Source organism: Ambystoma mexicanum, chromosome 2p (assembly GCF_040938575.1).
Source record: "Ambystoma mexicanum isolate Mex_15411 chromosome 2p, UKY_AmexF1_1, whole genome shotgun sequence".
Taxonomy (NCBI): Eukaryota; Metazoa; Chordata; class Amphibia; order Caudata; family Ambystomatidae; genus Ambystoma; species Ambystoma mexicanum.
In genome coordinates this window covers 892,430,130-893,583,562 of record NC_090923.1, presented here as the reverse complement: position 1 = coordinate 893,583,562, position 1,153,433 = coordinate 892,430,130, and the positions used below count along the sequence as shown (strand labels likewise).

At 47.4% G+C, this 1,153,433-nt stretch overlaps 1 protein-coding gene across 1 annotated transcript; it reads left to right on the top strand.

The window, feature by feature from the left end:
• Nucleotides 1-197,513: 197,513 nt before the first annotated feature.
• On the top strand, nucleotides 197,514-1,148,554 carry PPP5C (protein phosphatase 5 catalytic subunit). The gene is made up of 13 exons (XM_069644590.1): nucleotides 197,514-197,650; nucleotides 285,317-285,558; nucleotides 394,753-394,900; nucleotides 535,269-535,390; nucleotides 634,281-634,346; nucleotides 686,022-686,120; nucleotides 698,520-698,625; nucleotides 767,237-767,379; nucleotides 836,698-836,785; nucleotides 925,633-925,673; nucleotides 1,059,136-1,059,314; nucleotides 1,143,884-1,143,965; nucleotides 1,145,445-1,148,554. The coding sequence occupies exons 1-13, from the start codon at nucleotides 197,566-197,568 to the stop codon at nucleotides 1,145,505-1,145,507; spliced, it is 1,464 nt and encodes a 487-aa protein (XP_069500691.1). The 5' UTR covers nucleotides 197,514-197,565; the 3' UTR covers nucleotides 1,145,508-1,148,554.
• Nucleotides 1,148,555-1,153,433: the final 4,879 nt, after the last annotated feature.

The window sequence follows — 1,153,433 nt, the reverse complement described above, 5'->3', positions numbered from 1 at the left end:
TGCACCTGCACCCTTCGGTGGAGTGGCTGTGGTATCAGGAAATGTTTTTTGCAATGGGGGAACAACAAGGCATCCAGCATAGGACAGCCCACAGAGAGCACTTGCGTGTCCAGTACTATCAACGACCCTCGATGCAGCAGAGGAACCATTGGTGGGGGCGAAGATAGGGAACAAACAATCCATTTTTATGGTAGATTCTGGAGCTGAAAAATCATGCCTACGAGAAGCAAGGTTTCCACTATCTAATCGTAAATTGGAAACGCAGGGGTTCTCTGGGACGGTGGTCAAAGTTCCTTACACAGAAGATTTGGATGTAACAGTGGGGGGAAAACAGTATGAGCACCCTTACTGTACTATGAAGAATCTCTGATTAACTTGCTGGGAAGGGACCTCCTCAGCAAGCTCAATATGACCATTTTGTTCACAGAAAGAGGGATAGTTTGCTCGACCCCGGGGATCTGCCCATTGCGAGTGATTTTGGTAGTACACACATGAGCCACAGCACCGGAGGTACGCGGCATACCGGTGGACCCAGACATGTTCATTCAGGGGTTAAAAACACTAGCATGAGTGGTCCCAGTGTTAAAACGCCAAGAATGGAGGGTACCCGCAGAATTTGTTTTTCGTCCTGTAGCACGCTCAGAAATAGTGCCGGGAACAGTGATGTCCTTAGACTTGCATGCAGTACAGGTATCACCGCAAAGAATAGCAGTTATTGGAATGGACATACATGGGTGTCAGTGGTGCACAGTGTTGTGCATTAATCTTAACATCGCACTGCAAGATTTGTCAGACGAGGACCTCTTCACAGATTCAGACAGCGATGGGGAAATAATAATGGAAATAGCGACCCCCTGCAATATCATGATACAAACAAGGCAGGTGCCAGTGCAGCTAATGGCTGTGGTAGGAGCGCCACCTTCCTTTTTCGACAACGACATGCAACTAGTGCCAAATGACCTATGGACCACAGGCCCATATGATGTAGGACTGTTGCATGAGGTGACACCAGTGAAGATAAAACTCAAACCTGGAGCATTACTGCCCAGAGTAAAACAGTACCCCCAGTCCCGAGAAGCAGAAGAAGGGATAAAAGAGACCATTTACGCACTATTAGTGCAGGGAATAATAGTGCCCTCAAACTCGCCATGCAATACTTGTATTTACCCCATCAAGAAAGCAAAGGGCAGAGCGTGTAGGATGATCCAGGACCTACGCCCCCTTAATGACGTCATACAGAAGGAATTCCCATTAGTTCCTAATGCTGCATCAATTCTGTGTAGTATACCGAAAGATGCATCTTGTTTCACAGTGGTGGACTTGAAGAACGCATTCTTCTCAGTGCCACTAGATCCAGAATCTCGATACTTGACAGCATTCACATTGGGAGGGAAGAGATATGAGCATTGCAGAATACCCCAGGGATACTGTGAAAGCCCAAGTATATTCAACAGAATTTTACATGAAGATCTATGAAATATTGTCCCAGAAAGCACGATCATTCAATATGTGGATGATCTCCTGATTTGTGGAAAAGATGAAGATGAGTGCAGGAAGGATTCTATTACACTTTTGACATTGTTGGCCCACAAAGGTTACAAAGTAGACAAGGAGAAGTTACAATATTGTCAGAAAGAAGTATTGTATTTGGGACAATTGATATCAAAATATGGTAAAAGAATAATACCAGACAGGGCAGCTGCAATCAAGGCAGTAATTGAACCAAAAACAGTGAAAGAAATGCAGAAATTTCTTGGCATGTGCAACTTCCGCCGTGCCTGAATATCAGAATATGCAGGGTATACAAAGCCATTACTGCAGGGACTCAAAGAAGCGTAAAGAGAGAGCACAGAAATACAATGGACAGCAGAAATGCATGAGGCCTTTGAGACACTTAAAGCTTTGATTTCAACAGCACCAGTACTCGCGAACCCAGATTACGAACGCAAGTTTTACTTATTTTCACATTACAATGGGACACTCATGACAGCAGTATTAACACAAAAAACATCTTTGGGAAACCAGCCCTTGGTCTACTACAGTGGAACACTAGATGCAGTGATGCAAGGACACTTCGCTTGCGAGCAGTCTCTTGCAGCCGCAGCATTCGCAATAGAGAAGAGTGCAACAATTGTGATGGGGTGTTCTGTGACACTGTTTGTGGAACATTCACTATTCGCAATATTAGAAAGATCAAAGAGCACATTGGCAACACAAAGAGCCACAGCGTATAAAGTTATTCTATCCAGCGCTAACATACACATAGTGAGGTGTAAAACAATTAACCCTGCAACATTCATCACAGAAGCATGCACAGTGGAGGACATGCAAACACACTATTGTGCCACATACAGAGGAGAGGATGGAGACATAACTATTGTGAGTGAAAATGCTTTGACGGAAGGGGAAGTATATTTTATAGACGGATCAGCATCAATAAATTCAGAAACATGAGAAAAACATGTGGGGGTGGCTGTTGTGAGACTGGACGAAGGTGAATATGAAGTACTCATCCAACAGAGACTACCAGCCCATTACTCCGCGCAAGCAGCAGAGTTAGTAGCAGTCATTGAAGCATTACATGCAGCTAAGGGTTGCGCAGTAACAATCTATACAGACTCAGCATACATGAACACAACAGTACATGGGGGATTGGCCAGGTGGGGGAGAAGAGGATTCCACAGAGCGGACGAATCCCCAGTGCAGCACGCTGAGCTACTAAAAGAGTTGATAGAGGCACTAAAAGAACCTACAGTTGTGGCCATAGTGAAATGCCAGGCCCATACAAATAATAATGACGTCATCTCTTTTGGAAACGCGGCAGCGGACGATGCCGCGGAAGAAGCATCATATTTAACAAAAGGGAAAACAGGTGAGTACTTAGTGCAGAAACATGTGGAAGAAGATGCCCTGATGGGTATAATTCAATGTCCATATCGGAAATATTAGAGTTGCAAGAAGGGGTGTCAGGTGAGGAAAAGGAGTTATGGGAAAAAAGAGGGTGCAGCCAGTCGTCCACTGATCTCCTTTGGCATCAGAACAACACAGGTAAAGTAGTTATGCCTAGCAAATTACTAGATATAGCATTCCAACAGCTTCACTTCCCAGCTCATAATGCCAAACAACACATTGCCACAGAGATACAAGAGAATTGGTTCATCCCAGGGCTGCAGGAACAACTTTCAAAATTGACAATGGAGTGTACAACATGTCAGATATACAATTCAGGAATGACATTAAGAACATTGCGAGGGACACTGCCCAAACCAACAGGCCCCTTCAGAGAGCTACACATTGACTATGCTGATATGGGAGAAAGATGCAATGGGTCACGATACATGATAGTGGTGGTCTGTCCCTTTTCCAGATGGGTGAAGGCAGGACCGTGCGCCCACCCGGATGCGAAGTGCGCTGCAAAGTTCTTGGTGCGGGAAGTGTTTCCGTGCTGGGGGATTTGCAATGTAATTCGCTCTGACAATGGCACACATTTTGTTAATGATCTATTTAAAGAAGTAACAGCACTGTTAGGGATAACACATAAACTGTGCACTATCTATCACCCGCAATCAAGCGGCATGGTTGAGAAGATAAATGGCTTCCCGAAAGGAAGGTTGTCGAAATTGTGCTTTACACTATAAAAAAACTGGGTGTACTGTTTACCCCTGGCCTTGTTTGAGCTGAGAAATCAAACCAGCAAGGACCACTATGTGTCCCCACATGAAATTGTAACAGGAAGGCGCATGCAAACTGCACATTCTCCACTCCGTAGCCATTCAGATGCTCACAGAAGTGCTACAGTGTTAGGGGAAGAATTCAATGAATACTTGACAAAGCTCACAAGAGCGGCTCGTATGATAGCAAGGCAGCTAGCACCCCCATTTACACGCGAAGAATCAAGTGACACTATAACACCTGCAGTAGATAGTCCAACAGGTCAGCTAATGCCAGGGGAGATGGTGTACGTGAGGGGTTTTGTTCGTCGGTGGAACGCTCCAAGATTTCATGGCCCGTACGAAGTGGTGTATTGCACACCAACTGCTGTCAAAGTGAAGAGCCTGAGATATTGGATATATTTAACAGACCTATGAAAAGCTTACGAAAGTGTAACACAGGAAACAGAAGGGAGAATGACTGAACAAGTAACACAGTCTTGATAATGAAAAGGTGAACATTTAATGGTACCCATGTGACAACTGAAAGGAAAGTTCGAATAAATATCCTGATGTACATAATAATGGTAATAAAATGAAGAGATGTTATTTCTTTTATTCTCTCTCTCTCTCTCTCTTCCTCTCCTTCCCTCTCTTGGTTTAAAAAAGGAACAAGCTAATAATGAAATAATTATGAGTGGTATAAAAAAAGAAAAGAAGTATATACAAATGAATGTTATGGGTTGCTTAATGCACTTTTATGTCTCACTATGTAGGAGAAACCATGGCAACTGAGGGGGCCCCCACTGCGAACAACGTTAGAATAGATATAAATGGAAACACTAATTTTGACTTGCGTAGATATTCTTATGAGTGTGGGTTGTTTGTGTGTGCTGTGATATTTTTTATAATGATGTTTGGCCTAGTGATATACTGGTCGGTAGCATTTATATCTATTGATATAAATGAGGGGGGAGGAAAAGGAACAAGTATGATAAAACAAGGGACCCACCTCATATGGGACGGCTTTAAGCTCGTATGGGGACAAGGTACCCATCATGATGGCACACAGCACCCAAATGATACAAGCGATGAACAGGTAGCCCCTCGTCCTATTGCCCCGTACAATGCCTCTGAATACAATGTTTATGAACTGAACAATCCAAATCTTTCTGTGTTACCTTGGTTATATGTTATTTTGACAAGTGGAGGAGATTTGTATTTTGGTGCCAGTCGAAACAAATTAACCCCATAGAATGTACTCCTTCCCACATTCTTACTTATATGCTCCACTTGTTAGACGCAGGGTTAGTATTCAACTCCTTAAAGGTCCACCTGGTGGCTTTGTTAGCATATACCACTTCCCACAATAAAGTCTCATGGTGGATGGTACCTGTCATCAGAGCATTCATGGAGGGAGTAAAGAGACTCCACCCTCCAATTTCGAACCCACCGCCAAGATGGGACCCCCTTTCGAGCCGATGCATAAGTCTAGTCTCATACACCTGACTTAGAAAACTGCCTTCTTAGTGGCTATCACTTCCATAAGTATTAGTGAAATACAAGCATGGTCAGTGCAGGACCCGTTCTTTGTTGTGCACAAGGACAAGCTGGTTTTACATGCTCAGCCTAGGTTCTCCCCTAAGTTCATCTCCAAATTTCATGTAAACCAGTCTATTGAGCTACCGGCTTCCTTCCAGGAACCCACAAGCTCAGCTGAGGTAAAACTCCACCCTCTAGATGTCAGAAGAGCGGTCCTCTAATATGTAGACAAGACCAAACCGCTTAGAAAAACAGATCAACGGTTTGTCTCCGTAGCTGTAATGCTCACCTGATATACACGTGGACGCCACTCAGCCGGTCCGGACTTCTGACCACTTCGAACCCTTCCCTGGACTTGCTCAAGCAAGCACTGGGCCTGAAACACAGTATTATCAGAGGTCAATTCCCTATTAGTCTTGCTTGTCTGGCCCCCCTTTTCTTCCCTGGGTCCTAACCTTCCCCCGGACCTCTCCTCACCTTGTTTTTTGATGTGGGGCGCTCTCTGTCCAGCCTTCGATGCAGGGGTGCATTGGGTGATGCGGGCTGGAGGGTGCCTAGTTGCTTCACTGGCACGGGCCCGGCGGACGGGGCTTAAGCCCGACCGGTAATTGGAATGAGTCTTACCAAAAGTTCTGATGGCTCTAGTCCCTTTAATACTGTGTCTTTCGTTCCTTAGGTGATGAAGGTCTTGAGGATGGTGATGCGCTGCTGAAGTAAGTAGGAATGCGGAGCGAGATGCTTATTGGCTTCCTTAGCACTAACCAATGTTCGTCTTTTCCATGTCCTTTTAGGTGCCGCAGTAACCCAGCATGGAAGCGAGCTGAGGAGATGAGCTGCGGTGAGAAAGTGCGATGTGCGGCGCCGCTTAAATGTTTTGCGCTAACCTGATGTGTCTTTTCCCCTTTTTCAGATCGGCGGGATGCTCCGGAGCAGAAGTTGTCCGATCGGCGGGAGTTCAGGTAAGGATTAAACTCTATTTGCAAATTCGAGAGAGCTAAGAATTGCAGAATGCTTACTAACGTCTTTTCTACTATTCTTCTCCCCTTTGGTAGGGCGGCATGCCGAGATGGAGATGACTCTGTCGTAGGAATCCGCAAGACTGGGAAGAACTGGACAGAAGTTGGATGAAGAAAGAAGTGGGCCTCTTCAGGAGATCCGAGCACGGTGAGTGTCACGCTGCAGGTGCAGAGAAACACAAAGCATGTTTCTCAGGCCGGGTGTGGTTTAAATAGTCTGTAGGTATCCCAGGTATCCCTGGGCTGAGCCACACCCGAAAGACTAGACGGCTTATCCAGTTCAAGGAACTGAATTACATGGGGGGATCCATTACCCCATAATACATTGCAAGTCCAATACTAAGTGGATCTCAGGACTGTGTGTGAGCTTGGTGACAAAGGTGCCAAGTCTGAGTCCAAGTAGGTGTCTGGGGAGATGGAGAGGCCCTTGTGGGCCGACTAGGTGGCTGTGACCTGGCTCCAGCCTGATATGCTGGGGGCCTGGGGGCAGGAATCGTGACAGCAGCACCAGGCAGAGAAGGTGACCGCATTTCAAAGAATGCCATCTCTATGTGGATAGTCGGATGTATACAACTGTGCTATTCCCTATCAAATAAGACACTGCCTTTTACACCCAGGTCTCGCTCCACAAGAGTCACCAGAGCCAACCTGGCTTTCATCGCAAATGTCCCTCTAGATAGCATTTGCAAAGCAGCTACATGGAGCTCAATACATACTTTCGCTCAGCACTACTACACTGACACTCAGACGGATACACAAGTCGGACAAGCGGTTCTAAGACATCTGTTTGCTCATGAACCTTCTCCCATCCCACTTCCTTCTAACACTGCTTGCTAATCTATGCACAGCATGTGATCTAAGCAGATTCCACAAGCCTCAGAAGGGATACATTACTCACCGTAATAGTATTTCTGATGCTTATATCTGCTTAGCTTCACATGTGCCCACCCTAACTCCTCTCGGAGAGAAGGCGCATGGATGCTTATGAGCTTGTCTGATACGTATCTGCTTGGATACAACTGTACTCGCGCTACACCTCATGCTTCCTCATGCTATCTCATTTGCATTCTGAAAATCTAAATAGAAACTGTGATATAGTTGTACGTAGAAGCAGTGATTGATCCCACCCTGTGGTATAGTTGTAGCTAGAAACTGTGAATAATATAACCCTGTGATATAGTTGAATTTAGAAAATGTTAATAATCTCACCCTGTGGCATAGTTGGATTAACCCTGTGATATAGCTGAAGTCAGAAACTGTGAATAGTCTCACCCTGTAGTATAGTTGAATGAGAAACTGTGAATAATCCGACCCTGTAGTATAGTCGAATTTAGAAACTGCGAATAATCTCACCTTATAGTATAGTTGAACCTAGAACTGTGACTAATCTCACCATATGGTATAGCTGAACTTAGAAATGTGAATAATATCACCCTGTGGTTTAGTCAAACTTAGAAACTGTGAATAATCTCACCAGTGGTATAGTTGAACTTAGAAAGTGCGAAGTAACGCTGTGGTAAAGCTGTAGTACAGCTAATCATAGAAAGTGTGTACAACTAACATCCAGTGGTATAGTTGTAGTGGGAAGGTGTGAACGAAACCATCCAACGCCAACTATAACAAACTAACCAAACGCATGAGTCCTCCCAATGCACCAAAGTCTGCCGAAAATGACCCCCTCGCGCCCGCCTCCCTGCCCGTCCGCACTACCTCCCATATCCCCCTTCACCAACCCACCCTGCCCTCCACCACATCCCCTTCCCATCCCCTAACCAAACACCAAGCCAGAGGAGCATGATGGCGAGCCAACCATCCTAAAACCACTCCTCCTCCCATACGCCTACTATCATCATACCCGCTCTCCTCACCCCCCCAACCAATGGCCAGCCTAACCTCCCAAGCACTCCCACGCCTGCTACCATCCACCCCCCTGTCCCCTCATCAACTCCCACCATCATCCGCCCATGAGCCCACTCCTTCCCCTCCCTAAAAATTGCATGCCTCGCCCTGTCAAGAACAGTAGCCACTTCCCTTTCCCCCTCCGACCCCCCTACCCTCTCTCACACTCCAACCACAACGAAAACAATGAAGAGAAAATGTACTTGGTCTCCCTCAAACTCTCAGTACTCATCGCCACTCCTGTCTAGACCCACCTCCTCATCCTCCCAATCTCAATCATCACCACCCTCCCCCCTGCCTCACCCTACCTGAAACCCCTCTCCCTCAAATTCTCACAAACCTCAACTGAAACTCCTAACCCCTCACACCCTACCCTCATATCCTCCGACCCAAAATCAGTCAACCCGTCACACCAGTCCAACCCCTCCCCCAAACCCATCAACTCAACCGCCCGACTACTCTTCCCATCGACCACTATCCACCCCCCCTTTAGCTCCCCTTTTTCCTAACCCATCACACCCCCCTCAAATCCTCTGACCCAAATCCAGTCAACCCCTCACACCAGTCCAGCCCCCCCAAACCCACCAACTCAACCGCCTGCCTACTCTTCCCATCAACCACCATGCACCCCCTCTTTAGCTCCCCTTTTTCCTAACCCATCACACCCCCCTCAAATCCTCCGACCCAAATCCAGTCAACCCGTCACACCAGTCCAGCCCCCCCAAACCCACCACCTCAACTGCCCGCCTACTCTTCCCATCAACCACCATGCACCCCCCTCTTTAGCGCCCCATTTTCCACCCCCTTGTCCCCACATCCCTCCTCTGCAACTCCCTCATCACCCTCCTGTACCGAAGTAAACTGCATCCTTTTTAATGCCCGATCTGTAGCAAAAAACAGACACAGCATCTTTGACCTCCTCACCTCTGACAAACCGGACCTGGTCTTTATCATGGAAACCTGGTTCTCTGATGACTTTGCCCCGATTGCCAACAAAGCCTTCCCCCAGACTACTCCCTCATCCCACTAAACCTTGCCTCTAGAGGAGGAGGAATAGGAATCGCCTTCAAGTCTCACTTCTACACCTCAATCGACAACCAACCATCCATCCATCCCTTCCTGCGAATCACTCCTCGTAAAACACTCCCTCCCCCCTTCGTTCTCCCACAGCTTCCTAATAGTCTATAGACCCCTGGCTACGATAGACAATTCTCAAACAACCTCTGTGACTCTATTGCCACCCTCCAACTAAACCATCCCAACCTCACCTTCAAGGAGATTTCAACAAATGGCTCGACATTCCCACCAACCCTATGACACACTCTCTGGTTGACGGCCTAGACGCAATTAACCTCCAACCCCACATAAACGGCCCAACTCACTATAAAGGACACCCACTTGATGCCATCTTCAGCTCCCACAACCTGATACATCTAAACCCCCCCCCACCATCTGGTCCGACCACTTCATTGTTTCTTTCGCCATTCGCTCACCCAACCCGCTCTCCTTACCCCAACCTGAACCTCCGAATCTACGCAAATGCTGGAAGAAACTAATAATCCATCCTGACCTAGCTGACGCGCTCCTTTAATCTCCTCCCCCTACCTGCCCACTCAATGAACAACTAACCCCCTACGCCTTTGACTCATGGCTCAACACCTCACTAATGCGGCTCACACTGTTTTGCAAACCGTCAGCCCGCCGTGGCCTTTTCCCTAGATGGTTCACACCTGAACTGAAGACCTCTAAACAACTATATAAATCCCTAGAACGTAAATGGCGGAAAGACAAAACCCCCCTGAGCAGATCGACTATGGCCCGTCACCTCTGTCAGTACAAGGCTAATATCCGGAATGCAAAAAAAAGCCCATTACAACTCCTGAATCTTAAACTGTAAAAACCCCAGCAAAGAACTTGACAAAATCATCACCAAATTCACCAAACCATCATGCATCCCCACCCTCCCGACCCCCTCACAATCGCTGTGCGACTCACTCTCTCTCCACTTTTACACCACAGCTCTCGAAAGAACAAATGCTCTAACCAACAAACTAGCTCTCTTACACCCACCTGGCAATCCACCGTCCATACCAGCCAACCCACTGCCTGCGACCACTACCCAACCATCATTCGACTCCTTCAGTCCAATATCAACTGGCCAATTTCTCAAACTTCTCTCTGCCTGCAAACCATCCGGTTCTCCGCTGGACCCTTGCCCAGCCACAACCCTCAAAGAAATGTTTGCATCTACCTGCGTTGGAGAAAATGCAAGAACCATCATAAATGACTCCCTTTCCTCTGGAATTTTTCCCGACGCATTCAAAACCGTTCATGTCAAACCTCTCATAAAAAAAGCCTTCCTCGACCCTCTTGAGCCCAAAAACTACCGCCCCATCTCAAACACCAGATTTCTTGCCAAACTCATCAACCGAACCGGCTACTCCCAACTAAATACCTTTGTCAAAGCCAACAATCTCCTAGACCCCGCTCAATCAAGTTTCAGAGCCCGACACAGCCCCGAAACCACCCTAACCTCAATCTGGGATGACCTTAAAAACACTGCAGATTCTGCGGGATGCGCCGCACTAATCCTTCTTGACCTATCCGCCGCCTTTGACACAATCAACCATTCAATCCTCCTTGACCGCCTCCACTCCCTAGGAATTCGTGGAACCGCTCTCAAATGGATCGCATCCTTCGTCCATAATAGGAACCAAATAACCCTACTCTCCACCTATTCCTCCCAAGCCCAACCAGTCGACACCGGAGTTCCACAAGGAGCATGCCTATCAGCCCTCCTGTTTGACCTCTACATGGCCACCCTCCCACGAATAATTTGTTCGCACATCATCCTGTGCTACAACTACGCTGATGACACTCAACTAATTCTAAATCTCCTGAACTCAAAACCCAACTGCCGACCTAACCTCGCTTCCTGCCTCCTCGACATAGATCTCTGGATGACCGCAAACCACCTCCTACTAAACCCCTCCAAAACCGAAATCATGGTATGTGGCAACACCGAACTTCTTCCACACCCATTACCCTGGCCATTGACCATGGGCAACTCACCGACACCCTCTAACTCAGTAAAAAACCTTGGATGCACCCTAGACTCAGACCTAACCCTCTCGCGCCAAGTCAACAACGTCTCAAAGTCCTGCCACTACCGCCTTAAAACTCTTAGATGCATTTTTCCATACCTCTCCTTTCCCAACAGACTCTCCGCGGTCCAATCAATTGTTATATCAAGACTGGACTATGTTAACCCCCTCTACCTCGGAGTGCACGCATACCAACTGACCAAACTACAAAGAGCACAAAACGCCGCAGCCAAACTGCTACTAGCACTTGGCCCGAGAGAGCACATCTCCCCAGCCCTCAAAACTCTGCACTGGCTGCCGGTTGCCCGAAGGGTGACCTTCAAAACCTTAAGCATTTGTCACCGAGCACTGCATAAAACCGGACCTCAATATCTTCAAGACAAACTAAAACCCTATCACCCTGCACGTACTCTAAGATCAAGCTCAGCCGGCCTCCTAGTCATACCAAAAACAAACTCAGTCAGGTTAGGTGGATCATCGTTCTCAGCCTTGGCCCCTTCTCTGTGGAACGCACTCCCACCCCACATCCGACTCACCAAGAACCTCATGTCTTTCCGCAAATTACTGAAAACATGGCTCTTCCCCTAAAACCTGACCCCTAATTCAAACTGGAAAACACCAACTCAATGACATTAGCCCAAAATGCTAGATCATAAATAACAATCCAGCATCATGATCCGAGCAAGAAATCGAAAACTAATAACCTCTACGAAAACTAATAACCTCTAAGTTAAACTAAAAAGTAAAAACAAAATAGAATGAGTAAAAAGGATCAAATCAGTGAAGTGGAAAAAGGAAAAGTTGTATGAGAGCAGTAAAATGGTTGAAATTAATGAAATGGATGAAATAAATGTAATGGACAAGAGGATCGAAGTGGACGAGAGGAATAAAGTGAATAATAGCAATTCGACTAGCCCAAACTACTAGATCATAAATAACAATCCAACATCAAGATCCAAGCGAGAAATCGAAAACTAATAACCTCTAATGTAAACTAAAAAGGACAAAAATAATAGAATGAGTAAAGTGGATCAAAGCAGTAATGTTGATAAAAAGAATACATTTTACGAAAGCAGTAATGTGGTTGAAATTAATGAAATGGATGAAATGCTTGTAATGGATGAGAGGAACAAAATTGACGAGAGGAATAAAGTGGGGAGGATGGAAAGACGAATACATGATACGGATGAGAGCACAGAGTACACAGAACTGGTAGAGTGCATGAAACAGATCGATGGCATGGGATGTAAGAGTGCATGGTATAAATGGAACGAATAGAATAGACGATGTGGAAGCAATGGGTGATGTATCTGGAAAGAACGGGTGATGTATGTGGACGGAACGGGTCAAGTATGTTGAATGGAATGGGTGAAGTATGTGGATGGAACGGGTGAAGTGGATGGATCAAGGGAAGTATGTGGCTGAAACGGGTGCAGTATGACAGTGGAACGGATGATCTGGGTGGAACGATGAACTGGGTGGAACGGATGAACTGGGGGAATGGGTGATCTATGTGAATGAAAAGGACGAAGTTTGTGGATGGATCGGGGGAAATAGGTGGATTGAATCGGAGGAAATGGATGAATGGAACAGGTGATCTATGTGGAAGGAACGGGTGAAGTAGGTAGATGGAACAGAGAAATTGGGTGCATTGAACGGGTGAAGTATATGGATGTAACAGGTGAAGTATGTGGATGGAACAGATGAAGTATGTAGATGGATGGAACGGATGATGTATATGGAAAGAACAGGTGAAATAGGTGGAAGGAACTGAGAAAATTGAAGGATGGAACGGGTGAAGTATGTAGATGAAAAGGACGAAGCATGTGGATGGATCGAGCAAAATGGGTGGATGAAGTCGGGGAAGTGGGTGAAGGAACAGGTGAAGTATGTGGAAGGAGCGGATGAAGTAGGTAGATGGAACGGAGAAAGTGGGTATATGGAACGGGTGACATATATGGATAGAAGGGATGAAGTATATGGAACAAACAGGTGAATTATGTGGAAGGAATGGAGAAAATGGGAGGATGGAACGGGTGAAGTATGTGGATGGAACGGCTGAAGTATGTGGATGGAACGGCTCAAGTATGTGGATGGAACGGCTCAAGTATGTGGATGGAACGGCTCAAGTATGTGGATGGAACGGCTCAAGTATGTGGATGGAATGGGTCAAGAATGTGGATGGAATGCGTCAAGTATGTGGATGGAACAGGTCAAATATGTGGATGAAACGGGTGAAGTATGTGGATGGAACGGGTGAAGTATGGATGAACAGGTGAAGTATGTGGATGGAACAGGTCAAATATGTGGATGAAATGGGTGAAGTATGTGGATGGAACGGGTGAAGTATGGATGGTACGGGTGAGATATGTGGATGGAACGGGTGAAATATGTGAATGGAATGGGTGAAGTATGTATATGGAACGGGTAAAGTATGTGGATGGAATGGGTAAAGTATGTGGACGGAACGGGTAAAGTATGTGGATAGAACGGACAAAGTATGGGCTTGGAACCGAGAAGTATGTGAGTGAAACGGATGAACTGGGTGGAACGGGTGGAGTGGGTGGAATGGGTGGAACGGGTAAAGTGTGTGGAAAAACGGGTGAAGTGTGAAGAACGGATGAATGAGGTGGATGAACGTATGAAGTAGGTGGATGAATGGATGAAGTATGTGGATGGAACGGGTGAAGTATGTGGATGGAACGCACAAAGTATGGGCTTGGAACGGGGAAGTATGTGGGTGAAATGGATGAACTGGATGGAACAGGTGGAGTGGGTGGAGTAGGTGGAACGGGTGAAGTGTATGGAAAAACGGGTGAAGTGTGAAGAACGGGTGAAGTAGGTGGATGAACGGATGAAGTATGTGGATGGAATGGGTGAAGTGGGTGGAACCGGTGAAGTGGGCGGAACGGGTGAAGTGGATGGAATGGGTGAAGTGGATGGAACGGGTGAAGTGGGTGGAACGGAAGAAGCATGTGGATGAAATGAGTGAAGTAGGTGGAACGGATGATTTAGGTGGATTAACGGATGACGTAAGTGGATGAACAGATGATGTAAGTGGATGGAACGGGTCAAGTAGGTGGATGGATGATGCATGGAGAACGGATAACGGGGAAATGAGCAGACCGGACGATGAAGGGATAACATGTATAGATGTTTAGAGCGGACGAAGTGCACTGATCAGATGGAACACATAGAACTGATCGAACTGATAGTGTTCATAGAACTGAGCGAGTAAAGGCAAGGGATGGAATGCATCAAACAGATAGAGGGCACGGAATGGACACTTACAAAATGATTCGAGTGCATAAAATGATCAAAGTGCTTAGAATGCTTGGAGTGCTTAGAATGCTTGGAGTGCATAGAACGGTTGGAGTGCTTAGAACGGTTGGAGTGCATAGAATGGCTTGAGTGCATAGAATGGCTGGAGTGCAAAGAATGGTTTGAGTGCACAAAATGGTTGGAGTGCATAGACCGGCTGGAGTGCATAGAAGGTTGGAGTGCATAGAACGGTTGGAGTGCATTGGAACGGTTGGAGTGCATTGGAACGGATGGAGTACATAGAACGGTTGCAGTGCATAGAACAGTTGGAGTGCATTGGAACGGTTGGATTGCGTGGAACGGCTGGAGTGCGTGTAACAGCTGGAGTGTGTGGAACGGTTGGAGTGCGTGGAACGGTTGCAGTGCATGGACCAGTCGGAGTGTGCTCTATCTCAAGCACCTAAGGTAAACCACCATATCACATCTCCACGCTTACTCTCTTCTTTATACCACCACTCAACTAGAACACAGCGATACTATGACACCATTCGGTATAGCTGTTCTCATACCATCACTTTCCGCATACAGCCCATCATCCGAGCTAAACACAGCTGGTTACGCACCCTCCAGCCTAGGCGTTCTCCTCAGGCCTAACGCAGCCAGAATCGGTCTGGATAACAACCTGCCAGAACTAACACATACTCTTGATCTCCCAACCACCACACCTACCGCTAAGAAGCAGCGATCACACAAATGCTGCACCTGCTGCACACATATCCGGTGCTCACATGCACCTTATGACTCTCTCTCTCTCTCTCTAGTGACTCGAACTTCGGTTCCCGAGGGCGTTCAACCTACCAGCGCCTTGAGATCATACCAATGGTACATAAGGTGCTATATAAATGCAAAATAACATAACATAACATATGATGACACCACCACCGCTGTAACACCAACATTTGAAACATCTATAGGTTATGAATCCCCTACAAGTGCAAAGGAAGAAAATGCGGAAACAGCTGAGAGGTTTATTGCCTTGTATAACGAATGGGAAAAGGGGTGAGCGGGGGGAACGCCTTTAATGCCGCATGATGTAGAAAAATAGAAAGTAAACCCCAGAAGCAATAGGAGAAGGAGGGAGGTTGGGAGGAGGAAGTACGACGAAGACTCTGGGTTAGGGTTAAACACAACAGAAGATCCCAGACACCCACACCAGTCCAACAAGTGGTATGCAGACATGAGTTCCACTGCCAAACAAACCACCAACGAGAGCTGTTACGTGTGCTCTCTAATATCCCACGCCTCAGGTACCCCCCAGGTGCTCCTGCCACAAGAACTACCTCTTACAGATGCCCAGTGTCTCCTTCATCTCACCTTATGTAAAATAAAGAACACCTTCCAGGCACACACAGTTTCTTTTGAAATGCTACAGAATGAAAAAACGTGCTACTCGAGACCCAAAGGAGTGGTGTGCCTGAAGGGCCCGTTTCTAGTGATTAAAGGGACATTGTGTTCGGACAAAAAATGGAAACAGGAACAAGTTACATGCAAAGCAGAAGCACTACCAGGGTTGGCAGCAGAAAAATTGCAATGGGTCAAGAAAATGTGCCCTCCAGTATGGGCCGAACACATCACAAAGCTTACTTGGGTCGCAGCCCTGGAAAAGCCCTTCAAACTGCAAAATGAAATTACATATGAACTGTGCTTACTCGGTGAAGGGAAAACTAACATCGGCACAAATAGGAGCTGTAACAAAACGCTCATTATCCCAGATATGAATAAAGGGTCAGCTGCCCTAATAGACACTTACTGGGTTTGCAGTAAACAGGCATACCCGCACCTTCCACAGTCCTGGAGGGGCACGTGTTTACTGACAAAGCAGCACTCTGCCCTGATGGTGGTTCCGGAGAGTCATATCTAAGGGGTTAAGGGGCTGCAAGCCGTCCGAGGTCCAGAGGACACACAACCAAAGGATGAGACGCCAGTGTATGCCCTATCTGCAGACAACATGCAAAGCCTGGTATCCAGAAAACTGAGGTCATCCAATTACATATCCAAAGCATCCACAGAACATTTGGCGCAAATCCCAGATCGGTTCCGGCTGTTCAATTCTGCTGAAACATTTTTCGCCTCCCTTATTCCAAGTATTAAAGCGCGAGCCAATGCAAAATGGCTCCAAATAACACGCTGAGAGCTGATCCAATTGGCCAACGACACAGAAGAAGGATTCAGCGTGGTCAAGGTGGAGCTGAGGGCCCTGCGGCTAATGACAATGCAGAACAGGTATGTCCTAGACCTGTTGACGGCCATGGATGGAGATGTTTGCCGAAAAATCTGGAGCGCATGCTGCACTTTCGTACCTTCTGCAGACGCGGACAATGCAACACTGTCCCACGTTATCACAGCCGTGCACAACCTGGGCGAGCGGATGAAGAAAGAAGGAGGAGTGGAGCCGAGCTCATGGTTTGACAAAGGTTTTTCATGGGTACCTTCCTGGCTTGGAATGACTTTTAAACTGCTGGTACCCATCATCGTGTTTTTACTCCTGATTTTTTGTGTGTGCCAGCTGGGTCTTCGGTGCTGCGCAAATGCAGTTCCTAATGGTGCAATGATGATCGTGACAATGGGCAACACTAGAGGAGTGGCACAGATTACACAAGAAGCACAAGTACACACATGTGAGGACCCTGGGCCCAAATATAGAATGGTAGCATTATACTATGATGGGGACATAGTGGACAGATTATATCACACTACAATAAAGGAGCCTTGCACACTGGAATGGTATAAAGAGGTATGGATGGATCTGGAAGAAGATGGGGGGTGTATATATATATGACCTGTACCCCTGACGAATATGCTAGAGCAGGACAGAGTCTCCGGGGAGTATGTAGGGCCTGGATGCCAATAAAGGGAACGTCGGCCTGGGATGAAGCAGTAGCTGATGAAAAGGAATGAAGGAGGCTGGGTGAGTTACAATATTTGTTACTTAAGTAACGAAAGGGGGGAATGTATGGAAGGAAAGGACTCTAGGACCCCCCTACCCGTACATTTCTCACCAACGTGGGGCTTATGACTCGCCGGCAGCCATCTATGCGCCTGGGCCCGGGATGAAGGATGGCTGCAGGGCGGAGCAGGGGACCGCACGGCTCACCCTGTAGCATGATACAGACTCCATTTTGTGATACACCTAGACTCCATTTTGAGCACAACAATCTAAGCCTCAGTGGCACAAGCGGCCTGCAGGGCTGCAGCTCTCCCCACCCGACCACGCACCGCGAGCCAGCACTCCCCTCACCCTCCTCCCCATGGCGGCTCAGCTGAAGGCCTGTTCTCACGGGAGACTAAGCGCGAACAAGCTAGATTACAAACACTGCATCTTTCACCTTCCGCAGTACATCATTGACCTGATGATGACCGGACCAAAAGCTGGGGTCTGAGAAAAACAAAGCTGCCTCTATAAAACATGTCCTGTCTCCTCGCAGACCCCTGCATCTATAATATATGTTGTGAATAACCCCCAACCCTGTTCCCCCTTTGAAGTGCCAGACATGAACGTTAAGCCTGTGTGCCACCCAGCTTTTCCCATGCTGCTAAGCCATTTGTAGGGACGATGAAATAGCCTCAAGTCGATAAGGCTGATTGTTCATATTAAAATGGGACGACCTTTGCCCATCTTAGAAGATCCACATATAAAGTTATCAAATATATGTATATTCGAACTTGCCATTACTAATCAAGAGTTATTGTTGCTGCACAATATTTAAAAAGCAATGTGTGATATCCCTATGTACAATATGATTTCCCATAAACACACAAGTTCACAAGTAGACAGTTAAGTGTTGCAATATGTACGGGTCTTTTAAAGTAATAAGTAACGACCTCATTAATAAAATGTCGTTTGAAGTATTTCTTTAACATTTCACCATTTACACAAGTCTGATTATAAGTAGAATTTTGCAGATTCCTGCCTATGCTAATATGTACACCAACCTGGCTCTACCTCATGTTTTAAAGCTATTTTTGTATGTGTCCCGCACTCAGATGTAAAACCTTAGCCCATTGAATGATGTGATGCTAACAAAACCTTTATTGATTTCGTAAACATGGTGCCTATGAAATACAAAAAGATGTAATACATTTAGTGTTCATAAGATTGCGTGAACATCGATATATATATATATATGTACAATTATACTTTCTAATTATAATTCTGTTTTATGTTTCTAATAATGTGCATGCAACCCTGTAACGCAGATGCACGAGAAGCCACAGGGCCGTCTCTCCCTTCCCCTGTAGAGCCGCATACTCAGCCCCCACCTTCCTCCCTCCAAGGCTGGGCTAACCACTGAAGGCCCTTAGTTTATTGATGTTAGAATAAAACAGATACACCCCCTCTCTTTCCTGCTGAACCCCCAGAAGTTATTTGCCCTCATCCATGCCCCCTGACACACAAAGCTACCATAAAACCACTGTGTACCTCCATGCTCTCGTCAAAAGAATTATGGGCAGCAAAGCCCCACATCCCACCGCCTTTTGATGTACCAGCTATGTGCCCCCCTGACCCAATGGTATTCTAGGTCACCCCAATCTCGACTGACCATGGTGGCAGTTTATTCACTCTTGTACTAACATACTATAAAGATGTGTCTTACTACATCTAACAAAGTAGAATGATAAAGGTACCCTGACCCATGCCCCCTGATAAGACACCTGGACTCATGAAGCTGCTGCTTTTTTAAACAATGAGTTTTTTTGATGATGTATTGAGAGTACCCAGAGTTATATGCTATTTCTCTTGTGATGTTAGATTAACAACTTGTAGGATTTATATGACAGTTTGAAGCAGAAGTTAACAATGAATGTGTATGTGTGGCCACAAGGGCAAAATGTTAGTGCAGCCGAGATGTAGCAACTCGAACAGCTCTTGACCTGATACTCCACCACGATGAGCCCAGCTGACCCACAAGCATCATCATGACATCATGCGAAGTCTCACCAATCAGGAGCACCGACCCTACACATTCTATAATGTATATTCCCTTCTGCCCAATCTTATCGATTCATGTAATCCCTAGCGTCCTCATCATAGGTGACGTGGATTTGTAACAAAATGTAGATTTTTGAAGAAGTTTGGCAGAGTGCTCTTAGAGTTTGCAGAGTTCTCTGCTTGCCCTATATTGGTTTGGATAAAACTTTTAGCTTCACCGCATTTGGTCTTGGTCTCATTCCCTGCTGGGGTGTGTCCATTATTGACTCTCATTGTGGAGTTTTAAATGCCTTTTTGGGGATGCTCACTTTCGGGAGTTACCCACAAACTGTTGAATATTGTTCAGGGCTCGCTCCCGAGTCATAATATAATCAAGGAATAGGATGCTATTGCTCTTGGTAGCAAGTTCTGAGGTTTGTAGATCATAATGCAACAATGATGGTTCTCATAGCACCTTTGTGACACTGATATTGTACATTTGAGAGACTGCCTGTAACCACTGCATACCATCGATCAGAAGCAGAGATGATGCTAGCCAAGGTACTATCTTGCATAAAAAAAACTTTGGTTTTGGCTGCTTCAAAAATTAGATGGTTTAAGGTGCCATTGGGAGCATTGGCCAATTTACAATAGGTGTTAAGACAGGAATGCTGGAATCTTGTCACAAGTGAGTCCATGCCAAATTCAAGGAAAATAATTCCCACTGGTGTGCGTACGAGAAGTCGGAACAATTTCTTCAACTGCACAGACTCCAACTTGGATAATTCTGTGATATTACCAAATGCCCAGCTTTCAGCAGCATACATGAGAAACAACCATAGCTTTGCCAAATATAATTGTGCCAATATCCCTACAGAATAGCCCCCCACCTTTGCGGGCCAATTTATACAGGCTTCCCATGACATGAGAACATTTCATCTTAAGGTGTTCTAAGTGTCGAGAGTCAAATAGCTTACAATTGAGTAGAATGCCAAGATATTTATATTCATTGACCACCTCTAAGGCATTCCCCTCCAAATATCAATAAAAACATTTAATTTTATGGAGAGGGGGTTAAATCCATAACCTTAGTCTTGTTTATGATAATGAACAAGGAATTTGAGTCAGAATTTCTTTTAAGCTGATTTAAGTCCCTGGAGGATGGCTCAGGGGCAATGTGCTTGCCTTGGCAGCAAGAAGACACGGAGCACCACAGGTTCGATACCCGGGTCCGCGCTTAGAAACCTCTGGGTATTAAGTGCGTTATAAATAACCTATCATATCATATCATTTAGGGATGCCTGTAGACCATCCGGGGGGAGGTTCAGCAGCACGATATCATCGGCATACCCCATCCATTGGAGCAGAACATTTCCCAGTTTCAGGGAAATTGATGTTGGATTAGTCAATGACGCTCCCATGTCTGCCAGATACAGATTGAAGAAAAGGAGGGGGCAAGGATGCACCCCTGATTAAGTCCCTGTTTGGTGGGAATCCACATTGAAGTCTGACCTGATTGGTCGAGCCGGATCTTAAATCTAGTGTTATCATGAAGAGTGATAATCATTGAGAGCAAGCCAGCCGGAATGTTCCAATCAGAAAGTTTCTGGTAGAGCCTACCCCAATTGACAGAGCTGAAGGCCGCACTGTAGTTAATAAATGCCAAATAGACTGGCCTCTGGGACTGGCCTCTGGCAAACCCTCCAAGCTTGCTTGATAACCATTGTTAGGGCAAGGCAATTAGTGGTCGTGCTAAGTCCCTTCTGGAAACCTGATTAATTTAGCGGTATAGGTTTAGAGCCTTCTGCCCAGTTCCATAGTTAGTTTAACATTAAACAAGAAAGGATCTTTGATGGGGCATCGCTAGCAGGTGATAATTACCAGGGTCAGCATAGTTACCCACTCTCCAGATGGGCAGTGCAGTACTGTCACGCCACGATGGAGGGACAAGGTGGGATTCTCCAATCCAATGGAAGGGCCAATCGAGAGTGATAGCCCAATGTGTAGCATCTGATTTGATCAAAGAGCTACGAATGCCATCAGGGCCCGGGGCTTGCGATGAATTGCTTCCCCTAATCAACTTCAAGATGTCAGTAAGACCCTTAGAATGGATCCATTTGGCCCGGGAGATATTCGGCATAGGCATTACTACATCCCTGTTCCCCAAAGGTTTTGGTTTTATATTCAACCCATACAGGTTCCGGAATCCCGATGATATCACGAGTCGCCGGAGAATAGTCCTCAATGGCTCTCCAGAATTGTCGGGAGTCATTGGATAGAGTAAAGCCTACTAGGGATCACCAGCAAAGGCACTCTTAAGTGATATCTGAGGCTCCTCTGCCATTTACAGTAATTGTTTTTACTAAATTAACCTGCAAGGTAAGTTCAGTCAAGTCCAGAACCAATCCAGATAACTCACAAAGGGTGATACGCATTTCCCTCCTCCTGGTAACAATTAACCCATCAAACAAATGTTTGCGGGCAATTGCAGTGGTCGGTCTAGCACTAGTATTTCTTTTAACAAAAGTCATGAAAATAATTGTAGTGATCGAATCTCCAAAGTCCTTGATGGCATCAGCCGATGAGGTAGGGGTGATTTCAATCACCCTTTACGCACTACGTTCAATGTAAGAAACCAGTGCGACCTACATGCTACCCATAATCTCTGCTAACCATTGATTGTTCCAAGAAATACGGTTCAAAGCAGGGCTAACTCTCATTTTCCCAGTAGAAATTAAGAGCAAGGGTGGCACTAGAACATTCAAACTCAAAACAAGAGGCAGGTGGTCACTTTCCCATCTGTGCATTATACCCATGTCAATAACCAGAGAAGAAGCATTAGCCATAAAGGCTTAATCCAGGATATTACAGGATTTAGATCCAATGCGGGTAAATTGAGGGGGTTTGGGTCCGATGGAAATGCTCCATTAATCATAGAGTACCCAGGAGAATAGAAGATACTTGCCCACTGAAGTCTCCTCTTACAGGAACGTGAGAGTAAGTCCCCATCCACCATAGTTGAGGAGAAAGCAATATCCTGTTCCATGGGATTTAGTTCCCTTGGAATCTTGGAGATAGTCTCTGCACAGGATGCACAGGAGACGTCCTATTAGATGATCAATCAGAGCCTCCATTTCCAGTAATACCATACCATGAGGGAGCCTATAGGGATGATCATATTCATTGGCAATGATTAACTCGTTACTTCCTCCTTTACGGTACTCGGCGTAACCACTAGTATGTTAGGAGCGTTCGAATTAAGTTCCACCAGGCAAAGAGGTTTCTTAACACCAAAGAACAATCCCCCTTTAGGCCGCCCACGTGGATCCAGGATAGCTAGTTTATGGAGGAAGTGCCAACCATCAACAACTCTCGGTTATGTAAGCCAAGTCTCCTGTAGTGCCACAAAAGAATATTGATCAATATGCTCCATCAAACCATCACCCTCGAATAGATGGAGGTGCCCATGAGTTTTCCAGCTAATAGGTTGGACAAGAGGCGCCTTAGTAGGTGCTAGGAACCCGATTTCCTGCGCTGTGCGACCAAGTTGGCCAACCAAGCCCAGTGAGTTGCTTCCCCCCGGATGTAATACTCTCTCTCAGCTCCAAGTGGTAAGCTTGAGACAGCAGAGGAGTTGTCACTGAATGGGTGGTCAACATCAGTCTTCCCGGCCAGGTTTACTGGACAATATCTCTTACCATACTCTGTTTTGATAAATGTGCACTCCTAACCCAATTGGTTAAAAAGGTCAGCATGTTCCAATATATATATATATATATATAACAGTGTACAAGCCACAAAGAAGAATACCACTGATGTTAGGCTATTGTGCATTCTGACAAATGTCAACAGTTTTTATGTCACTACTTTCGATATATGGTAATGGAATAATGTTATGAAATAAATCCATTAGGCAAGCACGATTTAAAACCAGCCCACTTCCATCACAAAAGAGGCTTTGTATTTGAAGAGCCTTAGAGTTAACTTTGCACTTTGAGGTAGCCGCTACTAAAGCAGAGCTCCACTCAGGGTGGTCTTGATTCTGCGGGTCGGCTCTTGCAACAATCAGAGGTGACACAAGCTGTGAAGTGGTGGCAACTGAGCCGATAAAACGAGGATCAATTGCCCAATCAGTCTGAGCAGAAGTGTTAGGAGTAGTCATTGCAGATTCCAATTGGTTACCAAACAGCGGTTCCAGATTGATATCATATTCTAGATCCCCTGTAGGCAATTCAAAAGATGGCTTCCTCAAATGGGTTTGGAAAAATAACACTTTTTAGCATTGAAATTAGGCAGTGTTCTTTTAGGCTTGTGGGGCGAAGTCTTCTTTCTTGTGCTAGTAGGTGAACTTCTTGATGATGTACCCGTAGCGGAAGAAAGGCAATGGACATCGAGATTAGAGCCCAAATTCGAGATACACTCAATCCCCCTTGCATGAACCGCACAGTTAGAGGTAGTTAAGGTTCCTCGCATTACATTTTGTGGAAAGTCGCTGGTGTGACATGATAGAAAAATAGTATATAATGCCACTGGCACCTCGCCCACCATATCCTTGACTACCTTGGGCGCCTTCTTCATTCTTTTCCTTTTAGTTGCCAAAGGCTCGTACATCGAATCCTGTCTTGTGGGCTTTGTTTTTCGCCTTTGCCTATCAGCCACAGGTGACTGGCCCAATGGTGCCTCGGCCCGAGCCTCCAGTTTGCTTTCCTGCGGCTGACAAGGCAGGGACATATTCAAAGGTATCCGTTTGGGAGATTAAATAAATGAGGAGTAAATGAGGGAATGAATTTCCGCCAGCGATGACGCGTGCATTCTAAGTTGGTTAAGGAGAATATCAACCGAGGCCATCGTTTGTTACCTTGAGAACCCAACTTACCCTCAATTGCCTCACATTTTGATGATGGCTCCATTAACAATGGCTCTAAAATGTTAAACATGATTGCTGAGGAAATACTTTCATTAGCCAGTTCATGTACTGCTGATGAGTGATCGAGGGGGGCGATGATAATAAATCATCAGAGTGAAACAATGTAACAGGATGTTTTTCAACCCGAGTCGGTGACCCCCCTAAACAGTAAGGGTATTTCATTTGTGTTAGTCAACTCATCAGCCTCCAAGACGTAGTTTAACTGAGGTAGCGATGGTTGGCGGGTGGTATTTCGGGTACAAAAAAAAAGGCCAGAAGCTGGGTCTACACCAGCAGGAGTCGAGCTTGCTAAACTCCTCGCGTTAAACTTATTTTCAATGACCTCCGTAAAATGAGATCTGTCTTAATAGTTGGTAAGAAAGAGGCAACAGCATTCGCCACAGTAGCAACGTCTGTTGCAAGAGAAGTAGTATTTGTGGGGGCTTTAACTACTGATGCAATCGTTTTAGACCCCAAGCATGAGCGAGATATTGAAAACTCCTGTGTAAGGTCTTTATTAAAATGTATTTAATTAGATTCAACGGGATTCCCATCTTTCAAATCTTTAGCACTAGGATACAAAATCAGTGATTTTCGGATTAACCGCAGTACCCTTAATCAACACCGCCCTGATGTTCCTCACAAGTGGGCTCAGCCACCTCTTCAGAGATGGAAAAGGGCATGGCCTGGTTATCCATTGTGCCCACTTGTTTTAAAGCGGCACGCTTCTCTAGGCGTGCTGCAATGGGACTGCCGGCCCGACGCTTCAGCGTCATGGTGAGTCATTTTCAAGGGATCCAATGCCAAAGAGATGCAGTCAATAATCCACACGTTTAAGTGCAAGGATCTGTGGCGTTCAAGTCTATAGACTGTGTTGTGGGTGACTGGCGCCCCCGCGCGCTTCGCCGCAAGCCCCGGCCCCAAGAACATGGACCGACACGTCTGTCTTGGTTCGGGCTTCCCGGTCGCTCTGCTGCGGCCGGGAAACGCCCCGTTTATTTAAACTGCACGCGACGGCGTGCAACGTCACGCCGCCGCGTGCGCGCCCGTCATCGGGCAGCGCCACACTCCTCCTTTTTCGGGGAGAACCAACAATCCTCATTAACTCTTCACTGCACACTGTAAAACATTGCAAACGGAAACAAGTCATGATAATAACGGGACAACACAAACAACTCACACAAACTCTGTCCCAGGAGCACCCCTTTATTAGCATCCACCCGGGTCCCCTTAACTAGGCTTTCTCACCCTCTGGATCCTCGGCCAATTGTCCCAGCACATAGTCGGTGAGGCGAGCCGGTTTCCCTCGCCCAGCCCTCTGGGGGTACCTCCTGCTCGCCTCCGGCACGGGTGATCGGTCTGCCTGCGGACTTCGCATCGGAGACTCCGGCATGCAGGGTGGATCTCCCTCGGGCTCCAGGGCTCTTTCCAGGTCCGGATCAGGAGGTGGGTCAGTCCTGGGGTCTCTGATCTTTTTAAAGAAACTCACGTTCCTCGTCACTTCCGATCGTCCATCCGACGCCGTCACCATGGAGCCCCGGACGGCCACGACATCCAGCGGCTCAGGCTCATATGGCAAGGAGAGTTTCCCATGCGGGTGCCGATTGCGAATGAGTACCTCATCGCCCGGCTCCAGCTGTTGGGGGCGAAGCCCCCTCCGCACGTTTTCCTGGTCCGTCCTTGCTTGCCGGTCCATCTCGACCCGTTGATCATCAATGACCGCCGGTTCCCGTTCTCCGACCTCCGGCAATAGCCCTTGCGGGCATCTCCTGAACATTGCTTCTGCCGGGGCCACTCCCGTGGACGCATGTGGCGTGGTGCAGTACACTCTCAAGAACTGGTATAGGGCCCTGTGTAGGGACTGCCCCTGGCCTTGGGCAATTCTAAACGTCTTATTGAGGGTTCTCATCAGGCGTTCTGCCTCCCCTTTCGCTCGAGGCCACAGGGGCATGATCTTCCGGTGCACCACCCCGCAGCTCACCATCAGCTCAGCAAATCGTTCACCCTGAAAAGGCGCCCCATTGTCCGAACACAGCGTGTGCGGGAATCCGTGAGCTGCAAACACTTTCTCCACCGCCACCACCACGTGTTCAAATGCCACGGACTAGACGAACTCCACCTCGGGGTAGCGGGAGTACTCGTCCACTAGGACCAGGAAGTGGGTGCTCATGGTGGTGGACCCAAAATCGGCATGAACCACCTCCCACGGATGGGTCCCTCTCGGCATTGCCTCGATGACCGGTTCCCGCTGTAGGGGCGACGCTGCTTGACACCAGACACAGGCTGCCACGAACTCGTCCACCTTGCGTTCCAGCTCGGGGACCCACACCTTCATCCGGAGGCGGGCCTTAGTCTTGGCAGCCCCTTGGTGGCCCCGGTGTGCCAGCGCGATCACCTCACCCACCTTGGATTGGGGAACTACAATCCGGTCGCCCCGAAGCAGCAGGTCCGACGTCGAGAAGGACAGTTCCTCATGCACCTTCCACAGTTGTTCAAGAGCCGACCGGGCCTCCTGAGTGCGTCCCGCCAGGGCCTCAAGCGCAGACTTCCAGGAGCCCTGCTGCATGGACTGCCTCAATACTCTGAAGCACTCATCCTGTGCCGCCGCAGCCTCCAGCTCCTGGAGAGGCATGGCATTCGGCGTGGCAGCTTCCACCATGACCTGAACATGCTCCTCCGCTTCCTGCTCACAGACGTCACGGACTCCTTCTCCAGGCGGCCCGGGGTGTTTGGACAGATAGTCAGCCGCGTTGTTTACCCCTGGCCGGTAGACCAGGGTCACCCCATACTTTAGAAGACCCAGCATCCACCTCTCAATGCGTGCCGGCGGTTTGGATGACGACCCCGCTAAGATCGGCAGCAGCGGCTTGTGGTCGGTGACCACCGTCACCGGGCGTCCAAGTACATAGAGCCGGAAATGGCGGCATCCCCATAGCACAGCCAGAGCCTCGCGCTCGATCTGCGAGTAGCGTTGTCCGGCGTCTGACAGCGCCTTGCTGGCATATGCTACTGGCCGGACGCCGCCATCACGGTCAATCTGAGTCAGCACTGCCCCCAGGCTGAATGGGCTAGCATCGACGATGATTTCCGATGGTAGGGCAGGATCGAAGAATGACATCGTGTCCTCGGCCGTGAGGGTGCCCTTAATGTCATCGAAGGCCGCCTGTTCCAGCGGACCCCAATTCCAGACAGTGTCCTTCCTTGTCAGGGCTCGGAGGGGCTCAGATCTGGACGCCAGGTTCTTGATGAACCGGCCACAGTAAGTGACCATGCCCAAAAAGCTTCTCACCTCCGACACAGATTCCGGTGGTTGGGCCTTCTGTATGTCCAGTACCTTCCTGGGGTCAGGCGACACCCCCCCTTCCTTGAACACAAACCCGAAGAACTCCAGGGAGGGGCGCAGAAATTCGCACTTCTCCTTATGTAGTGTGAGTCCCAGCGACTGCAGCCTCTCGAAGGTTTTCGCCAGATGCCTCAGGTGGGCCACCTCGGTCCTCGCGAAGACCAGAATGTCGTCGCTTATGTTTAGGACGCCCTCCAGGTCGGCCAGGGCACCCCGAATGATATTCTGGAATACTTCCGCGGTCGAGGACACCCCAAAACTCAATCTCTTGTAGCGATACAGTCCCCGGAGCGTGGTGAAGGTGGTAATGTACCTTGAGTCGGGGTGGAGGACAACCTGATGATATCCGGCCCTGAGGTCTAGCTTCGAGAAGAATCTAGCACCCTGCACCTCCGCAATGATGTCATCCAGTGTCGGTGTGAGGTGCCTCTCTCTCCTGATGGCCCTGTTGGGGATTCTCATGTCTACGCAGATTCTGACTGCGCCCGGTTGTTTGAGTTTCCTTGCCACCACTATGGGGGACACCCAGGGAGTCGGTCCCTCCACCTTCTCGATGATATCTAGATCGACGAGGCTGTCCAGTTCTTTATCTACCTGCTCACGGAGGTGGAAAGGTACTCTCCGATGTTTGAGGGCCACCGGCTGTACCGATTCATCTATGTGCAGCCGTACCGGCTCTCCGACCATCTGTCCAATCCCCTTGAATAGGGCCTGATGCTTCTCTAGCAAGTCATTAATGTCCTCCAGGTAGACGGAGTACGCGAAGCTTACGATGCCGAGAGCCTCCGCCGCTGCACAACTTAGCAAGGTGTTCTTACTCACTGGCGTCACGTAGAAGCGGGCTGTGATGTGGGAGCCATCGTGTTCCACTTTTGCCACAAAGGCCCCGTCCAGAGGGATGGGCTCCACGCCACCAAACGCAAAGATGCGGGCCTGGGCGTGACCAGCCTGGGCGGCCGATCCATGGCGTTGTAATGTTCTCGGGCCATGACGTTCACCGATGCCCCTGTGTCCACGAGTACAGGGACCGGAGACTGGTTCACCTCAACCACGCATCTGGGTTGTCGTCGATGTCTGCCTTTTAGGAGGTCCACACTTGATACGAATAAAATGTTCTCTTCATCTTCCTCCTCTGCTTCTTCCGCCTGAGCTTCTTCCTCGCCATGGTCTACCTGGGCAACATTGGATGGCCGACCCTGGCGAGTGGCGATTGCTCGGCCCTGACCCCTTGGCACCAGCACCGGCAAAGCCGCCCTACACACCCTTGAGAAGTGGTCTGGCAGGCCGCATCGTCCACATGTCTTTCCAGCTGCAGGGCACTCCGCTGGGTGAGGCAGGTCGTATCCGCATTTTTGGCAAATCTCTCCTGCCCTCCCAGCTCTGTCCCGTGTGCCACCGCCATACCTCCTAGCACCTCTTCCCCCTCGCCACATCGCGCAGATCTCTTCAGTCTTTATGGGGCGTGACCCGGCCTCCATTCTTGCCGCTCTCGCCTCTGACACCTCGTGGCTCCTTCCCAGATCAAGGATGCGCTGGAGCGTTATTCCCGGCTCCCTCAGCACTTGGCGCCTGAGCTTGCCTGATGAGCACGCCTGGATGAGCATGGTCCTGATCATGTCCTCCACATCGCCCCAGGCGCAGGCGAGTGACAGACGCCTCAGGCGCCCGTAGAACGTGTCTAGAGTCTCATCATCCTTTTGCTTGGCAGAGAGCATCACGAATCGCTCATAGTCCGCGTTGGCCAGGGGTAAAAAGTATGCCTGGAGGACGGCCTTTGCATGATCATAGGTTCCATTCCCTTGTGGCAATGATTCGAAAATCTCCTGGACAGAGGGCCCTGCCGAGTACAACATCGTGGCCAGCTTGGTGTCATCATCCACTACTTGCGCAGCCCTGAAATACATGTCCAGGCGGTCCACCCACCTTCTCCATCGGGGCCCCAGGCTGGATGGTGGGCCCGAAACATCAAATTCAGGGATGGGCTGCAGGGCAGCATGTGCACGCACCTGCGCCATTGGCAGGCGCTGCCAGCTGAGCACCCGGAGCAACAGCAGGTTGAACTGGGGGCTGAAGGGCGGGAACCGCCGCCTGACCGTCTCCTGGAGCTACTGGTTGCTGCATCGTGGTAGAAGACTCTGTGGGGCCACTGGTGCACAAGGATGAAACTGCGCCGCCACACCGTGTGCTCTGTCCTGGTCTTCGGTGTCACTCATGAGCTTGAGCGCACAGGCACCCCCATGAGGCTGATCGGGGCCGCAACTCAAGTCTTCAGCCCACAGTGACTCTCAGCATGGACCACCCCAGGATGCAGTGAGTCCTGCCACCTCTGCGATGATGAAGAGGATAAAGACAGATGGGTTCACCAGGATGATGATGAAGGGGACGAAAAAGCAGGATGCCTTTCGGTTTTCCAAAAATTAGTAGCAGGATAGTGACTGGATGCAGCAGGCCCAGTCAAGATAGGCCTTCTCCTAGCTTCCACTCGACGTAGTAAACCCAAAATTAAGTTAATGCACCAAACATGCACACCTCCGTGTAGATGTAGCTGTTAGCTACTAAAGCGTCCAAAAATTAGGCCTGGGGTCGTTTCAGGGCCCAAACCGGAGCTCCTTGAAGTCCCACAGCCGTTACACAAAATGGCCGCCAGCCGCGTGGGCAAATGCACTACCCGCGGCATGAAACGAAGTCTGTCCTTCGACCTCGTTCCGGTGAGAAAAATTGTTCACAATGTCACCGCCGGGCCCGGGCATCATTACCCCCACTCGTCGCCACTGTTGTGGGTGACTGGCGCCCCCGCGCGCTTCGCCGCAAGCCCCGGCCCCAAGAACATGGACCGACACGTCTGTCTTGGTTCGGGCTTCCCGGTCGCTCTGCTGCGGCCGGGAAACGCCCCGTTTATTTAAACTGCACGCAACGGCGTGCAACGTCACGCCGCCGCGTGCTCGCCCGTCATCAGGCAGCGCCACAGACAGCAGAGCCAATAGTTCAGTGGGAATAAATAGTATTTACAGATTCGAAGTTCAAAAGGTAGGCGGCTCAACAGACGTCACCAAGGAGAAGGGAAGTCCATTGGAACAATCCGCAAGCCAGCAGAACTGCAACACTGCACACACTACTACACTGTTTGCAGGCTTTGAAGGTGACACTCCCCCAAGAATAATAAACACAGTAGAAAGACTCTGAAAAGGACTCCACCGTCTCGCAGGCTCTCAAAACTGCACACAGCCGCCCACTGTGGCTTTTCTGTAGGCATGGGATGGGCATTTTATGTAATGGTGCTACCTGGCTATAAAATGGCAACAGATGGAAAATGGTTGGATTACACAGTCATATGATCGCATGTACGTGCACATGCCTAAAACCTGTACATAAGCTTTGTCAATGCTTATTTTTAAGAGAGCTCAGTGCAAGGAAAAGATATAAATTAAGTGGCTGAAGAACACCTGGTTAAGACATGTGTATAAGAGTAACGTGTTTAGACCTGTCACTAACTTTCAGCAGACTGCTTAGGAAGAACGCTGCCAGCCCAAAATGTGAAGTTCCTGCTTCACTGTTAGCTCTTTGAGGTCCGAGGAGGATGTGGTTTGCGCAGAGAGGGGCAGGTAGGGGGTGGAAATGGCCATAGGGATTAGCATGGCCATGGACTGTCAATTGGTGAGTAAATAACGAAGCATCCACATAATGCGTCCGCCTTTGCGGTGATCGGGAGGCTATAATCGGAGATGGCAGCGGGGTCAACTGATATGGAAATAAAACACAATAGAAGTTGCAAATCTCCAAGTTCGACAAGTGTTGAGTAATAGAGTGGCCGCCCTTTCATTTTTGACCACGTGCTACCAGAGGTTTCCGTGGGTTAAACTTGTGGTCTGCAATAGTCTCCAAAGAGACCAAGAAGAAAGTCATTGCCATGCCGATAAAAGATTGAAGAGCAAGGCAAGTAGAGGCAGGAAGGGGAAGCAAGATGGGTTGGTTAAGAATGATGGGACCCAAAATGGCATCTGAGCACAAAGCAGGCTATGGGAAGATTGAGACATTTCAGGCAAAAAAAAACGGCCCGGGACTCGAGAGCCTCCTGCACAGGCCACTGCTCCCAGTAAAAGTACCACCCACACTGTCCTTAAAAACTCAATCCAACTTCCAGAGAGGTAAAGCACACGGTAGTCTAAGATATACAAATGCAGATATCAGTGCACCATGTTCTGAAAACTCTAGTAACAACCATTGACAAAGACAATAGTTTGGGCTTTTGTATAGGCACTATATAAGTATTTGTCAGGTTTTACCATCATGCTCAGCTACTCTCTCCTTTTGGCAGCTATTGGCCACATATGTCCAAGCACTTGCATCATCTCCAGGGATTGGCTACAAATGTCCAGGTACACAAACCATTTGCATTAATTTCCCTCAAATGGCCAGTTACACACTACACTGTTGTGGGTCTGTCAGTGTGTGTGTGTGTATGCACTGTGTTGGTGTCTACAGTGGGGGGTGAGGGGCGGGGCCTGAAGAGTGTATTTATGTACAGTGTGTCTACAGTGTTAGTGTATGTGGGAGGTTGCTGCATTTGGGTGGTGTTTGGGATCTGGTCAGAATGGGGATTGGGAGCCAGGCATTACCGCCTCCCGCGAATGGGCAATTACCGGCCCACTCATCTCGTAATGGGCCGGTTATTGCCCAATCGCGAGAGGCGGTGCCAGAAGCGAGCATGGCGGTAGCTGTGCCTGCCATACAGGTACGGCTACCACCATGCTCGTAATAAGGCCCAGTGTGTGTGGTCATTGAGTTTGTGCGGAGTGAGTGTGTGGGTGAATGGGTGTGAGAGGAGTGTATGGGGACAGTGTGCCTCATTACAATGTTGTAGGTAGCCTTGCCGGTAAAACCAGCAAGGCTAACTCCAAACCGGCAAGAAAATCCGGCACCCTCGAATGGGCAATTACCGGGTATTCCAGCCCCGCCGGACCCGGTAATTGCCCTTTCGAGGGTGCCAGAGCCGGTAGATCCCCATTCCCATTGAGCCCCATAGGGCTCAATGGGAATGGGGATGCCTGTAGCACCGGCACAGTTCATTACCGTGCTGGTGCTACAGGCTTGCTGTGCTCGCGGGTGCCTTTCATTCCGCCAGGTCAGACCTGGCGGAATGAAAGGCACCCGCAAGCACAACTCAGAGTTTGCCGGTCCAGATACAACGGTACCGGTAAACTTACCGGTACCGTTGTATCCGGACCAGCAAACTCATAATGAGGCCCAGTGTTTGTGGAGCAGTGTCCATCTGTGGAAGTGTCCGTGTGTAAAAGTATGCGTGTGGAGATGAATTCAGGGAATTCGTCCCTTGCCCCAAGGGGAAGCCCCTTTCTGAGGCTAGGGAGGTTAGCCCACAACACCCTCCCTATGGGTAGAGGCAAGCAGCATCTCACTGGGAGAGACTCCCCTCTGAGGGGACAAGGACGCCCATTCCTCAGAGGAACTCCCAAAAGCATATTCTAAAATGGCCTACTTGGGAACGTCAGACAACTTAAAGGACATACAATACAGAGAATGGGATTAAGAAAACACTGCCATCTATTATTGTCAACCAGAAAAGAAATGCGAAATTCCCATATAACTGGGACGAAGAAGCTGAAGTGGAGAAAGATACCGCAGCAAGTGGAGGCAGAGAGACACATATGTCAGCTAGGGAAGCTCCAAGATGACGCACCACCTGAGGCGAGGAAACTCTGCAAAAGGGAAAGCCCGCAAGTTTGTAAACTGCGGGGAAGCCGATAGCAGTGCACGGGATGCAGAGTGACCTTCGAACACGAAGAAGAGAGAAGGTGATGGAGTGATCACAGAGATCCTGTGGTGCACCGGTGGCCCCCAAAACTATGCGAAAGCCACTAGGCGGCTCTGACCGCCTACCAGCCATTTACCCGCAGAGGTGTCACTCCGTATAGAGAGAGAATACAGAGCTTGGGACGCCGGAGTGAACCAAGAAGGCGTGAAAGCGAGGAAAACCAGGAACCCTGAACGAACGAAGACATTATCACAGACATACACAGGTAACTGGGAGACCCGGGAAGCCTAAGGGAAATCGTTATGGGACTGCTCATACTCGCCCCAGTCTTATACACGAGGGAGTGCGAAGATGGAATAGTGATGACACAAGAAACCTGAATGCAACAGGAATTATGAGAAACAGGAGTGCGAAAGCAGCGCCTGAAGAGAAGGGCAAAGTGGAATATCTGTCAAAGCAGAGAGCCTAAAAAGAACACTGAGTTTAAGAAACAAAAATTTGGCAAGAAAACCAGGGAGTTTAATGAGGGAAATCTGAATGCAATAGTAATTGTGAGAAACATGAACAGTGAGAAAGCAACGCCTGAGGAGAAGGGGAAAGTGGATGTCAAAAAACAGAAAACCTAGAGAGAAAGAATACTGTGAACTGAGGAGAAGAGAAGAGAATTTATAGAGAGAAAATTGTAGAGACTATGTATCACTACTGTGAGAAAAGAGGAAAACAACCCTTTATGATAAAAGTAGTTGTTCAAGGTTCAGGATACCAACCTCTGAGGAGAATGGCCAAAGGATCATAATGTCTTGAAGGAGTTGTGCCAAATGATTGAAGAATTCACAAGAGACTATAATATTAAGAGGCAAGAAGAAGAAACGTGCGAACAGCAAGCTCTAGGAGAAGGGAGCCATTCTCCTATCTTTAGTTAGAATAGTTGTAGGGTCAGTTTGGGTTAGTTTGGACTGTGGACACTTTTCTTTCAGACATTCACAGACGACTGACAAGCACCTTTGTTGGTTTAAGAGGTGGAAACACCCCACAGAGATAGGGAAAGCTAGTCATTTCTTTGTGTTCTTAAATAAAGCCATACTCGACATGTCCTCAAAGTTTCAGCGTCCTTCTGATCTGCCACACGAAAAAGGATTCCACCCCACCTCCCTCTACTTCAAATTCTGCCATGTTTGTTGTTTAGATGGGGATTGCCCAGGAGAATCATATACAGGGCCCCTTTACAGTGAATGGCTTGGTTGCTGATCTGTATTAATTACTGCCTACATGTGAAGATCAGGACCAATGGCATCCTCCCTTTCGTTCCCGGAAGGAACTACCTGGGCACCAGCAAAAGAGAAGAGAAGCAGCTGGAGAGCAAGCCGCCGGCCTGCGTGTCTGTGCAGACCAGGGAGTCCCTCCCTCAGAGCAAGAAGGAAAAGGAAGAGCCACGTCGTTAACATGGTGGGCAAAGAGTCTCATGAGTTCACGGAATATAGTCGCGTAGTGGAAGTCAAAGGATCCGGAGAGTGCAGTCCACCCGAAGCTGCAGGAAGTGAGGCCAAGCCAGGAGCAGTGAGTCAGTGTCCTGCAAATTGACATCCAGAGCCGTCTTTCCCAAAGGGGAGGAACCCCCAGAAGAAGCCCGGTCTGAGATGCGGAATGGTGCTGGCCAGAGATACTGAAGCTCTGGAGGCGAGCGAGGTAAGCAACCTCTCATCGAAAGCGGGAGGAGGGCGGTGAGGCAACAGAAAAGGCCACACTGGGATAAGTGGAGGAAAGAAGGCAACAACCAGGACTAAACAAGTCCATAGCCTACCCAAGACTGAGAACGTGAATTATTAATAAAGTGTGAACTGTGGTATAATTCTGAATACCGATGTATCCGGTCCAGAGGAGAATCCCAGGAGAAGGGATAAAGCCAAGACTATTTTTGAATACTTGGCAAAGAACTTGTTGTAACTCTAAAAGGAAAGCTGAGAGACATTTTTGTTTTGAAACTTGAGCATTCACCATTCAACCCTGTATTAGAAGGTAACTGAAGAACTCTTGGGTAGGGGTCAGAGAACCAGCCTCCACTAAGTTACAGACGAGGGGAAGTTACCCTATCCCAAGCTCAAGTATAGAGTCTTTTCTTTCTTTTCTAGTGTTAGTGCAGATAGATATGAATAGATTTTGACAGATGACAGTATTTGTGAGATGCCCTCATGAGCACCCATTTGTTATTTTTTAGAATAGGGACACCTGCATAGAAATAGGTTTAGAGGAGGTTTTTTTGATTTCTTAATAAACTTCATTGTTGAACCATGTCCTCTGGTCCATCTCCTATGTCTGACTTACCACAGGGAGCAGTGTGCGTGTGGGGGGCAATGTTAGTGTGTGTGTGTGTGAGATGCTGGCCAATGTATGTGAGGCAAGTCTACATGGGGAAATGTGTTTGTTGAGGCAGTGGGTGCTGTGTGTAGGGACGGGTTATGTGTGGTGGCACTCGGTGGGCATGGGGAATGTTGTGGGGCACCATGTGTGTTTGGAAAGTTTGTGGTTATGTGTGAGAGGAGAGTGCAGGTGTGGGGACAATGTATGGGGCTGTGTATGGGGGTAGTGTAAATGGGGCAAGGTGTGTGCAACGGAAATGTGGGAAGCAGTGTCTGGGGTTCGTAAAATGGGGCAGGTGTGTGTGTGTGTGTGTGCGCGTGTGCGTGTGCGTGTGTGTGTGTGTGTGTGTGTGTGTGTGTGTGTGTGTGTGCGAGAGAGAGGGGGGGTCGGGGTGATGTGTGTTGTATGTGCATGCCTGCGGATAGAGTAGGTGTTTTTTGTAATGTTTGCAGGTAATATGTGTGTGGAGGTCATTGTCTGTGTGAGGGTCCAGTGTGTATGTGGTGGGGGCAGTGCATGTGTGGAGTAGTTCTGTATGGAGGAGTGGAAATGTCTACGGGGGAAGTGGCAGTATGTATGTGGGGTGAAGTGTATGGTGGCAGTGTGGGCATGTATTGTGCTTGTGGTAGTTACTGTGTATGTTGGGGCCAGTGTGGGACAGTGTGTGGGCAGCAGCATGAGGGGGTCAGTCTGTATGGTGAACCTGGGTGGGGGCAGTGCCTCTGGAGGGGGCAGTGTGAGGGAAGCAGTGTGTGCTGGGCAATAGTGTTTGTGTGTGTGTGTTTGGGGGGCAGTGTGCATGTGGGGGAAAGTGTCTGTTTGTGTGGACCGTGGGGTTGTGTGGCCATGGTGTGTGGAAAGCATGTGGTGGAAAGTGTGTGAGGGAGTGGATGTGTGTTAATTTGGTGAGGCAGTGCATATGTGGGGAATGTATGTGATGGCTTTGTGTGCAAATGTGTGGTGGGCAATGTGTATGAGTTAGTGTTGGGGAAGTCAATGTGGGTAGGGTCAGTTTGTGAGAAGGCAGTGTATTTGTGGGGGTGGGGAGAAGTGTTTGTATGTGATAGAAATCAAATAAGCTCATTGTGCCCTATATCTTCTACACACTCCCCAGATGGGCTTTAAAAAAGTTCTACCCGGTTAAAAAAAAACAAAAAAACTAAACTAGCACTACAAAATGAAGAATATAGGCTGGATAAAAAAAACGTTGGATGGGCACTGATGTGCAGAGACTTCATGGAGGAGGTCAATGATTCACCCCCCTGTAAGGTCATGATTTAGTTTCCGGTTTCCCCTAATGTCAATCAGCTGCACATCATAGGCTTGCTTATGAGACAGAGACATGTAGCTGGTTGAGAAAATGGTCAGAGTATGCAGTGACGGTGAGGTTTATTTTATTTATTGAACATTGCGCCTATACAGCAGAAAGTGTAGCCAGGCACCACAAGACTAACAGGGGAGGGGTAATAGAAGAGGAGGATAAAACAACAGTAAACAGTCCTACTAGGCCTTGTGACATTCGGATCGTGCAAGTGCAGCAAACAGGAAGTGCGAGGTGAGGGAGGAGCAGTTCAGAGGGAAGGGAGGGTTGGGTGCAGGCGAGAGGGGGCCCTGAGGGGCTGGGTAAGTTCTAAGGCGGGCCTGGAGGGAAAGTGCACTGGGGGACGGAATAAGGCACATAGTGCAAGGATGGGGGTGGTCCAGACTCGGTAGTCAGGGAAGGGAGCTGGTGGCGGCGGTGCTGAGGCAGACTGGAGGAGAGAGGGTTTGACACCTGTATGACTCAGACGGGACCAGGCAGCCAGTCGCAGGAGCAGGCGGGCCTTAGCAGGGAAGGGGCGAGGGAAGAAGGAGGGCAAAAGGAATGTCTTCAGAAGTTTCTGGAACTTAAGAAGATCCGGCTCAAGTCTGAGTGGGGAAGGGAGGCTATTCCAGAGGGAGGCTCCGGCTGAAGAAAGAGATCTACCCCCCACTCTGCTTGGAGAAACATCCGACCTGCGGAGAGGACCAAAGGATTCTAGCAGGGTGGTATTTAGGTAGAGAAAGTTGGATGTAGTGCGATCCCAGGCCCACAAAAGCCTTGTGGATGATGCAGAGGGTCTTGAATTTGGTCCTTGCAACCACCGGGAGCCAGTGGAGAGATTGTAGGGCTGGAGAGATGCAGTCCCTGGTCTCGAGGCCAAGAATAAGTCTTGCAGTCCTATTCTGGATTAGTTGAAGAGGGCATAGGGAGGAAAGGGGCAGATTGAGGAACAGGCTGTTGCAGTAGTCCAACCTTGAGAGAACCAGAGCTCTGGAGACATTGTTTCTAGAGGAAGGTGAGGAAAGGGAGAATGTCTCTGAAGAGGTAAAGCTGAAAGTGGGCCTTCTTGACAAGGTCAGCGATATGAGGTGAGAAGGAGAGAGCATAGTCGAAGATGACACCCAGGGTTAAGGAGGGCGGCCAGAGAGTAGGGGGCAAGAAAGGGGTGGGGGAGTTCTAATAAGCATGATCTCAGTCTTACTGGCATTAACACGGAGATCATTAGTAGCACTGCACACCATGCTTCAATAGCAGTCAGCCAATCGGGAATGAGAGAGGAAGGAGAGGAGGTAGAGGTGGGAAGCTTAAAGGAGAGCTGCGACATCTGCATAACAATGGACGTGAGCGAAGGTAGAAATCAGGTGGGCAAGAGTGGCAAGGTAAATGTTAAAAAGCCATGGCGAGAGGATAGGCGCCACAGAGAGAGACTGAGGTTGAGGAGAGAAAATGGCCCATTTGACTCTGGGAGGGCCGAGTTGAAAAGAAAGTGGTCAGCCAAGCTAGTGCCTGATCCATGATGCCCAGAGTATGACCGAGACGATTTAAGAGGGTTTCATGGTGGACACCAAGGAGGATGAGAACAGGCGGGGTGTTGGAGTCGAGGTTTGAGAGCAATTCTTCACAGGTGTTCAGGAGAGCAGTTTCCGTGCCTCTGGTTACTCTGAAGCAAGACTGGTGGTTGGGGAGACAGCCAACAGTTTCAGTTTGGTGGATTAGTTGGGAGATGACCAAATTCGACAAAGGTTTGGGCAGAGTGGGCCAGGGATGCAAAGTGGAAGTCCCACAGGCATTAGCATGGTAAAGGGCGTTGACTGGCAAGAGAAATAACCAAACATCTGCATACTGTTTATCTCTCCTCACGCTTCATCTCCCCTCCATCTTCAATTCACATGTCAATAGGGCCACCTAATCTCCAAAACCTGAAAACGGGCAAAATGGCCTTAAAAAAAGACCCACAATTAAAGGCATGAAGGATGGCGAGTAGAAAATAAGTCCATGGTGTCAAACTGAATGCGAAAGTATTTGAAACGGAAAGACAGCAAGCGGCGGGAAACGACTTGGTCCAAAGAGGGTGCATGGCGCCAAAAACGAAAGCGCACCGAGACGGTCGGCACCAAAATAATTATGCACCCATGGCATTGTCAGAAAATGGCATGGAAACGTAGAGGACAGCAGGGTCGGACTGGGAAACAGAGCAGTCCCAGACACCAGCACAAAAGTGGCCTACATTAGGCCAGTAGAATTGGTTTAAACTACCAGGTGCAGAAATCGTGTCTGCCAGGCTGGCCCTTTGGGCATGGCCATATTCCCCTATGGGCCAGTCCGATCTATTGAGACAGGACATAGATGAAAACACACACACACAAGTCACGGCACACAGAGGGCACGGATCACTGAGAAATGTATAGAACGGGAGGCACACAATTCAGTTTCAAAACCAAGGCGCAAGACGAGTGTGAGGGTGGAAAGTTTAACTCTCCGACCGAATGAGGCCGTCCAAGATTACAAGAAAATGCTAATGCCTTTGGAAAAGAAAAATACTTTCCAGAGGAAGGACAGCCTCTTCAAGATGAAGTGTGTGTCGGGGAGGACTGACAGGGACTCCACCAGATAAGCCACCAATGGTGTCCTTTCAAAACTAACATCAGACAAAACATATTGCAGCCCAGAACAGGGCAGATACCAGGTTCATATCGCGCTTGGAAACACTTGTGTACAGGCGCATTATAATTGACTTATCATATATCATATCCTGTGGAGCATGAAGAAGATGAGGCCTTCATGCACAATCCGCACCACTCCTGGCACGAATAAACAGCAACTTTAGCACACTGTAAACCCCAGCCTATACAAGCCATCTTAATTTCAGAGAGAAAAATAAATCTAAACCAGCACAGCAAGACCCACTGTTCATAAGTGGACAGGGAAGGGCAGATTCTGCTATGGGAAAATGCATGTATGCGGTATGGAATGCATGCAGTGGTATGGTACTCCAACCTCCACTAACAAAGTGATTATTCTCCTTCTTGCCATGGGCTGAACGAGGGTTACCACTGCAGCGTATGGTATATGACTAGCAATCGCAACTGTGCTTTTAGCATCTTGCGACAGAACTAAGTGGCAGCAGTTGTAACATTTCATCAAGATGTTGTCAGAGTACCATAGAGCCCAAGCCATACTACAATAGGGTCAAATATCCTAAAATACATTGATCAAGAGCAGTACGGATAGCGAACAGTTGTGGTAGTCAAAAGACAGTCATCGCTCTGGGCTTCAGGCTTCCCACCTGAAACACAGATGAATATGCCCTTTGACTGATTTTAATGTATGTATGCATCTGTGGTTGGAAAAAAGTCTTAACAAAAAGAAAGGAAAAGAAAGGTCCATGTGTGGCATTTCAGGAAACGCAATGCAGAAAAGGTAGCGCCACAGGTCGAAGGGATCGTATTTATTGTTGATTTGCATGGCGCCAGCTGCAATACACAGATTGCTTTGTGGTGTCCCAAAAGAGGTGTTAGGAAACAACAAGCTGAATGTACTAAGAGTGGTCATTCTTGGTAGATCCACGTCAGTATAAGTGCTTAAAGGGGGGGAGGGGCAACATGAGTGGAAACAGCACAGGCAGTGCCTTAAGTGGCACTACAAATCGAGCCGGGGCTCATCGAGGGGGCGTGGCCTAACAGCGGGGGCCTTGATGGCCTGTTAGGCCACGCCCCCTTGACGAGCCCCGGCTCAATGGGCTACTGGCACCCCTGCCAGGCAGCCTTTTGTGGAGATTAGCACCCTCTCCCCTATGATGGAGAGGGTGCTGATCTCTGCACTTATATTCCAAAGGCTTGCCTGGCAGGGGACAGCGCCTCGCCTATTCAGCCTTAATGGTGGCGCTGCCCCTCGCCAGCTGGGGAGGGGCAGCGTCACCATCAAGGCTGAAAGGGTGAGGCCACTGGAAGCAGAGGGCTTTTTCCTAAGGACTGAAACTCCCGCGAATCCGCGGGAGCTTCAGTATTTAGAAAGCAAGGCCTCTGCTTCCAGCGGCCTCACTTTTTCTCCATAATGGTGGCGCCGGCCCACGTGCATCACTTGATTAAAGGGATGCCTCGTAGGTGCGGCGCCACCATTATGGCTGAAAGGCATTTTTTTCTGAAGCCTGAAGCTCTCGCACACGAGCGAGAGCTTCAGGCTGTAGAAAAAAATGCCTTTTCGTGTAGTGGCTGGGGCTGCCAGGGGAGATTAGTGGGCCCCGGCAGGGCCCCGCCTCAAAACGAAATTTCGGAGCCTGCCGGGGCCCAGCCCCGGCAGGCCCCGGCCCACTTAAAGCCCTGAGCACAGGTCAGAAAGGTAGAGGCAGGGTTGGACTTGGACAAGAAATAGGCAGGGACACCCAAAACAAAGTGGCCCACCCCTCACCTAAAAAAAGTGTCCCTCAAACCGTCATCCGTGAATCGCGTCAATTCACGACTTTACAGAAAATGCTACTTATGGAGGGTTAATGTGTTTGTTGCATGTGATGTTTTGCGTAAAGGCTCGAGAAAGTCATAACATTCCTTCTGTTCTTTAACAACATCATCACATAGCTAAATACTTATTTTGCAGAACCAGATTCAATGCATGTTTACTTGTTGCCCCCAGTAATGAAAATAGAGTTAGATTTAATGAGCAGTACAGCCAAATGATGACACCGGAATAGGATAGGAGTTCTGCCTGGTTCCTGCTGCTTATAGGCTGGACTGGAGCCTAGAGTGGCCCCTTGGGGGGGACAAAAGGTATGCATAATAAAGGCCGCCAAAGTGGCTGTAGTGTGCTAAACACGACCACCTTACATTACACTGCATTGAATATATACAATTACTAGTGGTTCCTTACCCACCACAGTGATGGGTTTGCCTGGCTGGCTATTGGTAGCTCTGCTAAAGCCTGGCTGGAGTGGATATTTGAACAGTGACCTGTCTGCAAAAACAAACAACGTAAATATGACGAAAACCCAATAAACACAGTATATATCATATAAATACAGTGCAGGCTATTAACAAAGATATGATGAGCACCACCTGGATGTTAATCATCACCCAATAACTAGGTGACCAGCAACTTGCCTTGTGTAAAGCCTGCCGCTTTGAGGAGTGCTTCCGGCGAGTTCTGATCTGCAGGGGATACTTTGCCTCCTGCGCTACCATGCTGGCTGTTGCACATTTCGTGCTAAATTCCTGGATTTTGCTATTGGGGCGGAGGAGTGTGACACACCCCGCCCACTTTCTCAGAAGCCGTTAAACCTTTGTGATGGTGCTTCCGGCAAGTGCTGTTCAACATTGAAGACAAATTAGACTTGCTTTCTAATTTAACCAAGTCTTGGCAGATAGACGAAAAATGGAATGAGTTAATGGCATCAGCAAAAAATTCTATCCAATTTGTTTCCAACTCGAATTCGTTTATTGCAGTGGCAGAGCCTGATATTCCTTGCTCAACCCAGCAAGATGACCTTGGAGTGGGTTCACCTAAAAATGTATTGGAACACAATGTAAATATTAATAGGGTGAATGTCGAGAGCCATGACCTGGATTCAATACTGGTGGTCGATACTCCCTGCACATCTAGCAAGAGCTGGAATCAGTCGACCATGCACAAGACCAGGTCTTTGAGGTATTTCAAATCATAAGTAAAAAAAAAAGGATAAAGCGAGACAAAATAATGCATCAAAACTAATAAAAAGAACGAAGTCGAAGGAAAAAAATCAAAAAAACAAGAGATACCTGACAAAATACCTAAAACTCATACTAAAACATTCATAAATGCATTAACCACCCCACTTACACAAAAAATGTTTTACAAAAAATTAACTACCATGAAAGAAACCTATATATAAGAACAAAATTCTCCCCAACGCATTGAGACAGATTTAATTATCGAACCTATTGACCATGAAAATTGTCTGGAGTTTTCGATATATTCCATCTGCACATTACCTGATTGCAGCGATGTACTGCCGACCAGGGAGGTATGTATAGATGATGCCCCTCGCAAGAAAACTGTGGGGCGTGAATTTAAAAACAAGGATGAGTTCTACACATTAGAACAAAAAAGAACAATTCTCCTTAGCCATGGCAATTAGGACTCAAGTGATCCAAGTACAATTGTGGTCAAACTCGACAATGTTATAGCTTTATGCCCCCAGTATCGACCAGATGAAGCATCCAAATGTCCAGAAAACCCTGCTAGGGTCACCAGGGATGCACATGAGATGAACGTAATAAAAAAGACACATTTAACACAAACACCTCACCAAGCAAGAACTCTATGGGGAAACAAGCTTATTTCACACTGCAGATGAAGGATAGAAAGAGAAACCACCCATACCCGAGCAGGCCCACAATCCTTACGATTTTCAAACAAACCCATAGGCTAAAGAAAGTTGATTCCAGAGATATTGGATTTATTCAATACTCTGATTCCAAAAAATGTGATACTGTACTTTTGAAAATTCCCTCACAGATCGTAAGAGAGTGTATCTGGAACGAGAGAATTGAGCTCAACAAAAAGGGCTTCATACTATCTGCACCACACCCACATCTACTCTCAAAACAATTGCCGCAGGCAAACCCTATTAACCAAGAAGAAGGCACAACACATAGAACGGTGATTTTTAAAGACACTAGAGCAAATTAACTTCACAATAAAAAGAGCAAGGTAGCCACAGTTCATACTGAAGCCCATTCACACAATACAGAACCCAGGTCAGTTAAAAACACCTCACTGACATTGTGGGACTGGCTCAGAAAAGCTTTAAGAGAGACAAATGCTGCAAACTCACAGTAGAGCCAGGTTACCCTTGGCACTACACTTACAAACGCATTGTGGAATACTAGAGGCCACACTCATCTTGCAGACATTAACGATTCGCATCATTTAACCAAATATGACATTATAATACTCCAGGAACCCTGGATTACAATTTATCTGATATGGCCTAATTATGAGATCTCTTGGGTTCTGGCAATTAAGCAGGCCAGAGGACGCCCCATGGCAGGGCTTTTGATAGCAGCGAAAAAGGAAATAAAGTGGAAATTAACTTCTTGGGCGTCTACCAAACTTGTTTGCCCAATTGATCATACCTGACCCACGCATGGATTAATTTCCCTGAATAGCTATTTTAAATATACATTGGAACCCTGCTGTATTAAATGATTATGAACTCTTTAACCATGTCATAGATCTACTTGATCTGATTGCAAATGAACACGAGAGCTATACAACACGGATTGTTGGTGATTTAAACATGTTGTGTTTTGAGCATAAGAATAATAGACCTATTCTAAAAACCAAAAGATGGCTTAACCTTATGGACTCACGCAATCTAATAATGATGAATGGTAACCTTAAATCTGATATTCCCCTGAAAACAACGTGGCATATGTACCTCTCGTTTGCTATATTAGATTATGCCTTCATTTCAGAACCACGTAAAACAGTTTCAAATGATGCATACCAATTTGAGTGACAATAATATTCTTGAAATTGTCATGGGAAAAACTCCAATAACAACTGCCATGTATTATAGCCATCATTTCTCCCTTGTACAAGGTCAGAATAGGATCAGATGGACTCCACCTATGCTTGCATGCCTCACAAAGAAACTGATTATGGAAGATAATTGCTACCCACACAAGGATGTTCTTAATTATACCAATGTACTTCACACATTTACAGCGACTGTAAATAAAGGCATGCATATTCATTATAAAAACAAGCATGTTCATGATCAAACTATATACTTGTCCAAAAAAGAACTGAAAAAAATGTGAGACAAATGAAAAAAAGAGCAAACAGATAGCAAGAACGCAATCAAAAACCTGCGCACTAAATTCAGACATTTTGTGGCTAAATATGAAATGCTGAAATCTCAGGCTGAAAATGAATGTATGCTAACAGCGTCAGCAACAAAATCTTGTAAAACCATTTGGAAAATGCTGAATACCATACACGCAAAAAGTAATGCGACACAAATGCTAAACTCTATATCCGAAGAGGTTTGGTCATCATATTATAAGAAAACCTATGCTCACCATGACCACATTGCCAACACTACCTCATTAAGAGATGATAAGAATATCTTAGGGTTCGATCAGCTGGACATAAGGTTACTTATCAAGAAGCTATGCACGTTGTGAGCCCTGGGCCCGACAGACTATCAAACGCAACTTTATAAGCAAACCCAGACAAATGGAGTAATATCCTTTATATTCTGTTCATCAGAATTAGAAGATCCGGGGGGATTCCAGAAACATGGAAAAGGTCCATATTAGTCCCTATCTTTAAAAAAGGAGACAGAAGTTTGCCCACGAATTACCGACCTCTTGCATTACTCGATATACCAGGCAAATTATATGCCAGACTAATTTTGCGAGATCTGAATAAGTGGTTACTTCTATCAAAGCCGACGGATCCACATCAATCTGGATGTACGGATCCACATCAATCTGGAACCTGGACTCAGAACTTCTATCAATCTCACTGTTTTGTCAGCACTCAAAAATGAAGCAAAAACTCTTATTTAGCATTTATAGATTTTAAAGTTGCTTTTGATTCGGTTTCTAGGAAAATCTTGTGGGAAAAATTGAGTAACGCTGGTTGTCCGACTTATCTATTATATACCATCCAACAGTTTTACTCTGATGCCGCAATCCAAATTAAAATAACTCAGCAAGGTGTTCTCATGCAACCAATACCCACCAATCGAGGCCTGAAACAAGGCTGCTTATTTGCAGCATCATTGTTTAATTTCTATATAAAAGATATGAATCCATTGTTCCATAATTCATGTACATTTCCACCAAAACTAGGAGAGGACCCAATACCACATCCATTCTATGTGGATGACCTTGTCATCATTGACCGCACCCCTATTGGCCTCCAGAGAAAATTGCTAAATTTAACTAAATATGCAGAAACAAATAAATTGGCTATTAACGTGATTAAATCTAACATTATGAAATGATAATGTAATGGAAACAACCTGAGGCAAACATATAAGTGGACTGCAAGTAGGAGCCATGTAGATATAAGACATGAGTATAGATATCTGGGCACTGTGGTTTGTGAAACAAAAAATGAAACACCTTCTATAAACGATGTATGATACAAAATGCAAATATTGATCTCACAGGCGAGAATCATCCAATCGATATATGGGAAATTCTCCTATATCTCAGTTATGAAGTATTATAAGGGAAAAGTTGTTCCAGTCGTGACATATGGGGAACATACAAGGTTAGTGGAGAACCAACCAGACTGAAATTTGCTTGAGGCACTATTTTGGAAGGCTTTATTGCCTATCCCCAAATCCCTACCAATCCAGATTGTGAGATGCAAACTGGGCTTACTTTCTTCGAAGGCGATAGACAATAGGAATACCATGGTGCTATATGCAAAACGCAAATCAAAAGAGCGCTATCCGGATTCTTTACTCACTGCTATTGACTCCTGTATGAAGCCAACTAAATCTTTAGCGACTTCGGGTGCTGCTTGTTGTGAGCCCATGAATAAAGCAGACATAGGTTTAGAAATTATATTATCTAACCCAAATAAAGCAACACAGAAGTGGTGGTATGCCGATTGGAACAATTCATGGACGGAATGCCAACAATATCAAATCTTCAAGATTGGTGCATTTATACCAAAAAAACGGTACTTTGTGCCTTTATATTTAATGAAATGTCCAGACCCAATGTATGGAGCAGACATGATGAGACTGAGGTTTAGTTTGTGGCCGACCAGGTCTCTGCTAGCCACAAGATCAAAAACATCCTGTGATCAATCATGCAGATTTTGTAAAATCCCGGAAAGTTGTGAGACCCTGGAACATCTGCTAGTTGAATGCTCAAGCTTAAAAAAATTGAGATGCAAACTTTTTTGAGTATTGTGCACTATCACAACAGATAATGTGGGAATTAGTCTTTAATGTGCAAAGAATATCACAAAACTTAGCCACTATAAGGTATCTGAAATAACTAGATCCCTAGATACCTTGGTAAATGCCCTCTTGATGTGTGAATAATGATGCTATTGTAGTACTTCCTGTTTCAATATTTAAATCATAAGTTGAATTGCTCCACATAACCATGTTGTATGTCTAATGAACTGAAAAGCTTTCATGCTATTTTTTTTATCATAAACCAATATGAATTGCTTAATGCAGATATGTTTTTATGTTTTATGTTCGATGTTTGACTTTTAAATGTAACTAAAGATGTTAATAACTGAAGTGCATATTTCATGTTGAAAACGTTGTATTACAACTGAAACAACTTTGAAATTGTTACGCTCACCTGGCTCCCACAGGGGCGTCGGTCGGATCCGGGCTGCTGCGGCCTCCACCCACGTGATGCGTAGTGCAGCGATGACTGACTGGATCTGCCCTCCTAATCTTGTCTGCTTGACCCGTAGAAATATTCTCCTACAAGTGGAGAGATGGATTTAGCCACTTGTGGATTTAAGTGATAGCACCCCCACTGTCCTCCCCACTAATCACCTCTGAAGTGCCCTCTCAGCAATCTCACCTTATATTCTTGAAGGATGAGCCCTCCATCCTGCGAAGTACGAAGGGGCGCGTTGATGACCAGGTACTTCACTGGCCTGAAGATATTGGAAGAGTTGTAGACGAATTCTGACTCCAAAGGGTCCTGGCGAAGAGCCGTAAGTATATAGTTCGTAAGAGTTCAAAATGTCTGGAATTCACTCCTGTCCAATTCCTCTTTTTATCTTGCAGCTTTGACCCAATAAGAAGATTGACATCTGAAAGTGCTCCGGTAAAAGTCTGTGTTACCCAACACTGTCCGGTAAATAATGCGAAGGGTTAAACTTGCTGCTTTCTCCTTTTCTTACAGGCGCGGCATAAGAAGATGTGGCGTGCTGATGAATAATACCTCCAGCGGTAAAATCAGGTAAGCATATGGGGGCTAAAGAGATTCTCTCTGTTCTCTCTGCTCACCTTGTTTTTTCTTGTCCCCCTTAGGTGCCGGGATTTGGCGATGTAAAGATGGAGACAGCACCGGATCAAAGAGATGCTGCGTGGAACAGTGAGTATGGTGCGGCGCTGCTGCTGGCGATGCGACACGTTTTAAACAAAGTCTTTCCTCTGGTTTGAAGATGCAATGAATCCGGGATCAGGTAAGGAATCAGGTAATACTCTTGTTCTAACCTTTGCTTCTTTCCTTCTTTCTAGGTGCTCCAGGTTTGAGGCAGGCGTGGCAGAAGGCTGGATGCTGCTGCAGGCACAGTGAACGTTACGCTGCTGGATGCAGAATAACGCGAAGCGTGTGCTGCTCTTCGGGCATGGTTTAAATAGCCTCCAAAGTAGTCCCAGGTAGGTATTCCTCCCCGACCACACCCGAGTAACAAAATAGTCCCTAAGGTAAAGTAGTCCCTTCCAGGCCTCACATGGGCTTGGATCTTCTTGCAGCATGTATTTGCAATTGTATTCGCTCTCCACTCTTGCTTCTCCACTCTTTTGACTGCTTACTCTCTTTTCTCTCCTCCTTTCCCTGCTCCCTTTTCCTATCTCCTCCCCTTACTTTCTTCTATGCACTTACTCTATCAGAATTGTCCCTGGACATAATATGATAGCAACCTCGTCTGTTTCCTCCACCCTCCCATTACTGTTTTTTTCCTCCCCATCACCCCTCCAGCACTATCTGAAATGTCGTCAGGTCTAGTATGATAGTCGCTTGTTTTGTTCCTCCCCTCCCTTTCTGCACCCCTCTTCCTCACCTTTTGTTTTTCTCCGGCTGTACCAGAAATGTCGTCAGGCCTAGTACGGTAGACGCCTGTCTGTTTCCATTTCCTTCCCACTCTTCCCCTCCCTTCCTTATCTATGTCTTAGCTCTTGCACTATCTGAAATGTCGTCAGGCTGAGTACGATAGTTATTTTCACATCCTTACTGTTCATGGCCTGTAAGAATGTGGTTGTATTTTCCCTTGTTCCCTCCCTTGCCTTGAAGCGCTTTGAAACACATTGTGTATAGGCGCTATATAAATAAACGATCATATCATATCATGGTCTGCATCAGGTAAGTGTGCACTTATGAGCCTGGTGCCTGTGGCACCAGGACTGATGTCCCATATGAGCCTGGCGCCATAGGCACCAGGACTGAACCCAGACAGCCCCTAGCAGGGGTTGCTGGGTTTTCTCAAGGCAACATGATGCCTGCTCCCGGGGCTGATGGACGTGGTCTGGATGCCCGGGGGTATGCATCATGACAGCACTCCCCCTCAAGGCCCCTCCTAAAGTCGTTCTTCCCCTTGGTCCTGGTTTGTCTGGGAAGTCCCGATGGAATCTCTTCACTAATCGAGGTGCACGAACGTGGTTACTAGGCTCCCATGACCTTTCCTGTGGCCCGTAACCTTTCCAATCGATTAAGTAAAAATGTTTTGATTTAACCACCTTGGAGTCCAGGATGTTTTTCACCTCAACTTCAGGTTCTCCATCTATCAAGATAGGATCTAGTGGTTTGGTTAATCTTGTTCCTGGTTGAACTGGTTTTAAAAGTGAAACATGAAAGACAGGATGAATTCGCATATTGGAGGGTAATTCCAGTTTGACGGCCACCGGGTTGATAATGGCCTTAATGGTGTAAGGTCCCAAATATCTAGGATTAAAAGTCCTGAGTTCCTTTTAGAGGTATGTGTTTTGTAGCTAGCCAAACCTGATCTCCAATTTGGTACTGTGGAGTTTCACTTCTATGTAGATCAGCATTTTTCTTGTATTTCTCTTTTGCTTGCTTCAAATGTTCTGTTGCTTCCTTGAAGGCTTGTGTAATAGTAGAATGCAAATTACTAACTGCAGGCATTTCTAAGTGCTGAGGAGAATCGAGTTCTGAGGTTCGAGGGTGGTGTCCATATATGGTATAAAAGGGGCTTTGTCCGGTTCCTGAATGTACTGAGTTATTGTATGCATATTCGGAAATCCATAAAATATCCTTCCAATTACTTTCGGTTTGGTGAAGCATGCAACGTAGGTACTGTTCAAGGGTCTGGTTGGTTCTCTTCGTCTGACCATCGGTCTGGGGATGGTGACTGGTTGATAAACTTATGTCGATTTGCGCCAATTGGCAACATTTCTTGCAAAAATGTGAAATGAATTGACTACCTCGGTCAGAGACCAATACGGAAGGAAACCCGTGTATTCGAACGATGTTTTCGAGGAACACCTTGGCCAGAATTGAAGCAGAAGGTAATCCCTTCAAAGGAATAAAGTGGGCCATCTTGGAAAAAAGATCCACGATAACTAGAATGGTGTTAAATCCATTACATGGAGGTAGATCAGTAATAAAGTCTAAAGACAAGGTGTGCCATGGTGTAAGTGGAATATCCAAAGGTTGTAAAAGGCCAGCTGTTTTTTTCTTCTGACTTTTGTTTTGGGCGCAAATGCCGCAAGACATCACAAATGATTTTATATCTTTTCGCCAGGTGGGCCACCAGAATTGTCTCTTAATTTTAGCTTCGGTTTTTGCGATATCTGGGTGACCTTACATCAGCGTATCATGATAATTGGAGATGACAAGTTCCTGTAATTCCTTGTGTGGTAGAAATAGTCGTCCTTGATAGTAGGGTAGATCATTGATGACTGAGTAATCAGGGCCTTTCTTTACCCAGTCCTGCAGGGCTGCTGGATCGAAGAGTTGTTGGATTTTTAAATGAATTTCTTCTAGTGTCTGTAAAGTAGTTATGCCAAGAATTCTTTGTTCAGAAATTATAGGCACCGGCTCCGGGTTCGCATATGCTTTTTCCATTCCTATTCTGGATAATGCATCTGCCTTGCCATTTTTACAGCCTGGTCGATAAGTGATCACAAAATCGAATTCGGCAAAGAACAATGCCCATCGAAGTTGGTGCGATGATTGGGCTTTGGCTGTTTTTAGATACTGCTAGTTCCGGTGATCGGTGATTACAGTAATGGTATGCCTGGCACCGAGAAGATAGTGTCGCCAAGCCTTAAAGGCGGATTTGATGGCTAATAAATCTTTATCGGTAACTGCATAGTTTAACTCGGGTGCCGAGAACTTTCTGGACCAAAATGCCAGTGGATGAAGTTGACCAGTTTCAGGATCCTTCTGGGACAGGACAGCTCCCATGGCTAAACTGGATGCATCAGTTTCCACTATGTATTGAAGCTCTGGGCGTGGATGCTTTAAGACAGGCGCAGACGTGAATTTCGCTTTCAGCTCTTGGAAGGCCTTTTCAGCCTCTTCGGTCCACAAGAAGCGTTTGTTCTTTCGCAAAAGTGCTGTGATGGGATGTACAACATGTGAGAAGTCCGGAATGAATCTGCGGTAGAAATTGGCAAATCCGAGCATGCTTTGTACCCCTTTAACTGAACTAGGAGATAGCCACTTGTGAATTGCGTCCACCTTTCGTGAGTCCATTCGGACTCCTTTTGGAGTCAGGATAAATCCAAGGAACTCAACTTCCGTAACATGAAAAACAAATTTTTCCAATTTTGCATATAACTTGTGCTGGTGTAGTTTCTCAAGGACTGCACGTACGTGCTTAACATGGTCTGATTCTGAGGAGGAGTACACAAGGATATCGTCTATGTATACGACAACACAGACGTCAATGAGTTCACGAAGGACATCGTTTATAAAATACTGGAAGGTTGCTGGTGCATTGCACAACCCGAAGGGCATCACCTGATACTCGAATAATCCATACTTGGTGCGAAAGGCCGTCTTCCATTCGTCGCCTTTCTTTACACGTACCAGATGATATGCCCCTCGGAGATCTAACTTGGTGTAGATACAAGCATCCTTTACTTGGTCTAGTAATTCGGGGATCAGAGGCAATGGGTACCGTTTTTTTACCGTAATCTGATTTAATGCACGGTTGTCTACGCACGTTCTAAGGTCACCTTCCTTTTTTGGCACGAAGTACAAAGCTGAGGATGCAGGAGACTTGGAAGGGCGAATAAAGCCATTAGCCAGGTATTGGTCCAAGTATTGCAGTAGGTGAAGATTTTCAGGTTCCGGGAGGGCGTAGATTCTACTGCATGGGGGTTGTGCACCGGGTAGAAGGTCAATTTGACAATCGTACGATCTGTGAGGTGGTAATGTATTGGCCTGTTCTTTTTGAAAAACATCCTGAAATTCTTGATACTCCTGAGGTAACTGCACGATTGGGTTGATGACTGTGGCCAGGCCTTTGTTCAGGGTTTTCTCCGGGTAACAGGTATGTGCACAATCCAGGAAGGTTAGTCTCTTCTCTCGCCATTCAATACAAGGATTATGTGTTTCCAACCACGGCATTCCCAGTATTATTTGAAACTGCGGGGCTTTGATTAAATCAAACACAATAGTCTCTCGATGCCCATCTTGACCCAACAGTGCCATCTCTGTAGTGGAATGAGTTACAGGCCCAGAGGCAATTTCAGTTCCATCGACTGTGGTGATGACATCCGAAGTGGTCTTTTTGCAAAGAGGTAGATTCATCCTTCAAGCCAATTCGTGGTCCATATGGTTCCCTACAGCCCCGCTATCAATGTATGCCCTTACTGCGTGCATACGTGAGGGTTGTCTAGGATCAATTAGGACCATTGGTATGATCAGATGCGAGGTCTGAGTGTCCTTCTTTAAGCTCGGCAAGCGGACCTCTACGCTTGTCGGGCGTGGTCATTTTCCGAATCAGGCTCTTTTGGGCTTTTATCAGCAACTCCTACCACCTTCTTGGGTGGTTTTATAGGACAATCCCGTAGAAAATGACCCGAGGTTCCACAGTACAGACACAATTGCATCTGTCTTCTTCTTTCCCTTTCATTTTGAGTTAAGGGTCCTTTGACCCCCCCGATTTGCATAGGTTCTGATGCATCTGTTCCTTTGAGGGCAACGTTGGATTTAACCAATACCCGATTTTCGAACTTAGCTCGATCAGCCTTTCTATTCTGGAGTCGATGATCCAGCTGGACCACTAAGTCTATAAACTCTGCGCAATCCTGAGGTGGGTTCACAACTTGAGCCTAGACGTCTTTAAGTTCTCCCCGAAGTCCACGATGAAACAATGTAATTCGTTTTTCCTCAGGCCATTTGGTTTCCACCACCAATCTATTGAAGGTTGCGATATAGGTTAGCAGATCCTGGTTACCCTGTCGTAAGGATAAGAGTTCATTATCCAGGGCTTGTCCCTGTGAATGTCTGGCGAATAGTCTTTCCATGCTCATTTGAAAACCCTGAAAATTCTGGAGAAGAGGGTCATCCTGGTTGACTAGCGGAATGGACCAATCCGCTGCGCTGCCACTAAAATATGATAATACAAAGGCTACTTTAGCTTGGTCATTTGGAAAGGCTCCCAGTCTGCATAAGAAGTGCAAGCGGCATTGGTTCATGAACACGGCGAACCTCCTGGGGTCCCCAGCAAAGTGTTCGGGTGGAGCTAACGGAATATTTCCTGGTAAAATCACTTGCACAGGATTGCTTGATGAAACTGGGGCTGGATTTCCCCCAAGCCCAGGTAGGGGTGTTTGTCCAGCTTGGTTTTGCAGCTGTTGTCTAGCGAGATCATCTGTGCGCTCCTTCGATACAATTAGTTCTCTTCTGAGGGCATTAGTCTCTTGGCGAGCGGAGTGCACTTCCGCCCTAAATTCCCCCAATAGTTGGGCCAGTTGGTCGGTTTCTGAGGTTTCCATAATGCCCGGGTGGGGATTTGTAGATAGGCTTCACGTTCTATATCGCTCACCTGGCTCCCACAGGGGCGTCGGTCGGACCCGGACTGCTGCGGCCTCCACCCACGTGATGCGTAGTGCAGCGATGACTGACTGGATCTGCCCTCCTAATCTTGTCTGCTTGACCCGTAGAAATATTCTCCTACAAGTGGAGAGATGGATTTAGCCACTTGTGGATTCAAGTGATAGCACCCCCACTGTCCTACCCACTAATTACCTCTGAAGTGCCCTCTCAGCAATCTCACCTTATATTCTTGAAGGATGAGCACTCCATCCTGCGAAGTACGAAGGGGCGCATTGATGACCAGTTACTTCACTGGCCTGAAGATATTGGAAGAGTTGTAGACGAATTCTGACTCCAAAGGGTCCTGGCGAAGAGCTGTAAGTATATAGTTCGTAAGAGTTCAAAATGTCTGATATTCACTCCTGTCCAATTCCTCTTTTTATCTTGCAGCTTTGACCCAATAAGAAGATTGACAGCTGAAAGCGCTCCGGTAAAAGTCTGTGTTACCTAACACTGTCCGATAAATAATGCCAAGGGTTAATCTTGCTGCTTTCTTCTTTTCTTACAGGCGCGGCATAAGAAGATGTGGTGTGCTGATGAATAATACCTCTGGCGGTAAAATCAGGTAAGCATATGGCGGCTAAAGAGATTGTCTCTGTCTGTTCTCTCTGCTCACCTTGTTGTTTCTTGTCCCCCTTCGGTGCTGGGATTCGGCGATGTAAAGATGGAGACAGCGCCGGATCGAAGAGATGCTGCGTGGAACGGTGAGTATGGCGCGGCACTGCTGCTGGCGATGCGACGTGTTTAAAACAAAGTCTTTCCTCTGGTTTGAAGATGCCATGAATCCAGGATCAGGTAAGGAATCAGGTAATACTCTTGTTCTAACCTTTGCTTCTTTCCTTCTTTCTAGGCGCTCCAGGTTCGAGGCGGGCGTGGCAGAAGGCTGGATGCTGCTGCAGGCACGGTGAACGTTACGCTGCTGGATGCAGAATAACGTGAAGCGTGTGCTGCTCTTCAGGCGTGGTTTAAATAGCCTCCAAAGTAGTCCCAGGTAGGTATTCCTCCCCGACCACACCCGAGTAACAAAATAGTCCCTAAGGTAAAGTAGTCCCTTCCAGGCCTCACATGGGCTTGGATCTTCTTGCAGCATGGTCTGCATCAGGTAAGTGTGCACCTATGAGCCTGGCACATACGGCGCCAGGACTGATGTCCCATATGAGCCTGGCGCCATAGGCGCCAGGACTGAACCCAGACAGCCCCCAGCAGGGGTTTCTGGGTTTTCTCAAGGCAACATGATGCCTGCTCCCGGGGCTGATGGACGTGGTCTGGATGCCCGGGGGTATGCATCATGACAGAAATAAAATTAAATAAGTAAATAACTATTGGCTAAACTATAGTTAATATGTCACAAAAATAGGAGTAGATCAACCAGGACCAGAAAAGCGGTGCACCAGCACTAGTAGCCGGACAAATAAATGATATCTTCCCCGGTGATAACTAGCAAATGGTGGGAAATCTACCAGAGGCACGGCAATCAGAATGCAGTGCTGAATAATCACAACCAGAGATGGAAGTGTAATATAAATCGTCCATTAGCCACACTACACTCCTTAGCCCTCAACCTTTTCATACCAGCAGATATTTTAGGACTTTTCCGCTCTGGGTTGCATGCATCACCATGTAGCGAGTGGGCTAGAACCTCAGAATCTAATCAACACAACACTGCTACCTTTACTAGGCTCAATGTCAAAAATACCATGTGTACTTTTGTTTCAGATGTTCAATGTTCTAATACATTGCCCTCTTGCGCAGCAGTCAATGTCCCTCATTCCGAGGTTGGTGCTAGTCATGGCACTGTTAGCGCCATGACTAGCACCAAATCCGGTACCGCCACCGACTTGGTGGTATGGGGACTTACCGGTCTATCCCGACCTTTGCGGGGCCGGTAAGTCCCCATTTGAAAAGCCTGTCCCCATTCCCATTTGAGCCCCCATAGGGCTCAATGGGAAGGGGGAAGGCGTCAATAACGGTACCGCAAATTGCGTTACCGTTATTGACCCCAGTATCCTTTTGCGGGTCCTGTCCATAACGCCTAGGGACCCGCAAAGGGACCTCGGAATAGGGCGCAAAGGGATTACCGGCACCAGTGTCATTACCGGTGCCCGGTATCCCTTTGCGCCCAGGTCGTAATAACAAGTGTCTTGTTATATGTCATTAAAACCATGTTAACAGTGTTTAGGTCTTATTGTGTTTGCAGTGTAGCCTAAAAAATGGTTACACAGGAAACCCCTCACCTCTCCTGCTGGGCTGTCCTGCCACCTGGGAGTCTATGGTCAAGCATCTTTTTCATAACTGCCTTAAAAGTAGTTAAGTCATAGAGAACAGTATCATTCTGTGAAACTAAGGGCATTGACCATTTGGAAGCATTGCCAGTTGGGTAAGAAACAAATGCTACATTAGAAGCTGCCATAGGAAAGTCTTCAGGATGACGTATGTGGGTTTTTTTTGGGATTACCTCCAATTGCCGGGCAGGGCAAGAGGCATGGATTCCAATCCCCATACATCTCAGCGTTCCAATACAGGAATGATTTAGTAGACCCCCCTACTTCCTCATCTTCCCTTCAAGGAATTTGAGGCCAGGCACTCAGTGGCAGCACACATGTACACACACCCAGCGGGCGGGCACACGCAGCATGATTCAGCCACATACACACAGAGCGAAAGAAGCCACTGAGAGAGCAGATGCCATGTTTAAAGGGGCATACACCACCCAAACAACCATCCAGTACAGCAATGATGTCATGCATATTCACCAACAATCTGCTTCATTTCATGAAGATGTCATGGAAACAATTGAGAATTACAGAAAAGATATGTTACCAGGTCAATGCTCGAAAAAGCAAGATCATGTTATCTGGAATATTGACCTTCCAATAACTCATGTCAGCACTGCAGGAAGCAAGTTCGATATTTAGGAAGCTTGATAATAAGCAGGGTCCATATACACATCCAGCAAACGTAGTTCCAGCAGGTAGGCAATATTTGTTTAGATCAGTCCTCTGTGGGTTTTTGAAACTGCCATATATATCCCAGATATAGTGCTGAGCAAATGCAGCACAACTGAACAGATATGACCAGTGTCAAGTATAAGTGATGATGTCAAAACACACTATGTACACACTACACAGTCTGTTTAAAGATAAAATTGTGCGGACTCATTGTGCAAAGCACCTTGCACACTGGCCCTGTACAACAGTACGGATGCAGTGCTGAATCCACAGTACACAAAACAGTTACTTACAAACACGTGAGAGACTGGCAATGTGAAACAAATGCCATTTATCGGTGGTCCGCACATTTACAAGCACTCTTAATGCACAACAGAATGGGACAGACTCACTTCTCTCCCTTTTCCATCGTCACTGTGCACCCAGGCCCAGTAACACTGCGCTGGGCCACAGGACAGTGATTAGTGAGTGTAGGAACTTTGATCCCTGCTCCCAGCCCACAGGTGTCCAGCAGGAGTTTAACTGTATACACAAGCGGCACAGTTATACACAGCAATGTAGGCCAGTCCACCTCTAACTAAGGCACATGGTAAATCACAGGCTCTTTGGTGCTGAAAATTAAAATTGTTCCCCGCCCTTTGTTGACTATAAGGTTGAGTGGATTTTCGAGGTTCAGACAAGTCCCGGTCAGGAGTTCTTAGAAGAGGGTTCTGTTCTGTACCTTAGACTGCGGGGCTCCTCCAGACCCCACGTCAAAGCAGCAACTCCTCGAATAGCCTTGACGGCTCATTTGTCCTCTCCAGGCGACCTGCTGCTGCTCACACACTCACTGGCTGCTCTGCTGAGCTCCCTCGCCGTCAATACCTGATTCCAGCATGTGCTGGGGTTATGGTGGCCGCACCCAGCACAGGCTGCACAGCACACACAAGGCACATGACGGCCCGGCCCTGGCGCTGGGTCGGCGGTAGCGGAACGTGCCATGATTGGCTGCCGGACTGGCACTGCTACATTAGCAACAATGTTCTGGCCCCTCGAGGAGACAGGCAGGCAGCAGTCCGGGGCCAGCACCACCCTCCACCCTAGGCTGGCAGGGGGCTGCAATTTAGCAAGAGCTTGCAACTTGCAATTGCAATTCAGATGCAAAGTACAAGAGACACAGACAGACACTGTTGGAGCCTTGGAGGGCCCCAAACATTCATGCATTCAATAATGCCACACGGAGCCACAGAAGTATTCAACCTTCTTTATTCTTACAACACGGCAACTGCCGTAATGTTAAACCCACCCCTCCCACGCCCTGGCGTAGCGTCCTGTATGCGCGGACCACAACGGCGGTCCGCCCACATAACGATGTGGAGCTAGCTGACATCTCCCCCCTTTTTAGCGTGTGATTCCACTCTCACTTCTTACCCCATTTCTTCTATGAGGCGTAGCGGTTTCATGCAGCACCGTTGTGGTCGTCTTACCCGGCTTGGGGTTACCTCATCTACAGCCTGCATCATGGTGTTCCGCTCACCCTCTGACTCTTCCCCGTCACCTAGATAGGGTTCATCCCGTGTTCTGTCTTCTTCGCTGTCCCGGCTCCTGTCCCACTCTTCTCGCTGGTCAGATGTCACTCGTTTAAAATGCGATAAGTTTCGGGTCACGGTCGAGCTGTCCTGTCTCTGAGCCGTCACCATTGTGCCTTTCTTGTGCATCTCCACTAGCGGTGTGGGTGCATATGTAGCTTCTTCCTTGCGTGTCTTTGGTTGACGGAACCATACCTCATCTCCAGGCTGCATGGGGTTTTCACAGGCTCGTCTCTTACGGTCAGAGACTTCTTTCATTTTTGCTTTCCTTTCGTCATCGTTGGCCCTTGCCTCCTGCTCAAGTGCTGTCGGTTCTCGTGGCCGGGGGTCTTCCGGTAGTCTCGTTGTAATGGGTCTCCTGAACATGAGATCCGCAGGACATATTCCTGTCGTGCTGTGTGGTGTGTGCCTATATTCTCTGAGCAGCTGATTGAGGGCCAGCTCGAATGGCTTGTTTTGTACGTGGGCGATTTGGAGGGTCTTCTTGATGCTGGCCATGAACCTTTCGATCATGCCATTTGCCTGTGGCCATCGTGGGGTTGTCCTGCGGTGTTGCAAGCCCATATATTTGGCAAAGTTCTGGAAGTCGTGGCTTGCGAATGAAGGACCGTTGTCCAACTTTATGATCTTGGGGATCCCGTAGGCTGACAGCATTCGGTCAAGCGCCGGAATGATGCTCGATGTCGAGCTGCTTTCTACTATCTGTGCGTCTGGGAACCGTGAGTGCTCATCCATGAGTACTATTACGTGTGTGCCATCGTTCAGTGGTCCGAATAGGTCTACAGCGAGGTCTTCCCACACATGGTTTGGTAGCGGGGATGTGTGCAATGGGTTTGGGTGTGGCGGTGGTGATACCTGTGCCTAAATGTGACAGCCGCCTACTATGCTTTCCACCAGTCTGTCAAGGTGAGGGAACCATACCTTCTGCCTGAGAAGGCGCTTCGTCGCGACGACCCCGCGGTGACCTTAATGTGCTAGGTGCACTGTTTTGTCCCTGAGTGTTCTCAGAATAATCACCTTCCATCCTTTCAGTAGTATTTGGTCCTCCACTATCGTCAGTTCATCTCGCACTTTATCCAGCCATTTGACATCGTCTTGAGTGGTCTCGGCTTCTGCCCTTGTCTCATGAGTGTCTTCTTGTTGTTCTGCAGGGATTGTAGTACAATTCGGAGTGCTGGGTCACATTCAGATTGAGTGGCGAGCTCTGCCCACCCCACTGGCAGCGGTTGAAGGTGGTGAACTATGTAGTGAATGTACTCATCTGCGATGGAAGGCCGTGTTTCGGTGGATGCTGTGGGGTGACGAGACAAGTAGTCTGCCGGATTTTCGTCCTTTCCCGGGCGATGTCTCACTGTGAATTTATAGTCTTGCAGGTGTAGGCCCCACCTGGCGATTCTTGGCGGCATTCTGGCTTTTGGGTCGCTATATATGGTGAGCAATGCCTGATGGTCTGAGATAATCGTGAACCTTTTGCCAAACAGGAATAGATGAAAATACTTGCAGGCCCATACTACTGCCAAACTTTCTTTTTCCGCCTGTGAGTATGCTCGTTCTGTGGCCGTGAAACTCCTGCTTGCGTATGCGACTATGTATATGATGTGTGGATCTGCCGGATCTCTTTGGGTGAGTATGGCACCCAGTCCTACCGGGCTGGCATCGACAATTACTTCAGTGTCTCGACGGGCGTCGAAGTATGCCATGTCACCCGCTTGTGAAATGGCATTTCGAATGGTTTCAAATGCCTTCTGGCACTCCGGCGACCACGTGGATGGTGTGTCTTTGCACATGAGCAGGCGTAGGCGGTTGCTCACAGTCGCATAGTCCTTCAGATATCTTGCACAGTAGCTGGCCAGCCCTAGGAACGAGCGCAAGTCTGTGACGTTGTCAGGAGGCGTGGCCGAGTTGAGTGCTTTAACTTTGTCTGGGTCTGGTCTCATCCCGTTTTCCGAAAAGATGTGCCCGAAGAATCTTAGAGAGCCTTTTGAGAATTCACATTTCGACTTGTTAAGGGTGAGTCCTGCGTCTTGTAGGGCTTGGCACACTCTATGCAGTGCTAGGTCATGCTCCTCTTGCGTTTTTCCATATACCAGCACATCGTCCGAGTAGTTCAGTTCGGAACATGGCGGATTACCTTGTGTATTTCCTCCTGGAATATTTCAGTGGCAGATGAAATGCTGAAGCTGAGTCGTTTGTACTGAAAAAGGCCAAGATGGGTAACAAATGTAGTGATATATCGAGATTCCAGTGATATTTCTATCTGATTATAGCCTTTCGTTAAATCCAGTTTTGAGAAGATTTTCGCCCCATGAAGGAGATGAATCATGTCTGTGATTCTGGGCACCTGATGCCTTTCTCTTTCAATGGCAACGTTGGCCCTGCGCATATCGACGCACAGGCGTTTGGATCCGTCCGGGGATTTTTTTGGGACAGGGACGATGGGCGACACCCAAGGCGTGGGGCCTGAAACTGGTTCGATGACATTCATTTTAATCAGTTTGTCCAGCTCGTCCTCCACCTGCTTTTGTATATTGATAGGGATGCCTCAATAGTGTTGTGCCACTGCTTTAATGAGTGGGTTGATGTGGAGACGAGCCTTTTTTCCTTTTAGTTTTCCGAGTCCGCGGAATAGATTTGGGAATGATTGTTCAATGGCATCTGGTTTTGAAAAATATTTGTGGGCCATCACCTGGTATAGGATGTGTACCAGGCCCATGTCCACTGCCGTTCGGAAACTCAGTATGCATCCACTATTAGCCTCAGTCTTCAGGATGTGTAGAGGAATCTTGGCTGCATGTTCTTTGTGGGTGCACCACGCTGTGATCGTGCCTATGCAGGGTAGGGGTGTCGTGGCACCGTGTGGGTATATGTCCACCGTGGCAGGTTTTATCTTGGGTGTTGGTATGAGTGACTTGAGTTTCTGTTCGCTGAAAATGTTAACCGTCGCTCCCTTGTCTATCAGGAACTTCATCGGGGTGTTGTTGACGTGTAAGATGAGGGTGGGGCTGTGTTGAGTGGCCGCAGTGTTGTTGTTGAGGGCCCACACGTAACCCGTTTTCCTCTGGTCTTCTTCAGACGAGGGAGATTCGCTGCTGGATGGGTACCACATTTCGATATATCTGACGAAACGTCGTCTTTGAGAGCGTCTCGCTTCTTCTTGGGGTCGTCGATCTTCACGCGAGTAGGTGTTTCTCTGGTGCTTTTCCTCCCTCTTTTAGGTTGTGCGGTCAGAGTCCCCTCTGGATCTTGTTGGACTTTGCCGGGAGTACCTTCGCCTTTCCTGGGGTCGATGTCTATTTGGGGCTGGTCCCGGTGCATTTTTACACATGGCCCTGTAATGGTCCATTCCCCCACAGGCGGCGCATTGTTGTCCCAGCGCCGGGGAGTCCCCCGCATGCGGGTATTCATATCCGCACTTGTAGCACGTGGCGTCAGTGTGCTTGTTGTCTTGGGCGGGATTAGCATGTAGTTTGTTAACAGTGTCAGGGTTCTCTGTGTGATGTTGTATGGAGACTTTCCCCAGATTGTCCAGTTGTGAGTACACTGCAGCCTCCATGCGGGCCAGCGCCAGTATTTCTTCGAGGGATCTCTGCTTTTGCAGCAATTGTTTCCGAAATGGTTGAGAGACACAGCCTGCAATGACTTGCGATCTGAGCGCCTCTTCATTCGAGTATTTGTGGAATTCGCAATGTTTGAGTTGTATGCGAAGGTGCATGGCGAAATTGTCGATGGATTCTCCCTTTTCTTGCCTAGTTGTATGAAAGATGTGACGTTCATAATCAACGTTTGTGTGTGGAGCGAAGTATTCCGACAGTTTGGCGTGGAGCACTTGATACGTTACAGTGTCCACGTCCAGCAGTTCACCAGCAATGTCCCTTACTGCTGGCCCCACTGCCATGAAGACTGTGTTTTTGAGTCTCTCATCATCAGTTAAACCAATGGCTCCAGCATAGAACTTGAAGTCCCTGAGCCATGTGGACCAGCGCGGTCCTAGGTTGGATGTGTCCCGTATTTTGAACGGGTTTGGCATTTGCATTACTTGCGATGAGCCACCAGAGGCCTGTGGTTGTATCTGGTCGTTTCCTTGAGGGTTATCTGCCCCTCCCGAGGATGACGCCGTCGCAAGTGCCAGGTCTGACATGATTGCGTATCAGAATGTGTAAAATATTCACTGCGTGAGGGAAAACAGGGGCCCCTTTTGGGAGATTTGACCGTCGGAACCAGTCACTGCGTATAAGTTTTATCTTACTTGCATGCCCGTGTGCTTCACATGCGTGATATCCCTCTGTGGGCGGTGTGTTGTAGGTATCTCCGACGTGTCAGGAACAGCCGAATATGAAAACCGGAGGCTTTAAGTTTGCCGGGTGCTTCCGTCGAATGCCGTCTGCCGTCTGCACGCCGATTTAGCGTGTCCGGGTGAAGATTCTCCTGCAGGCCCCTCACGCCTTCGTGCTACGGGAATCTCGAGTTCTGTAGTCTGCCGTGGAGATGCGCGCGCATAATGCCAGTGACTTTGTGCTTCATTCCCGGATGCCTCGTGGTGAGCGTCGGGGGGAATCTTGCGGGCCTCCGTGAAGGCAGGCCTGAGTAACAGCTTCGGCTGCAACATGTGGCGGAATACGTTCCTGGAAGGGGGGGACGCCGACACGCTTCACTGCCCGGCAGCAGGCCCCGCAGTCAGATACGTGGGGGTGTACCCCTCGTCGCCATTGTTGGAGCCTTGGAGGGCCCCAAACATTCATGCATTCAATAATGCCACACGGAGCCACAGAAGTATTCAACCTTCTTTATTCTTACAACACGTCAACTGCCGTAACGTTAAACCCGCCCCTCCCATGCCCTGGCGTAGCGTCCTGTATGCGCGGACTGCAACGGCGTCCGCCCACATAACGATGTGGAGCTAGCTGACAGACACGACACAAGAGTAAGCTCAGCCGGCTCAGCTCACACATCCTGACCAGCCCAGCCCCACCATTTGATCTGTTGATTTTCATTGTGTTGTTTTGACTTGACTTCACTTGACACACACAGTCGGAGAGAGAGTGAGTGTGCACGGATCGTGGCCCGAGTGGGTCTGCCTCCTGGCTTGCGGCGCCACGCCAGCAGGTGGCTGGGCCTGGGCCTGGGGTCACTCAAAGCTTTTGTGCATCTTTCATCAGCAGGGTAAAATAAAAAATAGTCTGTGGATTATTGTTGATAATATTAATATGCACAGCTAAAACCGGTCTCCAGGGTGGCTCATAAAACCGGCCCAGGCAATACCCAAGGTCAATTGCAATCGGCCGGGGGCAGAACGACAGATAAACCAGCCCGCTCCCCTGGGTAGGGGCCTGTTAATGCAAGGAAAGGACAACTGGACAAATGGATACATACAATAATATGATACATAGATTGGTAAGAGCAAGGAAGTGAGGGAGAACCAGCAGTTTCAGTGCAAGTTAGTTAGCTGCAGTCCTGGGGGCAGAGCTAACAGCCTCGCCAGAGTGGCTCCGCAAGTGGCATGTTGGGCAACACCAAGTTAGGGGTGGGCAGGAAGGGTAGGTACCAGAGGGTCAACTCTCAAGTTTGTAAACAGTCTGCTTGAAAACCAATGTTCCAGCAGAAGGAAAATGGCAATGGAGTCTGGTCCCAGAACTGCTACCGGAAACCTTGCAGAGGGAATGCTCGTTGGGATGGCGTGGGCAGGGTGAGGGGCCCTTCCCATACAAAGCCTCATCAATGACGAATATGGTCTCAGAGTAACTACAGACGGTGTCCCGTGTTGTTATTCAGCAGCACCATGCTGGTGCTGCATAGCTGACATAGCTGCTGGGCAACGCTGTCACTCACGGCTGTCCGCCATGCATGTAGAGCCCCTATTGGGCAACTCTACCATTGGAGGCCGGTGCCCCTGCTGGGCAACACCAACGTCATCTGACCTTGTAGGCCTGGGTGCCCCCAGGCCAGGGAGGAGCCCGTGTGTTCACGGGCTGACAGGGTGTCCCCAGTCTGGAATCGTTGGCTGGGTGCCCCCAGCCTGAATGTCATGTTGGATGATCCTGACACAAGCATGGTGATCCCTGCCTACTGGTCTGCTGCGTGACCTCAGCTCATGTGTCGCTGGGTGCCCCAGCATGTCGGCTTTGTGCCCCCCAGCCTTGGTCCGCCTGGTCTGGGTGCCCCCAGACCAGGACATAACAACATGGACGCCTAAATACTACCTTTGTTCTACACATGAAACTTCAAAGTGGGCTGTTAAAAAAACATTTATTTGTGCTGTACACTAATAGATACAACATGCATAATACAGGAATGTACATCATTTCAAAATCGGACATCGACACAATAAATAATAAAATGTACATCGATAAATATTACCTCATACATTACCAGATCACTTCTTTTCTGCCTCTAAAAGATGTTCAAAACAGGTTTCAGGTCAAACGGACCTCGATGGATTCTACAGCAGGGAGGGGAGCCAATACCAGGGAGGGGGCGGTCCGAGAGGCGGGAATAGGGACGTCAAAACAGGAAGAGAGGTTGAGTGCATGGTTGTGCACATGGGTGGCCTGGAGGCCTCAGAAAGCACAGTAAAAACGTGCTTTAAGGGGGCCAGGGACCACTTGCGAGCTGGAACTAAAAGACGCTCAAAGCAGGTAGCAATGGTGCTACATGACGTATACAGTGTCATGAAATAATTGTCACACACCTTACAAGGTTCGGAATTGAGACTCCATGAGCAGGAGCTAAAACAAGCTCCTGGCATCACCCTATATGCAGGCTTCTCAAACTTGGGTTCTCAAAAAACTTGACAAAAATCCTTTTTTGCTTTAATTATAGAGTGGGATGCTCTATGTTAATCTCACTTCTCACTATCCATCTAGGCCTCTCTTCGGGTCTCTCAGGGGTGTTCCTCACCCAAAACGTCCTCAATTTATTTCTCTCTGTGTGGTCGCACTGGGACAAAGAAGATGGGTCTAATTTTCCTCCCAATCACACCCTCTGTAGTCCCCCAGTGCCTTCCTGGTCCCCCTTTCGCATACCATTCAACCTGTTCCGCAAAGGTTCCAGTCCTCGGCAACACCGGTAAGCTTCTCCGACTAACCCTGGGCTCCCGTGGTCTGCTCTTGGCAGCTCTGCATTGCTGGTCTCTCCCCAATCTTTGGGTCCCACCTGGACTACTCGGATGGCTGCCTTCTTGCCACTGGACACCAGGCTCCCCAGCCTTTGGGTAAGTCTTGGCTCTTCTCTGCCTTCTCGGTCCCCACCTTCCCGTTCCAGACGTTCGCATCTGCAGTGTGTCCTCTCTGCATGGCTTTGCTCCCCAGTGCGATACTTCTCTATGGTAAGACTGCCATTAAGGACATTAAGGAGAGTCCTTCATCGGTTTTTATGTTGCATCGGCTCTCTAGCCTTGGATAGCTATCATGTTCATATTGGTTCTACGTAGGGCTCTTCACCACAGGGGACTACCCTGCATCCCTGGTCATGTCCCGCAGGCAGCCCACCCAACATGGCCATGCCCCCCAGCAAAGGCACATGTCTCCTTGCACTGCTGAACACCAACTCATGTCCCCTTGCACCCCCACCCCCCAGCATTGCGAGGCAGTTGCCAGCAGGCCCCCACTCATGTCCCACTCATGTCCCCCTGCACTCCCACCCCCCAGCATTGCGAGGCACCTGCCAGCAGGCCCCCACTCATGTCCCACTCATGTCCCCCTGCACTCCCACCCCCCAGCATTGCAAGGCACCTGCCAGCAGGCCCCCACTCATGTCCCACTCATGTCCCCCTGCACCCCCACCCCCAGCATTGCGAGGCACCTGCCAGCAGGCCCCCACTCATGTCCCACTCATGTCCCCCTGCACCCCCACCCCCAGCATTGCGAGGCACCTGCCAGCAGGCCCCCACTCATGTCCCCCTGCATCACCATCCCCCAGCATTGTGATGCACCTGCCAGCAGGCCCCCACTCATGTCCCACTCATGTCCCCCTGCACTCCCACCCCCCAGCATTGCGAGGCACCTGCCAGCAGGCCCCCACTCATGTCCCACTCATGTCCCCCTGCACCCTCACCCCCCAGCATTGCGAGGCACCTGCCAGCAGGCCCCCACTCATGTCCCACTCATGTCCCCCTGCACTCCCACCCCCAGCATTGCGAGGCACCTGCCAGCAGGCCCCCACTCATGTCCCACTCATGTCCCCCTGCACCCCCACCCCCCAGCATTGCGAGGCACCTGCCAGCAGGCCCCCACTCATGTCCCACTCATGTCCCCCTGCACTCCCACCCCCCAGCATCGATTGCGAGGCACCTGCCAGCAGGCCCCCACTCATGTCCCACTCATGTCCCCCTGCACTCCCACCCCCCAGCATCGATTGCGAGGCACCTGCCAGCAGGCCCTGACACATGTCCCCCAGACAAAACGTCATCACAATCTAGATCCCTGGCCCTTATGGGCAGCCTCCACATGCCAAACACCCACCAAAGTATTGCACCCACCCATTCAGAATTGCCAATTACATGATACAACCCCAATGGCAAGTATGTAAATGAACACATGTCCCTCACATACACACAATGGGTGTAAGTGAATGTCAAAACCCATATCATGACATGCATGAAACCAATGATATGCTACTACACATTGAAGTTTGATGAAAAATATGTTTTAAAAGCGACATAAATGGGATTAAAAATAAACAAACGACAATGGGAATTAAAAACAAAAAAGCAGCATGTCCGTAAAATAATGAAAAACCACGAATCATAATCCAAAGGAAAGCTGTCCAAAGTCACAGTTCAAAAAAGTACATCCAAGGGAAAAACAAAACCAAAAACCATTGCTCCACGGGTAAATAAAAAAAAAAAAACATAATCCAACGGTCAACTACATACAGATAAACAATCCAGGGTCCATGATCCCAACTGAAGAAATGAAACCTATCTAAAAATACTACCTAACAAAAAAACTATATACAAAAATGTTGGGCATTGTCCAAAAGGTCCAAAATCAAGAAAAAAGCAAAGGAAACCTAACACTAACTACATAACTATTTACAAGGGCAGCGGGCTAGTCCAACGGCTCACTGGATGTTGTCATGGGCCAGGGCATTATCGAACTCCTGTTCAATGGCTTGGAGGCGGGCATGTTCCCTGGCCCCGAGGTCTCGCAGGGATAAAGCAGTGTCCAGCTCCAACTCCCTGCGAAGACCCTCGAGGCACTCAGCCTGCCTCAGCGCCCTCCGCATGGAGTTCTCCGGCCTTGACCATTGTGAGCCGTTCCTCCTCTGCCCGCTGCCGCTCCGCACCTATCTGCTGGCCCAACTGCTCCCACACAGAAGCCACTCCCATTCCAGGGTTCTCCTGCCCTCCGGCCGATGCCTGCACCCCTGATGTTGATGGCCCGAGCCATGATGCCTCCCACGTCGAGCCTGCCGCTGCCTCCGACGCAACTGCCTGTGCCAGCACGACAGCATCCAGGCTGATGGAATCCACTGACGCCGTCGTGCACGTGCCCTGCCCGATGATGCTGTCACATCCTCCATCTGCTGGGGTCCAGTTACTGGTGTGTCCACCCCTGCTGGACCTCCGACTCCCGACTGTGGCAGGGATGGGATCCCCACCGAGTTGGCTGCATTGGTCGAGGCAGGTCCACAGGGGGCCCTGGTGGCATCTGGGCCGGAAGACGGCATGGAGAATGACTGGAGCATAGCCTCCACAGAGGAGGAGAGGGCCGCCAAAGTGCCCGACACATGTACGAGACCCCCGACCACGACCGCTCCCAACTGGGCCACGTTGGCACGGTGCTCTTCGTGATGACGTGCGTGCTCCCCCCGGGAAGCACGCACCCCATCACGAATGACACCCGTGCGCAATGCGGCACCAATCAGGACCTTCTCCATACGGTCAGGGGTCCCCTCGTCCGCAGGTGGAGGGGAGTCAGATGACATGGACATCCCCACTACCTGCGGACGGGCCTGAGATGGGGCATCCCTGCTGGTGCATGATGGTGCAGTCACAGTGTCAGGGGCAGTGACATGCACAGGCACCTCCACGGCGACCTGTGCTGCCTCCTGCCCCTTCCCCTGGACTGCACCACTTGCAGCAGCAGGGATGCCCCCACCAGGCCCCATGTGCGGCTCAGTAGCGGCCTCCTCCTCCTCTGTGGAAACCACCAACCTGGATGGCTCCACACCGTCTTCCGCTGTTGCAAGCCCCTGTGGGGGCTCACCCACCCCTTCCGCTGCAGCCGTGGGTGCATCCCCGCCGCTTTGCTCCACAGCGCTGTCTCCGCCCTCTTCTTCACTTTGTGCTGTGTAGAGGGAGACATAGAACACAAGTATCAGGGTACTGTACAATGGTCCCCTAGACAGGAAGCAATAGCAGATGAGTGGCACTGTCAAAGATCACTTCCATCATGTCCCTCCACAACACATGGGTCAGTGCAGGCAAAACGCATGCAGTAACAGGCATGGCGCATGCTATGGACAAAAGCAAACATGTCCAAGGGAATCTTGAAACATACAATGTTGTTTTTGAACTCATATGCATCATGGGTCATGCCTATCACATTCACACACTTCACCGTACTTTCATCCATCTGGACTCGTACACCCCAGACACAGTGGATGCAAGGATAGCTAGGCTGCATCAGTGGATCTGAACATTGACACAGACATGTGTCATGCATCCATGGCATTCACAAGTCACAGACACGAAGGTCAGACACAGAGACATGGACACCATACATGTACATGGCATCATCACCCATCCCTCACCCCCACCCATGTCCAGGAACAGAGACTGGCATGCTCTCATGTGTCCATTCCGCATAGGGCTCCCCATGTAGCATTTAAACACATACACCAACCGTGTGCTTCACACATTACTGGTCTCACATGCATGACCATGATGTCCCTGCACACACACACGCGTACATGGCCTATGTCACACATACAGGCAAGTGTCAGACAACCAGCACACTGCAACATGCCCTGTCTCACACAGCAATGCCTGGCCACTTACTGCTCAACTCCAGACGGGTCTGCCTCTCAAGGACCTGGACGTGGAGCGCTGGGGATATGCGTTCCAGGACCCTCATCTGATCTTCCGACAAGTGGCCCCGGCGCCCCTTAGCATCCGCTGCCTTCAAGAGGCGCCGGGCCTTGTTGAGGGTCCTGGACCTGAAGTCCTCCCAGCGCTTCTTGACATGATGTAATAGTCGGACTGCCACCCCCTCCGCGTTGACGGCAGTCATGATGTCCGTCCAGATCCTGTCCCGTCCATCCTTGTCGGCGCGTGATGATCCGAAGAAGGCATCATAATGCCCCAGGACATGCTCCACCAGGACACCAACTTCCTTCTGACTGAAGCTGGTGGCCCTCTGCCCCTCTGGCTGGGGGTCGCCAGTGGTCACGGATGGTGTTTGCCCCGACATGGCGACCCCCGAGGCAGGTGTGGGTGGGCAACTGAGTCCTGGGGCTGGGCTGTGGAGCGATGGTATCCCAGTCGGGAGTCTTCTGTTCCAGCAGGGGTGGACACAGCAACTGGACCCCTGCAGATGGCTGATGTGCAGGCACCAAATGGCAGTGCACGTGGCAGCAGGCAGGCAGGCAGGCAGGCAGGCAGCAGCAGATGGCTCGTGGGAGGCTGCTCGGGGCTCTGGGGGACAGTAATTCAGCCTTTTGGGCAGGAGCGTGGTCTTCCGTGTGCTTACGCGTGGCTAGCTTGATACGGAGTGATTTGGCACGTGAAAATTCTGCACGTCAGCGTGTAATTTGAGGAAAGGCCCTTAGCGCGTAAGCGCATCTGCACGCATACGCAATTTCATTGGACAGAAGGCCCTTCAAGCGCAAGCGCCTCTGTGACGTGACGCGCGCAGGCGTGCATGGGCGTTTCAGCGCACGTGAAAAACTGCACGTCCGCGTGGGAATGCGTGTAATCCGAGGAAAGGGCCCATGCGCGTAAGTGATGTGACGCGCGCGGGCGTTTCCCTCAGCACGGGTTAAAGGTGAGCGGCGGCAGCAGTTCGCTGTACGTGCCTTTCGTGGAGACCGACATGTGTTGCTGCTTCCTGTTGTTTCGCGCGCCATCACAACTTCACAGCTATCAAGGACGTATCTCTTCTCTTGGCGGGGGTATTGGCTACGCGTGTTTTTCTGCATCGCGCTAGTCAGACGGTGAGTCGCACACGCTATTTTTCCCACTGCGGGTGCCCCTGTGTATCGCACCCATTTTCGAGGTCATAGTAGCCTGCGTGTCCCACGCGTACGCGTTATTCGTGTTACTGGGTGCCACCGCGTACTGCGGGAGGTTGATTCCACGCACGTAGGCTGCAGGGCTGCGTGCACGGTTTTACTGCAGTTTTGGGGTTCCTGAGCGTTGCGTGACCCGTCACTACATCACCGGGGTCACATACAGCCTAGCAGGTGCAGGGGGGCTGTTAACATCTTGCTTCCCACCCCCTTCACCGCAATTGCCCAGGTCAATTGTGGTGTACACCTCCCATTGGCACTACTCCATCTGTGCCGGCACTACTACATCTGTGCCATGGTTGGGAGGACACCAAAGGTGAGGGGCGCCTCAGCTGGGCGTACTCCTCGGGGCAGGCGTGGTCAGGGACGTGGCCGTGGTGACCAGGGAGTAGGGGGACTCCAGGGTGTCCAGGGCGACCACAGAGGGGGAAGAGGCAGGGGTGCGCCACTTGAGCACAATGTTGTGCCATGTGTCGGTGCAGTCATGCCACCCCCCCCTGTGGTTCTGGTGGATGCAGCTTCTGCATCTGGCACTGGCTCCCGTGTGACCCGGCAGTCCATTCCATCGACTGTCACGGGCCCCAGGGTAGTGGTAGCTGCAGGTGCAGCTGTGGACACCGCCACCCAGTCTCAGGGTCTGCCAGCGCAGGCTGCGTTGTCACTTGAGGAGCCCTTGGTAGATTTCCAACAGGCCAGCAGGGAAACCATAGGGGCAGGCAGGGCTGCTCAGACCAAGACACGTGTCCCTGGGGCAGTTATGTCAACTGCTGCCCCGAACAGCCAGGTGTTGGCAAGTGCAGGGGCAGATGCACCCAACAACACCCCGGTTGTGAGTCTGCCAAGCAGGACCGTTGCGGTCAATGACCCTGCCACAGCGGATGTTGCTGCACAGGGTCCATTAGAGGGCACCCAGATGCCCCTGACACAAGTCAGGCCTTTGGTCGTCCCTTCACCTGCCACTCCCTTGGCTCAATTCACCGAACCCACTGGCCATACTGGTCAGGGCGGCATTAGCCAGCCAGGGTCTGCGCCACAGTCCAAGAGGAGGAAGGTTGCACCTGCAGCACAGGCTGGGACCCCACACACAGCCACGACCTCCTGTACGTCGAGGAAGAAGCCTTTCTGCAAGCAGGAACTGGACTTCCTCGTGGACTACGTGCGGGGCCACAGCCGTGACATGCTAGTGGGTGCCAATAGGCAGACTACGGCTGCCCACCGTGACACCCACTGGAAGCATGTTGCGGAACATGTCAGTTCATTCGGCCATGAGGTGCGCACGGCGCAAGAGTGCAAAATGCGTTGGAATGACCTCAAACGCAGCACTAAGGCTAAGCGTGCCTCTAATTACAACTTGACTCTGGTGACTGGCGGTGGGCCTGCAGCAGAGGAGGAAGAGCTCACTCCGCATGAGGCACTTGTTGCGGAGTTCATACCACCTGAATTGGTCGAAGGAGTGGGAGAGATGCTGGACTTTGATGCCCAGTCCAGTGAGTGTTGATGCGTGTTTGTTGTGGTCGTGTGTGTTTCACTTGTGGGATGTGTTGTACATGATTGCCACTACATGTGACGTGTACATGGTTCTGATGTGTAAGTAATGCAATGCTTCCGTGATGCATGTCTGCTCTGCTGGATGGTGGACATGTGGAGCAGATGGGGACTGTCCGCATCTCCACTATTGCACCCTACTGACATGCTGGTTACAAGTATGCCCCTCCGGTCCATGTTCCAGCTCACTATCCCTTCTGCATGTGGCATGGGGTGACCTTCCTCTCAGCCCAGGCACAATGTCATTGCATGACTGACGTGCATGTCTCCGCTGCCTGCATGCGGGTACTCCATGTAGGCATGCTCCCTTGCCCCTCCTCCGCCACTCTGCACCCCAGTTCCACCTTTGCACTGGTCTGCTTCAATCTTGCCAATGTGTACTTTCCTGTTCATGCGTCCTGTGTAGATGCTAACTTCCAGCGTACAATCTGCCAGACATATGCCATGTGGTACAGCCTTAGTACTTGATGCAGGGTATCTCACTTGTACTGTGCATAGGTCAGATGTCCCGCAGGGACATGAGTGCCCATTCATGCTCCATGTGCATTGCACGCATGCCCCTATGTGTCCTTGACTGGATGATCACTGTAATACAAGTCCTGGGTGACATACATTGCATGGCATCTCATCAGCCTTCCCATGTCAACTGTGAGTCAGTACTGCATTGCACACATGTTTAGGGTCTGACAATCTGTGTGGCTCACAGGCCTCAGCTTGATTAATGGCCAATGACTCTGTCCAACTGTTGTAGTGTCTTCTTCACACGTGGGTGGCCTCCAGAGTTTTCATCATGTGTCCTGCTTACTGTCCCATCATCATTTTCAGTGTTGTCACTTAAATCACATTAAGCTGTTGATGCCAGTCAACACTGCCTGTCAATACACAGGTGTATAGTCAGCCTTTTGATACCATGCTAGGCATCCCTGCTTTTGTACTTGGGTGGAGGGGTGCTTGGCTTGTAGATATGCCACACATTGAATGCACAGTGCACGTGATGCCTGAATTTGACCTTGCACTGCCTTCACATTTCCTGACACACACCATGGAGTCCTTGTACATGTAGGTAGTGAGTGGCGTACACATTTTCTGCACTGCATAGACCCAGCATGCATGCAAGGTTATATGTTGTGTGTCACATGTCTGCCTGATATGTTTGTTGTTGGTGTGTGTGTGTGTTGTGTGCTTCTGGCATGTGTAGTGACCTCTTTTCTCTCTGATTTTCAGGTGATGACGCGATGGAGGTGGAGGATGGTGTTGTCATGCCAGACACAGGGTTGTTACCACTACATCAACCCGGCACAAGTGGGGGTCGTGGGGTGGCAGGCTACGAAAACCCCTAAGTGCTACAGTCCATCTTGTCTCTGGCTGCCTATGAGTCCAGCCTTGATGACGACTCTGACGTCCATGTCGAGTTGGATGAGCATCAAGTCCATGTGTCAGGGGTGAGTGATTCTGATGTGGACACTCCTCTGTCCGCGACACCTGCACTGAGGGATCAGACAGTCTTGGTTCCTCTGCCCGTGGTGGATCGGGACGCAGGGTCACCCTCCACACCAGTCACTGATGTGCCTGGGACATCACGTCGACGGGGGCATGTAGTTGTGCAGCCGCGGGCGGTGCCAACACAGCGAGGACACCCGGTCCTTGGGTCCCACACGGGTCAAGCCCAGCAACGCGGTCGCCGCGCGCAACCGCAGTATACTGAGTGGGAGCAAGACATGACTGCCAATTCAGAACGGCAGGGGGCAGCAATGGAGAACATCGCTGTGAGAATGGAGCGTGTGGCCCGATCTGTGCTCCCCCCTGCTAGGCAGGTCCTTCTCCAGCAACAGGTGGCACGGTCCACGGCCCGCTCGCTCAGGCTGGGCATGACGGCCTCAGACAGGGCACGCCAGGCTGAAATTTCGTCTCTGCTTCAAGCAATTGCTGCTCACGCAGAGGCGCACATGGCTGCCCTGAGGGAGGAGTATGCTTCCCTCAAATCCACTCTGGGTGTCCTTATGATGTCCCAGAGGCAGCGGGCAGAGGAGAGGTTTGCACAGCTTGAGCGTACCATCTCGGCTGAGCTACAGGCTTGCCGGGAGGTGCAGCGGTTGCCCAGCCAGGCCTTGCAGGAGGAACTCCGTGTTACACGTGCTACCTTGCAAGAGGAAGCACATGTATCACGTGAGGTTCTGCATGCAGACCTACGTCACATCACCACACAGAACCAGGCTCACCCATCCGGCAGACTTGCTGCCGACGAGGGGCAAGCTGCGGCTAGGCATGGCCAGGCTACTGTGCCACGTCCTCCTTTCCAGGATGAGCCAGACTCGGACGACCATCTATCTCCCACATAGGTCGGGCTGTGCAGGCGTTGAGCCCATGGAGGTTTTTATTTTGGCTTAGCATCATCGCATATGGGTGTTGAGCAGCACCCTGTACCTCCCCCCTCCTGGGTGCCTCCCCCCGGGTCGTATGTGGCCATTTTTGATTTTTCTTTTAGTTTAGTTAGTTAAGTTTCTGTTTGATAGTTAGTTTAATTAGGTAATGTAGGTTTTTAATAGTTAGTGTAATTAGTTAATATAGTTTAAAAATGCTTGTCTATTGTGCTTTCATGTGATGGTGCGGTGCTTTGTGGCTTTTGAAGGCATCCACTGTCTGTTCCAGCTGGGCCCTTCAGGCTTGTCTTGTGTATGTGTTTGCTACTTGGGGTCCTTGACTCACATATGCCACTCCTGCCTCCCTTATCCATGGGCTCGCAAGGATGGTTCGCTGTGACAGCCTATTACACAAGGGCTTTGGACTGTCATATCTGTGGCATGTCTGGTGCTGTGTAACTTGTGTTGACATCCCTAGTGGGGATGATTGCAGTGTTATTGACCACTGTTCAGCTTTTGCTAGATGGGGTGTTTCATGATTAATGTGTACATTCATTGCTATGCATTGTGTAGTATGTTTCTTATCTTTACTGTACACGTGCTTGTTGCAATTCATGCCGTAGATAGTGTGTTCCATACTTTGGATGTGAAAGACGGACTGATGGTGTGATTTCTGATGTAAGTCTCTGACATGGTCCAGTAATGAGATGCCTGAAGAGACACACACAGATTACTTTAAAGCATTAATCATGTGTTTCATGCCCTTTCTGCAGGGGGATGAGCCTCCAGACCACCTTTGCCAGCAGACATGGCCCATTGGACGTCTGAATTCTGGACACGTTTGTTGGTGCCCACATGCACATGTGTGCACAAGCAGAGGCACAGGGATTGCAGACCTACATCCTAGAACTGCTGACGTGTTCCAAGGAACTCCAGGCAAGGTGAGCAGCACAGGGGGGCCACAACACAGCAAAGCTTGCACCAGGACAGTTGCACATGCAGGCTTAGTAACAGCACTGAGGGTGAGCTTGGACGAATACTGGTGTTGAAGCACACAATACAGCTCAGATGTGTTGGTGGACTGATGGCTGTTGATTGTAGGGTTGTCTGGGGCACCTGCAGGGGCAGTGGCACATACCCTCCGGTACACCTAGGTCCATTGAGGCACTTGTATCAACCATGTAGCCTTCCAAGACATGGAAAGGGGGAGCTCACAGGGACATACAGCAAGGGACATACTCGAGTGCAGTGCATTTCATTTCCATGTACATTTTTAAACATGCACTGCCTACTTTGTTTTGGTCATGGGGGAACACGACTTGTTCTGAAGTCATGCCTTGCTATATGGGTCTGTCTGCTTACCCAGGGAACATTGCATGTTGTGTGAATTGTGACACATTGGTGTTCCATTTGCCACGCACCCACCGGCGGCTGACTTACTGCATTGACTGTGTATGACCCATCACAGGGGTAATGTTACATATGGGTACGAAGCATCTACACCAGATTGTCCGTTTGTAGAGTAGTTTGTTGCTATTGGGCATATTTGGTGGTGTGTTTTTGTGTTATGGGCACGGACAGATTATTAACTGTGGCTCTCTTTGCAGCATTGAAGTGCTCCTGTAACCGGACCTGAGAGTGCGCAGGCAGGAGGCCAGCACTCAAAACCAGAGCTAAGTGTCTTGTTGTTTTTCTTTCAAACTACTCTGCATAGGCTTGCTGGGGGGGTGCACTAATGCATGGATGAATGTGTAATTCAATTTGGTATGTTTTTTTTCCCCTAATCACCCGGAGTCCTATCCAATTTTAAACCCTGTACCCTCTACCCGGTGTTCCTGCTTCCCGTACCTATCCAAGCAACGTTCCCTAACCCTCTTTCCCCGCTGGGGTTGCGGATTCCTGTGTAAGCCCCAAACTTGCAGGCGCCAAAACCCTGGAGTGGGTGGTTGGTTCGTGCCACTCCTAAGCCTGGACTACAGAAGGCCATGACAATGATGTCCAAGTTTGTTCGGATTGTGTATGTGTTCATGCAGGTAGTACATTTTCGTGCATTCCCTACTTTCATGTGTCATTCCTCCTCCCCTCTCCTGCCATTCATTCCAGTTATCCAGTGTGCCAACACCGGTCCCGACTGCATATCCCTGACCCTCCTTCCCCACCAGGGTCTCAGAGGCCTGTGTGAGTTTGACCTTGCAGGCACCCGGGCCACGGTGGGGGTGATTGTTTCGTGCCACTCCTGCGCCTGTACACGGGACCTGTGACAGTACACATCCGTTCATGGTGTATCATTCTATGTTATGTACCACACATGGTTCACATCCTGTTGTGACATTGTTTTACTGTGCTACCTTGGTTGTTACATCATTGTGGTAGTACTTGGCCTTTGTGAGGTACTGCTACGTCAAGTCATCTACTGGAGGGTGTTCTGGTTCGTTTTTCTGGCTTGGATTTTGTGATTTTGCAAATGAGGGTGGACTCTGAGGGTGCAGGCACCTTTTTACACACAAGGTGGGAGATGGTGACGAAGGGGAAGGGTGATCCTGTGGCCAGGTGAAATTGAGGGTTGAAGGCTTCATGACCCAGGTGCAGTTGTTCAGTGGGTCATGGTCATTTGTGAGGGAGGTTTTTTTTTTTTTTTGTTGATAGTTGCCTTGCCCTGCAGTGTGATGGGAACCCTGACATTGTAATTGTGGTATCCTATGTACATGTTGTGTTCTGCTGATCAATGCCTGTTCATGTGTTGTGTTTACCTTTCAGGTGTGAGGGGATAGTTGTGGTTTGACATGCTGGGGTGTACACATGGTGAATGTTCACATGTGATATGTAGAGGACACTGATGGTCACTTGATTGCACATGCATATGTTGAGTGCATGTCCTTACTGACCCACACACTTGCACTAGGATGCACTACATGTACAACCAACCTTGGATATCCACGTGTACACTCTGTTTGCCTTCTGATGCCCACTGTGTCCCTGCAGCACATGTTCTGTGACCAATTATGGATCCTGTACATGCCTAATTTGCTTTTTGATGTGGTTTGTCGCTTAGATGTGATGCTCAGGGTGTGCATCACACACAATAGCTGTTCACTGTGCTGTGCGCTGAGCAGTGTGTTGCAGGAGTTGGACACAGCACACAGACGCTGCAGTGTTGATTTTGCAATGCACAATATGCATGTAGACAGGCATTCATTGTTATGTTACGTCTACAACTTTTGTAATGCATTTGGGAATGACTTATTTTGGGTGGGAGGTTGTTGGTCAGTCATTTCATCTGATTCCATGTCAGGCATCATTGTCTGATGCAACTGTACATTTTTGACATGGCAATGTGTACCTTATTGGTACTGTGTTGGTGTATGGCTATTGCTTGCCATGTCATGTTGTGGTTCGGGAGGGTTTGAGTGACATAACAGTGATGGTCATGGCCTGTTTTGCAGGTGTGATTCACACCTTGCATGTCAGGGTCATCCGCTTCTCAAAGCAACTAGCTGGGGGTAGATCTCTCTCCGCGGCAGGGCCTCCCTCTGGAACAGCCTTCCTGCCTCCCTGGAACTTGAGGAGAACCATCTCCGGTTCCGGAAGCACCTCAAGACCTTCCTCTTTGCTTCTGCTTTCTCTCTCCCTCGCCCTTGCTAAATTCTTCACTGAAACTGCACTGGATCTGCAACTGGGCCACTCTCACCGACCTCGGTCCCTGGCCCAGCCACTCTCCACTTGCACTGCCTCCCTGGCAACCCCTGCACTGCAGGACTGTCTCTCTATCCCTACAGCCCCCCCTTCCCATCACTTGTCTGCACTTACCTTTGCAGTTGCCACCAGCTGGCCTATTTATTTGTTTTTTTATTCTACTTACCCTGTACTGCATTCCCCCCCTCCCCTTCCCCTTGCACTTTTCCCTTCCCCCTACCCCTGCACTTGCGCAATCTAAATGACACCTGGCCTAGTAGTATCGTTGTCTGTCTTCCCTTGTTCCCCCCTCCCTGCCTCGTCGCACCTTGAAACACTTGTGTATAGGCACGTTACAAATGCCATGTCATATGTCATATGTGTGCCTTTTGGTCACACAGGATAGCTTGTGTTTAAGTAGCTAGGGATGCAGACAATGTGGCACTTCCATGGCAACTATTTCAGGGTGGGAAGGTTGTGACAGTTGACTGTCTCTTTGTTATCATCGATTGTCACCTGGTATGTGCAAGGCCTGTGTGCACTCCGCAGCGGTGGGAGTTTAGGCGAAAAATGTGGCCACAAGCTGGGTCTGGGCTTCCTCGCCACGTGCCCTGTCCCCTCCTATGGGCAGCGCCTGTGCCTGTGGTTGGGGATGTGGGGGCACCACCATGTCCACCGGTACGCCCTGCCGTGTTGCAACATTGTGCAGGACACATGCTGCCACAATGATCCTGCACACTACTGGGGGTGCATAGAGTAGCTGCCCGCCAGAGCGGTCAAGGGAGTGGAAACGTGACTTGAGCACTCCGAATGTGCGCTCCACTATGGCCCTGGTTGCAATATGGGCGGCGTTGTATCTTACCTGGGGTGGTGTGGTGGGGTTCCGGATTGGCGTCATCATGTGGTTGCTCAGAGGGTAGGCACTGTCCCCTGGGGAGGTGTAAATGGTTGTGATTATTGGGGTTTGTGTATTTGTGTGTGTGTGTGTGACATGCATGCATGTGCAAGGGCATTTGTACTCACCTAGGAGCCATGTGTCGCCATGCTGCCCAGCTTCCAGGGCCCGGCTCAGGGCGGACATTCTGTATATGAAACTGTCATGGGTGGAGCCAGGGTAGTTTGCATAGACAGAGGTGATGATTCCTTTTGCATCGCATACCACCTGTACATTGATGGAATGCCAGTGCTTGCGGTTTCAGTAGATGTGCTCAGTGGCCCTAGGTGGACGTAGGGCCACATGGGTGCAATCTATGGCACCAAGCACTTTGGGGAAGTGTGCCACCCTGTAAAAATCCAGGACAACGGCCTGCCTTTCTGCGGGTGTTCTGGGCATGTATATGTGCCTGCAGACTGAGGGGCGCGCTGTCATGATTGCCAGTACCTGGTGTAGGCAGCGTGACTGCGTGGCCTGTGAGACCCCCCCCCCACTATAGCAGTAGTCCGCTGAAATGACCCAGAAATGCAGGACATTGAGCACCTTCTCCAAGGGGCTCAATGCTTGGGAGCAAAGGGTGGGGGATGCAAGGTCATCTTCCCACTCCCTGACCAGGTCTAGGTTGATATGGGGTGGAAACCTATACCTGTCGTAGACCTGGTCGTCAGGCATCCCAAAAAGGCTTGTCCGTGGTGCGAAAATGCATGCCCTGGCTATTCTCCTCCTCCTGCGGTGTCCCACGATCAGTGCTGCGACAAATGGGGCATTCATCGTAGCTGTATATACGTGTTTGTTGTTTGCGTGCACTTTTATACTGTGCGCGCGGACGCTTCAGCCTGCCTTCGTATGGCGGACGCGTTGACGCCTGTGTGCGTATTTTGCCGTGCGCGGGTTTCCCGTATTCAAATCCATGAATACGGGTTGTTCGCGTGCGTGTGGGCGTTCCGTGTAGTTCCCTGCAGTACTTCCCCAGTTACGCCTTCTTTTTCACACGTTATTCCCCATTCCGCGTGTTACGCCCACTGTTCCGCCCACTTTGGTTGTGTGCGGCGCGCTATGTGCGCTTTTGCTGTGCGCGTAGCGCACGCCGTGTGGGCCTGCGTGCGCCATGGCAGGATTTGGCGCATGGACAGCGGGAAACACGCGCAGCGTCTTCCTTGAATCGCACGCGTGCGCTGGGTTTCTCACGCTTGCGCCACCTTGCGCCTGCTTGAGCTGGGATTTTCGGCGCACGTTTGCTCCATGAATCGACCCCTAAATGTCCTAATGACTTGCTTGTGGACTTTGCCACCCTATCTCAGACGCTGCTCTGTACTGCCAATCAATTGGCACCCGTTAAAACCATGCAACTGCATGGCCACCCATCTCAGGGATGGTTCACAGCAGAACTAAGAGTGGCTAAACTGAGGCTTCGCCAAGCAGAGCGCAAGTGGCAGGCTTCTTATAGTCCTTGTGATAAAATGGCCTCCGCCTCGCTCTCCAGAAACTATCATCTGGCAATTAAGTCAGCCAAACAGACATTTTTTACTCTCAAGATTGAAACGGCACAGTCAGTCAAAGGAGTTATTTGCGGTCGGTAAATCCTTTTCTTCTCCAGCTAACTTTTTTCCCTACAGCACCTGCTTCTCAGTCACACTGAATTTTTCCATTCCAAAATTGTTAATATTCAAAACAATATTCATCTCACGCAGGTTAGCCCTGGTGTGACTATTGTGAGGCCCAGCCAGCTAGCTCTGGCTGGGCTACCTTTCCTGTATTCTCTGATGAGGCCGTATTGAAGGCCATCGCTCACCTGAAATCTTCAGACCCATCCAACCCTATTCTTCTATTTATCCTTAAAGATCTCTTGCCTGAGATTATTCCTCTGGTGACCCAGGCGGTAAACTATTCTAGTTGCTCTGGTGTGATCCCTAAAGAACTTAAACAGGCTTTGTGGTCACTCTTTTAAAGAAGTCGTCACTGGATGCCTCTGTGCTGTCCAATTTCCACCCTATCTCTCGACTTCCCTTCTTTATGAAGCTTTTTTAGGCCCTGATTTCTCCACTTCTTTCAAGGTTTCTTGAGTCCTCCTCTGTGCTTGACCCCTTTCAGTCGGGTTTCTGCCCGAGAGGTACCAAAAGTGTCCTAGTTTCAGTAATAAATGATATGGCCAGGCTGGTCGATGGAGGTGGTGTGGGGGCCCTAATTCTGCTCGATCTATCAGCGGCCTTCGATGTTGTCACCCTCCCCATACTCCTATACCGCCTGGCCTCTATCGGCATCTCAGGTCCTATCCTGGCTTACCTTTTTTCTGACCGATCGGGGCCAGTCAGTAACTTTAGCTCATTTTCTCTCTTCTCTTTATTCTCTTTCCTGTGGCGTCACCCAGGGCTCTGCCTTGTCCCCGATGTTATTTAACATCTATGTGCAGCCTTTGGTTGACCTCAGCAGCTCTCACGGCTTCAGGTGCTACTCATACGCGGATGACACGAAGATTCTGGTCTGTTTACATTGGGACTGGGAGGAGGTGTTCTTGCGTCTGTGTGAGTGCCTGGAAGCCATGGGGGAGTTGATGGGCGCGAATTGGCTCAAACACAACAGGGACAAGTCTGAGGTCCTGGTGGTGGGCGCCTCCTCTGAATCTTGTTCTTGGTCCTTGCCCTTCTGACCATCCTCACTGGGTGACATTCCTATTCCAGTAATGGTAGCTAATAATCTTGGGGCCCATCTCTTTACTTCTCTGTCTATGACGTCACAATTGAGTGCAGTGTGCCAGACTGGCCCCTTCTTACTGAGGGTCCTTCGGAAGATCCTGCCTTTTTTTCCTCCTTCTCTTCACCCTTCAGTTGTGGCTTCTCTTATTTCCAGTAGGCTGGACTATTGTAATGCTCTCTACTTGGCCCTCTCTGTCTTGTTCACCGGGCATATTACCCGGCTGGTGCCAATTTCTTGTGGGATAAATTCACTCGTTATATTCCTTGCCACCCTGTTCGGTCAAGCAGTGATTGTCTGGTCATTGTCCCTCGATTTCGTCTTCAAAGAGTGGGCGGTCAAGATATGGAATTGTCTCCCTTTAGCTTTGAGGCTGACCATGAACCACCTGCACTTCCGTCACTCCGGTAGGCTTGACCTGCTGGTAGTTGAGGCCCTTACCGGCAAATAAATCACTGAAGCACCAGCACTGTTAACAACAGTGCTGGTGCTTCAGTGTTCCCATTTCCATGGAATCCTACAGGACTCAGTGGGAATGGGAACTTACCGTTCCGCCGCCGCCCGTAATATCCCGGCATTACTGGGATATCAGCTGGTGGAAATGGTAAGCCGAGGTTGCCGGTAGGCCGCCAGTGTTTCCGGCGGCCTGCCAGCAACCTCGTAATGAGGGCCTTTGCACCTGTTTATTGATACACTTGGAAGAATGGGCATTTACAACCGGTCGTTTGAGTACATTTCAAACCGGCTTTCGCATGGGCCACAGTACAATCCTAAATGGTCTGGTAGTTGGAGTTATCCAGGAGCAGGCTTGGTCTAATAAGCAATTCTCTATGTATGCAGCTTCAATTGACCTCTCTGCGGCATTGATAGGCTTGATCGCAATAGCCATTGGGCTAAAATGGCGAAGTGGGGGCTTCCTGGTGGACTGTTGTGGAATTACATGGGTCCTCTGGGATTAGAGTGAGACTGAATAAAGATGGATACCTATCCCGCAGAATAGAGACAAAAACGGGTCTAAGGCAGGGTTGTGTTTTGGCTCCCTGCCTTTTCAATTACTACGTGTCAGACACTGGGGAGTTTTTAAATACTGCAGCATTTTTATCTCCTAAACTTGGTTTTCTTAAGGTCCCCTGGCTCGCATATGCAGATGATTTTTTAATTTTTTATAATACATGCATTGGGCTACAGCGTCTTTTAGTGGCTTTTGCAAATTTCTCAATGGAAAACGGGTTTATTACTAACCCAGGTAAAACCAGAATTATGGAATTTGGGTAGGGGAAAAAGCGCAAAAAGGCACTTTGAAAGTACTACTTTGACCTGCCCATCTAGTGTCATTTATTTGGGTTTTCCAATCACAGACAACCCTCGAAACAGACTGTGCTTACTACCTTGGCCAAAAGGCATTGTTTTTAACCAATTAAATGTTGGAAATTCATAGACAATGTGGGTGTTTTTTGATGAAACCTGTATTAACTGCTATGAAGGTAAAGTGGTTCCCAAATTCATTTATGGTATGGAATTGTGGTTAATGGGAGCTTACGACTGGGTGGATAAAATAGAGGCTGTGATTTGGAGAAGAGCTTTATGTGTACCAAATGCCATTCTGCTAGTAGCAATGCGTTATGAGTTAGGCCTTTTGACATTGTATGTGCGAGTAAGGTGGGGGCTTTTGTGTCTTTATCATAAAATTAAGGTTCTTTTGCAGGACTTGTTTTATTGAGATATAAGTGAATGTATGGCAGGGAAGCAGATTAGGGGGGAGTTTTCCTCTTTTTGTGTTACTTAAGTGAGCACTGTGAAACACTGTTAAGTTGAATAAACCATAATTTGAAGGATGTAGTGGAGAAGCCTGAGAATGTCAAAACCGCTTTGTATAATCTTGATTTGTGCAACTCAATGGATCAACTGCATAAGTACCCGTCTTTGTGTCATCTGTCTCATGAACATAAAAAAAGAGGAATAGTTGCCCCCTTTTAGAAAATATTCTCAAGCTGACATTTTAGGGCAATTGCATAGCGTTTCAGATGGAATCTGCTTCCCACAAGAGAGGTCCTTCTAAGACGGAAAGCAATCCCTAGTGAGGACGCCTTCTGTTAATTCTGTAAGGACGTAAAGATAATAGAAACTGCAAGACACCTAATGATTGATTGTATTGCACTCTTTACGGAGAGAATGGCGTATGTTAGGAAATAGATGTAAAATGGGTCCACAGTGATAATCTATGGAAGAGCTGCCTAGGGGCCGAACCAACGTCGGTGGGGATTGCAGAGTATGGGTTTTTAAATAATTTGAAGTTAGATGTATCAAATTGAACAATCGTATTTTAAATATTTGAAGGCATGTGTAGCTTTTTAATTTTAATAAGTACTGTTTTGTAATGTATTAAGTACCTTTTAAATAATGAAATGCCTGGTCATGGTTTATTATATTTATTTCTTTATGAAATGTAAAGGTTTTGATAAATCGTATACAATTTGAAAAAAAACAACAACATTGAACTGGCAACATATATGCCTATATCCTACTATAGGCTCAAAAAACTGTATTTCATGTTTTTTGTGGTTTGGTCAAATGTGGTTTGGCAACATACTAAAAATTGTAAGATGAGGATGTTGTAAATTATGGTTAAGCATACATGATAAGATTTTAATTTTCACACATGAATAAATAAATGGTTTATAACTCATGAATGCCTTAAAATAATGTGCTATTGAATTTTTGGTTTTGATCTCATGAATTAGACAAAAATGTATGAGTATCATAACTAAACTCTAGGAGTATGTGAAGGTGAACATCTTGTAATTCTTTGATATTTCACTAATGCCACGTAGGAATGAAACCTCGGCAGGCATGCTAAGACACTGATATCAGGACCAAATGAAATCATATAACAAAAAGGTACAGCCTGGAATAACAACCGATGGCGAGTTTACTTAGTGTTTCAGATTGTATTTGATATGTATATATTGAGGAGCTGCATACAATTGTGTTTGTTGGCTCTAAGGCTGCACAGGGCTGCAAAAGTATGATAAACACGAAATACAAACACTGTAGTACCTGCGCTCCAAAAGTAATTTTATTCTTGTTGGTATTTAAACAAGTGAATTTCATATGATAAAAGAAGATACCAACAAGAATAACATTTCTTTTGGAGTGCAAGTACTACAGTGTTTGTATTTTGTGCTCACCAAATGAAATCATAGACCTTAAGAAAGAACATGGTCCCCCGAATCAAAGCAACTCATCCCTTCTATGGCATCACACCCCAAATTGTTTTTTAAAAAACAAATAATCAATGGAAGCCTTATTCTGTATTCTGTAACATGGCTTTTCTAAAATGTCTATTATCTAACAAGAAGCCTGTGAGGTTTCATTAAGCTCTTTCACTACCAAGCAAGCACGTTTAATCATGGTTTTATATCCCCCAGCTGCCAGACCCCAAATCCCTATGAGCGAAATAGCTAACGCCAATACTCCAGTTTCAGGCACATCAGAATTACAATCAGGTGACAGGGGGGTATAATCTATAGATCGCGTAGACCGCCGAATAGCAGGTGGTAAAGGAAACATCATTAAGCCAAGCCGCGTTAAAGCACAGCTGAAATATTAGCAGGAATATATGAATAGGTATAGCTCCCATAGGAGAATAACCAGCCTGGGGTAAGTTAGTTTCACATGGTTCAGGTGACTGGCAGTTAAAACAGTAAAATTATATAACATGTTATTACATACATCAATACAAATACTTGTTGGTCGCGCACATAGCACTGCTCAAAACCTGGTATTCCCTCATCCTTGTTCAAATCTAGTTGTTGACATTTACCAATATAGGTTGAATCACAAGTCATTTGATAACAAATATCAGCAGTAGCGATATTGTAAGTGATGATGCGAGTCATGTTTTTCCACTGGCGGTCTGTGTCCACACAGAATTTACAATACTCGTAAACTGAAAGACAATTCCTGACATCAGAATCCTCAACCAGGGAATCTTCATGCAACACCCCAAATAAACTCCTCAAAATTGGGGTAGGCGTTGGTATAGCCACCAGACAGGTGGAAATCAGATTCACAGAATTGGCAGATCTGCCAAACAGAAATGCAAAATGTTCAATACTTGTCAAGCCAGGTAAACCCATATATTCATAGGTTGCCTGATGATGGCTGAATAGCTGTGTTGAACAAAGGACATAGAAACTGCAGAGGGGGGCAGGAGCAAGGCATTGCTCTTCTGCCCTTGCTGTTTTCGCAAGGCACTGCGATATGCTGTAATGGATGCATCATCCAGTGCAAAGGTGGTAGCAGGCGTGTCAGTCTTCATCCATATCCCCGATTCCATCTGTAGAATGGAGACATTTGACACCTCTCCCAGTCTTTCCCCGGACCCTCCCGAATACGCTCCATCGTGCCGCGCAGAGATAACCAGCATACTCAGGATCTAGAAAATCAGAATTCAACAACATGATATCAGTGGAGTACATCATTCGCGCAAATAACATTTGTCAGCGGGAATATGCGTCCATTTTCAGTTTCCGGGTTCCATCATAAGAACAACTTGATCGTCTTCTGATGCTACCACATCTGGTACAGGCGGACCATTCGTTTTTCCCACCCACACCTTAGCACCCGGAATCATTGTATCTGTTGATCCAAAACCTCTGTCTCCATGGGTTGTTACAACTGTTGGTGGCTCCCCTTACTTTATCAGGGACAATTTCATGGGTACCAGTTTCAATTGTGCCACCCGATCTGCCTTCTGGGTAGGTAACATATTCTCTCCACTATTCATGAGCATTACTTTTGCACCCCAATCCCTGTCTCAATCACAATTATACCTCTGGGCTCCAGTCGAATTTCTTTCCTCGCATGCAAATCCACCCCAGCAGACTCAGAAGTGTCACGATAAGGGGCCAGTGCCCCAGCAGAAATGTCCCAATACAAAAGGGTTTCCATTGCTTTGTTAGGTCTGAATTGCAAGACTGATGTTAACATGCGCATCAATGGAGTCTCACTGTTCGCAATGGGATGGTTATTAAGGATCTGAACCGCCTCTAGCACACATTCCCGCCACCCTCTCAAGGTACCTTCACCAGTTTCATGCAACTGTTCTTTCAACAATCCATTCATTCTCTCATCAACCCCAAAGCCTCAGAGTGGTAAGGGACATGAAAGATCCATTTGATTCCTTTTTCTTGACAATAGTCTAAAACCAATTTCTTTTTGAAGTGGGACCCATTGTCACTCTGAATTTGTAAGGGAACACCATAATACACAGCCACCTGATCTAACAATTTAATTGTGTTCAATTGGGTAGCTCTCTTGCATGGTAGCACCATTAAGTAACCTGAATATGTGTCCACAATGGTACACGCATATTGACATTGCTGGCTAGTAGGCAAGGGACCAGTGTAATCAATCTGCCAAATTTGTCTGGGTAATTTACCTCTTTTCAAAGTGCCATGAATTATATGGGGGATAGATCTCTGCCTCTGATGTTGACATATGGGACATTGTAAAATCACTGTCTTCACAATCCCTAATGGGATGCTAATTCCCCTATTCTGGTAGTAGCTTTCTCTCCGAGATGTCCACACTTCAGGTGGGCCCATTTAGCAATCCCTTCCAAATCATCTTTCTCAGCCCTTGTGACCATGACTGAAATTTTGGTATGTTCGTCTGCAAAAGAATTTAACCATTGTTCTAATGAATCTGTCGCAAAATGTGCGTCTACATGATTCACAGTTACTGTAGTATGCATTAGCATCTCAGCAATGTCTTGCCATAGTTCCTTGGCCCACACTTCTTTAGCATGAATCTTCCATCTATTCTTTTGCTGTGTAGGTAACCATACCACCAATCAATTTGCCACGGACCACGAGTCTGTATAAATGTGTCAACACCCAGGCGTCTCTTGTTTCAAAGCCTGATACATGGCACGCAGTTCTGCAAATTGGCTACTCTTCCCTTTTCCAGAGGTGGTTAACACCTTTTTTGATTTGGGATTGTACGCCACTGCTTTCCAGTGTCACTCAATTCCCACATATTTGGCTGAACCATCAGTAAATAGGCATGCTCCACTTGCACATTCGATAATTCTCCAAAGGGGATTCCCCATTTGACCGGAGATTCGCCCATAGTCATTCCTTCCTCTGGCTCCAAATCTACTAGCAGAACCACCGCCACATGCTCGTGTAATTTTGCTGCTCCACTCTTTCCTGTTTCGGCACGATCTTGAATGCACCATTTCAATTTGTTTAGACTGGCCTCTTGTACATGCCCTATTCTACGTGTCTTAGGAGAGCTCAGTACCCACTGCATAATCAGTATTTCTGGTCGGATCAATACACCATGACCCACTGTCATTTGTTCCATAGCCACAAGTGCCCAATAACATGCTAACAACTGTTTCCCAAATGGAGTATATCTGTTACCAGCCTCAGACAACTTTCGACTCCAGAAACCTAGGGGCACGCGCTTCCTGTCCTGTTTTTGCCACAAACTTGAGTTGGCATAAACATCCTATACGGATACAATTCAAGTACTTTCTGAATGCTGTCTTTGGCTAGTTGGAATGCTCTATCTTGCTCCTCACTCCACTCAAAATTGAATTTCTTGCGGGTTACTTTGAAAAAGGGCGCAAGAATCTGCCCAAAATGTGGCATATGTTGTCTCCAGAATGCAAACAGCCCAATAAACTGCTGAACTTGTTTCTTAATCCTCGGTGTAGAAAATCCGAGAATCTTTTGCTTGGCTTTTGGCACCATTTCTTGATGTCCATTGTGCAACTGTATCCCCAGAAAAAATCACTGTCACTGCCGGACCCTGGGTTTTAGTGTCATTAATCTCCTACCCCTCCTTCCTTAGTCCTTTCCTAATAAGATCTAGGTGCACTTGCAGGCTATGCTCATCTTTGCCTTGGATTAATATGTCATCAACGTAATGCACAATTTGCACATCCGGTTTGCACTGAATTTTATCTAAATGTTCTGCCACCAGCTGGTGACAGATTGTCAGGCTATGCATATATCCCATTGGTAGGCATTGGAACTTATACTGCCTCCCATTCCATGAAAATGCAAACTGCTCCTGACATTCATTCGCAATTGGTATGGTGAAGAAGGCATTAGCCAAATCTAACACCACATACCAGGTTCCCTCAAATTTGTGTACATGTTCAATCAAAGTCACTGCGTCAGGCACTGCTGGTGTTAACAGAGAAGTAATTTATTCAACTCGCGATAATAAGCAGTCATGCAGCAGCTTCTGTCTGTTTTTTAACAGGCCAGATCAGATTGTTCCAAGCCGTAGTTACGGGGTACAACCCACCGGCTTCTACATTCCCTTTAATAGTTTCCGAAATCTCTTTCTGGCCCCCGGGAATTCGATATAGTTTCATGGACACTCTTTTTGTGGCTATTGGCACCTGCACTAGGGGCATCTCTAATCGTCCTACGATTACAGGGGTACTGTCACGATTCGCGGTTCTGGAGCGCCCAAACCCAATCACCCCAGCACAGCAGTGGGGGCTTTGAGACATGTTTGGGGCCCTAGCCGGACCAAATTCTAGGATGGGCAAGGTAGGGCTACTTGGACTCTGTCCTGGTACCTCTGGTACCAGGCTCATAAAGCTGGACTAAAAAAAACTACAAAAATAAGCAGCCTGACATTAACTCGGTGGGGGGGGGGGTGTAGCCTTGATCTTTCCAGAATGGATTCCTGCCACTATCATTCCCACTCAGATCTACTCCTCTTTCGAATGCCTCGTCTGCAGGCTCTTAACCTCTCCTAGCCACTCTCTTACTGTTCCCACTCTCTACCAGCCCCCTGGTCAGATCACCTCTCTGAGTGGGCTGACCCCTCTTCCTCTCTTCTGGCTTCAACCACTCAACTCCTCCTCCTTGGTGACCTCAACATTCACCTTGATTCTCCCTCTCCCTCTCTATCCTCCCCTCTGGCCCAACGCACTCTGCAGGGTACACACTTGATGTCTTGATCTCCTCTAGCCTCCCCTTCTATATCCCTCTCTCCACTCCCCTCTCTTGTAATGACCACTACCTCCTCTCCTCTTATCTCTCTCTCTTATCTCTCTCTCTCTTCCCCCCAAGCCAAGCCTATCCCAACACTGCCACCTACCTTCCTGGATATCTGGCCCATGAAGCGTGTGTCAGTCGAGGCTTTTGCTGCCACCTACTCTCCCCCCCACACCCTCTGGCTGACTCACACCCTGACACAGCCCTGTCTTTTCTCTATTCTTCTATTTCTGATACTCTTGATGTTCTTGCCCCTGTCATGAGGATCTGCCTGAAGTCCAAAGCCAAGTGCAATTCCTGGTATGACTCCGACCTAGCTACACTTAAACGTAAGTGTAGGGCGGCTGAGAGAAAATGGTGGGATTCCTGTTCATCCTCTGACAAACTGGCCTGTCGCCTACTCCGAAAGGCAATACCGTCTCTCTGTCCGTACCAAGAAGAGAGTCCATATTCAAGCCCGTGTATCTGCGGCATCTAACAGCTCGGCCAAACTCTTTAAAATCTGCAAGGAGCTGGCCAACCCTGCTGCAGTCTATACTCCTCCCCTTGCCAAAGAGTGGCTCTGATCCCGCTCTAAATAATCAGATGGGTTCCAATGCAGGGGACAGAGGAGGTCCCTCTAACCAACGGGGTTTTCACAGGGGCAACTAAAGAGGACGCCCAAGATAAGGCCCAGGAATGCGTACCAGGCAGTGGTACATGAACCAGTGAGTCAAGATCTAATCCCTGTATTCAATCTATCCACTGAGACTCTGAATACAGTGGAATTGAGTCTTCTATCAAGAGGTCTGTCTTTTGTGCCGGCAACAAGAGCAGACCGCTTTGACACTGAGGTGGAACTACACAGATTTTTTCGGAATATAAGACTGAAACATTATTTCAAAATCTTTTTACCTAGTCAGAAGAAAGATAACCAATCAGCTAATGTAGCAGAAGTGGTTCCGAATGTGACAGGACTCAAAACTAAATCAGTGTTTAATCCACCTCCACATGCATGTCTGCCTGAGATTATAACATTTGAGTATCGGGTAACCAAAGAGGTCCTGAAGGCAATCCAGAGAAAGAATTATACCCCAGATAATCTGAATAAGAACGAGAGAGATGCCCTGAAACTTTTGTGTGATCAGAAAGATATCACGATCAAACCCACTGATAAGGGGGGAGGGATAGTTATCCTCTCTACTGAGAATTACGATAATGAATGTATGCGTCTGTTGGGCGATGAAAATGCCTATCTTAAATTATCTCAAGATCCTACATCGAGACTAGAAGAGGAGATCAAGAGCTTGACTAACCATGCAGAAAGAGAACTGTGGATCAGCAGTGAGGAAGGTTGTTTCCTTAGAAAAAGTCACCCTAAAAAAGCAGCTTTTTACATCTTGCCCAAGATTCACAAGAGGATGATTAATCCTCCAGATAGACCCATAGTGGCGGCAATTGATTCACTTTTAGAACCTCTTTCGGTTTATGTTGAATTTTTCTAAAACCTTTTGTAGGTCAGATGCCATCATATGTGAAGGACTCAGGAGATATGATAAGGATAACTCAGAACCTAGCTGTAGATGACAATGATATTCTAGTCTCTATGGACGTAGAGTCCCTTTACACTTCCATTCCACAGACAGAATGTCTGGAAGTGTTAGGTACATTCTTGAATAAGAGATCAGAACCACATGCTCCACCTACCAAGTTTATACAAGAATGTGCACGAATAGCTATGACTGAGAATTTCTTTTTATTTAAACAAACCCTCTTCAAACAACGAAAAGGAGTGGGGGCAACGTTTGCCCCAGATGTGGCAAATTTGTTCATGGCTGAATATGAAGAGAGATACATCTCTGGTGAATCTAGCCAGCTCAAACAGCAAGGGGATCTGTACAAAAGTCTACGGGCCTGGTACAGATACATCGACGATGTGTTTTTGATAGGGAGGGGTACAAGTGAAACACTGAACCAATTCCATAAATGGCTTAATACTTTTGATAATAATATCAAGTTCACGATGGAATGGCACATAGATCAGGTATGTTTTTTAGATCTATTCATCAAGAAGTCCTTTAACAAGTTCGTGACCACTCTCTATCGAAACCCAACCGATAAGAACACCCTACTTCATTATTCGAGTTTTCACCCCATGGGTCTGCGCCAAAATTTACCCTATGGGCAGTTTTTAAGGATACGGAGGAACCGTACTGAGAAGGATGAATATAGAAAACATGCAGAAGATTTGAAAGCAAGGTTACTATAAATGTGGCAACTGCGTGTCCTGTTCACTGACAGAGACTAGACATGAATTTAATTATGGGGTTGTAAAATGGAAATTGAAGGCACACACCAATTGTCGTACTTAGAATGCCATTTACATTATTAGTTGCCCTTGCAATTTGATGTACGTGGGAAAGACGACGAGAGGGGTGCGCCAGCATATAGGCGAACACCGGAGCTGTATATGGAATAAAGTAGCCGATAAGCCACTAGTGGACCATTTTAGCCTGAAACAACACAAAGATATTGATCTGAGATGGTTTGTGTTACAGACTATAAAATTACCTAAAAGAGGAGGTGATATATCAACTATGCTCCACAAACTGGAACAACAATGGATATACCGCCTGGACACAGTAAAGAATGGCCTCAATATTTCGGTGGAATGGGGTGCCCTCATTACACACTAAAGGGAGGGGACCTAGTATTTCCCACTTGCAATATAGTGATATTGGCTATGGGTCAATAGTGGTTTTTCCAACTGTACAAGAATTTGGTATCACTGTATTGGAGCGGTTTATAAATAAATAAATAAATATGCGCAATTGGTGTACTAATAACTGTGACCACTAAAATTACATCACGTATAAAAATAAAAATACGAATAATTAACAATGTGGGTTTTCCCCTCACGAGGTGCAGTGAACTTTAGACAGAATGGAGCTGGTTCCTTGAATGGCAGAGTGCGTGGTCTTTTCAGGAATACGCACGAACATGAAAAAGGTAAGCAGTCCCTCTTTGATGTCCAGGAACGGACTAAGTAGTCCCTTCTTTGTGTTCAGGAAGTATTAGTTACATCAGTCCCCTTTCTACCGCGATCGAGATGCAAGCCTTAATAGACACGCGTCGCGGACTAACAATCAGCACCGGAAGAGGGAGAACGAGACGGAGCACCGCGGGCTTCCAGAATCGAACTGTTAGGTAAGCGCACGAGCGAGGAAAGCCTTTCTCAGACAATAGAATGAACTAAATGTTGGATTAGAGTGACGAGTGGCTGGGAAATAAATGGGCGAAGTGAAGGAACAGGGAATTAGACCAAGGGGGCTTTGCAGAGAAGGTAAACATATGAAAAAGACACAGACTGGAAAGGGGGTTCTATTAAATATAACCTCTCAGGTACTATGACTATGACAGCATGTACGGGTGTCTTAGTGAAGTGACCCCTATGTAGAGCCCGATGTGGAATGATTTGAACCAAGAGGATCATTTCTATTTTCGCATCTTTATCTATTTACAGAATTTTTCCAAGTATCAACAACATGGTCGCTAATGATGGCGGCTTTCTGTGAAGAAAGAAATTTCCGGATTCAGAATTAAACTGGAGCTAGCTGTAAGTCCAAGCCTCCTTGCCCGTTAAGAGATACATTCGAATACTTACTCCCTTATAATACTGTTCCATTTTCCCATACGAACTTATCTAGGATCTGAGTTGCGAAGAACCCCTCTTGAGAAAAAGGGCCAAAAGATCGTATGAATAGAGAGAATCAATTGGATTCTATTCTAAGTAAGTATTATGTTCTATAATAATAATAGAACTGTTTGTTTGTTTGCATCTAGGTTGGTGGGCAGATGGAGGTGGCCACTGATTTAAAATGTAAATAGGATTGATCCAGGTTACAATACTAGTGGGTGTAATTTGTTTTAATACTTTTTTAGTGTTTTAGTGTGTTCTGATATTTTATATTGTATTTTAGGTGGTGATACTCACCCTACTTGATGTTTGTGGGAATGAACAAACTCCCAGTAATCTTGTGGGTCGATGAATATTGACATCCCGTAAATAGACAACTGAAACACGTGTAGACGAATGTCTGTGTGATAAGAACACACAGACGGAACCATCAGAACAGTGGATGGAGGACTTTTGTGGAATTGTCTAAATAGAGTTAGAGGCCTTTTATATATGAGGCCAAAAAATATACACATGTTATTAGTGTGTTACAAAAAGCAAAAAAACAGCATGAATGGTAGGAGGGAATCAGTCTGAGTTGAATTTATAATTAACTGTTTATAAAAAGTTTTAGTACTGTATATGAATTTACCATGAGAATAAAAGTTTTTAGAAACTAAAATTGGAACATTTATGGGTATTTATGAAAAAATAAATGTATTAAGAGGCTATTCCCTGTCCTGTAGGTCCAACCTCTTTCTTCTCATCTCTCAGCTAATCCTTCATTCTGACTCTGTTGGCTGTCTGCATGACCATCAGTCTGGCTTTAGATCCGGCAGAAGTACGGAAACTGCTCTCCTGAACATCCGTGAAGATCTGCTTTCCAACCTTGATTCTAACATTCCCTCTGTCCTCATCCCACCCGATCTCTCCTCTGCCTTCGACACGGTCAACCATACCATCCTGCTCAACTGTCTCCGTGATAACCTGGGCATCACCGATCAGGCTCTGGCCTGGCTGACCTCTTTCCTCTCTGATCGACCCTCCCAGGTCCAACTTGGGTCCTTCCTATCATCTATCCTCCTCTCCACCTGCGGTGTTCCCCAGGGGTCTAACCTCTCGTTGTGACTTTTCAACCAATACCTAGCAACTCTCGCCCGCTGTATTGCCATTTTCTGCTCAAACTTCCAGTGCTACGCGGATGACACTCAACTCATTTTCAGGCTGCACTCGGCCACCTCCTCCACCTCTCTCATCACTGATTGCCTAACTGCCATTGGATTGGTGTACCGCCAACGATCTCTGTCTGAATGCCAGCAAGACTGAGATCCTCCTCATCGGCACACCATCACCTTCCTTTCCCCTCACTCTCTGGCCGGCCTCCCTTAGCCCTCCTCCTATCCCCACCTGCGTGGCCAAGAACCTTGGTGTCACCTTTGATTCCACACTCTCCTTCTCTGCCCACATCGCTGATGTATCAAAAAAGTCAAACTTCCTACTGCACTTCCTCAGAGGTACTCTTCCTTTCCTCTCATTCCCCCAGAAGGTCACTGGGGGTCATTACGACCCTGGCGTTAAGGGTTTAACGGCACCGTAAAAGGTGTCGGCGCCGTTAAACCCTTAACGCCTGATTACGAGGTCCCTTTGCGGGACCCGACCTTAACGGCTGGTTTTACCAGTCGTTAAAGTAGGGTGCCGCAAAGGGACCTTGGTGCTAATTACGGCACTGCAATTTGCGGTACCGTACTTAGCGCCTTCCCCAGTCCCATTGAGCCCTATGGGGCGAAAATGGGAATGGGGAAGGGCCATGGTGGAATAGGGAAATACCGCCCCGCCAACCTTGGAATGGGGCGGTATTTCCCCATTCCACCATGGCGGACTCGTTACAACACTGGCATCAACCATGGTGCTAATAGCGCCATGGTTTAGCGCCGGGGTTGTAATGAGGGCCACTGTCTCCCAAGCTCTGGTTCTCTCTAAGTTGGACTATTGCAACAGCCTCTTTCTTAATCTACCTACCTCTACTCTCCACCCTTTGCAACTTATCCAGAACCGGACTGCGAGACTTGTCCTTGGCCTCAAGCCCTGGGATCGTATCTCTCCAGCTCTGAAATCTCTCCATTGGCTCCCAGTGGATGCAAGGATTAAATTCCAAACCCTCTGCATTGTCCACAAGGCTTTCTGGGGCCAGGGTCCAACATACCTTCTGCTATCCCTCCGCAAATACCTCCCTTCTCAAGCACTCTGCTCCTCTACCTCTAACTTCCTCATGGTCAGTCGTTTCTCAAAGAAACGAGCTGGGGGTGGATCTCTGTCTTCGGCTGGGACCTCCCTCTGGAACAGCCTCCCTGCCACTCTAAAACTTGACGAGAACCATCTCTGGTTCCGGAAGCACCTCAAGACCTTCCTCTTTGCTTCTGCCTTTGCCCCCCTCCCCCCTGCTAATTCTACTCTCCCTCGGCACCATGCACCTGGCCACCCTCTGTCCTCCGGGCCCAGGTACCTGCTCCTCTTGTCACCCGCTGTCATGATCACTGCTTCCAAGGAGTCAGGACCAGCCCAACGTCCTTGGAAGCAGGCCCCTAACCTTAATCCTAGGCACCAGCCGGTCCCCACTGGGACCTTTTGGACCTTGTCCTGGCGCCGGTGGCGCCAGGCTCATCAATGCCATCGGTCCCGGCACTGGAAGCGCCGGGCTCATAATCTATATGAAGATGCTTGGGGGGACTTACCTGCAGCAGACCATGCTGCTTACTTACCAGCTGCATAGGAATCCTCAGTAAGCCGGAACTACTTTCTTACCTGGGTGGGGCAAGCTCCACTCCCTGGATACAACACTGGAACTCTTCTGGAACAGGAACTCTTTTCTTACCTAGGCGGGGCCGTGGAGGAAGACGCCTCAGCACTCCAAGGCTATTTAAACCACACCCGATTGATGAAACGTGCTTCGCGTTATTCTGCATCTGCAGCAGAATGCTCACTGAGTCTGTTCCAGCTTTTCTTCTATCCGGGCCCGAACCTGCAAGAACAATACTTACCATTCCTGCATCCAGTCTTCAGCAGAACCTGCAAGAACAATACTTACCATCCCCGCATCCAGTCTTCAGCAGCACCTGCAAAATAAGAAACTACAGGTTAGCACGTCAACCTTCATACGAAGCGCATTACTCACCTGATCCATCGGCAGCGATCATTTCATCACGCTGCATCTCCGCCTGTGAAAACAAAGGCATAGTTATTTCTTACCGGCACTCTGGGTCTCCAACGCTGCAATCCGGACCTGAAAGACAAAAGGAGAGACATTAGACAGGTATTTACTTACGCCCATCGTGCTCGCCATAATAGGACGCCTGCAAATACTCCGGCGTTTTCCAGCATCTCTTCAGCACGAACCCGCAGCTGCAAGAGAAAAGAAACAGTTAGAGCGCTTGCATTTACTCACGCATTTCCAAGCGCTTCATTCTCATTCCAAGGCTCTGGCTCTAGCTTCGGCTCCCTTCACACCATCTTCTGTCTCCAGAGCCCTGCAAAACAAATAGGAGAAAGCATTATACCAAACCCTGATCTACATAAAAGTGCCCTCGCACCTAAAGACTTTAAGGACAAAAGGTGTCCGGAAACTCACCGCTCGTGCAGTTAATGGCGGTAGCGATCCTCTGATGTTAAGAGGCCTACGTTTTACCCAGTGAAGGAACTGGCAACGGCACCCTGCACCAGACGCAGATGGAGAGCCCAGCATTCACCTATCTAAGGTGAGCACGTTGACCTGGGGGATTCTACGGGGAAGCTGGGAATAGAGAGAGAGAGAGAGAGAGAGACACTCAACTGCCCAGATCATTAAACCCATATTCTCTCACCTGCAGAAATCTCACCCTTCGAGTTCGACACACAGTGCGAAGAGGCTCAGCCCCAGATGCCAACCGAGTCCTGCACATCACCTTTCGAGTCGCAGACACCTTCCTGCCTAGACCAGCGCCTCCGTGGGAATCAGTTGAGCGTTACAGAACACGAAGCCCACCGCAAAACTCCCACCCAGGCGCAATGGAAACCTCGGACACTGATCATTTGGCCCAATTGCTTGGGGAATTAAGAGCAGAAGTACATGCAGCTCGTCAGGAAACAAACTCACTAAGAAGAGAGCTGATAATATCCAAGGAGCGAACAGAGGATCTCGCTAGGCAATTGCTACAAATGCAGGCAGGACAGACACCTTTGCCCGCTCCAGGAGGAAGTTATCCTTCAGCATCCTCAAATCCTGTGCAAATCAATCTACCTGGTAATGTGCCCTTGGCTCCGCCCGAACGCTTTTCCGGTGACCCAAAGAAGTTTGCAGTGTTTATTAACCAGTGACGCCTACACTTTTTATGTCGGCCAGCTGCCTTCCCAACAGATCAGACCAAGGTGGCTTTCGTACTTTCTTATCTCAGTGGCAGTGCCGCAGATTGGTCGATCCCTTTAGTCACTCAGGATGATCCGGTTCTTCATGATTTCCAGGCCTTCCAGTCCAGCATGGAGAAACTGTTCGCAAGACATGCACAAGGGCAGGCCTTGGACAATGAACTCCTTTCATTACGGCAGGGTAATCAAGAACTCTTGACTTATTTTGCTTCATTCAACAGACGTATAGTGGAAACCCAATGGCCTGAGGATAAAAGAATAACGCTTTTCTACAGAGGCCTGCGTGGAGAGCTCAAGGATGTGTTAGCTCAAGTTGTGAATCCTCCACAAGAATGCTCAGACTATATTGACTTAGTTGTTCAATTAGACCACAGATTGCAGAACAGGAAGGCTGATCGTTCCAAATTTGACACCCGAGTGTTTTCTAAACCACAGACCTCTACTAGGGGAGCTGACACCGTGGAACCCATACAAATAGGGGGCATGAAAGGACCTTTAACCCAAAAGGAGCGGGAAAGAAGAAGACAGCTGCAATTATGCCTCTATTGTGGAAACTCGGGGCACTTTCTTCGAGACTGTCCAGTGACACCAGCTAAGAAGGCTGTAGGAGCCGCAGATACCAGTGCCACAAATTCTGAACAGGGAAATGACCTAGCCCGACAAGTGTAGAGGTCCTCTTGCCGAGCGTTAAAATCTGTCCCGTGACCTCGCATTTCGTGGTGCCTATGGTCCTCATTAGCCCTGAACGTCCGGATCGTTTGCATGCAATTGAAGCTTACATCGACAGCGGAGCAATCGGTAATTATGTGGATCGTGAAATGGCATCAAGGATGAATCTACCTCTTGTCCCTAAGGCAGTAAAAGACGTCATTACTACAGTGGATGGCACGGAGATAGCCTCCGGACCAGTAACGCACGCCACCCAAGAAGTGACGTTAGTGAGCCAAGATGGACACCGGGAGAAAATTGTGTTCGATGTGATCAAGGCCCCTCAGTTCCAGATCATTCTGGGAATTCCTTGGTTAGAGAAGCACAATCCTCGGATCGATTGGCGAGCAAAGACGGTTCAGTTTCCAGAATGTTTGACCACTTGTTATTCTCGGCCTGATGTCTCATTGGCGGCAATCTCTTCTGAGGTTCCCAAATTACCTCCCGAATACCAGGAATTCCAAGACGTCTTTCGGAAGGACCAAGCTAACACCCTGCCTCCTCATAGGTCTTACGACTGTCAAATAGATCTGATACCCGGAACAACTCCTCCTTGCAGTAGGATTTATGCCCTCACCGAGCCAGAGAATCTTCACCTCAGACAATATCTAGACCAATATCTAGCTAACGGGTTTATTCGTCCTTCAAAATGTCCAGCTTCCTCGGCTTTGTTCTTCGTTCCGAAAAAGGAAGGAGACCTTAGGACTTGTATAGATTACCGCGCCCTGAATCAGATCACCGTTAAAAACAGATACCCGTTACCTTTGATTCCTGAACTCCTGGACCAAGTCAAAGACGCATGTAAATATACAAAGTTGGATCTCAGAGGAGCCTACCATTTGGTACGAATAAAGGAGGGCGATGAGTGGAAGACGGCCTTCCGCACCAAGTATGGGCTATTTGAGTATCAAGTTATGCCCTTTGGACTTTGTAACGCTCCGGCCGCCTTCCAGTATTTTATGAACGATGTCCTTAGAGAACTCATCGATGTGTGTGTTGTTGTCTACATTGATGACATCCTCGTCTATTCATCATTTGAAGAGGAACATCAGAAACATGTTAAAGAAGTCCTCGAGAGATTACGTCAACATAACCTTTTTGCTAAGCTTGAAAAATGCGTTTTCAACGTAACTGAAGTTGAGTTCCTGGGATTCATATTGTCACCTAACGGAGTCCATATGGATTCGAAAAAAGTCGCTGCGATCATCAAGTGGCCTTCACCAACCTCTGTAAAAGGAGTTCAAAGCATGTTAGGTTTCGCTAACTTTTACCGTAGGTTCATTCCTGAATTCTCTCGAATTGTCCAACCCATCACCGCTCTGTTAAAGAAGAACAAACGTTTTGAGTGGTCTACCGAGGCAGAACAAGCCTTTCAGGACTTAAAAGTTTAATTCATTTCTGCACCTGTTCTAAAACATCCTCGTCCAGAACTCCCCTACATCGTGGAAACGGATGCTTCTAGTCTAGCTATGGGGGCAGTTTTATCACAAAGAGATCCGGTCACACACCAATTACATCCTGTAGCCTTTTGGTCTTGCAAATTCTCGGCTCCCGAGATCAACTATTCAATTACAGACAAGGAACTTTTAGCTATCAGATCGGCCTTTAAAGCCTGGCGGCATTATCTTTTGGGAGCCAGACACACAGTCACCGTAATGACAGATCACCGCAACTTACAATATCTAAAGACGGCCAAGGCTCAGTCTTCCAGGCAACTTCGCTGGGCTCTGTTTTTGGCTGAGTTTGACTTTATAATTACTTATCGACCAGGCAGTAAAAACGGAAAAGCAGATGCCCTCTCCCGGATGGGAATAGATGAACACTTGACCAATCCAGAAGCAATACCCATAATCCCAGAACAAAGGATTTTGGGCTTGGTCAGCGCTCAATCCTTTGAAGACATCAAGACTACAGCCAAATCAATCCTAACTCCGGCCGAATTACAGGACTGGCAATTAAAGGGAAAAGAATTCTCTGTGGATCAAGACCTTCCATATTTCCGAGGACGATTGTACTTGCCCAGTGAGAAAATACAAGAACAAGTGATCTCCTGTTATCACGACTCACTAATGGAGGGTCACCCTGGCATTACCAAAACCATGGAAAAGGTCAAAAGCCATTTCTGGTGGCCATCATGGAAGAAGGATATTAGAGACTTCGTAATCTCCTGCGGCGTATGTGCCCAAAATAAAAGTCAGAAGGAGAAACCAGCCGGCCTCTTACATCCACTAGACATCCCTCCCTGTCCATGGCATACCCTGTCCATGGATTTCATCACGGACTTACCTCCATGCTCAGGGTATAATACCATTTTAGTAGTCGTGGATCTATTCTCCAAGATGGCTCACTTCATTCCCCTGAAAGGCCTACCTACAGCTTCAGTATTGGCCCGAGAATTCTTAGAAAACATCGTTCGGCTACACGGTTTTCCCTCGGTTTTGGTCTCCGATAGGGGAAGTCAATTCATCTCCCACTTTTGGCGAAGTTGCTGTCGTTTAGCCCAAATTGATGTGAGACTTTCAACCAGTCACCATCCCCAAACTGACAGACAAACCGAGAGGACAAATCAAACTCTAGAGCAATATCTACGTTGCATGCTCCAACAAACTGAAAACCCTTGGAAGGACATTCTTTGGATCGCGGAGTACGCTTATAACAATTCGACTCATTCGGGAACCGGGAAGACTCCCTTCTTCCTATTATATGGACACCATCCTAGGACCTCGAACCTGGATCCTCCCCAAGAATTCGAAGCACCTGCTGTGGATCACTTGCACTCTGAGATCACTCGTGCTTTTAAGGAAGCCACTGCCCATCTGCAAAGAGCTAAAGCTCAATTCAAGAAAGGAGCAGATCAACACCGTAAAGAGGCCCCTCACTACGCAGTAGGAGATCAGGTCTGGTTATCCACTAAGCACCTGCCTCTAAAAGGACCCCGCACCTTCATTCCGAGATACCTTGGACCCTATCTCATCTCTGCTATAATTAATCCGGTAGCTGTCAAATTGGAATTACCTTCGCATATGAAAATACATCCAGTATTCCATGTCTCCTTACTAAAACCAGTACAACCAGAAACCCGATTGACCGAACTCCCAGAACCTGTTTTAGTAGATGGAGAACTCGAATTCGAAGTAAAGAACATCCTAGATTCCAAAATCTCCAAATCTAAATTATATTATCTGGTTGATTGGAAGGGATATGGCCCCCAGGAAAGGTCTTGGGAACCCTCAGAATATGTCCATGCACCTCGTCTGGTCAAGAAATTCCATCTGAATCACCCCGACAAACCAAAACCCCGGGAGAAGACACGCTTGGGAGGGGCCTTGAGGGGGGGTACTGTCATGATCACTGCTTCCAAGGAGTCAGGACCAGCCCAACGTCCTTGGAAGCAGGCCCCTAACCTTAATCCAAGGCACCAGCCGGTACCCACTGGGACCTTTTGGACCTTGTCCTGGCACCGGTGGCGCCAGGCTCATCAATGCCATCGGTCCCGGCACTGGAAGCGCCGGGCTCATAATCTATATGAAGATGCTTGGGTGGACTTACCTGCAGCAGACCATGCTGCTTACTTACCAGCTGCATAGGAATCCTCAGTAAGCCGGAACTACTTTCTTACCTGGGTGGGGCAAGCTCCACTCCCTGGATACAACACTGTAACTCTTCTGGAACAGGAACTCTTTTCTTACCTAGGCGGGGCCGTGGAGGAAGACGCCTCAGCACTCCAAGGCTATTTAAACCACACCCGATTGATGAAACGTGCTTCGCGTTATTCTGCATATGCAGCAGAACGCTCACCGAGTCTGTTCCAGCTTTTCTTCTATCCGGGCCCGAACCTGCAAGAACAATACTTACCATTCCTGCATCCAGTCTTCAGCAGAACCTGCAAGAACAATACTTACCATCCCCGCATCCAGTCTTCAGCAGCACCTGCAAAATAAGAAACTACAGGTTAGCACGTCAACCTTCATACGAAGCGCATTACTCACCTGATCCATCGGCAGCGATCATTTCATCACGCTGCATCTCCGCCTGTGAAAACAAAGGCATAGTTATTTCTTACCGGCACTCTGGGTCTCCAACGCTGCAATCCGGACCTGAAAGACAAAAGGAGAGACATTAGACAGGTATTTACTTACGCCCATCGCGCTCGCCATAATAGGACGCCTGCAAATACTCCGGCGTTTTCCAGCATCTCTTCAGCACGAACCCGCAGCTGCAAGAGAAAAGAAACAGTTAGAGCGCTTGCATTTACTCACGCATTTCCAAGTGCTTCATTCTCATTCCAAGGCTCTGGCTCCAGCTTCGGCTCCCTTCACACCATCTTCTGTCTCCAGAGCCCTGCAAAACAAATAGGAGAAAGCATTATACCAAACCCTGATCTACATAAAAGTGCCCTCGCACCTAAAGACTTTAAGGACAAAAGGTGTCCGGAAACTCACCGCTCGTGCAGTTAACGACGGTAGCGATCCTCTGATGTTAAGAGGCCTACGTTTTACCCAGTGAAGGAACTGGCAACGGCACCCTGCACCAGACGCAGATGGAGAGCCCAGCATTCACCTATCTAAGGTGAGCACGTTGACCTGGGGGATTCTACGGGGAAGCTGGGAATAGAGAGAGAGAGAGAGAGAGAGAGAGACACTCAACTGCCCAGATCATTAACCCCCATATTCTCTCACCTGCAGAAATCTCACTCTTCGAGTTCGACACACAGTGCGAAGAGGCTCAGCCCCAGAAGCCAACCGAGTCCTGCACATCACCTTTCGAGTCGCAGACACCTTCCTGCCTAGACCAGTGCCTCCGTGGGAATCAGGTGAGCGTTACACCCGCACGCACTGCCTCCGAGCCACCCCTTGCACTGGGGTCTGTCTGTATCTGTACCCATACAGCCACCACCCTCTTTTTTTGTTCTTCCTGCACTTATCAGACCTACCCAGCCTGCTGCCTTAAACCCAGCACTGCCACTTGTGGCTGCACTCCCTCTGTTTGTTGCCTTTTTATTTATTTATTATTATTTATGTTTTTTCCTCCTTGCTCCGCACTCTCCTTTTTGTTCCCCCTTCCATGCACTTCTCCCCCTCTTCCATGCACTTGTGCGTTCTCAATGTCACTGGGCCTAGTAAGATCGTTGTTTTTGTTTCTCCTCTGTTCCCCTTCCCTTGCCTTGTCGCGCTCTGAAACACTTGTGTATGAGCGCGATAGAAATAAAATATCAATATCAATATCAATATCAACTTCTGTATTAACCTGTAAACCAGACAATGGGCGTGGCAGGGCGTTTATGCAGATCAGACTATGGCCCTCATTACAACCTTGGCGGTGGACCATGGTGCTATTAGCACCATGGTCCATGCCGCTAAGGTTACGATTCCGCCATGGTGGATGGCGGAATTACCGCCCCATTCCAAGGTGAGTGGGGCGGTAATTCCCCATTCACCATTTGCCCTTCCCCATTCCCGTTTTTGCCCCCATAGGGCATAATGGGAATGGGGAAGTAGCTAATTACGGCACCGTAAATTACAGTGCCGTAATTAGCTCCAAAGTCCCTTTGCGGGTTGGATTTTTAACACCTGCTAAAAGCAGGCGTTAAACACCAACCCGCAAAGGGACACTTGTAATCAGGCGTTAAGGGTTAACGGCGCTGACGGCGCCGTTAAACCCTTAACGCCTGAGTTGTAATCAGGGCCTATGGGTGTGGCAGAGCATGGTTGGCTATATAAGCCCCACCCTTGCCTTGAGGCGTGCTTCGCGTTATTCTGCAAGTTAGCAGCGTAGTGCTCTCCACAGAACTCCTGCCCGCGACCTGCTCGCAACCTGCAAGAAAAAGCCAGAGAACATTTGGACCCAAATACTTACCCGTGACTCTCCAGCTGTCACTAGCGTGACGTGAACGTATCACAGGCATCTGCAACAGAAGAAAGAAACAAGGTAGAACTGCTGAGGCTCATCCTCCAAGCTCCGACACCTGTTACGCTCACCTGGCTCCCACAGGGGCGTCGATGTGAACTGGACAGCTGCAGTCTCCACCAATGTGATGCGTAGTGCTGAGATGACAGACTGGACTGGCCCACCTAGCTTTGTTTGCTTGGCCCGTAGGAGTATTCTTCTGCAAATGGAGAAAGGGAATTAACCACCTGTAGAGTTGAGCGTTAACGCCCACCCCCGCTGTTCTCCCCACTGATCACCTTTAATGTCCCCTCTTATAGGCTCACCTGATGGTTTGGAAAGATGAGCTCTCCATCCTGCATTGAGCGCAGGGGTGCGTAGATAACCAGTTGCTTCACTGGTTCAAAGGAATAGGTGAGTTCCAGAACAATATTGACTCTGAGATTTCCGGCAAGACGCCATAGGTATATAGTTCGTAAGAGTTCAAATGTCTGACTTTCACTCTTGTCTGATTCCTTGCAGGTTGCAGCTTGACCCTAGCGAAGAGTTCCTCGTGGCAACCGGTAACATTCAGGTAAGGATTTGCATTATCCAACACAGTTCGATAAAATAATGTCAGTATGTAACCTGTTGCTTTCTCCCTTATTCAGGTGCTGAGAGAAATTATGAAGTCTCGGGGAATAATGCCTCCGGCGGTAAAAATTAGCTAAGTCTATTGTGGTGAGGAGGATTCCCCTTGTTTGTCCCTTTGTTTCACCTTGCTGTCCTTTTGTTTCCCCTTAGGGGCCGGGGTACGGCAAAGATGCGGTGGAGGCTGCGCTGACCCGTGAAGAGAAATAGTACCCCCGGCGGTAAAATCAGGTAAGTCTATGGGGGGTAACCAATATTGCCTCTGTTTATTCCCTTGGCTCACCTTTGCTGTTCTTGTGTTCCCCTTAGTTGCCGGAGTGCGGCGGGAACATGCAGAAGGATGCGGTGAATAGTGAAGATGCTGCGAAGGACAGTGAGTTCAGCGCGGCGCTGCAGCAGGCAAGGCGACGCACATAAGATAACTTCTTTCTTCCAGCTCGAAGGCGCGGTGGATCGGGAATTCAGGTAAGGATCAAAGGTATTGCTCTAACCTTTTCTCCTTCTTTCTCCCTTTTTCTAGCAGCTCCAGACTCGAGGTGGGCGTGGCAGAAGACTGGATGCAGACTTGCAGGCACAGTGAGCGTTACGCTGCTGGATGCAGAATAACACGAAGCGTGTGCTGCTCTTCGGGCGTGGTTTAAATAGCCTCCAAAGTAGTCCCAGGTAAGTATTAATCCCGACCCCACCCGAGTAAAAAAATAGTCCCTAGGTAAAGTAGTCCCTTCCAAGCCTCTTTTGGCTTGGAGCTCTGCAGCATGGTCTGCATCAGGTAAGTTTGCAGCATGGTCTGCATCAGATAAGTTTTAATCTATGAGCCTGGCGCCTATGTATTGTACTGGCACCTGTAAAAGAAGAACCAACAGGTTTGATCAGCCATACTAACCCGGGGCTCGCGCTGAACACCGCATACATTGCTTCCTGACCTGTGGCTCTGACCACACGCACCGCTCCTGACACACGCATACTAGGAAGGGCGCATGTGGAGGTGCAGGGGATCACGGGAGGAAGGCACTAGCAATCTCATTCACCACCCTTTCCCTACCATAGTACAGCGCAGCCCCCCGGAGCCAGGTCAGCAGATTGCTCCACGCCCCGTGGCAACAAGGTGAGCATAACAGAATGCGAAGACTCCCGAACCTCTGCCTGGGCATTATGGAAACCTCAGACACCAATGACCAGTTAGCCCAGTTACTGGGGGAGTTGTGTGCCGAGGGGCATGCTGCCCGACAGGAAACCAATGCCCTGAGAAGGGAGCTCATTGTGAACCGAGATCGCACGGAAGACCTAGCAAGGCAGCTACTAGAGACACAAGCAGGGCAAGCCCCACTGCCAGGTTCAACTTTGTCCACTGTGGCCCAGCAGGCTACGCCCGTGCAGGCTATCCTCCCTGGTGCTGTTCCTCTAGCCCCGCCCAAACGCTTGTCAGGTGATCCCAACAAATATGTGATATTCATGAACCAGTGCCGTCTGCACTTCCTGTGCAGACCAGGGGCCTTCCCCAACGATCAGTCGCGTTCATGCTCTCATATCTGGGAGGCAGTGCTGCGGATTGGTCGATTCCTTTGATCAACCGTGATGACCCACTGCTGTGCGATTTCAGGGGGTTCCAATGCAAACTAGAGAAGCTATTCACCTGGCACACCAAGATAACGAGCTGCTGTCCTGCCGGAAGGGCAATCAAGACCTATTATCATACATTGCTACCTTTAACAGGCTAGTGGCAGAAACCAATTGCCCAGTAGAAAAGAGGACCACGTTCAACAACCGATGCTTGCGGGGAGAGCTAAAGGACGTTCTGGCCCAGGTGGTGAACCCTCCCGAAAGGGTGTGCAGAATACATCGATTTGGTGGTACAACTGGACCACAGGCTACAGGATCGAAAGAACGACCAAGCCTGGTCAGAAGGGTGAACCATTTACATGCGACCCAAAGAAACCTAGGCTCGGCAACCCGAGAACCATCCCGAGCCTACGGAGATTGGAGGCCAAAGCCGAGAGACAGAAGAGAAGGCAACAACAGCTATGGCTGTACTGTGGCAAACCAGGTAATTTCCTTCGTGAGTGCCCAGTGAAGCCACCCAGGAAGACGGAAGGGGCCACAGACAAGGACGACGCAGAGCCCGACTTGGGAAACTCCAAAGCCCGGCAAGCGTAGGGGTCCGCTTGTCGAGAAGGGAGAAGGAACCACCACAGACCTCGCACCTAGTCGTACCGGTCCTCTTGAACAGCTACAACCTGCCGTCCAAGATGCACGCCTTGGAGGTGTACATGGACAGCGGCGAAGTTGGCAATTACTTGGACCAGGATTTTGCAGAAAAGATTGGTCTACCCCTCTGTCAAAAGCTGACCAAGGAAAACGTCACAGCAGTCAACGGTACCCAGTTATGCTGGGTCCGGTAACACGCTGCACAGAGGAAGTGACTCTTCTTTGTCAGGATGGTCACCGGGAGAACATCTTCTTTGATCTCATCAGTGCTCTTCAGTTCCAGATGATCCTGGGAATACCCTGGCTGGAGGCCCACACTCCTCGAATTGACTGGCGTACAAGGATGCTAACCTTCTCCAACGACTGCGCAGGTACCTGTTATGGAGTAGGGGCCCTGCTAGGAGGACGGGTAAAAACCATCTCGAAAGAAGGAGCAACGCTCGGCCTGATAGGGACACTGCCACCAGAGTACATGGACTATCAGGACGTTTTCCAAAAGGAACAGGCGAACACCCTCCCCCCACACCGGCCCTACGACTGCCAAATCGACCTAGTACTGGGAGCCCAGGTTCCTTGTATGTTATGCGCTAACGGAACAGGAGAACCTCCATCTAAAGACCTATCTGGACCACTACCTGGCAACCGGTTTCTTCCACCCATCCAAGTCGCCGCAGCCTCACCCCTCTTCTTTGTGCCTAAGAAAGAAGGGGACCTGAGCACCTGAATAGACTACAGGTCACTGAATCAAATCACGGTGAAGAACCAATACCCTTTTCCGCTCATCCCAGAACTCTTGGACCAAGTCAAGGACGCCCAGATCTACACCAAGCTCGACCTTAGAGGGGCTTACAACTTGGTATGGGTCAAAAAAGGAGACGAATGGAAAACCACCTTCCGTACCAAGTATGGCCTGTACGAGTACCAGGTCATGTCATTTGGACTCTGCGATGCCCCGGCCGCGTTCCAGTTCTTCATGAACTATGTGCTCCGGGAGCTGCTTGACGTCTGTGCACTGGTATACATCGACGACATCCTGATTTACTCAGCTACGAGGCAAGACCATATCGCTCACGTCCGAACTGTTTTCCAAAAACTCTGGGAACACAGTCTGTATGCCAAGCTAGAGAAATGCTACTTCCATGTCACCGAAGTCGAGTTTTTGGGTTTCATCCTCACCCCATGTGACATTCGGATGGATACCCGCAAAGTTGGTGCCATTCTCAACTGGCCATCACCGACGTCAATGAAAGGGGTTCAGAGCGTCCTCGGTTTTGCGAATTTCTACCACTGGTTCATTCCAGGGTTTTCCCAGATCGTCCACCCGATTACCTCCGTGCCAGGGAAGAATAAACACTTCAATTGGTCCGCAGAGGCAGAAGAGGCCTTCCAAGAGCTGAAGCGGAAATTCACCTCGGCTCCAGTCCTGCAACACCCTCGGCCAGATCTTCCATATGTGGTGGAAACCGACGCTTCCAATGTCGCCATGGGAGCTATTCTCTCCCAAAGAAGCCCGGATACCGGTCAATTGCACCCGGTAGCATTCTGGTCACGCAAGTTGTCGGCACCGGAACTAAACTATGCCATCACCGACAAGGAGCTCTTGGCCATCAAGGCAGCATTCAAGGCATGGAGACACTACCACCTAGGAACCAGGCATACGGTCACAGTAATCAGGGGCCATGGCAATCTGCAATACTTGAAGTCAGCCAAAGCACAGGCATCCCGCCAGCTCCGTTGGGCCCTCTTCTTAGCAGAATACGACCATGTACCAACAGCATCCCCAGACACGTGTTTCGGTCTGGTTGGACCTCATCAGTAGGGAGGAGCTGTGCCTCTCTAAGAATAGTGAGCAAGGGGTCCACGTCTGGACCCCCCTTGTTAATTTGCATATTCAAGTAACTTTGGGTCTCACCCTAAGTTACTAGGGGAATCCAGACGTGGACCCCTTGCTCACTATTCTTAGAGAGGCACAGCTCCTCCCTACTGATGAGGTCCAACCAGACCGAAACACGTGTCTGGGGATGCTTTTGGTACTCTTGTTCAGAGGAGAATTGCCTAGCATTTCGGTGCTGGACTGCCCCAGGGCAGGACAAAGACTGATATGTTTAGGATATTTCTTCTCTGTGAAAGATAGTGAGCTAAAGACTCTGGGTAAGTCTCTCGCAACCAGGACTAATGTCTGGCAGAGGGACTCCCAGGACCCCCCTGGTCAATTTGCATATTTGAGTAACTTTGGGTCTCACCCTAAGTTACTAGGGGAATCCAGACGTGGACCCCTTGCTCACTATTCTTAGAGAGGCACAGCTCCTCCCTACTGATGAGGTCCAACCAGACCGAAACACGTGTCTGGGCATGCTGTTGGTACTCTTGTTCAGAGGAGAATTGCCTAGCATTTCGGTGCTGGACTGCCCCAGGGCAGGACAAAGACTGATATGTTTGGGATATTTCTACTCTGTGAAAGATAGTGAGCTAAAGACTCTGGGTAAGTCTCTCGTAACCAGGACTTATGTCTGGCAGAGAGACTCCCAGGACCCCCCTTGTCAATTTGCATATTTGAGTAACTTTGGGTCTCACCCTAAGTTACTAGGGGAATCCAGAAATGGATCCCTTGCTCACTATTCTTAGAGAGGCACAGCTACTCTCTACTGATGAGGTCCAACCAGACCGAAACACGTGTCTGGGGATGCTGTTGGTACTCTTGTTCAGAGGAGAATTGCCTAGCATTTCGGTGCTGGACTGCCCCAGGGCAGGACAAAGACTGATATGTTTGGGATATTTCTACTCTGTGAAAGATAGTGAGCTAAAGACTCTGGCTAAGTCTCTCGTAACCATGACTTATGTCTGGCAGAGACACTCCCAGGACCCCCCTTGTCAATTTGCCTTAAGGTCGGCCACCAGAAGTATTTTTCTAACATAGCTTGCATTTTTCTCAACCCAGCGTGTCCTGCTAATGGAGACTTGTGGCACCAATCTAATGCTTTATTCTGTAAGTCCTTAGTAGGTAAATACAGCCTACCCTTATGATAGGGTAACCCATCACGAACGGTTCGTGCCACATGACTCTCTTTCCACTCTTGCATCTTCCTGAAAGGTAACGCCTTCTTGACTTCCTCAATGACCTGTTTTGTGATTGCACTTATTATTCTTTCAGGTGAAATGATGGTATTCGTTTCCCTACAATATTATCCAAATTCTGTTGTCTAGATAAAGCAACTGCCTTTCCATTCTTACTGCCTGGTCTGAAGGTAACTACAAAATCAAACTCATTGAAGTACTGAGACCATCGTAACTGTCTAGAACTAAGGGAATGGGCTGTTTTAAAATACTGTAGATTCTTGTGATCTGTAACTACCACCACTTGATGCTTAGCCCCCAGTAAATAATGTCTCCACTCCAAAAATGCTAACCGGATAGCTAACAACTCTTTATCAGTGATGGAGTAATTTTGTTCGCATTCTGACAACTTCTTAGAAAAAAATGCCACAGGATGCAATATCCCCTTCTCATCCTTTTGAGATAGAATCGCTCCTACAGCCACATTACTAGCATCCGTTTCCACCTGAAATGCTCTATCTGTATTGGGATGTCTTAACACGGGAGCCGTGGTAAAAGCTGTTTTTAAGTGCTGAAAAGCTCCCTCTGCCTCCTCAGTCCATTTAAACTCCACTGCTTTTGTCAATAGTTGTGTAATAGGAGTGACAATATTAGAGAAATTGCTAATAAAGCGCCTATAAAAATTGGCAAACCCTAAAAAGGATTGTATGTCTTTTATGCACTGTGGTGAGGGCCAATCAGCAAACGCCGGAACTTTTTTAGGATCCATTACTATTCCGGTGTTGGTCAGTATGAACCCCAAAAACACCACTTGTTGCGCATGAAAAGCACATTTCTCAATTTTCACACACAATTGATATTCCTGTAACATCTTCAAAACTGCCCTTACATGATTTACATGTTGCTCTGGAGATTCTGAATAAATCAAGATGTCATCAATGTATACAATGACGAAAATATCAATAAACTCATGCAATACCTCTTGCATGAAAAACTGAAAAGCTGCGGGAGCATTACATAACCCAAACGGCATCACAAGGTATTCAAATAGTCCAAACTTAGTTCTGAATGCCGTCTTCCATTCATCACCCTCTTTTACTCGTATTAGGTGATAAGCTCCCCTCAAATCCAATTTGGTATACAATTTTGCATTTTTTACCTGATCTAGCAACACAGAAATTAGAGGCAAAAGAAATCTGTTCTTAATGCTTACTTTGTTTAACTCCCGATAATCAATACAAGTGCGTAAAGTACCTTCCTTTTTGGGAACAAAAAATAACATGGAAGACACAGGAGAAGTAGAATGTCTAATGAATCCCTTAGCCAACATCTCGTCTAGATACTCTTGTAGATGCTCATTTTCCTTTTCTGTGAGGGCATAAATCCTACTGCAGGGTAATTTTGTTCCTTCCTCCAAATCGATAACACAGTCATATGTCCTATGAGGGGGTAACTGTTTCGCTATTCTTTTGTCGAACACCTTCTCAAACTCCCGGTATGGTGCAGGAACACCTCCCCCCACAGTTCCCACTACCTGAGTTCCTATGTCCTTCTCAATTAACAATGCTGCGGGACCCCGCTTCCGATAGTATGTGTTCCTAACATCTTGATTCATCAAACTCCACTGTCTGTTGTTCCCAATCAATTGGGGGATTGTGTAATCTCAACCATGGTATTCCCAAAATCAATCCAAACTGGGGTGCAGCTATTAAGTCAAAAGTAATTTCCTCCTGATGACCCCCCACACAGATCATTTCCAATGTCTCTGTCTGTTTCCGTATGAGCCCCGATATTAGCGGAGAGCCATCTACTGACTGGACTCCTTCAGCTTGTTTCTTGTCCACCAAATGTAAACCTAACTGCTTAGCCAATTAAATGTCTACAAAATTACCTGTAGCCCCCAAATCCACCATAGCCATGACTTCCTGTTTAGTTAGGGCAAAACAAAGCATCACCAAAATATATAAGTGGGAAGTTATACCCCCCACCGTATTGGCTATCCATTTGGGGAATGTCGCATCAAAAGGGCCTGACACCTGTTTTCCCCCTACGGCCGGCCCGCCTCTTTTCCCGCCTCCTTGGGATTCTTCTCACCACTCTTCTGAGGAGTATTGGGCATTATGTATAAAATGCCCGGCCTGTCCACAATACAAACATAACTTGTTGGCCTTGCGCCATTCTCTCTCTCCCGCTGACAAAGGACCTCTTACACTCCCAATTTGCATTGGTTCCACCTCACTTGTCCTTCCTCCTCTACTCCTGTCCAATTGCACAAAAGGTGCTGCTTCTGGTCTCTTCTTATCACCTTTTCGCTCATTCATACGATGGTCTAATCTTAATGCTAAATCTATCATGGCCGTACATGTTCTGGGTTGCGGTTCCACTTGAACAATTGCGTCTTTAAGTTCCTCCCGCAGTCCCTGATAGAATAACACTGTCTGTTTAGCCACCGGCCATTCCGTCTCTATTATTAATCTGTTAAATTGGGTTACATATTTTACCAAATCCCTTGTTCCTTGTTTTAGACCCAGCAATTCCTTATCCTGTGCTAAAGACACTTCTCGCCGATCAAATAGCCTCCCAAACTCTGCTAAAAACCTATCCCAGTTATATAACAGAGGATCATCTTTCTGCACCAATGGCATTGCCCATGCCGCTGCGTCTCCTGTCAGGTATGAAATTACAAAAGCTGTCCTAGCTTGAATTGTCTCAAACTCAGCAGGTTTGCATAAAAAATGTAACCTGCATTGAGTAATGAACATCATGTATTTTCGAGGATCCCCTGAAAACCTTTCTGGCGCAGCCAGTGGTACATTGCTAGGGGGTTGTACTATGACTGTAGGGTTATGACTAGAAGAGGCACCCATAGTGCTAGGGCTAGCCCCTTCTAACGGCGTCCTCTGCGCTACCAAACTTTGTACTTGTTGTTTTAGATTATCAGAATCTTGTCTGGCCTGAACTAATTCCATCTGAATATCCTGCAATGCCTTTAGCACATCGGCCAAAGGCGGAGGAGTCGCTTCCATTTGGCTTGGGTGGTTGTATGTATCCCAATTTGGGGGTGGCTTATTATGTCAAGATACACAACCAAATAGGGAGGAGCGGTCGACACTCTCCCCCGAACCACAGAAACCGAATGAAGTCGACCCTCCCACTGTGGTTGGCACAGGTGCCTGGTATAGTGAACAGGACACCACGTGGAGTTTTTTTTTAATCCAGCTTGGAAAGGATCCACACATGGTGCTGTCTTTGCACAGTCCCAGAATTTGTTTAACAATAGCATTCCATAAATCTTCCCGATTGTATCCAAAAGGGCGATTGGTCTGTAGTTGCATGGATCTGACCTGTCGCCTTTTTTATAAATTGGAACAACCGTTGGCGTTGTCCATGATCTTGGTATTGATCTTGTGTTAAAGCAGTTGCTGAACACCCTGCTTATGAACGGAGTCCAGTTCTCCGGGAAAGTTTTCCGATCTGTATTTGTGATCCCGTCAGGTGCTGGGGCTCGGTAGGTTTTCAGTTTTCGTAAAATTTCTGTTATGTCCTCTTCGTCAGAGACGTCTATCCATGGCGGCTCTTTGGCGGCTATTGAAAGTTTTTCCACTTTTGATGGTGCTTGGAACAGGTATTGAAAGTGTTCCTGCCATTTCTCTTCACTTACGCTGTTTGTTTGAGTATTGTGGATTGTGGCTCCCGTCAGGTGCATCAGCTTCCAAAATTCTCTTGCATTTTTCCCGGCGCTGTTTTTCAGCATTATTTCGGCGGCGTTCTGGTACAAAGTTGCACGGTGGTTTTTTATCCACGATTTATATTTTCTTGTTTCTTCTGCAAGTTCCTCTTTAATGTCTTCAGAGTCACAGTTTTTCATCCACCTTTTAAGTCGTCTGATTACTGCTTGTTTTGCCACCACGAGTTTATGATATTGGTGGGTTTTGTCGAGTCCCGTCATCCCGTTCCTTTTGATCGATACTTTGTAAGGGCTTAGGAGAGGTTGGTAATCGACACTTGATTTGACACAATGGTATTTTGACGTTAGCTGGTCAATTCTTTTAGCCGTTAGTCTTAGGCGGTTGCCTTGCCTGTTGCTTTCTACGGAAAGAGCCATAGATGTTTTCTTATTGCCCATGGTTTTCCATGTGGCTAGCAGTAGATTGTGGTCACTTGCAGTGGTGTGGATCACTTTGAATGATGTCATCTCCTTCAGCATTTCTTCAGATGTGAAGATGTAATCAATTGTACTTTTCTGCTTCATTCTTTCCCATGTTGGAATTCTTTTTGGGTTGGGGAAATGTTGGGCCATGTTGGAGAAGCCTCTTGTAACCATTAAGTCGTTCCATTGGGCACCACCTCTCTCTTCTGTCGGTGTCTTTCGGAAAGTCTTGTGTGTCCATGCGGTTTTCTCCTGACATTTGGCATTAAGGTCTCCGCATATAATTATGTGTGTTATTTTTTTCTCCACGTAGATGTTGTCAATTTCCTTTTCAATTGTTTTGAGGAACTTTGCGTCTGAAATCACTTGTGGGTTCCAGTAGACCACTATTACAGCGATTTTAGTCGTCTAGTTTCTCTTTTTTGTCGCACATAGTTTTGCCCAGTTCAGTATAGTCACCAGGTGATGTTTAGAGGATGCAATTGTTTCAGAGATACTGACTCTGCTTCCTGATCGGACTGCCAGTATGATGCCCGAAGAGGGGCGGCCTAGTCAGCTTTTCACCGCTGGTGAGATCACAATGTCGAAGCCGTCCAGGGCCGGCTTCTCTGTAAGCCAGGTTTCCTGTAGGGCTAACACGTCAAACTGTCCTAGATTGATTCCTCCTGTTTTAATGAGGTGTTGAAACCCACAAGTATTCCATGAACCTAGTTTTAAGTTGGTTTCTGCAGCTTCTGCGGGGTCCTTGGCTCCCGTTTCGGTTGGCCCTGCTGCATGGGGCTCGGATTGCTATTTTTTGTAGTTTTAGAGAGTGCTTTAGGTAACCAGGCCCATAGTTGGTTCATTTGGCTTGGTTTATCCAGATTCTCCAATGTCGTTTTATTGCACGCCAAGCTGATTTCCGGGCCTCTAGTTCTTGCTGGACTTTTTTCTTCATGGGGTGGGCAGAGTTTTTTCGACGTCTAGCAGGCTCTGTTTGCTTTAGGTGTTCTGCCTTTGTCACTTTCAGGGATCCCTCTGCTGACCCTGTTTGTTTTGGCGCTCGCTCCCTCGAGGTGTTGTGGTTGAACACTTCTTGGTTCGGGTTTAGCCATCGCTTGTTTATGTGTTGCCTCTCCCTTTTTGCTGTTTGGTGTCATCTTAGAGGGGACTTTCTGTTCTTTTCTTTCCTTCGTGATTCCAAGTCGCTGTTATCTGACCAGTTTGTCAACAGGATTCCCTGGTGGTTCAATGCCGCCTCGGCTTCTTTGAGACCAAAGTTTGGGGCCATTGATTTTATGTGTACAAAGGCTTTGGCTTTTGCGTTTTTGTGGTATGGCTCGACCAGAGAGAGATCCTCTGATCTGATGTCTTTTAGAGCGTGTGTTCTCCCAAAAATTTGCAGTGTCGTTCTTCAATGTTTCCTTTCTTAAGTCATACAACATATGACCCAACTACATTAAGACATACAAAGAAATGAATAGTACCACAACTGGCACATTTTGATACCTTGCCTTATAAACGGTCTTCTTTTGCTGCCCAACTTCCTAGCACCCTTCTGCTTATGGATGCTTCTGGGATCTGTCTGTCAGCTCAGCAGTGCGAGAGTCCCACCTCACCCCTACACTCCAAGCAACATTACCCTCGAATCCGCAGGCAAACCAAACATCCATAAAACTCAGTGTTTCAATCAGCTAAGGGCAGGCCCCGAGCAGCACACAGCCTGAGGCTGGCACGTGCACAGTGGAGGGACATAGGTATTGAGTGCCAGGAAGGGGGGGTGTATCCTCAGGAGGCACCAGACACTACCATTCTACTATTTTGCCAAATGGTTCTTGTATAAAACAATTTGTTTCTAGTATGGTGGAGCTTGTTTTCTGATGCGTTATGTCTGTCTCTCACAACCTGATATTTAGGGCCTAATTCACAGAAGTGTTTTATAATGGCAAAACCCCATTGGAAAACGCCTTGTTAATAAGGACATACGTGTGCAAATTTAAAAAATGCATTGTGTACTACATATGTACCTTTTCGTTTCGTTTCCCATTGCACCACCCTCAGAGCGCTTGCGCAGTTCGCTCTTCTGAGCATGTTCTCTGTGTCTGCATCTTCCTGCACTTCTTTCTAACCTGAACCATTTTCACCTGCCTCGCTCTTCCATGAAATCCTTTCACACCTCTGCACGCTTTTTTAATTATGTCCCCTGCTCATCTTTTAACTATGCACTTCTTTGACCGCCGTACCTTTACCCCTGCACATATCATGATTTAAGGTTTCCATCAACACCCTTCTTTATCCATTTCACTATGAAGCTGCCCCACACCACTGTCTTCCCATGTACCACTCCTAGAACCCCACACTTCTACATTTCTCCCTTGTATTGCTCTCTCTCCAGGCAGCGCTCTTTTGCTTTACTACACTCATCTCTCCCTAGCACCTCACGCGCTCCTCTGTCTCTGGTCTCGCTTCCTGTCTCTGTCTCTCGCTCTTCTGTCTCTGGTCTCGCTTCCTGTCTCTGTGTCTGGTCTCGCTTCCTGTCTCTCGCTCCTCTGTCTCTGGTCTCACTTCCTGTAGGCCAGTTGCGCGCTCCTCTGTCAATGTGAGCCTGTGGACTCTTTGGCCTTCTGCAAGCTGTGCCTATTGTTCTCCATGTATCACTGTCTCTGTTTGCATCTCCCAGTGCACATGTCCCCATTCCCCTCTCTACGAAAATGTCTTTCTCCTGTATCTAGCTCTCCTTTGTGCTCCATTGTATCCCACACTTGTCAATTATATTTTTGCGATCCCTTTTCCCTTGTACCATTCTTCTCTTCAATCGTTTCTCCCCTGCATCTATTTCTCTATGTGTTCTCTTCTCCCCTGCACTGATCGTGGGGACTCCCTCCTTGCACCTGTTTCTCTTCTGCACTTTCACACTTGTCTGTACTCCTCTCTGTTCTGCACCCCAGTGGCCTAAAGTCTGTGCTTTGTCTCTTATAGCAGTTGCTCATGCTGCAGTTACCCTAAACTTCTCTTGCCATCTCTCATGCCTTTTCCTTGCACTCTTCCCTTCTGTGCACAAGTCTGCCTTCACCTCTATCTCATGTGCAACTTCGTTCCTATACACTCCTTTTTTCTGTCAGCTTCTCATCTGTGCTCCCCAAGACTCCCACCTCTGTGCACACGTTCTCCACGTCTCTCCTCTCCGCTTTCTTGCCTTCCTTTTGGCCAACCCTAAATCCCCATCTCTGAACGTTCTGCCATGCGACCTCCAACTTCTGCTCTTCCTTTGCTTAGACCCTTCCCTCCTCTACACAATGTATTCTGCCCTGGTGCAGTGCACCCTTCCTTTCCTCCCTTCTGCTTACTGTGCCCTACCTCTCACGATCCTCCAACGACTCTGGCCCTCAGCAGAAGAACGGTGCGGTGGACCGAGCCTGGGAGCCAAGACTTGCATAGGCCCTCATTACAACACCAGCGCTAAACCATGGCGCTATTAGCACCATGGTTGGTGCCGGTGTTGTAACGAGTCCGCCATGGTGAAATGGGGAAATACCGCCCCATTCCAAGGTTGGCGGGGCGGTATTTCCCCATTTCACCATGGCCCTTCCCCATTCCCATTTTTGCCCCATAGGGCTCAATGGGAATGGGGAAGGCGGCAATTACGGTACCGCAAATTGCGGTACCGTAATTGCCTGCGAGGTCCCTTTGCGGGTCCCTACTTTAACGGTTGGTCCAGACCAGCCGTTCAGGTCCGGTCCGGCAAAGGGACCTCGTATTAAAGCGCTAAGTGGTTAACGGTGCCGCAGCCTTTTACGGCGCCGTTAACCACTTAGCGCCTGGGTCGTAATGAGGCCCATAGTCTCTTAAGTGAGCCATTCTAGGGTGGAACCCTTAATAGTCTTTGCAACCATTCCATAGTGAAAAACTACAAAGCACGACACATGCACATTTCTCAAACTGCAAAGCAGGATCATGCATAATTATTGTAAGCTACCACCACCATGTATTAGCTGTTTGTTTTGCAATTTGCAAATGTGTCTGCAAAGTCTTAGCCAGCCTTGCACAGTGCAAGTCGTAGCATGAGGGAGTGCACAGGAATTTAGACCAGTGCCCGCCCAGGGATGGTGGCAGCGGTAGCCAAAGCACCCCTAGCACCTTTGCCAAGCACCATTTCCAACAAATCATGCATATATGAAAGCAGAAATAGTTTCAACATGCTGCACTTCACACACTACTTCACCATTTCTATTCTTGTCACACCGCTTATTAATATCTGCAATGCCAGGTTCTCCTGCTGGAACTCTCATGTCCTCCTCGCTCCACATTTCTGTGCTCCCCTCTCTCCAACGCCCACTCCAATAAATAGAAAAAAACAAACTCTTTTGTATTGTCTGCCTCCGGGTCCTTAAAGGCATTTTAAGTCTCTCTTTTATACAATACTCTCTTTAAGATGACAAAACAAATGTTCCTTCCATGAGACCGACTAGTCTTTGTGAAGGCATCATGAAGTAGACACAGACACTGAATTCAAGTTTTCTCTTTATACTTTTATTAAATCAAAAAGAGGGTTGGAAAAAAGGCCTAACTTGCCCTATACTAAGGTGGGATTTCCCTACCTAAACGAAACTAAGGATAGTCTATGTCAGAATGTAAATGTCTGTCAAAACCTATACTTGTCTTCACCTCTATTTGTATACACTGTGTAGGGATGTCAGATTCAAATCATAATTGTTCAAATAACAGTTCCAAGCTTCACCCAGCTCTGGGTTGGAAAGGATCTCCCTTCCCCACGATTCAAGATAGTTCACAAAAGGCTGCATTACAAATATGCCGGTCCGGAAAGATCTGTGCCGGCAGCAACGTACCGGCACCGTTTTCCAGACCGGCACATTCAGAGTCGCAAGTGCAGAAACACGGTTACCGCAAAGTGGCACCCACAGTGCCACGGCATCCGGCAGCACCGTGGCCATAAACTGAGGAATAATTCACCGGACGTGCTTGAATTACTGGCACAGCCGTAGTACAGACACATTCAGAGTACCGCCTACACCGAAACACTCCCATAAAAATGCTGCTGGCAATGTGAATACCGCGCCTGTAATACCGGCACCGCCGACCAGGTATTAAAAAGTGCCAGGTGAGCAGCAACAGGCCCCAGGTGTCCAAAATTAGCCCAGCTGCACACCATTGACCACTATGAATGCACAAAAGGACCACAGCCACACCAAACCCCCCCTCCCAACACAACCATGCTGGCAAACAGGCCCCAGGTGTCCAAAAGCAGCCCAGATGCACACCATTGAACACTGGGAATGTACAAAAGGACCAAACTCACACCCAACCCACCTCCCAACACAACCATGCTGGCAGTCGGTCGATGTATCAGCAATTGGGCTGGGGAACCTGCAATGAGGGATTGAGGATGAAGCAGCAGAGAGGCAGAGGAGGTGGCATAGGCGCAGGAGGCGAATGAGGAACCAGTTGGCCAGGCATAACATCAATGGCCAGCAGGTAGTACCCCACAGGCAGCCACCAATACCCCGCATCAGGGCCTCGCCCTGGAACCTGACCCCAAGCCAAATCCACACGATGTACCGGCTTGACAGGGAGACCATAACATTAATTGTTACCCTCATTCATGATGACATCAGCAGCCTGATAAATATGCGGACTGCAACCCACCCCTTGCTGAAGGCAGTGTCGGTACTTCCTTGTATCCGGCACATACCAACACACCGTGGGTAAGCTGCACGGGCTGTCACAACCCTGTTTTTCAAGGGTCTTGTTCCAGGAACTGGATGCACCACATTGCCCTACCCCGTACCCCCGCCCAGGTTAATGCCACCAAAGTTGCCTTCCATACCCTGGCAGGCATGCCCAATTGCATCAGTGTGTTAGATTGCACTCATGTGTAGTTGGTGGCCAGACATGCCATTGAGGCAGTGTATAGAAACTGTAAACAATTCCATTCCCTCAATGTGCAGATGGTCTGTGATGCTGAACACGGTGTCCAGTCAACTGGTCGACTGCAATTTGGTCGACTGCAATTTGGTCGACACCATTTGGTCGAATGCCAAATGGTCGAATTTTTTTTTTTTTATATATATATATATGTGTTTTGTGGGTTTTCGTGTGGGGAAAAAAAATAAAAAAGAAAAAAAAGGGGGTTGGGGGGGGGACCCCCCCAAAAAAAACCAAAAAATGGGTACAAAAAAAAAAAAAAATAATTCGACCATTTGGCATTCGACCAAATGGTGTCGACCAAATTGTCTGTCGACCAAATGTTTTCGACCATTTGACTGGTAACCGCTGAACACTCATCACCCATTGTTGCACATGGTTTCCGGGATCCACCCATGACTCAATGGTCTTGCAGAACTCCATGTTGCCAGGGTACATGGCAGGGCACCGCGGAGAGCGCCCCTGGCTGTTAGGTGAGTAGAATTACCAATACATGACCTCTGCGTTGTGGGGGGGTACATAGGCACTCACCAGAGTACACCTGGCTGCTGGGTGAGTAGAATGACCAATGCTTGACCTCTGTGTAGTTGAGGGGGCAGGGGGCGGGGGGTAAATAGGCACTCACCAGAGTGCACCTGGCTGTTGGGTGAGTAGAATGACCAATGCATGACCTCTTCGTAGTTGAGTGAGGGGGTGGGGGTCGGGACAAAATAGGCACTCACAAGAGTGTACCTAGCTGTTGGCTGAATAGAATGACCAATGCATGACCTCTGTGTAGTTGAGCGGGTGGGGGGGGGGTAAATAGGCACTCACCAGAGTGCACCTGGCTGTTGGGTGAAAAGAATGACCAATGCATGACTTCTGTGTAGTGGGTGGGGGGGTAAATAGGCACTCATCAGAGTGCACCTGGCTGTTGGGTGAGTAGAATGACCAATGCATGACCTCTGTGTTGTGGGAGTGGGGGGGGGGGTACATAGGCACTCAACAGAGTGCACCTGGCTGTTGAGTGAGTAGAATGACCAATGCATGACCTCTGTGTAATTGGGGGGTGGGGGTAAATAGACACTCACCAGAGTGCTCCTGGCTGGTGGGTGAATAGAATGACCAATGCATGACCTCTGTGTAGTGGGGGGAGGGGGTAAATAGGCACTCGCCAGAGTGCACCTGGCTGTTGGGTGAGTAGAATAACTAATGCATGACCTCTGTGTTGTGGGGGGGTTGGTACATAGGTACTCAACAAAGTGCACCTGGCTGTTGGGTGAGTAGAATGACCAAAGCATGACCTCTGTGTAGTGGGGGGTAGATGCACAGCCAGCAGAGCATGTGGCAAATGCAACCTAACATGCATATATTGCATCACTGCTTTCAAAGGCATGGAACGCATGTACCAAATGGTCATACAGATCACACCCAATCCCTATCAATTAGAAGTCATTGAGACAACACAAAAGTACTACATGTACCAGAATGCATCAGACAACCTACAAAAGTTCCTGCTAAAAGACTGTGCACATCCCCCACCACCTGCATCACAGACAAGTCAAATGAATGCAATTCTACACACCATCACCAGTGAACCCGACAGCATGTAGTTAGTACACATGCCTGTCACAGGAGAACATACTCATATGCATGTGACATGTATTTGGACCTGAATGTGGCACACATGAATGAATGTCAGTGATGAGCAAATTACAACATATCAACAGACACACCTGGCTTACCGGTGCCATGGGCTGATGCAATGGGCATAGAAGGACGCCATGGAGGCATAGGCCAACATATCGAGGTGTGTGAGAATCAGTGAGGGAAAATGCACATAGAAGCATTTAAGGCCATTTCAATGTATGACTGCAGGCAGTGAGCACACGGAACAGTCTTAGATCAAATGAGTGACCAACCATTTGAATGTGCTTATGGCATTTCATGTGTTATTGCAGCAATCACTAGGATCATCTATGGCATGTGCTACGTCTTGTGCTAAGTAAATGTGGCAAATGGGTACATGCACACTTCACTGACATGAAATTGCCACCACAATGATTCCATCCCCCCTTCTGTCACTCCCATGCAGGTGATGCCGGATACCCACTCACGCCATGGCTGATGACACCTTGCTACGCTCACCTTATCTCTGCGGGGGTATCTGGTTCCTCAGCGTGGCACCCTTCTCTGGTTACTTCTCTGGGAAGAATATTCTGTGGGAACAAAGTGGAGCAGCTATGAGCTTAGGGGCCTAAATCTCTAACAACTCCCTGTGTGCTGCTTCAAAACCCCCACCCCTCCCCCTAATGTGTGTGTGCTCACCTTGTATGTATAGAAGAGGGGATCTCCATCCTGCTTTTTCTGAGTCTCAGCAGGGGCGCAATTGTCCGTTAGGGCCAGTTACTTCACTGGTCCTCTTGAAGCCCTGAAATGCTGTGGCTAGGATGTTTTATGTCTTCGGAGATGATCCTGTAACTGTTATAAGGAACCTCAGTCTGATTCCTCAGAGAGTTCTCAACTGCAGTGGAGTAAGTCTTATTCTGGGTACCTTCCCATATATTGTTGGATAATTGTGTTCCTTTCCTTTGAGGCAGAGGAGCTGAATAGGAGCGTTCCTTGGATGCAGCTGATACTGGAGTCAGGAAAACAGCTGGAAGGTGTTTCCAGGCGGCGGCGCGGGCCCGATGCAGAGGAGGGGCCGCTGCGGAGCCACCATCAGCTGTGCTGTGGAAGGCAGAGACGTGGGCCTGATGCAAGAAGGGGCCGCTGTGGAGCTGTGCAGTGGCGGAACACAAGCTCTAGGGGCCCCCCTGCAAGCCATGCTGAGGGCCCCCCCCAACTCGTCAACAAATCACGAGTCGCGCCACACTGTGGCCCGCCCTAGATTACCACACTTGCGCAATACACACAAACGTGTTGCTGAAGGGGTATGCCACACACTGCACTAGGAGAAATATATAAATATGTGTTTTAATGCAATATACAGCACACTTTCTGAGAAAAATTGACTAAAAAGCCACAGTGTTTGCTATTGTTGCGTAGGGTAACAGCAATCCAAAACATGCAAGTCACCAACAGTGCACATGAACATTAATGCTTTGCTATTAAAAATGCCAAGCCACAATACAAATATGGCAACTGGCTGCACAATGTAGACCAGTGCAGACACATAATAACATTACAGTAATATTTAGACATACCTAGACTGGTTGCACAAAAATGCCAGTCGAAGCAATAAGACTCATCAAGAACACAGCACACATTCAAGCCTGCGTCTCTACGGGCTCTAACAACACAGCCAAACTCTTTAAAATCTGCAAAGAACTGGCCAATCCTGTTGCGGTTTCTACCTCTCCTGTTCCCTCAACAGGCCCTCTGTACGGCTTTGGCCTCTAGCTTCTCCGCTAAAGCTCAGGACATCCTGTCCACTATCTCCTCTTCCTCTACCTCTTCCTCTCGCGGCCCCCTTGGGCCATCTCTCCCTCTCCTCCTCCTTTCTCCCCTTTCTCTCTAACACCTGACAAGGTTTCTAGACAAGTCCCATCCATGGAAGTGTCATCGAAACAGGTGCTCGCCTGCTCCTCCAGAACCATCAAGGACCACATTGACACGATCCAGCCTTGTCCGATTTCTGTAATCATTCTTTTGGCACTGGAACTTCTCCTCTCCCAAATTCTTGGAAAAGCTGGCCAACTGCCAGTTTACACTCCACACTGAATCTGTTGGTGTTCTACATGACCATCAGTCTGTCTTAAGAGCTGCCAGAGGCACGAAAACTGCTCTCCTGAACACCTGTGAAGATCTGATCTCTAACCTTTATTCCAGCATTCCTTCTGTCCTCATCATCCTGGAACTTTCCTCTGCTTTCGACGCGGTCAACCACGCCATCCTGATCAATTGACTTTGTGAGAACCTGGGCATCATGGATCAGGCCCTGGAGTGGCTGACCTCCTTCCTCTTGGACCGCCCCTCCCAGGTTCAACTGTGTCCCGTTCACTCCGCCACCTCTCTCTACATGTGGCGTTCTCCAGGGCTCTATCCTCTCACCCTGGTTTTTCAACCTCTACTTGGCTCCTTTGACCCACCTGATCTCTACCTTCTCCTCTAACTTACAGTGTTGTGCGGATGACACTCCGCTTTCCTTCAGGCTCCCCTCAGCCTACTCTCCTCTCTCGCTCATTGCTGGTGTCATCTTCAACTCCACTCTCTCTTTCTCTCCTCACATCTCGGACATCACCAAGAAATCCCACTACCAGCTGCACCTCCTCAAAGGGACTCTTCCATTTCTCACTTTCCCCCAGAAGCTCACTGTCTCCAGAGCTCTGGTTCTCTCTAGGCTGGACTACTGCAACAGCCACTTTCTCAATCTGCCTTCCTCTACTCTGCACCCTCTGCAACTAATCCAGAACAGGACTGCGAGACTTGAAATCTCTCCACTGGCTCTCTGTAGCTGCAAGGATCAAGTTCAAGACTCTTTTCATTGTCCACAATGCTTTCTGGGGCTGGTATCTGCACTACATCCAACGCTATCTTCCAAAATACCTTCCTTCTCGAGCCCTAAGGGTTAGATACTTCTCCAGGCAGAGAGTGGGGGGGGTAGATCCTTCTCCCCTGCAGGCGCCTCCCTCTGAAATGGCCTCCCTGACCCTCCCAAACTTGAGCCGGACCACCTGAAGTTCCGGAAGCAGCTCAAAACGTTCCTCTTCTCCTCTGCTTTCTCTCTCTCCCTCCCCTGCTGACCTACTTGTCCGCTGTAGCAACTGGTTGCTTGGCTACCCTCTGTCTCACTGAGTCCAGGCTCTTTCTTGATCAGTCACCCTTGCACTGCCTCCAGGCCTACCACGCAGTTAGGGGCTGTAACTGTAACCCTACAGTCCCTTGTTCCCCTTGCACTACCCAGAGCCGCGCTGCCCTGGCAGCACTTACTCAGTGCATTGCTGCCCTGTTTTCCCCTCCCCTCTCCCTTGCACTTCCCCCCCTCCCTTTCCCCTTGCACTTCTCGTTCTCGATCTGAATGACACAAGGCTTAGTAAGATCATTTGTCTTGTCCTCCCTCAGTTTTCCTTCTCTTGTCTTGTCGTGACTAAAAACACTTGTGTACAGGTGCGTTATATATGACTTATCATATCATAACATATCATTTTATCACAGATGCCCAGAACAATATACAGTGCCACAATAAGAAACGGCTAGACTGGCAGAACCCAAATGCCAGTCTAGGCAGGTAATTACACTTAGCAGGACTGCTTTATCAGAAATGCCCAGTTAAAAAAAGCATACGAAACTGAGGAATGACTAGACTGGCTGCACCAAAATGCCTCTCTAGCCACTAATACCACATATCATGCCTGCTTAGCATGGACATGGACGACCATTATGATTTATTGCACAACCGTACACACCCCCCCCACACATCTCTTCTCCCTGCCATCCCCTACCCCAACCTCCAAAATCAGCTCATTGGCCCAGAATTACCTCCACGTCCCTCTTCCTTGTCCCAGTGCGTACTTATGAGGCTCCTTACCTCACTGGTAAGTACTAGAGGAAGAGTGGGACTAGGAGTAATGAAGATTACAGGTAGCTAAGTCAGGCATTACCTTCATGTACCTCTACCTTATCCCAGTACTTGTGTATGAGGCATAGTGCCTCATACACAAGTACTGCCTCATACACAAGTACTGGGATGAGGAAGAATAGGGCTAGGTGTAAAGAAGATTACCAATAATTAACCCAAGGCATTAAACACAAGTAGTGGTGGAACACCATTGAGCTGACTGGGCTTCAGCACCCCCCCCCCGGACCGCCACCCACTGAAATTGTGGGCTATGTTGACTTGACCTGGCTGACCTTCAGAGCAGTTGCCGGACAGAAAAGGACACAGATGTTAAACAGCACCTGGGTTTTGCCATTAACAAGAGCCCAGCCCAGCAATTACTAATGTACATCACTTCACTGTTAATACCTGCATTCAAATGCCACATTTTTTAAGCAATTGAAATTGTGATGTGGGTTTAGTACTTGCATGCCAGGGGAGTGATTGGAAGCCTAGAGCGGAAACAGGAGACCAGTCATTCTCAAAGCAGCCCACAAGTGGGTGCTTTCAGACCTATAGGAGAGAGTTAACTGCTTGTAACATTGAAGCTGCTCTAGAATAGTCTCATTAAAATGCGTAAAGAAGTTAGATGCCCCCACACAAATAAGTTTGCTCCTCCCCACCACACGTGAAGTTAGCACCTCTCCCAACATTTGAAAAGTTAGCCCCCCTGAAATGTAGGTTTTGTTGCGCCCCTGAACACAAGCACACACACCATTAACCATATATACACACGCCCACCCAGCCATCCATATATTTAAGTGTGCAACCTTTCACCACACAGGCACACACACCCAGGCACCTACCCATACATTTAAGTGTGCACCCTTTCACCATACAGGCACACCCAGGCAGCCACCCAGAAATTTAAGTGTGCATCCTTTCACCGTACACGCACACCCAGCCACCCATACATTTGTGTGCACCCTTTCACCATACACTCACACAGACTGTCACCTATACATTTAAATGTGTACATTTTCACCATACAGGCACACCCAGGCAGCCACCCACACATTTAAGTGTGCATCTTTTCACCATACACTCACACACGCACACGTCATGGGTTAAGGGGAGCCATAATACTTCAAAAATACATTGGGCCTCATTAGGACCCTGGCGGTGACGGTATGAACGGTGCCGGTAAGGCACTGGCACCGTTCATACCGTCCCGCCGCATTACGAGTTCTGCTTGCGGGTTCCTGACAGCTCGCCAGGTCTTACCTGGCGGGCTTTGCGGCACCCGCGAGCATAACTTGTAATTGCGCCGGCACCGTTATCAACAGTGCCGGCGCAACCATGCTCCCCACCCCTATTCTGCCCTATTGGGCAGAATGGGGATCGGGAGCCCGACAATACCGCCACCCGCGAATGGGCAATTACCAGCCCATTCATCTTGTAATGGGCCGGTTATTGCCCAACCACGGGAGCTTTTGCCGATAGTGAGTATAGCGGTAGCCGTGCCTACCATACAGGCACGGCTACCGCCATGCTCGTAATGAGGCCCATTGTTTTTTTTTAAGTCACTCTTGTTTCATAAAGAAAATATTTCCGTTAAGGACTGAACCATAACGGAAATAATTTCTTTATGAAGGCAGAGTGACTTCAAAAATAAACTATTTATTTTTAAGGTCATAGGGCTTCCCCCACCCCATGACATGAAGGACTCCAGCCTAGGGTCTTCTTGTCATGGGGTGGGGGTAGCTACTGGACTTTTTGTATTCAGTCTGCCTTCATAAAGAAATTATTTCTGTTACAGAAATCATTTCTATAGAAATGCAGAGTGAATTCAAAAAGAAAATGTAAAATAAAAATTGTCATTTTTTTTTACTCCAAGTGGGGCCCCCTTCCAGAACATGTGGTCACGGGGCCCCCCGCACTGCAGGGGGTGAGGGCACTGTAGAACGGACATTTGGACTACTCAAGGCAAGGTTCCGCTGCCTCAGCCGATCCGACAGTGCCCTCATGTATAGCCCCATACAGGTGGGCAAGATTGTCGTGGCCTGTGCAATGTTGCACAATATGTGCATTCGACGCACCATTGCACTGCCCCCAGACATTGACCCTTCTGAGGAGGAGGATGGGGATGACGACGATGACGGGATGCCCATGGATGGACAACATGCACGTGATGCACTGATACACAACTTCTTTTGAACACTTCTCACAACCACATGGTGCACAACTGGTGGCACGTATTTTTGAGCACATTCTATTGAACACTTAATACTCAAGCAGAAACGGAATGTCTAGTCATGATTTATATGCAGAACCAAGTGTATTGTAAATTAAGCATTTTAACAGCAGGTGGACCATTAATACCCTCCAAAACTTGCCCTCCCGAAATACCCTCCCCCTCCCCAACTATCACTCCCAACTATCAACCCCCCTCCCCAACTTACCTTCCCCCTCCCCAACTATCACTCCCACCCCTCTTCCCCAACTATCACTCCCAACTATCAACCCTCTCTCCCCACTTACCCTCCCCCTTCCCCAATTATCACTCCCAACTATAAACCCCCCTCCCCTCCCCAACTTACCCTCACCCCCTCCCCCTCACTAACTAGTCACACGTTGTGCAAGTGTTGTATGCCCATGTGTGATCCTTGCCATGTCCATGGTTATGCCCTACTTGCGCCCACGCTTGGCGGCATGTGTGGACTTGTATGCCATGCCAAACAGGGGCATGGATCGCCTTCTAGATCTACCTGGCTGGGAGCTCACAGGCATGGAGCTGGTGGAGGCCAACGGTGTGTGGTCGCTGGCAATTCGGGCCATGCATGCTTGGAGAGCCAGTGCCATTGTCTCAGCAATAGTTTACTGGACGCTATTACCCTCATGGACCCTCCTGGCCAAATGTACAGTGGCTGCAGTTGACCTCCCAAGTGCACGGGCAACTCGCTGGCCAATGGTCTGGTTGCTTTCCCTCATGAGGTGGGACTCCTCCAGGTGCTGCTGCACCAGGGCAGTGAGGGTGTCCTGAAGCTCGTCCATGCGCCTGAGATGCGCATTTATTTCCCTGACAGAGGAGTAGGGTGAGCCCGGTGGGCTTTATAGGCTCATGGGGCTGAATGTCTCACCCACATCTGGGGTGTGATCAGTGACGTCCCCCATGCCAAGTCCAGCGTCTCCAGATGCATCCCCATCACTGGTGTCAGGGCATGGTAGTCGGGCTGCTGGGGTGGGGGTGGTACCCATCCCCATGCCGTTCTCCTTGTGTGTGCTTGTGGTACTACGGATACTCAGGTGGTCCATTGCAGCTGGGGTGTCCTCCACAGGGGCTGCCTGGTGCACTTGAGCAGCTGCAGTTCTTCCAAAGGGGCTGCCTAGTACACAGGAGCAGCTGCGGTAACTGCAACAGGGGCTGCCTGGTGCACAGGGGCAGCTGGGGTATCCGGCACAGGGGCTGCCTGGTGCACTGGGGCAGCTGGAGTAACTGCCACAGGGGCTGTCAGGTGCACAGGGGCAGCTGGGGTAAATGCCACAGGGCTGCCTGGTGCACGGTGGTAGTTGTCACGTGCACACAGCTGGATGTACTGCCACGGGACGTTGACGGGCGTTGTGACGTATGACTTGCACGTACGGTGCCCCTCAATGTGTCTGGTTGGCCACCGTTGTGTCAGATGATGTTCCTGTGGGTCAATGAAAGCCATGATGTCAGTGACCTGCCTGGCTAACAATTGTACAGTTACATGCAACATGGTGATCGTGCAGCATTACATTGTGGGGGCATGCAGTGCTGCATGGTATGGCAAACTCATGCATGTGTTGTGTGGCCACAGCTGCAGGCACTGTGTAGGCGGCACATGCAGCACAGCTGTGCTGGGACTGCCGCCATGTACACCCCCATTTGGCTGTGTGTAGGGCCATGCCGGTCTGCCCGTGCGCAGGTATGTGTTGAAGGGGGTGTTCAGGGGGTGCGTGCCTGGAGTCGAAGTGTGACCTGGTTGCATGCCCAGGATGTGTGTGGGGTTTTCGTGGTAGGGCTGGCAGGGTCATGTAAGGCACATGCACTCACCATTGGGAGGGTGGGTGCCCAAGTGTGCGTGCAGGTGAGGCCTACCAGTGTTGAGCTGTGGTGGCAGTGGCAGCAGAGCAGGCACACATGCAGTACTTGTGGCCAGGATACACAGTGTCTGTGTCCTGTTTTTTCAATTGGCAGTAGAGGCTGCCTATGAGTTGTTCATCAGTGTTCTCAGATGCTGGTTATTGTGGGTGGGGGCTTGGTGCATGGTCAAGGTCGTATCCATGATGTCCATGCAGGTGTGTATGGATGTCCCTGCAGGGGGTGGGTGTGATGCAGTGTGCAGGTGACACTGGGCCTTATTACGGATGCCACCAGACCCATAAATAATTACCAGCACCTGACTTCCTGGTGCCACCAGCCTATTGCAAGTCCAGGGGCTGGGAAATCAGGCGCCGGAAATTTTGTTGATCCACAGTCCCATAGAGTCCCATAGGAATCTATAGGAGTGGGGACACGGAAGCAGCAGCAACATTGTTGACGGTGCCCGTGCTTCCATGGCAACTAAACTTGCCAGGGCTGCAGCACCCACCAGGGACAGGCCTGTTGGGCGCTGTAGCCCTGGCAACCACTGTAATGGGGCATCATCATGTGTGTACTGGTCCAGTGACTTGTGTGCCAGTGAATTTACAGGCACCCTTGTTTCGGGATCCCCACAGTCAGGATGTGTGACACGGTGCAGTGCCTTGTCATGTGGTTTGATAAGGGGCATGCATGGGAGGCAGGGAATGTGACTTGCTTTGCGCCACATTGACAAGGTGGGAGGGCCATGGTAGTGCTGGGTCAGGTCTGGTTGAAGTGGTCAGTGCTATGGCAATTTCAGTACAGTAGTGGTACGGGGTGCAGGGTGGGCAGGTGTGCGCTTCACATTTGGGCACTTTCTGTACTCGCCAGCCTCAACAGGTGTCCCGGCTCCCGCCTCAGCTGCACCGACTCCCTCAATCCCCTCCATATGCAGCACACTGCTGCACTTCTCCTCCCGCAGCAGCCACCTGTACCTAGCAGGTCCGCCACCTGTACCCGGGCAGTGCCTGCAGTGTGCAGCAAGGAGGTGGCGCACCCCCAGGCGCAGGTTGCCCCAGCACTTGTGACAGTCCTTGACACTGCGTGGTATCACCCCCAGAACAGTCACCTTCCGGCCAACTTCCTCCCAGATTCCCTTACTCCAGAGCTGCGTGCTGCAGCGTTCGTACGCTGAAAAAAACTCCCTGGCATGCTCCACAATGAGATCAACAAGCATGTTGAGGGCAGCCTCACCAAAGCGTGGATTGCATTGGCGGGTTTCCGGGATCCTGGCTGACATGTCCCTTGATTAGCTCAGGCACTCAGAACGGGTGGATGGCTCCAGTACAAGCAGATTGCAATGGATTGTGATTTTTGTAATGGCCGCCGGGCTCTTTCCGGTTCCATCGATCATGTTATTTCCGGTTCTGGTGTTTCCGGCTCCGTTTACGCAATGCCGTTACATCCAGCATACACGCACCGGAGGCGGATGCACCGCCAACCTTGGTGGTGGTACATCCGTCTCCACCAGTGTTACCGTGATGGTGGTGGCACCGGTTCCGCAGATACGGGATGCAGGCCGACAAAGCGTAATACTACCTTGTTTCCGCCGCCCCGCAGTCGTGGAACCGGTGGGACCACCATCACGGTAACACCAGATTTATTACTGCCGGACTCGGAATGAACCCTGATGTCTCACAAAAAGAGGTTTCCAAGATTTCTAAATAGTTCACATGACACAAAGGGGTTTCCCTTCCCCAACGATTCAGGATAGTTCACAAGGCCCAAAGGTGTCTCCCTTCCCCACGGCTTCAAATCTTTGAACAATTTAACAAAGTTCAAATCTGCAGTTCCAGTTCACACTGGGTTTCCTTCTGATTCACCCACAAGTTCTGTTGCAGGTATTTTAAATGGCTTTCGATTGATGAATGTTCTTGGTCTAGGCGCAGTTGTTGGACCACACAGGTCACGCAGCCGATACACGTAACTGGTTTCTCCTTCACCTGCAAGTTGCCACTGTTTCAGCTTTACAGTGGAATTTAGTTCATGCTCATTTCACATCCTCTTGAGGCTTTAACTTTTCTTGTTGGCCTATATAGGCATGGATAGTATAGCTCAGTGGCAACATGCTCGTCTTGGACGATGCAGAGCAACACAGATTCGAATCCTGGGTCAGCGCTTAGAAACCTCTCTGGTATTAAGCATGTTACTAATTACCAATTATCAAATTATATTAATTATAAATATACCAAAGGTACACTTTCCCATATACTTGTGGCTCTTGCCAATACTGTTTCTCTTGAAAAACACACTTCTGTAATATAATTCATATGGCTCTGGCCAATGCTTGTTCTCTCAAAGTTCAGAGTTCCCAGCTGATGGGGAATTGATGGGGAATTGGGGGGCATGGTTATCACAGAGGTAGCTACAAGTTAATAAAAATATATATGTTTTTATTTTTTTCTTTAAATTTTCAACCAGGTTGATCTTTCTCATTTCTTCCGGCAGCGAGTTCCAAGCCTTCTGGGCTGCTGCGTAAAAGCTCTCTGTTTAACCTGTTAAAGTATGCATCTCTGCACTTTAAGCTGTAATGTGCCATTTCATCTGAGCGTTCTTGTGTTCAACTTCACATGCAGGTCCCTCGAGAGATATACAGGTCCAGTGCGTGTGATGCACTTGTGTACCATAACTAGTACCCAAAATGTTACCATATCTTCAATGGGTAACCAATGTAGGTCTGTTCTTGCTTTGGTTACATGGTCAGAACTCCTCAGACCCTAATGGCTCTGACTGCACTGTTCTGTATGACCTGTAGTCTTACATACTCTGTCTTATTGATGCCCAAAAGAGGATTGCCACAGTAGTCTATTTTAGACCCAATAATCGCGCTGGCTATGATTTCAGTTAGCTTTTGAGACAAAGGGGCGAACCGGTGTACGTAATTTTAGGTGGTATGCAGATGAGGCTACCAAGTAGCTCACTTGCGCCCTCATATTGAGATGCTGATCCAGTACAATGCCTAATGTTTTCACTTTTGTTTTAGTTTCTATATGATGTCTTGCCAGGGTGATGTTTTTGTAATCCTCCCCTAACTTTTCTATTCTCTTTGGTGTTCCAACAACCATAAGTTCTGTCTTTTCCTTGTTCAATGCAAGCCCGTTTTCTACCATCCATACTTGGATGATGTCATAAACTTCATTCAATCTTGTAGCGTCCTGCTCGTGATTTCCTGACAGCGTGATGACACATTGCGTGTCATCCACATAGTTGGTAAATTCTACATGATTTTTATCTAACATCTCAACAAGAGGAGCCGTAAAGATGTTGTAGAGAGAGGATGATAAAAAAGCACCATCGGGGACACCAAAAAGCAAGACACTCGGGTGGAGGGGTTGGGGGGGCTTCCGCAATGTCACTGCACATCCTGAGTGTTCCGTTACTCAAAAAAGATTGAATCCAAGCCGAGGCAGAGTCCGAGAATTTGGCTACCTCCCTCAACCTAGTGACTAATAGATGATGGTCAACCAGGTCGAAGGCAGCCGATAGGTCTAATAACATCAGAAGCGATGCTCCACCATTGTCCATGGTACGCAGCAGATTGGATTTAAGGTCCAATAAAGCTGTCTCCGTACCATGGCCCTGTCTAAAACCAAATTGCCTGTCATGTAGCAGATTATGATTATTCAGAAACTCTGAAATCTGGATATAAGCAACCCGATCTAAGATCTTCAACAAGAATGGGGTGTTCGTTATGCGCCTGTAATTAAGTGCATCAAAAGGATACAACCCAGGCTTTTTTTAGCAGAGATATCCATGCTGTTTTCAGGTGATCAGGGACATGACTTTCTAAGAACGAGGTGGTAATGAACTTAGTCAAGACTTTGATCATGGATGCAGAGCAAGCTTTAAAGGTCTGTCGGACAAGAATCCCCCTTACAATTTGTAGGTCTAAGTTTGTCAGTGATTGCACTAAGTTCTGCCTGTGCACAGGGTGAAAATTAAAAGCAGGCATCACAGTTTTATCAAAAGCTTGCTCACTGTCTAATTTGACTGGGACTGCTTCTCTTCTCTTCAGCTCTATATATTTTGTTTGATCCCATCCAGTTTATTTCACACCATTCTGCATCTTTAATTGGCAGATTCTCCGGTGGTGGGCAAGGTGTTTGCAATTCTTTTAGGATTTTAAACAGTTCTTTAGACTCATGTTGTGCCTCATGTATTCTAAGTTCCAGCATGTTTATTTTTGCTTCTATCATGCCCTTTTTGAAAGCTCTAGAGACCTCATTAAAGGTTTGTCTGTCACTTTCCGACTTAGAAGGTTTCCATTTATAAAAATGTTTATTGTTCTTTGATTTGAGGCTCTTTATTTCTGGTGTGAACCAACTATTCGTTTTCCTGACAGGTAACAGTTTGGTTCTTTTGGGTGCCAGAACGTCCACAGCTTTTTGTAGAGTACTCTGAATTTCCTCACTCATTCTGTTACCATTATCTAGCAAATCAAAACGTGTTGCTAGCGGCTGTAGCCATTTACTCATAGCTGTATGGGTACGTTTCTTAGTACTGCGTGTTGTTTTCCACTGATTTGGGGTTTTTGCATATCTTATCTTGTCTTCACATATGATATGCAGGTGAATAAAAAAAATGATCTGACCACAGACATTGATTTACAACTGGAGCAGTCGTACAAATGTTATGTGTGGCAATCCAGTCAAAAACATTACCCTTTATATGGGTTGGCTCTCTGACAAGCTGCACAAATCCCAGGTTACTAAATGATCTTTCCAGGTTCTTTGCCACTAAATCTTTTTTTACAACCCAACCACAAATTCATGTCTCCCATAATAATACCTTTGGTATTAGGTTTCAGGAATGAGAGCAGTCGATTGCACAGTTGTGATGAAAATTCCTTTACAGGGTTAGGAGGTCTACATAGCACTATCATGTTAATGGCATTTTCTGGATTTGTCCTGATTTTGATATGGAGCATTTCACTCTCAGAAATACCTTCTATATCTATTTTCCATGCATCTAATGTAGACTTGAAAATTATGCCCCCCACCCCAGCTTTACTTTCTTCTCTATCCTGCCTCAGAATGTTGTATCCGTTTGGGATTGCCAGTGATAGAGAAGGCCCAGCTGCTTTAAAAAGCCAGGTCTCAGTAATAACACAGACATCTAAGTCATGCTCATTTATGTAGGGTGAAATATCTGTGGCATGCTGCAGCAATGACTTTGTGTTAAGTAACAAGGATTTAAGCCCTACGTTGGTTGCTTTGCCATTAATTTGCACATGGCTTAGTGAGTCGAGTGCTTTACACAAAATGGTATCTTCCTGAGCAGCTAGAACATGAAGTCATTTGTGTGGCATATTAGTCCTTTCCCTATGAGATGAATTAGGTAGTATGCTGTTAGTCTTTACAACGTTAATGTTCTACGTCTCATATGGAGGAGCAGTTGGCATAGAATTCTATGTATGATTCAAATAAGGTTTAGGGATAGTATCCGGCTGATTGAACTCCTGCAGATAGCGAGCAACTATCTCTGCTCGTTTCTTACTGGACTTAAGGGCAAGTTCCTGCAGTATAGCTGAGTTTGAAGTTGGTGCAACAATAGCACTGTACGTGCCGCTATTAAGGTATACCGATAGTACCGTACCATGCAAAACTGCCTGTTCGTTTCACCAAGCAACCAGCTTGTACCCAGAATGGACTGGAACATACCGGCCTATGTCACGAGCCTGATTGCGATAGTAATAAGAGAACGAACTACAGGGTAGATGGGAAATGTAGTTCTGTTGGCAAACGATCAGCACAACTTTTTTTAAAGAGTTAAAACACACAAATACCCTAAATAACAAACCTAGGTGCAATAAAAACAAAAACTAAAAGCCTATCACTTGTGATAAAGTTCCTATGGCTCTGGCCAATGCTTGTTCTCTCAAAATTCACAGTTCCTGGAAACACACCTTTGTAATGTAGTTCATATGGCTCTGGTCAATGCTTGTTCTCTCAAAGTTATAGTTCATATGGCTCTGACCAATGCTTTTTCACAGTTTCTCTTGATATTCATAAGTTTCAACACAAAACTGCTTTCATTCAGACCAGTATTCAAACTGCTTACTTTCATTCGGATCGGTATTCAAAAAGTACTTGGTTATACGTGAAATGTCATTTGCATTTTTACTTTGCTTCAGCTTTCCACTTTCTGCTACTTCTGTACACATACCGCCTCCAGTGTGCCCCAGCTTTCCTGTCCCAATTCACAGGACTCATCGACATCTCCTAGAGCCTTTGGTTTCTCTCGCAGTGAACCGTAGAACCCGCTATGGTGAAATCTGCTTTGCTTCCACTTCCTTCAGCTCCTTCTAACTTCTACGGTTGCCAGTTCTCCCAGCGTCTCGGATCAGAGCTCGGTACATCTCGTTTGGCTTACCCATACCCATACCATACCAGAGCTTCTCCTCTGTTCTTGGCGTCCCCGCAGCCTGCTGCTTTCTTGATATGGCTCTCGTCGGTGTGCCTCCTCGCTACACCACACCAGCACTTGCTCTTCCCTCTGCACGGCTTCCCAGGAAGACTTGGTTTGCTCGCGTTCACAGCCTTAGCCGACACTGTCTTCTCTTTTCTTCCCATTTTGCGGGCATTTAAACATCCTGCCAAGATGATTGGTTCTCGGACTACTAGACTGCACATTGTTGGTTTAAAGTCTTTTGTCTCTTGTTGTTGCTTCTTCCTCCTCCTAGTGCTAAAGTGCTATGTTTTTGAATGAATGTCAATGGGAAAATGGGGATCTGACCTATAATACCCCACACAGGTCTGGGGGATTGATGGGGCATTTTGAGAGGGAAAAGGGGCATACAATGTCTGATCTAAGGGTACCTTGTATCCTCCCTCTAAGTCTCCAGCACCCAGGTGATCCTCCCTCGCATATTCACCCCCAGGGTCAGGATCAGATAGCGACGGCCTTTCCGTGGGGCCTTGGGGGGAGGACATATTAGGGGAAGAAGTGAGGATACCTTCAGATTCCAGACATCATTCAGAATGGCTGACCAAATTAACTTTTCCACAATATTGGTTTGGTAGAGGAAAGTCTTTAATACTTTTCAGGATGGCAAACACATTTTGTATTCAGAACAGAGATACAAATATGGCAAAAGGCAAGTCTTTTCAAAGTTTCTGGTTGAAAATATGTTCAAAGGAAACAAGAACTTAATATGACCAAGTCTCTTTTCAACATACCAATTCAAAGTGAGTTTTCCAGTACACTCACTTTGCGAGGAAACTCATCAACTGAAAACTCTTGATATCTTGGTTACTCTCCTGCCAGGTATCCTTGTCTAATAAGGGTTCACTACCTAATATCCTTATAGGGTGTTGTATTGCTTAAGATGCATATTGGTTATTATGATGTTGTCATGGTATCCAAGCTCCCTGCCTGCGCGAGTGTTGTTGGAATGTTTGGGTATGAGTGAACGAAGAGATTCGGTATGTGAGGCAGTTGAGGGAGGTGGACGGCGTAGCATGGATGAGGGCTGCAGGCAGGGCGCCGGGTTACGTATTTATAACTAAATAAACACGAGTTTCACTTCTATGGCCTCCGTGAACTGAATACATCATAAGGCTTCTGTGCACATTCACTTTCTCCTTAAGGTTTGTTCAAACTTTGTCTTTCAACTGTCGGGGGGTTTCTCCTGGGGTCGGCTGGGCCTTCCGCGGACCTCCGGGCTGGGAGGCCCCAACTCCTCCCGAGACACACACAAGAAGCAAGGTGGTTCTGCTGTTTATCGAATAACGGCAGGGATGGGTCTAGGATCGTACGCGTCCGTCCAGATTCTCGAAATTCGTGGGGCTCCCAGGCCCCTTTTTGCCTCAATATGACGCGCTACTTGCGTCACCTGGGAAAGTTAGCAAAAAACCTATCGCCACTCTGGATTGGTTCCTCGAGTGGTAGGGCTAGTATAGCATACGTATAGAGAACGCTGTTAGTGGTTAAGGGTCAGTCAGGTGGTATACTTGGGTTGTCCCTTCTATTAGATACTTGAAAATTGTTACACGAAGACCCCTAATGATTGGCTAAGGTTAATGGCGTCAGTGATGAGTGCCCCATGTTCTGATTGGTCCACTCGCAAGCCCCCCTGCCTGGGACCATCGTTGTTCCCAGCTCGCGGTGTACCTGTCATTTGCAACAATATGTAACTATGTGTTTGTGCAGACAATGCGTGGATTTGCTCATATGCCTGAGAGCAGACCATTCCCATCGCTGTAGGTGTCCATTGGGTCATTTCATTGTTGCAGCCTGTGTCTCAAACGTGGGACCCAGGCGACTTCTCCCTCCTGGGTCTGGCACCCTGTCAGGTTTGGCTTGGTCACGTGAGGAGAGACCGTGGTTGAGACAGAATTCTGCACATTTAAAGCTGTATTTTCCACTGTGTGTCTGGCTTAGCTTGCAGGTGTGACCTTGGCTTCGGCTTGTGGCATGCGAGTTGCAACATTGCCCCCTTGGCTGTCAGTTCTCGCTGGGCTCATTCTGCAGGGTCAGCAATTGTACTCTTGCTCGTTCAATGTTCGTGGAGGATCTTGCTTGCGGCCTACTTGGGCCTGGTGCATAGGTGGGGATGTTTAATGCACGGCACTTTAAGTTGCAGTATCACATTGCTTCATAGGCAGTATCATGTCTTCGTTGTATTTTCATCACAATGCAAGGGTTAGGAGAAGCGTAGGCAAGCATTTTAGATGAGTGCTTTGTGCGTCTTGCGTTTCTGCATTTTGAAAAACCTATGTGAAAAATAATAAAGATGCACGTCAGTGGGTGTGTCCGTCACCTACGTCATAGCACTGAATATGTTCTTCGTGTGGATTGGTGTGGGGGTGTCCAGTGTGCATGGTTGCACGGGTGTTCTGACAGTTGGCTAGGTCGTCATGGCATCTCTAAGGATGTGTTTATTTACTGTTGAAAGGTTTAGTCGAGTTCATCCATGCCGCAGGTGTCGGCTTGAGCAGGGCAGGCTGGTGGGCAGGCTGATGGGCACATCTGTATGTTCCTGTACCAGGGTATTTGGTCGTCTGTTAGATAGGCAAATTCATCTCGTGGTGGGTGTCTGGGTCGCGATCCTCTAGGCCAGGGGCGCGAGGAGATTGGGGGGAGTCTTTTGTCCCATTTTACCACTTCACAACAATATCTCTTGACTCTTGGCAATGCTTTCCTTTCAACAATATCTCTTGACTCTTGACAATGCTTTCCTTTCAACAATATCTCTTGACTCTTGGCAATGCTTGTTCCAAGTTTCTCCTAACTGACATCTCATTTCAGAAGAATTGGACCACGTCCGCCTTGCCTTTTCCATTTAGTTCTATTAGGTCGGCATTCAAAAGTACTTTTAATATGCTTTTTAGCATCTCTGCACTTCCGGGACCCCTCATACTATAAAGCTGACTCACTGACTCTTCATGCAGTGGTTGAGAGAGGCTTGCGATGGGCCCGCTGGGTATCTGCGTCGGCTCTTCCAGCCTTTGCTGCCAAGACCAGCTCAGCTTTGCAGGACCACGTCTCCATACACAGCTCTTCTGCACACCCTCTGCGCCCGGAGATCCTCTCGACTGGCTTCGAACGCCGCCAGTTGACTTCTGGTGAGCTTCTCTTCCTACAGTCCTTCGTAGGATCTCCTCTGCCACCGGTCACGCTTCCCACTCCGTGCACTCTGCAACCTGCCTTCTCTCTCCATCCACATTCCTCCAGCTGCAAGTGATTTGGGCATTTAAAAGTCGAGTGCAGCTGACTAGACTTGTGACAACTAGACTGCACAGTATTCTCAAAGTCACATTTCCTCCACATGAACTCCTTACTCCTCTTCCTTGTCACAGTACTTGAGGATTTCTGGGACTTTGAATCCAAAGAAGTTTCAATGGATTTTACATTACATGGTTGAACAGTTACACTAACATTACAATTACCATACATATCAGATGTTTTGCATGTTTTAGTTCCACCATATCCACATGAGACTGAATGGGTTTTTGTTTAAACAGTGTATTTCTCATGGTTTTAGAAACAGATGATTTTTTTAGTAATGGCAGCAAGTCATCAGAAACCTGGGAATTAATGGATCTTCTTTACAATAAAGAGAAGCCTATTGTTTCTCTCCTTGTGGAGTCACCACACTCCCCTTACAGTCAACTCCTCCCATGTGATCTACCCTCAAAATATCACCCCCAGGGTCAGGTAGAGGCTGCCTTCCCTGGCCACATGGGAGGAGACTCTAGGCTGGGGATTTGTGATGACTCTGCAGAAGTCATCACAGCACCCTGTTACTTCATAAGTGAAGTTCACCTTAAATGTGCGGTATTGACACAGGCATGGACTTTGAAATCACTTATGTATAAACCCTTCACTTTTTTCCTTAAACCCTGTTTTTTTACACTTGCTTAATAAAGAGTTTTCTTTGAAAAGACCCGAAGTCTAAGACCCTTGAGTTCACCATGTCTTCACATCTGAGTAGATTATTTTCCTTTGTAGTGGTAGGGCTATGATCAGGCTAGTTCAGGTTTGTAGACCACAGACACACTTTATTTTGTACAACATCCTGACATGCACCCTTTAAAATCTTTACTTTATCTTAAGTACAACGACTAGAATCTTAGGGCTAGTACAGGGTTTTGGTGCTGAAAAAAAGGATTGAGTGTAAACTATGAGTTGTCAGTTTCCTGAAACTGACTTACCATACTACTTGCAAGACCTTTGATTTCTCATATACAGTAAATCCCCTCCATCCCCTATAGAAGACCTTGTAGCTTTACTCGTTTTGATGCTTAATTAGCTTTTTCTTTGGGTGTGCTTCCTCTCTGTGCTGAGACAGAAATTCTAAGAGTTAAGGACCATTTGTTTGGAAAAAGCTTTATCATCTTGGTACTCATCTCTGGCTCCATGCTTTTAGGGATTGTGCAGTAATAAAACAGTGGATGGTATAACAGGGTTAAGTAGGTTAACAAGTCAGTACAGCATTGCACAAAGAATTTAGGTGGTCCTCCAAAAGATAATTTAAAGACCCATTAGGGTGTGAGGATAGGGATAATATGGCACTCTGAAGTCTGGAGTTTAACAGATTCTCTGAGCACAAGGGTGAGTACAGCAATCAAGGCATGGTGCCTCAATAACAGGGCCAAATGGCTTTTCCTTCCATGCAATGCCAAAACTGCTGCTCTAAAAGGTGCAAATCCACACCTTGCAAGAGGCCATAGGCCACACAACCACAATTCATCACTGCAAGAGGTCATATCAGCAGGAGCACCCCAGTCAGTATTACAATAACATGCTAACAAAATTACATTGGCTGATCAAGTCCAACATGTAGTCAAGGCTTAGCAGAGTGGTTTGAACCCAGCTCCCATGGCTGCTCCCTTTCAACACTTCCTTGTAATCATCTTAAGCCATTGTTTGCTATTCTGAAATCTGTTTAAAAAACAAAGTAGTAGGGTGGAGCTGTGCCTCTCTAAGAATGGTGAGCAAGGAGTCCACGTCTGGATTCCCCTAGTAACTTAGGGTGAGACCCAAAGCTACTTAAATTATGCAAAAAACAAGGGGGGGTCCTGGCAGTCTCTCTTCTGTGAAAGATAGAGAGCTAAATAATCTGGGTAAGGCTCTCATAACCAGGACTAATGTCTGGCAGAGTGACTTCCCATGACCCGCCTTGTTTTTTGCTTCTTCAGTCTTTCACTTCTTCTAAAATTCACTTCTTCGTTATAGGGGGAGACCCCTGTACACCACTTCTTTTCTAACCCATATTCTCCCCCCTAATCCCTCCCTGGCCCCAATCCAAACCTTACAGCAAAACGTACCATATCCATTGCCACTTTGACCATGTGAAAATGGAGACGAAGAAAAGGTAAGAAGTAAAGGCATGAAGAAGTAAATGTTATATGAAGAGAATGCTGAAAAAGTAAGTGTTGAAGACTTTTTTGGCAAAGTAAAGGGAGGATACCGAGTAAGGCATTGGCCTTTTATACGCGTAGAGGTAGGAGATAGTCACAGAAACAGTGTGAGAAAGAAAATCAAATGGAACAGTACTAAACTAGCAAGAAAAGGGGCAGTCTGAGAAACAGTAGAAAAGGAGTGAGAAAAATAAAGAAAAGCATGGGCAGGATAAAATAGCAAATTGGCGAAAGTAATAGAGAGAGAGAGAGAGAGAATGGAAGGGTTATGAGAGAAGACTTTGAGTGAGTGTGTGTGTTAGGAGAAAGGGGCGTCATTGCTCACAAATTGCACGCTCCCCAATTGCATGCTGTGGTGAGACCTCTTGTAAAGTGACAACGTTGAGGTGACATTTTCGTACAGTATGGCTGGGCCCTATGGAAAATTTAGAAGTTGCCAACACTGCTTACATTTGAATCTATGCTTAAAATGAATTCACAAAACCTTCAGTTACAGCAGGGGTGCAGCCAGCTTCAATGTTTTGGGGGGTTGGATGACAGTTTTCAAAGCTGGCCACAAGTGGGGCCCTTAACCCATTGGCTTGTTGGTGCCACTACCCTTTCCTCGATGATGCCTTCCTTTGACCCATTATCTTCGTCCCAATTCAAAGGCTATTAGGTTTTTCTCAAAGTGATGCTAATCATTGGAGGCGTGGCCATCTAAAAGCTGAGCTAAGCAGTTAAGCTGCTGACTTCACCATAGGGGGGGTATATTGATATGCTTGGGCAGGCTTTTGTCCCCTGCTTCTGTACATTTGCTGCTGCCACATTAATGGTTGTTTAAATGTAAATCTGCTCGCCCAGGAGAAGAATTCGACAGGCTCTTGCAGTCGGAGGCCCTGTCTGGCCATAACATCAGAGTGCTGCTTTCTACCTCAAAGTGAGAGGGTGGCTCAAGCCATGTGCTGCTGCTGCTGCCGCCGTTGAACACTGGGGTCTGTTCCATTTGTTGTATTTCAGTCTACAAGACGTTTTCCCCAGCTTTCTGCCCAGTCCCTGCCTAACCTGTGCTCATTTCAGTACCTGGGAGGCCATCTTCCACTTACCACATTTGTCCCTCTGGAATTCCTTTAAAATGTTTGCTTTTATGATATACTTGTATTTCCCATCAGACTAATGGTGCTTATTTGCATGTGGCAGCGCCATGGGAGGATCTCTCAGAGAAGAGTGCTGCATTATCAGTGCCATGCCTGGATGATGCCATAGGGGCGGGGAGAGCTCTCCCATTAGGGGGCAGACAAGGGTTGTTTTGGGCTAAATGGGAAGAGTAGTTGGGTGGATGCCTGTGCAAATCAGAGAGGCAGTAATGTCATAACTGATAGGGGGCATCCTTCACCCTGGGTCTGCCTGAATGGGGTGGAAATGTGAACTAGGCGTGTGAGACATATACGTGTGAGAACATATCAAGAGCCACAGGTGGTGATTCTAAGAAATTAGTGGAGTCTTTCTCCAATGTTGGGCCACAACAATTGTGGGCAATGTGTGTTTTGTGTGGCGGGTCAGGAGATGGACAAGGAGTCTGATAAGTCATTTCACTAGGAGGTTTATTAAAGAAAAGGAAAAAGGCCTATTTATCTTTATGCTATAAGGCGAACCTACCAAACAAAAGTAGCTAAGTTGCTCGTCTGTCGTCAGTGAATGTCTTAACAGAATTGGTCCTCCATCCAAACCAAGCCAAGCTGACCCTACCACTATAGCAACTAACGACAGGAGAATGACTCCCTTCTCCTGGGCTGTTTGCTTCTTGCAAGGTTCTGTTTTAGTAAATGATTTTCAGATTGTTTCTGGTGGCTAAGTTTATCAGTTCATATAGTTCATTCAACACTTTATTGTGCTTTGGTTTCCTCTCTCTTTGATGGTTACATTTTATGATTGTATTATTCTCCCCTTGATTCTCTCTACAGGGAGTTGGTCTGCCCTCTTCGCATCATAAAGTTATCCAATATTTCACAGTCTCTTTACCTCAACTGGACGAGTAAGATTGGCCCCACAATGATGTTCATTCACACCTCTGTTTTTAAATATCACAAAAACCATAACTTTAAAACATTGGCCACTGAGCTCTTTAGAGAAATAGATTGGGTCCCTCTATGTGATACAAATGATAATTATTATCTAGTTAAGAGGTGCCTTGAAAGAAAACTCAATTATTGGGACTGGCACAGAAACTATACTCATCTGGGGGAGTTAAAAGGCTATAAACATGTAACGAATGTAGTACATAAATACATGAGGCCTCAGAATTATATAATTCAATGTCCCAATCCTGCAGTGAGTAGGTTGATCCTGTTAAGTACAAATCATCTGCCGTTATTGAAGCTAGATTCTGTCGAATATGTAGAGTGAAACATACGATGGTGACAGCAAAACACATGCTCACCGGATGTATGAAATTGGGACCGCTATATATGAATAATTTGGAAAGTATGTGAATGATCTCAATTCAATTAAGTCTACCATCTTTTAGATATACTGGGTCAATAGAGAGACCATGTCGTTACAATTAGCACTTTTTTGAATCTCGCAGAATGGTTGTAAATCGATAGAACAATGAAATGTGTTTTAAATGCCTTCTGCTCTGATCTTAACTGAGATGATCATTTAAATGATGGTTTTATAAGTGTATCTGTAATTTATATGGATTTCAGATATTTGTTGTATTTGTTTATTTTGTTTAATTCCATTTGAAATTGTGATACAAAAAGCTCTTATGAACTAAACACAAATAAATAAGTAAAAAAATATCACAGTCTCTTTACTTTGACTGGGACAAGTATGATTGGTCCCATAATGATTTTCATTCACTCTTCTGATTTTTAATATCACAGTCTCTTTGACTGGGATGAGTATGATTGATCCCATAAAGATTCTCATTCACTCCTCTGGGTTTAACTATCACAGTCTCTTGGTTCCATAACGATTCCCATTCCTCCCCTGTGTGCTTAAATGCCACTGTCTCTTTACTATGACTGGGACAAGGAAGAATGGACCCAGAATAGTTCTCATTCACTCCTCTGCGTTTAAGTATCACAATCCGTTTACTTTGACTAGTACAAGTATGATTGGTCCTACAAAGGTTCTCTGTTCCCTTCGGCTCGGCCCTTTTCCCTGTTACCTTGTGCTCTTTTGATGATCGTCACTGGGGCTTCTACTTGCTCAGGGTTTGTTCTCTTTTTCGCCAGTGCTGGCTCTCATATTGCTGAAATGTCTCGTCTCTCATGCCGTCCTCTAGGATGGTCACACAGTATTTCTAATGCCGCTAGGTTCCACGTCTCTGCTTCCCAAGTGGTTTCGGCATTGTTTATTGGACTCCTGGTCCACCATGAGTCAATTTGTGGTCACAACCACCTTTTTCATCTCTCTCTCTCCCTCGCTCAGGACTACATTCCGCCATCACTTCTCTCGCTTTTCTCCAGCTAAGACCTTGAGCATCTAAATCTGCTTTGCGTTCCTTTCCAGTCACAGGACACCACATGTCCATCTCTCCCTGCATGAGGCAGTTTTATCGTTTTGTAACTCGCTGGCTTTTCTCTTTGCCAGTCTCCTCCCTCCTTTTGCGTGACATAGCGTTAGGACTTCCTCGGCATATGTCGGAGTCTTCCTCTTTCTCTTTCATATGCTGCCTCTCCTCCTCTGTATATAATCCTCAATATTCCAGTTCAGGGGGATTTTTCCTTTAAATAAATATTTGCAGTATCTGGGTAACAATAGCACATATTGGTTTCTTCTTCATACATGTTCCCATAGACAATGTTTGAAGAGGTATTATTGGGATGTTTCATAGGGGGTTCCTCGTAGAAATGAGACCCCTTGTCCCCAAAGGGGGAGTCTCTCCCAATGGTATCACATAACACCAGTAATTACTTCAAAGTAATTCAGTTTGATGTAATTACTTCACAACTAGTTGGATAATATATAAGGGGTTGTGGCTAAAGGGGTAAAAAGGGGTTGGGGGCTTGGAGTAGGGTTAGTAGTGTTGAGGAATGAGGGGCAAGGAGAGGAACCGCCCCCAATTTAAAAAAAAACAAAGTAACATTTTGAAGTAATTACTGGCGTTGAAATGACATGGAACTCTCGAGGTGAGGTCCCACTTGCCACGTACCCTAAGGAGGATGTTGCGGAGCAGGCTCACCTCACTAGCCTCACAGAGTGGGGGGCTTCCCCTTGGGGAGCAGCAACAAATTCCTTTGATTCATTACATTTGCCACTTTACCGTTGAATCAAAGGTAATTGAGTTTAGAAACCTCAGGCAACCTTTACTGTTTCATTTGACTTGTAATGGTTGGTTATTGGTAGAGTTGGTGGATCTCACAGGAAAGGATATTCAAAAACATCTATATATTATAACAAACAATACTTTAAATTACAATTAACAATACTGAATGTAATATTAGATATCCAGCTCTATTGAAGATGTATTACAGTGCCTGTTTCAGTTTTTCTAATGCTGATTCGTATTACATATTGGCAGTATGATGCGTACGGTAATACAGTACCTCCAGCCAGCATAGTCAGATTATGCTATTGGGCCGTGTAATTGTCCTGGTTGGGGATTGCACGTCAATATGTGGAGAAGCATTGCTATTTATGAGAGCCTAAGAATGATGATTAATTGCATCATCAACATCCTTTCAAGCAATGTATTTTGAGCATGATAAATATCTGTGATGCAGAGTATTGTCTGTGTGTAATTTTCACAGGCATAGCTGTTAGTGAGAAAGAGTATCTTGATACAAAGGCATATAATTCACCATCAATATGCAAATATGTAAGCACATATTGGAGTATTATTATTATTATTTTCTTTTTTTTTAATGAAGAAAATAGAATACTTTAATGTACAATTCTTTAGACCGAACACTTAAATAAAGCACAGAATTGTGAAAAGGCGCAGGATTGCGAAAAGGCACAGAGAACTTTACCCACAATGGAGCAAAGTCTGGAACAAGAGATTTTGAAATACAACTGGGATCCCCAACCTGCAGCTCCTTAGATGAGATAAATGTTCCATAATGGTGTATGTCTTGGCATGAGGTAGTTAGGTAGCTGGTGTTCAAGTATTGTTCTCATTTAGAATATACATTTGAGTAATGCTAGTAGCGCTTGTGATGTTCCTGTGCTTAGGACATAAATGTACGTCCATACGTGTGTGTGCATGTCAAACATACAGCACAACAGCAGGGTTAAACTGCATATTTCATGACATGTTTTCCCCTGTTTAATGGTCGCCTACCAGTACAAAGTTTGTGATTCATGAGCTTATTAGTTCATTCAAACGTACAATTGATGCTACCCTTCTTTGGTTAACAGAATGGTTTGTGCGAAACCTGAGGGTATTCTCCCAGGTAAGCCCTGAGATTCCTCTATTCAGGTGACCTGGGGAGGGCCATTGCATTTGGATCCCAACCCTGGGGGTCGACAAGCGAGGGAGGATCACCTGGGTAGGGGAGTCCAGAGTAATAAATCTGGGAGACTCTAAGGTTTTATTATCTATCCGAAGCCTTCATAGGATATTCGGGTCCATCTCTCTTGAACCAAGAAGAGAAGTCCAATCATAGTAGGATGACAAGGGTGGGGAAGTACGGGAACCAGAGAGAACACAATCTGTTTGGCTATAACATCAACCGATCCTTCACCAACTCAAGTCAAAGGACTTCTTTAGATATCTGTCCAACCATTCCAAATCGCCAGTAAAGAAGGATAATATGGGGAAAAGGGAATTGTCCCAATTGAATAAAAATCAAGCCAGGTGTTCCCCTTTTCCCCAGTTTCAGCCACCTTATTACCCTTCGCCCTGCAAAGACCCTCATTGGCCTTGTCTTGTTTCCTCCTCCCCATTTTAAATAAGTACCTGTATGAGGAAGAGGCAATCGGGAGTGTTAGCTTTATTACAAGTTCTCTTAAGGTATTACAATAAGATCACATGAGGAACACCACTTGGCCCCATCACCCAGGCTGGCCCAGCTGCAACTGACATTAGCTAGAACCTTCAGACACACTCACAGGACAACATTCCACAACAGGACACCAACATTCGCACATCTCATGCATTCACTTACAAGTACTTTAAAACATATCTCCCTCTCTTACTACAGGCACACACACAGAATCAAATCTACTTTACAACACATCTCCTTTTCTCACGAATAAGCCACACACATTCACACCGCAACATTGCACCTTTTAAAGAGGGTGTGTTAATCTAGAATACATAGTGGGATAGACCCCACTACCAACTTAGGAACTAGGATGGCTCAGGCGCGACCCAGCCATCATCCAATGGAGGAGTGACCTCTCACCTCACCTCTGTATAAATCTCTATCCCATCTGGGATACATGGCGGTAGGCACTACCTCCCCATGACAACCTTATGGAACCCCCGTCTTCTAATAAATGGTCCTTGGCACGACCTAACCATTACCACCTGGTACAGACATGACCTCTTACTGAACATCTTGGGAAACTTACTACTCCCAGAAATACATATATCAGTGCAAGCATGACCTCACCCCCTTAACCCTTGTTGAGGCATGACCTTGTATAACAACTTATCTTGGGTATGACCCCTACTTCTAATACTAACTCTAATCTGAAACACAGATTCTAAATGCGGCAGGCACAACCTCCCCTTATTATCTATTAGGCACAACCTGAACATAATAATTCAAAGTTATACGACCTTTGCACATTTTCTGACATAATCACTCTGATCTCTCGGTCATGCTTGGTACACTTCTTACCACCTAGCGCTATACTTCCATCCTTACCAAAGATAACAAACATGTTCAAAATTATTACAATTTGGGTTGGTTTTGCTAGGACCAAACATAACATGCCTGGCAAAAAGTCATATTGTAGTGCTAAAAGTCTTTGTTGTGTTTCACAACATAAACCCTACAATGCCTCAAAATCATTAGTCTTAAAGGATAGTTCCGGGACTTTTTTTTTATTGTCCCTACGGGTCGGCCATGTGTTTGTAAGCATAAATCGGTAGATCGTAGGAAACTTTCCTATGGACCTTACCCGACTTTTCGCCCATTATCTCACTCGAAATCAGCCTCCATTTTGTGATAATCCTATCATTTCGCCCCATCGACCTGGCTCACCTGCCTTTGCGGCACTAAATCAAATCCCCCGCCCCTGAAACAGACTTTATCAAAACATTCATATTCCCCGCCTCTATCCGTGACGTGACTGAGCTGCGTAGGCAAACGCGCCCAGGCGTCTTCTACGCGACTCCACACAGACCCCGGAAATCAACACAGATCAGCTCACAATACAGCGCGCCACAATTCGGAATATGAAACTGTACTTTGAAATCAAACCGCAAGATTGTAAATGTGGTAAAGTACATTTATTTGACATCAAATGTTTAGAGAATATTCAGCGATTTGCATTTTTATTTGCTCACGTTCCAAAAAGTTCGTATTGAGGAACGCGATGGTCCTTTGCTGTACACAGGGTCTTAGAGCATCTCACAATACAGCGCCACAATTCGGAATGTGAAACCGTGGTTTAAAAGCAAACGGCAAGATTGTACATTTGGCAAAGTACGTTTATTGGACATCAAATGTTTAGAGAATATTCAGCGATTTGCATTTTTCTTTGCTCTCGATCCAAATTAGTTCGTCTTGAGGGAAGCGATGTTCGTGTGCAGTACACAGGGTGTTGGTTTACGATAAAAATAAGCTCTTCGGTCGCACTGATAATCGCATGGCTGTTCCAACAACGAGGCACTAGGCCACCACAACGGTAGGTATGTTGCATCTAACCGTTAGTACCGCGTAAGGGCATACTTGTACTTGGCGATCGTCCCATAAAATGGTCAGGGTGGTAACGTTGTTCACGCGGAGAAGCAACTGGCGGCTGTAGAAGCCGTCCGCCGGTGTCTGGTACTCGTGACACAGACAGTAGTGAATGATGTACCTAAAAACATAAAAAATGAAATTAGTCTCACCATCAGATCCTTATTAAAATTATTCATTTCATAGCGAGGACAGCGCTACTGGGTGTACACAAGTGTTTAAAGGCGTGGCGAGGCATGGAGGGGGGGGGAGTGGAGTACAAGGTAAGTAGCATAAAATAATAAATAAATAGGGCCAGCTGGTGGCAAGTGCAAGGTAAGTGCAGAACAAGTGCTGGGAAGGGGGGGCTGTAGGATACTGAGACAGTCCCCCAGTGCAGGGGTTGACAGGGAGGCAGTGCAGGTGGAGAGTGGAAGGGCCCAGGACTGAGGTCGCAGACAGTGGACCAGTTGTAGCAGGGGAGAGGGAGAGAGAAAGCAGAAGCAAAGAGGAAGGTTTTGAGGTGCTTCAGTAAAAGCAGATGTTTCTCCTCAAGATAGTGTGCGGTAGAAAACAATATGCCACATAGAACGAACAAGTACAACTGAACCCGTCTTTAAAGCCACTGTATAGTAATGAAATTGCGGTATAAACTCATCAAAAGTTACTTACATTATATTTGCATTTTCCATTGTGTCTCTGTGTAGGGCAGACCCGAAACACCACTCCTTCTTTGCCGACGTTACTTCTTCTAATGAACGTGGCTCATCGTTTCGTTTCTGAAATTTTATTCATTATCTTTTCTTAGTCTTTCAGGATGGTCCCGGCCTGTCAAGGTCAAATCACAATAGAACCTTATATTGGGTCGTGGGCCGTTCCGCCACCCGAGCAAAACATCAAAGCAGCTGACCTTCACTTTGAGCGAGCACACATTTCTAGTTAGCTGCAGTTAGTTTTAGGGACATCTTGTCTGCGTGCCTTTTTTTTTATTGTCCCTATGGGTCGGCCATGTGTTTGTAATACGGAAACATTCTATAATTTTTGTAAAAATGATTTATATTACTGTTTGGTTTAATTGCAATGGGCCTGCAACATGAGGAGACTCGAGAGAACAGACAATCAAATTACAATCATTTAAACCGTGATGTGTATTTCTCAATGAGCTCTGCTTTAGGTGGACATGGAACAGAGGCAATGTTGGGTGGCAATGCAGTTGTCCCCTGCATAGGTTCGTTCACCACTCCATGTATGTGCCTATCGAGGACATCTACGATAAGTCTCTCAATAAACTCATATTGCATATCCTCAAACACTGGTTTGATCACCCATTGTTTACTTCTTTTAGTGAAGGCCTTATTGTAGCGAAGCGTCCCTAAAGTTCCGGTCGTCCTACTTTGTTGACGGCCAACATTATGGTTATGTGCCAGGACCGCTAGAAGAGTCCGATTTATCATGCCTTCCATGCCAAAATGCAATCTTTTGGGCCTGTACTTTAGGCACATATTGTGGAACACCTCCAAATCTCCTGTGTGGCAGAATTCCGTGAGTCCCCTCAAATCTCTTGTTATAGTTTTATCAAATACAATCTTTTCAATGGCCTTGTGAGTGGGTGATGAAGGAATCAACCACTTCTTCTTCCGTGCCTCCTCTGTGGACAAATGGCCATGTTCACATTTGTGGAAATGCTCATTTGTCGACCATCGATGTACGTTGCTACAGTGCAACATTACTGACCGCCATTTTTCCAGTAGAATTTCCAACGACCCTTCACATGTTTTTGAGCTCCACCAAAGATGGTTGCTGATTGACTTGGACCACTGTGAAATACCTTGCATATCTTTTTTTTTTCCTGCAGCCGACAATTTTTTATTGATTGTTTTTGCAAGATGCCATACGTCAAATTGGTGATTTATATTTTTGTACTCTTCTCTCATTGTCTTGGCAATTGAAACGTGTCTGTCCGTGGCTATCAGGTCGATCACCATTCCCCGCGATTGTAGTTCTTGCAATGATGCTACAAAGCCAACTTTCTCCATGGCCACTGAGGATGTACTTTGTGACACCTGCACGACCACCGAACTCACAATTTTCTTACTTTCCATGTCCTGAAAGTGGTAGGTGCAGTACTTGGCTGAAAATCCTGGGCTGTCGCACTGTCCATCACCGGCTAGCCTGAAGCGTTTGCCCGCGAATGTACTTTCCATTGACATTTTTTCCATTCTCCAAGCTTCGCTGATGGCTGGAAATAGATAATCGGTTTGGTATTTGTAGAACTGACTTTTCGCAATGAAATGGATTCCCACAAACTGAAAGAAATACTGTAACTTTTTAAAACTTGAACCACTAAAAAGTGCGGCCGCTGCACAAAGTAGATTGCCTGCTGGCAGTTGCCCCAGCATGGGTTGTGCAGACCATGCGAACGGATGATATTGTGTACAGGTGGCATGTATTTTAAGGTTAGTGCCTCGAATTGCACGAGTCACATTAATCAATGGCTCCCCACATACTTCCCCACCAACCCAATGCCCACATTTCATCATCATAATAATATCCATCAAACAGCTATCGAATACAATGAATTTGGCCTCTTTCCTTATACTGTCACTCTGCATCCCAGCTGGTTCGGCCTGTAACGTTGAGGACATGTCACTCGCATGAAAGGTACAATCTCTGATATCGTCTTCCGCTATGCTGAGTGATATTGATGGTGTTTCATTGTCGTCCACTTCATTCTCTTCCATTGCAACATCTGTTCCTTGTCCGGAGATGGGAGAAAAAAACAATGTCTTCAACTTTCGCGCGCTCTTATTTTTTGCGGGTGTGGATTCTGTGAATTGATCTCCGACTGCATCCAAACTACCAGGAGGACATTCACTATCAATGGCTGGTGGTGGTATAGCTCCGTTGTCAATCACTTCATATTCTTCCCATTGGCACGATGCATCTCCAGTCTCAAGTCCCTGCCAAAAGGTTTGACAAGCAACATCTCTCGTTCGCTTCACTGTCTGTGTAGATCTAGTTCTTACACCCACTCGCAACTAGAGGACAGATTAGAAAAGGGATGTTCAGTTTAAACACAACTTACAGTATTGAACTATTGACAGTGAAAGACAACATAATATAGTGAACAGGACACTAACCTTCTTTTGCTTTCTTTTCTTTGAAACTTTCTTGCCTAGAAATTCAACATCTGGACGCTGTTGCTCCGACTCGTGTGTGCATGTCTCCACTTCCTCTTGCGCTGCAACGACTATATTTTCATGATAAGCACATCCATCACTCACTGAGGCTCCATCGACTCCCTGAAACATAGAACTTTCATTAGTATGTATAATAATATTGAAAACACAAAATGTACTTGGGGACCAATACCCATACGTACATCTCAATAGCAAAACACGAATGAACGCATTGTGTAGAACATTCAAACGACAATAGTTCACGCATTTTTGATCTAGTTAGATTGAACTGTCAAGATCCATACCTCGGGCTCCGCATAGACTTCCATTGATGATATTATTGAAGATGACGCTTCAGCAACTCCCTGAAACACAGTAATTGCATTAGTATGGTTTTCTATTTTGTTTAAAAGAACATAAACTTTCTGCAGGCGTCAACGGCTCATCTAAATAGACCTGCACAAATGATCAGTTGTCTAAAATAAATAATGGATATCTAAATATGATTCGATTTGCTCCATCGTTGGAAGTGTCACCACCCAGAGATCTGCATCAACTACTAGGGGTGATGTTCTTGTTGAAGAAGCTCCGTCAGCTCCCTGAAACATAGTACTTGCGTTAATAAAGAAGGAAGTATAGCGGATGTAATCACGTCATTTGATCTCGCATGATTGATCTGTCAGTATCCATACCTCGAAATGCATAAGAACATCAAGGGACGCTGTAACTGCGGTGCACACTTCTGCAAGCTGTTGCGCCGACCCGTAACTGCATGCTCCCCCTTCTTCTTGGACTAATGCTCCATCGACTCCCTGAAACATAGGACTTTCATTAGTAATGAACACAATATTGAAAAAAGAAGACACATAGGAGGGCGACGACAGAAGGACATACCAATGGCTAAAAACGAAAGAAACATTGTGTGTAACAATCACGCTACAAGAATGCAAGATCTGATGATCTCCATCGATGGAACTGTCCGGAAACGTACCTCGAGCATCTGAGTGACATCTACGGTTGTCGTCAATGCGTTGGACTCCTCAGCATCTCCCTGAAAGACAGTACTTGCATTATTTTGGATAACAATAATTATAACTGAAAACAAAGACTAGAGGACGAGTACTGTGGTGTACCATTAGGTAAAATGATTACACGATCAATTAAAACTATTGATTTACATGCCTAAAACAAGTCAGTGTCAGAATAGCTAAGTAAGATTACCCGATAGGCGCTTGAAGTGGCTGATGACTGCAATAACGACACGGATGGAGAATCTTCCGCCTTCATATTGAGTGGATACATAAATGGGGAAATTATTGTTAGCTAATGCTACACACTACCGCAAGGCCGAGAGACAAATACGTAAACTTGACTCACCAGTGGAGGGATGTGGACGAATAGAGTGGGAATAGCGGTTGAGAGCAATTTTCGCCTCGCTCGCGGTGTTTTCTTCTTTATTAGCAATGATGTGGAGTACATGTCTGGGCTAAAGTGCCTGCTGCAGATGCGGTATCGATCACCCCTCTTGTCCGCAAAGACTTCAAGGACTCTACTTTCTAGCTCAGAGGCTGGATATCCGCAATATCGGACCCATTCTCTTATCTGATCTATTGTCTTAGGGAAAACATGCATTATAGTATCTTCAGATTTGTTATGGGTCTTCGAAGGGCAACCGCCAATGGAACAGGCAGGCATTATGGAAAGTTCTGAAAAGTAAAGATCAACAATTCTCTATGAATACCAATGTGTTAAAACATTAAATGACACATAAAAGGTTCAATGCAAGGTCCGTTTTGGTTCTTGGAACTATACACGTTATTCACATGCGGATAAGTATTTCAATAACTTTCAAAAAATAGAAAAAGTAATTTGACTAAACTCAGAACATGTGACTAGTTCCTTGCATGTACTGTCGTGAACGAAAAGAAAACATGGATGCAATTTGATGACTACTAGCAAATAGATATAAATTAAAAAATTGGACGCAAAATGATTATGGTACATGGACTTACCTTGACGAACAAACAGTTAGATGCAGGGATCAGAGTAGTTTCTTGTCGTAGAACAGGGAGCAGTTCACAGGTTGCAAACTGACGAGTTTGCTCAAAGTGGTCACGGAAGTTCACAGAGACGAAGAGCAGATAACCAGCACCTTCACGGGTTGACTAGCAAAGCGCAAAGAAGTTCTCATTAGAAATATGAAGTGGGTTATAAAGAATTCGAAACAGGGGTGTGTTTGTGAATGAATGACGTGTATATGTCGTGGCATTATGCGGTCTGCAGGGGGCCGTCCAGCGTGAGGGGGGATGCTTGGCAGGAGACACAGGGTCTGGAGGTAGACATGGGAACAACAAACCCATGCTCTATAGACCACTTTGAAGTGTACATGGTCTTTGGCACCTCTTGGCCTTTATCGCTCCCTGACAGCTCCACTTGCCAGCAGCGCAAGTACCCCGGTGCGAACTGCCTTTGATAGGGCGGGGGGTGGATCGGGGCGGTGGTCGTGCAGACAAGACACAGGAAGACTCGTGAATGGAGACACACTTATGTGGATTGCAGGGGGCCGTCCAGCGTGAGGGGGGATGCTTGGCAGGAGACACGGGGTCTGGAGGTAGACATGGGAACAACAACCCATGCTCTATAGACCACTTTGAAGTGTACATGGTCTTTGGCACCTCTTGGCCTTTATCGCTCCCTGACAGCTCCACTTGCCAGCACAAGTACCCCGGTGCGAACTGCCTTTGATAGGGCGGGGGGGTGGATCGAGGCGGTGGTCGTGCAGACAAGACACAGGAAGACTTGTGAATGGAGACACACTTATGTGGATTGCAGGGGGCCGTCCAGCGTGAGGGGGGATGCTTGGCAGGAGACACGGGGTCTGGAGGTAGACATGGGAACAACAACCCATGCTCTATAGACCACTTTGAAGTGTACATGGTCTTTGGCACCTCTTGGCCTTTATCGCTCCCTGACAGCTCCACTTGCCAGCACAAGTACCCCGGTGCGAACTGCCTTTGATAGGGCGGGGGGGTGGATCGGGGCGGTGGTCGTGCAGACAAGACACAGGAAGACTCGTGAATGGAGACACACTTATGTGGATTGCAGGGGGCCGTCCAGCGTGAGGGGGGATGCTTGGCAGGAGACACGGGGTCTGGAGGTAGACATGGGAACAACAACCCATGCTCTATAGACCACTTTGAAGTGTACATGGTCTTTGGCACCTCTTGGCCTTTATCGCTCCCTGACAGCTCCACTTGCCAGCACAAGTACCCCGGTGCGAACTGCCTTTGATAGGGCGGGGGGGTGGATCGGGGCGGTGGTCGTGCAGACAAGACCCGTTTGCCGCAGGGCCTCACCAAGGAGAGGCCATCTAACTGAATGTAAGAGGATGGCTGCAGGATCTACTACATGGAAGGCAGGGGGGTGAGTTTATAAATACCTCACCCTCCCAGGAGAATATATGGGGGTCATCTCTGTACCCGGTGCCCAAAAAGAGGATTTATTATGATCAACCATATTTATTATTTACCTATAACCATGTTTTGTATCAATAAAATCCAACAGCTTTTTATTGCCAACGCTTGATGCCAACCCACAAAATAATATATGTATGACTGCTGCATATATGGGTTCAACGGTTATGTGGATTGAAGGTGTGCGGCCAGCGTGAGGGAGGATGCTGGCCGGAGACATGTGGTGTGACAAGACAAGGCACTGGAAGGCTATTCAACGGAGACACACTAGATTCATTTAAAAAATCAAAACAACCATTGCTAAAATATATGTTGGGCTTTATTTTAGATTTTAGTTAAACATAAATAATAAACATTACACATTGTAAAGTTGAGGTTGCAGCACATCGAGGGAAAATCCGCGGTATTGTCCACTGTCACTGGGGAAATGTTGTCTAATGGCAAGTACCGCACAGGCAGGTATTACTCTCCGAACGCGGTGTCCGAGCCTCCCGTGAAGCCACCAAGTGAAGCAACGATAGGCCACCAGCCTGTACCACCTGTGAAAAAAAAAGATGCAAACTGTATTAAACTGACCAAACTTTCTTATCAATGTCGATTCAGGTAACACATGTCATTTTTCTTAGAAAAAAATTATATCTAGAAAATGCACTATATGGAACCAATTTACATGCGTTCGAATGATATGTAAATGTAATTTTATATGTGGGAGACGACCATGAAATAGTGGTGGCATCACGGACATCACAAACAGAGTATACTTACTCGTTACTCGGATTACGCGGACGAACAGTGCCACGAAGTTCGTGCATAAGCACCATCATCATCCTCAACACTGTCCGTGAGAGGCAGGCTTCCCTGAACTCTGGCAGCTCGGTGATGCATTGCGGACTTTGCTCGCCTTCCTGCAGACTTTGCTCGCTTTCCGAAATGTAGGCCAAGCACCCGGAATTTTCACGGCAGCAGCAGTTCTCCTCCTCAGTTGGCATTAGCTCGCACCGATTGCACGTGCACCAGGTGGAGACGCCGTCCATGCGACATGGTCCAGGCTCTTCATCCGTTGACTGGTCCTCCCAACTGCCGTCCGAATCCCCATCGTTTTCGCGTGCTTGCCTTTCCAGTAGTTCCTCCTCGGTGTACTCGGGCTCGTACATATACGGCATTATTGTGGCCATTGTGCGGTAAAGATAGTAAAATAATTTACAGAGATGGTACAGGTGTTCACACGGGCTACAAGCGGCGAAGGTAGCTGACCAGAGCACTGAAACGAGTCACAGAATACTCAAAGTAACACAGAGAGAGGAATGGAATCGAAAATCTGCTGCTGTATGTTGTGAAACGGTCTGTTTATACTTATTGGGGAAAGAGGCGTCCTGCCATTTCCATGGCAACACGTCAATAGCTGAGGCGCAGCGATTGTTGACACGAGACGTGCTTGAAATGGGCAGTACGCGTCTGCTGATGTCAGGCTCAGGGGCGGGGGATTTGATTTAGTGCCGCAAAGGCAGGTGAGCCAGGTCGATGCGGCGGAATGATAGGATTATCACAAAATGGAGGCTGATTTCGAGTGCGATAATGGGCGAAAAGTCGGGTAAGGTCCATAGGAAAGTTTCCTACGATCTACCGATTTATGCTTACAAACACATGGCCGACCCGTAGGGACAATAAAAAAAAAGTCCCGGAACTATCCTTTAACTCACTCTCTCATGGACACACACACCATCCTTAAGATTATCTAAAACTTAAAATGTCCATGGGAGTCCACATTTTCTTGAAAAGCCTCAATAGGTTACATCTTTGAACTTCAATACATGCACCATCCATAACTGGCTTTCATGTTCAAATCTCACCCAGTGCATTCATACTCATTACACATGCTACATGTTATCTTCTCACATCTCTTGTAATGTCATAACATTTGCATACTTCTGAGTTCATCTACATTGGCTCTCATTAATACCAATAATGCTTTCCCTCCTACATGGAAAGCAATACATCTCTAAAAGGAGACGTTCATTTTCCATGGCTTGGGCATAAGAACCATGTGCACCCCTGCCATCGGCATCTTACATCTGGGCATATTCACTTCTTGCATCTGCGGAGGCACAATCACGTTGCTTTCTCTGCCATCAGATATCGCCTTTGCTTGTACCCACCGCACGTATCAGTCCCAAGATGAACAGGGCTCCACCCACTCAATCGGTACATTATTTCTCACATTACGATCTTCTCCGCCCCTAAAGATCGTACTTCGTATTGCTGCGCTCCTTCAGTGCTGAAACACTTTTAGATTCTCATGCTTCAGATTGACACGTTTATGGAAAACATTCTCTCCTTGATCCATAACACTTTTTAAATGGTACTCTTTCTTTATGCTCCATTCTACTTTTACGGAGCTCTTATTACTTTGCTCAGCACCCAAAATCGGCATAGCTTCCCTTTTTTTTCCCTTACACACTGGTGTGCTCACTGCTTCCTGCACATCATGTCGTATCTATGTTGTAGGGTGCCTTGCTCTGACATTTCACAGTGTAATTCTTCGCTCTGACCCGGCTCAGCATCACCTTGCCTGCACCTGACTAACGCAACGGCTATGGTATGTAAGCTTCCACAACATTCTGTTCTTTCACCAACACGCAGCTCATCACAGTGACGTCATCATTTTCTATCTTACTTCGGAACATGTCGTATCTTCTGCTCGCCAACTGTCCCCCATCTTAATCTTCCTTTGCCTTACACTGTGTACATAAACTTCCTCCAACAACACAGTGACTTCATAAATAACGTACATCATCCCACAGCACTCTTTTGTACGTATTCATACCGGCTCACTGTACTCATATTCAGTAACGTCAATTTAACATTTTTATACTCTGCTCTTGACAACTTTAGCACTTGATTTTCAAGGAATATAAAGTTCACTAGAAAACTCCACTCCGACTCTATACTTCAAACACTTTTGGCACTGTTATCATAGGAAGCACTTCCTCATGGACTTCTGCGCCTTTACTCTGCATTCAAAACTTTTCTCACGGGTCTGCAACAGTGCTTCTTAACAATGCGTTTTTGAACTCTATTCATCTCCGCTCAGATATTTCCTCTGCCCCAGGCTGGGTCTTCCCTTTCACTTCCCTTCTTGCTGCACTTGGGACTTTCTCATCAAATGTGGGCACCTTACTTTTCCGTTTTTAAATTGCCCTGGGTGTTTATTACCCCTGCTTTGGGCTTTTCTTTCTCATCCTTGTGCCCTGGGTGATGTGACTTACTTCATTTCCTTAGGGGGCAGTGGTTCCTCTTCTCATCTTGCTCCTCTCCCCTCAGCAGACTGTTTCTTCCTCTTTTCTTGCACGCGTGCTCTTAGTTTCAGTTTTCCTCATCGCCATTGTTAGGAGGCGGCTTAGTACTCCTGGTAAGGTTCATAGATAGCTTTATTACAAGTTCTCTTAAGCTGTTACAATAAGATCACATGAAGAACACCACTGGGTCCCATCACCCAGGCTGGCCCAGCTCCAACTGACATTAGCTAGAACCTTCACATACACTCACAGGACAACATTCCACAACAGGACACCAACATTATCACAGCTCATGCATTCACTTACAAGTACTTTACAACAGGGAGCAATGAGGATTACCCATAAAAACAACATAGGGATACAAAGTGAGTATCATGGATTGGTGACTGGCCTGCAGAATTGCCCACCAGATCTGTAATGTCCTCCTCCTCACTTGATAGGAATGGTTCCCCCAAAATGCCGTCCTCCTCCTCACCTGATGTTGAAGAGTAGTGGGTTCTCCTTCGACGTGGTTTCTCCCTTTGAGACTTCTTCTTGGAGAGCAGATACGGTCTGCCTCGAAAAGAAGCCACCGTGAATCTCAACAGAGAAAAACTCACGATGACCCCCTCCCGTGACAGCCAGTTGTTATTGGGGGAAAAAGCCTCCGAGGCCCAAAAAACCCCCACAAGTTGACAGAAGACTCCTGAAGCAGGTCCGTTGAAGCGTGGAGTACTAGAAGCAGTATCCAGAGAAATCGGCTCCAGGCAGAAGCGGTGGAATCCCAAGAAGGAAACGAAGCAGCGTGAATGGGCGCCACAGAGGAGAGAGCTCCTGAGATTCTGACAGGAGAAAACGGCCAGCAGGGAGATACTCCGATAGAGCAGGAAGCGAGGAAAAGGGGAGAGAGCAAGCGGGAGAGAGTGTAGCAGGAAATGGGGGGTGGAAGAATCGCTAAGAGGAGATAACGCTACTGAGCGCACGCAACGAACGGGAAAGCAAGTTGCAACGCGCCAACCCGCTGAGATTCGAATAGAGAAATACTCGGCGGGCGGCCATGTTGGAAAAACACTAGACTGCGCCGTACGTTGAAACAAAAAACGTAACGGAACCGTCTAATGGCGACGGAACTTCCACCTTCGCCAAACCCTCCAAGCGCCAACGGTTGTGACAGTATGCCCCCTTCGAAGGCCCCTTCCTCCAGGCTTACCCGGGTGGAGACGGTGGAATCGTAGAAGCAATCGGGGGGCAAAAACCTGTGCAGCTGGTTCCCAAGTATCCTCGGAAGAGGGGTAGCCTTTCCAATGTATGAGGTACTCCAGGCATCCTTGATGGTACCGAGAGTCTCGAATTTGGGAGACTTCATATTCCTCCGAGGTAGAAGTAGGTTGAATCACTAACTTGGGAGCAGCTTGTTTCCTGGCATCAGGGACAAAGGGTCGAAGGAGGGAGGAATGGAACACCGGATGTATCCGTCGGAGAGTCTTTGGCAACTTTAAACGGTAGGCAACAGGGTTGATCATTGTCTCTATCTTGAAAGGTCCAATGAAACGAGGGGACAACTTAGAAGGGCGGACCCAACGGGGTAGGAACTTGGTGGACAACATGACCTCTGTACCCTTGTCCCAAGAAGGCACTTGTCGTCGATGTCTATCGGATAGTTCCTTATACCGTCGGCTAGTCTCACGTAGACTTCGTTCCGCGGTGTCATGAGCTTCATTCAGACGATTGAGAGTGGTCTCCAAAGACGGGATGTTGGTCTCATTCCAGGCTGTTGGTATGATGGATTTAGGATGGAACCCATAAGTGCAAAAAAAAGGGCTGATGCCCGTTGCGGAATGCACAGCATTATTATATGCAAACTCAGCTGTGGGAAGTAGAGTGACCCAGTTGTCTTGTTGTTGATTTGTGAAACACCTTAAATACTGTTCCAGTGAACCATTGAGTCTTTCTGTCTGGCCATTAATCTGAGGGTGATAACCAGAAGAGAGAGCCCTCTCCATGCCCAAGAGCTTACATAAGGCCTTCCAGAACTTGGAGGTGTATTGGGTACCACGATCAGATACGATCTTCTGGGGTAAGCCATGTAATCTAAAGATATCCCTGAGGAATACTTCAGCCATGAATGAGGCTGCAGGCAGCTTGGATAAGGGAGAGAAATGAGCGAGTTTGGAGTAGGTGTCGACAGTAACCATGATGCAAGTACAACCCTGGGAACTAGGTAGTTCTACGATGAAGTCGGTAGAGATGGATTTCCAAGGACCCGAAGGAACAGGTTCTTGTTGTAACAATCCCAGTGGTTTTTGGGTAGAATACTTGTTCTGTTGACACACAAAACAAGACCGTACATAGGTCTTGGTATCTGTCCTCATGTTGGGCCAATGAAAAGATCGTTTTAACAGTTCCAAAGTTCCTCTAATTCCTCGATGTCCGGCGGTCTTGGCGTCGTGACACCACTGAAGAGCCTGTTGGCGATGTTTCTGCGCGGGCAAGAACAGTTTTCCCTGGATGAAGTATAGACCATCTTTCCTACAGACAGGCAGCTTATTGACTTCTAGAGCAGGGACATCTGAAGAGGTTTCCCTTACCTCCTGCATAAAAGAGGACACCGTTGAGATAATTTGGGTATGTGGGAACATTAACTCCTTTCTGTAGGTAGGGTTCAAGTCGTCTCTGCGGGACAAAGCATCGGCAATCTGATTTTGAGTACCCGGGATGTAGGAAATGGTAAAATGAAATTGAGCAAAGAAATGAGCCCACCTGGCCTGTCTAGTGTTGTAACATTCTTGTTGTCTGAGGACCTGTAAGTTTTTATGATCGGTGCGTATTTGGAAAGGATGAAAGCTTCCTTGGAGTAGATGTCTCCACTCGAGGCAAGCCAGCTTCATGGCCAAAAGCTCCCGCTCGATGACTGAATAGTTCCGTTGGCTCGCAGTCAGTGTCTTTGAGAAGTAGGCCACAGGGTGTTCCTGGCCCTGGTCCGATTGCAGAAGAACAGCTCCTACGGCTGCCGCAGAAGCGTCGGTCTCCAGAATGAAAGGACTCAGCTGATCGGGCTGTCTAAGTATAGGTGCTGAACAGAAACTTCGTTTCAGGCGGAGAAAACTATCCTCAGCGGCTGTTGGCCAGATAAAAGGTTCAGAAGACTTCTTTAACAGCGAGGTTATGGGTAGAGTGAGCTGTGAGAAATTGGGTATAAACTTTCTGTAAAAGTTGGCTAGTCCCAAAAACCGTTGTATCTCTTTGACGGAGGTGGGGGACGGCCAACCAAGAATGGATTCGACCTTTTTGGGGTCCATCGTAATCCCTTGCTCTGATAGAATGAATCCTAAGTAGGATACTGAAGACTGGGCAAAGGTACATTTCTCCGGCTTTACTAGAAGGTGATGTTGTTTAAGCCTACTTAGGACCTCTCCAACTTGAAGAATGTGGTCTTTTAGATTGCGAGAGTACACCAGAATGTCATCCAAGTAGACCACGGTATTTTGACCCAGAAGATCTGAAAATAGACGGTCCATGAACCTCTGAAATATAGAGGGTGCATTTACTAGGCCAAACGGCATTACTTGATATTCGTAAAGGCCGTAGGGAGTGCGAAAAGCCGTCTTCCATTCATCACCCGCTCTTATCCGAAGTAGATGGTAGGCGTTTCGGAGGTCGAGCTTGGTGAATACTACAGAGCCCTGAACGGCTTCCAGGATCTCATGGATGATAGGCATCGGGTAACGGTCTTTGATGGTCACTTTGTTGAGACCCCTGTAGTCTATACACAGTCTCAACTCTTTGCTCTCGCGTTTAGGAATGAAAAACAAAGAGGCGCCTGCGGGGGATTTAGAAGGACGAATCAGGCCATTGGCGAGATTGTCGTCAAGGTAGCGCCTGAGGACTGCCTTTTCTGACAATGAGAGGGGATACATCCTGCCGAAAGGAACCAACGCCTGAGGAACCAGATCAATACCACAGTCTTCGGGTCTATGCGGTGGCAGTTCAATGGGTACCTGCTCTTCAAACACTTCGGTAAATTTGGAATAGCAACTGGGTATACAATTTACGGTATTCCGTTCCGTAGCACATACCGTCTTGACCAATTCATGTTGGGGTTCAGGTAAACACTCCTTGAGACAATACATGGAATGAAAGCTTAACAGGTTGTTTGTCCAGTCCACAGTTGGGTTGTGTTTCCGGAGCCAACCGATACCCAAGATGACAGGGAAGTGAGCAGCTCGGATTATGTCAAATGATATCTGCTCCTTGTGTTGCTGTATAGATACTTGTATAGCTTCAGTGGTATGAGTTATGAGTCCGGAACATAGGGGTGTTCCGTCCACTCCTTCCACCTTTTGATCCTCCTTTTTTGCAATTCTAGATAGACCCACCTTATCCGCCCACAAGGTGTCCAAAAAGTTTCCTGCGGCTCCGCAATCCAACAACGCTTGCGTGTCAATTTCCTTGTCTCTGAAGCGAAGCGTGATGCCTATCACCATCAGGCGGAGGTCCTCTGGCGTTCTGGCAGAGGTAACGGATAGTGTGGTGTAAGAACAGGGAAGCACCCCTCGGTAGTCCGTCCTACCAACTACCGAGGGCGCTCGTTTCCCGACCTTCGGGGGGGCACATCTGGGCAGTCCCTCAACAGGTGGGCAGCAGAACCGCAATACAGACAAAGATTTTCGTCACGTCTCTTCCTCTTCTCTTCGGCGGTCAAGGGAGGTCTAGTGGTTCCGACTTGCATGGGTTCGTCTCGGATCTTTCGAGTAGCAGGTGAGGAGGCGGGGGTGTGAGAGTCCGAAAACAGGTTAGGGCCACGGCTCTTCTTTCTTTCGTTTTTCCGTTCGGTTAAACGGAAGTCTATTCTTAGTACTGCTGCTAATAGATCCGAGAAGGAGTCAGGACGAGAAATCCTGGCAAGTTCGTCCTTTAGTTCTTCCCGTAAACCTCTGCGGAAAATCGTGTACTGAGCCTGTTCTTGCCACCCAGCTTCCGCAGCCAATGTCTTGAATGTTGCTATGTAGGACAGTAAATCTGAGTTCCCTTGCCGCACATCCAGTAAATCTTCACTAGCTATGTGGGCACATTCCGTCCGCAAAAAGGTCTGTTTAAGGAGATCCTTAAAGGCAGTATAATCCTGTAACACGGGATCTGACTGGGAGACCAATGGGGTTGCCCATGCCAAGGCGTTCCCAGTTAAATGTGTGATCATGAAACCCACCTTTGCATGATCCGTGGAAAATGCATAGGGTCTAAAGGTAAAATGAATATTGCAGGCGTCAAGGAATTCCTTCACCCTTCTCTCAGTGCCATCAAACTTTCCTGACACTAAAGGCAAAGGGGGTAGATCAGTAGCCTGTTGTTCTCTAGCTGCTACTCTTTGTTGGAGTGCTGCGTTGTCGGTCTTGAGTGTTTGGACCTCAACATTAAGGTTCTGAACTGCGGCCACCAGCTCCTGTAACTGCTGTGGCGTGGCCATGTCTTCTTCTTTTAGGCGTTGCAAGCTATCATGGATTGGTGACTGGCCTGCAGAATTGCCCACCAGATCTGTAATGTCCTCCTCCTCACTTGATAGGAATGGTTCCCCCAAAATGCCGTCCTCCTCCTCACCTGATGTTGAAGAGTAGTGGGTTCTCCTTTGACGTGGTTTCTCCCTTTGAGACTTCTTCTTGGAGAGCAGATACGGTCTGCCTCGAAAAGAAGCCACCGTGAATCTCAACAGAGAAAAACTCACGATGACCCCCTCCCGTGACAGCCAGTTGTTATTGGGGGAAAAAGCCTCCGAGGCCCAAAAAACCCCCACAAGTTGACAGAAGACTCCTGAAGCAGGTCCGTTGAAGCGTGGAGTACTAGAAGCAGTATCCAGAGAAATCGGCTCCAGGCAGAAGCGGTGGAATCCCAAGAAGGAAACGAAGCAGCATGAATGGGCGCCACAGAGGAGAGAGCTCCTGAGATTCTGACAGGAGAAAACGGCCAGCAGGGAGATACTCCGATAGAGCAGGAAGCGAGGAAAAGGGGAGAGAGCAAGCGGGAGAGAGTGTAGCAGGAAATGGGGGGTGGAAGAATCGCTAAGAGGAGATAACGCTACTGAGCGCACGCAACGAACGGGAAAGCAAGTTGCAACGCGCCAACCCGCTGAGATTCGAATAGAGAAATACTCGGCGGGCGGCCATGTTGGAAAAACACTAGACTGCGCCGTACGTTGAAACAAAAAACGTAACGGAACCGTCTAATGGCGACGGAACTTCCACCTTCGCCAAACCCTCCAAGCGCCAACGGTCGTGACAGTATGCCCCCTTCGAAGGCCCCTTCCTCCAGGCTTACCCGGGTGGAGACGGTGGAATCGTAGAAGCAATCGGGGGGCAAAAACCTGTGCAGCTGGTTCCCAAGTATCCTCGGAAGAGGGGTAGCCTTTCCAATGTATGAGGTACTCCAGGCATCCTTGATGGTACCGAGAGTCTCGAATTTGGGAGACTTCATATTCCTCCGAGGTAGAAGTAGGTTGAATCACTAACTTGGGAGCAGCTTGTTTCCTGGCATCAGGGACAAAGGGTCGAAGGAGGGAGGAATGGAACACCGGATGTATCCGTCGGAGAGTCTTTGGCAACTTTAAACGGTAGGCAACAGGGTTGATCATTGTCTCTATCTTGAAAGGTCCAATGAAACGAGGGGACAACTTAGAAGGGCGGACCCAACGGGGTAGGAACTTGGTGGACAACATGACCTCTGTACCCTTGTCCCAAGAAGGCACTTGTCGTCGATGTCTATCGGATAGTTCCTTATACCGTCGGCTAGTCTCACGTAGACTTCGTTCCGCGGTGTCATGAGCTTCATTCAGACGATTGAGAGTGGTCTCCAAAGACGGGATGTTGGTCTCATTCCAGGCTGTTGGTATGATGGATTTAGGATGGAACCCATAAGTGCAAAAAAAAGGGCTGATGCCCGTTGCGGAATGCACAGCATTATTATATGCAAACTCAGCTGTGGGAAGTAGAGTGACCCAGTTGTCTTGTTGTTGATTTGTGAAACACCTTAAATACTGTTCCAGTGAACCATTGAGTCTTTCAGTCTGGCCATTAGTCTGAGGGTGATAACCAGAAGAGAGAGCCCTCTCCATGCCCAAGAGCTTACATAAGGCCTTCCAGAACTTGGAGGTGTATTGGGTACCACGATCAGATACGATCTTCTGGGGTAAGCCGTGTAATCTAAAGATATCCCTGAGGAATACTTCAGCCATGAATGAGGCTGCAGGCAGCTTGGATAAGGGAGAGAAATGAGCGAGTTTGGAGTAGGTGTCGACAGTAACCATGATGCAAGTACAACCCTGGGAACTAGGTAGTTCTACGATGAAGTCGGTAGAGATGGATTTCCAAGGACCCGAAGGAACAGGTTCTTGTTGTAACAATCCCAGTGGTTTTTGGGTAGAATACTTGTTCTGTTGACACACAAAACAAGACCGTACATAGGTCTTGGTATCTGTCCTCATGTTGGGCCAATGAAAAGATCGTTTTAACAGTTCCAAAGTTCCTCTAATTCCTCGATGTCCGGCGGTCTTGGCGTCGTGACACCACTGAAGAGCCTGTTGGCGATGTTTCTGCGCGGGCAAGAACAGTTTTCCCTGGATGAAGTATAGACCATCTTTCCTACAGACAGGCAGCTTATTGACTTCTAGAGCAGGGACATCTGAAGAGGTTTCCCTTACCTCCTGCATAAAAGAGGACACCGTTGAGATAATTTGGGTATGTGGGAACATTAACTCCTTTCTGTAGGTAGGGTTCAAGTCGTCTCTGCGGGACAAAGCATCGGCAATCTGATTTTGAGTACCCGGGATGTAGGAAATGGTAAAATGAAATTGAGCAAAGAAATGAGCCCACCTGGCCTGTCTAGTGTTGTAACATTCTTGTTGTCTGAGGACCTGTAAGTTTTTATGATCGGTGCGTATTTGGAAAGGATGAAAGCTTCCTTGGAGTAGATGTCTCCACTCGAGGCAAGCCAGCTTCATGGCCAAAAGCTCCCGCTCGATGACTGAATAGTTCCGTTGGCTCGCAGTCAGTGTCTTTGAGAAGTAGGCCACAGGGTGTTCCTGGCCCTGGTCCGATTGCAGAAGAACAGCTCCTACGGCTGCCGCAGAAGCGTCGGTCTCCAGAATGAAAGGACTCAGCTGATCGGGCTGTCTAAGTATAGGTGCTGAACAGAAACTTCGTTTCAGGCGGAGAAAACTATCCTCAGCGGCTGTTGGCCAGATAAAAGGTTCAGAAGACTTCTTTAACAGCGAGGTTATGGGTAGAGTGAGCTGTGAGAAATTGGGTATAAACTTTCTGTAAAAGTTGGCTAGTCCCAAAAACCGTTGTATCTCTTTGACGGAGGTGGGGGACGGCCAACCAAGAATGGATTCGACCTTTTTGGGGTCCATCGTAATCCCTTGCTCTGATAGAATGAATCCTAAGTAGGATACTGAAGACTGGGCAAAGGTACATTTCTCCGGCTTTACTAGAAGGTGATGTTGTTTAAGCCTACTTAGGACCTCTCCAACTTGAAGAATGTGGTCTTTTAGATTGCGAGAGTACACCAGAATGTCATCCAAGTAGACCACGGTATTTTGACCCAGAAGATCTGAAAATAGACGGTCCATGAACCTCTGAAATATAGAGGGTGCATTTACTAGGCCAAACGGCATTACTTGATATTCGTAAAGGCCGTAGGGAGTGCGAAAAGCCGTCTTCCATTCATCACCCGCTCTTATCCGAAGTAGATGGTAGGCGTTTCGGAGGTCGAGCTTGGTGAATACTACAGAGCCCTGAACGGCTTCCAGGATCTCATGGATGATAGGCATCGGGTAACGGTCTTTGATGGTCACTTTGTTGAGACCCCTGTAGTCTATACACGGTCTCAACTCTTTGCTCTCGCGTTTAGGAATGAAAAACAAAGAGGCGCCTGCGGGGGATTTAGAAGGACGAATCAGGCCATTGGCGAGATTGTCGTCAAGGTAGCGCCTGAGGACTGCCTTTTCTGACAATGAGAGGGGATACATCCTGCCGAAAGGAACCAACGCCTGAGGAACCAGATCAATACCACAGTCTTCGGGTCTATGCGGTGGCAGTTCAATGGGTACCTGCTCTTCAAACACTTCGGTAAATTTGGAATAGCAACTGGGTATACAATTTACGGTATTCCGTTCCGTAGCACATACCGTCTTGACCAATTCATGTTGGGGTTCAGGTAAACACTCCTTGAGACAATACATGGAATGAAAGCTTAACAGGTTGTTTGTCCAGTCCACAGTTGGGTTGTGTTTCCGGAGCCAACCGATACCCAAGATGACAGGGAAGTGAGCAGCTCGGATTATGTCAAATGATATCTGCTCCTTGTGTTGCTGTATAGATACTTGTATAGCTTCAGTGGTATGAGTTATGAGTCCGGAACATAGGGGTGTTCCGTCCACTCCTTCCACCTTTTGATCCTCCTTTTTTGCAATTCTAGATAGACCCACCTTATCCGCCCACAAGGTGTCCAAAAAGTTTCCTGCGGCTCCGCAATCCAACAACGCTTGCGTGTCAATTTCCTTGTCTCTGAAGCGAAGCGTGATGCCTATCACCATCAGGCGGAGGTCCTCTGGCGTTCTGGCAGAGGTAACGGATAGTGTGGTGTAAGAACAGGGAAGCACCCCTCGGTAGTCCGTCCTACCAACTACCGAGGGCGCTCGTTTCCCGACCTTCGGGGGGGCACATCTGGGCAGTCCCTCAACAGGTGGGCAGCAGAACCGCAATACAGACAAAGATTTTCGTCACGTCTCTTCCTCTTCTCTTCGGCGGTCAAGGGAGGTCTAGTGGTTCCGACTTGCATGGGTTCGTCTCGGATCTTTCGAGTAGCAGGTGAGGAGGCGGGGGTGTGAGAGTCCGAAAACAGGTTAGGGCCACGGCTCTTCTTTCTTTCGTTTTTCCGTTCGGTTAAACGGAAGTCTATTCTTAGTACTGCTGCTAATAGATCCGAGAAGGAGTCAGGACGAGAAATCCTGGCAAGTTCGTCCTTTAGTTCTTCCCGTAAACCTCTGCGGAAAATCGTGTACTGAGCCTGTTCTTGCCACCCAGCTTCCGCAGCCAATGTCTTGAATGTTGCTATGTAGGACAGTAAATCTGAGTTCCCTTGCCGCACATCCAGTAAATCTTCACTAGCTATGTGGGCACATTCCGTCCGCAAAAAGGTCTGTTTAAGGAGATCCTTAAAGGCAGTATAATCCTGTAACACGGGATCTGACTGGGAGACCAATGGGGTTGCCCATGCCAAGGCGTTCCCAGTTAAATGTGTGATCATGAAACCCACCTTTGCATGATCCGTGGAAAATGCATAGGGTCTAAAGGTAAAATGAATATTGCAGGCGTCAAGGAATTCCTTCACCCTTCTCTCAGTGCCATCAAACTTTCCTGACACTAAAGGCAAAGGGGGTAGATCAGTAGCCTGTTGTTCTCTAGCTGCTACTCTTTGTTGGAGTGCTGCGTTGTCGGTCTTGAGTGTTTGGACCTCAACATTAAGGTTCTGAACTGCGGCCACCAGCTCCTGTAACTGCTGTGGCGTGGCCATGTCTTCTTCTTTTAGGCGTTGCAAGCTATCATGGATTGGTGACTGGCCTGCAGAATTGCCCACCAGATCTGTAATGTCCTCCTCCTCACTTGATAGGAATGGTTCCCCCAAAATGCCGTCCTCCTCCTCACCTGATGTTGAAGAGTAGTGGGTTCTCCTTCGACGTGGTTTCTCCCTTTGAGACTTCTTCTTGGAGAGCAGATACGGTCTGCCTCGAAAAGAAGCCACCGTGAATCTCAACAGAGAAAAACTCACGATGACCCCCTCCCGTGACAGCCAGTTGTTATTGGGGGAAAAAGCCTCCGAGGCCCAAAAAACCCCCACAAGTTGACAGAAGACTCCTGAAGCAGGTCCGTTGAAGCGTGGAGTACTAGAAGCAGTATCCAGAGAAATCGGCTCCAGGCAGAAGCGGTGGAATCCCAAGAAGGAAACGAAGCAGCATGAATGGGCGCCACAGAGGAGAGAGCTCCTGAGATTCTGACAGGAGAAAACGGCCAGCAGGGAGATACTCCGATAGAGCAGGAAGCGAGGAAAAGGGGAGAGAGCAAGCGGGAGAGAGTGTAGCAGGAAATGGGGGGTGGAAGAATCGCTAAGAGGAGATAACGCTACTGAGCGCACGCAACGAACGGGAAAGCAAGTTGCAACGCGCCAACCCGCTGAGATTCGAATAGAGAAATACTCGGCGGGCGGCCATGTTGGAAAAACACTAGACTGCGCCGTACGTTGAAACAAAAAACGTAACGGAACCGTCTAATGGCGACGGAACTTCCACCTTCGCCAAACCCTCCAAGCGCCAACGGTCGTGACAGTGAGGCCTACCATCTAACACCTTGGAATTGTCCAATTAATAGGGCCTCATTACACGGAAGGCGTTAAGGGTTAACGTCACCGGTAATATTAACAGTGACCGTTAACCCTTACCGCGTTACTACGAGGTCCCTTTGGAGGTTGGTACTTTAACGCCTGCTTTTTAGCAGGCGTTAAAAACCAACCCGTAAAGGGACCAGGGTGCTAATTACGGTACCGCAATTTGTGGTACCGTAATTAGCACCTTCCCCATTCCCATTATGCCCTATGGGGCAAAAATGGGAATGGGGAAGGGCAATGGGGGAAGGGGGAATTACCGCCCCGCCAACCTTGGAATAGGGCGGTAATTCCCCTTTCCTCCAAGGCGGTGCCGATAGTTTACCGGCATGGACCAAGGTGCTAATAGCATCTTGGTCCACTGCCTACCGTGTAATGAGGCCCATAGAGTAAGGCAAGGTCGGGCATTTTTCCCCAACTGTGCACACCTGACTCCCATTGACTCACCTGCAGTATAAAAAGGGTGGTTCTGCCAGAATCTGAGAGCGAACTGGGTTGCTGGATGGAACCAGGAGGCCAAGGAGCACAAGACTGCAAGGAGAGGAGCCCGGAAGGGCTGGTAGTCGAGGGAGTCGTGCCTCCAGGAAGCCGGAGCGGGACAGAAGACAGTCTATCGGCCTTGTTTAGGCCAGTGATCGTTCCCCTGGGACTTGTGTGGGTCCCAGGGGTATGTGAGAGGCAGGTGGCGAGACCCTGACCTCGACCCAAACCTATTTGACCTGCTTGCAAGTGCTGCGCTACTATTGGTGAGTATTGTGAGCCAGACAGAAATTCTGCAGCGTGCGGATGGCTGCGCAGGAGCGTTGTGGAAGGTGAACAGCCCGGTGAGTGAAAGCGGGGACAAAGTAAGTGAAAGCTGGAACGCAGTGAAAAAGAGCAAAGCAGAATGACAGAAAAGGTGCGGTAGAGGTGCACAAGTAAAGACAGACAGAGCAAGTGGGCCGTCGATGAGGAAACAGCCAAGAGTGGGTGCGAGCGACCCGAAAGTAAGTAGAGGCATGCAAATGACACAAATCCAAACAAGATAGAGAGGAGAAAAACGACAGTCAAGAGACGGTGAAGGTAACCCGAAAGTGACAAAGAGGGTGCAAGCGACCCAAAGGAAATACAGAGTGCAAGAGAGCATGGTGAGAAAATGAAGGTGCAAAGGAGCACATTGAGAAACCGAAGGTGCAAGAGAGCACAGTGAAAAGCAATTTTCCCATTTGAGCCCCCTATGGGGGCTCAAATGGGAATGGGGAATGGTTCCTGCAAGGAGGACTTACCGGGTCCTCCTATGTCGGAATGACCCGGTAAGTCCCCATTGCAAGAACCCGGTAAAGGAGCCCGGTTTGGAGGCAGCCATGGAGCTAATAGCTCCATGGCTGCCTCCAAATTCGTAATGAGGCCCTGTGACATTTTGTTTGGAACTGGAAGGATCAATGCTTTGGGAAGGGAACCCCAAGAGACCTAGAGACATTGTGAACTCTATTGACTTACGAAAAGAGCCCTGTGTAGGAGGTTCCAAGGGCAACCCTTTTGAATTGAACTATTTTGAACTGGCAGAACTACAACTATTGGTAGAACTACCTGAAACAAGCTGTGGTTTACAGTATTTTTTGAGTCACCATTTTTTCTTTAAGAAGACCCCTATCACATTTTGTCAAAGAGTGAGGGCAAGCATAGTATTAGACACAGGCAAACTTTGGTTTGGACTTACGGACATCGACGGCCCTTAGAAGCATCAGTTGAGGAAACAATCCCTTTAGAGTTAGGGCCAGTTAGGTATTATACAAGAAAGAGTTGATGTAGAGGTGCACTCCTAAATTGCAAGGGTTAAGAAAGTGAATGATATAGTGAGTTAAAAGAATTTGGAGTGTTTTAGGTGCACCTGATCTTGGCTACAAGATCGGAAATGTGTAACAAACAGGAGGTCCACCAGGATCGGTCTGACAAAATCAGGGCACACTGTAGGCTGACAATGCCTTTACAATTTCAATAAAGTAAGCAGAATGTTTCACAAAGTAAATGAATTTATTACACAACAATCTAAGAAAACGTGGATTACACATGGAAAAATTGTTCATTAAGTAACCAGTACATTAAGTTAAAAAAACGTAAGAATTTATACCATTCACGTGCTAGTTAATTTGAGTGGCTAAAACACCACTTGTGATTTGTTCATGTAATGACAATAACAAATGAAAAGTAATCACTTTACAAGAGAATTACACAAAAGTAAACAGCACTGATATGCATTGGGTACTGAGTTAGATCTTTAGTGCTCAGTACTACTCCTCGTGTACATACAACGCGTTTCGGGCAGGTATGAGATATAGAGGAATCTCTGCAAAAAAAAAAATAAACAATACTATGGGCCTCATTACAAATCAGGCGGTCCGGAAATAACGGTGGCGGTAAACCCGCCGCCACCATTGTTTCCGGACCGCCTGATCCCGACTCCTGCAGGCGGGAGGTGATGTTCCCGCCAGGTTTGACCTGGCGGGTTTAACACCACCCGCCTGCAGGCGGACGAGGAAACACCGGCAGCATTACGAGATGCTGCCGATGTTTCCATGATCCCCATTCCCATTGAGTCCTATAGGACTCAATGGGAATGGGGATTAACACCATTCCGCCTCCGTGATTCCCGGAAAACCGGGGTTGTAATGCCCCGGTAATTCCGGGAATCACGGAGGCGGAATGGTAATACGAGTCCGGCGGTAACCAGGCGGTTTTACCGCCTCGCTTACCGCCGGACTCGTAATGAGGCCCTATGTCAGGGATATATTCCATAAGTATTATATAGCTGACCTATGAGTCAAGTAACTGATAATGACTGACCTGTCTGTTCACAATCTGTTCCTAACCGGAAGGTTTTAATGTTCAATTGGCGTTTTCATTAAATAGCAAAGACTTCTATGCCAGTACAGTGGATACTGGAAAAGGAATGTAAAGTGGCGTTTACAATGTGCGAGTTTAGAAGTGGATGGCCAGGGGCTAGAATTATTTTAGGCGGGAGAATGTGAAAAATGGTGTGTCTCCCGCTTAAATCGGGAAGATTGGCTTGTATGATTCTGTGGGTCATACCGGGAAATAATGCCCACAGCCCAAGTTAATCTGCCCAAGCGTAGTAAGGATCTTTAACGTAGGCAGTTAGCACATGGTATTTCCCGAAGAATGAGGCATTATGGCTATTATCATCTGGGGCAACCCGCCCCCCCTCCCCCAGAGTGCTAAGGGTGCAGTCACAGGGTGCAAACACAAGATGTGGCAAGTTTATGACCCTTGGAGTCTGTATGCAAAAAAATGGAAACATATGGCGACTATGAAATTGGATGCCAGGGCTCCGTGCGGAGACCCTATTTCATTGCCATACCATGGGCGTTGAGGTGCCGGAAAGAGGACTGATTTTAGGACCAGGTCTGCAGAATGCAGTGTTAGGAATAGGTACTATGGTATGTGGCAGAGGGTGACAGTGGTAAGCAGCGTGAATGGCGTGATGGGATGTGGGGGCATGTCGAAAAAATGGGGCACCGGGTAATGAGGTGCTGGCCAGCAACTTCGAACTTGCATCCATGAATAAAGCATACCTGTCCTGACACGCTTTGGGCGGATGCGCCTGCCATGTAATCAGGTCACTCACCCGCCAATCTACAAGCCCATGAACTTCAATGGGCTCTCACCCGCCAAAAACAATATCTGTGGTTTTCACCTAACCTGTCGACATAAAAGGTTGAGACCTATGCATAAAGCCAGCATTCATGCAAAGCTGATTCTATGACAAGACTGGAGGCGAGCATTATGCTTCAACTTCTTTAATTTACCACTCTTCAGCAGTTTCAACAAACTCAAAAACCATAACAAAAACACTGAAAACAGTCTGAACAGACTTTTCTCCTTTTTGAACGACAACTCCCATAGTCTCTGTAGTCCATCTCACTCCTTGCTCAGCTATGACCACATCCTGTCCCTGAGCTCCTCCTCTTCTTTTACTGCTCTTCAAGCAGATAAGTACTATTTTGGTTACCTCCCTATTGTGGTAGAAAGTTTATGATTACAGCTAGCAGGAGATGAGGTTTAATGTAGGACATGCTGTATTGAGAATGTAATGAGGAATAGGATGTTTTAATCCTCAGGTCGAGTGAAATTTTACGTGAGGTATTTTCATCAGCGGCGCCCCATGCCATATACCCGGCACTTCAGGGGTAGCAGCCGCGAGCGAGAGCAAACAGAAGCGGGTCGCGAGACCGCGCAGAAATCTGAGCCTGGTGTTTCTCCCCGCGGGGAGTAGAGCTGCGGAGAGCCGACCGCGAGCGGCGGCCCCCTCCCTTGGGATGGCGGAGCCAGCGGCAGGAGAGCTCCGCGGCCCCCTCCATTTTCAGGGGCGGAGTCAGCAAGCGCTCGTTTCCGTGTTAAACGCATATGATACATGCGACACGGAGCAGCGCGTAAGAAAGAAGCCAGGTCCAGCGGTGATTTTACTACATTAGCATCGCGTTCCAACAGAAGGAGCGGCCCGTTAGAAGGGCGAAGTGGAACTATAAATAACATTTCGGACACGTGCGCATCAGAAGCGTGTTTCGTATCTGTTCGCCAGCACAGCAACGGAAAGCCTCTCGAGGCGCATGAAGACGTGAGGGATCACAGAATACATGTCCCCTAACAAGGAGGAATTTTAAAAAAGAAAGCCATCACAGGCACCCTGAATTTATACCCCGTCCAACACAGCCACATGTGAAGAAAAAAAAAACAATTATATATAATAACAAAGGAAAGACAATTGAGAAGTGTTAAGATTAAAAGAAGGGTCAGAAGAATAAGACCCAGTGCACCTATAGTGAAAGGGCGTGCAGTGACACCCTCGCGGGTACAACGGGCACACAGCACCCATGCAAGATGTCGGAGTTTGAGTGAAGCGAAGAGGAGCAGACTTCAGATCTGGCTGCCAGCTTCAAGCAGGTGCTAGGAAATTCACTTATAGATGCAGTGGCACAAGGGGTGAAACCCCTGCAGGATAGGCTGGAGTCCCTAGAGGCAATTCTACACCAGCCCTTAGACAGTGCCGGACGGATGGGATGCACGCCCGCAGAACCCTCGGAAGCAGGGTCATTGGGGAGTATTAAGGCCCGTAAGAGGAAAGCCCCTCTTGACCCCCAGGGCCCTTCAAATGGGGCAGAAGAGAAGGCCCCGGAGGTCGTCAATGCCTTTGCAAAGCTCCGTGAAGCATATTTGCGGCTACAGACTGTGCCAGAGCTCACGACCCCCGCTCCAGGGAACGAGGAATATGGAGAAGAGGACCCAGGCTCAGGAGAAGAGCTGGAAGAAGGTGTAACCCCCTCGCAAGAGGAGGAGGAGGAGGTAGAGGTCAAACCCAGCGGAGGAAAGAGAATCTGCAAAGAAAGGCATCTCGAAGAGGTGGAGGAGGACATGTTCGACCCCGATAGCATTCGGAATCTGAGGTCCTCAGACTGGCAGCCATCGCCGAGAGTTGCACAATATATGACCATGAGGCTGCAAAAAGCGCTGGACAAAGAGGTCCGCCAAAGGCTCCATGCGGAGTGCCTGAGACCAGATCTCCTGGGAAAAGTGGCGGAGACGCCAGAACTGGACCCCAAAATGTTGACCTTTGTCTCAAAGACGTCCAAAGATCCCCGGAACGGTATCGATAGGTCCTGGAGGAGTTGCCAGGAGAAGGTATTAGACCTGGCCGGTCCTCTCCCTAAAATAATGGACCTGGCCAAGAGAGCCAGAGACACTGGGGAGGAAGTAGACCCCGACGCCCTAGCGGGCTGGGTGCAGAGGGCAGTATGCCTCCTGGGGAACGCGAACTGCGCCATAGCGTCTGAACGCCGGAGAGGACTCTTATTGAAAATAGACTCGAAGCTGAGTGATCTGGCCTCCTACGAAGCCGGTGAAGCGGCGCAAGGGCTCCTCTTCGGAGAGACTTTTGGCAAGGAAATGGGTCGCTTCGTAGGCACCTACGCGTCTCTGGAGAAGGAACAAGCTTCCATAAGGAAGATTTTCCCCAGCTGAGTTTTTGGAGGGGCCAGTCGCCACAGGGGTCGCTTGACTAGTCGTAACCAAGGTGGAAGAAGACCCCAGAATCCCAGAGCCCAGTACTGGGAGAATAGGCAACAGGACTCCTTCTTCCTGTCCAGAGGACGCTTTCCGAGGGGTCGCAGAGGAAGAGGATCCGGTCGCGGACATGGGTTCACTCAAGGTGAGAGCAGCGTATTACCCCCCGGTAGGGGGGAGAACAGGCATGTTCTTGAGAAGCTGGCGCGAGCTTTCCAGCGATGCCTGGGTATTGCAAGCAGTAGTGGGATTGCGCCTGGAGTTTGTTCAGCCCCCAGTGCAAGAGCGCAGGCCGTATCAGCACTGTTTAGAGTGCACAGAGCAGAGCCTACTAAACCAGGAGTTATGCCTGTTAGCAGCGAAGAACGCCATAGAGAAGTGTCCGAGAGATCCACTTTCATAAGCAACATGTTTCTGGTGCGCAGGAAAGAGAAAGTGCGTCCAGTCATAAACCTGAAAGAGCTGAACGGGTGAATAGTGTACCGACATTTCAAGATGGAGGGCATCCATCAGCTCCGAGACACGCTCAGAGAGAGAGATTGGTTGACCAGGCTAGACCTGAAAGATGCATACCTGACTATCCCGATAGCAGAGGAGTTCAGGACTTTCCTAGCTTTGCGCTGGAAAGGATAGCTCTGGCAGTTTAAGACTATGCCCTTCGGACTTGCTTCTGCACCATGGGCCTTCACCAAGGTAATGAAGCCAGTAGCGGCGGCCATAAGGGAGAAAGGCATAAGATTGATTATTTATCTAGACGATCTCCTGCTACTAGCCGAGGATCGAGAGACCCTCAGATACCAGACAGAGTGGGTCCTAGACCTATTGTCTTCCCTAGGATTCCTAGTGAACAAGGAGAAGTCAGACACCGAACCAACACAAAGGCTAGACTTTCTGGGTTTCATCCTGGATACCAGGAAAGCGACCCTAGAGCTGCTGGCTCGGAAGATTCGCAACATCAAGAGGGAACTCAGAGGATGCCTGCAGAAGCAGATAGTATCCCTCCGGACCCTAGCAAGGATAGTAGGGCTGCTTGCAGCTTCTATTCAGGCCATTTTTCCAGGGCCACTTCATTATCGAGCACTGCAGAGGTTAAAGATACAGCATCTGCAGCAAGGCCTGCGTTACCACCAGACAGTGCCGTTGGATCACAAATCCAAAAAAAAGAGGTGGAATGGTGGTTAGAGAATATGGACGCCTGGAATGGGCGTGCCATTTTCGGAGACAGACTGGATCTAGTCATTGAATCCGATGCCAGCTGGCTGGGCTGGGGCGCAAGGTGTGGAACCTTGCAGACAGGAGGGAAATGGAGCGAGGAGGAGCTCCGCATACACATAAATTGCCTAGAGCTGCTAGCAGGATCCTTCACAATCAGAGCCTTCACGAAGGGAAAGATGAGATCTTGTGTTCTACTGAAGATGGACAACATATCGGCAGTGCGATACATAAATCACCTGGGAGGCACCAAATCCAGGATTCTAGCCGAATTAGCGAAGGACTTTTGGCACTTCTGCCTGCAGTCAGAGACGTCCGTCACGGCGGAATACCTGCCAGGGACGTTGAACGTCATAGCAGACTAGAACTCTCGGTACCTCACGGACTCCAGCGACTGGAAGCTGGATCCAGCAGTCTTTCAGAGGATGATCGAGAGATGGGGACCAATGCACATAGACCTCTTCACGTCCCGGTTGAACGCCCAAACAGCAGAATATTTCAGCTGGAGGCTGGATCCAGGAGCTCGAGGAACAGATGCGTTCCTGCAAGACTGGAACGGAGGCCCGCATTACGCGTTCCCACCATTCATGATGCTGAGCAGAGTTCTAGCGAAGTGTCGGAGGGACACAGCGGAGCTGCTATTGGTAGCGCCATGCTGGAAGTCACAAGTATGGTTCCTGACGCTCATGGAACTGGCGGTAGATTACCCGAGGCTTCTCCCGGAAGGAGAGCACCTGCTCACGGACCCAGCTGGGTCGTATCACCCTCTGAGAGTGAGGGGGACTCTTCCGCTCATCGCGTGCAGGATATCAGGATATGCTGGGCGCTGCCAGGCATTTCGTTGCAAGCTGCGCAGCTCATTGCGGACTCCTGGGCTCCGTCCACAAGAAGGAGCTACGACGCGGCTTGGGCCAAGTGGACTAGCTGGTGCAAGGGGAGAGGTGTTCATCCCATTTCGGCTCCTGTAGTGATGATTTTGAACTTTCTAGCTCAATTATTACAAGGCGGTAAGGCTTTCCGCACCATAGGAGTGTACAGGTCCGCCATATCCGCAGGACATCTCCCTATCGAAGGTGTGCCAGCGGGTGAACACCCAGCAGTAGTGAGGCTTACTAGAGGAACAAAATTCAAAGTGCCCCCTGAACCTCGGTACAAGACGGTCTGGGATGTCCTAACAGTTCTTAAACTTTTCGAGAGTTGGCCCGAGAACAGAAATTTATCTCTCAAGCAGTTATCAGGGAAGCTAGCGATGCTGTTATGCCTGAGACGTGAGAGCCCTGGCGGTAGATAGGAAGTCATTCGGGCCGGAAGGCGTGACTTTTACAATAGTCGGAAGAACCAAGACGGGGACATCCTTGGTTCACTGCCCATTTTTCCCGACTAGACCTAAATGGTGCGTAGAGAGCTGCGTGAAAGAGCAGAACAGATAAGGTCAGAGCAGCAGGTACGAAGCAATTGCCTATTGCACGCAGAAAGCCATTCAAAGGAGTATCCACAGCTACTATAGCCAGATGGGGCGCACTCAGTGAGAGGGGCCATGGCATCTAAGGCATTTAAGACAGGGGTATCCCTTAGAGATATTATGCTGACAGCAGACTGGTTGAATGATCGAACTTTTAAAGAATTTTATTTGAAGCCGACCGAGAGTTTAGCGGTCGCAGTGTTGGGAAGCTTTGAACAAGCATAATGCTCGCCTCCAGTCTTGTCATAGAATAAAGATTACCCCTGTTAGCTGCGCAGGGAGTATTAATTCTATTAAACACTAGGAGGCGAGCATTAAATTCCCACCCAATGATGTATTGAGCATTAGATGGAATGATCGTATGTGGTAAAAATATGATGATATTGTCAATACATGGACACCACCCTGATTTTTCTGCTTTCTGTTATTCATAGGGGAGGAGCAGAAGAACACTTGATGTAGGAGGCTGGCACAGGTAGTCGCCTGGGTCGAGGAATTTCGACATTCGTTTGGAGTGGTTCAAGTCATTGCCAGTTGCAGGACTTATTGTGGAGTTTTCAATGTGACTTTCAGAGCGAGTAAAAGAGAGGAGGAGCTCAGGGACAGGATGTGGTCATAGCTGAGCAAGGAGTGAGATGGACTACAGAGACTATGGGAGCTGTAGTTCAAAAAGGAGAAACGTCTGTTCAGACTGTTTTCAGTGTTTTTGTTATGGTTTTTGAGTTATGTTATGTTATATAAACTTGTAAAGCGCACGGTCGCCCAGAGGCATCATGGCGCTGGTGTGGAAGCTGCGAGCTCAGGGAACACAATAAGGGCAGAAAGCTAGAACAGAGTGGTCTTCAGAGCTTTCCTGAAAGCCAGATGATTAGCAGAGGATTTAAGTTGTAATGGAAGAGTGTTCCAAAGCGTGGCCGCGGTAATAGAAAAGGCTCTGCCGCCGAGTCTTTCCCGGTTGAACCTGGGGACCTTAAGTAGGTTGGTTGTGGAGGAGCGAAGGTTACGTTCCGGAAAATATCGGAAGAATTTAGATTGAAGGAACTCCGCTCCTAAGCCATGAATTGCCCGGTGGACAATACATAGTGACTTAAACTTAACTCGCTGTACCACAGGGAGCCAGTGGAGACGGCGAAGTACCGGTGAAATATGGGCGCCATAGGGGGAGCAAGTAGCCAATCTGGCTGCAGATTTTGCATACTTTGGAGGCGTTGTAGCAGACCAGTCGGTTGGGATAAGTACAAGGAATTACAATAGTCCAGCCTTGAGAGGACCAGCGCCGCCACCACCGGGGGTGCATGGTTTCTGGGATCATAGGTAGGACCCTCTTTAGAACCCTGATCTGATGATGTGCGGACTGACAGACAGCCGAGACCTGGTTTAACATAGAGAGGGAGGCAGAAAGGATAACCCCCAAATTCTTTACCTTGTTAACAGGACAGGGTAATGGACCCAACGATGTCGGCCAGAAAGCGGTGGTCCATAATGAAGGGATAGGGGGGCAGCCTACAAGCATCACTTCCGTTTTATCGCCATTGAGTTTGAGCCAGTTTTGGTCCATCCAGACACTGACTGCCGTTAGGCAATCATGAAGACAGGCTGAGACCACGGATTGATCCTGATCAAGCCGGATCAGGATCTGGGTGTCATCCGCATAGGAATAACAGTTAAGTCCATAAGAGCGAATAAGGCAGACCAGTGCCCAGATATAAATGTTGAACAAAATCGGGGAAAGAGAGGATCATTGAGGGACACCACAGGTAAGGGCACAAGGGGCAGAGAGAAAGGGAGGCATGGCAAGAGTCTGGGTGCGGTCAGAAAGAAAAGAAGTAAACCAAGCAAGAACAGAACCGGAGATCCCACTCTGTGCAAGACGTGATAGAAGGATAGAATGGTCCACCATGTCAAATGCGGCAGACAAATCCAGCAGGATCAGAGCCCCTACTCCGCCTGCATCGACCAGTCTGAACATGCCGTCTTGTACTGAGACAAGCACACTTTCCGTCCCTCTACCTGGCCTAAAACCTGCCTGTGCATGGTTGAAAATATTAGAAGATTCCAAGAAGGAGGACAGAAGAGGTGTGACCAGAGATTCCAAAAGTTTAGCCAAGAATGGGAGTAAAGAGATCAGGCGGAAATTGGCAGGGACGGTGGGATCAAGAGAGGGCTTCTTGAGGAGGAGGATAACCCTGGCAGATTTCAATTCTGGGGGGACCAGTCCGGCTTGGCAGGAGTTGTTGATAGCTGCAGTAATTTCAGCCAGAATGTCAGGGGCGATCGTTTTCATAATAATAGCAGGAATGGCATCTTCAGGGGAGGAAGATTTAATCTTTAATATAGCTGCCATGACTTCTCCCTCACTAAACAGAGGGAAGGTCGACCAGCTGGGAGACGAATCAGTAGAGGGGGGAGGCACAAAGTCGGTGGTGTCAGGAGGCAGTGTCGTCAAGGATTTAGCAATGTTTGATCTAATCACATCAATTTTAGTGGTGAAAAAGGATGCAAGGTCATTGCATAGTTTTTGTGATGGCTTAACCATAGAGGTCAGCGACTCTGAGGAAGCAAGAGAGTGAACAATAGAAAATAGAGCTTCGGCTTAAGTAAAGCATTTTCAATTTTCTGAGCAAAAAATTTGATTTAGCGAGTTTAACGCTGGCTAAATAAATAGAGAGATTGATCTTGTATAGGTGTATAAGCGCTGGATTGTAGTTAATCCGCCATTTATGTTCGGCTTGTCTAAGTTGAAGACGAGCATTTTTTAGTAGATCAGTAAACCAGGGCTGAGACGGTAGTCTGCGGCCTTGAGTAAGTTTCAATGGAGCATGGTGATTGGCAGCAGTCGTCAGTGACTGAGAGAGTGCGGTAAGTGATAAGGGTCTCAGGGTCTGAGTTTGTTGAAACTGCTGAAGAGTGGTAAATTAAAGAAGTTGAAGCATAATGCTCGCCTCCTAGTCTTTAATATAATTAATACTCCCTGCGCAGCTAGCAGGGGTAATCTTTATTGACTGCAGATGATTCCCTGGGTGCAAATTAAACATGAAGAATCCCAGCACTCCCTTTCATTTTGGTGAGTTCCCATCACTGCATGTGCTCCACCGATAAATGTATGAAGCAGAGACATTTATATGGGAGAACAAAAGGGGCACTTTCCCCAGACCCCCACCTTGGAGAGAAATCAGTTCCCATGGTTAAATAGCACACGTCAGCATATTTGATGACGTGCTGCTGAGGCTCTAAACCTATTGCCTGTCTGTTGTTTACAAGTACATTCTGCTCCGATTAATTAATCTTTAAATGGTTTCTCTGTTCACTGCGGAATACATATTTTGTGTGTTCACTACAGCACAACTGTCATGCCTGCGCCATGGGTGCATCCATTTACGCTCAATTTGGACTATATGTTTATCATTTATTTACAACAGACTCTTGGATCTATCTATATTTACTTTGGAAACTTTATTTCCCATTTGCGAGACTTTGCTGCTTAATTATTATTTCCAACAAACTACGCATACCATAATGCACCTGGCTACAAGCATTGATTCCTGGCGGTTCCTATGGGTTATCAATGGAACTACACCCCCCAGAAGCCCTAGAGACTTGCCCTGCTTCGACCAGCCCAGGAACAGAAAGGGAGGTGGCCGATTGCCTGCAGGTGTGTTTAGCCAGGTGCAACCAATTAGCCTGCCTCTGTGCTGGGCTAGGCAGTATAAAGGCTGCTGCCTGCAGTGGCTCAGCCTCTTGCATCTGAGAGTCCTTCCTCCACCTTTTGCATCTTCCTACGGATGTTATGCTGCTTACCTTCACTCCTGCTTGGACCCTGCCTTGTTGCTTGCTCCACCCTGCTGCCTCCAGCCATAGCCTTCCAGGATCCCTGCCTCACAGCCCTGCTCCTCTGGGCTCTCCACACTGCAGCTGATCATGCTCTGCTGCCTTCCAGTCTCCGCCCTTGCCCTGCCGGGCTCTCCACATTGCAGCGGATCACGCTCTGCTGCCTTCCAGCCTTCGCCCTTGCCCTGCCGGGCTCTCCACATTACAGCGGATCACGCTCTGCTGTCTTCCAGTCTCCGCCCTTGCCCTGGCGGGCACTCCACATTGCAGCGGATCACGCTCTGCTGCCTTCCAGCCTTCGCCCTTGCCCTGCCGGGCTCTCCACACTGCAGCGGATCACATTCTGCTGCCTTCCAGCCTTCGCCCTTGCCCTGCCGGGCTCTCCACATTGCAGCCGATCACGCTCTGCTGCCTTCCAGCCTCCGCCCTTGCCCTGCCGGGCTCTCCACATTGCAGCCGATCACGCTCTGCTGCCTTCCAGCCTCCGCCCTTGCCCTGCGTACCCTCTACATTGCAGCTGATCACGCTCTGCTGCTTTCCTGCCTCAGCCCTTGTCCTCTGGGCTCCCTGCCCTGCAGCCTGCCTCACTCCGGCTGCCTTCAGCCCTTGTCCTCTGGGGCTCCCTGCTCTGCAGCCTACCTCTCTCTGGCTACCTACAGCCCTTGTCCTCTGGGCCTTCCTACTTTGCAGCTTATCCCGCTTCGCTGCCTACTACCTACCTTTTCCACTGGGTTCTCGGCCTAGCAGCTCTCTACAGTCCTCTGCTACCTTCTACGTTCAGCGGCCCTGTCCCTCAGGGTTCACTCCTTACTGCCCGGCCCTTACGGGATCCTTGCCGAGCAGTCTGCTTTACTCTGCTGCCCTAAGCCCTTTTCCTCTGGGCGTTCTACCTTACAGTCCTACCCCTGTGGGCTTACTCATTGCTTTCCTGCTCCTCTGAGCTCTCAACCTTGTTCCTTACTGTCCTCTGCTATCCTATCCTGTTACAGGACTTTCCTTTCATTTCCTTCTGCTAGTTTGCTATCACCTCATTTACTGGATTTGTCTGTAGTATCTTCTCATGTACTGTTTGTAGACCCATTTGTACAGAGCTTGTCTGTTGGTTCCCATCAGTCAACCTCTGCCCCTTCCCTTGTCCTGTTTCTACATTACAGACACCCAGAGCTGCTGTTCCAAGTCATGAGCAATCAGCGTGGGCCTCTGTTATAGCAAACTGTGCAGAAGGCTAGAGTATTTCCAAGGTTCGTGGAATACCCTTTTCCTATATCTGCATACACCCCAAGAGGGTATTCATTCTGTATCTTTTCCCTTGCTACTCTTGCTTACTCTTCGTTCTCTTTCCTTTCCGCTGTGTGTGTTCTTATCTGTCCACTTTACTTGGCACAACCACTCAAACCCTTTCTGGGTGTCCTGTGCCACTCTTAATAGAGTGCCACTCCTGACAACAACTCGTGAAGCATGTTCACCTTTCGGTGTCAATTATATTGCTCATATGTAATAGCCAAAGTTCAAATACATATTGATACATTGAGTGCAACAATGGTTCAGAAGATTGCTCAGTGTGTTAAGCACTCATTGCCGAAATGTGTGTTCATATGTAAGATTTCAATACTAAATTCCAGCAAAGCCGACTCAGTCTTTCCTGAAGTTGATACGCCTGTATGTAAATGTACTTAGTTTTGTAGCACAACAGCTGCTATTATCAGCAATCAATGTACCTGCACCAAATAGTGGTTGTGACAAAAACTAGAAATAGCATAAATATGGTGAAGGTCTAGAAACTGATTTGTTCGGATAGGAAGTTGTAAAACCTAGGGAGCAACCTTCGGAGATGAGCATAAAGTGTCAGTCCGAGAGTTGATTAGGTATCCAAATTTAAGATTGTGGAACCAAATAGTTCATGCTTGTATCCTGGCTTTGCCAGCAGACAATACAGTGACCCTGGACTGGTCATCTTTTATCACTGACGTTGCTCTGCTGTCTTCTGTGAAAAGGTTTGTCTTCACACATGTTGATAGCATTGTTCAGTCCATTACCTGATCTTCCTTTTTTGTATGCCATTTGAGTAGTAGGGGTTCCAGCCAGAGGAGAGTGGTACTTATATTGCAGGCCTCTGACAAGCTGGTTTTAAGGTCTGTTCATTTGACATAAAACATTGTTTTTCTGCACCATTCAAAGGTTTTTCTGCACGTTTATAAACTATAATTTCACAAGCCTGTATTTTGGGCATATTTAAAGGTTTTAAATACAAAAGAGAAATCCAGGTAGGATCTTTTAAAATCACATAATTTAGTATAGTGGTACCGTTCCCTTGATAATGGAAACAATGAAGCTAGAATCATTCAAATTCTGCATAATGCACATTTATAACATTTTGTTTTTAAAAATTGTCATGTTGGGTTATGTGATGTGCAGATGGGGAGCAGGTGCAAGTGGATCTAGGTCACCTGGCCTAAGCCCCATCGACCTGGTGCCTTCCTGCCTGCCGCTCTTTTTCACCACTTAGCAAGCCCCGCCCACCTGGTGCCTTCCTGCTTGCCGCTCTTTTTCACCACTTAGCAAGCCCTGCCCACCTGGTGCCTTCCTGCTTGCCGCTCTTTTTCCCTACTTAAGGAGCCCTCCAGCCTCTTTTCCTTTGCAGATGGGGAGCAGGTGCAAGTGGATCCAGGTCACCTGGCCTAAGCCCCGCCCACCTGGTGCCTTCCTGCCTGCTGCTCTTTTTCACCACTTAGCAAGCATCTGGTTTTAAGGTCTGTTCATTTGACATAAAACATTGTTTTTCTGCACCATTCAAAGGTTTTTCTGCATGTTTATAAACTATAATTTCACAAGCCTGTATTTGGGCATATTTAAAGGTTTTAAATACAAAAGAGTGGTGCCTTCCTGCCTGCCGCTCTTTTTCACCACTTAGCAAGCCCCGCCCACCTGGTGCCTTCCTGCTTGCCGCTCTTTTTCACCACTTAGCAAGCCCCACCCACCTGGTGCCTTCCTGCTTGCCGCTCTTTTTCCCTACTTAAGGAGCCCTCCAGCCTCTTTTCCTTTGCAGATGGGGAGCAGGTGCAAGTGGATCCAGGTCACCTGGCCTAAGCCCCGCCCACCTGGTGCCTTCCTGCCTGCTGCTCTTTTTCACCACTTAGCAAGCATCTGGTTTTAAGGTCTGTTCATTTGACATAAAACATTGTTTTTCTGCACCATTCAAAGGTTTTTCTGCATGTTTATAAACTATAATTTCACAAGCCTGTATTTGGGCATATTTAAAGGTTTTAAATACAAAAGAGTGGTGCCTTCCTGCCTGCCGCTCTTTTTCACCACTTAGCAAGCCCCGCCCACCTGGTGCCTTCCTGCTTGCCGCTCTTTTTCACCACTTAGCAAGCCCCACCCACCTGGTGCCTTCCTGCTTGCTGCTCTTTTTCACCACTTAGCAAGCCCCGTCCACCTTGTGCCTTCCTGCTTGCCGCTCTTTTTCCCTACTTAAGGAGCCCTCCAGCCTCTTTTCCCTTGCAGATGGGGAGCAGGTGCAAATGGATCTAGGTCACCTGGCCTAAGCCCCGCCCACATGGTGCCTTCCTGGCTGCCGCACTTTTTCACCACTTAGCAAGCGGCGCCCACCTGGTGCCTTCCTGCTTGCCGCTCTTTTTCCCTACTTAAAGAGCCCTCCAGCCTCTTTTCCTTTGCAGATGGGGAGCAGGTTCAAGTGGATCCAGGTCACCTGGCCTAAGCACCACCCACCTTCTTAGCCCTGCCTCTTCCTTCCTGCTCTTAGCTATTAGATCAAGGGCATCTCTCGCCCGGGTGTCTTAAGCAAAGGGCAGACGAAGAAAAGGGCAATTCCTGTTTGGACCTGTTCGGACCAGGAAGACCCAGGGCCTGACCCCCTGCTCAGACAGCAGGTAAGAATGCACCAACATGTGTTACTCCCTCTGTCCCCACAGGCCATCCCCACCCTCTCTGGTCCCCCCTGATGTTCCCTTGTTCCCCCGCCATTCTCGCACACAGGTGTTGTCTGTTTTGCTTGATTCTTCTACCCTGCACCCCCCTCACTCCCATCAAGCCTACTTCTGCATTAGTCTGTCCTGATACTTTCTGGTTTCACCATCACCGTCTTGTGGCCAATGCTGAATTTTACTGTTATGGACTTCGTTTGATTCACGGTGCGTCACCATTTCTCAACTCTCATGCTGGACTTCCTTTGCATCTTGTATCCATGAATCATGCTGTTCCCATCTTCATCTTGTATCCTGGCTTGCAACATTATGTGTTACTACTGACTTCTGCAATTGTATTCACTCTCCCCTCTTGCTTCTCCACTCTTTTGACTGCTAACTCTCTGTTCTCTCCTCCTTTCCCTTCTCCCTTTTCCTATCTCCTCCCCTTACTTGCTTCTATGCACTTACTCTATCAGAATTGTACCTGGACCTAGTATGATAGCAACATTGTCTGTCTCCTCCCCCTCCCCTTACTGGTTTTCTCCTCTACCTCAAGCACTATCTAAAATGTCATCAGGCCTAGTTTGATAGTCGCTTGTTTTGTTCCTTCCCTACCTTTCTGCACCCCTCTCCCTCACCTCTTGTTTTTCTCCGGTTCTACCAGAAATGTTGTCAGGCCTAGCACGGTAGTCGCCTGTCTGTTTCCATTCCTTCCCACTCTCCCTCTACCTTCCTTATCTATGTCTTAGCTCTTGCACTATCTGAAATGTCGTCAGGCCGAGTACGATAATTAATTTCACATCCTTACTGTTCATGGCCCGTAAGAATGTCATTGTATTTTCCCTTGTTCCCACCCTTGCCTTGAAGCGCTTTGAAACACATTGTGTATAGGCACTATATAAATAAACTATCATATCATATCATATACCTTCCAAGTCAGTTCTGTAAAATATGATTATTTTAATTCATGGTAAGAACAAGAAAAAAAAAGTGGTAAAGTGAAGAAATTGTAGATTGGGTCGAATCCCAACTTCACCTCTTTACCCAATGTGTAATACTGGGCATCTGTGATGAATCCTACAGAGTCCTCACAAAGACCCTACCTAAAGTCCCTTCCAAGGTGGCTAGGGAAAGGCAGACACTTCCTGGTCCTGAGACCAAGGGTGGTATTAGCCAGGAGGATCACCTAGGAGAAGAAGGGTCCCAGGGGAACAGCAGGACTCAGTTGGGCGAGATGAAGTATTTGCCTACCTCCAAGAAGGCATACCCGAATATGTAATGACTTGTCAGAGAGAGTTTTTCATTTCCCAAGCCAACTATCTCAATGTAAGTGAAAACAATAATAACCAGTTATGCATTGGAAGGAAGAAAAGCCCTTTTAAAGTTACAGAACTTCATAGAGATGAAAGCTCCTATGATCCTCAGGGATGTATTAAGAATGTGTCCTTAAATATCACCACCATAGATGTCGAAAATCATAATTCCCCTGTAAAACAAACTCTTCCTTAAATCCTTATAATACTCCTTTAGGGACTAGAGAGAAATTAACCTGTGTGAGAACCCTGAGGGCGTCCTCACATCTACTCCCTTGTGTCCTCTTCTCAGGTGGCCAGGGAAAGGCCATCGCTTTTGGATCCTGACCCCGGGGGTGGAGAAGTTAGGGAGGGTCACCTGGGTGGAGGGTCCTTGGGAATTGGGGATGAGACGTCCTCATGTGAGATGCGGTATTCCACACTTCCATTCCAGGGGGATCCTCTATCCTGGAGGCATTTATGAGGTATTGTTACCACTGTCTTACTGACCAGGGAAATGCCAGGAGACATTACCAATCTCTAAGCCCCAGGAAGAGGATGAGGAAGAGAAGGTTTAAGGGTGAGACATGGAATCCCCCCTTTCCCTCTGAAAAACCAACCAAACCCTCCCTCACCCTTTATGGGCTACTGTAAGACATCTACCCTCATTTGACCTGTTACAGTACTGGGACAAGGAACAGACAACTCGGAGTAGTGAACACCAATAGGTATTTTCACCACTCTGGTACTGATACGAAGAAAAGGCTGTGAATGAACACTATTGGGGGAAGTCAGGTATGTCCCACAACTATGTTGATTAGAGGTCAGGCAATTGATCTTTCCGACCCACACCTGTGGACCCTTAACACTCCTAGTGAGTATAAGAGGTGGGGCTGCACTTCATGGAGGGTGGCCTGTGTGCGAGCAGCGCAAGGAACAGGTGGGAGAGAAGCATTTCAGAGACAGAATTGTGAGCCGTGTGAGCCCAGAGAAGGAGAGAGACGCGTAGGCTGAGTACGGGCCGTGAGAGGGTCTAAATATCCAGTCGAGCTCCGGTTGCCAATGGCAACAGCAGGAAGATGTGCTCCACCCGAAGCTCACAGCCGCTACGGCAAGCAGGAGAGCGAGGGAAGCTCTTGGTGGCTGCCAATGGGGAGACAAAGCACATGGATCCAGAAGGATCGGGCAAGAAGAACTGGCAAAGCTGCAGAGAGCGGCTACGCATAACCGGGGAATGTAATGCAGAAAACACTCTGTCCGGAGCGCCCCGATAATGCTGACATGTGTTCTGAGAATGCCGAACGAACTGAAATAAGTAAACTATGAATGCCGAATGATCTAAAAGTAATTGGACATAGTCCTGAATAGTAGATTGAACATTTTTGAATATCAAGCAAATAATGAACACTTGAAAAGGAAATATTAAGCAAATGTTGAATACCAAACTGAATGAAAACGTTGTGGGCAAAGCTGGGAGATGAGGAAACTCAAATTGGAAAGTCCCATTTTAAAAGATGCAAAATAAGAGCACAAGTGTGAAAGAGTCTGGCAGAAAGGTGGGGAATAGATAAGACCACCACAAAGTGAACTTTATGAATAAATACCATGTGGCAAGAACAAAGACTGGCAGATGTTGTGTGACACATTGTGGCAAAGCCAAGGGGCTAACCAGGTGAAACCAAGAGAGTGTGGACCTGCACATAAAGTCAAGAGGCTGAAAAGGAGAAGCTAAGTGAAGGTGAATCTGCACACAGGGGCAAATATAAAAGAACCTATGTTGGCTGAAGGGCCTAGGGTTCCTGGTTGCGCAACCTGTGGTGGGTGTGCCTAGACCAGGGAACCCTGAATTGTGAAAGATAAAGACTGTGTGAAACAAACCAAGAAGGAGCACTTTAAGTGAATGCTTTATGCAATCCAGAAGAAGTGTCAAGTTGACCAGAAGTTGTGTTGAACATTGGAAGTTTGAAACCAAGTATACTTTGGTGTCTTGGGGAAGGGAACCCTGAGGCTTGATGAGCTACAATGCTGCCTTGAGGACGAAGCCTTCAAGGCCCTTTTCTTTGGAACTGTGGTGCCTTGAACTTGGGGAAGGGAACCCCAAGGATTGTGTGGGACTGTGTTGCCTTCAACCTGGGGAAGGGTACCCCAAGGATGTGTGGAACTTGGGGAAGGGGAGCTGAAAAGGAAGCTAAAAGCTGGAAGAAGTTTGATCACTGTTTCATTTATTATTGACATCCCTGCACATTGTTTAGCTTCTTTGTGAGAGCAAGGATAGGTTTTGGACACAGACAGACTTTTCAGTTGAACTTTTTTACTTAGACTTCTTAGTTCTGTTCAGGTAGGGAAAACCCACCTTAGTATAGGAAAAGCTAGGCATTCAACCATCGTGACATTTGATTTAATGAAACACTTTGTTTTGAACTTTGAATCTGTTGTCTGTGTCTTTCTTCATGATGCTTTCAGACCTGGCATTGATAATTTTATGAGAAAAGCTGATTTTAACATTATGAAATCCATGTCCCACAATTCCCAAAGTACTGGGACGAACATGAGGGCTGCAGAGGCAAGAGACTGCAAGTTGTAGCCTAATGGTGTTAATGACCCACACCTGAGGGAGACTGTGAGGCATAAAAGGCCCCCTCAGGTGCAGCCCATAGAGAGTAGCAGTAGGAGTGGAGTAGTCGTGTGTTCTCCACATTGCAGCATGAGCAGAATCTGAAGGAGAGCAAAACATGTTGTCCATATGTAACAGAGGTCATAAGAGGAACTGGCTCAATCCCACATTGCCAAAGCCAAAGAACTGTAAATGTGAGAGAGAACTATTGTCAGCACTTGGTTAAAGCAGAAAAGGTGAAACAAGAGTGGCAGGAGGGCTGTCCTTCTGACAGAAGGAGTAGAGCATTACCTGCATTGCGTATGGCAATCACAAGCGTATTACAAACAGCATCAGTGTTTTTCTTGTTTCCCGCAGTAGAAATACTTAAACTTGAAGTTGTGAAGCAAGAGACATTGCTAACTTGTTGGAAGATAACTTTTATCACAGAAGTAATTGTAGTCTGTAGTTATATTCTGTCCTGGCAGCAGAGTACACCAGTGCAGAGGACCTTCAATTAGTAGGCCTTGCAGGTGAGTGGACCAGGTGGAAGTCTTTGAAGTACTTTGGTGGGGTTAAAAGTGGCAGTGGCACTAAAGTGTTTTTGTGAACTGTTACAGACTCATCCTGACAAATTAATATTACTGAAGTCATTGTTTTGTGAACTGTTGCAGAATTATCCTGACAAAGACATTTTTTTGATCCTAGTGAACTCTGGAAGTATTCCTAGCTTATGTTCTTTGTCACAAGTGGAAAGAGGAAAACTGTGTTGAACATTTTTGAACTGTTGGTTGAACTCAAATTGGAACAAACGGAGCTGTACATGAACATTTGTTGTTAAGTTGAAAACAGAAGAACTGAGTTGGAACTTTATTTATTTTTTTATAATTTTTATTTATAAAAAAACATATGCTTCCAATACATATTAATATCAATAACATCCCATAATGCCAAGAATTAAAATATTAAAATATATATTGTTAATATATTAAGTAATAGAAACTACCATAAAATTATCATAACAACCTTAAGCAAACATAGTCCTATCATACTAGTGGCAGTTACATGTTATATCTATTGGAATGTAATCAATTCACACACACAATACCAACAAGACAAATACAGTATGACGCAAAAAATAAAAACAAGGAAAAAAGAAAAAAGGAAAAGAAAAATAATAAATTCACTCATATAAATTATTGAAAGGCCTCCATAATCAGAGATATAAGTCTTCACGATCTTTATTTAATAGTAGCACTTTTTCATATTTCGATAATATCTGCATCTCTACTGGCCAGTCCTCTGTAGTAGTCTTTTTCCTACTTTTTCAAACTCTCAGAATTAACTTCACAGCAACCACCAAAGCCTTATCAATCCATCCACCATATTCTTTTGCAATTGAGCATCTCCCACTATGTATCAATAGTGCCATATGCTCAGCTGACCTAGGGCGAGTAATATTTAAAACCATGTCTATTCTATCCAAAACCTCCTTCGAAAAGTATGCACACGTGACCAACTCCAAAGTAAATGTAACCATATTCCTGTACTATTTCCACAGCCCAAACACACATTGGGGGTCATTATGACTCGGGCGGTAGCCGTGACGGTAAATACCAGCTTGGCTGCTGCCAGAGTTATGAATTTTCCGGCACCCAGTGTCGACGAGGAGAGGTAATTACTGACGGGCCCATTGGTCAGCACTCTCCCTTGAAGACTAGTAATACAAGATTGCTGCACCATGCGAGGACAGAGTGCAGGATTCACATACTCCGGCAAGAATCAATAATCAGGACTCAGTCAATTGGCAAAGGGAAGTCCGTTTAATGATACATACATCAGCTTATGGAAATCAGCAGCATCACTAACACCTGCCTCACCCCGACTTCCCCAAACTTTAGTCAAACAGCCTCTTTTATGGGCAAAATCCATCATCATTGACGTCTAATTCTACAAAAAATCATCACGCAATACAATTGGTTGGGAAAGGTAACTTAAGTATAGGTGCTATATCTGTATATGGAAATATAGCATGCAGATTGGTTAACTCTTATCTGGTGGGCGTCTAAGCCCATCCCTCTACAACACACGTGATTGACGTCACTACAAGTACGACGTCCCATTGGTTACAGTGCCTATAGGACCCTAGATTACATGGTCCCTTGTGATTGGGCAAGTTACACCCCTAAACATAAATCCCCACTTTTAATTAGCAGCATGCAGAATGGACACCCATGTGCCTGGTGTCCCAAGTTTCACCCTTCCTCCCTTCCATCAATCAGTGGTTTAGGGCTATGTGTCAATTAGTTGGCTGGGTATGGCCTCGGATCTGTAGACTCTTATCAGGACAAGTTATGGCACCTTCGGGTTCTGGATGACATCAGGCAGGGGTACATCTTCGCGCCTGTCTGGTCACGTGCTAGTCCACCGTGAATCTGCTTCAGTTTCCAACCTTTTGTGCATTTAATTCTGTGTGCGCTTAGCCACCGTCATGGGCCTCTCTTATCTTGACCTTCACGGGCAGGCTGGTATGCTCTGAAGTTGGAGCCTCGTGAGCTCATGCTCACCTCCCCTTCTCTGGTTGACCTCGATTTCCCCGGCAAAAGCCATCCTTTGTTAAGTTTCGATCCCGCTCATTTCCTCAGCTTGGGCCTGGATATGAAACTTGGCCAGTCAGGCCTTGGCCACCTGGGAGTACTTCTGTTTATGCAAAATGTAGTCGTACGTGTACATTGTGCTGTATTGAGGTAGATGTATACAGTTGGCGCTTGCCGCTCTAACTTCTACTAAGCATTGGTCTCAATGGGAATGGGGAGGACGGATGCACCGGCACCATTCATGAATGGTGCCGGTGCATCCGTTAAGGCCTGCAAGCAGGTGCCTTTCCGCCAGCCAGGTCAGACCTGGTGGGCGGAAAGGCACCCGCTCGCAGAACTCGTAGTTTGCCAGCTCGGAAACAACGGTACCGGCAAGCTTACCGGTACAGTGTTTCCAGACCGGCAACCTTGTAATGAGGCCCATTGTCTATCAATTTTTGTTAATAGATTTCCTTATCCTTTTGGAACTGTTGAATAGAATCCTGCTTGAATCTGATGAAGGGGAAATCACCCAGATTATAAGGAGAGCCAGTTATCAGGTTGTGAATATAACTGTTATATTTGATGTATTTTAACTGACATATATTACCCTATTGAGATGTTGTATGTCCAAGTATGAGGGACAGAAACCTTTTTGTTACAGTGTTTCCTTTAGTTTATTTTAGGCAGAGAAGTCCTCGTCAGTATTAGGATAGTGAGGCATTTATCCAACCTTTTGAGTTAATAAAATGGCATCTTTTGAAAAACCTTCACAAAATTGTCTGCCTCACATTTGTGACCCCTCACACATCACATTTAATTTCATATTGCCTAACCTGTCAAAACTACAGTCCCTAAACCTTTCAAAACCGTCACACTTCAGAGTGATTTTGTTCTCAGGGTATGATTTTCAAAAAAGCCACACTCGTGGCTTCACCTGCAATGGCGTTGCATCCTCTATAATGCTAGTGAGCACTGATATATTGCACACCACAGCCACTTGTGTCTTTGCTCTCTAATGGCAATACTACTTGAAAACGATGTCCCTCTTCAAATCTCAGTCAGTCTGGATACATACACATTCCTGGTAGTTTATGATCTTCATCCACTATCCATGCTATGGTATGTGTAGATTTCTCCCTGCTTTCAATTAGTCTGTGGATCCATGATTGACCCCCTTCTGCATTCTGTGAAGCAGTTCATTGGAGTCACCTATCTATTCTGGATTATGTGCACCTTTTTCATACGATCTGTTTCCTGTTTTTACACTATCGCCAGTTTACCATTCTCATGGCTGCTATTGATGAGAAGTGCCCTGTACCTATGCTAGAACACAAGTACCCTGGTCATGGAATGTTAATGGTAGCCTTGAAATGCTACTTGTTTATCATTCTTATCACAGCAAGAATAAGAAAGGTAAAGGGATTGAAAGGGAGTAACGATGCTTATTTTAATCGATTGTAAGGCAGCATTCAAGCATACATGCCAACCCTTATGATTTAGGCGGAAGACTCTGTTGCATATATATACACCGTTAAAGGATTTCACAGGACACACAGGATCTTGCTAGTTCAAACGGTTACTTTATTAACTCTGCCCCTTCCTCCCTGGGGCTCCTCTTCTTACTCCCCTCGCAGGGTGCCTCTTAAAGGGCACGTCCCCGTTCTCCCTCACAACACATCCAACCCACGCATCTCCTTACATCTCTGTCACATTTCTTCGATGAGCCGGCTCAATCTTTTGATGACCCATAGGGGGCGATCTCCTGGCTAAACCTCTTCTCTCCTGTCTGCCTGCTCCTTCTCCGGGTTCCGTTTCCTGTATCCTACGCTCCTGGGCCTGCCTTCTGCCCACAACTGGGTCTTCATCATGTACGAGGTGCTTGAAAAAGGATGCATTCCTCGTAACTTCCTTTTGTGAGGTATTAAGCCGTGATCATGATCCCTTTCACATCAGTCATTCTTAGCAGCATGCTTTCATTCTTGGCGTCTGTCTTCCTTAGCATTCACTGTTTCACAAGTACTTCATCTCCTTCTTCAAATTCTTTCACCCTCACCTTCCTGGCCCAGTCGGTCCTCACTTTAGTTGCTACCTTCGCTGTGGCATCTCTCTTTCACTTCTGTCTCTAGGATGTCTCTCTCTTCTGACTGACTTCAAAGCATCTCTTTTCCCAGGGGAGACGTGTCCTAGCATGGTATGCTCTCATCAGATCGCCGGGTGGCACTATGTCACTGAGTGCAGTTTGTTCCTATAATGCCTCAGCTTTCGGCACAAAGCATGCTGGATATCCATGCCCTCAATCGTAGCTTTCAGGATGGTCCTTTTTATGGAAGACATAAACCGTTCTGCCATGCCATTTGCCTGGGCCCATACCAGAGTTATTTTCTGGTGTGTGAACCCCAGGTGTTTCGCAAATCTGTTGAAATCATGGCTGTTGAATGGCGGCCCATTGTCTGTCTTTGCTGTGGTAGGGACTGCCCACACGCTATAAACTTCTTCAATGACTCCTACCACCTGGGTGAATGCCGTGGATGGTGTCCTCTTTACAAACGGGAATCTCGAGAATTCCTCCACAATCATTAATAAGCAATCTCCTGCCTCTAAGGTCCCAGAGAAGTCCATTGCAACACCCTGCCAGACTTTCTCAGGAATTCATGTTGGCTGTATCAGGAGTGGTGGGTCACTTTTGACCACGCATTGGCATGGAAAATAACTCTTGACCACCTCTTCTACCATGACATCCATGAGCGGGAACCACAATGTCTCTCTCAGCAGTTGTTTGATTGCCCCCCCCTGACCTTTATGTGAAAGCGTCTCCGGCCCCTTTCACAAGGAGGATGGAAAGACAATGCAGCATCCTCTCAACAGTATCCCCTGTTCCGACACAGTGAGTTATGTGCTAACTTTTGCCAGACACTACATCTCTCGTCTGTTCGCCCCTTCGTGTCGTGTAGTAGTCTCCTATAGTCTCACCACCTGATTATGTTTTTTTCTTTTAATGATTACAATTGTAATTAGTTATTTATAATGCACTTTATACCCAGAGTTTTCCAAGCGCAGAACCGGAGATCGAACCTGTTTCTCCGCCAGTACTGGGATTATCGCAAATCCACCTGGAAACGGTCGCAGATAACTGTTTCAAAAGCTACGCCCTCTCTTGTAGGAAGTTTGTGTGCTGTAAGTCTTCTCCCACTACATCGTTCTACTATATAATATTCGAATTCTGTGGCTCTGCCGCAAGATGCTGTCTCCAGGTCCGACGTTAATGTTCACTAGCTCGCTAGTATATGACGATGACGAAGACTGCATGGTTAGTAACGGAAACCACGTGATGTCGATAGGTCTTTACTATATGACTTACATTGCATAGAACGTAGCGTGTTAGTCACGTGATAAGGTCGCGTTGCAAGGTCCATTCTTCTAAAAGGAAATAGTCGCTACCATGGCGGAGGGCGAGCGAGCAGGGGGCGCGGGGATTTTGGACAAGGCTGAGGTGCTAAAGACCAAAGCTAATGATTATTTTAAAGGTATGGAAGCCAAATGAGTATATGTTATGTAGAGCATAAATTGGCCACGTCTTGCTGTATATTGCGCGACTCAGGTGACCGGCCTATCACACATAGTGCCAGCAACATTGGGGCTGGACTGTCAGAATGTGCCCGCTCCATGTGTTGTCTGCCATTTACCGAGTCAGTTCTAATGGCTATTTTAAACCGTCAACTCCGGAGCTTCCGTCCAACTTGGCCTTCGTTGTAGGCTTGTCCCAGTGAGTCACCGTTTAGTTCCATATCGCTGGGAAGAGAGGGCGGTCACGAGGTGGAAGTCTTACCTTATGGGGGCAGTGCTGTACTAGAATACACGCAATGCAATGTTGTACATGGAACGTATTACCTTTTATCTGTCAACTTGTAGTCCTCTTTGATCTTGCAAATCCCTCCCACAAACTGGTTTCTTTGTCATCTATTATACTTTGCTATAACATTTGTAAAGTATCTGGAAACGGGATGGCTACCGACGCCAGTATGATTTTTGCACATTGTTGATGTTCAAAGCAGTTCACTGGCTTGCAAACTATAAATGCCAATTCTTGGTAAACGATTTTCACACGCTTGGTTCAGCTCCTTGTGCCTAGCTAGTTGAAGCATGTTGTACTAAGTCTAACTTTAGGAACGGCTAGGCGTTTTGCCTGAAAGATCGTATGCTGCATTTCACGGATCAAGTTTTCATGCAAATGCAAGGTATGCGTTACTGCTAAGTTGGCATCTGCAACATATTATAAGTAACCCCCTGGTTACTTACTGGCAATCTTCATTACTCCCAGTCTGGCTCTTCCTTGTCAAAGTACTTACCTTTGAGGCCCCGTCTCTTTTACAGGAACCCTTTTTTTCCCCTCTGGAGTTACATTACCACCTCCTTAGCCACAAGCTGAAGTCCCCCCTCTACACCCAATTCAGATCATGGGACCTTCTTAGGGTCCCACCTAGGGTGGGTGCAGAGGGCAGTTTGTATCGTGACAAGGAATAATAGGACTAGCTGTAATGAAGATTACTGGCAGTTAATTGGGGCATTACCATTCTTCCTAGTACTTACCTTCTGGAATCATTTCCAAGCTCCTTTTCGCTGTCTCAGCTCCTCCTCTGGAGGTTCAACCCACCCATACCCAAGAGGACTCGGTTTTCCTTCGTTCCTCCCACAAAATTACAAGCTTTCTTGCCGTGCGGGGCATGGAGAGGCAATGATTGGCAGCCCTCTTGTGCTTGGTCACTCTGCGTGGCATGGGGACCACAGGGACTGGAGGATGCCTGCTGGGCCCCTTTGGAGCATTCGTGCCCAGTAGAAGCACGCATTGTTTTGCAGCCAAAAGGAAGGTGGCACAATGAGATTGGCGCACTAGTGGTAAGAATGTGAGAAGTAGCAGGATGTTCAGGTGGTGCTTCACATGGGATCTCCTGTTAACCTTGGCATCTCTACCGGGATGGGTTCCGTGCTCATTCCTGGGAGGAATGTAGGGAACAGGAACCCGCCGGTTGCATCCATGCATCTTACTATGGTGGCGTGCAGTTGATGGGCACCAACAGGCATCTTCTGTTGCCTGACAATGTTCGTGCGCACAGTGTTTCTGGCACTTAGAATGGGGAAGTGTACAGGGAAGTGTAAACTTTTGGAGATGGAAGCTTCTTCCTCTTCAAAGCATGGTGGTAAAAAGAGGAAGAAAGCCACACTGAGGACAAGGACTAAATGTCCAGAAAGGGGGATGAAACTGCAGGCCATTCTTGGAGCATAACAGCAGACGGGAAGGAAAAAAGAGTCTCCTTCGTCTTCTCCATTCTCTTCATCCACTATGCTTTAATTGTCTTCCAGTTCGTCTTCTACCTCAGTGGATGTTGATGATAAAGAAGAGATGGGAAAATACCTAAAAGGCCAGCCTACCTGTATTGGTGGAAGTGGACGACATCTAGCGACTGAAAGGACATTCTCCATGCTGGCAAATGAAGTAGTCATTGGAAACTCAGTGGATATTTAAGTTAACACATTCCTTAAATCCTATGTCGCATCATGCCTGCCCTCTGATTCAACATCTATGAGTACTATGTTGCTGACAGTGTTGGCTGGCTTCAGGAAACTCTGGCACACTCTAGAGGCGGCCACAGGCTGGCAATTTCTGATGGACATGCTAACAGCGGGTAAGGGGGGGCCTGCATACACTAGGGCTCTCCCTGCAGATGGCAGAGGTGGTCCACAAGGCCTTCTACACTTCGGTCATTGTACCACCTTTTGTGGAATGGAGCGGCGGGAAGAATCTCCCAGCCATGAAATGTGGGATTCTAGTCATCATACAATTCCTGCGTGAAGGATCTCTGGGACTTGCAGTTTGATCTTTGCAGGCAGAGTGGGCCACAATTCATGCATTTAGGGAACATTGGTCCCCTCCTCCAGGAACTGGTGTAGTGATTTCACATTTATATTGGAGAGAACAAGAGCTTTGAATAGTGCTGTGATTGATGGCTCGTGATCCCCAGTCGTTGTTCACAACTAAAGCAAATCGTGCACGCTGCTAGCGCTCTGCATATATGTGCATGGTCTACTGTGCTCTAGCATAATTAAACACAAACGCCAGGAAATTATAGTGCACTCTAGTCCCCCTTATTTTAGATGACATTTATGAATTGTTTTATACAAAAATGACACTTGATAAGAGAATCTACGATCTAGTTTAATGTCCTTATCTTCTCATGTGCGTGTATTAAGGAAGCTGCAAGAGCAGCAATCGGGGCTGTCGGCCTGAATAGCAGAAATATTACATAAGCTATAGTCCCTTTGGGTGAAACACACAGTTTTCTAGGTTCAATGCATTTTAAAAACACACCTTTCCTGCTCTCGGCCTTTGCAACACTCCAAGTACAGCAAGCAAGCACCATTGTTATCATGTTGGAAAGAAAAATAGCCCAAGGATAACGTCTTCCCTTCTATCGGCTTAGGCCTTTTCCTGTCTTCATTCTGCTTTTTCCAGCCCCTAAGTCTGCAGCATGGGCTCACGCTGTCCGAAAGCAACTGCTCTGTCTAATGTGCCATGTCTCTTTAATTTGCCCCATATATTAAATGTCACTGACAAAAATGGTAGCTGTCAGATGAAACATGTCCATCTTGGTTTAGAGGTCAATCAGGCACACATAACCTCTGTATAGAGTGGGGCATTTTCAACCATGGACTTTTGTACCTTCACCTTTTCAACTCTTTGTTCTTGCTGTCTGAAGAAAGGTCTGTTACACAGAATTGAGCTCTCCACTCGGCTCTTGGGGAAACCTCCTCTTTGTCTAGCAAGAGAACCTAATGGCAAGTGTAGTAATGGCTGAAGTCTGTAGCACAACTTGTATTACTTCTTAAAAAAGAAAAAAAGAATTGACAGACCTTTGACTAAACGAGGACACAGTTTGCATGCCAGAGCCTCTGTCTAGCGGGTGAAGCTAATGGCAAGGTAATCATAAATGATGTTGCTACGGTCTATGCCTGCTCGCTGTGTGTAGCCATGCATTGCATTTTCTCTATTTTGCAGAACTTTTGATCATGCTGCAAAGGGCTCTCTTTAAGCCTATAGAATCCATTGATTTAATGTTTCTAACCTTGAAAAACCTCATTCTTGGTAGCTGACGTCTCTGCTGAGCCAGAAAACTAGGTGCAGTTGGGGCACTTTTTGTGTCCCCAAGGAGGCTCTAGTTTGCACTGTAACCCCTCCCCCCCCACCACCCTCTTTTATTCCCACAGTTTATTCTAGATTTCACAGGTCTCAAGAAGTGTTGTGTGTTCTCTACCTCTCGCTCTGAAATCTAGACACAACCTTTGGAAAAATGAGTCCTCTGAAAACGAGCACCTCAGGCTGAACCCTAAGAAAAGGAATTCTACACAGAAGGGCCCTTATTATCCCTAGTCTACAGACTGAAGTAATGGCAATCAGAAAATCAGTCTTAAGGGTCAGGAACTTTGTTGATTTAGTCAAGTGACTCAAAATGCAAAACCTGAAGGTATATGAGAACAAGAAATGGATCCCACGAGGGTGCCCCTTTGTACGGCTGGGGCCTACAGGAGGCCAAACTCCTCAGCAACCTGCCTGCTAGAGCTTTCACCCCTCTATTGTGCCCCCTCTGCTAATTTTTAGATTTAAGAGTGGTCCACTGCTCCCTAGTATAGATACTGCTAAGCCCTTGTGGGATCAGTCCTGAAGAAACCGAAGAATGGCTGCTATAATATATGGAAGGAGGCTATTTGACTTCTCAAACCAGTCTAAGAAATTCACCCAATGTCCATCATGTGCCTTCAGGGCGGCTGTGCGCTTGGAATGAAGACTTAACTCTGCTGCTTACTCTGACACTTAACGCCGTGAACCTACCCTCTCTCAATTTCCAGGCTGATTATGTGCACCCCAAAGACCTGACCGGATTGTAGTGGGCAGGGCCAAGTCGGAAACCTCCATACTTCGATTATGAATTTCTAGAAGTGTGGGAAACCATTCCCTTCTTGTCTGATAAGGAACAACCAGGATCACCTGGGATCTGCCCTCCTGATTTTCCTGCCAACTTTGGGAATTGGAGGTTTCTGGGTGTGGGTTTGAAAGCATACAGCAACTCATGCGGCCATTCCAGGGTCAATGCACCCACCCCAAGTTCCTTGTCTGCAACCTTGAGCAGAACAGGTCGACCTTGGTGGATGTCGGGGAGGCAAACGCATCTCTTGGAGATCTCCCGAAAGATTCTGTGGTCGAGTTTAGGGTTGATGATTCAGATTTCCCCCCGAATAATATATATCCTGTGGCCACCCGTATATATTTGTCCTCCCTAGCCAACACCGCATGGCCCTCCACTAACCAGAAGAACTCCTACCCCTCCCCCCCCCCCCTTCATGGGAATCGAGGATTTGTATGGCAAAGCCACTGGAAGCCTATGACGGGAGATGGGCGACCAGGGGCCTGAGGTGAGGCAAAGCCCAGAGAACGAGGAAAACCTAGTAGGCCATGTATCCCTGACCCATAAGAAGTTCCTGTGCCGATGATACCCAATCCCTTGCTAGCACCTTGGCCAACACCTCTCCTGTATGCGTTTGGCTCTTTTTAGTGGGAGATAAATCTTTCCTTGCTGGGTGCAGAACTGTGCCCCTCTGGGAAGAAATTAGTTGGGATTCCTGCTAGTTCAATAGAACCCATCCCCCATCTTGTAATGCCTCGCGCACACTCTGAAGGTGGATCTGCTTAGTTCCCCTTTTGGAGGCTGCCTTGATTAACAAATCAGTCTGATTAGGGAATATTTGGATTCCCTTCAGATGTCGATGAGCAACGAGGTGCTACCGGTTTCATGAGGAACCGGTGTGTTTTGTAAGCTAAAGGGCAGGAGCTGAAACTGAACAGGCCTACCCGCTCCACAGCAAATCTGAGAAACGTCTGCTGGTTGGGCCTGATAGCCATATGATAAGTATACTATGGTTCAGCGACACAAGCCTGTACCGTTTTGGAGACGAGATGGGTGTTTCTTTTGTTTCTATCTATTTGGAACCTTTCCCCTTTCAGTGTTTCAGGCCTTTCTGGTCCACAATCAGCCTGCACTACTTTGACAGCTTTGGGGCTAGAAAGACCAAGGAATGGAACCCCTGTCCCAATTGTTGCAGGGTAACTCTCATGAATATCTTCTGTAGCGGTTCCAGTTTGGGCTTTGCCAGGGCTGCCTTTTTGATGTCACTTCTTGCAGTCGGAGTCATGGTTGACTGAGCTGGAGCGGTTTAAAACTCTTTGGGAGCCCCATCACACTGGATTTCCTAGGTATCTACAGATCGCTTCGCCCATGTTTTGATAAGGTGCTAGTCTCCTAACCCCCCCCAACCCTCATTGGTTCACTGTAGTGGAATTCTAATTCTCCATAGGTGACTTCGGTATCCTTTGACTGGCTTTGAAACCCCTGATTTGTGTGTTTAGGCCTTGTCTGGCCACCTGTTGCTTGATTGTGGCTCCTAGATCCTAGCTATCTGGATGTTGCAGGGTTATCTTTTTCCTCAGTTTGTCTGTGTTCTTGTCTCCCTGGAATACTTTATGGACCTTGTCTTCCGAGGAGTCCCAATTTATTTTTCTCAAATGTTATCTTTACAACTGTAGCCTTCTGTGACCCCCCCACCCACCACCCGCTCTTCCAGATTTGAGATGTTGTATATGTTTGTCCGAAATGCCCGCCGCCATAGATGTACCCCAGACTCCATTGTTCGCTTGGTCAGATAGCTGCTCCCCTTGCTTTTGCATGTCAGACAGGATTGGGAACTAATCCCTACCGTCCTCCATGGCTTTACAAAGTTTATTGAAGATGGAAAGAACAGTCTCGGTTGTATAGGACCCATACACATTTGCCCTAAGGTCCATATGGGCCCCAAAATGGACCTTGAATGCGTTTTGATTTTTCTGTCTACAGGATCCCTGATGCATAGAGACCCTACCAACTAGACTAGTCCGGATGTTGGTAACTTCCACATTGTTTTGGAATAAGGCCTCTGTGCCCTTCAAAAGGTATTAACGAGAAAACCTGTTGAACCATGCTTCTGTTGATCAACAGACAAGGTTTTATTTAATCTCTTTCAAGAGCACAGGCAGTATCACTCTTAGACTCTCTACACAGTCAACTGGCACTGACCCCAATTCAGCACCCCAACACCTTTGCCAGCGCTTGTCACCCCCCCTCTTCTGCCCCCCGACCCCCACCTGCCCATTATCGGCACAGACCTCCTGCATCTCAATTTCCGAATCCCTAAGTCCCCTTGCCCCCTAAGCGTAGTCCACTATCCATGTTTAGTATTTTTGAAGTAGCACGTAACATAATGGTTCAGGCTGGTCCTCAGTCTCGTTCTTGGGCAAAGGGCATAGGTCCTCCGCCCTCTGACGCGCATGGCCCTAAAAGAGAGCCTCATTGTTGGAGCTGGGTAAAAACCAACGCAGTCCAAACATGACGGCTGGGTGGCCTTCACCCAGTGCCCCATGTCATCTGAAAAAGGGATGAGCACAGCAATCCAATTGTGCATGCTTCACTAATGTGTTTATCCGAGCATTGCTATAGCCAGCACACCCAAAGGAAATCCCTCAACCATAGTGTAATATTTAATGTAAAATAGAAAACTCTAGCAGGAAATTTGTGGGTGTGACCAAGGCATCCAAAGGACAATATAACACGTGTAGTCGTTATATTTTCCTCCCACTATCTTCATGTACCCGACCAGGCCCAATGTAGGCATTTATGATGATGCCACATACTGTCCCTATATTGCCTAAAGAAGGGTGTTGCGCCCACAAAGGGTACAGCTTGGCCATAAACCTAGGTCTTGTAATGTGCTCACGGTCTCTCACTCTTTTCGGATTTTCTTTTTTTTTAAAACCACTTTATACATTTTTACACTTGATAATAACTTACGAACTGTTCATCATCACAAGCTTACACATGTAATTGTGTAACTTTTGGATTTTATCCTTTGTATCTAAGATCAAGAAGAGGCTGGTTCTTGAGGACGGCATGCGCTTCCAGATCTGTGCCAGTACCACCTTCACTTCTTCCCCATGCAGGTATTTGCCCATGGCCTCCTTGTTACTTAAGGCAGAGCGCAATTCCGAGTATGGGGAAATGGGTCACGAAAAGATGATGATGATTATAATTGGTTATTTATAACGTGCTTAATACACAGGTTTCTAAGCGCACACCCGGGGATCGAACCTGCGTTGCTAGGCGTCATCTTGCTTCCTAGGCGGGCACGTTGCCCCTGCGCTATCATCACAAGACTAAATGATGATCATAAACAGCTAGACTGGGACCTCTTCCTCTTCTTCCTGCCCTCATGTTCTTGGATGGCCTACTTCATAATGTCTTGTGTCCCCTTTCGGGAGAATGTGAACTTAAGCTCTTGTTTTGATTTACAGCCCTTTTTAGTTTTGGCTATTGGGTGGTACTAAACCACCACTATTTGTCGAAACTATTGCATTCGAGTACATCTAGGGAATGATGCAGAGCTTGTAGGTGTGGTTTGGTTATTAACCCACCCATTGACTACCCATGGCCTGCTAATCCAGTACATCGCACCCGACTAACCGGGTAAACCTAATTTGCATATGCTCCCAGTGTTGCTACTTGTTTGCACGGCAATCACCATCTAGCAAAACCATGCTTTGTGGTTTTTTTCATAACTGGTCTGATAGGAAGTGGTCTCCCTGCCGCTTTATTATATTGTTAATATCGATGCTGATTCGCCTTGCATACCACTGTTCGTTCGCTGCGTTCAAGCGCATTTTACTGCATGCAACGTTTCTAATTTTGATCTTAAGTTTCGCTGACAATTCATCAGAGTACCGCTCGACAAGTGACTTGCATGTTCAGCAGTTCTAAAATCGCTCCTTGCCGCGTTGTTACCAGCTATTAACTATGGCTATAGTGCCACATCCCTGTACTATCTTTGTGCCCTATACGTTCCTTTTTGCTTCAGAAGCTATGCATATGCGCTACATTTCGCACTCACTAACTGCTCACATGCTGAGCATAGTTCCCTGCTAAAACCTATGACAAATGACCCGCACTCTGCACGCAGCCCACGTCATACAACCTTACCCACGCTGCCTAGAGCACCATACAGCAAACGGACCTCCTTAGCCCACATCTACTGACCAACCAAACTCACAGCACTCATTACCTCACATCATCAGGGTCCTAAGCCGATCTGAACAAGACCTTACAGACGCCTGACCTTACACCTTTGCTAAGGGACTGATGGCCAGGTATCACGCGAATGCTCCTACTAAAACATCTAACTCGACCCACTGCGATACTGCACCATCCACTACCCAAACTACACTCCCTACCTCCCCTACACAGACCAACGAACGAACTAGCAATTATATACCAAGACACAACCTGAACCTTGCAATACTCGCGCTCACTAGTGCTATTTTAGTAATGGCTACAGTCATCGCCACATCCAGATGCACACCAATAATAGTACCCCCCAAACGAACCTTGCCACTGACTACGCTCAAACTGCTCCTATCTGACAACAATATAGTAATGTTGACGCCTTCCTTTAACCAGAGGAACGACAGAGTGAGAGCTAGGACAAAAAATCTCCTTCAGCAAAAAAACCATAGGCCAGCTTTTAACTTGGCAGACAACTTAAACCAGAATACTCTGTTGCCACCTGTTAAGTAGACACCATCACAAACACTCATAGGATCCAGAAGAAAAGCAATACGTCTAGTCACAAACCTAAATGTGTGATAAGCACAGTTAAAGCTAAATGCATCAATGATAGTAAAGGTATCAGACCTACACCAACCAAAGGTGCGTTGATCAACGCCAAAGTCAATCGCAGCACACGCCTTGGACATATCTGACTTTATCACCTCGACTTTATTGCCATAACAGAAACATGTCTCCACCCTGCAGCAGGTCCTTCCCTATCCCTTGCCCTACGGATGGCTACGCAATTATCAGCACGGACAGAATTAATACAAAGGGAGGTGGTACTGCCTTAATTTTCAAATGTAATCTTACATTAGAGAAATCGCCACTACTCCCTTCACATCGGGAGAACTCCTGTCCACAAAAATTACTATCTCGGCCATGGTCTCACTAAACATGCACCTTATCTACAGACCACCAGGTCCTATCACCTCGTTCAACGAGGACATCGCCACCTTACTAACCTCGGACACCAAACCCACCTCTTAAAATTATCATCCTTGGAGACTTTAATTTAGGCCTCTATGATAGCTCTGACACCCAACCCTCTACGCTAGCCAATACTATTGAAACGCAAAGGTTCACCCTACGATCCGCTGGCCCAACCCATTCCAAAGGCTACACGCTCGACTGGATCGCCGACCACAATTGCTCCACACACATTTCGAACAATGACCCATGGCTGTGGTCAGACCACAACGTTTTACTATTTTACATTAATACAAACACTATTACCAGTTCTCAGACACCTATGGCCCACGCCACCCAAGCACGCCACAAGCGCAACATTATGCCTGACAATATCCTCCCTCTGATTTTGCAGCTCACTACTCGTGCAAAAAAATCATCCGACCCTGCTGCTGGTCTCTACCTCTATTTAGTAATGGAATCGGCTCTTGATGCGGTGGCCCCTATGGGAAACTGCAAAGCCAACCCTAAAGCACACCTTAACCAATGGTTCACCCCTGAGCTTAAAAAACTACGTGATAACAAAAGAAAGGCAGAAAATAACTGGAGAAAAAATCCTTCAAGTATCAACAGACAACTATTTACCATCCTAGCCTCGGATTATCCAACAGCCACCCATCAAGTCAAAAGCAATGCATATAACGTATGCATTGAAAATGCCAACTCAGTTCTAAAGAGCTTTTCTCTCATAAGAGAATTAGAAACCACCTCTCAGACACCCGACTTATGCATCAAAGATCAAGCCTGGTGCGAAAACATCCGAAAAGCCCTTATGGATAAAATCGCGACACTCCAGACCAAAATTAACAGTAAAAAGATGAACCTCAATACATCCCAGCAGCACACCAACAAACCCAATCCCCCTAAACCATTCCCTAAATTCGAATTCTCCACCGTCACTTTAGAGGAGATTATCAAAATCATAAAAGGCCTCAAACCTTCATGATGCCTTGGAGACATCTGCCCAGCAACTCTAATGAAAGACTGCGCAGACAATCTGGCACCCTTCATCACCTCACTCATTCACCTCCAACAAAGTACCAGACAATCTCAAGGAAGAATAGGTAATGCCTCTATTGAAAACGGACCCTTGATCCGAATATACCAACCAACCAAATACCGCTCTATCACCACAGTACCATTCCTGTTAAAAATCCTCGACAGGGCAGCCTATGACCAAATCCAAAATGACCTTGAAACACATCACCTGCTGGGCCTCCGCCAATCGGGCTTCCGCCCAGGCCATGGCACGGAAACAGCCCTAGTAGACCTCAAAGTGCAAATGGACCAGATTAGAAATTGAGGCAATCTAGCGATCCTTCTTCTTTTGGACCTTTTGGCAGCATTCGACCTTGTGACCTCCTATGCCGTCACTTATCCAATGACACCCACTTCTTGAATAATGCCACAGCATTGATTAAATCATTCTTGTCAAACCGCACAATGAGTCTTCTCATCCTCTGCAGCAGCTAGTTCTGCTCCAGTCACCTGCAGAGTGCCCCACAGGGGCATGTGTGTATCCCCTACCATTTACAACGCTTTCACTAAACCCCTCTTTGTTTTTTCATAACATTTTATTGGGTTTTACAAGTATACACGACATCAACAACATTGCAATATTCAATGATAGTGCCAGTACAGTGAGTAAGTTTGCACCAAGGGATAGGCTTGTTTCGATGGTTGGGGCGCTGTTCTTGTTTGTCCATGCCTTTTCACATTGCTGGGACGGGCCCACGTGCCCTGGGTTCTCCCTTTCTACTTCTTTAGCTTAATGGAGCGCGCTGCCTTGGAGCCATCTGGTCAGTGGAGGTCTTCTAGTAAGAGCTGGATACTTTACTGCGTAGTCCATAAATGGAGCCCAGAAGTTTTGTTCAGGAAGCCTGACCGGATTGCCGTGACCTTTTCGGCGACAGCTATGTCCTAGCATTTGGACCACCATAGTGCTCCTGGGAGTCCAAATGCGTTTTTCCATAGCCGGGCCATCGGTGAGGGATAGGGCCCGAGATCGGGAGTGCCCCTCCCCTTGTTTCGCCCGAGAGTCAGGGTCCCAGGGGATGGATAATCCGGTAATTTCTTTGATATGGTTCGTTACCTCTTTCCAGTATGCCTCTGCTTTCGGGCAGGCCTAGACCATATGAAATAGGGTGCGGAGGGTGGGGCATCCGCGCCAGCAGGTCGCAGGAATGTCCGGGTTGGCCTTGTTGGGCTGGAGTGACGTAATACCTGTAGCAGAGTTTGTAGCCCCCTTCCCTATTCGTGATTCACTGGGTGCTTTTATGCAGTCTTGTCCAGATTTTCTCCCACTCCTCCACATCTATTTCCCGCCCCAGGTCTTTCTCCCATTCAAGCATGTATTTTTCTTTTTTAGAGGGGTCTGACCTGTCCAAGAGCCTATAGAGATCTGAGGTTCCACCTCTCGCAGCAGGGGATGTTAGAGTTCCAGCGCCGTCTGTTCTCTAGTGCTTTTTTCCCTAACTCCTCTGTGGGACAACCAGTGCCGAATTTGGGCATAGTGGAATCTTTCCCACTCATCCACTCCGAATTTCGCCTTGCATCTCTTGAACGATATGGGGATTCCCTCTTCCAGGAAGTCCCTCGTTTTTAATAGTCCCCGCTCTCTCCAAGGTTCGAAGCCAAGCAGAGGATTGCCTGGTGAGAATTCGGGGTTGTCCAAATGGGGGTAAGAGGACCCAGTGTACCCCGGAGGCCCCATTTCCGGGCTGCAGCTTTCCAACTGCGAACAGTTGTGTTTGTTGCGGACAGGGGACCACTGTTCGTTTGGGGTTTTGTTTGGCAGGTTTGGGAGCTCAGATGGGGCGACCGGGCACCAGGCCTCCTCTAGCTGGTTCCACATCGGCTGATCCACCGTTTGGACCCAGGTGTATGCATGTGATAGTTGCACCTCAAGCCCCCCCCCCCCCCCTGACGAATTCCTGTAACTTCTTTTGCAGGGAGGCCATAACGGGACCCGGGATATGAGTCAGTAGTGCTGTGCAGTAATACAGCCACCTGGGGATTATATTCATTTTTATGGCTGTGATCCGCCCAAACCAGGATATTTCTTGGGCCTTCCATTGCTTTAGGTCACTGTGGAATTTGTTAATTAGCTGGGGGAAGTTGCTCGAGTACAACCGTGATGGGTCTTCAGTGATTTGTACCCCAAGGTAGTCAATTGCCCCTTTCGCCGATGGGATTGGCATTAGGGGGTTAAGGCTGATTCTTTCTTGCTTGGGGAGGTTATCCGTATCCCAGTGCTTTACCTTTACCTTTTCCTCCAGTTTAGCTGCAGCAATGTTCGAGATCAGCTTCTGTTCTGCCCCAGAACTGATCAGGGACCCTCAACCACTGCTTTCATAGCGTCCCATACAATGTGGATGGGGGAGACATCAATCGTGTTCTCCCTGAAGTAGTTGGTTATTGTTTCGCCAATTTCCTGCCTGATGCACTCGTTTCAGTTTACAATGTCTGAGTGGGGTGCTTTTGACCAGATATGCTGAGATTTGCGGTTACTAGGGCGTGATCGGAGATCATGCATGTGTGGATCTGTTTTATTTAAACACGGGTATAGGACCCCGGAGATTAGTAATAAGTCTATTCTTGAAAACCCTTTGTGTGTCCAGGAGTAGTGGGTATAGTCCCTTGATGTTAATAACCTCCAAGCATCGACAGATTCAGTTTCCCTGAGCAGCTTTGTCAGGGATAGTGCTAGTGCGAAGTGTGCATTTGTGGGCGGCAGAGTTTTGTCCACTTGGGGGTTTGGCGTTGTATTGAAGTGCCCGCCCATGATCAGGTGCCCCTCCTGAAAGGCTAAAATGGTCGGAATTAATTTGGAGATGAACTTGCTTTGGGACGTGTTGGGTCTATAAATTGTGACGATAGTAATGGGCAGCTCCTCGAATAACCCCTTGAGTAGGAGGAAGCGGCCACCCAGATCTCTTCTCAGTGATCTTTGATATGGGGACCCTGTCACTCAGCAGTATTGCCACCCCTCTTTTCTTCTCTCCAGACGTGGCAAAGTAAGCTTTTTTTATATCTGCTGAATCTGACCCGGTGTTCATCTGCCTGCAGTAAGTGGCATTCCTGGAGGAGGACGATATCTCCGGCTAGTTGTCCCAACCTGTGTTCCACTGATCTGTGCTTCCTTGGGTAGTTCAAGCCCTGGACGTTCCAGGAGAGGATTACCAGTTTGTTTGTGTCAGCCATCCCCTCGATCTTTGGTATTGGCTATGGTTTGCTCTTTGTCCCCTGCCGATTCCGGCTCCTTCGAGTGCGGGGCGAAACCGATGTATTGGCATAATGCAGGTGAAGATGTTGATGTAACGTGTTGTGAAGTTGGCTGAGAAGATGGATCACATGTGTCCCGTCTTTCAGTGAGTTGAACTTGTCCCTCCCTGTCCCTCTCCCACCCCTCCCGCCCCCTTCATGGCTTAGTAGGGAGAACCTCATCCTACTGCCAATAGGAAACTGGTGGCGCGTGTGCTCTGGAAGTTGGCCAACTGGCCCGCTGAAACCAAATAAAATAAGATTGAGCTCGAACATTGCGCCCACACTGCAACTTTATGGGTAGACTCGTTTTGCGAGGAATTCAGATTGCCTTTGATCGCTGACTCTGGGAGCACCATCGCTACCCCCTCCTCCCCCCATGACCCCCCTCATTGGAATTTGTGGGTATCGTGGAGCCCACAGAACTTGACTGGCAATCAGTATCACTGCTGATCATCCTGGGTTGTACTCTTTCCGAGTAGGGCCTCGGAGCCTTCTACTGACTTTTGTCCAGGTTGATTCCGATTGTTTTCTGGGGGCTGCACGGCCTACTCCCTCCAGATTCTGATTCTTCCTCTCCCCCCTCCGATGCCCATAAATTTGTCTGCCTCCTTTGGTGACTGAACTTGTTTCTGAGCCCCCTCCAAGGTAAATCTCACGGAAGTCGGGAAGCCCCAGTGATATGGAATCTTTCTTTCACGTAGCCATTCCGTGAATGCTCTCGTGGCTTTTCGTTTTTGGAGAGTGGAATTCGCCAAGTCCTGGTAGAGGGAAATTGTGGATCCTTGGAAGGTGATTTGGTGCATTTGTCTTGCCTCTCACATGATTTCCTCCTTGACTTGAAAGAAGTGTACTCTCACCAGAATGTTTGGGGGGAGAGCCGATGCCTGTCTTGGTGTCGTTCTGTGGACACGGTCCAACTCCAGGTGTGAATTAACAGGAAGGGTGATTATGAATCTGAGCAAGTCCGACACATAGCTCTTTAGGTCTGCGTCTGGGATTGAAGATGGAATCCCCCGCAGGGAGATATTATTCCATCGGGACCGGTTCTCTGCATCCTCCTGCTTTGCGTCCAGGAGGTCGCACCTCACTTCTAAGGCTGCAATTCTGTCCCGGTCTTGCTCGCACTCAAATCTTTGGTCACAGATCTCCGTTTCGATTTCAGGGGCTCGGTGTTCCACGGCTACCACTCTCTTGTCGAGGGAGTTGATCTTTTTCGTGACCTCTTCCGTGCTTTTCTAAATTTCTTTCGTTGGTGTGGATAGCAAGTCTTGGAGGTCGGCTTTTGTGACCATCTGTGATGGGCTATGGGCTGCTGAGTTAGGTAGTGCTGGTGGCTGGATCCTCTGGTGGATCCCCCCTCTTGGACCTTTCTGCGGGGGTGCTGCTCATCAAGGCGGCGATGTCTGTTTGTCTGGATGTTTTTCCGCTTTTTGCCATTTCGCTTCTGTTTGAAGCTTTAGCTGTGTGGGATGCAAGGTGCCCCTGGTGCTTCTTACCTCCCCCTCCCCCCAAGTCCTGGTGGATGTACCTGATTGATATAGGAGATATAGGAGGGGTGGGGAGCCAAGCCTCGATTTTGTGTAGGCCGAGGCAGACCCCCCCCCACCCCCGACACCTCACCTGGTCCGGTGTTGCAGATCCGCGGGCCCCCGCCCCCTCTGAGTGGCCGCAGGTGTTTAGTTGCCGGGAACCGGAAGCCAGACTCGCACAGCAGTCTTCCTTAGCCCCTCGGGCGTCCACCTATGTTGCTGATGAGACGTGGGGGACCCTGGATAACAGCGGGGTGGGTCCTCCCCTGCGTCGAGCCTCCGGCGGGCTCTTTGTGCGGCGTTCCACCCTGCGGAGCTGCTCAGCGGGATTGCCGTGGGCTGCGCACACTGGCAGAGGGAGCGGAAAAGGGGAGCCCCGGCTAGGTGCCCACGGTCCCCGGTGTGCAGATCACCCACGATGAGGCCCCAGGGTGAGGGTGCCACACGGTCCCCTGCCGGGCTCCCCAGTGCCACTGATGAGCTCGGGGCAGTTCGGGTTGCTCAGTCCGAGGTGCTCAGTGCCGCTTCACTGTGGGAGGGAGTAGGGGCCCTGGAACATCCGAGGCAGTGCGGGTGCGTGAGTTGATTTGGTCCGGTGGCCGAGGCTGCTTCAGCTCACCTGCACCTCCCCCTCAAGGCTGGCATATGGGATGTGAAGTGGCGGCCGCCATCTTTGGGCTGCGTTGGTCCCGGCTGGGATTTCGGTCCACATCACAAACATCCTAACACGGAGCAGGACCAAATTTGGGCGACATCAGCTGAGGGGGTTCCCCCAGCTTGTCTTTAAGTTGCAGGCATAAACGGGGTTCGGATCCGGCTATACTTAGTACGGTGCGCCGAGTAGGAGCTCCTAAGGAGACATACCGATTGCGGCAGCTTCGAGCCACGCCCCACTAAACCCCTCTTTGAAAAATTCAACAACTTGGGTGTCCCATATACAAACTATGCTGACGACACCCAAATACTAATTCATATCACTGGGGACTATAATTCCGACCTGAACGCCCTCAATGCTATCTACCACACAATCCAAGCTTGGATGGCCCAGAACGAGTGAGCTAAAGACTCTGGGTAAGTCTCTCGTAACCAGGACTAATGTCTGGCAGAGGGACTCCCAGGACCCCCCTTGTTAATTTGCATTTTTAAGTAACTTTGGGTCTCACCCTAAGTTACTAGGGGAATCCAGACGTGGACCCCTTGCTCACTACTCTTAGAGAGGCACAGATCCACCCTACTGATGAGGTCCAACCAGACCGAAACACGTGTCTGGGGTTTCTGTTGGTACTCTTGTTCAGAGGAGAATTGCCTAGCATTTCGGTGCTGGACTGCCCCAGGGCAGGACAAAGACTGATATGCTTGGGATATTTCTTCTCTGTGAAAGATAGTGAGCTAAAGACTCTGGGTAAGTCTCTCGTAACCAGGACTAATGTCTGGCAGAGGGACTCCCAGGACCCCCCTTGTTAATTTCCAGAACGAGCTATGCCTTAATGATGACAAGACTGAGATCTTGATCATGGGCAGCCAAGCCAAACTGAAAAACCTCTCCCCGCTATACCAATCCTCCAATATAGACGGAAATCCTATTACCACTTCCAAAGAAGTTAAGACCTTGGGAATCTATCTTGACTCATCACTTACCCTTTCACGACAAGTCAATGCCATCTCATCGGCATCCGCCTACACAGCCAAACCTATCACAGCCTGCAGACCCTATCTTACTGAAGAAAACCTCATTACCCTTGCAAGAGCATTAATCCTCTCTAGGATTGACTACTGCAATGCTATCTTAGCAGGATCTTCAGTCAAAAACATTAAGCTCCAAATTGCACAGAATGCCATAAAAGCCATCCTGAACATACCTAAATCGGAGCACACCTCTACCGCCAGAAGAGACTTGCACTGGCTGCCAGTGAGGGACCGCATTAAATTCAAAGTCCTCATGCTTACACATAAATATCTAACACCGCCCCTCGCTACGTTTCCAGTCTTATATCAAAAAACCATTCGGCTAGAGCTTTTCGAGAGGCATATCTTGGACATCTGACTAACACTAGATACCAAAGACAAGGAGCAGGTGGCTCCAGCTTTCCCATTATGGCAGCTAACTACTGGAACACCCTGCTGCTGACCATAAGGACGGATCATGCCTAACTCTCATTCCGCAAAAAAAGTATACATGTCTTTACACAACACTTGGGTACCTCCCCGCACCTGCAAGCAACCTAACCGATTGCACAATGCGTAACTAACCTGCAAGCACACATCACCTGCGACCGACGCAACCAGCAACCAAGCTCAAGTATGCATCATTGTCTACCCTACATCCTATAACAAACATTGTTAGTCTGCACTGCTCATGACTTACATACTTATACATTTAGTTCCTGAATATATATTCTGCTACCTAACTCCAGCATCCATCTGTGTTAGCATGCACTAACTGTGATCTGCATAACTTGTAACCAAACTATTCCTCTCCCTGTAACCAACATCTTAAGCCTTACCAACTTGTAAACATATTCTTAAGTTTGCTGAACCTGCAACCATATTCGTAATGTATGCGCCCATATACCTGAGGGTTGGGTGTGCAACACAAATGTAAACCATAGGGATTGTATTTATGTATATTTCCCCCACCCCTCCCACCCTATTTCTTGCACCTCCCTGCCCAAAACATATGTTCCTTGGGTCTCTTTGAACTCGTCTTATCAGGCCTTACCATCAAACTTTGCGCTCAAATCGACTGCCAGAGTTAAGGACTTAATTGGAGCTGTAAAAGCACTACTGATTTAATAATGTATTAACCAGACCCTGTTGCGGTTTATTCCACGGTCACACCCAAGTCAGGGAGCTCCTTTCCCCATAATGAATGTGGCGCACAATAAAATCGCTTTTGGTTTTTATAAGGTTCACTGTGGTAAGGCCTCCAACCTTTCTCGTACCCAACCCCAAGTACTCGGTACCACAATGGACTAGGAACCAGTGTCTGAACATATATCAAATTTCGCAAATAGGTTACATTAACCACCAACGCTGTGGCAACACCAGAACAAAATAACCTCTGTATAGCGCCAACACAAGGATATGCAGTGGCATATAACTCCTATTTAAATCAACCACCGATAAAGACACACCGTGATTACTGATTTAAAACACAATGTTATGATACTTTTCCTCCCAGCAACACTCACCCTCCAAACAAGGCAGTGTCAGGGACAGAAAAACAATGGGAACAATTTGTTTTCGAGTGTTAAACACAGCTGCAATGTGAAGGAAAGAAATGCAAATGGGGAAATTCGTTTTGCTACACAGAAAATGAACAGACAGGGTTTTGGTCAGGCCACAATGGATGCAAAGGGGCAATTTCGTTTGCTCCTTGCACTACCACGCTTCCCATTTCTGATTTTAAAATGAAGGGGGTCAATGGGGAATTTTGTTTTTACACCCTGCGCGTACACGTGGAACAGAGCTTTGGGGTTAATTCTTTGGGCAAATCTTTGTCTATACCGGTTCAAAACACACTGGGGAAAAGGATTGTTGCTTTCTGAATGCCAAAAATCAGAACCCGTGATTGCAATGGGGGAATGAATTGATTTACTTTGATTAAATATGCTAGGGATCTACAGACGAACAGAATACTTTAAAAAAGGGGAAATAACTAAAAGAATGCTGGAAAAATATAGAGCCTACACAATCTATGGCTTTGAGGTAACTCTACTTGCAGGAGAGGCCTGGAGCTGGGCGTCGGGGAGCATCTGGGCTTTGCAGGGACCGCAAAGCGGGGGGGGTCAGTCAGGGGTCTCCTCTCTTTCCTCCCAGGGGTCCCAGTCAGCTCCTATGTCACCTGACTCCTGTCTCCAATGTAAGATTTTGGTCTCTCTGCTGGGATGTTTTTTGCCAGATTTTAGCAGCAGGACGCCTCTTGGAATTATTGGAAGCAGTCCAGTTCTAATGCAAACTGGCTTATTTATAGGGCAAATGGCATGACAAACGTATTCTTGCGAAAGGGATTGGTTAATCTTTACTACCCACCTCCCTCCCTGTGTGTTTATAGGACAAGGGGAATGGGGGTCGGGGGGTGATTTGGAATTGCTGTGGGAGGAGAAAGCTTCATCATTCCATTTTGACAGATGGGCTCGGTCATGTTTTAAACTCCAAAATCTCTCAACATGACGGTTACCCCAAATTCACAAATGTTTACGAGGGAGTGTTCCTGGTGTGAGGCTAACGAGGATTCTTGTGTGACTAACATTGATTGTTGGGCTTTTTCAGGCTTTTTTCAATTTCCATTGACTCCAGGAGGAGCCTATTCCTTAAAAACCCCTCCCTCGCGGAGCGATGAGGGAGTGTTCCTAGTGCTCCGGGGGAGACTGGGAGCGTGCTGCAAAGGCATTTCCTCCTCACCAAAGAAGAGAAAGCTAAGCATGGAGATGAGGCAGCAGCTCTGCGCCCGCTCCAAACTGACCCGCTGCGAATCGGCCCCTGCGCGGATTTTAAAGAAATATACTGCAAAAGTGCAAGTAAGTGACAATGAAATCAGTGAAAATAGGAGGGGGGAGGTCTTCTTGTCTGAAGGGGAGACATGCTGCAGCATGAATGGAAATGAAAAAGCAGCAAGCATGAAGAAAATACTTTCATTACAGGCAAAAGAACTGGGCTCCCCTCTAGTGAACTGGTGGCTCCAGGATCCCTGTCCGCCTCCCTCGCCCTAATTTCTCCTACCTCTATGTCCTCCTTCACCCAACCGCTTCTATCTCTGCCTCCTGCGAACGAGGAAAGTGGAACGAGGAAACTGGCGCTGCTTCATCGGTGCCCGCCCCTTCATTTGCGGGTGGGGGGGTGGTAGCTGTTCAGCCGTCCTCTGGCGCAGGAGCCGGCGTCAGTGTGACGGCTGAGGCGGCCGACATGACACTGCCTCCGTCCCCGCCTGCAGGAATGATCAGGAAAACGGCCAGAAAGAGAGTGAAGCTGTCGGCGTTTACAAAAGATTGTCTTCACTCAGTAACTCCCAGTAGCCAAAAAGCTTGGGGTGGTGCCGCCTCCTGCTGTCTACCACTCATAATGATCTGAAGTCGCAAAAAGCAGGCACATCTGCGGCATCTACCCGCTTCTAGCCCTGCAGAGTCGAATCGAGCCCTGCAGGCTTTACGGAAGTAAAAGTGGTGTATGTGATGAAAACAATCAAAAAGCGTAAGGTGAATCAAACCACCCAAGCCAAGCCTCCCATTTGAAGAAACCAGAGTTTTCTAATAAAATATACGTGAGTAACGTTTAGATGGGTGAGCTGTTTTTTAATCATCCTGAGCTAGATCCAGAATCTTGGCAAGAAAAAGATCCCTCTGCACCTAATGAAAGAAGAACTTCATTGGCTGTTGCAGATCAATTGATCAAAGATCTGATTGAGCTGACTGGAAAGGTGAACTCGCGCAATGAAGAAGCAGCAGCCCAGAAACAGTTGCTAGACAAGAGCAACGTGCCTGGTAACCTAGATCTATCTGACATGCTCAATGGACATATGTGCAACAAATTTGGCGTAAACACACCCATTGTAGATGAGGAAGGCGAGGTAAGCTGCTTGCTTTCAGAAAGAGTTTGTGTAGCCAAAAGAAGAAGAGTGGGTGCAATTTCTCCGAGAGGGTACTGATGCTCCCCTAAACAAAAAAGCTTGGGGAGAGAAAGCTCGGGTAATAAGAAGGCTCCTTACCAAATATAAAGCAAGGATCTACACACTGGAATTTCGACTCAGACTCAACATCAGAGAATTCCTCTCCAGACGAAACATCGCCTGTGCCATCTGGTCAGCAAGGTAACTATAAAGCCGCTAGGTCCCTATATAACCCAAAGCAAAGAGTCAATAACAAAGCAACGAGCCAAAACAAATTCATACCAGAAGTGACCGAAATGTAATGAATGAATTGCGGCCAAACTTATGGTCAGCAACTGCTGTTGCCATAACACAGTTGGCAAAAATATACGAACAATTTAATGAGAACTACAGGATCAAAACACAGTCATTGCTCTTCTGAACACCAAAATGGCAAACTTGGAGATGGTTCTATACGAACTAAAAGCCCAACTCCAAAAAGATCAATACAAAGATGAGCCGACAGCTAAAGTTCTGAAAGATGCGCTTAAAAGTACCAGGGAAGACAAAAAACTGTTAGTGCTTCCTTGGCAACCTCGGCTAACAGTTTTGAAGAAATATCACAATGGAAGTGAAAATAATATAAATTCGATCAGAGCTGTGAGCAAAGCAACCTCAAAAAATGGAAAGGTTGTTCAGTGAAGTGGTTTTGTACCCTCCAAAGATTATAACGATCCTGCTACTAAGAGGCCCTAGAGGATAAAAGATAGGTTACTCGTCCCTGTCCCCCAGCACTTCAGGCCAAGAGCTTGATGAGACCACTCGGACTCCATACGCGATAGTCCCTAAACCAGCTATAGAGGACTCTGCTATTCCCTCTACACCTAGGGATGCCGAAGGATTGCCTTATGATCCTTTGAAAATGAAACATCTCCGAGATATGGTACCTGAGAAGGTAAAAGGTGCTATGCCCGCTGTTCCATTGGCTGCCATTGACCTTGAGTCTTCAGATTTGCCGCTTGCATGTTAACCTGTGGAATCAAATGAGAATGTATCTCTGAGAGAGGCTCCTAAGGAAAGTTATGCTATCTTTGATAAAGACTCAAAACCAGCTGATCAGAGTGAGAGCCAGAAGGGTATAAAAAAAAAATGAAGGAATCTATAAAAAAGACGAAAAAAACAAAGTACATGGGTAAAGCAAAGAATCCAAATGCAAAGAATTCTTGAGAAATTTGAAAGCCCTGAATGTCACGATTCAAACAACCGGAGCTAAAGCAACGGGTAAAAATTGGGAGGCAGTCAAAAAAGCAGACAGTACCGGAAACGGCTAAAAAGGAGCCCATGAGTCTTCAACACAAACTGGCCGAAGAAGAAAGATTAGATGACACGATAATGGAAGAGCTGTTGAACATGTCGACATACAAAATAAATGATGAGGATGACGAAAGCCATGGAAAGTGATGATTCCAGATCATTTGCATCTGGCTATGATGAGGTGATAGCTCCTCTGAAAGAATCTCTTCGAGGAGATATTAAACTATGGAAGAGAACGGTTGTCAAATTCTCACCTGAAAGGAAGAAGTCAAAAGATAACTAAATAGATTTAGGAAATTTAAAGAGTAGAGTTGCTATGAATTCACAACCTTGGAAGATGAGAGAGAGAGAAGCTCAGGAACACAGAAGTACAATGAACCACGATCATACATCAACAATGAGGGAGAGAAAAGAAAGCAACAGATGGAATCAAAAAAATGTCATCATACCCCACTGGAATCGTTACATAATAGCAAAAGATTGCCGGTTGGGAACTTGGAGTCTGAGGAGTCGCGGAGGCATGACCAAAGATTAAATCCTTCGACTAAAGCCTCATTTAAAAAACCGGAACAAGTAGAGCTAGCTTTGAGGCAGCTGCTTGAAAGAGCAATTCCTAAAGCTGACGGTCTGATCTTAAATCGATATTATTTGTGATGCGACTCCTAAATCACCTGCCTGCCATGAGGTCCATAGCATCGACTGACATCAAGACGATAGAATTCATTACTGACTCCATCTTGGACCGAGGAGTTTTACATATACATTCAAGAATTGTATATGATCTTATTTTGCAGAATGTTGAAACCCTATTTTCTCTAGGATTCACGATAAAAGAGATCAAAACGAAAGACGCAGCGGAAAGAAGCCCGGTATGTAAAGCAGCTGAGAAGGGAGCTCCGCAAAATAGACCAAACGTATCGCTTTATGTTGGGACGAAGCCTATCGAATCAACACACAACCAAAGGATGATTGGGATGAGCTAGGATTCGATCGTGAAAAGCTGATGGAGATTGTGATGGCTAAAAAACCTTTCAAAATCTCTATCACAACCCAAGGTGGCTAAAAAAATTTACAGAAAACGGACCAAGAACTTATTTTAAGACCCTTGACTGATGATACCTGGGAACGGGTTGCTGGTGCCCTACGTGCTAATAAAGAAAGCTAACTCAAGGGAGTGAACCCCGGTGAAACTAGCTCCTTGGGCTCGTGGAACACTCGGGGATTTATACCTTACTCTTGAGACAAATGAACTTCTTGAATCACTTGACATAATTTGCCTTCAAGAAACTTGACTAGGGGAGCTCCCCATAGTGGATGGCTTTGACCTAGCCTTTAATCCTGCAATTTGCCAAGAGCGAGGTTGTCCCATGTCCGGCATGCTGACCATGGTGAAAAGAAAAAGTGGTTGGCGAATCACTGATCATAACCCATCTTCCTATGTCTAAATGGCGACCATCGCAAAGGGGAAGAAATATGGAAAAGTTTAATAACTGGATCCACGTGATAAATATATATTGACAACATAAAGCTGTGGGAGAGCTTGAGTTCTTCGATCAAATATGTGGCCTCATAAATGCCATAACAGAAAAAGAAGAAAATGCAGCATTCATATTATGTGGAGACTTTAACATAGAACTTCTTACGAGCGATAAGTTGCAACAAAAGGCTAAAAGAAACGATATCATAAGGGAAACTATAAGAGAAGAAGTTGACATAAGATGTATGGAAATACTCAATGGAAGGATGTCAGGAGATACACCTGCACAGGTGACCTGGGAACGAGCTTATCAAAAGTCTATCTTGGATTATATCGGTACTTCAAAAAGCATGACGTTGATCATTGGTATGATGGTTATTTAAAACATTAAGTGATCATAATCTACTAACATTTACCTTTTTGAAACTGACCAAACAAAATAACGAATAAAGTTCAACCAGGCGGCAATCGTCTGAGAATGAACAAGTCTAAAATAACAAACCTGACAGACTCACTCGGAGGAGGAAGAGCTGAAAATTATCGCATGTCGATCGAATATGATAGAGCTGAGGACGCTGGAAGCCTCGCGATTCACAAGGGTCAAAAAAGACAAAGAGAAGAAAATGCAGTATAATAACTGGAACAAGTGGTATAGAGGAGTCTGAGAACAAATTCCAAATCTCTTAATACAACCTACACCACCATCCAGGCCTGGATAGCAAATCATGGGCTCTGCCTCAATAAGACAGAGTTAATCATCCTTGGCTCACAAATCAAACTTAATAAACTTGACCCCAATTATAAGTCCTTCTCTATGGACGGGAATGATATTAAAGTCGCCAATGTCACTAAAACTTTAGGAATATACTTAGACTCTACCCTGTCCCTCAATCGGCAAACTAATGCAGTTGTCTCTGCTTCATCTTACACTTGGAAACTGATTACAGCTTGACGGCCCTTCTTGACGACGGCCAACTGCCCGATACTCGCTAGAACCCTCATCCTGTCGAAAATCGACTACTGCAACGCCTTATACTTAGGGACCAGCCAAAGAAACCTTGACAAACTCCAGATTGTGCAAAACAACACCATAAGGGCAAAACTCAACACACCTAGACGGAATCACATCTCCAATACCAGACGTAACCTTCAGTGGCTACCTATCTCTCACCGCATATCACTCAAAGCTCTTGTTCTCACACAAAAGGCACAGAATAATGTAGCTCCTGCCTACCTAGCATCACGTTTCACGCAACGTACTGCCACTAGACCACTGAGATCAGCCCATGCATACACCCTGGATATTCATAGTTTCAAGCTTCGCTCTGCTGGAGGGTCGAGTTTCCCTGTCCTGGCCGCCAAGCTTTGGAACTCCATGCCCAATGCCCTTAGGAACATTCCGCATTGCCATGCATTTAAAGCCAAAACCAAACTTTGGTTGCTTGAACAGGATGCTCTAGCCGCCAACCCGGCACCTGGCAGTTGCTAGTACTATTTTGCACTGCTGATCGCCCTCTCTTGATTCACGACACGTCCTTATGTTATATGTGCTTAATACTCCACTGTCGCGCCTCCCTATCGACCGTGATGTAAATATAAACTGTCACTTGTATCTGTATATTGCTGTATGTAAATTTAACCTGTAACTGTTTATGACCTCTTGCCTTTTACTGTAACTGTAAACCTTGACACTATGTAACTATAACCTGTAACTGTATGTTGCTTTATATCTGTTGCAACTTGTAACTGTCACAAACATGCGCCCGTAAGCCTTCGGGCAAGGTGCGCAATACAAATGAATCAATACAAAAACAAAACTAAAAAAAATACAAATGCAAACAAAAAGATCAGAAGCCATGAAGTCACATCTAGCACAAAGAAATTCACTAGGCTTTTGGGCTGCAAATGAGATGGAAAGACCACAGAACGCGAGTTTATGTAATCTGGTAACTGAAGACATGTGGACTGAACATTATACCACACTATTCCAGAAATCGGAGGTCTCTAGTGATCAGGACGAAAAGAAAAATTTTCTGTTGAACATAATCATGGAGAGAGAGGATATTCATGGTACCATCAAGAAATTAAGGTCCTCTTGTGGTCCGGGACCAGGCGGCTTGACCAATCCTATCCTAAAGCAAAATTCAGAAGATTGGACTGAATTCTGCTACAAGCTCTTTGGAATGATACTGAAAGGAAGAGTCCCAAAGATCTGGAAAAAAGCCATCATTGTGCCCATTTTCAAGAAGGGTTCGCAACTAGAACCCAACCACTACAGACCCATTGCACTACTAGATGCAGTGGGAACACATTTTGCCACCCAGCTGCTGAAACAACTGACAGTTTGGATTACCAATGCTAGTGTGGCTGATTTGAGGCAAACTGGTTTTGTCAAAGGCGTGGGATGTAGTCTTAACCTTTTTCATACTGAACGTCCTGAAAATGAAGCGTTTAAAAAAAAATAAATAAAAAAAAAACAAACTAAAAAATCTGTCGCCTTTTATTGATTTGGTTCAAGCTTTTGCTGGAGTTGATCAGGAGATGCTGTGGTTTAAGATGACTAAAAAAAGGGATGTCCACCTGCGCTGCTTGCCGCTATTCAGGCTCTCTACTCTGGGACATCTGTTCAAGTTCGTCTAGATCAACTCGGACACGTAACGAACCCGATAAGAACTACGCGCAGCATGAAACGGAGATGCCCTCTGGGCGCTACGCTCTTCAACTTCATTTTCTCAGATGTGGGTGAAGCCCTGAAGTGTGACCTCATACTTCCCAAAAGATTAATGCAGAGCAAATAAATGATTATATACGCAGATGATATTGCTATATTAGATCAAACTCCAATTGTCCTGCATAGGGCGATCATTGCTCTTGATGAATTTATAGAAAAGAACAAGCTTGGAAAAAAAAAAATCCTGATCCTAAAGAGCCTGCAGGGAAGCAAAAAGCAAGCCAAAAATGTCGATGTAAGCTAGGGAATGATGTACTGAAAGTGCTCACCGAGGCAAAATACTTAGGCATCACAATTAGTGCAAGCATTAATGATGAATTGATGACAAAGAAAGTTGTTTCGAAATGCAAACAATTTACTGTGCAAGCGCCACCATGCAAAATAAGGAAAATTCTCAATGCTTCCAGTAGTACGCTTTTACAGAAACAAAATCATGCCAGCAATGGCGTACAGAGTGGAGACTTTATTTGGGTGTGACAACGAATTGTGGTCAAGATTTGAAAATGTGATATGGAGAAGAATACTACAGCTGCCCAAAGGTTTCCCAACAGCGTGCATGGGGTACGAGATGAGTTTGTCTTCGCTGAATGCGATCATTACATGGAATGGATTAACATTATATAGAAAAATCGCTGTAGCTGACAATCTTGAACAATAACACATATTAAAAAAAAATGACGATAAAGCATCAAGTGGAGATCTCTTGGGCTGCTGGAGATCCAATTGTGAGATGATCCTTAAGCAACTAAACGTAGATCAAGAAACACTACTTCAGAGTCCTATTTTGGTAAAAAAAAAACTATTGGAACAGGATTGTATGGACACATGCGATAGAAGGCTTCAACACAAAAGAATGAAAAATAATCCTCCGGAAGCAAGAAAATTGAACAATGTCCCCAAGTATATGATTCAGTTCCCATTCAAAAGGAGGAGGGTAACTTTTTTTTTAAAATTTAGACTAAATGCATGGGCTACCAAAGAAACCGCATATCAAAGGACGCAGAGCTGTGTGTTTGATAAATTATGCAGCTTCTGTCAGGGTGCGGATGAATCTATGAAACATCTAACTTTATATTGTCCAAACATGCAAGAGAGATGTTTGAGGCAAGAATTGGATAAATGCTCCACCTATACCGATGAAGAATGGTGGAGTACGATGCATATGGGTGAAAATAATAAACTGATATTTGCTCTGTCTGCCTTTTTGTAGAGGTAATAGCTGAACGACTTATGAAGATGGACGTAAGAATTGAATGAACAAGTACAGATTGGTGATAAGAATATAAAGAGGATGCAGAGTTTAAGTTTAGATTCAGTACTTTTACTTTTATAAAAGTTGTATATGTTTTAAGTTTGATGCAGTATGTTATTTTGATAACTTACATCAATTTTTCCATATATGTTTGTGGTTGACTTTTTAAAGGTTTGTAATAAACCAAATAAACAATATTTGTGAGAACTACATTTCAAGGCAAATGAAATAAGGCTAGTCTGCAACCTGCACACCCTTCCTGTGCAGATACAGTTTTTCTACAATTACTCAGGAGCCATATCAGTGAAAAATATGCCACTTTACAGTCTTCATGGTAATAATTTCTGGCACGATCATACCAACTTTCACCTCTCTTGAAATCACGGGAAGGCTCGTCACATTTTCATTCAGAACTTTAGTTGTGTTTAGCCCACCACATGCATGGTTAGAAGGGGGTGACTGCTACTTTCAATAAAAGCCTGGCATGACCCTGTGACATCTACGCTGCCCATGTTCTGCTATAAATGATATTTCTCCCATTTTAATCAAACTGCATTTTCATAGGTCTCCTCACTCCTGGCCCCCACCGTTTCTTAAGTTTCCTTTCTCTTTTTAGGCCTGTGACTAGCAGAGGGGTCTGTGTTTAGATTTCGCCCCACCCCCTTCAATGCCTAATGGCCACACTAATGCACTTTTTATGGGACTTGGCCACAAGTGCTGCCAGAACAGACATGGCGGATCTGGTTTACACTGTGTTCCTGATCCAAGTACTACTACATTTATTGTATTTTTAAGGGCTATGATGGATGAAGACAACCAGGGCAACAGAGGGAGGTCCTGGAGGTTAGTTTCAAATTTGCAATTTTATACAGCATCTTTGCAAGGCACACCGTTTCAAATACATAAGCATTACGTCTGGATTGTCCACATGTTCCATATCACAGCTCGATTAATCAGGTTCAAGCTTTAAAAGTTGTGTGAGCATTTCGCTTAGCATACTGTCACAAACGAAAATGATATTTTTATTCAATTTGCATGCAAGGCTCTGTTTCACTTCAGCTGCTTGGAGCATAATTCTGGCATCCCATTGAAGATGCTGTACACTGCTGTTTGAGACGTAAGTACAGCTCTCCATGGATTGAATCAAAACATCATTGCCATATGTCTTTTCCTTCCTGAAGGGCATTGCGTTCATCTTTGCAATTTTCAGTGTCGGGCCCACTTTCTTTCCTTAGATTTTATGCCTGTTTTTGGTTCCCTAGGCCTCAGGTCTAAAATAATTACTGTGCTGGCCTTATGTTTCGGTGAGCATGCATAAATGACTCTTGCCTCTTTATTTATGGCCTTCAGGGGCTATATTTCACCCCACAGATCCCTCTTCCTGGCTCTTTGATTAATGAGGCAGAGATAAGAGCAAGAAGAGAGTGGGGTGTCCATTTACTTGTGGCCTGGGTTCCTTCCAGGGATCTCCTTTAGAGCACATCTGCTCTTTTCCTGGTCCTGAGGTAGTGGCCTGCACTCCACTCTTTTCAGATTTTGGTCCTGGGACCCTCCCTTTTTCGGCAGCTCCACCTCCGGCCTGTAGAGGCAAGGAGTTATTCAATCTGCCAAGAATTAAAGAGAGTTTAACTATTTCATACAGTACTAATTCGGTATTGATGTGTGAATTGACAACAAACAACAAAATGCACATGACATTTTTATGCATCACAATTTATGGCATCTCAATTTTTGGACATGACAATTATTCGTAGTAACTTCAAAATAAGTATAAGTTGCTCTACTCCCTGTAAATGTGTGATTTTTCTCGGTCTGGGTTCCCATTCTTTATTTTTACTCTACAGATGGTTCATGGGCGTGACTTAACATCGGCTTTGGAATGAGGTAGGTACCGCCCATTGGTCACATCCAGAGATGGATCTCTGTACCAACAAACGGTCTTGGATTCAACATTTTGGAAAACCAACACCCGGGGATCCACTTTCCCGACATAATCGGATTCGGTCAGAAGAGGAAAATTCATAGGGTCTTCAATAAGTTGATATAATCTCCCCCTTTTTGTACCGTAATCAAATCTGCATCTGGGGTTTCCTTACTCCACGGGGCAGTTGAGCGTTCATTTTGGGAATGTGTTTGGGACCTGGTGACAGCAGCAACCTGGATTTCCCCCAACAGGGATTCTCTTTTTAGGAGTAGGAGATCCCCTTGGATGGCTCCGGTTTTGGCCAACTTGTCAGCCAAGCCATTTCCAGTTTTGTGTGGTAACTCTATCATGGAGTGACCTTTGATCTTTTTCCAGTAGATGTTCATCTCATTATAGGTGACCAGATCATCAATTGCTTGGATTAATTTCCCATGCTTGAGCTGTTTGTTTTTCGCACAGAGCATGCCTCCATTTTTCAATTAATCGGGTGCTCCACGAACCCGTTCCTGACATAATCTGCATCCGTGATAATGACCATTTCTTTGAGTTGCCGTTGCACGGCAGTTAGATGGCTTGATGTACTTCCATCAACTCTGCCACCTGGCTACTTTGGGGACCTATCTTGTACCCAGCAATAGGGCTCTGGGGCATCATTCAACCAGGCCAATGCCGGCCACTTTTTTTTTTTCCCCGTGATTATGTGGATGGGTGCTCCTACCATGATAAACTGTGGGTATCCCCTGGCACGTGTCTCCCTCATAGACTTTGTGCGGGGAAGTAAGGTACGCCTCCACGTTGTCTTGTGTCTTTTAGACTTTCGTCCCCGAGACAGTTTTCTTGAGCACAGTTATGCAAGTCAGCCAAACCATGCACTAGGGGACTCTTCTTGTTTTGGCCATATCTAATCTCCACGGGAAAGCCTTGTATTGACAAAATCCAGGAAGTAATTCTGGAATTACTCCAGTGTCCTGTTCGGATTCGGTGACTTTGGAGATATTGTAAGGGCTGGTGAGGAGTCCTGACAATATGTGCTCCCCCCTAGATGAACGGGCAGTAATTCTTCAACGCCCACACTGTTGCCAGGAGTGCCTTTTCACAATCGTGAATTTTTCCACCACGGAGGACCAAGTCTTGCTCTCGTACCAGATGACTTTGTTGACCATGTCGTGATTTTGGTATAATACTTCCGTTAAGCAAGTATTTGAGAGCCCTGTCTCCAAGAAGAATTCCTTGTTTTTTTTATTGGGTCAGCCAAACAAGGAGCTTGGGGAAAGGCTTCTGAGGTAGTTGTTTCACTGCCTCAGATGTTTCTGGACCCCACTCCCACTTGACCCCGGCCTTAATGGACCAAGGGTTGCATGACCCCTGCATAGTCCTCTTTGAACTTTCTACTGTAATTAGTGAGTCCAAGAAGGCTTCTTAGTTCTCGCAGAGTAGTAGGGTCTTTTAATAAGGCTTCCACCCCTTTTTGCCTGGGGACTGAGACCCTCTGGGGTGATTTCATGCCCTAAGAAATTCACATGGGTCTTACACCTCTGCCTTCTTTTGCTGCGGCTTTCTGCAACTGGGTCAGAACATAGCTGAAATATGCTATGTGTTCCTCCACAGTTGAACGCTTCATTAAAACATCATCTACGTAGGATAGGTTTCCCCTGTCGCCTGTGAAATTAGTTGCCAGAGTTTATGTATCCAAAGTGGGTTTGGGTCCACGTGTATAGCTGCCCCTTGAAGGTAAAGGCAAGCTTGTACTGGTCTTCCCTACTCACGGGTACTGTCCAGTAACCGGTGGTCGGGTTAATGGCGGTATATACCTTTTGACCCTTTGATCTGGGCCAGTCCCTGATCGATGTAGGGAAAGGGCCATCTTGACATGTGGACCTGTTTTATTTAACTCCCTAAGGTATGGGTGCACAACATAGGGCCCGCGGGCCAATTGTGGCCCGCCATGCCGTTTTGTCCGGCCCGGAAGACAACAAAGACTTTCCTAATGGAGGGCGGCCCGCAAGCAGCATCGGCCGCCCTCCATTAGGAAAGTCTTTTTTGTCTTCCGGGCCAGACAAAACACTGGCCCTCATTGGTTCAGTGCACACGAACCACGCAGCTCCTACGAGCCACGTAGTGCGTGTGTGCTGCACCGTGCTGCACCAGTGGAGTGCCAGCACTACGACTGGCATGGCCAGTAAGGCTTGATGCTGGAAGGCATTTGAGCCTTGTCACGGCCACGCCAGCCGTAGTGCCAGAAGCCTCGCCAGCGTTCAGCACGTCTGGGTAAGTACATGGTGGGGGGGCTGTATGTTTGTGTTTGTGTGTGTCTGTCTCGGGTCCGTCCTGATTGTTTTTGTTATGTATATTAAGATGCGGAGGTGGGGGTGTGTCGGGTGTGTATGGGTGTGTTTATATTTGTATGTCTGCAGTGTATGTTGAGATGCGGGGGTGGGGGGGTGTGTCGGGTCTGCTTGAGTGTGTTTGTGTGCAAGTGCAGTGTGTGTTGAGATGCTGGGGGGAGGAGGGTGTCGGGTCTGCCTGAATGTTTGTTGTTGTGTGCACGTTCAGTGTATGTTGAGATGTGGGGGTGGGGGGTCCGGGTCTGTATGCATGCATGCATGCATGCATGCTTGTGAGTTTTGTTTGGTGAGTTGGGGGTGGGGGGCTCAGGTCTGTATGGGTGCATGGTGTATGCTTGTGGGTTTGTGTGCTGAGTTGGGGGTTGGGGGGTTTGGGTCTGTATGGATGTATGGTGTATGCTTGAGTTATGGTGAGTTGGGGTGGGGTCTGTTTGGGTGCATGGTGTATGCTTGTGGGTTTGTGTGCCGAGTTGGGGGTGGGGGTTCGGGTCTGTATGGGTTCATGGTGTATACGTGTTAGTTTGTATGCAGGGGTGTGGGGGGTTGGGGTCTGTATGAGCATGTATGCATGATGCATGCTTGGTGGCATGGGGCATATTGTTTGAGGGGTGGGTGTCATGGGGCATAGTATTTGCATGAGGGGTGGGTGTCATGGGGCATAGTATTTGCATGAGGGGTGGGGTGTCTTGGGGCATAGTGTTTGCTTGAAGGGTGGGTGTCTTGGGGCATAGTGTTTGCTTGAAGGGTGGGTGTCTTGGGGCATAGTGTTTGCTTGAAGGGTGGGTGTCTTGGGGCACAGTGTGTAATACAAATTGGGGGTTGAAAAAGCCTCCTGCCACGCCACGCCCCACCGCGCCTACCGGCCCACCCGCATTTACTTTTCGGCCCACTATAGCCATCATGTTAGGTACTTTCGGCCCTCTGTCAAAATCAGTTGTGCACCCCTGCCCTAAGATCTGCGCAAAGTCTCCATTGGGTTTTACTGTGGCCTGGACGAATTATACCACAGGATTGTAAGTTTTTTTTAAAAAAAAGTTTTTCATTTATTTTTAATTTTAAAAAAAGTTTTGGTTGTACCTCCATGAGTGACTCCATAGAAGGAGAGGCAGCCGGTATTGCTTCACAAATATTTGAGCCATCTCAGGGTCCGTTGGTATGGAGGTTGAATGTTTCTCTGTGCGCCCACAGTCATGAGTCCACGGCAAAGATGTCCTGAAACTCCAAAAACACCTGTTTCAGCTTCTGATTTTGCTCCTCTGTCTCACAGGCATCAGCGAAGTTGCTTCGTTCCTCAACTATCCGCTTAAAGCCTGGAAAGACCTCGGGTTTTGCAATTTCGGCGGTATCCTCCAGTTGAGTGGAGAGATCTCTTCTTGTGGTGTTGACCTGGACATGAGGTTTCAAGGAGGGGGAGGTAGTCGCTGTTGACTCGAAATACCACCTCATCCTTCCTGAAGTCACAGGCTACCTCTTCCCTACCATAAGGGCAGGAAGAGTACACCAAGAAATTTCCCCCCCCCCCCCCCTGCCGGGTAAAAATCTGTTCTGGAGGAACGTCGTCAAATTTGTAACAGTCAGTTGGAATTGGTCCCATGATCTAATTTCCTAAGTCAATAGAATAATGTTGGGCATCGACCGCCATTCCAATAAAGGTGTCTGCGCCCAAAGTGATACTTCTCGGGTCGCTGTTATCCATCAATATTCGAATGGTGTCCTGTTCTAAGTCAACTAGAGTGTCGTATTTACATACAAACCTTGCTGTTGAAGGTGATAATTCAAATTTATATAAGCGTCCTTGTTTTCGAGGTTCTGTCCCCGCTCAATTTTTAGGGGAATTGTGAATTGTACCGTTCCTGGGATGGTGACCTCTTCTCCCATTTGAACTTCAACCGCATACAGCAGCAATTGAGCTGGTCGAAATGCTTTCTCAGGGTTGTCCAAGTGCATGGGGTTACCCCCAGTCGGTACCAGGCTTTGTAATTAAGTGAAAATTAATTGCGACGATTGAGTGTCACTGCCCAAGTAAAATGCAGCAGGGACATCTCTCACAACCCAACAATTATGTTCTAGGCTTTTGTCACTAACGGACAATTTTAGCATGCACCTGCTAGGCAGGAGATGTTTGGAATGTTGGGTTTCCAGACCCATTTCCCACTTATTAATGTGGGAATGGTCTAATCTTTTGGGAGTTTCCTGAACAATGCTTCGCTAATGCTTCTGTTATTCAGGCATAGCCTTGCGAGAACAGGCCACCTGCCCCCCATTTATCTGAATGGGGAGAAACTGCGGTTTCCCCTTTTTCTGGATGTTAGTCAAGCTTTGAGCTGGTTTTACATCACTTTTATCATGGGATTTGGATTTTCAGGTTGCGGATTGGTATGAAATTTCAGAGTATTCCCTTCCAGTGTGGAAATCCATTAAAACTGGGAGGACAGTTTTCAAAAATGGAGAAGGGTTCCCATCACCAGTTTGTTGTCCTTCAGAGATGGCGGTGATGTCTGGGACCTGCATAACGTGAAACTCTATTTGGTCAGATCGTTGTTCAATCGTGTGGCATAGGCTATTTAAACTCCCGTAATTGGTACTTTGTTTTAATTTGATCGGCCGGTTAGGACCTTGTTTATGCAGTCATTCAGGGGTGATAACCTCCAGAGGAGGACATTCTCCAGTAGATGCGGTGTGCCCGCTGGAGTGACGACTATCACTGGGTGTTACCCTATGCCGCCCAATTTTGATCTCCAGATCCGCAGTACCTTCGACATAAATATCATTTCCATTGAGGTTTTGGAGTTGCCCAGGAAGAGGTGGGAGGGGAATTTGGTGACTCTCCCTCCTCCTGAATTTATTTGGCCAAAGTCCTTTTTGGACAGAAGGGTGGCTTGGGATCCAGTGTCTACCAGTGCTGAAAATGCTCATTGACCCTGTACCCTGACAAAGGCATAGAATCTCCCATCTCTCATCAAGGGGGGCAAAGAAAATATGCATTTTGTGCCAGCTTGGCAGTTTATTTTCGTTTTGAACTCGCACTGTGTGATCTTGGATCGTTTTCTGTGTCGAGTCCGGGAATCTGTAAAGAACATTTTGCACCCAGCAACAAACGGGCTGGGGGAAGTCCCCTTTTCCCCCTGATTCTTTGCTGCCTCCCTTTTCCTGGAGACAGTTGTCCAAACCTGTTTGGGGGGAGGATCCTTCCTTGCTTTCAGAGTCATCTGGTGACCTTGTTGGGGGTTGAAGAATGTGTTGCTCTGGGTCCTTCTCCATACTTAGCCATTCTAAGTTAGCGTCTTTTGGGACCCATTTTTCCTTGTGAGGGATCCCTCAATCCCTAAAAGAGAAGATTATCGTCCCTGAATCCTCCAGGCATTCTTCCCCTTCAAACAGGGTCTTATGTCAAACTTTGGACCTGGTGCTCCAATTGAGCCATCCTTTCTGGTTGGTATTGGGTTTAGATTCAGCCCCTTGCTGCTCTCAGAAAGGATAGCTGTCCCTTCTCCCAGAGTAGCTCCAGTATTGAGGGTTTCCCTGATAACCCTCCATCCTTGGTCTCCCTTCTCCCTGATTTGGTGATCTAATGTCCTGAAAGCAGGGAGAGCGAGCAGGATTGTTCTGAAAATTGGGGTTTGGAGGGTATCTGGGGAAAGTAGCTTAAATTGGAGGATGGGGGTATTTCTTCCCTCCTGAGGGAGGTTCTGGGGGAAGTTTTGTTGAGGGAGGTTTCCTGCGGCAGTACTTGGATTGGACCCCCACCATTGTACCGGGGTGTGGAGGATCCATACGTACCCCAAAATCGGTCTGTTAACCTTTGTACCTCGGGCTGATATAGGTGGCAGGGTCAGGTGGAGCATTTGTCGGGTACCCTGCCTGGCTACCACCCGATTGGGATGGATAAGAGGGTCTCCTCTGCCTCCCATTCTGCTGATTGGTGGGAGGGGTATTCTTAGCCCCCCCCCCCCCTCATTTCCAAATCCAAAATGTGGGTATTCTTCACTTCTGCTACCTTCGCAGCAGTGGGTGTGTTTGACGTGTTGGGGTTTTTGGGGTTATGTTTGTTCTCAGATGGCTTTTTGACTTCATAAATCCGGGTGGCCTGTTATTCCACCTAATACTGGGTCCTATGTTCATGAAAGTCCCTAACCAGTTGAGTCATAATATTTTTCGGGAGTGCATGGTATTAATGAACTCCCGGCTATCTGTCTAGATGTTTGGGCAAATGCCTTCAACTCTTGCACAGACTCTCTAGGTGCTTGGTCTTCTCTACACTGCAGGTTGTAGGCTTCTTTGCAGGTCTCCTGAGGGTTCCTGTGCACAGAGAAATGCTTTAAGATGGCCATTTTATAGGTGGACCATCTTTGGTGATCTTGATTCGTGGAGAATGTCCATTTGACCAACTCGATGGATTTCTGGTCATTTCTTATGCCAAATGACGTCATCTGGTCATAAAGCTCTAAATCCTACACGACTGATTATTTGGCATTTTTGTGATATGGTGTCATAAAACTCCTGATGGATTTTATTTGCTGAATTGGGTCTTTTTATAAGACCTTTCTTCTGTTTGGCAGCCTTCTTTTTCCACTGCACCCGAGTCCGCTCGCTCCTTTGATTCTGAGCCGCTACTATTGGTGGTCCAATCCCTGTCCTCTAGGCGCTTCCTACCTCTGAGACAGGGAATCCCTCCCAGAATGACTGGGTCTGGTCTCTTCTCCCATGTGGAAATGTGGGCTCTCTGGGTCACTTCCCCTAGGCTCCCCTTTTCGCACACAGGAGTACTCCTTGTCCTCATCCCTTCTTCCAGGTATGGTGGAGAATTCCCCCCGCCCCACACCCCACCAACCTCCCTGAATGTGTGAAGGTTTTTAAAATACTCTTTTTTTGAGTCCTGGACTCTGAATCTTCTCTGTCTGCAAAGTGGACCAGGCGGTCTCTTTGTAAAGTATGTTTCTGCCAGTCTAATTCCCTGATCTTCTCATCAAGACCATCCTCTTTGCTTCTGCTTTCTCTCCTCCTCTTCCGCTGCTGATCTCCTGGCTAAATCTGAAACTGCACTGGTTACCTGGTCACCCTCTGATCTCTGGCTCAGGTCCCCTCCCCGCCAGTCGCACACCTGCACTGCCCCCCTGGCAACACTTGCACTCGGGGACTGTTGGTTATCCCTACAACCCCTTTAGCACTTTTATTTATTTCACGGTTTCTTACATACTGCACTGCCCCCTCCCCCCTACACTTTCTCCTTCCCCTTCGCCCCCCCTACATTTGCGAGATCTCCATGTCACCTGGCCTAGTAGGATCATTGTCTCGGTCTTCCCTCTGTTCCCCTCCCTTGCCTCGTCACGCCTTGAAACACTGGTGTATAGGCGCGTTATAAATACCATGCCATATATCATTGTAGCCCTCCTGGTCAGAAGTACTTGCTAGGGTAGTTCTAAATCTGGGTAGAGATGCATACCCGTCAATGTCTGATAAGGACTGGCCTTCCTGCTCAGTTGGACTAGGCCTGGTTGAGTCCGCTGTCTCATGTTTCCCTGTTCTTGCAAACTGAAAGCATGAAGCTACCAGCAACCTGTGCATATAATGTGGTGAGTTGGCTTGAGGTCCTTGGTGAAGAGGAAATCACTCCGTGATCGGAGGGTGCAGTTGCGGTGCCTCAAAGCCTGTTTGTATCTAGTTATTTCCTTTTCTGCTCTCTGATTTGTCCTTCTCAGCCCCTATCTGTTGGTGATAAATAGAGGGCTGAGCTTTCAACTCTGCTATGAAGGCTTGAGTAGCTTTTATTACTTGGTTTTGTGCTACTACTTGCTCACTAAGTACCTTGTTCGCCTCACAAAGGGACTAATTTTCATTCTGTGAGGCTTGTATTATCTGGACATACTCACTAATCTCCTCACTTTGTGCATTTTTGGCCTGTTGCCTGCTCTAGATCAAATTCTGCTTGCCTCACATGTCTCATACATTTTTCTTTTTCTGTCGTCATGTCAGTCAGTCTTTTTTTCTCCATGTCCTTCCTTAACTGGCTCACTTCCTGACACAATTTGCTATTCTCTTTGCTGAAATGCTCTCTGCTGTTTGAGTGCTTAAATGTTAGCACATCTGACCAAATTCCACCTGCGAATTGACATCCTTAATGATCAACTGGCTATTCTCATCTTTCAGTTGTTTAATCTGCGTTTGGAATGCATATGTCCTCTATTGTGAACCACCTGCTCACTAAGTGTTTGTTGACTTTCTGTCAAGTTTTCAACACTTTTTTGATACTGCTCTCTCGGTGCAGAAAATGGATCCTCTTGCTCTAAATTTGGTCGCTGCTGTATCGCAAACTCCTCTTTTAGCTGCTGAATATTGACTTTTAATCTCAACTCTGAATTTTGGCTCTGTTGTGCTTTTCCCTCTTCTTGCCTTCAACTCTCCCTCCGCTTGATCCAAAAGCTCATATTGGTCTTTCACAGAGGCTACACTCTCCTGATATCTTTCTACCATGATCATCATATGGAAGTACATATATGCTGTGAGCTGAACCATTTTAATTTGCTTATCTCTGGTGGTCTCTCATAAAAGTCTGTCGGGGCCCGGTGTAACAGCCCATTATCCTTGCACAGATCAACATTTACAGAGGTAATCTCCTGCATCGTTCTAGATTGCCACATTGCATTCGCCTGTTCTACCCATTCGCCTTTAATAAACAAATTTGGATAGGTGCTTGCTGGCCATAGTGATTTCTACGGTGCTCATTATGAAATGTGTTCTGAACCTACTGTGCTCTCTGCAAGGGTAACATCTCAACACTGTTCCTGTTTATTCTGTAATTACAGTGACAATCAATGAATACTTATCTACACAAACACCACCCTGAGACCCAGGGTGCAGGTCTGAATGGCGCCTTCACAATGCAACACAACTTTCAATCCACTGAAATGCAACTACGCTAAAATGAATAGTCTTCTGCTACTGCACTGTCCCGAGTGAAAACTCTCATTCCTGCACAAGCCCCTAGTTTTGTCGCGGTTTACTACACGGTCGCACCCAAGTCGGGGAGCTCCTTTCCCCACAGTGAATGTGGCACACAATAAAAGCGCTTTTGGTTTTTATAAAGTTCACTGTGGTAAGGCCTCTCACCCGTCTCGCACCCAACCCCAACAAGTACCCAGTGCCACAATGGACTAGGAACCAGGCCGGTGTGTCGGAGAAGAAGAAAAATATATATATATATATATATATATATATGCTACCAACGCTGTGGCAATACAAGGACAAAATGACTTCTGTATAGTACCAACACAAAGATGTGCAGTCACAATTAACTCCTTTTCAAATCACCCACCAATACAGAAAACGAACAGTTAAAGACGCACAGTGATTTCGGATTTAAAACACAATGTTATGCTACCTTTCCTCCCAGCAACTCTCACCCGCCAGACATCAATTATGCTTGACTCCTTTCAATGGAAGGCAGTTGCAGGGAGTGGGAACACAATGGGAAAATCAGATTTTGAGTATTAAGCACAGAAAACAATGGTAAACATTTTTTTGTAGAGCACAATGGGAAAATCTGTTTTGGAGTGTTAAATACAGCTGCAATGTGAATGAAAGAAATGCGAATGGGGGGGAAAATAGTTTTGCTACACAGAAAATAAACAGGCAGGGCTTTGGTCGGGGGGGGGGGGAATGGATACAGAGGGGCAATTTCGTTTGCACCTTGCACATGCAAAGGCACTACCAGGCTTCCCACTTCTGATATAAAATGAAGGGGATCAATGGGGAATTTCGTTTTTACACCCTGCATACACACGTGGAACAGAGCTTTGGGGCTAATTCTTTGGGCAAATCTTTGTCTATACCGGTTCAAAACGCACTGGGATAAGAGGTTGTTGGTTTTGAATGCCAACAATCGGATCTTGTGATTTCAATGGGAGAATTCGTTTATTTACTTTGATTAAATATGCTAGGGATCTACACAGATAAACAGAATACTTTCAATGGGGAAATAACTAATACAATGCTGGAAAAATATTGGGCCTACACAATCTATGGCTTTGGGGTAGTTCTATGTACAGGAGAGGCCTGGAGCTGGGAATCAGGGAGCATCGGGGCACTGCTGGGACAGCAAAGGGGAGGTCAGTCAATTGTCTCCTTTCCTCCAAGGGGGTTCTAGTCAGCTTCTATGTCTCCTGACTCTTGTCTCCAATGTAAGATTTAAGCCTCTCTGCTGGGATGTGTTTTTGCCAGATTTTAGCAGCAGGGTGCCTCTCGGAATTATTGGAAGCAGTCCAGTTCTGATGCAAACTGGCTAATTTATAGGGCAAATGACATCACAAACCTGTCATGATTCTTGCAAAAGGTATTGGTTAATCTTCACTACCCACCTCACCCGTGTGTGCTAATAGGACAAGGGAATGGGGGAGTGATTTGGAATTGCTGTGGGAGGAGGAAGCTTAATCATCCCATTTTGACAGATGGGCTCGGTCATGCGTTAAGCTAAAAAATCTCTCAACATGACTGTTACCCCAAATTCACAAATCTTGATATGTATGAATATATTGTTGAGAACTACATTTCATGGCGAATCAAATAAGGCTAGTCTGCAGCCCGCACACCCTTCCTGTGCAGGGATACCGTTTTTCTTCATTTACTCAGGAGCCATATCAGTGAAAAATGTGCCACTTTACAGTCTTCATATTAATAATTACTGGCACGATCATACCAACTTTCACTCATAACTTTAGCCCACCAACATCGTTTTAGCATGGTTGGAAGGGGGTGACTTGTTACAAGCCTGGAGTGACCATAGTGACACGTACGCTGCCCATTTTATGCGATAAAAGGTATTTCTCCCATTTTAATCAAACTACAGTTTCATAGGTATCCTCACTCCTGCCCTCACCTTTTATTAAGTTTCATTTCTCTTTTTAGGCCCGTGACTAGCAGAGAGAACTGTGTTCAGATTTCACCTCCACCTTCAATGCCTAATGGCCACACTAATGCACTTTTTATGGGACTTTTGAGCTGCCAGAACAGACATGCCTTATCTGGTCTACACCGTGTTCCTGATCTAAGAAGTACTAATTTCTTGTATTTTTAAGGAAGGGCTAGGATGGATGAAGACAACCAGGCCTGAATCTCCAGGGCAACTGAGGGAGGTCTTGGGGGGGGGGGGGGGGGGGGGGAGACATTCTTTTATTTAATTTGCATGCAATGCTCCGTTTCACTTCAGCTGCTTGGAGCACAATTCTGGCAACCCATTGAAGATACTGTGCACTACTGTTTCTTGAGGCGCAAGTGCAGCTCTCCAAGGATTGAATCAAAACATCATTGCCACATGTCTGTCTCTTCCTTCCCGAAAGGCATTGCACACATCTTTGCGTTGTTCAAAGTCAGGCCCACTGTCTTTCCTTAGATTTTAGGCCTGTTTTTGGTTCCATAGGCCTCAGGTCTGACACCATTTCTGTGCTGGCCTTATGTTTCAGGTAGCATGCATAAATGACTCTGGCCTCTATGTTTCTGCCCTTCAGGGGCTATATTTCACCCCACAGCCTGCCTTCATCCATCGATTTATAAGTACTATGCAGGTCCTTTATTGAATTCCTTTTAAGAGCAAGCATTGTTAAAGCCAACCATGTTTGCATGTGTAACAGTATTGGGCATTTGCCAGGCACTGCTATCGTATACGCAGGTACTCTGCATTTTGCAGCTGCTAACTACGATCAATGGGCAGTTATTACTACTATTACAGTGCCTGGCAAATGCCTTTCCCATAACTACGCAAAAGCCAAAACTGTGGGCATTGCCAATTCCTGTTTTCTTATGCCCACCTCCTGTCCATACTGGAGCACTCGGTTTCCAAACCATCCACATGCTTTCTTTTATTCTTTTTGTCTATCTTCAACGGGGGCAGAGGGCAAATCTGGGGGTATTTTTTTGGGAGCCCTCTGCCCCCAAACCCTGGTTTTTAAAATTTATTTTTAGCCTTAATAAGCCACCCCAAACAAAATGTGCACTTTACCCCACACACACACATACATTAGATAGGGAAAAAAATGTGTAGCAAATCTTTCAATGGAATACCCAGTGTTCTATATTGCAGTGGAGTGGTTTGAGACAATTATCAAGATTAATATTATTGTGAGATTGTTGGATGTTATGCTGGTTTTGCCTAGCGCCAGTCGTAGCCAAATAAGTTATTTTAGATTTTGGGGAAACGACAATTTAAAAACAAAAAAAGCAATTCTTTGATAAACCTTGTGTATTAACAGCATACCACTGTACCTTGGTGCCACCAACGCTCAGGTGACAGAGGCCTTGTGTTAATCTTTAAGTAGGTGGACAAAACCCTCTGGTACCCCACAGTGATCCAGTTGAGTATCACAAGGTAAACCTGAGGCATCTTGTTGTGCAAAAGAGTACATGCATGACCGTTTTTTGACACCGCAGCCACTTATTACATGTAAATCTGTTTGCTGTGTGAAATTCAGCATTTCTTCCTTGGCAAGACTAGAAAGTGAGAGGGTCTGCCTTGCACACTTGTCTCATCAGTATGTTGCATTACAGAGCTCAAGTTTCCATGTTTGGAGATAGCCATCCAGTCCTGTTTCTTTTGAATTTTTGGAATAGTGTTTTTTTTTTTTTTCTTCTTATTTCCTATTTTTAAAAACCAGTCCCACAATTCCAAGAAAAAAAAAACGGAACCAGATGGCGTTCTCGTGCATGACCAGTTTTTGAAATTGTTAGATCTGGCTATTGAATTGTCATCTTTCACAGATGTCGGCAATGGGTGGGGGTTATTGTTACACTCACCTGGCTCCCACAGGGGCGTCTATCTGAACTGGACCGCTGCGGTCTCCGCCAATGTGATGCGTAGTGCCGAGATGACGGACTGGACTGGCCCACCTAGCTTCGTTTGCTTGGCCCGTAGGAATATTCTTCTGCAAATGGAGAAAGGGAATTAACCACCCATGGCGTTGAGCGTTACCCCCCCACCCCTCCCAACTCCCGCTGTTTTCCCCACTGATCACCTTTGATGTCCCCTCTTATAGTCTCACCTGATGGTTTGGAAAGATGAGCTCTCCATCCTGCATTGAGCGCAGGGGCGCGAGGATAACCAGTTGCTTCACTGGCTCGAAGGAATTGGTGAGTTCCAGAACAATATTGACTCTGAGGTTCCCGGCAAGACGCCGTAAGTATGTAGTTCGTAAGAGTTCAAATGTCTGACTTTCACTCTGTCCGATTCCTTGCAGGTTGTAGCTTGACCCTAGCGAAGAGTTCCTTGTGGCAACCGGTAATATTCAGGTAAGGATTTGTATTATCCAACACAGTTCGATAAAATAATGTCCATATGTAACCTGTTGCTTTCTCCCTTATTCAGGCGCTGAGAGAAAGTATGAAGTCTCGCGGAATAATGCCTCCGGCGGTAAAATCAGGTAAGTCTATTGTGGTGAGGAGGTTTCCCCTTGTTTGTCCCTTTGTTTCACCTTGGTGTCCTTTTGTTTCCCCTTAGGGGCCGGGGTTCGGCGAGGATGCAGTGGAAGCTGCGCTGACCTGTGAAGAGTAATAGTACCCCCAGTGGTAAAATCGGTTAAGTCTATGGGGGGGTAACTAATATTGCCTGTGTGTATTCCCTTGGCTCACCTTGGTGTTCTTTTCTTCCCCTTAGGTGCCGGAGTGCGGCGGCAACATGCAGAAGGGTGCAGTGGAATGTGAAGATGCTGCGAAGGCCGGTGAGTTCAGCGCGGCGCTGCAGCAGGTGAGGCGACGCGCATAAAATAACTTCTTTCTTCCAGCTCGAAGGCGCGATGGATCGGGAATTCAGGTAAGGATCAAAGGTATTGCTCTTGTTCTAACCTTTTCTCCTTCTTTCTCCCTTTTTCTAGGAGCTCCAGACTCGAGGCGGGCGTGGCAGAAGACTGGATGCAGACTTGCAGGCAGGGTGAGCGTTACGCTGCTGGATGCAGAATAACGCGAAGCGTGTGCTGCTCTTTGGGCGTGGTTTAAATAGCCTTCCAAAGTAGTCACAGGTAAGTATTCCTCCCCAGCCCCACCTGAGTAAAACATAGTCCCTAGGTAAAGTAGTCCCTTCCAAGCCTCTTTTGGCTTGGAGCTCTTGCAGCATGGTCTGCATCAGGTAAGTTTGAGTCTCCATATGAGCCTGGCGCCATAGACGCCAGGACTGCACCCAAATAGCCCCTAGCAGGGGTTGTTGGGCTTGCTTGGAATAACTTGATGCCTGCTTCCGGGGTTGCTGGATTTGGTCTGGGTCCCCGGGGGTAGGCATCATGACAGTTATGCAAGTCTTAGAACAGTGCTTTTTGTTGTTGGCTGTAGATGTTTTGAGTCGTTCACTAAATACAACAGCAGTTGGTCTATGACCATCCTGTAATCTGAATGATGTGGTGATCTTCGATTTGGTATTTCAACCGTTCCTCTGCAAGTGCAAGGAGTAATGTTTTATTAAGCTCCTCATGGAAGTGTCCTCCTTCATGAGGTGATGATGGGTCTCCTTTTCGGCAGAATGAAGATTTTCACGAATAACGTTAAGTCTTGATTCTATTAAAGACACAGAGGCAAGCATTATGCTTCTCTTTCTTTAATTCAACATTAACAGTAGAAGCTCAGCAGCAAGATTTTAGCATGTGCAAAGTTCATAAATAAAACAACTTGCATATGTGTTGAAGTCCTCAAGAAAACAATTCCAATAAATAGTCCAAAGTGGATTGGAGCTCCTAAGAAACTCCATTTCTCATAGGTCCTTGAAACCATCTATGGCCACTCAACATGTGACCTATAACGGCTAATCCAGTGCAGACCTGGCCCCTCAAATGACTGCAGCTCTTCCTCCACTTCCTCTTTCTTTGCTGCTTGCAGCAAGAGATAAGTGCTAATTCACTTTAACTCCTTACTGTGAGGTTTTTCTGAAACCGTGTTTTCCTTTCACTATATATTGCAATTGATTACTTTGACCTTGTTCTCTACAGCCCAAGGCGAGGCCTCGGAGCAGTTCACGCTCCTCCGACAGTTTCAATGTTGTGTATTTATTATTCTGTTTCTTGATGCCGCTCTAGCACTCTGCCCCCCCGCGCCCCTGGCATCAACACACCCTAAAGGTAGTACAACTCGTGCGGTTTCCCGCCCCGACACCAACGCAAGTCTAGCAACGGCGTCCGGGAGAAGCGGGAACCCCTGGAGGCATGCCCTGCTGGATCTAGGTTTATCACAGCAAACGGCTCTGCAACTTGCTACCTTGCCCAGGGATGATATTTAAATAAAATAATAATAATAATAATAAAAAATAAATAAAAGGCAAAGAATAAAAACAAACCATACGCTATGGCAGAGGAGTACATCCCTCGCACTGACCATGAATAGTCAGAGGGCGAAGCAAGGTTTGTCCCCAGCAGCCAGTGTCCACCTGAACTTTGCCATGCTAAAATCTTCACCTAGAATTCCTGTGCCACCTATTATCGGCAGACTTTTTTAGGCAGTGTTTTTTTTATGAAACGATTTGTTTTATTCTGATGGCTCCGCCACAGCCCCTAATGCCTCTCTGCTTTGAAACCAGGGCAGCTTCAGGCTCCACTGTCATTATCCCACACAGTACATCCTCCAATAGTATTAACTTTGTGAGGATCATACACTTGAGTTAAGCTGCTTTATATGTCCTGTGTCTTTTGGACACTAGGATCTGCAGTGTTTTCACTGAGCTCCTAAGGAAGAACTGTAGTTTAATTGGCCAGTCTGCAATACAAGTCCTATCTGCTAGGATGAGGCCGGTGGGTTTGGTTGGGGGAAGATTGCCCTGGTACAAGTGAATTTGCATGAGCTATGGTGTTGCTGTTTCACTGAATGAGGTTTGCAGAAGAAATAGTAGTTCCTGGTGCATAATGCACTTGCTGAGAGGGTAGACTGAAGCCTTGCGGCTAGCCAGTGTTGGGGAGGGATTGAACAAGCATTTAGGGGAGAGAGCTGCATCCGTATTGAGAAATATTTTCATTTTTGATGGTTTTCAGCACCCAGCCATGAGGCTGCCCCTATGTTTGCTCTCGGTTTTGTGTTTCTAAGCTCCTTTTGGGTAGTGTTCCATGCTGCGTTTTGGGAATTACTAGCCCTTAAGGTTACAAGTACAGAGGGCCTCTGTCCCCATTTCCTTTCAGCCCGGGTGAGTTTTTCACAAAGTGATAACCTTATTGTCCTATTTTAAGGTGAAATACTGTTAATCTTCCTTTTCTTCCTGCAAGGTAGTCCTTTGTGCTTTGAGGCAGACAAAATGACTACTTCATTCATTGTTTTACGGCCTGTCTTGGTGAACCACGGAGTAAAACTCATTTTCTCTTCGGGCCCCAAAACCCTGTAACACCCCTCCTCTTTACGTTTTGCCACCACTTTTGTTTCCTTCCATTTTTCTGGGAAAGCTGACCATTTTAGCTATTCACACTGTTAAAAATGTAGTGTCAAGTTTACTGATTTCGTATGTGTCAGTATTCGTCGCCGCTTATTTATTCTTTCCCAGTACAGCAGTTTGGTGAAGGTGCTTAAAGGGGTAGTCCAGCTAAAAAATGTATTACAAAAATATATAGGCAACATTAAAAAAAAAAATACTAGCATTAAACTTCCCATGTAAAATTTTGAGCTATTCAAGCTCAAAATTCGCAAAAGCAAGCACATGGGCGCATCCATTTTGTGAAATGGATGCCCGCCTGTGCTGGCTTTTGCGGCACTAATGAAGGAAAAGGCAGCCAGCTGTAGTAAACAAAAGCTACCGCTGGGTGGCTTTTCCTTCATTGGTGCTGTACGCGGAGGACGGAGACCGGAGACCAGAGCAGGAAAGCTGCAGCTGAATCTCGGTAAGTGCTATTTTTTTTTATTTATTTTTTTTTATTTTAATAAGCACTAGCTGCAGTTTTTTTTCTAAGTTTTCCGGGCTGGAGGAGCCCGGAAAACTTAGAAATAAAACTGCAGTTTTTTTTTTTTTCCAATAACATTTTATTGAGTTTTACAAGATGGGATGATACATGCAACAACGCAATACAGGTCAATATGAGCGTTAATTAGAGCCATCTGGTGAGCGGCGGCCTCCTGGTGAGGGTTGGGTATTTGGCCGCATATTCAAGGAAAGGGTCCCATATATTTAGGGTTCTATTTAAGGAGTCAGAGCGGATTGCAGTGATTTTTTCTGATACTGCAATTTCCCAGCATTTGGCCCACAATAGGGCAATTGAGGGGCCACTTTTGTCTTTCCATACTCGAGCCATTGCGATCTTCGCGGCTAGCAGTAGATGGTTGCAGAGGCGGGAGATATGGCATGAGATCGGGAATGCTCCATCGCCGGTTTCACCCAGAAGGACGATGCCTGGGTCCCATGGAATTGAGAGGCCAGTTATTTCCTTAATGTGCTTCAGCACCTCTTTCCAATATATTTCTGCCTTTGGGCATGTCCATACTAAGTGGTAGAGGGAACCGGGGGCTTGGCAGCCTCGCCAGCATGAAGCGGGAAAATCCGGGTTGGCTTTATTGATTTGTGTGGGGGTGATATAGTATCTGAAGCATAGCTTATAGCCTCCTTCTTTATTTGTGACGCATTGCGAGCTTTTATGTAGTCTAGTCCAGATTTGCTCCCAGCTTTCTACTGCTATTTCCCGGCCGAAATCCTTTTCCCATTCCGTCATATATCTTTCTTTCTTTGCTGGGTCCGATCTGTCGAGGAGTCGGTATATGGTGGATATTCTACCTTTGTTGGTCAGGGACGTTAGCGTGAGTTCCAGGGCTGTTGGCTCTCTCGAGCATTTGTCCCGAGTCCTTCTGTGGGATAACCAATGCCTAATTTGTGAGTATTGGAATCTTTCCCGTTCACCCACTCCGAATTTTGTTTTACACCTCTCGAAGGTGATGGGGGAGCCCTCTTCAATGAAGTCGCTAGTTTTTGCCAGGCCCCCTGCTATCCATGCGTGGAAGTCTCGAGGCGGGTTACCAGGGGAGAAGTCTGGGTTGTTCCAGATGGGAGACATGGGTCCCAGGTAGCTGCGACGTCCCCACTTCCGCGCTGCGGTTTTCCAGCAATGGGTTGTGGTAGTCGTGGCCGATAGTGGCCCTGAGTTGGGTTGCGGTTTTGGTGTTGGCAGGTGTGGGAGATCTTGTAGTGGGACCGGGCACCAGGATTCTTCGATTTGACGCCATAAAGGTGGGTCTGCCTCTTGCACCCAGGCGAAAGCATGGGATAGTTGAGCCGCTAGTGAGTATCTGGCCAGGTCAGGGACTCCCATTCCACTTAGGGGTTTGCTTTTCATCATGATTCGTTTATTGATCCTGGGCCTCTTCCCTCCCCAGACAAATTCCATTAATTCCTTCTGTAGTGCTCGTATGGCCAGGGGTGGGATTTGCAGTGGTAGGGACGCGCATTGGTATAACCATCTGGGTATTGGGTTCATTTTCACGGCTGAGATTCGACCGAACCATGAGATTTCTTGTTGCTTCCATCTTTTGAGATCGTTTTGCAGCGCTTTGAGTAGTTGTGGGATGTTTTTTGAGTATAGGCGCGTTGGGTTTCCGGTGATCTGTACTCCGAGGTATTCTATGGCATCTTTGGCCCAGGGAATCGGTGAGAGTGGGGCGAGCGCGGCCTCGTCTAGGTGAGAAAGATTGATGGAGTGCTGAGGATTTTGTTAGGTTGACTTTAAATCCTGACATAGTGCCGAATGTCTCAATCTCTTTCCATAGGGTCCCCAGGGAGTCAGGGAGGTCCGTCATCGTTAACATCACGTCGTCAGCATAGAGGGCAATTTTATACTCGCGGTTTCCCACCTGGATGCCTTTTATGGATTCGCTTCGTCTGATTCTGGCGGCGAAGAGTTCCATGGATAGGGCGAAGACCAGGGGTGAGAGCGGGCAGCCCTGTCTAGTGCCTCTAGTGATACGGATGAGGTTGGATCTTGTGCCATTAACTTGGAGTTGTGTAGTGGGGATTTGATAATTGGCCATGACCCATGCTGTAAAGTTGGGGCCGAAGCCAAAGCGTTGGAGGACTTTGTGTATGTATCCCCAGTCCACTTGATCAAAGGCTTTGTGGGCATCTAATGAAATTACAGCCATTTTTGTTTTGGATTTATGAGCTCCTTCAATTAGATTTAGTACTCGCCGTATGTTGTCGTGGGTCCCTCTGCCCGGGATGAATCCTGTTTGGTCACGGTCGATTAGGCTTGGGAGCGTTGGGCCCAGTCTTCTAGCCAGCACTTTGGCAAAGATCTTCCCGTCGTTGTTCAGGAGCGATATGGGCCGATAGGAGTCTGGCAGTTCAGGGTCTTTTCTGGGTTTGTGCAGCAGGATCGTGATTGATTCAGCCATGGATTTAGTGACGGTTTTCGTAGATAGGAAGGAATTGAATAGGGTAGTTAGTTGTGGGGCTAGGACTCTGGCGAATCTTTTGTAAAAGGTTGCGGTTAGGCCGTCTGGGCCTGGTGCGGAGGGTTTGAGAGTTTTGATGGCTTCGATAATTTCTTCTTCTATGATGGGGGCCTCAAGGTGCTCCAGGTGGTCGGTATTGCGGGGCGGTAGTGTGTTTAGGTATTCTGGTAGGTCTTTTAGATTTAACGGAGAGCTGGACATTATGGAAGTATGGTATCTCAGTAGTTCGCTTATTTTCTCCGATTGGGAGAAGAGCAGTTTTCCATTTCCCCCTCGTAATTTGAGTATGGTGTTTCGACTACGGAGCGCTCTTAGCTTCTGTACTAATATTCTATTTGCTTTGTTTCCTTTGGCGTAGTAAAATTGCTTTGTGTACGCTAGGGATTTGGCTGTTCGGTCGGCGCAGTGCATTTCCAAGGCTATTTTTGCCTTCCTCAGGGCTTGCTCGGTTTTCGTTGAGTATTGCATTTTTAGCTGTGACTCATGGAGGGCTACTTCCTTTTCTAGTTTGGATGAGGCTATGTTTGATATTCTTCGCTGCTCTGCTCCGGCCCCTATTAATACGCCCCTAACTACCGCCTTCATTGCGTCCCAGATTATGCTGATGGGAGATGTTTGTGTGGTGTTCTCTTCAAAGTACTTTATCAATGAGTCCTCCACTTCGGCCCTTATACTCATGTCTAGGAGGAGTGAGTCATTCAGTTTCCAGTACCTTTGAGGGGGGTATTTCTGGCCTGAGATGGCAACATTTACAGATATCGGGGAGTGGTCGGAGATCATGCGTGTGTGGATATCTGTGTTGATGACACAGGGGACGAGGATGCCGGGGATTAAAATTAGGTCAATTCTTGAGTATCCCTTATGAACGTTGGAGAAATGTGTGTAATTTCTTGTGGCGTCGTTTTGTATTCTCCATGCATCTACTGTCTCTGTTTCTCTAAACAGTGTAAGTAAGGCGAGGGCCTGTGTGTAATCATTGTTCGTGGCGGGAAGAGATTTGTCTAGCAATGGGTTGGGGATGGTATTGAAATCTCCGCCGATGAATAGGTGGCCTTCACGGAAGGATAGGATTGTTGGTAAAATGTTGTTTAAGAACTTGCTTTGGGCGGTAAATTGAGGCTAACGTGATGGGAAGTTCTTCGAAGAAGCCTTTGAGAAGCAGGTAACGGCCTTCAGGGTCTCTTCTTATTGTGATGTTGAGGAGCGGGATTTTGTCGCTGAGCAGGATTGCCACCCCCCTTTTCTTCGAGCCAGAAGTGGCGAAGAAGGACTGTTTGTATCTCTTGAATTTTATGCAGCGTTCATCCTCTGCGAGTAGATGTGTTTCTTGCAGTAGGACAATGTCCCCGGCCAGTTGTCCCAGGCGGTGTTCCACCGATCTGCGTTTTCTTGGTGAGTTCATCCCCTGTATATTCCAGGAGAGAAATCTTAAATCGCTTAAGTTAGTCATTTCTGGCGGCGTGGCGATGAGGATGCATCGCAGGATTTATCCCTGGGCTGCTCTGTGAGGTTTTGGTAAGGCCTGTTGAGTGGAATGATTTGTGGGCTTGTTTTCGAATGTTGTTGCATGTTGTGTTGCAGAGTCTTTGAATGGTTCTGGGGACGGTGAATAATCGTGCTGCGTGAAGCATTCTTGTAAGTTTCGAACTTTTCTTGTAGCTTTTACTTTTTCCCAACGTTGAACTGGTAGATGGAACTTCTACCTACTGCCACTGGGGAACTTGTGGCACCAATGCGCTCATTGTGGCCAACTGGGCTGTCGAGACGAACCGGGTGCAAGCTCGTCAAAAGACCTGCCTCTTGTGTGCGAGTGTCTGAGTTGCTTGCGATGATATCAGAGGGGCTTCATGCTTCATTTGGTCTTGGGAGACCACTGCTTGAGGAAGCCCTCGTTTCATGGGCCGGGGAGATGCCGCTGTGTGCTCAGCCCCTGTCGCCGTCTTTTTTCGGGGGGCCTCTGAGTCTGCGCCGTCTGTTGGGTTTGGACCACGACCCTCCTGGGAAATCATCTCGGGGAGGGTGAGCTGGTTCTTCCGGTGCAGCGCTGGGGTCGGCCCTGCTTATGCCCATGAGTTTCTCCGCCTCTCTCAATGACTGTATTTGTCTCTGCGTTCCGTCCCATTTGAATTTCACTGAAGTGGGAAATCCCCAGTGGTATGGGATTTTCTTCACTTGTAGCCAGGTTGTCAGGGGCCGCATTGCTTTCCGTTTCAGGAGTGTTGCGCTCACCAGGTCTTGATACAGGGAGATTGTAGACCCTCTGAAGGTGATCTGTCTCATTTGCCTTGCTTCTCGCATGATGTCCTCTTTTATCTGAAAGAAGTGTATTCTGGCCAATACATCCGGGGGGGGAGTGGAAGTTTTCCTTGAAGTAGTTCTGTGCGCTCGGTCCAATTCTAGGGGGGGAAGCGTCTGGGAGGGTGATCGAAAAAGATCCGATATGTAAGCTTTCAGGTCCGTTTCCGGAATAGTGGTTGGGACGCCTCGGATTCTGATGTTGTTCCTCCTTGATCGATTTTCAAAATCCTCTTTTGTCTCCAGGATGTTACATCTGGCTTCGAGGGCAGCTATCCGGTCCTTGTTATGTTCATCTTCGAATCTTTGGTCGCAGACTTCGGCTTCGATTTCGGCAGTCCGATGTTCCACTTCCCCCATTCTTTTGTCAAGTGTGTTTATTTTCTTGGTGATTTCCTCAGAACTCTTTTGGATCTCCCTGGTTAGGGCTACCAATAGGTCTTGCAGGTCCGCTTTGGTTACAGCTTGAGGCGAAATGGGATCTGTTTCTGCGGCTGTTGGAGTGCTATTTTTGATAGTATCCTCCGGTGGGTCGGCTTTCTTAGCTCTTTCGGTAGCAGCAGATGCCATGAGGGTGATAATGTCAGATTGCTTAGGTGCCTTCCTGCCTCTAGACATTGTCGTGAGGGATTGAGGAGAGTGGTGGTGCCTCAGGGTTAGTGAGGTGCCGAGAGCTCGATGTTGTTCGGGAGATTTTAGCTGGGCCGGGTCTCTGAGTCTGAGCCAGTGAGGAAAAGGTTGGGTTCGGGGGGGTTCCGGAGGCGTGAAGGCGCAACCAACGGAATGGGGGCTGCGTTGGAATCCCAGGTGGATCAGCCGAGCATTGGATTTATGGGATCACGGAGCGTCAGGCCAGTGGGTCCATGGAGCTTCAATCTGCTACCCCCCGGTGCGAGTTGATTGTCCTCCCTCACCCCCCCCCCCCCCCCCGACTCCACACCTCCTGGCTCCGGTGCTGGGGTGCTGTGCAGCTGTCGTGAACACTTGCGGCCAGGAGCAGCCTGCGGAGCTGTTGGGGGGGAATCCACCCCAACCGGCCTGTGGAATGATGGTCCAGAAGGGGGGCCCGTTGCTGCGGTGAGTGGGCTCTGGCGGAGGTCCTCAGGGTGGGCGCCGGGCTTGGAAGTGGCAGGGCTGTAGGAGTGGTGGAACGGGTCCTAGGGCCGGTGAGTTAGTCCAAGAAGGTGGCGTTGTGGTGAGCCGGGAGTCCCCCCGGGAGTGCCACCGTTCGTATAGTGCCCCGATGAGGGAGGCCCGGGAGTCGGGGCCTCCGTGGCTCCGATGGAGGGATTGGGAAGTGAACCCCCCTGGCGGGCTTGATAGCCGGGCGAAGTGCGGGCCCTCGAGCTCCGGTGGTGAGGAGGAAAGCTGGTGGCCTCCTGCGGCGGGCTGAATGTGTGGAGGCAGGCTGGCCGAGCGGTGAGCGGCGCCGCTGGATTCCGGGCTCTGGAGGGAGGGGGGCTGTCCAGCGGCTGCGTCCCGGCCAACGGGCGAGAAGGAAGGGATACCTGCTTCAGGCGTGTGTGGGGCTCGCTCTCGTCTGGCTCAGAAGCCGTGGGTTTGTTGGTGCAGTTAGGAGCTTGTGGTTGTGCAAGTCCTCGGCGCGAAGCAAGGCCGATCCACTCCACATCAGGGCTCGGACGAGTAGATGGCGTCCCGGCAGGCGAAGGGAGGATCAGGTTTGGCGCCTTCGTTTCCTCGGGCGCAACTCTGCTTCAGGCAGTGCTTAATAGGGAGGCTGAGAGGTGGGTCCAGGGGCAGTGAGACACTATAGCAGGCGACGAGCAAGCGGACACCGGATCATCGCCCGAGAGCCCCAAATGGGAAAGAAGATTTAGCCAGAAACACAACCGCGTTGTGTTTCTGCCTGCCTTGGCTTTCACTTTGCTTTTGCGAATTTTGAGCTTGAATAGCTCAATATTTTACATAGGAAGTTTTTTAAAAAAAAGTGCTAGTATTTTTTTTTTTTTTTTTTTTTTTAATGTTGCCTATCTATTTTTTAAATAAAATGTTTAGCTGGACTACCCCTTTAATGAATAGCAATAACATAAATTGCCATCTAAGCCAACTCTAGTGGTTTTCTAATGTGAAGACTGATGCCTCTCATGATTACCAGCGGAAAAACATTCCTGATTTATTCATGCATTTTTTTTCTTTGGTGCTGGAGCTCCTGTATTCAGAAAGGCCTATTCTAAAGCTTGTCTTTTTCCCTTTTATCCGTTTGCAGCATTAACCAGACTGTCCCTGTTAGCTCTCCATTTATGAGTGACGCATTACTATGAATGCAGAGGTCACACGGTCTTGTCATAGCAGAAACTCCAGTCCTCTTTACACAAAGAACCTGAATAGCAGCATAGTGGCCTGGGGGTGATGTGGGACTAAAAGGGTATTTGTCCTTTGCTTTGTGTGTCCTCATGTTATGTGATGTCTGTATAGCACCTAGCTGTCAATGTCGTGGCCTAGGCTCACTGTAGGTTGTCGGGGAATTCGGTAGACCATAGTTTCAACATTATTACATAACTTATTTTACATTGCAGGAAAATAAGTTTTATCATATGATTAGTACTGTAACAATCATTATGTGTGAGGTGGGTGTACAGTGCATTTGTCAATAAATTAGTGATTTCTGCATGAGAACACAATGAAGTATGGGGTGCTTTGCCAAGGGGGAGCGAGCAAAGTGAGTTTAGGCTCCACTATCTATTCTGAAGCAACTGATTTAAGGCATAAAATGAGCAGTGTTTCATAGCAAATTACTATATCGTTTTGTGGGTTTGCTAATGAAATAGACAGTTTGTAGCACAGGTGGCTATTTAAATGACCTTGTTCAATGAAAACTTTTATCCTACATTCCTTTTGCCCTCTGGGCTATCCACATCTTCTTTTCTCTGTTCTCAGCAAGTTCGAAAGGGCTGAAAGAGTCCAGCAGTAATGGTCTCTAACTCTTAAAAGTGCCAAAGGTCTGCGTGGGAGTGCTAGCCAAGAAAATGTCTTTCCATTTCAAATTACTGTAAACCATAAGTAAGCGTGATGATACTTTTTTAAAGGTCTTTAAATTCCTAAAAATGAATGCTTTTGCATAATATATAATTAGTATTTCCACTGTAGAAACTGCATTCATTGTCTCCATTTCTTTACTCTGAGGTTTAGGTTTTTGAATCTAAATCTGTGCCAACTAGATTTCATGCTTTAGGGGAAGGTGTATCATATTGAGAAGTGGGCACTTTTGTAAATGTACATGATCAGACCACCAAATGCTTTTGATGGGGAAAAGAAAGTTCTGTGACCTGCTGGTTTCGTACATTGGTGCAATTTGTGCTCAACCCATGAGCTAATCCCAAACTCTTCGACATATTTTCTCACCCTTTTGTTTTATATCAGTTATCAGGATGTCTGATATTGCTGGACCTAGTTGGCCCAGTTCTCTGCCTACTGCGCCATCCTCTGCTTATTTTCTTACTTTCCTCTTGTGTAATGAATACACAAATCGAAGTAGATGTTGACGTATAGTTGAAACCAATAGTTTCGTCCAGTCTGCGCATCTACAGAGCTGCTGCAATAGCATACACTGTAGTTCTTCGCCAGAGTTTGCTTTTCTCTACGATTTGAGTGCATTAAATATTAGCACCTGTATAGGGTTGGCAAATCGGGAGGCCGGGAACACAAGCGGAATCCTCAAATGGCCTCCAGCATTTCATGCTGAACTGCTGCGCCTCTGTCCAGCCTTCACCTGGTCCTTGGCGCCTGGTCCATGGCATCAGTGCCTCAGGCTTAATCTCAACTGGCGTTCCTCACCTCGCTTTCCTCCCCTCACCTGCGCACCCCAAGGCCCACCTCCAGGTGCTGGTAATGGTTATTTCCAATTTCGGACGTATGCATAATCTCTTTACGAGGGGCATGGATTGCGCTAGGCCTGGTTCCCTTAAAAGCAAATAAAAGGTATCCGCACCCCAGATGGCGACGCAGTGCTAATAGTGCGTAATACTACTTTAGTGGGTGCACAGTGCTGGAATGCTGTGCTTGGGCCTACCAGGCTTGGACTTGAAGGGCCGATACTGACCCTCCCCTAGTGGTATTAACACTATATTGAAAACCATTCCTCAATCACAGGCAGGGCCATCTTGTCTACCTGAATTTGTACCCTGCGTGCTGAAACACCATAGTACTTACTTGTGAACTTCTCTATACACTGCATGCGCAGCATATATGACGCTGCCCTGTGCAAAACCAACTGCACCCAAGTACACAGAGCCTTGCACTTAAAACTGTTTAAGCCCCCGTTTATTCATGTTCCATTTATTTGTGTCCATTCGTGCAGTTACTCTTTGCATTTAACGGACACTCCTCACTAATGTCTTACTTCAGAGGTACACAGACATGCTCTGTTGCTCATTTTGTGTCTTGGGTACAAATGACATCCAGTAACATTAAAAATATTAGTACTACATTGCTTTTGATTGCTAATTAATAGTTCTAATTTGAAAACTAATTTATGAGCTCTGTGATTATGTATTATGGTTAAGTAATGGGATGTATGGGCAAGTATGTTCCTCTACTTCTTTCAGCTTGTATGGTCTCCTATCTGCTTGATCTCAAACATGCATGTGCTCATCTCATTCACTGTTATGTTCAACATGTTTTATTGTGTTTTAATTTCCACACACAACTTGTAGAAACCTTTCACAAACTACGAAAATCTATACAATAATTCTTGTACTAAAAAATAGTTATATTAATTTACACATTTAAAAAAAGACTAGGGAAGTGAAGTCATACAAGTGAAGTCGTACATGGGAGGAAAGAAATGGCGGGGGGGAAGGGAAAGAAAGGGGGGTGGGGAAACACGTTCCAGATTTCGGAGATCAACATACAAAACCTTTTTACTCGTGCCCTTTAGTCCTCTCCTCAACTGCCCCCATTGTTTGCATCTTCCAGTCTTCTCAGTATTGTAGAGAGGAGACTACATAGGGCTAGGATCAAACTCTGTAGGTCCCCCTCAGAAGACTGCACCATAGAGCTTCGTTACCTAGTTTTAGGTATTTGATTCTGTCTTCTTTCAGTGCCCTGCAGGCCATCACCAGATGTTTTGTTTTTATCCCACAGAGCCTACATCCTATATTTTCCCCCACCTCAGTCCATCCTCTCATTCGCTCTAATGTTGGCACCTGGTTTATACGAAAACAGAGCTATAAACTCCTTAATTTTGGGCATGGAAAGAGTAGATATTTTGCAAGATGTTCCGTTTTTATTAAGTTTTGCTTATTCTTTGCAAACTATGTATTTGCCCAACTCATCTATGGTTTTAGCTCAGTCGTGTTGGAATAATTTCTTTTTTGCCTTTGTCGGATTAGTCATCAATTCTTCTTTAGAAGTGCCTATGTCAATTAGGAGATTGTACATTTGTTGTTTTCAATTTAGTAATTGAGAACCCAGAATCACGATTTTGCTGTGCTCCACCCTTCATACAGTGATTCTGCCGGTAGGTTTAGCAACTTAGCGTAATTTGATAACCTCCTCCAAGTTGCAATAGTAGACGAGGATACGAGCCCGAACTCATGTCTTAGCACTGCATTGGTCAATGAGGTTGGTAGGCCAAGGGTCTTTCGATAACATGCCCTGTGTTGTATTTAATTTGTCTCCCAAATCATTTAAATTGATGTCTAGGCCATATAATATAGTAGGTTCTACCTGCAAGAGGTAGAACTGTATTAATGGCTTTAGGGTAAATTGCCATAGCTGGGCATGGATACGTTTCATTTTAGTTAGAATGGCTATAATTAGCCTCGATGTACAATAGCCCAGATTGAATGGAATTTGAATTTGCAACCTCATACCCTAAGTAGGTCAATGAGTTTACTCTCTCCAGTCGATTGTCCCCTACCCGTCGGATCATGGTTTTTGGTACTCGCTTAGTCGAGAAGAAAGAACTCTCGATTTTTGGCCATATATTTTTAGATTATTCTCTACTGCGTTAGAATGGAACATGGCTAGCTTCTGCTACAGACCGATTGGTGTAAGATCAAAAAACTGTCATCCGCGAAAGCCAGCCAGTCTAAGGTTACTGTGCCCAGCCTTACTGAATTTGTGAGCCCACCCTTCCACAGATTACTTGAATCTGAAGTGTAAAGGTTATAGAGGGTAGGGGCTACCACACATCCCTGTCTCAACCCAACTGATGTAATTGCGGGGGCCGTCACTGCCCCGTCCCTATCCAATCTCATTCTCACTGTGGTATCTGTGTGGAGAAGAGCGATAGGCTGAACTAGATGCGGCACAAAGTATTTCTCCCCAAGTTTCATCCATAGCTGCCTCCTATTGACAGTGTCAAACACATTTGACTGGTTAATAGAGGCCATGTAGACGGTACCCAAGGTTTTTTGTTTTCCGCTACTGCCTGCAAGTGAGCTATGGTGAAAGCGTTTAAGGGGGTGCCCATCCCTGAGCGAAATCCCACTTGATGTTTTGTGAGTAATTTAAGTGCGTTTTAAGTTCTTTTAACAGCAACGTGCTAAAAATCTTACTGGAGGAGTCAAACAAGGCAATTGGCCTAAAGTTCCTTGGGTTTTGTTTATCCCCCTTCTTATGAATGGGGATGATGAGGGACTGTTTCCAGGTATATGGAACTCTGTAAGAAAAATACATATTTCTGAAAAGGTCCCAAAGCGGCGGCGCCCAACATACTTTATGATAAAGGGTGGAATATTATCAGGCCCTGCTGCTCTTGAATGTTTTGCTTTCCCTATGCCCTGACGAACATCTTCTAGATCCCAATTAAATGCATCTTTCCATTGCTTCCCCCTACCAGTCATAAACCTCCATCAATGAGACAGAATACTTTCCTCTCAGATATTGCTCCCAAATCTGGGCCTTTATCTGACAATCCCCTACTGATTGAGGTTTTTTCTTTTTAACATCACCCATGATTGCCCAGGAATTTTGCACGTCATTGCCAACCAGGGAATCTACCATCTTCTGGTTTCTTTTAATATGAGTATTGCACCTGATAAATGTAAGGGATCTCTTGTATTCCGATAAAATTTTCCTCTTTGCTTCCCGAAAAGTGTACCCAGAGGTTATACGTTTGTGTCTCGCTCTAATTTCATTGTCTGCTCTTCTTTTTTTAAAAATGTTATTTTATTTTTTTTGTTGCCTTAGCCTTTTGAGAGCTTATGTCATAATTAATAGTATACTTTGAATTTCCTTGAAAGGTACCCTTGCCACTCAATTGGCATAAACACGAATGCAATTTGTTACAGTTGCTAGAATTTAACATTGTATCATTTCTTTTTCGCAGGCTTTGGTAAAGATCCTGCATGCCTTCAAGTTCCATCTTATCGTACCCCCTCCCCTAGCTAATGTTGTAAAAGCTAAGTTGGGTACAAGATCATGTGTACCCTCCCCTAGCTAATGTTGTAAAAGCTAAATTGGGTACAAGATCATGTGTACCTAAAGGCAAATGTAGGGTGAGATGTATAGGGGAAATGTTAATTTTCACATAAGCACTATGCAAGGGCGATTTCAGACGTCTGATTTCATTTTGAAATTCTCTATTGATTTAGTTGCATTTTATGAACTTGAGAATCTTAGTGCGTGATCATGCAGTGGATACATTGCATGGTGCATTTCGTTAGCCCTAGTAATGCACATTTAACAGTTTGCCCCAGTTTGTTTTGCCAAGTTCTTATGAAAGCGACACTTTTGGTTTGTGGATGATGAGCACGATATCCCTGGAAGGAACACCTACCGGTCTGAATACACAAATGTACCCGCCCCCAATTGGTGCCTTCCAATGCTAGTTCGGTTTTCAAGTAGTAGAATCATAATGCATCCCCAATACTATATATAGATATAGATATTTTATACTGGGGCTTTGAATATCTGTCCACGTCCATGAGTAACCTTGCACATGCACGGTTGCTATGCTTTTAGGTTCTCAGAAATAGCACTGTTTTCAAGTTCCCAATGAACTTCTCTTTTAAAGCTGCAGGGCTGCCTCGATGGGTTTTGCCCTGCGCATGAAGTGGACCTTAGAAGTGCTGCCGTTCAAGGGTATTACTTCAGCGCAAGCGTGGTGTGCATCCTCCGCTCCGCATTTGGTGGATGCCTCCCAAGGTGGCTGCCTAGTTGTTTTTTTGCATGGCATTACTGGGAATTGTAGTTCCCTGGTGTGATGGTTTTCAGCCTGTCTGCCTTACATATGGTGCATAAAGGAACGCTGGCAATTGGAGAGTCCCTCCTGCGACCAAAGACTAATGTTAGTTTTCTGGTGCCCTTTTGAGGCCAAAGCAGGTGCAATTTATTCAGCACGTCCCTCGCGCTACGCCATTGTGTAAAAAACAAATCTTTAAATATCAATAGGTACAAGGTACATAACATGGATTCCCCACTGATGTCTGACCTTTCATCCTCCACGATTATGCGTCTGACCTTGGAGAATTGCAACATTGCCCCTTTTGGTCTCCTTAGCTGGGAAGACTGCAACAGAACCTCATTCCACTCCTGAGTCATCCGGCAGATCCATAACCCATCACACACAAATGTGTATTGTCCGAACTCCTCATCCCATTTCTGTTCCAGCATGCCCTTAATCTGAAAGCAAACCACTCTGTTCACCACTCATCAGTCCCCCTAATAAGCTGCACCCCTCCCCCATATCATGGGAGCATGGGCTATTAGGGGCCAGCAACAGTGGTTGAATTATGAACAAGAGATGGTGCAAATACCTCTTGAAGCATATTGACCTGGTACTGCAATTGCTAGGAAATGTTTCGTAGAGTGACCTGGGAAAAACGTGTGACCTACAAGTGCAGTTCTCTGCCTGACCAACTAGATGATGGTTGCCCATTAGCCTCGCAAATGCCAACGCACCCATGCATCATGAGTGGGTGCATTCTTTCAGACCGGACACGGCTGGCTGAGCACACAGGGGTGTGTAATTTGAGTAGGTGGTGCATTTGAAGATGGTTCCTGCTCTTAAAATGGAATACAGGAACTGTTGGCAGATAAGCAACGAAGTATGGTTGACTTGTTAATGACCTGCCCTTCTATCAGTTTGGATTATAGCACACCGTATTGTCTAAAAATAGACAAATGCTCCCCAAGATTAAAATGAGGAGTAAAAATACTCCCTAAAAACAATCAGAAGGAGACACGTTCAACCTTGTGCTACTGCTTTCACCCAGACAGCTCCATGGATATGTTTGGACCAATAGTGCACATAGTACCACAGAAAGAAACCGATATTACTGTCTGATTGGAGGAAGTAAACCTGCATGAATAACCAGGTGCAAAAGAATAATTAATGCAAACACATTTCTGTTTTCCAGTTAAGTTTTTACTCGCTTATAAAATACTCACATTGGGAATTGTTTGTACTCCCTAAAATTTTTTTACTCCCAACTTTAAAAAAAATAGGGTGTCAAATATTCCCACTTCAAAATGTTAACTGGAGCACTGTCAGCAAGACAGTCCTCTGTGTGGTTCGATGCTGAGCTGCATTTCTCACTTGCGCCCAGCCTTACAGATAAGGGGTATATCAGCTGCTTTTATTGCCTAAAAATGGCAAATACTCGCACAAGAAAAATAGGGAGTAAAAATATTCTCTCCCTCCTCCCCAAAAATAGGAATCCTTCAAATAGGGGCTTGTTCCGCTGCTTTCACCATGGAAATGTTTTGCCCAGTAGTACTTATAGTGCTACAGGAAGTGATTTATATAATTGTTGCCTGAATGTAACTAGGAGCAAAAAAAATGTATTACAAAAACGTTCTGTTCTCTTTGGTTTAGATACTTGTTCTCTTCCTTGATGTTAGTGTGCGGTTTTACACTTGGGACAGAACGTCTGCTAGGGCTGTTTTCGTTGGTGGCACTCTCTCGAGTGGGGATGTTCTGAATAAAGAGGATGATTCCACTGACCTGGGGAAGAAGGGTGACGACCTCCTACTTCCCATATACATGATAGTAATTATTGAGGGGATGATAGTGGGACCAGGGAGTAGTAATGGGACATAAAATGGTTGTGTGGAATCTGGGACGGGGACTGTCTCACCTGAGGTTTAGGGCAGGGTGAAGAGCAGCTTTGTGGGAAAGAGGTGTTCCAAGTTACAGTGATGCACTACTTCCTGCCTCTTTGTTGTGTTATGTGGTCCCCACAGGTCCTCATAGTGAGCACAGATGAAGAATGTTTTCACATTAGGAGAGGGTGCATCAAGCTAGAAATTGTACATATTTTTACTCCAGTTGTCTTAATTGCCTATAATTGGGCTTGATCAGCAGTCCTTGATTTCCACCTCTTTCGTTAGGCTGTAAACAAAGGCTTCTGGTATCAGTCCTTCATGTCTGAAACTACACCAAACCCCCATGCTAGCACTATCTATGCACGTTTGGACTTAGTTCAGTGATTCCAGCATGATCAAACGCACATGGTCAGGACATTTTCATAAACCCACTCGGAGATGACCGCTTCTGACTCGTCGCATGAATTCCAATGGCGATATGTGTTTTTAATGCAGTTTAATATAATCTCTCCTTTCCTAACTGCTCATATATTGGGCAAGCGCATATGAACGCATCTGTTAAATCCTATCAGTGAAAACATCAAGTAAGCTAAAAACAATGTGTGTATTTAAAAAAAGAAAATTAAACAAATAGTTCAAATTTGTTGAAACACATTTCTCTCCTGCTCTTCAATAGACTACGGTGCATGCCTGGTGTTGCATGCGCAGTGGAGGATCCATTGCAATCGCCTCTGGAGAATAAATGGCATCCAAATAACCAGCTTCCTCTGAGCTGAACAGGCATTGGTTTCCTTATCCTATGAACTCTGGACAGATGCCTCCTGCTCCCTCGGACTTGGCTCTGGCTCGCTGCAGATCGTGTTGTTCTGTGTGGACTCTGGGGACAGCCTAGTATACTGATAAGGTTGCAATTCCGGATGGTTTTTTTAGTAAATCTTCTGCCTTGGTGGAGTAGCTGACCACGGTAGTTTAAAAAAACAATAAAAAAAATAAATGGGACTCGTATAATGAACTAAAAAACGCCTGTGTTCTGAGAATTGGCTTTAAACGGGAAACTGGCCTCTTGCTGCCCTTCTGTCCAGGAAGCCACGTGTAACCGCCTCGTCATTAGCAGGGGGACCTTAATTTGTCGAACACTTGAAGATAAAATGTTACACTTCTAAAACTTGTCTGCCGTGGTTAAAGCAATCACCCAGAACTGTCAAAAAGGTGGTAAACGGGAACCTTGGGCCTTCTGAACTATGTGCGGAAGTTTGTATTTATTGATTTATAGAGCGCCTTACACCAAAGCGCTGTACAGTGGAACAACTTGATACATAAAAACATGCAATATAATGGTGGAAGCAAAATTACAATATGAATCAATCAACAAAACAGTGAGGAGCAATTAACTGAAGGAGATAGTTAAGATGAGGTCATTCTTTCACAGCCATTAATCGTAATAGTTTTATGCACGATTTAGCCTTGTACGCATTTGTATGGTCTATTACTGTTGTCTTAAATTGCTCTAAGTTGATGAAAAAGGGCCTGTAGCAAGACAGCTGTAATAGATCAGAGATCTGTTGCGCCTCGAAACCCCCATTGACACGTTAGGAGCTATATTTGCAAACTGCCTCTAGGTGGCAAAAGAATAAAGCATGTACACTTGTAGCAATTGTGACTAATAATCACTGGATATACAATTAAGTAAATCAGTTGCAAAGTGAATACATGAGCACCTAGAAGTTTATTGTAGGTGCTAAGAAAAGACATAACTGAATGCAATGTGAAGCATTCAGATTAACTCCTGCCATTGGCCATGACCTCTATGTATGAAGGCGGGGTCTTGGAGAACCCATTTCTAATGAACATCCAGCACAAATTTGCCCCTTATTTTCTGATCCAGCGATCCTTGGTTTGGCCACTTGTGTAAATTATCCCAGGTTTGAACTGATGATATTTAAGGTAGACTAATACGTGAGTTTGTCTGTCTCCCACAGTAACTTGCAGGTGAAGATCGCCCAAGATGTATGCATGACGTGTGCTTAAACTTGGGCCTTTCTGTAAAATGCGGTACACTTTCAGTTAATTGGGGGCAGATTGCGATCCCAATATTGTGGGGTGTAGCAATATTTCAGGCTTTCTGAATTCAGGATTAGCTGCCAATCTTTGCTTGATATGTGCTAAAAAACTGAGTGGCGAAGGAAACAATATTTGCGTTCCGGTTTCTGCAAGGAAATGGGATACCTGTGTCCACCTCTTCTGCTTTCGATGGGGGGGGCATCAGCAAGTCACCCAATGTATTTTTGAAACCTGAAGTATCCATCATCTGCATCGAAAGAGTCAGCTCCCTGGGGCAAAGGGTCAGCAAGGAAATGGGTGTCATTCAGTGTTTGGCTTGCACCAGGCTTTGCGACTGGGGCATCTGTTCCACTTGGTGCTGAGTCGATCCCGCAGGAGTCATTTGGACAGAATTGTCATTTCCGTCTTGCGGGCAGTTTGCCTTTCTTAGACACATTCCCTTGACAAGCCTTTGTGGCTGGTGGGAGTTCGATGAAGTCCCAATATAACGATGGAGGAAGGAATCTCTGGATCCCACACACGTCTCTGTGCTTGGACAGAATTTTTGAGAGTCCATCTTGCCAAGACGTGACTGTCTTGAGTTAGACTTTGACCCCCAAGTTCCTGGAGAGAGGCAACTTCTTGCAACACACCGACATCTGGCAGTGGCTTTAACTGTTGATTTGCACCTAATATGAAAATATAAAATGTTTTTGAAATTCAGAACACTGCTGATAACCAAGGCATCTGCACCGTTCAGTTCTGAAATGCAAACTGGCAGCTTCAAGGCACAGAGTGTTGCAATCACTCAGAATGTATGCCTGTTAACCACGAGCGGTCAATCAAAGAAGTGTTGATACTCTTCCATTGTGTCTTGACAGGCTAGGAGAGATGACATCTGCTTGACCGCCTCGAGTGTGCTTCAAGATGAGATTCATCACTGCTACACACTTTTATGCGAATAGTTTGTAAACAAGCTAAATACAGGCTCAATTTTGGAAAATGTAAAGGCCTTAAATTGAAGTTTAGCCATGGTAAGAATTTCAATTGTGATGGCCTGTGTGGATTGAAAATAAACCCACAACATTACTTGTGCACTCACAGTAATAAGGTTGGGTAGCCCAACTTCAACGTGATGCATTGAAATGTACGAGGTAAGCAGCGTTTGACAATCTACGTACCTTGACTGAAATTTTGCAATTAGTATAAGATGATGAATGCCTTCAGTGCTATTCTCTCAGGAATTCACTTGCATAGCATGTGCACAAACTATGCGAGTGGAACCTTTGCAATCATGTAACAAGTACAGTGTTAATTCCGGATTTGAAGGTGAGTAAAGCACAACATAATCTTCCCTAACCCATGTGTTATTAAAGGGGTAGTCCAGCTAAAAATTGTATTTAAAAAATAGATAGGCAACATTAAAAAAAAAATACTAGCACTTTTTTTTTTTTTAAACTTCCTATGTAAAATTTTGAGCTATTCAAGCTCAAAATTCGCAAAAGCAAGCACATGGGCGCATCCATTTTGTGAAATGGATGCCCGCCTGTGCTGGCTTTTGCGGCACTAATGAAGGAAAAGCCAGCCAGCTGTAGTAAACGAAAGCTACCGCTGGGTGGCTTTTCCTTCATTGGTGCTATACGCGGAGGACGGGGACCGGAGACCAGAGCAGGAAAGCTGCAGCTGAATCTCGATAAGTGCTATTTATTTATTTTTAAAAATAAGCACTAGCTGCGGTTGGTTTTTCGAAGTTTTCCGGGCTGGAGGAGCCCGGAAAACTTAGAAATAAAACCGCAGCTTTAAAAACGTTGTATTTATGTTTGCAGTCGCTTTTGAAGCGACCGCACACATAAATACAACTTTCTTGTGTTTGAAAACGCTGCGGTTTTTCTTTCCAAGTTTCTCAGGCTCCTCTGGCTCGGAGGAGCCTGAGAAACTCGGAAAGAAAAACCGCAGCGTTTTCAAACACAAGCACGTTGTGTTTCTGCCTGCTGTGGCTATCACTTTGGGTCTCCGGTGCTCCCCCAGGGGAGCACCGGAGACCCAAAGTGAAAGCCAAGGCAGGCAGAAACACAACGCGGTTGTGTTTCTACCTAAATCTGCTTTCCCATTCGGGGCTCTCGGGCTTGGAGCCCGAGAGCCCCGAATGAGAAATCAGATTTAGGCAGAAACACTGCGGCATGTAAACACTACCGCGTTGTGTTTCTGCCTGCCTTGGCTTTCACTTTGGGTCTCCGGTGCTCCCCTGGGGGAGCACCGGAGACCCAAAGTGATAGCCACAGCAGGCAGAAACACAACACGCTTGTGTTTGAAAACGCTGCGGTTTTTCTTTCCGAGTTTCTCGGGCTCCTCCGAGCCGGAGGAGCCTGAAAAACTTGGAAAGAAAAACCGCAGCTTTTCAAACACAATAACGTTGTATTTATGTGCGCGGTCGCTTCAAAAGCGACTGCAAACATAAATACGTTTTTAAAGCTGCGGTTTTATTTCTACGTTTTCCGGGTTCCTCCAGCCCGGAAAACTTAGAAAAAAAAACGCAGCTAGTGCTTATTTATTTGTTTTAAAAATAAATAGCACTTACCGAGATTCAGCTGCAGCTTTCCTGCTCTGGTCTCCGGTCTCCGTCCTCCGCGTACAGCACCAATGAAGGAAAAGCCACCCAGCGGTAGCTTTTGTTTACTACAGCTGGCTGGCTTTTCCTTCATTAGTGCCGCAAAAGCCAGCACAGGTGGGCATCCATTTCACAAAATGGATGCGCCCATGTGCTTGCTTTTGCGAATTTTGAGCTTGAATAGCTCAATTTTACATAGGAAGTTTAAAAAAAAAAGTGCTAGTATTTTTTTTTTTTTTTTTTTAATGTTGCCTATCTATTTTTTAAATACATTATTTAGCTGGACTACCCCTTTAATCAAATGGACATTTCCCCAGGAATGTAGTTCCTGAAAAAACAGAGGGTGTAGTTTGAAGTGGTATATTTTTAAAACACCATGGAAAGTCCTATTGGACACTAAAGGTACTCGGGCATATGATGCCACAAAACCTCTTTTTTAAGCACGCTGAGCAAGAAGAAAGAGCTTTACTTGTCCACGGTTGAAATACACCAGGCAATGTCAAGTGAATGTATCTGTTCTGCCCACGAAATCACATTCTAATATGAGTCCTGCTAAGTGTCCAGCAAGTCTGTTACAACAGAAAGACTTACTGCTGCTTCTTGATCAATTCTAATAGGCAGGTCATTTGAAACCAATCCCACCACATCTGTAATGACATCCCTTAGCGCTTGATCGTTAGAATCTGATGCATGGAATCCATGCTGCACTGCCTCCTTTGCTTATAATTATGATGCACTACAGAACTCGCCACCTTCTCTCTTCCACGCAGGGTAGAAGCTCAAGTTCTTACTGCGAGTGGTCTGAAACTGCGTATAATTTAGAAAAATATTTAAAAGGTGGGAATCTACATGCCATGTCTAGCGTGTGAACAGCACCTTTTTGATTTGCCATATTTCTGACCCCCAAGTACATCAGAGGGACAGTTTCCCGCCATGTTTGTTCAGTCATGTTTGAAAAGTATCCTCTGGGTGGAACTTATATTGATTTTCAAACTTGTAATCCCCTTCTTGGTAAGGCTTCAGTGAAATATATTCTAATTGTGCTTAGAATTCAGTTTGGCATGGCACTGAACTGTTCCCAGTAAGTATATTTGGGCCACACGATAGGCTCGCGTGTGGCAAACAAAAAGGCATTGTAATAACTTGCATAACACACATGGGACCCCATATCATGGAGGTCTTCAACATCATCAAATGAAGCTTTTTGTGCAAATATCTGGAGCATAGTGCTTAACAGGTCTCTATGTTCTGGACATAGGATTACTGGGTGCACAACAGTCTGGATTCATCAATCACAGAAAAGGTGTGAACTTGTAGCTCTCTGACTAGGCCATTTAATGTTTTAAACAATGGCATCCACATGTGACTCGTGGTTAAAGGAACCATTTGTATTGAGGCTTGAGTGCCTGGCTCCTGAAGCTCTCTTCTATAATGTGTGCCAAAAACTCAGACTTCAGAACAACTTGTCAGCTTACAGGTGGAGTGGAAAATGTGATGCATCCTGATTATGTCGCCACTCCTTTCACAGTATTAACCTCTTCCCATGTGGCCAGGGAACGGCAGCCGCTACCTGATTCCCTGGGGGTGGCTACATGGGCGTGAGTGATCACATGGGGGAGGTGATCTTCAAGGGTTTAGTGCATCATTGGATAAGACATGGCACGCCACAAAACCCCCCTTTTCCCATTTTAGGGATGCCCCATCTGTTACCCATGCCATAATGGCCTATTGTCATGACTCCCTTCCACCACCCAGGGAACCCAATATGGATATCGTCCTTTTATGTTGTGCATAAGTTACCTAGAACTAGCTACCTCTTAGGAATACAAAGGTACTGCGCCGAGAAAGCTGCATAGAGCAATGAAGATCACTGGCAGTGAGAAGCACAGAACGCGGTCTAGTTGTAGGGAACCAGTGATGGGTGCCGGGTCATTTAAAAAGTACATCCATCATGGCTGAAGGAGAGACAACTGCCTGGAGGAGTCCCGGATAGCCAAGACCGCAGCAGAGGAAGGAGAATGGAAGCGAGAGGATGACACTTGGAGAAGGGCTCCCTGATCGTGCTGCTGGAAGCAACCTCCCATCGGAGCTCAGGCCCGTCTGTGGCTGCAAAGTAGTATCTCCAGATGTAAAGCCAGCTGCAGAAGTGGCTATCCCTGAGCAGCCAGAAACCGGGGGAGAGCCAAGTGGGAAACAAAAGGCGAAGGACACCCGCTTCAAGTAATAAAATCCTGGTGGAGGAGCGACCCAGGAAACAAGCGACCAAGAAGCCACCACCCACCGAAAAAACTTGAACTACACAAACCAGACAGAGAGAAGCCCCTTCCCCTCTCCTAGAACGCTGTACACTGAAAAAACAGGTACGCTAAGGGAGAGACAAGTGCTGGATGTCTGGGAGGTTACAGGGAATTGTAAGCAAATGAGAATAACTTGGCGAAGGACCCCAAAGAAGTAAGCCAAAGAACGTGTAATAAATATTGAGCCTCATTTAGAGTCTGCTGGTGCGGAAACAATGGTGGTGGTAAACCCACCGCCACTGCTGTTTCCGGACCGGGAGATAACAAGTTCTGCAGGTGGGTGGTGCCACTCCCGCCAGGTCTGACCTGGCGGGAGTAACGCCACCCGCCTGCAGACGGAAATGGAAACACCGGCTCTGTCATAGACGGAACAAGTGTTTCCATTGTCCCCATGCCCATGGAGTCCTATGGGGCTCCATGGGGATTTAAGGAATTCCGCCTACGAAATTACCGGGTCACCAGTGTTGTAATGCCCTGGTGACTCTGGTAATCACGGAGGCGGTAATTAATTCGAAGTCCAGCAGCCACCTGCCGGTTTTTCCAGCTCGGTTACCGCCGGACTTGGAGTGAGGCCCATTGTAATGAAAGCAATTATCAAGTGAGACTTATAATAAAGTCCTGGCAGAAGTATACCAGATGTAGTTATGTTGCTTAACATACAAGTGATCCTTTTTATTTGTTGTTGGTATTGTTGTTCAGACATTTAAGGAAAACCTGTACCCGTAAGAACTGTTGTGTTGGAGAAGGGAACGTTCCCCTAGACCTGTCGTTTTTATCCATTGGAACATTTGTGTTAAAGTTACACCATTACTTTGAACCATTTGTGCTCTACCAAGGCTAAAGACATTACCCATTTCACCTTAGAGTTCTGTTTAGCATGTGAGGGCCAGAATAGGATTTCGGACACAGGACATTGTGACTTATCTTGACAACAGACAGATCTTTAGTTTTTGTTGAGGTAGGGGAAACTCCTCATAGCACAGGGACAGCAGAGCCTTTTCCAATCCCTTATTTGCTAAATATGTTTATAGGCAACACTATGAGCTGTGTGTTCACGTCTCATTCCTGGCTCTTCGCAAATCATTGCTCATAAAATGCCCAGAAGTCAGTGAGATGAAACGTATAGTGAGTCAACCACAACATAGCGAAGTATACTGTCAGCATGATGTAAAACCGTTTCAAAAAGTCGGTCTAAAAGAATTATTTCATAGCCTTAGAAACCAATAAGGCTTTCTGTTTCCAAATGGGCAGCGCCGCAGTACTTCCCTGAGTTGTGGAGTTTTAGTCAAGTCTGGTATATTCTGCATCAACTTGGACACCAATCCTCCACATCTGTTGAATCTCCATCTCTTCAGGCTCCTCAACTGGTAGAGGACGTTTGCATGGAAACATTGTGCTAACCATTTGGAGCAGGTTTCAGGTGACCTGGTACCTCTCTTGGGTGGTATTGCGTGCAGGATAGCAGTTCTGGAACCCTTCAGTCTGATTACTTGCACTTCCGGTCCGTTGGAAAGGCCAAATGGAGTCTTGTCATGGATCTTCTCCAGGACTCAGTCTCCCGGCCGTGACGGTGGCTTCAGGACTGGCCTTGGCAACTTCCACCTGGAACGATTCCCTCTGCTGTGTTGTTTCCAGCTGCTCTTGTCTGGAGAGGTCTGGTGAGCGGGTGCAGATCAGGAATACATATTTTTATCCCAAACAAGGGCTCAAATGGAGCCCTACCACTGAATACAGAGTGGTGTGGTACATGGTTTTTTTTTTTTTTAATATGTTGACGTTTTTCCAAGAACCGGTCAACGGCTCCCCACTCTCTGCAGAACTGGAGAAAAAGACGTCATCCCTCTGGTGATCAGGGTTCATGAGCATATACACAGTGGACGGAGAGCTTTTACAATATATCCAAGATTTTAAAGTTTTGCGGAAACAATGTATATAGATATTCACTTCGTAGGGAAGACCAACCCATTCCCCAATCCTGGAATCATGCATGCTTTAAACTGTGATCTGCTTTGTAGCGCTGTTCTTTTGCCCCAAAGACTTGGTAGACCAGTCTCCATCCCCAGGGTTAGATTTGCTTTTAATATTTTGTTAATCGAAGACGTCACCCGTTCCCAAAAAGGAAGAATGATCGGCCAACTCCACCAAATGTGGGCCCAGGTTCCCCTTCCCCTAGACCCCCTCCAGCACTCATCTGACGTATCGGATACATCTTCTGTAATTTCGCTGGGGTGTAGTGCCATTGAAGCAGGACCTTGTACCAGCCTTTCTGTAATTGGATTGATCTGGTCAATTTGGCAATATTACCCCAGAGAAATTCCCAGTCCTCTTTTGCAACAATGCAGCCCAATGTCCCTTCCCACTTAGCCATAAGCCAGGTTACAATCCCAGGCTTTTCGGAAATGATTTCATATAATGCCGAAACCAGATGTTTATCCCGATTCAGTTTTGGCTATTTGCAGCCTTTGTAAAATTAATTTTTATTTGTTTATTTTTGTGTATGTGATGCCCAATGACGCAGTTGGTAATAACGGAGTCTGTAGCCTTCCCTCAGGTCATAGGTTTGTTAGTGTTCCAAGGACATGACTACTTGTTTGTGCGTTACATCTCTCAACCGCAAATGCCCCGCCTCCCTCCAGCGGCTAAAGGAATTCCCCACCATTCCAAGGGAAAGCTGTGGATTGTGAACAAGGGTGTGAATAGGGCTGGGATGAACGAGCACCTCATCCCATACATTTTCCAACAGTGCTGTAATTTGAGACGCGTGCATACTTCCCGCTATATCTGTTTTTGTAAGCCAAAGAACCTCGGCTAATGGGGACCCTTCCACAGCTCTATCAATTTTGACTTGCTACTTTTTCATCACACATAAACCAATGTTTGATCACCCTTATTTGTGGGGCTTTGAAAGTTATGGTAGAAATGGGACTGCTAGGCTCCCCTTAACTCTCTGGGGCACTTAAAATGTGCAAAGCCACCCTCTGCTTTCTATTATCCCAAAGAAATGCTGACCGAAGCGTATGCATTGTCCTAAAAAAGGTCTTGGGGAAGAGCAACCGGCAAAGCTTGGGGGGGGGGGGGGGTTAATTAGCCTCACCATTTTAATCGAAGCCATCCTGCCAATCCATATATTAATGGGGGCCACATCTTTCTAAATCTGTTTTTGTGGTACTTAACAGGTGAGTATAATTTGCCCTGTAAAGGGAGTCTAATCACTTCGTAATGTTCAGTTACCTGATCCGATCTGCTGCCCACTGAAACGGAGAACAGTCCTGCGCCTCTTCTAGTAAATTCCCCGTCAAAGACAAATTGAGGACTTCAAATTTATTTACATACATGTTTAGTCCTGCCACCTTGCCAAAAGCCTCCACCTCTGTCACCACCTCAGTAAATGAGATCAACGGATCCGCGAGGGCCAACAGAATATCGTCGGCAAAGTCCATCACCATGTGTTCATCCCCTCCACCCCCACAAACCTATACCTTCTCTCAACCGCTGCAGAAAAGGTTCCAGATTTATGGCATGTAACAGTGAGAGGGGGCTTCCCTGCTTTGTCCCTCTTTCCAAACAAATCGGTTGTGAGAGTTGGCCATTAACCACCCATCTCGTACTAGTAGAGCGATAAGCTCAGATCATCCGCATACACCTGCTCCGAAATCGCGTATGGTCCATGGTATGAAACCGAAATGACCACTCAACCCTATGGAATGCATCAAAGGAAAGTAATAGGGCGGGTGTCTTACATTTTTGGAGATTTGTTTCTACGAGATGACACCACCACCGGATGTTTAAAGGGTTGATGGTATTTGATTTAATCATGCTTGATCGGGATGTATGAGATCCATGAGCAGGGCCTCCAATCTAGTCCACAAAATCTTTGTGCAGCTCCTAGCGTGGATGTTAATGAGGGCAATAGGGCGATATGAACTACATAGCGTAAGGTCTTTGTTAGCCTTCTGTAATAGAACAAGCTTTGCCTGGCCCATTGACGCCGAGATACCCCCAGCCATCCCTAAAGAATGATTCACCAGTGTCCGCTTCAGGGCCAGTATCGACCAGTATTTCTTATAAAATGTGGCTGGAAAACCACCTGGACCCAGCGTTTTATGCAGCGGAAGTTTCCCAATAGCACATACCTCTTCATCCCCTTCTAGAGATTCTCCATCCTCATTCGACAGGGTTTTCACAATTAAAATATTCTGCCTGCGGTTGCTACGGAGTGCAATCTGATTTACGTGGTCCCATAAAAGTGTTCAAAATGTTTCAGCGTTTCCCCATTCTCTGTCGCTACTTCCCCAGTATCATTACGTAATTTCAGAATGGTCCGAGCTGCTGCCTTTTTCTTAGTTGCCTGGCCAACAACCTAGGCGCTCTATTACCCTCGTCATAAATCTGCTTTGTGTTGAGCAGACTCTTCTCTGCCCATTTTGCCCTTGGCAGATCTAATTGAACCCGGGATTCTCTGTACTCTTTTTCAGCATAGCCCTGGTTGGCTGGCTCTCCCCCATTTTCAGCATAAACTCCTTCCCTTCAATTGCAATCCAACGTTCTTCTTAGTTTGTCCCTAGAATCCTTTAGGGCAATAGGCTTCCCTCCCCCGTATTACTGCCTTTAAACGCGTCCCATTAATTCCCCAAGGAAGTGTCGGATGCGCGATTATCTAGGAAGTAGCCACCTCTGAGAGAACCCCATCTTTAATGATCTCTTCAGGGAAGGACCATCGCCAAAAGCCACGTAGGATCTTGGAACATATCCCGGGAAGCAAATAAAGGGCCGTGATTGGAGAGAGCAATGGAACCCAATAAGACAACCTTTACTTTGCCCACCAATTGAGCCGAAACTCAAATATAATTGTTGCTCAATAGTGATCTATGCACACGAGAATAAAATGTGTAACCCAGCGCCAAACCCCTGCACGCACGCCACGCATCTACCAGCTCCAAATGGTAAAGTCTGTCTTCAAGCCCTTCAGTTGGGGACGCTTACCCCCAGACCATTTCCGGAACCCACGCCAGATTGAAGTCCCCAGTCAAAATGATGCTTCCCTCTGCCATATTCTCAAGTTTAGCCAAAAGTAATCATCTTGCCCTCAAATTTGGTACTAAATTTGACAGATATCGGCCCTGCTTGTCCTCCCTTGTACCAGGTATTGTGAGAGTGGGGATGTTCTTGAAGGCGCTCGTGACCCCCCACTGCAGTTTTCTTGCTCGTGTTGGCTTGAAAGACATGTGGATATGAACCCAGGTGGAACCTGTGTTTACATTTTCGTGTATGCGTTTCTTGAAATGAGTCTTGTTTCTCACGTCTGAAATGTTCCTCCTTGCACCGTTTTATGAGGAAATGTAAGCCCCTATGCATAAGAACCTTGAGCACCGTTTTTGTTACAAGCCCCCCTGCATCCCTCCTGCAGGTTCTTTCAATTGCTTTCCCCCTTGAACTCCTACCCCCTCTGTATACTGCCACAATGCAATTTCCATGGACCCACCGACCTACCACATTCCCCCACTCTGAACCTAAATCAGAGCATACAATCATCCGTCCAGTTCCCCATTGTGCCCTCCCCTCTTCCCCAAAATACCCTCAACAATAACTGCTCTGGTCGAACCATAGATCCTATTGATATCGCAGGCTGACGATTCCTGGCCATGATCCGAGAACTTAACCCGAGCCCAAACTGGTGGGAGTCAACACTACAAACTTGGGTTGGATCCCAAGAGGCACTGGTATAAATCCAGGCCCCCACTGATCTCTCACCCCTTGCGTCACAACAAAGTGCTTTCAACACATTCCCCAATTTCTAACTGCCCTTAGGAAGCATATAGCACCCTCCATGCACCCATTCTTCCATAGCACCCAGCAGGACACACAATAGCCACTGATCGTGCTGAACCGTCTTTACCCATCCAGGTTTTTATCCTTGTCCTTAATGACTCCTTTGGCGCCTGGGTGCCCCTGCCTTCTCTTGTTGCTGATGACCATTCCCATTGTTTTCTCCTCTGGGCATCCAGACTCTTGTCCTGTGGGACCGATGGGCCAGTGTCACCATTCGGTGACAAAATGTCGATATCTTTGTCGCAAGATGTAACGCTACACTGTTTCCTCTTTCATGTGAACAGTAAGCCAAACTGGAATGTACCTGACCTTTTTCCTAAATCAAAATGTTTACGACCGTGCCCATCGTTCTCCTCTTGAGTAAGGTGGATTGGGCGAAGTCCTGAAATAGTTGGACTTCAACACCATCGATCCTCAGGGAGCCAGCTGACTGTGCCACCTTCAAAATGTCCTTTCTGCCCAAAAATAGTCCCGGCACACAACGGAAGGAACCCGGGACTCGGTCAAGGGATGTACTGGCGGCCTCCTTTTATGGGCAGAAAGAGGACATTTTGAAGGTGGCGCAGTCAGCTGGCTCCCTGAGGATCGATGGTTTTGAAGTCCAACTATTTCAGGACTTCGCCCAATCCACCTTACTCAAGAGGAGAACGATGGGCACGGTCGTAAAAATTTTGATTTAGAAAGGAGGTCAAGTACAAGTGGTCATTCCCATTTGGCTTATTGTTCACTTGAAAGGGGAAACAGTGTAGCGTTACCTCTTGCGACAAAGATATGGACATTTTGGCAGTGATTAAAGAAGATCTGGTGCAATATCGGATGCACTTCCAAGAAAAAATCACAGATTTGTTCCAGGAGCAATTTGTTTCCAAGACGCGTGCGTTGCCACAGAGCTATCCTCCTGTCACATTGCCAATGCTATGAATTTGCTCTGTTGGTATGTGCTCTTGTGTGCATCACTCATAATAAAGGGCAAGTTTAAGGTCCCAAACTTGTTTCCAGAGCTGTCTGGAAGAAACAGTTTTATGCCTGTTGTCGCTGAAATCGGTCTGTATCCACTAATGCAAATCCGTGTTATAAACCCTGACAACGTAATCTTAACCTGAGATTACCAATATGAGCCTCTTTGAGTCTGCTTGGCATAATGCAAGTAACCATCATTCAGCAGTCTGGGCGGACATGTCCTCCAGGTGCTTCATTGCAATATGTTTCCTCATGTGTAAAGTGCCCTGTGATAGCCGCACTCACGGCTGCATATGTGCAATGTGTGACGCCAGCTGGAATTGCAGATCCATCACAATAAATTATTTGGAAATTATCGAACAATGGTATCTCAGGTAATTAGGTGGCTGGCTCTGTAGCTGTTGTCCAAGTAAAACCACTCATTCTTTGCAATTCTGCTTGAGCATGTACAGATGATGACCATTGAATCCACTTAGTGAGTAATGCTTTTGCGTTCGGCACGCTTGCTCGTGTGCCTCCCACAAGTTGCACTAAATGTGTTTTATGTTAATAGTTCCATTCACAGCTAAAGGGCAATCTTTCTGAATAATCTGAAACTGCAGAGATACTTTTCTCCTCCGTCGTAAATCTCAATTCAGGAGTGGAATACACACTTGATTTTATAAGCAGTACATTTAGTCTCTCCTAAATTACAAACTGTGTATGTGAAAGCGTGATCTCGATTTCCCCCCCCCCCCCCTTTCACCCCCCATCTGTTTTATCTCTAGATCTCATCTTTGTTCCTATTTCACAAGGGACCAGTTTGTGTTGTCAGTGAGTACACATGGTGCAGAATGTGAGTGTGTTCTGGCAACCAATGAGCTGCTTTGAAGTTTGGTTTTATCAAAGCATAAAATGGTTTCACTAGCTTTGCAAAATTGGACGCGTAAGATCTGCCGACATTTAAAAGACCTAAATAGACCTGGAATTGTTTGTGTTATGCGTGTGTATCCTGGTGCACTTTTCGAGGAAATCAGCTGACCAGCCTCTGACTTTGTCCGTAAGAGTACAGCCTAGGAAGGTGACCTCACGGTGAGCGATTTTCTAGACTTCTTGAAGTTGAACAAGTACCCTTTTCCCGGCTAACATGCGGATGACTAAATCAACTTGCTGTAAATAGTCATTCAAATCTTCATGGATGATAAAGATGTCATCCACATATTGCCAACAGTTGGGAATGTCTGCCAACACACTCTGTATCCTTCTTGAGAATGTGCTGGGTGAATTCTTATACTCCGTTATTCTGGTGAATTGAAAATGCATTCTTAAAAGTAAATGCAATATATTTCTGACTTTGTGTAAAATATCCATTAACTAGCTATGTTGATTTTTGGACTGTTTCCGTTTTACAATGTGCGTTTATAATCTAAGATAAGTACCATCTGGAAAACGGGCTTGCTTTATAATTACCCCTTGGTGCATTAATTGGTCCACAATTGTTTGTATGTGTGCAATTGCTTATGGCTTAATAGGATACTGTCTGTGGTGCAGGTGGTGTCAACACTGGGCTTACATGCTCTGGACATTTCAGATCATGTCATGTGTGATCTTTAAAAAGTTGCACTGCTCCCAGTCACTAGTACTTCACCTCTAGGTGTTTGTCTCGCATACAATTGTGGCCAATCCTGGAGTGCCAAGAGCCCTTTTGTATTCGATATGTAACTGTAGTCAAAACAGTACCTCAATTTTTCACCTTACAGTTGAATATATACAAAATGCACTTCATTATTAGCTAACATTTGCCCAGTGGGTGCAGTAATCTCTGCATTTGTATGTGGCTTGGTGTGCTCCAAAAATTGTGTTCTGCATTGAAATATGGAAATGTCAGACCCAGAATCTAAGATGACTTCTATCCAGTCAGTGTGATGCTTTGTCTTGGAAATGAGTGTGCTGACACGTCATTTTGTTGAACTTGAAGGGCTGCAGTATGCCTTTCAAGTTTCACGTTTTTCCCCCTCAGCTTGAAGACGTTCTGGTGTCTTTACCTTTGGGGAATGATATGAGCCCTCAACAGTACCATATTTCTATGGCCTTCTCATTTGTTTTATATCTCTGGACTCCTAGTTTATTGGTTTAAAATGGGGCTGACTTTTAGTTTACTCTAATGCCTTCTACCTCTGAGTGCCTTGCCACTGATGGGTGTCCCTATCCCCTGTAGATATCTCATTCTTTTGTTCATGTTCTGGGAGTTTTTCCTTCCTTTTTCGGGGGGAGCTGATGTCTGTGTGCTCTACCACCTGTTTTTACCTTGATAGGATCCCTTTCCTCTTCAGGGGTTTGTGGGGGTGGTCTCCCTGGCTGATGTACCTCTTTATCTGTCTCACTATGCTTGTTAGCCTTTTTCTGTGCCTCTGCCGGTATCCTGCCTAGGTGATCTCTGCCTAGTGACTAATGTCCCCACATTGCTCCTCCTTTTCCTTTTAATGTAATAGGGACATCTTTCGAAGAACTTCTAATCTTGCAGGCTCTCCTTTCAATAAAGGTAGAATTATGCTCTCAGCCATTTGATAATTATTAGATGCCATAGACCAGCCCAGGTTCATGGCTGCACCAGCACCCTGTGTTCCCCTAATGCCTGCCAATATGCTAAAGATGGATAGATGGAGTGCTTAACAGCTGTAAATAAAGCCAGCTATAAATTGCAATCCAACTGTTTCGGCTTGCTAATGGCGGTGTGCAGCCAGAGGGAAGAAACATAGCTAGAGCCCTGTGCCTTTGTTGAGGGATGACTTGTGGATGGGCAGCTTGCAGCTGTCCAATACCTTCTGGGTATGTCCTCATTTCTGAAAGCACATGGCCCCGATATGATTCTCCGTGTCTGTAGCTGCACCCCTCCTGTGTCTTTCCTTGCGGTTGCTGAGCAGGAATTATGGCATGCTGTGCGTCAAACTGTTATGCAAGGTTACGTACAGTGTCAAAATGTGCAGTCAGAAGTTCATGAACTACTTGGAAAAAGGCCATCTGCGATTTGTATTTAACCAGGTTAAAGTTTCTAGTGAGTGGTTGGGTGTGTCAAACGTCCGTGCCTAGCATTTGTTTGTGGATAAACTAGATGCCTCCAAACCAGTTCATATGGATTGAGTTAAGCCAATTCAGAAAACTGGTAGGGATGATATTGGATAGTGTTTAAGTCACCTCTTATCAGTAGTGTCATACACATTATTGTTTTTTCTGGCATTTTTAAGTAAGTGAATAACTATTCCGCTGGTAGACCTCCAAATTGTACAATTGCTACTTTAAGGTTTATAAAGGGGCTCCTCACAATTGGATAATCTTAGCCAGTCGAACACGGCTGCCTGCAATGGGTGGGGAGGTTTAGTTCCTGATGCACCATCTTCTGTACACACCTAACCTCTTCATTAAAAAAAAAGCTTTTTTTCTTTAGAAAGTATTTTTTGTCAGTCTGTTTATTGTGACTGGTGCATGAGGTTCATACGCTACTGACATCTCGAAGCGGGTCCCTTCGTGGCTGTCGCCTGTCTTGCCTATCATTAGGTGTGATCGGGAGTCCTTCATTTCCACCTCCTCGTCTCTCTCCCGCTCTCTCCTTTTTTGATATTTCTCCTCTAACAGAGGGAAAATCTGTAAATTATAACATTTTATGCTTTGTGTCCAGCCGCCTTACTGTGGTTTTTCTTTTCTTCTCCTTTGTGCCATTCCTACCCCCTACTGGCACCACACTTCGAGGAAGGGACGGAGAGAGGAGGAGGAGGAGCATGGGGGAAGGGACGGGGCGAGGAGGACGGGGCGAACACGAGGACGACGAGAAGATGGGCATGGGGAAGGGACGGAGAGGGGACGATGGGGAAAGGGACACAGAGGATGAGAGGACGGGCATGGGGAAGGGAGAGAGGACGGACATGGGGAAGGAAGAGAGGACGGGCATGGGGAAGGGACAGAGGGGACAACAAAGAGGACAGGTAGGGGGAAGGGACAGAGAGAGGAGGATGACTGGAGGGGGAGGATAAAGGGAGATTTGGGAGGACATGCAGACCATTTAGATGACGGGGATTGCTGGATGGTGAGGAACGGCAAGTGGAGGAACGGCAAGTGGAAGACCATCTATGATACTTATTGCATCCCAATAATTGCCATTTGTTAGACCAAACAAATATTCTGCTTCTCAACACCCTTTTTTCTCTTCCTTTTTGTAGCAATATTTTGTCCAAGCCGTGCTGCTAAAGCACTACCAAATATGCCAGATCAAGAATGGATGTGGTTGTTTTAACACATGCTTTCTTTATGCCCAGTAATTACTATCAATTCAAGGATTAAAAGAATTATAGGCTCACTTAAATTCAGGTAATACAGTATGTAATTCAATACTTGGTTTCGAACAGTAATGAATCCTGAAAGTTATAGAAATACACAGAAAAGGCAATAAAATGCATCAATGAAATAAAACCATGAATAAAATGTAAAACGTGCCGAGAGAAAAAAATGCACATTAAAAAAGGAAAGATGAAACATAATAAGATCACATTTTGCTGGAATCTATACAGTGATGCAAATTAACTGCCGACTAACTGTTTCTGATTTGTTGTGAAGGTTAAATGTTTTTACTATTGGTAGAATGCATTACTGCATGAAGCTAGTATAACATTTATTTTATTGTTTTGTCCATTCATTGCCTCAATTCGGCATATATAATGGGATGAGAGGTTATGGTGTGATTGAACTATAGCACGGATGGCATGGGGTAGTATATTTTTGTGACTTCTATATTGACTAATATGGGATATTAAGTGTGAATATGGGTGCGGTTTAGCATATATACTTTTTGTTTTTATGGATTTTTATGACTAAGAAATATAAGGGGAGAGGTTATATTTTTGTGAAAATTATAGTTGGGCATAGGATTCTAGGGTTACAGTTTAGTAATAGGAGTTGGTGTTTGTGATTCATCAAATTGCCCTGGGTATGGGCAATTTTCAATTCAAATGGTTAGACTTTGTTGTGTGTATGTGTGGAGTGTATTGTGTACGTGGGGGTTGAATTAAGTTATAATGTTTTTTTTTTTTTCTCCGAGTCTCTTCCTATTTAAGAAACTTGATAATCTATGTATACAAGATTTATGTCCCATTGGAGCAATGAAGAGTTGCATTCAATAGGTTTTATTTTGTTTTGCTTTCTGCTTAGGGTGGGATCTTTAACATTTGTTACATGGAATGGTAAAGGGCTTAACTGCCCTAATAAGGGAAGAAAGGTAATGGTTAGATTGCAACGTGAGGAGGCGGATGTCATTATTTTACAGGAGACTCGTCTGACGGATAATATGGGGCCTCTAAATTTATGAAGGTTTTGTTAAATTGTTATTCAAGCAATTCAAGAGGAGTAGGCATACTGATTCGGAAGAGATTGGGTATGGTGGTTGAGAATGTACTTATGAAGGATGAGGGTGGTTTTCTATTAGATGTTCAATATGAAGGGAAAGTGTTGACCCTGGGTTTGGTGTATAGTCCATGCTCGAATGGCATTTGTTTCTTTGAGGAGTTGAAGGCTTCTTAAAGTCACCTTCAAGAATAATATGTTTCTTAAATTGTATTTTAGATGCCACTTTAGGCTATCAATGTGCAAGTTTACGGGTCATAGATTGAGTGATGCTTTTCCTGATTGCATTGATACTTTTGCCTTGGTTGATAGTTGGAGAATGTTACAGTTGAGAAGGGTTTGTCCTTTTTTTCTCCTGTCCATAACTCTCATTCGAGGTTGGATTATTTATTGGTTTCAGAGAGATTGGTTGATGTAATGGATATTGTGGAAATAGGGGAACAATGGCTTTCTGATCATTCATTGGTGAAATTGATTATAAAACGGACCATGTTCAGACCCATCAACATTAAATGGAGGCTTAAAACATTTATAAGAGGAGAAAATGTGATGAAATTAATGCTTCCATTGCTCATTTCTTTGAGGATAATGAAGGTTCTGTTGACTGTTTGGTGGTGTGGGACGCTTTCAAACCAACTATATGTGGAGAATTGATCAATTGGACGACTAGGGTGAGAAGGGAAGGTGAGGTGAAGATTAAAAATCTGGAATTTGATTTTAAGAATATGCAGAAAAAAATGCTTTGTCTGGTAAAAGTGCAGATAGGTTAAAGATGGAATGTGTTAAGGAAAGATTGAAGAATACTTTGGATGAGCAGGCAGAGAAAGTGCGTTATATTTTGAGACAGAAATTTTGGGAGGAGGGGGATAAGAGAGGAGGTCTTTTGGCTAGGAAATTGAAGAGCTTGTCAGAGAGATCGTTTATACAGAAGATTGTGGATGAAACGGGGGGTTGAAGATTAAAAGTGCAGATATTTGTGAGAGCTTTAGATTGTTTTATACTGCTCTTTATTCAGATGCGTCGCAGATTGAGAAAGATAAATTGAATGAGTTTTTTGAAAAAATTGAAATCCCCCGTCTATCGGAAGAAGGCAGAGAAGCACTGGCTGCTCAAATGCCAGAAATTGAAATGGGAGATGCTATTCGTCAACTGAATTTGGGTAAATCTCCAGGTTCAGATGGATTACCTGTTGAGTTCTATAGATCCTTTGATACAGTTTTGGTGCCCAAATAATGTGTTATTTAACCGGTTTCTTTCTGCTGGGGTAATATATGTACCTCTATGCAGGAGGCGATTATCACATTAATTGCTAAACGGGGAAAGGTTTCTTCAAAATGTGCTAATTATCGTTCTATTTCTCTACTAAATGTGGATGTAAAGATTTTTGCAAAAGTTATGGCTACACGGCTACAAAAGTATATAGGTGATTTAATAGTTCGCTCGCAAGTAGGGTTTATGGACAAGAGACATGGATATGACATTAGGACATTATTAAATATAATAGGTTTGTCTTGTGAAAAGGCAGAGGAAGTACTTATCTTTGCTGAAAAACCATTTGATTGTGTGAATTGGTAGTTTAATTTTACATTACTTCGGATGGGTTTTGGTCCACAATTCTTGAATTCAATAGGTGCTTTGCAGTATAACATTTTGGCAAAAATCTGGGTTAATGATATTTTATCTCAAACTTTTCGGTTATACAGAGGAACTAGACAAGGTTGTCTGCTTTCACCCTTCTTATTTAATTTAGTTCTTGAACCTTTGTTAATATATCTTAGACAGGAACAGAATATTTGTGGATGGAAATTAAGGGAAGGGGAAGTGAAAGTTTTAGCTTATGCTGATGATCCGATAGTTCTGACAAATCCAGAGATAGGGGGTCGTTACTAAGGGACATGTTACAGGAAGTAGGGGAATTATCTGGGTATAAGGTGAACTGGGGGAAAACAGTGGTTTTTCCGCTAAAGGTAGATCCGCTAAATGGAAGATCGTTAGACTGGGTGTCATTGGGCTGAAGTCTCTGTGAAATATTGGGTATTCATTTGGTACGTGATATTAAAAGAATAGTTCAATATAATATGGAGACATTTAAAGAAGTACTCATTAAGGATATACAACAATGGGATAGGTTGCCTTTGGGCATCTGGGCTAAAGTCAATGCTATAAAAATGTTATTGCCTAAAGTTTTATATTACATTCAGTCTCTCCCTCTTAGGTCTACCAAGAAGGTTCTCAAGAGCATTGATAGATTATTTATAGATTTCTTGTGGGGGAAGGGGAATAGGCTGAAAATTCCACGATTTCTTATGATGCGCAAGGTTAAAGATGGGGGTTTTGGCTACCCTGAGTTAGAATATTATAAGGGTTTTCTATTAAAGAAAGCATCCTATTATTTTGGAGAAAGGATTTCAGATCCTTACTGGCTTACCAAAACTGGGGGACAAAACTGGAAACAATGGTGGTTTAGAAAGCTGCTCTTGTTTCTTGGATTGAAGGATGTGGACAATCCTTGTTTTTTCATGATTTGGCATCAATTTGGCTGAATCCAGGTCTGCAAATTTAAAATAAAATGCTTAATTGGAGAGCTTGGGCTAATGGTATTTTGAGAATAGGAGATGTTTGGAGAGAAGGAATGATGGTTCCCTTTGATGATTTGGTCAATTATTATGGCCTGAACAATAGAGCATTTAGGAGATATAGATCTTTGGAACAGTTGCTAAGGGTGAGGTTACAGATGTTAGATGAGCCTTTGAATTATAGACCTCAAATTATGTGAATTGTTTACTACACCACCAGGGGCGGTCTTGACCTTTATCAAATTGATGCCTATGCAGGAATGTATGTTGAACTCTTGGGATAAATTGAGATTGGAATGGGAATCAGAAATGGGAACAGAGCTATCTGAGGAATTGTGGAATTATGCCTGAAGGATAGCGGTCAAAGCTAAAGTTGACCTGAACCTGAGATACATTCAACACTTTTTAGGACGAATTTATTGGACACCTGTGAGGATGAATAAGAGGATTGGCAGATAGTGTTTGGGGTGTAGCAACCTTTCAGCATATGCTTTCAGAGTGTAGTAGAGTATTAGATGAATTTTGGAAGGATGTCCTGGATAGAGTTGATTTAGTAGTAGATGGTCTATTCCCTCGAAGTTTTAAATTGGTTATTTTTCTTTTGCTTGATGACAGAAGTGGAGATATGTGATTCATTGGATTGATAGAGCACTGTTGATGGCTATTAAGCATATTATGAAGGTGTGGCAATCTAGGAAGAAACCTCACTATGAAAATTGGTTATTGGACATGCAAACACTATAACACTATCGTGGTATGAAAAGACACAAGCCTTGAAGCGCGATCGGCAGGTTGACTATACTGAGAGGTGGGGTTCTTAAAATGTAGAACTGGTTTTATAAATGTGTAAATAATATTGGAGGTGTGTGGTGGTTGGGAGTTTGTCTGGTCTATTGTGATGTTTTTATTGTATTTGTAATAAAGATATGCTATGGGGATGGGGTTTCTTTTGTAGAGATATGATAAGATGCTTTGAAAATAATTTTGATCTGTTATACCTGATATTGTATACTTATTGCAAACTCACTCTTATGTATGTTTTATGTTTTTGTGTAAAATAGTAAATAAAGTTGGGAAAAAAAGGTAAGTTAAAATTGTACATTGTGGATACAGCTCATTAAACAGGCCCTCCAGCGGCCAAGTACTTATGTTGCTTCTCCCATGCCAACAGCAAAAAATGCCAGCCAGAAATGCAAAACCAAGTATGCCCTATTGAGGTTATAGAGCTTAACTAAGGTAGCAGCTATTTCTTGCTAGCATACGGGGCAGAAAAAAAATGCTCAATGCTTTCGGCTGCACTAGGGCAGAATGGACAGGTGGGCGAAGAAGACTCATGCCAGGAATGCTTGAGAGGCCAAAGGCAGTATGCCAATACGCATCTTCATGTACAGGGCCCTCATTAATGATATCCAGGTAACATTCAAACCCGGCAGTTAATTTCCTGGCCTGGTAGGGAGCTAAATTAGCTGAACGCGTAAGAATTGCTCTAGTGTCTCTTTCCCATCTAACCCTAAAGGTCCTCTTGAATAGTGCTTTGAAGTTCCTCGGGTTAGAATCGGGCTGCAGCCAGTAAACTTCCATCCCCACTGATGACAGCTTGCTACGGATCACCGGAGACAAAGGTAGGTTTGGGCCACCCAGGCAGGCCAAAACATCACTGGCCGCTCTCCCATATTGGACCAGTTTACCACTGGACCAAAGTCTAGCCCAAAGGAAGACTGGCCTCAGCAGAGATATAAAGCCAATGCTCTGCAGTCCGTTTTCACAGTACCAGTGCATTTGGCGCATTAACAGGGAGTTCCAGTGCCGATTTTAGTAATTTCTCTTCCGCGGCCCTGGAGGTCTGCTAGGTTGCAGATAACCCACAGCTCGGCCCCATATAGAGCTGCCTGCCTTGCCTGACTCTTGTAAATTTATAAGGTTACACTGACGGCACCTGCGCCTGTATAAATCTAGATATAGCCACACAGTTCATGGCCAATTTAAGCCAGCCCACGTTACCTGTTCTTCCAGGCACAATTGCCCGTTAAACGGACCCCCAGATAATACTCGCGACCTGCTCAATGGGGCCGCAACTCAAAGCCACACCATTGACTTGAGTTTTCTGTAAGTTAATTTCCAGTCCATTGGCCGCGTAAAATGCCTTTTTTAAAAAAAAAAAAAAGCTAGTTGCTTCCCTAGCCCATTAGGCGTCAGGGAAAGCATTATCGCATCATCGGCAAATAACAAGATGGGATTTTCTCCAGCGCCAAAGATGGGGCATCTGTCTGTTCAGCCAGTAGCAACTCGATCACTCTAACAGAATAGGGGCAAGAACACATCCCTGCCGTACTCCGGCCTCAGTTGTTCTGTTGGATACTTGTTCACCCACTGCATTCCTGATAACTGCTCCATTATTGCAGTACAATGACTGGTTTTCACCCAATATGCCAGATGGCAGACCTAGATTGGACAGAGCGGCCCACAGTCAAAAGAAGTCTTCTAATACACGAAGACCACATAGATCTTCATGGATTTTAACAGTGTACTTCTGCAAAATCTAGAGCCTCAGGACCTGGTCGACCTCGCTGACTGTGTTGAAAACCAGCCTGAAGATAAACGGCCACGCCTCCTGGCACCAGGCATCCGAGTGGCCCGGTCCCACTTTTGCAAACATCTCTCACCCCACCCTTGCATCGAGGAGGGAAATCTGGCGATAGTTGGCCGGGCAGCGCCTGCCACCCTTCTCAAATATAGGGACAAGGATTGCTTTGGCCCATGAATAGGGAGCCCTGTTAGCGACCAGTAAAGTATGAAAAAGCTAATGCAGACAGGGGAACCATGTGGTCCATTCCTGTATAAACCAATCAATGGGAACTAAATCGGGGCCAGGAGCTTTCCCCGGCTTCTTGGTCATTATCGCCATCTTGATGTCGTGCAACGACCGCACCAGTGGGGCGGCAGCCTTCACGTTTGGCCTGTAGAGGGCAGCAGGCTCCTGGCTAAGGCCATTAGGGGGGGGGCACTGTCCCTGCTATACAGGGTTCCAAAGTGCAACACCTAATCCACCTCAGAGATGGTATCCTACGCCGGAAGTTCCACCCTGCTACTACCTACATTAACATAATGCCAGAAACCTTTGGCATCCCTGGATTTAGCAGTCCGGAGAAGATTAGTTGCGCAGAGCATTCCTCCTTTCCCCTCCCCCAAGTAATTAGCGGTACTGTGCTCTTGCATCTACAAGCGCCCTCATGCCTTGGTCCCTGGGGCACCTAGCACACTCCATTAACACCTTTTTGGCTGCTCGACAAACCCTGTCATGCCAGGGTGTGCTACTCTTAGCCCTTCGGCTATTAAAAGATCGAGGTTTACTCAAGCCACTTCCTAGAACACTCATGATGCTTTCATAAACATGCAACAAATAATCCACATTGGAACCCTGAGGGCGGCAAAGCGGCTCCATCATGGGCAGGATGGATGCGTACAATCCTGGAATTTATGACTCTGGGTTCAGCGTATGCCACTTAACGGTGCACCTCTGTGGGACCTGTGCAGCTGATGCCTGTGGTTCAAATATCAATTCTAGGTGGTAAAAAGGTGATTGCTGCATATCTGTTAGCTAGTTGCCTAAATTTAGCAGTGAAATGAGCTCCTTTGGACGACCGATCTCAAACGGTTAAACCCTTGGAACACCTGGTCGTGTTTACTGGTTTTTCTGCATTTATCGATTAGATGTGATTAAGGGTTATTTCCATTTCAAAATAAATCCAGGGCGAGTGAAGTCTAGTTTAACATATTGCTTGGCATATTATGATCCCACTCACAGTAGTTGGGCTTATTATTCCCACAAATTGGAGCGTAAACTCACAGAACTAATACTATTGTTTCAGAAATATATGCTGCGCAACCTGCAATTAAATGTGTTTGAATTTCATGGGTTGGAGAGGTCGTTCTCCTGAGGTCGATAATGGTGATATAATGGGGTTGTATCGGAGCGGCATTGTGAAAGAGCAAGTGCTATCATCAAAAGTGAGGATTAATGTTTTGTTTGCTAGTGTCCTGAATAGGGTGGTGATGCATGAAATGTACTGCCACCTAACTGGCAGAGCACTCTGTTTTAATAAAGAAGAAAAAAATGGGTATGCTCATGCCTGAACTCCTCCTTGACTAATGTGCGGTCATTGCTGATGGTTCCTGTGATGTCTCTTCTCTTTTTCAGTTAAGGATTATGATAATGCAATAAAGTTTTATTGTGATGCCATCGAATTAAATCCTGAAAATGCTGTTTATTATGGGAACCGGAGTCTGGCATACCTGCGGACAGAGTGCTACGGTTATGCCCTCTCGGATGCCACCAAGGCCATTGAGCTGGACAAGAAGTATATTAAAGGGTACTACAGGAGGGCAACAAGCAACATGGCACTGGGCAAGTTCAAAGCTGCCTTGCGGGACTATGAGACGGTGAGTAATTAAGTGTTCTTTTGGCCTTGTCCTTTTTATTTTTCCTTTCCTGGGACCCTTTATTTGTCCTGCTGGCTTCTTGTGGATTTATTGTCTGCTTTACTGTTTGAATGCATGTGATTTCCACTTTATTCTCTTGTCTTGGGACCTCTGAGAAACCTTTAACAGACTGCTTCACCACTTTGCAAAATCAGCTTTGCTGTTCCAGGTTTAAATCTCCCCATTCTTCACTTGCACTACTGCCTGAGAATGTATGATGCGCATTGCTGCCCCAACCCACACTGGTGCCTAAAGTCTTCACGACACGTTATTTTATTGGGACCGTGTTCTTCCCTTTCCTCTCCTTGCATTATGGGTGTCCTAGACTTTCACTGATTCATTGAATCCAGTCTTCTTTCTACTACATTGACCCTTCAGATTTACTACTTCATGCCTCCCATATTACCTATGTCATACCATCTTTCCTGAAGGTCAGATTTGGCACACAAGTGAAGTACCATGTGGTGTTTGCCTCAGGTTTGACCTTTAAAGTTCAATGCATTAAATGTGAATCGTTTCTTTTTTTTTTAGTACAGCTGTTTAAGCTTTTCTTTTTTCTTTAAAAATGTTTTATTGAGAATTGTAAGCGACTTCAATTCAACACTACAGCTAAGTCAATGCCTAGTCTGGGATGCTGATGGAAGCCCTTATTGATGTATTTTTATGTCCAGTTCGTTTACTCTGGATGACAACCCTTATATAACACCCCTCTCTCAGAATCCCCCTGACACCGCTGAGCCAAGAAGTAGGTTTGTTTTGAAAATTTAAAAGGTTTATTTGAAGATTAAACAATTATATATCACACTTTTATAATAAATTAATATTTGATAGCACACTTGTGAAGATGATAATGATCAACAATGGATAATGTTACAGTGGTACACTCTTTTTGATGGCTTAGAAGTGATATAGAGAGGATAAAGTAGCTGAGAATGCTTTTATGGCTTCAAAGACAATGCAATGATGAATGAAATGCAGTACAGAAAATAAACTTGATATGATTTCAACCAAAACAATGTAATCACTTTTCCCCCTGGTAGCAATTCACCCCCCGCCCCCGCCCCCACTCTCTTTATGCAATGTAAAGAGATGGAAGGAAAGCACACAGTTCTCAGGAATGCAATCAAATATAATTCAGTTCCCCCCTAGCAATCTTAGAGGAAAACAGGTAGGAGTTTTAAACACAGGCAAAATCCTTTTAAATGTGGTGGCAATGAAGTGAAAAATATACTCAAATTGCTTTTAATTCCCTATAGGAGGTTCAGGGTAGGTGATCGATACTTTGAATCAGTTCAGGCCAGCCCTATCAATGATTCAGGGATGGTCATTAGGTTGAAAACAGATTTCAGGGATGGAAGCAAAGACAAATATTTTTACCCGTGGCTAAAATTAAGCAAAATGTCAAATCGCGGCAAATTAGTCGCGTGCGTCGAGTGCAATTATGGAGGCACTATAAGGGGTAGCAAGTTTTAGGTTCATTGGAAAGCTTAGAATCTTAGCTTTAAGATGACAGTTAAAACTCGCTCCTAGCACAAACGGTTCCGGAGAGAAGGCCGATTTTAGTAAAGGTCGTTTTTCGGATTTGAAATTTTAAAGCTCAGAATGACAGATGAGTTTTCAGTTTTAAAGATGACAGAATGACCCGATTCTAGGAGGCAGTTCTAATAGTTTAAAATAATCTAATCCAAACTATTTTAGCCTAAGAGATTGGTTTTAGCACAGTGCTAGCTGGGTACTCACACTAGATTTTGGACAGGAATGCGACTTCGTCACAGATTTGGTCAACCGGTTGACTGGACTCCTGGCGGTTCTCTCGCCACGGACGATCTCTGCCTGGTTCTGCTCACAGCGATCTGGGTCAGCTCTGCTAGCGGCGCTGCACAGCGGTCTGGATCTCTGGTTCTGACAAAAGTTCTTGGCACTGCACGGCGGTCTGGTCTCTGGTTCCAGGTACAGCTCTGCTTTCTGGGTGTTTGTCATGATGCCTGCTCCCGAGGAGCCAGGTCAGGCCCAGCGTCCCCGGAAGCAGACTTCATACTCACCAAGCAGGACCCAGCAAACCCCTATAGGGGCTCTTTGGACCTTGACCTGGCGCCTTTGGCGCCAGGCTCATAAAAGGCATCTGTCCTGGCGCCATAGGCGCCAGGCTCATCATGGCAGAACATATGGTAATGCTTGGGTGAACTCACCTGAGGCAGACCATGCTGCATACTCACCCGAGGCAGACCATGCTGTCTGAAGCTCCAAGCCAACTAAGGCTGGGGAGGAACTATTTTCTTTCAGGAACTCTTTTCTTACTCGGGTGGGGCCAGTGGAAGAACACTCACCTGAAGCTCTTCCAAGGCTATTTAAACCACGCCCGGATGGCCACACGTGCTTCGCGTTATTCTGCATCTGCAGCAGGACGCTCACCGAGTCGACTCCTGCATCCTGGCTCCTGCCACGCCCGCCAGCACCTGGAACACCTACAAGGAGAGAAAGGCAAGCATTAGGACATTACCTATCTTCATCCAGTATCCGGATTCTTCACTCCGTAGATCCTGCAAAAGAAAGTCGAGGGTTAGAAACGCATCACATCGCTCGCTGCAGCGCCGCTTCCACTTACCTTCACGTGGCGCTGTCTAGCTCTTCAGCGGTCATAGGCGACATTGGTCGCATTCAAGATCTACGGAGAAAAAGGACAAAACAAGGTGAGCAACGAACTAATTGCAAAAGGACAGATTACTCACCTTAAGTCTTACCTGAATTTTGTTGGGACCTCAGTTCCCTTTTCGGGTCGGAGCGGCTTTTCTGGCTTTTCCGTACCCCGGCCCCTATGGGGAAATAAGACACACTCATTAAGGTGTCGGAGCAAACCACTTCGGCACACCTTCATTAAAAATACTCACCTGAGCTTACCTCGGCGAATCCATTCCTCCACACGGATTCCTCACCTAGTCCCTGAAAATTAAACAAAGGCCAAGGGACCAATAAGACTTGATCTTTTGAACTATATACTTACGGCAGCATTTTGGTAAAGGCAAGCAGACCTCGAACCCTCGCCAAATCCGAGATCCAGTGAAGTAACTGGAATTCTACGCGCCCCTGCGTCAGAAGCAGGATGGAGAGCTTGTCCATACAGAAATTAATGTGAGTGTCTGCGGAAGGCACAGCTAGGGTTCGAGAAGGGGAACAAGGGGGGGAATCTCACACACAATCTAGCAGACAGTTAACTCCCTTTTCCCATCTACAGAAGGATTATTCTACGGGCCAGACAGACGAGGTTTGGGGGTCCAGTCCATCTTCCAAGCACTACGCTTTACCGTGGAAGAAGTTGTAGCAGTCCAGAACGGGTCGGCGCCTCCGTGGGAATCAGGTGAGCGTTAGTTTCTGGCACAGGGTTTTAGCCAGAATCAGACAGCTCAGCCCGGCTGTCTGAATAGTTGGGTTGCTAGGTTTTGAAGGCCTGCTGATAGGAGTTCAGCTGTTGGGTTCTAGAGTTCTTGGAGTTTCTGGATGTGAAGTCTGAAATCAGGATGTGGAGTTGTCTGTCAAAATGCTCCGCAGAAAGTGAAAAAGAAAGTCCTATCTGGCTTACAGTGGCTCTTTTTATGTGTTTAGAAAGTGGGAGGGTCGGCTCATCTTCTATGCCCAACCCTCTCAACTTATCATTGGCCAGTTCCTCCTCTCTCCCTTGATTGGGGGAACTGGGTTGTGAGTCAGAGTGATGAGATGTTTATGGTCGGAGGATCCTCCCCTTGTCAAATTGCACACAAATCTATTTCTGATCCAAATACATATTTATCTATGTACCATTTTTCTAATATTATACGTCCAGTTAACATATTTTCTGTAGCACCAAACCATCCGATCCCTGTATTTGTAAGATGTCGTGTCCACTTATGACAGAATTTTCCCCTTTTCATCCAGATAACGACCTCTAAACCTTTCCAGATTTTCCACAAATGTGCACCAGGGATATGGGTTTCAGATGATAAGGTGTCAGATTTTTAACATGCATACATTTGGAGTAACAACCTTTTTTCCGCTACTATCCCCAAGAGCATCCCACAGGGTCCTAACACCTCTTAAAATGGGCACAGAAAAATCACAAGAATTATGTTATTTATATAATTTTTACAAGTCTGCACTATGAATTATCCATCTTTTTAAAATTATGCTCTGGCCCCAAAGGGGTGTGGTTTTCCAAAGCACATGGTGGAATTTCTGGTTTATCCACTTCCCCCAAGCTCAGCTTGCTCACAGCTGCAGTGCTCCTCCCACTTCTCCTTCCAAGAGGAAGCCATTTACGACCCCCCCTAATATAACATTTGCCTGAGCCAGGGACAGTGCTTTGTTTAGTTTCCTGTAGTCCCCAGGTGCTCCTGCCCTAATTCAATCAGAGAGGTGTCATCTCCTTTTGGCAGGGGCAGCAGAATGCAGCCAGGCCTGGGAAGAGTGGCTGAGCAGGTTTCACTCCTGTCGGGGGTAGTTGCCGGGCAGAATTCACTCTCTTCAAGCCAGGCTTCAGCTAAATGTCACTTTAGTTCCCAGTTTTCTACATTCAAATCAAACTGACAATTTTTACACCTGCAGCTAGAACGCTGATTCTAAGTTCAAAACTATGACCTTTCAACAGTTGCAAACTATGTGACACAACAGTAGGTCACTCATTTATTTTAAACATTTAGATTTTAGTGTCTTTCAGTCCAATTTCACTTCAGCTGCTGACACCCACAGCTCAGCCAGTTTTGTTATGAACATTGTTTTGTGCTCTTTCTCGTTCCAGATTTAGTATGCACACAAGAATACATTCTGCCAAATGCCTGCTGGTGTTCATTGAGATTTTTGAATATCTTGTGATGTTTAAAATAGGCATTTTTCGCTTGCATTTCAAAGAAACAAAGGTGATTGCAAAGCGATTTTTGAGTCAACCGGCACTGCTGTTTTTCCTTTGGCACACATTTCACCCATGGCACTCCTGGCCCCTCACGCTCGCACTGGTGGGTGGCAGGTCAGGGGACCACTTTGCTGTGCGCAAAACTGCATGGTTCTCTAGGATTCTGGCGCAAATGTGGGCTTTTCCACCCTCTTGGATTTCCTAAACCCACAGCACCAAATGTTGCAGCATAATAGTCCAAACGTGGGTCAGGACACCCAACAGAATGGCAAAGAATTCAGCAAATAAAAAAATATAGATTAATCAATTGCAAATCCTCCTTTTTTCATTAAACCTTTGGAAGCATTTATTTTTATTTCTCAGTTTATGAAGCACCATACAGCATTCTTCAGAGCATGTAATACACATTTCATAAAAACCTAGCCCATGCATTTTTATTTCCCAGATGTAATGGACCTATACCACAACCAGGTGGGCTACCACTCACTATCCCATGCCTCGAACAATGGAACCCAGAAAAGTGTGTAAACCCTGAACAACTGGATGGTGTATGTAGCTTTCTCCTGGAATGGGGAGGGCGGGAGGTTGAAAGTGTCCGTACAGTGCTTGTTTTATTTATTTTTTTAACGTTTCTGTAGCTGGGATCCGGGGGTGAGGACTGGGAGCAATGTGTAGGAATTGAAAGGAGAACAGTAATTCATAGATCGCCCCACGCCGTTTCTAAGTATTTTTGATTTTAGATACATTTGCTCCACCACCAGTGCTCTTGCAGCAATATTTATATAGTGGGGGCCTGGTGTGAATCTGCTGCTCCGTGATGCACAAAGAGTGCACAATGGTGAAATGTGACTGGGTCAGCTTTCTCCTAGCTGTCGGGCATCACCCAGTAGGCAGGAGCTAGCATTTGTGAACCAGGACTGAGTACACAGCACACCGCAAATCAAAACTTCCACATGAGATGCAAACCTGTATGTCCTAATTTGTCTTTTGTAACATTCTCAAGCGCTCAAAGGTAATGTCACATATGCATGTTTGTAAGGCACCAGTTGTCCTGCGGAGCCAAAAGTAGCTTCTGTTAGCTTTTGGTTTCAACCGCTAATCCGGTTCTTTTAGGCCGATCCACGAGATAAAATCGAATCCATTACTGCGAATCCGATATCGCGGATCGTTTTTTGTTTGCATTTCACCACAAATGAATGCGGAGTGTAGGGGAGGCATGGTATCAAGTATGATACTGACACAATAGGTACAATTTGAAAAACCTTCAGTGAAGTTTCTGGGGTTGGAAAACTCCTACTTTTCCCTATGAATAAGATGGGAGTAGCCTTCACCATCAAACAATAAACAAAAGTCCTAGTGGAGCCCGCCAAATCAAAATGGCCTATGGTAACAAAACCTGATGCCTGCCCTATCTCCTGTACAAAAAGTATATAAAGGAGAAATGTATGTTAAGGAAAAATCGGTGTTCAAAAGAATAAATGTGGCTGAATCGGCACTCCTCCCCATGTTAGACCAGAGTAATGCGGTCCCTGTAGGCAGGATGACACTCTGGCTTGGGTTTTCAACACAATAAAAAGTTCCAAAACATGGATTGAGGCCCGCCTGGCCTTCCACGTTAGTGTCTCCTTCCAGACTTCCAAATATTGATTCAACAAAAGGTTCACGTAGATTCCCCCCCCCCACTCTTTCGGGGAACGACCTCCAGCAGGGAACTCTTGGTTTTCGACCCACTGCTCTCGTCCCTTGGTCCGTCGCTCAGGTCCAGTAGGTTTGACTTTGCCCCCGGAACCTCTGCTCATTCTAGTGTTCTGCCTTGCTCAGTGTGGCTCTAGGTTCTGCCTTTTATCCATGTGAGGAGAGCTAATTGGTATCGGGTGTATGCACTTAAAGTCAAGTGCCTGACTTTTCCTGACCCGATTAGTGGGGCTTGTCCAGTGCAATGTATATGAGTTAGTATTGTTACTGTTACCCTCTTCCTCGATCCAGTGTTTGTGTAAAAATGGGGAGGGGCAGTGTGGATCCCAGAGAATCATAAAAAATAGGATGGGTTAGATAAACAAAAAAGGGGGGAATACAGCGTCTCGCCATCGGCTGCCTCACCCCCCGACTTCCCGAAGACCCCTCACCCAGGTGATCCTCCCATACAGGTTCACCCTGAGGGTCTGGATCAAGAGTGGATGGCCATGCCCTGGCCACCTGAGGGAGATCGATCCTCGGGGAATAGTGGGTGAGACACCCTCTGGTTTCTCACAGGGGTAAGCCCACCTCACTCCCACATTCCCTTCACCTTATTAAATACCCCAACCCACGCCCTTTTATATTGCAATGAAATACGCACTAAACGAGTCGGCGAAATCTACTTCGCAGTAATCGGATTCAATTTTTTTTTAATGATACACTTCTACGCTATATCCAGGAGCGTAATAGCTCCCATTAATTTCAAACTTTGCCTTGCGTGGGTCGTAGGTTCTAGTGCTGGGTCTTGGGAGGTGGTGGGGGCTTTCAATAGCATTGTTTCTGTTCGCCATAGACCTCAAAAACGGTTTTGTAAAGTTTTCATTTAGTTTCTTTGCAACAATGCATATTTTCTCTGAATGCTACATTTGTAATGGATGTAGTGGAAATGTTCAAGTTACAAACAGAACAATAAAGTTAAGTATGCTGCAAGAAAAACATGTTTTAATGACCTCGGCAGAATGGTATCTAGGTTGGTCTTGGTACACTGCTGGCCACAATAGGCCCTCCAGAAAACAACCTTGTGTAGTTGTTACTATGAAGTTTAACAAAGCTGCTACAAGGATGGGAGTTGGCATGTCCGTTAAAGCAGCTTGTGATATTCCCTATGAGTTTTGTACTCTTCAGACATTTGCCACATTCTTTCTCCCAACATTGTCCATCCACTAATCTCTCCCCTCGGTCCTTTTGTAATCATCGCTGTCAGCATATACCCTCATTTACGCAAAGAAGTCAGCTGTGTCTAAGCCAAACATGGATCTATGTATAGGCAAATGGAATCTGCCATTTTCTTTAGCATGCATGATAAGTGCTGTCAAGTTTTAGATTTCTGAGGTCGTCGATCTGAAGGAGATTTTCCTTTGGTGAAACTCCTAACGACATCACACACTGATGGCAAGAGTAAGTGCATGTTCCGGTTTATTTTCAAAGGTATATTTTAAACCGAAAAGCCACACAAGGAAGGTACATATTTAGATACGATTGGTAACATTCCTTCCCAACACCGCACATCACATGATGACCTATTCATAGAGATAACCCTACGGGCGTAATATGCGGGTCACCCTGTCATTTTTATCTAAAGACAGATGCCTGGCCTTAGGCTCAACGGTGCTTAGTTAGGACTAATGATTCATCCTGACTTGAGACATTTTATCTATCAAAGATGTCCTTCTTTAGGGAGACTCCATTCTTTATCATCTGCTGGCAGCTAAACTCTGCAGTGTCCCCTGTGTGTCTGTTCATCCTGTGGTCCAGTTTCTAAAAAACAAGTGCATGCAAGAATCGGACTCAATGAAGAAACCACCGCTGATCTTCACCCGAACAGCATCACAGCAGAAACACCAAGAATAATCGGCCCTGTTACCAACCTACTGGACCGCTTCAATGAAGAAGCAGCTGTCGCCGTTCTTCATCCTACCGACATCAACGTGGAAACACCACGAACAGACAACTACAAACTTGAACACCAAATAACCTCAAAACAAAATCTCACCCAGAGAATCCACTGCAACCTAATAAACGCAAGGTCAATGTCCAAACACTCAACTGAAATATACGACCTCCTTTCACGGAAGCAATCGCCACCCTAGCCATCAAGTACATCTGATCATCCTTGGAGATTTCAACATCTGGTTCGACGAAGAAACCACAACCACACAAAAATCCCTAACCGCCCAACTAGCAGCCATGAACCTACAACAACTAGTCAAAGGAGCAGGGCACACACTTGACGCAATCTTCGCCAACAAGGATCTCATCACCACGGCACCCCCAATTCAAATACTCTGGAGCGACCACCTCATCATTCCATTCATAATCACAACGACCGCTCCAACAAAAAAGCAACAAGAAAAACGACCCATCATGATGAAAAGAAATTGGAGAACCATGAAAAACTCCAACCTAACCGAACTCCTAGAACTCAGCAAACCACAAGCCTCAACCATGGAAGAAGCAGATCTAGACAAAAAAAGTTGCTCTACTTCATACCTGGATCGCAACAACCCTAGACGACGTCGCCAAAGAAAAGCCCTTCACCGCATCACGTAAGAAAACCACAGCAAGTGGTTCACCCCACTACTCAACACCATGAAAAGAAAAAACTGAAAACTAGAATCTGAATGGAGGACCAACAACACCTCCGCAAACAAATTGAAATTCCTACAACAGATCCGCTCATATAAAAAGGAAATGCGAAGAGGAAACATTACGACAGCCGAATCTTCAGAGCACCAAACGCCCAGGAAGAACTATTCAAAATCATAAACGAAATAAAAAACCCACCAGGCTGCAACAACACGCCAATTCCATCAATGAAACTCTGCAAGGACCTTGGAGACCACTTCAAAAACAAAGTAACCTCCATCCAACACACCATTCAAAACAAACCAAGCGATCACAGGGCAAACCCCACCGACACAGACGAGGAACACGCAAACAAGCTACGAAACGTCCCAGAAATATCAGTTGAGCCTTTTGCCAAACTGGTAAACCAAAGCAACAAATCAGGCTTTCCTGAAGACCCCTGCCCCCCAGACATAAACAAAACAATTCTCAAACAAGGAACCCCCATGAAATACCAGAGGAACCTCCTCAACCTCTCAATCTCAACAGGTAAAGTACCACAGGCCTTCAAATCGGCTTATATCAAGCCGCTACTACACAACAGGAAACGTAGAGGACTTACCTAACTATAGACCCATCTCCAACATGCCTTACATAGCCAAACTGCTAGAAACGTACGTCTACCAAACAATCCAAGAATTCGTAGAAGAGCATTGCCTACTAGACAAGGCACAAGTGGGTTTCAGACCCTTGAGAGGAACAGAATCAGCTCTCCTCTAAATATGGGACAACCTAAAAACAAATGCAGACTCGGACAACAGTACCGCCCTGATTCTCCTTGATTTGTCTGCAGCTTTTAGACACTGTCAACCACACCATCCTCATAAAGAGGACTAGGGATAACAGACACTGCCCTACTATGGATCAAATCCTGCCTAACAAACGGAACAGAAACAGTATGGATGAAACCTTTTAAATCCAAACCCAGAGAATCCACGTGCGGAGTACCACCAGGTTCATCCTTCTCCCCGCTGCTATTCAACATCTACATGTAACTACTAATCAAACTCGTCAAAAAACACGGCCTCGCATGCTACAACTACGCCGACGATACTCAAATAATCTTCAACATACAAGATACCAGAGAAGAAAACACCACACTAGAGAATTGCCTTCGTGACATATTCAACTGGATGAACCTCAACCATCTCAAAATCAACCCAGGCAAAACAGAGACAATGATCGTTTCAAAAAAGGGAGGAGACATAAACTACATCCCCTGGCCAAGAGAGCTCGGCACCACACCAGAACCATCATCAACTGTAAAAAACCTAGGGGTCCTGATGAATAACAATCTCACTCTAGAGCACAAGTAAACTCGGTAATCAAGAAATGTTTCTTCCTCCTGCGAGCAGCATAAAGGATCCTACCGTTCCTGTCGTTCGGCAACAAAACACTTACCATCATCGCTCTGATCATGTCCAGAGTAGACCTTGCCAACAGCCTATACCTGGGCATGCCCGAAGGACTTCTAAAAAAACTGCAACGCATACAAAATGCAGCAGCCAGACTCCTCCTCAAACTACCCTGAAGAGAACACATCACACCCGCGCTAAAAATACTACACTGGCTATCACTAAAACAACGAATAAAGTTCAAGTCCATGTGCATCACGCACAGAGCAATACACAAACAAGGCGCAGAATTCCTAAGCGACGAACTACGCCTACATCAACCGACAAGAACACTAAGATCAAGCACCAACATACGCCTGGAACCAAAACCCTACAACAGAAAAAAACTGAGGATCCTTTCTCCCACCAGGCACCCAAAACCTGGATTGACCTACCTAAGAATATACGGAACACAACAAACCACCTAGCATTCAGGAAACTCCTCAAATCATGGCTCTTCACGGGGTAACCACAACGGAGACGCACCAGAATGCGCAGACATGAAAACAACGATGAAAATGACTCCAATCCCAGCCACACTCAATCTGGACAAACACTCAAACCAAAGAACTAACCACCCGACGGAGCATAAGATATCATGGAAACTAGCCACAAAAGGAAGGCTCCAAAGACTGAACACATACTTGGACACAGACTAAAGCCCTCCAGTGACTCGCCCACTCGCACGTACCGGACGCACAATATCGAGACCGGCAGACGCATTTAGATAGAATTGAGAATATTAGCATGGCCACGGATGGAGTTGTGGACATTGGCCTGCGTCACATCTAGAGGGGACTTTGAATGCTAGCATGCCCGCCCTTAGATGGAGTTGTGAATATTAGCGTGTCTACATTTGGACAGAATTGAGAATGTCAGCCTGCATCGCATCTAGATAGGACCATGAGTGTTGGCATGCCCGCACCTAGGTGAAAGCTGAATGCCAACATACCCACACCTAGATAGAATTGTGAAATATTAGCATGCATCGCACCTAGATAGGACTTTGAGCGTTAGCATGCCCGCACCTATGCGAAACCTGAAGACTAGCACAGGCCACACCTAGAATTGTGGACATTGGCCAGCGTCACATCTAGATGGGATTGATTGAAGGATAGGAAGCCCGCACCTAGATGAAACTTGAATATTGGCGTATGCCACACTTGGAATTGTGAACACTAGCCTGCGCAGCATCCAGATAGGGTTGCGAATGATGGCATGCCCACACCTGGACAGATTTCTAGACGCTGGCTTGCGCCGCATCTTGGCGGGACTGTGAATGTTGGCTTGCCCACACCCAGATAGAATTCTAGACATTGGCCCGCACCGCATCCAGATAGAGTTGTGGGGGTCAACTGGTGCCACACTGGGACAGAACTGCAAATGCTAGCATGCCAAAGGTCAGGTAACCCACTAACCAATATAAGCTCAAACTCTGCATACTTGTCTCTCTCAAACTCGCACAACCATCTCTCGCACAACAAGCCGCACGCACTTCACAACACTGCAACAACACATGCTGGACCAACAGCACACGCGGCCTATCACAGACTCGATACCCGCACCAAAGCTCAGCATCTGGTGTACACCGAGTTGAAGCTGCCAACAGAACACCACTCCTCTCACTATCCTGCTCCCTCTTCACCTTGCTAACCCACCCCACCTTATTTACAGATCTGCCAGAGCGCCTGGGGACCAATTCCGTTGGTGACGGTGCGCGATACAAATACCTTTAACATTTAACATTATTTAGGTTTATGTGAGCGAAGATGGCAGAATGCTTCGAGACAAAAACGGCACCCTAAGAGTCCCCCATTTTAGAGTATGCTAGTTAGTTTGTGATCAATTTCTCACACCTGTGACGGAGAATGTGTTCAAAGCTATTGTAGTAATCCAGTTCATACCACTGGTGCAGTGAACAACTTGAAAAATAACCTAATGGGAGTTTGCCTGCCAAACAAAACGAGTCTTTGATCCCCACACACCAAAAGTATTAGTAAATATTGCCCACCAGTCCATGATGATCTTTAGGGACATAGGCAAGGCAATGTTTAAGGGGAAAAGACCTTTGAATGTCCATATTCTTGTTTCCTTGTTTTTTTTTTTTCCTCCCCTTTTTTCGGTTCTACTGCTGGACTGCCTCTTTACCTCTACCCCAGTGTTCATCTTTGTGCATTGTTTTATCATGTTTTTTTGTGTTTTTGTAATGTAATTTTATTTTACTACTGTATTTTATGACATGTCGCGTTCATGTAGTATAGGCTGTTTTAATTGATTGAATAATATGTAGGCTCTCTGATTTTGTATTGTAAAAGGTTTTTCTTTACCATATACAAAAAAATGTTCCTAATGTCTGCTGCATGATCGTTAAGATCTTGTTCCTTAGATACAAATACACAGCAACAATTATATTTATATACATTAGGGGTGAGGGAGTCCATGCTCATACCACAAATAGCTTCAGAATATCTGTTTGAATTCAAAAGATTTCGGTTCCCCTTAAAGGTTTGTTTTGCAATGACCATAACAAATCTCAGGGGCAGACTTTGAGGTTAGCAGGGATTGACGTAAGGGAAGACTGCATCTCGCATGGGCAGTTTTACGTGGCCTGTTCGAGAGTGAGCTCACTTAACTCTGGGGTAATCATAGCACCTGAAGGAGAAGCACTAATGTAGTTTACAAAGAGTACCGTCTTTGTGTTTTTTTTTTTTTTGGTAGGTTGCACATGCCAAATAAGTACATTTTTCGTCTTTGTAATTGCAACGCAAAATACATTCTGGATGCACATCAGTGGAATTATCTTTGTTTTGCAACCAATATGCCTTGCCTAAGGTCTGCAATGAACATTGCCCATTACGTTAAGACATCAACCTGTAAATTTATATTTTGTACAGTTTAAACAAAAAACTCTTTTGAAAAAAACTATCAAATCTCACGCGAGTGAATCCGTAATCAACAGCTAGTCTCTTATTAATGCGCACTCGCATCCTTGTGCTGCTAGCATCATGTCTTAAGCCATCCTGTTCTGCAGGCCCATTGTCCTCATTTCCCCTTGTTTCTTAGCCATGGAATCTAGCATGTAACTGGTTTCATTGGCCACTAGCTCAAGCACTGCCTGGAGCTCAGAATGGCAGTTCCTGTTTGTGTAACAGCATATGCACACCCTCCCAGTCCCCAAAGATGCATTCTACTGCTCTCCTGTAACTACCCCCGTTGTCAATGGGAGGGTCGTGTAAAATCTTTAGTGCTTCTCTTGTGTAGTGAGAGGGCTTTAAACACCCATAGCCCAGAGAAACCATGGTTCCGGGTGTAGCGGCCTATCCATGCGAAGGGTAGGACTTTGTTCACCTTGCTACCACACACCCAAAACGCCCCTTTTGAAAGAGGAAGGCTGGTATTACTGAGGGTGCACTGGTTGTAATACAAAGTTTTTTTTTAAAACAATTTTTATTATTATTAAACACACCAAACATTACAATTTTTTAGGACGTTCATAATCAAAGTCAAAACATCACATTATACAATGTTATTTTCCGTCCTCCCCTCTCCCACCCCACAAACGCAAGCCATCTCACCAGCGTCTTCTGCATGAGCATTTTCGGGAATCCCAGTATTTGTAGACTCATCTTTGTCTACTGTTTCATGATTGGCTTGATGGGGGGTTTGCCATTGAGGTCACCAGTTGCCTCCAGGCTATCAGAGGGCCCACTTCCTCCTCTCCTCCCCTGGTGACCGCTTCAAACAGTACAGCGGTTTCTGCTTCAGCCCATCTCGAGGTCCGCCCACCACATCTTCACTCTGGGCTGCTTTCCAGCACATTGCAATTCTGCGCTTAGCCAAGATATAGGCCAAGTCCTTCATCTTATTGACATGCTTTGAATTACGTGGCCTGGGGAAAATCCCAAGCATACATGCCCAGGCCGACCCTATGTCAAGCCCCACCCCCCCACCAGCCATTTTCATCTTTATTTCTTCCCAGAATCTGTGCACCTCGGGGCAGGCCTAGAGCATGTGCAGCAACCCTGCCTCCTCCCCGCACCTGGGGTATTTCTGTGTAGCCACGCCCCCAAACCTGGCTATCCTTCTGGGAGTTAGATAAGCTCTATGGGTGATGTACTGCTGGATCTGCTGGAGTCTCGCATTCCGGGACACCTTCTTATGGTACCTTTGGGCTCTATCCCTCTGTCATGGGTTCTCCTACCTCCTCCCAGTCATGCCTCAGTTGAAGCAGCGCCTTCCCTGCCTCTGCTCTCAGGAGCTCCTATATCCTGGATATTTCATGCCCACCCTCGGAAACATCATACATCGTTTCTAGGGTGGCATCAGGTTCTTCTATTAGCACAGTCTCAGGCCACCTCACCCGTTTCATGAGCCTTGTATAAGTGATATATTGGCCTCTATGCACCCCTGTCTCCTCCTGCAGCCTTTGGAATCCCAATGCCTCCCCATCCTGCCATATATCTCCGAGGGTGGCAAAGCACACCGGTTCCCAGTCTCTGCGAAACACTTCAAACAATTGGGAGTCGTTCCCGCATAGCACTGCCAGCGGTGCCTGATGAGAAAGCGGATCTGGGTCACCCATCATTCGCCATGTCCTGCGCCAGACTTCCCAGCCCAATTTCAATAGTCTCCCCCCTCCTCGTCATTTTAGTTTTATGCAGCCACACTGTCTCTCTCAAGAAGCATGGAGCTGATTCGTCTTGCAAAAGCCTAGCTTCTGCCGAGTCTTCTGCAGACAACCACCTAGCCACGTACAACAACTGTCCCGCCAAGTAGTACAGGTCAAAATTCGGCAGGTTTATGCCTCACAAAAAAGCGTCTGGGGATCAGGTACGGGATATTCACAAAGAAATGCAAGAGTCTGGGCAGAACCACCATTTTGAGCAGAGCTGCCCTCCCCATCATGGCTAGGGGTAATCTAGACCAGAACGCCATACTATTCTTAACCCCCTCTATCGCTTTCTCTGTATTCTGTTTGTGCTCTGTCTCTATCCTGTGGTAATTATTTATGCCCAGATACCTAAATGTCATGGTCTGCCAGGGTATCTGCAAGATGAGCAGCCTCTCCAATGGTGTGCTCTTGTACCTTCCCAAGGGGAACAGGCTAGACTTCCGGGGGTTCACCGATATGCCCGAGAGGGTGGCGTAACGATCCATAACCTCCAGCACATATTGCAGGTTCTCCTCCGGGTAGCGCAAATGGAGAAGCATATCATCCGCGTACAGCGACATCAGGTGTGTGCCCCCTGTAGTACGGATCCCCACCTCCCCGTATTGTCACCGCAGGCATATTGCCAGCGGCTCTAATGCCAGGATGTATAACATGGGTGACCAGGGGCATCCCTGTCTGGTCCCTCTACTGAGTTGCCATTTATCTGAAATTGTGGTTCCAGTTTTAACTCTTGCAATCGGGGAGCTATATAAAATCTGAACCCATCTGATATATCCTGGTCCCATTCCGTATCCTTTCACTATTCCTTTTACTCAGTTGTAAAGAACTGCAGAGGGTTCTGCGCCCTTTGTTCTTCCTTGGCTATTAGGCGGTGACCATCTTTTCCAGTGTGACCGGCGGGCTACAGGATCTTCCGCGGCCTCAACACCAAAGTTATTCCATGGGTGGATGCCACAATACAGCTCCGTGTGCCTGAACGCTTCCCATACGAGGTCCTTGCATTATGGGACGGTCGCAGCAGTTTCTCACACGATTTTCATCAGGATGTTTCAAGGATCAGAAGGAGCTCCAGTGAAGACACGTCTCTCTACATGGCTGTTTAGCCACGCCCCCTGTTGTAATACAAAGTTGTGCTGCCTATACCACAGTTGTGTTGTCACACCAACCTAGTCAGGGGAACATTGCGTTTGTTGTCAATATAAGGGATTTTATAGTTCTTGAGGCCAGCACATTCCTATACCAGTAAAACAGGATCAGAAGTATTTGCCACTTTTCCGCAAGACTATTGTTTTCCCAATCCTTCCCTGTCGACAGGGCAGTCCCATCCGCAAGCAATTGAACTGTTAAATTACATTCCGCTGTGTTTCCCACCATTCTCCCCTCCTTATTACCACATAGAGTACATCCCTCCCACTGTTTCCCCTCCATCTATAAGGGCCAAAGAATACAGTCATGCTTGTGGGCCTTATGAGTAAATCTGATTTGTTCCATAATGGCAAGTTAGAAACCGCAAGAAGAGGGCCAAGTGTCTTCTGAATGGTGTGGCAGTACGACTTTCCCTCTAATGAAGGTGATAACTTGGTGCCACCCAAATGAACAAGGCAGAGGACGGTAACCCTAACTGCAATAACCCAAGTAGCGCCCATGCTCTTGTGTGGAACCTCACTCTCCCACTCCCACCCCCCTGCAGGTTCACTACTCTGGTTAACTGGGAGAGTGTGAAGGTAACCTACAAGTGCATATGTGTCAGGGTTTACAAGGGAAGAATATCCTGACAGGTCTGGCTGTAGTTATTCCTCCAACAGTAATGCAGGAAAGGTGGCAATAAGTGATGCGATTGTATGCCTTGAAATGTGTTAAAGGTATCTTGGCGTGAACCCAGTGATGTGCTCCAATTTGGCACTGTGATGTCATGTCGAAGGACTTTGCAGATATGGCAATGACTGGTGCTTTCACCTAGATAGTTTGTCGTCTGCCAATGCGCATTTGCATCTAGTGTATTCAGTTAATGCAGGGAAATGTTACCTGTGTTTACTACAAGTTTTTACCTTGTTCTCTAAAGGAGTTTGTGTGCCTGCAGTTCGCTCTCCGTCCCCCTCCTCCAAGCTGGCAGAAATTTCCATAAAGGTCGCTCCTTGGGTACTGCTAGAATCTGTACTGTTATGGTGCATGCACTAAGGCATTTATCACAAACCCAATAACATTCATGTGGCGACCATCAGTATCATACATGTCTGTTTGTAAATGTTGGGGTAATACATCATGTAGGGCTGACCTAATCTATTTTGCATGTAGGGCTGCGCAAGTATCTTCAGTTGGACAGCAATATATGTTTGAGAAATTCAAAACAACCTCTGCATTTCCATCGCACCCACCAATGCGCTAACAATTCCCTAATAGTTTGTAATCTACTCCATTGTACCAATAAGTGTCCTGGGGGCTGCTGGTCTTCACTGTCCACGTACCTTCTTCCAAAGATCATAATGAAATGTTCTTGATTTATTCTTTATTCCCCCCGTGCTCTGACTGTTGGTAAGGGTGTGGTTGGTGGCAATGCATAGGCTGCTTCTTCACATGCGATGTGTGGTCCCACGTTGATATGCCCTCACTTCACCGCTGTGTATGATGTCAAAAGGACCATATATGGTCCTTTCCAGTGTAGTTCCAGTACGGATTTCTGTGCATGAATTTTCTAGAACACAATATGCCCAGTTTGCATATCGTGAAGCAGCTGATCCTGTTGAGACATGTGAATGGAAAGACTGGAGGGCTGAGGTCAAGGAAATAAAGTACTGCAGCATATTGTCTTCACCCAATGTAAGGGATGAAAAGGCTTCTGCTGGTAAACGCATAAAGTGTGCAGTAACAATTTAATGTGGGCATAGGCCAGTGGTACTGTTAATGGAGCCCTGCATAACATTAAAACTATGGGCAGAGCTCGGATCCAATCTAGCTTTGTAGGTCTTTGCTAATTTGCAATTAACATCTGCATTGTCTCTCCACCGGTCACCCGCTTGTGTGCAATAGGGTGTGTGTCTTGTGTTGAATTGATAAGGCTTTGCAAATGAGAGGCATTATTGAAGTGGGGGCCCCCCGCCCCAATCTAGAGACGGGAAACCCCATCTCGGAATGAAATCTTCAAAAGCGCTGAGCTACTGTCTGAGCATCATCTCTCTTGCAGCAATATGCTTTGACCCAACCGCTGAATAAGTCGTCCACAACAAGGAGGTAGGTACAGAGTTAGATGGTGACATGTGGGCACATTGGCAAGACCTGGAGTGGGCTAACCGGGGGCACAGCTATCCTTAAAGGAACCTTTTGCCCACACCCCCCTGGTGGTATTTAGAATGCTGACTAACGTGCTGCCGTTGGGGAAACCTGGAACCCACCATGCCGACTACACCTGCGACACCATTGCGTGTCCATTCACCTATGCTAATCCATGTTCACTTCTGGCTAACTGATAGTGACTTTTGATGCACTATCGGTTTCCCTGCCTGTCCATTTCAGCGGCGTGACTGCCTAGAAGCACCCCCTCTCGAGAGGAGTACACAGAAGGGCCCCAGCCCCTCTTTAAGGCTTTAACTGATAAGTCCCCTCCCTCTAGAGATCCTTTTCCCTCCTCCAGACAACTCAGCCTCATCTCTGTGGACCAGAGAGGGGTATGAAAATTATGTGGACAAAATGTCAAATGTTATTGCTTTTTCTGAGAGGTTCATCACGCCCAAAAGACCTAGGAAGGAAGATTCCTGCCCCTTTTTTGCCAAGGCTTTCAGCCCAGACTGACTCACCCAGAAGACGTAGTTGAGTTTTCAGACCCAGCGGAGCCCTGTGGGGACCTCTCTGGTCCTGAGGACAATCCTTTTGGCAAGGATGAAACTGACCAATGCCCAGATTGGGGGAAAAGATCACCAGGTAGGGGGAAGCACCTTGGCTCTCACCCACACCGACTCCTGACCCAGACATCATTTGTCTGGACCCTCCCTCCTCGCCTCAACAGACGAGTGTCGCCAATTGACAAACCTCCCACAAAACAAGCTATTCCCTTGCTTAATTCCATCAAGAAGCACCTTGCACCTTCCTTACTGTCCCCTTCACTCACAAGGGCTGTCAACCCTCGGGTTGAGAAACTGTTTCACCCCTCCATCTGATCCAATGTACATTCAGGGGCATGCCACGCCAGACTTGCTGGTTGTTACCACAACCAGGAAAAGGTCGGGGTGCCCCGATGTACTGCAGACCCCCGCGCCCCTGACAAAGACTGCAAGAAGCTCTATGCCCTTGGCAAGCGCATCACCACGTCGGCAGCATATTCGACTAGAATAGCAAACACTACTCTTCTTGCAAGTTTTATAGCGATGTGCAGTAGAACCTGCTTCAAGAAGGCCTCCAAGAGGTCCCTGAACCAGTGCTATCACGCCTGCTGGAAATCGTTTGAGATGAAACAAGTGACCCACAACATCCTTAAGAACACTTTAGATGCTGCAGAGACAGCAGGACGCACCCTTGCGCAGGGCACTCGTCTTAAGAGGCACGACCTGGCTGAAGAAGTAAGGTTTTAAACCAGTGACCCAGGCCTCATTGATGAGCAAGTCAGTTGAAGACTCTAACTTGTTTGGTAAAGCTGTGGACAATGCCTTAAACAGCTAAGTAGGAACATGAGACCTTAAAATCACTCATCAAATAACGGCCAAACCATTTCAACTGCGGGGAGGTTCTAACTCTCGCCTCGCCTTGCCTTTCCTTTCGGGGGCAGTCTTTCTCCAGTTCTCCACATGGACAATACGGCTCAGAGGGTACCGCATGGCCCTCCGGACAGGGATCAACTGGCGCCAGACAGTATCACCAAAGAGGACAACGCCGGGGCAAGGGTAGGGGCAGAAACTCCACCCAAGAGGCTCCCCAGCCTCCGCACCAAAGTGACTCGCCAGTCGGGGCCCCCTCGCATGCCTCCCCTGTCGGCTTCCGGCTATCCCTGAAACTTGGAGAATCATCTCCAGTTCCGGAAGCACCGCAAAACCTTTCTTTGCTTCTGCTTTTTCTCCTCCTCTCCCCTACCGACTTCCTGGCTGAAACTGCACTGGTTACCTGGCCACCCTCTGATCCTGGGCCCAGGCCCCATCCCCCGCCAGTCGCACACCTGCACTGCTTTCCTGGCAACCCCTGCACCTGGATTGTTTCTGTATCCCTACAGTCCCACTATCAGCACTTTTGTTGTTTGCACTTATCCTTGCCACTTACTGGCCGTACTTCTACTTACTGTTATTTATTCTTTTATCCCATGTATTGAACTGTCCCTCGCCCTTGCCCCTGCACTCACCCTTCCCCTTTACCATGCACTTGCGCAATCTGAATGGCATCTGGCCTAGTAGGATCATTGTCTTCCCTCTGTTCCTCCTCCCTTGCCTCGTCACGCCTTGAAACACTTGTGTATAGGTGCATTATAAATGCCCTATCATCATCCCTTCATTTATGGGAGGGGATCGCTTCAGACGAGTAGGTGCTCAAGACCGTCGGCCACAGTTATTGTACAGAGTTCCACCATCCACCTCGATACCATCCTCCAAAGAGCAGACGACTATCGCACCTGCAGATCCTGCTGGAAGAGGTGCAATGATTCAAGAAAAGGGTGCCGTAGAAGTTGTCACTATTCATCAGGTAAACCAGGGTATGTATTTGGTGTACTTCCTTGTACCCAAAAAGGATCTACTAGACTTGTGAACAAATTTGTCAAACCACAGAAGTTCAGTATGACTACACTGCAGGAAGTAATCCCGCTGCTGGTGCAGGGGGTTTCCATGGCAACATTGTATATGAAAGATGCATACTTTCATATTTCAATGTTGCCAGCGCAGACTACCTAAGGTTCATGATGACGTGCACTATCAGTTCAAGGTTCTTACCTTCGGCATTGCCTCAGCCCCACAAATTTTGAAAAAGGTACTGGCGGTAGTAGCTGCTCACCTGTGCAGGCAGTCCATCTCAGTCTACCCTTACCTCGATGACCGGCTCATAACAGGGGATTTGTACGGAACATGCCTTACAAAAACCCGGAAGACGATGGATCTCCTCTTCAGTCTAGGGTTCTCGATGAACAAGAATAAATCCAGTCTAGACCCCAGCCAAGTCGAACAGTTTCTTGGGGCTCTAATTCGGACCAAAGACGGCCTTGTCTTTGGGGGGGGAGGGGCGTGACTACAGGGCCATGTAGGAAGACGTGTTCCTAGAGGAGCTCCAGAGGATGTTGCATTGATCCGGAATTAAAGGGCACAAACAGATGCTGGCAGTGGATGAAAATGCAAGCACATGAACATATGGAGTCTCTTAATTGGACATTGGGAACCCACGCAACATATAAATGGTGCAGCCCTGGACAAAATTGAAATCGCGGCAGCCCGAGAAGTCCGGATACAAAATGGCGGACGCATGACAAGGACAAAGGAACCTGACGAAGTAATATTCCCAGGCTTGCAATGCGAAGAAATTAAGCCAGACGAGCAATCGCGGCGAACCAGCGCGGCTGCGGCATCACAAGTGCAGCATGTGCTCGCAGCCGCATATTGTTGAACAACTGGGTCCGGCACGGAGCGGAGTGCAAATGCATGCTGGCGCATCCCGAAATCCGGGACCGCCTGACCCCATAACCAAATGCCGGCAAAAACGGGGGTGTGCTGCGGTGAACATCACTGCAGCTTCACAGGTCGCTAATGGCCTGTCAGACTGAGTATGCAACACTCATTGCCAGCATTCGCAGGCTGCCGTCGCAGATACATTGTAACTGTCTACACCCACGGAACTAGCGCAGCGCGCGCGACTGACATTATCTGAAGCTGGAGGGGCTGCGGAGGTAGGGCGCCACACAGAGGTGCCCAGGCCACTCCGATGCACGGACAGTGGACCCTGCACCACACCACACAGCGAGCTGCACTGGGGGAGAAAAAAAAGCAGAAGAGAAAAGAAGAAAGCTGTGAAAACCACATCAGAACTCGATGAGACCAGGTTGGGCTTGCATTGCCAGCAAACCCAGGCAGGGGCTGTAAATGGAATGAAGGAGTGACCCATAGAGATCCATAGATACATGTATATCTCTATGAGCCATAAATGATATGTTCTGAACAGCCTGACATAATAAATCCCTGAGTGCCCCAAATTAATGCCACCTGGATACACTGAAGTCAAGGATACTATATCGCTTAATAACACCGAACAGCTGACCGAGACAGTGTTGGCATGCCAACAGAAGGGACCCAGCGGCACAAAACTTCAAAGTAAGACGCAGGAGAGTACGTTATCAAAGCCTGGCACCCATACACATCAACGGAGCGGGCCCGGACGTGCAGACTGCACCGGAAAGCATAGCAAATACGCCAATAGCGCAGGCTAAACATACACGCAGCAACCACGGCCCCATCTTGAAAAAAGCCCAGGGATACATCGCTGTGCCGCCCATCCGGTGGCGGGAGCGAGACACGGAGAGGACGACAAGCAGAGGGCGCACATGAGTGGGGCTGCTGCAGGAGTGGCTTGGAGGGCTGTGGAGACATAGCGCATCGAGGGATGACCGAAGAGGCGTAGCAGGCTACACAAAAGCACAACTCTGCACCGCAGGCTAAACAGAAAACCCACTACAGCGCCCAAACAGGCCCTAGAGTGTGCAAACAAGATCATGGCCCAACAAAGGCTGAGACACTAGAACAACAAACCGCAGCGGCCAGAGACGTCGAGGACACAACCCAATCATGTAATAGCGCCAGCAATACACAAGGATCGTCACCATAGCTCCCCTTAAGCATCATAACTGGGAACAGACTAGCACCGAAGACCACATTCCCGAGTGTCCGCAGAGAAGCACAAGGCAACACCAAAATGGCAAACAAACCAAGACAAAGAGTGAACAACCCACGCTGGAGGAATACGCGAAGACACCGCAAATGGCAGAAGGGGCCAGGAGTAAGGAACACCCCCGCTCCAGAGGCCATCACAGGGAGCAAAGATCAGATCTTGGAAGCGATCGCAGACCTGAAACTAGCGTGGGAAACCAAACTGGAATCGGCAACGGTCACACTGAAGGCGGCACTAGAACTAAAAGTTGGCGCAGTGCAGGAAGAGGTGAACCTCCTCAGGCAAGATGTCAGAACACTACTGGACCATACAGGCGAATTGGAGAAGGAATTGGCCCCGAACACAGCTGCATGTGCGTCGCACAAATCCGACATCCACATCCTGGAACAACGAGTGGGCAACCTGGAAAACAGGGCAGAAGAAGTGGAGGGACGCGCCCGGAGAAACAACGTACGCATCGTGGGACTACCGGAGGGAGCCGAGGGACCGAATCCCATTGATTATATTGAAACAATGCTGTTACAAGAAATAACAGGGGTGCTAACCCAAGGATTTGCAGTGGAACGAGCTCACAGGGCCCTGACGAGGCCACCACCAGGTGCCCCCCCACCACCCTGAGATCAAGAATTGCCAAAATCCTTAACTACCGGGACAGGAAAAAAAATCCTATAACACTTCCGGAAAGGAGGCACTATACAAAGAGCGTCTGCGGACATCACAGCATATCCAGATTACACACTGATGGTACAAAGACGCTGTATGAACTATGGAGCTGTGAAAAGAAGATTGCGGGAAGCTGGCTACAAATACATGCTAATATACCCGGCTAAACTTAAGGTGTACCACAGAAATAGACCACTGTTCTTCGACACCCCAGAGGTTGCGTCAGAATGGCTGGACACACAACTGCCCATCGGTAACTGCATCCAGAAGGAAGTCGGCGCAGATGAGTAAAATAGAGGCTGCCACACCCGTGGTGCCACAGACTTGGACACTGGGACTAGAATATAAGATTGGGCACGGATAGCTGGGAGTTACGTAACAGGGGCTGCACAAACGCGAATGCTTAAGCACGGCGATATAGAGCCAAAGTGTAGGAGCCTCATGGAGCACACTCTCACACCCCCAAGAATAGATTAGTTTGGTTACCGACAGATTGGTAAAACCCTGCTGGGCTCCTGATTTCGGCATACCGAGAGGGGGCCAAATGCAGGGGAGCCTGAGATCCAAGGATGGAGCTGGGCACCAGTTGGGGACGGGTAGGGAGGAGGCCAGGGAGGGAATGTGTGCAGTCACTATAGTTGGGGAAGATAGGTTGGGGGGGATGTAATTGGGGAGTTATTGTTGTAAAGGCAAGGGGAACAAGCCCACAATCATGCCAATCAAGCTGGAGAGAGGAACAAAGTGGGAGGGAGCAGGGAGGAAATATAGATGACAATGGGAGGCCTTAGAATTGTAGCATGGAATGTGAGCGGCCTTAACAGTTATTTTAAGAGGAACAAAGTTATGATGCATCTGAAAAGGCAAAAAGTGGACATACATTACTGCAAGAAACCTACCGCACCAAAGAGAAACTAGAGGTGGTCCAGAATAAATGGAGGGGACCACCATGGGCGCGACATATTCAGCATATGCTAGGGGGGTGGTTACCTGGGTGGCACCCCATGTGCCATTCCAACTGCTTCAGGCCACGGTGGAGCCAGATGGGAGGATGATAATGATGCAGGGGCTGTTCGAGAACAGAGAATGAGTATCATAAATACGTATGCCCCCAACCATGAAACTGCAGCCTACTTCAGGACACTATATAGTAAAACTATCCCCCTAATGGGAGGCACGATTATGTGGGGAGAGGACTTCAACTGTACGCTATATCCTAAAGTGGATAGGTCAGACATGAAACTAGACCAACCCACCCCTGCTGCTAAAGTACTACAGGCCCTGCTGAGAGTCTTTGGGCTAGAGGATATATGGAGACGGCAACACCCTAAGGACGTATACAGGTTTTATGGGGCGGCATAGTGTGAATAGTATCTAAGCGAAGACTACATGTCTGTAGCCTCTGACCTTGTAGGAGAAACAACGGGCTCCGAATACAAGGCAAGAACACTATCGGACCATTCCCCCTTGGTCCTGGAGTGGAGACACCAACCCCCCAGAGCTAGAATCCCGACATGGAGATTTAGAGCGGAGGCCCTGCAGGACTCGGCATTCCGAGAGGACCTAAGGGAGGAGATCATTGGGTATTTTGAAACTAACACACGGAGTGTGAAGTCAGAGGAAACCCTATTTGAGGCGTTTAAGGTGGTAGTGAGAGGGGCAGCCATATCTAAATCCAAAGGGCTTCCAGGAGGCATAGAGCGAGAGCTACAAGAGACAGAGAAGAAACTAGAAGAAATGATGCATGGGGAAGGCACCACACAGGTTGGTGCCGAACAAGTGTGCCAGTTACAACAGGCCCGTATGGGGCTCTGGGAAAGGCTATGCAAACTGAACTACAAAAAATATATCGAAAGGCAACATGCAGGGGGGGACAAACCGGGGAGGCTGCTGGTATGGTTATACAAAAAAAACGAGACCCCAAGACCTGTAGTCGGGGAGATAACGGGAGAAGAAGGCCAGATCTGGAACACCCAAGAGGGAGTGAACGAGGGGTTCCTCAGGTTCTATAAACGCCTGTATGAAGACACGGGCAGGTAGCGGAACGGGAAATTCGTTAGACACTGGAAGACCTAGGAATACCCAAATTAAACGAGGATGAAAAGGAGGATCTAGAGGCCCCAATCACAATAGAAGAACTAGAGTCAGTGGTACAAAACCTGCCCACTAGCAAAGCCCTGGGGTAAGATGTGCTCCCCAGCAGATTTTACAAAATGTATAGTCAAGAAGTGCTCTCCCCCCTCCCCCCCCCCACTGCTGGCAATGTTAAACGAGGTGTTTGAGAGTGGAAGATTGCCGGAATCCCTAAGGGAGGCAGTGATTATTCCGCTCCTTAAACCCAATAAGCCGAGCATGGAATTCGGGTTGTACAGACCCCTATCCATGTTAAACCAAGATGGCAAAATTATCACGGCAGTGTTGGCAAACAGACTGAAGAGAGTAATTAATAAACTTCTACACCCAGACCAAACTGGCTATGTCCCGGGTAAGAACATATCTGACAATCATAGTAGACTCCACCACATCATAGAACAGACGGAGAGCGATCTTAGCGAAATGGCGATAGTCTCGCTGTATGCAATAACGGCTTTTGATTGTGAGATGGCCTTGGATGCTAGCGGCCTTGAAAGAATATGGGATGGGACCATGGTATCTGAGGTGGGTAAAGATGGTATACAGCTCCCCAATGGCTAGGGTCAAAACGGATGCAATAATTTCAGATAAATGGCAACTCAGCAGGGGCACAAGACAGGGTTGCCCCTTGTCCCCCATGCTATATATCCTGGCATTAGAACGATTGGCGATCTGCCTCAGACAGCAGTACGGAGAGATAGGGGTTCACACATCATTGTACGCAGATGATCTGCTGCTATAACTGCGCTTCCTGGAAGAAAACTTGCGTTATGTTCTGGAAGTGTTGGAGCATTACGCAACCCTTTCGTGCATAGCAGTAAATCCAAACAAGTCATGCATGTTCCCCATGATATAAAGGGGTCCCCCAGGGGAACCTACCTATGCTGCAGATACCCTGGCAGACTAAAACAATCGGATATTTGGGAATTAATGTATACCATACAATAGACGAAAATAAATTTAACACACAGAAGGAAGTGGAAGGCATTCAAAATGGCATGGGGTTCTCCCCCTGGCCATGGTGGGTAGGGCGGCCTTGCTTTAGATGGTAGTCCTGCCCAGGCTGTTGCACTTCTTCACGCATATTCCATATATGATCTCCAAATGCTTCTTCATGAAGCTCCAAAGCTTATGCAGGGGCTTCATATGGCACAATACCAGAAACCGGATGGCCCTATGGACATTGCAGAACCGATACGATAGAGGGGGCATAAACCTGCCGAATTTTAAGATGTACCACTTAGCGGCGCAGCTTCAGTACGTGGCCAGATGGCTGCCGGAAGATGAAACGGCAGAAGCCAGATTGCTAAGTAAGGACTGCGTCCAATTCTTCTTGAAAGAACTGATATGGCTACCTAAATCAGAGATACAAGGATAAGCGAGACTGCTGACACTAGGTTGGAAAACTTGGCGCAGGGCGTGCCAGGCAGTGGGTAACCCGACTCCATGCTCCCCACAGATACCACTCATGGCGCTATGCGGGGAGGACGAGCAAATGATAAAGGGATCTGTAAATTCTGGGAACCGGTGGGCCTCGCGATACTGGGAGACCTCTGGCAAGAGGGTGAGGTATTAGCCTTCCAAAGGATAATGGAGGAAACCGGAGTACACATAGGACAACACATTACATATACTAGAATCATCAAACGAGTGGGACACAAGTGGCCCGAAATGGTATTAGCAGAACAACCCGACACGGTTATCGAAGCGATGTACAATATCTCGGAGGGAGGGCACAAAATATCCCGAATTTACGAACTATTGATGTCCAGGGTGGGCAAGGAGTTGCTCCAACTGAGGAGGGACTGGGAGGAGGAGGCGGGAGAACCTATGCAAGATGGGCAATGGGAAAGAGCCCAGAGGTATCATAAGGACGAGTCCCGGAATGCGAAAACAGATCCAACTATATATCACCCATAGAGCATACCTGACCCCTGGTAGAATTGCTAAGTTTGGAAGTATGGTGACACAGAAATGCCCCAAGTGTGGGGAGGTGGACACTAGGATGATTCACATGTTCTGGGCGTGCCCAGAGGTGATAAGATTCTGGGAGGAAGTCAAACTACGCCTGTCCCTAAAGGGAATCAAGTTAAGGGTGGATTCAGTTTGGGCATGCATGCTGGGGGGATTCCCCACACCACGAAACCTAAGGCATATTACTAAACTGAAAGACCTGGCCTACATCTTGGCCAAACGGAGAATTGCCATGAGCTGGAAAGCAGCCTAAAGACCTTGATTGGAGGTGTGGTGGAGTGACCTCTTGAAATGGGCAGAGGCGGAGACGGCGGCATGGTACGAAGCAGTCAGCCGGGGTGGGGAGGAGGAAGTGGGACCCCTGATTGCATGGAGACAAATGGTGGCCACGATGTCGGGAAGCTCCCATGTCAGACCTAGTGAAGATGACGCGTCTAGTAATAGCGAAGGAGATAAACCATAAGGATCAATTGTAGTGGCAAAGCAGTAGGTGCTCGAGTTAACAGGGATGTAGGGGGGAGGACTGTAAGGTGTTACATGTTGATATATTATCAAGAACGCAGTACATGGAAATGTCCTATATGTTGGTTAAGTTTGGTGTGTTAATAAATTAATAAAAAAAAATAAAAAAAGGCGGCCTTGTCTTTCCCTCCAACGAGGAGGGTTCAGAACATGCTGTTCCAGATACCTCACTATGTAGCCAGTCACGAGGTGACTGTACGCAATGCCACGCGACTATTGGGCATAATGGCTTCCAGCAGCTACCTAGTTCCTTCTGCGCATCTGCCCCATGCAGGAGTGGCTCTCGAGCCAATGGTGTCAGGCCAGCAGACGATGGGACAATCTAGTGTTCATCTCGGCAGTCCTCGTTCAGTCTCTGCAGTGGTGGTCAAGGGAAAAGCTCTTGCAGGGGCAGACATTCACCGCCCAAGCAGTAGAAGCCACTCTCACCGCAGATGCATTTGTGACCGGGTTGGGGGGGAGGCGGGCGCCCTCACCTCCTTCACCAGACAACGCACAGCATGTGGTCTCCAGCGGTAGCAAGCAACCACATAAACCTGTTGGAATTGCTAGAAATATATTCAAGGCCCTGAAGGCATTCCAAACTTACCACCAGGGGAAGACAGTCTAGTCCTCACGGAAAGTACCACAGCCATGTATTACCTGAACAAACAAGGGGGCACTCGCTCTCCATGGCTATCTAAACTGTCCCAGAACATATGGAAGTGGGCTCTCAAACACAAGATGTTCCTCCTGTCGCAACACGTTCCAGGGGGAACTCGATCTTCTGGTGGATGTACTCGGCAGAGACTTCCCACTACCCGTAGAGTACGAGTGGCGACTACACCAAGACCTTGTTCTCAACATCTTCTCAGACTGGGGATTTCCCAGAGGTCGACTCTGGAGAATGCACAATGCCCAGATTACACCTCCAGATACCCACAGAACCGTGCCGGGGGAACGGACTCTGGAAAACATGGTCAGGGAAATGTATTTCAAAGTTCCATGTGAACCAATCAATAGAACTACCCACCTTTTTCTAGAACCCCACTAACGTGGCGGAAAGAAGTCTTTCCGCCACGATGCCCCCGGGCCTGATGGTCTGCGCGTTATAAATAAACAAATACAAATACACTTGATGCAAGGAGAACTGTGATCTATTACCTGGAAAGAACAAGACCACTAAGGAAAATGAACCAATTTTGTTTCAGTGGCATCTGGTAGAGAAGAGGACGCGATTTTCAGGGATTTCAAAGTGGATCGTAAACCGCATCACGCTGTGCTAGGCACTTGCCAAGAGAGATTTGCCCTTCAAGCCTAGAGCACAGGGGCTACTCTGGGCACAGGGGCTTCCATAGCATTCATTGCAAATGTTCCTTTTGAGTCCATTTGCAAAGCAGCAACCTGAAGGTCTGTACACACCTTTACACACTAGTGCCTAGATACACACTCTAGGTCTGACTCTCGGGTGGGACAAGCGGTGCTAAGGCATCTCATTGCTACTGTTCCTTCTCGCATCCCACCACCAGCTCTGGGTACTGCTCGCTAGACTATGCACAGCATGTGATTCTAAGCAGATTAACAAGCATCAGAAGACATGCATTACTTACCGTAATAGCATTTCTGGTGATTGTATCTGCTTGTATTTGCATGCACCCACTGTTCCTCGCCGCAGAGGGTAGAAGGAACATAAGACATCTTGCACCTTTGCTCTTCTGTACTCGCTCATGCTGACTATAAGGCTCCCTCACGGCAGAAAAAAATATCAGACCTCGACGCGTGAGGGATTTTGGTTACACTGCACATCATGTTAGGAATAGTGTTTCAGTCACGCCCATGTCGATGTCCCCTTTCGATCCTTGAAAGAAAGATGTAATACTACGCGATTACCTCCTAGACGTCGGACTATATGCACAGCATGTGAATCGAAGCAGATACAATAACAGAAATGCTATTACGTTAAGTAATACATGTCATCCACTTTTCTATTTCTTTTAATATCCATCTCGCAAATATTTTTCCTGAGCCATCGAATAATGAAAGGAGTCGACAGTTATTGGGATTTTCTCTAGGGCTCTGCTTATGTATCGGAATTAAATATGAAAGGTCTAATATTTAGGTATTTGCCAGTTGCAATTACTCTATAAATAGATGTTTTTATGACGTTAGCCCATTTTTCCTGGTTTTTTTAACATTACTGGGTTGCATATACCGCCCGGGCCTAGAGCTTTAGAGTTTTTAAGAATATCATTGTATGAGGTTCTTTTTAAGTTTTCTTTTGTCCATTTTTGTTGGTTTTTGGATTGCTTTATATTTCACTAAGACATTTATCCCATTTTGTTGCAGACATTACACGTAATGGTGCTTTATTGCTATTTTTCTTTTTTTTAATTAAAAGTATTCCAGTCATTCTTTCTGATTGCGATGTACATTTTTTTGCCATGCTGTAACTTTTTGGGATCTAAGATTATTGACCCATGTTCTGTATTTATTTTTGTTACTTTATGATTGTTTATTTTCAATTTCCAAGTTTGAGTTTACTTTTCTAATTTGTTGGCGAAGATCTTATCCGTGAGACTATCATCGAGGGGAATCAGATCTTTAGTATTCGTTATCTATTTTTACTTGACCAGCCGTTTTTATTTTTAACATTAGCGACTAAATATCCAGTTATCTTTTCATTGGAGACTGCATTTTCAGTTTTTATGATCTTGATGGATAAAATTGCATGGTCGCTAAAAGTGAATTTTACTTTCACTTAATTTGTATTTATATAATGGCTCAGTAACACAAATATAGTCTATGGTCTGTTTTTTTTTTTTTCTCCGACTCGCCATGTTTCGGATGGAGGGATATCGCCTTTTGTGTTTCTATTACAAATCTTCATTTTCAGCATAGAAAAGAAGTTGATCCATCAAACTGCTCTTACTCTCTGTACCTTGGAGTTGTTTCCATTAAGAGTTTCAGACGTTCCTTTGTCTGTTTGAGTATACTCTAAACATCTCGCATTTAATCTCCAGCTATCATGATTTTCATTTCCACTTCCTTCTCCATAATTGCTGCCAAGATGTTATCTTGTGTATCTTCCGTATATTTTTGTTTTGGGGGGTGCAGGGTGATAAACATTTATTGACAGAAGACTTTGCTTGGGGGAGATTTCGATCATTTTACTAAGTAGGTTAGGGCATTGATCTTTTTTATATGAATTTTTTTTTTTATTGGTTTATTCAAACAAACAATACAAACCAAACACGCAGTGCATATAACAGCTCAATTGTTCATTGCATACTTTCGGTCACTGCTCCCCTTATCCCCCCCCCCCTTATGAGCCTATTTATTCCACTCGCTCGATCTGCCTCGCATGGTGGGGTCTCACTTTCCGTGGATTTTGTCAGATTTTGTATTGTTCCAAATAATTCTGCTATCAATGATTTCCATGCCATCAAGGTTCCCGCCTCCTCCTCTCCCCCTACATTGCTCGCCTCGTGCCATACCATGGGTTCTGCCTCTGCCCATTTCTGCAACTCTTTCCACCACACCTCCACCCGTGGATATCCTCTGGGGTGTCATGTATGCCCTGTGCGTAATATATAGTTGTATCTGTTTTAGTCTCGCATTCCTTGATACCTACTTGTGGTACCCCAGGGCACGTTCCCACATCCCATCCTCTATCGGGGCTCCTACTTCCGCTTCCCAGTCTAGTCTTAATTGTGTTAATTCCTTCCCGACCTTAGACATCATCATCTCATACAGTCTAGAGATATCATGCCCCCCCTCCGTTATATCATTATCTCTATAGTAGCATCTGGTTCTTCTTCCAGTACCGTTTCGGGCTATGTTCTCCTAATTCTTTGCACCATTCTGTGATATGTGATATACTGGCCCGTGTGTAACCCCGATTCCTCACCCAGCACTTCAAAATCTATGATAGTCCCCTCTCGCCAGACATCTCCCACCGTTACTAACCCCACTGGTTCCCAGTGGTTTCCGATTATCATCCTCAGCTGCTTGTCTCCCCCTGCCAGTGCAACTAGTGGTACCTGCGGGGAGCATGGGAATGCATGGGAATTCTCCATCATCCGGCATGCCCGGCGCCACATCTTCCACCCAAGCATCATTTTGGGGCGCTCTTCCATTTCTGTCTTGGGCAGCCAGATCATCTCTCTTAAATAAAATGGGGCACAATCATGTCCAAACAACCTGGATTCGGGGGTCACTTCATCCGAGAGCCATTTGGCAATGTATTGCAGTTGGCTCACTACGTAATAGACCTCATAATTAGGCAGTTCTATCCCTCCTTTGTCATAAAAGTTCGGCAGCTTCCATAGTGCCACCCTATTCCGGGTACCATGCCACAGGAAATCCCTACACACACTGTTCAGTTTAGTGAAAAACTTCTTGGGTATCAGGTATGGAATATTCCCAAAATAATGCAGGAGCCTAGGTAGGACCACCATCTTAAGCATTGCCCCTCGTCCCATCATTGCTAGGGGCAACTTCACCCAGAATTTCACACACTTCTCGGTTTTTTTATTTATTTATTTTTTCCAGTGGCTACCTCGGTATTGTGCCTTTGCTCTTCTTCCACCGTGTGGTACACGTCTATCCCAAGGTACCGGAAAGTACTAACCGCCCATGGTATATGTAACACCGGTTACCGTCCCACAGGGATTCCCTTCTAACTGCCTAACGGGAAAATACTAGATTTTTGAGGATTCACTGCTATACTAGACAGCCCCGCGTATCTCTCCATCACTTCCAGGATGTACTGGAGATTTTCTTCTGGGTGCCTCAAGTACAGCAGCAAGTCATCCGCATATAAGGAGATCAAGTGTCGTTCCCTCCCCCCCCCCCCCCCCAACCTCGATACCTATAGTATCGTATTGTTGTCGAAGGGATATTGCTAGGGGCTCCAGGGCTAGTATATAAAGCATTGGGGACGATGGGCACCCCTGTCTGGTGCCTCTACTCAGTTGCAATCTCTCGGATATCACTGATCCCGTTCTGACCCTGGCCAGCGGTTCACTATATAGTATTTCGTCCACCTTATGTATCCAGGCCCCATTCCATAGCCCGCCAGGGCCGCCAGCAGCCATGGCCACTTGACCGAATCAAAAGCTTTTACCGCGTCCAAGGACACAATTGCCATTTCGCCCTCGTTCTTACTCCCCCATTCAACAACCCGTTGGAGTCGTCTATGATTATGATTGTTATATTTCTATTCGGGACATGCCCGTCTGGTCGGGGTGTATTAGTTTGCCAATAACTCCCCGCAGTCTGTTTGCCATGACAGTTGTCAATATCTTGCTGTCCTGGTTCAACATCGACAAAGGCCTGTAGGAGCCACAGCTATGCCCAGGCTTATTGAGTTTGGGAAGCGGTGTTATAATCGCTTCTCTAAGTGACTCTGGCAGCCGTCCCACCTCAAACGCTTCATTTAACATTTCTAACATTGGGGGGAAGCACTTCATCCCTATATACTTTATAAAATTCACTTGGGAACCCGTCCGCCCCCGGAGACTTACTAGTAGGCAGCTGCCTCACCACTTCTTCTAACTCCTCCAAAGTAATCGGTGCATCTGTTATCTCCCATCACTACTTCCCTCCTCATCCCCATAGTAACCTATAATAATCTGCAAACTCCTGATTAACTCCCTCCTGGGTGTCAGCTACACTACCATCTTCTCTCGTTATCGTTCTGATCGTGGGTCTGGGGGTTTCACTCTTGTATAACCATGCCAAAAGCCTTCCTGTCTTATCCCCTCCCGCATGCTGTCTCTATATATTTTTTATAGTTGAGGTTGCACAGTCTTCCCCATTGCTCTGTACATTTCTGCTGTAGTTTAAGTATCATCTCCATATCTCTCTCCGTTTCCCCACATCCCCTCAGTGCCTTTTCCAGTTCCCTTTGTTTCTTGTAGGTCAGCCAAGATCCCACCTTGCAGGCCTTTAGATTTTGCTATGGCTACACCTCGCATCACCACCTTGAAGGCTTCCCATAATGTGCTTGCCGAGTCCACGCTACCCGTGTTCATCTCAAAGTTTACAATCTCTTCCCTTATATCTTCTCTGAAGCATGGATCCTTAAGTGCCTCTGACCGGAGGCGCCATGTCGGAATCTTTGCTCTCGGGGGGGCAATATTGCCATCCGAGAACCAGGGGCGAGTGCCCGAGAGGACCCTCGCTTTATATTCTGCCTGAGTAATCTCTGCTATTACCTCCGACGTAGCAAAGACCTAGTCCAGCCTCGTATGCAACTGCTGCGGGGCGGAATAGTGCGAGTACTGCCTTTCTTGGGGGTGTATTGTTCTCCACACATCTGCCAGACCAAAGTAGTCTAGTAGTGTCTGATAGAGCCGCCCCAGCGGCTAAAGTGTTGCAATCTTTCCATCTGATCTATCCACCCTGGGGTTTAATACTGTTAAAACCCCCACCCCAGATCACTGCACTCCCCATACACATGCTAAGGTTAGTACAGAGTTCTGAAATATGCTGCCGTATTCTGATTGGGGGCGTATGCATTTACAATGCTGATCTCCCTATTCTCCACCAACCCCGTCGGTATGACCATCCTCCCATCCGTTTCCGCCTTTTCCTGCAACAGTTGAAACGGGACATGCGGCACCACCCAGATGAGCACTCCTCTAGCATAAGCAGAATATGTCGAGCCGCCCACAACCCCTTTCCATTTCTTCACAACCATCTCCATCTTTTCCTGTGTCAGATGAGTCTCCTGCAGCAGTGCAATGTCTATCTTTTGTCTGTGCAGGTATAACATCACCTTGTTCCTCTTTAGATAACTGTCCCCTGACATTCCAAGTAATTATTTTAAGGTCCCCCATGGCCCATTAGAGTTAACCCCCCCTCTCCTCCCATCGGTGCAGTCAAGATCCCACGTCCATCTCAGTCTGTATAGGCTCGTACTTCCCTTAACCAAAAACGCACCAACCTCCCTTCCCATCCTCATCACCCCCCCCCAAACTGTTGCCCAGCTCCATCCCTGGATCTCAGGCACCCCCGCATCTAGCTCTTTCTGGCAATAGCCTTTACTCGAAGCTCAGCAGGGTGAGGTCGCCCTAATGGCTATCCTGCGACGACTACTACTACCACCAGGGGGTAGGGTGCCATTGTTCTGCAGCTCCTATTTCGCTTTAATTCAACCACACATTGCTGCTTAATTCACTTATATATTCAGTCTTCTATATTCCAGTCCTTTAAGTTCAACAAAATCGGACATCGTGCCAAATGTCAGCATTACTTGATCGCACCCCTTTATCTCATCACTATCATAGTCTCGACTGGGGTACCTGCTCTACATCATTTCAATATGCATATAATACCCCAATCACTTATCATGTTCCTCATGGGCCTTCTCCGCATCTTGTTCCGGGCAACCCTGTAGATCCAGCCATGCTGCTGCTTCCTCTGGAGTGTCAAAAAAAGAACCTTCTACTTTTGTGCAACACTTTCAGTTTCGCAGGATACAGGAGCATATACTTGATTCCGGCCATGCGTAATCTCCTCTTGATTGCCACATAGCTGTACCGTTGCCTCTGGACCAACATTGTGTAGTCGGGATATGCCGTGATGGTACTCGATGCCCTTTCGATCGTTCCCCCTTTGCGAAAATACTCCAATCTTCTTGCGATCTTTATAGTTCAGTATCTTGGCAATTATCGCACGAGGAGGGGCCCCAGGCTTCGGTTTCCTCATGAGGGCTCTATGTGCTCGCTCAACTGTGAATCCCTGCAAGAGTTTGTCAGCTCCAATTTCTTGCAAGATCAAGTTCTCCAGATAGTATGTAGGGTCTTGGCCTTCCTCCGGCAGTCCGACCACGTGGATATTGTTCCTTCGTGCCCTTCCTTCCGCTTCCTCGGCTCGGTTCTCCAGGTTGGCCACCTGTTGCTTCAGTAGATGCACCTCTTTTGTGTTGCTAGTGTCTGTGTTGGTTTTCACCGCACTTTCCAGGCTGCTCGTTCTCTCTGCCAGCGTTCTAAAATCTTGTCGCAGTAGGGTGACTTCTATGCCTACTGCGTCTATTTTAGCCTCCAAGGAAGTTCGCAGGTCTGCCATCGCTATCCCCACGAGTCTCCCAGCTCTGTTATAGCCGCTAGTACCTGGTGGTTTTCAGCCGCTGAGGTGCTCTCTGCCGGTGCCGTCGCGCCGCTGTGCGTTGTCGCCGCAGGAGACTGCTGCGTCTTGGCAAATGCTTCCATCGTGGATTGTTTGTTTTTGCTCTTGCTAACGGTTCCTCGCCCTGCCATCTAGCAATCTCCGTTATATATCTGAGGTTATTTGTGACGCTGTATCTTCGGGTGGGCTGTGTCCTCCCACGTTTCTAATTAACTTGCTGCTTCCTGGAGACTATTTTGTACTACCAGCATGACCACCCATCTCTTGGGTTCCTCGTGTTTTTCACTCCACTGCCTTTTCCTGTTGCGGTCCCCCTGTGTCATGCAGGCTTGACTACTTCTCCAAAACCCTCCAGTGGGTTGCGTCCTCCCACGTATCTCCTCTGGCTGCTGTGGTCGGCCCCCCTTTGCTTGTTTCTTGGATCACTGGGTGCGCCTCCTTCCGCGCGCCAGTAGATATGTTCAATGCTGTCTGTGCGCTTCAATGCCTGCCACCTGTCCTCTACCTATCATAGCATCCGGCAAATATCCAGGAGGCGCCAGCACATGGACTGCTCTTGCTACAGTAATGGCAGCACACCCTTTTATCCGCTTTACCTGTCAGTGCCTGGGTGCACTACCGGTCTCCTCATGCAGGTTATGGGTGCTCTCCCTGCCCTTTGTGGTGATATGGTTCCCATGCCCCTTTACAGTGAAGGGCAGGCGTTGGCGCACTACAGGTGCCAAAGTGTCTCAGCTTCCCATAGGGACACAGCACTCAATTATCATTGCAATAGGGCTGCATGCAAGTTAAAGCTTTAAGTTCCACTGCACACTAAGGGCATTTGTTATTATTTATTCCGTGCGATTCATCAACATCTTTTATTTATGCCCAGCTCGCCTTCAGCACCTATTCTCTGCCCTTTGTTCATGTGGGCAACGGTATCCCCTCCCAAGCCTTGCGTTTAGGGGTGCAACAATGGTTTTGCTGCATTTGCTGCAGCCCGGCAATGTCTATCAGCTGGGAGCAGTGAGACCTCATTGGCTCCAACACAAAACAAAGTCCCTTGTGCTTAAAACAAAGTATCTCCTTCGCCGGCCACTGTTCATACGCAGGAGAGGCGCTCCCCGCAATCTGCGCTGGGTTCGCCTAAGCCTCACGGAGCCCTGGACGGCTCTCTCGCTGCTACAATTGTAGCCGCCTGGAACACTTAGTTTTCCTTCCGATGCCCGCCGCTGCTGCTCTCGGCCCCCTCCGCACTGCGAACGATGTGTCCACGGTGCCATACACTTTCATCACCAATGCGGCAACAGGCTCTGCAATGCGAGTGTTTCTTCCCGCAGCCGGCCTCACATTCCACGATCCTTGCCTCCAGTCTTCAGTCTACCGCTTGGGTCATTAGGCTTGAGTCATTTGTTCGCCGTTATCTTGTGCCCCAGTCTTTCGGTGCGGCCGCATCCGAATAATACTACTTTTTATGTCAATTAAGCCTCCGATTCATTTGCAATGTTCAGTTAGTGTAGAGCACACGTTCTGATGTCCCTGCTTCTATTCATAGACGCTGTGAGTCATTTTGAGCGTGTGTGTCAGCGAATCGATCTCTGATCCATAGGAGTAGCTCTGTGGGACACGTCCTACTGCATGGCTAGCTGGCCACGCCCCCTAGGGCATTGATCTTTGATTTCTCTCACAGGCATTATATTTGGTTGATAGTAATGTCATTACTCCATTGTAGCTGCCACCCATTCTGCACCATCTGCCTCCTCCACAATACCTTGCCTGACCATTTCTTTTTAGCAACACTTGCAAAGGTCCCAATAACCTCATGGGTATTTTCCTGACCCTTCCCTCAAATGGCTGTGCCCCTTTAGTTAGTCTTATGTTGTATTGGTATCAGTTCATGTTCCTACTTTCTCTGAGAAGACTTCAGGAAACGAAACTATCTCTTGCTCCTGCCATTTCTGCTCAGTTCTATAACCAATATCTGATCTTGGGTACCCGGTTTTACCTCCATCCCAAACTCTGCTTGGTGCCTCCAACTGAGTATGGGAGTCCCTTCGCAACATTTACTTTGCCAACTATTTCTCTGCCTTTTTAAATTTGCGTTTCTCCACAAAAAAAATCTAGCATAGCTCTTTCATCACCCGAGAAAAGCACATGGCAGCCTAGTGATGGGGTTTAATGACCCCACTATTGCTTGCATCTCTCCTTCACATGCTGTGTGGGATTATCGTATACAATGAACCAGAATCTGCCATTAGTTCAATTGCTATTCTCCCAATCTCGATTGTGGAAGTGGGTCTTAAAATGTTGGCAAACATATCCGGAACTACTGACATTTCATTTCTGCATGCTTTTGCAATGTATCCCATTCTTCCACACACATTGCAGATATTTGCAAGAGCCAGACCTGTTTCATGTTTCAGTGACTCTTGTTCACTACTTGGCTTGCGTTATTGCGCATCTTTTCTTGTCTACTGTCAACGGCACGTGTTGTGTGTGTGTTCAGTAATTTTTTCCTGGTTAATTTTCTTGCATGCCTCAGACTACCTTTTTATGCTTTTGGTTATGCGAAAATTACTTCATGTAGCTATGGATCAGACTTCCATATTCTCTCCCTTTTTTGGCCATTTGTGCTATGCAACATCATTTGATCTCTTAATACTTCATTTAAGAATTATCAAAAATTACATCTCGCCGCTATGCTCCTAACAGCCACCAACAATTCATCAATAGACTATGCGAAGTGGTTCCCTAGTGTAAAACGTGTCCCTCCCAGATGACGCTGTCTTCTTTTACTGTTTCTCCTTTATCGCTATCGCCTCCTCGTAGAAGTTTAGAACTTCCCCTTTGTGAGCATCCAATGTTAGAGGAAGAGTTCTGCAGACATCTTGACCCTCTGAACCTAAATTGTGCATGCATATTGCGTTTTTCCTACTTGCAGAAAATCTATTCCCATCAATTGCCTCCAAGCATATGTCGAATTCAACCTTATGTCTATTCCATGGTATTTGGTGGGGCGGGGGACTTTTTAAGGTACTACATGAATATGGGAGGTGGGTCGATTTATAACCACCAGCATTTCTGTAATGGTGCATAAACTGCTTTTCCTGCGGGTAGTGTTCATGTGATTATTCCAACAATTCATGTTGATGATGAAAATTGAAATGGCTTTTTTTTGTGCTGTTTTGTTTTGTTTTGTTTGGGCCTTTCCCCTTCTTTGTTCATGGGTTCAGAGTATCCTCGTCAGTTCCTTGTGAATATTCAGTAACTGGCTTGTAGGCCTCATTGCTATGGGCGCAGTGGGACAACGTTGGCACCAGCTCATAGGCTGCATTGCTACAGATGCTGGAGGTGAGTGCGAGACTTCAGTTTTTTGTTCTCTAATGTGGATTCCCTCTTGGGTTGCGCATCAATGCCGGCAATAACTTTAAATGTAAATAAATATAATTGGAGTGTGAATAACATCTTTGCATCCCCACCTTAGTTCTCCACAGTAGGGGAGGGTGCAACATCTGCTTGCACGCACATGTTCGTTGGAGGACCGGGTGACCGATCACTGTAGCATCCTCCTTCTCTCGACCAACTTCTTATGTCTTCTCATTCCTTTCTGGAATGGAAGGATTAGACCACTCCATCTCAACCCAGTATATTAACATCACAACATCATATAACTAGGAAACAAGACAGTAGGCACCCACAGCAGATGGGACCCCATTGTGAGAGATGACGGTCATATTTTATTATTAGTTTTGTATTTACATTTTTATATTTACAATCCTAACATAAAAAGCAATACATACATCAATTAGTTGTTTAACAAACTTAAACTAATATATACATACATATACATTGTAAGATTCATCACATTGGAATAAGCCACACAAAGAAAATCTATATAAACAGGCTATGAAGACATTCTTGGGTTATCAGTTCTAAGAATCTTCCCCAAATTTGATCAAAGGATATTTCTCTCCATTCTGGCCACCGGTCTCAGATCTGTAATCCATTCTGTGAACTTGGGTCTTTTCACATTTTTCCACTTCCTTAAGTTCTAATGTTTTGCAGAATTAGATGCTCTGAAGAACCAACATCTTGGAGGGTATTTGGGATCGGCCACTAATTCATCCTCGCCCAGAATCACACTTTTTTATATAGTGATATTCCACATCTAGATGGAGAACCTCATTCATTTTCGGTGAAACCTTCCTCCAAAAGTGGCATAGTTCATAACACTCCCAGATCAAATGCTCAAACGTCCCTAGCATGACTGCATCTCCAGCACACCTGAGTCAAGAAGGCCCCTAGCGTGTAGCCTTTCAGGTGTCCAAAAAACTGTTTAAAATCTTGATCTGCCGACTTCTCGCCCCCAGATTTAAGGATGTTAAGGCCAATTTTATGTTAATGTTCGACCACCTATACTCTCACCTCTCTGTGTCTAGTATATCTGACCATTTCGCCAATAATTCAGAATTTGACTCCTTGTATTGACTCAGCTACTTGTGTACTTTAGAAGCCATATGGCCTTCTGATTTTATATTCTTTCAACCAGGTATGCCACCCTTTATCTGCATCTGGAGTTTTGTTCATCAATGTTTTCTTTAGCTTTCTATATCCCCGCCCCCTCTAGTACAGTCCAGGAGGCCTTTACTTGTAGACAGTTGTTTAAAGGTGTGCCAATTTTGCCCATCCAATAGATCTTAGACACTGGATGCCCCCTAGTAGCCAGTTCAGCCAGAGAAGGGATTCAGCCAGATTGCGGTGATGGAATTACCTACCACATACTGCTTGCTTTTCTTCAGAAGAACTCTCCAACATGCTCTAATAAAAAGTTGTTGGTGGAAGAGATTTGCAGCCTGCCCCATCCAAAAATGTAAGAATAGCTCTAGGGGAGAGAGGGTAAGATCTACTGGTCTCCGCCTGCGTCCATACATCGTTCAAGTTTTCAATGAACGGAACTAGATGCCTTGCACTAAACGCCACACAGTAATTGTCAAACTCCGGAACGGCCACACTCCCCTGAGACAATTGCAGTTTCCACAATTTTAGATGGGGCTGTTTACCTTCCCATAGATATGTTTGAATCAAGCCCTCCAGGTTTATAACCAAACCCTTTTTGATCTGTAACGGAATCATGTTCAGGACATAGCTGATTCTTGGAGTCTACGTCATTTTGATTGCATGTACCCTGCCCCATAGGCTCAATTTCAGTTAATTCCACCTTTTCAGGTCTGATTCCAATTATGGGTAATAAATGCAGATTGACCTCCATGTTGGATAAGTCTTTCGACAACCAGATCCCTAAGTAACGCATTTTTTCAGGACACCAATTAAATCCGTACGTACTCTTACTCTGGATCGAACAGGAGCTTGACGCTGGCATTGCTTCTGACTTAGTCCAATTGAGCTTATATCCCGAGACTCTGTGGAAGGCTTCAATTTGATCCATTAATGCTGGGATTGAGGATTTCATGTTTTGAAAGACCAGCAGCATATCGGCATAGAGCCATACCTTTTGACAGGCCTCTCCAAACTGTATTCCTTCAATCTTCACATCTTCTCTGATCCGCACAGCAAGAAGCTCCATAGCAATCACAAATAAGATAGAGCGCGGACAGCCTTGTCTCGTTCCCCTCTCAAGACCAAAAGTCTCGGACGTATCCATTTGTTTTCACACATGCAGTTGGACAAGAGTATAAGAGCCTAAATCCATTTTATCCAGTTACACCCAAATCCGAAACCATCCAGGGCTGCCGAGAGTTACTCCCACTCTATCCAGTCGAAAGCTTTCTCTGCATCCAATGACACCACCACATCCTCTTGATGCTCTTTACTCTCAAAGAAAGTTAACAGCAACCTTCTCATGTTGTCGGAAGCATGCCTCCCATTCACAAAACCAGTTTGACTATGGTCTATTATTGTCGGCAGAAAACTATTCTCAATGCAAGGGCTTCAGCAAAGATTTTATTGTCCGTATTAATCATATTTATGGGTCAGTAACTGCTTTTTTTTTTTCTTTCAAAAAAAGTTGAAATTGTGGCAAGGGTAAGGGTCCCTGATAGTATCTGCCAGAGAAGGGGTGGAATTAGAACATTCACAACCTTCAGAAGGGGCGCATGGAAGAAATTTAAGTGTGTTCCTTATATAATGAAAGTTTCGGAAACTGAGTAAACTAAGGGAAATGGTCCCCTACAAGTATCAATGACGATAAAAATAAATAATTCCTTCTGTTTAAAATTATTTAAAGGTGAAGACGTGAAAGATGCCCAAAGAGTATTTCTGTGACATGTCAAAAATCATAGCAACCATGGTATTAAGATTTGTTTTTGTATAAATGTCGGAAAGATGGCAAAATCTTGTGATGTCTCACGATGAATGTGAATCCATGAAAATCAGAATAAGTGCCCCGAGGACAGCACCAATAAGGAATGCAATTTGAATTGACTAGTGTGCATTTTCCAGAAAATAGTATTGGTGCTAGAAACAGTGTTTGAAGTGTAGGCACATTGTTTTTGCCCTCTCATTTAAGGGGGTTTCATTAGGTAGGATTCCAGTAGAGCCATTAAGTAGCTCACGGCTAAGATCTAAAAGGTGCCTAATTAGAGGTGCTTCTTTTCCATATGAGTCACGTGTTATATGTAGAAGTGTGTATGTTCATGCAAAAATGAATTATGACTGTCATTGTGTTTTTAAATATATGTACTATTGATTTTTGTAATTTTGATAAATATTAAAACATGAGTATATTTTGTGATAATCCATGGTTACTTGCCATCATTTATGATGAAAGGGTATGACATGACTATCTCAAAGGGCATTTGAGAACTCACTAATAACAGAAAGGAAGGAAGCTGGTCTGTGGGATATTGCGTTCTGATCAGGGTACATACACCCTTTGAACTAGAGGTGAAAGATGAACAAAACACATTGCCAACCCATTGTCTCTTCCATTTATCTGCTTCCACCTCCAACAAATGTGTTTCTTGAAGTAGGGCTGTATAAGCCCCTAACTCATCAAGTTTCTTCAAAACCATTTTCCTCTTATTTACACAGTTCACCCCATTAACATTCCAAGAAATTATCCTTAAGCTCCTCCTATACGTGATCGCCATGTGAGAATTGTCTTGAAAATCCCCTTGATGAAACGTACAAATACACTACACCATACAACATAAAAGACGCTACCCAAGAAAATACAACACCCAAAACCCTTGTATTTGTTAAACCCAAACCTCTGGAACTTCCCTTCCACAGTTGGGTAGATACACCACCCCGCTTCCCTTTGGATTCCCAGCATTACTATAATACCTATTAGACAAAAACCAGACTAATAATTCATAACCTTAGTTGTCTTCTATTTCCCTCGGTCCATTCCAGTAAACCCATAATCACACGACCTTATCACTACATTGAGAATCTGGTAAACCTATTCCATTTCATTTTCAAACTGGTTTTCATCAATGAAACACCCTCTATCAATTGGGATAGTATGTCACTCCGCACAGAACCTCTTACTCACCCCAATATTGTTTTGGATTCTCACCACCCCCTATCCGGTCAATTAGCGCTCCTCCCCACTAACTGTGAGCATTAATATCTGTCCCCCTTATTTTGTTTTGACATCGCCTCCGCCATTCTACCCATTTGATTACCTATATACATGTGATGAGCCTCAAAGGTCATAGCACTGACCAAAATTGCATTCATGAGCCATTTTAACCAGGGTGACATTTGCAACACCTTATGACAGCTCACCTAATAATTGTACTCCACTTTCATACTGAACATCCTATTCCTGTTATAATTGATCCCTCCACCCTTCTATACATAAGACAAACCCAACTGTCATCAAAAGGATTAATCGATCATCAGTTACCTCACAATGATAGTTGCAATCTAATCAGCTGATCATACATGCTCTTGTTTATCAATAATTTTCCTTGTATCTACCACTCTCCACGCGCTGTATTGCCATATTTCAAGATTTGTGCTGCTTCTTTGAGAGTCACATGTACCAGCCTCCAGTTACCAGGTAAATAACTACTTCATTTTGCCCCATCAATTTGCATGCACTGAAAATCCCATTAGTTCAGGAAATAGTATTGTGCACCTATTTCCATTTATTTTGTGCTATCCAGTGAGGGAGTGTTAGGGTGTTGAAGGTATAGCCAGAACTGTCGGTGAGAAAATTTGCTAATGAAGCCTTAGTAGGGTAAATCTTAGTGATGGGATTAGAATCTGGAATTCGTCACCTAACCTGGTACACATAATACTCATCACACAGAACTGAGCGTTCCCTCCAACTAACCAAACGAGTCGAATCATGCGTTCCGATTCAACTATAGAAATAATAAAATAATCAATTTATCATGTTCCGATCAGCACTATACTGCATCAATCCCTGGAGGCCCCATCCCATCATCAGTTCATTCAATCCCTACATGGAACAGCCATCGTACTTACAGAGACGTTGCATACAAATCAGGAAGTGCAGGCTCATGTAACCATGTATCGCGTCCCGAAGTAGAAATAAAACAAACTGTCATTCCCCTTCTGCACATAACGCGATGACATCACCAATACTATCAGATGAAATCCGTAATGAAAGTAATAAAGCCATAAGCATTTCACCCCCCTCCCCCGATCCAATGAGAAGAAAACACACTTAGATCTCCGAATTCCAATAAAAATTGTACAAACCATTTCCGCGCTGCCCTTCACACATCATTTCACTCCTCATTAGAGAAGGGCACCCAACCCCAACAGTATTAGATCAATCTCGAGCCTCAGACACCGGTGATACGAAAATACTGTTAAACGGTTACAGCAAATTAAACCAAACACAAGCTTCAATTAAAACTCACTTATTATTATTAAACATTTTTTTTTAAAAGGGAGCAGAAACAGGGAAAAATTACAGTAAAGCACTTTATTTGTTTTAAATGGGTAAAAGAACATAACGCTGAATTCAATGGATAATATTACTGATCCTTTCTGCCCTCTGCCAACGCCCAGCCTCGGAGAGGGGTCCTCCAGTGGTTTTAACTTCTCCTTCCAGGAATATCTTTAATATTGCAGGTTTGACCAAAATAGTCTTGATGTCTCTCCTGGGCCAAGCTTTTTGCCAATTTGAACGCTTTTCTCAACTCCACTATCTCCTTTGGGTTATCCAGATAGATGGCCAATGTGGATCCATTCAAGATGAGCTTCCTTTTTTCCCCTTGCCAGACTTGATGATCTCCTTTACACTCAGTTTTGTTAATTTCAGAATGATTTGCCTGGGTTTTCCATCTTCCATGTTCTTCCCAGCTCTGTATGTTTAGTCCAAATCACCATCGTTCAGCACTTTTTTCCCCAACATCCCGGTCAAGATCCCTTCAACTCTTGATTATAGATCCTTGTCCAGGCTAGGATTTTCTTTGACTCCTAGTAAGCACAAGTTATGGATTCTCCTTTCTGCTTCCAGCCTTAAATTCTTCTTTTTCAGATCTGAAACCTCAGAACTCGGCTCTTTATACGCTCTAACTTCCAGCAACCTCTGAAGCCAAGGATACATTTTCAGTCTCCACTTAGTCATTCTAGTTTCTAAGAGACCTACTTTGGAAGAAAGCTCATTCAGGGTCATTTTCATTTCCCCCACTTCCTGTGAGACCTTCAGCAGCAGAGCATGAATGTTGTTAATTCCAGGAGTGTCTTCCATATCACTTCCTTGTTTGGGTTTCTTAGGAGTAGGGTTCTCTATCTCTATCTTCTTCTTTGGAAGGTTGTTCATATTCAATCCTGGTATCATTCATCCATAGGCGAAGAGGGAGCGTGAGCAGTTGGCTTAAGCTGCTGCTCTGTTCAACAACATTCCAGAATCCTCGAGATGACAGTAATATTTAACGTCACGCAACAGTCACTGGAAATGGACCAGGCAACAATTTCTTTCTAAAAAGGAGTTTGGCAACTGAGCACAGAAGATGGCTCTTCATCGGGAGGTACAAATTACTATTCATTGCAGACCAGCCTTGTTTGACAGGCTTATGTTATCGAATTGTGAGGTGCCAAATACCAACTTTACTGTTGCAATCACACAATTAGAGGATTACCAGCGGAAACATTCACTTATTGAAAAATGCTGGCCAATAGAAGCAATAATGTATTTGCCATGTTCCTGTTATGGAGACTATCCTCTACTGCCCATACCAGTTTCCTGAATTGGCTTTAACGCATATAAATTGTGTAAACTGGTTTAGAGGGAATTTCGTTCATCCACAAACGAATACCTGGCACGGAGGGTTAGCTACACTGAACTTGAAACTAGAATTCGTAGCTTGCTTCCATCCAAATCTTAGAGGACCCTTTTTGTAAGCATACTATGAATTCCTGATTGCATGTTTTTTTTTACTTTACAAAACCTTGCATTACATTATGAAGCACAACTTGGCATAATTCCTGCTCAGCAACCACAAGGAGAGACCGGAAGATGTAGTTACAGACATTAAGAATCCTATTGGGGCCATGTCATTTCAAAAATGAAGACCTACCCAAATGGCCATCTCCATGTTACACCTCAACAAATGCACACAGCTTTAGCCATGCTTCTTCCCTACGGCTGCTCGATTAGCAAGCTGCGACAGCTGGATTTTAATTTATAGCTGGCTGTACTTGCAGCTTCGAGTCATTATCGGAAACGCAGGGTGCTGCTACAGTTATGAATCTAGGCTGGCCCATAGCATCTATTAATTTTCAAATGTTTGAGAGCATAAATCTACCTTTAAGAGGATATCCTGTAAGATTAGAAGTTCATAGAAAGCCGTCCCTTCTAAATGAGCAAGAAAAAGGGAGCAATTTGGAGACATGTCATCCAATTATCAATCACTAGGCAAAGATCTGGGCAGGAGGCCTGCAGAGGTGCGGAAACGGGCTAACCAGGATAGAAATCCAGACATCATCAAGGGATACCCTCAAGTGTAGGGCATCTTTTCAAGGGAGAAGGGGTGCTAGAACTCACCGCCATCAGCTTCCTCCAGTAGTGGAAGAAAAGTACCCAGAGCATGAACCAAAGAATGAAAGAATGAGATGGCTACAGTAAACATGATGCCCCTCAGTAGCAAGGCACTCTGAGGTTGGAGATATTGGGTTACTCCTAGATGGCAGCCCCATTTTAGACCAACGGACTATGTTTTCAGAGAGAAAACAAATGAGGTAATCCACAGAAAAAGGTACTGATGTGAGGGCTCATCTCATTCCCTACATGCAAAGAGAACATTTTAAAGCTGATTGGAAAGACGTGAAACTTGAAAGGAAGCGTACTGCAGCCCTTGGAGTTCAACAAAATGCAGAGTCTGCGCACTTATCGTTCCCAAGACAAAGCATCACACTGTCTGGATAGAAGGAGTCTTTGATTCTGCACAAAAAGGTCTGGGAGCCCTTCTACTGAGAACAAACATGGCCAAATTACCTGTTTGAGGGGATTGGGTCCTCCGACGTATTCCATAATCTGACAGGTAATCACCACAGCTGTGCTGCTTCGGAAAATTGTCTGCGTCCTGCGTCAATGATGTCGATACGCTGTCCTTGAGGGCCTCCGTCGAGCCGATGTCACTGGATGTTATAAGTAGGACGCACAACGCCCATAGCCTCAGTTCCGTTTTTTTCTGCAAACATGTTTGCTTTGGAGATCTCGGTAGCTCCTCGGTTCTTCTGAGTTCTGTTCTTTCGGTTCTTCGAACCTGTTTGTTATGAAGATTTCCTTGATGTCTTCGTCTTCCCCCACCCCGCGGCCGGGTTTTAAGTGTCGGGACTGAAGGTCCAAGATGTCGTTGACGGATTCGCACAACGCCTGCCTCTGGTGCCTCGGTGAGTACCACGACACGGATGACTATGTAGACTGCCAGTCGCTTACATCGAAGGCCTTGCGGGAGCGTAAGAAGAAGCTTTCTGTAGGTAAGGTGGCCAAGCCCCAGAAGTCGAGATATACTGGGCTTTCGACTGACGATTCGAGGGGTGACTTTCTGCATCGTCGCCTTAAGTCCGGGGGGGGTCTCTGTCCAGGAGTAGGTCCCGCCATTCCTCTGCCTCTTCGAGGCACTCGCGGAAGCGCCGCCATCAGTCGCCTTCCTCGTCCGAGTTCACTGCCCGTCGGCGGGTAGCTTGTCCCAGCAAGCATTCCACTCCTGCGGAATGGGATTCATTTCGGCAGGAGATGATGGCAATTTTTCAGTCGCAGGGCTCCGGTCAGTCCACGCCGTCGAAAGACGCCGGCCGTGGCCGTGCTAGAGACGTCGCTCGCACGCCTTTGGGCTCGAGCGGTTGTCACGATCACCGGGCACCTTCGAGGTCTCGGTCGGACAAGGATGGTCGCTCTAGACATGCCCGTTCCAGGTCCCGGTCCTCGACGCCCTCGAGACGATTGGAGCCTGTGAGGTCTTCGAAGAAGACATCGATGCCTTCGGCGCCGAGGTCGTCGAGACTCTCTCGAGGCTCTGCCTCCGAGGAAGCCGTCGGCGCTCAGGCTGTCAAAGGACACGCTCCGGGCTCCGCCCTCAAGGACTCACCACGGTCGACGTCGATTCCATAGAAGCCCTCCACGCCTTTCGAGGCTGCTTTGACTGAGCATGGGATAGCCAATGGCTCGAGGATAGTTGCGTGGGCTTGGTTGAGGGCCAACCAGATAATGAAGACAGCTGGAGATTTCCCGTTACAGGATGGTACAATTGCCTAATGATTATACATGCAGCAGAGGGAGATACAAATAGGGTAGCTCCTAATTTACAGTCAGTGGGTGTGATGAGTTCTCGGGCGCTGAGTGGCTTACCAGGTCATAAGCTTGAGCCGAGGACGGCTGGGGGGCAGCTCCTGGTGCCGGTCCGGCATGAAGTACGTCTCTGGGCTCAGTCCGGCTCGTGACAGGCTCAGGACAGGAAGAGGAGCCTTCGGAAGCGTGCCTTAGGAGGTGGGCCGTCTTCTCGCCAGCCGGCAAATAGGGACTCTGGGAAATGGGATGGCTCCAGCTAATCCTGGATCGGTGGGCAGAGGCTGCCTCAAGCAGCACAGAGTGCCTTAGAGAACCCAGGTGGCCATTTTGGAGGGGGAGCCCTCGTGGTGTGGCTAATGCACACGAAGAAGCCAAAATGGGTGCAGGAAGCTCTAAGTGCTTAGATGCACCGGAGTAGTCAACTCAAAAGCGTGGCAGGGGAGGTTGATATTAAATTTCGAATTTAGGCGGAGTTAGGTTTTCCTTGCTGTGATGTGAAGGCCCAGCGGCTTACCACAATCATGGGAGTCCATCTGGTGGTGCTCCAGCAGTCAGTGGGAGCTCCTGCTCCTTCTGCTGCTCCGATGTTGTAGAGTGGCGTGCCATTACTTCAGATGTGTGGGTTCTGGAGATCATAGCCCACGGCTTCGGTCTTCCTTTCCGGCAGAGGCCTCACGACAATCCACCAGGGAATCTCTTTGAATAGTCCGGATCCGCTCTTTGCGCAGGAAATACAATCCCTGCTGGAGAAAGGTGCCATAGAACTGGTGCCTGTAGCGGAGAAGAACAAGGGATGGTATTCCCCTTATTATTTGATTTCGAAGAAAGATGGGGGGGGGTTGAGACCAATCATGGACTTGCGTGGTTTGAACAGGCTCCTCAGGAAGGACAAGTTCAAGATGGTTACTCTCGTCCTCCAGGGCCTTCAACTTCAGGACTGGCTGGTGTCTCTCGACCTCAAGGACGCTTACTTTCATGTGCCGATCCATCCCAAGCACAAGTAGTACCTGAGGTTCGCGGTTGGCGACTCGCACTTTCAGTTTCAGGTCCTGCCGTTCAGATTGACCTCTGCCCCAAGGGTCTTCATCAAGCTCATGGTGCTGGTGGCAGCGTATCTCAGGAAAGGGGATTCACGTCTACCCCTACCTGGACGATTGGTTGATCAGGGCGCACTCTCCCGAGCAAGTCCTGGATCTTCTGTCCATGACCTGCCACTCCCTTCACAAGCTAGGCTTCTCCCTCAACTTAAAGTCCCACTTGACGCCTACTCAGCGGCTCCAGTACATCGGAGCAGTGCTCGACACATCCCTGGGGCAGTGTTTTCCTCCCCAGGTGAGGGCGCATCACATTCAGCAGATGGTGCACAAGTTTCAGCATGCCCAGAGTCTCCCGGCGTTCGGGTTCTTGAGGTTGCTCGGCCTCATGGCATCCTGCATTCTTCTGGTGCCAGAGGCCAGGTTGCAGATGAGATCTCTGAAATGGGCTCTCAAGATGCAGCGGTCACAGTCCTCCGGCAGGATGTCGGGCCCCGTTCAGGTGCCGCCCTCGGTCGCCCAGGACCTTCTGTCGATGGCAATCTGATGAGGGGGGTAGGGGGGGGGGCTCCATGTTTGCTGCCCTGGCCGGAGGTGACTATCGTGACGGACGCATCCCTCACGGGATGGGGAGCTCATGCCAACGAGTCAGCGGTCGTTGGTCTCCGTCGGAGTCCAGACTCCATATCTGTTGGAGATGAGGGCTGTCAGGCTTGCCATGAAGGCTTTTCTGCCTACTGTGCGAGCAAAGAATGTCCTGATTCTGACGGACAATACAGTGGCTATGCACTACCTCAACAAAAAGGGGGGGCAGAGTCACTTCCTCTGTGCAGGGAGGCGATGCAGCTCTGGTTCTGGACCATCCAGCAGGAAATTTCGATCTCGGCAGTTCATCTGGCCGGAGATGAAAACAAGATGTCGGACGCTCTGAGCAGGCAGAGCACGATCTCTCACGAGTGGGAGCAGGCTCAGGAGATTCTCCTGGAGATCTTCGCCCTTTGGGGGACCCCTCAAGTGGATCTCTTGCCTCCAGGGTCAACCGGAAGTGCAAAAGGTTCTGCTTGCGGGTATTTCCTCCAAGAGGATCCTTGGGAGACGCGTTCGTGGTGGAGTGGTCCTTCCCACTGCTGTACGGGTTTCCTCCAGTCCCTGTCATCCCGCAAGTGCTGCAGAGGTTACAGAGGTTTGGTTCCCGGATGATCCTCATTGCTCCGGCATGGGCTCGGAGAACGTGGTACCCGGACCTTCTCGACTTGTCCCTCTGCCCACCACGCCGTCTTCCCTACCGAGACGATCTGCTCTCACGGGAGGGTGGGGGTCAGGTTCTCCATCCAGAGGTCAGATCCCTCAACCTTCACGCTTGGCTTCTGAAAGGTTGAGGTATAAGGATTGGGACCTCCCTGAAGATGTAATGGAGTTGTTGCCAGACGGCCTGCAACCAAGTCCCTGTACCGTTGCCGTTGGAGAAAGTTCTGTGACTGGTGCAGGGTTAAGAATGTGGATCCTTTTTCATGTGACATTCCTGTGGTTCTGTCTTTTTTGCTTTTGTTAGCCCACAAGGGCCTGCAAGTGGGTACCATTAAAGGTTACCTGGCGGGGCTGTCCATATTTAAGCGCTCGTCGGAGTGTTTTTATTTCAAAATTCCTTTAATTTCTCTGTTTCTCAAAGGGCTCACTAATGTGTTTCCGCCATCACCTTTCCAGGTGCCTTGTTGGGATTTGAACCTTGTTCTAAAATTCCTAATGGGTGCTCCATTTGAGCCTTTACATTCTTGTCCTCTGAGACTGTTAACCCTTAAAACTGTATTTTTAGTTGCGGTCACTTCCGCTCGCAGAGTGAGTGAGTTGCAGGCACTTTCAGTTAAGCCACCCTTCACTGTGTTTCATAAGGACAGGGTTGTCCGTCCTTCCTTTCTTCCGAAAGTTGTCTCGGAATTTCATTTATGCCAGAAGGTCATTATTCTGGCATTTTATCCTCATCCGCATCCTGGTAAGGAAGAGGAGAGGCTCCATAGGTTGGATCCTAAGAGATCTTTAAGTTTCTACATTTCACGCATGTCCCGGGTCAGAGTGGACGATCAGCCCTTTATAGGTTACACTGGAAGGCGTTTGGGACAAGCTGTTACTAAGCAGACTTTGTCTAGATGGATTATCTTTGCAATTCCTGAATGTTACCGCTTGGCGGGTAAGGACCCTCCGGTTGGCTTACGGGCCCATTCTACTAGGGGTATGGCTGCCTCTACTGCCCTGCAGAGGGGTGTTCCTATTCGAAACATGTGTGAAGCAGCCAGTTGGGCTTTGGTCCATACTTTTGTAAGACACTACTCCCTAGATTCCTTCCATGGGCAGGATCTGGCCTTTGGCAAGGCGGTCCTTTACTCTGCAATTTGATTGGACATTCTAAATTTCTATATTCTAAATTCTTTTTCCCTCCTCCGTATGTTGGTAATGCTTTGGGAGTCTGTCATAGATATGGAATACGTCGGAAGACCCAATCCCCTCGAAGAACAAGTTACTTTCTTACCTGGTAACGTTCTTTCGATGGGATGGCCCGATGACTTATTCCATATCGTTCCCTCCCTGCCTACCCCGCTACAGAATTTCCTATGAGATTGCAGCTTACGTTTCCGCAAGGTTTTCTGTGGTCATACTGGCAGACGATTGGTGCCACACGTTCTGCGGGAAAAAACTACAGCTGAGGCTACGGGCGTCATGCGTCCTACTTATAACATCCGGTGACGTCGGCTCGACGAAGGCACTAGAGGACAGCGGATCAACGTCATTGACGCAGGACGCAGACGCCGAAAAGTTTCCAAAGCAGCACAGCTGTGGCGATTACCTGTCATAGATATGGAATACGTCGTCGGACCATCCCATCGAAAGAACGTTACCAGGTAAGAGTAACTTGTTCTTCTTTGGGAAGGTACCCATTCAGGAGGGTCTACAACCACGTTTCAGCTCACTATACCTTTCACAGAGGAAAAAGACCATTTACATATGAGTCTGTATCCCACCCGCAAGGGTAGTCGAGCACTGAAATGCTAGGCAATTCTCCTCTGAAGAAGAGTACCAACTGCAATCCCAGACATGTGTTTTGGCCTAGTCAGGCCTCATCCGTGAGGTAAAGCTGTGCCTCCCTAAGCACAGTGAGCAAGGGGTCCATGTCTGGATTACCCTGGGTAACTTGGGGTGAAACCCAAAGTTCCTAAAAATGCACAAATGGAAATGTCTCCTTTGTGAAAAGCTCAGTGCGCAAAAACTTGGTTGAGACTCTCCCGGGGGCCATGCACCCAAGAACCGGTCAATGGGCTGAGTTTGTGCCGGTAGAGGGACTCAGACCTTCATTTGCATATTTTGAGGTACTGGGTGGGGGGGGGGGGTCGTCGTCTCACCCTAAGTTACCAGGGTAATCCAGATGTGGACCCCTTCCTCACTGTGCTCAGACACAGATCCACCTCGCTGATGTTGGGGGTTGCTGTTGGTACTCTTGTTCAGAGGAGCTTTGACTAGCATTTTGCTGCTGGACTGCCTTTGGGTGGGACAAAGACTAATGCATATGGAAATTTCTCCTCTTTGAAAAGCGCAGTGAGCGAAAACCTGGTTGACTCTCAATGGTTGATTCTGCCGCTTGAGGGCTGGAGTTGGAAAATCTTGATCTAGAGTGTCCAGTGCATGTAATCCCTGTGCTGGCAACCCACAGAGACAGTATCCCATTAAGCCACAAGCAATGGCACACATTCAAAGCATAATGGATCAATAATCCACCAAGGGGTAATTATAAGGCAAGCAAACCCACATTATACTTGATTTTGGCTATTTCCAAACCAGATGGTACTTTCCACTTGATTTTAGATTAACACATTTTAAATGCACATTCTAAAACTGAGGCAGTCCAAAATCTGCATAGTTCAGGGTTTTTAGGCAACCTGCACAGGTGCAAATACAAAACAAACCTTGATGTAGGTAATGGATATTTGACTCCCATTAAATGTGAACCGGAGTGTTTCTGGATTTCCTCACTTAAATGTTGTCTAATTCTGTGTTCACAAGTCTTATGTAGGGGTGTAAGAATTCACCCAGTAATTTCTCAAGTGAAATACAGTGTGTCTTAGCAGAAATTCCTAACTGCTGGCAAGGATGTACATGAAAACTTTCAGCAAGTGGATTTAATCATTTGCTGCTTAGCTTCCAAAGGGTTTTGTTTAATTTGAAGAAGTAAAACGGATCACTGTGAAGTCACCTTCCTGGGTTTCACTCTCACGGATAAGGGCAGAGTCCTTTCCCTTTATTTTGTTTGTTTATTTGATATAGCGCAACCAAAACCCTTAGGTATCTGGGCGCAAGCATTGCAAGAATATTTATAGCTTAGTTGCAGGAGAAAAATGAAGTAACATCTTGCAGTGGAGAAGCATACATGGTAATATATACATACATGGTATACAGGCGGTTAGATATGGCGAGAGGGGAGGCGATTATGGGAGGGAGTGGGTGTCGTTGGTCCTGATCCATTTTAGGATTTTTCATCTGAAGCTCAGGTATGGTTGGTCAGTTCTAAGGTCATAGGGGAGAGTATTCCAAGTTTGGGCAGCTATGACTGGGAAGCTGGATCTGCCCGCTGTGGTTTGTTTAAATCTAGGGACTACGAGGGTGTTATTGTAGGCAGATCTTGTGGGATGTGCAGTGATTCTCCTATTAATTCTTTCAGCCAGATAAGGTGGGGCTATGTTTAGACATTTGGACGTGAGTGTGTTTTAAGGAGGATCCTATCGTTGATCTTGAGCCAGTGGGCGTTTCTTCTGCAGCTAGAAATGTGTTCTGTTAGGGATGTTAAAGCAGCTCTAAGAGCATTGTTTTGGAGTCTTTGAAGTTTGTCAGTGATATATTTATTAGATCCTGCGTATAGGGCATTACAGTAGTCTAATTTGGAACTTTTTTAGTGCATTGGTCAATGTGATGCAGCTCGTTTCAGAGAGGAATGGTCTGCATGCTCGGATCAGCTTGCAAGTGTAAGCTGTTGAGGATGCTAGTGAGTTGACTTGCTTCTTAAGGGTGAGAGCCGAGTCAAGGTAAAAGCCTAGAGTTTTGACTACCGGCATCACTTTGATAATGTTATCAATATTGAAGGATGCATAGCTAGGGTTGTTTTTTAATAATTGTCTCTGAACCTAGGATCAGTAGCTCCATTTTGTTGTCGTTCAGGCAGAGGCCGTGGGATGCCATCCATGCCTGAATGAGGAGGTATATTTTGTTTACTAAGGCAGAGTCCTTCAAATGGTCACCTGAAAGAGGAATGGGAATCTGGGTGTCATCAGCATAATTGGTGTATGTGCCACCAATCTGTCTAGCTTGTCAAACAAGGGCTTAGTAAAGATGTTATACAGGATAGGAGAAACACATGAACCCTGAGGTACGCTGCAGGAGACTTGTATAGGATCAGCAGCTGCAGACTGGGATAAGACTCTGATTGTATGGTTGGCCAGGAAGGACTGGATCCAGGTCATGGCATCACTTGAAAAATGGGCAGCTGATTTGAGGTGGTTGCAGAAGACTGCATGATCCAAGAGGTCAAAGGCTGCAGATAGGTCAAGGAGAAGTAGCAAAGCTGATTTCCCATTGTCCTTCAACTCGTCAATTTGGGTCTTGAGGTCTATTGAGGCTATTTGTGCCATGGAGGGGACGGAAACTGGACTGACGTCATCCGAGAAGGTGATTAGTTTCTAGATAGTCCTGTATTTGTAGATATGCTACTCTATCAATGATTTTAAGTAGAAAGGGGACTGTGGTGATGGGTCTGTAGTTGGTAGGGGTGGATGGGTGTAAGGTTTTTTTTAGCAGCGGGAGTACCCAGGATTCTTTTAGGTTGTTGGGGACTAGGTTCTGCTTGAATGAAGCGTTGATGAGCTTGTAGATGAAAGGAGCGAAGTCTCTGGCTGCATCCTTTATAATTTGGGCTGGGCAGTTGTCTCCTTTGCAATTAGATAGTTTTAGATAGTTTTAGTGAGAGTATGACTTTTTCAGTCTCAATGATGGAGATTTTCTTGAGGCTGTCTGAGATTATGGGACGAGGTGTGTGCTCTAGGGTGGTTAGTGACGCTTTCTTATTAGCTATTTTAAGTTGGAGTGAGGAGACTTTATTTGAGAGCGCGTTTTGTATGTCAGTAAACCAGGGTTTGTCCTTGGGATTGTTGTCAAACTGTGGTATTTTTTCCGGAGGATTGAAAATAGTTCCTTAGTGTCTGACTTGGTGTTTTTTTAAGAGTTGATTATTTCACTCTTATAGAGTTTGGCTAGGTTGGTGAGTTTGGTTTTGTTCTCGTCAGTGGGCGAGTGATGCCAGATTGACTGGAGCTTTCTTTTTTGTAGTTTATGATCTTTGAGTTGAGGTGTGAACCATGCATTAATGTGGGATTTCTGTCTACCTTTCCGGAGTTCAATCGGTGCCGTGGCGTCCAAGGCCTTGGTCATAGCCTCATTGAAGACTTTTACTAATGTAGTTGGATCCGAGTTACTAGAGAGGGCGTTGATTTTCTTAAAGTGTGGCAGAATATGCTGACCGAACAAACTTTACAATTGCAGGCTATTTTAAATCTTTTACATTTTGGCAGATCATGCTTGTCCAATTTTGCCTACCTAGTGAAACCATTGTCTGCTTTCATAAAGCGAAATGTTAAAGTGGCTCCCTGGTTGCCAGAGCGTACTTGCATTTTGCAGCATGTGGATTCCTTGATGAGACAAACTGGCCCTTTGCAAGATAGAAACACAGACCAGGATCTGGATATAAATGATGGCTGGTGACCATGCATTTACGAACACCAATTGTAATTTAGGGGGCACTAAACGATTTGCTTATAAATCGTATGTCTATCCCACTCCTGAATTGAGATTTTACACCGCAGGAGAAAGTTCTCACGGCAGTCCAGATCATTATTCAGAAAGGAGCGCTGCCTGGCTGTGAAACAACAATGCACATGCACATAAACACACCTTTAGTTCAACTTGAAGCTGACACTCGCTCTAGTGTGGCTAATGCAAACGCTTTGCACACCAGATGGGAATAGTGGGCAGCGACCCAGCATTCCCCAGATGTAAAATATCAGTATAAAGCAGAATTGAAAAGACTGAGTGAACTGATGAGGACCATAGCAACAGAGCCAGATACCATGTTACCTTCAATTCCGTTATTTGACTTTCATGGAGTAATTTATTGTGATGGATCAGCAATTCCAGCTGTAGGAACTCGTGCAAAGTGTGCAGCTTCATGTGCAGCCATCAACTGACATTTCACACATGATAAACCACGTTATACATTGTAAAATTGCAAAGAAACACCTAGGTGACACGTCTGCTCAGAATGCTGAATTACATGGGTTGCTTGCTTGCTACACACCAAGCAGACTCGCAAAAGCCCACATCAGTAGTCTTACATTACATTGTCAGGGCTTATAACACCGATTTACATTGTTGATTCAGAATTATTTCAGAGACCAGTCATAAAACTGTCTTACAGACCGCTCTGGAAAGGTTTGGGTCCTTAAACAGACTTACCCTTCATTATTGGTGATGCATACAAGAGCACATGCACAAGATCACATTCATAGCATTGACAATGCAAAAGACATTAGCAGCCATGACTCGCTCAGCTACTGCAACTGATGAGGCAATTAAAGAAGGAGGTTTGGTTATTTTGCCCAGGCCAAAACTGTTTCTGCAATGTTTTACATAAAGAGTAACGGAGCAGTTGTCGCAGTTCCTATGAAAAAGGGAGATCCCATTCAACGATTAATCCCCAAAGAAGCAGACAGAGAAGTTAATAGCGACCACTCATGCTGGACTTGCTTCTACCCATTTTGGGGTTACTGCAACCACACAGCTGCATCTTGAGAAGTTTTGGTGGCCAGGTTTGAGGCAACACGTATGCATGGCAAACTGTGACACATGTCTGAAGACTGTGGATCATAGTAAAAAGCCAAAGAAGGCTCCTTTAAGAAAGGCAAACTCTCCTTTGGAGATTCAATACTTGGATCAGATAGGCCCAATACCAGCAGTACAGGAGTACAAATATAGTCTAGTAATAGCAGATTCTTGCACAAGGTTCACCTGGGTGATCATCAGAAGAGCGCAAACTGCAAATCAGTCATTCAGGCACTCAGGGGTGTAGTAGCCATGACAGTGAATTTGGTATTCCATGCTGATGATGGTCCTGTTTTCAAAGGGAAGGTCCTGAGTAAACCTATAGATGCTTTTGGATCAGAGCTGCATTTTTCTAATCGCTTTCGTCAAGAGACCAATGGTGAAATAGGAAGGGAAAATAACTCCATAAAGTTGTGCCTGAAAAAATACATCCTTTCTATGGGGTAACTTGCTGGACTATGTGCTGCTTGTAATGAGCTGCACAATTTACCATGTCGGTCCTTTTTGCAGGGGTATGACACCATTTGAACTCTTGTTTGGGAGAAAAAGGTTTATACCTGATCTACACTGTCTCCCAGTCCTGTCTTTAGACAAGAATAACTGATGGCACAATGCTAGAGGGATTCCCTCCAGGTTGCAGTTCCAGAGGCCACTCCTGACACCACCGTCCAGGCAGGAGATTGAGTCCTGGAGAAGAGCCATAAGATGCCATTTGGCCCTCCCTACAGACTGGCAGTTCAAGTAATCGAACTGAGGGGAATCTAGAACCACTGTACCACCCAAGAGGCACCAGACACGTTTCTGTGGCTCACCTGAAACCTGCTCCAAATGGTTACAGCTATGTTGTTTCCATCCTCATCCAGTTGAGGAGCCTGAAGAAGAGATTGAGATTCGACAGATGATGATTGGCATCGAAGATGATTCAGAAGGTCACACCTGACTGCAGCACCTCAATTCAGGAAAGTACTGAGGCTCTGCCCATTTGGAAGCATAAAGCCTCCTTGACTTCTAAAGTTATAATTGCTTTGAGCAGACTTTCTGAAATGAGTGTACATAATGTTGGCAGTGTACTTTATTTTGTTGTGGTTTAGTCTCACTATTTTTTTCTCTCCTTGCTTTCTGGACATTTGAGTATGGTGGCCACGCCACTTGTAAGCAAATAAGTTGTTCTAAAGCCTTTTAGTTCTTAAGACACTTTGGAGAAGAGCTTTAGGAGCCAGGAACGTTGGCCTCGATGCAGCTATTTCCTCTAACCATGGGTCATATGTGGAGGCCATTGTTTAAAACATTCAATGGCTCGCCAAGCAGCTCCAGGTTTGCACTTTTTCTGTGATTGATGAATACAGACTGTTGGCACCCAGTAACCCTATGTCCAGAACATACTAAGAACTAGGCTCCAGACGTGTGTGCAGAATGCTTTGTTTAATCCTTTTGATGTTGAAGACCTCCATGATATGGGGTCCGATGTGTGTTTAGTGTTACAATGCCTTTTTGTTTGACAAGCTTGAGCCCATCCTGCGGCCCAAATATACTTTCAGTGAACACTGTGCAGTGCCATTCCAAACTGATAGTCCTGAATTAAAAGCACAGTTCCCATGGATGTCACTAAAGCCATACCAAGCAGGGGATTACAAGTTTGAAAATAATTACATATTCCATTCAGATAGTGCACAGCACATGTATGGTGCAGATTGTATGGTGCAGATTCAGTTCTATTTGACAGAGGATTCTTTTCAAACATGATCGAACAAACAAGGCAGGAAACTGTCCTCCTTTGGTCTAGATGGAGGTCAGCAAATATGCAAACCAAGGGGGTTCACACGTTGGAAATGGCATGCTGATTTCCACATATAACGCAGTTCCAGGCTACATGCGGTAATGTTAACCTGAGCTTCTAACCTGGGTGTAAGAACATGAGTTCTGGCGTGCATCATATAGAGACGAAAAGGAACACAACGGCACAAAGCATATAAACTGGGTCAGGGCTACCTGTGTCGTCGGCTGTTCAAGTGAGCAAATGCAATTAATGGAAAGTAGCGTCCAGCTTACACCTATATTGTGATTGGAACTCCCACAACACTTCACTGACTCGAGCTATATCCATAGGTAAACTGTGTCAAAGTATGCTTTCAAATCTCTCCTGAATGAGGTTATACAATCCCTAGGTACACTTTTTTTTTTATAAAACAAAGAATTTAACAGATATCATGCAGACAGTTGCTATTCTGAGGTGCACACAGTGCTATCGTGTCAGGAGGGCAGTTACCCTCAACACCCCTGACGAAAGAATACCTTGCGAGGAGGGGCATATGTCAATGACAGGTTAAACTGAAACTTGATCATAATCAATAAAGCAAATCCTGCAGACTAAAGTGATGCAGTGCGGCAGGGATTCCATGCATCATATTCTAATGATCAAGCGCTAGAGCAGGGCTTCTGTGCGCCAAGGCAGATGTAGTGGGATTTTTCCAGAATGACTTGTCTGTTAGAAGTGACCTAGACGCAGCAGTATATCTTTCCGGACACTCTGAGCAGAGGAGTTCAGACTGGAATGTGATTTAACCCATTAAATGCCATGGGTGTCCCCAACCCCCCCCCCCCCCTTCCCCCCCTCCAGTGCCAAGCAAGGCCTCTTTTGGTTATTTCGGTATGTCGCCATTGAGTGCCTTCTTTTTTGTTACATGAGAGATATTGGGCAAATTTGGCCTGTTTTTTCCCCCCCACATATAGGCGGTCGTAACGGCACCCAGGAATCCTAGTTTGCTTTAGGGCGGTGAGAGAAAATAACCAAAAAGGTAGAAAATTAGTTGTGTTTTTTTCGAAAAAATGCCAATAGAATGATGTACAAAGAAGCCGGTGGTTCTTTCCTTGTAAGAGCTAGGATCAAATGGTTTGCTGTGCTGAATTCCCCATGTTCATGGCTTTCAAGACCAGGTTGAGTGGAAACGGAAAAAAAAAAATTTTGATATGGTTATCGACCGTTTTGTGAGGGGTAGGCGATCTTGGCGTTTTTTCCAATAGGACCTGCGTGGACGGAATGGAAGAACAGAGTAGGAAAGCTGAACCTGAGGACAGAAAGGCATACATTTCTGAAAAGTAGACAAGATTCCAAGTTTAGGACGGGGTGAATTGCGCAGGTCAGGCAACAACTATGTAGGGAAAAATTCCATAGTTTGGGGAAAAAGCGGGAAAATGACAGAAAAAAAGGTATGTGGTGGACATGGTTGGCCTGGTACAGCAATGGGTTTTTCGAATTTTGTTTGAGAAAAACAATGCTCTGCTACATTCCCCCGACTCTTGCAGTTAGGAAATCACACTTTTTTTGGTAATGTTTCACAAAACGAGCAATACCACAAGCCAAAAACAGAGCCATCGTACACAGGAGTTTTATGCTTACGGCCTAAACAGACGTACTTAGCATGTGTAAATCGGGAGACCAAATGTGGTGAGGAAGGGCAAGCATACATTTTTTGAAGGGTAGGTGACTTGTGCAGGTTACAAAAGATTATAGTGCCTAAAGCATCGACTAAATGTGTCAAATTTGGGAAATGAAAGGGTTGTGTAACAAAGGGCAGCAGCAAATGGGTCGAAACGTTTCCCATAGGTGTCCCAACGAAAACGGTACCTCACGTGTGTGGGTGCACCTACCTGGGCTCAAAGGGAAAAGCCTAAAACACGGTTAACCCAAGCCTTTTCGCACAGCAGATTTTCAGGAATTTTGCTCATGTGCTGACCTTTGTAGAACACCAATGATTCATCAATGGATATGTTCCCGCTAGGAACATCTACCACCACAGAAGACTGGACTGCACACTGATAGGAAATGGGAATAAGGCCAATGGGCGTAAAGCAACCCCCAGCACAAAGTAAACCTTGTACAGATGGCTTAGTAGCAAACTGCCCTCCCAGGGGAACAGCACTGTTCAGCTGGTCTGGGGGGGCAATTTGTGAGCTGCCCCTGCAAGTGTCCCTTGCCACCCCAATACCTCCCCCAGAGCACCCACTCCGACCACCAATACTACAGGCCCAGTTCCCACCCACCCCACTAGCAATCCTCCCCCACGTAATGTACAATGTTGAAATAACCAAAATTCCATACCTGCATCAAAAAGGAGAAGCTTGAACTGCACAAGACCTGTAAAGGGAAATAAAAACAGCCAAAAACTAACCCACTCAGACAGGCCCCCTAATGTATGGGGCCGTAGGTTTTGGGCACAATGGGGGCAGATTGGCACACTAATGTGCCAAGGGAAGTTTCTCTCTTAGGTCGAGTAGGTAAACTAAGTTATTACACCTGCAGGTCTAGAGGAATTTTAAAAAAATGTGCAAAGCCTGTCTCCTATCTGTTGTGTTGCTGCTCATTTGATGTCTTGGATACAAATAACGTCTAGTGACATTCTATTAGTACAACATTGCTAATCGAATGGGTTTTTTAGCTAATCAGAAACCTTTTAATTGGCAAACTCTGCTAATCTAATTTGTGCCTTGTAAATTGTGAATAGGGTGTTCAGTGCCACAGCGCATATCACACAAATATTTACCTTTTGGTGAAATTAATTTACTATTTTGCCACATTTCCTGGTCTAATCTATCTAGAGGGGGTGACATGCCTGCCCTTATGAATATGACTTCATCCATAATGTCATCAACTCAAATCAATGGGTTTAAGACGGCTTTAACAGACGGCAAAGTGTGCTTAAAGCAAACACATGTCATATCTAGTATACAAATTGCCATCAGAACATGTGCTTGAGGTGACAAGAGCAGGAAGGCTAGCAGCAAAGGCATTAACATGATATATTATTGTATTGTTTTCTGTCCACTTGCTAGAACAAACTAAGGAAGTGACCAGTAAAGCTATTCCTCTAAACCAAGTAGAAGGCCAAGTCTAAACCTTTCTGTTTAACAGATTTTTCTCATACCGCAGACATTGCTGTTCGATAATTAATTAGTTAAAGAATTCCAAACTACTGCTTTTAGCTACAGAATTAAAAAGGTGAAGGTACAGAAATTAAATGTAGAAGAATTGAGCTAACCGTTGCAACGTTTAAGTTACAAAGGTCTTAACTTTGATACAGAGGGGAAAAAGCAACCTGTTTTTCTTAGAAGAACCAATGTTGAAATATTCCAACTTGCTAGATTCCATTTTGTTAGCAATTAAATATATAGGCCAGGCTTCGAGCCACACGCACACAAGCTCTGCAGTCTTATTCGGACGCTGCGAGTCGCATGGAGATCTGAAGGGCTGGGGAGAGATCAGATCACACCAGAGATTGTAGGGAGGAAATTGTTAATTGTGGAGTTATTTTTCTTTCAACAGGAGTACAATGGCTCTTGCTCAGGCTGTATTTAGACTGGCCATGGAGTGAATTAGGCATGTTTGTTTGTGAATATTAGGAGATGATATGGGAACAGAGGGTGCTGCTGCTGCCATGAATCTAGGGTTTTCCATCACATATAATAAAATATTTGAGCGCATAATTCTACCTTTTTAAGAGGAGAGCCTGCATGATTAGAAATGCATAGAAAGCTGTCCCTACTACATGAGAGAAAAAGCGATTTGTGGACATAGTATCATCCAGGTATCTATCACTAGGCAGAGATCACCTAGGCAGGAGGCCTGCAGATAACCAGAAAAAGGCTAACCAGGCTAGTAAGCCATGTCAACAAGGAGGGCCCGCAAGAGAGAGGATCTTTTCAAGGGAGAAGGGGCGCTCGAACAAACCGCCATTGGCTTCCTCCAGTAGAGGTAGAGCAGTACCCAGGGCATGAACCAAAGAACGAGAAACCTACAGGAGACTGGGTTGATGCCCCTCAGTGGCAAGAGACCTTGGTGGTAAGCCTGGAGGGACGATTGCCATACTACAAGGGCATTACTGTCCCCTTGGGGAGGGGGGTGGGAGGAGCTATAGAAAATGGCTGATCTCCAATCTTTGGGTGTTTTTTAATTTTTTAAAAATATAATTGAAGAGCTGTTCTAACTTTGTATAGTTCTTGAGATGGTGGTATGTGACCCTTAAGTGCACCCAGAGAGCGTAAATGTGGCAATACATGGAAAGGTTCCTTAGCTGTATTTGGATTCCCAGGAATCAGTGCCTTTAGCCTTTATAGCAATTCATAAAGATTTATAGTTGACTCCTAATGATGCACCTATCTCTCGTATTTATTTTTCCTCTGTTCTTTCATATTTAACCATTTGAAATGTGTTTTTAAATTCATATCGCACCAAGGTTTGGTATTCTCCTGGTTGGTTTTATTAACATTGTCAGGTGCTAGCTGATTAACCGGATTTACAAATGTTCCATTAAATATATTCAGAAGGCCGTACATGTGATTACTTTGGAGGCTCCCTACCAGGGTTTCTACACACGGAGGGAACGGACCATCTGTGCGTAATCTTTTAGTCTAATTGGGAGAAAGTCTCATGCAGATTGATGTTAAATGGAATCGCTTCATGGTCTGTCCATTTCGAGCTGGTTAAAGCTGTTCCAGGCAATCCAATGTAGTCCCTTTGAATGGGTGGGAAATGGATTCTGTTGCATCAGTCCGACTTCATTCATAAGCCCAATCAGTGTGGCTGCATTGCATCTAGGGCAGTCAAACCACACATTAGAACTCCCTGAACAATCTAGTGTGGACACAAGGAATGAGCTGACTAATCGTATTTCCAAGTTCATATACAAACTGCTATGCAGATTTGAGTGGACAGTTGTCTAAAACAAAGTCTATTGACACATGTGGGATTATTGTACATTTCAAATGAAGTGCAGACACCAGTTGAGATGAAAATGTGCCTCTGTTTTCCCTTTATGATTGAGTGAATGCAGACAAATTATCGGATACATCATTTGGTGCTGAACGGGAATGTTTTGCAACTAGGTTTCTCAGGGACCTAGAAAAACAAGATTTGCGTTTGTTATTAGGTTGTGGAAACAAATGTGTTTTTTAATCGCTGAACTTGCATTAAACAAGGTCCTTTAATTACATTTTCCAACTCTATATATGTGAGGGGATGATGCGGTGTCATGAGTGGTGCTAAGGATATGACTGTTTTGATTTTGCTGGATTTGTAACGGTGGTGATATTGTGTGGCAGAGTGAGCAGGAAGGGGATTGCAACCTGGTCATACCATGACACCTAGATAACTTTTCAGAGATTTGCTTGCAATCAGAAGGTCCAGGGCGTTGCCAGCTATGTGAGCGGGGTAGGTGATTAATTGACTGAGGAATTTTCTAGTTAAACTATCCCACTCACTACGTGGGTGCATTTCCTTTGTGCCAGTACAATCCAGAATATCCAGAAGGCAGTGATGGCATGATCGTTTCCATGGTCGACTGGTTAGATAAACCCTACAGCCTTTTATGAGGAGGGTAAACGGGTCTGTGTCTCAGTGGACTCTTGCATAAACTACAGGGGCCTGTGTCTGACCTCGTGGTCACATGTTTGAAACCCCCACAGGTCCACTCAGCCCTTCATCCTTCCGAGGCTGATAAAAGGAGTACCATTAAGTTGGCTAACAATAGAAATCTATTGTCAATAGCGCCAAGAAGCCCCTCTGGGGGCGAACGTGCGCCCTATTAATACACCCATTATGTTATGTTGTTGACCAAGATTAAGGGAATCTGAATGTCCTGCAATGCTGTGGCCTGTTTCTCATCAGAAAGGTTAATAGTTTTCTTCCACTTGTGAATTCATGTATTGGAAGAATCTGCAAGATGTAGTTCATTTGATCCCAAGGCCGCCTTTGGTAACCTCTACAAAAAAACTCAACTACAGTAAATGTGAGACGAGAACTAATTCATGCACTTTTGCTGTTGCCCTATGAACTCCCAGCGGCATGGCCTCTATAGGGTGACTGAATGTCTGTGATCTCAATTATAGAGTATGCAAAAAAGTCAATTGCATTGTATGACGTGACAAAAGGCATGGAATGCAAGGTAAGGAGAAACGCAGTGCACTGCTTACATCACCAAACATGATCCGGAGAACTTATGGGTGCCCAAGTGGGAAGGAGTTAACTGAAAATCTTAGCACAAGGTCTGCAAGTCTTTGCTTGGCCCTTGAAGATTATGAAGACTTTGTGTTTGAGAGCCATGGGCTTATTGATCTAGTCCTCATCAGACACCCTCCAGGTAAAATAATGTTCCAGTCTTCATACTGAATGCGAGTTATAGTGACATTATTTAGTCAGGTGGCCTCTAAATTGGGTCTAGTCCAAAAAGCATGACTGGACCTTGAGGTTCTGTATTGATTCTCGGAAAGTAAACTCTACTACATTTTGATGCCTCGACCCATGCGCACACAGATGAATTTATGGAGCAGCTAGGGCATTCTGAATTAATTATCCTTTTAGACCGTACAGAAAAAACCTTACAAAAAAGTGCCAGTCACAAGCATGTACCAACAATGGGGAAAAGACCCACTGTCCTACTCCATAAGACCTTTTCCAATTAAAGTCATTTCTATTTGGACTCATGAGGCTTTTGAACAGTATAACTGCAAGTAGCTCCCCAATCGCGTCCAGAAGGGCGATTAATTTCTCGGGTCCTCCCAGTCTCCCTTCTTAAAGATTGGGACCACAATCAATGATTTCCAGGAGCTAGCGACGGACGCATCTGCAAGAATCTGGATAAACAAGCTCTCTATAAACTCTGACCATGGTATTGGGTCTTTTTTTTTTTTAACGTATTATTTATCCCATCTGTCCTGATGCCCTTGAATTTTTCGCCCTTCTTATACACAGTAGGATCTGTTTCATCAAACCCAATAGACCAACCCGCACTACTCACAATGTTTTACATTTTTTTTTTTTTTTTTAACTTCTTTTTATTAGTTTACAACATAAAAGGAATGGGAGCGAACAGACAAAACAGAACAGAACAGAACCGAAACAAAAGTCACCCTCCCATTTTCCTTCCCCCCATCCTCCCCCCCTCCCTCTCCCCAAAGGCTGCCGCAGTGTGTTCGTGGTCCGTTGCCGCCTCGGGGCCGGCGCCGGCCGTTGTCAAGTTCGTAGCGGAGGGGCCGGTCTCCTGGTGGCCTCCCTCCCTTCTCTGGGAGTTTCCTTCCGTCTTGTCCTTGTATGTGTTTGCTGGTCTTTCCCAATTGGATTTGCACTATTCAGAGTCCGCGCTGGTCTCGACCTCGCCCCTTTTTTCCCGTTGGATCTCTCTCTCTGAATTGTGTAGTGTCTCCTGACGTGGGCGGTTCGATTTCTTCGTTTCCTGAGTCGTCTGGATCGCTGTTGTCTGTCGTATCTTCCTCGCCCCCTCTGCTAAACAGGTTTTGCACCAGGGAGTTCCATGCTTGTAGTTTGGCTCCGCTGTCGCTCTCTCCCCTTTGTGTAGCTCTCGCCCAGACTGCTGTCTCTGCTATTGCCCATTTCTGTAGGTCAGCCCACCATCCTTCCTTCGAGGGGCCTTCGCTCTTGTTCCATGCCATTGCTATGCGGCGTTTCGCTAGTATTGTCATTAGGTCCTTCATTTTTGCTATGTGTATCATCTGCCGGTGCCCCCTTGGGAACAGGCCCAGTAGGTATGTAGCTGGTGTTCTTGCTGGCATCTGTATGTCTGCTGTTAACGCCTTTTCTCTCACCGTGTTCCAGAAGTCTGCTATTTGCGGGCACGACCAGAACATGTGCACCATGTCGGCCTGTTCGTCTCCGCACCGCGGGCAGCTCCGGATTTGCCCTTCTCCCATCTTCGTCATTCTCTTGGGAGTTAGATATGCTCTGTGTACTATGTATATCTGCAGTTGTCTGAACCTGGCGTTTCTGGACACCTTTTTTGTGTACATGAGGACTTTGTTCCATTCCTCGTCTTCGAAAGGTTGTTGTAGTTCCTCTTCCCACCTCATCCGTGCTGTTAGTGCCTTTCTGTTGGTATGTCCCAGTATTCGCTCATAGAGTCTGGACACCGTGTGTCCTCCTTCAGATATGTCGTACCATGCCTCTAGTTCTCCTTCATCGTCCTCGGGCTCTGGCATAGTGCTCCACCTCTTCTTTATTGTTTGAACTAGGCTGTTGTGCAGGATGAATTGGCCCCTGTGTACATCTTGTTCTTCCATCAGGGTCTGGAATTCTACCCACTGTCCGTCACGCCACAGGTCCCCAATTTGGGCCACACCTTTGTCTTCCCATTGTGCTCTGTACGTGGTCAGGCTGGCCACTCGGGTGTCCACCAGCCCCGCCAGCGGGATGTGTCTTGAGCAGGGGTCTCGTATGCCTTGTGTCTTCCAGGCTCTTTTCCATAGTGTTCGGCCTAGTTGGGCTATTTTGGGTAGGTCTTTGGCTTGGGCAGCATTGATCCAATGTTTTACATTTTTAATGGGCCACTCGATGTATTGAGCAATGATTCAAAGTGTCTCCCCCATTAAGAGTGCATTTAGTTGCAGTGCTAGTTGGGGAGAACCCGTTGAATTATTCAATTTTCAGATTTCGCCCTTTTTCTTTATTACCCATTTTCAACAACAATGACTCAGCGTCATTCTGTAGGAACCTGGCCCTCCTTGACCTAATCCAATTCCTGTAGACCTGGTGCCTAGCCTTTAATAATATCACAATCTCTTCACTTGATGTTAAGGATAAGATCTTACTTTTCTTAATATTGGTCCTCAAGGAGCGTTTGGCCAACACCATCTCTCTATCATAAGCATGCTTAGACAATTCCTTGCATTTGCTTGATCCTGCCCTTTCTAAAAATTCTGCCGGGAGCACTGAATATACTATAAAGGGGGTCCCGTACCCCCTTACTTGGCCACCTCACATTTTAGTTTTGAGATTTTTGTGGGGTTCATTCTGAGTCTGTTTTGCCCTTACTAGGCCTCAAGTTCATCTGCTCCCCACACCCTATTTACTTTTACACAGGGCTGCCAGGTCCTTCGCAATATGCTAGGATCACTATTGGATGTCTCGATTACCTCAAAAGTGGCCACTTGCTGAAGAGATTACTTGAGCCATAAATGTGGTGAATGGTGGAAGTGGAGAATCCTCCCTTCCAGGTAGATTTCCCCAGGATGTCACCCCGAACATGCCCATTCAGTATGTGCCAATCCTTTAGGCCCACCTCGTGCATCCATAAGCTTTCTTTTTCTCCCAGTACCTTCTGTTGTAGGCCCCTGTTTGTAACCAAATCTTTGCGGGCCCTGCCAATGAAAAATCCCCACATATGACCTGATCCGGGGCCAGCTGAATGCACTCACCCAGACTGCATTGCAAGTTGCTTGGAAAGCTTTGAGATGAGTTTGCTTCTGGATGCCAATAAACGTTACTATCTGTCGATCTAAGAAAGACCTGGATGAAAGGGTTCAACATAATCACTGCTCTCACGCCTAAACCAGATCTTAAAGTAGTTAACAGACCTGAAACCGGCCTTCCCTTGAACGCTTTTTTTGTTGTTGCCGGATTTAGGAAGACCGTGTTAACCATCCAAACATGCTTTCTTAGAAAGCCATGTTTCCTGAAAACACAATGTCAAATGAATCGAAGCCACATGTCTCCCGTCCCAAATTGGTGTGCAAAGCCGGGAGTGTTCCATGAGCACAGGGTCCAGCAGCTCCGAGCCTTGTCGACCTGTAACATATATCCTTTTCTCCTTGGTCAAGGCCTTCGCTAGCCAATCCCAGGATTCTGCTCCAGTTACCTGGAGAGGCTCGGACTTATTCAACCATTCTGTCTCTGCCCTCATCCCACCTAAATGTAGTGTTTACATGTTGGGTCTCAATCTGTTCCCCCTCCTCTCCCAGAGCCCCCAATTATTGACCTGGAACAAAGGAACCTCAGCTGAGTTTGAGGTTGGTAGTGACCCTCTAGCAACCCGCAACCCCCAGTCAAGGCGTTCATAAGGACCACTCAGTCCGGGTGAGCGTCGGCCAAGTCGAACCCCAGTGGCAATAGGAGCGCAGCGTCCTCCAATATCCAGTCTTTCAGCAGCTTGGATACCAAACAGAATTCTACACTGTCTAGTTGTGAGTCACTCAGAAATTCAACTGTCTCTGTCCTTCGATCGCAGAGAACGCAGCCTTGGTAGGTGCTGAAGAAATCTTAGCACGGTTGCCCATTTTACGTCCCATATTCCCACCAGTTGGACACATCTACTATAAGGGCCTGGTGTTACTGGGTCCCTTCTGCCAGATCTTCCCACCTGACCCTGTGAGAGCTGCACCTCCAGGTTCAGGCTAGACATTCCTGCCCAGCTCTTTAGTTCGCAGTCCATGTTGTTTCCCACTTGGCCACGCCATCTTTCTTGCTTCGGCTCAGCTTTGCCATTGGTCTTTGTTGGTGGGTACTTGGCGTATTGATCCTGGATGAATCTCGTTTGAGCAGTAGGAGGTCCTTCCATGTCACAGGAATATTTTTTTTTTACTTCCTTTAATGATTGGGCTTGAATGGGTGGCGGAGTAGTAAGGTGCCTTAAAACATTTTTTGATTCTTTCCATTTGGCTTTTTTTCCAACAATTGTTTTTCGTTTTCGGCTCCTACTGAACATGATTCTTTGGACTTTTTCCTCTTAGGCTTTGTGAAGATTGAGTGCGTTAAAGGTTGAGCTTCAAGGATAGTTGTGTTTTTGTCTCAGGCTAAGTCCTGCTTCCACGGTCAGTCCTCTGTTGGCAACTTGCTAAAGGGCATTTCACTAAGCAATTCAAGTTGCCTGTCCTCTGAACAATGTCAGGCTAGTCTTTGAGGGATTGAGATGTGGAACTACGACAACACAATCTTGGGGGAGGATGCTACAATCAGTCACTACTTGGTTATCATCCTACTCCTTTTCTAGAGCTCCATGTCTGGTTCGGTCTGTATCAACCAGAACCACGTTCTGGGTGGCCACCTTTCTCTCATTCCCTCCCGTAATAGCCTTTTCAAAGATGTCTTCGATTGTTTTTGGCTGATGTTCCAGGTTCTTGTCTAGGCTGCTCTCGAAAGCTGTAATAAAGCCCTGCATAAATATTGTCTTTGTATGCATTATCACAAGGAGCCTTGCCTGGTCTTTTATGGCATTGATCAATGATTCGTAGAGGTTTGTAAATGGTGCAGAAACAATTACTAGGGATGCCACTGTGTTGGAGTTAATCGAACAGTTCTCAATGCCACTTGGGGTTTATCGATCCAGCTAGGGTGGGTGTTCTGTTGGATTCCACTCTCAGCTTCTAGTGTTGTTCGCCCGTGGATGCGACGTAGAAGCGCTCCGTCGATCGCTTGGACTTGAAACATTCAGCCCGCCACAATCTACAAAGAGTGACGGAAGCGATGCAGAGCTCGGACGCGTCTGCACAGGCTGTTTGTTTTGGCACCATGTAATCTATTAATGGTGAAATCTGTAAATCCCCCTTAGAAAGATGGAGGCTTAGGAAGATTAAAGGGGACTTTGCTTGATGATGGTTCCATGTTTACGTACTGGTGGTTGTTGAACGGCCCAAGCACCTTCTTCCATGTACCGCCTTCCCCCTGCAGAAATTGGTTGCAACTCTCTATTGGGTGCCTGTTTTCACTCAATTGTGTTATTTATTTCTTCTGTGATGCTGCTAGGCTAGTCAATGTTGTTCTTTTGGGTGAAAAAGGGGTGTACAATCGATCCACACTGCCCTGATCTCCCTTACTTAGCGTGCACAGCTTGGGTTGAGCAGCGCCCGCCAAACTCTCCCAACCACATGTTGCCGTTAGGAGGTCTTGTGGCCCTAATAGTTGGCTTTGGTCGCTTTCTTGAGGTTTCAGTGGGACTGTCATCCAAGTTGGATGAGATGTTTAATAGTTCCAAACCGGAGATTTCTCTTGCCCCTATGGGAGCGATCTCCCCCTATTTATCGATTCAGTCTTCTTCCATTTGTGGCTCCCTGCACAAAACACCAACTGTGATTTCGGCAGTCCGGTATTGTAAAAGAAAAGCCTCTTGGGAAAAGTTTCTCAGAGTTCTTTATGGCATTGTGGAGGGAACAGGTCGGCCATCGTCCTTTTCTGCTGTAAGCCCTCCTTCCCCTGATATTCAGAGAAAGGCAGGGAATTCAAGCCACTTTTTTTTCTTTCTTCCCACAGCCGCTCAATGCTAGTTTTGCCTGGGGCTAGTTCATTAAGGCAAGGCTTAAGGGGTAAAATATCTGTTGCTCCTGGTCCCCTTTACACCTGGTGTACTAGAAGGGGTGAGGACTTTGCCAGCCTCCTCTTACTTCAAGGGGGCTCAGGCCTGACATTATTGCTCTCAGATGCCGGGTGTTCACAATTAGGGTTAGCTTTGGGCTCCTTGTCCTGATTTCCCGAGACTGTGCAAGGCTCTATTCAGCTGTACTGTGAGACAGTTTCAAGCACGTCTCCCACAGGAGCAATCACTTCACCACCGACTCTCAATAAGTGTGGTTTTCAGGATCCCCAATTTCCCACCACTGTCTTAGTTTGAAAAGTCATTGGGCCCCCAGACCCCCATCTGACTCATCTCACCCCTACACTCCCCACCCCCCACCACATTGTGAGCTGGGTAGTATAGCCTCATTCTCCTGTCCGGTAATTTAAATTTACTCCCAGTCTGACCCGAGGGCATTATGAGTTGGGGCAGTGAGGCCATCCCCACTAGTCTTGTGGCAGTAGGGCAGCCTTGCTAACAGTCCAACACCCCCAAATAGCGAGCTGCACTCGTAAATATGTACTTGCGTAATCTCACCTTCGGGGGAGGGTGGGGGGACTGGTTTAGTCGCGCTGGAGATCACTGCCGGTCAAGTTTGTTATTGCAGCCGCGGCCAACCACTGCTAACCACTTGAGCTCCGCTCCGCAATGAATGTCAAATGGATTGATTTCTGCTTCACAGCCACCAAGTCTGCCTCCCAATGGAAAGGAAAGAAATGTTCACTGCAGCCCCTGCTAACCACTCAAGCTCGACTTAACTTTTGGTGCCACATGTAATGCCTCCAGGGACTTGTGTAGTCTGGGAACCTAGAAGAAGGTTGGCTACACTGTGTTGCAGAGGTACCCTCGCTGTCTAGAAATGAAGGTGATGTGACTTAACATATGGCTTGGTTACATTTAAAATGAATGCAAGGACTTTAGGATTTTGAAAGGGAAATTGTTGTGACCTATAATATGGGAGCTGTAATGTCAACGGTTTGTCAGTCAGTGTTTCCTATGGGTTTGGGATGATAATCTTCACCAAGTAGCCTCCCTCACAATGACCCAGATTACTGCCTCTTCAGACTTTGGGAAATCCCCACAAAGAAATCGCAAAGGTAGATTTTCCAAAGACGAAACCTATGCAAAGACCTGGAAACCTTCTGCCCTGAAGGACAAGCATGTTTGTTCCTTCAAGGCCTAAAGGAAAAACATGTTTGTTCGTAAAAGGAGCCCCAAAAATGGAATTCGGAAATGGTCTCAACATTTAGATGACTTTCCTGTTTTTTTCTTTTTCTGATGGAGTATTGACATGCTTGATCAGGATGTTTGTAACCATGCCTTTTAGATAGCCCTTCTGGGAAGGATTGGGCCAAATGACTACAGGACCTATTGGTTGAATCTTTCACCAATAAGGCTATTGGTGATACAGTATCAGGAATCGATCAACACAAAGTGGGGTCCTTTTAGGCTCAAACACCTGGTAAGAGTAGTATCAAACTCATCAATTTCAAAACCTACTCTCATAGCTCCTTGCCCTTTTCTTGAGGTATCCTATTCTGGAAAATAATATCCAAAATGATGTGGCCAACAGAGTTCACAATCTACTTTTAACAAGCCCTTAGCCTCCTTGCTACCCTAGACTAACTACACCAAATGGCCCAAGGATTGGCCAAATCAAAGCGTTCCAAACTTCAGCTTCATAAGTTCACTCCTATTCTAATAACAAAATAGGAGTATTCTACTGAGGTTTTGTGGCATGTTTAATCTGGTAATCTGGTCTCTCCTTCAGGGATGTTTTCACCTTTTTTCAGTCTTCTCCCAGTGTTTGGGTTTAACAGTACTTGGTTTTAGTTTTCCCACTGCCTTAACAGAGCCGTTGGTAGGCTTCTTTGACATTTGGATTTCTCACCGTTTTCCGTAGGTCTCTCACCGTCCTTTGTGGAACTTGGCTTTTTTTGTTGTATGGATTCACATTGGGTCCCTCATGATCCATGCACTGTCAACATGGCTTGTCTCTTTGGCGATGGTAGTTATGGAGACATTTGAGAGATTTCTATGCAAGATGGCGACTGTGGCTTCCAGGTCTTCAGGAACCGTCCCGATTGGCATATTTTGGATTTGGCAATGGAAGAGGTCACGTAGCAATGCTTTTTTGGGAGTTTTTTACTGGATTCTTCCCCTCGCCTTGACTCTCCTTTTTCCTGTTTCTTCGTTCCTCTCCACTAGCCACAGCGTGGGCGCATGTTCCAGCATCTGTACACTGGGTCTAGTTCCTATTCTCCTCTGTTTGGGTTTTGATCTCCTGCTCCAGCCCGGGGACCACCTCTCCCATTTCAGCTCCTGTCCTGGGTTGCTATCCACCTCTTCCTTCTGTTTATCGGCCTCTGTTGCCTTACCTGTTCCCTGCCTTCCAGCTACTTCCTGCATCTGAGTCTTGCCAGCTCATGATCATCTATTCTAAATGGGATTTAACTCATCTACCAAGGGTACAAGAGGCTCCCCGTGTTCTGCACTTACCAATCTTTCTGCATAAAGCTTTATTCCTTTGGGGTTTTCCTCTTTGGTTTTGCCCTACTTGAAGCCAAAGGCTCAAAAGGACCGACCCTTTTCCTTACCAAGATTCCTGACCTCATGGGCCAGTCCCTGACAGTCATTCATAGAACTTGGCTATCTTCCAGGATTCACAATAGGTCCCTGGTGGGCCTTGGCATTCTTCCAGAATTCATAATAGGTTCCTCGCGGACCATGGCTTTTTTTGTTTTCAGTTGGTCCCTCCTAGACTTTGGCTTTCCTTTAGGGGTCACAATGGGTCCCATGTGGACCTTTCGAGGGGATTGGGTCCTCCGACGTATTCCATATCTATGACGGGTAATGTCCACAGCTGTGCTGCTTTGGAAAATCTTTGGCGTCTGTGTCCTACGTCGATGCGCCGTCCCCGAGGACCTCCTCCGACGGGCGACGTCACCCGATGTGATAAGTAGGACGCACGACGCCCATAGCCTGAGTTCCGTTTTTTCCACGAACGTGTTGGCTTTGTGAATCTCGGTACGCCTCGACTCGTTGGAGTTACTGTTTTCTTTCTCGGTTCGTTGAACCTGTCCGGTTTGTTTGTGGCGATGTCTTTCTCATCTTCGACCCCGCGTCCGGGCTTCAAGAACTGCGGGGACTGTGGGTCCAAGATGTCGGTCACTGACTCGCACAACGCCTGTCTCTGGTGCCTCGGGGAGGCCCACGATACGGACGACTGTCGACTGCCAGTCGCTCACTGCGAAGGCCTTGCGAGAACGCAAGAAGAAACTGTCGGTAGGTCAGGTGTCTAAGCCCCAGAAGTCGAGGTCTGTGGGGCTTTCGACCGATGACTCGAGGGGTGACTCTCTGCGTCGTCGTCGGAAGTCCGCTGGGTCTCCTTCCAGGAGTCGGTCTCGCCACTCCTCCGCCTCTTCTAGGCAATCCAGGAAGCACCGTCATAGGTCGCCTTCCCCGTCCTCTCCCGAGGGCTCCGCCCGTCGGCGGGTCGCTTACCCCTCCATGCAAGCGACACCGGAGGAATGGGCTTCCTTCGAGAAGCAGATGCTAGCGATTCTGGAATCGCAGGGCACTGGTCCGTCTGCGCCTCCGAGTGGGGTCGGTCGGCACCAGTCGAGAGACACCGCCCGTACGCCTTCGGGCTCGGGTGGTTGGCACAGCTCGCGGGAGAGGTCCCGCTCGGACAAGGGTAGCTGTTCTCGCCATGCCCGTTCCAGGTCCCGGTCCTCGACGCGCTCGAGACCGCGTGATCCTTTGCCGTCTTCGAGGAAGACGTCGACGCCTGTGGTGCCGAGGTCGTCGATTACTCTCGAGGTTCCATCTTCGAGGGGGTCGTCTGCGCCCAGGCTGTCAAGAGACACGCTCGGAGCTCCGGCTTCGAGGACTGTGTCGACGCCGCCAATGCTGGAGGCGTTGCAGCTGACGTCGACGCCGACTCGCTCGGCGTCCTTGACGCCTTTCGAGGCAGTGGTGTCGGAGGGGCCCCGTGGCACGGGGTTTGCCCCTAAAAAGGCTATGGCTAAGGTCCGGCACTGCTTTGGTCTGCAGAGGTCTTCCTCTCCCCGCCTGGAGTACATTTCAGAGGATGAGGAAGGCTCTGTTGGCGGTCTGGTTCCGGTTACGGATTAACTTATCTCGGGCCATAGTCAGTTTGATGACCTGAGGCAGTCACTACATGATGCCAGTGGATTGGACACCTCTCCGGAGGTGGAGTTTTGTCGGCCGGAGCCTGGCACTCATGCCGATTCGTCATATTGGCGCCTTATGTCTCGGGTTACCGAGTACTTGGGTTGGTCGGCTCCCCCAGGGGAGTTCGTTCGGGATGATCTCTCGGTCCACCCACTGACCCGGTTTTGCCTTTTCATGTGGCTTTGCAGAGAAGGGCGGCGGCGGCTTCGACTGCTCCGGAGAGTCTCCCGGCAGTGGGCAAGTCTGTGTCACGAAAATACCGTCCAGCCAGTAGCGACCCCTGCTACTTTTCTAGGCACCCCACCCCGGAGAGTTTGGTGGTGCAGGCGGCTACGGCCCTGGCAAAGCAGGCGTCGTATCCTACCATCCCTCCGGATAGGGACGACAAACGTTTTGACGGCTGGGCGAAGAAAGTGTTTTCTTCTGGGGGTATGGCGCTTCAGGCGGCCAACTCCATATGTGCCTTGTCTCGTTTCACACACACTCTGTGGAACTGTGTTGCATTAGCGGCTGATCATATTCCCGAAGGGGACGAATGGGATGGTTTCCTTGCTATGGTTCAGGATGGCAAGGATGCCATGTGAGGCCGTTCAGTCGGGTTTGGACTTGGCGGATTGTGTCAGCCGGTCCATGGCGGTGAGCACCGTAATGCGCAGGTTTGCGTGGTTGAGGTCTGGGTTCGCTCCTGATGTGCAGTCCCGGCTCCTCAACATGCCCTCTGACGGTAAACACCTTTTTGGCAGCAAGGCTGACGAGAGCCTTGAGAGGTTGCAGACCTCCAAAGCTGCAGCGAAGTCGTTGGGTGCTGCAGTTCACCAACCTCTGCCTTTTCATCCTAGGGGACAGCAATGGAGGGGAGGTTCCTTTCGCTATTACTCGTCCTTCAGTAAAGCGAGAGGAGCTGGCAGTCGAAGAGGCCATCATAAGAGTGCCAAAGGTGGAAACAAAGGTACTCGAGGTGCCAAGGCCGCTCGGGCAGTTGCCTCTTTGCCCTCAGGCAACGCCGCAGCCGCTACCACTTAACCATGAGGCCAGGTCCCATGGTTCGCCGGTTGGGGGAAGGCTGGCACAGCATCTTGTAGAGCGGCAAGCCATTACTTCGGATGTGTGGGTTCTGGAGATCATAACCCACGGCTACTGTCTTCCTTTTCGGCAGAGGCCTCACGACAATCCACCAGGGAATCTCTTTTTGAAGAGTCCGGATCCGCTCCTTGCACAGGAAATTCAAGCCCTGCTGGAGAAAGGCGCCATAGAACTGGTGCCTGTAGCGGAGAGGAACAAGTGATGGTATTCCCCTTATTTTTTTATTTCAAAGAAAGATGGGGGATTGAGACCCATCATGGACTTGCGCGGTTTGAGCAAACTCCTCAGGAAGGACAAGTTCAAGATGGTGACTTTCTCAAGTCCTCCAGGCCCTTCAACTTCAGGACTGGTTGGTGTCTCTCGACCTCAAGGATGCTTACTTCCATGTGCCGATCCATCCCAAGCACAAGTAGTACCTGAGGTTCGCGGTTGGCGACTCGCATTTTCAGTTTCGGGTCCTGCCGTTCGGATTGACCTCCGCCCCGAGGGTTTTCACCAAGCTCATGGTGGTGGTGGCAGCGCACCTCAGGAAAGGGGGGGGGGGGTGATTCATGTCTACCCCTACCTGGACGATTGGTTGATCAGGGGGAGCTCTCCCGAGCAAGTCCTGGATCTGTCCGTCACCTGCCACTACCTTCACAGGCTGGGCTTCTCCCTCAATTTAAGGAAGTCCCACTTGACGCCAATGCAGCGGCTCCAGTACATTGGAGCAGTGCTCGACACGTCCCTGGGGCAGTGTTTTCCTCCTCAGGTGAGGGCTCTTCACATTCAGCAGATGGTGCACAAGTTTCAGTTTTCCCAGACTCTCCCAGCGTCCGAGTTCTTGAGACTGCTAGGCCTCGTGGCATCCTGCATTCTTCTGGTGCCAGAGGCTCGTCCGCGGATGAGATCTTTGCAGTGGGCACTCAAGCTCCAGTGGTCTCAGTCCTCCGGAGGCTGTCGGACCCTGTTCAGGTGCTGCCCTCGGTAGCCCGGGACCTTCTGTGGTGGGCCGTCGAGGGCAACCTGATGAAGGGTGCCCCATTTTGGCTGCCCTGGCCGGAGGTGACTATCGTGACGGACGCATCCCCTCATGGGATGGGGAGCTCATGCCAACGAGCTGACAGTCGGCGGTCGTTGGTCTCCGTCGGAGTCCAGACTCCATATCAATCTGTTGGAGCTGAGGGCCGTCAGGCTAGCCCTGAAGGCTTTTCTGCCGACTGTGCGCGGGAAGAGTGTCCTGATTCTGATGGACAACACGGTGGCCATGCACTACCGCAACAAAAAGGGGGGGCAGGGTCACTTCCGCTGTGCAGGGAGGCGATGCAGCTCGAGTTCTGGGCCATCCAGCAGGAAGTTTCGATCTCGGCAGTTCATCTGGCCGGAGACGACAACGAGACGGCGGACACTCTGAGCAGGCAGAGCACGATCCCTCATGAGTGGAAGTTGGCTCAGGAGATTCTCCTGGAGATCTTCGCCCTTTGGGGGACCCCTCAAGTGGATCTCTTCGCCTCCAGTGTCAACCGGAAGTGCGAAAGGTTTTGCTTGCAGGAATTTCCTCCAAAAGGAGCCTTAGGAGACGCGTTCGTGGTGGAGTGGGCACGGAGGACGTGGTACCCGGACCTTCTAGACTTGTCCATCTGCCCTCCACGTCGTCTTCCCTACCGAGACGATCTGCTCTCACGGGAGGGGGGTCAGGTTCTCCATCCAGAGGTCAGATCCCTCAATCTTCACGCTTGGCTTCTGAAAGGTTGAGGTATAAGGATTGGGACCTCCCTGAAGACGTGATGGAGGTGTTGCTTTCAGCCAGGCGGCCGGCAACAAAGTCTCTGCACCAGTCGCAGAACTTTCTCCAACGGCACAGAGTTCAGAATGTGGATCCTTTTGAATGCGACATTCCCATGGTTTTGTCTTTTTTGCTTTCTTTGGCCCACAGGGGCTTGCAAGTGGGGACCATTAAAGGTTACCTGGCGGCGCTGTCCATATTTAAGCGCTCGTCTGAAGAGTGTTCCTATTTTAAGATTCCTTTTTAATTTCGCAGTTTTTGAAAGGGATCACTAATGTGTTCCCTCCGTCACCTTTTTTGGTGCTAGGTTGGGATTTGAACCTTATTCTTAAGTTCCTTATGGGTGCTCCGTTTGAGCCTTTACATTCTTGCCCTTTGAGGCTGTTAACTCTGAAAACTGTTCTTAGTTGCGGTTCCTTCCGCTCGCAGAGTGAGCGAGTTACAGGCACTTTCAGTTAAGCCACCCTTCACTGTATTTCACAAGGACAGGGTTGTCCTTGGAGTTCGTCCTTTTCTTCCGAAGGTGGTTTCGGAATTTCATTTGAGCCAGAAGGTGGTTCTTCCGGCGTTCTATCCTCCTCCACATCTTGGTAAGGAAGAGGAGAGGCTCCATAGGCTTGATCCTAGGAGAGCGTTGAGCTTTTATGTCGAGCGCATATCCCGGGTCAGAGTGGACTATCAACTTTTCATTGGTTACGCTGGAAAGCGTTTGGGACAAGCTGTGACGAAACAGACTTTGTCTCGTTGAAGTATTTTAGCTATCTCCGAGTGTTACCGCTTGGCGGGTAAGGACCCTCTGGCTGGCTTGCGGGCCCATTCTACCAGAGGAGTGGCTGCGTCTACTTCCCTGCAGAGGGGAGTTCCTATTCGTCACATCTGTGATGCAGCCACCTGGGCTTCAGTACATACTTTTGTACGTCACTATTCCCTCGATTCCATCAGGGGCAAGATCTGGCCTTTGGCAAGGCAGTTCTCTATTCCGCTATTTGATTGGGCATGCTAAATTTGTATTCAAAATTCTTTCCCACCTCCTTGCTTGGTACTGCTTTGGGAGTGTCATAGATATGGAATACGTCGGAGGACCCAATCCCCTCGAAGAACAAGTTACTGTCTTACCTGGTAACGTTGTTTCGATGGGATGGTCCGACGATGTATTCCATATCGCTCCATCCCTGCCTTCCCCGCTGCAGAATTTCTTTTGCGATTGCAGCTTGCGTTCCGCAAGGCCTTGTGTCTGACTGGCAGAAAACTGGTGGCACACGTTCTGGGAAGAAACTATAACTGAGGCTATGGGCGTCGTGCGTCCTACTTATCACATCGGGTGACGTCGGCCGTCGGAGGAGGTCCTTGGGTACGGCGCATAGACGTCATGGACGCAGACGCCAAAGATTTTCTGAAGCAGCACAGCTGTGGACATTACCGGTCATAGATATGGAATACGTCGTCGGACCATCCCATCGAAAGAACGTTACTAGGTAAGAAAGTAACTTGTTCTTATGTGTCTTAGGGTTCACAGCTGGTCCAACTGGACCTTAACTCACTGTTACACTGGTGCATTGCTCCCCCCTCATTAGGAGGGTCTTTGTCAGGCAGTGGGTGATATTGTAGCCTCCAGCCATGGTTATTCTTCCCTGGTGGCCTAGGGTTGTTTGATGGCCTCTGAACCTGGCTTTCCTATTTGGGTGGTGGGAGAAACCTGAAGGTGTCTCGCCCACTAGACCCCGGTCATCGCTTTTGGATTCAGTTCCTGGTGGTGGACCAGTGTGGGAGGATCACCTGAGTGAGGGGTCTTCGGGGAGTGTGACACCGGATGCGGTATCCCCTTCCCTGCAACATCTTTACCCCATATTACCAGGTAGTATACTTAGAAACTCAACCCCCCCCATTCACAACACATACACTTTCTCAGGGAACACCCGAGCTGTATACCTAACCTGTTCTAATACAGTGGTCAGCCAGGGTTGGGCAATTACTGACATTCACACACGCACACCCGACTTCCATTACACTTCCGCACGTGGATAAAAGGCAGAGCAGAAGAGCACCCTTTTAGCGAGGCAAAGCACAGGAGGAAACCGCAGTTCCAAGATGACAATTTTACACGAGGAGAATGACGGCGAAACAGAAGGGGATCGTGAGGAGGGCAGTGCCCTTCACTTTTTTTTAACAAGGAACCGTTACTTTCACAAAACCTCAAATAGAAAGCGTAAGACCTGGAAACCAGGCTGCAGATTCCTGTATTGTGTGTCAGAGGTACCCGGGCCCTCCCGCATCGATAATCAAGACGCAGAGATGCTGTCCTTGGCTTCCACAACAAAGCAGCATCAGTGAAATCAACACAGCCGGTGAGTTGGGGAGGCCGAAACCAGACCGGTCTGTGTTGAAGCCAAGTTTGCAAGTGGCAACATTGTATGGTGAGCGACGAAGCAAACAGTGTATAAAACACATGTCATAACCAGTGTGAGTAAAATTGAACAGATGAGTGATTGAACTTTGAAACCAAGATACAATACCTTTGATGTTGATACTGTCAAGGAGTTCGAAAACAAAATAGATAAGGTTGGTCCGAGCCCGAATGAGGGAGATCAATCGAAAGCTTTGGGTTAAAGTGAGTTTGTGTTGGTGAATTTAATTGGTCCCATCCCGGCGGCGAGAGGGATTGAATATTGTGTTGAAACTGTGAGCCCGGCTGAGGGGGATCCGGGGTGAACCCTGAATTGCCCACGAAATTGGATACGTGGAAGTCCTACAAGCAAAAAGGGGATCTGAGCCCGGCTGAGGGGATCCGAGGTGAAAAGGGAATCACCTGAGAAATTGAGTACGTGTGATATTCTAAAAGGAAAGTAACTTATTGTTTGTCGCATCAGGCCCTCTGAAAGAAGAGACTTTGAAAGGCAAAGAGACTTGGGCACAGAAGGCCCTGATGCTAATGTTTGAACTGCACCCTTGTGCTGAAGAAGCCAGAGACTCTTCCAAGCTTGAGTGTGCCGCCTTGTCCTGTGCAGAAACTGTTTGGGAAGGGAGGCCAACGGCCTGAATATCTTTACATATCATTTCTTGAACACTTCTTTCTTTTACATAACATGGTTTCCCACACTATTTGTATTTAGAGGTAAGGATTGGCAATAGTGTTTTGTAGTATAGGCCTTTTATTTTGACAAGACGCCACTAGGATTGCGTTATTTGGTCGTAGCTTGCTCCCGTCAGGTTTAGTGTTAGATGGGTATTTTTCTAACCCTTTATGAAGTTCAATAAACACCCCTGAACTGTGGTCACTTGTCTGTCTTACTGTTAATACCATGCCTCCCTTACAGAAAGGAAACCCCAAATTTGTCCACCCCTTTGGTAAAGACGTATGGCCAGATATTTGGTTTCAAGGAAGAAATGTTTTTTGCTTGAAGGGCTCTTGCTCAAGCATTAGATAATTAGGTTTTGGCACTTAGTCAGGGGAGTTTGGTCCTCTTGACACATATTAGCATGTTCAACTGGCTAATCATAGAAATCAGTTGGCCATAAGAGAAAAGATGTCTACTTCCTAGAGGTCTAAAAACATAAAAGGATGTTCTAGCCCAATAAACGGGGGTTGAGAATACTTGAGTAGTCTGGGCCTTAGTTCCCAAGCAACAGCCAGAAGACACGTACAGAAGATGGAACTAATCTGAGGCCTCCGTTGCCATAGCAACCTCATCCCTGAAGCAAACCACCATGCAGTCGAGTTTACTCCTTAACAGAACCTGAACAGAGACCCTTGCAGCATATTAGATGAATATCTGCCGGAGAGAAGTCTCTGGCAGCATTAACTAATCTTTGTACAGGAGAATGAGACTTGTGGACGTGATTAGAGGTCTAAACAATATTGCAATCGAGAATAAATATCCAATTCCTCTTCCAGTATTAGACCAAGCATTCTGAGGGGAGCCTATTGGCTTGCTCGAGTTAAGTTTGGATATAAGTGGATGTTAGGCAAAGTTTGTATGCAGCACCCTGTGGGACCACTACAACTAGGACTACAGGTGCTACAGGTGTAAGCAAAACCAACCTTTGGTAGAAGTCTGTACCACACAGTTTTGATAGCGAGCTGAGCAGCCAGGCTTATCGCAAGAGGGAGTCTGAGCTTGTAAGGGTGTTACATAGAGGTCTACAATTACAAGTATTCAGATAGATACTTATACTCAAGGTTTCTTGGTAAAACACTTATTAATTTATTACAGTTAGAAAACATCCACTAAAAGGAGGCAACCAATATCACATGCAAATATACTACAGTACTTTACACCATCAGGTTCTGAGACATTTAAACTACTTTGCAGTAGGAGCAAAATGGCATTCAGAGCATTTGAAGTAGGAGCAAAAAGGCATAAGTTAACAAAACGAATAATAGTTAACCTTAAACAATGCAAATAGTTTGAGTTCACCAGGGGAGTTGTTTCTATGCACTATGTAGGCCAAAGTCAATGGGCTAGAGTCTTGTATAAGAAAAACAGTCCTGGTAGTTTTAAACGGAAAAGTCTTTGCCATGGTTCTCAGAAGTAGTTTATAGAAGGAAAGGTTCGTTTGTCGGGTCACAAGCTGATAAGGCGTGCGAGTTGCCAAAGTTGTACGCACTTTCGCAGTGAGAGATAAGTTCTCTCGGTTGGGTTTTCACAGTACCTTGTATTGAAGAAAAAGATGCAGCTGAAGACTTCTGTTCCTGCAGATCTTGCTGTTCCTGAGCCTCGGTCGTGGGGACAAGAGGGAGGACGTCGGGGGACTTCTGCATTGCACAGGGACTGGTCACAAAGCTGGCGAACTGGCAAATCTTCGATTCCGGTAGCTGTCTTAAAGCACACAACTGGTGTCCTCCCTGGCTATTTGGTTTCCTGCAGCACTCTGAGGAAAATACAACCAGCTCTGAGAATGGTGTCCAGGTGGCTTATGGGTTGCTTGGTCCCACCAACTCAAAGGGAGAAATCGTCCTTCAAGGGCTTCTCTGTCGAGATGAACTTGGCGATTCGGACCTGCAGCAGGGCTTCACCGGGCAAACCAACGGTCCAGGAGTTGCAGCAGCCGTCCTCTTCTAGCTCGTCTTCGGTTCTTTCGTTCCAGTGGTTGGCTCTGCCTTCCAAACCAAGAGACTCGCCTTTTAAACAGTTTTCCCCCATTCATTCCAGCCTAGCTGCCACTCACCCAGCAGGGTGGCTGTCCTTGCCGGACAGCGAGCCACTCACGCCAGAGTGCATTTAGGTCTCCTAGGAGACTAAGCACAGTGAGTTTCGGGCACCTCACTCACTTCCTGCACACCCCAGAGACTCGGGCGCCAGAGGGGTCTTCAGTCCTGAAGCCCGCCAAAGGCATAGAAACAAAGGGAACCAAACCTAGTTTGGTGCGCAGAGACAAACTCTAGAAGGACCTTTCCAAAAAGAAATGGCAAAAAAAGACCGGGCCCTGTTTAAACCAAGGGGGCTCAGATTCCAACTTGAAAAACATGGCTCTCGCGATTTTTAGCTACTGGTGTTCGCGGTCGGGGAAAAATCAAGCTAATTCGTTGTAAAACCACTGCCACCAGCCATTTCGGTAGGAAAGGGTAGCATTTGACTGCTACATGAGTTTCTAGACATAGGGGATGCTAGGTAACCCCTCCATCACTCTATTGGAAGATAGTGTGTGCTGGGTCTAGGAATTTAAAAAGACTAGTAAAGCCAATTTAACTTTACATTCTCTGGGAAACAGTAGTTTATCCTAGAGAAGGTGCTTAAACCTTGGCACAGCCAAAAAAGGCTTCCTTCTGTCACTGCACTGAGGGTGTTGTGTGACACACATGAATAGGTGATGCCTATGGAGTTGTCTTAAAACTCCATAATCAAAGAACACAAGAGTTAAACGCATATCAAAATACATGAAAGAGTGGGGAGTGGGGGGAGGCTCACACTCTTTCCAGGTAAAAAAAAATCAAGTCCTCAAAATCAAGCAAAGTTGCTGGGGGTCTCCAAGGTGAAGGGAATTAGAACATTTATGAAAATTCTCCTCAACAGTGGAAGACGGATTTCCATATGAAATAGGGCTTTTTTCGTATATAGAGTGATGCCTTTTGGATTATGCAATGTACTGGCAGCATTTCAATACTTGGAGGAGTTGCTCCTTATTAGTTTATTGAGTACACCAAGATGTAAGAACATGCACAGCTTGTAAGAGCAATTTTCACCAACTTCAGAAAATAATTTTGCGCTGGCAAATACTTAGGATGACAATGTTGTTTAGCTTTCAGAGAGTCTTTGTGTCTTCCCTCTGCTGTATACTGATCACAGATCAACCGCCATGCTCTTCCTCGCTCAGTGTAAGGCATCACCCTCCCTAACAGAGAGCTGGTTGTCTGGATGAAGCGTCAGTCAACACAGTCTCAGAACTAATAGGGCCCAATCAATTTTGGATCCCGAGTCACCAATATTGGGCACACCCACGAATCCCCTATTCCTCGGAGGTCCTCCTGCCCTTCCTCTGTAAGAACCTCATCTTGGTCCTCTGCACTCTAGTTTCTCCATTTTTTTGGCCTGCAACACCTTGTTGCTGTTCTTGTTGCCTGGAGTCGTGGCTTGCATTCGACTCGCTCATCACCACTGACGTAAGAGCAGCAGCACACAAGTACAAACAGGTTTATTAAGATTAGTTTACTGTGACTCCTATCACGGCAGCCAGGCTGATCACCAAAAATCATTAAACTTTCCATGCAGGAGGCTTTGGGATGTCCACTTGGTGGTCCACCAGAAAAGCTGTTGCACATTGCATGATGTCAAGCCAAAGGAAGCCATGGATGCTACTGCGCGAATCATTTGTTTAAATCCACTGATATTGAAGTCTACAACAGTTGTTCTAGAAAATGTCAGTCAGATTTGTATGATATAGGTTATTTATAACGCTCTTAATACCCAGATGTTTCTAAGCGCTGACCCCGGGGATCGAACCTGTGGCGCTCCGTGTCGTCATACTTGCAAGGCGAGCACGTTGCCCCTGAGCTATCCTCCCAATAGAGCCGTAGAGCCCGTTTCAGATGTCAAACATATTGCAGCCAAAAGATAAGGAAAAGGAAGATGGAAAAAATTAGCGAGCTTAGTTAAAGCGTCCTCTTTAAATTACTTCTTTTTAAAGCCTATTGGGTTTTCTTTTGACGTGCACTTAGCAGAGCTTTTGCATTAATGTTTAACTGAAACGTAACCTTCTCAACCCTCATGTTGGACTAAGCCCTCTGGACAACTAATTGGCATCTCCCACTAGCCTGAGGAGGAGCTTTACCATTTTTCAGGCCAGTTTCTCTATTGTGAATTGAAAGGCACATAGACACTCCTCATCCTATGTGGCATTTAACTATGATGTATCCTCATTAATTCACAAACGATTTGAACCCGATGTTTGTGACCTGGAAAATCACCTTATTGGTGGCTGTGACCTCTGCAGAAAAGGTGAGATACCAACTCTGTTCATACTATCCCTTTCTTAATTTAATAAAGATAAGATGGTGCTCTAGACTACTTCCTTTTTCCCTCAATGTATGGAATTTTCATCTTTCTGAAGATTGTCTAACAGTTAATCGAGTCACAGAGGCAGAAACGTTTTCATAATCTTGATTTAGCAGAGCCCTCATATTTTCCCTTGATCACACAAGGGAACTTCATGCAATCTTCCAAGTTCGCAATTGGGTCTCGTTATTCGAAGGCCATACGTTGGAGTTTCCCCCCTCTGTTGTAGTCTAAAGTGTTAGACGCTATGAATGATTCATGCAGGACCATGGTAGGCAAAGGAACATCCTATCTGCACTAAGGCAGCTTTGCAAAGGCATGCCTAATGGGACATCTTTAAAGCCGCAACGTGGGTTACTCCATAGCTCCATGGTGAATGCCCAGTTTGTGCAAGCAGTTCTACGCAAGGTCTTTGGAAAATGTGATCGTTTTTCGCTGATAAAAGAATGTACTTTTGTAACCAGGAACACATGCAAATGAGGCACTAAGCATGGATGTGGCGTCGTGCATGTGCTGTTGCTGCTGGCAAACATGCTTTGGCCTCATCCCCTTCCCAGAGGCCACATTCCACAATAATGGAGAAAAAGGTACTTGGTACAGTAGGCACTGTTGCCAGTAACTGACTTTTCTTCTACCAACCCCCTGCAAAAAAGCACAAGGCCTTTCCAACCAAGCTGCAGGTTTTGGTCTGAACTGTATGGTCTTAGGGGGGGTCTCTTATGAATGACACATGTGGTGGTGATTTGCAACAGTATATTAGCATGTTAATTTATATAGAGGCTTTTACTCGGGTGTCATGTGTAGCCTGCTGCATGGGCTATAAAGTGACATCTATACCCTCAAATGACATTGCTTTTATAATTTAGAAAAAAATGTTTGTCCATCTGCGCATGATTAAACTATTTGTACATGGAGATCGTTATTGACCTCTCAACCAATTTGAACGTATAGAGCGCAGTCAATGGCCAATGGTATTGACTGCATTATAACATTCAGACTTTTTAAAAGCAAACCGGGAAACCACAGTGCAATTTCCAGGCAAGATTTTATTTTTACAAGATACTATCTTTCTGTGACAATTTGTTTTTTTTTCCCGTGGCAACATCCTATTTAACACATCATGCTTTCACTTTCTCATGCTGAAGTTAAAACCCACTCTAGTTTGTTGCAATTAAAATACTTGACTTATGAAGACAATCTCATTTAAACACTGCAAAATAAAACCACATTCAATCTACTAATTTCGCCTGTTTACTTACTTGACTTATGAAGACAATCTCATTTAAACACTGCAAAATAAAACCACATTCAATTTACTAATTTCGTCTGTTTACTTTGCTCAGTATTAAATTAATGTTTTTACTTTACCATCAACATTCCAAAACCTGTATTGCTACCACCACAATGTGCTAATAACCTTTTAGACCTCTAGAGGGTTCATCATCGCTTGAGATAATGACCACTTTCCCATTTTTTAGCCCTCTGCTTTGCCTCGGGCCATAACTTGGTAGCAGTGACATTATCGTGTGATAATGACCCATCCCAAGGTCTAGAAGGCTAAATTATTGCCTTCTAAACAGGATAATGACCCCCCCCCTCCCCACCCAACATTTGGCCCTGTGGCGGGTTTATATTTCACAAGAAAGACCCCTCCCTGTGTGTATAAGGCTATTTGTGCTTTGTGGTAGCAATATAGGTTTTGAAGGTTCGGTGGTAAAGAAAACAATGTTGCATTCTAAGCAAGTAAAGTAAATGGAGTACATTTAAAAAGAAAATCTAGTATTTAAATAGCAAGGTTGTCTTCACAATTTAAGCAGTTTAATTGAAAACTTGGTAAAACTGTACCAGGTTCAATATTAGCTTTCATAAGGTGTCAGGAAAAAGTAAACTGTTCTCAATAAGAAAACAAAAGCATTTTCCAAAGGTTTAGCTTTGAAATTGGTACTTTTAAATGGGATTCCGCAGCAAACAAAAGGCACTGATGATCAAGGAAGTGTCTCGTTGAAGGAAACCTACTCATACACCACGTCACCTATCCTCCATACTTGTGTGATTTCCGTCCTTCAGGACAGTACTGCAGCCCTTTTTGATATCATCAAAAGAAACTGTCCTTTTATTTTTACGTGGGGCCAGCGTGTGTGGCTTCCGCCATCCTTACACCTGCCTAGCACATTGCCCTTCAGTCCTTTTCTGCACCGAGTCGGGATCGGACAAACTGAGCGTCGCAGGGATTTTTTTGGTATCCCCTGCTTTTGTCCTTCAAATTTGTCTTCCTATACCGGTTTTGGAGTCATATTTTTTTTCCACTGCCTATGCCAGAGCTTAAGGGGGTTCACTGTGTGTATTTCCTGCAGATGTTACTACGTGACGGTGGACACTGTCCTCCTTTGCCTCGAATGCATGTGCCCGGCCCATCGCTGGGACACTTGTTTCTACTGCAACACCTTTAGTCTGCACACTCGAAGACAGCTTGTTGGGTGATCAGAGGTCTCCCACAGCTTTCCTCTGGTACGCAAGTTCATTGAAGAGAAAAGAAGTTGTCCAATAAGTACTCTACTTTTTAGGGAACACCGGCCATGTCAGCGTCACTCTTTCCTGGGCTCATCCGGTTCTGGCAGAAGTCGTTCTGGTTCTGCCATCACCAGGGTCCCCCCCCCCGAGGTAACCCAAGCAGGGTCTAAACTGGATACCAGAGTTTCCCCTTCTGGGGGCTAAAAGTACCAGGGTCTCTCCCGAGGTACCAGCAAAAGAAGGAGGAAAAGAAGCACCAGCAAGATGGAGGATACCCGTTACGGGGCTATTAAGACCGGATTAAGTTCTGAGGTTTCCTTCACAGGGGCTAAACATACTACCAGCCAGTCTGATGGAGTGCGTAAATCGAACAAACATCCAAGTTCTTTAATTACCAGCTCTGCCGAGGATCCCACAGAGTTAAAAAGATCAAGTGAAGGCTCCAAAAATATCAGCCAAATCTACAATGGCTTCTGACAGACATGTGAAGCATGTCAGCACAGAGGGTCTCAAAATGGCACCTCAACAAATGTCGACTGCGTCAGCCATTTTGTCAGTGACCCCGGCAGCGGCTGGTCTAGATGCCAGGCCCAAATCTTTGCCGTCTGCATCCTTGGGGTAGGAATGGGTGGGGGAAATCCTTTTAATCCACCATTGGAATGGAACACAAGAATGCCTCATCTGCCAACGTTATCGCTTCCCCCCCATCCCCTCCACCCCTCCCTCTCCCCCTCCCCAACTTCCACTCTACTGCACTGTGGACCCATGGCTGGGAGGCGGGTGGCCTTCTCGGCAACCAGTCTCAACAGACTCCTGGAGGTACAGTCTGCTTGATCGTCCAGTCCCTAGTCCACAGCCGCAACAGCCTTCAGAGGAGGCACTCTTCAGTCGTTTCTAGAACTTTATGCACTTCGACCCTCTGAGGCATACTTGAAGGACCTATTCAGAGAAATGTTCCCCAATCCACCAGAGCCTCTGGCACCAAAGGAGATGCTCTCCCCTGCTGCCTCCTCCCAGCCAGTGGAAATGCTCCTCACCCCCTTCCCCCTGCTCCTCTGGTGGAGTGCCCTCCGGAGCCAAAGGAGCCTGAGTCTGCGCCCACTGTCACGCTCCTCAACGCCTGATGAAGATGATGATCCTGCCAAAAGGTATGCGCCTAGTGTCCACGAAGATGGTGAGGACTCCCTTCTTCCATTGGGGCGTTTCACTATAGGGTGCTGGATCTGATGGCTTTTTTGGATGTTCTTACTCCTGATCCCCCAGCACTAAGGCAGGGGTTCTCTCAGGGGCTCTTGGGTTGAAGTTGCAGGAGCGATCAGGCCTTTTACTTCAAAGGGTGAGGTGGGCAGAAGCCTGCAAGGTGTGGGCAAAACCATATACGGGGCAGCACATAAATGGATTAACGCTTGTTACAAACTAAAGCATCTGAGGAGATTCCCCTTACTACATACCCTCTTCCTCCTTCCACTCTGGTCACCCCCCCAGTGCAAGTCTTCGTCCTCTGTCCCCCTCGTATTGTCTAAGGAAGATAAAGTTCTAGATGGGGTAGGAAAGAAAGTGTTTGCTAATTCGGTGCTTCAGCTGCGTCCGGTAAATACGGAGGCGGTTCTTGCTGCAGCTAATCTAAAATAATGGTAAGAGCTGTCAGAGTTCAAGCAATTCATTCCACAGGACAGACTTGAGGATTTCAAGACCTGCCAGGCATGGCTTCATGCAACCAATTGTCAAAGAAGGTTCAGGAGAAAGTCCTAGATCTTCCCTTTGAAAGTAAAGAACATTTTCACAGATGAGGAGTTGGCAAAAACCAAGGCTAGCACCTTAACAGCCAAATCGCTGTCTGTCTTTACTAAGCAGCCACCCGCAATATCCGATCTCCAAAAGTCTGATTTGCGTTCCATGTCCTTTTTGGGCTGCCTGACGCATCAGCCGGACTGTTCCCCAAGCGGTCCTCGATGAAACTACACAGGCAGAGTGGCCGGTTTTTCCTCCCACTCCACGGCATCCACCGCTGGATCCAGTGCCCCTTCTGCTGATATAAATGTTATGTTATTTTGCATTTATATAGCGCCTTATATACCATTGGTATGGTCTGAAGGCGCTGGTAGGTTGAACGCCCTTGGGAACCGAAGTTCGGGTCAGTAGAGCGAGTAGAGAGTCCAAAAAGTGCATGTGCGCACCAGGTATGTGTGCAGCTGGTGCGGAATTCAAGTGGTAGCTGCTGCTTAGCGGTAGGTGTGGTGGTTGAGAGATCAGGAGTATGTGTTCGCTCTGGCCGGTTTTATCCAGAGCGAGTGTGGTTGCGTTAGGCCTGAGGAGAACGCCTGGCTGGGGGGTGTGAAACCAGCAATGTTTACTTAGAGTGATGTGGAGTGAGCGGGAGATGTAGATATGAGAACAGTTATACCAAATGGTGTCATAGTATCTCTGTGTTCTAGTTGAGTGGTGGTGTAAGGGAGAGAGTAAGCGTGGGGTGTGGTATGATGCATGTTTTTTCAAACGTTCCCTGCATTCCAAAGCATATTATGTTTGTCACGCAGTTCCGTGCGGGCAGGTCCGTTCTATGCATTTTGTTCATTTCAGGTGTTCAGGATTGTCCTACACATTCATGTCTGCTCGACATATTCATGTACTCTGGTTGCTCTCCACACTCATCCGCTCTCCACACTCATCCGCTCTCCACACTCATCCGCCCTCCAAATACCAAATGTTTTCCAATGGTCCCATGCGACTTCGGTTGGGCGGCGGGGCGTATCTCCTTAAACCTGGAGGCTTGCTGGGCCATCACCAAAGACCTGTGAGTTCTGTCAGTGGCCCAGTCGGGTTTCAGCCTCCCCCTTCCTGCATTACCTCCATGCCATCATCCTCTACAGTACACAGGGGCCCCCTCTCTCCGTGTCGAAGTTCAGAAGCTTCTGCACTTGAGGGTGGAACAAGTCCTTCTGGCAGAAGAGGGCATGGGTTTCTATACCTGCATTTTTTTTTTTTACAGGGCCGAAGTCAAATCGGACTTGCATGCACACTATTTTGGACTTGTCAGATTTCAATCTTTACATTTCCCAAGAAAGATTTAAGATCATGCCCATGCAGGTCTGCTCCTCTCTTCTGAGGGACGATTGGTTCTGTGTGGTAGATCTTCAGGATGCGAATCTGCATATACCAATATGGCCCCAACACTGCAAATACCTTTTTAGATTTTTGGTAGGGGGTGAACATTTTAAATAGAGTACTCCTGTTTGGGTTGAACTTGGTGCCGAGAGACTTTACAAAGATGATAGCTGTAAAAAGCATAGTTCCTCAGGCTTCAGGGAGTCCATGTCTCTATCCATATATGGACGACTGGCTCCTCAGGAGTCACTGTCCCCACACAACAGCGGGCCACGTGCAGTTGCTACTCCAGCTGCTGTTCAAGCTGGGACTTGGTGAACTGAGAAAAGCTTCAATGACTGTCTCACAGAACCTGATTTTTCTCAGGTTTTCAATGGAACACGGTCAGTGTCAGGGTTTTTCTGACCGATGAGGGATTTAGTACATGCTACCTTTTTCCTCAATTGCACCCACAGGTCATTGTGCTGGTTTCAGAGGCTCCTAGTGCTAATGGCCTCCTGTGTTCCACCTCTGGCGAGGCTGAAGATGAGACTTGCAGAGTTAGAGCTGGTCTCAGGCAATAGATTCAGACTCTGGTCTCCGGGAATGACTGCCGACCTCTGCTGTCGGTCGAACTTCACCAATCTTTTGGTGAGGACGCCGTACAGATTCTTACCTGCTCAGCAAGAGTGCAACATTGGGCGACTTGAAGGGTTTTGACCTATGATCTGCCCTAGACCGGGATCACCAGATAAACCACCTCGAGCTTCTAGCAATCTTCCTTGCCTTGAAAGCTTTTCTGCCCATTATTTCTAATAAAGTTGTTCGGATTTGGACAGACAACTCTGTTGCAATGTGACCACAGATCTGCTTTTTAGTAGACCTAGCCATTCAGATGGGCAGTGCAGAATGGTATTTGGCTGCAGGCGGTTCATATCCCGGGCCAAGAGAACATAGGAGCCGACTTTCAGTCGCCAGTCTGTAGCATGCCACAAGTGGTAATTGAACGCTCAAGTTCTGCCCCAGATCTTTTCAGAGTGGGAGACACCAACTGTAGACTTTTTTTTGCAACACTCCAAGAGGAAACCTCCCCTTTATGCTTCCAGGTAAGGGGTAAGGCCTGGATCTGCGCTTTCTTGGGGATGCACTGGAGATTTTCATGTGATCCAAATGTCAGCATTTGCCTTTCCACCTTGCCCTTTAATTCATTGTGGTTTGCTGAAGCTGAGGAGAGCGCAGAACTGCACTCTAGTCTTCATGGCTCTGGTGGCCAGCCAGGTTTTGGTGCTTGGAGCTAAAAACATCTATCAGTATACCCTCTGATCCAGTTGCTGGAGATTCCCAATCTCATGCACAAGAATGCTCAACGTGTGGCATCCCTCCCCACAATCTCTCAGCTTGTTTGCCTTGGTTTCTGATGTCTGCTCCATAGCACAGCTCAATCTTTCAGAGGTAAATATGCACATCATCCAAGCAGCATACAAATCCTCCACACAAGCTTAATAAAGGAGCAAATGGCTCAGTTTCTGACTCTGGTGCCTAGAAAAACCGGTTGGTCCTAGTCACGCCTCAATAGATTGCGTCCTTTTTTTCATCTCAGACCTTGCATGTACCGGTGTTCATGTACATTCCTGTCGAACATACTTGTCTGCTATTGGGGCTTACTTAACACTGACTCATGTTCGTTCACCTTCACGAATCCAGTGATAAACCATTTCACTGGTCTTGACCTGTTTCCTCCTGTCAAGCCGCCTCATTCTAAATGGGACATCAATGTGGTGCTTGAAGCCCTTTGTCACAAACCCTTTGAGCCCATGGCGACTGAGTTAAAGATGCTCACCTGGAAGGAGTCCTTTCTGGTCACTATTACTTCGGCTAGAAGAGTAGGGGAGCTGCAGGATCTCTATTGAAAAGCCTTTTCTGGCGTTAAAAGACAAGGTAGTGCTCCGCACACCCACTTCTACCAAAAATTGTTTTAGACTTTCATATTAATCAGTCTTATTTCTTTACCAGTGTTTTTTCCATACCCTGCGTCAGATGCTGAATGGGTCCTTCACAACCTTGATGTGGGGAGGGCTCTCAAGTTCTATCTAGAAAGAACTAAAGACTTCATAACCTCCTCCTCTTTTTGTCACGTTGGCAATCCAAAAGGATCACAGGCCTCTAAAGCCTCTATTTCCAGCTGGATAAACTCCTGCATTTCAGAAGCTTCCACAGTTCAGGTACTTCAAGCACCCAAAGGCACGCAAGCGGTAAAGCATTGTTTTGCCGACCGGAGTTTTCTTGGTGAGATTTTTACTAACATAATTCCATCGAAGAAAAACTAATTGAAATAGATGGCGGGGGAAGGGGGTTGGGGTAGGTATACAAATATAGGGGGTGGGGGGTGTCCGGACCCCCAAATATTTTCCTCACAAGTAAGGAGGAAAGGGGACAGGACGTAGGAGTAAAACAAAGTTACTCACCCTAGTGACTACCATACTCCTAGTCCATAGTCCCCTTTCCTCCATACACCCGCCTTCCCCTCTAGAAAGTTCCCTCATATTGCTAAGATGTCTACCGACCTTGGCAATTGGAAAAGGACTGAAGGATGATGTACTGGGCTGGGCTCAGGAAGGCTGGGCTGAAGCAGCATGCACTGAATTGTTCCCAACACCCACACCACTGTATAAATAAAAGGACAATATTTTTTGATGCTATCATAAAGTGCTCTGGGCTCATACCGAAGGATGGAATAACTCGCGTATGGAGGAAAGGGTACTATGGACTAGGAGTACGTTAGTCACTAAAGTGAGTAGTAACTTTGTTTTTGTCTGGAAATTGTTTTCCTGTCTGCTTTTGAAAACCTGTTCATTATGATTGCCTGAGAGGTCAATCATAATTTCCATGTGCTAATAATATTGATTCTACTGGGTTTGCGATTTTAACCAAGTAGTTCACCAAGAGAAGCAAAGTTAACTTGGGTCTACAAACACTGGAAGCAGTCAGCGCAGAGACCGTTTAACATTTTTTTTTTTTTTTTTTAAATATATTTATTGATTTTTTCAAAAAAAACTTATACAAACAGCATCATCCACATAGCAATCAGTTATATATCCACAATAACTTCCCATTCCCTCCTCCCCCCATGCGAACCCGGACCGGGGTTGCGCGGTCTGCCATTGGTGTTAGGGTGAGCCCGGGCTGTCCGGGTCCTCACCTGAGGTACTGACTTCTTTAGGACGGAACAGGGCTGTCGTGAGGGCTATCCATTGCAAGAGGTCTTCCGAGTCACCTGTCTTCTGCTGTCGCTGTGCCAGCTCCCAGGCCCCGGTTTCAGCCATAGACCACCTACGGAGGTCTTCCCACCATGTCACAAGTCTAGGGGCCCTGGGGCACTTCCAGGCCATTGCGATGCGCCTTTTTGCGAGGATGTACATCAAGTCCTTGAGCCTATTGAGGGGTTTGTTTTTTTCTGCCTCGCGGGTATGAGCCCAATAGACATGCCTTAGGGGATTGCACGTCTAGCGTTATGTCCTCCTCCGCCAACCTGGTCTGAATTTGCGACCAGAAGGTTTGTATATCCGGGCAGGCCCAAAACATGTGGGTCAGTGAAGCCGCGGGTTCTTGGCACTTGGGGCACGGAACTACGCCGGCACCATTGAATCTCGAGATGACAGCAGGGGTAAGGTAGGCCCTGTGGATGATGTAAAATTAGATAAGCTGGAATCGGGCATTCCTGGAGACTTTTTTATGGTAATGTGTTATTGTTTCCCACTCCGTGTCTCCGAATGGCGTGTTTAGCTCGGCTTCCCATTTACCCCTGCATGTGAGTTCGTTATGTGTGGTGTTGTCAATTAGGATCTCATAAAGCCTAGAGGTTTCATGTCCCCCCTCTGCTACGCCCACCAAATTCTCAATGGACTCGTGTCACCCGCATTGGGATTCCGCTTCCGGCCATCACTTCCTAAGCCTGTCCATCACCGCCCCATGCAAAAGGAACTGACCCAGTGGAACCCCAGTCAACTCGTGCAGTTCGGAAAATGTGTGAGTGCCCTGGTCGTCTATCAGATCGCCCAGGGTGGCAACACCGGAGGGTTCCCACCTATTCCGGATCGCCTTCCGGTCCTCCGGTCTAGTGGACATGATGGCGGCTATAGGGATTTGTGGGGAGTAGGGGTCGGTCAACCCGACCGATTTGCAGGCCCGACTCCAGATCTGAGTGCCTAGGCGGATGAGGTATGCATCCAGCGTTTTAGGTATTGGTCTGATCCAGAGGAGGTCCCTAAGCAACCAAGGTGCGTCTGGGGGCTGCAATAGGCGTGTGTCCGTCGTGGCATCATCGGCCATCCACTGGATCACGTGCTTAAGCTGGGCCGCTATGTAGTAGAGCTCAAAGTTAGGGGTCTTCAGGCCTCCCCTCTCGTACGGTCTTTGAGTTACGTCTAGGGCAACTCTGTGCCTCCCCTCCCGCCATAGGAGTTTCCTACATAGTTTGCTCAGGTCTTTGAAGAAACGTTGGGGGATGTTGTAGGGGACGTTAGTGAAGAAATGTAGAAGACGCCGGAGAGCAACCATTTTGAGGAGTCCCGCCCTGCCAGCAATTGAGAGGGGCAATTTACACCATAGGTCAATTGATTTAGCCAGTCCCTCCTTAGCCCTGCCCGTGTTTAATGCGTGTTCAGCCTCGGGGTCCCGGTGGATCGCGACGCCCAGATATTTGAACGTGGTGGGTTCCCACTTCAGGGCCAGTGGGGGGAGGTGTTCTTTCTCGGTTCCACTAAGTGCAGCCAGGGGGAATAGGCAAGACTTGCCGTGGTTAATCTGGATCCCGGTGCATCTGTGGAACCCATCGAGGGTTTCGAGAATGTAGGGGAGAAGAAATTCGGGATCCCTTAGGTAGAGGAGCATGTCATCCGCATACATGGAGACAAGGTGGTTCACTCCATTTACCACTATCCCCCCGTCTCCATACTCCTGCCTGAGGTATGCCGCCACTGGTTCAATCGCCAGGATGTAGAGGAAAGGGGATAGGGGCACCCTTGCCGGGTGCCCCTGGCCAGACTCCATTTTTCCGAATAAGTGTTGTTGGTTCGCACTCTGGCTGTGGGATTAGTGTAAATGAGTTTGACCCAATTCAAGAAAGCCGTTCCAACCCCCATCTTGTCAAGGGTGGCATAGAGCCATGTCCATCGGACCGAATCAAAGGCCTTAGAGGCGTCTAGGGACACAACTGCATATTTACCGGGCATGCCGTTTGTGCTGTGTATCTCTAAGATGCAGCCTTCGCAGGTTCTCAGACATGGAGCGGCCCTGCATGTAGCCTGTCTGATCTTGGTGTATAAGGTACGGGACGGCTGTACGCAGCCTTCTGGCCAGTAGTGCGGTAAGGATCTTATTGTCTACATTCAGCATGGATAAGGGGCGATATGAGCCGCAGTCAGAGCTTTCCTTGCCGGGCTTAAGTAAGGGGATGATGGTAGCCTCGGTCATGGAGTCGGGGAGGTGACCTGTTTCATACGCCTCATTATATACTTTGGACAGTAGGGGGGCCAGTATGTCCTCATAGGTCTTATAAAATTCGCCCGGGAGACCGTCCGGTCCCGGCGTTTTACCGGAGGGCAGTGCCCTAATGGTGGCTGCGACCTCTTCTGGGGTGACGGGGCCTCCGAGGGAATCTGCCAAATGGTCCTCCAGGCGAGGGAGCCTGATGGCATCCAGGGCATCTTCGATCGCGTGGTCTGGGGGCTGGGCTGGATCAGAGTAAAGGGTTTGGTAATATTGCTTAAACTCTGCGTTAATACCCACTTGCGTGTGAAGGGTCAAGCCGTCTGTATTACAGATGGAGCATATGGGGTGTCTGGGGGTTTCTCGTTTATAAAGCCATGCAAGGAGTTTCCCGGGTTTGTCGCCCAGGGCGTGGTTCCTTTCCGTGAATTTGGCATAGCTGAGCCTCCCCAGCGTCTCCCAGTGTGTTAGGCATGTTTGTTTAAGTTCAATCATTTTCTGCAGGTGGGCGGGATCAGGGGACGGGGTGGCTTCGAGGTCTTGGAGTTCGGTCTCAGCGTGCTCTAGCAGGGTCGTGACGGATTTCAAGGCCCCTCCGGCCGCGGCTATCATTTCCCCTCTAGTTACCACCTTGTAGGCTTCCCATGCTGTGCCCAAGTATCTGACGCTATCAATGTTGGTTTGCCAGTAGTGTATGGAGCCCTCCCTGATTTGTTCATTGAAGGCTTTATCTAATAGCGCTTCGCTTCTTAATTTCCACGTCGGGATGGGGGGCCGGGGGGCTGTGGTCACCCAAGAGGTCATCAGTGGGGAGTGGTCTGAAAGCACCCTGGCCAGATACTGCGTATCTTCAAACCCGGCCACGTGCTCTTCGCTAATGAACAGGCAGTCTATCCTGGTGTGGACCTTATGTGGGGGAGAGTAGAAGGAGTAGCCTCTGATTTCGGGGTTTTGCGCTCTCCACAGGTCTTTCAGGGCATATTGCTGTGTGAGGGCGTTCAGTATCTTGGCGGGTGGGGAGGGGTCGCCATGCTTGCCATCCGATCTATCTATGCGAGGGTTTAAGGTGCAGTTGTTGTCGCCTCCCCATATCGTTATACATTCGTTACTCGGGGACAGCCGGGCGTACAACGAACGAAAGAAAACGGTGGCATCATGGTTCGGGGCATAAGTGCAAATCAGGCGAATGTCACGCCCCTCTATGGTGCCCTGAATTAGGGCCATCCTACCTTCATTGTCCGTCTTGGTGTGGATCAGCTTGACTGGGACAGAGAGGGCAATCCATATCAAGACTCCTCTGGAGTAGGTGGAGTAGGAGGAACCCACTAGGGTACCTCGCCAGACCTTAGCTAGCGCTGCAAGCTTAGGGCAACATAAGTGGGTCTCCTGAAGGAGAGCGATTCCGACTCTGTGGCGCTTCATGTAGGCGTAAACGCGGCGCTGTTTGATGTAGCTGTTTAGTCCCCTGACGTTCCAGGACATGACTCTGATCCTCTCAGCCATAGTCTAGGTGTGGTCGTGTTGCTGTGGGAAGCCTGAGGTTGAGGTGTTCGGTGAACTTGGTCGTCTTGGTAGCAATTCCGCTGCGCTTGGTCCCGGTCCGGTTTTTGTCCGATTCAAACTGTGATCCCAACTTGGGGTTCAAACCCCCATGAAAAACAACGTCTAACTTAACTACAAACACAACTTCAAACACAACACGTCTAGCGAGGTTGCCCTTGCTCTGACATCCCCGTTTCTGCCCCATCAGACCGAGGTCTTCCGGTGCCCTACGGGCGGGTGAGCTCACCCAAATTATCCTGGGGATAGGAGAGGGGGCTACCTCCGAGGGTGTTATCAGGAGGTGCGCCACGACCAGCGCGGCTCCGGTACCATCAGTGTCGCCACTCTTACTGGCATATTAATGTACAATCGGCTACTGCAGCCAGTAAGTGGTGAGAAGAAGTCCCTTTGTTACAGGAGGCTAGGGCCCGCGCTGCCTCCGTTCAATGTCTGGGATCTGTTCACTGTCCATCCATTCGCAGGCCTCTGCGGGAGTGTCAAATAAACGTGCCTTATTGTTGTGCAGGACCTTGAGTCTGGCCGGGTAGAGGAGTAGGTAGCGCAGGCCTGCCTCCTTGAGTCTTGCCTTGGTGTGGTGGAACTGGGCTCTGCTCCTTTGAACCTGCAAGGTGTAGTCGGGGTAAATTGCAATCTTCGCGGCGTCCCTCTGTATGGAACCGCCCATCCTAGTAAAGGCCAAAATGGCCTCCCTGTCCCTGTAGTTGAGGACTTTGGCTATTATGGGTCTGGATGGGCTCCCCGGTGGCGGCCTCCTGGCTAGGGAGCGATGGGCTCTTTCTATGGTGAAGCCCTGCGACAGTTTCCCAGCCCCAATTTCCTGTATGAGCAGGTTCTCGATGTAGTTGGTGGGGTCGCTGCCCTCGATACCCTCGGGCAGGCCGATGATTCTGATGTTATTCCTGCGGGCCCTTCCTTCAGCTTCCTCGGCCCTGTCTTCCAGATTTTTCACTCTTTGCGTCAAAATGTCCACATCCTTTAAGAGTTGAGTTTTGGCGTCTGTGTTGTCCCGGACTTGGATCTCAAGAGCGTCCGTTCTGCCGGTGATAGAGCGCACATCCTGCCTCAATAAGTTCAGGTCGATGGCGACCGCGTCTATTTTGTCCTCCATAGTTTTCTGGAGTGTCTTGATGGCCTCTAGCAGTTGGGAGTTGGCCGGCTCGGGCCTCTCGGAGCCCGACGCCTCCCCAGGGGCTGGAGCCTCCCTGGGTTCGGTCGCTCCAGCGGCCGCGAAGGACTCCATGGTGGTTTGGCGGTGTTTGCTACGGGCGCCCTTAGTGGACATGTCCTGTCCGCGGGATCCGCCAGGGCACTATACGGTTCACTGGCGCCGGCGTGAGATGCTTCGTGAGGGGGGGGTTGTGTGTTGTCCGGGCAGTATCAATGGGCCGCTCGGCAGGGCGGTCGGGCCCAATCCTGCCGCAAGGCTCTTCGCTCCGGGCCCAGCAGGGGTGCAGTTAAGGCCGCTCCAGGTGCCCCCCCCTCCGACTCCTTACCGCGCTTCTTCGGGACGCTGGAGCGTGAATCTCAGCTTAGGCCACCGCCGCCGCTTCAGTCCGAGTTCCACTAAGGCAGATCCCTGGTGAGCTCCTCTGGGGTCGATCACAGGGCTCCGCTACAGCGCTGGGCCAGGGATCATCATGGCCGCCATTTCCTGCCCTCGCATGGCGTTCTGTTTCTTTTCGCTGGTGCGGGCCAACAGAGGGACGTGAGGTTCCCAAACTTCGACAGCAGGCGGGTCACACCTTCACACGACCTGTGTTCGTTTTTCGGATGACTGCAGTCAAGTTAAGCGATGGTTGGCGGCGGATCCATAATCATATCGAGCGGAGCTGCGCCGAACACGTCTCTCCTACATGGCGGTTAGCCACGCCCCCTTGGGAGACCGTTTAACATATACAGGAATACAGACCTGGTTATGTTTATTATTTTTGTATTATATGTACAAACATGTCAATAGTATTTTCTAATTGCAAACAATATGGCCCATTGGAAACTGTGGTTGAATGACACTTTTTGGCCCCCTGCACCTATTCATATTATTGACCGCAAGATTAGCAATATTGCGCAAGAAGTTTTTTCTTGGCAGTTAGTGGGATCGTGCTGCAGGAGACTATGAACTGGCTTTTAGTATCCCTTCCCTTTGCTGCACAAGCCTCATTTGGAGCATTAAATCAAAAAGATCTTCCTTCCTATACTGCCAAAGGCCTCCTTCCTCCACCTTAATGCTGCATGGATGTCTCGTCTAAACTATTCCTGGGCCTTTTCTTTCATCATGCTTAATGGATTTTCCGGACAATTCTTTATTGCCTTAATGCCAGTTTGGTCTGACCTTTCCTCATCCCTTTTTGTCCCTTCCCCTTCATGCCTTTTGGGCCTGTTCCACCTTTTTTGTGTTTTTGGACTTACTCCCTTTTCTATTATTGTGCCGTTTACAGATTTTTCCATGCTTACTGAGTGTGCGTCCACCATCCAGTCCCTGAACCCCTCCCCTCTACACATATATAAAATAAATAAATCGCACTTCTGAGCATTTTCTTTTGGTATGCCTCTAATCTTTGGTGGGCTCTTACCACCATCAGGACTTTGGTGAGCGGCTTGTTATGAACTATTTTTTTTGGGGGGGCTGCCTTTAGGAAAACCTTCTGAACTACCATTGGTGTGAATCTCTTTTCGTTATGCATTTTTAAATATTGTTCTTTTGGGGAGATACGGATGACAAGACCCATCCAGATGGGCAATTTACGTGCATGCTTAATGGGTTTGCCTTTTCGTTTTAGCTCAGCCAAATCCTAGGTCTTTCCAAGGCTAATCATTGCTCTCAATTGATACTTCATAGATTTACTCCCAAGTTTCAACTTGGCAATCTTACCTCATGAACATATTTTCTAGAGCCCCACTGTGACAGGGCCAGGGGGTGGGGGGGGGGCTTGACCCTGTCTCGGGGGTGGAACAGGGACCCCGACCAGTCTGGGTTAGAAGGCCTTCCAGGACGTTTATGCCAGAGCCAGTCTTAACAAAGAAGTGGGATAAGGAAGTTGGGAGTCCTAGACCCTGAACTCCTCCCCAACCTGCTTTCAAATATGCCTTAAATGTGAAGACCGGTACCACTTTCAATCACCCATTGCCATTCACCCTCCATCCTGGCCTGGATTTTTTACTTTCTTTCAGGACTTCAAAGACCAGCATGCACCACCATACTGAATGAGCCCAGTGGACAACACCCATACTGAGTCATGTTCCTGTGCGGATTGGAAGTGACAAACATGGCTCACCTCATTGGAGGCTGGGGCTAAGAGGGGTATATGTAGCTTTGCACTACATTCTCGAGGGATGATGGAAGACAGCATTACACTGGGCCCCAGAGTCAGGTGGAACGCTGATCCAATGGCAGGAGGATGGAATGTTAAAGGAAGGATGTCGCTGGGATAGGAATTGTGTGAACCACCGAGAGTGAGGGGTATTTTGGTGTGGAGGTGGACCGAGGGACCAGGAGGATGGCAAAAGGTGGAGCAGAGTGCTGAAGAGTGGAGGAGATGGATGGGTGTGCATGTGAGGTATTGTGAGACAGTGATGCCCGGTAGGAGTGAAGTTTTGAGAGAGTGGATGGGAGTGGGTAGTGGTGGGGGGCAAAAGATGGAGGTGTAGGGTTGGTAGAGGGAGAGGTGACTGGTAGAGAGGGAGAATGGTGAGGCAAGAGCTATTGAGTGGAAGTTTTGAGGGCAGTGAGTGTTCGGGGAGGAGAAAAGTGGTAGAGGTAGGAGGAAGAGGCATGATGAAAGTTTGGAGGGATTGAGGAGACAAGCGGTGTGAGCAGAGATCCGGAGAGAAGGAAAAAGAGGGAGGAATCAAGAGAAAGGTGTCGGGGAGAAAAACCAGAGGCAGGGAGGGAGGGAGGGAGTAATGAGGGGAAAGGCGGAGAGTAGGAGATGGGGAGAGAGGAGTAGGAGATGGGGAGAGAGGAGGAGTAGGAGGAGAGAAAAGGGAGCAGAGAGTTGAGGAGGCATAAGATATATATATATATAATATATATATATAGCTTGTGGAATCTGCTTAGATCCCATGCTGTGCATAGCCTGCCATCTAGTGGAAGCTGCGGAGTATTACAGTGGTTTTCGAAACTCAAAGGGACGTTGACAGTGCGTGCCAGTAACACTAGTCCTAGTATGATGTCCACTGTACCCATGATCCCTCACGCGTCAAGGTGCCTCAGATTGTTTCTTTCCACCGTGCTAGACGGTACGCGTATAGCGGAGTTCCTTTTGGCAAATTTGCCGTTGACTTTGTTTATTTAGATAGTTTCTCTTTCTATCCTTTCTTTGACTTCGTAATACCATGCTGAAGAATCGGAAAGAAGACTGCCGTTGAATATCATCACGAAGGACCGAACGGCCTTGGAAGGCCGCCCGGGCCTCGGTGCCCAGACAGTAGGGAGAGAGGGGGGAGACAATTGTTAGGCCATTTGTAGAATGTATATTCTCCCCTTCCTACACTTTCTTCGCCCAGCTTCCATCACCCTTACCCAGTATTATGGAGAACACCCCATTTAAGTTTTACCCTAAGTGCAACCGTGAGGTCCCATGGGTAGACAAACATCTCGTGTGCAACTTGTGTCTCCCGAGAGATCACGTTGAGACGTCTGGTCTGGCCTGTAGGCTCTTGAAGCCTAAGACGTTGAAAGACCATTGCACTAAGCGCTGGGCCCACCACGCTAGGCAACTCGAGGCCATGGAAGTGGAGGGAACCTTCAGCAATGGCAGTGAACCCCTACTTTCGGACGGCGAGGGCACCAAAGTAGCGGTCTCTACCCAAGCGCCAGCCCCCGACCCCATAGGACAGGCCGGCAGCCATGTTGTGCGGACTACACCCAGCGGCAGTAGTGCTCCAACTACACACACACACCACAAAAAACACAACCCCCAGTCGACACTCGACAGATTCTTCGAGTACTCCACAACGCTCGGCACCCCGTGAACGGTCAGCCGAATCTCTGTCCTCTGGGCAATAGATCCAGATCACCACATGAGACAAAGGTGTCGAAAGACGGCAAAATGTTAAAAGATGGTAAGACGTCGAAAGACGGCAAGGGTGCCTCGTGAAAATCAACATCCGAGTCTCATTCGTCCGCAGACAAAACCTCGGCCCCCACGCACAAAATTCTATGTTCTTCATCTAGTAAGACGTTAGGCCCCAAGAAGTCAGTTTCACTCTCCTTTGGGACCCAGGGTGGGGAAAAACACCATAAGACACATAAACTCCCATACAGAAGGCATATCCAAGGGTAAACCTAAAGACCCTAGGCCTAAGCCTATCCCACCCACTAATGGAGACATGGGCCATCCCGCTTCCGTGCCCGAAATGGAATTTCCACGCTCGAAAGATTGGTCCTCAGAGGACATCGTGGTTATGCGTGGGATGTCCTTCATTGGGAACTTTTTCGAAAAGCACCCTGAACAGCTTTTAAGCCTTCAGACCACACCACCCACCTCAGCCACCTCGAGCTCCTGACACCCTGTGTCTCAACCCCCTTGTAAGAGGGTTCATACTGATGCTCCAACTCGGGGCAGACTTTTAGATCTGTATGACCCTGAAGTCCATCCAGAAGAACAGGAGGATGTTTTGTGTATTGATGCATCTGATCCTCAATTTACGGATGAGGACTTGGATGAATTCTATGATGGGAACCTTGAAGACCCAGACCAGGAGGTTGTACTCCTTGGATTCACCCATTAATCGGGATCCTCCAGTAGTAGACTCCCCTATAGACAACCAACCCCTGCTCAAAGAAGTTCTAACTAAGGTGGCAGAATACTTCCGCATAGATGCTCAGGAGGTGGTAGAAGGCAGAGACTTCGCTGAGCAATTGTTGGGAGATAAAAAAACAGTAGGCCAATTAATTCCTATATTAAAGTCTGTACAACGCAGAATCCAACCTTCTTTGGAGGCACCCAACCTCACACGGGCCGTTAACCCGCGTGTTGAAAAATTTTTCAGACCTGCACCTTCTGACCATCTTTACATAAGAGGCCAGTTAAGACCAGATTCCCTGGTGGTTACCACCTCACTGAAAAGAGCAGGCACTCCCCTTGCTTCCTCTGAGGGTCCTCCGGACAAGGAGAGCAAAACGATTTACGCAATAGGCAGGAAAGTAGCCTCTTCTGCAGCCTACCAGACTTGCATTGCAAATAATGCTACACTTCTGGCAAGTTTCAACTGCCACAAGTGGGATGAGGTTTCAGCATTACTTTCTTCTGCACCTGAGCCACTTAAGTCCCAATTAGCCCAGGTGGCAGCAGATGGTAGAGCGGTGTCTACTTGTCTACTAAAGTCTAACTTTGACGCAGCAGACAATGCGGGTAGAATCATTGCAGAGGGCACCATCATTAAAAGACACGCATGGCTTTGCAAATCAGGCTTCAGGGCAGAAACTCAGGCCACCTTAATCAATATGCCAGTGGGAAAAGATGTGCTCTTTGGAAAGGCGGTAGAAGACGCACTAAAAACTGCGAAATACGAATAAGTAACCCTTAAGTCTTTAGGCCAGTTTATGAACAAACCCACAGGGCAGAGGGGCAACAGCAATTTTTGCCACTTTCGGGGACCGAATTCCCAGAGCAGATCTGGATGCAACCAGGGCTAGGGTTCCTATGGCTCCAACCAATCTTTCAGGACTACCCACAAGGACAAAGAGGTTGTGGTACTTGAGGCAGAGGCCAGGTTTCGAGGTGGCACGCCACCTCAGAGCAAGTGACGTTCCGCTCCAGGTACCCTCCCATGCATCTCCAGTAGGACAAATTTCCAACTTCACCCACGCATGGGAGGTATTACCTCAGACAGATGGGTGCTGTCAACGGTAGCAGGGGGCTACTGTGTAGAACTTCTTCAAAAACCTCACGATCATCCCCTGAGACAAAAGGTACACTCAGAAGAACATAAACAGATTCTTCTACAGGAAATTACAGAGCTTCTATTAAAGGACTCCATAGAAGTGGTTCCAGCCAACCAGGTAAATGGGGGTATACATTCAACTTACTTCCTTCTGCCCAAGAAAGATCTAACAATGCACCCTGTATTAGATTTAAGGCCTGCAAACAAGTATGTCAAGCCACAAAAGTTCTGCATGACCATGCTACAAGAAGTAATCCTGCTTTTAAAAAAAAGGGGATTACATGGCAACTGGATATGAAAGATGCCTATTTTCATATTCCAATGTTTCTAGCGCGCAGAAGGTTCTTGCGTTTTCAAGATGGCGAACCAGCACTACCAATTCAAAGTGCTACCCTTTGGAATAGCCTCAGCTCCAAGGGTATGCACCAAGGTACTGGCGGTGGTGGCAGCGCACCTGCGCAGGGAGGCAATCCCATTGTACCCTTACTTGGACGACTCGCTCATAACAAGGGAATTGCCTCTGATTTGCAGACAAAACATTTAACATTCAGACAACAATTAACCTCCTCTTCCAATTGGGCTCCTCCAAACTGTTCTTAGGAGCTATTCTAAACACAGAGGAAGGGGTATTCTTTCCCTCGGAGGAAAGAGTAAACCACTTGTTACTGCAAATACCACACTATCGGGCCAGCCGCCAGACGGAAAACAGACCAACTGTTTGTCTCCGTAGCTACAGGCAGAGAGGGAGATCGCGTCTCTAAAGGTGCCATCTCTAAGTGGATTATAAATTGTATCCAGCTGTTACTCCCTTTCTGAAAAACTCTGCCTTTCGCGCCAAGAGCCCATTCTACAAGAGGCATTGGGGCCACTCTGGCTTTCATTGCAAATGTACCCCTTGACACCATTTGCAAAGCAGCTACTTGGAGCTCTATTCACACTTTTACTCAGCACTACTGCATTGACACTCATTCCAAGACAGATGCTCAAGTGGGACAAGCGGTTCTAAGACATTTATTTGCTCATGACCCTTCTCACATCCCACCTCCTTCTAACACTGCTCGCTAATCTATGCACAGCATGTGATCTAAGCAGATTCCCCAAGCCTCAGAAGGGATACATTACTCACCGTAATTGTATTTCTGATGCTCGTATATGCTTAGATTCACATGCGATCCACCCTCCCTCCCCTCTAAGAGAAGGCGCATGGATGCTTGTAGTCTTATCTTTCTGTCTATCTGCTTGGATAATCTGTACTCGCGCTACTCCTCATGTCAGATCTGCTTAGATTCACATGCTGTGCATAGGCCGACATCTAGTGGAAGGTGCGGAGTATTAGTTTGTTTTTCGAAACTCGAAAATGGGCGTCAACACAGGGCGTGCCAGTAAAACTATCCCTAGTGTGACGTCCACTGTACCCATGATCCCTCACGCGTCTAGGACCCTCAGATTGTATTTCTTCTGACATGAGGAGTAGCGGGAGTACAGATTATCCAAGCAGATAGACAGAAAGATAAGACTACAAGCATCCATGTGCCTTCTCTGAGGGGAGGAAGGGTGGGCCGCATGTGAATCTAAGCAGATACGAGCATCAGAAATACGATTATGGTGAGTAATGTGTATATATATATATATATATATATATATATATATATATTTTTTTTTTATTTCGCGCTGACCTTGGTGGATAGGGACCCCTGGGTTAAGGTGCAGGATGCCCACAGGACAGTGAGGTAACCTAGGGGTTAACAATCCTTGAATCGATCGGGTTGATGAGTTTCTTAAAGCCATCTGCGACTCCACCTGTAATGAACTCTGCTCTTGCCGTTTTGTTGTGATTATTTCTTGAAGTGTTTAAATATCTCCCACATGTTATCCTGTCCACCCTTTTTCCAAAAATGCATAGCATATATTGGTAGCTCTCTTGGGTCTAAATGAAAGCCTGTCTACACTTTTTTTCATGAATCTTTCTTTTTGAACATGCCTTATCCCTTATAAAACATTTTTCCTTTGCTTTCATTCTACTCGCCGTAGTCCTATCTTTTTGCCTATATAGCTTTCCAAGCTTGTTCAACTTGTTGCCTTTACAGTTCTTTATCTTGAAGGTTATCTCTTCATTCACTTGTAGTTTTTTTTTTTTCAGCAAGGGAGAAATTATCTGGTCCCAGTCTACAGTTAACTCCAACCTGGCTATACTCAGCTGTATTTGGCTTTCAATTTTCACTGTCGTGGCTTATGCTTTTTCTGTCCTCATTTACTATGTTCCACTTTTTGTCCTGATTGTAGATGGTATAGGTTGTTTTTCTATTACTACTTGCACTGCATTTCTCTCAATGTTGTTACTTTAATAGCTCACACACTTGGGTACTCTTTATAAAAACTCCAACTGCTGTCTAATCAACTTGCTTTTGTCCTGGTGAGCTTCCTTATTTCTCTTAAACTGTCTTTTAGAAAATACTCTTAACTTATTTTGTATAAACCTATGTGCATCCCTTTCTTGTGCAGCACTATGTAATTGTAGTTTATTAAGTGTACTGATAGCGTGTTGCACTTCCTTGTAACACTTTCTGGAATTGGCAGAACACAAGATAACCCCACAGGTCTGTGATGGTTTCCAATATTCTCTTCCCACTTCTATTGCTCCACCCAAGAGACTCTTTCCTTGGCTTTTACTTTTTCAGCTCGTGACCCGTAACCTCTAACTTTCAGGTAACGTCATCTATTCCAATTTTCATATTTTTGACTATTTATCAATGTTTGTTTTACAAGGTGGTGAAGGTGAAACCAAATGACAAAGATGCCAAGTTGAAGTACCAGGAATGCAACAAGATAGTGAAGCAAAAGGCCTTTGAGCGTGCCATTGCTAGTGATGAGCACAAACGTTCTGTGGTGGACTCGCTTGACATCGAAAGCATGAGTAAGTAATGTGCATACTGCAACCGCATGCTGAATCCTATGTAAATAGATTAATCGTGATGTATTTGCAGACCTTAATGGGCTTTCTGTGACTGCAGAAGGGGGGGGGTCAGTTAACACTTTGTGTTTGGTAAACAAGCTCTGTACATGTGGTGGTGAGGTAGGTTGGCAGTGTTTCAGTACGCAAATATGGAGACTGATGACCGAGCACTGGCAGTACAGAAGGTAGTGTGTAAACATTTGACTACACAATGTTTACTTGGTACTTTTGTGTATATAAATGTTGCAAGAACCGTGACAACACAAGTATGGTAACTGACTATTGTTGGAATCCCCAGGGTGAGTGTGCAGTGTTTCAAATGAGTTGGTGCTGCAGCACTGTGACTACTTAAAATGTTGGTGAGCGTTATGTGAATACACGGGAGGGCTCTGTAACTGCCCAAGGGTAATGTAACAACCATGGGCACACAAGCTGGTTAATGTGTTCTGTATGACATGAGATAGATGAGCAATATTTGTTACTATTGTATTTTATGATATTCGTCCACCTCTGGCCCCACCATAATTTTTCCAGATAAATAATTTGATGCACAAAATATTGCCTTGTCGTTGGTATTGGTTTCTGTTTTCTGCTTTTTTAAACGTCCATGTTGCTTTATAGAGTCCACCTTCATTGGTGACAACCAAAACAATTTTTCCACTCTATTCGGTCTCCGAGAATGGTGTGGATCATTTAATCTCCTGATCTACAGTATGCATTTAAAAAAAAAAAAAAATCTTACATACTTCAGAAATTTTCCTACCTCACATTCTGTGAACCCCCAAAACCTTTCTTTAAAAACAATGTTAACATGGGAAAACCAAAGAAATATTTCTACGGTTATGATCATTGTGGGGGGGAGAGGTGGCTAGGAGGGGAGCCGCTAAAACACCAAGGAGTAAAGAAGATGGGAGGCTGCAGATTCCAATAGACCCAAAGGCCCCCCGTAATGGCCTAAAGGAAATGACAGAGAAAGAAAAAAGGGTGCTAGGTCTTGAGGAAATTGTGGACTACCCTGTTGATTTATAGCAGTTTTATTATACCAATTAATTCGGATAAGCAGTCCACAATCCCGTTTGGGAATAGATGGCAGTAGATCAAAGTCTTTGAAAAGTATTTGAATTATTCAATTGGTGTGGTCAGAATAGCCAACCCGTGTTTCGACCCCCACTAGTCCTCAAGGCTGTTAACAAATCATACATTGTGTCATAGAAAGGGGGGGGGGGGGAAGGGGAAAAAACCATACATCATGTGTAATGCCCACATAGTAAACAATAGTTACAATATTGAGTCAATTTACAAAAATACAAATAAATATAAATGTCACACAAAGTAAATAAAATTGAATCAAGTTTACAGTTTTCTTCTCATGACACTGATTACCATCCCTTTAACTTCGGGTGAATGCCCAATTAACTTTTGGTAATACAATATGGAACTCATAATTATGACCGTTGCTTTGTTTTTCAACACTTCTTCAAACTCCTCTCTTGTGTGACAATTACCATTGGGTATGTAACTTGATTCAATTTTATTTACTTTCTTTTGTGATATTTATATTTGTATTTTTGTAATATCATCTTTGTGTGATTTCACTCGATATTGTAACTATATACTATGCGGGCATTACACATGATGTATGGAGTTTTTCCCTTTTTTCCCCTTTGTATGACACAATGTATGATTTAATAACAGCCTTGAGGACGACCCAGTGGGGGTTGAAGTTGAAACACATGTCGGCTGTACTGACCGCACCAATTGAAAAATTAAAATACTTTTCAAAGACTTTGATCTACTGCTATCTATTCCCGAAAGGGATTTGCACTGTTTATCCCAATGAATTGGTATAATAAAATGGTGCTATAAATCAACAGGTAGTGCACGATTTCCTCAAGACACAGCACCCTTTTTTCTTTCCTTAACATGGGAAAAATAGTTTTCTCTGTAGATTCACATAGCACGCCTAAACAGGTACCTTCTCCTCTAGGGCAAATTAAACAACTAGGCTGTTGTGATGCATCCAGCGCTGCCATCCCACATTCTAAAAATTCAGAGTCTGTTTCTGCCTGCAAGGAAGGGGTAATTAATTCCTTTAGAATGCGTTTCGCACTCTTCTGCCACAGCTGTCAATCTAAGGAATTTAAAACAGGCTCACTGTGACTGTTCTAAGAATATTTCTGAAGCTACATTTTCGTATAACTCGGCGATTGAATCTGTAACAAATTAACCAAAGCACTTTTGATTGTAAAACCATGGCCATTCAGGACTCATTTAGTAGTCCTGATGCTGACAAAGCTATATTACTGATGTCAGGCACCAAATTATTCGGATCCCTTGTCCTGCTTCATAAATCAAGGACCACTGTTCGATTTTTCTTCCATTTATATATATATATATATATATTTTTTTTTTTTTGCTTCAACTTGTGCCCATTTATTTCTTCAATTTTTTTTAAATCCTATCTCGCTGCAGGTAGTTTATCCAACTACCGACCAATAACATCTTTGCCATTCTTAAGGCAATTTCTGGAAACGGTGGTTCTCCAGCATGGGGTCTGGCATGGATTCACATGCTCATGAATATTCCCTGTCGTCAGGCTGGGAATCCTCGGTAAAGAAAAAATCAGTATCAGTTTAGTTTCTGATCTGTCTTTCGTAGTAGTAACCAATCGCTGATCTCTGCGTCATACTGACCACAGCCAATGACTGCCCTCTACCTAAGCCCCGCCTCTGGCAGCCATCTTCAGATTTTTACCGCACGTTCAAGTGTTGGGAGTCCTCGTGCTTAGCTCTCGAGCTTTTACTGCGCGTTTCGCGCTTTTTCAGGTGAATTTTCACATTTTTTTGGTTAATCGAGCCTCGAGCTCCACCGTTTCTACTCCCGTTAACGGCTACCCGTTGCGGGATTTCCTACGCCCCTCAAGGGTGAAGATTTCGTCGAATCAACTTCTTGGAGGATTCCAGAAGATTCGCGGCCTACTTCGAGATGGCCCAGGATGCGAGTTTGTCGCCCGGACCCAAGCTGTTTCGCATCTGCCCTGGATGCGGGCTGCAGAATGTGTTTAAGGAAGACGAACATTCGCAATGCCTCTGTCTTCATGGGGACAAGACTCATGTAGAAAAGGACTGCCAGTTCTGCAAGAACTTGTCGGAGCGGACCATGAGGGACCGTCGATCCCGTCCCGCAAGCTGGTTGGAGAAGGGCTCGACGGGTGAGAAGAAGAAGAAAGGGTCCGAGCGCGCTTCTAAGTCCTGTGCGGGCGCCCCGGCGACGGGGGCCCAACACCAGGCCAAGCGCCGCAAGTCCGCTGGCTCCGGGAGCGCCGAAAGGTCGGGCTCTTCGGTCGCCAGGCAGGGCGCACCTTCCCCGGCACCGTCAACCATGAGCCAACGCTCCGGTTCGGGGAAGAGAAAGTCTGAAACCCCGGGTAAGCTTCGGGAGAAGCCCCGTCCGATCTCGGAAGAGGGGGAGTGAGGCGTCGCTCCTCCCCCGAAGGAGAAGGCCCGGGACGCACCTAAGGTGGTGAGGGCCCCTACCCAGCAGGCGAGGGCCTCTATCTAGGCTATCGCGGCGACTCTGGCCAAGCCGGCAGAGACACCGCCAGCGGAGACCGCCTCCGGGACTAGAGTTTCCCTGCCGCCAAGGAGGGAATCCTCTTTTCAGCCCATCGTCGTGGCCGCCATGATGGAAGAAGCGAGGGGGGGCACGGTGCCCTCCTCTAGCTCGGAGTCAGCCTCGGAGGAGGAACTGACCGAGGCCGTGAGGAACCTCGAAGTCCAATTCGAGAAGGCTCGATCCCGTCAGGAAGATCCTCGGGAGATAACCGAGGAAGACGACGATGGTGAGGAAGAGCGGCATTCCCTTCTGGCGCAGCCGGATCCTAGGCCTCAGGATGGCTCGGCGGCCATTTTGTCTGCCATCCAGTCCTTATGCTCTGAGATAAGGACGAGGTTCCCACGGCCCAGGCCGGAGGACCCGCAACCTGGCCTGTCGGGAAGTCCTCAGAATTAACGACGGAGGACCCAACCCTCTCCTCCGCTCGCCCCCATAAGGCCTACAGTTCCCTCCTCATCCTCCCACGAGTCGGGAGATGACGGTGCGTTGGGCTCGACGACGGGTTCTGACGACGACGACGGGACGGGTCTCCCGTTGCACGGGCCTCGCCGCCCGACGAGATTGGCTCATTCCACGCCATGATCGCCAGGGCGTCCGAATTGTTCCAGCTCTGCCCGGAGGAGCAGAAAAAGGAAGGTTTCCTCTATCGGCGCCGGGAGGCCAAGAGGAAGACGGTCATTGCGGAGGAGGGCCTGTCGGTCGGAGAACCCCTCCACGGCACTGGCCAAACGGGACCGGTACGAGAAGTACCGGGTCCCCGAAACCGCTCCCTTGTGCCTCAGGGCCCAGCCAACGCCAGACTCGGTCGTCTCGGCGGCGGCGAAGAAGAAAGCGGCGGGGTCAGGAGCCTCGTCGGCGAATTCCCCGCCGGACGGCGAGGGAAAGAAGTTGGACGCCATGGGACGGCGGGTCATTTCGTCGGCGGCGACTATCAAAGCGGCCAATGCCCTGGCGATCGTGGCCCGTTACGACAGAGAGCTCTGGTTTAAGCTGGGCCCCATATTGGACTTCCTGCCGGACGACAAGAGGTCCGAGGCCCTGGAAATATTGCAAGAGGGCGAGGTGGCGTCGGACCACGCCATAACGGTGGCAACCGATATTGCCGATACCGTTGCCCAGCTGGCGGAACCCGGTGTTTGCCTACGACGACGGGGTTGGCTCCGGGCGACCGACTTCCGTCAGGACGTCCAGACCAGGGTATTGGACATGCCGTTCGACGGCAGCAACTTGTTTGGGAAGGCGGTGGACGAATCCCTCCAAGCCATAAAAACAGACACGGAGACGGCCCGCGCCCTAGGAGCCCTTCAGCAACGACGGCCCTTTCGGAGCTCTGGAGGGAGACGGGGTGCCTCCAAGGGATCCAGCGGTGCCTCCAAGGGATCCAACGGTGGCTCGTCGTCCTACCGCCAGGCGGCACGCTCCTCGTCTCAGGAGGCCTACAGGGGTCGCGGCAAGCAGGGAGCGCCTCGCCGCCGTCGGCAAGGTGGCCAGGGCGGTAAGGCCGAAGCACCCCGGTAGGAGGCCGACTGACGAACTTCGTCGGCGTATGGAAGTCCATCTCCACTGACATTGGGTGCTGGATACCCTGGCAAGAGGACACTCTATCGAATTCCTGAAGAAGTGCCCTCATGTTCCGCCTGTGGCCAGGAAGGAAAACCACGTCCCGCAACTGCTGTTGGAAGTACGTGCCATGCTCAGGAAAGGCGCCATCGAGCTTGTCCCGAAGGGGCTCCGGGGCATACTCCAGGTACTTCCTCGTCAGGAAGAAGACGGGCTGCTGGCGCCCCATCCTGGACCTTCGTTGTTTGAACAAATACATCAGATCACAGAAGTTCAGGATGGTCCCCCCCTCCAGCACGTACTGGGACAGCTGGAGGAAGGCGACTTTCTATCGTCGTTGGACCTGGAGGATGCATACTTCCATGTTCCCATCCTCAAAAGTCACCGAAAGTTCCTCAGGTTCGTCGTCCAGGGACGCCACTACCAATTCAGAGCACTGCCGTTCGGATTGAAGTCGGCCCCCAGTGCCAAGTGCCTAGCACCAGTGGCGGCGCGGCTGCGCCTGCAGGGGATTCACATCTACCCCTACCTGGACGACTGGCTCATCCGCTCAAGGACGAGGGAGCTCGCCGTCGAACACACTGCAAGGACCGTCCAGCTACTCACAGACCTGGGATTCGCCATAAACTACCCAAAGTCCCACCTGGTGCCGTCGCAGGTGGCCCTGTTTCTGGGAGCGAAGCTCGATACAGTGAGGCGCCTGGCGGCCCCGTCGGAAGAACGGACGAAGACCATTCTAGGCAAGGTGCAGCGCCTGCTTGCCACGGACGTGGCCAGGGTGAGGTCCATCAAGTCCCTCCTGGGGATGATGTCCTCTTGCATCTACCTGGTGCGCCTCTGCAGACTACGGATGCGCCCTCTTCAAGAATTTCTCGACGCCCGTTGGATGCAGGCGACGGGCACCTTGGAAGACAGGGTCCCCCTCAATGAGGCGTTCCGGCGTGCGATTCAGTGGTGGGGAGTTCGAGCACACCTCACGGCGGGCAAGGACTTTCAGACGCCGGCGTACCAGGAGACGGTGACGACGGACGCCTCCCTGGAAGGCTGGGGCGCCCACACCGGGGATCTCCACGCAAGAGGCCTCTGGCACCCAGAGGAGAGGCTCCTGCACATCAACTTCCTGGAACTCCAAGCCGTGTTCTGGGCTCTCAAATCGTTCCTCCAGTCGCTCAAGGGCAAAGTGGTGCGGATCTTCACGGACAACACCACTACAATGTTTTACATACGGAAGCAGGGAGGCCCCAGATCCCCAGCCCTATCCAAGGAGGCACAGGATCTGTGGCATTGGGCGGTCGCCCACGGGAAGTTCCTGGTTCCCTTCCACCTGGCAGGAGAAAGAAACACCATCGCCGACTCGCTCAGCAGGGAGCTGCGTGTGTGTCACGAGTGGGAACTGCGCCAGGATCAGGTGGATCAACTCTTCCGACGATGGGGCAAACCCCAAATCGACCTGTTCGCGACAGCGACTAACTCGAAGTGCAAGAGGTTCGCCAGCAGGTTTCCCCAGCCGAGAAGCATGGGCGATGCGTTCTCGTTCCCCTGGGACGGCCTATACCTGTATGCGTTCCCTCCGTTGCCGTTGCTGCTTCGACTCATCAGCCAGCTCAAGAGGTCCCGGTGCAGGATGATCCTCGTCGCACCGGCGTGGCCGAGGCAGATCTGGTTCCGGGACCTTCTGGACTTGTCAACGTCCCCTCCCATAAAGCTGTCGGCGGACGCGGACCTTCTCTCCAGAGAAGGAGGCGACATCTTCCACCGGCCCCTCAAGTGCTGCCGTACCTGCTATCGCTGGCAAAGGCTGGGCTAGCCCATGCCTACATTAAGATTCATCTGGCGGCGATCTCCAGATATACCAGAACCACAGGACGGACGTCCCCGTGGTCTTATCGACTGATAAAAGAGTTTATGAAAGGACTGTTCCGGTCGTTCCTGCCGGTGAAGGCCCCAGCCCCGGCATGGGAACTTAACGTGGTGCTGACCAGGCTCATGGGGCCCCCATTCGAGCCGATGCACTCCGCACCGATGAAGTTTGTGTCGTGGAAGACTGCGTTCCTGGTGGCCATTACCTCCACACGACGAGTGGGAGAGATCCAGGCCCTATCCTGCAAAGCACCGTACCTGACTTTCCATGCCTCGAGGGTGGTGCTTAGGACGCACCCCTCCTTTATGCCCAAGGTGCCGTCGGACTTCCATCTTAACGAGCCCTTGGTGTTACCTGTTTTCTTCCCGTCTCCTTCGTCGCCGGCCGAGAGGACTTTGCACTCGCTGGATGTGGCTAGAGCGCTGAAGTTCTACGTGGACCGCACAAAGAGTTTCCGGAGGACATCACAGCTGTTCGTGAACTTTGGACCTGTGAATCGAGGGAAGCCTCTCTCGAAGTCTTCTATTTCCAGATGGCTCTCCGGCTGCATCATGCACTGTCACCGGTTGGCTAACCGACCGCTGCCAGGCCGTCCGAGAGCCCATTCGACCAGAGCGATCGCTGATACGGCGTACTTATCTGGTGTGCCCCTGCTGGACATCTGCAGGTCTGCTACGTGGAGGTCGACGCACACCTTCACGAGATTCTACTGCATCGATCGGGATTCCAGGGAGGAGTCCAGGGTCGGCCAAGCAGTGCTGCGCAACCTGTTCGCTTAAGGTGAGCCTGGTGAGGAGGTAAGAGATGCTTAATGTTGAGTTTTTTGTATTGCTTAATGTTGAGCCTTTTGCCACCCCCCGTGGTTGTGCATGTGTGTACTGCTATTTATTCTTATATTCATGAGCATGTGAATCCATGCCAGACCCCATGCTGGAGAAGGAACAAGTTACTTACCTGTAACTGTTGTTCTGCAGCGTGGGTCTGGCATGGATTCACATGCGAACCCTCCCCCCTACCCCTCTGCGGCTCTTCACTTGGTCATACTGCCACTTCACGTGCTACCAAACCTGAAGATGGCTGCCAGAGGCGGGGCTTAGGTAGAGGGCAGTCATTGGCTGTGGTCAGTATGACGCAGAGATCAGTGATTGGTTACTACTACGAAAGACAGATCAGAAACGAAACTGATACTGATTTTTTCTTTACCGAGGATTCCCAGCCTGACGACGGGGAATATTCATGAGCATGTGAATCCATGCCAGCCCCATGCTGGAGAACAACAGTTACAGGTAAGTAACTTGTTCCTTTCTTAACAACTAAATAAGTGGATAATTGACAAACCTAGTAACTCCATTTCAATTGGGGTTTTAACGAGGTTCCAGTTCCAAAACTGGTACATTATAGATCCATGATGATGTTTTTACAGGTCTGGATGATGGGTGTTCTTTTTTGTTTTGCTTGATTTATCAGCCTCATGAGGTTCTTTTGAAGATCTGGTCTTATTGAATGGGGATTAAAGATGTAGTTCTTGCCTGGTTCCGATCCTTGAGAGCTGATGGTAGTTATCAGCCAAACTTGCTCTGAATCTTTTAGTTTTATCCAATTTTGGCGTTGTTCATAATATAATGCATTTATATAGTGCTACGAACTCTCGGGCATCTGAGTGCTGGTTATTACCCACGGTGTGTTGTGCTAATTCATTGACCTTGGAAGGACGAAATGCTGAATATGCCTTGTCGGGTTTTGAACCTGCGTCAGCAGGCTCTGCATGGATGTCGAAGCAAGCTCTCTACCCGCTGTGCTATCTGACTGGCTATCCAACCATTTTCCATTTTAGCAGAAAGTATTCATGCATTAGCGCGCTGATGCACAATTTTATCTCGGAATTGCCTTCGAACATGACTTTGGGTGGCTTTTACTGGCAACACATGGATGGCTTCTCATTTTCTGAAATGGAAAACAAACAAAACTGAATTTTATTTTCCTACTCCGAATGTTCATCTTCCTTTTCTGAATTGTTTGCTGAGGCTCAAATTTCTAAGGCCTCTTGAATTCTTGAATTTTGCTAAATCTTCAGGGATTACGTTGGCCTTCTCTTACCCCACATATTCACATGGTGGTTAAAACCACCAATTTCCATCTGCTAGCTCTGAGAGTGATGAACATTTTGTATCCAAAGTGCATTTTAGGATACTATTGCAGTCTTTAGTTTATTTCCTATTTATTTTGGGAAATCTATTTTAATTCATATTCTTCAGTCTTCCCTCGCACCATTGAAGGCTGTCTTCCATGCTGCTGCTCGAGTAGTTTCCTGTGCCAACAAATGTGATCGTCTAACCTCAATTTTAATTTCTCTTCATTGCTTATCTTTAAATGTTCAAATATTGCATAATAACTTGATCATCCACTGAGCAGTTTATTTAAACGCAACCTCTTACCTGGCTAAAGAAACAAAGGTATCTGGAGGCTCCAGAGGCCTTCATAGCAGAAATTCATTCCATCTAGAAGTTCCCTATATTAAGGTGCATTTTCTTTATTGAAAATATCTTTTTTCTGGTGCAGCTGGCTCCTGTTAGAATGAGCTTCCACCCAACCTACGTAAGATCAGAGTAGCTTAAATTTAGTCAAACCTTTTAAAAGGCCTAAAATAAAGTGAATTGAGAAAAGACTTTCTGAAAGAGCAAGAGGTGCCAATTGCAAATGATACTTCCTATTGGATTGCACATTTTACTTGCTGCTATGATGACAGCATGCGTCTGTGGGGAAAAAGTGAACCTTATTGATTGTGACCATTTCTAGGGTCTATTATTACAATTCCAGAGTCTGGCTAGGTGATGCTAAGGACATGCACAAAAACGCATAGCAGTAAGAAACATTGCCACATGTAGAACAATAGTAAGGCCCAAGCCATGTGATCATTGGCACGAGAACTCGGCCTAGATTGCAGAACACTTAATTTCATAGCCTTTAAGTTTAAGAATGACTTGGTTTTTCAGCATAGTCCTATGATTCGGATGCCATCTGTAGAGATAATGTATCTGTGGTTTTAATGCATCTTACTTTAATTGCAGTAGTTAAAGTCTAGGAAAATACAAAGAAAAATGAAGAGGTGCACTTGTGAATTTTACTGTGCCATACATTCACTTCACTCTGAATAATATTTAGCATATACAATTCGAAGTAAACCGTCAACATATTGCTCGGGGTAACTTGAAACTATCTAAAAATTATTCATCTCCCACCAACAGCCGCCACCTTAGGAATTCAGTCATGGAATGATTACGGGCCCAAGACTGATTTACTTCAAGTAAGAATCACATGTCCAGTAAGGCTTGTCCAAACTGTTTTTTACAGGCATAGGCTGTCAGCTCATGTTTACTCCAAGAGACTTAGGTGGAGAAAACGGCACAGCAGCGAAGTGCAACAGGATGTGTAGATCCATTCTTCACACCGTTGGACCCATCAGTAATTTTTCAGAGAACTCAGCAGTTTCTCCATTGGTCTCTAACCTGCATTTAGACCCTAAGCAGAGAGCTCTGCAAGGAAAAAAGTCTCTTGTCCTTCAATGTCGACGAAAGTACTAAGAACGTCTCTAGACACAGTGACATTGAACATTCGCCGACTTCTCTTCAGGCCTCCCTTTCATCAGTCCCTGAAGTAGTTACAGCAAATAGGTCGATATTGGAGGCACTTGAGCATTCAATCGACCGCCATTATGAGAAGTGTATCTGGAGAGCATCAGTAAGTTTGCTCCTGTTCTCTGGTGCTATGTCAGCATCCAGGGCATTGCTAGATGAACCAGCACCAGCTTTAGCCTTACTGGGTTCCAGTACGCTTCCTTAACAGAAGGTTCTGCTACTGTCAGGGTTTTTGTGCCATGCCTGCCGTTCCCAATGTAATCACTGATGCTTGAGCAGGTCCTCCCAGCAATCTAATGGGTGGGACTCGGGGCGTACAATCAGTCCCTGTTTGTTTCTTTACATCTTGCCTCGCCCTGCATATCCCCAGACCATCCCTTTGAGGACCTAACCGGCTGCATGGCTTCTTTTTACTCTTCACAGCTAGTCTCTCCATTAGACCAGTTACATGAATTAAGGGCAAACTCTGTTTTAGGCGATGGGGAATGTGGTCTGGGCAGTTCAGATTTTGGTACACTTTGACACTGTTAACCAACTCGCTATTGCTTATTCCGTTATATGCTTTAAGGTTACATGACGCTGAGGGGATCATAGGGTACTTGCTATCTTCGATAACCTCACGAGGGAGCAATATTAAGTCATCTGACTCGGGACAGTCTCTTGGAGCTTGCATCTGGAAGTGATAAGATGTCTAATATGCCCGGGGGTATTGTTATAGCTGTTGCTCTAACGAGCCAAGCTGCTTTATTGCATCCCGCCTCCTCTTGTAGAACTTTTGGAGGAGCTAAATATGCCATCCCAGAGGCCTTGAAAGGCCCTGATACAGTGGTCTGACTTTTACTGCATCGCAACGCAACAACCGCTTCACCATCTTTAAAATGTGTCAACAGTAAGGAGTCCACCCTCCACCAGTCTGGTGCCTGCAGTGGAGGTGGTCAAAAGCATGACTGAATGTCAAGTTGTTTCTATTAGTGCCAACTATGTATCACAGCCTGAGAGAGCGGGTTTTGTAGCCTGCTCGAGGCTCTGAGCCTACCTCAGAGTAGATCTGGTGCAAGGTTGGCTACTAATTATGACCCTCTTATTGGTTGGCGCGACGAAAGATTTGATTTGTTTTAAGGGACTAACACACGGAATAGAATTCATATAAAAGATCATTAGTGAAAGCTATGTCCTAAACTTTGTGAGTAGATGACATTTCTAAACTCTTTCCAAATGTGTTTACTGTCTGATTGCATGTACTGTAATGGCTGCAACGTTAGTTTGTTTTTCTAACCAATATCTTTGCACATGTATTTTAAATTGTCGTGATATTGTGCAAAGGAATTGAAGTACATGAGGATGTAAGGTCAGATATCTGCCACCTGCATGAGAGCTGGTATATTACCTGTGATTTAGCGGATTTGGCTATACCAGGAGAAAGGCAAGTAGATGCCAAGTTCTTTTTAGGAGCAAATTTAGACACTAACCATCTTATGAATCTGACTAGGGTGGAATTGGAGCAAAGACTGTTTAGGCCAACTCCTCTTAACTTTAATCTGTCAAAACAAGCTCAGGAGAAGGTTTAGCCTGTATTCTTGCAGTCATTCCACCACCACATCTTTAGGTGCCGTGGATGCAAAGCCTATTTCGGTCTCCGTTGACTCCCTCACTCTATTATACATCTAGGCAGCAGAGCCAGGTGATTATAATGGACTCAAGGGAGCTACTTTTTTAAAATTATTTTTGGAACTTTATTTATGCACACTTGGTGATGGTCTTATTCATTTACATCGTTCTCGCATGTGGTTTTACATGGATTGCATTCATCAGTTACAAATAATCCACGCATGTCAAGGTGCACACCTCCCCATCTTCTATCAATGACAAGTATTGTCTGAAATCGCCCCAGACATCTCTTGGGCGACACCCCCTATCCCCCCACGCACCAACACCTGAAGCAATATATATATATATAGTTATTCTGTGTCACTTGCCCAAACAACATCATGCAACCAGTCCGACAATGATGGTGGTGCATTACGTATCCAACGTTTGAGAATGGCCCCTTTGGCTAGTAGGAGACCCAAGTTGGCAAGCTTATGCTTTAAAACATTAATCTTCCCAACATAGCTTTACACAGTCGGATGCCATCAGGGGTAGTGGCTGCCCCCCTGTTATTTCGGCGAGCGTGTGACACACTGCCTTCCAGTAACCAATTAATGCTGGACAACTCCACAGCATGTGCAGCAAATGGGCATCCGTGTCCCCTCATTTTGGGCGGTTCAGTGGTGCGGTGGGGCACATTTTCGTAAGACTTGCCGTTGTGTAGTGTGTTCTGTTAAGAATTTTAAATTGTATCAGTCTGTATCTGGAGTTTAGTGACACTTGTTTCGTGAGTCTGCAGGTATTTACCCATTGTGTATCGGTAAAGATCATCCCCAAATCCTTTTCCCATTTACTTCTAATATCCATTCTGTGGTGCAGGGGGCGTTTGAGCTAGCTTATGCAGGACTGATCTGGATTTCTTCCTGAGCGACAAAATATGAGACACGGGTGTGGACCTGGCTCCAGGGGGAGCGTCGGCCAGATGGAGGCGACCGCCAAGTGAACATGGTGGTACTGGAACAGTTGCAGTGCTTTGTCCCCAACTAGGCCATCTCCCACATAATGACATTTCCTGAGACGAACGGGTTCCCCAGTCTTAGCACACCAGCTTCACTCCAGCAGCACTCTAATAGCTTGTCTAGGGTGGGGTGTAATACAGCTATCCCCCCCCCCACTAGTGACAGGTCCTTGCTATATGGTATGATGCAACCAGAGCATTTAATTGGCTTGTCCCATGCCACCGGCGTAGCTGGCAGTGGGTCCAGGCAATGTGTGCAGTGATGCCGGTTGTCTAACAAGTGTGATAATGACCTAGGGCCTCCCTACAGTCTCTCCAATCGCACATGCAGGGGGCATGGTTCCTGGGTTTGCCAGTACGTTGCAAAATGTGCCTGCGCTGTCAGATAATACAATTCAAAGTCTGGAGCTGACAGGCCTCCACACTCTTATGGTTGTGCCAGGCGATGCCACTTAGCTCTCACCTGCCTCTTCCACACAAATGAGGCGCACATGCCTGTTAGTTTGCCAGAAGCATGCCTTGTCTGGCCCCATTGGTTTATTGTGAAAATAGTACAACAGTTTAAGCAGAATTAACATCTTAACCAATGCCACACGGCCGGCCATTGAGATGGGGGAGGTGTTTCCATCTGTCAAGTTCGATCTTTAGCTCCTCCATATAGCTGTCATAGTTGAAGGCCTTAGTCAACGGGAGGGTCCATGCTGTCTCCATACCCAGGTATTTAACACTCTTCGATGCCCAGCGTAAACCAAACGTATCAGTGTGGTGTCCATCATGGGGAATATCTCGCTTTGCTGCTGTTGAGTCGTAAACCTGAGTGTGTGCCGAATTCCAACACTGCCTTTAGTATGTGTTGCAGATGGTAGCCCGGGCCCCTTATGCATAACAATATGTCTGCATACAGAGTAATTATCTCTGACTTGCCTCCTATTTGAATCCCGGCACTGGCAAAACGGGTGCGTACCAAGTCAGCTAGTGGTTCAATAATTGGGGCAAAAAGCAGGGGCGAGAGGGGGCAGCCCTGTCTGGTGCCTCCTTTCAGTTGGAGCACCAGGGGCAACATTCTATTTGTGCATACTTGTGCGTACAGCTGTGCAGTCAGTACCTGTACTCATTTTATAAAATTGGGGCCAAACCCATAATTGGCCAGAACCCGGAATAGTAATGGCCAGTAGACTGTCAAATGCCTGCTGCATGTCTAAGGCTATGGCAACTGCTTGGCTGTCTTGTGGGGTAGGAGCCATGATGTTGTAGAATCTATGCAAATTGAGCGCTACCAATCTATCGGGTATGAAACCCGCCTGGTCCTTCACCATATATGGCATCATAGGGGTTAATTACATTGCCAGGACCTTGGCGAATATCTTGGCGTCAATTGATAGTGGTCTGTATGACCCATAGTTGCCTTTTCTGGTTTAAGCAGTAAAATGATTGCCTCACGCAGTGTGTCAGGTAGCCAACCTGTCTCCAGGGCCTCCGTCCAGACCCGCAATAAATAGGGGGCAAGTTCTTCCCTGAACTCCTTGTAGGTCTCTGCACAAAGCCTGTCCCACCCCCAGAGCCTTCCCGTTAGGGAGGTACGTAAAGACATTAATGATCTCTGTATTTATCGGGCCCTCCCAGAGTCAGTCTGGCTTCGTCAGATAGCGTGGTCTGTATCCTCCACAGATAATCTATTGCAATGGTTGTCCTCTCCCAGATGGCAGAGTAAAAGTCATAAAATACTGCGTTTATATCTTTATCTAAGTTTGCTACAGAGCCATAGGCTCGTGCCATACTTGGTATATGGGGGGGGTGGATGGGGTGCCCCTGTGTGCCTTGACCTTGCGTGATAATAGCTTGCCTTGTCTGTCCGCCTCTCCATAGTGGCGAACAGCTGCTGGTCTGTCAAAATATTTGAGCTCTCCATCGATCCCTTGGTATTTGTTTAGTGTTATGTCACGCCGCACTTCTGGGTAGGGATCCCTAGCGTGCATCTTCTGCAGTCGCGACAACTCTAATTTGCATTATTTAAATTCCCTTTTAATGTCTCATAGTACCCCAAATTTCGGTTGAGACAGCTATTCCCCTGATATAGGCATTAAACACTTGCCATATTGTTACATATGACGGGACCGAACCCTCATTACTGTCCAAATATTGTACAATCTATTCCTTCATGTTCAGTCCTGAATACGGGTGCTCTTAGGCAACTGGTTTAAACTGCCAGTGCATTCTTTCCCTGATGTGCCTTGCTAGTCGTATAGATGGCAGGACCAGTGAATGATCCCATAATTTTCGGGGTAGCATCGGACACTGAGTAACCCGGTTCAGTAATGTACGGGGGATGAGCCACATGTCAATGCGTGAGTGCATGTCATGTACTGTTGAGTAGTATGTGCAACCTCTGTCAGTTGTGTTTAAGGGTGTGGCACACGTCCTCTAACCCCAAGTCCTCGTTGTGTAACAGAATGGAGTGGGCTGCCACAGTGAGGGGGGTCTAATTGTTGTGGACGTGTGGTCCAACTGTAAATGGAGTATAGTGTTGCAGTCCCCTCCCCGCCCCCACATTTCACTGAGGCAGTTGGGTACTTTGCATATGTGCGGAAAATGTCATTGTAAAAATCTGGGTCATCTATGTTGGGTCCAGGCACGTTAATTAACAGCACTTCTTGCCCACACAGTTTTCCATGTACTATCACGTACCGACCCTGTTAGTCCCTTATAAAGTCTAGGCATTCAAATAGGAGAGAGCGGTGCACCAGTATCATAACACTGCATGCCCTGGATGAGTAGGACGGGTAGTATCCCCCACAACACCCCAGTGTAAGTTGGCTTGCCTGATGATTTAGCATATGCGTCTCTTGTAGTTATAGTAACTTCTCATAGGGCCCATTTGCGTATGCAATATTCTTACGTGCCTTTATCGGGGACTCCAAGCCTCTTTCCAGCTCAACAACTTAATGGCAAAGCCGTCATCTCAGGCCTGCATCATCCAGTGTCAAGTGTCCTTTCCTTGTTAATCAATGTGTCCACCTGCGTATTCCCCAAACTGCGGCCCATCACCAAGTGCATTTTATAAACTACGGTATATCCCCCAAAGTAACCACCCAAGACTGCAAAGGCACTCAAATCGGGCGGCAGCTACCACAGCGAGTGGGGAGCAGCTCTGCGCCTGAAGCCAGGCGCTACAGCAGGTCATTGTTAGTCTGTTGTGTGGCAGGAATGGTCGGTGGTTGCCATTAGCCTATTATAGACTGATCCACTCAGGGTGGTGGCTGCGTTCAGTCCGTCATGTCTCGGGCACACTCCGACTAGGTGGCAGTGGGTTCTGTGCCTCTATGAATGCTGCTTCCTCCTCCGGGGTGTAAAGAATTAAGTCTCATTATTATGGTGGAAGCAGAGTCGCGCTGGGAATAGCATGGCGTATGCAGTATTGCACTCCCTGAGCAGCTTTTTTACTCCAAGGAATGTACGCCTCTTGTTGGACTGCCACTGTGTAGTTTGGGAAAATGTGCACAACGTTTGAGCTAATTTTGAGTGGTCGTTTTTCCCGGGCGGCACACCGTAGCAGGTCACTATCTCTATTGGTCACGGGTAGTCACCGGGTTTGGGCTTTGTTGTTAATACTATGTGCGCACTTTCACTCCTGAAAAGTGGGGACCACCCAGGATCGCCCAGCAGGTCACTCAGATTCTTGACTGCTTTCTCCATATTACGATATGATCGTTTAATTATATAGCGCCTATACACAATGTGTTTCAAAGCGTGTTTCATATTGCCCTTGAGTGCGTTCTCCGGTACCCCTATGATGCGCACGTTATTTCTGTGTGACCTGGACTCCAAATCCTCGCACTTAGCTTTCACCTGTTTCATGTCCTTGGTCAACGCGGATACCACTTCCTGAAGCGATGCCACTGTGTCCTCTGTGTTGCTGATGCAGTGTTTGGCTTCCGTTATGCGCTGGGTTTCCTTCTCTAGTTGAGGACAGATCGTGCTGATGTTGGTCGTCCTGCCATCCACCTCGTCATTGATCGAGGCAAACCCCCGCTGCAGAGTCCATCACGCTTTGTAAGTCAATGGGGGCCGGCGCCTGAATTTCCCCAGCAGGTGTTGGATCGCTGCACATGCTGACGTGGCAGCGGCAAGCAAACAATCTGGGCCCGCCTGCCGGGACTCTAGTTATATTATAATTCTGATGCTTGTGAATCTGCTTAGAATCACATGCTATGCACATAGTCTGACATATCTAGTGGTATTGCATCTTGTCTTTCGAGGATCTAAAGGGGACGTCGACATGAGCGTGCCTGTAACACTATCCCTAACGTGACGTGTAGTGTACCCAAAAGCCCTCACGCTTTGAGGTCCCTCAGATTGTTTTTTTCAGCCCAGCTAGCTGGTCACCTTATGCAGAGCTCGTAAAATTGCGAACTAATTTCTTTGTCCACAACCTCTGGTCGTTTTATATATTCGTCCCCTTCATCAACGACTACCTGACTTCCTCTGCGGAAGACCACCCCTGACATTGACGGCTGGTGCTCCGGTCGCCACTGTTGACCGCGTGGCCTTAGCCCTCCGGCCAGGCCTACACAGTAGGTAGAGTGGGTTCCGGGGCTCTATTTCTTTTCAAGAATGTATTTCCTTCTCCCCTCTTTTCCCTTCTGGTTCTGCTGTCGCTATAAACCTGAGATATGGACAGGACACCTTTTTTTTTAATTTTGTCCTTCTTGTAAAGGCAAGTACCCCTGGAAGGACACGCACCGGAGGTGCAATAAGTGTCTCCCTCGATCACCATGAGACAGCCTGTCAGTCTTGCCACCTCTTGCGTCCAAAGACTATTAAAGAACAGCGAGTTAAACGGTGGGCGGCCTACGCCAGGATGCCGCAGGCGCCGAGAGTGACGAGGAATTGAGCGACAGCTCTGACTCCGACACGATGCCATCAACCTATCTCTGGAGCGGCCACATTCCAAGCAGTCCATCCTTGGCAGGCAGGCTACCCTGCTATGGGCAGTGTACATCCTGGCATTAGGGACGCACACACTACTCTGGAAGGTAAACTAACAACCCCCCGAACCGCTTTTACGGACTCATCGGGACGGTTCAAGACACAAACGGGTACGCCGATTTCTTTGACGGCAGCCATCCCCGCAACTGCCTAGGCGGCATGCGTCCAGGCACTCCACTGACAAGGGCGTCGGTACCAAAGTTCATTAGAGCGTGGAGACGCCTCTTAAGAGCGCGCCGATGCAGAAAGTTCCGGCAATGTTGACAACTACGACAAAGCTACTAGAATAGCCAAAACCCCTCCTAGACACGCCGAACATCTGTGAGAGCCTCGCGAATATCGTTTTGCCGGCTAATAAACCCAAAGACCGGTCGAGGCACACGTCCACATGCCGAGAAAGCCAGGTAGACTATTTTGAAGACCCCCAGACCCTGGCTAAGACCCTCAGAGTTGAGATTTATCAAAGCACTCAGATCCCCAAAAGGAGCCCTCCAGACCAGACCCCTCTGGCTCATCCTTATTGACCAGAGATGTTTGAGGGGTGTATGAATAGACTTTCAAAATTCGCAGACTTTTCACAAAGGTTTACCACTACGAAAAGGCATAGTGAGGAAGACCTATACCCTACTGTATCTAAATTTCAAAGGACCGCCTCAGGCAGGCTTTAGAACACTACATTTGACCATACCTTTGGTCTTAAATTTATAGTTTAAAAATGTTTATTAGCGGCGGTCTAGTCTGTGCAGCCTTTTAGATTTAGCTATGGTATTTGATTCTGTAGATCATGCCTTTTTGTGGAGTAAACACCAGAAAGTGGAGGTACCTACATCGCTTTTACAGATTATTAGTCTTTAGTCCGGTTCTAAGGCCTCAGTTAGCCATCTGGGCCAGGGGCCATCCGAGGAGTTTAAAATAAATAAAAGGGTAACACTGGTTGCCCAATGGCCCCATCGATATCTCATTTTCTTATCTGATTTTAATCCCTTAATTTCACATGATGCGTTATTGCTGCCAGCTTTAAATGGCGTCACCCTTCACTTTTATATGCTGACAACACTAGCTTGATTTAACTCCAAAATGCCTCAATCATAGTTTTTCCCGTTAGTTTATTTTAAACAAAACGGGCTAAACTTAAACTCTTCAAAGACCAAGATAGTTGCCTTTGGCAGTATTCCATTGAAATGTACTTGGTTGATCAACAATGCTAAGATAGAAATAATGTATACTTAACAATATTTGGGGTTGGTAGAAAAGTCTTCGGACAGGCTTGTGTGGCCCGGTGAGATTTTACTACAAATTTGTTGCCATCGTCTCGACAAATCTATTCAGGTAATGGAGGCGAGTGTCCATTCAACCGTTTTATACAGTAGTGAGATTTGGGTTGTATACGTTCTTTGCTTAGATCGCATTCAACACAGGTTTCTTAGCGCTCTGTTGGAAACTATTTTTAAGCACGTCAGAAAACCCAAATATCAGGAATGCTTTGGGGGAGATGTTGTCAAATAGCTCCCAGGCTACTTATCCCTAGTTTTTACCTCTATGTAGGAAGTGGGATATAAACATTGAGCAATTGAAGGATATAATTAATAAAAGGCTCAAAATAACAGCTAACGATCTGGAGCTTGATCTGGCTTTGAATTTTATGAATTTGTGCTCACTGAGGTACTTCTTTACTGTTTGCAATTTGTCTTCTGAATACATGTCAAACTGCACAATTCTATCTCAATCCCATATGCACATAATGGCAATGGTAATGCTAAACCTCTTACCATTGAAATCTTGTATGTTCTGGCAGTTTAAGGAGAAGTACTGTTCTTGCGAGGCAGGAGGTTGTCGAGGATTGACCCCACTTTAAGATAGAAGTTGTTATATCTGAGGAGGAGGAGGAGGTATTTGCGCCGCCATTTTATGTGTAAGAACACTTGAACAATTTTGGAGGCCATGGAGTATATTTTGTCAAGTACAGAGAGTAGCTTTGTTTTTGATCTCTGCGAATATCTGTGCCTTTTTTAATGCCCTTTATATTTGAAGTTTAGCTGTCTATATATTTTTACTGCAGTTTAACATTTTTAAAACGTTTTATTGAATTGAGTACATAAACAGCTTGTATTCTACTCTTAAATGTGCAAACGCTGGTTACATTTTGTCATTCATATTTTGTACTAAATGTAAATGGTGAAAGCTGAATAAATTATTACCTACCAAGAGAAAAGCACATTTGAGCTTGCTATATCAACATTATGGAAAATAGCCCATTTCTCATGTATCAACAGTGCGATCTGCAGGCCGAATTCAGCATCTTTATATTTTCAAAACTAAATAGAAAGCAAATGGATGGGATTATATCAAACAATTATTAAAATTACATTAAAAATGGTATTTCTTTTGAAAGCAAGGTCCTATCAACCTGGAACCAATTGCAGATTGTAGATGGAAATATTTATTTTTAACCCATATACAATCTGCATGGGTCATTGTGGAAAGATTTGGAGATAAGTGGGGAAAACATGTATTGCTAGAAGTATCTGAAACAGAATAAGTCTTAAATTGCTCCCTCGGATACAGATTACAGTTAGACTGATTAAAAAAGAAAACTCCTATTGACCTACAAAGTCACGCCATTTTTACATTCTGAGTGAGTTTCACCCCTTCCTTTGCAGTCATGGGGCCGGGATGAAGCCACACTTGGTAGCACGACTGGGGAAGAGTCAGATCTATACCGTCATGCACTAAAACTGAGTGATTAATATGCAGAGATGAACATTGAAGATATGCTGAATATGGCTGGAAACAAAATAACTTGGGGAAGAGCACAGAATCATCTGGGTGACTGATCCCATGCAGACTGCAGTCAGAAGCTATTGAGTGAGGGGTGACCAGTTCAGGTTTGAAATTGGTTTCCATACAGCCAGCTGAAAAGTGAGCTTGCTGATGGAGTAATTTCAGACTGACTGGATCCTCCGAGATGAGCCACATTAAAAAACTTTCAGTGTAACTCCAAATTGTCCGTATAGACTGTCCATTGTAAAATATGATGAATGAAGGGGGCTGAAAATTAAAGGGGGAATTTTAATGGGACAAAGACAGGCGTAGTGTTGGATAAACTGCCCTGTCCCCCCCATTTACATTGACTCCGCCGTGAGAAGCCATTTACTTAATTACGCCCAATGCGTTTTGTATTGCGAAGCTCAAAAACTGAATGCATTTTGGTGCAAATTAAATGCAGATGATTTTCCTTAACTTGAGTACCATTAACTGGAATCTTTGGCTCATAATCGCACAGTCCATGGTGTGTTCACAACAGTCTAATGTGATATAATGCAAATTCACACCTGCTGTGAGTCTAGTCTTAATTAAGATGTTTGCGCAACCAAAATTAGCACAAAGCATTTGTTCCAGCCATAGAAAATCGTGCAAATTGTTAAACACCTGCAGTCCCTTCTCCTGAAATGCACAATCAGATTTTTGTGCATAGGGAAAGGATGCTGTCAAATTTTACACTTTTACTGGAGAAGGTGCTACCTCCACCCCAAACTTACGTTGAAGGAACCCTCAATAGGATTTGTTTGAGACCAATGAGCATGCACCCACACATGCACATTGAATGTTAGCTACACATGTCCTGAGAAGACTGAACACGAGCATATTCATAGAAGGATGCAACCTCCCTGAAACCATTTTCCGAATTCAAGCCTGTGCAAGGCCTATGCCAGCTGCCCATTGTCTACAGTCAAATGACCTGCATATGGTCAATACTTTCACACCCCCGCACTTAAGCAGGGCAGATGAATAGAATGGATGTTTGCATATAAATACTAGTAATTTCTCTGATGCCATACTTGTTTTTATACTGGTGCTTTTTAGTTTTTTTTAGATAAGTAAATGCCAATTGTGTTTTATAGATTGAAGCAAATATATAGGAGTGTATTTAAAATATCTTGTACCTTTTAGAGTACAATATATATATTTTCAAAGGAATTGTCCTCCGATGTATTCCTTATCTTTGATATAATCCATTCCAGCTTGCTGGCCTCGGAATTTTTTTCCCAGTAGACGGCGCTGCGCGTCAACGTCCCTCGACAGCCAACATCATCACAAGTACAAATACTTGCGCAGCGTCCGTTGCTCAGTACTGTTTTTCCGCGCTTCCTGAGCCTCGGAAACATAACGCTCGGTTCCAATCTTCATAAAAAATCTTGTTCTTCGAAAAATCTAAAATTATAACGATGGCATCTTCATCCAAACCAACTCCATGGTCTGGTTTTAAAAAGAATTTGCGATTGTGGAAAGAAAATGTCTTTAACGGATCCTCACAGGATCTGTTTGTGGTGCCTGGGATGGGAGCATCACTGTTCGGAGTGTGAGGACTGTATGTCCATATGACGGCGAATGCCTTGAAGGAGAGTAAGGGGAAGTTATTAAAAGGTAAGGCTTTTAAAACTTCTACCCCTTCAAATGTTTCTTTGGCTGAGTCGAGGCATTCGTCTCCTCGTCAAAAGAAACTTTCCCGATCGAGATCTCGAAGCGGTTCCCATCAGTCTTCGAGATCAAGACATTCTAAGAGGCGGCGCCATAGATCTCACTCTTCTTCCTCTAGTTCCCCGGAAAGGGTCACCTGCCCCACGAAACTCAGCTCTAAGTGGGAGGAATACCGTAAAAAAATGCTTAGCGTTTTCGAGAAAGCGGCCTCGACCCCCTCGGAGACGTCTAAAGGTGATACCCTGGGTGAAAGACCCGAAAAATCAAAACTCTGCGAGTCGTTGAACCCGGCGAATAAAAAATACTGGAGTGCCATGAACCCTCGAGTAAAGGCAATAAGACTGCGTCATTGACGCCATTGTCGAAGGGACCTTCGACACATAAATCTGCCTAATCGTCGTCGTCGACTCCGATGAAGTAGTCTAGAATTGCCACTACGTCACAGGCACAGAGGTGTTGAAAGCCCTGATCATGACGCCGAGAGTGCCATCGATAATCTCGATGACGCAGAGTAGGATTCCGATCCTCTCGAGTTCATGGAGGCCTTTTCCGATGTTTGACGCCTTTTTACAGGATTGTCGAAGCCTACAACGTCCACGTCGACCACCACAATGTTTTCTCAGGGAGTAACAACAAATTTGGCTTTCTTCTCTAGAAATGGTTTTTACTCCATATCCTAGGTCTGATTACTTTAGAGCCTTGTCCTCTTTATATGAAGAAGGGGAGGACTCTGACAAGGAGACCTTTTGGTCTACAAAGGACTACAGTACCCATTCCAGAGGAATTAATCTCTGAAGAAAATAGGTTAAAAGACCTACAGGAGTCTCTACATGAGGCAAGTGGTCTAGATACATCTCCAGAGAAGTAGTTTGCTAGACCAGAACCTGGAGAACATGCTGAGATACCTTATAGGGTTCTTATGGCTAGAATAATTGAATTTATGGGGTGGACTACACCTGCACCTTCTTTTCAGCAAGATGACCTTACTGATATATTAGATAAAGGACCCCAAGAGGATCCTGTTGTCTCTGTTCATGCTGCTCTGCAAAGGAAAATATCTGCAAATTGGGAGACTCCTGAAGTTATCCCTGCAGTAAATAAAAAAAACTGCTAAATACAGAGTATCAGCTTCAGATCCCAAATATCTAAGCAAACATCCAACTCCAGAGTTTAGTTGTGCAGGCAGCAACTTCATCAAACAGTAAGTCGGCATACCCCACTATTCCACAAGACAGATGATAAAAGATTTTACGCCATGTAAAAAAATCTTTTCGCCATGTAGTATGGCCCTTAAATCTATCAACGCCACTTGCACGCTAGCAAGATTCAGCCACACACTTTGGGAGTCTGCTTCATCTGCGGCTGACTGTCTCCCAGAAGGGGAAGAACGGGAAGCATTCTTAAACATCAGGGATGGAAAGGATGCAATGTGTGAGTCCCTTCAAACAGGCATTGACTCTGCTGACAGCATTAGCAGGGCCATGGCGGCGAGTACCACAATCCGCAGATTTGCGTGGTTGCCGAAGTATGGGTTTGCTCCACATGTGCAAGCCAGACTTCTGAATATGCCCTTTGATGGCACTTCTCTATTTGGAAAGAAGGCTGACAGCCTGGAGAAATTGCAGACCTCCATAGCAGCAGCGAAATCCTTTGGGGCTGCAATCCGGCAAACTCCAGATCGCCCCACAGGTACATCCTGGAGGGGTAAGTCCTTTCGCTTTTACTCCGCATTCGGAAAAGGCAGAGGACCGCCAGCTCAAAGGGGCCAGAGACGATTTACCCGTGGTGGACGGGTCAAAGGTACAAAATCCGTACCAGCAGGTGCTACTTTACCCTCAGCATCTGCGTCAGCCGCTTCTAAACCCCACCCTCCCCTCACAAGACACCAGTTGGGGGCAGGTTAACTCAACATCTGGCAGAATGGCAGTCTATTGCGTCAGATGCTTGGGCATTGGAGACAGTTGCCCAAGGTTACTGCCTGCCTTTCTTACAAACTCGTCAGTCATCCACCAGGGAACAACTCTTTGAAGTTTCTAGACCTGCTCCTTATGCAGGAGATTTCAGACCTGCTAGAGAAAGGTGCCATAGAACCGGTACCTGTAGCGGAGAGGAACAAGGGTTGGTATTCCCCCCTACTTTCTAGTAACAAAGAAGGACGGAGGATTGAGACCCATCTTGGACTTGCGAGAATTGAACAAATTGCTCAGGAAAGATAAGTTCAAGATGGTAACCCTTTCTCAGATCCTTCAGGCCCTCCAGCTTCAGGACTGGTTGGTATCTCTAGACCTTCAGGATGCTTATTTCCATGTGCCAATCCATCTCAAACACAGGAAATACCTGAGGTTCGCAATTGGCAACTCTAATTATCAATTTCGAGTTCTGACATTTGTGCTGACCTCAGCCCAGAGGGTCTTTACCAAGCTAATTGTGGTTGTGGCTGCAAGTCTAAGGAGCGAAGGGATTCACGTATACCCCTACCTGGACGACTGGTTGATCAGAGCAGTATCCCCGGAACAAGCTCGGATCCATTTAGATTATGTTTGCAACTTCCTTCACAAGCTGGGCTTCTCCCTCAACTTGAAGTCACAGATGATGCCATCACAGAGACTCCAGTTCATTGGAGCAGTCCTGGACACATCCCTGGGAAAAGCCTCGCCACCAGAGGTGAGGGCTCAAGATATTCTACAGATGGTCACCAGGTTTCAAAATGCCCAACGTCTACCAGCCTTCGACTTTTTGAGGTTGCTCGGCCTCATGGCATCCTGTATCTTCCTAGTGCCAGAGGATCGCCTGAGAATTAGATCCCTCCAGTGGGCACTGAAGACCCAGTTGTCACAATTCTCAGGGAGAATGTCAGATCTCCTACTAATTCCGGATAAAGTAGCTTGAGACCTTCATTGGTGGGCCTGTCGGGAGAACATGTTAAAAGGAGAAAAGTTTTGGCAACCATGGCTGGAGATGACAGTAGTCACGGATGCTTCACTCACAGGGTGGGGATCCCATGCCAACGAATTGACCATCAGCGGTCGTTGGTCTCCATCGGAGTCCAGACTACACATCAACCTATTGGAGCTGAGAGCGATCAGACTAGCGCTGAAAGCTTTCCTGCCATCAGTACAGGGAAGAAATGTCTGGATAATGACGGACAACACAGTGGCCATGCACTACCTCAACAAAAGAGGCGGCGTAGGGTCACTGCTACTGTGCAGAGAGGCAATGCAGCTCTGGTTTTGGGCAATTGAAGGAATCTATCGGCAGTTCACCTAGCCGGAGAGAAGAACTTGACGACGGATGCTCTGAGCAGGCAGAACACCGCCTTGCTCAGGAAGTCCTTCACGAGATCTTCACCCTTTGGGGAACACCAAGTGGATCTGTTCGCCACCTGTATCAACAGGAAGTGCGATCAGTATTGCTCAAGGGAATTTCCCCCGAGAGGAGCTCTAGGGGACACGTTCGTAGTGGACTGGGAGTATCCACTTCTGTACGCGTTTCATCCAGTCCCAGTCATTCCTCAAATGATCAGGAGGTTGAGAAGATTCTGGAAACACATGAGGCTAATTGCCCCGGATTGGGCCAGGAGAACGTGATACCCGGATCTTCTAGACCTGTCCATCTGCCCTCCGATTAGTCTTCCGCAAAGAGATCTTCTCTCGCAGAAGGGAGGTCAGGTTCTCCATCCGGATATCAGAACCCTCAACCTTCACGCCTGGTTTCTGGAAGGTTGAGATACAAGGATTGGGATCTCCTGGATGACGTCATGGAGGTGTTGCTTTCAGCCAGAAGGCCAGCAACAAAGACTTTATACTGCTGCCGTTGGAACAAATTTTGCAGCTGGTGTAGAGAAAAGAATATTGAACCCTTTTCATGTAATACACCGATGGTGTTATCTTTCTTGCTTTACTTAGCAAACTCATGTCTTCAAGTTGGTACGATCAAGGGCTACCTCGCAGTGCTATCAATCTTAAAGCGTACTGCTGAGGAGCGTTCATATTTCAAATTACCTTTTAGTAATTCAATTTCTGAAAGGATTCACTAATGGTTATCCCCCAACACATTTTCAAGTTCCATTGTGGGACCTAAACCTAGTCTTAATTTCTAATGGGTACTCCATTGGAACCCCTTCATTCCTGTTAATTTAGGTTTCTCACTCTTAAAACAGTTTTTCTAGTGGCTTTAACTTCTGCCAGAAGAGTGAGCGAATTACAAGCTTTATCTTGCAAACCTCCTCCTACAATCTTTCATAAGTGAAGCCCAATTTTCTCCCAAAGGTGGTCTCAGAATTCCACATTACTCGGAAAATAACTTTACCCTCGTTCTATCCTCCTACCCATCCAGGGAAAGAGTAATCGATTACACTGGCTGGATCCAAGGCGTTACTTCTGCTTTCAGACTTGCAAGAATCAGACAAGCAGACCAATTGTTTGTGGGATATGCAGGGCACAAATTAGGTTTGCCAATTACAAAACAAACCATTTCAAGATGGATTATTTTAGCTATTATAGAAAGCTATAAGTTGGCAGGAAAAGAGCTCCCTCAACATCTTAGGGCCCATTCAACCAGGGGTATTGCAGCCTCTTCAGTTCTCCAAAGAGGAGTCCCAATTAAGGACATATGTGCGGCTGCCACAAGGTCGTCCGCACACTTTTTTACCAAATTTTACAGCCTCGATTCCGCCTCTAGAAGGAAACAAAATTTGGTAAAGCTGTGTTGCATTCTGTACGTCTTTAAAGGGAAATATTTAATTTTACTCTCTCCTCTATGTACTACTGCTATGGGAGTCTATCAAAGATAAGGAATACGTCGGAGGACACGATCCCTTCGCAGAACAAGGTACTTACCAAACTGGTAACGTTCTTTCGATGGGATGTTCCTCTGACATAGTCCTTATCGACCCTCCCGTCCTTCCCCGCAGTAAAAATCTTCGCTTGTCGTTGCAGCTTACGCTCCTTCAAGGTTATTAACCAAATTCATGCAAAGTAAAACTAAACCTCAAAACGGAACTGAGCAATGGACGCTATACAAGTCTATTTGTACTCCTGATGTCGTCCGCGCCGATACGGAGGCTGTTGAGGGACACCGACTCAAGGGACATCGACGCGCAGCACCCTGTACTGGGAAATAAATTAACGAGGCCAGCAAGCTGGAATGGATTATATCAAAGATAAGGAATACGTCGGAGGAACATACCATCGAAAGAACGTTACCAGTTTGATAAGTAACTTGTTCTTTTGTGGATCTGCTTAGATCACATGCTCTGCATAGTCCGACAACTAGTGGTGGTCGTGGAGTATTGCAAGATTATTTTTCAAAACTCAAACTGACGTTGACAGGGTGTGTTCAGTAATACGATCACTAGTGTGACATGTACTGTACCCATGGTCCTTCACACGTCGAGGTCCCTCAGATTGTTTCTTTCTGCCATCGTACTTGGCCGGAAGTTGCAGAGTTCCTTTCAGGCTGATGCCTTTGATTAGTTTGTTCGTAGACTTCTCTTTTTCTTTTCTTTAGTATCCGCTTGTTGCTGCAGCATCATCCAGCTGCTTGACAACACTCAGCGAACCGCTCCAGTGTCGATGATGCCTGACTGGCTCAACAACCTGACACAGCCTTCACGGGCCTCTGCCTTTACTGTAGGGAGAGCGGGGGGAGGTCTTGTATAGCTAATCAATTTCGAGAATGCATAGTCTCCCACCCCATTTTCCCTTTTGTTGCCCATTCCATTTATTATGTAAAACACCCCCTTTAAATGTTGCCCTTCCTGCCATAGGAAGTTCCTGTGGAAGGATACACACTTAGTGCAACTACTGTCCTCCTAGGGACCACCCAGAAAAGTTTTGCAAGTCCTGCAAACATTTCCGTCCGTAAACAAAGACTGCCAGATCAATCGCTGGGCTGTCCAATCCATTCAGGCCGAAGCCTCCATCAACGTGACTGGGGAATCCAGCGAGAGCGACATCAGTGTCCCTAGTGACACCAAAGGCGACAGAGGTTTGCTGGAATCCCATGTGCGGCCCCTGACTCCACTAAGCTGGCCTGCAGCTCTGTGACAGACACACGGCAGCCATAGCGCACACAACCCATGGCTAACCTTCGACGAAATTGTCGACTGTCGAAGCCCAAGCAGTGTCTGTGGAAAAAGCCTCTAGATCTTCCCTGTCCTATGGGCCATCGCTTACACATTGCATGATGAAAGGCCTCTGAAACTGTCCTTGAAAGTCAGTTCAGACAACGCACATAAAAAAAAGCTCTCCTTTCACGCACCTAAAAACAGGCGGCGAAAGGCGCATTGGCATCTCTGAAACATACACCGAGAATGCAGGAACTTATTGAAAAACATGCCCCTGCTACCCCTTTAAAGACCAGTCACTGAAGAAGCTAAATCCTCGACGCCTTGGCTTCCCTAGACCTTGGTCTCCCTCGATATGGGTTTCTCCTCCCCTGCAGATACTCGGATGGGCTATGCAACACAAGGAGCAGGCACCCTCCCATGCCACCTCTCCCCCTTCAGGTTTTCCCCCCTCATATAAGTGGACCCCTGAACGATTCAACAAGGTTATGAAAAGGATTTTCATACTTTGACTTCATGGACAGGCACCTCGAAGAACTTGGGTGCCTTGGAGACGCCTCCCAGTCAGGAGCTGCAAAACCTCAACCCCCTACCAAAAAAAACAAGTCTTGACACCCCACAGCCCAGCTCTTCTGGCCAGGGCCCCCCAACCTCCATCTATCAACACCCCTCTCAAGACATGTATGCTATCTATCCCTCAGAGTCTCAATACCCCATCTCTCAATACAGTCGGGCCCAGAACTAAGATGACCTCTGTCATCCAGTCAGCTGACCACCAAGATCAGCCTGTAGCAGATTCACCTGTAGATAATCTGCTTCAGTACAACAAACTGCTGCTGAAGGCTGCCCAACTTTTCAATATTGACACCCAAGAGGCACAAGGAGATAAAGGCTTTGCAGAGGATGTTCTTGGCAACAGAAATCTGCCACTCCGTTTATTCCACTGTTACAATCCATATAAAGACGTTTCTGCTGCCTGTTAATCTGCTTAGAATCACATGCTGTGCATATAGTCCGACATCTAGTGGTGATCGCGGAGTATTGCATCTTTCTTTAGAGGATCGAAAGGGGACGTCGACATGGGCGTGCCTGTAACACTATCCATAACGTGACGTGTAGTGTACCAAAATCCCTTGTGTGTCGAGGTACCTCAGATTTGTTTTTTCCGCCCAACTGGTTGGTCGCTTTATGCAGAGCTCTAAAGAGATATATTGCAAATTCATAGTTTTTGTTCCACGACCGATGGTCGTCTAGTCTTCGACTTTCATCGTGGACTACTTTGTGGACCCCTACGCCGAAGACTTCTACTGCTTTAGGCAACTGGTGCATTGGTTGACGCTGTCCACTGCGTGGCCTTGGCCCTCTGGCCAGGCATATACAGTAGGAAGAGGGGGGCCCCAAGGTTTGATTCTCTAAGAATGCCTTTCCTTGTCCCCTCTTTCCCATTCTGGTCTGGCTGCCGGCCTTTATCTCTGCTATGGAGAAGACTCCTTTTAAATGTTGTCTGTCTTGTAACAGAAAATACCCTTCGACACCCTCACAAATGCAATAGGTGCTTACCTCGCGATCACGACGAGCGGTCCTGCATGTCTTGCAAAAGCTAGGCTGACACAACGGTGGGCAGCCTACACTATGCATGCCGAAAGTGGTTCTCCCCTCATTTCCCCCCCCTCCCCCACCTGTAGGCACAGTCTCTGACAGCGACGAGGACTCTAGCGACAGCCATGGCTCAGATGTGGAGGCCATAGAGGCATTGCTATGGGGAGATCACACGCTGGCGATAGGGGAACACCCGCACCATCGAAGGCTTAACAGTCAACCCCACGAGCTCCCTTGATGGATACGTTGATGAAGCATCAGACGCCAACAGGGCCGGCGACTGCGCCTACCGACCTTCACAATCGGCTGCCCTGTTGTCTCGGCATGCGTCCGGGCATTCCACCCGTAAAGTCGTCTCATCAAAAAGACACATCAGCGCTGACGCGCCGTTTTAAGAGTGTGTCAGTCGTTAAGGTTTCGGCAGAGCCGAAAACCACGACGATGTCTGCAGGCGTGACAATCTGTCCCTCGTCCACCGGAGCTACAAGAGTCTTGCAGCTTTTGTTTCAGCAGCAGATAGGCCAAGAAGCGCATCCCCTCAGAGAGAGAAGTATTCTGAAGGTTTGCAGCTCCTTTCTAAGGCTTTTTCGGGGAATTCCCCTCCTGAAGACCCTTGTCCGCATGGAGAGAACCCCCCCAAACACCCCCACCCCTCCCACTGCCTCTGGTTCATACTTGTGGACCAGACTGAGGTATTGGAACTACATGGACAAACTTTAAAAAGTTGTAGACTTTTCAGAAAAATGTATTCGCCATAAGAGACCTAGGGAGGAGGATTCCTGCGCTACTTTAACAAAGGTGCAGAAGCTTTCAAGCCACACTCCAAAAGAAGACATTTTTGAGTTTTTGGAACCAGAAGAGGTTTACGAGGATCCCTATGGTCCTGAAGACAATCCATTCGGGCAGGATTCTACTGACCACTGCCCAGATTGGGGTTGAGATCCGCCTGTAGAGGAAGCACCTTGGCTTTCCCCCACTCCAACTCCTGACCCAGATGCCATTTATCTGGATCCTCCCTACTCGCCTCCACAGAGGCAGGCTTCGCCAATTGATGAGCACATGGCTTTTAATGTAATCCTGAAAAGGGCTGCAGACATTTCTAAATTGCCATGCAGGAAACAGTACAAGACACTGACTTTGTTGAGGACATTCTGAAGGAAAAAAAAAACCCCACAATTCAGGCAATCCCCAGCTAAATTCCATTAAGAAGCGCCTTGCACCTTCTTTACTGTCCCCTTCCCTTACAAGGGCTGTCAACCCTTGGTTTGAGAAACTGTTTCGCCCCTCTCCTTTTGACCCGTTGTACATACGAGGACATACCACTCCAGACTCCCTGGTTGTCACTACCACCCACCAGAAAGAGGGCTGGGGTACCACTGTCTACTGCAGAAGCAAAAAACACCCCCCCCTCCAACAAGGACTGCAAAACGTTGTACGCCCTTGGCAAGCACATCACCACTTCAGCGGCATATTCAACCTTCCTGCGAGTTAGTGATGTGCAGTGGAACCTGCTTCAGGAAGGCCTCCAAGAAGTCCCTGAAACGGTGCGATCATGCCTACTGGCGATTGTCTCGGAAGAGAAAAAGGTGACCCACAACATCCTAAAGAATATGTCCAGGGTACTCTACTCAAAAGGCCCGCCTGGCTAAAGAACTCCAGAGGGGGGGGTTATTTAAACCGGAGACTCGGGCCTCCTTAATAAGCAAACCGATGGAAGACACACATTTGTTTGGCAAGACTGTGGATGATGCAGGGAAAAAAGAGCACAAGACTTGCTAGACCTTAACAGCGGGCAGGGGCCAACTCTCGTCGTTCCTTTCGGGGCTGGTCTTTTTCCGGATCTCAACACAACCAATATGGTACAGGAGGTACCTCCATAGTCCTCGTACAATGCGCAGCTGGCAACAGCCAATGCCAGCAGATGAGACAACGAAGACCCAAGGGTAAGGGCAGAAACTCCACACCAAGAGGCTCCCCGTCCTGCGCCTCGAAATGACTCGCCAGTCCGGGTCCCCGCCGATGCCTCCCCAGTCAGGGGACGTTAAACATCTTTTCTTCATGCATGGGAGGGATCACTTCAGACAAGTGGGTGCTCAAGACAGTCACCCGCGGGTATTGTATTGAGTTCCACCGGCCACCTCGATACCGTCCACCAATAAGCAGACACCCATTGCCAGCACACCTGCAGATTCTGCTGGAAGAGGGTCAGATCCTTCAGGAAAAGGGCACCATAGAAATCGTCCCCATTCATCAGGTAAATAAGGGTATTTATTTAGTATACTTCCTTGTACCTAAAAACGATCTCACCGTGCGCCCTGTTAGACTTGGCTCAGCAAACAAATTTGTCAAGCCACAAAAGTTCAGAATGAAGACTTTGCAGGAAGTAATCCCACTTAACGCCAGAGGATTACATGGCAACACTGGATATGAAAGATGCATACTTTCATATTTTAATGTTGCCAGCGCACAGAAAGTACCTACGGTTCTATAACAAGCACTCAGTTCAAGGTTCTCCCCTTTGGGATTGCCTTAGCCCCAAGGGTGTTTACGAAGGTACTGGCGGTAGTAGCGGCTCACCTGCGCAGACAGTCCATTCCAGTCTATCCTTACCTCGAAGACTGGCTAATAACGGGGGATTCGTACAGAACATGCCTAAAAAAAACACCCAGAAGAAAATGGATCTCCTTCAGTCTGGGATTCTCGATCGATGGGGAAAAAGTCCAGCCTAGACCTAGCCAAGTCGAGCAATTTCTGGGGGTTCTGATTCGGACCAAAGAATGGCTCATCTTTCCCTTCAACAAGAGGGTTCAAAACATGATGTTCCAGATCCCTCACTATGTAGCCAATTTTGAGGTGACTTGTACGCAAGGCCATGCGACTGTTGGCGATAATGGCCTCCTGCATTTGTCTAGTCCCACACGTGCATCGGCGCCCCAGTGGCTCTCGAGCCAATGTTGTCAGACCAGTGGACAATGGGACGATCTAGTGGTTGTCTCGGCAGCCCCCGTTCAGTCTCTGCAATGATGGTCAAGGGAAAACTTCTTGCAGGGGAAGACCTTCACCACCCCCTGACCCTACTTTGTCTACGATTGCGCCCCCCCCCCTCCCGACCCTACTACCAAACAAGATAGTGCACAAGATGCACCATGAACCAGTCACAATGATTCTGGTGGGCCCAATTTGGGCCCGCCAACCATGGTTCTCTCATCTGATGCCAATGCCGGTCTCCCCTGCAAGGAAGCTGCCATGCCCGTACAACATGCGGTCACGCCAGAGGACCACTCCGGTGGTGATAGTGCGTGGTACAAATCTCCTTTAACATTAACAAGACAGAGGGGGAAACACTGCATCCATGCCTGCAAACTCTCAATTTAGCAGCCTGGCTCCTGAGGTGATAGGGTTCGGACACCTCCAACTCCCTCAAAGATGCATGGACATAATTAACGAAGCACGAAAACCTAACACCAGACATTGCTACTACAGCAAATGGAAATGCTTTGTCATCTGGTGCAATGTAAGCGTATCAATCTTATTGAATGCTTACCAACATATAGCTGCACTTTCAGCTTGCACCGCATTCCAGAATAGGGTTTTGTGGTGGAAAATTCCAGTGATCCAGGCTTTTATGCGGGGTGGGGGGGGGGAGGGGGTTAAAAGACTTCATGCCCCTATTTCCAACCCAGCTCCCGGATGGAACCTGAACATTGTACTGACTAATAGGTCCTTCCTTTGAACCTATGCATAAGGCTAGCCTTAATGCACTCACTTACAAGGCATTCACACCAATAAGGAGAGTTGGTGAACTGCAGGCTCTTTCAGTTCAAGACCCATTTGTTGCAATTCACAAAGATAAGGTGGTCCTGCGCACTCGCCCACAATTTGCACCTACATTTATTTTCAAAGTGCCATGTGAACCAATCAATAGAACTACCCACCCTTTTCCAGAACCCCACTAATGTGGCAGAAAGAAGTCTCCACACACTTGATGTGAGGAGAACGGTCATCTATTATCTGGAAAAGACAAGACCGCTAAGAAAAACAAAAATATTCATTTCAGTGGCAGCTGGTAGAGAAGAGGACTGTGATGCTGGAAATGCATTGGAGGGACAGGCCCTCCTTATCCTTGTCATGTAGTCCTTTTTCATGTGTGTTCTGTGTTTTCTGCCCAGGAGTCCACGTGGGACTCCTGGCAGTGAAGCTCTTCCTCTTTTTGGTTTGGTGTACAGACCCTTGGGATACCCTTATGGCACCCATGGGTGGGGGTACAAACCTGTGCCCCTAGTGTATGTTTTTGGGCACGTGTGTGTGTGTGTGTGTGTGTGTGTGTGTGTGTGTGTGTGTGTGTGTGTGACCCACAGAGCAGGGTATGGGCCTGTGGCAGCTCCATGCTGAATTTGACAGGTGCTCCGAGTATCCTCCATGTTGGGATACCCAGGCCCTGCCATTGGAATCAGTTGATTCCTGATGGGAGACAAGATGGCCACTGAGGCCTCTTGCTTTCTCTTGCCCGTTATCTTGTTTTTCCAAAGTCCTAGGAAACCCTGACTCTGTCCCTTCCCCCTGACTGACTGTTGGGTGAAAGTTCATTACATGGTATTGTGGAGGAAGTTCAGGCCAGACTGGCTGGAGCCTTCCCAGTGACTGTATGTTGTGGATACACCCTTGGGGTGGGACCTGGGTGAATGGAGTATTTGACCAATATGCACTTCATGTTATGGGTGTCTGGTTTCTAGTATGCAACAGAATGAATGAGAGAGCCCTGTCCGAAACTGGTATGAATGCAGTATGGCTGAGTGCTTGTCCCAATACACATTCCTTGTTGCGAGTGTCTGGAGGAAGGAGAATGGCCTGAATGCACTGTGAGCCTGATTGCCTACCTGCTGAATGCCCTTCTGAGGGATAGGTTGCCTGAGTGTGACCCAGCCGAATGAATGAGACCAAACAGTATAACTGGGGAGCCTCTCACTGATGGAAATCGTTCCAAAGCTGAAGTGAAAACTTGATGCTAACTCTCGAAGCTGAGCCGGAAGAAGGTTAACTGCTGTTTCCTTTCGACGCAATCTGAAAGCTGCTGTGCCTTCAAGAAACTGATCCAAGAGAGGACCTGGCTAGACGCCCTTTTCCCGAGCTACGAGGGACCATCGTGCACCGCTAACCTTTGCTGAAGCGCCCTGGAAGCCAGCCTTCGAGAGATTATTGACCGGAGACTGGGACTGCTGAGGAGAAGCAAGAGAAGCACGGACAGCCGCCCCCCATCGTCGACCAGGGTTCGGAGGAACACTGTAACCGCTGGAGGCCTGTCAAAGCCATGTTGCCCAGAAGTGGGGACAGCTTGACACTGTGCCGGCTATGACCGGCGCCGCAACACTCCACTGCCTAAGACACTTTGAATTCAAGTACTCTCTCGCCAGCACTGCCGACCGCTTTGTCCCGCCGGAGAAAGTCCAGGCCGCTGAGGAGCATCCACCGGTGGGTTTCCTGCCATGAGCCGACTGCAGAGACCCCGACGACTTGACACCCTTGCTGGGCCAAAGTTCTTCATAGACTCTTTGCAGCAACAAACTATCGTCGTCGAGGTGCACCGCATGCCTCATCTTCGCAGGACGTCCAAGACAGATCGACAAGCACCACCAGGACCGAAGCTGCTGCCTCAATGCCATTGTTCACCATTTCTTCGAGGAATCTCGACGATCCGTGGCTCCTGCCTTAAAGGGAGACACTCAAGATGGATCAGTCGATGACCGGATTTTGAAATCTGCTAAACCAGGTACTTTGGGGTGGTACAACATTTTATAGAAGGAAATAAGACTCATATAAACCATATATGGACTGGGCTTGTATTAGATCTTTATTTACAGGTTGCCCAGGTGGGTGGAGCCTCACACAACTTTTTTGGTAGGGGCCAGTATTCTGCCTATTGTTTAAACCAACAGCCTTTCCTCCTATGTCTATTGTTGGTTCACTTTATTAACTGATTTGTGTGACATCTGAACTGGCATTTTTTTTTTTACTTTGGTTTTATTAGCATTTTTGAAAATATAACAAACAGGCTCCATGCATGTTAAAGAGCTGTACATATGACCGGCCCAACAAACCCCGCCCCTCCCTCCCTTCCTCCCCCCACCCCGATGCACCCCCACACCCCTAACCGCTTAATCAAACCTGAACCGTAATGTTGGGAGACTTGGACTTTTCTTTTGTGTCCAGTGCTTGGTAATGAATGTGAACGTCGACAATCTTTTATGGCTGTGATTCGACCGCCTACCCCCGGGCCGTGGGCGCCCATTATGTCTTTGGTACCTCCCAGTCTTGTCCCACTGGGCCCCGCCTGGGCCTCCACCGGGCATCAGTGCATGTCCCATCCCCAGGACTGCTGCACCCCATACCAGTTTTCAAGGAATGAGCCAGAGTCATTGTTCACCATTGCCGTTAGCTTGTCCATTAAGAACATATTTTTTAACTTCTTTAGCCAGTCCTCCTTTGAGGGTGTCTCCGGGCTCCTGCATTTCTGCGCCAGTGCCACCCTTCCCGCCCTCAGCATTGTTTCCCACATTCTGGGGTACCTGTAAACATCCGAGGCCTCCGGGGGGAGACCCAAAAACACCGTCGGAGGGTTCTGGGGGAGCAATTCCTCGGTGACCTCAGCCACCCAACCCCTGACCTTTTCCCAGTACGCCTGCACTTTTGGGCAATGCCACCACATGTGGCCCCTCGAGCCAGTCTGACCACACCCCCTCGGACACATAGGGGACACTCCCGTAAACATTTTTGATAATTTCACAGGGTCTCTGTGCCACCCCTGCAAAATCTTGAAGTTGTGTTCCATGTCTGCTGTGAATAAGTTCCCGTGGAAAGCTATTCTGAATATCCGCGACCAGGCGTCCTCCGAGATCACCTCACCTGCTAGGTCATTCCAAAATGTGCGGAAACCCCGCCTTTCCACTAAATTTGCAGTGTTAAAGGATTTTGTACATCCCGGAGACCGCTCCCTTCCTAGAGGTTGCTGTGTCAAGTAATTTCTCAAAGGGGGTTAGCTGCCTCTTCAGGTTCTCACCCCATGACTGGTCGCAAAGGATGCCCTTTAAGCGGAGATATTCGAATATGGAGAGGGACCCCTGCCCGATGGCATCCCTCAGATCCTCATATGGTAGGAATTCCCCCTCCCGGAACAACTGCCCCGCCCATTCCAGACCCGAGTCGGACCAGGCCTGTGCCTTGCTGAACCCCCTGTTACCCAATCTGAGGGGGTGTCCCCAGAGTGAGGACATCGGAGATGGCCACGACGTTGGGTGCGCTGTCTGAGGGCCCTCCTTCCAGATTGCCCAGAGAACTCCCAGGGTGCGGTGGGTTTTGAGTCTATTCGGGATAAACCTGCGTGGGGCCCAGAGGAGGTCTCGAACTTTGAGAGGGTGAGCATCCGTATCCTCCAAGTAGGACCAATAAGTGCCCATCCCCTCCCTCATGTGCTCCAGGAGGACGTGCAATTGGGCAGCGCGGAAATAAAGTTGGAAGTCAGGCAAGCCAAACCCAGCCTCTTCTCTCGGTAGGGTCAGGACCGCCTTCGCTGTCCTCTGGGTCCTGCCCTGCCAAATAAACTTGCGGACCGCATTCTGTAGAGTCCTAAAAGTGTGGTCGGGGATGTTGGTTGGGAGAGAGGTGAAGAGATACAGCAGAACGTTCATCTTCACTGCCGTCATGCGGCCATACCAGGACAAAATCATTGAGCCCCACCTCCTGAGGTCCGCGGTAATTCCTGCCAAGACAGGGTCATAGTTGGTTGGGACTAGCTTGGATAGATCCCTAGTGAGGAGGACGCCCAGGTAATGGATAGAGACCTTTCCCACTGTTATCCCATGAAGTGTACCCATGGGGTCTAGGCCCGGGTCCCTTGTTGTCATGGGGATTTGGATGCGTTAATCTTCAGCCCCGAGAAGTGCCCGAATGTGTCCACAAGGGACAGAAAGGGGGAGGGGGGGAGGGAGGTGCCGGGGTCCACCAGGTAAGCCAAGATGTCATCGGCGAACAGGGAAAGCTTAAATTCCACTTCGCCCCTCTTAACCCCTTTAATATCCGGGTGTGATCTAACTGCTATGGCCAGGGGTTCCATTGTAAGGACATATATCAGGGAGGACAATGGGCATCCCGGTCTTGTGCCCCGTGAAAAGGGGAAGGGATCCGACAACCTGCCATTTACTTGTACCCTTTCTTTCGGAGCTCTATATATTGCAGCCATCCATCCCCTGATGTGTGCGCCAAAACCCATTTTCTGGAGGAGTTCCATATATCTCCATTCGATCCTATCGAACGCCTTTTCCGAGTCCAGGGAGAGGACACTTGCTTCGAGGTCCGACTGTTTTACGGGTGTTATCTGAGCCCTGCCTACCCCTTATAAACCCTACCTGGTCCCCGTGGATCCGTTTCGGTAGTATCTTCTCCATCCGCCTCCCAATTACCTTGGCAAGAACCTTAACATTGATGTTTAGCAGGGATATCGGGCGGTAGGTAGAGCACTCCGTGGGGTCCTTACCTCTAGTACCGCCTTGAAGACCTGCACTAAGTGTGGGGCTAGGGTTGAGCGAAACCTTTTATAAAAATACTGTGAAGCCATCCTCTCCCGGGGAAGTGCCCACCTTCATTCCGCTAATTGCATGTTCCAACTCGTCCTCGATCACCAGGCCCTCTAACCCCGCCACCATCTCCCCAGTCAGGGCCGGTATTTGTATTGAGTTCGGGAACCCTTCTATCTCCTCGTCCCGCCCATTGTATTCTGATAAGTAAAGTTTTTCATAATATCTGCGGAAGGCCTCTCCTATATGAGGAGTGTCGTGGCCCATGGTCCCCTCCTCGTTCCTCACTGCCTTTACCATTCTCTCTGTACCTCCCTCAGTTTCCAGGCCAGGATCCTATCCGTTTTATCCCCCTTTTCGTAGTATCTCTGCTTAACCAGTTGGAGACTTCGTTCCGTTTTGTACAGGAGAAGATCTTTTAACTGGAGCCTATAATCGGCCAGAGTGGTGAGCTGATCTTGATCCAAGGGACCTGCTGGGGGGGCCCCCCGGCTGGAGTTGAGCTATTTACTCCCTCAGGGATTTCTCCTGGGCATTTCTTACCCTTTAATTTTGGGCACCCATTTTAATAAGGAGGCCCCTTAGAGTTGCCTTGAAGGCGTCCCATAGGGTGTGCGGACCTACCTCCCCATTGTCATTAAACTCGAAAAATTCTGTTATGGCCTCTAGCACCTCCTGAGCGCGGACCTCGTCCTTCAACAGGGAGTCGTTGCATTTCCATCTACCTCTGCGGTCGCTTAGCCAGCCCCTTGCAATGGTTCCAATCGTGGTCTGACAAGGGGACGGGGTCGACCTTGTGGCCAGTAACGAATGGGTGCAGGGTCTCGTCCACTAAGATGTAATCTATTCTGGAAAAAGAAGAGTGGATGGTAGAATAATATGTGACGAAGGGGGCTCCCGTCCTAGGGGTCGGGATCGTGTCCACCAGGCCCAGCTCTGAGTTAACCCTTTGGAAGATCTGGGCCATGGTCTCATCCGTTGACCTGGATAACTGAGGGCCAACGCGTTTCCTGTCCTGGGTTGGGTCCATGACCATGTTGAAATCCCCCCCCCCCCCCACCACCAACCCACCCCGGACAAAGAGCTTGAGTTTCTCCCCACCTCCTCCCAGAACTGGGCTTGGCCCTCATTTGGACCGTATATCACTGCCAGGGTGAGTGGGGCTCCCTGCAGGGTCCCTCGTACCAACAAGTACCGGCCTTCAGGGTCTTTCAGTATTTCGGCTTTTTCGAAGCCAACATTCCTCGCCAAGAGGATGGCCACCCCTCTCTTTTTGGCCTTGTGGGACGCGTAAAAAAAACCTCCCCTATTCCTCCCCTCCGCATCTTGGGTTCTTTCCCTCGTGCCGAATGAGTCTCTTGTAAGAAAAGAAAGTCAAGGCTAGCCCTCCTGAATTCCTTACAGACCAGGGATCTCTTTGTGGGGGTGTTTAAGCCCGTACGTTGAGAGCCCACTCCCAGGGCAGGCAGACTTTCAGCCATTTTCTAGAATCGCTTCTCTCCTTGTCGACATACCTTCACCACCCTTTTCTGCGTGCTCCTGTGGTTGGAAGTGGTGCTCCCCCCCCCCCCCCCCTCCCCGCCACCCTGGGTGGGCCTGAAACTATTCCCCGACTGCCCCCCCAATCCCTGTCCAAAACTGAACAACTCCACATTCGTGTGTCCCCCCCCTCCCCGGCGTCCAGCCAATTAGTTCTGCCATCACTGGCTATGGCCGAACCACCAGCCTGCCCACCTCGGCCAGGCCATCTGTGTAAAGCTCATCGCCTTGAGCCCCCCCTTCCCCCATGTCGCATTGTCCCCCCGTTCCCCTTATACTTGCTGTTCTTGGGGAGGGGACGCTGTGAGTGGTAGAACTTCCGAGACACCACTACACCATTCCAGATCCTGACGGGTCGCCCCCGTCCTCAGAGTTGTTCCGCTCCCCATCTTTCACTGGCGACGGTGTATTCAATTTCCTAAATTTCCTTGCGCTAGTTTTCCTTCTCCTGTCTCCCGATGGGCCGGGGCCACTTGGTCTGCCCGTCTCCGGACCCGATGGGCCCCTCCGGGGGTTCGAGTCCGCTATGTAGTCTTGGATGGCTCCTCTTATGTCGTCTTCCGTAATCAGTCGGCCTCTGGCCCATATATTCAAAGGTCAGGGAGATGGGGAAGCCCCATCTGTATCGCACCCCTTTCTCTTGAAGCAGTTGCGTTAGGGGGCGGCACATTCTACGTTTGGCCAATGTGTAGGCCGAGAGATCCTGGTAAATCGAGATCTGGGCATTGTTTTAAGTGATCTCCCGGGCTTTTCTGGCCTCCTCCAGCACTTTTGTTTTCTCGGAGTAGTAGTGGAACCGGATCAGGATCGACCCCCGCCCTGTGCACTTTGTCAAATGTGAGTTCCGTCGTCATCTCTTCCGCAAACAGGAGGGTGATGATGTCTTACTGTGCGGGTGATGTCTCTCTCCGTTTCACCGTCCGATTCCGGGACCCCAAAGATCCTGAGGTTGTTCCTTCGTTCCCTATTTTCAAAGTCGTCCATCTGCCTGGCCCGCTCCTCGTCTCTCTTCTCCAGGGCTGCTAGCCGCATGTCTGTTTGTAATTCTTGGGACACAGCGAGGAATGGTTGGTCTCCACTTGTAGTAATCTGTCCTCGACCTTATCCACCCTCTGGTCAATTTTTTCGAGTTTCTGAGCAATATCTGAACGAATGTCCCTGATCTCCTGCAGGATCGAGGCGAAACCCTTTTCCATTGCTGCTGTGGAGGGCGTCGGGCCCTTTGGCTGGGCCATCTCGCTCCTAAGGGTCGTGCCTTTGCTGTTACTCGCGGCCTCCTGAAAGCGAAATTCCTGTAGTGTTTGCCGCCAGTTCATCTGGTCACCCCGAGTCCCCCTCCATCGGGACCACCACAGTCCGTAGGCCCCTTCGGGGACAGCTGGTAGTCTTCCCACAGGGGGGGGGGGCAGCGAAGAAGAGAGGCAGGGGAGCAGGGGGGGGGACCGGGGCCGGGTCTCTCCCCACCTGCCCCTAATGTGATTCTGCAGCTGCGAGGGGTAACGGTGTTGGGCGGGCACACGCCCCGCCGTCGCCGGGCGGGGGCCTCACACCCCTTCCAGTCTCACCATGGCAGCCGGGGTTCCCGACAGAGCAGGCCACTGGATCCGTCCGGCCTGGCCCAGGGGGGGCAGGGCTCCGTGGCTGCCTTCCTCAATGTCTCCCATGGGGGAGGGAATGGACCGATGTGGCCGGGTCTCCCCCTGGTCAGAGGGTCTGGTCACTCCGCTTCACCGTCTTCACCCAGTACTGGCAGATCCCTCCACTCCCGAGGGCGGCCTGTTCGCGCCTCCCACTCCTATTCTTCCGCTGGGATCGGCACCTCCGATCCTGTGCTGGGGTGTTGGCCCCTCTGTGGTGCGGCCCGCCTTGACTTTTTCAGGGCTGTTCAGGGCCTAGGAACGACCCGTCCCAATAAGTGGGGGCCCCACTGCTCCAGGCCCCCTAACCCCTACCCCCCTATGGCCTCCAGGCAGTTTGTTCCAGCCAGGGTGGGGGGCTCACCTCGCGCTCCGGGTCTGTGCTCTCGGTCCGCCGGGGGCTGCTCCTCCCGCGGGTGCAGGGGGCGGTCAAGGAGTGGGAGCGGCGCTCCCGGTGTCTCCTCGCGGCCTCGGCGAAACATCTCCGCTCATCCGGAGCCGCGGCCGCCCAGGCCTCGTCTCCCTTCTCTGCTTGCGTGTATCGGGGCCCGTACTCGGGCACCACGAGGCTCCCGGAGATCGCTCATTCGAGCCTGGGGCACTCGTTGGGGGGGGCGGGTCACAACGCTGAGTCGCCTCGTTAAGTTCGCCTGGGGGGGGTTTGGGGGGGGGCTCAATCCTCCAAATCAGCCCGGCCTCAGTGGGAGTTGCATGCTCAGGCTGCCATTGCCTGTGCGCCCCCTGGTGGCCTCCCTAAACTGGCATTTTAATGGAATCAAAGAGTAATTGTGCTACCACATAGAAACAGTATATATTTACCATTTTAGATTAACTTGAGCACAAAGTGTGATTGTGATGGTGTACATAACTTGAGCCCATTTATATAAAGAACTGTTTTCACTAACCGTGTTTGTGTACATTACTTTGTGGTTGCTTGGGGACTACACTACTTAAGAACCAGCCTGCATCACCTCCTGAGAGCTAAGCCTTGATTGCTCGACCTTCTCTACCCCATAGAGCATCTTGGCTGGGGTTCTCTGTGCCTCTACTCTGCCATATAGAGAGCAGGAGTACAGATACCCCCCCTCCAGTCTTTACAGGCACCCTGTCTCTAAATCAGCTATTCCAAAGTGGATCGTAAACTGCATCGCACTCTTACACTCTTGCCAAGAGAGATCTGCCCTTCAAGCCTAGAGCACACTATACTCGGGGCTTCCATATCATTCATTGCAAATGTTTTTCTTGAGTCCATTTGTAAAGCAGAAACCTGGAGTTCTGTACACATCTTTACAAAACACTACTGCCTGGATACACAATCTAGGCCTGATTCTCAGGTTTGACAAGCGGTGCTAAGACATCTCTTTGCTCCTGTTCCTTCATACATCCCACCTTCTGGGTACAGCTCGCTAGTCTATGCACAGCATGTGATTCTAAGCAGATTAACAAGCATCAGAAGACATGCATTACTTAACGTAATTTCTGATGATTGTATCTGCTAAGATTCACATGCGCCCACCCTTCCTTCCCCTCCTGGAGTAGAAGGAACATAGACATCTTACACCTCTTGCTCTCTGTACTTACAAGCCTCCCTCACGGCAAAGAAAACCCAATCGGAGGGACCACAAGGCGTGAGGGATTTTGGGTACACTACACGTCACATTAGGGATAGTATTACAGGCATGCTCATGTCGAAGTCCCCTTTCGATCCTCGAAAGAAATATGTAATACTCTGCGATTATCACTAGATGTTGTACTATATGCACAGTATGTGAATCTAAACAGATACTATCAGAAATACTATTACGGTTAGTAATGCATGTCATACAGCCCTCCTTACACCTAACCTTACAAGGGCAGTTAACCCTAGATTTGAAAAAATATTCAGGCACCTTGTACATTAGGGGTCAGCACAAACCTGACTCGCTTGTTGTGACCACTACTAGAAAGAGGGCTGGCTCTCCTCTGGCATCGGCTGAAGCCCCGCCAGATAAAGAAAGTAAGAAAATCTACACTTTTGGAAGGAAGGTCGCATCCTTAGTGGCATGTCAAGCTAGAATTGCAAATAATTCCATACTCCTAGCTAGTTATGGCTGTCATAAGTGGGATGAGTGCAAACAGCAGGTTGAGGCGGTTCCAGAACCCCTAAAATCACAACTACTAAGCACCATCTCAGAAGGCAAGAGGTTATCTATTTGCATCCTTAAGAACAACTTCAATGCAGCAGACAATGTGGGCTGCATTATTGCAGAGGGTACACTTATCAAGCGCCATGCCTGGCTTCGACAGTCTGGATGTAAATTGGAGACACAGGCCACCATGCTTAACATGCTTGTGGAACCTAATGCCCTCTTCGGCAAGGCCGTAGAAGATGCCCTCAAAAGAATGAAGGAAGAGTGATCTAAAGTCCCTAGGCTAACTAACAAGCCCTACATCTAACAGGGTTCCTCTAACTCCAGGAGGTTTTGGGGACAGGGCACGCAACGCTCTTCTGCATACAATCAGGACGGCCAGTCTTCGACATGGGGCCCCTCACAAGGACAATCTTCCTCTTCTGATTTTCAAAAAAGACAAAAAGGATGCAAGGAAGAGGCAGAACCTCAGCTGGGTGATCCTCCACCCCCCCGCCCCCCCCCAAGCAATGATGCACTGCTACAGGTCCCCTCCCATGCCACTCCAGTAAGAGGTCGCATCTCACACTTCACCCACGCATTGGAGGGGATAACGTCAGACAAGTGGGTGTTGTCCACCATAGGAGGCGTGTATTGCATTGAACATTTGCAAAAACCACCCAACCACCTGCTGAAACACAAAGATGATGCCATAAGAGTGGCGCATACTATTTGAGGAAGTAAAGACCGTTCTGGACAAAGACGCCATAGAGATCCTCCCAGCAAATCGGTTAAACAAGGATATTTATTCAACGTACTTCCTTTTGCCAAAGAAAGACCTGTCAATGCGCCCAATACTAGATCTGTGCCCTGCGAACAAACATGTCAAACCTCAAACAAATATTTCCATAACCGCAATTCAAGAGGTAATACCTCCCCCCCGCACCTCCTATTAAAACGGGGGGATTACATGGCAACTTTGGATATGAGATGCATACTTTTCATGTTTCAATGTTCCCAGCGCACAGACCATAACTGCGATTCGAAATAGCAGGAATTCACTACCAGTTCCAGATACTTCCCTTTGGCATCGCCTCAGCCCCAATAGTATTCCCAAAGGTGCTCTGGTTAGTAGCATCACACCTCTGCATAGTCAGTCTACGTTTGTTTGTTTTATTCACTTATAATGCGCACCAGACCCGGAGGTAGCCGGGCGCAGCAGTAAAGAAAATGTGAAGCTTAAGTTACAGGGTAAGGTCATGGGTTGCATACAGTGTACAAAATACACAAACAGTATATCATAGATGGGCGGCAATTGCAATTTACACACACAATACAAGCAAAATGAATACAAAATACAATAAAGACAGTATGTATACAGGCATTAGATGGACGTTAGCTCCTCAGCCAGGCGGGCAGAGTAAGGAGGTCTATAAGATCAAAGGAGAACAGGAAAGTGATGTCCATATACTAGGTTGTGTGAGGATAATCATTGGCAGATCTCAACAGATTAATGTAGTTGGTTCTGAATTTAGGAAAGGGCTGCTCCTCACATAGAGAGTTTGGCAGTGAGTTCCATAATTGGGCCGCTTGAACCTGGAAGCTGCTACCCCCCGCCTTAGCCTGAATCTTGGAATGATGAGGCTGTTGGCATTTGAGGTTCTGGCAGGGCGCCGTGGTTTCTTTTTGTGAATTTGTTAGAGATAGCTCGGTGCGGCATTGTTCAAGGCTTTGTGAGCCAGGGACGCTACTTTTAAGTGGATTTTGTTTTGGGAGGATAACCAGTTGTTTTGACGCCTGATCTTTGAAATATGCGATCTTTTAGACACGCCGAGGGTGGCTCGTAGGGCGTTGTTTTGTAGAATTTGAATTCGGTGGGTGATAGATTTATTTGCCCCAATGTAGAGGGCATTACAATAGTCGAGCCTCGAGAGGATTAGTGCTCTAGCTAGGATAAGGCAGTTGTTGTCCGAGAGAAATTGCTTGCCTGCTCTAATGAGCTTGCATGTGTAGGCAGTGGCCAAAGCCAATGACTTCACCTGCTTATCGAAAGAGAGGGTGGCATCCAGATAGAAGCCGAGTGTCTTCACCTCTTTAGATACCTTGATGATGTTCCCATCAATTTCAAATGGGTTATAGTCCTCCTGGCTAAGTTTTTTTGATATTGGAGTGCGTCCCTAGGATGATCAACTCTGTTTTGTCATCGTTGAGGCATAGACCGTGGGTTGCCATCCATGCCTGGACGATGATATACAATCCTTTTTGTAATCCCCGGAAAGTGGGAGGAGAATCTGGGTGGTATCAGCATAATTGGTGTCGGTGATACCAAGATGGTCCAGATCATCAAAAAGGGGCTTAGTGAATGTTATAAAGAGTCGGGGAGAGACACGAGCCCTGAGGAACTCTGCACCGGATGGGGATTGGGTCAGCCGCTGCCGATGGGGAGAACACCCTCATGGTCCTGTCACTAAAAGGATTCAATCCAGGTTATGGCGCCTCTGGAGAAATGTGCGGCAGAGTCTAAATGACTGCAAAGAACCTCATGGTCCACGAGGTCAAATGCCGCCGAGAGGTCCAGCAACCAGAGGAGAGCCATTTTTCCTTTGTCTCTTAGTTCATCTATTTGTGCCTTTAGGTCAATAAGGGCGGTCTCTGTGCCGTGTTGGGGACGGAATCCTGATTGGCGCTCTCCTAATAGTTTATGTTGTTCCAGAAAACTTTGGATTTGATTATACGCACTCTTATCCAAGATTTTAAGCAGGAAGGGGACTGTCGTAATGGGACGGTAGTTTGTGGGTATAAGAGGGTCTAGCGTTTGCTTTTTGAGCAGTGGTAGTACCCAGGATTGTTTTAGATTGGTGGGCACCGTACCGGATGTGAATGAGGAGTTGACAAGTTTAGCAATAAACGGGGAGAGATCCCTAGCAGCATCTTTTATAATCTGGGCAGGGCAGGGGTCGAGCTGGCAGTTTGACTGTTTGAGAGAGGATGACTTTCTCCACCTCATGAAGAGGTTTTAGAGAACATGAACCATATAGCTGGATCCTCAGCCTTGGCGGTATGGTCTATAAAGGAGTTGTTGGTCATAGCTGGTTGTGTAAGGGAGGCTTTCTTTTTGGCTATTTTCGTTTGGAGTGAGGAGAGTTTATTTGATAGGGCTTGCTGAATATCGGAGCACCAAGTTTTATCTTTGATGCAAATATCCGGAATAGGGATGGGGGACTCTAGTTCCTTGAGGATGGTAAACAGTTTCCGATTGCTTGAATTAGCGTTGGAAATACGCTTATTGAAAGAGTTTTGTTTGGCCAAATGGATTTCTTTCCTATATTGGGAGGAGATTTCTTTAAGTTTCGTTTTATGATCTACTGAAGGAGTGAGCCTCCATGCTGTTTCGCAGCTCCTCTTAAGCAGTCGCAGATCCTTTAGTTCGGGGGTAAACCATTTGTTTAGGTGAGATTTAGGTTTGCTTTGTCCAAGTTTCAGAGGTGCGATATTGTCAAGGGTAGTTAGCATGATTTTGTTATACTCATTGACTAATGTTTCTGGGTCCAAGTGATCCTCTAATCCGTTGAGGGTAGGTAGAATAGCCGGGATCACTTTATCCCTGGTTATGCTCTTTTTATTTCTTGTTAGGCAAGGCGGGGCCATGATGGGAGCTGGTGGAGGTGGTCTGGAGGTGGATAATTCAAATGACAGGAAGAAATGGTCTGTCCAAGGTTGAGGTATAATGGCTTTGATGTTGGCTGTACAGTTGTAATCTGCTAGCCAATCGAGGATTCTTCCTTTATTGTGAGTGGGTTCTAGAGTTTTTTGCGTCATACCCAGATTGGAGAGGGAGTTGGCGATAATGGTGGCATTTTTGTCTGAGGGGCCATTAAAGCCCAGATTGAAGTCCCCTAGGACAAGTAATTGGGAGGAGGTTTTAAGGTTGTTGGAGAGTATGTTGTGGAGATCCTCCTCGAATGTCCCTAGGGGACCAGGTGGTCTGTAGATGAGGTGGATAGTCAATGTTTGGGAGCTAGCTAGTGGAAGTTTAATGGTAAGCGATTCACATGATTCGGATGCTTTTGTAGGTAAGATTCTCATACCTAAGCTAGTCTTTGCGATGATGGCAATATCGCCACCACGCATGTTGGTTCTATCTTGCCTGAGTATAGTAAAGTCTTCTGGGATAGCTAAAGAGAATAGGGGTCCTGCTGCGTCATGCAACCAAGATTCTGTAATAGCGATAAAGTCCAAGTTATCGAGCACTACCAAATCGCAGATGTCAGTAGAATGTGCTGTCAGGGGTCTGGCATTTATTAATCCCCCGTAGGGGGGGGGGGGTGCCATCGGATGAGACGGTTCGATTTTGGTATAGGTAGGAGGAAGTCTCCTGTTAGTGAGATGGGTGCTATTATCCTTCTGGCTGTTAGATCTTTTGTTAGTAGGGGGTAGGGTTCTAATCAGAGGCTCATGGAGTTTCGAGAGTCTAGCTCTAAGTCTGAAATTTCTACGGAGTAGACTGCAAGGGTTGCTAGGAAACTCAGTTGAGGGACTCAGATCCGAGTGTTCCATACTGGTGTCGGTAGGGACGATGGTCATGGTAGAGTTATTTAGGGGTCTCATGAGCACTGTAGGGAAGCTACTGTCCTCTCTATGATGGAGGATAATTAGGAGTAAGTACAATAGCAGCCTGCTATGTGTGCTACTCGTGTTGTAGAGCTAAATTCCAGTAAGCACAGTAGACTGGGTAGGCAACTTCAGACGGGCAGAAGGTAGCATAGGCTCAGGGAGCTACAATGACTAAGGTTCAAATAGCATAAGCACAGTAAGCTGCAGTAACTAAAATACACAGTCACAGTGGACATAGATCAGCATAGGCAATAACTAAGTTACGCATGGGCACAGTGGGCATAGGTCAGCATAGGCAATGAATATGTTGCAAAGGCACAGTGGGCATAGATTAGCATAGGCGAGGACTGAGTTACACTGTGGGCATAGAACAGTATAGGCAATGACTAAATTACACAGACACAGTGGGCCTAGATCAGCATAGGCAATAACTAAGTTACGAAGGGGCACAGTGGGCATAGATCAGCATAGGCTTGCAGGTTACCCAAGACATTGGCTAGGCGAGGGGATAGTGCAGTGTGGCTCCCAATTGTACTTTGGTGGGCAGCCATATAGCTTATGTGGCGGCTAGTTTCAGCACAGGTGCGGTGGATCTTGGTGAAACAAAGTGGTCATTATGGCATGGCTGATCTCATACATTAGGACTGTGTAAGCAGGGGCAAATCAGCACATCTTGCCAAGGTGTACCAACGTGTACCCTTATCTGGGGAGGCTCCTCAAATTTGCAGACAAAACACCCAAAGAACGATCAACCTTTTCCAATTCATTTTCCATCATCGAGAAAAAAATCAAGTCTAGTTTCCAGCCAAATAAAACAATTTCTGGAAGCCATTTTATAGAAAGAAGCTGGCTTTCCCATCAAACGCGAGAGCACAAAACAGGTTGTTGCAAGTACCTCATTCTAAGGCTTGTTGCCAGATAACTACACTACGCAATGTGCTTGCTCGGGATGATGGCCTCATGCATTCACTTGGTTCGGACGGGCGCCAGTGCATGCGTCCAATGCAGGAGTGGCTAGCAAAACAATGGTCTCAGGCCAGCAGTCAATGGGATGATCTAGTGGTTGTTTTGCTAACCTTGGTACACGCTCTTCGCTGTTGATCTAGTGACAACCTGCTAAAAGGAAAACCAAGCGATCCTAACTACAGACGGCCCACTCGCCGTTTGGGGAGCCCAATTCCTCCATCACACAGCCCACGGCCAGTGGACATACACCAAACCCAAAATCAAATCAATTTCTTAGAACTTCTGACAGTTCTCAAGATTTTCAGCATCATCTTAAATGTCAAACTGTGCGTACTCGCAGACAGCACCACTACCATGTTCTATATAAACAAGCAGGGAGGCGCAGACATCCACACTCACTCCCCAAGTTATCCCAGAAAGATATGGGAGTGGACACTCAGGTAGAACATATTCCTAACCTCTCAACATGTTCCAGGGGAACTCGATGCTCTAGCAGACACCCTCTACCAGAATAACACGAGTGGCAACTCAACAGGGAAATTCTAGATGGAATGTTCTCCCAATGTAGGCATCCTCCCTAGACTCGTTCAGCACAAGCCTAAATGCGCGGTGCCCAGACTTCGCATCCAGGTTTCCCAGAGGAACGCTCTCTGGATGAACTGGTCAAACTTGCTTACGCTTTTCCCACAACACCACTTCTGAGCAGAGTAGTGCACAAGATGCACCAGGAAAAAGCTACTCTAATCCTGGTTGCTCCTATGTGGGCGAGACAACCTTGGTTTTCACATCTGATCAAACTGGCGATGTGCAACCCGATCAAGCTCCATGCGAGCACCACACAAGGGAGCATCTCTCCATCCTCGTCCTCAATCTATGAACTTGGCAGCCTGGCTCCTGAAGTTAGCCACTTAAATCCTCCAACGGTGTATGGATATTATAAGGAACTCATGGTGGCAACAGTAAAGATGGACACAAGTGATCACAGGTAAGCGTTTCATTGTTCTGGAGGACTTGTCTTTTGGTATGTCAGGATTGCAAAATTCTTGATAAGGATTCTCCCTGTTCCCCTTTACCCCCCTTACGTTCAACCAACCCTTCCCCAACTTGAACTATCAAGCCACGCAGTGCATGATTAGACCTCCCCGCTTCAGCTCCCTCCCTGCCTAGTGTCCAGGCTAGGCGTTCGATGCTCAAGGCGTGGGTACTTCATATCGTACCCAACAAATGTTTGTGGGGCATTAGGAGCGCTGCCCTGTCCCTTCTCTCAAGCAGATTGTCTTCCCTGCCTTCGTCCTGTATTATTGGCCTATTCTGTAACCGCATATCTAATGTCATCCATTGTCCAATTGCCTTAAAGTCTTCAATTTATTTCACCTCTCCTAAGGTACGCTCCATTTCGTCCCCTACCACATGTCTACCTTTTTCCTCCTCGTAGTTTTGGATGGCCTGGTCCTATTTCTGCTCATATGCTAGTCTGTCGTCTTCCATCATTGTTACCCTCACACTGTCCATCCAGTCTTGCGCTTTAGCCGGGCTCTCACGTGTGTATTTTTAGTTTGGCCAGAGAGATTAGCATGTACTTCAGTCCTGCTTTCTTCAATCACTCTTTTGTGGCTATAAATTGGGCTCTCTTTTTCTGCACCTGGAAGGTGTAGTCCGGGTATATTGCCAGTTTCGCTGATGCCCTTTGTATAGTGCCTCTCTTTCTGGAAAATGACAAAATGTTTTCCCTATCTTTGTAATTTAACACTTTGGCGATGATGGGACTTGGAGGAGCTCCCTGAGGTGGTTTTGTGACTAGGGATCTGTGCGCGCGCTCAATAGTGAATCCTTGCGTGAGATTCCCCGGTCCCAGTTCTTGTAATAGCATATTCTCTATGTAATTTGTTGGGTCGGATCCCTTCATGCCCTCCGGAAGTTCCAGGATTCTGTTTCTTTGTGCGCGTCGTCCTGTGTCTTCAGTGCGTTCTAATAGTAGTTGCACCCTCTGCTTTAGTATGTTGACATCCGACGATGCTTGCGCTATCTCTTTGGTGATCTCCTGCACCTGCTCCTCCAGGTGCCCCGTGCATTCTGACGGCGCTCTTACGTCCTGTCTCAATAGCCCCACATCTATCCTTACTGCGTCAATTCTTGCTTCTAAGTTCGTCTGTAATGCTGCTCTGGCATCCAATATTTGGTGGTTTCCATTCTCTGGTTTGTCCTCTGTGCTAATGGTTGTCCCAGCACCCTTTCCACTCTGGGGGCTATCCTGCCCTTTTGTGAAGCCTCCATGGTGATCTGTTTCCCCTTGGTTTTGTTTCCTTTGGCTGCCATTCGTTGTTCAAAAGTGCAGCTTCAGCTTGTGTAGTTATGATTGGCCTCAGTAATTCTAACTCTGTTTACCCAGCTTTCCTGTCCGTGCATAAGCGACCATTTGCTGCTTCTGCTTGTTTTCTGGGTAACTTCAGCGTTTACTCTGATCAGCTGTTATGCGGGAATGTTTCTTTTAGGCCCGGGTTTGTATGACTTATGGGCCTTGAGGCTACAGCTCATTCCTTGTCTTCGTAATTATATATAGACTGCCTCCTTATGCTTCAGTGTTTGCCCACTTTGTTTACAGTCGTTCTGTGGGCCCGCCCTTGCATAGGCTGCTTATCACATGTGATTGTACTCCTTGCCTGCTGTCCCTCCTCTTAGCATTGTATCAGTCTCTCAGCATACATTCCCCTTAGTATGTATGTTGTCACTTTTCACACTATTCCGTGCGTCCACTGCTTAAGGGGTGCGGGCCACTGTTGCTTGTTCAGCAGGACAGGGGAGTGCCTGCATACATCCACCTCCCTGCTCCCAAGTCACCGGAGCAGCGTCCCTCCTTCCCACTCTCCTCTCCTTACCGCCTCACGTCACGGGAGATCAGAGAGATCAGGGTGCTGTTCCCTGCTTGGGTCCTCCTCGCTGTTTGTCCGGCCTCTCCCCAATGCCTTCTCTTCTGGGTAGTTCCTCTTCAGGATCGCGTCCAGTACTCCGACACCGGATACCACCTGGCTTCCCCCTTGACGGCGGTACTGCACCGGAGGTTACACTCCATGATGTTCCTCGCTCAGGTCTGCGCTGATATCCATGAGAAGCAGGGTCAAGCTCATTACGTCTTGGTCGCTGCCATTGTTTCCTGACGCCTACACTTGCACGTTGCAGATTCTTCTTATTCCTGCATATCGAGACTTCTGGGTTTTGATTAGGAGAGTGCTTCCTGTGTGTGGGCCATTTCGGTACGGTTGTGCTTATATTTAGGAGTTAACACATCTTTCATGGCTCATCTTGATCGGATCGCAGGAGCCGCAGAGAAACATTTCCGCTCTACATGGCGGTAAGTCACGCCCCCCTTGGTGATTTCCATGCTTACCATCTTTTTGTCTCCAATGGGGCCTTATCCATTTGGTTGACTTGCAACTGTACATTGTTCCTACTGCTTTGTTTGTAAATGTCACATTGCACTCACTTCACCATACTGGTCCACTGATGTATATAGGACTTCATGTCACTTGGCATGCACTTTGTCACCACCCACCTTGCCACTCACGGCTTTCGCCACTCATCACATCACTAAAATGGCATATTCACCACGCCACAATAGCACACGTCGAAACACGTGCCGGCTCCTCTGCATGTGATTAGCACTACATGTGCTGCAGATTGTGGCAACACTAGGCCTATAAAACCCACATTGCACTTGAACCCAAGTATTAAGACTCATCATTTGCTCGTGCTGAGCGTGCTACCTTAACTGGTAACATTATTGAAATCCATTACAGATGGGGTTCCATTCTTCTTTTTGTGTTTTTTTTCCAGAACCATATAAGTAATATTTTTTTATCAAACTACCTTAAAATAAACAACGCCAAAAGAAAAACTGGTTCTGTCTGTGCATGACAATAAACTGGAGTGGGGGACTTGGAACTACAGAGAAATGAAAAAAGCCTCCTTGAACGTTATTAAACATTTCAATTTGCAAGCTTCCAGTCGTGCGTAAAGTCACTCGCCCCCTAAGTTTTCAACATATACACACAGCACACCATTTCATAATGCCAAGAGTCAATTATCAATAAATGCAAATAGCGAGGTTAAAAGATGCTACTTGTGGGTTGTATGATATGTCACAGTATTCCCATCAACCTACCCTATTGAATTTGAATGCATAGAAAATGGGAATCACTTATCTGACTGCGAGCAGCTCTGGGGCAGATGGGAAGCCGGGTTTGATGATGCTACTGCCGGGTCATGAGTTTTTAAACCACTGCTCCCAGCATGCGGTTCGGAGGCAGACTAGAAATTGAAAAGTTCATGCCCATCGCCATTAGTAAACATTAATAAATACGCAGTACATTAGTGTACAGTTCCCTTGTATCTGCATACCGAAACATACGTGCTTGAGACTGGAGTGCACTGCGCCCCGCTCCAAAACATCTATGCACCAAACTAAAAAAGCCACTTTCCTACAGTACCATTAGGTGTACAGTACACTGTATAGTTAATCGGAGCCATTAGTCAACAGAATGAAATTGCACCGGGCAACAGACTGGAGCTTGCACCTCCAAAATTAACAGAACTGAAGCGTCTCCCATTGATAGGACAAGTAAAAGGATTAATTACACAATAGCTGTGGGCTTCGTAATTATTCAATATAAATACACTGGCAATGCGTATCTGCAGAACCTGCATAAATGTATTCCGTTGGATGCCTTACTGTAAATAATTATAACGAAAGTCTTACACTCGCTCAAAGGCAGGGGTCTGAGCATACCCTCCATCGTCAAAATGACTGAACAGAACATTAGAAAAAAAATCTTATGTTGGATGTACAACCGTGTACGAATTAAGGTTTGGATGGCATGTTCTTGATCAGGGACCTCATGACACGAGTAACGCAGTATTAGTGAGCTCTAGAAATGTGGTGTTGTACGATATACTGAACACTAGTAGTTGATGAGGCAATTTCTTTTATTTTTTTTCCCTCCCGCAGAGGGTCTCCTTCCCTTGCATACATCACAATAGGTCCAATGTGAAGTGGCCATGCGCCGACCAAGCGGAGGGTGAAGCTGGCTCCCATAATGGGGTTTGAGAAACGCCCCTATGGAATACATGTGTTGTAACTAGCTTATTGAGTGCCCACGGCTGTGTATAAACGTCCATTACTGTAGCTCCAACCCACCTTACATACCGAGACAGTGACTCCCTATATTAAAGCTATGCGCACCACGTTTGTATCCCTAAAGAACATTGGCATTACGTAAGGTATGGTGCCTGCAGGGTGTGGACAGAGATGTGTGAACCAAACCGATCTAAGGAGTCGTAATAGACAACAGTACTTTTGTAGTCTAGCATACACAGTACTCCCAGTATTGTTTTAACCGCAGGCATCGGTTCAGCACATTTTTAGTAGAAGAAAAACAGAATGTTTTGTGTCAGGAATTCAAATCCATATTTTAGTAGTTGGAATGGCTACTGCAAACTACTAAGTCAGCGGTCACCAACCTTGGGATTGCCTCACTGCTAGAGTAATACCTACACCAACTGTACATAAGCTTCAACTGCATATTGCCCATCTTTGTGTGTTGCTGTTTGTCGGCATGACAAAGATTTAAGTGCTTTGGTGGAGGTAGAAACCTAACCTGGCTGCTTCTTATTCAGAGGCAGCGTCCTAACTCCTCCACATTCAAAGACACAAGCATGGAACCCGTAGAAATGTGAAGTAGGTTTAACATATACTTATTTTACAATGCACTTGGCTCAGCCAACCAAAATAATGCACATGGGTTGCGTGGTTTCAGTCTAGCGCCACACTGGCGTTTGAAGTGAAAACAAATAATCCAATGTAACTTCAGATACAACATGTCCCTTACCTGGCAAAGGGTGCATTGTAGGTTGATTTGTTTCAAATATCAAGGACAATTTCTTACCTGTAACTGTAGATCTCCAGTACTGGGGTATTTATAGAGATTTATATACACATGTCGCCTCCCCCGACCCACCCTTGCCTCTCCCAAGGGGACTAATGTTTTGGTTGTAGTATAATGGGGCAAATTGTAGAATTTGAGCGTGCTGGTTGTTATGGAGTCACGTGATGTGGGCGTGACATTCAGGCGAACGCCGCACCCACACAAGTTTGATAAAGGGGCGTACCGTCAACCGCAGTTGCCCCCGGGAGCCCCTAACAGGCAGATGCGTGTCAGTGTCTTTATGAAAGGTATTGGGGATGGGGCCTGTACACTGGAGGGGGCCGGGGCATGTATGAAAGAACGTAACACTGGTAGTACTGGGTGTGTCCTAATTGTTCATGTGATCTTTAAGATGCAAGAGCCTATTTAGACTGGCTATGTTAATGGTGACAAGTGGTCATTTTTGTCCTATGTGTAAAGTTGAAATATACATGTTCAGTGGTTTTCCCACACTTGAGAGGTGAAAATATTAGTATATGAAACCCCAACACAGGAGAGCTGCATTTACAGTTAAATAACGTATAGTCTTTTACTTGCAAAGATTTCGTAGCGTAATGGGAATATAGGCAAATAAGTGTGCCAAATGTCTTTGTAGTTAGTTGGGGTTGTAATACTTTTCAATTCGAGCAGATGCTCCAAAGCACCAAGTATTCTCTGGCCAGTGTAGGAGTCTCTCTATTCTTCATGGTACTTTTGTGTGTGAACAGTGCCTCACAATTTCCTTGGTCATGCTAACAACTAGCATATAAGGGCTTTTATTCCAAGGCATCTCTTCAACTAGGCCCCTTCTGAGATTTTGATTGCAACACTACTGTGCACATTGTTTGCACTAGTAAAAACCTATGCAATACATTGGACAAACATTGTTACAGGGACGTTATGGTTACAGGTAAAACCGAAACCCCCCAGAAATTCGGCAGTCATGGTAAGCTAAGCAACCATAACCCGCGCTACCAGTGTGCACTGCAATTACTAACACCCATGACATCAAAGAGGACATCACAAATGCTAGCAAAGCTCATGTGGGTCCCCATTCGCGCCTATGCATAAATCAAGCTTTAAACACCCGACATAACAAACTGCCTTCTTAGTGGCTATCACTTTCATAAGAAGAGTTAGTGAATTGCAAGCATTGTCAATGCATGACCCTTTATTTATTATACATAAAGATAAATTGGTGTTACGTACTCATCCTAGGTTCTCCCCTAAATTCATTTCTAAATTCCATGTGGATCAATCTATTGAGCTTCTGGCTTTCTTTCAGCGACAACTAGCTCAGCTGAGGTAAAACTCCACATACTGGATATGAGGAGGGTGGTCCTTTACTACTTAAACGAGAAAAGACTGCTTAGGAAAACAGATCAACTGTTTGTCTCCATAACACCAGGCAGAGGAGACCGCATTTCTAAAAATGCCATCTCCAGATGGATGTTAAGATGTATCCAATTGTGCTATTCATTATCAAACAAAACTCTGCCTTTTACACTAAGAGCTCACTCCACAAGGAGCACTGGAGCTACTCTGGCCTTTATCGCGAATGTCCCCTTAGACAGCATTTGCAAAGCAGCTACATGGAGCTCAGTACACGCCTTTATTCAGCACTACTGCATTGACACACATTACAAGACAGATACACAGGTGGGACATAGGGTTCTGAAACATCTATTTGCTGCTACTCCTTCTCATGACCCACCTCCTTCTCCTAAAACTGCTCGCTAATCTATGCATAGCATGTGATTCAAGCAGATTACACAGGTCTCTGAAGGGATACATTACTCACTGTAATTGTATTTCTGATGCTTGTATCTGCTCAGATTCACATGCGCCCACCCTTCCTCCCCTGAGAGAAGGTGCATAGATGTTTGAGCCTTTCTGTCTATATCTGCTTGAATACAACTGTACTCGCACTACACTTCATGCAACCTCATGTCCTCATGTCTGAACAAAAGAATCTGAGGGACCTTGACGCGTGAAAGACCATGGGTACAGTGGACGTGACACTAGGGATAGTATTACTGGCATGCCCTGTTGACGTCCCTTTTTAAGTTTCGAAAAGAACTGTAATACTCAGTCGATGTCCAGCAAGGGCCTCCGTTCGACTGTCTGTCATTAGTATAAGTAGCGCATGAAGCGCCCGTTGGCTTCAGTTCGTTTTCCCGAGCATTCACGTCGAAGAATTACGGTGCGCTTTGGTTCTTCACTGAACGTAGTCACTAATTTTGTGTACGAAAATGTCTTCGTCGTCGTCCCCATCAACAACAAAGACCGGCTTTGAGAAATGCCAGCACTGTGGATCGAAAATCTGGATCACCGACCCCCAACGCATATCCCTGTGGTGTATCTGAACTGAACCCTGTACCACAGAGTGCAACTCCTGTCAGGTGATGACCGACAAGGCTCTAAGGGAGCGTAAAGGTAAAATGGCAGTGGGTCGGTTACCTTCGAAGTCTCTGAAGAAAATCCAAAGAGTCAAGAGATTCTCCTCAAGGGAAGAGGTCTAAAAGATCTCGATCGAGTAGTCGATCACGTCATTCTTAGTCTTCCAAGAAGGCCAAGAAACAGCGTCCCAGGTCCCCTTCGACCTCGTGATTCCTCGGCCTAGGTAATCAAATGTCCATACTAGTTGGACTCCCCAGCAAAATGGGATGCATTAAAGTTAAAAATCTTTGAGGTGGTGGCCCAACCCCCTCGAAAGAAGAGCAGAAAGGCCATGCCCCTGTCTTTCTGCAAAGACGGCAAAGAGAAGTCGAAGACAAACCCCTATGAAATTTCGAGTCCAAGGCATAAACCTGAACTACTTCGAGAGAAATCTTGATTCAACGAGAAATCTAGGGCTTCGACCAGCCAAGAGTCCAGCCCTTCAAAGGTTCGTTCAAAAAAGCATAAGTCGGCAACTCCGATGGTCTTGTAAACGCCATCAGCGTCGGAGCCTTCAACGGCAGTGTCGAAGTTAACTTCGACAAAATCTAATTCTGCGACACCAACTTAGAAGTAGTTGTCGACGATTTCGTAGAGGTTGTTGAAGCTCACAAATGTGCAAGAAAAGATTTTCAAACCCTTGCCAATTAAGGATTTTTTAAAATCTTTAACTTCAATTTGAGGACAGTGAGCCCTCGGATGACAATACACCACCGTTTGGCTTACAATTTGGTACCCCAAATTTGCCAAATTAATTTATTTCTGAAGAGTCCAGGATAAGACTGGTACGAGAACCTGCAAAAATCCAGTGGTATAGCAACATCTCCAGAATTGGAATTTGGGAAACCTGATCCTTCTAACCACGCTGACTCCTCATACAGACCACAAATGAGCAAGGTGGTTGAATTTTTGGGTTGGAGTAGGACTGCACCATTTTTTAGCAGGATGACCGAACTGATATACTGGATCAGGGTCCCCAGAGAGATCCAATTTTGCCATTTCATATTGCCCAAAGGGTCACATCTAATTGGGAAACACCAGAAACTGCAGCTGCAGTAAATAAGATATTCTCAAATATAGGCTGTCCAGCAACCACTAACACCGGAGAGTTTGGTGGTTCCGGCTACAATGTCCACTAAGCAATCGGCATAACCTTCTATCCCTCCTGATGGGGATGACCAGCGAGTGGATGCCAAGACTAGAAAAATATTTACTACTGGAAGTATGGTTTTAAAATCGGCAAACCCTACTTGTGCCTTGCCAAAATTCACATTTACCCTGTTGGACTGCGTAGTTATGGTGGCTGACCATATCCCAGGAGAACAAAGACTGCTTCCTGGCTATCAAGGATAAGGAGGCAATGTGTGAATGCCTCCAGTCAGGTCTGGATACTCTGATGGCATTAGCAGGTCCATGGCAACTAGCACCGTGCTGCGCAGCTTTGCGTGGTTGAAGTCCGGATTTGCACCGGATGTGCAATCAAGACTCAATGTGACCTTTGACTTGAGGCTGTTTGGCAGCAAGGCTGATGAAGTCTAGATAAGTTGCAGACCTCGAAAGCGACAGCTATATCTTAGTGTTGCCATTAGACCGCCTAAGCATACTCTTAGGGGATGGTCCTGTCCCCTTTCCTCCATACTGCATGGGCGACAAAACCTTTTCACCACAAAAAACCACCTTCCCCTTTAAATTTAGAGGCGCGCATGGGTGTGGCCCTGGGAGCATGTGCTGCCCCTACTCCGCCTTCCAGCGGCACATCTCAATCCCCTTTTCCGCGTCGACCGGAAGGGGCCGAATGGGTTTGGCTTCGGCCATGTAATTCCATGCGCACATACTTCTGTCTTTTTTTCATTCAGGTACTCGGTCCTCAGGCGTCACGCTCATCCCCCGGCGCATATCAACAGGCTTCAGCAGGTGTCCATCCTGCGAAGAACACTTCCCGACTTTAGACCCCCCCCATGCCCTCTGCCTCCGTTACTTTGGCCCGACCGCAGCTGACAAGCTTGTACCACGTGCAGCGCGCTTTCTTCGAGGTCTCTGAAGAACAGACTAGCCAGATGGAGAGAGCTCTTCCAGAGGTCTCCTACATAGGACCTGAAGGACTTCGCCAAACATAGATCCAGGCCCAAGTTAGCGCCACTCTTTTCCAGCGCACCCCGCAAGGGAGACTCCTTTCCAAGGACTCGCCCACGCGGCAAGAACCGCTCAGGTTCTCATACCAGCATGAGTACCGAGCCTAGTCCAGCTACCGGCCGAGGGGTCTGTTGATCCTCCTGGTGACAGTGCAGTGGGACCGGAAGGTTCTTTTACCAGGTCTTCACCCGAGGGGCCACGCCCTAGTACCAGCGACATGTCCCAGGGGGCGCCTATACGCGGCACTACTGGCAACTCCACCCAGGGCGATACGCCTACCAGATCACGATGTGAGGTGCAGGGTAGTCCTGGAGGAGGCTGGCCCCAGTGAGCCAAGCAACACGACGCAGGCACGTGGAAGGCAGCTGGACACCATGGCTGCCGTGCCAGACATTATGGGCACCCGTCCGATACCGCACCAAGGAAGGGAGCAGTTGGCGAAACGAGTGTCAAGGTGGGACTGGTGTCAACCTGGTAAGTGGCCTACAGCTTAGCCTTTCGAGTAGGGCAGGTTCCCGCTGCATCCGTATGGGCAGGGCATGCAACGGCTCTAGCAGCTGCCCGCTACCCTGTCAATATCGCCTACCACCCCTCCAGCCTGCGAGGACCGGTTCTTTGAAAGGTTCCTCAGGCTCATGAAATCTCCTCGGATGGGGGTCATCCTCCAGCCGCACAACCAATGGTGCAGGCGGTTCCGTACCAGCCTCCGCTGCAGCCTCCGGCTCTGGTCTCCACACCCCAGCCTTTGGCTCCCTGCACCCCTCAACCAGTGCTGGAACACCAGGGGGACACGGACGAGGAAGATGACCCAGATGCACCATCGTCAGCCAAGGCCTTCCACAAATGTTTTGCAGGGCTGGCAGAGTACTTGGACCTTCCTCAATCCGAGGTTGAGCAACCAGCAAAGGGGGTGCTCGCCGAGGTACTCCCGCTACGCCCTGCGGCTAGAACAGGGATCCTGATGCAGAAGGACGTTGTCGCCTTGGCCAAAAAGGGGTGGCTCAAGCCCCACTCTGTCCTGCCGGTCAATTGACGCCTGGACGCCAAGTACAGGCAAATGGAGGGGGATGCACTCTTGCTATCGGCCCATCCTGAGCCACACTCTTCGGTGATTGCTGCTGCATAACTTTACTCCAAGTCTTAGTCGTCTTCGGCCTCCTAGTCAGCTGCACTGCTAGGCAAGGATGAGAAGATCTTGGAAGCATACAGGAAGAAGCTTTATTCCAATGCTTCACTGCATCTTTGTCAGGACAACACGGATCCCATGCTGGCAGCCGTTAACTAGAGGCTTTGGTGGGAAATTACGGACTTCCTCAGAGCTTACGCCGCAGAGCCAATCACGATTCAAGGTGGGATTGGCAGAGGCCAAACTGGTGGCACGAGACATGGAGTCCACCGTGGCCCACATTGACACCTCTGGCTGGGCCATTTGCATTGCCACGGACATGAGCCGAACAGACTGGCTCTGTGCTACTAAGTTCAAGCCGGATGTCCAGGAATGCATTTTGGACCTGCCGTTCGAAGGGGGTGACCTTTCACTCCACCACGGACGAGGAGCTGGATAAAAAGATAAACAGCTTGCAAACAGCAAAGTCTTTATCCATCCTTACAAAGACCACGCCCAAAATGTACTCCCAGTCAAAGCAGCGCTCGGACAAGGTGCGTGCATGCATAGGGTTCTGCGGCTTCCAGGAACGGAGGTCCAGGCAGCCGAAACATTTGCCGAACCAACATCGGCGCAAGCAACAAAAAAAGGGGTTTGGGGGGGGGGAGGGTAAGGGCTTTTTCCAGTCCCCCCCTCAGCAACAGCCCCGGAGGGAAAGCATGCATGATGCGCCCCTCCGGGTCCACGTGTCTCCAGTGGGGGGCAGGCTTGCTCTCCATGCAAACATCTGGTGCCAGAATTTTGCGGACCCCTGGATCCTCTCCATAGTATCCACGGGGTACCGCCTTCCTATCCCTGCCTCTCCTCCCTCTTCCCCTCCCACAGGTTGGTACAACAACTCTTTTGGCAGAGATCCGGTCGCTCGTTGAGAGCCAGGCAGTGGAGGAAGTCCCAGCCTCCCAGCAAGGCTTGGGCTTCTACTCCAGGACTTTCACCAGGCTGGCCTCAGAGTTGTGCTGGACCTTTCCACCCTCAACCTACCTCTACAAAAATTTCAAGATGGTTATGCCAGCGCTTATAGCGCAGACATTGTGCAAAGGAGACTGGATGTGCTCCCTGCATCAAAGGACACGTACCTACACATCCCGATTTGGCAGCCTCGTCGTTCTTTGCTTCCATTCAGAATCATGGGCTTCCAATTCCAATACAACGTGCCTCCCTTCGGCCTCAACTTGGCCCCCAGAGTGTTTACCAGACTGATGAATACAGTGACGGCCCTCCTTGGGCTTCAGGGCCACCACATCTACCCGTACATCGACGACTGGCTCAGGGCTAAATCTCCGGAAACGGTGCACCATACTTCCCACGCTCTTATGAACACACTGAACGATCTGGGCTTTTCGCTCAATCTCAAGAAGTCTCGGCTGCTGCCTACGCAGAGACTAATGCTCATCTGTGCTCAGTTTTTCCTTTCGGAGGACAAGATCACGGCCCCCCCCCCCCCCGACGGACAACCACTGCGTCCATGGCACCTGGACCCGGCAGGAGTACCACATCAATTGGCTGGAACTAAAGGCCATCGGGCTAGCGCTCAGAGCCTTCCTTCCGGTTATCGGGGGCAAGGTCGTCCTCATTCAGACAACTCGACCAGCATGTTCTATGTCAGCAAGCAGGGAGGTCGGGAGGGAAGCAAGGAATGGGTGTCCCCTACAATGCGGACACAGGGGAAACTGGAAAGATAAAGAACAAGGTGTCACGCGGGAGTCCACGAACGTAGTAACATAGTAATGTGGAACAGATTTACAATTAATTGCTGAGAAGAGAGCGGAATCTGAGCATAATTATGCAATACATTTTATTAACATCAACGCAAATAAAAACAGATCTGAGAATTCTAGCTGTATTTCATATCAGGCTTTCACATTGTAGAAAAAAAATATATATGCAAAAGTGAAAAAGTAGATAGCATGCCATATATTCATAATGTAAATCTAATGTATGATCAATGGCGAAAAGGCAAATGCCCAAGAGACGGAACCCTCCAAGTGAAACGAATCACGTGGAAAGAGGCTGTAAGATGCTAAATTAAGACAACCTACAGGTGATAAAAATTTCAATCCATATTAAAATACATTGAAATTACAAAGATTTTTTACTTGCATAAAAACACTGAACAATCTTTCTGGGAAATAAACACTTCATAAGAGACTTGATACTAGTAAGTCTAGAAACAATGTAAGAAATGAAAGAAAAAAATACCAAAAAACAAAAAATCTCAAAATATTGTTGAATCAAATGTTAGACAAAAATCACAAAATTATACAACAATTATCACACAATGAAATAACTTTGAATCCAAAATCATTAAAGTGCAAAGAATAAGGTGCATTGAGTCAACTACAACTTAAGTGAACTCAGGCAATTAAACCAAAGTGTTTTCCCGATAGATCTTTTCAAGGCATAAAATAAGCAGCATCGCATCGCAATTTGCGATAAGATACAGCTGGTTTGCCTTTTAATTTTGTAATCCTGTTGCAGAAACTGCGATATGATTTATGGCACCGAGCGCAGAGCTTAAAGGCACAGATTACTGTGCCTTTTCATTTAAACTGCGCTCAGTGCACTGACAGTGTGCAAGCAGAAGCTCCCGGGCTGGGCTAAATACATTGTATCAATGTATGAGCTCAGTCCGGGGGCAGTGTCGAAGTCACTTGGAGAATGGAAGACAGCAGGAGCACCCCAGCTCCACTCACAGACCCGGTTTCAATCTGAGGTTAAGGAGTCATGCTGGGGTGCTTAGGAGAGGGTGGGGGAGGAGGGTGCAGGCCTTCTGTGTGCCCATTGTCTGTGGGGTTGGGTGTTAGCAAGTGGCCACGGCTAGGAAGACATATTTCTCCTGCCCGTTTGGGTGGGAGAAATATTAATTCCAGCCACTTGCTAGTACCCAGTCCCACATTAATAGGGCATGCTGGCAGAACGTCTTTCAAATATTCTTTCCTTCTCGTGATTCGCGAGGAAGGAATATTTAAAATGCCCTCTGCAAGCAGGCTGTTATTACTGCAGGCCTGGCTGCTTAGAAAGCAGCAGTATATATATAGAAGCATTATTTACTGCCACTTTCTAAGCACCCAGGCCCACACTAATAACAGAAGGCCCTTTACATTTTCTTTCAGTCTCGTGATTAAAGGTGCCACGAGCGTAATCGCGAGACTGAAAGAATATTTAAAAATGCCCTCTGCAAGCAGGCAATGTTGGTGGCCTACGGTGACCAGATGTCCCGGTTTTGCCGGGACTGTCCCAGTATTTGGTGCTCTGTCCCCCTTTCTCAAGATTATGTTCCCATTGGAAACTGCAGTGGTCTCAGTTTTTTGTAGTAGGTCTTTATATATTGCAGGCAGGAATGTACAAACTTGCTTTATTTTACAAATTAAGATGGTCCTAGTTTGTAATTAATTATAATATGTGTATCTTTGAAAAGCAACACTTGAACCCCTTTCTCCTCCAAACACTACTGAAGTATAGTGCCTTGACACTAACTTTCAAGAGTTAGTCCTACTTTTATGTTAGTTGCTCTGTCCCATTTTCTTTTTTTTTTTTTTTTTTACTTTTTACTTTTTAAATTTGGTCACCCTAAGGTGGCCTGATGGGCATTACAAAGACGTTCCATTACCCTGGCTTTCAGTCTCGTGATTAAAGTGCTTGTGGCACCTTAATCACGAGACTGAAGGAATATCTAAAGGCCCTCTGCAGCACCATTCTGTTATTAGTGCAGGGCCTGGGTGCTTACAAAGTGTGTGGAAATAATTGCCACTTTCTAAGCACCCAGGCCCGCACTAATAATCGCATGGTGCTGCAGAAGGCCTTTAAATAGTCCTTCAGTCTCGTGATTAAGGTGCCACGAGCACTTTCATCACGAGACTGAAAGCCAGGGTTCCAGTGAAACCTGATCCATTTTGTAATGTCTTTGTATGGCAAATAACTGCCGTTTTAAAGCACACTGCTATCCATCTAGATAATCCGATAGACTGACATGCCAACATTCTGGGACCAGTTTCAAAAAATAGTAAGTAGCATATGATGACATCACAGTAGATGTCACATCAATTTTACCCAATGCAATTACAAAGAAATAATCTGGGGGTTAACAGCCACCAATTATCACTAAACGGCCAGGCAGCAGGAAGCTGAAACAATAATACCCACTGAAAAGCTATAAATCCTATATAAAGCCTATGTCAGCAAGTGCCTGCTGTGGAGGAACGCGCGTGAAAAGGCAACGAGGTGATAACACATCTGTATATACCCCAAGGGAAGTGACGGCCGGAAGGGCTTCCGCAAATGCAGCTAAGGCATTAAGCCCCAGAACAAAAGTATATACACATAAATAAATTGCTGTGTTATTATATAACACTGCAAATTGGCAACATTGGGCAGTTGCTGGGAACATACCTGGGGCTCAGGGCCCTTATCAACTGAAAAGGTTGAAAGGCCCCGATGCTGTCCCTGATTGCAGGGCTTGTATAGTTAGCAAGTGGCTGGTAGTAATATTTCTCCTACCCGTTCCAGTGGGACAAATATTTCCAGCTATTTAAGCACATTGCTGTGGGTAATCAGTTGCTCTCTGTTTTGTAGACATTGGAATGTGTCTATACAGGACGATAACAGAAAAGAGTGGACCTTCACACCGACTTTGACAACAGTTACCCGAGAGGTAAGAAAAGCATAGCCCATCTTTTTATACTAAAAACAATCTTGTGTTGGTGCCATAGGCAGCGCCTTACAAGAATGGAACAATATTTAAAAGACCTTTTGCAAGCAGATTGTGTTATGGGGCTGTCACTTCTAGTCTTATATTCAGGGTGGTGCAAATACTCCCCCAAAGGTGGTTGCTTCGAGTGATTTGTGTTCTTTGCAAATAAACAATTTTGTGGTTCTTGAAACACAAAACAAATGTGTACTAATTAGAGATTGGAAGGTATGTGGTAAGTTGCTGGCAAATTCTGGCTTTACTGCTTAACCACATTGTGATATCCTGGGAAAATCATTTGACCCAACCCAGCCACACCATTGTGCTGGCAAGAATAGAAATGTGCATGATTTATCCTTAGGCAGTGTTGGTGGCCTGATGGGCATTGCATTACAGTTTTCTGCTAACTTGCCACTCAGAACTTTCCACAATGCCGTGGAGTCACAAAATGCAGTACCTGTGTGCCATAGGTTTAGAGAAGAGATTTCCGACCTCTTGGGCACCCTGATGATTTTTCTGTTGGCTTTTGGAAGTCTGGGACGGCATTCCCTCTTTAGATCATTTATTTTTGATCATTTAAATCATCTCACTTTATGCTGACTTGCAATAAGCCAGACCACAAATGGATGATTACATGTTAACTTGCTGGGCCCATTTGTCTCACAGATGAAACTTTACGCCGCTAGTAACTGGTAGGTGCTGCATCAGGGCCTCACTGACCTGGGCAGACCAAGAGACTGGCCTCTAGCCATTTGGTTCTGCAGAATAAGATAACTAATGTCCCCAATTTGTCAAACTCCTTGTAGCTGCTGTCTTCATCTTGGGCAGTTGTTTGTGACTGTTTTATGCCAAACACTAGCTGAACGAAACTTGATATTAAAATAAAAATGACGCATGCACAATTGCGTCTTTATTGATGTCTTGTTGATAATTTGATGGACACTGCACTATGCACCACTGACTGCTGCATGACCCAGCTGCACAGAGCCTTGAACTGAAAAAAAATTCAGCTTTTTAAAAAAAAATCAGATTTATTTATGTAGTCCATTCATGCAGTGAACCTTTACATTTTACAGAGACTCATTGCACTAATGTATTACTTCAGAGGTACATACAATCAGCAATAATACAGCATCTGTAAGTCTTGGGGTAAAACTAACTTCTGGTGACATTTTAAAATAGGAGTACAAAAATACTAATTAAAATATTTTTGATTAGCAGAATTTGCTAATCAAAAGTTTATTTGCTAATCAATTTTCGAAAACTAATTTATGCCTTGCTTTGTATCTGTAGTTTCGACGGTAGATGTATCTAGTCAAATATGACTGATGCACGTCTTCCTCAGGACAAGGCCCTCAACACGGAAAATGTTTTTTTCATTAAATGAACAAATACTCCAAAGTGTCACCACCAACTTAGTGAGACTAATATTGCGCATACCAGTTCCAATGTTATGGTTGTTCTTGTTCTTCGTTTCCTCAATTCAGGTTTGGGATGGTGAATGCATATTCTATATAAAACGGACAATTATCAAAAACAATGTGTTAAAACCCGCTCTGATAAGCTGACCTCTCAGCAAATTCATAACCAAATTCAGTAAAACATATCGTAGTAAGGGAGAACGACATATACTGTGTTCTCAAACCAGATGTGAGAGCACTGTATATAATTTCTTTTGATGTCCGGCTCAAACCGACAAATTAACTCACGTAAATGAATCTAAAGAGACAAGCAAAACAAAGCACAGGCCGGAGTGAAACCAGTCCCTAGTTGCAGACAGTGAGGATAATTGGCTGGTGCACACGACGGCACGCAACTTGTTCGACATGTGTAAAAAGAGGGGCGCCGACACGTGCCCGTCTAGGAAGAACAGGACGTTTCGGTATTTCAAAAATCAATTAGAATGTTTAATCGTAAATGTGCTGGGACAAGGGAGATGGAGTTCCAGCTCGGAGTCCACATTCGTCAAACAGAATGTTTTCCATAAAGAAAGGCTGCAAAAGTCCTAACAACAAAATGTCAGAATAAACTGCATTCCTAATTGAACCTAACGCAAGAAGGGCATCTCAAAACGAAAGCTACCAGTGGAACAACAAGCATTACGATCATTCGAGTTCCACAAACAAAGTTGTTAAAAGTAATGCTGATAAAGGAAAGCGGCGGCAGGCATTCCTATCGATCAATTGGAAGGCAATTCACTCAACACAGTTGTAGGCTGCAAGACTCGGAGGAAGTACCTTCAGCCATGTAAGCCGCCATCGAGTTAACGGCTAACAAATCGAAGCCAGGTGAAAGAACCCCGAACTGGTAATATGGCCCGAATGTATATCCTGCTTTATAGTATAAGTTTGGGCCATCATAAAGATAACAGGCTACCTCGAATTAAAGTGTAAAGAATTAGCCTCAAGCAGAACTTACTGGAATTGGATCCCGAGTTTGCCTGCACACATCCGTCGGTGCACAGAATGGATGAAATCAGCTGTGAACAATTGGCGTTCAAATATCACGCCAAGGCAAGTGTGCCGACGTAAACATGCGTATAATCCTACCACTGGAATGGGCCCATGAAGTGCTCATTGACCCGCAATGGGATGAGTTGCACTATGCCTTTAACATAAGTCAGAAGTATAGTCACAATCATTGGACGCTGATGTAGGTGCCGCAGGAGCGATGGAACTAAATGTCAATCATGCGTGTAGTCACATAATCAAATGATGAAACATAAACAGAAAGGAAAGAGAATTAACTAAAAATACATGTTGCTGTGCCATTGAAAAGAAAATCTCACCACAACGTGTCATAAACAGTCTAAAAGAACCAAACCATGAACGAAAAAATAAAAAGAATTTGAATGGAAAGATGGTTTAGTTAATATACTACAATGTTGCGCCATATAGGCACTGAACAGAATGGCAGTGCCGGCGCAAATGGACATTACGTATAAACCGGCCTTTCAAGAATAAAGGCCTAGGCCATAAAAGTTTCTAATATGGCAAATGTATAATTTTGACATGGTATCAAAACCCTGTAAAGGCTGGAGGGGGGTATGTGTACTCCTGCTCTCTATATGGCAGAGGAGAGGCACAGAGGACCCCAGCCAAGATTCTCTATATGGTAGCGCAGGTCGAGCAATCAAGGCCTAGCTTCTCAGGAGGTGATACGGACTGGTTCTTAAGTACAGTGTAGTCCCCAAGCACCCACAAAGGAATGTGCGCACACTGTATTAGTGAAAACAGTATTTATATAATTAAGGTTCAAGGTTATATACACAATCACAATAACTCACTTGTGCTCAGTTAATCTACAATGGCAAACATAGACAGTTCTAAGTGGTACCACAATTATCAGATTTCATTAAAGTGCATCAACTGTACTCCGGTCAAATGTCACACAAATCAATTAATAAAGGTAACCAACAATAGACGTAGGAGGAAAGCAGTTGGCTAGAACAATTGGCAGAATACTGGCCCTGTTTACCTAGACAAAGCTGTGTGTGGAGATATCCCCCCCGCAATCCCCTTCACAACCTGGGCAACCTGTAATATAAAGATATGCTACAAGCCCAGTCCATGTATTGTTCAATTAGTACTATTCCCTTCTAATGTTTCTACCACCCCAAAGTACCTGGAATAGCAGAGTTCCTCGAGGAGGCGTCGATGGATCCTTCTTGAGTGACTCCCTTTAAAGCAGGAGCCACAGATCGTCGATGGGCCTCGAAGAAGGTGAACTTGGCGTTGATGATCCTCCATGAAATGTTTGATGGCGTTGAGGCAGCAGCTTCGGTCCTGGCGGTGCTCGTTGATAGAGTCGAAGATTTCGTGCAAGGATGAGGCGTGCGGGGCACCTCAACGTCGATTGTTCAGGACTGCCCAGCAAGGGCGTCGAGTCGTCCGGCGTCTCTACGGTCTTTGGGTGTCGGGGAAATCCACCGGCGGACAATCCTCGGCGCATCGACAGCCTTTCTCCAGCGGGATACGGCAGTCACCGGTGCAGACGAGCGCATCCGGGATTCTAATGTCTTAATCAATGGAGCGTTGTGGCTCCAGTCGTCGACGGCACAGCGTCAAGCTGTCCCCGCATCTGGGCAACTAACTTCGACGGTCCTCCAGCAGTTATAGCAAACCTGCAAACCCTGGCCTACGACCGTGGACGGAATGTCCAGTGCTTCTCTTCGTTCTCAGCGGTCCCCGTCTCCGGTCGGCAGCCTGTCGAGGGTCTGACTTCCAGGGAGCTTCGGCGAAGGTTAGCAGTGCAAGATGGTCCCTCGTAGCTCGGGAAGAGGGCGCCTAACCAGGTCCTCTCTGGGTCAGTTCTTGAAGACACAGCTTGACGAAGTGGAACAGCAATACTTCTCCTTCAGCAGGGCTTCAAGGTTCAGTTTCAATGTTAGTTTCAACTCCAGCTTCTGAACGATTTCTAGCAGTTAGAGGCCCCCAGATATGCTGTTGTTCTCCCATTCATTCTGCTGGGTCACACTCGGGCAACCAATCACTCAGCAAGGCAGTCAGCCAGCCAATTAGGCGCACAATGCATTCAGGCCATTCTTCTCCATCCAGACACTCAACACAGAATGTGAATTCGGACAAGTACCACGCCATTCGCCACTAGACACTGTATTCATACCAGTTTCGGGCAGGGCTGTCTCAGTCATTGTGTCAAACATCAGATCCTAGACATCCACAACACAGAATGCGTGTTCGTCACACTTCATTCACCTAGGTCCCGCCCACAGGTGTACCCACAACATATGGTCGTTGGGAAGGCTCCAGCCAGTCTGGTCGGCATTTCCCCACACTACCTTATATGGAACTTCCACCCAACAGCCAGTCAGGGGGAAGGGATAGAGTCTGGGCTTCCCGGGACTTTGGGAAAACCAAGGTAACAGGTGACGGAGGGCTAGAGGCCACGGGGGGCATCTTGTTTCCATCAGAATCTACTGATCCCAATGACAGGGAATCCCAAAATGGAGGATACTCGCAGCACCTGTCAAATTCAGTATGGAGCTGCCACCAGTCCATACTTTGCTCTGTGGGCCACACACAGGTGCCCAAAAACATACAATAGGGGCACAGGGTTGTACCTCCACCCATGGGTGCATAAGGGTATCCCATGGGTCTGTACACCAAACCAAAAGAGAACTGCACCGCCAGGAGTCCCATATGAACTCCTGCATGGAAAACACGACGGAACACACAATAAAAAGCAGTAAAGGACAAGGAGACGGAGGTCCTGTCCCTCCGATGCATTTCCAGCATCACAAACCCCCCCGTCCGAGGTTTTATAGTTGGAATAGACTAAATGGATAAATGACACTGAGAGTAACTACAACCCACGTCAATGAAAGAAAATATAAATAGCACCAGAATATAGCCAACCCAGATTCTAAAAGGCTAATACTTTGGTGTACTCCAGTGTTACATTACACGCAAGCCAACCATTCTTCTTGTTGGTTAAGCCCAATGTGGTAACTCTGTTGTAGATCCACCATTGCTCTCGTTGGGATAATCTACTGGCAGTCGAGTGGGAATCGACGCCCTTTACTAATTCAAGGGCCCACCATCTAGGATCGTCACAACTATGATTTTTTTCAATAAAGTGGGACTAATCGAGACGACCTACTTGTAGTCCTAATCTTAGACTTGTGCTCTGTTATCCTGGATTTGACTGACCTAGAGGTTTTTCCTATGTAGGACTTGGGGCAGATGATAACATAAATGACATTCTTAGAGTTGCAGGAGGTGTGGTCCTTGAGGGTCCATGTTTTGTTGTTTATAGTTACAGAACTACATGCTGAGATAAACTCGCATTGGCAACAATAACTGCAAGGAAAATGGCCACAGACCGGTTTACAACCCCAAAGACCAGGAATGGTAATCTTTCTTATTTACTCTTGCTCTATCTGCTCTAGATAAACCAGCTCTTAAGGTTTTTAACTTTTTTTTTTTAAAAGCATGGATGGGATAGTCAAGAGTGGGGTTATTTAATTGCAGTAAAGGCCAATGTTTGCAAATCGCTTTCTTGATCGCATAATGATGTCTGCTGAAAGTCATAGCACACATGACCCGCGAAGTTGACAAATTCTCTTTGGTATTCTTGGCTAGTAATATTTCTCAGTGTTGATTCTTGGCCCTCTTGCGTGATTGTCTAAGTATGTGTGGCAGGAAACTTCTATGGAGTAATCTACTCTGAATTATATCAGCTTGGGTCGAAAAGTCTTCCTTATTAGGGGAATTCCGTCTGGCCCTCAAAAATTGGCAATACGTAATGCTGACGCGTAGGGACTGGGGATGGAAACTATCAAAATTAAGGATCGTGTTCCTGTCAGTTACTTTGCGGTGCAAGGCCACCACAATGGTGCCACATTTGGTCTTGACTAAAAGGTCAAAACATTGTATGGATTGATTGACAGACATGGTGAACCGTAAATTGAAGTTCAAATCCATGCCGCAAATTCCTCATGGTTGCCTTTGTCAGAATCCCAAATAATGTCATCAATATACCTTTTATAAAAAATTAGGGAATCCTTGAAAGGATTTAAATCGTGCAAAATGAAGGTTATGTGTAATCCAATCCGTCGCCATTGTGCTCCATGTGGTGTCCTGTATTATAAGATGGCCGCCCTGTTATCGTGCCACAGCATCCTCTGACTGCCCAGCATCCCAGCACCTACCCCTGGCGCCGGATTGGTGCACACCGCTGCCTTTTGCACCAACCAGAACATCCGTAGCCGGCTCATGCCTGCTGGCGAAGGTGCTGGACAAAGGCACCTGTCTGGAGCCTGTCCTGAGTAGTCCAGTGGCCAGGGCCTGTTCTTCTGCTCTGTTTCCTGAAACTTTAACTTTGCCTCGACAATAGTCATCCACCCCTACAAGGTACTCTCATCCAGTAAGACTGATCACCCTTTCCATGCTAATCTGCCTTGTTCTGATCGCCACTGTATAGCTCTACTTTCTAGACATTGCATCCGCTACGTCGCACAATATTAACATTGCGTTAGGCGCTGTAATTCTTCACATTTCATCTACAACTGTAGCCACAATTATCTTGCCCAGCTAATAGCGCCCAAATTCCTATGTGCACATGCCTCTTGCTCATCGCAAACCTTTGCTGCTGGATGCACCCATCTGTATCCCATGACTTGTACGTATCTTATGCCTGCTACCTCAATGCTTCTTTGCACTAACGTGGCGCTTTGTTATCTAATGCTACTGTTGCTGATTACCGCATTACGCACACCCTCACTACTACGCTAACCTTAATAGCCTCAGCTCAGACTTACAGGTGCCTCATAGATAACGTGCCATTCTATATCCTAATTTTGCCATCATGCTATATTCAGTGTTTTATCCTGTAAGCTCGTAAATGTATGAGTCGTGCTATTCTTCTACCCCTAATCAGCATGATTAATGTCCTCTCGTGGCGCAACATGCACATACCTGTACAACCTCGCCACTACCAATTCATTTTACTACATTATAGCGTCCATGTTCCTGGCTCTCACACATTGTGCTAGCGTGTCTTTACCTTTCCACCTCATGGCAAAGCACTTCAACCTAACCATGGTAGACACTACCTGCCTCACTAGTCATCCACTGATCACACTGCCTCTTCTCGGTCAATCCTCTGGTCCGCAACAGAGCATCAACACTACTACCACACATACCTCACCAATCCTTACTTGAACGACGCGGCCCTTTGGGCATAGGTTTAGCTGCAAAGTGTTTAAGCCAATCTACCCTGCGCATTACACATTCGGAATGCCAGGCTAGGCTACAGAAATACTTACACTACTCCAGCAGACTCGTAACCACCCCAAACCACAAACAGTCCCCCAGGACACCCTGCCACAGTATCACCTCTGCTGACCTACACATTACCACTCCTGCACCTTCAGCCTCAAGGTCTACTATCGAAGGCGCCCTCATCAACGCCAGGTTGCTTACTGCCCATGCTCCTGATATTGCAGAGCTTATAACTACACAAGACTTGGACGACCTCACCATTACAGAGACCTGGCTGCATGCCGCATCAGGCCCCCTTCTATCAGTGGCCATCCCCAATGACTACACGATCATAAGACGTGATCGCACCCCTAACCTATCCAAAGCATGAACAAGTTCCAACTGGTCCAAAACAATGCGATCAGAACGATTAAACAAAAAACAAGAAATTAACATATCAGTGAAGCCAGTCGGGACCTCCACTGGTTCAAAATGGAGGACCGTGTACTATTCAAGTCTTTATGCCTAACGCACAAGTGTCTTTATGGCAAATCCCCAACCTACCTGAAGTCTAAACTCACCCTCTACAACCCTACCAGGGCATTAACATCAGAAGCCAATGGCCTAATAACACTGAAACATAAAAAAGAACTTGGATTGGGTAGAGCCTTCCCCAACCGTGCGGCAGCTAGCTGGAACAAACTGCCGATCTGTCTCAGGTTGGAAACAAACCTCTACTCCTTTCGTAAAAAACTTAAAACTGTGCTCTTCAAATAAGTCACACTGGTAGGATTGCATGACCTCTAAATGTCCTAACTCTATCTGCACTTGACTTGTCCTGTCTCATGTCTCATGGTCTGTCATTTTCAGTTTGTCCATGTCTCAATTTATGCGCCCCGATGCTTGCGGGCAGTCGGCGCTATACTAATAAATAAAATAAAGGCGGCGGTGTAGCCTTCATCCATAAAAAATATCTAAACAGGAGAATATCTAATCAACAGATTCCATCAGCTGAACTCTTGTCAGTCAAACTCCCCATCTCACATAATCAAACCGCCACTTTGCACCGCATCTACAGACCTCCAGGGCCCATCTCCATATTCGCAGATGATCTCACCTCCCTAATATCTGACAAAACAGAGACTAACTCACAAATTATCATACTAGGCGATTTCAACTTGGGCCTACGTGACCCTAACGACTCAATGCCTCTGAAATTGATAACTCCCTTACCAACCTGGGCTTCACTCATTGCATCCTTGAACCTACGCATGAAAAGGGAACTCTTGATCGGTTAGCAGATTTAAACTGCACCCCTACCTCTATAGTCAACTCACCATGTCATTGGTCCGATCACCACACCATTACTTTTAACATATCAGCCAGTTATCAACACCTTAGTCCTAACCTGGCACCCCCTACCTGTACTAGAAACAAGAGGCATAACTAGAGAAAGCCTTCTCCCACTCATCCTACCAGCTCTCAACAATGCATTACTATCCTGCTCTGACCCAACTGCCCTAGTTGACACTTATAACAATACCATCCTCAAAGCCTTGGACACTATAGCCCCTAAAAAAACTAGGAAGGCCAAACCACGTGCGCACCTGAACTCAGGGTTCACCCTACACTTGCAGACCTTGCGCAAAGTAAAAAGGAACGCTGAAGCCGGTTGGAAAAGCCAGTAACCAAGGACAGCCTTGCTATAGCCTCACTTAATTACAAGGAGGCCATTCACTCAGCTAAGAAGGAGACTAGCAACACACGTATCTTACAAGCCAAATCTAATACAAAAGAGCTATTCAAGATTCTTGGAGAATTTGAAACTCCTGCCCCCCCTCCTGATAACTGCAGCAAAGATAGCACTTGGTGTTTAAACATACAGAATGCGCTCCTAGACAGAATTTCAACACTCCAGTCTAAAATCAATACAAAAAAAGCAGCCTTCAGTCCTTCACTGTGCTCAACTCACTCCTTAACAAAACTAACCTTACGCCTCTCACGGTTGAACCTTTGTTTCTCACCTTTAACAATCTCTGAGGTAGAAAATATCATCAACAACCTTAAGCCTTTCGAACTGTCAGGGCGACACCCGCCCTGCTCCCATCATAAAGGCGGCCTCCCATGAACTGGCACCCTTCATTACTACTCTCATAAACTCATTCTTTAGCTCAGCCACCGTGCCAGACAATCTGAAGGTTGCTTTCCTCTCCTTTAAAAATAAATAAATAAATAAATAAAAAAATTGCCTGGGCCCTAGTATTTCAACTAACTACAGGCCTATCACAACTGTACCATTCCTGCTAAAAATCTTAGACCGAGCTGTATACTTACAGATCCAGGACTACCTAGAATGAAACAACCTCCTTGGCCTCAGGCAATCTGGCTTCCGGCCCAAGCATGTTACGGAAACTGCCCTATTAGATTTAAAAACAAACATTGATAATCTGAAGGATAACGGTAAGATCACGCACCTTCTGCTACTCGATCTCTCTGCTGCTTTCGACTTGGTCAACCACCAAATCCTATGTCGTCATCTTAAAACGACAGCACACTTCTCTGACAAAGCCACTATGTGGATCCAATCCTTCCTGGCCAATCGTTCCATGAGGGTCTTCTCCCCATCTTCCTCTGCAGCTTCCTTGCCAGTACTGTGCGGCGTACCCCAAGGTTCTTGTGTATCACCTACACTGTACAACATGTTCACAAAACCACTTTTCGATATCCTCGACTATCTGGGTGTCACCTACACTAATTATGTGGATGACACCCGGATACTCATCCCTCACTGGCAATCACACTGCCGACACCAAAACACTAAATGAGATCGATTTGGTAATCCAGGCTTGGATGGCCCATCTTGAGCTCTGTCTTAATGATGACAAGACGGAGCTCCTCATCCTTGGCTCTACTAACAGACTCCACAAACTTGACAGTTCCTTCAAATCATTTTTCATCGACATTAACATTATTAAGGTTACGAATGACACCAAAACTCTAGGTATTTACTTGGACTCTGCACTCTCGCCCGCAAGACAAACTAATGCTGTTGTTTCAGCATCTGCATATACTTGCAAACTCATCACTGCATGCCGCCCCTTCATCAACACAGCTAACTGCATCATCCTTGCGAGAGCCTTAATCCTGTCCAAACTAGATTACTGTAATGCCCTCTATCTTGGGACCAGTTACCGTAATTTCAACAAACTCCAGGTTATTCAAAACAATGCTATTAGGGCGGCCTTACATTTCCATAGAAACCAGCATATAACAGACACCTGACGTAACCTGCGTTGGTTATCTGTTCCCAAAATAATTGCCCTCAAATCTTTGGCCCTCATTCACAAATGTATGACTGATAATGCACCTCCATACCTAACCACTAGGTTCACAAGACATACTTCCAACTGACCACTACGAACAGCCCAAAGCTATTGGCTCTCCTTCCCGAGATTCAAACTACAAAAATCGGGCGGGCCAACTTCCCTGTCTTTGCATCGAAACTTTGGAACTCAATGCCTACCTCTCTAACTCGAACCTGCCTTTCGCATGTTTAAGAGCAAAGCCAAAGAGTGGCTCTTGGAGCAAGAATTAAACAATCTATCTCCACTTCCTTACTAACCTTTCACACCACACCTTAGAAACTGTATATCCGCCTGTACATATTGTAGAATATTCTTACATTTTTATCCTGAACTGTTAAATCTGTCAATCCTAACCTAATGCGTTTAACATGTTTGCACTACACCTGTAAACTTTTGTTAGCAATCACATGTGCCTTTACAATTGAGTATATATGCCTGATTCCTATTCCTAATAGGACCTACCTGTATATATCCTATGTCAAACATCTTTGCCTCATAACTGTTTTGTCTGTATTAACATGTGTAAGCTAAGACATGTGCCCAGATACATTAGGGCCAGGTGTGCTATATAAATAAAGAAATACAAATGCAAGCTAGCTCCAAGAGTTTGATAAGAATCCCCAGCCTCTCGGAGAGACTGCCCGTTCACCTTCTGACGGGCCCAGTGCATCTTCTGGCGCAGCGGGGGGGGGGGGGGGGAGGGTCATCCACCCCGCGCCACAGAAACTAGCCCTCACAGCGTGGTTCCTGAGCAAGTAACGCTAGGGCACCTCAGCCTTTCCCAGGCTAATCCGGAGATCATACAGGGCACAAGGAGCAAGGCTACCAGGACCCAGTATAAGAGCAGGTGGACCAGTTTCTGTCACTGGGCAGACTCTAAGGAGATCAACCCCCTGGCATGTACTTTGGACGATGTGCTCTCCTTCTCGGCGCACCTCTCCCACTCTGGCGTGCATGTGGACACTTGCCACACTTATTTGGCAGCCATAGGGGCCTACAGAAACTGAGGAAGAGGTATTCTCCTCTATCAACCCAATGGTCAAGAAGCATTTGATGGGGCTTGCCAGAATCTACCCGCCCGTCAAGCAGCCACATCCTGTATAGGACCTCAACGTAGTCTTGGGGCGCCCTGGCGCACAAACCATTTCAGCCGATGGCGTCCGCGGACATCAGGCTTGTCACCATCAAGACATCCTTGCTAGTCGGCCTCACTTCGGCTGGCAGAGTCGGCGAAGTCCAGACAGTAGTCGTCTCGGAGCGCTATACTACTTTTCACATGGATATGGTAGTCCGGCAGACACACCCAGTATTCTTACCTAAGGTGCCGTCTGCTTTCCATCTAAACAAATAGTGCTGCCTATGTTTTTTATGGAACCCAAAGACGAGGCGCAGCGAGTGCTGCACTGCCTCTGTCAAGCGTGCCCTAAAATTCTACTTGGACAGGACCAAGGGCTTTCGCAAGTTGGATACATTGTTCGTCACCTTCGGCGGATCAAGACCGGGGTATCGGGCATCCAACGCATATATAGCCCGATGGATGGCCTCTGTCATCAAGGAAGCATAAGAGAGCCAGCATAAGCCACTTCTGGCCAACAAGCATGCCCACGCGGTCAGAGCCAAGGCAACAGCTATCTCATTCCAGCGCCATGTCCCCTGGCAAGTCACTAGCAGGGCGGCCACCTGGGCCACCCCTTTGGCTTTCTTCAAGCACTACTGTTTGGACATCAGTTCTAGATCAGATGGGGCTTTCGGACAAGTGGTTCTTAGAAACCGGTTTGCTTAAGGAGGGTCTCCTCTCCGCCCAGGGGCTTCCTTCAGTTGTAATGGCCCATGCAGAATGGAGGAAAGGGGACGGGACGTAAGAGTAATTATAAGTTACTCGCCATAGAGACTAACGTACTCTTTGTCCTTTGTTAGTCCCCTTTCCCTCATACGTCCCACCATCCCCCACTCCCCCCCCCAATAAATGTGTTGTCATGTAAGGCTAATGAATATTTCATTTATATTGTGCTCGTACACAAGTGTTTCCATTGTCAATGCATCTATGGGGACTGAGGTGTGGTGCGGAGGGCGGGGTCAGGGCAGCGCATGCTCTCAGGGCTGCACCCCTGTGTGCCTCTAAATTTAAAGGGGAAGACGGTTTTTATCTGGTGAAAAAGGTTCTGTCTCCCGTCCCTTGGAAGGGGCACCCATGCAGTATGGAGGAAAGGGGACTAAGAGTCCGTTAGTACGTTAAGTAACTTATTTCCTACCCCAGTACATCATCTTGGAGGGGTAAGTTCTTTCGATTCTACGTCAGTTGGAAGACTGAGAGGCCAGGACAGTCCTAGAGGTCAGAAGATTCCCTCATGGTGGACGAGGGAAAGGTGTTAAATCAGCCCAAGCAGCTGCATTTTTACCCTCAGCCACTTCTTCAGCCGCCTCAAAACCACTCTGAAACCTTAACCCACAAAACCCCTGTGGGAGGCAGACTTGCTCAGCATCTGAAAGAATGGCAGGGCATTACTTCAGAGGCTTCCGCACTGGAAACGGTAGCCCAGGGTTACTGCCTTCCTTTTCTAAAAAGGCCTCATCATCCACCTGGGAACAGCTTTCAAAATTCCAAATCCGCTCCTTGTGCAGGAAACTTTGACCATGCTAGAGAAAGGTACTATAGAACCGGTACAGTGGCGGAGAGGAACAAGGTTTGGTACTCCCTGTACTTTCTTATTCCCAAAAAGGACGGAGCATTGAGACCCATCTTGGACTTATAAAAACTTGAACAAGTTCCTCAGGAAGGACAAGTTTAAGATGGTCACACTTTCTCAGATCCTTCAGGCCCTCCAACTCCAGGAAGGGATAGTATCATTGGACCTTCAGGATGCTTACTTTCATGTGCCTATCCATCACAAGCACAGAAGGTACTTTGAGGTTCGTGGCTCTCACCATCAATTTCGAGTTCTGCCATTTGGGCTGACCTCTGCCCGAGGGTTTTCACCAAGTTAATGGTGGCAGCGAGTCTCAGGAGAGGGGTTTCACGTCTACCCCTACCTGGACAATTGACTGATCAGGGCACATTCATCCGAACAAGCCCTGGAACATCAGTGTAACCTGCCAATCTCTCCACAGACTGGGCTTCTACCTCAATTACAAGAAGTCTCACATAACATCGGACTCCAATTTATTGCAGCAGTACTGGATACAAACTTGCTTGGGGAAAGCCTCACCAACCGAGGTGAGGGCTTAACACATTGTGCAGATGGTCACCAAATTCCAGAGTGCCCAGTGTGTTCCGGCCTTCGATATTTTTGAGGTTGCTCGGCCTCGTACAGCCTGCATTTTTCTTGTGCCAGAGGCTAACGTGAGAAAGATCTCTCCATTGGGCTCTCAGGACTCATGGTCCCAATTCTCAGGCCGAATGTCAGATCTTCAAGTTACAAGCAGTGTCGCACAGTATCTTATGTGGTGGTCCTGCAAGGACAGCATTCTGAAAGGAGAACCCTTTTGGCAACCGGGTGGTGAGCCCACGCCAATGATCTGACCATCAGCGGTCGTTGGTCTCCATTGGAGTCCAAACTACACATCAACCTATTGGAGCTGAGGGCAGTCAGACTAGTGCTGAAGGCATTCCTGCACTCTGTACAGGAAAAGAATGTCCTGAAAATGGACAACACAGTGGCCATTTATTATCTCAACAAGAGAGGCGGCATAGGGTATTTACCACTGTGCAGAGAAGCAATGCAGCTCTGGTTCCGGGTAATTCGAGAAGGAATCTCCCGGTCAGCAGTTCACCTACCCAGAGAGGAGAACATGGCAGCGGATGCTTTGAGCAGGCAGATCAGTCTCCCCCACAAGTAGAAACTAGCTCAGGAAGTCCTTCAAGAGACCGACACCCTTTGGGGAACCCTGCAAGTGGACCTGTTTGAGTCCAGCGTCAATCAGAAGTGTGTACTGTTCTGCTCCAAGGAATTTCCCCCAAGAGGAGCTTTAGGGGACACGTTCGTAGTAGACTGGGATTTCCCACTCCTGTACAAGTTTCCTCCAGTCCTGTCATTCCTCACGTGATCAGGCGGATGTGACGGTTCGGGAATCCATGCTCCTTATTGCCCCGGATTGGGCCAGGAGAAAGTGGTACCCAGACCTTCTGGACATGTCCCTCTGCCCTCCAATCAGTCTTCCACAAACAGAGGACCTTCTTTTACAAGAGGAGGGTCAAGCTCTCCATCCAGAGGTCAAGACACTCAACCTACACGCATGGTTTCTGAGAGGTTGAGCTATAAGGATTGGTCCTTCCGGATGACGTAATGGAGATCTTACTTGAGGCCAGCAACAAGCGCCTTGGATTAAGGCGCTATATAAAATGCTAATAATAAACAGAATTGTTGTACTGCGGCCGTTGGAGCAATTTCAGTAGCTGGTGCAGAGTTAAGAATGTGGATCCCCTTCTGTGTGATAAACCTATGGTGCTTTTTTGTTACATTTGGTGGATCTGGGGCTCCAGATTCGAACAGTTAAAGGCTACTTGGCAGTGCTTTCAATTTTCAAGCGCTCTTCGGAGGATTCCTATTTAAAAATCCCTCTGACTATTCAATTCCTAAAGGGTCTTACTAAGGGATTTCCACCAATTCCATTCCAAGTCCCTATATGGGATCTTAACCTGGTGTTAACATTTCTAACATGCATTCCTATTGAGCCAATACATTAATGCCCATTAAGACTTTATGCTAATAGCAATAACGTCATCCTGCAGGGTAAGCGAGTTGCAAGCACTTACCTGTAAACCCCCATATACTGTATTCTATAAAGACAAGGTTGTTCTCCGGCATGGGGTCTAGTGTGGATTCACATGCTCATGAATATTCCCGGTCAGTCTGGGAATCTTTAGTAAAAGAAAAAACTGTTTCACTTTAACTTACAAACTGTATTTCTCCTCTAAACCAATCACTGTACTCTGGGTCACACTGCCCCCCAGCCAATGACTGCCCTATCCCTAAGCCCCTCCTCTGCAAGCCATCTTCACATTTTTATTGCACGTTCAAGTGTTGGGAGTCCTCTAGTTTTGCTTCACTAGCTATTCTACATTTTTTTTGCGCGCTTTTTCGAGAAAGTCCTATTTTTGTCAAACAGAGCCCGTGTGCTCTCCCTCCATCGACCGACAAGCGGGGATCCGTTTGACGGTGAATTTCAGCACCCCTCAAGGGCAGGTTTCGTCGAAGTTTCCAGAAGGCCATTGGGCCTACTCCACACTCCAGACCATGTCGGAAGAGAAGAAAGAGGTAAACTCCCTTTTCAAGCTCTGCTCCAGCTGCGGACTGTGGAACTTGTTTGTGGAGGACAAACGTCTTCAGTGCCTCTATCTCCATCCATACCTCATGGAAGGAGATTGCGAAATCTGCCTCTGGTTCACCACGAGAACCATGAAGGATTGTCAGAGTGGCGCGTGGCTCAGCGCCAAGGCCTCTGCCCCATGCCCCAAGCAGGTGCATGCCTCTCCCAGGACCAGCCAGTCTGCGGAGCGCAGGCTTTCAAGTCCTTTGAGGGTGCCCCTCTGTGGGGGCCCAAGACCAGGCCAAGCACTGCAAGTCCGTTTCCGTCGGGAATGCTGCACAAGTGGGTCCCACAATGGGCAGGGTGCAATCGACCTCCATCTGGAGGAAATCTGCCAATGCTGCTAAGATGTGGGAGAAGCCTAGGGTGCAAGAAAAGGCGACCGAGCTGGCCAAGAAAACCCTGGCAAAGCAGGAAAAATCATCGTCGATCGAGAAGGTGGCGGCCACTATCACGAAGGCCAAAGAGACTGACCTGGTGAAGGTAGCCCTGACGGTGCCCAGAGTATCCCTAACCCCGAGGCGAGAGGCCTCGACCGGGGCGATGGAATGGACACCGGAAAAGAAGATGCCGTCGCTAAGCCCGAATCATACCCCTCAAAATGCAAAAAAGGGAGTAGGAGGGGTGGGGGGGGTGTCGAGGAGGCCTCCGGGCAGGGCCCTTCTCCAAGGCATGGATGTGGCTTCCCCAGACGAGGACAACCAGGTGTCCATACACACGATCCACGAGGACGTGGTGGACGACTACGTCGGAAATGACTGGGATGATGGCGCAAATGCAGACGATGCAGGGCCTAGTAAGCCTGCTGCTCCAACTCTGCAGAGAGAGATGTTGCTGGACATCCTTTCGACCCTACACATGTTGGAGTCGGAAATTCGGAAGAGGATGCTGCTGGCCCCGGTGGCCCCGGATCACCCTCTGGCAAGAAGGCGGAAGCGCCATCCAACACTGCTGCACTACGGGCACAAGTGGAAGCATTTCGCTATGTGGTGCCGGTCACAGAATATCAACCCTCTGAGGGTCATTGCCCCGCAGAGTCTTCCATACTTGTTGTCCAGTTTTTATATATCAAGAATGTCAAAATTCGTCAGAATGACCAATTATTCATTCACTATACGGGTCCTAAATTGGGTTTAGCTGTGACAAAACAGACCCTATCCAGATGGATTATTCTGGCTATTGGGGAATATTGCAGGTTAGCAGGTAAAGACCCGTGTGAAGGTTTAAGGCACCTTCTACAAGGGGCATGGCCACCTCTGCTGCTCTTCAGAGAGGAAACGACATATGTGCTGCGGCCACTTGGTTGTCTCTTTACGCTTTTGTAAAACATTGCTGCTTGTATTCACATTCATCTACAGTCAATAAGGACAACTTGGAAAAGCGGTCCTTCATTCACTCCATTATAACATTTAAGGACAAAATAAAACTCCTACTCCCACCAACAAATTATTACTGCTTTTTTATTTATTTTTATTTATTTGTTTTGGTTTTAAAAAGAAAAACCTTTACAAAAGAAAAGGGGGGGGGAAGCTTTTTCACAGATTAATCTCATTAAAAGAAGAACTGTTTGAAGCAAACAGGCAAAAGGAAAACAAGAAAAGCCAGACGGCTACAAAGGGCAACAATCGCAACAGGGCAGCACTCTTTCAGATGGCAGATGTCTTTTTTTGTTAGGATAGAATAGAGCATTTTTTCAAAACTTCCACTATTGTTGCGGTTCGCATGATCTTCTGACCAGCTATCATTCTGTCCCAAAAAAACTGATATTAGGCACTCTTCTTTGGCTACAAATCGCCTAAGCAACAGCAGTCTAATTTCCCAGGTTCCTTCACACTCCATTAATAAGAGTTTTGTTTGCTTGGTCCCCCTGATTTCTTCTTGCCAAAATTTCCCCGGTATGGGTTAAGTTTAGCTTGAGTCTCAAGAAGTTGTTTCTTGTTCCTTTTTCTGGACATTTTTGAAGATGGCGAGGAAGAAAACCTAACTTTTTATCCACCTTTAGGAATTGGTTGGGAGGATTGAGATTCCTCACTCCGGCGATTGTCAATCCAATCACTTGTTTCTAGTGACCTTTTCACTTTCAAAGGATTGGACACTAAGGTGTCTAAGTTCAGATCGATCCTGAGCAGGATTCCTCTAACTTTCTTCTCCAGGCCAAGGAGTAACTGAGATCTTGAGTTTTTCAGATGTTCACTCACATCGGAGAAGAGACAAGTCTTACCTGCTATGGTTATTTCACGAAATAGTGAAATGATTTTCCAGTCGGCTCGACATCCCAGAGAAACTAAGCCTAATTCACAGCGAAGACTCAATAATGGAGTATACATCGGGAGTGCTAAAGATTTTTTCCAAAGGAAGCCTTCTAGTTCCAATTTGTGTGCCATAGCAGAGGTTTGAGGTTTTGCTTCCAGGCCATAGAGTAGGACTGGAACTGCTTTGGCCGTATAAAACTTGATAAGCAGAAGAATAGAACATTTGCAAAAATTTGCGTTAAGTTTATTCATTTGTGGAATGATCTTTGTGGCTTTCTCCACGATTGACACATTAACCTTGTTATTGGCAGGGTAGGCAAAAATCTCATAACCCAGATATGAGTTCCTCAACACAGGGGACCACTTTCCCATCCAAGACCCAATTTCCATATCCGATTTTCTTTTTTGGATGTTTGAATATGAGGATCTTAGATTTCAGAGGGTTGATTGAAAGCCCATTTAGGGTAGCATATGCCCTGAGTTTAAGAGACACTGAAGTCAAATCGCAGATCTATCCAGAAGGACCAAGTCATCTGAGTAGGCCAGCCAGTGCCTCCTCCTCCCATTGATCACTGGACTGGCCAGCACCGACGAAAACAGGAAGTCTTGCATATCTGACTAAAAAAAGGTTGAAGAACAATGGGGCTCCTAGACTAGGGGCTCTTAGATGGCCTTGCCTCACCCCTTTGAAGACATGTATAAGATCCGACAGGTGTCCCTGGTCATCCAGCCTCAATCTCAAGGTGGTGTTCTTATGTAAGTCAATTAGCATTGCTAACAAAGAGACTGGAATTGCTGCTTTTTGATTCTATCAAAAGATGAGAATATGTGAGAGGACACAATCTGTTGGATATTACTCTCACGTATTCCTCATCTCCCCTTCCACCCTACCCTACTGTAGAATGTACGCGTCTTTACACTTCGTGCTTTTTTGGAGCCTACGGTCTATGGTACCCCGTGTAATTCCTCTACGGGAGGAGGAAAAAAGGAACTGAAGCCAATGGGCGCTGCATGCGCTACTTATACTAATGATGATGTCGACAGTTGAACAGAGGCCCTCGATGATTCGATTAAACGGCGCCCTCTGTCAAATTTTTCCGAAGCAGCTAAAGCTGTAAAGATATCAAAAGATGAGGAATATGTGGGAGGAACATTCAATCGAAAGAACGTTATCACAGGTAAGTAACTTGTTCTTCTGAGGCTTGTGGATCTGTTTAGAATCACCTGCTTTGCATAGGCCGAAATCTAGGGGAAGTTGCAGAGTATTGCACATGAAGTTTTTGGAGTTCGAAAAGGGACATCGACAGCACGTGACAGTAATACTATCCCTACTGTGACGTACCCTCTACCCATGATCCCTCACATTATTTTTCTCTGCCATTGTGGCAAGGTGTTCTTTTTCAGAGTCCGTAGCTTGAGCTACTTTGAGTTAAATCTCATCCAAACCTCTTCTGCCGTTTTCGTTCCGATGCACTAATTAGACGGATGTTTCCTCTGAACATCTCGACGGCTGAAACCGGCTTCAGAAACAGACTTTCTGTTCCGACTGGCTTCGGCGTACACAAGGCTTTGGCCTAACCAGTAAGTAGAGTTAGGGGGGGGGGGGTCTGATCCTTATTTGATAAAGAATGCATACCCACATTTCCATCCCCTACTACTACCACCTTTGTCCTGCTGCCTTTGTGTCGGCATTCCACCATCGAACCTCGTGGACACTACGGTGGATTAATCCAGATCCTGCACGCCTGTCCCCAGCCTCAAAGGCAGTTGCAGAGTGCTGCTATACGAGAGGCCTCTGGCGACGCTGGCTACACCCACACTTTCCATACCCACCTACCCTTTAGCCGTCACTCGACTGGTCCTTGGACGAAGGGCAGCACGCCGTCGGTTGGCACCTCCCGGCTCACCGACTTGACGCTGACCGCGCCCGCTGTGGTTCCGCTTAGGCGCTTACCATAAGGGATCACGCAGACACCCCAGGGAAGGGCATGCACAAACACTGCTTGAGGGCAGAGGCGGACATGCCGAAACAGCTGTCGAAAAAGCACAAATCTCATCCCCCCCTCCCCCACCCCCTGAACAACACAAGGAGCAGTCTACTCGGGACAAATGGGCCTCTCAGCCCTCTGGATGTTAAGAGGAGGAGACCACACATTTGTGTTCCGCCCTCCACAAGAAGCACCCTTGTGAGCCTGAGAACACACTTTGAGTAGATAATTCAGCAGAAGCATCTCCTGTTACCCCGAAGGTCACCCCAGGTCTGCCAAGATCCACCTTGTCTACTGCTCCATGTACCCAGTGATAATTTGAGGACACCATGGGAAAAATGTCATTCTTTGTGGACTTCATAAGTAAGCTGCCCACTCCCTCGAGGCCTGCTGAGCAGCCTCCTCTACTGCCCCGGTGTCCGCAACAGCTTCTCTCCCTGCCCCAGCCCTGCCATCCGGGAACCTTCACGGGGATCTCGTCATGTAGACCTGCAGTCCACACAGGCAGACCAAGATATGTCGGTGTATGTCCACAAGGACCCTGGAAGACACCTACTTTGAAGAACAAAACGACCCAGACAACATCTTTGCCAACCCCTGTCGAGCCCTCCGTAGTTGAGGGTGGTCACTAGTTTCCTTTTGCCGACCAACCTCTCTACTATGAGCTGCTAAAAGACTGCTCACCATTTTGGCATCGAGACTGAAAAATGCATTCCCGAAGGGACCAACTTCATTTAAGTCCTTCTCAATGAGATGAGGCCCGTTAGCCAAGCTATTCCTCTTAGAGTCCTTCAAAAAAGGGTTGCTCCGTCCCGGTCTACATAAGGCGGTCACGTCAAGCCTGATTCCCTCGTGGTGACCACTACCAGAAAGAGAGCTGGTTTTCCACTCTCAACCTCTGAGGCACCCCTCAACAAGGAGTGAATGAGACTTTATACGCTAGGCACGTTTATTCCCTCCTCCGCTGCGTACCGCACCAGGATTGCAAACACCTTGCATGCCACCTACAGATGCACCCAGTGGGATGAGGCCTCTCAGCATCTGGACTCTGTACCGAAACCAGCTTGCTCTCTCATTCGGTTTTCAAAAACATCCTCAAAAATGTCTTGGATTCCGCAGACCCCTCCAGAAGGGTTATTGCAGAGGGTACTCTCCTAAAGACATTCCTGGCTCAGACTATGGATTTAAGCCAGAGAGACAGGCAGCCTTAATCAACATACCCATCGAGCAGGGCCTCCTCTTTGGTAAAGCTGTCGATGATAAGCTGGAGACAGCTAAAAAGAAGCATGAGACAATCAAGACCCTTGGTCAGATCTCCTACAAGCACTTTGTCCCTAGAGGAGCATTTAACACACGCCATTGCTTTTGGGTGCAATGCTCAGGAAAAAAAGCACAAGCCAGAGCAAGCATGCCTGGTGCCTCCTATTACAGCATGCATGGTCAGTCGTCCTACCAGTACCAGCAGCATGAGTTTTGCCACGGGAAAGGACAAAGCAGGGCTGCAGCCCCAGCCTCCAAATGATGTGCCGATCCGCAGTCCCTCCCATGCGTCCCCAGTTGAGGGGTGGTCACATCACTCTACGACCAGCAATGGGAGGGAATAACGTCAGACCGCTGGGTCCTCGATACTATGGCCAAAGGATAAGTTCCTCGAAACACCTAGACACCATCTACTGCGCGTAAAACGAATATCCTCCGAACAACTCCACATCGTCAGGAGGAGATCCAAATCCTGTTACAAATCCTGTTACAGGAGCCATGGAGCTGGTGCCCTTCATGGAGCCAAATCAAGATATTTACTCAATGTACCTCCTTGTTCCAAAGAAAGATCTAACAATTCACCCAGTGCTGGACCTGCGCTTTGCAAATACGTGTGTTAAAACACAAAAATTCAGGGTGACCACGCTGCAGGAAGTCATCCAACTATTAAAAATGGTTCTATGTAATTTCATTGCTGGTAATTTCAACTCTTGGCATTTAAACCTTTACATTAGAACTAAAATGTTCATTGAATTATTTTTTTTTGGGGAGGGGGGGTCACCCCAACCCCTCTCAGCAACTTTTTACCTATTCCCTACCCCCAAACCCTTATCTGCCCTTTCCCACCCCCCCCCTAAAACAAATGTGAACATTTTAATTATAATGTGTACATTTAAATTCCAGGCTTTGAAATTACTGGCGATGAAAGGACGACTTACCATTAAAAATGGGGGATTACCTGGTAACATTGCACATGAAAGATGCATACTTTCATATTTCAATGTTATCAGCGCACCAAAAATACCTTGGGACCAAATTGGGAGACCAGCACTACCAATTCAAAGTGCTACCATTGGGCATTGCTTCATCCCCCAGGGTATTCACAAAGGTCCTAGCAGTAGTAGCTGCCCACTTGCAAAGGCAGTCCATTCCAGTGTACCCTTACGTAGACTGGCTAATTACTGGGGACTCTCCCCAGAGGTGCCTTTAAAACACACAGCAAACCATCTGCTGTTCCAATTGGGCTTCTCCATAAACGAAAAGAAGTCCTGTTTAGTGCCCAGCCAAGTACAGCATTTTCTCGGGGGGACTAATCAAAACAGACGTCGGCCTAGTCTGCCTCTCTGAAGAGAGTCCAAAACGTGCTGTTTCAAACACTTCAGTACGTAGCCATTCAGGTGACGGTACAAAAGGCACAAATGGCTTCCTGCATCTACCTAGTGCCTCACGCCAGGCTGCGCATGCGTCCCAATGCAAGAGTGGCTGGGAAACACTGGTCGCAAGCAAGTGCGTTGTGCAATATAGTAGTGGATTTGCAACCTCTGGTTCAATCTCTTCAGTGGTGGAACAGAGACACATCTGTTAAAGTGACAGCCTTTCCACACACCAGCAATCAAGGCCACACTCACGATAGACGCATTGATGACTGGTTGGGGCGCTCACTTCCTGCATCACACTGCTCACGGCTTGTGGACACAGGTGCTAACCAGGAAGTGCATCATCCTTCTAGAACTACCAGCGATTCTCAAAGTACTTCAAGACTCCGAGCTAGCACACAAGACCACCCTAGTCCTTACGGACAGAACTACGGCCATGCGCTATGTAAAGAAAAGGGGGTGCACATTCCACAGGGCTGTCCAAACTAGCCCGGAACATATGGCGGTGGGCACTGCATCACAACATATTCCTAGTGGCACAAGATGTTCCAGGGGAACTCCATTCTCTTCATAACAACCATTGTGGGGCTTTTGAGGAAAAAAAACACAATTTAGATTGTCGCCCGTGCCCCAGTATGTTTACTGGAGATAAGATTCCCACCTTTTGTAGATCTCATTTGCATTTGGAACATAGCTGCAGCTGATCTTAACCAAGCCTCAAACCCACTTGCATGAACTGTCAATCAACCGACATGCACAGGCCAAACTAGCATGATACCATGCCATTTACATCAGGTGGAAGTAGCTGCACGGTGGCGTCCAAGAAGGATGGTTGGCCAGTTGTCAGCAGATTAACCACAATAAACTGTTTTACTCTAAGCGCTAAAGCATGCTGTGCGGCACAAAAGTGGCAAATAGTTTCATTGTCCCTTATGTGCACCCTCTGGCTGAATGAGACTGCACTGGATTTTGCATGGTGGTTGCCGGGAGGGGCACCTCAATGGGAATTTACTAATAAACCAACTAGGGAACTGTGCGGGGCGGGGGGGAATAGACCTCATGACACTGGCGGATTACATACACTTACAGTTTTGATTATTTCTCCATCCAACTGCCAGCTAGTGCAGAGTCTCGTGATCTTTATGCTTTTCCTGACTGGATCACTGATATGTTACCCTAGGAAGGTGAAGGCTATGCATCTGCCCCTAAATCTAGAATCCTGTGAAGTACTGTTGGGCTCTATCCATTGCGCATGACCAGAGGGACCTGCACTGGTACTCCCTTTAACTGACTTGGCAGGCTTAGCTGAGAGAGGCTCCTCCAGGTCTCCTGGGCCCATTGATCAATCCTTGCTGATCCATGCCCAGCTCAATTTGTTTGTGACACTACTTTCTTGCAAAGGACTGGCAGTAGTTGGTGCCTGTGATATGTTTGCCCATAACGTTGTTGCTCTTTTGAACTGCTGGGCCATCTCCTGCACCTCTTTGGCCACTGAGGCTGCAATCCTGACTACCGAAATAGATGCACTGTACCCCAGCTTCTGGTTCATCTTTCTTCACTTCAGCAATGTAGTCTGTGACCGGGTGTTGCTGCCTCAGACCCTGTACCTCTTGTGTAGATTAACTCCTTTTCCTTCTAATCAGAGACTTTCCTCTTGTCTTTCTTCATTGGATACGATTAGCCCTTACAAATCCATTGTGCCCAAGCTATGCACAACTACTACTTGTGTGCACTCTGCCTAAAAAGTGACCACTCATTTTCACCATAACTGCAGGCTTTCATTTTGCATGTTTTGATAACACTGACTTGTGCTGATGTGACTTCCCTAAAGACTCTAATACAAAGTTACCTGTTTAACTGCATAGCCTCTCGATAACAAAGATATATTGTGTTGACTATCCATTGTTCTATGTTACCCTGAAGCATTTTTACCACTTTGCTCCAGTCTTAAAAGGATAACCTGGATTACTGTGCCAGGTCAACCACCTGGGAGAGATAGCGGTCTATAGGGAATCTCTGCTGCATAGGTTTGGATTGATCAACCTAAAACCTTACCTTAATGTTTAGGATAATCCTTCCAGCATCATCACTTATAGGATTTCCTCTTGCACAGAAATCCTATTTTTTGGGATTCCCTAAATGTTAAATTATCTGAAGGCATAAAAAGGAGATTTCCCTCCTACCAGACAATCTCATAACTGGGTTTACTATGGTGCTTGTCAGGTTGACAAGCTATTCTTTTAAGGCCATGCATACATGCTTGGTAGGATGTTGGTCTTGGAAGGTGGCTGTTATGGTCGTTTTTTTGTTTAATTAACTTAATTGAAATGCTATTCATTGACATTAACAGTGCTAGGTCGCTCTACCATATAATTTAGTAATAACACTTTGAGTGGATTGTGTCCTCCAACGTATTCCTCATTTTAGATGTATTCCATCCAGCTTTGCTGCTCTTTGGAAATTTTTTCGGCAGAGGGCGCCGTGCGCCGATGTCGAGTCGATGGTCCCTCGAAGGTCTCCGTCGAGGGTGAAGTCATCGGGTGTATAAGTAGCACGCGTGGCGCCCGTTGGCCTCAGTTCTGTTTTTCCGCAGTTACGTTGCTTTGGACATTCGGCGCGCCTCGAGTTCTGTCAAGAAATATAATATAACGAGAAGTAATTATGTCCTCGCCGACGACGACCCTGAGATCGGGTTTTAAGAAATGCAAGTCGTGCGGCTCAAAAATGTCGATCACGTACCCGCACCGCAAGTGTTTGTGGTGTCTCGGGGAAGGCCACGACATGGAGGCCTGTTCGAAGTGTCAGGCGATGACAGGGAAGGCCTTGCGAGAAAGGAGAGGAAAGCTACAGGTAGGTCGGAAGGATCGAAAAGCCTCTAGCGTCGAGTCGAGACACCATGGGGGGAAAAATCTCCTCGACGCGAAAGGCATCGGTCTAGATCCCGAAGCGATTCTCGTTGCTCATCGTCTTCGTCGTAAAAAAGTCGAAGAAATGACGCCATAGGTTTCCCTCCACCTCATTGTCAGACGAGTCTCTGAAAATGAAATGCCCCACAAAACATTTGTCTACCGAAGAGTGGGAAGCATTCAGGGTCAAAATGATGGAGGTGTTTGAGAAGGCGAAGCCTTGGTCCGCGCCTTCTTCGGAAGCTGGCCGGAGCGCCATCGCTCTGACGCACGCATGCCCTCGAGCCCGGGTGATCGTAAAAGGAAGGATAGGGAACCTTCCAGGACGCTGAGCAATAAACGCTTGAGTCGAGTCAACCGCTCGAGGTCACCGACGCCGTCCGAGACCTACCACACCTCGAAGGGGAAACTGTCGAAGGCCACCTCGAAGCAGACCCTGTCGACGACCACTATGTCATCGTCGACGCCTTTATCGACGCCGAAACCCTCGGTGCCAAAGGCTCCAACCAAGCCAGGGCAGCCAGAAAAAGAGAAGGGAAACGTTAAACATGTAATTCCTTCAGAGCCTGGTACTACACCTCTTCCTCCTCCTCTCCCAGAGAAGGTTTTCAAGCCTCTCCCTAGAATGGAGTTTTTCAAATCCTTGACCTCAATTTTTGAGGAACAGGAGAGATCTGAGGAGGAAAATGTACCTTTTGGATTGGAGTATGGCACCCCAAATGTCCCAGAATGCTTGATCTCAGAGGAAAGCAGAATGAGGGATTTGGTGGAGTCTTTGCACAATGCAAGTGGCATTGACACCTCTCCTGAGAATGACTTCGGTAGACCAGATCCAGGAGAGCATGCCAGTCAATCTTACCGTCAGTTAATGACCAAGGTGGTAGATTACTTGGGATGGGCTAGACCACCAGCCCAATTCGTCCAGGACGATTTAACAGACATATTGGACCATGGTCCCACTGAAGACCAGTACTACCTTTTCATGTAGCCTTACAAAACAGGGTGGCCAAGAATTGGGAAACTCCGGATTCTATTCCTCCGGTAAATAAATCCCTCGCATCAAAATAAAGCCCAGCCAGAAGCGAACCCGGCTATCTGTCAAAACATCCAACTCCCGAGAGTTTGTTCATACAGGCAGCCACAGCTTCCAACAAACTTGCGTACCCGTCTATCCCTCCAGACAGGGACGATAAGCGTGTGGATGGTTGGGCACGGAAGGTATTTTCAGCCGGGAGCATGGTATTAAAATCTGCCAACTCCACATGTGCCTTGGCAAAATTTTCGTACACTCTATGGGAGTGCATTGCAATGGCGGCGGAGCACATACCAGAAGGGGAAGAAAGGGAAGGTTTCCTAGCCATCATTGGAGAGGGAAAGGAGGCCATGCAGGAATCCCTCCAATCTGGATTGGACACTGCGGATAGTGTAAGCAGGTTTGCGTGGTTACGGAAGTCGGATTTTGCACCGGACGTACAGAACCGCCTCCTGAACATGCCTTTTGACGGGTCTCACCTTTTTGGCAACAAGGCTGACGAGAGCCTTGAGAGGTTGCAGACCTTAAAAGCAGCAGCAAAATCCTTAGGAGCTGCTATTAGGCAACCTCAGCCTTTTCGTGCGCAAGGGCAATCATGGAGGGGACGATCCTATCGTTATTACACCTCATACGGGAAGCCGAGAGGAATGGCCAGTCAAAGGGGCCAAAGAAAGGCCACTCGTGGTGGACGAGGAAAACGTACTAAGCCAGCTCCAACTGCAGCCGCTTTGTCATCAGCAGCTGCAACATCCGCCACAAAACCACTTTGAGGACTTGCACCACAAAATACCTGTAGGAGGCAGGCTGTCGCAGCATCTGCAAGAATGGCGAGCCATTACTTCAGATGTTTGGGCTCTAGAAATAATAGCCCAAGGCTATTGCCTTTCTTTTCTAAAGCAACCTCAAAGCAATCCCCCAGGGAGACACCCATTGAAACTTTCAAACCCGCTCCTACAGCAGGAAGTTCTAACCCTGCTGGAGAAAGGTGCTATAGAACCACTACCTGCAGCAGAGAGGAACAAGGGTTGGTACTCCCCGTATTTTTTGATCCCCAAAAAGGACGGAGGACTGAGACCCATCTTGGACTTAAGAAACTTGAACAAGTTCCTCAGGAAGGACAAGTTCAAGATGGTTAGCCTTTCTCAGATCCTTCAGGCCCTTCAACTCCAGGACTGGTTGGTGTCATTGGACCTCCAGGATGCTTATTTTCATGTGCCGATTCATCTCAAACACATAAAATACCTGAGGCTCGTAGTTGGCGACTCACTATCAGTTTCGAGTCCTGCCATTCAGGTTGACCTCCGCCCGAGGGTCTTCACCAAGTTAATGGTAGTGGTAGCAGCGCACCTCAGGAGAGGGGGGGGGATTAATGTCTACCCCTACCTGGACGATTGGTTGATCAGAGCGTGCTCTGCTGAGCAAGCACTGGATCATCTGAAAGTCACCTGCCACTTCCTCCACAAACTAGGCTTCTCCCTCAATTTCAAGAAGTCACAGATGAAACCTTCCCAACAGCTACATAGGAGCTGTATTGGACACGTCCTTGGGAAAGCGCTTGCCTCCCAAGTAGAGGGCTCAAGACATTCTTCAGATGGTTTCCAAATTCCAAAATCTCCAGGCTTACGACTTTGTAAGGTTGCTCGGCCTCATGGCATCCTGCATTTTTCTAGTGCCAGAGGCACGCTTGAGAATGAGATCCCTTCAATGGGCCCTAAAGACTCGGTGGTCCCAGTTCTCGGGTCAAATGACAGATCTTCAGATTCCGAACAAGGTCAGACAAGACCTTTTATGGTAGATCTGTACAGAGAACATCCTAAAAGGAGAACCCTTTTGGCACCCATGGCCGGAGATCACAGTAGTGACGGACGCCTCACTCCTGGGGTGGGGAGCTCATGCCAATGATTTGACAGTCAGCGTCGTTGGTCTCCATCGGAGTCCAAACTACATAGAGCTGAGGGCAATCATACTAGCGCTGAAGGCCTTCCTGCCATCTGTCAGGGGAAAGATTGTCCTGATAATGATGGACAACACAGTGGCCATGCACTACCTAAATGAGAGGAGGCGTGGGGTCACTACCCCTGTGCAGAGAGGCAATGCAGCTCTGGTATTGGGCGATTCAGGAGGGAATCTCTAACGGCAATTCATCTAGTCCGGGAAGAGAACATGACGGCAGATGCTCTGAGCAGGCAGAGCATGGTATCCCACGAATGGGAACTGGCTCAGGAAGGCATTCAAGAGATCTTCGCCCTTTGGGGAACCCCTCAAGAAGACCTGCTTGCAACCGGAATCAACCGTAAATTCGAAAGATATTGCTCAAGGGAATTTCCCCCGAGAGGAGCCCTGGGGGACGCGTTAGTGGTGGTGTGGAATTTCCCACTATTGTACGTATGCGTTCCTTCCAATTCCCGTCATTCCTCAGGTAATCGGGAGGCTGAGAAGGTTTCGCAGCTGCATGATCCTAATTGCCCCGGATTGGGCCAGGAGAACGTGGTACCCGGACCTTCTAGACATGTTCATCTGTCCTCCAGTACGTCTTCCTCAGAGAGAGAACCTTCTCTCTCAAATGGAAGGCCAGGTTATCCATCCAGAGGTCAAAACGCTCAACCTTCATGCTTGGTATTTGAAGGGCTGAGATACAGGGATTGGAACCTTCCAGATGACGTTATTGAGGTGTTGCTTTCGGCAAGAAGGCCACCAACAAAGACTCTATACCGTTGCCGTTGGAAAAAGTTTTGCAACTGGTGCAGAGAAAAGAATGTCGATCCTTTTCTATGTACTATTCCGGAAGTATTATCTTTCCTTCTGACCCTAGCACATAGAGGTCTGAATATTGGAACAATAAAAGGTTACCTTGCGGCGCTTTCCATTTTCAAGCACTCGTCGGAAGAATGCTCCTAATTCAAAATTCCTTTGATAATAAAATTCTTAAAAGGACTCACTAATGTGTTTCCTCCTCACCCATTTCAAGTACCGATCTGGGATCTAAATTTAGTCCTAAAATTCTTAGTGTGCTCCTTTTGAGCCTATGCACACGTGTCCATTAAGATTACTAACGTGGAAAACAGCCTTCTTGGTTGCTCTAACATCTGCAAGAAGAGTGAGCGAATTGCAGGCACTGTCTTCTGGGCCACCCTATACTGTGTTCCATAAGGACAGAGTTGTATTGAGGGTAAAACCATCATTTTTACTGAAAAAAGTAATATCGATTTTCATTTAAGTAAGAAAATTGTCTTACCCACATTCTATCCTCCACCCCATCCTTCGAAGGAGGAGGAAAGATTACACAGGTTTGATCCGAAAAGAGCTTTAAGCTTTTATATCTCTAGACTTTCCAGACTTAGAGTGGACAATCAGCTGTTTATAGGTTACACAGGAAGGAAACTGGGTCAATCGGTGACAAAATAGACAATTTCACGCTGGATTGTGCTTTGCGTTTCAGAATGCTACAGACTAGCTCAAAAAGACCCTCTGGAAGGGTTAAGGGCTCATTCCACCAGAGGCATCGCCTCCTCCACAGCCCTTCAAAGAGGTGTTCCAATAAGATCAATTTGCGAAGCAGCAACTTGGTCTTCGAAACACACCTTCTCAAAATTCTATAACCTGGATGCTTCCCAGTCTAGGGAGCCAACTTTTGGAAAAGCAGTACTATACTCAGCTATTTAAGAGTATCGAAAGATCTACCCCCTCCTCCAGAGGAATTGTCCAAACTGCTTTGGGAGTCTATCTAAGATGAAGAATACGTTGGAGGACACAATCCACTCAAAGAAAAAGTTACTTACCAACTGGTAACGTTCTTTCGATTGGATGTTCCTCCAACGTATTCCTCATCGCCCTCCCAGCCTACCCCTCTGTAGATTTTTCCGGGTTATTGCCATCTCAAATCTCGCAAGGCTCATACCTGTCTGCCGGCACAATCTACACAGTACAAGATCAAAGATAAAAAGGGGGAAAAACAGAACTGAGGCCAATGGGCGCCGCGCGTGCTACTTATACACCCAATGTGTTCACCCTCGACGGAGGCCTTCGAGGGACCATTGACTCGACGACATTGACGCACGGCGCCCTCTGCCGAAAAAATTTCCGAAGAGCAGCAAAGCTGGATGGAATACATCTATGATGAGGAGTACGTTGGAGGAACATCCAACCGAAAGAACGTTACCAGTTGGTAAGTAACTTGTTCATCTGTTCCGACTTGGATCTTATTTATTTACATCTTGTTGTACATCTTGCATGGTTGTTGTAAAAGTGATCGCTGGATGACAAGACCCTTATAATTGTACATGTGGACATTAGGGGAGAGCTACTTACAGAGAAGAGATCATCCCTCATTAATCATGGGGATGGACGAGGGGCATAAGGCAAAGTAAAATGAAATTCCTTAAGTGGAATATGCAATGAAAGATGGAAAAGTGAGGAGAAGGCAAGCAGGCGGGCGTTGTAGAAGAGCAGACTGGATTGATCCATGGTACATCATATCCAAATCAGTACAAGAATTGGTAACATTCTTGTCTGGTGCCTACATTACTGATGAGGTCTTGTATAATACCATTAGAGCCCTATAGCAAGTGATCACAGAACAAAGCTTTCTGGGGGGTAGGGGTTATGACTGTATGACTTGGCTGTCATTTAGGACCATCGGGTGAAGTCAGTCTTTCGTTTGGGCACCTCTGCTGGCTGTTCACAGGCTGCATTCAAGTAGTCTTCCAGAAGTTGCCATGAGTGTAGATTCAGAGTAGCATATTTGCGTTTTGGCTAGGTAAATGTCCATTCAGTCGGTGTATACCACCTGAATCCATATTTTGCCTTTGAGAGCTGCCCAGAATCTGAGATGGATAGTGCATCGTAATATAGAATTATAGGCCAGATGGACCTCCAAAACATAAGAGATGAACCTACAATCGTATAGCATATGTCTCATGGTGCCAGTTTCTGTGTGACACGAGCAACAAAGGGAGACAGAGGAGTTTGGTACTGATTCCCCCAATTTGGATGGTGTATAAAGGGCCCTATTAGAAGTCATAATTGGAGTTTGTGTTATTGATGCTGCTACTGATGTATGTCTAATCTTGTTCCATATGGAAAACTACACTTCAGATGTTCTCTACATCGCAATTCCTATTTCATGCTACCTCAGTCTTATTAGGGTGGGTCCGGCTGGCCCTTTTAGAAGGTTTTATAGCAATCTGAGGTGGATTTAGGTGCGTGCCTATGTGCTGTTATATTCTGGGATTTGTAACTCAACTGCTTTTTTTTAAATATTTATTCAATTACCAGAATCTCACTCTCCCCCAGGTAGTTCATGGGACCTTTGAAGGGCCTGAAATGGGAGAGCCTCTTCTAAATTCGATTTTGATAGAGTAGCCCCTGTACAGCCCATGTGGGCCTGTATATTGATCTTGGCTTCAGTGTAATATTTTCATTAAACCAGAGTGGTTGGGGTCTTCCCCAGTCTTTGCCCCTGCCACTCCTGTGATTGTGCCCATGTACGTAGCACCTTAGCTGTTGGCTGAATGGCTATCCCCTGGCGTAGCAAGGGTTTAAACTTTAGATTAGGTAAATGATAGTAAATATTGTATAACCAATTCGGTTTAGAGTTCCAGCCACCGGTGGGAGGCCACTTCCTTATGTCCAGAGTACCAGTGCGCTGGCCCTGATTTTATTAAAAATGCCTCCAAGTATCTTCAAAAGTGATGGAAATAGCTTTTCCGTGTGAGGGGTGTAGGCTGTGCCTAACCATCAGAATTATTAATTTCTTCCCATTCCACAGGAAGCATGCCACCATTTTATTGTCTTTAGAGAAATGAGTCGGCCAATGGATAGGCAACATTGAGCTGTGATATGTAACCGCTGGGCTGATGGACATTTTGAGTGTTTATAGTCTTCCCCACCAGGATAGATAAAGCTAGGAGAATTGTTTAATAAAGACTCAACTTTAGACTTTATTCCGTCTGTGTTCAGTTTTATCTGCTGTATGACATTAGAGAAGAGGACACCCAGATATTTAATGCCAGTGCACCGGAGATTATGCCACTAAAAAGGTATTGAGGCAATACTTGTTTTGGGGCATGCTGTTTTTTTTTTATCAAGGTTGAGTTTATATCCAGAGACCGTCAAATACAACTCGATTTCTTTAAGGAACTGATTTTTTTGACTCCTCAAGAAAGACTAATATGCTAGCTGTGTATGCGACTAGTTTAATATCTTTGGAGAGATGGCCCACCCCTCTGAAATTTACATTGCCCTGTATGCGCTGTAGCAGTGGCTCTAACACTACAATTACTAGTAAGGGAGACAGTGGCCATCCCTGCTTGGTTCCTGTGTCATGGGTAGAAAGAGAATGTACTGTTCAAGAAAACAGTCGACCTTAGATGCTGATAGAAGGTAAAAATCAAGGAGATTATTCCTCTGTCCAAGCCATGCCATTGAAGAGCCTCCTAGGAAGGCCTCCTCCCACCTGGTCAAATGCCTTCTCTGGGTCAAGTGTGATTGCCACCCATGAGTTAACCGTTTTGGCCAACAGACTAATGTCACATAACAGTTTGGTTTTTGATGCAGAGTGACTGCCCTTAACAATGCCTGCTTGGTCTTTATGGACCAGTTTAGGAAGAAGTGATTCTAGTCAGATGACTAAAATCTTGGCTAATATCTTAACATCAACATTGATTTTCGGGGTGGGGCGTGGCCAGCAGGCGGACGATGCAGATGTGATGTTGCATCGCTCCGGGGCCGCCAGCAAGATCCTGCTGATATCCTGCCATAATCACTGACCTGTGAGGACCAAAATCGCCCTGGTGAGGCAAAAACCACTGCAGCGCAAAACTGCCTGATCCCGGACCGAAATCGGTGCGGGAAACCCTGGCTGAGACGCCTAGAAGAAGCGAGGCCCGCAGCGCGCGGGATCGACAAAATGGCCACCGTACGCGGCAACTGACCTGGGGCGCCGTGCAGCAGCAGTGAAGTCATCCTGGGAGGAAGCCCCATACGATTGATGAGACAACGTGAGAGGGACCCGAACTGGAACTGCAGGCTCTCCGTGCGACGAGGGGCGCCCTCCAGATCCACAGTGCGGAGACTGCAACCCCCACAGCCTGTGAGAGATTAGGTGTGAACAGAGGCGGAGGGAGACAAGGGGGTCGATCGGACACCCAGAGGACAAACAGCCCAGCGGATGCTGCTGCCGAGACATGGGGGCCTTCCCGCCATAACCCGCCCCGGGCCCGAAGCAGAACTGCGGGTGCTCCGCTCCACGTAGAGCGCCCGCCAAACCCGCGGTGCGGCGCCTTCGCTTCCAACTGCCCGCGAGGGACGCATCAAACATAACGGTAAGGAGAGGGTGATCGGTTGGAGTGGGCGAGTCGCATCCCCAAAAATCTTTTCCTCCCACACCCCGTGCGGGACAGTGCAATCCCTGGGGTCACTCCACCTGTACCCCAACGTTTGGAAACCCAGAGTGCAGGGGGGGAAGCACTTAGAAATATATCACTGGAAGAGTGGCGGAGGATGGGCTTCCCCCGCGTTGAAGTTAACCGCCTACACAATTACATGATATAAGGACCAATTAAGGTGGCACATGATATTGTCAGACGAGGCGCACCGGCTACTCCTCTCGCCTGCAGTGTGCCGACAGCGGCGATCACACACATAAACGCAGAACTGCCCTCGGAATCGTGCTGGTACTACCAAGACTGTGAAAGCAACAGGGAAACCGAGACTGTCATACCGTTGTACCAGCCTGTGGCCGACACATAGGGAAAGGCAGAAACTAAGAACCAACCCACCAGCCGATGACATCCACTGGTGGTATGATGCAATAACACAAACCAGTGGAGGTATCCATGTAAAGATTAGGAACTCACACAGTGAACCACTTGCCTGAGAAAGTAACCTCCTGACCAAGCAACACCAGACGAACTACCCCAAAAGACGACCCAGAAACTGCGCACTATATAACGACAGTAAACCAGCAGATAGCTGCTGCAATGGGTAAGGATAAGGCACTAACCACTAAAAAAGGGGCCAACCAGAGCACCATGGAACAATTCACGACCACTACTCTGCCCCCACCAACGGACTCGGATAGACTTGAAGACCCACAAAACCCTGGAGAATCCCTATCCCTAAGGGATGTGATGAATGCCATTGCCAACTCGCGATCCTCAAGGGAAGTCAAAATGGATGGCATCACCACAGAAGTCTACCTGTTGCGACATGATCTCCAAAAACTCTCCTCCCTCACTGGTGAGGCCGAGACCCGTATATCTGTTGCAGAGGATGACTTGAGAAGTATGGGCCAGCAAATGAACAGAGCGCTAGAACACATCAAAGTACTAGAGTCCAGGGTGGAGGAGGGGGAGGGCAGATCAAGGAGGAATAATATACGTATACTTGGGCTGCCGGAAAAGACTGAAGAGGACTCCATGGAGCTCTGCCTGGAGAAATGGCTGACCGACCTATTTGCTCCCAAGACCCTGTCGACACTCTTCTCAATAGAGAGAGCACACAGAGTCCCAACGGGCACACCAATACCTGGGAAGCAACCGAGAACAGTGGTAGCGAAGATCCTTAATTACAGAGATCGTGATACTATATTGCAAATGGCCAGACAAAAAGGGAAGATAACATACAACGGCTCCAGAATAGGCCTCTTTCCAGACTTCACTAGGGAGGTGCAGAAGATGAGACAATCCTTTGACCCCCTCAAGAAGCGCCTACAGACACTGAATGTAAAGTATGGCCTCCTGTTCCCTGCGCAATTGAAGATATACCACAATGGCACCACAGTACACTTCACTGACCCCAGAGAGGCATGGGCCTGGGCTGAGGGGCATCTGAAGGGGGAATGGAACCCACGCAAACGACAAGAACCAAGGCGGGATAGACCACGCCTGAATGAGCCTCCAAATGAGATACCCCATCAAGAAATAGAGGCGAGACCCCAGAGAGAAAATGATTAATTACAAACATGACTGAGAGATGAAAGAACTCATGACACCTGAGACCCAGGCAAAAGCTGTGAATCGAAAAGAAATGGACCAAAGCTAAACAAACCCCCACAAAAAATATCCTATCAAGATATGGAAGCGATACCATGAAATTAAGGCGAATAAATGAAAGAGCGGACAAACGATAAAACTATCATAACGTGAAATTAAACAAGGACCACCTAACAATCATAACAATTGGTGAAATGAATGCTGGCGGCCCTAAAACCTGGCGCGGCACAACCCCCCCCCTCTGCCCCCCGGACAATTACGAAGAGCACATAGAGGTATTCCTAATACCAAAGAGACTATAAGTAGATAGATGTTTTGTTTAATAGGCGACAGATGCTTCAGTTGGGGAAGGAGTATGGGGAGGGGGGGGATCGTGAGTTACACAGGTATCCAAATGACAACTGGCTCATCAGGACCACATCGAACAAAACAAACTTGAAAATGGCAAGAATCAAACATCCACATATGGCAAAGAACTCAGTGAGCAATGGCTACGGCTGGACTTAAGGAAAAAAAGCTTGCCTTCATGACATGGAATGTGAATGGCCTGGGGAACAGCATAAAGAGAAGACTAGTAATGCAATATATTACTCAACATGATCCGGATATAGTGATGCTAACCGAAACACACCTAGCGGGCACAAACTGCCAATTCTTCAAGAGAACCAAATACAAAACGGCAATCCATGCAGGCATCTCCATGGGCTCAAGAGGTGTGCTGATACTGATAAACAAAAGAACCCTGATAGACGTAACACAGATAATTCAAGATCCGGGAGGCAGATTTGTGTTTATGCATGGCACACTATGGAACCAAACCATAGCTACAATGGTGATCTACTCGCCCCCAGCATTGTTGGCCCCCCTACTAGAAGAAATCACACCGATAATAGTAAATAACCCAGCGGATACACTGTTGATGGGCAGAGATTTCAATGAGGTGATGAGCACCATGGAGGACCGCACACATCCGAGAGGAGGAAATCCGGCACGACCGACCAAACTGGCCAACTTCGCATCAGCATTGGGCCTTAAAAATGCATGGAGGGATCTCCACCCAGGCGAGAAACAATTCTCTTTCCACTCCGGTGCACACGGATCGATGTCTAGGATAGACTATTTCTTCCTCCCTGGGGTAAATATGCACAAAGTAATTGAGTCAACTCTGCAGCCCCGAGGAATATCAGATCACTCCCCACTCACGATGATGCTCGAGACACAAAGACCCCAGCCCCCACCGAAGTGGCGATTAAATGCATACTACCTGGGATTACCAGAACTAACGGAGAAAATCCAAGAAACAACCGCAATGTACTTTGAACTAAATCAGGACTCCGTGGACGATGCTGGAATAATATGGGAAGCATATAAAGCAACTTTAAGGGGTGAAATATTAAGCTGGACCTCAGCACACAAAAAATTACACCAACAAGAAGTAAAAGAAGCAGAAGCAGACGTGAGACGAGCTGAGGAGAACCTCATAAAATCAGGAATGACAGATAACACACCCCTAAAGGTGGCACAAAAGAAACTACACAATGTGGCACTGACATGCGCAAAACAAGCGCACAGAACTACACGAGCAAAAATATATGAAACGGGAGACAAAGCCAGCAGAATGCTGGCATGGTTGGAAAGAAGGGAGGGCAGGCACCTCCAGGTACGGCGAATAGGCATCACAGACACGGAATGAGCCTCAACGGACTCAGGCATAGCGGAGGCCTTTGCAACCTACTACAAAAAGCTATATGCCCCACCGACGACTCCGCTGGACGCCACCATATTGGACTCAGCGACCATCCCAATACTAAACGAAACCCAGAAGCTGAATCTTGAGGCTCCAATAACAGAGGAAGAACTGACGACGGTCATCTCCCAGCTACAGAATGGAAAAAGCCCAGAGCCGAATGGCCTTCCAGTAGAAATATGGAAGAAAATTGGCACCGGAGAAGTGGCGCCGCACATGCTCAATGTTCCTGCAGGCAAAAGAGAAAGGCATCCTACCACCGGACCTAAGACAAGCCAGCATAGTGGTAATACACAAAGAAGGCAAACCTCCAGATGCATGTAGCTCCTACCGCCCAATCTCTCTCATTAACACGGAAGCTAAAATATTGGCCAAAATACTGGCCAACAGACTACAAACAGTGATAACCTCCCTGGTCCACCCAGACCAATGCGGCTTCATGCCACAAAGATCCACGCAAATGAATATACGCAGGCTTTACTCTGCCATTGAAAGATCGGCCACTCTACAGGACCCATTGGCACTGCTCACTATTGACTTTGAGAAGGCCTTCGACTCGATCCACTGGGAGGCCCTGTGGTGCATTATGGGCAGAATGGGATTTGGAGAGCAATTCACAAACTGGGTCAAGCTCCTATACAATGCCCCGATAGCTGAAGTCAGAGTCAATGGCTGGTCCTCACGAACCATTAAACTTGGAAAGGGCACCAGGCAGGGATGTCCCCTCTCGGCGATGTTTGCACTCGCAATAGAACCACTGGCGATAATGCTGAGGGAATCCACGGATTGGAGGGGGTTCCGCTGGGCACAGGACTGGGAGGACAGGGTGTCCCTATACGCAGATCTCCTAACCTACCTTAGTGACGCAGCGATCTCCAGCCCCATTGTAACTAACATACTAACTACATATGGAGCCTTTAGCGGGTTGAAGGTAAACTATGATAAATCCCTGATCTTTCCAATAAAAGGACTAGATGTAACGACCTTAGCAAATAACCCATTTAAGATAGAGCAATTCCGATACCTGGGGATGCAAATCTCAACAGACAGTATATAGGGAGGAACCTGCACCCAGTAAGGGATAGATTTGTAAATGACGTTAAGCACTGGATGGCCCTTCCGCTCACCCTACTGGGAAGAGCTGCTTTATTCAAGGTGTTGGCCCTCCCCCAGTTTTTATATGCCCTGCAGAACGCACAGTTATATATACCCCAAACATAATTTCATAAAATAGATGAATCACTCAGGAAACTGCTTTGGGGAAGGGGACACCCACGAATTGCTCTCAGAACCCTTCAGCGCTCAGTGTGGGAGGGAGGAATCGGACTGCCACACCTGCAGACGTATTACTGGGTTGCCCAAATGTCGGTAGTGGATGATAGCCTGCATGCTGATCCAATGATACCACACAACAGAGCAGATGCCCAAACGGACCATGGAGTCGCCCCGCTAGAAAGCCTGTATCAAAAGAAAACCCGACCAGCTACACCCACAATGATGGCTCAGAGAACACAGATCTGGATGGATGTACATAAATACCTGGGATGGGAGGGGAAGGTCACTCTGAAACAACCCCTGTGGTGGAATAAACACCTCCCGGAACTTAGACATTCCCAAATGGACGGCCTGGGAGGAGGCGGGGATACAGACACTAGAAGACCTGGTACAGGATGGCGAAATCAAGACATTCCAAGTCCTGGAGGACGAATTCGACCTCCCCATCACGGAGCACTTCCATTACTTACAAATAAGGCATGCACTTACTGCAAGCGAAATAGATCTCCCGAATGAACCGGAATGCACCCCGATCGAGAGGAACATAGTGATGGAACGGATTGGACACAAAGTAACTTCCACAATGAATGAATATGAAGAGCAAATAAAGGTGGTGGACAGATGAATGTGGAGAACACATGAATGTAGAATGCAGCTGAAAGAATATGGAGAACACATGAATGTAGAAAACAGTTGAGTGTACTGCGGGAAGAACATGGACCGCGGAGGGCTTAGGTTAGGGAACGGCTGAGTGTGGCTATCAGCTGAATCTGGCGAGCGACGGTGTGTAGCGAGCGGCTGAGTATGTCAAGTGACCGAGTGTGCTAAGCAGCTGAGTAGGGCGAGAGAACGGGTATGCGTCGAACGAACGAGAATAAGAGCGAGAGAACGAGTGTACTCAAAACAGATAAGTACATTGTACGAAGAGTGAATGGACCTGATGAATGCAGAACTGACGAGTGATTGGCAGATGAGCCTCTGAAACGAATGAGGGCGTAACAGATGAGCCTGTGGAGCGGGTGAACGCACGAAACAAATGAATGAACGGACCAGAGCGCATGACTATGCTAGATGGAAGAGTATGCTATACGGATGAATTCGCAGAGCCGATGAAAAGTGCATAAGAGCAGATGAGAAACAAAACACATCGCACGGGCCGGACCCCCCTGAATTGCGTGATGTGCAGACTTTGATGTGGAACACAAGGAACTGTGGTAAGAGCATACTTCACTTCACACCCCACGCTTACTCTCTCCTTACACCACCACTCAAGTAGAACACAGAGATACTATGACACCATTCGGTATAACTGTTCTCATATCAACATCCGCCGCTCACTCCCCATCACTCTAAGTAAACATTGCTGGTTTCTCACCCCCAGCCAGGCGTTCTCGTCAGGCATAACGCTGCCTCATCCGGACTGGATAACTCCTGCCAGACCGAACACATACCCCTGATTCCTCAACCACCACACCTATCGCTAGGAAGCAGCTACCACAGAAATTCCGCACCAGCTGCACACATACCTGGTGCGCACACGCACCTTTGACTCTCTCAAATCGCTCCACTGACCCGAACCTCGGTTCCCAAGGGCGTTCAACCTACCAGCGCCTTCAGACCATACCAATGGTATATAAGGCGCTATATAAATGCAAAATAACAATAACAATGCCATTAACTTGTTTGCCACGAAAGAACTCGCAGGACTTAAAGAGAAATGGGAAAGAGATGTGGGTCAAATACAAGCGGAAGACTGGACAGTGGCACTTATGCACCCCCGGGAATCAGCAATTTCAGCCAGGATCAGGCTAGTACAGCTAAAAATCCTACATAGGGTTTACTATCAGAGAGAGGCCTTGCACCAGTGGGGAAGAGCGACAGACCTTAACTGCTTGAGATGTCACCAGATGAGGGGAACCTTTTTCCACATCCTATGGGAATGCCCGTGGATACAAGGCTTTTGGCAACAATGCTGCGATAGGCTCTCAGCAGTACTTGACCGTGAAATACCGATGGATCCCAAACTCCTGATACTGGGAATAGATGCGGACATAGAGCTATCCAGATTTGAAAAACTCATGTTTACGACTAAGAGTCTCGCCAAAAGAAACATAGCCCAACTATGGGGCTGGCCCACACCGCCTTAGTACACCAAATGGGTAGCAGACGTGGACATGTGTACACCACAAGAGGATGCCCAGAGAAAGCGGCCAAGATATGGCAAAAATGGGATGACAGCTGAAGGCAAGCAAAGAACAGACATGGGGACACTGAGCGCCGAACAGTGAACTGATATAAGCCATCGTAACGACTTTAAGAAACTCTAGATGTAACAACTTTACAATATATGCAAACAGAAACCAGATGCCAGGAAGAAATGTATACCTGTGTGTTTTAAATGTTATAAATGTTTAAAGGGTTGTGTGGTGACCAAATGTCAACTACATATTGTTGTGCTTGATTATGTCCACAAAACAATAAAAAATATTATATGTTTTTGACCTCAAGGGGTCCCCCGCCCCTCCCCCCCCGGTTTTGGAATAGTGTGTATCATAGCTTCATAGAAGATCCCCCTGCCTTCCTCTGTCTGCTGCCTAGAACTGGCATAGCACCACTAATTGTGGTGCTAGTATGTCCATGACTGTAAGGAAGAAATCTATGGAGGCTGTCCAGCCCTGGGGCTCTTTCCACAGCTTTTGTTGGTTATTGCTAATTTCAACTCCGCTAATGTGATTTCACGCCCTATGGTGATCTCCTCAGCGTCATTCTATCCCATGTAGGTTGTGGAATGCTATGCAAATAATCCCTAATTTGATTCCTAGATGGGCTCAGGTCTGGTATATAGAGGGCTCTATAATTGGCAAAGGTGTCTGCGTTTTACTACAGTGGTGTCACCCTCTCTGAGAAACAACTTTATTATTCTGCTTCTTAGCTTTTAGATATTTGGCTAGCAGTGCGCCAGCCTTATTCTCAACGCCAAAGAATTTGGATTTGCTTTTTAGTAAAGTACCTGTCGCATAATTTTAACTTTTTTTGTTATTTTCAATTTGTCTGTGCATTAGAAGGCTCCATTTTTGTGGCATTCGATTAGTCTGATTGTAGTATTTTAATCTTCCTAAGACTGTTGTAGGTTTCTTGCCTTGTTCTCTTGTTTTGCCATGCTACGTATCCTAGTATGTGTCCCCAAAGAGCGACCTTATATGCATCACAAACTAGGGCAGAGGAATTCTCTTCACACTCTGACACTACAGAACTTGAATGTGAATGCCCTTATTGAGGCCTGAAAGTCTGGTGTGCGGAGCAGTTCTGTGTTCAATTACCATTTAAGGGATCTCGAGCAAGTGTCCAATCCATGCCTACAACTACTGGAGCATGATCGGAACAACTAGTGGAGAGATCTCTGCTGTATGCACCTGGGCTATTAATTGTCTGCTCGTGAATAAATAATCTATTCTGGTAAATGGTGCGTGTATTGGTGAAAAATGGTTATATATTCACGGAGCTTTGAGATTGCAGATTCCCCAGATATCTATCAGACCGTTAGAGATGATAAATGTGCCATGCATCTTGTTTTATCTGCGCTGAGATTTCTGATTCAATACTGGATCCAAAGGGAGGTTACCGTCCTCTCCCGCAATTATAGGTTGATATGAGGGCTCTTCATCTTAAAAGGAGGCCAGCAGAAAGTGGCTCTCGGCCCAGCAGCAACTTCTCGCTTCGCCCATAGGCGACGTTTCCGATCATCATCGGGCTATTTATACAGCCAAATGTACCCTTTGCACCAAGACGGATGAAATCGCCTTGTACCAATCGAAATAATTTTTTTCCTTGCTGCGGTCTCTCGCGCATCTAAATCGCCCCCTGTTGTGAGAGCGGCCCCATCCCAATTGTTCTGTAATTCCTTGTCAGCTTTTTTTCATTACCAAGATGGAGGATATCCGTAATACTAATCGGTTTTCAAGCTCAAGTGGTGATTGCTGAACCTCGACTACACAGGAGACTGTTGTATTGAAGGAATCATCAGAACTGTAATATGTCATTGGTGTAGAATGTTGGAACGTGACCAGGTTGGAACCCAATAGGAGTCAGTTATGTTGTAATGATTAAAGCAAGTGGTTCAATTCAATACGGCTCTGGTACCTTATGAATGTTATTATAAATATATAACAACTTGGCGACGAGGATGAACAAGGTTGCAGAGTTCACCTGAAGAGAGAGGACGTGCAGAGTGAAGTGTCGGCAACTGAAGTAAAGGAGAGAAAGGATACGGGAAGAAAACTAATACAGCCGTGTCACTACGTTATATAAAGGAAACTCGAACTGCGTTTTGAATGGTGATTAGCACATGACTGTGTGGCAATGTCGTGAGCGCAATAGATTAAATTAAGTCAGTGCGCGATTCAAATGCAATAAAACATTCGTACCTCGAGCGTAATGAGCGCAAGCTTGATCTATAAATGACAAATGCAAGCTGATTTTCTAGGAGCAACGTAAGCGCGCCGAGCACGCATTAAAGAAAGGCACCCAAAGACGTGCCAAAACCTGCCGCCATATTGAGGAAGTAGGCATCATCTTTTTCGTGTCACACAGCACCCTCAGTGCAGTGGCACAGGGATGTCTTTCAGACTTCCCAAGTTTTGAATACCTTCTCTGGGACTGACTACTGTCTCCCAGTGAATAATAAGTTAAATTGACTTTACTAGTCTCTTTAAATTCATAGACCGAGCACACACACTATCTTCCTATAGAGTGCTGGAGGGGTTGCCTCACATCCCCTGTCTAAACACTCATGTAGCAGTGAAATGCTACCCTTTCCTCCTGAAATGGCTGGTTAATGTTAAAGGATATTTGTACCGCGCACTATCCCCACCGGAGTGGTCCCCTGGTGCTCTGGCGGCTCTGAAAGAGGGGGAAAAAAGGGAGAGTGAGTTAGTGGGAGGAAGCTGGAAAAGTGCAAGAGAGCAGTGATGTGCTGTTGGCGGCCTCAGCCCGGTGGGTCCGTTGGCTGGACCTGGGGTGTTTGCAGCCTGTAGTCATATACTGTGTGGGAGTCTGTATTTTGTTTTGTTGTTGCAGTGTAGTGAAGTTTGTGCGTTTTGTTGTGCTGTAGGCTTGTGGGTGTTTGGTTTAGAGTTTGAGAGTTGTATGCAGAGGGGGGAAATTGTTAGTGGATTGGTTAACTGGCATTTCTGTCTCGAAGTGAGGCGCTGGGTTTCCGTAATCTCCCCAGAGGGGGTGTGAGAGCATTTCTGCACCTCTGTCCTGATCTGGGCTTGTCCGATACTCAGTCCCTTTTACACCTGGCCTCCACTTCCATCAACTTCCTTCATAACCTTACCTGCCTTCCTTCGCCACTCATATGGTCCGTGTCCATGCTAATGTCCACAACTTAGTTTGAGTGTGGTGAGTGCTAACATTCAAACATCAGTATATATGTGTGTGTGTGTGTGTGTGTGTGTGTATATATATATATATATATATATATATATATATATATATATGTGATACCTGCTAGCAATTATTATGGGGTGGTTGAGGTTGTTGGCTGGGATTGGCGGGGATGCTGATTCTGTCCTTATGGGTGTTGCTGGTGTTCTATTTCACTTGGCGTTACCGATCTAGTTGTGGTAAGAGTTTCTCTGGTCGGTTCTCGTGTTTCAGTGTCCCCTTAAGTTTAGTTATCCTTTTTTCCTTTCTGTTTCAGTTTGAATCTGTGGTGTTAAAGAGCCAGGTTTAGTAAATTTCTGAATTGCATGTGATCTTTGGTGTTATTTCTTTTGGGATGTTGTTCCAGGGTTTTGCAGCTAAGTGGGAGAAGGCGGCGCCTCCACGTTTTTTCTTAAGGTATGGTTTTTGTTCCAGGCGGATTTCGTTGCTTGACCTGAGGAGTCTCGTTGGCTTGTAGATTATTTTCTTTTGTAGGAATTCTGCTCCTTGTCCGCTAATTGCCCTGTGTGTTATGCACATTGTTTTAAAGGTGATGTGATGTTTTACTGGGAGCCACTGCAGTGTTTTTAGGGCAGGAGGCTTGTGGTCTCTTCTGGATAGTTTGAGGAGTAGTGTGGCTGCTGTATTTTGGATCTGTTGTAGTTTCTTTTGGAGGTATTCTGGTATTCTGAGGTAGAGGCTGTTTGCATAGTCAATTCTTGACATGATGAGGGCGACGATTGAGAGTTTTGTACGTGAAGGAGAGGAAAGGTAGGATTCTTGCTGTGTGGAGGAGGAAGAAGCATTTCTTGATTGCATTTATTTGGGGTTCTAAGGTTAGGGGGTTGACTCCCAGATTCTTTATTACCTTAGATGGTGTTGGTGCGGTTTCCATTTCTGTTGGCCACGGGATGGTGGTTTCATTCTCTTGGTTTTTGTATATAATCACGATTTCTGTCTTCCCTGGGTTGGTTTTCAGATTGTTGGCATTCATCCAGTTGAAGACTTCTTTTAGACACTATTAGGGTTGAGTGATCGGCTTGGGTGTCTTCGATTTTGTAGATTTGTCATCTGCGTAGTTGTAGCAACTGGAGTTTGGTAGATGTTGAAGTACAGTGGTGATAGTGAGGATCCTTGTGGTACTCCACAGTCAACTCGTGGGGTGGATTTGAAGGGTTTAATCCATACGGTTTCTGTTCTGTCTGCTAGGAATGATTTAATCTAGAGTAGTGCCATGTCTGTTATGCCTATGTCTTCTAGTCTTTCGGTTAGGGTGTCATGGCTAACTGTTGAAGGCTGCAGAGAGGTCGAGCAGAATAATGGCTGAGGTTGTGTTCGAGTCTGCGTTAGTTTTTAGGTTGTCCCAGATGGATAGTCTGAAACTGACTTGAGCTTAGTCTAGCAGGTGGTGTTTTTCTACATGTTCTTATTTTAGTTTGTATACGTAGGTTTCAAGGAGTTTTGCTGGGTAGGGAATGTTTGAAATCGGCCTGTACTTGGAAAGGTCTTCTACGTCACCACCTGTGTTTTTAAAAAGTGGTTTGATATATGCTGATTTGAAGGTCCTTGGTACAGTTCCTGTTGCTAGTTATAGATTTAGGTTTCTGTAATATTCTGCTGGCGTTCCTTGTGCGAGGATTGATTTGTTGATGTCCGGGGGACAGGGATCCATGGGTGATCCTGCGTTCTTGATGTGTTTTACCAACATGGCGAATGCCTCTGCTGATATTTCAGGAAAGTTTTGGAGTTTGTGCTGTGGTTTTGTTAGGTTTGTTTGGTTGCATGTTGTGGTTGGTTGGTCTGTTTTGTATGATTTGTCAAATGTCATTGATTTCGTTCTTCAAGTGGTCTGCCAGGTCGTTGCATAGTTTCTCTGAGGGGGTTGGGGTGTTGTCGCAGCCTGGTGGGTTTCTCATCTCTTTAATGATGATGAACATTTCTTTTTGTGTTGGTGGCATTGATGATTCTGTCATCAATGCCTTCTTTGTCTTTTGAATTTCCTTCTTGTATGCGCGTATTTGTTTCTGGCAGTGTTTTTTTAGTCTTGGTTGTATCCTTTCCTCCATTCCAGTTCCATCTTTTTGTTTTCCTTTTTCATGGTGCTTAGTAGTGGGGTGAACCATTTTGCCATTTTTTTTTTTTTGATGGGGTGAATGGTTTTTCCAGGGCGATCTTGTCAATTGTATCAGCAATCCATTTGTTTAGTAGCTCTGCTTTCCTTTCTAGGTCAGCCAGCTCTAGTTCTATAGTTGAGGGTTTGGTCACCTCCAGTTGTTCAAATAGGTTGCTTTCTTTGACGTGTTTCCTGTTTCTTTTTGTGGTGGTTTTGAGTTTAGGGGGTTAGACGTAGACTTGAGTTGGCAGAGTGATCACGAATGGGATGATGAGATTGTCGCTCCACAGTATTTGTATCAGCGGTGCCATGGTGGTGATTTTTTTCCCTTGGTGAAGATTGCATCAAGGTAGTGTACTGCCGAGTGTGTTGCCCCTTTGCACAACTCACTACCATGAAACTACGACAGCTGGTCAATCAGTGAGTTTTGGGAGTTGGCGTGACTTTCTTCAAACCAGATGTTGAAGTCCCACAGGATCATTAATCTTTGTGCGTGATGGCTATGTTGGTGATGGCTTCTATGAAGTTATCGACAAAGGTTGCATCGTATGTCGGTGGTGTGTACACCTGGATGAATGTGATGTTGGTTTTATGGCTCGCTGTTGGGTGTATTACCATGGTTTCACAGTTGATGTTGAGATGTTCGTCTGTTTTTATTTTCAGGTGTCCTTTGAATGCTATTGTGATACCTACTCCTTTTTTGTTTTTCCTGTTTATTTGAAGGCATTTGAAGTTGGTTGGAAGGCAGCTTTGGAGTGTGATTTTGTAGTTGTCGTCCAGCCATGTTTCTGTGATGAATAGGATGTCAATGCCGTTGTCATCGAGTAGGTCGAAGATCTGAGTGTTTTGACATGGATCTTCTGTTTATTAGATTGCACTGGAGTTAGGAGGTGTAGTTTGGCTTGGGCTTTCTTGTTGGGGTCGTCTTCTGATCGGTGTTGAGGTTTCCTTTCTGGTTGATCTCTTGTTGAGGTGTTGGTGGAGGGGCATCCGTGTCGTCGAAGAGTTCTTCTAGGTTCTGTCTTGGATTTTTGTTTTCATCCAGTTTGTCATCTTGGAGCTGTGGGTGTCGAGTGGAAGTTTCTCTTGTTTTGGTGATTTAAGGTGTTATTGCATTGATCATGTTTTTGTTTCTAGTGGTGTTCATCCTTCTTCTGCATGGTTGTTTGGTTATTTGATGTTGCTGCTTCTAGCGTTGGGTTGGTTTGTTTTGGTGACCAGTTGGCGAGGTATGGCGTTAAGTAGAGGGATTTGTCTATTCTCTTAGCATTTGTTTGATTTTTGTTCCTGTCTGGGGGGTGTGTTCTGTAGTTGTGGGTCTTTGTTGCTGTTCCTGAGTGTTTGTTCTTTCTTCTTTTTCTTTCCCTCGGTATAGGTCGTTTGCACAGCATTTTTAAGATTGAGAGTTGTTTTAGTCTGTTTGCTGATGTCGAGTTGGTTTTGCTTTGGTCTGGTTGTCTTGTGGTGTAGTACTGGGTGTGGAGGGTTGTCCACTACCAGTTTGGGCTCTGTCTGTAGGTGGTCTGGTCAGCTGGTGTTGCCGACTTGTTCAGTTGTTGTCTTGAGAGGGGTAGGGGGGGTGGTGGTTAGGGGTTATATAGTTGGGCGTTATCGGTGGCTGTCCTTAATGTCCGTCTCCCTGGACGAGGTTCACTATGTTGAGCTAGCTATGTGGGTTTAAGGATATTTACTAACTCAAAGAGTGGCTTTGAGGCGCAGCTAGGATTCACTCTCCTTATGAGGTGTGAGCCCCTAATCGCAGTGTCACTCCACAGTAATCCGCCGGTGGATTCTGTCTCACTTTAGAGTGAGTTGGTCACGAGATTTGAGAGTCCTGTATAGTGGGAGAGGTCTACGCCTAAAGGGTATCTTAACATTGCTATGCTTTGAAACACAGGTGATCAAGGAAATTACTATAATGAACACATCTAGATTTGAGACACAAGTGACCAAAAGATTCCAGTTAATCAACACAGCAAGATTTGAGAGTCCTGTATAGTGGGAGAGAGGCCTACGCCTAACAGGTACCTAGAACACAGCTATGCTTTGAGATACGGGTGAGCACTCTGGTGTAATTGGCTGGCTGACTGTCTGGCAAGGACAGCCACCATGCTGGGTGAGTGACAGCTAGGCTGGAATGAATGGGAGAAAACTGTTTAAAAGCAGGTCTCTAGGACTTGGAAGGCAGTCGACCACTGGAACGAAAGAACCGAAGACGAGCTGAAGGAAGACTGCTGCAACTCTTGGACTGTTGGTTTGCCCGGTGAAGCCCTGCTGCAGGTCCGAATTGCCTGAAACTCCCTCAACAGAGAAGCCCTTCAAGGACGACTTCTTCCCTTGAGCTGGTGGGAACAACCAACTCGCAATCCACCTGGAAACCATCTCCATACTGGTTGAATTTTCATCAGAGTGCTGTTGAAAACCGGATAGCCGGTGAGAAGGATACCAGATTGTGGACTTTAAGGCACTCGCATCTTAAACCGACATTTTGCCAAGCTGGTGGCTTCTTCGCTGTACGGTGCAGGAACCTCCCAACGTCCTCGCTCTTGTCCCCACGACTGAGGCTCAGGAACAACTGCCTCAGCTACAGCTTTTCTTCATCCATAAGGTACTGTGCAAGTGCAGTAGAGAAATCCTCTTTGAAGCTGTGAAAGTTTGTAAAACTTTCACAAGTCTTGTTCGCTCCTAATCGACATATAACTCTTTTCCTTGCAAACTACTTCCGAGAACATTGGCAAAGACTTAACTGTTTACTACCAGAACTGTGCTGTGCTATCCAAGACACTGAACCTTTGACTTTGGCCCAGGCCTATTGAATTGAAATGCCTCTTGTAGTGAATTGAAACTATTTGCCCTGCCTATGAGTGTGTTGATTCGTATAGCCTTTGTCTTTCTACCCCTTTTGAAAGTTACTGAAGTGCCATTTTGCTCCCACTTCAGGGCAGCTTAACTTGTTCAGAAACCTATTGGTTGAGTACTGTAGTTATGATAGTGTGATATTGAGCTGCTTATTACTAGTGGAATGTATTCTTACTAAATGTGTAAATAAATGTATATTCCTTTACCAAGAAACCTTGAGTAAGTGTTTGAACTACTGCGATTGCAAGTCCTTTTTGTAACCTCTTGTACTGCTCGCATCGCTCTTGGGAAAAGTCTGGCTGCTCAGCCACTGCTACCACATAACTGTGTAGTACAGGCTTGTACCAAAGGTGAGATTGTGCTTACACCTGTAGTCTTGTGTGTAGTGTTCCCAAAGGGTACTGCATGTGATTCTGCCGCTTATGGGGAAGGGTATAAAATGAAGGCAGGGAAAGGAATAACTTGAGTGATGGATGGGACATTTTGGGATGTAGCAAGATCGTCTGATTAGTGAGTTGCGAAGGATCCAAGAATGAAAAATGCAGCTGAAGCACAATAGTACAGCAAAGGAAAACTCATTAGTTAAAAGTAACCCTCGATGAGAGAGCGACCAGTATAAAAATGGGAACAAGAAATAGCGAGGAATGTTGTTAATCGAGCAGGCAAGAGAGGGTAAGGAGCTGCGAGGCATTATTTAGCTGTTTCTACGGATCCCAACTGCAAGACCTATGCTACTTCTCATACTTTTGAAAAGCAGGAACACCATAATGGTCACTCTGCCACATCCATATCTGCTTTCTTGTCCCACCCATATCTCTCTGAACTGTTTTTTTAATGTAATTTGAAATGTATGTTGTGTAATTTGGTGAAACTGCGAAGACCATTGTCTCCACCCGGAAGTAGAGATAGTGCCAGCCAGTGCTCCAGATAAGATTTTGAGGTGGGAGTATTTTACTCCCTCTTTTTAAACGTTGAGAGTAAATGTGATTTCAAGAGAGTAAAAATTACTTTTCTCCTTTGCATGAGAGTAAAATGTATGTGACATCCAGCCGACGTGTGCAAAAACGGTATGGAAATACTTAGCTTGCGGCAGCTTTCTGCATTGTGACAGGATACACCTTTCATTATTTCTCTAAGGTCTGGTCATTTGATCCCTCCTGTATATATTTAAATGTTGAAAACACAAAAACCTAGCCAATTGCATAGTAAATCAAGCATGAATTGTATTGTGTGGTTTAAGGTTTGATAGCAGAATTGTCTTTTGATGCTTAACGAAGGTCCTCATTTCCTGAAGCTATTACTACCTAATGGTATGCCAATGTTATGATACAACAGTGCAGAGAGGCAAGGACTCCATGCTAAATTCTATACCTAATCTCATGGTCAAATCGTTATTTATATAGTAATTTTGGCAAAGCACTGTACATAAAACCCTATTTCACAATTATCACCAAACCAAAGTTGGCACTCTTATCAACCTCGAAAGGATAAAAGGGGGAGTTGGCCTTGCCGTGTTTCGAACCTGCAACCTCCAAATCTCACACAGATCGCAGGAAGGAGTGCTCACCCGGCTAAGCTATCTTATTAGCTAACATCCTTCAGAGGTCGGTAAATTGAGTATTGATGAGGTATAATAATTAGTGTCTAGATGTTGGACAAACCATGTATGAAGTGCTACATACATTTAAATACCTATCTGGATTATCACAGGGACATGTTTTGCGGAGTTTCTATTTCAATTACAAATGTAACTTTCATTTGTTTGTTTTGGAACATTGCTTGCACTTCTTGGAGAGTCAGGTTTTGGATGTTTTAATTGTAGTCTTGAAGATTTGAGAGGCTATAACACCTGGGAGTGGTGTAATGACAATCACTCGCCCTTGAGCAAAGACTCTGCTACCACAGACCATTTATAGTAATGTACCCCATTGACTGCAGGGTTGAATGGATGTAAACTAGACTGTGCATACTCTCCATACAATGTTTTTATAATTAGAGTGTAAATTAAGTGTAAAAATGATCTGCCTCCGCAGGATTATGCACACAGCACAGGAACTCTGAAAAATACAATTGTGCAATACTGGTTTGCTTTTACTGTGGGGGGAAAAAAGCATAATTTGTTACAAAAGATTCTCAATTGCCACTTAGTTTTCCATCTTATTATTTATACAATCCTAAAATGCTAGGAAAATAAATATGCACAGTGCTTTTCTTTGCTCCGAGGATCTACAAACACAGCGGAAGCTGAACGGAAAGAAAACATTCTGTTTATCACGGTGTGCAGTTTCTTTTTTTAACGGCTTCAGAGAAATACATTCTGTTTCAGAGGCTTTTCTCCATGGCTTGCAATAACATCCATGTAGATGCAAATCAAAAGAAGTGTTCTGGTTTCTGTTAAGTAACTTGACCTTTGCACTGCCCTCTGCTCTAAACTTGTGCGTGAATATACGCAGGAAAATAATAAAGCTGTCGTATTTCCAAGATGTTCATGCGTAAAAAGGCCTATTACAACCCTTATCTAGTGGTTTGGTGCCAGCAGCACTGGGCACAGAAGTGCATTGTCATCTGCGGAGGGAAAGCCTTCTATAATATGCACATTTCCGACCCAGGGAAGTCTAATGCCCTTGGCAATCGCTACTTTGGAAAGGTTGTCTTAATTGTGCTCTTCACGTGCTCCTTCATCTGAGACCTCTCGGCACTCAATATAGTTTTGCAGAAATTACAATACTAGCGATGGGATTAATTTTATGTTGTCATTTCTTTACAGCTCATCTGGCACTGTCAGTGAGTTGGCAGTCTTTCCATTCAGTGAGGTACTGAAAGATGGGAGTAACCCCTTTGTGCCTTTTTTGCTTGCAAAATGTTGCAGGCCCAAAAGGGTTGGGAGTTGGACAGCTTCCCAGCCCTGCTCAGGGAGTTCCTCTTGCTGCTCTTATTTTTCATTGCGAAACAGCCCAAGGTCTTGGTACACACTTTAAAACCCATTTATCAGAGGGTTGTGCATGCATTTCTGTACTTTGAATGCCTCTTCCTTTTTTTGGTAACTTTTTTTCTTTTTAGCACACAGCAAAGTATAGGAACATAGATTTGCATACACATGTAACTATATAGAGCAGGTTCCAACATGCCTCCCTCATACCATCAATACTTTATTCATAATAAAGGAAGAGAAATGATCCACCCCCATAATTACCACAAAGTAGGACATAGAGCAGTAAGTCCATAAAGAGTGCAAATAAATTAACAGGAGCAATGCTCCCAGCCGAGCATAGCAAAGTCTAGCAAAACACATGTGATCGACATTGCTATCCTGTATATTCGTGTTGAATTTGGCCTTACCTCCCTCAATGCTATTATTTTACAACAGAGGCTTGCTACCCCTAAAAGCCTTCTGTCGCCCACTAAGTCCAATACTAAAAATATTGGGAACGAATGTCATGCAGATGCATGAAACCAAAGCAGAGAATAAATATAACGTCATGTGTGGCGACCTATATTCTGATTTAGATTTGTCAAATAATCGCTCGTGGTGTGGACGATATAATGCAGTTAAATTGGCATTTAAGAGACTAATTCAAAAGAAAGATTGGGTGTATAATTTTGATCACATGAGCAAATTACACAATTATCAGTATAGTGAGGGAATAGTTTATTCTTGCCTTTCACCCCAGAGGTACTCGACACTGTCCACATCTGATGGTACGCAATTTCCGTCTCCCCTTAAGGTTAAACCAACTTCCAGTGAGAGCCATACGTGGCACACAGTGGCAATTATTAGCTGATGAGCGACATTGTCGCATGTGTAAAAATAAAGCGGTTGTTGGAAACTCCTCAACATATTTTAACGGCATGTTCCTCACTTACATCAATGTATGGTGATTTGTATGGCCGGTATGTTTATCAGCCACCTTTTTAGTCGCCACACACTTTTGGCACTTCAAACAAACTGTTAGCATCCTTACACATTGCCATGTTCAAAGTATGGTGTGCTGCTGAATCTATTTGGAATTTCATGGTATAAGGTTTTTACTTATGAGGCACTAAAGGATAATGTCCTTTGATAAATTTCAAAAGATGTATATGTTGGTAATGCATGATATTAATGTGACAATGAAGATATGATTACAAATGAATATTTGAGCTCGTAATTGCCATGTGAAATTCCAAAGGATGTGTATGTTGATGTCGAACCTATATTAATAGGTGCTTTGTGATATACATCGAGAATTTTTACTAAGTTCTTTTATATGGTATTGATATACCTTTGAAAGATCTTATGATTGAGTAATGAGACTGTGAACAATCTTATGGAACTATTCTGTAATATGAATTGGGCATTAGCCTGAATGAATTATTCATTACATTAAGTGTAAATCTTAATAAGAATGATTAATGGTGATTGTATACTTGTTGATATGAAGTTTATTTATAATTGCAAAACTTGTAAATGTTTGTAATGAACTACACACAACTATACCAATGAATACATTTAAAAAGGAACCAAAGTATTGAAGGCATTAGAGAAAGACAAAGCAGTGCTTTTTTTTGTTTAAAGAGTTAGACAGAAGACAAAAACGACTTGGCACAGAGTGGAGATAAAAAAAGTTTAACCGTGAAGCCCTGCTGGAAGAGGATTGCTGCTGCTCTACTTCGTCGATCTGAAAGCTGCTGTGTCTTCAAGAACTGACCCATAGAGGACCTGGTTAGGCGCCCTCTTCCCGAGCTACGGGGGACCATCGTTCACTGCTAACCTTCGCCGAAGCGCCCTGGAAGTCAGCCTCCGAAAGACTGTCAGCCGGAGACTGGGACCGCCAAGAAGCACTAAGAGAAGCACCAGACATTCCGTCCACTGTCGTTGACCAGGGTATACAGGTTTGCTATAACTGCTGGAGGCCCTTCAAAGTTGGTTGCCCAGAAGCGGGGACTGCTTGACGCCGTGCCGTTGACGACTGGAGCCGCAACGCTCCATTGATTTAGACATTTGATTCCTGGACGCGCTCGCCCGTCGGAGAAGGCCAGGCTGTCGATTCGCTGAGGAGCATCTACCAGTGGGTTTCCCGCCATCCAAAGACCGTAGAGACGCCGGACTCAACGCCCTTGCTGGGCCACAGTTCTTCACCAACTCTTTGCGGTCCTGAACTATTGACATCGAGTTTCCCCGTACACCTCTTCCTTGCAGGACGTCTTCGACTCGTCAACGAGCACTGCCAGGACCAACGCTGCTGCCTCACTGTCGGTGTTCACCCCTTTCTTCATAGGATCTCGACTATCCGTGGCTCCTGCTTTAAAGGGAGCCGCTCAAGAAGGATCCGTCGACGACCCGTCATCTAACTCTGCTATTCCAGGTACATTGGGGTGGTAGAAACATTGTAGAAGGAAATAAGACTTATTGAACAATGTATGGACTGGGCTTGTCTTTATTCTACAGGTTGCCCAGGTTGGGGGTGGGGGGGGGGAAATCTCCACACAGAACTGTGTCTAGGTAACGGCCAGTATTCTGCCAATTGTTGTAACCAACTGCTTTCCTTGTATGTCTATTGTTGGTTACCTTTATTAATTTATTTGTGACATTTGACCAGAGTACAGTTGATGCACTTTAATGAAATCTGATAATTGTGGTACCACTTAGAACTGTATATATTTGCCATTGTAGATTAACTGAGCACAAAGTGGGTTATTGTGATTGTGTATGTAACCTTGAACCTTAATTATATAAAGACTGTTTTAGCTAATACAGTGTGCAGACATTCCTTTGTGGGTGCTTGGGGACTACACTGTACTTAGGAACTAGCCAGCAATCACCTCCTGAGAAGCTAGGCCTCGATTGCTCATCCATTGCTACCGTAATAGAGAATCCTGGCTGGGGTCCTCTGTGCCTCTTCTCTACCATATAGAGAACAGAAGTAGAGACACCCCACTCCAGTCTTTACAATACTGCCTCCCGTTTCCTCCAGACCGACCTTCACCTCCCTCTCAGAAACTGGAACAGGAGCTCCAGGAAGATCTGCAGGCCCTTCTTTTGAAGGCAGTAGTGGAGGCAGTCCCAGCTGAGGAATTGGGCTCCGGTTGGTACTCAAGATAATTCCTGGTTCCCAAGAAACTTGGAAGACTCCATCCCATTCTGGACCTCAATAATTTGATAACATTTTTGAGGAAGGACAAAGTCAGAATGGTGATGTTGAGGGAAATTCTTCAGGCTCTGCAGTTCCAAGACTGGCTGGTGTTGCTGGACCTTCAGGAGGCCTATTTTCCTGTGTGCCCATCCACAGTAAGCACAGACTGTTCCTAAGGTTCATCATCGGGGACCAGCGTTACAAATTCAAAGTGCTCCCTATTGGCTTGACCTCCACCCCCAGGGTATTCACCAAGCTGATGGCAGTAGTAGCGGCCCACCTCAGGAGAGCCGATGTCTTTGTTTTTCATACTTGGACGATTCGCACGGTCGCCGTAGAACATTTTGAGGCACCTCGAGGACGCCTGTTCGCTACTGCATGACTTGAGTTTCTCCCTGAATTTACAGAAATCAGATCTTACTAGCGCAAAGGCTTTAGTTCATTGTAGGGGTCTTTGACACCCGGGTAGGCAAGACCTTTCCTCCAGAAGAGAGATTATCCAATGTGCACACTTCCAGAATTATATCAGTCTCCTGGCATCGGCTTTCTTGCGCCTACTGGGCCTTATGCCATCCTCTATTTTCCTGGTGCCGCAGGCGAGGTTCATGATGAGATACTCTTCAATGGCTTCTCAGGAGTAGGTGGTTGCAGTATTTCGGTGAGATGTCGGATGTCCTCCAGGTGTCGGTCTGTGGTGAATGTCCTGACTTGGGGAAGCGACAGGACAAACATGCTGGCACGAGAACCTTTTCCGGGCGCCTGCTAGAGCAGGTTGTCACACTCCTAGCCACAATGAGCTCCAATGGCTTTGGAGCTCATTGTGGCTCTCTCCAGATTAACAGACATTGGTCTCAGAAGGAGACAGATTACCACATCAATCTGTGGAAGCTGCTAGCAGTCAGACTAGCACTGACTGCTTTTGCGCCTTCTCTGCAGGGGAATCATGTCCTGGTGTTAATGGACAACAGTGGCCATTGTAAGGAATCTGAAAGCGTCCTCACTTCTTTCCCCAAAATATCCTCCCACCCGGTGGCCAGGGAAAGGCTGTTGCTTTTGGATCCTGACCATGGGGGTGGATATGCGAGGGAGGATCACCTGGGAGGAGTGGAGAAGGGGTGAGGCATCCTTGCGTGAGACATGGTATCACTCATTTCTCATCAGGAATCCATGTCCCCCAAGCTTGTATGCAGTATTTCCAGTCCCTTCCTTATGGTATTAGAAAATCATCTCCCAAAATATACCAATATGGTACTGAGATGAGGAAAAGACCACATGGGAACAAGCATTCATTCTTTATTAATTCAGACCTACACGAACACCACTGTGTCATCCACATGAATAGCCTACACCTGAAGCCAAAGGGGCATTCTAAATGGGCCTCTCAATTGAGGCTAATGGATAGAAGTTACTCTCTTACCTGGTAACGTTCTTTCGATGGGATTGTCCGACGACGTATTCCAGATCTATGACAGTAATCGCCACAGCTATGCTGCTTCGGAAAATCTTTCGGCGTCCTGCGTCGATGTCGATACGATTTCCTCGAGGGCCTCCGTCAAGCCGACGTCACCGGATGTTATAAGTAGGATGCACGACGCCTGTAGCCTCAGTTGTAGTTTTTTCCCAGAACGTGTGGCACCAATCTTCTGCCAGTATGACCACAGAAAGCCTTGCGGAAACGTAAGCTGCAATCGCTTAAGAAATTCTGTAGAGGGGTAGGCAGGGAGGGAGCGATATGGAATACGTCATCGGGCCTTCCCATCGAAAGAACGTTACCTGGTAAGAGAGTAACTTGTTCTTCGAGGGGATTGGGTCCTCTGACGTATTCCATATCTGACAGACTCCCAAAGCAGTACCAACGTCAGGAGGAGGGAAAAGAATTTAGAATATACAAATTTAGAATGCCCAATCAAATTGCAGAGTAAAGGACCGCCTTGCCAAAGGCCAGATCCTGCCCATTGATAGAATCTAGGGAGTAGTGTCGTACAAAAGTATGGTCCGAAGCCCATGTGGCTGCATCACGGATGTTACTAATAGGAACACCCCTCTGCAGGGCGGTAGAGGCAGCCATACCCTTAGTAAAATGGGCCTTTAAACCCACCGGAGGGTCCTTACCCGCCAGGCGGTAACATTCAGAAATTGCCAAGATATTCCATCTAGACAAAGTCTTAGTCACAGGTTGTCCCAAACGCATTCCAGCGTAACCAATAAAGAGCTGATTGTCCACTCTGACCCGGGACATGCGTGAAATATAGAAACTCAAAGCTCTCCTAGGATCCAGCCTATGAAGCCTCTCCTCTTCCTTACCTGGATGCGGAGGAGGATAAAATGCCGGAAGAATATCCTTCTGGCTTAAATGAAATTCCGACACCACCTTCGGAAGAAAAGGACGACGAACTCGAAGGACAACCCTGCCCTTATGAAACACAGTGAAGGGTGGCATAACTGAAAGTGCCTGTAACTCACTCACTCACTCTGCAAGCGCAAGTGACCGCAACTAAAAATAGTTTTCAGGGTGAACAGTCTCAAAGGACAAGAATTTAAAGCCTCAAACGGAGCACCCATAAGGAATTACAGAGAAAGTGACCCTGCCCCCCGCACCACCTTTTTGTTGAGGTAGTGCATGGCCACTGTGTTGTCCGTCAGAATCGGGACATTCTTTTCTCGCACAGTCGGCAGAAAAGCCTTGAGGGCAAGCCTGACGTCCTCGGCTCCAACAGATTGATAGGGAGTCTGGACTCCAACGGAGACCAACGACTGCTGACTTATCAGCTCATTGGCATTAGCTCCCCATCCCGTGAGGGATGCATCCGTCACGATCGTTACCTCGGGCCAGGGCAGCCAAAATGGAGCCCCCCCCTCATCAGATTGCCTTCGGCCCACCACAGAAGGTCCTGGGAGACCGAGGGCGGCACCTGAACAGGGTCTGACAATCTGCCGGAGGACTGTGACCACTGAAGCTTGAGTGCCCATTGCAGAGATCTCATCCTGGCCTCCGGCACCAGAAGAATGCAGGATGCCATGAGGCTGAGCAACCTCAAGAACTCGAACGCCGGGAGCGTCTGGGCAAGTTGAAACTTGTGCACCATCTGCTGAATGTGCTTACCTGGGGAGGGAAACACACTGCCCCAGGGATGTGTCGAGCACCGCTCCGATGTACTGGAGCTGCTGTTTGCGTCAAGTGGGACTTCTTTAAGTTGAGAGAGAAGCCCAGCTTGTGGAGGGAGTGGCAGGTGACGGACAGATGATCCAGGACTTGCTCGGGAGAGCGCGCCCTGATCAACCAATCGTCCAGGTAGGGCTAAACGTGAATCTCCCCTTTCCTGAGATGCGCTGCCACCACCACCATGAGCTTGGTGAAGACCCTCGGGGCGGAGGTCAATCCGAACGGCAGGACCTGAAACAAAGTGCGAGTCGCCAACTGCGAACCTCAGGTACTTGTGCTTTGGATGGATTGGCACATGAAAATAAGCGTCCTTGAGGTCGAGAGACGCCAACCAGTCCTGAAGTTGACGGGCCTGGAGGACTTGAGAAAGAGTAACCATCTTGAACTTGTCCTTCCTGAGGAGCTTGTTCAAACCGTGCCAAGTCCATGATGGGTCTCAATCCCCCGTCTTTCTTCGAAATCAAAAAATAAGGGGAATACCATCCCTTGTTCCTCTCCGCTACAGGCACTAGTTCTATGGCGCCTTTCTCCAGCATGGATTGAATTTCCTGCGCAAGGAGCGGATCCGGACACTTCAAAGAGATTCCCTGGTGGATTGTCGTGAGGCCTCTGCCGTAAACGAAGACTGTAGCCGTGGGCTATGATCTCCAGAACCCACACATCCGAAGTAATGGCACGCCACTCTACCAGATGCTGCGCCAGCCTTCCCCTTCCCCAACCGGAGAAGCATGGCCTCATGACTGAGCTGAAGCGGCTGCAGCAGTGCCTGAGGGTAAAGAGGCAACTGCTTGCACGGCCTTGGCACCTCGACGACCTTGTTTTCCACCTCTGGCACTCCTACGGTTGCCCCTTTGACTTGCAGCTCCTCTCGAATTACTAAAGGACGAGCAATATCGAAAGGAATCTCCCCTCCATTGCTGTCCCCTAGGACGAAAAGGCGGAGGTTGGCGAACTGCAGCGCCCAACGACTTCGCTGCAGCTTTGGTGGGCTGCAACCTCTCGAGAGACTCGTCAGCCTTGCTGTCAAAAAGATGATCACCATCAAAGGGCATGTTGATGAGGCGGGCTTGCACATCAGGAGCAAAACCCGACTTCCGCAACCACGCAAACCTGCGTATTACGGTGCTCGCCGACATGGACCGGCTGACGCAATCAACCATGTCCAGACCCGACTGAACGGATTCACACATGGCATCCTTGCCATCCTGCATCCTGCACAATAGCAAGGAAACCATCCCGTTCCTCCCCCTTGGGAATATGATCAGCTGCTAGGGAAATACAGTTCCACTGAGTGTGTGTGAAATGAGACAAGGCACAAACTGAGTTGGCAGCCTGAAACGCCATACCCCCAGAAGAAAATACCTACTTTGCCCAGCCGTCAAAACGTTTGTCCTCCCTATCAGGAGGGATGGTTGGGTACAACGCCTGCTTTGCTGGGGCCATAGCCGCCTGCACCACCAAACTTTCCGGGGTAGGGTGCCTGGTCACGTAGCAGGGGTCGCCACTTGCTGGGCGATATTTCTTCAGCAAGGACTTGCTCACTGCCGGGAGACTCTCCGGAGAAGTCCAAGCCGCAGCCACCCTTCTCTGCAAGGCCATATGGAATGGCAGTACCGGGTCAGTTGGGGGACCTTGGTCTAGGATCTCAGTCAGAGCTGAAAATCCCCAGGGGGGCAGACCACCCCAGGTACTCCGTGACCCTCGACATCAGGCGCCGATAAGGAGTCGGCATGCGTGCCAAGCTCAGGCCTTCCAAATTCCACCTCTGGAGAGGTGTCGAGCCCACTGGCGTCATGCAATGACTGGCGCAGGTCCTCAAGCTGGCTATGACCAGAAAGGAGGCCATCGGGAACCTCTGCAGGAACCTCGCCTTCCTCAGACCCCTCATCCACCTCAGAAAAGTAAACCAGAGGCTGGAAAGAGGGAACTGAAAAGGGAACAGCGTGTTTTGCCTAAGCCAGAGCCTTTCTGCGGAGTTCCCCCGTACCACGAGGCATCCCTGACAAAGCCGCCTCGAAAGGCGTCGAGGGCGTCGACGTCTAGCGCGGCGACAGCGTCGACACAGGCCTTAAGGGTGGAGCCCCGAGCGTGTCTCTCGACAGCCTGGGCGCCGATGGCGTAGACTACTTCCTCAGACGGGGCTTCGAGAGTGTCCGTCGACCTCTGCGCGCCGGCGTCAGTCTTCCTGGAAGACTGCACAGGTTCTCGCGGTCTTGAAGGCGTCGAGGACAGGGACCTGGAACGGTCATGTCTAGAGCGACCATCCTTGTCCGACCGCGACCTGGAAGGTGGTTGCAGCGAGTGCTCGAGCCCGAAGGCGGATGAGCGGTGTCCCTAGCACGGCCACAACCGGCGTCCTCAGATGGCGCGGTTGGACCGGAGCCCTGCGATTGAAAAATCACCAACATCTCCTTTCGGAAAGAATCCCATTCCTCAGGAGTGGAATGCTTGTTGGGACAAGCAACCCGCCGACGGGCGGAGTCCTTGGAAGAGTACGGGGAAGGCGACCTATGACAGCGCTTCCTGGAGTGCCTCGAAGAGGCAGAGGAACGGCGGGACTGACTCCCGGACAGAGAACCCCCAGACTCATGACAGCGATGTGGAGAGTTGCCCCTCGAATCGTCCGTTGAAAGACCAGTGGAACATGACTTCTGGGGCTTGGCCACCTTACCGACCGACAGCTTCTTACGCTCCAGCAAGGCCATCGATGTGAGCAATTGGCAGTTGACAGTCGTCCATATCATGGTCCTCCCCGAGGCACCAGAGGCAAGCGTCGTGCGTATCCGTCGGCGACATCTTGGACCCGCACACCCAACACTTAAACCCGGACCACGGGGTGGAAGAAGCCGAAGACATGACAAGTAGCAATGAAGAAACCGGTCCGAATAACCGAAAGAACAGGATTCAGTAGAATCGAGGCGCGCCGAGATCTCCAAAGCGAACATGTTCGTAGAAAAAAAGGAACTGAGGCTACGGGCATCGTGCGTCCTACTTATAACATCCGGTGACGTCGGCTCGATGGAGGCCCTCGAGGACAGCGTATTGATGCCATCGACGCAGGACGCAGAAAGATTTTCCGAAGCAGCATAGCTGTGGTGATTACTGTCATAGATATGGAATACGTCGGAGGACCCAATCCCCTCGAACAGTAACTCCTGTGGAATTCTTGCAGACGGGGGAAGGCCGGAGGAAGAAGCAGGGAGAAGCGTGTCCAAAGTGCTCTGGTGCGCCAGTCATTGCAGCAGAAGTATACTGCGGCTGGAGTTGTCTGAAGGTCCCCGGTGCCAGGGATAGGCTGCTGACTTCCACAATGTATTATAAGTCATTTATAACGCGCCTGTACACAAGTGTTTCTAGGCGCGACAAAACAAGGAAGGGGAGACAAAGGGAGTACAAAAAACTATCTTACTAGGCCTTGTCATTCAGATAGTGCAAGGAGAGAAGTGCTAGGGGGGAGGAGGGAGGAAGTGCAGTCGGGCAGAGCTCAAGTGCAGATGGGGTGGCCGAGTAAGTTGATGAAGGCAGGGGACTGTAGGGTTGCAGATAGTCCTTAAGTGCACGTTAAGACTGGAGGCAGTGAATGGGGCTACTGGTCATGAGGGAGCCTGGTACCCCATTGGACAGGTGACCAGTTGGTGCAGCAGGCAAGTACATCAGCAAGGGAGGGAGAAAGCAGAAGTGAAAAGTAAAATCTTGAGTTGTTTCCAGAACTTTGGGTGGTCCTGTTCAAGTTTGAGAGAGGCAGGGAGGCTGTTCCAGAGGGAGGCACCAGCCAAGGAGATATCTACCCACCCCCTCCAATCTCTGCCTGGAAAAGTTTCTGACCCTCAGAGTTTGGCATAAGAGAAGGGCTCGAAAAGGACAGTGCTTAGGAAGAGCGAGTTGGATATACTGTGGTCCCTGGTGCCAGAACGCCTTGTGGACAATTAAGAGGGTCTTGAACTTGATCATTGCAGCCACCGGGAGCCAGTGGAGAGATTTCAGGGCTGGAGCAATACGATCCCTAGGCTTGAGGCCAAGGACCAGTCTTGCAGTCCTGTTCTGGATTAGTTGCAGAGGGCTAAGAGTAGAGGCAGGTAGTTTTAGAAAGAGGCTGTTGCAGTAGTCCATCCTAGAGCGAACAAGGGCTCTGGAGACTGAGCTTCTGTGGGAATGTGAGAAAAGAAAGAATACCTCTGAGGAGGTGCAGCTGGTAGTTTGACCTCTTGGAGAGGACTGTGATGTGAGAAGGAGAATGGAGTGGAAGATGACACCACGGTTTTTTGCCTTGCAGCAGGGCGCTGGGAGTGGGCCCAGGGAAGGCAGCCTGAGTGAAGGAGATTGGCCGGTAGTTTGCTGGAGAGGAAGGATCAACAGACAAAATCTTAAGGAGGGAGTGCACAAGGGAGTGCTTTAGAGGAGAGTGGAAAGTTCCATTGGCAAAAGAGTGATTGCAGAAATCGGCCAATGCTGCAGCGTGCTTCTGGCTACTTTGAAAGCACAGACTCAGGAGTCAAGGGGGGGGACTTCCTCTCCAACAGCCTGCGGTGTCGGAGACTTGAGAAGACAGGCCTGCCTAGCTGGGAGCAGCAACAAAGAGACAACCAGACCAGAGAAGGGCACCTGAATACGGCGTCCCTGTTGATCCAAGTGAGGCTGTGTGACTCCGGGAAGCTATAGAAAAGTCGGGAAGCTGTAGAAAAGTCAAAACGCTCGCAAGTGAGCAAAGGGAAGCAGAGGCAATTTGATTGCCACTTCGGAAAGGTAAAACACAGATGCTGGATGTTTACGATGGTTTGAAGGTTGATTAACTTTATGAAAGATGCGGTTTAAGAATACAGAACTGTAAAGCAATTGAAAAGGCAGTGTAAGGGCTAGAGAAGCTGTAAAGTTGAAAATGAATGAGAAACCAGTTGGCAGGGTGCACATTCTCAGCAGGAGAGTGAACTGGTCATTTGCCATTTCATTGTTTTCGAGATAAATGAAAAGCAATTAGAATACCGAACCAAGTGAAAGTGCAGAGTGAATGCCACATCCGTGGAATGGTGAGGAAAACGATGCAAAGGAAGTGTGAATTGGATAAACTGAAGAAAGCAAGAATCTGTAATGAATGATTAACTGTGAAGTGTTGAAGTTGAGAAAAAGCAAGCATTAACTAAAGCCATAAGGAAAAGAGGAATTGTCCAAGTTGTGGCAAAACTATGAAAAGGTTGTAATACTTCAACAAGTGAATAGTGGCAAGACACATGTTGGAAAAGGATGCCAGAATAGAAGGCTGATACCACTGTTGAGCTGAAGCAGTGGTGGTACAATTGTGAAAAGGAAGCCAATCTGTTGCGTGACCTGTAATGGGTTGACTGTGTGGTCCGACAACCGTGCTTAGGAGTACACCCCACTCAAGAGAAACCACTTGAATCATCGAAATCTATGATTGCATATACAGAAAAGTCTGTGCTTTGTGTGAACTTAGGGTTGAACTTTATGATTTTGATGAAGGAGCCAAGAGCCTGAAAGCTGGGAAGAATCCAGAGGAATTGTTGTGAAAGCAGTGAAAGACTTGCAAACTTGGGGAAGGGAACCCCTTTGAATTGACATTAAACTATTTGGAATCCTTGGGAAGAAAAACCCCTTTCCAACCAAGAGCCGAAAGAAGCTCTGAACCTTTGTTTGAACACTTATTAAATTGAAGCTGACATCCCTACACAGTTTAAACGAATAGATGTGCGAGCAAGTCTAGTTTTTGGACAGACACGTTTACTTTGGACTTCCTGACTCGTACTATCCTTGGATTTATTTAGGTAGGGAGATCCCAACTTGGCAAAGGGCAAGGTAGGTCTTATCCCAACCGCATTGTGATTTTACTAAAACGTTCTAGCCCCAACTTTACTCTGTCTACTTCCTGATGATGCCTTCACACCATGCACTACCTCAACAAGCATGGAGGCGTGAAATCACTACCCCATTGCAAGGATGCCATGCAGTTATTGTTCTGGATGCTAGAGAAGAACATCTCAGCCACTGCAGCTCATCTGGGACGGGCGGGAAATGGCAGGCTGAGCTCGGTCTCGCGTGGGAGCTATGCCCAGAGTTAATTACAAAGATTTTCACCCTGGTAGGCACCCAGAAAACATGAAGTGCAAGCAGTTCTGTTTGGGGGAATTTCCCCTTGGGGAGGATAGCGAGGGGGGAGGTGTGGTGGAAATTGAGGCCCCTTTTTGGTGCAGTGGGTCTTTCACCTCCATGGATTTCCCAGTTCTAGCAGCTGCCAGTCATCCCTTGGGTTCTCAGGACATTGCATCGATTCAAGTGCACCTGTGATTTTACCAAACGTGGTTGCAGAATTCCATCCCAGCCAGAGCATCGATCTTCCAGTGTTTTATCGGCTACCCCATCCTTTGAAGGAAGAGTAGAGGCTCCACAGATTGGATCCCAAGAGGGCGCTGAGTTTTTACCTGGCCAGAACTGTCTTTTTTCAGGAAGGATGACTTTTGTTTATTGCGTTTTTGCAATCCAGTTTGGAGCAAGAAGTTACTAAAACTATTTCGAAGGGATTGTGTTCTCCGATGTATTCCTTATCTCTGATGTTACCCATCCCAGCTTGCCGACCTTGGAAGCATTTTTCAGTAGAGGGCGCTGCGCGTCGACGTCCCTCGAGTCGGTGTCCCTCGACAGCCTCCATATCGGCGCCGACGTCGTCATGTGTATAAATAGACTTGCACAGCGTCCCTTGCTCAGTTCTGTTTTTCCGCGCTTCGTGGGCCTCAAACGTGACGCTCTGTTCTTCTTCGGGAAAAATCTTTTTATTCTTCGAAGATTATTATCTTAATACGATGGCTTCTTCATCCGAACCATCAACTCCACGGTCCAGTTTCAAAAAATGTCTTGACTGTGGGAAGGAAATGTCGTTAACGGATCCTCATAGGGCCTGTTTGTGGTGCCTGGGGTCGGAGCATCACTGTTCGGAATGCGAGGACTGTATGTCCATGACGGCAAAAGCCTTGAAGGAGCGTAAGGGGAAGTTAGAGGTAAGATTTTTAAAACTTCTACTCCCTCGAAGGTTTCTTCGGCTGAGTCGAGACATTAGTCTCCTCGTCGACAAAATAAACATTCCGTTCAAGATCTCGAAGCGGTCCTCAGTCTTCGAGATCAAAACACTCCAAGAAGAGGCGTCGTTGATCTCCCTCTTCTTCTTCCTCCCCAGAAAGAGTCACTTGCCCCATGAAACACAGCTTTCCAGCTAAGTGGGAGGAATTCCATAAAAAAATGTTTAGCGTCTTCGACAAAGCGGCCTCGACCCCCTCGGAGACATCTAAAGGTGATACCTTGGGTGAAAGACCCGAAAGATCAAAACGCTGCGAGTCGTTGATCCCGGCGAAGGAAGCTACTCTAGAGTCATGAACCCTCGAGTAAAAACAGTAAGACTGCGTCATCGAAGGTTTCTTTGACTCATAAATCTACGTCATCGACGCCCTTGTCGAAGGCTCCTTCGACGCATAAATCGGTTGCATCAACGCCGTCTTCGACACCGATAAAAGACAAACCTACAACTGTCACTACGACAGTGGAGGTATCGAGAGCTTCGACCATGACGTCGAGGATGCCGTCGACATTCTCGATGACGCAGAGTAGGATTCCGATCCTCTCGAGTGCCTCAAGGTCCCATCAGACTTTCTCGATGCCTTTTTCAGGATTGTCGAAGCCAATTACTTCCACGTCGACAACCTCAATGTTTTCTCAACCTGTGACAACCAATTTGGCTCCCTCTGCTCTAGAAATGGGTTTTAAACCATATGCTAGATCTGACTACTTTAGAGCCTTGTCCTCCATATATGAGGAAGGGGAGGATTCCGACCATGAGACCTTTTTGGTTTACAAAGGACTAAAATACCCATGCCAGAGGAATTAATCTCTGAAGAGAACAGGTTAAAAGACCTTCAGGATTCTCTGCATGAGGCAAGTGGTTTAGATACTTCTCCAGAAGTAGAATTTGCTAAACCAGACTCTGTAGAGCATGCTGAGACCCCTTATAGGATTCTAATGGCCACAATAATTGAATTCATGGGGTGGTCTACACTTTACACCTTCTTTTCAGCAGGATGGCCTTACTGCTATTTTAGATAAAGGTCCACAGGAGGACCCTGTTCCCTTTCATACTGCTCTACAAAGAAACATTTCTGCAAATTGGGAAACCCCTGAAGTTATCCCTGCAGTAAATAAAAAACTTTCGGCTAAATACAGGGTGTCGGCTTCAGGTCCTGAATAGCTGAGCAAGCGTGCAACTCCAGAGAGTTTAGTTGTACAGGCAGCAACTTCATCTAACAGTAGGTCAGCATACCCTACTATTCCACAGGATAGGGATGATAAAAGATGTGATGCTATGTCAAAGAAAGTATTTTCGGCATGTAGCATGGCACTTAAGTCAATTAACGCCACTTGCACGCTAGCAAGATTCAGCCACACACTTTGGGAGTGTGCTTCATCTGCGGCTGACTGTCTTCCAGAAGGAGAACAAAGGGATGCATTCTTAAACATAATCAGGGATGGAAAGGATGCAATGTGTGAGTCCCTCCAAACCAGCATCGATTCTGCTGACCGCATCATGAGGTAACACAATCCGCAGATTTGCGTGGTTGCGGAAGTCTGGTTTTGCTCCAGACGTGCAGGCCAGACTTCTGAACATGACCTTTGACGGCACTTCTTTATTTGGGAAAAAGGCTGATGACAGCCTGGAGAAATTAGACATCCAAGGCAGCAGCGAAATCCCTTGGGGCTGCAATCAGACAAACTCCGAATCGTCCCTCAGGAGCTTCCTGGAGGGGTAGGTCCTTTTCGCTTTTACTCTTCATTTGGAAAAGGCAGAGGACAGCCAGCTCAAAGGGGCCAGAGCAGATTTACCCGTGGTGGACGGGGAAAAGGTACAAAAACCGCAGCAGCAGGCGCCACTTTACCTTCGGCATCTGCGTCAACCGCTTCTAAACCCCTCTGAGGTCTCTCCTCACAAGACACCTGTAGGGGGCAGGTTAACTCAACATCTGGCAGAATGGCAGGCTATTACATCAGATGCTTGGGCATTGGAGACAGTTGCCCAAGGTTACCGCCTACCCTTCCTACACATTCCTCAGTCATCCACCAGGGAGCAACTCTTTGAAGTTTCCAGACCCGCTCCTTATGCAGGAGATTGTAGACCTGCTAGAGAAGGGTGCCATAGAACCAGTACCCGTAGCGGAGAGGAACAAACGTTGGTATTCCCCCTACTTCCTAGTACCAAAGGACGACGGAGGACTGAGACCCATCTTGGACTTGCGAGAATTGAACAAATTCCTAAGGAAAGACAAGTTCAAGATGGTAACTCTCTCAGATCCTTCAGACCCTCCAGCTTCAGGACTGGTTGGTATCTCTAGACCTTCAGGATGCTTATTTCCATGTGCCAATCCATCTCAAACACAGGAAATACCTGAGGTTCGCAATTGGCAATTCTCACTATCAATTTTGAGTTCTGCCATTTGGGCTGACCTCCGCCCAGAGCGTCTTTACCAAGCTAATGGCGGTTGTGGCTGCAAGTCTAAGGAGGGAAGGGATTCACGTCTACCCCTACCTGGACGACTGGTTGATCAGAGCAGTATCTTCGGAACAAGCCCAGATCAGCTAGATTATGTCTGCCACTTCCTTCACAAGCTGGGCTTCTCCCTCAATTTAAAGAAGTCACAGATGATACCATCACAGAGACTCCAGTCATTGGAGCAATCCTGGACACTTCCCTGGGAAAAGCCTCGCCACCAGAGGTGAGGGCTCAAGATATTCTACAGATGGTCACCAAGTTTCAAAATGCCCAGCAGCACCAGCCTTCAACTTTTTGAGGTTGCTAGGCCTCATGGCATCCTGCACCTTCCTAGAGCCAGAGGCTCGCCTGAGAATGAGATCCCTCCAGTGGGCACGAAGAACCAAATGGTCGCAATTCTCAGGAAGAATGTCAGATCTCCTTCAAGTCCCGGACAGAGTAGCTCGAGACCTTCAATGGAGGGCCTGTCGGGAGAACATCTTGAACGGAGAACAGTTTTGGCAACCATGGCCGGAGATAACAGTAGTCACGGATGCCTCACTCACGGGGTGGGGAGCCCATGCCAACGACTTGACCATCAGCGGTCGTTGATCTCCATCGGAGTCCAGACTACACATCAACCTGTTAGAGCTGAGAGCAATCAGACTAGCGCTGAAAGCTTTTCTGCCATCGGTACAGTGAAAGAATGTCCTGATAATGACGGACAACACAGTGGCCATGCACTACCTCAACAAAAGAGGAGGCGTAGGGTCACTGCCACTATGCAGAGAGGCGATGCAGCGGTGGTTATTGGCAATTCAAGAGGGTCGCTCTCTATCGGCTGTTCATCTAGCCGGAGAGAAGAACTTGACGGCGGACGCTCTGAGCAGGCAGAGCAGTTTCTCGCGAGTGGGAACTAGCTCAGGAAGTGCGTCAAGAGATCTTCTCCCTTTGGGGAACCCCTCGGGTGGATCTGTTCGCCACCAGCATCAACAGGAAGTGCGATCAGTTTTATTCAAGGGAATTTCCCCCGAGAGGAGCTCAAGGGGATGCGTTCGTAGTAGACTGGGAGTTCCCACTCCTGTATGCGTTTCCTCCAGTCCCTGTCATTCCTCAAATGATCAGGAACTTGAGAAGATTCCGGAAAGCCATGATCCTAATTGCCCCGGATTGGGTCAGGAGAACGTGTTACCCGGACCTTCTGGACATGTCCACCTGTCCTCCAATTCGTCTTCCGCAAAGAGAGGACCTTCTCTCGCTGAAGGGAGGTCGGGTTCTCCATCCAGACATCAGAACCCTCAACCTTCACGCTTGGTTTCTGAAAGGTTGAGATATAAGGATTGGGATCTCCCGGATGACGTCATAGAGGTGTTGCTTTTGGCCAGAAGGCCAGCAACAAAAACTTTATACCGCTGCAGTTGGAACAAATTTTGCAGCTGGTGTAGAGAAGAATATTGAACCCTTTTCATGCAATACATCAATGGTGTTATAGTTCTTGCTTTACTTAGCAAATTCAGGTCTTCAAATTGGTACAATCGAGGGCTATCTCGCAGCGCTGTCAATCTTTAAGCGTACTGCTGAGGAGCCTTCATATTTCAATTACCCTTGGTAATTCAAGTTTTGAAGGGGTTAACTAATGTTTATCCCCCAAAACCTTTTCAAATTCCATTATGGGACCTAAATCTAGTCTTAAAATGTCTGATGGGTGCTCCTTTTGAACCACTTCATTCCTGTTCATTAAGATTTCTCACTCTTAAAACAGTCTTTCTTGTGGCTAGAATATCTGCCAGAAGAGTGAGCGAATTACAAGCTCTATCTTGCAAACCTCCTCATACAATCTTTCATAAAGACAAGGTTGTTTTACAAGTGAAGCCTAACTTTCTCCCAAAGGTGCTATCTGAATTCCACATTACTCAGAAGATAACCTTACCTTCTTTCTATCCTCCTCCCCACCCAGGGAAGGAGGAAGAGAAGTTACACCGGCTGGATCCAAGGCGTGCCTTGATTTTTTATATTAGCAGCTTTGCTAGAATAAGGCAAGCAGACCAATTGTTTGTAGGTTACGCAGGGCACAAATTAGGATTGCCAATTATGAAACAGACCATTTCAAGGTGGATCATTTTAACCATTCTAGAATGCTACAAATTAGCAGGAAAAGAACCTCCTCAACGTCTTACGGCTCATTCAACCAGGGGTATCGCAGCCTCTTCGGATCTCCAAAGAGGGGTTCCAATTGGAGACATATGTGTGGCTGCCACATGGTCGTCCGCACATACCTTTACAAAATTTTACAGCCTGGATTCCTCCTCTAGTCAGGAAACAAGATTTGGGAAAGCTGTGTTGCATTCTGTACATTCTTAAAGAGAAATATTTCATTTTACTCCTGCCTCCTCTTTACAATACTTGCTATGGGAGTCTATCAAAGATAAGGACTACGTCGGAGGACACAATCCCTTCGAAGAACAAGTTACTTTCTTATCTTATAACATTCTTTTGATGGGATGTTCCTCCAACGTATTCCTTATCGCCCCTCCCATCCATCCTGCAGTAAAATTTTCCTTGTAGTTGCAGTTTACGCTCCTTCAAGGGGTTCCATGTAATAATGTCCCCTCAAAAATATCGCCATGCAAAAATATTGCCGAAAAATTGCCGTTTTTTGTGGGGACATTATGGCATGGAACATGCGGGGGACACCCCCGCAACCCCAAAACCCTTTTTTTCTTTTTTTGTCTGCCCCTGTCCCTATATATACGGTCACCAATATAATGCCCCAACCTTTTCCCGGCGATATTATATGGCGACCATATATATGGGGATAATATTACCCGATACCCTTCAAGGTTAATAACCAATTCATGCAAAGTAATTTCAAGCTTCAAAACTGAACTGAGCAACGGACGCTGCGCGAGTCTATACGCATGATGACGTTGGCGCCGATACAGAGGCTGTCGAGGGACACCGACTCGAGGGACGTCTACGCACAGCGCCCTCTACTGAAATCTTTTTCCGAAGCCAGCAAACGGATGGGTAACATCAAAGATAAGGATACGTTGGAGGAACATCCCATCGAAAGAATGTTCTAAGGTAAGAAAGTAACTTGTTCTTCTCATTCGATTATTATTATGCATGTCTTAGTTACCTCTTTCTCCCACCATATCTCACTTCTCGTGCATGTCGCTACCACCTCTTCAATATTTACAAAATCCGCCCATCTCTCACCTTTCATGCTACTAAACTTCTAATCTCTTATCTTCTCTTGCCTCTTCTACTGCTCCTCCTTACTCTTTGGCCTACCTACCTCTCATCTCGCCACTCTCAAGTCTACCACTCTGCTATCCGTACCCTCTGTCTCCTTACCTCCCGCGTCTCTATCTCGGCTTCCCCCTCCTCCCTTGGCTGTCTGCCATTTCACTCAACTTAAATTTAACTTTCTCTGCCTTGTCTTCAAATCTCTACATGGACTTGCTCCCCTCTGCCGCTCCTCCCTCCTCTTTCTACACTCCCTCCCGCTCCCTTCGCTCAGCTGATCATTTCCTTCTCACTGTACCTCCGTCACCTTGTGCCCCCTCCCGTTTCCGCTCCTAGCTCCCCTGGAACTCCCTACCTCTCAATTCGTTGTATTCCTACTTTCTCCTCATTTCATACCTCCCTTAAATCTCTCCTTCTCCACTCCACGCCTTGAAACTCCCTCGCTGCCCCCTCTTTCTTTCTGCTTCCCTTGATTCCCTCCCTCCACTCCCTACTACCCCACTCTCACCCCTTTCCCTTCTCTCCTCCTTCTCCCTCACATTCCCACTGCTCTTCTCTCCCTATTTCCTTCAGTTTAATTGCTCTTCTTACTGGTTTGTTTGATTCATACTGTAATTTGCTTCTACTATTATATTGTTTTATGTTTCATGTACCAAGTTGTTCAATTGTGCAGCACTTTGGCATAAAGCGCTATATTAACAAATAAATACAAATACTAGTACGCAGGTAAGGCGGTTCCAGCAGGACTTGGTTCCAACTCTACCAGAGGAGTTGCAGCCACCTCATCTTTTCAGAGGGGAGTGCTGGCTAGAGACCTCAGCAACGTGGTCCTCATGCATTACAGCTTGCACTTGACCTGGGGGGTGACGCACTTTTTGGTAGAGCAGTCCTCCAGAGTTTTCTGGTGACTTCCATCCCTCCTTCAGCATTATTACTGCTTTGGGAGTCTATCAAGATGAAAAATCCCCGGGAGAATGCAATCCATTGAAGTAGAAATCACTTACCAGTAATGGTCTTTCTAGGGATTCTACTCCCACATATTGATTCATTGCCCTCCCAGTCTATCCTGCTTTGAAGTCCATGTTCTCAATTGCATTATGCGGTCACGTTTCTCAGTGTGAGGACTAAGGTGCAGAGTGCTTTGTTGGGTCAGCAGCAATTCATTGCCAAAATGCCCGACTTCTTTTGGTTTTATTTAAAGATTGAAATATAAAAGAAATAGGTAAGCATTTGTTGTTTGCTATGCCTTCCCCATTAGTGTATGTTCCCTCTCGCAGGCTAAGCCCAGGGGGAGAAAAGTGGGGAACTGAGGTAAGGGGGCATAGTGCATTCATTTTATACGGTGATCAACATAACCTCCATTATCAAGGAATGGCACAGCCATACATGAGGGGAGAGTCGTTGACTACTATATCGCACTGAGGTGTTGATTTGTAGCTAAACTCTGAGTGAAACATGGCAGTTGCCTGTCTTTTCAAAACTCGGACCCCCATTCAACACACCACCAGTTTGTGGGTGAAGGCTGAGACACTCGAGAGCGGAGAGAAGCTCAGTCAGGCAGAGCCTAATCGTCCTTGTCATTATAAGAATGGTGGAGGGTGATTTCTGGAGGCAGTGGAGCAGTAACCACTTAAAGAGCTACTTTCCTCAGAACCATCCTTGAGATTACCCAATTAAGGACTTTCCTTTATGTGGAATCCCATTCTATGGGGGACATCAGAACTCTTATCCATTATTAACATTGTATCCTATTTCACAAGTACTTCAGCTGTAACATGCTGTTTTAGTGTATTTGAACAGGCCTCACTCAAGCATGCCTGCAAGAGACCATGTGGGATATCTGTAGCCGTCTACACTGGCAGTGCATGGGTGAAAGATGCTCACGATAGGCCCCAAGATGCGCCCCATCTTATCACAATCCATTGCCAAGCAGATATGGGCTCCATCCATGTGCCAAGGTAGCTGGAAGCAAACATTGGATTATGTGTCTGGCTGTGGATGTGGTATTTCCATTTTCAGAGGCATGCTGAACTCGGATATGTTAAAATTAGTTCCTCTCCCAGGGGAAAAGGAATATTTTCTTTTCCTTTTTTTTGTTTTTCAAGTGCATCCACCTAACCCACAGGAATTATTACAAAAGTTCTACCGATGACCATATGATTAACTACTTTTAACAGGTAAATTACTTCACTTTTGTTGGTAAATTCTGGTCTCTATTCTATTTTCCCTTCAAATTGCTGGGTTTTTCTCACTGATGGTTTCCCTAACGTTCAATTGGTTAGTTCTAGATTGTGCTGCATGCATCTGACACACTTTCTCTCGTGCTCTTTCTCCCCTAATGCTTCATTTAGTAGTTCTTTCTGCCTTCATCCCTGTCTGTGTTGTTGACGGATGTTTTTTTTTTTTTTTTTTTTTTTTTATCATTCTGCTCATTGTCCTGCTGCAGCAATCGAGGATGAATACATAGGTCCCAAGATGGAGGATGGGAAAGTAACGGTGCAGTTTATGACTGATTTAATGCAATGGTACAAGGACCAGAAGAAGCTGCACAGAAAGTTTGCTTACCAGGTATTTATTCCAACCTCTTCACCTTCTTTAAGCCCTCTCTTCTACAACTTTATTTAAACACTTGGATATCCGTTAAAGCTTCTTTTCCAAATCTTCACCGTACCAATATAGTGGCAGTATAAGAATGTTACATCCTTGATCTCTACAAAGTGAGAATGTGTATTTGGTTCATGCAAGGAAGGTATCCACAACACATGCTACTATCTGTGCCCTTATGTTTTCCTTAAAAGACCGGTTACTTTCATTGGTAACTTGAAACTACTATTAGTCTATTTCCAGTCTGGTTGTGTAGTTTACCTCCATGCATACTTCCACTCTGGTTTTTTTTAAGCTTTTGTAGCGTATTTGTACTGGCGACTGAATGTTTGATGCTGTGCTACTGGCATGCAGGCCTGAGTAGTTTTGTTTTTCCTTGATGCAGTTCTCATTTAAGGCTGCATCAGGAATGTGAATATGGATTATGGACTGTAAGTGACAAGAGTAAGACTCTGACAGTGGCGTGTTCAGTGTTGGTTATAGAATTTTATTTTGAAAAAAAATCAGGTTGGGAGGAATCCTACCTACCACAACTCTGAAAGGGGTTTCCCTGCCTCCTCAAAACTAAGGGACGCCTGTGTCGGGATGTTAAACAAGAGCGTCCCCCGTCCTGTGTCCAAACCCGGAATGGACCCTTACACTCTAAACTCAATATAATATGCACAAGTGGATTTCTGTAAGCTATATTTCGAGGGGATTGGGCCCTCCGACATATTCCATATCTATGACGGTAATCACCACAGCTGTGCTGCTTTGGAAAATAGTTTGGCGTCTCAGTCCTGCGTCGATGACGTCGATACGCTGTCCTCTAGGGCCTCCGTCGAACCGACGTCACTGGATGTTATAAGTAGGATGCACGACGCCCGTAGCCTCAGTTTCGTTTTTTCCACGAACGTGTTCGCTTCGGAGATCTCGGTGCGCCTAGATTCTACTGTATCCTGTTCTTTTGGTTCTTCGAACCTGTTTCTTCATTGCTATCGTATGATGTCTTCAGCTTCTTCCACCCCGCGGTCCGGGTTTAAGAAGTGTGGGGTGTGTGGGTCCAAGATGTCGCTGACGGATACGCACGACGCTTGCCTCTGGTGCCTTGGGAGGACCATGATACGGACGACTGTGTCGACTGCCAATCACTCACATCAAAGGCCTTGCGGGAGCGTAAGAAGAAGCTGTCGGTCGGTAAGGTGGCCAAGCCCCAGTCGCGTTCCACTGGTCTTTCGACGAACGATTCGAGGGGCGACTCCATCGTCATCGGGAGTCCTGGGGTGCTCGGTCTGGGAGTCGGTCCCTCCATTCCTCTGCTTCTTCAAGGCACTCCAGGAAGTGTAGTCATCGGTCGCCTTCCCCGTCCTCTTCCGAGGACGCCGCCTGTGGGTGAGTTGCTTGTCCCAACAAGCATTCCACTCCTGAGGAATAGGATTCCTACCGAAAGGAGATGTTGGCGATTTTTCAATTGCAGGGCTCCGGTCCATCCGCGCCGTCTGAGGACGCCGGTCGTGGCTGTGCTAGGGACATCGCTCGTCCGCCTTCAGGCTCGAGCAGTCGTCGCGACCACTGGGCGCCTTCGAGGTCCCGGTTAGACAAGGATGATCGCTCTAGACATGCCCGTTCCAGGTCCCGGTCCTTGACGCCCTCGAGACCGCGAGAACCTGTGAAGTCTTCGAGGAAGACCTCGGCGCCGAGGTCGTCAATGGACTCTCTCGAGGCCCCGCCTCCAAGGAAGTCGTCAACGCCATCGTCGCCCAGGCTGTCAAGACACGCTCCGCCCTTGTGGCCTGTGTAGATGCCGTCGAAGCTGTCCGTGCCGCGCTCAACGTCGACACCGATTCCATCGACACCTTTCGAGGCGGCTTTGTCAGGGATGCCTCCTGGTACGAGGGATCCCCCTAGAAAGGCTCTGGCTAAGGCAAAACATGTCTTTGTTCCTTTTTCGGTTCCCTCTTTCCAGCCTCTGGATTATATTTCTGAGGTGGATGAGGAGTCTGAGGAAGGTGTGGTTCCTGCAGAGGTCCCTGATGACATTGTTTCTGGTCATAGCCAGCTTGAGGACCTGCGCCAGTCATTGCATGACGCCAGTGGGCTCGACACCTCTCCGGAGGTGGAATTTGGTAGGCCTGAGCCTGGCACTCATGCCTACTCCTTATCAGTGCCTGATGTCGAGGGTCACGGATTACCTCGGGTGGTCTGTTCCCCCCCCCCCCCCCCCCACACCCCCCCCGGGGATTTTCAGCAGTATGTCCTGGATGTCCACCTACTGACCCGGTGCTGCCATTCCTTATGGCCTTGCAGAGAAGGGTGGCTGCGGCTTGGACTTCTCTAGAGAGTCTCCCGGCAGTGAGCAAGTCCTTGCCGAAGAAATATCACCCAGCCAGTGGCGACCCCTGCTACTTGACCACACACCCCACTCCGTAAATTTTGGTGGTGCAGGTGGCTATGGCCCCCCGCAAAGCAGGCATCGTACCCTACCACCCCTCCTGATAGGGATGACAAACGTTTTGACGGCTGGGCGAAGAAGGTATTTTCTTCTGGGGGTATGGCGCTTCAGGCTTCCAACTCCGTTTGTGCCTTATCTCGTTTCACGCATACTCCGTGGAACTGTATTCCCCTAGCGGCTGATCATATTCCCGAAGGGGAGGAGCGGGATTGTTTCCTTGCTATTGTGCAGGATGGCAACGATGCCATGTGTGAATCCGTTCAGTCGGGTCTGGACATGGTTTTTTCTTTTTTAAACATCTTTTTATTGAGATAGTGGCAGGTACACAACTTGTTCCAACAACATAACAAAACGTTATACAGCGGCACTTTGCATTTTCACAGGTGATACATATTCACATGGGGTCTTCATTGTCCGACGGCAGTTCACATAAGTATGTCCTGAACGGGCCCCAGATATCTTTCGGTCGGCGCGTTCTCGGCTGAGTCAGTGCATATTGTTCCTCGTTCTCATTCACATACGTCAATTCTCGTAAAAAGGTGTTCATGCTCGGAGGTGTAGGGCTTTTCCAATCCTGGAGGATGCATTTTTTAGCAACTGCGCAAGAAACATTAAAGAGTCTTCTAGTTCTCTCCGAGCACTTCCCAATATCACCAAACAGGTATTTTTGTGGAGACAGAAATGGGGATATTTGTGGGAGTTCCGCCAGAAACTCAAAAATCCCCCCCCCCTCCCCCCGCCACACCCCCCCAGAAACGCTGCAGCTCAGGGCAGTCCCAGTACATGTGAAAAGACACTGCTGTGGGACGCCGCACTTGGGGCATTCGCTCGGAGTCTGGTACAAACCTCGCTACTGTGGCCGGTGTATAGAGCAGTCTGTTAAGAATTTTAAATTGTATCTAGCGCAGTCCTGCATTGAGCGAAACACTTTTAGTGAGTGTACAATACTTTACCCATTTCTCATCAGGATGGCTACCTGCAAATCTGTTTCTCATTTTGTTTTCACATTGTTGGTCGTGGGGTTGTGGGCCTGCACCGATGCATATAATTTGGAGACTCCCAGACCCCCCTGAGTTGTGATCAATTGTAAACAAGGGTGTGAGTGGCTCATCAGGAAATAGGGGCCATCTAGCCTGGAATGCTGATCTCATTCGGTAATATTGGAGTGTTCGAAGCGGTCCTCTCCCCAGTGCCCTTAAAATATCTGTTAAGTTAACAAATTTCCCCTCTATGAACATGTCCCCCACCACCATTTCCCCCTTGGGGTCCCATGCTTCCTGCATGTCCGTGTCGACCGTGGGAGGAATGCCGGGAAAGTTCCACAAGGGAATCTGTGGGTTATAGGGCCTTTCAATTTTAAGTCTCCGACATAGTGCCCCCCCCCCAAGCCCGGACAGTGCAGCTCACCAGATCATATTCACACACGTCTGTCGTGGGGCGGAGATAATTGATCTCGCATCCGAGGGTGCAACTGTGTGTCTCTCCACCCATGCATGCGGTGCTTCTTCTGCCGTCTCATACCAATATCTCGCGAACTGCGCCTAGGCAACTAAATAAGTTCAAAGTCCGGGGCTGCTATGCCTCCGGAACTGTGTGGTTCCACCATTTTCTCCCATCCCATTCTAGCAGTCTTCCCGTTCCAGAGAAATGTGGTCACCATTGATTGCAGCCTGGAGAAGAATTCCCTGCCTGGCCATATCGGGATATTCACAAACAGGTACAGTAGTTTAGGAATGACGGTCATTTTTAGCACTGCTATCCTGCCATGTAGTGAGATAGGCAGATGCCTCCATATCGCAAGCTTCGCATTAATTGAATGTAGCACCCCTTCGTGGTTATCGGAAAATAAAGATTGTCTGCTCCTGGAGACCCGAACGCCTAGATATCTAATATATCCCTCCATTTAAGGCCCTCCGTCATTTCCGGGCATTTAGTACAAGGGGTGAGTGGGAAGATTTCCGAATTAGAACTATTTACAGTGTAACCAGAGTAATCAGCAAATACTTGTATACCTGCTATTATAGGCGCAAGGTTTTTGTCGAGGTTCACGGATATATAACAGCGTGTCGTCCGCATAAAGCGAAATCAGCTGATTGGAGCCCTTCATGACTATGCCTTTATCTTTATGGGGCAATCTGACTGCAGCAGCCATGGGCTCCATTGTAAGAGCAAATGGGATTGGCGAGAATGGGCATCCCTGTCTTGTGCCACTCCCCAGTTCGAACATGTCAGACATGGTTCTGTTAGTATATACTCTCGCCCATGGCTTTGTGTAGAGTAGGCAGACATATCTGATAAAATTGGGTCCCACCCCGAACGCCTCCAGCACCAATAAGAGGTACTCCCATGAGACCGAATCAAATGCTTTCTCGGCGTCGAGGGACACCGCGACCGCCTGCCTGCCCGGGTCAATTTGTGCCATGATCCCAAACAGCCTGTGGAGGTTTAACGCAGTAGACCTTTTGGGAATAAGCCCATTTTCGTCCGGGTGGACCAGTGCTGGAACCATGGGTAACATATGATTGGCCATGACCTTCGCGAAAATTTTTGCGTCGGTATTTATGAGCGAGAGGGGCCTGTAAGAGGACATATCATGGGGTGGGCGTCTGTGCTTCAGAAGCACCGTAACAATAGCTTCCCTCATTGTAGGGGGCAATTCGTGCTGTTCGAGGGCCTCCTCCCAGGTTCTGAGTACAATAGGGGCCAGCTCCTCATGGAACTCATTATAAAATTCGGCCCCCAGTCCATCAGAACCCGGAGCTTTACCCGACGTGAGATCCTTGATGGCTTCAGTGATCTCTTCTATTGTGACAGGTAGCTCCAAAGCTAATCTATTTTCGTCTGGGAGCGTCGGGAGACCCAGTGAGGCCAGGTATTCTTTTGTCTCAGTGGGGGTTTTCTGGTCTCTATTCGTATAAAGTGTTTTGTAATATTCAACAAATTCATTGTTAATACTTTTATCACTTGTGACCATTACAGTTGGAGCTGTTTGAATAGCGGCTATTGGGGCGTTATTTGTTTCATTTCGAAGCAGGTTGACCAGCATTTTCCCCGTCTTATTCCCCTCCCCATAGCGACGTGCCCGCATGGGGGCCGCAATGTATCGTACCTCTCTTGTGGCTAATTTGTCAAAGGTCCTAAGAAGTCTATGAATTCCAGCAAGGGTGTCCCTACTATGGGTGCAGCTGTATACCTCCTCCAGCTCTTTCAGTTCCCGTTCCACCACTTCGAGGTCCCGTCTCACCCCCTTCAAGAGTCCCGTTGATTTGGACATAAGGATCCCTCTAACCCAAACCTTAAAGGCTTCCCAGACCGTGGATATCCGGTCTACCGTCCCCAGATTGTCTACAAAGAAGTTGGTTATCTTCATGTAGTGACTCGGCCACATTTGCATCTCCCAACAGTCCCCCCGGCATTCTCCACCTTCTGGCCTGTCTGGGGTCATCTTGGAAAACGAGGCTCAGTAGGACCCGAGAGTGATCGGACAGCGTGCAGGGAAGGATCGTGCAGTGTCGCAGCGTATTCGAGATGTCAGAGGATATGAACCAGTAGTCTATATGCGATTCACTGTCATGCACTGTTGAGTAATATGTATATTGTCTATTATCCGGGTGCAGCACCCGCCAAGCGTCTATCAGTGACAACTGTGGGAGGAGTTGGTTCAGGGTTGTCGCTGTTTTCGTGGGAGCCCTCACTACGCTAGTTGACCTATCCAACTAGGGGTCGAATGCAACATTAAAATCGCTGCCCCATATAATGATTGCTGCGTCGTGCTTGTTAAGAGTGTCGAATATTTTCAGATAGAAATCCGGGTCATCTATGTTAGGGCCATAGGTGTTAACCAGGGTTACTCGTCTGCCGGCCATTTCCCCCCCCCACACCAACACATATTTTCCCATTGGATCGGCCTCGTGCCCCTCAGTACGGAATCCCAGCGCAGGATGTATGAGTTATGTCACCCCTGGATTGTGAAGAATATTCTGTATAATAACGTAGCTTGCCCCATTTAGCCATTATATTTTGGTTAACCGCTCCCTGGGCGTGTGTCTCCGGGAGCATTAGGATTTGAGGACCGTGTCTGGCGACATAATTTCCTACGCTCCTGGCTTTCATTGGGTTGTTTAGCCCTCGGACATTCCAAGACAAAGTTATCTTCACCCCGTCGCCCATTTCCCCATATATAGAATCCATGCCGTGCCATTGCTTCCACCATGTCTTGTTTTTATCTGCTGTGGCCGCATCGTGCACCCGCCAGACCTGATTTCAACCAACCTGGAACTGAAATTAAACCAATCTAAATCCCAGGTCCCAAACATGCCCTGGCAGCAATAACAGTCTGTAACTTCCAGACTTCCCCAACCCCACCCTCCACCCACATCATCCACCCCAACTTGACGATGTACCCTTAAACTTTTTTGAAACTTTCCTGTGGGTGCCACGTTGTCGTCACGAGGCCACCAGAGCGGGCTCACGACCCGCTTCGAAGGTTACTCGGAGCCCCCCAGTGGGAGCAGAATCCCTTTAAACATCGACAAAGCAGCTGCATAGGTTGTGCGCAACCAGGTTCAATCAACAGCTCCCCGGTCTCCCCCTCCCGGATGTGATCTTCCGTTCTGGTCCGGTCCACGGCCTCTAGGTAGTAGGGGTATAGTTGCTTCCACATACCTCAGAGCGGCGGACTGAATCTCAAAAAAGTGTGCTCTTCCTCCATACTGGATTCGCATTTTGGCCGGGAATATCAGCGCATACGGGACCTGACGTGCCCTCAGTAGCCGTTTGACTGGCTCATATGATCTCCTGCTGGCCTGTACTCCCGCAGCAAAGTCCGCATAGACATGTATGCGGTTTTCCTCATATTGTAGTCACAATTTATCTGGCCTTCCTAAGTATTGTATCTCTGTCTCTGTAATTCAACAGTCTGGTGATGATAGTACGCAACGGGGCTCCAGGCCTCGGTGCGGGGGCCAGAGTGCGATGTGCTCGCTCAACCAGGAATTGGCTTGAAACGGATTCTGTTCCAAAAAGAGTCTTAAGTAGGTTTTCCACTTGCTGTTCCATAGCTCCTTTCCCAAACTTTTCAGAAACCCCCACAATCTGAATATTGTTCCTTCGGGATCTGGATTCTAGGTCTTCGCATTTACTTTGCAGTGCGTTCATGCCTGCCTTAAGCTGCGCTATGTCGCGATCGTGTCGCGCAATAGTGTCTTCGCTTGTACCAATTCTGTCTTCTGCCTCGGTGATTCTAAGGCTCTCTGTCAACTCTGGTTTTCAGTGCTCCTATAGTGTTGACGATGTCATCTAGTTTCACATTCAGGGATAGGAAGCCGTTCTGCACTATCGTGGTAAGGCGATCAACCCTGTCGCCGCCGTCCATGCCAGGCTCCGCCATTGACTGTGTCGGCAGACCCGGCTCGTGGCCAGCTGCCTGGCTACTGGTGTAACAATCCACCGGGCCTTTCTTTTTCTTAGTCGCGGCTTCAGCCGCCTTAACCTGTTTTCTAGTGTTGCCCATGTTCTCCACACCTGCCGGTATCCCACCACAGCCCGATGGGGGCAGTGGAACCTGTGTGACTTTACTGCTGAGGCAGGCCGCCTGTGCCGCGTAGGATATTATTTGAGGCCTCATTTGTCAAGCGGGCTCGCTCAGGCCTGGGTATCACAAGAATAGTGTTTCATGGAGCCATCAACGTCCAGGTATTAGCGGTAGCTTGCTAATTCGACCTCTCACACGTAGAAAAGAGCTGCACCTCAGCCGCCGAACGGCGCCCAACTCACCGTCTCGCCACCTGCAGGGAATGTAGCACGCGTGGCGTGCCCCGGCTACAGGCCACAAAATGTAGTTTCCTCGGTCACGGCTCAGGTCGGGGAGGACAGGATATCACGCCGTCCCATGATGACCCACTTCTTAGCACCCGCCGTGGCAGGGAGCTCCAGCTCTCGCCCAACAGGATGGTCTCAATAACTGCGAAGGCAGGGTCCCACCGGGCGCTCCCGGTCAAAACCTCGCTTCCGGTCCGGAGCAGGGCCCACGAGCCAGCAACACTTGTCCGCACAGCCACTCGTATGGGGCGCAGGGGGGGGTCACTCCAGTCACTCCGCAGTGTCCCCGGGCCCAACTCTGCGAACGCGGCACAGGAGCCCCACCTCTGTCTCTCTGGCCAGAGCATCAGCGGCACGAGGCGCAGACCAGCCGGATGTCCTCCGCGCCCAACTCCCGGGCCTTCTCCCGCTCACCACGCCAAAGCCTATATCTCAGTGAGTTTTAGTCCGTCGCTCTCAGGATTTCAGTCGGGTATGGACTGGGTCAAGGTGCACCCTCTGCTCGACTACACTATCCGCTGGGGGCTCCGAAACAGGATTCAAATATAGTTCGGATTTCTGTCAGGCCGGAGCTCTCACATCGGGCGGCCATCTTGGTTGTACGCAACAGCGCCCCCGGGTCTGGACATGGGTGATTGCGTCAGCCAGTCCATGGCGGTGAGCACCGTAATACGCAGGTTTGCGTGGTTGCGGAAGTCGGGTTTTGCTCCTGATGTGCAGGCCCTCCTCAACATGCTCTTTAATGGTGAACATCTTTTTGGCAGCAAGACTGACGAGAGTCTTGAGAGGTTGCAGACCTCCAAAGCTGCAGCAAAGTCATTGGGTGCTGCAGTCCGCCAACCTCCGCCTTTTCCTCCTAGGGGACAGCAATGGAGGGGAGGTTCCTTTCGATATTACTCGTCCTTTAGTAAATCGAAGGTACTCGAGGTGCCAATGCCACATGAGCAGTTGCCTCTTTGCCCTCAGGCACTGCGACAGCTGCTTCAGCTCAGTCATGAGGCCCATGCTTCACCGGTTGGGGGAAGGCTGACGCAGCATCTTGTAGAGTGGCTTGCCATTACTTCAGATGTGTGGGTTCTGGAGATCATAGCCCATGGCTACTGTCTTCCTTTCCGGCAGAGGCCTCACGACAATCCACCAGGGAATCTCTTTGAGGAGTCAGGATCCGCTCCTTGCGCAGGAGATTCAATCCCTGCTGGAGAAGGGCACCATAGAACAGGTGCTTGTAGCGGGGAGGAACAAGGGATGGTATTCCCCTTATTTTTTGATTTCAAAGAAAGACGGGGGATTGAGACCCATCATGGACTTGCGTGGTTTGAACAAGCTCCTCAGGAAGGACAAGTTCAAGATGGTTACTCTTTCTCAAGTCCTCCAGGCCCTTCAACTTCAGGACTGGTTGGTGTCTCTAGACCTCAAGGATGCTTATTTTCATGTGCCAGTCCATCCCAAGCACAAGAAGTACCTGAGGTTCGCGCTTGGCGACTCGCACTTTCAGTTTCAGGTCCTGCCTTTCGGATTGACCTCCGCCCCAAGGGTCTTTACCAAGCTCATGGTGGTGGTGGCAGCGTATCTCAGGAAAGAGGTGATTCATGTCTACCCCTACCTGGACGATTGGTTGATCAGGGGGTGCTCTCCCGAGCAAGTCCTGGATCATCAGTCCGTCACCTGCTACTCCCTTCACAAGCTGGGCTTCTCCCTCAACTTAAAGAAGTCCCACTTGATGCCAACTCAGCGGAGCAGTGCTCTACACGTCCCTGGGGCTGTTTTCCTCCCCAGGTGAGGGCTCACCACATTCAGCAGATGGTGCACAAGTTTCAACATGCCCAGAGTCTCCCAGCGTTTGAGTCCTTGAGGTTGCTCGGCCTCATGGCATCCTGCATTCTTCTGGTGCCAGAGGCCAGGTTGAGGATGAGATCTCTGCAATGGGCTCACAAGCTCCAGTGGTCAGTCCTCCGGCAGGATGTCGGATCCCGTTCAGGTGCCGTCCTCGGTCGCCCTGGACCTTCTGTGGTGGGCCGTCGAAGGCAATTTGATGGGGGCTCTGTTTTGGTTACCCTGGCCGGAGGTGACAATCGTGACGGACGCGTCCCTCACGGGATGGGGAGCTCATGCCAATGAGCTGACAGTCAGTGGTCGTTGGTCTCCGTCAGAGTCCAGACTTCATATCAATCTGTTGAAGCTGAGGGCCGTCAGGCCTGCCCTGAAGGCTTTTCTGCCGACTGTGCGAGGGAAGAATGTTCTGATTCTGACGGACATCACGGTGGCCATGCACTACCTCAACAAAAAGGGGGCGGGGGGGGGTAGGGTCACTTCCTCTGTGCAGGGAGGCGATGAAGCTCTGGTTCTGGGCAATCCAGCAGGAAATTTCGATCTCGGCAGTTCATCTGGCTGGAGATGAAAACGAGACGGCGGACACTCTGAGCAGCCAGACCGCGATCTCTCATGAGTGGGAGTTGGCTCAGGAGATTCTCCTGGAGATCTTCGCCCTTTGGGGGACCCCTCAAGTGGATCTCTTTGCCTCCAGTGGCAACCGGAAGTGCGAAAGGTTCTGCTCGCGGGAATTTCCTCCAAGAGGAGCCTTAGGAGACGTGTTCGTAGTGGAGTGGTCCTTCCCACTGCTGTACGCGTTTCCTCCAGTCCCCGTCATCCCGCAAGTGCTGCAGAGGTTACGGAGGTTCGGTTCCCGGATGATCCTCATTGCTCCTGCATGGGCCCGGAGGACGTGGTCGAAGCCAGCTGCACTCGCAGGCCCATCAATCTTCAGCGGCACCCGTTGAAGCTTCAGGTTCTCGACACACTGCACCTCTGCGTTTTTGACGCATGGTTCCATGTCTTCGACTAGGAAGGCTACGCTACCCAAAGTCTCTGCGCCTGTTTCAGACATGTCAAAACGTGCGCCCTTATGTAAAACACAACCTAAATTAAGGGAAAGTTGCCCAATGCACTCCCCAGTCGCATTCCCTTGGTTCTGGTTCCCAGAATCCCCCTCCACCCCCTTGTTTTACCTCAAGGCTTTGTGCAGCCCTCTTCTCCACGGTCAGTCCTTACAGGGTCAAAAGGGCCCTATTCAAGAAGAATTAGCCTTTACACTCCCTGAAGCTCCAACTGCAGGCTCCTAGACTAGGGCAAGGTTTGAAGAATGTATGGAGAAAGTCTGAGTTTGTTGATTTCTCAGGCAGGTTTGATAGAAGTACCCAAAAAAGGACTTGCTCCTTTGAGGATAACCCTAGGCCCTGCAAGTCTCCTAGACTTCGGTCTCCTGTTTTCCCTTCTACCTCTCTTGTGCTCAAAGTGACTGACCCCTCATAGGATATTTTCCAAGATCAGTGTGATCGGGATGAAGAAGCATTCTATGTCCCAGACCAGGATGACCAGGATGATGTGTCCAAAGATCCTGCTTCCTAGGACCCAGACACATGGATTGATACTGATGACCAGGGGGGGGTTAGCCCACTACCCCTGCTCATGAAGCAGAGCCTGCCAATCTCTTTTAGACAACACCACTGGTACACAGTGCAGGGATGCTTCCCCTATTGGCAACCAGCTGCTCTTCAATAACATCCTTCAGGAAGCGGCAGATTATTTAAACCTTTCCACCCAAGAGGCGGTGCCGGACTCAGACTTCGTGGAGGTTCTCCTCAAAGAGAAAGGTCCCAGTCAGCCAGTCAACACCCCCCCGCCCCCCCCTCGACTCCATAAAGAAGCGTATTGCTCCTTCTTTGCCCACTCCCTCCGGCAGTGATCCCACGCATTGAGAAAATGTTTCGCCACTCTCCCTCGGATCCCCTATATATTCGGGGATGTTCCATTCCGGATTCACTGGTGGGCACCACGACCAGAAAGCATGCAGGCGTTCCCCCGTCTTCGGCCGAGGCTCTTCTCCAGACTGTAAATAAACCTCCATGCCTTAGGCAAAAGGATAACCCCGTCTGCGGCATATACCTGCATTACCAAAAACACCACCTTGCTCACGACCTTCAGTGATGTCCAGTGGGGCCTAGTGTAAAATGGACTTCAAAGTGTTCCCAAACCAGCTAAATCACAGCTATTGTACATGAAGGACGTCGGTCAGTAAGAATATTTTAAAAAATATGTTGGACACTGTTAGCAGTAGGGACTCCATTAAAGCGGCATGCTTGGTTGAAAAACTCAAGGTTTAAACCTGAGACACAAGTTTCACTTATAAGCCTGAGTCGGCTCTTTTTGGAAAAGCAGTAGATGACGCACTGGAGATGGCAAAGAAACATGAGACCCTAAAATCTCCAAACCAGATTGCCCGCAAGGCATATGTGCAGCACACAGTTTATAATACCCACCACTCCTTTCAGGGGCAATCCTCCTCTAGGCCCGATCAATGGTCTTATGGTACAGGAGGTTCACTGTGGTACTCCTGCCAAAAAGCGTCCAATACATATCAAGCCCCTCAGCAGAGAGGGTTTCGGCATGGCAAAGGAAGGGGTAGGAATGCAGCTGCCAGAGGCTCCCCTGCTAACAAATGACACTCTGGTAATTGTCCCCTCCTATGCATTTCCAATAGGAGGGCTGAATAACATGCTTCACCCATGCATGGGAGGGGGCGGGGAGATCACCTCAGATAAGTGGGTCCCCAATACAGTGGGTGAGGGTAATTGCGTCGAGTTCCTTCAGATACTTCGGGTCCACCCCCAAAGCACAGAAAAATGTTTCTAGACCATCTCATCCTTCAGGAAGAAGTGGAGGCCCGGCTGCAAAATGGAGTAATAGAACTCGGCCCAGATGATTAGGTTAACAAGGGTATCTATTCAATATACTTCCTTGTTCACAAAAAGGATCTAACAATGCACCTTGTTGTAGACATTCGCCCTGCAACCAAGTATGTCAAGCCTCAAATATTCAGTATGACAACTCTGCAGGAAGTAATTCTGCTGCTGAAGCACAGGGATTACATGGCCACCTAGGATATGAAAGATGCATACTTTCATATCTCAGTGTTGCCAGCGCGCAGGAAATATCTAAGCTTCAAGATGGAGAACCCTCGTATCAGTTCATAGTACTCCCATTCGGCATCACCTTGGCCACTAGACTGTTTACCAAGGTTCTGGCAGTGGGTGCTGATCACTTGCGCAGTCAGTCTGTTCCGCTGTACCCTTATTTAGACTGGCTCATAACGGGGGACACACATCAGGCGTGTCTGGCCGAACACCCACAAGACAGTAGACCTACACTTTCAACTGGGGTTCTCAATCAACGAAAAGAAATCAAACCTTATCCACAGCCAAGTGAAACCATTTCTGGGAGCCCTTATTCGGACAGAGGACGGACTCCTCTTCCCCTCCGAGAGGTTCAGAAACATGCTCTTTGAGATCCCTCAGTGTGTGGCCGGTCATCAGATAACTGTACAGAGCCATGCTTCCTATGCAAGAGTGGCTCTTGAGCCAATTGTGTCAAGCAAGCGGTCAGTAGGATGATCTAGTGGTTGACTCGAAAGCCCTCGTTCTGGCACTGTGGTGGACAAAGGACAACCTTCTGAAGGGGAAATCATTTACCACCTCCGCAGTAGAGGCCACTCTGACCTCAGACGCATCCCTGTCAGGGTTGGGAGCGCACCTTCTCCATCATCTGGCGCACGACAAGTGGTCACAATCTGTAGTGAACCAGCACATCAACATGTTGGAGCTACTAGCAGTTTTCAAAGCCATAAGCTTTTCAACAATTACAACGAAAGACTGTTCTAGTCCCGACAGACCGCAACACGGCCATGTTTTATACAACCAGCAGGCAGGTACCCAGACTCCAAACTGTCACAAAGCATTTGGAAGTGGGCACTCAACCACAATATTTTCCTGTTGCAACACGTTCCAGGGGAACTTTGTCTTCCTGCTGACGTGCTCAGCAGAGACTTTCAACTACCCATAGAACACTAGTGGCGTTTACACAAACACATTTTGCACACCGTCTTTGCAGAATGGGGGCATCCAGATATCGACCTCTTAGACACTGGAGAGCTCTTTGAGACACTGGAGAATGCCCAACACCTAGATTACGCCTCCAGGTATCCCCAAAAAATGTCCAAGGGGAACGTCTCTAAATCAAATGGTCAGGGAAATTTGCTTACTCTCTGCCCCCACAACTCCTCTCCTCAACTGGATAACTCACAAGATACACTAATCCTGATGGCACCAATGTGGGCTTGTCACCCTGAGGTTCTCCCATCATGTGAGATTGTCACTTTGCCCTCCAGTGAAACTGCCTTATCCCTACAGCATGTTGTCCCAGGATCAGGGAACAACACTAGGCCCATGCCCTCAAACTCTCTACTTAGCTGCTTGCTCCTGCTTCCACAGAGGTTTGGAATCTCAAACTGCCTCAAAGTTGTATGGACATTCTAAAGGAGGCACGTAAACCAAATACCTGACTCTTATTCCAGTAAATAGAAAACTTTTGTCATTTGGCTTGGTACTTGTAACATTAACCATAGTGATTGTTCAACCGACGCACAGACCTTTACCTAACTCACCTCTTAGACTCAGAACTCTTTTAACTCACTAAAGGTCAATCTTTCTGCTTGAACCACTTCTCAAAGCAAGGTTTCCTGGTGGAAAGTCCCTGTAATCGAGACTTTCATGGAAGGGGTGAAAAGACTTCACCCACCTATTTCTAATCCAACTCCTGGATGGGACTTGAAAGTTGTCCTTACTAAGCCAATGGGCCCTCCTTTTTAACCTATGCACAAAGCTAGTCTTAAGGCTCTCACCTATGACTGCTTTTCTGGTGGCGATTACTTCCATAAGAAGAGTTAGTGAACTGCAAACACTTTCAGTTCAAGACCCATGTGTTACTATTCATAAGGACAATGTAGTTTTGCACATACATCTACGCTTTGCACCTAAATTAATCTCCAAGTTCTATGTTAACCAGTCCATTTGAAAAAACATCTTCCTTTCTGAAACCTACTAACTCAGCTGAAAGAGTTCTCCATAAACTAGATGTTAGGAGAGCAGTGATGTATTGACTATCCGGGGTGGGATAACCTATAGTAGCACCAGAGGGAGTTCATCCATTGATTATTTTATGGCGACAGTAAACCTGTGGATGCAGATTGTGCACTTAAGAGTATACTGCTGGCCCTCTACAGTGATCATTCTGGTCTGAACTTGGTAGTTCAGTCTAATGCATTAGTGCAGAGAGGTGACGCAATTAAACATCTTGAGTTGCTCTCTTGCAAGGGCAATGTCACTAAACGTTTAATATGGGAGTTGGCAGGATAGGTGATAAAATCTTGAGGCTAAACCTTTGTAAATTTATGTTGCTGCTGAAGGAGTTGGTAACGCCAGAGTCAATCATCCTAGACTATGAGGATCTCACGAGGGGGATTCAGGAATTCTTTCTACTAAAATGCACATTGGGTAGAAGAAAACATGTTTAAAGGTTGGGGTGATGAGCAGTGTAGAGAAGCATGAAGGAAGCTCCTTTTGCTATTAAAGAGCAAGCTTGCTCGGAGGCAAGAAATAGTATGTGCCAGGGCCTGTTACAAAAGAGGGGTGGAAAAGCAGAAGTTGGAAATTGATATTAATGCATGGGAAGTGTTGGAGGTAGCCAACTTGGATAAGAACGCAAAGCTTTTGGGCGACAGTGAACAAGATACCTGTGCATTTGTTCCATCTTTCTGGCCTTGAGACTATGATCTCGGACAGTACTGGGCTATTTATTTTTCAATGCTTCATAGTAATAACGCTCTGAGCACTGTGCACCTGAAGGAAGGGCTAGCGGGGTGATTTGGGCTGGCAGGATTACAATTGTCGGACTTTCTAATAGCCTAGTGGAGTTTGATCATGCAGAGGTAGTGCAATTAAGCTGGCAAAGAGGACTAGAGCTCCTGGCTCGGATGGCATTCCGGCTGATTATCATCAAGATCACGTTGAGATGGGGACCAATTCTAACCAGGTTATTTAATGCAATAATGGCAACTGGTATCATCCTGGAATAATGGAATAGGGCGATTTATTGTCCCCTTATTTAAGAAGGCTTGCAGAGATACTCCTGAATCCTATCGCCCCATTTCACTTTTGAATTCGAGTTGCAACATTTTTGGAAGATGTCTTCTACAGGTGATACAGGATTGGCTATCAGTAAACTCTATTTTGTCTCCAATCCAAACTAGGTTTCCGCCCTTTACTGGGTTCTATTGTCCAATGGCTTACCATCTATTTAATAATTGCATACTCACTTAATGTGAAGAAAGAGCCATTGTACCTCGCATTTGTGGTTCCCAGCCCTGCCTTTGATGAGGTTAATAGAAGCAAGTTATGGCAAATGCTGTCCTGGCTCCTCTCTTCTCTACATGAGAAGAATGCGGCATGCGTTTGGTAAGGGTCAGAGGGTCACTGCACATCTTTGTTTCCAATTCCGGGTGGGGTTAGGCAAGGGTGTGTGCTTGGCCCAATTTTTATTTTCTTTGTATATAAATGAACTATACAAAGTACTAGTAGACTGTCGGGTGGATGTTTCCAAGATAGTGGGTATGTCACAACCGGTCCTAATCTACACGGATGATTCCATACTTATAGCTCAATCCCCTAGAGCCCTGCAGTGTCTAATCAATAGCTACGTAGCATTAATGGGAGAATTGGACTACCCATGTTAATTCGAAACGATCTGCTGCCATGTTGTGTGGCCAAACTAGGAGGAAGGGGAAGTTCAGGACCATGTGGTGTAAGACGGACACAATTCATCGGGTTGAGTCTTTTGATTATTTGGGGGTCTGCTTTTCCGAGGTCTCTTCTCCTGAGGCAGACTTTAAAAAAAAAAGCTGTGTAGAATGAGGCAATCACTCGGGGTATATTCCGCTTTATGGGGCAACACAGGCAACGGCCTAAAGATAAATAGAAGTATCTTTCTGAGGTTTGTGCAATCTGCTTAGATCACATGCTGTGCGTAGGCCGACATCTAGTGGAAGCTGCAGAGTATTAGTTGTTTTCGAAATTCGAAAAGGGACATAGACTGGGCATGCCAGAAATACTATCCCTAGTGTGATGTCCACTGTACCCATGGTCCTTCACTCGTCGAGGTCCCTCGATTGTTTTTTTCCGCCATTGTGGACAGACGCTAATTAGCGGAGTTCTCCTTTCGGCATATCTCCATTGATTTAAACAACTTGGAGAGTTTCATTTCTTATCTTTTTTTATATTTTCCATCACCGACTATCCATAACATCAGACGGCAGTGAAGAAATCGACCGTTGAAGAATCCCATTGACGCAGCCGGCTGTCACTGTCCGTTTCCCCACACATCAGGTGCAGACCAACCTGCCCAGGACTTCGACTTCCATGAGGGCCTTGAAGGCCCCAAAGACTCTCTCTGGGGCCTCCTGAACTTGGTCCTGGCGCTGTTGGCGCCAGGCTCATGCTGCCATTACCAACATGGCAAGTTTCAAACTAGGCAATACCAACACATGGCTATCGTACCGAAGAGGGAATCGGACCTATTCTCTTCTATTTCTACACTCTACACAGAGGGCCCCTTTTGCAAGCAGCTACAGGCAACATTGACGATACCACTTTTGGAATCTACTAGTTTACTGAACAGAAAACGGCTGCTTTAGCTTAACCTCACAATATCAACAGCAGTACCTATTATGTGCAAGTCAGTAACCTTCTTAAGAATTATTTCAAACTTAAAAACCCCTGAAGATCCGTCTAAACACCAGACGGTGAAACACGTGTTGGGTTTACATTATGATGATAAAGGTTCACAACAACCACACCAAACTGTGAAGAAACAGTACCTAAAACTGTAGGCAAGAAAGCTTCTGAATGCAAGGAAGCTATCTCTGTGATGTAACAAGAGTCGTAACAATTGTGTCTATGTAACATCATTGAACTGGGTTTAGACCAAGAGGATTTGGACTCGCAACAAATTATATTTGACTGTGAAGTAACAGCATTTATATTTGTATACAAACAAGTCTTTGAATGTAAGGAAGCCAATACTGTGAAGCAACAGCATTCTTCAACAATTATAATTTGAGTGACAACAACATTGAATTTGCAATTTGTATAATCAAAAGCTGTGATGCAACAGCTCTTAGTTTGAAATGGAGTTATCGAAATAAAACCAAGGCTAAGTAGTCAACTGGCTCAATTTCTTGTATTTTTTTTACAAGTTTCTGAAACCACAAAAACAACTGAAGCAATAAAATTCATTGCAAAAGCGCGAAACACCACAAGGTCTAATAGATACTATACAGGTTTTGCTTCCCTTTGCAGTCTAAGGGTAATGGACTTCAGTTTCGCTGCCTTGCATATATCCCATTTGTACTCCGTGAGGAGCGCCGGAATCAGCCCAAGACTGTTTCAACTTTTATACCAAGTTTCAAACTAGGTAGGGCACGTGTGGGCAAATCTGAGGCAGGCTGAAGGGACTACTTGCCTAGGGAACTATTTACTGGGTGTGGTTGCTGGAACTACTTTACCTGGGGACTACTTTTCTGAAGCTATATAAACTATGCCTTTAGTACAGTTATTTTGCACTCCTGCAGCGTAACGCTCACCGTGTCTGTTACCTTCAGCTACAACTCCAGTCCAGTTCCTTCTCGAGCAACCTGCAAAGGAAGAAAAGGCATCAGGTTAGCTGTGCTGACCAAGGATCCAAATCCCTACGCAGCGCCTCGTTCGTACCTACCTGAGAGGTGCTCTTCCCGGCGAACCAACAAACCTCCATCACACGACCGCTCCATCGTTCGCCCATCACGCACCTGTCGGACGAAAAGAAGAAACATCAGGTTAGCGCAAATTGGGGGAAAACACCATTTTAAAAAAGTTAACTCAGCGACATACTCACCTGAAGGCCGCTCCTACTAGCGTTTCACTGATCTTCGTCAAACAGTCATACAGCACCTGCAAAATAAGAGAGCAGCAGGTCAGTCGCACAGAAGAGTCATAGCGCATATACAGACTTATCACAGAACGCTGGTGAACTTACCTTTTCTTAGAAAAACAGCCTTACGTTCTACGACCTTTCGCATCAGTAAGAAACCTACAAAGGAAAGACAACAAAGGGAAAACCTGAACTCTTGGGCTCACCATTTTAATGGTAAAGACTTACTCATTGAGTCAACCTTGTCTGAGACTCGACAGGATCAGTGAAGTAACTGGATCCTAGAACTCTACGCCCCCCTGCATACAGCTGCAGGACGGAGAGCCTGCCATCCTTAAAGCAAAGGTGAGACATAGCAGAGGGGCTTTCAGAAGCCCACGAGAGCCGGGTGTGGGTCTTCTGCCTGACAGTTGGGTAACGCTTCATTTAACCCTTTGGGCACACCATCGTGGGGGCACAGATACAGAGAAGACACGTGAGCCATCTAACAGCAGACCTGCCAGTCCCGTTCGACGCCCCTGTGGAGACCAGGTGAGCGTAACACCGTCTGGTCTTGGAGGGCCTTTTCGGGCTTCAGCCCACAGAGTAGGGAGAGAGGGGGGGAGGACATTTGAGAATGTATTTACCCCTTTTCATACAGGACTCTCGCCTGGCTGCTGTCATTCCATTATAGATAGAACCCCTTTCAAGTTCTGCCCAAAGTGCACCAAAACATTCCCTTGGGTCGACAAGCACCTGGTGTGCAACCTTTGTTTCCCTTGGGACCACATTGGGACCACATCAAAGGGACCTGTCGAGCCTGTAAACTCTTTAAACCCAAGACGTTAAAGGACTGTTTAAGCTGGGCCCACCACCCCATGCAGGTCTAGGCCACCATGGACGTGGAGGGGACTTTCAGCGACTGCAGCAACGTTGCGTTATCAGGCGGCAAAGGCGATGGGGACACTAAGGTTTCCCAAGCCCCCAACCACATCAGAGGCCAGCGGCCTTGTTACGAGGACGACACCCGGCGGCAGTGGCGCTCACAGCCCCTTCCACTAAGCACACAGCCAAGACGCGATACGTTTGTCGAACAAAGGCCCGCGCATGATGTCTAGGTAGAGGTCCACAGAGTCCATGTCCTCTGGGCACTCAAGGTCCCAATCGCCACATGACAGGCCCCGACTGTCGAAAGACAGAACAGACGTTGTGACTAAATCCATTCCCGAACGTCACATGTCAGTAGACGAGACTTCAGGTCATTCCGGAGCCGAAGTTTAAGTTCGGATGGATTGTGTTCTCCCACGTATTCCTCATCTTGTGATAATTCGTTATCGCAATCTTCGCTGCTTCGGAATTTTTTTTTTTCGGCAGAGGGCGCTGTGCTCGAGGCTGTTGCGTCGATTGTCCCTCGACGGGCTCCATACCGCGTTGACGTCCCTGGTATAAGTAGCTCGAGCCGCGCCCGTTGGCTTCAGTTCCATTTTTCCGATTGCTTCGCTCTCTTGAACGGCGCGCTTCGAGATTTTCTGCCAGAAAATGTCTTCATCAACCGCTTTGACTCCCAAAACTGGGTTTAAGTGCATCGACTGCGGGTCGAAGATGTCTATCACCGATCCTCACCATATCTGTCTTTGGTGACTGGGTTCAGACCATCGAACCGGCGACTGTGGCTCCTGTCCGTCAATGACAGAGAAGGCCCTCCGTGAGAGGAAAAGTAAGTTGGCGGGGGGGGGGGGGTCGTCGTCGTCGAAAGGCACTTGGAAAGCCTTGTCTAAAAAAACATAAGAAATTGTCCGATTCAAAAGAATTGGAACGTCATAAACATTCGAAGAGATCCTGATCTCGTAGCAGGTCGAGACGATCTTCGTCTTCTAAAAAGCTAAAAAGGAGACATAGATCTCCATCATCCGATATATCGACGGAGTTGGTTCGATGTCCAACAAGATCGGATTCCCCTCCAAAATGGGAGAGCTTTAGAAGAAAAAATATGCAGGTCTTTGAGAACGCGGCCTCGACCCCCTCAAAGAAACCTCAGAAAAGCCAGACCCTGGTCGCTCCACAGGACGACACAGGGAAGTCTGGAACTACGGCGGTAAAACCCAGTAGTACCCATAAAACTCGAGTCGACAAATCGTCGAGAGATCCTCGAGGATAGTGTTTCTTCTCTGATCCCTCATAAAAGGCACAAGTTGTCGGAAGTCCAGTGCAACTTCGTTGACGCCATCGGCGCCGACAGCTTCGACAACGAATCCTATATTATCCTCGACGCCTTTATCGAAGGCTTCGTCGAGTGTCGAAGGTTCCTTCAACCCTCTTCGAAGAAAACACCTATTCCTTCGACGAAAAATCAGGAGGAAGAGAGAAGGTTTACACCTTTATCCAAATCGGATTTTTTTAGGTCCATGTCTTCAATTTTTGAAGAATCTGGCTCGGAGAATGAAGATGTCGCTCCTTTTGGAGTAAAATATGGCACTAGACAAGTTCCAGAGGAACTTATAAACCCTGAACAAAAATGAGACCTATGTGAAACTGTGCCTTCTGCTAGTGGTGTTGACACATCACCTGCAGACTCTGGGTACAGGAATTTGATGAGTAGGATGATTGATATATGGGTTGGGGGAAGAGTTTCCCCTACTTTTGAGCAAGATGATATGACAGACATTATAGTCTGGGGACCCCAGAAAGATCCAGTTCTCCCTTTCCATAGGGCGCTCCAAAGAACAGTTGAAAGGAACTTCGAAAAACCTGATAGCATTGCTGCAATAGACAGCAATCTTCCAAAGAAGTACAGAACTTCTACTTCTGATCCAGAATACCTGAAAAGACACCCTACTCCAGAAAGTCTGGTTATTCAGGCCGCTACTACTTCCAGGCAGACGGGATACCCAACCATACCTCCAGACGGGGAGGATAAAAAGGTTGATGCTTGGGCTCGTAAAGTTTTTACTTCGGGTAGCATAGCCTTGAAATCAACCAATGTCACCTGTACCCTGGCCAGTTTCACACATACCCTGTGGGAATGCATTTCGGCGGCGGCTGAACATATTCCGGAAGGCGAGGAAAGGGAAGACTTCCTGAATATAGTCAATGACGGGAAGGAGGCAATGGGGGAATGTCTCCAGTCTGGACTGGATACTGCTGATAGTATTAGCAGGTCCGTGGCATCAAGCACAGTGCTACGCAGATTTGCGTGGTTGAGAAAGTCTGTTTGCACCAGATGTGCAGACCAGACGTCTCAACATGCCCTTTGATGGCTCGAGGCTGTTGGGTAGAAAGGCTGATGGCCTAGAAAAACTACAGATCTCGAAAGCGGCAGCTAAATCCCTTAGTGCCTCCATGCGACAGCCTCAGAACCCCTATTTAGGCTCAATTTCCTGGAGAGGTCGTCCTTTTCGATACTACTCCTCTGTTGGTAGAGGAAGAGGACAGGCTTTTCAAAGGGGCAACGGAATGTCATTCGTGGTGGACAAGGAAAGACTACAAAGCCATCTTCAGGAACGGCATCTATGCCCTCAGCCTCTCCTGCAGCCGCCTCCAAATCCTGATGTCTTACCATACAAAACACCAGTAGGAGGAAGAATCTCTCAGCATCTGAAAGAATGGCGAGGCATTACTTCAGATGCTTGGGCACTGGAAACAGTAGCCCAAGGTTACTGCCTTCCCTTCCTAAAAAGACCTCACGATCATCCACCGGCAGCCAGCTCTACCAGAATTCCAGACCTGCTCCTTTTGCAGGAAATTATAACCCTGCTAGAGGAAGGTGCAATAGAACATGTACCTGTAGCGGAGAGGAATAAGGGTTGGTACTCCCCTTATTTTCTCATCCCGAAGGACGGAGGACTGAGACCCATCTTGGACTTAAGAAAAATGAACAAGTTCCTCAAAGGACAAGTTCAAGATGGTAACCCTTTCTCAGATCCTTCAGACTCTCCAACTCCAAGACTGGTTGGTATCATTGGACCTTGAGGATGTTTATTTTCATGTGCCAATCCATCCCAAGCACAGAAAATACCTGAGGTTCGCAGTTGGCGGCTCTCGCTATCAGTTTCGAGTTCTGCCATTCGGGCAGACCTCTGCTCTGAGGCTTTTCACCAAGCTGATGGCGGTAGTCTCAGGAGAGGGTGGATTCACGTCTACCCCTACCTGGATGACTGGCTGATCAGAGCACGTTCTCCCGAACAAGCTCAGCAACATCTGTCGATCACCTGCCACTTCCTCCACAACCTGTGCTTCTCCCTCAATTTCAAGAAGTCCCACATGAACACATCCCAACAACTCCAGTTTATCGGAGCAGTCTTGGACACTTCCTTGAGCAAAGCCTCGACGCCCGAGGTAAGAGCTTTCCACATCCAGCAGATGGTAACACAATTCCAGGAAGCCCAGCATCTACCGTCCTTCGATTTTCTGAGGTTGCTGTGTCTCATGGCATCCTGCATTTTTATGGTGCCAGAGGCTAGACTGAGAATGAGATCCCTCCAATGGGCCCTCAGAACTCAGTGGTCCCAATTTGCGGGCAGTATGTCAGATCTTCTGCAAGTCCCGAGCTCAGTTGCTCAGGATCTATCATGGTGGGCTTGCAACGACAACCTCCTCAAGGGAGAATCTTTTTGGCAACGATGGCCGGAAATAACAGTAGTGACGGACGCCTCACTCACGGGGTGTGGAGCTCACACCAACGATCTGACTCAGCGGACGTTGGTCTCCATCTAACCTATTGGAGCTGAGGGCAATCAGACTAGCGCTGAAGGCCTTCCTGCCCTCCATACAGGGAAAGAATGTCCTGATAATGACGGACAACACAGTGGCCATGTACTACCTTAACAAAAGAGGAGGCGTAGGATCACTACCTCTGTGCAGAGAGGCAATGCAGCTCTGGGCAATACGAGAAGGAATCTCTCTATCGGCAGTTCACCTAGCCGGAGAGCAGAACACGGCGGCAGACGCTCTGAGCAGGCAGAGCACAGTCTCCCACGAGTGGGAGTTAGCTCAGGAAGTCCTTCTGGAGATTTTAGCCCTTTGGGGAAGCCCTCAAGTGGATCTGTTCGCAACCATGGTAAACCGGAACTTCGATCAGTATTGCTCAAGGGAATTCCCCCCGAGAGGAGCTGTAGGAGACGCGGTCGTAGTGGATTGGGTTTTTCCCCTGCTGTATGCGTTTCCTCCAGTCCCCGTAATTCCTCAAGTAATCGGGAGGTTGAGAAAGTTCAGGAAAACCATGATCCTAATTGCCCCGGACTGGGCCAGGAGGACGTGGTACCCGGATCTTCTGGACATGTCCATCTGCCCTCCAGTATGTCTTCACCAAAGAGGATCTTCTCTCGCAAGAGCAGGGTCGTGTTCTCCATCCAGAGGTCAATGCACTCAACCTTCATGCATGGTTTCTGAGAGGTTGAGATACAAGGATTGGGATCTTCCGGATGATGTAATGGAGATTTTGCTTTCAACCAGGAGGCCAGCAACGAAATCCTTGTACCGGTGCCGTTGGAATAAGTTCAGTAACTGGTGCAAAGGTGGGGATGTTGACCCTTTTCAATGTAGCACACCAATGGTGCTTTCTTTTCTATTACATCTGGCCAATCTAGGGCTCCAGATTGGAACAATCAAAGGATATCTTGCTGCCCTGTCCATTTTTAAGCGCTCCTCGGAAGAGGATTTTTTACTTTAAAATACCATTAATAATACAGTTCCTGAAAGGACTTACAAATGTATATCCACCAATAACATTTCATGTTCCAACTTAGGATTTAAACTTAGTTCTTAAATTCCTGACATTTATACCATTTGAGCCTCTGCATTACTGTCAATTGAGGCTTTTGACACTAAAGACTGTTCTTCTTGTGGCATTAACATCAGCCTGCAGGGTTAGTGAACTACAGGCTCTCATGTAAACCTCCATATACCACATTTTAAAAGGACAAGGTAGTTCTGAAGGTTAAACAATCTTTCTTACCGAAAGTAGTTTCCGACTTCCATTTGTCATAGAAAATTGTTTTACCAACATTCTATCCTCATTTGGGAAGAGAAGAGGAGAGATTACATAGACTGGACCCCAAGAGGGCCCTCAGCTTTTACATTTCAAGAATGACAAAATTACCTCAAGACAACCAACTCTTTGTGGGTTAGACAGGTCATAAATTGGGGTTAGCTGTGACAAAACAAACTATATCCCGCTGGATCATTCTAGCTATATTGGAATGCTACAGATTAGCAGAAAAAAGACCCACCGGATGGGCTACGTGCTCACTCCACTAGGGGAATGGCTACTTCTGCGGCTTTGAAGAGGGGAGTCCCTGCAAAAGATATTTGCTCGGCTGCAACATGGGCATCAATGCATACATTTATCCAGCAATACTGCTTAGATGCCTCCTCCAATGAGGGGCTATTTGCCAGAGCGGTACTTTACTCTGTCCATGAAAACAAAAACTAGCACTCCCACCTCCAAATTGATCACTGCTATGGGAGTCTATCACAAGATGAGGAATACGTGGGAGGACACAATCCATTCGAAGAACAAGTTACTTACCAACTGTAACGTTCTTTCGACTGGATGGTCCTCCCACGTATTCCTAGTCGACCCTCCCAGCCTACCCCACAGTACAGTTTGTTTTTTCTTACAATTTCCTCTCACAATGGGCTTATCAGTCACAGCATACGCCTGGATGTTCCACGAGTATTTCCTCAAAAACAGAACTGAAGCCAACGGGCGCGGCTCGAGCTACTTATACCATCAGACACGGTACGGAGCCCGTCGAGGGACAATCGACGCCACGGCCTCGAGCACAGCGGCCTCTGCTGAAATTTTTTTCCCAAAGCAGCGAAGCTGGCGATACCTAATTATGACAAGATGAGGAATACGTGGGGGGAACATCCAGTCGAAAGAACGTTACAGTTGGTAAGTAACGTCTTCTTCGAAAACGGCAAAAAACCCTATACAGGCGGGACTAGCCCATTTGGTTAAACACTTACCAGAAGGCCTAATGAAGGGCGAAGGAGTCCAAGAAGAAGTCTTCCAAGACCCCTCATAGGGAGAGGTCCCATAAAGAAAGGTCCCCACACATGGGTAAGGATTCACAAGATAAGCTTACACCACAAGTCCCAGTCACTCCTCAGGATCAGGGGTTTCCATTAGACCCTATGTCTATTCCCCGCTCTGCCCAATGGACATGTGAGGATATTGATAGGGTCATGAGGAGGATGTGCTTCATGCCAGATTTCTTCGAAAAAAAAATAATTTCTTTCCAGAGTCTTCAATCCACCCCACCCACAGCTGCCTCTAGTTCTCAGGCCCCTGTATTGGCCACTGCTTCTCAGCCCAGACTCAGAGGTCTCACCCCGATACCCTAACTATTCCATCTCATCAGGAACCCCAGGTCATTGACTTGTATGACCCAGATACTGACACTGAGGACCACTATGTAACTCAAGAGGCTGAATATCATTCCTATGGTGATGGTGATGAAGAGCCAGACATGTATAACATGGACTCTCCCGTCAACAAGGTTCCTCCTGTGACCAACTCGCTGATGGATAACCAGCCACTACAGAGGCAGCTGAGCACTTAAAAAAAAAAAAAAAAAAAAAAAACGCAGGAAACTCAACAAGACCAGGACTTTGTTGATGATATTTTAGGGGATAAGAAGGCTGTCACTCAGTTCATTCCCATCCTGCAGTCTATTCAGCGAAAGATTCAACCCTCGCTGGAAACTCCTAACCAGACGCTGGCAGTTAATCCCTGCATAGAGAAGCTCTTCAGATTGCTCTCTCATACCCTCTTTATTAGGGGACAGCTCAAACCTGGCTCTTGTTACAACAAGGAAGGGAGCAGGAATGCCCCTAGCCTCTTTTGAGGCACCTCTGGATAAGGAGAGTAAGACGCTGTACACAATTGGAAGAAATGTGGCCTCTTTGGCTGCCTTTCAAGCGAGAATAGCTAATAATACCACTCTTCTGGAGAGTTATTACTGCCATAAATGGAATGAGGTATCGGCTTTATCTGATGACGAATCCGATGCCTCCTCCCATTTATGGCAGTTATAACTCGCCCCGATCCCTTTAAAACACAGTTGGCCCTTGTGGCTGCAGAAGGCAGGGCAGTTTCAAGCTGCATTTTAAAGAGTAATCTGGATGCTGCGGACAACGCAGGCAGGATTATTGCAGAGGGGACAATTAAGTTATGCTTGGCTACGCCAGTCTGGCTTCAAGCAAGAGACGCAAGCCAGGCTTCTTAATATGCCCATTGAGCCCAACGTACTCTTTGGAAAGGCTGTTGAAGACTTCTTAAACTGCTTAACAGGAATACGATACACTTAAGTCACTGTGCCAGCTAACTAATAAACCCACTGGCCAGAGAGACAATAGTAATTTTTCATCGTTCACGTGGACAAAATTCAGAGAGGGGTTCAGGCTACAATCAGAATCGGGGAGCATCCTGGGGTAACAATCAAGGCCAAGCCTCACAAAGTTACACAAGTGGACAGCGCTGTTCCCGCGGCCGGGGGAGGTCGTACTTGTCTAGAGGTGGAGCCACACCTTGCCAAAAGACTCATTTGAAGGAAGAACGCACTGCTCCAAAAGGATGCCATAGAAATCGTCCCGGCGAACCAGGAAAACAAGGCTAAAAAAAATTGAACAATGTGCCCAGTATTAAAACTATGCCGTGCAAACACCTATGTCAATCTACAAATCTTCTGCATGACTACGCTACAAGAAGTAATCCCTCTGTTAAAACGGGGGGAATACATAGCAACATTGGATACGAAAGCTGCTTATTTTCATATTTCAATGTTCCCACCGCACAGAAGATTCTTGCGATTCAAGATAGCAAACCAGCATTACCAATTCAAAGTGCTACCCTTCGGAATAGCATCTGCATCAAGGTTATTCCCAAAGGTACTGGCGGTACACCTGCGCCGGGAGGCAATACCAGTGTACCCTTACCTGTACGACTGGCTGATTACAGGGAAGACTCCCCATATTTGCAGGCAAAACATTCAAAGAACCATCAAACTTCTTTAAATTGGGCTTGTCCATAAACGAGAAAAAATCAATTCTAGTGCCAAGCACAACCAAACAGTTCCTAGGAGCTGTAATAGACTCGAAGGAGGGGTTAGTCTTTCCATCAGAGGAGAGTCCAAAATATGTTAATGCAAATACCTCATATCTGGCCTGCCGCCAGATAGGTGTACGCGAAGCTATGCGTTTGCTAGGTATGATGGCATCTTGCATTTACCTGGTACCACACGCGCGGCTGCAACCCATGCAAGAGTGAATGGCGAAACATTGGTCTCAGGCAAGCGGTCAGTGGGATGATCTAGTGGTTGTTTTGCCAAAATTAGTACAAAACCTTCGCTGGTGGACAAGGCAGAATCTGTTGAAGAGAAAACCCTTCCACGATCCAGAAGTGGAGGCGATTGTCACAACAGACGCCTCATTCGCCGGGTTGGGGGGCTCACTACCTTCATCACACAGCACAAGGTCTGTGGAATCACGGCGCAGAACCCCATCAATCTGCTGGAACTACTGGCGGTGTTCAAGGCCCTTCAGGGATTCGAGACACACCTAGCAAACCAGGTGCAAGTCCTCACCGACAGCACTATAGCGATGTTCTATATCAACAAACAAGGGGGAACACGTTCTCCAAATCTGTCCAAGCTAGCACAACAAATTTGGAAATGGGCACTCAAACGTAAAATATTCCTATCTCAGCACTTTCCAGGGGAACTCGACTCTCTAGCAGACACATTGAGCAGCGATACCCTACACAAAGATCGTAGAACGCCTCTTCTCTCAATGGGGATTCCCTGCAAAAGACTTGTTTGCTACAAGCGATAAATCAATGCCTGGACTTCGCGTCCAGGTTCCCCCAGCCACGCTCCAAGGGGAACACCCTATGGGAGAACTAATCAGGGAAATTTGCTCACGCTTTCCCACCCCTCCACCTCCCCCGACTCCTCTCATGAACAGGGTGGTGAACAAGATCCACAAGGAACAAGTGATGCTCATCCTATTAGACAGCCATGGTATCCATATCTGCACAAACTGGCGATGTGCAATCCCATAAAGCTCCTGTGCCATACAAATGTACTCACTCGGCACGGGGGATTAACAGTGCACCCTCAACCACACTCAATGTACTTGGCAGAATGGCTATTGAAGTCAAAGAGTTAGGACATCTTAACCTACCACAGAGGTGTATGGATATCCTGAAGGAGGCACAAAAAGCTAACACTAGACGCTGTTATTTCGAAAAGTGGAGGAGATTTGTAATTTGGTGCCAGTCTAAACAAATGAACCCTGTAGAATGTACCCCATCCCACATTCTAAATTATATGCTGCACTTGCTTGACTGAGGGTTAGTATTCAACTCTTTAAAGGTCCACCTGGCGGCTTTGTCAGCTAACACCATCTCCCACAATAAAGTATTATGGTGAAAGGTGCCAGTCATCAAAGCATTCAAGGAGGGGGTAAAGAGACTCCACCCTCCCGTTTCAAATCCGCCGCCAAGATGGGATCTCAATGTAGTACTCGCTAAGCTCATGGGACCCCCTTTCGAGCCGTTGAACAAGTCAAGTCTTAAACATCTGACTTACAAACCTGCCGTCTTAGTGGCTATTACTTCCATAAGAAGTTAGTGAATTGGATGCATTGTCAGTGCAGGATCCTTTCTTTGTCATGCACAAGGACAAACTGGTTTTACGTATTCATCCTAGGTTCTCTCCTAAATTCATCTCAAAATGTCATGTGAACCAGTCCATTGAGTTTCCGGCTTTCTTCCAGAACCCCAAAAGCTCAGCTGAGGTGAAACGCCACACACTATATGTAAGGAGGGCGGTCCTTTACTATGTAAACAAGACAAGACCGCTAAGGAAAACAGACCAACTGTTTGTCTCTGTAGCCCCAGGCAGAGAAGGGGATTGCATTTCCAAGAATGCCATCTCCAGATGGATAGTCGGGTGCACACAACTGTGCTATTCCCTGTCAGACAAGACGCTGCCTTTTTCACGCCAAAAGCGCACTCCACAAGGAACTACTCTGGCTTTTATTGCAAATGTCCCCTTTGATAGCATTTGTAAGGCAGCTACATGGAGCTCATTACACACTTTCACTCAGCACTACTGCATTGACACACATTCCAAGACAGATACAAAGGTGGACAAACGTTTCCAAGACATCTGTTCGCCCATGAACCTTCTCACAACCCACCACCTTCTCCTAACATTGCTTGCTAATCTATGCACAGCATGTGATCTGAGCAGATTACACAAGCCTCAGAAGGGATACATTACTCACTGTAATCCTATTTCTGATGCTTGTATCTGCTTAGATTCACATGCACCCACCCTTCATCCCCGCGGAGAGAAGGCGCATGGATGTTTGAGCTTGTCTGAAACATATCTGCTTGGATACATCTGTACTCGCGCTACACTTCATGTTACCTCGTGTCAGAAACAAAACAATCGGAGGGACCTCGACGCGTGAAGGACCTTGGGTGCAGTGGACGTCACACTAGGGATGGTATTACTGGCACGCCCTGTTGATGTCCCTTTTCGATTTTCGAAAACAACTGTAATACAGCTTCCACTAGATGTCGGCCTATGCACAGCATGTGAATCTAAGCAAATACATGCATCAGAAATAAGATTACGGTGAGTAATGTATCCCATATGGCTAGGTCCAGGGGAATTCTTAAAACATGGTGCTGTTAGTTGGGGCTACGTGAAACAAAAAGCCATTCATTAGGAAGAAAATAGTTTTGTGAAACAATTGTTGGCCCTACCCTTATCAGCCCTACATTTTGCAGGTCACAACGAGCTTGGCTTGAGTTACATTACAGATGAGATAGCAAGTGAACCCACCTCGTTGTGTTTCAGGGTCTGGGCAAACCCAGATGCCTCGTTATCCCAGCATTTGATGAAGAATGTTCAAAGGCAGAATGCTGCAAATAACATTAAATAGCTTTCCTTTATTAAACCAATGCTTCAGAATGTAAACTTGGTGGAGCACTTTGAGTAGCCAAGGTTTTTGACCAGGGTAATGTCCCAAGACCTGAAAGAGTGGCCGCCTGGCTTCACGATGTAAGGGAATCCCTAATGATAGTGAAACCCTCGAATAGACGCTTTTTGCTACTGACCACAAATGATCTTAAGGACTACTTGGTTTGGTCGCATAAGAAATCTCATCGCTGTCACTTGTCAAGATCATGCTTTAACGGCCTAACCCTAGGGGGTAGTGATAGGAAACCGAACAGGATTGAGCATTCATGCAGGATGTCCCTGATGTGGGGCTGGGTTGGACGATCTGGCACACTTCCTATTCTTTTGCTTCTCATATGAGAGTCTTTGGAGGTGGTTGGTGGTTCCTGTTTTTAAAGGGAAACCTTTTTTCCAGTATCAGCCAGCGCTCCAACTCCTGCTGAAGGTGGAAACCCCCCTTACAGCTTGGCCCTTGTTGACTTTTATAAGCAGGGCATTGAAAATCCATTAGAAGTCTATACAGGAAAAGGATGTTGCTTATTCATAATCTTTGGAATAGAGATTATCTGTAAGGTGATCAGAGACCAGCGGGTTTAGGTTGTTGCTTTGTTTTAAGGGGGTGGTCAAGGGGCATGTTTTAATGTGTATGTGGTATTTGATACTGTTTTCAATTGTTGTACTTTTATGGATATTTATATCCGAATAAAGTTTTGACTGACTGTATTACCTAAATAAGACCAAACCACTTCGAAAGACTGATCAATTCTTTGTCTGGTTGCCATGGTACAGAAGGAGATCCTGTCTCTAAGTCGGCAATCTCAAAATGGATTGTTTAATGTATCCAAATCTGTTACTCTGTCAAAAAGGGCTTTACCTTTTACACCTAGAGCACATTCTACTCGAGGCACAGGGGCTTCTATAGCTTTCATTGCGAATATTCCTGCAGATTCTATTTACTAAACGGCTACCTGGAGTTCTATTCACACCTTTATTCAACATTACTGCTTAGAGGCACATTCTAAGACTGATTCTCAGGTGAGTCAGGTGATGTTGAGGCATCACTTTGCTGCAAACCTTCCACCACTAGCTCCTGGTACTGCTCGCTAGTCTTGGTGGCACAGCATGTGATTGTAAGCAGATTCACAAGCATCAGAAGAGATCCATTAATCACTGTAATCGTATTACTGGTATTTGTATCTGCTTAGATTCCTAGATTCCTCTTGGAGTTGAAGGAACATAAGACATCTTACACCTTCTTTTGTTCTGTACTTGCACATTCTTTCCGGCTCCCTCATGCCAGAACAAAAACTGGGGAGTGGAAAGGAGTGGAGGGGAGGGGGGGTAGCACCTCGATGTGTGAGTGATCATGCATGCACTACACATCACAGTAGGGTCAGTGTTAGACACGCGCAGGTTGACGTCCCTTTTCAATCTTCGAATAAAAGATTCAATACTCTGCAATTACCACTAGATGTCAGACTATACACGCAGCATGTGAATCTAAGCAGATACAATCACCAGAAATAAGATTATAGTGAGTAATGTATGATCTATTTCTGATGCTTGTGAATGTGCTTAGACTCACATGCTGTGCTTATAGTCCGACAACTAGTGGTGATCACAAAGTATTGCATCTTTATTTTGAAGATCGAAAAGGGATGTCCACATGGGCATGACTGTTACACTATCCCCAACGTGACTTCTACCCAAAATCCTTCGTGTCGAGTTCCCACCAGATTGTTTTTTTTCTGCCTGGTTAGGTGGTCCCTCAATGCAGACCTCTTTATATGACATGATAGGTTATTTATAATGCGCTTAATACCCAGAGGTTTCTAAGTGCGGACCTGGGGATCGAAACTGTGGTGCTCTCTCGTCTTGCTTCCAAGGCGAGCGTCTTGCCCATGAGCTATCCTCCCAAGAAAAAGTTTATATTTCTTTGTCTTTGCTTAGCGGTCCTCGCAAACTTTCCTTGACGGCTGTCTGGACGACTACTCGACATCCTCTTGACGACTGATCGCAAATGCTACATCTCCGGCGACGCAGCAACTGATTTCTTCTTCTTGACCATGTTCGTCTGGCCCGGCCTCACAGTATGGAGAGGTGTCCTATTTTCTGACTTTGTGTTGAAAATACCTCTTCTTTGGCCCTCATCTTCCTTCAGGATCACCTTTCCCCTAGAGGAGAACAATGGAAGATCTCTCTCCAGCGGGAAAGATGATTCTTCAAGGAGTGGTGACCGAGAGCGCTGTAAACCGCCCACGTGTCCCGGCGGTGGTCGGGCCCCAGGCACTGAAGACGGAGCGCATGGGGGGGTCCGTGGCCAGGAACGAGTGATTGCAGGATGCGCATCTCGTCTGGCAACCTTTTCTCTCTGTTATGGAGTGAACACCCTTTAAATTTTGCCCGTCTTGCAACGTTGAATTACCTAGGAAGGATACTCATAAACCGTGCAATCGGAGCCGCCCTCGTTACCGCGAAAAACCTAAAAGCCAGGCGCACCAAGCAGTGGGCAGCTACGCTGTTAGGGAGAATTCTCAAAAATGTGTTAATTCCTTCCTCCTTAGAGATCCCCAGCAACTTTGCTGGATTTTGAGGACTTCATTTAACCTGGAGAGAGTGAGACCCTTTTCCCCACTCTCTCATGTATTTTAATGTGATTTTATACACTATTTCTTTTGGTTATGGAGTCTAACCCACTCCATACGCATCATCTTTTACAATTGTCACAAAGCACCTTCAGTGCAGTGCCACAGGGAAGCCTTCCAGATTTCCCAAGGTTTAAATACCTTCTCTGGGATCAACTACTGTTTCCCAGAGCAGTAAAGTGAAATTGACTTTACTTAGTGTGTGTTGGGTCTAGACACTTACAATGCTATCTTACAATAGTGCTGGAGAGGTTACTTGGTGTCCCCTTTGTCTAGCTTCTTATGTAGCATATTACATGTTACCCTTTTCTCAATTGACTGGCTGGTGGCAGTGGTTTCGTTTTGACCTACCTTGGTTTGCATTTACCGCACCGTTCGCGGCTCGGGTAAAGTAACCGCGGGAGCCATCTTTTTCAAAATGGCGTAAAGCCATCTTGGCTAAAATGGTGTCCGGTCTTTTTTTTTGGCCAGGTCTTTGTGGGAAGGTCCTTCTAGAGTTTTTCTCTGCACGCCAAACCAGGTTTGGTCTGTTAATTTCGCCTTTGGCAGGGTTTCTGAGAGAAACCTGCCTCTGGCGCCAGAGTGTCTGGGATAGGCAGGAAGTGAGGGAGGTGCCCGAAACTCCCTACTTAGTCTCCTAAGAGACCCAAATGCACTCTGTGGTGATTGGCTGGCTGACTGTCCGGCAAGGACAGCCACCCTGCTCGGTGAGTGACAGCTAGGGTGGAAGGAATGGGAGAGAACTGAATAAAAGGTGAGTCTTTTGGTTTGGAAGGCAGAGTCGACCACTGGACAAAGGAACCGAAGAAGAGCTTGAAGAGGACGGCTGCTGCAACTCCTGGACCGTTGGTTTGCCCGGTGAAGCCCTGCTGCAGTGACTACTTGCCAAGTTTGCATCGACAGAGAAGCCCCTGCAAGGACGACTTCTCCCTTTTGAGTTGGTGGGACCAATCGACTCCAAAGTAAGCCACCTGAACACCCATCTCGGAGCTGGCTGAATTTCCTCATGGTTGCTGTAGGAAACCATATAGCCAGGGAGAGGGACACCAGATTGTGTGCATTACATTTAACCTGGACTAAAGCTTTTGGAAGATCCTCCGGACTCCCAAGAAGCAGGACTGACCAGGCCTGAGCCCCCTCAGCAGGGTTTGGGACCCCAGAAGCAAGGACAGTCCACCTTGACGGACAGGAACCACGCTTATTGCGATTTGCTGTACTGCATGGAGCTGAAACGCAAAACAGCCACTGAAAGTTGAGTTTGCCCGTTTGGACAGTCCCACTGCAGGAGTCCCCAATGTCCGCCCTCTTGCCCCCACCACTGAGGCCCAGGAACAGTGAGATCTGCAGAGCTGCACAGGAACAGAGGTCATCAGCTGCATCTTTCCTTTACCAAGGTACTGTAAAATAAGTCTGAGAACTTACCTCTTACTGTAGAAGTGCTTGTAACTTCCACACCTCACAAGTCTAATCAGCTTGTGGCCCTACCTTTTGATTCTTTTCATCAAAGACTCCTAAGAACTTGTGCAAAGACTTTTCCATTTACTTACCTGAAGTGCTGCATCATATACAAAGACTTTTGCCTATTGACTTTGGCTTAACCTATTGAATTGAATGACTCTTCTAATTGCTATCTGAAAGTATTTGCCCTGCTTATGAATATTTGTAATTTCTTGTGTTCTAATAACCTTTGCCTTTTACCAACTTTTTAAGTGTTCTGAGTGCCAACAGTAAGATATTGTCCCCAGCACCCTTGTTAATGAAGTCACTTGTGGGTGTAGGTTTTGTCTGTGGGCCATCCCAAAAGGGTCTTATCTGATTCAGAAACTCTGGGTGTACAGTATTGAAGTGTATTTGTGTTACTAGTATATTGCTCCCTTCTAAACAAGGTTTTATAACTCACTGATAATTGTTTATGCAAGAAACCTTGAGTGTAAGTTTATTTGAATACCTTTAATTGTGAATCTTTGTGTAACTCCACTACAGCTCACATTTCTGCTCTTGAGATAAGCCTGGCTGCTCAACACGCTGCCAAAACTGTGTAGTACAAGCTTATACCAAAGTTTGGGTTGCCTATACCTGTAGTCCTAGTTACTTGTAGTATTCCCAGAGGGTACTGCATTCAAACTTTACCTAACACACGCCATGCAGACTGAGTCACTCCCCCACTGGCGCTGTTGTCTCTGACCTCAGATGAGGATTCTGCTGGCAGCCGGGGCTCAGATTCCGAGGCCCTAGACTGAACGGTGGAGTCTACAGATTCCCGCATTTCCGTTCCTGGACCCGATAAGCATGCCACCGGCAGTGCAATGTGGAGACTAAACCACGGTGACAAGGACACACACCATACCACAACACACAACCCCAAATATTCACTAAACTGATTCGTCGAGTAAGCCATCGACGCCCTCAGGCCCATCAAAGTTGGATGGGGCCTACTGAGCCTCGCGGTTCAGGGTCCACTGCGCACCTACCATCGGAGCCTGCTCATGCATTAAGACTGTCTTCAACGGGCGCTTCCCGTAAATCTTCGGTCCTCCGTGCGATAGCATTGGAAGACATGCTGAAACAGGCCCACCCATCCAAAATGCTTGCAACGCTCCAGGAGAAGCTTTCTAACGCCCATTCTCACAGCTCTTACCCTAAAAAGCCCCTCCCCATTTACCTGAAGGGTATTCTCCAGCCTAGCCCCCTCTATCTCAGGCCCTGCAACAGGATCCTGTTCCAGCTGCTCCCCCCACCCCTGATGAGTCCAATTCTTCTGGATGGACTAGGGAGAAATTTGGAGCCTGAATGGAATAGGTCTCAGTTCAGCAACTTTTCAGACCAGTTTGATTTTCTTAAAAGGCACAGGCCTGTGGATACTTGTCCTATACCTCGAAAGTCCCCAAGACTCCTTTCTCCAGGTGCCCACTTTCCATCCCCTTCTGAACAACGTCCACTCAAACCTTCTGTGGATGTTACATGTCGATCAGGGTGACACTGATGATTACCTTTACTATGTCCTTGATCCAGATCAGGCCTCGGACCCAGTCTCTCAGGCCCCAGACTGGATCCCCGCTGATGACTAGTGCACTTGGCACAGTACCCGACCCATGACCCTGACAACATTTTCTTGCACACTCCTCCTGTAGTTTAACCCCGGGACTTGTCGCCTATTGACGACCAGATGTTATTCTACAACCTCCTCAAGAAGGCTGCTGATCACTTCAAAATAGTCACCCAGGAGGCTGTACCGATACAGCTTTTGGGGAGGGTGTCCTTAAGGAAAAGGTCCTATCTGTCAGGCAATTCCCCTCCTGAATTCAGTTAAATGCGTGGCTTCCTCCTTGATTACACCCGTGCTCACTCGGGCTGTCAACCCTCAAGTGGAGAAGATGCTCCGCCAGGCGCCCTCAGATCCTTTGTATATCAAAGGCCATGCTGTTCCGGACTCCCTGGTTGTAACAACCACCAGAAAAAAGTCAGGGATGCCACTATCCTAGTCAGTCTCCTCTGGATAAGGATTGTAAAAAGCTTTACACTCTGGGCAAACGGATCACCACCTCGGCTGCATTCTGCAATCAGATTGCAAAAAATACCACGCTCTTTGCAAGCTAAAAAGATGCCCAATAGGGAATTGTGCAGGAAGCCCTCAGAACGTCCCAGAACCTACTTGCACACAACTCTTAACACTGTTGGCTAAAGGGCATCTGGTGACACAGAACATCCTCAAAAACACCCTGGATTCAGCTGAGATGGCGAGACATCTTGTCGCACAAGGAGCTCTTAAAGTGCCATGCATGGCTCCAAAATTCAGGATTTAAGCCAGAGACTCTGGCTTCTCTCCTAAACAAGCCTGTGGAAGACTCTGCTCTCTTCGGCAAGCCAGTCTGAGGCCCTGAAAACCGCAAAAAAGAGCATGAGACACTAAAATCGGTAAACCAGATCTCTGCGAAGCCCTTTGTCCAACGAGGCGCCTCTTTTCGCAGGCAATCCTTTTCCCACTCCTCCCAAGGGCACTACACAGCAGGAGGGACTCCTTGGTTTTCCCGACAAGGTACTTCCAGCGGCTTCAAGTCCCCTCAAACCACCACAGGATATCGGTGCAGAAAGGGTAGAGTGAGAAACTCTGCAGACAGAGACTACCCAACCCCGGCCAACAAATGACTCGGCAGTACGGATCCCCTCCCATGCTTCCTCGGTCAGGGGGCTATTAACATATTTTACCCATGCATGGGACAGCGTCACTTTGGATCAGTGGGTACTGAAGACTGTTGCCCATGGTTACTGCATAGAGTTCCTGCAGCCACCCAAGAGCAGATGACTGTCAACAGAAGATCTACACATACTGCTAGAAGAGGGCCAGTTCTTTCTAGAAAAGGGAGTGATCGAAGTCGTCCATCTTCAGGTAAACAAGGGTATGTATTCAATGTACTACCTTGTAACCAAAAAGGATCTAACCACGCAGCCCGTTTTAGATTACGTCCTGCAAACCTCAACATTTCAGGATAACCACTCTTCAGGAAGTAATCCCACTGCTGCAACAGGGAGATTACATGTCCACATTGGATATCAACAATGCATACTTTTCATATCTCCTACATCCTTGTGGGCGTCCCCCAAAATGGGGACGGTAACGAAACGTTTGGCTGCAAGAAAATTGAGCTTCCCCATTACATTTAGTATGGGGTGTGGCCCCGGGCATAGGAACGTCCCCAAGATCACACCCTCCGGCGCCTCATCTGTCCTTTTTCTGCACAGATGGTGTCTGACCTGGCAGCCAGGCACAAACTTTTCCAGCTTTGCTCACCTGTTTTTTAATATTTTTTTCACCTCCCTTCGATGCCTTGCCTCCCCGAGCGCATGTCTGCTGAAGGAGGCGTCACGAGATTCGCATCCTGCAGTCGCTCGTGCCTGTCCTCGGACCCCCGTGCGCTCTGTCTTCAGTGCCCGGGTCCGACCACCGAAAAGACACATGGGAGGTTTGCAGCGCTCTCGGTCACGGCTCCTTGAAGAATCCACTTTCCCGCTGGAGGGAGTTTTTCCATTGTTCTACTCCATGTCATTAACTCAAGAGTTTGTCGCCAGGACCCCATGTCAAGACAAGGTAGGTCCTTAGATTAGCAAGGCGCCTCAGCACAGACACTCCTTCAAGAAGCGAGGTCAGCGAGCTGCAGATTCTGTCGTTGTGCGAGCCGTTGACCACTTTTCATAACAACATGGTCCTCTTGCGCACTCATCCAAACGTCTTGCCCAAGGTGGTCTCTCCATTCCATTTGAATCAGGAAATTTGCCTGCCGGTTTTCTTTCCGAACCCTCAGTCAGATGCTGAAAAGGGCGTTGCATTCCTTGGAACTCGAGTCCTCAAGTTCTCGGTCTCTCCCGGACGAAACCCTTCACAAAGTCTGCCTTCATCACTTTTGGGGGCTCGTCTCCCGGCACCCAGGCTTCCAAAGCTTTGATTGCCGTTGGATGGTCCAGGCCATTTCGGAGCTGTATACGGTCATGGGTAAGCCGGTTCCCGTGGGGAATCCATGCCCATGCAGTTAGAGCAAAGGCTACGGGGTCGCCTTGAGTAATTAATCACTGTAGTGATTAGAGTACTCATAACTCAAGCGCAGGCTTCCTTTTCACCTTTGTCGGCGCTTTAGCACTGGTGCGTTTGGGCTGGTCTGCGCCTTTAAAGCAACCTCATCATAACCTCACTTCAACTTTTATTGCGATATGACTGGTTGTGGATTGTGCATGTACTGAAATCATATTGAAACTGCTATCCAAATTTAATATATTTAATATAGGCTTGAAAGCTTTGTGCATCTTTAGCGTGACTTTTTACTTCATTTCAGTTTGCATTGCCTGGACAAACTGTTTTTTTGCAGGTACAATATTTCCAGGAAAGTAAGCCTGATTTCCTTCCAGGTTCAACTTTACTTTGTTGACCAGAAATCACGGTTTCTTTAAAAAGATCACTGACTTGGCAGCTCATACAATACTGCCAGTCACAGGGCAAACAATCTGTAGTTCTCAAACTACAATTCCCTCCAAGCGAGGCCTTCTTTTTCACCATTGTCGGTGCATTCGGGTCGGTCTGCGTTGGTCCATGTCTGGATGCGGTCAGACGAGCACCACACGGTTTCACTACGATCTGTGGTAAGGTTCTTTCTTTTTTCCTCTTAGACTTTCAACACCAGACCCTTTCGAAATGGGATAATCATGGGGCTACATGCAGACCTGCAGTTACTCCTAGCGGCGCAAAAACTCCAGCGAGGGGCAAGAGTAAGGAGATTCTTGAATGAAATTGCAACAGAATATTGTAACTCCCAGGAAAAGACAGGAACACACAGGGATACGATGGACAATCTCCCAAGCCATCGACCAACAAAGAGTTGTACCAACCTTTGAACATAATTAACCAACAATCTCAATTTACAACATCCTGCTACACTAGAAACCCCACAGAAGAAATGGAAAGGAACAAGGAACAAGGCACAAAAAGCACCTGCACCCCTCGCAGACAGTAATATACGCCTTCAAAGAGAAAACTACAGCCCCAACGAGCCCAGGGACAGTGAGATTAACCCTCGAAGTTAACCAAGAACTCAGACGAGAACACAAGGAAAAAATTATTACGAAAATAACACCGGGGGCCAGGAAAAAAATGGCACTCTTGGATAACCAACACCTAAAATTAGTGCTACTAAATACATGCGCCGTGCAAAAAACATGCACTAGACATACATGACTACATCGTGGACAATAACGTCTACCTTCTGTGTATTACTGAGACATTGCTGCAGGCAGTAAGTGGACCCACTATTGAAATGGCTACACCCCAAGGATATAATTTCTTTGGCAAAAATAGATCAACTGGCCGGGGAGGGGAGTGGCAATCTTAAGTAAAAAAAAGAACTAGGTCTCTTTGAAATTAACATGGATTGCCCAGAATACGGAATGCTACACAGTAAATTGATCCCCAACCTTTACTGACCGCCAAAAATATATGCCTTCATTAAGCAGACCTATTGCTCATACTGTCACCTTTTAATCGACCGAATTGTGCCACCATAATGTTAGGCGACTTGAACAGGTGCAGGGGTGTGGGGGGCAATGGAGTCAGAGGCCTCTAACCTGGAACAACTGCTGAATAATGTGGATATCAACATTCAAAATCAGGAACCCACACATCAAAGGGAATAGTTTAGACTTGATATCAACAAGAAACATTACCATTGGAAATATCACCACCAACCAGTGCATCTGGTCAGACTATTGCTGCATAAGCTGCACCATTCAATTGCCTGAGAGACCAATACTTTTTTGTGGTCCACCTAAAAAAGGTACCTAGCCATAATTTGAAGAAAATCGGGCCTGACGAATTAACTTTCTCCAGACCATCATGGCGAAGTTCACAGATCACGTCTCTCCATGCAGTTTAGCAGCAATGTACAAATGACTTATCGCCACTTTTCTCGACCAAGTGGCACCTATCAAAACTAAATTGATCCGGGACAGCCCAGACCACAAGACATGGTTCACGTTCGAGCTGTCCAACCTTAAAAATATCCAAGGGACCGGCCGAACGCAAATGGGAAAAGAACCAAACTAATTGAAATAAGGTCAACTGGAAAGGTTTAAAAAAAAAAGTATAAACACAAGATAAACGAAAGAGTTCTTCAACAGGCAGATTGAAAGTGTGGGTAATGACACTAGGAAACTCTTCGAAATCTACAAGTGGTAAAAACCCAATGGGCCCAAAAAGCATTCACAGAAAAAATCTTGCTAGCAAGAAACAAAATCAAAAAGCTACCTAAATACAGATTGACATCTACCTACTCTAAAACGTGAAAATAGATAGTTCTAGTTCGCATCCATATCTATTGAGGAAATGAAGAAAGCCCTGAATAATATGCGACCAACCTCATGTCCAGGGGAGATTTTACCCTCTAAAATCATTCTGAGCAACATCATAGTTTGCGCCTTTACTCGAGAGGATTGTAAATGCATAATTCCAACACAGAACGGTGCCCATTGCAATTAAAGAGGTGGCTGTTACACCACTTCTTTAAAAAAAAAAAAAACTGGACTCGACCTTAAAGAGTTCGCCAACTTGAGACCCATAACAAATATGCCGCGTTTCTGTTGAAAATTGTGGATAAGATGCGGCATCTCCGTTAAAACCCCACCTGGAAATATCTGGCTCTTTTCACATAAAACAATCTGGTTTCAGGAGTAACAACTGGATGGAAAGTGCACTACTAGATTTACAGAAGCAAATGCTAGGAATCTTGAAGACAGCAAGTTGGGATGCTGATTCTGCTGGACCTCTGCAGCATATGACTTACTAGATCACAAACCAATACTACAAACTTTAGGTGACGAAGGAAAGTGCTCCGAACACTCAATCGAATGGATCGGTTCCTTTCTCAGACAGGCGATCAAAAATCTGTTGGGGTACCTTCATTTCCGAAGCAACAAAGTTACACTATGGAGTCCCACAAGGGGCGTGCTTATAGTCAGCCCTTTTCAACATCTATAGGAAACCCCCTATTTAGAAGATACAGGTCTGCGTTCTACCAACTATGCAGACAATTTTCAAATCGTGTTGAACCGAAGTGGAAATTAATCTGCTGACTCAGACAACTTGGTCACAATTTTATGACTCCATCAAGAAATGGATGGTAAATAATTGGATGTGTCTAAATAGCTCAAAAACAGCTCATGATATTCGGCTCCAAGCAAGCTAGAACCAAGTTAAGCAAGGAATACTCAGTTCAGACTAGAGGGATGCCATATACCAGTTGTGGACAAGGTAAAATCCCTGGGCATACACCTCAATGCATTCCTTAATGCAGACACACAAGTAAAGGTTACTATTCAAAACTCCCAATACTGCCTAAAAGTCCTCGAGCAAGTGAAGCCGTTGGTCTCGCGTATGAATTGCGAAACTCTAGTTAGAGAAATTATACTACCCTGGTAGGACTACTGTAATGCTCTGCTCAGGGGAGCAGGTAAAGTTAATCTACAAAAACTGCAAATAATTCAAGACGATGCAGAAAGAATCATATGCAAGTTCCCAAGGAGAGAATGCATAACTACCGACCGGAAGAATCTACACTGGCTACCCAGATCACCAAGGGTACAATTCAAAACCCTGTGTGTGACACACAAATATGTGTATGGAGAAGCCCCATAATATCTAAAACATCAACTGATTCTACACAAGCCGAGTAGAGCGTTCTCACAGTACCACGTTCCAAAAACAAAAAGCAAGGGCAGGTCCTTTCCGGTGACGGCTGCCCGAGCATGGAATAACCTTCCAGTAGACCTACGCCCAGAAGAAAATCTTTTTATATTCAAGAAGACACTAAAAACCCTTTTATTCAAATAGAATAACTTAACCTATGACCTTTTTCTTATGTCTCGTTTCTCTGAACTATAATGGCCCTTGGTAAATGTGAGTCCTGATGTTATGGGCTACGGCGATCTATAAATAAAATAGTCCTTAGTCACCTTTCCTCCATACATCCCACCCACCTTCCCCTGCTTGTATGCCAGTGGCTAAAAATATTCAGCATAGCCAGCTATTAAAGCGTCCGTTGTGTAAAAAAAAAAAAATGGGACTGAGATGAGGTACTGGAGGGTGGGCTCTCAGGGGCGTTACCACGTCCAGGGCCGCAACCCCCGCGCTCTACTAGATTTAATGGGAAATCTCAATTTTTCGCTGCCAAAGGTTCCGGTACCGTCCCATGTTGGGGGTACCACCCACAAGGATGGAGGAAAGGGGACTAAGGATTAGAGTGCTCTAGTCACTACAGTGAAGAACTTTTAATTATTTCAATGTTGCCAGTGCACAGAAAATACCTCTGGTTTAAGGTGGAGAACATTCACCATTTCAAGGTACTACCCTTTGACAGCTCACCTGCGCAGGCTGTCCATTCTAGTGTACCCTTATCTCGAAGACTGGCTCATAAATGGAGACTGGTATGGAACCTGTCTGGAGGACACTCCAAAGACAGTAGATCTCCTTTTTCAAGCTGGGATTCTCAATCAATGAGAAGTCAAGTCTGGTCCCGAATCAGGTCTCTAGGGGCACTCATTCAGACAAGAAGTCGGCCTAGTCTTCCCCCTCCAAAAAGGTTCAAAACATGTTCCAGATCCCTTGGTATGTAGCTAGTCGCTGGATAACCGTGCGGAAAGCCCCATGGCTACTGTGGGTGGTGGCATCCTGCATCTTCCTGGTACCACACTCCCATCTGCGTATGCGCCCGATGCCGCATTGGTACTCGAGCCAATGGTGTCAGGCAAGCAGTCAGTGGGGACATTCTAGTGGTTGTCTCGACAGCCCTTGTTCAGTCTCTGCAATGGTGGTAAAGGGAAAACCTAAGGGGAAATCCTTCACCACCCCCGCAGTAGAAGCCACTCACCATGGACTAATTTGTCCGCGTTGGGAGCACACCACCTACAACAGACGGTGAACAGAATGTGGTCTCTGTCAGTAGCATCCAAACATATCGGTTGGAACTACTGGCGGTGTTATAAAGCCTACCAAACACCTACATAGGAAGACAGTTCTTGTCCTCAGGCGGCACCACAGCCATCTACTATCTGAACAAACAGAGGGGCACTCACTTTCCAGGGCTTTCCAAACGGTCACAGAAAATTTGGAAGTGTGCACGCAAACACAACCTGTTCCTACTATCACATGTTCCAGGGGAACACAATCTTCTGGCAGACGTGCTCAGGAGCGACTTGCACCTACCTGTAGAAAATGAGTGGTGCTTGCAAGAACATGTTCTACTCAACGTCTTTGCAGAATGGGATCATCCAGACATCGATTTATTTGTGACTCTGGAAAACTCCCAATGCCCAGATTACACCTCCAGGTACCCTCAAACGGTCCAAAAGGAACGGTCTGTGGATAACATGTTCCGGGAGATTTGCCTACGCCCCTGCCATCCCCGATTCCACCTTCTCAACAGGATAATACACAAAATGCTCCAGGTACAAGTCCCGCTGATCCTGGTGGTACCAGTGCGGGCTCGACTTTAACAGATTTAAAGACACGGCACACTCCACACCAGGACTCTTTCTGCAGACTGCAGACTCTCAGTTCAAGATCCATTTGTGACCATTCATGAAGACGAGGTGGTACTGCGCAAACACCCATGCATTGCGCCTAATTTTATTTCGAAGTTCCATGTTAATCAATCCATCGAACTTTCTTTCAGAGCTCCACCAATTCAGCTGTAAGAAGTCTCCATACACTAGATTTTCGTAGAGCAGTAGGATATTACCTTAAAAAAACAAAACCACTAAGATAGACAAGCCAATTCTTTCTCTGTTGGTGCTGGTAGAGAAGGGGACCCTGTCTCGAAGTCTATTTCTAATGGATTCTTAAATGCATCACACTGTGTTGCTCTCTTGCCAAGAGAGACTTGCCCTTTATGCCTAGAGCTCACTCTACTCGAGGCACAGGAGCTACTATAGCCTTTATTGTAAATGTTCCTCTTGATTCCATTTGGAAAGCAGCTACCTGGAGTTCTGTTCACACTTTCACTCATTACTGCTTAGACACTCACTCAAAGTCGGATTCTCAGGTGGGAAAAGCGGTGCCAAGACATCTTTGCTACTATTCCTTCACACATTCCACCACCATCTCCTGGTACTGCTTGCTAGTCTAGGCACAGCATTTGATTCTAAGCAGATTCACAATCATCAGAAGGCATACATTACTCAACATAATCGTATTTCTGAGGATTGTATCTGCTTAGATTCACATGCGTCCACCCTTCTCCCCTTACGCATTCTTTAAGGCTTCCTCATGGCAGAAAAAAATCAACCAGTGGGACCTCGAAGCATTAAGGATTTTGGGTACACTAAAAGTCATGTTCTGGATAGTGTTAGTCACGCCCATGTCGACATCCCTTTTTGATCTCCGAAAGAAAGATGCAGTACTCCGCGATTACCACTAGATGTCGACTATATGCACAGCATGTGAATCTAAGCAGATATAATCATCGGAGTAATGAATGCCATTTGTATCTTTCCTTCAGAGTTCCAAAACATAATTGTTAAATGTGCCGAAAGAAAAGGAATAACGTTCTACCAGGAAAAGGGGTTTTCCTTCCCCTAGATTACTTCTGTTAATCAACAAGTCACTTGGTCACAGTTCACACTTGTTCAAGAGGGATAACTCTTCCCTTGAGTATCTTTTAAACTTTACAATTATTTTAAATGTTCAGTTTATCACACTTGTGTCCTTTTTAAATGAATGGAAATACAATCTTCCTTTTTCCTTTAGGTGTTATTTTGTTGCATATCCCTGGTGTCTCCTACCAGCGTATATGCAACTTTCTCGTTAGTCCTCCAGCAAGGGGTATGATTGCTCCCCTTTATACGTTTCTTGCAGTTTCACAATTTCACATTCACTTTGCTTCCTACTCCTGGTATACTCTCCTGCCCGGATGTCAAATTAGTATGTCTGTCTTTATCTCATGGGTGAGAGTCCAGGCTCACTGTGCGCTTGGTTCACTAACCTGCTAGGGCTTCTCCCTTCTCCATTCACTCTTTTATCCATAGTATATTGGACCGATATTGATTGCTGACCCTTGTTTAGCAAAGTTAGTTTGTTTCCACTCTTCCTTTCAAGCATTGGGCTTCTGCCCCTTTTCCAATACTGTTCAAATTTACATTAACTTCTCTTTTGCAGCATTGTGTCGCTGACCCGTTTTCAATATTATCAAATATTCCAATTCCTTCAAATGTTTCACTTTGCCCCTCTCGCGCTTTTTCAGAGACGCATCATACACTTTCAGACGCTCCGGTAACTCATTTACTTTCATTGGGCTTACCGGATGGCTTCAGTGTCCTACATCTCCTCCTCTGTTCACTTCGGTTTGCTGACTCTACGTGCGTTCTGTTAGTCATCTGGTTCGTCTGCTTTCTTCTGCTGCATACAGCTCCTGCTGTCTCATGCTCTCAAGCAGTGAGCTTCCTTCTATTCGGTTTCTGTGCAGTTCGGTTCAGTCTCTGTGCTGCTTCTAACAGGTTGTTTACCTTGAGCGTTCTGACCCATGTCAGAACAAGTTAACTCTCTCTCTGCCGTCTCTCTCTCTCTCTGCCGTCTCTCTCTCTCTCTGCCGTCTCTCTCTCTCTCTGCCGTCTCTCTCTCTCTGCCGTCTCTCTCTCTCTCTGCCGTCTCTCTCTCTCTGCCGTCTCTCTCTGCCGTCTCTCTCTCTCTGCCGTCTCTCTCTCTCTGCCGTCTCTCTCTCTCTGCCGTCTCTCTCTCTCTGCCGTCTCTCTCTCTCTGCCGTCTCTCTCTCTCTGCCGTCTCTCTCTCTGCCGTCTCTCTCTCTCTCTGCCGTCTCTCTCTCTCTCTGCCGTCTCTCTCTCTCTCTGCCGTCTCTCTCTCTCTCTGCCGTCTCTCTCTCTCTCTGCCGTCTCTCTCTCTCTCTGCCGTCTCTCTCTCTCTCTCTGCCGTCTCTCTCTCTCTCTGCCGTCTCTCTCTCTCTCTGTCGTCTCTCTCTCTCTCTGTCGTCTCTCTCTCTCTCTGCCGTCTCTCTCTCTGCCGTCTCTCTCTCGCTCTCTCTGCCGTCGCTCGCTCTCTCTGCCGTCGCTCGCTCTCTCGGCTTTTCTTTCCTGCGCTTTTCTCGTTCTTAAACATTATGGCGCTGAGATTATTTGTCTAGTATTTTCATATCCCTCTGGAGTTTCTTTCCTTACGAGAACCTCCCACAGATGGCCACCCCCAAAGTCTGTCTGGTAGCTTTTGCGTTTGCCTGGCCATTATTGGAGAAGCTTCCCTCCAGAGAATCATTGACTGTTGCTAGATTTGTCACGGGACCTTGAGATAACAGGGTTGTCCTGAAGCTAAAAACCCCAGGTTATGTGAAAATGAAGTGACCAGTTAACCAGACTCTATTCCCTAATCCAATTAACTCTATACTATATGTAGAACATCGGTTAACATGGGAAAAATTGTGACTATATTATTCAATTACAATTTTGGTAAAATTGTAAGTTATGCAGCTTAATACTGCTTGAAAAGTGTGTAATTGCGAATCTGTATTTGTAGGTAACTTAAACCCCATTGTTTTTTATAGCTATAGATGCCTGAGACAATGTGAGTATTCTGGAGGGGTGTGTGTGTGAGACACGCATGGTGGTGGCCACTTTCCTGAGGTAAGGATGATTAAATAGGGTTCGAAATTGAGGCGAGCTTGGAGCCATTTAGCTCCTGCTTCAAGCAATGGAGCCTGCTGAGCTTGAAACCAACAGCTATTTTTGGCTCCTGGGGCCAACTGGTGCCTTACAAACATGTAAATGTGACATTAGTTTTCAGTATTTAGGAAAGTTAATAAAGGATACAAGTTTTCCAGAATAACTTTTTAGAAAGTCTTCATTCTATTAACCCTTTAACTGCCATGGGTATTTCCCCCCCAGTGCCAAGGCCTTTTTTGGTGATTTCGGTATGTGGCCATTCATTGGCTTGTAAGTTTTTTTTGAGATCTCGGCCAAATTTGTCTCCTTTTTTCCCCCACATGTAGGCGGTCGTAACGCCACCCAGGAATCCTAAGTTGCTGTAAGGGGGCGGTGAGAGAAAATGAGCAAAAAGGGCAAAAATGTTGTGTTTTTTTCAAAAAATGCCAGTAAAATGATGTACAAAGAAGCCTGTGGTTTTTTCCTTGTAAGAGCTAGGAACAAATGGTTTGCTGTGCTGAATTCCCCAATTTCAAGAACAGGTTGAGTGGAAACTGTTCATGTGGTTATCAACTGTTTTGTGAGGTAGGCGATTTTGGACATTTTTGCCAATTGGACATGAATGGACAGAATGGAAGAAAAGGGTAGGAAAGCCGAATTGGAGGACAGAAAGGCGTATATTTCTGAAAAGTAGACAAAATTCCAAGTTTAGAAAGGGGTGATTTGCGTAGGTCGGGCAACCACTAGGTAGGGGAAAATGCTGTAGATTGCGGGGGGAGAACGGGAAAATGACCAAAAAAAAGGTATGTGGTGGACATGGTTGGCTTGATTGGCTTGATTGGCTTGGTTGGCTTGATACGGAAATGGCTTCTAGGAATTTTGAGAAAAGCAATTCTCTGCTACATTCCCCCGACTCTTGCAGTTAGGAAAGCACACATTTTTTTGCAGTGTTTTACAAAACAAGCAATACCACAAGCCAAACACTGAGCCATGGTACACAGGAGTTTTATGCTTCTCCAGCATGGGGTCTAGCATGTTGCTCATGAATATTCCCAGTCGTCGGGTTGGGAATCCTCGGTAAATAAAAAATCTGTTTCAGTTTCGTTTCTGAACTGTCTTTCTACTAGTAACCAATCGCTGGTCTCCGGGTCATACTGCCCCCTGCCAATGACTGCCCTCTACCCAAGCCCCTCTCCTCTGGCAGCCATCTTCAGATTTTTACCGCACGTTCGTGTTGGGAGTCCTCGTGCTATAGCTCTCGAGCTTTTACTGCATTTTGCGATTTTTTTTCAAAGTTTAATCGCATTTTTTCCGTCAATCGAGCCTCAAGCTCCACCGTTTCTACTTCCGATCACTGGGACCCATTTCGGAATTTTCTATGCCCCTCAAGGGTGAAGTTTTCGTCGAGTACGCTTCTTGGAGGATTCCAGAAGACCTTGAGGCCTACCCCGTGGAGGATGCCTCCAAGCAGGACTGAACCGGCCGTAGCGTTGGGCCCCCACCTGAGCACCCCAGTGGGAGGTCAGCTGGCAAAGTTAGTCAGCGTGTGGGAGTCCATCTCCACCGACCTTTGGGTGCTGGATGCCCTGGTCCACGGGCACACTCTCGAATTTCTAAAGAAGTGCCCCCGCATTCATCCCGTGGCCAGGAAGGAAAATCGTGTCCCTCAACTGCTGTTGGAGGTAAGGGCGATGCTAAGGAAGGGAGTCATCGAGCTCGTCCCGAAGAGGCTACGGAGTATACTCAAGATACTTCCTCATCAGAAAGAAGACAGGTGGTTGGCGCCCCATCCTGGACCTGTGTCGGTGAAACAAATCAAGGCCCAGAAGTTCCGGATGGTCACCCTCCAGCACGTGCTGGGACAGCTGGAGGAAGGCGACTTCCTATCGTCGCTGGACTTGGAGGATGCTTACTTCCACATCCCCATTCTAAAAGGACACCGAAAGTTCCTCAGATTCATAGTCCAGGGACAGCACTACCAGTTCAAGGCCCTGCCATTCGGGTTGAAGTCGGCGCCCAGGGTGTTTACTAAGTGCCTAGCATCAGTGGCGGCGCGGCTGTGCCTGCAGGGGATCCACGTTTACCCCTACCTGGACGATTGGCTCATCTGAGCAAGGACAAGGGAACTCGCCGTCGAGCACACATCGAAGACCGTCCAACTGCTCACGGATCTGGGATTTTCCATTAACTTCCCCAAATCCCACCTGGTTCCGTCACAGTTTGCACTCTTTCTGGGAGCCAAGCTCGATACAGTGGCGCGATTGGCCTCTCCTTCGGAGGAAAGGACTAAGGCCATCCTGGGCAAGGTGCAGCCCACAGACGTGGCCAGAGTGAGGTCCATCAAGTCCCTTCTCGGCATGATGTCCTCTTGCATCTACCTGGTGCGCCCATGCAGGCTGTGGATGCGTCCTCTACAGGAGTTCCTCGACGCCCATTGCATGCAAGCGGTGGGCAGTTTCGAAGACAAGATCCCGCTCAACGAGGTCTTCCGCCAGGCAATTCGGTGGTGGGGCACCCACACGCATCTCGCGGCGGGCACGGACTTTCAGACCCCAGCACACCAGGAGACTGTGACGACGGATGCCTCCCTGGAGGGATGGGGAGTGCACACTGGAGATCTTCACGCGAGAGGCCTTTGGCTCCCGGAGGAGAGGTCACTCCATTCAACATCCTGGAGCTCCGAGCAGTGTTCTGGGCACTCAGGTCGTTTCTCCCGTCCCTCAAGGGCAAGGTGGTGAGGATCTTCACCGACAACACCACCACTATGTTCTACATCCGGAAGCAGGGAGGAACCAGGTCCCTGGCCCTATCCAAGGAGGCCCAGGATCTCTGGCATTGGGCTGTTGCCCAGGGGAATGTTTCTGGTGCCCTTCTATCTAGCAGGGATAAAGAACACCATCGCCGACTCATTCAGCAGGGAGCTGCGCTCGTGCCACAAGTGGGAACTGCGTCCGGACCAAGTGGATCGACTTTTCTGACGATGGGGCAAACCCCAGATCGACCTGTTCGCGACGGCTGCGAACTCCACGTGCCAAAGGCTCGCCAGCAGGTTTCCCCAGCCGAGGAGCATGGACGATGCTTTCTCGTTCCCCTGGGACGGCCTGTTCCTGTATGCGTTCCAAACCCCGCCACCCCCCCTTGTTGCTGTTGCTACTGCGACTCGTCAACCAACTCGAGAGACGGAAGAGCCTTGTCGCACCGGCGTGGCCGAGACAGATCTGGTGCCCAGACCTTCTGGACTTGTCAGCGTACCCCCCAGTCAAACTATCGACAGACACAGATCTTTTCTCCAGAGAAGGAGGCGCCATCCTCCATCCCGACACGGGGTCTCTGAACTTGCAGGCCTGGCTCCTGTGGCACTAAAGTTTGGAGGGTACGATATCCCGGTGGACTGCAAAGAGGTGCTTGCAAAGGCCAGGGTGTCCTCAACTCTAAAGTGCTACGGACACAAATGAAAGAGGTTCTCTGTCTGGTGCCGTGCACAGAAGATTAACCCTCTGCGATTTACAGCCGCTCAAGTGCTGCCGTACCTGCTGTCACTGGCCAAGGTGGGGCTGGGTCATGCCTCCAGCAAAATACATCTAGCGGCGATCTCCCGCTACACCAGAACTATGGGACGATCATCTCTGTGGTCTCATCGCCTGGTGAAGGAGTTTATAAAGGGACTGTTACGTTCATTCCCGCCGGTGAAGGCTCCGGCCCCGGCGTGGGAGCTCAACATGGTGCTGACCAGGCTCATGGGGGCACCTTTTCGAGCCTTTGCATTCAACACTGTTGAAGTTCCAGTCATGGAAAACAGCTTTTCTTGTGGCCATCACCTCCGCACGACGAGTGGGAGAGATCCAGGCCCTATCCTGCAACGAGGGTGGTGCTGAGGACGCACCCCTTCATGCCCAAGGTGCCGTTGGACTTCCATCTCAACGAGACCTTGGTGTTACCAGTTTTCTTCCCGTCGCCTTCCTCGCCGGCCGAGAGGACTCTGCACTAGCTGGATGTAGCTAGAGTGCTGAAGTTCTACGTGGCCCGCACAAAGAGTTTTCGGAAGACATCACAACTGTGAACTTTGGACCTGTGAACCAAGTTAAGGCCCTCTCAAAGGCTTACATTTCCAGATGACTCCCCGGCTGCATCATGCACTGATGGCAAACCGACCGTTGCCCAGCCGTCCGAGAGCCCATTCGACCAGAACGATCGCTGCTACCACGGCGTTCTTGTCTGGTGTACCCCTGCTGGACATCTGCAGGGCTGCTATGTGGAGGTCGACACACACCTTCATGAGATTCTACTGCATCGACTGGGATTCCAGGGTCGGAGTCCAGGGTCGGACAAGCAGTGCTGCGCAACCTGTTCGCCTGAAGGTGGGCCTGGTGAGGAGGTAAGAGATGCTTAATGTTGAGTTTATGTAATGCTTAATGTTGAGCCTTGCCACCTCCCGTGGTTGTGCATGTGTGTACTGCTATGTATTCTTATATTCATGAGCATGTGAATCCATGCCAGACCCATGTTGGAGAACAGTTACAGGTAAGTAACATGTTCCTTACGGCCTGAACAGACGCACTTAGCATGTGTAAATCAGGAAAACCAATGTGGTGAGGAACGGCAACCATACTTTTTTCGAAAGAGCACAGGCAGACCTTTTCAAGGGTAGTTAACTTGTGCAGGTTACAAAAGTGTATGGTGCCTAAATAAGCTACTAAATGTAGGGCACATTTAGGAAATGAAAGGGTTGTGTGACAAAGGGCACCAGCAAATGGGTCAAAACGTTATGAAAACCACACAAACACAACAAATGTTATACCGTCCCGCGTTCCCACAGGTGTCCAGATGAAAACGGTACCTCACATGTGTGGGTGCACCTACCTGGGCGCCAAGGGGAAAGCCTAAAACACAGGTAACACCAAGTCCGTTTTGACACGTGAATTTCACACTTTCTTCCAGACGTGCACACCATACAGATATGGGCCTCGGGTGTCCAATCCACCAAGGTAAACGGGGAACCCCATGCATTTCCAAAAAGAGGACACCCGTGGGAATCCGCAGAGGTATGATTTGCGCATATCGGCCCCAAATTTATTACCCAGACACCCCTGCAAAGTCCGTAATGTGGTGAAAAAACCCACATTTTTCACTTTGTCAGGGGTTCTGGGTAAAACATTCTGGTCCACTTCACGCAAGTTGGACCTCTGTGGATGCCCACTGGTGCCGTCTTTTCAGAAATGCATGCGGTTCCCAGTTTTCCTTGGTGGCTTGGACACTCTAGGCCCAAATCTGTAGGTTATCTCCCCAAACCCTTTTGTGGTTACCAGTGGATTATCCTTTTCCCTTTGCGGCTAGATTGGTGCACCCCACATCTGAGGTACCGTTTTTGTTGTAACACCTGTGGGAATGCGGGAAGGTATGACATCTGTTGTCAGCGACGTGTTTCGGTGGGTGGGCAGAGGGATATGTATCTGAAATTTGCTGGAAATAAACAATTCCCACAAATTGCACTCTGGTCACCCATCGAAATAGGCTGCCAACAACACATGTCCTACCTTCCTGCATTCCCACAGGTATCCCAATGAGAGGCAGATCTCTCATGCGCGGGTGTCGTTCCTGAGTGAAATTGGGAACATCATTTGTACAGTAAATTCTCTTTAGTGCGTTCAGGAAACAGTAAAGTACTGTCAGTAAGACATTTCACATGCACCTTTCCTCACACTGCTCATACATACCAGTCACAATGCTATTGCACAGGCAAGGTGGGATTTAGCACAAGGACGAACCTCCCTGTGTAACACAAGGAGGCTCGTCGTGAGCAGTGATGCCACGACAAGGCACCTACCGGATCACTGGCCATTCGTACCCCTTTTGTGTCTGCAGTCAGTAGGCATCCATTTCAGCAGTTGCTCTTCTACTAAATCACTTGCGCCAGTGCAAGCGTATCTACACTTGAGTATAGCTACACACTTATAGCACGTGCACATATACTCACAATGCAACTGTGTCTTACAGTAATACAATAAGCAAGGCAGGATGATACAAGATATGCTAGACACCGCCGCCATACAGGTTGTGTCCAAGTACCACTTTCATGACACTTAGACCTCAAGGGAGGGAGCCAAAGTGGCGTGTACTATTTTCAAAAGACACTCCTTGAGTGGCGGGAACCTGAATGGTGTTCCGCTCTTCCCTAACAGTCTTCCCCAACACACCCCTCGAGTGGAGGGAGCGGGACTGGCGTTTCTTTGCATGCCAAACCTTAAGTGGAAGGAGCCGGAATCCAGGTCCTTTCCAATGTACGCCGGAAGCAAAGGGGCCAAGACACCCCAAAGGGAAGTGACCCAGAGTGCTGTTGCCTTCTTCTCCAAGGCCCGCCTCAAGTGGAGGGCCATTCCTTTCCAAGATGCGCCTGAAGTGGAAGGAGCCTGAATGGCGCTACTTTGCAAGTCACACCTCACGCAGAGGGAGCTAGACTGATGTTTCCTTCTGAGGCAGACCTGAAGTGAAAGGTATCGGGATGGCCTGCCTTTCCAAGGCAGGCCTCAAGTGGAGGGAGCAGGACTAGCATTGCTTGCCAATGCATACCAAAGGTGAACCACAATGGAGTTACTTTCTTGTTCATGGCACGCCTCAAGTGGAGGGATCCGTAATGAATGTTCTTTGAGAGGCAGGCTTGTAATGGAAGGAACCTGATTTGCGTTCCTTTGCAAGTCACGCCTTGAGGTGAGGAAGCTGGACTGACGTTGATTTCGTAGTCACAGCTCAAGGGAAAGCTGCGGCAGTGGTGTGCTTTTCCAAGGCAGGCCTCAAGTAGAGGGAGCAGGACTAGCAATGCTTGTGAAAGCATGCTAAATCTAGTGAAGTGAGTTGAAATCCTGTTGCATTTTTATTGAAGGTACACCTCCAGTCCAGGGAGCAGGAGTGCCATTCCTTTATAAGACATGCACGAATTCAGAGCCTAAGGTCCCTTTCAAGGAATGATGGGCATTTTCGGAAATCAGTCGATCTCCCAATATTTTTCCTTTGTATGATGCAAAAGGAAACAAGGCTGAAAGCAGAAGCCTGGGTGGGAAGGGCATTGGGGACAGTACACCTGAGTATCCTTCCTCTTTCCTTGTTTTGTACACACCTTACATTTTCTGTAAGGTTGTGACTTTGTGGCTGTGGGAGGAACATAATCACCAAAGTGTCGCTCTTGCAATCTGGCCACATCTTCTACCTCTTGAAAGGAGGGAATGTCTACATGGCCCATAGTCGGAGAATTAACAACTTCTGTTTCAAAGTTCAGAAAATAAAGTTTTTTCGTGGAGTAGCTGCCCGGTACACCACATACGCATTGTATGTTGCAATATACACAATGCGTGTGGCCAACTTTTTGTACCAGAAGTGCGACATGCGCTCAGCACAGTATGACTCGAGCACTTGGTCGTTTTTTTCTACTCCACCCATGTACTTGTAGTCCAGAATGCAGTTGGGCTTCCACACTTGTCGGGTCTGCCCGCGCGGAGTGACTGCTGAAGTACTTTCATCATGAATAGTACTTAGCATGTACATATCCCTTTTGTCACAGAATTTCACTGCTAACAGTTCATCCCGCCGCAATGCCATACATTCTCCCTTGGCCAACTTCTTACACACAAGTTGTCTGGGGAAGCCTTTCCGGTTACTGCGGATTGTACTGCATGCCAGTGTGCCCACATTCAACAATTCCTTGAACAGTGGAATTCCAGTGTAGAAATTGTCTACATACGAATGGTGACCCTTGTTGAGAAATGGTGTGAGAGGATCCCAAACTATCTTCTCATGTGTCCCTAAATGGGCTGGGCAGCCCCGAAGGTTTAGAGTGGAGTCTTTGCCATTGTAGACTCTCGTGCTGCTGACATACCCAGTGGTACTTTCATACAACATGTACATTTTGATCCCGTATCGGGCTCTCTTGCTAGGAATGTATTGCCTGAACACTAGGTGACCTTTGAACAACACCGATTCATCAATGGATATGTTCTGGCTAGGAACATACACCTCTGCAAATCGCTGACTGAAGTGCTCCAGAAATGGTTGGAGTTTGAAGAGCTTATCAAAGTTTGGGTCAGCTCTGGGTAATGCTGCCGAGTTGTCATTGAAATGCAACATACGGTGCAGTGCTTGAAACAGATTTCTACTCATTATAGCTGGAAAAAAGGGGATAGAATGTGCCGCTATTGTAGACAAGTACATTGAGACAGTTGGCTTCTGCGATATTCCCATGAGCAGAATGAGAGCCCAACATTTTCTCAACTCAACATCGGTTGTGGGAACCCATGCATGTGCTCTGGACTGGGGTTTCAGGGTGGGACCCCTTGAACTCGAACTGTGCAGCGCATAAATTGGTTTGCTCAACCACATCTGCAATGAACCAGTCATCAACAAAAAGGTTGAAAAAAATCAATGGGCTAAAACCCATCTGTATTCACTGTGCACCCAGATATACCAGTAAAAGGGGGCACAACAGGCTGTGCCATTGCTGGAGGCACCCACTGCGACTCTTCAGCCATGTCAGGAACTGGCACATTGCGTGGACGTCGTGCACGTCCTGCACGTCCTGCACGTCCCCTCCCCCTTCCAGATCCCCAGCGTATGGGAGTTCCTCCTGCCAGCCACCAACCCCCAGCCCACACCTACCATAGCCCCCGCTATACCCACCAGAAATAAAAAGGATATCGGGGAGAAACTGCTTCCTCTCATCCTCCCTTGCTTGAACACTTTCGCTTCGCAGCATAAGGACAAGGACCCCACTGTTTTAGTAGACTCCTTCAACAGCCTGATGATCAAAGCCATTGAGAGCATAACCCCACTAAAAATTTGCAAAGCCAAACAGTCCCACCTAAACTCTTGGTTCACTCCGCAGCTTAACGCTCTGCGCCAAAGAAAAGTGCAAGGCCGAAGCCCTCTGGAAAGTCATCCCAGTTCAGCTAATAAAGCCTCCTTACTGATCACCTCTCAACTATAAGGAAGCCATCCTTCAAGCCAAAAAAGAGACCTATAATTCACGCATATCCCAAGCAGAATCCAACACAAGAGAATTATTTAAAATTCTCAAAGAATTAGAATCCCCCTCACCTGCCCCTGACGTGTGCACCAAAGACAGCACTTGGTGCAATAATATACAAAACGCACTTCTCAACAAAATAACCACTTTGCAATCCAAAATCAACGCCAAACAAAACTCCCTCCACACTCCTGTATCTAGCAATACCCTGCCACCTAAAATAACCACCCCAGACTCCCCAGTGCCATTCAGCTTCACACCGCTCACCGCTCTGGAGGTCGAAAAAATCTGCAACTTAAAACCCTCCAATTGCCAAGGGGACGCATGTCCAGCCCAGATCATTAAGGATTCAGCTCATGACCTTGCACCTTTTTATTACCACGTTTATCAATGCCTCCTTTCAATCGGGATTGGTCCCTAACAACTTGAAGGATGCATGGGTCATCCCCCTCCTAAAAAAAAAAAAAAACCTACCTTGGATCCGGAGATCCCAACCAACTACAGGCCCATCACGACGGTCCCTTTTCTGCTAAAAATCTTAGCTAGAGCAGCGTATCTTCAGATACAGAACTACCTGGAAACGAACAATCTACTAGGCACGAGACAATCCGGCTTCAGACCTAAGCACGGTACGGAGACAGCCCTCCTAGATCTCAAAACCCAAATTGAGGACTTTAAAGACAAAGGCAAACTAGCCTTGCTATTACTATTAGACTTATCTGCAGCCTTCGATTTGGTCAACCACCAAATCCTCTGTCACCACCTGAAAACGGCCACCCACTTCTCCGACAAGGCCACTAACTGGATTCAATCCTTCCTGGATAACAAACAGATGAGGGTATTCTCCGCTACTGCCTCTGCCGACCCTGCGCCAGGCCCCTTGCGGGGTCCCCCAAGGATCGTGCGTATCCCCTACCCTCTACAATGTTTTCACTAAACCCCTGTTTGATGTGCTTGACTATCTGGGTGTCACTTACACTAACTATGCCGATGTCACCCAGATACTCATCCCCATCCCAGGCGATTACACGGTAGACTCGAAATCCTTAAATGACATATACCTAGTCATCCAAACCTGGATGGCTCAACATGAGCTCTGTCTCAATGACGACAAGACAGAGCTCCTCATCCTAGGCACACAGCAAAGACTTAACAAGCTGAACCCATTGTTCAGCTCCTTTTAATATCGCCGGAAACTCCATAAAAGTTTCCAAAGACACCAAAACGCTCGGAATCTACCTCGATTCCACTCTCTCCCTCCACAGACAAACGAATGCAGTTGCGGCCACTGCTGCTTACACCTGCAAGCTGATCACGCATGCCACCCTTTTCTTTCCACTCATAACTGTACTATCCTTGCCAGGACTTTGGTCATGTCCAAACTGGACTACTGCAATGAACTGTACCAAGGCACTAATCAAGGCAACTTAGACAAACTCCAGGTCATACAAAACAACGCCATCAGAGCAGCCCTTAATATCCCGAGATCAGCCCACATCTCGGAAACCAGGAAGAACCTTCATTGGCTGTCAGTCACCCAAAGGATCTCTCTAAAATCGCTTGCCCTGACCTACAAATGCATGAATAACCTGGCCCCAATCTACCTCTCCTCACGGTTCACGCAGTATACCCCATCTCAATCTCGAAGATCTACCCTCAAACAGAGCCTAATGATCCCTAGATACAAGCTCCAAACAGCCGGTGGATCCAGCTTCCCAGTTTTGGCAGCCAAATTGTGGAACTCTGTCCCCCCTACCATCAGAAACCTTCCTTCTCTGAATCTTTTCAAACACAAAGCCAAACATTGGCTAGTCACATCTGATGACCAAGCTGCACTCTGAATACTTGATTACATATGTATCTCTGTACAAACTACCAATGTGTTTGATTACTATGTCAATTTAAATGTAACCTGAAATGTCGTAATATTATGTAACCACTGTTGCTAAGATATGCGCCCGGTAGCCTCCGGGCCTGGTTTGCGCTATACAAATAAAACAAATACAAATACAAGTGTGCGCAAAGGCACATGTACTCTGTCGTCGTCGTCGGAGGAGGAGGTGGCGGCGCTGGAACCTTCATCCATTGAAAACTTACTTCCCCAATCACTTTCCTGCTGACCCTCAGAAGCACTATCTTTTTCAGATTGCATATCAACCTCTGTGCCTTGCTCCGAGGCAGACTCCATCACTGCAGCTAAAGCCTCTTCACCAGACATTGATTGACGAGAAGCCATGAGTGCTGTCCCTACGGAACCATTCATTGCCCAAAGGCCAGATGAAGACTGAAACAATAAGTATGTGTGATTCTCAAAGTATGAAACGTAGTACAATTAGTGGTATTCAGTGCCACAAATCTACACCACACAAGTACGCCAAAAGGTCCAGACTTTTCTCAAACTGTACCAGCCCTCTGCAATATGAGGTACTCTCAACACGCTACAAGAAATGGAGTACTATTTTGCAAACTCACGTGAAATGCGAAGGACCAGCTGACTGCTTTCCTACAAGTGGGTAGAAGGCTACAACACACCTGCACCTAAAACAAAGACAACAAAAAAGCTACGGACGATGTGCTCTACGGACGAAGATTGCACCTATACTACCAATGCACAAACTGCCAACATGCGTTGCACCATCCCCTTCTCCATGGGATGCTGGTGGATGGGAAATGGAGGTGAGAAGCAACCATGCAACATATAAGTGATTGGGTGAGTTGAAAAGCCAGAGGCAATCAAGACACAGACAGGGAAGGTAAGAAAATTGCATGGCAGGCCCTTCTAGACAATTGCTAGCACAATTTTGACAAACACCTGCACATTCACATAGGGTTCTGTGTTGGAAAGGGGAAGGCCACAAAGACTAAATTAATGCAAGGGCAAGCAAGTGGAATTAGGTTGATGAAAGTGATGATGGGTAGGAAAGAAATGAGAAGCATCGACATATACAAAATACATTGACATGCCATGCACAGAAATCAATTGGAAGGAAGTGGGAGTATCGCAGTCAACATACTTGCTGACATTTTTAGTCCATCAGTTACTGGCCTCCCCCACGCACAATAGCGTCTGGGCCAAGGTCAAGATGTCTTCAATGAAAAGGTCCATGCCTTTTTTTGAAAGGTGGACCCCATCTCTGTGAAACATCACTTCCCCTTTGAAGCCATGGTGTATAGTTTGAATTCTGTCATTCCCCTTTGTCAGTCTGGCAAGCTCCCCATGGAGTTTCCTCACCGAGGAGTTGATGGCCCTTGCATTCCCTGGAGTTCTCCATTCCCTCTTGGGAATCATCTGGGACCAGGCCACCACAGTGTTTGCAAACCTCTGTGCGATCCATTCCAGTTCAGCCATGAGCTGCTCCCGTACCCCCTTTCGTACCACAGACGCCAAATCATTTCCTCCCAGTTTCACCACTATAAGGTCAGGGGAGGGGGGCATCTCCTTTTGCCTCGACATCGTTGATGGCTCTTCGGAGCTGATGAAGGCGCATGCCCCCGACCCCAAACCAATGCACCGCCAGGGCATCCCTTCCAGACCCAGATGTGGTTGGCCCTCGGACAAGTTGTGCGGCCCTTTTGATGAAAGAGTGGCCGAAAATCCACACAACCATCATCCTCACTAGAAAATGGAAACTGGCAAACCCCCATGAATATGGCCAGACATACAGTTTACCGATTAGCACAACGATTGCGTCAACACATGGCTCTTGTAACAATCCCAGAAACACACTTCGCCCAATCGGACATGCACCTCTCATGTGAGATAACAGTAGGTCGATACGTAATTGTCACATTATTTTCAGGGGAAAGAGGTGAAGAAGACAATATGTCACCTTGTGCCAATAACGCAGTTGTGCTGGCGCAATTGTAATCGGTGAAGGTTTCTACTCCTGTGGGCCACCAACTGCACTGAATGTTGGTAAGGTGACTTACATGCTACACCACTATACTTTGGCAGGGTGACTACTCTGCCAGAGGAAGTCCACAGCAAGTGTGTTTTGTACGCTTTCTGAATATAGGTACCCAGACACAATGTGCCACATTTACCACAAATGGATGCAACCTTTAGACACTTTGATTGGGAGTGCTTCGGCCACAGCTTCAGGACCACTGGTGAACTTGGGGCACCTCACGCAGCTGTTTGTAGGAGGCCCAGGGAGGCCTGCATGAGGTGCCCCCGCAACAAATCTAATGCACATTAACAAAATGGTTTATACAAAATGGACAAAGAGTTTCAGGGGGCATCTCCAATAGCTTCTGCTTACAGGGTGAGGCCCGACAGCCTGGAGCTGGTTTTAGCTCCTACTCACTCAATGTCAATTTCTAAGCCTTTTAAATAAATTGTCATTTTTGCCCCCAACAGGTTGAATAATTATCTTGTGAAGAGTAAGTAAATCAATCATTACTAATGGAAATTTGAGTTTGCAGTCCTTTGGCTGCTCGATAACTTTTAACCTGTTTTATTTGTCGACTTATTACCGTGAAGATGATCTGGCATTCATTAGCCATGTATATCTAAACTAGTCGGGGTTTGGGTGATGACACCAATGTTGGTGATTGTAAACTTTCATTAAGAAAATGATTGTGACGGAATGACTAAAGGGAAGAAAACGAATGGAAGAAATCATTGGGTGGGGGGGGGGTTGGACATTGGTTACAAAACAAACTTTCCCCTGAGGGAATTTGCACATGGATTTATATACATTCAACTTATGGTAGGTTTCGTTACAATTTGACAACATTTTACCTTGAGGACTAAAATAAAGATACTGCAAGGTAGCAAAATCCTCCCTATCCTCTAAAAACTAATTTTATATCTTGAAGAGGGGGACATCTCAAATGAAGATGAGTTGGAAGACTATGTGCCGGATAAACAGGAGAAAGCACTGCCTGTCTCTTTACCCTTTCCCCCTGATGATCATGCTTTCATGTCATTTGATGAACATCCAACTTGTTTAATCCGAAGGTACCTGAGCAGGATAGTTGCTTCTGTTTGAATGCACAGAGTGCCAATATATGTTCGTGTTCTTCAGTCCTATTTTACAGGAGATATGGGATTCAGAAAAATGGCTTTTCAATACTGCATGCTACATACCCACCTGCCAGAGATACACCTGATGAGCAAGGGGGAGCAGGAACCCAGGCCTTCTATTTAAGAGGCAATCCTAGGCTGGATTCTGTGGTGACTGTAGACGTACAGAAGGTAGTGGTTCAATCTGGCTTTGACTCACACCATCCCAAATAGATTGAAGCAGTACTAAAGAAGGTGGTGGTATTCACCACACAGCTACTTGTTCAGATACCAAGAACGACTATTTATTTAGTTAATTTTTAACACGCTTAATACCGGCAAGTGGTTTCTAAGCATGGGATCGGGATTCAAACCTGAGTTGCGCCATGTTGTCTTGCTTCCAAGACAAACGTGTTGCCCCAAGCTATTCCTCCCCAATGCGATGTTGCACGAAATGGCAGCCTTCCTCCAGTAATGCCCTGAATACAAGTGAGAGGGTGATGGATCATATGGGAAGGCGAAAAGACTTCTGATCATGCCATTGATGCTCAGTGGACATAGCAGAGAGTTGCTTCTGGCAGCTGGTCAACGGGGCAGTGCTGCATAGGCAGGCTTAAATTAGTTATTAATTTCAGGCCTGCGGTGCAGCAGCGGCTCTTTATACAGAATGCGATGAAGCTGAACTGTATGGCAAGGATAAATTGACAATGGACAGGACTGTCTTACTTTCACGAAATGTTCCTTTTTGAGCTAATAATCTCACGGCACAGGTTCTTCAAGGTCATTGTCGAAATTACTATTGCTCTGCAGGAGTCCAGGCATGTGCAGCGGATAATCCTCCTACTTGGCCCCATACTTAACCAGCATTGATTTCAATAGTAAAAGTGAAACCAGCACAGCCTTGCTAGTATACATCCTTTCCCTTTTTTGGTAACGTGAGCTGAGGGCAAGCTGTACTCTTCAGGAGAGATAGGAGTGCAGAAGAAGTCCAAACAACAATACTGTGGTACCAAAATAAAATTAACCATGGTGCTGTAAATGAGTCTTTAAAAACAACACTAATCTAATACCTACCCCTGTGAGAGGAGACATAGAATATGCACACTTGTAATGAAAGGGGTTGGTGGGGGCCCTCTGGGTCTGAAGGTCGGGTTGCAGGCAATTTTAGCAGCAGAGTCATGTTTATGGGAGATGTCTTTTGAAGAGGTAGTGTGGTCTTACTAGAGCCCTTTAAGATAGATCAGGGGGACATAACCAATTCAAAAAACATTTACGTTCTTGGGGTTCGACAGTCTGTAGCCATACTTTAAGGCGCTTTGCAATGGGTTGATTCTACATTGATATTTCGAGTCGGTTGTTCCCAAAGGATCGAAGGCATTGAGACAGTGGAGTCGGCATAAAGAGGTTGAACGGTGCGGTTCTTCAATGGCAATCTGCTGAAATGGCTGGAGCGCAGGCAGGCAAATGTTTGAATCTGCGGCTCTTCAACAGTAGGGGTGTCACGGTATTAGTTTTATGACGGTACAATAACCTTCTTGCCAAATGACGGTATATCATGGTTATCGCGGTATAGTAGGTGGAGTTAACTAATCTTAACAAATATTTTCTAAAAGGTCATAAATTGTCAGATTTATCATCACAAACAAAACCATGCACCCAGGGCCAGAATTGGGCTTTTCAACCTACTTTCCACTGAAATGCCACCCCTTGCTTGCACCAAACACAAACGCACGTGTGGAGAGGAGGGGGAGGTGGGGCCCTGCTGCGACTGGCAAAGCAAACTGAATAGCTTTTCTTAAGTGGTCATTTAGGCTTTTAGCTCCCCCACTGGCTACTGGTGAAGATGAACATGTTGCCAAATTGATAATATGCATGCCACAGATCAATGGAGTCTGATGGTAGTATACGCTTGTGCACATACACACACAGACGCACTCTCTCTTTGCGTTACAGCCTTTAGTTTACTTCTGGGCCAAAAGGTGTTCAGTAATCACGGACATGTTACCCTTTAGTATGGCAGCAGGGAATACCCACAGAGATGATTAAATTTCGCAGTGTGACTTATTATATGTAAAATCAATGATAGAACCAGGGAAATCCGCCATTGTCATATGTTTAGAAAACATTATCCATTATTAATATATAAACCCCAAAGCCTCCAACCCAAAGTCCTGGGAGGATAGCTCAGCGGCAACGTGCGTGCCTTGGAAGCAAGACGACATGAAGCAACACAGGTTCGATCCCTAGGTCTGCGCTTAGAAACCTCTGGGTGTTTAAGCATGTTATAAATACGCAACTAAGACAAAAATAATTACGCAACAAAATAAACAAAACCAATTTCTTTAACAGCGCCTCGATGCCCTGGGGCTGTGTGAGCGCTTTAAAAAAAAAAGTAAATAAAAAAAAGTAAACCCCTTTCCTTCTTGGCACTGTATTTATTCTTCCTATTGCTAACATGTTGATTTTGTGTCGGGCACGTGTGGTTTATGGAATGGCATTAAAAACTGCTCAAACTGAAACTACTTGGCAGACGGCACATCCAACGGTGCAAGACCAAGACTGCGCAGAACTTGCTTACTGCAGCCTTTCCAAATCAGATTGAAAAGCACACTTAACGGTATTAACGGTATACCGGTATAAACAATGTGACGGTTATTATTGTTCAATTAAGTGGTTCACGGTATCTTTAACGGTATACCGTAATACCGTTACATCCCTATTCAACAGATTGTAAAGCGATGAGAGCTTGCAGTGGCTTAGTTTCTCAAAGCGGCAGAGTAGGTTCGAAACTGATGTAAGTGGGCAAGCCGGGCCCAGTGCTGGTTAAAACTGTTTTCGAACACATTAGTGACAAAGAACTTGTCGATGCGTACTACTCAGCTTAATTTTCATTATACTTGGACACCACAGCTATGTTAAGAACTAATACAGATGCCAGCTAGTTACATCATAAATAAAGTCCCTCACTCTACGCGCATCACTTCTCTGCCTCTCAGGTTTACTGTTGCTGCCTGGCAATACCTGCTTGACGGCCACTATGTTTTTGCTCCATCTGTCCTTCCCTTTGCTACTGTTTCCCCGGTCTCTCACTTTCTGATGTTTTGCCTCGCCCTCTTGCCATGCCACGTTTTGAGGTATGTTGCTCTGTCACTCTTCCTCTCCCATCTCTGCAGTCTATTATTGCTGTTTCCCTCCTACATTGTTCTGTATCAGTTGATATAACTCCCCTTCCTCTAACATGTCATTACTCTGGCTATGTCTGTTTTTTCATTTTCTCTGTTGTGGTTGCTACTCCCTTTGATTAGGCCTGCCTTTATCCAATCTGGACTTTCTATTTCCAGATCTCTCCGCCTGCTATTGATCTGTTTTCTTATTTTACTGTCTTTTGCTCTGCTTCTATCCCTCACTCCTATTGTGTGTCCCATTATTTACCTCTGTTTCCCTTCTCACTTTCTTTGTTGCTATCTTACGTAGCTCACTGGCTTCTCTCTTCCTGTTGCTTGAATTCCTGTTTTGGATTGTCTAATACGTTTTGTTCTCGCAACCTCTACCCCACCCTTCACTTTGTTCTCCTGTATTGCTTAGGTTCAGAGTTGCTCTCTCCTTTTTGTCTTTTGACATAGCACTAATACATGTTTAAAAAGCTGAAAATGCCTTTTCCATTTACAAATTCGGTGCAGCTTTACCATTGGGTGCTCTTCTTTTTTTAGATTTGTGCAAACCTTCTTTTGCCCATTAGGCTGAGAATTATAGAGTTAGAGGTGTCTCACCAGATGCAGTACTTGCTTGAATGCAGATGCTATACCAGCACTGTGTGCCATTACAAGTATAAGAGCCCAGATGAGATGTGTGTTCTGAGCCATTACAGCAGGGTTGTCCAACATGCGGCCCGAGGGCCGCAATGAAGCCCTCCAACCCATTTTATGTGGCCCTCAAAGCCCAAGAGCACAGACCAAGCATTAGGGTTACTTTTGTACTTTTTGTATTTTATACGCAGTGAGTGTTGTGGATGCAGTTTCAGGGTAGGAATCGCAGTGCACACACATTACGATTTCCATTGGCTGAGAAACAGCCAATGGAAATACTGTTACTATGCAAGGCAGGTCGTAGTAGTGGAAATAAATAGAATAAATACATGCCTTGCACCGTAAAACTATTTCCATTGGCTGTTTCTCAGCCAGCGGAAATCATAATCACGTATTGTGTGTGGGTGGAGTGATGGGCACACAGCGCCACCTTCACACATCTGCATTGCCGAGCCCAGGGCAGAGCCTGCGCGAGCCAGCAGCTCAGCCCAGCGTCACAGTGCCACGTGCGGTGCACACTGAGGCCTAGTTCTCCTTGCTTCCAGCAGTGGGAAGTACTGCTTGCTATATTTCCTGACGTATGTTTGCGGCATGCAGTGCTTTTGAGGTTCTGAGATACTGCTGGCCAGATACACCGAAACACAAGTATCTAGCTAGCAGTATCTGAGAGGCTCAAAAGCAGCGCGGGCCGCCTTAATGTTTGAACATTCAGCCTGGGGAGGGAGGGTACAATTTGTATCACGTTTTGACAAAAACCTCCCCCTTGGGTACTGTTCAAATTGCATCACCAAAGGAATGAATTTCCAGATTTTACCGCATGTGGGAATTAATTCTTTGCCAAAATGGCTAGGCAACACAATCACACCATCCATACTCGGAAAAGCAGCACAGCAGGTAAAATGCCTGGGGCTCTATCTAGTTTTTGTTTTTACAACTGACAAGTGCTAATCTGGACGAGGCAAAACAGCCCTTGGGAGGTGTCCGTGCCCCTGTTGGATGAAGGCCAGCTCGGGAGTGAATTTTCAGAGCGCATAACACCGTAGCCAACCAGATCCAAGACAGTTGTGGCCGTTACAGCACACACCATGAGGTCAATTCCCTCCCCGGTTCTTACACCATGGCCCTCAGCTCGGCTGGAGTGATCCAAGTACAGGCGCACCGGCCGCCCCTGGGCGCTGGGAGAGGAGGGCACCCGGCCATGTCTGCTACTTCATACTTTAAGATTGTGCTCACATTGCATTTCTTAAATTAGGTTCACCTTTGGGTGATAGATTTTCCACATTTTATCGGTTGAATTGGATTATGCTTCTTTCATTAACACAGAAGTAAGGAATGTATTACAGTAGATAAGCTGCCATATGTATTGGGCACACTGCACAGGCAGCATCAATCATTAACACAGAAGTAATGAATGTGTATTACAGAGATAAGTTGGCATATGTATTGGGCACACATCAGTCATGCTTTGTACAGGAGAATGCTGGCCTAAATTGGGAACAGCCAGGATAGACACGTTGCTACAGAGGCATAATTTTAGCATAACCAGCATGACCATGTGTTACACCAGTGACAGTGCTGTCTTACACTGTGGACACATAGATCATTAAAATATGTTGTGTTGTAAACTGTTATTGTCTGCTGTTAGTGACATGGAATGTTCATGTTCCCCTTTAGAACTGATTGTAAACTTATGGCTTTTTGGTCACCTTTTCTGCTGTTAAATGCACCATTTCGACCCCATATTTGAAAAAATATTCTTGGAGGGGGAACCCCCCCTTCCCCCAAAACCCTTCCTAGATCCTTATAGCTCCCTTGCTACGCTTGGTCGCCCCCACTATTCCAGGAAATTATTAACACATACACTGAAAGAAATCACAAGCAACTGACCTCGGATAATTAGATGGAGAGGCTCTCTTAGACACTGACTGGCCCTGACAACAAAAGCTATCTTTGGGACTGCATGGCACATCATTGCCTGTGATGTTGTTGTGTCAAAGGCCTCACAATATTGCTTTTTAATATACTGCTTTGGGTGAGGTTGTTCACTTTTGGCTCACCAGCCTACTGGGTGACAAAAAGCTAATGCTTCGGCCCCACATTCAAAAAGGTTGGACAAGCCTGCTTTACAGGTATAGCAGGCCGAAGCATTCGCTTTTTGTCACCCAGTAGGCTGGTGAGCCAAAAGTCAACAACCTCACCCAAAGCAGTATATTAAAGTTTTTACTGCAACCACCAAAAAAGCTGATTTAAAAAAAAAGTCAACACCCTTTTCACTATATATAGATATATAGATATAGATATATAGATATAGATACCCCCTAAATTCATTATATACTGTACCCATTCCCCCAGATACATATATGGGGTAGAAATACAAAAAGTCAACCTTTTCAGTGGTCGCCGTAAAAAAGCCGCAGTAATTGTATGATCCCGATGAGAGGTGTGTTCTGAATCATTGAACATTTAATAGTCCTTTTGATAAGTCGAAAGCGAGGTTGGCTCCATTACAAGTGAATGTTACCTGCATCTTAAACACATACCTCTGATGCAGATACATTAGCTCACCTATCAACAGGATTTTTAAAAAAACATGTTACACAATGATCTCTGCAGAAGGGTTATTGATCAACTGATCTATCTTTCCCAACAGGCATTTCCCTTGGAAAGGCAAATAGGGTTAGGGCATTGGCAGTTCCATGTGAGGCCTGCTTTACATAATTGACTTGTCAAAATGTGTCAGCCTGTTTGGACTATCCTACATGAATCAGTAGATTCATACTGAGGCTTCGAAATGTGCTAGATTTTTGGTAGTGGGACTCAGTAATGTGACATGGGAGAAGCAGAAGCTTTGAAAAGCGCAAGGCAGAGTAGGAGGGATTGAAGTATGACAGCATTGCCATGTTCTCACACTGTCCGCCAGTGTGCATCACACCAGCTCAGGAGGGTGGTGGGAAGGATCTATATGAAAAAACCACATTCTTTACTGCCCGGTCGAAAATCCCACGTGTAAAACACATTCTTTGTATTTTAAAAGCCGGGGAGACCGCTCGCAGTACACCCCCTCCACATCCACCCACTTTATTAAATACCCATCAACGCCCCTCCCCATCTATTCTTTGGGGGACATTTGTTTTCCATGCAAGGTTTTCTAAATCGCTGTAATGGTATTCCAGAACTTTGAACTGAAACTGGTGGGAAGAACTCGGACACTGTTCTTGCTCAGTACTTCAGCCCGCTGCAGAAAATGCCAACACATGTTCGTGCTTTGTCACTACAGTAGCTCTTTTTTTAAAAAAAACTTTCAGTTAGCTTGGCATCACAACAAAGAACGTAACATTCCAGAGCATTAAAACATTTGTAACATGTTCAATACATCTCAAATCCATCATCAGGACCGCAACCCCCCGAACTAGTAAGGGGGGGAAGCATCTGGTCAAACATAGTGTCTGCACGCATTGCCACTAGCTGGCAGCAGGAGTGGAGAGAGGCGGTGTCCATAACTTCCCCAGGCTCTACAGTCGTAGATGAAACCTATTGTCGGAAGGGGCCCCAAATGTCTTTCGGTCTAGATCTGCTTGGCTGTGCTAGAATCCAACACTCCTCAGTGTCCTATGCCCACGCGAGAGTGCAGAGCCACTGTTCATGTGTGGGGGGGGGGGGGGGGGGGGGGCTCTGGGCCAAAGCCATACCAGAAGGATGCAACGAGTTGCCAGGAGGAGCCCCAGACTTGCTAATTTCTTGAGGCTCCGGCTTAATGGTGGTAGCTTGTAAAAGAAACAGGTTAGCAGGGAAGGGGAGATGATGCATTCCACCATGTTTGATAAAGCCGTGCACCCTGAGACCCAAAAATGTGCTACTAGAGGACACGACCACATCCTATGCATATAGTCGGCATTTGCAAAATTGCATCTAGGGCATGTATGCGAGTGTTCATGTGACATACGGTGAAGCCTTACTGGTGTATAATGGAACCTATGCAATAGCTTACATTGAATAGCTTACATTGAATAGCTTACATTGAATAGCTTACATTGAATAGCTTACATTGAATAGCTTACATTGAATAGCTTACATTGAATAGCTTACATTGAATAGCTTACATTGAATTAGTTTGAAACGGGAGTTGAATGAGATTGTACGTGAGCGGGTGCAAATGTAGTCCCAGCGCTGATCGGTCAGCTCTGTTCAAGTCTCTAGCCCAGGACTCGCTTTGTTTAGTGAACGGGAGGGATGCTTGTGCTTGGAATGCAGTGTATAATCTCGAGACCTTACCCCGCATGGACGCGGGGCCAATAATTTCAGCCAGGATCGGGTCATCCTGTGCGATGATGGGGAAGTCAGTTAGCCTAGTCTTCAACGCCCTCCTGAAGCTGGCATACTGCAACCAACCCACCCACCCTGCAGTTGTCTAGGGAGCTCACTCCATTCTGTAAAGGCGCCTTGCTCGAACACATCTCGAATACTTACGAGACCCGCTGCTGCCTATCGCTCCACTACCTTGTAGTCTACCCGGGGGGAGGGGGGGAAGGGGTGCATATTACCAGTTTGTTTCCATATCCTATTTAAGGCCTGGGCGGTCGCTCCCACCGGGTCCAGTGGTTCAAATCGGACCGTGCCGTTGGGCAACACCAGAGCCCGAATATCACCCTCATCCATGGCTAGACACTCTAATTTGACATCCGGGGGAGGGTCTAAGGGAACAAACCAGAACGATGCATATTGGGCTTGGGCAGCTATCCAGTACCCTGCAAAATTTGGAGCACCAAGGCCTCCCTCAGTCGTCAGGGTTGTTAAGGTCGTAAGTTTCAGGCGGACCACCACAGAGTGCCAAAGAAGGGAGTTAATGATTTGGGTAAGTGCGGCATATAGCGAGATTATCTCAGGAGTGCCTTCAAGGCGCAGACCCCGCTGCAAATGTCGCTGACGTATGTTGTCAGCCAGTGGCTCAATGACCAAAGCAAATATCAGTGGCGAGAAGGGGCAACCCTGTCTCGTTCCCCTCTCTATCTGAATTTGTGTCGACCAGAGATTGTTAGTACAAACCCTCGCCACTGGGGGGGATGAGTATAATAGTTTAACCCAAGTTCTAAATTGGGGGCCGAAGTTGCACCTCTTGAGCACCTGCCACAGAAACCGCCAAGAGACAGAATCCAATGCCTTTTGCATATCAAGGGACGCTGCGACAGCCTTGATGCCTGGATCGATGCAGCTTATGATATTAAATACCCGGCGCAAATTATGCGAGGTAGACCGGCCCAGAATAAACCCCGATTGGTCCGGGTGTATGATGTAATGCATATACGGAGCTAGTCTAAGGGCCAGAACCTTGGCATAAATCTTAGCGTCGCAATTGATAAGTGACAGAGGATGGTAGGAGCCACACTTCGTAGTGGGTTTGCCCGGTTTAGGCAGCACCATTATTACTGCCTCGCGGAGGGGGAGGGTGGCAGGATACCCAGGAGACATGCCTCGTTCCAAAGGGTCAGTAACTGGGGAACCAGGCGAGACTTGTCGTTTTTATAGAACTCAATGGGAAAGCCATCAGATCCCGGCGCCTTCTCAGATGCCAGTGAGTCTATGGCATTGGATAGTTCGTCCGTGGTAATCAGGACGTCAAGGGCCTCTATAGTTTCTGCTGAGAGAAGTGAGTTGGAGACTCTCGTGAAATTCACCAATGTCGTCATCTGTGGCTGTGTCAGCGTTGGTGTATAGCATCTCGTAAAAAGAACGGAATTCATCATTAACCTCGCAGGAAGTCGAGGCTAGTGTGCCATCTTCTCTTTCTATCACTGGAATATGTGACGCTCCCCTTTCAAGTTGGACCAGTTTAGCGAGAGCCCGCCCGGGCGCTCGCCCTCTCCGTATCTACGCGCCACCTGTGGTTTATCCAGGTATTTGCGCTCTATCCACATGTGCCCGAAATGCGCCCAGCTCGCTGTTTGTCAGCCAGCATGTGGTCTGGCATGGATTCACATGCTCATGAATATTCCCCGTCAGGCTGGGAATCCTCGGTAAAGAAAAAAATCAGTATCCGTTTCGTTTCTGATCTCTTTCTTAGTAGTAACCAATCACTGGTCTCTGGGTCATACTGCCCCCAGCCAATGACTGCCCTCTCCCTAAGCCCCTCCCCTGGCAGCCATCCTCAGATTTTTACCGCACGTTCAAGTGTTGGGAGTCCTCGTGCTATAGCTCTCGAGCTATTACTACATTTTGCGATTTTTCAAAGAGTTTAATCTAATTTTTCGGTCAATCGAGCCTCAAGCTCCACCATTTCTACTTCCGATCTACGGGGACCGGGGACCCGTTTCGGAATTTTTCTACGCCCCTCAAGGGCGAAGTTTTCCTTTTAGTACGCTTCTTGGAAGATTGCAGAAAACCTTGAGGCCTTCCCCGTGGATATTTGGCCCAGGACAAGGGCAGCTCGATGCCCGGATCTAAGCTGTTCAGAAACTGCCCTGGATGTGGATTACAGAATGTGTTCAAGGAGGACGAGCATTCTAGATGCCTGTACTGCCTTCACGAAGACAAAACGCACATGGAGAAGGAATGTGCATTTTGCAAGAACATGTCAGAGCGGACAATGAGAGATCGACGGATCCGCCTCACCAACTGGCTGGAAGGAAAGAGCCCAGCGGTAGGGGAGAATAGGTCGGAGCAGTCTTCTAAGTCCTTTGAGGGCGCTCCGGTGACAGGGGCCCAACAGAAGGCTAAGCACCACGAGTCCGCAGGCACCGGGAGCACCGAACGGTCGGGCTCCTCGGCTGCCAGACAGGGAGCACTTTCACCAACGCCATCAACCACGAGCCAACACTCTGGCTCGGGGAAGGGAAAGTTGGAGATCCCGGGTAAGCTTCTGGAGATGCCCCAGTCGATCCCGACGGAGACAGCCGAGGGGGAGTGAGGCGGTGTCCCTCCCTCCAAGGTGTGAAGGCCTCAAGCACGCCAAAAGTCGTGAAGGCCCTGATTCATCCAGCTATGGCCTCTATCGATGGAGTCATGACGGCCCTGGTGAAGCTTGTGGAGACTACCTCGGGGCCCAGAGTTTCCCTGCCACCGCGGAGGGAATCCTCTTTTCAGCCCATCGATAAGACCCCCGTGAAAACCCCGGTGGAAAAAGAGGGGGGGGAAACCAGTGGCCATCACGGACACGGATACATTCTCTGAGGAGGAGCTGGTTGAAGTTGTGCAAGGCCTCAACAAGAGGTTTGAGAAGGTCTGGTCCCACGGGAGGAACCCCGGGGAGGCGGACGAAGAAATCAACGGTGGCGCTGACGAGGTTCCCGAGGAGGAGCAACCATCGCAGCCATTGCCGGACAACTCGGCAGCCATTTTGATGGCAATCCAAACCTTCTGCATGGAGATAAGGACGAGATTGCCTCTACCCCCCAAAGGACGACCCATCAGAGCCGGGCCCGTCAGGAAGCCCTCCTAACAAGCGGAGGAGAGTTTACCCACCCCCCCCCCCCGCCGCCTTTCCAGTCCTCACGGCCCGCTCAGCCTTCATCTCCTTCACCTGATCCTAGGGATGACACAGGAACAGATACGGCCACGACGGGGACTGATGATGATGACGACGACGGTGGTGACGCCGGGATGGGCCTTCCATCACCACCCCCTCGGGCCTGCCCACCCGACGAAATTGGCTCCTTCCACACCATGATTTCCAGGGCATCCGAGCTCTTCCAGCTCTGCCCCGAAGAACAGAAGAATGAAGGTTTCCTCTATCAACAGCACGAGGCCAAGAGGAAGACTGTCCTCACGGTGTCGTTGCTTGACGACATCTGGGACGAGGGACTTGCTCTCCTGAAGAACCCGTCCACGACGCCTGCCAAGAGGGATCGGTACGAGAAGTAGTACCAGGTCCCTGATTCCGCCCCTTTGTGCCTTTAGGGCGCAGCCGACCCCGGATTCGGTCGTCTTGGCGGTGGCCAAAAAGGAAGCGGCGGGGGCGACTGTCGGCGAGGGAAAGAGACTGGACGCCATGGGACGAGTCATCTCGTCCGCAGCGACGACAATTAAGGCGGCCAATGCCCTACCTAGCGATTGTGGCCCGCTACGACAGGGGATTGTGGTACAAGATCGCCCCCCCCACCCCCTGCTGGACTTCCTACAGGACGACAAGAGGGCGGAGGCCCTGGGGATCCTACAGGAAGGTGAGGTGGCGTCGGACCTTGCCATAACGGTGGCCACGGGCATCGCGGACACTGGGTGTTCCGCCAGTTGGGCAACAGTGTTTGCCTTCGACGGCGGGGATGGCTCAAGGCAACAGATTTCCGCCAGGACGTGCAAACCAGATTTCTGGACATGTCTTTTGACGGGAACCAACCTGTTTGGAAAGACAGTAGATGAGTCACTTCAGGCCATCAAGACCGACAGACAGCTCGGGCCTTGGGAGTTTTGCAGCAACAGCGGCCGCCCTTTCGGAACTCCGAAGGCAAGCAAGGTGCCTCCAAAGGATTCGGCGGTGGCTCCTTGGCGTACCACCAGGCAGCCCGCTCCTCGTCACAAGAGGCCTACAGAGGGCGCGGCAAGTCAGGAGGACCCAGTCGCCGTCACCAAGGAGGCCAGGGCAGCAAGGCCGCCTCCAAGCAGGACTGAACCGGCCATGACGTCGGGCCCCCACCTGAGCACCCCGGTCGGAGGCCAGCTGCCGAGGTTCGTCAGCGTGTGGGAGTCCATCTCCACTGACCGTTGGGTGCTGGATGCCCTGGCCCACGGGCACTCTCGCATTTCTAAAGTGCCCCCAAATTCCTCCCGTGGCCAGGAAGGACAATTATATCCCACAACTGCTGTTAGAGGTAACGGCGATGCTCAAAGGGGCCATCAAGCTCGTCCGAAGAGGCTCCGGGGCTCCAGAGTATACTTGAGATACTTCCTCGTCAGAAAGAAGACAGGTGGTTGGCGCCCCATCCTGGACCTGCGTCGGTTAAACAAATACATCAAGGCCCAGAAGTTCCCGGATGGTCACCCTCCGGCACGTGCTGGGACAGCTGGAGGCAAGCGACTTCCTATCGTCGCTGGACTTGGAGGATGCTTACTTCCACATCCCCATTCTAAAAGGACACCGAAAGTTTCTCAGATTCGTAGTCCAAGGACGGCACCACCAATTCATGGCCCTGCCTTTCGGATTGAAGTCGGCGCCCAGGGTATTTACCAGGTGCCTAGCGCCAGTGGCGGCGCGCCTGCAAGGGATCCACGTTTACCCCAACCTGGACGATTCGCTCATCTGAGCAAGGACAAGGGAGCTCGCCGTCGAGCACACAGCAAAGACTGTCCAACTGCTGACGGACCTGGGATTCTTGGTTCCGTCGCAGGTCGCACTGTTTCCATCCTGGGCAAGGTGCAGTGCCTGCTGCCCACGGACGTAGCCAGGGTGAGGTCCATCAAAGCACTTCTCGGCATGATGTCCTCTTGCATCTACCTGGTGCGCCTATGCAGGCTGCGGATGCGTCCTCTACAGGAGTTCCTAGACGCCCGTTGGATGCAAGCAGCGGGCAGCTTCGAAGACAAGATCCTGCTCAACGAGGTCTTCCGGCAAGCTATTAGGTGGTGGGGAACCCGCGCGCATCTCGCGGGGGGCACAGACTTTCAGACCCCAGCACACCAGCAGACAGTGACGACAGATGCTTCCCTGGAGGGTTGGGGAGCGCACACCGGAGATCTTCACGCGAGAGGCCTTTGGCTCCCGGAGGAGAGGTCACTCCACATCAACATCCTGGAGCTCAGAGCAGTGTTCTGGGCTCTCAGGTCGTTTCTCCCGTCCCTCAAGGGCAAAGTGGTAAGGATCTTAACCGACAACACCACCACAATGTTCTACATCCAAAAGCAGGGAGGAACCAGGTACCCGGCCCTATCCAAGGAGGCCCAGGATCTGTGGCATTGGGCCGTTGCCCAGGGGATGTTTCTGGTACCCTTCCACCTAGCAGGGATAAAGAACACCATCGCCGACTCATTCAGCAGGGAGTTGCGCTGAAGCCACGAGTGGGAACTGCGTCGGGACCAAGTGGATCGGCTTTTCTGACGATGGGGCAAACCCCAGATCGACCTGTTCGCGACGGTGGCGAACTCCAAGTGCCAGAGGTTCGCCAGCAGGCTTCCCCAGCCGAGGAGCATGGGCGATGCTTCCTCGTTCCCCTGGGACGGCCTGTTACTGTATGCATTCCCTCCGTTGCTGTTGCTACTGCGACTTGTCAACCAACTCAAGAGGTCCCAGTGCAGGATGAGCGTCGTCGCACCGGTGTGGCCGAGACAGATCTGGTTCCTGGACCTTCTGGACTTGTCAGCGTCCCCCCCCCCGTCAAACTATCGACAGCGGCAGATCTTCTCTCCAGAGAAGGAGGCGCCATCATCCATCACGACCCGGGGTCGCTGAACTTGCAGGCCTGGCACCTGTGGCACTAGAGTTTGGAGGGTACGATATCCCGGCGGACTGCAAGGAGGTGCTTGCAAAGGCCAGGGTGTCCAACTCTCAAGTGCTATGGACACAAATGGAAGAGGTTCTCTGTCTGGTGCCGTGCACAGAAGATTAACCCTCTGCGAATTACGGCCCCTCATGTGCTGGCTCATGCCTCCTTCAAAATACATCTGGCGGCGATCTCCCGCTACACCAGAACTATGGGACGATCATCCCTGTGCCCTCATCGCCTGGTGAAGGAGTTTATGAAGGGATTATTCCGTTCGTTCCTGCCGGTGATGGCTCCGGACCCAGCGTGGGAGCTCAACATGGTGCTGACCAGGCTTATGGGGGCGCCTTTCGAGCCTCTGCATTCGGCACCGTTTAAGTTCCTGTTGTGGAAAACAGCATTTCTTGTAGCCATCACCTCCGCACGGCGAGTGGGAGAGATCCAGGCCCTATCCTGCAAGCCTCCATACTTGACTTTTCACTAGATGAGGGTGGTGCTGAGGACGCACCCCTCCTTCATGCCCAAGGTGCCATCCGACTTCCATCTCAACGAGCCCTTGGTGTTACCAGTTTTCTTCCTGTCGCCTTTGTAGCTGGCCGAGAGGACTTTGCACTCGCTGGATGTAGCTAAAGCGTTGAAGTTCTACGTGAACCGCACGAAGAGTTTTCGGAAGACTTCACAACTGTTTGTGAACTTTGGACCTGTGAACCAAGGGAAGGCCCTCTCGAAGGCTTCCATTTCCAGATGGCTCTCCGGCTGCATCATGCACTGTCACTGGTTGGCAAACAGACCGCTGCCGGCTGTCCGAGAGCCCATTCGACCAGAGCGATCGCTGCTACCACGGCGTTCTTGTCTGGTGTACCCCTGCTGGACATCTGCAGGGCTGCTACGTGGAGGTCGACCGGGATTCCAGGGAGTAGTCCAGGGTCGGCCAAGCAGTGCTGCGCAACAAGTTCGCCTGAAGGTGGGCCTGGTGAGGAGGTAAGAGTTGCTTAATGTTGAGCCTTGCCACCTCCCGTGGTTGTGCGTGTGTACTGCTATGTATTCTTATATTCATGAGCATGTGAATCCATGCCAGACTCCATGCTGGAGAAGGAACAAGTTACTGTAACTGTTGTTCTCCAGCATGGGTCTGACATGGATTCACATGCGAACCCTCCCTCCTACCCCTCTGCGGCTCTTCACTTGGTCATACTGCCACTTTACATGCTACCAAATCTGAGGATGACTGCCAGGGGAGGGGCTTGGGGAGAGGGCAGTCATTGGCTGGGGGCAGTATGACCCAGAGACCAGTTACTACTAAAAGACAGATCAGAAACTAAACTGATACTGATTTTTTTTTTTTTAACCTAGGTTTCCCAGCCTGACGATGGGGAATATTCATGAGCATGTGAATCCATGCCAGACCCATGCTGGAGAACAACAGTTACAGGTAAGTAACTTTTTCCGTATCTGTCAATTGTAGCACCGTGTATTGCGATTCTAATTCCGCAAGCCTGTCTTCACTTTTCGCTATGTCCCTCCTAATAGCGCTCCTAATAGCGCTCCTAATAGCGCTGATAATAGCGCTGAGCACCCCGCCTCCCTAGAAATTGCCATTCCCCTAAGGTACACTTTAAACGCCTCCCACAAAGATGCCTGGGCCGAGACAGAGCCAGTATTTAGAGCAAAAAAATCAATGTCATTCCCCAGCTCGGCTTCATATGCAAAATCTAATATGGAATATGGCTTGAATCTCCATGTACGGGTCGTGGGAGCCTCCACAGCCCACCGCAAGGTAACCATAATGGGGGAGTGATCAGAGAATGTCCTAGGAAGAATGGAGGTATGATTGACAGTTGCTAATAGCGTATCAGTGAGGAGCCACTTATCAATGCAGGAATGGGAATCCTGCACCGATGAGTAGAAGGTAAATGCACAAGCCTCAGGTTGAAGGACACGCCATGGGTCATTCAATTCGAAGTGGGCCTGTATATTCAAGATGACCCTGGCTGCTCTGGTTAGTTGGTGGGGCTTGGAGCCAGATCTGTCGTACTGGACGTCAAGGATGGTATTGAGGTGCCCCCACCCCCCCTTATATTACCGGGACTAGAGGGAATCTAGACAGGAGTGTACACAGGTATTCGTAAAAATCAGGATAATCGACATTTGGGCCATATACATTTAACAATACCACTTCTTTGCCCTGCAAGGTACCAAACAGAAGTACATACTGTACCACATGATCAATATAGACAGCCTTTTGCTTAAACGGGAGACTCATGTGAATAATAATCATAACCCCCCGGGCCTGGGAAGAGTAATTAGTATAGTACCGCTGAGAACCCCATGCCTTAGCAAACTTCTCACAAGCGGGTGCGAGACTGTGCGTCTCTTGTAAGAACAGTACATTAACATGATGTCTTTCAACGTAAAGCTGGAGTTTTCGCATTTTGACAGGGTTACCCAACCCTCTAATATTCCAACTCATGCAGTTCAGTGTCAGCCATCAACCCCCAACATGACAGTTTCCAACAGAAAAGAACTGGACCAACTCATTCCCCTTTCATCCCAGGTCATGAGCGTGCAGTCATAAATCCAAGGATACCTTAAGCCCGACACACAGCCTGTAGTTCTCCATTGTTCGCCAAGCAGTTTTCTTAGTATAATTCCCCACCACCCCTCCCCCACCCACATCCCTCCCGCAATCAGCATGAATCCCATCCCAGTACTAAACCAAGACATAAACCTAACCATGGCTACTTCACCTGGGGGCCTTTGCGCTGGTCGAGCCTGGGTGCGCTCGTGCTGGGGTTATGACTAGATCATGAGGTATATAGGCACAGAACAATGCTTCATTAGAGATTGAAGATAATCACAACAAACGGGTGACCTCGTAACTGAACAGAGTAAAGACAAACCCTGACCAGGTCAGTATGAAATACTATTGTAGTAAAAAGATGTAGCGACTGGGTGAAGCCCAGTACGCATAGAGACAGGACCACAATGAGATATTCAACATGCCACAGTCAGCCATGAAAATGTTCCTCAATGATTCTGGTGGCTTTGTCAGGGATGGTGAAGAAGTAAGTCTTGTTTGCATGCTCCACCCTGAGCTTGGCTGGGTAAAGCATGGAGTATTTTACCCCCAGCTCACATAGCCGCTTCTTTACCACCTGGAAGGGCTTGCGTTCCTGTTGCACCGTGGCAGAGAAGTCTGGGTAGAGATGAATCCTTGAATATCCCCGGAGCAGTTCACCTTCACCTTTGGCTCTGGCAGCTCACAATAGAGCGTCTCTATCCCGGTAATTCAGAACCTCGCGATAATTGGACGGGTAGGACCCCCTGGCTTAGGTCTAGCAGTGAGAGCCCGGTGGGCCCTCAACAGCAAACTGAGAGGAGAGCTTGGGGAAATCCACTAAAGAAAGAGCCTGTTCAACAAACTCTTCCATAGAGCCTTCAATGTTATCTTCAGGAACCCCAATTATACGAATGTTATTCGGCCTGGAGCGGGCTTCGAAGTCATCATTTTTCTTACTGATCTCGAGTACCCCAGCAGCATGCGTGTTGACCTCAGCTCTGAGGGAGGTGACATCGTCCTCCGTGGCACTGACTCTATTCTCAGCTTCTGTAACGCGGCAGTCAGTCCTCTCAATATGTGCCTTGCTGGAACCGATCGTCCCGCTCATGTCATCTAGTTTGGAGTGGAGCATGGTAAACCCCTCCCTCATGTACTCGGAGCCGAAACAGGATTAACTGGGGCAGATGACTAAGGCGCCTCAGGTTCCATCCTCGGTTCAGCCACCTTCTGGCAGGGTTTTGCAAACATATTGATGGCGCTTTGCCTCTTATTATTTTTTCCAGGCATGCCGAGCAGGCGCGTTACCACCAGGAGTGCCCCGATCGAGCACCAGAGAAGAGCCCCCTAAGGGACAGTGGTAGATCTGCAGGCTAGAGGTCCCCCCCAATGGGCCTATGCAGGCAGAGGAAAGGAGCACTGAATTGTGTGAACCACGCACCAGCATGCACTAACAGAGTCGCACAAGTGTATATTGGCGTTCTATTAAGTGCTTAATCTGATGGAATGGATTATGTATAAATATGCTCAGGGTCCATCACTGGCACCCAACCGGGACGATCTGTGGATTATGATTAGCTTAATGATCCAGGCGCATGAGTACAGGAATATAGCCAGGGGGTGGGGGGGCGCCCTCCCCACTGCTGTGCAAATACCGGAGATTCTTATAGCGAACACATGGATGTCCCCCTGGCACAGTGAAGCGGGAAGCGACAACCAAAAGCGTAGTTGGAGCTAGGTACGAGCCACTGGTCCACTCCTGACCGGTAAATTGCAGATCCTCGGGTCATATATGGCAGTACAGTGACTCCCCCATGCACCCTTGAACAGGTGCGCCACGCTCCCCCTAGAAGTCTTCCCCTAGGTCAATGGCCAGCAATCGGCAGAATGATCCACCAGCGGGTAGCAGACAAACGCAGTTCCCCCCCCCCCTCCTGGTTCCAGGCTCAGTAGGGGGTGGGGGGGGACTCACCAGCGGGTATCCTCCAGCTCCCACCCGCGGCGCAGTCACTGCAAGACCCACTCCAGCACACCAATGGCAGCCAAGAGAAGCAGCACCACGGGTCACCCGCGGCACCCCAGCCGCAGCTAGTCCTGGAACCAGCAGAAAGTAGCAGCGCCCAGGAGGGGTCAGGCAACGTCCCAGCTCAGAACGGTGTCTGGATCTCAGCGTCAGTCCTCCGGCAACACCTGCGTTGATTCCACATACCAGGCGGCGGAGGGAACCACAGCAATGTCAGAGGCCACCACAGGCAGGCTGCGAGCACGAAGATCAGCAGGCGCCCCTCCTCCAATCAGCCTGAAGCGCCCGGCCGTAGTTCAGGCTGAGTACGCAGCGTGGAGCCGTCGCGCGGCCGGTGCCAGACAGAGGGCCACGCTCGGCAGTGTCCGCGTAGCTTTAGGGAATCCGAAGCCAGCAATCAACCGGCACCTGCAGCCCGCTCCCGGGCAATATCCAGCCCAATATTGATTAGATTTGCACAGAAATAAACAAAGATAAGGATGTCCCCAACACGGAGCTCTCACACTATGCGGCCATCTTGATACAGCTCCCCCTCTATTACAGTAGCTCTTAAGAAATTCAGGTACTATCCCAAAACATAGCAGTCCTCAAGAAATGTGGGCATGATGCAATCAGTCCTGTTGTGAATAATTGGCACTGTGCCATGACATGCCTATATCAGCTTTGCTAATACATTAGGCTAGTTTGCCTGAATATATATCAGTCCTGTTCAGAGGTACCTGTACAATCTGTGCCACTGAAAATATATACAGCACTGCTTCTACTTACATCCATTATACCCGGTTGTGGTGGGCGGGTAGTCAGAAAGGGAGTCAAAGTAAAGTTCAGGCTACATGCCCAGCTATTGCTTGCTCTTCAAGACACCAAACTATGTACAGTGCCCTTTCATGCATGCACACATACAATCTTAATACTAAATAAAACTCATCTTCATGTAGAACACCAAAAGCTTTTCCTTCTCACAAATGTCAGACTGCTTGCTGGGAGGCTCTTCTAAAACTTCAATTGCGTTTGTCTCGATGTGCTTCTGTGATAAAAACCAGTATGAAATGCCCATAATGCTGCATCTGCGCTGCCTCTATTAAAGCTGATCAAAACAGAGGAAATTGAAGCAGAAATGCAGTGCTAGTTGAAGACCATTTTCATTTTACACAATACTACGTGTACTAAAGCAATGTGAAAAGCATGATCATGATTCAAAATGTTTCAATAACATTAACCTACAAAATGCAGGCAGTTGAACAAAGTGAACAAAACACAAATGTCTTTCTACATTACTCAGTGTTATCTTGTTAGAATTAACGGAGTATTAAAAAAATATACCAGAACACATCCCATTTGCTTCTTTCAAGGAACTGTCAGTTGCTAAAGTAAAGAGTGGCTATGCAAGCTGCTGCTGACCAGTCTGTCTCCAGTGACCTCCAAGATTTATGGGGTTGCTGCTATAAATAGCCTGTGTAAGCTGTATGCAAGAAAGAATTAAAAGGGCCATATTGACAAGATTTCTGTGCATAAAAAGTCCCTATACGCACCTTATCTGGAGGGCTGATGGAAATTAAATTTGGGGTAGACTGCTCGTCCTTCAAAGTTCCAGTTGAAATCCTTCTGTAGTACAAAGATGATTCAACAGAGGGCCAGGTCTCCACCTCATCCACTCCATAGGCATTTATTAACAGTGGACTGGTCTCCTTCTTGTAAGGGCCCACTCCTGGCTGTGGTGTGTTAACTGTTCTGTCTGTCACTTCCAGCGAGTGCCCATCCCTACTTCCAGGAGAGTAAGCAAAGTTTAGGAGCCTTTGGAAAATCAAAGTTTGGGGGACGGCTTCAGTGGACTGGTGATAATCACCTGACTATTCTAATTCTGCTCTTTCCTGCCTCTGCCAGTGTCTCTTGTAATGACCACACCTGTGTGAGCGCTCCATTTTTCTGGCAGGGCTTGTTTTTGAAGCCGTGGATCCCAGCTATCCTCCCCCCCCCCCCCCCCCACCCTATAACCCACCCACCCATCCCCCCTCCCCATCACCTCTCCCCATCACCTCCGAAAGGCAGATTTCCTGTGTTGAATTGAGGCACTGGGAGAACATAATTAGAGCATTTTGGATGAGAGCTGCCCACGGGTAACGGCCTGGGCTGCTGGAGCTTTAGGTTCCATGAGACTTAGCAGGAATGCATAGGTCACTTTGTAATTGTCATGTTTACAAACAATAAAACAGAAGCTGAGGGTTGTCAGATGAGCTCAGTAGAGGGACTTGTTTGTACTATTACCTTTCAGCATGGAGCATTATGGAAGTGGCATCTGATTGTTGGAATTTCCAGAAACAGAATTACTTCTGCATTTATACCAGCGGCACTGCAAACCCACCTTCATCCTCCATACTGGAAAAGAACCAAACCCATCTACACCGGTCTCCCCAATATGGACTCCTTCAGTCCTCACCACCCTGGTCGTTGGGAGGACCTTGCACTGCCCTCTGGCTTGGGAACACTTAACTGTGGTCAAGTTGGTGCTACAACAGGTTCAGTCCAGTCACACTTTGGAGGGAATTTGAAAACCACTGCCAATGCCGCAAAGCCCCAATTCGAACAGGGCTTCCCCAATCTGCAAAAAGAGATGCAAGCTCTTCAGAAACAAACCTATAGAATGTGTAACCAAAGAATTGCCAGGTAGTGGATTCCCTGCAAGGTGATTCTTGGTCCAGAAGAAGCCAGAGGTCTACCCAGTCACAATCCATTTGTAGGATAGCTTCTTCCACATTTCTGTCCATTGTTTGGGTCCTGTCGCTATCATTTCAAGGTTCATCCCTTCAGTCGGCCTCATGGGTATAAGTGAAGTGCCTTGCTCTGGTGGCTAAGTACCTTCTCCGCAGTAGAGTTGAGCATCTAACCCTACCAGTATGACTCGTACATCGGGGTACATAGCTCTGACCTTTGGGTTGTCCATTAATCTTTAAAAACTTCACATGCACAATATACAAAAAGCTACTTTTCAGAGTACTCTCTAGGCACCACAATACCAAAAGTATGCCCATCTGTGCAGAACCAATCTGCAGTCCTACATGGTCAGATTTCAGAAGCACAGACTAGTCTTTGCTGGGCCTCAATTCAAAATGCATAGGCCTCATGCCCACCCCTGACTTTGAATGAGACTGCTACACCTATAGTCACTGTAGGAACATGTTGTAGGTGATTGGGCGATTGACTGATTTTTAACACATTTCACAGGGCCCTTCTCTGGTGGTATTCTCTTGGCACTTAACTTTCCTCACGATTCTCAGAGGAGCAAACCTCAGAATGCAGACATGTCCCGTCCATGTTCTGAAGCAGGGGCAACAAGGCTATGAATCTGTCCAAAACCCAGTTCATATGGGAGTGGGTAATTTAAACTAAGTGAAGATAATACTAGGCCATATTTCTGGGTTTTGTATAGTTTCTGCATTTTAAAGGCTGAACCCAAAAAAGACAAGATTTCCCACCCCCTGGAAAGGCGATTCCTGCACCAACATGCTCCAGCTGGATTTCTAGACAAATGGGAGGGGGGGTCTTGCCCTCCCCTGACCCCTCATCCCCCCACCCCCGAGCGCTCTCCTTTCATAACCCTCATCCTCCTTCCCAGCCCAACACAATCTCCCTCCTCTCCCATACAGTCATGCAAACACACATTTATTCCCGCCCCTCCCTTACCCCTCCCCTCCAGACATTCGCTCACACTTCCCTCGCTCCCGACACTTCCCTCGTCTGGCTGTGCCTGTCAACATCTGCATGCACTCGTGTAAAGCAGGGCCATGGCAGAGCTCAGAGCGGTCTTTCTATATCTGTCCTTTTTGCCATTTATTTTTAAACAAGTAAGTCTCTCCATAGGTTTTTCTGGATGGTGTACACCCATGTGGATGCCCTAAACACGACATTGGGATGACACAAGTGTCATGTACATGTCTCTGAGTGGTGCGGCAGTGGTCTGCTGTGTCTGGTGTTCATACTACTGGCTGCAGTATTCTTTCGGTGACAATACTTTGCAGGTGGAGTTACAGAGCAAGAGCACTGCATCAAACATTTAAAAGCAGTAAACTTGCACTGAGCGGCGGGGCAGAGTGGGCTGGTGTGGTCTGTGGGGGGGGGGGGGGTCCCACGGGTGCAACTGTACACATTTGTCTGCCCAACTGGGGCAACTATTGTGGCCTGACCAACGCACCATTAAAATCAACCAACCATAGTCTTCCACCTGTGGCCAGCAGTTATTGGAGTCTCATATCAGGGTACTACTATACTACTTGGCAACCGCCATATCCAGTGCCATTGTAAACGAGGTTCCAAACCCAATTCTCCACTTTCACAACCACTGGGACTTCAGGAGCTCTGTCCCACTGGAACCTCAACACCAGGCTGCAGGAAGCACATTGGCCAACCTAGAGAGAACAGATCAGCGCAGGAGTCCACTCTTCCTAAGCTCCCGATTGGCTAAACTATCAGCATTGATAAGCAGAACGCTAATATCTGTCTTTTCTCGCATTAACCTGCTAACTGTTGAGCCTTGGGGATAACGGTCTCTGTTCCCAACTTTTATTCTGCACTTAGGCCCATCACAGACAAGATAATGCACAAACGGAAATGCACTAAACCGCCACTGCCTCGCTCCTATTTGCTTCGCAGCTGTGTGAAACACCATGCTGTGGGTTCAGAGGCAGCAAGCTAAGTCCATGCGGCCGGCAATGCATGCTGACATAAACATCATTGAACATGGTCTTTGCAGGAAAGTGACCACATTTTTCACACCTGACAGGCTAAGACACGTGCGGGTAGAGGCCCTCTAACAAGGAATCACCTGAGTCTGCAAAAATCATTAACTATTTTACACAGACTTCGGCAGCATACACTACAACTACAGCTTCCATTAGCATGCCTGCCACGGCAAGCTCTCCGGTTTCTACAAACAACAATGATAACTTTTTATTAAACCTATGTCTCAATCTGCTAAGAGTGTCACTTGGTGGATCATTACAAAAAATAGACTTGACCACACAAGGTTAGTTACCCAATACGAACCTATCTGCTAGTTCGGATTTGTCAAGGATATCAGAAGCTGCTGGAGCAGAAACGGATTCCTACAGCATGGACTCTAGTGGAACAGCAATAATGGAGACCCCCATGAATCCACATTTACCCCAGCCTTAGCACCGTGCAAATGACCATGGATCCTATCTTCGGGCTTGGTTCTACTTTGGCAAATGAACAAAGGTCTAAAAAACGAATATTGGCAAGGGTGGTTGACTTACCCCTGTTGAACAGTGTCGGGGAGGAACTTGTGGCGAGTCATAAATCTATCGAGGGTAGCATTTCTTTATTTGACATGGACCCAGCAAATTATACTAGCATGCTGAGCTCTCACCTGCCCCCCACCTTTGTATAGTTACATCATACTTGTGAGTCTGAAGTTATGGTTATTCCTCACAATCAAGATCCTGACACTGATTTGTGGCAAATCAATGACTATTTAAATAACATGACCACAATGACGGCACCAGCTAAAGGTAAAAAGACCACACATTCACTGCCGGCTAGGAACGTTCAACCTCCTACCAACGCAGGATTGTATGCAATGACACACAATGAAGACATCCCGGCTGACAGTGGGCTGTGCCAGAGTCTCTTGTCCCAGAAGTGAAGCTGCTCACAACTCTGGTGCTGGCCTTCCGCACACATTTTCTCTGCTCACCGCACAAAACGAATAGTCACGTGTACTCCGGGAGGACAGTCTACAGTGGCTGTTCTCCCCTGTCATGTTCAGATGGAAAGTGAAAGCCACGGTTACATCAAATCATCTCAAGAAGGGGGAAGGCACATCTTCCTCCGGCCATGGGCAGCCTAATTAAAATATCAAAGGCTCCATGGATCTGCTTTCACATTGTTTAGTTCGGCTGGTGGCAGTGCATAATAATGAGAGATAATTGAGACAAGCCTGGAAGGGGCTTGGTTGCTGGACAGACAACAGGAAAGTGGGGCGAACACCCCTTTTGTATGCAATGTGTGAACTTGAAGCTGGTTCCAACCCCTCTGTATGAAATGCAGTAAATGGCATGTCTGGGTCCATCAGTTACCGCAGGTACTCCTGCAGAGCGGACCCGTTTCAGAGGGAGAAGTATGTGATTTGAGGGAGACGGGAAGTCTGCTCTCATCACATACTTAAAGGGAGAACTGCGCTTTAATCAAGAGTCAGAGGGCTCAGTTAACCAGAGACACTTTGACCTACAACAGACAGGAAGATGGGTGGGACTTAGGTATATGTTGTCACCTCTTACCTTTCCTGTTGCAGAGATCTCTGGTCCTGACCTCATGCATAACGAAAGCTTGCTGCTGGGGACCCGGGATTGGTTCTTTAATGTAGGCTTAGCCTGCACCAATCACTGGGGCCCATTTGGCTTTAAAAGAGGGATGAACCCCTCACTTAGCAGATCATCGAATGACTGAAAGGAGTAAGGAGGACTCATTTGGAACCGGGCTAATATTAGTCTACCTTACATCTTCCGCCAGTGAATGAAGGCCAGGAGTTGCAAGCTGGAAGCAACATCTCTCCCCTAAACATCTCCCAGGGAACAGAGGGCGATTCCGGACTCAGAGGACACGTGCAGCAGCTACAGAACTGGTACCCATCTAGCACACAGCGTACCTTGCTAGGTTCTGCCAGCAAGCTTCCTAGGTGGGAAGTGCCAGAGAGTATCTGAACTAAGGGCAAGACTGTTGCCGGCAAACACTCTCCTAAGCTTTGGGCCGTCCACCTTGAAAGGAGGACACAATCCCTGCAAAGAAGCTAGGAGTGCCACACAAGCATCATCCAGCGTCTTTTAAGGATATTTTCGAGACAGTCGAGTCCTCGAACTGCAACCGGGTGCACCGCTGACTGTTGTCACGCTGCAGTCACCAGGGCCCCCTCGGCCAGCTTTCCAGATCAGCCAACCAGCACAGAGAAAGCGATTCTTCGAGGGGATTGGGTCCTCTGACGTATTCCATATCTGACAGGTAATCACCAAAGCTGTGCTGCTTTGGAAAATTTTCGGCTCCTACGTCTATACGCTGTCCTCGAGGGCCTCCGCCGAGCTGACGTCACCGGATGTTATAAGTAGGGCGCACGATGCCCGTAGCCTCAGTTCCGTTTTTTTCTGCGAACGTGTTCGCATCGGAGATCACGGCGCGCCTCGGTTCTTCTGGTTGTTCTATCAGTTCTTCGAACCAGTTTGTTTGTGAAGATTTCCATTATGTCTTCTTCTACCCCGCGGCCGGGTCTCGAAGTGTCGGGACTGCGGTTCCAAGATGTCGCTGACGGACCCGCACAACGCCTGCCTCTGGTGCCTCGTTGAGCACCATGCCACAGACGATTGCCAGGCGTTAACTTCGAAGGCCTTGCGGGAGTGTAAGAAGAAGCCTTCTGTCGGTAAGGTGTCCAAGCCCTGGAAGTCGAAATCCACTCTGCTTTTGACTGACAATTCGAGGGGCGACTCTCTGCATTGTCTGCATAAGTCCAGGGGGTCTCGGTCCCGGAGCGGGTCCCGCTATTCCTCTGCCTCTTCGAGGCACTCACGGAAGCACCGTCATCGGTCGCCTTCCCGGTCCTCGTCCGAGGACTGCGCCTGTCGGTGGGTTGCTTGTCCCACCAAGCATTCCAGTCTTGTTGAATGGGATTCATTACGTAAGGAGATGATTTCGATTTTTCAGTTGCAGGGCTCCGTTCCATCCGCGCCGTCGAAGATTCCGTTAGGGAACGTGCTAGAGACACTGTTCGCATGCCTTCGGGCTCGAGCGGTCATCGCGGTCACCGGCAACCTTCGAGGTCCCGGTCGGACAAGGTGGATTGCTCTAGCCATGCCCGCTCCAGGTCCCGGTCCTCGACGCCATCGAGACCGTCGGAGCCTGTGACGTCTTTGAAGAAGACTTCGACACCTTCGGCGCTGAGACCGCCGGAGGACTCTAATGGCTCCGCCTCAGAGGAAGCCATTGGCGCCGAGGCTGTCGAAGTACATCGAATGACTGAAAGGACGTCGACTCCTTTCGAGGATGATTTTTTGGAGGTGCCCCGGAGACCGGTGGAAACCTCTGGCCAAGTCCAAACACGTGTCCTATCCAGGGATTTATTCAAGCCACTTGGCTATATTTCTGAGGTGGATGAAAGGTCTGATGATGGTATGGTTCCTAAGGAGGTTCCTGATGACCTATTATCTGGTCATAGCCAGTTAGAAGACCTGCGTCAGTCGTTGCACGACGCCAGTGGTCTGGACACCTCCCCGGAGGTTGAATTTGGCAGGCCTGAGCCGGGTACGCATGCTGAATCCTCATACCGGTGCCTCATGTCAAGGGTCACGGAATACTTGGGGTGGTCTGCGCCACTAGGTGATTTTCTGCAGGATGACCTAACGGATATCTTGGACCAAGGTCCACCAAATGACCAATGGTCCACCAAATGACCCAGTACTGCCATTCCATATGGCCTTGCAAAGAAGGGTGGCTGTGGCTTGGACTGCTCCGGAGAGTCTCCCGGCAGTGGGCAAGTCTTTGCCGAAAAAATACTGTCCTGCCAGTAGCAACCCCAGCTACTTGACTACGCACCCCACTCCAGAGAGTTTGGTGGTGCAGGCGGCTACGGCCCCTGCAAAACAGGCGTCGTACCCTACCATCCCTCCTGATGGGGACAAACGTTTTGATGGCTGGGCAAAGAAAGTGTTTTCTTCAGGGGGGTATGGCTTTACAGGCAGCCAACTCTGTGTGCCTTAGCACGTTTCACTCATACTCTGTGGAATTCTCTTTGGCGGCTGACCATATTCCCAAAAGGAAGGAACGGGATGGCTTTCTTGCTCTTGTTCAGGATGGCAAGGATGCCATGTGTGAATCTGTTCAGTCGGTCTGGACGTGACAGATTGTGTCAGCCGGTCCATGGCAGCGAGCACCGTAATGCACAGATTTGCGTGGTTGCGGAAGTCAGGGTTTGCTCCTGATGTGCAAGCCCGGCTTCTAAACATGCCCTTTGATGGTGAACATCTTTTGGCAGCAAGGCTGACGAGAGCCTTGAGAGGTTGCAGACCTCCAAAGCTGCAGCAAAGTCGTTGAGCGCTGCAGTTCGCCAACCTCTGCCTTTTTGTCCTAGGGGACAGCAATGGTGGGGAGGTTCCTTTCGGTACTATTCTTCCTTTGGTAGATTGAGAGGGGCTGCAAGTCAAAAAGGCCACCGTAGGAGGGCCAGAGGTGGAAAACAAGGTACTCGAAGTGCCAGAGCTGCTCGGGCAGTTGCCTCTTTACCCCCAGGCACTGCCGCAGCCGCTTCAGCTCAGTCATGAGGCCATGTTCCTAACTGTAATTGCCAGAATTATGGTTTTTGGCTTTGTAAACAAACAATAAACCAGTAAAACGATAAATATGCCTACCATAATGCAATTCAGCTTGCATGCACTTTTTGGTTATTTGAAGTGATAGTGCTAGCTAGTGTCTGGCGATCCACATTAATTTCCTGCAGCAGACAGCAGGAAAGGTAGTTTTGCAGTTTGTGACTTTTGCTAAGATTATGTGTGCAAAGTTCCTTTAAGTAAATCATATGCCAACAATTGCTTACTCACACTCCCTCTGCAGGCAATACATCAGTCTCAATCTATAGTAGTTCTTAACAGAGTCTAGGCTCTAGAATTTTGAAAATGAAGCTGTGTAGGTACTTAAGTTATTTTATGGCAGAATATGTTCCACAAGTGTAATAAAATGGTTAAAGCCAAGCCAGACAACTTTGTTCTACAACTCTTTTGGGCTACGGGTCTGATTTTACGTATGCATTGGGTGTATGTTGGATACGTCTTGCAGAGGAGAAAACTCATTTTTACTCTTAAAATTGCATTTACGCTCCAATTTGAAAAATCATGCGTAAAATACTCCCACCTCAAAATCTTATCCGGAGCACTGCGAATGTGGATCCTTTTTCATGTGACATTCCTGTGGTTGTCTTTTTTTGATTTCTTTAGCCCACAAGGGCCTACAAGTGGGTACCATTAAAGGTTACCTGGTGGCGCTGTCTATCTTTAAGCGCTCGTCTGAGGAGTGTTCTTATTTCAAATTTCTTTCGATTTCTCAGTTTCTGAAAGGGCTCACTGTGTTTCCGCCATCACCTTTCCAGGTGCCCGGTTGGGATTTGAACCTTGTTCTAAAATTCTTAATGGGTGCTCCATTTGAGCCTTTACATTCTTGTCCTTTGAGACTGTTGACCCTTAAAAGTGTATTTTTAGTTGCAGTTACTTCCGCTCGCAGAGTGAGTGAGTTGCAGGCACTTTCTGTTAAGCCACCCTTCAAGGTGTTTCAGAAGGACAGGGTTGTCCTAAAGGTTCGTCCTTACTTTCTTCCGAAAGTGGTGTCGGAATTTCATTTAAGCTAGAAGGTCATTCTTCCGGCATTTTATCCTCCTCCGCATCCTGGTAAGGAAGAGGAGAGGCTCCATAGGTTGGATCCTAGGAGAGCTTTAAGTTTCTACATTTCACGCATGTCCCGGGTCAGAGTGGACGATCAGCTCTTTATAGGTTACGCTGGAAGGCGTTTGGGACACGCTGTTACTAAACAGACTTTGTCTAGATGGATTATCTTGGCAATTTCTGAATGTTACCGCTTGGTGGGTAAGGACCCTCCGGTAGGCTTACGGGCCCATTCTACTAGGGGGGTATGGCTGCCTCTACTGCCCTGCAGAGGGATGTTCCTGTTCGTAACATCTTAGAAGCAGCCACATGGGCTTTGGTCCATACTTTTTGTAAGACACTACTCCCTAGATTCTATCCATGGGCAGGATCTGGCCTTTGGCAAGGCGGTCCTTTACTCTGCAATTTAATTGGGCATTCCAAATTTCTATATTCTAAATTTGTTTCCCTCCTCCATACGTTGGTACTTCTTTGGGAGTCTGTCATAGATATGGAATAAGTCAGAGGACCCAATCCCCTCGAACAAGTTACTTTCTTACTTGGTAACGTTCTTTCGATGAGATGGTTTGACGACGTATTCCATATCGCTCCCTCCCTAGCTGCCCAGCTACAGAATTTCTAATGCGATTGCAGCTTACGTTTCCGCAAGGCTGTCTGGTCATACTGGCAGAATATTGGTGCCACACGTTCTGGGGATAAAACTATAACTGTGGGTGTCGTGCGTCCTACTTATAACATCCGGTGATGTCGGCTCGACAGCGGCCCTCGAGGACAGCGTATCGACGTCATCGACGCAGGATGCAGACGCCGAAAGATTTTCCGAAGCAGCACAGCTATGGTGATTACCTGTCATAGATATGGAATACGTCGTCGGACCATCCCATCGAAAGAACGTTACCAGGTAAGAAAGTAACTTGTTCTTTTCCCCCCGAGCTGCTGTGTAGGCCAGCCTGCAGCCATCCGTCCAGCTTCGCTTGCTGAACTGCCTGCCGCCTGATACCCGCAGCTGTCTCCCGTCCCGAACTCTGTTTTAGGAGCTGCCAAGCACCCTGGAACCGCCTCCACGTCGTCGAGCATCAAGAACTTCTTAAGCACCAAGTACATTGTGGTTCTGCCACTCTGGCCCTTCTCCGAAGACCCATAGAGACATTTACAACCCTTTGCGTCTTGGTGGTGGAATCAAATAACCGTGAACAGTAAAACTGATTACTTTACTAACTACCCTCCTGTCAGTATCCAGAGTGCATCCCTTTCTTTAGTGAAACTGTCCTCTGTATTACCTTACAGGCTGGGTTGTATTTTGTAGACTGCTAGCATTTTGTCTGGTGTAGTAATAATAAAGTAGATGAACAAGTTGCTTACCAATACGTTCCTCCCACGTATTCCTCATCTTGGGTATATCCTTACCTTTTAGGTTTCGCCTGGGAACATTTTGGCGTCAATGTCACTCTGCGTCATCCCCTGTATAAGAGCCTTGAGCGCGCCCGTTGGCTTCAGTTCTGTTTTTTCGTATATTATAGTCCATGGATTTTGATTAGTTAATGGCATGCCGCTTTTGACCCAAACCTTAAAAGAGTTTAGAGTGTAATTCACGTAAACTGTACTGTGGGGTTAGGTTGGGAGGGTCGATGAGGAATACGTGGGAGGAACATCCAATCGAAAGAACGTTCGAGTTGGTAAGTAACTTGTTCTTCGAATGGATTGTCCTCCCATGTATTCCTGATCTTAGATAGACTCCCAAAGCAGTTTTGTATTGGAGGTGGGAGTACAGTATCTTTTTTAATCGTGTATAGAATGTAGTACAGATTTAACAAACAGACCTCCTTGAGGAGAAGTAGAGTCCAGTGCATAAGGTTTTATAAAGGTGTGCATGGATGACCATGTGGCTGCTCCACAAATATCTTGTACTGGGACACTCCTCTTTAGTGCTGTTGAAGTTGCCATGACATGAGGAGGTGGGTAAAAAGTTGGTAGTTATTTTCTGTGACAGATGAAAATCCGAAAACATTTTTGGCAAAAAAGACGGTTTAACCCTAAGAACTACTTTGATGGAGGACCGCTCGAAAGCGCCTGCAACTCACTCACCCTGCGGGCTGATGTCAATGCTACAAGGAGTATTGTTTTCAAAGTAAGGAGCCTTAGTGGACAAGAATGTAAAGGCTCAAATGGAACACATGTGAGAAATTTTAGAACCAAGGTTAGATCCCACACTGGAACCTGGAAAGGTATTGGGGGGGGCGGCGTAAACATTATTTAAACCTTTTAGGAATTGAATTATCAAGGGTATTTTAAAGTAAGATTCTTCTTCAGAAGAGCGCTTAAAGATTGATAGCGCTGCTAAGTATCCCTTTATCGTCCCAACCTGGAGCCCCAGATTGGCTAAATGTAACAGAAAAGATAGAATTGTGGGGATATTACATTGAAATGGGTCCACATTCTTTTTTCTGCACCAGTTACTGAACTTGTTCCAATGACACCGATACAGAGATTTGGTTGCTGGCCTTCTGGCCGAAAGCAAAATCTCATTCACGTCATCCGGAAGATCCCAATCCTTGCATCTCAGCCTTTCAGAAGCCATGTGTGAAGATTGAGTGTGTTGACCTCCGGATGGAGAACATGACCTTCCTGTCGCGAGAGAAGATCCTCTTTTCTTGGAAGACGTATTGGAGGGCAGATGGACATGTCCAGAAGGTCCGGGTACCACGTTCTCCTGGCCCAATCCGGGGCAATGAGGATCATGGTTTTCCCAAACTTTCTGAACCTCCTGATTACTTGAGGGATCACAGGGATTGGAGGAAACGCATACAGGAGTTGAAACTCCCATTCTACCACGAACGCGTCTTTTAGAGCTTCTCTTGGGGGAAATTCCCTTGAGTTTGCACTTCCGGTTGGCCCCTGTCGCAAACAGATCCACTAGAGGGGTTCCCCAAAGGACGATCTTTTTAATGACTTCCTGAGCGATCTCCCACTCGTGAGAGACTGTGCTCTGCCTGCTCCGAGCGTCCGCTGTTGTGTTTTGCTCTCCGGCTAGATACATTGCCGATAGAGAGATCCCTTCTTGTATTGCCCAGAACCAGAGTTGCATCGCCTCTCTGCACAGCTGTAGTGACCCCACTCCTCCTCTCTTGTTGAGGTAGTACATGCCCACTGTGTTGTCCGTCATTATCAGAACATTCTTTCCCCGTACAGAGGTCACGAAGGCCTTCAGCGCCAGTCTGATTGCCCTCAAATCCAAAAGATTGATGTGTAGTTTGGACTCTGATGCGGACCAACGTCCGCTGATTGTCAGATCGTTGATATGGGCTCCCCACCCTGTGAGTGAGGCGTCCGTCACTACTGTTCTCTCCGGCCATGGCTGCCAAAAAGATTCTCCTCTGAGGATATGATGTCTGCAAGCCCACCATTGTAGGTCCTGTGCTACTTGGGCTGGGACCTGCAGCAGATCTGACATTTCCCCTGAGAATTGGGACCATTGAGTTCTGAGAGCCCATTGAAGAGATCTCATTCTCAATCTGGCTTCTGGCACCAGAAAAATGCAGGATGCCATCAGACCGAGCAACCTGAGAAAATCGAAGGCCGGAAGATGCTGGGCATTCTGGAATTTTGTTACCATCTGCAGAATGTGGTGAGCTCTCTCTTCGAGAGGCAAGGCTTTGCTCGAGCAGGTATCCAGGACTGCTCCTATAAACTAGAGTCTCTGTGATGGTATCATGTTTGACTTTTTTAAATTTAGATAAAAACCTAGTTTGTGAAGGAAGTGACAAGTCTTGGATTGATGATCCAGGGCTTGCTCTGGAGAACGTGCTCTGATCATCCAATCGTCCACATAGGGGTAGACTCCGAGTGGGGTAGGTCGACACCAGTCTAGAGACACCGCTCGTACGCCTTCGGGCTCAAGTGGTCGGCACGGCTAGCGGGAGAGGTCCCGCTCGGACAAGGGTAGCCGTTCTCGCCATGCCCCTGCCAAGTCCCGGTCCTCAACGCGCTCGAGACCGTGTGATCCTGTGCCGTCTTCGAAGAAGACGGCGACGCCTGTGGCGCCGACGTCCTCGACGATTTCTCTCGAGGCTCTGCCTCCGAGGGGGTCGTCGACGCCGTTGGCACCTAGGTTGTCGAGAGACATGCTCGGAGCTCCGGCTTCGAGGACTGTGTCAACGCCGCCGGCGCTGCATCTGATGTCGACGCCGATTCGCTCGAGGCCTTTTCTGTCGGTGCCGACTCGTTCGGCGCCCTCGACACCTTTTCTGTCGACGCCGACTCGTTAGGCGCCCTCGACGCCTTTCGAGGCGGTGGTGTCAGAGGGGTCCCTGGCACAGGGTTTGCCCCTAGAAAGGCTATGGCTAAGGTCCGGCACTGCTTTGGTCCACAGAGGTCTTCCTCTCTCCGCCTGGAGTACATTTCAGAGGGTGATGAAGGCTCTGATGGCGGCCTGGTTCCGGTTACGGTTCCAGATGAGCTTATCTCGGGCCATAGCCAGTTTGATGACCTGAGGCAGTCACTGCATGATGCCAGTGGACTGGACACCTCTCCGGAGGTGGAGTTTTGTCGGCCGGAGCCTGGCACTCATGCCGATTCTTAATATCGGAGCCTTATGTCTCGGGTTACCGAGTACGTGGGTTGGTCAGCTCCCCCAGGGGAGTTCAGGATGATCTCACGGACATCTTTGATCTCGGTCCACCCACTGACCCGGTTTTGCCTTTTCATATGGCTCTGCAGAGAAGGGTGGCGGCGGCTTGGACTGCTCCGGAGAGTCTCCCGGCAGTGGGCAAGTCTTTGTCGCGAAAATACCGTCCAGCCAGTAGCGACCCCTGCTACTTGTCTAGGCACCCCACCCCGGAGAGTTTGGTGGTGCAGGCGGCTACGGCCCCGGCAAAGCAGGCGTCGTATCCTACCATCCCTCCGGATAGGGACGACAAACGTTTTGACGGCTGGGCGAAGAAAGTGTTTTTTTCGGGGGGGGTATGGCGCTTCAGGCGGCCAACTCCATATGTGCCTTCCCGTTTCACACACATTTTGTGGAACTGTGTTGCATTAGCGGCTGATCATATTCCCGAAGGGGACGAACGGGATGGTTTCCTTGCTATGGTTCAGGATGGCAAGGGTGCCATGTGTGAGGCCGTTCAGTCGGATTTGGACTTGGCGGATTGTGTCAGCCGGTCCATAGCGGCGAGCACTGTAATGCGCAGGTTTGCGTGGTTGAGGAAGTCTGGGTTTGCTCCTGATGTGCAGTCCCGGTTCCTCAACATGCCCTTTGACGGTGAACACCTTTTTGGCAGCAAGGCTGACGAGAGCCTTGAGAGGTTGCAGACCTCCAAAGCTGCAGCGAAGTCGTTGGGCGCTGCATTTCGCCAACCTCTGCCTTTTCGTCCTAGGGGACAGCAATGGAGGGGAGGTTCCTTTCGCTTTTACTCGTCCTTCAGTAAAGCGAGGGGAGCTAGCAGTCAAAGAGGCCATCGTAAGAGTGCCAGAGGTGGGAACAAAGGTACTCGAGGTGTCAAGGCCGCTCGGGCAGTTGCCTCTTTGCCTTCAGGCAACGCCGCAGCCACTACCGCTCAGTCATGAGGCCAGGTCCCATGGTTCGCCGGTTGGGGGAAGGCTGGCGCAGCATCTTGTAGAGTGGAAGCCATTACTTCGGATGTGTGGGTTCTGGAGATCATAACCCACGGCTACTGTCTTCCTTTTTGGCATAGGCCTCACGACAATCCACCAGGGAGCCTCTCATTGAAGTGTCCGGATCCGCTCCTTGCGCAGGAAATTGAAGCCCTGCTGGAGAAAGGCGCTATAGAACTGGTGCCTGTAGCGGAGAGGAACAAGGGATGGTATTCCCCTTATTTTTTGATTTGAATCTCCTGAGCCAGCTCCCACTCGTGAGAGACTGTGCTCTGCCTGCTCAGAGCGTCCGCCACCTCGTTTTCATCTCCGGCCAGATGAACTGCAGAAATCAAAATTTCCTGCTGGAAGGCCCAGAACCAGAGCTGCATCGCCTCGAGATACCCCCCCCCCCCCTTTTGTTGAGGTAGTGCATGGCCACTGTATTGTCCGTCAGAATCAGGACATTCTTCCCCCGCACAGACGGCAGAAAAGTGTTTCCCGCTTCCTCTATGACCTGAGGGGTTATCAGGCCAGCAGATCCCGCACCCGAAAGGTCCGCTATCCTGAAGCAGTTTAGGATCGTACCAGCATAAATAAGAGTCTTCCTAAATCGCAAATTATAGAGGAAGCGGGGAAAAAATACAAAACGATTAACAAAGCAAACCTTCAATTAACATTCTGGTCACAGAATATCTCAAAAAATCAATTGGACAATTTGTTAACCGATGAAAGGTTTCTTTTTGTTTTTGAGCCACCAAAATGCTCTGTATTCCCTCCTGATGAACTGTCTGAAACACTAAAGACAGTGAAACACGTGTCGAGGGTATTAATTAAATAGAAGGGCATAAAGAAAAAATTGAAATCGAATTAAAAAATCGTGTACAAGCAATACCATTTGGATTCCTCTTTTTATTTTCAACAAAATCAGCACGCTGAGGGCGCAATCTGACAGGTTTTCGTTTTTTTCTTAGAAAAAGACCATTCATTTTTTGTAGTCTGATCAGCCTCAAACAAAAGAAAACCAATTTGTAACCCAGCAAAACATTAATTACCGAAATATGTTTTAAATATTCACATTTTGAAAAAGCAGGCTCGCCAAAGAGTTGAAGGCTGAAAGAAGCGACCATCTGGCCCTGATTTGATATGACTTAATAACTGGCTTTATTTCCCTGGAAGGTTAAACGTATGCGAACATCACGTATTGTAGGAGTCTCTAATACAACCACAGCAGTTGACTCTCTGCTGTGGGATTATGCGTCTGCCAGGGGTCTATGCATGTAGCTTGGGTGTCAACCACTGTTGGATTCACAGCAGTGGGTTTATGCCTTCAAATAGTTCAGTATATGGTGCTGGCTTTGTGGCACCAGCGGGCAGGGAGCTTGGTTGGTGAGTATATACAAATCAGGCTGCAGCCCTGCTCACAATGAGAGGGCGGCTGAGGAGCGTCATCCTGTGTCCCGGTCCACTGCACGTCTCGGCTGCCGGGCTATGGGCGTACAAAGTCTTGCAATATCTCGCTGCTGAGATCTCGCAAGACATGCTCCTCACAGGAGGCCCTTTGAGGCAGCCAGCGTCGCCTACCAGCGAGCTGGATATGATAATATTGGCCTCTGCGACCAACTAGTTCTGTTCCCTGTCGCACTGCTCATGCCAATCTCTTCCCCATACCAACATGTCACAATCAACTCTTCACCTCCCCACCCTTCCCTCTTCTTTCTGCTGCTTTGTTTGTATTAAACATCTCCTCTGTCTCTAAGGGGGGAGAGATGGCATGTGAAGAGACGCGCATAGGTGTTCAGCATTTTAACCACCTATTGACTGCCCACAGCCTGCTGCTTCTCACCCAAACACACATGCCTGGAACAGTTTTGAGCTTGCTGTATGCTTTTAAGGATATTCCAATGTTATTTCTAAGCAGTCTTCGGGAAACAGCAACTGAATTGCAGCTGTACACCTGCTTCTGATTTAACAAAAATGTTTTGTCAAGTGTGCGTTCAGTCACTTGTTTGTCTTTGCATCTGTTCCTTGCTATACAATAAACATGCATGCCAGTGCTTATTTTTAAAGTACACTAGATCATGATGCCTTGTGGCAAGTGATAAATTATGTGCTGCTATTTTAATCTCTACTTGTTTTCCATCGGCAGATTCTGGTGCAGACGAAGGACGTGTTTGCCAAGCTCCCCAGTCTTGTAGAAACTGTCATGGAAGAGGTTTGTTCTTCAATGTATACTTGTTGTGATGTGTAGGGTTCATATGTTCATTGAAACCTACCCTTACGTTGCAGGAATAAAATGCACCAACCACACCCTTAGAAATCAGCAAGCCAAACGGATAAGACCCACTGCTTGGTAGTTGGATTGGAACGTGGGAGGTAGGAGACTACAAGTATAGTTAGGTTAGCTTTTAGGGATAGATATGGGTTATAGCGCAGATCCTGCTATCCAGCTCTAGCACAGCTATGATGAGCATCATTTTAAAGAAAATTAATTATCACTGCACTAGTTCACAGCAACGTTTGCACAATGTTAAGTCACAGCTCATAAATGCCTGCTGTTTTTTGCAGCGTTTGGGGTAGGTTTCTTGTTAGGCTGATGGTTTGCAATCTATTAAACCTTCCTAGTGCTTAGTCTTATGATGCAATCTAATTGTGTGGGCTTCATGGTTGACTTAATAACTTGAGCAAGAAAAGATACCCGAATAATAGGTTGACTAAATGTGTCTATTTTATAGTTTGTCAATTTTCTGTGCTTCTCAGCAAAGACAGAATTTCTTCTATCGTCCCTCCAAAAGAACGATGGTGCACACAGACACGCACACCCATCCATTCACTCACCTTGCAAGATCCGGTATGGTGGGCTAGGTGTATTGCAGGACTTTTTATCCATGGCACATAGATAATTGCTTGAGCATGCAGTATAGTCTACTGTGCCTCCTTTTCTCTGGCACATTCTATGGCTTGAATGGCTTCCTTCTGCCACCACACTTCTTCCCTTGCCTGGAGGCACTATTTGCCTTTAATGGGGAGGGGTTGGGTAGTGCAGTTTCAACCACCGAGAGGTCACATCTGCTGGTCCAGCATTGTACCTTTTGCTTCACTGAACCCAAACCCCCCCCCCCTCTCCCCACCACCGCCCTGGTTTGTTCTTCAAAGACTTATGTATGTTGAACTGAATACTGGTTTACCCATATGCTTGAAGCAGCGGTCCCCACGCTGCAAAGAACATCTATTCTTCACCTCTTTATTATCTGGGTATTTGAGCGGGAAGCAACAGCGCGCTTTAAAATTCTAGGGGGATTAACAAGGCTAGGGAGTAGAGAAACCAGGGAGTGCAGGATTTAATGGGGGAGGGTGTAGCTGTAAACTGCTCCGTCCTGTGTTAACAAGGTTATTTACCCAAAACCATACTTTACATGGTAATTGCGCATTTTCATAATCTTGGCATTAAGATTTTAATATGCATAGTGAACCTGTTAAACCAGGTTTTCCCAGGCTCCGTTAAGTTCACATTGTAAACTTTGAAAAGTATGCCTCAAAAGATACCTAACCGGATTCCAGAACGTCTGTACTTTATTATAGTATAACTTGTGAGATGTGACCCAGCCTGTTTCCTACACCCACAGCAGAATGCGGAGTATACCACTATTCTTATTAACATTCAATTTGTTGTCCTGTATAATGTTTCTCATTTTAAACTGTTGTCCCCTGATTCCCTAGTTTATGCATGTTCTTGCTATTTCCACATACAATCATGATGGTCACCCCGAATGCACTGCAATTTTTAGAAATAAATGCAATGCTGATGACATCTGTGACCCAGCTCCATTCAATCGACGATCTGTCAAGGAAGGCAAGTTTTTTTTTTTATGGGCTAATAATATAATAATTATTTAATGTGATATAGGTTGAAAATAAATTCAAACTTTACCCATAAAACACATTACATACATTAATATCAAATCGTATAAACGGCTCATCAGTAAATATAATAAGCAGAAAGAAAAACAGCATTATTAAAATGTTTGATTATACAAATAAAGAAGACATCATAATAAAATATGTCAATGTCTTTTCCCGATAATCTGTACAATCTTGATCGCATAGACTAATACATAAGCAACTTTCCAACCTGTTAGGTTCAGATTCGTATGGAGATAATGTGAAATTAGTAGTCAACCTCATTCCAGACAGTTTAACTTGTCTGTTCCTGACACCATCGTACTCAGATAGCTCAGATCAGGGAGCCCAAACATACTTCTATCTGTTGCCAAACATTGTATAGTGCAATAAACAAATGCATATTGCAGGTGTTAGTACAATAAAGCCAAAATTATGTTTCACAGATAGTTAGTGGATTGTGTGCAAATTCACCAAGGTATTATAAAATTGTCTGATTTAAAGTCTGACATTCTGTTAAGAGATGTTTGGCAGTCGCCAGCCTTTATGGGATAATGGTTTACGTTTGCTGGACTTGTCTGCTTCACTAGCACCAGACTGCCCCCACCCCCGCCCTTTACTCCAGCAGTTCTGCTTCTCTTTGGCACAGGGGCATCACAAGTGGTTCCATATCAGCCATCGTTACTTGAAGATACTCTACACTTCTGCATCCACGAAACACAGCACATGGTCTATGGTGACACCACATCTTGTGTAGTCCAGAGTGTCATAACTCACTGGTCAGAAATAGTTGATCCTGAACCATGAGAGTGTGAGTGCTAGAATAGCTGTCAGAACAGCTTTAAGCGATTTCCAAAGACATCTGAAACATTGGGCCACATCCCTAACCGAGGTTCCCATCTTAGAATTGTGTAGTGCTTAGCCTTGGGACCAATACCTGCTGAACTAACCAGAAACGGGTTTACCTTCACCGTTGTTTCCTATGGCTGACTGAATCCTTGTTGCACCTGCCCTATAGACTTAGTGCACCAACTGTCAAACTTCATACACGTAGGTCTCCGTTTACCAGTCTGCATTACTTAACAGTAGCCTGTACCAAGTGTTTTCTCTTACTTTTAATGAATATAACCTTTATGTTCATAACTTCTGTTTTGGACACACCTTTAAAGTAACAGTTTCTTCTGGTTCTTTGAAAATCTGGCGTAAAAAAACTTTCACTTTGTGCAAGGTGAAGTTCTTTGTTGGTTTATTTTGTTTTTCTTCAAGTAAAATGTTTCATTGGCATACTTTTTGTGCCCAGTTAGTACCATAAATGATTTTTTAAAATGGTTTACTTTTCTGCTACGCCCCACTCAGATCAAATAACATAACTGCTTTGCCTTTCTGTTTGGCATGCATGGCTGATGCCTTTGCTCTGAGCAGTTCAGCAGGCAAATGGGGTGCTTGTCTGTTGCTCCTTGTTTTTGGGTAGTATTTACCTAATTGTAGGTTATAAAATGGACAATCACTGTTTATCTGGAGGACTGGTGTTGCCTTTCATTCTTGTTCAGTGCCTTTCCGAAGATGTTATCTTGATTGTTAAACCACTGCTTCCTTACCACTAAGTGAGACAAGTTGGGCTTATGGAATCTGTTTGGTTAAGTGTAGGTAAGCTCCCTACACACCCCGAAATGAGGCAGAGATGTTCCCCGAACAATTAGTTATAACAAATGGGGAGGCCTCATCGAACAATGTTTGATTTATTGTGGAGGCTTGACGGTAAGGCTGATTAACTTGTCATTGGAAATGGCAATGGCTTAAATCCTTCATTGTGTGAGCCATCTTGCCAGGAGATTTAGCTCTGAACTCCGAAATCCATCACTTCCTTGTTTAGGACCTCGCAAAAAACAGAGTTGATGGCTGGAAGGTTTAGAAAGAATCTTAACCACTGGCTTTGCTCTGGGCAACCCTCCAGACCGTTGTTCTTCAGAAGCATCAGCAGGGCCAGATGACCTCTGTCCGCCATGCCGGCAAGGGTGGATGTAAGGTCCAGCATGGCAGCTTCAGTCCCATGCTGAGTTCTGTAACCCGATGGACGCAGACGAAAGATCTTTCTTCATTGTGTTTCTGGAGTTGAAGGTAGGCCAGTTTGTCCAAAACCTTTAAAATAATGGTAATGGGCCTCCGCCACCAGTGGATCAAGGTTAGCTTTTTTTAAGACGGGGTGTGACCCAGGATTCCTTGAGAGGAGGCAACCAAGCCCTCATCGAAGCAAAGGTTGATGAGTTTTGTCATCCAGGGTGCTAGAAGTTCAAGTGAGACTTTGAAGACTTCAACGGGGCAACAATCTCCATGGCTTGAGGTGGATTTGAGGTCCCGGATAATCTTAGAAACTTGCTCTTCTGAGTAATAACAGAAAGAAAAGCATGGGACAATATTAGTTTTAAAGGCGGGCCCTTGGGGCTGTTCATTTGGATATCACATCCTTCGGATGGTATCTGGATGTTACTAATAGTTTCCTTATGGAAGGCCATTTTTGCCATTAAGCCAGAATCCTATACAAGATCGTGGCTGTGGGTTTGTGGGGGTGAGTCCTGGAAGTCTGCCAGGACCTTGAAAAGTTCACTGACATTGACCAAATGTCGTTGTTCCTCTTATTTTAATATGTGGATTTGGAAGAGATAATCGTGGCCTTAAATTCCTTCACAGCTTGTTTATACATAGAGTAGTTTGAGGATTTTTTCGCCAGGCTCTTTCATGGGCTCTTTTAGCCTATCTAGCGGAGATATCATCTGAGAACCTGGTGTTCTGATGTATCTCCGGCTTGATAACAAGGTGACACCTGTAGTTGAGAAACAGAGGGATATCAGCCAATCCAACGTGTGCCACCTTTGTGTGTGAGAGCATCCACCCGTTGTCTGAGTCCAATGGACTAAATTACAACTAGTCACGGGGCTTGCACATTCTGTCTGAACCCATCTATAGTTTAACACAACACAGACTGAATCTATTTATTAAGTTACCACTTCTAAATCTACAGTCACCTACATCTGGCTAAATGGCCCTGAAAGGAATCTCACTTTCCCACAAATAGCTGTTCTATCCCTAGTAAGCGCTGGTGTAATGCCTAACTACGTTTGGGGATAGATAAGAGACTCGCCCTACCCTCTCCCAATACTTTTTCTGTCATCTAAAATTAGGTGCACACTTGTGGAAGTCAATTCTCTTCTTTTTATTTATATTGCTTCCATCCTATGTGACTTATCAGCTCCCAATATACAATTTATCAAGAAAAAATGTTAAAACACAATCCAATTTTTGTATTGCAAAATTGTGTATATAAATTAGTCACTTTTCATAAAATGATACTTTTTCACCAAGCTTGCTAATTGTTAAGCATGTCTCGGGGCTCGGGTCATCATCCTGAACCTGTTTTTTGTAAACCGGTTTTAGCAGAATAGGTATGCCTCTATGCTTTCTTCAATACTCTAGAACTATGATTTCAATTATCAAGTTACGACTGATATTTTGTAAAAAAAAAGAATCTTTCTTCATATCTTGTTATCCATTTTCCTGGTTGGGGGAGAGCGTCTCATATTTCCTTATGTGGACGTCTTTGTTTTCCAAGTCCCCTAAAAGGGACTTAGAAAACATAGAAAGGGGAAACCATCACTTTTGTTTCTGTATGTGACTCATCTGGGCATCTATATTGAGCGTATATAGTTTACAGGTATTCTTGCCTTCCTCACTTGTTTAGCAATTTTTATTCCATCCAATTCTTCAAATCTTATCCACTATTAAGCATGGTTACCCTGTGAGTGAGTAATCAGGTACCTAGTATATATGGTTGTTGACGGTATGATATAGTACTTACTGTATTCAAAATGTATGTAAACTCTGCTTACCAATTTTTAAAACTATATTTATTCAGTGGGCCATATGTTGCCATCTGAATGGTGGGTATAGGCGAAGGCTGTTTACGCTTTCACCTTCCCACGGTGTTCTTTCGTAGGTAGTTTAATAGCCTGTTCGAGAAACACACATGCAAGTTATTTGCAGTCCTGGAATATAGGCTGGTCTATTTGTTCAGTTGTCCATATCCAGGTAAATGTCTCTGTCCCGGGAGTTATTGCTCTCTTCCAAGCTAGATCTCTTATTTCCGTTTTCTTACATTTAAAGATGTATATTATAATGATAATGTGTTATTTCTATAGCGCATTCATCCAAAGCGCTTTACAGAGCACATATTTACATGCAGTATTACCCAACCGAAATTGGTACTCATTTATCGACCTCGGAAGGATGAAAGGCTGAGTTGGCCTTGCCGGGATTCGAACCTGCGACCTGCAGATCACGCTTAGATCGCAGCAGCGAGTGCTCAACTCGCTGAGCCATCTCGTTTCTATGGGCCATCCCACTGTATGTGCGCCATCACAGTGCTTAGGTACGGTCTTCTAACATTCCAAACTTTATTTTTTGGATTTATACATAACGTCAAACAAACATCACCAATGGAGTGCAGCAATAACCCCAGCGTCCCCCAGCCCTTCCCCTCTTCCATCTTCCTGACCCATGTTGTCATTATGCGCAAGCGTTTTGTAGTGACAACCTCCCAATTTTGCAGTTTGTGGTTAGCAGTGCTTTGGGATGGTCCATATCTGATGCAGTCCGCTCTCCTGAGTCTGAGTCAGCTGTTGTCGTAAGTAGATATGCATCTTAGGGGCCCCATATGTCTGGCGGATGTGTGTAGCGGTAGTGTTCGCAGAAATTCGGTGTCCATGTCTTGACAGTACAGGATGTCTTTTTTCTAAGCTGCAAGGGAGGGGGCCGGTCCGACATGGCGATTCTCCTGCGTGCCAGAACCAGGAGAAGAGCTGCCAGTTTCCTTATTGAATGGTGTAGGTATTTGGTCAGACTGAGAAGGGCCACCGAGGGAAGCGGCACTAGTTCTTCGCCTATCATTGCCGCTGTCGTTTGTAGGACTTGAGACCAAAACTGAGAGACTACGGGGCAGTCCGAGGCGAGGTGGAAGAAGTCAGCTCTCTGGGTGCCACACCGTTCACATTGTGCTGTTGATTCCCGGTGCTGTCTGTGTTTCCTGGCCGGGGTGAAATAGGTTTGGTGCACAAAGTTGAACTGGATTTGCTTGAAGAGTGTTTATCGCCACTTTCTGTGTTTGCCGCAGGATAGAAGTCCAGGCTTCTTCTGGAATCGTGGCATGGGTGGCCCTTTCCCAGCGTCTTTGTTCAGGTGTCTATAGTCACAGTATTTGTTAGGGATTTATATATCAGTGAAGTTAACCTTCCTTCTCCTTTCGCCTGGATCGTGTTATGTAAGAGATCCCATGTCTATGGTTGTTGGGGGAATGATGGGCACAGTGACTGCAGGGTGTAACGTAGCCTAAAGTACATGAATATGTCGAGTGACGAGTCGCCTCCTCTTTCTCTGGCTGTCTGGGGAGTTATAAATGTGCCTTTGGGAAATAGGTCGCCAAGGGGATTGGACATTCATTTTAGCGAGCCATTGGTGAAACACCTTCTCAGCTGTTAAAGGGACACCTGGAATAAATTTGATTGGCAGCAGAGGGGAAAATATAATTTGTACATTATATTTTCGTGCTAGTTTTTTCCAGATTGCATAGGTGGAGAGGACGGTGTTCATTGTGTTTTGGGGTATTGGCATGTGGCCGATGACTGCTCTTAGAACGAGCCCTAGCTTCACCTAATCTACTATCTGTACGTGCGAATGAAGTGTGTGGTGTACCAGTGGCTCAGGAATTGCGCCTGAGCCACCCAGAAGTACCTCTCCATATCGGCGAGTGCAAGGCCACCGGAAGACGTTGGTAATAGAGTTGCGTAGGCTACTCTTGCCGGTTTCCCTGCCCATAGTAACTCTAGAATGAGGCTTTTAACTTTTTTTAAAAAAGGCCTGTGGGAGAAGCAGCTGTATATTTGTGAATAGGTAGAGAAGCTTGGGGAGAATCTTCATTTTGATCAAGGAGGCTCTACCCCAGAGTGTTAGTTGAAGTGGTTTCCATCTCTGTATGCGCTCTTGGAGTGATTTCAATGTGGGCTACTAGTTGTCGTTATATATATCGCTGTGATTGAGGGACATGTGGATGGCCAGGTAGTGGACCTAAGTCTTCCCACTTGAACGAATTTAGTGGTCTGTCATGTTGGGGGAAAAATCACTGATTTAGAGTGGTTGGTCTTGAGACCGGAGACGTTACTGAATTTGATCACTTCACGCATTATCAGGTTAAGATTGGTTTGGGGATCTTGTACAAATAGGATCACATCGTCAGCGTAGAGTGAAACGACTAGTTTGTGGGGTCCGAAAGTTTTATACTAGCAGATTTCGTGTTGCCTAAGGTGATGAAGGATCGGGAGTCATTATAAAGCAGTGAACAAGCTTGATGAAGAAATTCCCTAGTCCCATTCTTTCCAAAACCGCAAACGTGAAAAGCCATTCGACTGAATCAAATGCCTTTTCTGCGTCGAGTAGGACAGCTATTGCTTGTTGTGAAGGGTCTAGTGCCTCCGATACCGAACAGCTTTCTGATGCTGTACGTTGTGCTGCGGCCTGGAATAAACCCTGGCTGATCGCCGAAAACAATGCGGGCATAAGGGGGAGTAGTCGTGTTAGAATTTTGGCCAGTATTTTATTATCCAGATTGATCGTCCGGGGCTTTACCTGTCTTATGCAGAAGGATAACGTTGGGCTCGCGCATCGTCGATGGGAGTGTTCCGCGTTCTAAGGCTTCTTTGTAGACTCGTAATAAGAGCGGGGCTATGGTGGTTGCAAAGGCTTTGTAAAATTCGCCTGTGAGGCCATCCAGGCCTGGGGCTTTAGTGTTTGGGAGGTTTTTAATGGCTAAGGTGATCTCTTCTAGCGATATGGGTGTGTTTAGTGGTTCCAGGAGTTCACTGATTACCCAGTAGAGCTCTGTGTCATTTAAGTAGTTTTGCAATGCCTCGGGGTGTGGGCTGTTTTTGGAGCTATATAGGTTCTGTTAGAAGGTGTGGAACACCTTTACGATGCTCTCCTCAGTGTATACTGAGGTACCTTGTGAGTCGCAGACCCGCTCCACTCGAGTGGGTGTTCTATCGAGCGTGCCAATAGGGCCCCTGGTTTTTGGCCCTCACCATATTGCCAAACCTGGTGTCTGTGTCCGAGGAACTTTAGTTCTCGAGTGGCTGTTTCGTTAAACCTTAGCAACTCTTCTTTTAAATCAGCTTGGTGTTGTGGATCGTCAGACATGGTGCGTTTGCGTTCAAGCTCTTTTAGTCGATCTTCGCTGTTTGCCAGTTCGCGTCTTATGAATTTCAGAATGCCGTTTTCTTTTGCCATACAGACGCCTCGTACGTAGCATTTCAGCGTTTCCCACAGTGTGCCTGGGGATATGGCGGAATTTTGATTTATCTCCAGGAAAGATGTGATTTCTTGTTGCAGCTCGGTTGCAAACACATGGTCTGACAGTGATCCTGGTTTTAATCTCCAGCTGAGTGTGGGTGATTTGGTGTTAAGCAGGGTGTACTCAACTGTTACCATTGAATGGTCAGAGAGGGTTCTGGGGAGGATGTGGCTGGGTCCCTATTGGAATGGGCTTTGCGCTGATACCATGAGGTAATCGATGCGTGAACAGGTGTTGTGAACAGCAGAGTGAAACATGTAGTCGCTCAAGTTATGGTTGGATTGTCTCCATGCATCAATCAGGTCAAATGTCTGGCAAATTTCTTTAACCTGTAGACTGGCTTTGGAGAAGCGAGCAGTTGTGTTGTGTGATTTATCCATTTGAGGGTCTAGTGTTGTATTGAGGTCTGCTCCCCAAACGATTTTACCCGGGTTGGTTGTTCCTAGGTGTGACATGATCCAGTTAGTTGTTTGGGCCATCTGTGTTGGGGGCATATGAGTTCACAAGGGTTCTCTTTCCCTGCAAGGATCCCTCTCACCAATAACGCTCTTCCCTCAGTGTCTCGCTTAGATTCTATTAGGCTGAAGCCTGCATTCTTGTCGATCAGGATGGCCACCCCTCTCGCGTACAATGAATATGACAAAGTACCTGTGGCAGCCCCATGATCTAGCCCAGTGGCATTCCGAGTCGGGGAGGAGGTGGTCGATTTTATGCCTCCTGAGGTATTGTAGGACTCTCCTTGTTTTCGCCGGTTGGTTGCCTCCCCAGATGTTCCAAGTAGCTACCTTAAACAGTTCTGGTGAGTGATTGATAAATATCTGAGTGTGTCCATCCGGTGGCCTACGGGTAGCGGCGGTGCCACCTTGGTCTGTAGGGAGCTGTTAGTTTTTAGGGGTGATGCGGTGGGGGCTCAGGACCGAGCTATGATGAAAGATAGGTGGGCTGTCAACGGCGTCGTCTTAGAACTGTTGTCCCTCCCTCGTGTGAAAACTCCCAACTGGCCCACATTGATCCCTCCCTCATGAACAAGAACATTAACAGTGCTATGCTTGGGGCACTTGTAGCCTCCCGGGATGGAGGGCTCCGTTAGCTTGTAGGATTGTGGTTCTGTGGTGGTGGTACGACTTTAATTTCTTGCTACGTTTGGCTATTGGCTTATGGCGGTTCTCTTCTCATTCGGTCTCTTCGCTGTGATCTTGGGTTGTTGGAGGCATGTCTGCGGCCAGTTCGGTCCAGGTAATTGTTTGCTTCTTTGGCGTGTTAAAAAATTGAGTTTTACCTTCATTCTGGATCCGCAGCTTTGCGGGGAAGAGCATTGAGTATAGTATCTGATTATCTTGCAGCCGACGTTTGACGGTCGTATACGACCTTCTTTGAGCCTGCACAGCTGGCGAGAAGTCTGGATGGAACTGGATACTGTCCCCGTCATATTGGAGTCGCCCTTCTCTCTGGCTAACTTAAGTATCAAATCGCGGTCTTTATAGTTTAAAAGTTTAGCTATGATTGGGCGCGGGTTCGCCCCTGGGTTTGGTCTGGTGTTAGGGACCCTATGAGCTCTTTCAACAATGACTAGTTGGGAGAGGGACTGAGCTCCGAACAGTTCCATGCATATCTTTTCAACATGGTCTTCCATTTTGAGTCTGAGCTGCTGCTCTCTGACCCCGACAATCCTGATGTTATTCCTCCGGGATCGTCCTTCCAAATCTTTGTTCTTTGCTGCCGCTGCTTTCATTTGAGTCTCTAGTGATGTCACCCTCGTGGCCAGGGACAATGCGACATCGTCCAGATTCGACGCCTGTTGCTCAACTTCATCTAGCCTGTCTGCGTGTTTGTCTAAGCGATGCTGCAGTTGATTGACCTTTTAGGACAGTGAGTCCAGTTTACTGCCCAGCCCTCCCATTCCGGCTTTAAGGTCGAGTAGGATTTCTCTAATATCCGAGTTCTGGGTCTGCTCTTCTACGTGAGTGTCATCTTGCGCAGGCAACTCTGGTCTGCTTTCGGGTTTAGACGGTTTAGCGGAGGGGCCAGGCTCAAAATTCAGTTTTCGCTGGGACTTGTCAGTCTTGCCCATGATGTACTACAGGGTATTGCCTGTTGGATGAGGTTTTTCACTGAAGATTATAGTAACGGAGATGGCTTGGCAAAGTCTGTGGTACCTGGCATACCTTGCTCCCGTAATGTGGATGTCTGTAATGACGTGGCTCAGGGGTTGTGAAGTATTGTGGCAAGTCTGCTCTCGCGGGAACCTTGGGGTTCAGGGGTTTCTTCGGTTAGCGCAGATGTAGTTTATTTAGAGTAGGTATTGCGCTGAACCCTTGGTATCGTGTGATATTGGACGAGGGGCGTTATGGGAGCTCACGCCTTGCTGATCTGCGTTGTCTGCGGACTCTGTTTTCTTCAGGTGGCACAGTAGCCGCAGCGGAGGTCTCACTGTCAGGGTAGTGTGGGGTCTTCACCCCTGGGTTCGTGAGATACAGTTGTGGCCTCGGGTCTGGCCCTTGGTTGTGTCACTCAATACCGCCACTCTGGCGGAGGATACTTGGGAGGTGTTTCGTTGGCACCAGTCGCTGCGGCCGTTTTGTTCATGATCCAGGGGTAGTGCCAACAATAATGGCGTACTCCTGGTCTTGTTTAGCCCGGGGTAGCGACCAATGTTCCCTCTAATTATTTTTCTCTGTGCGGAACCGGTTGGCTGTTGTGCGCACATTATTTTCCATGTGCACCACATACTAATGAGATAAGCCACTTTGTGAGCTACCGTTCGTGTCGCAGAAGAGTTTGGAAAGGAATTCCCTCTTCCCAGCCACTGCAATTCTTTAAAAATCTTACAATACTTTTTCCAAACACATAGGCTAAAATAAAATATATCAAATGTGATTATACAGAAAACTCATCAACCAGTCCAAGACCACAATATCTGCCACAGCACCTTGCAAACGTACTTTTGCGCAGAGAAAAATGCTGGTAGATTATGAGTTTGGCGGTTAGTGGTAAAGTTGCAATGGAGTTACTGCCAACTTAACCACTATGCCAAATTACGATTGTCGTAATTTCCGCTGCAGTAATTCCGTTACAAAAGCCACATTGAGTCCAATAGACTCAACATGGACTCAATATGAATGGGGAATTACACCACCAACGCTAGTTGTAATCCGGCGGAAATTCCTCCAAACCAAGAGGTGGTAACAGTCATTCGTTTGGGTGGTATTCTGTTGGATTTATGCCGGGATACCACCGCAAGTCGTAATGAGACCCTGTATGGTTTATGCTACTGGAAAATCACGAATTTGTATTACAAAACACAAATATCTTAGTTGTGTTCCCAGATATCAGCATTTATTCTTAAAGAAATTTTTCTTTGTATTCTGATTTTTCAAATTTATTCTTGATGCGATAATCTCGTGGTTAGCTGACACATGTTTCGACCAAGGGGGTCTTTATCAATGTTCATCGACCATTAGGTAGGTTTTCTCTTGGTGGTGGGTTGGGGTAGCTGGGTTCCACCCCTTGAATAGGCTGGCTTGTCAGCCTGTTACTGCTACAAACGACGTCCTTGGCATTTGTGGCCCTCAAATATCTCTTGTCAAAACTGATGTGGCTGTCAAACGCAGACAGAATACAGTTGCCGATGGATTCATGGCAATTAAAAGCAATGTGTCAACATGCTGAAATGAGTTCAAGTGCCACTTTAAGTAATTCAAGGGCCAGGAGAACATGTTTCTAATAATGTGTGTAAGAATGATAATTGTATCAGAATAACTGCACCTTAGAATATGATGATCCAAAATTCCTGTGCCTCTGCTTACTATCCACATTACGTTCTCCTGTGTGTAGTGATAACACCAGCCTTAGAGCTAAGAGACATATTCATCACGCATGTTTACTCCCTAGAAAAAGGAAAATGTGCCCATAAAAAACGAAAAACAATGAGCATATCATTGCTTCAACCCACAAAGTTCCACTGATATTTTTTCGAATTAGTGACCAGTAGAGCCGTGGCATAGGAAGGAAGGAACTCTAATAATATTAATGCCCGATCTCCAAAGTAATTTTCTTCGGAAAGAACATCTTTTAATAAGCAGAAAGTATCCCTATTTGCAAAGCTAAATACTTTTTACTCCCTGAAAAATCATTTGACTCCAAGTAGGGAGCAAAATCTGATTAGAGCCCTGCTTGTATCCTTGACATAGGGAGCGAAACGACAGGGCACATAATAAAGTGTATAGTTTTGCCCACCCTTCAGCACCACAACCTCGATAAAATTAAACAAGAGCCTTACTGAGGTTTATTATGGAGCCCTGTTGAAGAAAATCACACATATAAGCCTTTTAAGTTAATAGCATCAATTCATCTGAGATACAACTGATTGAGTGCCTTCTTCTGTAACTATGGATCCCTCTTCTGTAATCCTTTGTGATCAGTTAAATAAGATGCAGGGGGATGCTAGAGACGATACACACAGCACATGGTTTTATTGAAAAGCCCTCAGCGGCTGACCATAGAAAGAAAATGAAGGTGCTGTTGTCTAGATGGGTACTAGAATTCCCTATACAGGCAACATATTTGTACTGCCGAAATGTCTGCCTGGGTTTTTTAAATGTGCTGCTTTGTTCATCACCTGCAAGGAGTGATGCTTCCACCCATACCCTTCCCCGGCCCCTGTGCTTGCCTCCAATATTAGTTGATAGAGTACTGTAAAAAGTGAGGGATTGTAGCAGTAAACACTCACTGGGATATTTGCAGACCCACAATACTTTGCAAGCAAGGCATATTTAAATGCCTCAACATATGATGTGCATTTTAAGAATGTCATGACCCTGCATGTATTCTTTTGCAGTGCATACAAGCTTTTTGCAACATACCCCATCCTTATATCATTGTGTAGAATTACACAAGTGCTCAGTAAAATTGTTTTTGTATAGAAACGAGTTACCATATAACGTGTGAAGGTCGATGCCCAAAGGAACTCTGAACACTTGGAAATGATGCAGATTGTGTGAAAAGCATTCTCCTGTCTGCATATCCGGTGCCCTGATACTGCGTGCGAGTAATCCCAGGCATAGTCCATACCCATTATCCCTTGTAGGCTAAGTAAATGATATTGCAATGTTGCTCTCTACTTATGGGGTAATGTTAGTAATGCTAAAGTAGGAGACGTTGAGCATCACATTTGTCTTTTCAAAATCTTTAGAGGGCAAATTCATATTTGAGTTTTATAATGCATCAATTTACAAGGGGCCGCTTCAAAGCACTTGCTTGACATATGTACAAAGAAGATGAAGTATGGGATTTGGTTACACATCCAAGTAGCCTGCTTAGTTAGTGTCAGTATCCGATATTTGAGCTGGTAGTTCGATTATATAGTGAGGGTGACGCTTTTGGTAAGGCACAATGAGTAACAGAAATTCTGGCGCGTGAAGGTATCCATGTTATAATAAACATAAAACAAGTGGATGTAGGTACACGTCTACTAACCTGTCGCAGAGCCAAGAGAGGAAGAGTCAAAGGTGTCTTTTAGTAACTTCATGTACTCTGGGGTAGAAGTTAAAGTCACAAGGTAAAAGTGTGGTAGAGTTAGGTTTAGGAGTCATGGGTGGGGAGGGAAAATGTTTCGTTAATGTGTGCAGGCATATATTGGTTAGATTACCCAGAAGGAAGCTGGGCAAGCGCACAGCTTAGAGGGAACATTGGTAGCGACACTCTCTCTCTGGTTCTTCACCCCTAGTTCTGGTCTGGGGGGGTAGAAGTCGTGCAGCCTGTTGACCGCTGTAATTATGAGGGGTGGGTGGGGGAGCGGCCCTCCACTGCCTGTCCACCAGTGTATGACCACTTAATTTGTGTTCAGCGAGGGTTCCGGTTCCGCTGCGGTGAGGCTTTTTTGTTGGTAAGTGGAAGTAGTCGGTCGCGCCTGGCGCTTGGGCGAGCCGGGACACTCAAGCTGGCGACCCGCGCTGGCTGGATGATTGCGGGCCAAGAGGGTAGGTATGGCTATGGCGTCTCGCGATCTGTGGGGCGCTCTTACCCCTCGGCCGCCGTCGTTCACTCCGTTGTGTTAGGCGTGTGATTTCCTCTATTCTCCCCGCTGTACAGGATTGGAGAGAGGGGGCCCGGCGCTGGGCGCTGTCACGTCTCAGCCTCCCAGGGCGCTCGGGCCAGCCACAGCTCCAGGCCCCGTCGGCGCCGGGCCACCCGTCAGATCTCGGATGGTAGTTTCTGGGGTCACACCAGTTGATCGGCGATTTCTCCGGGTGCAGCCGCGGAACAGCTGTGTGCAGACACACTTACCTGCTTGCTGTTCTCAGCGCCGCCTAACAGGCTCCTGGGTGCGAGGGGCCCTCGGACCGTGTGGGCGAACAGGCCCTGGGCAGATTTTCTGAAGCAGATATTGTGGCGGGGGGAGCACCATCAGCGTCAATATTGGGCCCGTTGGGATCACCAAATAGGGCTGTGCACTTCCACCAGGTTTACGTTATCTATGGCCACCACAGAAGCATAGATTCTGATGCTTGTTAATATGCTTACAATCACATGCTGTGCATATGGTCCGATATCCAGTGGTAACCGCGTAGTATTGCATCTTGTCTTTCTGGGACCGAAAGGAACATCGGCATAGGCGTGTCTGTAACACTATCCCTATCGTGATGTGTGTAGTACCCAAAATCCCCTCACGCGCCGAGGTCCCTCAGATTGTTTTTTTTCCACCCAGATAACTGGTTTCCCTATAGCGGAGCTCTTACTAGAGACATCGTTTGTTTTTTTTTCATTTAGTTTGTACAAACTTTTGAAAAAAATGAAACCAATTCCATCATAATTCCTACATAATACAATCTTTAACTTCTCAAACTTCTCGCCATTCATTGGATTCTTATTGCTATGTAATCTCGCCTAATCCATCAGTCTCTTTTTATAATTTGACTTGCCTTCTGTCGTTGCCTTGTTGCATCTGGTTGTGTAGCAACTATTTTCTCTAACTGTTGGAGAAACAGGGCAAGTGCTAGAGACAATTTTTTGAGTGCTGCAATGCAGACGTATCCACCATTCTTTGGTACTGTATGTTGCAACTAGATTTCTTTCTTGAATCAAATATTTGGATCGTACGTCTTTGAGCCCAGTGCAGTTCAATACCAAGTGTTTCAGAGTTTCGGTATCGGCTTGGCAAAACCGACATCTCACATCTTTACTTGCCCAATTCCTTCTGTTGCTGAGAACCTCTCGTGTTTCGTACAGATTCAATCTGAATCTCAGATAGTACCTCCTTAGAATTTTACACGGAAACAGTTCCATGTATTGTGGTATCTGGTTCACACCCTTGGCTTCAACTGGGCTGTTTGCCATGCATTTATGAGCACTTCTTTTCTCTGTTGTCCTGATCCAGTCGTGCTCCAAAAGTTTCTTTTTTTACGGCGTCTGGGTTGTTTATCAACAATTTGGTGTCTGCCCCTACCTCTTGCAGAATATTCTTGCAGTTCACTTTCCATTGTTTAAGAATCGGCTTTGTCCACACTGATTCTTGTTCTACCGATAACTCATATTGCGGGCCTGCAGAATCTATTGTCTTGCCCTTTAGCAAGAGCATGTTCCATGTGATTCTGGCGTTCAGGGCCCCCACTCCTACTTCGTACAGGGCACATGCCGTTGGATAACTTACTGGAATTTGTATGATCTTTTTCCAGATCATGCCCTCACAGCGAGACCAAATTTCACATGAACATCAAACATACTTTCCGCTCCAAAGATTAGTGCTGAAACGACCTTGCTCTTATAAAAGTTCACCACTGTTTTATACGAGAATTTCCCGTATTTGTTGTGAACTACCAACTACCAGCGCTTGTGCTGTTAGTTGCTTGCATTTGCTTATTTTTTGTGTCATGGGTTCGTCATACAGACTTGAGTTGATGTAAACTCCTAAATATTTGCTGCTCTTCACCTTTTTTAGTTCTTTTCCCAGTGGCCAACGAAATGTTCTGTTTTTTCAAGGAGGCTGTTTATCTTACCGAATTGTCGGTTTATTACCTGTAAGTCACTTTGCCCAATAAGAACATCTTCGACGAAGACTACGGCCGAATCGTCTACGGCTGTGGATTTCGGCGCCTAAGATCCGGCCTCCGGATTTTCCACGTGGTCAGGCCCTCTGGCTGACCAATACTGTAGGGAGAGTGGGATCGGGGTAGCCATATTCTTATGTCTTTCCTCCTTTCCCCTCTTTTCCCTGTTGATCTCATCCTTCCCTTTGGCTATGTAAAGGACTCCTTTTTAGATTCTGCCCTAAGTGTAGGGTCAGATATCCTTTGAGGGATGAACACAGGACGTGTAACGCCTGTCTCCCCCTAGAGCACGACGAGAAGCGGTGTGCGGCGTGCAAAATCCTTCGGCACAAGATCCTTAAGGAGCGCCATGTAAAGCGGTGGGCCCCGTACGGTATGTCACACGTGGAGCCCCCCGCCACGTCAGCTGAAAGTGACGGGGGTACTTTGGATGACCAAAGGTCCAATGCGGATGTTATACACTTTGAGGCGGACGCTTCTAGGTCTGCCACGCCTGTCCCTGGCCCTTCCAGGCTCGACTCTGGTCTTGCTACAGGGACTACACCCGGCGACAGGGGCGTACAAGCGCATCACACAAAGCGCACAACCCCTACGCCCTACGATGCCTTCGTCGAAAAAGGTGAAAGCGCCAACGGGGCCACCGAAAACTTCGCCGGTTCCCTTGGATTGTTCAGATCCAAAGCCTTCCCCGCATCCGCAGCAGCGTTTTGCGACTGGGCAACCTAAACAAACTAAGGGCGCTACTCCGAAACCTACACGCGTCGAAGTGCGGGAGCCCGACGCTGCGACTTATAAGGCCTCAGTAGGCCCGAAAACTATGGCTAGGCCACTACCCGGAAAACTGACCGCTAGGCCCCCTAATGCTGCGGACGGTATTGCAACTGCTGATAAATCATTGGAGCCTTTGTCGCATGACGATTCGGCGACTATTGAAAATGTCATTTGAAGAATTATGGCGGCGGTGGGCCTTATTCCGGTCCCGTTTGGGTATCAGTTCTTCTGATCATCCTCCCCCGAAAAAGGCTTGGGTAGACCCTAACCTCCAAATTCAGGAAGATCATTCTCCAGCATGGGGTCTGGCATGGATTTACATGCTCATGAATATTCTCTGTTGTCAGGCTGGGAATCCTTGGTAAAGAAAAAATCAGTTTGTTTTGTTTCTGAACTGTCTTTCTACTAAGTCACTGGTCTCTGGGTCATACTTCCCCCAGCCAATGGCTGCCCTCTACCTAAGCCCCTCCTCTGGCAGCCATCTTCAGATTTTTACAGCACGCTCAAGTGTTAGGAGTCCTTGTGCTATAGCTCTCGCGCTTTTGCTGCGTTTCTGCGCTTTTTCAAGGACGTTTTCTAATTTTTCAGTTAAATTGAGCCTCAAGCTCCACCGTTTCTTCTTCCGATCAACGGGGACCCGTTTTGGAATTTCCAATGCCCCTCAAGGGTGAAGTTTTCGTCGAGTGACGCTTATTGGAGGATTCCAGAAGATCCGAGGCTTACCATGGACACGGCCAAGGACAAGGGTAGCTCGACGCCCGGATCCAAGCTGTTCAGGAACTGCCCTGGATGCGGGTTAAAGAATGTTTTCAAGGAGGACGAACATTTGAGATGTCTTTACTGTCTTCATGAGGACAAGACGCACGTGGCGAAGGACTATGCGTTCTGCAAGAACCTATCGGAACGGACCATGAGGGATTGTCATTCCCGCCTCGCCAGCTGGCTGGAGAAGGGCCCAGCAGGTGAGAAGAAAAGGTCAGAGCGGTCTTCTAAGTCCTGTGAGGGCACCCCAGCGACGGGGGGCCCAACAGAATGCTAAGCACCGCGAGTATGCGGACACCGGGAGTGCCGAACGGTCGGGCTCTTCGGCTGTCAGGCAGGGGGCACCTTCCCCGGCACCATCAACCACGAGCCAATGCTCTGGTTCGGGGAAGAGGAAATCTGAGAACCAGGGTAAGCTTCTGGAGAGGCCCCGGTCGATCTCGAAGGATTCAGCCGAGGGGGAGCGAGGCGGTGACCCTCCCCCCAAGGGGAAGGCTTCAAGTGCGCCCAAGGTGGTGAAGGCCTTGATTCACCCGGCTAAGGCCTCTATCGAGGGAGTTGCGGCAACCCTGGCGAAGCCTGTGGAGGCAACACCAGTGGAGGCGACCTCGGGCCCAGAGTTTCCCTGCCACCGCGGAGGGAATCCTCTTTCCAGCCCATCGACAAGACCCCTGTGAAGACCCCAGTGGAAAAAAGAGGGGGGGGCAGTGGCCATTACGGGCACGGATTCAGCCTCTGAGGAGAAGCTGGTGGAGGCTGTGAAGAGCCTCAACGAGAGGTTCGAGAATGTACGATCCCACAGGAGAGATCCCGAGGAGGTGGTCGGAGATGGCGACGGTGGCGCAGACGAAGCCCCTGTGGAGGAGCGGCCAGCCCTCCCGTCGCAGCCATTGCCCGAGCCTCAGGACAACTCGGCGGCCATTTTGATGGCGATCCAAACCTTATGCACGGAGATGAGGACGAGATTACCACGAACCCCGGTGGACGATCCAGAACCGGGCCCGTCGGGAAGCCCTCTGAACAAGCGGAGGACAGTTCATCCCCCCGCCCTTCATGCCCTCGCGGCCCGTGGAGCCTTCATCCCCCCTCTCCGGATCCCAGGGATGACACGGCGACGGAAACGACGACGGGGACGGATGATGACGGTGGTGACGACGGAATGGACCTTCCATCACCACCCTCTCGGCTTCCCTGCCCGATGAAATTGGCTCCTTTCACGCCATGATAGCCAGGGCGTCCTAGCTCTTCCAGCTCTGCCCCGAGGAAAAGAAGTTACTCGACGATATCTGGGATGAGTGACTTGCGGTCTTGAAGAACCCGTCCACGACGCCTGCCAAGAGGGACCGGTACGAGCAGTAGTACCGGGTCCCCAACACCGCCCCCTTGTGCCTTAGGGCTGAGCCGACGCCGGATTTGGTCCTCTCAGCGGCGGCCAAGAATAAGGCGGCGGGGGCGACGGCTTCGACCTCCACTTCCCCACCTGACGGCGAGGGAAAGAAATTGGACGCCATGGGGCGACGGGTCATCTCGGCGGCGATGACAATTAAAGCGACCAACGCCTTGGCGATTGTGGCCCGTTACGACAGGGAGCTTTGGTACAAGATAGCTCCCCTACTGGACTTCCTACCAGACAAGAGGGCGGAGGCCCTAGAGATTCTGCAGGAAGGTGAGGTGGCGTCGGAACACGCCATAACGGTGGCAACGGACATTGCTAACACCGGGTCTTGCCAGTTGGGCAACGGTGTTTGCCTTTCGACGAGGCTGGCTCGAGGCGACAGACTTCCGTCAGGACGTGCAGACCAGGGTGTTGGACATGCCGTTCGAAGGCAACAACCTGTTTGGGAACACCGTGGATGAGTCGATGCAGGCCATCAAGGCCAACAGACGGCCCGAGCCCTGGGAGTCCTTCAGCAACGACAGCCCTTTCGGAGCACCGGAGGCAGACAGGGGGCTTCCAAGGGATCAGGCGGTGGTTCCTCTACGTACCGCCAGGTGGCCCGCTCCTCATTCCAGGAGGCCTACAGAGGTCGCGGCCAACAAGGAGGATGTCGTCAAGGAGGCCAAGGCCGTCTCCAAGCAAGATTGAACCGGCCGTAGCGTCTGGCCCCCACCGAAGCACCCCGGTTGGAGGCCGGCTGGCAAAGTTCATCAGCGTGTGGGAGTCCATCTCCACCGACCGTTGGGTGCTGGATGCCCTGGCCCACGGGCACACTCTCGAATTCCAAAAGAAGTATCCCCGCATTCCTCCCGTGGCTAGGAAGGAAAATCACGTCCCTCAACTGCTGTTGGAGGTAAAGGCGATACTCAAAGGTGCTATCGAGCTCGTCCCCAAGAGGCTCTGGGGTTCCGGAGTATACTCAAGATACTTCCTCGTCAGAAAGAAGACAGGCGGTTGGCGACCCATCCTGGACCTACGTCGGTTGAACAAATACATCAAGGCAAGAAGTTCAGGATGGTCACTCTCCAGCTCGTGCTGGGACAGCTGGAGGAGGGCGACTTCCTATCGTCGTTGGACTTGGAGGATGCTTACTTCCACATCCCCATCCTAAAAGGGCACCGAAGGTTCCTCAGATTCGTAGTTCAAGGACGCCACTACCAATTCAGAGATCTGCCATTCGGATTGAAGTCGGCACCCAGGGTGTTCACCAAGTGCCTAGCGCCAGTGGCGGCGCGGCTGCACCTGCAGGGGATCCACGTCCACCCCTACCTGGACAACTGGCTCATCCGTGCAAGGACAAGAGAACTCGCCGTAGAGCACATGGCGAAGACCGTCCGCTTACTCGGAGCTGGGTTTCTCCATCAACTACCCGAAATCCCATCTGGTTCCGTCGCAGGCAGCACTGTTTCTGGGAGCGAAGCTCGATACAGTGGAACGATTGACGTCTCCATCGGAGGAAAAGACAAAGGCCATCTTAGGCAAATTGCAGCGCCTGCTAGCCACGGACGTGGCCAGGGTGAGATCCATCAAGTCCCTCCTTGGCATGATGTCCTCATGCATCTACCTAGTGCGCCTGTGCAGGCTACGGATGCGTCTTCTACAGGAGTTCCTCGACGCCTGCTGGATGCAAGCGACGGGCAGCTTTAAAGACGAAAATCCCGCTCAACGAGGTTTGCCTACGGGAGATTCAGTGGTGGGCACCCGTGCACACCTACCGGCGGGCGGGGACTTCCAGACCCCGGCACATCAGGAGACGGTGACGACAGATGCATCCCTGGAGAGATGGGGTGCGCACACCAGAGATCTCCATGCAAGAGGCCTTTGCCTCCCGGAAGCGAGGTCTCTCCACATCAACATCTTGGAGCTCCGCGCCGTGTTCTGGGCGCTCAAGTTGTTCCTCCCGTCCCTCAAGGGCAAGGTCGTGACGATCTTCACTGACAACACCACCACGATGTTCTACATCCGGAAGCAGGGTAGCACCAGATCCCCAGCCCTATCCAAGGAGGTGTTACGCTCACCTGACTCCCACAGAGGCGTCGATCGGAACTGGACTGCTGTGGTCTCCACCAATGTGACGCGTAGGGCCGAGATGACGGATTGGACTGGCCCACCTAGCTTTGTTTGCTTGGCCCGTAGGAATATTCTTCTGCAAATGGAGAAAGGGAATTAACCACCCATGGAGTTGAGTGTAAATCCCCCCCACTCCCGCTGTTCTCCCCACAGATCACCTTTGATGTCCCCTCTTAGTCTCACCTGATGGTTTGAAAAGATGAGCTCTCCATCCTGCATTGAGTGCAGGGGTGCGTTTATAACCAGTTGCTTCCCTGGCTCGAAGGAATTGGGGAGTTCCAGAACAATATTGACTTCGAGATTCCCGGCAAGACGCCGTAAGTATTAAGTTCGTAAGAGTTCAAATGCCTGACTTTCACTCTTGTCCGATTCCTTGCAGGTTGCAGCTTGACCCTAATGAAGAGTTCCTCGTGGCAACCGGTAGTAGTCTGGTAAGGATTTGTATTTTCCAACACAGTTCGATAGAATAATGTCAATATGTAACCTGTTGCTTCATCCCTTATTCAGGCGCTGAGAGAAAGTATGAAGTCTTGGGAAATAATACCTCCGGCGGTAAAATCAGGTAAGTCTACTGTGGTGAGGAGGGTTCCCCTTGTTAGTCCCTTTGTTTCACCTTGCTGTCCTTTTGTTTCCCCTTACGGGCCGGGGTTTGGCGAAGGTGCAGTGGAAGCTGTGCCGACCCGTGAAGAGGAATAGTACGCAATCAGGTAAGTCTATGGGGGGGGGGTTAACTAATATTCCTCTGTGTATTCCCTTGGCTCACCTGGCTGTTTTTGTCTTCTCCTTAGGTGCCGGAGTGCGGCGGGAACATGCAGGAGGATGCGGTGGAATGTGAAGATGCTGCGAAGGCCGGTGAGTTCAGCGCAGCGCTGCAGCAGGCGAGGCGACGCGCATAAAATAACTTGTTTCTTCCAGCTCGAAGGCGCGATGGATCGGGAATTCAGGTAAGGATTTAAGGTATTGCTCTTGTTCTAACCTTTTTCTCCTTCTTTCTCCCTTTTTCTAGGAGCTCCAAACTCGAGGCCGGCGTGGCAGAAGGCTGGATGCAGACTTGCAGGCACGGTTAGCGTTACGCTGCTGGATGCAGAATAACGCGAAGCGTGTGCTGCTCTTCAGGCATGGTTTAAATAGCCTCCAAAGTAGTCCCAGGTAAGTATTCCTCCCCAGCCCCGCCCGAGTAAAAAATAGTCCCTAAGTAAAGTAGTCCCTTCCAAGCCTCTTTTGGCTTGAGCTCTTGCAGCATGGTCTGCATCAGGTAAGTTTGCAGCATGGTCTGCATCAGGTAAGTTTTAATCTGGGCCTGGCGCCCATGGCGCCAGGACTGGACCCAAATAGCCCCGAGCAGGGGTTGTTGGGCTTGCTTAGGATAACTTGATGCCTGCTTCCGGGGTTGCTGGACGTGGTCTGGGTCCCTGGGGATAGGCATCATGACAGGAGGCCCAGGATCTGTGGCACTGGGCCGTCGCCCAGGGGATGTTTCTGGTTCCCTTCCATCTGGCAGTAATAAAAACCATTGCGGACTCACTCAGCAGGGAGCTGCGCTCGTGCCACGAGTGGGAACGACGCCAGGATCAAGTGGATCGGCTCTTCCAACGATGGGGCAAACCCCAGATCGACCTGTTCGCGATGGCGACGAACTCCAAGTGCCAGAGGTTCGCCAGCAGGTTTCCCCAGCCGAGGAGCATGGGCAACGCTTTCTTGTTCCCCTGGGACGGCCTGTTCCTGTATGCGTTTCCTCCGTTGCCGCTGCTGCTTCGACTCATCAGCCAGCTCAAGAGGTCCCAGTGCAGGATGATCCTCATCGTACCGGCGTGGCCGAGACAGATCTGGTTCCTGGACCTCTCAGCGTCCCCACCAGTCAAGCTGTCGACGGACGCAGACCTTCTCTCCAGAGAGGGAGGCGCCATTCTTCATCACGACCCGGAGTCGCTGAACTTGCAGGCCTGGCTCCTGCAGCACTAGAGTTTGGAGGGCAGGATATCCCGGCTGACTGCAGAGAGGCCAGGGCGTCCTCCACTCTCAAGTGCTACGGACATAAGTGGAAGAGGTTCTCTGTCTGGTGCTGTGCACAGAAGATCAACCCTCTACGGATTACAGCACCTCAAGTGCTACCATACCTAGTGTCGCTGGCCAAAGCTGCACTAGCTCACGCTTCCATCAAGATACATCTGGGGCGGCGATCTCCCGATACACCAGAACTACAGGACGGCCGTCCTTGTGGTCTCATCGACTGATGAAGGAATTGATCGTTCCTGCCGGTGAAGGCTCCAGCCCCGGCGTGGGAGCTCAACGTGTTGCTGACCAGGCCCATGGGGCAACCATTCGAGCCCTTGCATTCGGCTCCGTTGAAGTTCCTGTCGTGGAAGACGGCGTTCCTTGTGGCCATCACCTCCGCACGACGCATGGGAGAGATTCAGGCCCTATCCTGCAAGCCTCCATACTTGACTTTTCACGATACGAGGGTGGTGCTGAGGATGCACCCCTCTTTCATGCCCAAGGTGCCGTCAGACTTCCATTTTAACAAGCCCTTGGTGTTGCCAGTTTTCTTTCTGTCGCCTTCGTCGCCGGCCGAGAGGACTTTCCACTCACTGGATGTAGCTAGAGCGCTTAAGTTCTACGTGGACCGAACGAAGAGTTTTCGGAAGACATAACAGCTGTTTGTGAACTTTGAACTTTTGAACCAAGGGAAGGCTCTCTCGAAGGCTTCCATTTCCAGATGGCTCTCCGGCTGCATCATGCACTGTCATCGGTTGGCCAACAGACCGTTGCCCGGCCGTCCGAGAGCCCATTCGACCAGAGCGATAGTTGCTACTACGGCATTCTTGTCTGTTGTGCCCCTGCTGGACATCTGCAGGGCTGCTACGTGGAGGTCGACACACACTTTCATGAGATTCTACTGCGTCGACCAGGATTCCAGGGAGGAGTCCAGGGTCGGCCAAGCAGTGCTGCGCAACCTGGTGAGGAGGTAAGAGTTGCTTAATGTTGAGTTTATGTAATGCTTAATGTTGAGCCTTTTGCCACCTCCCGTAGTTGTGCATGTGTGTACTGCTATGTATTCTTATTTCTGATGCTTGTTAATCTGCTTAGAATCACATGCTGTGCATATGGTCCGACATCCAGTGGTAACCGCAGAGTATTGCATCTTGTCTTTCGGTGGACCGAAAGGGGATGTCGGCATAGGCGTGTCTGAAACACTATCCCTATCGTGACGTGTGTAGTACCCAAAATCCCTCAAGTGCTGAGGTCCCTCAGATTGTTTTTTTCCACCCAGATAACTGGTCGCCCTATAGCGGACCTCTTCATGAGACATTGTTTATCTTACTGAATTGTCGGTTTAATCCCCGTTAAGTCACTTCACCTATCAGGAACATCTACGACGAAGACTACGGGGGAATCGTCTAAAGCTGTGGGTTCCGGCACCTAAGTTCCGGCGTTCGGACCTCCACGTGGTCGGGCCTTCTGGCCGGCCTACACAGTAGGGAGAGTGGGCTCGGGGTTTGCCATACTGCTATTATGTCTTTCCTCTTTTCCACTTCTTTCCTTTTTGGTCTGGTCACTCTTCCCTTCTGCTATGGAAAGGACTCCATTTAGATTCTGCCCTGTGTGAAGGGTCAGATATCCGTGGAAAGACGAGCACACTTCGTGTACGCTTGTCTCCGCCTAGAGCACTAAAGCGGTGTTCGGCGTATAAACTCCTAAACCTAAAACCCTTAAGGAGCGCCGGTTGAAGCGGTGGGCCGCGTACGGAATGTCATGCGTGGAGCCTCCCTCCCCTGCCGCGACACCAGCCGAGAGTGACGGGGGTACATCGGATGACCAAACGTCCAACGCGGATGTTTTAGACCTTGAGGCGGACTATTCTAGAGCCGCCACGCCCGTCTCCGACCCTTCCAGGCTCGACTCCGGTCTTGCTACAGGGACCACACCCGGTGACAGGGGCATACAATCGCACCGCACAAAGCACACAACCCAAGCGCCCTCCTCGACGACTTTGTCGAAGAAGTCGAAAGCGCCATCGGATCGATCTAATCCGAAGCCTTCCCCGTATCCGCAGCAGCGCATGACGACTGGGCTTAAACATAAGGGTGCTACTCCCCAAACTACACACGCCGAAGTTTCTGAACAAGAAACTTCGACGAGTTTCAAGGTTTCCAAGGCCCGTGCAGGCCCGAAAACTACGAGTAGACCTCTACACGGGAAGCCATCATCGGAGGCGTTGTCTCCCGAAGATTCGGTGACTCTCAGAGCATCAATAGGATTGCTACGGTGGTGGGCCTAGTACCGGGTTTGCCCACAGTTATGGGCCAATCAGCCGAAAGGTTTTCCACGTATTTGGAAGACGATCCCGAAGACTCTTACGAAGAAAGCCAAGTACCCCTCTCAAGCACCCTGAGGAGATCCTCTCAACGCCTTAGGGCGGAGGACCCGGTTCCTGCTCAGCTGGAAGTGGACCACGGAGCAATTTGAGGGGTATATGGATCGGCTGCAGCATTTTTTCAGGGTTTCTGATCAACCTCCGCTGAAAAAAGCTCAGGTAGACCCTAACCCTCAAACACAAGTTGCCCAACACCTAGATGTTCAAAACTATGTTGATTATCAAGAAGACGTCCAGAAAGACACGTATAGACATCTATACAGAAGAAGAGGAGACTTCTTTTCTGGACAATTATAGGGAAGATCAAGGCGCAACGGACAACTGGGAGGACACCCAGCAGGATGATCACAATTCTGATATTGTTTGCCTCGACTCTCCCCCATCCACACTGGTTTCGACAAGCTCCCCCGGTGGATGATCAAATGGCTTTCAACAACATGTTGAAAAAAGCAGCAGAATTCTTTAAAATTGCCATGCTTCAAGCCTTGCCCGAACAGGATTTCGCGGAAAACATTATTAATGACAAGCCTCCGGCAAGCCAGTCGATCCCTCTCTTGAGCTCTGTAAAGAGACGGCTGGCTCCTTCCTTACTCGCACCCGCTCAGACTAGGGCTGTGAACCCAAGGGGCGAAAAACTTTTCCGCCCCTCTCCCACCGACCCGCTTTATATCAAAGGGCACGCAATCCCAGACTCGCTAGTGGTGACCAACACTCGCAAGAGAGCAGGGGTTCCCCTTGCCACGGGAGTGTCATCCCCCGACAAGGAGTCCTAAAGGTTGTATGCCTTAGGCAAACGAGTCACGTCGGCGGCGGCGGCTTATACCATCCGGATTGCCAATAACACGACGTTACTGGCAAGCTACGTCGACGGCCAATTGAACCTACTCCAGGAAGGCCTTCAGGAGGCTAAGGAACCAACCAGAGCCAAGCTTCTCGCCATTGTCTCGGAGGGCAAACTTGCCAATCAAAATGTTGTAAAGAATACCCTGGACTCCGCAGAGACAGCAGGCAGGTCTCTCGCACAGGGTACTCTCCTAAAGAGACATGCGTGGCTGCGCACGTCGGGCTTCAGGCCTGAGACCCAGGCATCCATTGGAGACGATGCGTTGGAGACAGCCAAGAAGGTGCACAAGACTATTAAGTCGCTGCACCAGATTTCCCAAAAATCCTCTTCACAGAGGGGCAGCAATTCTCGGCGGTCCTTTCGAGGACAAGCCTGCGCCGCTCAAAATAATTTCGGCACGGGCAACTTCAACTCAAGTCAACCGGCTGCATGCCCCACTTACTACTCCCAGAGGGGTCAGAAACGCAGAAAGAATAGAGGCAGAGGCTCCAATTCCAGAGGTGCGTCAACCTCGGGTCAGAAATGACCACCAAGTTCAGGTCCCCCTGCCATGTCTACCCGGTCGGGGGGGCGATTAACATCTTTCCTCAAGGCATGGGAGGGGATAACTTCAGACCAGTGGGTATTAAAGACGGTCGCCCACGGTTACTTTGTGTAATTCGCCCGACCCCCACAGTTCAGACCGCCGAAACATCGACGCCTTTCACCGGAACATCTGCAGATCCTAGTCCAAGAGGTGGAGGCGCTGCTGGGAAAGGACGCCATAGAAGCCGTCCCGATTCTTCAGGTAAACGAGGGTATCTATTCAATATACTTCCTTGTACCCAAAAAGGATCTCACCATGCGTCCTGTTCTAGACCTGCGCCCAGCGAACAAGTTCATAAAGCCCCAGAAGTTTTGCATGGTAACACTGCAAGAGGTGATCCCATTGCTAAAACAAGGGGACTTCATGACAACATTGGATATGAAAGATGCATACTTTCATATTTCACTGCTGTCAGCGCACAAAGTTCCTAAGGTTCGTGATTCAGGACAAACACTACCAGTTCAAGGTACTCCCCTTCGGCATAGCCTCGGGCCCAAGGGTGTTTACCAAGGTCCTGGCAGTGGCAGCAGCACACCTGCACAGACTTTCAGTTCCAGTTTACCCTTACCTCGACGATTGGCTCATCACGGGGGACTCGTTCGACGTGTTTTTCGAACACCCAAAAGACAGTAGACCTACTGTTCAGCCTGGGATTTTCTATCAACGAAAAGAAATCCAGCTTAGTCCCCAGCCAAGTAAAACAGTTCCTGGGGGCTCTAATTCGTACAGAAGACGGTGTAGTCTTCCCTTCCAGCGAGAGGGTTCAGAACATGCTCTCTCAAGTCCCTCAGTATGTAGCCAGTCGGGAAGTGACGGTACGCAAAGCTATGCGTTTGCTAGGAATGATGGCGTCATGCATATACTTGTTCCCCCACGCACGGCTGCGCATGCATCCCATGCAAGAGTGGCTCAACAGCCAGTGGTGTCAGGCCAGCGGACAATGGGAAGATCTGTTGTCTTGCCAGCCCTCGTTCTCTCTGCAGTGGTGGTCGAGGGAGAACCTCTTGAAGGGGAAAACCTTCACCACCCCTGCAGTGGAAGCCACTCTCACGACAAACGCATCTCTCACAGGGTGGGGGCCCCGCGTCTCCCCCCCCCCCTGCTTCAACAGATGGCGCTCGGAGTGTGGTCCCCTCAGGTAGCGTCCAACCATATAAACCTACTGGAGCTACTGGCAGTGTTCAAAGCATTGAAAGCCTTTCAGGAGCAACTGCAAGGGAAGACAGTGCTGGTCCTAACCGACAGCACAACAGCAATGTATTACCTGAACAAACAGGGAGACACTCACTCTCCAGGGCTATCCAAGCTGTCCCAAAACATCTGGATATGGGCTCTCGAACACAAGATGTTTCTGATATCCCAACATGTTCCAGGGGAACTCAATCTTCTGGCAGACGTACTCAGCAGAGATTTTCCTCTGCCAGAAGAATACGAATGGCGTCTGCACGAAGACATTGTATCCAACGTCTTCGCAGAATGGGGGTTTCCAGAGATTGACCTGTTCGCTACTCAGGAGAGCGCCCAATGCCCAGATTACGCCTCCAGGTACCCCCAGAACCGATCCAAGGGGAACAGTCTCTGGATAACTTGGTTGGGGAAATTTGTTTACGCTCCCTCTCCCCCACCCCCCCCCCCCCCTGACTCCCCTTCTGAACAAGATAGTACACAAGATGCACCAGGAACCAGTCACCATGATTCTGGTGGCTCCCATGTGGGCACGCCAACCCTGGTTCGCGCACCTGATGGAAATGTCCCTCTCGCCACCAGTCAAGCTGCCCTGCCCGTACAACATGTCTCCGGACAGGGGGGAGACTCTGCACCCATGCCCACAAACTCTGAACATAGCAGCCTGTCTCCTGAGGTTATAGTTTGGACATCTGCAACTCCCTCAAAGATGCATGGACATACTGAGGGAGGCAAGAAAGCCTAACACACGTTATTGCTATGCCAGCAAATGGAAACGTTTTGTCATCTGGTGCAGTTCCAAAGGCGTTAATCCCACCGATTGCTCGCCTTCACACATTGTGTTATATCTAACCCATCTGTTGGACTCTGGGTTAGTTTTCAATTCCTTAAAGGTTCACCTAGCGGCGTTGTCGGCCTACACCACATCGCAGCAAAAGGTGTTGTGGTGGAAAGTACCTGTGATTAAAGCCTTTATGGAAGGGGTTAAAATAATTTATCCCTCCATCACTCACCCAGCCCCTGGGTGGGATCCAAATGTGGTTTTAACTAGGCTCATGGGACCCCCTTTTGAGCCTATGCATAAAGCTAGTCTGAAAGACCTGATTTACAAGACAGCCTTTCTAGTAGCTATCACTTCTATCAGAAGAGTTGGCGAACTACAGGCCCTCTCGGTCTTGGACCCCTTTGTTACAGTCCACAAAGATAAGGTAGTTCTGTGCACTCATCCCAGATTTGCGCGGAAATGTATTTCGAAGTTCCATGTGAACCAGTCAATCGAACTACCCACGTTCTTCCAGAGACCTACTAACATGGCAGAAAGAAGCCTTCACACACTAGACACTAGATGTGTGCAGGGCAGTCATATTCTACATGGATAGAACCAAACCACTGAAGAAAACTAAACAATTCTTTGTTTCAGTGGCAGCTGGTAGAGAAGGGGACCCTGTCTCTAAATCAGCAATATCAAGGTGGATTGTCAAATGCATCACACTATGTTACACTCTTGCAAAGAGAGAACTGCCCTTAAAGCCTAGAGCACATTCTACTCGAGGCACTGGGGCATCCATAGCATTCATTGCAAATGTTCCCCTAGAGTCCATTTGCAAAGCGGCAACCTGGAGTTCTGTACACACATTTACAAAACACTATTGCCTAGACACTCATTCTAGGTCTGATTCTCAGGTGGGACAAGTAGTATTAAGACCACTTTTTTTTCTACTGTTCCTTCTCATAACCCACCTCCAACTCCGGGTACTGCTCGCTAGTCTATGCACAGCATGCGATTCTAAGCAGATTAACAAGCATCAGAAGACCTGCATTACTTACCGTAAAAGCATTTCTGATGATTGTATCTGCTTGGATTCACATGCACCCTCCCTGCCTCCCCGCTCTGGGTGGAAGGAACATACTCTTACTACTTTCTCTCTTCATGTACTCACTCACTATAGGCTTGGGCTCCCTCATGGCAGAAAAAATACAATCGGAGGGACCTTGGCGCGTGAGGGATTTTGGGTACTACACACGTCACGATAGGGATAGTGTTTCAGACACGCCTATGCCGACGTCCCCTTTCGTTCCCCCGAAAGACAAGATGCAATACTCTGCGGTTACCACTGGATGTCGGACCATATGCACAGCATGTGAATCGAAGCAGATACAATCATCAGAAATGCTTTTACGGTAAGTAATGCATGTCATTCATGAGCATGTGAATCCATGCCGGACCCCATGCTGGAGAAGGAACAAGTTACTTACCTGTAACTGTTGTTCTCCAACATGGGTCTGGCATGGATTCACATGCTAACCCTCCCTCCTTCCCCTCTGTGCCTCTTCACTTGGTCATACTGCCGCTTCACATGCTACCAAATCTGAAGATGGCTGCCAGAGGAGGGGCTTAGGTAGAGGGCAGTCATTGGCTGGGGGCAGTATGACCCAGAGACCAGTGATTGGTTATTAGTAGAAAGACAGTTCAGAAACGAAACTGATTTTTTTCTTTACCGAGGATTCCCAGCCTGACGACGGGGAATATTCATGAGCATGGAATCCATGCCAGACCCATGCTGGAGAACAGTTACAGGTAAGTAACTTGTTCCTTCTCATGTTTTCCAACAGGAAGACGTGGTCCACATGGACACATACAGAGACATCTATAATGAAGAAGCTTCTTTTCTCAAATTATGAGGAAGATCAGGATGCTACAGACAACTGGGATGAAACCCAGCAGGAAGGTCAAGACCCATGGACACAGCAAGATCAGGACTCTGTTTTGTGCCTAGACTCTCCTCCGTCCACCCCGGCTCGCCAGGCCTCTCCTATAGATGACCAAATGGCATTGAACTCCATTTTGATAAAAGCAGCTGAATACTTCAAAATTGCCACTCGGGAGGCGGTACCTGAGCAGGATTTTGTGGAGGATATCATTAAAGAAAAACCTCCGGCAAGTCAGTCCATCCCCCTCCTTAACTCTGTTAAGAAACTGGTAGCTCCCTCATTGGTGTCACCTGCTCAAACACGGGCAGTGAACCCGAGAGTCTAAAAATGATTTCGAGCCTCTCCTTCCAACCCTCTATACATCAAAGGGCACGCCATCCCAGATTCACTGGTAGTGACTACCACTCGAAAGAGGGCAGGGGTACCCCTTGCTACGAGAGAATCACCACAGGAAAAGCAGTCGAAGCGGCTGTATGCCCTGGGCAAACGTGTCACGTCAGCAGCTGCATACACCATACGGGTTGCTAACAATACTACCCTGTTAGCAAGCTATGCTGATGCCCAATGGAGTTTGCTCCAGGAAGGCCTCCAAGAGGTTCCTGAACCTGCCAAATCAAGGCTTTTCTCCATTGTTACGGAGGGAAGACTAGTTAACCAGAATGCGATGAACACCCTGGACACTGCTGAAACTGTAGGCAGGTCTCTTGCTCAAGGGACTCTACTGAAAAGACACGCTTGGCTGCGTAAATCAGGGTTTAGACCTGAAACTCAGGCCTCCCTCATTTAATAAACTCATTGAGAAGACTAATCTCTTCGGGAAAGCAGTGGATGAGGTGTTGGAGACAGCCAAGAAGGAGCATGAGACTGTAAGGTCTCTGCATCAAATTACACAGAAACCCTCCTCCCAGAGGGGTAATAACACTCGGCGGTCCTTTCGAGGGCAGACCCGTGCTGGTCAAAAAAACTACAGCACGGGTAACTTCAACACTAATCAAACATCTGGAAGCCCCACTTGCTACCACTCAAGGGGTCAGAAATGCAGCAAAGGTAGAGCCAGAGGCCCCAATACCAGAGGAGCCACGGCCTCTGGTCAGAAATGACCACCAAGTCCAGGTCCACTCCCATGTCACCCCGGTCGGGGGGCGATTAACCTCTTTCCTCAGGGCATGGGAGGGGATAACTTCCGACCAGTGGGTCTTAAAGACGGTCGCCCACGGTTACGGCGTGGAATTCGCCCGACCTCCACAGTTCAGACCGCCGCGCTCAACGCCTTTCACCGGACCATCTGGAAATCCTGATCCAAGAGGTGGAAGCACTGCTGGGAAAGGACGCCATAGAAGCCGTCCCTATTCTTCAGGTAAACAAGGGTATTTATTCAGTGTACTTCTTTGTACCCAAAAAGGATCTCACCGTGGGTCCTGTTCTAGACCTGCGCCCAGCGAACAAGTTTATAAAACCCCAGAAGTTTTGCATGGTAACACTGCAGGAGGTGATACCATTGCTGAAACAGTGGGACTTCATGGCAACATTGGACATGAAGGATGCATACTTTCATATTTCAATGTTGCCAGCGCACAGAAAATGAGGTTCATGATCCAGGACAAACATTACCAATTCAAGGTACTCCCCTTTGTCATCGCCTTGGCGCCAAGGGTGTTTACGAAAGTCCTGGCAGTGGCAGCAGCACACCTGTGCAGACTCAGTCCGTTTACCCGTACCTCGACGACTGGCTCATCACGGGGGACTCGTTCGACGCTTGTTTTTCGAACACCCAAAAAACAGTAGATCTCCTTCAGCCTGGGTTTCTCTATCAACGAAAAGAAATCCAGTTTAGTCCCCAGTCAAGTAAACCAATTTCTGGGAGCTCTAATTCAGACGGAAGACTGTCTCGTCTTCCCCTCCAGCGAGAGGGTTCAGAACATGCTTTCACATATCCCTGAATATGTAGCCAGTCGGGAGGTGACGGTACGCAAAGCAAAGCGCTTGCTAGGAATGAGGCGTCATGCATATACTTGGGTCCCCACGCACGGTTGCGCATGCGTCCCATTCAGGAGTGTCAACAGCCAGTGGTGTCGGGCCAGCAGACAATGGGAAGATCTGGTAGTTGTCTCGCCAGCCCTCTTTCTCTCTCTGCAGTGGTTGTCAAGAGAAAACCTCTTGAAAGGGAAGACCTGCACCACCCCTGCAGTGGAAGCCACTCTCACGACAGACGCATCTCACAGGGTGGGGAGCTCATCGGCTTCAACAGACAGCGAATGGAGTTTGGTCTCCTCAAGTAGCGTCCAATCATATAAACTTACTGGAGCTGTTAGCGGTGTTCAAAGTTTTGAAAGCCTTTCAGGTGCAACTGCAAGGGAAGACGGTGCTGATTCTGACGGACAGCACTACAGCAATGTATTACCTGAACAAACGGGGGCACGTACTCTCCAGGGCTATCCAAGCTGTCCCAGAACATCTGGATATGGGCTCTCAAACACAGGATGTTTCTGTTGTCCCAACATGTTCCAGGGGAACTCAATCTTCTAGCAGACGTACTCAGCAGAGATTTCCCTCAGCCCGAAGAATACAAATGGCGACTGCACGAAGACATTGTGTCCAACGTCTTCGCAGAATGGGGGTTCCCAGAAATCAACCTGTTCGCTACTCAGGAGAACGCCCAATGCCAGGACTATGCCTCCAGGTACCCCCAGAACCGATCCAAGGGGGAACGGTCTCTGGATAACATGGTCGGGGAAATTTGTCTACGCTCGCCCCCCTCCCCCCCACCGCCCCCTGACTCCCCTTCTCAACAAGATAGTGCACCAGGAACCAGTGACCATGATGCTGGTGGCCCCCATGTGGGCCTGCCAACCCTGGTTCGCTCAACTGATGGAAATGTCCCTCTCCCCACCAGTCAAGCTACCCTGCCTGTACAACCTGTTGTCTCAGGACAGGGGGGAGGGGGGAAGACCCTACACCCTTGCCCACAAACTCTGAATTTAGCAGCCTGGCTCCTGAGATCATAGAGTTTGGACACCTGCAACTCCCTCAAAGGTGCATGGACATACTCTGGGGAAGCGACAAAACCTAATACATGTTATTGCCATGCCAAAAAATTGAAACGTTTTGTCATCTGGTGCAATTCCAAGGGCGTCAATCCCATCAATTGCTCACCCTCACACATTGTGCTGTACCTAACCCACCTGTTGGACTCTGGGTTAGTCTTCAATTCCCTAATGGTTCATCTGGCTGCTCTGTCAGCCTTCACCACATCACAACAAAAGGTATTGTGTTGGAAAATACAGGTGATTAAAGCCTTTATGGAAGGGGTTAAGAGGATTTATCCTCCCATCTCTCACCCAGCCCCTGGATGGGATCTGAATGTGGTTTTGACCGGCTCATGGGAGCTCCCTTTGAGCCTATGCATAAAGCAAGTCTGAAAGACCTGACTTATAAGACAGCCTTCCTAGTGGCAATCACTTCTATCAGAAGGGTTGGCGAACTACAGGCTCTTTCTGTTCTAGACCCCTTTGTTACAGTTCACAAAGATAAGGTAGTTCTGCGCACACATCCCAGGTTTGCGCCTAAGTTCATCTCAAAGGTCCATGTGAACCAATCAATCGAACTACCCACTTTCTTCGAGAACCCTACTAACATGGCCGAAAGAAGCCTTCACACATTAGACGTGCGCAGGGCAGTCATGCTTTACCTGGAAAGAACTAAACCACTAAGTAAGACTAAACAGTTCTTTGTTTCAGTGGCAGCTGGTCTCTAAATCAGCTATCCAAGGTGTATTGTCAAATGTATCACACTGCTACACTCTTGCTAAGAGAGAACTGCCCTTCAAGCCTAGAGCACACTCTACTCGAGGTACTGAGGCATCCATAGCGTTCATTGCAAATGTTCCTCTTGAGTCCATTTGCAAAGCGGCAACCTGGAGTTCTGTACACACCTTTACAAAACACTATTGCCTAGACACTCATTCTAGGTCTGATTCACAGGTGGGACAAGCAGTACTAAGACGTATTTTCTCTACTGTTCCTTCTCACAACCCAACTCCGGGTACTGCTCGCTAGTCTATGCACAGCATGTGATTCGAAGCAGATTAACAAGCATCAGAAGACATGCATTACTTAACGTAATAGCATTTCTGTTTGTATCTGCTTAGATTCACATGCGCCCTCCCTACCTCCCCGCTTGGGGTGGAATGAACATGGACGTCTTATTACTTTCTCTCTTTATGTACTCGCTCACTATAGCCTTGGGCTCCCTCATGGCAGAAAAAATACAATCGGAGGGACCTCAGCGCGTGAGGGATTTTGGGTACTACACACATCACGATAGGGATAGTTAGACACGCCTATGCAGACGTCCTCTTTCAGTCCCCGAAAGACGAGATGCAATACTCTGCGGTTACCAGTGGATGTCGGACCATATGCACAGCATGTGAATCTAAGCAGATACAATCATCAGAAATGCTGTTACGGTAAGTAATGCATGTCTTCTTCAGGATGTGTGCGGAGCGAAACAGAGCTCTTTTGGAAGCCGTCATCACGGTTGGCTCTCTACGACCTTCTGCTTTATTACTATGCTCACTGATGGGGTCTTCTAATGTGCCTAATTTCTTTCTTCTACAATGCTTTGCGGTTCGTCATAACAACCTTCCGATTTTGTTTTGCTCGGATCGCGTGTTACCGTAATTCATGCAGTCGAGATGCTCTCCTTTCTTTCTGCTCTCCAAATGGATGCGGACCTTTTGGAAGATACTCGGCATATATTAGTGTCACAATCTTGTTGGTCCTTTCTATTGTCTAGCCGTTACAGCATTGTATCTATGCATCGTTCTGCCATTATTGCAGGCACTGCTACCTAATATTGGGGGATGTAGTTATCTACCATATTAAATAATCTACAACAGTATTATTATTGTTACTTTTAGCCATTTATTTAGTGTCTTAAACGCTCGGTTTCTGGGTATCGTAGTTCATAGCGGGATAATGAGTACACAAGCTATTTGTCATTTCTTCCCTTTGTTGAGCACTTCATATCGAGTGTCCGTATCTCCCTAAATTTCAAAGATGTTTCATGTGTTATGATGTATACCAAAAAGGGGGCATTTTGATTTGTCACGGTCCTGTATCTCGCACAGGTCTTGTGCAGTTTTTTGGGGTTTGTAGTGTAAAACAAAGGATAAAACCGCCAGCTTCAATTGTAACAGTCTCCTAATCTGCCTGGAAGTGTTATTCTAACTTTTCTCAGCCCCTTGTCCCACGCATATCATGCGTATAGCTTCTTGGATGTCACGCTTCTGAACACCTGGGGGTGAGCATGTCAGCTATTGATATGCATCACAGGGTATCTTTGATTATTTATAAGGAGTATTATTCTTTGCGGTGCTATAAACATCCTGATATTTTGTCTTTTGTGCCCCTTATTTCCCGATGGGGGTACTACGTATCCTGGTCTAAGGTGTCTATTTTGGCCTCATACCGATCGAATTCCTGTATTCAGGGGTTTCATGACAGTGATGTAGTAATCCTCATATTTCTTTTTCTGTGATGGGATGCTCCATGTCCTGATCTCAAGTGTCAGGATTCGGCCAGTGGCATCCTCTAATACATGGTTGGATGTGGCTTCCATTATCTATTGTGGCCAATGTTTGCCAACATATCTCCTCATTAAGCCCCTCAATGTGACTTTTTACCCGAAAGATCCAAAGTTGTTCCCTTCTAAGCATGGCCCCTATATTTCCTCCTCTTGGGGACCATCACTTTTTCAAGGATTGTCCAGGTTATGTCATTTTCAAAATGTTTTTTGTACAATTTTCAACAGGTGGAGCTGTCTTCCATTTTGTTATGTTGGATCTATGCTCACAGATTCTAATTTTAATGGCTCTCGTCATACAAATGTATTTCTTCCCACAAGGGCATCTGATGAGAAATACCACAGTGGCACTATTGCAGTTCGTAAGGGATCTTTGCTCCCATGGCGTTGGCCATCCTATGTCTACAGTTGTGCGTTTGGTAAAGGGGCAAACGGAGCATGTTCCACATGGTGTATGTCCAGTGGCTCTAGGTAGACCCCGTAGTGTTTGGTTCTCAGTCTCTTGTGTCTCCTCCTTGTACGTATGCACTAGTGAGTCACTGATGTTTCTCCTCCTTGATTTCAAATCGAGGGAGGGTTAAAGCACACTCTACTACATTCAGGATGTGCCACAGTGTCTTCACTTTTTTTTCATACGGTTAACCACTGGTGAGTGGCTGAAGACAGCTGTTATTTGATTTTCTGCCTGTAGCTTCTTCCCATGTTGTGTCAATGTTGCCTCTCTTGGTATATTCCAGACTCTTTTCCTAGTGTGTCTGATTGTTCTCTCGGGATAGTTCCTTTCCCTGAGTTTTTGAGTTAGTTTTTCTGCCTGAAAATTGTATTCATTCCGGGTTGTACAATTCCTTCTGAATCTCAGGAATTGCCCAAAGGGCAGGTTTTCTTTTAAAGTTCTTTGATGGAGATGAAAACACCATATTAGAATTCATAGTGGATTAATGCTCACAACCCTTTCCTGATATTTACTCACAAATTTAGCAAGGAATCGGCAACGTTCCTAGACCTTAAGATTGTCAGAAATGGAACCAGTCTGGAAACTACAATTTTCCAAATTCAGTCAGGCCGAAAGATTTCATAATCAGCAGGTGTGGATATTGTGACTTTGCTCGGTATGAGTGGGTTAAGCCATGTTTCATTGAGTCCTAACAGGTCAGGGCCCTATTTGAGCAGATGATCCGCAACCTCTACACCATGTTTTAATAGAGATCGAGTATTTAACAAAGAGAGGGAAAGGACCAGAATAGGGGCAATATTTTTGAGGCGTGGCCCATGCACATTAGAGTTATTAGTGTGAATGGCCTCTACACCATGCGGGTGGGTGGGATCATAATACAAGCTGAGGGAGCTTTGGGACACATTGTGCTCTGGGGAGCAGTGAGACAAATCAGCACGCCTCGCAGCAATAAGCAGGGGACGAGAGGAGGACAGGCAGCTCGAGCTTTGCCCAGAGCGTAAGCAAATACGAGCGTGGTGCCGACCGACTCAGTGACTGAAGTGTGCCCCAAAAAAGGAGCGAAGAGTCAGTCGTAGTAAAACAGTAAGGACCATACAGAACTCCCCGGAGAGGAGAACTGGTTCCTGTGGGTAGTGGAAGGGAAGATCTGTAAGGAACAGGGCGGCGCCTGCATGGCGCGGCGAGGACCGGTGAAGACCGGCTCGCCGCTGAAGCGCTTTAATTACAAATACATATCGAAGGGTGTCTGGGAGATGTAGTTCCCAGATACTCACAGCCAAACAATTAATTTCAATCAACAAGAGTGGTGATCTCTCAGCCAGTCGTGCAGAGCAACACGCACCCGTTCAAGATATTACAAATTGTGCAGTAATGCGATGCAGGAAGTTGAAACATACAGAGCAAACAAGTTTACAATGTAGCGGGCAGGCGGGCTGCGAGTGGGAGAGCAAAAGTCAATGAAATGACAAAGGATTAGTTCTGAGGTACACTGATAGCAAAAGGCGCCTGGAGAAAGATGAATCAGGCAATCAGCTGGGAGGTTAAATAGATAAACGGCGGGAGATCGTCTATCTTCCCTGCCTCTCCTCCTTGCATGGTGGCGCCTCAATGCACTTGGAAAAGCTGCATGATCGCCGTAAAACCCATTTGCTGTTATCTACACTGTTAATTGTATTGTATGCACTTACTCTGCCTGTGCAGACTTGTATCGTTCATAAATTCAAGGGCTCTGAATGACTGTTTTTTCCCTTGTTCCCTCCCTCCTTGAGTGCTTTGAAACACTTGTATTGTGTGTAGGCGCTTTACAAATAAATGCTGAGTTTATGGTAATGTTTAAGGAGTTAATACCACGTTGAATCTTTGGATACAGGAATCTAACCTGTTAATTTTTCTCAAATATCTGACTTGTGCAGAGTGGAAGCATACTCTGTACACTCCACAATTTAAGGCTGCTTGCCTTGGGTAAAAAATCTGGAATGACACAAAACGAGAAAATAGAATTTCCAGTGTCATTCTGGATGAAAACCCGAAAGGCTTTTTTCTTATTGTATGCACGTGTAATTGCCTATATTTTCAAAGTCCCCAGCCAACTCTCCAAGCCACCTGTGGCCACTTCAATTATTAAATATTAACAAGCGCCAAGACTGGGAACGCCTCCACAACTGTACTGCATTATACCTCTGCAACCCAAGACATCCTAGGGTCAAATGTAAAAATCTGGACACCACACGTTCGTTTAGAAGTGAGAGATATGAGGCTGTTACATGAGACAAGCCTCAGCCCCACTATATTACATGTATATATCAGGTACCTGCGATATGCCAGAATCACGGGCGCCTCTCGACACTCCCCAATGACACTTTAATTGTTGAAGTGGATTAGGGCTGGCACAGGGTAACCAATAAATTTACAATTCTGCCGCATTAAGTCCCTGCAACGCCAGACATCGTGGGATCAGTCGTTTTTTTGTGTCGAGGCACCGTCCGCATATAGTGCAGTTGAGGGATTAATGGACAGTGGGACAGGCCTCACTGGCATCGGAGACGCTCCTGCTGCAGAATTCACATGTGGGCATTCTGGCGTCCAGTGCTGTCAATTCTTACCAGATACCAACTCGCGTTATTCGAACTGCCAGATAAAAGAAAGGAAAAGGGGTTTGGCCTCACCACTCATAAGAGGAACCAATGATGGCAGCCATCTACAGAATTCTAAAAAGTGTAGTGCCACCTGCAGCCATCTTGGACGGGCTGTTATGAATGATATTATACTTTATCTATATAGCGCCTATACACAATGTGTTTCAAAGCGCTTCAAGGCAAGGCAGGGAACAAGGGAAAATACAATGACATTCTTACAGGCCATGAACAGTAAGGATGTGAAATTAACTATTGTACTCCGCCTGACGACATTTCAGATACTGCAAGAGCTAAGACATAGATAAGGAGGGGGGGGGGAGTGGGAAGGAAGTGGAAACAGACAGGCGACTACTGTACTAGGCCTGACATTTCTGTTTGAGCGGAGAAAACAAAAGGTGAGGGAGAGGGGTGCAGGAAGGGAGGGGAGGAACTGGAACAAAAAAGACTATTGTGCTAGGCCTGACGACATTTCAGATAGTGCTGGAGATGGGGAGTGGAACAAAATGTATACTCAAGAAGGCTTAAAAGCCAAACTTTGAGAACTGAGATGTGGCAAATGCCATGTGGCAATTTTGGGTTGTTTATACCACCCAAAAAAAGTTTGTGCATGGCAACTCGATAAATGTTGTTACATCATCTGGTGACCGTCTAAATTGATATGGTGGGAGGACTACCAGTAAGATCTCAGTGAGAATAACTGAGCATCACAGTAGGATTAGAGACGCTGTGGTCTCTGGTCACTTGGTACTACATGGTTATTTGCCAGTGTTTGTGTATATGGATCAGTTGGATGTGTGTTTTTGTGGCTGTATTGAATGAAAGGTTGGACATGTAAGTTTGTCAGTCATATTTATATGCATTAACATAAATGTGTTCTTGAATGCATCCAGGGAACACGCAAATGTGTTGAAATTAACTTGACATTAGTGTCAGATTTTCATCTTTGCGTTTTACAATTTTCAATTAAACACTTGAGCATGGCTTCAGAAATGTCTTTACGTTAGCTCACAAATAGTTTTCTTAAGGGTCATTTAAGTCACTGATATAGGAATAGATTGTTGGTTTTGGCTTGGAATGTATAGCTGTTCGTATTACAGGCATATGCAATTTATGACAAAGGTTGGGATTTCTTTTTGTGCTGCACAACAGCCTTCATTCATATGACAAAGGTTTGTATTTCTTCTTGATCTGTACGAAAGCCTATATTATTGGGAAGCACAAGTAAAGTCAGAGTTGTTAAGTTAGAGTAATGAGTTTGTAAAGGCTTTATGGGACAAGGGTAACCTGAATGGTAAATGCACAACACATGGGTTCCCAACATTGATTGGGTACAATATTATAGCGAGATTATGTTGGAAGGAAGCTGAGTGGCGGGACAGATGAGCAAAGAAGCAGAGGGCCACAGCCTTTAGAGAAATAACGTTCTGTTTCAAAGCAAGGATAACGGAATATTTTATTTTTGGGAATAGATGGTAGAAAACAGTATTTAGTTTTAGGAATTGAAATTGAAAATATGCTAAGGGAGAAAATGCAAATTCAAAATTAGAAAGTGCCTGTAAAAAATCCCCTTTTCTCTGGATAGTGGCAAAGCCGCGTACTGTATGTACATTCATTATTATCCAGAAACGTGTAAATATTTAGCAAAGTTTTACTCAATGATGCAGGAGATGAGCACAGACTGTTCCCTATGGAATGTATCAGGCAATTCAGCTAAACTGTTTCACTTACGACATACGTTGGAGTACAAGAAAGACCAGATAAAATCAAGAATTGGAAATGTTTTTATATTGGTTTCGGGAGTTTGATGAAGAAAGTTCCAGAATCTAGAACAAGCCGACGCAAGGATACAAATGGTATATTGAGACACAAACCTCAGAAAATGGAGGCAGAAGAGAGGTACAAGACTTGAGGGATGGACGGATTCCACTTCAAGCTGATTACATCGCTATATCTACAGCAGACAAGTGATGGGAAAGATGGGGAAGAAAAGGATGAAGAAGGGGAGGATATTATTGATTTGTTGGTTGCTGCGAACTTGAGCCGCAGTAGCAATGCAGTGTGCACCAGCGGCATCAGGGCACGCCTAGATTCAAGGGGACACAGTATGTATAGCCTGCAGTGGTTGGCTTCCTCCATTACACAACTACAATCGCAAGCACAAGCCTTGTTGGGCAAACAAGCACCACTGCAACATCTATCACTATAAACTCACCCCCAGGTGCAATTTATGGTACAGCAAACTCGCAATTATATGCGCCACTGAGACAATTTCAAGGAGTGGGTGCTGATGATAGCAAGAAGATGGTTATAGTGCATGCCCTATATACACCTGGGAATTAGGGGAACACGTCTCAGGATTTTCCAGATACTAAAGAGCCAGAGAGTTATATTGAGTTGAAGACAAGGATGTTATAGCCGCTTATGGGCTGATTTGAATCAGCTCATGAGGGTGATGATACCTCCAGATGTTAGCTAGCATCCAACTTGCCCCAGCAATGATATGGGAACATAAATAGAATTTGTTGAAGCCTAGATAATTTGATTCCCAAAATTTCAATAATTTGGCAGAGAAAAACAGACTGGCTAAGGATTTATAATTGCAAACAAAAGAAACATGAGTCACCTGCAGAATATCTCGATCGTGTTGAAGATTTTCTCCACATTCTGGTACCAGCTGGAGGCAGTAGGGTTTACTGCTAAAACGTCAACAGTTAAGTGTGTGCTGGCAGCTGAAACTCCTCTTGGAATTCGTGTCAGCAAATCATTGCGTTTCCTATCAGGGGCCAAAGTACTTGAATGCATTTAAACGGATATCTATCCAATTGCAGAGTTTACAGCAGTGGGGGCAGGCTATGTATATGAATGTGAGCGTTGCGAACTGGGTGACCTAGGGTCACAGGTAGTGGTTGAGCTTCTGCCTTGAACCCACAGGGAATACATAATCTACATAATCAAAATGTATTTGTGACGAGTAACACAGGAAGCAGGAGGGCATTGGAAGTTAGAGTGCCTCATTTCAAAGACGCCGAGGCAGTTGCTCCTTTTGCACCTCCTTTTCCAAATTTGTAACATAAAAATAATGTATTAAAAACGCAGCAAAGTTTAGGCACACACATTTACACACATGTAACTAGATTAGGGGTCAGCAAAGCTCCCCACATCCATCAGTGGATACAGTCCATGATTAAGACTAGAAAACGACCCACCCTGATATTGGCCATAGATGGGATTTAAAGCAATACGTCCCTAAACAGTCGAAAGAAATCCTAAGGTAGCTGTGCTCCCAGTCCAACAAACTCCAGGGAAACGAGAATAACATCTGTATCTAGAGCAAAAATGAGGGACCAAGGAAGGGAAGAGAAAAGTCAAAAGAGCAATTTGTTCTTTTGAAGAGACACTAGACAAAGCGGCGGGGAAGGGAGGTAAAAGCTAGGAAGAAGAAAAAAGAAGAAAACTGAAATACAGGGGAAGTGGGAGGGAGGGAGTGGACCACCAGCAAAGTTATATATACACAAATAGTTATAGGGGGCCCATACCTCAAATACATCTTTTATGCATCTTCATATAGGCTACCTTTTCCCTAGTGGGTAGTACTTGCAACATTGCATCCATCCTATCCTCCCCTTTAGGCCTTTACCTTTTAGATGCTTTCCATACCCTAACAATCCCAGTTAGAATTATGGCTTGATAGATTTGCAACTTGAGAGCGGTTCAGGGAGCATAGAAAGGCGCACCCTGCGTTTTCACCTACATCTCCGTGCCGTAACCAACTCTAACTCTTAAAAATAAGAAAATTACTCAATCCAAAAATGTACACTCACATTCCCAGAGCATGGGCCTAGGAGCGGACACCTTTTTATTTCACACCCAGCAGATAATGGACAAGCTCATCTTGCATAGTTTTGTATGTGGCAGACTGGCCCTTTAGAACGGGACCTGTGTTCCTGGTCAGTGTCCCGTGAGGAGGTGAGAATGGAAATGGAGGAGTTGGGGATTGGAGGCCAGTGAAATTAAAGAGCAAGAGAGAAATCCATACCCATGTGGACTCCTTTATTTAATCCAGGGAAAGGTTAACAACTGGCGATGAGTCACAGAAACTGGTGCCGCACTACCTTGCTCCATAAGCATGTGCACATCGGGCCACCATGGAGAGCGTTCGCCTGCAGGGAGCGCCCCGCCCGCTCCAGCTGCTGGAGCAACCCTGGTCTCCTTTATTTAATCCAGGGAAAGGGTAACTGCTGGCGACGAGTCGCAGAAACCGCTGCTATACTACAAGGGTCCGACATGTGCTCATCCGGCCCCTAAGAGAGCGTTAGTCAGCAGTGAGCTCACCGCCCGCTCCAGCTGCGGGAGCAACCACATACATTGGAGCATGTGGAGTGCGTGCTTTCGGCGCTCTGTGGTTGCGTAAAATCTTTATTGATAAAAATTCCTGATCTAATATAGCAAGATACATTCAGGAGGGTGAAATACCACAGTTATGAATAGAGGCAACTCCTGCCTATCTATCAGTCATCGAAGTCTAGCAACTCCTGCAAGGCCTGGCACCTCCTGCCCAGCCATCCACCACCTAGATCTGCCAATCCTCTTGTGATGCTGGAAATGCCTTATCGAGGGACGGGGCCTCCTGTCCTTGTCCTACCACTTCTCTGAGTGTTTTCTGCCACTCTGGTCCAGCCTGGACCTCTGGCAGTGCAGTTCCTCTTCTTTTGGTGAACATCACCCATGGGATACACTTAGGTGCCTGCGGTGGGGGTACACCCTTGTACCCCTTGTGTGTTTTTGGGCACCTATGAGTTTCCCAAAGAGAAGGGTATGAGCTGGTGGCAGCTACATGCTGACTTCACAGTGGCTCTGAGTATCCTCCAAGAGGTCGATCCTGGAGGAGCTGTCATGGACGGAGGAGTAGAAATTATACTCCCGTTGCTGTGGGTTAAGGGCCCTCCAAACATCCCATACACCCAGCAAAGCAAGATGCATGTTCGCCTACGTGCTGCCCGCGATAGGGTCCTTGGGGCAGTACCAGTCATGTCCATCATGTTGGCCAGTATCGGGTTCATACCCCCCCCAGATGACCTGTACCCCCACGTAGCCCATGAGTATGCTTGCAATTCTGTCGAAGAAATCTGGGGACTCAACGTTGGGCCCATATGTGTTTACAATGAGGTATTCCCCTCCGGCCAGAATGCAATGCAGAATAACATGGCTCCCTTGCGGCACAATGATGCTCTTTTTCAACATGAATTTGATAGATTTGTGAATTATTAAGACACCTATGGCCTGTGTGGAGCAGGTTGTGTAGAACCTATTGGACCCCCAAGATGGGGCCAGGCTCTTTGCAAGGCGGCCCAGGTCGTGTGTTTCTTGTAATAAGAGTATCTTAACCCCATCTCTTTGAGCACAGGCTGTTGTGATTTTGCGGGATTTCGTAAAGTTACTCAGACCCCGCACATTCCACATCAGCTGTATAGGCATATCTCTACTTTAAGGGACATCCCAGCACGTGTATCCTAGTAGAAGCGTACCTGTGCTGGTGTTGCTGCGGTATCGGTCAGGAAATGTGCATGTCTCACGTACAGCCTCGCAATTTTTGGTATAACATCCCCCAACTTCCCCTCCGTTCCCTCACCGCCCCCCCCCCCCCCCAACTTGAGCAGTGCTAACCCCCCATCCCTGATCCCCAGCAATAACTAGCCTTCACCAACTTGGCAGTCCTGCATGACGGGTCCAACTGGGGTCCCCACATAACCAGACCTCATTTCCGACCATTGCAGTCGCAGTGGGGTGCGCTACTACCGTTTTACCAACCAAAACGGATTCATGTCCAGGCCACACTATGCAGAGTATGGACATCTACCATACTGGTCCCGGCAAAGCAGGCGTCGTATCCTACCATCCCTCCGGATAGGGACGACAAATGTTTTGACGGCTTGGCGAAGAAAGTGTTTTCTTCGGGGGGTATGGCGCTTCAGGCGGCCAACTCCATATGTGCCTTGTCTCGTTTCACACACACTCTGTGGAACTGTGTTGCATTAGCGGCTGAACATATTCCCGAAGGGTACGAACGGGATGGTTTCCTTGCTATGTTTCAGGATGGCAAGGATGCCATGTGTGAGGCCGTTCAGTCGGGTTTGGACTTGGCTGATTGTGTCAGCCGGTCCATGACGGCGAGCACCGCAATGCGCAGGTTTGCGTGGTTGCGGAAGTCTGGGTTCGCTCCTGATGTGCAGTCCGGCTCCTCAACATGCCCTTTGACGGTGAACACCTTTTTGGCAGCAAGGCTGACGAGAGCCTTGAGAGGTTGCAGACCTCGAAAGCTGCAGCCTTTTCGTCCTAGGGGACAGCAATGGAGGGGAGGTTCCTTTCGCTATTACTCGTCCTTCAGTAAAGCGAGGGGAGCTAGCAGTCAAAAAGGCCATCGTAAGAGTGCCAGAGGTGGAAATAAAGGTACTCGAGGTGCAAGGCCGCTCGGGCAGTTGCCTCTTTGCCCTCGGGCAACGTCGCAGCCGCTACCACTGTCATGAGGCCGGGTCCCATGGTTCGCCGGTTGGGGGAAGGCTGGCGCAGCATCTTGTAGAGTGGCAAGCCATTACTTTGGATGTGTGGGTTCTGGCGATCATAATCCACGGCTACTGTCTTCCTTTTCGGCAGAGGCCTCACGACAATCCACAAGGGAGCCTCTCTTTGAAGAGTCTGGAGCCGCTCCTTGCGCAGGAAATTCAAGCCCTGCTGGAGAAAGGCGCCATAGAACTGGTGCCTGTACCGGAGAGGAACAAGGGATGGTATTCCCCTTATTTTTTGATATCGAAGAAAGACGGGGGATTGAGACCCATCATGGACTTGCGCGGTTTGAACAAACTCCTCAGGAAGGACAAGTTCAAGATGGTGACTTTCTCAAGTCCTCCAGGCCCTTCAACTTCAGGACTGGTTGGTGTCTCTCGACCTCAAGGATGCTTACTTCCATGTGCCGATCCATCCCAAGCACAAGAAGTACCTGAGGTTCGCGGTGGGCGACTCGCACTGTCAGTTTCGGGTCGTGCCGTTCAGATTGACCTCCGCCCATGGGTTTTCACCAAGCTCATGGTGGTGATGGCAGCGCATCTCAGGAAAGGGGGGATTCACGTCTACCCCTACCTGGACGATTGGTTGATCAGGGGGAGCTCTCCCGAGCAAGTCCTGGATCATCTGTCAGTCACCTGCCACTCCCTTCACAGGCTGGGCTTCTCCCTCAATTTAAAGAAGTCCCATTTGACACCAACGCAGCGGCTCCAGTACATCGGAGCAGTGCTCGACACGTCCCTGGGGCAGTGTTTTCCTCCTCAGGTGAGGGCTCTTCACATTCAGCAGATGGTGCACAAGTTTGTTTGCCCAGAATCTCCCAGCGTCCGAGTTCTTGAGACTGCTCGGCCTCATGGCATCCTGCATTCTTCTGGTGCCAGAGGCTCGTCTGCGGATGAGATTTTTGTAGTGGGCACTCAAGCTTCAGTGGTCTCAGTCCTCCGGCAGGCTGTCAGACCCTGTTCAGGTGCCGTCCTCGTTAGCCCGAGACCTTCTGTGGTGGGCCGTCGAGGGCAATCTGATGAAAGGGGCCCCATTTTGGCTGCCCTGGCCGGAGGTGACGATCGTGACGGACGCATCCCTCACGGGATGGTTAGCTCATGCCAATGAGTTGACAGTCAGCGGTCGTTGGTCTCCGTCGGAGTCCAGACTCCATATCAATCTTTTGGAGCTGAGGGCCGTCAGGCTAGCCTTGAAGGCTTTTCTGCCGACTGTGCGCGGAAAGAGTGTCCTGATTCTAACGGACAACACGGTAGCAATGCACTACCTCAACAAAAAGGTGGGGGGCAGGGTCACTTCCGCTGTGCAGGGAGGCGATGCAGCTCGAGTTCTGGGCCATCCAGCAGGAATTTCGATCTCGGCGGTTCATCTGGCCGGAGACAACGAGACGGCGGACGCTCTGAGCCGGCAGAGCACGATCTCTCACGAGTGGGAGCTGGCTCAGGAGATTCTCCTGGAGATCTTTGCCCTTTGGGGGACCCCTCAAGTGGATCGCTTCGCCTCCAGTGTCAACCGGAAGTGCAAAAGGTTGTGCTCGCGGGAATTTCCTCCAAAAGGAGCCTTGGGAGACACGTTCGTGGTGGAGTGGTCGTTCCCACTGCTGTACGCATTTCCTCCAGTCCCCGTCATCCCGCAAGTGCTGCGGAGGTTACGGAGGTTCGGTTCCCGGATGATCCTCATTGCTCTGGCGTGGGCCCGGAGGACGTGGTACCCGGACCTTCTAGACTTGTCCATCTGACCTCCACGTCGTCTTCCCTACCAAGACGATCTGCTCTCACAGGAGGGGGTGGTCAGGATTGCCATCCAGAGGTCAGATCCCTCAATCTTCACGCTTGGCTTCTGAAAGGTTGAGGTATAAGGATTGGGACCTCCCTGAAGACGTGATGGAGGTGTTGCTCTCGGCCAGGCGGCCGGCAACAAAGTCTCTGTACCATTGCCGTTGGAGAAAGTTCTGTGACTGGTGCAGAGTTCAGAATGTGGATCCTTTTGAATGTGACGTTCCCATGGTTTTGTCTTTTTTGCTTTCTTTGGCCCACAGGGGCTTGCAAGTGGGGACCATTAAAGGTTACCTGGCGGCGCTTTCCATATTTAAGCGCTCGTCTGAAGAGTGTTCCTATTTTAAGATTCCTTTTAATTTCACAGTTTTTGAAAGGGCTCACTAATGTGTTCCCTCCGTCACCTTTTGTGGTGCCAGGTTGGGGTTTGAGCCTTTACATTCTTGCCCTTTAAGGCTGTTGACTCTGAAAACTGTTTTTTTGGTTGCGGTTACTTCCGCTCGCAGAGTGAGCGAGTTACAGGCACTTTCAGTTAAGCCACCCTTCACTGTGTTTCATAAGGACAGGGTTGTCCTTAGAGTGCGTCCTCCTTTTCTTCCGAAGGTGGTTTCGGAATTTCATTTGAGCCAGAAGGTTGTTCTTCCGGCGTTCTATCCTCCTCCACATCCTGGTAAGGAAGAGGAGAGGCTCCATAGGCTTGATCCTCGGAGAGCATTGAGCTTTTATATTTTGCGCATGTCCCGGGTCAGAGTGGACGATCAACTTTTCATTGGTTACGCTGGAAAGCGTTTCGGACAAGCTGTGACGAAACAGACTTTGTCTCGTTGGATTATTTTAGCTATCTCCGAGTGTTACCGCTTGGCGGGTAAGGACCCTCCGGCTGGCTTGCGGGCCCATTCTTCCACAGGAGTGGCTGCGTCTACTGCTCTGCAGAGGGGAGTTCCTATTCGTCACATCTGTGATGCAGCCACCTGGGCTTCAGTACATACTTTTGTATGTCACAATTCCCTCGATTCGATCAGAGGGCAAGATCTGGCCTTTGGCAAGGCAGTTCTCTTTTCCGCAATTTGATTGGGCATGCTAAATTTGTATTCCAAATTCTTTCCCACCTCCTTGGTTGGTACTGCTTTGGGAGTCTGTCATAGATATGGAATACGTCGGAGGACCCAATCCCCTCGAAGAACAAGTTACTTTCTTACGTGGTAACGTTCTTTCGATGGGATGGTTCGACGACGTATTCCATATCGCTCCCTCCCTGCCTTCCCCGCTGCAGAATTTCTTTTGCGATTGCAGCTTGCGTTCCGCAAGGCCTTGTGTGTCTGACTGGCAGAAAACTGGTGGCACACGTTCTGGGGAAAAAACTATAACTGAGGCTATGGGCGTCATGCGTCCTACTCATCACATCGGGTGACGTCGGCCGTCGGAGGAGGTCCTCGGGGACGGCGCATCGACGTCATCGACGCAGGACGCAGGACGCAGGACGCAGACGCCAAAGATTTTCCGAAGCAGCACAGCTGTGGACATTATCTGTCATAGATATGGAATACGTCATCGGACCATCCCATCGAAAGAAAGTTACCAGGTAAAAAAGTTACTTGTTCTTCTCTCCCATATCGAACACTACATTCTTATAATGATCAGTGGTATGGTGGTACCACTGGAAAAACCAATGTATTACTGTTACCCTTGTCCATCGACAAGAGTGCAGCCAGATTCGGGGGCCACAGAGGCGCACTCCATACAAAGCCATCTGTGTTCACAGGCTCAGCAAACCAGTCAATGTAAGCATGTTATGATTGACCTTCACTGAGGGGGTACCCCAAACTCCCATCCTCTCTTCACTGCAGGATTTTCATCAGCACGCTTCCTTTTTGGTTGCAGGAATTTCCTAAATACTACCTCTATTGACTGTGCGGCCCTTCTCCATAGTGGCAGCGGAACCATATTAAAACACATAGCTCCATAGGTAGCTGCATCATCTAATTGCATGTATTTTGGCACACCTGTTGTGCTGACGCTTTGCTACATCTGACACTCCTGTGTGCATTTCTTCCGCTTATTTGTATCTGCTTTCATCCCATGCTCTTAGCCCTTAATATACTCTTATGGTGCCCTAGTCTCCAGTCTTTTAAATCTTTCTCTCCCATTCCCCATCTTGGGCGCTCTACCCTTTCTCTTCCCATCTTCCAGCTCTCACATTGCCTCATGGTCCTTGTTTTCTCTCCTATGTTATTTGTACCGGTAGCCTGCTGCTCTGGTTACCAGTCAATTGGTCGAAAACATTTGGTCGACAGGACAATTGGTCGACACCATTTGGTCGAATGCCAAATGGTCGAATTTTTTTTTTTTTTTTTTTTTACCCCTTTTTTTTTTTTTTTTTTTTTTTTGGGGGGGTCCCACACGAAAACCCACAAAACACATATATAAAAAAAAAAAATTCGACCAAATGGTGTCGACCAAATTGCAGTCGACCAGTTTGTTGTCGACCAATTGACCGGACACCCTCTGGTGGCGCTCCCACCATTCTGCATGTATGCCATACCCAGTCTGGGCCTATGCCTCTTTGTATCATACCCTAACCTGCCTGCTCCGGGACAGCACCCTCTCTGCCTCACTATTGTGCCTTGGTTTGCAAACCCCTGGCTCCTTGCTTCTTTCCCTTTGAATGTCTCCCTCTCGTCCTTAATGTGCCTCACCGCCCGCATATTTTGCTCTATACGCTCTTATCACCCATGTCCTTTGCACTTTGCTGCCACACGCCACCTTTGCACTCATGCTCTCAACTGTGTTTTATTTCTTTCAGACAGACAAGATTACGATTTGTGGGGACACGCATGGACAGTTCTACGACATGATGAATATATTCGATTTGAATGGGTTGCCATCGGAAAATAACCCATATGTATCCTTTTTCTGCCAATTTCTTACCCTTGTCTCCTTTTGATGCATTTCCTTTGTGACCTAGCTTTACAGGCTAGGCCAGTGGTATTCAAACTTCTTTTATGCAGAGCGCCCATTGAGTAAAAATGTTGTTGCCGAGCACACCCTGCCCCAGAGGCCAGATCTGCTTAGTTTTTATTAAAAGCCGTTCATTCTCACTTTTGGAAGAGCCTCACTTCTAGGACTTCCTTCTGACCCAGAGCCAGCCCCAAAGTTTGAAGACCACGGTGCTAAGCCATTGCTACACATGGACAAGCTAAACAGGCAAATGATTCCAACAGCCTGCCCCTGGCATGGCTGTTTATTCTTTAACGTGTGCCTGATCTGGTCACATCGAAGACTGGTTCTGCCACTTGGTGACTCTGCAACCAGTGGCTAGTTTTCCACTTTATTTCCTCTCATTGATGATCCAATCCCATGGTAGATTCCACCCCCAACCTGTGAATTTCTCCCCTGTCTGACCTCTGTGAAGGTCCCTGTTCCCATGACTGACCCACTCCGACTTGCACCCCAAGTGGCTTGCTGCTCCCACACTCAATGCAACTTTCTGCCAATGTCCAACTTTCCTAAATGTGTGTTGGTTCTGCTTCACATGCGGCTATACTTTAGTTGTTTCTGCTCTTCATTCTCCCTTTATCTCATTCTGCTTCCCAACCAACCTTTACTCCAGCCCTTGCCACAGCGGTACTTCTCTCCCTCCCTTACATGTGGCTGGTTCTGCTCCCCTCATGCCCAATCACAGCAGTTTCTGCTCCCCACCCACCTGGTCAAGGCAGGATCGAGCATGCCCATCCACTGCCCCTGCACCCTACCCTGTTGCAGAATTGGTCCTTGCACCCTCCATCCAACCTTCCCTCGCCACCCACCAACCTACCTACCCCTTACATCACCATTCAGTGAGCTGTAAATCACAACCATTGGAACAACCTGCAGGAATGCCAGCAGGACAACTGCTCAGGACATATACATTGCAACAAAGACAAGGTACAACCACCCTTCCTCTCACCACCTTCCCCCCTACTAACCTCCTTCCCCACGCACCCTCCCTCTGACCACACACCATCCCTCTCTCCTACCTACCCTCCATCCCTACCCCCTTCTCTCACCACCTCACTCTCACCCTCCTCCCAGCCTCTCTATTGCTACCATTCATCCCTGCCTCCATCTCGGCCCCTCCCTCCATCCCTGTCCCTCTCTTGCCACTCTCATCCCGCCTTCTCACCTTTATTGACGCCCTCCCCTCTTTCTTGGTGCCCTCCCCTTGGTCTCGCCTCCCTGCCCTCACTGCCTTCCCTCGGTCGCTCTAGCCACCTCCCCCTCATAAGTCAATACAGTGTCCTAAATCCCCTGCACACCATTGATAATGGTAATCGGTCAAAGTTAATGAAACTTAGTAAGTTAAATAATCATGCACGAGGTGCCTGGGGCCGCCACATTCAACATACAGCCCTGCATCGACCCGGAGTGCCCCTCTGCCGATTGTCTGGCCTCCCAGTCTTCAGGAAGCGAGTCCTCCAGCCGGGAGGCACAGCTGGCCCAGACACAAGGCCATGACTTAAGGCCACATAGTGCCTCTGCTGGTCTCCGCTGGAGAAGCTGCGATGCTGCAACATCACCCTCCTCTCCACCAGACCAACTGAACTGTCAAGGTAAGCCTACTGCAATATTTGACCCGTGTGAAAAGGCTGCTATCTTATGCATCCTGTGCCCTAAATTGGCAATATTGTTGAATATCCTCCCCGGCCCGAGTCCTTTTTCTCCCTCCATTAATGATTCTTTGGCTCACGCAGTCAGCCTCATCCCCCGTTGCCACGCCACCGATCCCATCCTTATCCTCACCACCAGTGTCTTGCAGGCACTCTTCTGCTGCCCACAGTGCTCCGCATTCACTCACCCAAGCCGGCCCCGTCCACCTCATCCAGTCTTGCCTCCTCAGCGTCCCATGCCAATCTCATGCCTGCCTCTGTTCAAACCTGTGAATGCGTTATCCGCCACACCAACACCCCCCACCCCTCCCACAAGCAACGCCATTCCTCCTCACCCTCCTAAAACTCGCGCATCTAGTCACCCCTCCTGCCCCCACTCTGCACCTGAGCAACCGGCTGCCGCAGTACTCTTCGCCTGAGAACACACCACTACTTGCCTACTTCGTACGCCTCTACTGCTGCCTTGCAGTGCCCAGCATCCCATCCAACAGACACCTCCCCCGCCCACAGCTGCCACCATACCCACTATGCCGAACGTCCACTTGCCCACCCATACAGCGCTCAAAACGCCCATAGCCCCATCCTCCCACGACCAGAGCTCAGTAAACACACTATCACGCACATCACCTTACGCCCATCAGGCCCCCTAACAGTTTCAGCGGGCCCAAAAATCCATCATCCACTCACACACACACACCACTGCACCCTCGTTGAGCGATTTGCCCACTTGGCCTCACGCACCTCCCATCCCACCATTGACACCCAGCAACCCACCACACTGAGACGTAACACTATCTACAATATTTAACCATCCCAGACAGCATGCAACTCCTTCATGGACCCACCACCATTCCTCTGCGTCACACAGCCCTCACACCTATACCCCTCCGCTGCGCCCTACTGAACACCAGGTCTTTAACTGCCCATGCCCACGAAATCCTCGACTTCATTATAGCAGAAGGTCTTAACATCCTGGCCCTAACTGAAACTTTGCTCACCCCTACCTCAGGACCTCTTCTATCTATAGCCATCCCAGCTAGGTACAACCTGGTCCGCTGTGATGGGACATCCAAAAAAGGTGGCAGTCACCATCCTCTTCAAGGAAACCATCCCACTGCACACCATCCAGTCTGCCCCCTTACCAAACTGTGAACTACTCTCTGCCAAGTTGAAATGTTCGCCCACTGCCTCAACCACCCTCCACCTAGTCTACTGCCCACCAGGCCCCATACTCAACTTTGAGGATGACCTTACTCACATCATCTCATCCAACCTCATGCCTTCCACGCAACTACTCCTAGGTGATTTCAACCTGGGATTCAACAACCCAGCCGAAACAGATGCCACCTCACTATCCAAGACTCTAAAAGCTGTAAGCTGCACCCAACTCATCAACCGGCCTAACCACACCCATGGTGGTATCCTTGACTGGCTCGTGGACCATAACAGCAACATCACTACCATCTCCAACCGCCCATGCCCCTGGTCAGACCACCATTCTGTTTCCTTTACCATTCTTGTTCCCCCCTCTCAAACCAAGTCTACAGCAAACCCAGACATCATCTTGGCTCGCAGCCGCCGAAACCTCACCAGTGATCAGATGATCCTGCTCCTCAATACAACCACCCTACCCCCACACTGGACACTTCAGCCCTTGTAGAGCACTGCAACACCCACCCTGCTACACACTGCTGTCAACCACCAAACCCCCCTTAAAGCTAAGAAAGCCAAAAACTTGAAACTGCTGAACTCCTGGTTCGCCTCCACTTCATCAGAGCTTCCAAATGAGCAGCAGAAGCGGCTTGGTGCATAGTGCCCTCAGCCGCCAAGATAGCTCTCCACTGCCTCCCGACACTACAAACAAGCCATCTTGACCTCCAAAGCATGCATCTATAATGAATGAATCTCTAAAGCCACCTCCAGTTCCCGCAAACTCTTTGCCATACACGAGGAACTTGAATCCCCCACCATCCCTCCTGTCCCCATCAAAAAAAGATGATGCATGGTGTGACAGCATCCAAGATACCCTCAGGAAAAGTGTCACTCTTGCAAGCAAAAATCGGAGCCAAACTGGTATCTGTATCAGCCCCACCCCCTCTACTCGCTCCCACACAAGACCCCACCGCCATCCCCCACTTCCAGTTTCAACCCGTCACTGCCTCTACCCTCGCCAACATCATTAATCGCCTCAAGCCCTCTTTCTGCAAGGGAGAAGCTTTCCCGGCCTTGTTGATCAAAGACTGCACAGAACCCCTTCTCCCTCTCATAGCCGCCATCATTAAAACCTCCTTTGCTTCCTGCATGGTCCCATCCTTCCTCAAAAAAACCTGGATTGCCCGGTGCCAAAACTCTCGACCCAGCAACTCCTACCAATTACCGAGCCATCACAACCGTGCCCTTCCTCCTAAAAATCATGTACAGTCGACTATCTACAGATCCAAGCCCATCTCGAACACTTTCACATCCTAGGATTAAGCCAATCCGGCTTCTGCCCCAAACATGGGACGGAAACAGCCTTCCTCGACCCTAAGAATCAGCTGGACGTCTCCAATGATCAGGGTCACTCGCTCTCCCCCTACTGCTTCACCTCTTGGCTGTCTTTGACCTTGTAGATCATGACATCCTCTGCCATGCTCTCTCCTCACCTGCCCACTTCTCCAAAGATTCCTACAAATGGATGTTTGCCTGGGAGACTGCCGTCACTCCCTCACCGACCACTTCCAGCGTCTCACAAGGCTCCTGCGTCTCCCCCACATTATACAACGTGCATATGAAATCCCTTTTTGACCTCCTTGATGCTCTGGGCATCTCGAACATCATCTACGCTGACGACACGCAGATCCTCAACCCCCTCACGGGCGACCACCCTACAGACACCCTCCGAATCAATGCCATCTATAAAACCATCCAGTCCTGGATGGCTGCTCTTAATTTATGCCTCTATGATGAGAAAACCAAGCTCTTCCTCATTGGACTCTCAGGCCACCCTGCTAAACCTCAAGAGGCATACAAAAACTTCACCATCGCAGCCACATAATACCTGTTGCTTCTGTCAAAACCATAGGTGTGGAACTGGACTCCTCACTTTGCATGGAGCGACAGATCAACCACATTGCTGCCTCCTCAGGATATGCCACAACTCCTGAATGCAAGCAAACCATTCCTCACCTCCCAGAACCGCCTCTAAATCGCCCGTGCACTAATAGCATTCAAACAGGATTACTGCAATACCCTATTTTGTGGTACTTCAGAAAAGAACCTGCATAAACTCTAAAAAATCCAAAACAATGCCCTCTGTGCTGCACTGGACATCAGCCAACACACCCATATCCCGGAAGCAAGAAAATCTGCTCACTGGTTACCGGTCAAGGACGGAATCAAGTTCAAGGTTCTCTCCATCACCCACCAATGCCTCACCAACAACACCCCTTTAGCCTGTCCGAATAAAAATAAACCAACACTGCAACATGACCGGTAAGATCAGTTTACCTGCATCGACTCGTACCACCCAGATTCAACAGAAAGAAAGCAGGTGGGGCTAGCTTTCTAGGCTGTGTCCCCACGCTCTGGAAGGACCCACAACCACCCCCCCACCCCCACATCCATCATGCATGGTGAACTTACTTTCCTACCAGTCTTCTAGGAAAAAACCTAAAACCCATGTCTTCAACTGACAGACTCTTAGCACCGTCTCCTGTCTGCAATTAGCGCCTAGATGCCCATGTGCTTTGAACGCTCCCATCAAATGTATTATAAATAAATGTATCAGAAATAAATTCTATATTCAAGATTTAACATTTTATAATTCATAAAACCAGCTCAACGCGTTTCGGGTATTGCCTGTGTCAGGAGCAAATTTCAATATTCAGAATCTACAGTGCTTCAGATATCTATGGAATAAGTGAGAGGCCAATCAATGTCATCTGTTTCACAAGTGCCCAAAAGTAGCCAGTATTATACAGTTCTCCTCATGTGGCATTCTGCTCCTATTCACCTGGATCTCTCTGCTAGTGGTTAAGTCCTCAAGATAATATCTTGGGCCCGATCGTGGGGCTAAACACCCAATTCAAGTCCACCCCACTCGTCCAACCCATCCTTCCATCCCTTCCCACCCCTCTACACCTACCTGCCAAGCCCCTTCCCCACACCCTTGCTACCTTTTCACCAGAACTCTTCTGTCCTCCCCATTACTCCCACATTTTTGCTTTGTGTGGCTGGATTGGCACTCTCCCTCCCCTCTCCCCCCTTGCCTGTGGCTGCATTGGCTCTCTGCTCTCCATCCTTCACTTTGTCTGGATCAATTCTCCCCATCCTCTGGGTGAATGGATCTGATCTCCCCGCCCTTGCGCCCTCTTTTTCTGTTTAGGCTCAGGTATCCCTGCATGAGACTGGTGCATTTCAAGTCATACCTTCAATGGTGTCCTTCATCCCTATGGCTTGATCTGTTACCCCTAAACGCTCCCATCCGGTGTTAGTTTCTGTTTCAATCCTCCCTGCTGCTGGTCCTGCTGCTCTGCAACACAATACCCACTACCACTACCCCTTTCTTGCCTCTGCATCTTGTTCTCATCCTTATGGACGTCTCATATTGGATACTTCTGCATATCCCCCTCTTGTGCCTGGTCCCCCTCTTCATACAAATTGGCCAATCATCTTCCCCACACCAGTCAACTCATGCCTAGATTGCCACATCTCCAGTTTTTCCCCTCTTTCCTCTTGACTGGTTTCTGGCAACCCACATTTTTGTTCTTGGTTAGTCTCTGCACTCTACCTGTATGCCCTTATACTTCACCAATTAGTCCTTTTCTTTCATTTCCCTCACCACATATTTTCTTCAACATACCTTCACCCAACCCTACAGATAAAGGGGTGTATCAGCCACTTTTACTCCTTAGAAATATGCAAATGCTCCCAAAAAATAGTTGGGGAGTAAAAATAATCCCAACAAGGAACAGACACGTTAGGACCTTGTGCCCCTGCTTCCACCCAAACAGCTCAATGGATTTGTTTGGACCAGTAGTGCATGTAGTACCAAGAGGAAGAAATTACTATTACTCCGTGATCGGAAGAAGTAAACATGAAAGAATTACCGAAGGCACCAATCCTATACCAAAAAAGACGTGTAAACAGCAATCTGAGTATGGATACATCTGCTCCACAAAATGAAGCAACAAATGAACATCCTTATGTGGAACCAACTATTGTGATACAACCGACTAAACAAACAAGTACTCCTGAACCTAAAGTGATTGATCTGACAACACAAGAATCACTAAGTGTGGCAAGAGGTAATCTGGAGCCAGACACAGAAAACACATTGTCAACAATGAAAAGCAGCAACAACCTAGAAGTCAGCTGCAGGAGTTATGCACAAGCCTCTCCTTTAAGGATGTTCTTGCTCTATCTACTAGAGTAGAAAATTGAGCCAACACAGAAAACCAAATACCTTCCTCATCTTCAAATGATAAATCTGAAATAATTGATGAACAAGCACCAAATCTGGCACCCGAAAACCCGACGACTGATCCTCCTGAATAGATCCTGGTTGATATTTTCAATGCAATTTAACAGCCTGCAAGATTGAAGCGTGCAAATATAGCACAAATCAAAGACCAAAAATCAAACTATGAAAAACATAACACCACCAATAGCTCAAGAAAGTTTCTACGAAATCTTAAAACAGTGAACTTCACAATAAATAAAGGCGAAGACAAAACATCAGAAAAGGTAAAGGAATCCCATATTGGAATGAAAGAACATAAAAAACATGAAAGATGTAAAAATATAACTACCCATATGGACAATTCAAATGACTTAATGGAGCTATCGATATGAGGATGCAGATGAAAGCGAAGAAAAGAGTAAGGAGGACATCATAGTCGGCAATCAGCCGAAACCTCATGACAATCCTTCTCTGGAGTCCATGCAGGAAGACCAAGGAAAAACAAAGGAAACGGACTGCGTCTTGACCACATTGGAAGGTCAGGATAAAACAGAAGCTCGTGTATGCGTGATGGTGCCAGCAATGAATGCAAAAAAAGAAAGATGATAAACGAAGCCAGTCCTGTGTTTAGAACAATGGAGGAAAAACGGAAACATCTCGCTTGCAAAGAGCCGTATAACATTGGCCAGCCTGAGAGAGCTAGAGGAACAATAAGTCCATATACGCACAAGAATGTTGTGACTCAAACCAGAGCTGCCGCAGTCAATCAAAGCGCCTCAAAGAATAACTCCAATGGTCCAGCGTGGATCCCTGCCTGTCAAAGAGCTGAAATTGAACACTTATAAAAATAATAGCCGGCAAATTGGTAAACAGGAACTGGAACGAAAACCTCAATTTAAATATTGCCTTGGTTTAGAACGGACATTTCCAGGAAAAGACGGTCTGATACTGAACCGTACAAATGTCCTACAACTGTTTCACTACGTTCCCGCGTTAAGGACAATTGAATCTGGAGATATTAAACGTGTCGAATTCTTTAAAGAACCTGAAGACGACAAAGTAAAGCTCCATCTTGATTCTAGGATAGTATGTGACATCCTTCTAGACACAACAGCAGTCCTACTCTCGCTAGGATTTGACATCTTTTAAGTGAACAAGAAGGAAGACCTAAATGGCAGCAGAGCAAAAAACTCAAACATAAATTTGCCATCTCCGATAAGAGAAAAACAAAGGGAGATGATCAATGAGAAGATGGTAAGAACGCATACCATAACTGACAATTCAATACTAAGTGAAATTGTATATAACGAAGAAGTAGCAATGTAAGTAGAGAGAACAATTTCAAATCACATTTGCATGTAATAAAAATAACCAAAGAAAGGATATTAATACAGGATCCTCACTGCCTGAGAATGATGACAAGCGAAAAAACTGGAACTGGATCCCGGTTGCGTTGACAAAACCCAATAGAAAAAATGAACGCCAGGCAGTTCCAGCTAAATCAACCATCAGCTGTGGATCCTGGAACACACGAGGATACAAACATCTCTTCCAACAGGAGTGGATGAAAGGACTTGACCTTATGTCTCCAGGAAACCTGGATGATCGATCCTCCTATTTCTGACGCATATGACATCTGCTTCAATCCAGCCATTAAAAATGAGAAAGGAAGACCGATGGCTGGCTTAATCACGCTGGTTAAGAAAGATCTAGGATACAAGATAATTGAATCTATAAGTGTAAATGCGTACATATAAGTGATCCATATGTCCAAACAAGATCAAGAACAAAGGATTATAGATTCAATGCATCTTATTAACATCTACTGGCAACATAAAATAATGAAACCAACGTGCTTTATCGACATAACACAACTGCTAGGTGAAATCAATGAGCAAGTAGATTCATCTAACACCATACTCTGTGGTGACCTAAACATCAAGTGCATAGAAAACAACCCATCAGCGTACATGAGCGATTCTACCACAGCCAAGCAATGGTGTATAGAGATGGAAGCACGAAAGATGCATATGCTAAATGGAAACACGCCAGGGGATATACCAGCTAACATAACCTGGAGTAGAGACAATCAGAAATCCATTTTAGACTACTTTTTTGTATCTGAGACTTTGCACTGGAGAATAAAGACCATGCAAATCCATGAAAAGCAAGAAAGCGATCACAACTTTTTGGAAATAAGTCTAATATAACTTCAGAATCCCGAGCTTACTGGAAACATGAGGTCATCACTGATTCCACAAGACTACACCTGAAGCTTGAGAATTACGATGTTAAAGACATTACAGCAATGTATAAGTATGAAAAAGATGTACTGGAATATGATCATATTCTCTCTCAATTTAAGGAAAAAAAATCATGGCCTTAAAAGATCAGGCTTTGCACCAAAACATATATTTGATTTAGAAATTCTAAAACAAAAATGCAAAATGAGATCTCAAATACGAGCCATACAAATAACGAATACTCCAAAAAAACAAAGTAAAAAAAAAAAACACATCCTGCAAACGTACAAAAATTGGTTAAAATCCCATAAGTCGATCGTGAAGCAACGCGATGCTGAAATGTTATCAAAGCTCGCTAAAACGAACACTCGAGACTTCTGGAGTGTCATTAACCAACATGGTACCTCGCAACAAGCAATTATGACAAATGCAGTAAAAGAAAAAGACTGGATATCTCATTATACCACCGCATACAGTGCAAAAGACCTAAAATTCGCACCTGTATCATTGTGGGATTTAACCTTTGATCATGACGAAATTCTAACAATCATTAAAAAGCTAAATCTCTCAAGAGCTCCGGGCCCAGATGGGCTGAGCAATTACATCCTAAAACAGAATCCCGATGAATGGGCCAGCTTCTGTCATGTACTCTTTAATAATTGCGACCTCATGCTTTACCCCAAAGTCCTGGAAAAGTGCTATTGTAGTCCCCATATTCAAAAAGGGAGATGTAAGCAATCCGAAGGACTACCGTCCAATTGCACTTTTAGATGTCTTGGGAAAGGTAAATGCAACAAAGCTAACACGTAAATTAAATCAATGGATCCACACTACAAACCAACTGGACCCAAGACAGACCGGAATCGTGAAAGGAGTCGGATGTGCCCTGAATTTGCTAATTGTAAACGTTCTAAAAATGGAAATGATGAGAGCGGGCAAAAAAATATACATTGCTGTCATAGATTTTGCTCATGCTTTTGATAGCATTCCTCGAGAAAATGTATGGACCAAATTACATGCTTGGAACTGTCCCATAAGTCTCCTATTGGCAATACGAGAACTGCACACTGAAACTAATATACAGATTAGACATGACATAGCTGGTAAACTGTTGGATGCTATACCTACCCATTGTGGAGTCCAGCAGGGGTTCCCTTTGGCATCAATAATCTTCAATCTATTTCTTTCTGACATAGATGATACTTTTGATCAGATTCAGTCATTTCCACCAAAAATAAATGGTCAGCAAATAAGCCGTCTTCTCTATGCTGATGATTTAATTCTATTAGATCTTACTCCAATAGGCCTGCAAAGAAAATTAAATGCCCTAGAGAGATATGTTAAAACTAATGGACTTACTATCAACACGACAAAATCTGAAATTCTCATGCTAGAAAATCTTAGAGGTAGAAACAAAGGCAGACTAAGTAAATTCCTCTGGTCATTAGAAAAGACGTTCCTTCAAAACACACCATCAACAAGATATTTAGGAATGATCATCAATTCAAGCGTCAATGACGCACCTTGGGTTGCTAGTGTTAAATCTAAATGTCAGCAATTGATAAATCAAGCATGTATTATCCATAAAAAATATGGACAATATTCACTCCTCCCAGTCTTTTTGTTTTATAAACAAAAAGCAGTACCAGCACTCATATATGGAGCGGCATGTGCATTTGGTGCCCCATGTCAGCTGTGGAATTTTCTTGAAAATATCTTTTGGACTAAGGTGCTACACTTACCTCAAGGAACTCCAACGGCGTGCATAGATATGAACTTGGTTTAATATCAATTCACGCCAGAACCTGTTGGAACACGTTAAATCTTTATTTGAAAATAACTAACATAAATACTCCTATCCAATTTGAGATTTTAAAAAATATTGAAAACTCCAAGGAACAAAATGTGCTAACAGCGTGGGTAGAGAGTTGCAAGATGATCTTGAAGAATCTTGACACCGATATTGAAACCTTACACACTGACTCAAACTTGGTGAAAAAATACCTATGGAGAAGTGACTGCATCGTAACAGAAGAGAAAAGAACTCACAAATTGATGGAAAATGTACCACACTAAAAACGAGCATACAACGAAATTCCAAACTACCTAAAACGATTTCCAGAGGCTTGGCGACGAGATTTGTACTTTAAATTCAAACTGAACCTATTTAAAACACGAGCGAAAAAGCTTATTGCAGAAAAATAAAAACATGACAAAGATCTGTAGATTCTGTGGACTATGTGAGGAGACTTTAAAACATCTTACTCTGTTATGTACAGCCCTCAAAGGAACGAACAAGCTGTCTCAGACTTGATCACAAAAAGTCCCTTTTTAAATGATGATGATTGGTGGCAAATTTTGTTTGAGACAGAAAGAAAACGAACTGTTGCCCTTACCTTCTTTATAGATATTTTAGAAATGAAATTAAATAACTTAGAAAAGGAAATTGCATAAGTAAACGGCCTAAAAAACTGTTGAGCGAAAATGTAACAATCTGATGAATGGAAATGTTTATGTTGATTGGATTTGATGATGTAATCACATTTTTAAGGTTTGTAATAAACCATATAAAATAAAACAATTAAAAATAAGTAAACATGAATCTATTAATGTACATGATTAACTAGGTGCAAAGAAATTATTTTTACAGTAACATTTATGTTTTCGTCTTTGTTTGCTTATAAAATACTCCAATTGGAAAATGGACTCTAAGTTTTACTCCCCAAAAATACTTTTACGCCCAACTTTAAAAAAATAGGGAGTAAAATACTCCCACTTCTAAATCTTATCTGGAGCACTGCCTTCACCACCAGATGCCTTGTTTAATTCTAGTTCCCCACAACATACATTGTTGTTCTTAGTTCTGAAACCACAGGACCCATGTCCTTCCAACTTCACCCCATGTCCTCTTTAGCCACAGCTGTCTTGTTGCTCTTGATTCTCCTTTTCCTCAAAAGTGTTGTTTTCAGATATTTAATGGCGATTTTGTGGACCGAGGCTCTTTTTCGGTGGAGGTGATATTAACCCTGTTTGGATTTAAGCTACTGTATCCATCTCACTTCCATTTACTCCGAGGTAAGTGTGGTACATCTTCACAACTGGCTTGTGTATGCCCTTGAGGGTGAGCAAAGGTGTAGGAGCAGCATGAAGTCTTGCCATTGTGGGCCTCTGCAGTAGCCTTGTAGACTGACACCTTATTTCTCTGATGTGGCGTTACACCTTGGTGGACATGCACAAAAGCCTGTAGCTGCACGGTAGGCTTGTCTGAGTTGGAGCTGTGACTAATATTCAAATGGTTTCAAGCCTTTATTTAGATGACTATGAAAGCCAACACCAGTCAAAAACCGAACTTCAACTGAAGGCTCTAGGTTGTTACTTGGCATGCATTTGCTTCTAATTTCGATTTTGGAACATTTTTATAGTTTTTACATTTGAGCCCCCTCTTACCCTCTTGAACTTGGGCTAATCGTTCGAAAATTGAGACATTCAATTTGAAAGATTTCGTTGAAGTATGCATCATCTGTGAAATGATCCCAAAAGGTCGCCTTTGCCAAGAGATCGTAAAGGGACAGCAATGGGTGTAAAGTGGTGGAATGAAGAAATCCTGCCTGAAGGGTGTACGATAATTCAGTCATCTGTGCAACGTTTTTTTGAGTCATTGGGATTGTAATGTTGAAATTATTGCGACACAGAATTTCGAAACTGTTCCCATTTATGTAGCCTAGTAAAGTGATGCAGTTCCAAAGAGATTTATTGCCAACTACCTTTTTTTTTTGTTGCTGGGCTTCTGAAAAGTCTTTGTGGACTGCATCTCATCTCCTCCTCACCTGCCCTCTTTTGTCCAATCATGGATCAGTTTGTTTGCATGAGCCCTATTGTATCTGGACAGCCCCACCCTGTTTGACATCTTGCTAGCCTGCCCGCATTTCTTTTGTCTCACTCTTTCTTATTGTACTCGCCCAATGCAACTGCATAGTAATCTTGCCCCAGTTCCTTTGCCATTTGTATGATTAGTTTTGATATGGCTGAGCTATTAAGTAGTTCCCACAGCCCATGTTTAGGGCCTAGTATTACCTTGCCAAATCTAGGCCGATTGGCAAGACATCACCTGTCCATGGCTCATCTAGGGTTAGTTGTTGACTAACCAAGATTTGTTATTTGGAGAGGAGTCCGATAGTCTAGGATACAGTATCACTTTGTGAATAAAATAATGTCCAACAGAAGTATATGAAAATATGCTTTGTATTTCCTAAATGGTGAGTGCTGGCACAGGTTTAAAGTAATTTGTCTCGAGACCCCAGAGGATTAAGAACTGAGGTGTGTAGAGGTGGACTTCCTCTTATGCTGTTTAAAATGGCTGATCACTTTACAAATAACGAGAGCACTGTAGTCTGGTGGTGCCTCCAGTGATCACCCGAAATGCATTTTAATGATAGTGTATATGCTGCATGTGCTAAGCAAATATGCCATGCTATTGACAAAATGACTACTGTTCTGCAAGTGCTATATACCCATCTGGTGGTTCTGGGAGATTTCAAGTTGAAATTCAACCTACCCAGACCCCCAGTCCTTAATCTGTTTGCTGACAGTCTGTCAGATCTTGAACTTTATCAGCATGTGAAAAGCCCTACACATAAACTAGGCAACATGCTGGATCTGACTTTTGCTAAAGAATCACTCCTGACTATTCAGTCAGTTGAACCTACACTGTGGTCGAACCACTTTTTGGTCTCCTGTATACTGGAAGCTGTGGGTAAACATACTAAGATCTCAGTGGGTAAATTCTGGCAGCGCTCATGGCATGCTGTTGACACTCGAAGCCTGGTTAGTTCGATCCGTGCCTAGTGTAGTTCAGCTACAATGCTTTGTTATCCCTTTTCTCTTGCACATTTTTAGAGGCTGCAAATGTGACCGCTCCTTTACGACTGGTTCAGCCTCGCAGGCTGCCATCAGAGTCGTGGTTTACGGAGCTCCTAAAGGACACCCGGGTCAAACTGAGACAGGCTGAATGTAAATGGTGGAGAGCATATGATCCTGCTAAAAAAATACAATATAAAGCCTGCTCTGTAGCCTACTCTGCTGCCATTAAAGCGGTGAAAACATTATACCACACTACCAAAATGGAGTCCTCATTATGTCAGCCCAGGACTCCCAATGTTACTCCAACCCGGGAGCTATGTGATGCTGTCGCAATATTTTATTATGAAGATTGATACTATTAGACAAAACATCTGAGTTACTGCAGCCTCACCGGCATCAAACAACTACCCACCCTGTGACTTTTTTTCACCCTGTAAAGAAGAGCTGGGCAGCCTTTCCCAGGTTCTCTGAAGAGACAGTATTAGCGGCTATTCAACATTTTTCATCCTGCTCCCCTTCTGATGCCATCCCTTTACAGATTATGAAGGAGATCTCCCCGGACCTCCTTTCAGATATCACAGCGGCCATTAACGACTCATGTCTGTCTGTGTTGGTTCCACAAGAATTGAAGGCGGCTAGGGTGATTCCCCCTTCTGAAGAAGCCATCATTGGACCCCACTTTTCTATCTAATTTCCGTCCTATCTCACTTCTTCCTCTATCAAAACTTCTTGAGTCACTGCTGTCACCCCTGTTCTCTACATTTCTGGAATCTTCCCATCTTCTGGATCCTGCTCAGTCTGAGTTTCTACCTGGTAGGGGCACTGAGTATACTGGTTGTTGTCCAGGATGACATGGCCAGGCTGGTGGATGCAGGTGGAGTGGGGGCCCTGATCCTGTTAGATCTATCAGCAGCATTTGACGCGGTCAACCACTCCATTCTGCTGTACCGTCTTGCCCTGCTGGGCATATCGGCCCAAGTACTGGCCTGTTTCACTTAATTACAGGCGGATCGTACACACACCCTCTCTATGCCCCCCTTCTCTCTGCTCCTTGTCACCTCAGTTGTGGAGTGCCGCAAGGCTCCTCCACGTCTCCAATCTCATTTAACATCTATATTTGGGCCCTTGTATGTTTGATCCGCTCCTACAGCATCTGATACTACTCGTACACTGACGATACTCGGATCCTGATCCGATTAGATCTCGATTAGGCTGAGGTATCGTGCCTGCAGGAGTGTCTGTCAGCCGTGGGAGAGTGGATGAACTGCAATTGGCTCAAATTGAACGAAGACAAAACTGAGGTGATGGTGGTGGGATGTTCTCCTGACCCCACATTCTGGGTGTCCTCCTTTTGGCCCTCATCACTGCGGTATGTCAAGCTGGCCACTTCCAGCAAAAAAACTTAAAGAAGGTGCTTCTCATGATTCCTACTCCATTGCGTCCTCCAGTGGTGGCAGCCATGGTGATCTCAGCTAAACTACTGCAACGCCCTGTATCTGGCACAACCGAAAGGCCTGATTCAGTGGTTGCAACAATTGCAGACTCTAGCTGCACGCGTGGCAACTGGCACACCCTATCGAGCGCATCTCTCCTGTGCTTCGAGCCCTCCATTGGCTCCCGGTGACCCAGCGGATCGACTTTAAAGCACTGTGTATAGTGTACCGGGCCCTCCATGATCAGGGCGCTGAATACCTCCAAGCTAACTTTTCCCGCTACCTTCCTAGCCGTAACCTACGCTCCGCCTTGGCTGGTGGTTCCGATCTATAAACTGGTACGGGCTGGGGGTTGTGCGTTCTCCGTAGCCGCTGCAGTTCTATGGAACAACCTCCCGCTAGTCATTAAGAAAACATCTAATTATGTAGCCTTTCGAAAAGCCGTTAAAACATACTTATTCTAGGCAGAGTTGCACATGTGCTTGACTGCAGCCTCCCTCAGCGCCAAGATACCCATGGGTGACCGTGCGGTCTAGAAATAATACTGACATAACATAACAATAGGGGGTTTAGTAGTGGTTAAACCACCTATGCAGCCCCACATTACTATTGAACGAGCAGTGATTTGAATAATAAATGGAAATAGGCACAACCTGACAGGTATACCTCTTTCACCTCTTTTTGTAGCGTAGGCCATATCTTCAGGAGTTGGGTGAGCTCATAACATCAGTAACCCAAACCGCTTTACTACAATGGTTCCAACAGAAGGTCCAATCAAGGTTCTATAAAAATATAGGAACTTCAATAAAACAATCAAAGCAACAAAGTAAATAAAAACACTACAAACCCATCTGTGTAAATGAAACTGAGAATGCAGAACTTGGTCTGAAAGGATGCTTTGGGTTGAACAGCAGGGGTGTTGAGGCAACAGACTTTGAACAATGTCAGTAGTTAAAGGATGCGTCTTTGTAGAATAAAGGTATAGAAGTGGGTTTAGGTCACTTTGGTTCCAAAATATTGTCTTGTCTTTGGGCTCATCAGTGTTGAACCAGGCCTCTAAGAGCTTCCTAGGGCATTGATTCAGCTTTGGGTGGGTAAGCTAGTTGACTGCTTCCAACAGGCAGTGCAGTTCAAGAAGCAATGGGACAGCTTGGCGATTTCTGAGTAGGTCACAATTGGTTCAATGCAGGAATCTGGCCGCAGAGCTGTTGCATGATTTCTGCGTTGCTCGGAGGCCCAGTCCTGGGCCTTCAGGGACAAGGCAAGTCCTTCACAGATTGGGCATTTGAAACCTAGAAATACGACAAGACAAGATGCTTAATGTTCAGCAGTTGTATTAGGGACTGTGTGCAGGTGTGGGCCAAATTAAATATAAATAGGATCTTCTCCAATGAAATGACAAAATAAAGGGTTGCCTCCTTCCACAAAATGTCTCTTGGTACTGCTTTCCCAGTGTCCGGATGAATGGTCAAACTTTTGAGTCTTAGCCATCACTGTTCCAACGTCCCAGAGGAGTTGCCTCACTCCTTCTTCCAATATGTAGCAAACCCTTCTTCTGCTCCTCTGAGCCTAGGTGCTGGCTTTCCGGGGTCCTGCACCCAAAGACTAAACCAATCTTTAGTGGTCTGCAGGACCCTTGAAAGGGGCAGTGTAGAGTTTCCTAGAGATTGTGTTGGGTTCTTCAAGGAGAGGGGCAAATCCCTACTATCCTTGATTCCTAATTCTGGTCTTCCCACCCGCTGTCTGAACTGTCAATCGTCTGCCCAACCTGCACTTGAATCTACTCCCCCGTTAGACCTGCCCAGGGCCTGGCCCTCCAGAACCTCCTACTTTGAATGGATTGTGTCCTTCCACGCATTTTTTCTTATGATATTTCCAATATCCAGTTTAGCTGCTTAGGAATTTATTTTTCAGCAGAGGGCGCTACGATGCCTGTCAACTCGATGTCCCTCAGTGGCCTCCATCTCGATGTCGACGTATATAGCTGATGTACATCTCATTTCTCCAAACTGCTCTTTCTCTGAATAGTACATCGCCCACCGTTTAACTGCCCTATCCTACTAGAACTGCTGAGTACTGTCCCTAGCCCCACTAGGATACTGTACTATGATGGCTTCCGTATGTTTGACGCGGCTAGATGATGCTTGTGCTGTGCCGACTGTTATGTGATGTTACACTGAACTATTGCCATATAGGCCTGTACCACCCTCTCAGAATTCTTGTCGCTTCCCGATTATATTACCTGAACCTAGCAACATCAAAATTACTTAGCTACTCCCCGCCACCTCTCATAACAATCGCACTCCTTAGCACGACTATCATAATTGCACTGCCCACCGCCAGCACTATGTATGCCTTCAGGTTTGTGCTGCTAAAATTACTGTACACCTCACTGACGATTAGACCAGAGGTGCATGCACCAATCCCAAACTGCGACCACCTTAGGGCAGCTAGGACACCCAGATCCTCATACCCTTCTTGGGCGAGTATGACCAGGACCTGGCTTTGATGAACAAAATATACCTCATCGCCCAGGCCTGGATGGCCGCACACGGCCTTTGCCGGAATGATGACTAGACCGAGCTTCTAATACTCGGCTCCACATCCAACCTCAACAAACTAGCCTCAAACTACATCACCTTCAATATTGATGGCAAAGCCATTAAAGTGAGAAAAGAAGTAAAAACCTTAGGTTTTTAGCTCCACTCTGCCTTCACACTTAACAAGTTGGCGCCATGGCATCTTCCACATCTAACATACATCCTACACATCTAAGGTGATTAGAGCATGTAAGCCATTACAGTTGAAAGAAAGCTGCACAACCTTAGCGAGAGCACTTATCCTATCCAAGCTGGATTATTTTAATGCTCTGTAACTGGGGTCAAACAAATACATCAAGAATCTCCAAATCCTGCAAAACAGCGCTCTTAGAGCAGCTCATGGCATACCAAGGAGAGAACACATTTCACGTCCGAGGAGACAAATTATGCTTTAAACCCTATCTCCAACGCATAAATTACTCAATCATGCAGCCCCGATCTACCTCTCTGAGAAAATCACTAAATAATCCACTACACGCCCCACCAGAACTATCCATTCAGCACGCTTAGTTGTGCCTAGATTTAAGCTAAAAAAGGCAGGGGGAACCAGTTTCCCTGTCATGGCAGCTCAAGCATGGAACGCCCTACCCTCCCGCCCCCACTGAGAGCCGACCAACCTTTCTACATGTTCAGGCGCAACGCCATAAAATGGCTTGTCACCAATGACACCAACTATCAGCCCTAATCTTATACATACTATGACATTGACTATTCCCACCGCTCTGACTACACCCAGTATCTCTCGCCGACCACTAAGTAATTTGCTTACTCTTGTACATATGTATAAACACTCCTTATGTGTGCTTGCTTTGCATCATTTACTGTACAGCTTGTTTCATTCTATCTATTTTTATCCATTGCATCTATTGTAACTAAGCCTAAAGTATACTTGTAAATCACTGTGCAAAAGGCTCCCGGATACCCCCGGGTTGGGTGCGCCAGACTTATAAACATATGGCGCACATTATCAGTTGGCTGTTTTTCCGCGCTTTGGATATGGTACGATTTGTTACTTCGTGAAAATCTTCGAAAATGGCTTTGTCATCCGCGTCTTCTACTCCGAAGTCGGGTTTCAAAAAATGCAAAGATGTCCATTACTGACCCCCACAGAATATGCTTGTGGTGTCTGGGATCCGCTCATGCTTCATCCGAGTGTGAGGTTTGCCTGTCCATGACGTCGAAAGCCCTGAGAGAGCGCAGAGGGAAACATGCGGCAGGTAGGACCGATAAGTCCCCATTGACTGTCGAAAAGACAGACATCGGACAAGTCGAGCACGGTTATTCCTCGCCGTGCAAAAAGTAAACTATCCCGATCATGAAGTGGTTCCCACCATTAGTCATCGTCAAGACACTCGAAGAAACAGTGCCGTAGATCGCCATCTTTGACGTCTTAGAGTTCCTCTCTGGAACGGGTCGTATGTCCAAATAAAATAGCCTCCCCAGCTGATTGGGAAGAGTTAAGACTCCAAATGATGAAAGTATTTAAGAATGCGGCCTTGAGCCCCTCGAGTACTGTCAAAAGCCATGCTCCGGTCGAAAAACCCGATGAGCATAAAACCTGTGCGCTTTCGGGCCCGGCAGGAAAAACTCCTCGAGCATTCGAAAGATCCCTCGAGTCAAGGAAAAGTCCCTTGGAGGAATGAGTCATCAGCGCCAAAAGCCCATCAAGTCATCGACGCATCGGGCTTCGTTCTCCTCGATGCTGCAGACGTCTGTCGTTGATGCAGGCATCGAAGCAGACGACGGTATCGACAATTTTGGCACCTTTGTCGACGAATATCATGACGCCATCGGGTATCATTGAGAAAACCTATACCCCTTTACATAGGACTGACTTTTTCAAGCCTCTTTCCTCTATTTATGAGGACGCAGAGCCATCATCAGATGAATCAAGACCTTTTGGCCTCCAATATGGTACGCAATCACTCCCTGAGGTCTTCATTTCAGAAGAATCCAGAATAAAAGACCTTCAAGAGTGCCAGTGGTTTGGTCACCTCCCCAGAGTTAGTTTGGCAGATCAGATCCATCTGAATATGCAGAGGTAACATATATTTGATGTCGAGGGTTGTTGAGTACATGCGATGGACTAGACCAACCCCAGTTTTTGAACAAGATGACCTGACTGACATTCTGGACAGGGGATCTTAGGAAGACCCAATTGTTCCATTTCGTGCAGCTTTACAATAGCGCGTAATTACCAATTGGGAGTCGCCTGAATTGAATTTGGTGGGCCAACAAGAAACTGACTTCCAAATACAGGGTGTCAATCAGTGATCCCTATTATTTGTCAAAACACCCAACTCCGGAGAGTCTGGTGGTACAGGTTGCCACCTCAACCACTAGACAAAATGCCTACCCTAGTATCCCCTCCTGATGGGGATGATGATGATGCTCTAGCCAAAAAAGGGGTTTTTGGCTGGAAGTATGGCCCTTAAGTCAGCAAATACAACGTGCCCGTTGGCTAGGTTCACTCATACCCTTTGGGAATGTATATCCATGGCGGCTGACCATATCCCCAAAGGAGAAGAACAAGACAGGTTTTTGAATATAGTCAAGGATGGAAAGGACGCTGTGCGAGTCCCTCCAGACTGGTCTCGACTCCGCTGACCGTATCGGCAGAGCAATATCGGCTAGTATAGTTATGCGCAGGTTTGCCTGGTTAAGAGCCAGAATTTGCTCCAGATGTACAATCCAGACTGCTTTACATGCCCTTTGACGGCACACGTGTTCGATAGCAAGGCTGATGAAAGTCTGGCGAAACTGCAAACTTCAAAGACAGCAGCCATATCCCTTGGTGCTGCGATTAGACAACCTCCAAATCGCCACACGGTTGCGCCCTGGACGGGTAGATTTTTTCGTCACTCTTCCACATTTGGAAGAGGCAGAGGACAGTCAGTTCAAAGAGGCCAAAGAAAATTCCCAATTGGTGGACGGGGAAGAGGTACTAAGACCACCTCAGCAGCGGCTACTTTGCCATCAGCCACTGCGTCAGCCGCCCCAAAACCTCCTGAGGGCTTAGTTCACAAGACTGCAGTGGGAGGCAGACTTTCACAGCATCTGAAAGAATGGCAGGTTATTAATTCAGATGCTTGGGCATTGGATACAGTTGGCCAGGTTTACTGCCTCCCCTTTCTAAAGTCATCCACAGAGGAGATCTGCTCTTTCAAAGTTCCAGATCTGCTCCTTATGCAGGAAATATTAATCTGCTAGAGAAAGATGCTATAGAACCAGTACCTGTAGCAGACTGGAACAAGGGTTGGAACTCCGTGTACTTTCAAATTCCAAAAAAAGGACAGAAGATCGAGACCCATCTTGGATTTAAGAGACTTGAACAAGTTCCTCATGAAGGACAAGTTCAAGATGGTTACCTTTTCGCAGATCTTTCAGGCCCTCCAGCTTGAGGGCAGCATCATTGGACCTTCAGGATGCTTACTTTCATGTGCCAATCCATTACAAGCACAGACAGTACCGAAGGCTCACGGTTGGCGGTTCTCATTATCAGTTTAGAGTTCTGCCATTTGGGCTGACCTCTGCTTAGCGGGTTTTCACCAAGTTAATGGTGGTGGTGGCAGCGAGTCTCAGGAGAGGAGTGATTCACGTCTACCCCTACCTGGACGATTGGCTGATCAGGGCCAGTTCCCCCGAACAGGCCTTGGAACATCTCCTCTCCACCTGTCACTCCCTTCAGACTTGGCTTCTCCCTCAACTTCAAGAAGTCTCACATGATACCATCTCAAATGCTCCCATTCATTGGAGCTGTCCTGGATGCATCCCTGGGGAAAGCCTCGCCACCAGAGGTGAGGGCTCAAGACATTCTGCAGATGGTCACCAAATTCCAGAGTGCCCAGCATCTCTGAGCCTTCGACTTTTTGAGGTTGCTTGGCCTCATGGCATCCTGCATTGTTCTGGTGCCAGAGGCTCGCCTGAGAATGAGATCTCTCCAGTGGGCCCTCAGGACTCACTGGTCCCAATTCTCAGGAAGGATGTCGGACCTCCATATCCCCACAGGACCTTCGGTAGTGGCCCTGTCAGGAGAACATTCTGAAAGGAGAATCTTTTTGGCAACCATGGACAATGATGACAGTAGTGACGGACGCCTCACTCGAGGGGTGGGGAGCCCACGCCAACGATCTGTCAGTCAGCGGTCGCTGGTCTCCATCGGAGTCCAAACTACACATGGAGCTGAGGGCAATCAGACTAGCGCTGAAGGCCTTTCTGCCCTGTGTACGGGGAAAGAACGTACTGATAATGACGGACAACACAGTGGCCATGTACTGCCTCAACAAAAGAGGTCTAGTGTCACGACCAGTGTGCAGAGAGGCAATGCAGCTCTGGTACTGGGCATTCCGAGAAGGGACCTCCCTATCGGCAGTTCACCTAGCCTGAGTGGAGAATACGGCTGCAGATGCTCTGAGCGGGCAGAGCAGTCTCCCACAAGTGGGAACTAGCTCAGGAAGTCCTTCAAGAGATTTTCACCCTTTGGGAAACACCAAGTGGATTTGTTTGCGACCAGTGTCAACCGTAAGTGCGAACTGTTCTACTCCAGGGATTTTCCCCCAAGAGGAGCTCTAGGAGACGCTTTCATGGTGGACTGGGAATTTCCACTCCTGTACGCATTTCCTCCAGTCCCCGTCATTCCTCAAGTCATCAGGAGGTTGAGAAAGTTCAGGAAATCCATGTTCCTAATCGCTCTGGATTGGGCCAGGAGGACATGGTACCCAGATGTTCTGGACAGGTTCATCTGCCCTCCAATACGTCTTCCAGAAAGAGAGGACCTTCTCTTGCGAGAGGGTTGGGTTCTCCATCCAGAGGTCAAGACACTTAGCCTTCACGCATGGTCTCTGAAAGGCTGAGATGCAATGAATGGGACCTCCCGGACGACGTAATGGAGATTCTGCTTTCAGCTAGGCCAGCAACTAATTCTTTGTACCGCTGCCGTAGGAATAAATTCTGCAGCTGGTGTAGAGATAAGAATTTCGATCCATTTACATGTAATACTCCTATGGCGTTATCCTTTTTGTTCCACCTTGCTGATCTGGGGCTCCAGATTGGTACTATTAAAGGATATCTTGCGGCACTTTCTGTATTTAAGCGCACTTCGGGGGAGGTATCTTACTTCAAAATCCCTCTAATAATACAATTCATAAAATGATTGACAAATGTTTTCCCTCCGATCCCTTTTCAAGTCCCGGTTTGGGATCTCAACTCGGTGTTGAAATGTATGATGTGTGCTCCTTTCGAGCCCTGTACACTCCTGCCCTTTGAGGCTAACGTTTAAAACCATCGTCTTAGTGGCCATTACATTTGCTCAAAGGGTGAGTGAACTTCAGGCTTTATCCTGCGAGCCTCCATATGCTATTTCCTATAAGGAGAAGGTGATCCTTAAGGTGAAACCCACTTTTTTACCCATGATTGTTTCTGAATTCCATCTGACTCTAATAAAATAACAGAGATGGATAATACTGGCAACATCTGAATGCTCTGGACTGGCAGGAAAATATCCTCCAGAAGGTCTTCAGGCTCATTCGACCAGGTGCATGGCAACTTCCTCTGCATTACAGAGGGGAGTACCAATTAAAGAAATGTGTGCGGCTGCCACATGGTCGTCCGTACATACTTTCACCAAACATTAAAGTTTGGATTCTTCTTCAGGCCTGGAAGGCTTATTTGGTGCACACAGACCCATGAATACTACTAAATTGTCCTCCAGAAATGCTAGAATTGACTTTGGGAGTCTATCGTAAAACGAGGAATACGTGGAAGGACACAGTCCATTTGAAGAACAAGTTACTTAGCCCTGGTAATGTTCCTTTGACTGGATGTTCCTCCCTCGTATTCCTTATTGACCCACCCAACCTACTCAGCAGTAGAATTTCCTTTGCTGTTGCAGTTTGCGCTCACTCAGGAGGAGTAACTGTCAGGTATGGGATAGATCCTACATTCGTAAAAACGGAACTGTAGCCAATGGACACTGCATGCGCTATATATACACCTTCGGTGTCGTCGACATCGAGTCGAAAGGCATCGACGTGCAGCGCCTCTGCTGAAACTTTTTTTCCGAAGCAGCTAAGCTGGATATTGGAAATATCATAAGATAAGGAATACGTGGGATGAACATCGAGTCAAAAGAACGTTACCGGGGTTCAGTAAATTGTTCTTCTGCTTGACTAACCTGCTTATGGCTCCTTGCCTCTCTTCTCAATATCTTAATAAAATCCTGATCTGGTCTCTTGCCTTCTTATTTCTCTTCCAGTACTCGTCAACCCCTGGATGATTATTTTCACGCCTCATCTGCAGATGTCCTCAGTCCTCTCACACTTGCCTACTCTCTCCTCTTGTTGATTTTTTCACTGTCTCCTTACTACCAACTTGGCCTGTTGCTGCCGCCACCTTCCTCGCAGTCCCTCCCCACTTTGGGGTTCTGCTCCTTCTCACTCCTCATTCTAGAGCTTGCTCACTCGATCTTCTCATTCCCCACTCTGGGGCTCTTCTTACTCTCAAACCCCACTGTAGTGTTTGCATAGTCTGTGCTCCACCTTCTCAACGTGTGTACTACTGCTTTCTACTCCACTACTGGTTTTACTTCCCATTTCCTCTCCACTTTACTTCTCCTCTCTTTCTGGTCTTCTGTAGAGATCACCACCCCCTCTCGCCTGCTGACACTTCAGCTGCCCTCTGCAGCACCTCTCTTCTGCAGCAATCTTCCCTCTCCAGCATTCTCCAAATAGGAGCCACCTGCTAATTTCAGCCACCTCACTGAACTGTACTGCTTGGCTTATACAGCAACATTCCATCCTCCCTCTGATTGGAATTGGGTCTGATGGTCTGCAGCTGTGAGCCTAAAAGGTGTGAGTGTTGGCATTGGCTGGGCTCTATCCCTTTCAGATAGTCAGATTGAGGCTAAGAGGGCTGGGCTGACTCTATAAGAACCCTGGTGGACATTTTGAAATACTGTGTGCATGGAGAAACTGAACAGGCTACTTGTGTGGAGGATATCGGGCTCTGCTGCTACTGGGAAGGCAAGTGTGTTAGGGGGTTTCTATCAGTGTGTAGGTTTCCCCCAGTATCTCCCTGTCTTTGAAGGGAGAATTTAATGTCCCTGATCTGTTCTGAGTTTTCTGGTTGGGTGAGAAGGGCATTGTGGGAGAGATCCATCTGAGGGTGGGTTTGCTGCATAACCTCAATGTTCTTGACCAATGACAGGTTTTTTGGTGTCTTCCTGTCTTGAGTGACAGGCGTGGTTTGCTCTCTGCCTATCCCCAAATTCCACTTCCGGTCCGGGTTTTTTCTGAGGGGCATTGTGGGAAATGTATTTTTGCATTACTGGTTTGTCTAGGCATCCAGCACCCTGAGTCTCCTGGCTCATGACCACAAGACAAAGGCCCAGGCATGGGACGTTGTCACAAATTTCACTCCATGAAGTTGTCTGGCACCTATAGCAGGTACTTCACTTCCAGTGAGCAGGATCCTTGTTTCTGTACACATCGAGCAGAGCCTCACTTGATCTATCCGTGTCTCCCCCACTGTTCCCTGAGGATAGCTAGGGCCAAAGCACTCCCTGGCCTTGGAAGCTTCTGTCTTCACCTCTATGGCAGAGGACTTTGAGACTGTATTCCCAACTGCGTTCCAGATTAAATACTACTTTCAGAGTTAAAAGATGAATCAAAGGAGGAGAGGAATTCCTCTTTATAAAGGCAGAATATCACAGGGGATTTGTCCTGAGCAATCCTGCTATAGGGGGCCCCATCCAGGCAGGTGTAACAAGTTCCCTTTGCAATCTTACATCCTAGCCAGAGTGCCTTGTCCTGAAGAAAATGAGGGTGTGCGGATAGGAAGTAGTAGAACAAAAACAAAGATGGCAGAACCCTTCTCTAAACTCACCTCTCCCTTTTGGCTACTCCATCTCGGCTCCTTTTATCATGCCTGCTGACTTCAAAGGGACTCCAGTGGTCAGGACCCTGGTGCGAGTCTGGCTTTGTCAGTTCCTGTGCCATGAAGGCAAGTTTTTCCCTTCGGTCACAGGGATCAAAGGGGCTGCATCCTGGTCATTGTTTCACATGGCAGCTGTGAAGAGAGTTCGACCAGACACCCGTATACATCTGTCCCGTCATAGCTGGGGTCTGCTCACAGAGCTGACATTAGTGATGTTAAACCTCTGTGGCTGTAGAAGTGTGATGTTAATAGTCACCCTGCCATAACCAGGTATGGCTTATTTTTTAAGTTTTACGTGTCATCAGATTGACTAGGGCATACAAATATTTAAATTTTGAATCTGAGGTGAAGATTAAAAATATTACTTCTGCCTGCAGAACTTTGTATTGCAGCAGCTGTCGAGAATGCACATGTGACCTTTGCATCTCCCTTATGCCAAAGCAATCCTGGGGCTGAGGGTGTGTGGACAATCTCAGCGAAGACACATGTTTGAACTATAATCGTGGCATGGAGCATTTATAAAAGGGGGCTCAGATTAGCAGCCCCTTTTCAGAAACCAAATTTACCTGCATCATTTTATGTTAATAAAAGGCTGGGGCTTTCACACTCTTACAGATGGCAATGTGCCACATAGGGGTGTCAAACTGCGCAATCTTCTTTGTTGTGGACTCTCCTCAGACATACTCAAATGGCTACTATGGTTTATTTTTGTCTGCATTTTCTTTCCGAACTACTTGGATGCAGCAGATGCCTAGATCTCATTTGAATGCTCAATCCGAGATGTGTCTGCCCCTACCATAAGGGACAGTCAGAGGATTTCATTTATTTATTTGTATTGCGCCGGTAGCTCTCAAGCTTCGGGGCGCAGAGACAAGAACACGATGGACAGGCGGAGAGCAAGAAACATGACAAAGGACAAAAAATAATAAAGGCATGAGGGGGGGGTTAGATTATATGTTTTATATTTATATTATGTTTTATATTTATATAGAAGTGTTGTCGCACAAAGTAACATAGATGAACTGCTCCATGAAGGTTCTCATTCCTACTCTGCTGAAAGCCCAACCCCTCTCCTATCCCACATGCTGCCTTTAAAAGCCGCCATTCAAGATGTTACCACTGGCCCACAGTGGTCACACAATGCAGTTTCCTGCCTCTTTACCGAGTTATTTCTTCCAGATGGCATGTTCACCTTTTTAATGGAGTGATGGTGAGGTCATTTAATGCCCCTACAGCAACTGCCATGTCCAAGAAGTCGGTCACCTTTTGAGTTCTCTCGGGGCTCATGGCGATAGTTCAAGTCTTTCTAATGCCTATAAATTGTACTGCTCAATGCATCATCCAAAATCCAACTGAGCGAATGTCAGCATGATGCTTCAACTCCTAACCTTACTGAGCTTCTAGGCAAATCTTCTTTGGAAGAGATGTTTATCTACACAGTAAAATGGGCAGGGTCTAAAGAACACACGTTGTTCCGTGAGCAGTATTGGGTCCCAAGTGAAAAGATCTTTTTAAAAAGGTCTTTTCACTAAGACTGATTTAGAAAGACTGCTCTGTGACCGCACACAGCAGTCTTTCTAAATCGAACTGCCACGCCCTTGCTGCACATGAGTGCTTACAGGGGCTGACAGGCAGGTCGGGGATCCGGAAGCACAGGAGAGGGGGGAGAGAGAGGGGGGGAGAGCGGGGGAGGAAGAGAGAGGGGGGTGATTTTTGGGGGTAGGGGTTTAGGGGAGGGGGGTGGTGCTGAGAGATGGAGGTGCGTGTGTTTGTGTTTTGGTTTGGGGGAATGGGAGGCAAGGAGGAGCAATGGAGGGTTCGGGGATGAAACACCCCCCCTCCCCCCAATATAAAAAAGAAATACAATGGCAGTTTTCCGATCAAAAGAAAATCGGTCAGTGTAAATCTGTATTTTTCTCTTCATATCTTTTTAAAAAGGGGTCTTTTCACGTAGAACACAGTATTGCTCTTTTGGCAGCAATGACACTTCGCCATGTGCGCTTTGTACCCTATTGATACATTATTGTACTGGCAATATTGCCCAATGATTCTGCTGCTTTCAGTTTATTAAAACAGGTTAGAAAAAGTGGGTTCACCAATATATGCCACAGTGAGCATATTGTATTGTGACAAAGTGTTAACATTTTGCATAGAGAATCTAGATAGGTTAACATGGAAAGACATGATGGATGTGTATTCCCGAAATTGTTCAAAAAAATGTGAACACATGGTAGATTTGACCGAATTCGGTCACTACCATTAGTTCAAATTTTTTTGAACAATTTGGGTCCAAAAATACCGAACATGAGGAGCAGGGACTGCGGGGGTGTCCCCTGCTCCCTATGTTCGGTATCTGCGACCTTGGGTTTGGTGGGGATCGGGGGTTTGGTGGGGATCGGGGGTTGGCGGGGGTGTCCCCTGCTCCCCATGTTCGGTATCTGCGACCTCGGGTTTGGTGGGGATCGGGGGTTTGCGGGGGTGTCCACTGCATCCCTAACAATGGAGGCAGGGGAAAAAAATTGCTCGGGCCCTCTGTTTTCAATAAAAAATAAAAACGGGTGCCTGAGCAGTTTTACTGCGGACAATCTGCCCGCAAATAAAACGCTCGCAGGCAGATCACCCAGACCCGACGGATGTACCAAGGCTGCTGCAACCAGGTACATAGAGAAATTCAGTGAAGTCCTCATGGTGGACAGGAACATACTCATACCTCAAAATGTTACAAAAATAAAGGGTACCTGGCAAGAATCTCCGGCCCTCCAGGTGAGAATACAATTTTAACAACAAAAACTGGACCAGTATATAGATGACAATGCACTCTTGATTCCTTTTTCTTAACTCACAGAATGATTTTATTTCATCACATAAAATTCACTAACAAACTTCATATCTATATCATTCATACCACAGGTATCTCTTGCTTGGTCAATACATGTCATTGTCAGTATCACCATGTCACACAATTCAATTAATACAATGTGCTTGCACCGTTTCCTATTTACAGATGTGTCTATCTGTGTTTATTACAGAAGATCTATAAGTCGACACGTGTTTTGGTTGGTTTAGACAGGGCGTGACATCTCTTGCCCTTCTGTTAAGCCAACCTTCATCAGGACTGAGGCAATATACCGATTTGTATTGTCTCACAGATGGATGGGGTGAGCACCATAATCTCCACTCAACTGTTGGAGGGAGTACAGATATTCTGGGCAATGTCCCATATAGCCTCTATCAATTGCGTCAATTCTTTTGCATCTTCGTATATTAGATATTTCTTATCAACATATTCCGCTGGTAATCTCACAGCTTCGGTTGGAGCAACAGCATCTTGCTGATAATTCTCCTTGCAATGATTTAATAAACGCAGGCTCTGTTTTTTCCTTATTTTGTCCTGTTCTAATCAGTCAGGTCCTCATGGACATGTGCACAGCGTGCATCCGTTTGTTTTTCGAAGTTCTATTCGCTATTGTTCGTGTCCCAGTTCCTCACTCTGGCATTGTTATAATTATACCTCAAAATGTTGCATCTGAACAGGCAGATTGAGGCATTGGGGAGTAGGCTTCAAACCGCAGAGAGACCAAAGGCATAACGGGCAGAATCCACTCTGTAAATGCACAGGAGCGACATGGCGCACTTTGGATCTTCTGAGAAGTAGCTACCAAGATTCAAACGGGCAGATTTCTGTTTTATAAACTCTAAATAGGAACTGCAGCGTTTACCAAACTGTGGGGTTAAGCAACAGATGGTCCATATTGATGAAACAATGGGAAGTTGTTCCTACTCAAATAATCTCTACCAATCATTTAGTAGATACAAAGATGTTAAACTGGAGAGATGTGAGGAGAGGGGTAGCAACCACCAAGCTACAGGAAGATCATATTATGGCCCATCAGAATGTTCATGAACTGTGCATGCTGAAGTCAGTGACCTTACATAGCAAGAGGTGCTTACCTGTGAATGAATATTGCAAACACGATCAAGGCCTCTAAACCTGAAAGTCTGATGCCAATTGGAACGTCTGGGAGACACACAAGTGTTGGGAGATGTCAGCTGGGAATAAGGCGTCATGAACTGTAATAGCTGTCTCAAAGTCTTTTGAAAAATTGAAAAACTGTGCGTTACTTGATACTATGGACGTTATGAAGTTTCAAGTGTAATAGGGTAACCAGTCATTGAGAAACATTGTCATGAGGTGATTTGGAATCATACAAACCAAATTATGGTGGGTGTCACTATGAGATTGACTTGGCTGGAAGCTGCAACACTGACACACCAAAGTGAGAAGTTAACCATTCCACTTTCTCGTTAGATTGTAGAGCAAGATTCTCAAAACTGGTTTCAGAATTGGTGAAGTCGCTTGAAAATTGTACTGAGGTTTTGGGGCAGAAAGAATGAGGGTGACTATTACTCCTAGTCCATAGTCTCCTTTCCTATATCACCTGTCTTTCAACCTCTGTTAAAAGATTCTGGAAATGTCCAGGATTAAAGTACTGGCCCGTTGGGGGCCAGTACCATGCACAAAAGGGACAGCTTGCTCTGACCGCACACAGTGTGCCCAGCATGATGCTACTTTTTTTTAACATATTTTTTTTAACTTTGTTTAAAAGACAGTCATGAGCTCAGCAGGGCACAGGGCCCAATACATACATGCATACAATACCATGAAAACATTATCTTGGATCCAAAGAGCAATCACATCAATTAATGACAGAATACTGAGCATTAAAGCATGCAACAATTACAGGGTTTAAACCTCAAAAGGGGCACAAAGAGTGCTGTCATTACTCCCTGCAGAATTATCAGAATCTGCTAATGCTAAATATCGCCTGAGCGTTTCCAAGATGTCCTTAGGCCGGCTCCCAGATGATACCGTCCTTGTATAGTTCTCTTCTTGATCATTAAAGCCAATCAATGAACGTAGCCATTCGGCACTACTAGGGGCATGCCTCGACTACCAGTACTTAAGTTTGCATCTTTTAACCAACTACGCTAGCCACATTAAACAAACGTTTGGGCAATTGCCCTATGTCCCCCAGTAGGTACTTTATCGGTGAGGGGGATGGTGGAATATGCAACATAGAATCGAGTATCCCCGCAACATCTCTCCAAAGTTCTGTAACAGGGGGGCAGGCCCAGTACATGTGAAAAGAATCTGCTTGCGCATGCCCACATTGCGTCAGGGAGGAGGGAAGGGAGTTGTGGGGGCGAACCTAGCAAGTCTAGCTGGCGTATAGTGTAGATGATTTAACACTTTAAATTGAATCAGCCGTAGACCAGCATTTAACAAGACATTCCTAGTCAGCCGACAGCAATGATCACCCATTTCAGTACCCAAATTCCTTTCCCATACCGTCGGCATGTGTGATTTTAGCATGCCATATAATGTAGACGCCACACGGCGTCACATCTGCTACCACTATTGAACTAATGCAATTGTGTCTCTCTGGCTCCACAGGGAAGGAAGTCCATCTCTGTCGAAATGCGGCCTGCATGCAATATGTATTGCAGCATTCATAGGGGCCACAGCCCAGTCGAGGACAGAAATCCTCCAAGGACACAAATTTCCCCTTTGTGAACATGTCCCCAAGCCTTTTTAAGTACCCTGTCCATCGTGGGTGCTAAGCCTGAAAAGTCCCAAAGCCGGACTGCCTTGTGGTAAGGAGCCTAGATCTGCAATTTCTGAAAAATCCTTGACCAAGCATTGTCCATGGTTCTAACAGGGTTATAGGTACAAGAATCTATATATCTGTCACAAAACAATACCGATTGGATGTTATTGGGGGCGCACTGTATCGTTCTAAAGGTAGATGTAGCACTTCTGTGACTGGTGTACCAGTGATTAGCGAAATGGGCCTGGGACTCGGGTAATAAAGTTCAAAGTCAGGAGCTGCAAGGCCCCAGCGCTTATCTGGTTCGGTCATCTTATCCTGGCAACCCCACCACCCCAAACAAATCCAGTGACAGCCTCTTAACTTTAGTAAAGAAAGCCCTCCCCAGCCACTGAGGAATATTATAGAAGTAATGAAGCAATTTAGGGAGGACCACCGTCTTTAGTAAGGAGACCCGCCTATATAGAGATCAATCGGGAGACCAGCCCACAGTATCCGCTTTGCGGCCAATTGTTGCAAATCTAATTAGTGAATTTCCATATATAGCACTTGATGGGCCCTTGAGACCACGACCCCTAAATACCTACATTTCTAAGGGGACCAGCGAAAACACTCCAGTGTCCACAGGACACGCAGTGGCCGGCGTTAAAGCGAATAGCTCGGACTTGGTGTCATTGATCTTGTATCCCGAGTATTGCGTGAACCGATGCACCTCTTGCATAATGGGATCCAGATTTTGATATGGGCTGTGGTCAAACAAGGGAGTTGTCTTCTGCATATAGTGAAATGATCTATTGGGGTCCTGATATTTTTAGAACTTTTTTGTCCATACACATCCAGCGCCACAAATGGCTCAATTGTGAGTGCAAATAATGGGGGAAAAAGCGGGCAGCCCTGCCTGGTGCCACGTCTCAATGCGAAGGGGGTTGAAAGGGTACTGTTGGTGCTGACCCTACCCGATGGGCTGGAGTATAACAACTGGACACATTGTAAAAAATAAGGTTGCACCCCAAAACGGCACAGCACCTGAAAAAGGCAACGCCAGGAGACCGAATCGAAGGCTTTTTCTGCTTCTAATGACGCAGCTACCCCTTTAGCCTGAGGATTTATTTGGGCTAAAACAGTCGATCCAAATTCAAGACCATGGATCACGTGGGAATAAAGCCAGACTGGTCCGGATGCACCAGATGTGGCACAAATGAAAGTAGGCGTGTGGCCAGAACTTTATAGCAAAAATGTTGGCATCAACGTTCATTAACAACAAAAGACAATGAGGCCATGTAGTGGGGGCCGAAGGGGTCTTCAGGGCTTCAACAGAATGGGAATAATCGCCTCTCTAATGGACCAGGGATGCGTGCCACCCTCCCAAGAGATTCCTCCCACACCCGCATAACCCAGGGACCAATTCCGAATAGTTTTATACAGTTCCATCCCTAACCCGTCCGCAGCCAGGGCTTTGCAGAGGAGAGAGCCTTCACTGCCTCAACTATTTCTTCTGCCTTTATGGGCTGCTCGAAAGTCTAGGCCGCCTCACCTGGCAATACTGGAAAACTGATACCATCCAGGTACTGAGCAATTGCACCCTCTGACAGTGTTGCAATTAGCGTATAGGGCAGTGTAAAAGTCAAAAGTCAGCACTCACATCTGTCCATCCCTCCCTTGTACACTCGCTGTGGGACGATTGAAAATCTCTCTCCGCCAGTTTGGCAACCACCTTCCAGATTTATCACCCTCCCCTTACCTCCTAGCTCTCGTGGGAGTGGCCATATGTAGTACTTCACGATCCTCTAGGGTATGAAACTTCGACAAAAATATCTGGATCTACCCTAATGTGGACAATGATGACGTTCCCCCATGTGTTTTTCCAACACCCTCAATCGGCTCTCAACCTCTTGTAACTCATGCCTAATGGTCCTAAGTGACTCAAAGGATGTAGAGATAAGCACCCCCCTCATCCACAACTTTAATGTCTCCCATAACGTGGAGTGCAATTGAATACAGCCCTCATTAAAGGCAAAAAATTCATCAAAATCTAATGTTTCAACAATGTTGATATCCTCAAACACACACTGGGGAGTGGTCTGATAATGTACGGGGGTGTATGGTACAACCTTTAACCATCTGCATCAAGCCAGGGCAGGGCAACCAAAAGTATATGCGCGACCCAGTCATGTACTGTGGAGTAATGTGTGAATATTCTCCATCTTGAGTGAATCTGACGCCGCACATCTCCCAACGGAAAGTACAGCATCAGCTGATGTAGATTCTGGGCAGCTTTAGTCAGAACCCTGAGAACACCTGGGAGTCTAAGATTGTGTTAAAGTCCCACCCCCACCAACCATTTTATCATGGGCCCTTCAATGTCGATCAGCTCGTGGGATACCCGTTGGTAAAATTTGGGGTTGTCCAAATTAGGACCATAAGTGTTGACAAGGACAAGCAGCTGTTCCGCCAGCATTCCTTCAGACTATAATATATTGGTCCAGAGGGTCAGCCACACTCCTGGTTACCCTCAGTCCCAAAGAGTGGTGTTTTAACATAAGGACCCCCCTGTATTGTGAAGAGTAATCTGTATAGCACCGGAAGGGGCCCCACCGACTTGCAAAGGCATCATGAATACTCTCCAGCGCATGAGTTTCTTCTAACAACTGTTTTAGGACGCTGTAACCATGAAAGAACCTTACAGGACGTAATTGGGTTATTCAATCCCCGGACGTTCCATGTGATTAGTGATGGTAGGAGCCCTGCCCGCCCCGTTACGTGTCCTATTCAAAAGTTGCAATAAGAGCCTGCAGGATCCACATCTGCGCCCTGCATCCTACCACCCACAACGTGACTGTCAAACTTTTAAACTGTAAACCCCTGACCCCAAACCAGCCACCCCCACTCTCACCATCCACCCCAACTTAACATAACTCTGCTTGTGCTATCTCAGGGAGCGCACTGCGAACACCAGCCAGAACTGTAGATGTTGAAGTGTTCAGCAAAGCATCCAATGCGGCACAGTAGTAGACCAAAACTAGGAAACATGTTCACCAAGATCGGACATTAGTGTGTCAATCCCCCGATGCAGACTGCATCTTGGCCGAGGCCCGATCTTTTCGACCAGAGCTGGGAACCCTGGTCCGCCGGAATAGGTATAGACCTCTCAGTATATTCTCGGCGTTGTGGCAGGGCGCCCATTGTCATGCCCATATTGTTTGCTTGGCATGAGCGAGGCAGTAAAACCTAATAAGGGAACATTTGGCAAAATGTTGGAGATAATTGAGGACGGAACTGCAGGATTAGAGCGTCCAGCGTGTCGATGGGGGCGGGGAGCATTGGCACTACGGAGGGCCGATGCATGCTGGGGATTGTAGTAAACGGTCGAGTTTAGGACACAAATGGCGGGGCAATGGTATTATTGAAACCCGCTGCCGTCAGAGAATTCAAAGGTATCGTGCTGGGAGGGGGGAATTGGGAACTCCGCTGCAGGGGCCTCCCTCTGGAACAGCCTTCCTGCCTCCCTGAAACTTGAGGAGAACCATCTCCGGTTCCGGAACCACCTCAAAACCTTCCTCTTCACCTCTGCGTTCTCTCCCCCTCTCCCCTGCTAAAATTTACTGAAACTACACCGAATGTGCAACTGGGCCACTCACCGTTCTCGGTCCTTGGCCCAGCCACTCTCCCCTGCACTGCCTACCTGGCATCCCTTGCACTGCGGGACTGTGTCTGTATCCTACAGCCCCCCTTCCCAGCACTGGTCTGCACTTACTGCGTACTTGCCACCAGCTGGCCCTTTTATCCTGTATTAACCCTGTACTGCACTTTCCCTTTCTCCCTCCCCCCCTTGCACTTTTCCCTTTCCCCTCTACCCTTGCACTTGCGCGATCTGAATAACACCTGGCCTAGTTGGATCGTTTTCTCTCCTCTTGTATTCCCCCCCCCCCACCGGCCTCGTTGCGCCTTGAAACACTCGTGTATAGGCGCGTTACAAATGCCATATCATATCTTCATATATGCTGCCGCCTCGTCTGTGGTTTAAAAAAAAATGTGCTCGCCCCCATGCTGAATCCTCAACTTGGAACCTACATAATAGCGTATTGGACCTGTCTGTCACATAGTCGCTTAACCTGATCGAAGGTTCTCCTCGTCACCTGGACTCCAGCCAAAAAATCTGGATATATGTGAATCCTTGCTGAATCGATTTGGAGAGTTCCCGTTTCCCTTTCCAGCCTGAGAACCTGGTCACTATCACGATAATTTAATAGTTTAGCGATAATCGTGTGTGGGCAGGCCTCAGGCTATGGCCAATGACCGGTGCGCCCTCTCGACCAGGAACTGCGCCTCTCCGAAGACCGACTCCAGGATATCTTCCACAAACATTTGCATAGGGCCACGGGCAACCTTCCCAGGAACCCCCATGGTTCGGATATTGTTGCAGTGACAGCGCGACTCTGGACCCTCACACTTTCAGCGCACCCACTTGAGCTCATTCCTGAATGCTTGAAGGTCCTGGTCGTGGCTCGCCAGAGTGTCCTCCACATCCCCCAACCCATGTGTCTGGAGCAGTGATGCGTCAATTCTCCTTATACAGTTTAGTTTTAAGGCACTGAATAGTGGAAACAATGTCACCTAGTTTAGTATTAACAGATGCAAAGCCTGCTTGCATCGCTGATATGTAGCGGTCCATATGGGGAGCGATTGGTGGGGGGGTCAGGGGGCTCTCTGGTACTTGCACTAGGGCATTGCTAGTTGATACATCCCTACGTGGGGTACTTGTAAAAGAATACCTGGGGCCCCTTTTGCCCTTCCTGCTGCCACATGTCATCAGGGCAAAGGACCTGTGCAGAGACGGGCACAGTGTTAGGGCAGTAGAAGCAAGTCCTAGTCTATGTAGCAGTGTAACAGTGTTCAGTACACCAACCAGTGAAGAACTCCAGATTCAGACAAGTGAAGGCTCACTCCAGCCCAGCTGACAATATTCCCCCACACTGTTTCAAGTAAAGGAGAGAAACCTGGCGTGCTCACCTCCAGCAATCAGATCAGTTTGAAAATAGACCTCCAGGGAAACCACACTATATTTCCCTGCAACCAGTGCAGAAACAGGTGTCCTAAATGAGAAGCGTGCTCAAAAAGTCCTCACCTAGGCAAACGCTAAAATTAAATGCAGTTCCAGTGCTCCGTGGGTGTTACGGTGTGATCGGGAGGTGTTCTGCATCCAGCGCAAGCCTCATCAGCTCACCAAGCAATTCCGCCGCCTTAAGGTCCAATATGGCAGCTGGGTCTGCAGTAGCCAACGGGCTTTGATGTCGTGCAGCGAACCAGGGGGGAGAAGAGCGAGGCACAGACCGCGGCACGCCTCCTTTTGAAAGTCGCTGCCACCTTAGTCCTGCTCTCATTCTCCGCCTCAGCTCCGGCACAGCGTGTTTGAGCGGGAATACTTGCAGCATTATCCAACACTGCAATCTTACACACGGAAAGGAGTTCCAGCCTGAAACCTCACACGGTTGTTATGAACAGAATGCCGACCCAGGTTAAAGACCATCACTGTGCCAGTAGTAAAGGATATTTGAAAAACAGGATGATTTGAGACGCAGAGCGGTTGTCTCAAGCGGCCACACTTGCTGCAGCTCAGCAGCACCCCATGATGCCACTTTTTCTACTTAATGCTGCTTTTCTACCTGATCTCCCCACTTCATTCACTCTATTTGCACTCTTCTTTCTCTTTCATCAAGTGCATCTATTTCCTCAACTCTCCTTTCTCTCTCCTGGCTCTTTAGAAGCCTGTCTTCTCTTTAAAATTGTATGCATTGTCATCATATCTTTATATGGTCTTCCCCACCTACCTCCTCTTAAATAATTTAATTCCACTCCTCATTCCTTGCACTTCCAGTCTTTCTCATTGCTGTGCCCAAACCTCCATGTGCCCCATCCTGCTTTTTGTTTATTTGCCTTGCTTGCTGCAAAGTACTGGGACTGACTCCCTCTTTTACTTAGTTATTATACTCTGCCTGTCTTCCGCACTAGGCTTAAAAAGTTCCTTCTTGCTTCACCATCTTAACATCATTCTGTAATTGATTTTTCAAATGCTTGTGAATTTGCTTAGAATCGCATGTTGTGCATATAGTGATATGATATATTTAACGCGCCAATACACAAGTGTTTCGAGGCGGGGGGGGGAACACAGGGAGACAGACAACGATCCTCCTAGGCCAGGTGTCATTCAGATCGCGCAAGTGCAAGGGGGAAGGGAAAAGTGAAGGGGGGGAAAGGGAGAGGGGAAAGTGCAGTACAGGGTTAATGGCATACAGGATAAATAACAAGGGCCAGCTAGTGGCAAGTGCTGGGAAGGGGGGGGGGGCTGTAGGGATACAGACAGTCCCGCAGTGCAGGGGGTGCCAGGGAGGCAGTGCAGGGGAGAGTGGCTGGGCCAAGGGCCGAGAATGGTGAGTGGCCCAGTTGCAGATTCAGTGCAGTTTCAGTAACTTTAGCAGGGGAGAGGGGGCGAGAAAGCGGAGGCGAAGAGGAAGGTTATGAGGAGTTTCCGGAACTGGAGATGGTTCTCCTCAAGTTTCAGGGAGGCAGGAAGGCTGTTCCAGAGGGAGGCCCCTGCAGCGGAGAGAGATCTGCCCCCAACTCGTTGTTTGGAGAAGCGGCTGACCCTGAGGGAGCTGGAGGCGGATGAGCGAAGAGCTCGAGAAGGGAGATATTTAGGAAGAGAGTTGAAGGTATTTTGGCCCAAGCCCCCAGAAGGCCTTGTGAACAATGCAGAGGGTTTTGAACTTGATCCTCAGTCACTGGGAGCCAGTGTAGTGATTTCAGTCCAGGAGAGATACGGTCCCTGGGCTTGAGGCCAAGGACAAGTCTCGCAGTCCTGTTCTGGGTGAGTTGCAAAGGGCGGAGAGTAGAGGCAGGCAGATTTAGATAGAGGCTGTTACAGTAGTCCAGCTTTGAGAGAACCAGGGCTCTAGAGACAGTGAGCTTCTGGGGGAAGGAGAGGAAAGGAATGATACCTCTGAGAAGGTGTAGCTGGTAGTGTGACTTCTTAGAGACGTTGGATATGTGAGGAGAGAAGGAGAGTGTGGAGTCGAAGATGACCCCGAGGTTTTTTGCCTTGCAGGTAGGAGCAGGAAGAGGGCCAAGAGAGGCCGGCTAGAGAGCTGCAGGGAAGGAGGGAGCGGGTGTGCCGATGAGTAGAATCTCAGTCTTACTGGCATTAAGGCAGAGGTCATTGGCGGCACACCAGTCCTGGATAGCAGAAAAACAGTCGGAGATGAGGGAACGAGGAGAGGAGGCCGAGGGTAGCCTGAAAATGAGCTGGGTATCATCCGCATAGCACTGAAAGTTGGGGCAGAGAGCTGTGATGCGGTGGGCAAGAAGTGCCAGATACTGGTTGAAAAGCCAGGGAGAGAGGTTAGACCCCTGGGGGACACCACAGGTAGAGAAAAAGATGTCGAGAGGAAAGACCCCAGTTGGACCTGGCAGGGTCGATTGGAGAGGAAAGAGGTCAGCCACGCCAGAGCCTGACCAGTGATACCCAGGTTATCACGGAGACGGTTGAGCAGGATGGTATGGTTGACGGTATCAAAGGCAGAAGAGAGATCAAGCAAAATAAGAACACATGGAGTGTTGGAGTCAAGGTTCGAGAGCAGGTCCTCGCGGATGTTCAGGAGAGCAGTTTCCGTGCTTCTGGCAGCTCTAAAGCCAGACTGATGGTCATGAAGACTACCAACAGATTCAGCATGGAGTTTAAGCTGGGAGATGGCCAGTTTCTCCAGGAGCTTGGCCAGGAAGGGAGTGATGGAGATTGGGCGAAGGGGGTGCACCAGGGAGTGCTTGAGAGGGGATGGGAAGACTCCAGAGGCGAAGGTGTGATTGCAGAAGTCAGCAAGGGCAGGAGCCAAGCAGTCGATGTGGTCCTTGATAGTTTTGGAGGAACAGGGGTGGACCTGTTTTGACGAGACTTTCATAGATTGGACTTGTCTCGAAACCTCATCAGCAGAAAAAAGGGGAAAGGCAGAGAAGGGGAGAGGAGGGGTGGCTGCAGAAGGGCCAGAGGAAGAGCAGAGAATAGAGGGGGGGTAGGTGATAGGAGGAGAGTGAGGACAGGATGTCCTGAGTTTTTTAAATGAAGTGAGAGGCCAGTGCTGTGCAGAGGGCCTGGGAGGGGACAGGAGAGGTAGACTGCAGCAGGATTGGCCAGCTCCTTGCAGATTTTAAAGAGTTAGGCCAAATTGTTAGATGCCGCTGAGATGCGGGCTTAAATGAGGGCTCTCTTCTTGGAGAGAACAGAGAGCCGGTATTGCCTTTGGAGCAGGCGACAGGCCAGTTTGTCAGAGGATGAACATGAAGTACGCCATTTCCTCACTGCCACCCTGCACTTGCGTTTAAGGGTGACTAGATCCGAGTCATACCAGGAGTTACATTTGGCTTTGGGCTTCAGGCGGATTCTCATGACGGGGTCAAGAATATCAAGAGTATCAGATATAGCAGAGTGGAGAGGGCTGTGTCAGGGTGGGAGTCAGCCGAAGGGGGAGGAGGGGGCGAGAAGGTGGCAGCAAAAGCCTCAACTGATGCACGCTTCATGGGTCGGATGACCGAGAAGGAAGGTGGCAGTGATGAGGGTGGCTTAGCCTGTGGGGTAGGGAAGGTGAGTTGGGAGGAAAGGAGAAAGTGATCACTCCAAGAGAGAGGAGTGGAGAGAGGGACAGAGGGGAAGGTCAGAGGAGATTAGTGCATCAAAAGTGTGCCCTGCAGAATGAGTCAGCCCAGACGGGAGAATAGAGAGTGAGAGTGAGTCGCAGAGGTCGCGAAAGAGTCCAGAGGTGGGACAGGAGGCATCCAGGTGGATGTTGAAGTCTCCAAGAAGGAGGAGTTGAGTGGTTGAGGACCGGAGTGAGGAGGAGAGGTCCGCCCACTCAGAGGAAGGAGGAAATTTGACCAGGTGGCTGATAGTAGCCATAGTAGGGGAATGGCTATGAGAGAGAGAGAGAGTCGGCAGACAAGACATTCAAAAGAGGAGTAGATCTGCGTGGGAGTAAGAGTGGCAGGAATCCACTCAGGGAAGATAAGGGCCACACCACCCCAGCACGGTTGGGCCTGGGCACTGAGAGGATCTTGTAACCGTCAGGTAAGTGTGTGTCAAAGCTGGTGATAGAGCTGGCCGTGAACCATGTCTCAATGAGACAGAGTACGTCAAGGTCCAGTTCCTCAAGAAGGCGGCAGATATCAGAGGAATGTTTGATGGCAGAGCGAGAGTTAAGTGTGGCAATGTGGAGAAGGTTGCCATCTTTGAAGAACTTCTGGGGAGGGGTACAGATCGGAGGTACGCCCTGCGGAGGTGAGGAGGGAGAGGGGGCAGGGAGGGAGGGTGGAGGCAAGTCCTACATCTAGTGGAAATTGCAGAGTATTGCATCTGTTTTTTCAAAGGTCGAAAAGAGATGTCAACATGGGTGTGACTATAACACTATCCCTAACATGACATGTAGTGTACCCAAGATCCTTCACATGTCCAGACCCCCCTAGATTTTTTTTTTCTGACTTTCTGGTTGGTTGCTTTATGCTGAGCTCAGATTTCAAGATGATATAGCAGTTTCCTACGTCATTGGAGTACCCATCGGCGGACATTCTCGATTTTTAAACGGCTGTACATGTTTTGCTCTTCTGCAACCCTTTGCTGCCTCCTGCGACTCAACTGCTGTTTCTCTGGCTTGGCCTTAAGGCTTCGGCCTTACTGTAAGGACAGTGGGGACCCGTTTTCTCTCTACACTTCTCTTTTTTGAATGCCTTTTCCTTTCTTTGCCTCCTCCTCTTACTTTTCCTGTCTGGATGCTTTTCCAGATTCTTATGGACAGAACTCTTTCAGTTTTGACCTTCAGGCAACAGCAAATTTCCATAGAAAGACGCTCACAAGGAGTGTAACTGGCGTCTCCCTCATGACCATGACGAACAGCGTTGCAAGGCCTGTAAACTCTTTAGGACTGAGACGCTTAAGGACAGGTGTACCAAGTGGTGGGCGGCCTACGCCATGCAGGCCCAGAGTCGCTCTCCTGCCGGCACCTCAGACGTGGAGTCCATAAGCAGCCAAGGCTCAGTTTTCAGAGTCTAAAGATGTTACCAAGGAGTCAAAGGACTCCCGCGTGCCCGTCTCCACCCCCGTTAAGCATGCCATTGGTAGTGCGATGGGGGAAATCAAACCCTGTCCACAAAGGCACAAATTATATTCCAAAGGCCAAACCCACAATCCTTCGTCCTCCTTTGGATTCGCTAAAAAAGACATCGGTGCCCGTTGGCTGGTGTAATTTTTCAGCGGGTACTACTGAACCTCCAGTTTCAGGGCACGCTGCCTCCCCCCCATTGTGGTTGGAAACAAGTTCCCACCGCTTTGAGCTCCCAAGGCGCCGTCCCTAAAGTTTCGATGCATGTTTCGCAGGCGTTGAAAGACGTGCTGAAATGCGCTTCCATTGTGAAAACTCACCCCAAACTCCGGGAGAAGCTTTCCCAGGCCCATCCTCATGGTCCTGCCTTCAAGGTATTCCCCAGCCTCCCCTCCCTTGGCACAGGCCCTACAGAAGGACCCTGTTTCTTCTGAGTCAGCCTTCCCTCTTCCAGGAGACTCCTCTTCCTCTGGACTAGAGAACGGTTTGCAGCCTGCATGAGCAAAATGTCAGAGTTTATAGACTTTTCTGGGAAGTTTGACGACCTCCTCAAGAGGCCATGTCCTGTTGATGAATGTCGTAGGCCCTTGAAGTCACCTAGGCTTCACTCTCCTGAGGCTCGCTCTTCCTCTTCTCCTAGACACCAAATGACCAGGGGAATAGGCTCATGAGGCTGAACCAGATAATATATATTTGGACTCTCCTCCCGTCTCTCAACCCTGGGAGTCTTCCCTGATAGATAAGATGCTGTTCAACACCCTCCTTGGGAAGGCAACAGACCACTTAAATCATCACACAGGAGATCGTGCCTGATTCTGATATTGTTGAGGATATCCTCAAAGGGAAAGTCCCCGTCAGCCGGGCCATCCCGCTTTTGAACTCTATTAAAAAGCGCACTGCCCATCCCTTCTCACGCCCTTCCTTACAATTGCTGTCAATCCACAGGTTGAGAACGTTTTCGCCCTGCACCTTCTGATCCACTCTACATCGGAGGACTTTCCATCCCAAACTCCCTAGTCGTTATCACGACCAGGAAACGTGTGGGGGTTTCACTGTTTTTGTTGGAAGTACTACAGGAAGCTTTATGCCCTTATTTATTTATTTGTCATTTGTTAGGCGCATCACTTAATCAGCTGCACGCCAACGATCTTGACAATCGGCCGACGGTGGTCTCCATCGAAGTCCAAACTACTCATCAACATTTTGTAGCTGAGGGCGATCACACTAGCGCTGAAGGCCTCTTTGCCCTTTGTACGGGGATAGTATGTCCTGATTATGACGGACAACACAGTGGCCATGTACTGCGTCAAAAAAAGAGGCGTAAGGTCACTACCACTGTGCAGAGAGGCAATGCAGCTCTGGTTCTGAGCAATTCAAGAGGGAATCTCCCTATCGGCCGTTCATCTAGCCAGAGAGGAAAACACTGCAGTGAATGCTCTGAGCAGGCAGAGCACAGGCTCCCACGAGTGGGAACTAGCTCAGGAAGTCCTTCAAGAGACTTCACCCTTTGGGGGAATCCCTCAAGTGGATCTGTTTACGACTAGTGTCAACTGTTATCCAGGGAATTTCCCCCAAGTGGACCTCTAGGGTAGGTGTTCGTAGTGGACTGGGAGTTTCCATTCCTGTATGTGTTTCCTCCAGTCCCTGTCATTCCTCATGTAATCAGGAGGTTGAGAAAGTTCGGGAAATCCATGATCCTAATTGCTTCGGATTGGGCCAGGAGGACGTGGTACCTGGACCCTCCAATGCGTCTTCTACAAAGAGAGGACCCTCTCGTGAGAGGAGGGTCGGGTTCTCCATCCAGAGGTCAAAGCACTCAACCTTCACGCATTGGTTTCTGAGAGGTTGAGCTATGATTGGGACCTCCCAGATGACGTATTGGAGATTTTGCTTTTGGCCAGAAGGCCAGCAACTAAATCTTTGTGCCGTTGGAATAGATTTTGCAACTGCTGCAGAGATAACCATGCAGCCCCATTCCAATGTAATACACCTATGGTCTTTCTTGCTACATTTGGCAAATCTGGGGCTTCAAGGAGTCTCTTGTGAAGTCGCTGTTACGCTGAGGAAATACTGTGATACAGCATCCTGTTCAGCGTTTACCTTGTGGACCCTTGGAACATTTGGATTGCTTGCCTTTGGTATACAACTGACCTTTAAGAAGGTTGCTGTACATTTTTAAATGTATGACTTCCTGCCATAAATATATACTCTAAACACAATTATTTTTTAACTCTTTAGGTCTGCTCTGACCCTTTTCCCCACAGCTCTTTGAAAAAGGCTGGTCGCTTGTGAAGTCGTGTTTAGCTGTTAAGCTGACAGCTGGCAGCGTAACACGGCACAGCTTTTTTTCCATATCTATTGTTATATCTATCACTGGAACTGTAGCCTGCTGCCCACGGATTGGTTGGGTAGGCATGTTCAGAAATCATGGATGCTGAGCATAGGCTATTTCTTGAAGACCGGAATGCCTTCCCACGTGGTTGTGACTCCTGCTTCAGTAATGCTGAAAGCGTCTCCCCAGAAGCCGTCGCTGACCATCACCATCAAAAGAAAAATCAGTGGCTACCCCATCACCGTACCCAAGAAAAGAACTGTGACCGTAGACATTTGTGAGTTTTGCACCTCACCTGCACCAAATAACTTTACATCCAATGCGAACTGCAGTAACAATCTGCTTATTAACCAAGATGTACTTGGTAGTCTGCGCGAACAAAATCATGATGTTTCGGTGCGTAATTTGACTATATCTGATACCCAAATTATGACTGCAATCTGATATGCCAACCGATATGCCTGTTGATCTAATTTCTCAGAAAAACACCAATATGGTACAAGCGGCTGTTTCTTTAAGCTCTAGTCCCCTTGGGAATACAAGTAATTGCGCGCACTCTAACAAAATAATTTAACTTCTGTTGGCGTAAGCGTTCTTACTGATGAAATCGCTGAGGCTCCCCTGAATAGTAATGTTATCTTTAAGCTTCCGGTCGAACTTCTCTCCTATTGGTAAGCATATGCATTATGTTTAGGTTTATATCTATCGCCAAGTCTGTTTGATCACCCTAATGATGTTTCGGTTGACTGTTCAGGGTCGACTGCGCAGCCCACGCCACGAAAGGTACAAACTTCTGGCAGTTCGACATCGGGAAACTGAGTACAAGGAGAGATGGGGGTCATTCAGGGATTTATTTGGATGAGGTGTAGGCTTTGGTTTATTTTGTGGATATTGAGGTTGGGGATTGGTAGAGGTGTATGTTGTCCTTTTTTTTTTGTGTTGTCACGTCTTGCCATGAGATAGGAGGGTGGGGATGTTTTCGGATTTCGTTTTGAATAGCTGTTACTTTAGTAGTAATTTGCATTTTGTTGCACTGATGTATATGGAGTAATCTTTTGCTTGTTCCCATTCTGTTGTTACTCAGTTGTATTATGTTTTGTTTAATTGTTAAAGTTGATAAAAAAAGAAAAAAAAATTTCTTGCCCTTCCTATGTCTCTCCCTTGTCAATTGATGTTCCTCATAAATGTAATCCACTGCTAGAAATCACCTTGAACGCCATGAATAAGACTATAACGTTGTTAGTTAAATTATTTGAGACTTTAGATGTAAAAGTAACACAATAGTCAAACAAGATAGATATCATAACTTGGATGAATGTTTGGGATGGAAAGAACTGTTAAGACCATACATGATATTTCTGTTGTCAATCCTGATACTAAATTTGAACCCCAACTGGTTCTAGCTTGCCCCAAGCCATTTCCTGAAAGGAATCACTCTACAGAAACAAGTTTCTCCCGACGTTTGTTAACTTTATTCGTCCCAGGGAATCTAAAAACGACAGACTTGTCTCCCCCCCCGCAAGAATCTGCCATTGTTAGTGGATAATCCATGTGCTAAATTTGTCCCTGTGTATAATTTGTTTGAAATGCAAGCAAAAGACACAAAAAAGACCATGAAAGATACAGGTATGCCTAAAGCAACCAAAAAACCTGAACCAAAAAAACCTGCTCTTAAACAGATCTAATGTTAAACAGTTTGTACAACATTTAAAATCTATTGAAACTTCAGGCTTTAATATTAGTAACGTGGTTCTGAATAAATATAAACATCTAGCTTAACACAAACACGAAGGTCGCTGCAGGAAAGTGACCCCTCATAAAGATTACCCTCCTCTCAATGATTTAATAACAATGATTGAGGCTTCTTCAAACACTCAGGTGATGCAGCCTACCAGCCATCAGACTTCGACATCAAAGTCTGGGGTTGTGTTGAATGAAGCACAATGCCCTAATGGCGACGCACCTTCTATAAGTAAACCTATAACAAAAACCATGATCTCTCAAAGTACTCATACAGACTCTAACAAATCTTTCCACTCTGATAACATTCTGATGGACGTTAGAGCTGAAATTCAAAAGATCTATGGATGAATACATTCATTTTAAACAATTAAGTTCTGCAACTAATCACATAGCTGCCCTTCCGGTTCAACAGCCAGATACACGATAAGAGGCAATTCTACCCTTAAAAGCAGAATGCCAAAGTAGTACTGGAAAAACATCACAGCCCTCCCAGCAACTCACTAGTAAACCCATAGCAACTGCTATGATTCCTCAAATTGTTGCTACTGATGCCAAAAAATTCAGTCACTCTAACATTCTCATGGATGTCAGAGCTGAAATTCCTAGATGCCTGGAAGATTATTTGCAGACCAAACAACTGGTACCTGCTCCTACTCGTAGTGCCATCGTACCTGGCAAAAGGTTAGAAACACGATCTGAGCTAAGTCAACCTATTAATTCATCTCAACAATTGCCTAATGCCAAGACGGTGCCTACTCAAAAAACAAGAAGACCTATGCTGGCTCCAAGCAACTACTGCCGATTCATACTGAAATGCCACGCTGCTCCTTTTCCATCTGATCTCTGTAGAGCTAGTGTTTTGGCCATTTGTGATGAAGTACCCAGTCTCAATGACATCACCTCCAGTGACATCACTCGGGTTGAGTTTCTAAATGATAATCTGTCAGCGGTCATATTGTAGTGAACTTCAAACTTGGTGCCCAGCGTTCTGTGGCAAGCAAGAATGGAGCTTTTCGCACTGGGCTTTATTCTGGCTGTTGACCCCACAAATTATGCAAGTAACAAATCTACATGCCGGCAGTGAACCCACTACTTTGGCCCCCAGTGCGGGAGCTAAAATTATATAATGCTAATGACAAACTTCATTCCCAAAACTTGCCTCAAGGGCATTCTCAAAATGGCTCCTATGGCCAACCAAGCTCTCATATTTTCTCATAACTACCCTCAGAGACACAGCCTGCTGAATTCTCCATTGCCAGCTGGAACACCTGTGGCTATTTTCGGACCGGTTAGCTCATAACATAATAGCGTTACAAGAAACTTGGCTTACCAAAACGTCTGTATGGAATGGTTATGCGATCTTGCCTTCACCAGCAATGAAGAGGGCAAGAGGAAGACCAACCTCGGGCTGTTGGTGGCCGTGAAATGTGGGGTTGGATTTTGAATCTTATCCCTGGGCTGCGCCCAACTTGTTCTTGCAATTGGTCAAAATAGTATATGCAACAGGTGTAATTGCTCCAATCAATATTTATCGCAACCCAGATGGGTTGGCAGACATGAAATTCTTTTGTTATTTAGAGGGCTTGTTGAATACAATTGTGCAGGCTCCTAAGGTTACACATACCTTTGTTGTTGGCGACCTGAATCTACATTGTCTGACCAAGGTGGCTGATTAGAAAAATAGATCTTGTGTTAAGTGGTAGAAAATTATGGAAAATCGGAATTTATCTATGTTCAATGGCTCAATTATGAGTGACATACCGGCTCAAAACACCTGGCGCAGGGGCTCTAGTAAGTCTATCATTGATTACATTTATATGGACTCAAATACTTTCAATTTGATGACTACATTTGAGGTGTTGCATCAGTCCAACAGTGATCATAAAATTCTTACTGCTTATTAGCATAGCAAATGGGGTCGTTTCTGAGTCTCGTAGTGCTAGATATTCACCTTCCTTAATGGTTAACAACACAAGAACTAAATTTCGATGGAATGAATCGCTCTTAAAACATCTTAACAGGGATATTTTGAAAGCTGGGATAGGTGTGGGTTGGTCGGGGGAACTGTACACCTCCTCATTGCAAATATATAAACTGTGCTCCAGCTCCACAACAGTTATTATGTACCCAGACATGAGTTTGACAGAGAAGTGCAACAGCGCAAAGCCAGCCTTCGTAGACAGAAAAAAAGTGTTGTGTTATTGCCGGTCATCATGAGATCCAAAGCAATTCGGTCCTTAAACGAATGTAGAAACTGGTTTAGGGTGCACAAATCTTGGCTGTACCAGCGTGACAGAGAAGCCATGCAGTCAACTGTTGGCTCCAAAAATATAGCCGAGATTCGGGCTCTTCTCAATTTTGCTAACCACGCAAGACAGCAACCGGTTCAAATTAATGGGGTCTTGGAGGCGGACCGGATCTCTTATCACACAGCCTTATATGCCAGCACTGGTTTAGAGGAATGTAAGATACCAAACATTGCGGTGGGCGCAGATCACATGCAGATACTAGACGATGTTACACTTTATTCTTAAGTCTAGTAGTTCAAGGGCCCCTGGGCCTGATGGGCTGAACAATTATGTGTTCAAACAGCACCCACACTTATGGTCTAAAATGTAAAATATCTTCACTCAAGTCCTTGCATCCAACATTTTGCCAGATTCTTGGCGACGTTCTGTGATAGTGGCAATTTTCAAAAAGTGCAATTGGTCAGTCCATCTAACTATAGGTTGATTGCTCTTTTGGATGCCCCTAGGATGATTTGTTGCACACTTCATTCTCAGGGATTTCAATTAATGGGTCCAAGCGCGGCCCTAGCCAGACTGGTTTTATCGCGGGACTGGGGACCTCGGTTAATTTACTGGCTATTAAATCTATCATTAAACATCAATCCATTAAACAACCACTGTATCTCGTTTTTGTTCTGCGCGCCACGTTTGATTCCGTATCACGTGAAGTGCTGCTGTAAAAATGGGTACGTGAGAACTGTCCATCTTATAATATCACACTTATTAATGCGCTGCACACTAATGCCAGCATTGAAATTTGATTAAATTTCGAAGGCCTCTTTTATCGACCTCTATTCAGACCTACAGAGGATCACGGCAGGGCTGCATTCTTGCCACTGCCTTATTCAGTTTCTTCATAGCTGATATCTATAAGGCCTTAATTGGGATAATCTCTGCTCCAAAGTTAGCTTGCAAAACTATTCCAGCATGACTTTATGCTGATGATTTGGTGCTAATACCCAAAACCCCTTTGGGCTTGCAAAATCTTTTAGATGCCCTCTCGGTCTATGTCAATAAGAATTTATTGACAATTAGCTTAGACAAAACTAAAGTGTTGCTATGCAACCCAAACAAAAGAACAAACATTAAAAATATCAAATGGGTTGTACAAGAGAAGCCACTAGAGTGTCTGACAATATACATACTTGGGGGTGGTGATTTCTGGTGCTAAGAACGAAACGCAGTTGATAAACTGGAGGACAAAACTAGACATGACAATTTCGCAATCCATTATCATTCAGGCCAAATATGGGCAAATCTCCATAACCCTGGCCTTAACATATTTTCGGCAAAAAGTAACCCCTATCCTTTTGTATGGATCTGAAACGTTACCTATTCCGTCAGAAACCTTATGGGGAAAATTTGAGGCAGATTTTTGGAGATGCATCCTTAGTCTCCCAAGCTGTATTCAAATTGTTTAGATCCGAAACTAATTGGGTTGACATCCTTGTACGCGCATTTTTATGGCAACTAATACCCTTATGCAGAAAGTCTTTTAGCCAGCAAATTAGACATGCTTATAGGTTCACTTGCACAATGCATCCTTCTGTCTAAAAGACAAATTTGCCAGAAAGTGGCACCAGGAAGTAATTAATGCTTTGGCTATGATGGTGTGTCTATTAGTGTTCTTATACAGAATCCAAATCGCGTCAAAACCAAACGTTCAATGGGATTGGTAAAGAAATAGACAAATGTCTTTCATATCGTGATTTTAATGGCAATGTTTTTCTGCACAAGAAATATAGCACACCTGAATTCTATGACTAAATCTCTATCGCCGTGTCATAGATCAGACTTTATAAGATTGAGATTTAATTTATGGCCAACTCAGGTGTTGTCCAGACATAAATCATTCCTCCACGAGAATTTCTGTTGCTGCTAAATTAAAACGCAGAGTGATACCCTGCACCATCTACTAGTGGAATGTAGAGCCTTGTGTGACGCACACTCTCTATCTAAAACCATCAGTTAAAGAGTACAGAGATATGACCTCAGAGACCTTGTGGTTTGATTATGTGCAGAATGTCCACTCCTCTTAGAATTGATGCAATTCGTTTTTTAATTTTCTTTTAAAGAAGTGAAGTTTTATGCATATTATCTAAATTGACTGTGATTAACAATTTTGATTTTTACATTTTGTGTCAGAAAGTATTACTATGAATTGTTGTATAGTTGATGTTTTTCAGCTTAATAAAAAATCTGGGACTCCAGATTGGAACCATTAAAGGTTATTTTGCAGCGCTCGTCCGAGAAAGTACCATACTTTCAATTCCTTTAGTCATAAAATTTCTCAAGGGGGCTCACCAACGTGTTTCCCCCAGCTCCTTTTCAAGTCCCTGTTTTGGATTTGAATCTTGTTCTAAAATGTCTTTAGTGCTCGGTTGATCCTCTTCATGTCTACTAAAACTTCTGACATTTAAGACCGTTTTATTAGTTCTAACATCAGCCCGCAGGGTGAGCGAGTTGCGGGCGTTGGTATGCAGTGATTTTAACAAATGACGAATAGACATTTTTACAAACCAAAAACACCAACAAAAAAATATGCATTTTTAAAAACGGCATATATTTAGTTGGGAATAGGAATAGCAGTTTTTGGAGGGGGGGGGGCGAGTATGATTAGAGGGCTGTTGGGGCACAAAAACAAAGAAGAAATGTCAGAATTTCTTTAGGTGTTTTTGGTTTGTTAAAAATTTATTCAATGTGTTGATTAATTCAAATCACACATAACCGCAGGCATTATCTTGCAAACCCCCTTTTACTACTTTTTATAGAGACAAGGTTTTTCTCTAGCTATCTAGGTCTTCTATAGCGCCACTAACCCGTGGGCCTCGGGGTGCTTACAAAGAGTAAAACAGACATGAGGAAAAAAAACAGAGACAGAAAGAACACACAACAGAAACAAGCTGGAAGATTGAAAAGTAGTGAGAAATGTCTTGTTTAAGGAGATGATATAATTGAAATCACAGACTCTAAAAAATCGCAAAGTGTAATACCTGGAAATTCTACAGCGGGGCAGGTTGGGAGGGGCGATGAGGAATACGTGGGAGGAACATCCAGTCGAAAGAATGTTACCAGGGTTAAGTTTACGTTTGTTTCTACCTAAAATAGTCTCGAAATTCCATGTATCACAAAATTGTATTACCAACTTTTTACCCGCTTGCCCTCATCCTGAAGAGGAGAGGCTACATAGACTTGACCAAAAAAGAGCTCTGATTTTCTATATTTCTCAAATGGCGAAGATTCGCCAAGGTGATCAGTTCTTCATTGGATAAACAGGTCGTAAATAAGGACTAGCAGTAAAGAAACCCCTGTCTAGATGGATTATTTTTCGACATTGGCGAATGCTATAGATTGACAGTGAAAGACCCTCCTGAAGGCCTAAGGGCCCATTCTATGGGAGGCATGGCAACATCTTCCCCTCTACAAAGAGGGATGCTGATAAGGGACATGGTGCGGCACCCACTAGATCTACCATCCATACATTACTGTCTAGACGCATCTTCACTTCAGGAAGGAGGATTTGGGAAGGCATTCCTTCATTCGTTCCATGACTAATATTAGCTCTGAAAATTCTTACTCCTGTCTCCAAAACCAGAACTGCTTTGGGAGTCTATCAAAAGATAAGGAATATGTGGGAGGACACAATCAATTCGAAGAACAAGTTGCTTACCTCTTGTAACATTCTTTCGACTGGATGTTCCTCCCACGTATTCCTCATCGCCCGTCCCAACCTACCCCGATGTAGAATTTCCAGGTATTACACTTTACGCTCTTTTAGAGTCTGATATGGTATGATGCTAAGTGGGTAATTCCGCAAAGGAAAACGGGGTGCTAAAGGGGGGGAACAGAACTGAAGCAAACGACCGCTGCGCGTGCTAGATTTACTGGTGATATCGTCGATCTTGAGATGGAGACCCGCAAGGGACATTGTCCACAGAATTGACGCACAGCGCCCTCTGCTGGAAACTTATTTCCTTAGCAGCTGAAACTGGAAAAGATGTATCAAAAGATGAGGAATACGTGGGAGGAACATCCAGTTGAAAAAACGTTACCAGGGGTAAGTAACATTTCACATGCGCCCACCCTTTCTCCCCTCTTGGAGTTAGACATCTTACACATTCTATCAGGCTCCCTCATGGTATATGGTGAATCCATCGATGGACTTTCCTTCGAAAAAATATGCATCAAATTCATGTTTTTAAAGGGTACATGGTAAATTATTTTTAGGGGGGGAGGGTTAAAGGGTAAACAATTTTAAAATGCATTTGATGCAAATTTTATCGATGCAAATGTTTCGATGGAAAGGACCCTCAATGGAAAATAATCGATGCAAAGACTATAAACCCTCCCTCATGGCAGAATAAAAAACAACCAAGCCGACTTTGGCACAAGAAGGATCTTGGGTACACTACATGTCGCGTTAGGGATAGTGTTAGTCACACCCATGTCGACGTCCCGTGTCGATCTTCCGAAAGACTGGAAAAAAGATGCAATACTCCCAGATTACCAGTAGTTGCCAGACCAGTCAAGACCCTAGGTTTCTACCTTGACACCACGTTAAACTTTGTCAAGCAAGTCAATTCCCTAGCCTCAACGACGGTATATTCTTGCAAACTCATTAGAGCCAGCAAACAATTCCTCTCCACAGACAGCTGCATCACACTTGCCAGAGCCCTCATACTGTCCAAACTGAACTATTGTAATGGTCTTTACATTGGGGCTAACAAACAGACATCCACAAAATCCAGGTCCTCCAGAATAATGCCCTGAGAGCTGCTCTCAAGATAAACAGAAAAGAGCATATCTCCTCTACAAGAAGAGAATATAAATGGCTATCCACTCAGGACAAAATCCAACTCAAAATTGCCACCCTTACTCACAAGTGTCTTAATAACATGGCACCACCCTACCTCATGGACAGGATACACTTGAGAACCTCACCTAGACCTACAAGAATGGCCAATGCGAACTGCCTTCATGTCCCTCGCTTTAAACGTACCACTATTGGAGGACATAGCTTCGCAGTCAAAGCAGCTCAGCTGTGGAACTCATTACCACATGACATTAGAGAACCCCAGCCCTTCCTGAAATTCGGGCAGAATTTGACCAAGTGGCTGAGAGCCAATGACCGATAATTACTCTGACCTACTGGACCCGACTGTCCTCACTTGAGCTGGCGATCCACCTCGCCAGCTCAAGTAATCGGTGGGTATTTACACCAATGTATATTACTGTATTTATTCCACTGTATATTTCCTTTATATTCTTAAGTATACCCTCACCTGTATCACCTGCTTGCTGGACCTAGTTCCTGCCTTGTACATATTTTGCTTATTGTATACTGTATTATGACCACGCACATGTACCTGTACATATTTTTTTTCTATTGCATACTGTACTATGACAATGCAGATGTACCTGCAACGAAGTTGAGCATATTCTTGTCTTGTGCACCCTGATGCTCCAGGGCAAGGCACGCCTTACAAATAAACTAAAGTATATGCACAGCAGATAAAAGCACCAGAAATACGATTACTATGTATGTATGTCTTCACCCTGCTCATGATTTTGTACGGTTTACTAATGTTCAGCGCTTGGGCATAAGCGCTTTACAATTAAAAATACAAATGGTCAAGTTCTGTCCTCTTAAGGGGCTATCCCCCACAAATAATCCAGTAGATGCAATGCTGAGTAACGGATTCTGAATGTAGAATCTAGATCTTGACATTATTTTCTAAAATGTTTGATCCTTGCTTAGACCCCATTGGACCTGCTTTTAATTTGTAAATGCAGATGTCTTGTTTCGCCGTCTTTTGTGGGCATTTTAAATTCCAGTGAATTGTATAATTCCCGAGTCAGTAATTGTGTGATAGTCGTTCCAGTGTACTGCTAAGGGTGATTTTGCATCTATAGCAGTAAGGGCATATGCGTTTCAGAAATAATTTATTTGAAGCCCAAATGGTACTGCCTACATATATTTTGGAAATTGCACATACATTGGTATACAAAGCAAACCTAGTTTTACAGTTCATGAATAACCCAATCCGATATGTGGTGTCTATATTTTGCCAGAATTCATATCTGGAGACAGTCCATATCTGCCATGCAGATTTTCCTGCAGGACATGCAGATTCCATAAGAGTACAGACTTTTGGAACTATCTGCAGATTGCTGAAATCATGTGCACATTCTCATTCTGAAACCTTGGGCCAGTTCCAGCAGACTTTCCCCTCTGTAAACTATGGAATTTCCAAATGCAGAATTAAGAAAAATGCCTGCCGTTTTACAGAAGAGTTAGGGTAGGTTTGGAAAGGCTTTAAAAAAGTCACCTGAAATGTGAAAGAATAAGCCATTTGGCCAAGTTGCACATGCCACAGCGCTACCCAGTAACCATCACTGGAGGTTCATCTTCAGTTCAGTGTCGCAACAACAAAGCCATGCAAGGCTGTAGCTCCAGAAAATTCTGTCCTTGAACGCTCTGCCTTGGATTGAAGAAGCTATGAATAACATAAAATTGACCTGTAAGGCTATTTTATGGAGCTTCAGGCCGTTTGGGCTCATTTGCATATGCACAATGCCCTTGCAGCTCTGAATTGGAGAACCACCTTCCAGTGTTGTCTGACTTATTTTCTACTTGCAGATTTTCATAAAGATTTCTGTAGACTTGGACTGCCTCTATTTTATGTGTATCATTAACTGACAATGAAGACATGTGCCACCCTTTTAGAATCATTTTGGTCATGTTAATAACCAGGATTCTGTGTAAAATAGTTGAGTAGGCTTGGGCAGTCATCTTTTTAAGGTTGCCACCTTCCTGTATTGATTTGGTGAGTTTTGTAAAATGCCAATGATCACCCATGACATTCTTGGCACTGTGTAAGGAAGAAGCAATGTGCATTCTACATCTAGTGAAATAAACGTTCAACCAATTTTAAAGATGCCTGCCAACTAAAACAGGTCTTCAGGGAAGTGTTTATTTATTAAAGAAAGCTGGTTTCTTTCTAGCCTTTGTCTACCTGGGCTAAAACAGATCTGCCACACACTTCCCTTTAGGCAGCTCTGATCAGATCTTGGCATTCTGGTAGGGGCATAGCACTGCAACCACTTGCTTAATATTGTTGGCTGCCAAAATTGCTATATGTAGTGGGCAGCTTGTTGGTTATGAATTCAGGTTGGCCATTGGCGATATTTTCAGTATTTTCTACATTTTCGTACTTTGGTTATTTTACTAGGCTATAATCACAATCAGCCTTTACCATGTTCATTCCTGTCTTTTTAATCAAGGTGTGCCTTTCAGCAGATCTGTGCATAGTTAGGCCTTTGCTTTATTGAATGCTTTAATGAGAATTGATTGTCGCTGCTTTTGACAGGGCTTTTTGTTCTGCATTTTTAATTTTTTTTACAATTTCCCATTTAACTGTCCAGTTCTTTTTGTAGCGAAGAAACTCCCCATAAATTATATTGAGTTTCATGGAATGGAAGTTGTTTTGCATGCAATAAAGATTTCTTTTTTAGTTTGATATTGATTTTCCTGACCATCTATGATTATCTTTTGGTCGAAGAAATTAAACATGCATTTATAACCCATAGTTAAATATTTGATTCATTGCTATTGAGAAATTGTTAGTACAAGCTCCCTATTACCATCCCAAATAAGGATCCTATTTTCAATGTACCTTCCCAAATTACGCTATACTCCATACACCATCGCTGCACTTTAGTTAGGGTGAGTACCAAGTTCCATAGGAAACCCGAAAATTGAATTGCTAGTAACTTTTGACTTGCATGACTGATCTGATGTTTTGCAAACAGTTTGTCGCGGCTCCCCCCAGACTGGCAATTTTGGAAACAATTTTTCTATTAATAAAGTTATTCAGAAGACACTAAAACTCAGTTTTCTGTTTCCAGCCTACTTCCATTGTTTTCCCCATAGGGAAAAAGTGCAATTCTTGAGCAGCCGTGGCACGATATAAATAGCAATAGCAACCACATCAGGCTAGAGTTCGCGGAGTGGGAAAGAAGACATGTGAAATAGGGGATCTGGGGTTGATTGTGGAGCCATTTACAGGTAGAACATTTTAAGTTCATCAGGGGGAGATTGTGTGAATCTCATGAAATTACAATGGCAACGCCGCAAGAGGCGCTTCAAGAGATTTGCGTCTCACAAAGTGATGAGTGATCGGGATAATGGGAAAGGGCTAGGGAGGGGAAAAGCAGTTCTCGAGTGAGGGAACCAGGTAAAAAGAAGGGGCACATGTTTGAGTGTCTTTGGGGATATGGAAGACTTTTTAATTGAGCAATTTTTCACATTATCTGGGAACTGGCTAATAGTCAGTCTACTTCTATGGTAGGAATTTGTTATTGGAAATGATTACTGTGAAATTATCACAGAAATAAGTTCAAAAAAAGGTTTAGCATCTACAGTAAGTAAACCAAAAAGAAAGCTATTGGTGCAACACATACAGAGGCCACGGCCGAAGGCCATAGCTAGTGAGACCTTATGCAACATGTTCGGCCGTGACTACTGGTGGGCCAAAAAGAAAACGATTGGCACAACATGTCCAGTGGCTACAGCAGGAGGCCATGGCTAATGGGCCCCGAGGACACAAAGGTATAGCAAAACCCTTGAAATTCAGTTAAAACCCATTGGTTATTGTTAATATTAAATGTGTTTATATAGCACACTGTCACCAATGGAATTCGTCTCAAGGTTCACAGGCGGATTTGCAGACCAGGAGTTGGGGGTGAGTTAGTGGGATGAAGAGGGAGTGGGAAAGTGAAAAGGTGGTGTCCTGTTGGCAGCTTCAGTTTGGTTTTCACTGTGCGCTGAGTTTGCGTGTGAATATCAGATCGATGCAAGTCCTTGTGTTCTGTTGGTGCGATTTATGTGTTGATTGTTGATGCAGTGTGAAGTGCATGCGGTTTGCTGTGAGAGAAGTGGTTGTGTGGGTTTTGACTGAGTTATGTATGCATAAATTTTAGCTGTTGGTTAGAGGGTTATGTCTCTTAAACCTTGTAATTCTTGTTTTATGTATCCGGTTGCCATATGGGGTAGGTATATTTCTTTTGTTTCCGTCTAGTTTCTAGGGAGAAGGCGTGGTTAGTTCACAGCTAAGTTATTTGAGCTTAGTACACCTGGTTGGGCGAGCATTAACCCCCACTCTGATAGTGCTGCTGTATTATCATTCACCCGCTCCTTCCGATCTATTTACTGTCAGTCCATTGCTGCCTGTGATTACACTGTGGGCCAAGGTGTTATTGATGGATCATCCTTGCCTTCCTTCGCAATCAATCCGAGGACGTTATTTGGTATGATTCTAGGTTGTCTATCTTTCAATTGGTAAGTGGATATGTTGTAGATCGGTATATTCCTTCTATTGAGGGTCGAAGGCTTGGCCAATAGGGGATAGGTTTCCTCTCTCAGCATAGTTTCCGCTGTGTATGCCCCTACAGGCATTCTTTCTAGTTATGGGGTGGAGAGGAGGATTTGAGGAGTTTCTTGAATTGTAGGTGATCTTGGGTAGTTCGTTCCAGGTTTTTGGTGCGAGGTGAGACAGAGGATCCTCTGAGTTTGATTTTTATGTATGGTTTGAGTTCACCAATTAACATAGAAAAGACACTGGGGAAAATTTAAATAGTGCTGAGATTCATCCCCATAGCATGGCTCACGACAGTTTCAAAACTACAGAATCTTGTGGCTTCCATGTGCTACTCCCTAGGGATAATGAACACCACTCTACAAGCCAAACTAGTACACAATTAGTACATGAATTTTAATACTTTATTAAATCAGCATTTCATGAACATATTCAATCTTCATAAAAACTCGGTGCATAGCATCGATTTAATAAAAACACACAATTTATTTCCTTTTCCATTTTGACGAATTTAAAGTGCAAATCAATCAATACTCAATACTTTTTCACCTCTAAAAATACAAGAATAAAACCCTATACTGCAACCAAATGTATTACAAAAACGGGTTGCCTCTGCCTTAGTAAAAAGACCCTGTGTTGTGATAAACACTCGAATTGCAATGAAAGACTGTCCCTATCTTGAGGGACTTGAGGGACTATCTCTTGTGACACCTAATACCCTAATTAATTTATCCTCATGTGAACTCACATGTGGTTCTGATCATGCTAATACCTTTTTACTAAATGTTGGCTAATTTGTACGACATCTTCATAACCAAACTGATCTCGCTACTGGATCTGAGTGGCCTTGTTGTGTGATGTATGTTCTCCTTCTTCTAAGGAACTCTACACCTTAGTCGTGGATTGCTCTATTCGTTATGCACATTGATTTGAACTTGATTCGCTGTTTGATGGGTAGCCAAAGTAATGTTTTCAGCGCTGGTGTGATGTGTTCTCTTCGAGGTAGTTTAAGTAGTAGTCTTGCCGTCGCATTTTGTATGCGTTGGAGTTATTTTTCTAAAAGTCGTTCAGGCATGCCTAGATATAAGCTATTGGCGTAGTCTAATCTGGACATGATGAGAGCGATGGCGGTAGTTGTTTTTTTGGTGAATGTCAGGAATGGTAGGATCCTTTTAACAGCTCTCAGAAGAAAGAAGCATTTCTTGATTAGGACGTTTACTAGTGGCTCTAAAGGGAGTTTGTTGTCCATCACCACTCCCAAATTTTTTAAAATTGATGATGGGGCTTCACAAAGTTCTGTTGGCCAGGGATTGTAGTGGTTGTCTTCTGTTTTATTGTGTTGATGATTTCTGTTTTGCCTGGGTTGAGTTTGAGGCAGTTTCAGTTCATCCAGTTGTATATTTCACAAAGGCAGTTCTCTAATGTTGAGTTTTCTTCTTGTGAGTCTTGTATTTTATAGACTATTTGTGGGTCGTCAGTGTAGTTGTAGCAGGTGAGGCCATGTCTTTCGATGATTTTAATTAGTTGAGACAGGTGTTGAATAGTAGTGGGGAGAAGGGTGACTCTTGTGGGACTCCACATGACGATTCTCTTGGGCTTGATTTGAAAGGTTTCATCCATATCGTTTCTGTTCTGTTTGTTAGGAAGGATTTGATCCATAGTAAGGCGTTGTCAGTGATTCCAAATTCTTTCAGTCTCATGATGAGAATGTCATGTTAACTGTGTCGAATGCCGCAGAGAGGTCTAGAAGTATCAAAGCGGTGCAGTTGTTTGAGTCTGCGTTTGCCTTTAGATTATACCATATTGAGAGAAGTGCGGTTTCCGTTCCTCATCGGTCTGAAGCCTACTTGTACCTGGTTTAATAGGCGGTGTTCTTCTATGAATTCTTGGATTGTTCTATATATATGTGTGTTTCCAGGAGTTTAGCTGGGTACGGGATGTTGGAGATGGGTCTGTAATTGGAGAGGTCTTCTACGTTTCCTGCTGTATCCTTGAGGAGTGGTTTCATGTATGCGGATTTGAAGGATTTTGGCACTTTCCCTGTTGTGATCGATTGGTTGAGGACGTTCCTGTAATATTCCATTGGTGTTCCGTGTGAAAGGATTGATTTGTAAATGTCAGGGGGGCAGGGATCCATGTGGGAACTGGATTGGTTGCTTTGATTTACCAGTTTGATGAATGTCTCCACTAATATATGCAGGAAGTTTCGGAGTATGTTCCGGCATTCCTCGTAGCGGTGGGTGTCTTCAGTACTGTGGTCGCATTGTCTGTTTTGTATGGTTTGTTGGATGGTCATGATTTTGTTTTTGAAATGGTCTGCAAGGTCACTGCATAGTTTCTTCGATGATATTGGAGCGTTGTTGCAGCCGGGTGGATTTTGTTATTGAGTTTGATTTTAAAGAGTTCTTTTTGGGTGTTAGGTGCTTGAGGATTCTGTTGTCGTAGTATTTCCTTTTCGCTTTTTGTATTTCCTTTTTGTATGAACAGGTATGTTGAAGTTTGTATTTCTTTCCGCAGTCTTTATTGATTCTCCATTCTAGTTTGAGTTTTCGTTTTTTCCTTTCCATAGTGACGACTAGTGGGGTGAACCATTTTGCTGTTGCTCTTTTGTGGGATGGACTAAAAGGTTGTTCTTTGGCGATCTCTTCAATTGTTGTCGTGATCCAGTTGCAAATTATATCTATTTTAGTGTCCAGGTCAGCTTCATCCATAGTTGAGCTTGTGGTTTGGTGATTTCCAGTTGTTCTGTTGGAGTTTTTTATGGTTCTCCAGTTTCTTTTCGTGATGATCGGTAGCTTTCCTTGTTGCTTAGTTATTGGGGAGGGCATTGTGATTACAAAGGGGATGATGAGGTGGTTTCTCCAGAGGATCTGAATTGGTGGCGCCAAGGGAATTCGTTTTTGTTGGCGAAGATTGCGTCCAGGGTATGTTCTGCCGTGTGGGTTGCTCCTTTGACTAATTGATGTAGTTTCATTGTTGCTAGTTGGCTGGTAAGAGATTTTTGTGAGTTTGAGGTTTCTTCATCGAACAAGATGGTGAAGTCTCTGAGGATAATCAGATGGTTATGCTCGATATCTAGGTTGGTGATTGCTTCTGTGAAGGCTGCATCGTAAATTGGTGGTCTGTATACCAGTATGAATTTCAGGTTTGTTCTGGGATTCGTTGATAGACGGAGGATTAGGGATTCACATTTATCCATGTTTAATGGGTCTTCCACTTTAATTTCCAAGTGTTCCTTGTCCACAATTGCCAGTCCACCACCTATTTTGGTTTTCCTGTTTGCTTGTATGCATTTGAAGGTATCGGGGCAGGCAGTTATTGAGGGTGATCTTGGAGTTGTCGTCTAGCCATGTTTTGGTTATGAATAGGATGTTGATGCCTCCATCACTTAGGTCATAGATTTCGTTGTCATGTTTAACAACTGACCTCGGGTTAATTAGATTGCAGTGGATCTTTTTTGTGCGATTTGTTTTATTTGTTCCATGATTTGATTTGTGGGTGTTCAGTTGTGGTTCCGTGGAGGTGGCTTCGTCATTGAATCGGTCTGTGAGATTGATAATAGGGTTGCTGACTTCTATAGCTTTGTCATCTGATGTGGGAATCGATAGTGCCCTTCTGTTCCTGTGATATATGGAGTAAGGGGATTGGCGTCATCCCATTCGCTTCTTGTGACCACCTGTTTTTTTTGTTCTGATGTTTGGGGGGGGGGGCTCTTTATCCATCTGGAAATGTCAGTGTCATTAAAGTATCTAGGTTCTTTGGTTGGTGCGAGGTGCAGTGTAAGGTATAAGGATTTTTCTCTTACAATGTTTGTTCTGTAGATAGTATTTGGCAGGGTGTGTTCTGTATTGAAGGCGTCTCCTACTGGGAGCGGTTGAGCATGTGTATCCGTATTATTTGTTCCGTGTTCCTTTTCTCTTAGTCGGCGTCCAATTCTGCATCAGGTATTTTGGGTCCTCGGTGGAAGGAGTTGGTCTGGGTTTTGAGTTTACGGGGGCTGTTGTTCCTTGTGCCAGGCTAGTGTAGAGTTTTAATCCTCTTAAATTGTCGTGTCTGGATGCTTTCTGAGGCTCTTTTTTTCAGTCAGTTGGGTAGGGGTGTTCCTCTTAAAACGGGAGGGCTATCCTAGGGAGTATTTGATGTTGGTGGGTGGTGGGGCTGGTTATGGGCTGTGGGTGTAGTTTAACTAGGGTGGAGATTATAGCAGTAGTTACTGGCTTTGGTGGTTGCCGAGTGTTCTAGGGTGTCTGCTTCCTAGGATTCAATTGTGGCTGGTACTGATAATAGCCAGAAGAATGAGAAGACAAGAGGTGGAGAGCCTAGGTTTTACAGATGGCTTACAATGAGATAGTATTCTTGGGTGTAGTATATCGGATGTCCGAAGAGATGTAGGTTTCGGCGGGAGCCAAGCAAAGATTGAGCAGCTACATTCCGGACCCCTGGACAACAGCGGGTAGGCCCAGGTTCCACAAATGGCAGGCAGTGATCAAGAATGGGACACCTAGCTATCGGGAGAGAGTTTAGTCCTCGCAGAAGGCAGGCAGTGATCAAGTATCCGGTTTGGGACACCTAGATGACAGGGGAGGTTTAGGTTTGAGCGATAGGTGGTAATTGATGCCTAATTTGAAGACGCCTAGACATCGGGTGTAAGTTCCAGGCCGTACAGAATGTCAGGCAGCAATTGAACACCTAGACTGGGACACATAGACAGCGGGAGAGGCTCAGGCCTCGCAGTGAAGCAGGTTTAACAGTATAAAGCTAGAAATGGGAACACCTAGAATTGACTTTCGTGTACAGTGGGTGAGAGGTCCAGGTTTCTCAGTTCAGGCACAGGGGAGCACACCTAGGTATAGTTTGGTACAGGACAACACACGCAGATTTGAGTTCTGCGTTTTGGGCGAGGACTAGGTTCTACAATGCAGCGTGGTACATTGGAGGACACCCGGACACGATAGTCCTGTACAGTGTGAGAGCGGCCCAGGCTTCACAATGCAGTTTGGTAGAGGAGAGCGCACCTAGAGTGAGGATACTGTACAGTGGGAGAGAGGCCTAGGTTTCACAATGCACCTTGGTACAGGAGAATACACCTGGACTTGAGAGTCCTGTATTGGATGCAGAGACCTAGGTTTCAGTGCAGTTTGGTACAGGAGAACACAGAGACCTAAGAGTCCTGTACAACGGAAGAGAGGCCCAAGTTTCACAATGCAGATTGGGTTCCATGTGTTAATATCCCCGCAAAAATATCACCATATTTTTGTAGCAATATTAAGGCATGGAATCTGCGGGGGGAGGAGGGGACACCCCGCAACCCCTGCTCCCAAAAACACCAAAAGCTATCCTTCCCAAAAATATCGCTTATGGCCATTCCAGACGACTATATATACGGCACTATTTTTGCTGGGGATAATTTGTAGTGAAACGGCAGATTGGTACAGGAGAACACACTGGGATTTGAAAGTCCTGTATAGTGGGAGAGAGGCCTACGTTTCAAATGAAGAATGGTACAGGAGAACACACTGGGATTTGAGAGTCCTGTGTAGTGGGCGAGAGGTCTAGGTTTTGTATGACTGTGTCTGTATATGTTGTAGATGGTAAATTGTTCCTACCTTATCCGTTGATGCTGGTTGACGGCAGCTTGTTTGTGTGTCATGCCAGGGTACTGTGGCCTGTTGCAACTGCTGGTTTGGGTGGGGTGTGCCTTTGCAGCCACTGCTTGTTGGCTGTAGTTGTGGGGCACTGTTGCTGTCTCTGGGGGCTAGGGTGTGGCACTGTGGATTTCTCTTGGGGGCAGGGCATAGGGCTAACTAGGTGGTAGGGTGCGCTGATTACATGGATAAGTGCCACTGGAGTATGGGGAGATAAGAGTTAGGGTTTGGTGTATGTTGGTGGCTGGCCTCCCCTGCTGACACCTGCAGACACTCTGGAGCTGCTGCTTCAGGAGCTGCCCTTTGCCTTGGGCCCTTAGCAGCCAGGCTGCATGGGCAGAGGGCTGCCCTGGGAAGTAGTGTTAAAGGGAGGACCACCAATCCGGGGAGGGGGCGGGAGGAAGGAGAGACCAGGGCCAGTCTACAGAACAGGGGAAGGGGAACATGCGCACAAGCGATTTCTGATTTCCTAAAGTTGCATACAAATGTAAAATGTACACACTCAGGCCAAACACGCTGCCTCTTACCTTGTGGGATCAGATGACAATGTTAAGAGAGTTAAGGTCAATGTTCCCTCTAATTATTTTTCTCTATGTGCGGGGGGGGGGGGGGAGACACCCCCGCAATCCCTGTTGTGCGCACATTATTTTCCATGCACGCAACGTACTAATGAGATCAGCCACTTTGTGAGCTACCGTCGCAGAAGATAGTTTGGAAAGGAATGTCCTCTTCCCAGCCACTGCAATTCTTAAAAAATCTTACAACAATTTTTCAAGACACACAGGGGTCATTCCGAGTATGGCAGTAGCCATGGAGCAATTGGCTCCATGGCTGCCTCCCATACTGGTACAGAGTCCGGTGTTCACTGGGTACTTACCGGTCCATTCCAACCCTGGAGGGACCGGTAAGTCCCCATTGAACAAACCATTCCCATTTGAGCCCCCATAGGGCTCAATGGGAATGGGGAGGGTGCAAATAACGGACACGCTAATGGCAAGCCCTTTATTTGAGCCTTGGTCCCTTAGCGGGACCCGTAAAGGACGTGTGGTCTGACCACACGTCCCTTACGGTTCCCGCTAAGGGACCTCGGAATTGGGCGGTAGAGGATTACCGGCACCGGTCTCCTTACCGGTGCCCGGTATCACCTACCGCCCGCCTCGGAATGACCCCCATAGTGTAAAATTAAATGTCATATGTGATTATACAGAAAACTCATCCAGTCCAAGACTATATCTGCCACAGCACCTTGCAAACGTACTTCTGCGCAGAGAAAATGTCGGCCTCATTACGAGTTTGGCGGTAAGTGGTAAAGTTGCAATGGTGTTACCGCTAACTTTACCACTACGCCAAAATACGATTTTGGGCCTGGAGTGGAAGATTTGCCTGCAGGAAAACCCTGGAGGTAAATCCTCCAACTCAATGCCGAAATCGTCAGAATTTCTGCGGCGGTAATTCCGCCAAAAAAGCCACATTGAGTCCAATGGACTCAATATGAATGGGGAATTACACAGCCACCACCAGTTGTAATCCGACGGAAATTCCTGCGGGCCAAGTGGCGGTAACAGTAATTCATTTGAGCGGTATTCTTTTGGATTTACGCCAGGATACCGCCACAACTCGTAATGAGGCCCTGTATGTTTTGTGCCACTGGAAAATCACTCAATTTTATTATAAAACACAAATATCCTTTAGTTGTGTTCCTAGATATCTCGCGCAAAAAATATTTATTCTTAAAGACATATTTCTTTGTATTCTGATTTTTAAAAAAAAAATATTTAATTCTTGATGGCATAAACTCGTGGTCAGCCGATACGTTTTTCGACCCAAGGGGTCTTTATCAAGGCTGGTGTGTTATTGTTCATTGACTGTTAGGTAGGTTGGCTCTTGGTGGTGGGTTGGGGTAGGTGGGTTCCTCTCCTTGAATAGGCTGGCTTGTCAGCTTGTTACTGCTGCAAACAACGTCCCTGGCATTTGTGGCCCTCAAATATCTCGTCATAACTGATGGGGCTGTCCAGAACGTCAGACAGAATACATTTTCCAATGGATTAATAGCAAGTAAAAGCAATGTGTCAAAAACATGCTGAAAGGAGTTCAAGTGCCACTTTAATGAAGTAATTCAAGGGCCAGGAGAACATGCTTCTAATAATGTGTGTAAGGATGATAATTGCATCAGAATAACTGCAACTTCGAATATGGCCCAAAATTCCTGTGCCTCTGCTTACTATCCACATTACGTTCTCCAGTGGGTAGTGATAACACCAGCCTTGGAGCTTAGAGACATATGCACCATGCATGTTTACTAACTAAAAAAAGGAAAGTGCCTAACAAAAATGAGAAACAATGAACATATCATTGCTTCAACCCACAAAGCTCCACTGATATGTTTTTGAATTAGTGACCAGTAGAGCTGTGGCATAGGAAGGAAGGAACTCTAATAATATTAATGCCCAATCACAAAAGGAATTTTATGGGGAAAGAACATCTTTTAATAACCAGAAAGTATCCCTATTGGCAAAGCGAATTACTTTTTACTCCCTGACAAATCATTTGACTCCAACTAGGGAGCAAAATCTGATTAGAGCCCTGCTTGTATCGCTGACATAGGGAGTGAAATGACAGAGCACATCATAACGTGTGTAGTTTTGCCCACCCTTCTGCACCACAGCCTAGATAAAATTAAACTAAAGCCTTGCTGATGTTTATTTTATTATGGAGCCCTGTTGAAGAAAATCACACATATATGCCTTTTAAGTTAATAGCATCAATTCATCAGAGATGCAACTGATTGGGTGCCTTCTTCTGTAACTATGGATCCCTCTTCTCTAATGCTTTGTGATCAGTTAAATAAGATGCAGGAGGATGCTAGAGACCATACACACAGTACACATGGTTATATTGAAAAGCCCTCAGCAGCTGAGCATAGAAAGAATAAGAAGGTGCTGTTGTCTAAATGGGTACTAGAATTTCCTATCCTTTAGCAGACATGCAACACATTTCCTTCAGTGTACTGCTGACATGTCTGCCTTGGTTTTTTAAATGTGCCGCTTTGTTCCAGCAAGGAGTGATGCTTCCACCCATACGCTTCCCCGGCCCCTGTGCTTGCCTCCAATATTAGTTGATAGAGCCCTGTAAAAAGTGAGGGATTGTAGCAGTAAACACTCACTGGGATATTTGCAGACCAACAATACTTTGCAAGCAAGGCATATTTAAATGCCTCAACATATGATGTGCATTTTAAGAATGTCATGACTCTGCATGTACACAATTCTTTTGCAGTGCATACAAGATTTGCAATATATTCCACCCTTATATCATTGTGTCGGATTACACAAGTGCCCAGTGAAACTGTTTTTATATAGAAGCGAATTACCATACAACGTGTGAAGATCTATGCCCAAAGGAACTCTGAACACTTGGAAATGATGCAGATTGTGTGAAAAGCATTCTCCTGTCTGGATATCCGGTGCCATGATACTACGGACAAATAATCCTAGACATAGTCCATACCCATTATCCCTTGTATGCTAAGTAAATGATATTGCAATGTTGCTCTCTACTAATAGGGTAATGTTAGTAATGCTAAAGTAGGAGACGCTGAGCATCACATGTCTTTTCATAATCTTTAGAGGGCAAATTAATATTTGAGTTTTATAATGCGTTTACTTACAAGGGAGGCACTTCAAAGCACTTGCGTGACATGTACAAAGAAGAGGAAGTATGGTATAAGGTTACACATCCAAGTAGCTTGCTAACTTACGGTCCATATCCGATATTTAAGCTCATAGTTCGATTATATAGTGTGGGTGATGCTTTTGGTAAGGCACAATGAGTAACAGAAATTCTAGAGTATGAACGTTCTCATGTTACAACAAACATAAAACAAGTGGATGTAGGTAACCTTTCGCAGAGCCAAGAGAGGAAGAGTCAAAGTTGTCCGGTAGTTACTTAATGTACTCTGGGGCAGAAGTTAGTCATATGCTAAAAGTGTGGTACAGTCGGGTTTAGGGGTCATGGGTGGGGAGGGAAAATGGTTGATTAATGTGTGTAGGTATATCTTGGTTAGATTCCTCTGTTCATGGAGCCATTTTTTCATATTAGTTTTTAAACTCTCGTGTTGTATTTTGCTGTTAGGGATTTTAGGTGCATAGTAGTGTAATGCAAATTAGCAGAGTATCAAGACTAGTTGCTTTATTTTAAGAGAAAGAACATTTCAGGTAATTGCTGTGGCTTGTGCCTTATTAAATCTTTTTGAATAGGTGAGAATTATCTGTGTGCGCTGCTAAGTCTTCTGAGCGGAACCCAGCAGGAAGCTGGGCATGCGCACAGCTTAGAGGGTACATTGGTTAAGGTGATCATATTTAATGCAACAAAACCCCTGAAATTCAGCACTTGCATTTCAATCAAGTCCACCTCAGAGAAGAAAATGGTTCACATGAACCAAACGTGATGGGGGGGGGGGGGCAATGGCCAAGAGGGCCAGCGAGAAAAGGACAAAAAGCAATTGAGGGGATTGGGGGAGACCATGGAAAGAGGTTGGGGCCACTTTGTTAGTGCCTGTGAGGACCGTGAAGAGTTTTCAATTTTCGAGCGCTAGGGGGAATACCGCGGGACTCATGTGGGTATGGGTAGTTCAATGCCGGTGCATGTGTTTGGTAGTTCAATGCTGCTGTTTGGGTAGTTGGTTGCCATTATCGGAGTAATCCTGCCGGAACGGGCAGAGCGTGAAATACAAAAAAGTTATTTTGCACCTGCAGTGATCACATCTCCTAGGCAGGGTGCAATGGGTCTCTGTGCCCAAGGTCATGGCTCATGGGCACGAAAGAAACCTATTGGTGCATCATGTACAGAGGCCACAGTGAAAGGCAGTGGCCACTGGCCATGGCCAAAGGCCACGGTAGTGGGCTGCGAAAAAAACTATACTATAACAAAACTCTTGAAATTCAGTGAAAAGACTTTAGTTGGTAGAGATTTAAGATGATCAGATTGAACGTGAAAAATACATAGCAACAGAACTTTTGACATTCAGTGAGAAAAACCTTGGTTAAGACAGTTAAGGTGATCAGACTGAACGCAACAAAACCCCTGAAATTCAGCAATCGCATTTCGAGCAAGTCCACCTTAACTATACACCCCCCCAACCCCTGTTGCACAGTGACGTCCCTGATGACCTCCCTGATGGGATCACTACTTACATCGTACATGAAATCACTAATTTCACTGGTTTGATTACATTTTGAAATGACAACTGTTTTTTAATATAACATACGTGTACATATTTCATACTTGCACAGTACAATGCATTCTGCCTTTGTTTCTTTAAATGTAACAATCTGTATACAATTATGTAGCATAAGCAATGTTTTTTTTGGTCATATTAAGCGAACTTCTAATTCTTAGATTATATATGATCACAGTGCACACAGGCATGTACTTCCTTTTGTAGGATTATTTCTTTTATAAAACGTGCCATTTAGAAAGGAATGTGTGAGTAATATTACAGTGAAGAGCATGGCACATTTATTGTGAAAATTTACTATTTTCATAACACGTACTATCAAACATGATTCTGATTCTTGTTAATCTGCTTAGAATCACATGCTGTGCATATAGTCCAACATCCAGTGGTCACCGCAGGGTATTGCATCTGGTCTTTTGAGAATCGAAAGGGGACGTCGACATGGGCGCGACTGTAACACTATCCCTAAGGTGACGTGTATTGTACCCAAAATCCCTCATGCGTCGAGGTCCCTCAGATTGTTTTTTTCTGCCCAGCATACTGGTCGCCTTATGCGGGGCTCGTCCAGAGAAAATGCTTTTGTTCTGTTAGACCTTTGGTCGTTAGATATATGAAAGTTATCGATATTACCCTACCGTCCCTTCCATTGACGGCTGTTCCAGTTCTCCGCCGAAGACGATCCACAGATCCTTGGCAGACGGTGTCCGGTCGGTGCTGCCGACCATGTGGCCAGGCCTTCTGGCTAGCCTACACAGTAGGGTGAGTGGGGTGGGGTTGGACATTTCATTTTCTGAGAATGCCTTTCCCTTTCCTCTTTGTTCCCTGGGTCTATTCATCAGTTTTTCTTCAGCTATGGAGGGGACTCCATTTAGGTTGTGTCCTGTTTGCAGGGCCAAATTCCCTTGGAAGGATAAACACTGTGTGTAATCAGTGTTTACCCCTCAATCATGCCGAGTCGGTTTGTGCGGATTGCAAGCCCCTGCGCCCTAAAACTTTGAAGGAACGTTGTGTTAAGCGGTGGGTGGCTTACGAATGTCACAGGCAGAGTCTGGTTCTCCCGCTGCCACAACCGCCGATTGTGACAAGGAGTTTAGTAACGAACTAGCCTCCGATTCGGAGGCGATTTACCTCTCGGCGGAGCACTCTGGCTCCGAGTAGTCTGTCCCTGGCCCCGCTAGGCAAGACGGGGGTCCTGCTATGGGGAATGTACAGCCCAGCGACAGACGCACATGTTCCCCCACACTAAAAAGACAGCCCCAGGGACGTCTTCGACTAATCAGTCGAAGCAGTCCATAGCGCCAACGGGAACCCCGAAAGCTTCGGCCATGCCCGCCGGCAGGGTCGGCAGCCTTCTCCACAACCACAGGTGCTCCTTGGGACTGGGCCTACTAAATCAAAGGGCGCTGACCCCAATATCCACCATCCCGTCGAGACGCATCGGAAGAAGGCATCCACGGCCGAAAAGGTCCTGGTTCCGCCGAAAGTAGTCACGCAACCAGAGGCCCATACTTCAGAACTTCCAGATGCTGAAGTGATTAACGAGAGCATCGCCAGGATCATGTCGACGGATTCTAACAAAGGTCCAAGGATTCATCGAAACACAAGGATGGGCCGAAGAATTTACCGAAACCTACGGAAAGGCCTACATACAAACCAAAAGACACGCGTCAACAGTCGGAACCCTGAGAAGACTTTTCGGAAGCTCCTGAAGGGATTTCTTTGGTGTTGAAGAAATCTCGATGTTTACAAACGGATGATCCACTAGATGAGCCCTTTCCACTTCTGGACCGCTCTGGTTCATCTGTTTGGAGCAGAGAAAAATGTGAAGGCTGTATAGACAGGCTAGATAGATTTGTGGAACTCTCTGAGAAGTCCACACCCAAGAGGTCTAGGGAGGAAAACCACCCTCTCCCTGTGGGTAAGCTGTAGAGGGTCTTTGACCCTTCTCAAGATGAGGAAGAGTAGGAATACATGTATGACCTCACTGAGGAAGAGGCTCAAAATGAAGATCCCTTTATCGACTCTGAGGTCCATTTAGACCCCACTGAGGGTTGGGGGGGGGGGTGGCGGGTAGACCTGGACTCCATTGATCATCGCCCTTGGCAGTGACCTACTCCAACTCCAGAACCTGATGCCTTGTGCCTGGACTCCCCTCCAACCACCCCCACAAGACTGACCTCCCCGGTGGACGATCAAATGGCTTTCAATGCCATATTGAGGAAAGCAGCGGAACACTTCAACATTGCAACTCAGGAAGCCGTTCCAGAGGCTGATTTTTGTGGAGGACATTTTGAAAGAAAAACCTCCTGCCAGCCAAGCTATTCCTCTACTAAACACAGGTTGGCCCCTTCTTTATTAACAACTGCACTTACTAGAGCAGTGAATCAGAGGGTAAAGAAGCTTTTCCGACCCTTCCCCTCTGACCCCCTGTACATCAGGGGTCATTCTACTCCAGATTCATAGGTTGTTACAACTACCAGGAAAAGAGCAGGGGTTCCCCTATCCACTGTGGGGCACCCCATGACAAGGAATGTAAGAGACTTTACGCTTTGGGGAAAAGGGATCACTGTGGTGGCGGCTTACCCCACGCACATCGCCAACAATACAATGTTGTTAGCCAGCTATGCTGATGCGCAATGGGCCAAGCTAGAGTAAGGCCTTCAAGAAGTCCCTGTCCCACTGCGAGCCTGTCTGCTCTCAACAGTGACAGAGGGCAGCCAAGTTAACCAAAGTATGCTAAAAAAATGCTTTTGATTCAGCAGAAATGGCTGGAAGGTCTTGGGCTCAAGGTACCCTCATGAAGAGGCACGCATGGGTAAGAAACTCTGGGTTCAAGCCAGAGACACAAGCTTCACTTATAAACCAGTGGAGGATACCAATTTATTCGGAAAGGAAGTGGCTGAAGCCCTCGAAACTGCAAGGAGCAGAATGACACCCTTAAGACTCACCCATAGACCTTCACAAAGAAGGGGGGGCGGGAATAGACGTTCCTTTCGTGGGCAACGATTCCCTCAAAATCAATACAGCTCGGGAAATAACTTGTCCTCTCCCCAAGGAACCAGCAACTACAACACCCCATACCCCACAATGGGGCAACAACGTGGTAAAGGAAGGGGCCGAAACTCTACCCCTCGTGGCTCCCCGGCCTCAGGCCAGAAATGACATGCAGTTCCAGGACCCCTCCCATGCATCCCCAGTCGGGGGCCAGCTAACATTGTTTCTTCAAGCATTGGAGGGAATAACTACAAACCAGTGGGTGCTAAATACTGTCGGCCACGGGTACTGTATAGAATTCAGCCGGACCCCACAGTTCAGACCACCATGAGCAAGACACCTGATGCCAGAACATCTGCAAATCCTTCGATGAGAAGTCGAGACACTGCAGGAAAAGGGCACCATAGAGGTCGTCCCTCTTCTACAGGTAAACAAGGGTATTTATTCAGTGTACTTCCTTGTACCCAAAAAGGATCTCACCATGTGCCCTGTACTAGATCTGCGCCCATCGAACACATTATTGAAGGCCCAAAGGTTTTGTATGTTCACTCTGCAAGAGGTAATTCCCCTGCACGCACAGGGGGATTGCATGGTGACATTGGACATGAAAGATGCATACTTTCATATTTCAATGTTGCCGACGTACAGAAAATACCTCAGATTCATGATTCAAGACGAGCAGTTCAAGGTACTACCCTTCGGCATAGCTTCTGCACCAAGGGTATTTACAAAGGTACTGGCAGTGGCAGCAGCGCAGGCAATCCATCCCAGTTTATCCTTACCTCGACGACTTGCTCATAATGGGATTCCTACGAAACCTGCCTGTCAATTACCCAAAGAACTATAGATCTAATATTCAGTCTAGGATTCTCGATCAACGAAGAAATCCAGCCTAGACCCCAGCCAGATCAAACAGTTTCCAGGGCCTCTAATTCGAACAAAGGACGGCCTTGTCGTCCCCTACAACGAGAGGGTCCAAAACATGCTGTTTCAAATCCCTCAATATGTAGCCAGTCGAGAGGTGGCGGTACGCAAAGCTAGGAGTGGCTCAACAGCCAGTGGTGTCAGGCCAGCGGACAAAGGGACGATCTAGTGGTTGTCTCGCCAGCCCTTGTTCTCTCGCTACGATGGTGGTCGAGGGAGAACCTCTGGAAGGGGAAATCCTTCACCACCCCTACAGTGGAGGCCACAACTACAGACGCATCTCTCACAGGGTGGGGAGTTCACCTGCTTCAACAAACAGCGCACAGAGTTTGGTCATCAGACATAGCATCCAACCACATAAGACTGTTGGAACTATTAGCAGTATTCAAAGCTCTGAAAGCTTTCCAGACACAACTTCAGGAAAGACGGTCCTGATCCTCAGACAGCACCACGGCCATGTTCTATCTGAACAAACAAGGGGGCACTCACCCTCCAGGGCTGTCCAAACTGTCCCAGATCATTTTGAAGTGGGCTCTCAAACACATGTTCCTGTTGTCACAACATGTTCCAGGGGAACTCAATCTTCTGGCAGATGTACTCCCACTACCCATGGAGTACGAATGACGATTACATAAAGACATCGTCTCAAACGTTTTCGCAGAATGGGGCTTCCCAGAGATCGACTTGTTGGCAACTCTGGAGAGCGCTCAATGCCAATATTACGCCTCCAGGTACCCGCAGAAACGTTCCAAGGGAAACGGACTCTGGATAACATGGTCAGGGAAATTTGTTTATGCTTACAAGGAACCAGTCACTATGATATTGGTGGCTCCCATGTTGGCCCGGCAACCCTGGTTCGCTCATCTGATGGAGATGTCCCGATCTCCTCCAATGAAACTGCCTTGCCCGTACAACATGTCGCAAGACAAGGGGGAGACACTTCACCCATGCCCGCAAACATTGAACTTAGCGGCCTGGCTCCTGAGGTCATAGAGTTCGGGCACCTGCAACTCGCTCAGAGATGTATGGACCTACACTGGGAGGCAAGAAAACCCAACACAATATTGCTATTCCAGTAAGTGGAAACGTTTTGTCATCTGATGCAACTCTAAGAGCATCAACTCCAGGGACTGCTCTCGTTTTGTAACTGACTCATTTACTTGACTCAGGCCTAGTCTTTAACTTGCTTAAAGTTCACTTAGCTGCTCTTTCAGCCTACACTACATCACAACAAAAGGTGGTGTGCTGGAAGATACCAGTTATTAAGGCTTTCATGGAGGAAATAAAAAGAATTCACCCTCCCATTTCTAACCGAGCTCCCGGATGGGACCTAAACGTGGTGTTGACTCCTTTCGAGCCCAAGCATAAAGCAAGTCTCAAAGATCTCACCTACAAAACTGCCTTTTTAATAGCCATTACTTCCATTAGGAGAGTCGGTGAATTACAAGCGCTTTCAGTTCTAGACCCTTTTGTAACAGTTCAGAGATAAGGTGGTTCTGCGCACTCGCTATAGGTTTGCGCCTAAATTCATTTCAAAGTTCCATGTGAACCAATCCATAGAACTACCAACGTTCTTTCAGAACCCTTCAAACATGATAAAGAATCCTGCACACACTTGATGTACGCAGAGCAGTTATGTTTTACATGGAAAGAACTTGACCACTAAGAAAAACAAATCAATTTTTTGTTTCAGTGGCAGCAGGTAGAGAGGGAGACCCTGTCTCCAATTCTACCATCTCTAAATGGATTGTCAAATGCATCACACTCTGTTACACTCTAGCTAAGGGGGAACTGCCCTTCAAGCCTACAGCACTTTCTACTCGAGGCACTGAGGCTTCCATAGCATTCATTGCAAATGTTCCCCTAGAGTCCATTTGCAAAGCGGCAACTTGGTGTTCTGTACAAACCTTTACAAAACACTATTGCCTAGACACTCATTCTAGGTCTGATTCTCAGGTGGGACAAGCAGTACTAAGACATCTTTTCTCTACTGTTCCTTCTCACATCCCACCTCCAACTCCGGGTACTGCTTGCTAGTCTATGCACAGCGTGTGATTCTAAGCAGATTAACAAGCATCAGAAGGCATGCATTACTTACCGTAAAAGCATTTCTGATTGTATCTGCTTAGATTCACATGCCCCCCCCTACCCCCCGCTCGGATGGAAGGAACATAGACGTCTTACTACTTTCTCTCTTCTGTACTCCCTCACGTCATAGGCTCCCTCACGGCAAAAGAAATGCAATCAGAGGGACCTCGACGGGTGAGGGATTTTGGGTACACTACACGTCACGTTAGGGATAGTGTTACAGGCACGCCCCTGTCGACATCCCCTTTCGATTCTCGAAAGAGAAGATGCAATACTCCACGGGGGCTACTGGATGTCGGACTATATGCACAGCATTTGAATCTAAGCTGATACAATCATCAGAAATGCTTTTACGGTAAGTAATGCATGTCTTCTACTTCTATCCTTAATTGTTACTGCTACATATACTGTATTTTGTTTGAAATACCCGAAATAGATTTACCGGAATCAGGCACTTTAGCAGTGAAGTATTGTATTTGTTTACTAATGCATTAAACTCAAACCATTTGTATAACATTACATATTTTTATTTGAATGTTTAGAAGTATTAAAAATTAATGTGCCACAAGTTATCGTATCATGTTTCTGTATCAGTGTTATTGTTCATGTCATGTTAAGTGTAATAAAATATGTATCAAATGAGGTTAACAAAACTTTAGTCAGTAATGCCACATTTGATGTAATTATTGATCTCATCACTGATGTCTTGTATAATGTAATTAGTGATACCAGTGATGTCATCTGTGATGTCATTGTGGTCATATGTTGCGCAATAGGGGACACATAGTTAAGATGAACTGATCGAAATGCGATTGCTGAATTTTCAGTGGTTTTGTTGCGTTAAATCGGATCACCTTAACTCTCTTAACCAAGGTTTTTCTTCAACTAATATATATACTTGCATACAATGGGCCACATTCCATACCCCTAGTGGTACTTTGGTGTCTGTACATTGTATTTTGAAAGACAAACTGTTATTTTCTAATAATTACATTGATGTATTGTTTCTCAGAATGCTTGATATTAAACTACTTTGCCTTATTGAAGTGTATTGGGAAGTGACATCCATGGATTCCATTCTAGTAACTAGCTTTTACCATATTTGTATTTCCTGTTTAATGTCTCTTGTTTCTTGGATATATTTGAGACTTGTAACAAGTGGCTGCATAGTGTCATCAGTAAAATCCGAAACAGCCATGTGCTATATTTATAGTATCTTCTTGTAAAGCACTCTGAACGTCCTCTTAAATTGCTGTGCCTAGTGGCATGCAAAAAGCAGGTAATTGGTGCCAAGCCTATTCTGTTGCTCAAATTGGGTTTCCACACGGATATAGAGCTGCTGTCACCTTGTTCAGACGTTGCTGAGGTCTTCTCTGCAAGCCCAAAATAACTTGTCTGCAACTGAGGCTTGACATTCCAAAGAGCAGATTAGAGTATCAATGAGTTTGGCAATGCTGGTCATACTTGCGGTATCCACCTGTCTGCTGTACACATCTTTCAGTCTGTGTCGGCATATGGTAGCCGTGAGATGCAACTTGTGGATTGTGGAAGTCAATCATTGCCCTAGATTTTAGAGTGATCAGCCTAGCCTAAGCTGAGATACTGTGATCCCACTTGAAGATTCAAAAGGCTGATGGTGCAAATGGTGCTGGGAATCTCCAGATATAGCTGCTTCTTTCACATTTCAAGAATGCATCAGGGTCTCATCTTAACATTTTGCCACTGCATTTCAGCACCCTAGTGGGAGAACGTGCATCGCTATTTGTCGACAAGGGGCACATCATGTCCATGGACACATGGTGCTAGTCATCGAGCAAAGCCACACTCATTCCTCCCGTGCCATGACAAGGACAGCATGTGCCAAACTCCTCGAAGTTCAGGCTATGCTGCACAAAGGGGCCATAGAACCTGTCCCTCTGTGCCTCTGGGGCTCCGGAATATACTCAAGATAATTTCTATTTTGCAAAAGTGTCAGGCAAGTGGACACCATTCTGGGAAAGTCCTAACGGCTGTCGTTGACCAGCTTTGATACAGTCCGGTCCATCAAATCACTGTTGGGGATGATGTCCTCGTGCATCCATCCGGTTCTTCATTTCACACTGTAAATGAGACCTCTTCAGGAGTTCCTGGACACCAAGTGGAAGCAGATTTCCAGCTCATCGAACGGCAGGATAGGCTTCTGAAGTTTGCTGGCATGCGTTGGTCCACCCAGGACCCCTGCGCACCAGTAGACGGTCACGACTGACGCATCACTGGAAGCCTGGGGTGCCCACACGGGCCAACTTTATGCCAGAGGCCTATGGCTCCCAGAGGAGAAGGTGTTGCATGCCAATGTGCTAAAGCTACGGGCAGTTGTCTGGGCTCAAGTCTTTCAAGCCTCATCTTGGGAAAGGTGGTCAAGCACAACCACCCTGTATCACATCAAGAAGCAATACAGGTCAAGGTTTCACGTCCTCTCTCTGGAGGCACAGAACTTGTGCCACTGGGCCATTGCTCACTGGGTGTTTCTAGTCCTGTTCCACCTAGCAGGCTTTCAAAACACCACAGAAGACTCTCTAAGCAGAGAGCTGCGGTCCAGCCACAAGTGGGAGCTCCAGCAAGATCAAGCCTCTTGTATCGTCAGGGAGTGCAGCCTGCCTCAGATCAACCTGTTTGTGACAGCAGCCAATACAGAGTGCCAGCGGTTTATCAGCAGGTATCCTCCTGTGAGGAGACTGGGGGATGCCTTCTCATTCCTGTGGGAAGGTCTTTTGCTTTACGCTTTCCTGCCAATTCCAATGTTCTTGCGTGTGATCAACACACACAAACTATCCCGCTGCAAGATGATCCTCATTGCACCAGCGTGGCCCAGACAGATCTGGTACCCAGACCTTTTTCACCTGTCAGTGGTTCCAGTCATCAAGATGGCTCCTCTTCCGACCAGGGAAGGAGGGGCAATCCTGCACCACAACCCAGCGTCCCTGAACCTGCCAGCCAGACTCCTGTAGCCTTAGAATTTGGACTTTTCTTGCTGCCGTTGGAATGCAAGAAGATTCTGGCCAACACCAGGGCTCCGTCTACACTTGCATGCTATAAACACAAGTGGAAGCATTTTACGGTGTGGTGCTAGCCACAGAGGATCTCTCCACAGCGTGTCAGTCTGCTACTTCTGGCTTACCTGCTCTTGCTGACTAAGACTGACCTTGCCCATGCATCCAAGGTGCACTTAGCTGCAATATCCCGCTATACTTGGGCTCTTGGCAAACTCTACCTGCAGTCTCTCAGGCTCGTGAAGGAGTTCCGCAAGGGCCTCTTCAGAACTTCCCCCACGCTGAATACTCCTTCCCCGGCATGGGAGTTGAATATGGTCCTGTCCAAACTGATGGGTGGTCCGTTGAGCCTATTCATAGGATGTCTTCGAAGTTCCTCTCATGGAAGACTGCCTTCCTAGTGGCGATCACCTCGGCCAGGCATGTTGGAGAAACCCAGGCTGTAAGCCTCCCTATTTGTCTTTCCACCAATCCAAGGTGGTTCTACCAAATCATTACTCCTTTATGCCAAATGTCCCATCTCACTTTCATTTAAATGAACCTTTGGTGTTATTTTCTTTGCAAACCCTTCTACCACTGCTGAAAGGTCCTTGCATTCAGTAGACGTGTCGCATGTTCTGAAATTCTATGTGGCAGCATTAAAGAGTTTCGAAAGACTTCAACTTTTCGTCAACTTTGGACTTGTGCAGCATGGGAAAGCCCTGTCGAAGGCTTCCATCTCCAGGCGGCTCTCCGGCTGTCATGCATTGCCATCAATTGGCCAACAAACCATTGCCAGGCTGGCCGAGAGCCTATTACGCCAGAGCCATTGCTTTGACTATTGCATTCCTCTCTGGTGTTCCTCTGCTGGATATCTGCAGGGCTTCTACGAAGAGGTCTACCCACACCATCCTGAGGTTCTACTGTGTCGACGGGGATTCCAGGGGGAGGAGTCTCGTGTCGGCCAAGCAGTGCTTTGCAGCCTGTTTGCATAGGGCGAGTCTGTTCCAGGGATAAGTGTTTTACTGCTATTGAGCCTGGCCACCTTTCGTGGTTGTCGAAGTGTACTGCTGTGCACTCGTTTTCATAGCATGTGAATCCATGTAAGACCCCATGATGGAGAAGGTACAAGCTACTTACCTGTAACTTTTGTTCTCCAGCATGAGTCTTACATGGATTCACATGCGAACCATCCATCCTTTCCTTCTCTGGCTCTTCTTGGTTCCTACTACCATTTTACGTACACCACCAAATCTGAAGATGGCCGCCAGGGGTGGAGTTTAGGAGGACCTATGTCATTGGCTGAGGCACTATAACCCAAAACAGTAATAGTCCATGTAAGCGACGAGCAGTTTTTTAGCTTAAAGCTATACTGCTTTATATTACTGAGGATTACCAGCCTGATGACAGGCAATAGTCATAGCATGTGCATCCATGTAAGACCCATGCTGGAGAACAATTCTTCCAGGTAAGTAACTTGAACCTTTCAATGCACTGAGGCTACCCAACGCAACAGGCTTGGCAGGGAGGAGCTTCTTACGGTTTGGGTTGCAGGATTCAGGCCAGAGACAGTTCAACATCAAATGTTATACTTCTGAATAAATCGTTTGTTCCAGAAGTTGATAAGGCACTTGAAAATCCAAAAAAAGAGAATGTGACTGACATTTCTATTTCCTTCCCACACTCCCCCCCTCCCTTCCTTATCTATGTCTTGGTGCAAGAGCTATCTGGAATGTCAGGCCGAGTACGATAGCTAATTTCACATCCTTCCTGTTCATGGCCTGTAAGAATATCATTGTATTCTCCCTTGTTCCCTGCCTTGCAGCGCTTTGAAACACATTGTGAATAGGTGCTATATAAACTATCATATCATGTTTTAGTGGGCCATAAGCAGAAGACCTAGCAAAAGAACAATCCTAACTTCCAGAAGAGGATACACTGGACAAGCGTCTACAATGTACTGGCAGTCCTTTTGGAGCTAGTTTCCTTTATGACAACAATATGCACAATAATCACAAGGACATTATTTCTTGCTTCGATCCAAGGGGTGTGGCCGAGGAAGAATAGGTCCTTCATGGGGCGCTACCTCCTCGCTACTGTGACTGCCCCATAAAAGTATCCCTCCTACAGTACCCGATAAGGGTGAACAATAACAATGTTTACCCACAGATGAAAGAAGATCCCCATAGATAAGTGGGTGATGGACACAGTACTGGGCCGAGTTCTTGGGGAAAACCTTGCCTTATAATACCAAAGCCAGACAAAAGTAACATGTCTTCTAATAGTGGAGTTAAAGACCCAAAACATCCATAGAGAAGATTACAAGGGAGGAAAGGAATTTTTGCAGTTTGTATATGCTTTAGTTACATATACCATCCTGACCTCCGAGCAGGTGAGTACAATTAAATAGGCTTAGATATACAATGATAAATATAGATGCAAATTGCTTATCATTTTGTCTAACATAGATTTTGTAATGACTAGGCTTATTCTAGAAGTGACATATTGACGTAGGTAGGTTTTATAATACAATATGTGGCTGCTCCTTGTGTGCTCTGAAGGCAATGTGCTTTGTATATCGGCTGCAGGATGGCTTCCCAGTTGGACCAATCCCTTCTGAAGAAATCTTTCAATTAAGGATTATCTGTTGGATTTAGCCGTAAGTAAAAGTTTCTCCAATTAATTACTCTTGTGCTAGGCCTTAGTTCCTCATCGTCCATATTTACCCCACTCCTGATTTTTCTCATTGGTGTGGAAGAAGAGAACAGAGCTGTGCTATCAGAATGCGCCTTGTGGATTGGGATGAGCAAAAAGGGAAGAATCACAGAATGAAGACGTGTGGTTGTACATGCATGCTGGGCTCACTTTTCAAACTATATGTTGTGCAGGATGTTTGTTTTTTTAATGTTACTGTTTAAAGTGCAGACCTAGCTCCAGAGCAGTAGAGCGCTGCACAGAGTGCGGGTAATCAGCATTTGGGCTGGCATTTTATAACAGCGCAGTACTGCGAGTTGAGGTCTGTGCGTTGGTATGTGCGGCCATTGGAATTAGTCCTTGGTCGGGTTTGTCGAAAAAAATCATTATTTTGAGAGAGTTGAAAAATTTCAGAATTGTAGGGGCAATCCGAACTGACAGCGGTTGGATAGGCTGTATGCCTGTCCTTTGGCCTCCAGCTAGTACATCCACCTAGGTAAATGCAGTACATGTAATTCTTCCAGGTTTATGTATGTCAAAATGCTCCACTTCGTTTGGGAAATGCCTATCCACTCCTAGCCTTTCTTTGCATTTGTAGTCCTAGATTAATAATGGGAAAAACAAAACTAAAAGTCCCTGACTGCAAAGACATGAACAGGACTAGGCGAGCCTCGCTCATAACATGGGGCATGTTGACATGTTTGTGAGTCTTCAAATGATGCTGTGCTGGGCCGGCTCTTGGTCTCTGAGGGGTCCTAATGCTTTCCTGCTCTCTTTCCTGTAGGAAATCACGAAACTGATAACATGAATCAGATTTACGGCTTTGAGGGAGAAGTAAAAGCCAAATACACTGCACAGATGTTTGAGCTCTTCAGTGAAGTATTTCAGTGGCTTCCGCTGGCACACTGTATCAACGGGAAAGTGTTGGTAAGCAAAATATCATTCCACCTAAGCAACGAATCGATATAAGGTGGTATGAAGAGGCTTTCACCACACTGACATTTACATGAGTGTTGATAAGGAATGCTTCAAACCTCGCAGAGCAATAGGAAGGTGATGGTAAGGGCAGAATTCAAGAAGCTTATTTCCCATCTAACGCCCTACCTGCTTCTGTACCATCTCGTGCCCACAACTCATACATTTTACAACTCACCACTCCACACCCAAATACAACCCCTATGCACTCCACTATCGTTCCCCTCCTCCCCCTCTGGCATATTACACGCAGGCACACCTACCATCAGACAGAACCACCCTGAGGCAAAATACACACACTTTAGAGGCAAGCATATTTTGCTCTAATTTTGGAAGTCAAAGTTTAGGGGAGTCAAAGTAGCAAATATTTTTTGTTACCCATACTAGCTTGATAGTAATGACTGTAAATGAAGATCCATAATCTTCAATTGCCTTTTTGAGAAATCCACACAAAAGGGTCTGAACACATATTTGGAGTAGCCCCAGAATAGACACCTCTGCATCGGTCAGTCCCTTATTTGTTTGGGTTCAGAGTATTTGCCTGATTTTAAGAAATAAAGTTGGCCAGTATGCCATTATCCTTGCAGGCCATTTCCAAACCCTGCATAATTCGACGATGAGGGGCAAAGGATACCACACCCTCATAAGAAAATAAGAGTAGAGCTGTAGTTTGCATGCTGGTTTTATCTTTAAGGGTTGGAGACTGCAGGACCATTGCATCAATTGGAGGCACTGTTATCATCAAAATGTGAAAGCAGTTCTGTTCTGTCAGGCTTTCCTTTGGGACTGCTTTCGCCATATGATTTAATCTTGTATTGATTCTCTTTCGTAATCTGTTTTGCTCTTATGTTGCCAAGATTGTATGAACCAATCCACCTAGCTATGATTAACTTAAACCAGTTTTTGTGAACAGGGCTGGAAAGAAGCAACCCTTTCCCATGGCCTTAACACCCTCTTCACCTGAATGTCAGTTATACATTAATCCCGTCTGGACACATCTGAAGCCCAGTGCAGACTTTCTGGCATAAGGTGATTTTTCACCCAGTTCTCTTTTGCTTTTTTTTGCTTCCCTCCCTCATTTGTCTGGCACAGTCTGATACTAATCTGTGCCTTCAAGTGGGGCACCATTTGTGGGTAGCAGCTCATGTATGGCACACACCTTCTCTGACTCCTGTCTTTGAAGTACCTGCATTTTGCCCTCTTCGGCTTGTGTGTGGCGCTGGAATTCTTGACAATGTTGCTTTGTGTACACCCAGTCCAGTTCTTCAGATACTGAACATACATCTAACTGCACGAAACCACAATTAAATAGGTTTCTCATTCCCCATCACAGAGCTAGGCTTCAAACAAGTGAGCGACCTACGTGCTGTGGTATATTTGGCATTTCAGGAATCTATCCTGTTGTATCTAAAAACAACAAACAACATGGATTGTAGCCTGTAAATTGAAGGATACATCCCTGCATGAGTTTTTGTAAGGTATTCAGGGATGCACTGTATAGGTTATATGTGATCTTACCGAAAACAATTAGTGGTAAATTTCATTGCAGACAAAACACAAACACAATTCTTTTTTTATTTTTATTTGGGGGGGAATCCCCCAGTTCATTTGCCCTCCTAATGCTGCCCAAACCCCAACCCATTTTAAGTCCTTTACTTCACTACCCTTTATTTAATGTTTGCAGTGTTTTTCTGGTGGTATTGTACACTCTGTTTTGTACCACTCTGTAATAGTTTGCGATAAAATGACTGGATACACACTGTAGGATCCCTTGGATGGTTACCAGGTCTGAGAACAGCTCTTTATTGCAATGCCAACTTAAGTTGTTTTAAGGGTACCCCCAGGTCAAATCTCTTGGTAAGGATCCATGTCTGTCATTACCATTTAACCCCAAAAATCATAGTTGAGTACACATCTGTTACTTGACACTAGTATCTATTCGTTTTCATCCACATCTCGCATTCCTTTTTTGGCTTACAAGGAGGGTCTGTGAAGTATGTGTAGGGTACTCTTCCTCTTCAGATGCCTCCGATACCAGTGTTCACCCATCACTGAGATCTAGTCCTTCATTGCAGTATGCCATCCTCCGCAAGGTTTTCCAGCTATGAAGATCAGCAATGCTCTCAAATGCAGTATCTGCCACTTGGACATTCCTAATTGTGAAAGCTGCTGAGGCCTGAAAAGCTACAAGGAGCACAGCAGGTGACTGAATATATCTTACTTTATAGGCTTCTTTACCCTGGTATTTCCTATAACCGAGATGGCTAATCATTCTGGGAGCCATCTCATTTTTATGAAGCTTTTATCATCCCAGTCTCATTGAACAGTTTCCTCTGTTACCCCACTTAGGGGCTACGTTAACTACTCAGTTTATTCTCTGAACTTGTGTCCCATGCCTAGTGGAATAATACAACAGACTCCTGCTCTAGGGCCAACGTCGCACACCTTGCAACATCTCTACAGAAACAGTTCTTCCAGTTGAGCAACTAATTTCAACCTACCGTCACCGGGCTGTGAACTTGTTAATCTTTTTTCTGTTTCTGTAAGTATAATTTGTCAAGTGTTTCCCTATCATTGCTATGGCCTTGTAGCACTGGGGGATAGCTGACTATTTTGCACGGTTCTAACTTTCTAAGGAACTATAGTGCCACAATGCATAGGAAGGTATTCCTGTTTTACCAGTCATGGGTTTCTGGGGGAGGCAATCCGATTTATGGTAGTTACATGCAACATTTCACCCTTGTTATAAATATGCCTGTTTGACATTATCAATTTGTAGAAAAGTTGAACACGGCAGCTGCATGTTGGTGTACTCATCAGCCTCTGAAGCTTCTGCTGCCCACTAAACCTCTAAGTGGCTCAACTACTGGATTAACCCAAAGCTGTTGTCCTTTTTCATCCTCCTTTTCCTTTCAAGCCTTATCTCCCGCACAAGGATGATATGGTATTCATGCTGCAGTTAGGCGAGCGTGATAACCATCCCACAAAAGCATTCTGACTGCAAAAGAGTAGGAAGACCTAGAGATAAAGCCATGGCTAGTACAAGCTCAGTTTTGGGTTAAAGTCCCCTTTTGAAATTAGAGTTTTGAATCTAGAACATTCTTTGCAGATCTGAAAAAATATCCATCACTACCTCAATTGTCTTTCCATGTCATTCTTATAGTGGTGCGTCATTATTTTAGAAGCTGTTCGTAAAATGCGTTTTTTCTTTAGACAACTTTCCTTATCCTTCTGAGGCTAGTAGCCACCATCTTGTGAATTTGTGTGCCGACCTGCGTTGACAGTATTTCAGAGACCATCTTTCAGACTGAATGTGGGCCAGGCATTTTACCAAGGTCCTAAAAATAGTGGCATCCCATCCTTGCTTCAGATCTTAGATACCGATATGTAGGTGATTACTTGATCAGAGCCTGATGTTCTCAGCCAGTCAGCTCCACTGTTTGAATAGTACTGCTTGATCCTGTCGCTTCTACCTTTCTCTTGTAATATTCCTTCTGCGAAAGACCAGAGCACCTTCACACCGCAAAGCTTTTTTTTTTTTTTTTAGACTTCTAAAGCTTTGCAGCATTTACAACCATGCCATTCCCAAATGTGTGGTGTTTTCTAGAGCCTCAACCCTCTCTTCACTCAATGGGTTTGGAATCTGTGCCATGGACACTTTCTAATGCTTGTTTCTCAAATGTTTTCCTGTCCATGTTGATGGCTGGAGCATTATTTCTTGTTCTTTTTTCCCCCCCTCTTGACTCTTATGTGACAAGTCATGAATGTCACGTAATAAGGGTCTTGTTGATCACATTTCTCAGATACTTTCACAACTATGATTTGCACTGCAAGGGTTCTCAGCATCTTTTACTTCTTTGAGATGCTTTATTCAGGAGCCATAAAGAACTTCTTGACCACCCACAGCCAACCCTGAATCTTCTAAATGTGGCTTCCCTCTAAGTAGGGTGTTTTAATCGGGCAACATCTAGTTCAGGGAATTTCCCCCCATCCCAAACCAGGCGTGCACCATTTTTGATTGAATACTTTTTTTTTTTTTAACCTGAGAACCCCAATTTAACACTATTGATTCCTTACAGCCTCCTCACCTTTTGGGACAATAAACACGCATGGTTGCGCAGCAGATCTAATTAAAAATAAAATAATTTCAATATAAACAAATTATGCATCTATAAAATTCCACTGTCAATGGTAACTACAATGAAGAATGATCAATACACTGGTAACTTGAATGCTCAAAATGGCATTAACGTGAAAATAGGAACTTTTCAGCACACAAATCACAATATGTACATTTGGTTTAACCTGACCACATATCCATTGTGCATGAGGGCTCGGGATGAAGTTGTAATTATTTTTTTAGAAAACCAAATTAAATCGGAAAATCCCTGCCTATTTTTAAGACTTTCTGCTTTATAAAAAATAGATACCGCCCCCTTAATCTGTCAGAATTTCAAACGTCTTTCTAGAAGACTCAATCGAAGTATCAGCTACTTGACATTCCTGCATGTAAATCGATGGAAAAAGAGAAACATTTCTGTTTAACATGGAGGTTGCTAGATTTCCCCTCACTGGTGCTTTTTGTATTACTGTGCAAGAGTACATTTGTCATTTTTAATGGGCAATTTAGAGGTGGGAAAATGGGTTAATCACCCTTTCCCCTTTGTCTTGAGTGGTTCATCGCCAGTAACCAAACTGCTTGGTGATGTAACCAGGGAGTGTCTTCAATTACAGTATTTGTCTAGATGTGTACACAGTGAGAACCTATTGGCTACCAAAATGCTGCTTCCCTTTTTGCACATTACAGAAAGCAAGAGTCGCAGGATCTTCCCGTATACACAGTATCAGACCTATTCTATCAAATCTATCATTCCAGAAGCACATAAACTTGAAATATTTATTAACTTCCCAGAATGTACAGGCAATGTATGTACCCCCTGTGGCGAGTCATGAGGAGGACATGCACACTTTGTGGACACGATTCACAAACATTTATTAAAGTAAAGGGTAAGGCTTTACTTTCCCGATCTTTGGGTGGTCCCTGCCTATATTTCTAACTAAGGTGCTCATCAGCCAGTCGTGAATGTCTAAAGGAAACAGTCCGTAGTCCAACATGATCCTAACTGACCCTACCACTATGAAAACTATATCCGGAGAATGTCTCCCTTCTCCTTGAGGGTAGTTCAGTACCAATCTTTAGACTTATTTATGGATCTGAAAGTCTCGAATAGTCTCTTGAGATTTCTTTGATTAAACTTTGTAATTCTTGGATTGCTTTTTTTTTTACTCTTCCCTTCTTCTTGGGTTACTCTTTTGATTTTTTTCCAAGCTATGGCAGCTTTGATTATCCGTTCCAATTTGGCTTGTTTTGCTCTACTGGCTTATTTACTTGGCTGAATGGTATAATCAGTCAGCGAACAGAAACGGTATTGACTGTATAGTAAGTAACAAATTATAACCATGAACAGAGAAAAGAATAACCTAAACGAAAACAAGGCATCTTGGATTTCCTTCATCCAGTGATCTGGTAGGGGCTAGTTTGTATCTATAGTGTGTCCTTATCCTAGGAGTCACCCTAGAAGAGCCAGTTCGATCAATTGGGGCATGTGGCCCAGCAGAAATGTCACTTATTCACATGAGCCCATTGAGGTGTATGTTAAAAAAGAAAAAAAGAATCAAGTGATCACTGCGGTTTGTCATCCGACGTGTGGAACATCGCCAGGACGAGTGCATTCCACGCCTCAACATTCTCTGTGGGCTCCCGAGTACCGTCTCTCAGAGTTCTGCCAGGCAGTGGTCTCTGCTGCACTCCAATTGCAAAGTCCTTGTATCATAGACCATATTGTGGCCCTCTTCTGCTTCCAGGCCATTGCTATACGTCGTTTAGCTAAAACACACTAAATCCATACATTTAATCACATACCTGTACTTTTCCGGTCGGGATAGGCACCCAGCAAACATTCCAGCGGGACCCCAGCTTTAACACGTGTGTACATTTCCAAAACATGTGAATGATGTCTGCGCCATCTATACTGCACCATGGACAGATGTGTGGCACAGTAGTGTCAAATTTGGCCACAGGACTGGGTGTTGTATACGCTCTGTGAGGTTCATTAAATTGTTGGAGGCGGAACCTTGCATTACAATGAGACCTTCTTGACAAAGTTAAATGTATCATCCCATTGAGTGTCACTTGCCTCCTGCCACAAATCAGCCTCCTATAGCGCTTTCAATCTCATTCCGTTCACGGACCGCACTCGGCAAACACCAATACACGCGAGATACCGGGTGCAAGCTATCTTCCAACTCATACAGCAATGTTGGTAGCATTGTAGGTTCCGGTTCTCCTGGCTAGGTCACCCATTTCCTTTTTGACACTGTCAAAAGCTTCAGGTATCGTAAGAATTGACGGTCTGTCTGCTTCAATTTTATGAGATCCCTGAAAACTCTTGTACATGTCCCCGATGTGGTGAGTCCTAGTTCATCCCATCGGCTTGCCACCACCAGCTCGCCAACCTCTGAGCATGCATCCACCGTCATGGGAACATGCGGCAAGTACAGGTTTAATACAGGTTGCATAATTTCAATACCTTCACAGCTCTTCCCCATACCTGTCGCCCAAGCCTAACCAACAGCATCATTTGACCCACAGAGCTTCCTTCAGCGGGTGCAGCATATCCTGCAACAACTGAGATTCCATAGTAGAATCATACGAAAGCCAGCCTGCCACATATTGAAGTTGTACAACAAGATAATAACGCTCCAGTCATCAGTTGCGCCCCTCAATTCTTATATGCCATACACAGGGCGTTCAAGGGGATTTTTTGTCTGCTCTGGCCGCAAAGGAATCCCCTGAGAATAGTATCCAGTCAGCGAAAAGCCCCACTGCAATAAAGTAGTGCACGTTAGCAAATGAGTGAAGTAGGCCTGGTAGTATTGTCCTTTTCACTAAGGCTATCCGGCCTGTAAGACTGCAGTTTACCCCAGAATTTCATGGACCGCCTCACCTCATCCACCACTTGACCGTTTTTCTAGTGTGCATATCTTCTGGTGTATGTGCTATGTGTATACCAAGGTATTTAAACATACAAACCTCCCTCTGCAGCCCTGGAAGTCTGCCACCCCCTGGTGTTTTCCCGGTAGGCAGGGACGCAATCTGTCCCCCACCCCCTGCCCCCCCCCCAATCTTCTCCTCTGTTAAGGGCAGCTCTAGTGTGGTCTGCTCAGCGCTCAGCCGCGCTAACTAAATCTGGGAAATGCTGAGAGTAGCTCTTCTGAGTCAACTAATGTCTCATGCCTTAACAGCTTACTATAGAACGTACTAAAGGCATCATTTATCACTGCTTGAGACCGACAAGGGGTGCTGCATTTGTTTGTTAGTGTGATCTCACACAGGAGTTGCTCTGCTGTACACAGCCACGTCAACAGCCTCCCAGATTTGTCCACCCCCTGTCATGCATATGTGCCGTGTGTTCTGTATAATGAAATTTGAAGAGTCTCTCCCATGCTTCTACACATTTGGCATGAAACAGGCGAAGTTTGGACTCAGCAGAGGAATCTCTAAGATCATTTGATTCTATAATTTGGATCTGGTCTTCCAAGGCCGCCATGTCTTCCTGCAGCGATCTCCTAATCTCTAACCGCCCCCCCCCTCCCATCCAGCTCTGGCAATACCCCCCCCCCCCAACAACCCCCCTAGCTCTGGCAATATCCCCCCCTCACCACCTCCAGAGTCTCACTGTTCCCCCAACTATGTACACTGCCTACATGGGTCGTCAGAAAGGTAATGAGAAAACCTTCTAATTCGTTAATTCGTCCCTAAAGGCGTCCTCTCCCAGTAACTTTGCCGACATGCACCATGTCGGGACCGGCGGTCTGGGCCTGCAAATATCCCAACGTGCCACCAGCAAGGAATGGTCTGAAATAGTGCGTCCCATGTATTCCGCTCCCGAGAAGTCAGCCAAGTGTTCAGCCCCCTCAAGCAGTCAATTATGGTATAAAATCTGAGGGCCTGGTAATAAGAGTATCCTTGTTTGCTCGCATTTAGTTGCCTCAAAATATCTACCAGCGGTCACTTCTGAGGCTGGCGATGATCTGACCTGTGTGGAATCTGATTTATCCAGGGCAGGGTCCCTATCACAGTTGAAACCCCCCAGGCCGCCAAAAGGAACAGGGCATCCCTCGTACAGGCCAGTTTGTGCCCAAGGGGCGGAGCAAGCTGGGTATCGTGTGATTAGGGAAATGGTTCACTATGCATTTCGAATGGATTGTGTCCTCCAACGCATTCCACATCTTTGACATGTAATGTCCACAGCTGTGCACTTAGGAAACTTTTTCGGCAGAGGGCGTCCTACATCGATTCCATGTCCCTTGAGGGCCTCCGTTGAGGATGACGTCACAGGATGTTATAAATAGGACGCACGACGGTCGTAGCCTCGGCTCTGTTTTTTCTGCGAACGTGTTAACTTTGTGAGACTCGGCGCACCTCGTGTGTTTTCTTCATTGAAGATGTCTTTCTCATCGACCCCCTCTGACTCTGCGGTCCGGATTCAAGACCTGCTGGCACTGCAAGTCTAAAATGTCGCTCGCTGGCCCACACTGCATTTGTTTTTGGTGCCTGGGCGAGTCGCATGACACCGACGACTGCTCGAAATGCCAGTCGCTGGCTGCCAAGTCCTTGCGGAAGGGTGTAACGCTCACCTGGTTCCCACGGGGGCGCTGGTCTAGTCTGGATTGCTGTGGCCTCTTCTAGCGTGATGCGCAGGACCCGGAACACCGATTGGACAGGACCTCCAAATCGTGCTTGCCTGGCCCGTAGGAATATCCTTCTGCAGATGAGAAAGGGGATTAACAGTCTGCAGAATAGTGTGCTAGCGCCCCCCTTCCCCCTTCGTTCCTCTCTAACTTCCTCCAAACCCCGGTTTAAGCTCACCTTATGGTTTGGAAGGATGAACTCTCCATCCTGCTTCTGGTGCAGGGGCGCGTGTTCGTCCAGTTACTTCACTGGTTTTCAGAATGGCGCTGGCAAAATCCACTTGACTTTCCTGAGCGATGCGCCGTAAGTATGAAAGTTCAAAGTTCAAGTGAGGCCCCCTTTATGTTGTCTTTCTAACCTGTGATCTGTCCTTTATTTCAGGTGCAGAATGAAGGCGATGCGTCGAGGGGTTAAACTGCCGAGGTGAGTAGTGATGAGGGTGATCCCTCTAAATGTCCTTATCATTCCCCAGAAATGTCTCTTGTCCTTTCCCCATAGGGGCCGGGGTACGGTACCTGCCAACGGGGCGGCGCCGACCCAAAATGTGGAAGAAAAGCCGGTAAGTATTATGGCTGTTAATCGGGCTTTCCTTCTGTGTTCCTTCTGCTCACCTTTTGTTTCTTCCTCTCTCCCCTAGGTGCAGAGATATGGCGTCTGATGCTGACAGCCGCGATGGAGCCGGGAGATGTCTCGAGGACAGGTGAGTGAAGCGTGGCGCTGCAGCGAGCAACGCGATGCTTTTAAATGGAAGTCTTGCTTCAGGAATGCTGGCGAGAAGATTCCGGATGCAGGTAAGAAGTTTGAAATAGTCCTTGGTTTTCACCTTTCTCTTCTCTTCCTTCCTTGCAGGTCTTCCAGGTTCGAGGCGGGCGTGGCTAGAGTCCAGGAGCAGGAGCAGACACGGTGAGCGTTAAGCTGCAGGAAGCAGAACAACGCGAAGCATGAGCTGCTGTCTGGGCGTGGCTTAAATAGCCTCCAAAGAAGTCCCAGGTATGTATCCTTCCCCAACTAGGTATGTATCCTTCCCTGGCCACGCCCGAGTGAAAAAATAGTCCCTATGAAAAAATAGTCCCTTTCAGGTCTCGGGGAGGCCTGAAGCGTGCAGCATGGTCTGCATCAGGTAAGTGCACAAAACACCTCCCTTTATGAGCCCGGCGCCTATGGCGCCAGGACTGATGTACAACATGAGCCTGGCGCCAAAGGCGCCAGGACTGAGTCCAAAGAGCCCCTATAAGGGGCCGCTGGGCTTTTACCCGAGGGCATGATGCCTGCTTCTGGGGGTGCTGGGCCTGGCCTGGTGCTCCGGGGGTAGGCATCATGACAAAGGGGAAGCTCCAGGTAGGTAGGGGCTCGAAGTCTTAAGTCCCGGACTTCCAAGCCCAAGAGGGTTTCCACTGATGACTCAAGGGGCGACTCTCCGCATTGGAAGGAATCCTAGGGATCTCGGTCCTGGAGTGGTTCCCGCAACTGTCTTCCTCCGGCACTCGCGGAAGTGCAGTCACTGCTCGCCTTCCCCATCCTCCTCAGAGGATGGTGCCTCGAGGAAGATTACGTGCCCTACGAAGTCTTCTACTCCGGAGGAATGGGCGGCATTTAAGAAATCCATGATGGCGGTTTTTTAATCGCTGGACACTGATCCGGTCACGCCTTCTGACGAAGCCGGCCTGGATCGTTCCGTGGCTCGCATGCCTTTGGGCTCGGGTTCGCGACACACACCGGGAGCCGTCGAGGTCCTGTACGGACAAGGATTCCAAAGGTCGCAAGGGACGTGTCTCTAGGTCTCGGTCCTCGTCCCCAGGTCTCGGTCCTCGTCCCCAGGTCTCGGGCCTCGTCCCTCGTCCCCAGCGAGACCGCTGCTACCTCTCGAGGGCTCGATGCCTGACTTGGTCAGCGTCGTGTCTGTCTGACTCGGACGTCGATGCTTTGCCCTCATACCTGCGGGGAATTTTTCTGTGTTCCTTTTGGAGTTCCCGGACATCGTGGATCCTCCGAGGAAGGCTACTGGAAAGTCTGTGCGGCCTATTTTGCCTCCAGGTCCTCTTCTGTCCCCAGGCCTGGGTTTCATCTCCCCCTGGATGACATTTATGAAGAGGGGGAAAGGTCTGTGGTTGAGGACCCTGGTGACCTTGAGGATGCTCCACTTTTTTCTGCTGATAGTCAGTTGGAGGAGTTGTGCCAGACCCTCCGTTGCCAGTGGGTTGGACACTTCTCCGGAAGTGGACTTCAGTAGGCTTGAGCCTGGGGCTCATGCAGAGTCCTCGTACCGGATACTCATGGTGAGGTTCTCGTAATATCTGGGCTGGTCCAATCCTCCTGAGGATTTTGTGCAGGATGGTCTGACGGACATTTTGGATCAAGGTCCGTCGTCTGACCCTGTTTTGCCATTTCATCTTACCTTGCAGAAAATGGTGGCAGCTGCTTGGCAGTCTTCGGAATCTCTTCCTGCTGTGAATAAAAATGTAACTAAGAAATACCGCCCTTCCGTTAGCGACCCCAGCTCACCCCACTCCTGAGAGTTTAGTGGTTCAGGCGGCTACGGCCACCTTGAGGTAGGCGGCGTACCCTACCATCCCTCCAGAAAGGGACAACAAGTGCTTCAACAGTTGGGCCCGGAAGGTATTTTCTGCTTGGAGCATGGCCTTGAAATCGGCCAACTCCATGTGTGCCTTGGCAAGATTTTCACACACTCTGTGGAATTGTTTCTTTGGCGGCTGAGCACATTCCTGAGGGGGAAGAAAGGGATGGTTTCCTTGCTCTCGTGCAAGACGGCAAGGATGCCATGTGCGAATCCCCTCAGTCGGGTTTGGATACGGCCGACGGTGTTAGCCGATCCATGGCTGCGATCACCGTTATACGCAGATTTGCGTGGTTGCGGAAGTCTGAGTTTGCTCCGGATGTGCAGGCCCTTCTCAACATGCCCTTTGATGGCGCCCATTTGGCAGCAAGGCTGAGTAGAGCCTTGAGAGGTTGCAGACCTCAAAAGCTGCGGTGAAGTCTTTAAGTGCTGCAATGCGTCACCTCCGCTTTTTTGCCCTAGGGGACAGCAGTGGAGGGGAGGTTCCTTTCGGTACTACTACTCCTTTGGTAGTATGAGGGGCCGCCAGTCAAAGGAGCAAGCGGAAAGGTACCCGTGGTGGACGGGGAAATCGTGGTGGCAGAGCCGCTTCCAAACAGTCCTTATGCCATATCCCATGGTTCGCCGATTGGGGGCAGACTGTCTCAGCATCTCGAAGAATGGCGGGCCATTCCTTCAGATGCATGGGTGTTGGATACCACAGCCCATGGCTACTGCCTTCAGTGGCCGAAGGACAATTCACCGGGGAAACTCTTTGAAGCTTCCGGATCTACTCCTTGCGCTGGAAATCTTGTCCCTGCTGGAGAAAGGTGCTATAGAACTGGTGCCTGTAGCAGAGAGGAATAAGGGATGGTATTCTCCTTATTTTTTGATCCTGAAGAAAGACGGGGGTTTGAGACTCATCATGGACTTGCGTTGGTTTAACAAACTCCTCAGGAAGGACAAGTTCAAGATGGTCACTCTTTCTCAAGTCCTCCAGGCCCTTCAACTTCAGGATTGGTTGGTGTCTCTGGACCTCAAGGATGCATGCTTCCATGTGCCGATCCATCCCACACACAGGAAGTACCTGAGGTTTGCGGCTGGCGACTTGCACTTTCAGTTTTGGGTCCTGCCGTTCGGCTTGACCTCCGCCTTCGAGGGTCTTCACCAAGCTCATGGTGGTGGTGGCAGCGTACCTCAGGTGAGGGGCGGGGGGGGGCATTCACGTCTACCCCTACCTGGATGACTGGCTGATCCGGGCACTCTCTCCCGAGCTAGCTTCATCTCTAGATCATCTAGATCATCTCGGTGTCACCTGCCGCACCCTCCACAGGCTGGGCTTCTCCCTGAATTTCAAGAAGTCGCACCTGACATCTTCCCAACAGCTCCAGTACATTGGGGCTGTGTTGAACACGTCCTTGGGGAAGTGTTCGCCTCCCAACGTAAGGGCTCATCACATTGTACAGATGGTGGACAAGTTTCAACATGCCCAGAGTCTCCCGGCTTTCGAATTCTTAAGGTTGCTCGGCCTCATGGCTTCCTGCATTTTCTGGTGCCAGAGGCCAGGCTGCGGATGAGATCCCTGCAATGGGTCCTCAAGATGCAGTGGTTGCAGTTCTCCGTCAAGATGACGGATCCTGTTCAGATCCCACGCTCGGTCTCCCAGGACCTTCTGTGGTGGGTGAACGAAGGGAACCTGATGAGGGGGGTAACCGTTTTGGCAACCGTGGCCGGAGGTGACTGTTGTGACGGACACTTCCCTAAACAGGATGGGGCGCTCATGCCAACAGCTTGACCACCCACGGTCGTTGGTCTCCGTCGGAGTCCAGACTCCACATCAATATGTTAGCGCTGAGAGCCATCAGGCTAGCCCTATAGGCTTTTCTGCCCTTGATACGGGGGAAGTGTGTCCTGGTCATGACAGTGCATTACCTCAACAAAAAAGGGGGTGCAGGGTCACTCCCGTTGTGCAGAGAGGTAATGCAGCTCTGGTTCTGGGCCATCCAGCAGGAAATTTCGATCTCGGCAGTTCATCTGGCCGGCGACGAAAATGCGGCGGCGGACGCTCTGAGCAGGCAGAGCAGTCTCTCACGAGTGGGAGTTGGCTCAGGAAGTCCTTAGATCTTCATCCTTTGGGAAACCCCGCAAGTGGAGCTCTTCGCCACCAGTGTCAACCAGAAGTGCGAGAGATTCTGCTCAAGGGAATTTCCTCTAAGAGGAGCCTTAGGAGACACGTTTGTGGTGGATTGGTCATTCCCACTGCTGTACCTGTTTCCTCCAGTCCCTGTCATTCCTCAAGTGTTACGGACGTTCGGTTCCCACATGATCCTCATTGCTCCGGATTGGGCCAGGGTAGCGTGGTACCCGGACCTTCTGGAAATGGTATTCTGCCCTCCACGCCGGCTTCCCCACCAAGAGGTTCTGCTCTTGCGCGAGGGGCGGGGCGGAGGGAAGGGGGGGGTGTTGCTTCAGGTTCTCCATCCAGAGGTCAAGACTCTCAACCTTCACGCTTGGTATCTGAAAGGTTGAGGTATAAGGATTGGGACCTCCCGGATGACGTGATGGAGGTGTTGCTTTCGGCCAGGCGGCCTACAACAAAATCCCTGTACCGTTGCCTTTGGTGTAAGTTCTGCGACTGGTGCAGGGATCACCATGTTGATCCTTTTCAGTGCTCCATTCCTATGGTTTTGTCTTTCTTGCTTTCTTTGGCCCACAGGGGCCTTCAAGTGGGTACCATTAAAGGTTACCTGGCAGTGCTGTCTGTCTTTAAGCGCTCGTCTGAAGAATGCTCTTACTTTAAGATTCCTTTGATTTCTCAGTTTCTTAAAGGACTGACTAATGTATTCCTGCCGTCCTCTTTCCAGGTGCCAGTTTGGGATATGAATTTGGTTTTGAGATTTCTCATGGGTGCTCCGTTTGAACCTTTGCACTCTTGTCCTTTGAGATTACTGGCCTTCATGACTGTGTTCCTGGTTGCGGTTACTTGTGCTCGAAGAGTGATTGAATTGCAGGCACTTTCAGCTAAGCCACCCTTTACTGTGTTTCACAAGGACAGGGTTGTACTGAGAGTACGTCCTTCTTTTCTACCTAAGGTAGTCTCTGAATATCATTTGAGTCAAAAGGTGGTGCTTCCATCTTTATACCCTCCTCCTCATCCTGGTAAGGAAGAGGAGCGTCTCCATCGGTTAGATCCTAGGAGAGTTCTTATCTTTTACATTTCTAGGATGTCCAGGGTCAGAGTGGACGATCAACTCTTTGTAGGATATGCTGGACACCGATTGGGCCAAGTTGTTACCAAACAGACCTTGTCCAGGTGGATTATCCTTACCATTAAGGAGTGCTACCAGTTGGCGGGTAAAGACCCTCCTGAAGGGTTGAGAGCTCATTCCACTAGGGGCGTGGCTACTTCCACCGCCCTCCAGCAGGGTGTTCCTATTAGGAATATTTGTGATGCCTCTACTTGGGCTTCAATCCATACATTTGTGAAACATTATTCCCTGGATACAATCCATGGTTAGGATATGGCCTTTGGGAAGCCGGTTCTTTATTCTGCAATCTAATTGGGTATTCTAAATTCTTTTCCCTCCTCCATTTACTGGTACTGCTTTGGGAGTCTGTCAAAGATGTGGAATGCGTTGGAGCACACAATCCATTCGAAGAACAAGTTGCTTACCAACTGATAACGTTCTTTCGACTGGATGTTCCTCCAACGCATTCCACATCGCCCTCCCAGCCTGCCCCTCGGGAAAAAATTCCTATGCGATTGCAGCTTCCGTTTCCGCAAGGCTAAGTGCAGTCCAGCAGGCATCAGAATGGTGTCACACGTTCTGGGGGAAAGAACTTAAACTGAGGCTACGGGCGCCGTGCGTCCTATTTATAACATCCTGTGACGTGGACCCGACGCCATCGGCGCAGGACGCCCTCTGCAGAAAGTTTCCAAAGTGCACAGCTGTGAACATTACATGTCAAAGATGTGGAATGCTTTGGAGGAGCATCCAGTCGAAAGAACGTTACCAGTTGGTAAGCAACTTGTTCATCTCACGATGGTCCACATAACCATGAACAATCACACATCTACCCTCTTTATCCGCCTACACATCCAGGAGCCAAAAGGGAACTGCAACATCTATCCACGCCATAACCCCACCCCTGGCAAACTTCTAGTATGTGGACCCATATCACGTTCCCCCAATCTGGCAACAGCCCTCTTGTTTTGCAGGGAGCAAGTGTGTTTCTTGCAATAAAGCAATCAATATTTTTTTCCTGCCCGTGTGATTGCGCCTGATTTCTGCGCAGGTAGGAGCCCATCCCCCTGATGTTCCATGTCAAAATCTTAATGCCATATAGATAGCAGATGAAAATCCACACCAGCAGCCCCAGGCTCCTCCAAACCAGGTTTGCACCACATTCCCCCACAGCAGTCACCCCCCAGCTATCAGACCCCAAACACATGTATACAAGCCGTACGTATATTGTCCCGCCACCTGCAGCTCCCAGCCACCCTCCAGTACTCAAGATGCCAACAGTCACACCAGATGATAACCAAGTTTCTGATGTTTGTTAATCTGCTTAGAATCACATGCTGTGCATAGGTCCGACATCCAGTGGTCACTGCGGAGTATTGCATTTTGTTTTTCGTAGTCGAAAAGGGGACGTCGACAAGGCGTGTCTGTAACACTATCCCTATAGTGATGTGCATTGTACCCACAATCCCTCACGCGTCGAGGTCCCTCATTGTTTTTTTCCGCCCAGCTACTGGTCGCCTTTATGCGGAGCTCCTCGAGAGACATTGCCAAATAGTTTCTTCGACCTTTGGTCGTTTGTTATTAATATCAATAACGATAGATCCCTCCCTCGACGCAGAGCCGTTTCTCCACCGAGCAAGATCTTCGACGGAAGGACGAGCGGAGGAGATCCTTCGGCGCTCCCGAACACGTGGCCTGGCCTCGCCGGCCATACACGGTAGGGAGAGTGGGGCTTTGTGGTCTTTCTTTTCTTTAAGAATGCCTTTCCCTTTCCCCTCCCTCTCTTTTGAGGTCGAAGTCACACCTATTACCCTCAGCTATGGAGAGGACGCCATTTAGGTTTTGCCCGCTTTGCAAGGGTAAATATACCTGGAAGGATAAGCATAAACGGTGCAACCGTTGCTTACCCCTCGATCACCAGGAGGACGGCTGTGCGGCCTTCAAATTACTAAAGCCCAAAACTCTAAAGGACCGCATGGTCAAAAGGTGGGCGGCCTACGCCATGTCTAGGCCTGACTCCTCGCCCGCCGCCGCTGAGTGTGACGAGGACAGTGACTACACGGCCCCCGTAACGGAGGCTGTAGACCTCTCAAAGGAGCGTTCACGCTCCTCGTCCGTCCCCGACAAGCCCGGCTCACGCCCAGTTTATGGGGATGAACACCCCGGCGACAAGGACGCACACAGAAAAACACCAAAGCACATACCCCCAGGCACACATTCGTCGAAGACAGCCATAGCGCCAACGTGGACGCTGGGCCCACTGACGTCTTCCACCGACCGTAAGGGTCGTCAGCCCTCCCCGCCACCGCTTCTGCGACAGGCGACTGGGCACTCTAAAAAAATAAGGGCGCGAACACCAAAATTTCCAGCGACACGCATTGCAAGAGCGCTCACGTTGCCAACAAGGACTCGATGACCAATAACTCGACGACCAAGGACTCGACGAGCAAAGCCTCGACGCTCCATAGCGCGATGGCGACTGATCCCTTGGAAGAGAGAATGATCGCCGAAAGCCTCGCGCGCATAGCATCTAAGGACGGCCAAAGACGTACGGCGAGTGAAACGCCGAAAACCGCGCACAAGGCTAAAGATACGCCGAAGGTGCCGGAAAACAGATCAGGTCAGTTCCCGACGCCGTCGGAAGGCCCTAGCCAGCAAGAAGGCTACTCAGAAGGCGAAGGCTCTCTTTCTTCGACGTTATGGGACAGAACCAGACAATCACAGGAGGAAGAAAACCCCTTTTCTTTCCCAGACCGTCCTGGCCGACCTCAGTGGACCTTTGAAAGGTTCCAGACCTGTATGGACTAACTAGATAGGTTCATGTCCATCCCAGAAGACAGGGCGCCCAAGAGACCAAGGGAGGCACCCCTTGAGAGTCCAAGGGCTAAATACCAGAAGTTTTATAACCCCATACAGGAGGACATAACTCTTACAATCCCACTGAGGAAGACACCTTCTTCCAAGAGGAAGATGAGTTCACCTATGTTGAGGACCAACAAGAAGAGGAAGGTTTTCACGAGGAAACTAACCTATGTGAGGAAGGATTCCAGGAAGACAGGCGAGGGCGACCAAAATCCCTGGCAGTCACCGGCTAGGTCGACTGACACAGGCAGTAGCAGTATAGTCATCAGGTCTACTGAAACTACACCAGTCAGGAACCCTTCGCCTGTCGATGATCAACCCACCTTCAATGCACTGCTGAAGAAGGCAGCAGCGCATTTCGAAATCGAAACTGGGGACGTCACCCCAGACACCGATTTTGTGGAGAGGATTGTCAAAGAAAAACCCCCCACTAGCCAGGTTATACCTATCCTCGCCTCAGTTAAGAGACGTATTACACCTTCTCTTTCCACTCCTGCATTGGCGAGAGGGGTCAATCCGAGGATTGAGAAACTGTTCTCTCCCTCTCAATCAGACCCATTATATATATTAAGGGTCACTCAATCCCGGACTCCCTGGTCGTGACCAACACCAGAAAAAGGGCAGGAGTCCCACTATCTACTAGCGAGGCACCCCCAGATAAAGAGGGGAAGAAGCTGTATGCCCTAGCCAAGAGAATCACCACCTCTGCAGCATTCTCTACCAGAATCGCCAATAATAATACCCTATTGGCAAGCTACGCCGATGCTCAATGGGCTAAGCTCAGACAGGACATCGAAGAAGCTCCCGAACCCCTAAGGACTCGTTTACTGGCTACAGTTAACGAGGGCTCTCTGGTCAATCAAAGCATCGTCAAGAATACCCTTGATGCAGCAGAGACGGCTGGCCGCACTTTGGTACAAGGAATTTTACTGAAGCGTCACGTCTGGCTTCGCAATTCCGGATTTAGGGCAGAAACACAAGCATCCCTTATTAATAAACCCATAGAGGAATCCAACCTCTTTGGGAGAGCAGTGGATGACGCGGTGGATAACGCGAAGAAAGAATTTGATACAATAAAGACCTTAGACCAAATTTCAAAACCCCCTAATAGGTGGGGATTTGGTAATGAGCGCTTTTTTTGTGGACCACGCCAGCAACAAAACCAACAACAGTACTCTGCCAGCAACTACCAGCGTAATAGCGGCCAATACAATCAGAGGGGTCAACCTCGTGGCAAGGGAAGAGGCCGGGGTTCCACCCCCAGAGGCTCCCAAGCCACCACCACCACCAAGTGACGTGAAGATTCGCGTCCCCTCCCATGCAACGCCGGTCGGGGGCCGGTTAACATCCTTTCTTCCAGCATGGGAGGGAATAACATCAGACCGCTGGGTACTTTCCACCGTATCCCGCGGCTACTGTATAAAGTTCAACAGTTCCCCAACATACAGACCCCCGAGGGGACGCCGCATGACACCAGAACACCTCGCCATCCTTCTCCAAGAAGTGGACCAACTGCTGGAAAAAGGAGCCATAGAGGTCGTGCCTCTATCTCAGGTAATGGAAGGTATTTATTCAGTGTACTTCCTTGTACCCAAAAAGGATCTAACCATGCGCCCTGTATTAGATCTGCGCCCAGCGAACAAGTTTGTCAAACCCCAGAAGTTTCGTATGGTGACCTTACAGGAAGTGATCCCACTGCTATCACAGGGAGATTACATGACAACACTGGACATGAAAGATGCATACTTTCATATTTTAATGTTGCCAGCGCACAGAAAATACCTCGGGTTCATGATAGAGGGCAAACACTACCAGTTCAGAGTGCTACCCTTCGGCATAGCATCTGCACCAAGGGTATTCACGAAGGTACTAGCAGTGGCAGCGGCACACCTGCGCAGGTTATCCATCCCAGTATACCCTTACCTCGACGACTGGCTCATAACAGGGGATTCTTACGAGACATGCTTCTCAAACACCCAAAAGACTGTAGACCTTTTGTTCCAACTGGGCTTCTCCATCAACGAGAAGAAGTCCAGCTTAGACCCCAGCCAAGTCAAACAATTCCTAGGGGCTCTAATTCGAACAAAGGACGGCCTCGTCTTCCCCTCCATCGAGAGGGTCCAAAACATGCTGTTTCAGACCCCCAATATGTGGCAGGTCGAGAGGTGACGGTGTGCAAAGCGATGCGTTTGCTAGGTATGATAGCGTTGTGTATTTATTTGGTACCTCACGCGCGCCTGCGCATGTGCCCAATGCAAGAGTGGCTCAACAGCCAGTGGTGTCAGGCCAGCGGACAATGGTACGATCTAGTGGTGGTCTCGCAGGCCTTGGTTCTCTCGCTACAGTGGTGGACAAAGGAAAACCTGATAATAGGGAAACCCTTTGCCACACCCGCGGTGGAGGCCACTCTTAACCACGGACGCATCCCTCACAGGATGGGGGGCTCACCTATCCCATCAAACTGCTCACGGAGTCTGGACTCCGAACGTAGCATCCAAGCACATAAACCTACTGGAGCTACTGGTGGTGTTCAAAGCACTAAAAGCCTTCCAGGAACACCTACAAGGGAAGACAGTGATGGTCCTTACAGCCAGCACCACAGCCATGTACTACATCAACAAGCAAGGGGGAACCCACTCTCCAGGACTGTCCAAGCTGTCCCAGAATATATGGAAGTGGGCTCTCAAACACATGTTCCTACTGTCACAACACGTACCAGGGGAACTCAATCTGCTAGCAGACGAACTCAGCAGAGACTTCCCCCTGCCCGAAGAGTACGAATGGCAATTGCACGAAGACATTGTCTTAGACGTCTTCAAGCAATGGGGATTCCCGGAAATAGACCTGTTCGCAACACTGGAGAACTCACAATGCCAAAGTTACGCCTCCAGGTACCCCCAAAACCAGTCCAAGGGGAACGGTATGTCGATTCAATGGTCAGGGAAATTTGTTTCCGCCTTTCCCCCGACTCCCCTTCTCAACAAGGTGGTGCACAAGATGCAACAGGAGCAGGTTACCATGATACTAGTGGCCCCAATGTGGGCCCGACAGCCATGGTTCGCTCACTTGATGAAGATGTCCCTATCTCCCCCAGTGAGACTTCCCTGCCCGTACAACATGCTGTCACAGGACAAGGGCAGGACACTGCATCCATGCCCTCAGACCATGAACTTAGCAGCCTGGCTCCTGAGATCATAGAATTTGGACATCTACAACTCCCGCAGAGATGTATGGACATCCTCAGGGAAGCCAGAAAACCTAATACTCGCCACTGCTATTCTAGCAAGTGGAAAAGATTTGTCATCTGGTGTAGAGGTAAGAGCTCTCCCACAAACATTGTTCTGTACTTCACCCATTAACTGGATTCAGGTCTAATGTTCAAGTCCATTAAAGTCCACCTAGCGGCACTTTCTGCATACACCATTTCCCAATTTAGTGTCGTGGTGGAAGATACCAGTTATCAAAGCCTTCATGGAGGGGGGTAAAGAAAATAAACCCTCCGATAGCTAACCCAGCTCCCGGATGGGACTTAAATGTGGTACTTTCTAGACTCATGGGCCCTCCCTTTGAACCCATGCACAAGGCAACTCTTAAAGACCTCACTCTTAAGACTGCTTTCCTAATGGCTATCACCTCCATTAGGAGAGTAAGTGAGCTACAGGCGCTTTCTGTTCTAGACCCCTTCGTAACAGTTCACAGGGATAAGGTGGTTCTACGCACCCACCCAAGGTTTGCACCAAAATTCATCTCGAAATTTCATGTAAATCAGTCAATAGAACTACCAACCTTCTTTCAAAACCCTTCCAGCTTGGGAGAAAAAAGTCTGCATACACTAGATGTACGCAGAGCTGTCATGTTCTACATGGAAAGAACCAGACCACTGAGAAAGACTAATCAGTTCTTTGTCTCGGTGGCAGCAGGAAGAGAAGGAGATGCAGACTCAAAGTCCACTATATCTAGATGGATTGTTCAATGCATCACTCTGTTTCTCTCTTGCTAAGAGAGAACTACCCTTCAAGCCAAGAGCACATTCCACTCGAGGCACTGGGGCTTCCATAGCGTTCATTGCAAATGTTCCCCTTGAGTCCATCTGCAAAGCGGCTACCTGGAGTTCTGTGCACACCTTTACAAAACACTACTGTCTAGATGCACACTCGAGATCTGACTCCCAGGTGGGACAGGCAGTATTAAGACATCTTTTCTCTACTGTTCCTTCTCATAACCCACCGCCAACTCCGGGTATTGCTCGCTAGTCTATGCACAGCATGTGATTCTAAGCAGATTAACAAACATCAGAAGACAATGCATTACTTACCGTAAAAGCATTTCTGATGGTTGTATCTGCTTAGATTCACATGCGCCCACCCTTCCTCCCCGCTCGGATGGAAAGAACATAGACATCTTTCTACATCTCTCTTTTCTGTACTCACTCACGTATAGAAGGCTCCCTCAGGGCAGAAAAAATACAAACAGAGGGACCTCGACGCGTGAGGGATTGTGGGTACAACGCACGTCACTATAGGGATAGTGTTACAGACACACCTTGTCGACGTCCCCTTTTCGACTACGAGAAACAAAATGCAATACTCCGCAGTGACCACTGGATGTCGGACCTATGCACAGCATGTGAATCTAAGCAGATACAACCATCAGAAATGCTTTTACGGTAAGTAATGCATTGTCATATTGGAACAAGAAACGCAGGCCCCTTTTAACAAGGCTAGAACAACGCTCAACAGCATAAGCCTTTGGGGCACACCCACCCCCACTAGATGAAACCTCGCCGCTTGGCAATCAGGTGGCAGGTGCCAGCAAAAACCCAGCACCATCGCTTCCAACGCTCCGGGGGTGTCAGAAGTCTGACACCCTGGGCAGCAGCAATGTACTCCCGCTACAAAGTGTCTCCCCGGGCAGCAGTGATATTGCAAGTACCAGTTGTATTCTGTAGGATACTCCACGTCCCGCTGCAACAAGTGCAGGGCTCCTCCTTCTGTCCAAGCCATCCGTGGAGGCCTGGTGATTCATGCCATTTTGATCCATTCATGATTTAGCAGCCTCCAGGGTCTCGAAGAAGAGCGCCTTCCCTTTGTAGAGCACTTTCAACTTGGCGGGATCGACGAGCATGTATTTAAGAACCTGCATGCAGAGCCTCTCCTTTGTAGGGGCAAATGTTTCTTTTCCTTTGGACCAGTGGTGTGTAGTCCGAGTAAATTGCAATCATGGAGTTTCCCCATTGGGTAGTGCCCCCCCCCTCTCTGGAAAACTGCAGAACCACCTATGTGTCTTTGAAATTAAGGACCCTGGCAATTATGGTCTGTGGACTGTCTCCCTGTGGCGTTTATTTCTGCAGCGAGCGGTGCGCCCTCTCAATCGTGAATCCCTGGGATAATCTTCTGGGGCCTACTTCATGCAGTATCAAGTTTTCTTCTTTTTTTTGTTAACTTTATTTAAACCCAAGGGTTGGTGCAAAAAAAAAAAACTTACATGTGATGCATCATACAAGACTGCAAACGTAGCACCATGCTGTACATGGGTAAACATTGAACGCAAATATACCAAATAACCTACATGACATAATATACAAGAATGTAAAAGGACACATAGGGCGTGGTCTGGGGTGCAACATCAGTCCATGGTAAAGCTGCATCATTCTGCAGTCGCCAAGAATACTCGCAAGGTAGTCCTAATGTCTTTAAGCTTACACAATGAGAATATGGTAGATAGTTCTTCCCTGTCAAAAGCACACACCGTTTGGCAACTACACAGGCTACATTAGTCTCCTTGCAACAACCTACACCTTGCCCATGTCCCTCAAAAGGTACTTAACAGCGGCCAGCATGGGGTGGGGGGCGGTCTGCAGCATCTCATGTAAGGTAGCCGCAACTTTCTCCCAAAACCAGGCAACACCCGGGCAGTGCCAGAATATATGTATAGTATCGGCTGGGGAATGGCCACATTTCAAACCTTCATCTGAAGTTTCCTGGGAAATGTTTGCGTTTTGCTGGCGTGTAGTGAATTTAAGAGCTTTGACTGGATGAGCTACATTGAGCACCTAGGCTCCACCTTAGCGAACATACAGCATTTCTGCCACTGAACATCATTGAATTGGATGCCTAAGTTGTGTTCCCATTTCTGCCTTATAATAATCTTAGTGGGTTCGGCATTCAGAACAAGATCATATAGTATAGATACTAACCGTCTGGGTTCTTTTCAGGTGACTATTGCATCTACGAGCGGATGAGTTTCTGGTTCATGTGGAAATATCAGCCGCCACCATTTTTCAGCAGCCTTTAACCTATAGTACTGCAGAAAAACAGGCTTGCTACCGAGCTGGGATGTAAAGTCATCTAGAGTGACAAACACCCCATAAGGAAAAGGTCACCCAATACCAGTCCCGCACTGTCGCCCCATATTTTCTGTAAGTCAACATCAAAGGTGGGTGCCAACCCAGCAAAGTTCCAGAGTGGTATATTCTTGTAAAGAACTGAAAGCTCCAGCTTGTGAAACCACTTGGCCCATGCATTTACGGGCGTTCTAGGTCAGAGGGACAGGAATCTGTGTATTTGTCACTAAAGATGACCGCCTTTTGGGATAGTAGGAGATGCCCCATATGCACAGGTTCAGGCCCCTGTGAGTACCAATAACTGCATATTGAGCCTGAGAGTCCAAGTAATAGTTTGACATCAGGGGTGGCTAGTCCCCCACGATCATACGGTTCACTGAGCTTCTCCCAGCTCATCCTGGTGGCACCAGACCCCACCATATGTACCCCACCATCCTGGAACATATAAATGAGGAGAAGATCCTACCCGGCCAAAAGGGGATATTGCAGAAAAATATAGTAACTTTGGGAGGGCTATCATTTTCAGCAAAAGCAATCGTCATATAGGGAGACTGGCAATTTATCCCAGATTTAAGCTTTGCCTCCAATTGCTTCATATACTTGGCAGTTATCAAAATATAGCGGGCTCTGTTGTCGCAAGACCCCTATGCCCAGGTATTTGAATCTTGCATCTATCCAGCGAAAGCCCAGGAGATCTGCCATCTTTGAGGGGGAACAGTTCGGATTTATGCTTGTTGACGCTATACCCAGAATGCTTTGTAAATGTCTGTACCTTGTTCATCATTGGGCCAAGGTTGACCTCAGGGTTGTGGATATATAACAATGTTTCACCCGCGTACAAGGATATAACCTGTGGGGGTCTTGAAATGCGAATGCCTCTGTACCCGTATTTACCCCTCATGACTGCAGCGAATGACTCAATTGTCAGCGCAAACAGGGGAGACCAGGTGCACCTGTGGCACGTTCCCCTGTGCAAGAGGATGGTAGGGGATAGTTTAGTGTTGGTCCTCACCCAATTGAGAAGGTGGCTGAATCCCTGGAAAGCCGCCGAACCCAAACTGATGCAAAACACTCAACAAAAATTGCCAGGGCAGAGTCAAAGGCTTTCTCTGCGACAAGAGATGCCACCATCGCCCTGGCCCGCTGATCGATATGGGAAATTATGCGAAAAGCCCACAGAGATTCAAAGCATTAGATTTGGTCGGGGTGAATCTCCACTGATGAGGATGTACGAGGTCTACCATGTAGGGGAGGAGTCTGGACGCCAAGACCTTCGCAAAGAACATTGCTTTCGTATTTAGCAATGAAAATGGCCGGTAAGAAGTCTCCACATTCAGTGGCTTCCCGGGTTTCACCAGGACTGTTATAATTGCCTCGCGCATGGACTACCGGAGAACACCAGCCTCGAGACTCCTCCCATCCTCGTGCCAAATGTGGAGCAAGATTAGCACCATACTCCTTATACAGTTCAACCCCAAGCCCATCTGATCCTGGGGCCTTACCAGATGCCAAAGTCGCGATAGCACTAGTTATTTTGTCAACAGTAACTGGGCATCCAGCACTAGGTGGACCGCGTCTAGCAGAGCCAGAAGTTCAATGTCTTCCAAATACTGAGCCAGCCCCCCGTCTTTTCTAGTGTCTACAGAAATAAAGGGGCTCATAGTACGTCTGGAACTCTGCGTTTATATCGTCATCTGATGTCAGAGTAGCACCAGAAGGTGCAGTAATGCCTGTGATAACCCGCAGGAAGAAGTCCATTTTGACTGCTCTAGCTAGAGCACGGCCTGGCCTAGCCGCCTCGCCATGACGGGCATGCACAGGCCTAGCAATGTACAGCACCTCCCTGTCAGCAAGGTCCTGAAATTGCGTTCGGTTGCCCTTAATCAGCCTCAGGAGGGCTGCGTCTTTTGTCCTCCCATACTCATTCTCAAGGCATCTATCTGCCCCTCAAGCCCACGCAGTTCCTGCCGAAGGGTCCTGGCTGTCAATGAAAGCAGTTTCCGCCTCATAACTACTTTAAACGTTTCCCATACAGTAGAGTACAGTGCCCCCGATCCCAAGTTTGTTTTAACTCTTCAGTTTTAGTGTAAAGTGTTTGTGACATCGGGGTCCCGTAGAATCGTGGTTGGCATATGCCAGAGGGGACATGGCCTGCGTGTATGAGTGAAGACCAAGGACTTTACAATAGGAGAATGGTAAAAAAAAAGTGCGCGGAAGGCAAGGGCACCCACCTCCCCCATCAGGTCTGTGGACAGAAGCCAGTAATCGATCCTTGACATGGAATCATGGACACTGGAATAATGTATATTCTCTCACCGTGGGGTGCAACCCGTGTCAGACATCCGACGGGTGCAGTTGCAGCACGATTTGCAACAGGGCTTGAGCTGCCAGGGTGAGAGGACCGGGGTTATTGGAGGAGCAATCCATGGCAGGATCAAGGATCATATTCATATCCCTCCCCTCCCACCCACCTCTAAACTACGGGTACATCAATATATAAAACTAGTATATCCACAAGGGACCAGTTAAAATTGGGATCGTCAACATTAGGTCTGTAGGAGTTTACCAAAAGTATGTCTTCCCCATCCTAAGTTCCATTACCACCTTATCTTCCCTGAAGATAGAGATGGCTTCCGCCCACTTTCAATGACACCGAGGGGTGTATCGGTGTTATCACATCCCGGGCTTGCGAGGAGTAGGACGTATAGAATCTGTCCGCCCCATTTGGGGGCAAAAAGCCACTTCTTGCCCTGGAGATGACTGCCCCACGAATATTTTTAAGGAATCAACTGATCTACTGGTACCCTGGATTACCAAACTAATAAACCTATCTTTTGATGAAGGCACAGTACCGGTTGTACTTAAATCCGCCTGGATAACCCCATTGTTGAAAAAAGAAAACTTAGATCCCACCAACAAAGAAAACTATAGACCGATAACCAATGTACCTTTCATACTGAAGATATTGGATAAACTAGCATATATCCAACTTCAGGCCCATGTCGAAGAGCACAATATCTTAGGCACTCGAAAGTCAGGTTATCGGCTCGTCACGGTACAGAAACCGCCATGCTTGTCCTAAAGTCCACCTTAGCTGGCATAGCCGACAAAAATCAAGCTGCACTGCCGATGCTGCTCGACCTCTCTGCAGCCTTGGATCTTGTTGATCACAGCTTACTAGTGACCAGGCTCGGAAAGGTCGCGGATTGCTCCACATTGGCGTCCAAATGGATAGCCTCCTTTTGGGTCCTCGAATGGTAAGGGTATATGTGGGCAACAATCATTTCATCCCCATTTGTCAAACCTGTTGTGTACCACAGGGCTCCTGTCTGTCGCCTTTGCTTTTTAATTTGTATATTCAACCACTACTGGATCTCCTAAACAAGTTGGGTGTACAAATACAAACTACGCAGACGACACTCAGGTTGTCATCCAGCTTTGTGGACACTATACAAATGATGCTGAGACGATCAATAACCTCTATGAAGCCATCCAGGATTGGAAGGCTTGCAACTCCCTGGCTCTGAATAACAAAACAGAGCTTTTGATAGTATCCTCAAAGAACATCCGGAACAAGCTAGCCTCTGACTATGCCAACTTCACAATTGCGGACAATGTCATCACGGTCCAAAGGAAAGTAAAAACCCTAGGGGTTGTTCTGGATGACGAACTATCCATTAAGCCTCATGTCACCAATATGCGGTCTAGCTGTGGACTCATTAATAAGCAAATACATTACATTTGTCTATTTATAACAACTGAAAACTTGTGCGCTTCTGGCCACATCGTTGATAAACTCCAGATTGGATTACTGTAACAGCCTACTGTCCGGCACCACAGCTGCCAATATACAATCTCTGCATAATGCTGTGCGCACCATCTTTAAACAATCGCGTCGTACCCACATCTCCATCTACAGAAAGAAGCTTAACTGGCTTCCTGTAAAATACAGAATAACACACAGGGTGTTGACTAGGACACACAAGTGTGTGTCTTTAAATAGCCCCACCTATCTGTCAGAATGCATCAAAGTCAAGACCACTGGCAGGAACCTTCGCTCCTCTACTGCTACTGTACTTGTTCCCCCCCAGATTTAAGATTGTTAAATTTGGAGGTGCCACGCTTGATTCCCAGGGTCCACTGCTCTGGAACGTAGTCCCGGCTGCCATACGGCAGGTACAAAATAACCCTCTTTTTAAAAAAGCTATAAAGACTCCCCTTTTCAACAGAGTAAACCTGCGACTCCCCTCCATTTATCTGGCCAGGCTTTTTATGTTCTGTTTCTTCTCGTTTTTTTTGTGTGCCTTGATGAAAGGGGCCCCTAGGGGTCCCTCGCGATATGGAAACAAGGCAATAACCATACACGAGGTTCAAATTCCCAATGCTAGGGTTTATTGCAAGCAGAAATAATCCCAATTGGCCAACTGTGGTCTCACGCTCCGCGGCGTGAGTTTTCTAGACCTCGAGGGAGGCAAGAGAGCAAATTACGTACATCAGTTATATATATACAAAATGCATATCATACAATCAGCTATGTCATGTTTAACACCCCCCCTGTAATTAAGTTTCTTTGGACTCGGGATGACGATGGACATTTCCGACGGGTATGACAATTATGACACTTTCGATGTCTATTCTAGTAACAATGTGCAATTAGAAAGTGCGGAGGCATCTTCTAGTTGAACAGAACACGGTGGTTCTGTACTTGGAAGCAAGCTGCACACAGGGGAAGAGTCACATTCCAAGCTTTGCTATCTATGAGGTACTATTCGTGTCCTGGGAGCCGACACGCTCTAAAGGGTTTTGCGAAGGGGGGGGGGGCGTAAGAAGAGCATAATTCAAGCCTTTAGCTGCTTTATTCTAACATATTCTACCACAGTACGAGACTGGCTGGCAGCTGTGAAATGATTAAATGCCCTGCAGCTCTCCCTCAAGGCTACAGAGAGGGAGCGTGGGCATTCCTTTCTGGGCTACTCATGAGGAGTTTCAACGAACTCCTCAGTCCCGCGACCTTGCCCTTTCATATTCAGACTACAATGTTAACAGTCGAGCAGAGTACGCAGAATTCGCAAGAATTGCAAGCTGCAAAGCAGTTTTAGACAGAAAGCAATGAGCAATGGTTAACAAGCAAAATGGCGATTCTTGCTACGTTTAAAATGGCCACTTGTTCGTCAAGCATAGCAGTCTGTATTTCTATAATTCGGTGCATAAGACGGTTGGCCTTTGGCCATCAAGTTACGTCTGTCATTCAAATGAAGGGTATTCTCTTTTCCAGATTGACATTGAGGCCCACGGGCATGTGGCGCGTAACAGAATTAAAATAAATTAAATAAAAAGGTCTTGTGCACTGGGCCCAAAGCATGGGTCTCCTGAAGGAGATCCTTGTGGGCCTCCAGGTACCTTAACAGCTGCCTAGCCTTAGATGGGTCATTTATGCCCTGAACGTTCCAGGAGCTAAAGGTCACTGCCCCCTGCGGGCCACACTCGTCCCCTCCCGTCATCATCCAACATCACCCAGCCACGGGGACCTTTCCACACAGCAATACCCCCATTTAGCATATTTCACTGTTTGTCTGAACTTTTATAACTTAAACCCCAACAGTAGTAGCAACCACGCTCTCTGCCCTCTCTCCTCCACCCTTGTCCCACCCCATTATCCCCCCGCCCCCAACTTGATGGCGATTGCCCAAACCCAAAACAAGTGAGATCTCTTGGGAAGCAATGCGAGCAATAGCTGATTTAAAAATGCAGCCAGACTCCCCGGCATATTGCAAACCAGAGCTCATTTGGCCATGGGACCAGACCCTGCCATATAAGTACGAATGCAATTGGTACTAATGTTTATTCTCCTGCATCTGAGGGGTCAGTATCAGACACCCCCTTGGGCGGGGATCCACCATAGACACCTGCCGGGGAAGCAGGATTGAGGCTTCGATGGATGTGATCGCATCAGTGGGCTTTGATTTGTTAATTTCTAAAACGCATCAGAGAGACTCGACTGTTTTCGGACGCAGATGACAACTATCAACCAGAAGTAAAGTGTATAGATGCTGTGTACGATCTGTAACTGAAATTACGTATTTGCATGAAAAGTTTCCAGCATCCTTCTAAACAATTCCCAGAGACTGACATGCTCTGATTTCCAGTGGGAGCTGGTTCCATAGTTTGGGGAAAACATGGCAAATCTCCTGTCCCCTCTGGATGCCAGTTTGGTCTGTGGTACACAGGTCAGTAGTTTGTCTCCAGAGCACAGGTCCCTTGTTGGATAATATAGGCTCTCCCTAGCAGAGAGAGAGTCTGGTGCTAGCCCATTAAGACATTTGTACATCAGGGTGGGCAGTCATAATTTCGAAAAAAAAATGTCGACAAAAAAATGTCGACAAAAAAATGTCGAAAAATAAATGTCGACTTTTGTTTTTTTAAATTATATATTTATTTTAGGGGTTCGGGAGTTAAAAAAAAGGGAAATTTTTTTTAAAAAATTAAAAAAAGGGGGGTTGGGGGGAACCCCCCCCATTTCGAAAAAAAATGCATTGAAAAAAAAGTCGACATTTTTTTTGCGAAATTTTGACTTTCGACATTTTTGTAGTCGAAATTATCACTATGAACCGTACATCAGACAGGCCACTTTAAATTTAATTCGGTCTTCTACCATTAACCAATGGAGAGATCTGTGTAAGGACGAAACATGGTCCCTCCTCTGCAGGTGTCTGGTAAACCTAATTGCCGCATTTTGGGCCTTCGGTAGGCTAACTTGTTTTGCTGGAATACCTGCCATCAGACTATTTCAATAGTCGAGATGCAGGTTAGTTGGTGCCCCCACCACCACTGCATGAGCGTCCTTCGGGATAAATGGAAGAACATTCCTCAACATGCGCAGTGAGTGGTACACTACCTTCACCTTGGCACCCACCTGATCTTCTCTGCCCACATTTTCTTGCCATATGCACCCAAGGTTTTCAACTTTCGAGTACTGAAGTTCCTCGCCTAGAATCAAGGGGGCCGACATTTGTCTTTCAACCGTCATTTTCCCTTTTGACCCAAACAGTATTACCTCGGTCTTAGCTGCATTTAGCTGCAGCTGATTACATGCCATCCATCTGTTGATCGAAAAAATGCGCCCAACCTCCATGCTCAATACGAAGTTTTGTGGGAAATATGAGGGCGTACGGAATCTGTCGGAGTCTCAGTCGATTTACTGGTTCGTAGGATCTGCGCTGTACCTGGACATTACTGGCGAAGTCGGGGTAGATATGAATTTGAGCCGATTTAGTGTAGTTGGCCACAGAGAGTGGCTAACTTTAATATGAGGTCTCTGTGATTTAACAGTTTGGCAATAACCGTGCGTGGAGCAGCCCCTGGTTTTGGGTCTGGCACTGACAAAAAAACAGAATTCTGGCACCCCCCGTAGTTGCTGCAGGAGTTCCTCTACAAAAGGCTCAATTGCACCTTTTGCCACACCCTCTGGAACTCCAACTATGCATACATTATTTTGCAGAGAACATGATTCTAATTAGTCTCATTTACTCCGGCTCGCCGCCAGGTCATTCTTCATTGATGTGATGTCCTGGTCGTGCTGTACAACGTTCTGCTCCGTGCTGCTAATCCTGGCTTCCACCTCCGTAATCCAACCACATTTTCTCTAATTTGGAGCACAGAGAGGAAATGTTAGATGAGATATCATCCAACACCTCAGCAAAGCCAGACTGCATAGCAGTCAGAAGAGGGTCTGTGGGTGGGTTCTGCCGCCGGTTGCCCCTCACCACTACTCACAGGCATCGTCTGCCTCTGGGTCCCCAGTGGAGTGCTGTTGTAGGTATCCATTGGTCCTTTTCTTAGTCATCCCTGCACCCAGCTATCCAGCATAGCCGATGGAACGCAAGAAGCCCTCACACAGTGGAACTCGCACTACAATTCCGCACCATTAGCCGGCAGGAGCAGCTCCCTCCCACTCAGTGTCTCACAGGCCAGTCCGGATAGCTGTATATGGGGACCGCCGGGCACCTCCATGTGGTTCCCAGTGCAGTGCCTGGCAGTAGGGATTATATAAAATATTAGCTCCGTCACCGGTATGAAGCCCAGGGTCAGAATCCCTCATGTTGTTGCGCGGTGATCGCTGGCTGCAGACTGGTCCTGCGCTTCCCAGGCCCCAGGAGCCGCAGGCTTGCTCACTGCTGCGGCCGCCTCCACTGGTGTGCCGGTCGGGTGCTGGTGAGCGCCCTACACGCCCGGCAAGTCGCCTTGTTGCTCCCGCTGGAGCTCAATCACTGACAGGTCAGGCAAGAAGTTGCTGGGCTGCAAGCGCTATGCAATGCAACCATTCAAATTCCTTAGTCGTGCTCCAAAAAGGATTAATTTGCAGTAAGGATGTTGCTGGGGCCGGAGCACAAACTCAAGCGGCCATTCAAGTTGCCACTCAGCAGTGCCCCCAGTATCAAGTTTTCTATGTAAGAGGTGGGGTCTGACACATCAGCTCCCTCCCGCTGACCCCGCAGTCGGATGTTATTTCTACGTGACCTCCCTTCAGCATCCTCTCCAGTTACGCGTTTTTTGCTTCCAGGGCCTTCACTCTCAATTCCAGGTCAGTAGTGGCTGTTGCAGTCGAGGGACCTCGACGTGTGATGGATTTTGGGTACACTACAGGTCAGTTGGGGATAGTGTTACAGGCACGCCCATGTCGACGTCCCCTTTCGATCCTTGAAAAACAAGATGCAATACTCTGCAGTTACCACTAGATGTCAGACTATATGCACAGCATGTGAATCTAAGCAGATGCAATCATCTGAAATGCTATTGCGGTAAGTAATGCATGTCATCCATTACATTCTCCTTTCTGTTGTCAATTCTCCTGTCAGTCCATCCCAGTCAGTGAGCTAGCAAGTGAGTACCCTGAATCTATGGGTTAGACTTTTTATAGATTAGAAACTCACTTTCGGGGTGGGTATAATTTCTCTAACCTAATTGGTCAGTGTGTATACGATTGGATAATGTTCCAAAAGTGTCATCACATTGAACCATCCCCTTTGTATTCATTTGGCATATTAATGAAGAGGGCAGCCTAATGGGAGTAACCTATACAACCAGTTTGACTCCCATTTTATTTGAAGATTTCTACATTAAACAGTTGTAATGTTCTGTAACATCATGTTCCTCACGTGATCAAATTACTATTTGGTTCATCAGATCACTCTCAGGTGAATCCAATCATGCAATTCTCATCTTGGCACGGTATGTGATGTTACAGATTCTTTCTTACCTTTTACCCTATGATACTTTATAGATTTATAAAAAAATATATATTTTTCCATCTCAGAATATTGGCCTAGCCGGCACGGATGTAGGACATATGAATCACTAACGTGCACCATATCTGCACAGAAATATTGACATTTGCACGATTGAACAAAAAAATGTTGCATTCAACTGATAGGTTTTCAGAGTGAGAAGCTCTATTTAAATGACTTTCTGCGACATTGCCTTCAAACATTCTAAACAATGTGATCCCATATGCAAAATGTGCATATTTCATGTTTTTCCTTTGCATGTATTGGGTTAAACAAAATATTAATGGTATATACAGTTCCTGGCCTGGTAAAAGCCGAATGGTATCCGTTCCTTTGGAAAACCAGAGGTGGGCCATTTACGATTCCTGAGAACATTGTTGCCGGTGGGCGGGCAGCAGTGTCAGAAAGCAATTTTGAAGCTGAAAGCTGGCAGGGCCATTTCTTTTCCTGTTGGATATATTTTGGGGTTATATCTATTACTTTGTGGTATTTTTTTTATTATGGTGGTATTTGGTGGTATTTTATAATTCTTGGTAATATATTATGTTAACTTATTGGGGTATTTTTATAGTGGTGAGTCTAATTTCAGAATATTGCCGAATTGTTTTTACCAGGGTCACTAACAACAAACCAAATACTGGACTTGATGTACTCTGGATGGATGGCTCATGCCGTTCTGTGGTACCTTATGTACAATACCACACAACGCTCTTTTGGCTGAATTTCAATCATAATACTGCACATTCATTCAATCTCTCTAGATAAACGGCTCACGGCAGCTACTTTGAGGTGTTTCTTTATGCATATCAAGTAAAAGGGACAATGCGGAATACATGTAGTGAAACTAAGTTACTTTGAAATCTGTTTTTTTTATCGTAAAATAGAAATATGCAATTTACACATAACGACCCTGACACCAGTGGGAGCTGTAAAGAGGAAACATTACTTTTATTACCCAGGCCTGTTTCTGAGAGCGAGGCAAACGTGCATGGTCATAAAATATGTATGGTCTTGGTTCAAACCCTGGTTTTCTCTTCTCTGAAGCAAGCCATCCTCCTTTTGTTGCTGTGGATGGGGGAGACTGAATGCTTTTTTTGTCTTCTAGGCCTAAAGCTGCTGTTTTAGTCACAAAAGCATTTTAAAGTAATGTTCTTTTCCATGTTGCAATTGTCACTTTAAATAGTGCATCATTATAACTTTTTCTTTACAAATTATTCCTGTCAAATGTTTATTTTGTGTATATCTTTCTGTTTCTTTATAAAAGCAGATTCTCAATCCTGCAAATGAAAACAAACCTGTATAATGCAGGCGCAAATTCATTGTTTACTGTTCTGTAACATGCTGTATTTTCCTCCCAGATTGCACTATTGTCCCTTTAAGAAAAGGTTGCTGAATAATCTCAAGTAACTGAAAAGATTTATTTTTGTACCTTGACATTTACTTTGGACATATACTCTTGTTGTAGATGAGTATGAGCTACTGACTTCACAACACTTCCTTGCACATGTCTTTTCCAAATCTTTGCAATGTAGATTTATCCTATCTGCAGCATTTGACAGAGTTGACCATGGTAGACTCTGGTCAAAATTGGACAAGTGGGGGCTGCTGCGAGGTATGTTGAGTTTTATCATTGGTTTACATTAAGGGTCCAGAATTATGGGGTGATTGAACAGTAAGGGGGCTCTGTCCTGTAGAATGATGATGAAATCTGGTTTGAGGCAGGTTTGCGTTATGGTCCCTGCCTCTTTAACTTGTATGTATCGTATGTTGGTGAAAATGTGGCCCACCTCTTGTTCATTTCTCCCAAAATTGGTTCTTTAATTCTTTAGGCCGACGACGTCTTGCTCTTCAACATGCGTATTGGTTTACACTGGCTCTTGTTAGCTTTTTCAAAATATGCCAAAGATAACGGCCTTCTGATTAATCCTAGTAAAACAAGAATTCTCAAGTTGTCGAAGGGTAAGAAGCGTAGTCCTTGCAAATGGCTTTTTGAAAATACCAAGCCAACGGGTACCCAAAGTGTTGCTTATGTGTTTCCAAATTTCAGCACAGCTGTCGCTATTGAACATTCACTCTACCTTAGCCCAGAAGGCAGCGTCTCTGTCCAACCAACTCCTGAAAGTCGACAGTTTGGTTGTTTTCCAATAAAATCAGCAATCAACTTTTATGAAAGAAAGTGGTCCTGAAATTGAGCTATGGGATGTAACTCTGGCCTAATGTAGACTATTGTTGGTTGCATATAATTGAGGCTTCAATGTGGAGACTCGTGCTGAATGTGCCCAGTGCTGTTCCGTTAAGCAGCAATGCATTTTGAACTGTGAATACTATACCTGAAGGTGTGAGTGGGGTGGTGACTTTTGTCCTCGTTTCATAATGAAGATTGCCCATGCTAACTGCACTGGTCAGTCATGATTCTATTAAAGACAGGGAGGCGAGCATTATGCTTATCTTTCTTTATTGCCACCAATCCAGCATTTCAAACTTCAAACATTTAAACAACATATTTCTCTGAGATAGCAAAAAAAAGAAATTTCCAGTTTAAAGGTTTAATATTAGTCTCTAAAGCTCCAAACTGCCTAAAACTGCAGATCCCATGAGCCTCTCCTCTCTTGGTAGTCCAGAGGCTATTCACTCTTCACCTATCCGGTGCCTGCTTCCCCTATAAGAGTCTCCAGCCATAGGTCCATTCCTCTTTCTTGACTGCCACATGACCAAAAGTCAACTCTTTAACGAACCAATGTCTAACATCCATTGGAAGGTAAGTCATTCCCGGCTTCAGCATCCTATGGTCCAACAGGACAACTTGCTCCGCCCAGGCATGCCGCTTCTGCTGACCTCAAGCCGGCTTCTGCTCATCTCCTATTAGAGAGAAAATAACATGAGCGGGCGGGAATGCGACTACTTGTCACAAGGCGAATATACATATTAGACATGTACTGAGCCTATTAGCTCCATCGCATTCAGTTGGGTGGGATATAATGCTTGCCTCCCTGTCTTTAATGGAGTCAAGACTGACCAGTGCAGTTAGCATGAGCAATCTTCATTCTATGACAAGATGGAGGCGAGCATTATGCTTCTTCAAAGCTTGCCACCTCTCTATTAGTGAAGTCTGACACAGGTTTAAAATAGAATGTTTTAAATGTGGATTCAGAGGACCAATCGGCTGCTTTCATTATATCTTGCAGGGACACTCCAGCTGAGAAAGCTCTAGAAGCCATCGCGCCCCGTACAGAATGTGTGCCAAACAAGGTTAAGTCTATGCCTGCCCATTGCATCACTTCTGTCACCTATCTGGCTATCGTCGCTGATGCTATCGCATGATAGGGTTTCGTACGCGCAATCAGCAACTGAGTAACGCCTGGCGGCCTAGTAAGCACTGTCGCTGCTTCGTAATCCTTGATGCACTGCACCACACAGTTATTTGTCGTTTGGGAAGTACGGGTATGAAATTACTCTGGAATGGTTCTTCGTCCTCTGCCCTATGGTAAAAGCCACTCCCTCCGGGTAGAATATCTTAGTGTCTATCTCCAGGGCTTTCACATCTGTAACCCTTTGACACGCTGTCAAACAGAGCAACATTGCCAACTTGCCCGAGAGCTGCAAACGAAAAAGGTCTCCGTTCACAGACGTCCCATAAACCTGTGTGCTTGGGTTCCGTAGGCCTCCTCAACTTTATCCCTCTAAGCAACCTGTGAACTGCTGGGTGCTCCCCTACTGGATGGCCTTCTATACTGTCATGGCCTGCGGACAAGGCGGATCTATACACTCTTAGAGTTCTATACGCGCTGCTAGGAAATGAAGAATATGCACTTCAGGTGCCAAAACGGGATCCAACTGCTGTTCTGTGCACCAACGCGTCCAAGACTCCCATGCTGAACTATAGCTCCTAATTGTGGAAGGCGCCCAGGAGTCCCTGATACAATCTGCAGCGATCTGTGAAATTCCCGGAGTTCCCATCTCTTACCGAAATTCTGCAAGCCAGCAGCTGCAGGGTGCCCGCCTCCACTAGGGGGTGAACCTGGCCGGATGGGTTGAGGAGGAGGTCCGGGTGATACCAGATTACTCTTGAAAAATCTGAGGAAAGGTCCATCGCTACTGGAAACCAGGGCTGGGATTTCCAGAGTGGGACCACTAACACAAACTCTGCCAGCTCCCTGTGGGCCTTCGCTAGAACTCTCATGATCATGAGGAATGGCAGGAATGCGTAGTGCACCGCTCCCGCCCAAGACTGGAGAAACGCATCTGTGCCAGCTGCACCCGGGTCTGTACTCCAACTGAAATATTTGGGCGTCTGTGCGTTCAGCCTGGACGCAAAAAGATCCATATCTAGGGGTGCCCACACTTCCTGATGCCTGTGAAACACCTGAGGAAGTAGCTTCCAATCGCTGCAATATGCTAGATACCGTGAGGTCCAGTCTGCAACGTTGTTCTGTGCTCCTGGAAGAGACTCTGCTGCCTCTGCTCTCTGATGTTGAAGGCGGTAGTGCCAGAAGTCCTCCGCCAACATCTTTTATTTGGTCCCGACAAGCTTGTTGATGTAACGAACTGCTGAGATGTTGTCCATCTTCAGCAATACGCAGCACCTGACTCTGCCTTTGAAGGCCTTTACTGCAAAGGACCCTGCTAGCAACTCGCCTTCAGACCATTTGCCACCTGTTATTGTCTGTTCGCACCTGGCTCCCCAGCCGGACCTGCTCGTGTCGGACTCTATCACTAAGTCTGGAGCGTCGCCGAAGATGGCTCAACCGTTCCAGGCCTCCATATTTTGTAGCCACCAAAGTAGCTCAGACGTCGCCTCGTCATCCAGCTCGATCAACTGGTGCTATCCTAGCCCCCCCCCCCTGCAAATTCCTGATTGAGTCGTTGAAGAGCCCTGTAATGGAGGGGGCCTGGGAATATGGCCTGGATGGAAGCTGCTAGTAGCCCCACTATCCTGGCTAGGTTCCGAAGAGAGATGACCATCTTCGCTAGAACAGCTCTGAGCACCATATTGATCACTCTCACTTTGTGAGTCTGGAGCTCCAAAGTTGCCTTCACTGTGTCTATTATGAACCCTGGTTGCAGTTGTGCTTTGTCTAGGTTCACCAAGAATCCTAGCCAGGACAACAGGGAAAAGATCCAGCGAACGTCGCTGGCCAAGGAGGCCTTGTCCGCTCCTAACACCAGGATGTCGTCTTGGTATATTATGATCGGGATTCCCCTCTTATGGCTGCGGCTACTGGTCTCATCAGCTTGGTGAAGGCCCAAGGCGCTGAGGCGAGCCCGAACAGTAGGCTCTTGAAGCACCACACTTCTCCATTCCATTACAGGCGAAGCGCAGGAATCTGCGATGAGCTTCCGCTATCGGTATCGTCAGATAGGTGTTCTTGAGGTCTAGACGAGCTAGCCAGTCTCCTGAGCATAGCAGGTCTCTGAGGAGATGGATACCCTCCATCTTGAAGTGATTGTACCTTAGCCATTTGTTCAGGCTCTTCAGGTTAATGACGAGACAGACCTTCTCTTTTCTGTGTATCAGAAACATATTGCTGATAAATCCCGGACCTCTTATTGCGTCCTTTTGCTGTAGCTTCCCTAATTCGCTCTGGAGCAGCGCCGCTTCTATCGTTGGCATGTGAATCGCTTGCAGCTCTCGCTCTTGGGTAGGGTCGCCTAGGAAATCTATGCGCAGCCCTTCTACCGCGTGGGGTACCCATGCATCGCTGGATAAGGTATACCATGCGCTCAAAAATTGTAGGGTTCTGCCCCCTATTCGACAGTCGGATGTACTCTCCACCGGAATCTCGCCCTGGAAGGGAAGAAGGCATCTTGCTGCCTCCCTGCCCAGTATTGTGCATGATGACCTTGGGGTCTGCGAGGCAAAGCGACCGGACGACCGATCCCTCTGGCATCCGGTCCCTGAAAAAAAACATTGTGGGAAGATCCTCTGTATCAAACTTTGTGCTTTCTCAAGGGCAGAGTAAGTTCCCACAAATTGCGCCATCTCCTTGGCGAAAGCTTCGCCAAAAAGCAAACTTTTAGCACCTTGACCGGCTTCATAGGGCGCCAAGTCGCTCAGTTTAGAGTCAATTTTCAGGAGAACACCTCTCCGATGAGAGGGGGCAGTTGGCATTCCCAAACAAGCAAACCGCGCGCTGTGCCCAGTACTTTCTTATTCTTCGAGGGTCGGAGTGTCTGGTGTCTGGTGCCCTGGGAGGTCTTCTTCCTCCCCTCCCTCATCGGGCGAGTAGCCCTCCTCAATGTCCCCTGAATTATTCACCCCTGGGGCAGGGGGGGGGGGGGTCTGATCTGGCGTTCGGCTGTTTTCGTCAGGAAGCCCTTATTTAGATGTGCGACAGGGACGTCAGTCTCTTGGGGGTCGGAGTCAACCTTCCTTTCCTTGCTCTGGGGGTGGGGGGGTAAAGAGTCTCTGCTCTTCCGAACTGTATGCCCCTTTTCAACCCCTTCCTGGGGGTGTCCTGCCGACGTGCCTACTCCCAGGCTCAGCGCCCTCTTTTTCTTGGAGGATCTTGGATCTTTATCTAGCATCCATGCTTCCAGCATGTCTCGCCTGCTCGCAAGGGGCTGAACGCCTTCTGCGACAGCTTGGGACAGCGACTCCCCCAACACCTTCTTAAAACTGAGCGAGAGCTCTGTTTCCTGCTGGGAGGGCTCAACCTTTTTAAATATCGAGTGTTATGACCTGTTTAGAAAAAAAATGTAATGTGAAATATGACAATATTGTGTATATGGAAATGTTTTAATAGCAATTGTAGTGACGATAATCACATTTTTTACCCCCCCCCCCTACACTGAATCAGAAACATCCACCTTTTGGACATGTTTGTGTTTCAATGCGGGCCCGCCTGGGGCGATCCAAGCCTTCTGAATTTCCTGGAGCCTGGCACTTTGCGCCTACTAGGACCTTTAATGCGCCATCGTCTGTCCTCTGGGCCCTTTTCATGCTCTGCCCATTTTTGACGACCTCCGCCCAGCAACTCTTCCGTGGCCTTTCTAATGTCCTCCTCAGTGATCAGTTTGTAGCTGTAGCCCTCTACCTCAAAGGAAAGAGAAGGGAAACCCCCATCGGTACTACACCCCCTTTTCATTGAGCCACTTTATCAGGGGGGCGCATTGACGTCTCTTTGCCAGTGTCAACGCGGATACATCTTGATATATCGTCACCTGTGCATTTCTCATGGTAACCGATCTCATCCCCCTTGCCATCGCCCAAGGATTTTGTCTGTCTGGGAAGTTGTGAAACCGCGCCAGCACCGAGCGCGGATCCCTTCCGTTCGCTCACGCTCTGTGGATCTTCTCCAGTTGGGGCTCATCCATATTGTCATCTCCAAACAGTATTTTTACCACCTTGTGTACGGTCCTCCGCAGGTAACATTCCGTTCCACCTTCCTTCTCTGGGATTCCAAATAATCGCAGATTGTTACTCCTCTCCAGATTCTCAATCTGCCATCTTCAGGGCTACCTTGCCCCCTCTCCTTTCAAGCTCTGCTATCCTCATGCCCATCTGGGTTTCCAAAGATTCGAGGGAGGACTGGTTCTTTTCCACCGCCTGCAGTCTTTCATCCATGTCGTCAATTCTGACATTTATTTTGCCCACTTTAACGCCAATCTCGGCCCTCGTCCCTCTGATCTCCTCCAGAAGGGCGGCAATATCCTTCTTGGTTGACATTGCGTCGCTCCCTGACTGACATATTGGGGTTGGGTTGTGTTCTCCCCTCCTCAGGTTTCTGGTACTCAAATTGTTCCAGCTGTGCCTACCAGTCCATGGGCTGCTCAGGCAGCTCAGTTGTGCGCAAGGAGGCGAAGATCCACGGCCACCATCCCGTACAGCACCTTGCTTGTTAATCTTCAGGTCTACTTCCCTCTGTTCCGAGGTCCTAGGCAGTGTCACCCTCCTCCGTTGCTGTTTCCCGGTAGTCCCTTTTCGTTGCCTGCCAGTTGTTCATCCTATCATCAGGGCCCCGTTTGGGGTCCCCCCCTCTTCGTCGTCCTCTGGTTTAGGTATGGCCAGCTGTTGTCCTCTTCTTAACTCCACTTATGCTCAGTAACCATCACCGTGGGGCTCAGTTCAGGGCAGGCACACGCCCCAGGAGCTTGTCCCGGGGGCCCTCATTCGAGTTTTGATCTTTAAAGAGAACCTTGTGCCTGTCCAGGTGTGTGGTAGAGAGGGTTGACAGTGTTTCTCAATCTGGTCATCCGTTCATGTTGGGGGCCCTCTGCCCCCTCCCTACCCCCAAGCACCCCCTGCCACCCCCTCCCACCCGACACGCGTGAGTTGGTGTCTCGACTGGTCGGAGTATCTGTGTGTATAGTATGTGACGGGCACCTGCCCCACGTTGTGAAACTGGGGGACCTCACCTCAGCGGTGCCCCCCAGATGAGGGGCTCCTGCTCCTCACTTTCGTCTCCCTCTGGTTCCTTCTGTGGAGGGAGACCAGGCTTCTTTCCTCCGCCCGATACCACCGGGATGACCCCTCCCCTAGGCAGGCTGGGGCTCACAGGTCCGATGGCCACCCTACAGGTGGACGGGTTGGGGGGTGGGGGGGCTCACTTTCTCTGTCCCCCGTGGGCTCACGATGGATTTCCCGGGTCACTCTGATGCGCCTCCCCTCCTGGGAGTGGGTCGACATGTCTCCACGCGGGCCTCGTTGCAACGTGCGGAACGCAGTCTAAGGCACTTTCGATTCCGACCCCACTGCTGCTTTAAATATCTTGTTCTCCGTCATGCGTTTTTTCTCCAGCTTTTCCCCCAGATGCCCCAGGTGTTCATCTTCTTCAGGGGGCTGCTTGCCGGGTGGGGGGGAGCTTTATAGTGGGGGTGAATGTTTGCGCCAAGAAGCAGAGTTTTGCCAGTTTGGCACGCCAATTTTGGCTCAAAAGCCTTTCTGGCACCACTAATTTGCCGCGAGGGACATTTGGACGTGGATGTCATTGCAGCCACATCTAAACGCCCTCATGCCAAATGGAAATGGATTACTTGCTCTATATATGAATGCACAATAGCTACTCAACAGCATAGTTTTATCTGGGAACACTGGGGTCAATTTAAGATACTCTAATTGCCTAATGAAAATTCACGTGAATGAGTACATATTTAAGAATCCATCCAACCAAGTACTGGCCCTCCATTAAACACACATTGAATAATCGAGCAAGTAGTCTTAAACATATTGAATCTCAAGGACGCAGTGTTACTGTGGTGAGCAGAGATGACCTCCCCTGACAGCACAAGAAAAAGACCTGCTGTCAGGGATAATGCTTATTACACGGTCGTAAATAGTGGAAGCCTTCCTATGTTTCACCCAGAAAGCATCGATCTGGTCTTAATCTTTTCTTTACCCTGTGCGTACTCGTGCTTTAAAAGAATAAGAAGCCTGCGTGATCCCCCAAATGCGCAAAATTAACTGGATAATGGCCCTTCTCTTAAACTATAATTGCTCATAGCTGAAATATCCAATTATGTTCACCCCTGTCACGGTTCATGAAACAACTTGCGGTGCCGTTCGCCAGGTGGCCAATCCCATTTCCTTTGTCTCATAATGTGCATAGTGCAGGAAGCTTTTTTCGACGGCATGTCCTATGTCACCCTCTCAGCCAGTCCTGGCTTGTTGGCCAACTATACCTTATCTTCTGGGACTTGTTGCTGTACTGTTACAAATAGAAACGCAATCGTAACGATCCAGGAATGAGTAATGCAACTGGCTCAACGTGTCAGACATGCATGGTACGAGTATGGAGTCAGCCTAATTGTGGCCTAGGGATGAAATGCAGGCATAGATCGAGTCAGCCTTTCCTCAGAAAGCAGTGACTGCGGGTGGCATATTTGCAGCAGCAAATGTGTTCATTTTACACAGACAAAGCACTTTATTTGTTTTAATTTTTATTCTTATGGTTGAAAACAAGATCAACTTTTCAATTGTTGGCATACAAGTTAAAACGGCCATTACAAGTATTTAAGAAAAAATGAAGATAAAAACAGTAGGACAGATAGAAAAAAAAAGTCCCAGCGCTGAACCGGGTGCGCCAAAATGGGCGCGCCAAAATGTCTCCTGCGCAGAAGCGGTCGTGGCTAATTGGCCCTTGCCGAACTGGCCCGCCAAATCGTCCTCCGCGGTGACGAATCTCTATTTAACAATTGTTCCCATTTCCTTGTGGAGACATCAGCACATTCAGAAGGAATTGTTTGGAAAGTAAGCTGTACAATAAGACTCACTTTAAAGAAAATCAATTAAAAGTTCAAAGAACATTCTGCGGAAGAGTATGGTCTCCAATCTTCCAAAGAGAGGAAATTAAGTCAAGAGGATTGCTATTCACCCTCTTAGCTGAAGCAGAGGGAATTCAGGCACAGAGTTAAATCCGGGGTTAGTGGGAGAGGGTAAGGAAGGTTTAAAGATGTAGGTATTAACTTGTTCTTCTTTCTCGCCCTCGTACATATATCCTTCAGAGTGAAGGCCCGGGATCTGATCCTTTTATTTTTTTTCCACTTCCCCTTTCCTTTGAGGGTGTTTTGACCTTAGCCGGTGCCACTAGGCTGAGTGCGCAACACTTTGGAGGGACTGTGATGGTTCAGCAGCTCCTGATGACATCAAGTGAAAACACTGACCCGACACACCTTCAGCTAAGAATTTTGTGGAAAGTCCTTCCCTTTCTTCCGCCCCATTTTTGGGTGCTAGTAGTTGCCTTATCGACTACTGTAACTCTCTTCTTCGCAGAACCACTCTACCTCACTAGGCACCATCTGCTCCTACAGGATTTGGCAGCTCGGGGAGCCACTGACACCCCTTATGGGAACCATATTTCAGCTTTGCTTTCTGCACTGGCTGACTGTATCCAAGCGCATTTCATTCCAGTCGCTCTGCATTGTGCACCAGGAGTTTTATGGAGTGGTCGCTGAGTACCTCCGGGACAAGTTTCCTGCTTGCTGCCCTGTGCTCCCAGAACTCCCGATTGATTGTGGTCCCTCAGCTTTTCACCTGGCTAGGTTTGGTTACTGCTCCTTCTGTTTATTATTTATTTGTATACAGTAATTAAACTTTTACAAACATTCATTTAACAAATTTTATTTCTAATAAAACATCAGTGATCAATCGGTGTAAATCTAGAGTAGCAATAGCATTCTATATTAGAGTTTGTATAAACAATATAAAATCTTCATATAAAACCATTATATCAACAGCACTGCAATTCATTAATAGTTAAATATTAATTGAATCCCTATAAGGCACAATTTATAACTGTTAACCCTAGCGTTAATCTTAATATCATAAATAATAATAAAACTGTAAATACCAGCTTACATATTAAAACACTCCCATAGTCCAACCACATAGGTCTATAAATATAAGCATTCCAGCCTAAGCAAGCAAACACAATCTGTACCATGCGTTACTGAGATTGTACCCCCGGCAATAATTCTAAAATCATTTTCCACAGTCTAAACAATGCAAGTTGTAGCTTACCATTCTGAGAGTTTAAGTAACATAATCAAAAGGAATCCGATTAAATGGACTCAATATTATGTACAAAACACCCAAGAATCTCCATTATAGCGGGTGCTAACCCTACACATTCTGTGAGTAAGTGTCTAGCGAATTCCAAGGTACTATTGCTTTTACATATTCGACAAGTGCGCTCAGAACAGGGGATATTATATCTTGGGCCAAGATTCATCAATATCGACAATTTGTTAGTCCTAAACTTTAACAATCTCAAGGCAGGGCTTGGACAACACACTATATATATCTTTGTGCCTTAAAATAAGTGAGACATTGTATACTTCAACATGGGACCGTAGCTTATACAGATGGTCCTAATTCTGAGTCCAGTCACATAAGCATAGCTCCTTTTTATATATTTTCTTCAGGACTTCAAAGAAGGTACCACATCTAAAGTCCGGTTTCCAAGCCATATTCCCTAGGCATTGTTTAACCCAATTAGCAAAATCCCTGCTTTCTGCATAGAATCCGGTGTATTTGCCAAGAGTGAAAGCAATTCACATTGAGGAAAAGTATTCTTTTTAGGTATATTACACCCTACCTCAAAATAGCCAGACCCTTGAGTGAAACCATGCTTAACTCTAGTCTCAGATATTCCATAGGTGTTATCAGACAGAGGACCGTTTTCCAATAATATCCTTCAATTCTGTCAAGCCATTGGAAATCTTTCATGGCAAGTGCATCCAAGCCATAGAATACCATTGGACTAAAACATTGCTTGTTTGCCTTCCAAGGAATAACCCCGCCATCTGTGATACAAATTTACATATTAGATTTACTAGTTGCTTTGCTTTAAGCCTCTTGGTTTTTCCTTAACGTGTGTAGGCTCTCAAAGGACTCCTCTCCAATCCCAAATAGGGGTATTTGACAACCCTCTCGAGTACTCCTAGACTGGTGGAGAATACAAGACATTTAATAGGTTTAGCTCCCACAATCATCAACTTTGTTTTCTCCATGTTTATAATCCGGTCATTAATCGTGTATTCAATGAGTTTCTCAAACATGCTCTTAATTCCACTGAAAGTAAAGTTGAACATAACGAGATCAGCAGCATACAACATGCACAGTATCATTCGGACCCCTATCTTTGGAAAACAAGCCAAAGATTGGGTGAACATTGACGAACGATCTGCCGTTTAAATACAATAAAGCAGGGGCGCCAATGTGCATCCCTGCTTAACCCCCACCCTAGTAGGCACGGGTGTCGTACGCTCCCTCTCCCCCCCACCCCCTTATCATCCATCCTTACTCGTACCAATGTCTCATAATGTAATCCCTTTAATACACTAAGCAACCATCCTGGGCAACCCGAGCGCCCCATCTTGGCCCACAGCTTAAGCCTGCATAACCCGTCGAAGGCCGCCCTAAAATCCACAAATATGGAATATAGGGCGCTCCTTCCCGTGGCCGATGCTTCCCTATACAAAGTATCCATCACCATAATGTTATGTACAGTACTACATCCAGGCCTACACCCAGTTTGGGCAAGGCACAATATCCCCGAGTCATCAACCTATTTTTGCAGGGAATCTAAAACAAATGACCCAAACATTTTCCCTGTAGAATCTAACAGGGAAAGACGCCTATAGTTCGCTGGAGAAATCTGTTCACCCTTTTTATAGATTGGCACAAGTAGTTCCTGTTGCCATGATCTAGGGATGCATTGTGTGAAGCAAACTCTTATACAGTATATTCAACAGCTTAGCCCAAGTACAGGGATTCAGTTTCAATACCGCGTTGGCAAGCCCATTAGGGCCAAGCGCCCTAGAGTTGTTAATTTCAAAATCTTTTCCTCTATAGTACCCTCACTAATATTCAAATGCCACCCTTGCAAACAGAATGCAGGTGGAGAAGAAGCAATACCTGTGCCACTGCTCTTAATATATTCTACCCATACTCTTTCCTGGATGGGAATAAGGATCTTCTCTTTATGATCGTCCTTTGCTTTATTTAGCTGCTTCCATCCCTTGTGATTTGTCTTACTCAGGACACCGATCATCTCTTGCCATCTTTGATTTTTAATGGAACATTTCCAGCGCTTGTACCATCTCCTTTAACCGTTCTTAATCTTTATTTTCTTAACTTCCTTAGTATACCATGAGACATTGAACTTTCTGATGTCCTTTCGCATGATACGCTTAGCGTCTCGAACATCTGGATCTTATAAATGATTACTTTTAACACATACCATGCCGGATATGGAACGTAACAGAAGATATGGCTAAATTTTTAAATCAATCTTCGGTAACCTCTCCACTCTAACCCTGGAGGCATTCGGAGCTGGTAAGGTAGCTCAGCGGGTTGAGCGCTCGCTGCTACGATCTGAACGTGATCTGCAGGACGCAGATTTCGGTTGGGTGATATTGTATGTAAATCTGTGCTCTGTAAAGCGCTTTGGATAAAGGTGCTATATAAATAACACATCATTACCATTCAATATCATAGGTATCAAGGGAGTCAACCATACTTCCCATCTTACAGATTCCTATCGTTCCAACGGATGATGTATCCAGCTGAGTTAGCCTGTACTCCCGAACACCCAGGCTGACCTTCGCCTGCCTTCAGAGGACCAAGCACTTCTAGGGTCAGACCTAGAGTCCTGATCACTACAGCCCATATCTCTAACTGGGAGAGCTCTGGCAGTCAGCTGACAAGTGTTATTTCTGAATATATAATCCAGCGTGGCAATGGAGTCAGGCCCCCTCCAGGTATAATGACCAGGTAAATCCCTCCCATGGTGCGACCATTCAGCATACTGATATCCCAATGTTTAAAGTACTCAACCAGTCACTTCCCTCAACTATTATCACTGCCCTGCAGCATAGTGCTTCTGGGAGCAACATTAGCATCTGATGGACCCAGAGTTTTATCTACACATCGAGCATTAAAATCACCACCCAGCAGGACCAATCCATCGTCCTCATTTTCTTTAAGATTCTCTGCCAAACACGTCTCCAGGTTATGCAGGAATCCATTAATTCTTTAAACTAGGGGGAAGATGCACATTGATTATCAGCATAGCTGATCCTACATTACCATTGTTACTGCTGACCTCCAACCTACTCATAGGGCTACGGAAAACCATCTGTTTTAGCTTTTTCTACATGCAGCCCTTCTCCTGTTGGGATCTTTAGCGCCAAGGTGCCTTGGGTGTTTGTGCGCTACACAAGTCTATGTAACATAACAGAACTCCAAAAGAAAGGGGACTACATGACAAGATTGGATACGATTTACATATTTCAATGGTCCCAGGTCACTGCAAATAGATCTGCTTCACAAAATAGAAGAAACATTTTAAATTCATGGTACACCCGTTTGGATTTGCATGGGCACTGCTTCTGTTCACCACAGTGCTTGCATTCATGGTAGCACATCTGCTGCACAAAGCAATCCCAGTCTCCCCTTATCTAGGCCACTGAAGAATAATGTGGAAAAGTGCAAAAGAGTATCTTCATCACAAGAAGCATACCTTAGACTTACTCTACAGTCTAGGATTCACGATCAATGGTGAAAAATAAATCCTTGTACCAAGTCTAAAGAAGTATTTCCTAGGGGCAGTGCTAGCTACTCGAAGAACAGTAGCCTACCCAACTCTAAAGAGTTTACACACAAATCCCATGTTCAGCGTTTCAACTGGAGTCATGCTTTTTTATCAGTCCATACGACTGCCTCAACATGCACCCAATACAAAAGTGACTGGCAGATAAATGGTTACAAAAGACAATCGAGGGTGACGATCTAGTGGTTGTATCGCAAGCAATGGTAAACGGACTACAATGTTGGTCAATAGCATATTTTAAAAGTTCTGCTATACTGCCAGCATAAATGACTTTCAACCGATGCAACTCTAAAGGGTCGAGGGACACCGGCAACACCTCAAAGCCCAAGTATAAAGGAAAGACGAAACATAGACCGGTTGGAGTTGTAAATTATCAAAATCGCATTTCACAAGTCTCCCAGGAAAGGGCATTCTGATAAACACAGATGATGCAACCGCCATGTTTTACATCAACAAACAAGGCAGTACACGCTCAAAGAGCCTGTCCATGCATGCACCGACATTTTGGAGCTGGTGAATCCAAAAAGACATCTGCATCCAAGCTTAACATGTTGCAGCGGAACATAACGGTCTAGCAGACACCTTAAACAGAGTGCTTATAACAGAACACAAATGGGAACTCGTCACCAATACACTCAAATAGATTGTTTCAACATGGGGTGATCCATCCATAGACAGGAATTTTTTGGGTTTAAATGTTGCAAAACTAAGCTTCGCATCTAGGTACTCACAACCGTGGTCTCTAGGAAATACTCTAGGATGAGCTAGTCAAGGATATTTGTATATGCTCCCCCTCCCCCACCACTGCTGTGCAAGGTAATTTACCAAACTACATAGGGAGCGGAGAGGAACGGGGTGCTCCCAGGGGAACAATGGTTTCAATGGCCTGCAGGGAAACATCCTAGAACCAAATAATGCATCCAAATCCTCAGAAAACACATTAGCAGCTTGCCTCTTGAAGTCATAAAATTTGGACAGTTGCTGCTAACCCTGCGGTTGTAGTAGGGATATATTCCGTCGTGCCAGTTAATCATACCCCAGACTTTATCTCAACAAGTGGAAGAGATTTGGAATCTGGTGTAATCACAAAAACGATCACCCCAGAGGTGGCCAGCTATATGCTTTACCTGTACTCGGGGCTAGAGTACAACTCTGAGTACAGTTAGCAGCCTTGGCAGTTTACATCACAACATAAAATATTGTGGAAAATATAAGTAGTCAAAACTTTCATGGAAGTAGTCAAACAGATCTTTCCTCCAGTGACTTAATCCCATCCCTACCAGGGTGTGACCTACGTACCTTCAAGGTTAATGGGCCCACTTTTTAAGCTTATGCATGAGGCTCAATTAAAGTAGCTTTCATATAAAGTGGCTTGTTTTCATTTTCAATCACCTTAGTCTGAAGGATTAACGAGTTACAAGCCCTGTCGGTATCTGAACCTTTTGTTACAGTACATAAACATAAGGTAGTTTTACGAATGCATCCTAGATTTTCGCCTAAATCGGTAGCTTGGTTTCATGTTAACCTATCAATTGAGTTACCAGCTTTCTTTCTAAACCCACAATGCAAAGGGTAAAAGTCCTTTCACACACTTGGCATTCGTCAGGTTGTCCTGTAATATCTGAACAGAAATATTCTTATCTATTTTAGCAGTAAGAGAGGAGACCCCATCATTAAAGCAACCATTGGACATTGCAAGATGGATTTTAAGGTCTGTGCAAATGTGCTATAATAGCAAATAAAACACTTCCATTCACAACTAGAGCACACTCCACACGTAGTAGTAGGGAAACTCTAGCATTCATTGTAAATGTGGCATTTGCACGGCAGATGCATGGAATTCTATATACACATTCAAACATCACTACTGTGTTAAAACAAATGCAAGAGCAACTTCTCAAGCAGGTCAAGCTATCCTAAAACATCTATTTGCATCCTCGCCTTCTCACCCACTGCCATCAGGGTATACTGCTTGCTAGTCTATGTAAATCTATGCAGATTCAAACATTCCATAAGAAAAATATTACCTTCCAGTAATGGTCTTTCGGTGGCTTGTAACTGCTTAGAATCACATGTGCACACCCATCATCCTCATGTGGAAGCAAAAGGTGCATAAATGCATTACAGGGCACATCCTACTATTGGGCCATATATCATGTCAGAAAACAATCTGAGGACGTTGACGTGTGTAGGGTCATGGGTACCAACTAACACAATTGGGAGCCTAATAGCCAAGTGAACAGGGGTTGCCCTGAAGTAAGGGCTAACACTTCTGCACAATGATGCATTGCAACATGCTTCACACTCATCCAAGCGTTGAAGAGGAGGTTACCTAGAAGTCCACACACTTGAAGACACAAAGATAGAATTATTGTTTCACTAAAGCTGTCTATTGTGGCGCTAATTCTAGGCTTCGCTGGTGTGCCGTTTATCTAAAAGTGGATAGAATAAGGAAAGAAAGGTGACATATTGTTTACAATATTCTACAGGAGAAAATATTGTTAATGGTCTTATTCTCTTCCCCTTTTCAACCACTCTGTCATTCATACTTTAGAATAAGAGAGAGGGCAACTGTGGCATAGTTCATCTATCTTTTTCTGGTATAATTCAATTTGAATGACCTATAGACAAAATGAACATCTCCCTAGGAAACTATAAAATGGTGTTTAATATAACAACCATATTGTGTGTTGATGAACACAACGAAGTTTGAGCTTTCTTCAGGCCCTTATAACTTGTTTTGATCCGTGGGAAGATCGGAACGAAACGGTGTGCTTGTGTAAGAGTGATGATACCCCTGTTAGTTTCTACCGGCTTCAGTGGTGTAAGGTTGCTAGGACCACTTTCTTCAGGACAGTCTTCGATTAAAAAAAAATAGTGATGTACTCACTAGTATCTGGAGTATATTAGACAAGTGCTATATATCTTATTGCACCGCCCTCAATTGCCATGTGTGTAGACAAGTCGTGACCCTGAATGACTTCCATTAGATTCTTCCACTTATTCAAATATGGGCTGCTAGGTACAGCGTTAAAGAAACACTGGGCCATTTGTTAGTCTGTGGCCACTCTGTCTGAGCTTATTGACTTGTCTCACTTGTTTGTAGATGCTGTCTAGATACGGCGGACCGGTGTTACAAACAAAATACTTTTACCAGCACCTGTAGAGTAGTGATAGTGTTGCAGGGATGCCCCAGTTGATGCCCTTTTTGAATTCAAATTAGAATAAGCTGTAACACTCCACACCTACCACTAGATGGCGGCCTGTGCAAAGCATGTGGTTCTAAGCGGATACATGCCAGAGAGAGACTATTACTGGTAAGTAATATTTGAGATATTACAAAGGCTGTGCTCACTGACCAGGGCCAAAAGTCCTGGCTAATGGGTCCAAAAGAAACATATTGGGTGAACATGTACAGTGGACATTGCCAAAGGCCATGGCTAATGGCCCGTAAAAAGCTATGGTGTAACAAAAGACTTGAAATTAACTGTAAAAACCTTAGTTAAGTTGTAGTTGAATAGCGCAAATATAACTCGACAAAACCCTTGAAATTCAGTGGATGTGGGAAGTCATGGCCAGCTTAACTCTGCAAGTTCCCATCGCGAAGCCCATACATATTATAAGAGAAGGGATTCACAATGACATACGAAATGGTATTATGGGGGACATAAACGGGAGTGCACTGAGTTAAGCTGGTCATGACTTCCCACATCCGCTGAATTTTAAGGGATTTGTTTATCTGTGCCTTAACTAAGGTTCTTTTAGTGAAAAAATATATATAAATATGGAAAGCAAGGCACGTAGGCTGGAGAATTCCTATTGTGTCTACGTGCGGCAGTACGCACTCCGATTAATTCAAATATGAACTCGGACCCCTTCGGACATCAATTAATCTCCTTTTTTACTTTTGGTAATCAACAATAATGTTTTCCTTTTCAACATCATATACAAACAACGTCAAGGCACAGCCATGGGGGCAAAATTCGCCCCCTTACATGCAAACTTGTATATGGGGAACTTTGAACTTAACCACGCCTGGACCCATCATGCATTCACGGATGGAAACATTATATTCTGGGGACGTTACATAGACGACATCCTGGTTATATGGAAAGGTGACCAAACAACATTAAAAGAATATCACAAATTTCTGAACGCAAATGATTACAATCTTAAACTCACTATGGAAGAAAACGGAGACAAAATTCACTTCCTAGACCTGGAGCTGTATATACAAAATCAAAAAATACAATCCACACTTTATACCAAACCCACATCTGCAAACAGTATATTACATGGAAAGAGCAACCATCCGCAATATACCATATGGAGAATTCGTAAGAATCAAACGCAACTGCACTGAAGAAAAGGAAATGACAAAACATGTGGAAGATGCTTTTGGTAAATTCCTATTAAGAGGATATGACAGATCACAACTATCCAAAGCATTGAAAAAAGTACAAACAATTCCAAGAAGTGATCTTCTACAAAACAGAACTAAAGACACAAAGAAGCAACTTAAAAACACAATACGTTTTGTAACATTTTACAGCACAGACCACAAGCTTTACAGAAAAATATTGAAAAAACATTGGCATCTATTGAAATTGGATAACGACTTAACCAAGTACATAGAAGATACTATGCCCTTCTCATTTTGTACTAGATTCAGTAAAAACAGGCAAAAACAAACTATGGTCAACAGAAAAAAATCAAAGGCAACTACAAATGCGGCATGTGCAATTACTGCAAATATTCAGAAAATGGCAAAAAGACTCTAACACTACCTGATGGAAGAACACGTGATTCAAGACTTTATCAATTGCAATTCTAATCATGTTATCTATGCAATTGAATGCATCTGTACAAAACTCTGTGGGCAGCACCATCAGAGCTCTGAAAACAAGAATCTCAGAACATCTCAGAACCATTTAAAAATCTTGACATAAGATACCCTCTAGAACACGCTGGAGCAAACAGACACGATTAGATACTTTGGACTTGAAATAGTTCGACCCCCACCCAGGGGGGGTAATAGAGAAAAAATGCTACGACCCCCACCCAGGGGTGGTAATAGAGAAAAAATGCTACGACCGAGAAGTTATTTGGATCTGTAACCTAGACTGCTGCAACATCGGTTTGAACTCTGTCACAGAAATGGGTAATTTCTTATGAAAAGTGTCCTACAATTGAACTCTTTGGTGACTCTCTTATAATTTTAGCGAGTGTGATATTTGCAACAAATGTCGAATGCAAAATGTGTTCATATTTTTTATCATCCAAAGAGCAGTAAATCCTTCATTCTGTGACACTATTAGATGCATCACAAACAAGAAACCGGTTACAGACACTGTCCATTAAAAGCACCAGATGCCAGGAATACATAAGACTGAGCTTTTCGGTCAACTGAAATAATCGCTATATAAATGGAGCATACACTATACCTATTCCCATAAACCAACATTTGAAAATTAAAAAATGCCAGTATTAATGCGGAAACCATTACCTATGTCTACTAGAAGTTAAATGACAAAATCCAATAATTAAGTGCTTCGTAAGAAACCAGTATCACAAATGCTTATTTGCATTTTCATTAATTATACTAAATTATCTTGCCCATAAAGACCGTAGCCTTGTATGTTGGATAATGAGTATTCTCCACCTTTTTTTATACGTGCAACAGACTCTGACGTCACTGCGCAAATGCTGTGGAAACAAAGCGCAACGTAATTACGTCATCAAGCCACGACCCGATTACGTGTATAAACAAACAGCCATTTTAGATAATCCGTATCGGCTACCACGATCAGACTTTCAAGACAGGTAGCTCATGATTCCATCGGAACGAAAATAAATGCGGTAAGCAAATAGAATCCCTTCTTGTGCACAATTGGTTAGATATAGGACAGCACAAGACAACAAGACCCATTATCCGAGTATCCTCACATTTGGATTCTTTTCTTGTCTCTTTCCACTTCAGAAAACAAATTTATACTTGCATGCCCAACGGCTAGAGAGACAAGACGAATAATAACAGTAGCAAAACCAAATAACGGGCCAAATCAACAACAGAAATTAGAATACTTAATACTAATCTTCTGATAGAAAGCCCAACACATTGCAAGTAAGTATATTAGATCAGAATCTGGTCTTTTCAATCTGCTAAACAGAATGAAATGACAATTAAAAATATAAAGGGCTCAGTAAAATGCAAATTATTTGGTATTTTATTCTTGTTCCCCACAAGCCTATAAACAGACCATGCAGGACATAAACTCTCTATAAATATACAAACAAGAAGAAAACCCTCCTGAAGAACCGTTTTACAAGACGGAGAAACACGTGTTGAGGAAATAAAGTGAGAGGGAATCATTTCATCCTTGGCAGAAGTTGGCAAAGCTATATTGGCAGATGCTGTAGAACAGAAAACGCTCTGTATGCTCATACTGTAAAGGAAACCTAAGACTATACAAAAATAACATTGTGAATTATAACCGTGTAATCACTCTGTATGAAAGTAATACAGTCAAGTGAAACCAATAACTGTATGAATGCTAATACAGAACGGAGCGCAATCAAAAACTGTATAGACATATTTGTCATAATTAACTAAAGAAAATGTATATACATTTGCTTAAGCACCAACTGTTGTCAAATAAGAAATAACAAAATTGGAGCGCACCAAGAGTCTCTTTTTTGTGTTTTTCTTTGAATCTCCTTTATTAATCATCTGGTAGGCATAATGGACAAAAAACAACGCGCTTCACCCTGCCGGGCTTTGTCAGATTGTACACACAGCATTCATAAATACTTGTGTTGCCATGTTGGAACATGTTCCTACTCCCAATCAGTATCTTCTTTATATCGTATTCAGACGGTACAGCAATGCACGTGGGTTGGTACACTTCATAGTGTGACATTTTTTTGACAAGCGCCTATGAATCACATACTGCAAACTGCCTATGTGGCTTGCATCCGTTAATCAACACACACTGATCTAATGCTTATGTTTGATGTTTAGTTATTTGTATCATTTATATACCTATGGTTGTACATGCATATGTATATTTACAGCTGTACGCCGGTGTAATTTCAGGACTGGGAAAGATGGAAAGACCTATAAATTCAAATGCATGCACATTTTTAATACACTGGCAGGGGCTTGAACAGACATCGCGATTTCATGAGTCACTATCCCATCTAACAGACTTTCACCTTTTTCACCCATAGAGGTACAAGATCATAACATTCAGACCTGACACGTTCCATCATTTTTCCAAAGCTGTTCATAGGCATTCAATTGACCCTGCACTAGCCCCACCTACCTCTCTGCCTCAAAGTCAGCCCCAGCTGCAAAGCTTCCCAAATAGTTGTCTGGGCCTGTGTCTCTAGCCAAACCCCACACTTTCCTTTTGATTGTGATGTTGCACAATCCTGATATGGTATTTGGTACAAAGTTGCCACACTAGGCTCCACGAGTCACAGGCCTAACACATAACTGGCTGTGTCCCTCTTTTAGACTTATAGAGGCACAAGCCAAATATATCAATGATTGTACTACCACCGATCTTGTAAAGGGACTGGCCTAACATACCGAGTTTCAACTGGATTGTACATACAATGACCAATACTAAACCATCCCCTCCTGCCTTCCTGAGAGCACTCCAACAGGGTAGGCTGTTTTTTCTTTCCATGCTCTTCAGTTTCACTGACCCCTTCCCCCACTTTAACACAGTGTACCATTTAGACCTTACCTTGATCGCAGTGTGTGGAAGAGTTGAACAACCCAATACATGCCTCTCTGAGCAAAACTACAAATCCGGTACAGACAGCCCCTCCTGGAAATACCCAGTTATCTGTGCCTATGTAAGCTGTAATGCTGTGATGTTTTTCAAAGGTCTCCTTCTTTCCCTGCCTGAGAAACTGGAGACATTCCCTGAACGCTTGCAAATAAGCAAAATAAAGACTTTGTTGGCCTAATTAAGGTATCAACTTGTTTTCTTTTGGATCAACTTTCTATTCAACCATTAGCTAATACGGTGCAAGCAAACTGAACCTATATATAGCCACTTCAACCATGCTACAGCACCACCTGTTCGCCATCCCTTGAAGTTCTCCTTCAGTTCAGAGCCACTGAACAATGCATTCTGGGTATTGAAGTTAGCTAATAGGTATGCGTTTAGCTCCAGAAAGGTCTGTGTTGGTGGTATACCTTGGAGCTACGGTCTTGAACCTTATAAGACACTGACACTCTTCTGGAGCAATACACATGATTTTTAGCTTATTTTATAGCCACAATGCGTTGCTCAGTGGCTCTGAACTGGTTAACTTCTCGGAATGGCTACTGGCTGACACTGTGGCTTGTCTGGCTTAGTTTAAATGGCCTATCCTACTCTTGCATTTCAGGTAAGTTTTTTTTTAATTTGGTTTTATTAAGGTTTTTCAAAAGCATCATAAACATTACAGGAACGTTGTTTGGAGCATATTACAAATATCAACTTTTCACTCCCCTCCCACCCCCCCACAAACCCTGGTTCAGTTTACAACAGCACTTTCCCTCACCCTCCCAATGGAACGGTGTCTCCTCTAGCATTTATCGTTATTCACGGTTCTCCTGCATGTGGCGTGTGGGCAGTCCTTCCCTTTATCAGTAAATGGCTTTGGCCGCCTAATTGGGGCGCAGTCTGTAATGCTGTATGGGCCTCATTGGGTAAGAAAACTCTCTAATGTACCTTAGATCCTCTGGACGCAAAGAATAAGGTGCCGAGATCTGGGTCTGTGATCTTTATACAATATAGCTTCTTAGGTGCTAGACATATATTTATTCACAAATCCGCCCCATAACCGCTCATACTGAGTAGATGTCCCACGAAGGGCTGCTGTAATTCTTTCCATTATACCGATATTGGTGGCCACATTTATCCATTCTTTCTTTCCCGGCACCTTAGCAGCTTTCCAGCGTATCACAAGGCAGGCCCATGCAGCCAGTAGGAGTGGTGCCGCCACCCCTGCCATTCTCCTGATTTCCCCTTCGCATTTTTCAAATCCCAAACAGTATGAGGAGGGGTCCAATGGTGCGTTTGATCCTGTCCAGTTTCCTGATCCATCCCAAGACCTCATCCCAAAACATCTTAATACAGGAACATCCCCACCACATATGCCAATAATCCGCCCTCTCAACACATTGACGCCAGCATAGGGGACTCGTTGACTGGAACATCATTGACAATCTATGCGGGTCATACTGCCATTTGTGTAGTAGCTTAAAGGCATGCAGCTTATACTGGCACGCTATCGATATTTGCAAGGCCCCTTTACATATTTTCCCCCCACAGATCATGGTCTATTTAATCTCTGAGATGTCTTTCCCACCTGCGCTTCAGATTTATAGTAGACTCCTTCCCAGCGTCTATCAATACCCTTTACATCGCTGAGATTAGGCCTTTAGAATCTGTCCTGGTATCTAAGAGTTCTTCTAAGGGGGTAAGGTCCCTCTGGATTTTCTCTTTCCATTTGTCCCTCATAAAGGCTCCTTTTAAGCTGAAGGAAGGGAAAGACCGTCAGGGGGCCCATCCACAATGCCTCTACTAATTCTGCAATCGTGACAAAGTTACCCTCCCTCCAAAGTTGACCCACTCTCTCCAGACCAGCTTCATACCAGGATTGGAATCTCTTGGCGTTAGGCATTTCTTCCCTGACCCCCGGTGCACAGATATGACTCAGAGGAGACTGCCATGAAGTGATCCCCCTGCATGTCGACTCCTTCCCTCCAGATTTCCCATATGGTACCCATTAACAGATGGTCCCTTATTCTGCGTATTAGCTCGTTTCTCAGGACCAAAGCCATTCGGCAACTGTGGCCGGGGCCAGATGGATATTGTCTAAATCGATCCATTGGACCTCCTTCTGCCCTCTCAGATGGGGGACAAGAACTCTTAGCTGCACTGCTTCATAATACTAATTGGGGTCCGGCAGGCCTACACCACCCTTACCTTTGGGCAACGTTAGAGCCTCATATGTTCTTCCCTTGCCACAGGAACCTCAGGATTGCCCTTTTTACCTCACCGAAGAAATGTTTCGGAGGTCTGATCGGAAGCATTTGAAATGGATACAGAAATCTGGGCAGACATACCATCTTTACTGCATTTAATCTCCCAAGCCAAGATCTGGTGAGTTTTTGCGACTTTTCTAGATCAGCACGGAAGCTCAGGAGAAGGAGGGGGAAGTTGGCATCGTATAGGGTGTCTAAATCTCTTGTGACATTTATTCACAAATAACGTAGAGTGTCACCTCCAGTTGTTAGACCCAGTGGGGCGAATCTTGGATGGGTTCTCGGAGCGGAAATAGGATTGACTTGGACCCATTGATCTTGAAGCCAGATAGCCCACCCCCCATACTCTTCAATCAGGTGTATTTCTCTAGGTATGGACGTCAAGGAGTTCTGAATGTGCAGCAGCAGATCATCGGCATATAGGGCCACCTTGTATTCCCTCCCACCGACCTTAAGTCCCTCTACCTGTCGATCCCCTCTAAGTCTCTAGGCTAGGGGCTCAAGGCAAAGGGCGAACGGTATCGCCGACAGGGGGCACCCCTGCCGCATTCCCCTACCTAGGTTGAACCATCAGGAGTAATCGCCATTAACCGTAACTGACGCTTTGGGGGACGTGTACACTGCCTTCACCCCTCTTCTAAATCTAGGACCAGGTCCCACTTTACCCAGTACTGCTCCAGAAAGCCCCATTCAACCCTGTCAAACGCTTTCTCTGCGTCCACCGAGAGGAGGACCGGGTCTCCTATAATCTTCGGTGATTCGTGAATCAGGTGTAGCGTCTTCCGCATTGTGTCTGCACCCTGTCTCCCCATTATAAATCCGGCCTGATCAGAGTGTATCAGGCGGGGCATCAATATTTGTAGTCTCGCTGCAAGCACCCTCGTGTAGATCTTGGCGACGATATTTAATAGCGGTATGATCCACACTATTTGGGATCTCTGCCCTCCTTGGGGAGCACTGTAATGAACGCCTGTGAGAAGGAGTCGGGTGGGGGACGGTGGGTGGAGGGGATGGGGGGGGCTACAGCTGTCTCCAAAATGTAATCATCTCCACCATGAAGGGGAGGAGAGCAGAGAGAAAGGACTTGTAGAAACCTGCCATGTAACCATCCTCCCCCGGGGCCTTTCCTAACAGCCTCTTCACGGCCCTCTTAATTTCTTCTGCAGTGATGGGGGCATAGTTTGCCAGTTTCCTCATGGGAGAGTTTCAGCATCTCAACATTTTCCATATACTCGTCTATTCTCTGCTGCGCAAGGTCAGTCTCAGATTTATATAGTCTAATTCCCCTTGTCCCTGCGTTCTGGGCATCTCCTCCCCTTCTATGGTCTGCACTGATCTCTCGGCGTGTTGTTCCCGTTATCTGGCGGCCAACAGCGCATCCGCCTTGTCTCCGTTTTCATAGTCCGAAAATTGCAGTTCCTCAAACAGAAGTACTATCTGCCCTTCTTCCAGAAGTCAGAACTCCTCTCTTCTGTTTGGCTTTTGCAATCTACCCTCTATCAGAGCCCTCTCTCTTTTTACTGGCCCCCTCTTTGATCAGGATCCCACGCCACGTTGCCTTCCCTGCCTCCCACAACGCCGTCCTTGGGACCTCCCCCATGTTTGTTTTGAAGTATTCCCTTAGTTCACCGTCCATCTCCGTCCAAAAGACTGGTTCCCTCCACAGCGACTCGTTACATCTCCACTTTGATCCCTTGCGTGGGAGGCCTGCCCAGTCCACATCTACTGTGACCATGTCATGGTCAGACCATGTGATCGGCACAATCTCTGAGCCCGTTGCCACCTCCCTCTGGCCTTCAGTGATATAAGTAGTCAATCCTAGTGAAAGTGCCATGTGGGGTCGAGTAAAAGGTGTATCCTGTCTCCTTTGGATGAAAACCCTGCCATGCATCTCGTAGCTCATAGACCTCTAACATCTCCATAACCCATCTCCAAGAATTGTTCTTTCCCCCACACGGAACCAATACAGTGGAGTCAATCACTTTTGAACAAGCTCTACTTAAGAGCATAAGCAAAATGGAAGAAAATATTCCATTCATTCACTCAAATTGCACCAAACAACAAATGGTAGCATTAAAAACCCTTGCAGACAATGAAGCCATTGTCATTAAACCAGCAGATAAGGGCGGAGCTACCGTTGTTATGAATAGAGTTGATTACAATAACATGGAGAATGTCCTTTTACTAGACACAACGAGTTATCGTGTCCTGCCAGGAAATCCAACTAATCAATTGAAAAATCAAATTAACAGTATCATCGAGGAAGCGGAAGCAGAGGGATACATAAGTGCGAAAGAGGCTGCTTTTTTAACACCAGCACACCCACGGATACCGGCATTTTATGCTACCCCTAAAATACATAAGTGTATTAATCTGCCACCTGGAAGACCTATTGTGTCTGGGATACAATCCATTTTGGAACCTCTTTCACAGTTTGTGGATTATTTTCCAAAAATGCGAGCATACATTAAGGACTCGACTTCCATGCTAAATTTACCCGACACCATTGTATTTAACCAGGAAACGGAGTGGTTGGTTACGATGGACATAGAGTCACTATACACTAAAATACCACAACGAGCGACTCTCTCTATGGTCCAACAGTTATTGGAATCAGGTATTGCATTACACAATACACCACCAGGTCTGATAACCCAATTGGCAGAAATAGCCCTGACCAGGAACTTCTTCATATGTGACGACATCTTTTACCAGCAGATATCTGGTACCGCAATGTGAGCAACTTTTGCGCCTAGCCTAGCTAACCTATACGTTAACTCATTTGAATGTGATGCTATCTATCCAGTCTCCAATCCTTTCCTACAAAAGATCAAACTCTGGAAAAATATATAGATGACATTTTCATGATATTCACAGGCTCAGAGACAGATCTCCAAGAGTTCCATACCTGGCTTTATGTACAGAATCCATACTTAAAATTCACGTTGGAATTTAACAAGAAAACAATACATTTTTTAGATCTTGACATCATGGTAATAGAAGACAAGTTATGTTCCAAAGTCTATAAAAAATCAACAGACAGAAATTCACTTTTGACATACTCAAGTTACCATCCTCAGGCACTTAAAGACAATTTGCCCTTTGGCCAATTTCTTCGTTACAGAAGAACATGCACTCAAGTTACTGATTTTGAAGAGCAAGGCAAAAACCTCAAAAAACAACTTGCCAATAGAGGTTATCCAAGGAGGATCATTGACTCTACCTACAGGAGAGCCCGCAATATTCCCAGGAGCACTACTCTTCAGCAACATCCTAAACCACCACAACAGGATAATATAATGGCTGTTCTGAGTTATTCACCTGTGGTGAATAAACTTAAAAAGGAAATTAAAAATCTGTGGCCAATTCTGAATACTGGAGAACACAACTTGGAAGAACCGAAATTTGCCTTAAAAAGAACAACTAATATTAGAGACAAACTAGTATCCACATTACGTGAAGATAAAGGAAAACAGACTGCAACTATTTGGCAAAGTAGCTATCCAACAGGACACTGCCCATGTGGGTCATGTTCCATGTGCCCGCAAACGGCACGTACAAAAGAAATAGATCTGGGATTACGTACTCCCTGGGTACAACGACATCTCACTAATTGTAATACATCAGGAGTGATTTATTTGATAGTTTGTCCATGTAATTTAAAGTATGTGGGCATGACAATGAGACCGATTAAAAAACGGATGATAGAACATCGGTCGTGCCTTAGAACCAAAAAACTCACAGCTCCAATGGTCAACCATTTTATAACAAAAGAACATGGTCCTGAAGACTTTAAATGGACAGTCATTGAAAAAATACAATTTCCTAAAAGAGGTGGGAATTGCCATAACATCCTCATGAGGAGGGAACAAAATTGGATTTTTAGACTTAATACACATAAGAGAGGTCTGAATGAACAAATCCAATGGAATGAGTTGGCAGTTCTCCCACGCTGATTCATTGGTAATGTCATTAGAATTTCTTGCAGACACACTTATGTCTTTGACCCCTCGGTATAGCAGTTGCCACAGTTCCTAGAAGATAGGCACCCCTAATGATAGCAATTGATGCCCTGAGTTTGCCGCTGTGATGTACATAACGTACTGTTTGCTAAAATAGCTGCAATATGGGTTTGTGTCAATGTATCCATTTTTGGCCACTGATTTGGTACCATGTGATGAGTGAATGTCCTACCAAATAGGTCTGGTGGATCCAAATAACCCGCCACCTGCCCTCCCCCTTTTTCCATTTCAAATATGCTTAACTTTTTGTGGAACCAGGATGTGTCTGTCCGTTATGTATCACTTACAACTTTTTGTTAATCTAAACACTATTGAATACGTAATGCATATTATTGCCTTTAAAGATGTTGTCTAAATTGTCCGATGACGAGGGTCTGTCTATCTCAACAGAACTAACCATTACTGCATCTCTTGTTGCACAGAGAATTTTTTATCACTCGGATATGGGCCGGACAGGGTCGCCAGTATACGTGTGCAAGTACTATCTGCTCAAAAAGAAAATGGAGTAGAAAAGATAGGAAGTTCTCATAAAAATGCATTTTATTGTGAAAAATAAGCGTACAAGGTTACAATTAGTTTTTCAAACATACAGGTTACTTTTGAGTTGCCTCACTAAAGATGGCGACTGAGTCTACCTTGTCCAACATGGCGTCGCAACCATAGAGAGGCTATGGACGCGAGTAATTAAAATAGGACATCGTTCCTGGGCAGCCCGTTACTAACAGCAGCTGCAGAGCAACCAGAGCAGCGGACCCGATAGTGTTCACACACGCTAGGATTTAAGGTATGAATTAGCAGCCTTTGCATCTTTTTCTTCTTCTTTTGGTGCTGCCCTATTGAGACAGCACTATGGCATGAATACAGAACCACTTTCCTGTAACAGAGTTACATATAACGCTGGCGTATCCGCGGCTTTTTTCCTTTTAGGAAAGTAGCAATACAGCCGCTCCCCGAGGCGATCCCACGGCGCCTTCAGCCCTTCCATTTTGCACATGATGAGCAACGTGTATTAGAAGCACAAAAAACAAAAAAAGAACTGGTAAGCACCCCTAACATATTCTTTAAATTTATTCGTGCTAATGATACGTACACGATTTATGATACAGTTAAAGTGCTGTATGGAAGTTGATTCTTCCATTGTTTTCCCTTGTTGACTGCAGGGATCAAGACAAATTGCTCAACGCGCATATGGACAGGCAATATAAGTCAGCGCCATAAGTTTGAATATGGCGGTAAGACAAAAATATCTTAACTACCTTTGCATACACTCGCTGCACAATAGGGCTATAAGGTGTACCAACAAGAGCCCATTATGCATGCATGAATGAATCTGATCACAAGGAGCACCCCTGGGCACGCCCTATCCCTTCCCTTGTTAAGTGCCTTTTTAGGTGCCGTTTTGAATTCTAAACAGCAGCTTTAGTATATAAATTGACCTTTTAGCTAATATTCTGAGAAATACTTTTTACAAGCACTGTATTGAGAGAAAAATAGCACATAAATGTAATTTAGGAACTAAAGGAGTGATACATCCCCCTTTTTTCTCACTTCCTTGTAGGAGTAAGAACACACACCTGGAAAAAGTTTTTCCATTAGGGCGTTACCACCCTTTTTGAAATATACGTCCTGAAGAAGATGACCTAAACAAGTGTGGTTATGAAACCAGTCGACCTTATTATAGTATGAGCTGGACTCATGCTTTTTTATGACCTATGTTATAAAGTAACTCGACATAGTCAATAAGAATTTAAAGTGACCTGAGGTATAGGTCTGTTTTATCGTGTTTATATGTATGTAAGGACCTTATTGGTAAGGATTCTTAAATGTGTTATATCAGTAAGAGGTGTAAGATTTTTATAGGTGCTAGCATCACGCTGTCTAATTAAATAAAACAATACACAACGTTATGCATAGAAAGCCCTAAAAAAAAATCTAGAACCGGGCATTATCTAATGTAAAATGCCCCATTTTTTCTAAATTATTCTCATTAATTGTTGTTATTAAAACACTAAGTCTGATTTTTAACAAATGAGTTTTGTCTTTGTAAGAAGCGGAATTAGTCACCGTTATTCTCTCCTCTATACTAGGAGTCCCATATCCCTCCTTTGAGTGACGGCCCCCTAGTAAGTGTTGTTAAAAGTATATGGTGTACTGAGTATACATATGTAATAGGTACAACATAATTACTTCTCCATAGACCGTGATTGAGTGCTAATATAGTTTAATGTCTGCCCAAGGTTAAAATCCCCCCTCCCCACCCCCCCATAGGATTACATGCCCAGGGGCCTGGAACCTTATTTTCGGGAGTGTTCTCTAAAGAAATCGAGATTGAACCGCATTGGGTGAGTACACTGTTGCCAGTGTAAGGGTTACTTTCTGTGCGGTACCCACTACCAGTAGAGCTCTTCCTTCCACATCAGCCCACACCTTGGTCACCTCAAGATTCAATCATCTTCGGACGAGAATCCCCTCTCCCGCCTTCCTCAAGGGGCCTGAGCTCCAGTGTTCTATCCCCAGTTTCGGATTCAGGATCCTGCGTTCCTCTCCACGTGCGTATTTGGTTTCCTGCAGAAAAATCACATCAAGCCCTGCCCTTTGGAAGTCCCTGGACACTAGGGACCTTTTTATTTGGCGAGTTCAGCCCCTTAACATTTAGTGTTCCGACCCTGAGGAGGTCACCCCTTTGAGGGCCTAATTCTACTGCCATTTCTTCTTCTGCACACCTGTCGACCCTCTATTGAGCCCCGGCGGCCAGGCACGTGATTCAGCACACATGTTGCTACTTAGTTCGTGCTTAAAGAGGATCCCCTTCCTACCCTTTCTCTCTACCCCTACCCGTCCTCCCACCCCACCCCCCCCCGACGCCGTCCGATACGGCCCGGTTGACATTACCAAGTAGAGTTCGGACCACCAGCGAAGACCGGTTCTCTCACGGTCCTTACCTAAAACCACCAAAATAACATTGAGCTGCCTTTTTCTTTGCTCCCTCCCCACCCCCCAAACCCTACATAAATCTCAATCTGCAACATTTCTCACGCTGAACATGCTCCCTTATTTAATACATCACCCGGATCGCTGAGGTCCGGGAAGCACACCAGTTGACGCTCCATGGTACTTCAGTTCTCTAGAAGCGGTGCCTTGGGACGTTATTGTATCCACGCAAGGACCGGGGGCCAGACCCCAGTGCGGCATATGTTCAGCCACCTATCCCTGAGACCAAAGCCCTGATGTTCCAAGGCCCATCCAATTTCGAACACTTCCAGAACATTCACGGAATGGACCCACCCATGAGTCTTTCACCCACAACTATTACACACTACTGCATCATCCAGTCCAAGCTTGGTAGGGGCACCACATTCCCTTAAGTCTGTGTACTGGCATTCCCAGGAGCCTTCAGGCATCTGCGCCTGGGGAGGCATTCATTCTTCATTTCCAGGTGCCTGGTATACGCCTCCGTCTCAGATTTTGGATATGCCACTCTATCGTTGTCTCCTCCTGTCTTGATTCTGCTAATCTTCATGTTTGCCCAGAAGCTCAGCTATGCAGCTTTGTATGTCCCTCTCCGTCCACAGCCTTTCCTTTCGTCCTTCCCATTCGAATGTAAGCGAGAATGGATAGCCCCATCTATAACTGACTCCTTGTTCTTTTAGCCACTTTGTGAGGGGCATGCACATCTGTCTCAGGGCGAGAGTTAATGATGACAGATCTTGGAAGATCGTTACTCTTGCTGTGTCAAGGGTGATGGGCCCACTACGTTTAGCTTTTTCCAAGATTCTGGCCTTGTCGCTGTAGTTGTGAAAGCGGACTAGGACGGTCTTCGGTCCTCCAGCAGCTCCCCCTGCTCTGTATTCTTTCCGTCTTTGGTTCATCGATGGCCTCCCCTTCAAATAAAAACTTCATAATTTCATAGAGTGTACTTTTCAAGTCCCGTTCAGACTCTGCTTCTCTTTCCAGGATGCCAAAAAATAGTAGGTTGTTCCATCGTTCTCGATTCTCCAAATCGTCCATCTTGAGACGGAATTCCTCTTCCTGTGATTCTATTTCGGTAATTCTCTGGTCCATTTGGGTCTCGAGAGTGTTCAATGAGGTTTGATGATGTTCCACTCCTTTGAGTCTCTCCTCCATCTTGTCGATTGTCTGAGTGATTCTATCGACCTTCCCTCCGATGTCTGCTCTCATGTTTTTGATTTCTTCCAGTAAGGCTGCCATGTCTTCGTTGTTCGCTGCGGGCCTCAGTCCCAGAGGTTGCCATGGTGGATATATGGGGGGGTCTCCGGTTCAGTGGAGTGTACCGATATGGTGCCAATTTCGGTCTCATTTCCATGCACACCGACGCATGTGCATCGTCGCGCAGTCCTCCTTCATAGTCCTCTCCCCCTAGAGTGCTCTTTCCCCGTGGGATCTTACTCTTCCAGGGGGACCATCGGGAGTGAAGCACTCCCCAGTCCTTTCCCGAATGCAACTCTGGTTTTGTGTGCTTTCTGCAGGTCTAAGCCCTGGAGGAGGGCACACGCCCCAAGAGTGGGGGGCCCAACCCTCACAAGGCCAGGTTTACTGTGCTGTCGGGAATGTCAATCGGTACATTCTACTGGGTTTACTGCAAGAGGCCACTGCTTGATGACCGGGGTCTGGGGGGGGGGAGCTCGTTGTATGATGCGAGTAATTGTGAGCCGTGTGTTCACTCCTCAACTGGTCTCTTCTGAGAGCCCGAAGGAGGGCACACGCCCCAAGTTTGGGGGACTAATCCTTCATCCCTTTTTCAGCTTGTGGAGGCTAGCACCTGCCTTGATGTGTAACCATATGGTAGTTAGGCCCCCCACAACTGAGGGGATATGCGGCAGGTCCCAGCGTCCTGAGTGGGATCTTTGAATCCAGCAGTGCTCCTTTAGATAAGGGTGTGCCCCCCTGCTGCCATCTACCTTGGATATTGTTCACCTTCTGTTTTTAAAACTTGTCTTCTCCTGCCCTTGGCCTATGTTGATGCGGTATATCCAGTGTACAGTCTCTCTCTGTGGATGCGTGGGCTTTCAGTGTGCTGAGGCGGGCTGCGCTTAGCTCTTAATTGTTGGTTTTCACGTGTTTTTCGACCCCTTGTGTATATTTTATTCAGCCCTGAAGTGGACGGGTGCGGGCTGTGACCGGAGTGACCGCCTCTTTATGACGGAGGGTGCTTCTCTTCCAGGGGCAGACTTTGTAAATGTAATGTCCAAAGCGTACTGCCTCGTGTTGAGGGAGATTTATTTAATTCAGGGTGGGGGCAGGGCTGCTTTTTCTTCCGCAGATTCAGATGTGTTGGGGGGCTCGTGGGTGCGTTCTCCGTGAAGACAGTGTAGTCTTCCTGCTATTCGGTGCTTCCACAGTGCACCGAATATGCAGCAGTGCCTGCGTATTATCGGTGCTGCAGAGAGAGGGCCGCCCGCTTCACGGGCTCTTCCTCATATGGGGGTGTACGCTGTGCAGTACCCGATCCCCAGGTTGGCACTGCTTGCCCTTAATCCAGGCAGAGGGGGTTTGGGGGGCCTGGTAGCCCTTCACCGTTATCGCCTGCGATGGGTATGGCCTATGGACCGCCAGCTATACCTGTGTTTCGCTGCGTTCACTCCTCCTCACCTGGAAGTGCACCTTAGAACAAGGTCGTCCTGCTGCATCTCCAAGTAATTGCCCAGTCCTCCGATGTGTTGAGGATGCGCTACAGATCTTCTCTGGGAGGGGAGTTCTCTCCGTCAGGCAGAATCAGCATTCCCCATGGGACCGGACTGCTTCCTATGCCGGGCTCCATCTGCGGGTGCCGGATGGGTCACACGGCCCCGGCTATGGGCTCCCGTGCAGGTCGGACCTCCCGCCTAGTGCTGATTGGGGTAATGCCCTTTTTTATTTATTTGCATTTTTAAAGCGCACAGCTGCCCTCGGGCATTGTGGCGCTGTTACAAGAAGGTTTACTTGGCATGGTGAAAATAACGACAACAGAAATGGAGACCTGGTTACAGGAATGGCTACAGTGCCCAGGTTACATGGGAACAGTGAGCATGGTACCGTTGTAATTTACAGACATTGTTGCATGCAGTAGTATTATAAGTGAGATTCACTTAAATAGGGTGGTTTTCAGAGCTTTTCTGAAAGCTATGAGGGATGTTTCAGCTCTTAGTTTAGGCGGTAAGGATTTCCAGGCTTTTAGCGCTAGGACTTCAAAACTCGAGCCGCCAGCTTTAACTCTGGTGAAGTTGTAGATTGCGAGTTGGTTAGTGTACAAGTCCCTTTTGGGTCTGAGTGACTGGACTGGTTGTATCCGTTCAGTAAGGTAGCTAGGGGCAGATTGGGATCTGCATCTGTGGGTAATGGTGAGAGTCTTGAACTGAATGCGCTCTTTGACTGTGAGCCAGTGGGCATTTTGTCTTGCTATGGAGATGTGTTCCCTCCTTGGAATATTGAGGGCTTCTCTGCTGTTGCTTCGTGGTCCCAGTGCAGGGGCCCCACCTCTCCCGTCGGATCAGACGTGTCGCCCGTATCAGTCACCCCAAATTTGGCCAGAGAGGGGGGGGGTGTGTCAGTGTTCGTAGGTGATTTGTGTGGGCAGTCGGTCATTTTCTTGGACCTCGCTCACCGCTTCAGGTCACCAACCTACGCAGCACTTTCGACCTCTATTTCAGGGGCGGATTCTCTTTGCTCTTTCTTCTTGCTTGCACGGGGGGGGGGGGTACCGACCACTTCAGTAGTGGGGGGGCCAAAGTGGGGGCTCAGACCCTCTTGCAGGACCATCGATCCACGCGCCCCCTGGTGGCCACCTCAGGGCGGCTTTTTAATGCTTTTTTTCTACAAAGCAGTCATAAAGTTGATCGCGTTTGCACGCTTGCCCTCTCCCTCTATATCTAGCTCAATCTCAGTAAGACATTGACTAGCAGGAACATACATGGACCTTTTTGCAGAAATGCTGCTTCATTCTGAAACTTTGCTTAGTAGACCAGTTATATTCCGGGTCACCTGCTGGGTGGCACCCTACTCCTAGCATGTGACTCTAGTAGATACCAGTTGGAAAAATGCTATTCTTGATGAATACCATTTTTCTTCCTTGTACTTACATTCTGTGATTGGTGTTTTTCCTTACAGATCATGCACGGTGGGCTATTCAGTGACGATGGTATCACACTGGATGACATACGAAAGATCGAGAGAAACCGCCAGCCTCCAGACTCAGGTGTGTACTGTTTGTGAGTGCTATAGCTTCTCTGAATTTTATGTTTTTGGATAGGACAGTTGGTCTCTAATGCAGTCCCTGAAATGCTGAACGGTTTTTGGTCATGAAGGAGCTCTGAAATTAGAATTACTCAAACACCAAATTGTGAGTTTGTGACTGGAGGTGAGTGCTCTCTAAGATCACAGTGATAATGTTGTGTGTTGTTGGTCTTAAACTGAGCAGTGTAAAATGAACCCTAATGATTCCTATTTGATCACATTTCCTTGTTGGTTTAGGATAGAAGGGCAAGGAAGCTGTGCATTAATGCATAATTTGGTTGAAGGGGTTGTTGGTCACGGTTTAAACTGACACAAAGGTCCATATGCGCAGTATCTTTTTCATGCAGCTCCTACGTTTCTATTATGGGTGCTTCGATCCATACACACTGGTTTTATAAGCTGGCAATGCACATCAGAGACTTTCTTTTTTAGCCTTCTCCTTTAGTACACGTGTCTATAGGAGGAAACGCTCACCAGGCATTTTCTCTTGGGGAACTTTGTGCATGGGATTAGAGCCTTGACTCGTGAATAGTTGTTTCCAATTTTCCTTTCCATTGAGCCACATGACCTTTACGTACAAACTATTTTGGCCATTTGACATGCCTTTTACAATATGTATTTATGAATAGAATAGGATTTCACTGAAGAAAGATTGGATGGGGAAAGGAAAGGGCGAAGTGTGATGTGGTGTCCAAAGACGAAAAAAAAAATTACTTGACCCTCTTTGTCCTACTTTGGTTAATTGTCTCTCTCCATGATCCCAGATGCCTTATTTATCTTTTTTTATTTGGGCAAAATTAGATTGGTAGTAGCGGAAAAGTCAAATCTGGGAGATGAAAAATATGGAAATAAAAGGTGAAGGGGAGCTGCATAGCATGAGACGTCTCATTGTATGGAGGACTCGGTTCGAAAACGCTCCCGTCTCAATACCCCCTTCTTTTATACTCTGTCACAGTGAATATTTTGCTTCTGTTCCTACAGTGGAGACTCAAAATATTTATAATTCTTCAAGATCTATCACCTATGCAAATGTATTTCCATAGAGGGCATTGGCGTTATTAGTGCATTAGCTTGTGCAGCAGTGGTTGCATGATCTGAAATCAAAACCATAGGTGTTTTCATCAGCCCACAATTAACCAAGAACACTAGACGGATAAAAGGGGCTTTACTACTTTCCATCTTAAAAACAATAACCAAACTATGCTGTTTAAAGCACATTTTCCAAACCTGCTTGGCATAAATCCGTGGGTGTTTAGAGGCAGTTAAAGAGGGGGAGCTCATTAAATATTAACACTGTAAAGGTTTTTTTTATCAATGAGCATTAATCCCTCCACAGCAGCAAATGGGGGTAGGTGCTTCTCAGAAGCCATGTACGACTTGGGATTGTATGAAGAATTGTGATTCGGCAGAAAAGAATTGGCTTCATGCATGCTCTGCTATTAGGAAGTATTGCAGTTTTAAATACCGTGACTCGAGATGTCATAATTCCAGTGTCCACAAATACCTGAATTACAGTGCTGGAAAAACAAACACTGCCCAAATGGCTACCTTCGGCGAAAGTCAAATGGGCTACTTTATTGACTCCTATATGAGAACCATGCATGTTTTACTACGAGAGATACCATACAAGTTATGTATTTCAAGCTGGAAGTATGATGAACGAAGTCTTTTCCTAGGTTTTTGACGACTGCTATACCTAGCAGCGGTGGTGTCCCTTTCCAATAAGAGCAAAAGCGATGCCAAGTGTGCTTCCCTACTGGGCACTAAGCTATGCATTCACATGAATGTAGGAGTTTGTTCACTGGCCCCTCAAAAGAAGACTAGCATAGCTGATGTGTGCATAGCCAAACTGGGTCAGAAGAATAATAAAAATGGAAGCAAAATAGAATGTAAAAACACTATGCCTTCTATTGGAGACTCAGCAATAATGTAAATCAAAGAATGTAAACCATGTTGTGTACTCCCCGGGCTTTAAGTGGCCTGGTGCTAGCTGGGACAGAGCCCCGGAATGCTCCCAAAACTGTCCTTATGCTGGGGCGCTGCAGTGGCGGCTCCCTCAGTCGCCCAGGAGGAGCAACCAGTGCAATTTTTGCAAAGAGCCTGAAAGTGTGCAAGGGATGGAAAAATTAGCACCGCTATGAAAGAAATGCATACAGTGGGAACACCAGCACTGAACCCTCAAAGGATAACGGTTTCTTAATTTGTGTATGACTCATCATTTGCCAGCACTGTACTGGTAAGGGTGTCCTACATCGAGCAGAAAAGCCAGTGTGCAATATGTGCTCGGAAGGGTTCTTGAATCACTGTCACAGATGTGACATATTTAAAAAAGTGTTCGCTCTCACGTTCCCAAAATGTGCTTTGATTTTGTGCAACGCACCAAGGAGTTACATTGGGACTATTTGTTCTCCCCTTCCTCATGGTTGCTCTCCTCGTTTGATTTTAGGGCCTGCTGAAGATGTCCGGGATAAGTGAACACTTTGAGGTTTGTCTTTGGCATGCAAACACAGGTCAAGTGACGCAGCCTTAAGTTTGAGAAGACTGATGTCTCTTTGGGGAATATGCATACTATTAGCCCTTCCCCGCGGGGTTGGGGGGTCGGTTGGGGGGGCGGGCAGGAGGTAATTGCTACATATTAAGACTCTAAATGAGCACATACGTTAAGTACTCTGGGCCTGGGTTATTTATCAATGGAATTAAGGTGATTTGCTCACTGATTAAATTGCTTATATCCCGAGTCAGAAAGGGACTAATTACAGACATCACTTTATTTAGAAAATAAACCTGAGGATGTTTTATTCACAGTATGCCGGCTGGCTGCTCGGTATCACAAAGTACATGTTTGCATGGGGCCTCATGAAGTGTTTGTTTGGTACAGGTGGCCTGTGCCTGTTTCACCTACGTTACTTTAGGTCACGCCCAGCACAACCGCCCCCCAAATTTCATATCCCACTTAAAGCATTGGAGGCTCCTCAACAGAAAATGCTGACTCGTTTCTGCATATAGTTGCTGATACATTCTCCAGCCTGTCGAGTGTGGAATGTAAGCATACATTTTCCCCCAACTGTGCCTAGAGCTAACAGCTTCCATCTCTGTGCTTTGGTCCATTCACAACTCCAAGGGTGTGTACCAGACATTTGTGGTTAGGAGTATTCCCATCTTTTATGGGGATGATCGGTTGTTTACTTTCCGGGAGTTATTAGTCATAGCGGTATTCCTCTTTGCTTGCGACCATAGGACTGTTTTCAGTGTCAACGATTGTACTGTGGTTTGACACTCGGATTGAGCTCTGTAGGAATTTACAAATGTCAGACATTCCTGGGAGATGGCTGACTATGACCCTTCAAGGTCTTCATTTTTCTGCTGCAAAACTACTGTCGCGCTCCCTGAAGTGCCTGCCCATTGTTTCATTATTGGTTCCAGAAGGAAGAGCGTGTTGAACAAAGCTCCCATATCACGGTTTGTTAGAGGCCTAGAGATTATGGAGCTGGCTCATTCGAAACCTGTCCCTCAGTGGGCAGACAGGCTTGCAAACAGTTTAGGCTCCTTTTACAGCTTACCATGCGGTACACGCTTGTGTACATCTGCCCATCCAGGGAAACTAAATGAAGAGTATATGGCCAAATCCCTTTGCCTGGAGTTCCTAAAAGCAAGCTTAGTTTACCACAAATACCCACGACCGCCTTGGGTTAACAAAATGAGCTATTTCTGAACATATTCCCACTATAGTTATGATTTTGCTAGTCATTCTAGCTAAAGGCCATCAAGAAGTTGCTGCCGCCCGTAAACAAATGTTCATTTTGTCACGTACAATTAGTTAAGAGATCTGCTGCATGTGCTCCATTCAGAAGTACATTTGGTGTAGGATTTGACCACATCCTCATTAATATGAATGCAATGACCCGAGGATGGTGCTTCATGATGCCACTAAATCAAACCCAAGTAATTTTGCTGAGCCAAAGCCCCATACGTGCCTGGTAATATTCCACTTGGTCTGACTCACTGTTTTAGGCACTCGACAACTGACTCCGATTGAAAAACCTGTTTGTCTGGGACATAAGTCTCCAGTAGGCATGTGTCTATCTAGCTGGATGAGGGTAAGAAGACTAGGAACAAAAGACAGACTTTGTGGAATCCAGCCCCCTACTCCCATTCCTTTTTGGGAGGGTCCCCTCGCACCCGACCTCCAAAAAGTATGTTGAGATGGAAGCAAAGATAAAAGATACAGGCATAGAGGAGTAAGAGGAAAGCAATGATTCCCAGGAATGTGCATCTTATCCTTCACAAAATGAGGTGCTTGCTTTTTCTCCCGTGACTAACTTTTAATTGTCCCTAGCCAGACTAGTCACATTTTCTAATTTCCAAAGTACTTCCTCCTAGAGAACTGGGTTTGCATCATATTAATAACCAATCTACGTCTACGTCACTTCTTTTTTTAATGTTTGCTTTCCTTGAATGTTTAAAGTGATCAGTCCAGGATGGACATCTTCAGATTGATCATGGTGTCGGTCTATTCCAATGCATTTTAAGTATGATCATGGGTCTAGCGGCAGCCACCGTTGGTTCACAGTATATATGCTCTATTTCATTATATCACACAAGACTATTAAACCACCTTTTGTGACTGGGTGGGGTTGCTGAAACCAAGCTACTAAAGCAGGTTTTTGTACAGCCTTCTGCGAGATCTAAAGCCACTGACCTTAATCGGAGGCTAACTCGTCTGTCGATACAGGGAATTCATTCCCTCTCCCCAAAGGGAGCCAACCCATTTGGGACTCTAGGGAGGTGAGCCTGCTTAGCCTAACATCCACTAGGGGACAGAGCAAGGGGATTCCGCTGGAAGTGCCACCTACCTGCTTAGAAGCCATGCCATACCTTAACAGGGATACATGTTATCCTTCCTTGTCCCAGGCAGCTAAAGTTTTGTTTGTGGCTGTATGGGAATTGCAACAGACAACTATGTTGGTATGGTTTTTAACTCTTTAATGTTACATTCGTGTGAAATGGTAGACCAATGATTGTTCTAGAGAGAAACCTAAAAGACCATTAGTCCAACCAGTAGAGGGACAGTAGAAGAGATGCATGCAAGGCTGCATAACCGACTCGGATAGCATGGAGTGCAACAGAGCGATGCAGCCCACATAGTGCTGCTACCTGCAGCTGGAGCAGTTTAGCCCTGCCAACCAGAAAAGAGATGTGAACTGCAATCAACTGTTGCTGGTTGGAGCCAACGCCGAACTGCTGCGAAGAACAAACAGGAAGCACTAAAGTCGACATAGAAGACAGTAGAGGAAGCAGAGCTGCGCTGCGGTCTTCCCCAAGGAACGCCACCATAGTAATCCAGGTACACAGTGCGTTCAGGGAACCGGGAGGAAGATGAACATGCCTGTAGATGCCCCAAGCCGGGGTGAGATCTGCGAGCAGCCCAAGAGGGGCTGAAGCATCATAGCCTGAACTGAGGTACGAACCCCCATATTGAAGTATGGGTGAGAATGCACAGAACCAGAGAGGCTGAAAGACCAAAAAGGGCCAAGCAGGGCTGAGAAGAGCAACCCTGTAATGAGTGAAACCAGAGATGGCAGGGCGAGAATCAATTGGGTGGCTTGGGAGCCAAAAGGATTCTGAACCAAGTCGGACAAGTCCCAGCTACCCAAGAACTTTTGCAAGGACTTTATTTTATGAATCAATAGAATTGCATAGCAGGAAGCCCCAAGGGAACTTGTTGAGTCGTTTATTTGGAACTGTGGATATGAGCGAAAGTACCAGAGACCTTGGCTGGTGACAAACCTGGAATCCCATTTAAGTATGTAATCCTTGAGGGATTTTGTTTGTTTATATTCTCCAGCATGGGGTCTGGAATTGATTCGCATATCCCCCGTCAGCCTGGGAATTCTCTGTAAAAGAAAACACTTTCACTTACAAACTTTTTCTCCTTTAAACCAAGCCTTGTCCTCTGGGCCATACTGCCCCCATCCAATGACGGTCCTCTCCCTAAACCCCTCCCCTGGCAGCCATCTTCAGATGTTTACTTCACGCTTCAGTGTTGGGAGTCCTCGAATTTGCTGTGCAAGCTACTTCTAAGTGTTTTTGACAGAAAAAGGTTCTATTTTTGTTTGACAGCAGGGATCCGTTGTTTCGGCGCCCCTCAAGGGCAAAGATAGTCATAGTTTCCAGAAGGCCATCGGGTCTACTTCGCACACTCAGACCATGACGCAGGAGAAGGAAGGAAGATCCCTTTTCAAGTCCTGCACCAAGTGCGGCTTACGTAACGTGTTGGTTGACGATAAGCACTTGCAATGCCTCTACTGCCTGCATCCAGACCACAAGGAAGGAGAATGCGAGATATGCCTCGGTTTCTCCAAGAAGGCGAAGGATAGGCACAGTAGACTGGCAGCATGGCTGTGCTCTGAGCAGGGTCATGCCTCACCCAGGATAGGCCGGTCCGAGGAGCGGTCTTCTAAGTCCTTTGAGGGCACCTCATCTATGGGGGCCCAAGACCAGGCCAAGAACTGCAATTCAGGGTCCACCTGGGTTTCCGCATAAGCGGGTCACTCTGAGGGCAGGGCACGAACAACATCGCCTCTGCTCCATTGCCAGCCGAAAATCGAGCTCCTCTTCAAAGGAAACCGTCCAACCTGGCTAAACTGTGGGAGAAGCCAGAGAAGCTGTGGATGAGGAGAAGGCCGAACTGCCCAAGAAGGCCCAACTGACGCAGGAGAACAGTTAATCGATGTTAGAGTTGGTGGCGGCTGCTCTCATGAAAGTCAAGGGGGGTGACCCTGTAAAGGTAACTCCTGCAGCGCAGAAAGTATCCATGCCCCTGAGGTGCGAAACTGCTGCAGTGACTTTGGCAAAGTCTGCTGGCACGCCGGAGAAGAGGACAGTGTTTTAGAACCCAGTTCCGGTCCCTCTGGACAGAAAAGAGGGGAAAGGAGGCCCCGGATCAGTCCCAGGTCGTGGCCCAAACCATGGAGGTTTTGTCCACGGACGACAAACCTGGAATCCTTACACACGGTCCATGAGGACGTGGAAGAGGATTACGGTTAGGGCGCGGGGCCTAGTGTTCCGATCGGGCCAGCTCAGCCAAGGGATGTCTCTCTGGACATCCTGTCGACCCGCCACACCTTGGTGTCGGAGATCCAGAAGAGAATGCCACAGGGCCCGGTTCCAATGGTCCCCCAGGCCTCCGATCAGCCACCAGCGAAGAGGAGGAAGAGTCATCCTATGCCCCCATTTCAGGCTCCACATCCGCGTCGGGCTCCCGCCTCCCTCCCATCCCCCAGCAGACCCAGTCACAGGGACGGATACGGCCACGACAACTAACGATATCGTCGCAGCGTGTCTCCGCAGCGTAAGGCATCCCCACCGGATGAGGTGGGGTCGTTCCATTCCATGATTGCCAGAGCCTCCGAGCTATTCCAGATTGTGCCCGAAGAAACCAAGAAGGAGGGTTTCTTGTACCAGCGAGGACAAGAGGAAGACCATCATGGCGGTGTCCCATCTGGATGACATGTGGGGAAGAGGGCCTGGCCCTCTTGAAGAACCCTTGCACGGCTTCGGCCAAACAGGATGGGCAGGAGAAGAAGTGCCAGATTCAACACCCAAGTGTCTGAGGTCGCAACCATTGCCGGATTCTGTGGTTTCAGCGGCCATGAGGAAATGGTCGGCTAACCCACGCTCGTCGCCTTCAGTCCCACCGGACAGCGAGGGGAAGAACATGGACACCATGGGAAGAACAGCGATTTACACCGCGGCGTCCACCATCAAGGCGGCCAATGCACTGGCGATCCTAGCCAGGTTACAACTATCCAGGTACGACAGGGGAGCTGTGGTACAAGCTTGGTCCGATTTTGGAGTTCCTCCCAGATGACAAGAGGATGGAGGCAATCGCTCTCTTCCAGGAGGACGTGTAGCGTCGGATCACGCTATAACAGTGGTGATGGACATTGCCGACACAGGGTTCTGGCAAATGAGGAATGTTGTCTGGACGAAGGCCACGAATTTCCGCCAGGAGGTCCAGGCAATGGTAGTGGACATGCCTTTTGATGGAGATGACCTTTTCAGGAAGGTCGTCGACAAGTCCCTATAGGCCATTAAGGCGGATGCAGAGATGGCCTGTTCCCTGGACACACTCCAGCAGCACTGCTCTTTTCGCTCCTCCAGAGAAAGTCGAGCAGGTTTGCAAAAGGCTTCTCATTGTACCATCCGCCTTCCAGATCCACGACTCGGAAAGCCTACACAGGCTGTTCCCAGGCCTACGGTGGTGGAGGAAACCTTCAACCGCCGGGCAGGACACCAGCGTCAAAACAAGCCTGAACTGATTAGGAAGTCTGGCCCCCACCCGTGCACACCGGGGCTTGGAGTCTATTCCAGATACTTTTTAGTCAGAAAGAAGACCGGAGGCTAGAGGCCCATTCGAGACCTGTGACGTCTGAACAAATAACTCGAGTCCCAAACGTTCAGATGGTCACCTTGCAGCATGTGATCGGCCAACTGGAAAGCGGAGACTTCTTGACGTTGCCGGATCTGGAGGACGTCTACTTCCATGTCCCCATTCACTACCCTTCGGCTTGAAATCGGCCCCCAGAGCGTTCACGAAGTGCCTGGCACCGGTGGCGGCCCATCTGCGTCTATGGGGGATGCCCGTTCCTCGACTGGCTCAATCGGGGTCATTCTTGGGAGTTGGCTGTCGGACACACAGAGATGGCCGTTGAGCTGCTGACTGATCTGGGATTCTCCAACAACTATCCAAAGTCCTGCTTGACACCATCGCAGAACGCGCTGTTACTAGGAGCCAGACTCAATACAGTATGCTGCCTGTCGTCACCCTCGGAGGAGAGGGTAGCGGCCATGCAGGGGAACGTGCAACAGCTGTTATCGATTAAGACAGCCAAGGTACGAACCATCAAGTCGTTGCTTGGCATGATGTCGTCTTGCATCTACCTTATTCGGCTCTGTAGGTTAGAGGCGACCTCTTCAGGACTTCACGGACGCTTGCTGGATACAGGTGTCCGGAAGCTTTGAGGACAAGAGCCTGCTAGACGACGAGTTCCGTCAGGCGATCAGGTAGTGGGGCGTCTGCTCCAACATCGAACCGGGCATGGGGCTTTCAGAACCCCCCCACCCCCCAATAACAGGAGACGGTCAGCATGGACACTTGTTTAATTATTGATGGGAGTGGAATATGTGGGGAAGAGGGAGGCAAGGGAATGAACAGTCATGTGATGTCACGTGAAAGGATATTGGAGTCTGTACATTGCACTGTTAAAAAACCAATAACATGGTTTTAAAAAGAAAAAGGTGCTGGGGCGTGTGCTCTATCACTCTGGGCACCTCCCCATACCAGGGGACGGTCACCACGGATGCTTCCCTGGAAGGCTGGGGAGCCCACACCGGCAGAGGCCTGTGGCTGCCAGAGAACAATTTCCATATGAACATCCTGGAGCTACAGGCAGTGTTCTGGGCCCGCAAGTCATTCCTTCAGTCTCTGAAGGGCAAGGTGGTGAGGATCTTCACGGACATCACCACCACAATGTTCTACATCAGGAAAGAAGGAGGCACTCGATCCCAATCGCTCTCCAAGGAAGCGCATGACTTGTGGTGATGGGCTGTCGGTCAAGAGATGTTCCTCGTTCTTCACCGAGCGGGAGTCGAACACCATCACAGACTCCCTCAGCAGGGAACTGCGCTTCTGCGACGAGTGGGGAACTTCAGCAGGACCAGGTGGACCTCATCTTCGTCAAGTGGGGCAGGCCCCAGATCGATCTGTTTGCGATGGCGGCATACTCCAAATGCCAGAGGTTTGCCAACAGATTCCACCAACCCAGGAGCCTAGGGGATATGTTCTCCTTCCCATCGGAAGGCCCGTTTCTGTACACGTTTACTCTGTTGCTTCTCCTGTTAAGTCATCAACACGCTCACAGTGCCAATGCAGGATGATACTCCTCGCCCCTGCGTGGCCGAGGCAGATTTGGTCCCTGGACCTTCTCAGCCTGTCAGCGTCGCCTCTGGTCAAGCTCCCCAGTGGTTCTGGATCTTCTCACCAGCTGAGGCGCAATTCTTCACCATGACCCAGGCTCACTGAACCGCGGGGCTTGGCTGCTGCAGCCCTAGCGTTTGGAGGATAGGAGTTTCCTGTGGACTGTATTTATTTTATTTATTCGCATTTTTAAAGCACGCAGCAGCCCTTAGGCTTCGTGGCACTGTTACAGAGTTTGCCCCTCTGATGGTCACGGCCCCGCAGATTCTTCCATACTTGCTATTCTTCGCAAAGGCTGGACTGGCGGACGCCTCTTTCAAGGTACATCTGGTGGCGATCTCCCGCTACACCAGGTCTCCAGGAAGATCTTCACTTTGGTCTCATCGACTCGTCAAGGAGTTCCTCAAGTGTCTGTTTCGATCTCTCCCGCCCCTGTAGGACCCTACCCCGGTGTGAGAACTCAAAGTGGTGCTGACAAGGTTCTTGGGAACCCCCTTCCAGCCTATGCATCAGGCCCCTCTCATGTTCCTCTCATGGAAAAAAGCTTTTCTTGTGGCCATCGCCTCTGCCTGGAGGGTAGGCGAGATCCAGGCCCTGTTCTGCAAACGGCCATAGCTGACTTTCCACGAATTGAGGATGGTGCTGCGGATGCACCCCTCTTGTATGCCGAAGGTTCAGTCGGCATTCCAGCTCAACAAGCCTTTGGTGTTACCGTTTTTTTTCCTGAAGCCTTTGTCGCCTCTGAGCACGCCTTGCTGCACTTGCTGAACGTTTCTCGTGCCCTGAAGTTCTACGTGACACGCACAAAGGGTTTTCTTTAGACTTATCAACTGTTCATGAACTTTGGTCCTGTGAACCATGGGAAGGCCTTGTCCAAGGCTCCCATCTCACAGTGGCTTTCTGGCTGCTTCATGCATTGTCATTGGTAGGCAAACCGGCTGCTGCTCGGCCGTCCCAAGAGCCCACTCCACCAAAGCGATTGCTGTGACGACCGCATTCCTGTCTGGTGTGCCCCTGCTGGACATTTGCAGGGCGGCTATGTGGAGGTCCACGCACACCTTCAAGAAATATTACTGTCGACAGGGATTCTAGGGAGGAGTCCAGAGTCGGCAAAGCACTGCTACGCAATGTGTTCGCTTGAGGTCAGTCTGTTCTAGAGGGTGGTCAGTCATAATCCCGAATTCAGAATCCCGAAAAAAAAAAATCTCGAATAAAAAAGGCCGAAAAAAAAAATCGCGAATTTTCATATATTTTTTTTTTGGCTTTAGTTATATAATTAAAATAAGTAAAAACAAAAAAAAGGGGTGTTGAGGGGGGGGAATTCGATTTTCTTTTTTCGGCCTTTTTTATTCGAGATTTTTTTTTTCGGGATTTTTAAATTCGGGATTATGACTATAAACCGTTCTAGAGGTAAAACTTGATTGCTTCTCTTGAGCCTTACCACCTCCCCCGATTGTGTAATGTTGTACTGCTATGTATTCGTTATTCATGAGCATGTGAAACCATGCCAGACCCCATGCTGGAAAAGGAACAAGTTACTTACCTGTAACCATTGTTCCATGGGTCTGGCATGGTTTCACATGCAAACCCTCCCTCTGTGGCTCTTCTTGGTCATACTGCCACTTTACCTGCTTACCAAATCTGAAGATGACTGCCAGGGGAGGGGCTTAGGGCGAGGACTGTCATTGGATGGGGGCAGTATGACCCAGAGGATAGTGATTGGTTTAAAGGAGAACTACAGTTTTTAAGTGAAAGTTTAACTGTTTTTTCTTTTACCGAGGATTTCCAGCCTGACTGGGAACATTCATGAGCATGTGAATCCATACAGGTAAGTAACTTGTTTCTTCCTTTCCTTTGTAGTGGTAGGGCTAAGATCAGGATAGGATCAGGCTAGATTAGGTTTTCTAGAGAGCAGACACTGTTTTATACGACATCCTGACGTGCCCCCCCTTTTCCTTCCATTTTTTGGGAATAGGGACCCAACTCATGGGGCTAGTGCAAGGTTTTGAGAATATATTAAAATTTCTGAGTTAAACTACAAGGAGTTGGTTTCCTGATTTTAACATTGCGCAGCTTGTACATTTAAGCAGTCTTATAGGCACAACACACCCCTGTTCTGTATGGTAGACATGGGGTCAGGACCTAACACAAAAATGCAAGGGATAGGCAGAAAAGGGAACTAGACCATTTCACCTAGCCGTAAAATAGTTGGAGCCCGAAGGCCTACGTTGAGACACCTCATTAATTCTGCCCCCTAAGACATACTATTAAAATATAAAAGCACATAAATGAATATAGCAGCGCAATGCCTCCGCACAAAAATCAGGATATATTTCCCCAGTAAAAATAAGCACAGTTACTAAAATGTGTTAAGCAATTGTGTTAAGCAATCATTCACATTTACAGGAAAAATGTAGCAGACCTTTACAAATACATTAAAAATCCTTTAATTACTAAAGATCCAGGTCTTGGCCTAGAACTCCCTGAAGTCCTTGTGGGTACACAAAACATTTCCAGGGGCAGATATGTACCCTTCCAAGTTCTGTAGGACCCCAATATATGTCAAAGAGCAAGGCTGTTGACTCTCCTTCAAAGCATCTTAACACCCAGACCGGAGGGGGATTATCTTATTATCTCACCCCAGGACCCAGAGGTAAGTACTCGGGTTGAATATTTGACAAACTGATCCAGCAGGGTGTAACAACCCAGGTAAATACATAGTGCTTTTTCCTAGGTGCCATTTACTGGATTCAGTGTATAAGGGTTTTAACTCTGAGCTAATGACAACCCCAAGACTAAAACAAAAACCCAAACCTCCTTTAGCATCTACCCTTGAGCCGAGAGTGTGAGGGACTATACAAAGATGAGGGATCACGTGAAGATGGCCCCCCAGCTGCTTGGCGGTTAGCAGGTGTCACTCCAGGAGAAACTATCCCAGCACAGAAATAACACTCCATAAATCATACCAGAGCACTATAACAGAAAAAAGTATTCCATTAATTTTCATACATAAAGGTTGGATCATTGACATTGTTAGCAAAATGAAAAGACCGCTACGAAGTGGTCACAGTTGTGCTGCCCAGACCTCAAAGTAGCAGTTAGTATAGCCATAACCGGTGCTTCACAGATTTTGGTCCACCATAATTGTATGGTTGGAGGTTTACGTGATGGATTTCCAAAATCCACTACAGTGGTGGATTTTGGGACGGGCAAGCTGTTCTGGTGAACAGGAAGGCTCTGAATTCTAGCCAAACCCAATCACAAAAGGTAGCAGAGGTACACTTTAGAGTAACACTAACCAATTCCCTAACACTTAAGTCCAGCCCTAAGATGGTTTGGGGCCTTTGTGCCCTTAAGTGATCAGTTTTCTGGAGCCTTGTGAATCTGCTTAAGATTCACATTTTTAGCATAGGCTGACATCTAGTGGTTAGTGCAGAGTATTTTATAATGTTTTCGGATTCGATAAAAGGGGCATCTACAGAAGCATACCTGTAACACCAACCCTGCCCTACATATAGGGGTACCCATGATGCTTCAAGCGTCTGCAGATTGTTTTTTGTTTTTTGTTTTTGTTTTTTGTTGTTTCCACCGAGGTTGGATGCTAAACCGTGTCTCCGTCGATAGAACAGCCGAGCCCTAACAAAGCCACATCCGAGAGAGGTGGGGCAGCCATAGAATGCCACATCGAGAAGGGGCTGCTGTAGGTAGTGGGGAAGGGTTAACATTGCTTATATTTTTCTGTAAAATTAGAGAATGCCTTTAACCCCATTGCACATTTACATGTAATACTTAGTTTGCTCGCTTCAAGCCATCCTAACGGAGAAAACTGTAAATATTGCACCGTTTTAATACAAAGTTCCTGTGAAAGGACATACACTGCGTGTATAAGAACTGCTTTCCAAGGGACCACTACAACTCTGTGTAAGGCCTGTAGGCTCTTTAAGCTGAAAACACTAAGCGGCGTCGAACTAAAAGGTGGTCAGCCTACGCAATGCAAGCGGAAAGAAATTTGGGAGACTGTTGACACAGAAGACCCAGAGGCGGAGGAAACTGGGAGCGGCTTTGTTAGTGAAGCCAATGAGCAGGAAATTCAGGGAACGCCTAGCCAACCCAAAGCCAAATAAATCTGACATGCATTTGTTGACGTACCATCTGCAAAGATGGACTGCGGAAGAGGGAGCAATGCTAAAAGTAAGGCCGTTGAGCTGACGCACACAAACAAAAGGGCCCAGAGATTTCAACCAGTCAGTCGAAACAAGGACCAAATACTTGTGCAGAAGCTGAAATTCCAAACGCTACAGGAGGAGACACTAACTACGAAAGACAACAAGCACAAGAAAACACAGAAGACAGGCACCCCACAGATTGTAGTTAAGAAAACACATACAGCTTTTGAAGTGAAGGGTACCGATGTTTTTACTCTCATGGGGAAAATTGAATCCTTTGTGGATTTCTGTTAATTACCCATGAAAAGGTAGGCGGAAACCCTTTTTGATCTGCTCAAAAGGTTAAAATACTACCTCAATACAAATAAGAGGACCACATTGTAGTAGAGGAAATATACTCTGAAGATATTATTGAAGCAGAGGAGGAGAATACAGAAATTGACAGAGGTGACTATACCAGGCCATCCCCAGAAATAACTGAACCTCATCCTCTCCAATAGAAGACCTAATGCTATATGCTGACTTATTAAAGAGAGCAGAAAAGGGATTTAACATACAGATTGAAGAACCACAAGAGACTGCTGTCATTGAGGACTCCCTCAAGGAAAGAAAGTCCGCCTCACAGGCTATTCCTTTATTAAAAAGTGTAGTCGGGAGAATTACCCCATCTTTCGCTAATCTGGTTCAGACAAAACCCATTAACCCCAGAATTGAAAAGTACTGATTGGCACCTACTTACCCACTTTATATTAGGGGCCAGCACAAGGTCGATTCCTTAGTGGAAACTACTGCTAGAAAAAGATTGGGGCGGGTGTGGAGTGAGGCACCACGATCTACAAGTAAATTCCCACCAGATAAGGAAAGAAAAAAGACTTGCACTTTTGAGGGGAGAATAGCAACATTGGCCTCTCATGAGGGAGGAAATGTTAAGGCAACAGCTCTCATGGCAAGATATGAGGGGGATCAATGGGATGAAATGGAACAGCTTAGAGATCATGTTGCACAACCAACTAGATCAGCAATGTTAAAAATAACCGAGGGGAAGAATGCATCCAACGCAGTTATTAAACTCATCCAATGCTGCAGAAACTGGAGGCAAAATCATTACATGGCTAACAATACTAAAAGATAGGCTTGGCTTAGAGGTTCTAGCTTTTAACCTGAAACGCAGGTCAAGAGGAAATTTTGGAAGTCGGAGGCCCTTTCAAAGCCAACCTACTCGACACCTAGCCAGCAACACTCGCATCATAGTAGCCCCACCTTTCAAAACAGTCAGTCCGGGGGGAAAAGTGGTTTTTCACCCATGCGCCATCCAGTTAGAGGAAGAGATGCCTCCGTGAACAAGCCTCTAGAGGTAAAGCACCTGCCAACAAATGACTACCCAATAGCAGTCCCCTCCCATACAACCTCAGTAGGTGATCGCATAAAAACATATGCCCACATATGGGAGGGGACATCAGACCAGTGAGTTTTAAGTACTGTAAGGAAAGGATACTGCATCAAGCTTGTACAAAAATAACGCAATCATCTACCCAAAAGCAGAAGCATACTACCAGAGAACCAAGTTACAACTGGAGCAGATGAAAGAAATACCACAAAATGGAGCAATAGAAGAAATTCGAGCAGACCATGTAAACGCAAGAATATGTTCGGTTGCCTTTCTAGTGCCAATCCTCTAACCAGAACATCAGTATTGCAGTGGACATCGCAGAGGGATCTATGTGATCACTGAGACCACACATAATTGCGACGGCTGAAAATGCTGACTTTTTTTTTTAAGCCCCCTTTGCCCCACATAGATATGCGGGGGGAGACCCCTGCAGCCCTCCATACTACTATAATATCCCATACCCCCCCACATATATATGTGGTGTAAGGGGGGTTTAAAAAAAAGTTGGCATTTTCGGCCGTCGCAATTCTCAAGTCGACATTTTTGTACGGTTCCATCGCAGAGCATTCATTTCCCTAATGGGGACACTAATCTTGCATTCCCCTTGTTCCGTAATGAAGACTTTGGATGAGGCCCATGCAATAATTCCTATGCGACACGTGATCCCAGACCCGTGGGTGCTGGGAGAGCAGTTGCCGTTCAACCTGCGCTCACTGGTGAAAACAGATTCCAAGTCGCATGTAGGTAACACCCCTGCGAGGACCACATCAACAAATGCTCATCACTGACTCCTCACTGTTGGTTGTTGACGACACCCGTGACAGCTATACACCAAAGGGCATTGGTTGGAGGCTTGGGCTTGGCTCCACATCACTGTCCTCAAACTGGAAGTGGTAAGGTGAGCCCTCCACTGCTCCCGCTTCTAAAATGGAATGTGGTGTGACGAAACTGTCACTGCTTCCATGTGGGGACCTCCTTTCCATGAGGCCAGGGAGATACAGCCACTACCCGATAGTCCCCCTGGGGGTGGTACTCGGGAGGTAGATATCATGGGAAGGGAAACCCTGCATGGGACCAGTAGCTATCACCTTCGGAGAACGTGATATTCTCCTCTCTCATTTCTTCCTTTCGCCCCATTCAGTATCCTGTGGTTCCCCACACCTTTATATTTTTCTGTAAAGTTGAGGAAACCAAGTCCCAGGAGAATACTGAGATGCAGAAGAGGGCCACTGAACTCTGTAATGATCATCAGTTCTGTACTGTGATGAAGAAGGCTGAAGCAATGAAGAAAACCTGTTGAAACCAGCATATGCATCTAGTTGCTGGAGACTGTCTATTTGTTTTCCATTGGAAGGACTGTGCCACTGGTCCACCCTGCCCCCCGAGGAACCGAGAGCAACGTTTGAATGCTGCAGACGGAGAGACACAGGAAGAAGCTGAAGACCGGAATGACGGTGGAGGGAAGCCACCATCTCCTAGGGGCGCTGCCAATAACCGGCAGGCCAAGAGAAACCAAGTATGCAGAACACTTGGGACGCCTACTGAAGCAGGGACACACACCACAGTGGGAGCAGAGAGGATCGGAAGCACGCTCAGAGCCGGAGACGTCTGAGCAGGACGCCACATAGCAGGAACCCGAAAACAAAGGTACAGGTGCAGCCTGGGTCCATGAGGGACTGGGGATCGAACGAGGGGAGCCTAGGGAAGGTTTAGAGACCTGATGCAAACTAAAGCTGATAATGCACGGGTCAAGGACCCTAAGAGAAATATAAAGACAGACCTATGCCGCATCAGTAGATACTTGGCAGGAGAGTAAACGGTGTCCTTGAAATCCAATACAAAGGGGTCTATGACCCAAGTGGACCACAGAGGCAAAGCCAAAGTAAAATGGGTCGGGAACCCGTAAGAGATACAAAGGCAAAGCCGAGATAAGGTCTGGGACCCTGAGAAAATCGAAGAGATTGAAGCATACTGTATACCTATGTAGAACAGTACCTGGCAGGAAAGTGCACCAGGTCTTTTCAGTTGGACATTAATTAAGTGAAGTTGTGTTAGAGAACCACAAAAGCAACACACCAAGGTAGGACGTTGGGCAGGGCCGCAAAGCACAAGGGTCGGGACCCATACAAGAGCGAAGAAACATAGTGAACGGGCTGAGGCCCAGAGCAAGTCGGAGAAAGCCCGAGAGAATATAAAAGGGTCTGGGACCCACACAGAAGAGAAAGGAGTTGAAAAACAAGTAGGGCAGATCCCGAAACAACCCAGATGTGTCTGGGACCCATGTGAAAGCCATTTTCTGGAACTCTCGAGTTCTACAGTAAAGTCTGGCAGGATAGTGCACCCGACTTGGCGCTACAGTTTTGAGTTGGAAGAAGAAACCAGGGGAAGAGACCCATCCGCCAGCACCCCCTAATCGCACCCCCCACCCCATACGCCTGATACAAGGAAAATATTTTTTATCACAAAAAGGTCTGCAGTTAAGTCCAACAGGATAGTGAACCAGACTTAACATTAAGTTTCGGAATTGATACATGGGAACTGTTTTTAAAGAGTCACTTGTGTTTTCATACCACAAGAAGAATTTAGGTCTGTATCTGGAACGAGAGAAGCCTCCTTCTGGATCAAGAAGACGCACATTTTTTCCTTCGTTTACTGTAATGGGATGGAATAGGGTTTGGACACAGGACGGTCGAAAAAATATTTTAGAAGAATTCCTGACAGTCCTTAGTGTTTTTGTTGAGGTAGGGCAACCCCTCATAGAAATGTGACAAGTTGGGTTTTTCCTTTTCTTTACTTTTATAATACGTTTTTGCCAACACGCATGCCACCACTGTACCCTTAGAATAATAGTCCTCAGAGACAACACAACTGCAATGTGTTCTATAAGGAATAAATGGGGAGCTCGTCGAGAGTGCTGTCGCTGGAAGAACATCTATGGCAGTGGGCCATCTAACACCACATTTAGCTAAAGGCCTTATCTCTCTGAGGAGCTCAGAACCAGATAAGCGGTCAAACTCAGCAGAATGGCTCAGCAGTGCCACAAATGGGAATTACATGATGTACAACTTACGTAAGTATTCAAACTTTGGTGAACACCCCAGGTAGATTTGCATTTCTTGTGGCAAATAAGGTTTGCTGACAAGTTTGCCCCAAAAGGACACGTGGGGGATGTGTTCTTTCCCCCTACATGCTCCCCCAACACTGCCTCCATGCCACCAATAGAGTAGTAGAGAACATCAGATGATGCCCATGAGTCATACTCCTACCCCCAATGTTGCCTAGACAATCATGGTACGCTGATCTCCTATACTTCTGCGTACTACCTGTTATGCATACCAAAGACATTGGATCTGTCCAAGAGCTAGCGTCAAATGTATCATTTTGACTCGTGGTCCCTCCCCCTCACAGTACACATGAAGTAACATGCCTTTCGAAGGGATTGTGTCCTCCGACGTATTCCTCATCTTAGATATCTCCTTCCAGCTCTGCTGGCCTCGTAAATTTTTTTCTCTAGAGGGCGCTGCGCGTCGATGTCCCTCGACAGCCGCCGTCCCTCGACAGCCGCCGTATCGACGTTCAACGTCATCCTGCCTATAAAGGCCGCGCGCAGCGTCCGTTGCTCAGTTCCGTTTTTCCGCGCTTACTCGGTGCCTCGGAATACCGTTGCTCAGTTCTTAGTCAATTAATCCTATTTACCTCGAGTTATTCGATCCGTACTCGATGGCTTCCTCGTCGGAACCGACAACTCCTCGATCCGGCTTCAAAAAATGTCGATTGTGGGAAAAAGATGTCGTTGACCGATCCTCACAGAATTTGTCTGTGGTGCTTGGGAGCTGAACACCATTGTTCGGAGTGCGAGGACTGTATGTCCATGACAGCTAAGGCCCTGAAGGAGCGTAGGGGGAAGCTGGAGAAAGGTAAGACTTTTAAAGCTTCTTCGTCGACGAAGTGGAGACATTCGTCTCCTCGTCACCATTCGCGCTCCAGGTCTCGGAGTGGGTCTCATCACTCCTCGAGATCGAAGCACTCGAAGAGGAGACGTCGAAGATCCCCTTCTCTGTCTTCCTCTTCCTCTGTTTCGCCAAAAAGAATCCCTTGCCCCACGAAACATAGTTCCCGGGCTGAATGGGAGGAATTCCGCAAAAATATGATGAGCGTCTTCGAGAAAGCGGCCTCGACCCCCTCGAAGACTGCCGAGAGCGATGCTCTGGTCGAAAGACCCGAAGGTCAAAAACGCTGCGAGTCGCAGTACCCGGCGAAAGAAACCTCTCGAGCGCGTTTCGAACCCTCGAGCAGGACTATGACCTCCAAACCTTCCTCGAAGGTTCCGTCGACGCAGGTCCCGTCGAGGTCGATGCCGTTGTCGAGGGGACCTTCGACACACGGGTCTGTCGACTCGACGCCGGCGTCGACGCCAAGAAAAGTCACGGTTACCACACATCCAGTGACTATCCCCAGGCCCTCGACGTCGATGGCTTCGATATTGTCGAGTAGAATTCCAATTCTGTCGGGGTCCTCGAGGCCTCCACCTCTGTTTTCGATGCCACGCTCGAAGCCTTCGACGTCGGCATCGACGCTTTCGAGGCCAATAATGACAAGTTCGGCACCCTCTGCCTTGGAAATGGGATTTACTCCCTTTATGAGTTCAGAACAATTGAGAACTATATCCTCAATTTTAGAAGAGGGTGATTTGTCTGAACAAGACACATTTGAGTTACAGGGACCTGTAACCCCAGTTAGTTAGGAATTTTCCTCGGAAGAGCGCAGATTAAAGGATCTTCATGATTCTTTACATGAGGCAAGTGGGTTAGACACTTCCCCTGAGGTCGAGTTTGCTAAGCCAGACCCGGGGGAGCATGCTGAAACCCCCTACAGAGCCTTAATGGCCAGGATTACAGAGTTCATGGGGTGGTCTGCACCTTCACAATCTTTTCAACAAGATGACATCACGGATATTCTTGACAAAGGCCCACAAGAGGATCCTGTGGTGCCCTTTCATAAAGCTCTTCAGAGAAAGATCATGACAAACTGGGAAACCCCAGATGTAATACCAGCAGTAAATAAAAAACTGTCTACAAAGTACAGGGTATCTTCCACAGACCCAGAGTTTTTGTCTAAACACCCATCCCCAGAAAGTCTGGTGTTACAAGCAGCATCCTCTACCGATGTCAAGACGGCTTATCCTACAGTCCCACAAGACAGGGACGATAAAAAATATGATGCTATGGCAAAGAGTCTTTTCAGCATGTAGCATGGCGTTAAAGTCTGTTAATGCTACTTGCACCCTTGCTAGGTTCAGCCATACACTTTGGGAGTGTGCTTCTACAGCGGCTGACTGCATCCCGGAGGGAGAAGAAAGGGATGCTTTCCTGAATATTATACAGGACGGTAAAGACGCTATGTGTGAATCCCTCCAGACGGGCATTGATTCGGCTGACAGTATCAGCAGAGCAATGGCGGCAAGTACATCAACCAGGAGATTCGCTTGGTTGAGAAAGTCGGGTTTTGCCCCAGATGTGCAAGCCAGGCTCTTGAACATGCCATTCGATGGCTCTTCTTTGTTCGGGAAAAAGGCGGATGACAGTTTAGAGAAACTGCAAACTTCAAAAGCTTCAGCAAAATCCCTAGGAGCTGCAATCCGTCAGACTCCTTTTCGTCCCACAGGAACCTCTGCGAGGGGCAAGTCCTTTCGCTTCTACTCCGCATTCGGAAGAGGTAGAGGACGACCGGCTCAAAGGGGTCAAAGAAGAACTACCCTAGGTGGACGGGGTAGATATTCTAAAGCCGCAGCAACAGCAGGTGCCTCTTTACCATCGGCATCTGCATCAGCCGCCCCAAAACCACTCTGAGGACTCCCCTCACAGGACACCTGTAGGAGGCAGGTTGACTCAACATCTGACGGTATGGCAGGCTATCGCGTCAGATGCTTGGCCATTGGAAACAGTCGCCCAAGGTTACTTCCTGCCTTTCCTACGTATACCTCAGTCATCCACCGGGGATCAGCTCTCAGAAAGCTCCAGATCCGCTCCTCTTGCAGGAAATTTTGGACCTGCTAGAGAAAGGTGCCATAGAACCGGTACCTGTAGCAGAGGAACAAGGGCTGGTACTCCCCTTACTTTCTCATTCCGAAGAAAGACGGAGGACTGAGACCCATCTTGGACTTGCGAGAATTGAACAAATTCCTCAGAAAAGACAAATTCAAGATGGTCACTCTTTCTCAGATCCTCCAGGCCCTTCAGTTCCAGGACTGGTTGGTATCTCTGGACCTTCAGGATGCTTATTTCCATGTGCCTATCCATCTCAAACACAGGAAATACCTGAGGTTCGCAATTGGCAACTCTCACTATCAATTTAGAGTGCTGCCATTTGGGCTGACCTCCGCCCCGAGGGTCTTCACCAAGTTAATGTCGGTAGTGGCTGCAAGTCTAAGGAGGGAAGGGATTCACGTCTACCCCTACCTGGACGATTGGCTGATCAGGGCTGTTTCTCCGGAGCAAGCTCAGATCCAGCTAAATCACGTGTGCCACTTCCTTAATAGACTGGGCTTCTCCCTCAATTTAAAGAAGTCACAAATGATACCATCGCAGAGACTCCAGTTCATAGGAGCGATCCTGGATACTTCCCTGGGAAAAGCCTTGCCACCGGAGGTGAGGGCTCAAGATATTCTACAGATGGTTACCAAGTTCCAGCATGCCCAACGTCTCCCAGCCTTCGACTTTTTGAGGTTGCTAGGCCTCATGGCATCCTGCATTTTCCTTGTGCCAGAGGCTCGCCTGAGAATGAGATCCCTCCAGTGGGCACTGAGGACTCAGTGGTCACAATTCTCATGGAGAATGACAGATCTTCTTCAGGTTCCCGGCAGGGTGGCTCGAGACCTTCAGTGGTGGGCCTGTCAGGAGAACATTCTGAAAGGAGAACAGTTTTGGCAACCCTGGCCGGAGATAACAGTAGTCACGGATGCCTCACTCACCGGGTGGGGAGCCCACGCCAACGACTTGACCATCAGCGGTCGTTGGTCTCCATCGGAGTCCAGACTACACATCAACCTGTTAGAGCTGAGAGCCATCAGACTTGCGCTGAAGGCTTTCCTGCCAGCTGTACAAGGGAAGAACGTCCTGATAATGACGGACAACACAGTGGACATGCATTACCTAAACAAAAGAGGAGGAGTAGGATCACTACCCCTGTGCAGAGAGGCGATGCAGCTCTGGTTTTGGGCAATCCAAGAAGGAATCTCTCTATCGGCAGTTCACCTAGCCGGAGAGAAGAACTTGACAGCGGATGCTCTGAGCAGGCAGAACACAGTCTCCCACGAGTGGGAGCTAGCTCAGGAAGTCCTTCAAGAGATCTTCGCCCTTTGGGGAACCCCTCAGGTAGATCTGTTCGCCACCAGCCTAAACAGGAAATGCGACCTGTTCTGCTCAAGGGAATTTCCTCCGAGAGGAGCTCTGGGAGACGCGTTCATAGTGGACTGGGAGTTTCCGCTTCTGTACGCGTTCCCACCGGTCCCTGTCATTCCTCAAATGATCAGGAGGTTGAGAAGATTCCGGCGAACCATGATCCAATTGCCCCGGATTGGGCCAGGAGAACGTGGTACCCGGACCTTCTAGACTTGTCCATCTGCCCTCCAATTCGACTTCCACTCAGAGAGAACCTACTCTCACAGAAGGGAGGTCAGGTTCTCCATCCAGACATCAAAACCCTCAACCTTCACGCTTGGCTTCTGAACGGCTGAGGTACAAGGATTGGGACCTCCCTGATGATGTTATGGAGGTGTTGCTTTCGGCAAGGAGGCCAGCAACAAAGTCTTTATACCGCTGCCGTTGGAACAGATTTTGCAGCTGGTGTAGAGAACAGAATATCGACACATTTTCTTGTGGTACACCAATGGTTTTGTCCTTCCTACTATATTTGGCAAATTCAGGCCTTCAAGTTGGCACCATTATGGGCTATCTCGCAGCGCTATCCATCTTTAAGCGTGCTGCGGAAGAACCATCCTATTTCAAATTACCCTTGGTAATCCAGTTTCTAAAGGGGTTAACCAATGTTTATCCCCCAAGACCTTTCCAAGTTCCCCTATGGGATTTAAACTTAGTACTAACTTTCCTGATGGGTACACCTTTCGAACCTCTCCATTCTTGTTCGTTAAGATTCCTTACCCTTAAGACTGTTTTATTAATAGCACTTACATCTGCTAGAAGGGTGAGCGAATTACAAGCTCTTTCTTGTAAACCCCCTCATACAATCTTTCACAAAGACAAAGTTGTCCTGCAAGTGAAGCCTAATTTCCTCCCAAAGGTGGTTTCTGAATTCCATATCACACAGAAGATTACCCTACCATCTTTCTATCCTCCTCCTCACCCGGGGAAAGAGGAAGAGAGGTTACACAGACTAGACCCTAGGAGGGCTTTAAGTTTTTACATTAGTAGACTAGCCAGGATAAGACAGGCAGACCAGCTGTTTGTAGGTTACACAGGTCACAAGCTGGGGTTACCAATAACTAAGCAGACCATTTCCAGATGGATCATTCTAGCCATTCTGGAATGTTATAAACTGGCAGGGAAAGAGCCCCCTCAACATCTTAGGGCTCATTCGACCAGAGGTATTGCAGCTTCATCGGCCCTCAAAAGAGGCGTGCCGGTTAAAGACATATGTGCGGCCGCTACATGGTCGTCTGTCCATACCTTTACACGTTTTTACAATCTGGATTCCTCCTCCAGTCAAGAGACTAGGTTTGGAAGGGCTGTACTGCATTCTATTCATCAATAGAAGACAGCGTGAAGTCAGTACTCCCTCCTCCGAATATAGAATACTGCTATGGGAGCCTATCTAAGATGAGGAATACGTCGGAGGACACAATCCCTTCGAAGAACAAGTTACTTCTTACCTTGTAACGTTCTTTCGACGGGATGTTCCTCCGACGTATTCCTCATCGACCCTCCCATCCATCCCCGCAGTTCTACTTCCCTTGTTGTTGCAGCTTACGCTCCTTCAGGGTGATTAGTCTAGTCCAGACAGTAATACTGTGGGCTACAAAACGGAACTGAGCAACGGACGCTGCGCGCGGCCTTTATAGGCAGGATGACGTCGAACGTCGATACGGCGGCTGTCGAGGGACATCGACTCGAGGGACGTCGACGCGCAGCGCCCTCTAGAGAAAAAATTTTCCGAGGCCAGCAGAACTGGAAGGAGATATCTAAGATGAGGAATACGTCGGAGGAACATCCCGTCGAAAGAACGTTACAAGGTAAGAAGTAACTTGTTCTTCTGTCATTGCATGTTGTCCTGTAGGTCTGTTTCTGAATACTCACACATTGACTTCTGCTCATTGATCAAGTTCTCTTCTAACTGTTTAAAAAAGTAAATTGACTGACTGCTCGGCATACCAAGGATAAACCTAGATATGCCGTTCAACAAATCCAGCAAAACATGTTGCCATATCTACTAAATCCCAGCTAAAATGAGACAACTAGATCTTTCAGCATGGGTAAAGATTATAAGTTGGTACTAGCCAGGCAAAAAGTCACTTTTGTCCTCCGTTCTCCACACTTACATAATTTCATAGTTGTCAGTCAATTTTCACTCGCCAATGTCTGGTGTAGAGTGCACATTTTGAGGCCTGGTTTCAGACCGACACTGTCTAGAGTCATGGCACAGCAAGAGGAAGCTTGCACTCTCCTGTTTCTGGACTGCATATTTGTTACTGGACTGTGGGAGGCGATCTTAAGGGGTTAGATTGATTCATGGATGTGCATTGAACACGGATGCCATGTTGTTTGTGTTAAATGACTGAGAGTAATCCGTTGGTAAAATTGGCACAATTGTCAAGTCACGTAAACCCTGTGTTTCTACCGCAGATAGTCCTCAGACATTTTGCTGGCTTTTTGTTTTCTGATTTATTTTGGTCGACAGTGAGACTTTGGAAAAAATCACATTGAAGACTTCAGCTCACTTTTTTAATGTGCTACTTTGGTAGCACATCTGGCTACTGCAGCAGGAGTACTCTTGGGGTGGGGGGGGGTCCCATTTTGTCCCAGAGTGAATCCGTTAACCCAGAATGTGTGTAGCCTTTTTACTACGAAGACCATTTTCTTTGGGGTCGTTTTTCATGGCGGTGTTGGGAAGGAGATGATCCTAGCCCACCCTCCCTATCGTTACTTGAGGCAAATAATCCATACATAAGCCAAGGAGGGAGACACGCCCACCCCAGGGCACTTATCCTCACAGGATAACATAGCGAATAGCACAAATAATATGGCCTCTGACCCTGTAGTGAGACACCATTTTGTACTGGGCCAGACGCTATCTTTTCACTAGGCCCAAAAAACATCTCTATAAAATCGCAGCTCTCCCATCCCCAGCACCTCGCACAGAGCCCACACCGTCGCCTCCCCCTGCCAGCTCAGTGAGAACAGTGCTCGCACGGAAGTCAAGCCGTGCCATGTTACTAATCTCTGGTATTAGAAAAGAATGCGCTCTCCACTAAACATCATCTCCACTAAACTGCCCATGCCCTCTCAACCCCCATCCTGCCAGGTGAGGGTCCACCAGGCATGCCCCTCCCTCCCCCGATCCCTTTCATGCTGACACACATCTGACCCTCTCGCACTGACCATTCCAGAACACCCACCATAGCTCTAATCCCATGGAGCAGTATATCCTCCCAAAAGCAACACACGTCCATCTAGATCATGAGGCACCAGGGTAGGTAGATCATAGACTAAACTCCCGGGGGACAGCACTTGGGTGCAGGACTGCAGTATCAAAGGGAGCACTGAATGTGGGGGCTGGCAAACCAGTATATCCTTCTCTCTTTAATCTGTACCCCCAATTATGCAATGGTCAGGTGTCCACCATAATTTCTGATTTGTAGTGCCTGTTTAGCTTAGTTAGCTTTGTTGAGCCTTTCTGCTTCTCCACGGAGATGAGCCCAGATGACCACGTGTACTAAGATCGACTGGGAAGCAACAACCAATGACACCCAGGCATCCCATATTGAGCTGGGATTAGTAGATGTGCCCAGCCTATCATCTATGCTGAAAATGTTACTTAGATGTTTTGTCACTTGTGAAGCGCGATTTGTTCAGCCCTTGTAATTTTTGGCAGAGCGCTCTCGGGCAGCAGAGTTCTTTGCTGCCATTTATTTACTATATAATAAACCGTTATTCTTGCAACTCATCTCTTGGTCTCATTCCCTAACTGGGTGTGTTATATTATTTTGCATCATTATTGGGACATGTGTGTGAATGGGTGCCTTCAGCGGGAATGGCCATTCTGCTCGCTGTAGCTCTGACTTTATGCTTACTAGGGATACTTATTAAATGCAATCTGGTCAAGGCTAGATTAGGATCTGCCAGACTCCTCAATTCACAGCGGTTTGTGGCTGCGAATGTACTATTGAGGCTAGCCTTCCCTAATTGAAAGGCAGTCAAAATGTTGAGTGGGCACAATGGTGATTGCCTTGTCTCCTGAATGTTAAGTTCCATCTGTGTACATAAAAGCCCTGTCCCACACACTTCCTCCCCATTATCTGGTGGGAATAGATGGATCCTCCTCAAGATCCTTTGTGTGCCCAGTTAGAAATTCCTAAACCATATATTTCACTGGGACAGATTTGGTATCCCTTGCTGCTCTGCTGGAACCTGAATGAGGTGTTTGCTGTTATTCAAAAGTGCTTTCTAGCATGCAACCCCTTGGACTGGTCATCTGCAGCTGTCCATTGGGGGAACTGCGTGTGTCCCGTCTTGTTGCTCTTTATCGTGACCGGAACATCCTCTGAGCTGGGCCACAGGGCCAGCCAGCATCTGTGAAAACGTGGGTTTTTGGTTCCATCACAATGGGTGGTTGTCTCCTTTTGGTCCTTTGACCTTGCCTGTATTGCTGGTTCCATCCTTTCGTTCCGCAGGTCTGTGTGCATCCCTTGAACCATGAACTGCGACATGCAGAAAACGAGATGTCTGCACTCACATATGCACACTCAAACTATGTAGCTTTCCTTCACAGCAGAGCAGCATTTTTCAAACCTTTGGGGTCTTTCCGCTTTGACCCCATTGCTGGTCCTTTCCTTTAGTGCTCAGCGGTATCCCCTTCAGAGTTTCTACCCAGGTGCTGACACCATGACTTTCTGCATCTTAACTTGTGGGTCACCTCTAATCTTTTCTCAGGGCTGCTGGTTTCAAAACGGTCTGGATCTCTTCTGGTAGGGTTTTTTTGCAGCTCCCCTCAGAATTCTGTTAATACTGTGTTTTATACTGTTTAATACTGTGTTTTAACAAGCTAAACTGTGTCAAAATATCAGAGTATGTTACTTGCCTTTAAACTATCTTTTGTATAATTTCATTGTCTTTTAGAGACATTTTACTGGTTATATATCTTCATAGTATTTTCAAAGTATTTAACTGTATTATCACTTGATGCTTCACTTTATATAGAGTATATTTTCTATAATATATTGTGACACACATACTTTGGATGTTTTATGTGTGTTGCTGTACTTTCTCCAGCATGGGGTCTGGCATGGATTCACATGCTCATGAATATTCCCCGTCGTCAGGCTGGGAATCCTCGGTAAAGAAAAAATCAGTATCAGTTTCGTTTCTGATCTGTCTTTCGTAGTAGTAACCAATCACTGATCTCTGCGTCATACTGACCACAGCCAATGACTGCCATCTCCCTAAGCCCCGCCTCTGGCAGCCATCTTCAGATTTCTACCGCACGTTCAAGTGTTGGGATCCTCGTGCTATTGCTCTCGAGCGTTAGTGCTTTTTTCACGCTTTTTCTTAGGAAAACTTTCTCTTTCGGTCAAAAGAGCCTCAAGCTCCACCGTTTCTTTATCCGATCAACGGGGACCCGTGTCGGATTCTTCTACGCCCCTCAAGGGTGAAGATTTCGTCGAGCCACGCTTTTGGAGGACTCCAGAAGTTTCTCAGGCCCTTCTCGAGCATGGCCCAGGAGAAGGGAAGCTCGACGCCCGGAAAGCTGTTCAGGGTCTGCCCTGGATGCCAGCTTCAGAATGTCTTTAAGGAGGACGAACACTCCCTTTGCCTTTACTGCCTGCATGAAGACAAGACGCATGTGGAGAAGGACTGTGCGTTTTGCGGCAATATGTCGGAGCGGACCATGAAGGACCGCCATCAGCGTCTCGCCAACTGGCTGGAAGGGAAGAGCCCGTCAGGCAAGAAGAAGTCCGAGCGGTCTTCTAAGACCTTTGAGGGCGCCCCGGCGACGGGGGTCCAACAGAAGGCCAAGCACCGCGAGTCCGCTGGCACCGGGAGCGCCGAACGGTCGGGCTCTACGGGCGCCAGGCAGGGCGCATCCTCCCCGGCGCCATCAACCACGAGCCAAAGCTCTGGCTCGGGTAAGAGGAAGGCCGAGCACCCGGCGAAGCTCCTGGCGAGACCCCGGTCGTGCTCGAAGGCCCCATCGGAGGGGGAGCGAGGTGGTGACCCTCCCCCCAAGGAGAAGGCGGTGAGCGCACCTAAGGTGGTGAAAGCCTTGATCCATCCGGCCAAGGCCTCTATCGAGACAGTCGCGGCGGCCCTGGCTCAGCCTGTGGAGGCTACACCAGTGGTGGCGACCTCGGGGCCCAGAATCTCCCTGCCACCGCAGAGGGAGTCCTCTTTCATGCCCATCGACAGGACCCCCGTGAAACCTCCGACGGAGAAGAAAAAGGGGGGGCAGGAGGTCGTCGTGGATTCGGCCTCAACCTCGGAGGAGGAGCTGATCGAAGTCTTAGGCCACGGCGCTGGCGTGGAAGAAGACCATCCTGTCGGGAGGGACCCCGACGTGGGAGACGACGAGAACGTCGGGGGTTCCGACGGGGCTCCTGATCGCCCATCGGAACCCCCTCAACCAGTGCCGCAAGACAACTCGGCGGCCATTTTGTTGGCTATACAGTCCTTATGCTCGGAGATGAGGACGAGACTGCCGTTACCACCAATGGAGGAACCGCTCCCGACGGGGGACCCGGAGCCAGGCCCTTCTGGGAACCCTCCTCTTAAGAGAAGGATTCTCCTCCACCTCCTTTTCAACCATCGCGCCCTGCTCAGCCCTCCTCCCCGTCCACGACACGTGGGGATGATACGGGGACTGACACGGCCGCAACGGGTACAGATGACGAGGTTTACGACGAGGATCTCCCGTCGTCACCTCCCACCCGGGCTTCCCCGCCCGACGAGATTGGATCGTTTCACGCCATGATCGCCAGGGCATCCAAGCTTTTCCAGCTCTGCCCGGAAGAGAAGGAAGGTTTCCTTTATCAACGGCGCGAGACCAAGAGGAAGACGGTCCTCGCTGTACCTCTACTGGATGATATCTGGGATAAGGGTCTCTCCCTCCTCAAGAACCCATCCACAACGCCGGCGAGAAGGGATCGGTACGAGAAGAAGTACCGGGTTCTGGACGCGGCCCCCTTGTGCCTTCGGGCACAGCCGACCCCGGACTCGGTCGTTTCCGCCCAGGAAGGAGAAGTGGCGTCGGACCACGCCATTACAATAGCGACGGACATCGCTGACACTGGATTTTGCCAGTTGGGCAACGGCGTGTGCCTTAGGCAGCGTGGATGGCTCAAGGCTACTGACTTCCGTCAGGACATGCAGACCAGAGTCTTGGACATGCCGTTCGACCGGAGCAACCTGTTTGGGAAAACAGTGGACGATTCCCTACAAGCCACCAAGGCGGACACGGAGGCGGCCTGGGCTCTTGGTGTTCTCCAGCAACGACGGCCGCCCTTTCGGAGCGGCGGAGGCAAACAGGGTGCCTCCAAAGGTTCCAGCGGCGGATTTTCCACCTATCGTCAAGCGGCCCGTTCGCCGTCACAGGAAGCCTACAGGGGACGAGGCAAGTTGGGCGGACCTCGCCGTCGTCGCTAAGGAGGACAAGGAGGCAAAGCCTCGTCGAAGCAGGACTGAACCGGCCCCCACCGAAGCACCCCGGTGGGAGGCCGGCTGGCGAGCTTCGTCAGTGTGTGGGAGTCCATCTCCACCGACCATTGGGTGCTGGACATCCTGGCTCAGGGTCACGCGCTTCGAGTTTCTAAAGAGGTGCCCGCGCGTCCCCCCTGTGGCCAGGAAGGGACATCACGTCCCTCAACTTCTCTTGGAGGTAAAGGCGATGCTCAGGAAGGGCGCCATCGAGCTTGTCCCAAAGAGGCTTCGGGGCTCCGGAGTTTACTCAAGATACTTCCTCGTGAAGAAGACGGGAGGATGGCGTCCCATCCTGGACCTACGACGACTGAACAAATTCATCAAGGCACAGAAGTTCCGGATGGTCACCCTCCAACACGTCCTGGGTCAACTGGAGGAGGGCGATTTCCTGTCGTCGTTGGATTTGGAGGATGCCTACTTCCATATCCCCATCCCAAAGGGACACCGAAAGTTTCTCAGATTCGTGGTCCAAGGGCGTCACTACCAGTTCAGAGCCCTTCCCTTCGGATTGAGGTCGGCACCCAGGGTGTTCACCAAGTGCCTAGCACCGGTGGCGGCGCGGCTGCGCCTAGAGGGGATCCACGTCTACCCCTACCTGGACGACTGGCTCATCCGAGCAAAGACGAAGGAGCTAGCCGTGGAGCACACGGCAAGGACCGTCCAACTACTCACGGACCTGGGATTCTCCATAAACTACAACAAGTCCCACCTGGTGCCCGCGCAAGACGCTCTGTTTCTGGGAGCGAAGCTCGACACAGTGTCGCTTCTGGCCTCTCCGTCGGAGGACGCGGCCAGGGTGAGGTCCATCAAGTCCCTCCTCGGAATGATGTCTTCTTGCATTTATCTCATCCGCCTGTGCAGGCTCCGGATGCGCCTGTTGCAGGAGTTCCTGGACGCGCGCTGGATCCAGACGACGGACAGCTTCGAGGAGAGGATCTCACACGACGAGAGTTTCCGACGAGCAATCCGGTGGTGGGGCACCCGCGCGCATCTGACGGCGGGCATGGACTTCCAGACCCCGGGCCACCAGAAGACAGTGACCACGTATGTCTCCCTGGAGGGGTGGGGAGCGCACACCGAAAACCTGCACGCGAGGGGTCTTTGGCTGCCGGCGGAGAGGTCCCTCCATATCAACGTCCTGGAACTCCGTGCAGTGTTTTGGGCCCTCAGGTCCTTTCTTCCGTCCCTCAAGGGCAAGGTGGTGAGGATCTTCACCGACAACACCACCACCATGTTCTACATCAGGAAGCAGGGCGGTACCAGATCCCCAGCCCTGTCCAAGGAGGCACAGGATCTGTGGCATTGGGCCGTCGCCCAATGGATGTTTCTGGTGCCGTTTCATCTGGCAGGAATAAAAAACACCATCGCCGACTCGCTCAGCAGAGAGCTGCGCTCGTGCCACGAGTGGGAACTACGACAGGATCTAGTGGACCGCCTCTTCCGACGGTGGGGCACACCCCAGATCGACCTGTTCGCGACGGCAACGAACTCCAAGTGCCGGAGGTTCGCCAGCAGGTTTCCCCAGCCGAGGAGCATGGGCGATGCTTTCTCGTTACCCTGGGAGGGCCTGTTCCTATATGCGTTCCCTCCATTGCCGCTGCTGATCCGGCTCATCAACCAGCTCAAGAGGTCACGGTGCAGGATGATCCTCGTCGCACCTGCGTGGCCGAGGCAGATATGGTTCCCGGACCTTCTGGACTTGTCAGCGTCCCCGTCTATCAAACTGCCAGTGGACGCGGATCTTCTCTCCAGGGAAGGAGGCGCCATCCTCCATCACGACCCGAAGTCGCTGAACTTGCAGGCCTGGCTCCTGCAGCGTTAGAGTTTGGAGGTTACGACATACCGGCCGACTGCAGAGAGGTTCTTGCAAAGGCCAGGGCGTCCTCAACTCTTAAATGCTACGGACACAAATGGAAGAGGTTCTCCGTCTGGTGCCACGCACAGAAGATTAACCCTCTACGGATTACAGCTCCCCAAGTACTGCCGTACCTGCTGACGCTGGCCAAGGCTGGACTGGCGCACGCTTCCATCAAGATTCATCTTGCTGCGATCTCCCGATACACCAGAACCACGGGACAGTCGTCTTTGTGGTCTCATCGTCTGGTGAAAGAATTCATGAAGGGACTGTTCAGATCGTTCCCGCCGGTGAAGGCCCTGGCCCCGGCGTGGGAGCTCAACGTGGTGCTGACCAAGCTCATGGGACCTCGGTTCGAGCCTCTGCACTCGGCTCCGTTGAAGTTCTTGTCGTGGAGAACAGCGTTTCTTGTGGCCATCACCTCCGCACGACGGGTGGGAGAGATCCAGGCCCTTTCCTGCAAGCCCCCGTACTTGACTTTTCACGACACAAGGGTAGTGCTCGGGCGCACCCCTCCTTCATGCCCAAGGTGCCGTCGGACTTCCACCTCAACGAACCCTTGGTGTTGCCTGTTTTCTTCCCGTCGCCTTCGTCGCCGGCTGAAAGGACTTTGCACTCGCTGGATGTGGCTAGAGCGCTGAAGTTCTACGTGGACCGCACGAAGAGTTTTTGGAAGACATCACAGCTGTTTGTGAACTTTGGACCTGTCAATCAGGGGAAGGCTCTCTCGAAGGCTTCCATTTCCAGATGGCTCTCCGGCTGCATCATGTACTGCCATCGGTTGGCAAACCGACCGCTGCCTGGCCGTCCGAGAGCCCATTCCACCAGAGCGATCGCAGCTACCACGGCGTTCCTATCTGGTGTGCCCTTGCTGGACATCTGCAGGGCTGCTACGTGGAGGTCGCCACACACCTTCACGAAATTCTACTGCGTCGATCGGGATTCCAGGGAGGAGTCCAGGGTCGGCCAAGCAGTGCTGCGCAACCTGTTCGCCTAAGGTGAGCCTGGTGAGGAGGTAAGAATTGCTTAATGTTGAGTTTTGATGTAATGCTTAATGTTGAGCCTTTGCCACCTCCCGTGGTTGTGCATGCGTGTACTGCTATGTATTCTTTTATTCATGAGAATGTGAATCCATGCCAGACCCCATGCTGGAGAAGGAACAAGTTACTTACCTGTAACTGTTGTTCTCCAGCATGGGTCTGGCATGGATTCACATGCGAACCCTCCCCTCCTACCCCTCTGCGGCTCTTCACTTGGTCATACTTCCTCTTCACGTGCTACCAAATCTGAAGATGGCTGCCAGAGGCGGGGCTTAGGGAGATGGCAGTCATTGGCTGTGGTCAGTATGACGCAGAGATCAGTGATTGGTTACTACTACGAAAGACAGATCAGAAACGAAACTGATACTGATTTTTTCTTTACCGAGGATTCCCAGCCTGACGACTGGGAATATTCATGAGCATGTGAATCCATGCCAGACCCATGCTGGAGAACAACAGTTACAGGTAAGTAACTTCCTTAGTCCACTCACTGACTGTAGCCTAGTTTCACTTTTAGGCAAATTCACATCTACCATTGTAAGAGTCTGGATAATTTCCCCTAAACTCTACTTGTTGGTCTTCTCGAGCCCTCGCAGGCTTTTGGAAAACCTACTTAAACATGGATCCAAAAAGTGATACACTGAATAAATTGATCCTAAAGCATGAAGTATTGACTTCTTCGTAAAGGGTGACTAGGAATATACCTGATTAAATGGATGTTAATGAAATCTTGGGAGATTTCTGGGAGTTGTAAGATTAAAGAGCATTCTTTAGAAAATCGTTGGGATTGCTGGGGAGAGGTGAGAGCATCCAAGATAACTTTAGAAGAGATTTTTTAAGTGCTTCATTTTCATATACTTTTCTCTAGACGTAAGAGCATATTTTGACTTCTATGTTAATGCAAAATATTACGATACATGCTTGCCATCTGCACAGCCAAACAGGACCACTTCTAAGAGATAATTGATGGACAGAAAGCAACACTACCAACATCTTAAAAGCTTTTATCTTAAAGTGTCCTTAAACCCAACTGCTCCAATAGTTAAATTTTTCGATGCATTTCCAGATTTTCAGGCTCTGGCTGTGTAATTTTCTTTCAGACAGATCACATTAGGCGAATTTCAGCCCATTCCACCCACTCAACTGAGCACTAATCGTCTCCTTTTTAATACCTATATCTGCCAGCTTCTTTTAATCCTCATTCGTTTCCATCTGATCCGAATAGTTGCTGATAACATAACTGATTTTGGATTCTAGAAAGCGTAGTCTCATGTTAGCCCTCATTGGAGTCAAATATAAAATGGTAATCCTCTGTGTTAAATTGGAAATCCATTTGAGGATCTCCTTTTGCTAATTTTGGTAGACCCACAGATGTTTTTGCTGATCTTTTTGGAGTCTGGGCTTGCTGTCAGTATGATTTTGGAATTAGTCCTGTTGAGAGCTGCAACAGTATTTTGGTGTGCTGTCCAATATTCCCTCCAATTATTGTTCTCTGTGCGGAAATGGCTGACCTTTGTGCACACATTATTTTCCATGTGCACAACTGACTAACGAACATGCATAGTTGGTGAGCTATCATTCCTGAAGCGTTTTTAAGGTAGTTTCTCCTTTCCGGATCTGTCAGAATACCTAGAAAAAGTACTCCAGAAAGCTTTTTATTCCACTGGAAAAAAACAAATCTTTATTACAAAAAACTAATATCACTCATAACTGATGTGGCTGGCAACACATTTAGACAGGATACAATATTTGCAGATGGATTAATGACAAATAAAAGGAATCTCCACTATAACGAAGTTATTTAAACGCCAGGAGAAAATTATTTGTATAAGGACGAAATGGACATTAGAATAACTGCACCACAGAGTACGGTAGAATTCCTGTGCCTCTACTTACCATCCACATTACATTGTCCTGTGAACAGAACTGTGACAGCAGCTAAGAGGCATACCATCACCCATTTTTATTCCCTAAAAACAGGAAAATGTGCCAAACAAAAACAGTAAATAGACATATATGACCCTACCCCCTGCTTCTACCCACAAAGCTCCATTGAAATGTTCGAAACACTAGCCAGAGCAGTGGCATAGGAAGGAACACTATTACTATCTGATTTCAAGAGGAATTTTAAGGGGAAAAAGAACATCTTTTAATAGGCATAAAGTATCCCTATGGCAAAGTAAATAACTTTTTTACTCCCTGAAAAATCATTTCATTCCATGTAGGGAGTAAAAGATCATCAGCGAACTACTTGCAACCCTGACCTAGGCCGTGAAATGGCAGGGCACATAATAGTCTATAATTTTTCCCCACCCTTCCTCACCACAGCCTAGACAAAATTCCACAAGAGCCTTGCTGAGGTTTCTTATGGAGCCTGTGGAAGGGAAGCAGGTGCATTGTCCTTTTCTGTTAATAGCATTCTCAGAGGTACAGCAGTTTGAGTTCCATCTTCCGTAACTAGGGACCCCTTTTCTGCAAAACACTTATCAGTTAAGATGTATGGGGATGCTAAGGGCACTAAACACGGACCACGTGATTATATGGAAAAGCCCTCAGCTAATGAGCATAGAAAGAAACAGAAGGTGCAGTTTCCTAGAGTTTCCTATCCTTCAGCAAACCATCACATTTCATTCACTGTGCTGTACTGCTGAACATCTGACTTGGTTTTTGAAAGTTGCTGATTTGTGCTTCACCCCCAAGGAGTGTTTTCCTGGGTCCATCCTCCCCTGCCCCCATAGGCAATTCACAGCTCCTGTGCTAGCCTCTAATACTAGTTGGCAGGACTCTGTAAAAGGTGAGGGATTTTAGCAGTAAAACACTCACTGGGATATTTGCATAGCCACAATACTTTGCAAGCAAAACATGTTTAAAGCTTCACTGTGCTTGTATGGGTAGTTTAAGAAAATTACATGAATCTGCATGTACACAATTATTTTGCACTGTATACAAGATTATATGCAAAGTACCCCACCATAATATTATTGGGTAGGATTATACAAGTGCTCAGTGAAACCCTCTCTTTTATAACCAGTTTTCATATAATTTGTTAAGGCCCATGCCCAAGGGTACTCTGAAAACTTGGAAAGGATGCATATTGTGTAAAAGGTATTCTAGCTGTCTGAATATTCGTTGCCCTAATACAATGTACGAGTAATGACAGGCATAGTCAATATTCCTTGTCCCTTGCAGGCCAAGTAAATCATATTGCAATTTTGCTCTTCACTTATAGGGTAATGTTAGCAATGCTAAAGTAGGAGACAGAGTTTGCCATTTGCTTACTCAAAATCCGTTTCAAAGCGTTTGCGGCATATGTACAAAGAATAGGAAGCATGGGGGAGGTTACACATCCAAGTAGCATGCTTACTGACCGTCTGTATCTAATGTTTGAGCTCACAGTTGGTTTACATAGTGTGGATGACTCTTTTGCTAAGGCACCATGAGTAACGCAAATTCTGGTGCCTGAATGTTATTCATATTACAACAAACCCAAAACAAGTGGATGTAGGTTCAACTCTGGTAACCTTTCTCAGAGCCAACTTAGGCAGAGTCAAGGTTGTCCTGTAATATCTAAATGTGGACTGAGGCAGAAGTTGGAGCCGTAAGGTACAAGTGTGATAGTCAAATATTGGTGTAATGGAGTGGGGGGGGTTTGGGAGGCTATTTTGATGTATGTTGGCATATCTGAGCTATATCTTCTGTTCATTGAGCCACTTTTTCCTATTTTGTTAAACTCTTGAGGCTGTGTTCCGTTTTAGGATTTTTAGGTTTTTAAGGTCATGCTTTCATAGTATTGTAATGGAAATAGGCTACCAGAGTATTAAGACTTGGTTGCATAATTTTGTTTTATTAAGAGAGAAAGCAAATGCCAGAAACTGCTGTGGCTTGTGCCTTATTCATTCTTGAGAAAATGGGAATTCTGTGTGCGCTGATAAATCTTCTGAGCAGTACTCATAAGGAAGCTGGGCATGCGCACATCTTGGAGGGAACTTTGGTGCAGTCCTAAATAGTACATATGACTACAAGTGCAGGTGTGCCCCAAAGTTTCCTTGCTCAGAAGGGTGATCGGCTGTTGGCAGCTACCTGCTTTTTTTGGCTTCACCACTGTGTATCCACTACCTCTACGAGGAGGGCAAATTGAATGCCAATTCATGTTTAAGTCCTGCTAACTGTTCATTTTCCTTTTTAACTGGTTCCTGTGTAGATCTAATTGTGGGGGAATGATTGTTTTGGTCGTTCAGCTTCTGTGGTCTCTGCCAGAGGTCAGAATGGCTTTTTTGTGTGAAGGTGATCCAGTTTTGACAGGTGAGTCTTTTCCAGATACCTCGATCAGCATCCCTCTATGTACCCGTGGAAGTAGTTTGGACGCTGCTGAAGCCTTGAATGGTGCGTAGATAGTGATTGGAGGGCTAGGGTAAACCACACCCGAGTCTGTCTGTAGCACTGAGAATCCTGACCCATTCACCAGATCCTGCCTGGAATTATGTGGTATGTGGTGAACGGCTCAAGACTTTGTTGAAGTCTCATTGCTGTGTCGGTGTTGAATCCTGAGCATCCTAGGGGGCAGAAAAAGCTTGGCTACTCGCCCTTTGGCTCGCCAGATGTTTTGAACTACAACTTGGAGTAATTACCTGCCAATTTAAGCAATGGTGTGGGAATCATGGGAGTCTTAGTCCAAAGCATCCGGTGAGCCACAGGTTGCTGACACCTGGCAGGATGGAATCCTGCTCTAGGCTCTTCTCTCATTAGGTGGAGATACATGGATCCCTTTTCCCTTCAGGTCTCTGTACCTCTCCTAGAAGCTCCTGCACCATGTAATTCCCTGGAACAGAGCTACCTACTTGTGACCAAACAGAGTTAAACATTTTACCAGTGGCTACTTTATCATGTGGCATCCTTGCTCTGACCTCTGTAGCTGGTGCTTCTTGTGGAAACCAACATATCATGTAGCACTTTGTCCTGACTGAAGCATCTGCAACTTGTTGGAAAGGGTCACTGCTGTGCTTTGTTTCCATCGTCTGCCAAGTTCCTTCTTTGTTGGTCACCTTGAGGTGGTCTTCTAACATCGCCAAGTGTGTTCGCCTTACCCAGCCATCTCCAGTTATTCAGTTTGCAGATGCTGCTACAAGAACCGGCATCCTGACCAAAACTGAAACCATAGGACACCCTGTGACTCTTGTTCCCCCTTAACCTCTTGCATCATTTGGGCAGTATGCCTGTGATAGTCTGACTTACGATCCATTGCTGCTTTTGTCCTCTGTGGTTTTGGAGATTTGCCTAAAGTTCTTTTCCAAGTCCGCCCACCCCCATTTCCGCGACACTCCCTACAACAGGTTTTGGCTCAGTCTCTGAAATCTTTCTCCATACCTCTGACCCTCTAACCTGAATCAGGAACCCCTCTAGTGGGATCAATCCTCCATCCTCTCCAGTCTGAAGGTTACCTCATTTGCAGCACCCTTGCAACTGTGGTAAGTTAACTGTATTATCAATATGAGCGGGGGCTTCCTTTTGCGTTTGTCCCATTCTATTCTGTGGTCAAACCTTTCCTAACCTCTAAAACTGAATAAAAGTAACAAAGTATTACTTACCTGTAATAATGGGTTGTGCTCTTGCATAGTTATTTCAACAGCTTAGTTCATGCTTTGTCAATACTTATCATATTTTTGAAGAATGTATCTGCTTTAACAAACTTTCCAACATTTTTAAACTCATTGGCAGTAGTTCAATATTTGACTTGCCTGTGAAGTCATGTTGCCTACTAGTTTAAATTGTCAAGTGTCTTTTAGAAACCTTCCACTGTTTTATAATACTGTTTATTTTTAAAGTACTTACCTAAACTTCAGATATTTCCTGACGCTCTGTCCTTTGTCCTTATCCTCAGTTATTTCCTTTGGCCCCTGCTCCCCTTTCCTGGGCTGCTGCTACTTTCTGGGCATCCTGATTGGCTGGAATGGATGTCCTGGGATTGTTTCTGGGTCATTTTACCTCATTCTTCCTGTTTTACCCTTGTGGATTTAGCACCTATAGGTAGGAAGCTTCTATTGTCGGCTCCGTCTAATTTGTCTTAGTTCACCTCCAGCATTGCCCCTGTTGTGACAGTTTCCTGCTGTCTGGCTGTTCAGTTTGGCCCTTCGTGCCTTCCAGCTTTGTTAGGACTGATTTCTATGCCCATCCGCTGCCTTATATGTTGCTTGTGCTCCTGGCTTGTGGGTAACTTTTCTGGGAAGTCAGCTAATTCTTTAGGTTCATCGCTGGTCCAGAGTGCAACTTCTTTGGTATCGGTTCCTGTATGTCACCTTGTACAAGTAGCCTGGTCCTCACTGGGTTGCTTTGCTGTTGCTGAGCCAAGTCGAGTACCATGAGTACTTGCTTCTGGGTTTTTTGGTTATTCTTGGGATTTATACACAATGGTTTTGTGGGTCCTGGAGTGGTGGGGTCCGCGCTACTGCAGCTTGCTATCGACTAATGTCTCTTAGAACAACTCCTGCTTTCCTCCTCCCTTCCTTCCTGGGTCTTGAACCTGGACTTGCATGTCTTTTCCTCGTAACTGCGGCCTTGCTGATTGGATTTGTCCAGTTATTTCCTATGGGGAACTTTTCATCAACTCTTAAACTCTAGTAAAGTGACAAGGTACTTACTTGAACAATGACATATTTCCTGGTTTTCCTTAGAGTCCCTGGATTTTTCTACAAAAGAATTGACTTTTACCACTGATTTATAATTCATTTTGAAATCCTTACATTAACCTCTTGTCTAGAGAAAAAAATAAAGTTCGATATATAACTTCTGGTTTTACTGTCACTTTATTTACTCGATTGCAATGAGGCCATTCCGTTCTGGTCCTGCCAGTCTTAACTGCTTTTTTTCTCCATTATGGTACTTTGTCTAGTATGTGGTCTACATGTGTAATGTTTTATTAGGTGGTAGAAGTTATAGGGCGTACAGGGGACTGCCCAGGGGTTGGCAGTTTGTGGGCTCATCATGACTGCATACATTTTCTTATAACTACTGTGCTTACTGTCTGCTTTTGGACCTACATTTATCTTAGGAGTGTGATGGGTGTTCTGTGGCACTTTGTTTTGATAGGTTCTGTCTTACTATGGGTTTTGTTTCACCTAAAGCACTTGTGACTTTTAGTTAAAGGAATAGTGCGGTCAAAAATGTATCTAACCTTAGTTTTCCGCACTTTTACACGTGCAAAATCAAGGAGTCGGGCGCAGCCATCTTGTGATAATCTTATCTGTTGATCAATCTGATTAAGTTAGAGAGTGCCTCTGCGGCACTAAATCATATCACCTGCCCCTGTAGCTGACATCACTATTCCTAGCAATATTCTCCACCCACTTTCATGACTTTAGTGGGCAGCGTAGCTAAACGTGCCCAGTCATCACCTATGTGTTAACGTCAGTTGAGCCAGAACCCGGAAATTCAACAATCGCATCCTCTCACAGCACAGCATGTCCCAAATCAGAATAGAAAACACTATTTTTAAAGGAAACATCAATACTCTGCAATTTATAATGTTCTTTTATTTCACAAACAACGCTCCGAGAACATCCACTGATTTCCGTTTAACACCAATTTCTGAATGTTCTTGGGTAACAGCATCAAAACTTTTATCATGTGGTACACAGTGTTCCTTTCGGGTGAAGATGCGCATTCATCTCACCTTGATTCGCAAGGCTTTGGCATCAGCGTCTTGCTAGACCACCGTAAACGATTACAGGTTGCTCCTTGTAGCTGGTTCCGCCAAAGGACATATCGGTCTCGGGCAATCGTCCCACATCGGCGTAATAGACATCCATCCAGTTAGGCGTATGTGCCACTGCTGATTGAAGAAACCGTCACTCGGCATCTGGAAACTGACATTCGCAGAAAGGAAGAATGTAGCTGTGTAGAAACCAGAATACAAATATATTTCAAAGGGATTGTGTCCTCCAACGTATTCCTCATCTTTGACGTATTCCTTATCTTTGATGTTACCCATCCCAGCTTGCTGGCCTCGGAAATTTTTTCAGTAAAGGGCACGGCGCGTCAACGTCCTTAGAGTTGATGTCCCTCGCGCGTCAACGTCCTTCGAGTTGATGTCCCTCGACAGCCTCCGTCTTGGCGCCGTGCGTTTAAATAGACTCACGCAGCGTCCGTTGCTCAGTTCTGTTTTTCCACGATTCGTGCGCCTTGGAAACGTGTTGCTCAGTTCTTTCTTCAAGAAGATTCAGACTTATTCTTCGAAGATATCATCTTAATTCGATGGCTTCTTCATCCGAACCATCGACCCCTCGGTCCGGCTTCAAAAGGTGTTTGACTGTGAGAAGAAAATGTCGTTGACGGATCCTCACAGGATCTGTTTGTGGTGCCTGGGATCGGAGCATCACTGTTCGGAATGCGACGACTGTATGTCCATGACGGCGAAAGCCTTGAAGGAGCGTAAGGTGAAGCTAGAAAGAGGTCGGACTCTTAAATTTCTTACTCCCTCAAAAGTTTCCTCGGCAGTCGAGACATTCGTCTCCTCGTCATAAGAAACATTCCCGTTCAAGATCTCGAAGCGGTTCCCACCAGTCTTGAGATCGAGACACTCTAAGAAGAGGCGTCGTATATCTCCCTCTTCTTCGTCTTCTTCTGTCTCTCCGGAAAGGGTCACTTGCCCCACGAAACACAGCACTCCAGCTAAGTGGGAGGAATTCCGTAAGAAAATGCTTAGCGTCTTCGAGAAAGCGGCCTCGACCCCCCCTCCCTCTCCCATCCCCCCCCTCTCGGAGATGTCTATAGGTGATACCCTGGGTGAAAGACCCGAAAAATCAAAAAGCTGCGAGTTGTTGCACCCGGTGAGAGAAACTACCTGAGAACGTCATGAACCCTCGAGTAAAGGCAGTAAGACCGTTCATTGATGCTGTTGTCGAAGGGCCCTTCGACACATAAATCGGTTGCGTCGACGCAGTCTTCGACGCCACTGTCGACTCCGATAAAGGACAGACCTACAACTGTCACTACTTCTCAGACAGCAGAGGTGTCGAGGACCTCGACCATGACGTCGAGAATGCCATCGACTATTTCGACGACACAGAGTAGGATTCTTATCCTCTCGAGTACATCAAGGTCTCTTCAAACTTTTTCGACGCCCTTTTCGAATTTGTCGAAGCCTGTGACTTCCACGTCGACAACCTCGACGTTTTCCCAACCAGTGACAACAAATTTGGCTCCTTCTGCTCTAGAAATGGGTTTTAAACCACATCCTAGGGCTGACTATGAGTCTTGTCCTCAATATGAGGAAGGTGAGGATTCCGACCATGAGAGACCTTTTGGTTTACAAAGGACCACTACACCCATACCAGAGGAATTTATCTCTGAAGAGAACAGGTTAAAGGACCTTCAAGACTCCTTACATGAGGCAAGTGGTTTAGATACTTCTCCAGAAGTAGTTTGCTAAACCAGACCCCGGGGAACATGCTGAGACCCCTTATAGGGTTCTGATGGCCAGAATAATCAAATTCAGGGGGTGGTCTACACCTACACCCTCTTTTCAGCAGGATGACCTTACTGATATATTAGATAAAGGTTCTGTTGTCCCCTTTCATTCTGCTTTGCAAAGAAACATTTCTGCAAATTGGGAAGTTATCCCTGCAGTTAACAAGAGACTGTCTGCTAAATACAGGGTATCTGCTACAGATCCTGAATATTTGAGCAAACATCCAACTCCAGAGAGTTTGGTTGTACAAGCAGCAACTTCATCAAACAGTAGATCTGCATACCCTACTATTCCACAGGACAGGGATGATGATTTGATGCTATGTCAAAAAAAGTATTTTCAGCGTGTAGCATGGCGCTTAAATCTATTGACGCCCCTTGCACACTTGCAAGATTCGGCCATACACTTTGGGAGTGTGCTTCATCAGCGGTGGGCTGTCTCCCAGAAGGAGAAGAAAAGAAAGCATTTTTAAACATCAAGTTTGAAAAAGCTGCAATGTGCGAGTCCCTTCAAACAGGCATTGATTCTGCTGACCGTATCAGCAGGGCCATGGCGGCAAGTACCACAATCCGCAGATTTGCGTGGTTGCGGAAGTCTGGTTTTGCTCCAGATGTACAAGCTAGACTTTTGAACATGCCCTTTGACGGCACTTCTTTGTTTGATAAGAAGGCTGATGACAGCCTGGCGAGATTACAAACATCCAAGGCATCAGCGAAATCTTTTGGGGCTGCAATCTGACACTCCGAATCGTCCCTCAGGAACCTCCTGAAGGGATAGGTCCTTTCACTTTTACTCCACATTCGGAAAATGCAGAGGACAGCCACCTCAAAGGGGCCAGAAACTATTCACCCGTGGTGGACGGGGAAAAGGTACAAAAGCTGCAGCAGCAGGTGCCACTTTACCCTCTGCATCTGTGTCAGCCGCTTCAAAACCCCTCTGAGGTCTCCCCTCACAAGACACCAGTAGGGGGAAGGTTAACTCAACATCTGCAACATCTGGCAGAATGGCAGGCTATTAAGTCAGATGCTTGGGCATTGGAGACAGTTGCCCAAGGTTACTGCCTGCCCTTCCTACAAACCCCTCAGTCATCCACCGGGGAACAACTCTTTGAAGTTTCCAGATCCGCTCCTTATGGAGGATATTATAGACCTGCTAGAGAAGGGTGCCATAGAGCCGGTACCTTTAGCGGAGAGGAACAAGGGTTGGTATTCCCCCTACTTCCTAGTACCAAAGAAGGACAGAGGACTGAGACCCATCTTGGACTTGCGAGAATTGAACAAATTCCTCAGGAAAGACAAGTTCAAGATGGTAACTCTTTCTCAGATCCTCCAGGCCCTCCAGCTTCAGGACTGGTTGGTATCTCTAGACCTTCAGAATGCTTGTTTCCATGTGCCAATCCATCTCAAACACAGGAAATACCTGAGGTTCGCAATTGGCAACTCTCACTATCAATTTTGAGTTCTGTCATTTGGGCTGACCTCTGCCCCGAGGGTCTTCACCAACCTAGTGGCGGCAAGTCTAAGGAGGGAAGGGATCCATGTCTTACCCTACCTGGACGATTGGTTGATCAGAGCAATATCTTCAGAACAAGCAAGCTCAGATTCAGCTAGATTACGTCTGCCACTTCCTTCACAATCTTGGCTTCTCCCTCAATTTAAAGAACTCACCGATGCCATCACAGAGACTCCAGTTCATTGGCACTGTCCTGGACACTTCCCTGGGGAAAGCCTTGCCACCAGAGGTGAGGGCTCAAGATATTCTGCAGATGGTCAACAAGTTTCAAAATGCCAAACGTTTTCCAGCCTTCGACCTTTTGAGGTTGCTACGCCTCATGGCATCCTGCATCTTCCTAGTGCCAGTGGCTCGCCTGAGAATGAGATCCCTCCAGTGGGCACTAAGAACCCAATGGTCGCAATTCTCAGGAAGAATGTCAGATTTCCTTCAAGTCCCGGACAGAGTGGCTCGAGATCTTCAGTGGTGGGCCTGTCGGGAGAACATTTTGAAAGGACAGTTTTGGCAACCATGGCCGGAGATAACAGTAGTCACGGATGCCTCGCTCATGGGGTGGGGAGCCCATGCCAACGACTTGACCATCAGCGGTCGTTGGTCTCCATCGGAGTCCAGACTATATATCAACCTGTTGGAACTGAGAGCAATCAGACTAGCGCTGAAAGCTTTTCTGCCATCAGTACAGGGGAAACATGTCCTGATAATGACGGTCAACACAGTGGCCATGCACTACCTCAACAAAAGAGGAGGCGTAGGGTCACTGCCACTGTGCAGAGAGGCAATGCAGCTCTGGTTTTGGGCAATTCAAGAAGGAATCTCTCTATCGCCAGTTCACCTAGCCGGAGAGAAGAACTTGACGGCGGACGCTCTGAGCTGGCAGAGCAGTCTCCCGCGAGTGGGAGCTAGCTCAGGAAGTCCTTCAAGAGATCTTCTCCCTTTGGGGAACCCCTCAAGTGGATCTGTTCGCCACCAGCATCAACAAAGTGCGATCAGTTCTGTTCAAGGGAATTTCCCCCGATAGGCGCTCTAGAGGACACGTTCGTAATAGACTGGGAGTTTCCACTTCTGTATGCGTTTCCTCCAGTCCCTGTCATTCCTCAAATGATCAGGAGGTTGAGAAGATTCCAGAAAACTATGATCCTAATTGCCCCGAATTGGGCTAGGAGAACACGTGGTACCCGGACCTTCTGGACATGTCCATCTGCCCTCCAATTCATCTTCCGCAAAGGGAGGATCTTCTCTCGCAGAAGGGAGGTCAGGTTCTCCATCCAGACATCAGAACCCTCAACCTTCACGCTTGGTTTCTGAAAGGTTGAGATACAAGCATTGGGATCTCCCGTATGACGTCATGGAGGTGTTGTTTTCAGCTAGAAGGCCAGCAACAAAAACGTTATACCGCTGCCGTTGGAACAAATTCTGCAGCTGGTGTAGAGAAAAGAATATCGAACCCTTCTCATGCAGTACACCAATGGTGTTATCTTTCTTACTGTACTTAGCAAATTCAGGTCTTCAAGTTGCTACGATCAAGAGTTACCTCGCAGCGCTGTCAATCTTTAAGCACACTGCGGAGGAGCCTTCATATTTCAAATTACCCCTGGTAATCCAATTCCTGAAAGAGTTGACTAATTTTTTCCCCCCGAAGCCTTTTCAAGTTACATTGTGGGACCTAAATCTAGTCTTAAGTTTTCTGATGGGTACTCCTTTTTAACCTCTCCATTCTTGTTCATTAAGGTTTCTCACTCTTAAAACAGTATTCTTAGTGGCTTTAACATCTGCCAGAAGAGTTAGCGAGTTACAAGCTCTATCGTGAAGCCTAATTTTCTCCCATAGGTGGTCTCTGAATTCCACATTACGCAGAAAATATCTACCTTCATTCTATCCTCCAACCACCCCCCCCAAACCCCCCACCCAGAGAACGAGGAAGAGAGGTTACATAGGCTGGATCCAAGGCATGCCTTGAGTTTTTATATCCGCAGACTTGCTAGGATAAGTCAAGCAGACCAAATGTTTGTAGGATATGCAGGACTCAAATTAGGAATGCCAATCACAAAACCGACCATTTCAAGATGGATCATTTGAACCATTCTAGAATGCTACAAATTGGCAGGGAAAGGGCCCCCTCAACATCTTAGGGCTCATTCAACCAGGGGTATCGCAGCTTCTGCGGCTCTCCAGAGAGGGTTTCCGATTCGGGACATATGTGCGGCTGCCACATCGTTGTCCGCACATACTTTTACAAATGTTTGCAGCCTGGATTCCTCCTCTAGCCAGGAGACGAGATTTGGCAAAGCTGTTACATTCTCTACATTCTTAATGGGAATGTTTCATTTTACTCCCACCTCCTCTTTCACACCACTGCTATGGGAGTCTATCAAAGATGAGGAATACGTCGGAGGACACAATCCCTTCGAAGAACAAGTTACTTCATACCTTGTAACGTTCTTTCGATGGGATGTTCCTCTGATGTATTCCTCATCGCCCCTCCCATCCATCCCCGCAGTAAAACTTCCCTTGTGGTTGCAGCTTACGCTCCTTCAAGGTCAATAACCAATTTATGCACAGCTATTTTCAAGCTTCACAATGGAACTGAGCAATAGACGCTTCGAGTCTATTTATATGCACGGTGACGTCGGCGCCGAGACGGAGGCTGTCGAGGGACATAAACTCGAAGGACGTCGACGTGCAGCGCCCTCTACCAAAAACATTTCCGAAGCCAGCAAGCTGGGATGGGTAACATCAAAGGTAAGGAATACGTCAGAGGAACATCCCATCGAAAGAATGTTACAAGGTAAGAAGTAACTTGTTCTTCAGTAGCCCTTCTTTATTCAAATGTATCCATTTACCCTTTAATTCTGCGCCGGGTGAAACATAACCAAAACAAACCACAAACGATGGAAACACACAGAAAACATTGGGGAAAGAGTCTACGATGTGCTTGAGAGGTTAGGGCTGTGTTTTTAGCTCCCAATGGGATGCGAAAGCTGATGGAAAAATTCAAGCACCACATAGACGGCGTTCTAACGGAATATTAGCAACGAACTTGGGGTTGGTGGAACCTGGGTGAACCCAGATGTGGACTCCATGCTCACTGTGCTCAGAGAGGCACGGCTCCACCTCGCTGATGAGGCACAACAAGGCTGAAACACGTGTATGGGTTTGCTGTAGGTACTTTACTTGAGAAGGGAATCGCCATAGCATTTCGGTGCTGGACTGCCCGTGTACCCGGGATAAAGACAAATATGCAAATGGATATTTCCCATCTGTGAAAGGTACATTGAGCCAAAGGCGATGGCCGCGGACATTCTTGTCAAAAATACACATTTATCATGCCATATTCTTTCTAGAGACGGGCGCCTTTTACCCAATAATACAACGTTGCTAGCACACACTAATATGCCATGGGACAAAGTGGTTTAGATATCACTAACCTGCACAGGTTGTGTTTTGCGTGTCATCACAATATGCCCCAGCCATCAACCCATAGCAATGTAAGCAAGCAATACCGGTCAGAAAATGAAACCTTTACTCTTTCATCTACAAACTCGACTTTAGTCAAATTTACATGATATTTGGTTTTTCCATTCTCTCGGCGTAACGCAGTGTGTCCTCACAGAACAACAGTTTTTGAAGAATGAAAATAAATGTTCCAATGACAAGTTTTAAAATAGTGAATCTTATAATTTTTTCGGGTATTCCACAACATCCGTCCTTCAATCCATAGCGAATCCTCACTTTCTTCCAAGGTCGAACAATTGAACCTTCTAAGGAGCGTGTATGGTAAGTTCGTTTTTGTGAAGGAAAGCCAGAAATCAAAAGCATACTGTACAAGATGTGTCGGTGTGAACTACTGCACACGAGCTACATCAAACAAAGTGACCTTCACTCCATGGGAGCGATTAGCCGGCTGACCAACGTGGCATTTGAAATATGTTCGAAAAACTAACAAATTGTTTGCTGGCATCCACCAATGCCGCACTACTTTGAATATTTTTTTAGGCATCAATAGTGCTATTGATTTGGTTTTTTTTTGGGGAAAACAGTTAGGGTAAGTAAAACAGATAACGAGGAAACCATTTTCAAATAGGCTCAATGACCTCTTTCTATTAGGCCCGAAAATCTAGCTCTCTGTACAAATGCTTCGAGGGGATTGGGTCCTTCGACGTATTCCATATCTGACAGTAATCACCACAGCTGTGCTGCTTCGGAAAATTTTCTGCATCAATGACATCGATGCGCCGTCCTCGAGGACCTCCTCTGACGGCCAACGTCATCCGATGTGATAAGTAGGACGCACGATGCCCGTAGCCTCAGTTCCGTTTTTTCCGCGAACGTGTTGGCTTCGTGAATCTCGGTACGCCTCGACTCTTTGGAGTTTCTGTTGTTCATCTCGGTTCTTCGTACCTGTTCGTTTGTAAAGTTATTCTTCGTGAAGATGTCTACCTCGTCTTCCACACCGCGTCCGGGCTTTAAGAAGTGCGGGGACTGTTGGTCCAAGATGTCGGTCACGGACTCGCAAGACGCCTGCCTCTGGTGCCTCGGGGAGGCCCATGACACGGATGACTGTGTCGACTGCCAGTCGCTCACGTCGAAAGCCTTGCGGGAGCGCAAGAAGTTATCGGTAGGTAAGGTGTCCAAGACCCAGAAGTCGAGGTCTGCAGGGCTTTTGACGGACAACTCGAGGGGCGACTTTCCGCGTCGTCGTCGGAAGTCCAGTGGGTCTCGGTCCCGGAGTCGGTCTCGCCACTCCTCTGCCTCTTCGAGGCACTCCCGGAAGCGCCGTCATCGGTCGCCTTTCCCGTCCTCATCCGAGGACTCCGCCCGTCGGCGGGTCGCTTACCCCACCAAGCATGCGACACCGGAAGAATGGGCTTCCTTCGGGAAGAAAATGTTGGCGATTCTCGAATCGCAGGGCACTGTTCCGTCCGCGCCTCCGAGTGGGGTCGGTCGTGATCAGCCGAGAGATGCCGCTCGCACGCCTCCGGGCTCGGGTGGTCATCACGATTCGTGGGAAAGGTCCCGCTCGTACAAGGGGAATCGTTCTCGGCATGCCTGGTCCAGGTCCCGGTCCTCGACGCGCTCGAGACTGCGTGAACCTGTGAAGACTTCGAGGAAGACATCGACACCTGTGGTGCCGAGGTAGTCGACTGACTCTCTCGAGGCTCAGCCTCCAAGGAAGCCGTCGACGCCCAGGATGTCGAGGGACACGCTCGGGGCTCCTCCCTCGAGGCCTGTGTTGACGCTGTCTATGCTGTCGGCGCCACGTCTCTCGTCGACGCTGATTCTCTCGACACCTTTCGGGGCTGTGTCGACGGGGGTACCCCGTGGCTCGGGCTAACCACCTAGGAAGGCTCTGGCCAAGGTCAAGCATGGCTTTGGTTCCAGTTCTGTGCCTGCTTACCGCCATCTGGAATTCATTTGAGGTGGATGAGGGCTCTGATGATGGCATGATGCCTGACACGGTGCCTGACGAGATTCTCTCGGGCCATAGCCAGTTTGAGGACCTGAGGTCGTCCCTGCATGATGCTAGTGGACTGGACACCTCTTCGGAGGTCGAGTTTCGTAGGCCTGAGCCTGGCACTCATGCCGATTCTTCGTACCGGCGATTTATGTCACGGGTCACCGAGTGCTTAGGATGGTCTACTCCCCCAGGGGAGTTTGTTCAGGATGACCTTACGGATATCGTCGACATTGGTCCACCAACTGACCCGGTACTGCCATTCCATATGGCTCTGCAAAGAAGGGTGGCAGCGGTTTGGACTGCTCCGGAGAGTCTCCCGGCAGTGAGCAAGTCTTTGCCGCGAAAATAACGCCCAGCCAGTAGTGACCCCTACTCCGGGGAGTTTGGTGGTGCAGCCGGCTACGGCCCCGGCAAAGCAGGCGTCGTACCCTACCATCCCTCCGGATAGGGACGACAAGCGTTTTGACGGCTGGGCGAAGAAAGTGTTTTTTGCAGGGGGTATGGCGCTTCAGGCGGCCAACTCCATTTGTGTCTTGTCTCGTTTCACGCACACTCTGTGGAACTGTTTCCTTGGCGGCTGAACATATTCCCGAAGGGGATGAACGGGATGGTTTCTTTGCCATGGTTCAGGATGGCAAGGATGCTATGTGTGAGGTCGTTCAGTTGGGTTTGGACATGGCAGATTGCGTCAGCCGGTCCATGGCGGCGAGCACCGTGATACGCAGGTTTGCGTGGTTGCGGAAGTCGGGGTTTGCTCCTGATGTGCAGGCCCGGCTCCTCAACATGCCCTTTGATGGGGAACATCTTTTTGGCAGCAAGGTTGACGAGAGCCTTGAGAGGTTGCAGACCTCCAAAGCTGCAGCTAAGTCGTTGGGCGCTGCACTTCGACAACCTCTGCCTCCTCTGCCTTTTCGTCCTAGGGGACAGCAATGGAGGGGAGGTTCCTTTCGTTATTACTCATCCTTTGGTAAAGCGAGAGGAGCTGCCAGTCAAAGGGGCCACCGTAGGAGTGCCAGAGGTGGAAAACAGGGTACTCTAGGTGCCAAGGCCGCTCGGACTGTTGCCTCTTTGCCCTCAGGCAACGCCGCAGCCGCATCAGCTCAGTCATGAAGCCATGTCCCATGGTTCGCCGGTTGGGGGAAGGCTGGCGCAGAATCTTGCAGAGTGGCGCGCCATTACTTCAGATGTGTGGGTTCTGGAGATCATAACCCACGGCTACTGTCTTCCTTTCCGACAGAGGCCTCACGACAATCCACCAGGGAATCTCTTTTGAAGTGTCGGGATCCGCTCCTTGCGCAGGAAATTCAATCCCTGCTGGAGAAAGGCGCCATATAACTGGTGCCTGTAGAGGAGAGGAACATGGGATGGTATTCCCCTTATTTTTTGATTTCCAAGAAAGACTGGGGATTGAGACCCATCATGGACTTGCGCGGTTTGAACAAACTCCTCAGGAAGGACAAATTCAAGATGGTTACTCTTTATCAAGTCCTCCAGGCCCTTCAACTTCAAGACTGGTTGGTGTCTCTCGTCCTCAAGAATGCTTATTTTCATGTGCCGATCCATCAGAAGTACCTGAGGTTTGCGGTTGGCGATTCGCACTTTCAGTTTCGGGTCCTGCCGTTCGGTTTGACCTCCGCCCCAAGGGTCTTCACCAAGCTCATGGTAGTGGTGGCAGCGCACCTCAGGAAAGGGGTGGGATTAACGTCTACCCCTACCTGGACGATTGGTTGATCAGGGCGTGCTCTCCTGAGCAAGTCCTGGATCATCTGTCAGTCACCTGCCACTCCCTCCACAAGCTGGGCTTCTCCCTCAACTTAAAGAAGTCCCATTTGACACCAACTCAGAGGCTCCAGTACATCGGGGCAGTGCTTGACCCGTCCCTGGGGCAGTGTTTTCCTCCCCAGGTGAGGGTTCATCACATTCAGCAGATGAACAGGTTTAAACTTTCCCAGACTCTCCCAGCGTTCGAGTTCTTGAGACTGCTCGGCCTCATGGCATCCTGCATTCTTCTGGTGCCAGAGACCAGGTTGCGGATGAGATCTTTGCAGTGGGCACTCAAGCTCCAGTGGTCTCAGTCCTCCGGCAGAATGTCGGACACTGTTCAGGTGCCGTCTTCGGTCGCCGAGGATCTTCTGTGGTGAGTTGACTAAAGCAATCTGATGAGGGGGGCTCCATTTTGGCTGCGCTGGCCGGAGGTGACGATCGTGTCGGACGCATCCCTCACGTGATTGGGAGCTCATGCCAACGAGTTGACAGTCAGCAGTCGTTGGTCTCTGTCGGAGTCCAGACTCCATATCAATCAGTTGGAGCTGAGGGCCGTAAGGCTAGCCCTGAAGGCTTTTCTGCCGACTGTGCCAGGAAAGAATGTCCTGATCCTGACGGACAACACGGTAGCCATGCACTACCTCAACAAAAAGGGGGGGGGAGGGGCACTTCCTCTGTGCAGGGAGGCGATGCAGATCTGGTTTTGGGCAATCCAGCAGGAAGTTTCGATCTCGGCAGTTTATCTGGCAGGAGACGAAAACGAGACGGCGGACGCTCTGAGCAGGCAGAGCGCGATCTCTCACGAGTGGGAGTTGGCTCAGGAGATTCTCCTGGAGATCTTAGCCCTTTGGGGGACCCCTCAAGTGGATCTCTTTGCCTCCAGTGTCAACCGGAAGTGCAAAAGGTTCTGCTCGCGGGAATTTTCTCCAAACGGAGCCTTAGGAGACACGTTCGTGGTGGAGTGGTCATTCCCACTGCTGTACGCGTTTCCTCCAGTCCCTGTCATCCCGCAAGAACTGCAGAGGTTACGGAGGTTCGGTTCCCGGTTGATCCACATTGCTCCGGCATGGGCTCGGAGGACGTGGTACTCGGACCTTCTCGACTTGTCCATCTGCCCTCCACGTCGCCTTCCCTACCGAGACGATCTACTCTCACAGGAGGGGGGTCCGGTTCTCCATCCAGAGGTCGGGTCCCTCAACCTTCACGCTTGGTTTCTGAAAGGTTGATGTATAAGGATTGGTACCTCCCTGAAGACGTGATGGAGGTGTTGCTTTCGGCCAGACGGCCCGCAACAAAGTCCCTGTACCGTTGCCGTTGGAGGAAGTTCTGCGACTAGTGCAGGGTTAAGATTGGGGATCCTTTTGCATGTGAAATTCCCATGGTTCTGTCTTTTTTGCTTTCTTTGGCCCACAGGGTCCTTCAAGTGGGTACCATTAAAGGTTACCTGGTGGCGCTGTCCATATTTAAGCGCTCTTATGAAAGTGTTTTCCAGGTGCCCAGTTGGGATTTGAACCTTGTTCTCAAGTTTCTGATGGGTGCTCCGTTTGAGCCTTTGCATTCATGCCCTTTGAGACTGTTAACTCTGAAAACGGTATTTTTAGTCCCACCTCCTTGCATTGGTACTGCTTTGGGAGTCTGTCATAGATATGGAATACGTCGGAGGACCCAATCCCCTCGAAGAACAAGTTACTCTTACCTGGTAACGTTCTTTCGATGGGATGGTCCGACGACGTATTCCATATCGCTCCCTCCCTACCTTCCCCGCTACAGAATTTCTTATGCAATTGCAGCTTACGTTTCCGCAAGGCTTTGTGTGTCAGACTGGCAGAAGACTGGTGGCACACGTTCTGGGGAAAAAAACTACAACTGAGGCTACGGGCGTCGTGCGTCCTACTTATCACATCAGATGACGTTGGCCGTCGGAGGAGGTCCTCGAGGACGGCGCATCGACGCAGGACGCCAAAAGTTTTCCGAAGCAACACAGCTGTGGTGATTGCTGTCATAGATATGGAATGCGTCGTCTGACTATCCCATTGAAAGAACGTTACCAGGTAAGAGTAACTTGTTCAACTCTCCCATCCCCAGCGCCTAGCTCAGCCAGCCCACCCCATGTCTGCGTGCGCCGTATTCTCGCGGAGGAATGTGCTCTGCGGATAACGTGACACACTGACACCAGCTCAGACACCCCGTAGTTCCTTTCATGCTGATAGCCATCTGACCCTCCCGTGCCCTGATCAGTCAAGGATCCACAAGAGCAGGGCGAAAGCGGGAGGGGGCAAAACGGAGTTACACTATGGCCACCTATGTTGAGCTTTACAGACACCAAGCAACCACAGACATGCATGTTATCGTTCAAGATATATATTAATGATTCATAAACTGAATTAAATGTACATAATTAAATACTTCTTAATAATTTTAATAGCTTTGAAATTCGAGTTTAATAGCATTCCATTGTTCATGTACGAACCCCACTGCAAATAATTTATACCGGGAAGTCAACTGTTCAATGAGATCTGTTTTGGTGGACATGGCTAGTTTGCAATGTTTTGTGGCAATGTATGTGTCCTAGGAACAAAATTAAGATTGATTCCATGGGTATGCATGGCCAACACAGTCAAAGTGAAATCTTTCACAAAATTGAATTCCATTTCCTGGTATATTGGCTTGGCCACCCATTTTTTTCTCTGTTTTGCAAAGGCCATTGTGTAACGAAGTTACCAACTTTTCCTGCAGTTCTCGATTGTTCTCTATGAAAGTTCTCGTTATGCGCTAATACGGCTAGTAATGGTCGAGCTTGCATCCCGTCTATGCCGAAATGCAACATCTTGGGCCTGTACTTAAAGGAATAGTGTGCTCAGAAATATTATTGGCTAAAAAGATAGCCAATAATCAAATATATCTAAAAATTATTTTTACAAAAAGTCCCTATGTAAAGTATTGAGCAAATGAAGCTCAAACTTAAAAATGGGAAGCACTAGGAGGCATCCATTTTGTGAAATGGATGCCTCCTGTGCTTGCCCTTGCGGCAGTAATGAAGCAAAAGCCAGCCAGCTGTAATAAACCAAAGCTAACACTGGGTGGCTTTTGCTTTATTGAGGACGGAGACCAGAGACTGTAGGCAGGAAAGCTGCATCTGGGTAAGTGCTTATTTCTTTTTTGTTTTTTTTAAATAAGCACTAGCTGCGTTTCTTTTCCTAGGTTTTCCAGGCTGGAGGAGCCTGGAAAACTTAGAAAGAACCACAGCTTTTAAAACTTGGTTTGTGGTAGCTTCAGCTTGGAGCCCTCTGAGCTCCAAGCTGAAGCTACCACAAACATAAATACAACGTTGGTGTATGTAAAAATGCTGCGTTTTTTTTAAACGTTTCTCGCGCTCCTCCGAGTCGGAGGAGCCCGAGAAACTTAGAAAGAAAAACCGCAGCGTTTTTGAAACACAACCGTGTTGTTTCTGCCTGCCGTGGCTATCACTTTGAGTCTCCTGGGCTCCCCGGGGGAGCTCGAGAGACTCAAAGTGAAAAGCAAGGCAGGCAGAAACGCAACGCGGGTGTGTTTTGAAATGCTGCAGTGCTTCTCACTACGGCGGCTTTCGCGTGGAGTCTCCTGGGCTCCCCCAACCCTGAGGGAGTCCAGGAGTCGCCAAGAGAAAGCTGGCGCAGTGGACAATGCGTCGTATTTGTAAATGCCGCAGTATTTACAAATACAGCAACGCTGTTATCCTGACTGCGGCGGCTTTCGCTTGGAGTCTCCTGGACTCCCTCAGGGTTTGGGTGAGCCCAGGAGACACCATGCGAAAACCTCCGCAGTCAGAATAACAACGTTGTTGTATTTATGATGTCCGTGGTTTTCCAACCACAGCAATCACAAATACAACGTTGTATTTTTAATTGCTGTGCCTCTGCTTTTTGCCTTCATTTTACGTTTTCTGTCCTTCCCTGGGCTTGGGGAGCACCGAAAACGTAAAATGAAAGTGAAGGCAGCCTCCTCAGCTCTGCTCTGGCTGCACTAAGCAAAAGCTCCCAGTAGGGGGCTTTTGCTGCTTGTTTAGTGCTGCCAGGGCAGAGCTAAGGAGGCTGACTGAAATGGCAAAATGGATGCTTCCATGTAAACACTTTGAGACTCATTTGCTCAGTGTTTACATAGGAACTTTCATTAAAAATGTCTAAACTATGTTTTAGACTATTGGCCATCATTTTAGCAAATATTTCTCTGCGCACTATTACTTTAAGGCACGTATTGTGGAAGACCTCAATCTCTGGTGTGACAGAATTCTGTGAGTCCTTTTTAGGCCTCTTGAAAGAGTTTTATCAAACGCAATCTTCTCAACCTTTCTGTGGGGGGAAGATGGAACCAGCGACTTCTTGCGTTCCTGCTCCTCCGATAAAGGTCCACGTGCACATTGGTGAAAATGTTGGTTTTCTGTTTGAGTGAACGTTGGATCAGTGGTGCATCAATCAGCGTCATTTTTCAAGTAGAATTTCCACAGACCCATCACAAGTTTTGGCGCTCCACCAAATTTGGTTGCTGAAAGACTGAGAGCACTGTAAAATATTTTCCGAACCCTTCTTTTTACCAGAAGCTGTAATTATTTTGACTGATTTGGCAACGTGCCATACATCAAATTGATGACAAATTGGAAACTGCTCTGCATGGCCTTGGCTATTAAAGTATGTCTGTCAATGGCTATGAGGTCTATTTGCATTCCCCTCAATTGAAGATTTTCAAGGGATTTTATGAAACCATGTTTATCCATGGCCGCAGAGGATTTACATTATGACACCTGCACGGTTTCCGAACTCAATTTTAGTTTCCTTGTCTTGAAAGTTATATGTGCAGTACCATGCTGAAAATGGGACTGTCAAACTGCCCGTCGCCAGCTAGCCTGAGAATGTGCTTTCAATTGACATTTGTTCAATTTTCCAGGCTTGACTAATAGCGGGGAAAAATAATTCTCTGATATTTGTAGTACTGCGTATTAGCAAGGAACTGAACTCCCACAAATTAACTTACTAAAAGTAGAGCCACTGAAAAGTAAAGCTGCTGAACACAGTAAATTTCCAGCTGGCACTTTGCCCAGCATCGGTTGAGCAGACAATGAAAAGGAATCATGGAGGTGGACACAGGTGACTTGGATTTTCAGGTTAGTACCTTGTAATACACGAGTCACATTCACCAATGGCTGCCCGCATATTATCCCCTCACTGGATGGACCCATTTCAGCATCATGCCAGGCAGCTGTTGAATACAATGTATTTAGGCTCCTTTATTAGCCAATGGTCCTGCATGCATGTGGTTTGTGACTCATCTGTGAAGGACAAATCACCAAAACTAGACACACTGTAGTCGAGATCTTTGGAAAGTTCCTCAGTGAATTGCGTCGAAGCTTCAGTCTGTTATTTAAGCTTGTGTTATTTGCACACAAATTGGAGAAACATCGAATGTTTATTGGATGGATCTTTTTTTGCAGGTGTAGATTGTGTCAAGTGGACTGCGAGGAATTCCAAAGTATCATCATTATATTCAGTTTCATCTAGTCGACTTCTCACATTGTAGCAATGGTCCAAGGACACTTTGCTGCCTTCGCCGGTCACATTCAATTCAGTTTCAGTCCATTGGGCATAAGGATCACGAGTCTGCTTATAGACTGGACCATGTTGCGCCTCAAATTGTTGATCCATGGTGAACTCTGTTTGGCAAGCAGCATCTTTGCTTTCATTTGTTGTCTGTTTCTTTATACTTCTTTTCCTTCTGGGCCTCTAGGAGATGGGTTGTAAAAACACGTTCAATGTATAGCACACCTACAGTAGATGGCACCTTAAATACAAAAACATGTTATGAAGAAAACACTTCTGGAAAACGAAATGGTTTGTTAGTTACCTTTTGTTTTCTTGATTTTCTGTGAAACCGTGGTCTTCTCTGGAACGACCTCACCAGCAAGCTGATCCACCACCTCTGATCCATGTGCTTCCTCTTCTAATTCCACACCTTGTGTACATTTCTTTAAGAGAATATTCATTAAAACAAAGAAGTCAATCGTATTGGAAATTAAACATTTCCATCGCACACATCGCTTGCACGCATACCCTCGCAAACCGTGTACGTCATTTAGTAAAAATATACATTTCGAATTTCACCTGATTGATGGCAAGTGTACTTGATCAGAGATCACTGTGCAAAACATCCTGATTGTAATGTTGCCCTAAACATTTTTGCAATGTATTCTGCATTAGGGAGGAAGTGTAACGTTAGAACTGAAATCGGAAAAGTTTGAAACACTGCACGTTTTTATATGAATGTCACTGTCTAATAGTATCCTATGTAGGATTTACTTTTTCATTCAACGGAACTCATTCAAGGGAACTGTAAGTATGCATACATCATACTCTTGACCAGCTGCAAAGACTATGCATTTGTAGTCGAAGTACCATCATCCCCCTGTAACGCAATACCTGATTTAGTACGGCTGAAAACAGCGAAACGTCGGAGACAATGGGATGCAGACAACGGTACATATAAAGAGAACCCCAAAAATGTCACCTAGTGTAAACCAACAGGATACATAAACGATTTCATATTATTTGAAATTCTCCTAATTGAAAAGTGAAACAAAATTACAAGATAGGCGCATGAAGTTGTTGTTGACTCGTGAAAATAAATGGATGCACAATCTTGCTCCTTCGTTTTCAGTGCACTGTCATGAAGTGGTAAAAGGGAAAATTAGGTTTTCATTAGATTTGTTGGAAAATACAACTGTTGAGAATATAAACGTCTGCAAGTCTGTAGGGCTCACCATTGGTGGCACCAGTGGTTTCATCACTTTTGAGGGTCTGTGCTTCCGTCAGTATGCTTTCCTAAAAGAAAATTGACATGTCAAGCAACTGATTACTAAAACATTATGCTTCTTGTATAGAGCACTATGGCATTATTTTCCACGGTCATAATTACTTCATTTGAGTCTTCATAAACCAGGGAGAGATTTGTAGTAAAATGTGCTATAGGTAAAATATAATACAATCTGGTAAATATGCATACTTTAGTAAGACACATTTCTGATGCTTGTTAATCTGCTTAGAATCACATGCTGTGCATATGGTCGACATCCAGGGGTAACCGCAGAGTATTACATCTGGTCTTTCAGGTATCGATAGGGGACGTCGGCATAGGCGTGTCTGTAACACTATCCCTGTCGTGACGTGTAGTGTACCCAAAATCCCTCATGCGCCGATGTCCCTCGGATCGTTTTTTTTCCGCCCAGATAACTGGTCGCCCTATAGCAGAGCTCTTCATAAGGGACATTGTTTATCTTTATACCGACTTTGTTGGTTATTTCCCCATAAGTCACTTCGACAACGATTCAAGCAACTTCAGCGAAGACTGCAGGAAGTTTCTATGGTGGTGGATTTTGGCGCCGAAGATCCGGCGGCTGAGCCATTCACGTGGCCGGTCCCTCCAGCCTACACAGTAGGGAGAGTGGGGTTTGGGTGGCCGTATCTTTAGTTATGTCTGGTCATCTTCGTTTATACCTTTTTGCTATGGAAAGGACACATTTAGGTTCTGCCCTAAGTATAGGGTCAGGTACCCGTGGAAAAACAAGCACAGAACGTGTAATTCTTGTCCCCCCAGAGCACGACGAGAAGCGGTGTGCGGCTTTTAAGCTCCTTTGGCCTAAGACCCTTAAGGAGCGCTGTGTAAAGCGGTGGGCCGTGTACGGTATGTCGCGGGCCGAATCCTCCCCCACTGCCACATCCGCAGAAAGTGACAGGGGCACTGATGATGACCAGACATCTGTGTTGGATGTCATAGACCTTGAGGTGGACACTACTAGGTCCGCCACACCCGTCCCCGACCCCGCAAGGCCTGACCCAAGTCTCGCTTCAGGGACAACACCCGGTGACAAGGGCGTACAGAAACCACAAAACACTAAGCACACAACCCCACCACCGATTTCGACAGTTCCTTTGAAAAAAGTGAAAGCGCCAACAGGTCCTTCGAAGATTTTGACGGAGTCCTCTGATCGGGTAGATCATCAGCCTTCCCCCGCATCCGCAGCAGTATCTTGCGACTGGGCACTCCAAAAAACAAGGACGCTACCTCTAAATCGGGTTTACACACCGAAGTGCGGTCATTCGACGCTCCGGCACCCCCTCAGTGCCCAGTAGGCCCAAAACCTACTACTTGGCCTCCTAGCCTTTCCACAGTTGAAAAATCTACCGCTACGCCTTCTGACCCGTTAACTCACGCCGATTTGGCAGAGATTGAGGAGATTATTGCGAGGATTACTTTGGCGGTTGGGGTGGTACCCAAAGACAGTTGAAACGCATGGAGCGTGCCACAGACAAGTCTAAAGACATGCCATGGTGCCCCAATACCCGCAAAACCTACGAGGACAGTCAGGAGCCTCTGTCCAACACCCTTCTGGTTCATCTAAGTGGACCAGGGAGAAGTTTGAAGGGTGCATGGACCATCTCGAAAGGATTGTCTCGCGTTCTGAGCATCCTTCCCCTAAAAGAATTTGTGAAGACCCTCTTTTAGGTTCAGCTTCACGTTTCCAGGAAAATCTTGACTCTCAGCCCTCTGCTTCTGTCCACCATGAAGATGTGGTCCAGATGGACACTTACCAGGACATCTACAGCGAAGAATACCCTTCCTTCCTGCAGGACTACCCTGAGGACCAGGCGGATGCCATGGATAACTGGAAGGAAACCCAGCAAGTGGAAACTGAGCCATGGACGCTCCCCAAGCAAGATAAGAACACTGATGTTCTATGCCTGGATTCTCCTCTGACCACCCCGGCTTGCCAGTCCTCGCCTGTAGACAATCAAATGGCCTTCAATGCCATCTTAAGGAAGGCAGCAGAGCACTTTCAGATCACCACCCAGGAGGCGGTACCCGAACAAGACTTTGTGGAGGACATTCTCAAGGAAAATCCCCCTCAAGCCAAACCATTCCGCTCCTAAACTCTGTTAAAAGAAGATTGGCCCCCTCCCTGGTCACGCCAGCTCAGACCCGGGCAGTGAACCCAAGAGTGGAATTTCGGCCAGTTCCTTCGGACCCTCAATATATTAAAGGCCACGCCACCCCGACTCCTTGGTATTCACTACCACCCGGAAATGGGCAGGGGTACCCCTTGCTACGGAAGAGGCACCTCTGGATAAGGAATCCAAAAGGTTGTACGCCCTAAGTAAGCGTGTTACCTCGACAGCTAGATATACCACACATAGCGAATAACACCACGCTGCTTGCCAGTTATGCAGACGCTCAGTGGAACCTTGTACAAGAAGTTCTCCAGGAGGTCCCTGAACACGCTAGGTCCAGGCTTCTCAGCATCGTAGCCGAAGGCAGACAGGTTAATCAGAATATAATCAAAAACACTCTGGAGACTGCTGAAACAGCAGGCAGGTCTCTGGCCCAGGGCACTCTACTCAAGCCTCACACTTGGCTTCGCAACTCGGCTTTCAAGCCTGAAACACAGGCCGCTCTTATCAACAATCCCATAGAAGAGACCAATCTCTTCGGGAAAGCGGTCGACGATGCCCTGGAGATGGCCAAGAAAGAGCATGAGGCTCTTAAGTCCTTGCAGCAAATAACTCAGCCTTCCCCCCGCACCTCCAAAGTCAAGGGAGTTCTCGTAGGTCCTTTCGAGGGTAATCCCGTGCAGGTCAAAATAATTACAATACGTGAAACTGGAACCCTGGACAAACATCCGGAAGCCCCGCCAACTACCTACCTAGGGGTCAACGATGCAGCAGAGGCACCAACCCCAGAGGAGCCGCAGCCTCTGGTCAGAAATGACCAACGGATCCAGGTCCCTTCCCACGTCACCCCGGTTGGGGGGCGTTTAACATCTTTCCTTGCGGCATGGGAGGGGATGACTTCAGAGCAGTGGGTTATAAAGACTGCCGCCCACGGGTACAGTGTGGAATTCGCCTGACCACCACAATTCAGACCGCCACGTTCACAACTCCTCTTGCCGGACCATCTGCAGATCCTGAATTAAGAGGTGGAAGCGCTTCTGGGAAAGGACGCCATAGAAGCAGTCACTATTCTTCAAGTAAACAAGGGTATTTATTCAGTGTACTTCCTTGTACCAAAAAAGGACCTCACCATGAAGGCCTCGTCTTCCCCTCCAACGAGAGGGTTCAGAACATGCTTTTTCAGATCCCTCAATATGTAGCCATTCGCGAGGTAACGGTACGCAAGGCCATGCGGCTGCTAGGTATGATGGCGTCATGCATATACTTGGTTCCCCACACGCGACTGCGTCCCATGCAAGAGTGGCTCAGCAGCCAGTGGTGTCAGGGAAGCGGACAATGGGAAGATCTGGTAGTTGTCTCGCCAGACTTCGTTCTCTCTCTGCAGTGGTGGTTGAGGGAAAACCTCTTGAAGGGGAAGTCCTTCACCACCCCCGCAGTGGAAGCCACTCTCACGATGGACTCATATCTCACAGGGTGGGGAGCTCACCTGCTTCAGCAGACTGCGCATGGAGTGTGGTCCCCACACGTAGCATCCAACTATATAAATCTGTTAGAAATGCTAGCGCTATTCAAGGCACTGAAGGCCTTTCAAACACAGCTACAGGGGAAGACAGTCCTGGTCCTGACAGACAGCACCACAGCCATATATTACCTAAACAAACCGACAGGAACACACTCTCCAGGGCTATCCAAGCTGTCACAAAACATTTGTAAATGGGCTCTCAAACACAAGATTTTTCTGTTGTCCCCACATGTTCCAGGGGAACTCGATCTTCTGGCAGACATGCTCAGCAGAGATTTCTCACTGCCCAAAGAATACGAATGGCGTCTGCACGAAGACATTGTCTCCAGCGCCTTCACAGAATGGGTCTTCCCAGAGATCGACCTGTTCGCTAATCAGGAGGATGCCCAATGCCAAGACTACGCCTCCAGGTACCCCCAGAACCACCGCTCCAAGGGGAAAGGACTCTGGATAACATGGTAAGGGAAATTTGTCTATGCTTTTCCCCTGACTCCCCTACTCAACAAGATGGTGCACAAGATGCACCAGCAACCAGTCGCCATGATATTGGTAGCCCCCATGTGGGCCCGCCAACCCTGGTTGCTGTCATGGTGCATGCTCCAAAACTCCTGGAACTGATGTGCCCATCCCATTCATTGACATCCAATAGGGCTTATCAAGCCCCAAAGGAGCGTCCCAGAACTGCATTGGCGCCAGGCTCATAACATGGTTTGAACCATATGGACTACTTACTCAGCCTAGTGAGGCTGAGCCTTTCTGCATATCCAGGGCGTGACCGAGGGACTACTTTACCTCAAAGGCAGGGTGTGTTAAAGGGACTACTTGCCTGGAACTACTTGCAAGGCTATTTAAGCCACACCCTGCAGGCAGAACACGCTTCGCATTATTCTGCACTCCTGCAGCGTAACGCTCAGTGTCTTCTACAGCCACGCCCCTTCTGAGATTTCCATCCATCGGTGCCTGAAAGAAGAAAGAGAAGAACAGGTGTTATTACAGCGACAAAGGCCTTACCTGCAATTCTCATCCATTGATCTCGCCTTCAGCTGATCTTCGGATCGCCGTCCTTGTTGGGAAGAGGGCATCCGCACAGGCCTCCAATACTCACCCGCGCATCTGCATTCCTCCGGAATACGTCGGAGCGGTTCTTCCATCCATCATCCTGGGGCCGCGCCGTGCCTGCATAGAAAGAACAGAAAATAGCAGGTTAGTCGCGCACAAAACAAAAACGAACAATTATTCAGCCATCCAGCGCCACTCATCTGCGCTAATACTCACCTGGAGGTAACCTACCCAGCATCCTAGGAGAGTCAAATCTTCATCCAAACCTCCATACGAATCTGCGCCTGCAAGAAAAACAAAACCCGTTTAAACCTTGGGAAATAAAGACATTGAGCACCTATTCCAAGCATCCATTGGCATAGAGACTTACCTGCTTAATCCAGATATTCCAGACTCAGCAACAGCCACTCTGGACCAGTGAAGTAACTGTGTCCAGGGAAAGACCAAGCTTACTGCACCGCTGCTGAAAGTCAAGCAGGACAGAGAGCCAACATCACAAAACTCAAAGGTGAGCCAGAAGAGGAGTTGGGCATCAGGTCGTCGAAGGAGGTGGGACCAATCCAGCCCCACTCAATAGCTAATTTCTTGTTTCAACATTGCTGACAAACGCCTCCTGGGTGATAACAGGGGAGAGGACATCATACCACCAGAGCTACGTCAGTGCAGACATCATTCGTACAGCTATGTGCTACGCCCCCGTGGAGACCAGGTGAGCGTGACATTCGCTCATCTAATGGAAATGTCCCTCTCAGCACCAGTGAAACTACCCTATCCATACAACATGTCGCAGGACAGGGGTGAGACCCTACACCCATGCCCACAAACTCTGAATTTAGCAACCTGGCTCCTGAGGTCATAGAGTTTGGACACCTACAGCTCCCTCAGAGATGCATGGGCATACTCGGGGAAGCTAGAAAACGTAACACCCGATATTGCTATTCCAGTAAATGGAAACGCTTTGTCATCTGGTGTAATACCAAGGGCGTCAATCCCATCGATTGCTCACCCACACACATTGTGCTCTACCTAACCCCTTTGTTAGACGCAGGACTGGTCTTCAATTCTCTAAAGGTTCATCTTGCGGCTCTCTCAGCCTACACCACGTCGCAGCAAAGTGTCATGGTGGAAACTGCTGGTTATTAAGGCTTTTATGGAAGGGGTTAAGAGAATCCATCCCCCCATTTCTCACCCAGCTCCTGGATGGGATCTAAATGTGGTTTTAACCAGACTCATGGAGATCTCCCTTTGAGCTAATGCATAAAGCAAGTCTAAAAGACCTTACTTACAATACGGCCTTCTTGGTGGCTATCACTTCTTATAGAAGGGTTAGAGAACTAAAGGCCCTTTCTGTCCTAGACCCTTTTGTTACAGTCCACAGGGATAAGGTGGTTCTGCGCTCTTATCCCAGATTTGTGCCTAAATTCATCTGGAAGTTCCATGAGAACCAATCGATCGAACTACCCACTTTCTTCCAGAATCCCACAAGCATGGCCGAAAGAAGCCTTCACACACTATATGTGCGCAGGGCAGTCATGCTCTACCTGGAAAGAACGAAACCACTGAGAAAAACAAACCAATTTTTCATTTGAGTGGCAGCTGGCAGAGAAGGGGATTCTGTCTCTAAATCAGCTATCTCAAGGTGGATCGTCCAATGCATCACACTGTGTTACACTCTTGCTAAGAGAACTGCCCTTCAAGCCTAGAGCACACTCTACTCGGGGGCACTGGGGCTTCCATAGCATTCATTGCAAATGTTCCCCTCGAGTCCATTTGCAAAGCGGCAACCTGGAGTTCTGTACTCACCTTTACAAAGCACTATTGCCTAGACTCTCATTTTAGATCTGACTCTCGTGGGACATCTTTTCTCTACTGTTCCTTCTCACAACCCACCTCCAACTCCGGGTACTGCTATATAGGTTAAGACACTGTCATGTAATTGGGGAACACTGATATCACCTTCAGTGCCCCCAACTTCCTAGAAACACCTTCCATGGAAAGTTGTTGGCAAATACCTATACTGAGAACAAGACAAACATCAGGGTACCAGAATACCCTTTCAAGGGGTCTTTCTTTTTTACATTATGGACCATCCTATCAGACTCATTTACCCATGTCCACAAGATCTTAATGCACACACATTTCCTTACATCTGTAGTTCTGCTGATTCTACAACTTGTTATTCATTCACCTGGGCATGTGCAAGAGCACTGCTCTCATTATTCTGATTGAAGTGATATCTTCACCTATTACAAAAAAAGTCTGCCGCTTCAGGCAAGTGACTACTGTTCTTTCTTATCTTCGTCATGTCCCAGTTTAACTGTTCAGCCACCATGGTAACCACCGTTTTCTTTAACGGGTGGACAATACCAAACCAAGCTAGACCAGCAGTTTTCAAGCAGAGAGTAATGTGCAAAGACAGCTACATTCACAGTCCTCCAAAACGACGCCCGGGCCAATGATTCTACAACATAGTATATTGCTGTAAAACACGGCACAATTACAAACAAACTACTTGTCTCCAAACTCCTTTCCTCTAAACAAGTTCTCGCCTCCTGTATGGCACCCTCTGAATGGTAGGTCCCATTGGAGCAAATTAAGGCCAGGTTGCCTTGACAAGGGGTCGAGCCTCCGCAGACACTCATGTCTCCGCGCATGCAAGGCTTGACTGTGTCCAACGCAGCACGAAGATGCGAGCAGAGTGATTTCCTTGCACCACCAGAGATTACAGCCCGCACTGTACAAGGAAACTCCTAAGTAACCCACCCCCAAGACCCCCCCCCCCCCCCCCGCCGCCCCATTCCGGAGGACATACCAGATCCCAGTATCCATCCTCACATCCTGCTAAGATGGCTTTCTACTTTTGCAGCCTCTGGTCACTATACCAACCGTGGCACTACTGAGGACCGCAACAGGCACCAATGAGTCAGCCCAACCAGTCCATAGAACTCTGTCTTTGGAAACAAGGTCACACGCCTCTCGTACCCCTGTCCAAGTTACAGGGTGAGTATTGAGTGGACCCTTAGTTTGAACATTTTCTAACAGTTTTTAGATTGTTTGTTTAGGGAAACTGAATTTTGTGTCTTGTACGTAACACTGATACACACATGTATCTCTTTTTCTGCCTCCCTTCCATTTCAGGACCTAGAGGTTCATCACCCCTGAGGAAGGCTGAACATTGATGCTGCCAATTCCGGCAAGCCGAAATGTGTTTCAGTGCTCACCTCAAAAATGTATTTTTATTTCTTTGTATGCATAACTTCTCTTCAAACAATTTATGAAGCACTGTCTCCACAAAATATTAAGACATGCAGGAATACATGTTGGCAGATTGGCAGACTATTTAGATATGATCATGTTTTGATCATGGAACCAGACGAGACTATTGCATTCTAAAACCAACAAATCAGGACTTCAAGAAATTAAGATTCTGACACCTCTGTATAGTAAGAACAGGTCTACTATCTAGGTATACACATGATGATTTGATTCCAATCAATGTTTCTTTGTTGGTTAGTATTATCCTGAATGTTTATGATCACTCATTTGATTCTTGTTTGTTTCACAAAATTCTAAAATAACCTTTTTTTTATTCCACTCACTACTGTACTAGTGTTTACTGTATCTACAAATACAAAATTCTTTCTTTATAAATACCTTTTCTTTTAATCACTTATTCTTGTACTTAAGACAAAAACTCATACCGAGTACATATTTATCAATAAATATTGACAAACTGTAGACACCTTTTTGTTGCTTTTCCCTTTGGTGACGCTTCGAGCACAGAAAAAGTCTATCTAAATTATAAAGAAAAGTACAAACAAACTGCATTGCTTTATATGTGAATTTTCTTTGCTTTTGTTTATTGTCCTTCCACATCAGCACTAAGAGGCAACCCTATTTTCTGTCTAATCGCTAGTCTATGCACAGCATGTGATTCTAAGCAGATTAACAAGCATTAGAAGACATGCATTACTCACCGCAATAGAATTTCTGATGATTGTATCTGCTTAGATTCACATGCGCCTGCCTTCCCTACCTCCCCGCTCGGGGTGGAAGGAACATAGACGTCTTACTACTTTCTCCCTTCATGTAATCACTCATAAAAGCCTTGGGCTCCGTCATGGCAGAAAAAATACAATCGGAGGGACCTCCGCGCGTGAGGGACTTTGGGTACACTACACGTCACAATAGGGATAGTGTTAGACACGCTTATGCCAACGTCCCCTTTCGGTCCCCGAAAGACGAGATGCAATACTTCGCGCTTACCACTGGATGTCGGACCGTATGCACAGCATGTGAATCTAAGCAGATATAATCATCAGAAATGCTATTACAGTGAGTAGTGCATGTCTTACACCGAAAGCACCAAGTCCTTCATGGAGTTACCTGTTCAGTACCCCACCGCCTACAGCTAATTCATCCTCAGGGACTTACCAGAGGCAGCGTGTGCATCAATAGAGTTGTAATTGCATTTGGAAGCAATTAATCAAACATTCTGTGTTGACCCTTTTTTGTGTTTGTCGATTGGTCATTCATACCTGGGTAAAGTGCAGGCTGCAGATGTGGAATCGATTGGCCCTAAAGTGTCCCAAGACAGCCTGGGCTCTACTTTCAATCTCTTCCACCGCAAAACAACAATGTCGAACCCATTTTCTCATTAATTCAATAACCTTCGGGAATGTATGCAGGATTGTGCCCTCACCTTTGAAATGGCTCTTAGAACGGCAACCCAAAACCATACAAGCAGGCATTCTTGAAAAATCGACAAGATCTGTCTAATAAAAGTATAGATAATTACAGAAAAATTGACTGAATGCATGAGATTGATGGAATTATATCATAGTTTTCTATGCAATGTTTGTTTTGGTCAAAGAGGCAAAACCTGTGCAGCGTAGTCGAATACTACATAAATACAGAATTTACATACATACAGAATTGATTGATATGATGCAAATCGTGGCGTGTTACTCGTCCGTTGAATGTACTTTCACGCATCAAAAGGAAACCTGCTTATAGACATGGTCCGAGAAAGATGCGATTAATGATGAAATTTACTATATATCGAGATCAGAACACTTCGACAATGGTAAAGTCATTGAGATGAATGTACATTACACTACTGGGTACATTCGGTCGAAATAGATGGATATTTTGAGATCAGAAAGAGATGAATATTGTGAAGTTAATAGATGACCTACCGTTACCTTGACTAACAATTAAATTCAGCAAGCAGGGTAGTTAGTAGTAGAACAGGTAGCACGATCAAGAGGTGACTTCCAGTGCTCGGAGATATTCTCTGGATAAATATCAAGTGGTTTATAAAGGATTAGAAAAGTGGCTGTGTATGTGAATGTGTGACATGTTCCTGGGGGAGCCTGGAGACACTGAGTCTGGGTAGGCCACGTGAACGATGGCCCCTGTGCGGAAGATACCTTTTGAAGTGTACATGGTGTTTGGTACCTTGGCTGTTCCCACCGTGCCAGCCGCCTTGGGAGCACAGGGCCACAGGTGTGAACTTCCATTGATGGTGGGGGTGGGGGGTTGGATGGGCAAGAGGCGTGCAGACAAGGCCCGGAACACTGCTGAAGGCAGAGACACTTATGTGGATTGCAGGGGTGCGGTCTGCTTCAGGGGACCTTGTAGACACTGGGGTTGGCACCTTGGCAGTTTATAATGGAGGGGGATGGATTGTTGCAGAGGAGGTGAGCGTAAAAGGTCACCAACCATTGTTGCATGTCACTCATAGACAAGTGAGTGTCCCTGATTCACTGAAATATTGAAACAACTATTTATAAAAGATCATTCGTATTTTATTTTGTTGCTGATGTTGATGGCACAAATGTACTACACATTGTATACTGCGGGTTGCAGCACAGTCTGGGAAAATACCCTGTACTGTCCGCTGTCACTGGGGAATTTGACACGACTGGCTCCAACAACACAGGCGGGTATTACTCGTCAAACACGGCATCCAAGCCTCCCATGAAACCACCATGTAAACGAACGATAGGCCACCTGCCTGTACTACCTGAGTAAGAGAAACATAAATACTGATTTTAAATGAACCTGATAAGTGTACAAACCTTAATTGAAAATGCATCCTGTATCCTATGGCATAGTATCCCGTACAACTTGGGCTTTAATGTTTAGACACATTACAAAAGCGAACACCCATGCAATCCATAACGTTTGGAGTACAGAGAAATATTGTTTCTTTGTTTAAATTGAAAGACACATAAGATGACCACTATGATTTCCCCAAAGTGCGAGAGATGTTTTGAATTGGCAAATTACATTTATTTGGCAGTGATAGATGAAGGTTACGACAATATAGGAGACAAACAAAAAATGTTAGTGGCCTCAGTCGTCAAAGTGACAGCAAATCTAGAGTACACTTAGTCGTTACTTGGATTGCGAGGGCGAACTGTTGCGCGAAGTTCGTGCATAACCACCATCATAATCCTGAACACAGACCTTGTGAGGCAGGCTGCCCTGAAGTGATGCTGCTCGGTAACGCATAGCTGCAGTGTCTCTTCTTCCGATATGTAGGCCAAGCATCCAGAGTTTTCGCTGCAGCAGCAGTTCTCCTCTTCGGTTGACATGACATTGCACCGATTGCAGGTACACCAGGTGGAAACGTCTTCCATGCGACTAGGCTCTGGCTCAGGATCCAGTGATTCATCTTCCCAACTGTCGTCCCATGCCCCATTGTTTCTGCATATTTCTCTATCAACTAATTCCACCTCGGAATACTCTGGCTCGTACTGGTAGGGCTGTATTGTTGCCGTTATACAACATTAAAATCGATAGTAATGCTAGTACAAGTATCTGTTTGCATGGGCTCCGAGCAACGAAGATAGCTGAACAGAGCAGAAACGAGTCACAGGCTATACAAAAAAGAAATTGTGAATCGATTGAAAAAGCAACTCTAATGTTGTCTGAGAAGCGGTCTGTTTATACTTATTGAGGAAAGAGGCGTCCTGCCATTTTCCATGGAGACACATCATTAGCTGGGGCACAGTGAACATTGACTCGAGATGTGCAATCACGTTGTGAAATGGGCCGTACGCGTTTAGTGATGTCGGCTTCAGGGGCGGGTGATCTGATTAAGTGCCGCAAGGGCAGTCGTACTTAAGGCGATGCGGCAATGGATAAGATTAGTGCAAGATTCCCGCGCCCCGCTTGTTGATTTTGCATGTGTAAAAGTGAGGAAAACTAAGATAAGGTGCATAGGAAATGTTTTTACGATTGATCAGTTTGCCTAAAACCACATGCCCAAACGCTCGGGACAATACAATTTTTGAGCGCACTATTCCTTTAATTTCAAATTTTATAATGAATTGTATACTATTGTGGTGTATTTTCTGGGGCTAGCTATTTGGGGCTAATCGTACCGCACAGCCAGCCTAGCTCCTCCCTCATAGCTCCCACGGAATCCTCATCCATGATATCCTGTCTCTAGTGCAGCTGATCTACAGAAACATTTCCGTCACAAGGGCGCGCTACATGGCTGTCTTGGCTCTTCCCTGTGCCTTTTATAAGCCATGCGCCGGACATCACTTTGGAGCAAGTATATATTAAGGCACACTGTTTGCTTCAGGGACACTAATACTTGAGTTTTTGATATGCCTATCCCCCGAAGACTTTGTAGTTTAAGCCTTGCGTGCACAGTGGTTGACCAATTTGTTTTCAATCCCCATAGGATCTGAGAGGGAGAAACCCTAACCCCATGACTGTGTCGTGCCAGTTGATGCATTCAAAGTTCATCTGGGAGCAGGTGGCAACCATTGTCAACTTTTTCCCTAAGGAAAAAGACAAGAGATCTCGTTTGCGGTCTTGGGGCATGGAGCGGAGGTCGAAAAACTGTTCCCTGTACGGAAGGAGAAGAAAAGGTATGTCAAGAGGTCCTCTCAGCACCACTCTTCTCCCTTGTCCAGGAAGAGGAGTCACCGCCGTACAGATTCCCCAGGAATGTCTCTACAGGCAGCTCAATCCTCCACCAACAGAGTATTAGGACGCTTGTTTGGTTGAAGATGATTGACATCTTCACCAAGGCTCCAGAACCATCAGGACCCACTGTGCTTGGACAAGCCGAACCTGTGAAGGGTTGCAACCTCACATCTAAGGGTGCATCGCCGGTGCCTACAGGTACTCCTCTGTAATATGCTCCCCTTCCTATGGGGCATTTATGTTGAAGATCAGAGAAATATTGGAAGTTCAAAAGCCTATCCTTTGTGAGATGGAAGCCCTGTACCCTATGGAAGTGAGGGCCGGAAAGAGGTGAGGGTGAAGAGCTGTTGGAGTTGGCTTCCAACTTTCAAGAGGCCATTGGTCTGTACACATGCCTCGAGTTGGACATTTTACCAGTGCCGACTCGGGGAAGCCACAGGCTTCGTTCCAACGGCCAGTTGCCAAAGTGGTTGGTGGAGACACTGGGCTTGTCTGCCCCTTCTAGGCCAAAAGTTGAGTTTGATCTTCAGGAAATTCTAGATGACGACCCATGAAAGGAGATGTTGCTGAATTTTAAGCCAGCAGTAGAGGATTTGATACTAGATGCCTGGAAATAACCTGTCTCTGTCGCTGCAGTTGACCCAGGCCTGGCAAAGATGCACCACCTGGCACCTTAAAACCAGCCCTTTCTGTCCACCCAAGCCTCTCCTGAGAGCTTGGTAGTGCAGGCCGCGACCGCCAACGTGAAAACATCCACATTTCCTTCTCTGCCTCCAGACAGAGTAAGTGTTTGGCAGCATGGGGGGAAGGTTTGTTCCTCCGGAGAGGTAAATGATTCATGTACCCTGGCCAAATTTTCTTTTGGTCTCTGGCCGACAGTGTCTGGTGCGGCTGAGCCTCTACCGGATGGAGCGATGAGAGGACTTTGAGACCCTGGTCTAGGATCGCAAAGAAGCATCTGGACAGATACTACAGTTGGGGCTGACCACGGGTGACTGTAGTGCTGGTGATGGCTAAGGGCATGGTATGAGGAGAACACTCCTGGATGAGTACCTCGGGAGTCACCAGGAAGTACACGCAAATATGTCTATTGATGGGCATGACCTATTTAAGGCTAAGCCTGATGACTCCTTACAAAGGTTCCAGTCCAATAGGGCCACGATTAAGTTGCTCTCACTAGCAGAGTTAGAGGGTTTTCGCCCACCACCTCCTGCGCACATTGTCGAAGAGATCAGACAGTTGGTGAGCAGGTGCACGTGGATCTAGGTCACGTGGCATAAGCCCCACCCACCTTAGCACTTCCTCTTCCTTTCTGCTCTTAACTCTTAGATCAAGGGCGTCTCTTGCCTTGGCGTCCGAAGTGAAGGGTATCTGTATTGTTGTATACCACTTTAAAGCGCTCTGTTGCTTCTCGAAACAGGGTCTGCGCTCCATAAATGGCATCATAATAGACGCCCTCTGACGAGCAGCAACCATGCGTTTTCCCCAGGGAAACATGCAGAGGATCTCCCTGAGGTTGTCTCCCCCTTTGCGGTGTCCTCTACCACCCCAGGTGCGCAATGCCCACAGGAAGGGGATGGACTTCATCAGTCCCCAGTGTGGGGGAATTTGCCAGTTCATCTTGGTATGGTGTCGCACCGCAACAGATTATCGTGGCCTTGCGGGTCGTTCACCAGGGATCTTTAATTTTTTCACTCTGCACTTTCCAGCCCATCCTCCTTCCAGCGCCCTTTTGCCTCTGTAAATTCTCCTAGTGGAGGAGGTTAGTCAGCTTCTGGCAATCTTCGCAATAAAGCTGGTAGTACGCTCCAGAATGAGGTGGAGGCTGGTATTGAGTTTACTTGATGGTTGCAAAGGACTATTCAGGCTTGTGCCCCATCCGGAATCTGAAGCTTTTAAATTTGTGCCCTAAGAAAGGACATATTAAACATGGAATACTGGCCTAGATCCTCCAGGCCCACCATCTGCAGCATTGTCTGGTTCCATTGGATTTTCATGATGCATACTTCATTGTGCCAATTAACTTCAGGCAGAACCCCAGATTTGTTGTGAGCTGTTACCACTAACAGTTCAAATTCCTACCATTTAGTCTGTCTTCGGTACCCAGGGTCTTTGCCAAGCTGCTGTCAGTGGCCGCAGCATGCCCCTGGACTTTTGCTCTACCTGGATGACTGGCTTGTCAAGCTCGTTCCCCAGCACAGGTGTCTGAACAACTGATCCATACGTGCAACTTGGGCTTCTGTCTGAACTTCAAGAGGTGTAAGGTTTCTGCATCCCAGCCTTGGACACTTACTTGGGCAGATCTTTTCTGCCCGTGGATCGAGTGGCAAACATCTTCCGGATGGTGAAAATCCTCCAGTTCCAGGAACACAAGTTCCTCCCTCAGCCTTCCTGCGCTTGTGGAGTCTCATGGCCTCCCGTGGTCTTGTTACAGAGCACCAACCTCTCTTGAGGTCATTTCAGTTGCCCCTCTGTTGCCAGTCTGTTTCATGGGAACATGTCAGACCATTTGCAGTTCTCGAGCACAGTTTCTCAAGACCTCGCATCGTGAGCCTTGTGAGACAATCTGTTGAAAGGGTTGTTGCTTTGGCAACCTTGGCCTCTGCTAACTGTGGTCACTGAGGCGTCCTTCAAAGGTTGGGGTGCTCACCTGTTGGACATGATGGTGAGCAGACTTGTCACCCTCTGCTTCTTGGTAGCACACTTGCTGCAATTGGGGGCAATCGGGTTGATCCTGGTTGATTTCCTCCCCACTCTGAAAGGAAAGTGTGTACTGGTCCTGATGGTTGTCGCAGTAGTCGTGCGCTGCCTCAACAAGCAAAATGGTGAGGGATCCTTGCCTCTATGCAGCGAAGCACTGCAATCATGGTCCGGGGATCTGGAGAACAGCATATCTGACAGTGGCTCATTTTGCCAGACCAGAGCATGTCATAGCGGATTCCTTGAATAAGCAGATTTTCCTCTTCCACGACTTGGGGCTCTCCCAGGACTTTTTGGTGGAGAGCTCCCCTTGGAGACTCCTCAGACCTCTTCTCTCCCACTATGAAAATGAAGTGAGATTTTCTGCTCCAGGTAATTTCCTTGGCAGGGAGCTCTGGGTGTGTGGGGGGAGACTCACTGATGGTTGACTGGAGAGTCAACCTCCACTATACTTTCCTGCTGATTCCCGTCATTCTCCAGCATGGGGTCTGGCATCGATTCACATGCTCATCAAAAAAAATATTCCACAGTTCTCATTCTCTCGTTACTCAGAGAAACAAGTACTTAAGGTGATACAGCACCTAAAAACTACATCCTGTCCAGGTGACGACTGTCCTACCAACATTTTTAAAGAATCCTTAGATCTTCTCGTCCCCTGGCTTACCAAACTGATAAACCTATCATTTGACGAGGGCATGGTTCCAGCTGTCTTCAAATCAGCCTGGATAACTCGGCCGTTGAAAAAAGAAAATCTTGATCCCACTAATAGGCAACTATCGACCTATTACAAATGTACCTTTTATCCTGAAGATTCTCGACAAGCTAGCATACATTCAATTTCAAGCTCATGTTGAAGAGCATAACATCTTAGGTACTCGTCAATCAGGTTATAGGGCTCGCCATGGCACAGAGACTGCCATGCTTGACCTCAAGTCCACCTTAGCAGGCATGGCAGATAAAAATCAAGCAGCTCCGTTGATGCTGTTGGATCCCTCCGCAGCCTTCGATCTTGTTGATCACACTCTGCTAGTGACAAGGCTCGGAGAGGTCGCAAACTGTTCCACGCTGGCGTCTACTCCCATCTCTCAAACCTGCAGTGTTCCGCAGGGCTCGTGCCTGTCGCCTTTGCTTTTTTAACTTGTATAATCAGCCACTATTAGAACTCCTGAACAGCCTGGGTGTCCATTATACAAACTATGCAGATGACACTCGGGTTGTTATTCAGCTCAGTGGCCAATACAAGAATGACGCAGAAACCCTTAACGTCTATAGCGCCATCCAGACTGGATGGCCTGTAACTCCTTGGCGCTTAACAACAATAGTACTGAGCTTATGATTGTTTCCACCAAGAATACTCTGAGCAAGCTAACACCAGATTACTCCAAGTTCTTGATAACGGACCATGTCATAACTGTCTTAAGAAAAGTGAAAACACTAGTTTTTCTGAAATGAAAACTGCGTTCTCTTGTCCACAGCATTGATAAATTCCATGCTGGACTACTGTTGACCGGCACTACCTCCGCCAACATACAAGCACTCCAAGTCGCACAGAACAATGCTGTACACACCATCTTTAAGCAATCGCGCCGCACTCGCATATCCTCTTTCAGGAAAAAGCTTCACTGGCTTCCTGTAAGACAAAGGATAACGCACACCGCGCTTACTTTAGCACACAAATGTCTCTCGTCCTGTGTATCAAGATCAAGCCTAACAATAGAAATCTTCGTTCTCCTGTAGCTACAGCACTTGTCCAGCCGATATCTAAACTGGCCAGGTTTGGAGGCACTAGCTTTGACTCTCAGGCCCTCACGCGTTGGAACTCACTTCCGGCGGCCATACGCCAAATACAGAACTACTCTTTTTAAAAAGGCTGTAAAAACTAACCTCTTTAACCTCAACTAAGAATATCTGTCTCTACTCCTTATCCTCTGGCCTGCTCTCATGTTTTGTATGTTCTGTGTGCCCCCTGACCGCTGCCCTTAGCCCTCCCTCCCCCCCGCGAGTCCTGCGGGCATGTGGTGCATTACAAAAATTAAATAAAATTAAAAAATTCAATGATTGCCAGTCTGACAGGAAATCTTGCTAAAAGAAAAACATTCACTTTCACTTACAAATTGTATTTCTCCTTTAAACCAATCGCTGTTCTCTGGGTAATACTGCCCCCATCCAAGGACAGTTCTCTCCCTAAGCCCCTCCCCTGGCAGCCATCTTCAGATTTTTACTGCACGCTTCAGTGTTGGAAGTCCTTGAGTTTGCTCTGCAACATACTTCTACGTTTTGACGGGAAAAGATTCTATTTTTGTTAAAAGTGTGCTCTCTTCGCCATCTGCCGGCTTCAGGGATCTGCTGTTGGTGAATTTCAGCCCCCCTCAGGGCGGAGATCTTCTAAGTTTCCAGACTACCATTGGGCCTACTTCCCGCACTCCGACCATGACTAAGGAGAAGGAAGATCCCTCTTCAAGTCCTGCACCAAGTGCGTGCTACGTAATGTGTTTGTTGAAGACGAGCACCTGCAATGCCTCTACTGCCTGCATCCAGACCATAAGGAAGGAGAATGTGAGATATGCCTCGGGTTTCTCCAAGAAGGTGACAAAGGATAGGCACAGTAGACTGGCAGTGTGGCTGAATGCCAAGGCCTCTGCCCAGTGCTCCGAGCAGGGCCATGCTGCCCGTCTGAGGAGTGGTCTTCTAAATCCTTTGAGGGCGCCTCTTCCGTGGGGGACCAAGATGAGGCCAAGAACCAAAAGACTGGGTACGCCGAGGATGCATGTCCCGCGGTGGATGGGATGCGATCAACATCACCCTCTGCCTCCACTGCCAGCCGACAATCGAGCTCCTTGAAAAGGAAATCATCCAACCTGTCTAAACTGCGGGAGAAGCCCGAGAAGCCGTGGACAGAGGAGAAGGCCGAACTGCCCAAGAAGGCCCAATCGGCGCTTGAGAAGAATTTGTCAACGATGGAGTTGGTGGCGGCTGCTCTCACAAAGGCTAAGGGGGCTGACCCTGTGAAGGTAACCCTCGCAGCACAGAAAGTGTCCTTGTCCTTAAGGTGCGAAACCGCTGCAGTGACTGGCAAAGTCTGCTGGCACGCCAGAGAAGGGGATACCATCTCAGAACCTGGTTATGGCCCCTCAGAACAGAAAAGGGGGAGGAGGGGCAAGGAGGCCCCGATCAGTCCCACGCCGTTGCCCAAACCCTGAAGGTTTCGTCCACGGATGACGACCTGTAGTCCTAACACACGGTCCACGAGGACCTGGAAAAAGACGACGGGGGTGAGGGCATGGGGCCTAGTGTTCCGATCACGCCAGCTTAGCCAAGGGATGTCTCTCTGGACATCCTGCCGACCGCCCCACTCCTTCGTTTCTGTGATCCAACAGAGGATGCCACAGGGCTCGGTTCCAATGGTCTCCTAGGCCCCAGATAAACCACCAACGAAGAGGAAGCGTCACCCGACACCCCCATTTCAGCCTCCACATCTGCGTCGGGCACCCTACCCCCCCCCCCCCACAGATCCAGACACTGGGACGGATACGGCCAGAAGGACGAGACGATATAGTTGCAGCGGGTCTCCGCAATCTAGGGCATTCCCACCGGATGAAGTGGGGTCGTTCTATTCCATGATCGCCAGAGCCTCTGAGCTATTCCAGCTTGTGCCCAAAGGAACCAAGGAGCGTTTCTTGTACCAGAGGCACAAGTCCGACAATCATGGATGACATGTGGGAGGGGGGGGGCCTGGCCCTCTTGAAGAACCCTTGCACGGCTCCGGCCAAACAGGATGGGCTGGTGAAGTACCGGGTGCCGGAATCTGCATCCAAGTGCCTTAGGTCGCAACCATCGGCGGATTTAGTGGTTTCCGTGGCCGTGAGGAAACGGTCTGCTAACCCGTCCTCGTCGGTACCGCCGCACGGCGAGGGGAAGGAATGTGATTTACACCACAGCGTCCACAGACAAGGCGGCCAACGCACTGGTGATCGCAGCCAAGTATGACCGGGAGCTGTGGTACAAGCTGGGTCCGATTTTGGAGTTCCTCCCCGACAACATGAGGAAGGAGGCAATCGCTCTCTTCCAGGAGGGGGAGCTAGCATCGGATCACCCCATCAGTGTCGCTGGACATTGCCGGCACAGGGTTCCGGGAGATGGGGGAACCATGTCTGCCTTCGTCGCAAAGGCTGGATTTAGGCCACGAATTTCCACCAGTAAGGCCAGGCGAAGGTACTGGACATGCCTTTCGATGGAGATAACCTTTTTACGAAATAGGTAGTCTGAGTGCCTATAAGCCATCAAGGCGGATACAGAGACAACCCGTTCCCTGGGCACACCATCAGCACCGCTCTTTTCGCTACTCCAGAGGAAAGTTGAGCAGGTCTTCAAAAGGTTTCTCCTCATTGACAGTCATCCTTACAGATCCACGACTCTGGAAGCCTACAGAGGCCGTTCCCAGGCCTACGGTGGCAGAGGACAGCGTCACTGTTGCCTGCAGGACGCCTGCGCCGAAGCAAGCCTGAACCGACCAAAAAGTCAGGCCCCACCCATGCACCCCAGTGGGAGTCCAGCTGATGAGGTTCGTCTGCAAGTGGGAAAAGATCACCACTGACCGATGGGTACTTGACGCTCTCGCCCAAGGACATACCCTGGAGTTTCAGTGCAAGTATCCGTGGATCCCTCCTATGGCCCGTCGGGAGCAGTACATCCCTCCGCTCTTGGATGAGGTGCGGGCCATGCTGTGAAAAGGGGCGATAGAGCTAGTTCCCCAGTGACTCCGGGACTCTATTCCAGATACTTTTTAGTCAGAATGAAGAGTGGGGGCTGGAGGCCCATTCTAGACCTGCAACGTCTGAACGAATACCTCAAGTCCCAAAAGTTCAGGATAGTCACGTTGCAGCACGTGCTCGACCACCTGGAAAGAGGAGACTTCTTGACGTCACTGGACCTCCCATTCACAAGATACACCGAAAGTATCTATGGTTCGTGGTGCAGGGACAGCACTACAGATGGAAGTTCGGGGACTGTGCATGCACCATTGGGCATGAAAATAGAGCGGCGCCCGGCGGTATATCAGCCCAGGCCCCCGCCCCCTAAGACGGAATCCACATACCGACTCGTCTGAGCTCACGGGAGCAGGAGCCAGCCCAAGTCACGGGAGGTCTGTAATAAGTGCGCATACACACCGCACTAGTCGCCGGAGGGCACATTTCACTGGAAAAGTGCTATCCACATCCATACAAACCTGGCCCTAGAGGCAGGGCCGACACAGAAGCTACACACGTTGGCACATAGGAGAATAATACAAAGCAATGAACAAGGTCAAAAGCTTGACATGAACAAAGACTGGTTGATGAGCGGATCATAAACAACGTAGCAAAGCTGCGTTAATTGGTGTGGACACGGAAGGAAGCCTGACACCCAGTATGGTGGAACATAGTGGAAAAGTACACTCTCATAATTCAGCAGCAGGTCGCAATGCGCAGGACTGATCCATGCACAGCCCAAAGTTGCAACATTAAAGGAGTCATGAATGCCAGCCTCCACAGGCAAAGGAGGTTCTGGGTGCAATACCGGAATGAAACATTAGCAAATGGACACATATACAGGCAAGTGCATGCTGGTGGTCGCCAGCTAGCTGAAGGTTAAACGGATGGCAATGTACAAAACGCACAGCATCAGTGTCACGCAAGGCCACCTCCCATTGTGGCATGGTGGCTGGTGGGGGACTTGAGGTTCAGCTGTGCAGATCGGAGACAGCCGGGCATCAACACTGCAGCCTTGTGAAACAGTAAGCAGCCTTCACCAGACAATTCCTGTGGATCAGACGTATAGACACTAAGCAAGGTTGGACCATCTGGCAACAAGATTCCAAAGGCATAGACTAGGAACAAGCGTAGACCTGAAAAGAAGATGGAACTGACACAGACTTAACGAATCATGGCGTCCAAGCACCACAAGAACAAGGCGAAGCAGCCCACAATAGACACGTTTGCAAAACCCACAAATGCACCTGAGGGTGCTATGCTTGCGACTCAAACACCGTGGGAGGAACAAGCCCCAATGAAACAGGTCCTGGATGCTATAGCAGCTTTGAACATCGCATTGGAATCTAAAATGGACGCTATCAGCCTAGATGTGAACCGCCTAAAACAGGATGTTGCATCCCTAGCAGAGCGAACAGGAGCTCTTGAAAATGAGGTGGTTGAAAACACAAACCACCTTAAAGGCACCTCAAGAGAAGTAACAATACTGCAGTAACAAATGCGGAACCTCTATGGCAGAGTTGAGGATGCCTAAGGACAGGCCAGGCGCAGTAACATAAGTCATTGGGCTACCTAAAGGAGAGGAAGGGGCGAATCCTGCCAACTACATAGAAAATATGTTGCTCCAGGAAATTGGCCATTGTACCCTCACTGAAGGTTTCACTGTTGAGAGGGTGCACAGATCCCTGTCGAGGAAACCCCCTCCGGGAGCCCCACTTTGGCCCATAATTGCCCGGATATTAAGTTATAAAGATAGAGAAAAGATTTTTCGAACACTTCCGTAAAGGAGGAACGATTCAGCGTGCATCGGCCAACATTACTGAATACATGGACTACACCTTGGAGGTGCAAACACAGAGGATGCACTTCACATCGGCCAAAAGAAGGCTGCAAGAGGTGAATCTTAAATATATGCTGCTATACCAGGCTAGACTGAAAATCATACACAAAGGTCGAGCCATCTTTATCGATACCCCTAACGAAGCGCATAAGTGGATGGACACGAAAAACTCGCCAATCGTAGAGGATAACCGGATAAACGGAGGAGGCAGCACGTGCTAACGGACCGTGGCGACACTATAGAAAACGGAAGAGTAAAGCCAGCGGACTTTATGTGGGCGCGACCTTGGGACATATGAGTCAGACACTGAATCTTTGCAGTATGCAGGAGCTGGCAACGCAGTGCCCATACAGGTACACTCTGTGAGGAAACGTTGTTCACCTAAGACTGGATTTTTTTACGGCTACTAGCGGTTACCTATCTGCCTGCTGCACTACAGGCGCCAGGGCAAGTAACTGGGGCGGGAGTGATTAAGTGGAGATGCTTGAGCACAAGGTATTGAGCTGGGCAGTTGTTGTGGGGGGGGGGGCAGTTGGGATAGTTAGTTGAGTTTGCCTATAGATCCACACATGGTATGTATAATATGCTATTAGAATAAGTTACGGTGTGGCAATTAGAACGTGATATGTGCTCATGGTTCCTGATTTCTTTTTTCTCTTTCTTCAATGGACCACAATTGTTTACTTCCCCGATTTTTGACCGCAAACAAATTTTGGCACTTCATTATTCATGCAGTTCCATTCCGCAACTGCGAAGCAAAAGAGGTTGCAAGTTTATTGGATTGTACTTTAACGTATTTGATCTAATGTCAGCATAGACTAAGTTTTAATAGTTGTTCATTATTAAAAGGAAACTTTCTTTTGATTTAGTATCACACATACCCGACAGGGTCTTTCAGGTTGTAATACCTGTTTGGCATAATTAATGATCAGACAAGGTCTCTCTACAAACAAGGTATTTCATGCATATTTTTGCGTGTACAATAGCTTTAGCGTACATTTAGCCGTTTGAATACTATCCATGCTTATTTTTACACAATTATATTAACATACGTGTTTTTGCTTTTCCCCTTTTTTCTTGTCTCATTTTTGTTTGTCATTGCATTATCCATATGTGATTTGTATCGGCTAGCTATTGTTGCCTATAAACATGTTTGAATTGAATACTGTGATGGCCAAACACCTCATTTTTTTTTCCTTTGGTTTTGTTAATATGACCATAATTTGATTTCTACGAATTGCGTGTCATTTGATATCTGTGGTATTGTTTAACTTGTCACCCCTTTTGTTTCTAGCATCTGTTATCATATATAACATGTACATCCTAATTGATGCTATACCTTATCAGCCTCAGAAGAAGAGCACGGTTTCTCGAAACACGTGTCATGCTGAACCAGTTCAATAAACATTGTTGCAACTGAAGCATTTCAGAATCTAACAATAGGCGCTGTGTGACTGGAATTCTTCTCAATACATAATATGCACAGCAGACTGTTAGAGTATGTCGGAATCTTCATGTGCGATGGGGGAACTTAAAATAATGTCCTGGAATGTCAGGGGCCTGAATATCAAATGTAATAGAATGACTTATCTGACACACCAAAAAATGGACATAGCCCTCCCCCAGGAAACGCATCTCAAAGGGGAAAAAACAAATGGTTGCAGCCAAAAAATGCTCCTCCTTCAAAGTAGTTTAAATGCCTCAGAACCGGATAGTGTGAAGTATTGTATATTTTTGGGTGATATTGATTGCCTCCAATAGTGGGTTGTATAACGTATTTTTGCCAATCGGGAGAACTGTGACATGTCGCGTGCCTGTTTCAATGCTGGCGGAGTGATCTGTTTTAGAGACGGAGACACCTGCGTTCACAAAGGTGTTTCGGCTGCATTTGCATTCTGTGCAGGGCTGGGGCAGCGGGCAGATCGAGGATGGAGCCTGACTTAGACGCTGCCTTCATTCACAAAGGTATTTTCTGGCAATGTTGTTTGAATCTTGATTGTGGGGTATGAGAAGCAGTTAGGAATTTTGACATATGGCCTGAAGAGGCTTGATGCGTCTGCCGAGTGAAATTAAGCATGGTTTAACCTGGTTAGTACATGAATGGGAGACCACTAGGGAAATATCGGCTGCTTTGCCGCGCATGTCGATGTGGCCGAAGTATTGTGGCAAGCACACAGGCTGGTGGTATTTAACTTCAGGTTATGCCATTAGGTTTTCAGTGCTGAATGTTTTGAATTGCTTGGTTAAAAAAAATAAAACCATAGTGATGCAAGAACAGTTGTCGTTTTCTGCTTTGGTTCTCCCGGGTGTCGTAGTTTGGATGATCACATTGGGAATTTTAAATTGCTACTTGTAGGTCGAGCACGTTGTGGACAGTTTAAATTGGTACGTACGTGTGTGTGTGTGTGTGATTGTGCGCTGAACATGTTCTTCGTTCTTGTGAAGGATTCTTGCCTGCCAGCTACTTCCGCAAAGTGTACACTGCTGCTCCCCAAGCTGTACTGGCCGTGGTGTCAGTTTGCTTCCACAGTTGCTTTTTCAGCGAAGTTTGCACTGCTACTGTAGTCCTATGCTGTACCTGATACTGAATGAAGGGCTGGCCTTTGGTTTAAATAACCATCGTGAGTTGGTAAAAGAAATATATACTGATCAATTAAACGATTTTTTTTTTTTTTTTTATTGTATTTACCAAAAACGGTTTGGTTTTAACAAAGCTGAAAATCCCTTATCTTTGTAGGCCTTCACTCTTTGTGTGCTTGCGTTCGCCTTTTTGTCGCATGTCATTTGCTTAGCCTTTTTCTTTGCCTTGTTCTATCAGAATAAAGGCGTGTTGCAATTAAACGATTTCAGTAATTGCATATTTAATGAGCAACTGTTTGGGCAATCTCACTCGTCTAAGAGGGGTTGGGCACATTACACAAAATATGATTTTATCAAGATTGCAGAAAATGACTTTGGGCAGATGTTCCAAAACTGGGCACAAACTTAATTATCCTGCCTCCTCAATTTTGTGGCTTTGGTTCTGAAGAGGATTTTGTCACTCGGCTATATTGCTTTCTAATTGGGCTTGAACATTTATTTTTATTGTGCCTTGAAAGCCATGAAATGTATTCAGTCTGACAGATTTGCTCCAATTGAGGTATTGGTAGAAGGGGCGGAGTGCTGGTCAATGGTTGCTCCGTAAGCCGATTTGGGGTGTCTACCCCCACCTGCCAAACCCACCCTCCCTCTTTATCCCTACCCACCCTACACCACCCACCCCAAAACATGCTCTAGCCCCTCACTCTCCCTAACCCAAACTAGCTTCCCTATACCCCACCTTCTCAGCCCCCTCTCTTGACACCCACTCTCCCTACCCCCGCTGGCTCCCACCAACCCCTGCTGTCCCCCCCCGCACCCCACCCACCTTATAGCATCTTCCCTTGAAACCCTGATACTTATACATGCAAATAACATTAAACGCCAAAACTATTGGCATTGCCAATGCTTGTTTCTTTACCCTCCAGGCTTTCTTTATGAACTAGGATATTCCTCATACTGATAGTTCATCCTGGGTTTGTAAACAAATTATAGCTTGTTGTACAGTGCTAATATTAGTGTTCCCAAAGATCGGGGGTAACCATTTTTCCCTCCATCGGACAAAACATTTAGAAAGCGGATCGTACCTTCTTGGCTGTTGCAAACAAATTTACATTTGTCGAAATTGCCACTTGTAAATGCACCTTAAGGTAGAAAACCCAATCGAAATTTTAAATGCAAACATTTTGCTTCTTTGTCCTCAATTCTGTCCAAATAACCTGTTATCTAGGGGTATGATTGTCTGACCCGTTGTTTTTACCTCACAATAGTTTGCAAATGCAAAACTATTTCTAATACAAGTTTCATTTGAGGTTTGATAATCTGCGCATTGCAATGAGCAAACTGGGCGTGTTTGGCTAGCCTTGGTATATTTAGATCTAAACACACTGCAAGATCACAGATATAACACACCTAGGAAAAGTGTGTGGCACCTTTTTGTGACAATGTATCCTTTAAACACTTTCTGACATGGAGCAACTGTTTGGATGTCCACAGTTCACGCCAATAAAGCAGTGGTTTTAATTAAGCTTAAATATCACATTTATCCCCAGTTCCAGCTGTAAGGGTAGTGATGGAGTGCTGTTGAATAGTGCAAACATTGTTTTCAGAAGAGTTGCTCGTTTACTCTCTAGTCTTTCAAGGTTGGAATAGCCCCAGATCTCTGTCCATATAATGCGACTGAGTTGGCACACGATCCATGTACCTTTTTAGTTAGGTTTGCTCCCCCACCCAATTGTCTTGAGAATGGGCAGATTCCCCCCCCTTAGTAGTAAGTAATCTGCTTCTCCCAGTAGCATCTCATCAATCTGTACACCTAAACAATCGTATTGGTTGACTCTCTCAATTTTATGTTCATTTAGATATAGGCCAGAGGTTGCACTTTCCTTTTGGACCACATGCGGAATAAATTAAGTTCCAGTCCCATTTCATTTGAATGGGACTGCACTTACGCACTTCTGGATACCCATAAGGGGTTTGCTAATTAGCACTGCATTGTCTGCAAATAACAGAATTCTGGTTTTCGTTCCCCCTATTCTGGTGCATCCATTTTTAGTTCTGCTACTAAACTTGCCAATTTGCTAACATTTTAACAGAAGACAGTTGGCGCAAGGACACATCCTTGTCCAACCCCTGTATTGGTCCCAAAGGTCTGTGGTTTCCCTTCCGTACCTAAGTGGACACACATTGTCATGTACAGGTTTGAAATTGCTGCCATTAAAACTGTAGACACACATGCCCATACAGATAAAGATAAGTGGTGTATCTGCCACTTTAACTCCTTAAAAATAAACAAATACTCCCCAAAAATTTAAATGTGGAGTAAAAATACTCCCAATGAAACATGCATTTTAGGTCCTTGTGCTCCTGCTTTCACCCAAACAGCTCTATGGATTTTTTTTTTAGTTTTAATGTCCATGAATAACACAGAGCAAAGAAGCATTTCTCACAAAATGTTTTGCACATATTTTTTTATTCACATATAAAATATTCCCATTGGGAACAGGACTTATGTTTTACTCCCCAAGAAATCATTTTACTCTCACTTACTCCTGCTTCAAATTCTTACCTGGAGCACCGGGTACACCTATCCCGATTAGTTAACTACATAGCTAATTTCTGGACACTGCATCAAATGCCGCACGTATAGCCACAAAGAGCAAATGGAGGTTCTCAATTTGGAGAATCTAGGTTGGATACAGCCTTGCTCTCACTGATCCAATTTCCATGCCTCACTGACTGTATTTTACCATAGATTTTTACACTGATCTTTCAATGAGATTGGTGGTAGTTGGAAGTGTAATTTTGATTTCCCTTCTTGTGGATTTGAATGAGCTCTGCACCCCTCCATTAGTTTGATATGTGATTACTCATGTGGTTGAATGGGTTATGGAAGAATGGCACCCATATTTTCATTTCTGGTTTTAAATAGTTCTGATAGTATGTCGTCAAGTCCCTGTGCCCTCTCTGGGCACATAGATCACCATTGCAACATATTTCAGGGAGACATCTAGCTGATATGCATTAGAGATGGATTTCTATTGACCTTCCTGTGTTAATATCAATATCTTCACAGGTTCCGCTGTATACATTTCTAAAATATTTCTACATGTCTCCAGTGATGTGTACAACCAGAGGAGCAATAAAGGACCTTGCTGTTACTTACAATTTGCCAAAATGCTCTCTATGTTGTAATTTCTTTTAGTTATTCCCATTTGTGTTCTTCGTATTCTTGTTTTTTTTCTATTACATTTTTATGTTTCAATTCCCGGATTCTGTGCTAATCTCTTTCCTGTTTAGATTTGAAAGCTGTTAACAATTTGGCTTTCAAATCACTAAGCTATTGATTATACCATCCCATCTGCTTCAAATTTTGTTCCCTGATGAGAGTTACAGCTCTTTGTGAAAAAGTGGGGGTCAGGGATTTAGAAATTAAATCCGAAATAATCTTGGGTGAGGTCTGAAATTTCTGTCCAAAAAAGTCCTCTATAAGTAGGTGTTAGGATTTCAGAAATCTTCGGACCTTCCTCTTATTGCGCTACATTTCCCTAATTGACTCTACTTTAATCATTTGTCAGGGACATGTTGCTTGCACAACTTTAATGTAGACCAGAGTTTCCTCCCTAAAAGATGCAGATACGTTCAATGTGTCATGGTTAGTGTGCAATCACTCTAACTTTAAAATCATACACAGTATTCCAGCTGTCTGTTAAAATATAATTTATAGGCGAGGCATGTTCTGGGGTTCTATAAATCACTTTGGCTGGGTTGTCGTGTCGGAATTTTCCTTTACAAGCTCTAAATCCCTTTAACAATAGGTTCTGTATGTATGTGCATAACTGACAAGTGGGGTCACACTGGGCTAAAGAGAGATTCACTAGCTCATCATGATTTATGCATACTTTTATCTTGAGTAACTTCTAGCTGGATATTAAAATTTCCTGCCAGTATAATATGTACTGTTATTCTTGGTTTTAAAATTCCTCTACGGACACAGTTGTCAATAGCACCGTCTATGGGTCTTAAATATTAACTATAATATATATTGCTTTCTTCTATCTCGCATTTCAGAGCTAGAATGTTCAATGAAAGTAAATCCATTACACCATAAAGGTACCTTTTACATTGTGTTTTACCCATTTTTAACAAAATGCCATTAGGACGCCCTCTATTTCCCCTTGCTGGCCCCTATAGAGTAGAAAAGATAACCCTGTTTTGTTCTGGGTTTTTAGCAGGCATATTTCTTCGATGCCTTTTTAATATTAAAACTGTTTATAAAATCCTTCACTCTAGATCATCCCATTTCCCTCTTAATCCTGAAATGTTCCAAGATTGTCTTGTGCAGGAAGGCATCATCCCTTCCCTGCTTGCGACATAAGACAGCCCTGCTAGGGGCGACCTTAACAGCTTCCTTTTTCAGAGTATTTCTTATGTCTTTGAAGTTCAGACATAGATCCCTCGATCTATACTGACTTTGATGTCCTGTCCATCGAGATGTGTCAAGCAGAGCAGCGGTGGTGCTGCGCTTCGCCACCTAGTGAAGGAAATGTTTCTGAAGATTGGCAGTGCTGGAAATGTAATATCACAGGTGAGGAATCTTTGGGAGGATCATCCATAAGAAAGAACATTACAGAGAGGTAAATAATGTGTTCTTACCGAGTTTGGTCTGTTATTTGATTGAAAACCTTGTCATGCCCATAAGGTTAAATGGTTTTATATCCCTCACTAGAGAGATGTAGAATAATCTCCTTAACGGTGTGTAAACTGTACATTGACCAGCCCTCTCCTTCCTCAGAGTGAAATCTGACTGCTTGGTCACATTTACAAGCTGTGAGTCATAAAATACCCAAGGAACATCCTGCCTAACTCTACAGGTTGCTCTCATCAATCCTTCACTGGGTGACTTGGAAAGTCTTCCTTGTTTTTATTTTAACTGACCAAAATAACTTGGTCACCCTACACAATCCCTCTGTTATACTTTGATACAGTCTCCCTAATCTACCAGGTCAACAATCTGGAAAATTCTTCAACTCTACTTTAAATTGGCTCAGAGCATGGCTTCTTAAATGTTGCTGCATTCATCAATCAGTCATTGTTTCAGGAATTTGTTATGCAAATGCCCATTACCTTGCCATCAGCACAAACCCCTAAAGTGAAGATTCAGGTCCTGCAAAACCAGACTGCTGGTCTAGTTTTCAATTGCAACAATAGCGACACGTGTTCCCTCTCACTTCACGTACAAAGACAAGTTCTTCTGCTTTACTCATAAAGCAGTTCACAACAGTGGTCCTAACTATTTTATCAAGACATATCAACCACCTAGGACTCTAAAATCCTCAGACCTTGCTCTACTTACTATTACCAAGTTCTGGAATGACTGAAGAGTTGGATGATTTGCTATTCAGTCTTCAAACCTATGGAATAGTTTTCCGCTCTGTGCTGTTTAAACACATTTGTACAATTTAATCAAATGGAAGAATAAAGATAACAAGATTTCTGCAAATCCTTACCTGTAGGTGTGCACCTTTCTCTTTACTGCTAGGTTATTGGAAGACCACAGACTCTGCTATCTATTTTCAAGTAACCTATTCTGTGACCATCTTTGCTTTGCCATTATCATTGTTGGACAAGTCTTCAGTTTGTAGTGCTTTGTAGTGAAATCGGTTTGGAAGAGCATGCTGCAAACACACAATTATGAGAAGAACGCAAAATCGTAAGGCAAATTGTGCCTCCATTGTTTGCTCTACTCCTTGGGGTTTAGACCTTCATGCTAAAGACAGGAGGCACTTTTCAGTGGCTGAAGCCTATTGGTATGACAGTGAACTGATTTTTATTGTACATTGCTTTTCATGTTTTATCGCAATGAGTAATGTTTTGTTTTTTCTTGTTTCAGGGCCCATGTGTGATCTGCTTTGGTCTGATCCACAACTACAGGTGCGTTTTATAAGTATTGTTATAACCTTTTGCTCCCTCTTATTACCGTTCCCAAATTAGATTTTGCTGATCTTCATAATGTCCTGTTTAGCCAATGACCCTACTCCTTTTTTTTTTTTTTACCGTTTTAGAAATAACTGGTAACAAAGAGGGTAATATTGAGGTTTTTATAATCTGGCATGCTAAACCGATGTTGACAGACCTCTGTATCTTAAAACATGTACACATTTTTTGTTTGTGTTGTCATGGAGTTTTAATGTTCTAATGCCCCTTTGATGTTTAAGTTCTGTGAACATTGCCACAACTGGGGACCGATTTATGGTCTTTAGTTTGACATTTTGAGAGGTTTTCTTATTAAAGTCTCAAGATTTTTCCCTTCCTGGTCACTTTTTACAATAGTGGCCAACCTTTGATTTTTTTCGTCTGTTTTTATTTAATTCAGTAAACGCTGTTCCTTTTTTACATTTATTTGATGCAGTTATATGAACAATATTGGTCCAGGCCTTTACCAGGGTGCTGCAGGAACTGTATTTCCTAAGAGTATTTGCATTTAGTGGTGTAAGAAGTGTACATTTTGTAATGTTTTTAAAATCTCTTAAAATCTGCAAAGATGAGTAGTCATTGTATCTGGAAGATGAGGATTTTGCTTTTAATGTGGGTCACAAACTGAAATCTGTGATTAACACTGTCTCCCAGCAGCAATGAGTTGCTTTCATTAGGTATTTGTAGCTCTGTAAAATAAACCTAGAAATTAGAAAAGCCAAGAAATGGAACTCCTGCTCAAAGTCCTGTCTCTCGCTTAGAAGGCATCTTCCAGATTTGTGTTTAGGGTAAGGGGGTTACCGTCCCAAACATGGCTACAAATATAATTCTTCAGTTTTATTTGACTTACCTGCTGGTAGCGGCAGTAGAGCAGGTATTACCAAAATGTTCAGGGGGTTGCCTCGAAACTCACCAGTAAAAGAATGACAAAAGTCATAAAGTGTACACCAGGCAAGAAATACGTTTTCTTCAGGGCACCGGACGCAGCTGGGACAGCAATATTCAAACAGAATGCGGAACATAATTGCATGAAAAGGCGCTGTCAAATAAACGCCCCTTAATCGAACGCTTTTATAATCTAAACTAATCACTTTGCAACATTAAATGTCTCCCCACAGGAAACTGATTGGTAAAATCGTATCATATAATACTATAGAAGGGCATACATTATCTTCTATGATTGGGTCCCGCAAACCTCCCCACAAAACCCCTAGCTACCCGTTGTGACGTCACAATCCAACCCTCAATTCCTAGATGAAAGTGCCAATTCATTGAAACATTTGAGATGACCAGCGGATCTTTATTCATCTATCCCTGTCTTCTGTACGTTCTCATGAGTCTTCTTCCATGACACTGTCAGAGCCTTGAACCAAGAACAAGTTACTGTGTTAATGTTGCACATTAGGAACTCTTGGACCTTCTTCCCAGGCAGAAGTTTACTCGGGTGCGGGGGGGACAGAGAGGGGGTTTCAGGTATAATTGGAAACCTCCATGCGCTTTCTGAAACAGATCAGGCTGCATAAATTAATATGCTGAATGATAAAATTACTGCACTCATTGCATTTTCGCGGCACCCATGAGCTCTGTTTTACGACCTCAAAAGTGACAAAGATGGTTTGCTTCCTACCGTGCGATCATGGGATTTGCAATGTGCTACCAGCCACTGCGGCTTCCAAGCAAATTAATGAAACAAGCACTTGTCTCAGGAAAAGCATGCTTTGAAGCCTGTTTGCAATGCCTCAGCCTAATGTTAAACCTTATATACCTACCAGTGACCCATCTTTATTATCTGTTTCTTTAATGTAAAATACTGTTATTTTAGGGCATTCTCCAGCCTAGTTTAAATTTGTGTAGTTATCAAGGAAGCCCAACCCCCTGTTCAAGGTGCTATGCCCGCAGCTGATAAGCTCGCGCCTTTTTACCATGCTGAACTTGCATTTTTACCGCATTATTCCCCCTTTTATTGATCTATCAATAACTAACACTTTTCCCTCCCCATTTCCCTTTCTGCTACTTTATTTTTATGAATCTATGTTTTCTAATCTCGTCCTGTCACCCCCAGCTTCTTCCCAACCATCCAATGGGCCCCCCACCCATATGCACCCTTGTCCATCCTTAAGATATGGGATCCAAAATTGCTAGTAGTTTTCTAAATCCTCAGGCTGTATTCTAACCCAACCATCAATATCGTCCTCTACATTTTCTCCAATTAATTGTTAGTACCCTTCTCTTTTTTATTTACCCTATCAACACTCTGGGGTAGCATAAATCTTCCTCTTAGTTTGTTAGTATAAAGTCTTAAAATGTGTTTGGCAATGCAGAAGGTGACGGCCATTAAGACCAAAGTGCGGACAGTCACTTGGAACATTCCTGAGAGCCAAGTAGGCACCCAGGTAAAAAGGGTGTCCAGCCAAGTGTTTGCACTCATTCGCTTCATTCGACATATTCTCATGGAGTGTCTGCATTTCATTAATAGCAGCTTGCAAAGTTCTATTTGGTGCGTCTCCATCGGCTACTACCATGCTGCAACTGCTGCCAATTTTTTAACACATCCCTCCCTCCATGGCAGTGAGCAAATCCAAAACATGACGGTTTTGAAGTGCTAGCCGACACAGCGCTCCTAATGCTTCCTTTACGGCACTTTGCTGTGGAGTTTGCCAGTTGCAGTAACTCGTGCCGCGTCAACTGCAACCCTTTAGCATTGGCTGCAGTATGCAGTCCTGATAACAATAGGGAAACAAAGACGGTGGTAGCTTTTGAGAATTGCCTGTATTCTGCTGGAATTGCCACTAGGATTTCTGCACTCTTTTCCAACCAATGATTGTTGCTATGTTTCCTCCTGCTACGTATTGCTTGTTCCTTGTCATGTAACACCTTTTGCTTTAACTCGCTTAATTCTTCTCTCAATGAAAGCCCCATATTGTTGCTGCTCGGGGCACCACCAGGGTAGGACTGTGACAAGCACACAAAGACAGCCCTTATCAAGAGGGAGCTAGGCGTAGGCCTTAAATCCATAGGCCCCCCCAGACGTCCATGATAGCCGATGTCCCCCAGCGCCGCACTCCTTTTCACCTTTGCACATACATTGTTAGTGCCTACATGGATGGACTGACTGAACCTGAAACACAAAGGGAACTGTGCAAAGCTCTTGATGTTTACTGGTTGCACTTCACTTAAACTGGTTAATGCATGTATGTGTTTTCCCCAAACTACCTTGTAACTGTCGTTCACCTTAGAGACCACATTTTATTCGAACTCCACCAGACCTTCAGCATGAGATTGCATTATTCCCCCCTGTCATTGGGCACCGTACCACACTGCTCCCTTCATTCTCATCAGTGGTCTTGTGTGACACCAGAGAGTTCTATGACCTTCCTTACCTACACACTGCAGTCGTTGGGGCTCCTTAACCATTTGTTCCCCTCTTTTAGGGCCTTCAGTTATATATTCTATTATCAGTTTCTTAACTTTTTGAGCCATGCTATTTAGTTGCCCATAGTTATCTGCTTAAACTTCCTCCCCTTCATCCACCCACTGGACAGCCACACTTGTACCTTGGAAAAGACCCCTAGTTTTGCAGAGGGATAGGTGCATCAAACATCCTGCTTCCTCATATGATATAGCTTGGGGCAGAAAAGGCTTGGGTGCTCCTATTAGGTGTGGGAATAGTGAGCAAACGAAACGTGTAACGTTTGCTCTTTCTCTTCCCAACCAGTAACATTTAATCATACCAGATCTTCCCAGACGTAAGTTTGTGCCCTTTTTCAGTGTGATGATCAAAATCCTCCCCATTTAAAATACTACTTTTGTTTCTATTCACACTGTAATTGAAAAATGCAACTTTTTTCACCGTTAAATATAAAACATAATAACCATATTAGTCCAATACTAATGCTCACTATTTTAAAAATAATCCCAAATCTTTCGCTTTTGGTTTATAAAAACATTGTCCTGAAAACCTCCCCCTCCTCCATTTGTTGGCCGTCTGTAAAGTCTAATAGCTGAAAAGAAAGTTAAGGAAAGTTTGCAAATACTTCCCTTGATGCTGTGCTCTGCTCCACTTCTCAATGGGAGGCAGTGCTCTTGTCTTCGCGCATGTCAGTGATGTGGACTCATCCTCGGCATCCTTCCATTTTTACTGCAGTTGGTGTTGCGTAAGTAACTGTGTGTGGACCAGTAAAGCACTCTTCCTTCCACTTCCGGGTGTGGTTTTTTTTACATACTCAATGTACCCTGGATAGAGAAGTGCTGCTTGCAGAAATTGTCCTCCTTGATCACTGATATTCTCTGCTGGAGCTCTTAGCCTTGTCTGCAGGGATATATATTGAAGCAATTCTGCAAGTTCTGTAAGATGCGTATGAAACTCTACCCCTCCAGAATATTCGCAGAGGAATTGGCATCAGAGATTGTATGTGATGGAGATGTTGGTGCATGCATTCTCTGACCTGTTACAATCTCATGTGGAGAAAGGTGATTGCTCAAGGCGAATTGTGCAAAGCGAAAAGTGCAAGAGGTAAGCAATGCAACCAAGATTTTCCATGTGCATGTGTTGGCTTTGCAAGGCGCATTTTTAATAGGCCATTCATCTTCTCAACCAAATGGTTGGCTTGTGGATGATAAACCGTACACAATTTGTGCCTTATCCCCAGGAGGGCCTTTATTTCTTTAATCAAATCGTTAGCAAAATGCGGAACATTGTCAGAGCAAATTTCATCTGGGATCCCCCACCTTGGGAACACCTCCCTCAAAAAGAATTTTGCAGCTGAACGGGCGTCATTCTGGGCACCGTGGACCAGCCTCAAGCCAATGTGAAAATGGACACACCACTATATCTGTAAGATGTACATGTTTCTTGCATATCGGCATAGTCTATATGCAAGTTCCAGAAGGTCCGCCACGGGTGTGGCAACGTTCCCCGTACTACTCTTAAAATGTGACGTTGCAGGAACTTCTGGCATGTACGGGAATGTTTCTGAATAAGTTTGGCACAAACCAATCTTCACTGATTCCCCTCAGCCACATGCTCTTTTGATATGTGGGCAGGGAAGTGGCGCGGTTTTAGTGCCACTTTCAACAACTTTATTTGGCATTGCCACCTTGCCTGTGCTGGCATGCCGCCAAATTAAATCTGTCGGGGACAAAGAACATCCTCTTTTCTTCCACAATTCTTTTTCATCATCTGGTCTTTTTCCCTGCAATTCTATTATTTGTACTATTGGGGTTGCATTACAATTTTCAGGCAATGCATCTTTTTCCTCGCTAGTTTTTATCAATGCCATAACAGGTGTTTTTTTTTTTTTCTTTGCCGGGGAACAGCACATGTGTCTCTTCTGGCAGATACGCTGCTTCTTTTGCTGCTTTAGCGTTACCCAATGAAATAAAATCTTGCACTTTATTATAGCCAATTCTACTGGGAGTGAAAACACTTCCAATAACTTACTCAACAGTGCTGCCTGCTGTACTGGTGTACCATCACTACTTTTGAACCCTCTACTTTCCCACCTTGCCAGTCCCTGAGTGCACAGTGGATGTTACGTTTGCAGAGTCGGAAAAGATGTTCACGCCGGACCCTCTGACATATTTAGCGCCTCAATTAATGCCACTAATTCTGCTGCCTGTGCAGAGTAGTGTGCTGGGTATCGTGTCTGTGAGCACACTATCAACTCCTATTCCTTATGTACTCTGTGTTTGTGTCCCACTACTGGTAAACCAGAATATCTTTGGCCTATACTTTGGTCGATACTTGAGCTTTCATCAATAAATATCATGACCCCCTCCTTCAATCACTTCCTCTTCTACCAGCGGGTTACCTTCACTCCTGTCTATGCATGCAACGCAATCATGTATGTAATCTCCCTCCCCAATTTTTTCCTGCTGGTTTTATTATTCTGCACCTTACCACCTCTATTTCAGGGTTCGTCCGTATTACTTTGTATCCTGAAGATCTCCGAGTTGTCATTTTGGTCCTTTATAATATTGCAAACCGTGCATGTTCCACATGCAGAATTACCAGGCACCCCATTGTAATTGTGGAAACTTTCTCAATTGCAAATGCAGCTGCAGCAGCAAGTGCTTGCTCACATGGGAAGTCCCTCTACATTACTGGATCTAGTGATCCACTGTAATATGCCAGTGGCTTGTCCCTGTCCCTTCTTTTGTGTTAATACAGCTGTCATTACCTTACCGTCTGAATGGGAAAACAAGTGAAACTTCTCTTTGTAATTGGGTGTGGCTAATACTGGTGCATGTGCTAGCTCATGTTTGGTTTGTCAAAAATGTCACCCATTTCAGCTGCCCATTTTATGTTGATTTAGTTTTCCTGAGCTGCTTCAGGTGCTAGCAGTAATGGCCGGGTATTAGTGAAGTAATCAAAGGTCATCCGCGTATTGTATCCCTGTACTTGCAACCTGTAAATTGCTCAAATCCATTTGTATTACTCTGTTGAATAGGTTGGGTCCTTCACAGAACCCTTGAGGCATTCTTGTATGTTCAAATCTGTTCTCGCAATACATAAACACAGTGAGATAACTGAGGTATAGATGCAGGGCAATGGAGAAAAGGGCATTTTTCAAATCTACAACTGTGAAGTGTAGTGTGCCTCTGCTGGAATGCTACAAAAAATTGTCTCAAGGTTTGGAACTAATGGGTATTCTGCCTCGATAATGTGAAGGGGGTGTAAATCCTGTATGAAACGCCATGCCCTTCCCTTTGATTTTTTGATCAGATAGATAGCCGTATTGCAAGGTGGTGTGGATTCCTGTATTACCTTGCTGCCATAGGGCATGCAATGTCTCATATATGCCCTCATCTGCTTCTCGGAAGAGGGGATATTGCTTTACTCATGGTAGCAAAGCTCCTTCCTTTTATTTTAATATGTACAGTGCCCCCTTTAGTATGCTCACATCATGGGGTCCTTTTTGTCCATAGGACATTTGGAACTTTATCCAGATCCTCCTGCAAGTATTTTATTTTTCTTCACCAATTATCAGCTGAGATACTGCTCTTTCTTTTATGTGCACTGGAAATGGTATGCTCAGTTCAAACACTACCTCAAGGTATAAATTAGTTTTCAAAAATTGATTAGCAGAGTTTGCTAATTAAAATGTTTTTCATTAGGAAACCGATCCATTTGATTGGCAGTTTTGTACTAATATTGTTAATATCTCCAGAAGTTTGCACCCAAGATATGAAACGAGCAAAAATACAGCAGTTTTGTGTAACGCTGAAATAAGACATTAGTGAGAAGCGTCAGCCTTGCAAATTCTTTAATCTTCAACTAGAACTGCAGGTCAGGTAAATTAGTTTACCTATTCAACCTAAGAGAAATGCACTTGAACCATAGCAACAGAGGACAACACATTCAAAATGCAATTTCTGTAAAATGGGGCATGTCACTACAAACCCACTTTGTTTGGCACACTGCTGCCACCCAGAGGACAGCCATGTACAATTAAACTTTTAGTTGACATTTACTGTAATGCAAATGTTTAAATAAAAGTTGCAAACATCTCTTGCAAAGGCTACTCGCCCTTTATAAAATCTACTCGACTATGCGATTGGGCAAAAAGACTTTGCGAGCCATAGATGTGTGTCTATAAAATGTAAAAGGTTAGCTGCGTGAATTGACACAAATTAATAGATATGATAAGGCTCTGAAAACAGTTTGGCCAGCTGTTTCCTGCAGATAGTAATATAAAATACAATCATAATCATGAAGCAAAGTGAATTATGGAGGCTAACTACAAAGTTTGGTATTGTAGTATATCTGTAGATGTACAGTCTGGCTGGAACTATTGATAACTACTTTGCATACGCTCCTAGTATGCTTTGTGTATTCCTTATGTAAGAGGGAAGAAAGACTAAGCAGTGTGTATTGCATGGCAGGCAGAGAACTGGGCAAATCATTTGGAATATTATAGTTTATGGTCGTCTTGCTTTCAGGGTACCTGGTATAAAGCAACATGGTGATAATGAAAGTCGAGGAGTATGGGTTGAGCACCAGTTGCATGATGTATGCAACCTGCAGGCTACAGAACTAGGTTTGCCATCAAAAGCATTTGATCATGTTATGTACATTTTGAAACGTGTTCACTCGCCAATATGATGCATCTTCCCCAACTACATGAAATCTAGTTGACACTATGAAATTTAGATAGACTAACCAAAACCTTACTGTAAAGCATGGAGATGACTCTGTTTTACAGTATCAATAATGTAATTGTGCATTACGTACATTTTAGGAATGGAATTGCATGACTGTCTTAAAAAATATAAAGTTGACATACTGGTCTTTGCTAGACAGGATATAGAAAGCTTAATAAAAGTATCATCCCAATTACTTCTGGTTTGCAATTATTTGAAAAAGAAATTCTTGCCTAGCCCATCCGCACATGCCTTTTTGCACTTAATAATGGAGGAAATTATTACTGCTACACTTTCTCTCCATTAGCACTAGAAGTGAACAGAGAAAAGAGGGTGACGAGCACAAGGGCAAGCAAGGAATGCAGCGTGAGAGCTGTGCTTTCATTGACGAGGGTAACTTAAATAGCTAACTTTGCTACACAAGTGTCAATTCGATTAGCAAACCTACAGAATTGCATAGCAAATTGCTATGCAACACTGCTTATTTTATGCCTTGCTACCCCTCCTTCCTCATCTTTGGTAGTGAACAACTGTTACTCCTGTCAGGATGGGATTGATGTTAATATTGATCGTCACTCCGTTGTCATCAGTAGCAACCAATACAATCATGTATTTTTTCACCACACCTCTAGGTATAGCAGTGTGTGTGTCTGGCATAACTGTGGAGGGGCACTATGGTCTGAACAGGAACTCATTGGACAATCAAAATACCTCCCCTTCAATTCCTTGTATCCATCCCAGCAGCACCTACACCCCATACAAAAACAGCTGTGTGTGTGTGGGTATCCCTCTCATTGTGCTGTGTGCATAGTATGCCTGTATGAACACTGCCACCCTGGCTGGGTACACTTCAGGTGTGAGGCACACCATCCCATTCTCTGAAAATGTGGTGTTCAGTTTGCTTAGCAAGTCTCTTCCTAGAATGTTGATAGATGTGACTTTCGAATACAATAATGCTGCTACCATATGCTGCATCCCTATTGCTAATAGCAAATCTATAGTCCGAGGAGCCTTCAAAATTGTCCCCGAAAAGCCTTGTCTGTCCAACTATTTGTTAATGGAAATCCCTCATTTTATACACGATCTGTTCGCCCCAGTATCTGAGAATGGAAAATCCCCTCTGTCCTATTTGAACTGCTACCTGTGGCTCATCTTCAGGGTCTTCAGTTACTGCTATGACAGGAGACAATTGCACTTCCCATGGGCGCCCCTATTGGGAAATTGTGTTTGCAGAAGACGTGAATGGATTGCCGCCCACCACCGTCATGCCTGTGTATTGAGGCACTGAATTTTGTCCCAGTACCGTTACTTTTTATTGTACCTGTGTCTGTGCTGGTGCTTGAAGTATGCTCACTGTACCTTGCGTTCCCGCCATCTCCCCACCTTGCACTTGTATAACCTGTGTCTGTGCAGTTAACAATTGCAGTTGCTGCTGTGGTATAACTTGCATCATTTGAGGTGTCTGCGTCGTCTTAATATATTCCTGCTGTTGCTGCACTCCTTCCTATCCTGTTTGCACAATAAGTGGCATGTTCGGGCAAAATGACCAAAGTTGTTGCATGCAAAATGTTGCCCTCCAAGCCCTCCAAACCGTGGCCCCATACCCCTGTACCCCACTTGTCCTCTGCTTGGATAATATCCTCTTCCTGTGCAATTGTTTACGGCTTCCTTTTTCATGCTAATATTAACCCTATATCTGATGTATCTGGATACAGCTCTCAGAGCTTTCAACACGTGTACTCTATAATTGTTAAGGTATGCTCCGTCATGTATGTTACCCATGCATATCCCGCTTGTTGCCAAATGTTGTCACTTCTCTCCCCAACAATACCCCTGAAACTCTTAATGTCTCCTATGGCCAGCGGAATGCCTGCTGTTTCCTTCTGAAAGACATAAATCCACTTACTTGCTCCGATAAGTGAAGGTAAACTGTAGACCAAATGATCACTGTCCATTTTCTACCAAGGCACGTAGTGCACCTCCCCTTTTGCTTTCTGCAAAAGGCGCATCTGCATTCGTGCTCTGGGGTTATTCCCTCACTGTGGTCTTTTCCCTACTGTTACTCTTGTCTTCCTACTCCAAAGCCTATTTCCCCAGTTCCCCAATGATTCCTTTCCTCTTCTTCCATCTTGCGTCTTCTCCTTCCCCTGCTTACATTTGTTAGATCGAATGTGTCATCCATATGGTCTCCATCTCTGCTGTCCTCCAATTTCATACAGTGTGATCACCCTGTCTTATCTAGTTCATGTCGTCCAAGTCCTGTCCCCATTTATCAATTTTAATTTGTATGCGTCCTGCTGTCCATCCCTGCTTGTCTGCTGTCTTTCATCCTGCAGCTTGTTTCAACAGTGGGTACATTGCAGAGGGAGGGGGTCGCAAACTCCCCTTCTCCTCCCTTCTCAGTTTCTTTTTTAGTTAATACAGTTTCCAGAGCCCTAACATTTCTTGCCTCTTTTTGAGCTTGGCTCCTTTATAAGTAGCCGACAGGTATGAGTACATACGATCGATAATACTCTTATCGAAGGTTCCTTCCCTGGGCCATTCCTCATATCACTTCCCCACTGTTGTTTGCCCACAAAGTGGTACTTCAGTATTTTATTGTTATATTGGGGCAACTTTTTTGCACATGTGGTCAAGGGGTGCATCCATCCAGTGGGTCGACTCGCACCCTCTGCCTGATCACTTCCCTCCCTCTTTTTCACTTCTCCCTTATTTAAATCGTAAACTAGTTTATCCTTATTCACTCCCTTCCACTCAGTCAATCTTATGTTTACCGCTTAACCCGTTCCCCCCCTATTTTATTCACACTGGCCCTCTCCACAGGCCTCGCCCTCTCACACCTCTCATTGCACTATTACATATAGTGGCCTTCTCCACAGGCCCATCCCGTTAGTTTTTTAGTATACGAATGGCACTCTCCACAGTCCCGCCACCTTAACAATGCCCTATGTTAGTATACCGAGAGTGTGGTTGCTCCTCCCTTCGTTCGACCGCAACCCCTACACGCGCTACACAGCTCTTTCGGTATTTACATGGTAATTCGGCTCTAGCCCTTCCGTAATCTCGACAGCCACAACAAACAAAAACTGCGACAACTTCCACCTTACCACAATAAACTGCTACTACTCACAAAAACGCTAGTGCATATGCTTCTTTCCCTTTTTCTTCTCTCGTTCAAACTGTTTAACCCAAAAGAAAATAAAAAATGACCAACTGTACCAAATGCCAGCACTACGCGCAACTCTTGTCTAACAAGGTCTGCAACTTACTATGCAACCGTCTGCTCTAGCGCAGATGTGCCACGGCCCACTTACTCCCCATCGGATAAGTGATATGATATGGCATTTATAACACGCCTATTCACAAGTGTTACAAGGTGCAACGCAGCAAGGGAGGGAGGGACAGAGGGACAACAGAGACAGCAATCCTACTAGGCCAAGTGTCATTCAGAGGAAGGGGGAGAAGTGCGGATTGAGTGTGGGGGGATGGGGAAAAGTGCAATACATACAAGGAGTAATAGAATAAATAAACAGTAAGAGAAGTAGAGCCAGATGGTGGCAAGGGTAAGTGCAGACATCAGGTGTCAAGTGCTGGTGGAAGACTGTAGGGGTACAGAAACAGTCCCCAAGTGCAGGGGTTGCCAGGGAGGTAGTGCGGGTGTGTAGCTGGCAGGGGAGGAGCACCTGGGCCCGAGATCAGAGGGTGGTCAGGTTACCAGTACAGTTTCAGCCAGGAATTCAGCAGGGGAGAGGAGGAGAGAAAGCAGAAGCAAAGAGGAAGGTTTTGAGGTGCTTCCGGAACCGGAGATGGTTCTCCTCAAGTTTCAGGGAGACTGTTTCAGAGGGAAGCCCCAGCCGAAGAAAGAGCTCTACCACCAACTTGTTGCTTGGAGAAGCGACTGACCCTGAGGGAGTTGGAGGGGAATGAGCAAAGAGCTTGAGAAGGAAGATATTTGGGAAGAGAGAGCTGAAGGTATTGAGGCCCCAGACGTACTTGTGGACAATGCAGAGGCTTTTTAACTTCATCCTCGCAGCCACTGGGAGCCAGTCCAGAGATTTCAGTCCTGGAGAGATAAGATCCCTGGGCTTGAGGCCAAGGACAAGTCTTGCAGTCCTGTTCTGGATGATTGCAGAGGGCGGAGAGTAGAAGCAGGCAGATTTAGAAAGAAGCTGTTGAAATAATCCAGCCTGGAGTGCACCAGAGCTCTGGAGACAGTGAGCTTCTGGGGGGTGGGGGGAGAGGAAAGGAAGAATACCTCTGAGGAGGTGCAGCTGGTAATGTGACTTCTTGGAGATGTGGGAGAGGAGGAGAGTGTGGAGTCGAAGATGACCCCAAGGTTTTTAGCCTCTCAGGTGGGAGTAGAAAGAGGGCCAAGAGAGGCTGGCCAGAAAGTGACAGGAAAGGAGGGGGTGGGTGTGCCGATGAGGAGAATGTGTCTTACTGGCATTAAGGCAGAGATCATTGGCGGCACACCACAAGTGGACCTAAAATCTAAGACTACTATGGCCAATAGCCCTCCACCTCTTGAGGGTGTGCGTCCTATACACCAAAAAAGAATCCCTCCCGCTCCCTGCGCATCCATGCACGGGTACACTCTCATACGCTTTTAGGAGATTGTCCATTCTTCCCAACCGCTGAGTCTCCAATAAATGCCAGTACCCCTTCAGAGCGAAGGCAGCACTCCAACCAGGCGGTCCTTCGGGAACTCGGCGTCCGCGGGCCTCATCGATAATTTGAGCTCTTGGACTGGGTCAGCAAGCGCTATCCCGCACTCCTCTGGGAGTACAGCTGGAATCCCCACACCTGGTCTAGAAAGCTGATGTATCTTGCGGGGGCCTCCAAAAATGTTCAGAGGATTGTCTCGAAACTCACCAGTAAAAAATTACAAAAGTAGTCAAAAAGGAGTGTATGCCAGGCAAGAAGTAACGCAATTTAAATCAGGGCCCCATATGCAGCGGGGACAGCAATATTCGAACAGAATGCGGAACAGAACTGCATGAAAAGACGCTGTCAATGAAACACCCCTAAATTGAAAGCTTTTATAATAATCATAACTAATTAACATCAATCACTTGGCAACATTAAATGTCTCCCCACAAGAAGCTGATTGGTAAAATGAATTTGAATCCGCCATGGGCTTTCTGAAAAAGTCAGTAGATAAGGCTTCATAAATTAATATGCTGAATGATAAAATTAATTGCCTTTCCGTTGCACCCATGAGCTCTGTTTTATGAACTCGAAAGTAACAAAGATGGTTTGCTTCTTACCGTGCGATCCTGGGTTCGTGGGATTTGCAATGTGCTACCAGCCGCTGCGTCTTCCAAGCAAATTAAACATGCACTCGTCTCAGAAAAAACAGGCTTTGAGGCCTATGTGCAACTCCTCAGCCAAATGTTAAAACATATATACTTACCCGTGACCCATCTTTATTATCCATGTTTCTTTAACATGAAATACTGTTATTTTAGGGCATTCTCCAGCCGAGTTCAAATTAATGTCGCTATCAAGGAAGCCTCCTCCCTGTTCAAGGTGCTATTCCGCAGCTAAGTGTGTGGCTTTTTACTGCGCTGAACTTGCATTTCGAGGGGGTTGGGTCCTCCGACGTATTCCATATCTATGACCGTAATCACCACAGCTGTGCTGCTTCGGAAAATCTTTCTGCGTCCTGCGTTGATGACGTCGATACGCCGCCTTCGAGGACCTCCTCCGACGGCCGACGTCACTGGATGTTATAAGTAGGATGCACAACGCCCATAGCCTCAGTTCTGTTTTTTCCGCGAACGTGTTCGCTTCGGAGATCTCAGCGCACCCCGACTCTTTGGAGTTTCTGTTCTTTTGGTTCTTCAAACCTGTTCGTTTGTGAGAAGTTTTCGAGATGTCTTCCTCTTCTTCCACCCCCGCGTCCGGGCTTCAAGAAATGCGGGGACTGTGGGTCCAAGATGTCGGTGACGGACTCGCACGAAGCCTGCCTCTGGTCCCTTGGGGAGGCCCACGACACGGATGATTGTGTCGACTGCCAGTCGCTTACGTCCAAAGCCTTGCGGGAGCGCAAGAAGAAACTGTTGGTCGGTAAGGTGTCCAAGCCCCGGAAGTCTAGGTCCACTGGGCTTTCGACGGACGATTCGAGGGGCGACTCTCTGCATCGGCGTCGTAAATCTGGAGGGTCTCGGTCCCGGAGTGGGTCCCGCCACGCCTCTGCCTGTGCCGTCATCGGTCGCCTTCCTCGTCTGAGGACTCCGCCCGTCGGCGGGTCGCTTATCCCACCAAGCATGCGACTCTGGAGGAATGGGCTTCCTTCGGTAAGAAAATGCTGGCGATTCTTGAATCTCAGGGCACCGGTCTGTCCGCGCCTACAAGTGGGGTTGGGCGTGACCGTACTAGAGACACCACTCATACGCCTTCGGGCTCGGGTGGTCGGCACGATTTGCAGGAAAGGTCCTGCTCGGACAAAGGTAAATCTGTTAAGCTCACCTGGTATCCACAGGGACGCCACCCAGCTGGGTTACTCGCTGGTTGCTTCTCAGCTTTGCCCTGATGCGTTCTGCGGGGAAGGTTCTGCCTGAAAATACAGGAGAACTGTTTTCAAGTCTGACCGACTGGGGTAAGTATCCTCCCTCCACCCCTGTATGCTTTCAGTCCCTCTGGCGCCTTCTCCTCACCTTGTGGTAGAATTAGGTGTGCTCTCTGTCCTGCCTTCTTTGCAGGGGCGCGTTGTCGTTTATGGGCAGGTGCGGTCCGGTTACTTCACTGACGCCGGCCCGTTTGATATTGTTCAGGTAGGTCTTATTGCTGTTCTTTAGTTTTGTTGCTATCCTGCATGCCTTTCTTTCTTTGTTTGAAATGTCTTTTTTTTCTCCCTTAGGTATGCAGAGCTTCAGCGCGGCGAACTGGCTTGGTTGAGCCCCGCTGGTAAATGATGGAGCATTAAGAGCGCTATGATGCGGTAAGTAAGCGCTATGCGCAGCGCTGCGAAGTCTTGCCTTTGCTAACCTGTGTTTTCCTTCCTTGTAGGTGGCAGTGTTCTTCAGCGCGAGTGGAATGTCCGGAGTGGTGCCAGCTGAAAAGCGACCAGCCAGGTAAGCCTTTTGAGCAGTTTGTAATTTGTAAATGTCTCTACAGCTTTCTTTAATGTTGCCTCTATCTTCCTCTTTCAGGTCGTTCTATCCGGGAGGCGTGCAGATTCCAGGAAGCTGTTCTCAGTAGCTGTGAGTGTTGGAAGATGAAGACTGCAGGTAAAATGCTGCTGCTAATGATGTTCCTTTTGTCTCCTTGCAGGTTCTGCTTCTCTGAGGTTCGAGGGAATAGCTGGACACGGTGAGCGTCACGTTGCAAGCTGCAAAGTAACACTAAGCACGTTCTGCAGTCAGGGTGTGGTTTATATAGCCCAGATAAAGTAGTACCAGGGAAAGTAGTCCCAGGCCTGCCACACCCAAAACACTAGACCGCATAGCTTGGTTCTTAGGCAACCAAGCTATGTGGATGCCTCCATGTTGGCTTACAATAAAGTAGTTCCCAAGCACATTGTTCATGGTGTATGAGCCTGGCGCCATAGGCGCCAGGACTGGCCCCATGAGGGCTTTTGAAGAGGATGCCAGGCTCTAGAGGCCCGAGTCCTTACTCCACCTGGCCAATGGGTTTGCCAGAGGGGGTTTTGGGCAAGGGACGTGACCAAATCGTTCTAGTCATGCCCGTTCCAGGTCCCGGTCCTCGACGCACTCGAGACCGTGTGCACCTGTGATGTCTGCGATGAAGACGTCGGCGCCCAGGCTGTCGAAGGACACGCTCGGGGCTCCGCCCTCGAGGCCTGTGTAGACGCCGTCGATGCCGCGTTCGGCATCAACGCCGATTCACTCGACGCCTTTCGAGGCTGTTTTGACGGGGGTACCCCGGGGTACAGTGACCCCCCCCACCCCCCCCCTAGAAAGGGTCTGGCCAAGGCCAAGCATGGCTTTGTTCCCCATTCTGTGCCCACTTTCCACCATCTTGATTACATTTCGGAGGTGGATGAGTGCTCTGATGATGGCATGGTTCCTGATACGGTGCCAGATGAGATTCTCTCGGGACATAGTCAGATTGAGGACCTGCGTCAGTCACTGCACGACGCCAGTGGTCTGGACACCTCTCCGGAGGTGGAGTTTTGTAGGACTGAGCCTGGCATCCATGCCGAATCCTCGTAACGGCTCCTTATGTCAAGGGTCACCGAGTACTTGGGGAGGTCTGCTCCCCCAGGGGATTTTCTTCAGGATGACCTCACTGATTTCCTCGACCAAGGTCCACCAACGGACCCAGTACTGCCGTTCCATATGGCTCTACAGAGGAGGGTGGCGGCGCCTTGGACTGCTCTGGAGAGTCTCCCGGCAGTGGGCAAGTCTTTTCCGTGAAAATACCGCCCAGCCAGTAGCGACCCCTGTTACTTGACCAAGCACCCCTCTGGAGAGTTTGGTGGTGCAGGCGGCTACGGCCCCAGTAAAGCAGGCGTCATATCCTACCATCCCTCCTGATAGGGACGACAAGCGTTTTGATGGTTGGGCGAAGAAAGTGTTTTCTTCTGGAGGTATGGCTCTTCAGGCTGCCAACTCCATTTGTGCCTTGTCACGTTTCACGCACTCTGTGGAACTGTTTCCTTGGTGGCCAAAAATATTCCCGAAGGGGACGAACAGGATGGTTTTCTTGCTATGGTCCAGGATGGCAAGGATGCCATGTGTGAGGCCATTCAGTCGGGTTTGGACATGGCAGATTGCGTCAGCCGGTCCATGGCGGCGAGCACTGTAATACACAGGTTTGCGTGGTTGTGGAAGTCGGGGTTTGCTCCTGATGTGCAAGCCCGGCTCCTCAACATGCCATTTGATGGTGTCCATCTTTTTGGCAGCAAGGCTGACGAGAGCCTTGAGAGGTTGCAGACCTCAAAAGCTGCAGCGAAGTCGTTGGGCGCTGCAGTTCGCCAACCTCTGCCTTTTTCGTCCTAGGGGACAGCAATGGAGGGGAATTTCCTTTCGTTATTACTCATCCTTTGGTAAAGCGAAAGGAGCTGCTAGTTAAAGGGGCCACCGTAGGAGTGCCAGAGGTGGAAAACAAGGTACTCGAGGTTCCAAGGCCACACGGGCTGTTGCCTCTTTGCCCTCAGGCAACGCTGCAGCCGCTTCAGCTCAGTCATGAGGCCATGTCCCATGGTTCGCCGGTTGGGGGAAGGCTGGCGCAGCATCTTGTCGAATGGCGTGCCATTACTTCAGATGAGTGGGTTCTGGAGATCATAGCCCATGGCTACTGTCTTCCTTTCCGGCAGAGGCCTCACGACAATCCACCAGGGAATCTCTTTGAAGTGTCCGGATCCGCTCCTTGCGCAGGAAATTCAATCCCTGCTGGAGAAAGGCGCCATAGAACTGGTGCCTGTAGCGGAGAGGAACAAGGGATGGTATTCCCCTTATTTTTTTATTTCAAAGAAAGACGGGGGGATTGAGACCCATCATGGACTTGCGCGGTTTGAACAAACTCCTCAGGAAGGACCAGTTCAAGATGGTTACTCTTTCTCAAGTCCTCCAGGCCCTTCAACTTCAGGACTGGTTGGTGTCTCTCGACCGCAAGGATGCTTATTTTCATGTGCCGATCCAACCAAAGCACAAGAAGTACCTGAGGTTCGCGGTTGGCGACTCACACTTTCAGTTTCGGGTCCTGCCGTTCGAATTGACCTCCGCCCGAAGGTCTTCAGCAAGCTCATGGTAGTGGTGTCAGCGCATCTCAGGAAAGGGTGGATTCACGTCTACCCCTACCTGGACAATTGGTTGATCAGGGCGCGCTCTCCTGAGCAAGTCCTGGATCATCTGTCCGTCACCTGCCACTCCCTCCACAAGCTGGGCTTCTCCCTCAACTTAAAGAAGTCCCACTAGACGCCAACTCAGAGGCTTCAGTACATCGGAGCAGTGCTCGACACGTCCCTTGGGCAGTGTTTTCCTCCCCAGGTGAGGGCTCCTCACATTCAGCAGATGGTGCAAAAGTTCCAACATGCCCAGAGTCTCCCTGCGTTAGTTCTTGAGATTGCTCGGTCTCGTGGCATCCTGCATTCTTCTGGTGCCAGAGACCAGGTTGCGGATGAGATCTTTGCAGTGGGCACTCAAGCTCCAGTGGTCTCAGTCCTCCGACAGGATGTCGGACCCAGTTCAGGTGCCGCCCTCGGTCGCCCAGGACCTTCTGTGGTGGGCCGTCGAAAGCAATCTGATGAAGGGGGCTCCATTTTGGCTACCCTGGCCGGAGGCGACGATCGTGACACTCATCCCTCATGGGATGGGGAGCTCATGCCAACGAGTTGAGTCAGCGGTCGTTGGTCTCCGTCGGAGTCCAGACTCCATATCAATCTGTTGGAGCTGAGGGCCGTCAGGCTTGCCCTGAAGGCTTTTCTGCCAACTGTGCGAGGGAATAATGTCCTGATTCTGACGGACAACACAGTGGCCATGCACTACCTCAACAAAAAAGGGGGGGGGGGGGTTGGGTCACTTCCTCTGTGCAGGGAGGCGATGCAGCTCTCGTTCTGGGCAATCCAGCAGGAAATTTCGATCTCGGCAGTTCATCTGGCCGGAGAAGAAAACGAGACGGCAGACGCTCGGAGCAGGCAGAGCGCGATCTCTCACGAGTGGGAGTTGGCTCAGGAGATTCTCTTGGAGATCTTTGCCCTTTGGGGAACCCCTCAAGTGGATCTCTTCGCCTCCAGTGTCAAACGAAAGTGCGAAAGGTTCTGCTCGCGGGAATTTCCTCCAAGAGGAGCCTTAGGAGACGCGTTCATGGTGGAGTGGTCATTCCCACTGCTGTACTCGTTTCCTCCAGTTCCCGTCATTCAAGTGCTGCAGAGGTTACGGAGGTTTGGTTCCCGGATGTTCCTCATTGCTCCAGCATGGGCCAGGAGGACGTGGTACCAGGACCTTCTCGACTTGTCCCTCTGCCCTCCACGTCGTCTTCCCTACCGAGACGATCTGCTCTCACGAGAGGGGGGGGGGGGGAAGATCAGGTTCTCCATCCAGAGGTCAGATCCCTCAACCTTCACGCTTGGCTTCTGAAAGGTTGAGGTATAAGGATTGGGACCTTCCTGAAAACGTGATGGAGGTGTTGCTTTCGGCCAGACGGCCTGCACCAAAGTCCCTTTGCCGTTGGAGAAAGTTCTGCGACTGGTGCAGGGTAAAAATGTGGATCCTTTTTCATGTGACATTCCTGTGGTTCTGTGTTTTTTTTTGGTGTCTTTTTTGCTTTCTTTGGCCCACAAGGGCCTGCAAGTGGGTACCGTTAAAGGTTACCTGGCGGCACTGTCCATATTTAAGCGCTCATCTGAAGTGTTCTTATTTTAAAATTCCTTTAATTTCTCAGTTTCTAAAAGGGCTCACTGATGTGTTACCTCCGTCACCGTTCCAGGCGCCCGGTTGGGATTTGAACCTTGTTCTAAAGTTTCTAATGGATGCTCCGTTTGAGCCTTTGCATTCCTGCCCTTTGAGACTGTTGCCTCTTAAAACTGTATATTTAGTTGCGCTCACTTCCGCTTGCAGAGTAAGTGAGTTACAGGCACTTTCATTTAAGCTACCCTTCACTGTGTTTCACAAGGACAGGGTTGTCCATAGAGTTCGTCCTTCCTTTCTTCCGAATGTGGTGTCGGGAATTCATTTACGCCAGAAGGTTTTTCTTCCGGCATTTTATCCTCCTCCGCATCCTGGTAAGGAAGAGGAGAGGCTCCATAGGCTGGATCCTAGGAGCGCATTAAGCGTTTATATTTCATGCATGTCCCGGGTCAGAGTGGATAATCAACTCATTATTGGTTATGCGGGAAGGCGTTTGGGACAAGCTGTTACTAAGCAGACTTTGTGTCGATGGATTATCCTGGCAATTTCTGAATGTTACCGCTTGGCGGGTAAGAACCCTCCGATAGGCTTGCAGGCCCATTCTACCAGGGGTATGGCTGCCTCTCCTGCCCTGCAGACGGGTGTTCCTATTCGTAATATCTGTGATGCAGCCACCTGGGCTTTGGTCCATACTTTTGTACGTCACTACTCCCTAGATTGTATCCGTGGGCAGGATCTGGCCTTTGGCCAGGCGGTCCTTTACTCTGCAATTTGATTGGGCATTCTAAATTTCTATCTTCTAAATTCTTTTTCCCACCTCCTTACGTTGGTACTGCTTTGGGAGTCTGTCATAGATATGGAATACATCGGAGGACCGAATCCCCTCGAAGAAAAGTTACTTTCTTACCTGGTAACATTCTTTCGATGGGATGGTCCTCCGACGTATTCCATATCGCTCCCTCCCTTCCCCCGCTACAGAATTTCTTATGCGATTGCAGCTTACGTTTCCGCAAGGCTTTGTGTGGTCAGACTGGCAGAAGACTGGTGCCACACGTTCTGGGAAAAAACTACAATCGAGGGTACGTGCGTTGTGCGTCCTACTTATAACATCCAGTGACGTCTGCCGTCGAAGGAGGTCCTCGAGGGCGGTGTTTCGATGTCATCGGCGCAGGACGCAGACGCCGAAAGATTTTCCGAAGCAGCACCGCTGTGGTGATTACTGTCATAGATATGGAATATGTCGTCCGACCATCCCATCGAAAGAACGTTACCAGGTAAGACAGTAACTTGTTCTTTTACCACAAACTCTTGCCAAAAGAGTAGGCTCGACAGGAATACAGTGTAGCACAGTAGAACAAGGTTTTTTTAAATGTCCGAACTGCTCTATATGAATTGCACATAAGGTAAGGTCAACTTTCAGGTAGGAATGAAAATGTACTTCTCCAGCATGGGGTCTGGCATGGGTTCACATGCTCATGAATATTCCCAGTCAGGCCAGGAATCCTTGGTAAAAGAAAAAATAGTTTCACTTTCACTTACAAACTGTATTTCTCCTCTAAACCAATCGCTGAACTCTTCGTCATACTGCCCCCAGCCAATGACTGCCCTCTACCTACGCCCCTCTTCTGGCAGCCATCTTCACATTGTTACTGCACGTTCAAGTGTTGAGTCCTCGTGTTTTGCTCTGTGAACTGCTCTTACTATTTTGCGCTTTTTCAGTAAAAAGTAAAAATGTTCTTTTTTGTTAAACAGAGCCAGTGTTTTTTTTCTCTACATCAGCCGACAAGCGGGGATCTGTTTGTCATTGAATTTCAACGCCCCTCAAGGGTAAGAATCGTTGAAGTTTTATCAAAGATTCCAGAAGGCCATCAGGCCTACTACGCACTCCGGACCATGTCGGAGGAGGAGGAAGGGGGTAAGCTCCCTTTTCAAGCTCTCCTCCAGCTACGGACTGCGGAACGTATTTGTGGAGGACAAACACCTTCAATGCCTCTACTGTCTCAGTCTGCTTCACATGGAAGCTGATTGCGAAATCAGTCTTGGGTTCTCCAAGCGAACTGTGAAGGATTGTCACAGTATGCTGGTGGCGTGGCTCAGCGCCAAGGCCTCTGCCCCATGCAGTAATCAGGGGCATGCCTCACCCAGGACCGGCTTGTCCGAAGAGCGGGCTTCTAAGTCCTTTTGAGGGTGCTACATCCATGGGGGCCCAAGACGAGGCCAAGCACTGCAAGTCTGTTTCCGTCGGCGCTAAGCGCAAGCGGGTTCTGCAACGGGCAGGACGCACTCATCTTCACCATCTGCCTCCATCTCCAGCCATTGCTCCAGCTCCTCCTCGAAGAGGAAATAGGCCAACACAACAAAGCTGCGGGAAAAGTCAGAGAAGACGAAGGCACAGGAAAAGACGACCAACCTGCCCCAGATGGTCCATGCAGCCCAGTCGAAGGACGAGCGAGTTTGTGGCAGCTGCCGTCTCGAAGGCCAAGGGGGCTGTCCCAGGCAAGGTAGCACCGGCAGTGCCCAGAGTATCCCTGCCCCCAAGACTGGAGGCATCTGCCAAGCCGGGGTAGAGGACACCGGAGAAGAGGATGCCATCCCAGGGCCGGAACCCTTCTCTCCGAGATGCAAGAAAGGGAGGGGGTGGAGGCCTCCACTGTACTCCAGGGCACTGATATTTCTTCCTCGGACAAGGAGGACGTGAGAGACGACACTGCAGATGGTAAAAATCCTGATGGGGACGACTGAGGTGACGGCGACCTGCTGACAACAGCGCGGGGCCCAGTGGGCCTACCGCCCCAACCCCTCCGAGGGATGTATTGCTGGACATCCTTTCGACCCTGCACACCCTCGTGTTGGAGATTCCAAAACGGATGCCGATGACACCGCGGGCCTCGGTGGCCCCAGACCAACCTCCAGGGAAAGATGCATCAACCTTCACTCATGCCTCCCCCCAGCCCCATCAGAGATACGGGACGGACACAGATGACATGGGCACAGTAGGCGGTTTACCGCAGTCAAGGGCTACTCCCATGGACGAGGTGGTCGTTCCATGCCCTGGTCACCAGTGCGCCGGAACTCTTCCAATTGACACCAGAGGAGACCAGGAAGGAAGGTTTCCTATATCAACGACGCACAGCAAAGAGGAAGACTATCTTGGCGGTGCCTCTCAGTCAAGGCGTCCAACGCCCTTGCTATCCTGGGCAGATACGACAGGGAGCTGTGGTATAAGATGGCCCCACTGCTGGAGTTCCTACCCGACGAAAAGCGGCCCAAAGCTCTTTCTATCCTCCAGGAGGAGGAGGTGGCATTGGACCATGCCATCACAGTGGCCCTGGACATTGCGGAGACAGGCTTCCGACAGATGGGGAAATGGTGTCTGCCTCCATCGTCGTGGCTGGCTGAAAGCCACTAACTTTCGGCAGGAAGTCAAGACGAGGGTTCTGGACATGCCCTTCGATGGAGACAACCTCTTTCTTCGGGAAGGCAGTCGACGAGTCATTGCAGGCCATTAAGACTGACACTGAGATGGCCCGCGCCTTGGCCACTCCTCAACACTGGCCGTCCTTTCGTGCCTCCGGCAGGAAGTCTGGCAAATCGTCAAAGGGTTTCGACAGAGGGTCCTCTTCGTACCGCCAACCCTCCCAGTCCACGACTCAGGAGGCCTACAGAGGCTGTTCCAAGGCTTGCGGTGGATGTGGCCGTCGTTGCTCCCAAGGCGGCATGCAGGCCCCACAGCAAGATTGAACCAGCCAGGACATCGGGCCCCCATCCATGCACCCCGGTGGAAGGCAGGCTGGCGGGCTTCGTCAGTGAGTGGAAGAAGATCTCCACCGACCGATGGGTGCGGGATGGTCTCGCCCATGGACACAATATAGAGTTCCAGCAGACATGTCTGTGGATACCAACGGTGGCCCGGCAGGAGCAGCACATACCTCAGCTCCTGCAGGAAGTACAGGCCATGATGAGAAAAGGGGCGATAGAGCTGGTTCCAAAGCGACTCCGGGCTCTGGAGTCTACTACAGTTACTTCTTGGTAAAGAAGACCAGGGGCTGGAGGCCCATTCTAGAACTGCGGCGTCTCAACAAATATCTCAAGTCCCAAAAATTCAGGATGGTCACGTTGCAGCACATGCTCAACCAACTGGAGAAAGGAGACTTTTTGACATTGCTGGATCTGGAGGACTCATACGTCCATGTCCCCATTCTTGAGAAGCATCGGAAGTTCCTGCAATTCGTAGTACAGGGAAGGCACTACCAATTCAAGGCCCACCCCTTCGGACTGAAATCCGCACCCAGGATGTTTACGAAGTGCCTAGCACCAGTGGCAGCCCATCTGCGTCTACAGGGATACAGGTATACCTGTACCTCGATGACTGGCTCATCCGGGCCAAGTCAAGGGAGGTAGCCGTCTAACACACAGAGAGAACCGGCTGCTGACGGATCGGAGTTTCTCCATCAACTATCCAAAGTCCTCCTTGATACCATCGCAGAATGCGCTGTTCCTGGGGGCCAGGCTAAACGGTCTCATGCCTGGCAGCCCCCTCGGAGGAGAGGGTAGTGGCCATGATGGGCAAGTTGCAGCAGCTGTTGTCACTGAATACCGCCATGGTGCGGACCATCATGTCACTGCTCTGCATGATGTCGTCCATCTACCTGATCCGCCTCTCCAGGTTGCAGATGCGACTCCTTCCAGAATTCCTGGGCGCACTGTGGATCCAGGTGTCCGGAAGCTTTGCCAACAAGATTGCTCTTGACAAGTCGTTCCGTCAGGCGATAAGGTGGTGGGGCGTGCGCTCCAACATTGCCGGGGACACAGGTTTCCGGAGCCCCCTGTACCAGGAGACAGTCACCACGGTTGCTTCCCTGGGGGATGGGGAGCCCACTCCGGACGTCTCCACGCCTGGAGGAGAGGGATCTCCAAATCAATGTCGCTGAGCTGTGGGTAGTGTTCTGTGCCCTCAAGCCGTTCCTTGCGTCCCACAAGGGCAAGTTGGTGAGGGTCTTCATGGACAATACCACCACAATGTTCTACATCAAGGAGGGGGGCACCAGATCCCCAGCGCTCTCCGATGCGGCACAGGACTTGTGGCACTTTGCCGTCGCCCGAGAGAGATTCCTCATCCCTTTTCATCTGTGGTCGTCAAGAACACCATTGCAGACTCACTCCAGGAGGGAGCTGCACTCCTGCCACGAGTGGGAACTTCGACAAGATCAAGTGTACCGCCTCTTCCTCAAATGGGGCAGACCCCAGATCGATCTGTTTGCGAAGGCGACAAATTCAAATGCCAGAAATTACACCAGCCGAAGAGCAGAGGGGACGTGTTTTCCTTCCTGTGGGAAGGCCTGTTCCTGTACGCGTTGCCTATCATGCTGCGAGTCATCAATCAACTCAAACTGTGCCGATACAGGATGATCCTCGTCGCCCCGGCGTGGCCATGGCAGATTTGTACACGGATCATCTCAGCCTGTTAACGTCACCCCCGGTCAAGCTGTCCGTGGTCGTGGATCTGCTCGCCAGAGAAGGAGACGCAATCCTACATCACAACCTAGTGTCGCTGAACCTGAAGGCTCTGCTCCTGTTCGAGGGTACGAGCTGCCGGATTGCAGGAAGGTCTTGGCCATGGCCAGAGCGTCGTCGACTCTTAAGTGCTACAGGTACAAGTGGAAGGGTTTCGCGATGTGGTGCCGGACGCAGAAGATCAATCCTCTGAGGATCAAGGCCCTGCAGATTCTTCTGCATTTGTCGTCCTTGGCCAAGGCGGGTGTGATGCTGGAAATGCATCGGAGGGACAGGGCCTCTGTATCCTTGTCCTTTACTGCTTTTTATCATGTGTTCTGTTGTGTTTTCCTCGCAGGAGTTCATGTGGGACTCCTGGCCGTGCAGCTCTCTTTTGGTTTGGTGAACGGACCCGTGGGATACCCTTATGGCACCCATGGGTAGGGGTACAACCCTGTGCCCCTAGTGTATGTTTTTGGGCACCTGTGGGTGGCCCACAGAGCATGGTATGGGCTGGTGGCAGCTCCATGCTGAAATTGACAGGTGCTCTGAGTATCCTCCATTTTGGGATACCCCGGCCCTGCCATTGGATTCAGTTGATTCCTGATGGAAAACAAGATGGCCCCTGTGGCCTCTTGCTTTCTATAACCCATTACCTTCTTTTCCCAAAGTCCTAGGAAGCCCTGACTCTGTCCCTTCCCCCTGACTGGCTGTAGGGTGGAAATGCCATATATGGTGGTGTTGTGAAGGCCCGGCCAGACTAGCTGGAGCCTTCCCGGTGGTGTATGTTGTGGGTACCTCCTGTGGGTGGGACCTGGGTGAATGGAGTGTGTGACGAATATGCATTCTGGGTTGTGGATGTCTAGTATCTGGTGTTTGACACAATGACTGAGACAGCCCTGCCCGAAACCGGTATGAATGCAGCTTGGAGTGTTGAATGGCTCGGTACTTGTCCCAATACACATAACTTGTTGTGAGTGTCTGGAGAGAAGTGAATGGCCTGAATACCTTGTGTGCCTGATTGGCTGCCTGCCTGCATGAATGCCCTTAATCGTGATTGGATGCTTGAGTGTGACCCAGCAGAATGAATGGGAGATCAACAGTATATCTGGGGACCTCTCACTGCTAGGAATCGTGTTCAGAAGCTGAAGTCCACTACGACGAGTAACTGAAGCTTGACCTTGAAGCCCCGCTGGACGAGAAGAAGTGCTGTTGCTCTCCTTCCCAATCTGAAAGCTGCTGTGCCTCCAAGGACTGACCCAGAGAGGACCTGGTAAGGCGCCCTCTTCCCGAGCTACGAGGGACCATCTTGCACAGCTGATCTTTGCCAAAGCTCCCTGGTAGACAGACCTTCGACAGGCTGCCGACCCGAGACGGGGACTGCCGCGGAATCTCAGAGAAGCACTCGGACTGTTGTCCGCCACTGTCGACGACCGCCGTCGCTGACCGGAGCCGCTGTGCTCCCGTTTGCCTAAGAACTTCAATTGATCATCGGACGCTCTCGTCTGCATCGTCGCCCGCTTTTCTCCCGCTGGAGAAGGCCCGACCGTCGACACGCTGAGGAGCATCCGCCGGTGGGTTTCCCGCCACCTAAAGACCACAGACGCTGATGACTCAACGCCCTTGCTGGGCCACAGTTCTTCATCATCGCTTTGCGGTCCAGAACTATCGTCACCGAGGTGCCCCGCGCACCTCTTCCTTGCAGGACGCCAACGCTCTGTCGTCGACGAGCACCGCTAAGAACGAAGCGGCCACTTCACTGCCGTAGTTCAACCAGTTCTCCGTCTTACGTTCGACGACCCGTGACTCCTGCCTTAAAGGGAGAGCACTCAAGAAGAGCCGTCAATTCCCCGACACCGAACGCCGAGTTCCTCGACGCCTCTCGGCGATCCGTGGCTCCTGCCTTTAAAGGGAGTCACTCAAGAGGGATCGGTCGACGCATCTTCGGAGAACTCTACTCCACCAGGTACATTGGGGGGGGTAAAACCTTAATAGGAGGAAATAAGACTACCGTTTCAACCATCTTACGTTCCTGCCTATCTCTATTGCTGGTTTCCTCGTTATTGATCTGTGTGACATTTTAACCGTACAGTTGATGCACTTTAATGAGATTTGATAACATTGGTGGTACCACTTTAGAATTGTATATATTTATCATTGTTGATTTCCGAGTACAAAGTGCGTTATTGTAATCGTGTACATACCTTTGAATATTAATTATATAAAGACTGTGTTTTCAGTAATAGTGTGTGGACATTCCTTTGTGGGGGTTCGGGGACGACACTGTACTTAAGAACCAGCCTGCATCACCTCCTGAGAAGCTAGGCCTTGATTGCTCGTCCATTGCTACCGTAATAGAGAATCTTGGCTGGGGTCTTCTGGGCCTCTCCTCTACCATATAGAGAGCGGAAGTACAGACACCCCCTACCAGTCTTTACACTGGTGGCAGCGGTGGGATGCTTATGGTTTTAAGAATCAGTGTATAACCGTGCCACTTACAAAATATCTGCACTTTATTAGATTAAGGTTTGGGTGTGTACAAAATAACTCCATTACAAGCAATGGAGTCTATTGCGAATGGTAAATTGACTCGGATGAGCTTAGAGGCTCTCCAGAGTGCTTGTGAAGCCAGGGAGTTAGACTTGGTGGATACGTCTAGGGCGGAGCTGATAGCTGCCCTGGTGGACTACCAGACCGATGGTGAAACTCTTGATGAGGGGGGGGATGCAACCAATGAGGACTCTGCCCCTGGGGTTTCTACTGAATCTGTTTTTGGGAATGCCGCCATTCCTGCTGCCTCTGTTCCGATCTCCAGCCATTCCTTGGAGCTTGAGTTATTAAGGATGAAATTGGCTTTTGAATATCGCAAGTTGGAAATAGATGCTGAGCTTAAGAAGGAGGAACTGGCTCAACAAGTTGAACTCAAGAATAGGGATCTTGAACTCAAAGACAAGGACAGTGAATGTCAGAGAATCCATCTAGAGAAAGCTCGAGTGGAGACTTCAGCGAAACCCAGTGATAGTGTCAGGTCCCCAGCAGCTAAATTTATGAAGGATTTGGTTGGTGTGTTTGTGGAGGGTTCTGATATCCTCCAATGGATTGAAGCGTTTGAAATGGCTTGTGCAATTCATGATGTTGACAAAAGAGATTGGGCTAAGTGTTTGCTAAGCAGAGTGCCTCAAACTGGATATGACTGTATTCTGAAGCTGAGTGTGGAAGAAAGGGGTCAGTAGGAGTGTATGAAATCTGCTTTGATTGCCAAGTTTGGCAAGACACCTACCCAATACCTTAAAAGGTTCAGGGATTTTAAGAAAAGAGAGAATGTGTCTTGGGTTGACTGGGTGAGTGCTGCGCACATGAATATGATGGGGTGGATTGATGTTTACAAGGTGAAAACTTTTGTTGAATTGTCCCACCTGTTTTTTGAGCATTTTTCTGAAGCCTGTTCACCGGAGGTGCGTCCGTATGTTGCTGACCAGAACATTTTGGATCCCTTTAAACTGGCTAGGTTGGCTGAAAAGTGGGTCTCCCACCGGGTGTCCCCTAAGGACTCCAGTGGGAAGGACAAGGACAAAGAAAAGGGGGCCTCTCAGAAAGCTGAGGAGTCCCAAAAGCAGTCAGTCGAATAAACCTAAACCCTCCTCTCCTAAGACCCAAAAATCTAGTGGGGATAAGTCATCTGTGGGTGGGAATAAGAGTAGTGGTCCACCTGCTGCAAAGCAGGCTCCCGGTGGTTCCAGTACCGTACCCCGCCCTCCCGGCCAATGTTCCCTCTAAGCTGTGCACATGTGCGCTTGCCCAGCTTCCTTCTGGGTGCCGCTCAGAAGAATTTTAGCAGCGCACACAGGCAAGTCTCACCTATTCAAAAAGATTTAATAAGGCACAAGCCACAGCAATTACCTGAAATGTTCTCTCAAAATAAGCACCTAGTCTTGATGCTCTGCTAATTTGCATTACACTACTATGCACTGTTAAGACGGATTTCTGAACTCTGTCCTGGTGGCGCAGAAGTTCAGAAGGCCAACCTAATTACTTGGAACAGGGTAACCTCTGGACGAGCCAGACCAATCAAGGTAGCGATCGCGGCGGTCAAGACTAGGTCTCAAGAGGGGTGAGGGTGACTGAAAGCCCGCAATGAGCACACAAAGCAAGATCACTTAAAAACTACTCCAAACAGTTGTTATATTAAAAATATATACACATTTATTCCAAGGCCTTTAAAACAATGACCGTAGCGAGAAAATCACAATATAACGATAGTAAACCAACACATACCATATCAACACAATATATATACAAATACGACAGTCTCAAGCGTTAGATGCACGAAATGGGTAGTCCACCTAAATGGGAAGGAAGACAGGCAGTGCGAAATAATGTTTAGACCCAGTTCGCCTTCCGAGGCACCTAACTAGATGGAAGTCCGAGCCCTGCGAAGAGTGGAGCCTTGTGCTCAAAAGTACCTGCACGTGCTGGTGCCAACGGGCAAAAGGAGAAGCTCTTCGAGGGAAATCAGGCAGTTCAGTTTAGTGCACAAAAGAAGAACAAGTTCCGCGACTCAAGCGCAGCCTCCACAGTGGGCAGAAGCAGAGCGCGAGTACGGAAAAAGGGGTGCTGTTTGACACAGCGGGGAAAAGCAATGGGCTCCTGCAGGAGGGCGACCAGATCCTAGCTATGCTACTCACCGGTCCCCGATGCAAGCAGACCCAGGCTTCTCCGCGTCCGTTTCAGTAGCTGGCAGGTTCAGAAGAGCAGGGAACTCCTCGTCGTCGTGATGAGTAAAAAGACGTCCCAATCGAAGAAACCCGCACAGTTTGTTACCACAGCCGGGCAACGGAGCGGCCGTGTGTATCTGAGCCAAATGTACACTACTCACTTCAGACCTGGGAACGCCAAGTGTACGAAGCGTGGGAGAGTGACAAGGACTCGAAATACTACACAACCTGGCGGCGGTTACAGAGCAAGACTCCCGTGTAAGCTGGTCAGTCAGCTGGATGGCCCAGAGACGCTTCCGCAGGCTTACTGGCAGGAGATGGTGAAGATGCCGAGAATAGCTGTTCCCGCTATTCCAAGGGTCGAAGTACCAGTACAGGCCTTCTGTTTCGATCAAAGGTGAAAAGGGTTTCACAAGACGACAGCAGTGCCGAGGAGAAGTCCTTCAGCGGGTCACCAGCGATTCCTCGGTTCAGCCTCTTGGTTGCAGGATACTTGGCTCCTGTATTCCTTCGTTCGTGAGAACTCAGGAGATCGACATGGTAGTGGTGTTTCCAGCCCCCTCTTATCCACGGTTCCCTTCGCGCCAAAACGGAGGGGACCCAATGGGAGATCCGCTCATCAACACTCACACCATTCGTGGACCAATCACGGACCACGGTGGTCCCAGGCATTCACACCACCCTAGACTCTCTGGCACCCAGGATGTGTATTGGGACCAGACATCCCAGCCCACATCCTGGAGGCACACATGACATGTAGAAGCCCGCGAAAGCATCCGTGTTTCGCGGGAAAGTACATGCCCAAATAAGGAAGGCCCCGGGTCGGCTCGACCTGGGGAAGGTGAAGGGAGCAAGACGGTCAGCGGACAGGACAAAGGAGCCTCGTGGTCTGGCCATTTTGGGAGCCAGGCCACCATTTTGGGTTAAGCGCGAGAAACGCGCTTAGAACGCCAAAAGGAGCTCAAAACACAAGAAACGATCGCTGCCACCATTCCCGTCCCTGAATCACTTGCACCGATCAGATACAATCCTAAATGAGTATCTAGGGCCTGTAGAAGGCTAGAGACCCAAGAGAGCTGTAACTTAGCTTACAGTGCCCTCTTGTGTCATGTTGCACGAAAGCCGCAACATGATAAAAGAAACTACGGGAAACAGCGTTCCCCAGTACTGACTGTTTTAAGGGCATGTCAGTTTCCCCGTAAGAAAGGAGCGAAAGCCCAGAGGAGTGCGGCAGAAGGCTGCACTTCTCTGGCAAAGTCAAGAACAAGGTGAAAAACAACAGCAAAAAGTTTAGGGGTTGCCACATGGAAGGAAAATTACCTACAATTACGAAATCTTTCCTAACATGCACCTAAAATCCCCAACAGCAAAATACAACACAATAGGTTAAAAACAAATATGAAAAACTGGCTCCATGAAGAGAGGAATCTAACCAATATATGCCTGCACACATTAACGAAACATTTTCCCTCCCCACCCATGACTCCTAAACCTGACTCTACCACACTTTTACCTCGTGACTTTAACTTCTACCCCAGAGCACATGAAGTTACTAAAAGACACCTTTGACTCTTCCTCTCTTGGCTCTGCGACAGGTTAGTAGACGTGTACCTACATCCACTTGTTTTATGTTTATTATAACATGGATACCTTCACGCGCCAGAATTTCTGTTACTCATTGTGCCTTACCAAAAGCGTCACCCACACTATATAATCGAACTACCAGCTCAAATATCGGATACTGACTGTAACTAAGCAGGCTACTTGGATGTGTAACCAAATCCCATACTTCATCTTCTTTGTACATATGTCACGCAAGTGCTCTGAAGCGGCCCCATTGTAAATTGATGCATTATAAAACTCAAATATGAATTTGCCCTCTAAAGATTAGGAAGAGACAAATGTGATGCTCAACGTCTCCTACTTTAGCATTACTAACATTAACCTATAAGTAAAGAGCAACATTGCAATATAATTTACTTAGCCTACAAGCGATAATGGGTATGGACTATGCCTGGGATTACTCGCACGCAGTATCAGGGCACCGGATATGCAGACAGGAGAATGCTTTTCACACAATCTGCATCATTTCCAAGTGTTCAGAGTTCCTTTGGGCATCGACCTTCACACTTTATATGGTAACTCGTTTCTATACAAAAACAGTTTCACTGAGCACTTGTGTAATTCTACACAATGATATAAGGATGGGGTATGTTGCAAAAAAGCTTGTATGCACTGCAAAAGAATACGTGCAGGGTCATGACATTCTTAAAATGCACATCATATGTTGAGGCATTTAAATATGCCTTGCTTGCAAAGTATTGTGGGTCTGCAAATATCCCAGTGAGTGTTTACTGCTACAATCCCTCACTTTTTACAGTACTCTATCAACTAATATTGGAGGCAAGCACAGGGGCCGGGGAAGGGTATGGGTGGAAGCATCACTCCTTGCAGGTGATGAACAAAGCAGCACATTTATAAAACCCAGGCAGACATTTCGGCAGTACAAATATGTTGCCTGTTTGCTAAAGGATAGGGAATTCTAGTACCCATCTAGACAACAGCACCTTCATTTTCTTTCTATGGTCAGCCGCTGAGGGCTTTTCAATAAAACCATGTGTTCTGTGTGTATCGTCTCTAGCATCCCCCTGCATCTTATTTAACTGATCACAAAGGATTACAGAAGAGGGATCCATAGTTACAGAAGAAGGCACTCAATCAGTTGTATCTCAGATGAATTGATGCTATTAACTTAAAAGGCTGATGTGTGTGATTTTCTTCAACAGGGCTCCATAATAAACCTCAGTAAGGCTCTTGTTTAATTTTATCTAGGTTGTGGTGCTGAAGGGTGGGCAAAACTATACACTTTATTATGTGCCCTGTCGTTTCGCTCCCTATGTCAGGGATACAAGCAGGGCTCTAATCAGATTTTGCTCCCTACTTGGAGTCAAATGATTTTTCAGGGAGTAAAAAGTATTTAGCTTTACAAATAGGGAAACATTCTGCTTATTAAAAGATGTTCTTTCCTAAGAAAATTACTTTGGAGATCGGGCATTAATATTATTAGAGTTCCTTCCTTCCTATGCCACGGCTCTACTGGTCACTAATTCGAAAAAATATCAGTGGAGCTTTGTGGGTTGAAGCAATGATATGCTCATTGTTTTTCTTTTTTTATGGGCACGTTTTCCTTTTTCTAGGGAGTAAACATGGGTGATGAATATGTCTCTTAGCTCTAAAGCTGGTGTTATCACTACACACAGGAGGACGTAATGTGGATAGTAAGCAGAGGCACAGGAATTTTGGATCATCATATTCTAAAGGTGCAGTTATTCTGATACAATTATCATTCTTACACACATTATTAGAAACATGTTCTCCTGGCCCTTGAATTACTTAGTGGCACTTGAACTCATTTCAGCATGTTTTTGACACATTGCTTTTAATTGCCATGAATCCATCGGCAACTGTATTCTGTCTGCGTTTCTTGACAGCCACATCAGTTTTGACAAGAGATATTTGAGGGCCACAAATGCCAAGGACGTTGTTTGCAGCAGTAACAGGCTGACAAGCCAGCGTATTCCAGGGGTGGAACCCACCTACCCCAACCCACCACCAAGAGAAAACCCACCTAATGGTCAATGAACACACCAGTCTTGATAAAGACCCCTTGGGTCGAAACATGTGTCAGCTAACCACGAGATTATCGCATCAAGAATACATTTGAAAAATCAGAATACAAAGAAAAATGTCTTTAAGAATAAATGCTGATATCTTGGAACACAACTAAGATATTTGTGTTTTGTAATACAAATTAGTGATTTTCCAGTAGCATAACCCATACAGGGTCTCATTACGACTTGCAGCGGTATCCCGGTATAAATCCAACAGAATACCACCCAAACGAATGACTGTTACCACCTCTTGGTTTGGAGGAATTTCCGCCGGATTACAACTGGCGTTGGCGGTGTAATTCCCCATTCATATTGAGTCCATGTTGAGTCCATTAGACTCAATGTGGCTTTTGTAACGGAATTACTGCAGCGGAAATTACGACAATCGTAATTTGGCATAGTGGTAAGGTTGGCAGTAACTCCATTGCAACTTTACCACTAACCGCCAAACTCATAATCAGACCAGCATTTTTCTCTGCGCAAAAGTACGTTTGCAAGGTGCTGTGGCAGATATTGTGGTCTTGGACTGGTTGATGAGTTTTCTGTATAATCACATTTGATATATTTTATTTTCGCCTATGTCTTTGGAAAAAGTATTGTAAGATTTTTAAAGAATTGCAGTGGCTGGGAAGAGGGAATTCCTTTCCAAACTCTCTTCTGCGGCACGAACGGTAGCTCACAAAGTGGGTTATCTCATTAGTATGTGGTGCACATGGAAAATAATGTGCGCACAACAGCCAACCGGTTCCGCACATAGAGAAAAATAATTAGAGGGAACATTGCTCCCGGCAGTTGTTGGGACTGTGGAGCTCTGGATCACAAAAGGGGTGACTCCAAGTGTAAAGGTAAAGCACTCGGAGTACAGGCTGTCAGCCTGACCTACCCTTACCCCATGTCTGAGGTGGAGGCCACTGTCCTCCCCTCCTCTACAGGAATCACTTTTGGTGCTCCCGTAGAGATTTCCTTAGTGTCCCTTGGGGCCTGGGACCACTACACGGAAGTACTGGCAACTATCCCACAGAACACCCGTAGATTTTTGAGAAGTGTCCTCCTGAATGGCCAGCCTTCTACTGGTTTAAGAGACACTGGGCCAAGCATGACAGTGGTGGACAGGACCCTGCTCAAGCCAGAGGACTATGTAGGTGCTCCTCTGAGAACCACCAGGTTAGCTGGTGGGCCTCCCAAATTATCGCCTGTAGCCCGAGTCTCACTCGTAATTGGAGACAAGACAGCAAAGCTTCCTGTCCTGGTTCAGGACAATGTCCCTGCTAACATTCTGTTAGGTAACGATCTAGTAGAGTTGGGATTGATCGCGGATGGTCTTCCCATGACTGCTGCTGCGGTCACTAGATCACAGGTGACACCGGGTCTGGCTGTGAGTCAGGTACCCGAGCCGAAGGCGCGGCCTAAGGCAAGACGAAGGAAGAGCAAGAAGGCCACCTCTGTGGAGGGAGCTCCTCTCTTCCTGCTGTTCCTACAGCACCCATTGGGATCCATGCTCCGGACGGGCTGGGTCCAGTGGTAAACCCTGTCTCAACTCCTGTGGGAGAAGAGCCAGAAGAGACTCCTGTGGGAGAGGTTCTCAACCCAGAGGATCATCCCGATCTTCAATGCTTGTTAGCTGAAGGGGGACCCTCCCGGGCAGACTTCTGTAAAGGACAGAGTGTCCCTCTCTCGAGGGTCTGAGGAAACAGGCCCTGTCCCAGGCACAAGGAGAGGTGCCTAGGACATTCTGGATTTATTGGGAGGGTGAGCTCCTTGTTAGTGAGCCCACTGAACCTGGTGCCCTCAAGAGGTTGGTAGTACCCCAGGTTTACAGGCCCTTCCTACTGCAGTTGGCGCATGAGGTGCCCTTGGCTGGTCATCTTGGTACCAAGAAGACTAAGCAGAGGCTCTCTGTCCATTTCTACTGGCCTCGGATGGGAGTAGAAGTGGAGTCCCACTGCAGGACCTGCCCAACTTGTCAGCTGTCTGGTAAGACTGGAGGCAGTGTCATTGCCCCACTGCAGCCATTGCCAGTGGTTGGCACACCATTTGAGAGGGTGGGCATCAACATTGTCGGTCCCCTTGACCCTCCCACGTCAGGTGGACATCGGTTCATCCTGGTTTTGGTAGATCATGCCACCAGGTACCCTGAGGCTATACCCCTTCGGACTGTTACTGCCAGGGTGGTTGCCAGGGCTCTCCTGGGCATTTTCACCTGTGTTGGATTCCCCAAGGAGGTTGTCTCTGACAGAGGGTCCAACTTCATGTCTAGTTACATGAAAACCATGTGGAAAGAGTGCGGGGTAACCTACAAGTTCTCCACCTCTTACCACCCCCAGACCAATGGTCTGGTTGAGAGATTTAATAAAACTCTCAAGGGCATGCTAGGTGCTTTGGAAGAGCCCCTAAGGAGGGAATGGGATCTCCTCCTGCCATGCCTGCTGTTTGCTTACAGAGAGGTACCTCAAGAGGGTGTTGGTTTCCGCCCCTTTGAGTTACTCTTTGGACATCCCGTGAGGGTCCCCTTGCCTTGATCAGAGTAGGGTTGGAAGCTACCCCTCCCGGTCCCGCCAAGCAAGTGGGGGACTATGTGTTAGGCCTCAGGCGGAGGATGACACAGATGATGGGTCAAGCAACAGAGAATCTCGAGGCCAGCCAGGAATTGAACAAATACTGGCATGACCTTAAAGCATCGCAAGTGGATTGGACTCCGGGACAGGAGGTCCTCATGATGGAGCCTACCAAGCCTCGGCATTGGCAGATAAATGGACTGGACCCTTCTGGATAATCTCCAAGATGGGCGAGGTCAACTATCTGGTTTATATGGGAATCCCAGGGGTAGCCCCTCAGGTATTCCATTTCAATAGGCTCAAGCCTTTCCACAGGCGAGCTGAAGTCTCATGTCTCTTGCTGGCTTCAGAGCAAGAAGAGGATGAGAGTGAGCCCCTTCCTGATTTGCTGCATAGCAACCCTCAGGATGGCTCAGTGGAGGGAGTGCAGCTCTCTCCAGATTTGACAACCGAGCAGCAGAGGGCCTGCAGGACCTTGCTCCAGCAGTATGCCTCTCTGTTTTCGCTGACGCCAGGCCTTACACCGTGGTGTAAGCACGAGATTGACACTGGTGACAGCGTGCCTGTCAAAAGCAGGAGCTACCGAATGTCAGATACGGTTAAGAACCACATCCAGGTTGAGGTCGCCAAGATGTTGGATCTGGGTGTTATTGAACCCTCAACCAGTCCCTGGTCCAGTCCCGTGGTCCTTGTCCCAAGGCAAGTTTCCAGACAGGTACCAAGGATTGGAGGTTCTGTGTGGACTACCGAGGAGTCCATGCCGTCACCAAAACTGACGCGCACCCCTTGCCCAGGGCTGATGAGCTCGTGGACACCATAGGTGCTGCCAAATTTGTGAGCACCTTTGACCTCACCTCAGGCTATTGGCAAATCGCTCTGACGAACCATGCCAAGGAAAAGACAGCATTCTCAACACCAGAGGGACTCTCCAGTTTAGGGTCATGCCTTATGGGTTGAAGAATGCCCCTGCCACCTTCCAGAGATTGGTCAATCATGCTTTCAGTGTGCTGGAAGCCTTTTTTGTGGCTTATTTAGACGACATTGCCGTCTACAGTTCCACTTGCGAAGAGCACTTGACACATCTGGGTAGAGTGTTGCAGGCCTTAAAAAGGGCTAACCTCACTATCAAGGCCACCAAGTGCCAGATAGCTCAGGGCAAAGTCACGTATCTTGGTCATGAGGTAGGAGGGGGTCAAATCCAACCTCTCCCCAGTAAGGTACAGGATGTACAGGACTGGGAGACTCCCACTACTCAAACCCAGGTGAGAGCCTTTTTGGGCCTCACCGGGTATTATCGCAATTTCATGGCAGACTATGGAACCACAGCTGCACCACTGACAGCTCTGACTTCACCCAAGCAGCCTAGGAAGGTTAATTGGACTGAAGACTGTCAGAGGGCCTTTGATGGCTTGAAAGAAAGTCTGTGTAGGGCACCCGTGTTGTGTGCACCTGACTTCAGCTGACCCTTTATCGTCCAGACGGATGCCTGCGACACCGGAATTGGAGCGGTCTTGTCCCAGTTAGATGACAAAGGGAGAGAACATCATATCATATTCATCAGTAGACAACTCAAGGGTAGAGAACTTAGGTGGGCTACTGTTGAAAAGGAGTGTGTTAGTATAGTTTGGAGCCTTAGGCGTTTTAGGCCCTACCTTAAGGGGTCTACCTTCAAGGTCCAAACGGATCATAAGCCCCTGAAGTGGCTTATGCAGATGAAGGGTGAGAACCCGAAACTGCTCAGGTGGTCCATTAGCCTGCAAGGGCTAGACTTCACCATAGAGCACAGACCAGGGAAGAGTCACGATAATGCAGATGGCCTTTCCAGAAGGTATGTTGACCGTCTGGATGAGGGTGTCTATCCCGTGGGAGATTAGGCTCCCTCCACCTCAGTCTAGGGGGGGCGACTGTGATGCTGGAAATGCATCGGAGGGACAGGGCCTCCGTATCCTTGTCCTTTACTGCTTTTTATCGTGTGTTCTGTCGTGTTTTCCGCACAGGAGTTCATGTGGGACTCCTGGCGGTGCAGCTCTCTTTTGGTTTGGTGAACGGACCCGTGGGATACCCTTATGGCACCCCTGGGTGGGGGTACAACCCTGTGCCCCTAGTGTATGTTTTTGGGCACCTGTGGGTGGCCCACAGAGCAGTGTATGGGCTGGTGGCAGCTCCATGCTGAAATTGACAGGTGCTTGGAGTATCCTCTATTTTGGGATACCCCGGCCCTGCCATTGGATTCAGTTGATTCCTGATGGAAAACAAGATGGCCCCTAAGGCCTCTTGCTTTCTATTACCCATTACCTTGTTTTCCCAAAGTCCTGGGAAGCCCTGACTCTGTCCCTTCCCCCTGACTGGCTGTTGGGTGGAAATGCCATATATGGTGTTGTTGTGAAGGCCCGGCCAGACTAGCTGGAGCCTTCCCGGTGATGTATGTTGTGGGTGGGACCTGGGTGAATAGTGTGTGTGACGAATATGCATTCTGCGTTGTGGGTGTCTAGTATCTGGTGGTTGACACAATGACTGAGACAGCCCTGCCCGAAACCGGTATGAATGCAGCTTGGAGTGTTGAATGGCTCGGTACTTGTCCCAATACACAACTTGTTGTGAGTGTCTGGAGAGAAGTGAATGGCCTGAATACCTTGTGTGCCTGCCTGCATGAATGCCCGTAGTCGTGATTGGATGCTTGAGTGTGACCCAGCGGAATGAATGGGAGATCAACAGTATATCTGGGGACTTCTCAGTGCTAGGAATTGTGCTTGTGGGTGAGCAGCAGATGTAAATGCTAAGTGTAGTAAGTGCTAGGGATCGTTGAGCTGCAATAAGTAGTTAAGTGCAGGCCTATAATAGCATAGGCCAGTGGGTGCCAAGGCAAGTGCTGTGTGTAGGCAGAGGCTGAGGTGATTGGGTGTGGGAGGCAATGGGCCCCGAAGGACACAAGGGCACTGGTCACCAATCACAGCGACTGTGAGATTAGCAGAGGAGGGAAGGAGGAGGTGAAAAGGAAGGTCTTGAGGAGCTTCTGGACTTTGAGGAGGTCCGGGTTATGAGGAAGGGGGAGGCTGTTCCATAAGAGGGAACCAGCTGTGTAAAGAGATCAGCCTCATAATCGGAGGAAGGCCGGGTAACTAAGGGACACCCGGCACCTGGCCGACCATTCTGCTTGCTAAGCGCAGTGGAAAAGTATCTATGGGGTTGGTGCCAACCCAATCACAATGGACCAAATAATCTAGTGCCCTATAGTTAGTAGAACCAATGGGACGTCGTACTTTTAGTGATGTCTGCAGTAGTCATTTTGAAGGAAGGGCTTAGATGCCCACCTAACAGTGTTTACCCAATCCCCTCACTCTGTTCCCATATACAGATATAGTACCTATAGTAAAGTTACCTTTTCCTAACCAATAGAATTGCATGTTAACTTTTGAGAGTTAGACGTCGGTTATGACGAGTTTTGAGTATAAATGTTACAACTTCTATGAAGTTCGTTGGAGTTGAAGCGAGAAAGATGATCACATCACTGCTGATATCCATGGCTCCCCGTTTTTTGTACTTGTCATTAAACGGACTCCCTTTGCCAAACCATTGAGTTGTCCTTATTGATTGCTGTTGGAGTAATACATCTGCACCCCCATCCATCTCAAGGGTGCAGCTATCACGTCTTAAAGGTATTTGAGCAAACCTCGGCTCTATGGGCCGGCTGGGGGTCTCTGAGTACATGGTCCCTGGGTTTGAGGCCAACGATAAGTCTTGCTGCCCTATTCTGGATTAGCTGGAGCGGTCGTAGAGAGGAAGAGGGTAGATTCAAGAGAAGGCTATTGCAGTAGTCAAGCCTAGAGAGAACTAGGGCTCGGGTAACCTAGAGCTTCTGGGGGAACATGAGAAAAAGGCGAATTCCTTTGAGAAGGAAGAGTTGAAAGTGGGACTTCTTAAATTTCCTGGATGTGAGGGAGGAAGGAGAGGGAGGAGTCTAAAATGACTCAAAGGATTCTGGATTCAGATGAAGAAGAGCCGATAGAGGATGGCCAAAGTGAGGACAAGAAAGAGGGAGCAGGGGTTCCAGTAGGAAGGATCTCAGTCTTGCTGCATTGAGGTAGAGATTGTTGGAAATGCACCAGTACTGGATGGCAGATAGGCAATCCGAGATGATGGAAGAAGAGTCAACGGGGCGTTTTGAAGAAAAGTTGTGCCATCTGCATAGTACTGGAAGTTAGGAGAAAAGGTGGACATGAGTGTCAGTGGAGCAAGGTCATTGTTAAAGAGCCAAGTGGAGAGGTTGAATCCCTGAGGGACACCACAGGTGGAGAAAAAGGTAGGGGAGGCGAAGGTGCCCAAAATAACCTGGGATTGGATGGTCACTTAGGTAGGTGGTCAGCTAGTCTAGTGCCCGCTCCGAGATACCCAGGGTGTTATGGAGCCGTTTTATGAGGATGGAATGTTTGACCCTGTCAAAGGCAGACAAGAGATTAAGTAGAAAAAGGACAGCTGGGGAGTTAAGTCCATAGATGCAAGCAGTTCTTCACGGGTGTTTAGAAGAGCAGTTATCGTGCCTCTGGATGCTCGGAATCCAGATTAATGGTCTTGGAGACCACCAAGTTCTGTATGAGAAGTTGGGGGAAGGCCAGTTTCTCCAAGAGTTTCCCAAGGAAAGGGGCGATGAAGATAGGGCAGTAGTTGGCTGGGCAGGTGGGGACTGCTGAAGGTTTTTTCAGCAGAGAGCACACAAGGGAGTGCTTGAGGGAGGAATGGAAAGATCCAGTGGGCAAGTGCAGGGGTAAGAGACTATGCTGTCCTTAATGGTTCTGGCGGATACCTGTTTGGAGGAGACCTTCATCGAGCGGACAACTCCGGTAACCTCATCAGGTGTGACTGGAGAAGGAGGAGATAGAGGGGGAAGGAGGGTGGGAGGCCATAGGAGGCAAGAGAGGTCAGGGGAGAGGGACGCAAGGGTGCTCAGGATGTCCTGAGTTTTAGTAGTGAAGTGTGTGGCCAATTCATTGCAGAGGGCTTGGGAGGGGTGAGGAGGAGACTGCGGATGAGTTGGCTAGTTCCCTGCAGATTTTAAAGAGGGCAGCCGAGTTGTTTGATGCGCCAGAGACCCGCGCCTGGACCTGGGCCCTTTTCTTGCCGCAAATGGAAAGTCTGTATTGTCTTTGGAGCAGGCACATGGCCAGTCAATCGGTGGGTGAGCCAGAGGTCGGCCACTTCTGTTCCGCAGCTCTGCACTTGCGCTTCAGGGCTGCAAGTTCAGAGTGGTACCAGGTGTTACTCTTAGAGGCAGGTTTTAGGTGGATCCTCATGACTGGGGCAGGAATATCCAGAGTGTTGGTGATGGCCAGATGGAGGTTGTTGAGAACCGAGTCAGTCAGTCAGTCTGGGGCGGGGGGGTGGAGGGAGGAGGGGATGGGGTGGAAGTGAAGGCAGCAGCTGACACTCGTTAAATCAGACGGATGTTCGTGAACGAGGTTGGCAGGACTGGGGGAGATGTGGTCCGAGGGTAGAAGGGACCCAGGTTGGAGGAGAGAGTGATCTGACCAGGATAGAGGGGTGACCAGTGGGGAGGAGAGTGAAAGATAAGAGGATGAGGGCATCAAGAGTGTCCAGCCAAGAGGTTTGGACCAGAAGCGAGAAGGGACAGGGAGAGAGGTGCAGAGGTCATGGAAGAGTGGATGTGGTGATAGAAGAGTCCAGATGGATGTTGAAATCGCCCAAGGGAAGGGTTTAGAGGTGGTTGAGAGGAGAAGAAATCGGCCCATTCAGAGGAAAAGCGTGGTAGAGCCGGGGGGCCTGTAGATAGTGGCTATGGTCAGAGAGGAGGGAGAGATGACCAACTTGCACACCAGGCTCTCGGAGGAGTAAGGCTGGGTGGGTATGAGGGAAGAAGGGACCCATGGAGGTACAAATTAAGGCAACCCCAACACCAACACGGTTGGGGCAGGGCTTGGAAATGTTCTTGTAGCCATTGAAGAGAAGGGAGTCAAAAGCAGTGACTGGGCTGGCATTGAACCACGTCTCAGTAAGAGCGAGGATGAAAAGGGCAATGTCTTCAAGAAGGCAAATGTTGGCGGAGTGTTTGTTGGCTGAGTGAGCATTAAGTTTGGCTTGATGGAGTTCTCTGCCTTTGAAGCTTTTCCAAGGAGGAGTACAGGGGTGTGGTACACCAGAAGGGGGGGGGGGGGCAGGAAAGGGGGTGCAGAAAGAGTGGATGGGAGGAAAGGCAGTGTGGGAAGGAAGCTGAGAGACGGCAGGCGCCTGTCAAAGAAAAGGAGGTTGGGTTGAGGTCCTGAACAAAGATAGTGCCAGTGTGCACCGGGATGGTACACCGGGATGATGCAAAGCCCGCCAAGAGGACTTCCCATTTGGTGCCACCATTGATGGGAGAGTATGTGAAAGGGGAGAGAGTAGAAATGAGTCCATAGATCTGAGGAGAGGACTGAGAAAAGGATGCTGATGAAGACCGGTCTGGAATTAGCACTGACATAGGTGTCTGCGATGGATAGACGGTAAGGATGTCTTTGTGTTTTTTTTCTACCAGACTTCCTGAGAGAGGGAGGATAGGTGATAGTGTAGTTGTCAAAGACAGGAGTGATGGTGGATGGCAGAGGATAGTTGAAGGAAAGAGGAGTGGCTGCACAGCACAATCCAAACCCACTCGCCCAGCGGTCTAGTAGTTAGTTTGCAATGCAAAAGGTGGGGTGCAAGATGTTAGAACACACACACACACCTAGATTTGAATCAAACAAGGGCATAACAGGCAATGGAAAAGTGGGGTGCAAGATGTTGGAACACACCTAGATTTGAAAATCAAACAAGGGCATACCATACCATGCAATGCAAGAGGTAGAATAGATGAGTCAAAAGGAGGAGCAGTGGCTTAAGTTCATGCAGGTGCCAGCCATCGGGAGGCTGCTTTATAGTTCATGTGGGAAAAGTAGGAGGGGGCCCTCCTACCCCTCCGTGACCTAGACAGATGCAGACAGAGCCTAAGATGTGGGCCTTTGTGCTGGGGGCCGGATTCCTTGTCTGCCAGCTTTTGATTGGACAGGTAGGTGCGACAAGCCAATCGGGCAGAGGGCGACATGGTAGTTATGGCTAACCGCAGAAGCGCTCCGGTCATCTTAGAAAGCATTGATCTAATCGCCTTGGCCATGGGCCATTAGTCCCAGGCCTAAAGAAATCTCATGCCATCTTCCCCTCTGCCGAATCTGGCCTCCTCCAGCTGCCTGCCCTGGGAATACACACCCCCGGCAGACGCAGTCATTGACACCTAGTGGCCTCGCCACCTCCACCATCCTGGGAAGTTGCCCGAGCAGTCTCCGCTCCCGCCACCCCCTGACTCTGTACCAGCCTTCTCCAGCGGGCTCCTGAGCACACTTGGACCTGCGCAGCAGTCGGCCTCCTGGCCTTTCTACACGCCAACGGGCAGCCTCACTTTCTCACAGCTGAAGTTGCACTAGTTCCTGACAGCCACGTACTTTCCCGGGACGTTGTGGGCCCCTCCAACCCTTCTTCTAGGCCTCTGGCACGACACACTACAGTTGAGTTGGGTGATCCGGTTGTCCACTTCCTCAGCACCTCCTGGTGTGGCCAGCAGCAGCTAGCTGCCTCCATTCCGACAGTCGGAGCCCGTCACGGCTGCCCTCTTGATCCTGCGAGGATCGCCATCCGTGCTCCTCTATAGTCTTCTGCTGCCCGGAACCTTATGTCCCAGTCTAGGAGGGCGCCCAGGCGAAGCCACGCCATCCTCCCACAACTGTAAGACAAAATTGTGGCTAATTCAGGCACAGGAAGCTCATTAACGATCCGATGGGAGCATTGTGAAGGCACATCTATTTCACATCGCTACTATTGCTAAACTTGTTCCTTTTCACCTGCTAAATCCATTTGTATTACAGGTGATCCTTTTTGTGTGTAATTTATGAACCCAAAGATGGATTCGATTCAGTGAATCATCATAAACTTTGATCCATATAAAAAGATTTGAAAATACCTCCTAATTCATTGGAACATTAATTAAAATATGAGAACAGTGCGATTGTGCGCTTATGTGGTGACAGTGCTACAATTCCACCTTTCTACAACTTGTGGTGTCGGGCAAGGATGTCTCTTGGCTGCTTATCTTTTTAATTTGTATATTCTCCAGCATGGGCTCTGGCATGGATTTACATGCTCAAGAATATTCTCAGTCAGGCTGTGAATCCTTGGTTAAAAAAAAAGAAAAGCAATTTTGCTTTAGCTTGAAAACTGCATTTCTCCTCTAAAGCAGTCACTGTCCTTTGGGTCATACTGCACCTATCCATTGACGGCCGTCTTCCTAAGCTTCACCCCTGGTGGCCATCTTCAGATTTGTACCGTACATTTCGGTGTTGGGAGTCCCCTCATCTTGCTCTTAGAGTTTTTTTTGTATTTTTTAGTTTTTAGGATCAATTGATTTGTTTTTTCTCACACCTTTGTCGACCAAGACCACAACATTGTAAACGTCTTCCTGAACATTCACTCTGTCGATGACGACGACCCATCGATGGCATCCAAGAAATCCACTTCGTCGACGACCATCACTACTTTGTGGAAAGAGGGCCTTGCTACTGCCTTGGTTTCCGCCATCAAGATGACAGCAATGCCACAAGTGTCTTTGCCTGCACGGACTACTGCTTCGTTGCAGCGGCTGCACAGATGACCACAACTGACGTGTCTGCTCAAGCAGCCATTATCGCTTAGTTTCCGAAGGAGTCTGGTAGGACCAAGGAGCTACCACCCACCTACGAAATTCCTCCCTAGGCAGGTGAGGATCTCTGCGACTATGCCAAGGGATTCGTAGAGGGAGCCTGTGCCCGGCGAGGACAATTTGCCCAAGGACTACCACTCTGATCACAAAGGGGGCTGTGTGCCTGCGTCTATAGAGGGATCTCCATGGAGCGAGCTGGATTTACCATCTAGCCCAAGAAGGCCCTCCAGCCAAGAGCCGCAGTCAGCTGTCCCGCTCACCCCTCAGCAACCGCATAGGGATATGCAGCTGGACATACTGATGGCTCTCCACACATTGGCGTTGGAGATAAAAACAAAGGCTGCCTGCTATTCCTGTACCTGTCCCAGCACAGTCCTGCGATACCTCAGGCCAAGGCGTAGGCCAAGGGACCACCCAGGCCTGAGACATCAGCTGACTCCACCACTGCGCCGGCCAGTGTCCCCCATGGTGGAGGAGCCCCCACACACCAGCACCGGTACGGATACAGACATTACGGCGATGTACACTAACAAGTTGGATGACTATGTACCAGCGGACGTGGAGCCGCTGTGTGCTGACGAGCCTGCCAGGGCATCGCCATCGGATGAGGATAGTTCTTTTAATGCCATGATTTCGGGGGCCTTCGCTCTCCAACTTGGTTACCGAAGGAGACAAAGAAAGATGGCTTCCTGTTCCAACCCCAGGAGTCCAGATGGAAGTCTGTCATGTTGATCCCTCTGCTGGATGATGTCTGGGAGGAAGGTTTGACCTTGATAAAGACCCCCAGTACCGCTCCCCCAAAGAGAGACAGGCTAGAGAAGTACAAGGTCCTGTTCTCGGGCCCCCACGTGCTTGAGGTCCCCAGCCTTCTCTGGACTCAGTGGTGTTGCTGCTGCCAGTAAGCGCTTGTTCAATCCATCTTCCTCCGCCATGGTGCCTCCAGACCAGGAGGGAAAGAAGTTTGATGCAGTGGGGAAGCACATAATTTACACTGTGGCTTCCACTGTAATGCCCTTGCCATCTTAGCCCGCAATGACACGGAGCTATGGTATAAGTTCAGGCCCATTCTGGACTTCCATCCGGAGGACAAGAAGATCGAGGCCCTGACCCTGTTCCAGGAAGGAGAGGTGCCCTCGGATCACACAATCATGGTGACTCTGGACATGGTGCATACCGGGTGCCGCCAGATGGGCAATGGAGTGTCCCTCCATCGCCAAGGCTGGCTGAAGGCCACTAACGTATGGGTGGATGTCCAGTCAAAAGGGGCGGACATGCCCTTTGATGGGGACAATCTGTTTGGCAAGACTGTGGACAAGTATCTCCAGACGATCAAGATGGATACAGAGACGGCGCACTCTCTGGGGGCATTGCCGTAGAGGCGATTTGGGCATTGTCTAGCAGGTCCTCCAAGTGGTAGAAGACCCCCTATCGCTAGCCCTCCCGTTCCACGACCCATGAGGCCTACCAGGGGCGTTCACGAGCCTACGGTAGCAGAGGACGGCAGCGTCGTCTCTCAAGCCAGGACGCAGACGTCCAAGCAGGCCTGAACCGGCTGAGGATCAGGGCTCCCATTTTCGCACCCCAATGGGAAGCCGGCTAGCTAACTTTGTTGACAGGTGGAAGTCCATCACCAAGGACAAATGGGTGCTGGGCTGGACGTTCTTCATTGGGGGCACACTAGGAATTTTAGTGTAGGTGTCCTCGTGTTCCTCCTGTGGCGCACCAAGAACTACACATGGTTCAACTGCTGCAGGAGGTTCAAGCCCTGTTGAGTAAAGGGGCGATAGAACATGTCCCCCAGCACCTCCAGGGCTTTGGAGTGTACTCCACATACTTTTTGGTAGATGCTTACTTTCACCTCCCCATCCACCAGAAGCATTGAATCTTCCTGCGTCCAGGGACAGCACTATCAGTTGAAGCTGCTGCCTTTAGGCATGAAATCAGTCCGAAGGGTGTTCATGAAATGCTTGGCTCTGGTGGCGGCACATCTTCATCTCAAGGGCATCCATGTCTACACTTATCTGGACGACTGGTCATCCACTCCTGCTCTCACGCACTGGCAAACCAGCACACAGCAGAGACCATTAGTCTGCTGATGGAGCTCAGATTATCCATCAATTATCTGTCCTGCGTAGAGCCATCACATAGCGCTCTGTTCTTGGGCGCCCGTCTCAACAAAGTCGAATGCCTGGCTACTTCCTCGGAGGAGTGGGCGACGCCCCTCCTGGGTAAGGTGCTGCGCCTGTGGTCTGTGCAGTCCGCGATGGTATAAGCCATTAAATTGCTGTTGGGCATGATGTTCTCCTGCATCCACATCGTCCCTCTTTGCCGGCTGCAGATGAGGCCTTTTCAGGAGTTTCTGGAAGCACAGTGACTGCAGGTCTCAGGCGCTTGGACAGTTCAGATCATCCTCAACCTAGAATTGAGGCAAACTCTAGGATTTTGGAGAGTGCGAGCACATCTCATGCAAGCTCCTTTCCATGTCCCACAGTACCAGGGAACGGCCACCACGGACGCCTCCCTAGAGGGGTGCAGTGCCCACAACGGACAAAAACGCGCCAGAGGCCTATGGCTCCCATAGGAGAAGGACCTTCACATCAACGTCCTGGAATTCCAGGCAGTCTTCTGGGCCCTCCAATCTCTCCTGCAGTTGCTGCGGAGAAAGGTGGTGAGAATCTTCACAGACAACAGAACCACCATATTCTACATCCGAAAGCGGTGCTGGACGCGCTCCGCGGGGCTCTCCCTGGAAGCCCAGGCCCTGTGGCACTGGGCCATTCGTCAGGACATGTTCCTTGCTTTGTTTCACCTGGCGGGAGCCAATAACACCTTAACAGACTAGCTCAGCAGTGAGCTGCGTGCCTGGCACGAATGGGAACGTCATCTGGATCAAGTATCTCTTCCGCAAGTGGGTTCTTCCACAGATTGACCTCTTTGTGGTAGTGACCAACTCCAAATGCCAGAGGTTCGCCAGCAGGTTCCCTCAGCGGAGGAACCTGGGAGCTGCTGTCTCGTTCCTGTGGGAGAGGCTCTTCATGTGCTCTTCCCTTCCATCTTGCTCCTGCTACAAGTGATCAACACACTTGGTGTCGTTGCAGGTTGATACTCATCGCTCCGGCGTGGCCTCAAAAGATCTGGTACCCGTACCTGCTCAGTCCGTCAGTGGCTCTGCCCATCCAGCTGCCTCCACTTTCCCATCTTCTTGCCTGAGTAGACTGGGCGAAACTGCGGCACTACCCGGCATTGCTGAGCCTCACGGCCTGGCTCCTGCAGCCCCAGAGTTTAAGCATTATTCCCTGCAGCTGGAATGTAAGTAGATCCTAGCCAAGACCAGAGCTTCCTCTACGTAGTCTTGCTATTGCTATAAATGGAAATGCTGCACAGTGTGGTTCAGGACTCCGAAAATTACGCTGCTGTGTCACTGCTCCGCAGCTCCTTCCAAACCTGCTTTCCCTGGTCAAGGCTGGCCAGGCTCACACCTCTATCAAGGTGCACCTGGCTGCTATATCCCGTTACACCAGGACGCCTGGTTAAGCCCTCACTGTGGTCACACAGGCTCGTCAAGGTGTTCCTCAAAGGCCTCTTGCCAACTTTTCCATCAGTGAAGGCTCCTGCTTGGGAGCTCAACGAGGTCTTGAAGCCTATGGTACCCCCATTTGAACCAATGCATCAAGCCCCACCGAGGTTTCTCTTATGGAAGACATCTTTCCTCGTGGCAATCACCTCAGCCAGGCAGGTCGGGGGATCCAGACCCTCTTGCAAGCAGCTATACTTGTCCTTCCATGCTATGACAGTGGTGCTGCTGACCCACCACACCTTTGTCGAAGTTTCCTTCAGAATTCCACATCAATGAGCCTTTGTTTCTACCAGTCTTCTTCCTGAACCCTTCCACAACAGCGGAGAGGTCCTGCATTCGCTGGACGTTGCTCGTGCCTTGAGGTTTTATGTGGCATGGACAAAGGAGTTTTGGAAGACATCGAAACTTTTTGTGAATTTTGGACCTGTGAATCATGGGAAGGCCTGGTCTAAGGCTTCCATATCGAGGTGGCGCTCTGGTTGCATCATGCACTGTAATCTGGCCAACAGACCTCTTCCAGGCCTGCCAAGAGCCTGTTCCACCAGAGCCATTTCAGCAACAGCGTTTCTCTCTGGTGTTCCCCTGCTCGACCTCTGCAGGGCTGCTACATGGAGGTCCAACCACACTTTCATGAGATTCTACTGCGTCGAGAGGGATTACAGGGAGGAGTCCTGGGTTGGCCAACCGGTTCTATGCAACCGGTTTGTTTGAGGTGTCTGTTCCAGTGGTTAGTGTATTGCTTCTGTTGAGCCTTGCCACTTCCCATGGTTGTGTATATGTACTACTTTGTAATCCTATTCATGAGCATGTGAATCCATAGCAGACCCCCTGCTGGAGAAGGAACAAGTTACTTACCTGTAACTCGTGTTCTTGAGCATGGGTCTGGCATGGATTCACATGCGAACCCTCCCGCCTTCCCCACTGTGGCTCTTCTTGGTTCATATTTTATTAATTGCTTTGCATTTATTGATGGCGCAAAAACCCATAAGTATCATGGTGCTCGTACAACTTGGAGAAAACAGACTGAACATGATGCATAAAGACAGACAGCACATGATGCAGAAAGTCGAGTAGGATTGGGTTCACAGAGGTTACCCCAATGTCCAATTAGTCGTATTTGTCGAACAACCAAGTTTTGAGCTGTATTCTGAAGATTAAGTAAGATGCCTGCTCTTAGATGTGGGGAGGTAGGGTGTTCCACAGGGTGGGGACAATCGCCATGAAGCTAGCACCCCAGCTCTTTTTCTCGTAAATCTAGGGATGGTTAAAGTCTGGGTGGATGAGGAGCGTAAGCTGGGGAGGTAAGCTCTTTTAGAAATACGTTGGGTGAGGCAGGAAGGTGCAGCAGTGTAGATGCATCTGTGTGTTGGAGAGGATCTTGAAATCAATGTGAGCTTTGATTGGCAACCAGTGGGCATCTTTGCGCTATACCAAATTTGACGATGGCCACTATGGGTGGAGCTTAGGGACACTACTCTGACTGGATGGGGCAGTAGGACCCAAAGGACAGCGATTGGTTTAGAGGAGAAATAGTTTTCAGGCTAAAACTAAACTGCTTTTCTTTATTACTGAGGCTTCCCAGCCTGACAATGGGGAATATTCATGAGCATGTGAATCCATATCAGACCCATGCTGGAGAGCAGTTACAGGTAAGTAACTTGTTCCTCCTTTAGGTTTGACCCTCCAAGTTTGCACGGGGATGTACCTTTAATGGTGTGGTTATTCCAGTGCTCTTGTATGAAGAGGACTGCTTACTTTTCTTGGAAAGGTCATCCCTTAAGTACATTGATTAATGCAAATACACGTTTTATGTACGATTTGGACTTCACTGTTAACGTTGATAAATCGGCCACCATTATTTTAAATAGGATGGTCAAAGAAAAATAATGGGCCTTTTATACCAGGCCAGTGGCAATTCGGCTGTGAATCTGCTGAATTACTGCCAAACTCGCTTACTGTTACTGCCACGTGGTGTTGATGGGTTGGTGTTAATCCCCATGTTTGAAGTCCATAGGACTCAAAGGGGTTTTCGGCTTGCAATAATTCTGCAAAAATGTGGCATATTTACATCGAGCATAATGCTGGAGAAAAATCCTACATTTTTAGGTTAAACTTGTAGTTCATAGTTGCGGTAAGAAGGGTGGTAATACTGTTACCCAGCACTACAGATAAGGGGTGTATTGACAACTTTTACACGCTTAAATTAGTCAAATGCTCCCAACAAAAATACAAAACACGCACATAAGTTTGCCCTCCGGTTCTCACCCACACAGCTCCATTGATACGTTTGATGCAGTAGTACCCGTAGTGCTACAGGAAGAAACTTCCATTATTGCTGCCTGATCCCAAAAGTTAAAAATGTGTATTTTACTGTGCATGAATAACGAAGTACCAATAATTATTTATTACAAAACATTTGTTTTACAGTTAAAACACATTTGTACTCTTTTTAAAAATACTCCCATTGGGAATGAGACTTGCTCTTTTACTCCTTGAAAAAAAATATATAATTTCACTCACAAAATAAAAAATCTGGGAGCAAAATACTCCAATTTCTAAATCTTATGTTGAGCACTGCGTGTTAGGCCCCTCCTGCCCCCCAAAAGTGGCGGTAACGGAATCGCCACCAGTATTTTTTTACACCGCTGGACTTGTAATGAGGGCCATTGTTTTTTCTAGAGAATCCCTGCTTTAAAATTGTATTTAGGTATCTACATTACGCTTAACATCAACAGGACACATAGATCAGCAAGCTTTCAAAATGAAACCAGCAATAGGCGCCATTTTTAAAGTTGCTGGTAATAACAAAACTCAACACGTTAAACTTTATTTTAAGAATTTCGAGATGAAGGCAATAGCTATTGTTGAAGAGGTATTTTGGTTTGAAGGATGCAAAACATTTTTGGGTTTGGCCCAAATGGCACCTAATTATGCGTTGCATAAAGAGTTGGATTTGCTTTTTATGGAGCATTTGTTGCATTTTGCACCCAGTCTTCTTTGCCAACAAGGTTACACTATCAAAGAAAATTATGGCAAACGTTTTGGCAAGTGACCAAGCACTTAAAATACTGTAGTTGGTGGCAGTAGCCAATGCATTGATCAAGATACCCACTTTGATGGCTGGGATGCTGCTGGCTGGTAAGAAGGGCGTCATGTATTGTAAAAGTAGACTTTTCAATTTCTATATGTATTAGCGCTTAACTGTTAAATGAAACCTTCTAATAGATGTTTGCAAATTGTCAGTCTCTGCCGCAGATTGATGCGTGCTAGTTTTAATTTGATCGGACTCCATGACCACATGGGCTGTGGAAGAGGGATTTTGCCACTTAGTTGTATAAATGTTGTTGCATTATATTCTATATCTGAAACATAATTTACGAAATACACTTCCAGGCCTGAAAAATAAAGGATTTAGCCATTGTCGTTCAGATTTTTTGTATCTTAGTTTGGCAAATTCAGTACTTGTGGATTGGGCTCTTTACAAATTCCTTTGCAGGAGTGTTGGAGTAAGGACTAGTGTGTGAAACAGCTCATATTGACAATGTAATTATCCTAGTTCTATTAAGTAGGTAATTCTATTGTCTTAAGTTTCTAATGATTTCAATGTTCTATTTTCTATTATGCTAATTTCATTCAACTTACTGTTTACAAATGATTTTTATGGCACTTTGTTGCTGAAATAAAGGATAATGGTGATGTTCTTGAACAGCCTCCATCTATAGTTTTCAGTTTAGGGAGACGTGAGTGCTCACCATAATGTAAAAAGAAAAGTAAATAGATGTTTTATGTTCCACTGTCTGAAGATTATTTCGGCATAGTTGTGTGCCATGTAGCCTATTTGTGGCTGTGTTGGACAGTTTAATTTTACCACAAGACACTTTAGCTCATCCTAACATTGGATGTGATGTCAAAACATGCCAAAGCTTTATATGTTGGTCCGAGGAGCTTTGTTTGCTAAGCTAGTGTGCATTGGTTTTATTGTTTGTGCTGCTATTCAGTGTTAATGTTCTTACAAATGTAGCAATCCCATTAGTATTTTTGTTTATTTTATTGTTAAGTTGATATGGAATTTGTAGGTTTTTTGCATTGCATGTATACCTCCTCAAAGAACTTGACCTTCATGCCCTCACTCTCCGAGACATGTTTCACGTTCAGCTCCGTCAGTTTTCTCACACTCCTCCCTGATGGCTACAGGATCCTCTCTCAGCCAAGAACCAACCAACCCAGAGGTGGAGTAGCTCTGATCTTTCCGGAGTGGGTCCCTGCTTCTGTCATTCCCACGCAGGCATACTCCTCCTTTGAACGCCATGTCTGCAGTCTCTCTCCTGGCCTCTCTGACTATGGCCACCTTCTACAGGCCACCTGGCCAGGTTGCCCTCTTCCTGAGTGTGCACACCTCTCCTCTCCTCTACCTCTCAACTTCTCCTCCTCTGAGACCTCCGCTTCCACCTGGATCCTTCCAATACCTCCTCTGGGCTCTTCTCCAATCACTCTCTCACACTCTCTCTCACACTCTCTCTCACACTCTCTCTCACACTCTCTCTCACACTCTCTCTCACACTCTCTCTCACACTCTCTCTCACACTCTCTCTCACACTCTCTCTCGCACTCTCTCTCGCACTCTCTCTCGCACGCTCTCTCGCACACTCTCTCGCACGCTCTCTCGCACACTCTCTCGCACACTCTCTCGCACACTCTCTCGCACACCCTCTCGCACCCTCTCGCACCCTCTCGCACTCGCTCTCTCGCTCTCTCTCTCACCTTGGATGTTCTCATCTCCTCAGACATCCCCCTCTCTGAACCTCTTACTACTCTTCTCTTGGACTGACTGCTTTCCTCTCTCCTGAAACTCGTTGCCTGAGGCAAAGCCCACCACAGCACTGCCACCTACCTTCTCGGTCATTTGGCCCATGAAGTGTCTCAGTGGATGCCTTTGCCTCTTTCTCTGCTCCTCCTACTCCTGTGGCTGACACAGCCCTCTCTAACCGGCCTCTTTCTATCTCCAAAACTCTGGATATCCTTGCCCCTGCCATGAGAATCTGTCTGAAGCCTACCTCCAAGTGCAACTCTTGGTATGACTCAGACCTTGTTGCCCTGAAACATAAGTGCAGGGTGGCTGAGAGGAAGTGGAGGGCTTCAGGCGCATCCTCTGACAAACTGGCCTGCCGCCTGCTCCAAAGGCAATACAGACTCTGTTCTGTCCAAGATGAGAGTCCACTACCAAGCTGGCGTCTCTCTCTGTGGCCTCTTAACACGGCCACACTCTTTAACATCTGCAAGGAGTTGCCCAATCCTTCTGCAGTCTCCCTCTCCTGTGCCCTCCCAGGCCCTCTGTACAGCTCTGGCTTCTCACTTCACTACTAAAACTCAAGAGGTCCTGTCCTCGCTCTCCTCTTCCTCTCCCTCCACCTCTCGCGGCTGTCATGATGCCTACCTCCAAGGGGCCAGACAGGGCCCGGCACCCTCAGAGGCAGGCACCATGTATACTAGGGAAGTCCCAGCCAACCCAGATAGGGGCTCTTTGGACTCAGTCCTGGCGCCGTTGGCGTCAGGCTCATAAGGGATAACTGTCCTGGCACCATCGGCGTCAGGCTCATACAAGATATGGAATAGTGTTTGGTGCAAACTTACCTGGCAGACCATGCTGCAATTTCCTTACCTGGCAGATCATTCTACAACTTCCAGATGAAAAAGGAACTACTTTACCACACGGGAGTGGCTGGTGGCAGGATACATACCTTCAGTGGAAGGATACATACCTGGGGCTACTTGAAAGGCTATTTAAGCCACGCCCAGACAGCAAACCACGCTTCGCGTTGTTCTGCTCATAGCAGCTGGACGCTCACCGTGCCTGCTCCTGCTCCAGTCCTCGACCACGCCTGCCAGCATCCTGGAAACACCTAAGGATAGAAAAGGGAAGAAGAAACAGGTGAAAACAAACCTTACCTGTTAAAGCTGCATTCCGGATTCAGCGCGCCAACGTTCCTGCAAAAAGACATCATTTTAAATACTCACTGCGTCGCATACATCTCGGCGCACTTCTCTTACCTGCACGTGGCGCCTTCGGCTCTGCGACGCCCTTCCGGATCTCCTGCAGCATTCCAGCACCTATGGGGAGACGAAGAGAAGAAAGTAAGGTGAGAAGGGGAAAATAACCAAGAAGCACTTACCCGCCAAGCTAATTCTTCTTACCTTCGGGTCGATGCCATTCCTTGGGCATTTCAGCACCCCGGCCCCTATGGGGGAAAAAGCAAACATCACATTAGTGAATGCAAGAACCGTAGCAAACGAACTATTTTAAACTCACCAGCTTACAGGTCGGACTCAGCTTCTGCTTCGTACCGGCTCCATTTCTTCGGCATTCTCGAACTCCGGCCCCTAAGGAAAAAGAGACGGGAAAAGACAGTAGTGGGCCTACACCAAAACTCACCTGAAATCAGGTTTTCGACGAAAACCGCCCTCAGCCCGGAGTCTTCCATTATCTGCAAAAGAGAAGAGGAACAGTTTAGACTCAAGCTTGCCATAAACATTTACGGTACTTACCGGAACAGACAAGCGAACTCGAACTTACTATCCAGTGACGTAACTGAATCCCAACGCGCCCCTGTATCAGAAGCAGGATGGAGAGCTCGCCTTTTCAATCCCTAAGGTGAGTCTCCACAGGGAATTACAGAAGGGTTGCAAGGAGGGTGAGAAGGGGAACGGGAGATCAACACAAAAACCCGCAGAGTATTAACCCTTCCTTTTCGCTCACAGAAGGGTATTCATCCGAGCCAGACAAGCCGGATTTGGGAACCCAGCCCACTCCATATTCAGGGTGCTGAACATCTCCTTCGAAGAGGCCACTGCCGTCCAGACCTCGCCCGCGCCTCCGTGGGAACCAGGTGAGCGTTACAGTGGCTCCCGTCTGGCTGCCTCTCCCTCTCCTTCTCCTTGCTCCTCTTTCTCTCTCGCAACACCCAACTATGTTTCTAGACAAGTCCAATCTATTGAAGTGTTGTCCAAACTCATGCTCCTCCATAACCCTCAGGGACCACACTGACACCCTGGCTCCAGCCTTGGCCAATTTCTGCTATCACTCTTTTGCCACTGGATCTTTCCCCTACCTCCTCAAGCACTCCCTTGTGTGCACCCTCCTTAAAAAGCCTTCTGGGATCCTACCTGTCCGGCAACTATTGCCCAATCTCTATCATTCCTATGCTGGGCAAACTCCTGGAAAAGCTGGCCATCTCCCAGCTTACTCTCCACACCAAATCTGTTGGTTGTCTCCATGACCATCAGTCTGTCTTCAGAGCAGCCATAGGCACATAAACTGCTCTCCTGAACACCCGTGAAGATCTGACTCCAGCCTTCCTTCTGTCTTCATCCTCCTTGACCTTTCCTCTGCTTTTGACATGGTCAACCACTCCGTACTGATCAATCGAATCCATGAGAACCTGGGCATTACAGATCAGGCCCTGGAGTGGTTGACCTCCTCCCTCCTGGACCGACTCTCCCAGGTCCAACTTGGGTCCTTTCTCGCCACCACCTCTGTATCCACATGTGGTGTTCCCCAGGGCTCTAACCTCTCACCCTGGCTCTTCAATGTCTACTTGGCCCCTTTGGCCCACCTGATCTCTACCTTTTCCTTGAACTTTCATTGTTATGCGGATGACTCGGCTGTCTTTCAGGCTACCCTCCACCTCCTCTCCTGCTCATTGCTGACTGTTTATCTGCGATTCAGGAGTGGCGCCCCTCCAAAGACCTTTGCATTAATGCCAGTTAAACTGAGATCCTTCTCATTGGGACCCATGCTCCCACTTTCCTCCTCTCCCCGTCGTCCTTGGACCCACTTCCTTCACCTTCCTGTGAAGCAAAAAACCTTGGTGTCATCTTTGACTACACTCTCTCTCCGCACATCCAAGCTTGCCAAGAAGGTCCACTACCAGCTGCACCTCCTAAGAGGCATTCTTCCTTTTCTCACTTTTCCCCCAGAAGCTCACTGTCTCTAGAGCCCTGGTTCTCTCTTGGCTGAATTACTGCAACATCCTCTTTCTCAATCTGCCTTCCTCTACTCTGACACTAATCCAGAACAGGATTGCAAGACTTATCCTTTGCCTCAAGTTCAGGGACCATATCACTCCAGCCCTGAAATCTCTCCACTGGCTCCCAGTGGCTGCAATGATAAAGTTCAAGACCCTCTGCATCGTCCACAAGGTTTTCTGGGGCCAGGGCCTGCCCTACATCCAACTCTCTTCCAAAATATATTCCTTCTGTAGCCCTTCGCTCGGCTACCTCCAAATCTGAGTGTTGTGCAGGCAGAGAATGGGGGTCGAGCTCTCCTCTGCAGGTGCCTCCTCTGGAATGGCCTCCCTGCCCCTCTCAAACTTGAACAGGACCACCTGAAGTTCCGGAAGCAGCCCAATACCTTCCTTTTTTACCTCAGATTTCTCGCTCTCCCTCCCCTGCTGACCTATCATCTGCGGTGCCGATTGGTTGCTTGGCTACCCTCGGGGTCTCACTGGGTACCGGGCTCCTACATGATTAGTCGCCCCTGCACTGCCTCCGTGCCTACTGCGCACTCTGGGACTGTAGCCTCAACAAGCCCCTACCTCCTTGCTCTCACCCAGAGCCCTGCTACCCTGGCTGCACTTCCCACATCCATCTCCCTGGCATCATTGACAGGAACACCATTAAGGTGTCTGATACTAAAACTCTCGGCTTCTATCTGGATTCCACCCTCTCATTGACGAGACAAATTAATGCGGTGCTCTCAGCATCAACATATACATGCAAACTTGTGACAGCTTGCAGACCCTTCATCACTGCCTCTAATTGCATCATCCTGGCAAGAACTCTCATCATGGCCAAAATTGACTACTGCAATGCCCTCTACTTCGGTATTAGTCAGAAGAACATCAACAAACTTCAAGTAACCCAGAATAATGCTATCGGAGCAGCCCTTAATGGGCCTAGAAAATCGCACATCTCTGACACAAGACAGAGTTTCCACTGGCTCCATGTTGCGCTCAGAAACTCACACAAAACCCTTTCACTTACACATGTGTCTAGCCAACCACGCACCAGAATATCTGGCCAACCGATTCAGCACACTCACTCACCCAACCACTCGGATCTGCCCAAGCCCACTCACATGATATACCCAGATTTAAACTACAAACAGCAGGGGGGTCCAGCTTCCCAGTCCTCGCCTCCAAACTCTGGAACGCACTCCCCAACACTCTCAGAACTGAACTCCTTTACCTTGCTTTTAAGAACAAAGCCAAATCTTAGCTCATTGAGCAGGACCTAGCTACTGGATATATGTAAATCCTGTCATACTCCTGAAAACGTTCTATCTAGCAAACGTTCGATCTAGCAGTACTTTCATATACTGACTGCCTTTTAGATACCATATGTAAATGTGTATCTCCCTTGTAAATTATGTAATATATGTATCTTTATTTACCATGTACCTCCAAGAACTGTAATTGGAGGATGTTACCTGTAACTTCTGCAAGAAATTTGCCCGGATGCCCGTGGGCCAGGCGCTCAATATAAATAAACCAAATACAAATACTTCCCCTCTTCCCTTCCTCCCACACTTTGCGTTGTCACACTTGCACGATCTGAATGACACATGGCCTAGTAAAATAGGTTGTATACGAATTGTTCGTTTTACAACTGTTCGAATTACAATTGACCTTTTCACAATTGATCGAATTGTGAAGGTCAATTGTAACATATATGTGGGGGGAAACCCCCCACAGCCCCCACCCAACGCCAAACCCCCCAAAACCCCTATGGAAGCTGCAGAGTATTACAGTTGTTTTTCGAAACTCGAAAATGGGCGTCGACAAAGGGCGTGCCAGTAATACTATCCCTAGTGTGACGTCCACTGTACCCAAGATCCCTCACGCGTTTAGGATCCTCAGATTGTTTTTTTCCGCCATACTGGTCGGAAGCATTTTGCGGAGTCCCCTGGCCTTAGCCATACTTTTGATAAAATATAAAATAATAATCTATTGACATCCTTCCCCACCCCCACCCCAACGTCGAACTTCGACACTCTACGCCGGCTGGAGAAGAAATCGACCATCGCTGCTGCACGACGGATTTGGGCCTCGGAAGGCCGCTGGCCTCGGCCCGGGCCTGGTAGGCCGCTGGCCTCGGCCCTGCAAGTAGGGAGAGTGGGGGGTGGTACATACTCTACACTCTTGGTATATAGGTACACCTTATACATTTCCTACACTTAACAGCCCGCTGCCTCAAGGTGCGTATGGAGGGTACCCCTTTTCAATTCTGTCCCAAGTGCAATCGCAAATACCCTTGGGTCGACAGGCACGCCACATGCAATCTCTGCTTGCCGAGGGACCACCCCGAAGCAAACTGCAGAGCGTGTAGTAGGTTTAAACCTAAGACACTTAAGGACCAATCGACGAAGCGTTGGGCCCACCACGCCAGGCAGGCGGCCATGGCAGCGGAGGGCGCCTTCAGCGATGGCAGCGACGCCGTACTTTCGGACGGCGAGGGCATTACGGCGTCGAAAGACAGCCGAGCGCAGGTCCCCGACCTCGGAAGGTCGTCCGGCAGGGCGGCTATGGGGAAGACCCCCGGCGACACAAGCGCTTCACATACTACACACACACTAAACACACTAAGTCCAACCGAGACTCGACGACGTAGAGTTCTCGGAAAGAGGCACAGACAGAACGGTCCAATTCGGTGTCCTCTGGGCGCTCTCGATCAAGATCGCCGCATGACTCCAGGCAATCATCCACTCTTGCCAAGAGTGCCTCGCTCCCTAGGCTAACGGAAGTTCGATCGTCGGAAGACGAAGGCGACTTCCACCCCCAGCCCGCACTCCAGGAGTCGGAGCCCGCAATTAAAGCCAGCGAGGCCCCACGCTCGAAGGACAGGGAGACCTAACCCGATCCTCGACGCCAGGCGTCGATAAACTCCGGAGCCACTAAGGGACAGGGAAAACATTTATCTACGCACGGGGAGGGGGGAATACAGCAGAAGAAACTACCTGTACATTCTTCCACACCTGGGAAACACTCCACCCTCCCCTAAACAGACAGACAAACCCAGGTCTGCTGATAGGTCCACAACCAGCAGAGCTACTCAAGATAGATCCCATAGATTTGCTGAGAGAGTCATTCCCAGTTCCAAAAAATGGTCCAGTGAAGACATAGATAGGGTCATGTCAAGAATGTCTTCTTTAGCTGATTTTTATGATAAAAATCCAGAACATTTCCTCTCGTATGATCCACAAGGGGCCACACCCTCAGGCTCTACTGATCCTATCCCTCCCGAGTAAGAAGGCCCGGTTTGAGACCCCGATGAGGTCTGAACCCTTCGAGGTGCAACCCTACGCAACTCCATACTCAAAATATCAAGGAGAGGCTTCCTTTTGTGAAGACCAAGAATTTGGTATGATTCAAGAGCAAACCGGGACGGGCTACTATGGGGACGATGAGGACCAGGAAGAAGAAGAGGATGACCCGGAAACATACAGAGTAGATTACCCGGTAGAGAACGAAGCCCCGGTTACCGACTCCCCGGTCGATAACCAACCCCTCCTAAATGAGGTTCTCGCTCGCGCAGCAGAACATTTCCACATTGACACCCACGGTATACAGGAGCAAAGGGACTTCGCGGAAGAGTTAGTGGGAGAAAGGAGGCCTGTTGCCCAGACCATCCCTATCCTTAAATCCATTCAGCGGAGAATAGATCCGTCCCTGGTGAACCCAAACCTCACCAGAGCAGTCAATCCCAGGGTTGAAAAACTTTTCAGGGCAGCACAGCCTGACCCTCTCTATATAAGAGGACATCTGAAGCCAGACTCCCTAGTTGTCACCAACACTCGTAAGAGGGCTGGGACACCCTTGTCTTCGTCAGAAGCTCCTCCCGACAAGGAGAGCAAAAAAACTATATGGTTTCGGCAGGAAGGTAGCCTCAGCGTCCGCCTATCAAGCAAGGATTGCTCACTCCACCACCCTGTTGGCCAGCTACAACTGCCATCAGTGGGAAGAAGTCGCGGCTCTCATAGCCTCTGCTCCTGAACCGTTAAAGGGCCAATTAGCTCGGATTTCCGCAGAGGGTAGAGCCGTGTCTGGTTGCATTTTGAAAGCAACCATCGACGCCGCGGACAACGCAGGCAGATTGATAGCAGAAGGTACTGTTATCAAGAGACATGCGTGGTTACGGCAGTCTGGTTTTAAGGCAGAAACACAAGCATCATTGTTGGATAAACCGGTGGAAGCCGATCTGTTGTTTGGTAAGGCGGTCGAAGACGCACTGAAAAATGCCAAGGACGAATACGAGACACTCAAGTCCCTTGGCCAGTTAACCAATAAACCCCCTAACCAGAGAGGGAATAGTAATTTTCGTCGCCCACACGGCCAAAATTCCCAGAGAGGATCTAACTATTCCCAGGGACAGGGTACACAGTGGAACAACAACCAACAGTCTACCCAGGGTTACGGCAGAGGTAATAGGAGAGGTCGTGGTAAAGGCAGAGGCAGCCCCAGCAAAGGAGGCGGCACGCCTCCACCAAAGCAGTGACGCTCAGTTCAGGGTCCCTTCTCACTCAACCCCAGTAGAGGGACGCATTTCAAACTTCACCCAGGCTTGGGAAGGGATCACATCAGACAGATGGGTGCTGTCAACAGTATCCACAGGATATTGTATAGAGCTACTGCAGCGTCCCCGGAACCATCCTCCACGACAGAGTACACTCCTTAGAACATCAGAAGATTCTCCTTGAGGAGATCGCCATTCTTCTACAAAAGGACGCGATAGAACTTGTCCCGGGACACCAGGTAAACAAGGGTATTTATTCAACTTACTTCCTTGTGCCAAAGAAAGACTTGACCATGCGCCCAGTATTGGACTTACGGCCTGCCAACAAGTATGTCAAGCCCCAAAAATTTCGTATGACCACGCTACAAGAGGTAATCCCCCTCCTAAAAAAGGGGGATTACATGGCAACCTTGGATATGAAAGATGCTTATTTTCATATTTCCATGTTCCCAGCGCACAGACAGTACTTGCGCTTCAAGGTGGACAGTCGCCACTACCAATTCAAGGTACTGCCCTTCGGGATAGCTTCAGCACCAAGGGTATTCACCAAGGTAGTGGCGGTGGCGGCTGCACACCTATGCAGGGAGGCAATCCCAGTGTACCCTTATCTGGACGACTGGCTCATAACGGGGGAAACCCCAGGAATTTGCAGGACAAACATTCAAAGGACTATCGACCTCCTACACGAGTTAGGCTTCTCAATCAACGAGACAAAGTCAAGCCTGGTGCCAAGCACCTCAAAACAATTCCTAGGAGCAATCCTGGATACCCAGGAGGGGTTGACCTTTCCTTCAGAAGAAAGAATTTGGAATATACTACTGCAAATTCCGCATTATCAGTCCGGTCAACAAATAACGGTACGCAAAGCAATGCGTTTACTGGGCATGATGGCGTCATGTATTTACCTGGTCCCCCACGCGCGCCTGCGCATACGTCCCATGCAGGAATGGTTGGCGAAACAGTGGTCTCAGGCAAGTGGTCAGTGGGACGATCTAGTGGTCGTTTCGCCAACACTGGTACAAAGCCTTCACTGGTGGACAAGAGAGAACCTCGCACAGGGGAAACCCTTTTACGATCCCAAAGTACAGGCAGTAGTCACTACAGATGCATGTCTGATGGGGTGGGGAGCTCACCATCTCCACCACACAGCTCAGGGTCTCTGGTCTCACTCAGTGGCCAAGAACCACATCAACCTGCTAGAGCTTCTGGCAGTATTCAGAGCGCTTCAGGCGTTTGAGCCCCATCTACTAAACCTGTCAGTGCAAATCCGGACGGACAGCACTACAGCCATGTTCTACCTGAACAAGCAAGGAGGGACTCGCTCGCCAAATCTGTCCAAGCTTGCCCAGAAAATCTGGATATGGGCACTCAGACGGAACATCTTCCTGTCATCACAACATGTTCCAGGGGAGCTCAATTCCCTAGCGGATGCTCTGAGCAGAGACTCCCTCCCAGAGGAACACAAATGGGTTCTTCAGAGAGGTCGTAGAAGATCTCTTCTCTCAGTGGGGTTTCCCCACTATAGACTTATTTGCCACAAGAGAAAACGGACAATGCCCAGGATTTGCATCCAGGTTCCCCCAACCAGACTCCCAGGGGAACGCCCTGTGGATGAACTGGTCAGGGATGTTTGCGTACGCTTTTCCACCAACTCCTCTCATCAGGAAAGTGGTGAACAAGATGAACAGGGAATCGATGACGCTCGTCCTAGTTGCTCCCATGTGGGCAAGACAACCATGGTTCCCACACCTACGCAGGATGGCGGTGTGCGAGCCCATAAAACTTACAGCCTGGTACAACCTACTGTCCCAGCACCAAGGTCAAACAGTGCACCAGCAACCCAACTCAATTAACCTGGCAGCATGGCTCCTGAGGTCATAGAGCTTGGACACCTCAATTTGCCACAGAGGTGTATGGACATCTTAAAGGAATCTAGGAAACCTAACACAAGGCACTGTTACTTTGACAAGTGGAAGAGGTTCGGTATCTGGTACCAGAGTAGACAAATCAACCCAGTTGATTGCACTCCTTCCACTATTGTTACATACATGCACCACCTGCTAGGAGCAGGATTGGTTTTGAACTCACTGAAAGTACAGCTCGCAGCCCTCTCGGCTTACACCACTTCCCATAGCAAGGTTTCGTGGTGGAAAGTACCAGTAGTTAAAGCCTTCATGGAAGGAGTAAAGAGACTTCACCCTCCTATTTCAAACCCACCACCAGGGTGGGACCTTAATGTGGTGCTAGCCAAGCTCATGGGCCCCCCTTTCGAACCCATGCATAAAAGCAGTCTCAAACACCTGACTTATAAAACGGCCTTCTTAGTAGCTATTACTTCTATAAGAAGGGTCAGTGAAATTCAGGCTCTGTCAGTGCAGGATCCCTTCTTTACTATCCATAAAGACAAACTGGTTTTACGCACACACCCTAGGTTCTCACCTAAATTTATATCAAAATTCCATGTAAACCAGTCCATCGGGCTTCCGGCTTTCTTCCAGAACCCGCAAAGCTCGGCTGAGGTGAAACTACACACCCTAGATGTGCGTAGGGCGGTCCTCTACTATGTAAATAAAACAAGACCGCTAAGGAAAACAGATCAACTGTTTGTCTCCGTAGCTACAGGCAGAGAGGGGGATCGCGTCTCTAAAGGTGCCATCTTGAAGTGGATTATTAACTGTATCCAGTTGTGTTACTCTCTGAAAAGACTCTGCCTTTTACGCCAAGGGCCCACTCTACTAGAGGCATTGGGGCCACTCTGGCTTTCATTGCAAATGTACCCCTTGACACCATTTGCAAAGCAGCTACTTGGAGCTCTATTCACACTTTTACTCAGCACTACTGCATTGACACTCATTCCAAGACAGATGCTCAAGTGGGACAAGCGGTTCTAAGACACTTATTTGCTCATGACCCTTCTCACATCCCACCTCCTTCTGGTACTGCTCGCTAATCTATGCACAGCATGTGATCTAAGCAGATTCCACAAGCCTCAGAAGGGATACATTACTCACCGTAATCGTATTTCTGATGCATGTATCTGCTTAGATTCACATGCGACCCACCCTTCCTCCCCTCCGAGAGAAGGCGCATGATTGCTTGTAGTCTTACCTTTCTGTCTATCTGCTTGGATTATTTGTACTCACGCTACTCCTCATGCTACCTCATGTCAGAAAAAATACAATCTGAGGATCCTAGACGCGTGAGGGATCTTGGGTACAGTGGACGTCACACTACGGATGGTATTACTGGCACGCCCTGTGTCGACGCCCATTTTCGAGTTTCGAAAAACAACTAATACTCCGCAGCTTCCACTAGATGTCGGCCTATGCACAGCATGTGAATCTAAGCAGATACAAGCATCAGAAATATGATTACGGTGAATAATGTATCATATATATATACATTAGTCAATTGTGAAAAGGTCAATTGTGACCCTTTAAATTTGGTCAATTGTTCATTCGAACAATTGTAAACAAACAATTTGGGTAATACCGTAAAATAGTGTCTCGCCCTCCCTCTTCCCTCCCTTGTCTTGTCACGCCTAGAAAAACTTGTGTACAGGCACGTTATAAATTACATATCATACTTTTACGGAAATTTCATTTGCGTAATAAAGTGAATTCTGCCATTATCAGGAGAGGCACAGAGATTTGTGAAGCGATTTCCAAACATTGCCGTGGACTGGGGATAGAAGTAGGTGGTGACACAGAATGGTGGAAAAAAACTTTGACGGACATTCTGACAGGACCCTTTAGTATTAGTTTTTTAAATATTTATTGGTTTTCATTATTTAAGCATATTCATGCATCAATATAAACAGTGAGTTAACAAATGGAGATCAATTCATTTAAATACATCTAAATACATATTGCCAGAAAAAATGTTGTGTAATATATAAAAGTCATGTAATTAAATATATTTTAACAATTTATGAGCTATTAACTAACAGTATAATCATGTAATAAGTTAAATAAGTGTTAATAGACAAACCGGGCAGACGAACAAAACAGACGGGATATGAGAAGAAAAAGAGGGCAGGGAAACTATCATAATACCAATAGTTGCATAAATAATGACTGAGAAATGCAACAATGCTTTAATATTGGCCAAATATATCCCAATTATTAAACTTGCGAAGGTTATTGGTAGAAAAAGCATAACATTTTTCAATACGATGAATAGAGCAAAAAGTTCCACCATGAAATATTGGACAATTTGCTGGAGTCCTTCCAATTCGAGGTGATAACATGGAAAGCAATGCAAATAAAAAGATTGAATAAGCTAGAAGATGCAATACTTTGCATATATGGGGTAACAATGTGGCAACCAATCAGCCCTATAGATACTGGGTGTATGGGCCACTTTAACTCCCTAAAAATAGGCAAATACTCACCAAAAATAAAAATAGGGGGTACAAATACTCTAGATTTAAAAAAAATGGGAATTGGGCACACCGGAACGTGTGCCCCCTGCTTTCACCCAAACTGATCTATGGATGTGTTTGGACCAGTAGTTCATATAGTAGCACGGGAAGATTATACTAGAATTATGGAAAAGGTCAAATTTATCCTATAATTTTCATGAATAACTTGGTGCAAAGAAGTATTTCTCGCAAAAGTATTTGTTTTGCAGTTGAACATATTTTTACTTGTTTATAAAATACTCCCATTGGGAACGGGACTAAAACATCCCTAAAAAAAACATTTTATGCCCAACTTTTAAAAATAGGGAGTAAAATACTCACACTTCAAAATCTTATATGGGGCATTGGTGCCAATCATTAAATTGCATAGCATGAGTGGTTCTTGAAAGTGAAATATAGTTTGCAGGCAGTTGTACATTGTGGTCTAAAAGGAATGCACAAACGTTCAATCAAAAATTGAATGCAAGAAGTCTGCATTAGGAGTTTGGCATGACCAACTTTAATGAGGAGAATGATTTGATACTTTAGCAATTCTTCAGGGTGTTAATAAAGCATGATGCAGAATGAAGAAGTTAGTTTGGGTTAGATTATCAGCGAAGTAGCAGAATAGTATTGCTTTCAATTACTGCCGCAAATATTGGGGAAGTGGGAGTTGAAAGTTCCTATCGGATTCCCACTGTCTAATAATAATTTTAGACAAATCTGTTATCAGTTTCATTTAAGAAAGAATATCATTTTGCAGCTTTGTTTGAGGATTTATTGAGCAATGAGGTTAATAAAGGTGAAGGTGATTTTTTAATTGGGGTTAAGATTGTTTAGGAGATGAACTTGACACGAGAGCAATGAAAATTAAAATCAGAAGCAAGTACATTATATTTGACATTGTGCAAAAGCAATTTCTACAGAACTATGAAATACATTGTTTATTTGATAAATAACCAAAGAATACAATCTGTTAATAACGGGGTTAAATTTAATATAAATAGATTTGCTAAACTGGAAAAAGTATTGGCGGCATCAATTTGACTAAATGAGGTAGTTGGAAGTTTATTCCAAATGAATTTGAAAAAATGTAAGGATTAGGAGGAAGCTATATTAGCCAAGAAGAGGTTAAAAGGAAATAGTGGAGACTAAGTGGAGCAATTAAATTGGCTTCAATATTAATCCAAGTGGGAGTATTTAATAGTTGATTTTCATAATGAAAGAACATAGCAATTATTTAGGGGCCAATGCTCTGTGATGTAGTAAAGTCAGGAAAGTGTACACCCTCAGTATATATGAGAAGTGTAAGTTTATCAATAGCAATTCTTGGTGTTTTTTGGTTCCTTAAGAATTTCGGGAGCATAATATCTAGTTTTTTGAAAATGTTAATAGGATGATTACAGGTATCGTAGACAAAAAGTAAAGGATTACAGGGCTGAGTATCATTTTAATGGAATCAAGACGCCCCTACCAGGACTAACAGTGGTGACCATGTAGACACCATATCTTTTGCTTTATCAAGCATATTTGTATTTTATTTATAGAGCGCACCAGGCCCTAGGGCAACCGGGCGCCTATTTTAGTTACAACATAAGGCAGACAGAGCAATAGAATTACAGTTAAATTCCAATTTAAAATTACAAGTGGTAGCAGATATTAACATATATACAAAAAGCAGTTACGGGGTGAAAAGGGGGGTCAAAGCCTACGTGCAAGAAGTGATGTAGGTGGCTAACGTATTGGGGGTGGTTGGTGAGTGGGTGAGGGGTCTTGGGCGGTTAACCAAGCTTTGGCCATATTTTGAAGCTGTGGAAGGAGGGTTCTGATCTTAAAGAATTGGGGAGCGAATTCCAAAGTTTGGCCGCCATTACTGGGAAGCTGGCTCCACCAGATCTTTGTAGGTTAAAGCGTGGTATAGAGAGGCAATTGGTCTGTGCAGTTCTACGAGGTCTGTTGGTGTTGTGGAGAGTGAATCTCTTGGCTAGGTAGGAGGGTGCATGGTTTGATAAGCATTTGTGAGTGAGAGCAAGTGTTTTTAGTGAAATTGGTTGAGGGACGGAAAGCCAGCAAAGGTTGCGTCTGGTGTCTGAGATATGTTGGTTCCTAGGGATGTTGAGAGCTGCTCTGATAGCGTTTTTTTGGATTGTTTGCAACTTGTTTAAGTTGTAACTGTTGGCACCCAAATAGAGGGCATTACAATAGTCAATTTTTGACGCACAAGGGCTCTGGCAAGTGTGACACAGTTGGCCGGTGAAAGGAAAGGATGGCTAGCTGTAATGAGTTTGCAGGTGTAAGCTGCTGCGGAGGAGACTGCATTGGTTTGTCTAGCCAGGGATAAAGTAGAGTCAAGATAAATCCCTAGCATTTTTGTGTCCTTGGAGGCCTTGATGGTGTTACCATCAATGATGAAAGAATTAAACTTGGGGGCCAGTTTGGATAGTTTTTGGGGAGAGCCGAGAACAAGGAGCTCTGTCTTCTCATCGTTTAGACAGAGTCCGTGTTGTGCCATCCAGGCTTGGATGACTTGGTAGATGGCATTCACTGAGAGGGAGTCGGCGGCGTAGTCTCCTGAGATTGGGATGAGTATCTGGGTGTCGTCAGCATAATTTGTATATGTGACACTCAGATAATCCAAAATATCAAAAAGGTTTTGTGAACACATTGTACAATGTGGGAGACACACAAGAACCTTGTGGAAAACCGCAGGTGACGGGTGCTGGCGATGCTGCTGCTAGGAGGGAGAAGACACGCATCGATCTGTTGTCTAGAAATGAACTGATCCAGGCTGTGACTTTATCTGAAAAATGGGCAGCTAGTTTGAGGTGTCGAAATGGAATTTGATGATTGACAAGATCAAAAGCCGCAGAGAGATCGAGAAGAAGTAATAGAGCAAGTTTTCCCTTGTCTCATAAATCTTCGATCTGTGTTTTAAGGTAGATAAGGGCCGTTTCAGTTCCATGGCGGGGCCGGAACCCAGAATGCCTTAGACCCAAGAGTTTATTGGATTCGAGATAGTCTTGAATCCGAAGGTATGCAGCTCGGTCGAGGATTTTTAATAAGAACGGCACCGTGGTGATGGGCCTGTAGTTCATAGGTATATGGGCATCTATTCTAGAGTTGTTTTTGTTAGGAGCGGGACAATCCAGGCATCATTCAGATTATCCGGTACAATCCCAGTGCTGAAAGAGGAATTGATGAGTGGTGATGAAAGGAGCTAGCTCATGGGCCCCTTCCTCGATGATGGGCGCTGGGCAGAGGTCCCCTTGGCAGTTAGGTTTAAGGCTAATAATATTTTCCACTTCAGTAATGGATAATAGAGAGAAGCTGAACAGGATCAAAGACTTTGGGATAGTATTGTTTAGTATTGGGACAGAGTTAGGTTGCAAATTAGATTGTAGATGGGTCTCTTTGTCGTTAATTTTAACTTGGAGCGTGGCTATCTTACCTAGAAGCGCGTTTGGATATTAGTGCACCAGGTGCTATCTTTAATAGAGGTGTTGGGTGCAGTGACAGGAGTTTCTAGTTCCTTCAAGATTCTGAAGAGCCCTTTAGTATTAGAATTGGCTTGTTCAATACGTTTGTTGTAGGTGTCTTTTTTAGCCCGGAGTATGGCTTCCTTGTAATTTAACGTGGCTGGGATGAGACTAGATTTATTGGCTTCTGATAGGTTACTTCTCCAGTGTGATTCAGCGATTTGTTTTTCTTTACGAAGAGTTCTTAGTTGGGGGTTAAACCATGAGTTGAGATGAGCTTGTGGTTTAGATTTTCTCAGTTTGGATGGGGCAATGAGATCTAGGGCTTTGAGCATAGTATGGTTGAAGGTGTCAACTAGGACAGTAGGGTCCGTGCTTAGTAACGCTTGTTCATATAGGGCTGGGAGGATGAGCGGGAGTAATTTGTCACAGGCAATGTCGCGCTTATTTCGTGTGGGGATTGCAGGTGCGACGTCTGGAGTGGGGTTGATGGTTGTGGCAGGAATGTTAAAGGTAATCAAGTGGTAGTCCGTCCAGGCACAAGGTTGGTTGGCTGCCACGTTAATTTCACAATTGAGGTCAGCAATCCAGTCGAGGATTCTTCCTTTAGAGTGTCTGGAGGTGGTGTTATGCTGGGTTTAGCCTGAGTTGGTGAGTAGGTTGTCAATTGTCAAGGCAGCCGTGTCATTGGGGCCAGCTAGTCCCAGGTTAAAGTCACCTAGAACAATAATTTTGGAGTTGACTTTGGTGGTGTTGGCCCGGATATTGGAGAGGTTTTCAGCGAAGGTGGTTAGTGGCCCAGGAGGCCTGTAGAGTAGGTGAAGTGAGATAGTGTGGTTAGGGGTGAGGGCGAATTTGGCTGTAAGGGCTTCCATAGAGAAGATTTGATGAACAGTGGAAAGGTGTATGTTGAGGGAGTCTTTGTGGATGATGGCGATACCGCCACCTTTAGATTGGCTGGTATTGCGTTCATGTCTTATGATATTATAGCCTGTTGGAATGGCTAGTGAGAGTAGAGGTCCCGAGGCTGCGTGAAGCCAGGTTTCCGTGATGGCCAAGAAGTCCAGGTCATGGGTTAGGATAAGGTCCCCCACCTCTGGAGCGTGGGCTGTGAGAGATCTGGCATTAATTAATTCCCCTTTGATAGTGTTCACAACAGAGTTAATAAATCGGGAGGATGGTGTGTGTGGAGAGGACGCAGTTCTGGTGACAGGTTGTGGGTGTTTACTTTGATGGTGATAAGATGAGTGAGTCTAGTGCCAAGTCTGGTGTTTCACAAGGCAAGTGAGCAAGGTTGGGTAGGAGAGGGTTTGGATGCGAAATGTTGGAGCCATAGAGCTCCTATATTTTAGTATATAGGGTAATGGTTGTTGGAATATCCTTTTGAGAAATGCAAACCAAGATATTTAATAAAGGAAAACTGCCTGGTCATTCCGAATCAAGGGGTACTAGCTAAGGTGCAAGCTTTGGTAAGTGCCATAACTTTGTCTAAGTTTAGCTTGTATCCAGAAACTAAAGAAAATGCCTCAATAGTGGAGATTACATTTTGTATGGCAGTGGTAGGATTAGATAAGTAGAGCAAGAATTCCTCTGTACTTTAGTTTTGAGGCAGGGAACCCCCGCTTAGAAGTTAGTGCTAGTGAGGAACTTTTCTTCCTACATAAAATAAGTCTATAACTAAAATCATGTATACAAATGGGGCTCCTGGCGATTCCCGTAAGTTAAGCGGAAATGTGCACATATGATCGGGGCATTCCGAAAACCAGGAAGGCAACTTCTAGTGACTCAGGGACTTAAATGAAGTGTCTCATTCACATCAAGTTTTACACAAATATTTTAGTGTTTAAAGAATGGGTAACCCAGTACAGACAAATGAGCCGATTTTCACAGGAAGAGAACATAAATGACGATTGTGTTATCTGAGCCTGTTAGTAGACAGACATGTGGAACAGAAATGATATATGGAGACGTTAACGATCCACGTTATGCAATATAAAAATAGATATGTCGGTCCCATACATTCTTCTAAGACCGTACAACTTATTCGACATTGGCTGAACTAAATAACAGAAATGGCAGTGTTAACGTTAGACACTTTTAGGCAGAATCCTGTGCAGTTCCCTTGGGGAACACTGCAAAATGTTTAAGACTACAGGAGTAAGCAGTAAACCCAATTGGTAGCAGTCTGCACCACCCAGATTTACCTGGTAGCTGTGGCTGAGCAGTCCGACTTCTCTCAAGAAGAGTAGGGCAGTATGCAGAGTATACACAATAGGGCCAAAACACAGTAGAGCAAACAAACCCCGACCAGAGCTTTGTATGGAAAGTATATAATTATTTATTTAAAACACACTTTAGGTAATACACTAGCACTCTCAATGAAAGGTAAGTTAAAACACAGTCAGGTAAGTATACACACCTCCCTTGATGACTATCAGACAAGTCAGGGTTAAAGCACAACTATTTGTTAGGACAGAAGTGAGCGCTTAACCTAGATGGCACTCCAATAGTTTAGATTAAAAAGGGAGAGAAAAAGCAGAGCATAAAATAAAACAGTTCCCAACACTTAAGAGTTCAGAGCAAGGGGAAAAAGGCAGGTTATACTGTAGAGCCAAAGTTCATAGGCTAGGCCCACTTTAAATGGAGCAAAGCGAAATGTGCCCAGGATCACACGGTTTAAAGTGCACTGAAAGTCTTTGCAGAGTGTTCAAAAGAGGTTGGGGTGAGTCAAAAGATATAGTTAGAAGGCCTGGAGCATACCCAGTTTACAAGCCAAGGATGTCAGGGTCACCTTTAGCAATCTGTAGAAAGGGAGGTCAGGCAGGACACAGTACCTTAAAGAGAAAGGAAGCTCCAGCGGGGGGCAGTTGTTCCTGGCAGTGGTTGAATTTTGTGGTTCCGACCAGGGGAAGAGAAGATTTCGTCGAGGAGGGGACGTGGAGTCGTTGCACTGCACAGGGATGAAACCAGCCGCGGAGTTCCCAATTAAAAGGTGCAGTCCTTTTATTTGCGGTCAAAAGTGGTGAGCTTGGCTATCCGGCCGCCGGGGTGCTTGGCAAGGGCGATTCGACCAAGTGACGTCTTTGGAAGCGAAAAAGGGCGAACTGGTTGGTCCTACCAGCTCAAAGGGAAAAAACTCTCCAGCAGAAGATCTTCTCTTGTCGTTGGAAATGTGGTGAGTTTGTTGCATCAGGGCTTCACCGGTGGTGTCATCGGTTGCAGGTGACTCAGCTTCTTCCCTCTTCGGATTCTTAGGTCCTGTGGCGACTTCTGAAGTTCCAGTCCCAAAGGCCTGCTTTTATGCAGAAAAACCCCCATTCATCAGCCTAGCTGTCAATCACACATGCTAAGTGGTGAGCCGGGCGGCTCACCACTGGGCCAATCAGAGTAGAGTGCGACTTGGGCTGCTAAGGCAACGCAGTCCAGGGTGCCAATTCCCCCCTCCACCCTTCCTGTGGAACCCAGACAGAGTGGCACCATTTGGAGGGCTTCTGGAACAGAGACGGACACAAATGCCATTTTAGAATAGAGTTCTGGCAAAAAGACCCAACTGGTGATTTAATATTAAATAAATAAACCGGCGGTATCTTTAACATTGCACCAAAAAGTGGTGCGTTTAAAATCAATGGAAAAATCCCATAGAGAATATTCCGGTGGAATATCTCGCGTGGTAACCACTGCCACCAGCCAGAAACTCGACGAGGGGGGACGGGACAGTGCCCCCTCAAACAGACCCAGGGGCAATCGAATTACCCCTCACCAGTACTTCCACAATACGATGGTTTGTACTGGTTCTGTTCACAATTTTGGACTAGTAAAGCCAATGCTGACTTTACATGCCCTGGGAGACAGTAGTCAGTCCCAGGGTATGGAGTCTGTTTGGGGGTCACTGTGACACCCCTGTGGTACTGCACTGAGGGTGCTGTGTACCACACATACAGAAAAACGGATGATACCCTATGGAGTAAAAAGAAACCCAATAGCCCATAAGCACATAAGTCAGACATACCTCAAATCATGCCTAAGAGTGGGAGTAAGAGAGTCTCAGTCTTAGCAGGAGGAAAACAACAAACCCCAAAAATCCAGCAAAGCTGCTGGGGGACTCACTAGGTTTGGGAAATTAGCCTTATTAGAGAATTCTCCCTAACAGACACTGTGAAAGGGAATATCGACACAGGTATGTTTCAGCCACTGGTTGTATAGCTGGGGTGCTCAGAGTAGGGTGGCCTTCATCAGGGCAAAGGAAGAACTGGGTAATGGAGCAGTTGATGCAAACTCCTGTGTTACTCTGTGGGAAATGGGACAGAGTAAAGTGTGGGAGACACTGTTGCCGTTTGGGTGCATCATTTATTATTTGGTAAGCTCTTAGTGCATCCATTGGTAAGAAAATAAACCTTGAGGGGCTTACTGTATGTTTCTTGTTGGACACAGTGTGTGGCAGACTCTGTTAGCATTGGTGGTAAAAAAAACAAATTTAGCGGCTAGACCATGTGGATAACGATATACTGAAAAAAGGAAGGGAAGAACGCCTTCACAATGTGTGTCAAGGAATGTCCACTCAGTTATTCTATAGTGTGCGGGCTAGCCGTGGCTGAAAGGGTGCTCCCGGCATGCACATCAGTGTATTCAGGAATGAGTACACTGATGTGCATGGCAGGAGCACCCTTTTAGCCACGGCTAGCCTGCACTCTATAGAATAACTGAGTGGACATTCCTTGACACACATTGTGAAGGTGGTCTTCCCTTCCTTTTTTCAGGAAATCGTTGCCCACGTCGTCTAGCTGCTTGGAATTTGCTTTCTAGCTCGACCTGGACCCCCCCCCCCCCCACCACCACCAGCAGTAACGGAGTCCGCCACACTGTGTCTACCAAGAAACACACAGTAAGCCCCTCAAGGTTTTTTCTTACCAATGGATGCACTAAGAGTTTACCAAATAATAAATGACGCACCCAAATGGCAACATGGTGTCTGTCTCACATACTTTCCTCTGTCCCATTTCCCACAGAGTAAGAGTAACACAGGAGTTTGCATCAACTGCTCCATTACCCAAATCGTCTTCCTTCGTCCTGATGAAGGCCACCCTACTCTGAGCATACCAGATATGCTACCAGTGGCCAAACACACCCGTGTCGACATTCCCTCTGTGTCGCACGTTAACACTGCCATTGCTCAGTTGTTTTGTATATTCAATGTTGAATAAGTTGTACGGTCCTAGAAGAATGTATGGGACTGACCTATCTGTTTTTATTCTGCAGAACATGTATCGTCAATGATGTATCCCTATATCATTTTTGGTCCACATGTGATTGTCTACTAACTAGCTCAGACACACGATCGTCATCTATGTTCTCTTCCTGTGTAAACAGGGTAATTATATTTCTGTATTAGGTTACCCTTTTTTTAACACTAAAATATTTGTGCAAAACTTGATGTGAATGACAAGTCTCTGAGTGACTAGAAGTTGCCTTCCTTGTTTGGGAATGCCCTGATCATTTGCGCACATAACTGTATAACTAAAATCATGGCACCTTTGTGTCGGCTTCCTTCTTGGTCATCCTTACAATACTTCCTGATGAAAAAAGTCTGGTGGTTAGAGACCCATCAGCAGCTCACAAGGTTCCTGAAATCGGACCTTTTACATGGTCCAACTTCAGCATTTTCTCAACCAACTATAACAAGGAGACGTTCTCTCCTTTGAACTTGGAGAATGCTTATTTTCACATCCCCATACATTGCAGGTTGTGACAAATCAGGGGAAGCTGCAGATCAGAGCCAATTAAGTAATGGTGTAGTCAGCCAGGAGCGCTGGGAGGACTGAGAGGATTGTGATGTCTGTGAGGTGGAAGCAGTGGCAGCCGCCCTGGACACTGGGAGAAAGGAGGGAGTTGAGGAAGAGTCCCGTCAGGTGCTGGCCATCAATGAAAAGAGACAAACTACAGATCCCAAAATACCCCACGAAATACTGCATCAGGGGGGAGGCACACCGATGGGTAAAGAAAGGAGAAAAAGGAAAGGGGAAACCAGGTTTCCTTACGTTAAAACCACCCGAACACAAACAAAGTACGGGGTTAGCCCACAGTGGACGGAGCAGGGAGGAGGTGGGGAATCTGATTCAGGTATGTTAAAACCGTTGCTGAGAACACATGGGGCTGATTACGGGGGAGGGGCCGGACAAGGATTAAATGCAACTCCAAGAGACTCAGGGCGCGTCTTATTTTTCAGGAGCAGCGCGAGGCGAGAGACGCCGCACCCGAGTGGAGTGAGACCAGCCAAGATTACGAGTGGGCTTACTAGTAATAAGCGGAAAGTTCACAGATTGACACCGTACCCAGACCAAGGCTCAAGACCTTCCATTGGAGAGAAAGGGACACCTAAGAAGAAGGATTCAGAGTGTTGAAGTGTGTACTATTGACATTTTGTTAATTTCGTTTTTATGGCCGGCGGACAGGTTGAAGGGTGAAAAGCCTGTAATCGCCTGGCTGTTATCTTGGAACTAATTAAGGCCAGCAGAGGCCGTTGCAAGTAAAGTAAGACAGAACGCCTGTGCCTATGAGGTGAAAAGAACCGCCATCAGTTGGCTAAATTTATTGATCTGTGACCAGAATTTGTTGTGCAATAAACCACTCTGAAAGAAAACCTCGTTTGTCTCCAGCTGACTATGTAACAGTGGTGGCAGCGGTGGGATTGCAGAGGAACGCAAAAATCACCAGCAGCATGGAAGCCGTGTTAAAAGCATTGGCTGAAGGCCAACAGCAACTACAGCAGTTGGTGCAAGTACAAGGACATCAAGCCCAGGCGGACCGGCAGGCCCTACAACAGGCACTACAAGTGCAAACAGCAGTTCAAGAACAGGGAAGAGAAGCATTGAGGATTCTGGGTGAATCAATGGCTAACCAACGGGCACATCCAGCTATTCCCCCTACCGTACTTCAAAAATACCAGGCAGGAGATGACCCTAGTTATTTCTTTGTAAACTTTGAAAGAATAGCCCGAGCAGCACAATGGCCACAGGACAGATGGGCTTTCTTTTTGGCGCCCCTGCTTACGGGAGTAATGCAGGGAGCCTATCAGGCTGCCAATCCCACAGGGGACACCCCATATGTGGATATCAAGAAATCAGTGTTGGAAAGGCTGGGGATGGATGAGGAGTCCTATAGGCTCCAGTTTCGTGAAATCAAACTGAAACCCGGAGAGAGCCCCAGGCAACTGTTCTACCGCGTACAGGATTTAGCGGAAAAATGGCTACAACCCAACACAGCCACGATTGGACAGATTAAGGAAAAGGTAAGGATGGAACAATTCATTGACGCCCTGCCTAGTCCCATACAAAGGTGGGTAAGGCAACATCACCACCTTACTCTGTCAGAAGCTATAGATGTGGCCACCGCTTATCAAAAAGCCGGAACACCCCGCACATTCACACCACCAGCGAGGCCCCCCAACAAAACTCCTATTATGCGCAGCAATTACAGGGGAGCAATCCAAGAACCCAGGAATAGGCCAGACCCTAAGCCCAACAACGGAACCAGTGTCCTAAAGGGGCAGACACCCCAATGCTTCGAATGTGGGGAATGGGGCCATATAGCCCGGTTCTGTGCCAGAAAAAACAAGGCAGAACCAATGGACATTGGAACAATACAAGTTCCAGGATATCGGAAGAAACTGCCCTATGTGATAGAGGTAACGGTGGATGGACGTCCCCAACAAGCCATGATGGACAGCGGTAGCAGACAGATGGCCATACAACCGCATGTGAGTGAGCAAGATCCAGGAAAGGTGAGAACCATTGACATTAAATGTGTGCATGGGGACGTAAAAAGGTATCCTACGAAAGAGGTTGTGTTGGGGCTACAGGGACAAGAGATACCAGTTAAAGTAGCCATTATTCCGGCCATACCAGCCCCGGTACTAATAGGGACAGATATTCCAGAATTCGACAAATGGCTAAAAGAAGCTCCATTTGCCAAAACAGAGATCGGGGTACCAATAAGAAGGGGGAAACTCACAAAAAGCCAGAGAAAAAATATGGAAGAGAACAGGGGAAAAGGGAGGGAAATTGCCCTCATAGACTGGCGAGTGGGAGACCATCTTCCCTCGTTCCGAACCGAAACCGGACTGGATGAAACCTTAAAAAGGGCCAGGTAACAAGCCCAAACAACGAGTGGGACCCCAGTTACTACTCCATACTTCAAGGAAAATCAAGGGCTAATATGTAGGGTGACCAGAGGTTCCGATAATCAGGAGAGGGAACAATTGCTGGTTCCCCAGTCATACCGGAAAACTCTGATCCAACTGGCCCATGACCACACAACAGGGGGCCACTTGGCGGAAAACATGACGGTGAAAAGGGTGTTTCAGAACTTCTACTGGCCTGGAGTATATGCGGAAATAGCCAGATATTGTCAAGAGTGTGCCATATGTCAAAAAACTAGTCATCATATACCGGCTAGTGCACCCCTACAAAGAATGCCCCTGATTAGGGAACCCTTCCAGAGAATAGGAATGGATATTGTAGGGCCATTGGAGCCCACCAGTAGAGGGTTCCGGTTTCTCTTAGTGATTGTGGACTATGCCACTCGCTATCCCGAAGCTTTCCCTTTAAGGGGAATCTCAGCAAGACAGGTATGGGATGGGCTTATGCCGTTCTTTGCTCGAGTGGGAATTCCACTGGAGATGGTGACAGACCAGGGGAGTAACTTCATGTCAGTAGTTATGAAGGAGGTGTGTAAGACCTTAGGAACTCAACACTTGAAAACCTCAGTGTACCATCCCCAAACGGATGGGTTGGTGGAACGATATAACAAAACTATTAAACAGATAAGAAGAGCCACCAGCCCCACAGGGTTGGGATGGGATCGGGTTCTACCTTGGGTGTTGATGGTACTAAGGGATACCCCGCAATCCTCAACCGGATACCCCCTTTTGAATTGTTATTCGGAAGACAGCCCAAGTCCATACTGGGCTTACTAAAAGACACCTGGGAACAACAGGGGGAAACCTCACTCACCGAATATGTTAATGACCTAAAAGAACATCTAGGCAAACTGAGAGACTTTGCTCAAGAAAATCTGGGGAGGGCCCAAGACCGACAAGAGAAGTATTATGATCAAGGAAGCAGACCTCGAACTTTGAAGGTAGGGGATAAGGTATTGGTTTTGCTGCCTACACACACGAACAAAATGTTGGCTCAGTGGAAGGGCCCATATCAGATAACAAAAATATTGGGACCTGTTAACTATGAGGTGGAACAACCCGAACGGAAAAATACATTTCAGAATTATCACATTAACTTGCTCAAGCTATGGAAAGAAGGAACAACTGACATATTATGTTCGACCCTTTCAGACATGTCAGTCTCAGAGCAAATGGTCCCTAATAGCCATAGTAGTCTTCAAGATGTGGAAATGGGGGAACAGTTGAGTGAATCCCAAAAGAACAAATTATTGGATACCTTGAAGCAGGTGGCTGGGATTTTATCAGGAATACCAGGAAGAACACAAATGGCTACCCACTCTATACCCACGGAAGAAGGGAAAATTGTAAGGCTCAGGCCTTATCGAATTCCGGAGTCAAAACGTGGGGAAATGGCCAAGGAAATAGATAACATGCTCGAATTGGGGACCATTGTGCCATCTAAAAGCGCATGGTGCTCACCAGTGGTCCTAGTACCCAAACCTGATGGTACTACTAGGTTTTGTATGGACTTTCGACAGTTGAATGCAATATCCCACTATGAAGCCTACCCGATGCCCATAATTGATGAACTGATAGAAAAACTGGGTTCAGCCTCATTCCTGAGCACCCTGGATTTAACCAAAGGGTATTGGCAGATACCCCTCAACCAATCATATCAGGAGAAGAATGCCTTTTCGACACCTCAAGGCTTATTTCAGTTCACTGTCCTACCCTTTGGTTTGCATGGGGCACCGGCCACATTCCAGGCATTAATGGATAAAATCTTGAGACCACACGAAGAATATGCTGCAGCTTACTTGGATGACATAGTGATCTTCAGTCATTCGTGGAACGAACACCTGGCACATTTGACCCAAGTAATACAATCATTAAAAGAAGCTGGTCTGCACATTAACCCAAAAAAGACTAAACTGGCAGCACACACAACCAAATACTTCGGGTATGCAGTGGGTGGAGGGGTGATAACCCCCCCTTTTGGACAAAATGTATGCCCTACAGAAACTCGGGCCTCCCGAAACTAGGAAAGAAATTCGAGCCTTCTTGGGGTTTGTGGGGTATTATAGGAGATTTTTACCACACTTCTCTACCATAGCTGCACCGCTTACAGATGCACTGAAAACCAACCGTCCCCTACAGATCACCCCGGAGGCAGTGCAAGCATTCCAGAAGCTGATCCGGATGATTTCCACAAAACCTGTTCTCCATTATCCTGACTTTTCAAAAGAATTCTATTTGCAGGCGGATGCCTCGGGATGTGGTTTAGGAGCAGTGCTGTCCCAGGGGACTGAGCAAAACCTTTACCCAATAGCCTTCATCAGTAGGAAGTTACTTCCACACGAGATTCCGTATTCAACGCTGGAAAAGGAATGCCTGGCCATAAAATGGGCTGTTGAGTCTCTTCGATATTACCTACTGGGTAGACGGTTTACCATTTTTACCGATCATGCACCACTAAAATGGTTGGCTACACAAAAAGACTCAAACCATAGAGTTCTGAGATGGTTTTTGACGCTACAGCCTTACCAGTTCGTGACTATGCATAAACCAGGAAAATATCAGATGGTGGCCGATTACTTGTCACGTGCCATGGACCTGCCCGAACGGCATGGGTCCTTGGGGGGAGTATGTGAGGTGGAAGCAGTGGCAGCCGCCCTGGACATTGGGAGAAAGGAGGGAGTTGAGGAAGAGTCCCGTCAAGTGCTGGCCATCAATGAAAAGAGACAAACTACAGATCCCAAAATACCCCACGAAATACTGCATCAGGGGGGAGGCACACCGATGGGTAAAGAAAGGAGAAAAAGGAAAGGGAGAACCAGGTTTCTTTACGTTAAAACCACCCAAACACAAACAAAGTACAGGGTTAGCCCACAGTAGACGGAGCAGGGAGGAGGTGGGGAATCTGATTCAGGTGTGTTAAAACCGTTGCTGAGAACACATGGGGCTGATTATGGGGGAGGGGCCGGACAAGGATTAAATGCAACTCCAAGAGACTCAGGGCGCGTCTTATTTTTCAGGAGCAGCGAGAGACGCCGCACCCGAGTGAAGTGAGACCAGCCAAGATTACGAGTGGGCTTACTAGTAATAAGCGGAAAGTTCACAGATTGACACCGTACCCAGACCAAGGCTCAAGACCTTCCATTGGAGAGAAACGGACACCTAAGAAGAAGGATTCAGAGTGGTGAAGTGTGTACTATTGACATTTTGTTAATTTCGTTTTTATGGCCGGCGGACAGGTTGAAGGGTGAAAAGCCTGTAATCGCCTGGCTGTTATCTTGGAACTAATTAAGGCCAGCAGAGGCCGTTGCAAGTAAAGTAAGACAGAACGCCTGTGCCTATGAGGTGAAAAGAACCGTCATCAGTTGGCTAAATTTATTGATCTGTGACCAGAATTTGTTATGCAATAAACCACTCTGAAAGAAAACCTCGTTTGTCTCCAGCTGACTACGTAACAATGTCATGCAGGTCATGTCACTATAGGAGGGTCTCCCTGGGGAAAGACATGGCTTTGGTCCTATGAGAGAGGAAGGATTGCCTAGGAGGTGCTTTTCTTGAATATACTGTTTTTTTTCTTTTTCCGTGTGCCAAATTTGATACTCAGATCTACTTCGCCTGTCGGTCGCTCCTTACATCGCTCCTTGCATCAAGCTACTGCCTCTGTCAGACCTCCTCTTCAGAGACGGAGGAACAGTACTGCATTGCTGTCCAGCGGCGTGAAAATTGAGGGTTTGGCTCCTGCAGCCCAAGAATTTGGATGCTTTGCATTGCCTCTAGAATGCAGAACTATTCTTGCAAAGGCTAGGGCACCTTCTACATTATCGTGCTACAAGCACAAATGGAAACTGTTTACAGTCAGTCGCAACATCTAAACACTCTTTGAATCAAAGCTGCGCAAGTCTGTCTTGCCATATCTCCTAACCCTTGCAAAAGCAGGACTAGTGCACGCCTCCATTAAAGTACATTTAGTGTCAATTTCTCGCTGCATTAACTAATGGCTGGCCTTCTCTGTGGTCCCACAGGTTGGTTGAAGAATTCCTAAAGGGACTCTTCCAGACTTTTCCCCCTGATAAAGCTTCAGTGTGGGAACTCAATGTTGTTCTCTTCAAATGGGCCCTCCGTTTGAACCACTTCACTGGGCACCGTTGAAGTTTCTATCATGAAAGACTGCTTTCTTGGTGGCCATTAAATCTGCCAGACGTGTGGGAGAACTGCAAGCCCTCGTGTAAACCACAAGTCCTGGCTTTTCACCAATCCAAGGTGGTGCCCTGCACAAATCCTTCATGCTGAAAGTTCCCTCGCTGTTACACTTGCAGTAACCTTTGCTTTTAACAGTTTTCTTTGGTGCTCCCCCTTCTCCAGGTGAGTGAGCCTTGCGCTTGCTGAATGTCACGCATTCTTTAAGGTTTTGTATCTCACGCACAAGAGTTGAGAGATTTTGCAACAGTTTTATCTTCGGACCTGTGGGCAAAGGCAACACCCTAGCAAAGTCTTCCATTTGCTGGTGATATCTTTCATGGATTCAGATGAGACCCTCCCTCCTACCCCTCTCTGGCTCTTCTTGGCTCCTATTGCCTCATTATGTGCACTTCCAAATCTGAAGATGGCCATTAATGGTGGAGCTAAGGAGAACGAATGTCATTGGCTGGGGCTGTGTGACCGAAAGTGCCAGCATTCTCCAGCATTGAATCTTTCATAGATTCTCATGCTGTGAATACTCCCCTTTGTCAGGCTCAGAATCCTCGGTTACTTTGAGTCCCCTTGCCCTAGACAAAGAGGAACCTATTTTTTGCCAGTGGGACCTCGAGTAGCCCTAGACCAGACCCTCCCCTTCCTCTCACATTCTAACTGCCTGTTCAGCTGAGGTAGTCATTTTTTTTCCACTGTTAAATTTTAGGTTTAAATCTTCAGAAACCTCTGCACAACATCAGGTCGACTACTTCAAGGTGTGTACGTTTCTGGGGATGGAGGGCAAAAGGAGACCCCCTTTTTAAGCCCTGTGCCACTTGTGGCCTCAAACGTATGAGGGAGATAAGCACTCAAACGTCATATACTGCCTTTACACACACACACACACACACACACACACACACACACACACACACACACACACACACACACACACACACACACACACACACACACACACACACACACACACACACACACACACACACACACACACACACACACACACACACACACACACACACACACACACACACACACACACACACACACACACACACACACACACACACACACACACACACACACACACACACACACACACACACACACACACACACACACACACACACACACACACACACACACACACACACACACACACACACACACACACACACACACACACACACACACACACACACACACACACTTACTTGAATCCTGCACTATCTGCCGAAGTATTAGCTTAAAAGATTCTCAAAGATAGAAATAGAAGGCTGGTCTGCTGGCTCAATGAGTGGAACTACCCCGAATACACCTCTGATGTCGAATCGACCTTGAGCATGGCGGGGAAGGACTGCGGTCGAGGGAAAGGGCTAGGTTGGAAGAGTGGCCAGTGAAGAACAGCAAGCACAGGATCGCCCACGGCTACGAGCTGTCGTTGACAGCTGAAAGACCGAAGGGGCTAGAGAGGGCGTAGTCATCCACAGAAGGCCAGTCGTCGCTGGGGCGGAAGCAGGCAGCAGAAGGACGAAAGCACAAACATAAATCAAGGCGAGTGAGAGGGAGCAAGGCCCTGTCAGTCACTGAGTACAGGGATGTCAGAGGGGGGCGGGGGGGTGCAAGGGTCACCTCCAGTGTGCACAACCACCAAGGCCGTAGATGTCAGTAACTCGTCATCAGCCCCTCCAAAACCGCTTAAACACGTGTCGACGAAAGCTGTCTAGGCGTGTAAGGCGCATAAGCACCCTGGACCACGACCACGTAGGAGGAGAAGCAAAAGTCGCATTAGGTCAAGCCTGTCTGCGTCAATGGCGACAAAGCACCAGGTGTCTAGCCTTTCGACAACCCTGCATAAGGGCTACCTAGTAGACACTTCACAGGTCCACCTCGTCAGCGGCGCTCCACAAATCGGCCTCGTACACTCCACAAATCCAGCTAGTCTATGACACACCATAAATCGGACTCATCACGAAGAAAGCCAGGGACAAAGACCACACAAACATGGTCCCGTACCTCAGCCTATAACCTCAGCAGTGGGAAAAGAGACGCCCCCGTAGCCCAAGAGACCACGCAAAGAAGGCCCAGCACTGACACCGTCCACAGTAATTGCATCAACTGTATCCCCATCGACAGGACAACCGCTGCCTCGGGAGGTATAGCCTCCCCTGCTAGGAGGGCCCACACAACGACAACACATCAGCCGGGTCTCTCCCATCCAGTATTAAGATGTAATGCCAGAGGAGTGATTACAGTACAAGGTTGACACCGACTTTGAGGCGCAGTATCAGGATTCAGACGCTTAACAGTCGGTAATAATACAGGTGGAGACTCCAGCTAGGCCCCATTCTGGAAGGGATCTATCAGTCAGACAGCCACAAGAGGAGGCACGTCAGCACCGCGCCTACCACAGAAAGCGGCAGGTCCAGCACCGCCCACAGGACCCACACACATACAAATCCAACAAAGGGTAGTGAGGGCACTGTTAACCAATGCACCGGCCCTTCTATCGATGCAAGTGCTCTTGTCCCTGCAGAGGGTCCTCACTCAGCTCGGTGCAGGTCTGGTGAGGCCCGTCATGCCTCCCTTACCATTGCCTCAACCAGTGGTACCACAGCAATCTTCGCCCAGACCAAGCTCTACGTCACGAGGATGAACAATAAAGTCCTCTCCTTCCAGACCAAGTTAGACCTCGCGGGGAAGATCAGCAGGATCCTCCTAGAGGACACTTGCAGTCCAGGTAGTGGTCTCCCTCCTCTCCAGCATCCCCCGTGCTTTAACCAATACTCAGGGGCAGGGGTCCATTGCTGACACTAACCTCCCAGTCACGCAAAAGGAGCAGTACCGTTTCACCACCGGCGCATTCAGTGCCAGAAGAAGGGGAACTAGCGGATATTGATGTGGACGAACCCCGCAATACCACATCTTCCACAACCGACTCTCTCAGGAGGGACGATAAGGGTACACATTCCCCCCAAGCGTTTCCCCAGGACGAGGAATCGGCAAAGCAGTCTCCCCCTGACATCACCGAGTTCCATTCTACGGTCATGACGGCATGCAAAGAGTTTAGCATCTTCGCTTCGGAGGATGAGAAGGAATACTTTTTATTTGATCATTTGGGTAAAGGCAGTGGTCTCAATTCCCATCCTTGACCATGTCTGGCAGGAGGGGCTTAAAGCAATGAGGCAACCATTCACAATCACAGCAGTGAAAGGCTGTCTTGATTGAAAAAGTACAACCCACTGAAAAATGCACTAAAATGGCTGACTTCCCAGCATTCTCCCGAGTCGGTGGTCTCGGCGGCAGCAAGTCAAAAAGCTAAATCGGACAAAAATGCGTAATATCACCGTACAATGAAGCGCGAAAACCGGACGCTTTCTGGTAAAAAGGTCTTGGCTATTGGAGCCACAACAGTAAGAGCAGCCAACCCCCTAGCCAGATATGATAGGGAGATGTTGCATAAACTTGCTCCATTCCTGGAGCATCTCCCACAGGAGAAGCATAAGGAGGCAAAGACAAGTCTGAAGGAAGGGGAATAGTCCTCCAACCTGGGGATCAACATGGCGGTGAACCTGGCGGAAAACCGGTTTTAAACAGGGGGCAAATGGGGTGCTCCTGAGGAGACGAGCGTGGCTCCGATGTACAGATTTCAGGCCAGATTTCCACCATAAATTAGTGGACATATCCTTCAAGGGAGATGAGCACTTCAGACCCAAGATAGACAAAGCTCTAAAAACAATTAAAACTGACACAATTGGGACGTTGACATCCCTGCGGAACAGTCGGCTTTTTCGTAAGTTCAGGGGAGCGGCCAGCAGAACATCTTTCTCATCAAACAAGGGACATCAATACTCGTTATTACTCCCAGTGGTACAAACGAGCTTACCAAAGGTACCAAATATCAAGACTTCTGACAAAATCAGCCCAGCCAGCAGCCCTTCGAATTCCAGAGGGGGATGACCGCGGGGAAGGGGGTGGACCCAGCAAAACGGGGATCGGAACGAGGGCGGTCCGGTAGCCCCGAGCCGGCCCACTTGCGCTGCATCATAAGAACGGTGAGACGCTGCACTCGACACATAGTGTAGTTGACAGTGCGGCCTCGGAACCCCCCGTCTCCCTGAAACGCCACCGCCCATCACCTTAACCTGCTGGGCTGGAGCAGGAAGGAGGTGACTGAGGTGGAGACCGGGATCAGAGAGCGGAAACCAGAACAGAATCCTGAGCGGCCGGAGAACAGAATCATGAGCGGCCGGGCACCACGGTTACGGGTGGAGGAACATTGGAGGGGCTGGCCTGGAAGTCTGGACTGGTCAAGGGAACTGAAGGAGGTGCTCCTGCAGCCCCATAAGACAAATTGGGCACTAGTGAGCCGGACCACACACATGGATACAGCAAATGGACTCCTAACAAGGTGCCTTGGAAGGAAAAGGGTCTGGTGAGGGGGGTTAACAGATTACACTCCAGAAGCCCTGGACCCAAGTCACAGTCACAACCACCCCCCATTCCTCCTGACATTGGGCAGAGTGGGTGATTCCCCATAAGTGCACTAAGGTTGCTGGACTCAAAAACTTTGGTGTGTATTTTACTGCGGCAGAGTTTAAACAAGTTTTCTAGTGCTCTTCATAAATCTGTTGTGCGCACGCCTCAATTTAATTACTGGCCCAAGAAGAGGCACATGGAGAGCCAAGCTGTACTTAAGAGGGGACGACGACAGTCTGGTACACCCCCAGTTGACTCGGTCGGCAGCAGCATAAATCCAAATATAGGCTTGGTGCTCAACGGGACAATCGTGGTCAAAGGCCAACAAAAGATGAAGTATGCAGAAACAAAGGGCAAAACGCAGAGACAGGAGGAGTTGGCCCAGGCCACGGGAGAAGGGGCGACAGGAGGTGGGGTGACACTGGATGCACTGATGGAGACGATCCAGGCCACCAGGTCATCCCTGGAAGGGAGCATCAAGGAGGTGGAGGTGGATGTATCCCTAGTATGGGCGGACCTACGCGAACAAGTCGCAGAAGTGGAAAAAGCGGGTCCACATGGTGGAGGACGATATCCAGCGTCTCAAAAACCAAGTGGCGGGCCTGGTGGGAGTGACCAAGACCCTGGAGGTGAGGGCGGAGGACGCAGAAGGCTGTTCTAGGCTCTTACATCTGGTTGGTTGGAGTACCGGAGACGGAAGAAGGTGCTCGGGATAAAGGGACTGTCAACATTTTTCACAGTTGAGAGGGCACACAGGGTGCCAGGGAGAGCTCCACCACCGGGTAGCCGGTCACGAGTAATAGTGGCAAAGATCACGAACTTCAGAGATCAGGACGCAATACTACAGGATGCCCGCAAGGCGGGATTTTACGAAGTTGGAAATACAAGGCTATGCATTTTCCCAGACTTTACTTTGGAGGTGCAGCGCCAGAGAAGAACGAATGATGCAGTGTGACTTTGAGAATTGAACATAAAAATATATTGTTTTTACTGGCTAAAATGAGTCATATCCGGGGGGGGGGGGGGCTGTTTATGTCCCCAAGGTAGGTGAGGGACTGGATAGAGGCTTCATCACATGGAGAACCACAAACCGAGATGGGGGCCGGGAGGAGCACAACCTCAAGCTGGGGACTGAAGGAAAAAGGAGCACCTAGTGATGGCCATGGTTACATGTTGGGGAATTATGGGCCCAGTGATTATCAGGGCTGCAAGCCGATGATTTAAGGCGGATGTTGAATATTAGACTAATTTGCGGGGTATGGAGGAGGGAGCGATTTGGAACAGGCAGGTGAGAGCGGGGGCAACGAGGAACCCCCCTAGTTGACCCACAAGGAGAGGGAAGAGGTGCCAGTCAAGAGGTCTAGTACGTTGGGGTCAGGGGGTAGAGGTAGGGATTTGGGTGGCGAAAGGGGTACCATTACAGGTGGAAATGGTACTGAGGGATAAGGTGGGGAGCACAGTGGTTTTGGTGGGGTCATGGGAGGGGTGCTCAATGTGTCTAGTGAAGTCATACGCACCAAACATTGATGACAAGGAATACTTCCCCTCGGTGCTACATATGATTGGGGCGTTCAGAGGGGAAATGATCAAGTGGGGGTGGGGGACTTCAATTGTCACTTAAATACGCACCTGGAAAGAACTGATGGAGGGGGGCCCAGTAAAAAACACACGATCGTGTCACTCCACAAGGTGATGGAGGAACTAGACTTGGTGGAAATATGGAGGGAAAGGCACATTGAGGAGAGGGGGTTCTCATATTACTCGGGAGTAGATGGGTCGTACTCGCGCCTGGATTATCTTCTAACAGGAAGGGAACTTTGTCAGCAATTTGAGGGGCCTGAATATCTGGGACGTACTCGCTCGGTTGAATCACCCCTGGTGGCCAAGCTGTTGGGGAGGGGTAGGGGACCCCCACGACTGATGTGGCATATGCAGAGAGAGGCGTTAGCAGATGGGGCTTTCAAAAATGAGTTGCACAAGGGGGTTAAAAGTTACTTCGAGTTAAACGAGGGGTCAGTGACATTGATGGAGCTACTTTGGGAGGCCTTCAAGGCAAATATGAGGGGGATGTGCCTTTCAATGACGGTGGGGATGAGAAAAAGAATGCAGGAAATGCTACGACAAACTGAGGGGCAGGTCGCGGAATTGGATAGGGTAGCTGCGAGGGGATTATTGAGGTGGTAGACAGACTGGCGCAGAACCTAGCACTTCACCTCAAGAACCTAACAGATCTGGCACACTTTGTCACCAGTAGACGGGATGTTCGACTGCATGGTGAGGGAGACAAAGCGAGGAAATGATTAGCTTGGCTGATAAATAGGGAAAATCCAAGGCGAGTTATAACTCAAATCTGGACCAAGTCGGGAGAAAAAGTGGGCACACGGGATCGGATTAATAATACGTTTGCAGAATTATATGGGGAACTGTGTACAAGTGAAAGGGGATATGTGGAAGAGGATGTGGATCCTTGCTGAACATGGTGCGGCTACCAAAGCTAGGGGGAGACATGAGGGAAGAACTAGAGGCCCCGATAGTAGGGGACATCAGATGGGCGATAAGCTCCATGAGGAAGCGCACATCGCCTGGTAGTGATGGGTTTCCCATAGAATTTTACTCAGAGTTCATAGATCTCCTAGCCCCATGGATCAAGAAGTTATACGACACGGCTTTTGAGAAGGGGAGCCTCCCAGAATCCATGAGGGAAGCCATAATAACAGTGATCCTGAAGGAGGGGGAAATACCCATTGGACTGTATGTCATACCGACCCATATCTTTAGTGAATATTGATGGGAAAATGCTGGGGAAGATCCTGTCAGCCAGGATGGCGAGGGTAGCTCTGATATTGGTCCACTCAGATCAATGTGGTTTCATTGGGGTAAGAAATACATCCAGTAACATCAGTTGCCTCAACCACGTCATGGATTATATAAAATCTCACAGGATATGGCGATTGCCTCCTTTGATGCCATGAGGGCGTTTGATTTGCTGGAGTGGAAATGACTATTCCGACTGCTGAAAGAATTCGGGTTTGGGGAAAACATCTGTAATGGCTAGGCCTGCTATATAACAAGCCGGTAGCGATGGTAAGAACCAATGGCTGGGTCTCGGGGAAATGGGAACTAAGCAGATGGACCCGACAGGGATGTGCGGCGTCCCCAATACTGTTTGTTCTTGCCCTGGAACCCCTGGCAGGGTTTCTATGACAGGAAATGATCGAAGCAGGGGGTGTGAAGCATATAGTATCGCTGTATGCTGATGATCAACTTCTGTATGTGAGCAGTCTGTGGGAGAACCTCCCAACGCTACTAGAAAGGTTAAAAAAAACATTCTGCCACATGTTGGGCTTACGAATCAACGGGGAAAAATCATTGTTGTTCCCCCCTGGGAGGGCTACGGTGATGTCACGTGGGGGACCTACCGGCGGTGGGGATGACATGGGAGACAGTCATTTAAATATTTGGGTTTACAGATATTCCACGAGATGGAAGAAACCTTCGTACATAACACGGGAAGGGCATTATCGAGAATAGGGGACTCAGTACAGTTCTGGGAGGGCCTACCTCTCTCCCTGATGTGAAGAGTGGCACTATGCAAAATGGTGATACTACCAAGATTGCTTTACTACTTCACCAACATATCATACGTGGCGAAGAAAATCTTCTTTAAAATGTTTGAGAGTAGGGGAGCTACTATGGAACACGGGGAGGAGTGTGTCCTTAGTGATGCTGCGTAGACCAAGGTCAGAAGGCGGACTGGGCCTACCCGACTACAAGAAATACTTTGTAGCAGCACAGTTGCAAACAGTGCTGGAATGGGGACAACCAGGGGGTTGTGGGGGGGTGAAGTCCTGAAGGGGCTGGTGGGAGGCCTGCCACCACATCAGAGGGGGGTTGAATTGTTATGGAACCTGATGGGGGAAATAAGGGGACTACAATTGTGTTTGAGGCAGTCAGGGAGACATTAAAGAAATATGTTCAGAAGAAGGCACCCGGAGGGCTTTATGGAGGGAATGTACCCTGGGGGTAGACCGCAAACTGCAGTGAAGTGATAGGGAGAGCAGGGATACAGAGACTCCAAGAGAAGGGATGTGTGGTGGTGGTGATGGTGGTGGGGGGGGGGTCTGTTTGAAGGGGGGAAACTGCTGACATTTCCAGAATGGTCTACTAAGTTTGAGCTGCCAAGAGGCCTATTTCTGGCATATGGAGCAGTAGTTGGAAGACTAGCGGAAATATGGGATGGAATTTTGGATCAGCCGGAAACGAGCCTGCTGCTGCAGATACTATTGGAACAAACGGGGGTAAAGCGAGGTGCTCGTGCATCTACAAAGCCCTACAAGAGGAGGAATTTAGAGTGGAATTGAAGGTGAAGGAGAAATAGGAGGTGGACATGGGGTACCAGATACCGGAGAAGCAGTGGGTAAGAATATGGGAACAGGTCCAAAAGGTGTCAATGAATGCCCGATTTCAAATGGTCCAATTTAACATTATGCATAGAACATATGCAACCCCAACCAGATTATGGGCTATGAATAAAACATTGGCAGACGAATGCCCTAGGTGCGGCAGGGGCCCAGCGGGATTCTGGCACAATGATATGGGACTGTGGAGTTATAGCGATATGCTGGGACAAGGTAATTAAAGGGGTGAACGAGTTACTGGGGACAAAACTGGAATGCAACCCGAGAATATGCATTTGGTGGATCCTTCCAGGGGGAATAAGACGCCAAACACGGAATAGGATGGTACGATTCCTACCGATATTAGTCAAACGCTGTTTGGCCATTGTGTGGAAACACCCACAGGGACCAGCAATAACGCTGTGGCAGGCAGATGCCCTTAGATGGGGCGCGGGGATGCCAAACTGGAAACACTGCAGGAAGCGGGGGCTGAGGTAGAGGGGGGGGGATGGAGTAACAGCAGTTCGAGGGGATTGGGTCCTCCGACGTAGTCCATATCTATGACAGTAATCACCGCAGCTGTGAGCCAATTGTTGAATGACCTAGCACTATCCAATGACCTGAAACCACCATGAGGCGTGGGTTAAGGAGGAGGCGAGAGGAGGATGGAAGGGGAAGGGAAGACCAAGGATATGACAGGATTAAGAGTGATCCTCTGGGTGGGTGGGAGGGGGAGGGGGCGATCAGGCTGTTACGGAAGGCCGACTACCATAAGTGAGGGGGGAGGCGGGAAGGGACGAAAGAGCTGAGATATGATAGAGGTCTCATGGGAATTGGTCCAGAAAAAAACAAAGGGGAGTTGGTGGGGGGAAATGTTGGACTTGCTTGTTTATGAAAAATGCAAATAGTGTTTTAAAATAATAATAAAGCGCCAGAAGTTCACTATGATCATGTTACAACAGGTTATAGAAGCAATGCAGCACCCAGACTACCTCGTGTCCCTGGATCTCCAGGATGCATATTTTCACAAGCCTATGCATCCAGGACACTCGATGCCTCTGGTTTGTGGTCGGAAAATTGCACTAGCAGTTCAAGGTCCTGCCGTTCGGCCTAAAGTCAGCCCTGTGCACCTTTACGAAGTGCCTTGTTCCAGTGGCACCCAGCCTGCACAGACAGGGACACCACGTCTATCCTTATTTAGACGATTGGCTGGTGAGCTCCCCATCCAGTCAGGGAATACAGTCTTCCATAGCGGGGACAGTGGGTCTATTACAAACATTGGGATTCGCCATCAATTATAAGAAATCCTTCTTATGGCCATCCAGGAGGCTCATATTCCTCATAGCAGAATTCTCCACCCAGGAGCCCAGGGAGTGTCCACACCAAACAAAGTAAAAACAGTGCATGCAACTGCTCAGGATGCTGGCGTTGTGCATACCGCACTGCAGACACCACATGCAACCACTACAAGAGTTCTTGGCAGCAAACTGGTGCCAGACCACCGGATGATGATGGGGACAAAGTGCGTATCCCTCAAGTTGTGCTCACAGCTTCAGTGGTGGGCAAGCAAAACCAATGTCTGCTAGGGGAAAACGTTTCAAGATGCAGCACCCAACAAAACGCTGATTACGGATGCCTCCCTCCATGGGTGAGTTGCTCACGTGGATTAACTACACGTCAAGGAGCTATGGGCACCCCAGGAGACATCCCTGCATATAGATTTGCTCTAACTCAGAGCATTTCAGTGGGCGCTCAAGTCATTCCTCCCAGTACTGGCGAACCGGACGGTCAAAGTTCTCAGACACCACCACAACAATGTATTCTGTGAAAGCAAGGAGGAACGATATCCAGGACAATGTCAAAGGAAGCTCAACTGACATTGCACTGGGCCATTGCCCACGGGGATCAGCATTCAGGCATTTCACCTTCCGGGGATACTGAATTAGACGGCGGACGGCCTCACAGGCAGATGTCCCAAAACCACGAATGGGAGCTCGACTCAACAATGCAATCGCTATTCCAATGCTGGGTCAGACAACTGTGGACCCGTTTGCCACGATCCACATCAAAGTTTGCCAAGTACGCCAGCAGGAAGCCTCAAAAGGGCTCAATCTGAAAAGTGTTTGCTTTTCTGTGGGAAGGCCTCTTCGCATTCCCAATCGTGCGCAGAACAATACAAACGGTCATGCGGCACACCTGCATGGTGATCCTCATTGCCCCTGACTGGCCCTGCCAGACCTGGTACTCCGAAGTGATCTGGCTCTCCAGGGTCAAACCCATCCGACACAGCTATCGGCCAGACATCATAACAAAAGGCAAGGGAATAATTCTGCACCACAAACTCCAATCACTTTGTCCGATGGCATGGCTACTGACTTTGCGAAGTTCGGAAGCCTAAATATATCACAGGTGTGAAGATAAGTCCTAGCAGTGGCGAGAGCCCCCGCCACTAACCAATCATACCACCAGAAGTGAAAGCGGTTTTGCAAGTGGTGCGAAACCCACGCCAGGAACACCAGGAAGGGCTGAACCCATTCTGGGTGATGCCAGAGGGGGTACTGCCATACCTGCTGGGCCTGGCCAGACGGGAGAAAAGCATTTACCTCTACAGACGCAGGCTCATAAAGCATTTCCACAAAGGCCTTTTTAGAAGTTTTCTACCAGGAAAAACTGATTCCTGGAGGTTTTACAGCTTGCTCTACCAGAGCTACAGGAATAGCTGCCTCTTCCAATGGGGTGCCCAAACATTGGACATCTGCCAGGTGACGACATTGTCTTCACGACACTCTGTTCGGTCAGGATGCTTGTTTTGGTAGAGCAATCGTGCCACGTTTTTCATTCTGACCTTCGGATTGGGGTTCTCTTCCACCCCTTCTTCAACTGCTATGGGAGGCTAAGGTGTGAAATCCCTGGGAGGACACAATCCATCAATGTGCTTACCTACGGTAATGTTGTTTTTCCCCCAACAGATTATGGCCCTCTGTGACGTAGTCAGTCCCTACATTGTATAGCAGAACCTACATGTTTGTAATGAATAAGCATTTGTAATGAATAAGCATTAATCAGGAAGTCCTCCATGTATGGACTTTCCTCTGCTTTCTACTCTGTTTTGTGTTGCCTATGAAACAAGTGTGGCGGAGCGAGAGGGAGAGGCCAACGCTTACAGTTGGGTGTATTAAGAGCAGCGGATGAAGGGAGAAAATGAATCCTACGCCGCTGCGAGGATGTCAGTATTGAAGTGTTAATATGTTGCTGGCGCTAAATGTTACTGACAAAAAACTCGTCGAGTTGAAGATTAAACAGCGGCGTTGCGCTACGTTGCATCCAGTGAATCCGCGACCGTTGTCGCAGGTGTTTGAAGTGTGGAGAGGGAGAGAAGCGACGGGAGGCTTCCGTGACGAGATACGGAGCAATCGCAACTGCCGGGACCGTAGACAGTCCGCCTACGTTTAAGAAAGGAGAACAGGCCGGCGAAGATAACAGCCGAAGAAAGGAAAAGGGGCGGAGCCAAATCCCGTGTCCACCGGCAAGCGCCGTTAGTGCTCCTGAGGTCGAGGCGGAATAAGGCTGTCGGGAGGCATCTGCAATACGAAGAAGGCGAAGGGCTGCAGAGGAGAACGAACAGTAACGTATAGTTACTTTGAATGAATTAGGGAGAGACTTGTTACCTTTCGAACATATATACCGAAATTGAGAGAGAGTCGAGTGAGCGAATCAGAATTTAAAGGCTATAGTTGAGTGAAAGAGTACACGAAAATAGTATGTGCCGAGTGAAGTGGCAGCCCGCCACCTATAGGGGAAACTACGGCCGCTCACTGACGAACACAGAATTGGAATCGCAACAAACTGGGAGGAGGGAAGTCGACGGAAAGGGGGATAAGGCAGTACAAGGTCTCATACCTACTGAACGAGCTGGGATCAGAGAATAACAGCTGTTCACAAGCAAAGTCGACGAAGGAACAACATAAAATTGTACACAAACTGCCTCAAAAACAAGTGGAATCAGACTTATTTACCAGAAGGGGGGGTTTAAGTCCTGGAGAGCAAAAGGCGAACTTTAATGCAACAGAGAGCTGGAAAGACAAACTAGTGAACATTAAGTGAAGTCCTAAAAAAGGATATAAGAGAGACAGAGAGAAAAGAAACTAAGCTGGATTAGTCAAACAAACATTTTAAGAATATAGAACTTACCTGGTTCGAGGTTTTTTTTTTTGTGTGTTTGTGCGCCAACACGAACTATATCCTGAAATCTGAAAGTGTTGAAGACGTATCCTTTTCTGATTTACCTAAAAGAAAAGAGAAAGGAGAATTGATTAATAAAAGAATTGGGCTCGCTTTTAGTCCAAACCACCTACTTTTTTGGCTGAGATCTCATTTGTTTAACTAATATATCTTGAATTACCACACCCTCCCATCCTGCCTCTCTAATAAAGCACTCTTTGTGTTTCACCAACAGATTTTTTGTAACGAAAATTGATTTCCCTACGAGGCTGAGCACAGGGAGAAAATAATTGAACTGAGGTCAATGGCACATGGCGCCCCCGCTGACAGTCTGAGGTCCGCTAAAGCAGGAATAATATATCTAAAATTATGAATTTGTGGGAGGAATATTTGCCTGGTGAGCATCTGCCTGATGGTCCGATTCCAATAGAGGAATACTTTCACCTCTGCAATGTGCTGACAGGTTTTGTGTTGGATATGTCAGACGGTGTGAAAGCAGCTTTTGTACCACCCTCTGTGAATTTTACAACTACCCCTAAAGGGTAGTTGACAAGAAAGTGAAGCCAAATCTCTTAAACGTGGGTAGCAAGGACAGAGCGATGATGCTCTACTCTCGTAGGGGGTAGTAGGTCGACAGAGGTACAATTACTACACACACATTAAGAAAATACATTACACTGATATACTGAAAAATATATGCTTTAACAGTTGCACATGTAAAACTATTTGTTCAAATAAGTACTTCAGTCACAAGTCATAGTTTTAAAAAGTTATTAAGTATATTTAAACAAAGTAATGCCTATACAAGGACTCTCTTAACCCCAATATCTGTATGTGGGTCCTTTGCCATGGGCAAATCGCCTGCCAAAAATTAATGGCGTGTGAGGAGAACCAGGATACCATACAAGCTAACAAGTAGCTCAGTACCTAGTAGCCTGCATCTCGGACGTGCAGTATCCTAAAGACACATACCAACCCTAGTACGTGGTATTTAGCGCCCAACGCCTGGCTACATGGGTTTTGCTGCATCATTTTGGCAAACGTTAATGCCTGAATAACTTGTCGGGGCAGGATGCTCTTTGGCCGAGGGCTCCACCAGAGGTTTCTGGTGTAGGTGGTGGTTTCTCACTCGCCACCATCCTCCAGATTTCTGTACTGCTATGGGAGTTTTTCTACGATGAGGCAACTTTGGGAGGAAGGAATTGGAAGAATACATTACTTGCACCTAAGGAATGTTCTTTCTGAAGGATTAGTCATTCCTCTCACATATTGCTCATTGCCCTCTCAACCTGCCTCTGTTGGTGGATAGCTTTTACACCCAATCTGTTTTGTGGTCCATTAGATGCTGAATGCTAGGGGAAAAGGTAGAATTTAAGTCATGGTAGATGGCAACTATATACACTGGCTCACCATGACTGCCAGCATCTGGGCCATGGCCAAACATCTGTAGTGTGTGGCATCTGTAGGGGTTGCCAAAGAGATGCCTTTGAAGACATCACTGTGCTGGATCTTCGCTTTGGGATGTCGAATGGTACCACCAGCTGTAGTCTCTGTCCTGGGGCCATTTGCTGAAGTGCTCCTGCCTTTTGCTGTCCGCCCAGCTGCTGGGAGCCTACTTCACGTGATCTTTTGCTCCTGGATTGAAGGTACATGTCCTCAGTTCATCTCCTGTGTCGCTTGGGTAAAATCATTTATTTATGGTGCTAAGCCCCGGGCACCAGTTCGTGAAACTGCACCTGTGCACCTTGACTGGTTGTTTGCTGTCACTGGAGCTGACTCCACCAACGCGAGTTGCCTACCTTGGGGTCCAAGAATGGGTGATTATACACAATATATACACACTTGGGTGGCCCCGTGCTGGGAGTGGAGTCCTAACCACAATTCCCCACAGACTTGCATTGGAGTGGGGTGGGCGAGGGCTAAGTGGGTCTTCCTGTCCTGCAACTTCTCCTCTGGGGTCCATCTCCAGATTTCTGGAAACCTTCCGTGAGGTGGTCTCCTGCAGTCTTCCTTGGAGTGGTTTGTTGCAGTATCTGCACCTGTGAGGTAGAACAGTACTTAACGCCTTAAAGGAATAGTGCGCTAAAAAATGTTTCGGCCATGTGGTTTTAAGCAAGCTGATCGATGGTAAAAAAATGTCCTATGCACCTTACCTTAGTTTTTCGCACTTCTACATATGCAGAATCAACGAGCGGGGTGCGGCCATCTTGTGCTAATCTTATGCGTGGATCGATCGCTGTAAATTCAAGTGCCCTTCGGCACTAAATCATATGCCCTGCCCCTGAAGCTGACCTCAATAGACGCGTATGGCCCATTTCACAACGCGAATGCACATCTCGTGTTAACGTTCTCGGTGCGCCAGCTAATGATGTGTCTCCATGGAAATGGCAGTACGCCTCTTTCCTCAATAAGTATAAACGGACCGTTTCTCATCTGACAACATCAGAGTTGCTTTTTCAATCGTTTCCATGTTTATTTTTTTCATAGCCTGTGACTCGTTTCTGCTTTGTTTAGCTATCTTTGTTGCACAGAGCCCCTGCAAACAGATACTTATACTAGCATTACTATTGATGTCAATTTTGTTGTATAATGGCAACAATACAGCCTCACCAGTACGAACCGGAGTATTCCGAGGCGGAATTACTTGATGGAGAAAGATGCGGAAACGATGGGGCATTGGACGACAGTTGGGAAGAGGAATCCATGGATCCAGAGCCTAATCGCATGGAAGACAGACGTTTCCACCTGGTGTACCTGCGATCTGTGCAGGGTCATGCCAACCGAGGAGGAGAACTGCTGCTACCGAGAAAACTCTGGATGCTTGGCCTACATATCTGAAGAAGACCCACTGCTGCTATGCGTTACCGAGCTGCATGACTTCAGGGCAGCCTGCCTCAGAAGGTCTGTGTTGAGGATTATGATGGTGCTTATGCATGAACTTCGCAACAGTGCGCCCTCGCCATCCAAGCAACGAGTAAGTGTACTCTAGATGTGATGTCATTTGGACCACTGTGGCCACTAACATTTCATGTTTGTCTCCTATATTGTCGTAACTTTGATCTATCACTGCCAAATGAATGTAGTCTGACAATTGTATACATCTCTCGCGCTTTGGGGAAATCGGTGTTCATCTTGTGTGTCTTTCATGTTCAACTAAGAAACAATATTTCTCTGTGCCCAAACGTTATGGATTGCATTAGCGTTCACTTTTGTAATGTGTCTACACTTCAAAGCCCAAGTTGATTGATCCATGAAGTAACATTTGTACGGGCAACTGTGCCATAGAATACAGGGTGCATACGTTTGTATACTTATCAGGTTCATTTAAATACAGTATGCGTTTTTCTCTTCCACAGGTGGTTGAGGCTGGTGGCCTACCGTTCATTTACATGGTGGCTTTATGGGACGCTTGGATTCCGCGTTCGAGTAATACCCGCCTGTATCGTTAGAGCCATTAGCGCTAAATTCTCCAGTCACAGCAGACAGTACAGGGGATTGTCCCACACTGGTCTGCAACCCGAAGTATACAATTGTAGTATATTTGTACTATCAACATCCGCAATAAAATACAAAACAGCTTTTATGAATGGTTTCAATTTTTCAGTGAATCAATGACAAGCTCACTTTTCTATGAGGGACATGAAAGAATGGTTGGTGCCCTTTTACGCTCCCCTCGTGTACCACAATCCATCCTCCCTCCATTATAAAAGGCCAAGTTGCCAAGCACCATGTACACTTCAAAGTTATCTTCCGCACAGTGGCCATTGTTCACAAGGGCTCCCCAGGCCCAATGTCTCCAGGCTCCCCTGAAGCAGACCGTGCCCCTGCAATCCACATAAGTGTCTCCCTTCAGCAGTGTTCCGGCACATTTCTGTACGCCTCTTGCCCATCCATCCCCCCTCCACTATCAATGGCAGTTCGCACCTGTGGCTGTGCGCTCCCAAGGGGCCTAGCAGGGTGGAAACTGCCAAGGTGCCAAACGCCATGTACACTTCAAAGGTATCTTCCGCACAGGGGCCATTGTTCACATGGCCTCCCAGACCCAGTGTCTCCAGGCTCCCCTGAAGCAGACGCCGCCAGAAACATGTCACACATTCACATACACACCCAGTTTTCAAATTTTTTACAAACCCCTTGATATTTATCCGCAGAAACTCCGAGCACTGGAAGTCAACTCTTGATCGTGCTACCTGTTCTCCTGCTACTAACTCCCCTGCTTGCTGAATCTAATTGTTTGTTAGTCAAGGTAAGGGCAGGTCACCTATTTACCTCTCTATATTCATCTATTTCTGATCTCCAATTTTCTATCTATTTCGACCGAATGTACCGATTAGTGTAATGTTCATTGATGGCGATGACCTTACCGTCATATAATGCTTCAAGTGTTTTGATCTCGATCTATAGCACATTTCATCAATGTCCATTGTAATAGAATCACATCTTTCTAGGACCGTGTCTATAAGCATGTTTCCTTTGGATGCATGAAAGTACATTGAACGGACGAGTAACGTCTTATATCAATCAATTCTGTTTGAAAGTTATCCCAGTGTATACTCGACTACGCTACACAGGTTTTGCTTCTTTGACCAAAACAAACATTGCATTGAAAGCTGTGATACAATAACATCGATCTCATGCAGAAGTACAATTATTTAATAATTTATACTTTTTTTATACAGATCTTATCTTTTTTTTCAAGAATGCCTGTATGGTTTTGGGTTACCGTTCTAGGAGCCATGTAAAAAGTCAGGGCACAATCCTGCATACATTTCCCGAAGGATATTGATTTATTAAGAAGATGGGTTCGATATTGTGGTTTGGCGGTGGATGAGATTGAAAGTAGAGCCCAGGCTGTCTTGGGAGACTTGAGGCCAATCGATTCTGCAGCCTGCACTTTACCGTGGATATGTACGACCAATCGAAGTGCACAAAAAAGCATCGACCCAGAATGTTTTGTAAATTGCTTCCAAATGCATTTCGAACTCTATTGATGCATACGCTGCCTCAGGTGAGTCCCGGATGATTACTTAGCTGTAGGCGGTGGGGTACTGAAAAGGTAAATTCGTAAACGAATTGGTGCTTTCGGGGTAAATGTGTCTTACTAAAGTTTGCACATTTACCAGATTATATTACATTTGAACTATACCACGTTTTACTATACATCTGTCCCTGGTTTATGGAGCCTCAAATGAAGTAATTATGACCATGGAAAACAATGCCATATTGCCCTTCAAAAGAAGCATATTGTTTTTTGTAATCTGTTGCTTGACATGTTCATTTATTTAGGAGAGCATACTGACGGAGGCACAGACCCTTGCAAGTGACAAAACCACTGACACGTCCAGTATACCAATGGTGAACCCTGCAGACTTGCAGAAGTTCATATTCCCGGCAGTTGGATCTTCCCACATATCTAATGCAAATCTAATTTTCCATTGTACCACTTCATGACAATGCACTGAAAATGAAGGAGCAAGATTCTGCATCCATTTATTTTCCCGAGTCAACAGCAACTTCAAGCGCCTATCAGGTAATTTTATTTCACTTTTCAATTATGAGAATGTATTATGCTTGAAATTTCAAATAGTATAAAATCGTTTATGTATCCTGTTTGTTGTTTACACTAGATGTCATTTATGAGTTTCTCTGTATATGTACCATTGTCTGCATCCGTTCGTCTGTTCAATTTAGCTGTTTTCATCCATACTAAAACGAGTACTGTGTCACAAGGGGATGCTGGTACTGCCTACAATTACATCATCCTTTGCAGCTGGTCCAGAGTATGAGGTATGCGTACTTACAGTTCCCTTGAATGAAAGAGTAAATCCTGCATAGGATACTATTAGACAGTGACATTCATAAAAACAGTGTTTCAAACTTTTATGGTTTCAGTTCTAACGTTACACTTCCTCCCTAATGCAGAATACATTGCAAAATGTTTGAGGGCAACATTACAATCAGTATATTTTGCACAGTGATCTCTAATCAAGTACACTTGCCATCAATCAGGTGAAATTTGAAATGTATATTTTGACTAAATGACGTACACTGTTAGCAAGGGTGTGTTTGTAAGCGCTCTGTGCAATGAAAGATTTTAATTTCCAATACGATTGACTTTAGTTTTTTTTAAATAAATATTCTATTCAAGGAATGTACACAAGGTGTGGAATTAGAAGTGGAGGCACATGGATCAGAGGTGGTGGATCAGCTTGCTGCTGCGGTCGTTACATAGAAGACCACGGTTTCACAGAAAATCCAGAAAACAAGGGTAACTAACAATTCTCCAGCATGGGGTCTGGCATGGATTCACATGCTCATGAATATTCCCCGTCGTCAGGCTGGGAATCCTCGGTAAAGAAAAAACCAGTATCAGTTTTGTTTCTGATCTGTCTTTCGTAGTAGTAACCAATCACTGGTCTCTGCGTCATACTGACCACAGCCAATGACTGCCCTCTACCTAAGCCCCGCCTCTGGCAGCCATCTTCAGATTTTTACCGCACGTTCATGTGTTGGGATCCTCGTGCTATTGCTCTCGAGCGTTAGTGCTATTTTTTCACAAAAACTTCGTTTTTTTTCAGTCAAAAGAGCCTCAAGCTCCACCGACTCTCCATCCGACACGGGTCCCCGTTGATCGGATTGTTCTACGCCCCTCAAGGGTGAAGATTCGTCGAGCTACGCTTTTGGAGGACTCCAGAAGTTTCTCAGGCCCATCTCGGTCATGGCCCAGGAGAAGGGAAGCTCGACGCCCGGAAAGCTGTTCAGGGTCTGCCCTGGATGCCAGCTGCAGAATGTCTTTAAGGAAGACGAACACTCCTTTTGTCTTTACTGCCTACATGAAGACAAGACTCCCGTGGAGAAGGACTGTGTGTTTTGCGGCAACATGTCGGAGCGGACCATGAAGGACCGCCATCAACGTCTCGCCAACTGGCTGGAAGGGAAGAGCCCGTCCGGCGAGAAGAAGAAGAAGAAATCCGAGCGGTCTTCTAAGACCTTTGAGGACGCCCCGGCGACGGGGGTCCAACATAAGGCCAAGCACCGCGAGTCCGCTGGCACCGGGAGCGCCGAACGGTCGGGCTCTACGGGCACCAGGCAGGGCGCACCCTCCCCGGCACCATCAACCACGAGCCAACGCTCTGGGTCGGGTAAGAGGAAGGCCGAGCACCCGGCGAAGCTCCTGGAGAGACCCCGGTCGAGCTCGAAGGCGGAGGGGGAGCGAGGCAGTGTCCCCCCCCTCAAGGAGAAGGCGGTGAGCGCACCAAGGGTGGTGAAAGCCTTAATCCATCCGGCCAAGGCCTCTATCGAGAGAGTCGCGGCGGCCCTGGCTCAGCCTGTGGAGGCTACGCCGGTGGTGGCGACCTCGGGGCTCAGAGTCTCCCTGCCACTGCGGAGGGAGTCCTCTTTTATGCCCATCGACAGGACCCCCGTGAAACCTCCGACGGAGAAGAAAAAGGGGGGGGCAGGAGGTCGCCGTGGATTCGGCCTCAACCTCTGAGGAAGAACTGATCGAGGTCTTAAGCCACGGCGTTAGCGTGGAAGAAGACCAGCCCGTCGGGAGGGATCCCGACGCAGGAGACGACGACATTGTTGCGGGTACCGACGGGGCCCCTGACCGCCCGTCGGATTCCCCTCTGCCAGTGCCGCAAGACAACTCGGCGGCCATTTTGTTGGCTATACAGTCCTTATGCTCAGAGATAAGGATGAGACTGCCGTTACCAGTGGAGGAACCACTCCCGTCGGGGGACCCGGAACCAGGCCCTTCGTTCAGCCCCCCTCCTAAGAAAAGGATTCACCCTCCACCTCCTTTTCAGCCTTCGCGCCCCGTTCAGCCCTCCTCCCCGTCCACGACTCGAGGGGATGATACGGGGACTGACACGACCGCAACGGGTACGGACGACGAGGTGTACGACGAGGATCTGCCGTCGTCTCCTCCCACCCGGGCTTCCCCGCCCGACGAGATTGGATCTTTTCACTCCATGATCGCCAGGGCATCCGAGCTCTTCCAGCTCTGCCCTGAGGAGAAGAAGGAAGGTTTCCTTTATCAGCGGCGCGAGGCCAAGAGGAAGACGGTCCTCGCGGTACCTCTACTGGACGATATTTAGGATGAGGGCCTCGCCCTCCTCAAGAACCCATCCACGACGCCGGCTAGAAGAGACCGGTACGAGAAGACGTACCGGGTCCCGGACGCGGCCCCCTTGTGCCTCCGGGCGCAGCCTACCCCGGACTCCGTCGTCTCCGCGGCGGCCAGGAAGAAAGCGGGGGGGGGGGTCGCGGCCTCCACATCGACTTCCCCGCCGGACGGCGAGGGAAAGAAATTGGACACGATGGGGCGCAGGGTCATCTCGTCGGCAGCGACGACGATTAAGGCGGCTAACGCCTTGGCTATCGTAGCCCGGTACGACAGGGAGCTGTGGTACAAGCTGGCTCCCCTGCTGGACTTCCTACCGGACGACAAGAGGGCGGATGCCCTGGAGATCTTGCAGGAAGGTGAGGTGGCGTCGGACCACGCCATCACTATTGCGACGGGCATCGCCGACACTGGATTTCGCCAGTTGGGCAACGGCGTGTGCCTTAGGCGGCGTGGATGGCTCAAGGCTACTGACTTCCGCCAAGACGTACAGACCAGAGTCCTGGACATGCCGTTCGATGGGAACAACCTGTTTGGGAAAACAGTGGACGATTCCCTTCAAGCCATCAAAGCGGACACGGAGACAGCCCGGGCTCTCGGGGTTCTCCAGCAATGGCGGCCGCCCTTTCGGAGCGGCGGAGGCAAGGGCGCCTCCAAAGGTTCCGGCGGCGGATTTTCCACCTACCGTCAAGCGGCCCGTTCGTCGTCTCAAGAAGCTTACAGGGGACGAGGCAAGTCAGGCGGACCCCGCCGTCGTCGCCAAGGAGGACAAGGCGGCAAAGCCTCGTCGAAGCAGGACTGAACCAGCCGTGGGGTCGGGCCCCCACCGAAGCACCCCGGTGGGAGGCCGGCTGGCGAGCTTCGTCAGCGTGTGGGAGTCCATTTCCACCGACCGTTGGGTGCTGGACGCCCTAGCCCAGGGTCACGCGCTCGAGTTTCTAAAGAGGTGCCCGCGCGCCCCCCCCCTGTTGCCAGGAAAGAACATCACGTCCCTCAACTTCTCTTGGAGGTAAAGGCGATGCTCAAGAAGGGCGCCATCGAGCTCGTCCCAAAGAGGCTTCGGGGCTCTGGAGTTTACTCAAGATACTTCCTCATGAAGAAGACGGGAGGATGGCGTCCCATCCTTGACCTACGACGACTGAACAAATTCATCAAGGCACAGAAGTTCCGGATGGTCACCCTCCAACACGTCCTGGGTCAGCTGGAGGAGGGCGATTTCCTGTCGTCGTTGGATTTGGAGGATGCCTACTTCCATATTCCCATCCTAAAGGGACACCAAAAGTTTCTCAGGTTCGTGGTCCAAGGACGTCACTATCAGTTCAGAGCCCTTCCCTTCGAGCTGAGGTCGGCACCCAAGGTGTTCACCAAGTGCCTCGCACCAGTGGCGGTGCAGCTGCGCCGAGAGGGGATCCACGTCTACCCCTACCTGGACGACTGGCTCATCCGAGCGAAGACGAAGGAGCTTGCCGTGGAGCACACGGCAAGGACCGTCCAACTTCTCACGGACCTGGGATTCTCCATAAACTACGCCAAGTCCCACCTGGTGCCCGCGCAAGACGCACTGTTTCTGGGAGCGAAGCTCGACAGTGTCGCTTCTGGCCTCTCCGTCGGAGGAAAGGACGAGGGCCATCTTGGGCAAGGTGCAGCGGATGCTGGTTGCGGACTCGGCCAGAGTGAGGTCCATCAAGTCCCTCCTCGGAATGATGTCTTCTTGCATTTACCTCATCCGCCTGTGCAGGCTCCGGATGCGCCTGTTGCAGGAGTTCCTGGACACGCGCTGGATCCAGACGACGGGCAGCTTCAAGGAGAGGATCACACTCGACGAGAGTTTCCGACGAGCGATCCGCTGGTGGGGCACTCGCGCGCATCTGACGGCGGGCATGGACTTCCAGACCCCCGGCCACCAGAAGACAGTGACCACGGATGCCTCCCTGGAAGGGTGGGGAGCGCACACCGAAAATCTGCACGTGAGAGGCCTTTGGCTCCCGACGGAGAAGTCCCTCCATATCAACGTCCTGGAGCTCCGTGCAGTGTTTTGGGCCCTCAGGTCCTTTCTTCCGTCCCTCAAGGGCAAGGTGGTGAGGATCTTCACCGACAACACCACCACCATGTTCTACATCAGGAAACAGGGCGGAACCAGGTCCCCAGCCCTGTCCAGGGAGGCGCAGGATCTGTGGCATTGGGCCGTCGCCCAAGGGATGTTTCTGGTGCTGTTTCATCTGGCAGGGATAAAAAACACCATCGCCGACTCACTCAGCAGGGAGCTGCGCTCGTGCCACGAGTGGGAACTACGACAGGATCTAGTGGACCGCCTCTTCCGACGGTGGGGCACACCCCAGATCGATCTGTTCGCGACAGCCTCCAAGTGCCGGAGGTTCGCCAGCAGGTTTCCCCAGCCGAGGAGCATGGGCGATGCTTTCTCGTTCCCCTGGGAGGGCCTGTTTCTATACGCGTTCCCTCCATTGCCATTGCTGATCCGGCTCATCAACCAGCTTGAGGTCACGGTGCAGGATGATCCTCGTCGCACCTGCGTGGCCGAGGCAGATATGGTTCCCGGACCTTCTGGACTTGTCAGCGTCCCCGTCAATCAAGCTGCTGGTGGACGCGGATCTTCTCTCCAGGGAAGGAGGCGCCATCCTCCATCACAACCCGAAGTCGCTGAACTTGCAGGCCTGGCTCCTGCAGCGCTAGAGTTTGGAGGATACGACATACCGGCCGACTGCAGAGAGGTTCTTGCAAAGGCCAGGGCGTCCTCAACTCTTAAATGCTACGGACACAAATGGAAGAGGTTCTCCGTCTGGTGCCACGCACAGAAGATTAACCCTCTACGGATTACGGCTCCCCAAGTACTGCCGTACCTACTGACGCTGGCCAAAGCTGGACTGGCGCACGCGTCCATCAAGATTCATCTTGCTGCGATCTCCCGATACACCAGAACCACGGGGCGGACGTCTTTGTGGTCTCATCGTCTGGTGAAAGAGTTCATGAAGGGACTGTTCAGATCGTTCCCGCCGGTGAAGGCTCCGGCCCCGGCGTGGGAGCTCAACGTGGTGCTGACCAAGCTTATGGGACCTCCGTTCGAGCCTCTGCACTCGGCTCCGTTGAAGTTCTTGTTGTGGAAAACAGCGTTTCTTGTGGCCATCACCTCCGCACGACGGGTGGGAGAGATCCAGGCCCTTTCCTGCAAGGCCCCGTACTTGACTTTTCACGACACGAGGGTAGTGCTCAGGACGCACCCCTCCTCCATGCCCAAGGTGCCGTCGGACTTCCACCTCAACGAACCCTTGGTGTTGCCTGTTTTCTTCCCGTCGCCTTCGCCTTCGCCGCCGGCTGAAAGGACTTTGCACTTGCTGGATGTGGCTAGAGCGCTGAAGTTCTACGTGGACCGCACGAAGTGTTTTCGGAAGACGTCACAACTCTTTGTGAACTTTGGACCTGTCAATCAGGGGAAGGCTCTCTCGAAGGCTTCCATTTCCAGATGGCTCTCCGGCTGTATCATGTACTGTCATCGGTTGGCAAACCGACCGCTGCCTGGCTGTCCGAGAGCCCATTCCACCAGCGCGATTGCAGCTACCACGGCGTTCCTATCTGCTGTGCCCTTGCTGGACATCTGCAGGGCTGCTACGTGGAGGTCGACGCGCACCTTCACGAAATTGTACTGCGTCGATCGGGATTCCAGGGAGGAGTCCAGGGTCGACCAAGCAGTGCTGCGCAACCTGTTCGCCTAAGGTGAGCCTAGTGAGGAGGTAAGAATTGCTTAATGTTGAGTTTGATGTAATGCTTAATGTTGAGCCTTTGCCACCTCCCGTGGTTGTGCATGTGTGTACTGCTATGTATTCTTTATTCATGAGCATGTGAATCCATGCCAGACCCCATGCTGGAGAACAAACAAGTTACTTACCTGTAGCTGTTGTTCTCCAGCATGGGTCTGGCATGGATTCACATGCGAACCCTCCCGCCTACCCCTCTGCGGCTCTTCACTTGGTCATACTGCCACTTCACGTGCTACCAAATCTGAAGATCGCTGCCAGAGGCGTGGCTTAGGTAGAGGGCAGTCATTGGCTGTGGTCAGTATGACGCAGAGATCAGTGATTGGTTACTACTACGAAAGACAGATCAGAAACGAAACTGATACTAATTTTTTCTTTACCGAGGATTCCCAGCCTGACGACGGGGAATATTCATGAGCATGTGAATCCATGCCAGACCCATGCTGGAGAACAACAGTTACAGTTAAGTAACTTGTTCCTTATTTTACTGGTCCTCGAACGATAACATACATGTCTGTACATGTTAAATGGATACATTTGAATAAAGGACTACTAAAATATATTTTTATTATATTTTCTACACAGCTATATTTTGCCGTTCTGCGAATGCCATAGTTTCCAGATTACGACAGATGGATTTTTCAGCCAGCAGTGACAGATACGCCTAAAAGGATGGATTTACATTATGCTGATGTGGGACGATCACCTGGGACAGATATGCCCTTTGGCGGTACCAGCGACAAGGAGCAACCTGTCATTTATGCTGTTCCAGTAAGAACACTGATACCGAAGACTTGCGAGTAAAGGTGCGTCAAATGCGCATCTTCTCCTGAAAGGAACACTGTGTGCCTCATGATTCTTTTGATACTATAACCCAAATACTTTCAATAATTGGTGGTAAATTGAAATCGCTGGATGTTCTCAGTGTTTTTTGTGAAATAAAAGCACATTGTAAATTGCAGAGTATTGATGTTTCCTTTAAAAATAGTGTTTTCTATTACGATTTGGGACGTGCTGCGCTGTGAGTGGATGTGTGTGTTGATATTCTGGGTTCTACGTCAACTGACGTTAAGTCATAGGTGATGACTGGGCGTGTTTGGCTATGCTGCCCACTAACCTCATGAAAATAAGTGGAGAATATCGCTAGGAATAGTGATGTCAGCTTCAGGGGTGGGGGGGTGTGATTTTGTGCCGCAGGGGCACTTGAATTTAGGGCGATTGATCCACAGATAAGATTAGCACAAGATGGCCCTGCCTGTTCGTTGATTTCGCATGTGTAAGTGTGAAAAACCTAAGGTAAGGTGCATAGGAAATGTTTTTATGATCGATCAGTTTGCTTAAAAACCACATGCCCGAACGCTCGGGGACAATAAAATTTTTGAGCACACTATTCCTTTAAGTGTGGATTGGCCTTGAATGTTTCCCACTACATCCTATGGAACTTTGAACTAATACTGGAACTCTTAAAGTGACATTGGTCTGCTTCCTACCCCTAGAAAGTCTTGCCGGGTCCCCCAGGGGTTCAGTGAGCTCTGGGAAAAGGTTCACTATTTCAGTACCTATGATTTTTATGTAACTATTTAGTCATCCCTTTTATTTCTGTACTGGAAACACTACATTTCATTATTTAAAGAGCAGACCTAACTCGAGAGCAGCAGAGCGCTGTACAGAGTGTTGGTAGCCAGCATTTGGACTGGTAACTTAACAGACTTAACAGTAGCAGAGTGTTGTGAGTTGAGGTCTGTGCGTCGGTTTGTGCGTCTATTGGAATTAGGCCTTAGTTGAGTGTTGTTGAAAAAGCTATATTTTGAGAGCAATGCAAAATTGGAGCATTGTAGGGTAATTCTAAGCAGACCCCTGGATCGAGTTCCAGAGGGTGCGTGACGAGATGATTGCGAGTCTCATCTTTCCAGATGAGTTGCGATATAAGCCAGTTGGTCAATTTACTGCGCAAGGTGCGTGTGCAACTAGATATGTGGAGCTTAGCCGCAAGGTACGCTGGTGTGCTACTTGTGACTGTTTTGTAGATGATACTTGCAGTCTTGAACAGTATCCTGCCTGGAGTGGCAGGCATTGTAATTCGCGTAGGATGGCGGTGATTAAGTCACATTTTCATGCACTCCTGTTGACTTGCTGCAGCGTGCTGGCATGCTTTTAGGGGAGCTAAGTGAGTAGCTGGGAGCCCCGTCGGGTGAGCATTTCACCCATCGATGTGCAAAATCAGAGGCCTGCACTACAGTCAGAAGCCCTGGGCGGGATGAAGGGTTTGATTTTTTGAATGGTGGAGATTCAGAGACACTGTTTGGTCCTTCTTGGCTACATGTTTCTGGAAGGACAGGCTGCTGTCAATGTTGAAGCCTAAGGATTTTGCTGAGTCTGAGAGTTGGAAATCAATTCTTTCTAGGACCATATCATTGAGTCATTGCTGAACAGGTTGTTTTTTAGCGGGTGGAGCGATGAGGACAAAATCTGTCTTGGATGGGCTTAGTTTGAGGTAGGAAATCTGCATCCAGGAATGGATCTTGGCTAGGTAATCAAAGAATCGATTTGATGTCCTGCGCATTACTTACACTCATGTACAACTGAGTATTGTTCGTGTATCGGTGGATGGCTTTATTGAGATCTTTGGGTAGAGTGCCCAGAGACTCCATGTAAAGGTTAAAAAGGATTGAGAGGATGTAGCCTTGGGGGACAACAAGTTAAAATGCCTTGTGATAAATCCTCGTTCTTCAGTAGCTCATGCCGTAGCGATTGCAGACCTAATTTGTTTCTCTCAGGTTGATGTGATTGGTATTACGGAGACCTGGTTAATGCCGTTTCTCAAAGGATGAGGTTGCATGACTCGCCCTTATCCATGATTTGGAGGCTATCATTAACCACCTGGATAGTCATTTAGGAGGTGGAGTTGTTAGATTCTGGCCAGTAGTTGTATAGCAACTACTTTTTCCAAGATTTTGCTAATAAATGGGAGGCTCGTAATGGGCCGGTAGTTGGCTAGGTCGTCTGTGTCTGGGAATTACTCTTCTGTGAGGGAGGCATTAATGATGCGGAGGAGCACATTGAGCTCCTCAATTTTTTAATGGCGGTTGTGATTATATCGCCCGAGTAAGTAGTAGGTTTGAAGGAGACAATTGTTTTTAGGAGATCTGGGAGGAGAGAATTCGGTCCAGATGGGCGGTGTGCGTGCCTGGGTTCAGGAAGCGCTAGTGCTGCGAGAGTTTGTTTCTATGTTGTCTCAGATTTGGTCTGATTTTCAATTAAAAATGTGTTCTGTTGCATTTTTTCTGAGTTGCTGGTACCTCGGGGTCAGGCGAGGGGTGTTTGATACAATGCTTTACTACTTCAAAGGGGGCTTTGCTCCTGTTTGAAGCTGCCACAATGGTGGTGATATAAGCAGTGTTGGCCCCTGTAATCAGAATCTTACATTTGGGGCAGAGATTTGTGGTTGGTGAGATCTCCCGGGTTATGGTTTTTGCTCCGTTATCCATAGGGCTCTGGGTGGTTGTTGGAGACCGACTCGGGGGTGCACAAAGGGTGCATGGTTTGGTCTTAGCCCAGCTGATTTATAGAGGGGCATGAGTGCCCACCAGTTTCATAGCAGAGTTGTTGAATAATTTTACGAGGCCCGGAGCATTCCCTGTGGTTGGCAATTCTGCAAAGTTTGCTTCTAGTTCATGAACGGGAAGGTTTGCCATGAGCGGCGTTGAGTGAGGGGGCATTTAGCCTGACACTTGTGTGCCATAGTCGCCTGGGTGACCTTTTGATGGGTTGGCGGTGTGGTCAGACCAGTTGAGCGGGATAGGGCCTGCACAGGTGATGACTGGGGAATGATGTGAAGACGAAGTCTAGGGTGTTGCCTTTGTTTTGCGTGGGGAGAGCACAATGGGCTTAAAGTCCATGGAAGCAGTCAGTGCGGAAAGTGTGCTTGAAGCGTGGTTCTAAGCCTTGCGACTTGTGCACGTTAAAATCTCGGAGAAAGACATTATTAGAGTGTACTAAATTGGTAGAGCAAAGTAAGTTGGAGATGTCGGCAATGAAAGAGTTAATCCTGTGAGGTGGTATGTACATGAGGTGGAATATGATGGATTCCTTGTGCGATTAAAGCGAACTGGTAGCTGAGTGATTCAAATGAGCTTGTTCTGGGAGAGTGGGTGATTAAGCATGGACCCTTCACTTCTGTGAATGTTTGCCATTCCGCCACCTGCACTTCCTGGCTGGACTGCATGTTGATTGCAGTAGCTATGTGGTAGGGCAAAATGCAGCATAACCACTCTGGCCTATCGGGCTCGAACAGGCACAAACAGGTGTGGTCCTTGTCTACATCAGTCCTTTGCTGAGGACGCCTAATGAGGACTGTTGAAATAGGTGGTGGGCAGAGAAACCGAGTGGCAGGGATTGCGCACGTGACCAGCAGCCTACTCAATCCTGTCTGCCGTGCGTTGGCCTACAGACCTTATTAAGATACCAGGAAGGTGCAAAAACCAGTGGTGGGCAGAGCAACGGCAAGGCCTGGTAACTTTACCAGAAGCCTACTCAATGCTGTCTGAGCACTAGCTGCATTCAGAGACAATGTATATATTTCCACTTGTAATGTTACTTGAAAGTGTTGTTGCTCAGATGTTTTGTGAGCATTGTAAGCTTTGGCTAAAGTTTACTGTGGTTCCATCCTCTGTGGTTTAAATGTATTGTTCGGGGCACCTTAATATTGTCATAAGGCCCTAACAGGTCTAAATGAACTTGTTTTGCATCCAACTACATTCTACTTGCCAGTAAACTTGTAATTCTTTAAAATGTAAGTACCTTTGGCTAGTGTATTCATATTCTCCAAGATCTGATGTCATATTGCACCCCAGTAATTCCTAAAGCCTGACCTTTTCAAATTCACATTGCATACCACTGGGATGAGGAAGGGAATAGTCTCAGTCATAGTTCTGAACTTTAATTCTCCAATTCGGTGGCCCACCTTACTATCCGATGGTGGCTCATACAATATCTTGCATTGTGTTTTTTTTTTGTTTATACTGACCCAGAATTTGCTGAACATGAGCTTTGTCAGAGTGCAGTTTGATGACTGCATTATTGCACTTGGAATTTTATAATTTGTGCTCCAATGAGCGCTGTGGCATCCCAGAAAGAGGGCTCGGGCTAAAAGACCTAGTTTTTACTATGGGACATTTTATATAACTTTAAGAAAATGGCTTACTGAACCAACTGCTAATAGGGAAGCTCCCTACCTACTAAGCAAAAGGTGCCCGTCAATATTCTGAAAAATACTAAAGCTTGCCTGTCCAAATCCTAACCTCCAAACTGACCCTTAAAAAAACTAAAAGGGGAAAATGGGCTATATAGGTTGCAATAATGTGTTTTACTCTGCCGTCTGTGTTCCCAGGAAACTCTCCTGATTTTAGTGTCCACAAATATTTAATATGAGGCAGGTCTCCTGACTTTAATAATTTGTCTGTCTTGTCAAAGTTTCAAATGTAGACATTTTCTTTCCTCTTTGGGATGATTCTTTATTTGCTTTATAGGACTCTCTTGGTTGCTTTTGATTCTGTTTCTAGATATGTGTATCCCCTCCTAAGTTCTCTTGGTTTTGGTGTGCGTCTTTGAGCCCTTTGGCTGATTTGAAGACTGGTTTGTAGGGCTCGTAGTATTTGTTTCCCCCTCTAGAGCTCCTCCCTCGTAGGGATCTAGTGTCTTTGTTCCTTCCGTTCCCAATTTGGTTTCCATGTCCCCTTCTACTGTACAAGAGGGCAGAGCGACCTCTGACAGGCCCATGGTATCAGAGCTCACCCTCAAGTACTTTAAGACGAGATGGCTGCACCTTGAGGTGGATGGGGTGCAGGATTCTCTTACTGCAACACCAATCAATAAGGACAACTCGATAGTTTGGCAACGGGAAGTCTGTTTAATGACGTACAAAAAACGCGTTAACAATGGAAATCAACAGTGATGCGATCGCCCGTCTCGCTTCAACCTCCACAATCTTCATTCAAACAGCAATTCTTATAGGCAATATTCGTCATCATTGACGTGTAACACTCGAAAGTTTATCATGCAAGTCTATTGGTTGGAAAAGGTAACTTAAGTATAGGTACTATAACTGTATATGGTAACAGGGTGTGAGGATTGGAGAACTCTTTTCGGGTGGGCGTCTACGCCCATCCCTCTACATCACTCGTACTAGACGTCACTACAAGTACGACATCTCATTGGTTCTACTAGCTATAGGACCCTAGATTACTTGGTCCATTGTGATTGGGTCGGTTACACCCCTAGGCATAAATCTCCACTTTAATTAGCAGCTAGCAGAATGGTTACCCAGATGTGGCATGCCCCAAGATTCACCCTGCCTCCCTTCTATCAATCAGTACTTCTAGGGCTATGTGTCAATTAGTTGGCTGAGGTTGGCCTCGAAACTGTAGCTTCTTATCAGGAAGTTATGGCAGCCTCTGGTTTGGGTGACATCAGACGTTGGTACCTCTTCGCGTTTGGCTGGTCACGTGTTAGTACACTGTGAATCTGCTTCATTTTTCCTCTATTTTCGTATTTGATTCTCTCTTTGGCCTCGCCACCTGGCTGGGCCTCTTTATCTCGACCTTCACGGGGCAGGCTGCTATGCTCTTAAGTTTCGTTTCTTCGAAGTTGGCGCTTTCCTCCCTTCCTGGGGTTGACCTCGAATTCCCAGGCATGAGCTGCTTCTTGCTGAGTTTCGATTCCGCTGTTTCTTCTAGCTTAGCTGAAGTATGAATCTTGGCCTGTTTGGCCCCTACTATCCTGGGCTTAATTTCTGCTTTTTGTAAAATGGAGTCGCACTTGTATAATGTGCTTAATTGAGGTAGATATATAGTTGGTGCTGGCCGCTCTATTCTTCTACTAAGCATAGCAAGCCGTACTGTTTTCTTATCTTGCGTTACAAGTCTATTTACAGGCGTTAGCTAGTTGCATGTTTTCATCCTTCTATATGGTTTTGTTTCTTTATACGTCAACATTGTTTCTTCTTCTAAGTCCACTACATCATTATTCCTTATTTCGTCTTTGCGTGTCATCCATTGCTTGTTTCGTTCATCAGTACCTCTGTCCGGTCCCTTGTGTCGTCACCATTCTCCTTCAATCAAGGCCCTTTGGGTTTCTTCAGGGACAGTTTGTAAGTAGTCTTCATTTCGTGTCAGCTGCTGGTACGGTTGTCTCAATGGGTACCGTGCTGCCCATGGTTGTCTGGTTATCGGCAGTTCAACAGGTATTGCTCTTCTGATGGGCACTGGGCAGAGCCCTAGTGCTGCTCTCTGTTGGTTTATTTGTTCCTTATACGTCACATATCTTGGCGAGTATGTTCCTGGTATTTCAAAATGGGTTTTAGTTTCACCCATTTTTTTTATCCCGAACCCCAAAATAAATATATAATTTAAAAAAACGGAATTCGACATTTTTTTTTTTCGACATTTCTTTTCGAAAAAATGACCGACCACCATCTGGGACCTCCTCTACACTATGAGCAAACAGCTTACATTCTTTGTAGAAAGTCTTGCTCCAGCAAGGTGAATTCTCCCCAGATCCTGGAAGTCCTCTCCTGAAGATCAGCGGTAGTGTTTCTTCTCTCGCCACTTTGTTTCTCCAGCATTTAATCTTTCATGGCTTCACATGTTGTGAATATATGAAAGATACCAAAGTTGAAGAAATGGAGTTAAAGGTAAGAAACTACTCCCTGCTCTCTCTCTGGTTCTGTCTAGTGCGAGCTGAGGACTCGTTCCTCTCTGGCTCACCGGATTCAGTGTTTCCTAGTGTTAAGGGTTTCAATCAGGCAATACACCCAGGTCTCGCCTAGCATGTAGTGTGCAAAAAACTTATTTATTGTCTATAGGTTCAGTATTCTGAGTGATATACCACTGGTATCCCGCCTTTCTCAAAATACCCCACAGTTCACACTGGACCAGGAATCGGGCTGGGTGGCAAAGGTAAATATTTATTTTTTAAAATTCAAATCACACAAGTTTTAATATATGGGGCAGCAATCACCAATGTGGTGACAAAACAATTCAGAAAGTAAGTAAGGCAATTGAATTCACTTTTTAGCGACACAATGTAAAACACAGGATGTAAAACACAGAGAAAACCGTTTTGGCTTGTGAAAAGATGGCGCATAGGTTAAGATTTCCCCCTGCAAAGTTCTTAATTCACAAATGAGCAATTCTACACAGATGTAAGTAAGCAGCAGGTATTTAGGAAGGAAGGACACTGTATATGGTTTGAATGCAATCTTCCCTCCCCAAACGAGAGAAGTGTTTTTGGAAATGTACACTTTTAAAATGACAGTTGAAAAAGGGCTTTGTGAAACCATGGAAAGTGTGCAAAAATGCTTAAATTGATATTAATTCCTATGGGAGCAACACTGAACTGGCAAACATAAGCTACCATATGAGCGACAGTACCCACTGTAAATCAAAAAGGAAGTTTGGCAATACTTTGAATGGGAAACACACGTGGAAAACTTTTGCAGAAATGCAAATTTTTGCCTTCATTTTCGCTATGTAATTTTTAATGAAAACGGGTCAAATATACTGTTTCACTGTAGCTACATGTCTTAGGTTTCTGTGAGAGTTGAAATTAAGTCTCTAGCTATAAAACTGAAGGTTATGCAAGTTTGAATGAGAGAGGCGTTTTGGAGAGAAAAGAACAGATAAAAACGAAAAATCAGGTTTAAATGACAGATTGGTTTTATTTAAACTATATCCATGACTAAGAAAAAGAAGAATGCCGCCCGGGAATCTCCACAGTTGCGCACGGCCGCTTGTAACTCTTCACATGGCAGATACTATGTTTTCTTTATGGGAATTAGTTTAATTAACCCAAATCACTAATGGCTTATGGTCTAGCAAAACAAAGAGAAATCAGCGCTAACACTAGGGATACAAACAGGGTTGCAAGAATGGTTCTGACACTATTGGAGGTTCTTAAGTTAAAGAGGATGGTTTGAGATTGGGGTAGGACAAGGCAAATATACTAGGGGTTACTATAATTTCTGTTGATACTTACTGTCCACTGTAAATTAAGATTGGACCGTCAGGTTCTGGTCATCACGGATCGGGTCTACAAGCATCAGGGCACATGGCGGGATGGTCAGCTGGCCGATTCTGGTCAATTGGACTGCACCTCAGATTGGATGGGATTGGATTGGCCCTTCTGGTCACTGCACACGCTAGATTAGCGGGATGGGGAGTTTCAGCAGGCAAGTATGAATGGTAGCAAGCAAAACTGGATCAAAATTATTTCCCTTAAGTATGGGATGGTTCAGGATTTGGGCCTAGCTGAAAAGAGTTCGGCAAATGCTGAGGCCTGGGTTTTGCAAAGTAGTCTGGGAGCAGGACAAGATGAAGTCTGGAACAGGGCGTCACACGGAATCAGGATGTAGTCAGGAATCGGTGTGTTTCTATGTGTTGTGAGGTTCCCATAGTTATCATGCCAAGTGACATCACCATTTATGTTGGGGGCAGAATTACAATCCACACCCCCAAGGCTGTGGGTGGTCAAATGCACTTGCCTTTTTCTGGTTGGAAGCCAGAAAGAGCTGTTCTATTTTATGTAACTTGGGAACTCCCACAATTATTTGAACCACAATTTAACTTTCCTACAAATACACATTTCTATAATTATGCCCTCTAATAAAATCGGACACATGCATTACATATTTTATGGGTTACATTTAGATCCAACTCCTACGTCAGTGAGAGCTGGCTTTGTCTTTCTGAGGAATTTGGTTAATTTTAATCATAAAGATTTGGCCTAACAATTCCTAATTCAGTACATATCTATGCAATCACCACTAGAACAGGGGTATACAATATTAGGCTCGCAGCATTAATAGTTTTGGCGCAATCAGTGTTTCAGTGTAACTTTTGTTCCTTATGCAGTACCAAGTTCACTCACGTCTTCAAATGTCTAGCATGAGTTCAGATTTATAAGTATGTATTTTTCACTCGTTTATTTATTTTGGCTACCATGTTAAATGTCATGAATTTCAGTGGCAAAATAAGTAATTTCCATTTAAAACCCATGTCCGTTGAAACGGCCAGTCCTTTGAAGTTCACTGAGAATCCTCCCCCACATCATGCCCCTCCATTGGGAGGATGGGTGTCCAAGCCTTCTGTTGTCTGTGCCTGAAGCAAAGACGAATGTCTAATGAGGGCCTTTGTTCTGAGTATGCGAGGCCTCCTCATAGCAATTAGGCCTTCCTGCTAGCAATGAGGTGTTATCCATTCCCAGGCTGAAGCTGTCGAGCAGAATTGTAATTACCCCAAACTGGGGTTTACTTTAAGTTACCTACATCTTTCATTAAAACATATAAATGAACACAGTTTGTAGGTGGATTTTGACATTTAAAGAATTAGGCCTTTCAACAAAATATGCTTTTAAAACCGGCGATTTTGCACTTTCTTTAGGAAAAAACACATTTAAACTGAGTCTTTTACATCAGATTTTCCTCTGCAGCACCCACGTTTTATTCAGCATTATTTCTGTCCTTGATTGCTGGGATTTGTCTGCAATCTGGATGTATGTATTGAAGGCAAGCGTCCCCAGCCAGCACGATCCTCCCCGCAATGAGAGACAATGAAGGACTCTCCCGAGTCGGGAATAAAGCCAAGACAGAGTGCGGGTGAGCTTAAATGGGAGTTTATCAATCAAAATAGGGCATGCAAAGAACTCTGCAAACTCCGAGAGCGCTCTGTCTGACAATAGCAAAGACAGGCGTATATATTTACAAAACACGTCATCAGAACCTACATACTATAAGGGGCAGAAGTTCATTGGGATTGGGTGGTGATGACTAGCTATAGGCGCTGCTGCGATGTGGTTGGCCTTGGCTGGAGGACGTCACTGGTCAGCCTCCTGGGTTGGGCTGGGCCTGGCGTGTCGGCTGAGTTCATCCGGGTGGTGTTGTTGTGCCATCGTGGCCAGTGTCAGAGATGAATGTCTTTTCCTGACTTATTTGCCCTAGGCCATGCACACCGCAGTCATTCAGTCATTACAATGTTATCTTCTTTAGTAAATCTTCCAATAGGTTATTCTACAGGTTAATGCAACACAGGAGGAATGCACCTTGTGAGGGGTCTGATGGTCATTCGTCAGGGCATGGTTACCAGTGTCCTGTTGACCGGAGCCATAGGTTGAGGGGCTAAGCTTCAGGGCATGGGACGGGCGGTACATGCCTCCCTGTCTTGTTAGATGTTGTTATGAATGTGCCGCTGTGTGTTGCCACAGTATTGGGTGTCCTGATTGCACAGGGCCATAAGTCTAAGATGATCCGGTGGGTTGTGGGGTTTACGAGGGGGCGCCTTTGGATTTGTGTGTTCAGGCAGAGGTTTACTGCTGTGCTGTAAATAATGCAGGTGGCGGGCCGTGGCCATGGGTGCTGCAGAGGGGACTACAAATCTTTGAAGCGGCTCCAGTCTGGTTGGGGGAGGTGGAGCAGCGCGGCGCGGGCCTCTGTTCTCTTCTTTGGCAGTCTTTGCAGGGTGGGAGGGGGAATGGCCTTGCACATATTCACAAAAGGTATCTTCCTCGTGTGTTGCCGACTTTAGGAAAAAACATCACAAACATTTGAATACGCTATAATACTTATTTGAATCCCTCGGAAACGTACATTTAAATTTTACTAAATGTGTCTCAAATATAGCCAGTCTGAGCACCTTATTCGTACACTATGTTTTACCAATCACAGCATTTAGTTATATGCATATACATTTTGCAGTAAGTGAGGTAGTAGCGAGGTTGGTGGAGCACATAGAAAATGTCTCGCCCCCGTACGTGGCGGTAGTAGCACATAAGGGGCTTAGACATATACGCATGACAAGTGTTTGCGCGCGTCCTTCACATGAGCCCTCTGTATGATTACATTCGCCTTCCCTTGTACTCTAGCAGCATTAGTTCGGTTGATTGTGCGGGTCCACGGGATGTAAACTTCTCATAAATGCACATAATGAACAGTCCCCTGGAAGGCTTCTTAATTGTTAGCACCCAACTGCAGTGGTGGGGGTTCTTTATTGCTATCATCAGGTGAGCATGCATTCTACCATGTTTATATATTTTACAGGCATCCTTAATGGAAGAAGCTTTGTGGAGAAATACACACTTTACAAATAGTCCTGGCATTAATATTTGGGAATTTTCTGCTTTCATCCGATGACCATGTTACAGTTCTCTCCATCACCCAGGCCTTGCTGACCGGGTCATGCTGGGGGCAATGATGCACTGCGGAAGGTGAAATGTTACAATGTTAATGTATTACGCTAGCTCATGTCCGTCTTGTTCGTGGGAACGGGCTCACAGCGGATCTGCCAGGGTGCTGCGGCAGCAGGGATAACAAACTCTCCGAGGGTGGGGGCCGCGCTACAGTGCGCTAAGCTCACACCATCTTTTATTAGACAAAATGGTTTCTGAGGCCTAGCTAAATTCAATACGTGTGGGCAATGTCTTCAGCAGGTGAGCCATCCACCACCTGGGCCCTGGTGGTATGGAGGGGACGCCCGATGAGCCATGGCCCTCACCTGGGGTGGGGATGTAGGCAAGGGGGGGTCTTTTGGACCACTCCTCCCCTACATTTCCCCCCTTTCGTTACTTAAGTAACGAATACTTTAAGTCTTCCAGTCTCCTACATTCTGCTTCGTCCATCACTGCCTCATCCCATGCAGGTGTGCCTTTTATGGGCATCCATGCTCTGCACACCCCCCTTAAGCTCTCCCCTCTTCTGGCATACTCATCTGGGGTACAAGTCAGGTATATACATCCGCCATCTCCCGCCAAATCTACCCACACCTCCTGGTACCATTCTAGTACACGGGGCTCTCTAATGGTGGTGTGCCACGCCTTATCTATGATATCCTTGTCGTGATAGATAGGCACTAGCTGATATCGTGGTGTGTCATCTGCTCCTGTTTGTACATGCACTTCCTGCATGTTTTGTATGGTACCACGGGTGTTGCCCATTGTCACCATCATCATTGCACCATTCGGCACTGCGTTAGCACAACATCGAAGACCCACCTGGCACAGGCAAAAAATTAGGAGGAATACCACAGCTGGCATCAAAAATTTCACAGTTGTTCCAAGCCATGAGGGGACCCAGGAGAAGATGTTATCGAACCACGTGCTGTCTTCTGCTCCACCTTCCATTTTCATTTTTTCCTCCTAGGTTGTGGACTGCTTCGATCACATGGGACAGGGAGCCGTTCTCTGCTTCTTCAGAAGGTACGAAAGTGCAGCAGGCACTTCCGATTTTTCGGCAAACACCTCCATCCATTGCCGTCAACAGGTCCAAGACATACCTGTTTTGCATGGTCATCAGCCGCAAGGCTCTTAGTTCCACTTTGATTACGTTGAACCCTTCTTCAGTGTCATTTGCCAGCTGAATCAATTCCCAGCGTGTTATCTGGAGCCATTTTGCGTTTGCTCTTGCTTGGACACTTGAGATGAGTGAGGCAAAGAATGTTTCTGCGGAGCTAAATAATCGATATCTGTCTGGGATCTGAGCCAACAGTTCTGATGATGCCTTTGATATGTAGTTTGATGCTCGTCTGTTACGGGTCAGTACCTCTTCCTTGCTCCCGGAAGACAGGACATACATTTGTGACTCCGCAGTCGGTTGGGCCGCACTCTGTTGTATGCGTTCCTGTGTCCTTTTGCTCCCATCGATGTGGCTTTCTGGTATTACCATTAGGGCTGAGTGCAGAGTGGCCATTGAGCAGCTGCCACTCCATGACGAGGGGAGGTGCAGGTATGCCTGGTTACCGCATACCCAGTACGTGTCCATCAGGGCCGCTGTCCCTTTTTTCAGATCTGGGATGGTGAGGGTCTTGCTACAGTTCTTGTTTGCCCCCATGGAGGTTTTCCCCTCTCCTTTAAAACATAGTTCATAGTCTATTTCGTTCTGTAGTTTGAAGGGTTTTTCAATGGCGGTTACCCAAGTTAGTTTTGAAATGTGTTCCTTCCATACTGGTGTGCATGTTTCTTCTATCCATTGCAATTTCTCTGGTGCCACACCTCTCAGTGCTTCAGCTTTACACATTACTTCTTCATCCTTCCACTTGTTGTCCAAAAAAAGTGTCCCTTGTATTACAAAAAAGGGTTCCTCCAGACATACCACCCCTGCCGTCCTTGGATAGCAAGTTTTCTCGTTCTGCAGCATTCTAAAAGTAACTTTGTGTGCCTGGAAGGTGTTCTTAATCCTGAATAACGTGAGATGAAGGAGACATTGGGCGTCTATAATTGGCACCTCTTTGGGTAGCAATACTTTGGGTGTACCTGAAGCATGAGGAATGAGGGAGCAGACATAACAGCTCTCATTTGTTGTTTGTTTCGCTGTGGCACTCCTATCCGCATACCATTTATTTGTCTGGTGGGGGTGTCGTGGGTCTTCCATTTTATCCAGTCCTAACCCATAGTACTCATCATACTTCCTCCTCCCTGCTTCCCTTTTTCGTCTGTTATTCTTGTTCCTCATGTACTTCCCAGCCTGCTGGGCGAGGGACAAAATAGATCCCCCTTTCTCATTCCCGCCCCCCTTGGCCCATGCATCATATAATATTTCGTGTGTTGCTAGCATCTTTTCCTTTTCGTCCTTGACATTATCTTGCAGGTCGTTTAATATGGGGGCAGGTTGGCTGGTGGGGGCGTTATACAACCACGATATGGCAGACGGGTTTCGGTCATTTAAACTGCGAGCATTGTACTTACATTATTGGCGGAGACACTGTGCTATTTTGCATTCCACCCTGTAGCCCTTTCTTTTCTGATATGACAGCATTGGATGGTGTGGTATGATAACCCCATACATGTTTAGTTCCGTCCCATACCAAAAAATGACCTTCCCTAGTATTGACACTTGCAGTTGTATTGGTCCCAGTAGTGCTGTTAATCCCAGTGCTGTTAATCCCTCCCCCCTCGTTCATCTCGATAGAGATGAACGCTATAAACCAATATGTAACCAGGCCAAACATTATTATAAAAAACAACGTAATGCACACAGTCCACATTCATACGAATATCTGCATCTCTCATGTAATAACTCTCTCACTCCACTAAGTCTATCCGTTGCAGGCTGCCCGTTAGATGCCATGGTAGCTCCTGTTTGAGATATAAAAGTGCATTAAGTGCATGCATGTAAACATTTTGTTGGCACTATCAGTGCCAATATATATTGACAGGGAACGGAAGCGGGTAGGGTTTGTAGGGACCGGGATGCACAGACAAGGGTGTAAACATTTCATAATTTGATCACTTCATTAATTACATATTAGTCCACAGACAAAAAGGAAAAAAACGTTTTTTTTTTCAGTAATATCTTTAAAAAAAATGCAAGTATACTTATCAGCCATTTTGCCTATTCAGGTGTATTACTGCCACACACACACACAAGTTCATATTCAGACATTCTGCTCAGTTGCATTGTTTGCTGTTGTCTGTACCTCCTCATCTGCCTCCTCCTGCACATTACTATATGCTTTTCGTACATCTGTCAAGTGTACCCAATATTTCAGGCCTTTTACTTTTACTGCCGTGGGCGTGCAGAACACTACCTCGTATGGGCCATGGAACCGTGGTGCATTCCATCGACGCACAAAACTCCTGACATAAATTAATTCGCCCGGCATCAGCTGTAGCTGTTGCTCAGGCTCCGTGACAGACCCTGTTATGTTTCCCTCCTCTCTAGTGAAGGGTGGAGAGAGCTGCTTTGATATTGCGCGCGCTGCCCTTGTCAATTTCTTCAAATAGTCTGTGAACTCTTCTCCCAATATCGCGGCGCTTCTGTGTGCATCTGAGTGTTCGCGCAGGGGGGAGTGTGCTGTGTACATTCGTCTCCCAGTCACGATCTCGTGCGGGGACAAATGGTGGTCTTTGCTTGGCTGATTTCTCAGCTCAAATAGCGCAAGGGGCAGACAGTAAATCCAGTTCTTTTTCAATGAAAAGCATAATTTTGATAACCTTCCTTTTAACAGTCCGTTCATCTTTTCCACTACGCCATTACTTTGAGGATGATAAATCGAACACAATTTATGTTTTATTCCCAATAATGTAGTAACTTCCTTGAAAAGCTCATTTACAAAGTGAGTGCCGTTATCCGAGCGAATCACGTCACAAATTCCCCAGCGCGGGAACACTTCCCTTACTAGGAATTTTGCTGCGCTTTTGGCATCAGGTCGTGCACATGGGCCTCCTTCTACCCACCTTGAGAATGGGCATACAACCACGATCATGTAACGTGCCCCATTACACCTTTCTCCCATGTCCGCGTAGTCGATATGTAGCTCTCTGAATGGGCCAATGGGTTTTGGAATTGTTCCCCGGAGCGTGCGTAATGTCATTCCTGAATTGTATATCTGACATGTTGTGCATTCCAGCGTCAATCGAGATACGTGCTCCTGGAGACAGGGCACGAACCATTCTTCCTGTATTTCTGCTGCGATGTGCTGTTTGGTATTGTGTGCAGGGAAGTGTAGTTGTTGAAATGCAATTTCCAATAACTTAATTGGCATTACCACTTTCCCTGAGTTGTTTTGTCGCCACAGTAAGTCTGTTGCCGATTTGCTGCACCCTCGTTTTGTCCACATCAATTTTTCGTCTGCACTAGCTCCTTCCTGTAATTCTAGTATTTGTGATATAGGCATCATGTTGTAGCCTTCTGGGAGCTCTTCGTTTGTCCTGTGCTGTAGCATGTACTCACCTGCTTCATATTTCTGAAAATAGGAAGCTTCCTTGGCGGCAGCGTCCGCTGCCGCATTTCCCAAAGACACAACATCTGTGTTGGATGTATGTGCTTGGCACTTCACTATTGCTGCTACCGCTGTGGGGTCTTGTAGGGCCTCAATTAACTCTTTCAGCAATTCTGCATGCTGTACTGGTGTTCCGTCTGCCCGTCGAAATCCCCTCCGCCCCCATCTTGCTAGGCCTCCATGTACTGTCGTCGTCATGTAAGCTGAGTCTGTATATATTGTCACTGCGCAACCCTTTGCTGCATGTAGTGCTTCTATGAGCGCAATCAGTTCTGCTGCTTGTGCGGAGTAATGTGATGGGAGGCGATACTGTACTAGTGTTTCATACTCACCGTCTTCTAGCCTCACCACTGCCATACCAGCATGTTTCTCTCCCGTGTCCACGTCAATCGATGCAGACCCATCCACGAAGTACACTTCCCCCCTCGCTCAGAGCGTTCTCACACACCACTGTGTCCTCCCCTCTTTCTCCTGTGTAAGTTGCACAATCGTGGTCCTGCATGTCCTCTAGTGTGCACGCTTCTGTAATGAATGTTGCGGGGTTCACTGTCTTGCATCTCACCACATGGATATTGGCGCTAGACAATATGATCTCATAGGCTGTTGCCCGCTGTGTTGTCAGTGTGCTTTTTGACCTCTCAAGTATTGCAAATAATGAATGTTCCACAAACAATGTCACAGGGCATCCCATTACTATTGTGGCACTTTTCTCAATCGCGAACGCGGCTGCAGCGAGTGATTGCTCGCACGGAAATGGCCTTGCATCACGGCATCTAAAGTACCACTATAGTAAGCCAAAGGCTTGTGTCCTAGGGACGTCTTTTGTGTCAGTACAGCTGTCATGAGTGTTCCCTTGCAGTGTGAGAATAGGTAAAACTTGCATCCATAATCAGGATTTGCTAGTACTGGAGCGCTTGAAATTAACTCTTTTAATGATTTGAATGACGCACTCATTTCTTCTGACCATTCTATTTTTTTATTTTCCTGTTGTGCTTGCTTGAGTGCTTGTAGTAGGGGTCTCGTGTATGCTGCATAGTCTAATATCCATGCTCGGCAATAGTTGCACATTCCCAAGAATTTCTGCATGTCTTTCACTGTTGTAGGTTCTCCTACTGATCTTATCGCTTCTACCCTGTCAGGGATTATTCTTTTTCCATCTTTTGATATTAGCTGTCCCAAGTATAAGACCTCTGTCAGGCAGTACTGTAGCTTTTCCTTGTACCCCTTATTGGCCAATAGAGTCAGGAGTGTTGTTGAATCCTGTCTGCATATTTCTTAGTCTTGTGCACACACTAGTAGATCGTCTACGTACTGAATGATCGTACTCTCAACTGATAGGTTTCCCAAGTCTTCATGCAATATGCGATTGAATATGCTTGGGCTCTCACAGTATCCCTGCGGTAATCTGCAGTGTTCATATCTTTTTCCCCCTAGTGTGAATGCTGTCAGGTATCTACTCTCTTCAGCCAGGGGGATTGAGAAAAACGCGTTTTTCAAGTCCACTACTGTGAAATGTGATGCCGTTTTTGGGATGCTGCATAATATTGATGCAGGATTCGGGACCAAAGGGAACTCTTTCTGAATTACATCATTTAGGGGGCGTAAATCCTGTATCATCCTCCAAGACCCTCCCTTTGCTTTTTTGATTGGATAAATACATGTGTTACATGGGGAGTTTGAAGGCACTATTATCCCTTGTGCTAGCAGTGCCTTTATTGTCTCTTTTATCCCTTCTTCAGCTTCACGGGACAATGGATACTGTTTCACTCGGGGTAGAATTGCTCCTTGCTTTAGTTTTATTGTCACAGGTTGTACTCCATGCAACAGCCCTACATCATGGGGGCCTGTCGTCCACAAACTATTTGGTACGAGCCTCATGTCGTCATCGAAGAATGACGGCAGTGCTCCTACCACTGCCATCAGCTGAACTGGGATTTCCCTTGCTTGAATCAAAATATCACAGGGCATCGCTATTTCCATTACAATTTCACCATCCCCCTCTGCATCTGAAAAGAGATCCTCATCTGTTAAGTCTCTTAGGGCGATGTTGGCATTCGTGCACAGTACTGTACGCCACTCACATCCTTCCATATCTATTCCAATCACAGCAATCCTTTTCGCTGATACCTGTACAGCGTGCAAGTCTAATGATACCACTGATCCTGGTGCTGTGTCGGGGCACACTATGGGGCGAAAGAGGAACTCTGCTGGAATCCTCCAGTCCATTCTCAGCTCTGGAATTATGAGGGCCAATGTCTTTAGCCCTTCAACAAACATCTCCTCGTTTTCCGGCCATCCTCGTACTTGTGTGGACGTGCGGGCTTGTACCACCAACATTGCACGCAATGGGCATATTCCGGGTGTTGAACACACTATACCTCTCTCAGTGAATGATATGGTCATGTTGAGTTTCCTCAGGAGATCCCTCCCTAGTAAATTTATTGGTGAGTGTTCATAATACAGCAAAGGTGTCTTCACTGTTTTACCCCCCACCGTTACGTCCAATGCTTCTGTGTAAGGAACTTCAATTACAGCCCCAGAGAACCCCTGCGTCTCTAACCTCCTGTTAGATAACGGGAACCGGCCCTCCCTAATACATGATTTCTCCGCTCCCGAATCCACCATGAATATGAACTGCTTGTCTCCTATCTGCGCCCCTACCAATGGTTCCTCTGCTGCATCGTAGGTGGTAGATAGAACTGGACACGCAAGTGTTCTCTGTGGGCTGTCCTATGCGGGGTGTCTCATCGCCCCCCCTTGATTGAAGACACTCCCTGAAACCACTGACACGCCGCTATAGGGTGCTGGTGCGGGGGCCCCGTTTGCTGTTGTCGCAAAAGGGTTGCCTGGCGTGTACTGCATATTGTCATTGTTTTTGTGGGTGGTTCTGTGTTCTATACTGATGTCCCTGTTGTTGCTCATTATTTCCTTGACCTGGGTTTCTCGGTTGTTGTTGTCCCATTGGAAGACCATATGGGCTCCCCGGGTGGGGATGGCCATACTGTTCTACCTCTTGGAACCCGTTGTTGGGTCTGGCTCTGCACTCCCTAGAGTAATGCCCCCATCTTCCGCAGTTCCATCAACTCCCTTGTGCACCTCTAGGACCCTGCCATCCATTTCCTCCCATTCCCCCGTACCCCTGTACCCACCTCGTCGTCCTCGAGGGGCCCACTCCTGCCACTGCCACCCTCCACCTGACTCCTGCTCGTTCCACTGCCGCTGTCCAGCTCCAGCCCAACTAGTTGCCATCCTTCCTTGTATTGCGATCAGGCCCTCCTCCTCCTCATCTCCCTCCCTGCCGTGTGGGAGTGCGGCTACAGCCGCTGCGACCTTCACCAACTTTGTCTGCACTAGTTTTGCTTCGTCTGCACTAGTTTTGCTTCGTCTGCCAATCTCTTCTGCGCCACCTCCTTCTCCCTTTCTTTTATTCGCTTACAATGGTGCACTATTATGCTCTGAATCTCAGGCCATCCCTTCGCTTCAATACCTGCTATCTTGTCGAGCGCCTTTTGCACTTCTTTTGGGAGACCTCTTTTTATAATAAAGTAAAATAAAGATGTCGATTAATACCAGGGCGTACACGTTTCTGCTCTCCACATCTCTTGGACTCGAAAAATGTAATCCATAGCATCTTCCCCGTCATTCATTGTACACTGCATTACTGACTGTAAGTCTGGTGTATCTGGAAACGTTTCCCGTAAAGCATCCCACACCCTTGCACGTACTGTGTTAAAGGAAGCCCCATCGTGGCGGTCGCAGCCTAATGTCACTCCTGGGAAACCAGCCTTGACCCATACCCTGTCGGCCTGATCGCCCACTGCTGATACAAGCAAACTTTTCACATCACCTATTGCTAGGGGTACCCCAGCGGTGTGTTTCTCAAAGGCGTATATCCACTTACTTGCCCCTCCCGATAACGGGGGCAATAACTTTAATAAATTGGCTTTATCCATCTGAGCCCATGGGATATAATTCGGCCTCCCTCCTCCCCTATGTATCAATGGGAGCTGTAGCCTTCCTTTTGTCGTTGCATCTGCACCCGTTTTGGCTGCTGATATTCCCAGTGACGCCATTTTCCCCACCCTATTTCTCAATCGTCCCGTCCACTCATCGTCCAGTCTTTCCATTGAACATGCACCATCTAACCTCTCGCTTTCCCCACCTATTGCCATACTCAACCTGTCGCTTTCCTCCAGATCGCCCCTCATATCACATAGTAGTTCCTCTCTGTCCCCTATAGGCCTTTCTTCATTATCAATACATCCCTCTTGTGTCCCCACTTCTATTATTCGTGTCGGTTCTTCCTCAATTCTGAACAGTATTGCACCTTTTTTCCACCCATCTTCAAGTGTTCTATTCTCACTTGGTGCTCTAGACGTGCGCCCTGATCTTGCTGCATTAAGTGCTGTTCGTTCACATATGTCTTTTATCCTTGAGAGCTCATCTTTCGCTATTGAGAGTCTTGATTCTAAATCATCTGTTAGTTTTTCTATGTCCACCCTCTGTGTACTTGCCTGGGCTCGCTCCCTCGTACTTTCATACGGCGGGGGTGCCGTTGGCCGGTGGGGTGTAGTAGTTGTTGGGGGAGGCACATAAGTGGGGTCACTGTACCCTTCTGCGGGCACAGGCTTGTTTAGTATTGGGTACAAGCTTATTACCTCTATAGGTGGCTCTACATTTGGTGATTCCTTTACATCTTTCTGTATCATCAGTGGATTGTCAGTGGTGGATGGTAGGTCAGCATTTAATGCTGGTGCTTTAGGCGGGGGTATCTCTTCAAATAACCTCCAGAGATCTAATATTTCCCTCCTATTGTGCAACTGTTTCCCCTTGTATTTCAAACAAATGCATGTGGCCACCATATCCAGAACACTTTTGTCAAATGACCCCCCCTCGGGCCATATCTGGGGTAACCCCTCTCCCTTCAGCTCTGTTATCCATTGGTCATGATATTTCTTAATTCGCTCCGCGTACCCTGGTAAGTTCTTACAAATATGTGATAAGGGTGTCTCTGCCCCCATCTTTGTGCCCTCCTAGTACTTGTGTGTCTCTGTGTGTCCGGAATTATAATGTAGACGTATTACCAATATGATTTTTCGTCTTCTATTTCACATTCAATAATGGGCTCCTTTATGCTCTTCCTTGCCTGCACAATACAAAACTGGCTGTCCACAGTCTCTATTCTCTTCTCTTTGGGGGGCACATACAAGAGCAAACCATCAGTGATTTCGACAACATTAACCCAGGAATCAAAAAAGGTACACACTCACTTCACCTTGTCATTTTTGTCTTTCAGAAGCTTTATCCGGCCACACTTACCATGACCATTCAATTACTACACATTTATAGCCATTTTTACACACCCACTGCACCAAATTATCTTCTGACGCATACGAGGTGCACACACCTCTCTGTAACACTCTATTCACAATTCAATTTGCCCTCCCTTTCCTCCCTAGCCAGCTGTCCCTGTCCGTCTTATTCCGATATATATATATATATATATATATATATATATATATATATATATATATATATATATATATATATTGTTCTGATCTTCCCTCTTCTAGTAGGACTCCCTCTCTTACTTTCTCTCCGTTTTGTGCTGATCTCACTTTTATATATATTTTTTTTCTTTTCTTTTTTCTTCCCCCAACCCTAAAGAAAAGAATAGAAAGAATAGCAGTCACTAATATATTCTCCGTGTCCCCCTTTGCCAGACACTTTTATCTTATTATCCACTTCTTCATATATTCCCAGTACTAGTCAAGATAGCACTATGCGGCGCTGCCTTCCACCCCCTCTCGGAACTAAGTTCCCGTCACTTTTATCTCTTATTCACCTCTTAATCCTAATGGCCATATGCAAAGAAAAAGCAAGGAAAGTTTAAGATGATTCTTAGTAGATCTGCGTACCCCCTTCTCTACCCCTCTTCGTTCTCTGTCCTAGATTTCTTCTTCCATTCCCTTTACGATCGCTCGCACTCAATACTCACGTGCCCGTCTTGAACCGATAGTCTCCGAAACTGGGTCCGTCCAGGCAGTGTTGCCGTCCGCTCAACAGTCAGCCCCGGCTCCGGCGAGCGGTACTCAAAGGGGATTTTTCAACCGGGATCCCGTACCCTCTCTCTATTGAGTGTGCACTTCTTAGTGTACCGGTCGCCGTTGGCGGGCAGCCTCCCGGAGCCGGCGCACCGTGCGTATCCCTTTTCGACCGGAGATTCTCGTGCCAAAAGGGGACGGTAATGATGGGTCGGGAAAAAATAATAATAATCACGCTTTCGGGGTCACCACTGAAGGCAAGCGTCCCCAGCCAGCACGATCCTCCCCGCAATGAGAGACAATGAAGGACTCTCCCGAGTCGGGAATAAAGCCAAGACAGAGTGCGGGTGAGCTTAAATGGGAGTTTATCAATCAAAATAGGGCATGCAAAGAACTCTGCAAACTCCGAGAGCGCTCTGTCTGACAATAGCAAAGACAGGCGTATATATTTACAAAACACGTCATCAGAACCTACATACTATAAGGGGCACAAGTTCATTGGGATTGGGTGGTGATGACTAGCTATAGGCGCTGCTGCGATGTGGTTGGCCTTGGCTGGAGGACGTCACTGGTCAGCCTCGTGGGTTGGGCTGGGCCTGGCGTGTCGGCTGAGTTCATCCGGGCGGTGGTGTTGTGCCATCGTGGCCAGTGTCAGAGATGAATGTCTTTTCCTGACTTATTTGCCCTAGGCCATGCACACCGCAGTCATTCAGTCATTACAATGTTATCTTCTTTAGTAAATCTTCCAATAGGTTATTCTACAGGTTAATGCAACACAGGAGGAATGCACCTTGTGAGGGGTCTGATGGTCATTCGTCAGGGCATGGTTACCAGTGTCCTGTTGACCGGAGCGTAGGTTGAGGGGCTAAGCTTCAGGGCATTGGACGGGCGGTACATTCCTCCCTGTCTTGTTAGATGTTGTTATGAATGTGCCGCTGTGTGTTGCCACAGTATTGGGTGTCCTGATTGCACAGGGCCATAAGTCTAAGATGATCCGGTGGGTTGTGGGGTTTACGAGGGGGCGCCTTTGGATTTGTGTGTTCAGGCAGAGGTTTACTGCTGTGCTGTAAATAATGCAGGTGGCGGGCCGTGGCCTTGGGTGCTGCAGAGGGGACTACAAATCTTTGAAGCGGCTCCAGTCTGGTTGGGGGAGGTGGAGCAGCGCGGCGCGGGCCTCTGTTCTCTTGTTTGGCAGTCTTTGCAGGGTGGGAGGGGGAATGGCCTTGCACATATTCACAAAAGGTATCTTCCTCGTGTGTTGCCGACTTTAGGAAAAAACATCACAAACATTTGAATACTCTATAATGCTTATTTGAATCCCTCGGAAACGTACATTTCAATTTTACTAAATATGTCTCAAATATAGCCAGTCTGAGCACCTTATTCGTACACTATGTTTTACCAATCACAGCATTTAGTTATATGCATATACATTTTGCAGTAAGTGAGGTAGTAGCGAGGTTGGTGGAGCACATAGAAAAAGGGCTCGCCACCGTACGTGGCGGTAGTAGCACATAAGGGGCTTAGTCATATACGCATGACAAGTGTGTTTGCTCGCGTCCTTCACATGAGCCCTCTGTATGATTACATTCGCCTTCCCTTGTACTCTAGCAGCATTAGTTCGGTTGATTGTGCGGGTCCACGGGATGTAAACTTCTCATAAATGCACATCATGAACAGTCCCCTGGAAGGCTTCTTAATTGTTAGCACCCAACTGCAGTGGTGGGGGTTCTTTATTGCTATCATCAGGTGAGCATGCATTCTACCATGTTTATATATTTTACAGGCATCCTTAATGGAAGAAGCTTCGTGGAGAAATACACACTTTACAAATAGTCCTGGCATTAATATTTGGGAATTTTCTGCTTTCATCCGATGACCATGTTACAGTTCTCCATCACCCAGGCCTTGCTGACCGGGTCATGCTGGGGGCAATGATGCACTGCGGAAGGTGAAATGTTACAATGTTAATGTATTACGCTAGCTCATGTCCGTCTTGTTCGTGGGAACGGGCTCACAGCGGATCTGCCAGGGTGCTGCGGCAGCAGGGATAACTGAAACTCTCCGAGGGTGGGGGCCGCGCTACAGTGCGCTAAGCTCACACCATCTTTTATTAGACAAAATGGTTTCTGAGGCCTAGCTAAATTCAATACGTGTGGGCAATATCTTCAGCAGGTGAGCCATCCACCACCTGGGCCCTGGTGGTATGGAGGGGACGCCCGATGAGCCATGGCCCTCACCTGGGGTGGGGATGTAGGCAAGGGGGGGTCTTTTGGACCACTCCTCCCCTACAGTATCCAGCCTTTGCTTGGAGTTAGCTCTGTATAGATGAAATTGTTACATGTTGCCATTTTTAACTGCATTTTTCCCGTGGAACTGAAAACAATGTTGTTGGGCTGCCTTTTTCATGAAATACATTTCTTAGCTGCTGTCAGTCAGTGAGGCGCGGCTCCTCTGAGCCATCTGGATGATCTGTAACCCTTTTATATTCAATGGTTCACTGGAAAATGAAGGGATCTAGCGCCAAAACAGCACGGTTGCAAAGCTGCATTTAAAGGCATTTTCGTTTTTTAGCCCAATTCTGCAACCTTGCTTCATGTTGAATGGAACAGAGTCCACTGGCATGCTCCTGCAGTGAGAATTCTGATTTTGCCCCTACTTTGACTGTGTGGCAGGGGTGTGCAGCCTTTTGTGATTGTGACCCAAACACAGTTTTGCAGGTTTTTGGCATGCACAGGGGTTAGCGCATCCATTTTTTTGGCTGTTTCTTTCCCAATTTGTAAAGTGATGCAGTGGGGCACATTGGCATGGGTCAAAATATCCAACTATCCCACACTAGGTTCCAGGACCACCAGGGCATCCTCTGGTTGGCCACGTCTCTCGTTTGGGTTTCTTTCCCTGTTTCTCTCTAGGTCTCCATCAGGACCTCCTCCCGGGTTGTTCTCTGCGCCACAGCCGGCACCATTCGGCAGCGCGGCTTCGCCTCCCAATGAAGTTGATATGCCGGAGGCTCGCCTCTGCGTATCACTCCTCTATTCAAGCGGGAAAAGTCCTTTTATTCTTCTTACCAGATACCAAAGGGGTGTGTTTTACTGGTCAAGCCCATTGAGAGGCCAGCATTTCCTTGAATCAACTGTTAGATGCACTTTTCTGCAGTATTAGAGTTCCACTGCTGGCAGTCAGATCCACGTGTGTTACCCTGTATATGCAGACAATGTCTCAGTTGAGTTCCTTACTGCAATGGGAGTCGCTGTCCCCTGCTTGGGTGTCTCTCTGTGAGGTCCTGCTTTTACAAACCCCAGGGGTGTTTTTTTCCTCATAAGGCTCCCCTTCCTATCCTCAAAGGGGGTGGTTCCCCCTCCCCCCAAACCCTCAAGGAAGAAGGGATAACACCTCCAGATTTGTCAGTGCGTACTTTGGCTATCTGGAATAAAAAATAATTGTTCTGGCTCATGAGCATTTTCTACCAATTCAAAGAACATTACTGATCCACACATACAATGCAGAAACAAGATTTAACATCAACAAACGGGTAGAAACTCAGACAACAATGTTTCATTGCGTCCTCTTATGCTAGAAAACAGTCATTTGGTGTCAGTCGCTTTATTGGTTGTAGCACGTTAGTATTAGGTTTGTGTATGTTCCAACAGCTAATGATGAAAAAGCAAAGGATGTTAAAACAGTAAAATACTGATTTTGGGGTGAAAGAATGCACTCTTATCCACCACACCAACAAAATAAATAGTCCAAAGTGGTCGGATTTTCAACCTGTTTGGCTCGAGTCAAGGCAACTTGACTCCTCCAATCCATGTCTAGCTCTTAGGAGGGAAACCAGACACATGGATCAAATCAAATCATTGTATGTGTTAGGCACATAAACTGGAAGTGTTATGAATATTTCAGTGACCATTCTTTTACTAGGGAAAGGCAATCCTATGACTTGATTTGGTACCTCCTGGGTTCTCAGTGATCGTGAAAGTAATATGTTCCATCATCTTTGTACTTTTATGCAGCTTGGGAAAATCCACAGTGATCTGTCTGCATCATGGCTGTTCAGAAATGTGATGTGCTTTGAGGGCTGCCATTCTCCAGCAGAGAGGGACATTCCATTATGCCTTTTTGTTCTCATCCCTTACTCCATTCAGTGATCGTGAAGCTCATAATGGGTTTCCCATGCATGAGGATTCAAAGAACCCCTTGTTAAACCAGCCACATTCAGAGGTGCCCTGTCCCCACACTTTATAGCCTTCCTTGTTTTATGAAATCAAAAAATATTCTTACCATCTTCCAAACTGTTCATTTAAGACCAGCTGATGAAAGGCTAAATTATCAGTATTCCTCAGAAAGCTGCTACAACCTTCCCTTGTTAGGTGAGAACCTGCTTTGCCGAATAAAGGCGCTGTTTGTGATAGTTCTTTCAATATAGAACTGCTATTTATCAAGATTCAATCATTTGCTATGGGGAAGGTGCAAAGACCAGAAGTCCCAAAATCACTAAGTGCCCTAGGTGCTATGTTAATTCATTACCTGCTTGTAATTTAGAGAAAATATCCTTTATTCAAGTGTTTAAAAGAAGGAATACATTTGTCAACTTTTTTTTTTTTCTTTCTCAGAACGGTCGCTCTATCAGCAAGCGTGGGGTGAGTTGTCAGTTTGGTCCAGACGTCACAAGTAAATTCCTGGAAGAAAACCATTTGGACTACATCATCCGAAGCCATGAAGTGAAACCAGAGGGCTATGAAGTCACACACAACGGGAAATGCATCACGGTCTTCTCTGCCCCGAATTACTGGTAAGACCTGTTACTTCATTATTTTTGTGAAACATGTTCTTTGTAACTATGCGTTGCTTTTCTGTGTTACTTTTAGATAGTGAGGAGCCTCTTTCTAAGAATTTGGAACTTGCCTGTTTGTATCTTGCAAGCCTCCACATCGCAGTGTGGGTATTCCTAACCTGTTGCCAATAACCAAGCAATTGTGCGAGATGGATGCAAATTAATTGTGGTCAGGTGGAAAACCTGGGACTAGAATCAGAGCATGTATTATGTGTTCACTGGAATGCCAGGGTGAAGACCCAGACCTGAGCACCATGATAACCTGTTTTTTGCAGCCTGGTTCAGTTTTCCATTCACATGCAATGCACAGTCCGCCATCTAATTGTCAAGGTGAAGTATTTCAGCTTTTCTACTTGACTTTTTTCTAATGGGCATTGAACTGGACGGATCAGTAACATTCCTGTATATAGCATGTATGGACAACTGAACAGGGCAGCATTGTAGGAAGTCCTTCACTTTTTTTCCACAGATATTGCTAAAGTTGGAGGGTTGGTGAAAGATTAAGATGCATTGTCTGTTATTGGGCTTTTTTCTTTGCCTTCAGTGATTTGGGTCTATGGACGAAACTCCCTGTTCCTAGGCATAGACTAGCAACGTCTCTACAAAGTAGGTCTTACCTTGCAGCCCAGGGGGAGGGAGGGTGCTTGCAGGAAATCGTACTGTTAAATCAAGTGGTGAAAATGCACTGACTGTATGCTTCACTGGTTTCCACACTTTTAAGAATCCCCATATTTCTTGGGACCTTGCTTGGAGTCGACGCTGGCTTGCAAGCATTTTTAGCCCATGGTGAACCTTCAGTCTGCCTTTTTAGTGGCAGTTAGGTCAACACACGAGATTACAGAGCTTCAGACTCTTTCAGCCGATGAGCCAGTTACAATGTTTGGCAAACACGAGGTAGAGCTAAAGATGCACTGGTCAACCATTAACATTTTGTCTTGTCTGTCAGGAAGTGTGCTGATTGACCTTTTTTCAAAAATCAGACGATTGAAATGGAGCTTTGAGCAAATGTACATCCATATGATATGGCATGTATAACTCGCCTATACACAAGTATCCAGCTAAGATTTTATGTAGATAAAACAGAAGATACATGCTCGTTATGTAGGCTTTTTGTTTCAAAATGAGGACTCTTCACCTGGAAGGCTGATGGCAAAAGGCCTCCAATGTGAGGTGGATTTTCATGCAGTCGTACAGCTTCCTACAGTTTCTACCCGACCCAAAAGGTATTTCGGGCATGCATCATGGGGAAAAAATGTACTACCAGAGGAAACTCCCTTAGGAAGTTTATTTTCATGTGCTCCGCATGGTGTGCTCATGTCTTGTGGTGAAATTCAGCTTTGGCCACTAGTTCCATGGTCAATGCCTAGTTTGGTCGAACATTCCACAAAAATTAGTGTTGAAGCAGGTTTAAGGGCTTCCCACAGGTGATATTGTTTGATTGGTAATCTCCAGCAAAAAAAAAAGAGGGCAAGGAACAGGACGTAGGAAAATTCTCGCCTCTCCTTTAAATAGCACATAGAATTGAAGACACAAACGGCTTGGTACCAACGTTCTCTCCTGTGGAAAATTAAGCCCTTCATTACATAGTTCGACCACATCACCCCAACCCTCCTCGAACTGCACTGGCTCCTGCTGCAAGCCTGGATCATCTTCAAATCCGGCTGCATCATCTACACGGCAGTAACCCTGAAGTCCCCAAGCTACCTCACTGAGGTGGTCAGCATCTCCAGAGGCCTATGATCCACCAGAAATAAGGACATGTGCAGACTTTAACTCGCATCAGTGCAGGAAGAAAAAAACAGAACACTGGCCTTCTTGGTCCACGCTCCAAGACTCTGGAACCTCCTCCCCATCAACATCCAACTCGCCTTCAAATCTAAAATCAGGAAGGAGCTCAAGACCCTCCTCTTGAAGGAATGAATCCTCTCTAAAACCTAGGTCGTACTCCTTCCACTCCCCACCATACCCGAGACTAGTGATCTGATCCCCACTGTTTCCGGTTACTTGAAGACTCCATTGCTAACAATTATCCTCCCTTCCCTGTTAGGGTACGACGTCCTTTCATCGCGGGATGTTTTTTGCAGGAGTTTTTAATGTGAAATGTTTGCATAAAAACTCATTGAATTTCTTTGGGGGGGGCAAAATATATAAATTGCGCGTGGGTGTTCGGAAATATATGAAAAAAATAAGGGGATGGGGTTTGGGGGATAACCACCCCATAAAAAAATAAAAAATCTGAGTTTTTTTGTAAAATAATTTGCAGTAAAAACCCTGCAAAAAAACATCCTGCGATGAAATGACATGGAACCCCCTGTTAGATCCCCACTCCCTCTTTCTCCGCGCCCTAATCTTGTTTTTCACCTTATGATTGTGAAGCGCTCAGTTGCTTCCCGAAGCTAGGTCTGTGCTCAATAAATACACCAATTATAATAAACCGTAGTGACTACTGTACTCCTAGATTTTAATTCTCCTCCATACAACCCTTACGCAATCTGTGCTAAGTTTGGCTCTATTGATAGTCCAAGGCAGGTGGAAACAAGCTCATAGACGAAACCGGAGTGCAGAGTTTGTGTTGGCGGGTGCAGGTGCCCAGCTTACCAGTACAAATTTTGAGGTTTTAATGGGCAAGTTACATGACCCTTGCCCCATAGAGCAGCATTATAAGTATTGTGGAAAGAGGACTAGGTGTACTGTAGTCACTACAGTGAGTACTTGTTTCGTTTTCCACCATGGATATGTGCATGATAATCCTAAGAAACCCTTAATCCCCACCCCTTCGCCTCAAAATGAAAATAATAATTGGGGAAAGTATTTGTATTTATTATGTTTATATAGCGCTTAATGCCAAAACGCTTTACAATATACAAGAATACTTGGAAAGTAGTCTCCTCACTATCTGCAAAAGTGAACTGAGGGCTAATTGTTCATTTTGGAGGCTGTCTGGAGCAACTGTTTCGTCAAGTGACAGCAGCAGTATGTTTAACCCCTTAACTGCTAAGGGTTTTCGTTCCCAGTGCTGAGCCCTTTTTTGGAGATTTCGGTCTGTCGCATTCAATCCCTTGTAATATTTTTGTTACAAGTGATATCCTAGACAGATTTGCACCCATGGGAAGTCATAACACCACCAAGGATTAGTCATTTGCTATAGGGGGGGGGTGTGGGAATGCCAATAAACAAATGAACAAAGAAGCCTTTTTTTTTTTTCTTGTAATCGCTAGGAGCAAATGGTTTGCAGTTCTGAATTCGCCATTTTCCAAGCTTTTCCAAGCTTTCACAAACAGGTTGAATGGGAAAAAAACGTTCTCATAAGGTTACCATCAGTTTTGTGAGTGATGACCTGCTTGGACGGAATGGAAGAGGATGGGTAGGAAAGCTCAATGGGAACACAGAGGCATACATTTCTGAAAAGTAGACACAATTCCATGTTCAGGAAGGGGTCATTTGTGTAGGTCTGGCAACAACTTTGTACGTAAAATTCCCATAGTTTGGGGGGGGGGGAATGAAAAAGTGACAGAAAAAAAGTATTTGCTGGACATTTTTGCACTTGTATGGTAAAGGCTTCTGTGAATATTGCGAAAAGCAATGCATCAATACACCCCCGTCTACCACCCCCCCCCCCCCCCGACTCTTCGAGTTGGGAAATGACACATTTTTTGTAATGTTTCACAAAACAAGCAATACCACAAGCCAAAAAAGGACGCATGGTACACAGGTTTTTATTTTGACTGGCTAAACCGACGTACTTGGCATTTGAAAATTAGCAAAACGAATAAGGAAAACGAGCATTTGAAAATAAGGATAACTAATGTGGTGAAGAATGGCAAGCATACTTTTTTTTGAAAGAGCACAGGCAGACCTTATGAAGGATAGGTGACGTGCGCAGGTTACAAAAGCGTACAGTGCCTAAAGCAGCATCTAAATGTAGGACAAGTTTGGGAAATGAGAGAGTTGTGTAACAAAAACAATTATGCAACTAAAAAAAAATAAAAAAAATAAACCATTTCTGGAACAGTGCCTCGATGCCTGCAGGCTGTGTGAGCGCTTTAAAAAATGTAAAAAAAAAAAGTAAAAAATATTTTCAAAAAGTAAATAAATATAAAATGTAAATAAATAAAAGTATGAAAGTTATCAAAACTTTGAGAAAACACATGTCCTACCTTCCCACATTCCCACAGATGTCCCAATAAAAAGGTACCTCACATGTGTGGATGCACTGACCTTGGACGCAAAGGGAGAAGGCTAAATAAACCACTGGTACATCAAACGCCCTGGGGAAGACTGCATTTGGCAATCCACAGATTTGGGCCTAGGGTGTCGCAGTCACCAAGGAAAATGGGGAACTTCATGCATTTCTAAAAACACACCCATGGGAATCCAAAGAGGTCTGACTTGCACGAATCGCCCTAGAATGTATTACCCACAAGACCCCGGCAAAGTTGAAAATGTAGGGGTGGGGGACACAATTTTCAGACCTTTGCCACCAGGAAACCACCGAAACACGCCAGCAACACCACATGCCGTACGTTCCCTGGTCCCACAGGTGTTCTGACGGAAACGGTACCTCACATGCATGGGTGCGCTTACCTGGGTAGAAAAGGGTTGACCGCCCCCAAGTCCAGTGGCGGCTCCTGGGAGTCCCGGCAGGGTCCCCATCCCTCATTGGAGGGAAAAGCTGTAACGCAGCCCAACCAGAGGTCCCGGACGGCTGGGGGTGCTGCCCCGGGCCTTGGGTGCCTGTCTCCAATGTGTGCCGACCAACCACATGTCCAGCGGCGGTCCCAGGTTGCCGCGGTAGGTTCCCCCAGCCCCCGGAGGGAAAAAGCTGAAACATGGCACAGAAAGAGCTCCAGGCCGGCCGGGGGAGCTGCTCCAGGCCGGCCGGGGGAGCTTTCCCCGGCCTTGGGCACCTGTCTCCCATGTGAGTCGGCTGTCCCCAAGTCCAGCGGCGGTCCCAGGCAGCCCCGGCAGAGTCCCCATCCCTCCCTGGAGGGAAAACCTGTAACGCAGCCCGGCCAGAGCTCTCCAGGCTGGACAGAGGGTGATGGACTTGGGCGCCTGTCTCCCATGTGGGTCGACCATCTACAAGTCAGGCTGCAGTCCCAGGGAGCCCCCCAGTAAGTTCATCCTCATCCCCAGAGGGAAAAGCTGTAACAACCTGGTTACAAGCTCCAGGGCGGCCGGGGGTTGCTTCCCCAGGCCTTGGGCGACTGTCTACAATGTGGGTTGACCGCCCACAAGTCCAGCTGCAGTCCCAGGAGCCCCCCGCAGGCTCCCCATCCCTCACTGGAGGGAAAAGCTGTAATGCAGTCCAGCCAGAGCTCTAGGACGGCTGGGGGTGATGTGCCCAGCCTTGGGCGCTTGTCTCCCATGTGCATTGACCATCACCGAGTCCAGTGGCCGTCCCAGGGAGCCCTGGCAGGGTCACCATCCGTCCCCGGAGGGAAACGCTGTAACTTGGCACAGCAAGAGCTCCAGGGCGTCCGGGCTGCTGCCTCTGGCGCCTGTCTCCCATGTTGGTCAACCGTTCCCATGTCCCGCGGCAGTCTCGGGGAGCCCTGATAATGATCATACAGGGGAGGTATGGAGCGAGGGGATTAAGACTGTGGTGGGTGCCCGGTTTGGTCACTGCAAAGGGTTAGATGTGTATCTGCATCAAAGAGGTAGAAGGGCATGAGCTTGGCGAGTTGTGGCTTGGCAGGGTGCAGGGTCGAGGGAGTGTAGGCAGGTTAGTGGAGACGGATGGGCACTTCAGTTGGGGCCTGCTCTGGTCTCACACAGGGCAATGAGCTCATCCAACGCTGGACAGATACTGAACATTTGCAACAATACATGGCTGTAGTTCCGTGAGAACTGGGTTTGCGTGGGGCTGGCAGGAGGCGGAGGGGTGAGCTGGGGCTGGCAGTGTGAGGCGCCGGGTAGAGGGTGAGATGGTTTTTTAGAGATCATTGTGCGGCCTAGTGAAAGATGGCCTTTAGGGCGGCACAAAATGGAGTCTGTATGCATTACCCAAGGGTTCTGTTTTCCGTCTTTCTTGTTAGTGTTTGGTGCGAATCATATAAACATATAAACAACCGTGGGGACGTCTCCCACCATTTGGTAAACACAAAATCCATTTCACGCAGGAATGTCGAGGGGGGTCAGAAAGACCTTTTCTCCCCAACACCAGCCAGACCTCTAGGACGACCAGGGTTGCTGCCCTCGGCCTTGGACGTCTGCCTCGCACATGGGTCGACTGCATCCATCTCGGAGGCGGTCGCAGTGATACCTGGCAGGGTCCACATTCCTCCCTGGAGGGAAAGCTCTAGGACAGCCGGGGGTACTGCAACAGGCGAAACAGCCCCCAATCCCAAAATATTTTCGATGGTGGCTTAGTGCTCCTTACTGCTTCCCAGGGCTGGTAAAAATGGGACCACACCCTCAATTTCGCCCCACCTCCTCCACGGAAGTAGAAATAATGTGCCCCTCCATGGGGCAGGGGGATTCCTCACCCGGCTGTCCCTACCGGCATAGGGCCTGCCCCCTGATGCCCCCAAATGTGCCTCTTGCAAAATTGCCATATGTGTTATGCCTTCCTTGGGGGCAAATGGGTACAAAACAGCACTAATTGCCCCCCAAAGAAGGCAAAACTACATTATGCCATGTTGCCTGGAGAGCCCAACCCAAAGATCATATCGCTGGTGGCCTAGTGTTAACTTGCTGCTTCCCAGGGATGGCAACCATGGGCCAAAACCCCAACTTTGCCCCCCAGGTCTGCCCATCCTTGGAGGGGGGAAATCCTAAGGGTGCTTGCCCCAAGGGTTTTTTTTTTATCCCCAACCCCCTTGTCCTGGTGGTCTATAGAGTATCAAATGATACTCGACCAGCAATCTCCTTGAGTGAGGAGAGTCTCCCTTTTCCAACGAGCCCTCGAGGATATCAGCCCAAAAAAATGCTCTTGCAGCACTTAAAAGCGTGTCTGCGAAATTTACATGCTGAAACATTTCATTTCCCGATGACGTTGGCGCATGTAACGTGTGTAAACGTCATTTACGGCTTTAAAACCATGGTTTAGTGGTTAAATATCAATGCCTCTTATGTTTTTACCCGTTTTCTTGTTTAGATGTGTTCATGAATTCTGCTTATGAGCAGAAATCTTGGTCCTTTGATTATGAAGATTCCCATGGTGGAAAATGAGTAATAAAAGAGCGTCTTGCAGGTTTCAATTTTTTCAATGATTATAAATGCAGCATAAAATCGTTTTCTGTATTTATTTGTAAAAAGTAAACACCAGTGCACGTTGCCCAAGTGAACTAATTCTTTGTCAACTTTAAGCAGCCCCATATTAATTCATCCTGAAATGCCACCATATGCCCAACGTAATGGAGGGAGTTGCACAGCGGGCCAAGTCAAGGTCTTGGGCATGTGTCTTACCACTTGTCCAGGTGGCCTTTATATTTGGAGCCTCTGTTTGGTACAACTGTGATCCTCCAGGAGTGTCTCCTGGCTGACTAAAAGATGTTGACTGGAGCCTGAGGATGACTGCTGCTTAATTGGTTGCGACCATTCTTTGAGCCAAAGTGGTGCCTCTTTCATGCCTCTTGCCCACGGATGAATGCCTTCTGCAAAATACTCTGTCAATCAATATACCATACAGCATGGACCACAAAGTTATTTCTCCCTATAGAACACTCTCATTATGACTGTCAGTATGGTAACAAAACGGTGTTAATATGCATATCCGAAATTACTGTGTCCTTATACTAACCATAGAGGTAAGTTGGTGGAAAAACCTCCAGCACTTTGCTTGAGGTTTTTACTCCATATAAATTGTGGATTCATCACCATTTTAATTACTGCATGCGATGAGTCCTCCAAACATTAATAATGGGGAATAAAAACTTGGAACCTGAAGGATTGTTCTCCCATTTCTAATTAAGGTAATGGTAAATGAGTTTGGCAATATTTCCAAAGTATGGGATCATTGGGCAGGATATTTTAATGCAGTTAAACCCTGTTGTGCACTTTTCTCAGAGCTCTGACGCCAGACAGGATTGGCAAAAATGGGCATCAAACAGGATTAGGAGTAAGTGCCATCAATCAGAATTAATGACCTGCTGCAAGAGACCTGGAATAATGCTAGCAGGCAGAGGATAAGAAACGGACTTTATGCAGTATGATTAATAAAAACTGCAGTCTGAATAAGACCTAATTATTTCATGCTGGATTAGCAGTTTGTACTTATCTGATTTCTCAGTATTGTTGAGGTATCCCCCCAATCCCAGAATCCCTTCTTCCTCAAACATCCCAGTGCTCATAGCCACAATCCTTCCCTCTATCACCAGCCCCACATCCATGTCCTCATTATCATTCAGTCATTTGTATAGCACCTTTCACCATAGGTATGATCCCAAAGCACGCTGTAGGTTGAACGCCCTCTGGGGAATGAAGTCCATGATATGGGAAATTGAGGAGGGCCTGGTATGCGTATATGAATTATATCCAATACTAGGATAAGAGTGGATGGCCAAGTTCCTGTTAGCCACCCATGTTTATTTGGCATGTGGATGGGGGAGAGAGGTAGACTAGAGCGGAGGAATGGAGTAGGTATTGCGAGAGTATAGTCATTATGTGTGTAGCTAGAGTTAGAATTTTTGTTGGGAACGGTAGACGGATACTTATGGCAGAGGTGTTGTGCAAGTTGTCTTTCGGGTTGTCTGTGGAAGCAGATGTGTGCAGGATGGTGGCCGTGCGTTTGGCTACGTTCCATGAGCATGGTGTGCAATAGGTTTAAGTACATTAACTACCTTCTACCATTTGCCGTATTCTGAGATATCTAGGGTTAATGTTAGAATAGCAGCTTCAATCTACATGTAATCGGCTATAATATGGCGGCTACCTGTAAAGCACATATTGATTAAGAACTAGCCAATTCTGATTCTGCTAGTTCTACATTCCTTGAAATGGCCACATTCTAGGTTCGATACATTGGCTTGTACAGGTGTTCACTTACATTTGGTGCATAGGTTATAATTCAGCTTTAGGCTGTGCAAGGCTATGTTCAGCTGGTTCAGTGCAGTAGCTACCTTCATTATATTCCTGGAAGCTGAGCTAGCTAATTCTAAAGTGACAAAGGTTAAATGCAGCTGCTACTCCTGGTTATTATGAGCAATGCCTTGGCCACCATTACAGTGGTTCTAATTAGTCATACATGGCTACCCATCCAAACATAGGATGCTCTTGACACATTCCCAACCGCAGTACATAGGCTATCTTCCTTGTATGTATAAGTGCAGTGTATATGCTACCCTCATGAATCGTGAGTGTGGCGTATGGGCTAATATGGTCTGTAGCTTTGCAGCACATGCCCACCCTTAAATCTTCTAATTGTAATTCTATGGCTCTGCATGCTTCTTCCAAGTGCAATAGGTACTCTAACCTATATAAATCACCCATTTGCGAAACTTGGCCTAACCTATTCAATACTTAAGATACAGGGTCCTGCCTACACATTTCTTCCAGGCGCAACAAGGGCTAACCTATGCAGATGATCTAAGTGCATATATGGGCTTGCCAGAAGAAAGGCTAACCTATACAAATCTTCAAAGTGCGATTCATGGGCTAACCTAAACTGTCTTGAAAGAGACATGTGGGCTGGACTACACATTTTCCAAGCGCAGTACCTGTACTAATTTACACAAAACTCCCAAGAGCCATCTGATGGCTAACCTACACAAATCTTTCCAAGCGCATTACAGGGGCTAACCTAGGTATTTCCTCCATACACTTACATTGGATGACCTACACAATTCTTCCAGGCGCCGTACGTGGGCTATCCTACATGATTTCTCCAGGTGCAATACGTTTCCCAACCCACACAATTCTTCTAAGTGCAACAAATACAAATCTTCCAGTATCAACACATGGCCAGCCCACACAACTCATCCCAGTGCAACACCTGGGCTAGCCCACACAATTTTTCATAGTGCAATATATTGGTGAACACGGTTAAATCAAAGAGCACGTTGCGAGTCAAGACCGCGTTAAAGACAGGTTGTAGTAATGTCGGAGTGGCAGGGTTTTAATAGAGCACAGTGATGGTGTGCTCCCTGCCTGTACCACCTTACCTGGTTGTTGCTGCAGGTTGTTCAGTTAGGCTTCCACGTGCGACCAGGGGTGCACAGAGGATTGGAGTTGTCCCGGGGGGGTTGTTGCCGCAGCCCCAAGCTGGTTGCCCGGGCATGGCTGCTTTGAGCAGGTCATGTCAGTGGGTGTCTTTTAGTCACGTGGCTGAAATCACATAGTCATCGGGTGACCAAAGGACGGACCTAGTGTTGCTATCTGGTATCACCATGGAGGCGTGATCAGAGAGGGTTTGGCATGTGCACAGGGGCTGGCGGAAGCCATGTCTTGATGGCCTTCCTGAAAGAGAGGTGGTCCTCTAGGAGGTGAATGTTCAGATGGAGGGAGTTCCAGAGAGTGTGAGCTAGAACGGAGAAGGAGCCTCCTATTCTAGTAAGATTGGAGGCAGTGGGGGAATCTCCAGTAGCATTGCAGAGCTGGATCTGAGGTTTCTGCTGGGTTGGTATTGTTTGAGTTTGTTTTGCAGGATTTCAGGGCCTGAATTGTGGAATACACAATGGGCAATGCAAATTACTTTGATAGTGACATGACTGCTGGCAGGCAACCAGTTGCGTACCCTGAGCACAGGAGCGATGTGTTCTCATGGGGTGAGAGCAAGTAGAAGCCTGGCAGTGGAGGTTTCGACCCGTTGGAGCTGTCTGAGATGAATGGCAGCGGCACCTAGATAGAGGGAGTTGGTGTAATCTAGGCGTGAGAGGATGATTGCCATATTTTGAGATTTTGTGCAGGCAGGAGTCATGGGGGGGAAGATTTGTCTGAGAATTGTGATGAATCCTGTTGAGTCATCATAGAATCCCAGCGTAAAGTCTCCTCCCATGTGGTCAGGGAAAGGCAGCCACTACCTGATCTTAACCCTGCGGTAGTATTGGGAGGGAGGATCGCCTGGGAGGAGAAGGCCATCCAGGGAATGTGGTGACTCAGTCAGGAGAGACGCAGTATTCATCCCCTTCCGAGGATGAGGTTGCCCTAATGCCTGGATATTTAATGGCATGTGTCACAGTGGGGCCTCCCCTCCCAGACTTAGCCAAGGTGTGTCGAGCACGAGGACCCTTTTTGTAAACATGAAAACTATATATAAGGGACAGGGAGTTAATACCACTACTTTTAGTAGCTATGATTATACATTGTATTTGGTTTATTGACCTATTAGAAGACCATTACTACTTTTACAATCTTCCCTTAAAGTGCATCTTATAAATCCTATAAACAGAATGGATTTGATAATGTTAAACCTAGGAACATTATGGACTTCAAGTCCCATAATGCTTCCAGTACTGAAACGAGGAAGAGTGGTCCAGAGTTACCAAAGAGTAATGTGTGGTCTAGTTGTAATGACTCGCACCTAAGCAGAACCTTTAAAAAAACATTTCAAAGGCCCTTCAGGTTCGGGCCGAAGGGAAGCAGCAGGGGTTGGAGTCGCTGCTGTGCTGACGACGGGATGCCATGCAGAGAGTCTGGTGGCGATCCCTGGTGTATCCAGAGGACCTGCAGTGGTGTTGAGGCCAGTGATCCTGAAGGGGAGAGAAGCTCCCTGCGTCTTGCAGCCCGCCCCGGTGTAAGGTTCTCACCAGTGAGTGTACAGGGTTGTTCAGCCTTTAACAGTCAGAGCGAACAGTTGGCAGGCTGGCGGGAGTTGTCAAACATTGCAGGAGTTCCGACGAATGGAGAAGTGGAAGCAGTGTGTCGGGAGACACCAGGACAAACAGTGAGTTGGCCTGATGCAGGTTTCCCTGGGGCGCTCCAAAGGAGACCGCTGAATGATTTTGAATACCAAACTTTTCAATGTAAGCAAACTGGGCTTAACTCTCCTATTACAAGATGTCAAATAGGAGAATATTGTAAACCGCATTGTCAAAGCCAAATTGAGGAATATCCAATAAGGGAATATTAGGACCCGCATTTTCCAAGCCAAAGAGGGGCAATATTAAACCAAAGGAGATCCAACTTTCCTGAAGAGGGGCATCTAAAAAAGGGACTGTATAATTTACATTGCCAAAGCCCAAGAAAGATGAGCGACACCAAGGCAACTTGAAATTGAGTCCCTTAACAAGATACCTTAAGGGAGGAAGCAGTAAAACACATTACCCACAGCCAGAGGGTGGGTAAAAGAAAATCAAATACAGTAGGAGAGAACCCCTCCTTATAACAAAGAACAAGTGGCAGAGAAGTGTAACTTGCATTATTTATGGCAAAAAGATAAATCTGAGAACTATTCTCCTTTTGCGCAGTATGTTGGAGAAAAACTCTATGCTAGTTGTGTTAACAAGCCATGCCACAAAGTACAAGTTGTAGTAGTAGGAGTTTTATCCTGGCGGGGAGTTGACCAACAGGAAAGGGACAAATGGTGGTTAGTCCTGGCAGGCGAGTGAACCAGGAAGAAGATAACTTGAAGTCCTGTGAATGTGGTAGAAGGTTGTGGTGGAAAGAAGTGGCAAATCCATTAGTGTTTGATGAACTGTTGTATAACCATCCTGACTAAGATGTTTCTAGAGAAGAAATGTGACGTGATAACAATTGAGTGATCTTCAGAGAACAGTTACCTTGACTTCTGACTTGCTGCGTGAAGAGTCTTTTGGTTTACCAAGCAGAAGGTTGTGGAACCCTAAACTTTTGTTTGCAAGTGCGAAAAAACCTTTTGCACTAAAACAGTTACTTTGCCAAGTGACAGATTGAATGAAAAGAACTTTATTTTCTACCTGGAGTGGTACTTGGCAGGTGCAAATAACTTTTTTTTAAATTAAACTTTGGTGAGGAAAATCCTGACTTGATCCAGGGGAATGGGATCCAACCCTGGTCACAAGGATTCTTGACTGTAGCTTTTGCTTGAATTTGTTATTCTGTGAAGTTTAAATCACCAAAGAATTCCTGTATGGTTTTGTTCTATGCAGAAACCTGTACCTGTGTGTCTTGCGTTTCCGACTCCTCACAGAATGCAGAGGTGGAAATGGCGACAGTGTTGATCTGGCGAGAGAGATTTAGGTTGGAAGTCAGAGTACATCCAAGGTTCTTTACCGTGAAGAATGCTGCCGGGTGGGGCAGGGTGGGGGGCTTGGGGACGGCAGCCAGACTCTGGGTTGGGGAAAGAGTGCTGTCTTACCGCAGATCAGTAGTTCGGTTTTGCCAGGGTTGAGGAGTAGGTGGTTGGCCGTCATCTAATGGTTGAGTTTAGCGAGTCAGGAGGTGAAGTCTCGGTGGGGGAGAGGAAGTGGTTTTGGGAATCTTGAAAATGATAGGCATGTCCTTGGCGTACTCGTAACAAGGAAGACCGATGCGAGCAGATGATGATGATGATGATGATGATGGGGAGGGGGCTTAGGTAAAGGTTGAAGAGAAGAGGGATACCCCAAGCGTGATTCCGAAGGGGACGGGGTGGGTGGGGAGAGGAGAAAGGTGGGAGAAATGATTTGTGAGTGGTTGACGAGCAATGAGGAAATGCATCCAAGGGCAGTCTCTCGGATGCCAAGGGAGTGGAGTCTGTCTGGGAGAGAGTGGAGTGGTTGATTGTCAAATGCTGCCAAGAGATCAAGGAGTGTGAGTGCAGCAACTCTTTCTGCATCGGATGTTCTCTTCATGTCATGCCAGATAGAAACGTGGGTAGATTCAGTACTGGAGAGGGGCCTGAAACTGTCCTGAGCGGGATCGAGGAGGCTGTTGGTTTCTGTGACGCGGCAGAGTTTGGAATATGCAGTGGGATCTAGGATTCTGGCAATGAAGCAATTTTTTCAGATTAGGCAATAATTTGAAGAAAGTAGGGGGTTGAGGGAGGGTTTTTTTGAGTGGTGGTTTTACGTGAGCGGTTTTGAAAGCTGCTGGGAAAATGCCTGATGAGTGATTGATCTAGCAATGCTTCCTGCTCATGTTGAGGAGAGAATATTCTTGAGGAGGAAGGGGGTTGGGCAAGGGTATCCAGGGGATCCTGAAGGGCGACTAATGGAGAGTAGCTTCAGGACGTCTGGATGGGATAGGGTGAAGGAGCATAATGGGGGGGATGGGGAGTGTGGTGGGAGTGAGCAGAGGGATATGGCGGGGAGGGTGTAAGGGGGGGGGGTTGCTAGTTTGGTGCTAATGGTGTGGTTTCTTTCGATAGCTATGTTGTCCAAGGTATCTGGTCTTTCCAACGAATGTAAAGGTTTCGAATGGCAAACCTTCAACAAAAATATGTTGACATGCCATTCCACTGAATGACCATTTTGCTGAAAAAAATCTGATGGTGCCATCGACATGTAATGTTAAGTATTGGTGCAGGGCTGGGGTCACGGTTAGGGTTTGAGTTGGGGCTTGGGTTAGTTAAGGGGTGAAATTAGGGTTGGGGTTGGGGCTAGGGTTAGGGTTTAGGCTTAGGATTGGGGTGGGGCTTAGGGGTTGGGGCTAGAGTTTAGGGTTGGGGTTAGGGTTAGTTTAAGTGTTAAAATATTTTTGGGGTTTGGGTTAGTTTAAGGGTTACATTAGGGTTGGGGGGGGGTGGCATAGGGGTTGGAGTGGCTGAGGGGGGGGAACACCCCAATATACACCAAAACTTGAAAACGTTACAAGGGGCTGGCCAGTGCTGAAAATTCAGCACTGGACAGCTCCATGCAATGTTTTAAAGTTACAAAAAAAGCATTGAAATGCTACTTTTAACATGTGAAAGTGCATTTCAATTGAAACCAGTCCATGTCCATGTCTATTGTCGATGGATTGGTTTCGAACGAAGTGCATTTTTGCATGTTAAATATAGTTTGTCAAAGCTTTTTTTTAAAACTGTTTTCGAGGGTTTTGTGATTCAAAACTTTTTTTTTAAGGAATCACTATAAACCGTTGTTTTAGTAATTTAACAAGGTATTGCAGCGAGATTATGAAGGAGGGATGGAAGGGGTAGAGCAGAGTGGGGCCTTGAACTCTAAGATCCTGTGGCGTTCGTTGCTAGGTTTTGGGGGCATTGGAAGTTCGGTTTCCATAGTAGGATAATTTGGCATTTCTAATTTCAGCCCTGATCGGCCTGACAAGGGTGGCTTTGTTCTGAGTGGAGGGTTTGGCCCGCCATATGCAGCGTTTGTGTGTTTTGGGGCTCTAAGGGAGGGATGAACAACTTTGTAGAGTGGCCTGGTCTAAAGGAGGTGGATCTAGGGGGTGAGGGCATCGGAGAGCCACAGGTCAAAGAGGTTGGTAGATGGGAATCCTTCTTTGGTAGAGAGGTTAGAAAGGGAGGAAAGCATAGCCGGCCATGTCAGGGGATACTGTGACTTTGGTCCAAAGGGGAACACAAGGGAGTTGGAAGGTGAAGGGGATTGGGTGGGGGAGGGAGGAAATCACCAGTGAGAAGATGGAGTGATCAGTCGAAACTAGAGGGCGGGTATAAAGGGGGGATGGATGAGATTGGTATGGCCGTATATTGCATCAAGGGTGTGCCCTGCAATGTGGGTGGGGTCAGATATGAGTTGGATCCTGTGGGCTTCCATGTTAACGAATGGGCAGGTCATTCGGTTGGTGGGGTTCTCCTAGAAGGGTAAGTGAGGAGTGTGAGAGGAGGATGGTTGGTAGCGATTTACTATAGGCATTTGCAGAATTTCGTTTGTAGCCTGGTGGTCTGTAGAGAAGTAGGAAGCTATGGGTGAGGGAAGGGGGGAGTTGGAATTGAACTGAACGATTTGCAGTTAGTGTTGCAAGGGTTTTTAGTATAGTGTAGGGCAGAGAGTTGAAGTTTGTGGTCGATGCCTACACCACCTACTCGACTGGATCTGTTGTGCTCGACCAGGTAGTATCCACAGGGGAAAGCCTAGTGTGCAAAGGGTTGGAAGTCATCAGAGAACCAGGTTTCAGTGATGAAGAGGATGTCTGGGCTTTTAGAGGTGATTAAGTCGATCAGGATAGGTTTGCTTTTGGCATCAGATCTGGCGTTGATAATGCATGAGAGGGTGTGAGTCGGGTGAGGGAAGGAGGGTCCTGGAGGGTGAGAATAGGCGGGACTAGAGGCGGTAGAGAGAGAAGGGAGTTGAGGTGGGCTACTAGGGGAGGTTTCATGGAGGGGGGGCGGAGGAGGTGGAATCAGGAGAGAGAAGAGGGGATGGCGAGCAGGGAGGGAATTCTCTAGGAGTGGATGCTTGGGTTGGTCTAGGACTGTGGAGGAAGAGTGCTCCTGGAGGAGGGTTTATTGGGGGAGTTGGAGGGAGAGGGGAAGGGTAGGAGTGGGTTGGCTGGGGAGGGCTAGAGAAGAGTACTGTGGTGGGCTGTGGCAGAGGAGGGGGTGGTGGAGTGAAAAAGGGGGACAGAAGTGAGCAGTGTGTGTTTGGGAGGGATTGGAGTGAAGTGGGGAGGTGGTGCAGGGCACAGGGAGTTGGCAGGGGAGGAGGGTGTGTGGTGTTGGAGGAGGGAGGCGAGGTAGTCAAGTTTGGGGGGTGGACAAGGTTCTAGATGGGAGGTAGGGGAGACGAGGTGTGAAGTTGTGGAGGTGGCTTCTGTGTTTTGAGCAGAGTTCTGGAGCCAGAGGTGAATGGTTTAGAGTAGGAGGGGCTGCCGACTGGGGACTCTTTTTCTAATGCATATCAGGCTGCGTTTTTGGATGGCAAGGCAGGTTGGGGGTTGGTGGGTGGTGACTTACCAAGAGGGGGTGGGAAGGTTGGAGAAAATGGGTGAGAGGGGGCATGCTGACTGGGTGTGGGGAGATGCTAAGGAGGTGGGGACCTGGGAGGGCCAGGCTGAAAGGGGGAAAGGGGAGGGCTAGGGTGGCATGGTGGCCTGGTTTCCTGCATGCCATAGGGCACCTCTTGCCTTGGAGCTGTTGAGCATAATTTTGGGTGCTGGTCTGAGTTAATGGGGGGGGGGTGGGATGGGATGCGTCTGTGGGCTAATGACTGGCATAGTCTATTTAGCCAGATTCAAAACCTGTGTAGTAGTTAAACATTCACTTGGATGTGAACCCTATACAGTGATAAAAATGGGCCTAGATTCAGAAGCTATGCAGTTGTAGAAATGCACCTATATTCAAAACATTTGTTGTAACAAAATGCACCTAGATTCAAAAGTTAAACCTTCATAGAATGTGCCTAGATGCAAAACAATTTCAGTAATAAATGCATCTAGATTCAAAAGCTAAGCAGGAGTGAAATGCACCTCGATTCGACCCCATGTGTTACAGGCGCCTCATTATAGCAATGAGTGTAGTGTACAATATCTGGAATGGAATTGAAGCAGTGAATTTAAAGGTATATGTTTAGGAGATAGCCAGAGAGCTGATGGGTGAGGGAGAGTGTGTGCTGCTTGGGTTAGGTATGAAGAGGTTGCAGCCTTAAAATGCTTTTTTTTTTTTTCATTTTATTTTTTTTTGTTGCTAAATGTCCTGGCAGGGGCAAACTGGATAGGAGCTGCCATAGAAAGGAGCGGCCCTTGGCTGTCTGCCTGGTGGGCAAGCCTGCCCTGGGGACAACTCCTGAACAGGGTGGTTCCGGTCACATGTGGAGGGGGTCAGACCAATGGAAACCCAGGGAGGGCAGACGGGGAGAGAAGGAAGATGGGTCTGGGAGAAACCAATATCTGAGCAGATAGCAAATGGAGGCGCGAACAGCACAGAACCTAAATCAACACAAGATAAAACTCACGAGGCTCCAGATACCTTACAAGAGCAAGGATGTGATGTAAATCCTCACAGTATATGAGCAGCAACAGTCACCGGCCCATTTGCACACTACTCCACAGTCAGCTCCCCCCCTTCCCCCCCACTCCAAATACCAAAAACAGTATTGCAACACAGCTCATCTACCCCATAGAGGCACATCACCTGAATGGGGCTGGGAACTCTCATAGCCACACACAAACATCAGCAACTCCCATTTTTCCCATTGGCGCTACTCGGCCAACAAGAGTAACATTAGGGGACTGGAAATGGAGGGTCGCACAGGGCAAATGAAGGAGAGGGCAAACAAGGGGAAAGAAGCAAAAAATGGCAGGGGGGTAGAAAAAGAGGTCTCCTGGATAAGTGTAGAACCAGTGGACCTGGGTTCTCTGATGAATTCGTCCCTTCTCCCCAAGGGGGAGTCACCCCCACCCCCCCGTCCAGCCGAGAGCAATAGCCTACTTAGGGTAAAGGCAAGTGGGACCTCACAGTCCCCTTGGGGGGACAAGGACTCCAATTCCTGTGAGGCACTCCCTCAAGTATTGCATACAATGTCCTACATTTGATGTTAGAATACCAGACCTGGTGAAATACCAATACTGGGACGAGACGAAGAAACTACAATACCAGAAACTGACGTATCAAGACTGGGACGAAGAAACATTTAATAGATACTGTTATCTGATGTAATTTAAAAACACTGAGGCGAATATGTGGATAATTGTGCATTCAACATGCTTGCTTCCTGGTGGTGAGAGGCCTACTTGCACATGAGGTTGCTGCAATCGCTTCTGAGCTCAGTGGTTCTAGTTAAAGGGACGAACTTGGACCTTCAACTGGAATCTGTGTCCAGAGACCTCCAGTGTTGGTCTGTGAAGGTCAACATTCTGAAAGGGGTGCCGTTTTGTCAACATTGCCCACAAGTTTCTGAAGGGCTAGGGCACGCACTTTTAAGACCTTAAAGTGAGCTTACTGTGGTCCTCATCAGAGTGCTGTGGGAACATCAGTATGCTGGAGCTGAGAGCGATGAGGCTGGCCCTGTTCGCTTTCCTTCTCTCTGTGAATGGAAATACGGTATTGATCCTGACGGACGACACTGTAGCCATACATTGCCTCACAAGCTGGTTGTCATGAGCTCCTTGCCTCTGTGCAGAGAAGCAATGCGATTATGGTTCTGGGCTATGGAGAACAGCGTGTCTGCATGCAGCCTATCTGGCCAGCATGGAGAGCGTTCTTGCGGATACACTGAGCAGACAGTCGTCGACCTCCCACGAGCTTGGGTGTCAAATAGGACTTCGACCTACTCAATGTGCTCCCACCAATCCCTGCCATTTCACTGGTTCTCAGAAGACTGCATCTGTTTGGGTCCACAATGATCTTCATCACTCCAATCTGGGCCTGGAAAACGTGGTACCCAGAGTTCCTGGACTTTCCAATCTGCCCTCCATGGCATCGACCGCTACTGTGTCTCTCACTCTGGGGGCAAGGGGCGGAGGGAGGGTCTTGCCCCCGAACCACAGCAGCCTGAATCTTCCTGCCTGGCTGCTGACGGTCTAAGATCAATCTGCCTGTCTTTTGTCCTCCGTCTCATCCTTTCAAGACAGAGAATAATTTCCATTGGCCGGGTGCAGACTCTCAAGTTCTACAACTCTTGGATAAGGGAGAACAGATTACCAACTTTTCATTGGTTACGCTGGCGCCTCAGCTGGCAAGGCTGTCACCAAACAGACTGTCTCTATGGACCATTCTCTGCATCACACCATACTAGGATCTGGCTGGCAAGGAGGTAGCTGAGGGTCTCTGGTGCAATCCACCAGTGGATTGGCTGCCATCCTGGCTCTGAAACACGCAGTACCTGTTCTAGATGTTTGCCAAGTGGCTACATGTGCTAAGCATAACTGCTTGGATTCTATGTGTGGTCAGGATGGTTGTTTTACACAGCTGTCCTTCAGAGTTTTGTGGTATGTATGTGGTGCCCTTACTAGCCTCCCTCCTCCAGATCATTCTACTGCTTTTGGGAGGCTATCAAAGATGAGGAATCTGTTGGAGGGAGGAGTCCATTAGAAGAACAAGTTACTTATCTCAGTAATTTTCTTTCTGATGGCCATTCCTCCCAATTATTCCTCATTACCCTCCCTACTTGCCCCTCTTGGCAGATAACTGATAAACCTAGGTTCTGTGGTCCTTTATTGTTGGAGTGCGAGGCAAATGGGATGGAAATGGAGTCGCGGGGCACGCCAGAGCTCGAAATTAAGGTTGGATAAGCAGGAGATAAATATTGGGTATCAAGCATTAATCAGTGACCAGGAGCTACCACTGGCTAACGAGGAGCTAGTACATAGCATTCAGCAAATGGATCTTCTGCATAAGATGCAAACATATTATTTTGTCCACTATTTATGACCTTAAATGATGTACAGATGTGTCCTAATGTTTGTTCTTAGGTTGTACAAATGCACACCTTTAAATTCTCATTGGTGCTTGTTCGGCATCTGTTGGCCCTGGAAGCCAAAAGTAGCTCCTGGTAGCTGTTGCGGTCAAGCTAACCAGGCTCTTCTAGGCTACAAGCAGGAGCTAAATATCTCCAAGATCCCCCTCAATTTTGTACCCTGCACGGTCTCTCTATATATACTTGGCCCAAAGTCCTGTGTAGCAGAGGGCACATGGAGGTGTCAACCACGCTGTGCACCCTGGCAGTAGAAAGGTTTCAGCAAAGCAGCTGAGCTGGGTGATATCAAAGGTGAGGAATCCGTGGAAGTAACTGCCACAGAAACCATGTTACCGAGGGGTAAATAATTTCTGAAGGATTGGTTTTGTCACTTGTAAGAAATCCAGGCAGCGAGTAGCATAGAGTAACTGGTTGGGCATTAAAAGCTAGACTACCTAATTTTGTTAGTCGAATATTAGACACTGATTTGCATTTGATGACTGAAAGCAGTGACATGAAACACATGTTCGGTTATTTTATTTGTCAGAAAGTCAGGGTCTATATCGTTAAGGGCATTGTATATTTGCAGAGAGTCTAACCTGTCGCCCTTTTTGCAACTGGGGAACCAGTGAAATTGTATTAGTGCACTAGAAGTGTGTGATTTTCTTGGGAGAGCTGGTGGCATAGCATTTGGGGCCTGGGAAATAGCTAGCGTTGTCATGGTGTCTTCATTGAGGTATTAGAACATGCCTCGTGAGCGGGTGGGGGGATCCATAAATGCTCTGAAATAGGGTGAATTGTGGTTTGAGCGCATAGTTTATTTGGGGTGGTAATTTGTGGGTGGGGAGAATGTTAAGATTTAAAGGTTTTAACAACTTTACTTTGAAGCCATCTATCTCATAGGATTTAGCTAAAGGAGTTAATTATCAATCTTCACAATGGAGATGCAGAAATCAGCTCATGGGGCCTTTGATTCATGGTGATCATTTGGCTGCCTCCAATCTTGCAGTAGCTCATGATAGAATGTAGACTTCTCCAGCATTGGATCTTTCATGGATTCACATGCTTAATGAATATTCCGTGTGAGGCTGGGAATCCTCTGTAATAAAGCAGTGTAGCTTTAAAGCTTAAAACTGGCTGTCAATTTTGTAGTCCACTCCTGTCACTTGGGGTAATACTGCCCAAGCCCGCCTACGGGGCCCCCTTGCAAGTGAAATTCCACCCATCGACTAAGTTCAATTCCATGTGAGGCTCTTCAAGTCTGAGGCCTTCATCGTAATGGCAGACACTAGGAAGAAATGCCTTTTTAAGCCTTTTTAAGGCGTGTTACAAGTGCCACCTGAAGAATGTGTACATAGTGGACCTTCATGAGAGGTGTCTCTATTGTCCGCTTCCAGACAACAATGTGGAGGCCTCATTTGCCAGTTCTTTTCATTGAAGGGCCTCCATCGCAGGCTGGTGACATGGCTAGATGAGGGTGCCGGGGGCCTGACTCGACTTCGGTTTGCAGTCATGCCTCTGCCAGATATAGCATAGCCATGGCGCGTACTCTCTTTTAAGAGGTTGAGTGTGATGCTGAAAATTAACTAGACTTACCTTCTTAGCACTCTAGCCACTTAGACGATCATATTATGTATTTGCCACTACTCTACACTGTTCTACTCGGAACTATCCTTAACCTGATCACCTTTCAAAACTTCAATATGTCCCAGCCTCAGAACCAATTATCTCATGTAAGTGTACCCCCTGAGCTTGCCGGCATGGCCACTAAACATTGTAGCCTGCAACAGAGAAACCTTAAAGTTCGCGCCAGACTCCCAAGAATCTATGATCCACTAACTAATGCCCACCTCACTACTAATCGCCTTAGGGACCCCCTGCCTAATTCCAATATTCCACCTTACAAGGACAACATTCACTTCAGCTTAATTGTCGACTCTTTAGAGAGCCCACTTCCTCCTCGAACTGCCAACATCAAGATCAGCCGCTATCTGCTCTACCCATCCAAATTGGCATAAAACGTGCTTTAATAAATGCCAGCTCTATGGTAGCCCATGCCACAGATGTAGCAGACCTATTTTTTCATTTTGTTTTAGGTCTCCTGGCCATCACCGAATCTTGGCTTCACCCTTCAGCAGGCCCAGCAATTATGCTAGCCATTCCAGATAACTATTCTCTTATAAGACTGGATCGCACCACCTCCAGAGGTGGAGGCCTTGCTATAATTGTCAAGAATAACTTAATGTTAAGACTTATTACACCCCATAATACAAATTCCTATGAATCTCTCACGGCCAAACTCGCCATTGCCAACAATCAAACCATTACCATTCATCTGAAATACCGTCCACCAGGCCCGCTAGGTTCCTTTGAGGAAGACCTCATGAACCTACTATCTGACAACTTGAAATTCTTCACAATGCCTTATCCTAGGAGACTTCAACCTCGGATTTAGTGACTCACTAGACACCAATGCCCTACAGATTAATAACTCCTTTGAGGAACTAGGATTCACCCAAGAGATTACAGAACCCACACATATTAAAGGAAGGACCCTTGATTGGATTGCTGAACACAACTGCCCAACCACTATCACCTCCATAGCCTCAGCCTTGGTCCGACCACCGCCTGATATCCTTCACTCTAGAAGTCACACCCCCCACTAATACTAGCAACATAGCTCCTGCCAGAAATAAAAGAAATATTACTCCTGAAAATCTTCTCCCTCTCATCCATCCTACTCTAAACTCTCTCCGACCAGACTGACCCAGCCACCATGGTAGAAATGTACAACAAAGTGATGCTCACATCTCTAGACGTCATTGCACCACTGAAGATGAGAAAGAGCAAACCCCGCCAACACTTAAACACCTGGTTTACGCCTCATCTGAAAACTATCAGACAAAAGAAACGTCTAAGTGAAAAAATCTGGAGTTCAGACCTTAACAAAAATAACTTGAACAAACTAGCCACCCTCTACAAAAAAGAAATTATCTTAGCTAAACAAACATCCTACAACTCCTGAATTTTCCAAGCCAAATCTAATACCAAAGAACTGTTGGCCATCCTTAAAGAGGTAGAATCCCCCATTCAAGCTCCTGACTCCTGTCTCAAAGATGAGAACTGGTGCACAGGTATACAAAATGCCTTGGCCAACAAGATGACAACGCTCCAGGTGAAGATTAACAATAAAAAGATACCATTACTGCTTCTAAAACTGATATCAATGGTACCACCTCTAAGACTGCCACAAACATCTTAGCACTACCGCAATCTACTCCAACTCCACCTATACCATTTGACCCCAGTTTCCACTTTCGTAAAGTTTCTGCCAAAGAAGTCGAGAAAGTTATCCTTGCGCTCAAACCTTCCAATTGCTATGGCGACCCATGTCCAGCCCAAATTATAAAAGACGCTGCCCGTGAACTTTCACCCATCATCACTGAACTAATAAACGCTTCTTTCAGATTAGGCACCATACCTAGCAACCTGAAACATTCCTGAGTCCTCCCTCTCCTTAGAAAACAAACACTTGACCCTTGCATCCCAACTAATTACCGCCCTATAACCACAGTGCCATTCCTACTTAAAATCCTGGATAAAGTAGCATACCTACACATTCAGCACCATCTGGAACAAAACCACCTCCTAGGAGTTAGTCAGTCTGGCTTCAGACCACAGCACGGTACTGAGACTGCACTCTTAGACCTCAAGGCACAAATAGACGCACTAAGAGACAAAGGTAAGACGGCACTCATACTACTCCTCGACCTCTCAGCCGCGTTTGATCTGGTATAAAGACCAGAAGAGTTAGTACTGCTACTGCCCAGGTCTGTTCCCACTAATTGTCAGTGAATGAAACAACTCTATTTTAGGAATGGGAACCCTGGTATTGTTGGTACTAATGGGTAAAGACTGCCCCATAAGTTTGTCCAGAAAGAAAAAGCGGGTTGAACAAGAAAAATCGCATACAATAAAGGTTGTGAATAAACGTGGTTTGTATTAAAATGGCAAACATTGAAACATGAACAAAAAAACATTTGTAGACAGTTTACATATGAACCAAATCCAAATGGTCTTAACATAAATAAAGAAATCAAAAAATCAGTTTTTGCTTTGGTACATAAAACAGTTTGAAATGCTTGATCATGTAGCATAGCATAAGTAATTAGTGAGATCAAAGGACTATGCTGTATGATATTAAAGGTGCTTTCAATTAAACATCTCAGATTGCAAGTGCCTAAAGCATCTTGTGTTATAGGTGCCTAAATTAAGCATCTCAGATTGCAAGTGCCTAAAGCATCTTGTATTACAGATGCCAAGGTGCCTTCAATGAAGCATCTCAGATTGCAAGTGCCTAAAGCATCTTGTATTACAGGTGCCAACGTGGCGTTTGATCTGGTAGACAATTCAATACTTTGCAGCCACCTGGTCTCCACAGCCTGCTTCTCACAGGAGGCAGTCTCTTGGAATCAGTCCTTCCTTGATAATGGGAAAATGCGAGTCTTCTCTCTGCTAGCAGCCACGGACCCTGCGCCTATATCATGCGGTGTACCCCAAGGCTCCTGCGTATCGCCTACTCCGTACAACATCTTTACAAAGCCCCTTTTCGATGATCTAGATGGTCTAGGTATCACCTACACAAATTATGCCGATGATACACAGATCCTCATCCCGTTGACGAGAGATTATGACAAGGACTTGGCCTTTGTGAACAGGGTTCACCTCCTCATCCAGGCATGGATGGCCTCTCATGGTCTATGCCTGAATGATGACAAAACTGAACTCCTTATTCTTGGCACACCTTCCAAAAACTAGGTCCTAATTACGCCTCCCTCATAATTGACAACAATAACATCACTGTGGCCAAGGTAGTTCCCTCTTGGCTTCTACATAGACTCCTTGCTCACCTTTGGTAAACAAGTACATGCTATGGCTTCAGCTACTTCCTACACTTGTAAGCTAATCAGAGCAGCCAAGCCCTTCCTTTCACCTAATAACTGCATCACCTTAGCGAGAGCCCTAATCCTATCTAAATTAGATTATTGTAATGCCTTTATATATAGGCAGCAACAAATACATTACATCCAAAATTCAGACTCTTCAAAACAATGCCCTGAGAGCTGCCCTAAGTCTCTCTAAAAATGCCCATATATCTGACCTTAGGAGATGCGTCAACTGGCTCTCCACAAAAGATAAACTTCTCCTTAAAACTGCATCTTTGACACATAAATGTCTTAAACACACAGCCCCACAATACCTTCCTTACAGATTCACTAGACAAACCGCTTCTCGCCCCCTAAGAAAAGTTAACTCTAACCTCTTGTTAGTACCTAGATTTAAACTCACTAAATCCGGTGGGAGTAGCTTCCTTGTTAAAGCAGCACAATATTGGAACTCCCTCCCCCCTGCTTTAAGGGAAGATCTACCCTATCTACAATTTAGATCTAGTCTCATTCACTGGCTAAAGGAACATGAAGTCTGACCCTACCTCAACTTCACCCTTGCTTAGATCTGTTGTATATATGAGTCCTCACTGCTTTGCTATATTTGTGCCTCTCACTTATTCCTGTAATTTACTGTATATACTTATTCGCTTTGCCCGTTTCATGCATACAGCATTGTAACCGTAGTTGTATTTATTCCTGTCCAACTTGTAACCTAAGCTTAACGACCCTCATTATGCTTTCGCACCCGAATACCTCTGGGTCTGGTGTGCAATATAAATAATAAAACAAACAAATGCATTGGAGGGCAGTGCCTCCAGGTCCTTGTCCTGTAGTCCTTTTATCATGTGTGTTCTGTGTTATTTTCTGCACAGGAGTCCATGTGGGACTCCTGGCAGTGCAGCTCTTCTCCAGCATGGGGTCTGGCATGGATTCACATGCTCATGAATATTCCCCGTCAGGCTGGGAATCCTCGGTAAAGAAAAAATCAGTTTCGTGTCTGATCTGTCTTTCTTAGTAGTAACCAATCACTGGTCTTTGGGTCATACTGGCCCCTGCCAATGACTGCCCTCTCCCTAAGCCCCGCCCCTGGCAGCCATCCTCAGATTTTTACCGCACGTTCAAGTGTTGGGAGTCCTCGTGCTATAGTTCTTGAGCTTTTATTGCGTTTTGCGCTTTTTCAAAGAGTCATCTCATTTTTCAGTTTAATCGAGCCTCAAGCTCCACCGTTTCTACTTCCGATCAACGGGCACCCATTTCGGATTTATCTACGCCCCTCAAGAGTGAAGTTTTCGTCGAGTTACGCTTCTTGGAGGATTCCAGATGTTTCTGAGGCCTATCTCGCGGACGAGAAGAACATGGCCCAGGAGAAGGGAAGCTCGACTCCCGGCAAACTGTTCTGGATCTGCCCTGGATGCAACCTACAAAATGTGTTCGAGGACGAGCATTCGAAATGCCTTTACTGCCTCCACGAGGACAAAACACACGTGGAGAAGGACTGTGCGTTTTGCATGAACATGTCGTATCGAACTATGAGGGATCGTCAGGCCCGTCTCTCCAACTGGCTGGAAGGCAAGAGCCCAGCAGGTGAGAAGAAGAAAGTCTGAGCGGTCTTCTAAGTCCTGTGAGGGCGCCCCGGCGGCGGGGGCCCAACAGAAGGCAAAGCAACGCGAGTCCGCGGGCACCGGGAGCGCCGAACGGTCGGGCTCCTCGGCTGCCAGGGGAAGAGAAAATCCGAGAACCCGGCTAAGCTTCTGGAGAGGCCCCGGTCGATCTCGAAGGATCAGGCCAAAGGGGAGCGAGGTGGTGACCCTCCCCCTAAGGTGAAGGCCTCAAGCGCGCCCAGGGTGCTGAAGGCCTCGATCTCGGCCAAGGCCTCGATTTGAGGGAGTCGCTGCAGCACTGGCAATCCCTGTGGAGGCAATTCCAGTGGAGGCGACCTCAGGGCCCAGAGTATCCCTGCCTCCGCGGAGGGAATCCTCTTTTAAGCCCGTTGAGAAGACCCCGGTGGAAAAAGAGGGGGGGGCGGTAGCCGTGACTGACACGGACACAACCTCTGAGGAGGAACTGACCGAGAATTTGGAAGAGGCCCGGTCCCACGGGAGGGATCCCGACGAGGGGGACGACGAGAGCGACGAGAGCGGCGACGACAAGGTTCCCGTGGAGGAGGAACAACCGTCGCTCCCGGCACCCCCGTCACAACCAGAGCCACAAGACAACTCGGCGGCCATTTTGACGGCAATCCAAGCCTCATGCACGGAGATGAGGACAAGACTGCCCCTACCCCCGATGGACGACCCAGCTGAACTGGGTCCGTCGGGAAGCCCTCCAAACAAGAGGGGGAGAATTCATCCGGCTCCCCTTCAGCCCTCACGGCCTTCTCAGCCTTTGTCGCCCTCCCCGGCCCCAAGGGATGACACAGGAACAGACACAGCCACGACGGGGACGGATGCCTGTGGCGACACCGGGACTGACCTCCCGTCTCCGATTCCTCGGGCGTCTCCCCCCGACGAAATTGGCTCCTTCCACGCCATGATTGCCAGGGCATCCAAGCTTTTTCAGCTCTGCCCCGAAGAAAAGAAGGAAGGTTTCCTCTACCAACGGCGCAAGGCCAAGAGGAAGACGGACCTTGCTGTGCCATTGCTGGATGTCATCTGGGACGAGGGTCTTGCCCTCCTGAAGAACCCGTCCACGACGTTTGCCAAAAGGGACCGGTACGAGTAGAAGTACTGGGTCCCTGACGGCGCCCCTTTGTGCCTTAGGGCACAACCGACCCCGGATTCGGCCATCTCGGCAGCGGCCAAGAAGAAAGCGGGGGGGGGGGCTTCGGCTTCAACTTCCCCACCGGACGGCGAGGGAAAGAAACTAGATGCCATGGGACGACGAGTCAGCTCGTCGGCGGCGACTGATTAAGGCAGCCAACGCCGTAGCGATTGTGGCCCGCTTCGACAGCGAGTTGTGGTACAAGATCGCCCCCCTGTTGGACTTCCTCCCAGACGACAAGAGGGCAGAGGCCCTGGCGATCCTACAGGACGGTGAGGTGGCGTCAGACCACGCCATAACTGTGGCCACGGACATTGCCGACACCGGTTTCCGCCAGTTGGGCAGCGGCGTTTGCCTTCGACGGCGGGAGTGGCTCAAGGCGATGGATTTCTGCCAGGACGTGCAAGCCAAGGTTTTTGTACATGCCCTTCGACGGGAACAATCTGTTCGGAAAGACAGTGGATGAGTCACTGCAGGCCATCAAGACCGACACAGACGGCTTGGGCCCTGGGAGTTCTGCAGCAACGGCGGCCGCCCTTTCGGAACTCCGAAGGCAAGCAAGGTGCCTCCAAAGGATTCGGCAGCGGCTCCTCGACCTACCATCAGGCGGCCCGCTCCTCGTCGCAAGAAGCCTACAGGGGACGAGGCAAGTCAGGTGGATCTCGCTGTCATCACCAGGGAGGCCAAGGAGGCAAGGCTGCTTCCAAGCAAGACTGAACTGGCCGTTGCGTCGGGCCCCCACCGAAACACCCCGGTGGGAGGCTGGCTGACAAAGTTAGTCAGCGTGTGAGAGTCCATCTCCACCGACTGTTGGGTGCTGGTTGCCCTGGCCCATGGGCACACTCTGGAATTTCTAAAGAAGTGCCCCCGAATTCCTCCCGTGGCCAGGAAGGAAAACCACGTCCCTCAAGTGCTGTTAGAGGTAAGGGCGATGCTCAAGAAAGGAGCCTTCTCCAGCATGGGGTCTGGCATGGATTCACATGCTCATGAATATTCCCAGTCGTCAGGCTGGGAATCCTCGGTAAAGAAAAAACCAGTATCAGTTTCGTTTCTGATCTGTCTTTCGTAGTAGTAACCAATCACTGGTCTCTGCGTCATACTGACCACAGCCAATGACTGCCCTCTACCTAAGCCCCGCCTCTGGCAGCCATCTTCAGATTTTTACCGCACGTTCATGTGTTGGGATCCTCGTGCTATTGCTCTCGAGCGTTAGTGCTATTTTTTCACAAAAACTTCGTTTTTTTCGGTCAAAAGAGCCTCAAGCTCCACCGACTCTCCATCCGATCAACGGGGACCCGTGTCGGATTGTTCTACGCCCCTCAAGGGTGAAGATTCGTCGAGCTACGCTTTTGGAGGACTCCAGAAGTTTCTCAGGCCCATCTCGGTCATGGCCCAGGAGAAGGGAAGCTCGACGCCCGGAAAGCTGTTCAGGGTCTGCCCTGGATGCCAGCTGCAGAATGTCTTTAAGGAAGACGAACACTCCTTTTGTTTTTACTGCCTACATGAAGACAAGACGCACGTGGAGAAGGACTGTGCGTTTTGCGGCAACATGTCGGAGCGGACCATGAAGGACCGCCATCAGCGTCTCGCCAACTGGCTGGAAGGGAAGAGCCCGTCCGGCGAGGAGAAGAAGAAATCCGAGCGGTCTTCTAAGACCTTTGAGGACGCGACGGGGGGTCCAAAATAAGGCCAAGCACCGCGAGTCCGCTGGCACCAGGAGCGCCAAACGGTCGGGCTCTACGGGCACCAGGCAGGGCGCACCCTCCCCGGCACCATCAACCACGAGCCAACGCTCTGGGTCGGGTAAGAGGAAGGCCGAGCACCCGGCGAAGCTCCTGGAGAGACCCCGGTCAAGCTCGAAGGCGGAGGGGGAGCGAGGCAGTGCCCCCCCCCCGCCCTCAAGGAGAATGCGGTGAGCGCACCAAGGGTGGTGAAAGCCTTAATCCATCCGGCCAAGGCCTCTATCGAGACAGTCGCGGCGGCCCTGGCTCAGCCTGTGGAGGCGACCTTGGGGCTCAGAGTCTCCCTGCCACCGCGGAGGGAGTCCTCTTTTGTGCCCATCGACAGGACCCCCGTGAAACCTCCGACGGAGAAGAAAAAGGGGGGGCAGGAGGTCGCCGTGGATTCGGCCTCAACCTCTGAGGAAGAACTGATCGAGGTCTTAAGCCACGGCGTTAGCGTGGAAGAAGATCAGCCCGTCGGGAGGGATCCCGACGCAGGAGACGACATCGTCGCGGGTACCGACGGGGCCCCTGACCGCCCGTCGGATTCCCCTCTGCCAGTGCCGCAAGACAACTCGGCAGCCATTTTGTTGGCTATACAGTCCTTATGCTCAGAGATAAGGACGAGACTGCCGTTACCAGTGGAGGAACCACTCCCGTCGGGGGACCCGGAACCAGGCCCTTCGGGCAGCCCCGCTCCTAAGAAAAGGATTCACCCTCCACCTCCTTTTCAGCCTTCGCGCCCCGTTCAGCCCTCCTCCCCGTCCACGACTCGAGGGGATGATACGGGGACTGACACGGCCGCAACGGGTACGGACGACGATGTGTAAGACGAGGATCTGCCGTCGTCTCCTCCCACCCGGGCTTCCCCGCCCGACGAGATTGGATCTTTTCACTCCATGATCGCCAGGGCATCCGAGCTCTTCCAGCTCTGCCCTGAGGAGAAGAAGAAGGAAGGTTTCCTTTATCAGCGGCGCGAGGCCAAGAGGAAGACGGTCCTCGCGGTACCTCTACTGGACGATATTTGGGATGAGGGCCTCGCCCTCCTCATGAACCCATCCACGACGCCGGCTAGAAGAGACCGGTACGAGAAGAAGTACCGGGTCCCGGACGCGGCCCCCTTGTGCCTCCGGGCGCAGCCTACCCCGGACACCGTCGTCTCCGCGGCGGCCAGGAAGAAAGCGGGGGGGGGGTCGCGGCCTCCACGTCGACTTCCCCGCCGGATGGCGAGGGAAAGAAATTGGACACGATGGGGCACAGGGTCATCTCGTCGGCAGCGACGACGATTAAGGCGGCTAACGCCTTGGCTATCGTAGCCCGGTACGACAGGGAGCTGTGGTACAAGCTGGCTCCCCTGCTGGACTTCCTACCGGACGACAAGAGGGCGGATGCCCTGGAGATCTTGCAGGAAGGTGAGGTGGCGTCGGACCACGCCATCACTATTGTGACGGACATCGCCGACACTGGATTTCGCCAGTTGGGCAACGGCGTGTGCCTTAGGCGGTGTGGATGGCTCAAGGCTACTGACTTCCGTCAAGACGTACAGACCAGAGTCCTGGACATGCCGTTCGATGGGAACAACCTGTTTGGGAAAACAGTGGACGATTCCCTTCAAGCCATCAAAGCGGACACGGAGACAGCCCGGGCTCTCGGGGTTCTCCAGCAACGGCGGCCGCCCTTTCGGAGCGGCGGAGGCAAGGGCGCCTCCACAGGTTCCGGCGGCGGATTTTCCACCTACCGTCAAGCGGCCCGTTCGTCGTCTCAAGAAGCTTACAGGGGACGAGGCAAGTCAGGCGGACCCCGCCGTCGTCGCCAAGGAGGTCAAGGCGGCAAAGCCTCGTCTAAGCAGGATTGAACCCGCCGTGCGGTCGGGCCCCCACCGAAGCACCCCGGTGGGAGGCCGGCTGGCGAGCTTCGTCAGCGTGTGGGAGTCCATCTCCACCGACCGTTGGGTGCTGGACGCCCTAGCCCAGGGCCACGCGCTCGAGTTTCAAAGAAGGTGCCCGCTCGTCCCCCCTGTGGCCAGGAAAGAGCTTCACGTCCCTCAGCTTCTCCGGGAGGTAAGGGCGATGCTAAGGAAGGGCGCCATCGAACTCGTCCCAAGGAGGCTTCGGGGCTCCTGAGTTTACTCAAGATACTTCCTCGTGAAGAAGAAGACGGGAGGATGGCGCCCCATCCTAGACCTACGACGGCTGAACAAGTTCATCAAAGCTCAGAAGTTCCGGATGGTCACCCTCCAGCACGTCCTGGGTCAGCTGGAGGAGGGCGACTTCCTGTCGTCGTTGGATTTAGAGGATGCCTACTTCCATATTCCCATCCTAAAGGGGCACCGAAAATTCCTCAGGTTCGTGGTCCAAGGGCGTCACTACCAGTTCAGAGCCCTTCCCTTCGGTCTACGGTCGGCACCCAGGGTATTCACCAAGTGCCTTGCACCAGTGGCGGCGCAGCTGCGCCGAGAGGGGATCCACGTCTACCCCTACCTGGACGACTGGCTCATCCGAGCCAAGACGAGGGAGCTCGCCGTGGAGCACACGGCAAGGACCATCCAACTTCTCACGGACCTGGGATTCTCCGTGAACTACGCCAAGTCCCACCTGGTACCTGCGCAAAACACACTGTTTCTGGGAGCGAAGCTCGACAGTGTCCCTTCTGGCCTCCCCGTCGGAGGAAAGGACCAGGTCCATCCTGGGCAAGGTACAGCGGATGTTGGTTTCCGACGCGGCCAAGGTGAGCTCCATCAAGTCCCTCCTCGGAATGATGTCTTCTTGCATCTACCTCATTCCCATGTGCAGGCTCCGGATGCGCCCGTTGCAGGAGTTCCTGGACGCGTGCTGGATCCAAACGACGGGCGGCTTCGAGGAGAGGATCACACTCGACGAGAGTTTCCGCCAAGCGATCCGGTGGTGGGGCACCCGCGCGCATCTGACGGCGGGCATGGACTTCCAGACCCCAGACCACCAGGAGACCGTGACCACGGATGCCTCCCTGGAAGGGTGGGGAGCGCACACCGAAAATCTGCACGCGAGAGGCCTTTGGCTCCCGACGGAGAAGTCCCTCCATATCAACGTCCTGGAGCTCCGTGCAGTGTTCCGTCCCTCAAGGGCAAGGTGGTGAGGATCTTCACCGACAACACCACCACCATGTTTTACATCAGGAAACAGGGCGGAACCAGGTCCCCAGCACTGTCCAAGGAGGCGCAGGACCTGTGGCATTGGGCCGTCGCCCAAAGGATGTTTCTGGTGCCGTTTCATCTGGCAGGGATAAAAAACACCATTGCCGACTCACTCAGCAGGGAGCTGCGCTCGTGCCACGAGTGGGAACTACGGCAGGATCTAGTGGATCGCCTCTTCCGACGGTGGGGCACACCCCAGATCGACCTGTTCGCGACGGCGACGAACTCCAAGTGCCGGAGGTTCGCCAGCAGGTTTCCCCAGCCGAGGAGCATGGGCGATGCTTTCTCGTTCCCCTGGGCGGGCCTGTTCCTATACGCATTCCCTCCATTGCCACTACTGATCCGGCTCATCAACCAGCTCAAGAGGTCATGGTGCAGGATGATCCTCGTCGCACCTGCGTGGCCGAGGCAGATATGGTTCCCGGACCTTCTGGACTTGTCAGCGTCCCCGTCAATCAAGCTGCCAGTGGACGCGGATCTGCTCTCCAGGGAAGGAGGCGCCATCCTCCACCACGACCCGAAGTCGCTGAACTTGCAGGCCTGGCTCCTGCAGTGCTAGAGTTTGGAGGATACGACATACCGGCCGACTGCAGAGAGGTTCTTGCAAAGGCCAGGGCGTCCTCGACTCTTAAATGCTACGGACACAAATGGAAGAGGTTCTCTGTCTGGTGCCACGCACAGAAGATTAACCCTCTAAGGATTACGGCTCCCCAAGTACTGCCGTACCTGTTGACGCTGGCCAAAGCTGGACTGGCGCACGCGTCCATCAAGATTCATCTTGCTGCGATCTCCCGATACACTAGAACCACGGGGCGGACGTCCTTGTGTTCTCATCGTCTGGTGAAAGAGTTCATGAAGGGACTGTTCAGATCGTTCCCGCCGGTGAAGGCTCCGGCCCCGGCGTGGGAGCTCAACGTGGTGCTGACCAAGCTCATGGGACCTCCGTTCGAGCCTCTGCACTCGGCCCCGTTGAAGTTCCTGTCGTGGAAAACAGCGTTTCTTGTGGCCATCACCTCCGCACGACGGGTGGGAGAGATCCAGGCCCTTTCCTGCAAGGCCCCGTACTTGACTTTTCAGGACACGAGGGTGGTGCTCAGGACGCACCCCTCCTTCATGCCCAAGGTGCCGTCGGACTTCCATCTCAACGAACCCTTGGTGTTGCCTGTGTTTTTCCCGTCGCCTTCGTCGCCGGCTGAGAGGACTTTGCACTCGCTGGATGTGGCTAGAGCGCTGAAGTTCTACGTGGATCGCACAAAGTGTTTTCGGAAGACGTCACAACTCTTTGTGAACTTTGGACCTGTCAATCAGGGGAAGGCTCTCTCGAAGGCTTCCATTTCCAGATGGCTCTCCGGCTGTATCATGTACTGTCACCGGTTGGCAAACCGACCGCTGCCTGGCCGTCCGAGAGCACATTCCACCAGAGCGATCGCAGCTACCACGGCGTTCCTATCTGGTGTGCACCTGCTGGACATTTGCAGGGCTGCTACGTGGAGGTCGACGCACACCTTCACGAAATGCTACTGCGTCGATCGGGATTCCAGGGAGGAGTCCAGGGTCGGCCAAGCAGTGCTGCGCAACCTGTTCGCCTGAGGTGAGCCTGGTGAGGAGGTAAGATTGCTTAATGTTGAGTTTGATGTGATGCTTAATGTTGAGCCTTTGCCACCTCCCGTGGTTGTGCATGTGGGTACTGCTATGTATTCTTTATTCATGAGCATGTGAATCCATGCCAGACCCCATGCTGGAGAAGGAACAAGTTACTTACCTGTAACTGTTGTTCTCCAGCATGGGTCTGGCATGGATTCACATGCGAACCCTCCCGCCTACCCCTCTGCGGCTCTTCACTTGGTCATACTGCCACTTCACGTGCTTCCAAATCTGAAGATGGCTGCCAGAGGCGGGGCTTAGGTAGAGGGCAGTCATTGGCTGTGGTCAGTATGACGCAGAGACCAGTGATTGGTTACTACTACGTAAGACAGATCAGAAACGAAACTGATACTGGTTTTTTCTTTACCGAGGATTCCCAGCCTGACGACGGGGAATATTCATGAGCATGTGAATCCATGCCAGACCCATGCTGGAGAACAACAGTTACAGGTAAGTAACTTGTTCCATCAAGCTCGTCCCAAAGAGGCTCCGGGGCTCCGGAGTATACACAAGATACTTCCTTGTCAGGAAGAAGATAGGAGGTTGGCGTCCCATTCTGGACTTGCGTCGGCTAAACAAATACATCAAGGCACAGAAGTTCCGGATGGTCACCCTCCAGCACGTGCTGGGCCAGCTGGAGGAAGGCGACTTCCTATCGTCGTTGGGTTTGGAGGATGCATACTTTCACATCCCCATCCTAAAAGGACACCGAAAGTTTCTCAGGTTCGTAGTCCAAGGGTGGCACTACCAGTTCAAGGCCCTCCCATTCGGATTGAAGTCGGCGCCCAGGGTGTTCACCAAGTGCCTAGCACCAGTGGGGGCGCGGCTGCACCTGCAGGGGATCCGCGTCTACCCCTACCTGGACGACTGACTCATCCGAGCAGGGACAAGGGAACTCACCGTCGAACACACAGCAAAGACCGTCCAGCTGCTCACGGACCTGGGATTCTCCATCAACTTCCCCAAATCCCACCTGGTTCTGTCACAGGTCGTGCTGTTTCTGAGAGCCAAGCTCGATACAGTAGCGCAGTTGGCCTTGGCCATCCTGGGCAAGGTACAGCGTCTGCTGGCCACAGACGTGGCCAGAGTGAGGTCCATCAAGTCCCTTCTCGGGATGATGTCCTCTTGCATCTATCTGGTGCCCCTGTGCAGGCTTCGGATGCGTCCTCTGCAGGAGTTCCTCGACACCCGTTGGATGCAAGCGATGGGCAGCTTCGTGGAGAAGATCTCGCTCAACGAAGTATTCCGCCAAGCAATTCGATGGTGGGGCACCCGCGCACATCTCTCAGCGGGCACGGACTTTCTCCAGCATGGGGTCTGGCATGGATTCACATGCTCATGAATATTCCCCGTCGTCAGGCTGGGAATCCTTGGTAAAGAAAAAACTCGGTATCAGTTTCGTTTCTGATCTGACTTTCGTAGTAGTAACCAATCACTGATTTCTGCGTCATACTGACCACAGCCAATCACTGCCCTCTCCCTAAGCCCCACCTCTGGCAGCCATCCTCAGATTTTTACCGCACGTTCAAGTGTTGGGATCCTTGTGCTATTGCTCTCGAGCTTTAGTGCGTTTTCGCGCTTTTTTCATAGGAAAATGTTCTCTTTTTTTGGTCAAAGAGCCTCAAGCTCCACCGTTTCTATATCCGATCAACAGGGATCCGTGTCGGATTCTTCTACGCCCCTCAAGGGTGAAGATTTCGTCGAGCCACGCTTTGGAGGACTCCAGAACTTTCTCAGGCCCAACTCAGACATGGCCCAGGAGAAGGGAAGCTTGACGCCCGGGAAGCTGTTCAGGGTCTGCCCTGCATGCCAGCTTCAGAATGTCTTCAAGGAGGACGAACACTCCCTTTGCCTCTACTGCCTGCATGAGGACAAGACGCACGTGGAGAAGGACTGTGCGTTTTGCGGGAACATGTCGGAGCGGACCATAAAGGACCGCCATCTGCGTCTCGCCAACTGGCTAGAAGGGAAGAGCCCGTCAGGCGAGAAAAAGAAGTCTGAGCGGTCTTCTAAAACCTTTGAGGGCGCCCCGGCGACGGGGGCCCAACAGCAGGCCAAGCACCACGAGTCCGCGGACACCGGGAGTGCCGAACGGTCGGGCTCTTCGGTTGCCAGGCAGGGCGCAACCTCCCCGGCGCCATCAACCACGAGCCAACGCTCTGGCTTGGGTAAGAGGAAGTCCGAGCACCCGGCGAAGCTTCTGGAGAGGCCCCGGTCGAGCTCGAAGGCCAATTCGGAGGGTGAGCGAGCCAATGATCCCCCCCCCCCCCCCCCCCCCCCTAAGGAGAAGGCAGTGAGCGCACCTAAGGTGACGAAAGTCTTGATCCACCCGGCCAACGCCTCTATCGAGACCGTCGCGGCGGCCCTGGCTCAGCCTGAGGAGGCTACACCAGTGGAGGCGACCTCGGGGCCCAGAGTCTCCCTGCCACCGCGGAGGGAGTCCTCTTTCAAGCCCATCGACAGGACCCCTGTGAAACCTCCGATGGAGAAGGGGGGGCAGGAGGCCATCGTGGATTCGGCCTCAACCTCTGAAGAGGAGCTGATCGAAGTCTTAGGCCACGGCATTGGCGTGGAGGAAGACCAGCCCATCGGGAGGGACCCCGACGAGGGGGACGACGAGAACGTCGAGGGTACCGGCGAGGTTCCTGTCCGCCCGTCGGAACCACCTCAACCAGTGCCGCAAGACAACTCGGCTGCCATTTTGTTGGCTATACAGTCCTTATGCTCGGAGATAAGGACGAGATTGCCGTTACCACCGACGGAGGAACCGCTCCCGACGGGGGACCCGGAGCCAGGCCCTTCTGGGAGCCCTCCTCCTAAGAGAAGGATTCATCCCCCACCTCCTTTTCAACCATCGCGCCCGTCTCGGCCCTCCTCCCTGTCCACGACCCAGGGGGATGACACATGGAAGGACACGGCCGCGACGGGTACAGACGACGAGGTTTACAGCGAGAATCCTCCGTCGTCACCTCCTCCCCGGGCTTCCCCGCCCGACGAGATTGGATCGTTTCATGCCATGATCGCCAGGGCATCCGAGCTTTTCCAGCTCTGCCCGGAAGAGAAGAAGGAAGGCTTCCTTTATCAACGGCGCGAGACCAAGAGGAAGACGGTCCTCGCTGTACCCCTACTGGACGATATCTGGGATGAGGGTCTCTCCCTCCTCAAGAACCCATCCACAACGCCTGCGAGAAGGGATCGGTACGAGAAGAAGTACCGGGTCCCGGACGTGGCCCCCTTGTGCCTTCGGGCACAGCCGACCCCGGACTTGGTCATCTCCGCGGCGGCCAGGAAGAAAGCGGGGGGGGCATCGGCCTCCACGTCAACTTCCCCCTCGGATGGCGAGGGAAAGAAATTGGACACGATGGGACGCAGTCTCATCTCATCGGCAGCGACGACTATTAAGGCTGCCAACGCCTTGGCTATCGTAGCACGCTACGACAGGGAGTTGTGGTACAAGATCGCCCCCCTGCTGGACTTCCTACCAGACGACAAGAGGGCTGAGGCCCTAGAGATCTTGCAGGAAGGGGAGTGGCGTCGGACCACGCCATTACGGTAGCGACGGACATCGCAAATACTGGCTTTCGCCAGTTGGGCTACGGCGTGTGCCTTAGGCGGCGTGGATGGCTCAAGGCAACGGACTTCCGGCAGGACGTGCAGACTAGAGTTTTGGACATGCCGTTCGACGGGAACAACCTGTTTGGGAAAACAGTGGACGATTCCCTGCAAGCCATCAAGGCGGACACGGAGACGGCCCGGGCTCTTGCTGGAGAACACCAACGACGTACGCCCTTTCGGAGCACCGGAGGCAAGCAGGGTGCCTCCAAAGGTTCCGGCGGCGGATATTCCACCTACCGTCAAGCGGCCCGTTCGTCGTCACAGGAAGCCTACAGGGGACGAGGCAAGTCGGGCAGACCCCGCCGTCGTCGCCAGGGAGGACAAGGCGGCAAAGCCTCGTCTAAGCAGGACTGAACCGGCCGTGGGGTCGGGCCCCCACCAAGCACCCCGGTGGGAAGCCGGCTGGCGAACTTCGTCGGCGTGTGGGAGTCCATCTCCGACCGTTGGGTGCTGGACGCCCTGGCCCAGGGTCACGTGCTCGAGTTTCTAAAGAAGTGCCCGCGCGTCCCCCCCGTGGCCAGGAAGGATCATCACGTCCCTCAACTTCTCTTGGAGGTAAAGGCGATGCTCAAGAAAGGCGCTATCGAGCTCGTCCCAAAGAGGCTTCGGGGCTCCGGAGTTTACTCAAGGTACTTCCTCGTGAAGAAGACGACAGGAGGATGAGACAGGAGGATGGCGTCCCATCCTGGACCTACGACGACTGAACAAATTCAAGAAGGCGCAGAAGTTCCGGATGGTCACCCTCCAGCACGTCCTGGGTCAGCTGGAGGAGGGCGATTTCCTGTCGTCGTTGGATCTGGAGGATGCCTACTATCATATCCCCATCCTAAAGGGACACCGAAAGTTTCTCAGATTTGTGGTCCAAGGGCGGCACTACCAGTTCAGAGCCCTTCCCTTCGGATTGAGGTCGGCACCCAGGGTGTTAACTAAGTGCCTCGCACCGGTGGCGGCACGGCTGCGCCTGGAGGGGATCCACGTCTACCCCTACCTGGACGACTGGCTCATCCGAGCAAAGACAAGGGAGCTCGCCGCGGAACACACGGCGAGGACCGTCCAACTACTCACGGACCTGGGATTCTCCATAAACTACGCCAAGTCCCACCTGGTGCCCGCGCAAGATGCACTGTTTCTGGGACTGAAACTCGACACAGTGGCGCTTCTGACCTCGCCGTCGGAGGAAAGAACGAGGCTCATCTTGGGCAAGGTGCAGCGGATGCTGGTTGCGGACGCGGCCAAGGTGAGGTCCATCAAATCCCTCCTCAGAATGATGTCTTCTTGCATTTATCTCATCTGCCTGTGCAGGCTTCGGATGCGCCCGTTGCAGGAGTTCCTGGACGCTCGCTGGATCCAGACGACGGGCAGCTTCGAGGACAGGATCACGCTCGGGGAGAGTTTCCGACGAGCGATCCGGTGGTGGGGCACCCGCGCGCATCTGACGGCGGGCATGGACTTCCAGACCCCGGGCCACCAGAAGACAGTGACCACGGATGCCTCCCTGGAAGGGTGGGGAGCGCACACCGAAAACCTGCACGCGAGAGGCCTTTGGCTTCCGACGGAGAAATCCCTCCATATCAACGTCCTGGAACTCCGTGCAGTGTTTTGGGCCCTCAGGTCCTTCCTTCCGTCCCTCAAGGGCAAGGTGGTGAGGATCTTCACCGACAACACCACCACCATGTTCTACATCAGGAAGCAGGGCGTTACCAGATCCCCAGCCCTGTCCAAGGAGGCGCAGGATCTGTGGCATTGGGCCGTCGCCCAAGGGATGTTCCTGGTGCCGTTTCATCTGGCAGGAATAAAAAACCATCGCCGACTCGCTCAGCAGAGAGCTGCGCTCGTGCCACGAGTGGGAACTACGACAGGACCTAGTGGGCCGCCTCTTCCGACGCTGGGGCACACCCCAGATCGATCTGTTCGCGACGGCGACAAACCCCAAGTGCCGGAGGTTCGCCAGCAGGTTTCCCCAGCCGAGGAGCATGGGCGATGCTTTCTCGTTCCCCTGGGAGGGCATATTCCTGTACGCGTTCCCTCCTTTACCGTTGCTGATCCGGCTCATCAACCAGCTCAAGAGGTCACGGTGCAGGATGATACTCGTCGCACCTGCGTGGCCGAGGCAGATATGGTTCCTGGACCTTCTGGACTTGTCAGCGTCCCCGTCAATCAAGCTGCCATTGGACACGGATCTTCTCTCCAGGGAAGGAGGCGCCATCCTCCATCATGACCCAAAGTCGCTGAACTTGCAGGCCTGGCTCCTTCAGCGCTAGAGTTTGGAGGTTACGACATACCAGCCGACTGCAGAGAGGTTCTTGGAAAGGCCAGGGCGTCCTCAACTCTTAAATGCTACGGACACAAATGGAAGAGGTTCTCCGTCTGGTGCCACGCACAGAAGGTTAACCCTCTACGGATTACGGCTCTGCAAGTACTGCCGTACCTACTGATGCTGGACTAGCGCACGCTTCCATCAAGATTCATCTTGCTGCGATCTCCCGATACACCAGAACCACTGGACGGACGTCCTTGTGGTCTCATCGTCTGGTGAAGGAATTCATGAAGGGACTGTTAATATCGTTACCGCCGGTGAAGGCGCCGGCCCTGGCGTGGGAGCTCAACGTGGTGCTTACCAAGCTCATGGGACCTCCGTTCAAGCCTCTGCACTCAGCTTCGTTGAAGTTCTTGTCGTAGAAAACAGCGTTCCTTGTGGCCATCACCTCCGCACGACGAGTGGGAGAGATCCAGGCCCTTTCCTGCAAGCCCCCATGCTTGACTTTTCACGACACGAGGGTAGTGCTCAGGACGCACCCCTCCTTCATGCCCAAGGTGCCGTCGGACTTCCACCTCAACGAACCCTTGGTGTTGCCGGTTTTCTTCTCGTCGCCTTCGTCGCCGGCAGAGAGGATTTTGCACTCGCTGGATGTGGCTAGAGCGCTGAAGTTTTACGTGGACCGCACGAAGAGCTTTCGGAAGACGTCACAACTTTTTGTGAACTTTGGACCTGTTAATCAGGGGAAGGCTCTCTCAAAGGCTTCCATTTCCAGATGGCTCTCCGGCTGTATCATGTACTGTCATCGGTTGGCAAACCGACCGCTGCCCGGCCGTTCGAGAGCCCATTCCACCAGAGCGATCGCAGCTACCACGGCGTTCCTATCTGGTGTGCCCCTGCTGGACATCTGCAGGGCTGCTACGTGGAGGTCGACGCACAACTTCACGAAATTCTACTGCGTCGACCGGGATTCCAGGGAGGCGTCCAGGGTCGGCCAAGCAGTGCTGCGCAACCTGTCCGCCTAAGGGGAGCCTGATGAGGAGGTAAGAGGCGCTTAATGTTGAGTTGTTGTATTGCTTAATGTTGAGCCCGTTGCCACCTCCCGTGGTTGTGCATGTGTGTACTGCTATGTATTCTCTTATTCATGAGCATGTGAATCCATGCCAGACCCCATGCTGGAGAAGGAACAAGTTACTTACCTGTAACTGTTGTTCTCCAGCATGGGTCTGGCATGGATTGAAATGCGAACCCTCCCTCCTACCCCTCTGCGGCTCTTCACTTGGTCATACTGCCACTTCACGTGCTACCAAATCTGAGGATGGCTGCCAGAGGCGGGGTTTAGGGAGAGGGCAGTCATTGGCTGTGGTCAGTATGACGCAGAAATCAGTGATTGGTTACTACTATGAAAGTCAGATCAGAAACAAAACTGATACTGGGTTTTTTCTTTACCGAGGATTCCCAGCCTGACAACGGGGAATATTCATGAGCATGTGAATCCAGGCCAGACCCATGCTGGAGAACAACAGTTACAGGTAAGTAACTTGTTCCTTCAGACTCCAGCATACCAGGTGACGGTGACGACGGATGACTCCCTGGAGGGGTGGGGAGCGCACACCAGAGATCTTCACGCGAGAGGCCTGTGGCTCCCGGAGGAGAGGCCGCTCCACATCAACATACTGGAGCTCCAAGCAGTGTTCTGGGCCCTCAAGTCATTCCTCCCGTCCCTCAAGGGCAAGGTGGTGAGGATCTTCACTGACAACACAACCACGATGTTCTACATCTGGAAGCAGGGCGGAACCAGATCCCCAGCCCTGTCCAAGGAAGCCCAGGATCTGTGGCACTGGACCGTTGCCCAGGGGATGTTTCTGGTACCTTTTCATCTAGCAGGGATAAAAAACACCATCGCCGACTCACTCAGCAGGGAGCTGCGTTCGTGCCACGAGTGGGAACTACGCCAGGATCAAGTGGATCAACTCTTCCGGCGATGGGGCAAACCCCAAATCGACCTGTTTGCGACGGCGACGAACTCCAAGTGCCAGAGGTTCGCCCAGCCGAGGAGCATGGGCGATGCTTTCTCATTCCCCTGGGACGGCCTGTTCCTGTATGCGTTCCCGCCCTTGCTGCTCAGGCTCATCAACCAACTCAAGAGGTCCTAGTGCAGGATGATGCTTGTCGCACCGACGTGGCCGAGACAGATGGTTCCCGGACCTTCTGGACTTGTCCGCGTCCCCACCAGTCAAACTGTCGATGGACACAGATCTTCTCTCCAGAGAAGGAGGCTTCATTCTTCATCACGACCCTGAGTCGCTGAACTTGCAGGCCTGGCTCCTGCAGCACTAGAGTTTGGAGGGTACGATATCCCGGCTGACTGCAGAGAGTTTCTTGCAAAGGCCAGGGAGTCCTCAATTCTCAAGTGCTATGGACACAAGTGGAAGAGGTTCTCTGTCTGGTGCCGTACACAGAAGATTAACCCTCTACGAATTACAGCCCCTCAAGTGCTATCGTACTTACTGTCGCTGGCCAAAGCTGGACTAGCTCAAGCTTCCATCAAGATACATCTGGCAACGATTTCCTGATACACCAGAACTGCAGGGCGGTCGTCCCTGTGGTCTCATCGCCTGGTGAAGGAGTTCATGAAAGGACTGTTCCGATCATTCCCGCCGGTGAAGGCTCCAGTCCCGGCGTGGGAGCTCAACGTGGCGCTGACCAGGCTCATGGGCCCGCCATTCGAGCCCTTGCCTTCGTCTCTGTTGAAGTTCCTGTCGTGGAAGACAGCGTTCCTTGTGGCCATCACCTCTGCACGATACGTGGGAGAGATTCAGGCCCTTTCCTGCAAGCCCCCATACTTGACTTTCCACGAGACAAGGGTGGTGCTGAGGACGCACCCCTCCTTCATGCCCAAGGTCCCGTCGTTCTTCATCTCAACGAGCCCTTGGTGTTACCAGTCTTTTTCCCGTCGCCGGCCGAGAGGACTTTGCACTCACTGGATGTAGCTAGAGCGCTGAAGTTCTACGTGGACCGAACAAAGAGTTTTTGGAAAACATCACAGCTGTTTGTGAACTTTGGACCTGTGAACCAAGGGAAGGCTCTCTCGAAGGCTTCCATTTCCAGATGGCTCTCCGGCTGCATCATGCACTGTCATCGGTTGGCAAACTGACCGTTGCCTGGCCGTCCGAGAGCCCATTCGACCAGGGCGTTCGCTGCTACCACGGCGTTCTTGTCTGGTGTGCCCCTGCTGGACATCTGCAAGGCTGCTTTGTGGAGGTCTACGCACACCTTCACGAGATTCTCCTGCGTCAACCGGGATTCCAGGGAGGAGTCCAGAGTCAGCCAGGCAGTGCTGCGCAACTGGTTCGCTTAAGGTGAGCCTGGTGGGGAGGTAAGAGAAGCTTAATGTTGAGCCTTGCCACCTCCCGTGGTTGTGCATGTGTGTACTGCTATGTATTCTATATTCATGAGCATGTGAATCCATGCCAGACCCCATGCTGAGGAAGGAACAAGTTACTTACCTGTAACTGTTGTTCTCCACCATGGGTATGGCATGGATTCACATGCGAACCCTCCCTCCTTCCCCTCTGCGGCTCTTCACTTGGTCATACTGCCACTTTACGTGCTACCAAATCTGAGGATGGCTGCCAGGGGCGGGGCTTAGGGAGAGGGCATTAATTGGCTGGGGGCAGTATGACCCAGAGACCAGCGATTGGTTACTACTAAGAAAGACCGATCAGAAACGAAACTGATTTTTTTCTTTACAGAGGATTCCCAGCCTGACGGGGAATATTCATGAGCATGTGAATCCATGCCAGACCCATGCTGGAGAACAGTTACAGGTAAGTAACCTGTTCCTTCTTCTTTTTGGTTTGATAAACAGACCCTTGGGATACCCTTATGGCACCCATGGGTGGGGGTACAACCCTGTACCCCTAGTGTTTGTTTTTGGGCAACTGTGTGTGGCACACAGAGCAGGGTATGGGCTGGTGGCAGCTCCATGCTGAATTTGACAGTTGCTCTGAGTATCCTCCATTTTGGCATACCCAGGCCCTGCCATTGGAATCAGTTGATTCCTGATAGGAGACAAGATGGCCCCTGTGGCCTCTTGCTTTCTATCACCTGTTACCTTGTTTTCCCGAAGTCCCGGGAAGCCCTGACTCTGTCCCTTTCCCTAACTGGCTGTTTGGTGGAAATTCCATATATGGTATTGTGGGGGGAAGTCCAGGCCAGACTGGCTGGAGCCTTCCCAATGACTGTATGTTGTGGGTACGCCTATGGGGTGGGACCTGGGTGAATGGATTGTGTGACGAATATGCATTTCATGTTATGGGTGTCTGGTATATGACGGACAGCCCTGCCCGAAACTGGTATGAATAGTGTGGAGTGCTGAATGGCTGGGTGCACTGTGAGCCTGATTGCCTGCCTGCTTGCATGAATGCCCTTCTGAATGATTGGTTGCCTTTGCGTGACCCAGCAGAATGAATGAGAGACCAAACAGTATATCTGGGGACCGCTGACTGATGGACAACGTTCAGAAGCGGAGGTCGAAACTTGACGCTTAACCTTGAAGCCCAGCCGAACGAGAAGATCTACTGCTGCATTCCTTCACCAACTGAAAGCTGTCGTGTCTTCAAGAACTGATCCAAGAAAGGACCTGGCTAGGCAACCTCTTCCCGAGCTATGAGCGACCATCGTGCACCAGCTGATCTTTGCCAAAGCTCCCTGGAAGTCAGACCCTCGAAAGGCTGACGAGGAATCCGAAGTGAAGCACCCGGACATCCAAGTCCATTGTTGTTTACCAGGGTTTGCAGGTTTACTATAACCCTTGGAAGCCTGTCGAAGCTTGTTGCCCAGAAGCCGGGACAACTTGACGTTGTGCTGCTCAACAAACGGAGCCGCAAAGCTCCATTGCCTAAGACCTTTGAATCCAGGGCTCCCTTGCTCATCATCGTCAACCACTTTGTCCGACTGGAGAAAGTCAAGGTCTCCGAGGAGAAGCCACCAGTGGGTTTCCCACCACCCAGAAGTCCTCAAAGACGCCGACGAAGCCAGCCGTGGTCGAATCCTGATCGCTGATGCCAGATGCCAACTCCATTGCAGGGCCAAGTTCTTCATTGAATCTTTGCGACAACAAACTATCGTCGAGGTGCACCGCACGCCTCATCTTGCAGGACGTTTTCGACCGACAGTCAACGAGCACTGCAAGGACTGAAGCTGCTGCCTCAACGAGTGTTCACCTTTTCTTTACGGAATCTCGACGACTCGTGGCTCCTGCCTTATAGGGAGTTCATTCAAGAAGGGCCCGTCGAAGACTCATCGGAGAACTCTACGAAACCGGGTACCTTGGGGTCATTGAACCTTTTAGAAGGAACAAGAATATATTGAAAATATCTGGACTGGGCTTGTCAATACGCTTTATTTACAGGTTGCCTAGGTGGGGGGGATCCGCACACAGAACGGTCTCATGGACTAGGAGTAAGGTGGTCACTACGGTGAGTAACCTGGTTGACTGTTCTTCCTTAAGTTAACTTGCTTTCTTTCTGTGTCTATCGTGGATTCATCTTACAATCTGCTTCGTATGCTATTTGAACCGTTAGCAGTTGATGCATTTCAAAGGAATCGATAGTTGAGTTGTACCACGTAGACCTGTGTATATTTGCCATTATAGTATCGCCAGAGTACAAAGTGTGTTATTGTGATTGTGTTTATAACTTGAACCTTGTTTATTTGATAATGTGCACCAAACCCTCAGGTAGCAGGGCACAACATTTGCAAGAATATTTGAATCTTAGTTACAGCATATGGTTATTACAATACATACATTGCATATATTCATGGTACATAGAGTTTAGGTAGGAGGGTAGATAGTCTAGAATACAACGTAAATATATTAACAGAGTATTATAAACATAGAGTCCAGAGTGGTGTTCATTAGTGGGGGGAGGTTTGAGATATCCTTAGTGCGGAGCCAGTTCAGAAGGTTGCGTCTAAATCTAGAGTAGGGCAGGTCCTCTCTTAAGGCAGTGGGTAGTGCGTTCCAGGCAAGAGCAGCTTTGATTGGGAAGCTAGCTCCTCCAGCTTTGGACTGTCTGAACCTTGGAATTTCTAGGCAGAGATGGTTGGAGGCTCTAGGGTGGTGGGTAGAGGTTCTTCTGGTCAGTCTGGCGGAGATATAGGGAGGCGCAGCATTGTTGAGTCCTTTGAAAGTAAGGGATACCGTTTTAAGGAGTATTCGATCGCTACTTTTTAGCCAGTGGTGATCTTTCCTAATGTTAGATATATGCTCTCTATGGGGTATTTTCAGAGCTGCTCTTAGGGCCTTATTTTGCAGTATTTGCATTTTGTTTGATATTTTTGTTAGCGCCTGCATATATGGAATTCCAATAATCAAGCTTGGACATTATTAGTGCATTGGCAAGCGTAATGCAGTTTGTTTTGGATAAATAGGGTCTGCAGGCCCTAATCAATTTACAGGTATAAAATGTAGACGAAGCCATGGAGTGGACTTTTTTTGGAGAGGTAATGTGGAGTCAAGGTAAAAAGATAGTGTTTTTACCTCGGTTACTACTTTGATAACATTGCCATCAATGTTGAAGGCAGCGTAGCTGGGGCTAAGTTTTTTGAGGTTGGAGTCAGAACCCAGAATCAGGATCTCAGTTTTGTCGTCATTTAGGCAGAGGCCTTGTGAGGTCATTCATGCCTGAATGAGGAGGTATATCTTATTTACCAGAGCTGTGTCTTAGACAAAGTTGCCCGAAAGGGATATGAGGATCTGGATGTTGGCATAATTCTTGTGTGACACCCAGCCTGTCAAGTTTGTCAGCGTGGCTTGGTAAAAATGTTATACATTGTCGGTGAGACACATGAACCTTGTGGGACACCACAGGTAATTTGGGTTGGGTTTGCTGAAGCTGAGGGGGAGAACACTCATCGTACGGTTAGCTAGGAAGGATTGTACCCAGGCTATAGCTTCACTCGAGAAATGGGCAGCGGATGCTAGGTGTTTGCATAACACTGCATGGTCCTCCAGGTCAAAGGCTGCTGATACTTCAAGGAGGAGTAGCATAGCTGTTTTACCTTTATCCTTCAACTTGTCGATTTGTGTCTTGAGGTCAATTAGAGCCGTTTCAGTGCTGTGTTGTAGTCTGAATCCGGATTGGCGAGATCCTAGTAGTTGATTAGCCTCCCAGTAGTTTTGGATTTGGAGGTAGGCTACTCTATCAATGGTTTTGAGGAAGAATGGGACCGTAGTGATGGGTCTATAGTTGGTGGGGATAGCCAGATCTAAAGTCTGTTTCTTAAGGAGTGGTAGCACCCAGGACACTCTGAGGTTCATAGGGAGAATGCTAGACTTAAAGGAAGCATTAATTAGCTTAGAGATAAAGGGTGCTAGGTCTCTAGCTGCATCCTTAATTATTTGTGCAGGGCAGCTATCACCCTGGCAGTTGGACTGTTTCAGAGATAATATAACCTTTCCTGTTTCCAGTATGGAAATATTAATGAATCTGGAAGGTTTATCGATACTCGGTGTATCAGCCGGTGGGGTATTGTGCGTCTCTGTGGAGCGCAGGGATGCTTTTTAGTTTGCTATTTTTGTCTGCAGAGTCACTATTTTGTTAAGACATTTTGGATACTCGTACACCATTGTTTGTCTTTCAGGTCATTATCTGTAGGTGCAATAAGATTTTCCAATTCCCCAACGATGATGAAGAGCTCCTTGGAACTGGAGTTGGCCTTAATGATTATATCATTAAATATATTCCTTTTGGTTTGGATTGTTTGTTTCTTGTATTTATTGGCGAAGTTGGATAGTAAGGTTTTGTTCTCAACCGTTGGTGAGTGTCTCCAAATGGCTTGGAGTTTGCTTTTTTGGATCCGTATTTCTTTGAGATGGGGTGTGAACCACATATTGAGGTGGGACTTTTGTTTGCTTTTGCGTAGTTTGACTGTAGCGATAGTGCTCAAGGCCTTGGACATGGTGGTGTTGAAAGTCTCAACTAGTGTGTTCGGGTCAGAATTATTAGTGTTAACGGAAAGAGCTGGTAAGAAGTGAGGAAGCAACTTTTCAACAGTAATTTCTTTTTTACTTCTAGTTGGGAGTGGTGCTACTGTTTTGAGATTTTTCAGCTTTTGAAGCTCTATAGTAGACGAAAAACCAATAAGATGGTGATCAGTCCAAGCTTGTGGGGTTATTTTAGTAATGGTGATGGAGCATTTCAGATTGGCTACCCAGTCTAATGTACGCCCTTTTATGTGCGTTGGAGCAAGGACTTTTTGGGTCCAGCCATGTTCAACCTCATTTATATAAAGACTGTGTTGTCACTAACCTAGTGTGTGGACATTCCTTTCTGTACTTAAGAACTAGCCCGCATCACCACCTGAGAGCTTAAGCCTGGATTGCTTGTCCACAATACCAAATAGAGAATCTTGGCTGGGGTGCTCTGTGCTTCGACTCTGCCATATAGAGCGCAGGAGTACAGGTACCCCCTCCACTCTTTACATTGAGGTCCCATGAGGAATCTTCCCTGTGGAAGAAAAGGAAAAAGGGACATGAGTGTCACACTGCGGCTATCCCTCTGTTGACCACCAAGTCAACGACTCCTTCGATCACCTCGTCCATGCCTAAAGCCGCCCGTCTGCACCAGTGACACACAAGCCTGCATCATCGAAACACTCTTCGGAAAATGGCATTCATCCACATCTACTCCGTCGATGACTCGCAAACCAAAGTCCTAGTCTAAAGCAACTTCGTTGACCCACAAGCGGTTGAAATGGTTGACGTCAACGACGCCCTCGTTAATGACCATTTCGTTGACGTCCTCATTGAGGCACATGCCTACTGTCTCTACAAGCAATACCATGTTGCAAAGATATCTTTACCGCCCAGACCGTCCTCGGCACTGTTGGTTCCTCAGACCCACGGTCCTCTAATAGCCACATTTCCATGAGGTGCTAGTGTCCACAGGTATAAGCCACCAGATTTGAGGATTTTTCCACAACCCACGAAAGCACAGCCACTTTTGACTCTGGCTCCCTATGTGTCACCTACTACAGGTGTCTCTCAACCTTCTGCACTACCTGCCCAGCTGCTGCAGAGGAGTGAAGATTCAGATGAACCTCTGGAGCCTCTATTCTCTGACCCAGGACCAAATGGAGAAAGGGCCTGATCCTATCCTATACATGCTGCCTCCAATCCCACCAGTTCAGCCTCCTGCAGTACCAGTACCTCTCCCAGCCCCACTGGACATTCCTCCTGCAACTAGAGATCTTTCCCTTGATATCTTATCGACTTTGCAGACACTGAACTCCAGCACCGTCTTCCTTCTACTACCCCTCAAGGGGCCTCTAAGTTTCCTTCAAGGGAGGGTTTAGTCCCTCTTCGGCCACCTAGACCACCACCTCTGCTCTGTGTTAATATTATTCTGTTTCCTACTACTTATACACCACCTGAACAGTCTCTACATGCTACTCTTTTTTCTTCAAACTTAGAAAAGTATTTCACTTGCAAAGTTGCCAATCTCTGTTCTTCTATCGCTCCTGCTGCTCCTTTTCCTTCTCTTCCTATAGTCTTACCTTTGCACCCTATATCTTCCTTTGCTCTTCTTTTTCACTGATACTTCTCTTCTTACTCATGCTCACCCTACTGCTTCCACTTCTGACTCCCTTCCTTCCAGCCTCATTCCTCAAGTCTATCCTTGTCTTCTTCCTTATCTTGCCTCGCTTATTAATTCCTCCTTCTGTAACTCTTGTTTTCTTCTCTTTTGAGGCATGCACTTATTCTTCCGATTCGAAAAAAGCCATCTTTAGACCCTCTACTCCCACTAACTTTCGACCAATGTCCCTTCTTCCATTCCTTTATAAACTTCTTGGGCATGCTGCCTATGTATCTACCTATCTAAACTTTCACTCTCTTCTACCCTCTCCAATTTGGTTTTTGACCTTCCCATTCCACAGAGACTGCTCTTCTGCATGTCTCTAATGCTCTCCTTTCTGCCAGTCATTCTGAATCCTCTTCAACTCTTGTTCTCCTTGATCTCTCCTGATATGTTTGGCACGGTCGAGCACTCTTCTTGTTTCCTCTCTTTCTGCTCTTGGTCTTTTAGGTTCTGTTCTTCATTGGTTTTGTTCCTGCCTCTCTGTGGTCCTATTCTGTTAACTGGGCTGGGCACACTTCCTCACTGCACCCTCGACTCTATGGTGTTCCGTAAGGGTCTCTCCTTGGCCCCCTTTGCCCTCTCTATACTGCCCCACTTTCTGCTCTTATTTTCTCCTTTAATCTTTCTTTTCATCTTTACGCGGACAGTACTCCCATTTTGTTTCCTTTCTCTTCCTTTGATGCCACTTGGCACTCCACTGTTTCTAATTGTCTTTCCGCTGTCCAAAATTGGATGTCCTCTCACTTTCTCCACCTTAATCCCTCAAAGACTTCTATTCTTTTCTGTTTCCTCTATCCCTCCAACTCTTCGTCCCCTATCTTTCTTCCAGCACCATATTCAATGCTATTTTCCTACTCTGCTCATAATTTGGACACCATCTTTGACCCTTTGTTTTGTCTGCATATTTCCCCGCTCGCCCCTGTTGCTTCGATCTGTTCAATTCATCGTGCTCGACCCTACCTCTCATTTCACGCTACTAAACATAGTCTTTTCTTCTCCTTGGTCTTCCTGCTTCTCATACATCATCCCTGCTTTTGATATTGCTTCTCCTCTTAGAATCTCATATCCCTTTAAATCGATTGTTTTTAAATGTATTTATGGACTTGCTCCTCATCTTTCCTCAGTGTCTTTCTACTCTTACTGTCTGTGATCCCAGAACTAGTTCCCTCTTACAGTTACTAAACCTCCATGCACATCTTCTCGTTTCCATTCTTTTATTCTTCTTGTGCTTAAACATTGAAACTCTCGCCCTCCGTCTGCTCTTCCTCTACCCTTTTTATTTTCCAGACTAATCTTAGTCTATATTCTGTCCATTCTCTCAACTGACTTTTGTTCTTTCCTATTCTTTTTCAATTGGATGGTTTTACTCATTTAAATTGTACTGCTGTTTATATTTTTCTGTATTAAGTGCTTTTGGTGGAGAGAGCTATATAAATAAAATACAAATACAAGAAATACAGTTACCACCCTCAACGACACTGAGGTTGATGACCTTACTGACTGGTCTCCAGACACTTTGACCACAGACTAGTTTGACGACATGGTCCCCGCCGATGATGAACCAGCCGATCTCTGTGCGAGACTCCCCACCAGATGAAAGGCTCCTTCCACGCCCTCATGACAGTAGCAGCAAAACTGTTCAACCTCATCCCTGAGGAATAACGGAAAGGAAGCCTACAGGAAATCTGTGGTTTCAGTCCCTATGCTTGAAGACATCTGGGAAGATGGCCTACTTTATAATGAACCCTTTCTTGGCGCCACCCAAAAAGGACTGACTAGAGCAAAAGTATAAAGTTCCAGATGCAGCTCCTAAAGTACCTGCACACAAACCCTGCCTCAGACTCTGTAGTCTCTGCAGCTGCAGGGAATCGATCTGCCAACCCTTCCCCCTCCCTGCATGGCCACCACTGACGAGGAGAGAAAAAAGGGAAAAAGCTTGATTCTTTCGGGAGGAGGGTCATTTGCACAACCGCTACTACCATCGAGGTGGCAAACTCATTGGCAATCCTCTCCCATTAATTACCGTGAACTGTGGTACAAGATGACTGTCTCCCTGATGATAAACGCGAGGATGCTCAAGCGCCATTATGTGAAGGGGAAACTGCTTCAGACCATGCTATCAAAGTTACTTTGGACATCACAGACACTGGGTTTCGGCAGATGGGGAGCAGAGTGATCCTGACTTGCCAAGGTTGGTCGAAGGCAACCAACCTCGGACCTGAAGTACAATTGAAGGTAGTGGATATGCCCTTTGTTGGAATAGACCTTTTTGGTGAAAAGGTGGACGGACCCCTTCAGGCCATACAAGACATACAGACACTGCTTGTTGTCTGGGCACCACCCAAAAACGTAGTCAGTCCTTTTGGTCTGTGACTAGGTTCTCAAGGACTTCCAGAGAATACAAGCCATCCTATCGCCAGCAAATGTCTCGTGCCAGCTCCCAGGACACCTACAGGTGACAATTGCAACATACAGAGGAAGCCTGCGGCAATGCAGAGCTTCTTCGAGGATCCAAACTCCTAAGCAAGCCTGACCTGGTGTCTGAACCCCTGCTTTAGCACCCCTGTGAGAGGTGCAGCAGGGTTGGTTGTCCAATTTCTCCTCACAGTGGGAAAACACCACCACCGGCAGATGGGTGTTAAACATCATTTGTCAGGGTCACACCCTCGAATTCATGGAAAAGCGCCCATCCATCCCTTCAATAAAGAAAAAGGAGTAACCCCAGTCCCTCCCCTTACAGGAAGTCCAGTCTCTTCTAAAGAAAGGGTGCTATAGAAGTTGTCCTGTCTCACCTCCGGCGGGCTCCGGAGTGTACTCCAGATGCTTCCTAGTGAAAGTCCAGAGAATGGAGACCCATAGTGGACCTCCTTAGGAAACTCTACAACAACTGGCTGCTCCCATCTCTACCAAGCCTCGTGAAGGGGTTGCCATGAAACCACAACATGGCAGACATGCTGAGGAAAACACCCCAAATGACCCTGCAAACCCAAGACTGATGGGAAACGCTCCATGGTTGCCATCTTGGCTACCAAAAAAATCTTGATGGCAAACCTCACATTCCGAGGGGAGTATTCATGTAAGCGACTAATGCAGGCCTTGGAAGACAATGTACAAAAAGGCAACAACTAAAGATCTCACCTTTTCCCTATTGCAACATTGACACAAGGTGTCAAAAACCTCAATGTGAATCAGAGGAAACGGACACCTGCTCAAGGCCCTGAGATGGCAAAAGTAAGCCAGTCATACTCCTTTGCTAGATCCCTTAAGTATTTTGAGGTCGACACAATCGACAATCACTTTCTGAGGATGAGTAATACAGGCTTTGATACAAGATCCCTTCCCCAAGGCAAGATTCCTATCATGGCAGAGCCCTTAAGGGGATGGCATCAACAATGAATATCAATACATTAATGGACTGGGACTAGAATGAAAAGGTGAGCGCCCACAAAGATGTGGTGGCGGGGCCCTGACAAACACCCCAGCACATATTTTACACAGACTGCAAAAAAAGGAACAAGAATGTTATCCCACAGACATGCCGGAATCAAATGAAGACAGAATTATCCTACAGATTCCCATGGAGATGGAGAAACGCCATCTTCTATTTCTCCTACGGAAGACCAGAGAACATACATTGCACTGTTAGAGAGCAACCAATCATTTTGGGATGATGGATGTTATTGAGGGTGCTCTAGAAGATCCCAAACTCTACCAATCATGTGCTCTATAAATAAACACTGTACTCAGTGAGTTGCTGAAGAAAAGGTTGCCAGGGAGCAACATTGCCCCAAATTTGCACTTTTGGGAAAATCGAGCACTTTCCCCAAATATTCCTCGACTGGAGGTAATATAATAGTAATTTTTTTTATTTTATTTTTTTATTAGTTTAAAGTGCAGTTTGGTTAATTAAAACCTTATACACTACAGAAAAAAGTATCAACAAAAATAATTACATTCCAATCCTAAATCCATTTTACAAACGTATTAGTTATTTCAATATAAAAAACATATCATAAAAGGAGGGAAGAAACACATAGTAAAAGGACAATTACAAATAATTCATTAACCGATTGCACGCTTCCAAGTATGAAAGGCTGCCCCTATATCTCTCCGTCATAAATAACTGACCAGAATTGATCGGATTCAATCATTTGAAGATCCCCAACTATATTTACATACCTTTTTATAATACTATTCCTTTAATTTAGTACACATGGTAAGAATGTGTCTTAGTCTCTTCCTCTATTTTACAGTGCCTACAGTCTTTCTGCTCGTGGGATATTTGTCCATGTCCTGGTTACTTCATTACAAGGGAGGGTATTCAGGCGTAATTACAAGATGAATCTTCTTGGAGCCCTGTTACCTGTTTTTAACAAATATTCTCTCGGGGTGGCAGGTTTAAGACCTTGGAGAGCGTAAGTAGTATATCCTGACTTAGTACAGAGATATGATTGGTTTTCACACAAATCCCAGATACATGCTTTTTCCTTAAGACTTTTCAAAATTCAGACAGCATTGACTTTCTCCATAGGATCCTTGTAATCTAAAGCTTCAAGGAAGGGTAGTACTGTATTTTGTAAGCGTACGATATAGGTATTCGTGAACCTGCCTTCACTTTTATTTTTTCCTATAAGATTAAGCAGATTTCCTTCCTTCTCGTTTCCCCGATACTATTCTAAAATAAAGTTTGCAGCATCCTAGAGTCAGGAGGGAGATGAGCCCCCAACTCACATTTTATAGCTTGTATTGGCACAGCATTAGGTAATCCTAGAACAGGTCTCCAGAGCTTCCCTTCGAGTTGATCTAATTTACTCAGATGTTTGCTCTCTACTGTTTCCAAAGCGTACATGATACTGGGAATAATACAACTCTTATATACCTCAAGGAAGCCTTCGATGGAATGGCCTCCTTTACTAGCCATGTATTTCCGTATGACATTCCACTTCTTTAGTATTTTTATGTCTACCGCCTCTTGTAAAAAATGTATGCTGGGGTTGCTCAGAATGGGCATCCCCAGGTATGGGTAGGCCTCGACAACTTCATTTAATAGAATTAATATGCCATCTAGAGGTAAGTTTTTTTTCTTCTCTTGCGTTGTTGCTCCAAATACCATAATCTTGGTCTTATTTATATTTAGGTTATTTGCCTCAGAGTAAGAGAACAGGCCATTCAGCATTCTTTGCAATCCTACTAGAGTTTTATCCATAAGGATGTTATGCGTACATAAGCCCACATATTGTTCCCCCCCCTTCCCCCCACCACAATGGGTGGGAAGTTATTTATGGCAATAAAACTCTCCCACATATCTGAAACATACAAATTATACAGTATAGGTGATGTAACACATCCCTGCTTGAGGCCAGCATTAGTGCTAATCTCGGGTGATAACATCCCTCATTTACCCAGACACACACTGTGGTCTCCCTATACTAGAGAATATTTGGACAGATCATTTTTCCCCTCAGTTTTTCCCAGAGCGGGACCCTATTGACACAGTCAAAAGCTTTTGAATATTCTGTGAAGCACACACATAATTTTCCCCCTTATCCTTAGAGCCAGCTATACTATGTGTCAACATAGTCATATTATCCAGGGTGCTGTATCCTTTTCTGAAACCTGTTTGTAGGGCAGAAAGGAGACCCTTCTCCTTTATCCAGTTGTTCAATGTCTCTACTAACGGGGAGCAAAAAATCTTACAGCTACTATCAGCCATTGCTAGTAATATGTAATTGTCAGGCAATTTTCTATCCCCATTTTTAAAAATAGGAATAACTATAGCTTTCCTCCAACTTTCTGGTATAATACCTGTTTCCCATATACCAGTGAATAGATGTAGGAAGAGCACTGCCCATTTCTTAGGATTTTGTTTTATAACAATATTATCGAGCTCGTCTGGGCCATGGGCTCGCGAAGATTTCATTTTTGAGATAACTTTGAGGATATCCAAAATGCCAAAGGGGAACTTGTAAGTACCATATGAGTTTTTACAGGTAGAAATAGCGGAGATGTGACTTGTCTTGAAGAAGAGATCAGTAATATACTGCTTCCAAACCTCCTGTCCTGCGTCACTGTTTTCCCCATTATCTTCGTCCATAAGGAATTGGGGATATAGGTACCAGAATTTCTTTGAATCGTGGGTTTTGCATAACTTATATATGCACCTCCACTTTGCATTATTATTTTTGTAATCCTTTAGCCAATTTTCGTAGTGTCTTAATGTTACTAGATCTCTTACTTCTCTCCATCGTCTAAGTCACATAACACCTTGAGTTCCCGAATATCGCGTTTCATTTCTTTTTTCCTATCCTTTATCACTTGGTCAAATTGGTGAGTATGATTTTTACCATTTATGTTTTTCAAAATAATGTTACTATTCGATCTCTGTATTAAGCCCAGCAGATTTGAGATCGAATTGAGGCCGTTGAGGGCAATGTCTTGGTAATCAATGGTGAGGCGATCAAACAAACCATTGAATTGAGGTTATGTTTTTATCTGACCAAGTGATCCTGTTTCCACCATCTGAAAATTGAATATTCATCACCTTACCTACTTCCCCTCTCTGTAATTTTGGGCCATTAATACATTTACCCGCAATGGGTGTGTGGTCACTCAAGTGGGTGTCTACATGTTCAAAAGAGATAATAGAGTGACTTAGGTTTTTGTTCACAAACATATGGTCAAGCCTGTACCCGACCTTCCGATTAGTCCAGGTTTCCCTAATTCCTGACCCTATATTAAGTTCCAAATAATGTAGCCGACAACAAGACAGCAAATTCATCCATCGGAATCCCTTCAAGGTTTGGGGATCCTTCCCCCCAACCAAGCTGTAATTCTGTGTTTCCATTGATACAGTAATGGGCGTTTCATCCCACAGTTCTTTACACCTATCCAGCGCCCTTTTGGCAGTGTCGCAATAAGCATTAAAATCCCCTACTATACAAATTTCAAAGTCGGGGGATTCCAATATCCAGCCTTCAATGGTTTGTTTTAGAATCTTCCCAATATTATCCCTCCTCCCCCGGATGGGAGTAAATGTTAATAAGGAGGAGTTTCCCTGATAGGCTTCTCCTATCTATAACTGCACACATTACGTGAGCAGCGTTCCCATACCTCTAATATGGTCTATAAGAAAAGTCATGTTTCACCCCAATGCAAAAACCTCCAATCTGTCGGCCCTTTTCACCTTTAGTGGCAACTTTATTCCATATATTATATCCATCCAATAGCATTTCCCCAGTGACCCAAGTTTCTTGGAGGGCAAATATATCACTGTCCAACAACAGTTGAATGCCATCCTTATGGAGTAGAGAATTAAAACCCCTACTATTCCAAGAGAGGAGGGTAAATTCATTATTACATGCCTCATCTCAGTTTGGTATAGGAGTTTCCCTCCAAAGATCTTGCTTCAATTAACTTACTTCCTGATTCAATATTAGTCGGAGAAATCACCCCCGAATCCCTGTTTCCATCGTTCAGGTCTTGATAAATAGAGGAATGGCATATCACAATTTCATAATTATTACCCCATACTCCATTAGAGTACTCCCGTATGAGGTCAACAAAGACCGCAGATCTAAATTGAACAATTACCCAATTTTCCCAACTTCCAATTTCGGGCAAAATGATGGAATCGATGTTCCCAGTGTTAATATTTTGTAGCTGCGGTATCTGTGACAATTTGTTCAATATCCAAGCCCGATTTTTAAAAAAAAGGGCTTTCATCAGTGGTGGATTTTTCAATGATTTTAATATTTTTCCCCACTATAAACTGGGTTTCTTCTTTCGTTCCAACAGAGTTAGTCATTCTAATTTTAGAATTACTATGCATAGCCAGTCGTTCCATCTCCTTAATGTATATCTCTCTTTTTTTGTAAGAGACATGACATTGTTGTTCGAGGGATAGTAACATATTTAAAGTTATTTCCCATAGGCACTACGTCCTCTGGTTCTATTTCATCTGTCGTATGTTCATTGCCCTTTAACCAATTATCTAAACCCTTCTTTTTGATTATCACTTTTTTTCCTTCGCCCAGCTTCCGCTGGCTTTCAATAATTTCATAGTGGTTCCCCACTTCTACACATTCAGAGTGTAAAGGGGTTGTGGTGGCAAGAGCCAAGGTATTCTTTTTGACATTCTTGTTAGATTTGACCTTGGCCATCGCCACCCTATTTCGAGTGGGTCTCTTATTTTTTCTTTTACGTCTAGTGCGTGCGTCTTTTTATTTATTTTATTTATTGAACATTTATAAAGCGCTCACACAGCCCGCAGCCATCGGGGCGCTGTTACAGGAATTGTTTGTTCTTCTTAGTTGCGTAATTGTGTTTTTTTTTTGTCTTAGTTACGTATTTATAACTCGCTTAAACACCCAGAGGTTTCTAAGCGCGGACCCGGTGATCGAACCTGTTGTTGCTTCGTGTCGTCTTGCTTCCAAAACGTGCACGCTGCCGCTAAGATATCCTCCCGGGACCTTAAACCTTGGGGTACAATTATTTCATCAGCGCTATCACTTGAATTTATTACTTCAGCCAAATTTCCCCTTGAGACAGATGGCTCACTAAGGTGTATTTTTGGACTGTCATCTTTCTAATTTTCTTTTTCAGCGGCCAAAACCAGCTTGCTCAGATCTAAAGTATCATTTGCCTCCTTGAAGTTCTTTTTTTCCCTATGCAATTCGTTTCCCGAATATTCCTCTACCATAATCCCAAGGGATCTGGTGTTATCAATAGTCTGTTGTACCAATGATTTGGTGTCACTCTGATCCTTAAGCAGCTTAGTGCAACTGGTCAGAAGGACATCCACCATGGTAGTCGGAGCGTCAAATTTCTCTCCAACTTTGAGTGAATTTTCACTTACACCACTCCTTTTTATATTAGGTGTGTTTTCAAAGGAGTTTCCAGTTGAATTCCAGGACACATCCCCCTCATTAGGTTCAACTTCTGTTTGTGCAAATGTATCCAAATCTGGAGTAGCGGACAGAATAGAAAAACATCACCTAGCTCCTTCAGAACCAGTGCTCATAAAGGGACTACTACTACGTGATTCATGTGCCATAACAGCATGGAAAAGGCGTGGCATTTCCTGCACCTCAGCCAATTTAACCTATATGAGAGCGACTAAGAGAATCTATCTTATGGGCATGATGTTGGCCTACAATCTATGCATTGCTAATGTCACCACCATAATGGGAAGAGAACTCTGTCCTAAGTGGGACAAGATAAGTAACCTCATATGGGACTTGCCAGAGGCAGCGAATGCTGGTGCACAAACTGCTGTGAAATTGAGTACACCATCAGCTTGGATGTCACATAAACAGCGGGAAGATAGGAAGCTGTAGCTGCGGTAATGAAAAGTTACACATGACTGGGAGAAGGATCTGTAACATGCCAAACATTCCACAAGCTCAACAGCTTGAAACACTTGTGTATAGGCCCGTTATAAATGCCATGTCATATCATAACAAGTGGCTAAAGATGTTATGGGCAACAGACTCCCTTGTACAAACTTTGTCAGGCTATTCAACCACCCTAATGTGGATGCAACCACAGTAATGCATTACACAGGGTAGCGATGGGCAACCCTCAGACAACTAGAGGTTGAGGAAGAGGCCGAATGAACCCAACTCCCTCAGGGTCAGTCGCTTCTCCAAGCAACGAGTTGGTGGTAGATCTTTCTTCGGCTGGGTTCTTCCTCTGGATTAGCCTCCATGAAACTTGAGGAGAACCATTTCTGGTTCCAGAAGCACCTCAAAAACTTCCTCTTTGCTTCTGCTCTCTCTCCTCCTCTCCCCTGCTGAGTTCCTGCCTGTAACTGAAAATGCACTGGTAACCTGGCTACCCTCTGATCTCGGGCCCAGGTACCCTCCCCCACCAGTTGCACACCTGCATTGCCTCTCTGGCATCCCCCGCACTTGGACTGTTTTTCTGTATTGCTGCAGCCCCCTACCAGCACTTGACACCTAATGTCTGCACTTACCCTTGCACTTGCCACCAGCTGGCCGCACTTTTACTTATTATTTTATTGATACTATTTATTTTTACTGTCAATCACTTGTTCTGCACTGCCCCTTACCGCCCGCACTTTTCCCCTTCCCCTGTACTTGTGCAATCTGTGTCACCTGGCCTAGTAAGATCGTTGTCGCTGTCTTCCCTCTGTTCCCCCTCCCTTGCCTCGTTGCACCTTGAAACACTTGTGTATAGGCACGTTATAAATGACATTATCATATATATCATATAAAGAGGCAGGGCGACCCAATAAATGGTGACAATACTTTCACCCACCACACCCCAGTAGGGGGAAGAATATCTGTGAACCCACAAGCAGGATGGCATTGACCAAACAATCTTCCCCTAAAAGATCACATCTCAGACCCCTTGCAATTCTGTGGGGAGGGTGAAAGTCCCCACTACAGAAGGGTGCAATAGAAGTGCCAGTAAAGTTGAGAAACCAAGGCATTTATTAATTCTATTTCTTGGTTCCCAAAAAGTAAGGGAAAATGCCAGTTCTGGAACTATAACCAGCCAGCCTCTGTCAAGCCACATAAATTCAGGATGAGCATTGTATAGGTCTTTCCTTTACTAAGAAAAGAGGACTACATTGCACCCTCCTACATGAAAAATACACGTACGTTCATATTTCTATGTCCGGGGGCATTGAAAATATATCAGATTCAAGGTACGTGAAGAACACCATCAGATAAAAGTACTTCCTTTTGGCATAACATGTACTCCATGTGTATTCTCAAAGGTGATGGTTGTGAAGTCCGCACACCTACAACAGCAAAACATTGACATGTACCTGTACTTGGATGACTGGCTTTTAACTGGGAAGAGCGCCAAGCAATGCATTCAAAGCACCTCCCTTCTTCACAAACTAAGGTTCTCAGTTAACTACAAGTCTAAAACCAGGAATGGTCCAAAGGTTCTTGGGTGAGGAAATAAAGCTAACCCTCTTCAACCCATCAAATGCGAGTATTGTAGGTGCTACTTCCTCTTTCAGCTAGGAAAACTCATATAAGAAATGTGACAAAACTATAGGAAATGATGGTATCTTGCATTTCTCATTCCACAAGTGAGGATATACATGCGAACAGTGTAAGAGTGGCTAAACAGTCAATGATCGCATGTTTCTGTAAATTGGGAAGATCTAGTAGTAGTTAGAAAGGTTAGTAGGGCACTAAAATGGTGATGCGAGCCACATGCAACAGTTTCACATGTGTTCATGTCTGGATGTGCTGCACACCTGGACTCCCTCACTGTTCAGTGGAAATGTAAGCCAAACTCCATATCAACATATTGGAGATGAATGCAGCACACCTAGTACTGAACAGCTCCAAAACTGATATGTCACAAATGCATGCTCATCAGAACAGACAACACAACAATATTTTATCTAAACAAATATTGTGAGTCTGTCACTCCCTAAAACTATCGCAAGTAGGACTAATAATTTGGTAATAGTGCACAGCCAGAGGCCACATGGCTACTAGTGCAACATGCCCTTATGAGGGCGTGACTGTTTAGCACATGGGCTCAGTCTGCAAATTCAGCTGGAATATGAGTAGGATCTAAACGAGCCACTCAACATATTTTCAAAACATGTACCATTTTGACTTCTTTGCGACAAGTACAAACGGGAAATGCCATTTCTTTGCAACGGGTTACGTAGAACCAGGATCCCCGGCAAGGCCCTGTGGATGACATGGTGGTCAGTTACATTTGCTTATGCTTTTCCACTTGCACTACTGTTAAACAAGGTGCTACATAAAAGCACAATACTGATCCTCATGCCAAATTTGGTGACACAAATAGTTTCCACACCTATTGTTACTGGCGGTTTACAGTCCGATCATATTCTCACAGTGGGATCTGACAACACAAAGACAGCCATATTTAGTCCCTACAAACACACTGGCCAATGACTTTGACAGCCTGTCTCTCTTGAAAGTAGAGTCCACAGAACCAACACAAAGGTGCTTTGACATTCTAAGAGGCGGTGGAGGTGGACCTGCGATCTCCTTACACAAAATAACCAGATTCTCTCCGAACCACACAAAGGTTACACATTATATACGTTATCACAACATTTAACACTCCCACATATTTCCTTACAAAGCCATTTTCCAAACATGATTAGTCAACCCTATAAAAGGAAATCTAATCTCCCCCGCTCTCATTGGATACATTCACTTAATCCTCAACCCCTTTCGATATACATTTGCATTAGCTCATATTTTTAGCACAACCCTTTTTGGGATCCTTCCATAGTATGTCGTGACATCACATGGTTACATATTCACCTACAACAATCCTAATTTACTACAGCTTCCATCTGGTTGGGGACCTCTAACCCTAGTCATGAGCCGAATGGCTTTTTACGAGGACTTTTCAACAATGAGGGAGGGAAACAAACCAGTTCACTTTGAACCGATTATGAGCATCTTATCCACAGAGACTTACTGGTGTCCCTGGGATCTCCCATTTCATGCTATTATATAACTACTACCGTATCGGCACGTACGGCCTCTGGCCACATCCCGGTTATTCCTGAGATCCGAATTAAAACCCATAAACCATTTGTCAACTTTGCCCTTAAGCACCGCTTGCACTGGGTTCATTACCTGGCTCCAAGTCGACCCTTCCAGGTGGCCGGACTTTCCTGATTACTGAATAACAAACTTCCATGTTTGCAAGAAGGTTACATCTCCTCTCCACAATAGCAGCAAGTCTTATAGATGTCTGCATGTATGTTCAAGACTACTGCGTCCCCTCAGTGGTTTCTCCATCCGCTAATCTCCTTTTTCGCATGCACATATAAAGCTTGTTGCGTCTCATCTTTAGTCACTATGTGGTATGCCACACAACTACATTGTGTTCATTGTTTTAGCAGACTTAGGTTGCTACGTGTGTGTGAATCTAAAATGTATCATTTATACACAATAGCACTAATAGTAACACTCATCCCATTCTCATTAACTACACTAAATACATACTAAAATGCAACATCACGCTGACTTTGCATCTACCCCAGTCACCAATATTGTGCGTGAAATGCAAACCCTTTTTATTGAAGCCATTATCGACCACTCCAACAAGGCATGCAAACCGAACCTACTTGCATGCTAATTTAATAAATAGAAGAGGTTTGTAACCTGGTGCAGGACACCTGATGTAGATCCATTAAACTGCCCAGAAATCAACATAGTTCCATGCCCCCTGCAATTATTAGACAGTGTTCTAGTCCATAATACAATCCTGGTACCTGCAACACTGGCTGCATACACAACAGTGCAACATAAATCCTTACGGTGGAAGATTCCTGTTAAAGCCCTTATAAAGAGCATCAAGTGAATACACCACTGTTAAATCCAACCCCAAGGTCTGAACCGGCACAGTCTTACACTGACTAATGCTTTGAACCAATAATACATAAAAGCAAGATGTTTTGAGTGACTTTTAAGATTGTTTTTCTAATATACTTACATCCATTAGAATGGTTATTGAGCTAGAAGCCACGCCAGTAGACAAACCTTTTACTTAATAAAAAACAGATTTAGAACATAGCCCAAATTTGCACCAAAATGTACCTCCAGATTCCACCATTAAACTCCCAAAGTTTTTCTCACACGGCAGTCAAAAGCAGAAAGAATCCTAAATACTTGAGGTTAGTTTGGCATTCATGTTCTATATGGATAGAACAAATGGCACACCAAGAACAAACCAACAATTTTTTTTATTTGAACCAGAGGCATTCCTAGTAACTCCCCAATTTCACCCTGTATTGTCAGGTGTATATAAGAATGTTATGTATGCGCTTGCACACACAAAAATATTACCTTTCAAACCACGTACACCGGCAACAGAATGAACAGCAGACTTTTAAGCAAATGTTCCACTTTACACTATTTGCAGGGCAACAACATTGCAGTTCAGTACACACTTTCACAACGGACCACTGCAGAGATGAACAATTGAAAGCATATTCATAGGTTGGGCAGGTGGTACTCTGGTGGATTACTTCCTCCATTGTTTACTCATTTGATATTCCTGCTCTAGTTCTGGTGTCTTCTGATTCTTTTTTTCTACTACTCGTCTGCCCCTCTCAGTGCCTCTATGCGCACTGCACCGGATGCAATGCCGGGATCGGTAACAGTAGAGCTGTCATGCACCATGACACTGTTTCCTTCTTTCCATCCACTGTGTACGTTTTGGCAACACTGCTTAACTTAGCTATTTGCTGTGTAATGCCTCTGGCCTCAAGTCCTGCATGGATTGTCGGAGACAAATATCTGTCTCTGACCCCCACAAGAATTTGTTTTGTACTGCCAGGGGGAGGAGCACAGCCTGCAGGATTCCAGGGCATGGCAATCCATGTATCCTAAGCCCTACAGGAGCACGCCACTAAACATTTTACCTTTTGCATCAGAGGCATCAAAAGGACCCCTTTGAAGTTGCTGAGTGGAGCAGAGGAGAGGGGAACACCGATCCCCCAAACCAGAAAAACATGATTTCGAAGAAACCCCTCAAGCAGACCCACTTCCGCAGCAACTCTTCGAATCACTGTTCTTCTTTGTTGAAGGTGTCACCAATCCAAGGACTTATGAGAGTATTTGGCCACGCAGGTTCAGTTTCTGACTCAATCCTTCACTGCAGAGGGATGTGAAGAATTTAAGCTAAAGTTGGTAAGCTTTTTTGTCAACGACACAAAGGTGCTTGGAGGAGCCACAAAGAGATCCCTAGAGAGACTGCAACTGCACACCTATTGGCTTGGCCCTAGGTCCCATTGACTCAGGTTGAGACCACTGCCAGATGGCCAGTATTTGGGTGCTGAACCCTCGCCTTTTAAAATTGTTTGTTGCTGCCAGAGCACTTCAGGAATATGGTTGGCTCCCAATTGGCAAATTCATGTCAAAGATGACAGAAATATTTGACGAGTAGGGTGATCACATCCCCTTTAGGTTGGAGTCACAATTGTGCAGAGAAGTGACCATGTTCTAGGAGGAATTCTACAGATACTACAAGGGAATATATATGATGGAGCTGGCCTCAACCTTACAGTTGGCCAGCTGCCTCAAAACCCCCAAAGCGCGGCATTCTTTCGGTGTCGTCTTGAGGGAAGCCTCATGCTGGTTTTCAGAAGATAACTAAGGTGGTGGAAACAATGGGTTTATCGGCACCCAAAAGACCAGAAGTTCAATTTTAGTGGACTGACACGCTGGATGAGGGCCCTCCGAGACCCTGCTGCCCTTCCACCTGGTGGTAGATGCCCCTGTTCTAGAGGCCTCCTTCCCCTCCTTACCCCTAACTGGGAAAGCAAGAAGCAGGCTGCCCTGGGACAGAAGTTGTTAACCTTGGGCAGCCTTGCCCTAAGGGAAGTCAATGCATTGTGGGCCCTGTCCAAATCTTTTTTTGTCCTCTGGACTGTGTCATCTGAGGTTCTCCGAGTGGGAGACCTGAACGGTCGGGCGTAGCTTCAGTGCCCTTGTCAAGGATGGCAAAGAGGCAACATGCCCGATTTCTAACAGTTCACTTTCTCCCACAAGTTACTCCTCTTTATTTATCATATCCCAGTGCAGCTGTGCTTCTGTATCTTTTATGCCCCCAGTGGAGCAGCAAGGCTCTTCGTTGGCATTGCCCATCGTCCCTCTGCGCTCAGTGCCAGACATGACATTGAGGTCCGTATATATTGAGGCGCTCGTCCCATGACCACAAGCCCTTTTTGCTTGCATCAGGAACATGCAACTTTGTTTTTGCAAAATAATGCCAATCTCTGCGTAGGTCTCAGACTTCAAGCCCTGCACAGATTCCTGCCTACAGATGTTTGTGTCTGACCCCCATAGAATTCATTTATACTGCCTAGGAGAGAAACACAATTCCCAGGACTGTGGCTCTTGCCTTTCCGTGCACTGTAAGACCTTCCCAGGGTGGGCAGCTAAACGATTTACATTTTTTCACAAATAATAAGTTCAAGTCGAGAGATTACGGTTGAAGTCGCAGGGTTTGGAGCGTTGATCTGAAGACTGATACCTGGCCTGCAAAGAGGAGAAGCAGCATTGTAGGAGATCCTGCTCACCCAGCATTTTCCCTCGCTGCCACTCTGCTTTCTCTTTGAAGAAGTGTCATCGCTGCTCCAAGGACTCCCCTTAGCCAGCACCACAGGTAGTTTCCGACCCAGACCTCCACTGTGGAGGAATCGGGAGCCTTTAGGCAGAAGATTTTGCTCATCTGCGTCAAGGCACCAGTGGTGCCATTGATGCGATCAGGGCCCACTGAACTTGATCAAGCCGGCAGGGACCCTTCAAGCTTTGGCCACATGACTAAAGGCTCAGCCCTGGTCTCCTGTGGGTGAAGACCCATCCTGGTGCCAGAAACTTCTTCCTTCGAGCATTGAAACATTGGTGCTGGCACCAGCTACCTCTACTTTGAGGCCGACAGTGGTGGATTCCCTCCTGACTATGCCCTCTTTCCTATGGGGCCCTATGCTATTTGGGATGGAGCACCTGTGCCAAAGAGTTGAAGGACTTCCCAGAAGAGTTTTATTGCAAGGGAAAGGGTTTGTTGAAGCTGGCTTCAGAACTTCAAGAAGCCTGCACCCTTCATACTTCTCTGAACTCAACTTCCTACCAGCTACAAAGCTCGGAAGACCCAGCCTCTTTCTAACTTTTGTTGGTCGAAGTAGCTGACACCCCTAGTATTATCGCCTCCATCCAGACCAAAAGTTCAATATGAACTTACTGACATCCTCGTTGAAGGGCCCAAAAAGGAGACCTTATCGACTTATTTCCATTAAGTGCTGCCAGCAGGCCCGCAGTGCTGGAAGCCTGGGATAAACTTGCCTCTCATCTGGCAGTACATAGGCAGCTGGCAAAGAAACGGTGCCTGGCTCCTTCGTACCCCTCTTTCCTATCAACACATTCCTACCTTGAAGCTTGGTGATGGAGACTGTAACCGCCAATTTACAGACGTCCACTTTCCCGTCTCTGCTTCTGGACATAGAAAGCAGGAGATTGGATGTATAAGGGAAGGCTTTGACCTCGGGCAACCTTGCCCTCTGAGTGATTAACTCCTCCTATGCCGTAGCCAAATTTTCTTTTGGTCTCCAGTCTGCAGTTTGTGGAGCAGTTGGACATCTCCCAGATGTTGAGCGAGCGTTTAAGACCCTGGTCCATAATTAGAAAAAAGGCTTCTTGCTCAATTCTTCTAGGACTAGATATGGCTGAATGTGTAGGCCATGCTATAGCTAGTGGCACAGTAGTCAGGAGGCACACTTGGATGAGAACCTCCGACTTTGCACAGGATATGCAAGTGAATCTCCTGGATATGCCCTTCGAAGGGCATAGCTTCTTCAGAGCAAAAGCTCATGACTACTTGCAGAGGGTCCAATCCTCTAAAGTGACAGCTATGCTTTTGGGCCTGACAGTTCAACCTTTAGAACCACTCAGCAGAGGCTGAAGTGTTCGGCCCTCTGCTGCTTGTGTCCCCATGGGAGAGGTCCGGCTGCCCCACATAGACGACACAAGCCTCTGGAGATCTTCCTTAATGTGTGTGAGGGATAATTTCCCAGTGCAGCTCATAATGGTTCTGCACTTCTGACTTGCTGGTTATTTACCAGGGGTACCTTCTCCCTTTCATTCAACACCCTCCAGAACATCCTCTTCTCACATCCGCTTTGCATTGGTATGCCCTCCTTTTGGAGGAAGTCCATCAATTTATGGAAAATGATGCAATCCAACTGGTACCACCCTCAGAACATGGAAGGGGATGGTACTCCATCTATTTTCTGGTTTCAGAGGAGGATGGGGCTCATCGTGGATCTGAAAATGCTCAATCTGTTCCTATGTAAGAACACATTCAAGATGGTTACTCTGGCCCAGATCCTGCAAGCCTGGTTGATGCCACTAAACCTTCAGGATGCCTACTTTCATGTGCTTTTCATGGGCAGCATTGGAGGTATCTGAGATTTGCTGTGGGTCAGCTTCCTTACCAGTTAATATTTGTACCGTTCAGTCTTTCTTTGGCACCCAGGGTTTTCAAAAAGCTGCTGGCGGCACGCCTCAGGAGAAGGCATTCATGTATTTCCCTACCTGGACGACTGCCTCTTCTGAGCTCGGTCACCAGACCAAACGTTGGCACATCTGTTGTGCACATGCATTTGGTTGCACAGTTTGGGCTTTTCTCTGAACTTCAAAAAGTCCCATGTATCGCCGTCCCTCTGATTTTATTGGTTTGTTCCTGGACACTCCCCTGGGCAGAGCTCTGCCTCCCGTGGGTCGATTGGCAAGCATCTTCCATGTGGTTCAGGTCTTTGAATTCCATGAACTGGTTTCTGCCTCTGCCTTTCTGTGCTTACTGGGGTCTCAAGCCTTCCAGCATTTTGGTGGTGTCGGATTCCCGTTTACACATGAGGATGCTTAAGTGGCTACCCTCCTGTTGGCAGGCACAGTTTCAGGGGACCATGTTGGATTGTTTGCAGGTCTTTGGAAATGTGTCCTAGGACTTCTTATGATGGTCCATGTGAGACAACCAGCTCAAAGGGGTGTTGCTTGACAGTGATCATGTACTTGTCCTTGAAAGGCTGGTGCACTCACCTGCTAGTTCTGATCGTGAGCAGACTGTGGTCTTCAGCAGACATTCCATCAATTTGCTGGAATTTAGACCGGTCAGACTGGGCCTGGTTGCCCTTCTCCCCTCTGTGTGAAGTGCAAGTGTACTAGTCCTGACGGACAACAGTTGCCTTGCACAACCTCAGCAAGCAAGGTGGTTGTGGTGTTATTTCCTCTTTACAGAGAAGCAATGCGACTGTGGTCCTGGAACTCTGGAGAGCAAGTTTTCTCTGACAGCAGCTCATCTTGCTGGAGCGGGAAATGTCATACTGGGGGCCTTGAGAAGGCAGACTTCACCCTATCATAAGTTTGAGCGCTGCCAGCGCGGAGTTCTGGATGATTTCTTCTTTGTTGGGGACTGTTTGCCTGCAGTCTCAACAGGAAGTGCTAGTTCTGCTGCTGGGAATTTGCTTTGCATGGATCTCTGGAGAATGCACAGATGGTCGAATGGACGTTCGACCTGCACTACGCGCTCCAACCCATCTTTCATTCCACTGATTCTCAGGAGACTAGGCCTCACTGCAGATTATGTTCCAAGAGTGTGGTACCTGTAGCTGCTCTACCTGTCCTGCACTCCCTAACAACTCCTGAAGAGTGGATCTTCTTCCCCCCAGTCAGAGGTGCTGGTCTTCCACCTGAACACTCGTGTTTGGCTGCTGAGGGTGAGGTGCAAAGAGTGGAACTTTTCGGGCGACGTCCTGGATGTACTTCTCTTAGCACTGATGCCCATCCCGAAATCCAATTATGCCTGGAGGTGGTGTTAATTCTCATCTTGGTGCCGGCAGAGGGCTCTGGGCCTTTTCACCTGACCCACCTCCTCAGTTTTGGATTGTTTTTCTTGGCCCACATGGGCATGCGGGTCAACACTGTAATGGGGGTAGCTATTTGCAATCTGTTTTCAGAAGACCCCGAAAGCAGGCCTCTTATTTCACGATTCCCGCTGTTATGACATTTATGCAGGGTTTGTGTAATCTTACCACCATGCCACTGTGGTAAGTGTGAACTCCAGGTTTTCTCTGTTAAACCTCCCCGTTTAGTTTTCCCCCCAAGAGAAGGTGACGTTGAGCTTCCTCCTCACTAAGGTGGTCCCAGACTGCCATCTCTCTCAAAAGATCAATATCCTAGGTTTTTTTTCATCCATCTCCCACTTCCAAGAAAGAGGAGCAATTCCATCGGCTGGGTCTGGTGCAGGCCCAGCTACGTCGCTCAGTCGAGAGATGTTAGTAAAGGTGACCAGCTCCTTGTGGGCTATATTTGGTGCCTGTTCGGACTGGGCTGTGCCCAAACGTCATGTCCAGGTGGATCATTCTCTGCATCTCAGAATGCTATGATCTGGCTGGGAAAGATGTTCCTGAACGTCTCAGGGCACCAGATATCTGGCTGCCACCTCTGCCCTAAGGAGGAGCTGCGTGTGTCCCTGCCTTGGACATTTGCTAAACAGCTATGTGGGCTTCTCTGCGCACATAACCAAACATTACTGAGATTCCTTTTTTGTGGCAGGACACCCATTTCGCCAGTGCAGCTCTCCAGAGTATTGTGGTTAGGTGGTGTCCTATTGCTCACCTCCCTTCTCCAGATCTGCATACTGCTATGGGAGTCGTAGATGAGGAATCCGTGGGATGAAAAAAAATCCATTAGGTGAACAAATTACTTCCCTCTTGGTAAAGTTCTTTCTGAAGGATGTTCCTCCGCTAGATTCCTCAACGCCCTCCTAACCTGCGCAGAAAGCTAGTGCACCACCTTACGTTCTACGGCCCCTCAGAGGCAGAGTGCTAGGGGAAAAGGCAGAACTAAAGTTATGGGTGTGGATCCTCGATATATACTGCCCCTGACGTCCTACACAGTGCAAATAGAAACATTGTGCAGGGCTCCCTGGTGGTGGTGGTGGTGAAGTTTCCAGAGATCCGCTGCGCCGGAGATAAAATATCTTAGATGAGAAATCCGTGGGAGGAACATCCATCAATAAGTAATTTGTTAATCTAATTGGATCCTGCAAAAGGTTTGTTTCACCAAAAGCAGTGAAATGGCTGTGATCACATGGTAATGTTTATTTATATAGCGCCTATACACAAGCAAGTGTTTCAAAGCGCTCAAGGGGGGAAGGAACACAGGGGAAAAAACAGTTGCTCAGAGCCCTTGAATTTCTGAGATAAACTGAGGGAGAGAAGGAAGAGCAGGGAGCGATATTGATTTCTGGAATTTGAGTATTTCAGGCTCAAGACGAAGGATAACAGGGAGGCTATACGATATACATGGGCGTATATCGGCTTAGATCACACATTCCAATGTAGCTACCATTAAGTTGGTATTTTGACTTCTCAAATAAGTCAACACCCATATTTATTACCAAGCTGTATGGAGGTCCTTGTGGAGCAAGGAGTCTTGATATGGACTAAGGGAGGGGGGTCATTATCGTGGGATAAAGACCCACTACTACGTTATGGCCCTCAGCTTCGCCTTGGGCCATAAATTGGGGAAGGATCGTTATTCCAAGCGATAAGGACTCCTTACGGGGACTATAGGCTTTTAGCCCGTAGTGGTACTAGGAAATCATGTTTTGGAGTTGTGGTGAAGTAAAAAACGTTTGTTTTATAATGGTGAAGTAAATTGACAAAGCCAGTAAATGTGTTTCTATTTTGTAGTATTTAAATAACAAGGTTATCTTCATAAACTAAGCATTTCAATTGCAAACTTGGTTAAACTGAGGACAGTTTAAAATGAGCATGCATTATGGTCGTGTAAAAGGAAACAGTTTCTCTGTAAGAAATTGAAAACTTTTTCCCATGTGTTAGCTTGATCTTTACATTGTTGAATAGGATGCTGCAGTGAAAAAAAACTGATCCTCCGGGCGATGAAGTGTCTTGTTGAAATACACCTTGCTAAAAATTGCATTGTATCCCTGTCTGCTTTTAAAGTCGGAATGTTCAGAATGCAGTCAATACCAGTTCACTTCACTTTGAACGTTCTGATAGGCTGAGAGGAGTTCTAGACTTACCCAATGTAGTAAAACTGGATAATGTTATGCTAATAAATAAAAAAGATCTGTTTGGAGAGAATCTCTTCAACATCAAAGGTGAAGGTCTGCCTCTTGGTTCTGTTTGAGCGCATCTAGCAGCATTAAATTCATGTAGCCCACCACATAGCAAAGCAAGCATGCAGTCAGAACTTAAAATGCATGTGGTTAAGACATTTCTGGAGGTCATAAAGGAAATGGTGTCCCCATTTCAATAAAGATTTCATCTTGAATGATAAACAATTGAGTTCCAGTTTTCTTTGAGGAACTGATCCAGCGCAACAAGAAGTCTGCATAAATTAGAAGTTTGTTAGGTTGCTGTGTATTACTGCAACTAAAACTCAGGAAGACTAGTAATTTCTTGTGATATTTGGCAGCCGACTTGAGGGAAATGCTGTAAGTGAGACTGGATTAGCAAACTCGATTGTACTATGTTTCAAGAGTGTTATCAGCTAGTTTGACAGGAGTTTGAACATAAATGTAATACAAATCCCACCAGCGCAGGGTTCTGCAGCCTTTTTCTCTCCAAAGGTTTTGCACAACATCCCCCACCAACCTAACTCCTACCTCCCGTCCCCTTTAATCCATACTGCATGTGCGTCCCTCGCTAGGAAAGGGAGACGGCATCCCTCGCTAGGGACAGGAGATGGAACCTTATTCACCAGAAAAACATCTTATTCCCCTTTAAATTTAGAGGCATGCTGGGGCGTGGCCCTGGGAGCATTTGCTCCCTATGACGCTGCCCACTGGCGCCGCTCCCCAGTCCTCTACTGCATTGAGGGGCTCCGGCCTTGCAATTCCACATGCTCTTCCCTGGAAACTGTCTTTTGTCTTTAATCGGGTATTCGGTCCTCTGGCGCCACGCTCCTTCCCGGCTCATGTCGACGTCATTGGGCTTCAGCAGGTGTCAAGCCTGCAAGGGGCTCTTCCCTATGTCCGATCCCCACTCTCTTTTCCTCCACTGCCTTGGCCCCGATCACAGCTAGGAATGTTGTACCACGTGTGATGCGCTTACGCTGCGTGCTCTGAAGAACAGGTTAGCTCGTTGGAGAGAGCTCTTTGAACAATGGCCTCCAGAGGACTTGAAGGACTTCATGAAGCACAAGTCAAGGCCCAAGGTAGAGCCACTGTTTTCATCCGCACCCCGCAAGGGCGACTCCTTCCCTAGGAAATGTCCGAGGTTGAGGGACCGCTGAGATCCTAACGCCAGCACAGGTACCGAGGCTGCTTCAGCTACCGGCTACCAGGCTGAGGGGTCGCTAGATCGTACCTGTAAAGTCGCTGAGGACAGCTAGGTTCTGTTACGGGGTGTCCACCCGAGGGGCGACAACCTACTACCGGACAAATGTCTGAGGGCGGGGCCTGTACGCAGCACTACCCCGTCCTGCAGTGAAGGGTAGGCCTCAAGCTTCACCGCCAACAGTCCAGGAGGAGGCTGTGCCCAACATGGTGTCATGATGCCTACCTCCAAGGAGCCAGGTCCGACCCAGCAACCCCAGAGGCATGCATCATTCCCCTCAGGGAAGTGCCAGCGGGCCCAAGCTGGAGCCCTTTGGACACAGTCCTGGCCCCTTAGGCGCCAGGCTCATGTTGGACCCCTGTCCTGGCGCCTTAGGCGCCAGGCTCATAAAGCTAGACATGTGTTCAAGTGTTTTAATGTGCACTTACCTGATGCAGACCATGCTGCTACATCCAGGCCCTCTTGAGGCCTGAATGGAACTACTTTACCTGTGGGACTACTTTCCACCTGGGTGTGGTCGGGGAAGGATACATACCTGATCGGTGGAAGGATACATGTCTGGAACTTCTTCCAAAGCTATTTAAACCACGCCCGATCAGCAACTCACGCTTCGCGTTGTTCTGCTCCTCGCAGCTGGACGCTCACCGTGTCAGCTCCTGCATCTGGACTTCAGCCACGCCTGTCAGCATCCTGGTTCGCCTGCAAAGGGAGATGAGAGAGAATTGGAGAGAAAGAAGACCTTACCTGCTAAAGCTGCATCACGCGGACATCACACCGACGATCCTGAAAGGGAAGACATCATTTTAAAAGCATTTCGCTTCGATCGCTGCAGCGCTGCATTTCACTCACCTTTCCTGGACGCCTCCATCTTCAGCAGCGATCATCCGGATCCGCACCCACTTCCCAGAGCCTAGAGAGAAAAGACAAGAAAACAAGGTGAGAGAAGGAAGGGAAATAGGAAAAGCTCAGTTTCCTTCTAAGACTTACCTGTTGGGTCATTCCCATTTCATTTCGGGTCCTGCCGCTTCCTGGCATTCCGGACCCCGGCCCCAATGGGGAAAAAAGACAAAGACATTGAATGAGCGAATGCAAAGACATTACCTGAACGCTCATCCAGAACTTACACTTCGGGTCGGCGCCATATCTCCGGCATTCCGAACCCCGGCCCCTAAGGGGAAAAAGACATAAGCATTAGCGCTTGCTGCAATAAGACAATGAACATTATTATTAAGCTTGAACTTTTGAACTTGCAACAGAACTCTTACAGCGCTCACCTGAATAGTCAAGCTTATTTTGAACTCCCATCAAACCTCAATCCAGTGAAGTAACTGGGTTTCAACGTGCCCCTGCATCAGAAGCAGGATGGAGAACTCATCCTTCCAGACCCTAAGGTGAGACTTCACGGGGAATCGTGGAAGGGTATCGAGGAGGGTTGGAAGGGAGTGGGAGGCTTGAGCATTATTTCGTCAGTAGGTAATACTCCCTTTTCACGCACAGGGGAATATTCCTGCGAGCCAGAAAAGCCAGAGTAGAGGGGTCCTTCCTGTCCATCATCAGAGTCCTGCGCTTCACCATTGAAGAAGCATCAGCACTCGAAGCCAGACCTGCGCCTCCGTGGGAATCAGGTGAGCGTGACAGATGGCAAGCACCACGACACAGGCACGTGGCATGCAGCCCAACAAAATGGCCACTTGTCCGATGCCATCCCCCTTCGGGGAGCAGGTAGGGGAAGGAGATTCCAGGTGGGACTGGTCTTCACCAGGTACAAGGCATAAAATAAGCAGTGTCCCATAGCAATTTGCTATGCAATTCTGTAGGTTTGCTTATTAAATTGACACTTGTGTAGCAAAGTTAGCTATTTAATTTACCTTGTTCAATGAAAGCACAGCTCATCCTGCATTTCTTGCTTGCCCTCAAAGCTCTCTCCACCCTCTTTTCTCTGTTCACTGCAAGTTCAAAGGGGCTAATGGAGCAATAAGCATCTCCTCCATTCTCAAATGCCACATGCCTGTGTGGGAGTGCTAGGCAAGAATTTATTTTCAAATAATTGCAAACCAGAAGTAATCGGGATGATTTTATTTAGCTGATAATATCCTATCTGCCAAAGACCAGAATGTTTTATCAAGACAGTCATGCAATTCCATTCCTAAAAATGGAAGTAGTTACATAATGCTCAATTACAGTATTGTTACTATAAAAGGCTCCATTGTCCCCATGCTGTAGAGTAAACATTAGGTTAGTGTATCTAAATTTTAAAGTGTCAACTATATTTCAATTTGTCTGGGAAGATGCATCATTTTGACGAGTGCACACTCTTTAAAATGTATATGATCACAGGGCCAAATGCTTTTATTGACAAACCTAGTTCTGTGATCTGCTGGTTGCATCCATCTGTGCAACTGGTGCTGAACCCTTGAGCTGATCCCATACTCCTTGACATTCTAACCTATCACCCTGTAGCTTTATGCCAGCTACCCTGAAAGTAAGCTGGCCACAAACTACAATATTCCACCTACTTTGCCCAGTTCTCTGTCCGCTACACTGTCCATTCTGCTTAGTCTTACTTTCTTTCCTAGCTTTTTATGCAAAGTAGTGATCAAAAGGTCCATCCAGTCTGTCCATCTACAGATCTACTGCAATACCTGTAGTTAGCCTCCAGAGCTCGATTTGCTACATGATTATGATTGTATTATATATTGGCACTTGCAGGAAAGAGGTTTCTAAACTGTTTACAGAGCCTTTTTTGATCATATCTATTTGTGTCCATTCATGCAGCTAACCTTTTTATATTTACAGGCACTCGTCCAGGGCTCGCAAACTCAACTCCCCCATTTGCATAGTGAAGACGAGCACCATTTGCAGGGGATGTTTGTAACTTTTATGTAACATTTACTTTGTTTGCAGTAAATGTCCAATACATGTTTCACTGTGCATTGCATACCTGTGGGTGGCAGCAGTGTGCCAATCATAAAGTGGGTGTATGATGGGGGAAACTCTTGGAGAGACCTCGGGTCCGATTCCCGCTGCCGACACACCGCGCATCCGAGATTCTGACCGGAATATGCCTTCGGCAGCACGCACGGCTACCTCCAGCAGGCTCCAGTCACAAAATTGAATCTTGATTCATTTGTGCTGAGTTAACATCCATACCGGCAACAGCGGTTCGATCACTGGAATAATTCCAGCCTTGTTTCTCGAGACTTAGAAATCCTGTTTAATTTCCCTGAGTGACACTTATGGGTTTGACTATTTAGAGCATATGACATTGGGAGTCGGTGGTAGTATTGTATCAATTGTTTCTCTTGACAAAGACGTTATTTCAATTATTTTACAAAACGTCGAAACCGGTAGAGAAGAACATCCGGGGATGGGATTTACCATTTTCTGTTGAATTTAACCACTCTGTGGAATAGAGCACATTTATGGTTAATTGTTGTGCTGATACACATTTTATGTGGATGAAATGAAATATTTAAGATTATGTGGGGCTAGTTTATTAAACGCTACCACATATGGATTGTACTAAAAGTCGTAGTCCAAATTTTTACTGTGAGTGAATGAGGTTGATTGATTTGAGTTGCAAATGACGATTTGATTGTTGATGAATGATGGTGGTTTTAGGTTTTTATTATCTGGTGTCCTATGCTCTTCTGCAATGTTAATGTAATTTAATGTGTGTGTGTGTATTAATTAATGATTAATTCATTGTGGAAAATAATGTATCTTAATAAAAACGTTTTTGATACCTCTAAAAATAAACAACCTCTGGACAATTTTTCAGTATACTGTATGATGACATGCACCATTTTACAGAAAGGGCATTTCAATTTGTTGTCGTCTGTTGCCATAGATAGTGCATTTATCTTAGGGCAAGTAGGTAAACTAAGCTACTCGGCCTGCAGGTCTAGTGGAATTTTAAAGAATGGCTCATTTCACAAATTTCAGCGGTACAAAAAAATGTATTGTTGCTCATTGTATATATGGGGTACAAATAACTTCTGGTAACATTACAAATAGTAGTACAAGATTGCTAATCAAGAAAATGTTCATTAGCAAACGGTGCTAATCAATTTTTTTAAACTGATTTATGCCTTGAGGTACGTGGCCTACAGCATATCCATCAGCATCGCAGGGCAGATACACACCACATGCAGCAAGGCGGAGTACCCCCAGGCCTCAGCAACCTCAGGGCCCTGCGCCACCTAGCGCCCCACCGGCCTGTGAGGACAGGTTTTTGGAAATGTTACTCTTATGAGGTCCCCTCAAATGGCAGCCATCCTTTGGGGTATAGTCAGGGACATGCTGCCTCCAGTCCTGCCGTTAGCGCCCACAGCCATTCCTCCTGTGGCTCCAGCGCCTCGGGGTCATGTGCAGTGCCAGCTGCCCATGCCGGGTCCCATGGTACCGGCCCCCCTGCCTCCTGCAGCCTCGGCAGTCCCGCACCAGCCGCTGGCACAGGTCAGCACACCTCAGCCTTCGGCACCTAGTACTCCTCCAGCTGCTGCGGACCAGCAGGACACATTGGTAGACACCGATGAGGAGGACCCCAAAACACTGTCTTCGGCCAAGGCATTTCATGAACGCAGGTCTAGCTGAATACTTGGGGCTTGCACAACCAGAGGCAGGGGTCCTGGCCAAGGTCCTTGCGCTACGCCCCACGGATAGAACAGGGATTCCGATGGAGGATGTTGTGGCATTGGCCAAAAAGGGATGGCTTAAACCCCATTTGGCGCTGCCTACCAATCAGCGCTTCAACGCCAAGTAAAGGTAATTGGAGGGGGGAATCCACTGTTGCTATCGGTGCACCCTCAACCACACACTTCAGTGATTGCTGTGGCCTCATTCTATTCCATGCCGCAGTCTTCCTCAGCTACCTCGGCGCTCCTAGGCAAGGAGAAGATCTTGGAGGCGTATGGAAAGAAGTTCCATTCCAACTCCTCGCTGCACCTTTGTCAGTCTAATGTAGGCGCTATGCTTTGGTGGGAAATAGCTGACTTCCTTCCTGAACTTCCGGTACAGAGTCATGCGCGCTTCAAGGCAGGGCTGATGGAAGCAGAAATGGTGGCGCAGGACATCATGGAGTCCACGGCGGCTCACATAGACACCTCAGGCCATGCCATATGCATCGCTACGGACATGCGAACTGCCTGGCTGCGGGCTACCAAGTTCAACCCGGACGTCCAGGAGTGCATATTCGACCTTCCATTTGAGGGTGGAGACCTTTTTCATTCCACCACCGATGAGCAACTTGATGAGAAGAAAAACAGTTCCCAGACTGCAAAATCCTTATCTGTCCTCACAAAGTCCATGCCCAAGACCTACAGCCAGGTGCACCAGCATTACGACAAGGTGCAAGCCATTGGCAGGCGGGTTCCAGGGCTTCCAGGAACGAATGTCCCGACAGCCGGACCGGTCTCGAAGTCAGCACCACCGCAAACAGCCACAAGGCTTGCCCTTCACGTACAATATTGGTGCGCGAGGTTCGCAGACCCCCTGGATCCTCTCAGTATCCACGGGCTACCGCCTACCAATCCCTCCCCTCTCTACTTTCCTCTGCTCTCACAGATTGGGACAACAACTCGGTTGGTGGAAATTCGATCGCTCGTAGAGTGTCAGGCAGTGGAAGAGGCCCCAGCCTCCCAGCAGGGTATGGGCTTCTATTCGCAGATTTTTGCCATACACAAGAAGAACCGGCTGGCCTGAAAGTTGTGTGGGACCTTTCCACCTTGATCCTTTCCCTCCCTCTTCAAAGTTCAAGATGGTTACCCCAGCGCTTATTGCATAGCCACTGTGCATGTGAGACTGGATGTGCTCCCTGGATCTGAAGGACGCGTACCTACACGTCCCCATTTGACAGCCTCATCAGTCTTTCCGGAGGTTCAAGATCTTGGGCTTTCATTTCCAATAAAAGGTTTTACCCATTGGCCTCCATTCAGCCCCAAGGGTCTTTACCAGACTTATGAATGCGGTGGCGGCCTTGTTCAGGGCCCAGGGTCACTGTGTCTATCCATACCCATGCGACTGTCTCGTCAGGGCGAGATCTCCTGAGGCAGTCCATCACACTGCCTCTGCCTTCATGAATACACTACACAAATTGGGATTTTCCATCAATCTCAAGAAGGCACAGCTGCAGCCCACGCAAATCTAATGTTCCTAGGACTCATCTGGGATACAAGCTCCAACAGTTTTCCCCTCGGAGGACAAGATAACAGCCATCAAGAGGGCCACTGGGCATTTTCTCAGAAGAGCTGTGACCTCTGCATGGTGGTACCAACAATTTGGGTATCATGGCGTCATGTCTACTGGCGGTGCCGCACACAAGGCTCAAAATGAGATGCTTCGCAACCTCCTGGAGTCAGGAGAGGGGTTCCCAGGTGGAACTTGTCAACATTCCTCCCCATCTCCACCATTACCTAGTCTGGTGGAGCACAGACTAAAACTTGCGGATAGGCAGGCCCTTCAGGCAACCAGCACCGCACGTTACCATCACCACTGACTCTTCCTTCGAGGGCTGGGGAGCCACCCTGGACAGCCACAGTGTCCATGGAGTTTGGTCTCGTCAGTAGCAAGAGGCCCACATCAACTGGGTCGAGTTGATGGCCATCTGGCTTGCTCTCAAAGCCTTCCTGCCAATGATCAGTGGCCTGACGATCCTCGGACACCTCCACCAGCATGTATTACATCAACAAGCAGGGTGGCACCAGGTCTCCTCCCCTATGCACCTTGGCAGTCAGCATTTGGGAGTGGACTCTGGAGAACATGCACTTGAGGGCAATCCATCTCCTGGGGGAGTTCAACCTGCAGGCGGACAGGCTCAACAGACTGGGTGTGGACAACTGTGAATGGCAGTTGAACAAACAAGTCCTTCAGGGGATCTTCAACAGATGGGGTCATCCGCAGGTGGATCTCTTTGCCACATGGTCCAACAGGAGGTGCCCCCATTTCGCGTCCTGCCAAGGACAGGGCTGGGACTCTCTGGCCGATGCAATGCAGATACAATGGGACAACATGAACGCGTATTCCTTCCCTCCCACTCCCATGGTTCACAGGGTAATCTGCAAGATCAGGGAGGTCCGGCACCTCTGTGTCATCCTGATAGCTCTGTGAGGCCATGGTTGTCAGAACTACTCAGCCTGTGGGTCCAGCTCACTTACTCTCAGCAGGGAGGCACGGTCATCCACCCCACCCCCCCCCCCTCCCGAGGTTAGCCCTTGCAGCATGGTTCCTGAACTGGTCACATTAAGGCATCTACATCTGTCGCAGGCTAACCTAGACATTATACCAGGCGCCAGGAGCGATGTTACTAGGAGCCAGTACAAAAGCAAGTGGACTATGTTTTGCCACTGGGCTGCATCAAAGGAGGTTGATCCATTGACCTCCACCTTGGACGTTGTCCTATACTTCTCTGCACACCTCGCACCTATCTGGTGGCAATCGGAGCCTATCGGAACTCTGATGATGAGGCATGTTCTTCCTCTAATCTGGTGGTTAAAAGACATCTGGCGGGTCTCACCAAGCTCTACCTGCCTTTCTAGAAGCCACGTCCAGTGTGGGACCGAACGTGGTGCTGGGTGCCCTGGTACATAAACCATTCGAACCCATGGCGTCCGCGGACATCAGACTAGTCACCATTAAGACAGCCCTCCTGGTGGGCCTTGCATCTGCACGCAGGGTTAGTGAAATGCAGGCACCGGTGCCTTCAGAGCCTTATACTACTTTCCATAAGGACAAGGTGGTGCTTAGAACTCGCACCTCATTCTTACCTAAGGTGGTCTCCTCTTCACCTGAATGAGGAGATAGTGTTACCCACTACTTCGCGGACCCTAAGGACGACTGAGTGATCTTCACTGTCCAGACGTCAGGAGCGCTCTGAAGTTCTACATGGACGGAAGCAAGAGCTATGCTTTCGGCCTTCTGTTAGCACTACTGCTTGGATAGCAGCTCCAGGTCGGACACTGCATTTGGTTAGGTAGTATTAATGAACTTGTTTTCTTCGGAGGGTCACCACTCCTCCCTGGGGCTACATTCAGTTGTAATCGCCCATGCAGTATGGAGGAAAGGGGACGGGACACAGGAGTAATTATAACTTGCTCACCGTAGTGACTAACGTACTCCTAGTCCAAAGTCCTCTTTCCTCCATACGTCCCACCGTCCTCCCCCTTAAAAAAAAACTGGCGTCATTGGGCAATGGTAATATTGTCGATGCGTCAAAGGGGACTGAGGAGTGGCGCTGGTGGGCGGAGTAAGAGGAGCGCATGCTCCCAGGGCCACGCCTTTAAATTTAAAAGGGAAGATTTGTTCTGGTGAAAAAGATTCTGTCTCCTGTCCCTAGCGAGGGACGCAGTCTCCCGTCCCTAGCGAGGAACGCCCATGCAGTATGAAAGAAAGGGGACTATGGACTGTACATTAGTCACTACGGTGAGTACCTTATAATTTCCCAGCATAGATGATGGGCGTTCTAGTCTAAAACATCTGGAGAGGCATACAATGCAAACCCCCCTGCACTGGAGCTAGACGCCAAGCTATTGCTACATCTCTTTGAGAGCATATGTATTTTATTTGTTAGTTGGGTAGACTTGAGATGCTGTTCACCAGTACAAGTAAGAGGCAGTACCTAATCAGTGTATTTGTGTAGTTAGTAATGTGATTATCTGCAAAGTGGCTACGCTCAGTTCTGTATACATGTACAGATGCAACAGGAAATTTGAAAGAAGTTGATTCAGTTCCTACCTCTTACTCTCCTCCCAACAGTTTAAATACTGATAGGTAATATATGCACTGTATGAGTCTGATTATTAGACTCATGAATCTAGCTACTTGTATGTCACTGCAGTTTTGCAGCTTAAGTTGGATTCACCTGTGACCCATCCGATCTCACATTGGAGGTTAACCAGTAAGGAAATATATTAGGAACACAATCCAATGACTACACAAGCATAACATTTGCAATCTAAAGCTGATGCTATTTCACGGTATTGTGAGACTGATCACACTTTGAGAGGCCTCCTTGCATATACACCCATGCCTATTATGCCCATTGTTTTTATGCAATCAGAAGAAGGTAAGATTGCCATGCTTAACCACTAGATGTCAGCATGCTCATAGAATGAGACCTTACAGGCAACACTTTGTCGCATCATGATATAGATGATGCATAGATAATGTCAGACGGGCCTCCGACCCTCTTAAGCCATTTGTGCCACCCCTCACATACGCCATTGCATTTTCACCAAGTTGGGCTGTGCAGTTATGCCAGTGATATAATTGAGGATCAAATATTTTATTTCTTTGCATGATGGATGCACCCCCTCTCCTCAGGTCGCTAATGCAGGAGAATAATAAAGATGGAGGGGCCTGTGAGAAGCACCTCCCATTGTCCCTAGGTCAGGGGATGGAAATACGTCTCCTCACCTCTGGCAGTTTTGTCCTGGCAGCAGCCAGGCCTCCCCGTTTCTGCTTTGAGATTGGTCCGCCCTATCCCTGCCCACTCAACCTGCTGTGGTATTATAGAATAGCCTAAGGGCAGAGACGGCGCCAGAGTGCCTGCAGGGCTAAGAACCTGCCTGCACTCCGAGGCTAAGAGCTGGCGGCCAGGACCCAAAGGCAGTCCACCTGTGGTGGACTAACCGTCTGACATCCGCAAACTTGAAACTGGCTAATGCCAGCACTTCAATAAAATTGTGACCGACTGTAGCACATGGTAAATAGACTTGTCGACTCATGGGCCAGTGTTAGTCTATAGGAGTCCTTACTGCATAATCTTCACATTAAAATGCAGGGCGGGGGTCCCACTGAGTGAGCAGCCACGTTGTGTTATGGAAATGTATAAAGCGCTCGGTCACCCAGGGGTATCATGGCGCTGGAGAGAGAAGGGCCGTAATCCATCAGGTAAGACAAAACCGATAGATTTTTAAAGCCTTTCTGAACGCCAGGTGATTTGACAGGTTTTTCATTTTCAATGGAAGGTCATTCCATAGTTGGGCTACAGCTACCGAAAAGGCCTGGCCTCCAATGTGGGAACTGAGAAATGAAGGAACACATAGTAAACCCGCGGAGACTGATCGTAGGGGACCGCACAGGAAGATAGCGAGTGAATTTAGCGTGCAGGTATTAAGCCCCTTGATTGTGCAAGGCGCGATGTACCAGGCAAAGAGCCTTGAACCCAATACGCTGAGTAACAGGCAGCCAGTGCAAAGAGCGCAGAACAGGCAAAATATGAGTCCCATAAGGAGAGCCCGTGGCCATCTGGGCGGCCATATTTTGAGGGCGCTGAAGCTGCTGGACTATGCCTTTTAGTCTGGGCCAGGTATAATGCATTACAATAGTCCAAGCGACTCAGTACCAGCACCTTTTTTAGTATTTTAAGATGGAAATGGCCTGCTTGACAGACTGCCGATACTTGTGCCTCCAGAAAAAGGGAAGTAGAGCGGACCACAGCCAAATTCTTTACCTTAACATATGCTTGAGGTCTATAATCAAAAGAAACAAGTGGAAAGAAATATTATGCAGGGACAGATTGATTTCTCAAAGCTACTTTGTGGGATTGTGGCCAAAATGATTGTGGCATTTCAAATGCAGTATTTTGATATTCAGTGAAATATTGCTTAGAGTTCTGAGATCCCCTCAGATGGTGTAAAAGATTTGGATTTATTTTTTAATGAGATCCCCTACCTCAGAACTAGTCGTACAGATACGTTTGAGCGAAAGAGGAAAAGGTGCTTTTATCAGATACTCTACATTAGGTCAACATCACCGCCGAGCATTAACATCACTGGGTGCTTTAAAAATTATATTATTATTATTAGGGTATCTATTGAGCGCAGACCTAGCTTTGGGAAGCAGCATGGTGCTTTACCATCGTAGCCGAAAGAACAGGGTGAGGGAAATGGAGAAAATAGGGAGCTAGCAGGGAAGGCTGAAGGGTTACCATAGTGATAACTGAGCACATATACCTGTCGGTGTTTGGGAGTAAAGGTGGGCACATAATTTGATGACACTACCGAGCACAATATAGCATTAATGCAGTATTAACAATTATATACAATTATGGACAAGTGAGAGATTAAGCTGGAGGGATGATGTCATTGTAAGCCTCCCACACCTTTTCCTTGCTATGGTAACTAACTTTTACCTATTGTGACTTTTGAAGTAAACAAGGACACAGTATGTTTTGTTTGGTAGTTATAAATGACAGCCTCTTCCTTGATCTAGCATTTGATTTACGATTGCAGTTTTGACACCAGATGAGATTCTGGTTAATTTCAATTTATGGGTACATGCAGCAAAAGGCATGTAATTGTCCACAGACCAAACAGGGTCACCAGTTTAGTTTCCCCACAGTACCTTAAACGGGTGACCACCTCCACGGCTTTTCGATTGTTCCTGAACCTGGTTTGGAATGGTTTGTGGTCTCTCGTGGGTTTAGCAAACAGTGGTTGTGTACCAGCAAAACAGTCACTCGAGGGTAATGTGCACTGCCAAACTTCCCGGTGAACGAGAGCCATTTTCCAATAATTGTGACATTCCTTACAGATTGTTTAATCGCAAAATAGAAATGGCTTTATTTTGGTTCTTTTAAGATGAGAATCAGTTTCCCAAAACACACGAGTCTGGCGATCCCAGATCAATGTTCTTAAACCATCATAGCTCTATTTTAGTATAACCTTTCTTCCCGTCCGTTCCGTTTTCTGTCTATCTCTCACCATGCTGCCCTTGAACAAATTACCGATCTGGTTGCTTAAATAGAACCTTGCTTTTTCTCTCCTTTGTCAACAGCGATCAGATGGGCAATAAAGGAGCCTACATCCACCTCTGCGGCTCTGACCTGAAGCCCCAGTTCCACCAGTTCCCAGCAGTGGTGAGTATCCCAGCACAAGCGGATGTTCACGAGTTCCTTACACTCTAATTTTGCGTAACCTTTGTTTTAGTTCTTTCATGAGGAAAGGTGAAACCGACCTGACCATTAGAATGGTGTGACGCAGCAAGAACCCTCTTATTGCATCCTTTTACGAGGTTACAATGTAGCCAAAACACCACGTGCGGGTGATCAGCATATATATATTTATAAGACTAATATTAGTCCTTACATTGCCATTGTTATTTTAATTTTTTTAGGCCTGATATATAGACGCGGCAAGTATTATGGAAGATGGAACAGGCTTTCTTATGCTGTGTCCTGTTTCAAAACATCGGAGGAAGTCCTTTATGAACCCTCAATGTGATGGTTAAGTCGCACTTTCCGATCAGTGCCAGTGAAACTGTAAAAAGAAATATTTTTATTTGACTCTAGTTTTTACAATAAAAACAAAGCCATTCGAGACCACAGTAATGGCACTTGGAAATGTATTCATGCATTTTTGGTTGGATTTAGTGCACTGTTTCGTGCCCTCAGAGGGGACCTCGGCTTCTACATTTGAAAGTACAGACAAACGTACGTGCCTGTAGGTTGTCTTTGGGGTATGCTCTTGTTCAAAGAATATATTTTTCTCTTGACAAAAGCACCGGTATGCGGAATTGGCCATGTTGTATTACCTCAAATTCAGACTATTTTTTGACCTAGAATGTATGAATCTCAGATTTAATAAAATTCTGTTCACACAGTACACCAAAGGAGCAAACTGTAACCACAATCTTGTTAGCGACTTTGTGAACCGACTTAAGTTTGGAACTTTAACACTGGGATGCTGACATCACGCCCGTTGCACCTGGGATCACTCTATTCTAGGAAGCAAGCAGCACTGTTTTAATATACTTCACCCGTCTCACTAATTTGAGTGGGTTCTAGAGGCTCAGTTAGTCTTTCTAACTCGCCAATGAAAAAATTGCATAAATAAGCACCATGTGTGGGGGTTTTTTCTGACCTGTTTTAGCGATTGTGACTCCTTTACCCAACACCTAAAATAGCTATCGGAGAGGGGTGAGGAGGGGGTGGGGGGATAGTGGGATTTGAAATTAGTCATTTCGGCTTTTTTTAAAAAAAAAAAAGTATGAATAGCAGAGTTTGCTCTTTCTTTTTGTTGCAAAATTAGAGGGCAATTTGGAGTAGCTAGCCCAACATCCTTTCAGGATCATGTTTCCTTTAGAGAGTTGATTGCCTTCTAGTTGAATTTGTAATTCAGCATAACATTTTACAAGCAAGCTGTACATTAATCACTTCGATTTATTAGTCCAGTGCCATTTGGTGCAAAAATTTGAAATGTGTTTAAATGGGGCCTTTGCATGCTATTGCCACTGATGTGGGGACTTTGACAGATCACAGAAGCTACTGCTATGGTGTATGTGGTAAGGAATATCAGTTTTAACTGGGATTCTGTGTTTTTCTTCCCTCTTTCTATAGCCTCATCCTAATGTGAAACCTATGGCATACGCCAACTCGCTGCTCCAGATGGGGATGATGTAGCAGCAGTGCCGTCCATGCTGGAAAGCCAGACTGTTCTTAGCCTTTCCCTCCACATCAGTCGGCCCAAGTGTCCATGGTGTGTGTGTGTGCATTAGGGGCAGAGGGGAGATTTGTGCCATGGACATGAGAAAGGAGGCAGAGTTAACCTGATGTGATACTGCGTGATGGCTTTGCCGGGATGGACCTGCAACACTACGCACCTCATTGGTCTATAATGAATACTGTGAGAACCCCATCCTTCAAAAGGAAATAGCTCTGCTGGACAGTGGTGCCTCCAGTACTGAAGAGTGAAGCATGGAGTCTGATCACAGTTCCCGGTTGGAGGTTTTTAAGTTTAGGGGGCAGAGAGTGAAGACCTCGCAAGTATAGAACACTGTTTTAAATGACAGAACAGCGGGCGTCCTAAATATGTTGACCTAGTTTGCTGTTGCATTGTTATTTTAGGGAGGTTGGCGATAATGGCTGATAGGGTGCTTCTTCTCTGACTGGCTTCCAGTTGTTCTCCTTGTAGACCTGTGGCTGGGATTTTGGTTTCCCAGGCAAATGTTTTTCTGAATGTACCTCAACATACCTTTCTTATTCAGATGCTTCCCTTTAGTCTCTTCAGCCCTTTGTAAGCCTTGTATTAGAAGAGTTATGGGGGGTGGTGCTGAGCTGTTTACACACTTCCATCGTTCATCCAGGTTCTATACAGAGGACTGACTTTTAGAATGCTTCTGTCCCTTAATCCCCACGACAACTTTCAGGTGTGGTAGAGCAATCTCTGGAAGGGAGGCACATATGGTAGATGGTCAATGCATAGTATCACATTGTTAGTACCATTCTCATCAGCCCCAGGTCTGTAGTAATTAAACGGTATTGCAATCTGGCACCTTTTTGATATCTTGAAGGTGCTTTTAATTAAGGGTGCTGCAGTTGATCCCCCAGAAATGTCTTATTGCTTTAAAAGAATCTCATATGACATTACCATGCTCACTTTTTAGCACTTCAGTCTGGCAAGTCACACGTGAATGGCACTGGTGAACCTACTGTGGTCAATACAAAGGTCAATATACTGGTGCCCCCTGCCCCCCGTGGGCCCCTGTAGCTGGATGGCAGTGCATTAATGGTCGCATGATTGCATTGTTACTGTGACTGGTTGGTCTACAATATTTGGTTACATTTTAATACGTGTTTCCAAATGTAAGCCCAGTGCCTTTCACCTGCACGCTTGCAGAATTAGTTCACCGGCATTAATCCATGCATATTTATTGAGCATTTGAAGGGTTGGTCATGTCCAGCGGCTCCTTTGGTATGGAGGGATAATGTGACCCTGTTATTTCCATGGGCATTTTGTAGTAAAGGAGCTTGTGTGCCACCAGGTAGATGAGGAAATCGGGCTTAAGCTCCCCATTGCTCACTTCTCATTCTCCTGAGCCACACTTGCAGAGTCACTCCCTTCCTACTTACTTTGCCTCCCTATGTAACTCTCAGGCCAGCAAGTGGCTTTTGCAAAGGGACTGTTGGTCAGTAAAGGGTACGCAGTACCTGCCAATGTCTGGGTCAAGTCTCCCCTTCCAGGTTTTCATTTCATTTATTGTACTTAACACCTCGAGCTAGAAGGGCTGGTAAAATCGAAGAACTGTCATTTTTCTGAAGGTTTTGGATGGGTTAACCTGCATCGGCTGTGGGATAATGCCATAGGCGGATGGTGTTGCAGACCACGAACAAAAAAAGATTGCGAATGGTATTCCTCAATGTTGCATTTAAAAGAAAGAGATCTGCTTCCAGCAGCAAAAACAGTTAACACAGAACAATCCTTTGCAATCTTGTTAATTGACTTAGATGTGCCTACTCCTGCATTATTCCTTACATGTCAGTGGAACCATTTACACATTTAAAAGTAATTTTAATAGAGGGAGAACCCATACGACAGGTATGATATCACTAAGGTTTCTGCCTCATTGTGAACCCATGTAAAGCTGTTGTGTCTGCACGCATGTCCGAGAATAAGGGAAAACGAAATGACAAGCTCAGATTAGCTCCCCGTGCAGCATTTCATATGGAATACTTTTGGATTAGCATTTGACCTGTACTTAGTCAACATTTTGTCACTTTTTTTGAACCCAAATAGTATTTATTGTATACACCAAAGGCATTGTGCTGATTAAACCTGGGACCATTATAATTGTGCTCAATAATGACTGGAGGGAAGCACAATTATGCTCGAATGGTGTGGAAGGACGCTTACTAATAGCTACCCTCCTGTAGTGCTGGAAGCAGTCATGTACTGCAGCTTTTACAAACCTATTTAGTTATGAAGTGAGTTGACTGCTGCCAATCGCCAACCTTTGCAGCTCTGTCATGCCAAGGGAATCCTTAATGTGTTCTTCCAGCATAGGGCTGGAATCTGAGGGCTTTGGGATGCCCTGTTTTGAATCCTCATTTCTGCTTTTTCCCTTGGTCTTCCATCTAGGTCTTGGTATCCAGAATGAGCCCCTCCCCCATCCTCACCCCTACTCTCCTCGGACCCAAAACCAGGCCGGGGCTGTTCTGTCCAAATGTTTCAGTGAAGTCCAATCGGAAATGGCCATGTTAGCATATTGCAGTCAGTGCCACAGACCAATAGCCAGGAATGATACAGCGGTTTTGCAGCAGTAAGCAAAAGTGGGGGCTTCCAGAGTGTTGTCTAGTAAGACTGGGAAGCCTTATCTTGGGCCTACACAAGGGAGGCACTGCAGTGTTTTTTGACTGGTTTTGACATAGGATAGGGAGAAAACCTGGAGGGGCATATGTGGCATTTGTGGATGCTGTGGGGTTGATTAATACACATTTCTCCATTGTGGTGGAATAATGGTCACAGAGCCCAGGCATATATTTTATATTCACAGATATTGTCATGTCCTTTTGCCACCTGCTCTTTGGGGTGACCTGTGCTAGCAAAGCAGCATCCTGCACATGAAGGCACTTGTATATACCAGCTCAGAAGCATTGACTCCCAACATAAACACGCACACGTATTCCGCTATTTTACTGTCTGTAATTAAAGATTTAAAGTAATGATCTCATCTTGCGTGTGGTGTTTTGATTTATTTCCCACTGACTATTTGTAACGCAATTAGCTGTCTCCTGTGCATATTACTGGAAGGTTTTCTAATCGAATCCTATTGCAGATCATAAAAGATGGTTTCAAAGTTAGCGCCATGAATATGCGTTGACATAATGTGCAGGTTCTGACTGGGGTCTTTCCTGGTGTACACAAGCTAGTTAGATGAGCCCACCTTACTAGAAATCCTGCAACCAACATGATGATGGTCGCCATTCAGTGAGAGATGGGGCAGTGGTCTTCTCTTCGCTCTTAAAACCTATGATGGCCCAGCAATCATCAACGATGATTTGAAGTGTAGGTTTATATACAGTTGGACAATGAGATAGTTTGTTTAACATTAGGGCAGCACGTTAGAAATGCTCCATGAGAAAGGAGACTGAGAGAGAGGTGGCAGACTGAGCAGCACTGAATAAGACTGTTGTGTAATCCAAAAAGCAAACTGGGAATAATTAAAAAGAAAACTGCAGGGAGAGCATGGTATGAGAAATAAAGGCTGACACCTAGTATAAGAAGCGCTTGTGGAGATTGATGCATTAAATGGATGGCTATTTCATGTGTAAAATTGATAATCCATTAGAGAACCAATTGCAATAAGAATTTGCTTGATGAGTCAACTTTATATTTGCATGCTTTGGAAATTCTTAGAATCATGTGATTGTATGCCAAAGGTGGGAAATTAACCCTGTGGATGCTATTGGCAAATCTGTAATCATACCTGTTCTGATTAACCGAACAGCAGATGACCCCCTACCTTGATTCAATGCCATCTTCACCTTTCCTTGCTGCCTGCATTTGATCGGGGAATTCAGAACTGTGAACAATTGGTAGTTATGGGCCTGCTTCAGAACTCCAAAGTGAAACAGTTCCTCGGTCCACAGTTAAGGACAGTGATGTTTCAGTATAGTTTCACATCAAAGGACAGTTCATACAAACATAATGTACACATGTCCCTTCCTCTATATTTATGGGGTATCCTCCCCTGGTAAACTGACCAGGAACATATTATACAACATCAATAAAAAAATATATATATGTGCTAAGTCATGCATGCATGGCAGCACCCCTTGTCGGCTCCTCCCCGATGCACCCAATGGCTTTGCACACCAACGCATTTCTCAGTGCTATTCCGTTAAACTCCCACCTCCCCCTATATGCAGGTTTTTTTCGTATCCATGCCGTAAGGTTCTATAAATGCAGAAGTAGTACGGTCCGTTTTTTTTCCACACCCGACCTCATTACCTTTGTTGAGAGTGTCTGGTCTTACTCTTATGTTGTGTGGTAGGTCGGGGCAATGAGGAAATAACTGACGTAGGATACCTGCAGTAAACTCCTTTGAGGGCCAGTTAGACAAGTATTCTCACAAATACAGCTCCTGTGGATGCCAACATTGTCCACTGCAAGCATCTACACCCATTATTTCATGACCCCCCAGTTTTACCATTAACAAAGAGACTGGCATCTCTCTGATGTAGTTGAACACACAGCGAGGTGGAGAAGTTAAAGGGGAAGAACAGTATAGTTGGCAACAAGCCAACACAAGACAAACCACTATTCCTTCCCTTGTAATGGACTTCTTCCTCCCATGGATTCCTCGTCTTTATCCATCACAGCTGCTCTTTGGAAACTTTTCTGCCGCCAGCAGACAGTGTGGCTCTGCCTAATGCCTCATATGCCCTGCTCCGGACATGAAATCAGGGCGTGTGTGTATGTATGTATATATATATATTTCTGAGGCTTGTGGAATCTGCTTAGATCACATGCTGTGCATAGGCCGACATCTAGTGGAAGCTGCGGAGTATTAGTTTGTTTTTCGAAACTCGAAAATGGGCGTCGACACAGGCGTGCCAGTAATACTATCCCTAGTGTGACGTCCACTGTACCCAAGATCCCTCACGCGTCTAGGATCCTCAGATTGTTTTTTTCCGCCATACTGGTCGGAAGCATCTTGCGGAGTCCCCTGGCCTTAGCCATACTTTTGCTAACAATTGAAATTTATGAATTATTGACATCCTTCCCCACACCAACGTCGACCCTCGACACTCGACGACGGCTGGAGAAGACATCGACCGTCGGCTGCTGCACGACGGATCTGGGCCTCGGAAGGCCGCTGGCCTCGGCCCGGGCCTAGTAGGCCGCTGGCCTCGGCCCTGCAAGTAGGGAGAGTGGGGGGTGGTACATACTCTTCACTCTTGGTATATAGAGATACACTTATATATTTCCTACACTTATCAGCCCGCTGCCTCAAGGTGCGTATGGAGGGTACCCCTTTCCAATTCTGCCCCAAGTGCAACCGCAAATACCCTTGGGTCAACAGGCACGCCACGTGCAACCTCTGCTTGCCGAGGGACCACCCCGAAGCGAACTGCAGAGCGTGTAGTAGGTTTAAACCTAAGACACTTAAGGACCGTTCGACAAAGCGTTGGGCCCACTACGCCAGGCAGGCGGCCATGGCAGCGGAGGGCGCCTTCAGCGATGGCAGCGACGCCGTACTATCGGACGGCGAGGGCATTACGGGGTCGAAAGACAGCCGAGCGCAGGTCCCCGACCTCGGAAGGTCGTCCGGCAGGGCGGCTATGGGGAAGACCCCCGGCGACGCAAGCGCTACACACCCTACACACACTAAGCACACTAAGTCCAACCGAACCTCGACGACGTCGACTTCTCGGAAAGAGGCACAAATAGAACGGTCCGACTCGGTGTCCTCTGGGCGCTCTCGATCGAGATCGCCTCATGACGCAAGGCAATCATCCACTCTTGCCAAGAGTGCCTCGCTCCCTAGACTAATGGAAGTTCGATCGTCGGAGGACGAAGACGACTTCCACCCACAGGCCGCGCTCCAAGAGACGGAGCCCGCAGTTAACACCAGCGAGGCCCCACGCTCGAAAGACACAGATACCTCTCCCGATCCTCGACGCCAGGCGTCGAAAGTCTCCGGGGCCTCCAAGGGACAGGGAAAACATTTTTCCACGCACGGGAAGGGGGGGAAACAGCAGAAAGCACATTCTTCCACTCCTGTAAGACCATCCTGCCCCCCTAAGTCTACTGAGAGATCAACATCCAGCAAGGGTACCCTTGATAAGTCCCCTAAATTGCCTACTAAAGTTATCCCCTGTTCCAAAGAATGGTCCAGCGAAGACATAGACAGGGTCATGTCAAGGATGTCTTCCTTGGCTGATTTTTACGACAAGAATCCAGAGCATTTCCTCTCGTATGACCCTCAAGGGGCCACACCCTCGGGTTCCACTGATCCCATCCCCCTAAGTAAAAGGGCCCGGTTCGAAAGACCTGAACCCTTCGAGGTACAGCCTTACTCTACTCCATACTCTACTCCACACCCCAGGTACCTAGGGGAGCCTTTCCCTGAGGGGGACCAGGAGTTTGGAATTATGGAGGAACAAACCGGGACGGAATACTATGCGGATGATGAGGACCAGGAAGAGGGAGAAGATGAGCAGGAAATTTACAGAGTAGATTCCCCGGTAGAGAACGAAGCCCCAGTTACCGACTCGCCAGTCGATAACCAGCCCCTCCTTAATGAGGTTCTCGCTCGCGCGGCAGAACATTTTCACATCGACACCCACGGTGTACAGGAGGAAAGGGACTTCGCAGAAGAGTTGGTGGGAGAGAGGAGGCCGGTCGCTCAGACCATCCCTATCCTTAAATCCATCCAACGAAGAATAGATCCGTCCCTGGTGAACCCAAACCTCACCAGAGCAGTCAACCCCATGGTCGAAAAACTTTTCCGGGCAGCCCAATCTGACCCTCTCTATATAAGAGGTCATCTTAAACCAGACTCCCTAGTTGTTACCAACACTCGGAAGAGGGCTGGAACACCCTTATCTTCGTCAGAAGCTCCTCCCGACAAGGAGAGCAAGAAACTTTACGGGTTTGGCAGGAAGGTAGTCTCAACGTCCGCCTACCAAGCAAGGATTGCTAACTCCACCACCCTGTTGGCCAGCTACAACTGCCATCAATGGGAAGAGGTCGCGGCACTCATAGCCTCTGCTCCGGAACCATTAAAGGGCCAATTGGCTCGGATCTCGGCAGAAGGGAGAGCCGTGTATGGTTGCATATTGAAAGCAACTTTCGACACCGCGGACAACGCAGGAAGATTGATAGCAGAAGGCACTGTTATCAAGAGACATGCGTGGTTACGGCAGTCGGGGTTCAAAACAGAAACTCAGGCTTCATTAATAGACAAGCCGGTGGAACCCGATCTATTGTTTGGGAAAGCGGTCGAAGACGCACTGAAAAACGCCAAGGACGAATACGAAACACTTAAATCCCTTGGCCAACTAACCAACAAACCCCCTAATCAGAGGGGGAACAGTAATTTTCGTCGCCCACGCGGCCAAAATTCACAAGGAGGCATCTATGCCCAGGGACAGGGTACACAGTGGAACAACAGCCAGCAGTCTACCCAAAGTTACGGCAGGGGTAACAAGAGAGGTCGTGGGAGAGGCAGAGGCAGCCCCAACAAGGGAGGTGGCACGCCTCCACCAAAGCAGTGACGCTCAGTTCAGGGTCCCTTCTCACGCAACCCCAGTAGGGGGGCGCATTGCCAACTTCACCCTAGCTTGGGAAGGGATCACCTTAGACAGATGGGTGCTGTCAACAGTATCCACAGGATATTGTATAGAATTACTGCAGCGTCCCCGGAACCATCCTCCACGACAAAAAGTACACTCCTTAGAACATCAGAAAATCCTTCTCGAGGAGATCGCCATTCTGCTAGAAAAGGACGCGATAGAACTCGTCCCAGGACACCAGGTAAACAAGGGTATCTATTCAACTTACTTCCTTGTGCCAAAGAAAGATTTGACAATGCGCCCAGTATT

Coding starts and splice junctions, on each gene's coding strand:
- PPP5C (XM_069644590.1), top strand. CDS start 197,566: ATGGCGGAGGGCGAGCGAGCAGGGGGCGCGGGGATTTTGGACAAGGCT. Junction 925,674..1,059,135: donor GGTCTGATCCACAACTACAG/GTGCGTTTTATA, acceptor TTTCTTTCTCAG/AACGGTCGCTCTATCAGCAA. Junction 1,059,315..1,143,883: donor TTCTCTGCCCCGAATTACTG/GTAAGACCTGTT, acceptor CTTTGTCAACAG/CGATCAGATGGGCAATAAAG.